Genomic DNA, 1,153,433 nt, shown 5'->3' with positions numbered 1-1,153,433 from the left:
ACCCTCACTGCGGGGAACGTCCCATGCTCCGGCTTGGTAATATGAAACTGAGTGATGTGGATGTGGGGAGGAGTTATAGGAATTTAAAGAAATAGAAGAAGGTCCTGAGTCGGAGGCAGGGGCCACATGAAGTAAGTACTGGGACGAGGAAGAGTGGACGTGGAGGTAATGTTTGCAATTAAACAAAATGGGGGTGCTCTGAGAACGCTGTTCGTATTGTTCATTGTCAGGTTGAAAGTGTTCTAAGAACACTCCTTATGTCCGTTGACATTACAATTTCCTATGGGCCTTACCCGACTTTTTGTCCACTAAACAAACGATAAATCAGGCTGCTGTGCGTCGACATTATGTGATAATCCTATCACTTACCCCATCGACCTGGCTGACCTGCTTTTGCGACACTAAATCATATCTCCCGCCCATAAGCCTGACATTATCAAAGCATTCATATTCCCCGTCTCTCTCCATGACGGTACAGGGTGCGTAGCCAAACGCGCCCAGTCGTCTTCAGTCCTACGCGACTTTACACAGAACCCGGAAAACAACACAGATCACCTCACAACACAGAGTGCAACAATTCGGAATATGAAACTGTGATTTAAAAGCAAACAGCAAGATTGTACATTTTGTAAAGTACTTTTATTTGACATCAAATGTTTAGAGAATATTCAGCGTCTTTGCTGTCGATCCGCAAAAGTTCATCTTGAGTCATGCGCTGTTCCTTTGCGGTACACAGGGTGTTGGTTTATGATAAAAGAAGCACTATGGTCGCACTAATAATCGGAAGGCTGTTCCACCATAATGGTTGGTATGTTGCTTCTAGCCGCTAGTACCGCGTAAGGGCATATTGGTCCTTGGCGATTGTCCCATAAAATGGTGAGGGTCATGAAGTTGTTTAGAAGTAGCTGCACCTGGCAGTTAAAAAATCTGTCAGCCGGGGTCTGAAAATCATGGCATTGACAGTACGGAAGGACATACCTGTTTTAAAAAACATAAATTAGTCTCACCAGCCGATCTTTATTAAAAATATTCATTTTATTTATTAGGGCGTGAAACTATTTGCTAGCGAGGATAGTGCAACTGAGTATGTTTACTTATTACCATTAACCCACCCTCTGTCCTCTGCCTTTTTCAGAGCCCTCTAAGCGACAGGGGACCAATTCGGCGGTGATAGTGCACGGTAGAAAACACTATGCCACATTGAACGAACAAGTACAATTTAACCAGGCTTTAATGCCACGCTATTGTTATTATATTCCGTAATAAAATAATCTAAAGGGTTACTTACATTATATTGGCATTTTCCATTGTCTAAGCGTAGTGCAGTCCCAAAATACGACTCCATCTGTGCCAACGATCTTTCTCATAGTGATATAATATATAAAAGTGGTTTCGTCTCAGAAATGTCATCCTTATCGTGTGTTACGTTTTTACAACACTCCTTCAAAAGAAGTCTTTTAGCACGATCCCTGTCCGTCAAGGTAAAAAAACAATAGAACCTTATAGTGCGAGTCGTGGGCCCCTCCGGCACGCGTGCAAAAAATGGAAGCAGCTGACCTTCACTGTAAACGACCATAAATTCTTAGTTTGCAACATTCTGTGTACAGCCATCTCTGAGAAATTGCTTTTTACACTCCATCTATGTATATTGTTTGCGTGCTAATAAAAAATACTTTGTTAAAGGGACCTTATGGTTCCAAGTAAAACCGAAAAACCCCTGAAATTCGCCAGTTATGGTAAGCTAACCAACCATAACTCGCGCCACCACCGTGCACTACTAAGACTAACACCCAGGACATCAAAGATGACATCACAAATGTCATTGATGACATCACTGATGACATCACGTGTATGTACTTTTCATGAAATATGTGTACAAGGGATTCTTATTATAATGTTGCGAAAAAATTGTCAAGGATCATTGCAATAAATATCATACCCTAATTAGTGTTTTGAACGATGCATTGATATAAATAGCATTCTATTATGGGGTTCTATCTAGTATACTAAGCTACTAATGCAGAAACATATCATTGTGTGCAGCGTACAAGATGAAGGTATAATATTTGTAATGTTAATATGATGAATAATGAAATGATAATTGTTTTCTTAATAGATTTTTGTGTACTGTGAAATATGTAATAAGTAGCTAATAAAACCCATGTATTACATAATTGCATTACCTTAGAGAAAACACAAAGAGACAAGAACACATACCAATATACATATACATAGGGTAAATAGCAGCTTTGAAACAGAGAAATCATCATTTATTTGCTTGAAAATAATGCTGTCTTTAAAGCTTGTGTCTTCCCCTATGTATATATTTCATATGATGTGACTGGACTCTAAGGGAATTACTATAAGAACCTACTTGTAGGATACGTCTACAAATAAAATACAATTTTTAGTTTCTGACTGTTACTGAAGAAAACCATGTGGCCTAGATATGTCAGCAAAAGAAAAAAGAGTGAGGCAGAAGAACACTCGCGGTGTCCTGAAATGTTCGTACATAAAGAAAATGGGGGCGTTCTGAGGACGTTGTCCGTATTGTTCGCTGGCAAGTTGCATGTGTTATAAGAACACTCGCGGTATCCTGAAATGTTCGAAAATAAACAAAATGGGGGTGTTCTGAGGACGTTCTCCGTATTGTGTGACTGCTTAGCTGTATGCAATGAGGGAATGGCACAGAGAGTGAAGTGGAAATGGTAGAAGGGCTGTCCAAGAGTTGCGCGGTCCGCGGACACCGCAGCTGTCCATGGACAGGGCGTGCTACATCCGGGGTTTTCCAGCAAATCCAGCATGCAAAGAAGACTGTAGGGATCAGCCAATCGGATGTTGAGGTTGTGGATTTGTGTTGAAAGAGACTGTGTTTAGTGAAGATGGCAGAAGTGGAGAAAGTCAGGGTGTTGGTGCTCGGAGATATGTTTGTGCATGGTTTACAACAGTATGCTCAATGCAGACATGTTGCAAAGAATATTGATGTTAAAGGAGTGGAGGTCGTGTGGAGCACTGTGCCTGATTGCAATGTACAGGGAATTGTACAAGTTTGTGAAGATATGGGCAGGATCAACAGTCCCCATGTGGTAGTTTTGCACTATGGTGCTTTCCGTTTGGGCTATGTCAGTGCCCCTACTTTGTTGGCAGATTTGGAACACTTTGTTCAAGCAGTAATGAACATCCTTCCAAATGCCAAAGTATTTTTTTCTGGATTACTACCTAGGGCAATATGGGACAATAGTTCAGTTTTTTGTCCTCAGCAAAACAATGCTAGGTGTGTAATCAACCGAGGCATGTGTGCCTTCATGCTTAGAGCTGGTATGTTCTTCTGTAATAATGAGAATATTGATTCCAGTAATGCTGTTTATTTTAAAGAAGATGGCATTTCCTTATCTTTTATGGGAAATGCCATGCTGTTTTGGAATGTAAGGGTTGCTTTGGAGAAGGTTATGTGAAGATTTTAGGAGTAAAGTAAGAAAAAAAGAAAAAAAAATACAAAATAACAGGTGTCTGTCAAGCATCTGCAAAAAAAACAAAAAAACGGCTCTTTTCAGAGCCAACCTCAAAGGGGAAATGGGGCACACTATTTAAATTTACATTCACCACGCTCAGATTTTCGATATGTCCGCGGACATGGCGGTAGTCCGTGGATATCAAAATCACTAGCTAGGGGTTCAGTATGTTCTATGTTACATGTATTTAAAGTCAGGGATATTATGCTTAAGTTGTGCTACTAAAAACCTATGAAATTCAGTAAAAAAAAACTTTGTAAAAGGGACCTTATGGTTCAAAGTAAAACCGAAAACCCCCTGAAATTCGGCAGTTATGGTAAGATAAGCAACCATAACTCGCGCCACCGTGCACTGCTAACACTCACACCCAGGACATCAAAGATGACATCACAAATGTCATTGATGACATCACTGATGACATCACATGTGCATTTACTTTTCATAAAAACTCTGTACAAGGGATTCTTATAATGCTGACCAAAAACTGTCAAGGATCAGTGGGATAAATATCATGAGCTAATTAGTGCATTAAGCAATGCATTGCTATAAATAGCATTCTATTATGAAGTTCTATCCAGTATACTAAGCTACTCATGCAGAAACATAGGCAGTGTGTGCAGCATACATGATGAAGGTGCCATATTCATAATCTTGCCATGTTGAATAGTGAAATAATAACTGCTTTCTTATTAGAGTTTTGCGTACTGTGAAACATGTAATAAGTAGATAATAAAACCCACTTAATACATAATTATTACAGACAAAACACAAAGAGACAACAACACATACAAATATGAGTATATACAGGGACAGTGAAGTAAACAAAAAAGCAGAAGTAGTAGCAGAAAGAGTTTATAACCTAACTGATTGTCTTTATGCAGAGAAACTATTGCTCTGTTTCAAAGCTGCTACTTACCATATGTATGTGCATAACATGATGTGACTGCACCCAAAGGAAGGAGAGTGAGTATAATGTATACAAATATGAGCATATACAGGGAAGGCAGAGTAATAAAAATAAAACTATGAGAAAGTGCTGATAACCCTAATGATTATCTTCATGCACAGAAAGGATTGCTCTCTTTCAAGCCTGTGTCTTCCGCTATGTATATGTTTCATATGATGTGACTTGACCCTAAGTCTACAAATATAGTACCTTTTCAATTTTTACTTCCTGACTGTTACTGAAGAAACCTATGTGGCCTAGATATGTCAGTAAAGGGACAAAAGGAAGAGCCAGACATGTGATGTCATCAGTGATGTCATCAATGACATTTTTGTTGTCATCTTTGATGTCCTGGGTGTTAGTGTTAGCAGTGCACGGTGGCGCGAGTTATGGTTGCTTATCTTACCATAACTGCCGAATTTCCGGGGTTTTTCGGATTTACTTTGAACCATAACGTCCCTTTAACAAAGTTTTTTCACTGATATATATATATATATATTCAGTGAAAAAACTTTGTTAAAGGGATGTTATGGTTAAGTTGCGCTACTAAAAACCTATGAAATTCAGTGAAAAAAACTTTGTTAAAGGGACATTATGGTTAAGTTGCGCTACTAAAAACCTATGAAATTCAGTGAAAAAACTTTGTTAAAGGGATGTTATGGTTCCAAGTAAAACCGAAAAACCCTTGAAATTCGCCAGTTATGGTAAGCTAAGCAACCATAACTCGCGCCACCACCGTGCACTGCTAAGACTAACACCCAGGACATCAAAGATGACATCACAAATGTCATTGATGACATCACTGATGACATCACATGTGTATTTACTTTTCATAAAATATGTGTACAAGGGATTCTTATTATAATGTTGAGAAAAAGTGTCAAGGATCATTGCAATAAATATCATATCCTGATTAGTGCATTGAACGATGCATTGATATAAATAGCATTCTATTATGGGGTTCTATCTAGTATAATAAGCTACTCATGCAGAGACATAGCATTGTGTGCAGCGTACAAGATGAAGGTATAATATTCATAATGTTGATATGTTGAATAATGAAATGATAATTGTTTATTAATAGATTTTTGTGTACTGTGAAATATGTAATAAGTAGCTAATAAAACCCATGTATTACATAATTGCATTACTACAGACAAAACACAAAGAGACAAGAACACATACAAATATGGGTATATACAGGGAAAGTGAAGTTAGCAAAAAAGCAGAGGTAGTGGCAGAAACAATTCATAACCTAACTGATTATTATCATGCAAATAAATGATTGCTCTGTTTCAAAGCTGCTATTTACCCTATGTATATGTATCACATGATGTGATTGGACCCTAAGGAGAGTAGTGTGAGTACAATGTATACAAATATGAGCATATACGGGGAAAGTACAGCCATACAAAAAAACAACAGAACTATCAGAAAGTGCTGATAACTCTATTGATTATCTTTATGCACAGAAAGGATTGCTGTCTTTCAAGCTTGTGTCTTATCCTATGTATATGTTTCATATGATGTGACTGGACTCTTAGGGAATTACTGTAAGAACCTACTTGAAGGATAGGTCTACAAATAAAATACATTTTTTAGTTTCTGACTGTTACTGAAGAAAACCTTGTGGCCGAGATATGTCAGTAAAGGAAAAAAGAGTGAGCCAGGCAAGTGATGTCATCAGTCATGTCATCAATGAAATGTGTGATGTCATCTTTGATGTCCTGGGTGTTAGTCTTAGCAGTGCACGGTGGTGGCGCGAGTTATGGTGCTTAGCTTACCATAACTGGCGAATTTCAAGTGTTTTTCGGTTTTACTTGGAACCATAACGTCCGTTTAACAAAGTTTTTTCACTGAATTTCATAGGTTTTTAGTAGCGCAACTTAACCATAACGTCCCTTTAACAAAGTTTTTTCACTGAATTTCATAGGTTTTTAGTAGCGCAACTTAACCATAACGTCCCTTTAACAAAGTTTTTTTCACTGAATTTCATAGGTTTTTAGTAGCGCAACTTAACCATAACGTCCCTTTAACAAAGTTTTTTCACTGAATTTCATAGTTTTTTAGTAGCACAACTTAACAATAATGACTTTAACTTTATATACATGTCATATGGAACTGACTAGATCTCTTCTTATGAACTTGATGTCCGTGAACTTATTTAATGTTCGCGGACATGTTCGGAGAACAGTACCACTACCTAAAAACTGTGGGGGGGGGGGTATGTTTGATTGTTATATCATAATATAGGAACATTTAACAAATTCAAAAAGCAGCACACAAACACATTATATATAGTAATACATAAGAAATGTAACCCATATATGTAACACACTAACCATTCATTTAAATACAATATGTTCTGAAATAGAATATACCACAAGAGGATAAATTGGCTTCCAACATAATTACCTCACAGACACAACAGAACTGAGAACAAGACCAGACCCACTGAATACATAGGACTTATCTTACCAGAAATAGTAAGTGTACTTCATTTTACTCATATATTTATAAACTTTCTGTATTAGATTAAAAAATATATTATCTTTTTTTTTTTCTCACAGAAATGTCTAGTACTCTGGAATGGCTAGAGGACAATTTCCCACATGAAGAAATGTCACAAGATAGTGAAACTAATGGTAAACACTTTATAATATAAACCATTTATTTATTATTTTTTTATATACATTTATCATATATATTATTTTTTTGTACAGAGCATACCAAAATAGAAAAAAACTTTAGAAAACCCTGTTATGGATAACAGTCTTCACAATACAGAAGAAAAAATGGATGTATTGTTGGCTAATTTTAATAATTTAACAACTTTTCTAGAAAATCATTTCAAACCAAAAACCTCGTACCATTGCCCCACATGTACTTGTCCCTCCTCACCATATCCCAGTCAATTATCCCCAAACCCTCTCCATAATCCAAAACGTTTTGATGAGACTTCCATCCCTTCTTCACCTAATACCAATCATGTTGAAACCCCAAATTCTCCTGTTTTTGTTTCTGCCTCACCTTCTCTGTCATAAATTATTGATATATGTTAAATAAAGTTTAATTTTTATATTGTATTGTGAATAGTTTCCGTTTTTTTTTTTTTAAAACAATAAAAGTGTCCGCGGACAGTGCGAGTGTTCTGAAATGTTCGTACATAAACGAAAATGGAGGTGCCCTGAAGAACACCACACCTGTTCGCACTGTTCGCTAGCAAGTTGAAACTGTTCTAAGAACACACATGGTGTCCTGAAATGTTCGTAAATAAACGAAAATGATGTGTCCTGAACAACAGTACAACTGTTCGTAGTGTTCGCTAACAACATGAAACTGTACTAAGAACACACGCGGTGTCCTGAATTGTTCGTAAACAAACAAAAATTAAAGTGTCCTAAAGAACACTATACCTGTCCGGTACTGTTCGCTAGCAAGTTCAAACTGTTCTAAGAACGCTATTGGTGTCCTGAAATGTTCGTACGTAAACGAAAATGGAGGTGTCCTGAAGAACACTATACCTGTTCGTAGTGTCGCTAGCAAGTTGAAACTGTTCTAAGAACACAATTGGTGTCCTGAAATGTTCGTACATAAACGAAATTACACGTGTCCTGAAGAACACTATATCTGTCCTTACTGTTCGCTACCAAGTTTAAACTGTTCTAAGAACACACGCGGTGTCCTGAAATGTTTGTTTCACGTGTGACGCACTTTTAATTACTTCAGAACCCGAACAGTGTCCGTAGGACATCAATGCGCATGCGCTAACCAATCTCCGTGCACTTGGTGTCCTGCGGACAGGCGCTTCCTTCGCGGACTAGTTCGCGAACGGATCATATGACCGCGCCCACGCTCATCGTGTGTCCTGAAATGCGGACACTGTTCGTGTCCCCGAACAATTTAAAAGTACATTTTCAGTTAATCCATAATATTTTTCAATAAAATCTCACCATGGCACAAGTCCCACATAGCAATCTTGAGTTTCTATATACCTTTTGAAACTTTCCGATCCTTTTTTTGTGTTCGATCTGTCCGCGGACAGTGCGCATGTCCGCGAACCGCACACAAGCACCCCTATAAAAGACCACGCCCAAGAGCTTATTCCCATTGTGTTTCTGGCTATTCTTCAGAACACAGTGATTTTTGCTGCCACCTGCAGACTACACCATCATAGAGATGGCATCCTTGGCTGCTGAACTGCCACTTGGTGCTGCACCTGCTTCAGCACCACCCCCACCTCCTCCACCACCACCACCTCCCCAAGGGCCTGAAGAGGGGAACAGGAGTGAGGATGCGGAGGAGGAAGAAGAGGATGATGAGAATGAGGTAGAGGAAAACCCTACTACCCGCACTAGGCGTGAGTCTTGGGTGTGGCGGTTATTTACCATTCATGGTAATGTTCCTAAGGCTCTTGTGAACCGTGTTACCTGCAATGAGTTGAAAATGATACTCAGTCGCGGGAAGCACGGTAAGTACAGCTTTGGGACCACTACTATGAAGCGACACCTGAGGTCATTTCACTCTCGGGCTATTCGCAGGGTTGTACCTTGCGAAGAACGTAGCAGGTTGATTTCCTCTACTTCATCCTCTGTTTCTGATCCTGATCCTGTCACCACAAGGACCACCTCTGTGGGACAGCGTCTTCCTCAAGCTGCCTCACAGGCCATACAGAATGCTGATGACTCTTACCTTTCGAGGGTCACAGTTGTATGTATGTACTGTGACACAGTACTCTGCAGGGGGGAGCGACTTCAGAGTGCTTTTGAGACTATTGTCTCAGAGCATGAGAAGACCTGCCCACTACCCAAATAAAACCCACTCTACATCTTCCTCTCTCAGCTCGGCCTTTCTTATCCCTGTGGTTGGTGTCCCCCCCTTTACCCTCCTTTACCCTCCTCTCCTAGTGTGTCGTGTCTGAAAAACCAAAAAAAATACAAAATTACAAAAATCAAAAAAAATAAGGCTCTTTTCAGAGCCGCCTTTCCCAGTTAAAAAATAGAAGTGAAAATAAATAAAGCAGGGCTCTTTGTATTTTTTAGAAGTCCGCGGACAGTTCGCGAACATTAAAAAAATTGGGTTGCTACTCCATCACAAACATTGTAATTTTCTCTGGAAAGAAGTGGTGGCTCTGAAAAGAGCCTTTGGGTGGTGTTTGTAAGTCAAAAATTGTAAATGCTTAACATCTACTTCAAAATCGTTGTTGTATTTCCAAAAAAGGTCGCAATGCATTTTGTACATTTCTCAGAAAAATCTGATTGCCAGCATAAGTAAGATGGACTCCATCTCTGCGAAAAATGTATGTACTACAAAACATAATATTTTCATTGTGAAAAGAAGACATGCCAAAATCTCTTAGAAAGGCACAAACAGCCTTATTAACATTGCGCCTTGCTTTTTCCATTTGTGGACCAAATGAAGAAGAACAAAGCCACATTTGTCTCTGCGCAATCCGTGAAAATATCTCTTGAGAATTAGGAAACATGTCCATAACCTTCCTAAGTCCTTCTTTCATAGCAAATTGCAAACAAATTCCAGTCACATGTCCTAAACTGTTCCCTCCACAATGAATTACAATTATGTCTGGATGTTGCTCTGTCTCCAAAGTAGCACAGAGAGGTAGCAAGTCCAACCACTTCATTCCACGTACTCCATGCCAGTGTACTTCCACATGTGGGAATCCAAGATCTACAGCTACTCCACAGCTTTCTGCATGCACCTTCAACCAATGTATCCACAAATCTCCTAAAATCCAAACAATCTGTTTTCTGAAACACACAGCCATAGCTATCTTTTGTTCTTTCAGCAAAAAGAGAATCTGAGAAAATCTCTCCTGGCACAACGCACCCACCAAACTTTCCTGACCAATCCCTTTCAGTGCTTATTCTCATTTGCATGACTTCTGAACCCAAAAATCCCCAGATGTAACTCCCGATGCCTGCGAACTACCGCCATGTCCGCGGACATATCGTAACATGAACAGCCCTTCTACCATTTCCACTACATTCTCTCTGCCATTCCCTCATTGGATGTACCTCAAAAATCACATGACCATGCACCAATCACATTCAAGACCTCTACATCTAACTGCATCATCATAGATCAGCACTGCAAATGTACTCTGAATCTCTCTGAGTACAAGTGTCATATCATTGGCAAGCAGCATCTACCAGAAATACTGTACAAGTCTTCAAGATTTCTACTTGCAGCTCCATGCATATCCATATGCATGAACACAAACTTCAGGTATGCATATTTTCTGTATAGTAGATGAACACATTTTCAAACAGACTTTTACCTTGTAAAATCTGTAAAATGAATTTACTGTACTTTTTTCAATTTCCTAAAATCAACTATCACTTATAAACCTTTATACTATTTACTTTCTTTATACACACACATTCAAATCATGTTAAACTAACATTTTTTAAATGAAATATATAGACTACATATATTCAAACAAAATTGCATGCAAACACAATCTATGTTTAAACCTTTATAAAAATACTTATACAATTTCATATTTTTTGTTTTTATTTATTTATTTACTTAATTACTTTAAATTAGACATGACATTGAGGTGCTATTACCTAGAACAGTTTACTTACAGAAATAGTGGTATTCACTAATATATTATACATTTCACAAAACATAGTAAAGATATTTTTTTTTTGCTACAGTTAGTCATTCAATACAATTTGTTCATTACGAACATATCATATGTACTGAACTGATGCAATGTATCTTATGTAAATAAATTAGTTTAATGGTTTTACAGAAGGCACTGAGGATTTCAATAAAAAAAATCAATATCTAAATTAAAAACAGTCCTATATACAAACAAAGTTACTAATTTGAAGCTTTTACAATTGCAGTAAAGACCAGTTTCCTGAAAAGAAGCAGCCGAATTCGAAGAAGAAAGAAAAACTAAGAAGTTACCTGTTAATGTAAAAAAAAAGTAAGTAAAATATCACCATAATATTTGTATTATTAATGAAATATACTATAACGTTAATACAAGCTATTTCGGTTTCTAAAAATAGAGATTTTGTACCATTTTGTCCAAAAATTTCCATGTCTTAAACAGCGATTTACAGCCAGAATGGCCCACAAATTTCTATTTTTGGACACACAAATTACCCAACTGAACCACTACAATGTTCATATTATAGAACAAACAACTGTTTTAATTGTATACATTAGATTTACTATTTGTACTTTTCCACACCACTAGCTTACTTTTTTTTGTCATCTGAACCCCAGTTTAGTAACACATAAATTCAAGAATACCTATCCCTACTAGTTTTAGTTCCCAATGCACAATCACACACCATTACATACATCTTTATCATCTTACTCAAACACTCATGCACACAGCACACATACATTCCAGAACACCCCAACCCATATCTTCTTTATTTTTTTCAATAGACCCTAAAGAATGCCTACCAAAAGTCAAGTCCGTAGAAAGCAACGCAAAAGTAGAGCAAATGAAAATAAAGGTGTCCAACATAAGCATCCATCTCTAGCAGAATTTGTAAAAAAAAGTTGAAACAAAACAGCTAATACAATCATTTAGTGAAACACAAGAAGTTTCAAGTACAACAACTTCGCTTCCTCTATCAAAATGTAAAACAAACCAAAAAACAATTAACAGAAAATCAGCTATCAGTACAGATAAAACTACTACTTCAAATTTTAATATAGTGCAAAGTAAGCATACCAAGAAAAGTATTTTAGCCAAAATATACCGTCACAAAGTCCTTCAAAATCTTTTAAAACAGGAGAGAAATCAGGTTCAAAGCTTAAAACCTATCGTAGGAAATTAATCTTAGAAGCATTGATGGACAGTGCAATTCTTCTCAAAAGAAATTTATTTATTTTACTGTTAAACAAAATGAAACCACTAACAAAACTAATAACTAAATTACAAAAAGACTTCTCAATAAGCGAAATATCAACAGAAAGAACTTCTTAAGTATCAGCGGAGGTGAATGGAATCACACTACAAGCACAGAACCATATTTTAATGAAGAAGCGTACAAACAAAAGCAAACGAATACAATTGCCATACATAGCAGTGGTCGAGGTTATGAAAAAGTGAATAATACCATAATGGAACAAGAAGTACTTCTTACAAAAATATGCCCTGAAAACTTAGAATTACCCCTTCATTGAACTGAATCAGAACGTCTAGTGTACAAATGGCCATGCATGTCAATGTGTAACATTCCCAAACAATGTTTCAAATCTTTACGCCAATTCCTCAATAAATATGTAAAAAGCAAAGACAAAATCAAAATTAAATTACTGCAAAATATAGATACCTGTCCAGTGCGCAAGTACACAGGACTACAAGGACATTCATTGGCCTGCATTACAGGACCTACTTGTAAAACCACTTTCCATGATATCAAAAGGATATCAACACATCATTCAACTATAAGAAATCTAGTCTATAAACTGTACTATGCTAAAAGTCCTGCTTTAGCACTAGCAAAGTTAAATAACATCCTTCTACATGGTACAGCAAAAGACCTACTTGAAGAAATTCACTATATCCAGAAAAAATATTTTGGAAGTGAAAGCCATTTACAGAATGAAATAGCTTTAAACCAATTAAGCAACAATTCTACACATGGCAACCTTTTGCTAAACACATACAAAAAAGAAATACTAAAATTTAAAAGTACATCAGCTGAAGTACCAAACCATGTATGTGTATGTTGCCGTAGAATTTTTTTATAAAAGTAACACAAAAACTGTGGATCTATCATACAAAATAGTAGACAATGAAGATTCTAAATGGTTTGAATTAGCTCTCTACCTTGTAGCAGAAAACAAATATGAAATAACTGAGCCCTTAATACTTTGCAGTTATTGCACTACAAAACTTGACAACAACCAAACTCCTTCACGTTCTATCAATAATAATTTGGAATTATACCCAGTACCAAAACCTCTACAACAACTTAATTTATATGAGAGCATCATAATTCAAACAGTACACCCATTTCAAGCAATAATACGCCTTCAACCAAAAACTGCAAAATTACCTCCCTCTGAATTGGTAAAAGGCATTCGTGGAAAAGTAGTTTATTTACCATTAAATCTAAAAGAAAATGTGCATACTCTAGGAGTGCAACGTCCAATGCAGCAATCTTTAATTATATTAGTAAATGGAGTACCTACAAAAGACAAAAAATTTGGCAACAGCTGGTAGTTTTATATAAAGTTAGATAAGCCTTCAAATATCTTAAAGAGAATAATGAATATTACAAAGAAATTAATATTGAAGAAAACTTGAAAGATACAACTGAAATAATTCAAGAAACACAAGAAGCTGGTCAATTTGAGCTACTAGATCCTGCTACAATATCAAATACTTTAGACCATTATACAATTCATCCTTTGCACTGTAATGACACCATACAAGATGTACTGGAAACTTACCAAATGCGTCAAACAAAAGGATCGCCTATCAGTATATGGGAAAAAAGTATAGAAGCACGTGCTTTTCCTCTACTCTTTCCTACTGGCAAAGGAGGAAGGTATGATGATAGACCTATTCAAATATCAGCTTCAGAATACCGCTCATTACGGATGTATTCTGACGATCCCAGATTTAAACAAAATGTGGAATACATATTCCACCTACTCTTTGAAAGTGAACTAGCAACTTTATGTTACGGAGTTGCACACATATTAAAATCAGGATCACACTTTCAAAATATGACAGCTACACAATTATTAGAGAAAGTGCAACAAAAGGATGAGGTTTTACAATCAAATATTACAAATCTATTAGCAAATATGCGTGGTACTAAAGAGTACTGGTTTTGACGTCATGGAGATGTACGTTTTATGATCAGAAACCTTGGCCCACCCACTTGGTTTGTTACATTAAGTTGTGCAGAATATGCATGGGAAGATTTACATGATTTCCTACGCATATCAAATAAAAACAAAACAAACATAGATATTCTAACACCTGGAGAACTTTGTTCTTTGGATCCTGTTAATGTTTCAAGATATTTTCACCATCGCTTCATTGCTATGCTACATTTTATTTGTAATAAAACTGTTCCTCCCTTGGAGAAGTGCAACACTTCTTTTGGAGAAAAGAATACCAAGCCAGAGGAGCACCACATATCCACATGCGTTTATGGATTAAAGATGCTCCTAAATTTGGTCAAGACAGTGATGCCACTGTTTTACAGTTTATTGAAAAATATGTCACTTGTGAAATGCCATCAGAAGCCACAAATAGTGATCTTCATGCACAAATTTTACAATTTCAAAGACACAAATTTGGAAAATATTGTCGTCGCAAATACAAAAACAAAGGCAAATACTACACCAAATGCCGATTTGGTTTCCCTAGACCAGTTACAAATACAGGTCAAGTAAACAACCTCATGTCTTCAGTTAGACATAGTGTTAAAGGTAAGTCACCTAAAAATACATATTTCATAAAAAGAAAAGAAGAAGAAAAATATATCAATGATTATAATGCAATCATTGCCCACTTATGGAATGCAAACATAGATGTGCAGTACATTGCAGACAATTCTACTGCAGTTGCACGATATGTCACAGCATACTTAACTAAAGCAGAAAAGACAGAGCTCCAAGACCTCTGGAATGACCTGTCATCAGATAAAACAGTATCTCAGAAATTATACAACTTGTGCATAAAAATGCTCACCCATAGAGAATGTGGATCTTATGAAGCAGCTGATCGTTTAACTGGTACTTCATTGTATGGTAAATCTGAAAATATAGTATGGCTAAGTCTTGGTCCAGCTAAATCTAGAAAAAGAGTTCGAAAATCATATGAAGATATAGAAACAATAGCCAAACATGATCCCAACAGCCAAGACATTTTAAAAAACAATTTATTGGACACATACTACCCAAACAGAAGTAATACTTTGGAAAACATGTGTCTATACCAAATAGCCCAAAACTACACATACAAAAATAATATGAAACCTGATGAAAAAAAAGGTAAATATAGAGTGACAGACTGTGAAGGCAGCTTAGTTAAACTCACTAAACCAAATTTAATTAATCATATCAAATTGTCATTGAAGACTCCTCAACATAAAGAAGTATATTACATGTCCCTGCTACAACTCTTCAAACCATGGAGAAAAGAAGAACAATTACTAGATAACTACGACTCATATGAGGATGCTTTCAAAGCAAATGAAAGCACTATAGCTGATGCAAACTTTACACAGTACAAAACAATGTTGCACAATGAATAGCAACATGAAGAAGAACTCCGAGCCCAACTAGATAAGGATACTCCTGACAGTAGGCAACCTTCTGTAACAGGAAGCCAAGAACCACTGGGAGAACCACTAATATCAAATGAGGCAGAATTAGCTATGATAGAAGTAGAAAACACCATGTGTCAGTATGAAGATAAGGAAGACTTAACTATACTACAATCAAAACTAAACAATGAGCAAAGTAGCATTTTTCAAGAAGTAACAAAAAAAATTGCACATGGTGTAAAACATGAAAATAAAGAATGTTCCTGCCATAATTATAAACCTATACTACTGTACGTCAGTGGTGAAGCTGGTTCTGGCAAAACATTCCTAATCAAAATCATTAGTAAGTTCCTTCAACAATTGACAAACAACAAACTGTCAGCTGTTGTCACTGCCCCAACAGGTTTAGCTGCCTACAACATAGGTGGTGTTACATTACACCGATTACTACTATTACCAGTAGAACACCAGAACAAATTAGATTATTGCAAACTTTCTGCAGAAGCTGCAATGGAATTACGCAGAGTATTGAAACAAATGAAAATGCTACTAATAGATGAAGTGAGCATGGTCTCCAACCTGATGTTAGCTTTGATTCACCTCAGATTACAAGAAGTACTCAAAACAGACTATGAAGAGCTCTTTGCAGGAAAACACATTATTGTTTTTGGAGATCTGCTTCAATTAACACCAGTAAAAGGTGAACCTATTTTTAAAACATTAGGGCACAAACTCTGCCGTAAAACTGTTGGCAGCATTGGAAATGTCAACCTTTGGCAACATTTCCAATACAGAGAATTAACAGAAAACATGCGCCAATCTGCAGATCTAACTTATGCCAACATTTTAAAAAGTTTGAGAGTTGGTATACTTTCTAAAGAAGCAGAAGCAACATTGAAAACCCGGCACATATTATTTTTTTATATACATTTAACATATATATTATTTTTTTGTACAGAGCATACCAAAATAGAAAAAAACTTTAGAAAACCCTGTTATGGATAACAGTCTTCACAATACAGAAGAAAAAATGGATGTATTGTTGGCTAATTTTAATAATTTAACAACTTTTCTAGAAAATCATTTCAAACCAAAAACCTCGTACCATTGCCCCACATGTACTTGTCCCTCCTCACCATATCCCAGTCAATTATCCCCAAACCCTCTCCATAATCCAAAACGTTTTGATGAGACTTCCATCCCTTCTTCACCTAATACCAATCATGTTGAAACCCCAAATTCTCCTGTTTTTGTTTCTGCCTCACCTTCTCTGTCATAAATTATTGATATATGTTAAATAAAGTTTAATTTTTATATTGTATTGTGAATAGTTTCCGTTTTTTTTTTTTAAAAACAATAAAAGTGTCCGCGGACAGTGCGAGTGTTCTGAAATGTTCGTACATAAACGAAAATGGAGGTGCCCTGAAGAACACCACACCTGTTCGTACTGTTCGCTAGCAAGTTGAAACTGTTCTAAGAACACACATGGTGTCCTGAAATGTTCGTAAATAAACGAAAATGATGTGTCCTGAACAACAGTACAACTGTTCGTAGTGTTCGCTAACAACATGAAACTGTACTAAGAACACACGCGGTGTCCTGAATTGTTCGTAAACAAACAAAAATTAAAGTGTCCTAAAGAACACTATACCTGTCCGGTACTGTTCGCTAGCAAGTTCAAACTGTTCTAAGAACGCTATTGGTGTCCTGAAATGTTCGTACGTAAACGAAAATGGAGGTGTCCTGAAGAACACTATACCTGTTCGTAGTGTCGCTAGCAAGTTGAAACTGTTCTAAGAACACAATTGGTGTCCTGAAATGTTCGTACATAAACGAAATTACACGTGTCCTGAAGAACACTATATCTGTCCTTACTGTTCGCTACCAAGTTTAAACTGTTCTAAGAACACACGCGGTGTCCTGAAATGTTTGTTTCACGTGTGACGCACTTTTAATTACTTCAGAACCCGAACAGTGTCCGTAGGACATCAATGCGCATGCGCTAACCAATCTCCGTGCACTTGGTGTCCTGCGGACAGGCGCTTCCTTCGCGGACTAGTTCGCGAACGGATCATATGACCGCGCCCACGCTCATCGTGTGTCCTGAAATGCGGACACTGTTCGTGTCCCCGAACAATTTAAAAGTACATTTTCAGTTAATCCATAATATTTTTCAATAAAATCTCACCATGGCACAAGTCCCACATAGCAATCTTGAGTTTCTATATACCTTTTGAAACTTTCCGATCCTTTTTTTGTGTTCGATCTGTCCGCGGACAGTGCGCATGTCCGCGAACCGCACACAAGCACCCCTATAAAAGACCACGCCCAAGAGCTTATTCCCATTGTGTTTCTGGCTATTCTTCAGAACACAGTGATTTTTGCTGCCACCTGCAGACTACACCATCATAGAGATGGCATCCTTGGCTGCTGAACTGCCACTTGGTGCTGCACCTGCTTCAGCACCACCCCCACCTCCTCCACCACCACCACCTCCCCAAGGGCCTGAAGAGGGGAACAGGAGTGAGGATGCGGAGGAGGAAGAAGAGGATGATGAGAATGAGGTAGAGGAAAACCCTACTACCCGCACTAGGCGTGAGTCTTGGGTGTGGCGGTTATTTACCATTCATGGTAATGTTCCTAAGGCTCTTGTGAACCGTGTTACCTGCAATGAGTTGAAAATGATACTCAGTCGCGGGAAGCACGGTAAGTACAGCTTTGGGACCACTACTATGAAGCGACACCTGAGGTCATTTCACTCTCGGGCTATTCGCAGGGTTGTACCTTGCGAAGAACGTAGCAGGTTGATTTCCTCTACTTCATCCTCTGTTTCTGATCCTGTCACCACAAGGACCACCTCTGTGGGACAGCGTCTTCCTCAAGCTGCCTCACAGGCCATACAGAATGCTGATGACTCTTACCTTTCGAGGGTCACAGTTGTATGTATGTACTGTGACACAGTACTCTGCAGGGGGGAGCGACTTCAGAGTGCTTTTGAGACTATTGTCTCAGAGCATGAGAAGACCTGCCCACTACCCAAATAAAACCCACTCTACATCTTCCTCTCTCAGCTCGGCCTTTCTTATCCCTGTGGTTGGTGTCCCCCCCTTTACCCTCCTTTACCCTCCTCTCCTAGTGTGTCGTGTCTGAAAAACCAAAAAAAATACAAAATTACAAAAATCAAAAAAAATAAGGCTCTTTTCAGAGCCGCCTTTCCCAGTTAAAAAATAGAAGTGAAAATAAATAAAGCAGGGCTCTTTGTATTTTTTAGAAGTCCGCGGACAGTTCGCGAACATTAAAAAAATTGGGTTGCTACTCCATCACAAACATTGTAATTTTCTCTGGAAAGAAGTGGTGGCTCTGAAAAGAGCCTTTGGGTGGTGTTTGTAAGTCAAAAATTGTAAATGCTTAACATCTAATTCAAAATCGTTGTTGTATTTCCAAAAAAGGTCGCAATGCATTTTGTACATTTCTCAGAAAAATCTGATTGCCAGCATAAGTAAGATGGACTCCATCTCTGCGAAAAATGTATGTACTACAAAACATAATATTTTCATTGTGAAAAGAAGACATGCCAAAATCTCTTAGAAAGGCACAAACAGCCTTATTAACATTGCGCCTTGCTTTTTCCATTTGTGGACCAAATGAAGAAGAACAAAGCCACATTTGTCTCTGCGCAATCCGTGAAAATATCTCTTGAGAATTAGGAAACATGTCCATAACCTTCCTAAGTCCTTCTTTCATAGCAAATTGCAAAAAAATTCCAGTCACATGTCCTAAACTGTTCCCTCCACAATGAATTACAATTATGTCTGGATGTTGCTCTGTCTCCAAAGTAGCACAGAGAGGTAGCAAGTCCAACCACTTCATTCCACGTACTCCATGCCAGTGTTCTTCCACGTGTGGGAATCCAAGATCTACAGCTACTCCACAGCTTTCTGCATGCACCTTCAACCAATGTATCCACAAATCTCCTAAAATCCAAACTATCTGTTTTCTGAAACACACAGCCATAGCTATCTTTTGTTCTTTCAGCAAAAAGAGAATCTGAGAAAATCTCTCCTGGCACAACGCACCCACCAAACTTTCCTGACCAATCCCTTTCAGTGCTTATTCTCATTTGCATGACTTCTGAACCCAAAAATCCCCAGATGTAACTCCCGATGCCTGCGAACTACCGCCATGTCCGCGGACATATCGTAACATGAACAGCCCTTCTACCATTTCCACTACATTCTCTCTGCCATTCCCTCATTGGATGTACCTCAAAAATCACATGACCATGCACCAATCACATTCAAGACCTCTACATCTAACTGCATCATCATAGATCAGCACTGCAAATGTACTCTGAATCTCTCTGAGTACAAGTGTCATATCATTGGCAAGCAGCATCTACCAGAAATACTGTACAAGTCTTCAAGATTTCTACTTGCAGCTCCATGCATATCCATATGCATGAACACAAACTTCAGGTATGCATATTTTCTGTATAGTAGATGAACACATTTTCAAACAGACTTTTACCTTGTAAAATCTGTAAAATGAATTTACTGTACTTTTTTCAATTTCCTAAAATCAACTATCACTTATAAACCTTTATACTATTTACTTTCTTTATACACACACATTCAAATCATGTTAAACTAACATTTTTTAAATGAAATATATAGACTACATATATTCAAACAAAATTGCATGCAAACACAATCTATGTTTAAACCTTTATAAAAATACTTATACAATTTCATATTTTTTGTTTTTATTTATTTATTTACTTAATTACTTTAAATTAGACATGACATTGAGGTGCTATTACCTAGAACAGTTTACTTACAGAAATAGTGGTATTCACTAATATATTATACATTTCACAAAACATAGTAAAGATATTTTTTTTTTGCTACAGTTAGTCATTCAATACAATTTGTTCATTACGAACATATCATATGTACTGAACTGATGCAATGTATCTTATGTAAATAAATTAGTTTAATGGTTTTACAGAAGGCACTGAGGATTTCAATAAAAAAAATCAATATCTAAATTAAAAACAGTCCTATATACAAACAAAGTTACTAATTTGAAGCTTTTACAATTGCAGTAAAGACCAGTTTCCTGAAAAGAAGCAGCCGAATTCGAAGAAGAAAGAAAAACTAAGAAGTTACCTGTTAATGTAAAAAAAAAGTAAGTAAAATATCACCATAATATTTGTATTATTAATGAAATATACTATAACGTTAATACAAGCTATTTCGGTTTCTAAAAATAGAGATTTTGTACCATTTTGTCCAAAAATTTCCATGTCTTAAACAGCGATTTACAGCCAGAATGGCCCACAAATTTCTATTTTTGGACACACAAATTACCCAACTGAACCACTACAATGTTCATATTATAGAACAAACAACTGTTTTAATTGTATACATTAGATTTACTATTTGTACTTTTCCACACCACTAGCTTACTTTTTTTTGTCATCTGAACCCCAGTTTAGTAACACATAAATTCAAGAATACCTATCCCTACTAGTTTTAGTTCCCAATGCACAATCACACACCATTACATACATCTTTATCATCTTACTCAAACACTCATGCACACAGCACACATACATTCCAGAACACCCCAACCCATATCTTCTTTATTTTTTTCAATAGACCCTAAAGAATGCCTACCAAAAGTCAAGTCCGTAGAAAGCAACGCAAAAGTAGAGCAAATGAAAATAAAGGTGTCCAACATAAGCATCCATCTCTAGCAGAATTTGTAAAAAAAAGTTGAAACAAAACAGCTAATACAATCATTTAGTGAAACACAAGAAGTTTCAAGTACAACAACTTCGCTTCCTCTATCAAAATGTAAAACAAACCAAAAAACAATTAACAGAAAATCAGCTATCAGTACAGATAAAACTACTACTTCAAATTTTAATATAGTGCAAAGTAAGCATACCAAGAAAAGTATTTTAGCCAAAATATACCGTCACAAAGTCCTTCAAAATCTTTTAAAACAGGAGAGAAATCAGGTTCAAAGCTTAAAACCTATCGTAGGAAATTAATCTTAGAAGCATTGATGGACAGTGCAATTCTTCTCAAAAGAAATTTATTTATTTTACTGTTAAACAAAATGAAACCACTAACAAAACTAATAACTAAATTACAAAAAGACTTCTCAATAAGCGAAATATCAACAGAAAGAACTTCTTAAGTATCAGCGGAGGTGAATGGAATCACACTACAAGCACAGAACCATATTTTAATGAAGAAGCGTACAAACAAAAGCAAACGAATACAATTGCCATACATAGCAGTGGTCGAGGTTATGAAAAAGTGAATAATACCATAATGGAACAAGAAGTACTTCTTACAAAAATATGCCCTGAAAACTTAGAATTACCCCTTCATTGAACTGAATCAGAACGTCTAGTGTACAAATGGCCATGCATGTCAATGTGTAACATTCCCAAACAATGTTTCAAATCTTTACGCCAATTCCTCAATAAATATGTAAAAAGCAAAGACAAAATCAAAATTAAATTACTGCAAAATATAGATACCTGTCCAGTGCGCAAGTACACAGGACTACAAGGACATTCATTGGCCTGCATTACAGGACCTACTTGTAAAACCACTTTCCATGATATCAAAAGGATATCAACACATCATTCAACTATAAGAAATCTAGTCTATAAACTGTACTATGCTAAAAGTCCTGCTTTAGCACTAGCAAAGTTAAATAACATCCTTCTACATGGTACAGCAAAAGACCTACTTGAAGAAATTCACTATATCCAGAAAAAATATTTTGGAAGTGAAAGCCATTTACAGAATGAAATAGCTTTAAACCAATTAAGCAACAATTCTACACATGGCAACCTTTTGCTAAACACATACAAAAAAGAAATACTAAAATTTAAAAGTACATCAGCTGAAGTACCAAACCATGTATGTGTATGTTGCCGTAGAATTTTTTTATAAAAGTAACACAAAAACTGTGGATCTATCATACAAAATAGTAGACAATGAAGATTCTAAATGGTTTGAATTAGCTCTCTACCTTGTAGCAGAAAACAAATATGAAATAACTGAGCCCTTAATACTTTGCAGTTATTGCACTACAAAACTTGACAACAACCAAACTCCTTCACGTTCTATCAATAATAATTTGGAATTATACCCAGTACCAAAACCTCTACAACAACTTAATTTATATGAGAGCATCATAATTCAAACAGTACACCCATTTCAAGCAATAATACGCCTTCAACCAAAAACTGCAAAATTACCTCCCTCTGAATTGGTAAAAGGCATTCGTGGAAAAGTAGTTTATTTACCATTAAATCTAAAAGAAAATGTGCATACTCTAGGAGTGCAACGTCCAATGCAGCAATCTTTAATTATATTAGTAAATGGAGTACCTACAAAAGACAAAAAATTTGGCAACAGCTGGTAGTTTTATATAAAGTTAGATAAGCCTTCAAATATCTTAAAGAGAATAATGAATATTACAAAGAAATTAATATTGAAGAAAACTTGAAAGATACAACTGAAATAATTCAAGAAACACAAGAAGCTGGTCAATTTGAGCTACTAGATCCTGCTACAATATCAAATACTTTAGACCATTATACAATTCATCCTTTGCACTGTAATGACACCATACAAGATGTACTGGAAACTTACCAAATGCGTCAAACAAAAGGATCGCCTATCAGTATATGGGAAAAAAGTATAGAAGCACGTGCTTTTCCTCTACTCTTTCCTACTGGCAAAGGAGGAAGGTATGATGATAGACCTATTCAAATATCAGCTTCAGAATACCGCTCATTACGGATGTATTCTGACGATCCCAGATTTAAACAAAATGTGGAATACATATTCCACCTACTCTTTGAAAGTGAACTAGCAACTTTATGTTACGGAGTTGCACACATATTAAAATCAGGATCACACTTTCAAAATATGACAGCTACACAATTATTAGAGAAAGTGCAACAAAAGGATGAGGTTTTACAATCAAATATTACAAATCTATTAGCAAATATGCGTGGTACTAAAGAGTACTGGTTTTGACGTCATGGAGATGTACGTTTTATGATCAGAAACCTTGGCCCACCCACTTGGTTTGTTACATTAAGTTGTGCAGAATATGCATGGGAAGATTTACATGATTTCCTACGCATATCAAATAAAAACAAAACAAACATAGATATTCTAACACCTGGAGAACTTTGTTCTTTGGATCCTGTTAATGTTTCAAGATATTTTCACCATCGCTTCATTGCTATGCTACATTTTATTTGTAATAAAACTGTTCCTCCCTTGGAGAAGTGCAACACTTCTTTTGGAGAAAAGAATACCAAGCCAGAGGAGCACCACATATCCACATGCGTTTATGGATTAAAGATGCTCCTAAATTTGGTCAAGACAGTGATGCCACTGTTTTACAGTTTATTGAAAAATATGTCACTTGTGAAATGCCATCAGAAGCCACAAATAGTGATCTTCATGCACAAATTTTACAATTTCAAAGACACAAATTTGGAAAATATTGTCGTCGCAAATACAAAAACAAAGGCAAATACTACACCAAATGCCGATTTGGTTTCCCTAGACCAGTTACAAATACAGGTCAAGTAAACAACCTCATGTCTTCAGTTAGACATAGTGTTAAAGGTAAGTCACCTAAAAATACATATTTCATAAAAAGAAAAGAAGAAGAAAAATATATCAATGATTATAATGCAATCATTGCCCACTTATGGAATGCAAACATAGATGTGCAGTACATTGCAGACAATTCTACTGCAGTTGCACGATATGTCACAGCATACTTAACTAAAGCAGAAAAGACAGAGCTCCAAGACCTCTGGAATGACCTGTCATCAGATAAAACAGTATCTCAGAAATTATACAACTTGTGCATAAAAATGCTCACCCATAGAGAATGTGGATCTTATGAAGCAGCTGATCGTTTAACTGGTACTTCATTGTATGGTAAATCTGAAAATATAGTATGGCTAAGTCTTGGTCCAGCTAAATCTAGAAAAAGAGTTCGAAAATCATATGAAGATATAGAAACAATAGCCAAACATGATCCCAACAGCCAAGACATTTTAAAAAACAATTTATTGGACACATACTACCCAAACAGAAGTAATACTTTGGAAAACATGTGTCTATACCAAATAGCCCAAAACTACACATACAAAAATAATATGAAACCTGATGAAAAAAAAGGTAAATATAGAGTGACAGACTGTGAAGGCAGCTTAGTTAAACTCACTAAACCAAATTTAATTAATCATATCAAATTGTCATTGAAGACTCCTCAACATAAAGAAGTATATTACATGTCCCTGCTACAACTCTTCAAACCATGGAGAAAAGAAGAACAATTACTAGATAACTACGACTCATATGAGGATGCTTTCAAAGCAAATGAAAGCACTATAGCTGATGCAAACTTTACACAGTACAAAACAATGTTGCACAATGAATAGCAACATGAAGAAGAACTCCGAGCCCAACTAGATAAGGATACTCCTGACAGTAGGCAACCTTCTGTAACAGGAAGCCAAGAACCACTGGGAGAACCACTAATAACAAATGAGGCAGAATTAGCTATGATAGAAGTAGAAAACACCATGTGTCAGTATGAAGATAAGGAAGACTTAACTATACTACAATCAAAACTAAACAATGAGCAAAGTAGCATTTTTCAAGAAGTAACAAAACAAATTGCACATGGTGTAAAACATGAAAATAAAGAATGTTCCTGCCATAATTATAAACCTATACTACTGTACGTCAGTGGTGAAGCTGGTTCTGGCAAAACATTCCTAATCAAAATCATTAGTAAGTTCCTTCAACAATTGACAAACAACAAACTGTCAGCTGTTGTCACTGCCCCAACAGGTTTAGCTGCCTACAACATAGGTGGTGTTACATTACACCGATTACTACTATTACCAGTAGAACACCAGAACAAATTAGATTATTGCAAACTTTCTGCAGAAGCTGCAATGGAATTACGCAGAGTATTGAAACAAATGAAAATGCTACTAATAGATGAAGTGAGCATGGTCTCCAACCTGATGTTAGCTTTGATTCACCTCAGATTACAAGAAGTACTCAAAACAGACTATGAAGAGCTCTTTGCAGGAAAACACATTATTGTTTTTGGAGATCTGCTTCAATTAACACCAGTAAAAGGTGAACCTATTTTTAAAACATTAGGGCACAAACTCTGCCGTAAAACTGTTGGCAGCATTGGAAATGTCAACCTTTGGCAACATTTCCAATACAGAGAATTAACAGAAAACATGCGCCAATCTGCAGATCTAACTTATGCCAACATTTTAAAAAGTTTGAGAGTTGGTATACTTTCTAAAGAAGCAGAAGCAACATTGAAAACCCGGCACATTAATGCACTTTATGGCGATAATGCATGTGCTACAGATGTTATGGAACAATTAACCCACAAAAATGTCAATTGTATGGCCTTAATGCCAACTCTTGCAAGCTGTCTCAAATTCAATGAAATAATGTTAAGTAAAGAAATGCAACCAATAATGGAAATTAGCGCCACAGACAAACTAGATGTACATAGTATGACACTACCCATGTGTGACCAAGCCACAACAAGACTAAATAATTTAGAAAAATCAATCTCAAACACAGCAGGCTTAGAAAAGATGTTAAAATTATCCTTAAATTACAGAGTAATGCTGAAACGTAACCTTGACGTGGACTAAGGACTAGTTAATGGAGCACTGGGTACAGTTGTTGGCTTTCAAACATACCCACGTGACAACAAAATTCAGTTTGTCAATATACTCTTTGACAAACTTTCAGAAGTAAAACGGATAGGACGCTCAACAGCTAGTTTCCTTCTCTTCAAAGATATGTATGTACACAGAGAACAATTTTCTCTAACTCTTGCATACGCAGTCACAATTCATAAATCACAAGGTCTTACCCTAGACAAAGCAATGATAGATATTGGTAACACAGTCTTTAAAGAAGGCATGAGCTACGTAGCACTATCACGCTTACGTACACTTGACGGTCTATTTCTAATCAACTTTGATGCAAGTAAAGTAAAAGTTGATATTCCTTGCATTTTAAAATATAATAGACTTCGCTCACTATACACTCCCCATCTAAACACATATTCTGTTCCACAAAAACTAAAACGTTGTAAAAGAAAACTAAATCAAACAGAAATGCAACAGGACGTCACTGCAAATCCTCCAAAGAGAGTAAAAGAAACTAATATTTCATCAAGTACCACAAACAAAAAAGAATCAATTAGAGAAAGTAAACCAGGTACTTCTTTAAAGAAGGAAGACAAACTCCAAAAAAAGCAGTTAGATACAGAACTACCTGGACCATTTAAATTCTCAAATATAGTTGGTGTAAGTTGCTACGCAAATGTAGCAATGAATATTCTATTTCAATTACCACCAATTGTTGACAACATTTACTTACACAGTACAGACCCTTTGTGTTTGCAAATGTTAGTACTTCACAGAAATGCAGCAAACAATCCTGACAACACATATAGTGTTTTTGGAATAAGACGACAATTGGACTACTGTGCTGGAATGGTGAAATTCACTATAAACTCACAGGAAGATCCACAAGAATTTCTAATGTACTTACTATTAGTACTGGAAAACAAAAACATACCTATAAATGAAATCTTCCAGATTTCATACATGTGGAAACATACATGCACTCTCTGCAACAATGTGACACAAGAAGAAATTCCCAATGAACGCTTCATATATATATCAATACCAAATTGTGAATCCATTCCATTTCAGCAACTTGTACAAAATGCAAACCATGGTAGATTATGCTCTACCTGCAATTCAGATAATCGCTCCATGTTAGTAATACAAACACATAGTAAATACGTAATACTAATGCTTCTACGTTACAATGCAGACGGTACCAAAAACAACTGCAAGCTGACTGGATTCACACATAGTCAACAATAGGTATAATCTACCACGCAGGAGCCACAACCAATTCAGGGCACTACACGACATATATAAAAAAAGAAATGTGGATGGTTTGAATGTAATGATAGTACCATTACTCTAAAGCAGAGAATACCAGCAAATCTTACAAACGCTTATTTGATGTTCTTAAAACCAAAATTTGATAAATAAACTGTATTTAAACCTTTAAGTAAATTTGTGTTAAAAAAATATAAACTGTTAGAATACTCCAAAAGCTATCTAACTGCTCAAAGAATCTACATCAACTAATCAGGTAAATGAATACCACTAAATTAGGCCAAGAAATACACAGTTAGAATACGCCAATTGGTATCTAACTGTCCCAAGATTTCACAATATCCAAATAGATAAATCAAAACCACTAAAATATATTAAAAAAATAGACAGTTAGAATACGCCAATTGGTATCTAACTGCTCCAAAATTTTATAATATCAAAACAAATGAAGAATCTGTTACTGCTCCAAAAAAAATACAACAAAGCAAAGTATAAAGCATTGGCCAGATACAAGTGAACACTGAAAACAAACAAACAAATAAACTGTAGCATAACAGAAAAAGGTTTTTTTTTAATCCAACATGGATTTTTTTTTCTCCCACAGACCCAAAGATTTTAGCAACAAATACAGAAACTGAGCAAATTGCACAGTACTCTGATTTGTACTCTACTAAATATGAGGGTCGACAAAAAATAAAAGTATATTGCTTATACAATGTAATAAGTCATTACAAAATACTAATACTAACATGCTATTTTCTTTTATCACAGAAATGAAGAAGAAAAACATGGACTCCCATTACTAGACCAAACAGTAAGTATACAATAATAAGGACAACCATAGCAGCATATCACATCCATAGTATCTAATACCTTTGTTCCTTATACATTTGTTTTTCACCCAAAGTTATAAGCAAATATGAATGTGATATGCTGCAGTGGTTGTTGCCAGGGCATACAGTCTTGGGTGCATGGCCAAATGGCCATGCACCCAAGACTCTATGCCCTGGCAACAACCACCGCAGCATATCACATCCATAGAGTCAAACATTTCAACTATGATCTATGGGAAACTTTTAATGTCCGCGAGCAATGTGAGTGTTCTTAGAACACTTTGAACTTGCCAGCGAACTATACGGACACCGTTTTCAGGACACCCTCTACGAACATTTCAGAACAGAGCGATAGTTCTTAGAATACTTTCAACTTAACAACGGACAGTACGGACAGCGTCCTAAGGACACCCCCTACGAACATTCCAGGACACCGGGAGTGTTCTCAAAAACGTCTTCAGAACACCCCCATTTTGTTTATTTGCAAACATTTCAGGACACCGCGGGTGTTCTTAGAACACATTCAACTTGACAGAGAACAATACGGACAGCGTCCTCAGGACACCCCCTACGAACATTCCAGGACACCAGGAGTGTTGTTAGAAGCTTCTTCAGAACACCACCATCTTGTTTATTTGCGAACATTTCAGGACACCGCGAGTGTTCTTAGGACACATTCAACTTGACAGAGAACAATACGAACAGCGTCCTCTGGACACCCCCTACGAACACTCCCCGGACACCGCGAGTGTTCTTAGAAGCGTCTTCAGAACACCACCATCTTGTTTATTTGCGAACATTTCAGGACACCGTGAGTGTTCTTAGGACACATTCAACTTGACAGAGAACAATATGGACAGCGTCCTCAGGACACCCCCTACCAACACTTCCCGGACACCGCGAGTGTTCTTAGAAGCGTCTTCAGAACACCCCCATTTTGTTTATTTGCGAACATTTCAGGACACCGCGGGTGTTCTTAGAACACATTCAACTTGACAGAGAACAATACGGACAGCGTCCTCAGGACACCCCCTACGAACATTCCAGGACACCGGGAGTGTTCTTAGAAGTGTCTTCAGAACACCACCATCTTGTTTATTTGCGAACATTTCAGGACACCGCGAGTGTTCTTAGGACACATTCAACTTGACAGAGAACAATACGGACAGCGTCCTCAGGACACCCCCTACGAACACTCCCCGGACACCGCGAGTGTTCTTAGAAGGGTCTTCAGAACACCCCCATTTTGTTTATTTGCGAACATTTCAGGACACCGCAGGTGTTCTTAGAACACATTCAACTTGACAGAGAACAATACGGACAGCGTCCTCAGGACACCCCCTACAAACACTTCCCGGACACCGCGAGTGTTCTTAGAAGCGTCTTCAGAACACCACCATCTTGTTTATTTGCGAACATTTCAGGACACCGCGAGTGTTCTTAGGACACATTCAACTTGACAGAGAACCAAATATTTGTTTTTCACCCAAAGTTATAAGCAAATATAAATGTGATATGCTGCGGTGGTTGTTGCCAGGGCATACACTCATGGGTGCAAGGCCAAATGGCCATGCACCCAAGACTCTATGCCCTGGCAACAACCACTGCAGCATATCACATCCATAGAGTCAAACATTTCAACTATGATCTATGGGAAACTTTTAATGTCCGCGAACAATGTGAGTGTTCTTAGAACACTTTGAACTTGCCAGCGAACTATACGGACACCGTTTTCAGGACACCCTCTACAAACATTTCAGAACAATGCGATAGTTCTTAGAACACTTTCAACTTAACAACAAACAATACGGACAGCGTCCTCAGGACACCCCCTACGAACATTCCAGGACACCAGGAGTGTTCTTAGAAGCGTCTTCAGAACACCACCATCTTGTTTATTTGCGAACATTTCAGGACACCGCGAGTGTTCTTAGAACACATTCAACTTGACAGAGAACAATACGGACAGCGTCCTCAGGACACCCCCTACGAACACTCCCCGGACACCGCGAGTGTTCTTAGAAGCGTCTTCAGAGCACCACCATCTTGTTTATTTGCAAACATTTCAGGACACCGCGAGTGTTCTTAAGACACATTCAACTTGACAGAGAACAATACGGACAGCGTCCTCAGGACACCCCCTACGAACATTCCAGGACACCAGGAGTGTTCTTAGAAGCGTCTTCAGAACACCACCATCTTGTTTATTTGCGAACATTTCAGGACACCGCGAGTGTTCTTAGAACACATTCAACTTGACAGAGAACAATACGGACAGCGTCCTCAGGACACCCCCTACGAACACTCCCCGGACACCGCGAGTGTTCTTAGAAGCGTCTTCAGAGCACCACCATCTTGTTTATTTGCAAACATTTCAGGACACCGCGAGTGTTCTTAGGACACATTCAACTTGACAGAGAACAATACGGACAGCGTCCTCAGGACACCCCCTACGAACATTCCAGGACACCGGGAGTGTTGTTAGAAGCTTCTTCAGAACACCACCATCTTGTTTATTTGCGAACATTTCAGGACACCGCGAGTGTTCTTAGGACACATTCAACTTGACAGAGAAAAATACGGACAGCGTTCTCTGGACACCCCCTACGAACACTCCCCGGACACCGCGAGTGTTCTTAGAAGCGTCTTCAGAACACCACCATCTTGTTTATTTGCGAACATTTCAGGACACCGTGAGTGTTCTTAGGACACATTCAACTTGACAGAGAACAATACGGACAGCGTCCTCAGGACACCCCCTATGAACACTCCCCGGACACCGCGAGTGTTCTTAGAAGCGTCTTCAGAACACCCCCATTTTGTTTATTTGCGAACATTTCAGGACACCGCGGGTGTTCTTAGAACACATTCAACTTGACAGAGAACAATACGGACAGCGTCCTCAGGACACCCCCTATGAACATTTCAGGACACCGGGAGTGTTCTCAAAAACGTCTTCAGAACACCCCCATTTTGTTTATTTGCAAACATTTCAGGACACCGCGGGTGTTCTTAGAACACATTCAACTTGACAGAGAACAATACGGACAGCGTCCTCAGGACACCCCCTACGAACACTCCCCGGACACCGCAAGTGTTCTTAGAAGCGTCTTCAGAACACCACCATCTTGTTTATTTGCGAACATTTCAGGACACCGCGAGTGTTCTTAGGACACATTCAACTTGACAGAGAACAATACGGACAGCGTCCTCAGGACACCCCCTACGAACATTCCAGGACACCGGGAGTGTTCTTAGAAGCGTCTTCAGAACACCACCATCTTGTTTATTTGTGAACATTTCAGGACACCGCGAGTGTTCTTAGGACACATTCAACTTGACAGAGAACAATACGGACAGCGTCCTCTGGACACCCTCTACGAACACTCCCCGGACACCGCGAGTGTTCTTAGAAGCGTCTTCAGAACACCACCATCTTGTTTATTTGCGAACATTTCAGGACACTGTGAGTGTTCTTAGGACACATTCAACTTGACAGAGAACAATACGGACAGCGTCCTCAGGACACCCCCTACGAACACTCCCCGGACACCGCGAGTGTTCTTAGAAGCATCTTCAGAACACCCCCATTTTGTTTATTTGCGAACATTTCAGGACACCGCGGGTGTCCTTAGAACACATTCAACTTGACAGAGAACAATACGGACAGCGTCCTCAGGACACCCCCTACGAACATTCCAGGACACCGGGAGTGTTCTTAGAAGCGTCTTCAGAACACCACCATCTTGTTTATTTGCGAACATTTCAGGACACCGCGAGTGTTCTTAGGACACATTCAACTTGACCGAGAACAATACGGACAGCGTCCTCAGGGCACCCCCTATGAACATTTCAGGACACCGGGAGTGTTCTCAAAAACGTCTTCAGAACACCCCCATTTTGTTTATTTACGAACATTTCAGGACACCGCGGGTGTTCTTAGAACACATTCAACTTGACAGAGAACAATACGGACAGCGTCCTCAGGACACCCCCTATGAACACTCCCTGGACACCGCGAGTGTTCTTAGAACAGTTTCACTTTGCTTGCGAACAAAACAGACACATATTGAGTCCTTAGAACACCCTCCAGTCAGTTTATACACCAACACACTCTACTAAATACACATTTTGAACAAAGTTTCACCGCGCTGGTAAAAAAAAATTAGTGATATCTGTGTTCGGTTTGCAGACACACTTCCCTGTTCGCTCCGCGGACAGTGTCCTGATTGGCCAATCGTCTTGCGTGATGTTCGCGGACATGCAACGTGTTCGCTGATTGGACGGCGTGGAGCGTGAAGCACGTCAGATTTATTGGTAGCGCCCGCCATCTTGGATTCGCGGACGTCCGCGGACAGCGCGGTGAAACTTTGTTCAAAATGTGTATTTAGTAGAGTGTGTTGGTGTGTAGGAGTGTTTGGGGAGGGTGGGAGTGTATGAGATAGGATGAAAGTTGTGTTTTTTATGTGTTAGACGTTCTTTTTGCGTTCGATTTGTTTGCGGACATCACGGGTGTTCTGAAATGTTCTAAATAAACTAACTGGGGGGTGTTCTAAGGACTCAATATGTGTCCGTTTTGTTCGCAAGCAAAGTGAAACTGTTCTAAGAACACTCGCGGTGTCCGGGGAGTGTTCGTAGGGGGTGTCCTGAGGACGCTATCCGTATTGTTCTCTGTCAAGTTGAATGTGTTCTAAGAACAGCCGCGGTGTCCTGAAATGTTCGCAAATAAACAAAATGGGGGTGTTCTGAAGACGCTTCTAAGAACACTCGCGGTGTCGGGTAGTGTTCGTAGGGGGTGTCCTGAGGACGCTGTCCGTATTGTTCTCTGTCAAGTTGAATGTGTCCTAAGAACACTCGCGGTGTCCTGAAATGTTCGCAAATAAACAAAATGGGGGTGTTCTGAAGACGCTTCTAAGAACACTCGCGGTGTCCGGGGAGTGTTCATAGGGGGTGTCCTGAGGACGCTGTCCGTATTGTTCTCTGTCAAGTTGAATGTGTCCTAAGAACACCCGCGGTGTCCTGAAATGTTCGCAAATAAACAAAATGGGGGTGTTCTGAAGAAGCTTCTAAGAACACTTGCGGTGTCTGGGGAGTGTTCGTAGGGGGTGTCCTGAGGACGCTGTCCGTATTGTTCTCTGTCAAGTTGAATGTGTCCTAAGAACACTCGCGGTGTCCTGAAATGTTTGCAAATAAACAAGATGGTGGTGCTCTGAAGACGCTTCTAAGAACACTCGCGGTGTCCGGGGAGTGTTCGTAGGGGGTGTCCTGAGGACGCTGTCCGTATTGTTCTCTGTCAAGTTGAATGTGTTCTAAGAACACTCGCGGTGTCCTGAAATGTTCGCAAATAAACAAAATGGGGGTGTTCTGAAGACGCTTCTAAGAACACTCGCGGTGTCGGGTAGTGTTCGTAGGGGGTGTCCTGAGGACGCTGTCCGTATTGTTCTCTGTCAAGTTGAATGTGTCCTAAGAACACTCGTTCAATGCACTTATTAGGGTATATTTCTTGCAATGATTCTTGACACTTTTTTCGCAACATAATAAGAATCCCTTCTACACATATTTCATGAGAAGTACATACACATGTGATGGCATCAGTGATGTCATCAATGACATTTGTGATGTCATCTTTGATGTCCTGGGTGTTAGTCTTAGCAGTGCACGGTGGTGGCGCGAGTTATGGTTGCTTAGCTTACCATAACTGGCGAATTGCAAGGGTTTTTTGGTTTTACTTGGAACCATAACGTCCCTTTAACAAAGTTTTTTCACTGAATTTCATAGGTTTTTAGTAGCGCAACTTAACCATAACGTCCCTTTAACAAAGTTTTTTCACTGAATATATATATACACAACAAAAACAGAACCATATACATCAATGAACTTGACTTCTCTTTTAGATGTAACAACCAGAAAAGTATGATTCAATATGTGGACATCTAAACTGCATCATAGATATATATATTTTTTTTTTAATGAAGAGTGATCTATATAGCATTGTATCTGGTTTTTTGGAGAATGGGATGGGTACTCCTAACATATAGTCAGCATTTTACGTTTTCACATTGAAAATATTATTATGGATAATGCACTAGCACTTCTAACATCTAATTTGCACAAATGTATAGCACTTTATTAAAATGCAAAATTGCAGTTTGATGCATAGATATTTGAACATGCATCAATAAACTATTTTAAATTTTCGTAATATATATATAGAGGTGTATTCTAGTATTTGCTGGAATTAAACGTAAAATCAGGCATTAGCACAAGCACTTTATTATCGTTACAACATTTAATTATGAAGTAATGTATGAGACCAATAGAACTAGGCAAGGCTTAACATTATTATATTAGTGCCACTAGATGCATGACAGTATGTAAGGAGGAAACTCTGACTGCATTCCTTTGCTTCTGCATGTAACCGAAATCACCAGAGAGCTTTATAGGCGGTAGGACAGACATTTTAATTCTGTCCTTCCCAGCCTAATACAATAACAAATACCATACTGGTGAAATATTCCCGCAAATTTCATGTGTAAAATAATTAACTAAGTGGGTGTTGACCGCGCGACTGCTAAAGGTCCTTTCTCGCGGTACATGCACTTCTGGCATTTAGCCGTTGACATGTAAGAATAGGATAACCAATACAGAGGCACCTAGACCATTCTAAGATGGTGGATATTAATTCTGCGAGCACCATAGAACTTAAGAGATATCTCGAGAGCGGTACATAGTGGGTCACATGACTCCATGATGTGCATGGATAGAATGGTTAGTAGCGGGTCACATGATCCACTGACGTGAGCGGGACTGAGCGGTCGCGTAATGTGTCAACGCCCACTTAGTTATTTTCAAAAACAATAGCGGGAGAGCAACCAAATGGATTACAAACAGCCTGACGAAGCTCTTTGAACAGAGCGGAACGCGTGGCGAACTCCACCCGGTGAGGTGCTTATCATGCTTTTTTACCTGGTCTGCTAAGAATTAAAGTAAGAACTTTTAACACATTGATGCTCATTTATGAAATGAATAAATAAAATATATATGTTTTCACCAAGATGGTCTAGTGTGCTTGGGCATTGTTTTGCTACGATACTCTCAGCCTGTAAATAACTTTTGGCTGGAGTCAGTAGTTTTATGCATTTTTGAAATGTTGTCAGCTTAGCCAAGCTGTAGCCCGTTAGCACCAGCTATTTAATAGAGGTAGTGCGCAGAGATTTTGGCTAAACTTGGTTTTTCGAATTTAAACAGAAACTGCAGCCACCTCCCATGATAGTGCATTTTTTGCACATATTGAATGAACTTTTCACTTACATGTATCACGGTATAGCACCCTTCCTTTCATGCAACCTTCGAGGAATGGTGCATTTGCTCACTCATCTCTATATAGGGATAAGGGTAAACCCTCAGACTAGATTACTGCTAAATGCAGTTCAGTCACATTTAAGAGTACAATTATGAATTTCTCTTAATAGTCTGGGCACTTGAGTGAATCTTTTTGAGCATCAATAAAACAACATCCAAAACAACAGATTTATTCACTGTTGGTATTAGGATAGCAGACCAGGTAGAAGCAAAGAGAATAGCAGCAGCACTCATTCTCTTTAACCAGGACAAGCCGACTGCGGACAATAGTGAAGAAAACAGTCTACCAGCCAGTTTGACTGTTCAACAAAAAATGGACAAACTGGAGAGAGTTAAGAAAAGAGAGATATCCAAATGGTGAGAAGCAATGACATTACAGATGTATTTGGAAGCCAAGCGCATTCCCAGAGGACTGAGAATATTGACAATTCCAACATTTGAGGACATGGATCCCTTGCTCAAAGAGGAATGGACAAGCCATACAAACACTTGCTCCTTCAGAATGATAGAAAGTTTAATCAAGTATGCCAAGTTGGACAGAATTAAATTGATCAAAGAAATAGAAGATATGGGAGAACAACTTTTTTCCTCTGATGAAGGAGATGAATGCAAAAAAAGAATGACAAGATTAGAGTAAAACTTGGAAAGATTCGAAGGAGAAATATGATTAAGGAAACAACTCAAATTCAAACGAGATAAACTTGATTATGAGCAATTTAGAATCTACACTTTTGCAAAAAGATTCGATGGCCCAATAAAAGCCAGAATGGAACAACAAGAAGCAAAAAAGGCATCAGCGACAATAGAAGTGGATGACCCAAGCAGTTCAGAAATAGAAACCTCAGATGTGGAATTGGGAATATCCAAGAAGTTAATAGGCCGATTCATAGAATTAATGTGCGCTGAAATTTTTAGCGCAAGCGTGCGAAAGCGTGCGAATCGCAGTGCCACCCACGCACAGCGATTCATGGAAGTCCGTGCGTGTGTAAATCCCAGGATGTGCGCCAAAATTCTGTGTGGCGCACGCTGGCGCACACGTCTCCAAACAGCGTGCGCTACGCGCACAGCGAAATCGCGCATAGCGTGGCGCACACAACAAAAGTTGGAGGAACAGGGGGCGTGACACGCGGAATGGAGAACAACTTGTGAAAATGTGGGCGTCACGGGGGAAGTACAAGAGGCAAGTGCGCGGAACGCCCATACGCACGTTCAAAACACGTATTCATGGAATCGAACGGGGCTAACGCGTGTGCCAAAAAAGACACGCTAATCAGGAAACACGCCACGCCACCCGTGGTAAGATACAACACAGCCCACATTGCAACCCTGGGCAGTGTGGAGCGCACATTCGGAGTGCTCAAGTCACGTTTTCGCTCCCTTGACTGTTCTGGCGGGCAGCTGTTATACGTGCCCCCAGTAGTGTGCAGGATCATAGTGGCAGCATGTGTCCTGCACAACGTTGCAACACGCCGGGGCCTGCCCGTGGACATGGTGGTGCCCCCACATCCCCAACCACATGCACGGCCACTGCGCATGGGAGGGGAATGGGCCTGGGGTGAGGCAGCCTGTACGCACTGGTGGCTAATTACTTCACCTAAAATCACACCCCTGTGGAGTGCACACAGCCCTGGCACATACCATCTGACAATCAATGATGATGACATAAGGGACAGTCAACTGTCACAACCATACCAGCCTGCGATTGGTCACCTGGAAGTGTTACATTTTGTGCATCCCTACCTACACAAACACCACCAATGCTGTGTCATGAAAAGACACACTTCTATGCTCTAAAATCATTACCCCCTTGCAAAATACAACATGACAACAGTGCCATGTCACCCAACCCCTCCCCAGCACCGCCACCCAACACACCATGGCATGTCATGCTATGTGAGAGCAAACAAAGCAATCCCCAAAACATGACACGTGTCAAAGTACAGTGTCCCTAATGGAAACTGCCCACACACAATATGCTCCAGTAATGTAGAACTAACAACACACAATACCAAATACTTACCAACAATACAATGCAGCTACACAACCTCAAACATAGCATAAACATGACAGTACTAAGTTAAAGTAGTGGTAGTCTTACAACCTGATTATGCCAGCACATCGGCCACTTCCAACTGTACAGTGCTGCTGCCACGCAAATGTGTAAGTGCACTGCTTACAACATGAACTCCATCTCCAAAGTAGACGGCCTTGTGAAGACATGAGGAATTAACCTGCAAATTAGGAGAAAGACATGGATGCACAAGCACATAGCAATACACCATGCAGTGTACAATATAACAACAATATCCTCTAGGAATGTATACACAGTATTGATTACAGACTTCCCACACAGCTCATGGGAGTCCTACGTCACCGTGTAAGTCACTGCTGTTTGGGCACACCCTTTGCAAGCCCATGGAAACGGGAAGCAGGAGGGGTGTGTCTCACAAACCCAAGCATCTAACCCAAACTCAGGACAAGCCTACATGTGCCCAGCCGAAATACAGTGGATGCCCACGGGAGCCACACAAGGCAACACACTATATAAAAAAAATCCAAAATGGCCATGTGGGGGCTGGTGGAGGGGGGGCACCCAGGAGGTCCGAGGACAGGGTGCGCACCAACAGCCACTTGTGTGGATGTTGGGAAAAAAAAACACCATCATGGGCTCATGGCCTGCACGGCTATGCCAATGAGGGAGAACTGCTGCTGTCGCTCTCATCACCCTCTGCTGCTGCCACAGGAGGTGGTGGTGCTATGGGAGGCAGCCCACGCAAAGCCCTGGTATGGTCCTCCATGGCAGCAAGCATGCGAGTGTGGAAGGTCTCGTTCTGGAGGATTATAGTGTGGAGTTCCCCATGCAGCACCTGACGTGATGCCCGGATCTCCTCCCGAGTTGCCTGCATCTCAGCTGAGAGCGAACGTGTGAGCCGCTCCAGCTGCTGCTCTGTCCTCAAGTTAGTGGAAACCTCAAGGGCAACAAGAATCTCCCTGAGGTGATGGAGTTCTACCCTCAGGGCTTCCCTGTGGCCCTGGGACTCTATTGATATTGATTGGCGTAGAGTCTCCAGTGCCGCCCGTCTGTCCCTCTTGGACGCCAACATGTCCTCCCTGTGTGATTGGCAAATGGAGTCTGTTGCCTGCTGTAGTTGCTCCATCTGCCTTTCAGGGGGGACAATGGAAGTGGCCACCCTCTCCATTGCTTGAGCCATCATCTCAACTGATGCTGCCTGTTGGGTTGCCATACCGTACATGGATGGTTCCCATGCGGTATTGCCTGGTGGCGTACGGCCACCTTGTCGGCGGGCACCACACCTGTTTGGGGCAAGGCGATCTGCGCCTTGCTGTGCCGGCACTGCCTGAGGCTGCAGGACTGCATTCCCCCTCTGATCTGCTAGCCCAGGAACAGGATCAGATGTTGTGGAGTGTGACCCTGCATCCGTAACCGCCAAAGGCGGATTTACCAACACTGACATCCCCATAGAGGGTTCTACCTCTGGTGCAGGTGGGTTGGACAGAACAGAATCCCTGCCAGAAACACTTACCTGCGACGGCACATAGGTCTCATCATCCGAATCAGCACCTGAATAGAGGTCTGGGGAGGTGCACCCAGAGGCACCCCTCAACAGAATGGCCTGCAGCAAGATTGGGTTCTCACCCACCACCACACCACCTCCCCCACTGGTGCCCGGTCGTGCCTGAGATTCCTCCTGGGTCTGCACCATCTCCTCAACCTCAACAGCATCAAGTGCGTCATCCCCTGCAAAAACATGAAAGACAAAAAATGGAAGCAGGCATTAGCACCATAGCACACAAATAGGCCTGACAAGCTACAGAACCAGTACATGATTTACACATGTCCCACATGACTATAACCCTCCCATGCATGCACTGTCACTGAGTTGGAAGGGGAGACAAAAGGCAGACACTGATGACACCAAGATGGAAGAGAAACACATTTGCTGCATGCTGGGTAGCACTGTCATCACACATTGGCCTGTGAGTGGTATGTCCAATAAACATACATGACACATGCCATCACACAGATGGCAGGTGCCATAGCCATGGTACATTCCACATGGTACATTCCACAAGTACATCCATATGTCAGTGATTGAATACTGTCAGCCATCCATGTGAGATGGACATGATGAGATGAAAAATGATACATAGTGTGACAAAATAGGCATGTGCCATACACTGCAACACATCCAGTGTCCAAAAATACAGTGATTGCAGGCCGATGTACACATCAATGGTTGTGCACTTCAACATGACAGGAAACTACTATCATGTTCCACATTCAAACAGGCCCCAAAAATGTCTGTGATCAGGCCAATACTCAATCAGCCTGAATGGTCAAATCATTCACCTAACAAGGTAACACATGTGGGCCAATGTGGGGTTCATCAATGACAGAAGCATGTCACAAATGTGACAATAGGGCTGAGGAATGCATAGCAAAAGTGGGAGAATTGAAACAATCAGCCTGAACGAACACTGAAAAATACAAACAATGTTGTTGCAAGATGCCACTTCAAGGGCAATTGCCGTAATGTTGCACAAAATTACTTCTGTGGGCAGAAGGGATACTGTCACACCCAAATCCAAGGCCGCTGAATGTTTTGGATGAAGCACATGGGTGACCCATACCACTCAGGCACACAACCCCTCACCTGGCACTCAATCAGAACCCATCACCCAAACAACATACACATGCATTACACACACATGCATGGGCACTCACCGGACAATGCATCATAATCAGGTAGTCCTCCCACACCTTGGATCTGTTCCTCTGTGACGAAGGCCCCAACAACAGACTCATGTTCAGTGAGTTTGTTGTCCTCTTGTGGAGACCCACCGCCAGTCACCAGAGTAGCGGCATCATTTGAGGCCAGCTTGTTCTTTGCTCTGCGTTTCAGGTCATTCCACCGCTTGTAGCAATCATCAGCTGTGCGCCTCACAAATCCAAGGGCACTTATGCGGTCGGCGATGGTCTGCCAGTGTGCCTTACGTTGACCAGGTGTGGTCTTGCACCCTGCAGTCACCAGCATTTCGTGGCTATGTGCTGACAGATAGGCCACAAGTGCATCAAGTTCCAGATCATTAAAGCAAGGCTTCCTTGAGGTACCGGAGTGTGTAGCCGTGTCTGGGGTCTCAGCCTATCGTGTCAGAGCACCCTTCTTCCTCTACTTTAAAGGTGGAGCAGAGCCAGAGTGGCTTACGCCGCTCTGGTCAGTAGGAGCAGAATCACCGGTGGACTGGGTAGTAGGAGTGTGGGAATGCACAATGACCATAGGTCTTGATGCAGGCATTGGTTGCAGGGTAATGTTGGCAGGGGGAATGTCAGTTTGATGGACCAGGACTGACACTGTCCTGGCTGGGGGAGTCAGAGCTGGGGCGGATGGAGCTGCAGCTGCCCCTGCAGCCTCCCCACCCTGCATACTTGGGGCAGCAGATGACATAGTTGCCCCAGATCCACGTGGCTTGGTGACAACAACTTGCACCGCCACACGTGGCCTAGACTTGCTGACCTGGAAGTCAGCCAGGGAGTCATCCTGTGCCAGGTCAGGTGCCACAATGGGCTGGTCCAACAGGGGCTGAGCTTGGGTGGTGTAAATAAGTTTGCGGACATCAAGTTCATAAGAAGAGATATAGTCAGTTCCATTTGACATGTATATAAAGTCAAAGTCATTATTGTTAAGTTGTGCTACTAAAAAACTATGAAATTCAGTGAAAAAACTTTGTTAAAGGGACGTTATGGTTAAGTTGCGCTACTAAAAACCTATGAAATTCAGTGAAAAAAACTTTGTTAAAGGGACGTTATGGTTAAGTTGCGCTACTAAAAACCTATGAAATTCAGTGAAAAAACTTTGTTAAAGGGATGTTATGGTTCCAAGTAAAACCGAAAAACCCTTGAAATTCGCCAGTTATGGTAAGCTAAGCAACCATAACTCGCGCCACCACCGTGCACTGCTAAGACTAACACCCAGGACATCAAAGATGACATCACAAATGTCATTGATGACATCACTGATGCCATCACATGTGTATGTACTTCTCATGAAATATGTGTAGAAGGGATTCTTATTATGTTGCGAAAAAAGTGTCAAGAATCATTGCAAGAAATATACCCTAATAAGTGCATTGAACGATGCATTGATATAAATAGCATCCTATTATGGGGTTCTATCTAGAATACTAACCTTCTCATACAGAAACATAACATTGTGTACAGCGTACAAGATGAAGGTATGATATTCGTAATGTTAATATGTTGAATAATGAAATGATAACTGTTTTCTTAATAGATTTTTGTGTACTGTGAAATATGTAATAAGTAGCTAATAAAACCCATGTATTACATAATTGCATTACTATAGACAAAACACAAAGACACAAGAACACATACCAATATGGGTATATACAGGGAAAGTGAAGTTAGCAAAAAAGCACAAGTAGTAGCAGAAACAATTCATAACTTAACTGATTAGTTTCATGCAAATAAATGATTGCTCTGTTTCAAAGCTGCTATTTACCCTATGTATATGTATCACTTGATGTGGTTGGACCCTAAGGAAAGTAGTGTGAGTACACTGTATACAAATATGACCATATACAGGGAAAGTACAGCCATAAAAAAAAACAGAACTATCAGAAAGTGCTCATAAGTCTAGTGATTATCTTTATGCACAAAAAGGATTGCTGTCTTTCAAGCTTGTGTTTTCCCATATGTATATGTTTCATATGATGTGACTGTACTGTAAGGGAATTACTGTAAGAACCTACTAGAAGGATATGTCTACAAATAAAATTAAATTCTTAGTTTCTGACTGTTACTGAAGAAAACCATGTGGCCTAGATATGTCAGCAAAAGAAAAAATAGTGAGCCAGACATGTGATGTCATCAGTGATGTCATCAATGACATTTGTGATGTCATCTTTGATGTCCTGGGTGTTAGTCTTAGCAGTGCACGGTGGTGGCGCGAGTTATGGTTGCTTAGCTTACCATAACTGGCGAATTGCAAGGGTTTTTTGGTTTTACTTGGAACCATAACGTCCCTTTAACAAAGTTTTTTCACTGAATTTCATAGGTTTTTAGTAGCGCAACTTAACCATAACGTCCCTTTAACAAAGTTTTTTCACTGAATATATATATACACAACAAAAACAGAACCATATACATCAATGAACTTGACTTCTCTTTTAGATGTAACAACCAGAAAAGTATGATTCAATATGTGGACATCTAAACTGCATCATAGATATATATATTTTTTTTTTAATGAAGAGTGATCTATATAGCATTGTATCTGGTTTTTTGGAGAAGGGGATGAGTACTCCTAACATATAGTCAGCATTTTACGTTTTCACATTGAAAATATTATTATGGATAATGCACTAGCACTTCTAACATCTAATTTGCACAAATGTATAGCACTTTATTAAAATGCAAAATTGCAGTTTGATGCATAGATATTTGAACATGCATCAATAAACTATTTTAAATTTTCGTAATATATATATAGAGGTGTATTCTAGTATTTGCTGGAATTAAACGTAAAATCAGGCATTAGCACAAGCACTTTATTATCGTTACAACATTTAATTATGAAGTAATGTATGAGACCAATAGAACTAGGCAAGGCTTAACATTATTATATTAGTGCCACTAGATGCATGACAGTATGTAAGGAGGAAACTCTGACTGCATTCCTTTGCTTCTGCATGTAACCGAAATCACCAGAGAGCTTTATAGGCGGTAGGACAGACATTTTAATTCTGTCCTTCCCAGCCTAATACAATAACAAATCCCATACTGGTGAAATATTCCCGCAAATTTCATGTGTAAAATAATTAACTAAGTGGGTGTTGACCGCGCGACTGCTAAAGGTCCTTTCTCGCGGTACATGCACTTCTGGCATTTAGCCGTTGACATGTAAGAATAGGATAACCAATACAGAGGCACCTAGACCATTCTAAGATGGTGGATATTAATTCTGCGAGCACCATAGAACTTAAGAGATATCTCGAGAGCGGTACATAGTGGGTCACATGACTCCATGATGTGCATGGATAGAATGGTTAGTAGCGGGTCACATGATCCACTGACGTGAGCGGGACTGAGCGGTCGCGTAATGTGTCAACGCCCACTTAGTTATTTTCAAAAACAATAGCGGGAGAGCAACCAAATGGATTACAAACAGCCTGACGAAGCTCTTTGAACAGAGCGGAACGCGTGGCGAACTCCACCCGGTGAGGTGCTTATCATGCTTTTTTACCTGGTCTGCTAAGAATTAAAGTAAGAACTTTTAACACATTGATGCTCATTTATGAAATGAATAAATAAAATATATATGTTTTCACCAAGATGGTCTAGTGTGCTTGGGCATTGTTTTGCTACGATACTCTCAGCCTGTAAATAACTTTTGGCTGGAGTCAGTAGTTTTATGCATTTTTGAAATGTTGTCAGCTTAGCCAAGCTGTAGCCCGTTAGCACCAGCTATTTAATAGAGGTAGTGCGCAGAGATTTTGGCTAAACTTGGTTTTTCGAATTTAAACAGAAACTGCAGCCACCTCCCATGATAGTGCATTTTTTGCACATATTGAATGAACTTTTCACTTACATGTATCACGGTATAGCACCCTTCCTTTCATGCAACCTTCGAGGAATGGTGCATTTGCTCACTCATCTCTATATAGGGATAAGGGTAAACCCTCAGACTAGATTACTGCTAAATGCAGTTCAGTCACATTTAAGAGTACAATTATGAATTTCTCTTAATAGTCTGGGCACTTGAGTGAATCTTTTTGAGCATCAATAAAACAACATCCAAAACAACAGATTTATTCACTGTTGGTATTAGGATAGCAGACCAGGTAGAAGCAAAGAGAATAGCAGCAGCACTCATTCTCTTTAACCAGGACAAGCCGACTGCGGACAATAGTGAAGAAAACAGTCTACCAGCCAGTTTGACTGTTCAACAAAAAATGGACAAACTGGAGAGAGTTAAGAAAAGAGAGATATCCAAATGGTGAGAAGCAATGACATTACAGATGTATTTGGAAGCCAAGCGCATTCCCAGAGGACTGAGAATATTGACAATTCCAACATTTGAGGACATGGATCCCTTGCTCAAAGAGGAATGGACAAGCCATACAAACACTTGCTCCTTCAGAATGATAGAAAGTTTAATCAAGTATGCCAAGTTGGACAGAATTAAATTGATCAAAGAAATAGAAGATATGGGAGAACAACTTTTTTCCTCTGATGAAGGAGATGAATGCAAAAAAAGAATGACAAGATTAGAGTAAAACTTGGAAAGATTCGAAGGAGAAATATGATTAAGGAAACAACTCAAATTCAAACGAGATAAACTTGATTATGAGCAATTTAGAATCTACACTTTTGCAAAAAGATTCGATGGCCCAATAAAAGCCAGAATGGAACAACAAGAAGCAAAAAAGGCATCAGCGACAATAGAAGTGGATGACCCAAGCAGTTCAGAAATAGAAACCTCAGATGTGGAATTGGGAATATCCAAGAAGTTAATAGGCCGATTCATAGAATTAATGTGCGCTGAAATTTTTAGCGCAAGCGTGCGAATCGCAGTGCCACCCACGCACAGCGATTCATGGAAGTCCGTGCGTGTGTAAATCCCAGGATGTGCGCCAAAATTCTGTGTGGCGCACGCTGGCGCACACGTCTCCAAACAGCGTGCGCTACGCGCACAGCGAAATCGCGCATAGCGTGGCGCACACAACAAAAGTTGGAGGAACAGGGGGCGTGACACGCGGAATGGAGAACAACTTGTGAAAATTTGGGCGTCACGGGGGAAGTACAGGAGGCAAGTGCGCGGAACGCCCATACGCACGTTCAAAACACGTATTCATGGAATCGAACGGGGCTAACGCGTGTGCCAAAAAAGACACGCTAATCAGGAAACACGCCACGCCACCCGAGGTAAGATACAACACAGCCCACATTGCAACCCTGGGCAGTGTGGAGCGCACATTCGGAGTGCTCAAGTCACGTTTTCGCTCCCTTGACTGTTCTGGCGGGCAGCTGTTATACGTGCCCCCAGTAGTGTGCAGGATCATAGTGGCAGCATGTGTCCTGCACAACGTTGCAACACGCCGGGGCCTGCCCGTGGACATGGTGGTGCCCCCACATCCCCAACCACATGCACGGCCGCTGCGCATGGGAGGGGAATGGGCCTGGGGTGAGGCAGCCTGTACGCACTGGTGGCTAATTACTTCACCTAAAATCACACCCCTGTGGAGTGCACACAGCCCTGGCACATACCATCTGACAATCAATGATGATGACATAAGGGACAGTCAACTGTCACAACCATACCAGCCTGCGATTGGTCACCTGGAAGTGTTACATTTTGTGCATCCCTACCTACACAAACACCACCAATGCTGTGTCATGAAAAGACACACTTCTATGCTCTAAAATCATTACCCCCTTGCAAAATACAACATGACAACAGTGCCATGTCACCCAACCCCTCCCCAGCACCGCCACCCAACACACCATGGCATGTCATGCTATGTGAGAGCAAACAAAGCAATCCCCAAAACATGACACAAGTGTCAAAGTACAGTGTCCCTAATGGAAACTGCCCACACACAATATGCTCCAGTAATGTAGAACTAACAACACACAATACCAAATACTTACCAACAATACAATGCAGCTACACAACCTCAAACATAGCATAAACATGACAGTACTAAGTTAAAGTAGTGGTAGTCTTACAACCTGATTATGCCAGCACATCGGCCACTTCCAACTGTACAGTGCTGCTGCCACGCAAATGTGTAAGTGCACTGCTTACAACATGAACTCCATCTCCAAAGTAGACGGCCTTGTGAAGACATGAGGAATTAACCTGCAAATTAGGAGAAAGACATGGATGCACAAGCACATAGCAATACACCATGCAGTGTACAATATAACAACAATATCCTCTAGGAATGTATACACAGTATTGATTACAGACTTCCCACACAGCTCATGGGAGTCCTACGTCACCGTGTAAGTCACTGCTGTTTGGGCACACCCTTTGCAAGCCCATGGAAACGGGAAGCAGGAGGGGTGTGTCTCACAAACCCAAGCATCTAACCCAAACTCAGGACAAGCCTACATGTGCCCAGCCGAAATACAGTGGATGCCCACGGGAGCCACACAAGGCAACACACTATATAAAAAAAATCAAAAATGGCCATGTGGGGGCTGGTGGAGGGGGGGCACCCAGGAGGTCCGAGGACAGGGTGCGCACCAACAGCCACCTGTGTGGATGTTGGGAAAAAAAAACACCATCATGGGCTCATGGCCTGCACGGCTATGCCAATGAGGGAGAACTGCTGCTGTCGCTCTCATCACCCTCTGCTGCTGCCACAGGAGGTGGTGGTGCTATGGGAGGCAGCCCACGCAAAGCCCTGGTATGGTCCTCCATGGCAGCAAGCATGCGAGTGTGGAAGGTCTCGTTCTGGAGGATTATAGTGTGGAGTTCCCCATGCAGCACCTGACGTGATGCCCGGATCTCCTCCCGAGTTGCCTGCATCTCAGCTGAGAGCGAACGTGTGAGCCGCTCCAGCTGCTGCTCTGTCCTCAAGTTAGTGGAAACCTCAAGGGCAACAAGAATCTCCCTGAGGTGATGGAGTTCTACCCTCAGGGCTTCCCTGTGGCCCTGGGACTCTATTGATATTGATTGGCGTAGAGTCTCCAGTGCCGCCCGTCTGTCCCTCTTGGACGCCAACATGTCCTCCCTGTGTGATTGGCAAATGGAGTCTGTTGCCTGCTGTAGTTGCTCCATCTGCCTTTCAGGGGGGACAATGGAAGTGGCCACCCTCTCCATTGCTTGAGCCATCATCTCAACTGATGCTGCCTGTTGGGTTGCCATACCGTACATGGATGGTTCCCATGCGGTATTGCCTGGTGGCGTACGGCCACCTTGTCGGCGGGCACCACACCTGTTTGGGGCAAGGCGATCTGCGCCTTGCTGTGCCGGCACTGCCTGAGGCTGCAGGACTGCATTCCCCCTCTGATCTGCTAGCCCAGGAACAGGATCAGATGTTGTGGAGTGTGACCCTGCATCCGTAACCGCCAAAGGCGGATTTACCAACACTGACATCCCCATAGAGGGTTCTACCTCTGGTGCAGGTGGGTTGGACAGAACAGAATCCCTGCCAGAAACACTTACCTGCGACGGCACATAGGTCTCATCATCCGAATCAGCACCTGAATAGAGGTCTGGGGAGGTGCACCCAGAGGCACCCCTCAACAGAATGGCCTGCAGCAAGATTGGGTTCTCACCCACCACCACACCACCTCCCCCACTGGTGCCCGGTCGTGCCTGAGATTCCTCCTGGGTCTGCACCATCTCCTCAACCTCAACAGCATCAAGTGCGTCATCCCCTGCAAAAACATGAAAGACAAAAAATGGAAGCAGGCATTAGCACCATAGCACACAAATAGGCCTGACAAGCTACAGAACCAGTACATGATTTACACATGTCCCACATGACTATAACCCTCCCATGCATGCACTGTCACTGAGTTGGAAGGGGAGACAAAAGGCAGACACTGATGACACCAAGATGGAAGAGAAACACATTTGCTGCAAGCTGGGTAGCACTGTCATCACACATTGGCCTGTGAGTGGTATGTCCAATAAACATACATGACACATGCCATCACACAGATGGCAGGTGCCATAGCCATGGTACATTCCACATGGTACATTCCACAAGTACATCCATATGTCAGTGATTGAATACTGTCAGCCATCCATGTGAGATGGACATGATGAGATGAAAAATGATACATAGTGTGACAAAATAGGCATGTGCCATACACTGCAACACATCCAGTGTCCAAAAATACAGTGATTGCAGGCCGATGTACACATCAATGGTTGTGCACTTCAACATGACAGGAAACTACTATCATGTTCCACATTCAAACAGGCCCCAAAAATGTCTGTGATCAGGCCAATACTCAATCAGCCTGAATGGTCAAATCATTCACCTAACAAGGTAACACATGTGGGCCAATGTGGGGTTCATCAATGACAGAAGCATGTCACAAATGTGACAATAGGGCTGAGGAATGCATAGCAAAAGTGGGAGAATTGAAACAATCAGCCTGAACGAACACTGAAAAATACAAACAATGTTGTTGCAAGATGCCACTTCAAGGGCAATTGCCGTAATGTTGCACAAAATTACTTCTGTGGGCAGAAGGGATACTGTCACACCCAAATCCAAGGCCGCTGAATGTTTTGGATGAAGCACATGGGTGACCCATACCACTCAGGCACACAACCCCTCACCTGGCACTCAATCAGAACCCATCACCCAAACAACATACACATGCATTACACACACATGCATGGGCACTCACCGGACAATGCATCATAATCAGGTAGTCCTCCCACACCTTGGATCTGTTCCTCTGTGACGAAGGCCCCAACAACAGACTCATGTTCAGTGAGTTTGTTGTCCTCTTGTGGAGACCCACCGCCAGTCACCAGAGTAGCGGCATCATTTGAGGCCAGCTTGTTCTTTGCTCTGCGTTTCAGGTCATTCCACCGCTTGTAGCAATCATCAGCTGTGCGCCTCACAAATCCAAGGGCACTTATGCGGTCGGCGATGGTCTGCCAGTGTGCCTTACGTTGACCAGGTGTGGTCTTGCACCCTGCAGTCACCAGCATTTCGTGGCTATGTGCTGACACATAGGCCACAAGTGCATCAAGTTCCAGATCATTAAAGCAAGGCTTCCTTGAGGTACCGGAGTGTGTAGCCGTGTCTGGGGTCTCAGCCTATCGTGTCAGAGCACCCTTCTTCCTCTACTTTAAAGGTGGAGCAGAGCCAGAGTGGCTTACGCCGCTCTGGTCAGTAGGAGCAGAATCACCGGTGGACTGGGTAGTAGGAGTGTGGGAATGCACAATGACCATAGGTCTTGATGCAGGCATTGGTTGCAGGGTAATGTTGGCAGGGGGAATGTCAGTTTGATGGACCGGGACTGACACTGTCCTGGCTGGGGGAGTCAGAGCTGGGGCGGATGGAGCTGCAGCTGCCCCTGCAGCCTCCCCACCCTGCATACTTGGGGCAGCAGATGACATAGTTGCCCCAGATCCACGTGGCTTGGTGACAACAACTTGCACCGCCACACGTGGCCTAGACTTGCTGACCTGGAAGTCAGCCAGGGAGTCATCCTGTGCCAGGTCAGGTGCCACAATGGGCTGGTCCAACAGGGGCTGAGCTTGGGTGGTGTCAGTCACGTTTCCCTCAACCATGGGGGGGGGCATGGGTGTCCCTGATTGTTCCTCCACACATGGGGGAATAGGGGCACCATGCAAATCCCGGCCACGTCCCCTACTGTGCCCACCACGCCCACCTTTTGAGGGTCGGCCACCTTTGCCTCCCTTACCGCTTGGTCGCCTCCCAACCATGGCACTGATGTTGTGCGTATGGGAGTTGCAGTAAACTATTGTCCTGGGCAATTGGGGGTCAAAGGGGTAGGATACCAGATGGAATTCGTACCCTAGTGCTCTAACAAGGCTGTCTGTGACCTGTGTCTGTGGGGGTCACGCAACGCACAGGCAGCCCAAAATCAAAAATTAACGTGCACGCAACCCCTCGTATACCACGTGCATGAAAAAATGAACCCGCACTACGCTGTGGCACCCAGAAACACAAAAAGAAGCGTACGCGTAATACACGCAGCCTACAATGACCTCTGAAGGGTACGCGACACACGGGGCAAGCACAGTTGCTAAGTACGTGCGGAACTCACCATCTGCCTGGAAAAAGAATGTGAAAAATATGCACGTGTGCGCATTGGCAACACCCCCGCCAAATGAAGAATTGTACGCTGTCTGAGGAGACAGGACAAAAGGAGAAATGAACTCTGTTTGAGGAAACAGGCCCAAAAAAAATTCAGAAAAGAGCTGTCAGAGGTAACAGGGAGTACGAACTAGAAACGCTGTGAAGTAATTGCGTGTGAACCGACAAGAGGTACAGATTTCACCCACTCGCTCTCCACGAAAAGCACGTACAAGGCAATGGCGTCCTACACATAGCTTTTAAACTGGGCCACACGTACACGTCAGATACGCGTGTACACGGGCGCTTTCCTCCAATTACACGCAATGACACTCGGACGTGCAGTTTTTCCACTTGTGCTCTGTCATCACGTGCTATGAGGGAAACGCCTGCGCGCGTAATGTAACTTACGTGCTAAGAGCCTTTGGTCCAATGGAATCGCGTGCGTGTGCTGACGCACTTCCGCGCTAAGGCCCTTTCCCCGAATTACACGCTGACATGCAATTTTTTCACGTACCAAATCACTCCATATCAAGCTGGCCACGCGAAAACACACAGAAGACCACGCTCCTGCCCAGAAGGCCGAATTACTGCCCCCCAGAGCCCCGAGCACGCTCCCACCTGCCATCTGCTGCTGCCTGACTGCCTGCTGCCCACGTGCCCTGCCATTTGCTGCCTGCACGTCAGCCAGGGGTGTAGTTGCTGTGACAACCCCTGCTGGAACAGAAAACTCCCGACTGGGATTCCATCGCTCCACAGCCCAGCCCCAGGACCCAATTGCCCACCCACTCCTGCCTCTGGGGTTGCCATGTCCGGCACAACACCATCTGGCAGCACTGGCAACCCCCAGCCAGAGAGGCAGAGGGCCACCAGCTTCAATGCCACCGAATTTGGTGTCCTGGTGGAGCAAGTCCTGGGGCAGTATGATGCCCTCTTTGGAAGTTCGCGCACCGACAATAAAGGACGGACCAGGATCTGGATGGACATCGTGACTGCCATCAACGCGGAGGGGGCGGCAGTCCGCGACTTACATCATGTCAAGAAGCGCTGGGAGGACTTCAGGTCCAGGACTCTCAACAAGGCCCGGCCCCTCTGTAAGGCAGCAGATGCCAAGGGGCGCTGGGGCCAGCTGTCGAACCATCAAATGAGGGTCCTGGAAAGCATATGCCCAGCGCTCTACGTCCAGATCCTTGAGAGGCAGACCCGTCTGGAGTCGAGCGGTAAGTGTACATGCATGTTGATAGTACGCTGTGCGTGTCGTTGTGTGCCAGTAGTGTGCAGGTTGCACATGTGTTTATATATGGCCATGTAGGGATGTGTATGAACATGGGCGTGAGGCTGCCACATGTGAGTCCTCTCAGTTGTGAGACACATTGATGGTGTATGTGTTGGTAAGCATGCTGGGCAAATGCAGGTGTGGGAGCACACGTTTGAATTTCTGTGTATGTACATTGGAATGGTTGTGGCATGGATGGTGGTTCATAATGCATGTATCTGCACTGTGTACATGTGCATGTATGTGTATCTGACAAGTGTGCAACTGTGATGCAACATGGATGCACGTGACACTGATTTGTAGAAGGATGAATGGCAGATGTGACATGTATGGCGATCTCATCACTGCAACAGTTGGAGGAGATGTAGACATGCATGTAAGTGTGTTGGCGTTTGTGCATGTCTAGTGCACTCCTTGTGTTTCATGTGATGTCAGGCTCACCTTTGGCTGTTCATGCTGTTGTATGTGTATAGATGGTGCTGCCTGGTGCAATGTTGCTGTTGAAATGTTCATGTGTGTGAGTTAAAATGACGTGTGTCGTGGAGTGTGATGCCGTGTCTGTAGTTAAACAATGCCACTCATATGCAACTGTCATGTGTGTATCAGTCCATTGTACAGTGTCCTGATGCCTGTGCTTTATCTCTCCCTGTCTGCAGCGTCAACTGAAGAAGAGGGCGGAGAGGGTGCTGTGGAGCACAGCGGCAGGGATCATCCCGCCAGCCGGAAACGCAAGGCCCGGCTCCCCTCCCAGGTTGCCATCTTGTCGGGGAGTGAGGAGTCCAGCGCCGCGTCCCAGGCCGCAGCTGCCGAGGGAAAGTCCAAGAGGCGGAGGTCGGAGTTGGACTCCTCGGCAGCAGAGGGGCAGCTGAGACCCCACAGGGTCCGACGGAGGAAGATGGCACAGAGTCATCCAGGTTGGTGGGGGCTTTGGTGGAGGAGGAGGCCGTGCAAGGGACAGACACGGGGTCTGGAGGTGGGGATTCCACTGGTGCTAGTGGTGCAGTGCAGGGGCAGGGACAGGAGGCAGCACAGGCCACCGTGGAGGTGCCTGTGTGTAATCCTGTCCCCGATCCTGTGACTGCATCATCCCGCACCAACAGGGATGCCTATGTCCAGACCCGTTTTCAGGGAGGGGATCCGCTTACAACAACTGGCCTTCCTCTACCTGCGGACGTGGCTATCCGGGACTGGGTTGACCCTGTCCTGAATGGGATGGCGTTGCGTCAACGGGGCATGCGAGGTGACCTGCACTGTTTTCGTGAGGACACTGCACGTCATCTTGAATGCCTCGTTGACCGCGTAGACCTACTGGGACAGCTCACCAGGGCCGGATTCCTCCGTTTGCTGGACCTTGTTCCGACCCCCTCCTCACCTGAACCCCCTATGCGCCAGTCGTCCTCTATGCCATCTTCCCACCCATGTATCACCTGGGTACCCTGTGGAGCTGCCTCTGACCCTGCGGCCAGGCTGGTGGAGGACACATCCCTGCCACAGTCAGGAGTCGGACATCCAGCAGGGGTGGCCACATCAACAACTGCACCCGAGCCGGAGGAGGATGTGCAGGCAGCAAGAGCCAGGGCACAGGCAGAGGCACAGCAGCAGCAGCAACAAGGTGGGAGCCATGATGGCTCGGGGCCTTCAACATCGGAGGGCCAGACATCGGCCAGAGGGCAGGAGGACCCAGGACTGGAAGTGTCTTCCGTGTGGCAGCAGTTAGGCCATGCTATAGATGCGGAGCGGCAGCGGGCAGAAGAGGCACGGCTCACGATGCTCAGGGCGAAGAACTCCATGCGTAGGGCTCTGAGGCGGGCTGAGTGCCTCGAGGCAATTCACAGGGACCTGGCGGTCCAGATGTCATCGTCCCTGCGAACCCTCGGGGCCATGGAAGAGGACCGCCTCCGGGACATCGAGCAGGAGTTCGATGATGCCCTGGCCCGGGACATCCAAAAGTGAGCCGTCGGACTAGCCCGCTGCCCTTGTAAATAGTTTTTAGAGTTAGGTTTCCTTTTCGTTTTCCTTTTATTTGTGGTCAATGGACAATGCCACCCAAATTTGTATATAGTTATATTTTTAGGTAGTTAGGTAGGTAGGTTTCATTTGATTGGTTGGGATCATGGACCCTTTACATCCTTGGACAATGGATTGTATATAGTTTCATCATGTATTCATTTTTGGGTTTTTTTGCATTATGGACATGGAGCAATGGATTTATTTTTTCCAAACAATGGATTGTAAATAGTTGGACTATGGATTGATTTCTATTTTTTTTTATTATGAACATGAAGCAATGGAGATCTTTTTTACATTTCCTTTGGATTTGCGTTGTTGGAGGGTGACTTTGGACTGTTTTTCTTTCAATTTTTTTTGGATTGGTTATCATTTTCATTCAATCATCTTTTTCACATGCTTTTCATTTCATGTTTCATATTTTGGTATGCTTTTATTTCATTTTTGATTTCATGTTCATAATACATTTTCATTTTTTAGTTCCATGTGTGGGATTCGCTCATTGGGTTGATGCATGTGAAAAAGTGGGTTTACACAAGCAATGCCAACCAGTGTATGTTGGTGATGGACATGTGTTGATGTACATAGTTGACTTTTGGTTTGTGTCATGAGATCAGCATTTCACTGCTGGGGGGTGCGGGTGCAGGGGGACATGAGTGGGGGCCTGCTGGCAGGTGCCCTGCACTGCTGGGGGTTGTGGGTGCAGGGGGACATGAGTGGGGGCCTGCTGGCAGGTGCCCTGCTGGGGGGTGTGGGTGCAGGGGGACATGAGTGGGGACATGCTGGCAGGTGCCCTGCACTGCTGGGGGGTGGGGTTCAGGGGGGTCATGCGTTGGTGATCAGTAGTGCAAGGTGACATGAGGCTTGGCTGGGGGGCATGCCCATGGTGGATGGGCTGCCTGCGGGACATGACCATGGGTGCAGGGTAGTCCCCTGTGGTGTGGGCTGCCTGCAAGGGCCGTGGAGGTTGTAGAGGGAACACCTGGGAGGTCCCACACTGCCAATTCACGTGTAGGACTCCCCTGCACCCCCGAAATACACATACCCTGCTGAAATTGTGTGAGAGACTTCCCGCGAACCCCATAATACACGTACCCTGCTGAAATCACGTGTGAGACTTCCCGCAAACCCCAGGAATACACGTACCCCACTCGCACAGGGCCAATATTCCTGGGGTTCATGTGAAGTTTCACACGCGAAAGGGCCCTGTGCGAGCGGGGTACGTATATTCCTGGGGTTCGCGTGAAGTTTCACATGCGAAAGGGCCCTGTGCGAGCGGGGTACGTGTATTCCTGGGGTTCGCGGGAAATCTCACACGCGAAAGGGCCCTGTGCGAGCGGGGTACATGTATTCCTGGGGTTCGCGGGAAATCTCACACGCGATTACAGCAGGGTATGTGTATTACGGGGTTCGCAGGAAGTTTCACACGCGAAAGGGCCCTATGCGAGCGGGGTACGTGTATTCCTGGGGTTCACAGGAAATCTCACACACGATTACAGCAGGGTACGTGTATTACGAGGTTCGCGGGATGTTTCACACAGGAAAGGGCCCTGTGCGAGCGGGGTACGTGTATTCCTGGGGTTTGCGGGAAGTCTCACACACGATTTCAGCAGGGTACGTGTATTTCAGGGGTGCAGGGGAGTCCTACACGTGAATTGGCAGGGTGGGTCCTCCCAAATGTTCCCTCTACACCCTCCACGGCCCCTGCAGGCAGCCCACACCACAGGGGACTACCCTGCAACCCTGGTCATGTCCCGCAGGCAGCCCATCCACCATGGGCATGCCCCCAGCCAAGCCACATGTCACCTTGCACTACTGATCACCAACGCATGACCCCCTGCACCCCCACCCCCCAGCAGTGCAGGGCACCTAGCTCATGTCCCCTTGTATCCCCACCCCCCAGCAGTGCAGGGCACCTGCCAGCAGGGCCCCACTCATGTCCCCCTGCACCCCCAAGCAGTGCAGGGCACCTGCCAGCAGGCCCCCACTCATGTCCCACGCATGTCCCCCTGCACCCCCAGCAGTGCAGGGCACCTGCCAGCAGGCCCCCACTCACGTCCCCTTGCACCCCACCCCCCAGCAGTGCAGGGCACCTGGCAGCAGGCCCCCACTCATGCCCCACTGGACCCCCACCCCCCCAGCAGTGCAGGGCACCTGCCAGCAGGCCTCCACTCATGTCCCCCTGCATCCCCACCCCCAGCAGTGCAGGGCACCTGCCAGCAGGCCCCCACTCATGTCCCCTTGCACCCCCACCCCCCAGCAGTGCAGGGCACCTGGCAGCAGGCCCCCCCTCATGTCCCCCTGCATCCCCACCCCCAGCAGTGCAGGGCACCTGCCAGCAGGCCCCCACACATGTCCTCCTTCACCCCCTCCCCCCACCAGTGCAGGGCACCTACCAGCAGGCCCCCACTCATGTCCCCCTGCACCCCCACCCCCCAGCAGTGCAGGGCACCTGCCAGCAGGCCCCCACTCATGTCCCACTCATGTCCCCCTGCACCCCCACCCCCCAGCAGTGCAGGGCACCTGGCAGCAGGCCACCACTCATGTCCCCTTGCACCCCCACACACCAGCAGTGCAGGGCACCTGGCAGCAGCCCCCCACTCATGTCCCCCTGCACCCCACCCCCCAGCAGTGCAGGGAACCTGCCAGCAGGCCCCCACTCATGTCCCCTTGCACATCCGCCCCCAGCAGTGCAGGGCACCAGGCCCCCACTCATGTCCCCCTGCACCACCACCCCCCAGCAGTGCAGGGCACCTGTCAGCAGGCCCCCACTCATGTCCCCCTTCACCCCCACCCCCCAGCAGTACAGGGCACCTGCCAGCAGACCCCCACTCATGTCCCCCTGCACCCCCACCCCCCAGCAGTGCAGGGCACCTGCCAGCAGGCCCCCACTCATGTCCCCTTGCACATTCACCCCCCAGCAGTGCAGGGCACCTGGCAGCAGGCCCCCACTCATGTCCCCCTGCACCTCCACCCCCCAGCAGTGCAGGGCACCTGCCAGCAGGCCTCCACTCATGTCTCTCTGCACCCCACCCCCAAGCAGTGCAGGGCACCTGCCAGCAGGCCCCCACTCATGTCCCCCCTGCACCCCCACCCCCCAGCAGTGCAGGGCACCTGCCAGCAGGCCCCCACTCATGTCCCCTTGCACCCCCACCCCTCAGCAGTGCAGGGCACCTGGCAGCAGGCCCCCACTCATGTCCCCCTGCACCCCCACCCCCCCAGCAGTGCAGGGCACCTGCCAGCAGGCCCCCACTCATGTCCCCCTGAACCCCCACCCCCCAGCAGTGCAGGGCACCTACTAGCAGGCCCCCACTCATGTCCCCTTGCACCCCCCAGCAGTGCAGGGCACCTGGCGGCAGGCCCCCACTCATGTCCCCTTACACCCCACCCCCCAGCAGTGCAGGGCACCTGGCAGCAGGCCCCCACTCATGTCCCCCTGCACCCCCAACCCCCAGCAATGCAGGGCACCTGGCAGCAGGCCCCCACTCATGTCCCACTCATGTCCCCCTCCCCCCAGGCCATGACGATCCTCAATCCTGGCCCTTATGGCCAGCCTCCCCAGCCCAAAGACCCAACCAAGTATTTCATCCACCCACATAGAAAAGGCAATTACATGACACAACCCCAATGGCAAGTATGTAAATGAACACATGTCCGTCACACACACACACAATGGGTGCAAGTGAATGTGAAAAGCCATATCATGACATGCATGAAACCAATGAGATAATAACACACATCGAAGTATGAAGAAAAAAATGTATTAAACACAACATGAATGTAATCAAAATCCAACACACAACAATGGGAATGATAAAAGAAAAGCTGCATGTCCATGAAAGAATTAAAAAAAAGAAAATCATAATCCAAAGAAATCCAAAAGAAATGGTGCCCAAAGTCACAGTCCAACAAAGCAAATCCAACGGAAAAAAGAAAGTGAAAACCATTGCTCCATGGTGAAAATAAAAAACAGAAGAGAACAATCCAATGGTGAACTATGTACAGATGAACAATCCAGGGTCCATGAGCCCAACTGATGAAATGAAAACTATCAAAAATACTACCTAATATAAAACTATGTACAAAAACGTGGTGCATTGTCCAAGCGCAACCAAAATAAAGAAAAAACGAAAGGAAACCTAACACTATCTAACTATATACAATGGCGGCAGGCAAGTCCAGCGGCTCACTCTGTGGTGTCCCGGGCCAGGGCATCATCGAACTCCATGTCTATTTGCCAGAGGCAGGCCTCTGTTCTGGCCCCTAGGTCTCGTAAGGAGGCACTCATAGCCTGTTCCAACTCCCTGCGAGTTGCCTCGAGGCACTCTGCCCGCCTCAAAGCCCGACGCATGGAGAACTCCGCCCTGACCATGGTGAGCCGCGCCTCTTCTGCCCGCCGCCGCACCTATCTGCTGGCCCAACCGGTGCCACACGGAAAACACTCCCATTCCTGGGTCCTCCTGCCCTCTGGCCGATGCCTGCCCCTCCAATGTTGATGGCCCCGATCCATCATTGCTCCCACCTAGAGCCTGCTCCTGCTGCTGCTATCCATGTGCCGTGTCTGATGGTGCCTGCACATCCTCCATCAGCTCGTCTCCAGTTGTGGTGTCCACCCCTGCTGGGCCGCCGACTCCCGACTCTGGCAGGGATGTGAGCTCCACCAAGCTGGCTGTGTTGGTCGGGCCAGGTCCACAGGGGGCCCTGGTGGAATCAGGGCCGGAAGACGGTGTGGAGAACGACTGGCGCATAGTCTCCACAGAGGAGGAGAGGTCCGCCAGAGTGCGTGACACATGTAGGAACCCACCAACCAGGACGGAGCACATACGTTCGTGGGACCCCTCGTCCACAGGTAGTGGAGAGGCAGATGACATGGTACTCTCCCCTACCTGCGGACGGGCCTGGGACGGGGCCTCCCTGCTGGTGCATGGTGGCGCAGTCACAGGGTCAGGGACAGCGACATGCACAGGCCCCTCCGCGGTGACCCGTGCTGACTCTTGACCCTGGCCCTGGATTGCACCACTTGCACCAGTGGTACTACCCCCACCAGGCCCCATGTGCGGCTCAGTATCAGGCCCCTCCTCCTCTGTGGAGACCACCAACCTGGATGTCTCCACACCGTCTTCCGCCATTGGAAGCCCCTGTGGGGGCTCACCCGGCCCTTCCGCCACAGCCGTTGTGGCAGACGCAGCACCAGCCCCTTCGCTCCCGGATGATGGTAATTCCTGGGAGGGTGGCTGGGCCTTGCGTCGCTGCCCAGTGGAGGCATCCCCGCCGCTTGGCTCCACAGCGCCGTCTCCGCCCTCTTCTTCACTTGACGCTACGTATAGGGAGACATACAACACAAGCATCAGGGTACAGTACAAAATACCCTAGACAGGAAGCAATAACACATGAGTGGCACTGTCAATTGCCACTTCCATCCTGTCATTCCACAACACATGGGTGAATGCACACAACGCACATGCAGAAACAGTCCTGGCGCCTGCAAACAACATCAACATCCATGTAGAAGGGCCCCTGTAAACCAAGATGTTGCCTTCAAAGTTACATGCATCCATGGCGTTTCAAAGTCACACACACACTTCTCAGGCACACACACACATTGTGCACCATACATGTACATGACATCAGCACCCATTCCTCACCCCCCTTCATGTCCAGGAACAGAGACAGCCATACTTTCATGTGTGCATTCCGCATAGAGCTCCCCATGTTTCATTAAAACCCATGCACCAACCATGTGGTTCACACATAACTGGTCTCACATGCATGACCATGATGTCCCAGCACACACACATCCATACATGGTCTATGTCACACATACAGGCAAGCATCAGACTACCAGCACACTGCAACATGCACTGTCTCACATAGCAATGCTTGGCCACTTACCGCTCAACTCCAGACGGGTCTGCCTCCGAAGGATCTGGGCGTGGAGCGCTGGGCCTACACGTTCCAGGACCCTCATCTGGATGTTACTCATGCGTGCCCAGCCCCACTCCGCGAGGTGCCGGGCCTTGTGGAGGGTCCTGGACCTGAAGTCCTCCCAGCGCTTCTTGACGTGCTTGATGTCGCGGGTTGCCACCCCCTCCACGTTGATGGCAACCACTACGTCGTCCCAGATCCTCTCCCGTCCTTCCTTGTTGGCGCGTGATGTTCCGAAGAGGGCATCATAATGCCCCAGGACATGCTCCACCAGGACCCCAACTTCGGTGGCAGTGAAGCTGGTGGCCCTCTGCCTCTCTGGCTGGGGGTTGCCAGTGGTGCCAGATGGAGATGTGCCGGACATGGCAACCCCAGAGGCAGGAGTGGGTGGGCAACTGGGTCCTGGGGCTGGGCTGTGGAGCGATGGTATCCTAGTCGGGAGTCTTCTGTTCCAGCAGGGGTGGACACAGCAACTGGACCCCTGCAGATGGCTGATGTGCAGGCACCAAATAGCAGGGCACGTGGGCAGCAAACAGTCAGGCAGCAGCAGGTGGGAGCGTGTTTGGGGCTCTGGGGGGCAGGAAAATGGCCTTCAGGGCAGGAGTGTGGTCTTCCGTGTGTGTATGCGTGGCCAACTTGATACGGAGTGATTTGAAAAATGTGCACGTCAGCGTGTAATTCGAGGAAAGGCCCTTAGCGCGTAAGCGGGTCAGCACACATATGCGATTTCATTGCACCAAAGGCCCCTTAGCGCGTAAGCACGTCTGTGACGTATCGCGCACGGGCGTTGCCCTTTTGCTTGTAAAACTTCACGTGAAACCCGTAATACACGTACCCTGCTCCAATCATGTGTGAAACTTCACACGAACCCCAGTTATACACGTACCTCACTCGCACAGGCCCTTTCGCGTGTGAAACTTCACGCAAACCCCAGGAATACACGTCCCCACTCGCACAGGCCCTTTCGCGTGTGAGACTTCCCGCGAACCCCCGTAATACACGTACCCTGCTGAAATTGCGTGTGAAACTTCCCGCGAACCCCAATTATACACGTGCCCCACTCGCACAGGCCCTTTCGCGTTTGAGACTTCCCGCGCACCCCTGAAATACACGTACCCGGATCCAATCGCGTGTGAGACTTCCCGCGAACCCCCGTAATACACGTACCCTGCTGAAATCGCGGGTGAAACTTCCCTTGAACCCCAGTTATACACGTACCCCACTCGCACAGGCCCTTTCACGTGTGAAACTTCCCGTGAACCCCGTAATACACGTACCCTGCTCCAATCGCGTGTGAAACTTCACGCGAACCCCAGATATACACGTACCCCACTCGCACAGGCCCTTTCGCGTGTGAAACTTCACACGAACCCCAGTAATACACGTTCCCCGCTTGGCGTTTGCTGTTTGGCAGCCCTGTAAATTTGTCCAGGGTTAGCGCAGCCCTTTGCACTGGATTGGCGATTTTGATGGCTTTTCCTTGCGCTAGGGGCGTTCTTGGGGGCGTAACTGGCGCTGCTGCAGGGTCGCTGCGCCACTCTGCACCACGGCTGGTTTTGAAGGCTAAAATCCATGAATACGAAAATCGATTTTAGCGCACGCGGCTGGCGCAGACATTCGCACGCGCACACTGTGTGTCAGCCGCATGCACCACTTTTGTGCAAAATTCTATGAATTACCCTGTAAATTTTTTAGACGAGTTCAAACTGTTACACATGGACAGTCGAATAGACAAAAGAGGAAGAGGCCAAACAGCAAGCCAAGGAAGAGGACAAAGAGGAAGAACGGCCAAATCATCACAAGGAGGGGCAGTCGATCTAAACAACACAAATATAATAGCCACAAGATCTGGCAACAATCAGAGGGGGAGGCCGAGAGGCAAGAAGACATGAAATTAAGATTTTTCAATATTTCAATAAGAGTATTATCCCCGGTAGAAGAATCCATTCTACAACTTGGATTATCATACAGCCCCACCAACACATATGATTTTACAGCGACTAGAATTGATTTATTCAAATTTACAAGAAAGCTCAAACTAACCAAGTTTTATGCAACTCAAGTCAAAGATCGTAAACAAACCACTGATGGGGATATATCATCACCTTTTCCCCTAACAGAGTCAGACATGGTAACACTACCATGTCTGAATGAACTTCAAATTAATCCATATTCAAGAAAACAAGAAATTACAATTGATGACAATGATCTAAAAGAGAGGTTTGGTATTGATACAGGCATGAGTAGCTCGAGCAATCTGAGACCTAAATCAATTTTTTTTTCTAACATCATGTGTAGTGCACTTTGACATTTTTGAAGGACTAGTTGTCAAAGATTTAAAATCCTTATCTGGGAACTCACGGAACAACAAAATCAAGAATTTGAACCCATCACAACTACAAACTTTGGAACATCTAAAGAATGATCGCACAATAGTGATCCGACCATCAGATAAAGGTGGAGGAGTGGTAGTTATGAATAGTGAGAACTACAGTAAAGAAGCAACAAGACACCTAGAAAACATCATGCACTATGAAAAAGTAGAAATGACAATTTTGAATGACATTAAAACAACATTCTTCTCCCTACTAGACAACTGGTGCAAAGAAGCACTAATTGATGATGATGACGAATACATGTTCCTCAAAACCTCTTATCCGACTATACCAATCATATACTTTAATCCAAAGATTCATAAGGGATTAGAGGATCTGCCTGGGCGTCCAATAGTTTCATCAATTGGAAGTTTATTGGAGAACACGTCTAGATTCTTGGATTATTTCTTCCAGCCTTTTGTTCTCAGTTTAAATTCATATATTCGGGACACTGCAGACTTGTTAATCAAGCTACAAGATATCAATTGGGAATCCAATTATCTTTTGGTATCTCTAGACGTTACATCACTCTATACCTCCATAGGACATCAATATGGTCTGAAAGCCTGTACATATTTCCTTGATGGAAGATCAGTCGGTTATCGCAAACATAATCAAATGCTTCAGGATATGCTTCAGTTCTGTTTGGCAAATAATTACTTTCTATATGATGATATTCTCTTTCGTTAAAAGCAGGGAACAGCCATGGGCTCATGCATGGCACCCACCTATGCTAACCTCTATATGGGATGGTCGGAAATGAATGTAGCCTGGAGAGAAGAGATTGAACCTTATACCAAACATATAATAGTTTGGTATAGATTCATAGATGATCTATTCCTTATATGGGATGACAGTGAACAATTGATGGAGGAGTATATTAACATCCTCAACAAGAACATCTTCAATTTGGAACTAACCAGTGTAATTAACAAAGAAGAGTTAGTATTTCTAGATGTTCAATTCAATGTAGAAAACAAGTCTTAAATCTAGCCTATATAGGAAGGATACCAGCTCTACCTCCACGCTGCACGCAAATAGCCACCATCCCACTCCCCTGAAGAGGTCAATACCATATGGTGAATTCTTAAGAGCAAAACGAATATGTAGTTCGGAAGAAGATTATCAGAAATAAGCCAAAAGAATAGGAAGCAGATTCATCAACAGGGGATATGCTAAAAAAAACTGTAAATGACTGTTATGTAAAGGCAGAAAAAGTTAAAAGAATAAACTTGCTTAATCATGTGTCAAAAAGTAAAGACAAAGTGATTAGATTCATTACAGGATACAACCAACAGGTGAAACAAATTAAGACCATAATGCAGAAGCATTGGAACATATTAACCACGGATACAGATCTGAACAAAGTATTGAGTGAACATTCCAGTGTAACGTTTCGTAACACATCAACGCTTAAAAACATCCTAGCACCGAGTACGGTCAGAACAGAAAAGAATGAGTTTAATTGGCTTCAAACTAAGAGCTCTCAGGTGGGCTTTAACAAATGTGGACATTGCAAAATGTGTAATCATGTAACCAAGGTACCATTTGTGAGCAGTAAAGGGGTATCATGGAAATATAAATATAGGATAACATGTATTAGCAGGTATGTAGTATTTGCTATAACATGCAGCTGTGGACTACATTATATTGGATCCACGATAGGCCCCTTAAAATGCGTGTTTTGCAACATTATCGGGACATAAAAAACAAAGATCAGACATATTCACTACCAATACATTTTGAAGAAAAACACAATAGTGATGTTAGAGCAATGTCTTTTGTGGGATTGGCACATGTTCCCCAGCACCAAAGAATGGGGAACAGAGAGCTCAAATTACGCCAACTCAAAGCCACCTTAATCTGTAAACTTGACTCACTAAAACCGGATGGGTTAAATATTGATTCTGAGATGTAAGTGTTCCTATATGAATAGAAAATATTCAATAATAATGAAACTGATGAAATAACTCACATGTCTTTTAAATCTGTTTAGAGCCATTTGGAAAACATCAATGAACTTGACTTCTCTTTTAGATGTAACAACCAGAAAAGTATGATTCAATATGTGGACATCTAAACTGCATCATAGATATATATATATATATATATATATATATATATATATATATTTTAATGAAGAGTGATCTATATAGCATTGTATCTGTTTTTTTGGAGAATGGGATGAGTACTCCTAACATATAGTCAGCATTTTACGTTTTCACATTGAATATATTATTATGAATAATGCACTAGCACTTCTAACAGCTAATTTGCACAAATTTATAGCACTTTATTAAAATGCAAAATTGCACAGTTTGATGCATAGATATTTGAACATGCATCAATAAACTATTTTAAATTTTCGTAATATATGTATAGAGGTGTATTCTAGTATTTGCTGGAAATAAACGTAAAATCAGGCATTAGCACAAGCACTTTATTATCGTTACAACATTTAATTATGAAGTAATGTATGAGTCCAATAGGACTAGGCAGGCTTAACATTATTATATTAGTGCCACTAGATGCATGACAGTATGTAAGGAGGAAACTCTGACTGCCTTCCTTTTCTTCTGCATGTAACCAAAATCACCGGGGAGCTTTATAGGTGGTAGGACAGAAATTTTAATTCTGTCCTTCCCAGCCTAATACAATAATATTTCACCGCACTGGTGAAATATTCCCGCAAATTTCATGTGTAAAATAATTAACTAAGTGGGTGTTGACCTCGCGACTGCTAAAGGTCCTTTCTCGCGGTACATGAACTTCTGGCATTTAGCCGTTGACATGTAAGGATGGGATAACCAATACAGAGGCACCTAGACCATTCTAAGATGGCGGATATTAATTCCGCGAGCACCATAGAGCTTAAGAGATATCTCGAGAGCGGTACATAGTGCGTCACATGACTCCATGACGTGCATGGATAGAATGGTTAGTAGCGGGTCACATGATCCACTGATGTGAGCGGGACAGAGCGGTCGCGTAATATGTCAACGCCCACCTAGTTCTTTTCAAAAACAATAGAGGGAGAGCAACCAAATCGATTACAAACAGCCTGACGAAGCTCTTTGAACAGAGTGGAACGCGTGGCGAACTCCACCCGGTGAGGTGCTTATCATGCTTTTTCACCTGGTCTGCTAAGAATTAAAGTAAGAACTTTTAACATTGATGCTCATTTATGAAATGAATAAATAAAATATATATGTTTTCACCAAGGTGGTCTAGTGTGCTTGGGCATTGTTTTGCTACAATACTCTCAGCCTGTAAATAACTTTTGGCTGGAGTCAGTAGTTTTATGCATTTTTTAAATATATATATATATTACATGGACGCGGTAGCGTCCATGTAGTTATGGTTAAGTTGGTGTTTCCATAGGAAGAGCATTTTTTGGGTGGCTTATAACTTCGCTCCCTCTGGACAAATCCTCACTAAACTTTGCAAAAAAACTATATGGCCCACTCTGAATTTGTTTGCAAAGTTTGGAGAGGTTTTGTCCAGGGGGGGGCAAAGTTATAGGGGGAGTCCCAAAACGTTGGCTTTTTCTCATAGACAAAATGGGAAAAAACTGCGCACGCCTACAGCCCAAACCGCTGGAGCAGGGGCTTGGTCCCGAAAGCATGCTTTTGCAAATTTGGTGTAAATCCGTCCAGTAGTTTTTTTAAAATGACCAAAATGTAAGGCAAAAAAAATTGTGATATCTCTGTTCGCTCCGCGGATGGACTTCCCGGTTCACTCCGCGGACAGTGCCCTGATTGGCCGAGCGGCTTGCGTGATGTCAGCGGACGTGCGACGTGTTCGCTGATTGGACGGCGTGGTGCGTGTAGTGCGTCAGATTTTCTGTGGCGCCCGCCATCTTGCATTCGCGGACGACTGCGGACAGCGCGGTGAAACTTGGATTAAAAATTGTATTTAGTTGAGTGTGTTGGTGTGTAAGAGTGTTTGGGGAGGGTGGGGGAGTATGAGATAGGTTCAATGTTCTGTTTTTTGTTGTGTTCGAATTGTCTGCGGACAACACGGCTGTTCTGAAATGTTCTATATAAACTAAATGGTGGGGTGTTCTGAGGACGGAGTATGTGTCCGTTTTGTTCGCAAGCAAGCTAAAATTGAGCTAAGAACACTCACGGTGTCCTTAAATGTTCGTACATAAACAAAATGGGGGTGTCCTGAGGACGCTGTCCGTATTGTACTCTGGCAAGTTGAATGTGTTCTAAGAACACTTGCGGTGTCCTGAAATGCTCTGATTACTTACCGTCCTACTCCTAGTCCTACTCTTCCTCGTCACAGTACTGACGACCCTCCTCACCCTCCCTGCGGGGAAGGTCCCATGCTCCGGCTTGGTAATATGAAACTGAGTGATGTGGATGTGGGGGAGGAGTTGTAGGAATTTAAAGAAATAGAAGAAGGTCCTGTGTCGGAGGCAGGGGCCTCATGAAGTAAGTACTGGGACGAGGAAGAGTGGACGTGGAGGTAATGTTTGCAATTAAACAAAATGGGGGTGGTCTGAGAACGCTGTTCCTATTGTTCGTTGTCAGGTTGAAAGGGTTCTAAGAACCCTCCTTATGTCCGTTGACATTACAATTTCCTATGGGCCTTACCCGACTTTTTGTCCACTAAACAAACGATAAATCAGGCTGCTGTGCGCCAACATTATGTGATAATCCTATCACTTGCCCCATCGACCTGGCTGACCTGCTTTTGCGACACTAAATCATATCTCCCGCCCCTAAGCCTGACATTATCAAAGCATTCATATTCCCCGTCTCTCTCCGTGACGTTACAGGGTGCGTAGCCAAACATGCCCAGGCGTCTCCAGTCCTACGTGACTTTACACAGAATCCGGAAAACAACACAGATCATCTCACAACACAGCGCGCCACAATTCGGAATATGAAACTGTGATTTAAAAGCAAACATCAAGATTGTACATTTCGCAAAGTACTTTTATTTGACATCAAATGTTTAGAGAATATTCCGCGATTTGCATTTGTCTTTGCTGTCGATCCGCAAATGTTCATCCTGAGTCACGCGCTGTTCCTTTGCGGTATACAGGGTGTTGGTTTATGATAAAAGAAGCACTATGTTCGCACTGATAATCGGAAGGCTGTTCCAACAACGAGGCATTAGACCACCATAATGGTTGGTATGTTGCTTCTAGCCGCTAGTACCACGTAAGGCCCAGTCGTCTCCAGTCCTACCCGACTTTATACAGAACCCGGAAAACAACACAGATCATCTCACAACACAGCACGCCACAATTCGGAATATGAAACTGTGATTTAAAAGCAAACGGCAAGATTGTACATTTTGTAAAGTACTTTTATTTGACATCAAATGTTTAGAGAATATTCAGCGATTTGGATGACATTTGTGATTTCATCTTTGATGTCCTGGGTGTTAGGCTTAGCAGTGCACGGTGGTGGCGCGAGTTATGGTTGCTTAGCTTACCATAACTGGCGAATTTCAGGGGTTTTTCGGTTTTACTTGGAACCATAACGTCCCTTTAACAAAGTTTTTTCACTGAATATATATATATATATATATATATATACATACTGAAGTAGAGTGGAACGCAGGTGTGAGTGGGTGGAGTGCGGGCATGTGAAGGTTTGGTGACATGTGGTAATCAGAGAGGGTTGTGTGAGAGTGGGTGTGTGGTGTGGTAATAATGGGGGATTTCAGGTATTTGGATTGGGAAAATGGGGTGGGGGTAGAAGGGCGACAAGGCAGCGCTGTAGCAGAGCCTAAGTAAGTGAAGTATTATATAATACCTGAACGGGTGGCAGATGGTGATCCCATTGGAGTATTTGTGTGCAGCACTCCCGTTGTATAGGGAGAAGATCCTACAGTATCATAGAGATTGGCTGGCCGAGACGAGAGGGAGAATGTTCCCTGTTCCCGCCATGGCTTGTACAAACAACAAAGACGTTTTGAGTCACATGTATATGTTCTTAGCAGCAAAATATAAGAAGAATAGAAAGGAAGTGGGTTTAAGGTGGAGGATTTAGAAGATGCCCTCCTTGACCCTCTGAAGGCAGCCACCAGGCCACCCTCAACATGTGTCTCGACCCCAACCACACCCACCGCCCAGTGTTTCAGGAACCCCCTGTTCTGTTTGTCACAACACCAGCAGCACAGCCAGCACAAGAAGCACAGCCTCCCCCATTAGGGTGCTATCCCACATGGGCAGCATTGGGGTACTGTAAGGAACTCATGGTGAACTCAACAGTAAAGACAGACACAAGTGATCACAGTTCAAGGACGTTTATTAAACTGTTAATGCAGGGTGGAAAAACACCTAAACTAAACCGAAATCTAAGATGGGAGCAAACATCGACCATCAAATTAAAGATAAGGCAGTCCTAGTGGTGCTGTGTCAAATGAAAAAGGGCCTATACTAAGAAAAACCTATTGCCAATCCTTACAACTAATACAAAAGGGTGTGGGACAGTTTTCAATAAAAAAAAGAAGTTTTCACAAAATAATATGTCAGGATGCAGTAGTCAGGGTTTTCCATGGGATAGGTGGAACGTTTTAGCACAGCTCACTTTTCAAGCTTTCCCAGCACGACATGACATTTCCGTTTTTTAGCTTATCAGGAACCTCGATTGCCAAGTCTCTTTTACTTAAAAGTCTCTTGCCCTCGAGGGTCAGAAAATAACAAAACAAAAAGTTCCTTTCATACGATATTTGGGGTAATAGTTGCTCACTCCTGCGTCTCCCTCTTCCTGGCAACTGAACCTTCATTCCTCGTGATGTTGGGTGATAGTTTTTTACCCCCTGAATCTCTCTCTTCCGGGCTTGGATCCCAAAACAGTTCTTTTCGATATCAGGGCCTTCAGTGGTTGCTTCTCCTGGTTCCGAAGGCCTAATAGGTTTAAAACGAACAACAAAAGTTTGTTTCGGATTGCACTTGAGGTGATGGTTCCATCTCAGGGTCCCCCTGTTCTGGGCACAGACCCTTCTCGAATTTCAAGACAAAGTTCTCCAACTTATACTTGGGGTGATGATTCTTCATCCCTGGGTCCCGCTCTTCTGGGTGCTGATCCCTCACAAGTCGTTTTACACAACTTAACAAAACAGTTCCTTTCTTAGTGAACTTCGGGTGGTAACTTTGCACCCCTGGATCTCCCTCGGCCAGACTCGGACCCAAAATGACAAGGGGGATACTTCCTTCCCCTTGTCTTGCAATACTCCTCGCTTTCACAAATCTTCTACAGTTCGTCGGGCTTTGCCCCTGGTTGTCGGCTTCCCTTTTCCGGGTTCACTCTCGCCAACTTTACGAAAACACAGGTGCTATTTCTCACCATGTGGGGTTCACATTCCTTAACTTTCATAATCATCTGTCGGTCAAAGACTTTCGATAGTACAGAGGATTTTACAAGACCCTCGTGTGACCACTTTGACCTTTCTTCGCCTCTTCCCAAGACCTTCTGGTTACGGTAGGCTTTTACCATTGGGTAATCACCCAGATATTCTTCTGTGCGCGCCTACGTGGTGCCGGACTCCTCTACTGCTGGTTCCCCCTCAAAATATGAACAGTTCATCGTTTGTTCAAAGTTGAAATAGTGACTTGCTACTTCTCGCTCAACAGAGTTCTGTTTGTTATCAGGCTTCCCTTCGACTCACTGGCTGTTATAAGCCACTTAGCTGTCTTTCACCTTCAAGTCAAAGTTGGTACCACTGAGACAAGCGTCTCTTCCCGGCTTGGCAATCATCGGAGGAGGGTCTCGCGTACGGTAGACATCTGCTGCAACACACGTTGGCTATTGATTGCAGACTTATGATTCGCTATGTGGAGGCTTCACGGGCCTTGGTTGGAAAGGACAAGGTTGGCTCTCCCCTTGTCACCCTTTCACTCTGCGCCGTCTTTCCCCTCCTCTTGAACTGCTGTGCTGAGTTAGCTCCTATGTCGTGCCATCTGCCTTGCTCGTACTGTGCTCTTTTGCTCCACCTTTTATCCCTGTGGGTTAGGAAAGACCATCAGGTATGTGTGATTTTGGTCAATTGCCTGACTTTGCCTGACCCTTGGGTTGGGACATGTCAGGTAAACAGGTTGCATATTAGTCTGTTGTCTTTCTTGTCAGGAGAAAGTGTTTGTGTTGGAAAAGGGAGTGGGCAGTGTTTTTGAATGTATTACAGAAGAAGGTGGAGAAAAGGTGTGCAAAGAAGGGGGATACTGTGTCTCACCCATCGGTGTCCCACTTCCACTCCCCGAGGACCCCCATCCAGGGCATCCTCCCTCACAGGTCCAGCCCTAGGAACTGGATCCAATAGCAGCCACCTGGATGACAGATCCCTCTGGTTTAGCCAGGGAAACACCTTCAGGTTTTTCACAGTACACAAGCCCAAACTATGTCCCCTTGTCCGCCATTGCCCCGCCTTCTCCTTCAGCACAGGCCCATTACCAGAATCTCCTAAACACTGAAGCTTCTGCAGCTGCGTGAGCTCAAGAACAGAGGGATGTAGAGCGGAAACCACAGAAAGAGTTAGAAGAAGCGTTAAGGAGGACAGAAGAAGGGTTGGCAAGACTGAGGTTGGATAGAGGGGATAGTTTAAGGCAGGCATGGTATCAAGTAGTAGACACACACACAATAGATACAAGTTTCGAAAACCTTTATTTGGAATTTTGGTTGGGTTGGTAGAATTCCTAACTGGCCCTAACTCTAGAATGGGAGTAGTCTCGACCATTTAAGAAATAGCAAACAAGTCCAAGTCAGTCTAGTTAAAATAAAAAGGCCTATACTAAAAAAAGAAAAGTAACCTTGCCCTCCTTCTCAAATTGACAAATGTATTAAGGGAATACAAAAGGAAAATAGTGTCTAAAACGAAATGTCAGAATGGCTTCAGTAATAACTCCCTTCCCCGCGTTCAGCACCGGGGGGTCTAGAGAGTTTCTTAAAAAGGATGGGTGGATGACACAGTTCTATCAGTCTTGCACACTTTGGCTTACTGCTACAATTCAACAGTTCAGGCATGGGCATCAAGCTTCTGGTAGTTCAATCACTTCCTTAGGCTTCGTCCGCCGTTGTCATAAATACACAGTTACACATTTAACCTTTACTTTTCCCACAGTTCAATACAGGTTTCCCTCTGCCGTGCTCGAGCCTCCCTCTCTTTTCACATTCACACAGTTCTGCACAGGCTTCCTTCTGCCAGGCTAGAGCCTGTCTATTCACCTTTTCGCTTTATCACACAGTTCAGTGCAGGCTTTCCTCTACCGGGCCCAAACCGGTCTTTCTCTTCGTGGGGGTTCCCTTACCCACATTTTGTCTTAGGTGTCTTTTCACTGTTGAAGACTTTCAAAACTGCAAGGTTATTACGTCGACCTCTGCATGGCCACTTCAACCTCTCTTTAAACAATTCTACAATCTACAATCTTACTCATCTTGCAACACTAATGCCTCTTGGTACTTGTAGTTTCTTATTCTCTTTAGTTTGCCCTCTTAGTCTCTTTCAAAGTTCATATACTTTGCCCTCTAAGCATATTCAGAGTTCACATACTTTGCTTTTCACTTACTCACCTTTCCTTCGGGATCGTGGTTATTTTCTTGCATTTGGTTCCCGTTGTAGTATGGTCCAACTCAGAACATTTCACAGAGACTTTCGAATGTGCAATTTTGCCTTACAGGACCACTCTTACTTTATATCCTTTCCTTTCACAATTGAGCAATTGTCCTTTCCATTACACATTTTACCAGCAGACACGCAGCCTTTGACTTTTTGGTTACAGTTACTTTTGCTTTTAACCTGGCTGACCTCGTTCCTCTCTGATCCACCCTCCCAGGTCCATCTTGGGTCCTTCCTTTCCTCTATCTCACGCTCTACATGTGGTGTTCCTGAAGAGTCTAACCTGTCTCCCTGGGTGTTCAACCAATATCTGGCACCTCTCGCCCACCGCATTGCTGCTCTCGGCTCCAACTTTCAGTGCTATGCGGATGACACTCAGCTCGTTTTCAGGCTCCCCTCTGCCACCTCTTCTCCTTCTCTCATCTCTGACTGTCTGCTATCCAGGAGTGGTGTGCCGCCAACGATCTCTGCCTTAATGCCAGCAAGACGGACATTCTCCTCATCGGTATACCTACACCCTCCTTTCCTGTCACTCTCTGTATGGCCTCACTTGTCCCTCTTCCTGCTCCCACCTGTGAGGCTAAGAACCTCAGGGTCATATTCGCCTCCACACTCTCCTTTTCTCCTCATATCTCTGATGTCTCTAAGAAGTCAAACTACCAACTGCACCTCCTCAGAGGTATTCTTCCATACCTCTCCTTCTGGGGCCTGGGTCCTCAAAACCTCCAACTCTCTCTTCGTAAAAGCCTTCCTCCTCGAGCTCTTCCTTCTTCCTCCACCTCCAACCTCCTGAGGGTCAGTCGCTTCTCCAAGCAACGAGTTGGTGGTAGATCTCTTTCTTCAGCTGGGACCTCCCTCTTGAACAACCTCCATGCCTCTCTGAAACTCAAGGAGAACCATCTCCGGTTCCGAAAGCACCTCAAGACCTTCCTCTTTGCTTCTGCTTTCTCTCTTTCTCTCCCCTGCTAATTTCCTGTCTGATACTGCACTGGTCACCGGGCTACCCTCTGATTTCGGGGCCAGGTGCCTAGCCGCCCAGTTGCACACCCGCACTGCCTCCCGGCAACCCTTGCACTTGGGTCTGTATCTGTAACCATACAGTCCCCCTACCTGCACTTTTGGACACCTGCTGTCTTCACTTACCCTTGCACCTGCCACCTGCTGGCCGCACTTCTTGTTATTGTTTTGATCCCATGTACAGCACTGCCCCCTCCGCTTTCCCCTGGTACTTTCCCCCTCCCCCTCCCCTGCACTTGCACAATCTCAATGTCACGTGGCCTAGTATGATTGTTGCCTCTGTCCTCCCTCTGTTCCCCCTTCCTTGCCGTGTTGCGCCTTGAAACACTTGTGTATAGGCGCATTACATATGCCATATCGTATAACACAAACCAGGCTTTGTTGCCTTCGATAACTCACTGGTTGTGTTAATGAAGATTGTCCCTGCATACTGCGCAGGGAATCTTGATTCTATTAAAGGCAAGAAGGCGAGCATTATCCTTCAACTTCTTTATTGCTATTCTTCAGCAGTTTCAACAAAATAATAGAAAAAACTACTGAAAATGATCAGAACCACTCATTTTCTTTTTTCTTTCTCTTAAAACTACATTTCCCTCTGTTCTCTGCATATCTGTAGTCATTGGCAGTCCTTGCCCTATCTAGATGTCACTTCCTGTCCATCACTCCTCCTCTTGTTTGGCTGCTGTGAACTGCACCATAGCTGTAGCTTTGAATCAAAAGAAAGTTCCAACAAAATTCTTTCTTCCAACTGCCTTGGGTCCGCTGCTATCCTGCCGCGTCCTATCGCTCTCTCTGTGCTGTGTCGCAGCTCACTCTCTCTCGCTCAGTAAGCCTTCTGATCCTCTCCTGTGGAGCACACAAGGCAAACATCGTTAGGGTGGAGGAAATGCACTGTCCCTAAAGTCATAATTAAACATTCTAATTTTAAGCTCTATACAGTGCATGCGTGGGTGGGAAATGAATGCTCACCTCCATGCCTTTAATAGAGTAAAGACTCCCTGCGCAGTATGCAGGGGTAATCTTCATTCTATGTCAAGACCGGAGGCAAGCATTATGCCCAGTCTGCCGCTTCATAATATCCTGTAGTGTCAATCCTGCTGTGAAAGCTTTCAATGCCATAGCTCCTCTTACTGAGTGTGCCCCAAATCTTTTCAAGTCAATACCTGCTAATGGCATAATCTCTCGCAGCCATCTGGCGATTGTGGCTGTCCCTACTGCCTGGTAAAGTTTCCTATGCGCTATCAAGAGTTGAGTGATACCAGCTGGACTTGTCTCTGCTGTTCTTTCCTTGTACTCTCCTATACATGCTGCTACTAACCATTTCGGGTGACGTGACAGGTAGTGATAAGAGATAGATGTGGAGTTCATCTTTGTTCTGTTAGCTAGCGTGAAAGTCACCCCTTCTGGCCCAAAAGTCTCCCTGTTCAACTCTAGAGCCCTGACGTCTGCCACTCGTCTGCACGACACTAGGTATAATAGCATGGCTAGTTTTCCTGACACTTGCTTTAAGGATAGATACTTGCCAGGAAATGTAGTTCTTTTGTCATGTCCTATAATTGTAAATATTTTGGTTCTTGAGCCACTCTGAATCTGGCTCCTTTTATGAGCCTCATTACCGCTGAGTTCTCTCCTACTGGGACCCCATCTACAGGTAGGTGTCCCACTGATATCGCTGACCTGTGGACACCAATGGCCATGAAAGCCTTACCGTCCTGCAAAAGGTGAGCTAGGAAATTAAGCACTGCTACTACAGGATCAGAAACAGGATGAGAATGTCTCCCTCTGCACCAGCTCGACCATTTGTTCCAAGTCACGTCGGGGCTCCTCCCTGTGGATGGAGCCTGTGACTCTGCAATGAGCTCTGCTGCCGGTTTCAAAATGCCCGGCAGTGCCCAGTGTTTCCTGATATCCTGCACGCTATTAGTGGGAGAGTCCCTTTCACTCTCAGAGGATGAAACAACTCAGCTGGGTCTGTGAGCGGATGTTCTCAAGCCTGGTGGATCTGCGGGAGGTCCGCTGTCTGCTCCATCAGGGTCAGAAACCATACTTGAGACTTCCACATCGGGGCTACTAGGATCAGCTCTGCCCCCTCTCGTCGAGTCTTCGCTAGCAATAGGCTCAACATCATGAAGGGGAGAAAGGCGTAATGTATTCCCCATTCCAATCTTGCAGAAAAGCATCTGCTGCCAGGGCAGTCGGGTCCAGTCGCCAGCTGAAGTAGCTGCCCTTCTGCGCGTTCAGCCGTGACTCAAACAGATCTGAGTGTACTGGCCCCCATAGCTGTTCCAGCCAATGGAACACCTCTGTTTTCAGCTTCCAATCGCTGGAGTTCATCAGGTACCGGGAGTTCCATTCTGCTACTACGTTGAGTGGGCCTGGCAGGTATTCTGCTGTGACTGAAGTCCCTGATTGAAGGCAAAAATGGCAGAAGTCCTTTGCCAACTCCGCTAGAAGCCTGGACCTTGTTCTTCCTAGGTGATTGATGTACTTGACTGCTGAGATGTTGTCGATCTTCAGCAGTATGAATGAATTCACTTTTCCCTTCGTAAATGCTTTGATCGCAAAAGATCCAGCTAGTAGCTCCAAGCAATTTATGAGGAGCTGCAACTCTTCTGTATCCATTTCCCCCCTGTCTCTAGTGAGCCGCATTGTGCTCCTCATCCTACTCTGCTGGCGTCCGACTCTATAATTAGATTGGGCGGTCTCCGAAGATGGCTTGCCCATTCCAAGCGTCCATATTCTTCAACCACTGCTCTAGTTCTGTGATGGACTCGCAATCTAGTGCGACCATCTGATGATACTTCAGCCCCAGCTTTATTTTCAGTCTTTGCAGGGCTCGATAATGTAAGAGCCCTGGGAATATGGCTTGGGTAGATGACGCTAACAGCCCTACTATTCTCGCTAGGAATCTTAGAGATATCACATGCTTCCTCAGGCATGCTCTGATCTCTTTCTTGATGTCTCTGATCTTCCAGGCTGGCGACTCTAGTGTTGCTGACTTGGTGTCTAGCACGAAACCCAGGAAGTCTAACCTTCTTGATGGAATCATATCTGATTTCTCTTGATTCACTAGGAATCCTAGCGAAGCGAGGAGATCCTTCACCCATGTTGTCTGGTATATCAGAGCTTCTCTGTTTTCCGCCGGTAGTAGCATGTTGTCTAGGTATATGATCATACGGATCCCATTCCCCCTGATCGCTGCTGCTACTGGTCACATGAGCTTGGTGAACACCCATGGTGCTGATGCTAGTCCGAAGGGCATTGTCTTGAACTGCCAGAACTGCCTATCCCAGTCGAATGCCAGGAAGGGTCAGAATTCTGCTTGGACAGGTACTGTGAGAAGGGCGTATTTCAGGTCTATTCTGGTCAACCAATCTCCTTCCCTTAAGGTGTCTCGCAGCTGGTGTATACCTTCCATCTCGAAGTGACGGTATTATACCCAGCCGTTCAATTCTTTCAAATTTATTACTGGTCTCACTTTCTCCTTCCTGTGTACTAGGAACATTTTGCTTATACATTTTGGGGGGGTGCTATGAATCGCTCAATGGCACTTTTGTGCTCGAGCTGCATTAGCTCGTAGTATAGGCTCTCCTTCTCTGCCTGTGCCATGTGTATTGCGTGTGGGATGAACTCTTGCACTGGCTTTTGCACAAAATCTAATTTCAAACCTCTGGCTGTTTGCAGTATACATGCATCGCTGGAAAGTGAGCACCAGCTCTGCCAAAATTGCAGTGCCCTCCCCCCTAAAGGTGGGTATGTGCAGGATCTCACCTGTGGTGGTGGGTCGCTTGACCTCTTCCTAGACCTCCACCTCTGTGGCTTGTGGCAAACTGCGCTGTGGTGGGGAAGAAAGAGCCTTGCTGTCTGTTTTCCCAGTAGTGGGCTCTGTTGTTCTGAGGTCTCCTTGCACCAGGAAACTGACTGGCTGCTCGACCTCTGTAGCGACCTTTCCCGGCAAAACCTCTGCTTGGGAAGATCTTTCGGATCGAGATCTGAGCTTTCTCAAGAAAGGTGTAGGTCCCTACGAACCTCCCCATCTCCTTGCCAAACGTAACCCAAATAGGAGGCCTTGTGCTGTTTCCCCCGCTTCGTAAGTGGCTAGATCACCTAGTTTTGCATCTATCCTCAGCAGGAGACCTCTTCTCCTTTTTGATGATATTGCACAGTTTGCATTCCCGAGCATGCAAACTGCTCTTTGCGCCCAGTTTTCCAGCATGTCTGCATCCACTACTTTTCTGGTGTCTTTGGCACACTCTGTGAAGTCCATAATATTTGCCAACAGGCCTGTGAGGTCAAGCACCTTCTCTTGCAAACTTTTCCAAGACCTGTCCATACCCTTGCATGGTCCTTAGCTGTTTTGGTGCCAAATATCAGCATTTTAGGATCTAATTCTGCGCTTCTGCGACCTTCCCCGGCAGGTCTGGAGGGGACACTTTGCCCTCATATGCTGTCTTGTGTCCTTGTCTAGTGTTTTCCTGAGCCTAAGTGTCATGTGTTTTGACACTCTGGGTGAGGGTTGTCAGTCTGACGACCTGGGGTTACTGATGTTTTCAGGCTCAAAGATGTCTGATATTTCTTCACTCTCACGCTCCAAGTGTTTCTCTTTCCGGGCCCTTTTGCCTCTGGGAGTCTTCGGCCAATCCTCCTCAGGTTTCTCTTCTTTCTCCTGTGAGGATAGTGTGGCCTCCAGTGACTTTCCTACGAGTCTAGATCTGCATCTCCCATGTTATCGTTCCCTGGGGAGGGGGTCATGAGGCTCGGCACAGCTGATTTCTGCAGGAAAGCATTCCTTAGTTTCCCGAAAGCGGCAGCAGCCTCTGGGGCCTCACTGCTCGCCAAGTAGGTACGACCCAGGGGGTCAGTAGAGGACTTTCTCTTGCCGGTCTCTGTACTCCCCTTAAGGTCTCCTTCTGTGGTCTTGGTGGACGTGCTTTGCTTTGCTTCAGTGCTTTCACGTGTCTAGCTTAAGATTGACTATAGTGTAGCCAGCCTATCCTGCAAGGGATTCACCCCTTGAGCCACTGCATCCACCAACGACCTTCCTAGCACCTCTTTGGAGATGTAAGCTAGTTCTGGCTCCACTCGTATTCAGACATCCTCACAATGACTGTGTGCTCTGTGCCGGTACCTGAACTTGCAGGCTGAATTGCACGCCCACTGCTGCATTGTTGCTGGATGGTCTTATCCAAAAATGTATATACAGCGGCTAGCACCTCCTTTACAGTGTTGTGTGTGTAGTGAGCGCTACTAGACACCTCTGTGAGGAGATTATCCATCACTATCCAATAGTGTCTCTTTAAGCTAGCTTCCACCATCAGGACACTTCATAGTCTCTTTTGAATGAGTCCTCACGTTCTTGTTGTGCTGGGCTTATTTTGCCATTCACACTCAGCGTTCTGTGTAAATATTATAAATCACTGCTGTGCCTGGGTTTGTTTGAAATCCTTGTGGTCACAGTGTCCAATATCATTAATTTGTATTTTATTTGTCGTTTATTAAGCGCATTAAGCCAAAGCGCTGAACATAAAAATGAAACACAGTACAATAAAAATGAATTAACAATTGGGCCCAGAGGGTGATCACTCAGGAGTGTTGAAGTAAATGCGATTTTAGAGAACCACGGAAGACAGAGTAGACAGTGATAGAACAAAGGGAAAGTGGGAGGGCATTCCAGTGACGGGGGGCAAGGAGTTCAAAAGATTGAAAACGAGACTGAGCACAGGGGGGTCGAGAAACTAGAAGTCTGAACTGAGAGGAAGACCGAAGAGAGCGAGAAGGAATGTAAAAGGATATAAGCGTAGCAAGATAGCTATGAGCAAGAACATGGAGAAATTTGAAGACATGAAAAAACAAAGTTAAATTTAATTTGAGAGTGAAAGGGCAGCCAGCCAAGTGCTGCAAGAGAAAAAGAAATAGACTCCTTATAGGGGAAAGACACAATAGACAAATAGAAGAATTGAAGACTGATCTTAGAGGAGCAAGACGAGAATTGGGGAGCCCAAACAGAGTGGTAGTACAATAGAAGAGACGAGAAAAGATCAAAGAGGAGATTAAGGGGCTGATTCATGGAACAAACGTGCGCCGAAAATCTACGCGCAAGCGGAAAAAAAGAGGCGCGTGCGATTCATGGAAGTCCCTGCGCGTGTCTTCCTCGGGATGTGCGCCAAACCCGTGCATGGCGCACACGTCACTGCAACATCCCGAAAGACGTGCGCGACGCGCACAGTGAAAGCGCACAACCTCTGCGCATACACTAGAAAGTGGGCGGAACACGGGGCGTAACGCGCGGAATGGGGAACAAATCGCGAAAACAAGGGCGTAACTGGGGATGTACTGCAGGGAAGCAGAGGGAACGCCCACACGCACCCGAACCACACGTATTCATGGAATCGAATAGGGCAAAGCCACGCACAGCGAAAGACACGCACAAGCCCAAACACGTCCGCCACACGAAGGCAGGCGGTAGCGTCCCTGCGCATTACAAAAGTGGCAACATACAGCAATAGTGCCTGTGCGAGCGGGGCACGTGTATTTCGGGGTTGCGCGGGAAGTTACACACGCGATTGAGCGGGATACGTGTATTTCAGGGGTTCGCATGAAGTTTCTCACGCGATCGGGCCTGGGGGAGCGGGCCACGTGCATTTCAGGGGTTTGCGTGAAGTTTCTCACGCGATCGGGCCTGGGGGAGCGGGCTACGTGTATTTCAGGGGTTCGCGTGAAGTTTCTCACGCGATCGGGCCTGGGGGAGCGGGCTACATGTATTTCAGGGGTTCGCGTGAACTTTCTCACGTGATCGGGCCTGGGAGAGCGGGCTACGTGTATTTCAGGGGTTCGCGTGAAGTTTCTCACGCGATCGGGCCTGGGGGAGCGGGCTACGTGTATTTCAGGGGTGCGTGAGAAGTTCCACACGCGATTGGCCTGCCGCGTGTATTTCAGGGTTGCGTGGGAAGTTCCACACGCGATTGTCCTGGGCGCGTGTATTTCAGGGGTGCGCGGGAAGTTTCTCACGCGATCGGGCCTGGGGGAGCGGGCTACGTGTATTTCAGGGGTTCGCGTGAAGTTTCTCACGCGATCGGGCCTGGGGGAGCGGGCTAAGTGTATTTCAGGGGTTTTGCGTGAACTTTCTCAGGCGATCGGGCCTTGCGTGTAGTAGAACGCGTAGCCAACACCCGCTGTGAAGTAATAGCGTGTGAACCCCAACGGATGGAAAACACGCACCGCACGAAAAGCACGTACAGAACATAAAGGCACGCGGGATCTCCAAGCCCTGCCAGGGCAACGCCCGTGCGCAAAACGTCACAGACGCGCTTACGCTGTAAGGGCCTTTGGTCCAATGAAATCGCGTACGCGTGCTGACGCGCTTACGCGCTAAGGGCCTTTCCTCGAATTACACGCTGACGTGCAGATTTTTCACGTGCCAAATCACTCCGTATCAAGCTGGCCACGCGAAAACACACGGAAGACCACGCTCCTGCCCAGAAGGCCGAATCACTGCCCCCCAGTGCCCCGAGCAGCCTCCCACGTGCCATCTGCTGCTGCCTGCCTGCCTGCCTGCTGCCACCGTGCCCTGCCATTTGGTGCCTGCACATCAGCCATCTGCAGGGGTCCAGTTGCTGTGTCCACCCCTGCTGGTACAGAAGACTCCCGACTCGAATAACATCGCCCCACAGCCCAGCCCCAGGACCCAGTTGCCCACCCACTCCTGCCCCTGGGGTTGCCATGTCGGGCACATCCACATCTGACCCCAGTGGCAACCCCCGGCCAGAGGGGCAGAGGGGCACCAGCTTCACTGCCACCGAAGTTGGTGTCCTGGTGGAGCAAGTCCTGGGGCAGTATGATGCCCTCTTCGGATCGTCCCGCGCCAACAGGGAAGGGCGGGATAGGATCTGGGCCGACTGTGTGGTTGCCATCAACACGGAGGGGGTGGCAACCCGCACCATCCAGAAGGTCAAGAAGCGCTGGGAGGACTTGAGGTCCAGGACCCTCATGAAGGCCCGGCGCCTCGTGGAGGGGGGCCGGGGCCGCATGAGTTCCATCCAGTTGAGGGTCCTGGAACGCGCACACCCAGCGCTCCACGCCCAGGTCCTTGAGAGGGAGACCCGTCTGGAGTTGAGCGGTAAGTGGCCAAGCATTGCTGTGTGAGACCGGGCATGTTGCAGTGTGCTGGTTGTCTGATACTTGCCTGCATGTGTGACATAGGCCATGTACGCATGTATGTGTGCAGGGACATCATGGGAATGCATGTGCGACCTGTAATGTGTGAACCGCACGGTTGTTGCCTGTGTTTGAATGCGACATGGGGAGCCCTGTGCAGATTGCACACATGAGAGCATGGCAGTCTCTGTTCCTGGACATGGGTGGGGGCGAGGGATGGGTGCTGATGCCAGATACATATGTGGTATCCATGTCTGTGTGCCTGACCTGCGTGTCTGTGACTTGTGAGTGCCATGGATGCATGACACATGTCTGTGACAATGTACAGATTCACTGATGCAGCCTAGTCATCCTTGTATGCACTGTGATTGGGGTGTACGGGGCCAGATGGATGTGACTGAGGTGAAGTGTGTGCATGTGATAGGCATGACCCATGATGCATGTGAGTCCCATTACATTGTATGATTCCAGAGTCCATTGGACATGCATTGAAATGTCCATGGCACGCACCATGACTGTCACTGTGTGTGTTTTGCCTGGAATGACACATGTGTTGTGGTGTGACATGATGGAAGTGTACTTTGACAGTGGCACTCATCTGCTATTGCTTCCTGTCTAGGGGACCATTGTACAGTACCCTGATGCTTGTGTTCTATGTCTCCCTCTACGCAGCGGCTAGTGAAGGAGAGGGTGGAGACGGCGCTGTGGAGCAAGGCGGCGGGGATGCCCCCACGGCTGCAGCGGAAGGGGTGGGTGAGCCCCCACAGGGGCCTGCTACGGCGGTAGACGGCGAGGAGCCATCCAGGTTGGTGGTTTCCACAGAGGAGGAGGAGGCCGCCACTGAGGCGCACATGGGGCCTGGTGGGGGCATCCCTGCTGGTGCAAGTGGTGCAGTCCAGGGGCAGGGGCAGGAGACAGCACAGGTCACCGTGGAGGGGCCTGTGCATGTCGCTGTCCCTGAACCTGTGGGTGCACCACCTTGCACCAGCAGGGATGCCCCGTCCCAGGCCCGTCCGCAGGTAGAGGGGATGTCCATGTCATCTGACTCCCCTCCACCTGCGGACGAGGGGACCCCTGGCCGTGTGGAGAAGGTCCTGATTGGGGTCGCGATGCGCATGGCTGTGATTCGTGATGCCGTGCGTGCTTCCCAGGAGGAGCACGCACGTCATCACGAAGAGCACCGTGCCGACGTGGCCCAATTGGGATCGGCCATGTTCGGGGGTTTCCTGCATGTGTCGGCCAATCTGGCGGCCCTCTCCTCCTCTGTGGAGACTATACGCCAGTCGTTCTCCTTGCCGTCTTCGGGCCCAGGTGCCACCAGGGCCCCCTGTGGACCTGCCCTGACCAATGCAGCCAGCTCGGTGGGGATCCCATCCCTGCCACAGTCGGGAGTCAGAGGTCCAGCAGGGCTGGACAACACAGCAACTGGACCCCAGCAGATGGAGGATGTGACGGCATCATCGGGCAGGGCACGTGCACGACGGCGTCGGTGGTTTCCATCATCCTGGATGCCGTCGTACTGGCAGAGGCAGTGGCGTCAGAGGCAGCAGCAGGCTCGACGTGGGAGGCATCATGGCTCGGGGCCATCAAGATCAGAGGGGCAGGCATCGGCCGGAGGGCAGGAGAACCCTGGGATGGTAGTGTCTTCCGTGTGGGAGCAGTTGGTCCAGCGGATAGGTGCGGAGCGGCAGCGGGCGGAAGAGGAGCGGCTCACCATGGTCAGGGCGGAGTTCTCCATGCGTCGGGCGTTGAGGCGGGCTGAGTGCCTCGAGGAAGCTCGCAGGGAGTTTGAGGTGAACATGGGGTTATCCCTGCGAGACCTTGGGGCCAGGACAGAGTCCCGCCTCCAGGACATCGACATGGAGTTCGATGATGCCCTGGCCGGCAACATCACAGAGTGAGCCGCAGGACTTGCCCGCTGCCATTGTATATAGTTATATAGTTAGTGGTAGGTTTCCTTTAAATTATTTTTTTTTTTATTTGGTTGCGATTGGACAATGCGCCACTTTTTTGTATATAGTTCAGTTTTTAGTTAGTTGACATAGTTAGGTTTCATTTGGTTGGGCTCATGGACCCGGGATTGTCTTGTATATAGTTCTTCTATGGATTTTTGGATTTTTTGGATTTTTTTCATGGACATTCATCTTCTTTTTGTTGTTTTGCTTTGTGATTTTTCTAATTTCATTTCCATTCTTGTTGATTTTCAATACATTTTTATTTTCATCCTTCAATGTGTCGTATCATCTCATTACTTTCATGCATGTCATGTTGGGTGTTTTAACATTCACTTGCAGCCATTGTGTGTGACAGACATGTGTTCATTTGCATTATTTACATTGGGTGTGTAATATGTAATTGCCTTTGATATGTGGGTGGATGTGATAGTTGGTTGGGCCTTTTGGCAGGGGAGGATGGCCATTACGGACATGATTGGGGATTGTTGGGTCCCAGGTGAAGGGGGGCATGGATGGGACATGGGTGGGGGCCTGCTGGCAGGTGCCCCACAGTGCTGGGGGGTGGGGGTGGTGGGAGACATGAGTTGGACATGGGTGGGGGCCTGCTGGCAGGTGCCCCACAGTGCTGGGGGGTGGGGGTGGTGGGAGACATGGGTGGGGGCCTGGTGGAGGCTGCCCCTGGTGACTGGGGGGGTGGGGGTGCTGGGAGACATGGGTGGGGGCCTGGTGGAGGCTGCCCCTGGTGACTGGGGGGGGGTGGGTGTGCTGGGAGACATGGGTGGGGCCTGGTGGAGGCTGCCCCTGGTGCCTGGGGGGGTGGGGGTGCTGGGAGACATGGGTGGGGGCCTGGTGGTGGGTGCCCCTGCACTGCTGGGGGGTGGGAGTGGTGGGGGACATGGGTGGGGGCCTGGTGGAGGCTGCCCCTGGTGACTGGGGGGGTGGGGGTGCTGGGAGACATGGGTGGGGGCCTGGTGGAGGCTGCCCCTGGTGACTGGGGGTGCTGGGAGACATGGGTGGGGGCCTGCTGGCAGGTGCCCCGCAATCCTGGGGGTGGGGGTGCAAGGGGACATGAGTTGGTGATCATTGGTGCAAGGAGACATGTGCCTTTGCTGGGGGGCATGCCCATGTTGGGTGGGCTGCCTGCGGAACATGACCAGGGATGCAGGGTAGTCCCCTGTGGTGTGGGCTGCCTGCAGGGGCCGTGGAGGGTGTACAGGGAACACCTGGGAGGACCCACACTGGCAAATCACATGTAGGACTCCCCGGCACCCCTGAAATACACGTACCCTGCTGAAATCGCGTGTAAAACTTCGTGCGCACCCCTGTAATACCCGCACGCAGCCCAATCGCGTGTGAAACTTTGCGCGCACCCCTAATACCCGCACGCAGCCCAATCGCGTGTGGAACTTCCCGCGCACCCCTGAAATACACGCGGCCAGGCCAATCGCGTGTGGAACTTCCCACGCACCCCTGAAATACACGTAGCCCGCTCCCCCAGGCCCGATCGCGTGAGAAAGTTCACGCGAACCCCTGAAATACACGTAGCACGCTCCCCCAGGCCCGATCGCGTGAGAAACTTCACGCGAACCCCTGAAATACACGTATCCCGCTCCCCCAGGCCCGATCGCGTGAGAAACTTCCCGCGCACCCCTGAAATACACGCGCCCAGGACAATCGCGTGTGGAACTTCCCACGCAACCCTGAAATACACGCGGCCAGGCCAATCGCGTGTGGAACTTCTCACGCACCCCTGAAATACACGTAGCCCGCTCCCCCAGGCCCGATCGCGTGAGAAACTTCACGCGAACCCCTGAAATACACGTAGCCCGCTCCCCCAGTCCCGATCGCGTGAGAAAGTTCACGCGAACCCCTGAAATACACGTAGCACGCTCCCCCAGGCGCGATCGCGTGAAAAAGTTCACGCGAACCCCTGAAATACACGTAGCACGCTCCCCCAGGCCCGATCGCGTGAGAAACTTCACGCGAACCCCTGAAATACACGTAGCCCGCTCCCCCAGGCCCGATCGCGTGAGAAACTTCACGCGAACCCCTGAAATACACGTAGCCCGCTCCCCCAGGCCCGATCGCGTGAGAAACTTCAAGCGAACCCCTGAAATACACGTAGCCCGATCCCCCAGGCCCGATCGCGTGAGAAACTTCACGCGAACCCCTGAAATACACGTAGCCCGCTCCCCCAGGCCCGATCGCGTGAGGAACTTCACGTGAACCCCTGAAATACACGTAGCCCGCTTGCCGTACTGGTACAGGGTTAGCGCAGCCCTTTGCGCTGGATTGGGGATTTTGATGGCTTTTCCCTGCGCGGAAGGCGTTCTTGGGGGCGTAACTGGCGCTGCTGCAAGGTCGCTGCGCCACTGTGCGCCACAGCTGGTTTTGGTGGCTGGAATCCATGAATACGCTGTGCGCGGAAATGGGTTTTGGCGCACGCGGCTGGCGCAGGGATTCGCACGCGCACACTGTGCGCCAGCCGCGTGCGCCACTTGTGCGCTGAATTCTATGAATTACCCCCTCAGAGTTTAGATGCTTGAAAAGTGAGAAATGGGCAGGAATTATATATATTTTGAAGATGGAAATGAGGAACGAGAGGTTTGAGAAATGTGATGGGAAAAGGAGAGATTTGAATCAAAGTGGAGACCAAGGTTGCGAGCTGTGGATGAAATTGGGAGCTTGGCAGGGGAAAAGATATGAAGTTTGGTGGAAGATGGGGGACGTGGCTACGAGGCCATATAAAGGGGCGTGTCTCCTGTGGAGCTCCTGCCGATCCGAAACGATCCTTGGATAAAACAGTGAAAAAATTGATCGTTGGCACCTAGGAACGGCATGTCTGAGGCATGAATTGCAGGTGTATGCATAGAAATAATCTAAGAGCTGGAGAAGCTGAGGATACAAAGTTACTAGCAGACAAAAGTGAAAGCATCCAGCGGAAGAAAGAAAACTAAAATGGCCGACGGCATAGAACAAAGGGACATGTGAGATTGACAAGGACAAGAAGTCTACGTGGCGCAGCTGGAGAAAGCACGAGCAACTGGTTGACACCGGGATGCTAGCGGGCGGCGGAGGTTGATGAGGGAGCTCCGAAGCGGTGGCTACATTGTGTCGGAGACAGCCCAGCAGCGGCAAAGGAAACTGGCGGCAGACCGCAGCTGATGGGAGTGCCCGGGCCCCCAGGCGGGTGGAGGAGAAGTGCGCACAGAGTTTGCAGGCGGGCGGCAGACTAAGGAAGCCCATGCCAGGACACCGCATGTCTCTGGGTAACATAAACACACGAGCGTGGGTGTGTGGAACTGGCCCTCCGAAGCCCTGAGCGGAGGAGCGGGGAGAAGCGGAAAGCTGCAGAGTGCACAGGAACTGGAAACGTGGCTCCCGAGTTCCGGACAGAGCTCGGGAGACAGGATCCGCTGGTGAGTGAACACGCCGTGTCCTGCAATACGCTCAGACAGAGTGCGAAGGGCAAAGAAACACTGGGCGGATGGAGGGCATGCAGAGCATGGACTAATAAACAATGGTGGAAGGGCCGGGGGACACGGTCAAATGAACACGGAATGGGTGGTGATTCATATGAATAGCACCCGAGTATGCAGTTGCCTGGCTGCTTAGCTGAGGGGAAGGTTGCCAGTCAGCCATAACACGGAGTTGGGAGTGCCCGTGGTGCGCACATGAAGGAGCAACTTGGTGGCACACAAAAGATGGGAACGGGCCGGTGCATGACAGGCAGCACAGACGTTGGTGTGGCCGGTGCTCCCATGTGGACATAAAATAAAAAGTAACTCGGGTGTTCTGACCCTTGAGACGGGAGCAGAAGGCGACGATACAGCGGAGGCACAGCTGGATGCAAACACCACGTAGCCACGGCTAAACCAACACTAGTAAGCAGGACTACGGGCGTTAGGAGCCTTTTTGCATGGGAAGGACACAACCCTGATATATCCCTTGGTGGAGCATAGAGCTTGCTGAAGTGGTCGTGCTCCAATGCTCCTTGCATTATCTGGAAACTGTGTTCGGGGTCACTGGGCATGCTCCTCACTGACACCGCTGCATATCAGTCACGGCTAAATTGCAGACTGTATACAACATAAGTGGAGGCCAACCAGCGGGTCTAAAACCCTGGGGAAGATCTGTGTATTGCCCCCCCCCCCTCTTAATCTGTCCCGCACAGTAACTACAGTTTTAATAAATTGCTTATACACTCTGAGCACTATGATGTCTAACAAACCCCTTAGACAAAAAGGCAAACAGCCCACATTGGACGATTTCGCAAAAACACCACCAGGCGCAGAAGGGGCCAGGAAGAAAGACAAGACCCCTGAAGGGGGCTCAGATGCAATGGGCAAAGAAGAGATTTTGGCGGCGATAGCAGACCTAAAGGTGGCCTGGGAAACTAAGCTGGGCCTGGCAATGGGAGAATTGAAGGCTGCACTAGAACTGAAACTGGGAGAAGTGCAAGAGGACGTTAACCTTCTCCGGCAAGACGTAAGGTCACTGGGAGAGCGCACGGGGAACATTGAAAAAGAGGTAGGCACGAACACGGCGGCCTGTGCGGCTCACAAATCGGAACTTCATGCCCTAGTGCAACGTGTGGGTAACCTGGAAAACCGGGCGGAGGAAGCGGAGGGACGCGCTCGGCGAAACAACATTCGCATTGTCGGATTGCCAGAAGGGGGAGAGGGTACAAACCCCACAGAATACATCGAGTCCATGCTTCTGCAGGAGATAACTGGGGGTGCCCTGTCCCAGGGGTTCGCGGTAGAGAGAGCGCACAGGGTACTGACAAGGAAGCCGCCGCCGGGAAACCCCCCCAGACCAGTGATCGCTAAGATACTAAACTACCGAGATCGAGAAAAGATCCTCGAACACTTTCGGAAGGGTGGCACGAGCCAAAGAGGAGCAGCAAACGTAACGGCATACCCGGACTATACCTTGCAGGTACAACGCTACTGCATGAACTTTGGATCAGTGAAAAGGAGACTGAGGGAGGCAGGCCATAAGTACATGTTGCTTTACCCAGCTAAACTAAAGGTATTCCACAAGAGTAGGATCTGGTTTTTCGACACCCCAGAGGAAGCCATGAGATGGTTGGACGCACAGAACTGCCCCCAAGAACCGGAAGTCCAGGAAGATGGAGGCAGAGATAAGTAGTATGCATCTGGGGCACCCTATGTGCTGCAGTTTAGGACGATGGGACTTGAATATAGCACTGCATATAACTGGTGGGGAAGCAGGCTTGGGGCCACAGTCATAAATATGGTTTGGTGGCACTGAAAACTTGATATTAGTATAGGAGTTATACGGAGCATAACCTTACAACCCCATAACTAGAAGCTTAGTTAGGTCACTGGTAGTCCGGTGACACCCTGCTGGGTTCTGGCCCTGGGTTTCCTAGAGCAGAACCATACGCGGGAGGGCCTGAGATCCAGGGATGGAGCTGGGCATTTGTTGGAGTTGGGGTCCAAGTTGGGGAGGGAGGGGGGAGGGCAGGGGGGGTGTGCAGTGGTTTGTTGTAGTTGGGGAGGGTGGAAAGTTGGGGGGTGAGCCTACACTCCGGGAAAAACGATATGAACCATGGGAGACCTTAAAATAGTTACTTGGAATGTTAGGGGGCTCAACAGTTATCTAAAACGAAACAAGGTTATGATGTACCTGCGAAGACAGAAAGTGGACATAGCCTTGTTACAAGAAACTCACTTAACGCAAGAGAAACTGGAAGTGCTACGGAAGAAATGGAAAGGGACGGTAGTAGGGGCAGCATATTCAGTTTATGCAAGAGGGGTAGTTACACGGGTGGCCCCACATGTCCCGTTCCAACTGTTGTACTCGGTAGCAGAATCGGATGGCAGTCATGAAAGGACTGATGGAAAATAAAGAGATATGTATAGTAAATACCTATGCCCCGAATCAAGACACGGCAGCATATTTTAGAACTCTGTATAGCAAACTTAGTGGTATTGTGGGGGAGGCAATGCTATGGGAGAGTGATTTTAATTGTGTGTTAAACCCCAAAATAGACAGGTCGGACGCTAAGGTAGACAGACCCACTCCGGCTGCCAAGGTACTGCAGTCATTACTGGCAGATTTTGGACTAGACGATGCGTGGTAGTCATGCCATCCACAGGAGAGGCAGTACTCACACTATGCGGCCCCCCCAGGGCCTATACACTAGACTAGACTGCGTGTTTGTAACGCATGAACTAATGGCTGAAATAACGCATGCGGAATATAAAGGAAAGGTCCTCTCGGACCACTCGCCACTGATGTTAGTGTGGCAATACCGACCCCCGACGAGAAGGATACCCACGTGGCGCCTGCGTGCCGAGGCGCTGAAAGATAACGTATTCAGAGAAGATATGCAAGAGGAAATAATAAGTTACTACGAGATAAACACTCGCAGTGTTAAGACGGCGGGCACACTCTGGGAGGCCTTTAAGGTGGTGGTGAGGGGGATTGCCATAGCCAAGTCTGGGGGACTGCAGAAGGAGATCCTGACTGATCTGTGGAAAGCGGAAACGGAGCTAGAAGGATGTCGGAAAGGGCTAGTAATGCCAAGGAAGACACGGAGATAGTCCTAGGCCTGCAACAGAAATGTGCTATATACTGGGAAAGACTATGCAATCTTAATTATAAAAAGTATATAGAGAGACAGCATGGAGGAGACAAATCGGGGAGACTCCTGGCATGGCTATACAAAAACGAGAGCCCTAGGCCCCCAATTAGAACGATAGTGAGGGCAGATTGGAGCACAACAGACACACAAGAGGGGGTTAATCAGGAATTTGCAGAGTATTATAGGCATCTGCATAGGGATGAAGCAGGTAGCAGCAGCACAGAGATAAGAGACACATTGGGAGATATCGGACTACCCCAGATAAGTGCAGGGGAGAGGGAGGAAGTAGATGCCCTGATTACCCTGGAGGAATTAGAAGAGATAGTGAGGCAACTGCCCACATGCAAAACCCCGGGAATGGATGGACTCCCAAGCGAGTTCTATAAAGCATATAAAGCAGAGGTACTCCCCCCACTGCTTGAGATGCTTAACGAGGCATATGAAGCTGGACACTTACCGGAATCCTTACGCGAAGCGGTCATTATACCACTTCCCAAACCCAATAAACCTGGTAGCGACTGTGGGTCCTACAGGCCCCTGTCAATGTTAAATCAAGATAGCAAAATTCTGACAGCGGTCTTGGCGAATAGACTAAAGAAGGTCATTAATAAGTTGATACATCCAGATCAAACAGGATATGTCCCGAATAGAAACATCTCAAATAACTTGAGGCGACTCCACCGAGTTATTGAACATACCAACGGAGACGCAAGCGAGATGGCAAAAGTATCATTTGATGCGATCAAGGCGTTTGATTCGATCAAGTGGCCCTGGTTAGCTGCGGCTCTAGCCAATTATGGTATGGGCCCAGGATATCTCCAATGGGTTAAACTGCTATATAGTGCACCACCTGCTAGAGTGAAGACAGGAGCTGTAGTTTCCGAAAGATGGCAACCCGGCAGAGGCACCAGGCAAGGCTGCCCATGGTCCCCCATGCTGTATATCTTAGCCTTGGAGCCCCTGGCGATTTATTTAAGGCAGCAATATGATGCGATAGGCATTGTCGTTGGGGAGACGCCACACCTAATTTCATTGTATGTAGATGATATGTTACTGTATTTGCGTTACCCAGAATAGAACCTCCAATATATATTAGAAGTGATGAAGAGGTTTGCAGAATTATCAGGTATAGATGTGAATCCAAGTAAGTCCTGCATGTTCCCGCTGAGCAGGTATAAAGGGCTCCCGCTGGAGCAGTTGCCGATTCTACAGATACCGTGGGAGGTTGACTCATTCAGATATCTGGGGGTAGAATTTAATCATACGGTAGAAGCTAAACATAATTATAACACAGAAAGAACAGTTAAGAAACTGGAGAGTGGCATGAAGTTTTGGGCAAAGCTCCCCCTAGCAATGATGAGACGAGGGGCGATGCTCAAGATGGTGGCACTGCCCAGATTGTTGCACTGCTTTGCGAACAACCCATATTCAATACCCAAGAAATTCTTTGTTAAGCTGAATGGTATATGCAGGGAATTCTTATGGCACGGTATGAGGAACAGGGTAGCCCTGTGGAAATTACAAAATCCGTACGAGAGAGGAGGCATTAAATTACCAAACTGGGAGGCTTACTATGTAGCTTGTCAACTACAATACGTAGCTAAATGGCTCTCAGATGAGCCTACCTTAGAACACAGGCTATTTCAGAGGGACTGCGCCCCATACTTTCTGCAAGAGATGATATGGCTGCCCAAATCGGAGTTGGAAGGCCACCCGGGGATGATGAGCCTTGGTTGGAGGATATGGAGAAGAGCGTGCCTGTTAATGGAAAAACCATCCCGTGCTCCCCACAGATCCCATTGGTCGCGGTGGTTGGAAGCGAAAAGCAGCTAAGGCTAATGATTAGAAGGCACAGGGAACCGGTAGGGATAGCAACAATGGGGGATGTGTGGCAGGAGGGCAGGATACTGGAATTGGGGGAGCTGGTAGAACTAATGGGGTTGCATGGTGGGCAATATATCACATATCATGGGGTGGTGCAACGAATTAAAGACACCTGGTCGGAAGTGGTATTGGCGGAGGAACCGGATGCCATTATAGATACGATATATGACATAGCAGAAGGGGGACACGAAACATCTAGACTATATGAGATGATAATGGGCCTCATTACGAGTCCGGCGGTAACCGAGGTGGTAAAACCGCCTCGTTACCGCCAGACTCGTATTACCATTCTGCCTCTGTGATTCCCGGAAATACCGGGGCATTACAAGCCCGGTTTTCTGGGAATCACAGAGGCGGAATGGTGTTAATCCCCATTCCCATTGAGTCCTATCGGACTCAATGGGAATGGGGATCATGGAAACACCGGCAGCACCTCGTAATGCTGCCGGTGTTTCCTCGTCTGCCTGCAGGAGGGTGGTGTTAAACCCGCCAGGTCAGACATGGCGGGAACATCACCTCCCGCCTGCAGGAGTCGGGACAGGGATCAGGTTTACCGCCACCGTTATTTCCGGACCGCCTGAGTTATAATGAGGCCCAATGTCCCAGGCAGGCAAGGAGGTGGTGCAACTTAGACTGGACTGGGAAGAGGAAGTAGGGGCACCAATTAGTGATGGGTTGTGGGAGAGAGCACAAGGATATCATAAAAAGGTATAGAGAAATGCGAGGTTACAGCAGATACAATTGTACATAACCCAAAGGGCATACCTAACGCCTCAAAAGATAGCCAAATTTAAGAACGCCGGATGTCACGTGTGCCCTAAATGTAATGAGGAAAATGCGGGAATGGTGCATATGTTTTGGGCGTGCCCATTGATAGAGAGCTACTGGTGGGAAATAGCGCAGAAAATGGAAGGCAAAGGGATCCATATGAAGGTGGATACTGCATGGGCTTGTTTGATAGGAGGTTTTCCCAGACCACGTAAGCTTAAGCATGTAAGCAAACTGAAAGACCTAGCTTATGTCCTAGCAAAGAGGAGAATTGCGATGGGTTGGAAGGCATGTCACAGACCGAAAATAGAAACATGGTGGAAGGATCTGCAGAAGTGGTCGGAGGCTGAAACAGTGGTATGGCAGGAAGCGTGTACAGGGGAGACAGAGGAAGAAGCCGGAACCCTATCGGGTTGGAGTCAATTGATTGGGGAATTATTTGGGTCTTCGCATGACTCACTGAGTTCTGTTGAAGAGGAATCCCTACTGTAAAGGGAAGAGACTGGAAAAAGGGGGGAGTAGGCCAGGGAGGGGGAGGGAGGGGGAGCTGCAGTGGGTTTGACGATAGCAATGTACGTTTATTTGTGATTGCCATTATGCATCCACTGTAAGTTTGGTTTGAGTTGTTTTTAAAAAAAAATAAAAGAAATAAAATTGTGTAAAAAAAAAAAAATTTTGGTGGAAGATGGGGAGGAAGAGTGTTAGCAGAGAAAAACAGTACCTCAGTCTTCCCTGCGTTAAGAGTATGAAAGTGGAAAGACATACAAGATTTAATAGCAACTAGGCAAGCTCAAAGGGTGTAATGGATTTCTGGAGAAAAGGAAGAAAAGGATAGGAACAGTTGAGTGTCATCAGCGTAGAAGTGATGAGACAAACCAAAGGAGGAGATAATGGCTGCGAGATGCGATATGTACAAGGAAAAGAGAACGGGGCCTAGAACTGACCCTTGTTGTATCCTGTGGTCGAGCGAGAAAGACGTGGCGGTCTTGCCTGCCCAGGAGACAGAGAAAGTTTGGTTTTACAAGTAGGAGTCAAACCAAGACAGACAGGACCTGTGAGACCGAATGAAGAGAGTGACGCCAAAAGTAAAGAGTGATCCACAGTGTCAAAAGCAGCCGATAGGTCAAGAAGAATAAGACAGGAGGAGTGCTTAGAATAGCGGGCCAAGAGAAGAGAATTTAGTACGGAGACCAGAGCAGTTTCTGTAGAGTGAAAAAGACGAAAGCCAGACTGAAATCGAGGAAGAAGAGAGGATTCCGCATCCGGGAGTAAACAAGACGTTCTAACAGTTTAGAAAGGTATGATAGGAGAGGACTAGGACGAAAGTTAGAAACAGTCAAAGGATCGGCAGTGGGTTTCTTTAAGATAGGAATAGATGCATGTTCAAAAGATGCAGGAAAAATTGAGGTAGAAAGACAGCCGTTAAAGAAAGAGACGGGATAGGGTACAAGAAGAGGATAGACCTGGGGAATGAGTGCAGAAGGAATTGGGTCAGAAGGAGAAGCATTAGGGTGGGCTTTAACTAGTAAAAGAAGAACATGGCATTGGAAACTGGTGCAAAATGGGAGATGAAGGTATGAGGAATAGACATGGGAGGAGGTGATGCATCGGATGGAAGAGAAGCTTCGATATCACGATGAAGAGAAACAACTTTCGAAGAGAAGAAATTAGCACAATCAGAAGTAGATAGAGTAGAATTAACAGAATGGTCAAGGGTAGGAGGAGAAAGAAGTCGTGCAAGGGTTTGGAAGAGACACCTAGGGTGGGTAGATTAGTTATGTAAGAGGTCAGAGAAGTATAGACCCTTAGCAGAAAATAGACATTCATCATAATTAGCATGATAAGAAAAGTAGGAAGAATGATCAGTTGCTGATTTAGAAGCCAGCACCTTTCAAGACGGCAGAGAAAACGATGCATAGAACGAAGGTGAGACAAAAGATAATCAATGTCTTCACAAAAGGAGCCGACAGGGCCAAAAGGGACGATACACAATGGTAAATTAGATAGGAAGAAGCTTAGAGAAAATTGCATAGGTAAATTCAAATGTGGAATACGATGGAACAGCAATTGGAGAAGAAATAGGAGAGAGAGAAAAGTGGTAGAGTATGCCAGTACCCCCGCCGCTACTAGTGGCACAGGGGACATGGTCAAATGAAGTGAGATATGTGGTTGAAGAGGCAGAAACAGTTGTATTGTGAGGCAGAATCCATGTTTCTGTAATGCACAGAAAGTGAAAATGTAGTCATAGAAATAAGTCAAAAACTGCAGTAGATTTGTTACATAATGACCTGGCCTTCCAAAGAGCCAAGCCAATAGCAGCAGTGTTTGTAGACACCAGAGGATAAATGAGATTGTTGTTGGTCTTGCAACAGAGTGAAGGTTTTCTGGAGGCATTAAGCTAGGTGCAGTCAGTGTCATGAATAGTATTGCCAGATGGAAACTGACTTGAAACCAGGAAATTAATTACCTGGGTGTGCTGGCGAAGTGGTGTAGAGGCAGGATGGCATAGTTGCAGGATGTAACGCGTCCACACTGCAGATAGCCGCAGACAACCAGGGCTGACTTAGCCAGACTTCTCCTGGGCTTCTCCTTGGCCGGAGATGATGTTGCTGCAGTCGGGGTGAAAATGAGGCAGTAGGTTGGGCCTCAGGCGTTGCTAGGAGATGCTAGTATGCAAGTCTCTATCCACTGGGGAGGGGGCGCAGAGAGGAAATGCAGGTGTACTGGGCGGTTTAGGTCAATTGTACTGAACAAAAATGGTTGCAACGACCAAAAGTTCTAAAAATGCTACCAACAAAGGTTCGGACACCAAAGGTTCGAACCTTTGGTGGTAGCATTGTAAAAAATAAACGGGGACTGCGAGGGTGTCCTCCGCTTCGCCCCGCTCACTATACTTTATGGTATGGGGGAAGTGAAAGAGGGGAGTGAAAGGGAAGTGGTGCTGCAGGAACCCAGTATGAAGATGAAGGTAAGTGGGGTTTGTTTATGTTGGGGGTGTGGGTGTGCTGAGGGTGTGGGTAAGGTGTGTTGGTGGGGGGGTGTTATGGGTGCGTTGTGTGTGTGGGTCTGAGAATGTATGTGTGTTCGCATGAGAAAGGTGCAAACTTTTGGTAGTTTGCACCTTTCTCATGCAAACGATTTGCCCGCGCTAGTTTCAGCCGCGGGCAAATCACTTGGATTCGTACTGGGCAATGTCCTCTATGCCCTCACATCTGAGGAAAGACCCGTGATCCACTGTTGTACCCGGGTTGTTTTGAAATCCCTGGGGTTGCTGCATTGCTCCCGTGACGCACTCCTTCTCAAGCGCCGCCCCCATGAGGGAAGGGTCCTGCATGCTCCTTTATAAAATCATTAATACCAACACTATGTATGTGATTGTAAAGGAGAACACCCTAAGAAATATCATCGATTCTCTAGAATGTGTCAACCAAAAAAACCATACAGGGCTAATATAAAACATACACTATCGCCCCACATGAGGTGAGCCCAAAAAGACTCCTGCAGGCCGCTAGACTGTTGAGGTACTACAGTTTTGCAGTATTTAAGTCTAATATCTGTTAGTGTGTTACAATCTAGGGTCAAATGCTTCAAAATCTCTTCAGTAGAAACATGTTTGCACAGTCTGCAATGTAGCGTGAGGCCGACCTCAGAGTTCAAACAACCCACCCGCTACAACATAGCAAGTTGGTTAAATCGGAAACAAAAATACAAAGTACGAATTTCACAGCAGGGAAACAAGTAAACAAATTCAGGGAGCATCTCCCTTTTCTTAGAGAATTTTGTGTATTCACTGTAGTTTTTAAATCGGGGCAGGCCATCGATTGTAACAACCCAATCCATCGTGAAACTTTTTTTATTGCTAGACAGTCAGTTCCTCTTCCATGGAGTTAATTGTGTCCAGGATTTTCTTGCTATTGACCATGAACTCATTTAACGACTCCAAGGACTGGTTAATTAAACGTTCACCCAGATCGTCATATAGGGAGTTATTAGGAGATCAAATAATTTTTTAAAGTTTTTATTTAACCTTTATTTAACATGCTTGACTTTACAACAAGGAACGACGAGAGTACTCAAACATAACAATCATACAGACATTAGTATATATAACAAGTGTAGTGACCATGCAGGGCCTCAGAAAAGGAGACAATGCATACATTAAAAACCACCGGGAGGGGTGAATACCATGTGACACAGGTTATGGAACATTAATAGCATTAATGAATCCGCAAAGGTGGGACTTCACTATCTTCAACATCCAAGGAGAACAGAGAGTGGAGATAAGCCCTGAAGGGGAGCCAAATGGTCCTGGGCCTACAGGTCGTTGGCTGCATAGTTAACCAGCATTCTTCCGTGTCTGAAGCCCATGTGGCGGCACAGAGCCATTGGATGAAGGTAGGTGGCCCAGGGTGCAGCCAAAGTAGTAGTATACACCGAGTTGCAAGTAACATGCAGAGGCCTGCTAACTTTCTGGAATTACGAGCAGTACCAGGAAATACGTGAAACAAGCATGCCATTGGGGTCGGTGTAATATTACATTCTAGTATCTTGGATACTGCATCACAAGCCCCCTCCCAAAAAGTGGTGATCTTTGGACATGACCAAAGCATGTGAATGTAATCAGCATTGTCAATGTTACACCTAGACACGTAGCAGGGCGATCCGCTGACATACGATGTAATCTAAGCGATGTGTAGTGGTACCTGTGCAGTATTTTCAGTTGAATCAACCGAAACCTAGAGTTAAAGGACACTTCTTGAGAACAGGCACACATGAATTCCCAGGTCTCGTCTATGATATCCTCGTCTAAGTCTCTACTCCATGTTCCCCGTAGCTTATTTAGTGGGCGACCTGCCCTTTCCTGTAACAGTCTATACAGCCTGATAACCCCTCAATGCGTCAGGGAGTCCCCCATAATCTCAGTTATTAATGAGTCATGGGGGGGGGGGGTTCTATTGCGCGCAGCTACGGAATGGCTGTCTGATTGTGCAGCTCTGTCCTGGGCCACATCCTAAACTAAGATATATCCTCACCGGTGCCACCTTCATTCAAGGAAAGCAGAAATAAATGTGTCCGAATGCTGTGACCTGAGACTGCAACACTTTGGGAAACTTTCATTGTGAGACGGCTGAGAAACTCGCACTTTGGAATCACCGACGACGATTGGGAACCCGAGCCATCGCTGACATCCAGGTGGTTCGGCACTCTGTTAGGGGGAGAGAGCGAGGTGCTGGAGGCTGCAGCAGGGGAGGAGCCAACTATGGCACCTGCGCCAAACTCGTAATACAACTTTCCTACGCATTTCCCCCGTTGTCGAGCAGACACCGCTGCCACCTCGATTGAGGGAGACCTGAGGAGTGGAGCGGGCCCTTTGGTTACCTACGAGCAGAGTGTTACTCCCCGGCGAGGAGCCCAGATAGCTTGTGGACTTTGGAACCCTGCGTGGCACATACCAAGCGACAGCACAGGAGACCGGATGACCCGATCCAAATAAGACACCAGTATTGAAAACCCTGCCACCCACGTGGGGACGAGCCCAGTCCGCGAGAAGGACAAGATGGGACACTGCAGTGGACACCTAGGTAACAGGCGCACTGAGGGCAACCCGAGGAGCTGCAGCTGCAGTTGACAGCCAAGGTGAATTAACAGCTCTCGCCGGATTCAGATAACGGATGCTCGATCCCTTTGTGCTCGACTCTGGAGCTGTAACACAATAATCGGAGGTGACCGCCACCACTTTTGGTGCTTGGTGTGCCCTGCAAGCAGATCTCGGAACGCTGTCTGCCCTGCCCGGTGAGACACCGTGGGTAGGGCCTCCCTCCACTAATCATACCCCCACGGTACACTCGACCTTGGGACACAGCAGCTCGGCTAACTCTGGGGATACGGCCGCATTGCAGTGTACACTGGGCTACTTGTGACGGTCGCTTGTGGGCCATAAACGGCACCCGCTGTGTTCACTGATGAATTGGAGTGGAGCAAGGCAAAAGAGAGGAGGGTAAACTGCGGGTGGTGCAGGAGACACAAGGTGGGGTCCTCGGAGCATGAGGGCCGCGGCCTACCCAGCCTTCTTTAGGGTTGCTGGTGGACACATGTAGACAAGAGAGTCATCTGGCCACCAAATCTGCCTGAGAAACCTGGATGCTTCCCCAGGCTTGAAGACAGCCCTACCATAAACCCTGGTACACATCATTTGTTCAGCGGCCCATGCGCCCGTTTGTATTACATCCAGTTCATGCAACCTGAACTCTCTGATGTCAATAGACAATTAAGATAGAGGAGCTGTGAAGTTGGTGCTGGGTCCTGAAGACACACAGCTGATTTGTGTATATGTGGGAGTCTGCAATCCATCCTTTTACCCACAGGGGCAGGCAAACAAATGAGGCTGCACTAGGAGCGCTCTGCATGGGCTGAGGGGAAGACAATAAGGCATTTATCCCTGAAGGTATATGCAACTGGCTAGTGATTTTCCTTCCCCATTGGAAGTGGCCATGCAGACCTTGTGGCCTGTGTGACTGCTGCACCCTGTGGAGTGTCCCTGATTGGCCTCCTGCGACACCACTGTTGGTGAGAACTCAGCTGGAGCATATATATATATGCACCATAATCTGCACTATTATGGGATGCCATCATTGAGCGGGAAACCCACAGATCGGCTAGGGTCGCATAGCCGGTTCCTCTAAATAAGACAAGTACAGGCTAAACCAGAGTTCGAGACGCCATCCTGTTGTTGGGTGAACTTGAGAGATGGCTAGTGTGGCAATATCCGGCTGGGATTGCAGGACAGCGGGACACAGGGCGGCTCGCCCGGTCCATACCCCATGATTACAGAGGCTACCCAGCCGTCGGCGGGGGTGAGGCTGTGGGCCATATTGAAAACCTGAACAGAGATTTGCATGGCCGCCCTGCTGTGCTGGGTGCGTGGACGGTAGCCATAACAACCCCACAGCGGACGGTGGTCGGGAGAGTGGAGGACTCTCTTTGGACCAGCACTGCAGGTACTACATCCCCCGTGCCTCCCTCCAGTTGAAACATGGGCGAGTGTGTGAGGGGCCGCCAACACAGGGAGTCTGCCCCCATTTCTTCTGCGCTAACTATCCATCGTACGGGTTCTCGGGTTTGAGGAGGTGAATGAGCGGGCAGGCCCTGCCGAATTTACAATAGTGATGACTTTTGATTGAGGTAGCCCACAACCTACCCCACTACCATGAAGCGAGACAGGTGAGCTGTATGTGGAGTGGGTGGTGTGTGGGCGTTGCCAGGCCTCCACTGGCATTGGGCTCTCTCCAGCGGGGTATGCACCACCCGGCACAATTCTTCACATGCGTCCCTAGCTGGGTGTGCTGCCACTCATTTTGCTTGAGATCTACCTGGTGCTTGCGGGTTGGGGATACTGTGGTGCTTGGCCTGCTGGGACGGAACTGCTGAGGGGCCCACAGTGTTCACTGAGTGTCCAAAATATTGCTTGGTCTACGAGGGAAGACAAAATCCATTCTATCCCATACAGGTTGGGGCAATTCAGATACTGCAGTGGGAGTGGTGGAACTGTTGGGTCTGGGCGATGAGGACAGTAACGCTGCAACTTCAATTGTGCACATAGGTTCTGGACTAGTAGACCCTATCTCTTATAAGATCAATCAGATAGGCCGTGAGAACAGTGTGCAGGAGCTCCACTACTGATGGACAGCTGACATCATCTTTAAACCCCTAATACTGCGATTGACTTCATCGATCACGCTTGAAGTGTAAAACCCGGTCAGGGATTGGTTCTCCCCCTTCAGCTGGATTATGAACAAGGCGGGTGCAACCCCATCCTACCTCTCTATCCCCTTGAGTGGACTTGCTCACGGGCACCCATCGCCTGACGTGCTCTGTGCTTCCGCACCATACCTGGCTTCCCTGCAGCTTTTCCGGGGTGCCTTGTTTCCTGCCCTATCATTTTGTTCTGCGGACTGGGTATCCAGCGTTAACCACCAGTGGACTGGTCTGATCACCGCTAGTTTCACCTTGCTCACCTCGCCCCCAATTGTTGTGCCCTACTGCAGCTCTATATACATCCTGGTGTGGTCATGACCAAGGGGGCCAGCAGAAAACAAAGTTCTATCAATATGTTCACCAAGGCAACACCAAAACCAAGTGAGGCCCCACCTGAAACCGAAGCCCCCCCTAGGTGTCTCCCGAACCTACTGTTACGCTCACCTGGCTCCCACAGAGGCGTTGATCTGGACTGGACTGCTGCGGTCTCCACCAATGTGACGCGTAGGGCCGAGATGACGGACTGGCCCACCTAGCTTCGTTTGCTTGGCCCGTAGGAATATTCTGCAAATGGAGAAAGGGAATTAACCACCCGTGGAGTTGAGCGTAAACCCCTCCACCCAGTGGTCGAAGTGTACGAAAAGAAGTAGTGGAACTATGTTCCCTGCTGGCCTGCCCCCACTCCCCACAAACCCCACCACCACGTCCCCTCCCACACACAATACACACACCTAAACACTTGCACCTGCTGTTTCAGGGAACGTTCAGTGCAGTGCTCGGAAAGTGCAAGTTTAAACTTCTTCCTACACTTTCATTTTAAAACGAAACCATTCGGGAACGGTTTCTTTTTAAAATAAAAGTATAGGAGCTGTAAAAGGTAATTTAAAAAAGTAGAGGAGCACCGCTTCTGACCGCTCCTGCTCACTTCGACCACTGCCTCCACCCCGCTGTTCTCCCCACTGATCACCTTGGATGTCCCCTCTTATAGTCTCACGTGATGATTTGAAAAGATGAGCTCTCCATCCTGCATTGAGCGCAGGGGCGCGTAGATAACCAGTTGCTTCACTGGCTCGAAGGAATTGGTGAGTTCCAGGACAATATTGACTCCGATATTCCCAGCAAGTATGATGTAGTTCGTAAGAGTTAAAATGCCTGACTTTCACTCTTGTCCGATTCCTTACAGGTTGCAGCTTGACCCTACTGAAGAGTTCCTCGTGGCAACCGGTAATATTCTGGTAAGGATTTGTATTATCCAACACAGTTCGATAAAATAATGTCCATATGTAACCTGTTGCTTTCTCCCTTATTCAGGTGCTGAGAGAAAGTATGAAGTCTCGGGGAATAATGCCTCCGGCGGTAAGATCAGGTAAGTCTTTTGTGGTGAGGAGGGTTCCCCTTGTTAGTCCCTTTGTTTCGCCTTGCTGTCCTTTTGTATCCCCTTAGGGGCTGGGGTTCGGCTAGGATGCAGTGGAAGCTGCGCCAACCCGTGAAGAGGAATAGTACCCCCGGTGGTAAAATCAGGTAAGTCTATGGGGGGGTATTCCCTTGGCTCACCTTGCTGTTCTTGTCTTCTTAGGTGCCGGAGTGCGGAGGGAACATGCAGGAGGATGCGGTGAAATGTGAAGATGCTGCGAAGGCCGGTGAGTTCAGCGTGCCGCTGCAGCAGGCGAGGCGATGCACATAAAAGAACTTCTTTCTTCCAGCTCAAAGGCGCGATGGATCGGGAATTCAGGTAAGGATCAAAGGTATTGCTCTTGTTTTAACCTTTTCCCCTTCTTTCTCCCTTTTTCTAGGAGCTCCAAACTCGAGGCGGGCGTGGCAGAAGACTGGATGCAGACTTGCAGGCACGGTGAGCGTTACGCTGCTGGATGCAGAATAACGCGAAGCGTGTGCTGCTCTTCGGGCGTGGTTTAAATAGCCTCCAAAGTAGTCCCAGGTAAGTATTCCTCCCCAGCCCCACCAAAATAAATAATAGTCCCTAGGTAAAATAGTCCCTTCCAAGCCTCTTTTGGCTTGGAGCTCTTGCAGCATGGTCTGTATCAGGTAAGTTTGCAGCGTGGTCTGCATCAGGTAAGTTTTAATCTATGAGCCTGGCGCCTATGGTGCCAGGACTGACTCTCCATATGAATCTGGTGCCATAGGCGCCAGGACTGCACCCAAATAGCCCCTAGCAGGGGTTGTTGGGCTTGCTTGGGGTAACTTGATGCCTGCTTCCGGGGTTGCTGGACTTGGTCTGGGTTCCCGGGGGTAGGCATCATGACAACTACAGACCTCCACCAAATTATGGATTATATTTATATGTGGGAGGGGTTCACTACACTTCACTCAAAACTTGAAAATATGAGCAGGACAATCAGCTCTGTCAAAGCCTGGATGGAGAAGACTGATAACGGGTGACGGAAGTGGAATTCTAGGGTTGGCCTGGAAGAAGCTTAGATAGGAGGTGGCCTCGCTATCTAGACAAGTCCAGGTGGTCAGTAAAAAGAATGAAGACCTAGAGTCTAGGTCCAGGCGAAATAACCTGCGCACCATTGGTGTTCCCGAAGATAAAATTGACAGCCCTATTAAGGACTATGTGGAGCGCATCTTTCTTTCTTTATTGGATTGCCTGAAGTTCTCACCTCATTTTGCGATTGAGCGGGCCCAAACCCTAGCCGCGAAACACAAGCCTGGTGCTACCCCCGTCTTATTATTGGCAGAGTGCTAAACTATCGGGATAGGGATGCCTTGCTACGTGTGGCAAGAGCCAAAGGCAAACGGCTACTATCCGCCAGCATCTATTTGTATCCGGACTTCTCCGTGGCCATTCAACAGGAGCGCAAAACCTTCCTGGCCACCAAGAAATGACTTCGAGAGTTCGGGGTCAAATACTCTACGTTATACCCAGCAAAATTGAGGATCGAACATGCAGACTGAGTCTTCTTTTTCATCATTCCGGAGGAGGCCTCCAAGTTCACTGACAATCACTTCTCATGCTAGCAGCTGTATCCTACCGCTCTTGTATGCCTTCTGGATCTCTCCCCAGATGTAGTCCTCCCATACATACTCAGGGGATAGATGCTGGTCCTTCCTATACAATCTCCTTTCATTCTTTTTAGCGAAGAACCAGTTCTGTTGGGAAGGTTTGAGGTCCGCACTGGCCTCATCCAAGGCCCCTACTATTCATTTGTTTCTTGTTTCCAAATTGTGCACCACACTGTTTCGTCATGCCCAATGTCGGAGTACTCGCTGTTCTTGGTTCACACACAGGCCCCCAGCAAGTGCTGCGATTGTTGTTGGTTTGGTGTTCCATTGGGATATCACCCTTCTGATTGGGAGAGGGGTGGGGGCTGGGGAGGCAGGGTGGGGCAAATATTTGAAAAATTGCTTGACGTGTGATTGAGGAGATGAGCTGCGAACTATCGCCGAGCTGAGTGTACCAGATTTCAACCCTTTCTAGCCTGGTTTGAGTTCCACTGAGCACGCGCCCGTCGGGGCATGTTTCCATTGATACAAGTCTACCGTCTTGATGGCGGATGAAGGCATAGTGTGCATGAGCTGGAATATTAGAGGATTGGGTAACCCTGTCAAAATGCGTAAATTACAACTGTATGTTGAACGTCACAAAGTGAAGGTTCTTTTCTTACAAGAAACCCACGCATTGGTTAAGGGGTGTGATGGGTTTGCCAGGTCATGGGATGCCCAGCGATACTATACTACCTACTCCACCCAAAGTCGTGGAGTTATGATCCGAATCCACAAGTCCCTTAAATTCATCCACAAGGTTACACACACACAGACCCCCAGGGGCGCTATGTTTTACTGTTTGGCTAACTTCTGGGTCGGGAGGTGGTTTCACTCAATGTATATGTTCCTAACATCAATGATCCCTATTTTTATTCCCATCTCTCCTCCCTACTGACTGGGTTTCCCCTCATTCCTATACTTTGGGGCGGCAACTTCAGTACTATCGTGGACATTGATTTAGACAGGTCTGGCACAAAGACTTGCCAGCTCTCCAAAGCTCCTAAAACCATTATTGAAGTGCAGTCTCAGTTGAGAGTTGTGGATGCATGGAGACTGATACATCCTGGATCATGTGTTTTCTCATTCTAGTCATCGGTACACGACTCGCACTTGCGTATCGACAGATGGTTAGTATCTGATATAATCTTAACAACTATTGAGCAAATGACCATCCTACCTAGGACCTTGTCAGATCACTTCCCAGTCACTGTTTCATTGAAATGGGGTGAGAGCACTATAGGGACACGCTGTGGAGACTGAAGCTGAACGCCTTATTAGACCCCGTGTTTCAATCTGAATTGGGGTCCTGTAACAACAACATTTTTGCATTCAATACCGGGTCTCTGGAGTCTCATGCCACTCTCTGGGAGACTTTTAAAGTCTACATTTGTGGTGTAGCACTGGCCAGGGAGGCAGGGATCCTTAGAGTGATTCGGAAGTCCATTGGTGATAGCAAACTCTTACCAGGCTTGAGGCCCAATACACTTTGCTCCCAACCACCACCACACTCGGCGAGATAGGGACAGCGCTAGATACCTTCCTGGCCCAGGCTGTCCGCGAGCGGAAGTTCTTGGACGATCCCCAGACTGCCCGTAGATATGGGGAGGGGGAACACCCTGGCCGTGAATTAGCTAGATTGATCCACCAGGAGAGGGAGGCGCCCCATATTCCAGCAATTGAAAGAGCAGACGGGACCCTGGCCCTCTCTTCTCAAGAAATCAATGACGATTTCCCTCATTCTATGAAGCGCACTATACTAATATCGACACTGCCCCCATGGCGGATATCAAATCCTTTCTTGACACCCTGCCACTCTCGGTGCTGTCCTCGGAGACTAGGGAGGCCCTGGACTACCCAGTGTCAACTGAGGAGTTGTCCAAGGCAATAGACTCACTATCGTCAGGGAGGGCACCCAGTGCTGATGGACTCACCACTGAATTTTATGAATGTTATAAGGACCACCTGGTTTCCCAGCTGGCGGCTGTGTGGGAGGAGGCCTGCGTGGTCGGTAAACTTCCCCCCTCGCTCCGTGAGTCAGTTATTTCAGTGTTACTAAAACCCAGTAATCCGGCCAAGCAGTGCGCCTCCTCCCAGCCCCTCTCACTCATTAATTGTGACGTCAAAATATTTGCCAAGGTGCTGGCCCTATGGTTGGCACCATATATGTCATTCATTATTTACCCTGATCAGTTGGGTTTCATCCCAGGGTGCTTTGCTTCCCTTAATTTGCATTGTCTATTTGACATCATGGCCCGAATCGATCCAGAGGCACAGGCCCTAGCAGCCACATTAGATATGCAAAAGGCATTTGACTCGGTCTCCTGGAGGTTCCTTTGGTTGGTACTAGAGAAGAGTAATTTTGGTCCCCACTTCCTATCCTGGGTGAAACTACTATATGCGTGCCCTGTCGCCAGGGTCTGCACTGAAGACTGGTGCTCCACCCAATTTAAGATAGCCAGGGGCACCAGACAGGGTTGCCCCTCCTCGCCTTTGATATTTGCGTTAGCCATCGAACCTCTGGCGGATAGGATTCACCAGCAGCATGCCCACAGAAGTATAAGACTCTCCGGGGACCCCGAGATCATTTCACTCTATGCCAATGACACTTTACTTTTCATCCTCTCTCCTGATGAGAGCCTGGCCCCTATATTGGAAGAAGTTATTCGTTTTGGTGAATTATCTGGACTAAAGGGGGGGGATACAGTAGAATCTGTCAACGGAAACAGTGTGGATTTCGTACAATTAATCCTCAACCCGGAGAGATGCCCAAATAAGACGTTGTTCACAATCGATGCCAAGTTCTGCTCAGGGGAACGGATGTAAAGTAGTGCATCATCAGCATAAAGTGAAATTATCTCCTGGTCCCCTGAGAGCCTTATACCCCTATGGGCGTGTTTCTGGCAAATCCTGTCGGCCAGTGGTTCGATAGCCAACGCAAATATTAGGGAGGAAAAGGGGCATCCTTGTCTGGTACCAATGGCGATCGTAAACAGAGCAGAGCACCGGTCTCTGGTGTGGACTCTTGAAACAGGAGATGCATAAAGTAATTTAATCCAAGACAGGAAAAACAGGCCAAAATTACACTTCTCTAGTAATGCCCAAAGGAACCTGCAAGAGACCGAATCAAACGCTTTCTGCATATCCTATGTTACTGCAACAGCTTGCGTCTCAGGGTCAATACAGGCTAGGATGTCGAATAGGCGGCGCATGTTGAGGGAGGTGGAGCGCCCCGGGATAAATCGCGCCTGATCTGGGTGGATAATAAACGGCATTTAGGGGGCTAGCCGGAGGGCCAGCACCTTGGCAAAAATCTTGACATCACAGTTTATAAGGATAAGGGAATGATATGAGCCACATTGTGTAGCTGGTTTGTCAGGTTTTAGCATTACAGATATAATTGCCTCGCGGAGCGAGCGGGGAAGCTTACCAACCGTACACGACTCCTCCCAGACAGCAGCTAAACGGGGGAACAGACGCATCCTGTAGTATTTATAAAACTCGTTAGTGAGGCCCACAGCCCCAGGGGCCTTACCAGCCGATAGAGCTGGAATATGGCCGTCAATATTTCCTCGTTTGTCATTGGACGATCAAGCGCCTCCCTGGTCTCTGAAGATAGCATAGAAAGCAGGAGACCATCAAGGAACAATTCAACATCTGTCAGAGGAGCAGAGTCCGAGTTAGCATACAGTGCTTCATAAAAGGCCCAAAATTCCTCGTTGATTTCTTGAACAGAGAGGGGAAGAGTGCCGTCTGCTCTCTCGATTGCTGGGATATGGGACGCACCCCGCTCATGGCGGACCACCCTAGCTAGTAGCCTGCCAAGACGATAACCCTCACTGTATTGCCGAGCGGCCTGAGGAGCATCAAGGAACTCGCGTTCCCGGTCTGCATGGGACCTGAAGGTATCCAGTGCAGAACCTATCTCGCCTAGTGTAGCAGCGGTCGGGAATAAAACATATTGTGCTTCAAGTCAGGCAAGATGGAGCTCGCTATCCCTGATGACTCTACGGATCGTTCTGCAGATCCCGGCCTCCTTTGACAGGGCTATTCCACGTATATAGACCAGGAAGGCCTCCCAGAGCCTGAGTATCTACTGTGTCGGTATTGCACTCAAAGTAGTCGTTGATAGCTTTGCCCAGCTGTGACTCGAACACTGGATCCCGCAAAGCGTTTGGTTTCAACTTCAAAGACCGTGTGTTCCTACCCTCTTCACCCCAAAACAACGATATAATGACTGGGAAGTGATCCGAGAAGGTCCTGGGTAAGATGGATGTCTTCCTTACGCATCTAAACGAGTGTGTCTGAAACTAGCCATCTTTCGATACGAGAGTGTGAATCTCATGAACCGATGAGTAGAAAGAGAAATCACGCGAATTAGGATATAGCAATCGCCAGGCGTCAACCAACTTCAGTGAGACCTCTGCCTCTATAATAATCTTGGCTGCCTGAGATAGCTTGTGTGCCCTGGTGCCGGATCGATCAAGGTCCGTGTCAACTATGGTGTTGAATTCGCCACTCCAGATAATCGTGGTAAGGGGGAACCCAGTGAATAGAGAAGAAATATGGGAGTACATTTCAGGGTCATCAATGTTCGGACTGTATACATTAAGTAAAACTACTTCTCGACCCAGTAATGAACCATACAATAAAACAAAACGCCCCTCGGTATCTATGTGTATAACTTTCTGAATAAACTTGACAGACTTATGAAATAAAATCAACACAATGTGGCTCTCAGTGGAATAGGATTTGTAGTAGCGCTGGGGTCCCCATGACCTGGCAAAACCATCACATCCCCCAGTTAATGCATGTGTTTCTTGTAAAAAGAGAACCTTAACTTTATGACGTTCCACAAGTAGCTGCACTTTACGTCTCTTGACAGGATTGCCGAGACCTCTGATGTTCCAGCTCATACAAACTAAGCACTCACCCGCCGTCTAGTCGGTAGACCCGTGGCCACGTGATCCCCACCTGGGAGAGGAGAGAATAACTAAATGGATTGGTTGACCCAGTTAGAAGGTCATTTGTCGCACCAAGCGCAAGTCAAGCAGGTTTTTTTACTTTTCACCCTACCGCTGCGCCCTCCACCCCCACCCCTCTTCCAATCAGAGGAGCGATTCACTTCTTACCCATCACCCAATGAAAACAAGTCCAACCTAGCATGGGGGGCTGTGCGCAGGTTGCAGGCCGGCCTACTTCCCAACAGCATAATATAATAATACAAATGTGAAGTGCATGTCCGGCATGATGTCAAGTATCAAAGCATTGCGATTAGACAGTGTAGTCTGCGGGCTGGTGCATACTAAAAGAAGAAAGGCTAGATTTGCCTGAGTAAACCTGGAACTACAAAGCAATTTAAATAACATAAGATCAACTGGGGAAGTTCTCCTCCATGAATTTCACAGCTTCCTCCGGTATGGTGATGAAGAATACTTTCTTGTTGTGCTCGACCCTGAGCTTGGCCGGACACATCATGGAATACTTTACTCCAAGGTCGCGGAACCTCCTCTTCACTGTCAAAAAGGATCTTCGCTCGTTTTGCACCGCCATTGAGAAGTCAGGGTACATATGGATCCTGCTAGAGTTCAGCATTAGCTCTCCTTGGACTCTGGCCGCCCATAATAATCCCTATCTCGGTAGTTGAGAACGTGGGCGATTATGGCCCGCAGGGGAGCACCTAGTCTGGGCTTTTGTGCCAGGGAATGGTGTACCTGCTCAATCGCAAATTGTAGAGAAAGTTTGGGGCCTTCCAAAAGCGTTAACGTCTGTTCAACAAACCCCTCCATGGGGCCATTATGGTTATTTTCAGGGACACCTATAATACATATATTATTACATCTCGAGCGAGACTCCAGGTCCTCATTCTTCCTGCTGAAGGACTGTATCTGCTTGGTGAGTGAGGAGATGTCCGCCCTTAGAGCTGTGATGTCATCTTCTACTGTCCCCATCCTGGTCTCGACCTCAGTGATTCTGCCGTCTGTCTTCTCCATTCGGGATTTTATAGCGCTGATGGTGCCACTCATATCATCAAGCTTGGAGTGAAGGGCAGTAAAGCCCTCACACATGTAGTCCATCATGCGTTGCATTTCAGTGGGCTCCTCTGCAGCCTTGGTGTAAATATTAATTGAGCTCTGCTTCTTGCCAACCCCCTTGGACATGATGGCGAGGACGTGAACCAGATGCGGACAGCCAGGCGTGCAAGGAGACACCACACAGGTATCAGTAGGGCAAAGTTACCCTAATTGGAGGATGTGGAATGCAGATGCAGAGTGCACCACACCGAACAGTTATGTTGAAGAGAGGCAGTGTGTCCCACAAAGGTCTTATGTATGATCTCAGCAGTATGATGCAAACGATGTTATTACACCAGTGTATTAATGATGGATGAGTTAAGTGGCTCGAGACACAGTAGGGGCTGCAAAGGTGAAAAGCATTAACAAAGTTGGGTCCATGGGCAGCGAGGGAGAGGTCGGTATAGACAGTTGCTCAATCTCCCACAGTACGAAAGTCTAGTAATAGCGACCAATGTGGGGTAGTCACCGCCGCCGGCGGGAGGTCTTGAGGAGAGATCTAACAGTGGGGCTTGGGGAAGGAGAGCCGGGGGTGATCCCGTGAGTCCACCCGGGGACAGACGGTGCAACAGGGCCTGTCCACGCAGACTGAGTCACTAGAGGAGGGGCCCCGCAGGTCCCAGGCCAGGACTGGACCAATAGATCGCCGTAGTGAAAGCAGCACCAGCCACAGTAGGAGAGCATGGCGGAAACGCTAAGTCAACACAGGGCCTGTCCGTGGGCTGTATGTTGCATGAAGCGCACAAGGGCAAGGCCACCAAGGAGTTTGGGAGTATCCCAGGGCCCAGCCGGTCACAGCCATAGGAAGAAAAGATGCAGGCAGCTCCGAATGGGGGAAGCTCAAGACTTCCGGCGCTTTGCAATAGTGCGGCTGAATATAGTCATCTCAGTGCCATGGGATCAGAGCACTGTTAAGCCAAGGGTTCGGATGTGCGTAGAAGCTCCAGGGATCAGTGGAGCAACCAGTATATGGGGCAGAAAAGGGAGCCAGACCTACCTCCGTCCTCCCGCTGCAGCCCACATTCGGGCTCGCCCCAGGCACAGGCCGCCAGCTCCCGCGTTCCAAGCAGGTGTCAGGGAGGCGGTCAAGGTGACCCGGCTCTGTCCCACAACATGCAGCAGGCTCATTGCAGAGTCACAGGCCGGGGCCGCGGGTCACCCACTCTCGCTGGGCTCGTGGAGGTAGTCTTGCCGGCCACAGGTGTTAGCAGGTCACCAGCACGAAGGAGGCAAGTGCCCCGAGCAGGGCCGGATGCAGAAGGGAGCGGGTGTCCAAGAAAGGGAGACTTTGGTTTTCGAAGAGGGTATGGGCCGTCTGCCCCAAAGGGTACAAAGTTTGTATGGAATCGAGCCGCGTTGCTAGAGGATCAGTAGCTCCCCACAAGAACCAGGTCGCAGGCTCGATCAGGGCCAAGCACTTCTCAGGACTTCAATTATCCACCTCGGCCAACCAGCCCATCATGGAGGGACAGCTCTAAGTCAATCTTCAGTCGTTTACATCTGGGGCACTCAAGGTACCAGGCTGGCGACGGAACAGGGTCCAGCAGCTGCTTCGAGGAGGTGGTCTGGTGGAAATGCCACCAGCAGGCCCGCTTCACCAGCCGCTACGGATACAGCCACGTGGCGCCCCAGCAGCCCCTCGCCCACTGCAGTCGCAGAAGCCAGCCGAGCGGGCCCAACCACCTCTGATATTCATTCTGGTGGGAAGATGGTATGCAGGAGAGCCCAGCATAGCCCGGGTCCAAAACGCTAGCAGGTCGATGCTGGCACCAACTGCAGGGTGATCAACCTATAGGGGTCAGGAACAGCACCTATGGAAGGAGGATTGTGTCGGGATGCGGTTCTGGGCTGCAGAGCCAGAAACTCAGTCGGCCATCTTCCTCGAGCGCAACAGCCCCCTCCACCCCCGACAAATCATTTTTGAATAGTACAACAATTCCCTCCATTGGACCGGGCCCTGAAGAGAAATCACACCCAACTTGGGTCTGATGAGGCAGTTTGGGACCTAATTAGACAGCCCCAGGGATTGTTGCCAAGTGAAGGATACTTTTCAAAAAAGGTAGCAGGCGCTCCTCTCCAGAAAGAACATGGCATGATAATCTGTTCTGAGATGAGAGTTTGCAGCACACGCTTTTTGCTCACTGTACTTTTCACATATGGGAAATAACCATTTGCATATCAGCCTTTGTCCTGCCCACATGGGCAGTCCAGCACCGAAAAGCTATGGCAATTCCGCTCTGAACAAGAGTACCTACAGCAACCCCATACACGTGTTTCAGCCTTGTTGGGCCTCATCAGTGAGGTGAAGCTGTGCCTCTCTGAGTACAGTGAGCAGGGGGTCCACGTCTGGTTGCCCCCAGGTAACTCAGGGTGACCAACCCCAAGTTTCTTGCATATATTTCAAAAAAGGTAGCAGCGCTCCTCTCCAGAAAGAACATGGCATGATAACCTGTTCTGAGATGAGAGGTTGCAGCACACGCTTTTTGCTCACTGTACATTTCACAAGTGAAGGATACATTGGAGACAAAGAACTGTGCATTCCACCTGGAGTGAAGCTCTGTTAAATAATGTCCTTGAAATGAACTTTGTTTATTCTGAATTGATCTATGGAAAGGGGACCCACCCCTGATCGTAAGAGTTTCTGTTTTCTTAGGATTGAATATATGTTGAGCTCCAAAACTGAAACTGACAAATGATTCTGTAATACCTTGGAAGCTGATGTACACCCGAGCCAGCAGGTACGTTATTAAGTAGGTCTATTGTAGTTCAATTGCCAGGAACAAACATTGGCATGTCCTTTCCAAGTCAGCATACTTGCAACTGCCAAGCATAGAATCCCCTTCAGACAACAACACACCAACACTCCACTCACACTGACCTCACCACATTCCATGTACAGTGATGTCATCACCTCAGCTACCAAGATACATTACAACACTTCTCCCTCCTTTCCTTTGTTGAAAACAGAGAAATTCCACACCAAAACCACCACCAGACCAAACCCCTACATATATGTGTGGCCAGCATGTAATGCACCAACTAGTAACTACACTGGCGACAAGAAACTGCCTCCAGAGAACACCATAACCCCGGACACTCCAAGGAAGATCTAGGAAACAGGAAGGTGCACCACCAAAAGAATAGGAACCCAACAATACCTACATGGCACCCCAGAATACTAACAACTGTCCCAAAACACAATGGGCAACATGACACCCCGTGTCAATCACCCAACACCCAACTACAGTGTCAGTCACACCCAACACCCAACTACAACACCAATTCCACTCCTCCCTCTATACACAAAACCCTGAGGAACCCAACACAATCTACTAAGGGCTAACTCCTCCCATGAACAGAACTGGACAACCTTTGAGAAACAAAATAAAAAACTAAGCACCTCCACCTGTTCCAAGCTGCCCCTTGGAACCTAGGTCCTGCCATGACCCAGCGTCCACACGGATAAAGTACCTAACACTCCCACACCCTCTGTGCACAAACATCCTTCCGTACTAGTCTGCCCCCTAGGACACCAGGGCTGCCCCCCCCCCCGGGCACGAACCACACGGCTCAGCAGAGCAACAACAAGCAAACAACGTAGACAGTTCACCACAGCACCCCAAAAGGGTACCACAACACCAGAAGAACCAAGAACAACCGAGAACACAACCCGCAAGGATTGCGGAAACACAACCACCCCAACCCGACACACACCAACCACCACGGACCCCTGGACCAGTCTACTGCACCACGCAGCACACCTACCACTACCTTGGACCCCAGGTCCAGCCTACTGCACAACCGCAGAGCACCTACCACTTACCTCGGACCCCAGGTCCAGCCTACTGCACAATGCAGCACACCTACCACAAACCTTGGACCCCAGGTCCAGCCTACTGCACAACGCAGCACACCTACCACATACCTTGGACCCCAGGTACAATCTGCTGCACCACCACAGCAAAACCACTTGCATGATGGACCCCAGGACCTAGACAATGCCCTGTACCTCACGCACCGTGTACACACCCGCAAACACACACTGGCGAGCATACACTCACAACATTGCTAAATATTCAAATGTAGTTACTGAAAAAGCCGATTCAAAACATGGAAATCTTTTCTTTTTGCACAAAACAAAAATGCAATTGCCGTACTTCGTCACACATTACCAACCCGCAAGTTCCCACCCACGAGTCCGTCCAAACCCAATAGTGGAAACCAGACCTTCAAGAAAGATGGTTAAACATTATAACACTTCCTTTGAACTAATAAGTAGTGTCAAGTACAATTCGATGTATACCCGAACCCCCAAGTCCAAAGTTCCCAAAAGTTCAGTCCCGCCTGAAAGAAATGCAATTTTGGGCACATTAATGCAAGATAATACTCATAGACATGTCTATAGCACATGAATTCCACTTAAAGACCCAACACAAACCTCACATCCAACACATTCATACACAACATTCAGTGCGCGCGTCCACTCACTCACACAGGCCCATGACACACTATCAACCACACCAACACAATTGGGGCAATCATATACGGTTGAGGCCATCACATAAAATAGAGACCATCACATAAAAACACAATCCAAACATATTGGCCTCAAATGCACAGAAGTAATGGCTCACTGATAATCCTGAAGAACGGAAGTATTCTTGACACTAATTCTTTTCCGTAGAAACCACAATCTTGAAAATCCTCCCTCTAGAGGAGTATCGACAAGATCCACAACACAGATGTCCTCCCGCACCTTCGCCCTCACACAACACAGCAGAAATGCACGCGAAAACCGTCCACGGCTACTTCCTTGAAAGTCAACAGTCCGCTCGTGTGTGCGCTCTGCGACCCGAACATCCACTGCTTGGCAACAAACGAACGGTGTCTTGCGTTCCAGCCACACACGCTGGAACGCACGTCCAGCCGAGGGCAACGTGATCGTCACCGCCCATTCTGCCCCTCCTCCAGGAACACTTGCGCATTACAGCTTCCTCTGCTGGAACGCACGCTCATGAAAGAGCAACGTCATCATTTGGCCTGAGGCTCGGCCAAGATAACATCTCTTCCGCGCATAGAAGAACGCTGGTTTCACGGAGTCCACACAACTGGGGGACCCCTCCCCGGACCTCCTCCTCAAAGGCTCACAACAGGAATCACTGCGCCGACCTGGGCGGGCAACCGGCATCCTTTCAGCTCGATCCGCCATGCTCACCCTGGCAGCTGACTTCCTGATAACAGCACCTCCTTCACTCAGCATGCGAACAGGAGCCCAACAACAGCGCCACCCGGTCTGAGATCGCATTGTGCCGAAATCTGCACAAAAACACCCGATCCAAGTGCTGCTCGACACTCTCCGCTGGGACACATTCGGAGACTTCACAGAGCACCGCACACCGACCTGTGTGCAACATGACCCCAGGCACCAGCCCTGCATCCGCCAGCCACAAGCCCCACCCGGCCGACTTGTTCTTTATGGCAGACGCTCCGCAAGCCACCGCACACCGACCCGTGTGCCGCTCGGTCTTCCAAGGCACCAGCTGGGGACCTGCCAACCCCAAGCTCCACCCGGCCAGCTTGGTCCTGACAGCAGACACTCCCTAAATTGCTGCACACCGACTATTGTGCTGGACAGGCTCCATTATTCAGCACCACCCGGCCTGCTGAAGAACCTGCACAGTCCAGATCAAAACAACTCTGGACATCAACCTGCTGAAAACCTGGTACTGGACATGAATCACTGGAGGGCAATGTTTCCGGGATCCAGACTGTCCCCTCCTCGACAGGATCCCATCCTCGTCGCCAGTGTAATAACTTGGAAGCTGATGTACACCCGAGCCAGCAGGTAAGTTATTAAGTAGGTTTATTGTATTTCAATTGCCAGGAACAAACATTGGCATGTCCTTTCCAAGTCAGCATACTTGCAACTGCCAAGCATAGAATCCCCTTCAGACAACAACACACCAACGCTCCACTCACACTGACCTCACCACATTCCATGTACAGTGATGTCATCACCTCAGCTACCAAGATACATTACAACAGATTCCTATATGATTTTGTTGTATGTAATAATATGACGAACAGACATTTTGGACACTAGGTCATTTTTTTAAACTCTGGGTTTCATTAGGTTATGGAAAGATAGGTATTTGCCCCACCCTTTATTATTTCATTAAATAGCGAATTATAAGAAACCTCCATCTATGGGCCTCATTACGAGTCTGGCGGTAACCCTGCCGGTGCTACCGGTGGGTTGCCAGCCGACTCATTACAAAGGACCAGGCACCTAGCTTCCTGGTGCCATCAGGACATTATAAATCCTGGCAGACCGGGAGCTAGATGCTAGTAAAAACATTCCTGTGGAGTCCCATAGGACTCCATCGGAATGGGTACACAGAAGCACCAGCACCGTTGTTAATGGTGCCGGTGCTTCTGTGACGGGTCTGTCTACCATGGCCGCTGTGCCAGGCAGGGTCAGACCTGTCGGGCACGGCGGCTCCGGCAGACCTGTAATATGCCGGTCCAGAAACAACAGTGCCGGTAAGCTTACTGGCACCCTTGTTCGCAGACCGGCAGGGTCAGAATCAGGCCCTATGTGTCCGTCTCCCATGTCTGACTCCTCACAGGGCCCAATCCTATCAGTCAATGCCGACCCAGAAGAGGAACCATTGGTGGGCGTTGAGATAGGAGACAAGCCATTCATTTTTATGATAAACACAGGTGCAATTAAATCTTGTATTAGTGAGGGGCATTTCCCTTTGTCAGGTGAGGTAATGGACATGCAGGGGTTCTCTGGGGGCAATAAAGTTGGTTCCATTAATAGAAGAATGGCACATCAAGTTAGGTAACAGGGTGGTCCGAGCACCATTGTTGTTTCCAACAGTGTCCCCTGTTAACCTATTAGGGAGAGGTGTGCTCAGTAAACTGACCATGTCATTCGCTGAGAGGCGGGTGATGTGTTCCACCTTGGGAATATGCTATGTAAGAGCTATGTTGATCCAGGCATTGGGGAATGAGGCAGCAGCCAGAGGAATTCCAGTGCACCCAGTTCTGTTTATGTACGGGCTTGCAGTGTCATTAAATGCAGTGCTGAAAGTGGCTCATGTGAGGGCCCAGCAATGAGAGACGGACACAAAAATGTAGTTTTCTCACCGATTGCCATATTTATTAAATATATAGAGAGGTGAGATAAGTGCCCATCCTTCCCTATCCTAAGGAGAATGTTCCTGCTTAGCAAATGAAAAATATATCTGACCCTCACACCAACATATACAATAAAAGTGCATAAGGTAAATGTATCTCTTTTCAGTTCAACAAAGATGCACAAACATTCAAACTTATAATTCTCATACAAAGCAATCCTTGTGACCAGGGTGTGATTCCCTTCCCCTGGATAAATTCCAGAGGACTTTTGAGAGAGTTTTGTTTCAATTAAGTTCTGTTCAGTTCAATGACAATGTCTTTTCCATTCAATACGTCTTTCAAAAAGGGAAAAGGAAATTTATCTTTCACAAAACACTTGTTCAAAACCTGCTTTGTCTCTTCCACAAAGTATTCTTCCCAAGATTTTGAGTGGTTATAAGAGCATCACAATTATTCTTCCTGTATAATACTCTTGTCAGAACAGCATAGCAAAGGTCTATTGTTATATAACAGTTTGTCACAATGATAAAGTTAATAGTTTCTTTCATAACACTTTTTATCACAACTACATTTCTCCAAAGTAACAAATGTTTTTCTTGGTTAGTTCGCCTGCCAGGACTAACTACTACTAGTGGCAATTCTTGTTCCAAGTTTCTCCACACCAATATCCGTTGTGAGTAAGTTTGTACAATTTTTGCCTGACTTTAAAGTTTTTAAACTTTTGGCAATGTGGTTACAGTTTTACCGAAACTGATATTCAATGAAAGGGGAATTGTACTCTTATTGCCCTTTTCTCTCTTCTATATATTCTCTTAGCTGTTGGCTGTAACGCTCACCTGGTTCCCCCGGAGGCGCGGGTCTTGATCTGGCGAGGATACTGTCTTCAGTGTTAGGCGCAGGGTTCGTTTTGCTCCCGGACTGGGCCCCCTTCCCACCGACAGTTTAAGCTGAAGAGAGAGATGCCTGCAAGGGTAAACCAAGGTATTAGTGTTTGGAAGGTTCGGAAAGTTCCTAGCCCCTCTCGCCCTTTCTTTCCCTGTGGAACTGGGTTGATATTGCGCTTACCTTATATAGGTAAATGCCGGGCTCGCCATCCTGCGTCTTATGCAGGGGCGCTGGATCCAGTTGCTTCACTGGATGCGAGCTCTGCCTCTTGATAGCAGAGGATTTGCTGAGAGCGAAGACGCCGTTAATGCACGAGCGTGCCTTGTAAGTATTAAAGTTCCTTTTGCCTTGTTTTCTTCTCTTTCAAAAGTCTTAAGTCTGTAAAGTCTATGTCTTTCCCTTTTCAGATGCTGTGACGATGAAGATTATCCTTCTAATGGCACGTAAGTAGAAAGACTGCACTAGCGCTGGAGAATGCTCCGTAATGTCTCTTTTGTCTTTGCAGGTGCTGAGGTGCAGCGCGAACAGATTGAAAGCGAGCATAACACAGGTAAGCAGTCTTGTAACTAAGCGTTACTAACCGATGTATCTTGCCTTGCAGGTGCCGGAATGCAGCGCGAGCTGAGTTGGAACGGGCGTAACACAGGTAAGCAGAACTTGTAGTTGAATATTACTAACCGATGTTCTCTCTCTTTGCAGATGTCGGATGCCGGAAGAGAAAGGCAGAAAAAGGCGCCTTGGATGCTGCCGTTGGATTAGGTAAGTAGATTCACTGCCTTTACTTTAACCTAACCTGTGCCTTTGTTTTGCAGGAGCTGCAGAAGACTGAAGAAGACTGCAGATTGGATTCCAGCAGGTTATTTCGTGTTCACAGGATCTGGAGCTGGAGGTTTCCTGGAGCTGACACGGTGAGCGTCCTGCTGCAGATGCAGAATAACGCGAAGCACGTGAAACCAATCGGGTGTGGTTTAAATAGCCTTCTGTAGTGCTTAGGCGTCTCCTTCCACGGCCCCACCCAGGTAAGAAAAGAGTTCCAGATTTCAAAAAGAGTTCCTGTGTTCTGCTTCCAGGGAGTGGCTCCTGCTCCACCCAGACAGAAAAAGTAGTTCCAGGCAGAGAAGGATCAGGAGACCAGTTAGCTGGTAAGTAAGCAGCATGGTCTGCTACAGGTAGGTCCACCAAGCACTCTTATCCAATATGAGCCCGGCGCTTCCTGTGCCGGGACCAGTCACCATCATGAGCCTGGCGCCACTGGCGCCAGGACAAGGTCCAGAGGGTCCCTATAGGGACTGGCTGGTTCCTGGGATCAGAGTCATGGGCCTGCTTCCAAGGTCGTGGGGCAAGTCCTGACCCCTTGGAAGCAGGGATCATGACAGCACCCCCCCTCAAGGCCCCTCCCAAGGTTGACTTCTCCGGAGGTCTTGGTTTGTTAGGAAATGTCCGATGAAATTTCCTGATTAGTCGGGGAGCGTGTACATGTTCTGCAGGTTCCCAAGATCTTTCTTGGGGGCCGTAGCCTTTCCAGTCAATTAGGTAGTGTAGTTTTGATTTGGGGATCTTGGAATCCAGGATATTTTTGATTTCAAACTCAAGTTCTCCGTCAACTAGGATAAGTTCAGGAGATTTAGTCAATCGGGTTTCTGGTTGAACAGGTTTTAGTAGTGAAACATGGAAGACTGGGTGCATTTTCATGCGAGGGGGTAAATCCAACTTGACCGCTACTGGATTTATTATGGCAGTAACAGAGTAGGGTCCCAGGTATCTTGGATTAAAGGTGCGTGGTCCCTTTAGGGGTAAATATTTGGTGGCTAACCAGACTTGATCTCCTATTTGGTATTGAGGGGCTTCCTTTCGATGTTGATCTGCTCCTTTCTTGTATTGTTCCTTGGCCCTTTGAAGGTGGGTAGTAGCTTCCTTGAAGGCTTGGGTGATGGTTGAATGTAGGTGGTCCACTGCTGGTGTTCCAAGATCCTGAGGTGGATCCAGGTTAGAGGTTTGAGGATGATTACCATACAAAAGAAAAAACGGGGTCTTTCCGGTTCCAGAGTGGACTGAGTTATTGTAAGCGTACTCGGCTATCCAAAGGATGTCCTTCCAAGTTCCTCCTGTCTGTTGCAGCATGCAGCGTAGGTACTGTTCTAAAGTCGGATTGGTCCTTTCGGTCTGACCATCGGTTTGTGGATGGTGACTGGTGGAAAGCCTCACATCAATTTGAGCTAACCGACAGCAACTCCGCCAGAAGTGGGAGATGAATTGACTTCCTCTGTCTGAGATTAAAACTGAAGGAAAGCCGTGCAACCGAACAATGTTTTCAAGAAATTCTCGAGCCAGGATTGCTGCTGATGGTAACCCCTTTAGTGGGATGAAATGTGCCATTTTTGAAAATAAGTCTACGATCACCAGGATTGTATTGTATCCGGAACAGGGAGGTAAGTCGGTGATAAAGTCCATGGAAAGGGTATGCCAGGGATGAGGTGGAATTTCAAGTGGTTGTAAGAGGCCTGCTGGTTTTTCCTTAGGACTCTTGTTCTGGGCGCACACTCCACAGGACATGACAAAGTTTCTGATGTCTTTTCTCCAAGATGGCCACCAAAAGTGACGCTTGACCTTTTCCGAGGTCTTGGCCATACCCGGGTGTCCTTCCATTAAGGAGTCGTGATAACAAGAGATGACTTGAGTTTGTAAGCTGGTACAGGGTAGATAAAGTCGTTCCTTGAAGTATAATAAGTCGTCCTTTACTGTGAAGTCTTCCCCCGAAGTTGCCATTTTTGTATGTCCGTTGGAGTTACAAGTTGTTTAACCTGGGTTTCAATTTCTTCAATGGATTGCATGCTGATCAAACCCAGGATTCTTTGTTCAGGAATAATAGGTACGAGCTCGGGGTTAACCATGTGTTCCTCTACTCCGATTCGAGAGAGGGCATCCGCTTTACCATTCTTATTGCCTGGTCGGTAGGTGATTATAAAATCAAATTCGGCAGAACAAGCCTTTCAGGAGCTAAAGACTAAATTTACCTCCGCCCCGATTTTAAAACATCCCCGCCCGGAACTACCTTACATCGTAGAGACCGATGCCTCCAGCCTTGCTATGGGAGCAGTGCTTTCACAAAGAGATCCAAAAACCAACCAGTTGCACCCCGTGGCGTTTTGGTCTCGCAAATTATGAGCCCCAGAAATCAATTACACCATTACCGATAAGGAACTGTTGGCTATTAAGTCCGCCTTTAAGGCCTGGCGGCATTATCTCTTAGGAGCCCGACACACAGTCACTGTCATTACTGACTAGCTTGGTCTTTCCGAAAGACATCCTGGAATTCCTGGTATTCAGGAGGCAGTTGCGGACTCTCAGAAATAGTTGCAGCTAGTTTGGTGGAGAGCTGAGGGTAGCAGGTAGAAGCGCATTCTGGAAACCGGATTGTCTTTGCTCGCCAATCAATTTGAGGATTGTGTTTCTCCAACCAAGGAACTCCCAAGATGACTTGAAACTGAGGGGCCTTGATCACATCAAACACGATCTTCTCTTGATGCCCATCTTGGCTTACTAACGTTACTTCCATGGTGGTGTGAGTTACGGGTCCGGAAGCTATTTCCGTTCCATCCACGGTGGTAATGACGTCTTTCACCGTCTTTGGACAAAGAGATAGATTCATCCTGGCGGCCAGCTCACAGTCCAAGTAATTCCTGATTGCGCCACTATCAATGTATGCTTTAATGGCATGCATACGATTAGGTTGTTCAGGACTCACGAGGACCATGGGCATGATGAAATGCGAGGTCAAAGAACTGGTTTTAACGCTCGGCAAGCAGACCTCTACACTTGCCGGGCGAGGTCGTTTCCCGGCTCAGAATTCTCAGTACCTTTATCAGACGCCCCTACTATCTTCTTCTTGGGCTTCACTGGACAATCTCGAAGAAAGTGCCCTGAGTTTCCGCAATAGAGGCATAATTGCAGTTGTCTCCTCCTTTCCCTCTCCTTTTGGGTTAAAGGTCCTTTTACACCCCCTATTTGCATGGGTTCCACGGAATCAGTTCCTTTCGTAGAACTTTGCGGCCTTGAAAAAAGTCGGGTTTCAAATCTGGATCGATCGGCTTTCCGATTCTGTAGTCGATGATCCAATTGCACTACCAGATCGATATATTCGGAACAGTCTTGTGGAGGATTTACCACTTGAGCCAGAACGTCTTTTAATTCCCCACGCAGACCTCTGTAAAACAGTGTGATCATCTTATCCTCCGGCCATCCGGTTTCCACCACTAGTCTGTTAAATGATGCAATATAAGTCAGAAGATCTTGATTGCCCTGTCGTAGTGAAAGAAGTTCATTGTCCAAGGCCTGTCCCTGATAGTGCCTTGCGAACAGTTTCTCCATACTGGCTTGGAAGTCCTGGAAGTTATGGAGAATGGGGTCATCTTGAGACACTAAAGGAACAGACCAATCTGCGGCACTGCCACTGAGATAAGAGAGCACGAAGGCCACTTTAGCCTGATCCGTTGGAAAAGCGGCGGGTCTGCACAAAAAGTGCAAGCGACATTGATTGAAGAACACAGCAAACCTTTTTGAATCACCTGAAAAGCGTTCGGGCGGAGCCAAAGGTATATTTCCTGGTAGATTGATTTGTACCGGATTCGAGGAAGCTGGAGGAGCGTGGCCCCCACTTGGGGTTGGTAGAGGAGTTTGTCCAGCTTGGGCTTGCAGCAATTGTCTAGCCAAATCGTCTGTTCGCTCTTTGGAGACCACTAACTCCCTCCTTAGGGCATTTGTTTCCTGACGTGCAGCGTGTACTTCCGCCCTCAACTCCCCGAGTAATTGGGCCAACTGGTCTGTGTCTGAAGTTTCCATTGCGCCTGGGCGGGAATTTTGTGGTAAGTCTTTGCGTTCTGTAACGCTCACCTGGTTCCCCCGGAGGCGCGGGTCTTGATCTGGCGAGGATACTGTCTTCAGTGTTAGGCGCAGGGTTCGTTTTGCTCCCGGACTGGGCCCCCTTCCCACCGACAGTTTAAGCTGAAGAGAAAGATGTCTGCAAGGGTAAACCAAGGTATTAGTGTTTGGAAGGTTCGGAAAGTTCCTAGCCCCTCTCGCCCTTTCTTTCCCCGTGGAACTGGGTTGATATTGCGCTTACCTTATATAGGTAAATGCCGGGCTCTCCATCCTGCGTCTTATGCAGGGGCGCTGGATCCAGTTGCTTCACTGGATGCGAGCTCTGCCTCTTGATAGCAGAGGATTTGCTGAGAGCGAAGACGCCGTTAATGCACGAGCGTGCCTTGTAAGTATTAAAGTTCCTTTTGCCTTGTTTTCTTCTCTTTCAAAAGTCTTAAGTCTGTAAAGTCTATGTCTTTCCCTTTTCAGATGCTGTGACGATGAAGATTATCCTTCTAATGGCACGTAAGTAGAAAGACTGCACTAGCGCTGGAGAATGCTCCGTAATGTCTCTTTTGTCTTTGCAGGTGCTGAGGTGCAGCGCGAACAGATTGAAAGCGAGCATAACACAGGTAAGCAGTCTTGTAACTAAGCGTTACTAACCAATGTATCTTGCCTTGCAGGTGCCGGAATGCAGCGCGAGCTGAGTTGGAACGGGCGTAACACAGGTAAGCAGAACTTGTAGTTGAATATTACTAACCGATGTTCTCTCTCTTTGCAGATGTCGGATGCCAGAAGAGAAAGGCAGAAAAAGGCGCCTTGGATGCTGCCGTTGGATTAGGTAAGTAGATTCACTGCCTTTACTTTAACCTAACCTGTGCCTTTGTTTTGCAGGAGCTGCAGAAGACTGAAGAAGACTGCAGATTGGATTCCAGCAGGTTATTTCGTGTTCACAGGATCTGGAGCTGGAGGTTTCCTGGAGCTGACACGGTGAGCGTCCTGCTGCAGATGCAGAATAACGCGAAGCACGTGAAACCAATCGGGTGTGGTTTAAATAGCCTTCTGTAGTGCTTAGGCGTCTCCTTCCGCGGCCCCACCCAGGTAAGAAAAGAGTTCCAGATTTCAAAAAGAGTTCCTGTGTTCTGCTTCCAGGGAGTGGCTCCTGCTCCACCCAGACAGAAAAAGTAGTTCCAGGCAGAGAAGGATCAGGAGACCAGTTAGCTGGTAAGTAAGCAGCATGGTCTGCTACAGGTAGGTCCACCAAGCACTCTTATCCAATATGAGCCCGGCGTTTCCTGTGCCGGGACCAGTCACCATCATGAGCCTGGCGCCACTGGCGCCAGGACAAGGTCCAGAGGGTCCCTATAGGGACTGGCTGGTTCCTGGGATCAGAGTCATGGGCCTGCTTCCAAGGTCGTGGGGCAAGTCCTGACCCCTTGGAAGCAGGGATCATGACATTGGCAATGTGAGTTACACGTTTTTCCCAAACTGATATTTCATGAAAGGACAGTTGCACCCTAGTTGCCCTTTTCTCTCTTCTTTATATTCATTTAGCGGTTGGCAATGCAGGTTACAAATATCCCCAAACTGATATATCCTGAAAGAAGAGTTGTACCCTTTTTGCCCTTCTTTTCTATTTGTTTGGTATTCAAAATTGTCCTTTGGTGACAATTGTTCTCCTCGGCACGCCCTGTGGTTACCTGTCTCTCCAGGCCAACTCACCGGCTTTCTTTGGTGTCTCCGCATCACTCTTTGGTGCTGTGTTGTAGTCCAGGTGTGAACAGGATAGCTTTCCTACGACCACAGCCACCAGTACTGTCCTTCTCGGGAGCCCCATGAGCCCCTTCGGATCTCTGCGTCCTCCAGCACACCTGAGCGACTGTCCTTGGAGCAGGAGCATTTCTCCCGTACGGCTGGCTTTCTTTTCACACCTTGAAAACGTTGAGGTTCCCTTATGTGGATTGGTTGCTCTTAGGTGAGGCATGTGACTGTCACCTCCTATGAGTGGTGCAGTGGCAGTGACCTGGTAATTTTTAAGGCCATTCCCCCTTCCCCCGGTACCTCCAAATACCAGCACACCTTTTCCTGCATCGACTTCTGCTGGCGCTGTGAGTTCTGATTCTGCTTCAATTGCTTTCCGGCTCTCAGTGGCTTTTGCGACTCCATCAGTTTCTTTCCTGACAGCTTCTGGATCTGCTACTCCCTCTTCTACCTGTGAATGATTCCTACATGTAAACGGGCCACTCAGGTGCTTTGCATTAAAACAACTAGACTGCACAGTCTTCCTAGCAGCATCATTGATCATCATTGACTCTCTGTTCCTCTTCCCAGTACCATTAGCATTATGGGTCTTGAAGTACATTCGGTTTTCCATAGCTATTTATTTTTAATGGATTATTGAACTGAAAGTTATCAGAGTTAGGAGATATTATGTAAATGCTAGGTGCATTGACATTGGGGTAGAATTTCTGCCTAAGACAGAATCATGATAATTAGAATATTTCACATTTGATTCATGAGTTCCCAAGGTATAAAACATATTATGTTTAGGTGACTTCACATAGAATGTTCTTTGGTTTTTCTCATGGGAGGGGACTTGTACAATGAAAGCATGCCATTAGATATTTGGGAATTAAGGGACCCTCTGCCTCATAAGATGATGAAGGTCTTATCGCTCCTAAGGCAGTCACCATTCCACCCCAACAGCCATCTCCGCCCATCACACACAATTTTCTGCTTCCTAAGAGCTAAGGCACTCCTCAGTTAAGATACAACAGAGATACACGTGGTTTACAGTTCTATATGGTGTTACATGTTTGATTGGAAACACAGACACAGTTTAAAGTTAAATTGACTGATTGATCTTTTTGATCAACTTGGAGTGCATGATGTTCGTATAAACATTGTTTGCCTTGGGTAATGTTCTTGATGCTAGCCCGGTGGGAACATTTAAGAATGTAAGTGTTTTTTGGCATTTGGATTTCACGAAGACACGAGAGGGCAAATTTGACAAGTGTTTCTTGGCTTTTGGATTTTATAAAGACATGTGAGAGCAAATTAGTCTAGTTTCTGAATTTGGATTTGTTCTGTCATAGGTGTCGTTTACTGATTGATGCATTGAATATTTGAAAGTATTCCGGTGTCTGTCGGAAATGGGGGCACAATTCGAAACTGATCTTTGGAAACACACAAGAGGTATGCCAGTGCCTCACTCACACGTGACTATAATGTATTCCATTGCCAGCACCAGGTCAGGAGGTTGATTTTGATTTACATCCTTCTGCTTATTTTACTTGCAGAAATAATAAGCTGCATTTACTCTAAACAAGGGTGGAGAGTGACCTGATTGGGCACCCTACATATGAGTGAACATTATGTTGTTTGCTCTTTAATTATCCATATGAGCTACTGACAGATATGGACTTTTTGTGGACAGTTTGTTTTGCAAAAAACTATTTTAAATGTTTTTATGTTTTTTTTTAGATTATGTAAAAACCATACTTGGTGGTGGTTTTTGAAGATTTCATCTTTTGTTGGTCAATACCAGTCCAATCCTGAGGCAGACAGGCAACAGCGCTACTGTAGATCTGGATGCTGTTTTGTCGAAACTGGGAGAAGGGAGGTTTTATGTAAAGTGGAAAACTAATAAAAATCTGTGACTTCTGCTAGTTGAAAGATGACTGTGTTGTATGTCTTTTGTGTTGAATTTTTGTATATAAAATGATTAACACATTTTGTACCTCTATGGCAAAGTACTTTAGACAGATTTACAGGCACTTTATGGTGTATATGAGGTTGAGAGGGGTCTATGCAGTACAAATTATTTTTTACTCCTCTTCAGTGGAGATTGAATTGCATATATTGCACTATACATTTTGCAGTGTATTTTCTATTGTATGTCTCCATGTGTTTTTTGTGTTTTTCTACGTATATATGTTTTTATCTTTAATCAAGTGAGAACAACAGTTTTTTATGATAAATATGATGTTATTTTAAGAATAAAATATGTGAATGTTGCAGAACTCCCTGTCCCAAGTGTCTATATCTGCCTAAGGCCCTTTTTGAATTGAAGCAATTTCTTTAAAATAATTTGTCCATGAGACACCATATTTGTAGTTCCTAGGGATAGATTAGGTTCATTCAATTGCAAAATAGCCTTTGTAAATAAGGAGGTACTGAATGTATAAAGTGTTCTATGGTTAAAATGTCCAAAACTTCTGGTAATGATTTCTTCCCTATCCATAATGAGAATGGGCCTCATTACGACCCTGGCGGTATGGTATGGACGGTGCCGGTATGCCACCGGCACCGTCCATACTGTACCCCTTATTCTGAGTTTCCCTTGCGGGTCCGTGACAGCCCGCCAGGTCTGACCTGGCAGGCTGTACGGCACCCGTGAGGGAATCAAATGGATGCATCGGCACCGTTATAAACGGTGCCGGTGCATCCATGCTCCTCATCAACACTCTACCCTATGGGGCAAAATGGGGATGAGGAGCCCGGCATTACAGCCACATGGGAATGGGCAATTGCCGGCCCATTCAACTCGTAATGGGCCGGTAAGTGCCCATTCGCGGGTGGCAGTGCCAGATGCGAGTTTGGCAGTAGCCGTGCCTGTAATGCAGGCATGGCTACCACCAAATTCGTAATGAGGCCCAATGTCTTTTGTATCCTGGTGGATAATTCTACTTGTGTTTCATCTGGATTTCATCTGATATTTCTAAAACTTTGCTTATCACATTTTTTAGTTTTGCCTAATTATTTCAATAATCCTTCTTTAATCTCAACAAAAAGACTGTTCCTTTAGGATTCAATAAATTATAAGAATTCAGAATTTCTCTCCCCTCAGTAAGGTGGCTAATTAACAAGTCTTCAATTCTTCTCCCCAATTTAACTAGTGAGCCAAACGTTAAAAATTAAGAAAATGATTTCCTAGATTTTCATCCTCTCTATAACGTTGTGAAATCCCTTGTGGAAAAAATATGGGTCACTGAGAGGTAGCAGCAAGGTGATCTAATCCAGCCTGGAATCTTTCCTTTGCCCTAATCTGCTGGGCAGTCATTTGGCTAAAAGGTTCTCTATGGTTGCCATTTCTTTATTTTCTATGTGATTTTCTTCTTCAATAAAGGATATATCCTGTTCGAACTGGATTTTATTAACGTCTTCAGCTTTCTGATCCTTTAAGAGAATGTGGTAAGAGTGTTCTACTTCAGGGGATGGCCCTAACTCTATTGGTTTGGGTAATTCCTCCAGATTGACAGAGACCCAAGTAGGTTTCCTGAGAGCAGGGTTTATATTGGTAATGGGAGTTGAAGTTATATCTATTTCTTGTCTTGCAAATAAATTTAATTTACTGTATTTTTTTAAATAATATTCTGAAGCTTTCTTACATCCGACAGTGGTCGATGATGAAAACACGTTTTTGCTGATGTATTGGAAAAGTAAATTTGCTTACAATTTTCTGCTGAATTTGGAAAATAGTATCATGAGGATTTCCTTCCAGGGTATAATCCTCTCCCTCTAACTGTTGTATGATAGGTTTCATGAGAGGACCCAAGTATAATTAATGGGTTACTGATTTGTATCAACCAGTTCAGCATCCCACAACTGACACCATATGTTAGGGGTCAACAATAAGAGATGGACACAAAGTTGTGTTTTTTTCACTGTTTTCCATATTTATTCAAAATAAAGAGGGGTGAGATAAACTCCTATCTTTCCCTATCCCAAGGAGAATGTTCCTGCCTAGCAAACGAAAACTAAAGAAAGATGACCTTGTGTCCAAATAGATCTGACTCTCACACGAACATATACAATCAAAGTGCATGAGATAAATGTATCTCCTTTCAGTTCAACAAAAATATGCGAAGGTTCAAATGTATAATTCTCATACAAAGCAATCACTGTGACCAGGATGTGATTCCCTTCCCCTGGATCAATTCAGGAAGACTTGTGAGAGGTTTGTTTCAATGTAATTCTCTCCAGTTCAGTGAAAATGTATTTTCCATCCAATACGTCTTTCAAAAATGGGAAAGTAAATGTCTCTTTCACAAAACACTTGTTCAAGACCAAAGCAACTGTTTCTTCCACAAAGTATTCTTCCCAAGATGTTGACTGGTTATAAGAGCATCACTGTTTCTGTGTAATAGTCTTGCCAGAACAGCATTGCAAGGTATCGTTTTACATAACAGTTTGTGAGGATGATAAAGTTAATAGTTTCTTTCACAACACTTTTTATCACAACCAAGTTTCTTCAAAGTAAAAATGTCTTTCCTGGTTTACTCGCCTGCAAGGAATAACTTCTACGAGTGGCAATTCTTGTTTCAAGTTTCTCCACACCAATATCCCTTGTGAGGAGGTTTGTACAATGTTTGCCTGACTTTATAATTCTTGAACCTTGGCAATGTGCGTTACAGGTTTCCCCATATTGATATTTTATGAAAGGAGTGTACCCTTGTTTCCCTTTTCTCTCTTCTTTATATTCTCTTGGCCGTTGGCAATGTGGGTTACAAGTTTCTCCAAGCTAATCTTTCATGAAAGGATAGTTGTGCACTTGTTGCCATTTTCTCTCTTCTTGATATTGTTTTGGCTGTTGGCAATGCGGGTTACAAATACCCCCAAACTGATATTTCATGAAAGGGGAGTAGCACATTGTTTGCCCTTCTTTTCTATTTGTCCAGTATTCAAAATGGACCTTTAGTGTCAGTTGTTCTGCTCAGAGCGCTACAGGGTTTCCTTTCTCTACAGGCCAACTCACCAGCTTTCTCTGGCATCTCTACATCACTCTTTGGTGCTGTATTGCAGTACTGGTGTGAACAGGACAGCTTTCCTGTGACTGCAGCCCCAAGTATAGCCCTTCTCTGGAGCTCCATGGGCTAATTTGGTTCTCTGCATCCTCCAGCCCACCAGAGCAACTCTCCTTGGGGCGGGAGCACTTCTCCCATACCGCTGGCTTTCTTCCTCTGCTACCGTCTTCCCTGCTCACAGTGGCTTTTGTGACTCCATCAGTTTCTCTCCTGACTGCTTCTGGTTCTGCCACTCCTTCTTCCACCTGTAAATGATTCCTACATTTAAATGTCCCGCACTGGTGCTTTGTATTTAAACAACTAGATTGCACAGTCTTCTTAGTAGCATCATTGATCATCATTGGCTCTCTGTTTCCGTTCCCCGTCCTAGTACCATAAGCATTATGGGTCTTGAAGTCCATAATGGTTTAGGCTTTCCATAGTTATTTTGTTTTGATGGAGGATTGAACTGAAAGTTATCAGAGTTAGGAGAAGTTATGTTAATGATAGGTGCATTGACATTGGGGTTAGAATTTCTACCTAAGGCAGAATCATGATAACATGAGGATGTCACATTTGATTAATGATTTCCCAAGGTATAAAACTTATTCTGCTTAGGTGACTTTTCATAGAATGTTCTTTGGGTTTTCTCATGGGAGGGACCTGTATAGTGACAGCATGCCATTACGTATTTGGCATTTAAAGGATCCTCATGCTCATAAGAAGGGGACGATCTTGTCTTTCCTAAGGGAGTCACCATTTCACCCCAACAGCCATCTCTTCCCATGTATTTCTCCATCATAATGCCACCCCCAAGGTTAGGATCAGATGGCAGCCGACTTCCCCTGGCCACATGGGAGGAGACTTTAGGCTGGGGATCAGTGGTAACTCCGCAGGATTCATCAAACTAGCCAGTGTTGGAGAGTGCCATCTGAATTCCTATTCAGACCAGCCCAGCCCAGCCCAAGGAACATGTTGCTGTGACAATCATTATGCTTGACATAAGGTGCTGACAAAAGAGAAGGATGTCCTGATAGGGACAGATACCGAGGGAGCAGAGTGGCACAAAGTTCTGTGCATTTATGCAACCCAGCCCTTAAAGGGAGTCACAGACACTTATTCGAAGACGGCAAATGATGGGGAAATAATATTGGCAGTTTGTGTCCCATGCAAAATAATGGTACAATACCGACACATCCCATGGACCATGCTACTAGAAGGACGTGTCCCACACTTGGCCCAAATTGATCTAGTGCAAGTGCCTGCCAATTTATGGATGAGTAACCCTCACAATGTAGGACTCTTAAGGGTTAAACAGTACTCATTGTCCAAAGCAGCAGAAGAGGGAATAAATAACACCATCATAGCACTCTTACACCAAGTGTGAGGTACCTGAGGGTGTCCTTGCTTCTTTTTCCCCTGTATCCTCCTCTCGGGTGGCCAGGGAAAGGCCAACACTATTGGATCCTGAAGATGGGGGTGGATATGCGAGGGAGGATCACCTGGGTTGAGGAGACTTGAGGAGAGGACGTCCTTAGGTGAGACATGGTATCCCGCATTTCTATGGGCATAATTATAGGGGGGACAAGGGGTTTTGTCCCCCCAACTTCTGTGGCATGCCTTTCTGTCCCCCCATCTTTTGGAGGGAGGGCAGGGGGGGCCGCAATCATCAATTATGTAATTGGACAGCGCAAGCCCGGCTGGGGTGCCCAGCAAGGCTTGCACTGTCTCATTACATAATGCAGAGATGCCTGGCAGCCGCGCTGCAACACATTCAGGGCTGGGATGACCTGCGTGGCTCAGTCCCTCACCCTAGCTGGCCTGACTCAAAGTCAACAGCCAGGGTGCTGAACTGGGTGCTGCAGGGCCTGGCGCCTGTGCTGTCACGCTAGCAGCAGTACTTCCGGGGGCCAGCGGCACAGTGCATCGCTATCCGACTTCGTGTTCGTGCGACACACAGGCAGGAACTAGGAAGCTCATACAGCTTCCTGGTTTCTGTCTGGAGGCGCGTGAGTGCGAAGAGGTTAGGTCAGTGTAACATGAGACGTGGCCCGGGCGGCATTTGAAAGCAGAGCAGAGGTACGTTTTAAAAAAAATATTGTTTTCATTGTGTATGTTTGTTGGGGAGCTCTGTCCAAGCCCTCAGAGGCAAAATACATGCAAACGTCCTAATTAACATATGGATTGCACCAACAGAAGTGACTTCCCAGAAAAGGACATTGCAAATCAGTCTTTGGTACTTGGAGGCACCATGGAAGTGACTTTAGAATAAGTTGCCATAAATAAGCCAAGTGACAAATAACTTTGTGGTGCAAAATACCTAAATTGCACTAGTGTTATATGTGGAGCAACTCTATAGTCATTAGGCTTTTCGATTATAATAGCATGATACATTAACATAAGCATTGAAGTGAATCAGAATCACTTAAAGAGCTGCAGATAAGGCACAATGTGATTAAATAATTTGCTCAGGATCACACACTTGGTTAAATGGTGAAACTGGGATGTGGACAATTTAAGCGACCGTGCACATCTTTCCAGGCTTAGTTGATATAGATATTAAGGTTTTGCTTTGCATTTCATGTGCTAATTATTTATATAATACATATAACAATTATTTATAGCAATGCATTGGAAGCAAACCACATTACATAATAAACTAGCCTTTCATAGTAAACTAACCATACACTATATACATTGTCATAGAAATATGTTGAGCAACTGGAGTATGGCTTTAGTTTCATTCTCCCCATTCTACATGCAAAGTCGCGATATCACCATGCAGATTAATGTGAACCTAACACATCCTCCTTGGGTTTTAAAGACATAGCGCCTCATTACGAGTTTGCCGGTCCAGGAACTATGGTACCGGTAAGCTTGCCGATACCGTAGTTCCCGGACTGGCAAACTATGAGTTGTGCTAATGGGTGCCTTTCTGCCCACCAGGTCGGACCTGACGGGCAGAGAGGCACCCGCGAGCACAGCATGTCAGATGTACCAGCACTATTACAAACGGTGCAGGTGCATCCGACCGCCTCATTCCCATTGAGCCCTATGGGGTTCAAATGGGAATGGGGAGTAATGGATTCCGGCCCCTGGAAATGGGGACATAGAGGGTCCGCCAAGGTCGGAATGATCATGTACGTCCCCATTGCCAGGGACCGGAAAAAATGCAACTCCGGCGGCAGCATTACCTGTTTTATAGGCACGGCTACCGCCAGGGTTGTAATGAGGCCCATAGTCATTATTTCATAAAGCAAGCCACATTATGCACCCTTCTCACTTCTGATCACTCCCTCCCATTCACATTTCTAAAGGGTCAAAAGTCCCTGCTAATAGTACCCCCCTCCCTCCCGTCAGTGCCTAATGGCTCACATTGTAATACTCTTTCTGCTGCCCAGAGCTCCTTGGGACATTGTCCTGGCAGCGGGACACCTCTACCATTCGGAACGGGTAAGGTGCCCTGCTGCCAGGACAATGAGAATGCCGAGCAGGAATTGCTCAGCACACATTGTCCTGCCAGCGGGACACTTTTGCCGTTGGGTACCCTCTTTGAGGTGCCAAATGGAAGGTGTGTCCCAATGGCAAATGTCCCGGTCTGGCTCTAAAAGAGCCACAGGGGGCAGCTTGACCACCCCCTTCTGACTCTCCTGCTCGGTACTCCACTGCTTGGAGCCATTTGCACACAGGATAACATACCTTAATTTTAAATCAGTCAGAAGTTTGGAGATATATGGCATTTAAAAATCTATACCAATTATTATACTTGGTCACCCACTGCACTGCACTGCACCCACTGCACTGCATTAACCAATGGTTTCTGCATTTAAATGAAAGGAAAAATCAGGCAAATTGCTGACATTCAATTTGTGAATCTGGTCCTTTCGGCCATGGCTTTATAGTTCAGCTAGGTCAAGTCAACGTCGCCCAAAAGTTCAGTTATCAGGGGGTGATAACGTCTGGTCTGCTCAATGGACGTTGTGCCACTGTTTCGATGTGTCATCGTACATGTACATATAAATGTTGTGTGCACACAGTGTATGTCAGTGGAGGTGCTGGGTACATTTGTGTGCGAGTGAGAGTGTGTGCAAGCATATGTGTGTTGACATTGGTGTCTGAATGAATGATAAATAATTGTTTGTATGTTCTAGTGGGATTTTGTTTGTGAATGCTGTGTTGTGTCACTGGGTGCATGACAGGCCGGCTGAAGATGTGTGGGGGGCCCAATTGAATTTTAAAGATATACCACCAGTCTTATGAAAGTTATAACAGAGTGTCAGCAATGGACTCTTGTGGTGTAGTAGTTTAGTGTTATCCCTCAGGAATTTAGGTTGTTTGACCGAATTAACCGTAGTCATTTTCGATGCGAATACATTTTTACTGAGGTACAAAAAGCCAAACCCATGTCCCCTCAAACCGCCAGTGCACCCATAAACCTCCCTGCTTACCTTTTCTCCATCCGCTGCCTCTCCTGTAACCTTCAGCGTCAGATCCATCCCTTTAATGCTGGTCGGATCTGACGCTGTAGCGTCCCTTCTCTTTTTTTTGTTGCGTCCCCTGCCACCAATGCTGAGGAAATGGGGAACACCCCCGCAGCCGCTGAAGCCGAAAATACTGAACATGGGCTGAGGGGGCCACACCCGCAAACACTGCTCTTCATGTTCGGTATCTTCTTCTTCGAACTAATGGTGGTGACCGAATTCAGTCAAATCTACCATTCAACCAATTTTTTTTTTTAACAATGTGGTCGAAACGATCACTCAGAGCCACCATCCGCCCTCCCTTCACCCCACCCCTTTCATTCAGTTGTCATGTCCCCCCCAACATTTTCAGCAAAGTGACTCCACTGCGCATTTCCCTTTCAAAATGAACCCTCTGTCCCTCAAGCCTTTGTAGGCTGTCAGCCCTTTCCCTGTTCTTCCCTTAAAATATTCCCCAAAAAACATCATCTCAATAATGGGACGAGGAAAAGACCAACTAGGAAGACACATCCTCATTTTGTTAGTACAGACACATATCAGCCTCATTTGGCAATACAGGCAGATTTCAGCCTCAACTGTTTACTGGGATGAGGAGGAGGACAGCGCAAGTAAGGCAGGACTAATGTTCTGATAGCGAGCGGTCTAGTCTTTTCTAGACTCATTATGGTGGTGGCAACTTTAAAAACCAACATCCATTTGGAAATGTAGTCAGTTGTTGTGGAAGCAGGACCAAGGACTGTTTGGTGCAGGCAGAACTCTTAGAATCGGCGGTGTGGCAGGCCGGGCGCTCAAGACCCGTTCAGGGATGCAAAGTTTTTGCAGCAGGAAGCAAAGTTGAAGGAGGCTGGAGGCCGGTGGCAGAACACAAGAGGGAGGCTGGCACAACCGATCAAAGCAGTCGTAGACATCCCGAGCTGCAGGTGGAGCTTCGCTGGGTGAGTAGGGCCACGAGAAGCCGCTGGGAGAGAGAGGTACTGTGGGGGAAGGAAAAAACCTGTGGCGGTTGAAGACCTCGCAAAGAGTCGTAAGATCCAACCCTATGAGTGAACCACAAAGGGAGAACACCAGGCTGGCAGGCACATATGAAAAGCAAGCAAGGAACAGTGATTTAAAGAAATGTGAAAACCGTAACAAGTACTTTTGAATACCTAGTACTTTTGAATACCTAATGAACTGAAAACAATGAGTCATTTTGAATATCGAATGAAGTCAAAGCAGTTACAAGCACTTTTGAATATTGAATTAACTGAAAACAATAAGTACTTTTGAATACCCAACAGAGCGGATACAGGTGTTGAGCATTCTTGAACATTGCACACAGTGAAAGAAAGTTTGGAAATCTGCCTGATACAAGTAAATGTGCATTATATGAGAACTAATATGAGAAAACAAGCATTGGGACCAGCCAAGAGAGTTGAAGGAACTGTATGTCATAAGGAAACAAGCATTGGCACAAGCCAGGAGAATTCCAGAAAGTGAGGAAAAATGCATAGTGGCCAAACAAGCAACGACACAGTGTCAGGAGAGTGTGACACAGGTGAATGAATCAAGTATCAATGTCAAGCTGAAGCAGTGGCATAGAGTGGATGTAAATGCAGCTAAGAAGGGATGTTGGTTGCATGACCTTTAATGAGTGGACCATGTGGTTCAACAACAGCACCTAAACTGAGTGCCCCTGTATGGAAAAGCCACTGACAGCACCTATAACAAAGCTTGTGTTTTACAACTACATCTTGTGTGGATTTGAAGCTAAGAAACTGAACTGCCTATGTGAACTGGTGAAAAGTGACAATATCATAAGTGCTGGGAAGTGTCCCAGGGAATTGTGTTGTTTTGAAAGCTGGAAGAACTCAACTCATGGGGAAGGGAACCCCTGTATCTTTGGAACTATTGTGAACTCAGGGAAGAGAAGCAGATCCCAATCCAAGAGCTGGAATAGGCTCTGAACTTTACCTGAACACTGTTTATTTTGTTGCTGACATCTCTACACATTGTATACATTTAGACGTGAGGGCAAGTATATGTTTTGGACACAGACAGATTCTTGCTTTGGATTTCCAGACGAAGAATATTCTTAGTATATTTAGGTTAGGAAATCCCACCTTATTATAGGGCACATTAGGCCTTATCCAACCCTTCATTTCGAGCCAATAAAACTTTGTTGACCAAACTTGAACGTGTTGTCTGTGTCTGCTTCAGAATGCCTTCACACAAGGCATTATTGTGCCATCCATTTCTCCCTGTAACACGGTTATATACCCTGCTAAAAAATCAAAGGCATCTAGTTGGAGAATAATTCTGGATTTACGTCCTCTAAATGAAATAGTACGGGCTGAGTTTCCTGTTGTGCCCAACCCTGCGACAATATTATGTAACATACCGACTACAGTTATCCATTTCACGGTCATTGTTTCAAAAAACACATTCTTCTCCATTTCATTGCACCCTGACTCTCAATACCTCACCGCGTACACGTATGGCGTAAAGAGATTCCAGAACACAAGGATCCTACAAGTCCCCTAGTATCTTTGACAGGGTCTTGCATGCAGATTTAGGTAACATACATGTACCATCATTCAGTACATAGACAATTTGCTAGTGTGTAGCGCCAATGAACAGCAATGCAGAGAAGACTCCATCATATTGTTGAAATTGCGCGATTAGAAAGTAGACGGAGCAAAGCTACAGTATTGTCAGCAGAAGGTATTATACCTCAGCCTACTGATTTCTGTTAATAGTAAGAAAGTTACTCCAAGGTGCGCAGCAGCAGTGCACTACACACCCCAACCAGTGACAGTTAAAGACATGCAGAAAATTCTAGCAGTGTGAAATTACTGAAGGGCTTGGATCTTTGATTATTCGACGTACACTCAACCATTACTACTAGTATTTAAAAAAAAGCCCAACTGGCCACCAGGGGGCGCAGAGACGTTCATGGACTCTGCGTGAGCTCCGCTGCAGCCACCCCGAGAGATGGACTGAGCCCCCACTTTTCGGACCCCCCCCACGGCAGAAAAAGCGTGAGGCTGCAGTCGGAATACCTCCTCCAGCACTGCGAGAAATCCAGAGTAAAAACGGACCTGGGATCCCCACAAAACTCGTGTCCCAAAAGGCGGCCCTCTGAAACAGGGCGAAAACGAAACCAACCTGCCACACGTGTGCTCCAGGACATTGCCGGGAAACCCCACACCACGGACCCGCAGACTGAGCCTACAGGACCTCGATGCCCGCGGCCCAGGACAAAGAACTGGCACAAACACGTCGGTGCCACAGATCTGGATGCACCCAGACTGCCGCTCAGAGGACCTCACCTTCCTAGCACCTGCATAAGATCCACAACGCAAGGCGAGCTCCAATCGCTACCCGCCTCCCTATGGCATCCGAAAAACAGCCGCACAAGAACGGTGCAGGACCACGCGACATCCGCGCCCCCCCGCTCCCGGCCCGCATCAGATAGAGGCCGCGGGCCTACTTCTCAGGGGTAGTCTGGGCCTCGGCACCTCGCCTCGCCCCCCGCCCCGCGGCCCCCTGTGTTCCTCCGGTGAAGACCAGCCCTGATTCTGCCGCCCAGAGAGATCCCGGGCCTCCAGAGAGGAATCGGCGGCAAAGCGGAGCTGGCGCACTCTGTGCTGAGAGAAGGCCCCCGCCCCGAGCGACCAGCAGATCGTCCGGGAGCCAAGCGTGAAGAGACCGCGCCACACGCGCGATTTAACCCTAGAAGCGGGGTGCACTCACGGCAGTCGGGTACACGGAGACGACCATCCCAGCCGACAACCTATCAGCTCCATACCTCACAGCCCCACGGACAGGACTCTCGGAGGACGCTAAAGGGCCCCCTGCTGCCTTTAAAAGAACCCTACCGGTGAACCACTCGCACTCCCAAAAGTGATCCGTGAAGCCCAGCAACATTATACAGCACCTTGAACCCACAATCAGCAGAAGTGAACAGGACAACCCCCACTAACACTCCGGCACTTAAAGCCACAACAAAGAGACCTCACCGTAAACATTGACACGAAATGTCCCCTGTGGAACATCTCAACACCGAACACGAAATGTAAAATGGGGAGACCCTCGCAACACCAGAGGTACATCAGGGGGTGAGACCCCCAGAAGTTGGTTCGTGAACCCTCCACCACTTAGACGAATAAGGAGCCAAACCGTACTGTGACCCTCCTGAAAACACGCACAAGACATCTCGAGTTCCGAGAACCCCCCAGAGGTTCATCTTGCTTGATAAACGGGAACCACACTGGACGGAGGGTAAGGCCCCTGGACACAGGGCAAGTGCCTCCTCCAACCACGTGAACCAACTACACTCCTGCCACCATCACCCGACTCTATACCCCCAATATCTTAACCTAACGCTCCACCCAATTCATCACCGCTGAAAGGGTATCAGCATATGTGCCCTGTAATGGACCACCATAGAGAACAAGGCCCCCAAACCACCAAAGACCCGTATGAACTTTAAACACAAGCTCCTGCACTTCGTCTACACCCCCACTCGTCCCGCCTTAACTGAACACGCAATGGCGAACAACATTACTACGGGAAATGACCTAGCAGCGGCAACGAAGGGGGATATCGCTGCCCTTTTGGGAGAAATAAAGAACCTGGACACCAATATAGGAGGCAAAATAGACAGGATCACTCAGAGGCTGGACAGCATGGAAGATAGACTCGAAGGGGTGGAGAACAATTAAGCCTCCATCGACACCCTCGAGGCACAGCTCGACCAGAGAATGACAGAGTTGGAGCATTGAGAGGAAGATTTCAAACTTAAGCTTGATGACTCAGAGAACAGAGAGAGACGGAACAACATCCGCATTTTTGGAATCCCGGAAAGAGAGGGCGAAACAGAAACGGACTTGAAGGAAACACTCCACAACATTATTAAGCTTCTAACGGCAGATGATGACGTGGATGAACCAATCACGGAACGAGTCCATAGAGCAGGAGGTCCCTCGGGAGGACCGCGATCAGTCCTAGCCCGATTCCACAAAGCATGAATCCTCGATAAAGCCAGAAAGTGTGACACAATTACATTGGGAGGAGCTCAGATCTCGATCCATCAAGACTTGTCTCCTTTGACGATAGCCCTCAGGAGGATGTGCGTCCCCCTCACCAAGAAACTCAAGGAGAAAAACATTAGATACAGATGGGACTACCCCTTCTCACTAACATTCGAATATGAAGGAACCAGATACAGACTAAGATCCGAAAAAGAGATAAAGGCATGAATCCACGCCCTTCTCGGCCCTCTAGGAGAAGAACCAAATCGGAATGAGACACAAAGAGAAGACCGAGAATGGCATATCCAGGGTGCTCGAAGAAAGAAGGTGAAGGGATCCTGAAAATTCCAGAGGGGCAACCTCTCCCCAGAAGGGGAAAACTGAAGACCTCATAAAACCGGTAAGATCAAACCAACACAGTGAATAACATGATATATACATGAGACATTAGCATAGACTCAATCCTGCAACCCTAATGGATAAAATTAGGGGGGGACCATGGAAAGGCTCAATTCAAATAGAGATGGTACACTTGGACAAGGGGCGTGATGTAACGGCCCCTACAGGTGGTTCGACACCGACCCGGTGCTGTTAACCGGGAGCGATCGAACGTCGCCAATTAGGAATGGGGGAGAGAGAGGGGGGAAATAAGGGAGGGTTTGAGTACCGGGTAAAGTTCAAAGCAGTACCCACAGACCTGTGTGAATATCGATGCAGTGCACGAACTAGAGCAGACATGCACCAACAAGCAGCCAGTAAAAGACATCTTCTTAAAAAAATGATCAATGGCAAAGAACACTAATGCGGGGCACACCACCCCCTTGAGAGTGGGAACACTCAACGTTAAAGGCCTCAATTCTCCAACGAAACGCTCACTAGTAGCTAGGGAGTTCCGCAGAGCCGAACTCGACATTCTTCTTCTACAAGAAACAAAGTATATGAAGGGTGAAGAGCGACAAATCTTACCGAAACGAGTGAGAACAGAATTCTGGGGCTCCGGCCCATTGAGAAAAGGAGGAGTCGGGATTCTTCTCAGAAAAGGCATAGAATTCGATCTCACCAAATTATGGTCCGACATAAAAGGCAGAGCACTCCTAGTCAGTGGCCGTGTAGGGAAAATAAACGTAACGATCGCCACCCTCTATTCCCCGAATACGGGTCAGACCAGATTCCTCACTGAAACGATTCCGAAGATTCTATTCGAGGCATCCGGCCATATTATTCTAGGGGGTGACTTCAACCAATGGGCAGACCCCATCAAAGACCGTAAACCTGGCAACCCTGACCTGAAACTCAGTGGTAGAACTGACCGAACCGAAATGGCTAATATGATGGAAACATATAACATGAGAGACGCGTGGAGAGAGCACCACCCAGACGAGCAGGGCTTCATCTTCTACTCAACCCCCCACAACACATACACCAGAATTAACTATGTATATGTATCCCGAGAACTTGCAGAAATGATATCGCACTCAGAGATAACCCCGATCACTTGGTCCGACCATGACATGGTCCATATAGACATCCAGTGGAATAACTTACCAGTTAAGAATGGGAAATGGCGATGTAACGAGACCCTCTGGAAAGATGCAGTCTTCAAAGCAGAAATGGAGACTGAAATCTCCCAGTTTTTTTAAATCAATGATAATGGCGAGGTATCCAAGCAGATTATATGGGAGGCCACTAAAGCCACCTGGAGGGGGATTCTAATAAGAGAAGGGGCGTCAAAGAAAAGGGAGAGAAACATTATCGAACACAGGTTACGAACCGAAATCTCTCAATTGGAATCCAATAACCGGAGAGTCTCAGAGTCTGATCGAGCAAGGCTGAACGAGGCAAGGGAGAAGAGAAATAAACTAAAGCTCTTACAGCATGAACAGATAGTACGCAAGCTGAGATTCCTGAAACAAAAATGTTATGAAAAGGGGGATAAGGCAGACGCACTCCTTGCCGCAAGACTCAGAGAACAAAGAGCCGAGCGAACAGTATTACAAATAACCAACGACACCCCCCCCCCCCAACTCTCACTCCCCCCTAATATCCCAGAAAGTTTTGCTCACTTCTATGAAACCCTATACACCTCTGAGATAAACCCCGACCAACCGGAAATAGAATCCTACCTGTCCTCAATACACATGCCCCACATAACAACCGCGGACGCCGATCTGCTGGAATCCCCCATAACTGAATTGGAAGTCCAGGCCGCAGTAAAGAGACTCACCCTGGGTAAGTCACCAGGAGAAGACGGCTATACAGCTGGATTCTATAAAACCTTTACTACTCTCCTTACCCCCTTCCTAACAGAACTCTTTAACGAAATAATCGACACTGGGAAACCCCCCCGACTCTTTTGTCAGGGCACTGATCACGGTTATCCCGAAGGAGGGGAGGGATCCCACGAAATGTGCCTCCTACCGCCCCATCTCATTGCTCAATCTGGACGCGAAAATGTATGCAAGGGTTCTCGCCGCAAGGCTCGAGACACTAATGCCCCGACTCATATATTCCGACCAAGTCGGGTTTATACTTGGTAGGCAAGGAGCTGACACAATGCGTAAGACCCTGCATTTGATCCATGCATCCCAGACCACAGCCAATGACCCAACTCTCCTATCCATCGATGTAGAGAAGGCCTTCGATAGAGTGGAATGGGGATTCCTAAAGGCAGTCCTACGCAAGGTTGGAATGGGCCCGAGGTTTAGAAAGGCAATACACGCGGTCTACACGGACCCCAAAGCGGCAATATTCATAAATGGCGAATATTCCAGATGGTTCAGCCTAGAACGAGGAACTCGCCAGGGATGCCCCCTTTCTGCAATTCTTTTCGCACTCTCTCTAGAACCCTTCGCAATTACAATGAGAACTGACCCAATAGTGAGAGGCATACACCTGGGGCCGACGGAGTATAAGGTGGCCCTATACGCAGATGATATCCTCCTCCACGTTACCAATCCTACAATTTCAGTTCCCCAGGCTCTCCTCCTACTAGACGAATATGGCAAACTCTCAGGATTCAAGGTAAATAGAACTCCACCCTCTTCCCACTCCAAGGCCAAATAGACGCAAACATCTCTAAATGTTCCACTCTAGGTCTCAAAATCGAGCATGTAAACCTACGTTACTTAGGGATTTTGATCACTAAACAACTGAGTGACCTTTAGGAGGTGAATTTCCCTCCCCTACTACAACAGTTTCGAGACGACTTGGCGAGACGGGAGAAACTCAAGATATCCTGGCTGGGCCGACTTAACGCGGTTAAAATGGTATCCCTTCCCCGATTCTTGTACCCCTTCCAAATGCTACCCATCAGAATCCCAAACAGCTTCTTCGTTGAAACCAAAAGAGCCATTCTCAAATTCCTATGGCAGGGAAAAAAGGCAAGGATCGCGTACAAGACTCTGACACTCCCCAAGGAGAAGGGCGGGGTCGGCCTTCCAGACTTGCGAAAATACTATGAAGCCTCCCAACTCAGAGTCCTCATCCCCCATCTACGCAACTCCACAAACACTCAATGGATCAACATGGACAATCACTACTTTTCGCCTGCCACAGTATCTGAATGGCTCTGGTCCCCCAAAAAGAGAATTTGTAGAAAGCTTAAAGACCACCCAATACTCAGTACCATATGGGACATTTGGACTCCAGGCAAGAATATGCAAAACATCACCACATGGCCCGCTCCTCTGAGCCATCTATGGTCTCCTGGAATCAATGACCAAATTCCGAACGTAGGAAGGTTCCAAACATGGTATGAAGCCGGCCTGGAGAGAGTTGGGCAACTACAAAAAAAGGATTATTTCATATCCCTTTCAGAATTAACAGAGGCTCTCGGAATTGGCCCTCTGTCCACGTTCCAATACATCCAAATAAAAGGTGTCTTGAGGAGACCAATATGGAAGCCCTATTTAATGAGAGACCTCACACCCTTTGAAAAAATATTAGACTCGAGAACTGAAATGAAAGGCCTGATTTCAACAATGTACAAAGAACTGATAGAGGGGGAGGGGGGAAACACAGATCTACTAAGAGATAAATGGGGAAGAGACTTTGGTGAACAGTTCAATACAAACTCCACGCTATCAAATTGCTCCACAGATGGCAATATGACCCCACTAGATTATCCAAAATGTTCCAAACATCTAGCCCTGAATGCTTGAAAGAATGCGGAGAAAACACCGACTACTGGCACATGTGGTGGAACTGCACCTGTGTAAAAGTCTTCTGGAATGAGGTCTTAGGCTGGATAAAAGAGATTGACGGTATCACTAGATCATTGGATCCTTACCTCATACTGTTTGGCTTAGAGCAAAACGAAGACGATTGGATCAGAGTGCGAGACTTGGTCCCACAACGGCTGCTCGCAGCCCGAGCCGTACTGGTTACGGAATGGAAATCCACCTCATTCCCCACCAAAAATGAATGGATCAACGTCGCCACCAACATATGCATAATGGAACACATTACGGCATCACTTCACGGAAGATCAGCACCAGTCGAGGCCCTATGGTCAGACTACAAAACTAAATTTCTTCCTGACGGATTTTCTCAAGAAATGATCCACTGTCCTGTACTGTCCTACTCTCATCGTTTAAGCCATTCCGATAACACACAAGAGGCCTTGATTTCTATTTGCATAGCACTGCAACAATTGAACTGAAAACTGAAAACTGCACGACCGACCGGGAGGTGGGGGGTGGGAAGGCGGGAAAGGGACGTCAGGTACTAACACAGGACCCAACCAGAGACAATGAGTTTGTTAATCCGATTATCTACCACGCCGAATCTCACTGATATGTCCTGTATCTTAAAGCTTTAAATTGTTGTTGTACCATGACTTATGTTTCTAAACCAAATAAAGACACATTTTAAAAAAATTAAAAAAAAGCCCAAAGACAAAGAGCACCATCAAATACACTGAAGAAATGCTCACTAGTTTTCAAGAGATCAAGGGCGTTATTGCAGCTGCCCCAGTCCTAGCGACATCTGACTATACCCAAGAGTTCTATCTGTTCTCACATTCAGAAGGTCAAATGATGAACTATGTTTTGACACAAAAAAGCGCTATGGGCCACAAACCTTTAGCGTACTACAGTGGCATGCTGTACTCAGTGATGCAGGGACAGTTCCCATGTGAACAAGCTCTGCTGCAGCAGCCTTTGCTATCGAAAAGTCCTTCACCATCACAATGGGGTGCTCAGTGACATTATATGTAGAACACGCAGTATTTACCATCCTGGAAAGGTCCAAATCCACACTGACAACACAAAGGGCTTCAGCATACGAGGTCATACTGTCCAGCCCATCCATTCATATTGCCCAGTGTAAGACAGTGAACCCAGCCATCTTTCTCACTGAACCAATCGCTGACACTGGTGACGTGCATGACTGCGCCACATATGAAGGCCCTGATGATGACATACCAAAAGCAAGAGATGGTGCTCTCGATGATGCAGAAGTATTCTTTGACGCTTCAGTGACTATTAACCAAGAGACGGGCAAAAGGAACACGGGTGCTGCAGTGATACAGTTAGTTGATGGGGAGTATTAAGTGTTGGTGCAAAAGAGATTTCCTATATATTACTCTGCCCAAGCTGCAGAGCTCATTGGTCTGAGCGAAACACTAGAGGTGTCCCAAGGGTGCTGGGTTACCAACTACTCTTATTCAGCTTATGTTACCACCACCGTTCATTCAGGACTGTCCCAATGGAAGAGGAGGGGGTTTTAAGGAACTCATGGTGGCAACAGTAAAGACAGACACAAGTGATCACAGTTCAAGGGTATTTATTAAACTGTATATGCGGGTTGGAAAAATGCCTAAATCTAAGATGGAAGCAAGCTACGACCATCAAATAATAATTAGGCAGTCCAAGTGGCGTCTTGTCAAATAAAAGGGCCTATACTAAGAAAAACCTATTGCCAATCCTTATGCTAAATACAAACAAAGAGTGTGGGATAGGGTTCACAGGAAAGAAAGAAGTGTTCGCAAATAATAAGTCAGGATGCAGCAGTCGGGTCTCCCTTCCTATAGGTTTTGAGCATGGGACAAGGTAGGACTCTGGAGCACAGCACACGCTCGAGTTTTCCCAGCACGAGCTAACATTTCCGTTCTCTGCTTGTCTGGGCCTTCAGTGGTTAAGTCTCTTTTCTTACACAAAAAAGTCCCTTGCCTCCGAGGACTTGATGTCTTTAATAAAATAACTTCCGGGCGCAGATCCTCTGAAAGTTCTTTAATGATATTGGAACCCCCTGAATGTTATGTTCTCCTGCTTTCGAGGGTTTGCTTTCAAGGTTTTGTGAGGTTCAAAATGTCTAAACAAAAGTTCAACAAAAACTTCTTCTCTGTATTAGGGGATAGTTCTTCACCCCTGGGTGCCCCCTCATTCGGGCTCAGATCCCTCTCGATTGCTAGCCTCCCTCAGCCGGGTTCACTATAGCTTTCAACACAATCTTCACCTGTAAGATTTACAAATGTTAATGTCTTTTTAAACAGTTCACTGTGGACATCCCTTTGCTGGGTTCACGCTTGTGAACAAACTGTTAATTGGGACTTCACACTTTGCCCCTGGTTGGCATCCCTCGGTCGCGTTCACTCTTGTCAACTTTACGATGCAGGATTTGCTTCCTTTAGTTTTCACAAGCGTCTATCAGTCAAAGGCTTTTGAATGTACAGAGGATTTTTACTAGACCCATGTATGACCACTTTGACCCCCTTCTCACCTTTCTCCCAAGGCCTTCTGGTTACGGTAGTTCAACAAAAGGGGTAAACGCTCACAGTTTCTCAATTGAGCACCCATGTGGTGCTTGAATCTGCTATGCTGGCTTTCCCCTTGCGTATCAATAGTTCTTTGTACTTTCTTTAATCCGCTGCTTGCTATTTTCGTTCAATACAGTTTGGTTTCTTATCGGCTCTCCCCTCTCGACCTACCGGCTGTGATGAACTGCTTAGCTTTCTTGTCTGTGGAGTCAAGGCCGGTACCATTGGGCCACGCATCTCTCCCCGGCTTGGCTGTCAGCGGGGGAGGCGCTTGCGTACCGTTGACATCTGCTGAAACACACGCTGGCTACTGTTCGCAGCCTTACGATTTCTTCTCTGGAGGTTTCATGGGCCTCTGTCGAAAAGGGCAAGGTCACTTCTCTCCTTGGTTACCTCTCAATTAGCAAATGGTTTCCTAATTAAGGAAACCAGCGTCCCCTGCACACTATCAAAAGGGCCTAGGCCTGTATGTAATTTTAAGGATAGTAGAGGTGTATATCTGTATTACTGAGGAAGAAATACAGAAATATCCTCTTAGTTTTCTAGGTAGTACTTAGTTTTTAGTGGTTTTATTTTCCTTGCAATGGCAGGGAACTTTTTCTGAGATAACCCAATTAATATTTGAGAATTCATTTCTTTTATCTAAAACAGATGTTTATTCAAATTTTGACAAAAAACATTCAATTTTGATCTGGCCCAACGCGTTTCGAGTATTGCTTTCACTCTTCATCAGGAGCAAAATATTCATTTTTCTTACACAAAATTATTCTCTGGAGAGAAAAGAATGTGTAATCCAATATCAATAATACATATTAGTTTTCATATGTGCATTTAGTAAAAACATAACTTCATAACAATTAAGAAGGAAGCACAAAATGCTGTTTCTGTGTAGGTCATTGCTTCATCCTTTAGACTCAAGATCATAGTTTAACAAAGTAAACGCATAGTAGCTATGTACTACTGCTAGGTACCTTAATCGGTAAATGACAAACAAATCGCCATTTCCTAAGTTGAGACATTTATTTTCAATTGAACACGTCAGTATAAAGTCCATTTGTTAAAAATACTTCTGTGGTGACTGTATACGCTGCTTATTTACTTACTTGCATTTAAAGAATATTTTTTAAAAGGGCGAGATGTGTTTTCCAAGGGTGTCCTCCTAACTCCTAACTGTGGGCAGCCCCTTTATTGACTGGTTAGCTGGATGGTAGGGGATCCTAGTACATCCTACATCCTAACCTAAAATAAATGATAGGAATAATCTGGCGACAGAAATGTAGAAGACTACTTGAAGGTAGTTCACTAACTTGTGTTTTATTATTTTGACTACACAATCTGGCATCTACTGGAGCTGTGAACTTAGATCATAAGGATTCTCCTCAAGTCCTAATGGTTGGTTGTCCAACCCTAGAAAAATAATGGACAGAAAGAAAGGAATTTAAGTGTGGTCATTAGCTCTAACAGTAAGAGGGAACAATGCTCATAAATAGTAGAGAAGACTCTTAGAGGATCTACTTACAAGGCAGGTATGATCTTCCAGGTAGTCTGAGGAGTGGCTGTATCAGGAAACTCTCTAACCGCTTCACTTAAAAAACGGAAGCGGATCCAGTTTTTATAGTCGCGGGTGATGTCATCCGTGCATGCGCGTAATGACGTCACACCGCGGCCATTTTGTCTGCACTACGTCATTCGCGCATGCGCGAAAGTGACGAAAATGCATCTAAATGACGAGTTTGCATCCGAATGACGTAAAATTATTTCATCACTAAAAAAAGGTAGTGAGATGGATGTAATGCTACTGATAATAGCAAAAGTCTAAGTCTGTACAGGAGATGTTATTGTAATGCAGATGCCAGTGAAAACACAAAGGATGTGTTTAAATGGCTGCAATAAATTGTAGTAGTGCTAGGGAGTGGGGAAGAGAAAACAAAAGGGGGGTAAAAATGAGGGGATATGTTTTCTGTATGTAAAAAATTAAGTCATAATTCCCTGGGAGGAATTGTAAGAGTAATGTTAATTTTAGAAAACAATTTGCACATAGATAACATAGGTCAAATTAAACAAATGTTTGTCATTGTGCCATAGGTACCTGTACATATTTAGGACATAAAATACACTGTATATACAAACTGTATAAACAAGTATATTGTTTAACCCTTAGCTGACCCACTAAGGGGTGTACATTCTCATCAAGTGATCATAAGGTAATCTTAATTTTGCTTTAGCTTTTGTATACCCTCTTAAGTATAGAGTACCAGGGTTTTATTAGGGGTAAGCATTGACATTGGAAGGTCAATATGTGATCAACTAGATATTTGGATTAAATAACATAGGGTTAGCGTTAGAAGAAGGGATTCATGGACTATGCTCAGAGGTATGTCTGCAGAAATGGACCTAAGCAATACTCCTCATTCATCCCAAGTGGGAACATCACATCCAGTTTTTGAATCCAGTAAAGTTCTCTTTGTGCTAAGAGTTTTGGTAGGTCACCTCCTCTTGGTAATGGATGGACTACTTCTAAGATCACCATTCTCATTTGTGAGATGTTAAGTTTTTGATCTCAGTAGTGTCTATAGACTGGTGACTTTTCGTTCATAGTTCTTATGTTGGACTTGTGATCTGTCCATCTTTCTTTGGCTTTCTGGTTGGTTTTTCCTACATAATACATCCCACAGGGACAACGGATTCCATAAATGACATTTTTTGTATCACATCTAGCATATTCTCTCAGTGTTATTTTCTTGACTGTGTTGGGATGTCTTACATGATCCCCTTTTATGATGTTATTGCAGTGTTGGCAATGTAGGCAGGCAAATGTGCCTATTTTCTGTTTGCATAGAGTAGTTTGGGATGATGTTTTTGGTTCTTCCGCTCTAATAAGTTGATCTCTGATGTTTCTTCCCTGTTTGTATGCCATCATGGGGGGATCTGGAAAGGGTTCTTTTAAGGTGTTGTCTGATCTTATGAGGTCCCAATTTTTGTGAATTATCCGCTTTACTTGGAAACTCTGACTCAATTATTTTAATGTATGTATTAGGTTCTTAGTTTCTTTCTTAGTATTCCCTCGGAGGAAATCTTCTCTTTCTTGTAAGTTAGTCCTCACAATTGCTTTGTCCAGTGTTTCTGTTGGGTACCATCTTTTTAAGAATCTCTGTTTCATGATGTCATATTCGTTCTGCAGTGTGGCTTGGTCTAATGTTATTCTCTTGAGTCTTAGTAGTTGACTATACAGCAAGTTTTCTTTTAAGTGTTTTGGATGAAAGCTACTATGGTGAAGGCAACTCTTGACATCTGTTGGTTTTCTGTAGATCTTAGTTTTAAGTGCCGTCCCTGATCGTTCAATTGTTATATCCAGAAAATTGACATTTGGTCTACCAATCTCTATTGTGAAGCCAATCCTGTTGTTGTAACTGTTCAGGGTTTCCCAAAATGCAAGTAATTCACTTTCAGTGCCATACCAGATCCCGAAGATATCATCTATGTACCGTCGCCAGCATTTCACTTTGTCTCTCCATTGTGGGTTCTCAAGAACAAATTTAGTCTCAAATTGGTGCATGTAAGTATTTGCATAGGATGGGGCTACTGATGAGCCCATGGATGTTCCAGAGATTTGCAGATAGTATTGGCCATTGTATCTAAAGTAGCTGTTGTAGAGAATAATGTTGATTAATTCTATGGCAACATTTTTTTGTATCTGTACTGCTTGATTCAAGATCAGAAACCATTCCATAGCTTCTATGCCTTCTTGATGGCGTATTGAAGTGTACAGACTATTAACGTCCATGGTGAATAGAATAAGGTCTTCCTCTGTCAAGTTTAGTGCGTTCATTATGCTCAAAAAGTTAGTCGTGTCCTTTAGGTAAGTATTTGTTTTTTGCACAAGTGGCTGTAGTGCTGTATCAAGATAAATTGCTAGTTGAAACACACTATCTGTCCCTGCGACAATCGGTCGAAAGGTAGGATCTTAGTTTGTTTATTTATAAAGCGCATCCGAACCCTCAGGTAGCTGAGCGCATAATCATGTGTACAGCAGAGTTACATATCGTTACACGACATCATAAATACAACAGACAGAGCGTACATTAGTCCAGGCTCTGAAAGTTTACATACAGGAGTAGAATATACCGGGAACAGAATGTACAGAGGGCAAGTTACAGTGGCTGGTGCGGACCGGGTTACAGGTTGGTCCTGAATATGCTATAGATAGAGTAAACATTACTATAGGTCGAGCGCGGCGGCTAGCCAGTCATGTCAGTGAACGTCTGGATGTTTAGGCTAGTAGCCATGATTTTACCATGGCTCTGAATGACCAGAATGCGGTTTCCGATCTGATTGTAGTGGGGAGGGTGTTCCAACATTGTGCTGCGAGCACTGGAAAACTGGAGCCTCCTGTTGTTTTCAGGTTATACTTAGGGATCTTTAGTTGGTGCAGGTAAGGTGTTCTGGTGGGTCTAATGGGGCAGTGTCTAGAGAATTTGTCAGAAAGATAACGTGGGGCAGTGCGTGATAGGCACTTGTGGGTGATGACCAGTATTCTTAGCTTGATTCTGTCACGGATCGGGAGCCAGTGGACTTCTTTTCTAACCGTGGATATGTGCGCCTTTGCGCGGGAGGTTGAGGGCACATCTTAATGCATTATTTTGCAGGATCTGGAGTTTGTTCAAGTTGTTAGAGGTCGTGCCTAGGTAGAGTGTGTTGCAATAGTCTAATTTAGACAATATCAGCGCTCTAGATAGGGTGAGGCAGCTGGAGGTGGAGAGGAAAGGCCTACAGGCATTGATCAATTTATTGGTGTATGAGGTAGCTCAAATGGTTGAGTTTCTTTGTTTCTTTAGTGATAAGGTAGAGTTGAGGTATACACCTAATGTTTTAATCTGTTTGGAGATTTTCATGATGTTGCCATCAATGGTAAAGGATTGGTATCTTTGGTCCAGTTTGTTGAGGCGAGCCTGGGAGCCTACGATAAGTAATTCTATCTTATCGTCGTTGAGGCAAAGACTGTGTGTGGCCATCCAGGCTTGGATTTCTGAATAGATATCATTAAGCTTTGCCACATCTTCTTCATAGCTACCAGTGAGCGTGATGAGGACCTGGGTGTCGTCTGCATAATTGGTGTAGCTGACACCCAGATCGTCAAGACAGTCAAATAGGAGCTTCGTGAAAATGTTGTAAAGAGTGGGAGAAATGCAAGAGCCTTGCGGCACTCCACATGTGATTGGGATAGGGTCCGCAGCTGCAGTGGGGGCGAAGACTCTAGTCGACCTGTCCGACAGAAATGACTTGATCCACTTAGTGGCATTCTGTGAGAATGCAGCAGCTGAGGAGAGGTGTTGAGTGAGGATCTGGTGGTCGACCAGATCAAAGGCAGCAGAGAGATCCAACAGGAGCAAGATGGCTAGTTTGCCCTTGTCTTTAGCGTCATCCATTTGGATTTTTAGATCCAAGAGGGCAGTTTCAGTCCCATGCCTAGTTCTGAAGCCGGATTGTCACAGGCCTAGGAGGTTGTTGTCTTCCAGATGCTGTTGTATTTGGAGATAGGCTACCCTGTCCAAGATTTTGAGAAGGAATGGGACTGTGGTGATGGGCCTGTAATTTGTGGGGATATTGGGATCTAGGTTGGTTTTTTTGAGCAGGGGTAGGACCCATGCGTCTTTAAGGTTGTTGGGGACCACTGAGTTTTTGAAAGAGGAGTTGATCAGAGAGGTGATGAGGGGGGCTAGCTCATTACAGCAGCTGGGCAAATGTCACCTTTGCAGTTGGAAGGTTTGTGGCTGGCGATTATCTTGATTACTTCCTCTTCTGTGACTGGAGAGAAGTGGAAAGATGGGCAGATAGGGGTAGTGTGGCTAATTTTGCTGCTGGGATTCTGCTTGGAGGCAAGGCTAGCTTTCTTTGCTTCTATCTTGGTTTGTAGGAGGGAGATTTTGTTGGCAAGGGCGAGCTGGATATTGTTACACCAGGCCTTGTCTTTGATGCAGTCCTCTGTAGGGGGCAGTGGTGATTCAAGTTCTCTTAGTATAGAGAAGAGTTCTTTGGTGCCAGATTTGGCATTTTGTATTCTCAGGTTATAGGTCTCTTTCTTAGCACTTAAGATGGCGGATTTGTAGGTGGAGGCTGCTGAAGTAAATTTGTCTTTAGTGGACAGAGTAGGGGCTTTTCTCCAGCTAGTTTCTGCAGTTCTTTTAATATTACGGAGAGCTTTTAGTTCTGCTGAGAACCATTTGTTGGAGTGGGCAATAGGTTTGGCTTTTCGTTGTTTGAGAGGAGCTATCTGGTTGAGGGCTAGTTCTAAAGTATTGTTATATAAGTCTACTATGGCTGCAGGGTTGTTTTTTTGCGTAGGTAGATTAGCTTTACTGATGGGCGCGAGAAGAGGTTTGAGGTTCTCTATAGTGATGTTGCGGTTATTTCTGGAGATTATTTGATGTAGCTTTGTGGGTTGTGTGGTAGATGGTAAGGATCTAGGTAAAGAGAAGGTAATAAGATGATGGTCGGTCCAAGCACAAGGAGAGATGTCAGCCAGTGAGAGGTTGCAATTGGCATCTGCAAGCCAATCCAAGGATCTTCCTTTTGTATGTGTAGGTTGATTAATGTGTTGGGTGAAACCTAGATGAGTAATCGTGTCATTAAGGGAGGTGGCTTGGTTGTCATTGGAGTCATTGAGTCCCAAGTTGAAATCTCCCAGAATGATGATTTGGGATTTCGGTTTCAAATTGGTGGTGAGTAAGAGAGAGATATCCTCTTCGAAGGCAGAGGTGGTTCCTGGGGGTCTGTATATAATGTGGAGCAGGATGGTTTGTGTGTCAGATAATGGGAGTTTCATGGATAAAAGTTTGGCTGTAGGTAGGGGTGTACTAGTTACTTCTCTAATGTTTAGGGTGGATTTTGCAATAATTGCTATTCCTCCTCCTATTCAATTTTTCCTATCAGCTCGGATGATGTTATAATTGTCTGGAGTGGCTAGAGCTATTGAGGGACCGGCTGCTGGGTGGAGCCATGTCTCCGTGATGGCGATGAAGTCTAGGTGGTTGGTGGAAATAATGTCGGCGACATCAGTAGCGTGGGCAACCAGTGAGCGAGCGTTGATGAGGGCTCCCTTGATAGAGCTCTGTGGAGGGTTAGTTTTCGAGTGTGGTGGTGAGTAAAGTGTAGTGAGGTTGTGATTAGGAGGAAGTTCAGTAAGTGAGGTATGCTGCTTGTGGTTCTTAGTCTGATTGGTGAGCATTCTGGTGAGCTTTGTAACAGGATTGGTACGATAGCTTAGTCTCTCATTTCTGGTCATGGTTGGTGGGGCTGCGTTCAGGCACGTAGTAGTGGGTGCAATGAGGCGAGAACCTAGTCTAGTATTTCTAAGGTGTGTGGGACAGGGTATGCAAGGTGAAGGTGGGCGGGCGAATCTGTTTATCCATTCTATTGGAGATAGTAAGTCTGGGTAAAGTGGTGTGGTTGTGTGGGCATGGAGCAACGGGAAGAGGGTAGCCATAGTTAAAGTGGCGCCTCTAAGTGTGGCCATTGTGGGTGGCTTGGCTCTGATGATGGTGGCAGTGAAGTTAATAGGTTATTAGCAAGAGTGTAGTAGTAGCTACAGGTAGGGCGCAACACAAATCAAGTACGGACTATTAGCGACCATAGGGCAGAACACAAATCAAATGAGGTCTATAGGCGACCATAGGGCACAACACAAATCAAATGAGGTCTATTAGCGACCATAGGGCACAACACAAATCAAATGAGGTCTATAGGCGACCATAATGCACAACACAAATCAAATGAGGTCTATAGGCGACCATAGGGCACAACACAAATCAAATGAGGTCTATAGGCGACCATAGGGCACAACACAAATCAAATGAGGTCTATAAGCCATCATAAGGCACAACACAAATCAAATGAGGTCTATAGGCGACCATAGGGCACAACACAAATCAGGTGTAGCACATGATGCAGTGTGGTCGCATCTAAGTCAAGAAAAGTGCATTGGCTGCATTGGGTAACGCCTAGGTTCGGGTGGGGCACTTAAACCAATTAACTGAAGGGCAGCAACTGAATAACTAGAGCTACAGAGCTCATATGTCATGTGTATAGATAGTTGTGGTGTGTCGGAGCGCAAATTCTTTTAGGCATAGGCTGAGAGGTTAGAGAACTGGGCTTAAGTGTCGATGAAGGACAGTATCCTGGTGTGAGGCACTAGATTTCCGGGTTAGGCTGGAGGGAGTAATTACAGATAAACAGCCTATATTGTAAGTAAAAATGGTGTCTTGTTACACGTGTGACATGCATCAAAATATCATTTGATCAAAATATAGCAATAGAACCTTGACCAAGGTCGCGGTACGTAATGGATGACTGCCTAATATTGCGGGGTGCAGTTTCAGGGAGCTGATGCATGTGCAGAAAGTAGATTGAAACAGCCAAGGGTACGTTTAAACTACTTATAGAGGAGCGCACATACAGTAGTACAAGTTTAAGCACGGACATTTGCAGTTATGCAGCCTCTTACTAGTAGTCCGTGGCACTGCCGGGCTCGTAGGCAGGAAGACAGAAGTGGCACTAGCAGGCGAGGGGGGACTCCTATTTTGCTCCTTGATGCTCCATGTCGCGAACAGGGGGCAAACAGGGGCCTTTGTGCGGGCCTTCGTCGGTGGCCGGCGTTTCCGCCTGCCGGCGGAAGTAGAAGGATAAAAGGCTTCAGTTGCCAGAGCCTCAGAAATGGATAAGGTCAGGCGGTTCCTGCACTCGGTGCGAAGATGCGTTTAAGCTCAATATGCTTAATGCGCATATGTAGAGGCAGCTGGTCCAATCCTCACCCTTGTGTTGTCCAGGGTGCCGAGGCAGTATGGGGCACGGCTGTGCTGTGCGTAGTGGAGCCGTTCCAAGGCTCTCGGGAGGCTGGACTCCTGCCCTCCTCGATGGTGTGCTGTGCCTAGAATCTTCTTTGTTTTTATGGATTTTGGGTAGTCCGTAGAAAACGGGGGTGACAGGATGTTTCTGAATGAGGAAATCTGCTGTTTTCTCACTGATCCAATTCATATCTGTGGCTTTGTCTATTACATCTTTGATTAAATTCTTGATCCTGAAGATAGGGTCTCCATCCAGTGGTAAGTAAGTCCTGGTGTCATTAAGGAGTTTCAAACAAAACCATGTTGTATAGAGTGGTATCCATTAGTACCAGAGCTCCCCCTTTGTCTGCTTGTTTTAGAGTTAGGGTGTTGTCTTCTGCTAATTGTTTAATCACCAGTAATTGATGTTTACGGATGTTCCTGGTTCTTGGTGGTTCATATTTGAGACATCTCAAATCTTTGGTAGTTTTCTGTTTAAATAGGTTAATTAATGGATGGTTCACTTGTGGGTGAAACATACTTTTGTTCTTAAGTTCCAAGTATTTGTGTTTAGTTGCTGGATTATCAATTTTGTTGAAAAATACTTTCAGTTCCATTTTACGTATTAGTTTAAAAAGATTACTTCCCCCTCAAAAAAAGAGGTGTTGGTGGTTGGTATAAATGAAACTCCTAAATTGAACGTCTCTAATTGTGTTGTGGACAGTGGTTTCCAGGAAATGTTGATCACACGGTTGAGGTTTATTTCTTTTTTTTGCTGAAGCTTTCTTTTTTCCTCTTCTTGTCTTGTGACCCCTAAAAAATGTACTTGTGGAGTACGTGATGATGGTCCTACTGTTGGTTCTTCTGGAGTTTGTGAAACTGGAGTATCTGTACTTGTTGTTGGTCTCTCTTCTAATTCACCACTTGTTACTTCGCTACTGTCAGTGTTGTTATTTGTCTGGTACGGTTGTCTTGGTGGTCTATTCTGTGGAGTCCTGTTGTTGGAGTAAAACTCCTGCGAGGTGTAAACGATATCTGTCGCGTAGTCAAGTGTATCTCTTCTAAATTTCCTGATCTTACGCTGTTCTATGTCTTTTTTGTATCCTTCAAGTTTTGCGTTGGTGTCTTCCAAGATTCTTTCTAACTCTGTTTTTGTTTTCAATTTAGATAGTTGAGTTGACACCTCATCTATCTCTTGTTGTAGTTTATTCACTGATTTTGCTAGTTCCTCAATCGTTAATAAGATTAAGTCCAAAGTGCATTTGTTTAAAATGTGCTCTCACCTAGTTACGAAGTCTTTGTTTTCCTTGCACAGCGTGGGTATGGGGTATACCCTAAGCCCTCTAGGGATACGTTTTGTTTTATAGTATTGGGCGAGTGTAGTAGCGTGTCGTTTTTGGGAAATTTCCCGTCTGACGCGGGTTTCCTTAATTAGGAAACCATTTGTCCTATGTATATTTGACCAGCCTAGATACCAAGGCTGAGTACTTCTCTCCTGCACTTCTAATTACATTCACCTTAAGATTAATTGCCTTGAGTCAAAATTTGATATACTTGAATACAAATGTGAATAAGGTGTGCATCGTGGTTAACAATTTTTCCTTTTTACCTCTCAATTAGCGCCATCTTTCTCCTCCTCTTGAACTGCTGTGCTGATTTAGCTCTCTCGCCCTGCGGTCTGCCTTGCTCGTATTGTGCTGTCGTGCTCCACCTTTTATCCCTAAGGGGAAGGGAAAGGGCTATCAGGTGTGTATGTGGTTCGGGTCAATTGCTTGACTTTGCCTGACTCTAGTGTCGGGACATGTCAGGTAAACACTCTATGGTCAATCTGCTGTCTGCCGTGGGGTAAGAAAGTATTTATGTCAAAGAGGGAGGATTTGTGAAGTAAGTGGGAATGACTATCGGGAACCGAACAAGGGGGATTGTGAGAACAGTAGTGTTTTATCTGAACCTGTTGGGAGTGTGGGAAATAAAAATCAGAGGGATGGGAAAGAGATTGACTGGGAGTATTTTAATTGAAAACCCACGGGAGAAAGGGATTCTGGGGTTTGTGGTTTGAAGGGGCTTCACACGGGGAAGATTATTTGGGAGGAAGGGAGGTCGAGCTGGTATTGCCTATCAGATCTTCAAGGACCTCGTCTTCCTCGTCCCTTCCTTCCGTAAAATACCGCTCCTCATCTCGAGTATTTCCCTGTGCATAACCCCGGGTTTCACTACCCAGGTGATCTTTCTCCCCTTGTATACCGCTTGGGTTGGGATAAGAGGGGGTTAGTTCATCTTTGGCCACTTCAATAAGGGATTCATGGGATCTACTCGGGAGAATACCTTCAAGAAAGGCTGATCTAAGCTCTCTCACGGCCTACACTTGTCGCTGTCATCTATTGTGCCATGCATAATAACAAAAGAAACCCAATTTCTCTAGGTAACAAAGCAGCAGGCCAGGCGGCCTATCTTCCAGCGGCAAATATCACAACATACCCAGAAATAGCTAGTATGCAGTTACAATTAGAGGTTCCGTACACTACGGTACCAGTTACCCAGATGATAGAGCTGCAGGAGCAAGCAACACAGGCAGAAAAAGGGGGTGTGAGCAATCTCCCACTGACTTGATATGGAGATAGGTCATCATAGGTAAGGCGGTAATAACCCAGGAGCTGGTGATGGTAGCATTTCAGCAGCTGCACTAACCCTCGCATGTATCTAAGCAGCAAACAGCTGTGGACATAAAGGAGGATCGGTAAGTGCCCAATATACAGGAATTGTTGAATGTGTTCAATTCTAACTATCATTTGTCAGACATTTAATACTGGGCAAACATTGTGGACGTTGCATGGCACATTACCGCACTCCCGCGGACCATTCGAGAATTACATATTGATTTTGCTGACATGAGAGAACTGTGCAACACATAACATTTATCTGAATGTCATTGTTTGCCCCGTCTCCTGTTGGGTTGAGGCTGGACCATGTGCACATCCAGACGCTAAGTCAGAGGCCACATTTTTAGTGCATGAAGGATTTCCCGGCTGAGGAGTGTGCGAAGCACTTACATTTGATGATAATGGCACCCTCTTCTCCAATAAGCTATTTATAGAAACAACATCCTTCCTAGGGACCAAGCATAGGATGTGCTCCATTTATCATTCCCAAGCCAATGGTGTTGTCAAGCGAATAAATTGCCTCCTAAAGGTGACATTATTCAAATTGTGTGTTACCCTAAAAAATAATTGGGTACACTGTTTGCCACTGGCCCTATCAGTATGCGGATGTAGCCCTGCAAGGACCATCTCCTTTCACCTCACGAAATATTGACAGGGCGCACACGCCACTTTCACCTACACAGAGTGCCTTTGATGCTCACAGGGCTGTATCCATCTTAGGTGATGAAATTAAAGCATATTTGTGCCAGTTAACAAAATCAATAAAGTTCATCTATCGACAGATAGCGCCAAGAAGAACAGAAGAAAAAAACAGCGCTACATCAAGCACCAGCGAGCTTTCCACCCCTCCAATCGCAGCCAGGAGTTGTTCTGTGAGAAATGTTGTCTGCAGGTGGAGTGAGCCACATTATAATGGTCCCTACACAGCCATATATGCCACTCCTTTTATGGGCAAAGTTAAGGAATTGAGGTTTTGGGCATACAACTCTGTGATGTCCGATGGTCTCCCCATGCAGCACCTCCTAAACCAGATTCTCCATCACCCTGCACCAATTGATTGTCTCTTGTTCTTTTTATTTGACCTGCTCCAACTCACTGTCCTTTGTTTTATGCATTGACCTTCCTATCGTTATAACACAGTTGCTGCCTCAGTTCCTTTGGAGCTCATAACAGTGTATTAAAAAATGTGTGTACCCTTCACTGTAATATTTACTCATTGCTATCAAACTATTATCACTGCATTTCGTAATGTGAAGTATTCTGTAGGTATTGCATTCTTAATCCATTCTTCTCACCCCCTGCAGATTTCTCATCACAAGCATTGGATAATTGCTTCAGTTTTGTACAAGTGCTTTGGTTTTGTGGTAGGCCTTTGTATATACTCACTCAGTCAGGTTATATGGTTGGGCATATAAAAGGGGTTGGGGGTATACAAAATGACTTTTTGAGTATGGTACAGTCCACAATGAGGGTCTTATAGATAATATAATGAATGTGCACAGAAGAGGGGTGGAGGAAGAGTAGGACCAATACAAAGGGGTCGTATTTGATGCCATGACTGATGTGCATCATCCAGAATTCAGAAATCTATGGTACAATGACATGTGATTAGGGGGGAAGCAGAGTTCAAATGGGAGCTACAACGTTTATTCTCTCATCCCCCCTGCATCAGGTGCACCCAAAATGTTAGTACCCCAGGAGATGCCATCTCTGGGAGCCCAGTGTGTGGTTAATTCGGCACTATGTCAGGTTTGAAGCACGTTCCAGGGGCACAGAGTACACGTTTTATTTATTGGACATTTCTATGGCACCTATACACAAGTGTCTACAGGCGCCACAAGACAAAATGGGGTGAGGGGAGACAAGGGAATCAATACAGTAGAACAAACAAATAACGGTTATATTGGCCTTGTGACAATCCTACTGTGCAAGTGCTTGAAAGGTGGTAAATGCAGGGGGGCGGGGTAGAGGAGGAAGTGCAAGAGTGTGGTGCACCCAGGGAAGGTGGGCGGGAATGTGCTGCGTGGGCCAAGGTGGCAAGTGCCAGGGGAAAGGGAGGATAAGTGCAGTGGGCAGGGAGGACCAAGTTTGGAAAAGGGAGCTGGGGGTAAGTGCTGCCAAAGAATGCAGGGTCGACTGCTATGGGATTGACTGGCCCATGTATGACTCTGAGGGGACCAGTTCCCAGTCGCAACGACAGAGGGAGAGTTAGCTTGGGAGGGGCAGAGGGAAGGAAGAGGAGAAACATTTCTGGAACTTTAGAAAATCTGGCTCAAGTCTGAGGGGGTGGGGAAGGCTGTTCCAGAGGGAGGAGCCAGCTGAGGAAAGGGATTTACCTTCCACTCTCTGCTTGAAGAAGCATTAGACCTGCAGAGAGTTGGAGCTAGAGGACAAAAGGACTCTGATCGGGAGGTGTTTAGGAAGGGAAAGCTGGATATAAGGATTGCCATGAAATAATCAAATGGAGAAATGACTGAATTTCTTTTGATAATCCGGGGGAGACCCCACTTCTTCCCCCTAGCTTAACTATTACCATTACCCTACACCAAACCTATACTTTAGTAAAATGACCCCATTTGTTATATTTCTACGGATTCCGAATGTTAAGAGGTCCCAGGCTCCAGACAGCCTTGTGGATGATGCAGTGGATCTTGGAATTGATCCTTGCAGTCACTGGGAGCCAGTGGAGAGATTTTAAGGCTGGAGAGATGCAGTCTTATTCTGGATTAATTGAAGGGGGGTGAAGGGAGGAGAGAGGTAAATATGAGGACGAGGCTGTTGCAGTAGTGAAGCCTTAAGAGAACCAGGGCTCTGGAGACGTTGAGCATCTGGGGGAAGGTGAGGACAGTTAGAATTCCCCTTAGAAGGTGGATCTGAAAGTTGGACTTCTTGGCAAGGTCTGTGATGTGTGGAGAGAAAGAGAGAGAGGAGTCAAAGATGATGCCAAGGTTTTTTGCCTCAGAGTTAGGGGAGGGGACCCAAGGAGTCAGGCCAGGGCGGGGGGACAAGGAGCAGGTGTCCCAATGAGTAGGATCTCTGTCTTACTGCCATTAAGAGAGCGATCATTGGCAGAACACCATGCATGAATACCAGTCAGGCTGTCAGGAATGAAGGAGGAGGTAGAGGATGGCAGCTTGAAGGAGAGTTGTCCGTCGTCTGCATAACACTGGAAATGAGCGGTGAAAGTGGAGATAAGGTAGGCCAGAGAGGCTATGTAGATATTGAAGAGCCAAGGCGAGAGGACGAAACCCTGAGGGAGGCCACAGGTAGAGAGTGTGGGGGAGGAGAGACAAGGACCCATTTACACTTGGGAGGGTCTGTTAGAAAGGATGGAGGAAATCCATGCCAGTGCCATGTCCGGGATGCCGGGGGTATCATTGAGGCGGTTTATGAGGATGGAGTGGTTGACAGTGTCAAAGGCAGAAGAGAGATTGAGGGGATTAGAACAGAGGGAGAATTGGACTCCAGGCTGGCGTGTAGGTCTTCACAGGTGTTCAGGAAAGCAGTTTCCCTGCCTCTGGCAGCCCTAAAACTGTACTGGTGGTCGTGGAGGCAGCAGGCCATTTCGGTGTGTAGGGTCAGTTGGGGGATGACCAACCTCTCCATAAATTTGCCCAAGAAATGTGTAATAGAGATAGGGCGATAGTCAGCCGGGCAGCAAGGGTCAGCAGATGGCTTTCTTTAGGAGAGGGTGTACAAGAGAGTGCTTGAGGGTTTGGGGGAAGGACCAGTGGCAAAGTTGCAGAGGTCACCAAGGCTGGAGCTAGAGATACAATGTTGTCCTTGATGGTTCTGGAGGAGCAGGGGAGTACTTGTTTAGAGGAGACTTTCATAGAGCGGACGACTCTGGAGATCTCATCTGGCGCAATGGGAGAGAAAGAGTAGAGTATGGGGGGAACTGGTTCAAAGGAGGCAAGAGAGGGAGTGTGGGGTGAGGAGCAAAAGACAGAGAGGAAAGGATGTCTGAAGTTTTGGAGGAGAAGTGGGCGGACAGGGCAGAGCAGAGGGCCTGGGAGGGACGAGGGGAGGAGGGGACTGTGTTAGGATTTGCAAGTTCCTTGAAGATGTGAAAGAGTTCAGCTGTGTTGTTGGTGGCTCTCCAGATATTGGCTTGGACATGACCCCTCTTCTTAGAGCAGATGGAGAGATGGTATTGCCTTTGGAGTAGGTGGCAGGACAGCCTGAAACTTCCTCTCAGTAGCTTTGCACTTATGTTTCAAAGCGGCTGAGTTGCATTTGGAGACAGGCTTCATGCAGATCCTCATGACAGGGGCAAGAATGTCCAGTGTGTTGGAGATAGAGAGATGAAGGTTAGCAAGAACAGAGTCAGAGGGGTAGTCTAATGAAGGGGCAGAGAAGGGATGAAAGAAGAGTTAAATGCAATAACTGACACATGCTTCATAGGGCAAATGACGGAGAAGGAGACTGGCAGTGCAGGTGGAGGTGTCAGGGGACAGGGAAGGTCAAGGTGGGATGAGAGGAGGGAGTGGTCAGACCATGAGAGAGAGGTTGTGAGAGGGTCAGAGAGAGGGATGTCTGTTGAAATGAGAGCATCAAGGGTATGTCCGGCCATGTGGGTTGGGCCATAAGGAAGGATAGAGAGGGAAAGAGTATCGCAAAGTCGAGAGAGTCGAGATGGATGTTGAAGTCCCCAAGGGAGATACGTTTAGGGTAGGAGGCAAGAAGGGAGGAGGACAAGTCGGCCCATTCTGAGAGGAAGAGGGAAGATGGTCCAGGCGGTCTATAGATGTTAGCAAGAGTGAGAGAGAAAATGGGTGAGACAGACAGCCTGCAAACTAGGCTTTGAAAGGATGAGTAGGTTTGGGCAGGGATGATGGAGGCAGTAACCCAGTCCAGAAAAATCCGAGCCACTCCACCACCAGTCCGAGAGGGCCTGGGATTGGATAGGATCTTGTAGCCCTCAGGGAGAAGAGTGTCAAAAGCAGTGACAAAGCTGGCATTGAACCACGTCTCAGTGAGAGAAAAGACATCTAGGTCAAGATCTTCAAGGAAGTGACAGATGTCAGAGGAATGTTTGATAGCAGAGCGAGAGTTGAGAGTGGCTAAGTGAAGCTGGTTGCTCCCTTTAAAAGATTTGTGAGGGGGGCAAAGGGGTGGGGGGAGCCAAAGGGGGAAGGGAGAGGGCAAATAAAGGAAGGGGGGTTTGGAGGAGAGGGAGGGAAGTTGAAGAGAGAAGGAAGACGCCTGTCAAGAAGGCAGAGGTTGGGTTGAGAGCCCTGGGTCATGATAGTTCCATTATGATAGACATTAATGGTGCATTGGAGGATGTGAAGTGCACCAGGAACACTTTCCATCTGGTCCGCCAGTAATGGGAGAGGAGGAGAAAGGGAAGAGGACAGAGACCATATGGGGGTCCATAGGTTAGAGGAGGGAACAACAAAGATAATTTCAGTGATTGTCTAGAGGAAACGTTGATGTAAGTGTCTGCGATGGGCAGACCAGGGTTGGAGCTCAGGAGTGCTTTTTTTAGTTTCTTCCTACTAGACTTTGTGAGAGATGGGGTTTAGGAGATGGAGAAGCAGTTGGAAAAGATAGGGGAGACCGAGAGTGCCATGGGGGCAGCGAAGAGGAGGAAGGGTGGGGGGGTTAGAGGATAGCAGGGGCGAGGGTCAAGTACTGTGAAACAGTATAATCACACCAGGCGGCCAAGCAGACAGAGATAAATGAGCAAGATGGAAATACCCAGGTACACAGATCAAATTAACAAATTGGTTGCACACCTAGATTCGAAAATAGCCAAAAGCACTACAAGCAGTACAGAACGGTGGTGGATGCACAATTTAGAGCACACCCAAATTCGATTTTGTCCAAAAGCATTAAAAGCAATACAAGATGGTAGTGGGGGCACAAGAGGGTGCTTGAGGGTAGCTTTATTTAGCTAAAAGCACTACAAGCAGTACAAAGAGGTGGAGTAAGCACAAACTACAAGCAATACAAGATGTGGTGGATGCACAAATGAGAGCACACCTAAATCCGATTTTTAGCCAAAAGCACTAAAACAATGTAGCATGGTTGGTGGATGCATAGTTAGAAGCACACAAGCGTAGATTAGAATTGTTACAAGTCACAAGATATTCACTTACATTCACTAAAATGAAGGAGGGCCTTAAGGGAGCTGGAGCAGGCAGTCTGATACACATTGGGATGCATGGTACAGATAATGAAGAGCGTCAGGTGATAGAGATAGGGCAGGCAGTCATCAGAGCAGAATAAGTGTCCAAGGAGGGAGGGGTGTTAGGGAGATCCAAGAATTGATTACCAAGGCAATTGACATCAGAACTTATGATTGTGAAAAGCACGTGTGGATTTCCAAAATCAGTTTGAGAAACAGATGCAAGAGTTGTCGAGTAGCTGCAGATGTCCCTCCAGCGCCGGACAGGGGTCTTAGAGGATGGCCTTGGTAGGAGGGCCGGCTGTTGCCTAAAGATGTAGGTTGGGTCTAATCAGAGCAGGGGCTGAGAGTGTAGGACATGCACTCCAGTGTCTGTAGCTTCAGTGGCGGCCATGATGAAAGGGTGGCAAAATGGTACAATAAAGCGCACAGAACACATAAAGCAGCAGTGGAGTGCCACAGAAGTGGAATCCCGCAGGGCTGGCAAATGAAAACAATGTTTTGAATTTAGGAAGTCAAGGAGCGCTCGATGCACCGCTCAAAAATCGATCAGGGCTTACCTTTCATGCCGGTTGTGGGAGACTCCTCCAGAACCTTGTTGCGATGGTGAGAGGCTTGGTGCTAGGTTAGAGGGCTGCTCTGTTGATTAAACAGTTGTGCTGATGGATAAAGAGGAAGAACAGTGTTCAAAAGACAACAATGACCCACGATGTAAGCCACGCTCACTGCTAAAGATTGGACTGTGTGTTGTTAGTGTCGAACAGATGGGAGGAGGCAGTAGTGAGCTGCGCGGTAGGGGAGTTGGCAGGGTTTGGTGAAGACGTTACATGGAATATCAACAAGAACTGTGTCACTATGTGGGCCACATATATCTCCAAGTTAACATGGATTTAAGCTAAAGAGGTTCCAGTGAAAGTGCAGGCAGCGGACGAATAAGAATTCTATTTTCAAGGACATGGAATTGTTCCAGTGGGAACTAACAGCAAGTGTAACAATACATTTTTCATCCCCGATCTCAGCAAGGGCATAGCAGCTCTTATAGATATCTTCTGGGTGTGTTGCCAACAAGCATATATGCATCTCTCACCATCATCGAGAGGGACATGTTCACTAACGACCTTAGATTCAGCCATCTTCATTGTCCCTGAAGCCCACTTACCTATAGCACCCAGGTCCGTCACAGCACTGTCAAAGGCACCCCGATCTCAAACCCCAGTAGTAGGCAGGAAGAAGCAATCCCTAGGAAGACTGTTGAAGCAATCAAATTATTTATCCGAAGATTTCTCCAAACTGCTGAAAGAAATTCCAGACAAATATCGTCTGTACAGCAAAACAGGTGTTCTTCACCTCCCTTCTGCTACCAGGGATCCAGGCCGCAGCCAATGCCAAATGGCCCCAGATATTGAGGTGTGAAATGATTCAGTTGGCGAAAAATACAGAGCAAGGGCAGAACGCAATCAAGAGCAAGATGCACGCAATCTGGCTGATGCCCCTCCAAAACCGATATGTCCTGGACTTGCTGAAGGTTATGGAGGGGGGATTGTGCCAGAAAACTGGACTGCCACGTTGCACATAAGTCCCCCAAAGGATGAAGAAAACGGGTCCCTGTCATACATCAAAGGGGCTCTCCACAAATTAAAGACACGTATGGAAACTGAAGCAGGCGTGGAAAATGAAGATTGGTTTGACACAATGGTGAGTGAGTGTTTGCGGCTCCTGAGTTTCCATGTGGCTCAAATAGCATTCTTTTTGCTTTAAAAAGCAACGTTTCCTTCCCGAGCTCCCTTGGGCCCGCATCCCTCTCTCTCGTATTCTCGCTTCCTTACTTCCCCGCCTCCCATCCCACCCACCATCCCGATTGGTGCATTGTTTGTTGCTGTTAGGGTCTAGTGACACGTGTTAGGCCGCCCACTACCTTTCCATCGACTACAGGCAGTTGAGTGTTTGCGGCTCCTGAGTTTCCATTTGGCCCAAATAGCATTGTTGTTGCTTTGAAAAGCAAAGTTTCCTTCCTGAGCACCCTTGTGCCCGCATCCCTCTCTCTCATCATCTCGCTTCATTACTTCCCCGCCTCCCATCCCGCCCACCACACATGTTTGGTGCATTGTTTGTTGCTGTTAGGGTGTAGTGACCCGTGTTAGGCCACCCACTGCCTTTCCACCGACTGAAGGCAGGCGAGTGTTTGCGGCTCCTGAGTTTCCATCTGGCCCAAATAGCATTGTTTTTGCTTTTAAAAGCAAAGTTTCCTTCCCGAGCCCCCTTGTGCCTGCATCCCTCTCTCTCGTTATCTTGCTTCCTTACTTCCCCGCCTCCCATCCCGCCCTCTGCCCATGATTGGTGCATTGTTTGCTGCTGTTAGGGTCTAGAGACCCGTGTTAGGCCGCCCACTACCTTTCCACCGACTGAAGGCAGGTGAGTGTTTGCGGCTCCTGATCTCGTCTCGCTTCCTTACTACCCTGCCTCCCATCCCGCCCATCGCCCGACATTGGCTCTCCACAGATCTTAAGTGACCTTTCCAGGGCAGCCCCTGCCGGCAGACCTTGCTGCTAAGGGCCCCAAGGCAAAGGGCGGCTCCTACAGAGGTGGCCCCAGATCGTGTCTGCAGGTGTCCGCAGGTGAAGCCAGTGGCCAGCTGTCAACCAGCAACTAAGATTAGTATGGTAGGAGCGGCCTGGGTTGGGAATAGAGCAATTACTCTACCCTGGAATCCTAGCCACTTAGCAAACTTATCTAAAACACTGTGATTATTTTCCACTGCCTCCCTCTCTCCCACACTGTCAACTCTAGCTGTGTTTAGTATTGTATTCAATTGCTCAGTTAGGCGTAGGCCTTTCTCCCACTATACAGAACTCTCAAATCTAGCCGTGTTTAGTATTGTACTCAACTGTTGAAATGACTCTCAAATCTAGCTGTGTTTAGGATTGTACTCAATTTTTCTGTTAAGCGTGGGCCTCTCTCCCACTATATAGGAGTCTCAAATCTAGCTGTGTATAGTATTGTACTCAACAGTTTCAATTGACTCTCAAATCTAGCTGCGCTTAGTACTGTACTCAACTGTTCAATTGACCCTCAAACCTAGCTTTATTTAGTATTGTACTCAATTATTCAGTGAGGCATAGGCCTCTCTCCCACTATACAGGACTCTCAAATCTAGCTGTGTTTAGGATTGTTCTCTATTGTTCTGTTAGTTGTAGGCCTTTCTCCCACCACATAGGACTCTCAAATCTAGCAGTGTTTCAGAACTGTACTGAACTACTCAATGGTTTCTCAAATCTAGCTGCATTTAGTCCTTTACTCATTTATACAATTGACTCTCAGAGCTAACTGTGTTTAGTATTGTACTCACATACTCAATTGACTTTCAATCCCAGCTGTGTCTGGTATTGTACTCAATTGCTAAATTGACTCCAGCTGTGTTTAGCATTGTACTCCATTTTTCTGTTAGGCGTAGACCTCTCTCCCACTATACACGACCCCCATATCCAGCTGTGCTCAGTCACCACCTGAAGCCAGGCCTCTCCCGCTGTCCAGTCACCTCAGATCTGGGCGCTGTATTATTACCCCCTAAAACCACACACCTTCCTACCTTCCTCTAGCTACCAAGCTGCCCCAAAACCAGCTACTTGGAACGACCGCCCGAGACCATTTGAAACAGGGCCCCCCTCCCGTCCGGGCCCCAATTGAAGCGTTAAGTACTTCCTGCCATTATTGATCATCCACACCGGTGAAACCAAACCCCAACATCCTGCCAATACCTGAGATCTATCACTACCTACCTTAACTGAGTCCTAAACCACCCGACAACTGGACGCCCCCTACCTAAAACCCCCAACAGTGCACCCATAGGAAACATATCTGACCCATAGACAGGAAGGACAGACTGAACCTGAGAGCATCCAAGCATATCAAGACTAAAGAAACATCAATACTGTGCTTGCACAATACATCACAGAGGACCACTTACCCTGCTACCTCTGCACCATGAACCAAAATGCCCCGACCCAGAAAGGGACGCCGAGAAAGAGAGCAAGATCATGCAACAATGGCCACGGACACACAAAACCAACAGCACCCAGCAGAAGCAGCCTCAAATGCAGGAAACACCCAGCCTAACACGGTTATCATCGGAACAAACTATGTAAGAGAAAAATCCTTATATCTTACACCTTACCTCGTGACAACCACGGAGCGTCGATACCTCAACAACACTGAAATCTTGACACACACAAGGAATCCCCCGAAATACCCGGAAAAAAGACGGGATGACCCAATAAGGGAGTGGGATGATTTCAACCCCCTACTCCGTACATCACAAGAATAGAGGGGCACCATCGATACCCACAACATACCAGACAAGACGACGAAGCCCTGGTAACCAACAAACCTACCATTAACCTAACAGACCGATTAAATCAAGAAGAAGCCATCGCTGTTCTTCAACCAATCGTCATCACTGGAGAAGCACCACAATTGAACAGCCATGCTATCAACCTAGTGGACCGCTTCAATGAAGAAGCAGCGGTCGCTGTTCTTCATCCAATCAACATCAATACAGAAACACCAGGACTGAATAACTACAAACCTGAACAAGGAACAAACATTAAACAAAATCACACCAAGAGAATCCACTGTAATTAAATAAACGCAAGGTCAATGTCCAAACATTCAACCGATATATGCAAACTCCTAACAGAGGCATCATCATCCTATTTGTAACTGAAAGATGGCTAGACGACAATTACAAGATCACCCTCAACAACTGCCTCCCTGAAAACTTCAAATGCATCCAAGCAAACAGGTAAACTAAAAGATCGGGGGACTGGCAATCATCCACAAGGAACAACTGGCTATCAAACTGGAAGATCTATTAAACATTGATAAATGCAAATCCTTAATACTGCGCCTATGAGTAAACAACAAAACAAACCTGAAATTCATACTCATATACAGACCACCAACCTACAATGCAACCTTTGTAGATGCCTTCAAGGAAGCAACCACCATCCTAGCCATCAAGCACAATCATCTGATCATCCTTGGAGATTTCAACATCTGGTTCGATGAAGAAACCACAACCACACAAAAATCTTTAACCGCCCAACTAGCAGCAATTAATCTACAACAACTAGTCAAAGGAGCAACATACTCGGCAGGGCATACACTTGATGCAATCTTCGCCAACAAAAAACTCATTACCACGGCACCCCCAGTACAAATACTCTGGATCGACCACCGCATCATTCCATTCATAATCACAATGGCCGTTCCAATAAACAAGCAAAAAGACAAACCATCGATCACCATGAAAAGAAATTGGAGAACCATCAAAAATTCCAACCTAACTGAACTCCTGGAACTCAGCATACCACAAGCAACAACTATGGAAGAAGCTGACTTGGACAAAAAAGTAGCCTTACTCCACACCTGGATCATAACAACCCTAGACGACATCGCCAAAGAAAAACCTTTCACTCCCTCACGTAAATAAACAATGGCAAAATGGTTCACTCCACTACTCAGTGCCATGAAAAGAAAAAAACAAAAACTAGAATCAGAATGGAGGGTCAACAACAACACTGCAAACAAACTGAAATTTCTGCAACAGATCCGCTCATACAAAAATGGAAATACAAAAAGCGAAGAGGAAACACTACGGCAACCGAATCTTCAAAGCACAAAAACCCAAAAAGAACTCTTCAAAATCATAAATGAAATAAAAAACCCACCGGGATGCAACAACACGCCAATTCCATCGATGAAACTATGCAATGACCTAGGAGACCACATCCAAAATGAAATCATTACCATCCGACAACCAATACAAAGCAGACCACGCAATCACACTACAGACCCCACCTATCCTCACGAGGAATATCCAAACAAACTACAAAGCTTTCCCTAAATATCAGTGGAGACTTTCGTCAAACTGGTAAATCAAAGCAACAAATCAGGCTCTCCAGAAGACCCCTGCCCCCCGGACATATACAAATCAATTCGCAAACAAGGAACTCCCATGGAATACCATAGGAATGTCCTCAACCTTTCGATCTCAACAGGTAAAGTACCACAGGCCTTCAAATCGGCATACATCAGGGCGCTACTCAAAGACACAACGGGAAATGTAGAGGACTTATCCAACTACAGACCCATCTCCAATATCCCATACATAGCCAAACTGCTAACAACGTACCTTTACAAACTACCCAAGAATTCATACAAGAGCACTGCCTACTAGACCAGGCACAAGTTGGATTCAGACCAATGAGAGGAATGGAATCCACTCTGCTCTCAATATGGGACGACCTAAAAACAAAAGCAGACTCTGACAACAGTACTGCCTTAATACTTCTTGACCTATCCGCAGCATTCGACACAGTCAACCACGACATCCTCATAACGAGATTAGAAGGACTGGGAATAACAGACACCGCCCTACTATGGGTCAAATATTTCCCAACAAACAGAACGGAAATCATATGGATGAAACCTTTCAAGTCCAACCCAAGAGACTCCACATGCGGAGTACCACAAGGATCATTTTTCTCCCTGCTTTTATTCAACATCTACCTATATCTATTAATCAAAATCATCAAAAGGCACGGCCTCACTGGCTACAACTACGCTGATGAGACAGAAATAATCTTCAAAATACAAGACAACCTAGAAGAAAACACAACACTAGAGAACTGCCTTTGTGATATATTCAATTGGATGAACTTGAACCACCTCAAAATTAACCAGGCAAAACAAAGATAATGATTGTTACAAAGAACGGAGGAGACATCAACTACATCCCTTGGGCAATACAACTCGGCATGACCCCAGCGCCATCGTCAATTGTAAAGATCCTGGGGGTCCTGATCGACAACAACCTCACTCTAGAGCCACAAGTAAACACTCTACTCAAGAAATGCTTCTTTCTCCTGTGAGCGGCAAAAAGGATCCTACCATTCCTGTCATTCGCCAACAAAACACTTACCATCATCGCTCTGGTCATGTGCAGTGTAGATTATGCCAATAGCCTATACCTGGGTATGCCGGAACGACAAAACTACAACGCATAGCAAATGCGGTAGCCAGACCCCTCAAACTACCCCGAAGAGAACGAATCACACCTGTGCTAAAAATACTACCTTGGCTTTCAATAAAACAACAAATAAAATTCAAATCAACGTGCATCACGTACAGAGCAATACACAACCTAGGGACAGAATTCCTGAGAGATGAATTACGCCTTCACCAGCCGACCAGAACACTCAGATCAAGCAACGACATCCACCTGGATTCGAAACCCTACATCAGAAAAAACTTGGAGGATACTCTTTCTCTCACCAGGCACCGAAAACTTGGAATGACTTACCAAAGAATATACAGAACACAAGAAACCACCTAGTTTTCAGGAAACTGCTCAAATCCTGGCTCTTCACTGCATAACTAGAAGACCACCTACAAGAACAAAAGTAGAGAAACTGGGGGATCGTCAATTAAGTCCATGCGCTAGTTAATATCACAGGTATAGGAAAGTAGTATGGTCTGCTGCAATGATACACTTCCACTGGCGTCCCCTAGTACACACCAGTACAGATAAATAAAGTGTGGTAATGGAAGTATAGGTTCAGTGCGCAGGTCCCCAAAATTCTTGTTAGAAGTCCATAAGACAAATCAATTTGGCTTCAAATCCCAATTTTATTGGTTATTGGACAGCCGACACGTGTTTCGACCTTTCCGGCTGTACATTGGTCCAAACAAAGTACAATCATGTATTGAAATACAAGATCATACACAGAAAATGATTGATACATCCCAATCACAATGAAAATCAGGAAAAAGAAAGAAAATAACATACCAGAGTTCCGTAAATGGTTGAGGCCAATGACATTAGTGCACATGCAGCACTTTATCATCCATACGCATCCTTTGTTTAAACTACATTATACATATACATCAAGTGTTTAATGTCACATGCGCATCATATTAATACCTATATTTTACGGAATATGCTTCCAATTAAAATACATTTTCCAATTGTATGAATATTTTTGCACTATGCATCCCAGACGGCATTACCTCGTGCTTATACAAATACAATAATTAGTTTCCCAATTAAAAAATCGGCCGTACTTGGTGACACGCTATGACGTCAATTACGGCTTGTGCGTGCATGATGTCACCCGCAAAACGTGCGCGTGATGTCACACGCGCATGCGCAATATGCATTTTAACGCGATATTCACTGGAAGTACCTTACGGCGCCAGTGTGAATACTTTCTGCTGAAAATACATCTCAGGGGATTTAACCCCTGAACAACCCTCAAGCTAACCAGCTACAGGTACAATTTTCTTTTTAGAACAGTATGCTTTTGCAGGACTTAACACTATGTAGCAGTATCTAATATGTGATACTATATTCTACTTTCTAGACGACTCATCTAAGTCTAATGACACACACCCATTGGAGGGTAAGTCAGTTCAAGTTTATATACTTTTTACACTGCTAGTGCGTTGAAAAGCCATTCTCATGAGTACTGTTTAAACTAGTAAGGGCTATTTCATTATTGTTTTAGGTTACAATCAGTCTGCTTTACATAATCTGCGCATCATAAATTTGGAACCACGGTATGTAGCAACTTCCCACAGCGTATTTTCACCAACAATGTTAACCTAATGATGCCTAAGAGGCACATACTAACTTTAGAATATCTTTTGACTTCTGTGATTATTCTTATTCCTTTTTTATTATTTTTCTTTTTTGTCATTGGCCTCAACCATTTACCGAACTCTGGTATGTTATTTTCTTTCGTCTTCCTGATTTTCATTGTGATTGGGATGTATCAATCATTTTCTGTGTATGATCTTGTATTTCAATACTTGATTGCACTTTGTTTGGACCAATGTACAGCCTTGAGAACGACCGGAAAGGTCGAAACACGTGTCAGCTGTCCAATAACCAATAAAATTCGGATTTGAAGCCAAATTGATTTGTCTTATGGACTTCTAACAAGAATTTTGGGGACCTGCGCACTGAACCTATACTTCCATTACCACACTTCACCTACAAGAACACCCACAGCGCTAAAACAACAATGAAGAAAGATACAGAACCCAGTTCCCACAAGCAAACAAATACAAACAGAATCCAAGAAACGCACTCACACGACATTCCATAAGACATAATGAGAGATAGCCACAAGAGGAGGACACTAAAGACTGAACACTAAGACAGACCAAGACGGAAGCACTTAGACAACTCATCCATAGTATCCCCGGCCCTGTACCACACCCAAAGTTCCAGCAGAAAATCTGCTAAGCTAGTAGGGAAAGAGGACACCACAACTCCCGCTCCAACACCCACGGAGGAGAATAGACACACCAATCTCAATACACATAGCTCATTAGAACACAACATAGTGCGCTGCGCTAAAACCCTCTACAGCCAGATGGTCAAGAAAGGAGAGTACAAACTAATCCCACCAGCAGTAATATAATTTAAACAGAATAAGATGTGCCAGAACCAGGATTCTCACCACACTAACCCTACCTTCGAAACCTCTGAATACCTAACTCACCCGAAAATTCACACAACCTACTCTCGCCCAGCAAACCGCACGAACTTCACCACACTGCGCCATGAACAAACTAACAACACATAAACAATACCAACAGCACACGTGGTCTAGCCCCGGTCCAATACCAACACTAAAGCTCAGCGCACAGTGTACACCGAGATGAAGCTGCCAACAGCACACCACCTCTCTCACTCTCCTACTCCCTCTTCTCTCGACTAACCAAGCCCCCCACCCCCTTCTTGTTTACAGATCCGCCAGAGCGCCTTGGGACCAACTCCATTTGTGAGGGTGCACAATATAAATACCTTTAACATTTAACAATGTTTTCATGGGCACCAACATGGCTAGGAGCAGTGGTGAAGATATTGGTCCCTATCGTGGTACTCCTGCTGGTGAGGTTCTGCATGTGGCAGATGATACTCTGGTGCTGCGTAAAGACACTCTCGAACAGTGCCATGATGGTCTCCATAGGGGCAGGTTGTTACGCTCACCTGGTATCCACAGGGACGCCACCCAGCTGGGTTACTCGCTGGTATGCTTCTCAGCTTTGCCCTGATGTGGTCTGCGGGGAAGGTTCTGCCTGAAAATACAGGAGGACTGTGTTTAAGACTGACCGACTGGGGTAAGTATCCTCCCTCCACCCCCGCATGCTTTCAGTCCCTCTGGCACCCTCTCCTCACCTTGTGGTAGAATTAGGCGTGCTCTCCGTCCTGCCTTCTTTGCAGGGGTGCGTTGTCTTTCATGGGCGAGTGCGGTCCAGTTACTTCACTGACGCCGGCCCTTTTGATATTGTTCAGGTAGGTCTTATTGCTGTTCTTTAGTTTTGTTGCTATCCTGCATGCCTTTCTTTGTTTAAAATGTCTCTTTTTTTCTCTGTTAGGTATGCAGAGCTTCAGCGCGGCAAACTGGCTTGGTTGAGCCCCGCTGGTAAATGATGGCGCATTAAGAGCGCTATGATGCGGTAAGTAAGTGCTATGCGCAGCGCTGCAAAGTCTTGCCTTTGCTAACCTGTGTTTTGCTTCCTTGTAGGTCGCGGTGTTCTTCAGCGCGAGTGGAATGTCGGGAGTGGTGCCAGCCGAGAGGCAACCAGCCAGATAAGCCTTTTGAGCAGTTCGTAATTTGTAAATGTCTCTACAGCTTTCTTTAATGTTGCCTCTATCTTCCTCTTTCAGGTCGTTCTGTCCGGGAGGCGTGCAGATTCGAGGAAGCTGTTCTCAGTAGCTGCGAGTGTTTAAAGATGAAGACTGCAGGTAAGATGCTGCTGCTAATGATGTTCCTTTTGTCTCCTTGCAGGTTCTGCTTCTCCGAGGTTCGAGGGAATAGCTGGACACGGTAAGCGTCACGTTGCAAGCTGCAAAGTAACACAAAGCGTGTTGTTCAGTCAGGCTGTGCTTTATATAGCCCAGGTAAAGTAGCACCAGGGAAAGTAGTTCCAGGCCTGCCACACCCAAAACACTAGACCGCATAGCTTGGTTCTTGGGGAACCAAGCTATGTGGATGCCTCCATGTTGGCTGACAATACAATAAAGTAGTTCCCAAGCACATGGTTGTTCATGAGCCTGGTGCCATAGGCTGACCCCATGAGGGCTTTTGAAGATGATGCCAGGCTCTAGAGGCCCGGGTCCTGACTCCACCTGGCCAATGGGTTTGCCAGAGGGGGTTTTGGGCGAGGGTCGTGACACAGGTATAGTTTATCAGTATAATTGTTTTTCAATCCAAAACTTATACTCTTTCTGTTTTGATCTAAACTGAACTCCAAAGTGTTAAAGAACTAATTTATGTTAGCCTTCAGTTTTGGTTTTTAAACTTGTCTTTCATGCACTATTCTTTGTTCTTATTGTCTGAAAGACTCCACATCCAATATTTGTATGTACTAATTATATCATTGACTATATATGTTCTCACATGTTAGACCTCACCATGTATACTACTTTTTTGATATAATTCTAATAAATGTTCTTGTTTCATTTGAAGGCGTGACTGTATACACGTTTAACGCATGCAACATTTATAACTTGAATAGTTATATAGGTTTGGACCAGGTGAATGATTCTAATTCATTTACACTTCACATGGGCCAACCCTTGATGTACCAGGACTTTGTTTTGTTGTGAATACAGATTTCCTTGACCCCCCTGGTATGTCACCCCTGGGTCAGACCACTGCCGCTAGATTGTGGCCCTCCTTTCTGTACATACTGGTATAGTTCCTCCTAGTACAAAAGACAGGCATGCTCAAACAGATGATCCAAAGAAATCCTCCATGGTGAGAATTGAGTGGCCTATAGATCCCCCTGGGACCTTGAATTCACCCCCACCAGATTCAGAAAATTATGTACAGCATTGCGTTGATCTAGCTTGCAATGGTGGTTGCATTTATCACACCTGAGAAGTATACCCAGGATGGGAGGAGTTTACCTCGTGCGTGCAGGGTGTGGGTGCAGAAGGGAAACGGTCATGGGAGGCAGCTGGGTTAGTTAATGCATGATTAACTAAAGGGGGGAATGTTGGGATGCTTGTCCAGCTCCCGTGGCTACACAAATGATTTAGGTTAAGGAACATATATTAGTGCACAAGGAAATGAACATCCGTGGTCGCAGAGGGGTGAAACATGCAAAACACGGGTAACACGTGTAGTGTTTTGTAGCAGTTGTGGAACCATAGGTAGGCCCAGGTAGAGGGCATGTGTGATAGATGTAAGGAACTCATGGTGGCAACAGTAAAGACAGACACGAGTGATCACAGTTCAAGGGTATTTAAACTGTACATGCGTGTTGGAAAACACCTAATCTAAACCTAAATCTAAGATGGGAGCAAGCTACGACCATCAAATAATAATAAGGCAGTCCTAGTGACGTCTTGTCAAAATAAAAGGGCCTATACTAAGAAACACCTATTGCCAATCCGTACACAAACACAAACAAAGAGTGCAGGATAGGGTTCACAAGAAGGAAAAAAGTGTTCACAAATAATAAATCAGGATGTGATAGTCGGAATCTCCCTTCCCCATGTTTTGAGCACAGGATAAGGTGGGATTCCAGAGCACAGCACACACTCAAGCTTTGCCAGCACAAGTCAACTGTTCCGCTCTCAGCTATCAGGGCCTTCAGGGATAAGTCTCTTTTCTACAAAAAATTCTCTTACCTCTGAGGACCTGGTTTATCAAAAATAATAAACAGAGTCTTTTCCATATGCTTGCTGGGTAATGATTCCTCACCCCTGGATCTGCCTCTTCTGGGCTCAGATTCACAAAATGTTCTCAATGATGTCAGGACCTTCGGTAGCTGGGTTTCTTGCTTCCGAGGGCCTGACAGGGGAAAAGTTGCCAAACAAAAGTTCAACAAAGGTTCCAAATTCCTTTTTCTTTTTGTACTTGGGCGATGCCTTTTCACCCATGACTCCCAGACCCTTATGGACTGTTTACCTCCCTCGGGTTCAGTACGCCTTTTCAACACAATCTCTTCTGTAACATTCACAAATCTTAATGTCTTTCTAAACAGTTAACTGTGGATATCCCTCTGCCAGGTTCTCTCTTGTCAACGCACTATTTACTGGGACTTCAGACTCTGCCACCTTTTCATTGGTATCCCTCCATCGGGTTCACTCTTGCAAACTTTTGCAATTCATATACTGCAGGATTCACTTCCCTTAGCTTTAACTTCTTTTGGGGGTCAAAGACTTTCGACTGTACAGAGGATTTTGCTAGACCCCCGTATGACCACTTTGAGCCTCTTCTCGCGCCGTTCCCAAAGCCTTCTGGTAATAGTAGTTTCAACAATAGGATAATCACCCAGAGTTTCTCAAGTGAATGCCCACGTGGTGCTTGACTCCTCTGTAGCTGGTTTCCCCTTCTCCTATTAACAGGTCTTTGTACTTTCTTCAATAAGCGGTTTGCTACTTTTGTTCAACACAGTTCGGTTTCTTATCGGCTCTCCCCTCGACTCACCAGCTGTGATGAACCGCTTGGCTTTTATCATCTCTGGGGTCAAGGCCAGTACCACAGTGGCAAGCGTCTCTCTCCGCTTGGTTATCAGCGGAGGAGGGCCCGTTGTACGGTTGACATCCGCAGCAACACAGGCTGGCTATTGTTCACAGTCTTATGATTCCTTCTGTGGAGGTTTCACGGGCCTGGCTTGGAAAGGGCAAGGTCGCTTCTCTCATTGTAACCCTCTCGGTTTGTGCCGTCTTTCTCCTCCTCTTGATCTGCTGTGCTGAGTTAGCACTCACTTGTCGTGCAGTCTACCTTGCTTATATTGTGCTCTCGTACTCCACTTATTATCCCTGTGGGGAAGGGAAAGGGCTGCCAGCTGTGTATGATTCTGGTCAACTGCCTGACCTTGACATTGGGACATGTCAGGTAAACGGCTTTGCTGTTTGTCTGTCATCTTTCGTGATGTGTGAAAGTGTTCGTGTCGGAAAAGAAGGGGGGGGGCAGAGTGTTTGAGTATCGTATTGGGTAGGATGGAGAAAAGGTACAAAAAGGTGGATACTGTGTCTCACCCGGTGTCCCACTTCCACTCCACGAGGACCCCCCATCCAGTTGATCCTCCCTCACTGGTCCACCCCCAGGAACTGGATTCAATAGCAATGGCCGTGTCCTGGCAACTTGGATGACAGATCCCCGGGGACTAGTAAGTGAGACACCTTCAGGTTTCTCACATAGTAGAATACAATAGTTGAAATGCAATGAAGAATAATGTAAACGTAGGCCCTGGTCCCCACTGTGGGAAGTACTGAAGTACCGCTATACTTAAGAGTGCGGCCTAGTGTGCCGCAGGCCATGGTTAGAAGCAGCAGCACAACATGGTAATGATTTCTGAGTCACTTTCCCATCCAAAGACCCAGCAGGGAAACCAAAGATAGAGGCCTTCAGGCCTGATAGATAAAATCATGATAGATTGTATCATGTTGCAGGCCTGGGAAACCAGAAAGGAATGTGAAAGGACAAACCCATGGGGCAGAGGTCTTGAGCTGCGAAAGGCCTGGTCTAGATTTACGACAGTAGCGCCCCCCAGGATGATGGTCACACCATTTAAATTGCCAGATACCCACAAACAGTACACCTAAATCCTTCACAATTTAGTTGATTAGTGTGGTCCTCGAGAGGCCCAGATGGAGCTCCGGGGAGGGGCATCTGATAAGGGGGGGAGCGAGGAGTGGACCATCCCGTGATTTGTACTACGAGGAGCAAGAGGTGATGCCAACAAATGTAGTCCTGGGCACCCATAGGTCGGGGATCAAGGAAAGCACTCCTTTATTCTGGAGGGGTCGATTTGACCTCAAGAGTATCTGCTGAACTCATGGTAACCACCAGATGCACATCATGTAACTAGGCCCCGGAGGGGGGGAGGCGTAAAATACCAAGCAACCGGCCAATCAGGTAGTTGGGTGTGACGTATTAGAACTTTTAAACCAGACACCCAGCAGTGTTTACCACTGACCTTGCAGATGGTCAATCCTTGATGACAAAAAAATCCCCGAGAACCTTGCTCCCCTCCGCCTGCTTTGGGACAGGACTCAGAGCGGAGCCAAGTCCTCAGGAAAGCCCTCTGGGGGAAAAAAACCCTGTTCTGGAATTGAGAGCATAGATGGCAACCACTTCTCATTCATTGGAATCACGATATGCGTTGAAATGGATTGGACGATCCCACAAGGTTGTTACGCTCACCTGGTTCCACGGGGACGCCATCCAGCAGTTGGGACTCAGGTATCCTTCTCTGCGGTTAACAGGTGTGACCAGCGGGAGGGTTCTGCCTGGAATACAGGTGGGCAATGTTCAAGACTGGGCAACTGGGGTAAACAGTCTCCCACCACCCCGTATACCCGCGGCCTCAATGGACCTCTCCTCACCTTGTTTTTAATGCAGGTGTGTTCTCCGTCCTGCCTTCTTGGCAGGGGCGCGTTGTGCTTGCCCAGCGATCGAGTTACTTCACTGATGCCGGCCCGCTTTGAGTCTTTCAGGTAGGTCTTATTGCTGTGCTATATTATTGTCCTTGCATGCCTTTTTGGTTTAACTAATGTCTTTTCTCTTCCTTAGGTGAGCGGAAGCCCAATATGTGGCATAGACTGAACTGGGTCTTGCCGGTAAGTAATGACGTTTTAGAGCGCCTTGATGCGGTGAGTAGGCGCTAAGCGCAGCACTATGATGCCTTGCCTCTTGCTAACCTGTTGTCTTGTTTCAAAAAAGGTAGCAGGCGCTCCTCTCCAAAAGGAACATGGCATGATAACCTGTCCTGAGATGGGAGTTTGCAGCACACGCTTTTTGCTCACTGTACCTTTCACAGATGGGAAATATCCATTTGCATATCAGTCTTTGTCCCGCCCACATGGGCAGTTCAGCATCGAAATGCTATGGCAATTCCTTTCTGAACAAGAGTACCAACAGCAACCCCATACACGTGTTTCAGCCTTGTTCGGCCTCATCAGTGAGGTGAAGCTGCGCCTCTCTGAGCACAGTGAGCAGGGTGTCCACGTCTGGTTGCCCCCAGGTAACTCGGGGTCACCAACCCCAGGTTCCTTACAAATATTTCAAAAAAGGTAGCAGGCACTCCTGCTACTCTTGTCTTCCCACAGGTTGCGGTGTTCACCCGGTGCATGGAATTCCTGAGGCGATGCTAGTTGAGGAGCGGCTTGCGAGCTAAGCTTTTCGGCACCGTTCATTAAATTGTAAAAATGTCTAATGTCTTGTTTCTTTCTTTTTTGCAGATCCGTCGGTTCGGGAGGAGCGCTGGTTCCAGGATGCTGATCTCAAGAGCCGTGGACAGCTAACGAAGAAACTACAGGTAAGCTGCTGCTGCTAACGATGTCCTTTTCTCCTTTACAGATGCTGTTCTTCCGAGGTTCGCGGGTGCAGCTGAACACGGTGAGCGTCACGTTGCAGAATTGCAAAGTAACGCGAAGCGTGTTATCTCAGTCGGGTGTGGTTTAAATAGCTTCAAGAAAGTAGTCCAGGTAAAATAGTTCCTATGGTACCACACCCAAAAATACTATACCGCATAGCTTGGTTCCAAGGAGCCAAGCTATGTGGATGCCTCCATGTTGATTGACACTGAAATAAAGTAGTTCCCAATACAAGTCCTTTATCACGTATGAGCCTGGCGCCAAAGGGGCCAGGACTGGCCCCAAGAAGGCCTAGGCCAAGGATGCCTGGTTTTAGTGGAGACCCTTCCTGGCCCATGGGCTTGCCAGGGGGTCTTCTGGAAGGGGGTTGTGACAAAGGTTGGTTGGAAGCCTTCGTCTGCCAGAAAGAACGTATGAGAGTAAGTATAGGCGAGAATCTGAAAGAGAGAGAGAGAGAAAAGGTAAGAAATAAGGGAGGGGCCTGCACCTGACAGTTTATAGAGGAAGTTCCCAGAACCGGTGATCAACAAGAGTTTGGCGATGTTGTGCTTCCTGAAACCCAAAGGAAGACGATAAGAGAAAGGCTCTCGGACAGCTTTCTAACCCCGCCCTCACTGTTCTACTTATAGGGTTGGAATCGTAACCTAGGGTTTTGGCTACCACGCTGGGGGTGTGGTTTACCGCCAGGTAAGAGTTATTGCGATGGTAATCTAAGATTCCGGCTTCCTTTGGTTTTCCGCTGGGCAAGAGTTATTGCGATGGTATGGACCCTGAAAGGAGAAGTGAATTAGTACGGAGAGGTTAACACAGAAAGGTTCCCACTAAGAAATCTGTCCCAGCTCTGCTCTTATGTCTGGGAACGTGTCCCGAGTCAAAGTTTGAATAAAGTGCTTCGGTTCAGAAAAGTAAGCCGAGAGGAAATGTTTGCCCAGCGAGGGTTTCAAAATTCTGGCGCGGATGTGACCGCGAAGATGGATGTTCTACAAATAAGAAAAAGGCAGGTAAGCATAGCACAGTCTGACAGATTTAGAAGTAAAAGTTCCCTGGACCACGAAACTTACGGAGCGCGACGCATTGGAAATCAGGAAGTGCCGGAATATGTAGCGTCACCTGACTCGGTAGGCGGGGCTCCACTAGAGTCGGGAGAAGGTGGATGCGTTGTAGAGACCCGGCCACTTGTCACAGTGGCTCTGTAACACACCAGTTTCTTAATAGCATTACATTGCTTCCGATATACGTTTTTCGTGTAGTGCACAACAACCTCAAAATTAGTAGGATGTAAGGTAGGTGGAGCAATCACCTTCTGGGTCAAATGCAATTGATTTAGGAAATGCATAACCGTGTATGCGTCCCACCCATTTTCAGAGAGCCATTTCGTGAGTATTAAATGAATGCTTTTAACAAAGTTGCTGATGGACACAACATTATTGCTATTCATTATAATTCGATTGCCCTGTGTATTTACCGAGGCCTGCATAAGATGAGGGCACCGAAGACCATCTCAGAGACACATGATCACTAGCAGTATTAAACGTTGTAACAAGGGTCCCACAATGTTCAGCATTTAATCCATCCACAAACACATAGTCCAGGCTATATTAGCTGTATCTATTAGACCAAGTAGCTTTGGGATTCTCAATATTATTATTTTTTTGTATTCAGACAGATAAGATCTTGGGTCACAACCAAATTCAACCACAAATGTTTAGTTTGGAATTGGACGGTCAACTCTTCCGTATTACTACAGTCAAACCCGTCATAAACGCAGGATAATTCCTGCAGCAAGATGGGTGCATTTAGGTCACCTACAATAACAGTCCCTCCCATGGGAAAAGTCGCATACCAGGTCAATAACGTACTTTCGATGTCATCAATGATACCCCTCGTCTCGACACCTCCGGGGATCATATATATTAATAATGAGAATTTGGCGCCCAATGATTGATAAGATGGCAGCCATAACATAAGACGACGCCCTGGCCATGGGGTATTCTTTCAGCGTATATTTAACCAAAGCCCCAATAGCAGGGTCCCCACACGGTCTGCCTTTTTCACCACGTTTAGCTTTTAGCTGCCATATACAATATGTTATAACCATCTACAAAAAATGCCTCCATTGCCCATGTCTCCTGTAATAGAAATATGTCACAAGATCGAATATATGCAGTCCCAACCGATGTTCAAGGAAGGAACAGAGACCTTGTGTGTTCCGACTAAGCCAATTCATAACACCCACATGCTGTTGCAGTCAAATTGCGTTCTTTTACTTACCTGCTGCTTCGTTCTTCTGCTGTTATTCTCTGAGTCTGCCTTTTCCACCTATCCATCAACTTGAGAGGTTTCTTTCTGCCCCAGGCTTTTTCCTCTCACTGGTGCTCTCAGGAAGGGGTCCTCAGTCTGCCAATTTGGAAAAGGCGGCAGAGTGGCTTTTATTCGAGGGCGGCCCTACCTCTTCACAAAAAAACATCGGAGTAGAAGAAGGAAGGGGAAACTACGCTCAACATCTTCTGAAGACACATGTGAGGAGGAGGGGGATCTTGGATTCAGTGACAACCAGAAGGTTGTAGTCAAACCCTACTTGACAGTAGATGTCAAGTTGTTCAGTAGGACAGTTTATGGATGAATTCAGAAAGGCTACTCTTTTCTTGTTGCTTGGGCCCTTCTTTGTGCTGATGTGATTACCCTGACTCTCAGCCACAAATATCTCAGGGCTGTCGATCATCGATAGCTCATTACAGAGAGCACCCATAGTATCGCTCTCTGACGCAGCCACGATGTTAAGGGTCTCAGAATGTGTACGCGCTTTGTTATTAGCGCATTTTCACAACTCAAGCCTCTTTTCCCAAGTCCACCTGGGCCTCCTATCAATTGGGGAGGAAGAGTAGGCCTGTCCTTTTCCATTAGAGCAACCACAAGGCCTTCCTTAGTATGTAACCCTACCACTTAAATCAATACGAGTTTCAGTTCTTAGGCTGAGATTGTGCACATTGGTGTAGCGGGGGTCTCTGCAGCCCCTGCAGAGCTGGGGGCCCCATGCTACCCATGCCCAGTCAGGGGCCAGTGTGTGTTGGGGGTCCCTAAGCAGGGCTTGCAGGGGGGCCCGCACATTTTGTGCTATGCCACTGATTGTGCAAGGAAGACCTCCAGACAGCCAGACACAGGAAAACCAATCCTCTGAGGAAAAAGACTTGGTGCACCTCTTTGCAAGGAAAAATAATCTATTTTGTATACAAAAAGGAAAAAGGTGAGGCTGCTGTAGAACCAACTGCCATGGGGCTAACTGGGTAAGTTCAAAGGTTGCAGGTTATTATAAGGCAGCTTACTGTCACTCGTGATGCATACAATATACAGTATTCATCCGCCAGTCTCATTGGCTACCACCTGAATGCATACTACCAGTCCCCGGTAGTCCCTTGGCTTATTGGTCACACTCTAATCTAACCGTGCCCCCTAACACGTGGTCCTTTACACCGACACCTTGGCTCCCATTGTTACATTTCACTACGGCCGATGGTCCTTGTGGCATTGTGGCCGTGTTCACTATCCTGCTGCACTAAAGGAATCCAATATGGCCGCCGGCGAGTACCACATAGAAAAAGAGCTTGCAGGCCCACTTGTCTACTAGATATAAGAATTGGCACCAGTATCACAAATATTCTAGGAGCAGTGACGATAGGAAGTTCTGGGCTATGATCAGGTCCTTTACCAATTGCTCCGGTGGTACTGAGAAAAATCCTATTAATGTGGCACACTGGACAGATGCCATATTGGCACTGTATAACAAACCCAAGACCAACTCTACTTCAGTACGCTATATCTCTGACACCCAGTTCTGCAAGGGATTTATTGGAAGGATATGCTGATTGTTATCAAAGCCTTAAATGGCTCTAGAGCCCTAGGGCCCTGATATGATGGCTAATGTTATTTTTAAAGCCGACTCAGAATTTTGGTCAATGGTATTGGCAAATCTATACTCACAAATTCTTATACTCAGTAAAAACCATCTAGTTGGCTTAAATCGACTCTCATTCCAGTATTTAAAAAGGACGATCATACCCACACGCAAGATTATCGGTTATTGGCCACGCTTGATATAAGTTCAAAAATGTTCTCAATCATTCTGCAAAAAAAGCTCACTACTTGGGCTACAACAAAGAATTTACTTTCCCCGTTTCAAACGGGGTTTCGCAAATCACGTGGCACATTACACAACCATAGCATCTTGCAAACGATCACCAACTACTGCCAGGAAGACACCTATGGAAATCTGCATGTGTGCTTTTTCGATTTTCCAAAAGCATTTGACACAGTGTCCTGTAGTCGCTTGTGGACAAAGCTGGCCAATTGGGGTATCAATCGCTCACTTTTGAACTTCCTTATCTCCTTGTACACTGACACTACTGCATCTCTTCGTTTAAACCAGAATGGAGAGATCACCAAGGATATTCCAACTAACACTGGATTGAAACAGGGCTGTGGCTTGGGCCCTTCCTTATACAATCTATATGTGGCAGACATGGGCCTCCTTATTGAATCAGCCCATAATGTTCCTCCTCGTATCGGCAAAGTCCCAGTTTCTTGGATTGGCTATGCTGATGATACAATACTTTTAGATAGAACTCCCCTTGGTTTGCAGCAATCATTAGATGCACTGGATGAGTTTGCTAATTTAAACCATCTTTGTGTTAACAGTGCTAAAACCAAGATACTTGTGTTTAGCAAGAAAAAGAAGGCGAGATATAATTTCAACTGGTGCTACAAAGGCTCCAGGTTGGAAATAGTGGATAAATATGTATACTTCGGAGTCCCTATTAGCAACAGCCCTTCTCTTCATATACTTGGTGACATTGTCCAAACCAAAACAATCAAGAAATGGCTGGTACTCAGGAGATTTGCACGTAACAAAGGGGGCAACAATGTGGAGGGTTTGTTTAAAATGGTTTCTGACGGGACCATCTCCCAACGTATTTAATCAAATTATTGTCTATGAATATACGCAGGTTTATTATGTACCTGCGTTTCAACATACTCTCGACTAGGGAGCATACAGGTAGATAGAACAAATTAGCATTAAATGAAAGAAGTTGAAGACTTGGTAATGTCCACATTGAGACTGTGTGCCATCTCCTCACTCCATGTCAGGCACTTACACCCTATTATAATGCTAACTATAGCTGTTTAGTACATAATATATGTTCCATCCAGGGTGATCAATTCTGGAATGTATTGTTCAGCGCAGCCTACTATGTGTGGAAAGTAGCCACATACCGAATTTCAACAGCTAATGACTAGATGATGTATGGACTACTAACAAATTACAAGTTAACCTTTTATATTTTAACAAAAAAATATTTTAGATTATATTGATTTGATTTTATGTATTAATTGTCTTCTGTACTGTTTTATTTCCTCCAACTTGTCTTTTATATAATATGATCCTATATGAAATATCTTTTTACTGCATTAAATTGGAAAAAGGTTTGTTTTATAACCATATGCCAACAATAAAAACAAATGCATTGTACTAAATATAAATAACTTTGGCAACCCACTGCTTGCATTTAAAAGGAACATACAGTAAAAATAAAAGAGAATTTCAAAGTGATATCTATACAAACAAAACACAAACAGTCCAACTAACTTCTACCCCAGAACATTAGAAAGATAATAAAGAAAGAATGGCGTGGTCTTCAAATAAAGAACACAATTGGAGACCCAATACTTGACTTTAAAATGTGTGTGTATATTATATCATTAAGCCTTCATGCTAGTGAAAGGCAAAGTTAAGGTTAAGACAAACAGGGGCGTCACGAGTTGGGCGGTAACCCTTAAATGCAGCGGTAACGCTATAACCACCCCATATAAGGGTCCGCCAAATCAGAGGTTTGGCAGTATTTACGCCCAACTCTGAGCTGGGGGGAAATCCGCCAGGATTTTCCGATTTTCGGCGCTATTACCACACAGTAATACCGCCGACGGTAATCGCGCTGAAAATTCCCCATTGGGTCCAATGGGGAATTGAGAATTCCCAAATGGGCCCAATGGGGAATGGGGAAGGACCGTTCCGCCAAACCCGTAATCTGGCGCTAATAGCACTGAACCGGGTGGCGGGAGCACTATTAGCGCAGGCGGTATCCCGGCGGGAATACCGCCGGGATACCGCCCAACTCGTGATGAGGCCCAAAGTCTCTATGGAGTTTCAGAAAATAACTTTTCTGAATACCTTTTAAACCCTTGCATGAAAATAATCTGAAAATATTAATCAGTAATAATTCGGGCAGCTGCCTGCCTGCACATTTTCAAAATTGTACATCAACGGCTTCATCCTTTAAAAATGTTTTACATTGATCACGTTTTGAACAGCTTATGATATGGGGCTTTCCGACTAGGAAAAAAATACATTTGGCCCAAATCTTTCAAAATGGGCTACTACGATTTTCACTATTTTTGGCATGCTCCTAGTTTTTATAAGGAATTGGTGCACTGAAAAAAAATATTGAAAAATCGACGTGTCCAATTTTCAGCATACATTTATTTATTTTTATTTTTAGTAACGCGCCACCTCGCCCGTAGGCCTCAAGGCGCACAAAAAAGACAGACAGCGGACAAGAACATTGTATGAAGCAGATTCAGGAAAAGTCAACAACAGGACCCAAGGAGCAGTGTAGAGGACGGTTGTTAGCTTCTTTTTGAAGTCTGCAAGAGACGTGATGTTTTTGAGATCCAAAAGAATTGGATTCCAAATGGCTGGAGCCAAGACATCAAAGTTGTTTTACCAAATTTAGCTAGGCGAAACCTAGGTTGGCTAAGTTTAGCGTGGTCTAGTGACCTGAGGGATCGTGCAGGCACGTACCACTGGATGCGCTCAGAAAGATAGCTGGCCGCGACCTGGGTCAGGCACTTGAAAGTGAGTGTCAAGATCTTAAAGGACACACAATGCTTGACTGGCAGCCATTGCAGATTCTGTCTAGCTGCAGTACTGGACGGTCTATTGGAAATGCCTAGCACCGCTCTGACTGCCTCATTTTGCATAACCTGAAGGGCGGCAAAGTTGGAGTGAGCAGTGCCTGGCAACAGGCTGTTGCATTAATCTAGCCTCGAGTTAATTAAAGCAGAGGCAAGCATAGACATATTTTTCGAAGACAGATAGGGACGTAGGTAGCCTAACTGCTTATTGATCCAGCCACATGAGGCACAGATCTTTGCTATATGTGGCCTCATAGTAAGCTAGGAGTCCATTGTGACACCAAGCGTTTTGACATTCCAAGCCACTGGAATAGTAACATTAGAGATCATGAAGGAGGCATATTGCGATGAAAGACTTTTTAACATGTGGCTTGAGGCGGTGATGAGAATCTCTGTCTCATCAGTATTAAGGGCCATTGAATTTGCCTCCATCCAAGAATCAATGATGGTATAGATGCCGTTAATGGCCTGAGAGTCCTGAACATATATGCCTGAGAGTTCAAGGATGACCTGGGTGTCCTCAGCTTAGTTGGTATATAGGACACCCAGGTCATCAAGCATTAGAAAAAGAGGGAGAATATAGATGTTGAAAAGAGTAAGTGATAAAAACTGAAGCGCTTTGAAACACATTGTGTATAGGCGCTACATAAATAAACTATCATATCATATCATAATGAAGAACCCTGTGGGACACCTTGTGTAAGAAAAGTGGGAGAAGGAGAAGCATTGTGAGTGGCAACTCGAGCAATGCATGAACCCAAGAAGGAAATATATCTATATATTATGCATGCCCAGAATTAACTTGCATTTTTCATATGAACTGTGCCAAGTACGTATGAGATTCACAGTTTATACATGATAATATTGATTGTACCTTATAAAAACTCACATAAAAGTCTGGATTGACTTGGGTGTCAGTGTTCAAATTTAATTAATGTGCAAAAACTGTAAAACAGGCATTTATGTTTTACAGTTTGTACTTTAAACAATTGTAATTTTCTGAAAACGGACATAAAAGTGAGGGCTAACATTGTCAGTTTACAGGCGATTTAAATTGTGTAATGTACAAAGGGTAAAACTCATACACCTCTTTCTACAGTTTGTGCACATTAATTCAAGTATGAGCGGTGAAAGTCACATATGCCTCGCACATTAAAGTTAGATTTTGCTTTAATCTGAGCTTTCATACGTATAGGATGCATAGAATTTATGAAGTGACATTTTATGTTATAAGCCTAATTACGTGTGTGATATAATCATTTTTTATATCTGTGCAAATAACAGACGCGTACTACGCACTGTGAGACAGGCATGGTATCAAGAGAGACACAGACTCAAAAGCATTATTTTTAAAACATTTATTTATTAAGTTTCCTGGGTTGGTGGAATGCCTGACTGGCCATAACTCTAAAGGGATGGCTCCCTTAATTGATGTTTCTAATGGCCGTCGTTGTCTAATAGTCGAAAAATAAAAGTCTGTCTGTGTCTAAACCTATGCTTTTTAAAAAAGGAAAACTGGTGGTTCAACAAAAATGGTAAAACCAGAGTTGGTTTCAGGTGGTCTTCTCACCAGGTTCAATTTAGTCAATGTCACAAAAGATGGTACCACTCAACAGGGCTGTTCGAACGGCCTTCTCCACAGAGCCCTTTCAGTGATTTCAAATGTCTTTAATGTTCCTGAGTTCCTTGTGATTTGCTTTTCCAAGTTTCAGTTTGTTCACTTTACTTTTTCTCAATAGGCCTCTCATGGTTCCCTTCCCGAAGCTCAGGCCTCTTCCAGCTTTCCACCCAAAACACAAAGTTAGATTCCTTGATAGGCGTCTCAGGTTACCCTTCCTCAAGCTCAGTCTCTTACAGCTTTAAAAACAAAACCCCATATATCACAGTTCCTTTTTGGTTTCATAGGGCACCCCTAGTCAAGCTTAGGCCCTTCTATTTCCAAACACATTTTCAGCTGGTCAGAATATGCCTTTACTGTACATATAGTCTCTCTTACACATAATTCTCTTATGGGAGTAGAATCAGAGGCTTTTGAAAACACCAGGCTCTTTGCATTTCCTCAGCATGACCACTCAGACCCTTTTGCCCCTCTCTTAGTTTCTTGCTCTTTGCCCTTTTTATCTTCTGGTGCTTCCTGCACCCCTTTCATTTTTACCGTGCACACATACACTGTCCTTTAACCCTCCACTTTGTCGTACCCTTTGCACACTTCTCCATGGGCTTCTGGCCTCTTTTCTACTTTCTCTTGCTTTCGTGCCTCTTACACTTATCCCCTGGGCTTCTTGCTTTTTTTTCACACTTTTGTGCCTCTTGTACCCTTTCCCTGGGCTTCTTGCTCCTTTTATACTTAATGCCTCAATGTCTGATTTTAATTCACACTTCCTACTTCAGACATGTGCGTTTCCCTCGTTTTGCGCTTATACTGTTACTTTCTCATCGTTAAAGTCTTCCCTTTAACTTCATTTGTATGCTTTAACAAACGCGGTCCTCTTACGTGTTTCAACAGCCACTTGTATCACGCTCTTCGTAACCCAGCTCTCCAACACTTTCAGACTCACCGGGCTGACTTCTGCACTTCGGTTTCCCAACGGTTTTTGTTCAGAGCTCGGGGTCTCTAGGCCTGCCCCTTGGACCCTCCTGGGCTGTCTCGCTGGCCTAGGGGAAACAAGCAGCTGCTGCAGGGGACCAGCATGCCTCTCAGCTCCCATAAACAGACTCTCTCAGGCTCCCTGGAGACAGGGCTCCTGTTGTGGCCCACTCAAAGATCATGCATACACTGATTACTTAACCAGGGGCTTTATTGCCAACTTGCACATTGATAGGTTAATGTCTCTTACTGTCCTATGTGCTGGAAAATAAACATCTGATGTGGACTGGTGCAGGAAGTGGCGCAAGACCAGCTGCTGTCAAGTGCTGCCCAGTGTCAAGAGGAACGCTGTGGCTGCCGTGGCAACTTCCCCGCTCCCGTGCTCAGAATGTTCTCTCTCGGTCACGTCTTCTCACGAGAGGTCAGGCGTTGCTTCACGCAAGCTCAGAAGACTCTAAATACCTCCTTTTGTTGAGCAACAAAGAGTTATTCGGCCTCATCCCGAGTTGGGCGGTATTCCAGCATATTTTCTGTCGAGCGCTGTTTGCGCTAAAGCTGCAATGTATGGTGGAAACAACGCCAGATCATGAGTCTGCGTGCACGCACAGGGACATGCCATTAACGCAAATAGCGCTTGGTGGAAAAAGTGGCCAGGAACCTGTAAATCCAGCGCGCATTGCGCTACCGCCGAGCTGCAGCGCTATTAACACGCGAGAAACGCATCACCGCCGGAACAGGAAATAAAGCGGCGGCCATTTTGGAAATCACAATCCGCTGAAAATCGCAGCCCCTGCAACCTAGAAAAATGTCTCCAAAACGCACCAGGGGAAAGTCAGCCCTGGATAGGGTGAGAAAACCTAAGTTTACAGACCAGGAGCTTGCCATTCTTGTAGAGGGGGTTCTGGGCCACAAGGAAGAGCTGTGCCAGCAGCGCAAAACAAGTGCTTAGCGGCAAGCACAGATCTGGAGGCAAGTGAGCCAGAAGATGTCTCCGGTGGACCATGTGCCCAGGGATGGGGATGACTAAGGCAAGCGCCTGAATGACTTGCGGGTCCATGTCCATGGTCTCCTGGACCAGCCCAGGAGTGAGAGCATGGCGACTGGAGGAGGGCCAGCACCACAACCACCGGAGCATCAGGGTGTGTTCTGCTGTGTGGAACATGTACAAGGGTTCTCATGCGAGGCACATGCATGGAAATGGTGCTGTGCTAGTACTGCCCATTTCTCCTGCTGGCATGTAGGGATTCCTGTGTGTATGCCCCCTGTCCCAATTTGGCAAGCATTTCTGACGAGATTTATACTCAGCAAACATCCATGTGTTGTGGCCTCAGTGCCTCTCCATGCACGTTCATGGAATGGTAACTCTTACGGTTCCTGCAGGCTGCCTCATGTTCCTGGGGTGCTACTAGTGCTACATGTGTGCAGTCTAAGGCTGCTATAACGTTCTGGACTTGGGCAATGACATGAAACTGTGCCGACATGAAACTGTGACTTGAGCTGGTTGATTTGTGCCTGTGTGGCTGGCAATACAATGTGCTCATTCACATGGAGCAGCAGTGCATCCAGCACCTGTCCCAGCACGGCACCGAAGGTGGACTGGGCCATACCATGCATCATGGCAACAGTGTGTTGGAAGCTGCCAGTCCCAAGGTACTGTAGACCAGACACAAGCTTGACAAGTGGGGGCACAGCAGTGCTGATGGCTATACGGTTCCTATGCCAGCCTGGATTCTGTCCAGCATCTGGGGGATGGTTGCCCTGTCCAGCCGGTAATCGGTCACCATCTGCCCATCAGTCAGGGTACAGGGTGTTGGCCTGACCCTGGGGATGGCTGGCCGCCTTGCTGGTGCTAGTCTCCTCCTCCTCATCTCCACCACCCCTTGTGCTCCCAGGGCCCTGGGCTGGTTGGCAGGCCTCTGTAGCTCCAGGCGCAACAGGTACATGTCCACATCAACGCTCCTCACTACAAATGGCAACATGGTATTGGGAAGAGTGTGTTGTGCATGGATGGTCTTTAGAGGGCCTCTGGTGTGCATTGTTTTCACCTCGGCCCCTATTGCTGTCTCCTCCCTGCTCCTGATGCTGTAATGGTGTTGGGAAGGGTGTGTTGTGCATGGGTGGGTCTTTAGTAGGCCTCTGGTGTGCATTGTTTTCACCTGGGCCCTTATTGCTGTCTCAGGTGTTCTTTTTCCTCCAGCATTTGGCCAGGGGTATTCTTGGCAGATTTCTCACTGAGTTTCTGGCTCTAATTCCACCTACGCCGGTCTTGTGATGACTCTCTAATAGCGCGTTTGGTTGCTGGCACAATTACAGCTTGCGCTATTACAGCTGGCTGTACTACTGCCGGCTGTATTAGCGCTGGCGGAATTTGTAGTTGTGATCTGGCGGAGCGGTATTGGCGGCGCTAATACCGTTTCCGCCGGGCTTAAGGGTTACCGCCCAACTCGTGATGACCCCCATAGTCTGCAAAATGTCCAGGTCTTCTTCTTTCTCTTTGTGGATGAGTCCCTTCTACCTCTCCCTTGCATGGTGACTCTCCCTTGTGTGATGAGGTTTCCATCTCCGCTGTTCTCTCCCACTGTACTTCACTCCTCCTTGGACTGTTCCCATGAATTCCTAAACACTGCTCTATCTCCTGTTCAGGCCGCTCTTCAGCGATCGACTTGTCACCGCCAGAACGTCTCTCACCGCTACCCTGTTCCTGAACAGTTGGACTGTGCACTTCTGCTGTCCTCCTTTCATATAGAGCTATATGTTCTAGGTACCAACTCCTCCCATCTTGGGTGTGCTCATGATTGGTTCCTCGCTGATACACTCTCACCGGCTGACTAAACTTGGATCCCACAACAGGGTCTCTATGGGACAGTTTCATTTTGAAAAGGTCACCCACTTGGATGGTACTTCGCTGTGGAGCTCTCCTCCTGTCATTCCACTTTTTCATGCAATCTTTGCTTCTCTTCAATCGCCAGACTAATTCCTCCATGTCCATGGTGTCATCTTCCCTTAATTTGACAGCCAGGGTGGGACTAAGGTAGACACTGCTCTGCAACCTCTGAGGAGGCGGAACAGTGATATGTTTGTGATCCCATTGGGGGTGAGACGATTGGCCGCTACAGCTTCCTTAACTGTGCTATGAGGGTCCAATCCTGCTGCTGTGGCTAGCTGCATGGCCCCTTTAATGAACCTGTTTGTACGTTCCACCAGGCCATTAGCTTGAGGATGATAGAGAAATGCCTTTATCTGGTGGATATTATTTTCCTTCAGAAGTGTTTCTATCTCCCTTGAGACAAGTTGGACCCCATTGTCCGTGACCAGTTCCTTTGGTAACCCTTCTTTTTGGAAGATATTTTTGAGGAAGCAAATCACAGTGGGAGTAGTGATGTCCAGGACAAACTCTACCTCAACCCACTTTGATAGGTAGTCCTCCAACACAATCCCATGCATGTGTTCTGTATTCATTTAATCTAATGGCCCTATAAAGTCCAGCCCCAGTGTTTGCCACAACTCTTACAGCATTTGTTTGTTTGTTTATTTTATTTATAAGGCACACCAGACCCAGGGGCAACAGGGCGCAGGATATGAAGGATAAGTTCAGCTTGGTTACATAGGTACAAAGATGCATAGGAACAGATACAGATACAGTGTAAATAGATACAGATACAGATAAAGATACGGTGTAAACAGACATAGTCAGCTAAATACTAGGTGATCACGGTACAACACAGAGGAGGTGTCCAATATGGACTAACACATAGTAAGCAAATCAATATGCAGTGGGATATGCAGTGAAGCAGACTCTATGCAGGTGAGAGGTTATCGGGGTAATTACTTGTCATTTTCATTCAGCCAGTCAGTCATGTTCTGTCTAAATTTGGAGAATGATTGGTATTCTCTAAGTCCAGGAGGCAAAGAGTTCCACAATTGGGCTGCCTTGACTGGGAAGCTATGTCTGCCGATGGTGGAAAGTTTGAAGCCTGGTAATAGGAGGCAATTGGAGTTGGCTGATCTAGTCGGTCTGAGAGTTGTTTTTCTACTGATCCCGTCAGTGAGGTATGGCGGTGCTCTATTATTAAGGCATTTGTAGGTGAGGGAGGCACTTTTAAGTTGGATTTTGTCAAAGGTGGATAACCATTTGTGGTTTCTCCTGTTAGCTGAAATGTGTTAATTTCTATTGAACTTGAGTGCTGCTCTCATGGCATTATTCTGAAGTACCTGTATTTTTTGGATAATCTGTTTGTTCGCACCAACGTAGAGTGCATTACAATAGTCCAATTTGGAAAGTATGAGGGCTCTTGCGAGAATTATGTAGCTATCAGTGGAGAGGAATTATTTGCTTGCTCTAATTAATTTGCACGTATATGCTGTAGCAGAGGCTAGGGATTTCAATTGTTTGGTGAAGTTCAAGGTGGCATCCATGTAGAAACCTAGGGTCTTCACTTCCTTAGCTACTTTTGTGTCATTACCATCAATGGTGAATTTGGCGTAACCTGGGCTTAATTTGGATAGGTGAGCCGTGGTAAGTAAGATGATGAGCTCAGTTTTGTCATCGTTCAGGCATAGTCCATGGGTAGCCATCCATGCCTGAACGATGCCATAAACTCTTCACAAAAGCCAGATCCGCAACGTAATCTCCGGTAAGAGGTAGGAGGATTTGGGTATCCTATGCATAATTTGTGTAGGCGATACCCAAATGGTCCATTTCGTCGAAGAGGGGCTTGGTAAATACATGGTAGTGTGTTGGTGACACACAGGAACCCTGGGGTACACCACAGGTTATGGGAATTGGGTCTGCTGATGCCGCAGGTGAGAAAACTCTAAATAGTCCTGTTACTCAAGAATGACTCAATCCATATTATAGCCTCCTCAGAGAAGTGTGCTGCAGAGTCTAGATAGCTGCTTTATGGTCAACCAAGCCAAATGCAGCAGAGAGGTCTAGTAGGACTAATTGCCCTTATCTCTGAGTTCATCTATTTGGGCCTTAAGGTCAATCAGGGCTGTCTCCGTCCCGTGTTGGGGGCGGAAACCGGATTGGCGAGAGCCTAATAGGAGTTTAGATTCCAAGAAGTTCTGTATTTGAGTGTAGGCCACTTTATCTAGAATTTTTGAGAGAAATAGCACAGTCGTGATAGGTCTGTAGTTTGTGGGTATGGTGGGGTCAATTATTTACTTTTTGAGTAGTGGGAGTACCCAATATTCTTTCAGATTATTCAGGACAGTACCGGTAGTGAATGAGGAGTTAATATGTTTGGTTATGAAAGGCGCAAGATCTCTCGCAGCGTCCTTAATAAGTTGTGCCGGGCATTGGTCACCCTTGCAGTTGGACGGTTTTAGTCCCAATATGACCCTCTCCACCTCAATCATAGAGACTTTTGAGAAACTGAAGTGTGCTTCTTGTATGCCATGCGGCAGCGGTACTATGCTGGGAGTAGTTTGAGATGCAAGTGACAGTTTCTTATGGGCGATTTTGGTTTGTAAGTTGGAAACTTTGTTAGTTAATGCATGCTGGATGCTGGAGCACTACGTTTTATCTTTGGTACAATTTTCTTGCGGTACGATTGGTGTTTCCAGTTCTTTTAAAATAGTGAACAGTTCTTTGATGCTAGATTTGGATTGTGTTATTCTGTTGTTATAGGTCTCCTGTTTAGCTAGGAGAATATCTTTCTTATACTGGGATGAGATATTCGTAAGGTTTAGTTTATTTTCTGCTGAGGGTGAAAGTCTCCACGCAGTTTTAAGTTTTCTTTTGAGTAGTCTGAGATTTATTAAGTGAGGGGTGAACCAGGAGTTGAGATGTTTTTTCGGTTTACTCTTCCTTAGTTTGAGAGGTGCAATGTTATCAAGGGCCGTATTCATGATTTTATTGTAGTGTTCAACTAGTGCATTGGGGTCCAAGTTGTCCGGTAGGGCATTAAGATTAGATAATAAGTGGGGCATCAGTTTGTCAACTGTCATGTTTTGGGTGTAATGGGGCTTGCCTGACCTTGAGTCTTGTGTCGCTGTTGAGGCATTCATGACACATTTTTGTCATTGCTCTTATGTCCAGGTCCATGCCAGGCCACCAATATGATTCTCTCTCTCCTCGTCATGTTGCTCCCCAGGTGTCCTGCATGAGCCCTGCACATGATGGTTCTCCCCAGTGTCACTGGTGGGATTGCTTGATCGCCTCTCATTAGCATGCCCTCGTTTTAGAAAATCTCATCAGCTACCATCCAATATGGGTTCAGGCCTTCGGGGGATCGCTTTCTCATTCGGCCAGTCCTTCCTGACGCATTCTGTGACATGTTTTGACATGGTATCTTTAGCAGCCTCCTCCTTCCAATGATTCTCACTCATCTCCAGGGACTCCTTGCTCCTGAGATCACATAGCGATGCCACTTGGCATCCATCTCTGAGGAAGCTGGTCGCTGTCTCTTTTTGTTTTGGGGAACCTGGACTTGCAGTCCACCTGTGCATTTATCCACCCGGCGATATAGCTCATATGTATATTCTTGTAATGTTGCTGCAATGCGAGCCAAACAGGGATTGGATGTTCGGGTGACTCCTGTACTCCGCATGTGCACCAGGAGCTTGTGATCCATTACCACCTGAAACTTTGTGCCCCACACATACGTTTGAAATTAGTCTACCGCCCAGGCACACACCAGCATTTCCCTCTCTATGGTGGAGTTATTCCTTTCTGCTTGTGAAAATGCTTTAGACGCGAGTGCCACAATGTGCTCCTCATCCCTGTCTTCTGGGTTAATGTCGCCCCAAATCGTATGAGCTGGCGTTGGTGGTGATAACCGTCTTCCACTGTGGGTTAAATGGTTGGAGGCAGGGCGCATGTATGATATACCTTCCTTGACCTCTTCAAAGGCTTTCCTTGACCGCTTCAAAGGCTTTCGACTGCTCTTCTCTCTGCTGATAATCTGCTTCTTTCCTGAGTAGTTCCCTCATGGGGACTGTGGTTTCAGAAAACCTAGGCACAAATTTTGCATAAAACTCGAACAGGCCTAAAACTGGCCTCAACTCCTCCTTAGTGTTGGGTGGGGGTGCCTTGAATTTATCCTGCAATTGGTCCTTTTTCAAGCTGACCACTGACTTGGATATTGTGTAGCCCAGGTACTCCACTTCTGCAGTCTGTAATACGCACTTGCTGCAATGTAGCCTAACTCCTGCTTCCTGTAATTTAGTTGGTATTTTGCTTCGTCGTGCATCTCCTGATCCTCTGCATATATCAGGATGTCATCCTAAAAGTAGGACATATTCCCTATGTTCTTCAGGAAGGAGTACATCATGCGTTGGAAAGCCGACGCAGCCGAGGACAGGCCGAACGGCATTCGTGTTAATTAGTATGTACCAAATGTAGTTATGAAAACTGCAAGGGGTCTTGACTCACGATGTAGACTGATCCGATTATAGGCGTCTCTCATGTCCAGCTTTAAAAACACATTGCCTCCTTCATTAACAGAATTAGTTCATTCATGCTTGGCAAAGGGTAGATGTCCGATAACACTTCCATTGATAGGTTAATGTCTCGTACTGTCCTCTGTGCTCGAAAATAAACAACTGATGTAGAATGGTGCAGGATGTGGAGCAACACCAGCTACTTTCAAGTGCTGGTCCAGTGTCATGAGGAGCGCCGGGGCTGCTGTGGCAACTTCCCCGCTCCCAAACTCAGAATGGCACTGCATGGCATTCGTTGCCTCTCGGGTCGCGTCTTTTAGTGAAAGGCCGGTCGTGGCTTCTCACGAGCTCAGACGACTCTACAGCTGCCTCGTCACGCTTCTGCTTTTGTGAACTGCAGCTTCACAGCATCTCGACGTCCCGGTCTCTGGCCTCTGGTCCTGGGCCGCTCTGGTGTCTTGGCTCTCCCCCCAGCTCCCTCTTCTGCCTGCTCTCCTACTCGCTCCTCCATTTGTGATATGCCACACCTTTTAGAGCAAAAAGACTAGTCAAGTGGAGCAAGGTGTGAATAGTTTCTAATGAATGCCTGACCCTGCCTGACGCTATTAATGGGACAACTTGGGTTCTTTCTAGGGTAGGTTGCCCTTACTTTCCCCATGTTATTCCTATGGGTAATCCTTACTGATCTTAGTTTTACAAAGGTAGCGGGCGCCCCTCTCTCGCAAGAACAGACATGATAACCTGTTCAGTGGTTATTAACCACTTGAGAGTTCGCAGCCACTGCTTTTACTCACTGTGCCTTTCACAGACGGGAAATATCCATTTGCATATCAGTCTTTGTCCTGCCCAGGGGCAGTCCAGCACCGAAATACAATGGCAATTCCAATCTGAACGAGAGTACCACCAGCAACCCCATACACGTGTTTCACCCTTGTTGGGGATCATCAGTGAGGTGAAGCTGATGCCTCTCTAAGCACAGTGAGAGGGAGACCACGTCTGGTTGCCCCCAGGAGACCTAGGGTTACCAATCCCAGGTTCCTTAAAGAATAGTTTTACAAAGGTAGCGGGCGCCCCTCTCTCGCAAGAACAGACATGATAACCTGTTCAGTGGTTATTAACCACTTGAGAGTTCGCAGCCACTGCTTTTACTCACTGTGCCTTTCACAGACGGGAAATATCCATTTGCATATCAGTCTTTGTCCTGCCCAGGGGCAGTCCAGCACCGAAATACAATGGCAATTCCAATCTGAACGAGAGTACCACCAGCAACCCCATACACGTGTTTCACCCTTGTTGGGGATCATCAGTGAGGTGAAGCTGATGCCTCTCTAAGCACAGTGAGAGGGAGACCACGTCTGGTTGCCCCCAGGAGACCTAGGGTTACCAATCCCAGGTTCCTTAAAGAATAGTTTTACAAAGGTAGCGGGCGCCCCTCTCTCGCAAGAACAGACATGATAACCTGTTCAGTGGTTATTAACCACTTGAGAGTTCGCAGCCACTGCTTTTACTCACTGTGCCTTTCACAGATGGGAAATATCCATTTGCATATCAGTCTTTGTCCTGCCCAGGGGCAGTCCAGCACCGAAATACAATGGCAATTCCAATCTGAACGAGAGTACCACCAGCAACCCCATACACGTGTTTCACCCTTGTTGGGGATCATCAGTGAGGTGAAGCTGATGCCTCTCTAAGCACAGTGAGAGGGAGACCACGTCTGGTTGCCCCCAGGAGACCTAGGGTTACCAATCCCAGGTTCCTTAAAGAATAGTTTTACAAAGGTAGCGGGCGCCCCTCTCTCGCAAGAACAGACATGATAACCTGTTCAGTGGTTATTAACCACTTGAGAGTTCGCAGCCACTGCTTTTACTCACTGTGCCTTTCACAGACGGGAAATATCCATTTGCATATCAGTCTTTGTCCTGCCCAGGGGCAGTCCAGCACCGAAATACAATGGCAATTCCAATCTGAACGAGAGTACCACCAGCAACCCCATACACGTGTTTCACCCTTGTTGGGGGATCATCAGTGAGGTGAAGCTGATGCCTCTCTAAGCACAGTGAGAGGGAGACCACGTCTGGTTGCCCCCAGGAGACCTAGGGTTACCAATCCCAGGTTCCTTAAAGAATAGTTTTACAAAGGTAGCGGGCGCCCCTCTCTCGCAAGAACAGACATGATAACCTGTTCAGTGGTTATTAACCACTTGAGAGTTCGCAGCCACTGCTTTTACTTACTGATCTTAGTCGCCTCTTCCTCGTCTCAGTATTTGTTGGAAAGGGGGGCGTTAGGGGTGATATTGAATTTTACATTGACAGGCTATAAAGGTGATGGGTAACCGATAGGGGAAGGCCTGTTTGTTCTGATTTGGTAAACAATGGGTGAATCCCTTTGCATTGAAGTATTCCCTATGTTACCTGCCCGGATATACGAATACGGGCCTGTATGACCCTACCCATGATCTGAATAGGGAAAAGACAGAGGGACTGAGTTTCTGGTTTTGTCTCTTTCTTGGGTTAGGAATAATGGGTCTGCATAACCTACAAAGGCTTCTGGGATGTCTCCCCCTGTTGTCCCATTGGAATACCGCGTCTCGCCTGAGGTATTCTCCTGAGGGGAGCCCCGGGTTCCCCTACCCAGATGATCCTCCCTTGCTTGTCCACCCCCAGGGTTGGGATCCAAAAGCGATGGCCCTCCCCTGGCCACCTGAATAGAGGATTCACAGGGTCTACATGGAAGAATATCTCTAGGTTTCTCACAGCATGATCCTACCACACATGCTCCTACTTGTCATACACCACCTCACAGGCCACCTACCAGCATGGAGGCTGTATCCCAGCTGGTGGTGGTGGACAGCAGGGAGGATGCAGAGGATCGGGTCAGTGGTTACTGGCAGCGAAGCACAGTGGTCTACATGCAGGGATACTACTGTAGGCCGGACATGGCGGTCTCCAATGAGAGTCGCAATTGTCTCCAAGAAGTTGGGGACCGCGACGCAGGTGACCATGGTGGGCACAGCAATCTTGTCAGCATTGCATATGCCCAGATTACTGGCTCTGCGCAAGCACGTCAGAGCATTCACCATAGCCTTGGAAACTGGCACGGGAAACCTCTAGCCTTGCTCCGGTGCCGGCGGGGTATTTAAACCCTGGGTACAAAAGCGTGGAGCATCTTATCACTCTTAGGGATACGTTTGCTTTCCCCATCTGGTTCCTATGTCATAGTACATCTTGTGTCTCGCCAGTCCTGACCTGCCTGCCTCCTGGTTTTTCCCTTATCCCTCTTGTGTCTCGCCAGTCTTAGCCTACCTGCCTCCTGGTTTTTCCCTTGTCCATCTTGTGCTTCATGTGAGGGGGTCAGCAATGAGGGACGGACACAAAGTAGTTTTCGCAATGTTTGCCATATTTATTAAAAGTAAAGAGGTTCGATATGCAAATGTTCAAATGTATAATTTTCAAAAAGCAATCCTTGTGACCAGGGTTTGATTCCCTTCCCCTGAATCAATTAGGGAGACTTTTGAAGGAGTTCTGTTTTCAGAGAAATTCTGTTCAGTTCAATGAAAAAGCTCTTTCCCTCCAATACGTCCTTCAAATTGGGAAAGTAAATCTGTTTCAATGTAATTCTGTTCAGTTCAATAGAAAAGTCTTTTCCATCCAGTACGTCTTTCCAATTGGTAAAGTAAATGTAAAGTAAATGTTCCTTTCACTAAACACTTGTTCGAAACCAAAGTAACTGTTTCTTCCACAAAGTATTCTTCACAAGATATAGAGGGGTTTTACGAACATCACAATTATTCTTTCTGTGGAATACCTTTGTCAGGACAGCACAGCAAATGAATTTTGTTATATAACAGTTTGTCAGGATGATAAAGTTATTCGTTTCTTTCCACAACACTTTTTACCTCAACCACTTTTCTTCAAAGCAAATATTTCTTTCCTGGTTTACTTGCCTGCTAGGAATAACTTCTACTTTCATATAACTTGTCCTTTTCCTAGTTTACTTGCCTGCCAGGAAGTATTGCAATCTCCTACAGGTGTAGAAGATATTTTCTGCTAGTAGCAATCCTTGTTCCAACTTTCTCCACACCAATCTCCCATGTGAGAACATTTCTACAATATTTGCCTGATTTATAGTTTCTTGACTGTTGACAATGGGGGGGGGGGTTCAGGTTTCTCCAATCTGATATCTCATGAAAAGAGAATTGCACCCTTGCTGCCCTTTTATCCCTTGCTTATATTCTCTTGACTGTTGGCAATGTGGGTTACAGGTTTCCCCAAATTGATATCTCATGAAAGGAGAGTTGCACCCTTTTTGCCCTTCTTTTCTATTTGTTTGGTATTCAAAACTCTTTTAGTTCTGCTCAGAGCGCCCTGAAGTTACTTTTCTCTTTAAGCGAACTCACCAGCTTCTTTTGGCGTCTGTGTGTCACTCTTTGGTGCTGCGTTGTAGTATCGGTGAGGACAGGATTTCGATGAACTGTCAGACCCTTAGAGGTCAGCAACATTGTTGACAGCTCTCCTGGGATCGCTGCTGCCCTCACGGCCCTTCTCTGAAGGTCCACAGGCTCTGTCTGGTCTCTGCGTCCTCCAGCACACCTGAGGGACTCTCCTCGGGTTGGGAGCACCTCTCCCGTACAGCTGGTCTTCTTTCTCTGCTGCAATCTTCCACGATTCTGCTTCCTGCTGCACATACTCTGCAAAACTGTGTGCCTTCTCTTCCTGCGTCGGCTTCTACTGGTGCTTTAAATTGTGCTTCTGCTTCAACTGGTTTCAGTGGCTTTTTCAACTGCCGCAGTTTTTCTCCCAACTTCTTCTGTCTCTGCTACTCCTGCTTCTCTCACCTGTGGATGATTCCCACATTTAAATATCCCTCTTAGGTGATGTGAATTGAAACAACTCAGTTGCACAGTTTTCTTAGTAGCGCCATTAACCATCATTAACTCTTTGTTCTCCTTTCTGGCCTCAGTACCATAGGCATTATGGGTCTTGAAGTCCATAATGGTTTTAGGTTTTCCATGGCTATTTAGTTTTGATTGATTGTTTAACTGAAGGTTATCAGAGGTAGGAGATGTTACGTGAAAGGGGGGTGCTTTGACATTGGGGTTAAGATTTCTACCTAGGACAGAATCATGATAATTATAGGATATCACATTTGATTAACAAATTCGTAAGGTATAAAACCTCTTCTGTTTAGATGACTTTTCATAGACTGTTCTTTGGGTTTTCTCATGGAAGGGACCTGTGCAGTGACAGCATGCCATTAGATATTTGGGAGTTACAGGATCCTCATAAGAAGAGGAAGATTGTTTCTCTCCTAAGGGAGTCACCATTTCACCCTGACAAGCATCTCCTCCTATGTGATCCTCCCTCATAATGACACCCCCAGGGTTAAGATCAAGTAGCGGCTGCCTTCCCCTGGCCACATGGGAGGAGACTTTAGGCTGGGGACCAGTATTGACTCAGCCGGATTGATCACATTTACCAGTTCTGACCTGCCTGCCTCCTCGTTTTTCACCTGCCCATCGTGTGCCTCACCAGTCCTCACCTGCGTGCCTCCTGCTTTTTCCCTTGTCCATTTGTCCATTTTGTGTATCGTCAGTTCCATGCCTGTCCCTGCCCAGACTAGAGTCCTACATATCTACCTGTATTCTTGGATAGCAGCATGGTCATCTTGGTTGTTCCTGAAAACTCCAGGCTTCCCCATCAGTGTTTGCACTGTCTCTGCACCACGTAAATCAGGGAAGCCCCAGGCGTGGCGTAGAGATGACTTCCCCGTGGTTCTGCCATTTACTGTGAGGAGGCTCTAGGGTTGTCTTCTTGCCTTCACCTTTTTCTACAGGAACCTTCCAGCTTGGAGTAGATTTGTGGGACATCAACCTGTAATCAACTCATCGGATATCAGGTACAAAACAAAAGGTTAAACGCAGGATTTCCCACTACGCCACGAGTGCCTACGAAACATGTTACTATGACACACGCTCCTGCCATTCCTGCTCCTACAACATGCACTCCTATGACACCCTCTTATCACCCCCCCTACAACATGCACTCCTAAAACACATGGTCCTACAACAAGCGCTCTTATGACACACGCTCCTATGACAAGTGCTCCTGCGACAAGTGCTCATGCAACACACCCTCTTACCACACACTCCTACAACACGTGCTCCTATGGCACATGTTATGAGAAAAAGTTGGATGAACACATCCAGCTAAGTCCGGCGCTCTCCGTTGGAGCTCTTCTGGAGCTCACTGTTCAGATTGTGTTTGTTTTAATGTTTAATAAGCTTAGAGTTCATCGCTCATGGATATCTAAAATCGTATTTAGAGCCACTTTAGAAAAATTTCAAGAGTATAATCCTGAATCTGAGGAGCATCAACAGCTGGGTGTTTTGCTAAATAAGAAGCAGACTTTTTCATTTTGTGTACGGTTGTTTTAATGCCAATGCATTTCGGAGCGTATCTCCTTCTTCAGGGCGTTAACCATACCACTTATTGTAAATTCCCAACGTTTCCAGCTCGGACGGTTCGCCCTCCTCGTCCCAGCTTTCGTCCTTTTGGCACATGTTCCCACAAAACACTGTTACAACACACACTCTTACTAATCCCGCTTCTACGCCACATGCTTCTACAACACTCGCTCTTACAACACATGCTCCTATGACTCTCACATGACATGCTCCTACAACAAGTGGTCCTATGACACACGCTCCTATGAAAGATACTCTTACGTCAAGTGCAACTACTACATGTGTTCTTTCGTCATGCAATCCTACGACACAAGCTCCTACAAAACAAGTCACACTCTCACAAGACCTGCTCCAACGACATGTGCTCCTACGACATGCAATCCTAAGACTACCTCCTACAACACATGGTCCTAAGACAAGCACCACTCAACAGGGCTGTTCGAAGGACCTTCTCCACAGAGCCCTTACAGTGATTTCAAATGTCTTTAATGTTCCCGAGTTCCTTGGGATTCCCTTCCCCAAGTTTCAGCTTGTTCACTTCCCTTTTCTCAATAGGCCTCTCAGGGTTCCCTTCCTCAAGCTCAGTCCTCTTCCAGCTTTCAACACAAAATACAAAATTAGATTCCTTGATAGACCTCTAAGGGATCTCTTTCCCAAGCTCAGGTCGCTGTCAACACAAAACACAAAGTTCGATTCCTTGATAGGCCTCTCAGGGTTCCCTTCCCCAAAGTTCAGTCTCAGCCAGCTTTCAAAACAAAACCCCATATATCAGAGTTCCTTTTTAGTTTCATAGGGCACCCCTCTTCAAGCTTAGGCCCCTCTATTACCAGACACCAATTCAGCTGGTCAGAATATACCTTTACTTTACAAACAGTCTCTCTTACACATCATTCTCTTACGGGGTAGAATAAGAGGCTTTTGAAAACTTCAGGCTCTTTGCTTTTCCTCAGCGTGACCACTCTGACCCTTTTTCCCCTCTCGTAGTTTGCTGCTCTTTGCCCTTTTTATCTTCCGGTGCTTCCTGCACCCCTTACCCTTTTACTGTGGGCACTTGCCCTGTCCATTATCCCTCCACTTTGTTGTGCCCATTGCACACTTCTCCACGGGCTACTTTTTCTTGTTTCATGACTCTTGCACTTACCCCCTGGGCTTCTTGCTGCTTTTCACACTTTCATGCCTTTTGTACCTTTTCCCTGGGCTTCTTGCCCCTTTTATACTTAATGCTTCAACGTCCAATTTTAATTCATACTTCCCAATTCACACGTGCATTTCCCTCGTTTTGTGTTTACACTGCTACTTTCACATTGTTAAAGTCTTCCCTTTAACTTCATTTGAACGCTTTAACAAACGTGGTCCTCTTACGCGTTTCAAATGCCACTTTGTATTGCGCTATTCACAACCCAGCTCTCCAACTCTTTCAGACTCACCGGGATGACAACAGTTCTTCATTCCGAGGTCAGGGTCTCTACACCTGCCCCATGGACATGGGCGTAATTCTATGGGGGTAACGGGGGTGTTTGTCCCCCCCCCCCAACTTTCATGGCACACCATTTATTCCCCATTCATTTGGCTGGGGCACCTTTTCTTCGGATGTCATGTACCCCCCAACATTTTCAGCAAAGATACTCCACTGCCCATGGACACTACTCGGCTGTCTTGCTGGCCCAGGGAAGCGAGCAGCTGATGCAGGGGACCGGCACGCCCCTCAGCTGCCTTAAACGGACTCTCAGGCTCCCTGGAGACAAGGCTCCTGTTGTGGCCCACTCAAAGATCATGCATACATGGATTACTTAAACAGGGGCTTTATTGCCAACTTGCACATTGCTAGGTTAATGTCTCTTACTATCCTCTGTGCTGGAAAATAAACATCTGATGTGGACTGGTGCAGGATGTGGAGCAAGACCAGCTGCTGTCAAGTGCTGCCCAGTGTCAGGAGGAGCGCTGTGGCTGCCGTGGCAACTTCCTCACTCCCGTGCTCAGAATGGCACTGCGCGGCATTCGCTGCCTCTCTCGGTCGCGTCTTCTCGCAAGAGGTCGGGCGTGGCTTCTCACAAGCTCTGAAGACTCTACACATCTCCTTTTGTTGAGCAACAAAGAGTTATTCCATCACATAGGTCCTCATTACAACTCCACTAGCAGCTGTGGCGGTACACCCGGCAGGCTGCCACCGGAGTTGTGATTTTTTCCGGTGCCTGGCTTCACAGAAACACTAGGGGATTACGACCCCAGTGTTCCTGGTAGTCAGGCACTGCAAAATCGTTAATTCCCATTCCCATTTGAGTCTGATAGGATGGAATGGGGATGACAGTATTATCGGTGCTGGTGCTACCATGGAAGTCTGCAGGGTGGGTGCCGTCCCGACCGCCAGGTCAGATCTGGCGGTTGGGACGGCAGCCGCCCGCAGACTCGGAGTGTGCCGGTCTGGTAAAACAGTACCAGTAGGCTTACCGGCACCATTGTACTAGACCGGCACACTCATAATGAGACCCATAGTCTGCAAAATGTCCAGGTCTTCTTCTTTCTCTTTGTGGACGAGTCCCTTCTACCTCTCCCTTGTGTGGTGAACTTTCCATCCCCGCTGTTCTCTCCCACTGTACTTCACCCCTCCTTGGACTGTTCCCTTGAATTCCTTCACACTGCTCCATCTCCTGTTCAGGTCGCTCTTCAGCGAGCGGCTTGTCACCGCCAGAACTTCTCTCACCGCTACCCTGTTCCTGAACCGTTGGACTGTGTACTTCTGCTGTCCTCTTTTCATATAGAGCTACATGTTCTAGGTTCCAACTCCTCCCATCTTGGGTGCGCTCATGATTGGTTCCTCGCTGATACACTCTCACTGGCCGAATAAACTTGGATCCCGTCACAGGGTCTCTATGCGACAGTTTAATTTTGAAAAGGTCACCCACTTGGACGGTACTGTGGATCTATCCTCCGGTCATTCAACTTTTTCATGCAATCTTTGCTTCTCTTCCATCGCCAGAGTGATTCCTCCATGTTCATGGTGTCATCTTTCCTTATTTTTGACAGCCATGGTGGGACTAAGGTGGACACTGCTCTGCGCCCTCTGAGGAGACGGAACAGTGATATGTTTGTGATCCCATTCGGGGTAACACAATGGGTCGCCACGACTTGATTAACTGTGCTATGAGGGTCCAATCCTGCTGCTGTGGCTAGTTGCATAGCCCCTTGGATGAACCTGTTTGTACGTTCCACCAGGCCATTAGCTTGAGGATGATACAGGACCGCCTTTATCTGGTGGATATTATTTTCCTTTAGAAGATTTTCCATCTCCCTTGAGACAAGTTGGACCCCCATAGTCTGTGACCAGTTCCTTTGGTAACACTTCCTTTGGAAGATATTTTTGAGGAAGCGGATCACTGTGGGAGTAGTGATGTCTGGGACAAACCCTACCTCAACCCACTTTGATACGTAGTCTACCAACACGATCCCATGCTTGTGTTCTGGATTCATTTAATCTAATGGGCCTATACATTCCAGCCCCAGTTTTTGCCACACTCCTTACAGCAGTTCCATTTGGTTTAATGGAGCTTGCCTGACCTTGACTCTTGTGTCGCTGTTAAGGCATTCATGACACCTTTCTGTCATTGCTCTTATGTCCAGGTCCATGCCAGGCCACCAGTATGATTCTCGATCTCTGCTCGTCATGTTGCTCCCCAGGTGTCCTGCATGAGCCCTTCACATGATGGTTCTCCTCAGTGTCACTGGTGGGATTGTTTGACCGCCTCTCATTAGCATGCCCTTCTGTTCGAAAATCTCATCAGCTACCTTCCAATATGGGCGCAGGCCTTCGGGGGATCGCCTTCTCTTCCGGCCAGTCCTTCCCGACACATTCTGCAACATGTTTTATCGTGGTATCTTTAGCAGCCTCCTCCTTCCAATGATTCTCACTCATCGCCAGGAACTCCTTGCTCCTGAGATCACATAGCAAAGCCACTACACATACATCTTTGAGGAAGCTGGTCGCAGTCTCTTTTCGTTTTGGGGAACCTGGACATGCAGTACGCCTGGGCATTTTTCCAGCCTGCGATATATCTCATATGTATATTCTTGGAATTTTGCCGCAATGCAAGCCAGACGGTGAGTGGATGTTCGGGTGCCTCCTGGACTCAGCATGTGCACCAGGGGCTTGTGGTCCGTTACCAACTAAAACTTCGTGCCCCACATATATGTTCAAAATGAGTACCGCCCAGGCACACACCAGCATTTCCTTCTCTATGGTGGATTAATTCCTTTCTGCTTGTGAAAGTGCTTTAGATGCGAATGCCACAATGTGCTCCTCATCCCCCTTCTTCTGGTTTAACGTCACCCCAATCCGTATGAGCTGGAGTTGGTGGTGATTTGTGTAAATTGGGATGTACCAAATGGAGTTATGAAAGCTGTAAGGCATCTTGACTCGCGATGTAGACTGATCCGATGATAGGTGTCTCATGTTGAGTTTCAAAAACACGTTGGCCTCGTTCATTAACAGAATTAGTTCACTTATGCTTGGCAAACGGTAGATGTCCGATAACACTTCCAGATTTAGGCTGCAAAGGTCGATGAAAATTCGTAGATCCCATGTTCGTTTTTTATGAGGACTACCGGCCTGAGCCATTCTGACGACTCTACTGTTTCACTGGTCACTTCCTTCAGCATCTTGTCAAGCTTCGCCTGCAGTGCACTTCTAGTTGTTGCCGGTACATGTCTCACCTTGTGCTTTATTGGCACAGCGCCTTGTTTCAGTTTGATTTTGTGTACAGAGTTCCTGATCTTCCCAGGTGTGTCAGAGAGCAGTTCTGGAAATTCCTCTTTAGTGATCGACGCTCCTCCTCTGGCTACAGACAGGATTTGTCCCTCTACACTGGGATCCAGTGTGAATTGTAGCTTGGCTTGGTCATCCCATCCCCATACGGCTGGACCCCTTTCTGCAAAGTATACCATGGTCTTTGTGACTCTTCCTTTGAACTCCACGGTAGCTCAAATATATCCCAGTAAATTCACTGTGCCCCCACCAAAGACTCTGGGGTTGTTCTTGGTCATGCAAACTTCCACTTTCTCCTTGCCGGCCATGCATTTGTATGTGTCAAACAGCAATATCTTGAGGTCTGAGCCGGAATCTGCCATCACTCTCGTCTCAAGTCCGTCCACTTTGATGGTGCAGTGAGGCTTCTCTGGGAGCTGTGACACTGTTGACCATAATGACTGTGGGACATCCCTCTTCTTCAGAGTAAGGCCTCATCCCAGACCTCATCACTCTGCACGGCCATCACTGCTTTCTTACCTCTCCACCTGCAAACCGAGGCAAAATGTCCTAACCTTCTGCATTTGGAGCACTCCCTGGACCTTGCACGGCAATCTCTGCTATTCGCCAAGTGAGTTGTGCTGGCACGCCTTTGGCACTTGAGTGGCTCGCGTCCTCCTGTGGAATTTTCCTTGATTTCACGCTGCCATCTATATCCGCTTCCTTTGTATTGTACAACTTGCACCTCAGGTACTGAGACACTACCTGCCCACTCCTTGCGCCTGCAGGATGTTTCCTCCACCGCTCTCGCAAACTGCATGGATATGTCTAGTTGAAGCCCCTTTGAGGATGAATTTGTCCTGAACCTTGCGATTGTTGGTGTGCACAATGAGCATATCGACCGGTTCCGCCGCCTTCTGTTTTCTGCTGTAGAACCTGATCCTATGTAGGACTATGTTCTCTTTGCATGAAAACCTCTTCGCTATCCTCCTCACTGCAGATTTATACACATCGTCATCATCCCCTTCCGCAGCTTCAGGATTCAGGCCTGCAAAGGTCCTCTGGCCTTCCACCCCTAGTGCACTGAGCAACATGGCTTTCTTTTGCCCTGCAGGGTAGTCAATTTGTAATACTTACCTGGGACTCCATGGGAGCATAATGCCTTCTCAGGTAGAGGATCTGTTATCTTATTCTGTGAAAACAACCATAACAACAATAGAACTACAGTAATTTCTATTGGCAGAAAAAACTGTATTGCAGTGTGCCTTTGATAAATCCCTCCCTCCTCACCTGTGCTTATGTTTTGTGGAGCTCTCCTTCCTGTATTCTACAGGTGCGCATTGGTTTGAAACTTTTAACTTGAGAGGCTGTGGTGTTCAAAAGATTCTTGTCAGAATAATGTCCTTGCCTCTTTTTAGAATTATCATGGGTGGTTTCTTTGGTGAAAAAAATATGTATATATCGTTCTTCAGATTCTGAGCCGTCCCTACATTGGAGAGATTTCTCTTTCTAAATGTTCACCTTTTATTTTGCAGGTTCTTGGCTCTCAGAAACGGTTAGCTGCTGCAGTATGGCTGCGACTGTACTCGGTTTGAGGAAACGTTAAATAAACGTGAGTTAGCCTTAACTGAGTAATTGAAGCCTTCAGAGACGAGCGCGGTAATTACTAAGCAAAGAATAACTTTCTGGGACTTCATGTAAGCAACATATGTAAAAACTTCTTCTTTCTTATTCACAAAGTTCATTCATTAACGAAAACACCTTTTGTTTTGCAGGTTTTTGGAAAACTGTAGATGAAGAACCTTGAGGAGATGCAAAGACTGCTGAGGAAAACTTCTGAATGAAGGCACTGCAACCGCGAACGAAGACTGCTGTGAGGAAGATACTGCGGCTGCGACGGAACTTCTGACAGAAAATGCAGAGACTACGAAATAAACAGCTGACTGAAGAAACACTTCCAAAATACTTCGGTTCAGTAAGTCTTTTCAGTAAACTATGGAATTCTGTTGATTTTCTGTGGAAACTAATATCTCTTTACTTCTTTTTCCTTTGACAGGTTCTGTCAGGAGATCGCTGGTAGAGTTACCCGCTGTCAGCGGAGAAGACGCAAAGTGATCGCTCCAGCGGAGGCGGGGCTTAAGTAGCTCCCTCTGCAATAGGTGTAGTATGTGCTGTGAGTTTTGTTACGCTCACCTGGTCTCCACAGGGGCGCCGAACGAAGCGGAGTTGTGAATGGCTGCACGTGCCCTCTCTGTTTTACCCTTCTGTCACAATGAAGACTTGCCTAAAATGTGGAAATGAAATATTAACTAGCCATAAGGAGGAGGACCTGCTCCCACCTCCCAGGACCTCCTGGTGCACCCCTCTACTATGTCTCACTTTAGAGTTATGAATGGCAGACTCTCCATCCTGCGACTGTATGCAGGGGTGCGTTGCTGTTCAAAGGATCTAGTTACTTCACTGATCCTGTGGGTTACTGTACAGTCCTGAACAACTGTGACTCTGTAGGTAAGACTTTATGCCAATAATTCTTGGTCTGGTTTGCTTAGAGTTCAAGTTGACAAATGCTCACTACTGTGCTTGTTTCTTTGCACATGCGTTTTTCGATGCACCCGATGAAGTGTCTCCTCTCCACAAATGACGAGCAGAATTCCAGAGGTGAGTTTCAACTCTAGCGCAATGTGACAATGTCTAAAATAAGGTATTTGTCCCTCTGTGCAACTAACCTGCTGTTCCTTTTCCTGTTCTGCAGGTGCGGTGACTCCGGAGCGGCGATCGCGGGATGGTGTCTCGATGGACCGCAAGAGTGTGTAGCCTTTGGGTGAGTATTAGCGCTGTTTAAAGTTGAAATGTCTTCAATGAGGCCTTTTCCTCTGCGCGGCTAACCTGATGTTTCTTTTCTGTTCGGCAGATGCGGTAGCTCCGGAGTGGCGATCGCGTGATGGTGTCTTGATGGAGCACAAGAGTACGCAGCCTTCAGGTGAGTATTAGCGCTGCGTAATATTGAAATATCTTTAACGTGGTCTTTTGCTCTGCGCGGCTAACCTGATGTTTTCTTTACTGTTCGGCAGATGCGGCGGCTACAGAGCGACTGAAGATGGAGCGTCAGGTAAGAACTTAACTGCTGTCTTGTTATGTTTGTTTTTCTCTCTCTTCCTTTCTTTCTCCACAGGCAATGGTTCGTGAAGACCAGGACGGGCATGGCTGAAGACCGGGTTGAATGAAGCTAGCAGACACGGTGAGCATTACGCTGCAGGAGTGCAGAATAACGCGAAGAGTGTTCTGTTCTTAGGGTGTGGTTTATATAGCCTCATACAAGTAGTCCCGAGTGAAGTAGTCCCTCTAACCACACCCTACACAAGTAGTCCCAGATAAATTAGTCCCTCCAGCATGCCTCAGACTGGGCTGAATGTGATTCCTCTTCTCCTGCAAGCTGCCTTACTTGAAAGAGCATTATGAGCCTGGCACCGGCGCCAGGACAGAGTCCAGGAAGTCTTTAGGCAACCCTTTGGGGCCTTAAAGGACCCCATAGGTGCCGGTACCTGGGGCAGGCTGGTCTGCTCCTGATGTCTGGGGGCAAGCACCATGACAGTTCACAATGGACTTGGCGGCAACCATGTTGGGTATAGGAAAAACCAATGTAAGCGCTATGTGAGCATATGGGTGCAAAGCTATGAATGAGACAAATGCCTTTTGTGCCAGGCTTGAAGCCACTGTTGGCCCACTGACTGATATGAAGTTCCTTGCTTCCCTGGTATTTCTGAATGGGAACGGTGCTCCTTTTCTGGGATCATGACGGTCCCCACCAGCCCCCCAGACCCTTCCCAAGGATAAACCCTCCGGTCCTGGCTTAGTAGGATGGTTTTGATGAAACCTTTGAAGTAATCTGGGGGAGTGAATATTTGAGCTAGGTTCCCAAGTCCTATCCTGTGACCAAACCCTTTCCAATCTACTAGGTAGAACAATTTCCTTTTGACAATCTTGGAATCCAAAATTTCCTTTAATATGAATTCTGGTTCACCTTCTATGATTAGGGATTCTGGTGGTGGCTGTAATCTGGTCCCTGGACTGAGTGGTTTGATCAAAGAAACGTGGAATACTGGATGGATTTGCATGTTGGATGGCAACTTTAATCTTACTGCTGTGGGATTGACAATTGTCTCCACCGGAAATGGGAGCAGAAACCAAGGTTGGAATTTATGTGGGCCTTTGAGTGCAATGTGTTTAAAAGACAACCAAAACTTGTCTCCCACCTTATACTCTGGAGATTTTCTTCGAAGTCTATCTGCAAATTTCTTTTGGTCCTCCTTTAATGTAGCCAAATGTCATAGAACCTCTTCCTGTACTCTGGTAATGTTATCATGAAGACACTGTACTGCTGGCATCTCCAAATACTCTGTGGGATCGAAGGTGGAGGTCCAAGGATGTAAACCGTTCAGTATGTAGAAAGGAGTATAGCCGGTGGAAGTATGTTCAGAGTTATAAGCATACACTGCGATCCATAAGACGTCCACCCAAGAACAATCTATCTGGTGGATGAGACATCGAAGGTATTGTTCAAGAGTCTGATTGGTTATTTCTGTTGGACCGTCAGTCTGTGGGTGGTGACTGGTAAAAAGACGCACTTCGATCTTAGCCAACTCGCAACATTTTCTCCAGAATAGAGATACAAATTGGCACCCCCTATCAGAAATCACAGTAGGTGGAAATACATGTAGACGTACAATTTTTTCCAGGAATACCTTTGCTAAGAGTGAGGAAGTAGGAAGGCCCTTAAAGGCAATGAAATGCGCCATCTTGGAAAATAAGTACATTACGACAAGAATTGTGTTATACCCCAGACAAGGAGGTAGCTCCGTAATAAGTCCATAGAAATGGTATGCCATGGCGCTGGTGGGACGGGTAATGGTTGAAGCAGTCCTGCTGGTTTCTGCTTTAAGCTTTTATTCGGAGCACAAATACCACAAGTTTGAATGTAATCTATGATGTCCTTGCGCCATGTTGTCCACCAGAAATGCATCTTGATTTTGGCCGTGGTCTTAGCGATTCCAGGGTGGCATTCCAATGTGGCTCCATGGTAGTCTGCCATAATTTTCTTTTGCAACTCCTGTTGGGGTAGGTAAAGTCGACTCTGGAAATAAGGTAGACCTTCTTGGAGACATAACTTAGGTCCTCTTGACTCCCAAGCCTCTAATTCTGAAGTGGTCATGTTAAGTAGAATTTGTGTCTTCAAGTCTTCTTCGGAGGATTCAGTGACTCCCAGCATCTTCTCTTCTGGAATTATGTTTACAGGTTCTGTTGTGCCTTGAATCTCTTCCCTTTCTCCAATCCTTGACAGGGTATCCGCCTTGCCATTATGTACCCCTGGGCGATAAGTGATGACAAAATTGTATTTTATGAAAAATAACGCCCAACAGAGTTGTCGGGATGACTGGGCTTTCGCATTGCGCAAATATTGCAGGTTTCGGTGATCTGTAAAAACGGTACCAGTATGCCGGGCCCCTAACAAGTGATGTCTCCATTCTTTGAACGCGTGTTTGATTGCTAGTAGTTCCTCGACTGTGATGCTGTAGTTTAATTCGGCTGTTGAGAACTTCTTGGACCAGAAGGCCACTTGATGCAGTTGTCCGGTTTCAGTTTCTTTCTGGGATAGTACTGCTCCCATTGCTGCACTGGACGCATCGGTTTTCACTACAAATGGTAGCTCAGGTTATGGGTGCCTCAAAACAGGAGCAGTGGTACATTTTTTCTTTAATGTCTGGAATGCCTCTTCTGCTTCTTCGGTCCAGGTGAAGGTTTTGTTATTGGGTGGACCAGTTGTGAAAGTCCTGCAATAAAGCGTCTGTAGGGATTTCCAATCCTAAACAACTTTGGACTCCTTTCACTGATGTATGGGAAGGCCAATTTAGAACTGCAACGACTTGTCGGTTATCTATTTGGATTCCCATAGGCGACAATATGAATCCCAGAAACTCCACTGAGGTCGTATGAAAGGAGCATGTTTCTGGTTTAACAAAGAGCTTGTATTGTCACAGTTTCTGGAGTACTGCTCTTACATAGGTTGTGTGTTCTTGGACTGAGTTCGAGTAAATGAGAATGTCGTCAAGGTACACTACGGTGCAGACATCAAGCAATTTACACAAAACATTGTTCATAAAATTCTGGAAGGCTACTGGGGTGTTACATAAGCCAAAGGGCATGACTTGATATTCGTACAATCTGTACTTTGTGCGGAAAGCAGTCTTCCATTCAACTCCTTCTTTAATTCTCACTAAGTGGAATGTTCCTATAAGGTCTAGTTTAGTAAAAGTCTTGGCATCCTTAACTTAATCTATTAACACTGGAATGAGTGGAAGGGGGTACCGGTTCTTGACTGTGATCTGGTTGAGGGCACGGTAGTCTATGCAGGTACGAAGGTCCCCTTCTTTCTTGGGCACGAAAAACAGAGGTGATGCAATGGGGGACTTAGAGGGCTGAATGAACCCATTGGTCAGGTAATTATCTAAATAAGTCTTTAAATGAATATTTTCTTCTTCAGTTAGGGCATAAATTCTGCTGCATGGGGTTTTTGAGCCCGGGATCAAATCGATTTGGCAATCATGTGGCCGATGAGGTGGCAGCACGTTAGCCTGTTATTCTTTGAATACTTCTTGAAAGTCTTGATACTCCAGGGGAAGGGTTCCGATCAACCCTAAAGGTGTTTTTCTTTTTTACACAAAATCTCTGGAAACTCTCTTCAGGGTTCCGCCTTGAACACAGCAGGAAGTCCTGCATTCCTTGGTGAAAACTCTGGTTTTGGTACGCAAATCTGTGGGTTATGTTTCTCTAGCCATGGATTTCCTAAAATCAAAATCAGCTGGTCAGATAGCACAGCAAGTAGAGTGCTCGCTTTGACATCTTGCAGAGCCTGCTGACGCAGGTTCGAATCCCGGCATGGCCAAACTCAGCCTTTCATCCTTCAGAGGTTGATAAATGAGCACCACAGACTGTGGGAAATAAGCAGCACTCAGATACCCGAGGGTTTGTAGCGCTATATAAATGCCCAAACAAAACAAACTTTAAACTGTGGAACACTAATTAGGTCAAACAATATATTTTCCCGATATCCCTCCTGGCAAAGCAAGGTGCAAACTTCAGTACACTTCGTCACTGGTCTTGATATTAGTTGAGTTAGATTTACTATGGTGACATTTTCTACCATAGCCTTTGGATGTATACAAATACCCATCTTGCCTGCTAGTTCGTAATCAATGTAGTTTCCAATCGCACCACTGTTGACATATGCTTCCAGAGCATACATCTTGGAAGGCTGAAAGTCGCTACTTAGGATGACTGGAACAACGAAATTTCCTTCTTTTGGCTCGACAAGTCGACCTCTACACTTGTTGGGCGTTGGAGTTTTCCGGCTGTTCATTTTCTGTCCGCCTTGTCTACAGCTCCCACTGGTTTCCATGGTGGTTTCACTGGACAGTTTCATAATTGATGACATGCTGAACCACAATAGAGACATACATTCTGCTGTCTTCTCTTGTCTCATTCTTCTTTAGAGATGGTACCTCAAACACCCCATAACTACATGGGCTCAGAGTGACTTTCAGTCTTTGGACGAGTTCCAGAGTTTTTTGAAGGAACATAAAATGATTTAGCCTCTGATCTGGCGCGATCAGAGCACCAGTTCAGCAATCAGTGATCCAGCTGTATGGTCAGGTCTATGAATTTGGGACAACTTGTAGGGGGATTAACTACTTGCACTAAAATATCCTTGAGTTCTCCTTTCAATCCTTGTTGAAAGAGTGTGGTTCTCTTCTCCTCAGGCCAGTTTGTTTCTGCTACTAATAATTGACTGAAAGAGGCTATATAAGCCAACAATTCTTGGTTACCTTGGTGTAAAGAGAGCAGCACGTTGTCGAAGGCCTGACCCTGAGCAGGCTGAGAAAGTTTCACCAACTCCTGCAAAAACCAGGAAAATTCCTCAGTAATGGATCATCTCTATTCACTAAGGGTATGGACCAGTCCGCAGTATGTCCCCCCCAAATATGACAACACAAATGCTACCTTGGCCTGAAGGAAAGACCCCAGGTCTACATAGATATCAGATTGGAGAAACCTGGAACCCCCATTGTCAATTGTCAATGGGTCTACATAGAAAGTGTAAATTACATTGGCTCATAAAAACTGCAAAATGATGTGAGTCCCCTGTAAATCTCTCTGGGGCTGCTAGCGGAATATTCCCGATAAAACTACTTGTAGAGGAGGACTGGGAGCAGAAGTTTGTCCCTGTGAAACCCCACTAGGAAGTGGTGCCTGTCCTGCTTGGGACTGTAGCAATTGGCGACCCAATTCCTCAGTGCACTCTCGGTTAACCAAAAACTCTTTCCTAAGAGAGTTGGTTTCAGACCTAGCTACATGGACCTCTGCCTTTAACTCTCCCAAAAGCTAGGATAAATGATCTATTCCGGTGTCCTGCATTATGCTCAGGTGGAATAGTTTAAGTACGGCTTCACGTTCTGTAACGCTTACCTGGGACTGAGCAGGAGTGTAATGCCTTCTAAGCTAGAGATCTGTTATCTGGGCTCTTATTATGTGAAAACAACAATAATAACAATAGAACTACTGTAATTTCTATTGGTGGAAAAAAAACTATTGCAGTGTGCCTTTTATAAATCCCTCCCTCCTCAACTGTGCTCATGTTTTGTGGAGCTCTCCTTCCTGTATTCTACAGAAGCGCATTGGTTTGAAACTAACTTTCGAGGCTGTGGTGTTCAAAAGATTCTTGTCAGAACAATGCCCTTTCCTCTTTTTAGAGTTATCTTTGGTGATTTCTTTGGTAAAAAAAATACATATATCCTTCTTCAGATTCTGAGCAGTCCCTACGTTGGAGAGATCTCCTTTCAAAATGTTCCACTTTTATTTTGCAGGTTCTTGGTTCTCAGAAAAGGTTAGCTGCTGCGGTATGGCTGCGACTGCGAGTTCGTCTTAACTGATTAATTGCAGCCTTCAGAGATGAGCGCGGTAATAACTAAGCGAAGAATAACTTGCTGGGACTAGAGGTAAGCAACATATGTAAAAACTTTCTTTCCTTTTCACAAAGTTCATTCATCAACGAAAATAACTGGTTTTCAGAAAACTGTAGATGAAGTACCTTCAGGCGAAGCAAAGACTGCTGAGGAAACAAAGGCACTGCAACCGTGAACGAAGACTGCTGTGAGGAAGATACTGCGGCTGCGACTGAAATTCTGACAGAAAATGCGGGGACTACAAAATAAACAGCTGACTGAAGAAATAGGAAATACTTTGGTTCGGTAAGTCTTTTCAGTAAACTATGGAATTCTGTTGATTTTCTGTAGAAACTTATATCTCTTTACTTCTTTTTCCTTTGACAGGTTCTATCAGGAGATCGCTGGTAGCGTTACCGCGGTCTGCAGAGAAGATGCAAAGCGAGCGCTCCAGCAGAGGCAGGGTTTAAGTAGCAATAGGTGTAGTATGTGCTGTGAGTTTACAATTGACTTGGCGGCAGCCATGTCGGGTGTAGGAAAAACCAATGTAAGCGCTATGTGAGCCTATGGGTACAAAGCTAGGAAGGAAACAAATGCCCTTTGTGGCTTGAAGCCACTGTTGACCCACTGACTGATATGAAGTTCCTTGCTTCCCTGGTATTTCTAAATGGGAACAGTGCTCCTTTGCTGAGATCATGACCCAATTCCACCTACCGCCTCCAAATGCGTCCAAGGACTCTACAGCTCCCTCGTGACCCTTCTGCTTTTGTGAACTGCAGCTTAACAGCGTCTCAATGTCCTGGTCTCTGGCCTCTGGTCCTGGGCAGCTCTGGTGTCTCGACTCTCCCTCCAGCTCGTTCTTCTGCTTGCTTTCCTACTTGCTCCTCCATTTGTGATGTACCACACCTTTTATAGCAAAAAGACCAGTCAAGTGGAGTCAGGTGTGAATAGTTATTAATGAATGCCTGACCCTGCCTGGCGCTATTAATGGGACAACTTTGGTTCTTTCTAGGGTAGGTTGTCCTTACTTTCCCCGTGTTATTCCTATGGATAACTCTTACTGATCTTAGTTGCCTCTACCTCGTCTTAGTATTTGTTGGAAAGGGGGGGCCTTTGGGGTGATATTGAATTTTACATTGACAGGCTATACAAGGTGATGGGTAACGGATAGGGGAAGACACTTTTGTCCTGATTTGGTAAACAACGGGTGAATCCCTTTGTATTCCCTAGGTTACCCGTCTGGATATACGAATACAGGCCTGTATGACCCTACCCATGATCTGAATAGGGAAAAGACAGAGAAACTTTGTGACTGAGTTTCTGGTTTTGTCTCTTTCTTGGGTTAGGGATAATGGGGTCTGCATAACCTACAAAGGCTTCTGGGATGTCTCCCCCTATTGTCCCATTGGAATACCGCATCTCGCCTAGGGTATTCTCCTGAGGGGAGCCCGGGTCTCCCCTACCCAGGTGATCCTCCATCGCTTATCCACCCCCAGGGTTGGGATCCAAAAGCGATGGCCCTCCACAGGCCACCTGAATAGAGGATTCACAGGGTGTACATGGGAGAACATCTCTAGGTTTCTCACAGCACAGTCCTAAGTGACATGCACCACCCCACAGGCCACTTACCAGCATGGAGGCTGTATGCCAGCTGGTGGTGGTAGTCAGCAGGGAGGGTGCAGAGGACCGTGTCGGTGGCTCCTGGCAGCGAAGCACAGTGGTCCACATGTAGCGATGCTACTGAATCCAGACATGGCGGTCTCTGATGGGAGTCGCAATGATCTCCAAGAACTTGGGGACTGCAGCCCAGGTGACCACGGTGGGCGCAACAATCTTGTCAGCATTGTGCATGCACAGAGGACCGGCTCTGCGCATGCATGTCAGAGCATTCACCACAGCCTTGGCAACTGGCACAGGAAACCTCCAGCCTTGCTCCGGTGCTGGCGGGGTATTTAAACTCTGGGTACAAAAGCCCGGAGCATCTTATCAATCTTAGGGATGTGTTTGCTTTCCCGGTCTTGCTCCGGTGCCCATGTACATCTTGTGTCTCACCAGTCCTAACCTGCCTGCCTCCTATTTTTCTCTTATCCATCTTGTTCATCACCAGTCCTGACCTGCCGGCCTCCTGGTTTTTCCCTTATCCATCTTGTGCTTCATGTGAATAGGGGTCAGCAATGAGGGACCGACACAAAGTAGTTTTCTCAAGGTTTGCCATATTTATTAAAAGTAAAGAGTGGTGAGATAAATGCCCATCTGTGCCTATGCTAATGAGAATGTTCCTGGCTAGCAAACTATCTTGTGTCCAAATGTATCTAAAATATAATTGCATTGTGAAACATCTGCCTTTTTCCCCACTTACAGGATTCTCAGACTTAGGTGTGTTTCTCTCCGGTATTTAAAATGTGCATTTGAAAGTTGTCCCGTACTGTGGTTCTGCCTCTTATCATAGCATCCTTATATCAAACTTATACTCTATATATAGTCCCGGTGCTCTCTTCTTTCGCTTCAGCTCCCATATTAATGGTGGCACCTGGTGGGAGCCCTCCTGACCTCCTTCCACTCCTCTAAGGTCATCATTAATGTTTACATGAATGTCTTGTTCCAAGGCCCTCAGGCCAACCTTCTCCTCTTTGATAGACACTTCCTGCGCTTTATCAATTTCCTGTCTTCTCCTGCTGTCCCCTCTCTTCCCTCCACTGCTTCCTTGCCTCCCCCCGATGTCTCCTCCTTGGCTACCTTGCCCTCTTCTCCTTCTGCCCCTCCTCAAGCTTCTTCTACACTTCCGCAGGGCATACCTCCGATCTGTACCCCTCCCCGGAAGTCTTTCAGAGACAGCAAACTTCTCCATATTTCCACTCTCAACTCTTGCGCTCAGCTGTCAAACACTCCTCCGATATCTGCCTCCTCCTGGAAGAACTTCACCTCAATGCCCTCGGTCTCAATGAGACATGGTTCACAGCCAGCTCTGAGCCAGCTCTGTCACAAGCTTTGATGCTCCTCCCTGACAGCTACAAGATCCTCTCCATGCCAAGGTCCAACTGCTCCGAAGGGGATTTAGCCCTGATCTTCCCTGAGTGGATTCCTGCCTCTGTCAGTCTACTCTTCTTTGGAATGCCTCGTCTGCAGGCTCTCACTCTCTCCTAGCCATTCCCTTACTGTGGCTATCATCTATCGGCTACCTGGTCAGATCTCTGCCTTTCTCTCTGACTGGACGGACCGCTCCTCTTCCCTCCTGGTCTCGACCACTCAACTCCTCCTTCTTGGAGACCTTAACATCCACCTGGATGCTTCCTGTCCTTTCTCTGGACTCTTTTGCGACCTCTGCGACTCTCTCTCACTCTATATCCTCACCTCTGGCCCGGCTCACTCTGCAGGGCACATTCTGGATGTTCTGATCTCTACAGACCTTCCTCTTTCTATCCCTCTCACCACTTCTCTCTCCTGGAGTGATCACGTTCTCCTTTCCTCCCAGCTCACTCACTCCACCCCTCAGGCCAAGCCAACTCCAAAACTCCCACCCACCTTCTCCGTTATCCGACCCATGAAGCGTGTGTCACTTGAGGCTTCGCTGCCACTTTCTCACCCCCTGCCCCTTTGGCTAACACAGCCCTCTCTATCCTCCACTCTGCTTTCTCTGATACTCTCGATGTTCTTGCCCTTTTCATGAGGATCCGCTTGAAGCCCAAAGCGAAGTGCAATTCCTGGTACGACTCAGACCTCTCCACCCTTAAACGCAAGTGCAGGGTGGCAGAGAGGAAATGGTGTGCTTCCGGTACATCCTCTGACAAACTGGCCTGCCGCCTGCTCCAAACGCAATACAGGCTCTCTGTCTGCACCAAGAAGAGAGCCCACATCCAAGTCCACGTCTCTACAGCATCTAACAATTCAGCCAAACTCTTTAAAATCTGCAAGGAGCTGGCCAATCCTGCTGCAGTCTCTACCTCTCCTGTCCCCTTGCAGGACCTCCGCACGGCCTTGGCTCCTCATTTCATTTTTAAGAACATGACAATTATTCTTTCTGTGGAATACCTTTGTCAGGACAGGACAGCAAATGTATTTTGTTATATAACAGTTTGTCAGGATTAAGTTAATAGTTTCTTTGCACAAGACTTTTCTTTTTTTTACCACAACCACTTTTCTTCAAAGCAAATATTTCTTTCCTGGTTTACTTGCCTGCCAGGAAGGATTGCAACCTCCTACAAGTGTAAAAGATCTTTTCTGCTAGTAGCAATCCTTTTTCCAAGTTTCTCGACACCAATCTCCCATGTGAGAAGGTTTGTACAATATTTGCCTGACAGTTTGACTGTTGGCAATGGGGGTTCCAGGTTTCTCCAATCTGATATCTCATGAGATGAGAATTGTGCCCTTTTTGCCCTTCTTTTCTGTTCGTTTGGTATTCAAAACTATCTTTTAGTGATAATTGTTCTGCTTGGAGCACCCCCGGACTTACCTTTCTCTTTAGGAAAACTCACAACTTCTTTTGGCATCTCTGTGTCACGACTCGCTCCCTTCGCTCCCGTTCCCACCACTTGGGGGCATGATTTGGGGTATATTCCCTACTGGACCTTTCCTCCGAACCTTATGCTACGGTGCTGTGATGTATTGGGAGCGCTAAATCCCTATTTTCCAAGCTACTTCCCTTCCGGATCCATTCCAGGTTTTTGGCAGCCAGCATGCTTCTTTAACCAAATGACTATGCTTCCCAGAATGCCTGGCCCACTGCTCCACCTCCACCCTTGCAGGACAAGGTTGGGTGGAGGATAGGCAACAGCTGTGGCTGCAGGTGCAGCAATCAGCACACCTGAGGCGTGTGCTCGTAAAGCAGCTTTAAAAGCCTCAGTCTTACTTCAGTCCAGCGCTGGTCATCGTTTGCAGTGTTCCTGTTGTGACTAGTCCCTTGTTCCTTGCCTTTGTACCTAGTTCCTAGTTCCTGTTTTCTTGTTCCTCCGCCCTGAATCTTGGATTCATGCGCTAATTGATTTCTGCTCCCTTGATTCCCTTTTTGTCTTCCTCTGTTTGCAGGCTGCATTTCTCAGTGCTTTCCCCTTTTAGATGCAGCCCAGTTTGTCTGTGTTCTATATTTCTTTGACTCTGTCCTTTGCTGCTGTAAACCCGTATGCCTTAGCCTTCCTCTTAGATTAGCTTCCTGTCTTTTCCTTGGAGGGGTAGGGAGAAGTTTGCATTGGTTATTTCGTTTTTTCCCTGCTCCTGATCCTTACTTTCTATTGGGATCCATTCCATGTTTTCCATTGCACTTCTGCATTTATTTCCCATTTGATTATTAGGTGTGGTGTGCGGTTGTAGCTAGCTCCTGTGTGAATGCTTATGTTTGCCTCACTAATTTGTAATCACTATTCCAACTTAGGTATTTAGTTTTCCTCCCATTGCTGTTCTAGCCTTTCGGGGTCCCAGTTTCATCAACAGGATTCGTGGGCTAGCTGACATTCAAGAGGTTTATCTCGTCCTCGGGAGTACAGTTCTTTAGTTCCCTTATTTAATACCATCAAGAGTGTTAGTTCACAGATCCTGTCATTGCTTGCCCTCCACGTGGGTTTAGCGCTGTCAGTACCTGTAACAGCAATTGGGGGTAAGGCGCTTGCCGACTTTCCTCGCGGTCAGGTGCTTACCCCACATCCCTTTTCATATATTGGTTTTGATGTCACACTCTATTTGCACTCCTGGGTTCTGGCATACATGAGTCGTTGTTCCTGTGTGCACATTTCCCTTGCCATATTCGCTGCCTTTGTACTCGCCTGACTAATCCTGACAGAATGACCAGCCCAAAATTCCCATTGAATATGGCAAGTTTAAGAAAGAAAGGCAGCAAGGCCTCTAACAGGTTTGTACAGAAAGCTTCCCCTACATTTACCTGTGACAATCAAATCACTAGTCCTGACTTAAATGAACTTCTTGTCACGAATGGGCATTTACGTGCAAAGTATTTTTCTCATAGGATGGCACATCCTACATTGCCTGATCCTAGTTATATCTTGTGTTTTGATCCCGATTCTATGTCAGCACAAGCCTTAGCCGCAGAAAACAACACACTGTTAGACTTATTATACAAGAGTACCTCTGTTGTTGAACCCCAGGATTCCAGTTGTGCTTCACCTCAGATAGAACAGTTTCATGATACAAACATAAAGAATGGAGGGGTTCCTTGCATAACTTCTGTTTTCTACCCTCAGTCTAAAGCATACTCCTTTGCACAGGTACATACTGTAGTCCCTAATGCCAAGAGGTCTAATTTCAATAGTTTGCTTAAGGGAAACACAGACCAAGTTGGTAAGAGAAACTATAAATCACAGAACCTGCAAGCAGTAGAGGACAATGTACAATCGGTGCACATCCAGATTGCTAGTGCAGAATCCAGCCCTGATGCCACTATGCCTCCCCCTGTGCCTATTGATAGTGATGTACAGTTAATGCAGGGCATGCTAAGAGCTAAGCTTGAGGAGTTAAGACAAGAATTCATTTCTTTACAAGAGGAGAATAAAAACTTGCACTTTTTACTGAATACACCTCAGACTTTATCTGTTGATGTTGAGGAAGTGAACACTGTTCAGCCCCTGAGTGCAGAGACTTTGGTAAACTATGATAGTTGTCAATATGTTAGATCTATTAGGAGTGAAGGTCTTTCGTCTAGCACAGCGCTTAATCTGGGCACAGTTTCTAACAATTGTTCTGCTGTTTGTCAGGGATTGCAGTTAGCTGAAGATTTACAAGCCACTCCTTTACCCAAGATTTCCTGTGTAGCAGTTTGTCATAATTCTGAGCTAGCACACATACAAGCTTCTGATTTCCAAACACAATCCACAATGGTGGCATACACAGATTCAGTCACTACAGTAGGCTTAGGCCCTGCTCTTGATACAGCTGCTGAGACTGAAGTAGATGTTAAAGCTGATGTGGAAAACGATGTTACCTCTGGGTTCACTCTTCCTTCTGCCAATTCTGATCAATACGAACAGTCAGAGACAGTACAGATTTCATGTTCTGATGGACTCATTCCACAGTCTACAGAACCAAAAAACCGGCAGGCGATTCCTGAACTGTTGATTGATAATCTGCCTCTTTCAGAAGCTAAAACAGAGGAATGGACAATTGACGAAATCCTGATTAACAGAGACTTTACTATGGTGATTCCACTGGTTGATTTTGACTTCTACAAAGAAAGAGACTCTGTGTCACCCACTAAAGGAAGGGACTGCAAGGGTACAGCTCAGTCTTTGGTTACTGGTGCCAAGGAGTCTACTGCCCTAAAGGTGCCCTCCATTCCTGAGCCACCAATGTGTCTGTCAACTTCTGAGACTTCTGTCTGTCCTCCTACAACCATTGACTCTTCTATGATCCAATCCACAGCCCTGCAGTCATCTTTGGCACACGTGTCTTCAACCAATGAACCGCTGCCATGTCTGCCATTTACTCAAGAGCCAGTCCCAAAGACCTGGACATGTTTGTATCCAGCAACCGAGATTGCTTCAGCTTGCATGCCTTCAGCCTCAAGGTTTCCCCTGGCCTGCCTGTCTTCAGCTACAGTGACTCATCCTGCAGATCATCCTTCACCTTTAGAGCCTCCGGTAGTCCATCAAAAGTGCATGTCTTCAGTCCCGGAGTATACTGAGTATTTGCCTTCAGTTCATGAGACGCCTGTATCCTGCTTAGCCTCGCTGCCAATATCAGAGGTATACCTGTCTACACCATCAGATCCTGCTTTATTTTCTTCTGCTCCAGCGATTCCTCCTGACTCCCAACCATTTACTGTCGATGAACGTCTAGCTTGCCTTTCTTTTGCTTCAGGAGGAGCACCAGAATGCCTGCCTTTTCCACAAGACGATTCTCCCAACTGCTTCACTCTAGCATCAAAGCCTCCTAAAAATGCAGCATCAAAGTTTGAGACTTTTGCCAGCTCCCGCTTCAGAGTCATCAAGCTGGACCAAGTGGTGAGTCAGAACCACTCACCTGGGTATGCACAGGGGGTGGTGCAGACCGGCGTATTACCTACAGGACTTGTGCAACAGAATTCCGCCAAGAAGCACCAGTTGGGTGCTAGTAGCCAAAGGAAGGGAATGACTGCTGCAGTTCAAAATGTGTCTGTTATTGCTCATTCTGCGAGTGTGCCTGAAATACCAAGTACTGCGTCTATCACTCCTATCAGTATGCCAAACGTCCCTGCTGTTGTATCCCACGTGCAACAAGGTGGTTACACGACTGTCACCAGGAGTACTAGCCTTGTACAACCCATTGGACTTTCAGGTCTCCAAGGCGTAGAACATGTGCAGTCAAACCTTAGTCACTTTCAACCACAAGCCTTTTCCCAGATGGATGACAGAAGAAAATCTGAACCTCTACCTCAGCCGCCACCTTCTCTAATGGCTGAACATAAACCTTTCCTGAAGCCAGCAATTTCCTCACCTCCCGCATGTCCACTCTCGGCAGAAAGGCTAACAGGGCTTCTACCAATGTCTAAGGCATGTTGCACCAGCCTGCCTCCCTCCTCAAAGACTTATAAGGGTCCACTCCCAGTGACTGAGCTTCCTGGACCTTCCAACTCTGCTTCAGGTCCTGCAAATCCTTCATGCCTTTCTTCGAACCATGAGTCTCTTCCTCACCAGAAGCCACCGTTTCCATCAGTAGCACCTCCAAAGACAAAGCACTCCCATCATGGAAAGAAGATGTCTCGTGCGGGTGGCGGGCACCCGAAGACGGCCGTAGGAGGGGGTATACTGTCACGACTCGCTCCCGTTCCCACCACTTGGGGGCATGATTTGGGGTATATTCCCTACTGGACCTTTCCTCCGAACCTTATGCTACGGTGCTGTGATGTATTGGGAGCGCTAAATCCCTATTTTCCAAGCTACTTCCCTTCCGGATCCATTCCAGGTTTTTGGCAGCCAGCATGCTTCTTTAACCAAATGACTATGCTTCCCAGAATGCCTGGCCCACTGCTCCACCTCCACCCTTGCAGGACAAGGTTGGGTGGAGGATAGGCAACAGCTGTGGCTGCAGGTGCAGCAATCAGCACACCTGAGGCGTGTGCTCGTTAAGCAGCTTTCAAAGCCTCAGTCTTACTTCAGTCCAGCGCTGGTCATCGTTTGCAGTGTTCCTGTTGTGACTAGTCCCTTGTTCCTTGTTCCTTGCCTTTGTACCTAGTTCCTAGTTCCTGTTTTCTTGTTCCTCCGCCCTGAATCTTGGATTCATGCGCTAATTGATTTCTGCTCCCTTGATTCCCTTTTTGTCTTCCTCTGTTTGCAGGCAGCATTTCTCAGTGCTTTCCCCTTTTAGATGCAGCCCAGTTTGTCTGTGTTCTATATTTCTTTGACTCTGTCCTTTGCTGCTGTAAACCCGTATGCCTTAGCCTTACTCTTAGATTAGCTTCCTGTCTTTTCCTTGGAGGGGTAGGGAGAAGTTTGCATTGGTTATTTCGTTTTTCCCTGCTCCTGATCCTTACTTTCTATTGGGATCCATTCCATGTTTTCCATTGCACTTCTGCATTTATTTCCCATTTGATTATTAGGTGTGGTGTGCGGTTGTAGCTAGCTCCTGTGTGAATGCTTATGTTTGCCTCACTAATTTGTAATCACTATTCCAACTTGGGTATTTAGTTTTCCTCCCATTGCTGTTCTAGCCTTTCGGGGTCCTAGTTTCATCAACAGGATTCGTGCGCTAGCTGACATTCAAGAGGTTTATCTCGTCCTCGTGAGTACAGTTCTTTAGTTCCCTTATTTAATACCATCAAGAGTGTTAGTTCACAGATCCTGTCATTGCTTGCCCTCCACGTGGGTTTAGCGCTGTCAGTACCTGTAACAGCAATTGGGGGTAAGGCGCTTGCCGACTTTCCTCGCGGTCAGGTGCTTACCCCACATCCCTTTTCATATATTGGTTTTGATGTCACACTCTATTTGCACTCCTGGGTTCTAGCATACATGAGTCGTTCCTGTGTGCACATTTCCCTTGCCATATTCGCTGCCTTTGTACTCGCCTGACTAATCCTGACACTCTGTGTCACTCCTTGCTGCTGCGTTGTAGTATCGGTAAGGACAGGATTTCGATAAACTGTCAGACCCTTTGAGGTCAGCAACATTGTTGCCTGTGATCGCTGTTGTCTGCATGGTCCTTTTTTGAAACTCCACAGGCTACAGCTGGGCTTCTTTCGTCTGCTGCTGTCTTCCACGATTCTGCTTCCTGCTGCATGTATTCTGCAAAACTACATGCCTTCTCTTACTGCGTTGGCTTCTGCTGGCGCTTTCAATTCTGCTTCTGCTTCAACTGCTTCCCGGCTTTGAGTGGCTTTTTCATCTTCCTCGGTTTTTCTCCCAACTGCTTCTGTCTCTGCTACTCCTCCTTCTCCAACCTGTGGACGATTCCCACATTTAAATATCCTGCTTGGGTTATTTGAATTGACACACCTAGATTGCACTGTGGAATCAGAAAAATACAATATTAAGGCTGTTACACCAAGCAAAGGAAAATACACCGACACGGGCTTGTAAAGATTCCCAGAATCTTTATTACAAAACTGAACAGTATTGAACAAAGTACACAAATAGCTATTTGTCTGTCAATACATCAGAGAGACCACCAGCAGGGTTCAATGTGAGCAGTGAGCAGAATTTGCTAGCTGGACATCAGCGTATTTATACAGTTTGTTATAATGATGTCCAGCCTCTTACAAGTTAATTATACACTGGGCTAGGGTCGCGCCAGGTTCGTTTCCTAATTTACATATCTCGTGCATGCGGTTTACTTTTAAATACATTTACTAACAGACATTATTATTCTCTAATTTAACGTTACACTTTACATATTGCTTTAATACAGATCAAACAAATGTTTTGCATGTCATATTTGGATAGCATTATTGTTCTTGTATACTTGTAGGTTAACTTTGTTAATTCAAGTAATCCCCTGATCCCGAGGTCAACAAAGGACAAGGTCTACATGACCCTAACATGTAGCCTGAAGGCAGGTTGGACATTAACCCTCCTTCAGAGGTTGAAGAGGTTAAGGCAAAAACAAGAGCACATAAGACGGCCATTTTAGACTACAGGGTGACTTTGTACAATAAACTAAAATGGCGGTTCCAACCTAAAATGGAGGCTCGATTCACTTGAGGTCACGACCTTGTAATACGGATTTCCTCGCAACGCGACTGGGCATAGGCCAACACATACAATGAGGAGGAAACAATACGATATCAGTTCTAACAAACCCTCCTTTTGGCCTATGCCAAGTGCTAAACTACCTTCAATCACTTTGCGACTAACTCCACATTTCAACATCTATACATCCCGAATCATTGTCTGACAAATCTATTGCCATTAGATCTGACACCAGAGTTTCTTTTAACACATACTCTTTGGAAACCTTCTCTGGGGCGTATATTTTATGCCCTAATACACTTGTTGCTTGCGGGCAACATCCCCCTAATACTGACCATATCCCAGGAGACACTGTATACAACAGCAAAGAAACAGAAAACTTCCCAAGATAATCAGCAGGGCCGAAAACAACTTCCATCCCCATGACCGTAGGAGGTCCCAAAACCATGCACTAAGTTCCCAGTTTCCCTCAGGAACATGTACTTCTGAACTAAGAACATGTAGATTTTGGAAAGCCCTAAAGATCGTCGGAGAGGAGTCTGGTAGGTAAACGCAGCAAGCAGACCCCACTAATTTACATACTCCTCCACGCTCGGCCAGAATGACATCTAATGCCATCCGGTTCTGAAGAGCCACTAATCTTATCGCTTTCTGTTCTAACGTCATATTATAGAGTATGTCAGTGGTCCAATTGATGGTTCTCTCCAATACTCTCGCTAGTCCACTGATATCTTCTGAATTCGTAATTTGCCCAAAAAATGGCACACAGGATTTCATGATATCTCCTAGAGTTTGCGCTGGAGTATCCCCTTAAACACCTCGTTGTGGACGAGTTTTCTAACCATCAGCAGTACTGGCAATAAATTCCCCAGGTAGTAGAATCCCTAAATAGCAGGTTCCTTGCCAATCCCTGGGCAACCATGGAAATGCCACATTACCGCAAACAAAATAGACAGGGTCGCCTACGTACAGAGGTCTGTTCTCACTAGTCAAATTCGTAACGTTGGCGCACTTTCTAAAATTACCCATTGACCGTGTTCCATTCCACTGTATGCAGAAGGAAACTGAATCGGGGCTATGGTTAACAGAAAAAGATGGAGGCGTGGCATCCTTATTGCCTATAGGAGCCATTTTGAAAGAGATTAAAGACTGAAAAGGACGAGACAATCTATCAGAGGGCCTAACAGAAGCAACGTTTGGCTTACTTCTATTTGCAAAAAGCGAGCATCCCAGGGGCATCAAAACATGCTTTTTAAAGCTATTTAAATTTGTACCATCAAAGTTCCCTGAGATGCTGTCATTCCATTGGCCAAAAAATAGTGCTCTAAGAGAAGCGTAACAGGCAGTTGTCAAAGGTAAAGGATGAATATACCAACCTAGCCCCTTATCCCCATGTTGTGGTAGATGTGAACAGATCCAACAATTGGTCTTATTTAAAATTGCATGAGTGGCATTCATAATTAACAAAAGGGTATTATTCTGATAGTTCCGTCTATGCAAAGAATCTCTAGGCGATAAAGTATGCAATTGCACGGAAGGAGTGGGGATAACAGATACATTTTCAATAGGTAAAAAGTCCTCTAGCGGATATGCTTCCTCCAGATACCATAACCCAAAACCAACAGTTACTAAAAATCCAGTAAATATCACAAAAAGGCAACAATACACTTTGGGGGTCCCCTTAAATGCTTGATCATTGTCTCTGCTAGTCACATGTTTATCGAAAAGTACGGTACGAGCGGTAGCGGGTGCAGGCATTGTAGTCGTCAACCGAATAAACACCAATTGTTTGTTTGCTGGTGACTCCAGTCGCGCGTCTTCTTAATGCCTTTCCCACAACCCTTAGCCAACAGAATCTTCCCGTACCGTCGGGCCAAAAGGCAAGCCCTCAAATGATTTTTTTTTCCAATCGCACAGTCAGATCATGCTGTACGTTTACTTCCTTGGATGCAAATTATATTTCACAGTTTCTAGTGAGGACAAAGTGTCGTCACTTCCTCCTGGAAGTGGCGAATGAACGGAAATGGGATCAGAAAAGGATTGATCCGGAAGTTCCACTGTTGGGGAGTGCAGAGACAAGATGGCCGTTTTATCTGGCCTTGCGGATTCCGGAGCGGTTTCCGATTCTCCCTTGTTAGTTGTTGCTGTTTCGGGCACGCTAGTTACAGCAGTGGGAAGGGATTCTGTATCTTCTGTATCGTATGGCACGGGCTGTGGGATCCGTTTGGTGTGCGTCGCATGGATCCAGTTCTTATGACCCGCTACCCGCACAGCAGTCTGAGTGACTAGCAGGACTTGGTAGGGACCCCTCCACCAAGGTGCAAGGCAAGACGACCTCTCAAAAACCTTCGTAAGGATCCAGTCCCCCGGTCGTAGATTGTGACCGGGACCCTCGTAGCGTACAGGTAATGCCTCTTGCACCTGGTGATAAATTGAAAACAGATTTTTAGTCAACTGGTTACAGTAATCTGAAAGAAGCACATTTTCTATGTCCCGTAGTGAATTGCTTTTTGGCAAACCCCATATATTAGCAGGTCTCCCCATTACCACCTCAAAGGGAGAAAGGCCAGTCTTAGTTTGAGGGGTTGTTCTCATCGACAGTAACACAATCGGTAAGGCGTCTGGCCATTTTAACTTGGTGCCAGCACACGTCTTAGCGAGCTTGTCTTTATAACGCTGTTATGCCTTTCCACTAATCCGGCACTTTGGGCATGTCTGGCCGAATGGAACCGTTTGTCAATCTGTAATCCTTTGCAAATTTGTAGGATTACAGTAGCGATAAAGTGTGGCCCATTATCCGACCAGATGACTCTCGGCAGCCCAAACCTAGGAAAAAACTCTTTCAACAGAGTTTTTTGCCGTGGTTATGGCCGTTGCATCTCTAACCGGGAAGGCCTCAACCCACTTACTAAAGGCACAAATGACAACCAACACATATTTAAGATTGTTACAACGTTACATTTCAATAAAATCAAAGTGAATAACCTCAAACGGGACAGAAGGTGGAGCAAAACTTCCTCTAGGAGTCGAGGTACCTTTTCCTACATTGTGCTACAAGCAGACCATGCAGCCTTGGACAAAACACTCTGCAGTTTTGAAAATCTTATCATTGGCCCATACACTGTGTAGCATTTTAGTCAATTTATGCGCACAAACATGTGTCGGACCATGAGTCATAATAACCATCATTGTAATGTAGGCGTCAGGGAGTAACCATTTTCCTTCAATATTGTCCACCCAACAGCCATCATCATCCAGTCTCCCTGCACCCTCGATCCATATCTTAGTTTCCTCTATGGTAGCATCTGCTTGAATGTCTTTTACAGCAGCGATACTTTCACCCAAAGTGCAGATATTTACAATTTCTCTTACAGCATACATTTCTGAACTGAAATCAGTGGCAGTTTGTTTAGCTATATGATCGGCGAAAGCATTCCCTTTGCCTACATCATCTGTAACCTTTTGATGTGCTGAACATTTTATAATAGCTAACTGAACAGGGAGTGCGAGTGCTGAAAGTAATCGCACTATTAAAGTGCCATGCTGAATTTTCGTTCCATGCGAGGTCAAGAAACCTTGTTCTTTCCAAAGTCTACCGAAACTGTGGACCATCCCAAAAGCATACTGACTATCGCTATATATATTTACTGTAAGCCCTTCAGAAAGTTCACAAGCTCGAGTTAACGCTATAATTTCTGCGGCCTGCGCGGAATTATGCATAATTCTTTTGGTTTCCACAATCGTGTAAAGTAGTGACAGCATAAGCAGCCGTGGATGTACCGTCTGGAAGTTTAAAACAAGAGCCATCACAAAATAGCTCTCCTTGTGGGCTATTCAAAGGCGTGTCTTTCAGATTGATTCTGCCTTTAGTCTCTTGTTCTGTCACATAAAGGCAATCGTGTGACGTTTTGTCACCATCAACAGTATCTTGCGAGACAGGTAAAAGTTCAGCCGGATTTAATACACAACACCTCTGAATTTGAATATGGGGGGCAAACAAGATTAGTTCATATCTTGTCAATCGTGCAGAAGTGAGGTGTTGCGTTTGAGTTTTATTCAATAAAATATCTACAGAGTGAGGTACCATTAGGGTTAACGCATGACCCAGGACCATTCCCTCACTCTGTTTTACAGAAGCAGCAGCAACAGCGCGCAAACATCTTGGCAAAGCGCATGCTACAGAATCAAGGGCGGAGGAATAGTAACCACTAGGCCTATTTTTCCCTCCATGCTCCTGCGTTAATACAGCCAAAGCACATCCATCACATTCATGCACAAACAATACAAAGGCCTTGTCATAATTCGGAGTTCCTAAAACTGGCGCTGAACACAGCGCGGATTTGAGAAAATCAAATGCTGTCTGGTGTTCCAAAGTCCATGGCAATGGCAAAGAAATGCCCTTCCTTGTCAAAGCCAGTATTGGTTTAATTGTTAACGAAAAGTTAGGGATCCACAATCTACAATAAGAAGCCATACCTATCAGGGCTCCAACTTCCTTTTGCGTATTTGGGACAGACATGCCAGAAATAGTCTTTATTTGTTCAGGTGTCAACCGCCTTCCTTCCTTTGACAGGAGGTAGCCTAAATAGGCGACCTCCTGACAACAATATTGGAATTTTTTTAAGTGAAGCTTTGTGGCCATGTTTCGCTAGATGACAAAGCAACAACGCGGTGCCTTCTTTACAGGCGCTCTCGGAATCAGCAGCCAAGAGGAGGTCATCTACATACTGTAGTAATGTGCAAGTAGTAGGCAACTTGAGAGTATTGAGCTGGTCTTTCAATGCCCTACTATAAATACTTGGACTCTCAGTGTACCCTTGTGGTGCACGAGTGAATGTAAACGAGCGTCCACCTAGGGTAAACGCAAACAAATACCTGCTATCCTTGTGTATGGGAATACTGAAAAACGCGTTTTTAAGATCAACAACGCTAAAATGAGTAGCAGAAGCCGGAATCATGGTTAGTATCGTTGTAACATCAGGTACAATAGGAAATTGAGGAGCCACAATTTTGTTAATAGCACGTAAATCAATTATAAAACGAAAGGGAATCGCATTATCACCTTTTTTGTATACTGGCAAAATGGGGCTGTTACATAGGCTATAACAACAAACAGGGTTACGTTGTTGTGGAAAAAATAAGAGAGTGCACGGACAAGCCGTTGGTTTCCTTTTAACCGTTAAAGGGGTTAGACGTGGTAGCACAAAAACAACGGTTTTATAGGAAAATATGTTTAATTACTCAGAGTATCTGAGGCAAAAAACTGGAAGTTCATATCCTCGAACTCAAGTGCAAGGGGTGACAAAAAAGTGCCAAATCCAATGGGGTTGGTACATCGCTGTCCAGAACTGAAGATTAGATTCTGTAGCTGTGTGATGGTAATTCAACCTGGCGAAGGTCAACTGTTCATATTCTGTTTCCTGTGTTATTTTTTTAATGGTTCCCGTGGGTCACAGGGAGGTAGAAATACTTGAGGTTCAACGGTTGGAAATGCACAAATAAAAGTGGCCAAGGGGCCAAAATGGTGTGGTGGGGCTCTTATAAAAAATTGCACACTCTTTTCATCTGGGTATGCGCAGGAGTAGTTGTTATCTGGCAATATCTTCTTCCTTTCCGTAAAGATATTTGATGTAGGTCATGAGAGCCCTCATGACCAGTGGGGTCGACCGGTTTCAATGGCACTCATAATTGGGGCCATCTTCCTCAGGACCGTGATTCCAAAAAAGGAGGAGAAATCAGTTTCAGAATTGTCTGAAACGGGGACAGGTAACTCCTGTAGGGATACAGAAAAGAGGGAGGGGGTAGGAGAGGGGAGACAATGGCATGAAAAAATCTGGCCTTGTTAAGAAGTGTAATCTAGACCTTACCCCAAGAGTGAGAGGATAAATGTGGAACAACATTTAATCTAATTGCGGTGAAAATTACAGGACTATTGTTGGTGCCTGATCACCGGTGTCTAAACATGTCTCATCGAGGAGGGGAAAGAGGGGAGAAGTGCTGGAGTGGGGTGACTAGTTCACAGAGGGGAACGTGCTCAGTGGCAATATGGAAGAAGGGAGCCGTGGGTACCTCTGATCACACGATGTGTGCTGGAGGGAGTCTGCCTCTCGCAAGCTGGCTGGTGGCTCTGGAAGACAAGGCGGAGGGTCTGTAAACAGACAGCTAGGTAGCAAAATTACAAATACAGCTAGCGCTGACGGAAGGTCTGTAAACAGACAGCCAGGTAACAAAATTACAAATGCAGCTGAAGCGCTGGCTGCTCTGTAGGGCTAGTGTGGCAGCAAGGGCTGTACCTGTGTCTTCCGTGGAGGCGTCTGCTTCATTCGGAGGGGCCGCTCGGAATGAGCGCGATACCGAAATGAGGCCAAGCGCCTCTAAAAACAAGGTTGCAGCGCGCGCCCGCCTGGCGTCGGAATGACGTCGGCGGGCATCTAGGCAACGTCCTAACAAGTGCGGTATAGGTCCACACAGGGGAACCTGCCCAAGCGCCCGTAAAGAGAGCTTGGAAACACGTATAGACAGCTGAAGAATACTAAAGCTGTGTGGGGCTTGGAGGCTAAACGTGCCAAGGTGGGGGTGGGCTCCTAATCCTGTGGGGGTGGCGAGGATGGGAAGAGGAGGGGGGACAAAAAGGAGGGGGGGAAGCCCGAGGGAACAGGGAACCAAATCTATGTCAATGCAGCAGAGCGGGGAGGAAGCTCACTCAGGGGGGCTGGTAACACAGTAGGAGAGTACTATGAGAAGAGATGGTCTCTCAGACCGAAGGGGGGAGAGACAAAGGGCAATTTGAAGGGAGGAACAGACCAGCACTACCAGCCAAGCGGCCTATGTTAGCACCGCTAGGTCGTGCCACTGGATATTCTCATTCAGGGTCTGTTCCTCCCTTCAAATTGCCCTTTGTCTCTCCCCCCTTCGGTCTGAGAGACCATCTCTTCTCATAGTACTCTCCTACTGTGTTACCAGCCCCCCCGAGTGAGCTTCCTCCCCGCTCTGCTGCATTGACATAGATTTGGTTCCCTGTTCCCTCGGGCTTCCCCCCCCTCCTTTTTGTCCCCCCCCTCCCCCCTCCTCTTCCCATCCTCGCCACCCCCACAGGATTAGGAGCCCACCCCCACCTTGGCACGTTTAGCCTCCAAGCCCCACACAGCTTTAGTATTCTTCAGCTGTCTATACGTGTTTCCAAGCTCTCTTTACGGGCGCTTGGGCAGGTTCCCCTGTGTGGGCCTATACCGCACTTGTTAGGACGTTGCCTAGACGCCCGCCGACGTCATTCCGACGCCAGGCGGGCGCGCGCTGCAACCTTGTTTTTAGAGGCGCTTGGCCTCATTTCGGTATCACGCTCATTCCGAGCGGCCCCTCCGAATGAAGCAGACGCCTCCACGGAAGACACAGGTACAGCCCTTGGTGCCACACTAGCCCTACAGAGCAGCCAGCGCTTCAGCTGCATTTGTAATTTTGTTACCTGGCTGTCTGTTTACAGACCTTCCGTCAGCGCTTCAGCTGTATTTGTAATTTTGCTACCTAGCTGTCTGTTTACAGACCCTCCGCCTTGTCTTCCAGAGCCACCAGCCAGCTTGCGACAGGCAGACTCCCTCCAGCACACATCGTGTGATCAGAGGTACCCACGGCTCCCTTCTTCCATATTGCCACTGAGCACGTTCCCCTCTGTGAACTAGTCACCCCACTCCAGCACTTCTCCCCTCTTTCCCCTCCCCGATGAGACATGTTTAGACACCGGTGATCAGGCACCAACAATAGTCCTGTAATTTTCACCGCAATTAGATTATATGTTTATCTATATTTATCCTCTCACTCTTGGGGTAAGGTCTAGATTACTCTTCTTGACAAGGCCAGATTTTTTCATGCCATTGTCTCCCCTCTCCTACCCCCTCCCTCTTTTCTGTATCCCTACAGGAGTTACCTGTCCCCGTTTCAGACAATTATGAAACTTTCGGATTTCTCCTCCTTTTTTGGAATCACGGTCCTGAGGAAGATGGCCCCAATTATGAGTGCCATTGAAACCTGTCGACCCCACTGGTCATGAGGGCTCTCATGACCTACACCAAATATCTTTACAGAAAGGAAGAAGATATTGCCAGATAACAACTACTCCTGCGCACACCCAGATGAAAAGAGTGTGCAATTTTTTATAAGAGCCCCACCACACCATTTTGGCCCCTTGGCCACTTTTATTTGTGCATTTCCAACCGTTCAACCTCAAGTATTTCTACCTCCCTGTGACCCACGGGAACCATTAAAATAATAACACAGGAAAACAGAATATGAACAGTTGACCTTCGCCAGGTTGAATTACCATCACACAGCTACAGAATCTAATCTTCAGTTCTGGACAGCGATGTACCAACCCCATTGGATTTGCCACTTTTTTGTCACCCCTTGCGCTTGAGTTCGAGGATATGAACTTCCAGTTTTTTGCCTCAGATACTCTGAGTAATTAAACATATTTTCCTATAAAACCGTTGTTTTTGTGCTACCGCTGTTACATAGGCTACCTGTAATCTCCTCAATTACTCCACGATGTACAAAATCGAAAAAACTATACATTTCAAAGCCTGTTCGCCTTCAACTGAGATCTTATATTGCGGGATGCGAGGCAATTTTACTCCATGTTTCAAAATAATTTTAACAGGTTCAATTTGAAGAATGCCCACATCATTATCATCAATTGCCCATAAGCATTCTGGAACATTACTGAATTCTGGCGGTAAAGGTCGAGTCAAAAACAGAGAGGCGAGTGATTGTTGAGGTGAGATTGTCAACCGAACTCCGCCTGGAGAACAATGTATTACTGCATGCAATGCCTTCAACAAATTTAGCCCCAGCAAGTTCTCCCCATAGTTTGTGGTAAGTAGAAATGGACACTGTTCTGTGAAGGGACCCAGTGTTATCGGTACCGGCAAAGAGACCGGACAAACTACAGGTGTGCCTGAAAGGGGAATATTTGGAACCAGTGAATGATCAATGGAACATTTCTGTGCTCCCGTATCTACTAAAAATAGATGCTTCCTATTTCCCACCACCATCTCAACGTAGGGGCCTTTCTGATGAACGGGAATCGGTGTCAGTTCCAAATCCTGCTTCGGGCAATCCTAGCGAAACAGAATATTATCAAAAGGAAGCTCTTCAGAGAGGTACGCGGCAGAAGGGTGATCAAAAATTTTTCTATTATCCACATTCGAAACTTGCTTATCTTGTGAAGGAGGTTACTGTGATTCTGGTGCAAACTGACCTCTGCCAGGGCCCCCTGCACCTGGGCGACCTCTGGATCGTCTACCCATGTTCCCAAATGACCTTTGCTGTAAGGTCGGACATTGTGCACGCCAGTGGCCTTCCTGCTGGCAATAGGCACACTGGTTAATGGTTACCGGAGCCAAAGGCGCACTTCCCTGTGGAATGGACTGACCTCTTAATTGATTACCCCCTCTAGGGCTTCTAACAATCTGTTGTAATAAAACTTTTGTTTTCAGGTCACCCTTTCTTTTCCTCAAGTTTTTCCTTTTCAGTATTTACACGATTTTCATAGTACTGAGCCATATGCAGTACTTCTGATTGGGACTTCACCTGCCAAGCGCTTTCAGAAGACATAATCTGTAAATGGATGTCAGGCAGCAATCCACATACAAATTTGTCGACAAACAGCCTTTTCCGTGACTCTGTGCCTAAGTCTTGTCCACTGAAATCTGAAAATACCTGCTCGAACCGATTGAAGAAATCGGTAGAACCCTCAGACTTTCCCTAGACACAGGCAGTAAGCTTGTCCAAAATTATTCTTTTTTCAGGAACTATAGTTTTCAATTTTACAATAATTCTATCAGGCAAGGTTAATATCACTTGAGGCGGCCGTTCGCCAGCTGGTCTTTCTCTATCTAGCCTAACTATGTTATCCCATGTATCTCCCAACCCAGGTATGTCATCTATAGTCCTAATCTGTTTCCACAAATCGACTGGCAGGAGTACGGGAAATAATAGTCGATCTGACAGTCGTCGGTATTCACTTTAAGTGATATTGACCTATTTCTTTATAGAACCCGGTCGGATTCTTTCTTATATATCGGGAATAGATTGCTTATGGTGTTCACTTCCTGTCTTGAAAACGGGACATGAACAAACTGCGATACATAATGTGCAGGAATGTCCACAGCGACTATACCTCGTGCAGCATCGGCCGCAATCTCAACTTTCGGGACAAATGTCGGAGGGACCTCTCTCATAGGCAACTGAGAAGTAGGCAGCTCCAAACGCTTACTAAGCAACAGAGCCAAATCAAGCGCTAGGGCAGTCGAAGAAGTATCAATCGAAAAAGCTCTCTTATAAACACTTAACAATTCTGCGGGACAACAAATCTTTCTTTTTACACACTCATTCTGCAGGTACTCTACCATCACCTGTATCACTTTCTTTTGCATTTCTAACGTATACTGACTATATGTGTCATATACTTCATCTGGAGTTATCGACATATCCAAAATCCATCTTATCGCATCCTTTATACAAATTTGCGCTTCCTCACCTTTTAATTCACGGCGAGGAGAAAACCGTTTCTGTAAGTACATAATACCTAAACTACCACCATCTGCTTCCTCATTCTGTAACCCTCCCAACTCCTTCCTGTACTCAAAAATCCTCTCAACATGCTCATATACCTTCTCCGCAGTATCCCTGGACAACGCTAAGGCGTTCAAATCCCATAACCCCTGTGGGAAATCTTCATCGTTTAATCTATTCCACATTATACTCAAATGAGTCTTTAATCCTTCAATAAAAACATTTTTCTCAGGAATACTTTTTAAATTTTCGAGTGTGGAAAAAACATCAGCTTCTTCACCCTTCTCCATACAATGTTTAGCCCAAGCAATCAATTCACTCTTTTTGTCTGGGGACACAGTATTACGAGTCACAACCCTTGGTCTCGCTCCCTGGTCTACTACAAGCGATGCAGAATCACTTGGAAGAGGAAGAGTAGGCACATTCTGAATATCAACGGGTGGAGGCAAGGGGGCAGGCAAAGGAGCGACGGCTGGAAGAACAACAGGAAGAACAGCAGGGAGGACCGAAGGAACTATAGGAGGAGGAACAACAACGGGAAGGGGCAAAGCGCCGGGAGGAGGGACGTACAGAGGTGGCGTGGAGGCATCGGGCCTTCATTCATGCAAAAGTTTATTAATCAATTCATCTGACGTATGAAAATCTTTTGAAGGGTAGATTTTCTGGATGCCTAATTGAAACGCCCTGTCCGTGTTCCTAACTGACTCCAATTGTTTATTTTGATCATATAACCGTGCCTTTTCGAAACTTGTCATATGTCTACGCATATGTTTCTCTCTCGTCTTTTGTTGCTGCAAAGCTTCTGTTCTTCAACTGTGCAATGCGTCAAATGCTGCAGGTCTAGCCTTTTTCTTTACTAATGCAGACTCTAAATATTCTATACGAGAGATTTCAAAACTACCATTGGTTGGCCACCGAAGATTAGAATTATGTCTGGTCTGTCTGTGCCAAATGTCATTAAATGTTATACTACCAAAGCCTTTCTTACAGTACATAGTACATGCCGGCGACCCCTCCTGTGGTGCGTGACGGCTATCTTCCAAAGATTGTCTGTCGCTGCGGAAAAATGCCCTAAAGCAGGCAGACAATTTCCCAGGCATATCAAAGTTCTGGTGTTACTGGTTAAATAATTGTGCTCGCGAGTACAATGCTCCAAATTCAAATTGTCAGGATTAGATTAAGAATCGGGACACGATTCACCTGACCAAAGGACTGGGAGGCCCGATCGGGTTACTAAGGACAATGCAAAGGACCCACGTGTCTGGTGATTTTCGGCAAATTTGCCCACCTCGATACATGGACCCTCGTCAAGACGTCGTCTCGGGCTACAGCTCACCGTTCAGGGATCGGATCGTGCAGTTTAGTCGAGGAATTTGCTTTTCGTCTAGAGTGGCCGTTTCTGCTGGCACCGTCCGATCCCGGTCCGATAGCCGAGCCAATCTTCAACGAGACGAAGTCAATCTTGAGGGTCCCTATTTGGGCGCCATCTGTGGAATCGGAAAAATACAATATTAAGGCTGTTACACCAAGCAAAGGAAAATACACCGACACAGGCTTGTAAAGATTCCCAGAATCTTTATTACAAAACTGAACAGTATTGAACAAAGTACACAAATAGCTATTTGGCTGTCAATACATCACAGAGACCACCAGCAGGGTTCAATGTGAGCAGTGAGCAGAATTTGCTCGCTGGACATCAGCGTATTTATACAGTTTGTTGTAATGATGTCCAGCCTCTTATAATTTAATTATAGGGGGTCGCGCCAGGTTCGTTTCCTAATTTACATATCTCGTGCATGCGGTTTACTTTTAAATACATTTACTAACAGACATTATTATTCTCTAATTTAACGTTACACTCTTTACATATTGCTTTAATACAGATCAAACAAATGTTTCGCATGTCGTATTTGGATAGCATTATTGTTCTTGTATACTTGTAGGTTAACTTTGCTAATTCAAGTAATCCCCTGATCCCGAGGTCAACAAAGGACAAGGTCTACATGACCCTAACATGTAGCCTGAAGGCAGGTTGGACATTAACCCTCCTTCAGAGGTTGAAGAGGTTAAGGCAAGAACAAGAGCACATAAGACAGCCATTTTAGACTACAGGGTGACTTTGTACAATAAACTAAAATGGCGGTTCTAACCTAAAATGGAGGCTCGATTCACTTGAGGTCACGACCTTGTAATATGGATTTCCTCGCAAAGCGACTGGGCATAGGCCAACATATACAATGAGGACGAAACAATATTATATCAGTTCTAACAGCACAGTCTTCTTAGTAGCACCATTAACCATCATTAACTCATTGTTCCTCTTTCTGGTCCCAGTACCATAGGCATTATGGGTTTGAAGTCCATAATGGTTTTAGGTTTTCCATGATATATGATATGGCATTTATAATGCGCCTATACACAAGTGTTTCAAGGCACGACGAGGCAAGGGAGGGGAACAGAGGGAAGCCCAAGACAACAATCCTACTAGGCCAGGTGACATTGAGATTGCACAAGTGCAGAGGGGGGTCGGAGAGGAAAAGTGCAGTACATAGAATAAACAGTAAAATAAATAAAAATAAAACAATAAATAAGAAGTTCAGCCAGCTGGTGGCAGGTGTAAAGGTAAGTGCAGGATCAGGTGTCAAGTGCTGGCAGGGGGCAGTAGCGATTCAGAAACAGGCCCGGATTGCATGGGGGCAGTGCAGGTAGGCTATTGGAGGGAGGGGACCTGGGCACGGGAACAGAGGGTAGCCAGATTACCAGTGCAGTTGCAGCCATGAGTTTAGCAGGGGAGAGGAGGAGAGAAAGCAGAAGCAAAGAGGAAGTTCTTCAGGTGCTTCCGGAACCGGAGATGGTTCTCCTCAATTTTCAGAGAGACAGGGAGGCTGTTCTAGAGGGAGGCCCCAGCCGAAGAAAGATCTACCACAAATGTGTTGCTTGGAGAATCGACTGACCCTGAGGGAATTGGAAGCAGATGAGCAAAGAGCTAGAGAAGGAAGATATTTAGGAAGAGAAAGTGCAAGGTATTTACGCCCCAGAAGGCTTTGTGGACAATGCAGAGGTTTTTTTAACTTAATCCTCACAGCCACTGGGAGCCAATGCAGAGATTTCAGTCCTGGAGAGATACAATCCCTGGGCTTGAGGCCAAGGACAAGTCTTGCTGTCCTATATTGGATGAGTTGCAGAGGGCAGAGAATAGCGGAAAAGCAGATTTACAAAGAGCCTGTTGCAGTACTCCAGCCTAGAGAGAACCAGAGCTCTGGAGACATTGAGCTTTTTTGGGAAGGATAGGAAAGGAAGAATACCTATAGGAAGGTGCTGTTACGCTCACCTGATATCCCCTCTGAGATCTGGAACCCTGGATGCGTAGTTGCCCAGTGCTGAATAATGAATCTGCAATTACAGAATGGAGGATTAGTGATAATTGTCTCTAATGGGTGAATCTCCCACCTCCCTCTGACCGATTCCCTTCCCACTGGGTTCTTTTCTCACCGTAGTTATTTGTAGGATGAGCTATCCGTCCTTCGTTTCTTGTGCAGGGGTGCTTGTCATTTGTTTGCGAGCTGCCCAAGTTGCTTCACTGGTGCAGTATGCCCTCCTTGGGCCCAGGCCTGCTGTGACCCCAAATCTGCTGGTAGGCAGGTAGGTTTGTTAATTGCAAGTCTTTGTTCTGTTTGTGGTGGGAATTCGTTAATGTCTTTACCTCCTCCTTTTCAGGTGCGAAGGTCTTGATGCTGGTGTGCCGGATGAAGAGGCACGTTTTCTAGGTAGGAGAAAGCGCAAAGCGCAGCGCCTTTATTGTCTTTTAAAGCTAACCTGTGTTTTCTTCTTCTTCTCCTCACAAGCCGCTGTGGTGCTGCGAGTGGATGAGAGCGCGATGAAAAACAGGTCCCCGGAATTCGTTAAGGTAAGCACAGCGCTGTGCGGTTGTTTAATATTGAAAGCGTACCTGAATATTTCTCTTTTCCTTTGCAGATATTGCTGTGGTGCTCCGGATGGAAGCGTGGCATAGCGCGATGGAATTCAGGTAAGACTGATGGAATTCGATTTTTTGGAAGCGCGCGTTCTAATATTGTTTTTCCCTTTGTCGTTATTGCAGGTCGCAATGTTCGAACAGCAGCTGTGGTAGTGGTTCACCAGAAGTCCTTAAGCTAGTACTCACAGGTGAGTGACGTTTCTTGTTCTCTCGGTTTCCACAGATTGCAGCCCAGTTGAGATGCTGAGTGCTGGATGGTGTTTTCTCAGGTAAGGCAGAATAATCTTGTTCTTGCAGGATTACAGGAAGATGCTGAAGACCAGGAGCTGGACACAGTGAGCGTCACGCTGCGGGTTACAGAATAACTCAAAGCGTGTTCTACAGTCAGGATGTGGTTTATATAGCCCAGGCAAAGTAGTACCAGGGAAAGTAGTTCCAGGCCTGCCACACCCAAAACACTAGACTGCATGGCTTGGTTCTTAGAACTAGACTGTGTGGGTGCTTCCATGTTGGATTTAAAGGCCTGTGTACATAAATGAGACCTAGTTTGAACAGCCCTTTCTTCCTACAAATGAGCGTGGTGCCAAAAGTGCCAGGACTAGCTCCAGGAGCCCTTTTGCAGTGGTTTTAAGGCCCTCAAGGTTCTGGGGGGAGCCTGCTTGTGTCACAACTTGTGACCCCTCACAGTGCTCATGATAGGTGCAGCTTGTAGTGCGACTTCTTAGAGGCATCACAGATGTGAGGAGAGAAAGAGGGTGGCCTCACAGGTGGGAGTAAGAAGAGGGCCAAGAGAGGCCGGCCATAGATTAACAGGAAAGGAGGGAGCGGGTGTGCCGATGAGGAAAATCTCAGTCTTGCTGGCATTAAGGCAGAGATCATTAACGGCACACCACTCCTGGATAGCAGAAAGTCAGATAGTCAGAGATGAGAGGAGAAGAGGTTGCTGAAGGGAGCCTGAAAATGAGTGGAGCGTCATCCGCATAGCACTGAAATTTGGGTCAGAGCGGCAATGCGGTGGGCAAGAAGTGCCAGGCATTGGTTGAACAGCCAGGGAGAGAGGTTAGACCCCTGGGGAACATCACAGGTAGAGATAGAGGAGAGGAAGGACCCACGTTGGACATTGGACCTGGGAGGGTCGTTCTTGATTGATTTTTTAACTGAAGGTTATCAGAGGTAGGAGATGTTATGTGAATGGTAGGTGCTTTGACATTGGGGTTATGATTTCTACCTAGGGCAGAATCATGATAATTAGAGGATGTCACATTTGATTAATGCATTCCCAAGGTATAAAAATTATTCTGTTTAGGTGACTTTTCATAGACTCATAGTTCTCATGAAGGGACTTGTGCAGTGATAGCATGGCATTAGATATTTGGGAGTTATAGGATCCTCATAAGAAGAGGAAGACTGTGTCTCTCCTAAGGGAGTCACCATTTCACCCTGACAAGCATCTCCTCCCATGTGATCCTCCCTCATAATGCCACCCCCAGGGTTAGGATCAGGTAGCAGTTGCCTTCCCCTGGCCACATGGGAGGAGACTTTAGGCTGGGGACCAGTGATGACTCAGCCGGATTGATCACATTTACCAGTTCTGGCCCGCCTCCTCATTTTTTCCTTGCCCATCTTGTGCCTCTTAACAAGGGGGTTCCAGGGAGTCCCTCTGCCAGACATTAGTCCTGGTTAGGAGTTCCTTACCCATATTCTTTAGCTCACTATCTTTCACAGAGGAGAAATATCCAAAACCTATCATCTTTGTCCTGGGGCAGTCCAGCCCCGAAATGCTAAGCAATTCTCTGAACAAGAGTACCAACAGCAACCCCAGACACATGTTTCGGTCTTGTTGGACCTCATCAGTAGGGTGGAGCTGTGCCTCTCCAAGAATAGTGAGCAAGGAGTCCACGTCTGGATTACCCTAGTAACTTAGGGTGAGACCCAAAGTTACTAGGACTCCCAGGACCCCCCTTGTTATTTGCATATTTTAAATAACTTTGGGTCTCATCCCAAGTTACTAGGGGAACATTTACTGCGAACTAAATGGAACACCAGCATTGTCTATGCCAAGTTTGTACAAGCATTACCTGAAGCCAAGAGAGAGGCACCAAAGCTTCTGGGTAATTATCCTGGATAGCAGAGTCCAAAGGGATAAGGGCATGGTTGGGGAAGGGAAATGTGCTGCATAAAATATTCTTTGAAGCTGATACAACCTAGGTCAATAGGAAGGAGAAAGGAGGTGTGTCCTAAAAACAAAAACAAGGAGGGCAAAGAGGGTGGCCCTCTGAAAAAGCAATATTCAGAGGAAGAATGCCTTGCTTACTTGACTGTGTTGAAGTACCATAAAGTGAATCTGGTCATATCTGAAAACTGTTGAAGTTGCAGGTGAGTGCAGGCTGCCCTCGACCCTCCTGGGCCTTGTAATCCGCAGTTTATTTTTCTAAACTGAGCCTCAGCCCCCGAATCGTGCCCTCGACTCCCCTCTGATCCATTTCCCCTTCCCGGCCCTCCTTCTGCCTCCCATCCCACCCCCCCTACACCGATTGGTTACCAGGACCAGCTTGCTTGGTCCTAAACAACAGCACTGCTCGCCACCTTTTTGGCGTGCATTGCAGGTGAGTGCAGGCTGCCCTGGACACTCCTGGGCCTTGTAATCTGCTGTTTATTAACCTGAGCCCCCAGCCCCCGATAGCGCCCTTGACTCCCCTGCCTCCCCCCTGATCCATTTCCCATTCCCTTGCCCGCCTCCCATCCCGCCCCCATACCGATTGGCTTAAACACCGCTCTGAACTCACCTTCCCAGGGCAGCACTCTGTCTGCGTAGCGCCTGCAGATAAGGACCCCGAGGCAAAGGGCGGCGCCAACAAAGGCAGCTCCAGGTTGTGTCTGCAGGGGAAGCCAGTGGCCAGCCATCAATCAGCAGCGACTAAGGTAGGTGTGGCCTGGGTGGGGGGTAGAGCAATCGCTGTACTCCGGAAGCCCTGCCACTCCACCTACCCCCAGAACGTATCAGGCCAGGCTAGTAATACTGACCATCCTCACTACTGGAGTGATTTGTGACTATTACCTGAGCCACAATGAGATAGTACTGTGAATACTAGCCTGTGTCGCACTCTTAGAGAATTAATATTGCATGGAGTCACATCTAGAAAGTGCCACATTGAGATAGTACTGTGAATACTAGCCTGTGCCATACTCTTGTTAATATTGCATTGAATCACACCTAGAAAGGCCACATTAAGATAGTTTTGTGAATGTTAGCCTGAGTCGCACGCTTTGGAAAGTGTCCCTTTGTCTAAGAGTCTCATCTAGGTGTTCTAATTACTGCCTGCTACTCTTTGAAACCTAGGCGTCTTTCATGTTGTCTATGTGTTCTAATTATTGCCTGTCATTCTTTGAGACTTGGGCCTTTCTCCTGTTATCCAGGTATCTCAAATCAAGAGATTCTCGCTACTGCCTGCCACCCTACCTAGGCCTTTCTCCTGTTATCCAGGTACCGCAAATTCTAGTTGTTCTAATCACTGCCTGCTACAGTTTGAAACCTAGGCCTTTCCCCCATTGTCTAGGCAGGTCTAGGTGTACTAACCACCGCCTGCCAGTCTTTGAAATCTGGGCCCTTCTCCCGTTATCTAGGTGTCTCAAATCTAGTTCTAATTACTGCCTGCTACTGTTTGAAACCTAGGCCTTTCTCTCACTGTCTAGGGGTCTCAAATCTAGATGTTCCAAGTACTGCTGCAATCCTTTGAAACCTAGGCCTCTGTCCCGAAATCTAGGTCTGTCAATTCTAGATGTTTTAAATACCACTTGCCTCTGTGAATCCCAGGCCTTTTCTTCTGCTGTCTAGGCATAGCAAATCTGGCCGGTTAACTACCGACTGCGATATGTGCAACATAAGCTTCCCTCCCGTTATCTAGGTGTTCCAAATCTTGGTACCTGATCACTGCCTGCCACTTGGGAAGCCAGGGCCTCTCCCCTGTCATCTATCCCTCAGGAATCAAGGTGTTTAACTTATTGCTTGGCCTCACCGAAACCTAGATCCCTCCCCAAACCTCAGAGATGCTAAATCTAAGTATCTCATTTAAAAACACCAGTGAAACCTAAGCTCCCATTTTCTTGTCATCTCAAACCTCTGGGCACTATCAGTACCTACCATAATTGAGACCTAGGCCGCCAGAGACCCAAGAACACCCAGCAGCCACCAAAGCTAGTAATTACCTCCAATCACTAACACTGCTCTTCCCTCCCCCATAACCTCAAACAGCCGAGCCACACGTCCAATGCATAGTACTCCTGTACTCCCTTGGACAGTCCTCCTATAGAAAAAGGAACACCTTAACCCAACCGACGGAACAGACAACGCCCTTCAAGATCACCCAGGCATCGCAACGTAAGAGGAAAACCTCAATATTGTCTTAGCACAAGACACGACAGGTGGGCTATTGCCCTGTAAACTCTACACACAGACCAACTCCTACCACTGAGGACCCAAAATGCCCCGATGCAGAAATGGATGTCGACAAAGAGCAGGAACATGTAACAGCTAATACGGATATACAAATTCAATTCTCCAGCATTGGATCTTTCATGGATTCACATGCTGTGAATATTTCACGCTGTCAGGCTGGGAAAACCTCAGTATAGCGTTTTCCTATGGAAAACGGACATTGGGTGTCCTATCAACGTCTTTTGGGTGCTTTAGGCTGCACCAACAGGACTTCGCTGTTCTGTGTATTTTCAGGCCCATCATGTCATCAGTGGGTCAGAAAGAAATCGTTATTTCGGCCATGTGAGACCTGCGGCCTCAAGAACGTCTACGAAGGGGATGGGCATGTGGACTGCTTGTATTACCTGTGTCCCAATCATTCCGTGGACAACTGAGATTTGCCAAGGATTCTTCCAGAAAACGATGAAGGATTGCAACCGGCGGTTAATTCGCTGGTTGAACAAGGGTGCTTACCCAGGTTCGGAAGTTTGTTTGTGCCCACGGGGCAAGTCCTCTACTACGGCGGCGATTCATCTTTGCACCCGAAGGCGAGATTGGCAGAGCCCCCGTCTAAGAAGCAGCGCACATCAGGCCTGGCGCCAGATGTGGGGAAAGGCGGTGAGTCGTCTGGAACCAGGTCGGTGCATCAGGGTAGAGGGTCGGGAGGCCCCTCTCAGAACAAGGCACCAAGGGCTGAGAAGTCGAGGGAGGCGAGTCCGAGGCCAGAGAAGTTGGCGGTGCTGTCACACAAGTCCTCGGCTGCTGATAAGGAGAAGTCAAAGTCACAAGCGTCCTCCTCGTCAACGAAGCGCTAGTCTTCAAAGGACCAGCACCATTCTTCTTCAGGCCGTGAGTCTTCCAAGCATCGATGCAGCTCCACACTCAAGCGGTCCGCATTGCCGGAGAAGGCCAGGCCGGTGGCGGCCTCGGTTCCATTGCCGACGGGTTCGTCTACGAGAGTCACTCCGTCGACGGTGGTTGTGCTGCCTTCCATTCCTTCATCGCCATTGTGACGACGACACCATCGTCGACCGGGCTGGATACGTCGTTGACAACCACGGCGGCAAGTGTGCAGCTATTGAAGTCCTCGGCTCCCATGAGCCAGAAGGTGGTCTGTTGACAGAGGTGCCGTGGCAGTCTGGGTCAGGCTTTGGGCCTTTGCACCCATTGGAGATTCTTCAGCAAGACGCCACGACATAACTTGGACTCGAGTCCAGAAGAGGAGAATCATCCGTTTTTTGATCTGTCTGTGTTGGATCTGCAGCGGGCGGGGCCGTCCACGTCGGGAGGCCTAGGGGTGGTCCCGCCTCAGTATCCGTTGGTGAATCCACACTCATTGCTGTCCATGCAGGTGATGAACACGCTGCAGTCACTCCTGGGAGAGTTGAATGCCGGTGCCTCGGAGCCCTGTGGGGCCCATGGAACAGTATGTGCGAATTGTGCAGCGACAAAAGTATCATATGGGTACCCCTCGCCAGGGCCTCCTGCGGAGGTCACCGGCAGGTTCAGCTGCCGGCGCCGTCTCCGATAGGTTTCACCCCTCCCTGGGGCCATCCAGAATAAGGGGAGCTGTTGGATTCTGACCTAATTAGTGTTCCAGGCGACACTCTGTTGACGGTGTCATCGTCGCCCAGGTGGGCGGATACCTGGGATACAGACCCAGAGGTGGATCCCAAGAGTAGCCCGGCTCAGACATCTCCACCGGATGATGTGGGCACCCTTCATGTCATGATGGCGAAGGCTTGTCAAGCGTCTGGTCTTGGAAGAGGAGCGAAAGGACTGTTTTTTATTTGATCATATGGGGAAGAGACAGAACGCGGTCTTCTCTGTCCCCATATTGAAGCATGTGTGGCAAGAAGGCCTCCGCAGGATGCTCCATCCATTCTCGCAGCCTGCGGTCAAAGTCTGCTTACAGAAAAAGTTGAAAGCGCCAGAGTCTTCACCCAAGTCCCTCACATCGCAACCCACTCCGGAGTCAGTGGTGTCTGCAGCAACTAGTTGAAAGGAGCAGAGTCAGCACAAGTGTGCGATGCCCCGGGACAATGAGGGCCATAAGCAGGATGCTTTTGACAAGAAGGTGCTTACGGTGGGAGCTACGATGATGAAGGCAGCCAACTCCTTGGCCATTATGGCTCGCTACGACAGGGAAATGTGGCACCGGTTGGCTCAACTATTGGATCATCTGCCTGAGCAACAAAGGAAGGAGGCAATGGTGCTGGTTCGAGAGGGGGAGGAAGCCTCAAACCATAGTATTAATATTGGGGTGGACCTGGCAGAATCCGGGTTCAAATAGAACAATGGAGTTGTTCTCCGGAGGCAGGCCTAGCTGCGCTGTACCGATTTTTGGCCTGAGGTACAAAACAAAGTGGTGGACATGCCCTGTGAAGGCGAGCAGCTGTTTGGGGAGAAAATTGAAAAGGCACTGAAAGGTATGAAGGAGGACTGATAAGGCAAGATCACTGGGGACCCTGTAGAGTGGACGCTCTTTTTGCCCCTTTTGTGTATTTCGGGGAGCCTCTGGTAATGCCAGATTTGCGGGTTCTCGCGACAAGGGCTATGGTCGCCCCAGTTATTCCTCCCGTTCCGATGTTCTTTCCAGGCCACGCAGAGGAACAAAGACCATCAAGCGCAGCAGAAGAGGGGTCCAGCTGCCTCAGCTAGTAGAGGCCGGCAGTCCAAGCCTCAGCAATGACTGCCATATGGGCAGTCAACTAGGGGCAGAGTGGCGCAGCATGTCGACGAGTGGCGTTTAATTACAACGGACCGATGGGGGCTGGATGCAGTACAATACGGCCACTCAGTTTCGTCGTCCGCAACTCCCTAGTCCACCAGGGAAGGTGTCGCAGCTGCATCTACAGGTCTTGCGGCAAGAGGTGGAGAAAGGGGCGATGGAGGTGATCCCGGTGTCGGAGAAAGGATTTACTCCCGGTATTTTGTAATCAAAAAGCCGAATGGAAAGTGACACTCCATTCTGTACCTTCGGCACCTAAAAAAATCTGAAACACCAGAGGTTCAGGATGCCAACGTTGCAGGACGTCCTGCGCTCGGTGCAGCTGGGGGAATTCTTGGTGTCATTGGATCTCAAAGACACTTATTTCCACATCCCGATGCTTCCCAAACATCGCAGATTCCTGCGGTTCATGGTCGATCAAGAATATTACCAGTTTCGGGTTCTCCCCTTTGGCCTCAAGCCGGCTCCCAGGACGTTCACCAAGTGCTTGGCTCCGGTGGCAGCCTTCCTCGGCACGGAGGGACAACTCGTTTATCCATACCTGGACGGCTGACGTCAGAGGAGCGACTCATCAGAGGACGTCAGAGTCTCTCCATGCATCAATGCTCCTGTTACAGCGGATGGGCTTCGTGGTTAACGTCGCAAAATATCGTCTGACGCCATCCATGGACTTGGTTTTCCTCGGGACTCAGTTTCACACGCAGCTCAATCTGGTAAAGCTGCCTGTCCAAGAATTCAGAAGCTGATCTCCAGGGTGGCCTCGTTGGGGCCGGAAACATCGGTCATGGTCTGGGGTTACATATCTCTTCTCGGATCCATGGGGTCCTGCATCTCACTCATCCCGAATTGTTGACAAGTTTATGCACCAGTGCAGAATTTTCTCGCTTCCGAGTGGTCACAGAGCCTCGGTTCCTGGTCCGACAAGGTTGTCATCTCCAGGGCTCTGACAGATGCTCTACAGTGGTGGACTCGCTCCTACAACATAGTGAGGGGCATGCCCCTGGAGGAGCCGGATTTTCAGTACACCATCATGACGGACGCTTCCCAGGTGGGTTGGAGAGCGCACCTCGACCAGTTTCAGGTTCGGGGCTTATGGTCCCTCAAGGAGTCATCGTTGCACATCAACATTCTGGAGTTGAAGGCAGTACACTGGGCTCTGAAGTCTTTTCTGGCTCTCATCCAGGGTACAGTGGTCTGAATTCTGACAGACAACACCACCACAAAGTTTTAGCTTTGCAAGCAGGGAGGTATGCATTCACAGCCCCTGTCCCGGGAGACTCAAGCGGTCTCGTATTGGGCCATTGCTCACAGGATTCACATCATCGACTGGCATGTTTGCGTACGCTTTTCCTCTGTTTCCTCTGATCCAGAGAATCATCCAGAAGGTCTGCAAAGTCTAGTGCAAGGTCCTCTTGGTGGCCCCGTTCTGGCCCAGGCAGACCTGGTTATCGGAACCGCTTCACATCGTGGGTGACTCTCTTCATCTGGGGTCAGAGCCAGATCTGCTATCGCAGGATGACAGAACCGGTATCCCTCAGTCTGGCTGCGTCGCTCCTGACCTCTCCAAATTTGGACATCTAGGGATCCCGCCGAATCTTGGCTGCGGCAATGGTGCCATCCACCAACGTGTTTTACAGCCGGAAATGGAGTAGGTTCCATGCCTGGTGCGCGGAGCAGCCGGATTTACAGCCATTGGAGGGCTCACAAGCTCAACATCTACCATATCTTCTGCTGCTGGCGAAGGGAGGCTGGCGTTGTACACTTGGCTGCCATCTCTAGGTTCACGAGACGGTGCAACTCTACACCTCTGTTCAGTGACAGGTTGGTCAAACACTTCCTCAAAGGCCTTTTCAGGATATTTCCCCCAAAGAAGAGGTTTGCTGCGATACGGATTCTCAATGTGGTACTCTCAGCTCTCATGAAGCCGCCGTTTGAACCTAGATTGACGGTGAAGTTCCTCACGTGGAAAGTCGCTTTTCTGGTGGCTGTTACATCTGCCAGGAGGATTTCTGAACTTCAGGCTCTGGTCATCAACCCACCATATCTGCGATTCATGAGAGACAAGGTTCTCCCGTTTACTAATCCTCACTTTATCCCTAAAGTTCTGTCCGAGTTTCAGAAGAAATCTACGATAGCCTTTTTCGCTAAGGCTACCACTCCTGTGGAAAAGGCGCTGCATTCTTTGGACATCAAGAGGGCGTTGAAGTTTTATCTCGACCAAACTCAAATCTTCAGGGAGTCGAGGCAGCCTTTTGTGGCTTTTGGCCCCTCCAACAGGGGGCAGTCTGTTTCTAAGCAAGGACTTTCCCCGGTTGGTCTCCTCTACGATTTCCTTTTGCCATGGGAAGGCTGGCTAGCCTTTGCGGGCCACTCCTAAGGCCCATTCAACAAGATCCACGGCGTCGTCAGCGGCGCTGTGGGCAGGTATCCCACTGTGACATTTGCCAAGCAGCATCTTGGGCGGTGCCGCATACCTTCACTTGACACTACATGTGGAAGATGTGCAGGTGGGATGTTCGGTCCTCTAACGTCCAGCTCCAATAAGGTAAGCCCTGCAGCTTCCGGGGTTTGGTTTGTTCTAATGGTGTTTATCATGCCTGATGTTGGATGGTTTTCATTATGTTGATTATTGTGACCTGGGGCATGGGGTTTTGTTTGCCTGTCATGCACCACCAGGTTATCATACTGCTATGTAATCTATTCACAGCATGTGAATTCATGAAAGATCCAATGCTGGAGAAGAGGATTTGTTTCTTACCTGTAACTCCATTTCTTCAGCGTTGGTATCTTTCCCGGATTTACATGTGCCCTCCGGCCGCCCCTGACGGCAAACTTTGGTTTGGGTTTCCTCTACTTTGGGAGATTAAAATCTGAAGGGAAGCCGCGGAGGTGGGGCTATTTCTACTAGACGTCCTATTGGTGCAGCCTAAAGCATCCAAAAAGGCGTCAATAGGACACTCGGTGTCGAAGTTTTCCATAGGAAAACACTATGTTAAAGTTACCAAGGTTTTCCCAGCCTGACGATGGGAAATATTCACAGCATGTGAATCCATGAAAGATACCAACGCTGGTGAAATGGAGTTACAGGTAAGAAACTACTCCCTTGCCTCCAGTAGAAGCCACCCGGAATACAGAACACACCCGCCAAGTACTACTATCAACAGAACAAACATCGTAAGAGTAAAATCCTTATACCTTTCATTGTACCTCACAACAACTGCAGCGTCTCGATACTTCACCGAGACAAGCAAATAATACGCCTACAAAAATAACCGAAAAAAGATAGGACTACCCAAGAAGAGATTGGGATGATACCAACTCCCTTACTCCATACATCACAAGAAAAGAAGGGCACTATCAATACCCACATCGTACCACATGCGACAAAGCACTAGCAGTCAACAACCCAACCTAACGGACAGATTCAATGAAGAAACAGCCTCTGCTGAACCTCATCCAACCGGCATCAATACAGAAGCACCCTGATTGAACACCCACAAACCAAAACAAAGAACAACAAATAAACAAAACCACACCAAAAGGATCCATTGCAATCTAATCACTGAAAGGTCAATGTCCAAACATGCCATCGAAATCTACGACCTCCTATGTGATGGAGGGATCGACATCCTATTTGTAACTGAAACATGGCTAGATGACAATTACAAGATCACCCTCTAAAACTGCCTGCCTGATAACTTCAAGTGCGTTCAAGCAAACAGGAAAACCAAAACAGGGGGTGGACTGGCAATCATCCACAAGGAACACCTGGAAATGAAATGGGAAGACCCATCAAACATCGATAAATGTGCATCTCTAATCCTACGCGTATCAGCAAACCCCAGAACAAACCTGAAATTCATACTGATATACAGACCGCCAACTTACGATTCAACCTTCGTAGACGCCTTCACAGAAGCAATCACCACCCTAGCTATCGAGCACAATCACCTGATCATCCTCGGAGGCTTCAACATCTGGTTCGATGAAGAAACCACAGCCACACAAAAATCTCTGGCCAGCCAACTAGCAAGAATGAACGTACACCAACTAGTCAAAGGAGCAACCCACACGGCAGGACATACACTTGATGCAATCTTGGCCAACAAAAAAAAAAAAACTCATTACCACAGCGCCACCAATTAAAATACTCTGGAGCAACCACCTCATCATTCCCTTAATAATCACACTGATCACTCCAATAAGCAAGCAACAGGATAAGCCACCGATCATCGGGAAAAGAAATTGGAGAACCATCAAAAATTCCAACCTAACTGAACTCAGCAAACTACAAGCAACAATTATGGACAAAGCGGACTTGGACAATAAAACAGATCTACTCCACAACAACAATCGACGAGATCACCAAAGAAAAACCTTTTACCCCTTCACACAAAAGAGCAACAGCAAAATGGTTCACCCCACTACTCAGCGCCATGAAAAGAAAAAAAAACTAGAATGGTGGATCAAAAACAACAAAGGGGGAAAAAAATATATCAAATTTCAACAACATATCCGCTCATACAAAAAGGAAATACAAAAAGCAAAAAGCAAATACTATGACAACCAAATCTTCAAAGCACCAAACACCCAAAAAGAACTCTTTAAATCATAAATGAAATAAAAAATCCACATGGCTGTAACACGCCAATACCATCAAAGAAATTATGCAATGATCTAGCAGAACACTTCCAAAACAAAATCATTACCATCTAACAGACCATACAAAACAGACCACTCGAGCATAATATGGCATCCACCCACCCCTACGAGGAACACCCGAACAAACTCTGAAGCTTTCCCCTGATATCAGAGGAGAGATTCGTCAAACTGGTAAATCAAATCAACAAAAGCAGTTCCCCCGCGGATCCCTGCCCCCTGACATATACAAATCAATCCTCTCACAAGGAACACCCATGGAATACCACAGCAACATCTTCAACCTCTCAATCTCAACAGGAAAATTGCCACAATCCTTCAAATCAGCATACATCAGGCCGCTCCTCAAAGATGCAACAGGAAACGTAGAGGACCTTTCCAATTACATACCCATCTCCAACATCCCTTACCCAGCTAAACTGCTCAAAACAAACAACCTAAGAATTCATAGAAGAGCACCACTTGCTAGACCAGGCACAAGTAGGCTTTAGACCAACAAGAGGAACAGAATCAGCACTTCTCTCAATATGGGATGACCTAAAGGCAAACTCAGATTCAGACAATAGTACTGCATACTTCTACACCTCTCTGCGGCATTCGACACAGTTAACCCCAACATCCTCATCACAAGATTGGAAGGAATTGGAATCACCGACTGCGCCTTACTATGGATCAAATACTTCCTAACAAATAGAAAAGAGACCATATGGATCAAACCTTTCAAATCCAACCCAAGAGAATCCTCATGCGAAGTCCCCATTATTCAACATCTACCTGTCTCAACTAATCAAGATTATCAGAAGAAATGGCCTCACCTGTTACAATTATGCTGACGATACACACCTAAGTCTACAAAATACAAGACATTCAAGATGAAAACACAACATTAGAGAACTGCCTCAGTGAAAGAGACAACTGGATGAACTATAACTACCTCAAACTCAACCCAGGCAAAACAGAAATAATGATCATCACAAAAAACGGAGGAGACAACCACTACATCCCCTGGCCAGTGGAACTCGTTACAACTCCAGTACTATCGTTGATTGTAAAAAAGACAGAGTCCTTATGGATAACAAACTTACTCTGGAGCCACAAGTAAATGCTCTAATCAAGAAATGCTTCTTTCTCCTGCGAGCGGTGAAAAGGATCCTACCGTGCCTGTCATTCGCCAACAAAACACTCTCCGTCATTGCCCTCGTCCCGTCCAGAGTAGACTACGCCAATAGCCTATATCTGGGCATGCCTGTGACTTCTAAAAAAAATAAATAAACTACAACGCATACAAAATGCAGCGACCAGACTGCTCCTCAAACTACCCCGAAGAGACCACATCACACCAGTAATGAAAACACCACACTGGCTACCAATAAAACAGCGAATTAAGTTCAAATCAATGGGCATTACGCACAGAGCAATCCACGACCAAGGCGCAGAGTTCCTAAGAGACAAATTAAGGCTACGCCGCCCTACAAGGACGCTCAGATCGAGACCCAAAACCCAGAACAAAAAACAAAACACAATTCTGGAGGTTCTTTCTCTCACCTCGCCCCAAAAACCTGGAATGAGCTACCCAAGAACATACTTACACAGGAAACAATCTCCTATTCAGAAAACCCCTAAAATCCTGGCTCTTCACCCCATAACTAGAAGAACTCCTATGGGGGCACATACACAGCTGAAACAACTCAGAAGAAACTGATCCTCCAAATCTCCCTAATTTACCAACCATAAACAGAAGTTCAGGAAGAACAATCTAAGGCATACCAACTCACCAACTGAGAGACAGATATGTTAGAACAATACCAAAAAAAGATCACAGATAGGTCAAGGATGATATATCAATAACACCTTGGCCTACAAATAACACACAGGCAACAATGGACCATCGACAGAAAATAGATAACAAGGGAGTTGGTGAATGCTAACTACAGTACAAGTACCAGAGTGGGGGACACGACATGCCCCTACCTATTACACCAAGTTCAAACAACACAGCTGGGAACGTGCCACACCATCAGTCATAACAATTAGACGGACAGAAAAGAAAAAGTGAAAATATGCTTACCTATCGGACAACTGGATACATAGAACAAGAATTATAAGAGACATATAACCCACTAACCCTATGCTCAAATCTCTGCATACCTAACTCACACAAAAATCCACACTACCATCTTCTCGCTCAGCAAACTTCAAACACAATTCACCACACTGCAACAACAAACAAAACAACACATAATGTGCACCAACAGCACACAAGGTATAGCATCGGTCCGATATTCACACCAAAGCTCAGCGCACAGTGAAAACCAAACTGAGGCTGTCATCAGCACACCACTTTCTCACTTTCCTACTCCCACTCCACCGACTAACCCATTCCCGCCCTCTTGTTTGCAGATCCGCCTGGGGACCAATTCTGTTGGTGACGGTGCGCGATACAAATACCTTTAACATTAAAATCTTTAATTGTCAGTAGATTTGATACTTCAGTAGCACATTTGAAGGTTCTATACTATGAGGTAAAGGAGTAGACCCTCATGGTGCAGAAGTTACTCACAGTTGAAAGTTGTTAAGATGAAAGTATAAGTGCTGTGAAGTCATCCTGACAAAGATACAACCTGTGTTTCATGAACATTACCAGAAGTTGTGTTTACCTTAACCTAACAAAGAACTGCAGTATTTCTTTTCAAACTAGAAGTTGTGGCAAATCAACTTGACTGGCAATAACATTGATAGTATTTGATGAAGTGGAAAGTTGTTATTTCAGCACAAAGAGAAACTTTTCTGTTTGAACTTTGGTTAACAGAACTTTATCTTGACATTGAAGGAACCAAGGAACCAAGAACTGGATTGAGACTTTGTCACAAACCCCGATTTCTGTGTTTCTTTTTTTTTTTGTTGAACATTGGAACTGAAGTTACCTTGAAACCTGGGGAAGGGGAGTTCACCCAGGTTACCAAGAAAGACTGAATATTATTGTAGATGTTCTAATGAATTGCCATATATTTCGTGATGTATTAGATGTTTAAGTGTGAGGGACAGAAATCCTGTGTTAAAGTATTTTCCTTTAGTTATGCTAAGCAGGGAAATCTTTGTCAGAGTTGGGATAGTGTCAGAGTAGGGACAGTGAGGAGTTTCATTAAACATAGGATTTAATAAAATCACATTTTGAGAAATCATCCAAAGGTTGTCCGCCTCACATTTCTGAGCCCTCACATATGATGCCAGGGGTGGGATTGGAGTCAGCGGATACAAACTGGGGACCCACTATGCATGCGGCAGATTCTGATCAAACGGAACTTAAGTCAGAAAAGGATTAGCCTCAGCCTTTTTCTCCTTTCCATGCCACCTGTACTTCCCATTCTAAACCTGGTTCTGACTACTCCCTTACAAGGGAGGAGAGGATCTTTGATTCTTTTTCCATCAAAGGAACTGGGAGAAAAAGAGAAGTACCTTGCAATCAGTCGCCTCTTAATTACATCATACCAGTGAAAGATAAACATAGTTTCTTTGTTATTAAATGTGGAATTTCCAGTCTATATATCTGCCTAGGTTATACCAGACCAAGGACTTGGGTTTAAGATGTATCCTCTTATTTCTAGTGGCAAAGAATTAAGGTTCATGATTTCCATGAAATACATAGAGGAGATAGAGTGGGGAGGTTGATGTATGATGTGGCCTGTAAATCACGGAATACAGAGAAATGTGGATTTACAACCTCTCTAAATGAACCCAGATTTGTTTCTGCCTGTAAACCAAGGGACACTCCTTATAAAGAAGTTAAAGGGGATGATGACAAAGAAAACATGTTATATTGTATTGAGAGGGAAGTTGCTTGTCCCAATCTTCAACCCCTTTACAGAGACCAGCTAGATGATACTGGACATTTAAAGGAAGAGCAAACCCATGATCTTACTGTGGGAGATAGAAGAGCTAGTAATGAGATACAAAATGATTCTCCATCTGCCTCTCGGGATAAAAATAATTTCCACCCGATTACTATTAAATGTTACCTCCACGTTTAAATACATAGCAAAATTAGATTTCCGAGGTTTCCTAGAAGAACACATCACCTTTCTGGGACTTTGATTTTTCGAAAAGAAATGTAAACCAGGAGTTAAGATGTTTAAAATGTGGAAGCTTTGAACATCCTGTGCATAGATTTGTCTCACAATACTTTTTGAGGGCAATAGTGGATGAGTGGGAAGAGAAAGAACAGAAAAGGTCTGAGGAAAGTATATCTGCAAACGTTTCCAATTCCAGAGTGAGAACTCAATCAGATAAGATGTTTTGTACTGGAGATAAAAACAGTTATCGGGTCCCTGTAATATTTCAAGGGGAAACAATTTGGGTTCAGTTGGATACTGGAAGTAAAATTCTGCTGTACAGGCTAACATTCTTCCACCCAATTAAAAAACCCATAGGCAGCAAAGAAACATGTTGTGTTCATGGTCAAAAAGAGAACCATCCCTTGACCAAACTTGATATTACCATTCTAGGGAAGAATGTATCCGTATTAGTGGCAGCAATACCTGATCTTCCTACATCTTTACTCTTTGGCAGTGAAGTTCCCTATTTTGATGAATGGATTTTTCAAGTAGCACAGATACAATTAAGGACTATGAAAAAGCTCAATAGTCAAGTAAGGGAGAAGATTTCTACACACTCCCCTCAAAATTCATGGACTTGAGAAGATTTTTATTAGGTGATCCAGTCTGGAACTCGGAGACCTGTAAACCTATTAGGAATACCGGGTAGGCAGGGGAAGAAGAGGAACAAGAACCTTGGGAGGCAAGGTCTTTAAGGGAAGGATATGTGATGAATCCTACGGATCCCTCACTGAAACCCTGCCTAAAGTCTCCTCCCAGGTGGCCAGGGAACTGCATAGGCTTCCTGATCCGGACCTTGGGTGTGGTGTACTGCGGGATGCTCACCTGGGAGGGGATAAGGCCTAGGGTGGTGCGGGGATCCTGTGGGATGCAACATTATTAATCCTTAAAAGGGGAGAACCTTTTAAAGCTGCCAAAACAGGTAATGGCCAATCGTCACCATGATGTATCTGAACCACATATTAAGGGGGTAATTCATAGAATTCAGCGCACAAGTGGCGCACGCGGCTGGCGCACAGTGTGCGCGTGCGAATCCCTGCGCCAGCCGCGTGCGCTAAAATCCATTTCCGCGCACAGCGTATTCTTGGATTCCAGCCACCAAAACCAGCCGTGGCGCAGTGGCGCAGCGACCCTGCAGCAGCGCCAGTTACGCCCCCAAGAACGCCTCTCGCGCAGGGAAAAGCCATCAATATACCCAATCCAGCGAAAAGGGCTGCGCTAACCCTGTACCAGCACGGCAAGCGGGCTACGTGTATCACTGGGGTGCGCGGGAAGTACCTCACGCAATTGGCCCCGTGTGAGTAGGGTACCCATATTTCAGGGGTGCGCGGGAAGTTCCACACTCGATTTCCGCAGGGTACGTGTATTTCAGGGGTGCGCGTGAAGTTCCACGCGCAATTTCAGCTGGGTACGTGTATTTCGGGTTGCAGGGGAAGTTTCACACGCGATTTCAGCAGGGTACGTGCATTTCAGGGGTGCGCGGGAATTTCCACACGCGATTGGGCCCATGTGAGCAGGGTACGCGTATCTCAGGGGTGCCCGGGAAGTGCCACACGGGATTTCAGCAGGGTACGTGTATTTCGGGGTGCGGGGCAAGTTTCACATGCGATTTCAGCAGGGTACGTGTATTTCAGGGGTGCGCGGGATGTTCCACATGCGATTGGGCCCGTGCGAGCAGGGTACGCGTATCTCAGGGGTGCGCGGGAGGTGCCACACGCGATTTCAGCAGGGTACGTGTATTTCGGGGGTGCGCAGGAATTTCCACACGTGATTTCATCATGGTACGTGTATTTCAGGGTGCGGGGGAAGTTTCACACGCAACATCAGCAGGGTACGTGTATTTCAGGGGTGCGCGGGAAGTTCCACACGCGATTTCATCAGGGTACGTGTATTTCGGGGTGCGGGGGAAGTTTCACACGCGACATCAGCAGGGTACGTGTATTCCAGGGGTGCACGGGAAGTTCCACACGCGATTCCATCAGGGTACGTGTATTTCAGGGGTACGCGGGAAGTTCCACACGCGATTGGCCCAGTGCGAGCAGGGTACGCATATTTCAGGGGTGCGCGGGAAGTTCCACACGCGATTCCATCAGGGTACGTGTATTACAGGGGTGCGCGGGGAGCACCACACATGAATTGCACGTGTGGTTCCTCCCAGGTGTTCCCTCTACACTCTCCACGGCCCCTGCAGGTGGCTCACACCACAGGGGCCTACCCTGCACATGTCCTGCAGGCACCCCATCCACCATGGCCATGCCCCCCCAGCCAACCCACATGTCAACTTGCACTACTGCCCACCAACGCATGTCCCCCTGCACCCCCAGCCACCAGGGGCACCCTCCACCAGGCCCCCACCCATGTCTCTCACCACCCCCACCCCCCAGCACTGTGGGGCACCTGCCAGCAGGCCCCCACCCATGGCCAACTCATGTTCCCCACCCCCCCACCCCCCAGCACTGTGGGGCACCTGCCAGCAGGCCCCCACCCATGTCCAACTCATGTTCCCCACCCCCCCACCCCTCAGCACTGTAGGGCACCTGCCAGCAGGCCCCCACTCATGTCCAACTCATGTACCCCTGCACCCCCACCCCCCAGCACTGTGGGGCACCTGCCAGCAGGCCCCCACCCATGTCCAACTCATGTCTCCCACCACCCCCACCCCCCAGCCACCAGGGGCAGCCTCCACCAGGCCCCCACCCATGTCTCCCACCACCCCCACCCCCCAGCAGTGTAGGGTCACCCTCCACCAGGCCCCAACCCATGTCTCGTAAAAGCACTGTGGGGCACCTGCCAGCAGGCCCCCACCCATGTGCAACTCATGTTCCCCACTCCCCCCACCCCCCAGCACTGTGGGGCACCTGCCAGCAGGACCCCACCCATGTCCAACTCATGTCATCACTCCCCCCCCACCCCCCAGCACTGTGGGGCACCTGCCAGCAGGCCCCCACCCATGTGCAACTCATGTCATCACCCCCCCACCCCCCAGCACTGTGGGGCACCTGCCAGCAGGCCCCCACCCATGCCCAACTCATGTTCCCCACCACCCCCACCCCCCAGCACTGTGGGGCACCTGCCAGCAGGCCCCCACCCATGTCCAACTCATGTTCCCCACCACCCCCCAGCACTGTGGGGCACCTGCCAGCAGGCCCCCACCCATGCCCAACTCATGTTCCCCACCACCCCCACCCCCCAGCAGTGCGGGTCACCCTCCACCAGGCCCCCACCCATGTCTCCCACCACCCCCACCCCCCAGCCACCAGGGGCAGCCTCCACCAGGCCCCCACCCATGTCTCTCACAACCCCCACCCCCCAGCAGTGCAGGGGCACCCTCCACCAGGCCCCCACCCATGTCTCCCAGCACCCCCACCCCCCAGCAGTGCAGGGGCTACCTCCACCAGGCCCCCACCCATGTCTCCCACCACCCCCACCCCCCAGCACTGTGGGGCACCTGCCAGCAGGCCCCCACCCATGTCCAACTCATGTCTCCCACCACCCCCACCCCCAGCAGTGCGGGTCACCCTCCACCAGGCCCCCACCCATGTCTCCCACCACCCCCACCCCCCAGCCACCAGGGTCACCCTCCACCAGGCCCCCACCCATGTCTCCCACCACCCCCACCCCCCAGCAGTGCAGTGGCACCCTCCACCAGGCCCCACCCATGTCTCCCACCACCCCCACCCCCCAGAAGTGATGGGGCACCCTCCACCAGGCCCCCACCCATGTCTCCCACCACCCCCCCAGCACTGTGGGGCACCTGCCAGCAGGCCCCCACCCATGTCTCCCACCACCCCCACCCCCCAGCCACCAGGGGCAGCCTCCACCAGGCCCCCACCCATGTCTCCCACCACCCCCACCCCCCAGCAGTGCAGGGGCACCCTCCACCAGGCCCCCACCCATGTCTCCCACCACCCCCACCCCCCAGCAGTGCAGGGTCACCCTCCACCAGGCCCACACCCATGTCTCCCACCACCCCCACCCCCCAGGGGCAGCCTCCACCAGGCCCCACCCATGTCTCCCACCACCCCAACCCCCCAGCAGTGCAGGGTCACCCTCCACCAGGCCCCCACCCATGTCTCCCACCACCCCCAACCCCCAGCAGTGCAGGGTCACCCTCCACCAGGCCCCCACCCATGTCTCCCACCAGCCCCACCCCCCAGCACTGTGGGGCACCTGCCAGCAGGCCCCCACCCATGTCTCCCACCACCCCCACCCCCCAGCAGTGCAGGGTGACCCTCCACCGGGCCCCCACCCATGTCTCCCACCACCCCCACCCCCCAGCCACCAGGTGCAGCCTCCACCAGGCCCCCACCCATGTCTCCCACCACCCCCACCACTGTGGGGAACCTGCCAGCAGGCCCCCACCCATGCCCAACTCATGTTCCCCACCAACCCCACCCCCCAGCAGTGCGGGTCACCCTCCACCAGGCCCCCACCCATGTCTCCCACCACCCCCACCCCCCAGCCACCAGGGGCAGCCTCCACCAGGCCCCCACCCATGTCTCCCACCACCCCCACCCCCCAGCAGTGCAGGGGCACCCTCCACCAGGCCCCCACCCATGTCTCCCAGCACCCCCACCCCCCAGCAGTGCAGGGGCACCCTCCACCAGGCCCCCACCCATGTCTCCCACCACCCCCAGCCCCAGCAGTGCGGGTCACCCTCCACCAGGCCCCCACCCATGTCTCCCACCACCCCCACCCCCCAGCAGTGCAGGGTCACCCTCCACCAGGCGCTCACCCATGTCTCCCACCACCCCCACCCCCCAGCAGTGCAGGGGCACCCTCCACCAGGCCCCACCCATGTCTCCCACCACCCCCACCCCCCAGCAGTGCAGGGGCACCCAACCGTGTCTCCCACCCCCCACCCACCAGGGGCAGCCTCCACCAGGCCCCCACCCATGTCTCCCACCACCCCCACCCCCCAGCAGTGCAGGGGCACCCTCCACCAGGCCCCCACCCATGTCTCCCAGCACCCCCACCCCCCAGCAGTGCAGGGTCATCCTCCACCAGGCCCCCACCCATGTCTCCCACCACCCCCACCCCCCAGCAGTGCAGGGGCACCCTCCACCAGGCCCCACCCATGTCTCCCACCACCCCCACCCCCCAGCAGTGCAGGGGCACCCACCACCAGGCCCCCACCCATGTCTCCCACCCCCCCCGACCCCCCAGCCACCAGGGGCAGCCTCCACCAGGCTCCCACCCATGTCTCCCACCACCCCCACCCCCCAGCAGTGCAGGGGCACCCTCCACCAGGCCCCCACCCATGTCTCCCACCACCCCCACCCCTCAGCAGTGCAGGGGCACCCTCCACCAGGCCCCACCCATGTCTCCCACCACCCCCACCCCCCAGCAGTGCAGGGGCACCCACCACCAGGCCCCCACCCATGTCTCCCATCCCTCCACCCCCCAGCCACCAGGGGCAGCCTCCACCAGGCCCCCACCCATGTCTCCCACCACCCCTACCCCCCAGCAGTGCAGGGGCACCCTCCACCAGGCCCCCACCCATGTCTCCCAGCACCCCCACCCCCAGCAGTGCAGGGGCACCCTCCACCAGGCCCCCACCCATGTCTCCCACCACCCCCACCCCCCAGCACTGTGGGGCACCTGCCAGCAGGCCCCCACCCATGTCCAACTCATGTCTCCCACCACCCCCACCCCCAGCAGTGCGGGTCACCCTCCACCAGGCCCCCACCCATGTCTCCCACCACCCCCACCCCCCAGCCACCAGGGTCACCCTCCACCAGGCCCCCACCCATGTCTCCCACCACCCCCACCCCCCAGCAGTGCAGTGGCACCCTCCACCAGGCCCCACCCAGGTCTCCCACCAACCCCCACCGCCCAGAAGTGCAGGGGCACCCTCCACCAGGCCCCCACCCATGTCTCCCACCACCCCCCAGCACTGTGGGGCACCTGCCAGCAGGCCCCCACCCATGTCCAACTCATGTCTCCCACCACCCCCACCCCCCAGCAGTGCGGGTCACCCTCCACCAGGCCCCCACCCATGTCTCCCACCACCCCCACCCCCCAGCCACCAGGGGCAGCCTCCACCAGGCCCCCACCCATGTCTCCCACCACCCCCACCCCCCAGCAGTGCAGGGGCACCCTCCACCAGGCCCCCACCCATGTCTCCCACCCCCCCCACCCCCCAGCAGTGCAGGGTCACCCTCCACCAGGCCCACACCCATGTCTCCCACCACCCCCACCCCCCCCCCAGGGGCAGCCTCCACCAGGCCCCACCCATGTCTCCCACCACCCCAACCCCCCAGCAGTGCAGGGTCACCCTCCACCAGGCCCCCACCCATGTCTCCCACCACCCCCAACCCCCAGCACTGTGGGGCACCTGCCAGCAGGCCCCCACCCATGTCTCCCACCAGCCCCACCCCCCAGCACTGTGGGGCACCTGCCAGCAGGCCCCCACCCATGTCTCCCATCACCCCCACCCCCCAGCAGTGCAGGGTCACCCTCCACCGGGCCCCCACCCATGTCTCCCACCACCCCCACCCCCCAGCCACCAGGGGCAGCCTCCACCAGGCCCCCACCCATGTCTCCCACCACCCCCACACGCCAGCACTGTGGGGCACCTGCCAACAGGCCCCCACCCATGTCTCCCACCACCCCCACCCCCCAGCAGTGCAGGGTCACCCTCCACCTGGCCCCCACCCATGTCTCCCACCACCCCCACCCCCCAGCAGTGCAGGGGCACCCTCCACCAGGCCCCCACCCATGTCTCCCACCACCCCCACCACTGTGGGGAACCTGCCAGCAGGCCCCCACCCATGTCCAACTCATGTCTCCCACCACCCCCACCCCCCAGCAGTGCGGGTCACCCTCCACCAGGCCCCCACCCATGTCTCCCACCACCCCCACCCCCCAGCCCCCAGGGGCAGCCTCCACCAGGCCCCCACCCATGTCTCCCACCACCCCCACCCCCCAGCAGTGCAGGGGCACCCTCCACCAGGCCCCCACCCATGTCTCCCACCACCCCCAGCCCCCAGCAGTGCAGGGGCACCCTCCACCAGGCCCCCACCCATGTCTCCCACCACCCCCACCCCCCAGCAGTGCAGGGGCACCCACCACCAGGCCCCCACCCATGTCTCCTACCACCCCCAGCAGTGCAGGGGCACCCACCACCAGGCCCCCACCCATGTCTCCTACCACCCCCACCCCCCAGCAGTGCAGGGGCACCCTCCACCAGGCCGCCACCCATGTCTCCCACCACCCCCACCCCCAGCACTGTGGGGCACCTGCCAGCAGGCCCCCACCCATGTCCAACTCATGTTCCCCAGCCAACATTTCATCACAATCTAGATCCCTGGTCCCTATGGTCAGCCTCCAAATGCGAAACACCCACCCGAGTATTGCATCCACCCACTCATAATTGGCAATTACATGACAGAACACCAATTGCAAGTTCCGAAACAAACACATTTCCCTCACATACACCCAATGGGTGTCAGTGAATCTCAAAACCCATATCATGAAATGCATGACACCAATGAGATGATACTACACATTGAAGTATGATAAAAAAATATGTATTAAAGCAAACATAAATAGAATCAAAAATAAAGAAACATAAATGTGAATTTAAAAAAATTAAAATAAGCATGTCCGTGAAAAAAAGCAAAACCAAAAATCATATCCCAAAGTAACGGTGTCCAAAGTCACTGTCCACAAAACAAAATCCAATGGGAAATAAAAAAGAAAGCCATTGCTCCATGGTTAAAATGCGAAAGAAAAATACAATCCAACAGTGAACTATGTACATGGGAACAAGCCAGGGTCCATTATCCCAACAAAAGAAAGGAAACCTATCTAACTACACTAACTAATAAAATAAACTATATATGAGGGTGCAGGCACCTTTTTACACACAAGTTGGGAGATGGTGATGAAGGGTAAAGGTGATCCTGTGGCCAGGTGGAATTGAGGTTTGAAGGCCATGACCCAGGTGCAGTTGTTCAGTGGGTCATGGTCATTTGTGAGGGAGGGGGGGGTTGTTGTTGATAGTTGCCTTGCCCTGCAGTGTGATGGGAACTCTGACATTGTAATGGTGGTATCCTATGTACATGTTGTGTTCTGCTGATCAATGCCTGTTCATGTGTTGTGTTTTCCTTTCAGGTGCGAGGGGATAGTTGTGGTTTGACATGCTGGGGTGTACACATGGTGAATGTTCACATGTGATGCGTAGAGAACACTGATGGTCACTTGAGTGCACATGCATATGTGGAGTGCATGTCCTTGCAGAACCACACACTTGCACTCTGATGCACTACATGTACTCCCACCCTTGCATATCCACGTGTACACTGTTTGCCTTCTGGTGCCCACTGTGTCCCTGCAGCACATGTTCTGTGACCGATTATGGATCCTGTACATGCCTAATTTGCGGTTTGATGTGGTCTTTCACTTAGATGTGATGCTCAGGGTGTGCATCACACACAATGGCTGTTCACTGTGCTGTGCGCTGAGCAGTGTGTTGCAGGAGTAGGACACTGCACACATGAGCTGCAGTGTTGATTTTGCAATGCATAATGTGCATGTAGACAGGCATTCATTGTTATGTTACGTCTACAACTCTTGTAATGCATTTGGAAATGACTTATTTTGGGTGGGAGATTTTGTTGGTCTGTCATTTCATCCGATTCCGGGTCAGGCATCATTGTCTGATGCCACTGTACATTTAGGACATGGCAATGTGTACCTTATCGTTACTGTGTTGGTGTATGTGTATTGCTTGCCATGTCATGTTGTGGTTTGAGAGGGTTTGAGTAACATGACAGTGATGGCCATGGCCTGTTTTGCAGGTGTGTGTGTGATGCACACCTTGCATGTCAGGGTCATCCGCTTCTCAGAGCAACTAGCTGGGGGTAGATTTCTCTCCGCGGCAGGGCCCTCCCCCTGGAACAGACTTCCTGCCTGACTTGAGCTTGAGGGGAACCATCTCCAGTTCTGGAAGCACCTCAAGACCTTCCTCTTTGCTTCTGCTTTCTCTCTGCCTCTCCCTTGCAGAATTCTTCACTGGAACTGCACTGGAGCTGCAACTGGGCCACTCTCACCGACCTCGGTCCCTGGCCCAGCCACTCTCCACTTGCACTGCCTCCCTGGAAACCCCTGCACTGCAGTACTGTCTCTCTATCCCTACAGCCCACCCTTCCCAGCACTTGTCTGCACTTACCTTTGCAGTTGCCACCAGCCGACCTATGTATTATTTTTTTGGGCTACTTCCCCTGTACTGGACTCCCCCCCTCCCTTCCCCTTGCACTTGCACTTTTCCCTTCCCCCTAACCCTGCACTTGCACGATCTCAATGACACCTGGCCTAGTAGTACCGTTTTCTGTCTTCCCTTGTTCCCCCCTCCCTGCCTCATCGCGCCTTGAAATACTTGTGTATGGGCCATATCATGTCATATGTCATATGTGTGCCTTTTGGTCACACAGGATAGCTTGTGTTTAAGTAGCTAGGGATGCAGACGATGTGGCACTTCCATGGCAACTATCTCAGGGTGGTAGGGTTGTGACAGTTGACTGTCTCTTTGTCATCGATTGTCACCTGGTATGTGCCAGGCCTGTGTGCACTCCGCAGGGGTGGGAGTTTAGGTGAAAAATGTGGCCACAAGCTGGGTCCGGGCTTCCTCGCCACGTGCCCCGTCCCCTCCCATGGGCAGCGCCTGTGCCTGTGGTTGGGGATGTGGGGGCACCACCATGTCCACCGGGACGCCCTGCCGTGTTGCAACATTGTGCAGGACACATGCTGCCACAATGATCCTGCACACTACTGGTAGTGCATAGAGTAGTTGCCCACCAGAGCGGTCAAGGGAGCGGAAACGTGACTTGAGCACTCTGAATGTGCGCTCCACTATGCCCCCGGTTGCAATATGGGCGGCGTTGTATCTTACCTGGGGTGGTGTGGTGGTGTTCCGGATTGGCGTCATCATGTGGTTGCTCAGAGGATAGGCACTGTCCCCTGGGGAGGTGATAATAGTTGAGATTATTAGGGTTTGGATATTTGTCTGTGTGTGACTTGCATGCATGTGCAAGGGCATTTGTACTGACCTAGGAGCCATGTGTCGCCATGCTGCCCAGCTTCCAGGGCCTGGCTCAGGGCGGACATTCTGTATATGAAACTGTCATGGGTGGAGCCAGGGTAGTTTGCATAGACCGAGGTGATGATTCCCTTTGCATCGCATACCACCTGTACATTGATGGAATGCCAGTGCTTGAGGTTTCGGTAGATGTGCTCAGTGGCCCTAGGTGGACGTAGAGCCACATGGGTGCAATCTATGGCACCGAGCACTTTGGGGAAGTGTGCCATCCTGAAAAAATCCAGGACAACGGCCTGCCTTTCTGCGGGTGTTCTGGGCTTGTATATGTGCCTGCGGACTGAGGGGCGCGCTGTCATGATTGCCAGTACCTGGTGTAGGCAGCGTGACTGCGTGGCCTGTGAGACCCCCCCCACTATGGCAGTGGTCCGCTGAAATGACCCAGTGGCCAAAAAATGCAGGACATTGAGCAGCTTCTCCAAGGGGCTCAATGCTTGGGAGCAAAGGGTGGGGGATGTAAGGTCATCTTCCCACTCCCTGACCAGGTCTAGGATGATATGGGGTGGAAACCTATACCTGCCGTAGACCTGGTCATCAGGCATCCCAAAAAGGCTTGTCCGTGGTGCGAAAATGCGTGCCCTGGCTATTCTCCTCCTCCTGCGGTGTCCCACGATCAGTGCAGCGACAAATGGGGCATTCATCGTAGCTGTATATACGCGTTTGTTGTTTGCGCGCACTTTTATGCTGTGCGCGGGGACGCTTCCGCCTGCCTTCGTGTGGGCGGATGCGTTGACGCCTGTGCACGTCTTTTGCCGTGCGCGGGTTTCCCGTATTCAGATACGTGATAAGACTGTACGTCCGAGTGTCATTGCGTGTGATCGGAGGGGAGTGAGCGTACACGCGATTGGCCTGGGTACGTGTGTTTCGGGGTGCGTGGGAAGTTCCACATGCGATTAGCCTGGGTACGTGTGTTCCGGGGTGCGCGGGAAGTTCCACACGCGATTAGCCTGGGTACGTGTGTTCCGGGGTGCGCGGGAACTTTCACACGCGATTGGTGGAAATCCACGTGTGTTCTGTCATCACGTGCAATGAGGGGAAAACCCGCGCGCGTCACGTCACAGAAGCGCTCACGTGCTAAGGGCCTTTGGTCCAATGAAATTGCATATGCGTACTGCCGTGCATACGTGCTAAGGGCCTTTCCTCGAATTACACGCTGATGTGCAGATTTTTCACGTGCCAAATCACTCCGTATCAAGCTGGCCACGCGTAAGCACACGGAAGACCACGCTCCTGCCCAGAAGGCCGAACTACTGCCCCCCAGACCCCCGAGGACGCTCCCACCTGCCATCTGCTGCTGCCTGACTGCCTGCTGCCCACCTGCTCTGCCATTTGCTGCCTGCAGATCAGCCAGGGGTGCTGTTGCTGTGACCACCCCTGCTGGAACCGAAGACTCCCGACTGGGATTCCATCGCTCCACAGCCCAGCCCCAGGACCCAGTTGCCCACCCACTCCTGCCTCTGGGGTTGTCATGTCGGGGCAAACACCATCTGAGACCACTGACATCCCCCGGCCAGAGGGGCACCAGCTTCAGTGCCACCGAAGTTGGTGTCCTGGTGGAGCAAGTCCTGGGGCAGTATGATGCCCTCTTCGGAAGTTCCCGCGCCGACAAGGAAGGACGGACTCGGATCTGGACTGACATCGTGACTGCCATGGGGTGGCAGTCCGCGACTTACAACATGTCAAGAAGCGCTGGGAGGACTTCAGGTCCAGGACCCTGAACAAGGCCCGGCGCCTCTTGAAGGCAGCGGATGCCAAGGGGCGCCGGGGCCACTTGTCGGAAGAAAAGATGAGGGTCCTGGAACGCATATCCCCAGCGCTCCACGTCCAGGTCCTTGAGAGGCAGACCCGTCTGGAGTCGAGCGGTAGGTGTACATGCATCCTGATTGTGAGCGGTGCGTGTGGTGATTTTTCAGTAGTGTGCAGGTTGCACATCTGTTTGTATGGGGTCGAGTATGGGTGGGAGTGTACAGGGCCGTGGGGCTAACACATGCGAGGGCTGGAATGTGTGAGACATGGATGGTGCTTGTGTGTGTAGGCTTGCATACCAAATGCAGTTGTGTGGGCACACATGTTTGGATGAATGTGTATGTAAGTAGACATGTCCGTGATGTCACGCATATATGTTGTTTTCATCTGCATGTATCAGCACTGTGTACATGTGCATGTGTGTGTATTTGACAAGGGTACAACAGTGATGCAACATGGATGCATGTGACAGCGGCATGTGGAAGCCTGATCGGCAGATGTGACATGGATGCCCGTCTGAATACTGCGACACTTGGCAGAGGTGTACACATGCATGCAAGTGTGGTGGTGTGTGTACATGTGTGGTGCACTTCCTGTGTTGCATGTGATGTCTGGCTCACCTTTGCCTGCTCATGCTGTTGTATGTGTATGGATGGTGCTGGCAGTTGTGGTATGGCTCATGTGTGCGAGTTGAAATGACATGTGTGTTGGGGATTGTGATGACATGTCTGAGGTTTGCCAATGCCACTCATGTACAACTGTCAGGTGTGTATGTGTCCATTGTACAGTGCCCTGATGCCTGTGTTTTATTTCTCCCTGTCTGCAGCGTCAACTGATGAAGAGGGCGGAGAAGGTTCTGTGGAGCACAGCGGCGGGGATCCCACCGCCAGCCCTCCCATGTTGTGATCTCGTCGGGGAGTGAGGAGTCCGGTGCCGCGTCCCAGGCCGCAGCTGCCGGTGGGAGGTCCAAGAGGCGGAGGTTGGAGTTGGACTCCTCGGCAGCAGAAGGGGCAGCTGGGACCCCACAGGGCCCAACAGGGGAAGATGCCATGGAGTCATCCAGGTTGGTGGGGGGTTTGGTGGAGGAGGAGGCCGTGCAAGCAACAGAGACGGGGTCTGGAGGTGGGGATCCCACTGGTGCTAGTGGTGCAGTGCAGGACCAGGGACAGGAGGCAGAACAGGCCGCCGCGGAGGTGCCTGTGTGCAATCCTGTCCCTGATCCTGTCCCTGCATCATCTTGCACCAGCAGGGATGCCTACGTCCAGACCTGTTTTCAGGCAGGGGATGAGCTCACGTCAACTGGCCTTCCTCTGCCTGCGGACGTGGCTATCCGGTTCCGGGTTGAGCCTGTTCTGAGTGGTGTGGCATTGCGTCAACGGGCCATGCGAGGTGACCTGCAGTCTTTTCATGAGGAGACTGCACGTCATCTCGAATGACTCGTTGACCACGTCAGCCTGCTGGGACAGGTCACCCAGGCCGGATTCCTCCATATGATGGGGCTTGCTACGACCCCCTCCTCAACTGGACCGCCTACGCGCCAGTCGTCCTCCGTGCCATCTTCCCACCCATCAGTCACCTGGGTGCCCTGTGGAGCTGCCTCCGACGGTGCGGCCAGGCTGGTGGAGGAGGCATCCCTGCCACAGTCGGGAGTCGGACGTCCAGCAGGGGAGGCCACATCAACGACTGCACCCCAGTCGGCGGAGGATGTGCAGGCAGCAGGAGGCAGTGCACGGGCAGAGGCACAGCAGCAGCAGCAACGTGGTGGGAGCCATGAAGGCTGGGGGGCCTTCAACATCGGAGGGGCAGGCATCGGCCGGAGGGCAGGAGGACCCAGGACAGAGAGTGTCTTCCGTGTGGCAGCGGTTGGGCCACGCCATAGATGCGGAGCGGCAGCGGGCGGAAGAGGCACGGCTCACAATGGTCAGGGCGGAGAACTCCATGCGGAGGGCCCTGAGGCGGGCCGAGTGCCTCGAGGCAATCCGCAGGGGTTTGGAGGTGGACACGTCGACGGCCCTGCGGACCCTCGGGGCCATGGAGGAGGACCGCTTCCGGGACATTGAGCAGGAGTTCGATGATGCCCTGGCCCGGGACATCCACAAGTGAGCCGTCAAACTAGCCCGCTGCCCTTGTACATAGTTATGTAGGTAGTGTTAGGTTTCATTTTTTTTTTTATTTAATTTGGACCTTTCGGACATTGGCCACATTTTTGTATATAGTTTATTTTATTAGTTAGTGTAGTTAGATAGGTTTCCTTTCTTTTGTTGGGATAATGGACCCTGGCTTGTTCCCATGTACATAGTTCACTGTTGGATTGTATTTTTCTTTCACATTTTAACCATGGAGCAATGGCTTTCTTTTTTATTTCCCATTGGATTTTGTTTTGTGGACAGTGACTTTGGACACCATTACTTTGGGATATGATGTTTGGGTTTGCTTTTTTTCACGGACATGCTTCTTTTAATTTTTGTACATTCACATGTATGTTTCTTTATTTTTGATTCTATTTATGTTTGCTTTAATACATATTTTGTTATCATACTTCAATGTGTAGTATCATCTCATTGGTTTCATGCATTTCATGATATGGGTTTTGAGATTCACTGACACCCATTGGGTGTATGTGAGGGAAATGTGTTTGTTTCGGAACTTGCAATTGGTGTTCTGTCATGTAATTGCCAATTATGAGTGGGTGGATGCAATACTCGGGTGGGTGTTTCGCATTTGGAGGCTGACCATAGGGACCAGGGATCTAGATTGTGATGACATGTTGGCTGGGGAACACGAGTTGGGCATGGGTGGGGGCCTGCTGGCAAGTGCCCCACAGTGGTGGGGGTGGTGGGAGACATGGGTGGGGGCCTGGTGGAGGGTGCCCCTGCACTGCTGGGGGGTGGGGGTGGTGGGAGACATGGGTGGGGGCCTGGTGGAGGGTGCCCCTGCACTGGTGGGGGGTGCTGGGAGACATGGGTGGGGGGCCTGGTGGTGGGTGCCCCTGCACTGCTGGGGGGTGGGGGTGGTGGGAGACATGGGTGGGGGCCTGGTGGAGGGTGCCCCTGCACTGCTGGGGGGTGGGGGTGGTGGGAGACATGGGTGGGGGCCTGCTGGCAGGTGCCCCACAGTGCTAGGGGGTGGGGGTGGTGGGAGACATGGGTGGGGGCCTGGTGGAGGGTGCCCCTGCACTGCTGGGGGGTGGGGGTGGTGGGAGACATGGGTGGGGGCCTGGTGGAGGGTGCCCCTGCACTGCTGGGGGGTGGGGGTGGTGGGAGACATGGGTGGGGGCCTGGTGGAGGCTGCCCCTGGTGGCTGGGGGGTGGGAGACATGGGTGGGGGCCTGGTGGAGGGTGCCCCTGCACTGCCGGGGGGTGGGGGTGGTGGGAGACATGGGTGGGGGCCTGGTGGTGGGTGCCCCTGCACTGGTGGGGGTGGTGGGAGACATGGGTGGGGGCCTGGTGGAGGGTGCCCCTGCACTGCTGGGGGGTGGGGGTGGTGGGAGACATGGGTGGGGGCCTGGTGGAGGCTGCCCCTGGTGGCTGGGGGGTGGGGGTGGTGGGAGACATGGGTGGGGGCCTGGTGGAGGGTGGCCCGCACTGCTGGGGGGTGGGGGTGGTGGGAGACATGGGTGGGGGCCTGCTGGCAGGTGCCCCACAGTGCTGGGGGGTGGGGGTGGTGGGAGACATGGGTGGGGGCCTGGTGGAGGGTGACCCTGCACTGCTGGGGGGTGGGGGTGGTGGGAGACATGGGTGGGGGCCTGGTGGAGGGTGACCCTGCACTGCTGGGGGGTGAGGGTGGTGGGAGACATGGGTGGGGGCCTGGTGGAGGCTGCCCCTGGTGGCTGGGGGGTGGGGGTGCTGGGAGACATGGGCGGGGGCCTGGTGGTGGTTGCCCCTGCCCTGCTGGGGCGCGGGGGTGGTGGGAGACATGGGTGGGGCCTGGTGGAGGGTGCCCCTGCACTGCTGGGGGGGTGGTGAGAGACATGGGTGGGGGCCTGGTGGAGGGTGACCCTGCACTGCTGGGGGGTGGGGGTGGTGGGAGAAATGGGTGGGGGCCTGCTGGCAGGTGCCCCACAGTGCTGGGGGGTGGGGGGGGAACATGAGTTGGACATGGGTGGGGGCCTGGTGGAGGGTGCCCCTGCACTGCTGGGGGGTGGTGGGAGACATGGGTGGGGGCCTGGTGGAGGGTGCCCCTGGTGGCTGGGGGTGCAGGGGGACATGCTTTGGTGGGCAGTAGTGCAAGTTGACATGTGGGTTGGCTGGGGGGCATGGCCATGGTGGATGGGGTGCCTGCAGGACATGTGCAGGGTAGGCCCCTGTGGTTGTGGTGTGAGCCACCTGCAGGGGCCTTGGAGGGTGTAGAGGGAACACCTGGGAGGACCCACACGTGCAATTCACGTGTGGTGCTCCCCGGGCACCCCTGGAATGCACGTACCCTGCTGATGTTGCGTGTGATACTTCCCCCGCACCCCGAAATACACGTACCCCGCTCAATCGCGTGTGTAACTTCCCGCGCACCCCCGTTGCTGTATGTTGCCACTTTTCTAATGCGCAGGGACTCTAACGCTTGCCTTCATGTGGCGGACGTGTTTCGGCTTGTGCGTGTCTTTGGCTGTGCGTGGCTTTGCCCTATTCGATTCCATGAATACGTGTGGTTCGAGTGCGTGTGGGCGTTCCGTCTGCTTCGCTGCAGTACATCCCCAGTTACGCCCTTATTTTCGCGCGTTGTTCCCCATTCCGCGCGTTACGCCCCGTGTCCCGCCCACTTTCTGGTGTATGCGCCGAGGTTGTGCGCTTTCACTGTGCGCGTCGTGCACGCCTTTCGGGATGTTGCAGTGACTTGTGCACCATGCACGGGTTTGGCGCACATCCCGAGGTAAACACGCGCAGGGACTTCCATGAATCGCATGCGTGCGCCTGTTTTTTTGCGCTTGCGCCTGCTTGCGCCAAGATTTTCGCCGCACGTTTGTTCCATGAATCGGCCCCTAAATATGTGGACACTGGCACAGCTAATAGAATATCCACGAAAAATAACAAGGAAAGAACAGAGAACCCTACAGATAAAAATCACCCTTGCTTTCAAAGGTACAGTGAAAGGAAATCGATAAGTGTTGCCTACAAGAAACTGCCCTCTCTTTACCAGTGAACTCTGATGATTTATCCTTAAATACCTTTAAGGGATATAAACATACCCTCAAAAATAGGAAGTTGTTAATAAAACCAAATTTTGTTGTTGGTGACTACAGGTTCCATAATCCTAGAAGTACTGGCATGATGAAGGGCACTCAAGAACAATGTTGCAGTAGAAGTCAGGCAATTAAGCCTGATAGCCCACACCTGGGGGAAGCTGAAGGGTTAAAAAGCCCCGAGGTGCAGGCTGTTAGAAGGAGCTGCGGCTGGAGTGCGTGCATCAGTAGCAGAAGTAGGAAGAAGAAAGCACAGTGTTGGCAATCCAGGCAGAACTGTGAGAACCGAAGGGACAACAGAACTTTGATTCCGCAGTTCACCTGCTTGTCCTCCGAGGGTCTGATGTGCAGGCGTGAAGGAAGACTGCTTTTCACCCATGTGAATCTGATTGCAGAGATTGCGCAGCAGGAAGCGTGCAGTAGACCGGGGCCAGATGTTGCTGTGAAGCCGTGGGTCTCCGGAGCGAGAAGGGCTCCATAATTGCATGGCTGGACCAGAGAGGCCTGCAGTGAGGAAGGGTGTGGGTCCAAAGTGAAGCCAAGTGTCACAGAAGTCTTGCAGCACGCAGAAGAAGAAATACAGAAGCCAGTGAGTTCAACCAAGCGTTCTGATTCTTTGCGGGAACACTGCCAGACATAAAATGACTTGCGTATGAGCAAAACGAACATAGTTTAACGGAATACTTGAATTGTAGCACTCAAGTATGAACAAAAATTCTCTCTTTCACTCACGCAAGACTGAAACGCGGTGAAACTCCATTGTGGAACTTTAATCTTGCGAAAACATCCAAAGGAATGGTTGCGTGTGCCCAATAACAATTCAGGGAGGAAAAGTGACCTTTGAATCTGTACTGAAACTGTCAAATAATTCTGACAATAAAAGTTTTCAATATTGTCATCACAAGTAAGAGCAAGCATTGCCCAAGCCAAGAGTGAAACAAGTGTTTTCCCCAATTCAGACTGAAACCAGCCTTTCCCAAAAACAAAGACGTGTAAACATCACTGTGAACCAAACAAAACACCAGCATTGTCTAAGCCAAGTGTGTACAAGCATTACCTGAAGCCAAGAGAGTGATACCAAAGCTTCTGGGTAATTATCCTGGCTAGCAGAGTCCAAAAGGGATAAAGGAAAGGTTGGGGAAGGCAAACTTGCTACTTATAAATGTATTTGAAGCTGATAATAACTGTATTGGCAATGTCAATAGGAAGAAGAGAGACAAGAGTCCTAATGGCAATTTTAGATTGTCAATGATGTATATGACATGATGTGGCATTTATAACGCCCCTGTACACAAGTGTTTCTATGCACGACAAGACATGGAGTGGGAAACAAGGGAGGGCAAAATAACGATCTTACTAGGCCTTGTGTCATTCAGATCACGCAAGTGCGGGGAAGAGGGATGGAGAGAAGTGCCAGGGGGAGGGTTAGGGGGAAGTGCAGGTAATCTCACAAGTGCAGGCAGCGGGAGGCTGATAAGTGCAGAGAGAAGGGACTGTAGGGTTGCAGATACAGACCATTAAGTGCTGTGGTCCCCGGGGGCAGTGCAAGGGCAACTGGACATGCAGGAGCCTGAGTCTGAGTTCAGAGGGTGATCAGTGCAGTCCAGTGCATCATCAGGGGAGAGGAAGAGAAAAAGCAGAAGCGAAAAGGAAGGTCTCTTGTTGCTTCCAGAACCGGAGGTGGTTATGCTCAAGTTTGAGAGAGGCAGGGAGGCTGTTCCAGAGGAGGCCACAGCCGAGGAGATAGATCTGCCCCCAATTCTCTGCTTGGAGAAGCGTCTGTAGACAGAGAAGAGTGGCAAAGAGGCTGGCCCTCTGAGAAAAGGAGTATTCATTGGAAGAGTGCCTTGTTTACTCGAAGGTGTTGAAGTATCCTAAATTACGACCTATTTTGCCAAAGTCAATAGGAAGGAGAAAGAGGTGCGTTTTAAAGGCAATTTTGGGTTGCCAATTTTGCAGACAGAAAAGAAGGGCAAAGAGGTTGCCCCTCTGAAAAGGGAAAGAGGAAGAATGCATTGCCTACTTGACGTTGTTGAAGTACCCTAAAGCGAATCTGGTCGTATCTGAAAACTGTTGCAGAATCTTTGGTTATCAATGGATTTGATACTTCAGTAGCAAAATTGAAGGTGGAATACTGTGAGGTAAACGGCATAGACCCTCATGGTGAACCTTTGCAGAAGTCACTCCCAGTTGAAAGTTGTTAAGATAAAAGTAGAAGTGATGTGAAGTTATCCTAACAAACATACAACCTGTGTTTCATGAACATTACTAGAAGTTGTGTTTACCATAACCTAGCAGAATACTGCAGAAATTCTTTTTGGACAACTAGAAGTTGTGGCAAATCACCTTGACTGGAAATAACACTGTAACTATTTGATGAAATGGAAAGTCATTATTTTAGCAAGAAGAGAACATTTTCTGTCCTACCTGCTTGTCCTTGACTCCTGCATGCCTCCTGAGCCCTCTTCGTCATCACAGTCCATGAGGGATTCTGGGACATGCAGTTCACCTTAGAAAGATTCTGTTTTTTTATTTCTTTATAAGGTCTAAAAATAGGCTGTCCTCCCTTGATATTATTGAAAGAGGAATTAGAAGATTTCACCTTTTTAGAGGCAGATGGAATTGGAAGAGACATATTAGTAATACCTTTGGCACTGTGGGGTATATCTGAATTTAGGTATATAAAAGATGTATTCTTTGGGTTGAACACTAGATTGAGTCACTTCTTTAGAATGTGCCCTTTCATCCTTAGTAGGAGGCCGAGATATCTCAAAATGGCAATAAGCCAATTGCTCCTCTAAGCCTGTGGTAAAAGTATTATTGTGGTAATGAGAAATCACCCAACTACCCTGGGCATTGTCTATACCCAGGTGATACTCCCGCATCGCACCACCCCCAGGATTGGGGCCAGGAAGCGTCTGCCCTCTCCTGGCCACCTGGGAGGAGACTTTAGGCAGGGTTTTCATGTGGGATCTGCAGGATTCTGCACAATGGCCAGTTACTTCCATATTATGCCAATTATAGTACCATGACAGGAATTGCTTTTATATGAAAAGCATTGCCAGTTGCTGCGATAATACAGTATCCAAAAATCCAATAGATGTAAGTCACTACAGTGCACAGGAGCATTAAATAATGATTTATTTATATATCCCTTTCACCAAAACACTGTACGTAACACATATTTACATACAATTATCACCCCAACCGAAGTTGGTATTCATTTATCAACCTCGGAAGACTAAAAGGCTGAGTTAGCCTTGCCAGAATTTGAACATGCGACCTGCAGATCGCAGCAGCGAGTACTCAACCCGCTAAGTTATTCCTACCGCTTTGCTATTAAAAATAAGAACCATAAGAAAACATGTCAAAACTGGCCGTACAATGTAGGCCAGACACATAACACTTATCATGGTTGCTGTAGCCCCGACGATGCATAGTAAAAAAAATGCCATGCCACAGTAAAACATACCTAGACTGGCTGCACCAAAATACCAGTCTAATCACACAATAACACCTATACTGTTTACTTTATCATAGATGCCCAGAAAAATATACAATGCCACGGTAAGGACTGGTTGCACCCAAATGCCAATCTAGCCAGATAATTACACTTAATATGGTTGCTTGATCAGAGATGCTCAGCACAAAATGTCAGTCCACAGTAAGAAATGAGTAGACAAGCTGCACCAAAATGACAGTCTATTCACATAACACTTATGATGCTTACTTTATTATAGATGCCCAGTAAAAAATGTCATGCCACAGTAAGAAAGGCCTAGACTGGATGTACCAAAATGCCAGTCTAGCCACTAATAACTCATATCATGCCTGGTTGATCATGGATGCCCATTACATATTAGCACACACCCCTCCTGCCCACCCTACCCACACATTCCCTCTCCTTCTCACTCTCCTCCTCCAACCCTCAACATCAGCTCCTTGGCAAAGGATTACCTCTATGTCCCTCTCCCTCATCTCAGTACTTGAGTATGAGGCAAGTACTGGGACGAGGAAGAGTGGGGATTGAAGTAATAACGATTATCTTAAGTCATCCAGGCATTTAACACAAGCAAACACATGCACACACCATTCAAATGCTCATTTACACATGCACCCATTCACTCAGACACGCACATCCAGTCAACCATACATCATGCACTCACTTGCACATGTTATATCATACAACACACACACACACACACACACACACACACACACACACACACACACATTTTCTTACCTTTTCCTGAATCTGGTGTTGGTCAGAGGAACTCCTCTGCAGGCATGCCTCTCTGGCTCCCATGCTCCATGCAAGCAAGGCACCAGCTCTGGGTCCTGTCATGCACAGAGCATAGGAGCTGGAGCGTTCCATGTCCTGTGGGGTGGGGCCTCGGACTTGAAATAATGTCTTTTTGAAGTAAATCTAATAAAAACTGTAACAGAAATAATTTCTTTCTAAAGTCAGAGTAACGAGTAACTACAAAAAGAAATTAATGTAAAGAGGGTTCTCGTCTGAGCCCTCTTTACTTTTGGTTACACTCACTTCTGCAACCCTTAACCAGGGGTCTCAGGAGCAATGCCAGAGGTCGCATAGGATTTGCTAGTGGTTGCAGCTGCGACCCGCTAATTATGTTCTTGGTAATGTGCAGAAAAGAGATCAATGTTATGTGGAAATAAAGATCAGTAGGCATACCATCTATTAGAATATAGCATATTTATATGGAGAGCGCTGCGATTGAAAGTGGATGCCTTTGCGGACTAATCAAAGTGAAATTCATATAGACGAGTACAATTTTGTTTTGTAGGACTTTGTACTTCCGTTATTGTACGTTATGGAACTCCAGGGCTAAGCTGGAGACCCAGTTGTCTAAACATTTTCTGATTATTTTTTTATTTTAATCAATGTTTTTAATACCTCACTGTCTGTTCTTTGCCCATAATTGTGATGTGTGATTGTATAAACAGAGGGCATTAAATTGGATGTCACATCTGTGTGATCATAGCCAAAACTATATAGAAAAAAACACTTACAGCACCAAATGCCTTCAGCATGCTGCTCATGGATTCAAAGGTGGCACTAGGACCTTCAACTGTTCTTATTCATTTAGGAAACCATAAAGCGAGGGGGGAGGTGGGGCTATAGAACCCAAATGGATCACTTGTGCATTGACTTGCTCGCACTCCCAGAAGGTTCTTAAAGGGTCTGGAGGCTTGTGGGCTTCCATTGGCAGTCCCTACCTCAGTACTGGGGATGGTGGTGTGGGTATCCCCCTTGTGTACCTCTTCCAGTCCTAGCATCACATGGGAGGTGGCAGCCCCCAGCACCCATGAATACCACCCCCCTCCCCAGAACCCTAAGCAAAGGCTGGGGACTTCACACCAGCATTGTCAGCACACAGCACAGCACAATGGTTACAAGGCAGTGCTATGCGTGTAGTTTAAATGCTACAGTGAAATATACATATCTTACAACTCTAAAATGGTGATATTAAAATGATGGCTTGCCTTTAAATGGCACTGGGGTGGTGTCCCACAAGTCTATATGGCGCATCACTCTTACCAGAGCAGTGAGCAAGCACATCCTCAAAGCAGCAGTGAGGCAGAAGCTTTTGTTTGCACAAAGAGCGAATGCGCTAGCAAGACATTTCAGCATGCTGTTAGTTGCTAGTAGCAACCAGTAGACTCGGAAGTTTGCCCGCCACAGCCTTCTCGCACTCACTGCAGATGTTTATGTGAAGAGTTCACATCTATTGCGACTAACAAATACATAAGGGCAGTAGGTGTACAGTCCTTGCTCAGTGTGCATTCTCAGTCAAAGCATGCAAACTGTCAGATGGGGACAGCTGCCATGGCTAACAAAGAGAGGGTGGGGGTTAATGGCAGGCATGTAGTGTAGCCATGCTTGGCCGTCAAAGTCACTGTTCAGCCAGCAAATGCCAATTAGTGCCACATAATTCCTGATATACACTGGCATTACCCACCACATGATTACAATGGGCAGCATTGTCTGCAGGGCAGATTAGAAAGCAGACACATTGTTAAGATGGATTTCTAGAATCTGGCCTGGTGGACAGACTTCGTGCTGCCACCATAGCTATGGTGAACGGGGAACTCTGACAGGTTAGCCAAAACCCAATGAGGGTACCAATGGAGACAGTGAAAGCTATTCTCAGGTGTGCGCAAGTGGGGTCAGGAGCCCTCAATGAGGACACACAATACAATTCACAATAATTCAGACAGGTAAGTATAAAAACAATTTATTCTCAACCTTTTGCACACATCGAAAAATTAAACGCACAGGTGATATCGCCCAATGCTAAACATAGGCTGGTCAGATAGCACAGTGAGATAAGCACTCACTCCTGATATCTGTGTGCAGCCTGCTGTGGCAGGGTCAACTCAGCCTTTCATCCTTCCAAGGTCGATAAATTGAGTACCACTCTGTGGGATAATAATGTCTTCTGGTATTTCAGCGCTCCAAGACCTACGGTGTGTAGCGCTATATAAGAAACACATTATTATATATACACACATTCACAATAGATTCAAAAATGCATTCAAATGACTTATTCCACACTAGAGGTAAGGGAAATAATGCAGTAAATGATGGAACCAGTACAAAATCAATTCCCTAACTTAATCAGTCCAATCCCTAAGAAGATTAGGGTCTTGTGCCCAAATGTCACAGGCGACAAATCTTCTCATCAGAAGGAGTCTCTTCACTTAAGTTATAATGTACTTGTATTGGTGAGGGAAATAAAATACTCTTCAACCATTTTACTTTATTTCAGGAATCACCACTCAGGTTCGATAACCAAAAGGCAGTGCAATGGAAGGTTAGGAGACAAAGGTACTTGTTCCAAATGTTATAGTATGGAGGACAGGCGGTGGGGTAGATGAACCACGTTCACTTACCCTGGCTGAATCCAATTTTCCAGGATGACCTTGTGGGCCTTCTGGGGTTCACTGGAGGTTGGATTTCCTGCTGTTGGTTCTAGTGAGGGGTGCCCAGGAGCTGCAGGTGTGAGGATTCTTCCGGTCGGGTACAGCCGAAAGATTCAACCCTTGGCGATGAAGCTATGCAAGATTCACTGATACAGGACTGGGGAGGAGGAGTTCCAGCGAGGGTCTGCGCGCACAAGCAGCGACAGGCCTCCTTCCAGTCACAGCAGCTTCTCTAGGACATGTTTCCTTTATGTTGGGACCCTGAAATTCAGAGGGAAGTCTTGTACCACAAGCTGGCAACTACCAATGTTCCAGGTGCAACCGCAGAAGAGCAACGGTTCTGGCGATGTAGCCCACGAGAGAGCTTGTCAGTCCACCGGTGGTCCATGGACAATTCCTAAGGCTCAGGAAATCTGGATCCTCGAGAAGGCATCATGACTAGTTGGTCCCACTTGTCCAAGGGCTGAAGAACTGTTTAGGGTCTTTGGAGGTCAGGTAGTCTAACAGGGCTTCACCGGTCAGACGCAGAAAGGCATGCCAGGCCTCTTCAGGAGTCTTCTTCGGATCTTCAGTTGACTGTTCTTCCACGAGGGATTCTTGGCTCCAACGCTGATCTGAAGAAATGGCTGGAGCCCTATTCTTATTCAAAATCCAGGCTGGAGGTTACTCCAAGCCCACCAATGGCAAGGATCTGCACCATTCAACCAGCCCGTAGTTAGTCAATCAGTTACAACTACTTGTTTGACTCATGCCCACACCTAGACTTTCTGGCACCACGGATGTGGAGTGGGACCAGACATCCCACACCCTTCCTGGGCCACACAGACACACAAAGGCATCGCTAGCTTGTGAAAGCAGCAGCTTTCCTGGGCAAATGCATTACCTTATAAGGGATTTGCTGACCTGGCAAGGAAGGAAGGCCAAACAACAATATGGTCAAGGAACAAGCTAAAGTCTTGTGGCACTGCCATTTTAGGGCACTTGCCATATTTAGAAGCCATACGCACTACACGTGATGCACACACTAAAAAGAATGCAAAAATTGTCAAAATATATCTGCTTCTAACCAGCTTAGCTTTAGGCACATAAAAAAGCAACCAAAAATCCCAAGTGTAAAAAGCTAGGGTGATACAAATGTATCCGGATTGCACGGCATTGCAAGATGCTGTGTGAAATGTTAACAAGTCACAAAAGGGAAAAGAGAAACAGATTGCCCAATATATTTCCGAGTACTGGTAGTCTGAAGGACTGACCTGTTTTCCCATAACAAATGAGCAAAAGACAAGGGAGGTGAGGTTTAAGGTTTAACTTCCTTTAAGGTTAAAAATGCAAGAGCAAAATGATGGGGGTTCATTTAAACTATGGAGGGAAAGTTTCAAAAAAGAGAAATCCTTCCCAACACACATGTACAAGTTTTTAGGAGCCAATGTTACATTCCCAAACCTGAAGCCTATTCATTAGCTTCCTAGGCCTATCTATGGTAGCAAGATCAAGACTTTCTTTTTTTGGAAGAGAGTGGGGTAGAAAAAGCAATATTACTTTGAATAAAGAAATGTCAGCGAGGAATATGAAAAATATCTTGTAAAATGTAGGCAAGAATGTGTGTACAGTAACAGGCAAGTAATTTGTATTTGGGATGTGTCTCTAGGCTACGAAGAAACACATTTATTTATGGCCTTCTATATCTGGACCTGCAAACAACTCCCTTGTACACTAGATTAGTACGTGTATATGGGATGCTTTTTCTTTGTTATTTCCATGCCTTTCTAAGGTAGGGAGTTATCCAGGCAGCAATTTTGGAAATGTAATTATTTTTCCATATATGCAATTTATGTGGGAAATTGTGTTATGAAGAGCACTCTTCATACGTTTATTTCAGTTTGTACTACGTTGTTCACAATAGAATAAGTACTTTGTACTAAGTACTTTGTGCATTTTTAAAAGTAATCTGAAATTTGTTCCATGTATGTTTTAAATGCCCCTATTCTATGGACGATATATTTGTTAAAATTACAAAACAATATATTTTGTATATTAAATATTCTCTCTATGTCACATTTATTTGTTTTGACTTAGCCCACAACTGCCGGTAGCCTCATTCATTGTGTGGTCAAATAACTTACCATAATCAGGTTTTTGAATGGTCCATTTGGCGACAAACCTACTTGTTACGAAGTAATTTGGTATGACAGTCTTAAATCCCCGGGGTGCATTTTTTGGACTTTACCCAGTGAAACAGGATCGACTGTGTAGTCAGATCCCAACCTGGACCTACTAATAAGAAATCTATTATAGTATGCTCTGCAGTTACTGAAGCACTTGTATTTTCTCGGCTATGGGTTAGCCACTCATGCAATAATAGGTGAGACTGAAAGAATACCAATTGGCTCAGTGGGATATTGTTCCTGATGCAGAGCAGCACATCAATGGTAAGAAGAATAGGCCATATGTATATTGCCAATGTTAAAGATAGGACCTTGCACTCTGATCACCATCTGAAGGCAAACCAACTGGACATCACGTTGTATTCATGTCACTTTTTGACCACAGCCTGTTAATGCTCAATGGCAGAAGCCGCTGGAGGTCAGCATCAGTTCTCAATTTTTGGGTCTCCGTTGGAAGTGTGAGAACAGCTTTTGGATGACCCACAAAAAGTAGATTGTTATTGTCCAAGGATAAGAAAAGATATTTAAATTTCCATTTTTGTATTTATTTTTTTGTGCAAAAAAAAGAAAAACCTCACGTCTCAACACTTTTACATGTGGATCTTGAGGAGATTAGTACTATTTTCGTTAGGTAATTTGTTCCTTCTGATGGTTTGGCCTTATTTAGCTCGTTTGCTTTTCAGGATAGGTCCTTGAATTTTAAGTTCTAGTCTGAGGCATTTTAAACTTCCAATCTCTTGAAAGTTGTCTGGACTGAAGCAGCGAAGGAAGAGCATGCTTCCTATTGTTCCCGGGCTGTGAGCTTTTGGATGACATTCAATCAAGAGGGTAAGATGGTGAGTGTTGGGGTACATGGATTATCCCAATAGAAAGACATTCATGCTGCATGCACAGTAATAATGTTGGAAAATGGATGCATTATAATTTTGCAGTTTTACATGTATCTAGGATAGTTAATTAAGGGTTGATAAGTTACTTTTGGTGTTATTTTGTGTCTTGAGTGATACATTTTAGATTTTGCATACATGTAGCAACAAACAAATAAGAATATAATATGAGAGCACATAAGGGTTTTCACACACAGTAGGTTTCTAGCATGCATACCTGAAAATAAAAGTGCACACATTTTCGTTCAAGCTGGCTGGCTGAGGGAGGGGGATCAGTTGGCAAGGTGACAGCTGAAATCCCGTGGAAATTGCTATTTAAGGCCCAGGAATGGCCCAGTGTTTTTCTGCTTGGAGACTGCAAAGCAGTGGCCGAGAAGCATCAACCACCTGGTACTGTCAATCTAGGAGAAGTGGTTGCATTTGCAACAGTGTAACGGGGAACAGAAAATTACAGCAGGGCCTATGAGAAGGTTAAACAATATTATAATGGGAACAAAGGCCATGTGAAGTGAATTGATGGTCACGCACAATGGAAAGGTGAGATAAACAACAAAAGATAAATATCTAGTGTGTCAGAGTGTGTGGAGAAATTAGTCAAGTGCCTAATCATTCAGGTAGAAGAACCACTCTGAGTTTTTCGCAGTTACCTGAAGCCTTTTGCCATTAGCAGCCACATCTCTTTAAGGACATTGGTACCCCTTGCACTTGGTAGCTGGTGCTCTCGCCTTTCCATTTGGTTTCAAGCAAAACAAGCAGAAAGACTTCCAGAGGACAGGAATCACAAGCATATGCACCTCAGCTGCACCGGTGGGTCCAGGATAGCGAGCGCCAAATTTTGTCACACTGGTGGTGGAAATGTCTGCTACAGCAGGTACTGGAACATGGCTTTGCCATCACATAGTTTTGGAAGGTTGTAGGTCCAGTGAGTACAGACATTAGATATCCCATATGAGCCACACGCTCTCAAATTTTTCAATTGCAATACATACATTCTAGATCGTCTTGAATAAAGTTTATAGTCCACACTTCTTGGCATGAAGCCAAGGATTAATGTTCTCTTTATTCATAGCATACATGCAGTGAAAGTGGTCAACCCAAATCTCTTCAGGTACGCAATTGAATCGCATCGGATTCTCAAGGTTTAATAATTTCCAGATTCCTCTGGGAGTTATTTTTCGCAAGGAAACCCAAAATATTTTAGGCATTTCGAGTAATCATTTGTGTTTTGGGTATTTTACCCATTTTAATATTTGATTTATTTTCTACTTCATATCAACTCTTCTATAAGCATAACTACAAGTTGGCTCACATCTTTTTTAGTGCCACCCTCTTTTTATTTTTCTTGTTCTTTATTTCAATACCAAAGAGTCCGATTTTTCAGGAATGGCTTTAAATTGATTAGGATTATTTCTAAATGCGCACCAGGCAGACCAAACTGCATTCGGGCGCAGTTGTTAACTAAGAAATGACATTTGGCTGTGGGGAGCTGAGGGGGGCTGTATATGCCCTATAGTTAGGTTCACTTGAATAGGTAGGTTTTCAACTCTTTCCTGAAACCCTCTAGAGACTTACATGATTGTATGGCAACGGGTAGCTCGTTCCATACTTTTGGGCCAGATACAGAAAACCTCCTATCGCCTTTCGAGGTACATTTGGTACGTGGAACATCCACCAGAGGTTTATCTCCTGACTGGAGGTCTCTAGTAGGTTGGTGATGGTGAATTCTTGTGATCAGGTATCTGGCTGCAGTTTTATAGAAGCACTTATACATGAGGCATGCCACTTTAAATTTTACTCGATCCTCCACCATAAGCCAATGGAGTGCTCTCCGAGATGTTGAAACATGATCTCTTTTTTTTAAGTGGGCTATAAGTCTAACTGCTGCATTCTGTGCCCTCTGAAGTCTCAACATCTGTTTCACTGGAATCCCTATCATCAGACTATTACAATAGTCAAGATGTGAGTTTACCAGCGCTCCTACAACCACAGAGTGATCTTGGGCTGCTATGAAGGGGTGTATGTTCCTGAGCATCCGTAAGGAATGGTATGCGGCTTTTACTTTGGCCCCACCTGTGCCTCACTAGCCAGATTCTCTTGCCATATACATCCAAGGTTTTTCACTTTCTTTGCGAATGTAATATCTTCACCAAGGATCTGTGGTGTCATATTTAGTTCTATGTTTTTGTTCTTTTTCTCTGATTTGAACAGTATCACCTCTGTTTTTGCTGCATTAAGCTGCAACTGGTTGCATGGCATCCATTTTTTTATGTCTTGCATACATCTATTGATCCCTTCAAATGCTTCGGGTAGATTCACTGTCTCCAGATAAATCTGTGTATCGTCGGCATAAGAATGGAAACGTAGGCCATGTTTCCTCAAGATGTCAAACAGTGGTCGAATATACAGGTTAAAAATCAGAGCTGAAAGCGCTGACCCCTGGGGTACTCCACAGCTCAGCTGTATTAGTTCCGATAGGAAGGCTCCCAGGGTCACCTGTTGGGTTCTATCCTGCAGAAAGGAATCAAACCAGTCCACCACTACTTTGGCAGCTCTCCCTATTTTTCCAATCCTTTGAAGGATGGTCTTGTGGTTGATCGTATCAAAAGCCGCAGACAGGTCAAGCATCAAAAGTATGGTAGAATTTCCTCTGTCTGCAGCTTCCAGTAGATCACCCTGGACCGCCAAGAGGACGGTCTCTGTCCCATGGTTAGGGCGAAACCCTGATTGGCATTCGTCTACCAGGTCTTTGCTATCTATAAACTGCTGAAATTGGCTACAAACCACTTTTTCCAAGATTTTGGTTGACCAACATAAATTGGCCACCGGGCGATAATTTTTCAGCACCATCAGGTCTAAATTCAGCTTCAATAACGGTTTTACCAAGGCTCCTTTGAGGGAGGGTGGAACGCAGCCCTCCTTCAACGATTTATTTATAAATGAAGCTATAAATGGGGCAAGGTTAGCCGCCAAACGAATAGCGGTACAAGCTGGCATAGGAAAGGCCAGGTCTTTTGTGGGTTTTAGTTTTAATATTAGAGCTTGTGCTATTTCCTTCTCAATGGCCTAAAAACAAAAGTTCTCTTCTTCCTGATTTTCCTCCATCTCTTCTCCAGGTTTTTCCCACTTTTCTATAGTCATTACTTCAGTAATACTTTCCTGAATATCCACAATTTTTTGTTCAAAGAAGTGATTGAACTTATTAGCTTGTTCCTTTGAGTCAGCTGTGGGTACTGCCATACATTTGGAGTTCCTAAACCTTGCCACCACCTCAAATGAGGCTCTGGCTTGGTTACCTGCTTGCTTGATTTCAATTTGAAGGAAATCTTTTTTTGCAGCAAAAATAGCTGTTTTGTATTCCTTTAAGCAGGCTCTCGCCTAAATGAACAGACATATCATTTACTACCGTCCGCTGCTGAGTCAAATAACCCTGGGCAACAAATTGCTGATCAATGTGATCTAGCTTACCACAATGCTTAGTTGTGCAACTCTTGCATCTATGGACATTGGGATATGTCCATCCTTAGTCTAGTATCTTGCACATCTAACGAGTTGGACACATAATGGTTCTTCAGTACAGGTCTAAAATGACAGGACAAACACTAATTTTGCATGATCGCTCATTACTGTTCTTTCTTTGCCAGTATGTTACACATCATAGTTTTCAGGAGTAAGAAAAAAAACATAATCCAAGGTAGAGCTTGAGGCTGCACTAAACCATGTTGGCTAACTTGGAATATCACCTTTTAGATTTGCACTATCTGTAATCAAACCCAATTCTGAATAAATTTGGCCTGTTTCTGACCCTTTTCGATTTCAATCTGTTACTAGGTTGTCTTGATTGAACACTTGCGGACACTATCTGCACACTCTCTTCATCTGACTCATTATTTGAAAAGTTGCAGCAAGTACAATGAAAATCTCCTGAGCACACAATATTTGTAGAGGAACCTGTATCAACCAACCAATGAAATACACTCTCTGATTTATTTAGCAGCTCATCTTCATGTTCCACTTTAGGATTACATTAATAACCAGCATGTTTTTATCCTTATTACCATCTGCACCAGATACTACACCCACTAGAATGAAATTTGACTCAACAATTTGTTCCTTCAATGAAAGGCTTAGGGACCTTTTTGTAGCAATCAAAATGCAGTCAGATGGTCTGCCCCATTTTCCTGACTTCGCCTTTTTAAAACGTATATTAAAATCAATAAACTTCATGAAATACTAATACATCAAAATTGCCAAGTCATTTGGATATGTTGCCATGCAGAAAACATAAATCTTCTTGTATTCCAACATAGTAAAACCACAAATCTCCCCCTTTATTGATGCGTTCTTAATACCACCTTGCAGGAGCCATGAATAATCAGACACCTTCTTGAACAAATCTATTGGAGATGGTTTCAAAGGAGACATTCATCCGCCCCACCTCAAAGTGCAGTTTATTTTTAGATCATTCTGTATACTGCTAGATTTAATCTTCTTACTAGTCAAACAAAATTTCCTACAAAGGTCTTGTCACCCCAGACATCTTTTAAATCTACTTAGGAGAACAATAGATCACCTTTGTAAAAGCATTCCATCACCCCCAACACCAGCTGAAATATTTTTTTTGAATATATAAATGGAGCAACACTTTGTCCCCTCTTATCTTCTTCTTGTACCTCCACACGATTCCAATCCGGCAAAAAAAATAACAAGCACAATGAATGAATACTAGAGAAGATTGACAAAACTCTTGATCTATTCACCTGTAAACCCTCATCCTTGAATTCTGCTTCCAAAGATAAATAATAGTCTTCAATTTTTCTATCACATAGAATATGTCCTGTTAAAGCTACTTATGGAGTTCTTTGCTGCAACCTCTTCAGGGATTTGCTTTTTCTTGGCATACAGACGGTTTTGCTGCACTCGATTACAGACCTCAAGCATCACTTGGATTGGGGCTGATCGATACCTCAACCCGAGAGGCATTATCAGTTCCGTTCCTCATATCAGGCATTGAATCCATGGCGATAAAGACAGTGATATCCTCTGGGTTATTTTTTTTCCTTCTTTATAGATTTACCCCCACCCAGGTACATTTGATTGAATGACATGCTCTTCTCCAATTCCTATAACCTGGGCTAATCTTCTTAGCCAAAGTGCTTAAGAGTTTGAGAACCTCTCTTTCTCATATTCGGTCGATTCTGTATATTTTGCAATTTGTGCTTCTCACACTGAGTTTTGGTAATAAAACATGCTGTTGCATTCGGATCATTTGCATCACTTACCAATGCCAGCGGAGATATCCAGTCAGGCCCCCCAGTCTTACAAATGTTACATGCACCATGATACAACTACAAGACCTCTACATAGGTACGATCCTCCTCTACTAATAGTGCATCTTCTGCTTCCTCTTTATTGGTCGGTTATGCTCCAAAGGCCAATTGATTCTTAACACAATTACATCCTCACATGTTCCGTAAAGTTCATTGATTCTACTATTTCATTTAGTAGGAAGGAATTGGGCCACACTCGCAGCCAATATTATCGTATAAGCGAACCAGTAACTGTAGACCATAATTTAGTGTGCCTATGGTCAAGGGACTCAAAGAAAGACGTTCTAATGAAGATAGAATCCATTTCAATAAACCAGAGGAGTTTTCAACAAATTACTGTACTCTGCTTTGCAGTGTTCTGAGGCTGTGTGATCACTCTTGTGATAGGAGCAGCTTCATTAAAAGACATTGTTAAGGGAGGGGAGGTGCTCAGGTTTACCCACTCTTCGCCCAGTCTGGATTTATTTCTCCAAACTCAGACAAGCTTCAGTCAACAAGTCGTGAGATAACCCAATTTGTTGAATCAATTGTGAGTGTAATGACATGAGGGCAGAAGCAATTGGCAACTTATTTTCCATATTACTCTACTGGACTGTTTGCCTGTAGTTCTGAATAGTCAGATTTTGAAAATAGTATTTTCGTGTTTGAGGTCAGGTGTTCCATATTAAGGTTATCATTAATTACACTACCCACATTGGGGAGCCCTGTGACATGACTAGATGTTGCCTTAAGCAATGCTTTACTTCATAGATTAATACTCTGTGACCTTCCTTGCTTTATTAAAAAAGCCCCATCTTCAACAGACAGTACCACTTGTTTCTCGTTTCATACCAACAGATTTTATTACAAAGCAAAACTAAGGGGTAGTTTTAAGCAGCCTTTGCTAAATTTTTTGTTCCTTAATTTTCAGAAAATTACCTTAATGAAGTCGGGTGCAGACATCCTATCAACGTCCCCGGGAGGAATCGGGGCTCCAGATGAAACCTGCGCTCCTAAGTCACAAGTTAATTACTCAGCCCAACGTCAGCCTGAAGCCCCAGTATTCTGATAACACATCACACCCGAGTGCTTACAAAGCAACGGCCACCGGCACCACACAGAAGTGTGGTAACTGCCTGCTTACACAGACAATTAATTCCACTGCCTCAAAAAGTGTCAGGGGCAGCGTGCATGCATGTCCCGTCTTCTTCACCTTTCCTCCACCACTGCTCCATCTTCAATGGGGTCCCAAAACACTCCAGCAAGAACTACTGCCAACCATGTAGTCCTGGACTGCCTCCCTGTTCATTGCACGGGGCAAGTAAACTTTTGGAGGAGAACATCACTAGGGCTGTGAGGGGAATAGAGCTGTGAGCCAAAGTGCACCTGTGTTCCATCAATAACATCTCTCAATTTTGTTTAGATTATTTAGACTACATTATTAATAATTATTATTGTTTCACTTCTAACTCCACCACCTATTACTTTTTTTTTAAACTTGTTTTTATTGATTTACAATATAAAACATTATGCAATTTCATATCAACTGCCCCCCCATCCTACCAACCCGCTCTCCGGAAGAGAAGGTTATTGTTCCTTTTTAGTTTCTCGGGACCAGTTATGAGGAAAATATGTCTGTAAGTCTTATGTTGTGCGGGCACCATTGTTCCATGTAGTCTGATGCAGATATTCTAAGACCCCACCCCCTGCCATTCCTTCATGAAGGATCCGCTCGAGCCCTGAATTCGGTGAGTAATCTTTTCCATGGCCATTTGGGACCAGATCTTCTGCAGCCAGGTGAATATAAGTGGTGGGTTGCGCTTCTTCCAGTTCTATGCAATAGTTGCCCAGGCCGCTATGACCAGGCCCATGAAGCTACGCCATTGTGCTTTGCTCTATCTCCCGGCCTGTTGCTCTTTCCATCCGCACAGCCACACTTTCTCTCCGAGCTGGTCTGCAGCCGGGAACATCTTTTTGATTTCTAGTATAATTTCTCTCCAGAATCCTTTGACCCCTTGACAGTCCCACCGGATATGCCTCCAGGTGCCGGTCTCGGGGCATCCCCTCCAGCAGCGGTCAGACGATAGGGGGTACATGGAGTTGAGCCTTTCCGGTGTGCAGTGCCATTGAGTGACTATTTTTATCCACATTTCCCTACTCTGCACTGCTTGTGTCGATTTTGGGATATCCGCCCACAGCGACTGCCATTGGTGCCTAGGGATTTCCTCCCCCACTGTTCTTTCCCATCTTTTCATGTAGGCCCACTTTATTTTCTCGTCTTGTGTGTTGATAAAGTTGTAGAGTGTGGAGACTAATTTCTTGTCACCGGCGTTCGTGAGGAGGAATTTTTCGAAGGTGGTTAGTTCCCTGGTGGCAGCATGTGTAATTTCCGGCGTAGTAATCCAGTGTTTAAGTTGTTCGTATTTATACCTATCTGCTGTTGAGAGATTCCACAGCATTTTGCATTCTGCGAATGTTCCGACTACGTTGTCTTGAAACATTTCCCCAATTTTTCTGCATCCTGCGTCCTCCCATTTCTCGTGCGCCCCCTGCTCTTGTCCGGGTGGGAATTGGGGGTTCCCAGAGATAGGCGTGAATGGGGCTGTAGCAGTGGTCATGGTGCCCTTTCTGGTTTGTTCGTCCCAGGCGTTCAGTGTGGTTTTCATTATCTCGCTGATGCAGAGGTTTGGGTGTTTATGTTGCTTGAGTTTCCATAGCATATCCTCAAGTGGGGTTCTCGCTACCGCCCTGTCTTGGGTTACCCAGATGGTTCGTTGGCCATCCCCCAACCATTCTTTCAGCACCCACAGTTGGGCCGCTTGGTAGTGATGTTTGAAGTGTGGAAGTGATAGTTCCCCGTCTCTGATATGCGTCGTGAGGATGGCTACCCTCGGGGGTTTTCTGTTCCAGATAAATGACGAGACTGACTTATATAGCGCCTTGAAGGACGAGTTGGGAATTGATATCGGGAGAGCGTGAAAATAGTACAGCAACTTGGGAAGAGTGTTCATTTTTACTGATTGGATTCTTCCCCACCATGAAATCATAAGCAGGCACCATCTTTCTAGGTCTTTTTTCACTCTCATTAGTAGTGGGGGGTAGTTCCATTTATATAGCATGTTCACCCTGTTTGTAAACGTTATCCCCAGGTATTTGATTCCTTCCTCCGCCAATCTCAGGCCCATCCGACCCGCCTACCCCTCCAGAGCCCCCCCCCATCCCCTTCCAAGAGGAGGATTTCCGATTTTCTCCTGTTTATTTTTAGGCCTGAGATTTCCCCAAATGCGTCCAGCACTTGCAGTGTCTCCGGAAGTGTCTTCATTGGGTCCTCAAGTGCCAGAAGCATATCGTCTGCATAGGCAATGATCCACCTGTTACTTCTTAATAAAGCATACTTTCAATATGTTTTTCTTTGCACATCAGACTCCCAAAAAATGACTGCTGTTTAAATGTAAGTTATTGGAATAATACATAATTCTAAACAAATAGCTAAAATAAGATGTTCTTAAATAGAGCATTCCTAAAATATATTAAATCTTCAAATTGGTTAATCCATTTTGTATCCTCAATATAAAAGGGTGCAACTCCTTATATTAACCGAGCAACTTTTATCATTTTTTATTAAAAGGCTTTCAAGATTTAGCTCAAACTTCTTCCAATGTTTTAAGAAATACAGAACTTGTTTCCTATATTTATGAATCTTTAAATTAATCATCAACACGGATTATCAGATATTTAAAAGTAGACCCAACCTTAATTTGGAATTCATTAACAGCTCAATTAATCTTTTTTGTTGAACTTTAATAATCAAACTCTCCAATTTGTGACTATTAAGTTTCCAGAGATATTCAGAGGCTACATTTAGAGCAGTCAGTAAACACTTTGGGTTAAATCAAATATTACTGTGTCGTCAGTGTAAGACAAATAACCTTTAAGCAGATTTAATTCCCCGTTTATTCCAAACTCTTCTCATAGGCCAGCTATATAAAGTTTATGTAATTGGGGGTAAATATCATGTTTCAAGGCATTATTAATCCTGATCCTATCTGACAAACCTCCATCATAGGAACCCAATTTTCAACCAGCAGTTACTATTACCATTGATGAATATGGAGGTCTTGAGAAATATTTGAATTTGATTCTTCTGCCATCATTTTGATCCATCTTTTCAATCAAATTCAGAAAAATCTGCCTATATCTGTTTTTGTGGAAGCAAGTTAAAGTCTACTACCATGGAGCTGCAGCCCAGTGTGTCACGGTGTCCACAAGTACTCCATCATGGCCACAGCAATCTCATAACTAAGGGATCCAAGTGGTTTTAAATACTAATAGGTTATGGCTAGCATGAGTTGGCTTATGTGTGAGGCCTTTTTGGGAACACTTAATCTAGCACTTGGGTCTATGTGGTCACCTGGTATTGAAGAGCAAAGTGACATCTTCTCCTGCAGCCATGATCTTAGCCCTGAGCCCTGTCCTTAGAGTCTTTCCCCACAACCAGAATATTCTTGTAGATTTATGATTAGCACAGTGAGAAAAAAAAAGTTGCTGCTCTGTGCACTCAAGAACAGATTTCTTTCCTTGCTGGCCTAAAGCCGAACAGCAAACTCCTCCCAAAACAAATGGGCAGCTACAATGAGAGGGTGTGTTGCTAGTTACAAAGCTCCCAGACTTTCACAAACTTTAGGGACATTGTACACTAGGATTTACCATCCGATGTCCCAATAGGTAATCAACAAGGGAAACACTGTGCATTGGCCCTGGAGTTCCAAAGACACAAGCAATGTTAAACCTGTGAAACTCAAGGAAAACCCAATACCATGGAACTGGAGTTCATAGTTCTAAGAACGCATTGTTTGGAGAAACTGCAACCACACAAAGAATGGAATCCAGACCACCTGACAAACGACTTGGTTTTTCTCTTGCAAAAAAGAAAAAAATAACCTCCCTGGAAGAGCCTCTGGAGGCAGTGAGAGGTTGTGCTTCAAAGGTCAGGCTCTGCTAGGCCAAAGGAAGTCACACCAGAGTGGTAATTACCAAAGACTCTGATGTAGGTGGGTAGTAGTTGTAAAGGGTGGCGTTGAAGTAGCCAGGAGCAATGCATCAGTCAACAGATGCTTCCCACCATTCTCCTAGGGATGCTAATCTTTCTAAAACATCTTCCCTACTTCCTGCAGACAAGCACCCTGGGTATGACATCACCAGGCATAAGATTCTGAAACAGCAGCCTGGAAGATTGCCTATAAAAGAGGGGGGCCACTTGAAGAAGAATGTATCTGGAACCTGGTTGGGAGTACAGTATGCGCCAAAAGTCCTCTGCCATAGAGGTCATGACCAAAATGTGCAAGGATGGGGCAAGCACTTCCTCTAATCATCTCCAGGGAATATCTAGGGTAAATTCTTCGATGGGCAGGCCTACCGCAGTCAAGACCACTGGTACCCAGGAACCTGCTCTCTAGTTGTGACAGAACCCTGCAAGTGCTCTAAGACCTTCCTGGCTGGCACGTGCCAAAGAAAGGACTTATACTGCACTTGGAGACACTCAACAGGATCCACACAGTAACCAGAGGTCAAGAAATACCTCTGGATGGTTTTACGGCTTCAGTCCGTTTTCAATACACTTTGAGCTGCTGCAAGCACGCATAACTGACTTTGATTTACTATCGAGCCTTCGAGCCACTGACTCGACCCATCGCCTGCCTGCATTCCACCGATTGCCATCTAAGAACTGCATCACGTGACCCTTTTGAGATGACTCTACCCTGGTTTCTTGTATTTTGATGCAACACACACAACAGGACTGCACAGCATTGTTCAAACGTTTCGAGACTCCAGTAAGAAGTGGGTAGAAGGCGAGGAGCATTGTTGGGAGAGGGACAGGGAGTGTGAGTTATGACTTTGCAGTGTGAGAGTAAATGACGATGAACATGACTGGCAGAGTGAGAAGATTGGGAGTGTAAGCTGTGATGAGGAATTGGTCGAGTGAACGTCTCTGGCGAGTGGGGTGTCTGGGTTCTTGGAGAACAGAGATAGGGAATATCTTCACATTTACAACTGATAATGATCAATAAATTTAATAATATTAAATAGACAAGCAGTTTAAACTAAATAAGTAGAGCAAAACAAACAAGGTTCTGTCAAGCCAGGTACAACTGGCCCTCTTCCTATTAAATTGATACAAAAAGGTGCAAATAATGACAACCCTGCTCTTTGTTATTTCACACACTGCCTCTTTGTTTCAACCTTCAAATCTTACACTCTCCTGTCAATATAAAAAGTGTGCTGCACAATGCTGCAATAAATACAATTTTATGCCACAAAATATTCCATTTCATGCTGCAATATCCTGGAGGGTCTGATAATCCTGCTCTGGATCTGTTTCTCACAGAGAGCGAGGGAAACAGAAACCGACTAAAAGGCAACAGAACAGCAAAGAAGAGAACGAGAGAAAAAAAAAACAAGAGAGTACTTGGTCTTATGTAGAGAAAAAGAAATACAGTGGATAAAGGCAGAGGAAACAGAAAGAGGGACATGGAATAGAATGAGAGCAGAGAAAAAGGGTGAGAGTGGCAGCAGTAGAGAGAAAGGGATCTGAGGAGAGTAAAAATGACGATGGAGAATAACCGGCGAGATGGACAGTGAAAGATACGATAGAAGGAAAATAAATATATAGAGGGGGAGAGTGGATTGGTTGAGGAAAAACGGGAAAAAACGACAGGGCCTTTAGTTGAGTGGGGTGAATAAAGGTGTGTGTGCAGAGACAGCAAGAGCGCTGGAATATAGGCGCGAGGGGAGAGCAATTTTTTGTGAAAGAAGGCGTAAACGGGAGACACGGGGCGGGGGTAGCTTTTGATGAGGGTTGGCTGAACTGTTGAGTTTTTAGCTGATGCCAGTGCTTTACCGATCGTGTGGGCAGCCAGCAGGGGCAGCCCAGTGAGCCCCTTTCCTCATAAATATGTGATAGCCCCGCGGAGGCGGGGCCTTTTTCTTCCAGCTCGTTCTATATAACGGCGGGGGGACTCAGACGGTGGCTTGCAGTTGAAGATTTGGAGGTTCGCGGTTGAATGTGTGCCGAAGGTCTGGAAAGCACCACCCCTCATTGAGCATCTATCCTCTTGCGTCTCCCCCAGTTACATCGTTATTACAACTGCGGAGCCTCGCCGCAGCAAGCGGAAATACCGGGCGCAACTCCCGGAGGACGAGAACATACTGTTACATAAAGTGACAGCAGGAAGGTGGCCGCCCGCCCGCCCGGGCGCTTGGCTGGGCAAGGAAGCGGCAACAGGTGCGCCGCGCAGCTTAGTTGGCGAGAGCCCGCGCGCCGCCATGTCACCAGGGGCAAGAGCTGTGCGCCCGCGCAGGCGGCCGGCGGTGCCCGACCCGCACTGTTAGACGGGCACGTGCCTTCAGGGCAGACTTGGTGCCCGGCTGAGGACTGCTCCTCCCGGACTAGTGGCTGCCCAAACACTGCGACGGCGGCAACAGTGTTGCGTGGGCCGGAGAAGACCAGGACAGAAGAGCACGCGCAGGGCAGAGCCCCTCGGGGTGCCGGCGAGCACAGCGGAGCGGCTTGTCCGTAGGCGCCGCCGAGGGTTGGATACACATCACTTCCTCAGCAGCCAGGACCAGTCGCCGGCCGCGCTGCCTATTCCCTGAACAGACATGGAGGCAAACAGGTAAGGGGAGGGGCGGGGTTCGCGACAAGGTGGGAATAAATAACTAGGGAGAAAACTTAACCAATTCTTTAAATACATGACGGATTTCCGAGCAGGATTTTTTTCTGAAGTGATGCAGCTATTATGGGCTTTCAATTATTAACAAGTTTCGGGAGTTCAACAGTCACACATCGAGAAAGGCAGGCGTTATAACCCTACCGACCATTCAGGTAGACGGGGTTCCTTCCTTCCAATCTAGAGACCGCTTCAGCTGCGCATAAAAGGGAAACCGCCCAAGATCGCACGCAACGTCAACTGTGTGCCTGGGAATACACGTGCACGATGCAGTACCCGCCCGCCCCCTCACTATTTCCGGCGAATTTGCGGTATGTGCTGTGAGCAATGAGGATAAGTATAGATTAAACGTTATCCTCCAAGCGAAAATTCTTTAAATAACGTGCTTCCTGTTCAGCGTTGGATCTTTTCTTTAATTAATCATTGCATGGCTCGCCTGGGTTTCGGAGCGATATTGTGCGAGTTTTTCCAATTGGTAACCACCCCTCATCCACCACATCCTGCCTCACATCCATGGCATTCAATCTCCCAGACGGCTCTAATCTCATAATCTTCCCCCCTTGTGTCATTCAATTAAAGGTGCAAGTGGGAGCGAGGGGTCTGTGAGGATTAGGGAAGGGGACAGGCGGGTGACGGGACTGCGCCTGCTGGTGACACATATAGGCCGGAGCGGTATGTACCTTTCACACAGACACGGGTTCTAATCGTGGTCGGGGAGGGGAGCGGTTTAAAGCGCCGGGATATCTACGTGTAATCTGTGTGTGTCATTGGGTTAAATCCCGGCGAGGCTGACTCAGCCTTTCAAGGCCGCAGAGCCACTTACAGCCAGCAGCACATGGGTGTCCCACTCCCCACCCACCCAAGGAGGAAAGGTAAGGGAGCCAAGCATTGAAGGATTACACTGCCCATTCTGCTGTCGGATATCCCAAGCGTGCCAGTTCAACGTCCTAAATCCCTAGGCGACCTCAGGCGAGTTCCTGTGCTAGGCTCCTTACTCCCTGTATGATCCAATTCTAGCCTCAGCCGTCCAGCAGACATTCTAACTCTGACTCGGTCATCACCTCATTAGGGGATGTGTAAAATAAGAATGCAGCGAGTTAAAGCGGAGGGCGCAGAAATGTGTATGCAAAATGAGCCTGAAAGTGTTTTTGTGGGGGTGGTGGCATGCAGGTGACCAGAGCAATGCCAGAGGTTAAGATCTAAACCTTCCAGCCATCACCTCTTTTGTTTTGCTATTGTCACCCCGAGTGAGAAGGGTATGCCAGACGTGGGTCCCGTGCCTGCTGGGTTTAGAGACCCAAGCTACTCCTCACTGATGACGCCCAACACGGCTGAAACATGTTTGAGGATGCTTGTGGTCTTGTGCAGAAGGGATGTGACCTAGCAGTTCGGGCTGGACTACCCCTTTGGGGGTTGGGACCAAGCTTGATTTGAATATGATCTGTCCCCTTTTGTAATGGCTTGGCAGACGAAGAACGATGGTCTGGAGGGTTGCCCCAGAGCAATGCCAGAGGTTAAGATTTATTCTAAATCTTCCAGCCATCACATCTTTTGTTTTGCTAATGCAGGTGACATAGATGACAAGTATGACAGTAATGGCAATGTCAGGAATGAGGAGACGAAACAGGATGTGAGGTGGAAAAACTTTGGCCACACGCTTTATTGTAATGCAAGCCATGGAAAGAAAACCAACCATAACAACATCATTTTGAAAATAACAAGAATATATTTTGGGAACAGAGGGATCGGGTGAGTGGGGGGGGGCCCTACTCGGACGTAGGGCCAACTGGAGGCTGATCCCTGCCGCCCTTCATACTCAAGCTTGTGAGCTGTGTCTGGTGTATTCGATTGACCCAGCGTGTGAGCTGTGTCTGTTTTTTTCATTCCTGGCTTTGCAGTCTACCTTCCTCTGCATTCTTTTGTCTTTTCCATGTGAGGTGGAGAGGTATGTGCTTGTTGAGGGGTTATTATTTTCCATCCTCAGGTGGTTTCTTGAGCTTCCACTTGCATCCAACCTGATCTGGGTTTGGGGCTTGCGCCTTCCATGCTCACAGGGTGACTTATTACCGTTCTCTTGGCTCATGATCCACTTTTTGTTTGAAACCCCCTCTGCGTTATTATTGCATTTGATCCTCCCCGGGGTGGGTTCTTTGAGCCATTGCATTTGTATATTAATATATTTTAACCATTTTTTTGAAGGCGATTTAGCCTTTGTGTATACTACTTTGGTATTTAAATTGGCATTTTCTTCGCTCATCCACTTGTGTTTGAACCCCCTATGCACTTTTATTGCATTGTTTCTCCTGGGGGGGGGGGTTCTTTGAGCCTTAATTGGATTTTTTCTTTGCTCATGATCCACTTGTGTTTAAATCCCCTATGCGTTGTTATTGCATTGTTTTCCTAGGGGGTGGGTTCTATGAGCCTGGGTTTTAATAACTAAATTCTCTTTCCCATAACGGGTTTAAAACCATTGGTGGCCTTTGCGTTTGTTTTTGTTATAATTTGACAGTTTTTGAAGGCGTTTTAGCCTTTGCCTATACTTATTTGGGTTTAAAATGTTCCCTAACCTGTTTGTTAAACTTTTGGCAATTATTGAGGATCTACCTGGCCACTGCTAGTGTGGTTCCTAGAGGCTGTTTGCAGGGTTGAGGGAGGTTTTATGCTGCTAGCAGTAGGGTCAGCAACCAGTTGGGTGCCTGTCAGGAGAGAGGCACTGAATGAGAGGGGCTACCTTGTCCTCCCTGGTTATAGGCCTATTTTGGCCTGAGGGCAAGGTAGCCCCTTCCTTGATCATCCAAGGCCCCCCTCAACGTCCGTCCGGATGGGAGGGGGGACCTTTGATGTGAGGTGTCGGGGGCAGGGACTATGTCACCTGCTGCCCCTGCCACCTCTTTCCTGGAGGGCGCCCCACAGTCTGTGTCGTCATAGTTCCGGTGACGCAGCTGCCTGCCCTTGAACCCACATGCAAAGAGGGGCAGCACTTCAGGTGCTGCCCGACCAGACCCACAACAAACCCCCCACCTCCTAGTTTATGCCCTCGGGCCTCCCATGTGGGAGGGCCCATGTTTATAAGCCTGGAAGTGTTTTTGTGCGGGGGGGGGGGGGGTGGCATGCAGGTGACATAGATGACCAGTATGATAGTAATGGCAATGTCAGGAATGAGAAGGCCAAACGGGATGTGAGGTGGAAAAACTTTGGCCACAATCTTTATTGTAATACAAGCCATGGGAAAGAAAACCAACCATAACAACATAATTTAGAAAATAACAAGAATATATTATCAGGTGAGCGGGAGGCCTACTCCCATGTAGGGCCAACTCGAGGCTGATCTTTGCTGCCACCCTGAGGGGGTGCTGCCCGGCGGACCAAAGGTCCCCCCAAAATAGATGACACAATTTAAGAACAGCCCTTGGCTGCCAGGGTCCAGCAGATATTTCTGGTGAAGATGTCCATGCCTTCAAATGACAGGTGGACCCCGTCGCTGCAAAAAGGGGCTGGATTGTGCGCTGAGATCCCGTGTTTTATGAATTTAGGCAAAAATTGGCCACTGCTTGATTTAATTTCTGCCTGGATATTTCAATGGCTTTATTGGACTATGCGTCCTGCCAATGCTTGCGCGGGATGATTTTGGACATCATCACTTCTGTTCGTAGTCTTAACATGTGAGCAAGGAATCTGAGGGAGGTGAGATTTCCATAAGGAGGGGTTTCCTGCCCAGGTGGGGCAAATAATTGCTCCCGAGTTGGATGATGAGGAAATCGGGAGGAGGGGAGCATGCCCCCAGCAGGCCGGCCACTTTGTAATGGAGGTCCCCCCAGCACATGCCTGGTTTTCCCCACCAGTAAGTAATGTTGTCCTGAAAATGCATGCCTTCCTGGGTTTCCTCCAGCCATCTGCTGGCCCTGGTGATAAATGAATGGCACACGATCCATGCAGTTTTAGAGGGGAGGTTGCCTGTGAGCAGACAGGGGGGCAAAGAGGGAAGGGAGACGACTGTTAGATTAGGTCTTTCCTAATATATCTTTTATAAGCCCCAGATTTCCAGCCCCCTATCCCCTTTATGGCTTTTTCTTGCAACCTCCCCCCATTCAAGCGGATGAAGCCGCTCCAATCCTAAAAGAGTGGGACCTAAATTCAGTCGGGTTCCATCCTATTGCGATCATGGTCTTTTGGAGCTCCGATCTTAGTTGAAATCTACTGAGAGCGGACCCATTTTTGTGTGTTTAAAAAAAAAAAAAAAAAAAAAAAAATGGCCACCCTGGCCGGGGCGTTTGCTAAGAAAAGCCCTTGTGTTGCAGATGGGGCAGTACTCTGTTTCTTCTATGCAGTAAAATCTTGCTAATCCCCAAAGCCCCAAAGTAGTTGAGCATGAAGGCTGCTTTAAGTAAGTTAGTTTCATGTGCATTGTTGCAGGGTGTCTAACAGGGTTTTTAATTTTGCAAATGTAAGCAGGCCTCTGGTGTCTCTTTTCACCCAAGTTTGGACCATCCTTTGCGTGCATACCTAGTTAAAGCGCTGTGCGCGGGGTCGGTGGCCCCCACCAATCTAGTGTAATAGGATACTGTTGCCAAATGGGAGGAAGCCCATGCTTTCCTTTTTTTCTGTTTGAAGGCCCACTCCATGAAGTCATTGACATGGCTCTCCTTTAGGTCTCTGATGTTGGTGACTTTTGTAATGTTGCCCAAATCAGTCAAGAACTTGTACTTTTTAGCCCTTTTTTTGGGCCAGCGCCTTTTTGGCGAAGTCATTTAGGACCCCCTCCAGGCTCACCTGTTGATGTGTGGTGCCGGGATATGAACCCCCCCCCTTGCGTTTGCCTTGGGGGCGGATGGGAGCAGGGGTTGTCATGGGGGAGCCTTGTTGGGAGGGATGGAGAGGTCTGCCATGTTTTGTCCCATGATGGCCCAAACCTCCTCTGGAACAGCTGTCCTCTTTTCTTCTGCCTGTGGGTTTAGTGCCCTGAAAGTGGATAACTGAAAACGGGACAGTGCGTCAGCGGCTTTGTTTTCTTTGCCTGCAATGTGCCGTCCAATTATTACAATGTTGTGCTTCAGACTAACTTTTGGAATTTCTCTTAACACTTTCAATACCAGAGAGCAAGATGCAGCACCTTTGTTTAACAGTGTACCACTGCCATGTTGTCTGACCATGTGACCAGCTCTGAATTACTCAACAGGTCCCCCTACAAGTAGAGTGCCAACCAAATGGGGAATATCTCTAACAGGGTGATGTTTCTGGTCCAAGCCCACCCGTGCCAACAGAGAGGCCAGTGGCCAGCGCACCAGTTGTTTCCAAAACATATCCCAAAGCCTTTGCTGCCTGCTGCATCTGTAAACGGGGCCCTTTTCCCAGAATCATTTATGGGCTTGCGCCATACATCCTTCCCGTTGAAGTTGCTAAGGAATGACTCTCACATAGCTAGGTCTTATGCTATCTCCTTGCCCAGTCTGATGTGGGGGTGTTGCTTGGTTACCTCCCCTCACTAATGCTAGGCTTCTGTGGAAGACCCGACCCTGAGGCATGATTCTGGTTGCAAAATTGAGCTTCCCGGCGAGAGACTGCATTTCTCTCAGCGTCACCTTGACCTTGCCTGTCATCATCTTTATTGCTTTTAGTAGATCCTCTATTTTATCTTTGGGTATGCGGCATTCACACTTGGAAGAGTCCATCTCAATTCCCAGGAATAAGTGGTAGGCCCCACCATCTTCTCCGGCGCCAGTGGGACCCCTAAAGCCTGCATGGTTTCGCAACATTTTTGGAAGGATGAGCTGCATAATGGGGACCCTGCTGGGCCAGTGAAGTAGTGCATCCAGGTAATGCACTATTCTTGCTCTGGGCATAGCTTGCTGTGTTGTCCATTGTAAAATTGAACTCAACTGTTCGAAGTAGGCGCACGCAATGGCACAGCCCATGGGGAGGCATTTGTCAAAATAGAATGTGTTCTCAAAGTGGAAGCACAGCCACTGGTAGGAGGTCTCATGGATGGGCAACAGCCTGAATGGTGATTTAATGTCTGCTTTTGACAGTTTCACTAAATCCACTGCGTCTTGGAAACTGCTGTAGGAAGCAGCTGTCTCTGTGGCAGGGATGCCCTTGTTGAAAGAGCTCCCTGGCGGGTAGGATAGGTGGTGTATCATCCTGAAGTCCCCTTGTTCTTTTTTGGGCACTAGGCCTGGGGGGGGGGGAGCATAGAAACTCAGTGAAAGGGTGCGCTGGCAAAGGGTCCCTCTATCCTGCCCAGGTTTAGTTATTTTTCTATATTTTTCTTTGATTATAGGGGCAAGTGAGGAGGCAGATTTGAGATTTCTGGGGATAATGTGGGATCCATGTCCCCCGAATGGGATATGGAAACCCTCTCTAAACCCCTGACCCCAAACATGTCTTGCTGTCAGGGTAGCCTTCTAGCATTTGCAAGAGCTTGTCTACTTTTATTGGTGAGGTCCCTATTTTAAATCTAGTGGTTGTTTTGGCCTCCGTGACATTTGGGCTGGGGTTGGAGGGAGAGGGTTAAGTGCAGTTACTGCTGCTGTGTCCTCCACCACATGTACTGCATTGGTGTTTGTACCTGCACTCATCTCCCTTATTGCAAGACCCTCTGTTAAAATACCAACAGGTTGCTTTGGTGTTCCCTTTTGACCCGGCGGCGTTGCGGGTGTTATGTTGCGCCTGGGTTTGCAATGATTTTTGCCCCCCAGGAGCCGGCCTCCGAAAGGAGGGCTTGGCTTTGTTGGCAGGGGAACTATCTTGCTGGTACCTGTACTGATTGTGCTGCCTATTTGTCCCCCTCCTGTTATTTTGATAATTGTGCTCTTTATTGCTCTGGGTATTTCGAGCTGAGTTTTCTTTTAAAACATGAAAAATATACAGTTTGGGGTCTTCTTCTTCCCAGCCCAGGTCAGGGAATCTCTGCATTTCTTTCCTGAATTCCCTGTACTAATTCAGCCATGATTTTCTCCCCAAAAGTGTTATGTATTTGCAGGATTCTGTGATGGTAGGCAATTAGTGCTGTGCCTTCCTCAGGAAATTTTTCTAAAATGATTTGAAAAGATGCTTCCCAGTTCTGAATGTTCTTTTCCAAACCAGGCTTTTTTGCTCTCTTTTTCTTCTTCTTTCTTGTCTTTTTTTTTTTTTTTAGAACCCTAATTCCTCATATTCCAGAAGGGAGACAATATCTATGAATTGCTTTTGCCAAATCTTTTTCTTAATTTTGTGTTCAAAGTGCCATGCAATAGTCTTTGAATTTTTAAATTTTTTTTAAGCTTCTACTCGCATTTTTGCCGGCTGTGCGCCTCCCATATTTGGTCATTTGAGGGGCTGGTGATTCAACATTGTTGCTATGCCCAACCCATGCTTTAAGGTGGCCTGGTCCTCCTCGCTCCCTGGTTCAGACTGTGTCCGAGCTGTCACACTCGCTGCTAGAGTCCTCCCTTTGCCTTTTCTTCTTTTTCCCAGCGCCCCGATGTCTGCGCCATTTTAAAAATTGCTCTAAAATTGGCCTCAAATCATTTTTCACAGTACTTGTTTTGGCTTTTCTTTTTCTGCCTGGCTGGGTGATGTCTGAGGCTGGCATGCTGCAGACATCCAGGTGCTGTTTCTTCCTTGCCGGCTGCTCCTTTTCTGCTGGCTCATCACTGTCGCCGTCCCTTTTTTTCGGGTGCCTCGTCAGCTGCTGCGTTGAAGCTGGTTGCTGCCAGTTCTGCAATTTGTTTTCTGGACCAAGTCCATGCCATGCACTGCTTCTACCGCCTTGGCCCATTCCAGGAGCAGGGTCTCTTTAAGTGAGAGTGCGTCAGCCATCTTTTTCCTTGTTTGTGGCGGGGGATGGGTGGTTCTGCATGTGCTCCGCTTGCTGCTTTGTGAAAGTTGAGGTGGCTGTGTAATGATTTTTTGCACAGGCTCCTGCTGCAGCTTTGTACTACCTAGCTCCTGCTTGCAGTGTTGGGCGGTTGTTCCCGTTTTTTTCGGTGTCTGCCGGGTGCAGCGCGTTCCTCTTTGCTGGATCATGAATTAAATTAGCAAAATTGTGGAATGCTCAGTATATTCAGTGTCCAACTTTATAGCCAGTCGGTAATGCCCCCGTGTTGTAGCTCTGCGTCTTCCTGTTTCCGGATTAGGCACTCTGGGGAAGTTCTCCTATGTGTCCCGGCCAAATCTGCGGGGGGGGAATAACACGGAAAAAGCATGCGCTTTCTAGCAGAATGGCCGTCGGAGTACAAGCAAGTTGTGTCTCTGCACCAAAAAGGATTTGTGATATTAAATGTCAAATGACACGTGGCCGCTCGTTTTTCCTTCCGTTCTGTTGCTCTGTGTCATCCTGCTTCCAGTCTGAGCCCAGCTGGCTCCTCTCTCGGCCCAGCGCGCTCTAAGCGGTGCAATGTCCCACTGACATTGCCCGTGGGTGCTTGTGGTTGACCTGCCGCACCCGGGATATGCTGGAATGTTAAAGGTCCAGGTTTTTCCATTAAGATCAATTGATTTAAGGTCCTTGGTGAGACAGCAAACACCTTCACAAAATTCAGAAGTAAATTGACTGTCTACGCTATCCAATGTCCCTTTAAACTATTATATATAGGCAAAAGGGAAATAAGACAAAGAATCTGCGAACACAGATCATGCATAAAAAACGCCATACCGGACAAGCCTATGGTCGCGCATTTTCAAGAAAAAAAGCACAGTCACAACGACATCTTCTGGTTCATTCTCCAGACAGCTAAAAATCTGTTCTGGGGTGGCAACAAAGATCTTGCACTCCGAAAACTAGAACAGCAGTGGATTTTTCGTCTACATTCAGCGAAACTAGGTCTAAACGTCTCCATCGAATGGAACCTTTTTCTTTAGATAATTCTAGTTTCTATTGATTTAGTTCTTCAACATTCCAAGGTTGTCTTCAGTTATAAACTGTGTTTTGTGACATTTAACACATCACAGTTACATCTGATGCCCATTTAGTCTGTACTTATGTAATAATGTGTTGAGCCCACTGTGTGAAAACCCACAATGCACGACTAATCCACAAACAGATTGAAACAACCATACCAATGTAAATACCAAAGAGGTTGCAATGAACAACCACATACACTGTATTTTTTCCTATGTATGATGTAACAATATGTTGTATTATAAAAGTGCATATTTCACAATATTGATCTCTCATAAGTAAAGGTTTCATAAACAAAATTATGAAAAATTTGCTATGTCAAAAAATGTTCTACTGTTTTAAAAAAGGTCCTGTAATCCTGTCAAATAATCTTGTGATAAAGTTACACGCAATCAAATTTTCGGCAAAATAACCCATTGCGCATGTGCGCAATACGAACACTGAGAGAGCAGTCGACCCCGCTACAGCTCAACCTGGTCTCAATCTCCCAGACACCAGGTAAGCCGTACTCCTTCCCCAAGTAAAGTAATACTATAACCACTGCGATCGCCCTTCAGCAGATCGCATTTCTCGTGTCATAGGCTGACCAAGCATGCACTTAATAAGCATTATCGACTGTAATTTAATCCACCCCGGACTTGCTGCTTAATATATTTTTTCATTTTTTCATTGCCTCACCGACGGCAACTGTAAACGTAGCCCTACAGCTAGCGTGTTCCTGCCTGTTGTCACCAATTACGCATCCATATATTTTCAAGTAGCCATTTTAGCTACAAATTACTGTATGGAGCCACAACACGTATTTAACCAAACCGCGTATATCAGCTACCGAAAGCGCGCTTTTCTTCACCTATTTAAGCCACTCAAAGCATGCAGCCCATGAACAACATTTTTCCTCGAAATAAACTGGCCATTTTAGCTAATGGAAATATTGGGTGTAATCCTCCACAGCTCACCTACAATGATCATTGCATGGAGCCTAAACTCGCCTTTCATTTGGCACTTTTGAAACTTTTTAAGCAATTGCGAGTCTAATCCCACATGACTCACAACCCATCCATTATATATATTTTTTTTTCCTCAGGAGTACCTGCTCTTTTGTACTGCATCCATCGCAGCAACTATTCTCTACTCTTCTTTTCCCGCCTGGTTCCAGCCATTATACCAGGTACTAAAACTTACAACAGCTTCTTTTGCTAGTAGATACATTTTATAGACATTAAGGTAACTTTATACCCACCTTTTTTCTTTAGACATCAAAGAATATCTATACATTTGCCAGTATCTAGCACGGCAGCCATTCATTCATCTGAGTTTCCAAGACTAATTCAAGGTAAGTTATTGAGTTGCAGCCAAACCCATTTTTATAACTAATTCCCTGGTCAATCGCCAATAACACCCACCATGTCATTCATCCCCACAGGCACTATCTAGTACCTGCTTCCCCAACATCCTCGTGCTGATGACAGTTCGGTCCCATCAGAGAAACTGACAAGACACAACACCTGCTGAGGGTCATTTCTCACCGAACCAGAAACACCAACTACAATATGTGTCGACAATAATAGCATACTCTTATCATTGAATAGTGCAGCACTTTTGCACAAAGAAGATCGTTACTAACCTTCACTACAATGCATAGTTTAATATATCATTGTAAATGTTTGCCCCTACGGGCCCATGTATGTCTCTTTTAAGGCCCAGTGTGATTTAGTAGCCTGCCAACTTTTAGATGTGTGTTCAAAAATAAATAGTTTATTTTTTTCATGACCATGTTTTGTGACTAGTATTTGTTAAACGTAGTCTCCCTGCTGCAACCCTTACCTTTGTCTTTAAACAGGGGGTAGCTTCTGACTCCTCTTCTCTCTTTCATAGATTACATACCCTCTCGAGTCAGGGCCCCCTTAAACAAAAAAAGAGGGTCCCTTTGCCCCCTATCTCTCACAGAATTCAAAATAAGCATGTTTACTCCCTTCAAGTCCCCTTACCCTCTTCCTTCTTGCTCTAATCAGAATGATACACAATTAGCATTTGAAGGTCAACATTATCAACGAAGAGGTTACTTTCCTTCTAGTATAGAAACAGAATACTTTTTATCAATAACATCCGGGAAGGTATGCAGCCTGTAGTATTGATGCAGGACTGTATGTAAAAGGTACATGTAATCCAAAGTAGGCAGGAACTCACATTAGCTGCCTCAGAGAATGTACAAGTGCTCAAGCATGAATAGAGTAGACCAAATGTAAGGAAGGAGAAAGTTGCATATAGCCTAGCATGGACAATGAATGCAGATTAGAAGCTACCAGTAAAGTGTCTCTAGACAGACCAAGATTAGAAGTGGGACATGGTTTTCAAATGGTGTTGCCATTAGAGATCAAGGCAACGAGTCCCTGTGGTGTGCAGTATATTAATGCTCACTGTTATAGTGGAAGCAACCCTATAGCCAGTGAAACGAACGATGAGTGAGGCTTTTATGAAGATCATACCCTGAGAAGGAAATCAATCTGTATGGCTGACAATTTTGAAAGGTTTAGTGACTGGCCATTCTGAGAGGTTACGCAATAAAAGATTAAATGAGATGGCCAGGATCACACATTGCTTAAGGGGTGAAGCTGGGATTTGTGCCAACTCTGCAATTTCTGCAATTGAACACTTTCTTTTCCAGATCTTACCATGTACTAAAACAATCTCATTTTATAAAACTGACTTGCAAGGTACACAAATCACATTTCCAAACCTGACAATTTTTAAAACCAAAATATTACAGAAGGGTGTTACGAAAAATGGGAATGATTCTAGCTTCATTCTCTACATCATCAAGGGAAGTATATAAGTACCAGCATACCAATCGATGTGATTTAACAGATTTAATCTAGGTATGTCTTTTGTACTTTTAAGCTTTAAATACTTCCAAAACAGTGACTTGTGAAATTGTCATTTATAAACGTGCAAAAAAACCTTTGACTTTTATACAAAAAGCAAAAGGTTTTTTGTCAAACGAGCAGACCTTAAAATATGCTTGCCCAAGGCCTACAACATCTAGTCCGCTCTCTTCTGTCTACCACTCCTTCCACTCAAATGGCTACATAAGACGAAAAAGATCAAGTAATGAGCTAGACAATGCCACAAGCATGCAAGAAGGCAAACCTAACAGAAGACAGCACAGTAATGCAAGAGCTATTATATGATTTGACCAGGATCACCGTATCATCTGCTGGAAAAGCTAGGATACAAGCATGAACACTTTGGTTCCACAGTCTTGAATTTGGATACTTATTCAGCTCTCGGACTAATAGTTTATGCTCTTCTTTGGAGGGGATTGCCTAGGTTTTAGAACACCCCATCTGTACAAACCAATTTCTAGACCTTCACCATGTAAATGACATATTAGATTTTATAGCAACCCCTATCTGGTGCAGGAACATTGCAGATAATAGCACCTCTTATGCTGCAAAACCAAGTACATATGGAGGTAGGTTTATAAACTTCAGACATAGGAAAGATTCAGCCAGTCTTGCTGGAATATGCTCTTCTAATCTTTCAAATGAACATATATCTCTGCAATGAGTGCTTAACACACTGAGCTAACTTCTGAACCATTTTGGCACTCAATTTATCAATATGGATTTCAACTTTGGCTATTGCACATGATCAACATAATTCCCACAGGAAGGAAATAACGCTGCAGAAGTTGTGCCGTACGGAACACACAAACTATGCATTCTACAGTGAACACAGAAAGCATGACATGATTAATTGATCAAGGCAGAATGTACTTGTCAAAACACAGGCAATAGGTTTAGCGCCTCAGCAGCATGCCATACAATCTCCCAGCATGTGCTATTTAAGTCTGGTGAACAATGGAATCTTACTTTAGATCAGGCAGCCTTGTGAGGGCTCCCTCCAAGGTGGGGGCACTGGGCAAGCGCCCCTTTTGCCCTCCCATAAAAACGTCTCTGGGAACGCACCCTCTTGATGTGTGAACTTTGCACACTGCATGGACGCAGGCCACCCCCCTGTTCATGATGCTATGGTATGTAGTGCAGCGTTATTGACTTGCGTTAACATCCCAGCTGAGTATCACTGGTACAAAAACCCCTCTAGTTTCCAGGCGAGACATGTTCCACTCGTCATATGGCTGTTGACCTGTCATTTCCATCTGATGCTAGGATAGTCGGGGGCTTACATTACAATCTTTGGAACAGTCGAGAACATAAGTGATATTGCAGGGGAACGGTAAACTATACTTTTAGTTAGTGTTATATTATGCCATTGGTGAAGTCAAGAGTAGTGCACTGTATTAGAGATATGACAACATAGCTAACCTCAATGCTATAATATAGAACCTTTTTATGTTTTGTGATGGAACTCTCATGGAATTTCAGGGTTTTTAAATCTAAAACCAACTTTGGAAGTGGCTGGCACACTTTACTCTGTTGGTGTCGGTCGGGCTTGATGTGCAAAGCTAGATGTTCTGAGGTTCTTTCCTGGAGTTGAGCTGCGGCTTGTTTTTTGTCTATCTGCAGCATTCTCGCTATCTCTTGTCTCTATTTCTGCCCCTGCTTCTGCCATGGGAGAGCCTACCTTTACGATTCGTCGGCAACCCAAACGTCTCCATGACCACAACATCTATATGGTAGCTCTTTTTGGACTTAATTGGATTAAGCCGTGGGAGCTAATTGACAAGACTGGAAACTGGTAATGTGTCATCCTTGGTGCTGGCAGGAGTTTGGGGAGGGGAGGTGGGGTGGCAGAGTGTATGGATGCAACTCTTTAGGGAGAGACTTGGAGGCACCCCTCGCCCCCCACACACACTGGATATGCACTTTGTCCAGCTCCACACTAGGAGACTATCAAGTTAGTGTGTATAGCTGTTCATAGACTCTTTTTGTTTCTTTCTAGGTTCTTCTGGTTTCTCTGGTCTTTTAGAGATGAGGGACGTGGGGGTGGGCTAGGCCTAAACTTGGCATTGCCTCTCGAAGTAAACCAGGCACATTAATAGGCTGAAGCTAAGTAAAATGAGTTGGAGACTAGGGATTAGGCAATCCTCTATTAAATGGGCTCTAAAGATCCAGAAGACTCCTCCATATGTAGGGCCTTTTACCACTTGTATTACATGAGCAAGCCATAGAGGAATGCTCTTTTCGCTCACAAGTTTCCAAGCCCTTGGATAGCTCGTCTATACGTTTCCAGCTTCCTTCTTTGGTGCAAGCCTCATCAAGTGCTAGAGCCCTAGTTGATGGTGCGTAAAATAACATGACTGTCGGCTCCTGAAGCAGAAATATTGGATGGCGGGGTAGAATCCATAGACTTTTTGGAATCCGGTGATTCTACACATGGGAGTGTAGCCACAAAATGGTGTTTAGAGCCGTTCGATGGATTCCTTTTGGACGCATTAGAGCAGTCTATTGACGGACTGTATGAAGAGAGATGTGTGGGTAACCCAGCCACATCAACACCTTTAAATAAGGACTTGGGGAAAACCATACTATAGAGCCAGCACAGTGGCTCACTGTTAATAGCAGACGTGGGTCTAGCAATGGATGTAAACAATAGAGAACCGAAAGCAGAGTTGACCACACAATGGAAGTCACTCATGTTGATATTCTTTCTCCATCAAATGAGGACTTCCCTGCTCTCTGCAGAGGAGCAAAGTATAGACAACAACTTGATGACCGCTCTTTTATCATGGCTGTCGTGTGTGGATGCATTATTGGCTGATAGCAAGAAGCTTCGCTCTCGCTCTCGCTCTCTCCCTCTCTCTCTCTCTCTCTCTCTCTAACAGAACATCTGTTTAATTTGTTCCTTATACAATTCCACACCGTTCTTCTAATCTGCACCAACTTTTGCATAGTTACCTTTTAGGTTCCTCCGGACATTACTGGCTAGATGACATGTGGACACCCCACCGCTTTCACTGGATTTCAGCCCCTTCACACAGGAGACGGTTGCCCGAAGTTGGCGACATGGTAGTAGAAGAACTAGACAAAGCTCATTTTAAGCATCTTGACGCAAGGAACAAGGCTTCACCGAGGGGCCTTAAAACCACTTTTCAAGGTGCTAGGACGCACCGTTTCTGAGATATTTGCACTGCAACAGGGTGGGGAGAGCGCACAGAAGGTCCCAGTATGCTACAGCACCCCAGCTCTCATCTCCCTTCCACATCTGCTTCAGGGGATGTCTGTCAGCCACACACGCCCATTATCAGTGGAGTTTACTACAGAGTGCAAAGCACATCAAGCGATAAGCGACTCAGAACAGCGACCTACAGTATCATTGATTTTCAACAATTGATGAGTTATCGTGTCTGTTTACAGAACCCGTGCAGAGTACGGGTACTTTTTTCTAGAGACGAAAGTTGAAGTGCAGGTTCATTAGGATATAAGTTTGGAAATTATCAATACAATGGCAAATGTTTTTGCAGCCTGTCATGGGACCCATCAGCCTCTTATGGACAATGATCATACTATTCTGACCCGTCTTAGCACAAAGAACCTGGGCATATGTTTTGCTGATCATATGTTGGTCGAACATAGAGTAAAGGCTACTGGCAATAACACCACACTCAAGGCTAATAGTCTTGCTTTGGCGGAGGTTAAGAAAGTATTTTAGAAGGGCAAGAATAGAGGTCAGTTGAATCTCCATCTTGAAGAACCGCAAGCGTTTACAAACGCACTAAGCACTGACAACTCGATGCATGTAAATGTAAGAAGCCCAATCAAAGGCCCGAGGCGTGCAACCATAAGCAACTTTGAGAAACACCTGACTTGTTCTAGACTTGTGCCTTCTCAGGAGAATAACGATTGTCTGCATTAAGATCAGAGGTCAGTAATTCAAGGGCCTCTATACTTTCTCCCCAGGTTTTCACCTAGGGATCGATTAGAGGACTGGAAGCAACTTAATTGATATGAACTTCTAAAGGAATGATGCATGGTAACGAAAATTCATCCAAGAGTACTTTCTTTTTTTTTGATAACACATTTTATTGTATTTTATGCAATGAAACAACAACATATCAAACCTCAATTATAAGACTTCGCATACAGGTGACAGAGTAGCACGGTTAAGTATTTCAGATATAAACAATCGCAGAGATATCAGTAGTGTAGATACATTAGACGGTAAGATAGCTGGCAGTTTGTGCATCCTGGTATTGTTCAAGACTTCTAGAAGGATAGTATGAGCGGGTACAGGTCCTACATGCTTTCACAATAATCCAATTTGACGACATTATAGCAGGGTTACATAGTCTTTTCCCATTTTCCCCAGATCTTATCTGCTTTGCTCGGACAGCCTCTGGCCTGGTAGACACGGCGTTCCATTAGGATGACTGATTCCACGTCCGTTATCCAGTGACCATATTTTGGGGTGTTTTCTGAGCCCCACAATTGTGCGATGTTCCTCTTAGCAATTCCCGTGGCTGTTGATACTAGTAGTTTTTAAAATCGAGACAATTCTATCGTGTCAGCGATGCCCAATAGAAGGAGTTTGGGTTCCATTGGGATCGGGCGGCATATGGCCCTGGAGAGTCTTGCGCTGCATTTGTGCCAGAATCGCTGTATGCGTGCGCATTGCCAGAGGATATGATAGAAGGAACCTTCTTCTTGTTTGCATCGTAGGCAGTTGGGATCTGATGTTCTGCCCCAGTTGAACAGAGCTATTCGAGGATAATATATCCTGTGCAGTATCTTGAGTTGTACTAATCTAATGCGTGCTGAGATTGCACATTCTCTAGGGTACATCAGGATTTCAATCCAGTCTTCAGGTAATATAGGGCCAACATCGCTTTCCCACTTTGCCTTCAGATTCAGCAGTTCCTTTGTGGCAAATGAAGAAATGACATTGTACATGGTAGATGTAACTTTATTACTCACACTGTCAATGACTATATTTCTTTCTATTGGCGTGCATTCTGGCATGTCCACAAGTTGGGTCCTGTGCGAAGCTAGTGCGTGCTGCAATTGCCCATAGTGATATTGTTCAGTCTCTGGGAGGCCATATGTGGTATTGAGTTCAGGGAACTGTATTAGTTGGTCATTCACGATTATCTGTTGGATTGTCTGTATTTCAGCTGCGGCCCAATTTGGCCATTTTGGGAGATCGACAAGGTTTGGGAGCCTAGCATTGTTCCATATGGGTTGGACTGGGGTAATCTTGGTGTCCCAACCTAAATGTTTATGCGCTTCTTTCCATACCAAGGCTGTATGTACTGCTATCGTGCATTCGGGCGGGCGGGTTACTTTAGAGTAGAGGCTTTCAAGTGGGGACATACCGTGTCTCGCCGCTAGCTCTGCTCTTATGTGTGGGATGGTCGGGTCACCATGTAGTATGTCATTAACTGTCGCCATCTGAGTTGCCCAGTAATAGATCTGAATATTCGGGAGTCCGATTCCCCCCTCCCATATCGAGCGCTGGAGAGTTGAGAGGGCGATTCTCGGGTGTTTCCCACCCCAGAGGAGTATACGTGTTGTGGTATCTATTCTGTGGAATTCCGCAGTGGGGACATGTAGGGGGGCGTTCTGGAGAATGTATAAGAGGCGGGGTAGAGTCAACATCTTGAAGAGTGCTGCCCTTCCTAGCAGTGTCAGTGGTAGCGCCTGCCAGTGGACTACGTCTTGATCATATCTTCTGATAACTGGGTGTAAGTTTTGTTTTATATAGCTATCCAGCCCGTTGGTTATTAAAATACCCAAGTATCGGAATTGATTGGTTTCAACCTTATATGGGGAGCCGGATGTCGGTATACAGTCTACCCCTTTAACTGGGAACAGCACGGATTTAGACCAATTTACTTTGAGTCCGCTGAAGGTTCCATAATCTATTAGGAGTTGTGTGACCAAAGAGCAGGAGGTCGCTGGGTCACCCAAGTATATTAGGAGATCATCTGCATAGAGGGATACTCTATCTTCCCAGTTTAGACCCCATCTGAATCCCGTCCACGTATTGGAGTCTCGCAGGAGGGCTGCTAATGGTTCTATTATTAGTGCAAATAGCATTGCCGAGAGTGGGCAGCCTTGTGTGGTTCCTTTGCCCAATCGGATGATGCGTGACGGCCACCCATTTACTCTAACTTCAGCCAGTGGGTTATTGTACAGGAGTTGTACCCAACGTATGAACGGTTCCCCGAATTGCATCTTGCGCATTATGGCCCATAGTGCCTCCCAGTGAACAGAATCGAATGCTTTTTCGAAGTCTATGGCCAACAGGGCCAGGGATTGTTGTAGGGCCGGTGCTCTCTCTAATGCGAGATGCAATCTACGAATGTTCATTCTGGTCGACCTCTGGGGCATGAAGCCACATTGGTCCGGATGGATTAAAGAAGTAATGACTACTTGTAATCTATTGGCTAATATTTTAGCTAGTATTTTAGCTGCACAATTAATGAGGGATATGGGCCGATAGGAGGTGCATTCTTCAGGAGGCTTATCCTTTTTGGGAATTACTATGATGCTGGCCTTGCGGAGATCTGTTGGGAGCTCGCCATGTGTTAGGGAGTATTCAAACACGTTGAGGAGGTGAGCGGGTATATCGAGGTGGTTTAGCTTTTTCCAGACATCTACCGGAAATCCGTTTGGGCCAGGGGTCTTGCCTGCTTGTAGTTGCCCGATGGCGGTTGAAATTTCAGTAGTGGTGATTTTGGAGTCTAAAGCGGAGACTTGCTTTGTGTTGAGTGTTGGGAGGGCAATAGTGGTTAGTATATTAGTATCTATGGCAATGGTGGGGGGTTTGTATAGGTCTTCATAGAACTCGGCAAAGCGTTCAGCAATCTCTACATCAGTGTAAACTAGGTTTTCGTCTAACGTTCTAATATGGTACACCTTCTGTTGTCCTTCGTCTCGCTTTTCGAGCCACGCAAGCATTTTGCCTGCCTTGTCACCTGTCTCATATACACATGCCTTCATTGCAGCGTGTGCTTTCCTGGCACAGTCCAGAGACAGATTGTGCAGTTTTTTCCGTGCCAACAATAGGGCCCTATTCGTCTCTGGGGTGTCACTGGCTATATGTTCCATCTCTTTGGATAGGACCTCACTCTCCGCCTCGATGAGTTTTTCACTGTGCTTCTTTTTTTTATGGGATGTCCATGATATAATTTCTCCGCGAAGGACCGGTTTATACGCCTCCCACAATGTAATGGGATTATCCACCGATTCTGCATTAAGTTCGAAATAATCAGAGGTGGTTGTTTCCATCATCTCCTGAAATTCTGGGAATCCTAGGTAGTAGGAGTTCAACCGCCATGAGGGTGGCGGTCGTGGTCTTGCTGATTCCAGTTCAAGCAGGAGCGGGGAATGGTCAGAGATTCCACGTGGGAGGAAGGATGCACTGCTTAGTTTGTGGATAGATTGTTGTGGGAGGAAGAAGTAATCTATCCTTGACATCGAGGCATGGGCTCCCGAATGGAAGGAGTACTGTCGCGTTTGAGCGTGAAGGGTTCTCCACGCATCACATAGGCCCATTGCTGACACGAAAGAAGCCAGTCTCGTCGTGGTGGCCGGGTTCCTGGTTCGCAGGTGTGTGCGGTCCAGGGTATAATCCATGACCTCGTTGAAGTCACCCCCTATCACCATTGTGTCTGCCAGTCCCGTTGCCACGATAGGGGTAATTTCGTTTAGCAGGTCATTAAGGAGAGCTGGCGGTGATTATACCGCCATGAGTGCCATTGTTTGGTTCCATAGCGTTGCTTGGATGTGCACATATCGGCCTCTCATGTCTTGCAATATGTTTGTAATTGCCAAAGGAAGCTTCTTGTGAATTAGTATGAGGACCCCTCTCGCGCCCATAGAGAAGCCAGCATGTACCGCAGTGCGGTAGTTTGATCTTGGAAGAATTTGCATATGTTACCGGCTAGGTGCGTTTCGGTCAACATGGCTATATCTGGGGAATATCTATTTAGATGCTGGAGGACCAGGCGTCTTTTGATACTATTACCTAATCCGTTCACATTCCATACCAGGAGTTTGAGTTTTCTTTGGCTTGGAGTGTTCTCAGCTGTCATTATTGTTCTGGGATTTGTTTACACAGGTGGAACTCCTCGGTCGCATCCCCGTCATATCCATTCCGTCTAATCTACATATCGTACTCCTCCTGCCCCTGTATGCTGAACATTGAATACATATAATAAATCCAACTCCCCCCTCCCCATACTCCACCCACAACTGAAGCATCTGTCGATCCATTGTTTAACTTTTGAACAATCTAACTGTAGACTACATCAAACTGCCCTGTGACAGTCCGAGTCCAGAGCACAAGTGTGCCAGGTGCTGACACTGAGAACAACACAGGGCAGGGCAGTGGGGCTCCGCTATGGGCGCTCCGAGTTTACTTTATGCCCGGTGGGGGGGGGGGACCGCCGCGTGGGTGGCCGCCAGCCGGGGTTGCCGTCGTCAACACCCTTGCAGTGTGCGATGTAGCATCTTGCGGTATATTTGTGGCGAAGTGGACGTCCAGGATCACGGCGATGTTTGCTAATCCGCCATCTGTTGTGGGATTCGTATCTGCTGTTGTTGTTGCGGTGCATGTTCAGGTGGTCGCTCAGGGCGAGGCCTATTCCGTTCTCCTCTCCGTCTCTCGTCGGCACTCCAGTCGCCATCTATATGCTCCTCAGCCCATCTCCATGCCTCCCTTGGATCAGTGAAGTGTACTGTTGTATTTTTGTGAAAAATCTTAAGTTGGGCGGGGAATACGAGCCCATATTTAACTCCCATTGCTTGGAGGCGTTTTTTGAGGGGGTCAAAGGATTGGCGCGCTTTCTGAACTTCCCTGGTGAAATCGGGGAAAAACGCAATTCTTGATCCGTTGTACGTGATAGTTCCCTTAGACCTCGCCAGCTGCAGCACTGCATCTTTGTCTCTATAGTTTAGGAACCTTGCTATAATTGTACGAGGCGGTGCTCCTGGTGTGATCTTGCCGGCGGGAATACGATGGGCACGCTCAATGGAGAAGAACTTGGAGAAAGACTGTACGTCATATATGTCCGCGAGCCAGCCCTCCAGGAAAAGCTCCATACAGTCTCCCTCTGTCTTTTCTGGAAGGCCGAGAATACGCACATTGTTGCGCCTCGATCTGCCCTCAGTGTCATCTGCTCTTGCTTCCAGGAGTTTTATTCTTGCCATCATGCCAGCCATCTGACGGTTGACTCCGCGGAGGTTTGTCTTCAGTTTCGGAGATCCGCATCTCTGCCTCCCCGGTGCGTGACGTTAGCTTCTGGAGGTAGTGTCTTAGCAAGGATACGTCTGCACCTATGCTGTCCATCTTTTTCTCCATGGAAGTTCTAGAGCTGGCAATGGCACTCATAATGTCTCTGAGGGAGATATTCTCTTCCATGCTATCCGGGTCTTGTTGTAGTGGTCTCTCTGGGGAGCGAGGCATTGGTGTAGTTGCATATTGTTCAATCCTGCTTTGCGTGATGGTCTTTCTGGGCTTATCTTTCCCCATTGCCGGTATTTTGGTGAAGTGGCTGTGCAGGTCCAAGATCCGCCTGGAAGGGGGGGCTCGCTGTAGGGCAAGGGGGCAAGTATTGCCGAAAGGGAGGGAGATTCCGGTATGGTCGGTCCAGTCTTTCGACTCTATGCAGTAGGGACGTTTACAGTTCCTGAGTGCATGTCAAGGACAATCTCACAGTGGTGAATGGGAGTCCTATGAGTGTGCACAGGGAGGACAGTTGTGCTTAGTTTCCCATAGTTGCATTTATCGTTGTGGGAAAAAACAGTGCTGTCCAAGCTGAGGAGGCACAGGGGTAGCCGTCTCTTAGAGCCTCGCAGCAATGGCGTGGTTGTTTTATTGAAGGCCTTCTGGTGTAAAGGCAAAATCTCTTGGAATTTTTCGTCGCTGCTTGCTGGCAGTACACGCTAGATTACTAAGTTTTTGGGGCTGGGAGCGTGGTCTTTGTCCGTGTATGTCTGGGCAATGTCACACAGGATGGTCGGGTTCTATCACGCGTCCCCAGGGACGCCGGCGATATGGGCAGGAGTTGGCGTAGGAGCTGTTGGAGTGCTCCCCGCGGCTCTGTGCACCCGGGTTGTTTCGTTTCTTCGCTTCCGTGCAGAGCTCTCCACGTGTCTCTTGGCGATGGGATTCCTGCGGCCTATGTGAGGAGGGGCGATGGTTCACTGCCACCCGCCAGGATCAGCTCTCGTTCCCTCCCCTCTCCTTACCAGCATATGATTGTCCGCGGCCGCCGGGGAGGACGTGCGGGCGCTCTACGAGGAGCGGAGCACCCGCGTCCACAGCATAGGAGCCGGATTCCGCCTTGCGTTGGCCCCCTCCGAGGAGGGGGGGGGCTCTCCGGCGCTTACCCATGCGATCGGGTGACAGCCTCAGGTTCTTTCCGACGCGATGGACTCCCGGCTGTGCGTTCCGCACGTCCGCCGGCAGTCTTCTGGGTCCGTTGCTGGCGGGAGGTTCTCCCTTCGCAGTTGTGCACGCGGAAGCGTCCGATACTAGTCGGTGTAATCCGGCAGCTGGGGAGGCGGCTCGAAGCAGCCGATTCTTTTTCCGGAGCCGGTGGGTGGGTGATTGCGCGTCGCCCGTTCTCTCCTGGGCCCGCTGCAGCTCCAGGCCTCGCGGTCTCCACCTCTCGATTCCTCAGGCGGCCATCTTGGTTTCCCACCACTGTTTGCCGTCCGTGATCTCCGCGGTTTATATCTCGCACAGCACGCACCGATTCCGATCCAGGATGTTCCGGATCGAAGCAGCAGAGTTTCGGACGTCTCTACAATAGTTTTGGGACTCCGCAGAAGTATTTTAAGAGCAGGATGAATGAAGGATTGGGCTGGCGGCCGGGAGCGGCGAGGGATCACGTCCTCATCGTACGCCCGCTGGCCACGCCCCCTCCCAAGAGTACTTTCTTAAGCGCACTATAAAATATTTTAGCTCAAAGTGACATTTATTTTATTTAAGATGATTTCCTCAATTCAGATTGTGTCAGATTTCACCCCTCCCCCCCCCCCCCCACCCTTCCTGACAAAACATCCAATGTACGATTCGGCTTTGTAATCCAATGTGGAGAAGCGCTTGCAAATATGGGTATTGAAATTGTCCTAGTTGTTAGCCAAGCAATGCCATCTGCATAACTCTTGGTGCGACTTTTAAATAGCGGGCCACAATTATAGCAAACCCTGGCATGTCACGGTGGGCAGGCGTTTGGCATTTTGTTCCCGATAATCGACATGCCAACAAATGTGTTGGAACAAGGTCTACATCAAAAAAGATTCCATATAGAGGTTTCTAGGCAAGCCCTGGACACAGTGTCTGGACGCATGAAGCATACTCCAATGCACCTGAAACCCCGGCTAACTATTGTAGACTATCAATTCTGATCCTGATGGTCTGGAACATCCTGGGACTCAAAGACGGTGGCCGATAAGAAAAGACTAACCTCATGAAGTACATTAATTTGTCTACAACAACTGAGCGGAGGTTGAGTATACGTCAAGGGTCTGTGAGATTCTCGCTCAATGCAAGGAAAGTTTCAAGGGGATGAGCTAGTGGAGGAGTTATTACACTGATTCGAAGGACACTCACGTTTAAGATCGAAAAGATTCCAGTTGTTGGAATAGCTCATAACGCTGTTTATGGCACCCATGGTTTAATAATTGTTAATGTTTATTTTTCCCCTAAAAAGAGTATGTTTGTTAATGGGAGTTTGAAGAGCGTGGTTGAGGAGCTGATGAACCATGATAGGGAAGTAAATATTATAATTATGGGAGACTTTAACGCTAAGTTAGTGAACACAGATAATAAATGTTGATAGAATGTGCCTAGAGCAGAGCTGTGGAATATGGGATAGGAGACTCTAAACAGGAGGAAGGACTCGAGAGGCAGAGTGCTTGGTTTATTTCGAAAGGATTATACCCTAGTTGAGCTTAACGGAAGAAGCAAGGGAGATGTACCTCCCAGATGCATAGGAAATAGTGCATCCACCATTGATAGTGGTCTAACGCATTGTTGTTTTCCTGGGTTGCAAATCATTCAGTGGCAAACTGATTAGATAACAACCATTATCCCCTTACTGTAGACATTAACCACCCTTCATCGGTAAACGCTTTACCAAAGATGACATTCTCAAAACATTATTTGTCATCTAAATACGTTGGAAAGGCCTTTTTTGACTATTATTCAATTACTAGAAAATAGAAACCTTTAAAGAAAACATGGACATGAAACATATAGAGGGCAATGCAGTAGTTAAAAGTTATGAAGCATTGATTGAGGGATTATGGTCAAATTGTATCTCTATAAATGTCGAGCCCTTTCAAGAAAACCTAAATAGGAATAGGGATCATGCTGGTAATGCCATGATCGCAGATTTATGTAAAGTTCAATATATGTAAATAGCAAATAAGGAAGGTTAAATGGTTATGTGGCAACCGTTTATTCTTAGTCTACAAAAAACTGCTGAGGATGAAAAATTAGGAGTTTTTTTTTTATTAAAGCAGTAGGATCTAATGGAGAGGTTTGTTTATAGGAAAGTCTGTAAACGCTTCTGGATGCTAGTGGCAAAGCACACCTAGAGATATTTAAGACTGTATAATTACCCCGTATAGGTGGATAAGCCACTATCGGCGCATCTTTTTTTTTTTGGTCTGGAGCGCATTGAAATTGATATTGCTAAGTTTGATGATGCTAATTTATCAAAGAAGTGACATTGTTTTTTAAAATTCTGGAATGCATTAAATCAATTAACCATGGTAAAGCGGCGGGGCTGGATGGTCTTCTTGTTAGACCTTTCTTAAATGGTTCCCTAACTGATGCTCCCTTGTTCGGACTAATCTTTTTAATGCACTTAGTCCGTTAGGAGATGAGCGGCTGCTTAATAATTCCTATTTTTAAAAAGGGCTCCTCTAGTGACCCTAACTGCTTCCACCCCATTTCTCTTTTGGGCACCGCTAGTAATATTTTTAACAATTGCCTGATGGACATACAGGCATGAAGTTTGGGCCAACTCCATGAATATTTTGACCGCGTCACAAGCAGGGTTTAGAAAGGGGTTTTCCACAACAAATCACTGTTTTGCATTAAATGTCTTTCTAGAAAAATACTCTATGTTTAGGGGTAAAGCTCAATGTAGCATTCTTTGAGCTGGAGAGTGCTTTCTACCCAATATACAGAGACGTATTATGGCGGAAACTGGCTGCATTGAAGTTCTCTCCTGGCCTTTTAACCCTCAAGTGTGTTATGCTAACATACATGGAGCAGTGCTGTGTTCAAGAGATGGAAGCCTCTCAGCAGATTTTGCTACCAACAAAGTTGTCAACCAAGGCTGCTCACTGGCAGCACTTCTAGTTGTTTGATTTATTTGGGATTTTGACACTCCATCCTGTAGGTGCAAAGTATATTATCCTGTTTTGCATAATATCCCATATGGAACACTTTTACATGCCAATAATACAGTTCACCTGGAATCAACACCAGGGGGCTGGCAGCAAAGCCTTATTTATACTGATCAATACTTTAGAGCACCCGGTTGAACATTGAATATGCATAAAACTCAAATCATGGCATCGGGTAAGGGCAAAAATCAATACTCTTGGATTCTCATATCAACTCTTTGCTGATGACACTCCAATCTTGTTCTCCCTTCCCTCCTTGTCTAATGAGCTACGTTAAAAAGGTCTTCCCGCCATCAAATACTGGATCGCATCTCACGCATGCTTAACTTCACTAAGACTGACGTTCTCTGCTTCCCGTCCAAACAGGCTATCTATAACTCTCCCCATCTTCTATTCTTCTCTCCCGACTACCTTCCCTGCTTGGCTTGCAACCTTGGTGTCTTCTTTGATCCAGCTCACAACTTCTCACTCTTCATCTCCAAATCTGCCACTGTGGCCAGACTTAATCTCCTCAGCAACTGTGCCAGCCTACTGTAAGGCCTACCCAACTATGCTTTTTCACCACTCGACAAAGTTCTCAACCTATAAAACACTCTTCAACCTTCCCCGATCCGCCTCCCCAGCCCATTGTCCGTTAAGCTGGTTATCTATGAGACGGGTCCAAGAATAAACTCATTATCATCGTCTTTAAAACTATCCACAGACTTGCCCCAACCTACCTATCAGCCATCTCACTCCCTACTCTCCTCCTCGCTCCTTACGACCATCCTTGGCTCCCCTCCTTGCCACCTATCGTGCCCCTTGTGCTTCCTCTCGTTTTCGCTGGCTTCCTCCACATGCTCCCCTACTCTTGAATGCTCTTCCTCTCCACATTACTCCCATTGTATCAGTATTTAAATTCAACCTACTAGCTTGCTTCCTTTTTAAAGAACCACTTGCATAGCATTCTACGCCACCACATCTCCCATCTCACCTCTTCCCCTTACCTCTCTGACAATACTACGGCATGTATCCCTCATCCCATTATCCTAAAACGTAGCACTTCCTCTACTTTCATGTTCCTATAATCATGCGCTACTTTCCTGTGATAGAATCTTAATAGGCCACTCTGAGGCTTTCGCTGCAATCGCTTTTAGGTGAGTTTACCACTTTCCATTTTTAGCATGCTTCTACCTCCCCTGCATCGTCTTATATCCACATCCTCTCACCCATTGTTAAGGACACAGGTCCCCCGCTCTCTGTAATTCAATGTTACCAGAAGTTTTTTGTAAGCATTTTTTTTGCCAAAAATGCATTGCTTTCCCTGTAATGTTCATTAAATACAAAATAAACCTGATTGAGGAAAGAATTGCTGTAGTGAACTCATTGTAATCTCGGCCTGTGTCTGCTAAGATTTGGAAAGTGGTAAACTCACCTAAAAGCGATAGCAGCGAAAGCCTGAGTAAGAACGAGTGGTCTATTAAGTTTCTACTACAGGTTTGGGGCCCGCATTTTTTTTGTTGGTACATTGCTGTTATTTGACAGCGAGATTGGAGCACAAACTGTGCACAACTCGCTGTAATAAAAAACATTTTGAAAAGGTAACCAGGCTCCAGTCTGGCACACCACTGGGTTTCTCCAATATAGCAAGTCAGGCACGCCTGAGGTGTGGAAAGTACTTTGAAGATGCATCTAGGATGTTTGAAAAATGTAAATAATCATAGGACACCTGCAGAAAAAGTGGACTTTTTTTAGTACAAATGGTACAGCGAGGGATGGAAAGTTTAACATACAGGAGTTTTCAGAATGAGTGCATTGCAGCTCTCTGACTATAAATAACTATTTTAAAACTGTCCTGGCGCAAAAAACACTTTTATTTGATCGGCGGACAGAAGAAATATGTGTAATCTACCCTTGTTGGAAACTTATTTTAGCCTACAGATGACCATGGTGGGAGGCAGGGATGTGTGCAATAGAACCCCCAGAGTGTAGGCGAGTATTACTGATGATTTCATTAAACCTGCTCCCACTAAATGCACAAATGAGATGGGGGAAGTTTGATGCAGAGTTTTAATCGAACTACGAGTACCTGAAGTCTTGGAACCTTTCTTATTGATTTTCAAAGCTTTAATTGACTTGTCGAAGAAGTGGTCAAAACCATATTTCTGTGATGTTTGAGATTCGGTCTTACTCATAATGAACTATAATATTAACTTTATTTGGGTTATCCATGATGACATTAGAGAAGCACTTTTACAGTGAATTAGACTCCATATTTGAAACTATGACAAGAAGATATGTATGGAATTAATTGCCACATGATTAGTCTATTGAAAATGTTATATTTGTTTTCGTGGATTTTAACATTGCTGTTTTTATACTATTGTGTAATTTGTATTCGATGTTAATGGAGAAATCCAATTTCCATAATGATTTTCTTCATGTAGGCACAGGGGTTCCCGGGGGAGAGTCGGCAAGTAGTCTCCCTCATCTGTGTTGCGACTTACCACCTGCCCCCACCCGTTTTGTGCCCTGCTCCTTGCACCCACACTCCCCCACTATTTTTGCTCTAGGCTGTCCCTTGAAGTGGAACCAGACCATCTACCTTCCTCCAAGAATGTTTGATAAATATCCTAGAGAAAGGGACCATCCAAATACTGCAAGCGGAATCCCGCATCCAGCGCCACTATTGTTTCCAAAATCTTACTGCTCACAATTTCTTATAAAAAAAAGCATATTACTTTCCAAATAGACACCTTTTCTTTTAAAAGTGAAGCTCACAGTTGATTTCCATATTTTTGTTTATGGAAATTGTCTCACAAATATCCTAGCTTGCCTTCCTTTTATTTGGATGTCTTTTCACATGGGACATATCCACATGCTGTCTTGACTCGATAAACTGCTCAAATGAAATTTAAATGCCTCCATCAATACTTATTAGGACACCATGTGTGGGTGATCTCTCCTTTGCTAACCAGACGTCTGTCTATGTACATGAAGCTAAACTGTGAGTAGTGCCTCTTCTAATTCAAGGTATGCTTTCTCTTTCTAAGTGCAGGCTTTTAGGTGGATGGACTGCAAGTGATTTCTGGTCTCATTTAAGGTTGCTGTCTCTAGTTGGTATTCAAGCCTTGCATAATAAGCTGCATGCTTAAGCAAAAGGGCAGGTATTTTTATCACACAAATAACACAGCTGGCATATTAGACATCTCAAGTTGGCTCGTGTTTGATGTCACAGGCTCAAGCGCAACATCCAAGCCCTCTCCCATGTATAACTTCTTTGTACCTGTTATTCCTCCAGCCATGTTACTGTTGCTGAAAATTCAGATGTTATTCAATTCCAACATTGATACATATTTCATAGAACATTTGTGTATGTGAAAAGGCCCACCATTACTTTAATTCTCTTAATATGATTTGATAAATACTGACCTCCTCAGCTAAACATTATGGGCACCAATATAATTGTATTGTCCAGCTGCTTCCATGAATTGAAACCTATCCGTGCGCTATACATGGGGGCAAGGGGGTTAACGTGGACAACCCTCATGGTTAACATGTTATACATGAGGGCTATCCATTCATAACATGGATAACACTGTTATTTCATTAACGGGTATCACAGGAAATTCATGTGTCAGTTCCGGCAGAACAAAAGCACCTATAAGTAAAATTTAGTGCTCCTTCATTTTACAGTAATGTTGAAAACTAGTGGAAGAAGTAGAATTTCTAAATAAAACTCCTTTAGGCTCATGATAGGAAGTTTTACTAAATAAAGCATCCCTACCATACTTCCTTATGTTTAGGAGAAGTGCCACACACTTAAAGCAACGGTTAGAGCCATCCACCTTGAAGGCTCATAGTACCCCAAGGATTCGGAACAGTATTATATTGTTATGTCCTTTGGTAAGCAAGACATAGTAGACACACGAGGACATGTTTTAAATATGTATTAAAGAATTTAGAAAACCTCTAGCCCCTATCTCTCTGGTGGAGTCCCAATGCTAGAAAAGAACAAACGGGTGCTCACCAGCATGTCTCACAAATAAACTCGGTTCTCCTTCCAAATCTACACTAACCTGCTGTTTAGCCACATAAGAAAGAAAGAAAGAAACAAACAAAGAAAGAAAATCTAAGCTACAGCTTAGTATTAGGTTACTCCCCTTTTGTGGTGGCTGGTTTCCTGACCCGCACAAGAGTTCTCACGGCCCAACAAAGGGAGAAACTGTCTTTTGTAGTTTGTTGAAATACTGGTCTTGTCAGGTAGTCCGTACAGTCTATAGTTTTACCCCTTCTTCTGAGATGAGTTCTCTAGAGTTGATGGGTCGGTAATTACAAAAACAACAAAGTTCTCTGTCTTAGCCTTGGGTAGGCTCCAAATCTATTCCACTCTGATTGCTCTGTCCTTTATTTCACCCCCTCGTGGGGTAGCTCTTTTCTTGGCCTACAGGTGGGCTATGGGCCTGCTTAGCCCTCTGCTGGTTACTGCATTTCTCTCCCCCCCCCCCCCCCCCTGCGGCATTCATACACTAAACCCGGCATGGGTTAGGGGCCTACTCAGCCGGGCTCATTTCGTTACTTTTCTCTCCGCCCCCTCCTGGGGTGTTCGGATCAATGACCCTGTGTGGGCTATAGACCTGATCAGCCCAGTTTGTGTGGTTGCTTCTCTCCCCCTCTCACAGGGTATTTGGCTTCGCAACCTTGCGTGGGCTTTGTGCTTATTTATCCCCAATTGTATGGTTGCTTCTCTCACCCCCTCGCAGTGTGTTCGTACTTTCAGCCAAGTGCAGACCCGGTTGCGGCCTCACAAGCCTCCAGCTGCTCCTCTGATACTTCCGTGTTCCTGTACAACAGTGGCACTGCTCTGTAGTAGAACTGGTCTCTCTGGCCCAGGTGGATCCGCGTCCTTGCCTCTGCTGTCCATGCGGCCGGCTGTTCTGTGCCACCTATCCCTTTACAGGGCTTTGCGGAGTAGGATGCTGGTGCAGTCTGCTTCGTTCTTCCACAGTCCCAGTCTGATCGGGACTCCTGCCCTCTCTGAAGCTGCCTTGAGTCTCCACTCACCACGTAGACTGCGTGGCTATCAGCTCCTCCTGTGTGGGAAGTCTCCATCTGTGGCTCTCCAGTGGAGTCTCCCTACCTGTGGCGTACGGCAGAATGTATGTTCCTCCTTGGAATGGAGATGAGGATTCCATTGGTCCTGGTCTTCCTCAAGAGGTGGCAACAAGATTGGTCAAAAACCAATCCATCCACTTTAAAGGGGTCCTGTAGCCTACTTGCAATGTTCAATTCACTTGTGAAGTAGAGGGAGGTGGGATAGAATCCTCACATAGTGGACACATCTCCCTAGTCCCAAAGGGGGTGGCTCCCCTGTAATATACATTACTGTGACTTGCATCCAATGTTTGTGGAATGTCGAATGTGGAATGTAATGGGAAATGTTAGTTCAGGACTGTTGGAAGTTCAGAACTGTTATCTTTTCTGTGAGAGCCGGTGGGACTTATGATAGCTCTTAAATAAATCATTTCCATCTCCCAAATGGTATTGAGAGCCTCATCATTTCAATGGCGACGAGCATGGGATAAAGCCCACCGAGTACCCGACAGAACCAAGGAAGTTTGTCTCATGAAGGAATAAGTGGACCGGTATTGGTGTTTCCAGGCATAATTTTTGACATTGCTAACAGCCTGTTGAGTGAGATCTGAGCATAGGGAGCTGAAATACGGAGAACCATGGCGCCAGTGATTTACCCTAGATACTGAACATTTTGGGAGACCAGTCGACAAACAAGAAAAAAAAAAGGAAGTACATTTCTTTTCTGCTGCAACCTATACAGCATTATCGTGTTTGAAACACCAACCTGTGCGTTATATAATTTGACTTACTTTCTATGAAGTAAAGATAGGAATGTATGCAGCACAATAGTTATGGCATTTAAATGGTGCATCATTTGAAGTTGCCTCACTGAAAGAATCCAACAGCAGGTGCTATAATGTTTGAATATGCACGTATCCGTCAGAGGAAAGGGTTTGGAAGCACGTAGTGACGTGCCAATACCCAGAAAAACTATGCATGCATTAGAGAAGAGCCCCTGCGAGCGTAACAATACATGCTGCCATATTGTGTACATTTTGAAACTAGTTGCTTAGCAACGCTGCTACGGAATTGCTTATAAGTCCAGCGATCAGTATCCAACAACGACAACTACATTACAATAATCAGCCTGATATGAGTTAGTGTCCTACAATAATTTTTATAAACAATTGATATATAGTATTGTACAAATAAATACAGTTATATGAATATATTTCAGACACTGAGATTTTCATCAACTGGAAACAACGGGCAGTTAAGCACATACTTCACAACTTATTGAAACACTTTGTTTGACTATATACACTCAAGGAAGAACTTGTGATTTTTAGTTCTACAAAGAACCCTGCAAGCATAATTGCATAATCTCAACCAGTCTATAATACTTAATAATTCAACAATGCATGGTATTCCACCTCCACATTATTTTTTTAACACAAAGGGAGAACCAGCATTACCATGGAAAAGGTGGAAGAAGCGTTTTGAACACTATGTTCTAGCAGCTATGGTTTGAATTTTGCCAATGAAAGGAAGAAATGTCTTTTGATACATTGTCTGGGCAATTATGGACAAGAACAGTTTGAAAATAAATGTTCCTGTTTTGTCTGATGCACAAGCAGAAGGTCTCACTGAATATGAAAAGTGCATCAAAATGCTTGATTTGCATTATGAAAAATCTAAGCATTGTTTTTCAGCGTTACCACTTTGGAAAAAGAAAACAAGAAAGCAGAGAATCAGTAAAATAATACATTACTGCATTGCGAGGTTTGGCAAACTCATGTGAGTTTGCAGCAAATCTAGATGAGAGGTTGTGGGAACAGTTTTTGTTGGAATGTTATGATGGCAAAGTAAGGGAGGCATTGTGGGCAAAAGGCAATCCATCTCTAGAAGAAGTTCTTAGGGTGGCGAAGGAAGTGGAGCACACTAACACAAGTGTGTAAGAGGACAGAAACTAAAGATAAAAAAAGTTGAAGATTTATAAACATCCAATGTTTTACTAATACAAAATAAGAACTCTACAAGAGAAAACAAAGTGTGAAGACCACAATTCATGAAAAGAAAAAAGGAACAAAGTTTAAGGATAGAAAATAATTCCTAGACCGCAGAAGATGCTTACGCTGTAACAGTACACAACACTTGGCGAGTAGTGAGGATTGACCTGCTATCAAGGTAATGTGTAAGAGATGCAACAGGGAGGGTCATTTCACCAAATACTGTAGAACAAAACAAGAAAACATAGACTGCATTGAGGAGTTGTGCGATGAAATGGAAGAATGCACTTTTTCAATAGAAGACTCAAATGTCATTCAGATTGATGATGCGGATTTAGAGAAGCCCATGGCAACCCTTAAGATGAATGATGTAGATCACAATATGGTTATTGGTTCTGGAGCGAAATGCACCCTTTTGCCAAAAGTATTATTTGAAGAGAAATTTGAAAAAGGAATAAGCTTAAGGGAAGTAGATATCGCCAAAGCTGTTGCCTATGGTGGCAGGCGCATCAAGCTTGAAGGTTGCTTTTGGTCCGTGTTTAAATTTAAGGATCGATCAGCAGAAGGAAATGTATATGTTTCAAAAAGAGGAAGATTGCCCTTACTTAGTTGGTCACATCAGAGGAGACTGAAGATAAAACTTGATCCTAGATAAAACTTGATCCTAGTGCCGAAGAGACTGTATATGCTGTGCAGCAAGACAATAAGTTAGCATCATTTGAACAACACTGTGCTTTTCGTGAGGCAAGAAACGATGACCATCATGTCAATACCCAGTATACCATGGGAACGTGTAGGGTTGGACATTGTGGGTCCTGTGAAGAGTGAAGGGATTTGTAAGTATTGCATTGTACGTATAGATGGGTCGAGATCAAGTGGGTAAAGAATATATGGTTAAAGGACATTTCTTTTATGGATGCCATTTTTAAAAGGGAAGGATATCCCACCACAATTGTTACAGATAATTGGGTACAACTTGTATCTGAGGAAATGAAGTTGTTTCTCAAAGAGAATGGTGTTGAGCATAAACTCCGGTGGTGATAGTGCGCGGTACAAATATCCTTTAACATAATCCAGAACGTTGTTTTCTTTATCATCCTCAAACTAACGGTATAGTGGAGAGGTTTAATAAAGTGATAAAAACAGCATTGGAGGAGCCCTAGCTAATAATGGCAACTGGAAAGAAGCCATTGAAGAGACCACTGTAGCTCATAGATTCACAACGCATACCACCACTGGTATATCACCATTTGAAATGCTGAGGGGCAGGAAACCTAACACTAGTTTGTCCTCCTTGGTTGGGCAGGGCCCGACTGAGAAATGTAAACTTCGAGAATGTTAAAAAGAGAATTTTACATACACAAAGGAGAAATAAAAGGTATTTTGATACTAGAAAGGCTGTTAAAAGTTGTGATGTAAACGTGGGGGACTGGGTCCGCATGAAGACTCCTCCGACATCTATTGGAGGTCACTGCAAATGGTCAGAACCTATATTCGTTATAAGGAGGTTTCATGGATCTGTAAAAGTAGCTGATGGAAAGGTTTGGAATGTAACAGGATCTGTAAATGTTATAATAAAGGTTCTTGTAGTTCTGAATCAAACAAGAGTTCTGGATTCTAGACAGAACAACATGGATGGAACACAGGAGAAGGTTGTTATACGTACCAAAAGGAATGTGGTAAACATACATATCTGAAGGATTATGTAAGCTAAGAATTTTTGTAAGAATCCTGTTTGAAACATACATGTTTCAACGTGTACCTGATATATGTATATAGCAATGTAATGTTCCAAGTACTGCAAAGTTTAAATGTCAAATGTACATTTTCTACCATTATTTTATATGCTTTTACTTTCGCTTATTTTGTTATTTGTTGAAGGAAGGGAGGTGTGTAATATCTTATTGTGCATTTCTGTGACTTGCATCCAATTTAATGTTTGTGGAATGTAGAATGTAGAATGTGGAATGTAATGGAAAATGTTAGTTCAGGAATGTTGGAAGTTCAGAACTGTTATCTTTTCTGAGAGAAGCTACAAACGATTTGGCCTAGAGCACACCTTTTTTAAGAAATGCAGTAGAAATGTTAAGATAATTAGTGGGGTGCGGGGGCAATATCAACCCTGACACTGAGTTGTATATAACAATGTGGGGAATAAAATGACATATATAAATACAAGGTCCATGCCTTTAATCTAGTGCTTAGTATCCCTATTTGTCAGTATTCACATACATATTATATCTTAAGGACCTGACACAGTTAGTCATTTTTAAAGTTGGTACATTAGTTTACCTGCTCAGAGTGTGTAAGGCGTTAAGAGTACTGTACTTATAAGCATCCAGGATTCTAAAATATCTGGAAGAACACGTACCACTGTGAAAATTGGACTATGATTTGATGCTCAGTACACATGTCTACTCATGATATATGAATTAGAGTTTGATGGATTGGTTGATTTAGACTATGAAGCAACAGTCACTACTTGAATTGTGAAACACAAAAGTCTTATCTATTTGATGACTTAACCATAACGTTACTAACTTTTGCAAATGTTTTGTTGAACTGCTTTTCTTTAAAAAAAAAAAAACAACCCTTTTTCAGGTTAATGAACCTATAGATGACTAGGTCATCTATAAATAAAGTTTTACTTTACAAAATTGTGAGAGTATTTGGTTGTTTTTGCAACGCTAGGGTGTGCAGGGGACGGGAGTGTTCCACAAGTTTTTGGACACCTGCTGTTTTCACATCTTTTCTGAGAGAGCCAGTGTGCCTTATGATGGCTCTTAAATAAACCATTTCCATCTCCCAAATGGTATTGAGAGCCTTATAATGTCATCCCCCTTGGAGAGAAGGGACGAATTGCCTTGAATCGTCAGTCCATGTAACGTCAAAGAAAAATCTATGAACCAAATGAAATGCTAAAATCCTGTTCGTTCTCAGAGATGGTTAGTCTGGAAAGTCACCTGACCTGAATATCCTTCAGTGCAAATTGTCAGCTTTCAACTCTTATACAATCTGCGAATATCCAGTTTACAAAACAATATATGTATAATTGCGTCAACAACAAATGCTGTCTTCTCATGATTCAATATACTGGATGTCGGAAACTGATTACCCTGTACTAAGTGGCAAAACCATCAAACGGGGATGCTCTACTTCCTTTTGACCAGAAGGAAGGATAATCTACAAGTGTATGCAGAGATGCACATGCACCCGAACACAATTTGATGCATAGTGAACAGAGACTCCTGTACCAAACAAAAAGCCATACAGGAGCTTAATGTGTCAGTTCAATAGTCACGCAGTTAATTACTTTTAGGTCTGAGAGCTGCATGTAGAACCTGTGAGCACAAACGATCGAGAGAATGACAGCGTGTCCTAGAGTGCGCTGTTGGGCACAGATGGCACAGAAGTTGGTGCTGCGGTTACGCAAACAAAGCTGCTGCGGGGAACGCAAACAAAGCAAGTGAGGTGAGGCTTCAGGTGCAAAGGTGTGGTGTAGAGCATGGTCTTGGGGAACCGTCCCAAAAGCTTCTGGAGTGGGCCGGCGGTGGGAGAATAAGTGCCAGCGGGATGGTGAAAAGCAGGAAGTGATGGGCAGTGGGGTGCCCTTGGACCCAGGCCGAAAAAAGTACATTGGAGATTGGATGGTAATTTGGGTCAGCCGTTTAATTGTGTATTTTATTATTATTATTTTTTTTAAGTAAGGTTTAATGAAGGCTCTATTTTAAAAGCATTATGGGTGACCTCTTTGCTGAACGAAGGTCAGCAATAATCCTTGATGTCTACTTACAGCTTTATAAGCATTAGAAGGGACATATCTTCTGGCGTGCCTGCTTGATTGCTACTGTTGATCGTGGCGAGGAAGTCCTTGTGGAGAATTGTTGAAAGGTTGTTAGTGCAAGAGTAGGCACATTTGTCAATGGGGTTTCCTTAGTGGCGAGGTTGTTCCTTTCCTGTCGGATGGTCTTAGATTTGAAGATTGTTTTTTTGCTGAGGTGAGTTGCAATGTAGACACACATTTCTTGTGTTGGTGCCATATTGCAGGGATTTTGAATTCCTGAAGGATTTTGAAGTCTTCATTCTGGCTGCGCTGCGCTGTGCTGACTTGATTCTATTTGATGTGTGCAATGGGCTTTTTTGCCTTGATAGTTTCCACTCGGTGGAACCAAAGCTGCCGATGGTAGGCTAATTTGTCTGAAGGAAGATGAAGGTTCTTGTTAGTATATTTCTCTCACAGGAGGGATGCAGTATTCTTCCCTTTCAAATGAAGAAGAAACCCTAATTGCAGAGTCTCTGATGGCATGTTGCCATTATTCAGAACCCTTAAATGGTAAAACCCTGAAACCCCTCTTGTTAAACTTTCCAAACAGAACTCGATTTACTCTTTAGAAATACATAACACCTCTAAAATGCCTTTGATTACAAAAGTATCCAACAATGTAACTTGCAAGAGTCTAAAAATCTTTGGGACTCCAGTCTCAGAAAGCCTAAAGTACTGAGACAAAGAAGAGGAGCAAGGAGTCCATATGGAATGAAAGTGATGCTAAGTACAATATGTAATCTATTTGTCAGGTTTACATCAGCTGTGTGACACATTTAAACGTGGAAATCACCTGCAATCGCCTACTGGAGGAGAGTAGCTCTGGTGAAGCTGTTGCGGGTGCCCTGGAGGGACTGCTATGCTAGAAGTGAGAAGTTATTTGCTGCGGGACCAGAAGAGATGGAACCTTATGGAGTGGCTGATGAGATGTGTGTGTTCCGAATCCCTGAACATTTAGTAGACCTTTTGATAATTCAAAAGCTGTCGGCTCTGTTACAATTGAATGTTACCTGCATCGTGAACACATACCTCTGATGCAGACTCATTACCTCGCCTATCAACAGGACTTGAACTAACATGTTACACAATGATCTCTACAGCAGGCTTATTGACCCACTGAGCCACCTTTCTCAGCAGGCTGTTCACTCTGAAAGGCACATAGTGTTGTGGTACTGGCAGTGCCATGTGAGACTTGCCTGACATCACTGGCTTGTCAAAGACTCTCAGCCTCTTTGGAGTATGGAGATTCATAATGAGGCTTTGAAATGTGCTAGATTTTTGGCAGTGGACTCAGTAATTGGAAACGGGAGAAGCAGAGGTTTTTAAAAGCGAAAGACATAGGAGGGATTGAAGTATGACAGCAGTGCATCTTCTCACACTGTTTGCCAGTGTGCATCACACCAGCTTATGAGGATGGTGGGCAGGATCTATGTGAAAATACCGAATTCTTTACTTTGAGGTTCAAAATCTTGCATATAAAATGATACATGGTCTGTATTTTTAATGTGGGGAAAGACTCCCTCTCCCGCAGCCCTCTCAACCCCCCCCCCCACACCCCTGCCACTATATTAAATACCCCTACCCCAAACCCCCATCTGGTTTTTTGGGAGAGAAATTCATTGTTTTCCATGCAAGGTTTTCTACCTTGCAGTAATTGGATTCAATATTTTGTAGTGATACCGGTGGGAAGAGCTCAGACCCTGTTCTTGCTCAGTACTTTAGCTCACTGCAGAAAATGCCAACACATGTTTGTGCTTTGTCATTACAGCAGCTCTGAAGAAATTCCAAAATATAGAAGTCCTGCTAAGAAATGTGCCCATGATGCAATCAGCCCTACTGTGAATAATTGGCATTGTGCCATGACGTGCGTATAGCAGCTCTGCTGATAAATTAGGCAACTTTTCTTGAATATACAGCGGTCCTGTTGAGAAGTACCGATACAATCTGTGCCACTGAAAATTTATACAGCACTGTTTGTACATGCATCCATTATACTGGCTTGCAGTGGGTAGTCAGAAAGGGAGTTAAAGTAGAGTCCAGAGCACACGCCCAGCTATTCCTTGCTCTCTAAGATAACAAACTAAGTACAGTGCCCTTTCATGCATGTGCATGCACGCGAACACATGCAATCGTAAGACTATAGAACACAAATGCCAAACTACTACTTGCTGGGAGGCTCTCCTAAAACTTTGACATCAAGAACCCCAAACCATTAAATGCAATTGATGTGCTTCCGTGATGAAAAGAAAAAGTATGAAATTGCTTTCAGAAGTGTTATTTATCTGAGTTGTTTCTCCCTGCTTCGCTCTACCCTTGCTGTAGAACATTCACTGAAGGACATTAATATTGTGGTGAAACCTGTAGGCTGTGCCTACTTTACCCACAAACACTACTAAAGCACAGGCGCGCGTGCTTTCCCTCGCACACATCCACAAAGTGCTTTCAGAAGTGCTGTTTAGCTGTTTTGCTGGTGAGCCGGTGGGTCTGGTGGGGCAAAATATCTTGGCTGTTTGTTTCTACTGCAACTGTGATTTTAGACCGTATGAAGTGTGATTGAGTAAATGTCTGCTGCATATTTTCTGACAACGTAAGTGCCACCGCCCAAAGACAGCAAATCTACTCAAAGAATTCAAATCTACAACTAAACGCTCAACACATACATTAAATCTGACAGGGGGTGCCGGGTCGACTACCCGAGCATGAGCAAGATCACTAACAAATGACATTCGCAAGGATTACTCTGAAACGGTAACAACAGATGAGATAACTTTGGCGACGGCAGTTAAGAGGCCGCCGTCCGTAAGCGTAGAATGCAATCAGATTATGCATCCCGCCCCCAACATTTAACCTTTGCACTCCACCGGATTCTTTGGTGGTGGCAGGTTTCTCTTTAGAGTCAGATCTAGACAACTACACAATGCCTGCAGAACTACAAACCGAAGATTCTGTTATTATGGCCGAAATACATAATCCCTCGTCTTTGCCAATTCTGATACTAAACTCGCCTACATCCACGCTATTTAGCATCTCTAATAATGAGCAAACACACAAAATACCCATGCTGCTGCAACTGCGCTCCCTCTATTAAAGCTGATTAAAACCGAGGACAATGATGCAAAAAATGCAGCCCTAGTTTAAGACCATTTTCATTTTACACAATACTACATTTGTCCTAAAGCAATGTGAAAAGAATGTTTGATTCAAAATTCATTATCTCTGTAACCTACTACAAAATACAGACCGTGAACAAAACATAAATTCCCTTCTACATTACTCAGAGTATTATCTTGATAGAATTATAAACAGAAGAGAATGTTAAAAAAAAACAGAGCAGGACTCATCCCAGTTGCTTCTTTCAAGGAACTGTGTAGATTTCTAAAGTAAAGAGTGGATTTGGAAGCTGCTGCTTGACAGGCTGTCACTAGTGAACTCCATGATTTATGGTGGTGCTGCTATAAATAGCCTGTGTAATCTGTATGCAAGGAATAATGAAAAGGGCCGTATTGACGATATTTCTGTGTGTAAAAAGGCCCAATACGCACCTTATCAGGAGCGCTGGGGGTGTGGGTGCCTTCAATTTGCCCAGTTCCTAAGGAATGGGTTTCATTTGTGCATTAGCCCCTTCTTCCTTTTGCGAACAATTGGGGGAGAGGACAGGAGGGGAGGTGGCTGTCGAAGCAATTCGGGCTTCCTTGCAGCCGGTTGGGAGATGATGTGCCCATCATCTCCAGACTTTGAAAAAGTTTCATGCCAGCTCTTCCTAGGGCCAGGTCCTTAACGCCGGCCTGGGAATTGACTGAAGTCTTGATGCCTCTGCAGGCAGCACCGTTAACCCTTTTGTTGGAATCGATGGAGCTGAAGTTCCTCAGATGGAAAACATTTTTGGTGGCCATATCCTAGACAAGGTGCATCAACCAGCTCCGGCCCTGCTATACTCCCCTTCTTACCTCGTGTCCCCGGAAGTGGTCGAGGTGCATTGTGATCCCACATTTAGGCCAGAAGTGGTCTCAACATTTCTCATTCACAAGAGATCATCCCCTCTCTCCCTACAGACCTCACTCCAGAGGAGACCCCGGACACCCTAATGTCAGGGAAATCCTTTTGTGTTATTTAGATCAAACCCAGCCCTTTCAAAAGTCCAGCATCTGTTTGCCACATTTGGGGCTTAAGGGAACGGTTGCAAAGTCTCTGCTGTGACTATCAGTTTGTGGTTTTGAGACACTATTGCTGTGGTATAATCCACGGAGGACATTCCTCCTCCTCCTCCTGCAGGGATTCAGGGCAGGTGTTCAACCATCGACAGACAGGACATACTTAGAATTATGACTAGCGGTATGAGTAAGATCTGACCTATAGAGGCACCCAGAGCTCTCAATAGAGCCTAAATTCAAGACCGAAATGTCCATGGAGCTTCGGGGCTAGTATGGAGAAGGGTTTACAGTGTGATGAATGTGAGTGACGATTTTAGTAATATAGCTTGAGTAACTAGGTATGAAAGTACAGCACTCGCTCTTTACGATTGTGCAAACACCTTCTTGTGTGGCTAGGATGTATCTAAAGTTGTATGATTCTGAAGCACCATGGTCTGGATGGCTAATTGTTCTCGGGATAATATAGTCACGTAGTAAGCAGTGTCATTTGCAATATCATCTACTAACTGTGACAGTTGGGTCAAACGGTCTCTGTTTATCCTGATCCCAAGAGCGGGTAGAAGACATCATAACAGAGCAACAAAGTCTTCCCATGCTGTGCTTCTGAGTCGGGGCTGAGCAGGAAAGGTGGGAGTATGACACACTGCAGCCAGAACATTACCCAAATACAAACTCCATCCCCAATTAAAGGGCAGCCAGGGATAAGCCTTTTCCCCACATACACAATAAGTTCCAGAATATGCAGCGTACCAGGATTGGGGAAAAAGAAAAATCGGGGTCAAAGGCAAATGCAATATTGTTAATCACTCTATTGGTATTGGTGGACAAATATATTAAACTCCCATAAACAGAGGACCTGGATTAGTGTAACATATCAAACCAGTTGCCCAAGAGGAAAGATGGAGTGCTGCTGGCTTGATGAGTATTTGGTCTGTAGTGGGGAAATTAGGAGTGCCAGTAAAACACAAGTGAGCATGAGCATCCCTACAAGTTCCTGGGCCTTGGGACATGGGTGACACTTAAGATCCAGACAGACACTCCCGCCAATGGACAGGAATAGGTGCAATAGGGAACTTGGAAGATAAATCATGAGGCAGATGAGCACAAACCCAGCAGTCAGATTAAAAATGTGTGCATTCTGCCAGCAGAGGTGCAGGTATGTCCTTTCACTGTGAATCCAGGGATGTGCAGAAGGGCCATCGTTTTCATGACCGGTTGTGCGGAAAGCAGTCACAGTGAAATGATAATCCATATTCTGACAATAACTATAATGACAGAAATATAGCCAGACATAGTGTGCACTAGGACCAGTTCTCAAATATCCAGGTCCAAGAATCTGGTTGTAGTCCCTGCACAAAGGTTCCTTTGTTTGACAGTTTGATTCAGTCCATCAAAGCAGGTGGTGTGTCAGACCAGACGTCCTTTCCGGGTCCTGCGAGGGGGCCAGGGACGGGCCTGTTATTAACAGGCCCGTTGTTAGCTCCCTCCCAATGGGGATTCATTTTTAGCGGGTCCATGGAATGGGCAATTACCGGGTCCGCCAAGGTCGGCATGACCCAGTAATTGCCCATTCCATGGACCCGGTAAAATTTCATTACCAGCGGCAGCCGTGCCCTTAATAATGAGTTAAGCATAATTTAACAGGGATACGGTGCAACAGTTCCTGTTGTGAACAGGACCTGTAAGGCCGGTCTCCAGGGTTTCGAATGAGTAATTTCATGTAATACTGCCAGCACATCGTGCTCTCTTTGAGCGAGAATGTCAAGGTATACACCATCAGGGAAACAGTAAATAGAACAATTTACACAGTAAATCTAATCCAAACAAATTAACGGGAGAACAGGGACTCTGCAAGAATGCATATTGGTCAGCAATCTGATCTATTGTGACCATAAGCAGCGGGGTACAGGATGAGGTTTTGGCATATCCCCCTATACCTACAGCTTTAACAATTTCATCAGAATGCAATGGTGATGAAAACTAGGAGCTTTGAGAGTGGAGCGTGAGGCTCCAGTGTCAACCAAACATGAAATCCTTTAACCAGTAATAACACAATCAACATACGGGGCAGTGGGATCAATCGATAAGAGTGGCGCAACATGTTTGGAGACCCCTCATCAATCCTAACCATCGTTCTGAAGTGGTGGCGGTGGAGGCTCGGACCATGTCATTCCACTTGGTGTTGTTAACTGTCCGCCTCTACCTTCCTACTGAGGCTGTTGTGGACACTCTGATTTCCAGTGTCCAGACTTGTGGCACTGATTGCTATATGTATTTGTGTAATACCTCTCAGCAGTTTGCCCTGGTTCATATGATTCTTCCCCTTTCCTAGCCCTCCTGGTGTTGGGCGAAAACCCTCCCCCTCCTGGTGAGGTTGTGAACTCTGTATCTGTAATCCATAGGTTTGGCTTCAGTGTTTTATTTCTGTCTTTCAGCTTTTTTCATGAGTGTTGTGCAGCTAATAAAACCTCTACCAATCCCTTTCTTTCCCATCCTTGTAGTACTGCTTTAATTCCCTCCAATACCTTTTGGTTGCAAACCCATTACAAACTGAGCCACCATGGATTGAGGCACTATGAGAGCTGCCCCAACGATCCCAGAATAATGTTCCAAACATCATTTCAAACACTCAAGATATTCCGCAGGATTTTCACCTTTGGCTTGCTTGCTTGCATTAATTTGTTTTAAACCAGTCAGCCTTTTGAGGACAAATGTCATTAATAGTTTGTACCAGCCTATCAGTAATGATTTTCAGATCAATGGCAGTGGCAGGTTCTTCAGCTGGCCAGTTGGCGATTACCTTCAGCCAGATAAAAGTTTCTGTAGCCAACACTGCTCGCAACAATTCATTCAAGTCCACACACGTGGGGTGATAAGTCTATTGTAACCTGGAGCTCTTCTTGGAATTTAACAGGATCTTCTTGTATCTTTGGATATCTCTCAATGATATTAAACAAATCCGTAGCGCTCCAAGGGGCATGTACAGTAGCAAAAGTATTGCCTCCAGATAATGGTCTGAGCGAAAAGCTGGTTCAAAGCCTATATCCCCCCGTTATGCTACCCATAATTCAGAGCAGTATTTCACTTTTTTCAAAGACGTGGATAAGTGAGAGTCAAAGAAAAGACACATAATCAGTAGAAACAAAGCCTTTTACAGTTCCCTTACTAGGATAGAGCAGAGTGTAAATATAAAGCAGGATTGCAACTCATTTGAACATTTAGGGTTTCCAATATCAAGGTAGAGGTTAAGACAGGACAGTTCTCATCCAAAATATTTTCTTCACACACACTTACAGAGCAGATTATCCTAATCCCTGATCATTACTACACAAATATGACAGGCTCAGCTGTCTCATGCCCTCTTAAGTCAGTAGGGAGCATGGATAAGCTGCTTTTTACTTTTTATTCTAAACTGCGGTGGGCAAGCACCCTTACTTTTTTATTATTCAGATAAACAGTTGAGTACCTTCCCTCCATTCCTTGAATTGTCGCAAACCATTTTCAGACTTCTGTAACTGGAGACACGTTTGCACTGACCAGTTTCAAACAATACTATACAAAACATGACAATACACTGATGCAATTACCTGTAATCGCCAACCCACGATTTTCAGTCTGCTCTTCTTCTGCATCTGCTTGGTTCACCTTCCAAGAGTCTCTGGCAAGCTCTCCCCTCCGACAAAATAATCTCTCCTAGACTTGCAGGATTTGCCAGCTGCCCTTGGACCTAACCGCAGAGCAGTGGGAATCTGACATCTCAGGCAACACACTTGTCGTGGAAAAATGACCCACTGACTATTCCGGTGGTTTGGTGAACAATGTATTAGTAAAAAGCAGATGGTAGGATAAAATAATCCAACGACAGCACGAGACTGCGATGCAAGTGAGAACCCCCCCCTACCTCCAAGCACTGTTCTCTTATACCCCAAAGAACACATGCATGTCAATGGATGGGGATGTCCGGACAGGAATCCTACTGTAACAATGTTACAAACCAGGAACAAAACCCCTCTATACAAGTCTTTGATACGAGCTGCGTTTTTACATGTAGGATGGTGTTATCAGGAAGGACTACATAAAGTTATATATTTTAGTAAAGCTGAATATACTCCAAGCTCCATGCAGTGTGAGGCAGGGGAGCATGCTTCCAGTATGATGACTTCCGTTGACTAAAGCCGATTTTCCTAGGGAAGTGGGAGTCTAAAACACGCTTACATATGCCAAAAGGGAAACCCATCAGAAGCGAGAGATGTGGAGCCAAACAGAGCTACACACTACGCCAAAATCCTTCATTGTAAAGACATGCACAGTACAGCCTAAAACCTTGCTTCTCACAGGCATGAAACGGTTGTTAGACATGGCAGTTTGCAGTACCTACTTGATATTATAATACAGAAATATACTAGAGGAATACATACTATTTTCAACTACAGACTTTCCTCCCACAAAGTGCAAGCTCGTCTGTCTTGGCCCTCTATGCAGTGTCCAAGTTGCTTGTTTGTGTGCACTCTCTGAAGTTCTCTGTGTGTGGCACTGCAGTATAAGACCACAGGGTTGCTGCTACTTATTTCTCTCGCTGGGCTACTCCATATTTGTGGAGTCTACCACCATTGATCAACAAATTGTGGTAGGGTGTCCTTCTGTGACCGGTTGCGAGGTGCTGGATCAAATCTCAATTCAGGGTCTTTAGGTGCACAGGTCTCATATGGGGTTTCTACAAAAAATAGGAAAACATTGGCACGCATCATATAATTGAGGCATGGTGTCCTTTCCCATTTTCGGCAACAATCCAGTGTGGTGTAGATGGAGAAGTATCTGTTCTATGAGGCAGAACCCTTCCAACATGGCGCCCGTTGTGCCATGCGATGTTCTAGTTTACACACATGCTGTGCCGTGGATAATCCTCCTTCTGCATTGGATACAGACACCAAAAGGGCTTTGGTTCCCCGGGCAACGGTGCGTTGCTACTTTTTTTTTTTATTATGATATTAATATACTATTAATGTGTTCTATCTCTCTGTAAATCTTCTCTAAATTCTATATTTCTTAGATCCTTCCTTATCTGTCCCAAGATCACGTATCATTAAGAAACCATTGTGTGTGCATACCCGCATTATTCCATACATATACTGGTACATTATTTCGAATTTACATTATTTCGATCATAATGCTGCCCAAGGTTAACTTACTTTTTTCCGGCGCGCACATTAGCCTCATATGTACAATCCTCTGTACACCTCTACAGTGCGCGATTCCTGATACGAGTTGTTGTTCAATCCCAAGCTTGAACGCTAAAAGAGGGCATTTCCTGATACAGCTGTGTATCTGCATTTCAGCAGAACAAGTACTACAACTATCAAGAAAAAATCAGGGTTTTATTCCGCAGAGTGTTTCCCTGGGATTCGTGTCTTCCGCAGCTTCACCTCACTGATGAGGCCCAACAAGGCTGAAACACGTGTATGGGGTTGTTGTTGGTACTCTTGTTCAGAGAGGAATTGCCATAGCAGTTCGGTGCTGGGCTGCCCATGTGGGTGTGCCAAAGACTGATATGCAAATGGATATTTCCCATCTGTGAAAGGTACAGTGAGCAAAAAGCGTGCGCTGCAAACTCTCATCTGAGAACAGGTTATCATGCCATGTTCTTTCTGGAGAGGAGCGCCTGCTACCTTTTTTGAAATGTATGCAAGAAACTTGGGGTTGGTCACCCTGAGTTACCTGGGGGCAACCAGACGTGGACTCCCTGCTCACTGTACTCAGAGAGGCACAGCTTCACCTCACTGATGATGCCCAACAAGGCTGAAACACGTGTATGGGGTTGTTGTTGGTACTCTTGTTCAGAGAGGAATTGCCATAGCAGTTCGGTGCTGGGCTGCCCATGTGGGTGTGCCAAAGACTGATATGCAAATGGATATTTCCCATCTGTGAAAGGTACAGTGAGCAAAAAGCGTGTGCTGCAAACTCTCATCTCAGAACAGGTTATCATGCCATGTTCTTTCTGGAGAGGAGCGCCTGCTACCTTTTTTGAAGAATAACTTTAGGTTAATGTATTCTGCATCCAAATCACATGCCCACTGGGCTAGGGGCAGGGAAACTACAACGCCAGATCGTAGAGGGAACAGCAATCCAGGAAGGTCAACTAGGTTCCTCTGAACAAAGGCCTAATCCTCAAACGGGAACCTCCATGAATCAAACCATGGTTGTAATTAAAGTGTCTTTGTCTTTAACTGTGAGATGCACAATCTCCCTGCTTTAATAGATTATGCTCCAGCAGGTTTGTTTATTGACAATCTGTGGGCCAGAAGTAATGAGATTCAAAAGACGTACATATTCCAGTGGAAGGAGTGGACGGAACCCCTCATTTCTGGGCGCATTAGCGAACAAGCACCTCTTCTTATATATATCTCCTCTAACAAAAGAAACTTATGACAAAAGCAGCCCATTGTCGTCTCATTTTGGGACTGCCCTTGTTACGGCGACACAAGCCCTTCATTAATTGGAAGGTTGGCTCCCTCTTTCTTGGTTCAGAACATTTTGTTTTGCATTGTTTGACTGCGGGATTAGTATCCATTCTTACACATCTTCAGCGCTCATCACAACTTCATCTACACTTATTGATAATATTCAGGCAATCCCTGAACAATATCAAGAATACCAATAGGTATTTTCTGAAGCCCGAGTTAAAGAACTGCCACTCCATCGAAGAGATGATTGTGTGTGATTAACCTTCTCCTAGATAAACCTGTACCTTTTGGCCATATATACACATTATCAGAAAGAGAAAAACAAGTGTTAAAGGAATATATACCGACCAATCTCAAAAATGTCTTTATTAGTGAGTCAACTTCATCAGCTGGGGCATCTTTATTCTTCATCCCCAAAAAATATACAGAGGAACTCTGTCCTTGTATCAATTTTTGGGATTTCAACAAGATTACAATCCTTGATAGATATTCTATGCCTCGAATTCCTGAAATCCTAGAAGCTGTCAAAGGAACATCAACATACACAAAACTAGATCTCAAGGGTGCTTCTCTCATAAGAATACTAGCAGGAAATGAGCGGAAAACCACCTTTCTCACCCGTTTTGGACACTGAGTATAGAGTGATGCCTTTTGGTCTTTCGAATGCTCTGGCTATTTTCCAACAGTTTGTGGACCATGTATTTTCAGAACTTCATTCAGTAATCATTTATCTGGAGTATATCGTGGTTTACCCTCTCACACAATCATGCTGCTTGCGTCTAAACTGTCCTACAATGCCTTAGAGAAAACCATCTCTTTTGTAAATTAGAAAAATGTGAATTTCACTTATCTGATGTGAATTATTTAGGATTTGTTTTATCTGCAAAGGGTTCCAACTATGGATCCTAGTAAGGTATCCGCTGTCTTGGAATGCCCTCCTCCTGGATCAAAGAACTACAAAGATTTCTTGGCTTCGCAAAGTGAAATATGAATGGACGTTAGCTGCCCATAAGGCTTTCTGCATGCTCAAGAATGCTTTCTCTTCTGCTCTGTTCTTGCAGACCCTGGATCAAGAAAATAGATGAATTGTTGAATAGGTTGCATCTTAACAGTGCTTTGGGAACAGTACTGTAACAACCTAATATGTCAGGAGTTGAGTTCCCAGTAGCATCTATGTCAAAGACATGTCCCCTTCTGAATTGAAATGCACTGTCATGGAAAAGGAACTGTTGTCCATCAAAAGAGCTTTCAAGAATGGAGACCACTCCTGTTGGGCCCCAAATATTCAGTGGAGATCCGGATTGGATTGATCATCAAAACTTGAAAAGTCTTCAGTATGCAAAAAAGCAAAACAGTCGTTGGGCCCAATTTTCCCTATACAACATCACATTTACCATTATAAGACTGGAACCCCATAAACTAATTTCCAACCAGAAAAATGTTTGTAAATACCATCTCAGATTCTTTTCAGATAATAATTAAACGCGAAACACAAACGCATGATAAACAATGTAGAGATATAGCGGAGAAGCACACAGAGAAGAGCACCCTTATCCAGTAAGACTACTACTACTTTTATAACAAGTCTTGATTCCTACTCCATCATTACAAAAGGAAGTCTTGCGCATGTGCCATGATGCAGTTGGGCTGGGGCATCGAGGCCTTGCCAACACTTTGCATCTCATTCAAAGACAATTTTGCTGGCCAGTTGGTTAAAAATGTACAATATTATCTTTCTTCTTATGTAATCTGTTTGCAATCCAAGGTCCCTTTAAAAAACCGCCTTTCAGGTCAACTAGTTAAACCACTTCCAACCAAACCCATAGCAGATCATTTCCACCGATTGTGCCCTAGCACCTTGAAGCTTCTCTTGTGCTAGATGGAATTGCCAATAAAGATCTCAGACCAAATAACCGGATTGACTCCGAAAATATGGCCAAATACTACTTTATTATCAGTTCAATAAAGTAGGGCAAACTGGCGAACAACGGACTGGTGCTCGCACAGTCGCACACACACTTTATTATACAGAGGTTATATACCCCAATATGCATCATCTATGATATCATCCTATGCAGCAAACTACAAAGCCTATCGAAGGGAAGGATTGGTTAAGGGAGCATGTGTACCTCTGGCATACATAAGGGTTAGTACATCATTGGCTCTGTAGGGCAAGCCTCAATCTACCTCTAAATATGTATAATACTGATTATAGCAGATAAAATGGCAGCAGATTGATCTATGCAACATTGTATAGCATGTTGCCCCATAGACTCCCTGACTGGTTGTCATGCTCACCCAACCTTGGACTTTCGGCTCACTAGCAGCATGTATGTAAAAACGAAACCCAGGTGCTCGAGTCACGTGAAATTATTCCCCACTTTCCCAAATAGTCCATCTCTCATCAGGCCAACCATAATCCAAAGATTCCATCTGTACTTGACCTTGTATTTGCTCTCTGTTCTGGGACATTAGAGAGAGTATAAGCACATCACTATCTTCATCCGAAGCTTAATGAATGGCCATTGTTTTTGACTCTGAATCACGATCGAGGAAACTGCAAATGTGTCCATTTCGACCTCTTATTTACTACTATTTGATTTAATTATACTGGGTGTTGCTCCTCTTGGCCTCTAGAGACTTGCTCACTCCATCTTGTATAGACCTTATGCACTGTTAATTGTCCAATACTTGTCCCTTCGTTTTCCTTTTCTTTAATCTAAGAGAAAAATGTCTTGCGTACATGGCTTATCAGTCTGCCTCCCTTTGTGCCTTGCAATTATTCCTTAAAATAGAACTCTTGATTCCAGGCCAACATACACTCCTCTTTATTCTGCACAAAAAGCTATTTTTCCAATGTCTCCTAACTCTGCATCCCTGGTCTGTTTCTGAGGTAGCTGGAACACGAGCCGCCGTCCATCTTCCTATCATGGCCGTCCTAGCCACATTATATTTTCCTCTATCGTAAGCTTCTATAACTCATCTACCTTGCGTTACTGCGTATTTACACTTCTTTGTATATATATATGATTACTTTATCATTTCGTACATGTTTTTCTGGTCACTGCAGTTATATCATCACTTTGTTTCTGTATGTGCTTATATATCTTCTGCACAACATCACTCTGACCTAGTCAGAGTTTACTCAGCACTACATGATGTCAATAGTGCGTGCTGACATCCTTCCACTCTTTCAGTACGAGGGTACATTCGGTATGGCTGCCTGAGTGTACATCATCTCTCATACACTCGATGCAGTATAGGGATAACACATAGGGTCCCACATACAGCTCTTCTCCTGCTGTTGGAGTATGATGGCGGTAAGGGGGCAGGAGCTAGGGAAAATGCGTCCACCTGCTCCTCTACAATTTCATAGTAGATCTACCACGAGCTCATGGATTTATCACAATAATGGTGACTATTGATTATTTTTTTTTCTCTGTAAATTAGCTTGTCGTGCATTACCACGCATTCACATGGCATCACAAATGGCTAGATCTTTTGTGATTTTATTTTTTCTCAACATTGACTGTCTGACACTATTTTGTCAGACTGAGGCCCACAATATACTTGTATTTGTATTTATTGTATTTATATAGCGCTTTAATCCAAAGCACTTTACAGTTTAACAACAAGAATGCATCAAACATGGATCAGTAGAAGCAATAACAATATAGATGAATCGAACCAAAAAACAGAGAAGGAGGAGGGGGATGGGGAAGGAGGGAGAGAGAGTAGGGAGTAAAGTGAGTAGTAGGAAGAGAGGTCATAGGAAAGAAGGGGGAAGATTAATAGAACTATGACGGGGGTACTAAAGGGAGAACGAACTGGTAAAAAGGGGGAACTTCCAAGTAGTGACAGCTGGTCTGTTCTGCTTTAAACATTAAGAGAGCACTGAGTTCTGGATTCCATCTGCAAACAAATGGACAGCCCAAAAGACTTAACCAGGCACTTGAAGGATATTTACACTGCTTTATTTCAGCAGCTCAAGATAACTGGGTAGACCTCTTACCTCTTGTAGAATTTGCATATAATAACTCCATTCTGCCTAAGGTTCTAGTCCTTTCTTTTGCACATATGGATATCACCCCACTTGTTTTTCTTCCATGTCTCCTTTCAGTGACTCAATTAGCTGACATTGATTCCCTAGTGGCAGATATCCAAGGACACAAGAAGGCTCTTGATGCACTTTCTGCTGTCCAGGATCGTAGCACATGCTTTGCTGATCAACATCGTACTCCGGCTTCTTTGCTTGCTCCTGGTGACAAGGTGTGGATAGTGTCTCATTTTCCTCCCATGCCATCTTATACCCTCCAAGTTGTCACCTAGATATTTTGGACCTTTTGTGATATTGGAAGATAGAGGTCCTGCTGCCTTTTTGTTACGCCTTCCACCTTCATGGCCCAATATTCATCCTGTGTTTCGTGTATGCCAATTGAAACCTGATGTCCCAGATTGTTTTCAGAGACAGGATGTACATTGTCCTCCTCCTGTATCTTCTGAATTTGGTCCTGAATATGTAGTCTCTGGTATATGTGATTCTAGATACTATAGAGGCCGTCTTCACGATTTAGTGTATTGAAAGGGTTATTCTCTGGTGGACTGGACTTGGGAACCTGCTTCATCTGTACATGCCCTTTGTTTGGTCGTCTTTTTCACAAACTTCACTCTGGCAGGCCATGTTTGTCACTCTTGGGAGGGGGCATACTGTCGCATTGTTAGGCAGAAACCTGTGCAGTTCCCTCTGGGACCAGTGCAAAAGATTTAAGACTACAGGTGTTTGGCAGTAAACCCACTTGGTAGCAGTCCGCACCACACAGATTCACTTGGTAGCTGTGGCTGAGCAGCCAGACTTCCCTCAAGAAGAGTTAGGCAGTATACAGAGTATTCACAATAGGTCAAGAGCACACAATAGAACAAGTAAACACTGACCAGGGCTTGGTGTAAAAGAGATATCATTATTTATTTAAAACCACATCTAGAAAAACACACAGGCACTAATAGTAAGCAATTCAAAAACACGGTCACTAAAAGATATACACTCCCTTAAAAGAATATTAGACAAGTCTTAAGTAAAGCCCCACTTATTTTCAGACAGCAGTGAGCGCTTAACGTAGATGGCACTCTAATAGTTTGTTTTAAAAAGGGAGAGAAAAGCAGAGAACAATTTGAAACGGGTCCCAACACTTTTACAAGAACATAACAAGAGAGGAAGGCAAAGTAAAACTGTGAATTCAGAGTCAGTAGGCCGGATCCGCTTTAAGAGGATCGAAACAAAATGTGTCCAAGGTCACACGGTTGCAGTGCACAAAAGTCTTGTAATGGTTCAAAAAGAAGTTGGACCAAAGAAAGGGACCAGTTAGAGGGTCAAGGCGGCCAGCCCAGTCCAGAAGGTTAAGGAGTTATTATTACTTTGTAGCAATCTTTAGAAAGGGAGGCCTGGCGGACACGGTACCTTAAAGTGGTGAGAACACTCCAGCGGGGGCAGTTGTTCCTGGCAGCGGATGCAAGTCAGTGTTTCGTCCGGGGGAAGAGAGGATCTCGTCGTGGAGGAAGACCGGAGTCTGTTGCACTGCCAGGGAAGAAACCAGCCGCAGAGTTTCTCAGGTACAAGGAGCGGTCCGTTGATTCGCGGTTCAGTGGTGAGTGGCTATCCGGCCGCCGGGGTGCTTGGCACGGGCAGTTCGACCACAAACCGGTCTGGGGTGCGAAGAAAGAAAGGTAAACTGGTTGTGCCCACCAGTCGGGGGAAGAAGCCTCTCCAGCCGGGAGATCTTCCCTGTCGTCGGGAAGTGGTGAGTCGGTTCTGCAGGGCTCCACCGGTGGTGTCGTCGTGCTACGTCGGCTCAGCTTCTCCCTCGTCGGATTCTGAGGTCCTGTGGCAACTTCTGAAGTTCCAGTCCCCAAAGCCCTGCTTTTATGCAGCATACCCCCGTTCACTCAGCCTAGCTGTCAATCAAACATGCTAAGTGGTGAGCCGGCCGGCTCACCACTTGGGCCAATCACACAAGAGTGCGACTTGAGTTACCAAGGTAACTCAGTCCAGGGTGCCTAAACCCCCTCCCACACTCCCTGTGGTACCCAGACAGAGTGGCACCACTTTTGGAGGCTTCTATGGAGAAGCCCGCCAAAAAGTGGAACGAAGGACTCGACTTGGGTTGGAGTCACAGAAGAGAACACAAACGCCATTTTAGAATCGAGTCTTGGCAAAAAATACCAACCGGAGAATTAATATTAATTAAATAAGCCAGCGGTATGTTCGAGGCTATGAGAATTAAATAATTAAAGGTGGTAGCCTCGAACAATGGGAAAATCCCATATGGAAATATTTGCGGTTGAATATAAAAAGTAGTTTCCACTGCCACCAGCCAAAACTCGATCAGGGGGGACGGGGACGTGCCCCCTCGACTAACAGACCCCGGGGCAATCGAATTGCCCCGACCAGTACGTCCACAATATGATGGTTTGTACTGGTTTCTGTTAATAATTTGGGACTAGTAAAGCCAATGGTGACTTTAAATGCCATGGGAGACTGTAGTCAGTCCCAGGGTATGGAGTCTATGGTGGGGTGTCACTATGACACCCCTGTGTTACTGCACGGAGGGTGCTGTGTAACACACATAGGAAAAACACATGAGACCCTATGGAGTAAAGGACCCCATAGTCCATAAAACACATTACCAATCAAAGGAATACCATGAATCATGGCCAAGAGTGGGAGAAAAAGAGTCTCACTCTTGGCAGGAGGAAAAAAACAAACTCCAGAAATCCAGCAAAGCTGCTGGGGGACTCACTAGGTTAGGAAATTCAGCCTAAAGAGAGAATTCTCCCTAACACTCGCCCCCCCCAGACTAAGGGACAGAAGGATTTAATCCACTCCTGGGTGAATCTCATACCTCTAGTCGATGACATACATCCTAGAGAGACCATCAGCATTTTGGTGGTGACACCCTGACCTGTGCTCAATGGTGAAATCAAACCCTTGCAGGCAGATTGACCATCTCAATATTTTTTGGTTTTCCCCTTTCATTTGCATTAATCATCTCAAGGGTTGGTGGTCAGTCTGAATGACAAAAGTAGAACCATACAAGTATGGCCTAAACTTCTTCAGAGCCCACACAATAGCAAAACACTGTCGTTAAATGGTTGCCCACCTTGTTTCAGGATCCTTCAATTTTCTACTGATGAAGCAAATGGTGTGCTCCCTACTTTTCCCATCCAGTTTACTGAGGACTGCACCTATTCCTACATTTGAAGCATCTGTTTGCACAATGAAAGTTTGGTGGTAGTCAGGAGCTCTGAGTACTGGGGCTTGGCAAAGAGCCTTTTTCAGGGTTTCAAAGGCCTGATTGCATTCCTCATTCCACCTAACCTTTTTAGGGAATTTAGGAGAGGAGATGACATTCAATGGAGAAGCTATGGACCCATAGTTCTCAATGAAATTCCTGTAATACCCAGCGAGACCTAAGAAGGCTCTCACCTGCGTCTGAGTAGTGGGTGTTGTCCAGTTTTGCACAGCTTCAATCTTACTGGGCAAAGGCCTTATTTCTCCACCTCCTACCTCATGTCCAAGGTAGACCACTTTGCTCTGTCCAATCTGGCATTTACTTGCCTTTATGGTCAGATTGGCCTTTCCAAGAGCCTGCAAAACATATCTCAGGTGGTCCACATGTTCTTCCCAGAAATTGCTGAACACTGCTATGTCATCCAAGTATGCCATGCAGAAGTCCTCCATCCCATTCAGAACCTGGTTTACCATCCTTTGGAATGTAGCAGGTGCATTTTTCAATCCAAAAGGCATAACCTTAAACTGGTATAAGCTAACTGGGGTAGAAAATGCAGTTTTCTCCTTGGCATGGTCTGTCAGGGCTATTTGCCAATAGCCTGACGTCAAGTCATATGTGCTGAGGAACTTGGCTGCACCAAGTCTATCCACCAACTCATCTGTCCTTGGCAAAGGGTGGGCATCAGTCTTAGTGACTGCATTAAGAGCTCGGTAATCCACACAGAATCTAAGTTCTTTAGATCCTGCCTTTGGTACTAACACAACTGGGCTAGACCATGGACTAGTAGAGGGCTCTATTACCCTGAGATCAAGCATCTTGTTGACCTCACCTTTGATGTGGGTTCTTACATTTTCTGACATTCGATATCCTCTGCTTTTGACTGGCAGACAGTCACTAGTGAGTATGTCATGCTGTCCCCAAGGGGTCAAGCCTGGTGAAAGTGAGAACAGAGAGGCAAACTGATTCAACATAGATTTGCACTCTTCTTGTTGCTCAGGTGTCAGATTTGAAGAGAGATTTACTCCTTCAATCTTTTTGTCTAAAGGTAAGCCTCTGAGGAGATCAGGAAGAGCTTCACTCTCTTCTTCCTCGGATGATGCTAGAAGCAAAGCTCCTACATCAGGTCTGGAGACATACGCTTTTAGTCTGTTGGTATGGAAGACTGTTGGAGCCTCCTTGGGGTTGCCCAAGTCCACCAGATAGTTGACCTCTCCAAGTTTACCCACAACTTTGAAGGTTCCCATCCATTTGTCTTGCAAGGCCCTCTGCCTTGTTGGAATCATAACGAGAACTAGCTGGTCTTGAGTAAACTCAACCATGTTAGCCTTTTGGTTGTGCCAGTGCTTGACCAATGCTTGTCCAGCTTTCAAGTTATCACTTGCTTCTGCCATCATTTGTGACATTCTCCTTCGGAGACCTATCACGTAGTCAGTCACTCTGACTGGCTTGGGGGAAGGAGCACTCTCCAACCCCTCTTTGATCAGGGCCAATGGACCTCTGACCGGATGACCATAGAGAAGTTCAAAGGGAGAATAACCTACTCCCTCCTGAGGGACTTCTCTATAAGCAAAGAGAAGGCATGGCAGTAGAAGGTCCCACTTTCTTTTAAGGGGGTCCTCTAAAGCACCTATCATGCTCTTCATGGTTCTGTTGAACCTTTCAACCAACCCATTTGTCTGAGGGTGGTATGCGGTTGAGAACTTGTAAGTAACTCTGCAGGTTTTCCACATGGCCTTCATGTAGTGGGACATAAAATTTGACCCCCTGTCAGAGATTACTTCCTTAGGAAACCCAACCCTGGTAAAAATACCAAGGAGGGCCTTAGCCACAGCTGGAGCTGTAACAGTCCTCATAGGAATTGCCTCATGGTATCTAGTAGCATGGTCTACTACAACAAGTATAAACCTGTTGCCTGAGGAAGTTGGAGGATCAAGGGACCAACAATGTCAATCCCTACACTCTCAAATGGGACTCCCACTACAGGGAGAGGCACTAAAGGTGCCACATTCTTGGAGCCAACCTTACCAGAAGTTTGGCAGGTGTGGCAGCTCCTGCAGTATTTATCTACTTCAGCCCCCATCTTTGGCCAATAAAAGTAGTGAGAGCCTTTCCTTAGTCTTCTTGAAACTTAAGTGACCAGCCAAAGGAATCTCATGGGCTAACTGCAAGAACTGTGGTCTGTTCTCTTGGGATACTACAAGTCGTTTGTTGTCCCCAGGTGCAGACTCGGTTGGTTCACTGTAGAAGAGGCCATCTTACCAGTGTAACCTATATTTCCCAGGCTCTTGCCCTTCAGCCTGAGCATCTGCCTGGTGGCGAAGACCTTCCAGAGTTGGACATTCTCTCTGTCCCTTACTGAAGTCTGCCCTGTTGGGTCCACCTTCTGCCAGTAAAGACTGCAGCTCAGGATGGTCAACAGGATCCAGATCTCCAATGAGTTCTTGGCCTTCCACTAGCTCTTCTTCAGAGTCTAGTTCAACCACACAGGGTTGTACCTCCCTCTCAGCCTCAGCTGGAGGGGGAGTTACTGGTGTAACTTTAGACAACCTAGGGGAAGTCCTTGTAGGCTGCACTGGAGTGCTGGCTGTGAGGTTCTTTTTAGAAGTTTTAGGTTTCCCTGTTTCTTCTATTTTCTTAGAGACAGCAGCTGATATCTCCAGTGGAGTAGGAGTGATCTCTTTCTTCATCATCTCCTTGGGAGTACCTCTCATGGTTCTCTCCCTTGCAGGTCTGGTGAGCTCCTGTAACCTTTTACTAGGAGGTTTGGGGGTATGTGACACTACTCCAAGAGTTTTCAAGTCATTACCCAGCAGAACCCTTCCTGGCACCTCACTTTGTATGCTGACAGGTATCTTCACAGTCATGTCATTACACTGGATGAGAACTGGTAATTGGGGAAGCATCTGCACAGGCCCTCCAGCTAACTTGTTGAGGCGTTTGGGTGCCTTAGCAACATCCTCAGCTTGAAAAAACGATTTGTCCACCACAGTTATGCTGGCCCCAGTGTCCCGGATGGCAGGAGTCTCCAACCATTCACCTGGACACTGTCCTTATAATGCTCTTTAGTATTATCTGGGATAGAATTATAGACATCTAAGTTCTGTTGTTCCCACAGACCCAGAGACACTAAAGAAACACTGGCTGAGACTCCAATGGGTTCATCAGCCAGTAATAGAAAGCTTCCACTTGCCATTTGTACTTCCTCCTCTGGAGCGAAGGCTAAGGAGACAAGCTGGACCCCTGAAGGTTTATCCTTACATCTGGGATCTCCTTTCACATGGTCAGTAGAGCCACAAACAAAGCATTTGCCAAATGCTTCCTGGAATGGTGGCTTGTTCTGACCTCCTTCTGGTTTGGCACCAGGAGGTACACTAGCCTGATTTGGTTTCCCTGGTGGCTTACCCTTTTGGTTTTGTTTGGGGCCCTCTTTGGAATTGGAATTATTAGAATTCTCTTTGGAGTCCTTTTTTGGCTGTTTTCCCTCATCCTTTTTCTGAGTAGCCCCAGAATCCTTGTGAGTGGCCCTGTTGGCAACCCACAAGTCGGCAGCCTTACTAACTTCCTGGAATCTAATTCCCTTGAATCATCCAAGTGCTGTCTGAGTTCAGGGGAGCAGGCATCATAAATTGACTCCAACATTACAAGATTCTTCATTCCTTCATAAGTGTTAACTCTGTAACCCTTAATCCATCCCTCTAAGTTTTTCAAACTTTCACTCATCCAGGTAGCCCAAGTGGTACCATCATGCTTTTTGAGGGTCCTAAACCTCTTAAGGTACTGGGAAGGAGTCTTCCCAAATCTAGCTATCAAAGCTAGTTTCACACATTCATAATCCTTCTTATCCACCTCCCCCAACTCCATTACCACATCAGTTGCAACAGGGGGAAGCCTAGAGAACAACCAGGGAAGTAACTCATTCCCTGTGATGTCCTGGAGCCCATGATTATACTCAAACATTTTCAACCAATCCAACACATCCAATCTAGGTTCATACATACCCACTAATTCTTTAGGCATCCGGGGTCTTTTGGGACTGGAACGCCTGGAAGAACCAGAGGAGAGAAGCATTTTCCACAGACAACTTTTTCATTTCTAATTCATGATTGAGCTCTATTTCTCTGAGTCTTAACTCAGCTTGCTTCTGCTCAGCCTGGGCATTCATTCTTCTGAACTCTAGCTCTTGGTTTCTTTCAGATTGAGCAATAAAATGTTTGTACTCTAATTCAAGCTTCATTTTTTCAAGTTCAAAATAAGCAGGGTTACATGTAGGACCTGGTATAGGCCCAGTAGGTACAGTAGGTAAGGCAGACAGAGGCTCAGAGTGGCTAACTTCATTAGGTTCACTTTCCTCTTCTGACTCATTCTCAAGACTTTGATTCAGATCAATACCATCACTGTTTTCTACATTTGCTGGGGGGGTAGATTCCTCTGTACCACCCAGACTTTGGTTTTCTAACCATCTTTCTATAAATTCCATTTTCTTGGCCTTCTCAGAGAGATTCCTATGTATACACAATACTTTTAAGCAATCAGCAGTTTTGGCAGACAATGATTCTAGGGTATAACTCTCCATAGTAGACATAGTTAGAAAATCAGCTTTTTAGTGCTAAACTCTGTGGTTAGTTGTCCTAAAGTGTTCAACAAGTACTCTAAAGTGTATACTCAATACAAATCCCACTGCTGCCACCAGTGTTAGGCAGAAACCTGTGCAGTTCCCTCTGGGACCACTGCAAAATATTTAAGACTACAGGTGTTTGGCAGTGAACCCACTTGGTAGCAGTCTGCACCACACAGATTCACTTGGTAGCTGTGGCTGAGCAGTCAGACTTCCCTCAAGAAGAGTTAGGCAGTATACAGAGTATTCACAATAGTTCAAGAGCCCACAATAGAACAAGTAAACACTGACCAGGGCTTGGTGTAAAAGAGATATAATTATGTATTTAAATCCACATCTAGAAAAACACACAGGCACTAATAGTAAGCAATTCAAAAACACGGTCACTAAAAGATATACACTCGCTTAAAAGAATATTAGACAAGTCTTTAGTAAAGCCCCACTTATTTTCAGACAGCGGTGAGCGCTTAACGTAGATGGCACTCTAATAGTTCGTTTTAAAAAGGGAGAGAAAAGCAGAGAACAATTTGAAACAGATCCCAACACTTTTACAAGAACATAATAAGAGAGGAAGGCAAAGTAAAACCGTGAATTCAGAGTCAGTAGGCCGGATCCGCTTTAAGAGGATCGAAACAAAATGTGTCCAAGGTCACACGGTTGCAGTGCACAAAAGTCTTGTAATGGTTCAAAAAGGAGTTGGACCAAAGAAAGGGACCAGTTAGAGGGTCAAGGCGGCCAGCCCAGTCCAGAAGGTTAAGGAGTTATTATTACTTTGTAGCAATCTTTAGAAAGGGAGGCCTGGCGGACACGGTACCTTAAAGTGGTGAGAACACTCCAGCGGGGGCAGTTGTTCCTGGCAGCGGATGCAAGTCGGTGTTTCGTCCGGGGGAAGAGAGGATCTTGTCGTGGAGGAAGACAGGAGTCTGTTGCACTGCCAGGGAAGAAACCAGCTGCAGAGTTTCTCAGGTACAAGGAGCGGTCCGTTGATTCGCGGTTCAGTGGTGAGTGGCTATCCGGCCGCCGGGGTGCTTGGCACGGGCAGTTTGACCACAAACCTGTCTGGGGTGCGAAGAAAGGTAAACGGGTTGTGCCCACCAGTCAGGGGAAGAAGCCTCTCCAGCCGGGAGATCTTCTCTGTCGTCGGGAAGTGGTGAGTCGGTTCTGCAGGACTCCACCGGTGGTGTCGTCGTGATAAGTCGGCTCTGCTTCTCCCTCGTCGGATTCTAAGGTCCTGTGGTGACTTTTGAAGTTCCAGTCCCCAAAGCCCAGCTTTTATGCAGCATACCCCCATTCACTCAGCCTAGCTGTCAATCAAACATGCTAAGTGGTGAGCCGGCCGGCTCACCACTTGGGCCAATCACACAAGAGTGCGACTTGAGTTACCAAGGTAACTCAGTCCAGGGTGCCTAAACCCCCTCTCACACCCCCTGTGGTACCCAGACAGAGTGGCACCACTTTTGGAGGCTTCTGTGGATAAGCCCGCCAAAAAAGTGGAACAAAGGGCTCGACTTGGGTTGGAGTCACAGAAGAGAACACAAACGCCATTTTAGAATCGAGTCTTGGCAAAAAATACCAACCGGAGAATTAATATTAATTAAATAAACCGGCGGTATGTTCGAGGCTATGAGAATTAAATAATTAAAGTTGGTAGCCTCGAACAATGGGAAAATCCCATAGGGAAATATTTGCGGTTGAATATAAAAAGTAGTTTCCACTGCCACCAGCCAAAACTCGATCAGGGGGGACGGGGACGTGCCCCCTCGACTAACAGACCCCGGGGCAATCGAATTGCCCCGACCAGTACGTCCACAATATGATGGTTTGTACTGGTTTCTGTTAATAATTTGGGACTAGTAAAGCCAATGGTGACTTTACATGCCCTGGGAGACAGTAGTCAGTCCCAGGGTATGGAGTCTATGGTGGGGTGTCACTATGACACCCCTGTGTTACTGCACGGAGGGTGCTGTATAACACACATAGGAAAAACACATGAGACCCTATGGAGTAAAGGACCCCATAGCCCATAAAACACATTACCAATCAAAGGAATACCATAAATCGTGTCCAAGAGTGGGAGAAAAAGAGTCTCACTCTTGGCAGGAGGAAAAAAACAAACTCCAGAAATCCAGCAAAGCTGCTGGGGGACTCGCTAGGTTAGGAAAGCCAGCCTAAAGAGAGAATTCTTCCTAACACACATCCTGGTTTCCGCAACAATCAGTGTGGGGGTAGATGGAGTATCTGTCCTATGATGTGGACCCTTTCCAACATGGCACCTGTTGTGCCATGCAACATTCTTGTTTACGCGCGTATTGTGTGCTGTGCCAAGCTCAATTCCCCCGTCTGCATTGGATACAGACACTGGAAGACTGCAAAGGCTTGGTTCCCAGAGCAACTGTGCATTGCTATTTTTTTCAACAGAACACTTTGTGAGTACTTATCATCTTTGATAATTTGATACTAATATACTATTACTGTGTTCTCTCTGCCCGAGTCTCATCTAAATTCTAGCCTTCTGCATTTCTAAGATCCTTCCTGATCTCTCCCACATCATTACCATTGCATGCATACCCGCGGTATTGCATACAGATAGCGGTACATTATTCAATCATAACGCTACCCAAGGTTAACTTACTTTGTTCCCGTGCAGCACATTAGCCTACTTGTTGTTCAAACCAAAGCTTGAACATTGAAAGACAGCATTGCCTGATACAGCTAATGATCTGCATCTCGGCAGCCACGCACAGCAGAACAAGTATTACAACTATCAAGAACATCAGGGTTTTATTCCCCAGAGGGCTTCCCTGGGATTCTTGTCTTCCAGGATATTAACAAACAGGGAGATAAGAGTAACGGAGCAATTCCTTACTGTCTTCCTGCCTCTGCTGCTACTGGTAAGGTCAGTCATTGAATCATTATTTCTTGAAACTATGACACATGGCTTGAGATAAGTGGTCTGCATAGACACATAATGGCACAATGGTGGTGGGAGGTGGAAAGGAATTGGGAACCCCTGAACATATTTTTGCCCTATGGGTGGAAGCTGGCTCCGGAGTTCTCCCTGCACCTACTGCCACCCATGCAGAAGGGAATCTTAACCCCCTTTTTCAAAGTCATGGACTTGGCCTTGTCACACTGAGCTGTTATTCGGGAAGCATCGGGGTGGTGAGCTTGTAGGCATCCAATTGGGGGAAAGTGGGGAGCCATTGCAAACTATTCATTTCTTTTATTACTATTTTTATCACAGCAGGACTGTGTGAAATAAGAAATAAACATTAAAACACTATTATAATCCATTTGTTTAAGTGATTCGTTGCTGGCCTTATTACATCTGTTGGTAGTAATTTACCCCCTAGGCAGTACATTTAATATTGATATTTTCTTGTATTATTTTGTAGTTGCATGATACAATCCTTTAATAGAGCTGGGTAAAAAATATGCTAGCTTAAATTAATTTAGATGGTTTGTGCTTATTGGTTTGTTGCCCCTGATAGTTCTATTTCTGCCCACTATTGGGCCCCACCCATCTTGATATCTAGAAAGGCCCCTGAATGTAAGTTTGATTGCTGCTCTGTAACATTTAGTATTTGTAGCTCTCCCATCAGTGAAGAGGCAGAGGCCACCTTCCCACGGCCATCTCCAATGTTAGACTACTGAGGAACTTAAAACAGGACTACTTTTTTGGGGTCCATTTATTTAAAAAATACAAAAATATCAACTAGGCAATTCACATATCCTGATGCCAATATACCGAGCCAGACACCACTGAAAAACACTATCAAAGCGCATTTCAGTAGGTGGGTAGCTGGTGTTTTGACATCCTACAGCATGATATACCATTGAGTTCCACCACTTATCTGTTTTGGTTGTTGTATGCACTGACGTAACGGGGACCCCTGCCATCCCAGCGGTGCAGGTGCCCCATGCTGCTGTGCCCATCGGGGGGTGGGGCAGTGGCTATGGGGGGGGGGCTCAGCAGGGCTTGCAGTGGGGCCCCCCACATTTTGTTTTACGCCATTGATTGCATGCCTGTCCTTGCATACTTGTCAACATGATCCAGTCCAATCTGTAAACCCTTTTCTAGTCATGATTTTTGCTTGGTGTTCTGGGACTTGTTCTGGTTGTATAATTGGGGCGGGGAAGCAGGGCTACAAATTCCAGAATCCTAAGAAAAGACTAGGCAAACCCCTACAGATTGCAATGATGACATTGTCAAGTATCCTGTTGCACTCAATCATTCCTTTTATATTATGTGGGGGGGGTCAGAAATGAATGCGGCATACAAAGTTGTCATGTTTTTGGTTAAAGACATTTATTAAATAATAATGGGTTGGGAAAATGCCTCTCACCCTATTTTAAAGTGGAACTTCGTAGCTAAAACCAAAAACGAAGGAACCGTCTGTCAGGATGTCAATAACTGAAAAGCTGTCCTTTTGTCCAAAACGTCCTTCAAGGAAATGTCTTTAATTTGACATAGGCAGAAAGGTGTTCGCAAATAAAAATAAGAATAGCTCCAATGAGTTCTCCATGGTGGAAGCCCTTGGATCCAGAGAGTGGACCCCTTGCACTGGATTGTTGAGTAGGATGGGTGTTGTCTCTTTTACTAACAGTTCCTTGGTGTCTCTCCTTGATTCACAAGGTTCCTGCTTAGGCAACCTGTTCTGTAACAGTCTTTCGTTGACAAAAATGTCTCCTTGGCTTAGAAAACACTGGGCCTCATTATGAGGCTTGCGCTCCCGTAATGGCGGGTGCCGGTACTGGACCGGCACCGTTCATTACGGGTTGTGCAATTACAAGGTCCCCTTGCAGGGGCAGGAACAGACATCTGGTAAAACCAGACGTCCTTTCCGGGTCCCGCAAGGGGACCAAAGAGCTAATAACGGGCCTGTTATAAACGGGCCCATTATTAGCTTCATACCCATTCCCATTGAGCCCTAAGGGGGCTCAAATGAGAATGGGGATCGGTTCCTTCAAGGAGGAATTACCGGGTCCTCCAATGTTGGAATGACCCGGTTATTCCTCATTGAAGGAACCCGGTATTGGAGCCCAGTATGCCCTTATTTATGGCATGGCTACCTCCGTACTCGTAATGAGGCACACTGTCTTTCTTTACCATTTCTGGAAGATTTGCAAATTGCCTGGTATCCTCTCCTACCAGGACTTCACTTGTGGTTTTCACTTGCCTTTTTATACTCTCCTGCCAGTACTTCTCATGTGATTCAGTTGCCTGGTGTCTTCCCTTGCCAGGACTTCTCATGCGATTCAATTGCCTGGCGTCTTGCCTTCCCAGGACATCTTATGTATTTCCCAATTTCTTTGTATAACCAGTAATTAATGTATTGCTCTTGGCTCGGTATATGTTTGCGGTAAGTTTTGCCACACACTTGCATGTCATTCATCCATATCTCATTGGGGATTGCACTTTGCCTTTTCTGCATTCAAGCATTCTTCTTGTAGTTTTAACAATGGTATTGCATTCAAATTGTCATTGGCTCTGTTGCTGGAACGCCCCGGGTCCCACCTGCTTCGGGTAGACTCACTGGCTTCCTCCAGCGTCTCCGGTCCGGTTCGCACCTCTGCAGTGTGGTGCTTTCACCCACTTGCCACATTGGAGTGTGTGTATGCCCTTCCAGCTTCCTTTGCGGCTTGGCGGTCACATGCCTGCTTCCCTTCACGTCCCATAATGGAGAAAACGCTGCCTCTTCGGGCTGCCGAGCATCCAGGCCTCTCGCGGCACCCAACGTCTCCATGGCATGTCTGTCTCTCGCACCACATTTCTCCTTTCTTGGCGGTCTTCTGTGCTCCGCCACACCGGTATGTGATTTCCGCATTTGCAAGCCTCTGCATAGATGCCAGCGTCTTCTCCTGCACTGCCGCACTCAGTATTGAGCTTGCCATTTTTAAATGGCCGTGCACAAATTAATTGGAAAAACAACTAGACAGCATGTTGTGCTTTGAAGTTCTGTTACCTTGTATAAACTCCTTCATCCTCTTCCTCTCAGTACTTGAGTGATTCTGGGAGTTGAAGTTCATAGGTCTGATTAGACACTTTTCAGTGATTTTACATAAAGGTACCGCAGAAGTACAAGGTGTTGTGTTGGAGCTTTGTGTCTTCATGTCATAGGTGAGCGTTTGGCCAGAAAAATATGAAGCAGTTTCTTTACTACTTCTATAAGGTGTAACAAGCAGCTGAGAATGGGTCATTAAGGTCTTTGGTATTAGAGGGCCTTCCTCATGGGAAAGGGGAAGAAGAGCATCTCATCTAAAAGTCATCACATCTCCCCAGTGGTTATCTCCTCCCTTTGCTCATACAATACAATGCACAGGCGCCAGAAGTCATTGGGTGGGTAAGATGAAATGGCTACTGCTTTGCCGCGGTACAGGGCAGCTATACCTCATTTGCCTCTTTTGGTGATGTGGGCCGGCCATGCTTTTCAGGAAAGGTATGAGCGGATACAGTTGCATCGCAAGCAATACTACAGTGGTGCCAAAATAAAATAATATCCAATCAAGATTCTAGAAAAATTGTAATTAATAAAAACTAACATTGCAAACAACTATTTAAAAACAAAAAAAATCCCACAATTCGCCCCGTCCCCTCCCCAGCTGCAATAATTCAAGGATTTGGAATGGAACTCCACTGCTGAAATATAGCTTCCATTTTCCACCCGGGTGCCCCATCTCAATTGATTTCCATGTTGTAAGCATCTTTTGGATCATGGCTCCGTTTTCTCCATCTTCCAACCTGGTCTGGGTATTTGATTGCTCCTTTGCCTGCTGTTTTGCTTTGTTTTCTGGCTTCCACCCGTCTTCTGTCCTTTTGAAACCTGGTCTTCCTCGACTGTCCTCTGATCTGTTCTTTCGTTCTACTGGTTTCTGACCTGGATCACCTCCATCTATCTGGATGCTTGCAAAGTGTTTACAGCCTAGAGGCATCTAAGCACTAGTACTAGAGTTAGCGACCCATTCTAAGGAATTGCTAATCAAAGAGATGGTTGTGGTTTTTTGTGTGTTTTTGTTAATACTTTTTATTGGCATTTCCAAAATTACACCAACACTCCCCCACTTGCCCCCACCCCACTAACTCCGCTCCTCCTCCCTACCTTTCCCTCCCCTCTTCCCCCCGTTCCCCAGCACCAACATAGCAAAACCAAACTTTTTGCGCTTTCTCTTCGTTAACGTACCGAATCTCGTATCCTTTTCCCCTCGCACTCGCCCCCCCCCCCCGTCCATCCAATGCGTTCTTCAGTTTTAATCCGATATTCTCAAGGTCCCCCACGGTCCCCTTCCTTTCCTCCCTCTGTCCCAATCATACCCCTTTGATCTCTGTGGACCTTGAATAGGTCCCTTTCATCGGTTTCATGCCATTCATTTATTTTATTTATTTTTGCCCAAAGAAATGCAGTCTCCTGGGGTTCCAAGCAGCTCTTGAGTCTCTTCGCAAGAATTGCAAAACTAAGTCCAGTCCCTCAGGAATTTTTGGTGCCCCCCTGGATCGTATGTCACCTATTCTAGGGCCACAAAGTTCCAAATCTTGCTTACCCATTCATGCTCCGTTGGGGCTTCCTTTTGCTTCCTCTTGCATGCTACTAGCAAAATAGCTGCCACCATCAGGATTGCATATGCTTTTTTTGCGCTCTCGAGGGTAGATTCTCCAATACTACGCCCTTCCCCAATAATGCCTCCCCCACCATCCCCCTGTTGTGGACTAAAGATCATTTTTATTGGGGGGCATGGCCTGGAGCTCTGGCAATGCGGCCGCTCTCTCAGAGGCCTCTGTGACGGGCCCGCTGCATAAGCAGTTTGGTGAAGTTTTTAAGCCGCAAAATTAACCCAAAACTCTGCCAATGATGTCGGAAGCCCTGCAACCTATGAGGGGATATAGATCGGGGCTGGCGGCCTGCAGGAAGCGGAACAAAGATCCTGCGATCTCTGCGGCCCCTCCACCGCCTCCTTCCAAAATGGCGGGCAGAGCACGCGAAGCCCACGACAAGACAACACAGCGGGCTTCCCAAGCCCATGAAGGCACAGCGATCCATGCAGGGAACCCTGCCAGCCACCAGGCATACTAGCGGCCCCAGACCTAGGCACCCGGGGCAACGCACAGAGCCTGCAGGGGAGGAGAGCCCTGACCCAGACTACGACGCGGCGGGGGGAGCGGGGCCCGCCCAGCGGCACCGTGTTCGTGGAGCGCAGGGGGCGACCTGGGGCTCCGGGAGGGCGCGGTGAGGTGCTGTAGCCCCCCCACCTCAAGCTTTATCAATCTGCCTCGCTCCATCAGCGGTGGAAGCCGCGGGAGGCGGTGACGACCCGCGCTCCCCCTGCCCCCCACCTCGCGAAGCACCTACACTCATCCCGGCCTCGGCGGCACACCAACGTCCCACCCCCCGCTGCTGGAGTGGTGGGGGCTCACCTTGGGCTCAGGCTGCTGCCGTCATCCAGAGCCTTCAGATGCCATACAGGGGTAGGGACCGCCGGCCACTAGGCAGGCTAGTGGCCCCAAACCCCTCAGCCCCAGGCCTGCAGAGGAGAAGAGCCCTGGTCCGGACTGCGATGCAACGGGTCAGAGTGGGACCCACCTGGCGGTGCCGGGCGCGGTGAGGTGCCGCTGCCCCCCCCACCTTAAGCTTCAATAATCTGCCTCACCTACAAAACCCTGACACACAGCCCAGCCCCATCTGCACACAGATGCCCTACCCCCCGCCACTGGAGTGGTGGGGGCTTACCTTGGGCTTAGCCTGCTGCGGGCGCGCTGGGCCTACAGACGCCATGCGGGGGTAAAGCCCTGGACTACCACGGAACAGAGCCACCTAGCGGTCCATTATTTCAGCGACGACCTGGCACTGGCTCCTACAGCTTATTAGCTGGCTGTGAGGGAACGTAAGCCCAGCTTTCATATGGGCCACCCAGCCTCCCTTGGCCTCGCCACCCTCTCAAAAGCAGCCACCACAAGGTGGGGACACTATAAGGGACCCTCTCTGCAGCCACCACCTACTTAACACAAGCGGGGCACCCGCGCTCTACCCAGATGGTAAAGCATTGCATTGAGGCTCACTTGTGACTGTTTTGCTTCTCACTGCCTCCTTCATTTTCCTCCTGGGGCGCCGCGGGCCACTCTCCACCCCGCCTCCCCCTTGAGCCTGTATTGAGAGGTTGGAAACCACCACAATCTTACGCTGCACTGGGAGCTCTAAACCCCCCCCCCCCTCTCCTCTACAGCTAGCTCTGAGAGCCTTCACATTTCAGTAATAACTACCCCCGCAGGGATTAATCAGGGAAACAAGCCCCGCTCCCTATTAATCTGCTGATCCTAACTCCAGCCAATAGTCTTCCCCCACCCGACCTTTCCAAGTGATCACTGGGCTACCTGCCCCATCTTCCTTCTGGCACGATGGCGAAACAATCAAAAGCTGGCAAAAACGCAGCCATCGCCACAATGCTTACGTCGTCCGACAAGGGAAAGAAGCACAACCCTTCCAAGCTTACCCCACAGAAATCAGGAGAGGGAAGCCCTTGCCACCAAAGAGGACATAGAGGCCTTTATGGCCAATATCAAATCTGAATTTAGATCTTGCATGACAGAGCTCACTACCAAGCTGGAACAGAGCGATCAAAGAGTGACTGTGATGGAACAGAGGTTGGGGGAGGTGGACGACCGCTCCCTGGACCATGCTACCACACTCGGGGAGGTTCAACACTCGATTAGAACCCTGCAGGACAAGTGCGAGATCCTCAAATTCAAACAAGAGTATCTTGAAAACCAGGCCTGGCGCAACAACCTCCGAATTCGGGCATTCCAACCTCTGTCCCGGATAAAAACCTGGCAGAATATTTGGGGGACTTCTTCCAATCCCTACTCCCACTACTGGAGAAATCCCAACTCCTCTTGGATCGCACTCACAGACTGCATCCTCGTCGGGGGTGTTGATTCAGACCCCCCCCCCCCCGACGTCATCACTGGAGTACACGTTTACACCACAAAGGAGGCCATATCAGCAATCAGCCGCTCTGAAGATGAGCTCTCCTTCCAGGGTTCGCCCCTCCAGATCTATCAGGACCTGTCACTGCTCACACTTCAGAAGGGGAGATCTCTCCAGCCTCTGACCCTCTTCTTGCAGGAACATCAATTCCGATACAGATGGCAATTCCCGACTGCCCTGCAGTTCTCATATAACGGCACCCTGTGCAAAATCAGCCACCTCCACAGATGCTAAAGAAATTATGCATCCATCTTTGCCCGAAGAATCTACCTCGCCAAGCCCCGAGGATACCCCTGACGGGAGAGTTGCCTCCCTTCCGAAACCCAGACAATCCTCCTGGTCGAAGGTGCCAAGAAACCGAAGAAGGTAGGCTGGTGCTGGATCGCAGTTGGGGGATTTGTCCCTGTGTCCTTATAGACCCCCTTCCCCCCCGCAGCCCGAACTCTTAAGAAACTTCACCGACCCAGACCCAAGTCAAGAACGTTCATAATCAACGCAGCGGGCCCCACTCACAGCTCAGGCCCATTTCCAAGGTACAGACCACCTATGAGTCCTTGGAATCGCAGACTATTTGCTCAAATGGCCCGGTTGGCCAGGGGAACGGCCGTACCCACAATGTCCAGTTACCACCCCCCCCCCCCCCCCAATTTGGGGGCTTGTTCCAAAACCCCAAGAGCAGAGTGACACATTCATTGCCTTTCCTCAAGATGGCGGTTAACTCTCTCCCCTCTGCCCCCGGCCCCCTGCCCCCAGATGCAGCAACAAGGGGGGGACATAGCCCGGGAGCATCAGACCTTGAAATGTCTTACCCTCAACGTCAATGGATTGAACTCCCCGGCCAAACGGAAGTCGATACTAAAAAAGCTGCAAGATGCAGCGGTGGCCCTGCTTCAGGAATCTCACCTACTGCCAGCAGACTCTGGGCGCCTCCGCTCCCAACTCTATCCGCTCCAGCTTTTCACCTCAAGCGGCTCTAAAAAGGGGGCACGGCGATCCTCTTCAGGAGGGGTCTGAACCCCCAGGTCCTGGAATCAAAAACTAGCCCAGAAGGTCGGTTTGTGGCAGTCAAATGCCTACTGCTGGGAGACCTTTACACTTTCGCATCAGTATACACCCCTAATTCCGGGCAAGCAGCCTTCTATGACTCGTTGGGATCCTCCCTCGCTCCCTTCACAGGGGGCCAAGTTATAATGGGGGACTTTAACTGAGTACCAGACCCCACAAAAGACAAATCTCATCCTCCCAGCCCTGGAGACTTCACTCAGGCACTCAGCCTGCTGCGCCTGTTTAGATCCCTGGAAGTAGTGGACTCGTGGTGAGTACTTCATCCCGCCGAAAAAGACTACTCTTCTATTCTTATGTGCATCAAACTTTTTCAAGGATCGATCTCCTCCTAACGTCCCCCCAGATGCTTGCCTACGCCAGCGAAGTATCCATCGGACCATGGATCCTGTCTGACCATGCGCCGGTAATCCTTGAGATCCGGGCACATGAACCTAAGCCTAATGCGCCACGCAGATGGACTCTACGATCCGATCCTCAATGAAATGCCACTACGGGACAAGATCGCTACTGCAATCACAAACTTTCTCAGGGAAAACCCGGCCGAAGATACCTTCCCGGCAAACACCTGGGACGCCCTGAAAGCAGTGATCATAGGGGAGTTGATCGTACAAGGAGTAGCATTCCATCGAAACAGGCGACAGGCCCGTCTGGCCCTTGAAGAAGAACTTAAAACAGTGGAAGAAGCCCACAAAGAAAAAGGCTGGTCCCCCAAAATACAGCGAACTATCCGTATTGCCAGGAAGAAATTAGAGGCCCACTACGCCGAACACACAGCAGAAGCTGTTGACCAAAGCTAAACAATTCTATTACGTGAAAAACAACAAGGCGAAGAAGCTGCTGGTGGCCAAGCTAGCTAAGGCAAAGCGCAGCAGTACCATTATAGGGCTCTGTGATCCACATGGAGTAATACAATACGCAGATTCTAGAAAACAGCTAGCGGCGGACTGCATGGTTCAGGTCATGACGGCGCCACCGCGAGACCAGACTAAGCAAAGAAAATGCCTGCAAGAAGCGGCCCTTCCTCAGCTACTTGATTCGGCCAGAGAGAACCCGGAAGCATCGATCACAGGTGAGGAGGTTGAGGAAGCTATTAAATCCCGGGCCCTGGGCCCGGACGGATTCTCGCCCAGGTTCTATAAAATCTTCAATCCCCAACTGGTCCTCCCCCTGGTAACGCTTTTCAACTCCTTCAGGGAAACCGGCACAGTGACTCCTTCAATGCAGGAATCGACCACAGTTCTCCTCCCCAAACCAGGGAAAGACCGAGAGATCCGGCCTCCTATAGGCCAATAGCCCTGCTGAACATTGACGCTAACCGCCTGCCACGCACATTACCCAAGGTAATCCACCCCAACCAAACGGGCTTTATTATGAACAGATCGGCGGGAGACAATATCCGCAGAACTCTGGATCTGGTGGACCTCGCCTCTGGGGGCTCTAAGGAACTGGTGTTGATGATGGCCCTAGATGCCACCAAGGCATTCGACAGGGTGGATTGGTTTTTCATGAGCCTCACCCTGGAGGACTTTGGGTTTGGCCCGGCATTCCAAGCGATGGTCCTGGCCAATTATAAATCACCTAAAACCTTCTTAAGAATCAATGGCTCGCTCTCTGCCCCAATTCCCCTGACCAGCGGTACCAGACAGGGCTGCCTGTTGTCCCTGCTGCTAATTGCACTCATCATGGAACCCTTCGCCCAGAAAATCAGACTGAATGACCATATCAAGGGTCCCCAGGTTGGCCCATCCCAACATAAAATTGCCCTATACGCAGATGACGTGCTGCTCACAATCTCGGAGGCCCGCTCCTCACTAAAACATGCCTTGGCTCAAATATCTAGCTACGGGGAGGTCACTGGCTTTTCTATTAACTTCAATAAATCGGTGGCCCTTGGGGTGGGCCTCTCCCTAAAGATGCAGGAGACACTGATTCAGATGTGCCCGATCACATGGAAGGCAAGGGCGATTCCCTACTGGGGGGGGAGTTGGGGGGGGAATGGTTTACATACCCGCGAATCCAAAAGACACATATCAAACCAACTTCCCCCGGCTCTTTAAAGAACTGGAAGGTGACTTGGAAGTGCTGGGCGACCCATGAAATCTCCCTGATGGGACGCATAACGGCCTGCAAAATGAACTTACTCCAAAGGTTTCTTTACGCCTGCTCCTCCATCCCGGTTGCGATTCCCTGCCCCCGCCCTCCGCGACCTACAGAGGAAAATGCTCCAATTCATCTGGAGGGGAAAGAAGGCCAGGATCCCCTCAAAAATAACGTTATGCAACGCAAGATTGGGCGGACTGGGGGTCCCCAACCTGCGATCCTACAGGGTGGCAGCGCAACTAGCACACATCCGCGCCTGGCAAATATCCTCAGACCGCCACAGATGGGTATAATTGGAACAATCACAGCTACCGCCCCCCCTGCGGTTCCTTCCACACATACCACCTTCTCTCAGGGATCACAGGGAGGGACTCCTGCTGGCGACCAAGCACACCCTGAACTCCTGGGACTGGGCACTGAAACATAGGTGAATCCCGAGGGGCCTGATCCCCCCCCTATCGCCAATCTTCCATAATCCAACCTTCTCCCCTGGAACGAACCCCCGGAACTTCCAGAACTGGATTGCGGGAGGCCTTGAGACTCTAGATCAGCTATATGTGGGAGACCTTCCCTGCACGTTTGCACAATGCAAGGAGAAGTTCTGACTCCAGGAAAGGGACAGATTCACATACATTCAGCTTCGGCATTGGTGTTCTAACCCACAAACGGCCACACGCCCTCTCACCCCCCTCGAGCTAACTCTTAAGGACCTCCCAATTCGGGGCAGGATCTCCACTCTATACAGACGATTTCTGGGAGACTTTCTCATTTCAAAAACCCGATGCATGGTCCAATGGGAAGTGGACCTGGGACATCCGATTGAAGACCAAACTTGGGTGGAAATTTGGACCTGAGCACATACAGGTGGAGGACCTGTGTTACCAACAGAGAGTGTGCATACAAAGTGCTGCTGCGCTGGCATCACATGAACCTTTCTCTCGATCATACCTGCTGGAAGGGGTGTGGCAGACCGGGCTCCTTCTTTCACATGTGGTGGACATGTCCAAAAATTCAACCGTTCTGGAAGTCATGCTTAACCATCATCGAACAGATCACTCAAACCGTCCTCCCCCTGGAGCCTGGTCCCATCCTGCTGGGGGTTGCGGTCCCCGAGGCCTACCCGCGCTCTGGAACTCGAGCCAAACTGCTAACTCGATGCCTTCTAGCCGGGAAAATAGTGATAGCCTGTTTCTGTAAAGCGCCAGAGGGCCCCTTCATATCCCAGTGGTGGGGGAAAATATGGGACATCCTGATCGCGGAGAAGGTAACAGCGGCAAAGGCCGGGGTCCTCCATCGCTTTCAGACCACCTTGGCCCCAATATTTGAATATGATCTAAAATTCCCAGCATTGACTTATAAGCCTACCAACATCCGGTGGACCCTGGGGGACAGGGACGCCTCCTGAGGGGGAGACACGAACAGAATAGAGGCAGAGCACAAACTACTGAGAGACATTTCTAACCGTGGGCTGGGAGGGAGGGAGATGGTTGGGGGATTGGAGGGAATTCTTATTGCCTTTGAACTTCTGTATGAAGCCAGTTTATTTTGTATTTTTGACACTCTGCCTTGGTTTAAAATAAACATATTTTTTTAAGAAAAAGATAATTTATATTGCTGCATTGACCATCTCCCAAAACGGCGCTAGCAGTGAGCATTCCCACCATATGTGTTTCCCGGATCCCACCTTCCGCATCCCCACCAGCACAGATCTGCAGTTTCTCAGGTGTGGGTGCCATTGGATCATGACCTTGAGTTACATTTCATTCACCTGAATATTCCTTGTAAGTTTGGGGATGTTTGTCCAAAGTTTTGCCCATTGTTCCGCCTCCAGTTGGTGGCCCACTGTTGTTTCCCATCGAGTCAAATACCAGCATTTTGGAACCCCTACCCTCTGAGGCAATTTTTTACAATGTTCCCATCAACTGTGTGCTCCCTGTATCTGTTGTGATATTCTTCTCAAGGGGCGTGAGGACCTTTCAGAAAATTGCCCCTTTTCCTGGCCTTGCGTAAACTGACAGTTCCTAAATAGGGTAATTAGCGGGGAGGGGAGGAGAATCAGATTTGCCTGCCGCCTCAGGTCATCGCATGAAACCCCCACGAGTGCCACCAACCGGCTGAGATGCACATTTTTGGGTCTATCTTCTTTTGGTAGCCAGAGCACTTCCTGTAATGGCCTTCCTACTACTGCTCTGTCCAACCGGCACCAGATTTTTGTGCGGTTGTCCGTAAACCACTGCTGCACCATTCTAATCTGTGCCACCAAGTAGTAAAGTCCAAAGTTTGGAACTCCCATCCCACCCTTCTCGGGGCATGTAATGCGTTTTATCGAAAAACGTGGCGCTGGTGTGCACCCATTTTGAACATTCATTTCCAAAACCGCAGTGGAAGTTTAGGTTTCTGTGAGCTCAGTTAGAAGGCAGACATGAATTCTGCAAGGGTTGTGAGATTCAGATGAGCTCATTATGGTGGATAGTTGGCATATTGTTCAATCACGGACACACCAAGAAGGGAGTCAGAGTTGTGCAGGTGCAGTGATAAGGGGTGCTGGGAACGAGCGCACGAGAGACAAACTGCGGTTTGTCTCTCTGTGTTCTCTATGCTTGTTGCCTTTCCTTCAGACAGGGATGGTTGGCAACCTGAGATGGACGGGGATTTGCTCCCCACAAAAGAAGCGGTATCTGGATAGTGTAGTAGAATTGAAACCCCAGATGCTGAAATCTTGCTGAGATAGAGGACGCTCCGCTCCAGACCCCGTTAGCACATGTAATCTCTCTGCCTACCTGCCTTGGGACTGGGTTAGTATTGTCATGGCTCAGATGACGTTTTCTCCTGCAGCTGCACGAACGGTGTTGTAGACTATTCTAATCGTTCTTTTTTGTATGCATATGTCCATTTATAACACAGATTTATCTTTTATTTCAGGGTTTAGCTGCATTTCACTGTTTAGCTGTATCTCTGTGAAGTGTGAATAAATGGCCAGTAAAGAGCAAATTCTATTCTAACTGTGAGTCTAAGTGTATGTTATTGCCTCCCTGAGTCCACGAGCTTCTGGTCTGTGTAATCTGGTAAGTGGTTTCTAGGGTAATTACACATGACAGAAAAGCAAAACGGGGGCCATAAGTAGTTTCATTGCAGCCCTGGGTTTCTTGTGATTCCAAATGAAGGCTCTCGCCGTTTTTGCAGACTCCTTGGGTATCCCTGCGGGATTGCCACCGAAATGGCCATGAAATGGTATATAATCTTGGTTAGGACCACCATTTTGAGAACGTTGATCCTCCCCAACCATGAGATGGAGAGAGGACCCCAATCCGCCAATCGTTTTTTCATTCACCTTCTCTAGTAGCGGAATATATAGTGTTCCTGATATAGGACGTCTTGCGAGCTCGTAATTTGAACCCCCACGTATCGTACCTGTTTTTGGCCCACCTATATGGCCCAGGGCCACAAAACGTCTGCGCCCTAGCGCTAGAGTTCAATAGACTTAGTAGTTTTGATTTGTGTGCATTATTTTTAATCCTGCTACTGCTCCGAAGATCCCCAATTCCCTTGTAATTGCCGGGAGTGTCCCAACCGGATCAGTGATCAGGAGGAGCAGGTCATCTGCGTATGCCATGACTTTGTGCTCTTTTTCCGCTGAAAGTGATCCCTTTTATCTCCCCGCTCGTCCTGATTTTTCACCAGTAGCAGTTCCTAATATATTGCTTACAGAAGCGGGGATAGATCCTTGCTTGGTACCTCTGCTAACTTTTATACCCGCGACAGGTGTCGTTGATTGCGAGTCAAAGAAGGGGCATCTGGTTGTTGACTAATGAATGAGGAACTTGGATCCAAACCCAGTGGCCTCCATTGTTTGGAACAGAAATACCCATTCAACCCAATAAAAGGCTTTTTCCACATCGAGTGCCAACATCAATGTGGGGTCTTTGATTTGTCAACCTTCTCTAGTAGGTGGCACACCCTCAAATGTTGTCGAAGGTCTGTCTCTGTTTTATAAAATCAGACTGGTCAAGATTGATCAGCTGGGGAAGAAGCGATTGTATTCTGGATGCTAGTACCTCTATACATTTTTGCATCCAAGTTGATAAAGTGGCATCAGGCAGTATGATCAGCATAGTACAGGGTTGTTGCCTGGTTTTGGTAGTAATCCAACCTTGGCTTCCTCCATTGAGGGGGTAATCTGCCCAGCCCTGCCAAGAGTTATGCAGCCTAACCAGTCGCGGAAGTAGCTTCTCACAGAAGGTCCTATAAAAGATTGCCGGGAAGCCATCCCGTCCCGGAACTTCCCCAAGGGAAGGGCAGCGATAGCTTCTCTTATTTCCTCAGGGGAAATATCCTTCTCTAACTCTTGCTTCCCCTGTTGCGAGATCTTTGGGAGGGAGCAATTGACAAGATGCCTAGAGAGGCCCTCCTCCTCCAGTGAGTCAGACGGGTATAAGTCAGTTTAGTACTCTGCAAATTCCTCAAGAATATCCAACAAGGCCGTACTGACAACCCCCGATTTTCCTCTGCATCTTAAGTATCATCCTTGATGCATCTTTCTTTCTTGTTTGGCGCGCCAGGAGTCGATCAGCCTTATTTGCCTTCACATAGTACCTTTGTTGGAGGTGTAGACAAGCCTGTTCCACCTCTCTGGTTTGCATCATGCCTAGCTGGCCCCTAACTATCTGGTATTCCCTCTGTAGCTTCCTCTCTGCGTTATCTGCCATCCTCTCCATTATTTAAGTTTCTCTTACAATTTGACCGGCAGCTGTCCCCGTTGTTTTTCCCTCTGGCACTTCCTGGCTATCAGTTCCCCCCCCTTATTGTGGCCTTAAAGTCATCCCATGCCATGTGCTCTTTGACCCCTTCCGTTGAATTTACATGGAAGAATCTCTCTATGTTGTCCTTTAGATCGTCACACATAACTTTATCTCTCAGCAATGGGCTAGGGAATCTCCATTTCCACAATCCCGACCCCCTTTCCTCCGCACTTGCAGGACTACCGTTATAGGTGCATGGTCGGATACCACTATTGGCCCCAATTTCACCCCCAACACGTGTCCCAGAATCGTGCTAGAGAGTGCTCCCCATATTGGGTCTGGTTGTGAATTGTGCACATAGTCGGGTTTCCCCTGTTGGTACCTGCCCCTGCCCCCTCCCCTCGCTATCCCTCCCTGTGTCCACCCTCTAATGTTCTCCCTCTCCCATCCCTACCCTCTCGCGGCCCCCTCAGCCCCCAGCTCTGGGCCTGGCTCCTAGCTATCTTCTGTGGATGCGATACAGACGTACCTTGGCCCCATTTTCCATCTCTCAGGTCCGCAAACACCTGTTGCGCAGCCTCCCACAATCGACCACTGTTTCTGCCAGGCCCTTTATTCTGATGTTTGCCCTTCATGAGCGATTCTTGATCTTTGCTTTGGATTTCCAGATTTTGGGTGCCGATGGCATCGCTCCACCAGCTTGTCTATCTTACAGTTGTCTTCTGTGATTTCTTGTAGCGTATTTTCTGTTGCGTCTGTCCGTTCTTCCAGGCTCGCTTTGTCCCCTTTCACCTCTTGCAGTGACTGCGAGAGCTCTACTGGAATCAGGCTTAGTTGCGACTGGATTGTTTTTGAGATCTTGTCTTCAAAGTCCTGAAAGTAATGGGCGGAGTATGTCTTGGGTGACCACTTGTTATTTTTCTGGGCCCCCCAGCTGCACTTTTCTCTCCCTCTCCATGGTCTGATCTTGCTCAGCGTCTGCGGCTGTCTCTCCCTTCCTCTGCCACAGTCTTTGTAGATTGCCCTCCTGGGTCTTCTTAGCAGGCTTAGGGGCTGTGTGCTGGTCTTTCCCCTTGTTTTTGGACATTGCTGTGGGAGAGCTATGTGTGTGTGGAAGGGTATCGGCCTCACCTCCTCTTGCTGCCCCTCTGTTGCCTCAGGTCCCCAATTTGGGGGTCTCGCAGGTCCGCTCATCCCTTCTCTTCCCCTTTCTGTTTACAAAGAGGTCCCAAGACCACAACCACCTCTCTAGGAAGGCTTGACAGAGGAACTGAGGCGGTCCTCCCACTGTTATTCACTGGTTCTTCAGGATTTCAATCCGGGTCCTCGTGGACCTCAAGTTTTCCAGGGTTTGTAGCTGCCCACCCCTTTCTGTGCCTCTCGCCTCCTCGCTGTGGGGATCCTCAGGTCTTCAGGACTCCTGCTGCCTTGCTGGTGAATGGACCCAATAAGGAAGCACAGGCCAGCGCTGCCCCCTCCGCGTTCCCTCAGGAGCTGAATGTTATATATTGGGCCACTTAGACTTCTGTGTCACGGGGGGAGGGGAGGGAGCTGTCAGGCTGAGTTGGTAGGGGGTGCTTGTGGGTGTCTCTGGTGTCATTTCTGGACCTTTCCCTCTGTGTGTTACTTTTACTGCCTGCTGTCAGCGGTCGCTTACCTTCTTTGGTCCAGCCGGTTATTGGCAGCTTTACCGTGCTGGCCCGATCTATGGAGCCGGGGGGCGGCAACAGCGCTGTCTCTCACAAGCAGGAGATGGAACTCTGCGCCAACAACCACCTGGAAGCAAGGTAAGCCTCATGACTTACATAACCGAAAATGTGCGCTTGTGTGCCTTTTTGAAAAAATGCCTTACATTTTCTACCTTCACTAAAGTGTGCGTTGTGCAAGCCGATCTGCGCTGTTTTTGGGGTATTTGCTCAATTTAAGGCCTTTCCCGATAGTTTTGGGGTCCCGCATCGCCATTCCAAGATGGCCGATCCGCAGGCACTGGAGTGCCTGGGCTGTTCTCCTGCCACTTTGCCCTGATTGGTTGATACCTAGTATGTCATGACCTATGGGAAATCCGGCAGACTTGGCCGGCCCTCCCTCCAAAGCCCTGTCTACCCCTGTCCACCACGGTATGCCAATCTGCCGCCACCCTTGGTCGCCTGTGTGTGTGTATGTGCCCATCCCCCCCCAGCCCCCTGGTCGCCTGTGTGTGTATGCACCCATCTATTCCCCCCCTGCCCCCACCCTTTGTCACCTGTGTGTGTATTCGCCCCCTCCCCCTTGGCCCCTGTGTGTGTGTGTGTGTGTGTGTGTGTGTGTGTGTGTGTGTGTGTGTGTATGTGTATGCGCCCATCTCCCCCACATACCCCCCCCTTGGTCGCCTGTGTGTATATATGCGCCCACATCTCCCACTCCCCCCCCCCCCCCCCCCCCCCCCCCCCCCCCCTTGGTCGCCTGTGTGTGTATGCGCCCATCTCCGCCCCCGGGCACCTGTGTGTGTAGTGTGTGTATGTGCCCATCCCCCCCCCCCCTCTGGTCACCTGTGTGTGTATGCACTCATCTTCCCCCGGGCCCCTCTTGGTTACCTGTGTGTGTATGCGCCCATCTCTCCCCGGGCCCACCTTGTTCACCTGTGTGTGTATGCGCCCATCTCCCCCCTCCCCTTGTTCGCCTGTGTGTGTATGCACCCGTCTCCCTTTCCTCCCTCATACCCCCTCTGCCCATCTGAAAACAGTCCCCATGTATCTTTATGCTGCCACCGCCCTGTACAACCAGGGTTGTCCCTCATGCATTGCTACCTTTTTACTGCCCTCTGCACTGCCGGCTGCTGCCGCCCTCTAAGATGGGGTTGGGCCTCATGTTCTGCCACCTACTTTGACATTATGCATTGTATGCTGCTGCTGCCGCCCCTCAACATGGAGTTGGCCCTCATGTTCTGCCATCTATTCTGACATTATGCATTGTATGCTGCTGCCGCCTCTCAACATGGGGTTGGCCCTCATGTTCTGCCACCTACCTTGATATTATCTATTGCTTGATGCTGCCGCCCTCCACGATGGGGTTGGGCCTCATGTTCTGCCATCTATTCTGACATTATGCATTGTATGCTGCTGCCGCCTCTCAACATGGGGTTGGCCCTCATGTTCTGCCACCTACCTTGACATTATCTATTGCTTGATGCTGCCGCCCATCAAGATGAGGTTGGCCCTCATGTTTTTATGCCATCTATTCTGACTCTATGCACTTATGTAACTAAGCAAGCCTTCTTAACAGCGCTGCGATGCCCAAGGGCAGTTGTGCGCTTTACAAATATAAATAAATTAATTGCCCTGCAGGCCCCTCTGATTTCAGGCCGGTCAGTCCCCTGCTACGGTGCCACGTCCCTCGATCCTGCGTCGGAATACAAGGGGGCGGGGTGGTGCAAGGAGCCGATCCCAGCCAGTTTCTCGCAGCTCTTCGGGCCCCCACCTCATTTTCTGGCCCCGCTGTGCACATCCACCTCTGGGTGTGTGATCGGCCTCTGGACCATCTCGGTTCCTCGCGGCACCTGGACTGCTCGTCCTCCGCTCCTTTCTCCTTCTGCCCGTCTCATGGGCTTAAGTGCTTTCTCCGCTCTGCCATTTCTTCAATAGGGAGAACGATTTTATCGCATCTGGAGCATTATTTTCATTATTTGGCGGCCACCTTGGAAGTCCAAAAGAGAGAGGTTTTGACTTGTGCTTGGACTTCTTTGACTTGTTTCCCTGAAACTACCTTTAGGCGATTTTTGTACATTTTGTCCGGATTGGGTGGACTGCTTACGCTTTTGTATACAAACTTTCTGTGGCCTGTATTGTGATCTGAACCCCGTTTAGGATTGGTTAACAAAGAGCTGTGTGGCTCCTTCTATAAACACTGAAAACCAGAGTTCCGTTGTAGGAACACCCCAAATAGGTTACAAGTCTACAACATTTGGAAATCCGGTCATAATTTCATGTGGCTAAGACTACAAGGGGATGCTGCTGAATGGTGCTGTGATTTTCTTTTTTTGATAAACCTGTACTTTTTTATTTTAATACTTTTTTTCCTTTCAGCTGTTAGAAGAGCCTGGTGGTATTCCTCCCGCCATTTCATTTAACTGTCTAATGATTTTTCAGTATCCTTCACAGTGCGGTTGGGAGGAAAGTCGTACCCCACTGAGGGGACCTACGAGTCATATAGCTGACAGCCCTATCTTAGTACCTTGAGGTTCTTCCAAGGAATCCCTATTCAAATGTACCACACTGCAACAGATAATGTTCCAGATGTAATATATCTTTCTCTTTCTCCCGTCTTGCTCTGACTACCTGGTCTTTCCTAATCTCCTCCCTTCCTTCTTGCTCTACTGACTCCCTGGTCTTTCTTAATCTCCTCCCTTCTTGCTCTACTGACTTGATGGACTTTCTTAATCTCCTCCCTTAGTTCTTTCTAATTGCTCTACCCATGCCAGTCCCACTTATCTTTCTCACTCTCCTGCCTTCTCTCTTTCCCTCCTGCTGCTCCCCATTTATTAATCCTCTTCCTCTGCACTGATCTCATCTCTTCCACTAACATTTCCTTGCTCTTTCTTTCCCTCTCAGTACTAGCCTCCCCTTTCACTATTTTCCTTGTCTACTCTTATTCTGTCCAATCTGGACCCACCCCCCACGCCACCACTGATTGTCTTCTCCCAAATTCAAATGCTGGTCAACAGGATCTTTTTTCAAAACCCAGGTACTATTAGATCACCTACCGAAAGCCCATTATTAAATACAACAGTGGGACCGAATAGTCTTAAAAATACGACCCTCCCACAATTTCATTAGACCTAGCGCCCTAACCCCACCTTTTCCCGAACCTTTTGTTTTCGGTGCCAAACCCTCTTTATCAGAATCAAGCTCGGAAGGGTCAGACGACTTAGAAGCTTTCTCTGAATAAGTTGAGACCCTTTTCTTCTCAGTCAGAAAACGCAACAGAGGAGCCCTTAAAACTCCTGAAAATATGGCCAATATTGAGGCAGTCGTAGCTCAACTGGTCGCCCACCAGATTCAGGATGAAACTCGTTTACAAGAACATTTGGCAAAGTTGGTCAAATTGCAAGCAGGATCCCGATTACCTCAAGGGATATTACAACCCTACCAAAAAGAAAAAGACCTAGGGAGTTTTGGGGGGATTTTTGAGCAATTAGCTGAGCAGCTTCTTTTTTTTTTTTTTTTCCTAATTTGGTTGAAAATTTAATTTGAACATTTCAAAAAGTAGTAAAAACACTTCATCCTATACAGTAAAAACATAATCCCAATTCATTTTTATAAAAAGTAATTAGGCAAAGCAGATACTTCCTTGACAGCCCTATTTTTAACAGCCTTAAACTAAATATATATTTAGAGCAATATAAATCCTATGGCGAATGATACATCTCAGTACAATGTGATCTCTAAAAAGGACAGAAAATCAAAGGGGCAAAGGGTGTGAGGGAAAAGAATATCAGTCAATTTCCTGGCACCCATTAATAGCAATCTAAAATCCATCTTGTTAAATAACATATAACTATAGTTTACAAGAACTCAGTAAAATCTTTAAAAACAGCAGGAAGTAGATCACCGCTCAATTCATAGATACATGTTGTCCATTAAAAATCAACCATAGAGCATTCTGAGTTAAAAATGTAAAATCAGAGAAGTACTTTCGAAAAAAGGTCCCTTTTTGGTCTATAAGGTTAGGGCAGGTCATTATGATATATGTTTTGTCTGCAATTTGCTTGTATTCAAACAGAATCTACACAATTTCTTCTCTATGGACCATTTAAATCTGATCCCTAGTACTTCCCTTGCCAGCCATAGGTTGAAACAAAATCTTAAAAATAAATTGCGATAGTTATTGTTTGGAAATCTCTGCAAATACACAGTGGTCTCATACAGCTGTTGAATTCCAAAATCTCCTGTTGTAAACTATTTACATTGGTTACACTCCTCCTACGTTCTTCTCCAGTCATAAGCCCACAATTTTCTTTTTGCCCGATCTGGATAAGCTAGTAGTACTTTTATATCAATATCCGATGCTAGCATTACATCTAGGGGTAACTGGAGGGACAGCCCTACTGTGGGAGGACTATGGGCTCAAAATATATGAAACAAAGCGTCCTGCTACTTTGTCACACCAGTCATGATGCTTTCCAAGGCTTCCAGGGCTCCACATAGTTCATCTGACCTTCAAGGGGCACATTTTGCATATAGAACGGCTAGACCGTTCTATACACAATGGAGATTGTTTGATTCACTTCCTGGGAAGCAGCGTTTGCAGTCTGTACGCCGTTAGTATCACATGCTTTCTAATAAGTCACGTGTCCCTGCGCTACATATTTAGCAGCGCATAGGTTATCCGCTCGCTGCTTCTGATTTTTTTTCTGAACGGTATGTGAAGCTACGCAACAATTTGAATCATTTACTGACTTCTTCCAAAGCGGAATTTCAGCTGTCCTCCAGCCGCTCCCGTTCCAGAGCGGTACTCCAACTGTCCTCCAGCTGCTCTCGTTCCAGAGCGGACTCTCAGCTGTCCTCCAGCTGCTCTGTTTCCAGAGCGAACCCTCAGCTGTCCTCCAGCAGCTCTGTTTCAAAGCGAAATTCAGAACTCTCTGCTATGGTTCTGCTCCTCCTCGTGGCATCCTAGTGAGGTGTTTTTCTTGTTACTGCGATCTTCCTGCTGTTTGCCTGAGTTCACTCGCTGCACCCCGAGTAGGTGCTTCCATTCACTGTGTTTGATATACTGCATCAAACGGCGTGCTGCTTACACCCCAGGCTCCTTCCCGTGATACAGCACCTGCCATTGTTTGGTCGGAGTCCAGTAAGTTTGCGTACCATCCTGTTAGGGCTTTGCAGGATTTCTTGGCTACCAGAATTTCTGTTCAAATTCATCGATTTCTGTCCTCGAAGGGCATTGGATCTACGTTATTTTCTGATTCAACAACAATGATAGCAGGCTTCCTTTCTCTTTCTTTTCTATTTGTGTAAACGTGCACTGGACATTGTGCACGCTATCCAGGAGTGCACCAACCCGGCACTAGCGCGACCCTCGTGCCGTTCGGGATTAATTTCCTTACTAACGTCCTGTTCCCAGTCGTTGTTTTCTATTTTCGAACTTACATGGAGGTTCTGTGCTGGATTCTTTTGGGTTCTACATATATCAACAGGCTAGTGTGATATTGTATACTGTGAAAGGATCTCATAGTCAATTAGAGCGCACACTGATGTTCTCATATTTTCTCATACAGCCTGACGGGTGTTTTATGTTCCTTGCCCTTTCCATTGATTACTCACTCTGGCTGTATCTATGTAATAGTCAGAGAGTGCCATCAATTGGAAGGTCCTACTTTGACCAGATCCATTCCATTTGTGTATATTATTGGAATCTATACGACCAGGAGACTGCCATCACAACTTGTATCCTTTACAGTTGTCATACGACCTGTATCCTTTTTATGATCCAAGTGTGATTAATCTGATACAGTGATGACACACTTGTTCTTTTGGACATACCCTAGTTCATGTATGTTTCACTTATTCAAAAAATGTATTGGCTAGAATAGATCTGCTCTATGAACCCACCCAAGGCTATTTCTAGGTTATTGGTGGTTCCGTCGGCTATAAACCTATCCAGCATGGTTTCCACCGCTGCTATAAAGTTATCATCCGAGATAGCTAATGGGTTCAAATAGAGATTAATAATAGCAGTCATTTGATCTCAATCCTTTAATCCTAGGTGATATGAGTTTTGAAAATTGAGTGTGCATTTGGAGAGGCCCAGGGAATTGGAGTTTGTCCTATGCTTAATTTACAGGCTGTTAAGAGACCGGCAGAGGGCCTTCCTTTTTGCCCTTTTATCGCTGGTTACCAAATGAGACCATATCTCGCCCAAATGGGGCACGTTGTTAGCCAAGTCTCCTGAAGAGTAAGGATATCAAAAGTTGTCAGTATCTCAGTATTATTGGCTAAAAGGTGCTTAAAGCCTCTGGTGTTCCATGAGGCCACAGTCAGGTAGTTGTCCATCTAAGACATTGGTCGTTACTATTGAATATCCTTTCCTGTTTTATTCAATGCACCTTGGAGCCATACCCAGTCATCCCCTCCCTCTGTCTGAGATTCCCCCGTAAATGCAACTTCTCACCAGTTGTCCCTGATTGCCTTGACAGCGAATTCTCAGAGACTGGAAGGTGGCTGTTCTTCTAGCCTTGGGCCATGATGGACCTAGCACATGGGAGGGTCTTCTAGGAGAGTAATCCTGCAAGGGTCTTCTATCAAAGCTCTCCACATTTAACATAAAGCCTCGCTGGCTGAAGTGATTTATAGCCCTCCACAAAGCATCTCTCACCAATTGCGATGGAATAGTCAATCTCACTTTGTCAAATCTGCACCTATCCATAAGCTGGATCCTTTCAATATCCCTAGATTGTATAGCTTTTAGGTCAGGTATCGTTCCTATGAGATTCAGGATGGTAGTCCTGTTCGGAAATGGATCTCGATGTCTATCCTTCATATGAAAGTAGAGTTACTGTCCTTTGGGTTTCCTCTGTCACCGCATTGGAGGTGACACTCTAGAGCAGAGAGAAGAGACATCTGCAAAGCTTGGGCTACCTCCTCCCCTGTTTCCCTAGCCAAAGCGGACCTTCCTTTAGACCTCTCAGAGCTACATCCCTATGGGAGAGATCCCCTCTAGCACCTGCCTGCTGGTTTTCTCCACCCATCTGTTTAGTATAGTTGATCTTCTTTCATCCAGGGTAGTACATTTTCCCCCCTCAATGGATTTAGTGTTATCATCCCCCTCCTCCCTCCCTGGAGACTCCCCTTTGTGTGTCATTATGGGCTATCCTTGGTAAATTAGCATTTGTTTCTTCACTTGACACTCTATAGGTTAATAGATTTAGCAGATCTTCTATCTGAGGTGAGATCTGCTTTCCATTTTTGCCAGAGGGTATGGGGAGAGAAGATACTACCAGCTCTTCGTCAATATTTTCTTGTGAATTGTGATTTTTCTCTCGCTTGTCGTTTTGCTTTTTTAGTCGTGTTTTAGCCTTCTGTAGGCTTATTACTGAGGTTCCCTGCCGAAAGGGCAGAGTAGAGAGAGTACTTATGAACTTTCTCACCCCACTATTATTCGATTTTGTTAGTGCGGGTTGATTTTTCTGTTTTCTAAACCCATCATATAGTGGCTCTACCAGAGGGTTCTCACCATCTAAACTCTCTTGGGGTATTTCCAACTCTGCTGTATATTGATTTATTTCTACCAAGCTAGTCTCCCTGGGGGAAGGAGTAGCTTGTCGACCTTGATTTCTTTCCCCTATAGCGCATTCAGACTGAATCCCCTTGGATATAAGATTTAGTTGCGGGTACAGGGGTTTTATCAAACTCTCCAATTCACCATGTTATGTTCTGTTATGTTAATTTATTTAATAAAACACACGCCGAAGCATCTTGGCGCTAACATAAACCGGAGGAAAGAAAGACCAACTGGTGAAAAAAGAGAAACGATTTAAAACAAATAGGTCTTTAACAACCAACGAAAGGCAAGATGATTATCTGTGGATCTTAATTGAGCTGGTAAAGATTTCCACAATTTAGCAATGGCCATTTCCCCTTCCCATAGAATTTGGTCTAGCCAGGCATCTTTTTCAATCGGGTCAATTTATTTTATTAATAGGTTCAGCAGAGCGGTCTGGTTATCCACTTTTGTTCCAAAAATTCCAAATAATTGTGTCAATACTGTTGTTCCATCATTCATTGCTGGGAGCGTTGTTTCATATAAAAGGTGGGGACAACCAGGGGTCAGTCCAAATGAGCGTCTTGGGTAGGTTTCTGTTACATCTCTCTTGACTGATCCTCTTACCCTTTCCGTGCACGCTGTTTTGCTTAAACAGAATACCTCCAACATGGAGGAGACTAGACCTATCTGTAGCGGTCTAGCGTTTCTCCCCTCTCTGACCGAGCGGGTAGCCACGCCCACGACTTCCAGGATTGCATATCCGGATACACGGGCGTCGGATCGGCGCGTTGCTTCTCTACTCAGTCGCGCTACGTTCCATACACCTTTCCACGCCCTCTACACGCGTGATGCATAGGGATATTCCTCAACAGTCAGCAATATAAGAAAGATCGTGCTGAGCTTGATGAAGAATTTCTAGTAGAATCTAGTAGAATCAAGGGACTCTGGGTACATAATAGGGGAGCCCGACAGGTCTAGTGGGAAAGTAGTCTGTCTCTCTCCCTGTTGGTTTTCGCGAAACAGGGTGCATTCAGTCTGTAAGCCCGGATCATAGTGGGAGTCCTTCTTGGGGGTAGGAGAGAGGACCATAGTCTGCTCACTTGTGGGCTTTCCTGACCCCTTTTTCTAAGTTCCTTGCACCACCTGGGAATACAAACCCGACCCTTACTGTGGCTCTACAAATTGTACTTGAGCTACTGTAGATGGCAAAGCGCAAGCACTTCCATCTTCCTCCCCCTTTCCTGGTTTTGTCATTCAAGTTCCTAATCTAGGATTCACATCGTTGAGAGGAATATTTGCCCCTTGCTCTATTTGATTAGCCTTCTCCATTAAGGTTGAGTCATGGAAGTCATCAAGATTAATTGAGGGTTGTTCCTCTCGCCTCCCTCCCACTACTGAATGCTGAAACATGGCAGCTGGGGTGTCCAGGAGAACTCTTCCGAATTAAATATGGATATAGTCAATACCTGGTCCCCTTTCTGCCAGTATGCTCTAATATCCGGTGACGGAGACTTCGCTCTTCATACTTTCGATCCTGAGGGGCCCATACAGGGGTGGTTCTTGGTATGTACTAGATCTTTATCTTTTCTGGGCGGGGGGCAATCCTATCTCTGGTCCCGTCTCCTAGACCTGTCAAAGACACTGCCGTTTTTAAGGTGTATAAATATGACATCCCCACCCTCTAGAATATCAAAGAGTGGTTTTCCAGACCCTTTTCATCATCACCTTTCTCTTTTTTTTTTATTTTTTATTTATTTTTTCATAACTCCATCATCACATTTCTCGTAATATTATGACTTCACGTAAAGCGAGTTCCAGCTAAATACTTGTCTCCCGTCTGCTCGCTGCCCTGCTGAACAGCTTAACAGCACTCGGCGAGCACTCCTCGATGTGCGAGGCCGCAGCCTTTGAATGTTTTTGGTGGGAGGGGGCGGGCCAAAGTCAGAGAAACAAGTGAGTTCATTCTTAAAGTTCTGATTTTGAACCAACAGTTCAATACACTTACAGCTCAGCCACCGTCCTCCACAGCTTAACGGCACTCAGCGAGCAGTCCTCAATGCTAAAACGGATATTACTGAGCGCTGTTTTCTTAGCGTCCGTGATGCAGCTCCACAGAAACACAAAAACACCCTGCACACTCTGCATTCACTCCACTCTGCACTGGTGCATTTGTAGACCTCACCCACCTGAAATGAATAGAGATGGTAGAAAGACTCAGCAGGGCAATTCAGTATTATACAAACACACTGTGCACACTTCGCCAGGGAGAACATTTAAAAAAAAATGCTACTTGGAACCTATATTAAAAGGCGAACTACAAATGGCCTATCAGTTAATCTCGTCTTGGGAGCCACCTTCATATCCATCAAAGAGGGACTCCTCAAAAGAGTAGGCCAGACCAATAATTTTTAGTGACAAAAATTAAAATCCATCAGATTAAACCCTGGTGAGACCCCCTGGAAGTATGGGAACTCATTAAAAACACTGTCTCACTTTGGATCGGTAATAAAATCCCGGAGGAGCTAGTAGAAATGATAATTTTGGAACAATTTACCAACGCTTTAACTCATTTCTTACAAAAAGTAGTATTGCAATTAAATCGGGCCACCATTGACATGGCTATTGAGACTGCCCAAAATCACTCCGATGCAGCAAACCATTTCCACTCAAATAAAACCAAAGATCGAAAAGATCAAAAAACAACCTAACACTCTCAAAATCAGACATTCGAACGAGGAGGAGGACTCTCTAAAACCGAGAGAGTGAATCCTGAAAGAAAAGGCAGAAATAAAAAGAAAACAACATTAGGAGTAAAGAAGAGCCAAGGAGAGAAGAGCCCAGAGGAGTTAAACCATCAACACCCATCTGCTTCTCATGTAGTGAGACTGGTCATTTGACACGGCATTGTCCCAAAAATCAAAGGAAGGGGCCTATGAAAATAGGATGCTTAAAAGGAGAGGTATGGGAAGAACATGAGGAAGACCTAGAATCCTTTAGCATATGTTTGTGATCCTCAGCCGATTTCACCTATGAGAGAGCTCTGGTGAATGGGAAGATAAAGGCATTAATTGACTCTGCCATAAGAGCCAGTCACTTCAGCAGATCTAGAAACTGTGACTATGGTTAGTTACCTGTGTACGTGTATATAACCAGATATATCCCAGGGTAGAGGAGAATCGCGGCTAGTGTAATCGGTCATTATTGTAATTGTTTATTTGTAAAGGGCTTATACACAAGTGAAGTGCTTCAAGGCGGGAAGGGAACACAGGAATACAGTTCTCATTCTTAGGCCTTGAAGATTCCAAATGATCTAACAGTAACTAGCATACTAGGCAAGAGGCATATCTACTAGTGAAGTGCATGACAAAGGGTGAGGGGAGGAAAAAGGCGGGGGCATAAAGATCAATAAACTACAGTACTAGTCTGGCGAACATTTCAGATTGCTAAGTGGTTGGTAATCCAATGTGCCTATGCATGAGTATTTCAAGCACTACCAAGCTAGGGGGTAGAGGGAGACCGAGGGAGGACTAGTCAGACAGACTTGCTAGATCTAGAACATTCAAGGTCGAGTAAGTAAAGGGAGGGAGTGGGGTGGGGTGGAAGGGGCGAGGGTTAAGTGCATAGTGGTTACCCCTATCATGGGGCATATTGCAGTAGTGCCAGGGGATGTATACTAATTGACCTTTTCACAATTAATTGACCTTCTGCACAACTGATCGTGAAATGAAGGTCAATTAGGACATGTGTGGGGGGAACCCCCCTGCAACCTCCCACAATCCCCTACCCAATCCCATTATATTATTTATTACCACAAACCCATCCCACACATATATATGATAAATAAAGGTAAAAGTCAAATGTACAGAAGGTCAATTAGGACCACTATTATTGGGACAAAAGGTCAATTGTAAAAGGTCAATTTCGATAATACCGTGCCAGGTACAGTGCAGAGGCCTGGAGGCAAGTGCAGGACAGGCAGGGGAGTCCGGCACCTGTGAGGTTCTGGAGGTGCACCAGGCAACCAGTCAGCTAACTGAGCAGGTGGGGGAAGATAAGGAGGGGGGAGAATCTCCCTGGACTCCGGAAGAGGTCATTATAGGAAGAGACTTCCTGGAATTGTCCACCGTTCTTCAAGACCTTCCAACTCCCCCAGGGACTTTATACACAAATCCATTGGCAATCTGATTTTTATTCCCAGACCTCTCTGGTATGGGAATGGACGGAAACAGGTCCTCACAAACATGTAATTTGTATGAAAACCCCTCGATCTCAGTTCTTGCAGGGGACAAAAGCCAACATCTGTCCTCTATCAAAACAGTTGAAAAGAAAACCAGTGAATATGTGAGAGCCCCTGGATAAAATGTTCCCTTTTTCTCTCCAGGGCCCTCAAACTGGAGGACCTCCGAGAAGAACAAACCGATCCAACTCGCATAGCGGAAGGGTATGTGAGAAACCAAAGAGTCTCTCACCCGCTAGTCCCTGGGGACGTCATCCTGGTGGCCAGGAGACAGCCATTGCTTTTGGATCAAGTTCCTGGGGGTGGACCAGTGCAGGAGCATCTCCTGGGTGAGGGGTCTTTAGGGAGTGTGGTTGAGGTGACCGCTGGTGAGACACAGTATTCCCCCCTTTCTAGTACACCTGACCCATGTTATTTCAACTACCCCTTTCTACACAATCACTCGGACGAGGAAGAGGGATACAGAGTAAAGAGGCTAAACCTTACATATTGCATTGGACATGTCCCGCTAATCGAGTCAGGCAAATCCAGGCACTTGACTTAAAGTGCATACATCTGATACCAAATAGCACTCCCAACACGGATAGAAGGCCGAACATAAAGACACACTCTGAGCAAGGTGGAACACTAGCAGAAGCAGAACTTCCTGGGTGAAGGCGAACCTACTGGAACAGAGCTCAGAGCAGCAGTCTGAGGGACGAGAGAAAAGGGTAAAGAACCCCAAGAGTTCCCTGCAGGAGGCTGTTGCCTCCAAAAGGCCACAAAAGACACAGGGAAAAGTCCAGATCCCAAACAAGAAGGCTGCATTGTGTTTCAAGGGCACCAGTGACCCTCCCTCCCGGGTGAACGGCAGGGTTGGGGAGACAAGGCCAAGCTTGTTGTACTAACTTTGACTCGTGAATTGGAACACTGTAAAGACAAGAAGGAAATGCACACAGCCGTTGAGTTGGCAAGCAACATGAAAGACCGGTGTGTGTTAAGGAAAGATTGAAATTGGAACTACATCTCGCACAATTGAAGGCTGCACGTGCATGGATGAGATGCAAAGGAAGGCAGACCTGTGAATGAACTTTTGAAGTATCGATGGCTGTAAAACCAGCAATACTGAGTAACAGAGTGCTCCGGCGAAAGGAAGTAGCCCACTCGAATGTCTCAGTGAAAGGTGAAATGTTTGTAGCGATAAACTGAATGAACTGTAAAAGCGAAGTGATCAAAATGAACCCAGAGAAACGGGGAGAGTAAAAAGGGGAACGCTTTGGTGCTTATCACATTGAATTACGCAGACCAAGAAGCACTCGGGCAAATAACAGAAGAGTGTGAGCTGAAGGGCAAGTCGAAGTGGTCCTGCGGACATCTGTAGCAAAAGCCACGCACTCGAAAGTTTTCGATGCCAGGAAATGGTCTGAGCCTGACTGAAGGAGACCGGAAGTATGATAAGTTGGCGGAAGGGAACCCCCAAAGGATGTCCATTAGGCTTGTGGAAGGGAACTCCTGCGAGTGTTTCGTTTTTTCTTTGAAAGGTCTGAGCCCGTCTGAGGGAGACCGGCGTGAACTTTTGTTGAATTGTGTTTTGGAAGCTGGAAGGAGAGACTTTAACGTGGAAGGCCAGGCAGGCCTCCATCCACGTTTTGAACTGCCTTTGTATTAAGAACCTGAGCCAGAGTGTCATCCTGCCTACAGGGACTGCCTTAGTACGTGCTGTCCAATGTGGGGAGGAGAGCTGACATTTATTCTTTATATTTGAACACTGATTTTCCTGTGTATACATATTTCCCTTTACACACATTTTGTACAAGAGATAGGGCAGGCCTTAGGTTTTGATATTATAGGCCATTTTGATTTGAGGGACTCGTCTAGCAATGTTATATTTATTATTTGATTGTAGAAAATTGTACCTTTTGTTTCACTGTCATACTTGTGATACCATGCCTCCCTTAGAGTTGTGTCAGCTGGATAGGTGGAGTACACGCAACGGCCGGGGAAGTTTAATAGAGAGCAGTAGTGGCTTCACCCACTTTCCGCGCCTTTCTTACTTTTTTTGGTCGCTGCTGGTCCACGGCTGCACTGCAAGCTCGCACTCTGTGCCGCTACCCACTGTATTGCACAACACTGCAGCCTTGTCCTGCAAGGGCCTTGTACTGCCTTGTCCTGAGAGTACCTATTCTTTATTCCCATCATCTCTTCCCCATCCCCACTCCTCCTTTGCACATTTCTGGTTCTTATCTTGATCTTATTTTCTCTTCCCAGCTGTTCACTCCTTCTGTTTTCGATCTTCCTTTGTATTCTTCAAACCATCACCTTCTATTCTTTTCCATTATTCCATCTACTAGTCTTTCCTCTGCTTCTGCCTTTTCCCCCTTTTCACATGCATTATCGTTGTTGTCTCTGCTACATTAATATTTCTTCCTTCTCTCTACATGTAATTCCTTTCTTCCTTCCCAATCATCAACTTTTGCGTCTCTATCGACAATGCTGCTTCCTCTTTTCCTCTTCTTTAACTCTTGACATACTTTACCCTGCTTCTCTTTTCGCTCCCACTTGGAAATCACCCCAACCATGGCTCACGCCGCAGCTCTGTTCCCTGTGACAAACTCTTCCCTGCGCTGAACGTTGCTGTTGGAAGTCCCATTCCGATTCCTCTACATGTCCTCTCTTCACTTTACATTTGATGCTGCCCTTCTTTCTGCTAAGCAATCCTACTATTTTTATCTTCATGATTTCTACTCTTCTCACCCTGTCGGCATTGTCAAACTTTGTCTTGTATTCTCTCTCATCCTGATAAAGCTCTTATTTTGTCTCTTTCATTAACTGATCTGGCTTTGTACTTTTCTTTTAAGGTCGCTCTTCTGCACTTTGCTATTACTTCAATCCCCAGTGTCTCTTCTGGTCCCTTCCTCCACCTCCGCGTGTATTTCTTCTTTTTTCCTATTCTCCAACTTGGATACCGCTCTACTACTGTCCAGAGCCCACCCCACTTTGGCCCCCTTGGATCTTTTTCCCTATCATCTTTTAAGCACGCTACAATTCTTCCTAGTCGGAAAGTCCTCACTTGATCTTTCTCTCCCTTCTAATTTCCAACCTATATCTCCTCTACCATATCTCTTTAAGTTATTTGTTTTTTCTCAAGTCTCTATATTACCTAATTCCATATTTTCAATCTGGTTTCCATTCCTGCCATTCCACAGAGTCCCCATTACTCACTTGTCTGTGATTCGCTTCTCTCCGCTTGCTATGCGAAGCACTCCTCTTTACTGATTCTCTTAGACTTGTCGGCTGCTTTTGACAATGTTGATCACCCTCTTCCTCTTTCATCTCTTTCTTCACTTGGTTTCTCTGAGGCTGTTCTTAAATGCTTTCAGTCCTATTTGTCCAGCCCTACTAGTTCTCTTTCCTGGGCTGACAAAACCTCTTCTATGCTTCCTCTTCATCAGAGTTCCTGAAGGCTCAGTCTTGGGCCCTCTTTTTTTCCTCTTTATTCTTGGCCCCTTGCTTCTACTTTACTTATTTTGGCCTGTCCATCACTTTTATGTTGGCAAGGCTCTGCTATATTTATCTTTTGCTCCTTTAACTTCTTAGATTCATGCTACTCTTTCTGGCTTTTGTCCATTCAATCATGGATGGCCAATCACGATCTTTCTTAACTCCTCCAAAACTGGGATTATTTTCTTTCCAGTTCAACCTTTCCTTCTCCCTTTGCTTCTGACTTTTTTTCTTTTCTTTTCCCTCACCTGCTCTTCCCATTTCAATGCCTGCTTGCAATCTTGGTGTGCACCTGGACTCTCCCCTCTCCTTTACCTCACATATTTCCTTTCTCTCTTGGTCTTGTAGGGTTCATCTTTTTAATATTACCAAGGCCTGGCCTTTTCTCACTTTTCATGCTTCTAAGGTTTTAATATCCTCTTATCTTGTGTCTTCACTGCCCCTGCCTTCTTGGATTCCCTGCCTCACGTCTAGGTCGCCTTGGGTCAATCAACTATTCGTCTCATTTTAGCATTCTTCCTGTGACTCTGATTTCACAGCTCTTATCCCTTCAATGGCTGCCTTTTCACTCCTGTCTTAGATTGAGCTTTCTTAGTGTCTTCAAGTCTCTTCATAATCCTGCACCCCCCCCTTATCTCTCGTCCCTGGTTTCATTCTACTCTCCTTCGTGTTCCCTCTGCTCCCAGTTGCAGTTTCTCCTAACTGTACCCGTCCCACCCTTTGCTCAATCACGTTTCCAGACTTTTCTCTTCTGGTCCCATTATACTGGAACACGCTTCCGTTTTCTATTTGCTCTATTCCATCTAACCACCTCTTTTGTTTGGGCCTTAAATCTTCTTTCATCACAATATTGGTTTGTGATTTTTATTTTTGTGTCTTTTACTTGATTTTGTACTGCAGTTACTTAAGCGCTTTGGCGCAAAGCGCTATATACGTTCAAATAAAATACAAAAAAATACATCAAGCTCATTTGTTGGTAGAATGCTGACATTTTGTCCACCAATGAGGCCGACCATGCCTCTTTTCTGCTGAAATATCAGGAGGTCTCTTTTGACAATGATTCAGTTTTAGGAGATTGCAAATCAGTAATAAACACAGCACTAATTCAGGCTGTTTCATAATGTTTCAGGCAACTGGACATTTTAACGTATTGAGAACCAGGCAAAGACCAAGTGAATAATTGTTTGGCAAGGAATATATTGTCCGACATATTTTTGAAGTGTGCTAACACTATATTTGTGTTTAAAGTCCCCTGAAGAAGTTCTCAAACTGTTTCTAATTTTTGTAACGAGAACAAAACATTTTTATAATTCAGCTATACCGTAAAGCTGATGCACAAGTCACCTTTGTGATGCACTAGTGACTTTTGGATTAATTGTAATATGATGTGTTTTTAGAGAACCTTAATTGTTGATTAAAGATATTTTTAGAATTTTAAGGTGGTCTGCTGATGATTGACTAAAGTTAGAAGTCAGGAATATGTATCCTGGTTTGACAGTCCTCCATTAATTCAGACCCTGTCCGCGTGTTGCAGTAAACTACAATTCCCATTCCCAAAACCGATTCATATAGTCTTCTGCCTTCTCTCTGCATGCCACACGCCACCATCCTCCGGCATTGCAGCATGGGTAAAATGCTGCACACCAGCGACCGCCTGCCAGCACTTTGTGCTTTTTGTGCACTGCCAGTATATAGCACGAGTATGGGTATATATTTCCTACCAGCAAGTATTTTACCCCCCTTGTTTCAGGGTAGAGGGCTGGGTTGGATATTACTCCACCTCTAGCTGTGGGTCTTCCTCATGGGTTAATTGATACTTTTAAGGCCTGTTTCTAGCAGCAAGTATTCACACTCCCCTGCTTGGGATATTAACTTTCACATACTGCTATTCATGCTGTTGTTTTTTCTTTTAACCCCTCTACGGGTCAATACCTTCCCTATCCCTTGAGTTGGTTTGGGATTCTTCTTGCATCCTTGCTACTCCTAAGTGGCTCTTACCTGACAACCACTTTCATCAGCTCGGGCAGTGTTCCGGAATTTCTCATGGGGTGACAAAGTCACAGGGCCAACCTTGTAACCTACCGACTGTCGGCCTAAGTTGAGTAAGTTGTAGTATTCTGCCTGTTTGAATGTATGGGTGCATGGAGGTGATGCTTGAAATGCTGGTGCGTGAGCCTGAGTGAGTGTTCCTTAGAGTGGCAGTTGGAAGATAGCTGGACGGGGTGCTGGATGCCAGTGGTTTCGTCTCTCCTTGTAAGGTTCCTGTGTCATACTGGGGGTGTTGGGGGGCTATAAGGATTATACTAAGGAACTATGTTACACTGGAACAAAGGCACTTCCCTTCAACACCCTGTCTTGGCATCGTACTTGCAGAACCGACAACCCTACAATATAAGTCTAACATAACATCTGGACCCCAACCTGACCAGTTAAACATCCTAAGTGCTATTGGGTGCAAGGAGAACAATTAAAGTACAAGGTGGAGACCCTTTCAGATTAACTCGAGGATTTCCCCACCCAAAGATTTTAGAGTCTCTCTAAATCAGACCCAGGATGTTAGGTGGACCATCCCAGAACTATACAGAACCCCTTCAGAGAACAGCTAGTTAGTAATTACCTGGTCCCAAAAGAAACCAGGGTTTCAGGGATGAATCTCCCAGGATGCAACATGTTTCAAACTCAAAAACCCAGAGTGGATTCCAGCATGTATACAGGGACTCGGAAGAAGATACATTAATCGGGAAACACGATCTGGTTTAGAGAGGCCCCTTGGCCAACAGTTGTGAATCCTCATTTCAAGGCCCCCATCCCCTTTCCTGGCAGCAGTGCTTGTAAAGGAGAACACATTTCTCTCTTCCCCTACAGCTACAGCATTGAAAAAGAGAAATATTCCCCCTTCTCCCAATCCAAAAAGAGAAACGATTTGTCACAGGTGAGAACCTTGGTAGAGATGTACCTGTCCCTGGGGATGGGATTTTAAAAACCTGAAACCCCAAACGATTTTCCTTGCAATGGAACAGCCAGGAGGCAAGGAAGAATCGGAGCTCTCTTCCACTGGAATGGACTAGGACACCAATTATCCAATCAATTTAAAAGTTTGCATCAGCTAATGGGAGGGCGGTGAGTACTTCAAAACTGAGGCGAAGATCTGCGGACAGGGTCTCTGGCAGAAGACCTTCCTGTCTGCAACCTTCTATATGCCTCTGTTTGCTGTCCTTCAATTTAATCCTGAGTTCAATGATGGACCGTTATGGTACATCCATCCTGAACCAATTTCCATGGAATAGTTTTATGTTTTACTGATGCTTAATCAACCCCTTTAACAATATTCCAGTGACAGAAGTTGTGTGTTCCCACTGTTTTCTAATGATGCTTCAGCTCAATTCTGAGTTACCCTTACTCAGTTTAGCGCCACTCGCCAACGGTGTTGCTGATGATGACTGTATCCTTTCCATAGGAATATTTATCCTGTCATCTAGCTTTCATTGCTGTCAGTCAGGTTACATGACAATAATCACAGGAAATAGAATTAGGACTTTGTGTTCCAACTTGCCATATGGAGCGAGAGTCATCACACCTTGGAGGACCTGGATGCTGGTAGTATCCGTGCTCAGTGCCTCTTGTCGCTTCCTTGAGGTGGGAGCCTGGCAATTCTCGTTTCTGGTGTGGTGAATAGCAGTGCTGCAAACCCCACAAGAGACTCACTCAGGGCTGCCTGGCTGCGGTAGTGGTGCTACCTGCTGGAGCAGGATGCGGCAGCAGTGACGAAGCTCACAATACATGGAGGAACAACTGGGCATCCACCACTCAGCATGCCTGTCCTGGAACACCGGGAGCTGGTATGGCGCCATGCTCCACTGTGAGGGATGGAAGTGGATGAGATATGCTGGCAAAGAGGCGGTACAGGACCTCAATAAAGGACCCAGTGTTTCCCTTTGCCTGCGCCAGCACAAGTACAGGATTGTTGCAACACAGTAGAACCTGTGGGAGGACCCAAGTTCGAATCCCTGTAGCGGAATGTAGGGGAATGTAAGAGCAAACCTAAATTGATAAAATAAAAACTTGAGCCCCAAGAATCAAACACATATTTTAAAGGCGCCCATGATAAAGCAAGAATACATAAAAGAAAAATAGTTTAACTAATTGAAGTTCAATTGGCCACTAGAAAGAGAGCCTAACATAGGAGGACTAGAGTGGAAACACCCTGCCATCCAATCCTGTAAGCCGGGATTTCCACCAATCTTCAGCCAACAGGATGAGGAGAAGTATGGCCATATAAGCAGAGCCAGCTCGTTCTGAACATGTCTCAGTCAGGGGACAGGTTCCCTGTACTTCTCGTCAGATACTGGTAACGGGAAGAGGAGCTGTATTCTGAAGCAGGAGTAGCTGATGCCTGGGTGAAAGAGCCTGCACTACCCTAGAGCACAGCCTGCATGGAAACTGATTGACCCTGGGGGAATAAGAGAGTACCTCTGCAGCCCCACCTACGCCTAAAAGGTGGAAGAGCTGACCCACCAGAGACAGAGGGGAGGAATAGAGAGGGAGGGGGGAATAGAAATGGAGAGTGGCAGGAGGAGGAAGGGTGGGGGAGAGGGACTCGACTGATCCCTCGCCTAAGAGGCCCTTCACCTAGAGGGTAACTACAAGTTCCTGTTTGAGTTGTTCGTGTAAGTGGCCCTGTTGGGTGTCTATCCGAGGAGGGCTGGGAGAAGGCCTCTTGAATTGCTGGACTTTGTAAGTTTAGGGAAGGACTTCCCCCCCTTACCATTGAAGGGAAGGAATTGAAGTTCAGTTTCTTCATCAGAACATTTGATATGCTCGTTAAAACAATTTACTTTTTTTGTTGAACATTTGATTCAGGAATTTTTTTTATGTTCGAGGATTAGTTGTGACAGACATGCTTACTTAAGGGCTTTTAGTACTTTGGGCACCTTTTCCTTTACTGCAGAGACGATCTACAGCTTAACTTTGCGTTATTTACAAAGGGATGAACTTTTAAGTCACTTGCGTTTGAACACTTTACTTTATTCTTTTAACCCTGTTTGGGTTACACCTGATTAATAATGTATTTTCTTTAACAAGGCTCAAAGAGCCTGCTTCACAGAAGCATTTTTACAATGGTGCAATCCCATAGGAAAACATTCTGTGAATCAGGCCAAAAGTATGAGGCCCTTCTGTTTGCCATGTCATCACACAGGCCATTTTTGATAGTGATGCCCATTGTGGTGGTCCGGAAAGAGTAACCAAACCGAGCAGATACATTCTTGTTCAATACCTACCGATGTGATTCAGCAGTGATGGTTCTTCAGGTCCAAGAGACATGGAAGCAGTCAGATGTTTTGCAGTTACTATTATAATGTGCAGCTATGATTGCAGTCCCGCGAAGATGGTCACTTGCGCTGCAGGCATGCCCCAAGCGACTGATCTCACTAATGGAACAGATTGGTCTAAATGGCCCAAATGCAAGATGGAGTCCACAATTGTATATTACTGTTTCTGCCATTGTTATTATTTCCCCTGTTCCCTTCGCATTTATCCTTGAGGCTCTTTGAAACACAATTCTTTTGTATAAAGCGCCTTACAATGCTCAATAAAACAAAATAACAAGTACAGAAACATAGCAATAATTGAGAGCTAAGCGCAAAATGGCAGTGACATACATGACTCAAACCTTCGGGCCTGATGGAAAATAGATGGGATGTAGTACTACAAATCGTGTCTGAGCCAATAACGTGACCTGTAGTCATTTCAAACAATGACCCTCCATACAGCACAATCTTTTGTTCAATTTATGTTTTATTAGAATTCATAGGTATATATTCGGCATTGGATTGGATGAACACCTACAGGTATTAGGGGACTGTTCTAGAAATAAGGGCATCCTTAATATACTGTCAAGGCTGGCATAACTTGATGTGACGTTTTTTGGATCCTCCCTGTATTTCAGGGTGATCAGATTGTGTAACTTCAAAGTCTTGAACCTATTCTCAGAAGTCTCTGTCCCCTCAGGGATGCCTTATTATAATAATCAGATCATAAAAATGAAGGCCAACAAAGTTCAAACCTATTCTTTAGAAGACCTTTAGCCTCCAGGTTAATCCAAGTATGACCGTAATGGGCATCTCCAACCCACATTTAGGGTCTTTTTAGGCGGAGTATATTCTTCCTCTCTGCCCAGCAGTGGTTCTTCTCGGGTTCCTCACTAGACCTATCCTCTGGCATCAAGTTCTGTGGATATGACATGTCTTCTGGAGGAACCTCTGGCCTACCCGCACTAGAGTAAGCAGTTAGCCAATGTGCTGCTTCTTGCCTAGAGTTCTTCCCATGTATTCAGTGAGCAATGAAAGCACCTACAAGGCAACAATAGCCGGTATGCTGGCCTACCTAATGGACAAACTAAAAACATTGGGTGGCACACAGTCATCTCGTAGTACGACCAACCCCACACTGGAAATTAGACTGGTTTACAAGGAGAAGGACACTGTCCTTCTTGTGCTACACTCCTGTCCTCTGGCCATCTATCCCGGTGGAAATTTGAACTGTTCCAAGCCTCCTTCAGTTTAGGAATTAACTGAAGACCTGGCTCATCCAAACATACCTTGGTGTGTAAACTAGATTCTGGCTGTCTTGTGCAGCTGTATATTTTACTGTGATATTTATTACTAATGTTCACTCGATGACATGTTCAATTCGCACTACCAGTGTTTGGTTTATACCTGTAAAGTGCTCCATTATTCCCAGAAAAGGGTATGCAGTATAAAAATATATAATGTTCATCTCTGATTCCTCTCCGTCTTTTCCTCCAAGCGGCATATTCAACCTTCTTTTATAGGCAAGGGCTGGTTGGGGGATGTCCTAAACCTACCAAGGATTGGTTCTTGCATTTTGTCTAGTTTCTTCTGCCCAGATTGATTTGTTCTTTCATAATGCTGCATTTGAAATGTGGATTGATTTGCTCCATTTAGGTGTTGGTTGTTTTTAATTAATGTCTGACTTGCTTAACTAGTCCCATAGTTGCCAGCTCGGTTTACTGGCAGGATTACAACCTTTGCTAGCGTTAATTATTTCTCGTACACGTTCTTTGGAACTTTCAGCTTCTATTGAAGAAAGATTGCTTTTAGGTACAGATCTGTTTGAGATCTAAAGAGACCAGGCTTATGCGTTTGAATAGCTGGGAACCACGGGCGGTCAGCCAGTAGATTTTTGAAGCTCGGCACACGATAGAATCTGAATGGATATCTTTTTACATGTCTGTTAAGGCTCAAGAAGAAGAAGAGGAAATTGACCTCGAAACGCGTCAGCCACAAAGAACGGACACACAGATATTCTGCTTCATTTTGTATAACTGTTTGTGTGAACTACTACAATATACAAGATATTTTTTACCAAATTCTGTTTGACATGTCATTTTTGTTGATGAAAATGATAATTGAGATGTGTTAATAACCTGTTTGAAATGTTTACATTTGAAAATACATTAGCTGATTATTTCTGCAATTTAATAGTGTGCAGGGGATGGGAGGATTCGTATTTTGAATCGTCTTTTTGTCTTTGCTTAACGGTCCGCTCCAAGTCTTTACATGGGAACCGAACCTGCAGTGCAATTTTGCATATGTAAATGCGAGTAGAGGGCCTACTCTATGCCCAGTGAACAGGTAGTGGGCCGAGTTTGTGGTTTTCAAGCAACTGAAAGCCTTTTGGTTCTTTCCCTCCGGTCAGTGAACTTGTGCGTTTCACACTTTCTTTGGGGTACAAGCTGTTAACATAATTACAGCGGGTTTGTCTACATTGACAGTTGCCATGTTCTCGATTTATTAGAGTTGTATTCTCCTAGGAGATGCTGGAACCTGTAGTCTATTTCACAGAGACAAATATTTCGGATTTAACGAAGTACTGCCTCCCTGAGGAGGAGACAAGCCCAGATAATCTTACTCCAGTCACTCTCTGGGAAGCACATTTCGTAGGCGCAGGACCAACTCAGTCCGCAGCGGCTCTGCCCCCTCATTGGAAAGGATCGGGAGTTTCTCCAACTCCACCCAGACCTGAAACATGAGGTACAAAGAAAAACAAGATCTCTCATAGAAATATGAACTGTGAACTGGTCCTAACATTGCACCTATAAATGTACGCCTTCAATCAAAAGGCCTTCTCTAGTCTGTGTTCGGAGGTGAGGGTTAAAAATGGCATGGCTCATCTTGCACACTTAGGTGATTCATGTGTCTGATCATCTAGGCCTCCTTCCGATCAAGACCTGGGGTCAAAAACTGATGGACACGAGTAGAATGGTTTCTAATGAAGGTCAGCCCCTTTTGTTGCATAGTTGAATAGGGAGGCTATAATTTGTTCGACATTTATGTTCCACACTAAGGTGCAGCACCAATTTTGAGTAACCTTTTTATTTATATACAATGTGTTTAGTTCTTAGGAACTTTTCATATATACAATAGAAATATCATAGATATAATCAAATCTTTGTAAATACATCCAATTAAGAAAACTAAAAGCATGTTTCTCACCAGGAGTCCAAACACCTGTTTCTCATAAAAATCAATCCATGGTCAATCAATACGTTATATAGTAAAAAAGATTACATTTCAATTTCCAACCCTTTTGCCACTTGAAGACAAATGATATAAAGTACAATGTACAAGGAAGTGTTCCCTGAATTCAAACATTACCAGAAATCGCTACCTTTTATCATAACATAGTTATGAACACACTTTCCCAAGTTACACATATAAATTGTACCCAATACCTTACATTTTGTCAGGATGTGTTTTGTGGTTTCAGGAATATGCGTTAATTTATAAATTCGACAGAATCTTTTATCACTGGGCAATTTGAATCGTGGCACACGTGTTATCAAAGTAGGGAGTTGGATTATCCGCAGTTCTAGAACAAACCTCTGAACTGCAGGGGACAGACCTAAAAGCAGATATTGTTGTGATCTTCTAATCTTGTACGGCTCTTGTATTATCCTGTTAACTTTTTAAAGTAGCTAAATATTAGTCCAGTCTCAAATATCGATTTTCTTTTCAAAGGACAGTTTTTAGCTGGCAATAATCGCAATTCCATTGTGGGTACCATCCAATAGTTTTAAATATCTCTTGATTCAGATAATTAAAACAACAATGATCAGGTACAATCTGGTGCTCATAGGGCCCATAAGGGGCATTTAGGGTTTTTCATAGCCTTTTTTTTATTTTATTTTTTTACTTTTTTTTTATTTGAATTGACAGCGTACTAGAAAAAACAAAGGGGGGCACACGGTGCCATATTTAAGCAAACATCAGGCAATATACACATCAGACAATACATAATGAGTAGATTGAAACAATATTGAAATCGGCAATAAACAAGGTGTTACCCGCTGTACCAGGAGGGGTATGCATCTAGGGGGAGCCCACCAAAGAGGAGGGTGACAAATTGGATGGGGAAGACATGGCGGTCATATATTCCCGGAGTCTACGCCAGATGTCTCTCGGCCTGGAATATGGGTGTTGCATTGCATTCCAGGAGTGCTCCGTGTCATGCGCCCATGTGACTGATCTGAGCCACTGTGTGTAGATCGGGGCCCTGGGGCGGAGCTAGCTTAGTAATATGCAACGAACTGCCAGCAGCATGCATAGGCCTGCCTGTTTCTTAGAGTCACGGGGCAATTGAGGGAGGTCATGGAACAAGCAGTGCAGTGGTGGTGACAGTGTGTTCCAGGATGTCGGATAGTGTGGAGCAAATATCCATCCAGAATTGGGTTAAGAGGGAGCAGTCCCATAGTATATGGATATAGGAGGCTTGATCAGTGCCGCATCTGGGGCATGTAGGGGGGGTGACGTGGAACATGCGATGCAGTCTCATGGGAGTGTGGTGGAACCTGTGCAGAACCTTGAATTGGATCAGTTTGAATTTGGTGTTTTAGGACACATCATGGGTTTGAGCACACATTCGAGACCATCTCTCGTCGGTAATTTCAACCCCGAAGTCCCTCTCCCAACTGTGCCTTAGCTTGGCGAAGGGAGGGGTGCTCTAGTCTGTAGCAGGGAATAAAGTCTCGACACTTTACCTCTAAATGAGAGAGCGCAGCAAAGCTCCCCAACTATAGGCTCGTCAGGCGGCAGGGAAGTCGGAGTACCTGGATTTAAGACTCTCTCGGAGTGACGACTATTGTACTATTGTAGCCACACCGAAGGTCGACGTTTGACTGAAAGGGGGAGGTCAGGCCACTCAATAAAGTTTCCTTGTTCAAATGAATCGCAGATCATCAAGAAGCCGGCGTCCGACCAGTGAGACACTACTGAGCGTGGAATATGTGGAATATCGGGAAGGAAGTTCCATAATGGCAGATTCCCGTGGAATGGGAAGGAGTGTCGACCATTGGCCAAAGTTTGGTTAGTGCCAGGGACGTGCTAGCGCAGAGTCTGCAGAGTCTAAGTTAGGGGGGATCGGCTTGAGTATCAGAGATCCAATAACTCGGTCACTGACCGTTAGCTTTTCCAGGTGAACATGGGGGGGGGGGGGGGGGTGGGGTGGGGTCAATGGTGTTGAACCAGTGTGCAGCGAATTGGGATTGGGCCACCACCCAGTACCTGAGAAAATCTGGTGCGTTGACTCCGCCCAGCGCTTTGGGGGCGGTTAAGGTGGACAGTTTGAGGCGGACCGCACCTGAGTGCCAGACGAAGGTGTTGCTGAGGGAGCGCAGTGTTTGGAAGAAGGCATCACCGGGCCAAACAGGCAGATTGGTGAATGGATAGAGCAATTGGGGGTAATACAACCATTTTAAGTATTCCAATTCTGGCTGCCAGTTAGATGGGGATGCTAATCCAGTGAGAGGTTTTTGTTGCCAGATTAGTGAGGTAGCTCTGGAAATTGTCGACGCGTAGTTGCACCGTATGTCGGGAGACCACCACTCCCAGGTAGGTGAAGCTAGACAGGGACCAGTTGAACCCATGGAGGTCTGGGGGAGGGGGGTTGCGTTAAATCTGCGAGTGGGAATAAGGTAGACTTGGAACAGTTTACAATCAGACCGGATATGTCTCCAAAATGGACTACATCAGTCAGTATGGGAGCAAGGTTGGTTTCGGGGCAGCAAATGTATAGGAGGGCATCATCGGCATAGAGGGAAACTATGTCGGATTGGCCGGCAGTGCGCAATCCCCTGTGCGAGTGTGATTTCCGAATCATGTCAGCGAAGGGTTCCATGGCTATGGCGAAGATGAGTGGGGAGAAAGGGCATGCCTGGCGTGTGCCTCTAGATATCTGGAAGGGGGCAGATCTGTCTTCAGTGCAGACCCTGGCCGATGGACCGGTGTAGAGCAGCTTAATCCAGGATCGGAAGTTGGGGCCGAACTTGCATTTCTCGAAGACTCGCCATAGATATTGCCACAAGACCGAGTCAAATGCTTTCTGCATGTCCAGCGTGGCCGCAACCGCCTGTGTAGCCGGGGTGATCCTATTGAGCACGTTGAAAAGCCTTCGTAGATTTAGGGAAGTGGATCTACCGGGGACAAATCTCGACTGGTCAGGGTGGATGATGTGAGGCATGTATGGGGCTAGGCGGTTGGCTAGAAGTTTCGCATATATTTTGACATCCCTGTTTATCAGCGAGAGAGGTCGGTATGAAGCGCACTGAGTGGGGGGTTTGTCCGGTTTGAGGAGTACTGTAATCAGTGCCTCACTAAGAGACGGGGGTAGTATTCCTCTGTCGCATGATTCCGCCCCAAGGGCCAGTAGATGTGGTGCTAGGTGAGCTTTATATTGTTTATAGAAGTCCATGGGGAGCCCATCAGGGCCAGGGGCCTTCCCAGATTACAGTGACTCAATGACTTCGACAAGTTCCTGCAATGTGATGGGTCACTCAAGAAAGCCACTTGCGTCGACTGAGCGGACGGAGATGGGAAGATTATCTAGGTAAGTGTCGATTTCGGGACCTGGGGACCGTCGGCCTCTGAATACAAGGAAGTGTAGAACGAAAGGAACTCTGAGTTTATGTCTTATGGGGAGGTGGCAAGTGAGCCATTGGGCCTAGTTATGGCTGTGATGTTGGGAGCACAAAGCTCACGGCGCAATAATCTAGCCAGCATTCGACCAGGCCGCTCTCCTTCACCGTATTTCCTCGCCAATCGGGGGGTGTCCAAGAACTTAACCCCGCAATCAGCAAGGGCAGAGAACCTGTCCAGCTCCGCTCCGAGCGCCGCCATGGTGGCTGGGGAGTGCTCTGAAGTGTATTGGGATTCGTGGGAAGCAAGGGCCGATTCACTAACGGCAATGTCGGCGCAGATGCCCCTCAGGATTCCACAGCTTTTTGAGATGGCAGTCCCTCTAGTGTGTGCCTTGAAGGCTTCCCAGAGCACAGCTTGTGTTGACAGAGTTTGAATTGATCTCGAAGTATTCCACAATGGAGGATTCCAACTCGGAAGCGAAGACCGGGTCAAGAAGTGACTGAGGACTCATCCTCCACTGCCTGGTTCTGTTGGCGTCCGGACCCCAGTTCCGGGTGATAAGTACCGGTGAATGGTCTGATAGTGTCCTGGGGAGGATAGCCAGGTGAGATAGGCATCGGACCAACATGTCTGTAATGAGCCATCTGTCTATTCTAGAGTGGGAATCATGCTCTGAGGAATAAAAGGACTATGTGCGAGAGTCCGGGTACATCAGACGCCAGACATCCACCAGTGCAAGTCGGGGAAGTGTGGTGAGGACAGTATATGCTGCTTTAGACAGTTGGCGTGGTCTGGAGCCTGATCTATCTATGGTAACATCCAGTATCGTATTAAAATCCCCACCCCATAAAACGCGTATCAGGGGGTAGCTTTCGAGTAGAGTGGCTAATTGTAGATAGAAATCGGGGTCGTCTACGTTGGGGCCATATATATTCAGAATGACCACCTCTTGGCGTTGTAGTGTGCCAGTGATCAACACCTATCTGCCAAGTGGATCTATGTGGGAGTGGTGACGGGAACATTTCAGGCTCTTGTGTATTAAGGTGAGGGCGCCACGGCTTTGGGTGTAATAATTGGTGTAGTACCTCTGGGGTCCCCATTGTCTGGCGAAGCGCTCGCATTGCTCAGAACAAGCATGGTTTTCCTGTAGACATAGGATTTTGACTCCATGGCGCTCGGCATAAAGTTAGATCTGCCGCATTTTTTTGTGGTTGCCCAACCCCCGCATGTTCCAGCTCATAAAGGTTAAGTCGGAGTTAGCCATTACTCGGGGGGAGTAGTGGTTGAATTACTGTGAAGGGGTTATTAGTGAGTGGAATATGTACGAGCTGGGTGTACGCGGCCTCATGACTGGAAATGTAAGGTGTTACGCTGTGGCGCGTGTGGCGCCTCCGGTGGCTGTCAAAACTTTTTAACTAGAACGTCCCATCCTACCTCCCCCGCCCACATCCCTCCCCCAAACAGAGGGACGAAACCCAACCCATAACAAAGCAACAACAAACAACTCGGCATCAGCGCCTGAGGGGGGGGTGTTGGCATCCTAGCCGTGGCGCGACGGGCTGTGCGAGGGGAAGTAGAGTGCAAATACAGTTAAAGTGACAAGCGTGTTCAGTTCAGGTTACATATGTGAAGGATTATGGTGGAGACCAGTGGACTGTAGGATCAAGTTCATGCATTTTCATAGCCTCCAACCCTGAGAGATCTCAATTATAAACATTTCAACTACAACAGGTCTGCATTAGGGGAGACTGGCCTAATCAGAGCAAACTAGAAACTGGTGCAATTGTAGAGTGCTACTGAAATTCAAACATAGCAAGAACACGCTCCTATAATGGGGCCAGGAGAATGGAGGAGCAAAACAGGAAGCGGAGGAGCCAGGTTCATAAACAGAGGTGATGCGCTTGGCGTGAAACCACGTGAACGGGGCTAGAGGCGGACCATCATTGATTTAAAGCAATATAATTGATATCTTGGTGGACTGTGTCCTTGGGAGTCGTGGGTCAGCCGGGGAAGTGTTCGTCGAGGAACTTAGAGGCCTCCTCAGGGATAGTGAAGAAGAAATTTTGTTGGAATGTTCGAGACGAAGTTTTGCAGGGAATAGCATGGAGTACTTGACTTCCAGGTCGCGAAGTCTCCTCTTCACAGCTGTGAATGATTGGCGCTCCCGTTGTACAGCCACGGAGTAGTCCGGATAGAGGTGGACTCTGTTCACTCCCAGGCGAAGTTCTGTCTTAACCCTGGCCGCCCTAATGAGGGCATCCCGGTCCCGGAAGTTAAGGATTCTGGCAATAATGGGCCGCGGCGGAGCACCCGGTTTAGGCTTTGCAGTCAGGGCTCGGTGTGCTCTTTCGATGGCAAAATGTGAGGAGAGTTAAGGGGCATCTAGAAGTGTCATGAGGATGCGTTCCACGTAGTCCTCCATGGGCTCAGTGATATTGTCCTCGGGAATTAAAAATAATGTGCAGGTTATTCCGCCTCGAGCAGGATTCAAGGTCATCATTTTTCTTTTCCACCGCTGCCACACGGTTAGTGAGCGTAGATACTGCAGCCTGTAGCGAGCCGAGGTCATCCTCCGCGACTCCCAGTCTAGTTTCAACCTCAGCTACTCTACCATCAGTCCTTTCGATATGGGCTTTTATGGAGGAGATTGTCCCATTCATATCGTCCAATTTAGTATGGAGTGTGGCAAAGCCATCACGTATGTATTCCAGCATTTTCTGTGAGTCCTCAGAAGTTGGTGGAGCAGAGGTGGAAGGTTGTTCCTCGGATCCGTCAGTGGCGGGTTTGGAAGGCGTTTTAGTAAACATATTCAATGAGCTCTGTTTCTTCCCCGTACCAGCTCCCTTGGTCATGGCGAGGGTCGGGTTTGGGGACTGGGGTCCAGAATAAGGGTAGTGTACAGAGGTAGAGAGACTCCCCCAGCTCCAACCGCAGTGCAAGGACACCTGGGGCTATGGTATGAAGGCTTCCGGGGCTGTGGAACGGTGTCAAAGTTACAGCCAGGTCATGCTCTGCAATAGCGATTCACACGATTTTCATGCTCTCGGATGAACAGGATCTGCCCCGGCGGTGACTGCAGTGCGTGTAAGCCCCTTGGGGTGGGGTTGGTGGGGTGGTATAATACCGCTGGTTCGATGTAGCGTGGAGTAGGTGTTGGAGCCCAGGGGGGGCTACGCATCCGCCCAGTAGGCATACGGCAAGTGTCAAGTGAAGGAACGTTGAAAGTTCTCAGGTTTGGGTTTGGAAGGCCGGCAGACCCACAGTATTGAGGGGGTGCCTGCAACAAAGAGACAGCATCAGGGGGTCGCCACTGGCCCTCAAGGTCTTCAACTGGGTAGAGTTTGCATGGCGATAAATTTGGGATCAGATGCAAGAAGACTGGGTAAGCTACAGATGCTTGGAGGTGATGCAGCTCCCAGTTAGTGGACCCTGATCCGGAGTACCTGGGTATATGACTGTCTGGCTCTTGGCGTCAAAGGGGAGGTGGTCGACTTGGAAGCAGGGTAATCTATGAGCCACCTACAAAGACATGTCCGTGTTTCCACGAGTTGCAGGGATTGTTAGTGGGAACACCAGCGGGGGTGTCCTAAATGGGTGGAGGTGGTGGGGGTGGAGTACGGCAGCGGCACAGTTCCAGTGGCACCCCAAGCCACCAAGTATATTTGAGCTGGGAGGGGAGGGCTGGATTTGTATTTATGTTCAGGATGAGGCCACCGGCCCACCAGCCATGAGAGTCCACGGGGGGGTGCCTGCCAGACTGCCCCCCGACCAGGCTGTCGCGTGCTGTTTCGGTCTCCTGAGGGGAGGGAGGGGGGGCGCAACAACAGTTTCCCCTGTTGGTCCCACTGGAGGACTCCCGTGTATATGGTAGGTTGGAGCGGAGAGGGGGGGGCGGGAGGAGGGCCCGACATGTCCCAGATGGCGCGCGCTTCAGGATCCGGGCAGCTTCCACAGGGCGCCTGGGTAGTGCGTAGTATAAGCCGCAGCGGGCTATGAGGGGCGCGCGACTCGGGAGTGTTCGCTCCTTGGTGGGGGAGAAAGTATTGTAGGCCGGTCCGTGGCCGCAGTATTTGAGAACCCGGTGGTGGGTGGATGGCGGCTCGCTCCCTGCTCCCCAGCTTCCTTACCTCAGTGAAGCTGTACACGGATAGCCTCCGGAGGGAGAGCGAGGGAGACGAGCAGGCGTATAACGGCGCCGCGTGGAGTCAGCCGCTGCGGAAACAGATTACAGGAGGCTCCGGTCCGGAACATGTAGCAGGTGGTCTCTGGTCCTTGCCACCAGCCCGCAAGGTGCCGTATAGGCGAAAGGGCGTCGGGGGGGGGGGGGGTCCAGGCAGGGTGCGCAGCAGCAAGGAGCCACACGCGTGGCTCAGTGCCCCTCCCCCACACAGACCGCCTGCGCCGGGGTGTCAGGCAGCGCCAGCGATCCGAGCCTCACGGGGCTCTGGCTCAGGGCAGCTCAGCAGCTCGCCATGCCGCACAGTCGGCCAGCGCCGTGTGGGTCTCACAGGGGGTCCTCGACCTCCAAAGTTGGCACGATCGCAGCCTGGAGCTTAATATCACTGCTGCCTCAGTGTCGGACGAATAAGCTGTACTGGCGAGGTAAATAACGGATGGTATGTGCCCTCGCAGACCGGAGCTATGGACTCAGGCGGCCATCTTGCTTCGGCGCAACAGCGCCCCCTCTTTCTTGGCCTTTAAATACCAAATCCCTTGTCCCTTGAAAGAGAGACTATGCAAGGAAATCAACCCTAATTCTAATTTGGGCATTTCCATGTGAACCGCATGTGGAAGGTGTGAGGAGCCAGGAATGAGACGCGGACACAGAGGACTCGTGGTCTGGGCCATAAACCTATATTGAAACAAAAAGGTGTCAGAAAATGCCTCACTGTGCCTATTCTAGGAGATATTTCCCTGCCTAAAGTAAAACTTAGGGTCTGTCCAATGTCAGTATGTCCAAAGCAGAAAAATGGCCTGGGTCCGAAATAATATCCTGGCCTATACACTCTAAAAATTAACTCTAAGGTGAAAAAGGAAATGTCTTCGGCCTTAAAGTGTACACATGTTCAAAAAGGAAAGGCATAAATCCAACACAAGTTCCAGATGGATAAACTTCAAAGTTCCAGAGGACGACTCCCTTCCCTTGGATTTCTCTATACTTGTAAGGATGTGAGTTTTCCTTGGGCTTCTTTTGGTTAGCAAAACATCTTGGTTTCAAAACAACTTGACTGTTAGTCTTAATTTTGGTAGGATAACTGGTGTACTCTCCTGCCAGATTTCTTCTCCTCTTTAGTATAATTTCATCAGGCTATACCTGATGTGTCCTTATCAGGACTCCCTAATGTGATTTACATTTCACACTGTCCAACTTGACTTTGCCTGGTATACTATCCTGCCATGGCATTCTTTTGTGCTTCATTTTACACTCTTGCAACTTGAATCTGCCTGGTATACTCTCCTGGTATATTCTCATGTACTTCACTTAATACACTTGCACCTGCCTGGCATACTCTCCTACCAGGGCCTTCTCTTCACTGGGCGCACTTGCAAACTTGCCAATTATTTTTTTTATTCATTCCATTATGTCTCTTTAGTGAACATTGAGTCTCCCATTCTCTCTCTTATGCTATATTTACAATTTTTTGCCTTAGGTAGGGTTGTTGACATGCTCCGGTGTCCCAGCTTCCCATGGGTGGACTTACTGGCTCTCTGTGGCGTGAATTGGTACTCCCACAGAAAGCATGCAGCGGCTATTCAGCCTCCCATTCCTTATTCCAGTGTTGGCCGCCTCTGTTTTGTGACTTCCGTGTCCCTTGTGGCTCCAGCCTGCCTGCTCTGGGTATCTCCATGCTCGAGCGGTGTGAAGGCTACTTTTCGTTGCCTACGTACACCAGGAAGTCTTCCCTTCTCTTCCGGTCGTGGCGTCCTCGCAGAGCAGCCGGGTCCTGCAGTCTGCTCTCCTTGGCCTTCTCCGAGAGTTGGTTGGCTCCAGACTTCTCAACAGCACAGCGATCCCTCTGTCACTACCGAGAGGACGAGATTCTCTCAGCCAAGTCTCGCTTCTGTCAGCTTGCACTGCGGTTTAAATGTCCTGGCATCCAGTAGCAGCTTGCAACCACTAGAGCGCAGCTTGTGTTTTTGGCCTCTGTCGATCTTCATTACTCTGCTCAGCTTCCTCGTCACAGTACTTTTACAGGAAATGGGAGGTTACACGTCATAGAAGAGGGGGTATCCCCAGAAGGAAAAGCAGGATATAAGTTGCGTCCAATGATGTTGTCACTCCCCTGAGGGTGGCCCCCACCCCATGTGATCCTTTCTCATTTAGCCACCCCCAGGGTGGGATCATGTAGCAGCTGCCGTCCCCTGGTCACATGTGGAGAGGTCACCACGGGGACAGGCGTGAAGACCCCATTGGATTAATCACAAAGGCCTAACAATTTGCTCAGAAATGTGCCCTCTTATGCATTTAGCCAGTTTAGATCCTTTAAAGCAAGCACCTCAGTGCTGTATAGAATCGCTGGGCAAACACTTTGCTTATGAAGCAAAATAATGCCTTACAAGCTGTAGCCCGCTGTTTATTGCGCAAACACATCAATAAGCACAGTATGCTGCACGGCTTTCCTGCATTTAACTGCAATCGTTTTAGTATAGCCTTTATGAAATATTTATAACGCGCCTGTACACAAGTATTTATACTCGCCCCAAGACAAGGTGGGGGAGACGGAGGGAAGACTAGACAAACGATCCAACAAGGCCTTGTGTCATTGGGATTGCAAGTGCGACAGTGAGACGTGCAGAAGGAAGGGAGAGGGGAAATGTAGGGGGGGAGTGGGATCAGAGCAGCATTGCCCTGAGTAAGTGCAGACAGGGCAACGCAGCTCTGGGTAAGTGTACGGAGGTAAGAGGGCTGTAAGGGATTACAGTTACAGCCCCTAAGTGCGAGGTAGGCCCAGAGGCAGTACAAGGAAGACAGGTCATGGAGGAGCCTGGTACCCAGTGGGACTGATGGGGACAAAGCAACCAGTCTGCGCTGCAGACAGGTAAGTTATCAAGGAAGAGGGGGAGAGAAGGCGAGGATAAAAGGAGGGTCTTGAACCACTTCTGGAACTTTAGGTGGTCAGGCTCAAGTTTGAGAGGGGCAGGGAGGCGGTTGCAGAGGGAGGCACCTGCAGAAGAGAGATATATACCCCCCCACTCTCTGCTTGGAGAAGCGTTTGACCCTCCGAGTTAGAGGTAGCTGAGCGAAGAGCGCTAGAAGGAAGGTATTTAGGCAGAGTTGGATATAGTGAGGGCGTCGGCCCAGAAGGCACTTGAGGACGATGCAGAGGGTCTTGAACTTGATCCTTGGAGTCACTGGGAGACAGTGGAGAGAATTTAAGGCAGGAGAGATGTAGTCCCTGGGCTTGAGGCCAAGGGTAAGTCTTGCAGTCCTGTTCTGGATTAGTTGCAGAGAGCGAAGAATAGAGTTAGGAAGATTGAGAAAGAGACTGTTGCAGTAGTCCAGCCTGAAGAAAACCAGAGCTGAGGCAGTGGGCTTCTAGGGGGAAAGTGAGAAAAGGTAGAATACCTCTGAGCAGGTGCAGCTGGAAGTGGGCCTGCTTGGCAACGTCAGTGATGTGAGGAGCGAAGAATAGCATGGAGTCGAAGATGACACCAAGGTATTTTGCCTATCAGGAATTAGAGGGAAGGGGGGCCCAAGGAGGGCGGCCAGAGCGAAGGAAAGCAGAAGCAGAGGTCACAGTGAGAAGGATCTAAGTCTTACTAGCATTAAGGCAGAGATCTTTAGAGGCACGCCAGTCCTGAATCGCGGATAGATAATCTGGAATGAGCAAGGAAGTAGAGGAGGCTGAGCATTTAAAACCAGACTACCTCTGCATTGACTTTCCTCAGAAGTACATCAGTAAGCATTAGATTATGGGCTGTAGCAGAACCAGCTCTAAAACCAGTCTGAAAAATATCATTTGTGCTGTGTAAGGGTGCAGAAGGAGGAGACTGACACACAGGTGGCATAGTGATTGCAATGCACGTTTATTTGGTATAAAGATAGAGACAGCCTATCTTTCTTATATCTTTGAGGGGGATCCCTGCCTAAAATGAAGTCCTAGGTCAGAATGTCTTAGTAACTGAGTTCACAGCTGTGTGTAGAAATGTCCCCATCTCTGTCCCTTCCACTTATAACTAAACTAATTAGTACCACAGTACTTGGTCCAGGAGAATGACTCCCTGCTCCTGGACTGGGTTGCCCAGTTCTGGTTGCAAGTTCCTTACCAGGAGGAATGTCTCACTTCTCCTGGGTTTAGTACTTCAAAAACCCAAACAAACAAAAGGATTGCAGATCCTTTTACACTCTGCGTCAGAAAAGTTCACCATGTTATCCCTAGGGAAATGACTCCCTTCCCCTGCATCACTGGTTTGATCCTCCTTGCGTGCGCAACTACCCTCCCTTCTTTGGCTTTGCTCTTACAGTTCACAACACCAGGGGGACTGTCTCCCTTCCCCTGGCTTCTTGTACACTTAGTTTCACAGTTCAACTCTATTGCTTTGTTCTGGCAAATCTGGTTCACTCCCCTGCCAGGTGCCGCCCCGGGGAAATTAGTTTATACTGGTCTTCCCTTGTAGACCTGTATCCCTTTATCACGTGGATTTGGCAGACCTGGGTTGCTTCCCTTCCAGTTACCGCCACGACTTGTGTTCATTTTCAGTTTTTGGGTGCTCGACCCTTCCCTGGTGGTCAGTTCCAGAGCCAGGTTTTGATGACAGGGTGGGGTGGGGGGGTGTAGTGCTCCTCGGATGGAGGGAGTTCAGGGGTGGGGGGGAAATCACTGAACCAGTCGGGTCACTATCATTCCCTTTTTGCGGGTATAACTAGAAACTGTTGATAGGAAGGCATACTTTTTGGTGCATTATGTCTGTATGTTGCAGCATTTATTTGGGGTACAATTATACATTAAAACAATAAAAATAATATGTATATTTCAGCATTATTTTTCTCCCTCACTGTCTGCCAACTGCTAATTGAAATGCTTAATATTCAAGGCAAAATTAGCAGGGGTTTTTACCTGATCTATATTTCAATTATTAAACCTTACACTACAAGCCACATCTATTCAGTTACACACCACACATTTGTTAGCGAAGGAACGTCCAATTAAAATTTTATTTCAATTTGACAATGACATTTAGTGATTTGAATCAGATCCATCAGCAAGTCAAAAAAAGAAAAATTTCAACAACCATCGCAAGCAACCAATCTACCATACTGTCCTGGTGGTAACCAGGCCAAACAATACAAAACCAGACTCCAATGGAAAAATGTTTTAATCATTTTCCTAGATTCTCTTAAGCAAGGTTCTCAGCCTGGCACTGTTTTGTCAAGCCTCAGATATCTAGGACAATATCAATTAAATTGACAATAGAGGGAAACAAATAACTGCAACTAAGGCACAAACTTCATGTTTACCTTTCAGCAAATCACACTTCCGGAAACATACAAAAGGTGTGAATAATAGCATTTCACTGAGCCGAATGTCTGTGTGTTCATACACATTTAAATCTATCATTGTTCCACTGCCATTTTCTGCTCCTCTAGGTGTCACTGAAGCGATGAGCCAAAACCTAAAAAGATTAACCGTAAACATGACTGCCACTGCTATAGACCTAATTATGGAACAACCGTTTCAACCTACATAAACTGACTCCATTCTACACTGCAGGAAAGCACTGGACACCATTCTCTTCAGTGACCACCTGGATGGACCCTGAACAACCTTCAACTCGTCCCAACAGGCAATATTTACTTTTGCCTTTGTACAGTGCTGCGTTAGGTTTGCGGTTTATATTTACCTCTAAATAATTATGCAATCGGTCACAGCCAGTACCTTATGCTGAAATTGTGAATTGCACTCTAATCAATTGCCTGGACAATGCATGTTTTAATTAAGTTTACACTACAAACTTGCCAATGATTCAAGTTGAACTGCAACAAGATTGTTGTCCTTATAATAAAGCGATGAGCTAAACAGAATGTTAAGTTAATTATTGAACCGTTGCCCGTGGGGAAATGTAACATCTGTCACAGACGGCGTTTCAACTTTCATGATAATGCATTATATATGGGGTTCAATTCATTTTACATGGTAAATGAGGAAAACAGCACACTCTAGACAATGTTTGTTTGTTTTTCCTAAACCCGCTATGCCATGCTTGGCAAATAACTGTTAGGCTGATTCAGGACACTTCAAACAGACTCCAGTCTCTTCATTTCTGAAAGCACATCACTCCCTGCTGCTAACGGCTGGAAAATCGGCACGCATGTTTGCCGCTGGCTGCCTGCTTCATGCTGGATTTTGTTTGTTTAACCTTTATTCGATCATAAGTTCATTGGGTACAAATATCATAACAAATAAATGCACACAGTAATTAGTTTGCATCAATCAACAAAAATGGGTAAAAATAAAAATGTATAGAAAGATGAAACAGACTCTGCTCAAAACACTAGCTAAAGTATAGGAGAATCCATGAGAGTCCATACAAAAGTTGATCATCAATTTGCTATTAGTGAATTTCTCCTTAGCCATGCTTGGTGGACATATCATGATACAAAATTAACAGCATTCAAATCAAAGGTTAATTTACAAAAGTTAATAGCAGCGGTAGTATGGATGTCATGCAATTGGAATAGAGGTTTGAGGTGCCTCAATCTGAGCGATTTGAGCCCTTCACAAATTAACATATAATGCACTAACATCTCCTCCTCTGCAGAACATAAAAGACAACTAGCACTGGACAATGTTTACCAGTGACTACTGTGGTTCCGTGCTTTTAGGCACCCGAACAGGGTCTGTGTGCTTGGAGGGCCAATGATATCTAAGTAGTCCTCATACACCTGTTCTGTTTGGCAAAACGAATATTCCATCCCCTGGACTAGGGGGACGCAGAGGTTTCAGTTTTCCTCAGCATAATTTCACATATGGCCTCCTTCACGTGCTTTGGCTTCTCCAGTGATGCCGGACGGCTTGTCCCAAAGGCTACGTAGCCCCAGCATCACAAGACAGTTCCTCAGATGATAGGCAGGGGATCTTTAATACCACATCCACGGACATGACATGAGTCGGGGCCTCTCGATATTTGCTCAGTGGCAGGTTGGCCCAAATCCGTATCCAATAGTAGACTGGCCTTAAATTTGCCTCGTCTTCTATTAGGCTCAGATTGCACTCCATGCAAACTAGTGCTGTGGGTGTACTTTATTGCAGTTGGAGAAGCCTTTTCAAGAAATTTCTGGATTTTAAGGCTTGCATGTTTCTTGGCCCCACCCCAATTACATGAAAAGCTCCTCCCCTGCTACTCCCCCACCTAAAAAGCAGATTCATCCTGCTGACCCCCTCCAAACAAAGCAGGTGGTCCATCAATGAGGCTCCTTTCCAATTTTTAGAGTTTTGTGATCAGCGGAAGAAAAGAAGTTGCAGAAGGAGCCACGTTGTTGTTTATATCAACGTTCATAGTTTGGTCAGAGCTTGAGACGAGGTTGAGACAGTCTTCGGCAGTCCGCGGCCAGTCCTGGACGGTCCGACGGAATGGAGCCTTTTGAAGATGCAACCGATGTGTCTGGGTCCCCAGATCTTCAACCCCAACCCGAGCGATCGGCAGAGGGGCGTTTACTAAGAAGCAATTACAAGACTTCGGACCCTGCTGCACCGAAATCACACCCAAAAAAAGGAAGGTGTTAAGGACTGCTACATCAACCCCCTCAATCCTCTCCGCAATTTCGGTCCCTTTCGAAGTAGCTCAAGTATCAACAACACTGTTTGACTTCGAAAACCCATTTGATGGAAATCAGCGCTCGCCTTTTCCCTCTTGTTCGAACTCACTTTCGGAGATCCTCACAAACGCTTCAAATCAGCCTACTCTGCACGGCCTAGGTGCCCGTACTTCACCCCCCTTCAACCTCCTCAGCTGCGGCAGCATTAACCCCTACAAACGACTAACTCTGCACTGCCGATTATCGATGCAGAAGACTTAACGGATCTCCGGAACCACTTTGTTCCACCTTCACTGTACCCAGCGCCGGGGTTCCTCTCCTCCCCTCTATCCAGCGCCCAATCTGCTCAGCCTTCCCGCCAGGCCCCTTTGGTGGCGAGAGGTGCGGAGGCTTCGACTGTCGGCGGACGGTCAGCGTCTGCCCCTGTGCTTGCAGTACGGGCCGAGGAGGAGAGCCCCCTCTGGGCAGCACAAAGACATCCGATCGCTGAAGGAAGAGAATGGGACAGCAGATTGCAACGAGAGCCGACGGTGGAGCTGCCTACTCGGACCTTACCTGGAGAGGACGACCCCTCCCTCCACAGCGCAGGCTCATAAGCTCCCACAGACCAACAAAAGCCACCTGTAAATCAGACCGCCGGCACTCTGGTGAGACTGCAAGGCGACTCTCGACACCCAACGTTCTCGACTCCTGCGCCCGTCTTGACCCTGGCTCAAATCCACGCCATAATGGACTCAACAGACCCAGCAACGGCACCACAGCAGCAAAGCGACATCGACCTGACGCATGATCCGCTTCAAAAGAAAATAACAACTAACACCCACCTAAGAAAGATTCACCAACGGCCAAGACATGAGGAAACAAGTTCTGTAGGTCGCTCAACCCTCAAAGACCCCCCCCCCCCTTTCCATAGCAAGGAATGCTAACTCAACCAAGCCTCGCCAGTGAGACACCGACTTAGACCTTGAGATACTCAACCAGGAACCTATCGAAGACCAAGCCTTGGCAAAAGGCACCAAACAAGACATTCAACCCAAAGAGGCACCAAACTCAAAAAGGAAATATAGGAAAAAAGACACAGGGAAGAAAAACCTGCCTCGCCCGCTGCTATCCACAGCTCTCAAAGACTTCTTTCAAAAACAGTGCAAAAGAAAGCTGGATGATGCAATTGAGCTTTCAGATGCAGAAATCCTGGAGGCAATTCAAGATCTCCCTCCAGCTACTAAATCAAGAAAAACGACGGCAAACGCAAAAAAACAACTAGCGCGGCCAAACGTTGAAGTATCCGAACCTGAAACAAGCAACGCTACTCAAGGAGAAATGCCTACAATGGAGAAACAAAACAAGAAAACCGCAACCATCCCATACACGGCCGCATCAACTCAGCCGGCACTCAATTTACAGCCTGTTGGACCTCCTAAAGTAATCCCTAACTCCTCTGGAAACCCAGGACTGACGAATAATGCCAATACACTTACTCCTCCATGGGTAGAAGGTCAAACTGAAACACCATACGCATCAAACGGAGAGATCTCTCCAAAGGGAGATTTATGTACTGGAACTAAACCACTACTATCCCCAACCCCGAGACAGCAATCTTTACTCGGGACTCAACCGACTAATCAACTTGTTCTTGACCACCTTCCCTTGAAACCAAAAAACTTGGATCGTCCTACTACTCAGATAGAGGACAGTTTACTCACAACACACCCATTATCGCCACTCACACCCAGACTATGTACTCCCCCAAAGAAACAGGAGACTAAGTGAAATAGCCACCTCAAACCCCAAGGATTCACCAACAAAAAAAATTGACTTGGCAACCATCATGTCGGCTATAACAATAGCCCTAGCCCCGCTTGGGAAATTATACGAAAGCATCAATGACTCACTAAACGACAGTATCACAGTGACAGCAATGATGCATACGAAACTGATCTTTGTGGAAGGATTCATCACCGCCCTGGACCAAAACAACAAGAAGCACAGAGAATCCTGGGATCTGAAACTGTCCCTTTTTGGAATTAAAACTAAAGCTCCTTCAAACCACGAAACACAAGAAAACTAGTTCAGACGACAAGGAAACGCAGACACTGTTCCAATCCCAACCCACGAAAACGGCTCCCCTGTTTGTAAGACCAAAAGACAAAACTCCTCCACAATCTACAGAGGCGCCCAAATCGGTGCCACCAAGCAACGCCTCTCAAAAATTGACAGCTGCAACGAAAAAACAGCCTCTATTGAAGCTAACCGCCTGCTCTCAACAAGACTCTACCAACAGGGGAGAAGCGATCACACTTGAACCAATGCCCATCTCAAACAAGAAACCAAAAAAACCCAAGAGAGAGCACGGACGACGCAAGAGACTCTGAAAACATTATCAACACCAAGACCCACTCTACTCCATCCCCAAGGTCTACGGAAGAATTCATGAGCCAAAGCTCCTATATCGATCTAACCCAACATGAGGACACAATGGAATCTTTGGAGTTGGACACAGAAACTGTAGACAGCTCCGAACCACAATCAGTAATCCAACTGCTCAGCCCCAAAAAAAACAACGATAAACCCCTACTTCCAAACCTGCGCTCGGAGCCAAACAACAGATCGCAAACGAAAGACACGAGTATCGAACAACTGTACCTAAAACTAAAGACAGCCCAATCGAACTCTTCGACCAGACACTCTCCCACCAAAGAACAAAAACCTCCATCAGATCACCGACAAGAGGGCGCCCATAGAGCGAAAGGCCAACCTGCAAACCCCGTTCGTCTATTCAAAATTCGACTGATGACCACTATATGATCCTGAACAGAAGAACGGTCCTTAAGATACTTAAACAGGTCGACACGCTCAAAACCTTAGTCAGATGACTTCATTCTAATAGAGCCCTACCATAGGAACAAGCAGGAAAAGGCCTACCTACACATCAAAAACCTGGCACTTTGTGAGATTCCTCAAGACGTTTATGCAAAACTTGCAAATGTGGGCTTCATCTTGACAGAGATCCAGGTGGCAAACACCACCAAGGAACAGGCTGAAAACTACAAGAAACCATTAGTCAAAGACTATAGCTACAAATCACAAACAGAGGATTTGTATAGATCGGGAAGAAGGAGAAGAACATCGTCTCCTTCGAGAAAACGCGACCCCAACTTCACCAGACCAACTTGGAAATTAGCGAACAGATCTGACCAATCGAAACCATTTTATAACGGCAGAACTGAAACAAAAAGAGAATTCGGAAACTACAAAGAGTATGGAAAACCTTACACGACCACTCACACTTCAAAACCTCGTCACAATGAACGTAGACCCACATCACCAGATCGCTCTGAAAGGTCCAAACAAACAACAGACTCGACCGCCGTCTGTCCAGACTCCATGCCAAAAAAGGGCACTTGGTCTTGGTTACGGGATGCCTTGACACCAGGCCTCAAAAGATAGCAACAAACGCGGGGTGCCAACCACTCATCACAGCCACCCCAATCGACCCACGAAGACCTTCATATCCCAACTCTGTCCATAGCATCATGGAACACCAGAGGCCACATGCATTTAACAAAAACCTGCAGTTACAACTTGGGGGTTCACGACATTCTCTGCCTGCAAGAAACTTGGCTGAAGGATAAACCCCCTCTGTACGGGTATACTTTTGAGATTTCACCGGCCTCCAAAGGTCCACTTGGCAGACCTTCGTCTGGTCTACTGACAGCGATTCGTCAGGATCAAATATAACCACTACCAATATAATAGCAGCTACTTATGCTTTTCTGGCAGTGCTTATGACCAGGAACGACGAAATCCCTACAGAAGCTTCATTTCCCAAAGAAGCCTTTGCCATAATCAATGTCTACTGGAATCCCCAAAAAACATCTTCAGCAAACTTCTGAGATGAAGCTGCCAACATCATTGACCAGATAATGATCAAATATCAGACCTCGAACATCTTGATTTGTGGAGACCTAAACGCAAACTGCCTGAACCCATCTGCGCATACTCTGACGGAGGAAAGAGGAAAATCGTGGGTAACGCTAATGAACTCCAAAAATCTCAGAAACGCAGCAAACACATGTAGTAAGCAAACCATGATACCCACATGGGAGCACGACCAGTCTTCTGCGACCCTCGATTACATCTGTGTATCGGAAAAAATCTACTCGAGCATAGACACTTTCGAAGTAATCAGAACTGAAGCAAGCGATCACAACTTACTACACCTTGCCTGCAACATCCAAGGTCGAGACCAGCAATTTTACAAAGCTTCGTTCGAGACAAATTCTCAGCTAACTCGCTTGAGCATGACCACAAACGTCATCAAAACCCTGTCAGACGAATACAAAATGTTAACCTCTGACATCGAAGCAAATGAGTTAACCTTCAGGGCCAGTTACATTCCCCTGCTACTCGCCTACAAAAACCTCGGCAAGGCCTTCACAAGCCTGCACTTAACCATAATCACACATACAACCGGAACCTGGTGATCAGACGACGTTACTTAAGAAAACTAAAAAAGAAGCAGCAACCTGGAACACTACTACGTTATGGGAAACCTATTGCACTGAGCTGAGACTCTATAAGCAGTGGCTAAGAAACACCAGAGCTGCCCTGTACCAATCAGATGCAGAAAACATGATCAAGGCCCTAACAAACAAAAAAACTCGAATTTTGGACACTCGTTAACACAAACCATCACCCCAATTCTCAAATGATAAACTCGGTCTCTGAAGATAGCTGGACCACCCACTTCTCGCAACTGTTAGTCCCCTGCGCCCCCCACTGAGAGAACAAAACGATTTACTGATGCGACTTGGGTTGACCTCTCAGACAAAGAAGATATAAAAAAAGTAATCTCTAAACTGAAATTGTGGTCCTGACGGTCTAGCAAACTCTGACCTAAAGCAACATCCTGACGCCTGGTCAACCGTCCTGAGCATGATATTCAAAGACTGCAAAGAACACAAGATAATCCCCACCTCTTGGACTCGAGCAGTCATTGTCCCAATCTTCAAGAAAGGCATCAGTGAAGATCTCTCCAACTATCGACCCATAGCATTGCTGGACGTCATCGGCATTGTTTTTGGAACAATCCAGTTGACCCACTTCCAGAATGGGCACGATCTTCGCCGGCCATGGACCCTCTTCAAACGGGATTCCAGAAGAATGCAAGCACAGGTGCCAACATAATGATCCTAAACATTCTTAAAGAAAAAGTTTTGCTAGGCGCTCCACGAATTTTCCTTGCCTTTGTGGATCTATCTCAGGCCTTCGACAGAGTTGACAGGCAAAAACTGTGGAACAAACTGAAGAAGTGGAACTGCCCCAATGAAATTCTCGAACTGATTATTGCCCTTCACTCCAACACCAGTGTGTCAGTTCGATTGAACCACCAAGGGTTACTCTCTAACCACATACCATCTCATCGCGGAGTTAAACAAGGGTGTCCATTGGCTCCAGCACTCTTCATCTCTTTCCTTGGTGATTTCAAAGACTCGCAAGAGTCGATCAGATCATTTCTACCGAAAATCGAAATGCAAGGGTCATCAGACTTTTAATACGCCGACGACCTAATCATCTTGGATCACAAACAGGTGGGCCTTCAACGCCAAATCGACAACCTAGCCCACTACACAAAGGAGAATAATCTTGAGATCAATAAATCAAGAACAAAAATACTGATTCTCCAGAAGCAGGGGAACAAAAAGAAAGAGACCGTAAAATGGTACCTTGACAGTCCAAAATAGAAATCGTGTCGACATTCAAATACTTGGGAGTTGAAATTGACAGCTCGAAGAGAGGTGTGAGGATGCAGAAAACCCTGTGGACAAAGACCAAAAACCTAACTGCTCAACTGTGGGCAGTCGACAGAAAATACGGCAAATATAATCTACTGCCGCCCATCCAGTACTACAAGTCTAAAGTAATTCCATCACTAACGTATGGCATGGACGCAACCCCTGCAATCCCATCCACTCTATGGACTAAATTGGAGGGCTTCATTTGGAGAGCAGTTTTAGGCCTACCTAAATCCACAGCTGTTGCAGCAATAAGACGTGAACTAGGTCTACTCTCCCTAGAGGCAGTGGTAGCCCAGAGTACCATCCAACTCTTCAGAAAAATCCAGAACCCAGAGAGCCTAGAAATATACCACATGATTGCAGTGGAAATCGCTAAAGGGAACAACACATTTCTAAACGACTGGGCCAATACTCAAAAGCTCACACTGCAAGAAATATCGTGCTCTGAAGAAGAACTAATCCAAAATCCATAAAGAATAAAAGCAAAAATGGAATGGCTCGACTGGATAAAAACCAACGAGAAAGCAGTCTCAAATAAACTTCTAGCCCACCTACCACCAGTCTTCAACAAACTCAAAGAGCCAATGGGATACTGCACAAAATACCCCTGTAAACGGCTAAGGAAAACCCTACTGAAAGCTCGCTTAAACCTCCTACCGACCCAAGAAATCTTAGCAATTCGTACAGCGTCAGAAGAAAAATCATGTAGACTTTGTAAAGATCCACAATCTACAGAATCAATCAGGCACCTCTTGATGCTTTGCCCGACAGTAGACGAAGAAAGAAAAGCTTTCCTCGGCCCCCTGTTTTTTTTTCTTACGTCGTTGATGAAAACATTTGGTGGAAACGTCTTATTACAGGAGCCCAAACTAGATGGCTAATAGCAGCGACCAAACTTCTAACCATCGCCTTGGAGAAGACCTCCCAAAACCTACAGGAGTAGCTTACAGAAATAGCCATCTCAACCAAAAGACGAGGATGATACCAGGACTATTCCTCTGCCTGAAGTCTTTTCTTTCGTTTGCAAAATCCTGTCCTTCTTGGTCTACGTCGAACGTTGAGAATGCATAGTAAAAACACTAAACACTCCTCTTCAATGAACAAAACGTCTTTGTAAAAATCTAAACAAATTAAATGCAAATAAATTTAAAAAAAATCATTTTAAAGTGGGCAGCAGATGCTAATTTTGCAAGAAGCATGCAACACGTCACCAAGCCTGAACACAGCGGAGAGGAGAAAGAAATCCTGGCACAACCAGTGATTTAGATTAGCATGGCAAGGAGAACAGGTGCACCTACGCCCTCTGCCCCATGTACTGTAAACAAGAAAGGGGGTCCTGCCTGTAAGCATACTATTTCTTTGCAACTTGTTCAAATGCAAATCTACTGTGACCAACATAAGAAAAAGCACAACTAAGGTTCACAGAGCACTTGTGCAAAGTATCGCATCGTTCGAGACAGGTACAGATATTGTAATCCCAACAGGGTAAAACAAACAGGCAAAAGCATTACTTCATGCTAATGCAGATAACAAACAAAAGCATTGCTTCATGCCAATGCAGATTATCACATGATTTGAGAATCGTACAGATACCAGTGTAGTCGCAATAGTGTTCATTATTTTCACATGTGAACGGGAGTTTCCAGAAAAATCACAAGCATTACTTCATGCAATTTTGTCATTCAGTTGTAAACATTATCAATATGCTGAGATAGGTAGTCCCAAATGACTGAATCTACAGGATGCACAAGAACCTGCACCTCGCAGTTAAACATGGAAGCTCCATATCGAATTTTGTTTAAAAAGTTGTTTTTGTGTCTTCCTTAGATGGAAATGTAGTCAATATATTGCATCTAGGAGACTAGACCTTGAGGAGATCTATTTAAATCGAGGCTAGAGGGTGACCTTGTAATGAGCCTACCCCATGTACTCTGGGCCTGGCCTATGCATATATTCTTGTTTCTCCCCGTCCCCACATGCCACCACCCTTTTTTAATTTTTTTTTAGGACTTCAGCTCTGTTAATTTGAGGATCTGTAAATTGCTTACTTCCCTGCCTTAAGACCTCCCAGGTAAATAGGTTCTATCCAGTGGTCGAAGTGTACGAAAAGAAGTAGTGGAACTATGTTCCCTGCTGGTCTGCCCCACTCTTCACAACCCCCAACCCTGCGCCCCCTCCCACACACAATCCAAACACACCTGCTATTTATGGGAATGTGCAGTGCAGTGCTCTGAAGTGCAAGCTTCAACTTCTTCCTACACTTTATTTTAAAACTAAACCATTCCAGAACGGTTTCTTTTTAAAATAAAAGTATAGGAACAGTGAAACTTAATGAGGTATACATTTTTAGGACTGCATGATCACTGTACTTGGTACTAGTGACTTTTATATTATTTACACAGGGCACAGAATCTTGGCTTCCAAAGACATATTCTAGAGTGGCATTTTTGTTACCCTTAGTAAATTTACTGGGACAATCCCCTTTACTATGTCCCTTCAACATGATTATTTTACAATCTCACAAAAAATCCAGCCTTCCCTGTCTATTAACTGTGTTCTGCAACATAACACTTTTACCAGATAAGTTTTCAGTTCCCGTTATTACTTTTTTATCAGCACAATAGACCTTTAAATCACCTCCCAAGAGTACTATGTCTCCATTGTTTCCCTATTTATCCTCTTTGTCAGTATCAGTGAAACTTTCAAAGATATCTTCTGTGAGACCACAACTCAGGGGATCATTACCATTCATTAAAAACCAAAAACCTCCTTGGCGTTTCCCCGAGATTTAACATGATCTCGACGCCAAAACATTTTCTTCATTCTTAGGCAGATTTACTCTGACCGCTTTCATAAACATTTTTAATACCAATGAGCAGGCCACCAAAAGGCTTTGTCCTTCTATGCAGGTGTTTGAAATACGTGAAAGCCATTGGCATGAAACATGGGTATAATCCAGCTCTCTTGTATTAAAAAAGGTGTAATTTGCTGGTAACTTGTCCAATGAGCTCGCCATGTATCCTGGAAACATTGAAGTTATCACACTTATGGGGCTCAACAAAATCGAAATGTCCAAAACTTGTAATGGCAGAATTAACTACCCCAATTGTCAGTTCTTTTGCTTTGATTTTCAGAAAAAATAATTTTATCGTAAAAGATTTATGGAACTCCCAACTCTAGGCAAATAAAAACTGCAAATGCTGACCCCTTTGACACGTTATCAGAAAAAATAGCTCTCTCACCAAATGACACCTTAACACTACACATTGTCTACCGCTCTCCGGGCCCCCCCCTCGATGTCCAATCCAACATCACACATATCCTAGGTGACAACCTCAAAACCAACACAAGAGCCATTTTACTAGGAGACCTTAATCTTGGCTTCAATGACCCTAAAGACAAAGGCAAAGCTACCGCCAAAGCGCACCTAGATCTAGGTTTCACCCAACTAGTCAACAGTCTGACCCACACCAAAGGTTGCATATTAGACTGGATAGCGGACCACATCTGTGCTGCTGACATCCGCTCAAATACCCCATGCCCCTGGACTGACCACCATCTGCTGCAATTCTTCATACCATCAAAAATAGGAGGTAATCTGAGCCCACATGCACCAGCAACTATGGCAAGGTCAAAAAAACGACTCCCCAGGGATAGAATGCTCCCTCTCCTTGAAATCTCAGCCCTAGCTCATGCCACATCAAACAACCCCACAGAACTAGTAGAGCTCTGCAATGGCACTCTTAAAGATGTAGTAGACGCTGTAGCCCCCTGGAAAAGAGGAGAGGCAAGCATACACTTCATGCTAACTCATGGTTCACGCAAGAACCTTTAGACCTACAAATCACCAACGGGCAGCACTGACCGCATGGCAAACAAGTCCTTCCATGGCTGCATTACATACCTACCTTGCAGCTGCAAAACAATATAAAAAAAGCTATCTCCACAGCCAAAGCTGCCGCCTACAACACCAGAATTGAAAAAGCAAACTCTCAATCCAAAGAGCTATTCGCCATTTACAATGAGCTGTCTATCCGCCCCACCTCCACACAACCTACTGAGAAAAACGAAACATGGTGTAAAAACATTCAACATGCCATGTTAGACAAAATTAAAATACTCCAGAATAAAATCAAGACACAACTCGACAACCTGCCCAAAGTCACCTCACCTACTTCAAAAACCTCCACCACCCTGCCAGACTCTGGTAATCTACATGGGACAAATACACCCAAACCTTTTGCTTTCAGGGAAGTAACAATTCCTGAAGTCCTACTGATCATGAAGCATATTAAACCATCGATCTGTAAAGGCGACATATGCCCAGCCAGCCTAGTCAAGACTGTGCAACAGCTCTGGCCCCATTCGTCACTACCTTTTATCAATGCCTCATTTGCTGCGAGTACCGTCCCAACCTCCCTCAAGGAAGCCGGGTTTCGGCCGCTGCTAAAGAAACCTACCCTTGACCCTTACTCCCCCAACAACTACCGTCCAATTACAACTGTTCTATTCTTGCTGAAAATTCTGGATAAGGCTGCCTATCTGCAGATCCAGTCCTACCTAGAAACACACAACATCCTCGGTAAAAGGCAGTCTGGCTTCCATCCTCGTCACGGCACAGAATCAGCCCTACTTGACCTCAAGAATCAACTACTTGAAGCCATGGACCAGGGCAAATCCTCACTCCTTCTACCCTTGGATCGCTCGGCTGCCTTTGACTTGGTAGACCACAAAATCCTGTGCAAACACCTAACGGACACTGCTCTCATTTTTCCCAAGAAGCAACCGCCTGGATTACCTCTTTCTTGGATGGCCGAGTCATGAGGGTCTTTTCTGATCAAGCCTCAGCCACTCCATCCCCCATTGGGTGTGGAGTCCCTCAAGGATCATGCACCTCCCCCACTCTCTATAATCTCTTCACTCTTCCCCTGTTCAGCGACCTAGAAGAATTTGGCATAGCCGTTACCAACTATGCCGATGACACACAAATTCTTCTACCTTATCAGGTGACTATGAGCAAGACCTCAACACTCTCCAGAAGACATATGCCCGCATTCAAGCCTGGATGGCAGCCAATGGCCTATGTCTTAATGGGGAAAAAAACAGAAATTCTACTGATGGGCCCCAAAGAGTCCCTAAAAAACTAGACAACAAATACAGCTCATTCAGAACTGAGAACACTGTTATCACAGTCTCTACGGCAGTTAAAACCCTTTGTGTATACTTGGACTCCACCTTATCAATGGAAAGACAAGTCAGCGCCATCTCAACTGCTGCTCTTACGACAAAATCATAAACGCAGTGAAACCCCACCTGTCGCCAAAAAACAGCCTCAACATTGCTAGAGCTACCATTTGCTCAAAGCTGGACTACTGTAACATACTACTCGTAGGCACCTCTGCCAATAACATTAACAAACTACAAACTGCGCAAAACAACGCTATGAGATCTGCCTTAAGTAACGCGAGGAGAGAGCACATCTCGCAGGTGCAAAAAAATGCCCACTCGCTCCCGATCAAAGGGCGCATAACATTCAAGGCCCTCACGATCACACACACATATACATCTCACAAACCACCCCAGACTACCTAGCTGAACGAATACACCAGGTACCCCTCCACAGACCAAAACGTGACCAATACTCCCACCTACTCTCAGTCCCAGGATTCAACCGAGCCAAATCTAGCAGCACCAGCTTCGAAGTGCTAGCCCCAAAAGCTTGGAATGCCCTCCGACTCAGCCTAACAAACAAAGGTGCTAAAAACCAAGCTATTCAACTAAACTGTTACCATATTGTCACCAGCACTGTTCCTCTGTAACCTTGGAACACCTCCTCAACACTGTCATTGAATTGTAATACTGCCATTAAAGTATGTTCTAAGCTGTACTTAAATGAATATTCTGTAACAGCGCCACAATGCCTCTGGGCCGCTGGGCGCTTTATAAATAAATAAATAATAATCCAAATAAATAATCAACCACAGCGTTTTGTCCTGTAGATCCTAAGCATGGTCCTGCTGTTGATCGAAGGGAGTCATTTACACGATCAAATCTTACTTTGGACCGGTTCGGGGTGGAGCATCTGTCATCGGGTATCACTCTACTCTCTGCTAAATCAATTGCTGATGGCTCTGTTCCCGAAAAGTCATCCAGGTCTACCTTTTGACTCAATCTTTTATTAACCAACTAGTTAAAGTTCTGGACTTTTTGGTAAGTCTTTTCTTTCTCCAGTTTGCATTTTTCCTGGCCTTTTTTGTAGTTTTACTGGGGTAGTCTGGGTAGATTTTATACTTGCAGAGCAATTCACATCCCTATTAACCTTTTGCAGACCATTTTTAGATTTTAGCACATTTTACTGCTTCTTTTTTTAGCCTTTGGTTGCGTGTTAAGTAAATCTCAGAAGTACCATCTGTTGTTGAGGTGCCATTATTCTCAACTGGAATTGCGGCATCTGTGACTTTTCCTCTTAAGAGGTAAAGATTCTGTGATGACTCTAGAAATATCCATCTTTTATTTTCTGAAAATTTTGCCACTTTGTCATTATTTTTTATCAAGGTTGCAATACAGCCACTGCAAAATGCCACCATAAACTTTAGTCTTCATAGATCCTTCCACATAACTTAAGTAAAATCTTTACAGCAAATTGTAAAGTAGCCGTAGAAGTAGAGTATGAAAGTCTGCTGTATTATCGTTTTCCACACAAGTGTGTTCCAGCTTCTCACTCTATGCATATCATTTCGGAGACACTGACCGTCTTTGGCCTGGCCCCTCTGTCTCGCCTGAGGTGGCATCTCTTCCTCATTTACATGCATTAAAGCAGCACTGCCTATACCGGAAGCAGCGGCTATTTCACCTTGCAAAGAATAGCACAATACTAGCAGCAAATTATGATCAATTATATTAGATTTTGAGTTTGTTCGCCACCATTTGCTGACCTATTTGTCGGGTTTCCGCCAACAACGGTGATTGCCCCTGATTGGAAAATAAATGCAGTAATCTCCCTTCATTCTATACTGGGTACTGCCTGAGGGACATCGGGAAATGCTAGTAGTTCCAGCTACATCTTCCAGCTTTCCCTCAATGCTGACACTTGATGCCGAATCGCTGCAGTCTTTAACATACGAAATCTTCTGCCACAAATTATATCTACTTGTTTTATTTTTCGTTCTGCACGCTGTGTTTGGAAAAGCGGAAAGTGCCACAAGACGCTATCACAGTCGAAATACACAGGCAAAAACAAATCTTACCAAGCGGCTTCATGCAGCAGTCAAATATCTTAAGCTTCTAATAATCCTTTGGCTTCAAACTACCATCGTTTAACCAACTCTGTCCCGGTACCCAGAGAAACCCTCCCCACAGGTGTTCTTTCTGCCCCACCTCTGCCCCATTATCTTCCTATTTACTCATTTGTTTAATTATTCAATCACTTTTTTAAAATGTATTATTCTTTTAATTTAGATACAGCCCAGCCCAAAATCCTGACTCCCAGACATAAAATAGCTGCACTGAAAGAACAGTTCTTTTACTCCTCCTTCCCCTGTAATTTCCCCTCCTTCACGTACCTCCAACCCACCTCTTCAAATTGCTCATCATGCCATTATAAACATTCCTATACCCTTTCCTCTACCCGTTGATAGGGTCCCTACCCAAGCCCCACCCTGGAAGGCCAACCCCCTATGGTCACAAAAAAAACCTTTGTAACTTCGTATCCAACCAATTCTACCTCCTGGCGCATCTGTGAAAGAAAAGACCAATTAAGCACCTCACGTAATTGCACTCAAACCACCTTACTGCACTCTGCTACTCCTCCTCTTCTCTACCTAAGGCTCACCACTATAATCTTCTTACTCTCTTTTGCCCCAATTGCTTCCATGTACTTCAAACCCTGCTCTTCTTCCCTGCTCATCCAGTCCCCACTCTGGCAAATCTCCTAACCCCCCGCCATAATGTAACCCCAACAAAATTCTTCCTTTTCCCATGCTGCTTATGTGCTCCGAAAACCCAAACCTCCTACCACATTTACCTGGTTTCCCGTTGTCGAACTCTTGACCTGAGAAACCAGTACTGAATCTTAGATTTTACATGTCTTCCCATTGTACCTCTTCATAACAGGGCATAACACTGCCCGTCCCTTCCCCCTTTGTAAAACCAATACCTTTGTTTACCCCGTTTTTTTATTTGTGTACTTTTTGGGGATGCGGGGGGCGGAGCACCAACTTCACTGTCCAAACATCACCACAATGAAACCATCGTAAACCTGCACCAGCACCCCTATGATGCACAACCCCCCTGAATCCAGTGCCCTAAAACTTTGTTCATCCCACTTCTTCTGACATCTCCTTTACCCTGATAATCCCTCTCACCTCCCTTCGACCCATCCAACCCACTGGCTCCCCCACATAAACTCTTCCTCACAGCCGTATAAAGCCCTTGCAAGCACCTTGGACCCTTTATTAAATTTTTTTTTTATAGTGCTGCACATTCCTGATCTTATTTCACATGCTCATTTACTCCGGTTTCCCCGATGCAGCCTGGCCACTAGCCCTCTGCTGTCACCAAACAAATTTGTTCCAAACCAGAGCCCCCACCAATGCTCCCTTTTTATTTATTTTCGCCTAAACAAACTAAGAGCACTGGAACGTAATGTGGTGTTTATGTAGTAAGTAGAATTAAAGACATCACCCCCAGTCTACTCTATCAACCATATGCTCTGGGAGAAACCTGAAGGTGCCTCACCTGCTAGTCTCTAGGGATACATCATACAGGTGGCCAGGACCCGGCCATCCCTTTTTGGATCCAGTGCCTGTGGGTGGACTAGTGCGGGAGGATCACCTGGATGAGGGGTCCTCGGGAGTGGAAATGGGACACCGGAAGGTGAGACGCGGTATACCCTTTACAATAACAACTTTTGCCCATCCTACCAGGTATGATACCTAGAAATTCAAACCCCGCGCCCCTTTCCCGAGACATACACTTTCTCACAGACAAGTTACCGCGAGCGACAACGGACTGACACCCGAGCCGTATATCTGACATGCCCCAACACAGGGTCAGGCAGAGTCAGGCAATTACTGATAATTACACACACCTGACGTCCATCACACTTCCCCACATGGATAAAAGGGGGGAGCACGAAAGCACACTCTGAGCAAGGCAAAACACAAGCGTAAACCGCAGTTCTGAGATGGCAGTTTAATACGAGGAGAAAGAAGGTGAGACAGAGAGGGTTGCAAGAAGGGGATTGCCCTTGGCCTTTTCAGAGGACAGAAACTGCTACTTTTGCGAACCCTCGAGGATAACAAACATAAGACCTGGAGATAAAGCTGAAGAAAGGTGCATTGTGTGTTGAAGGTACCCGCGGCTTTCCCGCATCGACAGCCGTGGAGGGGTGGAGCGATTGCCGCCGTGGTACTGTCCTTGGCTCCGACAAGAAAGCCGCTCCAGTAAAGTCTGCACAGCCGGTGAGTCGGGAGACTGATAGCAGACAGGTCTGTGTTAGAACCAAGGTTGCAAACAGCAACACTGTATGAAGAAACTTGCAAAGAACAAAGTGCGAGATGTATGTGGTGAGGGCACCGTGAATTGATTATTCAAGGAATACCTTGATTATTTTAATCAAGGAATACCTTGATTATTTTAGGAATACCTTGATTATTCAAGGGTGCTCATTCAAAAGTCTCTGTATGGTATTCACCAAAGAGTGTAAAAATTGTGAACAGTGAAATCGAACGTCTTCGATAGCTAATCAAAACTGTAATTGGTCTGAGCCTGGCTGGCGGAGACTAATTGTGAGAAGGGGATCTGAGCCCGGCTGAGGGGGATCCAGGGTGAACCGTGAGCCACCTACCTATGTGAATATTTGGAAAGGAACTTTTGTTCCACACATCAGGCCCTCTAAATCAAGACACTTTGATTACGAAACAGACTTGGCCATAGAAGGCCCTGATGCTTGTAATAGAACTGTGTCCTTGTGCCGAAGAAGTCCAAGAGTGTGCTATGTTCGAGTGAACTGTCTTGCTGAAAATGGGGCGAGAGGCCAATGGCCTGAACATCCTGACTTATCATTTTTTTTTAACACTTCTTTATTTTTCATGAACGTTTCCCCACACCATTTGTAAATTAGCAGTAAGGATTGGCAATAGGTTTTTTAGTATAGGGCCCTTTTATTTTGACGAAGACTACACTAGGACTGCATTATTATTATTTGATGGTTGTAGCTTGCTCCCATCTTAGATTTAGGCTTAGATAGGTGTTTATCACACCCTTGATAAGGTTCAATAAACACCCTTGAACTGTGGTCACTTGTGTCTGTCTTACTTTGATAAAATGCCTACCTTACAGCTCTCCCCTCAATGACCCGCATACTTTCCCATATTCATCACTCCAACTGTAAACTGTCTCCAATCCTCTCCCTTGCCAATCAATGTAATCCCTTGTAACACTAGACCAATCCCAGCCACATTTGCTTGGGGGCCAGCATATTGAACAGCATCTCATGGCCATCTACCAACCTACGTACTCTTGCATGGGTACCCCTCCCACAACAATGCCAATTGCTGCCTGCCGTGCACCCCTCGTTATTGCTTGCCCACTGCAACAGGGGCCGTACTTGCACCCTCCGTCCATACCGTTTAAATTCCTCTCCACCCCACGTAGTACCTCCACCACCCTCTTCATTTGCCAATGCGCCCCTGTGTTCACCCTTCTAAATAACTTACTCCCCTATTGCACCAGTTGCCATACCTGCGCCCTGTGCTTGCAGTTTAATTCATTCTGTGCACTGCACAGAGTAACACTGCATCCCACCTTCTTGGCCAATGCGTCTCCATGCTCAACCATGCAATCACTGCCCCCCCACCCCTCACTGCACCAGGGGCCATCCGTGCACCCTCGTCAATGCAGTTCAATCCAAAAACCCTGCTACTTAAAGTAGCGCCACTCTCCACCTCATCCCTGGTGGGCTGCTCTGTTTCCACCCCTTCACCAGAGCACACATCCTATGATATAGACCTATAGACCCTCTTCAAAGATCTTTGAACCCCTCCTTACCTTCCTTTTTACCCTTTCTCCTCTTTTTAGTTTTTTGTTTTTTGAAGCCAGCCTCTCCATCCCTTTGTCAAAAAAGTATAACTCCACAACTCTGCACTGCTTGTCTCCCGCCATTCACCTCACCTTCTCCCGATCCAACCTTTTCCAGTAAGAATTACATTTTCTGCATCACTGAACATCCTAATTCCACTTTGTTGACCTGTATTCACCCATCTGAACTCTCAACTGCCCACCACCCAAACTTCCACTTAAGCCAAACCTATTACTTTGTTGCTGTTCACCCAAACCCAACAGCTTCTTGACCCGGTATGTACCTATCCCACAATATTGTTTCTGTAGGTGCCCCTTCCACCTGGTCACCGCTACCCCTCCTGCTGCAACCCCTGCCCCAAATATTGCTGCCTTCCTTCTCCCTCCTGTCACCCCCCAGCCATGTGCCGGGTGGGGCGACCATTAACTGGGCCGTAAAAAGGCACGGGCCAGGCCTGCCGTATCAACTGGCTCCTAAACCTCCCGCTCCTCGTACTAGGCCAGGCCTGGGCCCAATACCTCATGCCCCCCAACACTAGAGCAGGCCACCCCCTATTTCACCTTAACTACTGCATGCTTCTCTCACTTACCCAATCACTCCTTACCTTAGCACTAAATCCCTGTCTTCACTTTAAAAAAGAACCCAAAACTATCCCCCGGCTCACCCCTAACTCTCACTCTCTTCATCCCTTTTCTCCACCTTCTTGGCCCTCAAGTTCTCCAATGCCATTTCTTTTTATTATTATTACCAGTCCAATCCTGTTCCAACCTGGGATATCCACTCTTACATTTTGTATTTATTTTTCTCTATTTCCTTTATTATATTTACGCATCCTTTAACCATCAAATACATTTCCAACATCACCCTCACACCACCAACCTTAACTTTCCCCTTCCCAAACACCAATTCCCCTTCAGTTCAAATCTTAGCTCACCTCCTCGTCCACACCGTTGTAGCATGGGGCGCACACCCCACCGCCTCTGCTCTGCTGCTAGGGGGGGAAGCCATCTTAACTCTCTGCATACCCCATCACTGCTGCACCGCGGTTGGGGGGAGCCGTCCAAAATCTCTCCCCAGCCTTTGCAGGTGGCAGCGTTCGGCCATCTCCCTACCCAGTGACATCCAGCACAGGGACGTCCTGTTCCCCTTTTGCTCCTGCTGTAGGGAGGACCTTCTTAGCTCCTGCCCATGCTGTTGCTCACTGGGATGAAGGTATACTGCCAACTCCCTTCACTCCTGTGGACAAACTTGGGGCGTACTGTAGTCCTCCTTGGGTGTCACCCACACACTGCTCCCCACACCCACTCCCCATACTTACTTTAGCCGCTCTCCCACAAGCTACCCGCTGGCTGCCGACTCTTCATATGCCCATGGGGAAACCCACCAAAACTGGTGCCCCCGCCCCCTGGCAAAGCCAGTGTCACAACACCGTGGTAGCTGCCCCCTAATATGGCCCCTCGCGCCAAAACTTGAAGCAGGGCGGGATGGGTCCCCAATCCTATAATGGGCAAACCGTGCTGAACAAAACACCTGACAGGGAACAGGGGTGCCCCCTTGCTAAACCGCGAGCGTGTGCGGGAAAGAGATATTGTCCAATTCTCACTATAAATCCATAATGGAGGGGATCCGAAAACGCAGCTCAGACTGTAGTTTTTGGCAAATTTTTTCCTTTGCATTTTTGGATGTGTGCCCTGCTTTCATAACAGCAATGCAAAACTAAAAATACCAGAGTGCCAGGAACACAATAGCACTGATTGGGCTGTACCTGCCTCACGTGAACCTGGTTGAGAGGTATGCCAAGGTTGTTTCACCACCAGGGACTTCAGTGTAATCACTCTCCAAAACATCTATATTATATCCACAGTGGGGAGTTATGATTCTTCCACTCAAATCTTAGTTGTAGAATGTGGCACTGAAAGAAAACCATTTTAGTCCTATTTCAGCTTTCCGGCCTTTCCATTTGGCCCATGTGTAACAAAATATCCCCCTATTCCCACATACACAAAGCCGAAAGACATCATGGTGACGTCCTCAGTCTTTTTCCTTATGCGTCCAATGATCCTCCTTCTCCCCCCGTTTGCTCTTAAAACTACTCCAGCTGCCCCATTTCCTCTGTCACCACCTCCTTGGGGACAGGCAGCGGCGGGGCTGATCTGTTCCTCACCCTCCCTCCTCCAGTAGCTCGTAATATTCCCCCAGGGCTGCCGTGAAACTAGCCCATTGCCAGCTGTGTAGGAAAGGGACACATGCCTGGCTGCTGCGTGTGTACAAGGGACACATACGGGCACAGTATATACAGTGATACGCCTTCATGCTCATGTAGCAGTTGGGCAACAAGGGCAGCTCCGGGCAGCACTGTCGCTGCTTTGCCCTCACAAAAACACCAGCTAGCCGATTCCACGCTCCTTGAACGAACGCAGATCGACAGCAATTCATTCTAGACTGTGTACCTTCTAGCGCATAACCACTTAAACACCTATCGCCTAGGTTTGTCACATGGTGGAAGCCAATGGATAGCCTGAGAAGACACATCTGCTCTGAAAAGTCCATTTGTCTGTGCCCTGTGCCTGACGGCAAATCTCCCTGCTCCCTTCACCACCTAAGTTATAATTATTTAAAACCAGCCCCGGGCTACGATGCCAGCTCCAATACTCCTTGCCCTAACCCCACCAGGGCCGCTCCAGTGTGCCCCCAAAGCTGCCACATGCTACCACAGCAGCTGGGCCGGCAAAAGTCCAGGCAACACGGAATGGCGTTAAGCGCCAATTGTTCCTGAACCTTTGCTGGCACCCCTATATATAGACCTTAAGGAGGCACTCTATCCACCGCATGGCTCGCTGGCCGTGGTGCAGCACCCAATACCTCCCCGGGGAGCAATGCGTACTGCGTGATCCCCAGGGCCCCGCTTGTGAAACGCACTTGCGGATGTGCTGCGTTTTGGTTTTTAAACATACCAGCAGGCAAGCGAGTAGATTCTCGCTCCGTTAGGCTAAACAAATGGGCAGCAGAGTAGGTGATTCCCATGGCAGCAAAGCAATTTTCGAGCTTGCCACTTAACTGCTTCAACACTTGTGAAATGGACTTGAGTAACAAGGAATCAGTTGAGTGGGACGACTGCAATCAGATAAGTGACCAACGTTCCCAGTAAATGTTTTGATAAATGCTACAACAGCGTCAGCAGGCAAATCATGGAGGTGTCTTCAGTCCGTAGGAAAGCCTTCTTCTGATTAACCAAGTGTTCATTAACCTCTGGCTTTTCCTATGTATGTCTGTCTGCTCCATGTCGGAATAAAGGATATTGGTGATCACCACTAATCCTTTCAATTTGTTTGGCTTGCATGTTGTACTTGTGGGTATTAATGTTGTTCTGTAACTGTGTTTTTAGGTTGGGGAAAAGGTCTTGCCTTGCCTTCTGTGAACTATAACCCATGAAATTGTTTGACTCCTTCAGGCACCGTTAGCCCATGTGGATCTGACGGACAATAATTTGGTGTCATGCACAAAATCGCCAGTCACTGTTAGATGGTCGGCACACCAGCGCACTAGCCAGAGCCAGGTCTCTTTGACTTATTAACAGGGAGCCGCATGGCTATTCTCTACTTCCTGTAAGGACCTCATGGTGGCAACAGTAAAGACAGACACAAGTGATCACAGTTCAAGGGTGTTTATTGAACGCCTATCTAAAGGCGTCTATCTAAACTTAAATCTAAGATAGGAACAAGCTACGACCATCTAATAATAATGCAGTCCTAGTGGCATCTTGTCAAATAAGAAGGGCCTATTCTAAAAAACAAAAATATTGTTAATCCTTACTACTAAATTACAAAAAGAGTGTGGGATAATGTTCACCAGAAAAGAACAAAGTGTTCACAAAAAGTCAGGATGGTAAGGCTGGGTCTCGCTTCCCCACGATTGAAGTACGGGACTAGGCGGGACTATCGAGCACAGCACACTCCTTGGCTTCGTCAGCACGAAGTTCACAGTTCAGTTTAGCGTTATCAAAAACCTTCAGAGGCTAAGTCTCCTTTGTGCAATAAGTCTCTTGTCTTAGAAGGCTGGCTGATACAAAGAAACAAAACAGATGAGCAAAAAGTTACTTCGGTACTTCTCGTACCGTGGGCGATTGCTCTTCGCCCCTTGGATCTCCTTCCGCCGGGCTCGGATACTCTTTACAGTTTGGGCCTCCCTCCGTCTGGTTCACTATGGCCTTCTATAATACAGTTCATGTACTCTCAACACAGTTCATGCATTGCTCATGTTCATCAGAAAGCAGGATTTTCCTTCTAGCTTTCTCACTGCAGCCCTCTGTCGGGTTCACACTTGCCTTATTACACAGTTCACAATCTTCTCGGAAAGCTGGGTTCCCTTCCCCTAGCTTTCCTCTGCCTACGGGTAAGAGACTTTCGATTGTATAAGGGATTTGACCTAACCCTTATAGGACCACTCTGACTCCTCACACCACCCTTTCCTAGGGCTTCTGGTTCTTGTAGTTTCAAAGATTGGGTCCCAGCCAGAGTCTTTCGAATGAGCACCCATGTGGTACCAGACCCTTCTGCACCTGGACCTCAACTTGGCTTTCTTTAAAGTTCAATCATAAACACAAGTTCCTTGTCTTTCAGAGTCCTTGCGTTAAAAAATGTTGCCACTTGCAACCTTCGGCTCAACACAGTTTGGTTTGCTATCAGTCTCCTTCAAATCACTGGCTGTTCTGAACCCGTTGGCTTCTTTGTTATCTGGAGTCAAGGATAGTACCAAGGTAGCCAGCTTGCCGCCCCACCTGCGTTATCAAAGTGGGAGGCCCCCGTGTACCATTGTTGTCTGCTGCTTCAGACACCAGCTGCAGCTCCCAGTCTTATAATTTCCCTTTCTGAGGCTTTACGGGTATGATGTGAAAAGGGCAAGGGCAACTCCCCCTTCATCGGTCTTCCAGGTCTCACTGCTTTTCTTCTCCGTTTGAACTGCCGGTTTGGTGTAGCCTTCTAGTCGTGCGTTCGGCCTTGCTCAAAATTTGCTTTTGTGCTTCGCCTTTTATCCCAGTGGGGAAGGTAAAGGGCCATCAGGTGTGCATGATTGTCAATTGCCTGACTCTGCATGACCCGTGTATTGGGACATATCAGTTAAATGGCTCTGCTGTTAGTCCGCTGTCTGTTACCGTGTAGGAAAGTGTTTGTGTGTGAAAAAGGGGCTGGGGGTGGAGCTTTCAAATATCCTACAGGGTAGGATGGGGAAAAGGTGTTACAGGAAAGGGGATACTGTGTCTCAACCCTCAGTGTTCCACTTCCACTCCCTGAAGACCCATCGCCCAGGTGATCCTCCCCCACTGCTCCACACCCAGGAAATGGATCCAATAGCAATGGCCATGTCTGGGCCACCTGGACGACAGTTCTCCGGGGACCAGAAGGTAAGACACCTTCAGGTTTCTCACACTCTCCAGGCCCACAATGAATTTTAGGAAATTCCTCTTTTTGTATAATACTTTACTGTGGCAGCAGGATTTGACACTTGTACAAGTTTGTCCGCCGACCTGTTCAGCTTCAGGAGGACTCTCGTAAACCAGATGGCAGAGATGGAAGGAGTCTGTAAGAGGGACTGGTTCTGGATTATGCAGTCAGGGTTGTCTCTTGAGAGGCTTTGTGTGCCAATTCCAGATTCTAGCATTCCAAAACTGGAATAATTATAATGGACACTTGTGCATAAGAGACCAAGCCACTTGACCAATTTCAAGTTTTGGAGAGATCGCTTAATATCGGAAAGAGTAGAAACTCTTAGACAAACCTGTCAATTACACACTCCTCTTGACAGAACACATTACATCAGAGCAAGAGACTTTCCAGGTAGGAAAGTCCAATATAAGCGTGAGATATCCTTCACTCCTATATTTTCAGAAATGTCCCAAATTATAGGTGTCCCCTTGCTGTCTGTGCATTGGTACTGCTGCCAAGCTAGAGCATACTATTAACACTTGCTGTCAGTTCTCTCCCAGTGTCCCTTGCCTTCCTCTCTGAAAAAACTAGCTCCTGCTGTGTAGGTGTGGAAACTTTTTCTTTGCTAGCTGGACTTTCCATTCAGCACTGAGCTAAATGTGAGTGGTCCTTGTCACTTGGGCGCTGTGCAACTGATGACTGTCAAAGAGGTGGGAGGTTGTTCATCAGGGTTGGCTTTCGCTTGAAAATGATGCCCATAGAGGTAGCTATGCTACAACAAGATGTTGTGGAAGTTTTGCGTGGCATGAAAAACATCACCATGGTAATTGGGTGGACCAAAGGAAGAAAAACTGGGGCCTCGTTCCTGGCTCCACTTGATTGTGCACTCTGTAATTTCAGATACCAAACACTTTTATCCTGAAATGGCTCAGTTGCTGTGAAATGGTTACTGGAAACTGAGCTGCTCAACTATGCCATCACCTGATGGGGTACACTGCAGTTTTTTGCTGATGGTTATGTTGAGAGGATATCCCATTCTGTAGCCAAGGTGCTTGTGGAAAAAATAAATGAAATGTTTATTGGGTTGGATCATAGGCTGAAAGATCGAGGTGGACTGGTGTTCAATAGTGGAATCTGGTTAATTCTGAATAGTCTGTCTCTCTATGGGGCTCTAGGGGTGTGGTCGTAGTGGCAGTACTCAATCTAAAGCAGTAGCCAAGCGGTCCTTTTTACGACCACCTTTTTGTTTCTCATCTTGGTCACCACCATCCCACCCTCCTTGCTCCCTCCCATGTGTGAGACAAAAACGACAGTAAAGTCATTACACTGTTCTCCTTATGCATGAAACTAAGGCTTTCCTCGACCCTCCTTTGTCTGTTCGGACCTATGTGAAATGAGAGAATTTTTTACTGCAAAGCCCAAGGTTTTTTTTTTCTTCTTTAAACCCAATCTGGCCCCCTCGCAGTCTCCTTTCCCTCCCATCAGTCACCTTGTTTAACCTACTGTTTTATGCTTCCCTTATTTATTTTATTGTTTAAAGCATGGACCTATTTGAGAGCATGGGGGCGCTGTACAGGGTGTGGGTAGCCAGTGTTTGGGCTGGCATCTTTTAACAGTAGCCGAGTACTGCATGTTGTGTGCTGTCTGTGTCCATTGGGAGTAGTCCTTGGCCAGGGGGAAAAGTCACGTTTTGAGACATTTGTAAAACTGCCGAATTATGGGTGCATTCCGAGGTGATACTGGGATAGAGTTCCAGAGGGTTGGTGCGTGACAAGAGAAGGATTGTTGGCGGTCCGCTGACATTTGAAGGCACCTAATGAGGGTGATATTAACATGCTAGTCATGCTAGACCTATATGCAGCCTTTGATAGTTTAGTTCACATCCTTATTTCAAGACTGTCTACAGTGGCTCAGGTGTCCAGGAATCCCTGAAATGGTTTACTTCTTTTTTTAACCAATCAGATACAGAAAGTCATGTTTGGCTCATATATCTGACTCTTTACTGGTTAAGTGTGGAGTTCCCTGGGGGTGCTGTTGTGTGACAACCGGAATGGCTGCAGCCTGCATGTTCATAAATCCTTTAAAAAGTATCACGTTTCCCGGGGACACATTCTCTACATAGTGGCAGAATCTGAGGACAGAGGCCCCCGGCGTGTCCAGGACAGAGTGCTGGTGCCTGAAATTGCTGCCAATCGCAGATTGGGCCCGCGCTCTTAGATGAGCTCAGAGACCCAGGCATGCGGCACCGGAGATCCGGCGCCCCTGGGCTGAAGCAGCTGGGAAGTCCTTCGCCACGGTGCAGTTCGGAAAGGTAGTGAGTGCTGCGATCTTGTTCTCCGCTTAGCCCGTCGCTCCACTCCCTCTCCACAGTGCCTGTGGCTGCTCTGATCCCAGCGGGAGCCCATGCCCTCCCTCCTTTGCCCACCGCTCGAGATCCCGCATTGCGTGACCTGGATCAAAGACATGAATGAGTGATGAGGTGAACTATCTATGGTCTCTCACCCGGACCCCTCTGGAGCTTTTCCTGCGACGCGGTGTGGGCTCGGCTGTGGATCTGGATTTTGTATCGCCCTCTGAGCTTACGACCCACGGTCACGCCGAAGCGTGAGGAGGGCGACCACTTTACTCAGCAGCGTGTGGCACCAGCAGACAATATTCCTGGGTTGGCCTGGGTGTGCGGTGGAAGAACTTAAGCTGCAATATTAATCTGAACAAAAACACTCCACCAGCCCTATATCTGCTCGGTGTTGGGCTCAGTTCTACTAGAACAGCAGGCGGATCGCTCTCTCTGCTTGTGGGGGCCAAGTGTTGCTACCATCCTTGATCACTTTGGGCCCTCTGCCATTTTGTGGCACTCTGAAACACATGGAGGTGGAACAGCACCACTTTCAGGGGGTATTAACATCATGGTGAACCCAAAGAAATGGGGCTGTTTGCAAAGCCTGAACCCCCAGCCCCCTGTCTCTTCATCGCCTATCATGGGCCCCTTTCAGCTTGACGTGGCCGCCCTGAATCAGACTCTGTATCGATTTTTGTGCCCAGTGTATCAGTGTTTTTTTTTGAGCAACCAATCACCTGTAAGGTCGACATATCTGCGGTACAGGTAGATAAATTGTGCAACTGCATGACCAAGGCGGAGACCAGAATTGGTGTAAGTGAGGATAAAATGTCCACCCTGCAACGAGAGGTCTCCCACCTACAACAACTGTAAAAAAAATAGCAGCTAAAAGTGATGACCTGATCTCGGCGTAACAATGTATGAATCGTGGGGGGTCCCGGATTCCACCCCTATAGAGCAAATGGAGCAATTTGAGGAAAACCTGTTAATGGATATTCTGGGGGACTGCCTGGTTTCATAAATGTTTTTGGTAGACCGTGCACACCACTCCTTGGAGTCCAGGCCCCATCCACCCCCCCCACCCCCGGGGCACAGGAGCGATCCATCATTGCACGCATCTTCGACTACTGCGACAGAGATGCCCGTCTGAAGGTGGCCAGAGAATGGGGTGAGCTCCACTGGGACTCGGCAATCATCCCTCTGTTTCTGGACTTTAGCGCACAGGTACAAGAACAAAGGAAGACCTTCCAGACAGCAAAGATCAGCCTGAGGCACAAGAGAATTTGCTACACAATGCTCTTCCCCGCTAAACACTGAGTAGTTCAAAATGGGAAAGCAATCTTCACCAAACCAGAAGCAGCAGAGTGGTTTGCAATCAAGCTTCTGAGTCCTCCTGGCTCTCCAAGGCCAATCTCCCTGATAATATGCTGTCCTGCGCACTATCTTGAATACCCCTCCTGTTATTTTTGGAACTGCATGATGTGTGGAGAGTACTGCACCCTACTTCCATGGAATATTCATTCTACTGTGGGGTACATGGTAGCTCCTCTAGGATCGATTACATTATGATTTCCTCGACCCTCCTCCCTGGTACCTTGGCTGCACATATGCTCCCTTGGTCCTTGTCGGATCACACCCCAGTAAAGGTCCTCCTTGCCTGTTCCTTTCCCCACCCCAACCCCCACGTGGCCCTTGAGGGCGATTTCTATTTATTTATTGATTTTTCTTTAGTTAAAAAAAAATGTGGGATCCATTTCAGATTACAAAATCGTATGGGAGACATTCAAGGTGTTTATCAGGGGATGTTTTATGTCCAGGGAAGTTGGAGTATTGAAGGATATCCGTAGAAGGATATCCATAGTCTATCTCTAGGTGCGAGTGAATCCCATGTGGAACACTGAGGAAATGTGTCACCTCATGGAAAGGGAGGAAAGATTTATGGGAGACCCTTTCAGGGCAGCGATTTATGGGGAAGGCGATTGCCCCAGTTGCACTCTGGCATGGGCGTTTCGACAAGAGCGCCCACCCGCGGATAGTGTTGCGATTTGAAGGCCCCGATTAAACCACCAGTAAAGGACCCTGTGGTGATCAATGACCTATTTAGACAATACTATGATCAATTGTACACATCGCGGTCGAGTGCCGGACACAACGCCATCTCACAATGTCTAGACCAGGTAGCCTTGGGATGGTTGGACCCAGCGATGGGTGAACTAAATGAACCTCCCTCAGATGTAGAAATCCTGGCTGCATTATTTTCTCTCCCAAATAGCAAGGCACCTGGCTCGGACGGCTTAAAGGCAGAAATATATAAAGAATATATCTATCTGATAGTTCCCCACCTTCAACACATGTTTGAGTAGGCCTTTGCGCCTGGAGTTTTACCAGAATCCACTAGGTCGTCAATAGTAACAATACTTTTGAAGCCTGACAAGGACCCCTTAAAGTGCTTATCCTATAGACCGCTCTCGCTAATTAATACTGATATCAAAATTTGCACAAAAATATTACCAGCCCATCTCCTCCCACACATGCCGGCACTGGTGCTTTCGGATCAGGCAGACTTTATCCCAGGCAAATCCACACAGAACAATCTGCGCTTGTTCACACTTATGCACAATGTTGATCCAGAGATTCCCATCGTGGTCGCTGCTCTGTATGTGGTGAAGGCCCTCGACTCATAGGGGTGGCCCTTTCTATTGGAGCTTTTGCAACGCTTAGGTCTGGGTCTGGTATACCTGCAGCGGGTCCGATTGCTATACACGGCACCTCGGGGGGCGATATACACAAACAGGCACCTGTCGAAATGCATTGTACCGACCCATGGCATCAGACAGGTGTGCCCATTGTCTCCTAGTCTCTTTGCCCTGGGCATAGAACCTCTTGCCTGCCACCTGAGAGAATACTGCATACATAGGGGGGGTCAGACTGCATCCATGCACCTCAATTGTGTCACTATATGCTCATGACGTGTTATTATACCTGAAACATCCAAAGGTAAACCTACAGTTGGTTGTAGGGTCTATTCAGCGATACGGTACTATATCAGGTCTGCGGATCAACTCGGATAAATCTGAGGTGTTATCACTGACTCCAGCGGCTCAGCGAGACGATATAATGGGGGACTTCAGGGGATTCGGCTACCCATTTCGCAGGCAGCCCGTGTCACAGATTTCCCCCCTTCTCAACTGTCGCTGTTGTTTGCTGGAGCTCTTGGAAGGAACCTTCTTGCGCACAGTCCGGGTCTTGTATAGTCCCGTGTGGACGTCTTCGGAGTCCAGTGTGCATTCGGCGTTCCAACGCTAGGAACGTTCAGTATGTCCGGGAAATCCAGGAGTTGAAGAAGTGTACTCGGAAACGGGTACACAGAAGTCCGGGAAACAGGAGGAAGGTGAACGGAAGGGAATGAAGAAGGAAGGGATAATAGGATCAGGAACCGGGAATCAAGTAGTCAGCGAGAGCGAACTACGGCAGCACACGTCTAGCCACTGCAAACGATAGCGTTGAGATGCGCGGGGCGTGGCTTACTTATAGAACGTGCTACGTCCGGCGCGGAAGCTGGTAAGCAACGTTCCACGTTTGACGGCCATGTTGGTAGTAGCGCAGAGTGCAAGCCCCGATGTGCCAGGGACCGGGAAGTCCAAAAGGGACAAGTCCGACGATTCATGACAGCATGCCTCCTCTGAAGACCTGTCCCTCCGGGTTTGTCCAGGTGTATGAGGTGATACCTTCTAAGTAATCTGGGAGCATTCAGATTCGAAATTGGTTCCTAGGTGCGTTCACTAGGCGGGTACCCTTTCCACTCAACCAGGTATTGTAGCTGACCATGTTTGTATCTGGAGTCACATATTCGGGACACTTCGTATTCCAGTTGATCATTGATAAGTACAGGGTTAGGCCTGGGGGCAGTTCGGGAAGACTGGATGTATGGCTTCAGTAGGGACGTATGAAACACTGGGTGGACCTTCTTCCAAGAGTCTGGTAGTTTGAGTCGGAAGGCCACTGGGTTTATGATTTCCTTTATGGTAAAGGGGCCATAATACCGGGGAGCCAGCTTGTTCGGCCGTAGATGTCGAGGCAGTAGTTTTGAGGATAGCCAGCCCTTATCTGTCGTAAATCTCCCCTGTCTCACCTGGGATCGCTTCTTGCTATGTTTCGCGGGAGGATTCCTCTTGCGGGCGGATCGGGTCTTGTATAGGCTCGCACGAGTCTCGTCCGAATCCAGCGCTTGTTCAGAGTTCTAGGAAGGTCGCAGTTCCAGGATGTCCAGGAAGGAAGTACCGGTCGCTAGGGTTGAGTATACCGGGAGTAGATTTAGAGGGGAAGGTGGAAGGAAGGAAGAAGGGACCAGGAAACTAGGAATAGTGGATTCGCCGAACAGCACATACACACATCTAGTCACTACCTAATGATAGCGTTGAGACGCGCGGGTCCGCGGGGGCGTGGCTAATTTATAGAACGTGCCGTGTCCGACGTAATGGCTGGTGCGAGGCAAGTCCTTTGGCACAGCCATGTTGGGAGTAACAAGGAATACAAGCCCCGTCGCGATACGGACCAGGAAGTCCAGAAAGGGCGAGTTCTATGGGTCATGACAGCATGCCTCCTCCGAAAACCTGTTCCACCAGGTTTGCCCGGGTGTATGAGATGGAATCTTCTAAGCAATCGAGGGGTATTTAAGTTAGAAACTGGTTCCCAGGTTCTCTCGCTAGGAGGATATCCTTTCCATTCGACCAGGTATTGAAGTCAACCCCGTTTATACCTGGAATCGCATATTCTGGAGACTTCATATTCCAGTTGATTGTCCACAATCACAGGACGGGTTTGCAGGTTTTCCGGGTAGATCGGATGTAGGGTTTCAATAAAGAAGTGTGAAAGACTGGGTGTATTCTCTTCCAAGAGTCTGGTAGCTTGAGCCGGAATGAGCCAGGATTGATGATTTCCTTTATGGAAAATGGTCCATAGTACCGGGGGGCTAATTTGTTTGGCCGTAGATGTCGTGGTAATAGTTTTGAGGAGAAAAAGACTTGATCACCAACGGAATAAGAAGGCGCTGGTCTTCTTTTGGAGTCCGCATAACGCTTAGTGCATATCTGGGCCCTTTTCAATTGTTCCTTGGCTTCCTTGTGTATGTTGACGAGTCTCAATCCATGAGTCGAGAGTAGGTACTGGTGTGGGATGTGGAAGAACAGAAGGTAAAACGGACGGGTGAAAACCTTGACTGCAATAGAAAGGGCTGACCTTGACTGCTGAGTGATCGGAATTGTTGTAGGCAAACTCGACCAAGGGCATAAGGAGAGACCAGTCATCCTGAACCTTGGTGGCAAAACAACGAAGATATTGCTCTAGGGTCTGATTTACACGTTCCGTGGCTCCGTTGGTTTGTGGGTGATAACCTGATGAGAGAGCGCGTTGGATCCCTAGAATACGACACAGATGTTTCCAGAATTGTGAGACGTATTGAGGTCCTCGGTCCGATATGATCTTGGAAGGAAGTCCATGAAGACGGAAAATGTGTTCCAGGAAGATTCCAGCAAGTTCTGAGGAGGATGGTAGTTTATACAGAGGCATAAAATGAGCCATATGAGTGAACAAGTCTATGGTTACCATGATGGTCGTGTATCCTCGGGACGGTGGTAATTCCACAATGAAGTCTGTAGCAATGAATTCCCATGGTCTTGTTGGCAGCAATGGTTGCAGTAGAAGACCCACCGGTTTCTTGTTATCATGTTTGTTTTGACTGCAGACAGCACAAGCTTTGATGTACTGTTGTACGTCGGTCTTCATTTCAGGCCACCAAAACTGTCTTTGTATAAGACGGAGGGTGTTAGTTATGCCACGATGTCCGGAGTGAAGGGTATCATGGCAGAGGTTTATCATTTTTTGTTGTAATTTCGGTGTAGGAATGACCAGTGTATTGTCCTTGAATAAATATCCTTCCTTAATTCTTAGGTTCCATGGATTCTTCCTTGAAATGTCCTTCCAGAGGTCAGAGGACTGGGTTTGCACTCGGATTTCTTCCAGGAGGTTGACTGCTTCAGCTACAAAGATCGTGTGGGGAAACATCTTAGGATAGGCCTTGTCTTCAGTGGTTAAATAGTCAGGACGTCGAGATAAGGTGTCAGCAATCATGTTTTGTGATCCGGGAACATGAGTAATTTGGAATTGGTACTGGGCAAAAAGTAGGCCCAACGCGCCCGACGACTGTTCCTGCACTCCAACGACTGTAGAATTTGAAGATTCTGATGGTCCGTGCGGACCTGAACTGGATACCTAGCTCCCAGAAGTAAATGTCGCCATTCAGTGAAGGCTTGGCGGATGGCTAACAGTTCCTTTTCCAGGACGGAATAGTGTGTCTCACGTGGAGTCAGGGTTCGTGAGAGGTAAGCAATGGGGTGTTCCAGTTTGTCCTCAAGTACCTGTTTCAAGACCGCTCCTATGGCGTAGTTAGAGGCATCCGTTTCCACTAGGAATGGGCAATTTATGTCGGGTTGGGCCAGGATGGGGGCTTGCGTGAACTCTGTCTTTAATCGTTGGAATGCTTTATCTTGCGGTGTAGACCAGATAAAGGTGGTGTCTTTCTTCAAGAGAGCAATGATCGGCTGAACGATCTCGGAAAAGGTAGAAATGAACTTCTGGTAGAAGTTGGCAAGCCCCAGGAAGGATTAAACTTGTTTCACAGATGTGGGAGCAGGCCAAGCCAGTATGGCTTTTACCTTTGAAGGGTCCATACCAATTCCTTCTGGGCTAAGGATGAATCCTAGGTAGTGAACAGAAGTAACTTGAAACGAGCATTTTTCGGGTTTGGCTAAAAGTTTGTGTTCACAGAGTCGTCGTAATACTGCCTTTACATGTTCTTCATGCTTAGCGGATCCTTGGAAATGATCAATATGTCATCCAGATAGACAATGACGAAGAGGAATAACATGTCAGAAAACACCCTATCCATAAAACGTTGAAAAACTGCGGGGGCATTAGCTAGTCCAAAGGGCATGACTAGATATTCATAGTGACCAAAGGGTGTTCTAAAAGCTGTTTTCCATTCGTCTCCTTCCCGGGCACAGATTAAATGGTAGGCACCCCGGAGATCCAACTTCGTGAATATTACGGCGCCTCTCACAGCTTCCAGGATATCCGAGATCAGGGGCAATGGGTACCGATATTTGAGGGTGCATTGATTTAAGCCACCATAGTCGAGGCAAGGTCTGAGTTCCTTAGTGTCCTTCTTGGGAACGAAGAATAATGAAGCACCCGCTGGAGATTTTGAGGGTCTTATGGTGCCGTTTTCAAGATTGGTGTCCAGGTATTCTCGGCGGGCCTTTTTCTCAGGTTCAGAAAGAATGAACATTCTACCGAAGGGAATCACTGCTGAGGGATCTGTATCTATGGCACAGTCTTCAGATCTGTGAGGGGGTAAGGCTTGGACTATGGCAGTTGAAAATACATCAGCATATCTCTGATCGGCCTCTGGGACTTGTATGATATTGGAAACCATGAGTGGTGTTTTCTGGTCTCTTAGTGGTTCTTTAGGAGGTGTCGAGGAGGGATCCAGGGATAGACAGTGGGACATACAAAACTCTGAGCCCAGGAATAGTGATCCTGCAGTCCAATTGATATACAGATTGTGCTTTTGTAACCGGGGCATACCCAATACCATGGGGTAATGGGCTGACTTAATGATGTTGAATGTAATCCGCTCTTGGTGATGGTTTATGGAAAGTTGGATCTCTTTTGTCTGCAGGCTTATGGGTCCTGAAGAGAGGGGTCTTCCGTCGATTGCTTCCACCGGCTGCATGGTGCTTCGTGTCTCGTACGGAATATGATGACTAAAAACCCAGTCTTGATCAATGAAGATTCCCATAGCTCCGCAGTCCACCAAGGCCAGAATGGGATAGGTCTTATTCTTGGAGGGTGACAGGAAGGCTTGTAGTATCACCAAGTTGTTTTGTCCAGGAGAGTTCAAGGATGGAATTGATGTGGAGCAAACATCTCTCTCCCGACACCTCGCTCCCTCTAGGATCGGGAGCTGGCGTTTCCCGAATGCCGTGGAGGGGCTAGAGGACATTCTCTAACAAGGTGTTTATCCGAGGCACAATATATGCATAGGCCTGTGTGGATCCTTCTCATCCTTTCTTGTGGGGAAATGGGTCCACGGAGGGCTCCTATTTGCATGGGTTCCGGATCATTGTCGGGGGTTGGGGCAGGATCGGTTTTTACAGAAGTCTCAAGGAAGTTCTTTTGAAGGGTATCTTGGTCTTTTCTTTCCTGGATTCGGAAGTCTATTTGCATGGCTAGATCCATAAGAGCCGAAAATGAGCTAGGACGAGCCACTCTGGCTAATTCATCCTTTATATCCTCATTTAGACCCCTGCAAAATAGAGTGAAACTTGCTTCTGGGGACCAATCTGCTTCCTTGGCCAGTAGTTTGAATCTAGTAACATAGGTTAGCATATCCTGGGATCCCTGTCGGAAATCAAGTAACCCTTCATGAGCACTATAAACCTGTTCTGGAAGGTCGAACATAGTTTTGAGTGCCTGAATAAATCCATCATAATCATCCAGGAGAGCATCTCCAGAGTTGACTAGGGGAGTGGCCCAGGTCAACGCGTTCCCTGTGAGGTGCGAGATTATGAAGCCCACCTTCGCCCTGGAAGTTGAAAAATAATATGGCTTAAAAGTAAAATGCACCAAGCAGGAATCCACGTAAGGACTTTGCCGAGCCATCATATTTGTCTACCACTCCATCCAGTAACACACTCTCCTTGTTAGCGGAGTCGCGAGACAAAACAAGTTGCTTTAACGCAGCATTCTCCGCTTTTAAGTTCTGCACTTCAATTGTTAGTTCTTGCATGCCACGCATGAGGTCCTGGACTGCTTTCTCCATAGCAGTATCCGTGTCGGTCGTTTGGTGTCTCAAACTGTCGTAAATCTCCCCCGTCTCACATGGGATCGCTTCTTGCTCTGTTCCGCGGGAGGATTCCTCTTGCGGGCAGATCGGGTCTTGTATAGGCTCGCACGAGTCTCGTCCGACTCCAGCGCGTGTTCAGAGTTCCAGGAAGGTCGCAGTTCCAGGATGTCCAGGAAGGAAGTAGCGGTCGCTAGGGTTGAGGATACCAGGAGTAGATTTAGAGGGGAAGGTGGAAGGAAGGAAGAAGGGACCAGGAAACTAGGAATAGTGGATTCGCCGAACAGCACACACACGTCTAGTCACTACCTAATGATAGCGTTGAGACGTGCGGGGCTGTGGGGGCGTGGCCAATTTATAGAACGTGCCGTGTCCGACGTAATGGCTGGTGCGAGGCAAGTCCTTTGGCACGGCCATGTTGGGAGTAACAAGGAATACAAGCCCTGTCGCGATAAGGACCAGGAAGTCCAGAAAGGGCAAGTTCTATGGGTCATGACATTATCACCTGCATAGGATGGTCCTGGTCTTCTTTTGGAATCCGCATAATGCTTTGATCTGAGTTTGGGCCCTTTCCAGGTGTTCCTTGGCTTCCTTGTGCACATTGATGAGAGTTTCGATCCAGGAGTTGACTGTGGGTACTGGTGTAGGATGTGGGAGAACGGAAGGTAGGACTGAAGGGTGGAATCCTTGACTGCAGAAGAAAGGGCTGGTCTTGACAGCCGAGTGATCCGAATTGTTGTAGGCGAATTCAGCCAGGGGTATTAAGAGTGGCCAATCGTCTTGTACCTTGGTAGTGAAGCATCAAAGATACTGCTCTAGGGTTTGGTTCACACGTTCCGTAGCTCCGTTGGTCTGTGGATGATGGCCTGAGGAGAGAGCGCGCTGGATCCCTAGTATTCGGCATAAGTGTTTCCTAAACTGAGAAATGTATTGAGGCCCTCTGTCAGATATAATCTTGGAATGGAGTCCATGAAGTCGGAATATGTGTTCCAGAAAGATTCCAGCAAGTTCTGATGAAGATGGTAGTTTGTACAGTGGTGTAAAATGAGCCATATGAGTGAATAAATCAATGGTGACCATGATGGTCGTGTATCCCCTGGAAGGGGGTAATTCTACAATGAAGTCTGTAGCGATGACTTCCCAGGGTCTTGTTGGTAATGTAGGTTGAAGTAGGAGGCCAGCCGGTCTCTGGTTACCGTGTTTATTTTGATTGCAAACTGCACAGGTTTGGACATACAGTTGAACCTCTTCATTCTTGGCCACCAAAATTGTCTTTGTATTAGGCGGAGGGTGTTGGTGATACCACGATGTCCTGAGTGAAGGGTATCGGGAAAGAGAATTATGATTTATTGTTGTAGTTTCTGTGTGGGGATGACCAGGCCGTTATCCTTGAACAGATACCCGTCTTTTGTTCTTGGACCCCAGTGATTCTTCCCTATAAATTCCTTCCAGAGGTCAGAGGACTGGGTTTGTATTCGGACGTCTTCCAGGAGGCTGATTGCTTGAGCTACAAAAATTGTGTTGGGAAACATCTGTGGGAAGGACCGATCCTCTGGAGTTTCGTAGTTGGGACACCGGGATAAGGCGTCAGCATTTATGTTTTGTGTTCCAGGGACATGCTGGATCTGGAATTGGCACTGGGCAAAGAAGAAGGCCCAGCGAGCCTGACGGCTATTTCTACATGAATGGGACTGTAAAACTTGAAGATTTCGATGGTCCGTGCGGACTTGAACCGGATGTTTTGCTCCTAGAAGTAGATGACGCCACTCTGTGAAGGCTTGACGGATGGCTAACCGTTCCTTTTCTAAAACAGAATAATGGGTTTTGCTGGGAGTTAGAGTATGTGAAAGATAAGCAATGGGATGTTCTAGTTTATCCTCAAATTCCTGCTTTAGAACTACTCCAATGACGTAGTTTGTGGCATCCGTTTCCACCAGGAATGGTCGATTGATGTCAGGTTGAGCCAGGATGGGGGCTTGTGTAAACTCTGTCTTCAACTGTTGAAATGCCTCCTCTTGGGATGTGGTCCAGAGAAAGGGAGTATCTTTTTTTTAACAATTTAACGATTGGTTGAACTATCTCAGAAAAGGAGGGTATGAATTTCCGGTAGAAGTTGGCAAGCCCCAGGAAGGATTGGATCTGTTTCACAGTTGTTGGAACAGGCCAGGATAGTATGGCTTTTACCTTTGATTGGTCCATTCCTATTCCTTCTGGACTCCTAGATAGTGAACGGTGGAGACGTGGAAAAGGCATTTCTCGGATTTAGCCAAAAGCTTGTGTTCGCATAGTCGCTGTAACAATGCCTTCACATGCTCTTCATGCTGAAAATGGTCCTTAGAAAATATTAGGATATCGTCCAGGTATACTATGACGAAGAGGAACAACATATCAGAAAACACCCGATCCATGAAACGTTGGAAGACCGCTGGAGCATTGGCGAGTACGAAGGGCATGACCAGGTATTCAAAATGACCAAAGGGCGTTCTAAAGGCTGTTTCCATTCGTCACCTTCTCTGATACGGATCAGATGGTAGGCACCTCTGAGATCTAATTTCGTGAAGACTGCAGCTCCTCTCACTGCTTCCAAGATGTCTGAGTTTAAGGGCAATGGATAGCGGTCCTTCAGGGTGCACTGATTCAAACCACGATAATCAAGACAAGGCCTAAGCTCTTTGGTGTCTTTTTTAGGAACGAAAAACAACGAAGCTCCTGCGGGTGATTTGGATGTTCGTATAGTGCCATTTTCAAGGTTGGTATTCACGGAGGGCCCTTTTCTCAGGTTCGGACAAAATGAACATTCTTCCAAAGGGAATCAGGGCTGAGGGCTCAGTGTCTATAGCACAGTGTTCAGGTCTGTGAGGTGGTAGGACCTGAACTATGGCAGTTGAAAACACATCCGTGTAATCCTGATAGGCCCTAGGAACCTGGATGATATTTGAGACCATGAATGGCCCTTGCTGGTCTGACGGCGTAGCTCCAGGAGATGTCCGTGAGGAATCCAGGAATAGACAATGAGACATACAGTGCTCTGAACCCAGGAACAAGGAACCTGCTGCCCAGTTGATGTATGGGTTGTGCTTTTGTAACCAAGGCATACCTAGCACCATCAGGTAGTGAGCAGACTTAATGATGTCAGATTTGATCACCTCTCGATGATGATTTATCGAGAGCTGCAATTCCCGAGTTTGTAGAGTTATTGGTCCTGAAGAGAGGGGTCTTCCATCAATGGCCTCTACAGGTTGTGTGATGCCTCGAGTTTCATATGGAATGTGGTGGGTAGTGACCCAATCTTGATCTATAAATATCCCCATGGCTCCACAATCCACCAATGGCAAAATGGGGTAGGTCTCATTCTTGGATGGCGATAGAAAGGCCTGTAATATCACAAGATTGTTTTGTCCAGGAGAGTTCAAGGATGGAATAGACGTGGAGCAGACTTCTCTCTCCTGAAACTGTGCTCCATCTAGGATCAGGAGCTGGCGTTTCCTGAACGCCGTGGAGGGGCTAAGGGACATTCCCTCACTAGATGTTTTTCTGAGGCACAATACATACAAAGCCCGGTGTGAATCCGTCACATTCTTTCCTGCGGGGATATGGGTCCGCGGAAGGCCCCGAGTTGCATGGGTTCTGGTTCATTAGCGGGGTTAGGAATGTGCTCAGTCTTCGAGGAGGTTTCCATGGAGGTCTTTTGGAAAGACAGTCTAGACTTCTTCTTTTCTGCCTTCCTTTCCTGGATACGGAAATCTATCGGTAGGGAGAGGTCCATAAGAGCCTGGAATGTTCCCGGTCGAGCCACTCTGGCGAGCTCATCTTTTATTTCTTCATTTAATCCTCTTCGAAAAAGGGTAAAGCAGGCTTCTGAGGACCAATCTGCTGCTTTGGCTAATTCCTTAAAACGTGTCACATATGTAAGCATCCCTTGGGAACCTTGTTGGAAATCCAATAGGCGTTCTTGGGCACTATAAACCTGTTCTGGGTGGTCAAACATGGTCATTAGAGCCTGTACGAATCCATCATAGTCATCCAGGAGGGCATCTCCGGAATTGACTAAGGGCGTGGCCCAAGTCAGTGCATTCCCGGAAAGAGGCGAAATCATGAAGCCCATATTTACCGTGGGGGTAGAAAAGTAGTAGGGCTTGAAGGTGAAATGGACTAAACATGAGTCAAGGAATCCGCGAAGGGTTTTTGAAGAACCGTCGTATTTATCAACCACTTGCCCAGTAATACGCTTTCCTTAGTCGCGGAATCCCGGGACAAAACAAATTCTTTTAACGCGGCATTCTCGGCCTTAAGATTCTGCACTTCAATTGTTATCTCCTGCATACCGCGCATGAGGTCTTGAAGTGCCGCCTGCATGTTCTTATCTATTTCAGTTTGTTGGCGTCTCAATCTGTCACAGGTTTCCCCCCTTCTCACCTGTTACTGTTGTTTGCTGGAGCTCTTGGAAGGAACCTTCTTGCGCACAGTCCGGGTCTTGTATAGTCCCGTGTGGATGTCTTCGGAGTCCAGTGTGCGTTCGGTGTTCCAACGCCAGGGACGTTCAGTATGTCCAGGAAATCCAGGAGTTGAAGAAGTGTGCTCTGAAACTGGTACACAGAAGTCCGGGAAACAGGAGGAAGGTGAACGGAAGGGAATGAAGAAGAAAGGGATAATAGGACCAGGAACCGGGAATCAAGTAGTCAGCGAGAGCGAACTACGGCAGCACACGTCCAGCCACTGCAAGTGGTAGCGTTGAGACGCGCGGGGGCATGGCTTACTTATAGAACGTGCTACGTCCGGCGCGGAAGCTGGTAAGCAACGTTCCGTGTTTGACGGCCATGTTGCGAGTAGCGCAGAGTGCAAGCCCCGATGTGCCAGGGACCAGGAAGTCCAAAAGGGACACGTCCGACGATTCATGACAGCCCGGATGTCCCTAGCCAAAATAATACATCCGAAATTCTTGTTCATCTTCAATAATGCTCCAATTTGGCCTCCCACGAGCTTCTGGACTAGACTCAGGAAACCGATGATCAGTCTTTTATGGGCTGGCCGCCAAGCTATGGTATCCTATGGGGTACTGATGATGCCCTACGAGTGGGAGCGGTTTGATATACCCGGACCCTGCAATATATTTCCTAGCTGCTCAAATACAATACTCTACGTGAATACTCTATGTGGTGTTGGTTCCCCCCATCAAATCTTCCACATGTCTCATTAGATAAAAGTGGTTATGGCCCCAGACAAACTGAGACATCTCCTGTGGAAGACTCCCCTCCCCGCCCCCCACTCACATGGGACCGAGCCGAAATCCAACCGACGGCAGTCACTTGTAAAGCATTTCAGACAGCAGCAGGAGTAATGGAGCTGACTGCCTCCTATTCTCTTACATTTGCGATTTGTAAAGTTAGGGGTATGCCACTCGCACATGCGATGCAATTCCAGACACTGTTTGGGAAATTGGGGATTTGTTCGTTAGGGGATCTTGTGGTTGACGGGAGGTTGATATGCTGGGAAGCCCTACGATCTAGAGGTGAATCAAATACTGTTGCAATGTTCTTATATTACAGGCTATGGGAAGCTCTTGTCAATATGGCCCAGGGCCCCTATGATATCTCCAGTATTGGAAAGCATCACCTCTTCGACACCTTCTAGGTCACTAGTCTGTAGCATATATAAAGGCATCAGGGCGCAAAGGGTCCCTCATACCGACAACGCACGCATCCAATAGGATGTGGTGTTGGGCAAAACTTTCACAGACACCCAATGGACACTGGTCTGTCGTCAGACAAAATCAATTTCTCGGAACAACCATTCACGACTACTACATTACAAATTCCTGCATCAGGTCTACCACTCTCTGGTAAACTGCATACATTCTACACTGACAGACCGCCCATATGTGCCAGGTGTGCTCTAGGTCAATTTCTTTTCATGTCGCCTGGTCCTGTCCACGGTTGAAACCATTTTGGGCCTTGGTGGGAGCTGCACTGTCATCTATGCCAGGGACCACATGCCAGGATACCCCAGAGTTCTGGCTGCACACCCTGATAGACACAGACTCAAGGCTGGAAAAAAACCTTGAAGGATTGGTATCATCACCACCAGGACTGTCCAAGCTAAGTCCTGGGGGAAAGCCAGAGCCCCACCACTCTGGGAATGGATGGCCTACATGACTATGTGCGGAATTAGAGAAATGCAATATGCTACCTCCCTTCCGGAACATAGTAGGCTACTGGACTATTGGTCTCCCTTTTGAAGCTACATACTCGCAAGGACGGATTCCTGACCTTTTTTCTCTTCTAGAAATCCTGCAGCGGGTGCACTGTAGTCTGTAGCTTGTCACTCTGTATTAAAGTGAAAGGTGACCGCAAGCTGTGCTGTATACTCTTTCATGCTAAATCATACTATATTATGATGTAAGGGGGGGTCATTGGGGAGGCATCTGGGTGGAGGTGCGAGATTCTGGGTTTCCTTGCCAGTATGCTGTGTTACTTTAAAAATGATAAACCGAATTTTAAAAAAGTGTGGAGTGTCCCTGCGATCCTTCATGTCCCCACTACTGTTTATATACAGCCATTGCTGAATATTTTTCTGCAATTTGATTTGCAATGCCACCCATATGCCGATACACATATCTGCGTCCGGCTGAAACAACCAGTGGAAGCAATGGACAGAGTATTCTCCTGTGCTGGTAAAACAAAAAGTTGGATGTTGGAGAATAAACTTAAATTGAATCCATCAAAAACTGAAATCATTGTGTTGGGTTAATGAACAAACTAGTTGATATTCTACAGTGTTTCCTGCTCAAAGCTTTTTGAAGTTCCAACAACGTTTTAATCCAAGTTAAAGAACCTTGGATGTACCTGGCAGGCAAACTTAAATTGCAATCTGCAGGCCAACGAAACTGTTAAAGCTGTCTACTTTCCTCTCAAATAGTTGAAACCCATGTTACCACTTATTTCAGAGAAAGATCGTCCAGTGGTAGTTTGTGCATTAGTTAACTCTTATTGCAACGCCTTGCTCATGGGGATTACAAAAGGTCAAATGCAGCGTCTGCAGGTTGCTCAAAAATGTGGCTGTTAGGATCATTTTTTCCCTGCCTAGCCGATCGTCTATTTCGAGTCTTCACTGGCTCCCGGTATAGCAGAGGGTCCTGTTTACAAACCATTTGCTTAGTTTTCAAATGTCTTCATGGCTTGCCCCCCCTCTACCACCCGCCCCCATATCTTTCTTCCAAAATTGTTGCTTACTATCCAAATCGCCCTCTTTGGTCCTCGGGACAACATCTGCTGGTAATTCCATCATCCAGATCTGTTTCTTGGGGTGATAGATGTTTTTCCTGTGCAAGCCCACAAGCATGACATTTGCTGCCACATGATCTTCAGAAAATTGAATCATTTTGTGAATTTAGAAAAATGGCAAAATTCCCTTTTTAATAATTATCTGAGCTGATTATCTGGCTTTCTGTTCTATTACTTATAACATCTGTGCCCAGATGCAATGTATTGCTTGATTCTATGAGATATGCGCATTATACGTTTTTAAAATCTAATCGTGAATCCTGTGGAGTCGTCATTGATCCCCAGCCTAAGATCTCCTCCCATGTGGCCAGGGAACGGTAGCCACTACCTGATCCTGACCTTGGGGGTGGTATAAGGGAGGATCTCATTGGAGGAGATGTCTGTTGGAGAGATGTGGTGACCCCATCGGGAGGGACACAGTATTCTTCCCTTCCATGTGAAGCAGACCCCGTAATTGCTAAATTCCACATGGCATGTTGTCATTATACAAATCCTTCCAGTTGTAAAACCCTTAAACCCCTTCTTGCGAAGCACACTACACAGGATTCCATTTACACTTCATGTGTACATAACACATGTATAATACTTCTTGTTTCTTATGGTTATTGTTTGGTTTTGATTTAAACAAAAATCCAAAGCAATACAACTTTAAAAAGCACAATAGTCCTATGGACTCCACTCCCATAAAACCTCAAGTACTGAGATGAGGAAGAGGAAGGAGTTAATGTGGATTAATAGAAACATCAAGCTAAGCGTGCAGACTAGTTGTTGTGATGGAAATCAGCTGTGCCAGGCATTCAAAAATGGTATGCCTCTTCAACCCAAGAGTGAAGGTAGAGAAGAGAGATGCAGAGCAGGTGAAGCGGGACGAGGAACCAAAGGTAGTCACCCTAGAGCAGGCTGTGATGAAGGAGGCAGGCACTTTCTACCAGAATGGCAAGAGACAGGCAGAAGCACAACGAGTACCACAAGAGGACTTCTGGGGAGCCGGCAGCAGTAGAGAGGCTGTCAGGGACGCGATCGCATTGAAGGGCAGCAGTTCAATCGGCGAGTAAATTAAAAACTGACATGAGAACTGTAAAAGGGTCTGCAGAGCGGGAAAACCATTTCCCAAAGCAAGGACTTCACTGCAGCTGTACGCCACAGGGCAAAAATGCCAGAAAATACTAGTGAGTTTACTCAGAAGTATTGGGAACCCCAGGGCTTACCGACAGGCGTACAAACAATTGGAAACTTGTTTTGAAGATCAACCAAGTAATATAGAACGACAGAACTTGCACAAGTCTCCATATATGAAATGCAGGGAAAAATGGAATAAAAGTTGTCATAAGCAATTGAATACTAATGAAGAAGTTGAAAGGCAAGATTTGTACAATTCTCCATGTATGAGATATCAATATGGGGAATATTGTAACAAGTATTGCCACAAGCCAATGAATACTAACAGCAAAGTTTAACAAAACTTGAACAGGTCTCCAAATATGAAATGTCAACATGGGTGAAGTTGGAACAAGTAATACCTGGAGCCAATAAGGTATAAACCTTGAAGGAGTACAACTATGTTATACTTAAAGAGAAAGAAAACTGAAAGATAAAGAAAAGGTTATTAGAAGGTGAAAGAAGTACATCAGGCAGTGAGCCTTTGGGGGAAGGATACCTGGCAGGAGAATATACTAGGGGATCTACAAAGTCCAGAGGGGGGTTCCTGTCAAGGGAGTACACCAGGTGATCCATCTAGAATATGTGAAAGAAAAAGACATTGTGAAAAGGTTCCTGGTAAGAGAATATACCAGAAGACCATCTTTAAAGAAGTTGCTGTGTAGAAGAGACACTTTTGCCATCCTTTAAAACACCATTGTTTGGAAAAGACACTTCATCATCCTTAAAGTGTTATGTGAAAGCGACAGTTCCACTATTCCTAAATAATCATTATTTAAACAGAACATTTTCAATATTCTATCTGAGACCGTTCAGGGGAAGGGAATCACCCCCTGGATACAAGGATTGTTTCGTTCGATTTACATACTTAGTGTTTGCACACTTTTTGCTGAATTTAAAGTAGAGACATTTACCTTTTTAGTGTGAGGGTTAGATGCATTTAGAGGTATTACCCAGTTTGATCGAATACAATCGACCGAATAGTACCTTTGACCGAATCCGGCCAGTACCTTACCGAACATGTGGAGTGGGGGGTGTTCCCCGCTCCCCATGTTCGGTATTAGTGGCTTTGAGTGGTTGCAGGGGTGTCCCTTGCTTCCTGAACATTGGAGGCGGAGGACAAAAAAAAAGAAAAGGGTCCCTGCGGCATCGCATCCGACCTGTGTTAGAGGGACGGAACTTATGCCACAGGGTCAGGAGAGGTGGCTGATGGGGGGGGAAAAGGAAGGTAGAGGTGTCGGGTGAGGACGGGGGATCTACTGGGGAATTGGGGGGACATAGGATTGGTGTTTGGGCGTGGTAAAATCGTATTCGAGGCGAAATTGACTACGGTCAATTCCGCCGCAAACGATTCTACCATGGTCAAACAACTCAAATCCGTTTTGGAAACAAGAACAATTTGCTCAACTTTTTTTTTTTTTTTATAAACTTTGGTTTCATTAACATTTTCATGGTATAACAAACGGGCAAAGCATGATCAAAGAATAGACAATCGGTACGCCCTGCAACCCCAGCCCCTCCCACTCCCCCCCCCCCCCCCCAAAATGAAAAAGAAAAAGAAAAAAGAAACAAAGGGGGGAAAAAACAAAAGCACATTTCAACTAGTGCAAAATAACTGGGAGACACTTGAGTGCACATATGTAACCAGAGCTTGGAAGTGACTGTGGACGCTGAAGTATTCCATGGCCCTCATTACGACCCCGGCGGTAAGTGAAAAACGATGCCGGTAAATGATTACCGGCATCATTTTCCGCTAGGTCCGATCATGACCCGTGAAAGTGCTATTAGCGGCATTGTAGTTAACGGTGCCGCTAACTGCACCAAGGTCGCGCGCACGCGACCTTCCATGCCGTGAATACCGGCATCGCGCAAAGGTATGCAAATCACAAACCAAGTGAACATGCTCTTAACGCCATCACAAAGGCCGTTAAGTACCTTACCGCCATGGTGCTAATTCCGCCATCGCGAACCAACCGTAAATGGCCATGTGCAGTGTATCAGCTGCCACAGGTGCACAGAATCGGCACAGGTGGAGGCAATACAGATTCACCAAGTACAAAAAGAGCACACCCCACCCCTTCCCACACCCAGTCACACTCCACAATGATTCCAATACGACTAGCAATGGTGGGGCTGGAGGACCTGATTGCAATGCAAGTGCTACAACAACAACAGGCAGCACAGAGGAGACGCAGGAGGAGAAGGAGGGCAAGGCAGGGCCAGCAAGCCCCACCAGCACAGCCAGTGCCACCACGCAGGCAGCCCACAATCCCACGCATCAGAGCCAGTCCATTCAACCTTACCGCTGAGCAGATCCACACCCTGTACCGTTTGGACCGGGACACCATCCCCACCATCGTGGACATGATACACAACGACATCGTCAGCATGATAGAAACACCCACCGCCATCCCACCCCTACTGAAGGTAGTGTCCGTGCTCCACTTCCTGGCCACAGGCACCTACCAGCACACAGTGGGGCACTTGCATGGCATTTCACAACCATTATTCTCACGTACACTGATCCAAGTGCTCGGACAACCACATCTCATTACCACGGTCTGCCCAGGAGATTGCAAACACCAAAGTGGGTTTCCATACACTAGCCGGCATACCTGGTTGCATTGGTGACATCGACTGCACCCATGTGGAATTGGTGGTCCCACATGCCATGGAGGTACCGTACCGCAACCGTAAACTATTTCACTCAATCAACGTGCAAATGGTCTGTGACTCCAACAGGATCTTCACACATTGTTGTGCCCGATTCCCCGGATCAACCCATGATTCAATGGTCCTGAGGAACTCCACAATACCACGCTACATGGAGAGACATGCAGGGCCAAGATCCTGGCTACTCGGTGAGTCTCATGTCATGGCCATGGAAATGTGTAGTGGGTAGGTGATCGACGTATCAATGCATACTTTACCTGGCTGAAAGGGGGGGGGATGATGCATACTTTACCTGCTTGAAAGGGGGGGTGATGCATACTTTACCTGGCTGAAAGGGGGGGGGGGGGGATGATGCATACTTTACCTGGCTGAAAGGGGGGGGGATGATGCATACTTTACCTGGCTGAAAGGGGGGGGGATGATGCATACTTTACCTGCTTGAAAGGGGGGTGATGCATACTTTACCTGGCTGAAAGGGGGGGGGTGATGCCTACTTTACCTGGCTGAAAGGGGGGGGAATGATGCATACTTTACCTGGCTGAAAGGGGGGGGGGGGTGATGCATACTTTACCTGGCTGAAAGGGGGGGGGAATGATGCATACTTTACCTGCTTGAAAGGGGGGGTGATGCCTACTTTACCTGGCTGAAAGGGGGGGGGTGATGCCTACTTTACCTGGCTGAAAGGGGGGGGGAATGATGCATACTTTACCTGGCTGAAAGGGGGGGGGGTGATGCATACTTTACCTGGCTGAAAGGGGGGGGGATGATGCATACTTTACCTGGCTGATAGGGGGGGGGGAATGATGCATACTTTACCTGGCTGCGAGTAGCAGAGGCAATGGAGCCAGCTCATACCCTAAAGCAGCACAAACGTCAGCTGACACCTGTACACATAATGCCTGATGTAAGCAGCCCTACCATGTGAATGAAGGTGTGTCCCAACCATGACACAACCATCTGCAAGTGCATTGTACCGATTCGGACCACATTGACTTCAATGAAATGCACCTACATGCACAGCACCAAACACCATCAACTGAAAGGCCTGAAACCCAAAACTGCGCACAAATGAGGCAAATGACGGACAGAAACATCAATACACCATTACACAGACACCAAGGCCCCAAAAATGTCCCTATCAACATTAGTAGTGCTCAGTGGGGTCATCATGAGGCTGACAGCAATGTTGCCATGATGTGAGCGTTGTTATCACAGGACACGTGCCAGGTCACCAGAACAAACGCCATGAAGGAACACAGTGGATGGGCACTCGACCCCCCCCCCTGCATACATTGGTTGTTGGCATGCAAAACAGTCCATGAGAGTAATACACATATACCGGTCACATAGTGTGAAGCCATTTGTGCATGTTAAATTGGTACGAAGTAACAGTCAAATGCATGCCATGGTGGCACATCATGTTTGGTATTTGATGTCATGATTGACACATACATTGTTGCCCGCATACAGGTGATGCAGGCTATCCCCTGAAGAGGTGGCTCCTTACACCAGTCCGGAACCCACAGAACCAGCACGAGGAGGACTTCAACCGTGCACATACACGTACCCATGTGGTGATTGAGCAGGCATTCGGCCTACTGAAGGCACTTTTTCTCTGCCTCAGCAGGTCTGGTGTGGCACTCCTGTACCGCCATGAGAAGGTTGCAAGATCGTCATGGCATGTGTCATGCTACACAATATGTGCATCAGACGAAATGTGGCCCTGCCCCCTGACACTGAACTGCAACCACCTAACGATGAGAATGAGGATGAGGATGAGGAGGGTGGGGATGGGGCATCACCTCAGGGAGGCAGCGATGCACAGGAGGAGCGTGAAATGCGTCGGACTCTGATCAACCAATGTTTCTAGCACACATGAATGGGGGGTGTCACATGGAGATGGCAATTGGGGCACTGTGTGTGTCTGGGATATGGACACTGTGGACTCTTCACCAATAAAGCACAAATACGCAATGAGCAATGTCCACACATGTGACTTGTGATAAAGAGAAACTTGTATTCTAAATGTGAATTCAACTAACACACCCACTCCCGCCTCCCCCCTCAACTCCCCAACACACCCACTCCCGCCTCCCCCCTCAACTCCCCAAAACACCCACTCCCGCCTCCCCCCCACAACCCCTCAACACACCCACTCCCCAACACACCCACTCCCCCCTCAACTCCCACAAAAGTGCGTGGATCCCTGTGTCAAAGTGCCTAATGTGGAATTGATCCACTGGGTGGACTCTACTGGCAGCCCCCCGCTGCCGGCCCCCGGGTCACCCCTGCCTGTACTCGCAGGTTCCTGGTCGACCTGCGGACGGGGCTGCTTGGGGCAGAACTGGCAGCGGAGGAGGTACTGGGCTGCTCGCTACGACGCATGTCCCTCATTGTCTGTACGAGCTCACTGAGCACATTCCGCACCGCGGCTAGTTCAGCACAGATGTCTTTGCTGGAGGATTGGATGGCTGCCTTGACAGTCTCGGCACATCTTTGCATTTCTGCACTGGCACCTCCACAATTGGCCACATGCTGCGTGAGGAGTGTGGACAGTTGTTGTTGCCTCGTCAATATTTGGTCCAGTGATTGTTGGTAATTTGGGGCATTGGATGATGCAATTGCTAGGGTCATTGGGCTACTCCCCTCCTCCACACCTCCCACTGGGCAGGGAGTGGCTGGCCAGGAGTTATCAGGGGATAGCCCCTGTGTGTTGTCATCGTGCAGGCTACTTAGGGACAGGTGGGGGGATTGAAGGTGGGCAGTGGGGGGACATTCTGTGTCATCCTCATCAATCCCCACATCACTGTCAGAGCAGGCTGCACTGGCAGCAGTCTCCCCAATTGTACTCCTTCCTGCAGACACATTCCCTTCAGTGGCCACCAGTTGTTGCATGCCCTCTGCTGGTGGTACCATGCTGCTTGCCTTGGGGATCGACGCTGCCCTGGGCTGTGTTGTGGCAGGCAATTTTGGCTGCTGTGGTTTTTTAGTGGGTCCAGCCGAGGTGGAGGGTTGGTGTGCTGTTGCCTCTGGCCTGGCCTGGCCTTCTTGGCAGGTGTGGTGCCAGTCTCGTCCTTGCCGGTGTCCGATTGGGAGCCTGTGGTGGAGCAGAGGAGGGAAAGTGTTATTGATGGGTCAGCGGACATTGAGCGGGCATTGTGATGACTGCCATGAATTTGATGTATAGATGGTGCACTTTGTAGGATGTGACATACAGGTTGTCTCCCTTTTGGGTGGGTTGAGCATGTAGGAATGTGGGTGCCTACTGTGGAGTGTGCATACTGCATGTGTACAGGGTGTAGGTCAAGGATGCCTGTTGGCAGTCTTCTGCTGATGTGTTGCGTTAACCCTATAGGGCAAGATTGTGATTCCCATGTATGTGGACTTCAGGGGTTTTCGCATGGCTTAATTTGAGGCACCTACCTGTGTCACCTGATGTAGGGGCTCCTCTCTCCATTCCACCGACCCCCTCAATGCTCTCAATGCCGATCGTTGTGGCACATATCTCCTCCCACGGCTGCATTTTAATTGGGGAGTCTGCTCCTCTGCCAGTTGCCATGCCCATGTTGCGGTTGGCCGACAGTATGCTCCTTACCCGGAGCCGGAGGTCGTCCCACCTTTTACGACACTGTTTGGTGGTGCGGGGTGTAGTTCCTACGGCACTGACCCGTTGTGCAACTAGTTCCCATATCGCCTTTTTCCGTGCTGTTGCCGGTCTGCTCATTTCGGTGGAGAATACAATGTCCGCCTTTTCCTGGAGCGTTTCCGCCAACATTGTTAGCTCTTCCCTACTGAAGCGGTCCTGCCACTGCTGATCGCAGGCTTTTTTGACAACTTTTGGCATTGTGGGGTTATGTGGATGTGGGTGTAGTTTTCTGCAAGGTCTCGGGGTCAGATGTGCAGTGGTTGGGGAGGATTGCAATGGATTGTGTTTTCAAAGATGGCCGCCGTGCTCTTTCCCGTTCCGGTGCGATGGTGTAATTTCCGGGTCTGGCTAATAGCGGTGGTCGCTAACATCGGTGGGTAGGGTGGCGTGCTGCAGTTTACACGGCATACAATTGCGGTAGCTGATTACATTAACGGCATGGCGCAATGCTCGTGCCCGAGAGGTCGTAATTTACCGCTTTTAACGTTTAACGGTTCACGACCAGCATGGACACATTAGTTGCGCCATGCCGGTAATATCCATTACTTACCGTCGGGGTCGTAATGAGGGCCCATGACTGTTGTTCGATCACCGTTCCCGTGCCGTGGGCATCCGCCCTCCTCCGAGCTCCTGGCTGTTCCACTCACCCCCCCCCCTCCCCACCGGGCTGCAATGAACATCCCATCCCCAGGACTCCTGCACCCCATACCATTTCGCTTGGAATGAGCCAGAGTCATTGTTTACCATTGCTGTCAATTTGTCCATCAAGAACATCTTCTTCACCTTCTTTAGCCAGCAAGAACATCTGCTTCACCTTCTTTAGCCAGTCCTCCTTTGAGGGGGTCTCCGGACTCTTCCATTTCTGGGCCAAGGCCACCCTCCCCGCCCTTAGCATTGTTTCCCACATTCTGGTGTATCTATATGTGTCCGTGTCTTCTGGGGGGAGACCCAGCAGCACGGTAAGGGGTTTCTTGGGAAGCAGTTCCTCTGAGACTTCCGCGATCCAACCCCTTACCCTCTCCCAGTACGCCTATACCTTCTGGCAATGCCACCACATATGGCCCCCTCGATCCGACCTGACCACAACCCCTTGGGCATTCGGGGGACACTCCTGAAAACATTTTTGACAGCCTCACCGGGTCTCTGTGCCACCCCTGTAAGATTTTAAAGTTATGTTCCATATCTGCCGTGAACAAGTTTCAGTGGAATGCAATTTTAAATATCCTCGACCAGGGGTCCTCTGAGATCACCTCCCCTGCCAGATCGTTCCAGAATGTACGGAACCCCCTCCTCTCTGCCAAATTAATGGTGTTAAGAATCTTGTATATCCCAGGCACCGCCCCCTTACATGAGGTCGCTGAATCAAGAAATTTCTCAAAAGGGGTCAGCTGCCTTTTTAAGTTTTGACCCCATGACTGATCACAGAGGATACCTTTCAGGCGGAGATATTCAAATATGAAAAGAGTCCCCTGCCCAAGAGCGTCTCTTAATTCCTCATATGATAGGAATTCCCCTTCTTTGAATAGTTGGCCCGCCCATTCCATTCCCAAGTCGGACCAGGTCTGAGCCTTTTGGAACCCCCTGCTCCCCAGTTTGAGGGGGTGGCCCCAGAGTGAGGACATCGGGGACGGCCATGATGTCAAATGTGCCGTCTGGGGGCCCTCTTTCCAGATTGCCCAGAGGACCGCCAGTGTAGGGTGGGATTTAAGTCTACTCGGGATCGACCTATGTGGGGCCCACAGGAGGTCTCGAACTTTCATGGGGTGAGCATCCATGTCTTCCAGGTAAGACCAGTAAGTTCCCATCACCTCCTTCATGTGCTCCAGGATGACGCGCAATTGGGCTGCACGAAAGTACAATTGGAAGTCTGGAAACCCGAACCCTCCCTCCTCTCTCAGTAAGGTCAGGACTGACGGTCCTCGGTGTCTTGCCCTGCCATACAAACTCTCTCACTGCATTCTGTAACGTCCTAAAGGTGTGGTCTGGGACGGTAGTAGGGAGAGCAGTAAAGAGATAAAGTAAGAGCGGTAGTATTTTCATTTTTACCGCTGTCATGCGGCCGTACCAGGATAGAACCATCGAGCCCCATCTCCTGAGGTCAGTGGAGATTCCCGCCAGAACAGGATCATAATTGGCGGGGGCGAGGTTGGATAGGTCCCTGGTAAGGAGGACGCCCAGGTATCGGATAGAGGCCTTCCCCACTGTTATTCCATTGAGTCTGTCCAAGGGGTCCAAACCCGGGTCACGTACCCTCATGGGGAGTAGAACTGATTTGGAAGTATTGATCTTCAATCCCGAGAAGCGCTCGAAAGCGGACATCGGAGACAGGAGAGGGGGGAGCGAGGAGCTTTGGTCCAGCAGATAGGCCAGAATATCGTCCGCAAACAGGGACAGTTTGAATTCTACTTCTCTCCTAATCCCCCGGATTTCCGGGTGTGCTCTTACTGCTATGGCCAGGGGCTCCATTGTTAGGACGTATATCAGGGGAGAAAGCGGGCATCCCTGTCTCGTTCCCCGGGAGAGGGAGAATGATTCCGACAGCCTGCCATTCACTTGGACTCTTGCCCGCGGGGCTCTGTACAGTGCTGCCACCCATTCCCTGATGTGTACCCCAAAGCCCATTTTCTGGAGGAGGAGTTGCATGTATCTCCACTCCACCCTGTCGAATGCCTTTCTCGAGTCCAGAGAGAGGACACTCGCGTCGAGATCCGATCCCTGGGCATAGTGGAATAGATTTATGGTTTTGCTGATATTATCCGAGCCCTGCCTGCCTCTTATGAATCCAACCTGGTCTCCATGGACCAGTTACGGTAGTATCTCCTCCATCTGCCTCCCAATGAACTTGCCTAGGATCTTGACATCAATGTTTAGTAGGGATATTGGGCGGTAGGAGGAGCACTCCGTGGGGTCCTTGCCTTCCTTGGGTAATACGATTATGGCTTCCATCATAGAGTCCGGAAGAGTTCCCCCCCCCTCCAGCACTACATTGAAAACCTTTACTAAATGTGGGGCCAGAGTCGAGAGAAACCTTTTGTAAAAGTATACTGAGAAGCCGTCCTCACCCGGGGAAGTGCCCGCCCTCATCCCACTTATCACCTGTTCGACCTCGTCTTCCTGCACTGGACCCTCCAACCTGTCGGCCATTTCCCTAGTCAGGGCCGGGACTTGTATGGAATTCAAAAACCTTTCTATCTCGGTCTCGCGACCCAGTATATTCTGATGAGTATAATTGTTCATAGTATCGGCGGAAGGCCTCTCCTATATGGGACGCTTCATGTTCTATTGACCCCACATCGTTCTTCACGGCTTTCACCATTCTACTTCTTTGCACCTCCCTCAGTTTCCAGGCTAGGATCCTATCTGCCCTGTCCCCCTTTTCATAGTATTTCTGCTTAACCAGCTGGAGACTCCTTTCTGTTTTGTGGAGGAGGAGGTCCTTCAACTGGAGCCTGTAGTCGTCCAGGGCGATTACCTGTTTGCGGTCTAAGGGCACCGTTGGGGAGCCCTCCGGCTGGAGATGGGCTATTTTTTCCCTCAGGGACCTTTCTTGGGCATCCCTCACTCTTTTATTCTGGGCTCCCTTCTTAATGAGAACGCCCCTCAAGGTTGCCTTGAACGCATCCCATAGGGTGTGCGGGCCAACCTCCCCATTGTCATTGATCTCGGAGAAGTCCGTTATGGCGTCTAGCACCTCCTGCGCGTGGACCTCGTCCTTCAGCAAGGAGTCATTGCATTTCCATCTACCCCTGCAGTCGTTGGCCCATCCCCGTGCTACGGTGACTCGTACCAGATCGTAGTCCGACCAGGGGACAAGGTCCACCCTATGGCCAGTGACAAATGGATGTAGGGTCTCATCCACTAGGATGTAGTCTATTCTGGAAAAGGAAGTATGGATGGCTGAGTAGTATGTGAAGAAGGGGGCGGTTGTAGGTCCTGAGATTCTATCCGGGGCTACAACCAAAAGACCAGGGGCTATAGCCTCCTTAGCCCCCCCACCCCCTGCAACCCCTCTGGGCTGAACTCTGCAATTAAAGTAAACTGAAGCATTATTAAACAACGGGTTGTACTGAAAGTGTGTTTTGAATGCAACCCACCTTGATTGAATAACGACCTGAATGAAAACTCTAACAATAAGCAGAACTGTAATATCTTGAATTCAGAAATGAATGAAACTTTAAAACCACTGAATCCTATATTTAATTAAACTTTTAAATAATTGGAACTTTAAAATTAAAACTAAAGGTAACTTTACCCTTGAACCAAATAAAGGCATATTAAATGCTAAATTGTGTGAAAATAACAATACTTGAAAACCAACAATAAAAAGAGGGCGCAAGTGTGGCAAAGAGCCATAACACGGCAAAGACTATTTTGTGGTATTAAAACTAAATCTTGGGGAAGGGAACCCTGAGACTGGTACATTTATTGCCTTGAGGATGGAGTCTCAAGGTGTTTTTAACTGTTGCCTGGAACTTGGGGAAGGGAACCCCGAGTATTGGCTAAAACTGTATTATCCTGAACTTACTTTTTGTTGGAACTGTTTTATACTTGGGGAAAGGGGGCTGAAGGGAAGCTGCAAGCTGGAAGAAGCTCAGAACTTCGTTGGACACTTTATTTTGTTTGCTGACATCCCTACACATTGTATATATTAGTTGCGAGAGCAAGCATAGGTTTTGGACTCTGACATATTCTTCAGTTCAACTCTTTGACTCAAGATAAGAAAATTTAGTCCAGCCTAAACGGCAACTGGCGAGTCCTTTATTGGCTTTAGAGTGATTATATTGGGAAGGATGGGGCAGCACACTTGTATCCACTGGTTCTGAGGCTGTCCAGAACTATTTTAACCATATAGACCCAAACACGTGGATAACTATTGGTTTGCGCTCCTCAATGATCCAAAAAGATAAATGCTATACTGTTTCTTGTTCAAATTTTGTTTTTATTTGCTTTTTTTAAAAAAATTTCTTTTGAATTGTGTTAATTCATTATGTTATATTGTTCAATTTTCTTAACTTTCATTATTTCCATGTATTTGTTTAATGACACTATTTCTTCATAATGGCATTGTTAGACTTCAAAACCAAAAACATATAATCTACCTACATCTGAATTTAACAAATGTATATCCTAGCAACAACTAAATGATCAACATTAGGATTTTGGATAACCTGAAGAACCGCCTAAACCAAAGACTGGGAAACACGTGTCGAGGTGTTATTGAAGTTCAACAGAGGTTAAGGTTTTGACGTTCAAGAGGTCAAGTCCTTAAAGTTTAACAGAGTTTTTGTTTGTTTGTTTGTTTATTAATTTATAATGCGCTCCAGACCCGTGGGTAGAAGGCCGCAGCAGGTAGGATAATGCGAAGCTTACAAAGTTACAAATTATACAAGATACAGTAATATTATACAAATTATACAAGACAGGAGTCATAAGAGTAAGTGATTTGCATAAAAGATGGTGCGGATAACATATCATAATTCAACAAGGAGAGAGGGGCCAGTATCAGGTGTCAGACCTAGGAGTAGGGTAGGCAGGTACAGATAGGCGACTAGTGGTCGTTAGAGATAACATATTGGATGCCGTTCCTTCTAAATAGTAGGTAGGGTTGATCTGCTCTCAAGTTGTTTGGTAGTAGGTTCCAAGTTTTGGCAGCCTTCACAGGGAAGCTGTTACCACCAATCGTGGTTAGTTTAAATCTAGGTACTACTAGGCAGTTCGTGTTGGTAATTCTGGTTGGTCTGATGGAGGTTTTTTTCTGTATTTTGTTCACGAGGTAGCTAGGAGCGGCATTGTTAAGAGCTTTGTGTGTCATAGAGATCATTTTTAATTGTATTATGTTGTCTGTGGATAACCATTTATGTTGACGTCTGATGGCGGAAATGTGTGCTCTTTTATTTATGCCAAGTGCTGCTCGCAAGGCGTTATTTTGGAGTGTTTGTAGTTTCTGGATGGTCAACTTATTAGCACCACTGTAGAGGGCATTGCAGTAGTCGATCCTGGAGAGAATAAGTGCTCTGTTGTTGGAAAGGAAAGGCTTACCTGCTGTTATCAGTTTGCAGGTATAGGCGGTGGTGTAGGCCAGGGATTTTAGCTGTTTATCAAATGATGGTGTGGAATCCAAGTAGAAACCGAGGGTTTTTACTTCCTTAGAGACCCTAATAATATTTCCATCAATATTGAAGGAGGAAAATTCCTGGCTTAGTTTTTTGATGTTTGTGTGTTCCCAAGATTATCAGCTCCGTCTTGTCGTCATTCAAGCACAAGCCATGAGTGGCCATCCATGCTTGAACGATGAGATATACTCTGTTCACCAACTCAGAGTCCTTACTATGATCCCCAGATAGTGGGAGGAGAATCTGTGTATCATCTGCTTAGTGTAGGTGATACCCATAAGGTCCAGATCGGCGATCAAGGGTTTGGTGAAGATATTGTATAGGGTTGGCGAGACACAGGAGCCTTGGGGAACACCACATAATATGGGGGTGGGGTCAGCTGCAGCCGATGGGGAAAATACTCTCATTGTTCTTTCACTGAGGAAAGATTCTAACCACTTGATTGCGCTCTGGAGAGAATTGGGCAGTAGAGTCCAGGTGCCTGCAAAGGACCTTATGGTCGACCAAATCGAATGCAGCTCAAAGATCGAGTAAGAGCAGGAGTGCTGTTCTCCCTCCATCTCTCAGCTCATCCATTTGAGTCTTTAAATCGATTAGGGCAGTTTCCATTCCATGTAATGGGCGGAAGCCAGATTGTCTAGCTCCTAGGAGCTTGTGCAAATCAAGGTGTTTTTGTATCTGGATATATGCGGCTTTATCCAATATTTTATGGAGGAATGGCACTGTGGTAATGGGGCGATAGTTGGTCGGGACGAGTGGATCTAAGGTCTGTTTTTTGAGGAGTGGGAGTACCCAGGAGTGTTTTAAGTTAGCTGGGATAGTACCTGATATGAAGGACGCATTCATTAATTTTGAAATGAATGGTGAGAGGTCTCTGGCGGCATCTTTTATTAACCGTGCTGGGTAAATATCGCCCTTGCAATTGGATGGTTTGAGTGAGAGAATGATTTTTTCTACTTCTAGTGGAGAGGTTTTGGAGAAATGAAATTTCTTGTTGTGTGCCTCATATGAGTCACTGTGTGGTGAGGTAATTGGGGGAATACTGTAAATTGAGCTTATCCTTTTTTTTTTTTTGCTGTATTTTAGTTTGGCGTGTATTGATTTTGTTTGCTAGCGCATTTTGGATGTCTGCGCACCAAGTCTTATCCTTGGTAAATAAATCTGGTATAGCTATTGGTAACTCAAACTCCAGCATGAGAGAACTTTTCTCCATACTGAAAGAATTGGAGTTGGTGATCCGTTCATCATAGGAATTCTTTTTGGCAAGGTGCACTTCATTTTTGAAGTGTGAGGAAATGGAGGTTAGGTGGCCTTTATTTTCGTTTGAAGGGCATAGTCTCCAGGAGTTCTCACTTTTTCTTTTTAGAAGTCGTAAGTCTCTTAATTGGGGCGTGAACCATTTGTTAAGGTGTGCTTTAGGTTTACTTTTTCTAAGCTTGAGCGGGGCAATTTTGTCCAGTGTGTTCAGCATAATCTTATTGTATTCCTGGACTAGAGTACTGGGGTCCAGATTGTCAGGCAGAGCGTTTAGCGTGGGTAGGATGGCAGGGATGACTTTTTCCACTGTAATACTTTTTTTATTTCTAGTTGGACATGGTGGCGCTAGCAGTGAGACTGTGGGAGAGGGTCTGGCTGTTGATAGGTTAAAGGCCACGAGTGAGTGATCTGTCCATGATTGAGGAGAGATGGAGGTGATAGACTGTACAGTTGTAGTCCGCTATCCAGTCCAGTATTCTCCCTTTAGAATAAGTGGGTTTGTTGACTTTCTGAGAAAGGCCTGAGGCGTTGATGATATTGGCTATATATGAAGCTTGTTTGTCCATAGGATCATTAAAGCCTAGATTGAAATCTCCTAATAAGAGAAGCTGGGAGGTTGGTTTAAGGTTATTGGTGATTAGACTATACAAGTCCTCCTTAAAGGTGCCAAGAGGACATGGGGGTCTATATATTGGGTGGATTGTGAGAGTTTGTATATTGTTTATCTGGAATTTAACTGAGGTATTTTCACAGGAGTGTAGGGTTTGAAAGGGGGATGTTCTGAGAGAGAGGCTCAATTTAGAGATAATGGCGATTCCGCCACCTCGTGAGCCGTCCCTGTCTTGTCTTGTTATGGTATAACCTTCTGGAATGGCTAACATTAGCGATGGGCCAGCTGCATTGTGTAGCCAGGTCTCGTTTACTGCCAGGAAATCCAGATTATTTTCTGTAATTAGATCGGCTATGTAGAGGGCATGTGCGACAACGGATCTCACATTGATGAGTGCTCCTCTAAGTAGTGATATCTCTTTAGACGTGATACCTTGGCTGGGAGTAGTTAAGTAAGTTGGTGTCTATAGGCTTATACTTTTGTCTTTTAATTTTAGTGGCAATTGTTATTACAGTCTGGTGAGACTTTTGTAGGTGGTTTGTTTTTAGGTTAGTTGGTGGTATGGTTCTTGTCAGTGATTCATATAGTTTTGTGAGTCTTGCGCGAAGTTTAAGATTTCTGTCTAGTAAAGTGCGTGGGAGGGAGGTGATGGATTCACCTATGGCGCTAGTGTTTTTACGGTAGAGAGATGGTAGGGTTATTAATCACTACGTTAGGCAGCGTGTGTGAGATAGTCTGACGCCGAGGAGGAAGGCGCAGTATGGTATTCCTGGGTCATGGTAATAGAGAGTAGAGTAGCAGCTATAATGCTATAGTACAATGATGGATACAACATGTTCCAGCAAGTCAAGATTTGTGCACGTAGGTGCCTGAGACTAATGGCGATAGGATAGGACTAGCTAGTCTTATAATGTTGATAGGTAAAGTAGTACGTCATAGGAAGCTGGTCTATTGGCACAACTAGGTTCGAGGCAATCAATGGCAAGGCACATATGGGCTAAATGAGGCAATCGATGGCAAGGCACAAATGGGCTAAATGAGGCAATCAATGGCAAGGCACATATGGGCTAAATGTGGCAATCAATGGCAAGGCACATAAGGCTAAATGGGGCAGTTAAAGGCAAGGCACATATGGGCTAAATGAGGCAATCAGTGGCAGGGCACATATGGGCTAAATGAGGCAATCAATGGCAAGGCACATATGGGCTAAATGTGGCAATCAATGGCAAGGCACAAATGGGCTAAATGAGGCAATCAATGGCAAGGCACATATGGGCTAAATGTGGCAATCAATGGCAAGGCACATAAGGCTAAATGGGGCAGTCAAAGGCAAGGCACATATGGGCTAAATGAGGCAATCAGTGGCAGGGCACATATGGGCTAAATGAGGCAATCAATGGCAAGGCACATATGGACTAAATGAAGCAATCTGGGGCAGGGCACATATGGGCTAAATGAGGCAATCAGTCGGAGACTGTCATGGCAGTGTATCAAGAGGCATTGCTATATTACTAGGTCTACTATCAGCAAGGGCAGGTGAAACATTAGGTACTGGCTGTGCATTGATTATGACAAAGCAGGTACGTGGGCAGTATGGAATTTCATTGTTGATGTTAACCAATGGTTACAGTGGGTGACAAGCATAGCAAAATTCTTAGGAAGTCTTTACGAGTGGCATGTGGCAGGAAGACACCATGGTGTTGTGGGCAGAGATGCTGGTGTAAATGTTTAAGGTGCTGGGGTACGAATACCTTGTTGTGCCTAGAAGGTGTAAGGCACAAGCAGAGATCTCTGAGCATTAGATATAGGGCGAAGAATTCAGAAAGGTACTCACCCTTGCGCTCCAGGTGCGTGAACAGGGTGCAAACAGGGCCTTTGTCTTGGCCTTCGTCGAACGGCCGGCGTATCCGCCTGCCAGCGGAAGTAGTGGCAACAAGTGGGGCTCGGTCACCTAGCAAACAGGCTTCGAGGCCAGAGCCTCACTCTCATGCCGTGCAGCGCCCGACATTGCTAGGCCAGGCGGAAGGATGGCCGAGGGTCAGGCACCAGCAATGTGCAAGGTATGCTGCGGATTTCTATGGCGCAGATGGGGCAAAGGCAGGAATATGGCTCACAGGGATGCTGGTGTGCCGTGTACACATAGGTGGGGATTGGGATTCCTCACCCTTAATCCTTCCAGCGTGATTGTGCTGTCGTCTGCGTCTGTTTCTGGTTCTGGTTTTGAAGTCTAACAACGCCATTATGAAGAAATAGTGACATTAAACAAACACATGGAAATAATGAAATTTAAGAAAATTGAACAATATAACTGAATGAATTAGCACAATTCAAAAGAAATTTAAAAAAGCAAATAAAAACAAAATTTGAACAAGAAACAATGTAGCATTTATCTTTTTGAATCATTGAGGAGTGTAAACCAATAAGTGACCACGTGTTTGGAACTCTTTGACTCAGACTTTCCTTAATTTCATTTTGGTAGGGAAATCCCACCTTAGCATAGGGCAAGTTAGGCCTTTTTCCATCCTGACATTGAAGTTAATAACTATTTTATGTTAATTCAGAATCTGTTTTCTGTGTCTTACTTCATGATGCCTTCACAGACGGTAGTGTGGTCTGATCAGTCGAGTGGGATAGGGTCAATGCAGGTGATGAGGGGGAAGATGTAAAGATTAAATCTAGAGTGTTTCCTTTGTTGTGTATTGGTGAGAACACAATTTGCTTATGGATCCAGTTAGTACGAAAAGTGTGCTCCGATTTTGTGGTTGTTGGAGTGAGACTCTGGGACATTAATATCTCAGAGAAAGACATTTGTGTGTGCCAAGTTGGCAGAGGAGAGCAAGTTGAAAAGTCAGCAATGAAAGAGTCACTCCTGTTAGGTGGTCTGTAGATGAGGTGGGAGGTGATGGATTCCTTGTGGAAACCAGCAGGCAAATGATTTAAAATGATCTTTTTATGGGAGAGGGGATGATGGGAGCATGGCCAATTGATCCTGTGAATGATTTCCACTACACCTCCTGCATTGTGGGCGTGTTGGATACATAAGCATTGTCACAGGTTTCCTGTTTTCTCACCTGTTTATGCTGCCTTGCGGGATCCTTCGCCGGGGTTTTCTTCCGTGCTGTTCGGGTCTTGTATAAGCCCGCTCGGCTGTCGTTGGATTCCAGGATTCGTTCAGCTTCTTCGTCCGGGATCAAGGAAACTCCAGGAAGACCAGGAAGGAAGGCCGCACACGGGGGAGGTGTGTGCGGAACGCGGAAGGATAAGGTACAAGGAAAAGAAAGGAGAAGGAGCGGGTCTGGGAATTCGAGCAGCAACTCAGTTCCAGGAGCACGACGCGACGCACGTCTAACCTCAGCTAACGATAGCGTTGAGCCGCGCAGAGCTGCAGGGACGTGGTTAATTTATGGAACGTGCTGCATGGACGTAAAGGTCGATAGACCGCGTTCTGTGAGTACGTCCATGCTGGGTGTACTACAGCGAGTAACCCCCGACGTGCCAGGGACCAGGAGGACCAAAAGGGGCGTGATCGATGGATCATAACAGCATGCCCCCTTCCAAAACTCATTCCACCGGGTTTGCCTGGGTGTATTAGATGGAACTTTCTGAGCAATCTGGGGGAGTTTAGGTTTGAGACTGGTTCCCAGGTACGTTCACTGGGTGGATAGCCCTTCCATTCCACCAGGTATTGACGTTGTCCTCGTCTATATCTGGAGTCACATATTCCAGACACTTCATATTATAGCTGGTCATTGACAACCACAGGACTGGGTCTAAGATTAGTCCGGATGGTTTGGATGTAAGGCTTCAATAGAGATTTGTGAAAAACTGGATGGATTTTCTTCCAGGAGTCTGGTAGTTTAAGTCGAAAGGCCACAGGGTTAATGACTTCTTTTATAGGAAAAGGCCCATAATATCGAGGAGCCAATTTATTCGGTCTGAGATGTCGGGGCAGTAGCTTCGAGGATAGCCATACTTTATCCCCAATGGTGTAAGAAGGCCCTGGTCTACTCCTCGAATCTGCATAGTGCTTAGTTTGGATCTGTGCTCTTTCTAGATGTTCCTAGGCTTCTCTCTGTACATTGATGAGTGTTTCAATCCAGGAATCGACTGTTGGAACTGGTGTAGGGTGCAGAAGGACTGAAGGTAATACCGCAGGGTGGAATCCATAGCTGCAAAAAAAGGGGCTGGTTTTAACAGCTGAATGGTCCAAATTGTTGTAGGCGAATTCTGCCACTGGTACCAGAAGCGACCAATCGTCCTGGACCTTAGTAGAAAAACAACGAAGGTATTGTTCAAGGGTTTGATTCACTCGTTCTGTGAATCCATTGGTTTGGGGATGATATCCTGAGGAGAGGGCTCGTTGGATTCCTAGTATCCTGAAGAGGTGTTTCCAAAATTGAGAGATAAACTGTGGTCCTCTGTCCGATATAATCTTGGAAGGAAGTCCATGCAGTCGGAAGATGTGTACTAGGAAGATTCCATCAAGTTCTGACGAGGTAACTTATACAGAGGTGTAAAATGGGCCATATGAGTGAACAAGTCAATGGTGACCATGATAGTGGTGTACCCTCTGGATGGCGGTAATTCAACAAAGTCTGTAGCGATGAATTCCCATGGTCTTGTTGGTGGTGTAGGCTGTAATAAGAGTCCTGCTGGTTTCTGGTTGTCATGTTGAGTTTTAATTACAGACAGAACAAGATTTAACGTACAGTTGAACATCAGCCTTCTTTCTGGGCCACCAGAATTGTCTTTGTATTAGACGGAGGGTGTTGGAAATGCCACGATGACCGGAGTGAAGAGTGTCATGGCAGAGGTTTATTATTTTTTGTTGTAGTTTCTGTGTGGGAATGACCAGGTTGTTATTTTTAAACAGGTATCCGTCCTGGGTTCTCAGTTCCCATTGACTCCTTTTCAAAGGATCCTTCCAGAGTTCTGAAATCTGAGTTTGCTTACGAATGTCTTCCAGGAGATTGTTTGCTTGAGCTACAAATATTGTATGGGAAAACATCTTGGGATATGTCCGATCTCCCGGAGGTTTGTAGTCTGGACGTTGGGAGAGGGCGTCAGCTGTTAGATTTTGTGTTCCAGGAACGTGGTGAATCTGGAACTGGTATTGGGCAAAGAAGGCCCACCGAGCTTGACGGCTGTTCCTACATTCCAAGGCCTGCAGTACTTGTAGGTTTCGATGGTCCGTGCGGACCTGGCCAGGATGTTTCGCTCCGAGGAGTAGATGACGCCACTTGGTGAAGCCTTGACGGATGGCCAGCAGTTCCTTTTCCAAGACTGAGTAATGGGTTTCACTGGGAGTTAACGTCCGAGAAAGGTAAGCGATGGGGTGTTCCATCGTGTCCCCGAATAGCTGTTTGAGGACGTCTCCAATAGCGTAGCTGGAGGCATCTGTCACCACTATGAATGGTCGGTTGACATCAGGTTGAGCCAGGATGGGAGCTTGTGTAAACTCAGTCTACAACCGTTGGAAGGCTTCCTCTTGAGCTGTGGTCCAAAAGAAGGGAACGTCTTTCTTTAACAGGACAATGATTTGTTGAACTATCTCGGAAAAGGAAGGTATGAATTTCCTGTAGAAATTAGCTAAGCCCAGGAAAGACTGGATTTGTTTCACAGAGGTGGGGCTTGGCCAGGATAATATAGCCTTAACCTTGGATTGATCCATTCCAATGCCTTCTGGACTAAGGACAAATCCTAGGTAGTGTACAGTAGAAGCATGGAAGATGCATTTCCCGGGCTTTTCCAGGAGCTTGTTTTTGCGTAGTCGTTGTAACACTGCCTTTACATGTTCTTCGTGCTTGGAAACGTCCTTCGAGAATATTAGGATATCGTCCAGATAGACAATCACAAAAAGGAATAGCATGTCTGAGAACACCCTATCCATGAAGCATTGGAAGACCGCCGGGGCATTAGCAAGTCCAACGGACATGACCAAGTATTCATAGTGACCAAAGGGTGTTCTAAAGGCCGTTTTCCACTCGTCTCCTGCCCTAATGCGAATCAGATTGTAGGCACCCCTGAGATCCAACTTGGTGAAAAGAACTGCGCCCCTTACTGCCTCCAGAATGTCCGAGATCAAGGGTAACGGATAGCGATCCTTAAGGGTGCATTGATTTAAACCTCGATAGTCCAGACACGGTCTGAGTTCCTTGTTGTCTTACTTGGGAACAAAAAACAGTGAGGCCCCTGCTGGGGATTTAGAGGGTCGTATGGTGCCATTTGCAAGATTAGTATCCAGGTATTCTCGAAGGGCTTTCTTTTCAGGTTCGGATAAGATGAACATCCTTCGAAAGGGAATTACAGCGGGAAGGGTCTGTTTCTATAGCACAATCTTCTGGTCTATGGGGAGGTAATGCCTGGACAATGGCAGAGGAGAAGACATCAGAATATTCCTGGTATATCTCCGGAACCCGGATAATGTTTGAGACGGAGATTGTACCTTGGTGATTCGTAGGAGGTCCTTCTGATGGTGTCGGAGCAAGCTCTGACAATAAACAGTGTGACATACAAAATTCTGAGCCCAGGAACAAGGAACCCGCTGCCTAATTGATGTACGGATTGTGTTTTTGAAGCCAGGGCATTCCCAAAACCATTGGGTAGTGGGCCGACTTGATGTCAAATTTTATCCTTTCTCGATGGTGGTTTATGGTAAGTTCGACGTCCTTGGTCTGAAGGGTTATGGGTCCTGAAGAAAGGGGTCTTCCATCAATAGCTTCTACAGGTTGCATGATAGTCCGGGATTTGCAAGGAATATGGTGTTTAAGAACCCATTCTTAGTCTATGAAAATCCCCATAGCTCCACAGTCCACCAGTGCCAGGATGGGATGCGTTTCCATCTTGGATGGCGATAAGAAGGCCTGTAAAATCACCAAAGAATTTTGTCCAGGAGAGTTCAAGGATGGAATTGATGTGGAGCAGGCATCTCTGTCCCGAACTTGTGCTCCATTTAGGATCGGGAGCTGGCGTTTCCCGAGCGCCGTGGGGGGGCTATTGGGCACTCTCTCATTAAATGTTTGTCTGATGCACAATGCATACACAACCCAGTATGGATCCTATGCATTCTTTCTTGGGAGGATATGGGTCCACGGAATGCCCCTAGCTGCATAGGTTCAGGCTGGTTACTTGAAGTGGAAATACCTTCGGGTTCGAGAGTATCCCAATGGGGTTCTTCTGGAGTAGCGACTTGCTTTTCTTTTTCTCTGCCTTTCTCTCCTGAATGCGAAAGACAATCCTGCAGGGCAAGATCCATCAGGGCCTGATAAGAACTTGGGCATGCCACTCTGGCTAGTTCATCCTTGATGTCTTTGTTTAGCCCTCTTCGAAATAGGGTAAAACAAGCTTCAGAGGACCAATCCACTTCTTTAGCCAGCTGTTTGAAGCGTGTGACATACGTAAGCATATTCTGGTTTCCTTGTTGAAAGTGGAGTAGACGTTCCTGGGCACTGTAGACCTGCTCTGGGCGGTCAAACATGGTCTTAAGGGCCTGTATGAAGCCATCGTAACCATCCAGGAGAGAATCCCCTAACCAGTGGGGTGGCCCAGGTCAAGGCATTGCCGGAAAGATGCGAAATAATAAAGCCCACCTTGGCCCTGGGCATAAAAAAATAATAAGGCTTGAAAGTAGAGTGGACCAAACATGAGTCAAGGAACACACGAATGCTCTTGGCGGAACCATCATATTTATCAACACGCCGCCCAGTATTACACTCTTTCGTAGCGGATTCACGGGACAACACCAATTGCTTTAAGGCGGCGTTTTCTACCTTTAAATGTTGCACTTCGGTCGTCAGCTCTTGCATGCCACGCATAAGGTCCTGGATGGCCGCTTCCATGTCTGTGTCGAATTCAATCAGGTGGCGTCTCAATCTGTCGCAGGTTTCCTGTTTTCTCACCTGTTTATGCTGCCTTGCGGGATCCTTCGCCGGGGTTTTCATTCGTGCTGTTCGGGTCTTGTATAAGCCCACTCGGTCGTCGTCAGATTCCAGGATTCGTTCAGCTTCTTCGGCCGGGATTAAGGAAACTCCAGGAAGACCAGGAAGGAAGGCCACACACATGGGCGGTGTGCGCGGAACGCGGAAGGATAAGGTACAAGGAAAGGGAAGGAGAAGGAGTGGGTCCGGGAATTCCAGCAGCAACTCAGTTCCAGGAGCACAACGCGATGCTAGTCTAGCCTCCGCTAACGATAGCGTTGAGACACGCGGAGCCGCAGAGGCGTGGTTAATTTATGGAACGTGCTGCATGGACGTAAAGGTCGATAGACCGCGTACTGTGAGTACGGCCATGTTGGGTGTACTACAGCGAGTAACCCCCGACGTGCCAGGGACCAGGAGGACCAAAAGGGGCGTGATCGATGGATCATGACAAGCATGGCGGTTGGACGGTGTCAAAAACATGGGGTAGATGATCGGTTAAACCATATTTTGTGATGAAGGGGGTGTCGAGGCTGTTGCACGGGATGAGGTCTTCCTTGCTGCGGCATGAGCAACTGCTTAGCCAGCATGGATCAGCATGAGGGGGCGTGGGCTTGTGGTCTGTGGGTGTTAGATGGGGGGAAAGGCCGATATTGATGAGTTTCGGGTAGCTTGCCGAGGCTTCCCAGTGTGCTTGGCCATTAGAACCCTAGCGAGGGCGGGCATAAGCTGTGGAGGTAGGGATATTTTTTGGCATGTATTGGTAGTGATTAGTTTTTAGGTGAAATACAGGACAGTGGGTCTGGCTCTTGGCCGTATTGTGCCCAAAAAGGCACAAACTGGTGAGGTCCTTGTCTTCATTCGTCCTTTGGTGGGGATGCTGGTAATGTGGACACCTAAGGAGGACTGGTAAAATAGGTGGTGGATGGAGCAGCTGAGTGGCAGGACCTGGTCAGGTCCTGACAGGCAGCCTCCTCAATGCTGTCTGTCTGGAGCTGGCCAGTGTCCTTTAATAGAGGCCTGGAAGGTGTGAAACCTTCTGGGCGGAGCAACTGAGTGGCAGGGCCTACATTCCACTTATCCAGCAGCCAGTCTTCACCTGCTGTATTTCCAAAACAACATATTTTTTGCTGCAGTCTATACCCTGCGCTGTTTGTTCTTCCACTACCCACGGTCTTGCCCTCTCATCTGCCATACTACTTTCTACAGTAAATATGGTGGTCTGTGTGCCGTCTGACTTCCCCTTGCAGTCTCTTCTCCAGTCTCTTTCATGTGCAGTGATTCTACCTTTACAGTCTCTACAGTCTTCCTGTTGCAGAACATACACCCCGTGATGTCATCTCAACTTCCAGCTCTCCTGCATTATCATACTTTTGCCTGTTAGTCTGTGCCCTCCCCCCGATTCCCCCACTACCCTCTTAGTTTAGGGCTTTGTGAGGGGTCAGAAATGAGAGGCAGACACAAAGTTGTAAGATTCTCATTGTTAGACATTTTTATTAAACAGCAATGGGTTGGATAAACGTCTCTTTAAAACACTTGTGTACAAGCACGATATAAATAAAATATCATATATCTCCTAAAGAAGAGTTTTCCTGCCTAGGAAACCAAAACTAAAGATCAGTCTGTATCAAGTTGTTAAAAACCATCCTTGTTTCCAAAAAATTCTAACCTGACCCTCACACTAGAAACAAACAACTAAGGGTGCAAGGAAATGTCTCTAACTTATGTTTAGTAAAAAGTGTTCATAATCAAAATAAAAAGAACTACAACAAAAAGCATTTTCCACGGAGAAACTCTTGGATCAAGAGGGTGGTTCCCTTCCCCAGGATGTTTAGGTAGGATGGCAAAAGTGTTTGTTTGAACAACAGTTTCTTGGTATCACAAACGTTCTTTTGGTTCTTTATACTATATTCAGAAAGTTCTTGCTCAAGTGATACAGTCCATGACATCAAATACTTTCTTGGTTTCTTTCTACTGGACTTGCAACGTTCTTGTTTATATTATAACATTATAGCCGCGTCGAAGGGGTAACAAGTGTGGAGATACAGCTCCTCCATAGCTGCCTTAGGCCATTTCAATGCAGGCCCCCACACCACCTGACGCCCTTCTGCGCGTCCACCACCAGGAGCAGCATCATCAGATCGCTAGGCAACGCCTGACAGTTGGAGGCCACGCCCACCAGCCTCGCTGTCATCCTGCTCGCAAGATCCGCCTCCAGGCAAAGCGAGGCAAAGTGTGACATAGCTGTCTGCAGCTGCCCGCGGCAGTTCCGCGCCTAAAGGGCTCTCAGGCATGCTGTGTCCCACCCGCCTGCTCCTTCCGTTTTCCTCCACAGCAACCCGTCCCGCCGCCTGGCCTTCCCTCAAGCTCCTGTGCTTCATCACCATGATCATCTCCACACTCTTCAGTTCTTCTCCCAGCAACCCCCTGACAGTCCACCGCCCCATCGCTTCAACTCGTCACAACAAACTCATCTATCCCCAGCTAGTTGACACTTCCATCATTGACCTTGCCTTATGGAACACAAGGTCTCTATGCAACAAGGCCGCTGCTGTTTTGGGCCGATTTCTACATCTAAATCTTCACTTCCTCTGCGTTACTGAAACATGGATTCCACCCCACAATACTACAGTTCCTGCATCACTCACTTCCTCCTTTTCTTAATTTGCCCATGTTCCCCGCACCACCAGACGTGGCAGCAGTACTGGACTACTATATCACCCTAATTACCTATCTGTTCCCTGTCCAGTATCTCTACCAGACTTTCCCTCCTTCGAATACATGTACAAAATCTTCACCTCACCACACGCTATATCATTTCTCAACTACCATATAGCAGGCACCCTCAGGTCTTTCTGCGAAGACGTTGACCACCTCCTAGGTCACATCTCACCTAGTCCAACACCACTGATCATGCTTGGCAACTTTAATCTCCATCTCTCCACCACTCGCCTAACTTCCCACCTTCCTCTCAATACTTGACTCCTACCTACTTACCCCTCTCCCTACTCCATCCACCACACTTCCGGCTCCACTCTTGATCTAATCTTTATTTCTTCTTTCACTGCTTCCACTGTATCTGACCTCCCTAGCTACTTGTCAAACTATTCCTTACTCTGTATCTCTTACCCTCCCTCTCCCCCTCCCATTCCCCCCTCCTTCTCCCGACACGACCTACGCAACTTTAATCCTTCACTTTTCTACGGCACCTGCCCCAACTCCCTCCCCCTCTTACTCATTTTTCCACTCTCTGCGAATGAGGCTTCATCTACTCTTTCCTCATCCCTCACCTCTTGTCTTGACCATCTCTACCCTCTTACCATCTTCCGCCCCACCCGCAAACCCGCCCAACGCTGGCTCTCTCCTCATCTCTTAGCTATTCGCGCCTCCTCCGCCGCCTTGAAAGACGCTGGCACAAGCGCCGCTCGCCAGCCAACCAGGCCACTTACTACTACCACGCTTTCTACGACAACTGCATCAAATCTGCCAAACAAACGTACTTTTCAGACCTTCTCCACACTCCATCTACTCACCCTCATCGCATCTTCCTAGCCCTGTCTTGCCTTCTCTCTCCTCCCACTGCTGACCCTTCTATTGCTTCACCTCTATCAGCTACTGATCTCTCTAACTTCTTCTCCGCTAAGGTACACACTCTACATCAAGATATTCTACAATCCCCTCATAGATTCCCTCCTCTCTATCCTTTCCAACCCCCTCCACCACCGTTCCTTACTTCGCTCCTCTCTCAGACTCTGAAGTCTCCCTTCTCCTGTCCAAAACTCACCCTACCACTGGCCCTGGCGATCCCCTTCCCACCTCTCTCATTCCTAAAGTCTACCCGCTCCTGGTACCTTTCCTTGCCTTCTTTTGCAACATCTGTCTTGTAACCTCTACCTGTCGATCTGCCTTCAAGCACGCAATCATCATTCCAATCTTGAAAATAAACCCTGCAAACCCCCTCCTGATAACAAACTTTCACCCCAGTTCTCTTACCCTTTCTATCCAAGCTCCTTGAACGCCTTGTTTACTCCCAACTCTCACCACACATCTCTAATCTATCTCTTCTCCCTCCTACTCAGAGTTCCGCCCCAGCACTCCACTGAAACAGCCCTTACCTCTGTACTTAACTCCCTCCTCACAGCCCGCTACTCTAAACACTCTTCTGTCCTTATTCTTCTTGACCCATCTGCTGCCTTTGACACAGTATATCACTCTTTACTTCTTGACTCTCGCCCCTCCTTTGGCTTCAGTGGCTCTGTCAATGCCTGGTTCTCATCCTATCTATCTAACCGCACCTTTGCCGTTTCTTAGGGCGGCTGCTCTGCCTTTTTCTCTTCTCTTTAGCCACCTCTCTTCTCACTCCTATCATCTCTTCCTTTGGAGTATCTCACCACTTCTATGCTGACGACACTCAGCGTTTTCTCTTTCTCATCCTTCACCCCAGTCATCCATCACAAACGCTCTTCCTGCCTCACTGCTATCAAATCCTGGATGACCTCCCACTTTCTTACCCTGAAGGCTGAGAAAACTGAAGTCCTATTTTTCCCCCGCTAATGTCCTCCCCCCTCCTTCACCTCCTTCTCCCATTCTTTTTCCTCCCTGCCATCTCCCTATCTCCCCCTCAGCCCGCAATCATGGTCTCCACTTTGACACCAATCTCTCCTTTGCTCACCACATCTCTTACTTCCCGGGCTTGTCGCTTACATCTATACACACATATGCAAAATACGCCCCTTCCTCACTTTCCATGCCTCAAAACTTCTAATATCTTCCTTAATCTTCTCTCAACTTTTCTATTGTTCCGTTCTCTTCTTTGGCCTTCCTTCCTCACGTCTAGCCCCTCTTAAATCAATCTACCATTCTTCCATCTGTTTTCTGTCTCTTTTCCCATCAGGACTCTATCTCTTCAGTCCATACCTCACTGGGATGGCTCTCCTTTCACTCTTAACACAAGTACAACTTCCTCTGCCTTGTCTTCAAATCTGTCTACGGTCTTGCCCCCTCCTATCTTGCATCCCTCCTCTCATTCTATACTCCCTCTCGTTCTCTCCACTCTGCTGATCACTTCCGACTCACTGTACCGCGCGCCCCTTGTGCGCAATCCTGTTTTCGATCCTTCCAACTTCTTGCTCCTCTTCACTGGAACCTTCTCCCTCTCTCTCTCAGCTCCACTACTTCCTACTCCTCCTTCCGCTCTTCATTAAAAACCTACCTACTTCAGTCACCTGCCTGACTGCTAACGGCTGATTCTGAACACCGCCCTACACTGCAAGTTATGTATTACTGACTGTTCTTTGTAATTGTTTCTGCAAAATTGTTCTTTGCTACATGATTCTAAAAATGGACTTACATTGCTTGGTTATCTATTGAATATTGTTCTCTGTAAAGCGCTTTGGCTAAAAACGCTATATAAAACTCAATAAATACACATACATTCCACAATAAGCTTTCTTTAATTTATCTTACTTTTTCTGATTGCCTGGGGTACTCCTTTATCAAGAATCCTCTTGTTAGCTCTTCAGATCTCCTGGTATACTCCCCTGCCAGATATCTTGCCACAGTGTTCAAAGTCTTTGTACAACTTCAAGTGCCTGGTGTATCTACCTACCAGGGACTTCTTTCATGTGCTTCTCAGATTCCATGGTATACTTCCCTGCCAGGTATCCCACAATTTTAGACTTTTTTTTTTTTTAAATATTGTTTTTATTAGCATTTTTTTAAGGTTATTACAACAAACATGTCATTTCAATCCAATGTCATTCTCAGAATAAACGTTCAAACAATAACTCCACCCTCCCCTAGCCAGTGAACAGGTGCCGATTTCAAGCTTGTCTTGCAGGTACGCGTTATGCATTCGAGTTCGGACTGTCCAATAGATTAGTGCACACGTAGTCTAGGGCTCTACCTAGCAGCACCCCACGAGGGGGGGCGCGTGCCTTGCACAACGGATACCTAGAAGGTCCTCCATTTCTTCTGGACCCCAAACCCAAACAGGCCAACAGTTGATGGGCTCACCCCTCAGGTCGATCGCTCATACTTTTAAAAGAAGGGAAGCCAAAGTTCCTCAATGATGGATCTGGATTCATCAAGGACGTGGGTTAAACATTCTAAGTCATATATCGTCCGCACCTTCGTTACCCATTCCCTCTCATCGGGCATGTGCGGATTCCTCCACTTCTGGGCCAAGCAGCACCTGGCCGCTACGAGCATGACCTGCAACATGTGGCCCTGGGTGTCCTCCTGGTCGTCACCCACCTCAATACCAAACAGAAGCAGCCAGGGACAGAGGGGCCTAGAGACACCACCCACCCCCTTAACCCAGGATAGGACCTCTCCCCAATATGACTGCACCCTCGGGCAAGACCACCACATGTGTATGTAGTCCCCTTTTTTCTTTTTGCATTTCCAGCAGTGTGGGTCGTAGCCCGGATTCATTCTGGCTATCAACTGTGGGGGGGTAGTGCCATCTGTGTAAAACCTTGAGGGCCTGGTGTCTGTACTGGGGGGAGGTTGTTGAGCGATGGGCCCGGATGCACATCTTGGTCCACCTTTTATAGTCTATTGCCGTGCCCAAGTCTTTTTCCCATTGTATTCGTGCTGGCGGTGGATCCCTGGGTATCGAAAGCAAGAGAAGTTTGTACAAACGAGATATGACCCCCCTGGAGCCCCATGTGGAGATGATCATTTTCTCAAAGTCCGTGAGTTCCCTCCTGAGCGTGTCCCCCCATGAGGGTTCGGAGAGGACTCCCTTCAGTTGGAGATAGCGAAAAGGTGAAAGCTTGCCCAGCCCCAGGGCCTCCTCCAGGTCCAGAAGGGGCATGAAGGAGCCACCCACCCACAAGTGGCAAGCTCTAACAAGGCCCGCCTCATACCACCTCTGATACGCGGCCGGCTCCACAACCTTAGCTATGAATGGTGGCGCCCATATGCAACTCAGTGGGGAAGGCCAGGTTGTAAGCCATCTATAGTAACTCCCCTCCTTCCAGACAGACCACAGGACACCCAGTACCGGGTGATCTAGAACACGCCTGGGGATGTGCGCTCTGGGGACCAACAACCACTCATCGAGCGTGACCGGGGCAAGTAACCTATTGTCCCGTGCTACCCACTACCATTTGTGTCCCAGGGTTGAAATGGTCGACCAGAATCCTCAGCTGGGAGGCCCTATAATATGTATCGCAGTCCGGGAAACCCACCCCACCATCTTCCTTGGGTCTCGTTAGGACATCGTAGGAGATCCTATGTCCCCCCCCCCCCAGAGGAACCTGAGTAGGGTGCGCTTCGTGGCCTGTAGGAACGCAGCTGGGACCTGAGTGGGGAGCATCTGGAAGAGGAATAGGAATTTGGGAAGTACCACCATTTTGATCAGGTTGAGTCATGCCATCCACGAGAACCCCGAGACCGCCCACCTCTCTCTCTTTTGACCTCCGTCCACAAAGGGGTGAAATTGCTCAGGAAGAGGTCCTTTGGGTCTGGTGTTATTTGGATTCCCAGGTGCCGGAACCCCTCTCTCTGCAATTGGAAGGGAAGGCCCTCCACATACTCTCTCTCGGTGTCTGGTAGTTGACCTCCCATAAAAGCCACAGATTTACCCAGGTTGACCTTGTACCCCGAGAGGCTTCCGTAACGCTCTAGTGCCCGCAACACATGAGGAACCATCAGTGTCGGTTTGGTAACGTAGGGGAGAGCGTCATCGGCGAACAGGCTGATCTTATAGTGGGAGCCGCCATCTGTACTCCAGTGATAGCCTCATTGTTACGCACCGAGATCGCCCAGGGTTCCATGACAAGGGCGTATATCAGGGGGGGATAGTGGACAGCCCTGTCTCGTTCCACGCTCTAGGGGAAAGGCTTCCGATTCCATCCCGTTGGCGGCCACCCGAGCCGTGGGGGCTGAATCTAGTGCAGCCATCCATCCCAACCATCTCTGGCCCATCCCTATTGCTGAGAGGACCTCCCCCATGAAGGTCCAGCTCACCCGGTCGAAGGCCTTTTCTGCGTCTAGGGACAGCAGGAGGACCCCCTCATTCCGGTTTTCCCTTGAATGCAGCACATGGAGGGTTTTGCGCATGTTGTCCGAGGCTTGTCTATTTAATATAAAGCCCGACTGGCCTTGATGAACCAGGCGGGGCAGGCATTTCTCCAGGCGAGTGGCCAGGATCCTGGCAAAAATGTTAGCATCCTAGTTTAAGAGGGAAATGTGTCTGTAGGAGCCACGTTCTGTGGGGTCTTTTCCTGGCTTGGGGATTACCGAGATGAGGGCCTGTAGGAATTTGGGGGGCGATTGTCTTTGTTACGAATGTGGTTGAACAATTTGGCTAAGGGTTCAGTCAGAATGGGTTGGAATTGTTTATAGAAATCGGCCGTGTATCCATCACCTCCGGGGGCCTTCCCTGCTTTAAGTCTCTTGATGGCTGCCTCCACCTCCTCCACCGTTATTTCCCCCTCCAAGCCCTGCAGCTCGGCCTCCGTTAAGCGGGGTAACCGGTGTTCTTCCAGATAAGCCCGGATCTCCTCCAACGATTCCCCCTCCTGTTTTGTGTACAGGTCCCTATAGAAGGTTGCAAAGGAGCCCACTATCTCTGCCTTTTTGTTGAGGGCCCTGCCCTCCCCATCTTTAATAGGTCCAACCCTCCTCTCCAGTCTACAACCCCTAGCTCTACGTGCCAATAGGGTCCCCACCCTATCCCCCTTTTCGTAGTACCTTAGTCACGTGTATCTCAATTTCTTGACCACTTCCCCGATGAGGACCGTGTGCAGAGCCTGGCGTTTTCCGCGCATTTCCGATAGGAGGTACTCCTTGTCAGCCCCCTCTCGGGTAAGCCTACCCTGCAGGCTCTTGAGTTCAGCCCACATCTTGGCCTCAATGAGCCCTCTCTCCCGCTTGCGCCTAGAACCCTCGGCTATAAGGAGACCACGGAAGGTGGCCTTCGCCTCCTTCCACACTGTCGCCATATCCGTCTCCCCATCGTCGTTTATCTCAAAATACGCCTCCATTTTGCCTCTCAAGAATTCCCTGAAGACCGGGTCCCTCAGGAGCGTATCATTACACCTCCACCGGGCCGAACTGGGGGATAGGGGAAGCGACCAGTCCGCCACAAGAAGCTTGTGATCGGACCATGTTATTGCTTTGACCCTCGGAGCTGTAGCCACCCCACTCCCCTCTTTAGAAGTCAAAAGGAAATCGATTCTGGTGTAGGTGTGGTGTGGGGGGGAAAAGAATGTGTATCCCCCGTGCTCCGGGTGTCGTTCGCCAGACGTCCTCCCAGTAGTGTTCCCTCAGCAGGGTCTGGAGCGTTAGGTTGTCCTAGGTTGTCCTTGGTGATCCCTTTTGGTTCAGTCACACGTGCCGTCCACCAGTCCAGCCTGGGGTCCAAAATGAGATTGAAGTCCCCCCCCCCACCCCAGTATCATGGTCCCCTCAGCCCATTCATCCATTACCCCAGAATCTGGGTTAGGAAACCTATCTGGCCTGAGTTGGGAGCATAGAGGGTGGCCAGGGTTATGCGTTCCCCTTCATAAGTACCCTTGATCCCCAGGAACCTCCCCCCAAAGCCTCTCTTGGTTTCTGTGTTGGTAAGGTGGAGTGTCTTGCTCAGGAGAATCAGAGTGGGGCCTTGCTTCTTCGAGCTCCTGTGGGAGGCCCAAACGTTGGCGCCGATATCCTTCCCCCTGATGGGTGATTCCCGCCTCTGTCTGTAATGGGTTTCTTGGAGGAACAGCACCATCAACTGCTGTTTGCGGAACATGTTACTGGTCAGGGACCTTTTTGTTTTGTGAATTGAGGCCCTTGACATTGAGTGTGCCTATCTTGCCTTCAACCATTATCGTCTAGGTAGTCCATCTCTAACTTCACCGTAGTGTAATGCTTGCGTATGGCACGTTGAGAAATTGAGGATTCCTGTTCGAGCTGACTAGTCCCCCCACGCCCCCACCGTGGACCCCTCTAAATGTTCCCATTTTGGCCTTGATAATGGTCATTCTCCCCCCTCCCCTCCTGCCCCTTTCCCCCACCCCCCCCCGTCTTGAGGCGTTCGTCCATGTCACCCGATCTTCTGCGGGGACGGTCAACGAACCACCAAGGACTCTACCCCAGCCCCGGGTAGTGTAGACATGTAGATAACCATTCTCTGTTGAATCAGAATGAACATGCGTGAACCTTTAAACAGAACTTGTGAGAGGTAACTGTTTCCGTGGCCCCCCCGTGTCCCCAGGCACAGGCCCGACACGGAGGTCCATCGAACCAATCAATAAACATTATGAAAAGTTGCAGTCACTTCAGGTGATCCTCAGAGGCCGATGATGGGTGCCTGGTTTTTTTGATACTTGCGTGCCCCCTTGACCTTGGACTTGCCGCTAGGTTGTCCAGTCTGTCGGGGCCCCGCAGTGGGTTCCTGGCCTCGCCCCCCCGCTCCGCTGGACGGCCCGGCACGATCTCCCACCAGGTCGTTGGTGGTACGCAGGATGTCCTCCTCCGTCACCAGGTGTCTTTCCCCTGACCACTCGAATGCCAGGTAGAAGGGGTGGCCCCAGCGGTATCTGGCCCCCTTACCCTGCATCTGGTAAGGGCCCCGCATTTCTTTCTCATTGCGAGGGTGAGGGCCGAAAGGGCCTGGTAAATTGCCACCTTAGAGTCTCCGTATTGGATATCACTGAAGTTCCTCGCCTTCTCCAGGATCCTGGCTTTGTCTCTATAATAGTGCAGTCGAGCCAACACCGACCTCGGGCCCCTGCCACCTCCGCCGGCTCGATGCACCCTGTCAAATTTAATCTCGATGTCGGCCTCCTCCCCCATGACGATTCTTAAGATGTCGTGGACCTTGCCTTCCAGTGCCTGCGGGCTCTCCCCTTCGGACTCCACAGGGCCAAAGATGTGCAAGTTGTTCCTCCTTTCCCTGTTCTCCATGTCGTCCACCTTGAACCGTAGTTCCTCCTCCCTACGATGTACCTCCTGAAATCTGGCCTCCATTTGTGTCTCCAAGATCGCTGTGGAGAGCTGGTTGTTCTCGACTCCCTCCTCGCGATCCTCCAGGGTGGTGACCTTGGTGGTAAGGTCGGCCAACTTGGCACCCATGTCTGTTCGAATCCCACGTATCTCCTCCAAAATCATCTGGATGTTATTTTGGATGGCCCCCAGGTCGGGAGGCGGCACCGATGGGGACCCGGCGGCCATTTTGTCCCCTGCTGCCGCAAACTGATACTTGTAGAGGGCCTCCTTCCAACTCATGGGGTGTTGGTTGTGGCTGAGTGTGTGGGGAGGGACGCCGGATGGGGGGGGGCACCCTCGGAGTGACTGTCTATGGTTGTGCCAGCCAGATGACCCAAGGGGTTCAACACCAGTGGAGAAGCGGCCTATACATGAAGTCCTGGCCCGAGGGCCTCACCTGGTGTGTGCTTTCTCCAGTGCCCTCCAGCATTCCCAGCCGGAGTCGGTGTGGGCACGCTCCCGCGACGGCCCAGGCTGGGGAGTTCTGGTGTGCGGTTAGGTGGGCCCGTACAACCCCATGGGTGGGTGGGGTGTCGGGGCGATGCAGTGCGGGTTTGGTGCCTCCGGTGTCTTCGTTCAATGACCAGCGCGGCCTTGCGCTGGTTCCGCACTGCCTCGACCGATCCGGGGCGGGGGCCAGGGGCCCCGGGGTGCGGTGGAACCTCTGGGGTCCACCACCTCTGGCTTCTCCGCTCCTGTGCTCTGCCTCGGCAAGCTTTGGGGCGCACCGCCTGCATGCTGTTCAGGACCGCGGGGGGAGGGGCCGCGTGGACCCCGGACGGTCGAACTCAGTCCGTGGGTGTCGTAGAAACTCCTGGTTTGGACCGCCTGGGTGGGCAAGGGTTCACACGGCCTTTCTTGCGATGCTTGCGAGAGATGGGCACCTTCTTCCTGATAGACTCCGCGAAATTCCCAGGGCTGGGTGCGGAGCTGTCGGCTCAGGCGGCCATCTTGCCTGCGCCCCCTGGTGGCCTCCCCAATTTTAGACTTTTCTTTATAACGTTTAGTGGATTGCCTGGTAAACTCAGTTTGCCTGGAATTCTTCTTATGGGCTCTTCAGATCGCTCAGTATACTCCCCTGACAGGTATCGTCCTAAAATATGTAGAATTTTTAGGTTTATAGTAATCATTTCGAAACCAATAATGTCGAAAGTCATTTTTTCGAGAAATAAAATGTTGAAAAAAAAAATGTCGAATTTTTTTTTGATGCATATTTTTTCGAAATGGGGGGGTTCCCCCCCGAACCCCACTTTTTTACATTTTTTTTTTGTTTTACCCATTTTTTTTATCCTGAACCCCAAAATAAATATATAATTTAAAAAAACGGAATTCGACATTTTTTTTTTTGACATTATTTTTTCGAAAAAATGACCGACCACCGAATTTTTATACATTGTCAAATGCCTGGTACATTTGGTTGCCAGGACTTCTTTTATGAATTTTTTAGATTCCCTGGTATACGCCTCTGCCATGAATCCTTCTTTTGGGTTTACAGATCCCCTGGTTTACTTCCCTGCCTGCTATCTTTCCCCAAACGTCAACTGCCTGGTGTATTTCTTTTGCCAGGACTTCATGTTGATTTCACTTCCTTTTCCGTATGCCACAGCCGTATGTTGTGTTTCAATGCTTTTACTTAGGTTAACACTTGCTCCAGCTTTCCCCCACATTGACATTTCATGCATAGGTATTTGTTCAGGTTATGTTGCTGCACTTTACCTTGTCGGTATTCAACTGTTCTTATTGGGCATTGATTTAACATTGGATCTGGTCTGTTTATAAGCCGCTTTTGAGCATTGTGCATAATAGCAATCTCACATAATTAATTCACTTGATTGCATACATGTCGGTATCCCATGGGTTCCACAATGACTCTAAGCAGACTCGCCGGCAGTTCACAGCGTCCGTGACGTATGGCATGCCTAGGCGGTGAAGCTTCCTCCCAGGGTCAGATTCTTACGCGATGCATAGGTCTTTCCAGCATTTCCTGCAGCTCCACGGTCACTCGCTAGGTTCCCTCTGTGGCTTGGGCCAGAGCATTGTGGTTCCTACACCACTATACCTCCAAGCGCTCTGTTGCAGCTTCCAGTGCTGCCACGGTCCGTCAGGTGTGCTTGCTAAGCCTCTCCTTCCTTCACGGCACGCCGGTATTTGTAATTGCGTTCGCGAGCTGCCGCATGGATGTGCCAGTCTTCTCCTTCTGCTTTTTCCTGCACGTTTCTCTGCCGTATTGCATCTTCCTTGAGTGCGAATGCCATTTTTAAATGTCCTGCGCTCTTTATGATCAGCCAAATAACTAGTCTGCACATTAGGTTTTGGGCTTTGTTTAGTCTGTATCCACTCCTCCCTCTTCTTCGTCTTAGTACTTGAGGCTTTATAGGAGCTGAAGTCCATAGATGTTATTGGAGTTCTAAAATTAGGTTGTTCAAAGGTTTTATGTAGAGAAACATCAGAAACAGTATGTGTATTGTGAGTGTTTGAGGTATAAATGGTAATTTTGTCTAGGGTTTCTGATTTTTACAATGTGGGGTATTTATGGGATGACGACAAGCCATCAAGAACGTGGGTATTATAGGGTCTTCTTCAGGAGGAAGGGGAGAATACTACATCTCTTCTAACGGAGTCACCAGCTGTATCCTCCCATGTGATCATCCCTCATATTTCCACCCCAATGGTCAGGATCAGATAGTGACTGCCGTCACCCTTGGCCACATGGGAGGAGGTCACTGCCAGGGACTCAGTGATGACTCCACCAGATTCATCACAGTGAGTCGCTGCCACTAAAGAGACTTCGATTTGCTAACCTCTGCCGTAGTGTCGTCAGGCGTTCCCTTCTTTTTGAAGAGGTAGGGTCTGTTCCAGGGACTCGCCACTGTCGTTGCACTGAGGAACAGTAGGGAACACGAATGATGTTTCCCCTGTGCAGCCCAGGTGGGGAAAAAGCCAATGGCATAAAAAAAAAACATGGATGATGTTTTGGTCAGTAGGTGAGTCCACTTGAGAGAGAGTTGTAGATTCGGAGGCTGCTACAGTGTACCAGTTATCCTGCATCTGGAGGTGAGGAAGGGTGATACTGGTTTGGGCTGAGAAAGGATTTCAGTAAGGGGAGAACAAGGAAGAAACAGATGCCAACGGAAAGAGATTTTGGCTGGTAAGCAAAAGGCAGCGGCCACAGAATAGGGGACAGAACTCTGCCAAAAGGTGGCAGAAACAGAGTACCAACGAGTAGGGAGAAGAAACCCAGAGAAGATGTACAACAGCTCAACAGCAAATGTTACGGCAGACCAGAGTATCTGTAACTGAAGACATGTGTGCAGAACCAACACACACAACTCTGAGGACGGAGGAGGAGCAGGATGCACTACTGAATCCGAGCCGCACAGAACTTAGATAGGGTCTGACTCCAAGCACCGTAGCGCAGTGGAATTAGACAAAAGAAAAGGCAAGTGAGTGAGACAGCGCAAGATAGGGGGAGAGAGAGAACCGGCGAGGGAGGAGAACGCTGGCAAGAGAGGGAAAACAGGAGGAGAGCTGTCAATTGGGTGGGGGGGTGGCGAGACAGGACTTGCGGCACCACAGAACTTTAAAGAAGTAACTCTGGGAAACTGAGAAGAAGGCAATGGCTAGGTCACGAAGCAAACTTGCAAGGAGAGGTAACAAACTAAATTTGCAGCACACAGGGGGGACTGGGCTAGGAAGAAGAAAAGGGAATCGAAACAGAAAGACTAGACCGCTGCACAGAAAACGTGGTGCAACATCAAAGATGGCTCCTCCACCGGGACCACAGATTCCAGGAAGCTCTCCTCATGACAGTAATACAGCTTCGTTCTATGTCTCTACTGCATTCCCTCTTACCCCCTCTCTCCCCTCAGTTTAGGCTACTGTCCCTACTGTCCCTCATTTTCCTCTGTAGTCTACCGTTCCATTGCATTATTTGTTTGTTTCCCACTTTCCATAGGATCCTCTTTTCCGTTCCGCTTCCCACTAAAGTGTACATCTCTACCTCAGGTACTTTCTATCTTGGACAGAAACATACTACTGAGCTGTCCGTCCCCAATTTATAATTTGAATGCAGGAACTAAGGACTGCCCCATTTGTATTTTAAAGTGCAAACATTTACATTACTTTTTCATAGCTATGCATAAAAGGACTGTTTGATTTCATATAATCATGGAATTCAGGCTTTAGTCTGTATTTTTGTCTTCTTTTCCACTACAAATGCATCACTTTATGTTCCAAAACGCAAGGTTATTAAAGCAGTGGGGGCTGGTGATTTATTTATTTTTTAATTGGAGGGGTGTAAATGTATTCGTCTAATATGCGGGAGTGACAGAGCGCAGCTCGAGAGCCCGAATCAAACACGGGGGATTGGTGGGCTTCTCCCCCGAAAAAAACATTTTAAAATAGAGTTAAAATGTTGCTTTTGACAGCACTTTCAGTGCAAAATTGGGTACAAAGCCACACAGTTTGGTATCAATTGTGTATGATAACACATGGAAAAAACACAATAGACAGACCCTCCAGCTTATAGCGAATGTGCGACCTCCGCAAAATGCAGCAAACGGCAGTTTTTTTTAAAAAAAGCACAAAAACAGCTGTTTTTGCAAAAACGACCATTAAAAAAAGACTCAAGGGGCCAGTTTCTTTTTTATTTTAATTTTATTGTGTTTTAGCCTAAACCTTTTTGACTTTTCACAAAAAACAAAAGAAGAATGAACAATAAATAACAATTACATTTCTCATATGTATATTGACAGATTATAAAACACATAATTTCATAAAAAAGAAAAAGAAAGAATTCAAAATTAATTCAGCAGATCGTAATTTGAAGCCCTTCTGTAGTACTTATCAATTTAAAAGCGCCAAGTCACACAGAAATGATATTTCCCCAGTCAGGAGATATTTGTGACCTGAGCGTAAGTGATACCAGAAAGCTTGTGTATGTAATCGCCACTCCTTATACACAAATCTCGAGAACCTAGCCACCCTATTCGTAAAAGTGCCCGGGCAGTCTATCAGTATGTGCCTGAGTGTCTCAACATACCCTTGAACACAATGTTGACACTTATTATCACCATACTGATCCATGTGTCTAGAGTGGAGGATTACGTGCATTGGTAATAGGTTTAACCTGAATCTTTAAAAAATCATTCCCACCTCGCATTAGGGAAGCGGGTTAGGGAGCCTGGTAGGTGTCCCTGAGGTTTGTCATATGCTAAATTAGAATTCAACAACTTTTTTTACCTTAAAATCGTTTTTATCCAGTCTTTTCTTTTTAGGTGTTTTCTTACAAGAATTGGATTGTTAATGAGGTGAATAACTTCACTTTTGCAGGAACCCAACATTTCTGTGGCATACTTCACCAAAGCAGATGGAAAGAGGTTATCATTTTTAACCAATTAATTTTTTAGATCTTCATAAAAGGAATTGGCTTGTGGTTCCCAGTTTAATCAGAAAATTGATAATATTCTTCCCTCGATATGTGAGCCGAGGGAGAGCAGACCCAATTCATATATCAGCGGAGATAAGGAGAGACTGAGGGAGGGAAGAAATATCCGGATTGACATCTACACAGTATCAGGATAGAGATCACTTTACTGATCTAGTATTTGATCAGAGGTGATACAGAGTACATACAATACTTAGAGTTCAGTTTCTTCATTTGACTCCCTAGTTGAGTAAGTTTGCCTTCCATAATACCCTCAACATATCCCAGAGAATGAAAGGAGCGGATGTTAAATCCCACATAAAAACCTTCTTATCAGATGCCACCACTTGGTCAGACATTCTCCAGATGAAATTAGGGTCCTTTGTCAGAGGGCGTTTAAAGATGACTATTTTAGATTTGGAAGGATTCATTTTAAGGTTGTTAATTGCGGCAAATCCACCCAATGCGTCCAAAAGATGCTGAAGCCCTATGGGGTGTAATCTAACAGCACAATGTCATCAGCGTATGCTACCCAGTTCAATCTTTCCGATCCGGTGACTGGACTTGCAAGGTCCTTCCCCAACAGAGGTCTTGCTAAATCAGCCAAATAAAGAATAAAGAGGCAATGGGCTACCATGCAGCCTTGTCTCACACTCTTAAAGGTCGGAATACGGGATGACAAATTGCCTCTGGCGTCTTATTTGCAGAAAATATTTCTTGTGAAGTTCGATGATTAATCCTAGCAGGGGCTCTGGGAGTCCCCAATGTCGCAGCTTCTGCCATAACCAATCTCTATTAACTGTGTTGAAAGCCTGGAAGAGATCGACCCAGGCCCCAAACAGTCTTGGGCCTCCGTTCTGGAATGATTTTGAATATGCTGCACTTAGGATCAGGCCGTTCAAAGTGGTGGATAGGCCTGTACAAAATCCTGTCTGGGTCTTTGAGAGAATTTCCTGTTTCTTTGCCCAGCTTTCTAGTTCCCTCAGGACCAACCCTGCAAATATGTTGCTATCTCCGTCCAGGAGGGAGATTGGGCAATAGTTTAACAGATCTGCCCGATCGCCCTACTTGTAGATTAGTATCACGATTGCTTCCCTACAAGAATCTGGAAGCGTTCACGTTTTAATTATCGCAAGGAAGAGATTATAAAGTATGTGAGACCACAGCGGGATATCCGATTTAAAGATTTTATTTGTAAGACCGTTTGGCCCTAGATGCTGATGACTTCTTTATTACATCCCTTACCAGATCTAAGGTGAGATTTTGGCCCCAGGGTCCCGAGTCTAATAAATCCTCCAAAGGCCCTCCAGAGGCCCATAAAGGGATGTAATGTGCTTCACCCAGACCTGCTCCTCTATGATGTTACTCTGGGCGATCGCTTGCTTTTCTTCTCTCCCATTCACTATGGACCAAAATTTTCTAGAGTTATGTTTTTCCCAGTGCTCGTGCCTATATTTTAGACGTAATCTTCTATGCTCGATGTTTAATTCAACCAGACTAAGATGATGATTATTTAGCCTAAGTAGTTCTTTCCTTAGTTCTATTTTCTTTGAGTAGGGTTTCTTCATTGAAGGAGTGCTGATGATTCTTTCCAGACCACTGCCCTAATGGTCTGGGACTGTGTACATCCCATAAAAAAAGTCATGAACGTTGTAGGATTATAGAAGATATGGTATTCTGGAACCTTCATACTCTGCACCCTTCACGTGAGTACATGGTTTAAGCGTGAGCTGGGACGTTCAAACTTTACGAGGCGATTTTTCCTGCTATTCACACCTAACGACTTTGCATATCGTTCTACCATACTCGTTGTGATGATTACTAAAGAGCCCGTAAACATGAGGTGATCACTTCACCCTGTTGACTTGATGGTAAATTCTTTGCACTGGCTGAAGAGATCTTTTGACAGAAATGTGTAGTCGATAGTAGACCACTGCAAGCCCCTCTTCCAAGAGGTTCCTGGTGGGATGTCTCCCGCGATGTTACCAATGGCAATTGAAATATTCCAGTCATTTAAAAATGACAACCACTGTTGGCCATTCAGCGTCAGGTTCCCTCCAAAGGTCTTTCTCTATCTGTGTTTTAATGCACTGGGCATTTAAATCTCCTATTAGAATAATACTCCCTGCCTCCAACTGAATCTGGACGTGGGCCAGAACCTCTGCCAAATGATTCAGGAAGACCGGCAAGGGATGAATAGCGGGATTCCAATAAATACCAATCACACTAAGAGTCCTTACCACTTTAGGTCCCCTAAGTTTGGTGGTTATGACTAATATTGCCAGGGTTTCATCATTGACTTTCATATGCCAGAAAAAATTGAATTGCGCAGCGCGATTAACATTTCCCCCGCAGGTCGCCCCCGCGGCTAGCTGTTCTATTATTGTAAACCCATCTATCTTGAATGTTTTCTTTAACCATGTCTCTTGTAGGGCTATTATATCAGTTACCAAAAATCTCCTCTCTATTTTCCTTATTTTTAAACGAGCTAGAGCCCCTCGTGTTCCAGGACAACCACCACCACCTTGGATCTCCTGTGGCTAGAGTGACGCCTCCGCCAAACCCAATTTATGGAAGACTTGGGAGATTATCTCTGGTACCAATAACCACGGATTCTGGGGCTTAATGAGTAATTGACTCTCTTTTTGTGTAACCATTAGATCGTTTGGGTTGGTAGTGGTGTTTTTTTGTAGCCCACTGCTCTCTTCACGATCTGAGATTTCCAGAATACAACTTCGGGGGACTAGATTTCACTCCGTTTGCTCATGGATTCTGCCGAGAACGTCCTTATTACTGGTGCAGTGGCCAGGATTGCTTTTGTTCTGAGCATGGATTTGAGGCCTATCTCTGTTGTGTTGTAATTCCTTTGATCCGAAAATTTGACGTATTCGATATCCTGCGAGGAGAAGAGAAATAGCTTGTCTACTTGGCGGAAAATTGATAATATTCTGCTCCTATTTAGGAACTTTGATTTGTTCCTCGCGTAAATATATTTAATCCAGATTTTTGAAATGGCAAACTGATTCTGGGTACAGTCCGATTCCTCGGCTGCATTAATTCCCTTCCCCTGAGTCGTGCTTATTTAGGGATCCCTCATCAGGCTCCTGTGGGAAAACTGAGTCAACTCCTCCCATTTCACCTGAATGTGTACTGTTCTTTTCTGAATCTGAGATCAATGGAATTGTCTCGATGTTGACTGAACATTTCTCCGGCCTAGAATTGTCTCCATCCTGCAAGTCCCCAGTCGTTCCATGTTTGAAATGCTGTTCTCATCTCTCTTGCTGCGTAAGAATATAGGTTCTATTCTTAAGGATTTAGTTGGGGACGTTGTTTGGACCCTGATGGTACTTTTAGAGCAGCCCTTCGCCAACATTTGAGTACCTGCCCCACTCTTTTTCCCTTTTTAATTTTTTGACGCACATCCCTGTTTCTTTTATACACTTGCAACCTGTGTCGAGTTGAGGGTTTCATTTGGGGGTATTGGCAATCAGTAAGGACTTATTGGAATTAGGCGGTATTCTGGGCGTCGATATGGCTTTTACGAACTAGACTGTTGAAGATTCTTTTTCCTGGGTGTTTTCTAGTTTTGGGATTTTTGAGGCTTCGCTAAAAACTGCGACGTGGCCTGTTCTCTGCTTTTCTTCTTTTTCTTTGTCTTTGTTTTACTGTTAGTTTTGTTTACCTTATGAGTCTGTTTAACCATAACACCATCCGTTTGGATGCTGTGAGGTGAGTTTATTACCTCCTTACCCTCTACTGGATCACAAGTTTTTGCCAGTCAAATGAATTCCTCCATGACTGATTCGGTGAGAGGGGTGTCCATGAAATCTGAAAATGTACTCTTGAATATTTTCCCTCAGCCCCTCCACTGGGCATGGTCTTATATGGACCTCATTGTGCAGGGGGGCAACTGTGATGGTTAAGAGAGCAACAGCATCACGTGTTAACCAGTTTCTGTGCATCACCTGTGTACCCTTTAGTTGTTCCTGGATTGCTGATTTTAAACTGGCTAGAGGGGCGAACAAACCTTAATTGATGGCTGATTTCAGGCCGACCATAGAACTTTCGCACTTCCTCACCTCCCTGGATAGTTCTAACAGCAGTGCTGAATGTGTTTAAAATTCCCTTCTCAATAACTCAAACTCATTTACCAGGGAATTGAGAACACAATTCAAAGCTGGCAGAGTTTGTCCATTCCCCCTCTCTGTTGGTCTAATTTATCCTCCCCACCACCTTGAGACCCCCTCTGTCTTTCATCTGTTATTGTCCCACTAACCTCTGTTAGCCCCAATGGTTGGATTGGGCTGGAGGCTTATTGTAAGGGAGTTAGTCTAGTAGTGGGGCAGAGTGATTTCTTCTTACATAATTTTGGTGAGCATCTATTACTCTCTCACAGATGACTCGAGTTAGAATTACCCATGACGTCCTCTAATTCGAAAAGATTGATGTCCCCCACACTTTTCCTTCTGGGGAAGAAATCTTTTATTCTTCTTTTCATGGTACTAGCAGTCAATGTGAATTATATTCCCTGCATGCAAGAGAGTCTTGGGTTTGGAATATTTATTGTGGGTTTGGGACAGGTTTCTTGCACAATCTCTCTATCGCCCTCTGACAATAAGGACTTTGCCTGATCAGGAGAGAGTCCCATTTCGGAAGATTCCGAGGTAAAACCTGAGGGAGAGGGATTATTTGTGGGAGGTTTCCCTGTCACCTCCAGGTTATCAAATTTATGTGATCTTAGGCCGTCCTCTTAGTCCCCACTCCTTGGATAGTACATGTGTGAAATTTCATAATTTTAAATGGATACTAAAGCAATTGCTTTCCCCACTTTTCACACTCAAAAAAGTATTAATGCAGTAACAAAGACAGTCTGGGCAGCTCAAAGGCACTGGGCTGCTCAGTCACTGCCCTCGATGAAAAATAACCAACAGTTACTCCTCATAAATCTCTTTAAATACTGGCAATCGGCTCAAAGGCACTGAGCGGCCCACAGTCACTGAAGCAGATGAAAGTGTTGAGAGCGAGGGAGGCTCAAAGGCTGCTAATGCCCTCAGTCGCCTCCCACAGAAATAAGTACGTAATGAAAACTGATCTGTCTCTGTTTGGCCAATCTTCTCAAGTAAATGCTATCAGTTCGAAGGCACTCTACAGGCTTGCAGTCACCGTTGCCTGGAAGGGTCAGTCAATTTAACACTTGCGTGGCTCAAAGCCTTCTAGTGCCCGCAGTCACCACCCAACAAGTAGAACTCAGAAGACCTAAAAACTTCAAGAGTTAATGAAATATTTGTGTCCTAATCGCAAGCAGTTTGATTATTAACTCAGCGTCTTGAGGGCTCTCAGCCCGCAGACACTGTATCTGGGAGAAGCAAGTTGATGGCAATTGGCTTAGGAGCAGAATGTAACCATCAGCATCCCTGATGTAACACTGTAGCACTTGTTCTGAGAAAACCCCCGGCCTTTAGACAGAGTTTAAACAATTGACCTCCTGAGTGTACTACAATCTCGAGGTAGGTAATATGTGATAATTTTTTTTTCAAACATATCTTTTTATTAAGATTTTCAACAGTATACAAACAAAACATAATGGATATTGGAAAGGAAACAAAATGGGGTTGGAGGGGAGTGGGCTGTGATTTTCTCTGTGACTGCTATATCCTAGCATTTCGCCCACCACATGGTCTTTGGAAATTGCCCTTCGCCCATGCCCCCCAGTAGGACTATCCTAGATCCAATGGGATTGTCAATCCTGTTATTAATCGGATTTGCTATAACACTTCTTTCCAGAATTGTGTTGCTCTAGGGCATGTCCAGAGGAGGTGATACAGGGTGCCTGTGGCTGCACAGCCTCTCCAGCATTGTGATGGGATTGTTGGGTTACTTTTTATTTAGAATTTCTGGTGTCAGGTACCACCTGTAGCACACTTTAATAGCCCCTTCTGTGTTTGTGACACATTTTGAGCTTTCGTGCATTTGCGTCCAGATACGGCCCCATTCCTACAGATCCAGTTCTTTTCCCATGTCCTTTTCCCATTTCTGCATGTAGTTTTCCTTTTTGCTGGGATATGGTTTGTCTAGGAGTTTGTATAAGGTTGATATCTTGCCTTTCGGGGGCTATCATTTATGATCTTTTAGCAGACTTTAGTGCATGCGAGAACGTTCGACATTGTCACACGAATCGCTATTTCTTTCCTTGACTGTAGAATATTGTCTCTCAGAATCGAATGCAGTCTGCGTGTGGCAGAAAATGATTTGGGTGCCTGCATCAACAATGAATGAGAGGAGATGGCTAGTTGCCTGCTATCCAAACTTGATTTCTTTATCTGGGTCTGTTTACCACAACTGGGTAAATCGCAGCGTATGCTGTTGCATCGGGTGCATTGAGAGCGAGCAGCAGAGTTAAAAACAGACGATGTTTCTTATCAGGGAAAGTCTGCGGGGGATGTAGGAGTTCGCCTTACTTTTAATCCAGATAACAGTGTCCGGTCTGGAAGTGTTTGGTCTCCTTGGCTTCTTTTATGTGGGAAACTGCGGGGGCAGGGATAGACGCCCCTCCCGCCTGCCCTAACTGCCCTGACTGCCTCTCTGTGCCGCACTGCAGAGTAAGAGCAGTTTTAAGGCTAGCTCTGCCTCTACTCCAACCAAAACTGTAGACAGACTTTGAAATGCTGCAAACTCGGTCACTCTGCCGCGACTGCCTCTCTGAGCCTCTCCTTTTCTCAAAACCTTTTTTCACTAAAGAAATGAAATGCGTAAGCACATCTATTCACTTGCACAAACAAAGAGCAGCCCGATCCACAAAGGACATCTGAATGGGGGCATCTTATAAGCACCCATTCAGATGGCCTTTTTCACCCCTTTGCGCAAATCAGGGTGAGTATCTGAGGAATTTAAAAGTAAAGTGCATCCCAAATGTCAAACAAGATGTGCTTGCAAATGTGCAGAAATTGTAGGCAACCCTATGCGCCCTCTTTGAACAGGTGCACGGGGTGGGGGTGCCACTGCATGTCTCACTGTTATTTCTGTTCCTCAAACGGGATAGAAATGTGTTTTCTTTAGGTCTAATTTGGCCCGTCTTGGTGAAATGCGTGGTGAGCCTATAGAACATTGTTCGAAGAGTGCTTCCAACATAAACGTATACAAGGCGGCTGACCAGACCATCATGTGCGCTACAGCTCAGCCCCGAGAATAAGGCGACCTGCTCATTTATAAAAATGGGTTGTCTAAAAGTAGCATATACTCTGCTCTATTTTTTTTTTTTTAGATTCCCCATTTGTGAGGATCTGGGCCAAAATCTCCAGTTTTCAAAAATTAAAAAATAGTCACAATCTGTGAGGGAAAGGAGAGGGAGGAGTGATGGTTGAGCTGTGGGGTGGTAGGCAAGATAGCAGAGGGAGAGCAGTGGGTCTGAGGAGGAAGCGGTGGGAAACAGAGCAGAGAGGAAGCAATGGGGCGGTGGGCCAGAAATCCAAGGGAGCGGGGGGACAGAAAGTAGAGGGAGCGTGAGCTCAGCAGGAACAGTGGGCCAAAAGCAGAGTGGGGGTTTGGCTGGAAAGAGGCAGTGAGCTGCAGATTGGGAGAAAGGCTTCAGGAAGAGTGAGATAGAATGGGTCAAACGATGCAAGATGCAGAAGTAGCTGTCCAGAATGAAGGGCTGTATACTGCAGGAGGGATTGGGGAGCGTAAGGTGTGAGTTGGGAGTATGATCTGGAGTGTGGCAGGGACTGGAGAGTGCAAATTGTGATTGGCAGTGTGACCGAGCACGTGAGTATGTGTGTGACTGAGAGGGAGAGGATCGGGAATGAAAGTTGTGATGGAGAATTGGTGAGACTTGTAAGGTGTGTTGGTGTGAGAGGTGTGTGGGTGTGTGGGTGTTTGGGGATTGGAGAACATAGAAGGGGAATATATTCAACATTACAACAGATAATGATCAATACCGTTAATGATATTAAATGGGCATGCACATTACCCCAAAAATGTAGCCAAAACAAACACTGTGTTTCCAAGCCAGAGGCATCTCAGACTCTTCCAATTAAATTGATACAGTAGATACAAATGACACCCTGGCTCTCTTGCAGCCATGCACACTGCCTTTTTCCTGCAGTGCGCCAATCTTACACCCTCCAGTTAATAAATAATGTGCTGCAAAAATCACGCAATAAATAAAGGTTTGTGCTGCAAAATTTGCCATTTCATGCTGCAACATCCTGGAGGGTCTAAATAAATGCAAGTTACCAACAGTGCACAGGACTGTTTTCCAATGCATTTTCTTTATGCCTTTGCTCACAACAGATGAGGTATATAAAACATATTCATGCTGGCTGTGTATATGCCCATCCGTGCATGCTACAGCAAAATATGCCAGTATTACCATATGAGGACTTCCAGCGAGTAAAAAATGTCATGCCACATAAAGAAAGTATATCCAGACTGGCTATACCAAAATAGACATGCGTACCAAGTAATCACACTTCTGTACAAAAATGCCATTACACATTAAGAATATATGGCTAGACTGGAGCCACCAATGTAAACCAGTCTAGCCACGTAATAACACTCATCATGCTTGCTTTTCCCATCGTTGTGATGTCTTTTTCTTTGACCCCTCCGACTCTGCGGTCTGGCTTCAAGACTTGCCAGGACTGCAAGTCGAAAATGTCAATCACTGACCCGCATCGCATTTTTTTGTGGTGCCTGGGAGAGTCGCACGACACCAACGACTGTTTGAAATTCCAGTCGCTGACTGCCAAGGCCTTGCGTGTGCAGAATGGGAAGCTCCAGGTAGATGGGGGTTCCAAGCCTAGTAAATCCCTAAAATCTAAATCGTCCAAGGGGGTTTCCACCGATGACTCAAGGGGTGACTGCGCATCGGGAGGTGGCCCAGGGATCTCGGTCCCAGAGTGGTTCCCGATCCCAGAGTGGTTCCCGCCATTCTTCTTCCTCGTCCCAGCACTCTAGGAAGCGCCGTTACTGGTCGCCTTCCCCGTCCTCCTCTGAGGATGGTGCCTCGAAGAAAGTGGCATGCCCGACGATGTCCTCAACTCTGGAGGAATGGGCTGCCTTTAAGGAGGAGATGTTAGCGATCTTGCAATCGCAGGGCACGGTTCTGGTCATGCCTTCTAATGAAGCCGGCACGGAACGGTCTCGTACCGTGGGTCACACGCCTTCGGGCTCGGGTCCGCGACGCGATTCGCACCAGGAATCTTCGAGGTCCCATCCGGACAAGGCTCAGGACAGTCGCAGGAGACATGCCTCCAGGTCTTGGTCCTTGTCTCCACCAAGACTGTTGCAATCCGGCGTCGACTAAGTTGGCGCAGTGTCCATCCAACTCGGACATGGACGCTTTGCCGTCGTATCGGCCCACGGCGCTCTCGGCACCAGTGTCGACGCCGAAGCCTTTGGCGCTCACGACGCCGAGGTTTTCGACACTCTCGACGTCTAAGCCTTCGGCGCCCTCGACGCCTTCTGGTATTTTGGCCCGCAATCTGCCATTGGGGTACCCAGATATCATGGATCCTCCTAGGAAGGCTACTATGAAGTCTGTGAGGCCAGTTTTGGACTCCAGCCTTCTTTGTCCCCAGGCCAGGGTTTCAACTTCCTCTGGATGACATTTATGAAGAGGAAGAAAGGTCTGATTTTGAGGACCCTGGTGAACTTGATGTGGCTCCAGTTTTTTCTGGGGACAGTCCATTGGAGGAGTTGAGGCAAAACCTTCATGACGCCAGTGGGTTGGACACTTCTCCGGAAGTGGACTTTGGTAGGCCTGAGCCTGGGGCTCATGCTGAGTCTCATGCAGGAGGCTCATGGCTATGGTCTCTGAGTATCTGAGCTGGTCCAGTCCTCCTATAGACTTTGTACAGGATGATCTAATGGACATCTTAGATCAAGGTCCATCTTCTGACCCAGATTTACCGTTTCACCTCACCTTAGAGAAAAGGGTAGCAGCTGCTGATCAGTCTCCGGAATCTATTCCGGCTGTTAATATATCTTTGACAAAGAAGTACCACCCTTCCATTAGCGACCCCAGCTAATGATTCAGGCGGCTACCGCCACCTCCAGGCAGGCAGCGTACCCTACCATCCCTCCTGATAGGGACGACAAGCGATTCGACGGTTGGGCTCCAAAGGTATTTTCTGCTGGGAGCATGGCCTTGAAATCGGCCAACTCCACTTGTTCCTTGGCAAGGTTCTCGCACACTCTGTGGAACTGTTTCTTTAGCGGCTGAGCATATTCCCGAGGGGGAAGAAAGGGATGGGTTCCTTGCTGTCATGCAAGACGGCAAGGATACCATGTGCGAAGAATCCCTTCAGTTGGGTTTGGATACGGCCGACAGTGTTAGCCGCTCCATGGCTGCGAGCACCGTTATACGCAGATTTGCGTGGTTGCGGGAGTCGGGTTTTGCTCTGGATGTGCAGGCCTGTCTTCTGAACATGCCCTCTGATGGCACACATTTGTTTGGCAGCAAGGCTGACGAGAGCCTGGAGAGGTTGCAGACCTCGAAAGCTGCGGCTAAATCTTTAAGTGCAGCTGTGCGTCAACCTCTGCCTTTTCGTCCTAGGGAACAGCAGTGGAGGGGGAGGTTTGTTTCATTACTACTCCTCCTTTGGTAGAACGAGAGGGGCCGCCAGTCAAAGGGGCCAGCGAAAAAGTACCCGTGGTGGTCGGGGAAATCGTGGTGCCAAAGCAGCTCAGGGAGCTGCCTCTTTGCCTTCAGGCACTGCCGCAGCCGCTTCCAAACGGTCATGAGGCCATTTCCCATGGTTCGCCGGTTGGGGGCAGACTGTCTCAGCATCTCGAAGAATGGCGAGCCATTACTTCAGATGCGTGTGTTCTGGATACCATAGCCCACGGCTACTGCCTTCCCTTCCTTCAGCAGCCTTACGACAATCTACCGGGGAACCTCTCTTTGAAGCTTCCGGATCCGCTCCTTGCAGGAAATCTCAACCCTGCTGGAGAAAGGCGCTATTGAACTGGTGCATGCAGCGGAGAGGAACAAGGGATGGTATTCCCCTTATTTTTTGATCCAGAAGAAAGACGGGGGATTGAGACTTATCATGGATTTGCGTCGGTTGAACAAACTTCTCCGGAAGGACAAGTTCAAGATGGTTACCCTTTCCCAAGTCCTCCAGGCCCTTCAACTTCAGGATTGGTTGGTGTCTCTGGACCTACAGGATGCTTACTTTCATGTGCAGATTCATCCCAAGCACAGGAAGTACCTGAGGTTTGCGGCTGGCGACTCGCACTTTCAGTTTCGGGTCCTGCCATTCGGGTTGACCTCCACCCGAGGGTCTTCACCAAGCAAACAGTGGTGGTGGCAGTGTACCTCAGGCGAGGGGGGGGATTCAAGTTTACCCCTACCTGGACAACTGGCTGATCCGGGCACGCTCTCCCGAGCAAGCGTTGGCTCATCTCGGTCTCACCCGTCGCACACTCCACAGGATGGGCTTCTCCCTCAATTTCAAGAAGTTGCATCTGACCCCTTCCCAACAGCTCCAGTATATCGGGGCCGTGTTAGACACGTCCTTGGGGAAGTGCTTGCCTCCCAAGGTGAGGGCTCATCACATTGTGCAAATGGTAGACCAGTTTCAACATGCCCATAGTCTCCTGGCTTTCAAAATTTTAAGGTTGTTCGGCCTCATGGCATCCTGCATTTTTCTGGTGTCAGAAACCAGGCTGCGGATGAGATCCCTGCAAATGGGTCCTCAAGATGCAGTGGTCGCAGTTCTCCGGCAAGATGTCAGATCCTGTTCAAATTCCAGGATCTTCTGTGGTGGGCCAATGAAGGGAACCTGATGAGGGGGGGGGACCATTTTGGCAATCATGGCCGGAGGTGACTGTAGTGACGGACGCTTCCCTCACAGGATGGGGCGCTCATGCCAACAACTTGACCACCAGCAGTCGTTGGTCTCCGTCAGAGTCCAGACTCCACATCAATCTGTTCGAGCTGAGGGCCATCAGGCTGACCCTAAAGGCTTTTCTGCCCTCTGTACAGGGGAAGTATCCTAATCATGACGGACAACACAGTGGCCATGCATTACCTCAACAAAAAAGGGAGGGGGGGGGGGTTAGGGTCACTGCCGTTGAGGGGCCATGCAGCTCTGGTTCTGAGGTATCCAGCAGGAAATTTCAATCTCGGCAGTTCATCCGGCCGGAGATGAAAAGGCGGCAGCGGACGCTCTGAGCAGGCAGAGCACGATCTCTCATGAGTGGGAGTTGGCTCAGGAAGTCCTTCAGGAGATGTTAACCCTTTGGGGAACCCCGCAAGTGGAGCTTGTTGCCACCAGTGTCAACCGGAAGTGCGAGAGATTCTGCTGAAGGGAATTTCCTCCAACAGGAGCCTTAGGAGACTCGTTCGTAGTGGATTGGTCATTCCCACTGCTGTCACTGTCATTCTTCAAGTGTTACGGAGGTTTGGTTGCCACATGATCCTCATTGCTCCAGATTGGGCCTGGAGAGCGTGGTAACCGGACCTTCTAGAAATGTCAATCTGCCCTCCACGTCTGAAGAATGTTCTTACTTTAAGATTCCTTTGATTTCTCAATTTCTTAAAGGACTGACTGTGTTCCCGCCATCTCATTTTCAGGTGCCGGATTGGGATTTTAAATTTGGTTTTGAAATTATTCATGGGTGCTCCGTTTGAACCTTTGCACTCTTGTCCTTTGCGATTATTGTCCTTCAAGACCGTGTTCTTGGTTGCGGTTACTTCCGCTCACAGAGTGAGTGAATTGCAGAAACTTTCCTCTAAGCCACCCTTTACTGTGTTCCACAAGGACATGGTTGTACTTCGGGTATGTCCGTCCTTTCTACCTAAGGTAGTCTCTAAATTTCATTTGAGTCAGAAAATGGTTCTCCCATCTTTCTATCTTCCTCCTAATCCTGGTAAGGAAGAGGAGTGACTCCATCGGTTGGATGCTGGAGAGCTCTGAGCTTTTACATTTCTAGGATGTCCAGGGTCAGAGTGGACGAGCAACTCTTTCTAGGATATGCTGGACATCGATTGGGCCAGGCTGTTTTAAAACAGACCTTGTCCAGGTGGATTATGCTCACCATTATGGAGTGTTACCGATTGACGGGTAAGGACCACCCTGAAGGGTTCCAAGCTCATTCCACTAGGGGCGTGGCTACTTCCATTGCCCTCCAGCGGGGTGTTCCTATTAGGAATATTTGTGATGCCGCTACATGGGCTTCGCTTCACACCTTTTGTTAAGCATTATTCCTTGGATACAATCCATGGTCAGGATATGGCCTTTGGTAAGGCGGTTCTTTATTCCGCAATCTAATTGGTTACTCTAAATACTTTTCCCTCCTCCATTTACGGGTACTGCTTTGGGAGTCTGTCAAAGATGTGGAATACATTGGAGGACACAATCCATTCGAAGAACAAGTTACTTACCAACTGGTAACGTTCTTTCGACTTGATGCTGAAAAAGTTTCCAAAGTGCTCAGCTGTGGACATTACTTGTCAAAGATGTGGAATACATTGGAGGAACATCTAGTCGAAAGAACGTTACCAGTTGCTAAGTAACTTGTTCTTCTAACTTGACACACATTTTGGGAGGTGCATTTCATCCTAAGATTATTTTTAAGACAAACTCTGCTGTGGACCTCTGAATGTAGGGGACTAATTTTTGCAGCCGTTTTGGGAGAGATGCACATACTCTTGCTGGATGTTCTAAAAGCACAATAAGCTGTATTTGAAGAACACATGCAAGCTTTAATGGTTGCATATGGGAACCATGCCATGGTGCAGGCCCATAAACCACAAAGTATTGTGCAACCCAGGAAGAGGTGAAAACTGCTACCACTTACAATCTCCCTGGTACCACTGCGTCATGGCCACAGGCCCCCAGAACACAAAACCACACCATCTAGAGATGGGGGCAATGGGTCACCTGACTCACTTATGTCCCTTTGGGACCCATAAACACAGGGGCCCTGGCTGGACTCAGTCCTGACGCCTTTGGCACCAGGCTCATATAGAGATGTGAGCAGGAACACTTTATTTCAGTGCAGGAGTGCTTTTATTTTACAAGAACTTTCCAGGAGCTGAAAGCCTTTATTCCAGAGAACATCCTCATGTGCTGACTCATAGGGTGTGGCAGGCAGGCTGAATCTGGTGGGCGTGGCTTCAGAAGCTCAGTTATATAAGCTGCTCCATCCTTAAGGCCGGTGCTTTGCGTTACTGTCCACTCGCGTGTAACGTGACGCTCCCCGCGCTTGGACCAGTTTACTTCCCTTTGAAACCAGCCGTTCTCCTGCAGCTTCATTCCTCGTTCCCTCCGGCTGCCGCCTCAAGCTCCGCAGCTTCTGCCGGGCCGGCAACATCACCTGCAAGGGAAGAAAGCAAAAGAGCAAACATGAACAGCGGAACGGACAGCAATACAAGACAACAAACTTTACAATACAACAAAAACAGACGAGGAAAGACAAAGGCAAACAGGAACACTAACCTGAAGTATAGTGGCTTTGTCGCAGCAGGACTGGACTACCACGTGCAAGGGACCAGTGAAGGAACTCGGTCCAGATCATACAAGCGCCCCTGCCAGAAGCAGCAGGGCGGAGTGCTCGCCAAAACTAATCAACAGGTGAGCTTTCCAGGGACAGCGCATCCCACTGGTACCAGGGTTTGGGGAGAATGGAAGAAGGGGTCTGGAAGGGGATCAGGCCCACAAGCTGGCATACTCAGGCCCCCTATTCTCCACGCAGGAGCAGTTCCAAGCAGCATCACCTATTACCACCAGTCACCACATAAGCACAGAGGGCGAAGTCAGACCCAAGCGACCTCACCCCCGGGAGGGCTGCAACCGTGCCCCAACGCCTCCGCAGAGACCAGGTGAGCGTAACACACTGGCACTGCCTCTGCAATCCCTGGCCTGCTGGCTCTCACACTGTTGCTCAATGACAAAAACACTGTGAGCCTGAAATAAACATTGTTTTTGGCACTCTTGTTTGTTTTGGTCACATTCAACTTTTCAAAATGGACTGCTCCTTCTGGGGGAGCCACCGTTTGACTCAGGAATCTCTGAAAGAGTGTACACTTTGACCATTTGCATAAAATGAAACTAAACATGCCATGGTATCGTCAGAATTATTGTTGAGAAGCGCTTTACTCTGTATACATTTTATGTGCATGTGAGTGAGAGATATCAGTGTTTGCGCTCTGCTTAAGTGTGATGTTTTATGTGTTATAAATGGCACTTCATTATAAACAGAGCAAAGCATGTATTTCTATGTACCTTTTGTACATGTAGGATATTTCTGTATGCAGTATTTAGAAAGGGATGGGGATACTTCAGGCAGGCGTACATATTTCTTGTTGCAAGCTACTAGCCAGACATAAAAATTTACTCTCTACCTCGGTATCCTACATACACACAGCAGAACATTTCTTATTCGCCAAGAGTCCATTATCACTAGCCAGTGGCAAGGGCAAATTATATTTAATTTATATCTTGCAGACATCGAGAATACCCTGGCTTGTGCTTCTCTCATTTCTCCTAAAAAGCAAGATCTACGTTATCGTTGGCTTTCAAATGCAGATGATTTCTTCCTGTTCGATGCCACTCAAATTGGTCTTCAACGCCTGATTAGCTCCTTTGTATCATATATGAAAGACCACACACTGATTGTGAATCCCTCCAAATGAAAAATAATCAGATTCACAAAGAGTGGGAAGAAATGTAATTTTAAGTGGGTTATCGGAAAATCGGTGATCTCTAGTGTTGATTCTTTCATTTATCTAGGTTTTCCTGTCGCTACGTGACCTTCTTTGAAGATTAGTCTTCTTTGGCTTAATGAGCTAACTTCGAAATGAGTCACTCAGTTAAAAATGATTGATATAAAGTTTGGCATGTTTTCTTTGAAACCTGTCATAATATACTATGAGGCTAAAATTATTCCGAAATTCCTTTATGGTATTGAGACCCACCCTTTTGCTATTTTAGATCACTTGACAATTCTGGAGGGAAGAATCTGGAAACATGTGTTAAATCTACCTATGAGTTTTCCCAGATGTAGCAATTTAGTATGAATTGGGATTAGTTTCCCTAAAAGCTAGAACATATTGGAAAACAATATCACTCTTCAGAAAAATTTTATTGACAGTAGACGGATTTTTGTTTGTAGATTTTAATGCCTTTTTATTTGAAGCGGTGTTGTAACAGAATTCGAGTCCTCCAGGAGTTATGCAATGCATTAAAGGAAAAAACTGGCTGCTGTACACAGGATTTGATTGACAACCCAGGCAGGGTAACGTTACTGTTATACCAACATGTTTGGACATTGACAGTAGAAGGCTTTCATTCTTATCCATCTTTGGGGCACTTGAGGAATGATTACAAAAGGACAAATTGACCAGTGCACTTTTTATTCGTTTTTGCTGGAACTTACTGTGTTCTAAACAGATTATGTTGAGGCACAATAGGATTCCAGCGAACTTAGTTCTTGCAGATTTTGTAAAAAAAAAAATATTTGTGTTTGAGACCACCAAGCATTGCACTGCTTTGAGCTATTTGCGCAGGGTATAATTGGGGAAAATTATTTGGTTTGCCTTTGAGATCGGATAATGATGCGATTTGGTACACATGCCTGGCAGGGAGGACCACCTCGACAGTCATTGGAATCTCTGGTTTTATTAGAGCATTATCTTTAGAAAGGTTTTAGGATGAATTGCTATATGAATGTTATTATATTTATTTGGTTTATACCTGATGAGAAAAGTACATTTGTATGTAAATATGTGAAGTATGGTTTGATGTTTTAAAGGAAAATGTATTTTGCTTATTATGTATTATTAAAGGTTGTTTACTCAACCAAAGTTTTAAACATACCCTTACTCACCAGCAAGGTCGAGTACCATGTATGTGGTCCTTGTCCTTCATAAAATCGTGTTTGTTTCTTGCATATGCGCACGCCTAGTAGATTTTGGAAGTTCTGTTGATTCTTCATATGTTTGCTTTATTAAACATCTGCATCTGATTCTGAAATGCAGAAATTGTAGTATGTTGGTGTAAAATTAAAGATGGTATGATGGGAGATGTGGTCTACTAGGTAAATTGGAGAGGGTGAAACTGGCACACACCCTAACTATTCCGCTTGGCCAATATGTGTGATGCTGGGGAAATGGTTTGGGTGTTTTTGACCGATTGTTTTTGTTCGCGGCAAACTGTCTGCAATTTATCTGACAGGAGCCCAATTTAAACGCGGATGCATTTATTTCTGGCCCCCCCCTCCAATTTTAGGGAAGCGGGGGACACCCCTGCACCCCTGAAACTGCAAAATATCAAACATGGGGAGTGTCTCCTGCAACCCCTGCTCTCCAAGGTTGGTATTTTGCAAAATATGCACGCAAATTGCCCCCAAGGCCATATCGCCCATACAAAAAACGATCAAATTTGTCATTAGGTCAAATGTTTTAGGTCAAATAGGCTAATACCGGGGACATAGCTACCACACAGGGGCAAGTTTCCCTTATCTTAAACTGAGATCACCAAAAGTTTCTTTAGCTTTCACGATAGCAAAACTAAGCTGAATCATATATCTGGCATTTCAGGCTTTACCTAATAATAAGATAACAGTACTTCATTGATTGAGGCTGTAACTTGGTTATACGTGATTTGAGGCGTCATCTGGTACAAGATGACACTATTATGGTATATGAGGTTGTGCTTAGCATATTAAAGGAATATCTGCCATGTGAGGTTTTAACAGATATAAGATGGCAGAAACTGACCATATGCAGCAGTACTGGCATAAGAAAGCAGTGACCCTTGCCTGTGATGTTTCAGCTGTGTGTGGGTCTGGCTTGACTGCAAGCATTACATATTGGGGCAGCACTGTAGGTAATCTGGTCGAAAACCAAAATATCATTTTGTCGACTATTTGTTATTTAATGTTGTTTTGTTAACTTTTTGCAAGGTCCTTTCCATTGATGTCACTGGGGGTCAAAGGTCATGACCTCACTTCCTGGTATGTTTTTTGGGTCAAAGTAATGTTAAGTCATTTGCTAGGGTATGTAATCTCACTTCTGCTACACCAGGCATTTTGGTGAATTGACGTCGTTGAAAGGGACTTGCAAAATATCTGCTTAAATGTCTGAGCAACAAGATTTTTATTTTTTCTGAATACTGCTTCAGTAACTAGTCCTGAAAGGCTGTGGCTCACTGTAACTAGATTGCACGCTAATAGATCACCGATGGTGGCACTCTCAGTCCAACGTTGTACTCATGCTTGTCTTCAATTTTTTAAAAAGCCCCCTTTCCTTGTTTTTCAACATTATTTTCAAACACCCCTTATTCTCGAACTCAAGTAGTCCATAAAATAATTACAACACCCAATGCTTGTTTTCTAACCTGCACAAGACAACTAGACATCTCGGTGTATTGCCCTACTTGTCTTCACTCATAGAATTGTTTCACACAAGCATCTCCTGAATAAAAGGTTCAAGTGTGTAAGCATTATTACCTCACTTTTTTCATGTAAACTTAGACACATTGCAGGCTAGATAGAAGAAAGAAAATCGGGCACATTTGGAGTATACAGAGAATGAGGGGCTTTGGAATGCTTATGTCCCCTTCCCAGTGAGATGTGACTTGTCAGGGAAAGGGGCCATTAGCATTCTCCATTTCACACTTGTGTCTGCCCCAACCCAGTAATAAAAGATAAGATTTAAAGAGTTGGGTGTTTTTTTGCATATTTGTTTTATCATGATTTCATAGAGGTTTTACACTTCAAAAAGCACTGTTTTCCTCATTTTCCAGTACGAGGATGCGTACCACAATACAAGTGCCACCAGCAGGAATAGGTCACAGAATTCTGCATGCACACAAAGGACCCAATTCATAGAATCCAGCGCAGACGCAGCACAAGCGGCGTGCGCGGAGAAGGAGCGTGCACCACGCGTGCGCCAGCCGCGGCGCAAACCACCAATTGCGCGGTATGCGTATTCATGGATTTCCCGCTGCATCAGTAGCCGTGGCGCAATGAACCGCAAGCAGCACCAGTAACGCCCGAACACCGCCCTGTGCACAGGAAAAAAACAGTGAAATGGGCAATACGGCGCCATCTTTAGCACAGCATACAGCCCCCCTCCATCGTAATCGCGTGGAAAAATTCAGAACATACCCCGCTCGCACTAGCCAAATCACGTGGAAAGGGCTACGCGTGCTGCCATCAGCTGAGAAAACACCCCGCAGGCAACCCACACCACAAGGGACCCCCCTTCAACCGTGACCATACCCCGAAGGCAGCCCACACCACAAGGGACCACCATCACCCGTGACCATACCCCGAAGGCAGCCCACACCACAAGGGAACCCCATCACCCGTGACCATTTCCCGCAGGCAGCCCACCCGTGACCATACCCCACAGGCAGCCAATACCTCAAGGGATCCCCCCATCACCCGTGGCCATCCCCGCAGGCAGCCCACACCACACGGGACCCCCCATCACCCCTGACCATCCCCGCAGGCAGCCCACACCACAAGGGACCCCCATCACCCGTGACCATACCCGTAGGCAGCCCACACCACAAGGGAACCAATCACCTGATACCATACCCCGCAGGAAGCCCACCTGTGACCATACCCCTAAGGCAGCCCACACCACAGGGGACCCCCTATCACCTGTGACCATACCCGCAGGCAGCTCACACCACAAGGGGCCCCCCCATCACCATACCTGCAGGCAGCTCACACCACAAGGGACCCCCCATCACCTGTGACCATACCCTGCAGGCAGCCCACACCACAAGGGAACCCCATCACCTGTGACCATACTCCGCAGGCAGCCCACCCATGACCATACCCCGCAGGCAGCCCACACCACAAGGGACCCCCCCATCACCTGTGACCATACCCGCAGGCAGCCCACACCACAAGGGACCCCCATCACCCGTGACCATACCCGCAGGCAGGCCCCGCCTCATGCCCCACCCCCACCAGTGACAGCAACCTGCAAAAGACCAGCCCCGACTCATGTCGCCCTACCCCCCCACCAGTGACGGCAACCTGCAGACAGGCCCCGACTCATGACCCCCATACCCCCACATTTGCACACCATGCAATCATGTTGCATATATCCATCAAAATCCCAACACACGCTGCACCCACATGGTGCACCTCAACACTCAACCATTGTTCCTGCTCCCCATTACATGCCCCATGGCATGGGAATCACAAACTCACACACACATGCATGACCATTGCTCCATGGAAAAAAATAAATGTGATGAAAAACAAGTTCCAAACTATATACAAAGGTCACGGGTCCATGATTACCAAAAATGCAAGAACATCCTAAAAGTACTATAAAAAATAACTATATACAAGATGCGGAGCAAAGTCCATGAACTCCAAATTAAAACAAAAAAAAGGAAACCTAGCCCTAATGAACTATTTATAAAGGCAGCGGGCTAGTCCTACGACTCACCATTTACCCCAAGAGTTGCGGCCAGGGCATCATCAAACTCTGCGTCTATTTCCCGGAGGCAGGCCTCTGCTCTCCCCTCGAGGGCACGCATGGGCTCCCAACGTACTCCTCTCAAACTCCCTGCGAGACTCCTCGAGGAACTCGGCCTGCCTTTCCGCCTGATGCAGAGTGTTCTCCACCCTGGCAATGTTGAGTCGTGCTCCCTGTCCCCGCTGCCGCTCTGCTCCAATTTGCTGGCCCATTCGCTGCAACTCGGAAGACATCCTTGTGTCAAAGTCCACGTTTCCCTCCTGCCCGATACCTGCCACCCTGAAGTTGAGGGCCCCGAGTCCTGTCGCCTCCCACGTCGTGCCTTCTGCCACCGCCGAAAAGCCTGGTGCCTGCGCATCAGGAAAGCCTCGGGGATGATGACAACCCCCGGGGCTGTCATGCACGTGCCCTGCTGCTTGGTGCCTGCACTACCTCCATTGCCATTGTTCCTGTTGCTACAATGACCACCTCTGCTGCTCCTCCTTCGACTCCTGACTGTAGCAGGGATGCACCAGACTGGCCGCCATGGTCAGGACAGGTACACAGGGGGCCCTGGTGGTATCTGGGCCAGAAGACGGCAGGGAGGACGACTGGCGCACAGTGGAGGAAGAGGAGGAGGTTGTCACAGCAGTGGACGGCACTCGTAAGAAATTTGTGACTATGAGCTGAGCTAGCCAGTTCATGAGGCGACAGACCTCATTGTGATGATGTGCAAACTCCCAATTGGAAGCCTGCACATCAACACGAATGGCGCCTGTACGCCTCACAATACCGGCTAGCATTGGCTCAACCCTGTCACGAATTGCTTCATCCACAGGTAGTGGAAGATCCGTTTCCGTGGATGCATCTGCTACCTGCAGACTGGTCCGGCCTGAGGCATGCCCGCAGGTGCATTCTGATGCAGTCGGAGAGTCGGGGACAAGGTCAGTCACAGGCCCCTCCATGGTGACCTGCACTACCTCCGGCCCCTGATCCTTGACTGCACTATTCATTCCTACCTCCTCACCCCCGCCGGGCCCCATGTGCTGAGCTGATGTGGCCTCCTCCTTGTCCACCGCCAACCTGGATGACTCCCCACTGTCTTCCGCATCGGATTGCCCCAGTGTGGTCTCACCTGTCCCTCCCGCTGCCGAGGAGCACACGACCGACTTCACCCTCTTGGGCCTTCCCTCAGCAGCTGTGGCCGTTGTTGCGGACGCGACACCAGTCTCCTCGCTCCTGGGAGGATGACTGGGCCCTGCGTCTCCACCTGGTGGAGGCATCCCTGCTGCGGTGCTCCACAGTGCAAACTCTGCCCTCTTCCGCAGTCGTTGCTGTGGATGGGGATACATTGAACACAAGCATCAGTGTACTAAACAAATGTCTGCTTGACACAAAACAAATGCACATGAGTGGCACTGTCAAACGTCACAACCATCATCACCCTCCCCAACACATAGGTCAGTGCAAGCAACACACATGCACAAACATGCATGCCATGTGCAACAAACAGTCACATCCATGTACAAGGCACTGCAGGCACATCAGAGGAGGGGCTGAACCTCACATGCATCATGGTACATGCACATCACATACACACACATCACCTGACAGTCATGCATCAGGCCATGTAGACCTCCCGTCAGTGCACTTGGGGACAACTGGGCCACATGAGTCCATCATGCATTGAGATGCTCATGTGTCATGCATCCATGGTGTTGGCCAGTCACACACTCACTACTCAGACACACGCATGTGTACACTATGCATGTCCATGATGGTGACATAAGCACCCATGTGTCGCACCTCTTGCCTGCCCCAGTGCAGACACAGGTATGCAAACATGTGCACCTCGTTACATGCCGGTGTGCATCATGCATTGCATCATAGACACCATTGTTGTGGGACACGCTTGAATGGACTCGCATGTAGCACTGTCAGGGACATGCACACAGACATCTGTACAGGAGGCATGCCATACATGAGGCCAAGGTGCACACTCCAGCCACACGTCAGCATACACATGCACTATGGTGGACAAGAACACATGAACACTTAGCAGTCGACTCCAGACGGAGCTACAAATCCAAGACCTGGGCGTACAGCGATGGGTCGATGCACTCCATAACCCGCATCTCATCGTTGGTCAACCAGGCCGGGCGCCTCGCTCCATCATCACCAGCCTTGAGGCGCCGGGCCTTGTTGAGGGTCCTGGACCTGGAGTCTTCCCAGTGCTTACGGACATGTTGGTAGTCACAGGGTGCCACCCCCTCTGTGTTGATGGCACCCACAATGTCCATCCAGATCTTACTCTGTCCTTCCTTGTCGAGTCGCGATGGTCCAGGGAAGAGGGGACCATAATGCCTCAGGACTTGCTCCACCAGGATGCCAACTTCTCTAGGAGAGAAGCTGACAGCCCTCTGCCTCTCTGCCGGGTGTTACCACTTGCCTCAGATTGTGTAGGGTCGGACATGGCAAACCCTGAGGCATTTGTGGGTGGGCAAGGCATTTGTGGGTGGGCAAGGCGGTCCTGGGGCGGCTCGGTTGTGGAGCGGTGGTATGGCAGTCGAGAGTCTTCAGGATCAGCAGAGGTGGTCACAACATGTTTCCTGACAATGGATTCAGTGCAGGCACCAAAATGAAGGGCACGTGGGCAGCAGGCACACAGAGTGGGCTGGCAGCAGCAGATGGCTTGTTGGAGGTAGTTTGGGGCAGTTGGAGGCAGGTAAATGGCCTTGTGAGCAGGAGCGTGGGTCTTCTTTTGTGCGAAAACAGCGCGTTAGTGTGTAATCAGAGGAAAGGCCCTAAGCGCGTAAATTACGTGACGCACGCTGGATGTTGGGCGTTGCCGTTCAGTACGGGTTAAAGGTCCGCATAGGACAACAGTGCAGTGTACATGCTTTTCGTGGAGACTGACGCGTGAGATTCATATTTTTGTGGGTTCACACGCAAATTGTTCAGTACTGTGGCAGTGCGAACTTCTTGTTTTGGCGGGGGAGTTGCCTACGTGCGTGCGTACACATGTTTTTTTCATCATTTTTCCAGGCAGACTGAGTCACACACGCATTTTTCCCACTGTGGTTGCCCCTGTGTGTCACGTACCCCATTTTCGAGGTCATAGTAGTGTACGCATTCTTTTGTGTTTCTGGGTGCCACAGCGTACTGCTGAAAATCTTTTAATTGCATGTGTGCTACCGAGGGGTTGCGTACACGTTTGTTTTTGGGGTGCCTGAGCGTTCCGTGACCCGTTTATTTTTTTCCCCCCATGGGTCACATACAGCCTTGCTGGAGCACAGTGGTACGTTTTCCATCACGTACCCTGCCCCCTCACTCCAATTGCTCAGGATAATTGTCTGCACCTCCCATTGTGCTAGTACATCAGTGCCATGACTGGGAGGGCAACAAGTGGTAAGGGAGGCATAGCTGGGTGACCTCCCAGAGGTGGCCGCCGGTGGGCGAGGTGGGCAACGTGGCCAAGGTGGTCCACGAGGGAAAGGTGTCCAGGCCCATGCAGGGATAGCCATGCCCCCCACCTAAGCGGGTCAGGGAGATGCAGCTGCTGCTGACATCCCCAGCACCCGTCAGACCTGCCAAGCAGTGCCATCTGCTGTCCTGTGCAGCCAGGGTGTGGAAGTTGCCGGGGCAGCTGCGGCTACCACCACACAGACTCTGGGTCAGCCGTGCCGGACTGCAGTGGTCCCGGAACAGGCACAGGGTGACTCAATGGCTGATTTCCGTGTCCGGAAGGCCAAGCCACGAGTGGTGCAAGTTGCTGTCACCAGGACACGTGGATCTGGAGCAGCACTGTCATCTGCTGTCCCGAGCAGCCAGGGTGTGGAAGCTGCAGGGGCAGCTGCAGCTACCACCACCCCTGTTCTGGGTCACCCAGCCAGGACTGGATTGGTCCTGGCCATTGTCACCAAGGCAGGTGCGCCGCAGGGTCCTGGCAACAGCACCCAGCTGCCAATACCTGCAGTCCGACCTTCGGTTGTCACATCATTGCCTTGGCCAGTCCACCTGCACTTCAGCCCCTAGTGTGATGAGGAACTGAACATACTTGTGGACTAGATAAGGGAACACAGCCGCGACATGCTGGTGCGGGCAGGGAGCACACATACGCCTGCTCAGTGCAGGGCTCACTGGCAGTGCCTTGCGGACCGTATCAGTGCCTTGACATGAGAGACGCACAGCAGATGAATGACCTCCAACGCTGAGCGAAAGATAAGCTGGCTGCAATTTTCGCATCTACTGTGGTGACTGGCAGTGGACACCACCAGAGGACGAAGAACTCACTACACATATGGAGATCGCTTTCATTGCAGGAGAGCAGGTTCTAAGGCGTAGGAGACCTGCCAAGTTATGGGACAATGTCCGGTGAGTGGTGATGCGTGTGTGTCCAGGCCATGTGTATGTTGCTCGGGTGATGTGTTATGATTGTCTGCCAGTTCAGGCTACATTGACATGACTGCCATGTTTGATCCCCATGTGATGTTGGACTGATACGTGCTTGTTGTCATGCAGACTTCATACAAACCGTGTCCTGCACAGAGAAGCAATCCTCATCACCACACCTGCTCCTTCCTTGACAATCTCTTGGACCTATTCTTGCTCCAACCTATGGTCGCGGATAGCCTTTGATGATCTTCCACTCAACACTCACCTTCTATTGTCACATGACTGACGTCTCTGTGAGGTCACCCTGTGAGCTGTTCCTCCTGGGAGGCATTCTTCCTTACCTCTCCATCCCCCAGCAGCTTACTGTCTCCATGGGACTGGTGATTCCGATGGCGGACTACTGCAACAGGCTATACCCGAATTTCTGTGAATATACACTCTTCCCTCTGCAACTCTGCTCGACCTGGACTGTGTGGAACATCCTTTGGCCTTGGTGCAGGGTATCTCACTGGGACTGTGCGGATGGCACAGGCCCACAGTGGCTATGAGTGTTCATTCCTGGACCCTGTGCATTCCCAGAAAGTCCTGAAGGGTCCAGGGCAAGCAATTCATTCAACTCCATCTCCAGTATTTGCTCCCTTCTCATGGTATTTGATCATCCCTTTCCTGCTCACTCAGGGTCAGTTGCTCCTCATGTCCATTAATTTGGGGTTCTCGTGTGTGTTGAGCGGGAGCCTCCCTCTGGTTCAGCCTCCCTGCCTCTATGCAACTGCTGTTGTTGCTTCTCCGGGTCTGGGGGCACTTCTGATGCTTCCTCATGTGTTGTACTTACTGTCCTCCTCTCCGCTGCTGTAGTCCCAGATGACTGAAAGAATGCAATTGACACCTGCCCACACTGTCTGCTACAACACAGTACTCTGAGCAAACATTTTGAGCCATGTACTGCCTCCAAGCTATCCCCGCCCTTGGGGGTGGGGTTTGCTGTATCCCTACAACCCACTACCAACACTTTACACAGAATGACTGCACTTGCCATTACACTGCCATAAATCCACGAAATTCATAATACTGCCTCTGTGTTATCAATGATAGTTCAGGCCGTACTCATGTACTGCACTGCACCCACACACTTCTGAACCCTGTTATCCCCTTCCACGTGCCTATTCACTTGCGTGATGTCAAGGTGACCTGCCATTGATTAATCCTTCCTTCACTGTATTTCAACACCCTAGCATTGTTGTAGCCTGTGGCACACATGTGTTTTTTGTCAAAGTGATTTCAATGAAATGTCAACTGAAATGCATTGTACACGGCTTATGGACAGTAGTCGTGAGCTTCCATCTGGGTCTGGTTGACAGTTTGGGCATGGCTATGCTACGTGCCATCTGTGTGTTGGCATCTGTCATGTTTGTGGAAAGACTATGCCAGTCACAAGCTTGTGTGTGATGCAGGTGTTATGCACCATGCAGTACATGTCTTATTTTGCCATTTCACACGCATCCATGTCTTCTTTCAGGCTCCTGTTCCATTTCATTGACACTGCGTGACATGGCTGGTTCATGTGTTGGCTGTCAACATTGTGATCCCTATGTGTGTCGCCTATGCTAGTAACATGTGTGTTCATGTCTTCTTTTGATTTTCTGAAGGTGATGAGGCACTGGATGCAGTGGAGGAGTAGGAGGAGGAGGTGACGGTGGAGGAGGTGACGTATTCGGAGCCCCAACCAGGCACCAGTGGAGGCCGTGGTGTGGTGGGTCATGAAAATCAATTGGTGCTCCAGACCATCTTGGCCAGGGGTGTCTGAGTACACCTCTGAGGTGCCCTATGCCTCTGGTACGGAATCGGACATCGAACCCTCATTGCTGTCGCAGGTGAGTGATTCTGCTGTGGATGCTGTTCTGTCCGACACACCTGCAGGGGGGTAGATCCCCGACCGGGCCAGTCAGTGTTGGTATGTCAGTCTGTGGTGGTTACGGATGCAGGGTCACGCTCCACACGATTTACTCCTGTTCCTGGGGCAGCTCAGCAAGGGAGGAATGCAGTCATGCAGCCACAGGCAGTGCCAGCGCAGCAAGTGCTAGGTATCCTTGGGCCCGATAGGTGTGGTGTCCGGCAGCCCGGTGGCTGTGTGCCAACCGGGAATACTGTGTGGGAGATTTCCATGTATGCCATTGCACAACAAAGGGCATGGAAAAGATGGCCAGTTCCATTCTCCCGAAAGGCAGATGGAGCTCCAGCAGCAGGCAGTGCGGTCCACATGCTGCTCGCACAGGCTGTACATGTTGGCCACCAACAGGCACCAACGGGCTGAAATCGGGGTTCTGCGCACAGCCACAGCTGCACAGGCAGATGCCCACAGGGAAGAGAACACCTCCCTCAGATCTACTCTGGCTGCACTTGAGGTGGCCAGCAGTAGACGGGCAGAACAGCAGATGGAGCAGCTGACGCACAACTTCTCTGCTGAACTCCATGCAACCTGGGAGGAGATCCATGCATCACGTGAGGCCTTGCAGGCGGAACGCCATGCGCCCGGGAAGAGATCTGTGAAGCCTTGCAGGTGGAACTCCATGCAACACGTGAGGTGCTGCATAGGGACCTCTGTACCATAATCATGCAGAATCAGACCTTTCAGGCCTGCATGCTTGCTGCCATTGAGGAGCATACCAGGGCTATGTGTGGTTAGCCTCCCTTGCCACGCTCACCTTCTAATGTTACACCAGAGGGTGCCGACAACAGCGAGAGCTCTCCCACTATAGGCTAGCCGTGCAGGCCATGAACCCATGGAGGTTTTTATTTTTAGTCCCAACATCCACTCATGTGGGTGTTGGTGCACCCTGCACCTCCCCCCTCCTGGGTGGTCCCCCCACCCCAGATCCAACATGGTACATTAATCGTAGCTGTATATGCGTGTTTGTTGTTTGCACGCACTTTTATGCATTGGTTTTGGTGCGTGGGGGTGCTTATGCCAGCTTTCGCATGGTGTACGTGTTTCTGGGTTTGCGCGTCTTTTGCCGCGCAACGGTTAGCCCTGTTCGATTCCATGAATACGTTTTGTTAGTGCACGTGTGGGCGTTGCAAGGTTTTTACTGCAGTGCTTCCTCCGTAACACACATATTTTCACGTGTTCCCATTCCATGTGTCCCCCGTCCCCTTTTTGAGGTGTGTGCACTGGATGTTGGGCGCCTTCGCTGCCCGTATCGCGCAAGGCGTTCGTGGTGTCGTGGTGTTGCAGTGACGTGTTGGACCCTTGCAGATTCAACGCAGGTCTCAGGTAAGTAACGCACAATGTGTTCCATGAATAAGTAAACGGGCGCTTGCACGCGAACAAAGTCCAATTTTTATTCCATGAATCGCCCCAATAGTCAACCTGGATATTTAAGCATGGTTGCATTTTGGTAGGTGTTTCAGGCGCAGTTCTAGTACTGATTTAAAAATTAAGCTCCCGCCAAGTGTATGGTTAGATGGGCTGAGTGAGGAGAAGAGCATAAGGAAGAGGCAGGTAAATAAAGCACAAGTCTAAAGCTTTTATATGTATTTTATATGTATTAGGACTATGAAAAAAATAATAATATATTTGATTTTGGTTCATATGGATTTACCCATGTGTTGCAAAAATGCTATGTATTTGTACTACTACAAAGGAAAGCAGAACAGAAATGGAGGCACTCGACGCCTACAAGACTTTAAAAAATAAATTCTATGCTTCTGAAAATTGTTATATCTTCATCTTGTGTTCTTTATTTTTATAAGAAAAGTGTAGAATGTTCTCAGGTAATTCCTTGTGTGCAATCTTCTATGGGCAAATTACAAAAAAACATTAACTGCGTGTAGGCAAATTACATATGTTTTACAGCAATTCTATTATGTTTCATGGTGGGCATTTGAAGTTTTTTTTAATGAACTTTGTCGAACAAATTCTTAATTCATCACGTGTTTCATGCACAAGCTTTTTGTCTGGAAAATAGACATTCAAACTCTCCTCAAACAGTGGTCAATCTTAGCAACTGAGTCAGAGGCGAGTCCAGTCTTTGCCAGTCAGCTCACGGTTTTCTTGGAGAGTGTTACCAGCAGAGGATTGTAAAGCGCTGAATTGGAACTTTTGCTTACTTTTTTTGGTGTGTTTGAGTGTTTTGGAGAGGATGCTGAGTAATAGCGTTTTAAGTGGTAGACCGACCCACACCATATAACGTGACTCGTGTAGCGTGCGAGTCTGAGGTGAGTACAGTCCTCGCCAGTCCTCGCTGAGGAGTCGCGAGGATCAATGGTGTCTGTAGCAGCACCAGAGGACGTGAATCTATCCGCAGCCCCAGGCATAGCTGTCCACCCCCACACGAAAGCAATATCACGGCTGCCACAATACCAGCGTGAAATAACAGTGCCGGCGCGTGTAGAACCAAAAGAAAAAGGTAAGGCATGTGATCGACAACCTAGACCGTGAGAGAGAAACGGCAAACTTGTATAACGACAACGATGGGAGTGGTCAGGTTGGTGGGAGAGGTGAGGGGGCAGCGTCAATAAAGACACAGGTAAAGACTTGCCTGAGCACAGGACGCCTGCCGGGATGTCATGCAGAGATGTAAAAGGTCATCAAGCGGTCGACCCGCAAGATCAAAATAACAAAGCAATAAAAGACAATAAAACAACACAGAGGAACAACAAGGAAAAATGATGCCAACTAAGGATGTGGGGGCAGCAACCACAACGAATGTGGAAGAAAGGGCGGCTGAGGCCAGCGGGTGAAAATTCTAGTGAAAATTCTAGCCAACAAGAATTGACAAAGCAAACGGCTAAAGTTCTGAAAACAGACATGAACGTCACAGATGCCAAACTGACGGAAGTAGGCTTGTTCATAGATGTTGAGCAAAATAAACTTGTTGACAAGAGTGTGGAAAAATGAGAAAGTGCAACTAAGAGCAATAACCCAGAAAGTTATGACGGCTCGAATAATAAGACAAAAGGAGAGAAGAAAGAAGAGCCAAAAGGAGAACAAAATAACGAGCCTATACATGACGAGAACAAATTAGTCTAGCAACAAAAAGAGATTAAATCATGAAGCCATGGAGACAAACATGCAAACACTCAAAGAGGACTTAGAGGAATCAATGTATTCAGACGCATCTGACATAATGATAACGAGTGTCATGAAGAAGAAACTGGCCCAAGTAAACAGGAGGTCATCTCAAATATAAAAGAATCAAGTGGCTATGGGCAGGACATAAATAAGGACGGACATGAAGAAATAAAGGAAACAGAATCGACAAGGAATGCCAAGAACAAGTCAGGAAAAAGCAAAAAGTTGGGCCAAACGAAAAAGAATATAGAAAGCTGTGTATTTTCACTTCTCTGGCTCCTCCGATGAATTAATGTGTCCAAAGATGGAAAAGAAGTACACAGACAAGTAAATTGTTTATTACAAACAGTAAAAAACAAACAACAATCGCCCTTAATAGGGAAAAGGAGCATAGAGTTGAGTCACAATCATGAAACCTTTACTGTTGAAGAAGCAGACTTAGCAATGTCATCTCCACATGAAAAGAGATGTTTGCAATCAACGTTTGCATCAAAGAGATGCAATCCAAAAGAAACAAAACCTGACGGAGATATTAACCATAAGAAGTTGGTACTTAAAACAAGTAGAACACAAACGCAGAATACGGACATCACGTCAAAGAGAAGTGGTCAACATAGTGCAAGCAAAGGAGGCAATGAAAGAGTCAACAGAAAAGGAAAAACATATTGAGCAAGAGAAAGAAATAAACAAATGGTGAAATGGGACAACTAGAAGAGGAACCAGTGCAAATGGGTCGGAGCCACCCATCCATTGCGGCCGGAATGCAAATACAGAACAATGTAATGGCAGCGTTATCTATCTCATTGGCCCTTTACATGAAACTATACGAATCAATCGGTGAAATTGCAAAGGACAACAATGCACTATTGGCCCTAATGTTAACAAATCTGTCGGCACAAGAAATCACTGCTATAAATATCGAAGCAAGAAAAAATCACCAAGCAGAAACGTCTCCAGCATGGCAACGAAGCCTATTCGACTTGGCAAGCGAAGACAGACATGAGAAGGACCAACTAACGAGCGCAATGCTGGATTTGCTTAAATGGAGGCAAAAAACAGTGGAAAATTCAGAGCAAAATTATAAAGCCAACAGTAAAGATAATAAGAACAGAGAAATGAAGGATAGGGAAGGCATGCAAGACTCTACAAAAAAAAGAAAACAAACAGAAAGAATGATTGAACATAAGGAAAAAAAACGAGGTAGTAAAATGGAGAACACAGTAGAAAGAAGGACCAACAAAAGAACAAAACAAAATAAACAAATATGTAAAGAAGAATCCACAAGGACAGGAAGAAGCAACAACAGGAAGTTCTACAAAGGATAACAGAAGACAGAACAACGAAGACTTAACAACAGTAAATGGTGAAAGAGGGAGAAGAGAGAAAAGCATAGATAAGGATGTGCTATATCCAGTTTTTGGGGCTGTGCAACAGTCTGGAATTACACAAAATAAAGGAGAAAGTGAAAAGGGACAGCAATGAAAGAGGAAGTAAAAGAAGTAAGAAAACCCAAAAATATGAAAGGGGGACAGAGTAATCGAAACACAGCAAGAACATTTTTCCGTAACATAAAAACAGTGTAAATAATCTTGATAGCGACTTAGAAAGTACACCGCCAAGAAAGACATCAAATCCAATTGAAAGACAAGTACGGATCAAAATCATTGAAGAATCCAGTGAGATGGACACGATTAACAACTCCAGAGACTTGATTGAAGATGCATCCTTTTATATTGCTGACGCGGCAAACATTTCCATACAAAATGCAAAAGAAGGGCGAGAGAGAGAACGACAACAGTTGAAAGCGCAAAAGATTGGAAAAGGGGAAAAAAGAAAGTGAGAGCGCACAATTCGATTCGGATTAGGAAGATTGTGAGGAACGAAGAGGGTTCATAACAATGGATGAGAAAAGAAAGTTATTAAGCAATAACAAGGAGTGGAGAGAAGATCGGGAGAAGAAAAGGGAAAGAACAAAAAGATATGGAACCCGACACAGCCATCCGTGGATCAACAACATGGATATGAAAGAAAAAGCATGCAAACACAAAAAGAAGAGTATAGACATATGGCAAAGAAGGTTCTGATTGAAAACATGCTAGCAGAAAATGAGGATAAAAACCTGAATCGGAAAAATGTGATGCACCTACTTCACAGTGTTCCACAACTAAGAAAATTGAGGAACGAGGATATAGCGTTGGTCGAATATACCGATGAACAATGAGTCGACAGAGTGATACTGCACTTGAAGTCAAACTCAAAAGAACTTATACTCAGAGAAGGTAACCAACTGAAGAAACGAGGCTATGAAGTACGAGACGTAACAGTCAAAATCGGAGGTAAAGAACAAAGAAACAGCTATCCAAAGACAGAAAAATCTATCAGCGGCTCCACAAGTAACTAAAAAAGATAAGGAAAATCATCAGAAAGAAAACTTTAAGATAACGGCGGAAAACCGAAATCCGAAGTTGAGGGAGGAGAGGACAGAGACAAAGACAGGAAATCTGAGAAAGAAAAAGGGGAAATATGAGAAAGAAAAAGGAAGTAGAAAATAGAGTCTAAAGAGAGGAAGAAACCTACAAGAAGACTGGCAATGGTTAGCAAGCTCTTTAGTAGAAGGACAACATCAATAGCAAAATAAGGGAGAACAAACAAAAGTGGATGTGGTGAGTTCCTGGAAGACAAGGGTTTTCAAACACCTTATGAATAAAGAAAACACTGAACTTAACATCGCCACAATATTATGTCTGCAAGAGACATGGCTACGTGATCTACCATTATGTAGGGAATTTGACATCTGTATTAACACAGCGAGAAAAGGAACAGATGGTGGACCCTCAGCAGGGCTCATGACTCTGGTAAGGAAGGGAAGAGGATGGCGAATAATGGACAAAGGCAACCCAAACAACTTCATGCAAAGGACACTAATACAAAAAAAAGCAATAATGACATCGAAGAAACATCAGATACACTGGTGATAAATGCATATTGGAATCCTGTAGGAATAACAACAGATGTCTTCTTATAAGCAATAACAGAAATAATGGTGTCCAGTCAGGAAGATAACCCGCAAACCAGGATACTTATATGTGGGGATCTTAATATAAGGTATTTGAACTCAAATGGCACAGCACGCCTGGAGAAACTGAGTATGGGCACCTCAAATGCAGCAAGACGGGTGCAAATGGCAAATGGACATAATTTACACATGCTAAACGGCCAAACGATGGGAGATATACCCGTAGCAAATATTTGGTCAAATGGTCAAGTGAAGTCGACAATAGACTACATCTGGGTATCCTCGGCAGTATTAAGCGAAACAAAAAGCTTTAAAGTAGTGAACAGGACGACAGTGACCATAACTTATTGAAGTAGTATGTCATAGTGAAAATGACATTACGGAGAGAGGAAAAAAAATAGCAACACAAGGGAAAGGAAACACAAACTGGAACTGAATCCGACCACCAACCGGCTATGGCTGACAAAGAAGGTCATATTGACATTAAAAGGTCAACTCAATGAGAAGGGTAACAAACTGACGGGACAGCTAAACTATGAAATATTGCTGGAGATGTATGTGGTAAAGAAGACTGGTTTAAAACAAGATGCCATAACTCCCATTCATATAGACCGCATTCAACTGGTAGAAAGAAGAAAACAACTAAGAAAGGAAATAAGAGAAATTAAGAAAGGTAAATGGCCACAAAGGAAGAAAAACAAAGAGAAATAAAGAAAAGACAAAGAGAGTATAAAAACTGGCTAGGCAAATTTATATATAGTAGAGCACAAGAACAAGAGGGGGCAATGCTAAAGACATTGTGGAATAAAAACACAAGAGAAACCTTGGACTTTATTAATAACTGCACATCAAACCAGCAAAAGAGGCTAATCAGTGGTATCTCTGAACAAGAGTGGCTAAAGCACTATACCCAAGTGTTTGCACCGCAGAAAGAGGACTTAGACCTAACAGGAGCGACCACCGACCACGCCTGGAAGGTAATGATGGATGAAGAGGAAATAGAAATCGCAATTAGGAAATTGAAATATTCATCCGCAGTAGGGCCTGATGGTCTGTCGAACATTCACTTGAAAAAGGACCTAAGAACATGGGCGTTAATAATAAACTGTTCACAATGATAGAAAAACAAAGGAAAATTCCTGAAATCTGGAATAAGATCATTACTGTTCCAATTTAGAAAAAAGGACAGCGAGACAAGCCCAATAACTATCGGCCGATATACTTATTAGCGACAACCGGAAAGCTATTTGCGGCAGACCTTCAAAAGAACCGAACAAGGTAGGCAGAAAAGAACAACATCATAGACCCCGACAATTTGGGTTCACGAAGAGAACCAGCACAGACCTAAAAATCTTTATTTTGACAATGCTAAAAACATATGCGTTGGAGTTTAAAAGGGAATTGCACCTGGCATTTATTGACTTAAGTCAAGCATTTGACACTGTAAATAGGAGGAGGCTGTGGGAAAAACTAAAAAAGTGGATATGTCCAGAAGAGCTATTCAAGCCAATAAGGGCGCTACATAAAAATATGTCAACGCAAATCCGTTTATGCGATGAAGGTGAATTGACAGCTAAAGTCGAAATCAAAAGGGTGTAAAACAAGACTGTCCCCTCACAGCAACCCTATTTAAATTGTATATTGCGGATTTACCGGACATAACAACGAACATAAGACACTTGGCTCAAAAATTAAATGAGCAGGAAGTGGCACTAATTTGTTATGCTGGCGACTTAGTCCTAATGGACGAACGAGAATTGGCCTACAGCGGCTTCTAATAAACTTGCAGAAATACATGAAAACAAACGACTTGGTGATAAATGTGGAAAAATCTAAGATCATGACAGTGGGTGGAAGCAATAAAATATCAATGAAAAAATTCAATTGGGAAATTGGAGAACATTTGGAATCTGTGTCAGAGATCAGATACCTAGGAGTGCGATTTAATATCTCAAGAGTGGAAAAAACTGCGAAGAATTATTGTTTGCGAAAGTGAAGAACTTCAGCTCGCAAGGAAGAGTAATAAGTAAGATTTGAAAAATTCTCCCTGATTCCAGTATGAATGTTTTACGTACAGAAAGTGATCCCTTCACTGCCATATGGAAGTGAAGCAGGAGTGAATTTATCTCATAAAATCTGGCCCAAGCTGGAAAGTGGTTTCTGGAAAGAAACACACCATTAGTAGCAATCAGATCAGAGCTTGGTTTATAGCCCCTAGAAGCTACAATGAAATGGAAATCTTTGAGATTAAAGAGAAAACTAATTGAAGAAAAGCAGACAGAAGGATATAAATTACCGGCAAAGTAAGGCCAGGGAAAAAGCTCTACCTACCTAAACCATTGGAAAAGGGAATGGTGCAGGATACTAAGAGAATTGGAATCCTCAGAGGATGAGTTGGTAACGAACTTCAATTGTGGAAAGGAAAAACTTTAGAAAAGACTGGATTTTAACAAGAGAATCTAAAATTAAATTGAAAAATATAAGAAATATGGCAAATGAACATCGAAAAAGGAATGTGTTACCTGAATATCTTCAAACATTTCCTTTGATTACCCATAGAGGTAAACTAATGAAAATTTGTTTAGGAGTTTATCCAACTAATGAATCTAAAAACACAACGGGAAGAAGAGGGATCAACAAAGAAGTTGCAGATTCTTTCTAAATAAAAATCAACAGGGAACACCATTCCATCTCCTAGTGAATCGCATAGCAATAACAAAAGAAAGAAATCAAATGTTGAAAGACCATATGACATCATTGGTACAAAGAAGTGATGAAGAACGATGGGATTATTTTATACAAGGAAACAAGCATAGATTCACCTGCACGGGAATAAACATTTTAGAGAAAATAATTTAAAGAAAAGGACTCGGAACCAGAAATTGATAACAAGTAAATTTGGCAGAAAGAGGAGGAAGACTGAGACAATGAAAAAAACTAAATTGTGCACAATAAAAAATACAAAAAACTAACAATCTGGTACATTTACTTATTTTATACTCTGATCTGTTCAATCTTAGTAACTTTATGCTGAGAACGGAGTACTAGTGGCACACCTTTGTTGACTTTTTTAAAAAAAGTTGAGAAGTACTCCTTAGCATTCCTACTGCAAGCCGACTTCCTTCAATGATACAATTTGTAAACCATAATATTTTCTATCACCTACTTAGCCACGCTGGCCCTTGCTAAGACCATTATTTCCAGTGAATGACAAGAAAGCAAAGCAAAGAAGAAATCTTGCATGCAAGTCATGAAACATGTTTGTTGTCCGGCTTTGAATCCACGCTTGTAACTTTCAAACCATTCAAAATGGGTTAATACCAACGCGTATTAGTATAGTGCTTAGAAGCTGGAAGAGTCTGACAAGAAGCTCAATATAAGAACACAATACTATTTTAAACTAGCCAGTCCTCAAAATCGCAGCGGGTCCAATGACCACACTGTGACATGCAGCCTATTTAGTTACTTTCTGCACACACTTTCATAAAGCACACTCTGCTGGACGAGTTGTACTTCACAGCTCCTTTCACCTGAATGTCTGTGGGACCCTTTATCTCCCTCCAGAAGTAACAAGACTAGTATTTTTTTGTTGGCGAATGCTCGAAATGTGGACCATTTGGCTGCTTGCTTGTAGTACCCCAATCAGTTGCCATGTCTCCCTCCCTCTAGGACTTCAGGAAGTCATTCAAGTCTCAAATCCTGAAGAATTTCTAGTCGGCCACTGATCTTGGACCCAAGCACCTCACCTTTCCTGCCCCCATTCTTAGTCTCTTCTGCACTTTTGAGCCCTGGTCCTTTGCTGTACAGCATTCCGTTCTTTGTAAGTGGAAGCTTGCTTTGCAGAACATCTCCTTCATAAAGGAATTGGATACCTGCAAGGAAAAAGGCATTGTCAAAGCAAGCTGTTTTTGACTTGTGTGTAGGCATATGATGGGCATTTGCCAGGGTTTGTGGTGAATACAGGCCGATCTTTGATCCAGGAGACAAGACAGAAGACTAAGAAATTGTCTGATACACCATTGGAATTGAAACACAACATGCAGAAGCTATCTTCTGTTAAAGAACCATTTCATTTTAACGTGCTCAGTAACACCACTAGAGACATTTACCATCAGATAAACCAGATATTTGAATGTATTATTTTCCCTAATGAAGAATGTTGTTATTCGAAACACGTTGGATATAAAAAACAGGATCCATTTAGACTGGGGAAAGTTCACATAAAAGAAAAGATATATTAACAAAGTGTTTGTCTATTTTTTAGAATTTTCACTTGTGTGTTTATAATTTTGAAGAAGTGGGGTAATTTAACTACTCCTATAGAAATCACATGCAACATTGTATGAATCTTGAATGAAAGTAATTCATGGGACTGTTAATGCAATTTAGAAAGTTATTCTAAAAGATTGATCTCTTTAAGAAATGAGAATACTAATTAAAAGCATATTTGAGTTTGGAGATTTTTTCGGTTTGAGTGATAATAGGAATACATGCATTAAAGAATGGAATTTGTTAGAAAGGGTTATATACCTGGTGTAGAGAGCGGGAGAATCCGGAGAGGGTTTAATGTGTATTTTTAGCTTGTATAGTTTGGGTAGCTGGTTCCCGGTTTCTCCTAGCACCATACATGGATTGTTATATAGGACTGTTTTCAAGAATTGAGATGCATCTAGATATATTGTACCAATTGCCAGGGACTGCTATAATGTACTACCTGGCCATAAAATAACCGATGCAAACTCGCATGAGTACCGGGGCATATGAATTCCATTTAAGACAAAGATTCCCAGATGCCTAGGCTATATAGAAGAGTATTAGTTTTGTGCCTCTTTTCCATATCATATTTGTGGTTTTAAGTATTTCAAGAATTTTTATCAACAATGCAACTTATTGCTGTCCTTTTTTGGCATGGCACAATGTACATTGGGGCATTTGACATGTGACATATAGAATTGTGCATGAGTGACTATCAACTATGGAGAAATATTTCCAAGAGGAGTTCAGAGTCCCATCCGAAAGATGAGAGCACAGCTCGAGCTGTCTACAATGTGAATCTAAACCCAGAGGTGGAATGTTTCCCCTCGGTTGAAAGTCACCCTTGTACAATTTTATGTAGTACTATCAAAAAGTACTCATACTCTGCCTGGGTTCTGTGGACCGACATAACGCTCATCAATTGTTGAAAATCAATGATCCTGCAGGTTGCTGTTCCGAGTCACTGAAAACTGCACTGAGAATGGGTGCGTGTGGCTAGCTGACATACCCCAGAGCAGACGTAGAGGGGAGGCAAGAGTTGGCGTGCTGCAGCATACAAGGACCTTCTGTGCGCTGTCCCCACCTGTCACAGTGCAAATATTTAATAAGTTGTGCATCCTAGTGGCTTGAAATGTGGTTTCCTGTTTTGTTCCTCACGTTGAGACGCTTAATATTAGCATTGTCTGGTCCTTCTACAACCACATTGATGTTTTGCCGATTTAAGGCAACTGTCTCATGTGTGAAGGGGCTGACATCTGGGGAAAGGGGAGGGGTGTCCAAATGTCATGTAGCCAATTATGTCTGCAGGGTTCTAACAAGAAACTATACAATATTTGGTGTAGATTGGTGGAATAGTGTGGAATTGTATAAGTAACAAACTAACACATTTTCAGGGTAATTCATAGAATTCAGCGCACAAGTGGCGCACACGGCTGGCGCACAGTGTGCGCGTGCGACTTTCTGCGCCAGCGGCGTGTGCTAAAATCCATTTCCGCGCACAGCGTATTCATGGATTTTAGCATCCAAAACCAGCCGTGGCGCAGCGACCCTGCAGCAGCGCCAGTTACGCCCCAACCCCTCCCCGTGCGCCATGCACAGCGCACAAATCCCGTACATGGCGCACAGGCCCCGAACCGCAAACGCCAGTAAAACTCCCCGTGCACTCCTCTGAATACATGTACACCCCGGCCGGGGAATTTCCCACGTGATTGGCCCTGTGTGAGCGGGGTACGTGTATTACTGGGGTGCGCTGGAAGGTTCACACGCGATTGGCCCTGTGCGAGCGGGCTATGTGTATTACTGGGGTGCGCGGGAACTTTCACACGCGATTGGCACTGTGCGAGCGGGGTACACTTGTGTTACTGGGGTGCGCGGGTGTTAGGAAAAATTTCTTAATTGTGGGTAATTTTCCTTCCATGTGGCAACCCCTAAACTTTTTGCTGTTGTTTTCACCATGATCTAGACTTTGCCAGAGAAGTGCAGCCTTCTGCCGCACTACTCTGGGCTTTCACTCCATTCTTACGGGGAAACTGACATGCCCTTAAGACAGTCAGTACCGGGAAACTTTGTTTTCCGTAGTTCTTTTATCATGTTGCAGCTTTCGCGCAACATGGCACAAGAGGGCACTGTAAGCTAAGTTACTGCTCTCTTGGGTCTCTAGTCTTCTACAGGCCCTAGATACTCTTTGGATTGTTAATGAATGTTGCAAGTGAATCACGGACGGGACTGGTGGCAGTGATAGTTTCTTTGTGTTTTGAGCTCCTTTTGGCTGGCCAAAATGGCCAAACCACAAGGCTCTTTGTCTGCTGACCGTCTTGCCCCCTTCACCTTCCCCAGGTCGAGCCGACCCGGGGCCTTCCTTATTTGGGCATTTACTTTCCCGCAAAACACAGATGCTTTCGCGGGCTTCTACAGGCCTTGTGTGTGCCTCCAGGATGTGGGCTGGGATGTCTGGTCCCAATACACATCCTGAGTGCCAGAGAGTCTAGTGTGTCGTGAATGCCTGGGACCACCGTGGTCCGTGATAGGTGCATGTATGGTGTGAGTGTTTTGTGAGCAGATCTCTTATTGGGTCCCCTCCGTTTTGGCGCGAAGGTAACCGTGGATAAGAGGAGGCTGGAAACACTACTACCATGTCGATCTCCTGAGTTCTCACGAACAAAGGAATACAGGAGCCAAGTATCCTGCAACTACGAGGCTGAACCGAGGAATCGCTGGTGACCCGCTGAAGGACTGCTCCTCTGCACTGCTGTCTCTTTGTGAAACCCTTTCTACCTCTGATCGAACAAGAAGGCTTGTACTGGTACTTCGACCCCTCGGAATAGTGGGAACAACTATTCTCGGCATCTTCACCATCTCCTGCACGTAAGCCTTTGGAAGTGTCTCTGGGCCATCCAGTGGACTGACAAGCCTACCCAGGAGTCTTGCTCTGTAACTGCCGTCAGGTTGTGTTGTATTACGAGTCCCTGCCACTCTCACACGATTCGTACACTTGGCATTACCAGGTCTGAAATGAGTAGTGTACATTGGGCTGAAATACACACGGCCACTCCGTTGCCCTACTGTGGTAACAAACTGTGCGGGTTCACTGCGTTTGGAACATCCTCAACTCTGCTTCTGCTGCTGCGGAATCTACACAATGCCGAGACGTCCCCTGCTCGTATCTGAACCTGCCAGCACTGAAACTGACGCGGAGAAGCCTGGGTCTGCCTGCATCGGGGATCGGTGAGTAGCATCGCTAGGAATTGGTCGCCCTCCTGCAGTAGCCCATAGCTTTTCCCCGCTGTGTCTAGCAGCACCCCTTTCTGTACTCGCGCTCTGCTCCTGCCCACAGTGGAGACTGCGCTTGAGTCGCGGAGCTCTGTTCATCTTCATTTGTTCATCGAACTGAACTGCCTGATTCACTCGAAGAGACTCCCCCTTTGCCCGTTGGCACCAGCATGTGCAGGTACTTTTGAGCACAAGGCTCCACTCTTCGTAGGGCTCGGACTGCCTTTTTAGGTGCCTCTGAAGGCGGACTGTGTCTAACTATTATTCGCACCGCCTGTTTTCCTCCCCATCTAGGTGGTCTACACATTTCGTGCGTCTAACTCGTTAGACTCGTTGGTACTTGTATATATATTGTATTTGATTGTGATGTGTTGGTTTACTTGAGTTTTATTGTGATTTCTCGCTACGGTCAATGTTACAAAGGCCTTGTAATAAATGTGTCTATATTTTTAATATAACACCTGCTTGGAGTAATTTGTAAGTGTCCTTGCTTTGTGTGCTCATTGCGGGCTTTCAGTCACCCTCGCCCCTCTTGAGACCTAGTCTTGACCGCCACGATCGCTACCTTGATTGGTCTGGCTTGTCCAGAGGTTACCCTGTTCCAAGAAACTAGGCTGGCCTTCTGAACCTCTGCCCCTCCAGGACAGAGTTCAGAAATCCATCTTAACAGCGGGAACTTTCACATGCGATTGGCCTTGTGCGAGCGAGGTACGTGTGTTACTGGGGTGCGCAGGAAATTTCACACGCGATTGGCCCTGTGCGAGCAGGGTACGTGTTACTGGGGTGCACGGGAACTTTCACATGCGATTGGCCCTGTGCGAGCGGGGTACGCGTGTTACTGGGGTGCGCAGGAACTTTCACGTGCGATTGGCCCTGTGCGAGCAGGGTACTTGTGTTACTGGGGTGCACGGGAACTTTCACACGCGATTGGCCCTGTGCGAGTGGGGTACGTGTGTTACTGGGGTGCGCGGGAACTTTCACACGCGATTGGCCCTGTGCGATCGAGGGTACGTGCGTTACTGGGGTGCGCAGGAACTTTCACACGTGATTGGCCCTGTGCGAGCGGGGTACGTGTGTTACTGGAGTGCGCGGGTACTTTCACACGTGATTGGCCCTGTGCGAGCGGGGTACGTGTATTACTGGCGTGCGTGGGAACTTTCACACGCGATTGGCCCTGTGCGAGCGGGGTACATGTGTTACTGGGGTGCACGGGAACTTTCACACGCGATTGACCCTGTGCGAGCGGGGTACACGTGTGTTGCTGGGGTGCGCGGGAACTTTCACACACAAATTTGCTGTCAGAGCGGGGTACGTGTATCCAGTGTGGTGCGCGGGGAATCGTACACTGAATTGGCAGTGTGGGTCCTCCCAGGTGTCCCTTCTACCCCCTCCACGGCCCCTGCAGGCAGCCCACACCACAGGGGTCTACCCTGCACCCCTGGACATGTCCCGCAGGCAGCCCGTCCACCATGGCCATGCCCCCCAGCCAGGCCACGTGTCACGTTGCACTAGTGATCACCAACTCATGTCCCCCTGCACCTCCACCCGCCATCAGTGAGGGGCACCTGCCAGCAGGCCCCCACATATGTCCCACACATGTCCCCCTGCACCCCCACCCCCATCAGTGAGGGGCACCTGCCAGCAGGCACCCCCACCCACCATCAGTGAGGGGCACCTGCCAGCAGGCCCCCACACATGTCCCCCTGCACCTCCACCCCCCATCAGTGAGGGGCACCTGCCAGCAGGCCCCCCTCATGTCCCACACATGTCCCCCTGCACCCCCACCCCCATCAGTGGGGCACACCTGCCAGCAGGCCCCCACTCATGTCCCACACATGTCCCCCTGCACCCCCACCCCCCATCAGTGAGGGGCACCTGCCAGCAGGCCCCCACACATGTCCCCCTGCACCTCCACCCCCCATCAGTGAGGGGCACCTGCCAGCAGGCCCCCACACATGTCCCCCTGCACCCCCACCCCCATCAGTGAGGGGCACCTGCCAGCAGGCCGCCACTCATGTCCCCCCCTACATGAAAAAAGATGCACAATCATGGCCCACTTCCACACCAAAATACCACAGCACGCCACCCCATTACTGAGATGCATTGATTTCCTAATCAAACCCACACTGACATGCCCATTTCAAGACACAAAGCAAAAGTCAACTATGTACATCAACACATGTCCGTCACACAAACACACTCGTTGGCATTGAGTGTGTAAACCCACATTTTCACATGCATTAACCCAATGAGCAAATCCCACACATGGAACTAAAATATGAAAATGTATTATGTACGAAATTAAATCAATAAAATGAAAGCATAACAAAATAGCAAACATGAAATGAAAAGCATGTGCAAAAGAAGAGTAAATGAAAAGTATAACCAATACAAAGAAATCCAAAAAGAAAAATAGTCAAAACTCTCCCTACACCAACGCAAATCCAAAGGAAAGGTAAAAAAAAAATCTATTTATCCATGGTGAAATCAAAAGAAAAAGTTCAAAATAATCCATTGTCCAACTATGTACAATCCATTGTCCAAAAGAAAAATCCATGTATAAAATCAAAATCAATCCAACGTCCAACTATGTAGAATCAAATTTCCAAGGGTCCATGAGCCCAACGAAACAAAGAAACTATTTACAAAAGTGTGGGGCATAGTCCAAAAGCCCCAAAATAAAGAAAAAAAAGAGGAAACCTAACACTATAAACTATTTACAATGGCGACGGGCAAGTCCTACGGCTCACTCAGTGATGTTTTCGGCCAGGGCATCATCGAACTCCATGTCTATTTGCTGGAGGCGGGCCTCTGTCCTGGCCCCGAGGTCTCGCAGGGAGGCACTCATGGCCTGTTCCAACTCCCTGCGAGTCGCCTCGAGTTACTCTGCCCGACTCAACGCCCGAGGCATGGAGAACTCCGCCCTGACCATGGTGAGACGCGCCTCTTCCGCCCGCCGCCGCTCCGCACCTATACGCTGGCCCAACCACAGCCACACGCAAGACACATCCATTCCAGGGTTCTCCTGCCCTCTGGCCGATGCCTGCCCCCCTGATGTTGATGACCCCGAGCCATCATTGCTCCCACCTAGAGCCTGCTCCTGCTGTCCATGTGCCCTGTCCGATGATGCCTGCACTTCCTCCATCAGCTGGTCTCCAATTGTGGTGTCCACCCCTGCTGGACCACCAAACCCTGACTGTGGCAGGGATGGGATCTCCACCAAGCTGGCTGTCTTGGTCAGGCCAGGTCCACAGGGGGCCCTGGTGTAATCTGGGCCGGAAGACGGCAGGGAGAATGACTGGCGCATAGTCTCCACAGAGGAGGAGAGGTCCGCCAGAGTGCGTGTCACATGTAGGAACCCACCAACCAGGGCCCCTCCCAACAGGGCCACGTCGCGACGCTGCTGTTCGTGATGGCGTGCGTTCTCCGCCCAGGAAGAACGCACGTCATCACGAATGTCACGCGTGCGCAACGCGACACCAATCAGGACGGAGCCCATACGTTCATTGGACCCCTCGTCCGCAGGTAGTGGAGAGGCAGATGACATGGCACTCTCCCCTAACTGCGGATGGGCCTGGGACGGGGCATCCCTGCTGGTGCAGTCACAGGGTCAAGGACAGGGACATGCACAGGCCCCTCCGTGGTGACCTGTGCTGCCTCCTGTCCCTGGCCCTGGACTGCACCACTTGCACCAGTGGTACTACCCCCACCAGGCCCCATGTGCGGCTCAGTAGCGGGCTCCTCCTCCTCTGTGGAGACCACCAACCTGGATGTCTCCGTACCATCTTCCGCCATTGCAAGCCCCTGTGGGGGCTCACCCGGCCCTTCCGCCACAGCCGTAGTGGCAGGCGTGGCATCAGCCCCCTCGCTCCCGTATGATGGCAAGTCCTGGGAGGGTGGCTGGGCCTTGCGTCGCCGCCCAGTGGAGGCATCCCCACCGCTTGGCTCCACAGCGCCGTCTCCGCCCTCTTCTTCACTTGACGCTGCGTAGAGGGAGACCTAGAACACAAGCATCAGGGTACAGTACAATATTCGCCTAGACAGGAAGCAATAACACATGAGTGGCAGTGTCTAAAGTCACTTCCATCCTGCCCCTCCACAACACATCGGTGAATGCAACACACATGCATAAACAGGCACGCCGCCTGCAATCAACATCAGCATCCATGTACAAGGGCCTCTACTAATCCAAATGTTGCCTTCAAACTCACATGCATCATGGCTCACACTGCACTGATCCCATGCACATACATCACCGGAGGGTCATGCATCATGCCTTGTACACCACAGACACATTGGATAGACACAGTGCATACAACGGTGACCGCACTGCATGAGTGAATGTACACATCATCACGGACATGTCATGAATCCATGGCGTATCAAAGTCAGACGCACTTCTCAGACACACACATGTGCACCATACATGTACATGACAGCAGCACCCATCCCTCACACCCCCACCATGTGCAAGAACAGACACTGGCATGCTTTCATGTGTGCATTTGCCATACAGCTCCCCATGTTGCATTGGTACTCATGCACCAACCATGTGGTTCGCACATTACTGGTCTCACATGCATGAACATGATGTCTCTGCACACTGCACACACACATCCATACATGGCCCATGTCACACATACAGACAGGTATCAGACTACCAGCACACTGCAACATGCCCTGTCTCACAACAATGCTTGGCCACTTACTGCTCAACTCCAGACGGATCCTCCTCCGAAGGATCTAGGAGTGGAGCGCTGGGCATACGTGTTCCAGGACCCTCATCTGGATGTCACTCATGCTGACCCGGCCCCCCTCCGCGAGGCGCAGGGCCTTGTGGAGGGTCCTGGACCTGAACGTGCTTGATGTCGCGGGTTGCCACCCCCTCCGCGTTGATGGCAACCACTACGTCGTCCCAGATCCTCTCCTGTCCTTCCTTGTTGGCACGTGATGTTCCGAAGAGAGGGCATCATACTGCCCCAGGACATGCTCCACCAGGACACCAACTTCCTTCACACTGAAGCTGGTGGCCCTCTGCCTCTCTGGCTGGGGGTCGCCAGTGGTCTCAGATGGTGTTTGCCCCGACATGGCGACCCCCGAGGCAGGCGTGGGTGGGCAACTGGGTCCTGGGGCTGGGCTGTGGAGCGATGGTATCCCAGTCGGGAGTCTTCTGTTCCAGCAGGGGTGGACACAGCAACTGGAACCCTGGCTGATGTGCAGGCACCAAATACCTGGGCACGTGGGCAGCAGGCAGGCAGCAAAAGATGGCAGGTGGGAGCGTGCTCGGGGGACTGGGGGGGGCTGTAATTCGGCCTTCTGGGCAGGAGCGTGATCTTCTGTGAGTTGTTGCGTGACCAGCTTGATACGGAGTGATTTGGCACGTGAAAATCTTGCACGCCGGTGTGTAATTCGAGGAAAGGCCCTTCGCGTGTAAGCGCGTCAGCACACGTACGCGGTTTCATTGGACCAAAGGCCCTTAGCGAGCAGGCACTTCTGTGACATGACGCGCGCGGGCATTTCCATCAACACGGGTGCATGTTCATCGTACACGTCCAAAAACTGCACGTCCGAGTGTCAGCTCGTGTAATTGGAGAAAGGGCCTTAGCGCATACACGCGTAAGTGACGCTGTATGTGTGGGCCGCTTTAAAAGGTACGTGTAGGACCCCATTCATTGGACGTGATTTTTGTGGAGAGTGAGTGGGTGAATTCTGTACTTCTTGTCGGTTCACACGCGATTACTTCACAGCGTTTCAAGTTCGAATTCCCTGTTACCTCTGACAGCGTTCACGTCTTCTTTTGTCCTGTCTCCTCAGACAGCGTACAATTCTTCTTTTGGCGGGGGTGTTGCCAACGCGCACACGCACGTTTTTTTTCACGTTCTTTTTTCCAGGCAGACCGTGAGTCGCGCACGCATTTACCAACTGCTTGCTCCGTGTGTCGCGTACCCCTTCAGAGGTCATTGTAGGCTGCGTGTAACACGCGCACGCTTATTTTTGTGTTTCTGGGTGCCACAGCGTAGTGCGGGTTCATTTTTCCACACACGTGGTCTACGAGGGGTTGCGTACACATTACTTTTTGTTTTCGTGGTGCCTGTGCGTTGCGTGACCACTCATCTTCCCCCAGGGGTCACAGACAGCCTTCCTAGAGCACTAGGGACATTTTTTTACTGCAACTCCCATACGCACAACATCATCAGTGCCAAGGTTGGGAGGCAACCAAGCGGTAAGGGAGGCAAAGGTGGCTGACCTCCAAAAGGTGGGTGTGGTGGGCACGGTAGGGGACGTGGCCAGGATTTGCAGGGTGCCCCTAGAGCCCCATGTGTGGATGACCAATCAGGGACACCCATGCTTCCCCCGCCCCCCCCCATGGTTGAGGGAAACATGGCTGACACCATCCCAGCTCAGCCCTTGTTGGACCAGCCCACTGTGGCTCCTGACCCGGCACAGAATGACTCCTAGGCTGACTTCTAGGTCAGCAAGTCTAAGCCACGTGTGCCGGTGAAAGTTGGTGTCACCAGGCCACGTGGATCTGGGGCAGCGATGCCATCTGCTGCCCCAAGTAGGCAGGGTGGGGAGGCTGCAGGGGCAGCTGCAGCTCTATCCACCCCAGCTCTGAGTCTCCTAGCCGGGACACTGTCGGTCCTGGTCCATCAAACTGACGTTGCCCCTGCCAACATCACACTTCAGCCAATGCCTTATGGTGCCTTCGCACACTCCCAGTACCACTCCCAGTCCACCTGCGCTTCTGCCCCTACTGACCAGAGCGGCGCAAGCCACTCAGGCTCTGCTCCACCTTTGAAAAAGAGGAAGAAGGGTGCTCTGGCACTACAGGCTGAGACCCCAGACACGGCTACACAGTCCGGCACGTCAAGGAAGCCTAGCTTTAATGACCCCGAACTTGATGCACTTGTGACCTATGTGTCGGCACATAGCCGTGAAATGGTGGTGACTGCAGGGTGCAAGACCACACCTGGTCAACGTAGGGCACACTGGCAGACCATCGCGGACCGCATAAGTGCCCTTGGATTTGTGAGGCACACAGCTGATGATTGCTATAAGCGGTGGAATGACCTTAAACGCAGAGCAAAGAACAAGCTGGCCTCAAATCATGCCGCTACTCTGGTGACTGGCCGTGGGTCTCCACCAGAGGACAACAAACTCACTGAACATGAGTCTGTTGCTGGGACCTTCATCACAGAGGAACAGATTCAAGGCGTGGGAGAGCTACCTGATTACGACGCATTGTCCGTGTCCGGTGAGTGCCCATGCATGTGTGTGTAATCCATCTGTATGTTGTTTGGGTGACGGTTCTGATTGAGTGCCAGGTGAGGGTGTGTACTCCTGAGTGTTATGGGTCACCATGTGCTTCCTCCAATACATTCACGTGCCTTTGATTTGGGTATGACAGTATCCCTTCTGCCCACAGTAGCCAATTGGCCCCACATTACTGCTGTTGCACTTGAACTATCATCTTGCAACAACATTGTTCTGATTTTTTTCTGTGTTCATTCAGGCTGATTGTTTAAATTATCCCATTTTTCATATGCTTTTTCCATCCCTAATGCCACATATGTGACATGCTTCTGTCATTGTTTACACCCCACATTGTGCCACTTCAGTTACCTGGTTATGTGAATGATTAAACCATTCAGGGCGAGGGAGTATTGGTCTGCTGAAATCTAAAATCTGCTGAAATCTATTTTTAGGGCCTGTTTGCATGTGGAACATGATAGTTGTTTCCTGTCATGTTGAAGTGACCAACCATTGATGTGTACATCTGCCTACAATCACTGTCTAATTGTACACTGGATGTGTTGCAGTGTGCGACACATGCATATTTTGCAACCCTATTCTGCATTAATCTTCTCATCATGTCCATGTGACATGGATGTGTGACAGTACTCATTCACTGACATATCGCTGTAGTTGTCTAATTTACCATGGCTATGCTACATGACATCTGTGTGCTGGCATGTGTCATGTATGTGTATTGGACATGCCACTCACAGGCTAATGTGTGATGCCAGTGCTACACGACATGCTGCAAATGTGTTGCTTTTCCATCTTGGTGTCCTCATTGTCTGCCTTTTTGACTCCCCTTCAAAATCATTGACAGTGCATGCATGCCAGGGTTATAGTCATGTGGGACATGTGTAAACCATGTACAGGATCTCTGTCTTGTCAGGCCTATGTGTGTGCTATGGTCCTCATGCCTGTTTCCATTTCTTGAATTTCATGTTTTTGCAGGTGACGACGCACTTGAGGCTGGTGAGGTTCAGGAGATGGTGCAGACCCAGGAGGATTCTCAGCCACTACCAGGAACCAGTGGGGGACGTGGTGTGGTGGTAGGTGAAAACACTTTGGTACTGCAGACTATACTGTCGAGGGGTGCCTCTGGGTGCAGCTCCCCAGACCTCTATTCAGGTGCTGAGTCGGATGATGAGACATATGTGCTGTTGCAGGTCAGTGCTTCTGGCAGGGATTCTGTTCTTTCCAACCCACCTGCACCAGGGGTAGAACCCTCTATGGGGATGTCAGTGTTGGTAGGTCCGCCTTTGGTGGTTATGGATGCAGGGTCACACTCCACAGCATCTCATCCTGTTCCTGGGCCAGCAGATCAGAGGGGGAATGCAGTCCTGCAGCCTCAGGCAGTGCCAGCACAGCAAGGTGCAGATCGGCTTGCCACGAATGGTGTGGTGCCCGCCGACCCGGTGGCCATGCGCCACCTGGCAATACTGTATGGGAAAACTCCATGCACGGTATGGCAACCCAACAGGCAGCATCAGTAGAAATGATGGCTCAGGCAATGGAGAGGGTGGCCACTTCCATTATCCCCCCTGAAAGGCAGATGGAGCAACAACAGCAGGCAACAGACTCCATTTTCCAATCACACAGGGAAGACATGTTGGTGTCCAACAGGGACCGACGGGCGGCACTGGAGACTCTGCGTGAGGAGATCCGGGCATCCCGCGAGGCCATATGTGCAGAAATCCAGACCTGCATGCTTGCTGCCATGGAGGACCATACCAGGGCTTTGCGTGGGCTGCCTCCAATAGTGCCACCACCTCCTGATGCAGCAGCAGAGGGTGAAGAGAGCGACAGCAGTTCTCCCTCAATGGCATAGCCGTGCAGGCCATGAGCCCATAGAGGTATTTTTTTTTCCGCAACATCCACGCAGGTGGGTGTTGGTGTGCACCCTGTCCTCAAACCTCCTGGGTGGCCTCCCCCATGGCCATTTTTGATTTTTCCTTTTTTTTCCCTTTTTTTTTTACAGTGTGTTGCCTTGTGTGGCTCCCGTGGGCATCCACTGTATTCCGGCTGGGCACATGCAGGCTTGTCCTGAGTTTGGGTTAGATGCTTGGGTTCGTGACACACACACCCCTCCTGCTTCCCGTTTCCATGGGCTTGCAAAGGGTGTGACCAAGTGACAGATTCTTACACAGTGACATTGGGCTCCCATGAGCTGTGTGGGCGTTTGTAGTCAATACTGTGTGTACATCCCTAGTGGGTATTGTTGTTGTATTGTACACTGCATGGTGTATTGATATGTGCTTGTGCATCCATGTCTTCCTCCTAATTTGCAGGTTCCTTCCTCATGTCTTCACAAGGCCGTCTCCTTTGCAGATGGAGTTCATGTTGTATGCAGAACACTGACACATTTGCGTGGCAGCAACACTCTACAGTTGGAAGGGGTCGATGTGCTGGCTTATTCAGGTTGTAAGACTACCACTACTTTGACTTAGTACTGTCATGTTTTTGCAATGTTTCATGGTGTGTTGCTGTATTCTGTTGGTGGTAAGTATTTGTTCGTGTGTGCTGTTTGTTATTGATTACTGGGAGCATATTGTCTGTGGGCAGTTTCCATTTGTGACACTTGTGTCAGGTCTTGTGCATTGCTTTGTTTGCTTTCAAATTGCATGACATGCCATGGTGTGTTGGGTGGCGGAGCTGGGGAGGGGTTGGGTGACATGGCGCTATTTTCAGGTTGTATTTTGCAAGGGGGTAGTCATTAATGCAGCATAAATGTGTGTTTATTTTTGTGACACAGCCTTGGTTGTCTTTCGGCAGGTAGGGATGCACACAATGTAACAATTCCAGGTGACCAATCTCAGGCTGGTATGGTTGTGACAGTTGACTGTCCCTTATGTCATCATCATTGATTGTCAGCTGTTATGTGCCAGGGCTGTGTGCACTCCACAGTAGTGTGATTTTAGGTGAAGTAATTAGCCACCAGCTGCGTACGGGCTGCCTCGCCACGTGCCCTTTCCCCTCCCATGCGCAGCGGGCATGCTTGTGGTTGGGGATGTGGGGGCACCACCATGTCCATCGGCAGGCCCCAGCGTGTTGCAACGTTGTGCAGGACACATGCTGCCACTATGAACCTGCACACTACTGGGGGCGCGTATAGCAGCTGCCCACCAGAGCGGTCAAGGGAGCGAAAGCGTGACTTGAGCACTCCGAATGTGCGCTCCACTATGCCCCGGGTTGCAATATGGGCTGTGTTGTATCTTACCTCAGGTGGTGTGGTGGGGTTCCGAATTGGCGTCGTCATGTGGGTGCTCAGTGGGTAGGCACTGTCCCCTGGGTAGGTGATGATGGGTATCATTAGTGGGGTTGTGACATTACTCAGTATCTTCCATGCATGCATGTCCTGGGCATTTATACTCACCAAGCAGCCATGTATCGCCCTGCCGCCCAGCTTCTAGGTCCCGGTTTAGGGTTGACATTCTGTAAATGAAACTGTCATGGGTGGACCCCGGATAGTTGGCATATACTGAGGTGATGATTCCCTTGGCATCACATACTACCTGCACGTTGATGGAATGCCAGTGCTTGCGGTTTCTGTAGATGTGCTCAGTTGCCCTGAGAGGACGTAGAGCCATATGGGTGCAGTCAACGGCACCTAGCACTTTGGGGAAGTGTGCCACCCCGTAAAAATCCTGGACGACAGCCTGCCTTTCTGCAGGTGTTCTGGGCAGGTATATGTGCCTGCGGACTGATGGGCGTGCAGTCATGAGGGCCAAGACCTGGTGCAGGCAGCGTGACTGTGGGGCCTGTGAGACCCCCCCACTATGGCAGTTGTCCGCTGAAATGAACCAGTGGCCAAGAAGTGCAGTACATTGAGCACCTTTTCCAAGGGGCTCAATGCTTGGGAGCACAGGGTGGGTGATGTGAGGTCATCCTCCCACTCACTCACCAGGTCGAGTATTATGTGAGGTGGAAACCTGCACCTCCCATACACCTGGTCATCAGGCATCCCAAAAAGGTTGGTTCTGGGTGTAAAAATTCTGGGCCTGACTATCCTCCTCCTCCTGCGGTATCCCACGACCACTGCTGCGAGGAACGGTATATTCATCTTGGCGTCTGAGCTTGTTTGTTGTTTGCGTGCACTTTTATGCTGCGCGTGTCCACGTACGCCTGCTTTCTGCTGGCGTACATGTTTCCGAATAACGCTTTTTTTTCGGCGCACGCGTTAGCCCCGTTCGATTCCATGAATACGTGTTGTAGGCACGCGTGTGGGCGTTCCGCGAATTTGCCTCCTGTACTTCCCCCCCCCCCCGTGGCGCCCACATTTTCACACGATGTTCCCCATTCCGCGTGTTACGCCCCGTGTTACGCTTACTTTTGTTGTGTGCGCTTCCCTATGTGTGCTTTTACTGTGCGTGTAGCGCACGCTGTGTGAAGACGTGTGCCCCAGTGTGCACCACGCAGGATTTTAGCACCCATCCATGGATTTACACACACACCGACTTCCATGAATCGCTGTGCGCGGGTTTCGCTGCTATTTTCGCACTTGCGCTGCGATTCGCATACTTTCGCATTCTTGCGCAAGAATTTTCAGCGCACATTAATTCCATGAATCGGCCTCCTTATGCTTTTTTATATATTGTGACGAATCCCGAAATGTTGTCACTTTTCTCTGAGGGGGGAGCCCCTTCCCATGAGGCCAGGGAGGTGAGGCCCCTACCCAATACTCCCTCTTGGTTGTACTCAGCACAAGGATCTCATGGGGAGAGACTCCCCCTCTGGGGATCACAGAGAACATCAAGGGAGAACATGGTTTAACAACCTTCATTGTATATCTTAGACACCGCCTTACACTAGTAACCCCAGTTACCTATTTACTACTCCCATGTATGTCTGTGAGACTGAGAGCAGTACACTTACTGAGACTAGGAAAAGTAGGGATGACCTGATAGGAGCTTCTTTAGTAAGAACTGGGATGAGGAGGAGGAAGTGCGGAGCGACAGAGTCCTCAGGAGAACTTGAATGGGCATGCTAGTTGTTGCACATTCATTTAAAAAAGTAAAGAAGGACTTAACAGGTTGTCGAACCTTCCCAGGAGGATTTGCGAGTCTGGAGGACATCCAGCGTAGAAAAGTGAGGCTCCTGTTGACCGGGATGTGTGCAGAGGAGCCAAGGTGTCCCTATACGGTCTGCCATGCATGGGCCGACTGAGGACAGGAGAGCAGAAGTCCGGGTGGAAGCAGTGACCCGACCGCATGGTTGTGGCAAGACGCACAACCCGCCCACAGAGAAGCGCTGCAGACAACGTGGAAGGAGCACAAGGACGCGAGAAGACAAACAAGACGCCGGAGGAGCACGCGACCAGTGGAAGAACTGGCAGAGTCCCAGAAAGAACATGAGCTGTCGGGATTGAGACAAGGGGCAAGAGAAATCTCAACCCCGGGGTCTGGGACCAAGAGATACCTAAGTAGAATATCTTAAGCAGTTGGCCATATGATATGATATGATGTACCTGGTTCACTATCCTGCAAGGTACTATCAGGAACAAAATACAGAGGAGAAAACTGGGTTGGCGGCCTGCAAGTTGAGGCATCCTCATTAGCCATCTTCTTTGTGGCAGTACTTGGCAGGTGAGTGAACAAGGTCTGCCCAGATAAAGTCCTAAAGAAACCCGGACCAGCACCAATGTGTGTGTTTGTGTATGTGTATATATATATATATATATATATATTCCATTTGAGCCGAGTCACACACTCCACAGCGCCCCTAGTAACCATCGCTGGAAGATCACCTCCAGTTCTGAGCCACAATAGCAAGGCATTGCGAGTATGTAAATTAGCCCAAATGAAAATCTTTTCTCCAGGAAATTCTTTGTCTAAGAGGGCAGTGCTATTTTATACATGGCTTAGTCAACCCAAGACAGACATTGTGCAAGGCTGTTAAAACAACTACATACCTGGTTTCACCCTTATTAGGGATCATCAGTGCAGTATAGTCCTGACAGCTTTGTGGTTGGGGCATTTGGCCATGTTTTCACAACACCAAGAAAGTTATGGTGGGAGTCATTCCCCCTGGCGGTGTGAACTGTGAAAGCAAAGCCAAGAGTGTGAGAATAAAGCCTGAAGATCAGGGGGAAGTCCGTCCCCCTTGCATTGTGAAATAGTGAAACCAAGTGAAAGTTGAGTCCAGGGGAAGCGATCATTCCCCCTGGCCTTGTGTAGGGAAAAACACTGATAACCAAACATCAGGAGAAGGGAGTAACTCTCCCGGTAATTGAACTTTCAAAAAGGATCAAACCAGTGATGCAGGGGAAGGGAGTCATTCCCCCCTGTTGGAAAGATATAGTGAATTTTTGATAGAGTTTTAAAGGATCAACAATCTTTTTGTTTGTGAAACATTAAAACCAGGGGAAGGGAGTCATTTCCCCTGGTGAGGAACTTATAAGCAGAGCTGTGCCTTCCAGTCCAGAAGGAGGGAGTTAATCTCCTGGACCAACAACATTGGCGCAATCTTTAGTTTAGTTGTAAATGTAGACAGATAGGGACGTTTAACACAGGACGGTGGACTTTTTAGTTGCAACGTCATCCTGATGGAACTAGTGGCAGTTTTAGTTGAGGCGGGGAAACCCCTCATAGAAATAGGGAAAAGTAGGGTTTCTCTTTATTTTGATCTTTAAAAAAAGTCTATAGCAAGTATGTATGAAAGGTAGGGTCCTTTAGACTTTCTGGTTTCGTGTGGCCTGCCTGTGGGTCAGTTGGAGCAGTGTGAAGGACCTGTGTGGAACGTTTCAGTGTTTGGTCATGCGCTTGGAGCAGAACAGGTAGGTGTGCGGCAAGTTTGTGACATCGCTGCAGTGAAATATGATTTTCACATTACCCTTCAGGAATCTTCGGACCAAGGAATTGTGTGTTTTGCAATGGTGTGTAGTTGATGAATAGGTTCAATGGAACCCATATACAACAACCACATCCTACTGATTTTCCAATGCATGTTTTATTTTTATTTTTTAATGCTTGTTACTGCCAAGTCCCACTAATAATCGTCATTCTCCACCACTTGTGGATTTGGGCGATCTCTGTCACTTGTCAGACTGCTGTCCCTGAAAGGCAGCTGTTGTGCCCATCACATATCTTGTTTTTCTGCCTTTTGAAATGTTTGTTTTCTCTACTTAGGAGGTAGTCGCGTGTCAGGCTAGTGCCACAGGGTCGAATACGAACTAAATAATTTGCCGCAACCGTGAGGATATTAAGTTCTACCATACATACCTATGACCGATTGCATCAACATAAGCCTCAGAGGAAGAGCAAGGTCTGCTCGAAACATGTGTCAGGCTGTACACCTTTTCACCTAATAAATCTGCAATTTAAGCAGTGTCTCTATACTCTGTGTTGGCGCAATGTGGCTGAAAAACGTTCTTTAATAGTGTATATATGTAAGGCCTGTGGGGTCTGGGTAGACTGTTGTCCGAGGGGCTTTGGGGGGGGTTGGCCGAGGTGCCCGTACTGAGCTTTTAGGGAAGTGCTAGAACATTCAAAGCAGTGAGTGAGCAGCATGCATGTCTGACTCTGGCAGTGGCGGTTCTTCCATAAGGAGTGACGGGGCTCCGACCTGCCCTTCGCCCATTATAGACGAGCCAATGCCACCCTTGGGAAAGTGCTTCCAAGTACTCCTTGGCTGGCTAGAACTGTGAAAGGGAAATCACATTTCCCTTTGACAGTTTAAGTTCCTCAGTGCGCAAGCCCAATGTCCAGTGCAAGGCTGGGGGTGTTTTGCTTCTCCAGCCTTACACTGCCTATTGGGGATGCAGACTGAGGAACTGCAATGGGACTAGAGGGTGCTCCCACACATCTAGGCCTCCTTGGGCATTCTTAAGAAGCGCTCAGTCTCGCCTTCGCATGCCCTGAGGAGCTACAAAGTTCTCTCTGATTCCTGTTATTACTGCATGGGATCTGGTGGGCTTCCGTGGAAGACTGCGTCTGAATCAGGGCTGCAAGTAAGGAGGTAAGGAGTTTGCATCTGTAAGTGTAAGTGTGGGCAAGTAAATGAGTGGGTATTGTATGTATGTGTGCGTGAATGAATGGAGAAAAGAAAGGATGTATGAACGCGTCTTTGAATTGGATAAATGAATGTGTATAAATGTGTGCTGTGGAGCGGGAGGGCATGGGGGAGGCTGCAATGTTGTGTCTTGGCACACACACCCCACCCTCTTGGTGAGGGTGAGGATGCCGGGGCATGACATTGCATTTTCTGATAACCATCAAGAGTAAATCAAACATGATTCATGTTTGCTTTACTCTTGTTGCCCATTTTGTAATTAGGTGTCAAGACTGGCCTATATTGGTGGACCCGTCTGGATAGATTTTTTTTACTGTGGCACAGTACAAATATGTCCAGATTGTCCCACCAACATAGGCTAGTCTTGCCCCATGTAATAAAACATGCCATGACACAGTGGGGCACTCTGGATATATTTCCGTTCCCAGTGATCTTTTTCTAAAGAGCTTTTCACTGAAAGGTGCTTTAGATAGTCTGCTCCCTGACTGCATGGAGCAGTCTTTGTAAAGCGAACTTTCACGGCCCTGCTGCACATGATGCACACAGGGGATGACAGCTTCTGCAGGACCAGGAAGTGGATGGCCAGGAGAACGGGTGTGTGTCTTTGTGTGTGTGTGTGTGTGCACATGTGTGTGTTCTATGTATGTGTTTTTAAAAGTCTCAGGAGAAATTACGGCTTTCTGATCAAAAGAAAATCGGTTAAAGTAAATCGGTCTTTTTCTATTGAGACCTTTTAAAAAAAAAAAGTAATTTCAGATAGAACCTATATTTTTTACTGTGGCATAGCATGATTTAATGGGCATGAAGAGTAAATCAAACAGAAGTGTTATTACGTGCCTAGAATGGCCTACCTTGGTGCAACCAGTCAGTATATATTTTCTGACATGGACGTGCATTTTTTTGCTGGCATCAAGGGTAAAGAGAGTATTGGTGCAGCCAATCTTGACATGTTTTCTTATTGTGGCATATAAGTTTTACTGGCAAAGCCAGCAGGAGTATATTGGGCTGGCATTAAGTGCAAAGCAAACATGAATATGTTCTGATCTGAGAATTCTAGCAGCTATTGAGGCAGCCAGCATGGAAATGTATGGCTGCACAGCCAGCATGAACATTTTTTTTATACTCGCATATTTCTTTTGTGGGAAAAATGCATCATGAAAATGCTCATGTGCACTGTCGTGACTTGCATGTATTGGGTATATTCATTAGTTATCCAACAAAAGCAATTGAAAACGGTGTGGCGTATTATCCAATTTTAAGCGTGCTGTAAAATGCATCATATTAACCTCCCTTGGTTGGTTTGGGCTCCCTCATTATGCTCGGTCACTCCTGCAGAAACATTCACACCTCTCCAAATAAAAATAATTCACCATCTGCTACTGAGGCCCATGTCCAGTTCAGGTTCCTTCAGGAGGTGCGAATAGCAAAAAGGGGTGCTTGGCGCGTTCCTCTCTGCTTGAAGTAACTGTGCCCCATTTGGATGCACACCACTTAATGACCAACTTTGCCTGAAAAGAAAAGGAAACTATATCGAAGTAAGTTGACATGTTTTCTTCTTAGTTGATCCAACGTGAAGGCATCCTAGCCTGCACCGTGTGAATGCAATTGTGTTTTACTGTTGGAACGTGCCTGACCTGAAGGCATTGCTTCAATGTTTTGCTCCTTTCCCACTTACTGTGCCAGACTTTGCCATCCTTTCCAAAGAACTCTGTTAAAATCCTATGTTGGCATAATATGTAGATGGCACGTTTCGCCATGTTAAGGTGTTGCAGGCTTAACCTTTATCAATTGTGCACACAATGTATTCTTAAGGATTTTTGCATTCATTTTCCTTTGTGCCTTGCTGCTTTTACTTTTCTTTGTCCTGGCCTTCTTACATGCCCCACCAGTGCTACTGTTGAATCTTCCTTTTCCTTGATTTTTGGCTTCTTATTTTTATTTTGTCTGTTCTCTTGCATCGTTCTTCTGTTACTCATTGCCACGTTCTTCTTGTTTCGTTCTCCTTTTTTATCATTGTTTAGTTATTTGTTATTCTTTGACCGTTGTTTTCTCTTCTTTCAATCTCTTTTTTTCTTTTCATTTCTGTCTTGTCACATCATTGCACAATTTATGTTTTTAATCCCTGTCTTCTTGTTTTCTCTTTACTTCCTATCTGTTCTTTAGTCGCTCTGGTTCGGTTCTGGCAACATCTTTGTTCTTTTTTTTTGTCCATCTTTATTCGTCTTTTCATTGCGTCCTTGTCATGTTTTTGTTCTCTATTCTGTTTCTATTATTCATTGTTGCCTCTTCTTTTATTGTTTTTTATCCCCTGTCACCTCTTTTTTGTCTTTTCACTGATTTGTTGCAGTGTGTTCCATTTTCTTTTTGACCCCTCATTGTTCCTTTTTTCTCATTTCATTAACATTTTCCTGGACAAGTGGCTTGACTTTTTCCTACTTCCTCTTCACTGCCAGCTCTAGTTTCCTTTTCTTTATCCCTTTTTATTGTTTTCTTTTCATTGGTTCTTCTTTTTATTATTTTCTTTGTTCCTCATCGACCTTTCTCTTATTCCAATTCACCACTTTTGCCTCTCATCGCTTTTCGCCTTATTCATTTTCACTTGCATCTTAGTTTTTTATCTTGTTTCTCTTTATTGCTGCTTTGCTCTCTGTTATTCTTATCTTGTTTCTTCGTGCTTCTTTTTAATGAGAACCGAAAGTTAAGTTCTTTCTCTTGTGTTTTTAAAATAAAGAAAGTTAGCACCTGTGTAGTATCCTACACGAGTGCCAAGTGGTGAAGGGGAGCTGGGAATGGGCGCTGGCTGCTGAGGCAACTCGGAATGCAGGCTTGTAGCATACAGTACAGCCCGTGTTCCAATCCTCCTGATTGGCCAGTGCCCCCTTCAAGGGTGCTAATTGTTATTAGTTGCCTTGTTTTCCTTATTTTTGATCTGTGTTCCTTGTTGGCTCTTTTTTTTCTATTATCTGACTCTTGATCACATTCTTGATTTTCTTGGCCTTCATCACATCTTTTATTTTCATCACTGCTTTTTTCTTTTATTTTTCCGATCACTTCAGTCTTTTTTCCATCCCTTGTCCATTTTTACTGTTTTCTTTGTTCGTTGTAACTTTAATTCTATTTGCCCTTGTTAATTCTTTGTTTTTGGTCACTTTTTTATCACCTTTTTGCTTTCTTTTCTTTATATTGTTCAGATGTTTCTCTTATAAAATATATTTGTTTTATTGTTTGTTTTACTCCATCAATGTGAATGTTTTTTTTTTTTCTTTGTTTCTTCTTCAGTATAATATTCTCACGGGCAATGACGCTCAACAAGCGGGAGCGTCCCGAAGTGCTGCCACCCCTCCACCGGGGCAGCCTTCCTGTGGACCCAAGGCGCCGGGGTAGCATGCCACTCCCTTACAAGCATCAGCTGCGGAGGGCACAGGCCGTGGATGAACTCGACTGGCCCCATGTGGGCAGCACCCACTCTGGATCCTCTGATTCCGTCCTCTCTTCTGACAGTGTACCTGGCAAAGGAGTGCTTAAGGTCATGCTCTTGGGTGAGAGCGGTGTCGGAAAGACAGCGCTGGCTGGCATCTTTGCTGGATTGGAAGAAAGTCTACCTCGCATGCTGGAAATCGCAGGTGAGAAGGGCAGCTAAGGGATGGGTTTTCTGTGGTCCATGAAGGGCCCACTCTTTCTCCCATTGCATATGTAGCTATGGTTGGTGAGAGGTGCCACAGTATTGTCAGTGTTATTGTCTGTTTGTAAAGTGCACATTGCAGGAAATGTTACTTCCTTGTGTTGTATGGCCTCTCAGAACATTATGGATACTGGAGTTACATTATTACATACATAAATATTGATTTACAGAAGACCTTGCTGGGTAAAGAGGCATGATTGTGGTCATGTTGATGCTGGTATCCGGATTTCTGCTGTGAATTGTAGCAACTTGGCAGAGTTTTGCATATCCAAAGTGCACCATTTTTCATAAGGGATAATTGATGGAAAATTAGGCAAGTCCCTCTCACCTCATACTTAAATTGCGTTCTTGGGACTAACCGTATGCTGTCCTTAAGCGATGAGTGGGCTTGGTGCGGGCAGCATAGGCCAAATCTGCCTTAAGTATGGTAGGCATGGTAACGTTTATTTGTAAAGCACCTATACACAAGGCAAGTGTTTCAAAGCGCTTAAGGAGGGAGGGAGCAGCGGACAAAAAACAGTCATTCAGAGCCCTTGAGTTTCTAAAAGATAACCAGTCTGCCCAGGCAGAGTAAGTGCATATAATTACAATTAACAGTTTAGATAACAACAAATAGGTCTGACAACGATTCTGCAGTTTTTCCAAGCGCATTGAGGTGACACCATGCAGGAGGGGAGACAGGGAGGAAAAAGATAAGACGATCTTAAGGCATTGTACATTCAGATTGCATAAGTCCACAGACGGTACAGGAGAGGCGAGGGCTGTATCGAGATGCGCCCAGTTGGTCAGAAACTGGGTAAGTGCTGAGAGATGCCATTCTCAACGGGTAATTGACCAAGTGCAGGCCCTGAGGCAAGTGCTGAAGGACTGGCGGGGTTGCCGGGGACCTGTGAAAATGAGTTACTCCCGGTGGACAGTAGGCATGCTGTGTGGAGAAGGAGGGAGAGAGGGATACACCGGAGAGAGAGGTAAGCACGGTAGAGGGAGAGGGAAGGAAGAGAAGAGGAATGTTTTAAGTAGTTTCTGGAACTTAAGGAGATCAGGCTCAAGACGGAGGGCGGCAGGGATGCTATTCCAGAGGGAGGCCCCTGCTGAGGATAAAGATCTCCCTCCAAATCTCTGCTTAGAGAACCGGCTCACTCGCAGAAGTTGGAGGTAGATGAGCAGAGGGCTCAGGAGGGACAGTATTTAGGAAGGCATTGGTGATGATAGGTGGGGCCCAGGCCCCAGAAAGTCCTGTGGACAATGCAGAGGGTCTTGAACTTGATCCTTGCAGCCACGGGGAGCCAGTGGAGGGATTTCAGTGCCGGAGAGATGTGGTCCCTGGGCTCGAGGAGAAGGATACGTCTCGCAGTTCTATTCTGGATGAGTTGCAGGGGGCGCAGAGCAGAGGCAGGAAGGTTGACAAAGAGGCTGTTACAGTAGTCAAACCTTGAGAGAACCAGGGCTCTGGAGACAGTGAGCATTTGGGGGAAGCTGAGAAAAGGAAGAGTGCCTCCGAGGAGGTCCAGCTGATAGTTGGACTTTTTAGAGATGTCCGAAATGTGAGTGGAGAAGGAGAGAGTGGAGTCAAAGATGACCCCAAGATTTTTTGCCTCGCATGTGGGTGCGGGCGCAGGGGCAAGGAAAGCTGGCCAGAGTGAGAGTGGGAAAGTGGAAGCAGGAGTCCCAATACGAACGATCTCAGTCTTACTGGCGTTGAGGCAGAGATCGTTTGCAGCACACCATGACTGAATTGCAGACAGTCAGATATGAGCGAGGTAGAGGAGGTGGCTGAGGGTAGCTGAGGGTAGCCTGAAGGAGAGTTGTGTGTCATCCGCATAACACTGGAAATTAGAGTTGAAACTGGCAATGTCACATGCCAGGGCAGCCATGTAGACATTGAAGAACCATGGGAAAGGTTAGATCCCTGGGGGACGCCGCAGGTTGAAAGAGTGATAGTAGAGAGGAAGGGCCCACGTTCCACTTCGAATTGGCGGTCGGACAGGACGGAGGTTAACCATGCCAGATGCAGGTATGTGAGGGCAAAATCCTTCAAGCATTTGTAATTCAAGCAAAGGAGCTTGAATGGTAACCCGGCATACATATTTTCAAGCTACAAATCGGCCAGAGTGTTTTGACTTGTTGAATATTTTTTTGTTGATATTCGGAACAGCCCATGTATCTCTATACTTACACTAGTCCAGACTCAAGTTGACCAGGTTAGCCACTACCATGGCTTGGTTGCCTGGGGAAATTGCCGATATCATTTCTTTTTTGTTTTTTCTTAATAGTGTGATGTCTCCTGCCTGAACTTGGGGGTGTGATTTTGTATTTTTTTTGTTTTTTTGTTTGGGGAGCATGGGGGGAGGTTGATAATCATGAGGGCTTGCTCCCACTACCCATTCCTTGATTCAGAGCTTGGGGGTGGTGTGGAGAGGATCCTCTAGTCATCCTCATAACACTGAGGTCAGGAGGCAGGGGCTCCTCACCGTTGTGCCACATTCGGACCCTTCTAAGGAAAAATATACATAGCTTTGTTAGACTTGTAAGGAAGGATAGATGGCCCCCTGGCCCTTCAAGACAGGCCCACAGTCTAGAAACACTTTGCATTTTGTTGGTGAAAGCATGGCAGAACAAGCAGAAACCTGAATTCCCAGCACTGTGATGGGGTGCGTGATTCACTCAGAGGTTGCTACCTGAGCCATGCTGGCTCTGCTTGCCCAGCACATAGCTACAGCGAGTCTTGTCAAGAATCAAAGATGGCTGAATAGCCTTGTATAGGCTTGGGGGAACATGGCAACAACAGATGCAGGGAATTAATCAAGGAATCACGAGACAGCCAATCCCAAACCAGCTCATGAAATCCAGGGAGCCTGGGCCAAGTGGAGGGGACAAGGGAGTATAAACGGAGTACCTTGGGTGAGGGGTCTGTGAGTTTGGAGGATGGAGAAAGGAAAGTTTGGAGGTGACAGGAGGTAGCGGAGGGAGTAAGATATGAGGAGCAGGGCCTAAGAGGTGCAAACAGGGTGGTGTTCAAGATGCGAGCCAAGGGGGTGGTAACGAAAAGATGGTGGAGGTCTGAGTAATAAGATTAACTGAGGAAGGGGTGAAAGGGTGGGCTGGAGATGGAAAGGTTTGGGGAAGACTAGAGCAGGATAACGAAGAGGGAAGAACACATGCCCTATGCATGTAAGCTGCCTGAGTTATGTCATTTGGCATTTATATAGTGCTCTATATACCATTGGTATGACCTCAAAGCGCTGGTAGGTTGAACGCTCTTGGAGACCGTAGTCCAGGTCATTTGAGAGAGTAGGGTGTCGAAGGGTGCTTGGGTGCAAGTGTGCAGCTGATGTAATTGCCCGATGGTAGCTTCATCCTAGCGTTTGGTGTGGTGGTATTGATATGGGTTGAATGAGTTGGGCCTGTGAGATTCTTATGTGTGCAGCTAGGCCGGTTTGTCGTGGGGTATAGCTGCATTTTATTAGAATGATGAGGTGTTCATGGGGTAATGTTTGTATGGGAGCGGCTAGGCCGCATTGATTGAGGGGTGTAGCTGCACTCTAATTGAGTAATGGTGTAGAGTAGAGAGTAAGCATAGTGATATGGGAGGAGAGTGTCTGCGTGGAGTTATGATCTAAGGAGATCGATAGTCTGCATTTCAGGCTTGCAGTTGCTTAATAGCGAATTAATGAGGGTATTCAGTGAAAACATTGTTGGGAATCTCATTGAGCATTAGTCATCGGGTTTCTTGGGTTCAATCGCTTCAGAGGGTCGTGGTTAGTATTACGGAAAGAGACACATTTTTAGAGCTTTGCGGAACGTCATATAGTGTTGGGTGTGTCGAATATGAGGGGCAAGCAAGTTCCACAGAGTTGGGGCCAAGGTTGAGAAGGCAAATCCTCCGATCCTAACAGAGTTAGAGGTTGGAATCATTAGAAGGAGGGCAGTGCAGCATGGGAGGTATGCTTTTATCTTTTCTTGTAGGTATAATGGGCCGGTCTTGTACACTGCACGGTGAGTGATGGACAGGGTCTTGAAGGTGGCCCTTTGTCTGACTGGGAGCCAGTGGAGTGTTCTGAGAGCTGGTGAGATGTGGTCTCTTTGACCCAGGGCAAGGAGCAGTTTTGCAGCAGCTTTTTGGGATCTTTGGAGTTTGTTGAGTTGGTATGCCGGGGCTCCGAGGTATAGGGAGGAATTATTGGGAGGAACATGTAGCAAATCATTGATGAGACCTGCCAGGAGAATCAAAGTAATAGTAAGGTTAGAGGACAGGCAACAGAGGGAAATGTCCCTTAGGAATGAGCCTGGGCAGGGAGGTTCTTAGAAGCCAGCCTGTCGAGCCACTAATCTGGCCTGGACTTTGCTAGAGATTGTGGACATCTGACCAAGCATCAAATGGAGTTGGATGCAGTGCACCCACCCACCATGTGAAGTGGACCGCTTACTAGCAGACATTACATTAGACCCTGGTTTGGCACAAGAAATTGCAAGTGACTTTAGGAGAGAACTAGGCGGACTTTTTTGAGGGTTTTAATGTTGGCCCCAATAATTTGGAGATACCATAGAGATTGCCATTCTGAACCTTTATTTGAGTTACAAGTTTGACACACTTTTCTTGTAATGTACCCAGTTATCGTTTGGTTTTGACATTCATTGTTGCTTTGAGTCCATTGTGGCTACCACTCAAACGTATGGCAGATAGTGTAAGACGTGCAATCTACAAAGGCTAGACTAGACACCTATCCTGGGTCTCGGATTCCAGTCCAGTCACATGCCCAACTCCTTCTCTAGACTACTGAGGCAGCTCCTCGCTTCATCCTCTACAGCATTTAGGATGCAGATGCTCCTCCAAGAGACTTGAATGTACAGTTTCCCAACAGGGACGTCTTGCCGAATAGCCCCCACGTCCACCTATGGCATTTATATATGAGGAGGATTTTGGAGTTGAGGTAATGAATACTAACTATCCAGGTGCTTGTGAAAGTCTTTTTGTGCAGTCAGCGGTCAAACCTGTTTGAGGCCCCGGAGGGAGGAGAGGGCACTAATGTGAGGAGTATCTTCTGAATTTCACAAAAGTGACCAGTTTCACATATATGGTTTGGAGGAGAAGGGTTGCGTCTACATTTTCTCCCCCAGGGGAAGCCTTATGAGCGGGGCCCTTTCACTGAACGTTAATCCCAGACTAGTGAGGGTTTGGCCAAACTGAGGAGAGATTGGACTATGCTGCAGCTGAGCTTTCAAACTTTGAGCATGTTATTCTAGAAGAAGGTAAAAATAACACTAGCCCCTGCTTTGTGTAGAGAAAGGAACTCTTCTGCCAAGTAGAATTAACCCGAATGGGGATCGGTGACACCAGAATTGTTTTTTGGGTCCACACTCCCTTAAGATAGCAGATACGTAAACGTGGCTCTTTCCCATTTGTCTGAAGATCCATCGGGGGATATTCAAGTTCCATGATCATGTCTTGAGCCATGGCCAGGGATTTACAGAGACAACATTACTGTGAAAAATGTCCTGTCTGCCAAAGTACATTCTGCAGTAACGCTGGTTGGGCCACGCTGCAATCTCTGCTTTATACTCAACAGTAAGGTGTATGGGATGAGCATGGTGTTCTGGGACAAAAAATTCCTCGAATGTGGGGAATAAGTACTTTCTGGATGTCGTCGATTACAAAACTGTGATGAATCTTGCAGAGTTCTCACAGAAACCCTCTCTAAAGTCTCCTCCTAGGTGTCCAGAGGAAGGCAGCTGCTACCTGGTCCTAAAACTGGGGGTGTTATTAGCTGGGAGGATCGGCCCCAGTGGAGTGGGAGAACTCTGTTGGGTGAGACACAGTATTTGTCCCCCTTGAAGGAAGGGATGTCAGTGGTGCCAGAATGTTACGGCATGTTGTCCTAGTGAGATTTCTTGTTCTAAAGTTATTCACCATTGGGTTGGCAAGGCTTGTCTTAAACAGTCATTTATTAAAAAATGTGAACGTCAGAACATGCCTATTTCATTTAAGTGATATGACGGGAGAAGCTAATAGTATCTGGGACGAGGAAGAGGGACATGGAGGCATTAGACTGCAAGGTGCATTCTGATGATTTCAATACCCCACACCTGAGGGGGGCGAAGGAGTATAAAGAGCCCCCTCAGGTGCAGGCCCTCAGTTGTTGTCGTGTTTGCAGTTGTTGCAGTAGTAGTAGCAGCAGCAGAAGGAGCAGAGGGTGGAGTACTGTTCGTGACTCCACATTGCAGTAGCAGCCAAGATTGAGGGGCAGCAGAGACGCCGGTGTCACCACATGCTGGAAAGCAGATGCCGGTTACGTGAGGGTCTCTGTCCTCCAGCACTGTGTTTGCAGAGATTGTGCGGCGGGAAGCATTGTCACTGAAAGCTTTCCCCTGAAAATCTCATGTACAGAGGCAAACCTGGAAGTTTAAGGTGTAGACAGTCTGTGTATTGTTGCTGACATCTTGGCTAACTGACATCTTGACTAACTGCCATGGACCATACTGGGAGCCCTACATTATTGAATATAACAAGATGTCCAATGAAAGAACGCTTAGGCTTATAGTGATTTGGCACAAAGCCTGGAAGATACAGACATGGCTGCTATGACGATATACTTGGTCTCAGAAACTGGCCCAAGTTGAAATAAGATTGTGCCACATCTTGGCTTTATGCAAGAAAAGGATCTTCGAGTATTTACATCACTTCTGAGACACATTTTTGGACAGAATGAGAAGAGCTCTGGTGTTTGTACAGGGAATAGAGACACAGCTGGAAAGGCAGTTTCCTCATTTCATTATCTGCCATAGGCACACCACCTAAGAGTCCACAAAAGTTCAGAAGATTGAAATGTTGTGTATAATTGAACTTTAGCAGAGCCATTGATGAACTACCATCATGCTGGCAGGAAAGCCAGACGGTTATTGGAAATTTTCCATTGACTTTCGTAGTCTAAATGGAATTTACAGGGTTGACCCAATGCACAGGAAGGTTAGATGATTGAAAGAATTAGGCCAGCCAAATTGAGCTCTACATTGGACCGAGCCAACGGATATGGGCAGAGCTTGCTGGCAGAGAAAGGATGGTCTTTAGAAACTTTATGGTCCTGTCAAACTTCTTTCCTGCAATTTAGACTTCACAGCAGTCAACCACGCTGCAGCACATCTTATTACAGGAGCACAGAAATTTGACCGAATTACCTGCCTCCTACGCGAACTACATTGGCTTCCACTCTAAGCCATGATACTGTTGAAGACTGCATGTATCAAAGCAGTCACAAGTAGCACACCAACGGACCTGGCAGCACACGCTCTTTGCTAAAAATCGTCCAGACGACTTGATTCGCAACTCATCTGCAAAAAGCAACCCGCAAATAATCCTTCTCTTGTCATGCACACACCCTCTGGAACTTGATCCCGGTGCCTGTCGGAATGCCCCCACAATTCTCCAATTTCGCAAATCTCTCAAAACTTCTTTCAACACCTGACCAAGGACTAATTCCAGTGGACGCACATAAGTACTCTCAGACTTCACAGTACTGCACTAGTGTTAAAACATGCCAGCCACCTGTACAGCTCTCTGCTGCTCTCGCGCTAGGTCAGCACTTTAAAAATTAAAATACAATTTAAAACATTTTTTTTTAAACGGTGCACCTGCTACCTTATGAATCATAGACCACATTGTGCATCATGTCACAAAGCAAAGTGTATTCCACAGACAACAAAAATGAAAGGGTTTAGTTTACAGAGTTTTTTTTATAAGGGACTATGTACAATTCAAGTACAACTAATTAACTTTTTTGAGACTTTTGATTTATATTACTGGAGAAGAACAGTTTGTTTTGCTTCGCCCATAACTGAACTTTGGATTGTTGTCCAGAAGAAGCGAGCCATTCTTCTGGACCAAGACAGACCACTCCTCTTTCTTAGTTGACTTTATAGTGTAAGAGATGGAATTAGGCTTTGGACCCAGGTAGGTGGACTCTTTTCTTTAGACTGACATCCTGACTATTTCCTTAGTATTATTTGAGGCAGGGCAACCCCTCTTGGAACTATGGTCAGATAGGGTTTTCTCTTTTATTTACTCACTAATAAGTCTATAGCCAAAAGCATACCACCTGTGTGTCCTACTTTTATACCCTTACATATGCCAGTAAATCTTAATATAGGCTGTGTCGTTACATTTTCATGGAGGCTGCGCCAATATATGCCAGTATTGCGTTATAAGAACATACTCCCGTTTGCTTTGTGCATAATAACCATATCCCCTCGTAAGAACATAGGATATCGTAGCTAGGTTGGCTACAGGAAAATATGCCATTCTAGCCAATTAATAACACTTACTTTATCATAGATGTCCAGAAACAAATTCCCTGCCATAGTAAGAAACTAAGGTCTTACTGACTGCGTGTACTGCATGCAGTCAGAAAAAACACGTTTTCTTACCTTAGTATTGCCCTGCACCAATGCCCCCTGAAAGCCACAACCTTGCCACTCACACACACACATGCACCCACATTCATATACACATTCATACACCCATACAGCTTCTCAGTCATTCACACAGCACCCATCGATACACTTGTGCAGATGCACACATTCATATATACTTGCACACAATATGACAAATTGCGGGATGCAGTCACTTGTCCCCACGGGGGAGCCTTTCCCAGTGTGGCTAAGGAGGTGAGCCCACTATGCGATACCCTCCCTAGGGACCTCACTGGGAGAGACTCCCCCCCTTGGGGACAAGGACTCCCGTTCTGGTCGGTAACTGCCTACCCAATCCCCCTTCCAACCTGAAATACCATCTCTAGACAGACCATGAAAAATCGGTGGATGTATGCTATTGTAATGTGGAGTAATAACAAACGGAAGTAAGACACAGAAGAGCGACTTATGCGATATGCCGAGGAAGTCTCAGCAGAGCATATTAAGTATAGGAGAGAGAGCAAGAGAGAGAGAGACTCAGGAGTTTCAAATCAGCTGTTGGAGTAACGTTGGCCAACACGGGGGAAACGCTGCTTCCCAAGCTGAGGAAGCTGCAGTCAACCGGTACATGAGCGACCCTGTTCGAGAAGCAGGTTGTAGAGAGCCTACAAGATTTCAGTCCCAGGAGGTACTCCATGGGAAGAAATGATGGCTGGACATCCCTTAACAAAACTAAGATCGTGTGTGCATAAGCATGCTAGAACGTGCCAAGAGAAGAAGGCAAACCGAGTGGAAGATCCACTCTGACAAGAAGGAAAGAAACGAAAAAGGAGAATGCCAACCCGGTGATGCAGCCCCAAAGGAAGGTGATGGGCAGAGTGGGAGACCCAGGGAGAAGTGAATGCAACGATTGGTGTACTCCTAATTGTCCCAGTGAGAGAAATTAATATATAAACATTGGCGCACTCATACTCTTCTTAGGCCCAGAAAAGCCTTGTAGATGATGCAGAGGGTCTTGAACTTGTTCCTTCCAGAAACCTGAAGCCAGTGGAAAGATGTTAGGGCTGGAGAAATGCGGTCCCTGGGTTTGAGGTCAAGGAGAAGTCTTGCATTGCGAGCCATGCAAGATAAGGTTAGGTCAGAGATTAGGTGGAAAGGATTTAGAGTAAGATGATTGTGTAAAAGGCTGGGAGAAAGAATCCTTCTGTTTTTGAGGTGTTCTGCATCAACCATCACAGTACCATTCTATACATATTCTGACCTGTGGGGGCAAGGAGGTTGATGCATAAGGAATATTCCTCAGTGAAAGAATGCTATGAGTGGATTTAATTATCTGCAAATAGATATGAGGAGGTGCAGGAGGAGAGTGAAAATTAAAGGTCCAAGGACAGACCATAGTGGGATTCAAAACCAGAGTCGAAGACGGTCTTTCAGTTTGCCTTAGCATTACATGCCTTGCTTCTGGGTGCAACACTGCATGCCTTTTCCCTCCTCCTACAGTTTTCTGTCTCATCTCTTTGGCTCCCCTTCTCACTGGCCAATATTGTTTGGTGTTTCTCAGCTCATCTCATCTTCTCCAATTTTCTCCTTGTGCTAACTTCTGGTTTCAATATCTATGTGAAAAGAGAAAAGATGGCAGATAACAGACACTCTGCTACATAATACTTCTTTGTGTGGCATACCTTCTTCCTTTCTAAGCTATCTTCTTTGCTGCTTGGCCTTACCTGATCTAGACCTGCAGACTCCGCTCATCCACCTGCTTGATTTACTGGCTCCTTAGAGGTTGCTTATTTTGGCATAGGGATCCCTGCCGGACTTGGCTCTCCATCATAACCGCCCTCCTCTGATCTTCTCTCATTAGTGTTGTAGGAAGGTAAGGGCGCAGATGTTGGGGGGATTCGCTAAGCCCCTACTGGGCATTTCGCATTGGAAATGGAATTCATGCTAATTCTGCGAAGTGGAGCAACTTGAGAAGGAAGCACACAAAAAGGGATGAAGCATTGAGCCTGTATGCCCAGTTGCACACTCCACTGTCCTGGCGGCCTGTTGTGTGTTTGTGTGTGACTGTCTGCACCAGCTCATGTTTACATGCCTGGATGGTTAAACACACTGCCACATGGGTGTCTGATAGCTCTTCTTCTGACTCTCCCCCTCAAAGCTCTAGGTAAAGTCTCAGGGCCTTATACTATAGAAGCTCTGCTGTCTGAGATGATTCACCTTCTAATAAAGGAGATACTTGAATAGCCGACCCTAGTTCCCATCCTGCGGTGTGAGGACTGCGAGCCGCAATGTCTTGAGATGGTCCAGCTCCTACCCAGTGTACCTCCCAGAGGGTGAATGGAGAAGGATCCCACGTGCTCGTTGCCCTCAGAAATGCAGCATTTCCCTGGCCCATTCAAGGGGGTCATCACCAGAAAAGATCATCCCTAACTTAAGTTCCATACGGCATCAGTAAACCTATTCTTAAAACCATGGGAGAAAGCATGTGTAAATGTTTCAAACCTTTGAGAGCCCGCTGGCAAACAACACACAATCGCAATACCTGATCTTATGATGCATGGGTTTAAACAAAAACTGTCTTCTGGCTTGATAATCATAGAAACCTTCACTCGCGAGTGGGAATAGAAAGCGTTCTTATCGGTCACAGATGGAGCAGACCGATCATGGACAAGAACTGCATTGGGCTCTGGTGATTCCTCACCCTTAGAGCAATGTGGTCTGCCATAGAATCCTGGCTGAGCCAAAGTGGAATTCCAAGATGGCTTTAGAGGCTTGGAAACAACTGTTTGGCTACGTGTTATATGTATTTACATATCTGAACATAGAGGATATTCTAATTCAAATTGTGAAGCAGAAACCTCAATCAGAGGACACACAAAAAACATCCTTTGGTGGCTCATTAAACCCCTCTCTAGCCCACAAGTATAAAAAAGGTGGTGGAAATTAAAGGGGGCAAATAATGGGAAGAAGCAGGTGTGCTTCCTAATGCTCCCTTAATACACTGAGACTGAGGTAGTTAAAATGTTCTATGGTACAAAGAGGACACCACAAATCTTTTAGGCAAATTGGTGCTTTGGACGAACAATTTAAGGAGAAGTTCTGGAAAGCAGCATGCATTTCTAAAGGGAGACCGAAGGATTGAGTCATTTTGTGAAGAAACACAGAAGGACTATCCATGGCGGAAGGATAAACCATATCTCCTTCCTGAAATGAACCCTGAATGAGGGGGGAAGAGTGAGGAAGAAATTCCCATTTAAACTGAAGTAAAAGTGTAATTTGGGTTGTTTTACCGTAATGGAAAAAAACGTGGCCGAAAAGACTGTAGTAGTTTAGGCCAAAAATATTGTTTGCCCTTTACGACAAAACAACCCGAATGAAATATATTACCCACTCCCACCGACCCCCTGCCTTACTTACCTTGCAGTGGCCCACTTTGCTGTGTGCTGCCGACTGGCTGTGTTCCTCCAACGGCTGTTCCCATTCACTTCCGTGATGGGGAACCGGCCCGCTGCCATTGTTCACTATAATGCCACTGAATGGGGTATTTGGTCGAAATGTTCAGTGTTGCAAATTTTTCATACGTCCAAAATTCAACCAAATCTCCCATTCAGTAATTTCTTTTCCGTCACTTTGGCCACTTCCGCGACAGTCTAGGAGAGACCTGATTAAATGCTGATAAATGCAAAGATTAGCGAGACAATGTGAATGCTGTGAAACCCAATATCTGGCGAGGCATATCATTGAAAGCTTTGCGGCTGAAGAGAAGCCAAAGGAGAGAAAGCAGTAAACTTTGAAACCTGGGAGAGGTCTTCAGAAATGTGGTGAAAGCCTTCACTAAGGATGGACTTTCAAGATTCGGTTTTGTGACCACCCTTGTTGGCCAAGACTTTAAACACTTGTGTTATAGCCTAGCATAGCCAGTAGGCTAAGGACTTGTTAAGAGTAGGATTTGGGAACTATTTCTGTTGGCAACTGCATTCTGTTATTTTTGCAGATTGGAGTTTCCCTGTATGGACAAGAACACTTAAGACTAGGTTCCTACTTATTACATTATTTGGATCATCCTTTTTGGAGCGGTTGAACAACCAAAAAAACAATGTTCTTCTACCGTATTCCTGGCACTGTTATAGAGGAACATCCATATTCGTTCTAGCTACTCCCTTAGTTCAAAGGAGTTTGGACCAAACCATTGTCTAAAAGCATACAGGATGCAAGTACTCTGTTGAACTGTGCTATTTGTGTGATTTCTTGGCTGTTCCACCTGTCCTTTGAGAGTCTTGTCCTCATTTAGCTCGATCTAGACTCTGAAGAACCAGTTATTTAAAGGAGTCTAAAGGTTCACTAAGGATGGACTGCTGATGTGCCTAGAAGTGAAGTGAAGGATGTGGCCATACAGGAATAGAAGGACCATGACCAATGCTTTTTTTTGTTCCATGAGAACATCGTACACGCTTGATCATATATGATCACTTTTACGAGACTGTTCATATTGACTCTTTACTTTTGAGCCTTTCAAGGTCAGTGGTGGCTTATCTGTTAAAGTGAGGGTGTTTTAATATTTACCCCAAATAAGGCGAGCGGTGGAGCTTAGTGAGGCCGCTGTAATCAAATAGTGCTGGTTTAAGGTTTTTTCTCAAACTTGCGTGGTTTTTTTTTTATAGCACATTTTTCAAAGGGATTTGGAAAAAGCCACAGGATTTAGAGGCAACTCCGAACATAACATCTCAACAACCGTCACTCAATCTGCTTTTTTCAGCTTTCCGTTTTAAGACTAGCCACTCAACTTTCAATGAATTCAACATTGGATGTGGTTTCCTTAAACTGCTTAAAAATCACTCTCTTATAAACCGTGCACTTCATGTACGACGCAAAACCACTGCCGTGCAGTTGATGTACATGACATAAAAGCCAATACAGTTTTTTTTTCTTCAGCCACATTAACACCGAGACCAGTCTCATCAGGAAGCCAACTACCTTTTTGTTAGCTTTCATTCTGTACGCTTGCAATTTATTTTTTATAAACGCAGAGCTGTACGTACCAGAATTCAATGTGTTGGGAGCTGTCGATTTGGGAATTAATTATCACAATCTACTTTTACACAGGCTAACTCGATGTGTCTTTTATCTCTCTCCTGGGGTGTGTGTGAGTGTGCAGTAACTGCACCTGTTTGTAGTCCTTGTTTGTTGCGGTCCTACATCTTACTGTTAAGAATGATTGGAATACAAGTTACTTCCCACAGTAAACGTTACAGTAAGTACGTTTAGAAAATCAACTGTTCTTTTAGTTTTAAAACATGTTTTAATTTGAGTATTGCTTTAGATGTCCGAATATGGTGTTAGCAAAACACAGATTATATATTTGATCATACAATTCTAATCCTCCAGTTGAGCAAACTGTGCTGGATCACATGGGGATTTCATTTTGAGGTGTAAATGACACTCCTACATTACAGCTAACTGGAGCAATTTGGACTGCTGGCTGAAAGAAATCACCAGCCAGAGCAACCGAAAGGGTGGGCCACTTATGTTTATTATTTGATAATGCGCTCCAAACCCAAGGGTAGCCGGGCGCAGCAGGTACAGGATTACTTAAGCTTAGGTTACATACAGTGGATACAATACATGTCAATACAATACATGTCAACAGCTGATGCAATACATGTCATATTACCATATTTAGAGTACATATATACAAAAAGTACAGGGTGAGGGTGTCTCGCAGCCCACAGAGGGCAGTGAGATGGTCTATTATCCAGATTTCAGAAGTCTCAAGGCAGTTGTGTGCAGAGATCCAGGGCCTAGTTCAAGGGTTCAGATTAGTAGTTGTTCGTCCAGAGCCAACTTATCACCTTGCATCTGAATCTAGAGTAGGGTAGATTAGCTCTCAATGTAATGGGAAATGGGAAGTGCGTTCCAGGCTTGGGCAGCTCTAACAGGGAAGCTTGGTCCATCCGCTTTTGTTCGCCTAAATCTAGGAATTTCTAGAAGGAAATGGTTAGCGGCTCTAGTGTGGTGACTGGAAGATTTTCTAGTAAGTCTGGCCGAGATGTAAGGAGGTGCTGTATTGTTGTCTTTTGTGGGTGAGAGATAACCTCTTGAGAAGAACTCTGTCGCTGATTTTTAACCAATGGTGGTCTTGCGACTCAACCCTACTTAGAAAGTGTATTTTCAAAACACATAAAATGCTTCATGATGCCCAACACAACTCCATTAAATACAAACTATAGCTCATTGCTTAGTTGTACTAAACTTGTAATGCTGCCAGTCATATGCACTGTGTTTTAACTAACATACTGTTAAAAATCAGTCGGCAGAGAATGTTGGTGTCCCAACTTGCATGTCTAACAAGTGGAAATATTGAAAAAACCCATGAGACATTCAAATAGTATTGAATCATCATCTAATTTTAGTTTGCAGTTGTAGTTTAATTCTTCATCTGAGCAAGTTTTTTGTTTCACCCTGGCACTACTGTCAAAAAGCAGATGTGTGGCCTTGTTAAGATGTTATGCCCTGTCCAGCCCAGGAAGTGCGGGGACCTCCCGGCGTCCTGCTGACGCCGGGAGGTCCCGGTGAGAATAACGAGACCTACGGTGAGAATAACGAGAAGGGGCACAGAGCGGTGTTACGTGCGTCTTCTTTATTCAATACACGAAACAGAACTGCCCCCTCACCGTCCACCTCCCTAACCCCAACGTCACTTGCCTGATGTACGGCCCAACTCAGGCCGTCCCACATAACGATTTGGGAGGGCTGGTCAGTCGCGCTCGCGGCATGACATCTCCCCCCTTTTTAAGATGACGGATCACCCAGTTTGTCAGCCCATTTCCTCAATCAGTCTCTGAGGCTTCATGCAACATCTCTGAGGCCTTGTGGGAAGGCTAGTCACCGGCAGGGGCGTGAGCTCTCTCCCACCACCAACATCTTTTTCAGACTGTTTCCCGTCTCCGAAGTAGGACTCATCTGAATGTCTCATCTGGACTGGCATGGGTCTGTTCCCACCCGAGTGCCAGGAAGGCCACGACCCTCTTGAAATGTGATGAGTTCCTCGTCACAAACGATTGTCAGTCCCCACTGGCTGTGATCATGGTGCCCTTCTTGTGGTTGACTATCAAAGGTTCAGTTGCAAAAGTGGAGTCTTCCTTTTGGACTCTTTGGTTGGGCTACCATTAACTGATGATCTGGTTCAATGGTGCATTCCTGGGCCCGCCGTCTGGTGTCAGCTCGGTCTTCATCTTGCGCTTCTCTTCTTGCTCTTTGTCTCTCACGCTTGCTGTTCGAGCGGTGTTGGCCAAGACTGGGTGGGTCCTTCCGGTAATCTCGTCTTGACAGGTCTGCAAAACACTAGGTCCGAGGGGCAAACCCCTGTGGTGCTGTGTGGGGTGTGGCAGTATTCCTGCAGTAGCCGATGGAGTGCTTGCTCAAAGGGTTTGTTGAGGATGGTGGCTATCTGCAGAGTCCTTTTGATGCACTCCCTAAATCTCACGACTATGCTGTTGGCTTGAGGCCAGTGCAGGGTTTGCTTCCTGTGCTGGAACCCCATGTATCTTGTGAAATTCTGAAAGTCCTGGATAGTGAATGGCAGGCATCCATGTGCAACCCGTTCTTTGCACATATATCAGGCTATCTTAAAATGGAAGACTACGTTGAAAAGTTATGTATGGACATCTTTGGTACAGAGATCCTGTCCAAACTGTTTGTTGTGGAGAGAGCTCATCGAGTTCCCAATGCCAGACCGATCCCGGGGGCAAATCCCCCCCAATCATAGCGAGAATGCTCAACTATAAGGATCAAGATGCTATTCTAAGGGCGGCTAGGGAAAAAGGAGATCTCCAATACGATGGCGACAAGATCCAGTTTTTCCCGGACTTCTCCCGGACTTCTCCCAAACAGTCCAAGTGCAAAGAAGATCGTTTACAGCAGTGAAGCGCAGGTTACAAGAGAACCAGATCCAATATTCCATGCTCTTCCCGGCCATACTCCGTATCCAACACGAGGGCAGGACTCAGTTTTTTACCACGCCAGAGGAGACAAGCGACTACCTAGATCGATCCGGCTGTAGACCCGCCACACTTAAAGGGATGGTCTAGTAAACATTTTTATTTAAAAAATAGATAGGCAACATAAAAAAAAAATACTAGCATTCTCTGTTTTAAAACTTCCTATGTAAAATTTTGAGCTATTCAAGCTCAAAATTTGCAAAAGCAAGCACATGCGCGCATCCATTCTGTGAAATGGAGGCCCTCCTGTGCTGGCTTTTGCTTTTGCGGCACTAATGAAGGAAAAGCCAGTCAGCTGTAGTAAACAAAGGCTACCGCTGGGTGGCTTTCCCTTCATTAGTGCTGTAGGCGGAGGACGGGGACCGGAGACCAGAGCAGGAAAGCTGCAGCTGAAACTCGGTAAGAGCTATTTATTTATTTTTTTAAAATAAGCACTAGCTGCGGTTTTATTTCTAAGTTTTCCGGGCTGGAGGAGCCCGGAAATCTTAGAAATAAAACCGCAGCTTTAAAAACGTTGTATTTATGTTTGTAGTCGCTTTTGATACGACCGCAAACATAAATACAACGTTATTGTGTTGGAAAACACTGCGGTTTTTCTTTCCAAGTTTCTCAGGCTCCTCCGGCTCGGAGGAGTCTGAGAAACTCGGAAAGAAAAACCGCAGCGTTTTCCAACACAACCGCGTTGTTTCTGCCTGAATCTGCTTTCCCATTTGGGGCTCTCGGGCTCCACACAGGGAGCCCGAGAGCCCCAAATGGGAAATCAGCTGCAGGTAGAAACACTACGCGGCATGTAAACATAACCGCATGTGTTTCTGCCTGCTGTGGCTATCACTTTGGGTCTCCGGTGCTCCCAGGGGAGCACCGGAGACCCAAAGTGAAAGCCACAGCAGGCAGAAACACACGCGGTTGTGTTGGAAAACGCTGCGGTTTTTCTTTCCGAGTTTCTCTGGCTCCTCCGAGCCGGAGGAGCCTGAGAAACTTGGAAAGAAAAACCGCAGCGTTTTCCAACACAATAACATTGTATTTGTTTGCGGTCGCTTCAAAAGCGACCGCAAACATAAATACGTTTTTAAAGCTGCGGTTTTATTTCTAAGTTTTCCGGGCTCCTCCAGCCCGGAAAACCTAGGAAAAAAAACGCAGCTAGTGCTTATTTAAAAAAAAAATAAATAAATAGCACTTACCGAGATTCAGCTGCAGCTTTCCTGCTCTGGTCTCCGGTCCCCGTCCTCCGCCTATGGCACTAATGAAGGGAAAGCCACCCAGCGGTAGCCTTTGTTTACTACAGCTGGCTGGCTTTTCCTTCATTAGTGCTGCAAAAGCAAAAGCCAGCACAGGAGGGCCTCCATTTCACAAAATGGATGCGCCCATGTGCTTGCTTTTGCGAATTTTGAGCTTGAATAGCTCAAAATTTTACATAGGAAGTTTTAAAAGGGAGAATGCTAGTATTTTTTTTTTATGTTGCCTATCTATTTTTTAAATACAAATTTTTACTAGACCATCCCTTTAACGGAAGACCGCAAAGGGGAGACAGACCAAGAAGAAACCCGCCGTAAAACGTACCCATAGGATACCCAAAGCGGCGGCACGAGACCTCGTGATTGTCTAGAAACAACCACCACAGATCAATATTGCATCCGAAGAAGGGGGTCAGCCTCCTCTTGGAGGGCCACCTGTGCCCCGAGCACAGCGATGCTAGTTGTACTGTTAACATGGGATTGTTCATCACGGGCCAGTTTGGGGTTGCCTGTGCAGGGGAGGGAAGTTAGTTCAGCAAAACCGCCACAACCCGCATACCCCCGTTCCACAACAGTCACACGAAGAACTATGTACCTAATAACTGCCAAGTCCTCCCTGTTCCTCTATGGAATGCAACTCCAGTTAATCCCGCGAGTCCCGGCTCGACATGATTACATTGACCCCTCTAGACTAGATGGCATCGGCGACGTTGAAAATCGCCACCTGGAACATACGTGGCGGTAACCAGTCTGAAAAAATGAGGAGAATTCTTCAATATCTTCGAAGACACAAAATCAACATAGCGATTCTCCAAGAGACTCATCTGCTGCCCTCGTCGGAACAACATTGGGCCAGATCATGGGGATGTCATCGGTACTTCTCATCCTACTCCTCATTCGCCAGAGGTGTCACGATCCTGATCGATAAGAGAACCAATTTCAGCTTCATTGAGTTAAAGAAAGATACTGAGGGGAGGGCCCTAATGGTGAAAGGAATAATCGCGGGGAAAGAGGTGGTGATTGTGAACTCGTACGCACCGAACACAGATGGACCTGATAATTTCAACTGGATAATGTCCCATCTAGACGTGACCAACGCGACGACTGTCGTGTGGGGTGCGGACCTCAATACTCCACTCGATCCCAGGCTCGACAAATCCCATAATACATCGGGAAGCCCATCCAAGGCCAGTACTCGGGTTCGAGAGATTTGTCAGACCTTCAATCTATCTGACATGTGGAGAAGACACAACTGAGACAGCAGGGACTACACCTTCCGATCAGCCGTACACAACACCAGTTCCAGGATCGATTATATCCTGGCATCCTCCCATAGCCCATTCAAATGGGGAGCTTGCCATATCCTACCAAGATCTTACTCCGACCATTCGATGGTTGTGCTAGAGGTTACCCTGGCGGGCGTCGCAGTACCTGGCCTCAATTGGCGGTTCAAACCCGGTTCACTCACAGACGCCATATTTGCAGCAGAACTGCGACAAGAAATGGTCTCTTTCCTGGAAATCAACAAAGACTCAGTCGAATCGGCATGTACCATCTGGGAAACGCTCATGTGCCATGTACGAGGAATTTGCCTGGCAAAAGAAAATAGTTTATTGAAATTGATCCGGGGGGAATTATTCAGTAAAGAGCTTCGTCTGAAGGAACTAGAGCACAAATTCTCCAATGCCCCAGATCCACGTACTCAAGCCGAGCTCAAAGAAGAACTCTTGGGGTTCAGGGAGACAGCGGACCGAGAATTGAAATTCCTGGGTCGCAGGCAACAGATCAGACAGTATGGAGAGGGGCAAAAACCGGGTGCACTGCTGGCCCGGCTACTAATGATAGATAAAGTTCCATCCCGCATTGAATATATCGAGGATGCGCAAGGTCAGAAGGTTTACACAGAAGAAGAGATCTCCAACACATTCCGAGAATTCTATCAAAACCTGTATAGCTCAAAAGGTGCTTCAGATCCCAACGTGTTACAAGAGTACCTCAATGACACTGAACTTTACTGGGTGAGCCAGGACCTGCGCGAACCCTTGAACGTGCCCATATCACTCGAAGAAATTCAGGCAGCAATCAAATCTTTGCCTAACACCAAAACCCCCGGACCAGATGGACTCAATGGTGAGTTCTACAAAGCACACGTAGAAATGGTGGCCCCCCTTCTTCGAGTCTATGGAGAGGCGGTGGAGCGAGGGAAACACCCCCCCCCCACAATGCATGAGGCTAACGTAATGATGTTGCACAAAGCTGGCAAACCTACGGGAAATTGCGCATCGTACAGGCCGATTTCACTGATCAATTTAGACAACAAAATCTTAGCTAAAATTCTGGCGACCAGATTACTTCCCTTGATACCGGCTGTAGTGCTGGGTGACCAAGCCGGGTTCATCCCAGGGCGTAGTACAACCTATGGCATCAGGAGACTATTTGGCGTCATAGAGGCCCTGGACCCGACGCAACAGGCAATAGCAGTTCTGTTAGATGCCGAGAAGGCGTTTGATTCAGTAGAGTGGCCCTTCATGTTCGCAACACTAAGGCAGATGGGTCTGGGTAACTTCTTCCTGAAACTAGTAGCCCTGTTATATAACGAACCACGCTCATACATCACACTAGGGAATACCAGATCCACAGGAATCACACTGCAGCGCGGAACGAGACAGGGTTGCCCACTATCGACCCTTATCTTTGCCCTAGTGATGGAACCCCTGGCCTCAAGGCTGAGAGCCGAGCAGCTATGTCGAGGGTTGAAGCTGGGCCCTCACAGATTAATCGTCTCTTTATATGCTGACGACGTCATGCTGTATGTCAGTGACCCCCAAACCAATCTCAACCCTGTAGTGCGAGAGGTGATAAAATTCGGGTTAATGTCAGGCCTTAAAACCAACCACTCCAAATCGATAGTGTTCCCCCTGACCCCCTGCACTTCAGAGTTTGCAGATGACCACGGGTTTAAATGGGAAAACTCGAAAGTGCGTTATTTGGGGATCAATATGTCACGAAGCCATCACGAGAAATTTAGAGACAATTATGTAACCACACTGCAGTCTTTACAAGAACGCATCCAGAGATGGAAATCTCTACCACTGACACTGTGGGGTAGAACCTCACTGACAAAAATGGTTATTCTTCCCAAACTTCTGTATCTCTTTACGAATATCCCGCTACTCCTCCCCAAATCCTTCTCATCAAAAATCAAGAGCTTGATCCTAGAGTTGTTATGGGCGGGGGAAACCAGCGTGGGTAGCATACAACACACGTACACTACCGATATCAAGCGGGGGCCTGGCTCTCCCCGATATAGAGAAATACTACTGGGTGGCCCAAGCCCAATTCCTAAGTCACTGGTATTCAACCCACTACATCAGACCACATGTGCAAGTGGAACGGGCCCTGGCTTCCCCCGATCTGTTGGCTGCGGTCATAATAAGCCACGTTCCCGTGCCGCATAAAACGCTGAATACAGTCCTATCCACATATGCGATATGGAAGAAGATCGCTAGAGAATACGGAGTGGCTATACGATTTTCCCCCCTTTTACCGATAAAATTCATCCCCGGCATCCCCCTCACGAATGAAAGAGTATTCCTGATATGGATAGATAAAATAGGGATTAAATCGCTGGGAGACCTCTTCCCAGAGGGCACCTTTCTAACCCCTCAAATGGCCGAAGACAGAGGAGGGAACACATCCCTGGATGTCTTTCTCTATTTTAGACTCTGCCACACCCTTTAGGAGTTATTCCCCACATTCCCTAAGCAACCCCCTACGTGGGATCTGTTACATAGCACAATCTTAGCACAAGGTGAAGGTAGACTGGTGTCAACTTTGTACAAAACTCTGTTAAGAGACACCTGAAAACTTCAACCCAAAGTGCAACGGAAGTGGGAATCGGCTATCCAAGAACCGATTAATGAGGAAGACTGGGCCTATATTCTTCGACAGACCCAAAAGGTAGCGCTAAGTTCTCGATATAAGCTAATACACTTTAACTTCGTGCACCAGACGTATTACACCCTAGTCAGGAAACATAGACACCATCCGGAAGCGCCAGCCCATTGCGAGAGATGCGCATTTGCCAACGCTGATTTTCTTCACCTGGAATGGAGCTGTCCCGGCATTCAATGTTTCTGGACTTCCAATATACAAATAACATCAAACATTATAGGTGAGAAGATGACCCCCTTACCGCTGGGACCGCTCCTCGGTCTCACTAAATATCTACAGCCAGCGTCACGCAAGTTGGCGGCACTCCTCATGGTGCTAGCACGAAGAAGAATTGCCATGTCGTGGGGTCGCGGCCCACTCCCCAAGATTGCAGACTGGGAAAGGGATATAACATACTGCCAAGACATGGACACTGAATTCATTTGAACGCTGCCTTTGCATGCGCGCCCTCCCGACATCTGGGGGCCATACATCACTTATCTGATGAACAACGCTGAAGCTTCAGTCTCGGACAATCCGAGCCCCTAGAGGGAGGGGCCGTGGGATAAGGGAACACAGGGGCAACGTGGAAAGCTTTCCTCCCAACTCAGACAAAGGATGGAGGCAACCAAAGTTAAAGTGGACACGAGGGGTAGGGCGCGGAAGGGTGGGGGAACTGTTGTTGGGACTTGTATTATGAGGCTCCCTGTTGGAGCACTGTTTACTTGATGCAGTAAAAAGTCAAAAATAAATATTAAAAAAAATATATATATCAGGCTATCTTGGGAGTGCAGCAAATAATCTACACAATGTACTAAATTGATGGTAGTAATGAAGAAATGGCAGAGTTATAATTGAGCACAGTAATAGCTGTGCTCACCGCCCGTGCCACCTTACCTTAGTTGTTGATCATTGTATCTATCTTCTTTGTAAATAATGTATCCAGTTGTGTGTAAATTAGATTTTCAAAAGCACCATGGAAGCAGATCCGACATCACGCACATGCCCGCCGGCACCATTTTGGAAAATAAAGCCGTCATGGCACCAAGGATCTGCTTCCACAGCGATCTGTTGGTGACGGACGGCTCACAGAAGCTTTTTGGTAAGTTGATGAATTATTGGACGGAACCAGAGCAGGTTAAGAATAAACCAAAGCATGTAAGGGCTAATTCATGTATACTTGTTTCAGGACCTTTGGATAGGAAATGGGACCAGCTGATATTACATAAAGATATGAAAGAGAGACGTACGCGCTTTTGAAAATCTAATTTAGACACAACGGGATAATTTATTTATTTACAAAGAATCTAGATACAATGATTTATAATTTAGTTGACAAGTAAATACTTGTATTCTTAAGATTTGATGACAGATCCTAGAGAAGTAAGCAGGGAGCTTACAGAAAACTCATGAAGATATTTTAATTCAGCAAATATGTTAAAACAGGCAGATAAAAGAATGTATATTCCACAGCTTAAGATAAAAACATGCTGATATGTAATTCACATTAAGCAGTTACAAACATTATTAGATCATTTTGTTTAGAATTGGGTACCTCAAGGTGGTCCACGGACCGAAATGCATTGGACATTGACTGCTTGTGTCTTTGAAATAACACCTTTTTTAAGGACTTTACGTCGATGACTTAAAGTTTATGCAAGAAAAGAGAGAATTCAATACCAAACTTTATGCCAAATATTTGTGAATTGTATATAAAATATTATTGACTGAATGTGTTTATTTACACACAAGGTCCTTCCAACTTCCTTGGGTACCTGGCCCAGGATCCATTTACTCTATAATTTTCACACTGCACATTGCAAGTGAGGTTATTTTGGCGACGGGACCACAGATTTAATCTACATCAAATTATCAAAATTTAATTTTGTATTAAATAAGCGGTGCCCACTCACCTGGTCTTTTCACCAACATTAGTTTGCCTACTTTGCTTGGCCCGCCTTTTGCTAGAAAATATCTGCTGTGTCTGCTTTATAGCTGTACTTTCATCTGCCTCCTCAATTAATATCCAGGCTGACTTCAGGGTGATTTAATTATGATTAAGAGGAAAGCTACTGCAACAATATCACCATAGGAGGGGGCCAAAGGAGCACTTTCAATTATTTAAACCGATAAGACGTCAATGTCTTAATAATTGAAATATAAGATCTGCTGCAAGAAATTGATGGTACTAACACGAGGCACAGTAATGGGCCGGATCAAATGATTTGAAATATTTATATAGTGTGCTGGACAAACTGAATCGTATGTAGGCGCAGGTATTAAAAGACTGTACAGCTGGGAGAGGGGGACAGAACTAAATTACTATGGATACAAACGGTGACCGGACCCTAATGAAAAATGCTGCCTTTCAACTACTTAAATAGAGTCTTTTTAGGACTTTAGGAAATTGGAAAAGGGATTGTAATGCCCAAATCTCTCATGGCGGGTTGTTCCACAGTTTGGGCCCATAAACTGCAAATCTTCGGTCGCTCCTAAACACACAAAATGAGAGAGGAACCACCAATATCAGTTTATCACTGGGCCGAAGCATGCGTAAGGATTGATATTTACACATTTTGTCCACCAAATATGATGGAGCAAGGTTGTTTAAGCATTTAAATATTAGACCAAGAACCTTGAAATCGATTGTCGTTCACTTTTGGCCAATGCAAATATCGGCGCAATCTTCACTTAGAATGATATTTAGAGTGGAAAGTCTGCCTCTAACTGCAGCATTTTGTGCCACCTGCAACTGCTGACATTGTTTAATCGGGATCCCTGCAAGAAGACTGTTGCAGTAGTCTAGTTGTCAGTTCACAAGGTCTCCAACCCTACTGCATGGCCATCTGACAGACCAAATGGGAGTGCCTGCTGCAGAAGGCGCAGTGCATAAAAGATGGACTGCACCTTAGCGCCCACCTGACCTTCACTGCTCAAGTTTTACTGCCTGATACATCCTACATTTGTTATCTTAGTTGCAAAGGGCAATTCTGAGCCAAGAAAGCAAGGTGGATGGGGGTGCCTCTTAGGGTCAAGGAGATATTTGGGCCCGAAAAAACTTATTTCAATTTTACTTGCATTAAGTTGAAGCCAATTACTGACTTCATCCAGACATTGTTTGACCCTCAAATTATTTGTCCACATTATCAATTTTGAACACCTCGGAATCATCAGCATAAGAATGGAAGTTTACTTCATGCTTCCTCAGGTTGTCCAGCAATGGATAGAGACGAAGATTAAAAAGTAAGGGAGACCGTGATTGTCACTGGGAACTCTGCAATTCTTGGGTAGAGGGTCCGAGATAAACCCCCACTCTCCCCCAGTCTCATGTGTTGCTGCCAGTCTGTTAGAAATTAATTAAACTATTTAAGGGCTTGTTCCAATCTTTCTCAGGGGATTAAGTAAGATACAGTGATCCACCGTATCATAGGCCGCAGACCTATCCAACATGACCAATAGGGATAATTCACCTTGATCTGCCACCTGCAAGAGATCATCTCAAACAGGTCTGTTTCCATGCCAAACTTTGGCCGAAATCCTGATTGAAGAGGGTCTAAAAACCACTTTCAACATATTGCTGTAACTGAACCATAAGGATTTTCTCTAACACCTTGCCGGGCCATGGGAGACCAGCCACCGGCTGGTAATTCTGAAGGTTTTCAGGATCTAAATTGGATTTTTTTTCAAGAGGGGTGTAACGATAGCCTTTTTCAACTCTTGGGGTACTGACCTAGTAATGAAGATGAGTAATGAAGATGTATCTACAAACTGAGTCATGAATGGTGAGATCTCAGGTGTCAGACGTTTTGCGACACTCGCTGGTAGTGGAAAAAGTACATCATTTGTGGGCTTCAGGCTTTCCAATAAAGCCTGGATAGACTCCTCCGCTAGTAATGTAAATTCAGAAGGCAAGGCACAGTGGGAATTTCCCTGTTCTGCCACTATGGGAAGTTTCTTGCATCAACTCAATGTTGTTCTGGAAGAATTAATGAAATGTATTTGCCTGTGTGAGAAAGGTTCCATGGAGGAAGAGGAACAAATAGGCCGACAAAAATTAGAGATCATGGAAAAACGTTATCTTGATTAGTTTTTAGCAACCTCCTATTTTTTGTGTAGGAATTTGGATTTAGCTCTAAGAATCGCAGCTTTATATCAATTCAGTGCCTATTTAATCTTCTTAGCGCATGTCGCTGTTCCATTTCTCTTCTGTAACTCTAAGATGTTTATGTAGGGTGATTCAATTCTCAGAGAACCAGGGTTTAGACTATTTTTTTAACCTTACCGGTCTGAGTGGTGCCGTTCTCGAGCAGATGCTGCGCATATTGTCTACTCCCCTCCCAAAATATTAATCACAGATCAATGATGAATAATAGCGTCTAAGGCTCTTTTTAACATCATGTTCATGTCCAGAAATATTATCTAGATCTTTGCAAGTACGAAATTGAGAGATGGAGGTACTGCTAGAAGATAATTTTCCAGTGTCGTAATGGCTAAATATGAACATCCTCACCAGGTGATCTGACCATGACATAGCAAAGGTATTCATCAATTTTGTATCAGAGCCTCTAGCCAGCAGTATGTCAAGACAGTGTCCCTGTATACGAGACGGCGATACTTCCAATGGTATTGAATCATGGTTGCCTAAAATGTACCAGAGCTCTTTAGAATCAGATAAGGAGCAATCATCAAGCCAGATCCAGATATTAAATCAACAAGACCGAGTAGTTCCTCCCCGACCCTCCTAAATCCTGTGCTACTGGAGAACCACCATCGACCCAATCTTCAATTTACAACATCTTGTCATGGAATATTGCAGGTCTGGAAAACATCTGGAGGTTCCAGGCTGAAATAACCTTGTCCAGGGTTTTGATCTAAGAGATACAAGGCTTTAACACTTATGCCATGCCAGCAGGAAAAGTCCCAAAAGTGTGTCAGTGGGGTGTGCTAGTGATCTGGGTTGTATCCCAATTTAATTGGATTATTGACAGCAGATTTACTGGTATCCCCTACTTGTAATATCTAGTTGTAACTACCCTTGAGGGCAAGAAAATTATTTTATTTAAAATATATAATCAACCATCTGGAGAATTGCCCATGGTAAGCCTACTAAAGATGCAAGGAATAATTAAGTCCTGGAGACAATGGCTAGGGTTCCCCCTCTTGTCCTGGCCGTAGGAGATTTGAATTTGCAAAATGTACCCCTGAAAGACCTGGACAGTCTATGGGATGGGGAATCCCACCATTAGTGGCTGCGGATTTAAGAAAGATCAACCTGCGGAGAAAACCTCCTTTGGCCACAAAGGAATGTCAAGAATTGACAGCGTATTAGTGTTAAGGATTGGGATGTAGTGGAAAAAGCTGGAGTCTTAAACTGTCAAGAGCAATTATGAGCATTATACGAAATTGCGATTGCAAGGGAAAATGGCAAGAAGACCAGGAGGTGCGTATAACAGTGGGGGGGTGCATACTATAGAAGTAGAGTGAAGTGGGCTAATATCGATAAGAGCATCTGCAAACCTAGTATTTATGGCACCATTCTAGTTCATATTGCCAGTGTATGTAATAACGACAGCTCTGATCAGAGTATACTGGAGAACTATCAAATTATGACCCAAAATCTTTCTCCTGTCACAAAACCATTGAGACGCATTTAGGGAAATGTGCTAAAGAAAGAATGGTTTGATGATGAATGTAGAAAAGCCACAGACGATATAGTATCATGTGTAAAGGAAGGTCTATAGGTGGATAAGCCCCGACTACAGTCTTTGAAGGCTTCATATAAAAACATAATTAAATTGAAAAAAGCATTTCACCAGCAGTATATGGGATGACTTGCTCAATGCATGCAAGAGTGGTGACTCCTCCTCGTTTTGGAAACTGCTGGTGGAAAAGAATCAAAATGCACCTGATACTTTACAGTGCACGAATATCTAGTTTAAAATCATTTTGGTGGGCTATGATGTGATTGATCAGGAGCCTACTTTTGAAATCCAGCCTCTGTCCCTCTCGAGCACTTCTAGAGCCGAGTGAGTAATTTATAATTACATTGAAGGAGGTAGATGGTGCAATTAAGGCTCTGCTGCGCAGGAAGGCGCCTGGACCTGACAACATATCAATTGATTTATATAAGGATGAACTTGCGATTTGGGCTCTGGTGCTTTGTTGTGTTTTTAATGCTGTCATTGGGAAGGGTCTGATGCCAGGGAACTATAGACCCATCTTCCTTGTTGTGGAGCTGGTAACAATGCTGTCAAATTTGCTTTCGGGCACTTACAGTCTTGGGTCGGCAAGTTTGGGATTATAAACCACTTAGTCAGGCTTTCAAAAAGGGATCAGCACCTTAGTTCAGAGCTTTAGTCTCGAGCTGATACTGGAAAAAATATACCATATTGAAAAGAGCCAAGTTTTATGCGGTATTGAAGAAAAAGAGAATCCCGGAAAATCTGCTGGCAATTGTCAAATCACTTTACTCGGAAGATAAGGTGACTGTTCGCTGGGGCTTAGGGGGGGGGACGGACAATGCCCATCGATGTACAAAGGGTTGCTTACTGGCACCCCTCCTCTTTTGCATTTATATAAACTAAGTAATAGAGGCGCTAGTTAGGAGTTGTCTGGCCTTGACGAAAAAGGGGCATGGAAAAGTCTCTGCTGTTGTTTTTAGCTGATGATGCGATCCTGCTTGCGAACAACCCCAATGGGCCTTAATCATACCGTGTCTGTTTTTAACAGGAAGTGCGAAGAGATATGTCTAGAGTTAATTAAAGAAAAGACTAAGATAGCAGCCTTTAGACACAGAGCAGCTAAGAGTGTGAAAGTGAATATCACAATAGATGGCACCCAAATGGAGCAGATAACCTCTTATGAGTACTTGGGTACTAAGTTTTCTGAAAATTGCTTATGGTCGAATCAAATTAATAAAGCATTGCTGACTTTGGGAAAATTTAGCAGTGCAACTAGGAAATGTTTTACTACCCATGGTGGTGGTGGGTAGGGGAATTACTCAAGCACTCCAAATGTATAGGCTACAAGCCCTCCCTTCAACTTTGTATGGAGCAGAGATTTGGCACAGTCACTGGGCATTATTGAGAATAAGTTCATGAAATCTCTATTGAAGCAGCCGATGGTGCGCCAAGTGCCACTCTTCGCACGAAATGTGACTTATGCCCTATTGAAACTTTGATTAGCTCGAAACCCCTGATTTATTTGGTCAGGATGTGGTCGACCCGTCCTTAACTAAATATAGAGAAGCTCTCCTTCATCTAATGTCTCTGGAAGACATAGCTTCCTTGGATTAATCTTCTGAGGTTTGGCTTGCTGCAGTTAAATCTGGGCAATCTTTGGAGCTCACTGCATGAAATGACCGAGAGTACAAAAGCTTTGGAAAAAATGCATGTACAGAGGCATCAAGGCGAAACATGGAAGGAGCTTGTCAAATGCTGAGTACTGGTTGGTCAAATCTGAGAATAAAGCTTATTTTCGGATATGAAGCTTATTTCGACATAATTAGACCACAACTTGCATGTGCTCTTTTAATGTGTTGGTGTGGAATTGCATATTAAGTGTTGTGCTTCATGAATAACGGGCATATGTCAGAAGGAACAGTATGCCAGGTTTCTGGGGGCCCGGAAGAGTCCCTTGTCCACTTTCTGTTTTGCACAGGATAGAAGGACTTCTGGTCCCACTAGCTATTTCCAGTGTTCATACTAATGAATATACGGCACGTACATGTGGCCATAACCTACTGTAGAAATGCAGAATGTTATGTTCTTTTTGGCTAAATTATTGCATCAGGCTTGGTTTAGGAGGGCAACATTTTGAGAAATCCCTAATTTAACTATGATGTGGCGTTTAGACCACTGTATGATAATATAGTTTATGAAATATGCGCTTGTAACTCGTTGATGATATTAACCCTTTAAGTGCCGTGGGTTTCCCCCCCCCCCCCAGTGCCAAGGCCTTAGTGATTTCGGTATGTCGCCATTTAATGCCTTGTAACTTTTTTGTTACATGAGACATCTCGGCCAAATTTGGCCCCTTTTTTCCAACTTATAGGCAGTCGTACCACCATCCAGGAATTCTAGGTTGCTGTAGGGGGGTGAGAGAAAATAACCAAAAAGGGTGAACATTTTGGGTGTTTTCAAAAAATGCCAATAAAATGATGTACAAAGAAGCCTGTGGTCTTTTCCTTGTAAGAGCTAGGAACAAATGGTTTGCTGTGCTGACTTCCCCAATTTCCTGGCTTTCAAGAACAGGTTGAGTGGAAACGAAAAAAAGTATTTTGATGTGGTTATCAACCTTTTTGTGAGTGGTAGGCGATTTTGGCCATTTTTGCCAATTGGACATGCGTGGACGGAATGGAAGAAAAGGGTAGGAAAGCCGAATTGGAGGACAGAAAGGCATACATTTCTGAAAAGTAGACAACATTCCAAGTTTAGGAAGGGGTGATTTGCGCAGGTCCGGCAACAACTAGGTAGTGGGTTTGGTGAAAAAGCAGGAAAATTACTGAAATAAAGGTATGTGGTGGACATGGTCGGCTTGGTACGGCAATGGCTTCTATGAATTCTGAGAAAAACAATGCTCTCTACATTCCCCCGACTCTTGCAGTTAACAAATCGGACATTTTTAGTAGTTTCACAAAACAAGCAATGCCACAAGCCAAACACTGAGCCATGGTACACAGGAGTTTTATGCATACGGCCTGAACAGACGTACTTAGCATGTGTAAATCAGGAAAACCAATGTGGTGAGAAACGGTAAATATACATTTTTTGAAAGAGCACAGACAGACCTTTTCAAGGGTAGGTGACTTGTGCAGGTTACAAAAGTGTATGGTGCCTAAAGCAGCGACTAAATGTAGGGCACATTTGGGAAATGAAAGGATTGTGTGACAAAGGGCACCAGCAAATGGGTCGAAACGTTATGAAAACCACGCAAACAAAACAAATGTTATACCTTTCCACATTCCCACAGGTGTCCTGACGAAAACGGTACCTCATGTGTGGGTGCAGCTACCTGGGTGCCAAGGGGAAAGCCGGAAACGCCGCTAACCCCAAGTCTTTTCCGAAAGCAGAATTTGTGGAATTCTGTTCAAGCGCCCACCATACAGATATGGGCATAGGGTGTCCAAGCCACCAAGGAAAACGGAGAACCCCATGCATTTCCAAAAAGAGGACACCCGTGAGAATGCACAGAGGTCTGACTTGCATGAAGCAGCCTAGAATGTATTACCCAGAACTCCCGACAAAGTGAACATTGTGTTCTTTCCCCACCAAATATCACACTTTGTCGGGATTGTGGGTAGTACATTCTTGGCCGCTTCGCGCAAGTCAGACCTCTGTGCAGTCCCAAGGGTGTCCTCTTTTCAGAAATGCATTGGGTTCCCAGTTTTCCTTGGTGGCTTGGACACTCTAGGCCCAAATCTGTATGGTGTGCACATGAGTCAAAATCCTGCAATCCCGCTGTGTGAAAACAGTTGGGGTTACCAGAGTTTTTGGCATCAGCCTTTGCGCCCCGGTTGGTGCACCCACACATGTGATGTACCATTTTCGTCAGGACACCTGTGGGAATGCGGGAAGGTATGACATCTGTTTTTGGCTGTGTTTGTCGGTGAGTGGACAGAGGGAAATCTCTCTAAAATTGGCTGGAAATAAACACAATTATCAGACATTTCGCTCTGGCCACCCTCAGAAACACGCCGCCAACAACACATGGCCTACCTTCCCGCGTCCCCACACATGTCCCGATGCAAACAGTACCTCACATGTGTGGGTACACCTACCTGGGTGCAAATGGGGAAAGCCTAAAAAACGGCTAACCGCAAGTCTTCTGCGACAGCTGAATTTCAGGATTTTTTCTGAAGCGCACACCATACAGATAAGGGCCTAGGGTGTTCAAGCCAACAAGGAAAACGGGGAACCCCATCCATTTCTGAAAAGAAGACACCCATGGGAATCCAAAGATGTCTGACTTGTGCAAATCTCCCCAGAATGTATTACCCACAAGCCCCGCCAAAGACCCACATGGGAGAAGGGTTCCCAAGGCCAGGGACATTACCGCTGACTTTGCTGGAGCTCTGGCTGGCCTGCATTACAGCTTCTCCCTACCAGGGAGTCCCGGCAGTGTGCCAATACCTCCCCGAAGGGAAAAGCTGTAATGCAGCCCAGCCGCAACTCCAGGACGGTTGGAGTTGATGTCCCCGGCCTTGGACATCCATGTACCATGTTGGTGTACCGTCCCCTAAGCACAGCGGCAGCTCCAGGGAGCACCGGCAGGATCCCCATTCCGCCCCGGAGGTGTCATCTGTAACATAGCACAGCCAGAGGTGCAGCCTGGGCTTGCAGACGGACAACCCACATGTGAGACATCCGCTCCCAGGGAAATGCCAATGTTCTGCTGGCATGGGGGCAATTTGTGGCCTGCCCACCAAAATATCTGCACAGATGGCCATTCCCACCCACAGCACCAACAATCCATCCCCAGTCTCACCCACCCCACTGACAGTGGGCCCTAACCATAAAATAATAAAAAACAGTACTTACATAACATTGCAGCTGCTCGTATAGAAAAAGCTGTGAACAAAATAAAAAACATGTTAACTACGGTCACCCCAGCAAAAACAAATCGTAACTCATACTTTCCAATCAAGTCCCCCCTTGCAAGCCATCCCTGGTGGTCTACTGAACCTCACCCCCCACCCCCGTGAAAACACATTTGCCCCTTCCTAAGGGCAGAAATCTGCCCCCTGGGAGGGCTGCATGAGGTGCCCCCCACACTCCATTTGGGGTGGGGAGAGAAGCCCACCCCAAAACCTCAGACAGGCCCCCCAATGGATGGGACAGTAGGGTTTGGGCACCCTGGGGGCAGATTGGCACACCAATGTGCCCATCTGCACCAAGGGAAGTTTGGTAAACAAAGAAAAAATGAAAATGGTAGGCTGCCCTTTAGGGGGGCTGATGGACACCCTAAACCGTAGGGGAATTTTGAAATGTAAGTGGGGGTACACCTCTCCATCCCTACCCCAAATGGAGGGGCAGGCCATCTCATGTAGCGATCCCGGGGGGGCAGATAAGGGGGGCTGTCATGCACTCCTCCCTGGGGTCAGATGTCCCTTCCTCTGAGCAGATATCTGCCCCCAGGCAGGGTTGCACGACATGGCCCCCACTCCATTTTGGGTGAGGGGCAGAGGGCCACCACCCCTTCCCATTACAAAATTCCCCAGTGCTTTGGGGTGCCCCACAGCCCCCCCTAGAATGATGTCTACCATTATCACCTTTTTTGCTTTGTTTACCCAACTCCCCTTGGCGCAGATGGGCACAATTGTGTGCCGTTGTGCCCCCAGGGTGCCCTAAACCTACTGCCCCACCCAGTGAGGGCCTGGCTGACATTTTGTGGAGGCCCTTTCACCCCCCACCCCAAACGGATGAAGGTGGGCACCTCATGCAGGCCTCCCTGGGGCTCTGTCGAATGGTTGCATGAGGTGCCGCCCCCTCCATTTGGGGTGGGGGGAGAGGTCCACCCCAAAACCTCAGACAGGCCCCCCAATGGATGGGGCAGTAAGGTTTGGGCACCCTGGGAGCAGATTGGAACACTAATGTGCCCATATGCGCCATGGGAAGTTTGGTAAACAAAGAAAACACTGAAAATGGTAGGCTGCACTTTAGGGGGGCTGAAGGGCACCCTAAACCTCCAGGGAATTTTACAATGTAAAGGGGGGGTGGCACTCCCCCCCCCCCCCCCCCCACACCAAATGAAAGTGGGGCCATCTCAATCAGCCCTCCCTGCGGGCGGATAAGAGGGGGGCATCTCATGCAGCTCTCCCTGGGGTCAGATGCCCCTTCCTAGGAGCAGATAACTGCCCCCAGGGAGGGGTGCATACCATGGCCCCCAGTCCATTTTGGGTGGGGGGGACACCCCCTTTCCATAAAAACAATTCCCTGGTGGTCTAGTGGGGGGGGCGCTCCCCCCAACACATCCATGTTTTTCCATTGGGCCGGAAACTGCAAACACCATCCTTTCTTTTGTTCCCCCTTTTGTCCCCTTCCCTGGGGGCAGATGATCACTCATCTGCCCCCATGGGTCTTCATACCTGTGGCCCCATGCTTTGGGGCCTCTGGGGGGGCAGGGAGGCTGCTAAACTAGTAAGCAGCCTCCCCTCCCTCTGCTTCTAAAAGTGATCCCTGGTGGTCTAGGGGGCATTGCTAGCCATGGATCGAGCGCTCTGCGCCTGATCTGTGACCAGCAATGCTTTACACAAGGTGTTGTTGGAAAGGGGAGAATCTCCCCTTTCCAACGACACCACCCTTTCATGTCCCAAAACAATTCCCTTGTGACTAGTGGTCCCCCCCCCCCCCCCCCTTCCGATTTCAGCCGTTTTTTTTTCTTCATTTTTTTTTCCAATTGTCCCCCACCCCTGGGGGCAGATGGTCATTATACATGTGGCCCCATGCGTTGGGACCTCCTGGGGGGGGGGCAGCTTAACTATTAAGCAGCCCCTCTCCCCCCGCATTGAAAAGACATCCCTAGTGGTCTAGTGGCATTGCTAGCCATGGATCAAGCGCTCTGCACCTCGTCCATGGCACTTAAGGGGTTAAGGGCTTATGAAAATTGTATAATCTATTTTTTTATGTTGTTGAAATATGTTTTACCGTGCTTTTATCATTTTATAACTGAATAAAGCTAAAGGAAACTACTTCACCCATACATTACTACATTGCTTCATGAAGCTGCAGATCAGAACAGGCCTAACACTGGGACTACCAGACTCTCCTGGAATTATGTTTACTCTGAAAATCCAAGATTACAGACCATCGAGAAGAAGCCTCTGTCCATGGAGAGCAAGGGAGCAAGGTCCCGCACGAAGCAGCACGAGACACCACTCAAGAAGAGACTTCAACCATATTGCGGTCAAGAGTCCAGACTCTGCATCCCATCCTCTTAAAACCAACTGTGTTGGCAGGTTTGGGAGGGTAAAAGAAGAGCAGCAAACAACCTTGTAATGAGATGTGTGTGGAGGCAACACTGACCAGTAGAAGACCATGTTGGAGACAAGTGTGTTTGAGGTGACTGGAGGCAGACGTGCCTTCCTCCCAACACCCCAGCCAATCTACTAAAAGGAGGGCTGAGACAAAGAAGACATCCAATGATTATCTTAACAATTCTATCAGTGGTTGCCCCTGTCTGGAGAGTAGCCAGGGATGTTTCTTGGTCACCTCTCATTTGGAGTTTGTAAGGAAGATAACACCAAGCGTACTGGTTGGAAGGTGTGATCAAACTACCTTATGCTGTGGGAAGACCAGCCCTGTGGACTGTAGGATCAGCGGATACAATGAGACTGCTTGGGTATAATGGGTGGCATATTAGCTACTTATTACCAATGAAGGAGAAGCCATTCAAACATTTGTTTGCCCATTTTCCACCTTGAGAAGAAAACATCTTATAATGTGTCTGGTTTGAGCACTTATCTTTTGTTTGCTCTACATAAAGCCAAATGTAAGGCTGTTTCATTGATCCATGCTAGTCGTTAGCCTTATCTATGTGTGCCTGTGCACACTCCCCACTAGCAGTGTCTTAGGTCCTCAGTGGGTCGTATTCAGAATATACCAGTTGTTCTGCATCTATGCCTTGATGTGAGAAAACGCCGGTCAGAGAATCATTATCATGAAAGAAGATACCTGCGAGTTGGAACAATATTCTGGTATCGTTTGCATACCAGTGATACCTACTTTTCTGGCCAGTGAGTACATTTTGAAAGGGTTTAACATAAAGATGAAACAGCAAGGGGATAAGGCTGATTTTTGGGGAAGTCCATATTTTATTCAGTAAATTCAGTGGGATGTCTGTCCCTGCCCAAACAGTAGAAACGATCTAAAGGAAATGAGGCAAAGCAAAGTCCCTGAACACCAAAGTCTGTCTGTGGAGTAGGACTTGATGATCAAGGGTGTTGAACGCTGCAGAAAAGTCAGCACAATTAAGCGCAAGGGATCCCGATTATCCAAATTCTAGAATAAGCCCTCGTTAAGTAATGCGGTCTCACTGCCACGTCGGAGCATAAAACAGATTGATGCTCAGTGAAATTGTGAATCTCTACAAATTCTTGCATTTGAGCAACTGCAACCTTTTTAAGGATAAGGCAGTTTTCAATAGCTCAATAGTTACTCGGTATGTCAGAACACAAGGATGACTTTTTTGAGCATGATTAATCCAGTATCCTTTTAAAACTGAATGGATGAAACCAGAAGAAAACGATCTATTTATCAGATTGACTAAAAATGCTGAGATTGCATTACTTTCCTTTTTTCTGTGTCTGGCAAGGGTAGCCCAGACAACAAGTAGTAGGAGGTAACAAAGTAATTAAATATCAGTTTTTACTGAGACCTGTCGCTATTGTCAAACCTTGGAAGTGGAGTGTTGACCTTTAGAGACCTTAGACACCCCTCCCAGGACTCACAGATATTGTAAATGGGGAATAAAACAGTCTAAGGATGATGCACATGTAGACATGTTAAGGGTACTGTAAGGGTGTGGAAGGAGGAGACTGACATACAGGTGGCATTCATTTGGCTATAAACTTTTATTGGCTCCGACAAAAAAGAGAAAACCCTAACTTTCCCTATTTGCTAGGATGTCCAGGAAAATAGTCTGCCGTCCTGTGTCATAAACGTATTTCCCTCCCTTACACTTATAACTAAAATAAATGATGGATGAGTCTTCTTGGTGCAGAAGAATGGCGCCCTTCTTCTGGAGAGAGCAGTACAGTGCCAGTTGTCTGCAAGTACTATTTCCCGAGCGAATGACTCCCTTCCGCAGGTCGCAATCCCCTTCAAAGGGACAACACAAAGTTCCAGATTGAAAGTGTCAGTTCACTTATAAAACAATGTTCCAATTCCAAAAATCAACATTCCTTAGTGCCCATTGTTGTTCTTCAAAATGGGTGTCCTGAAGAACGCCTCCCTTCTCCAGGTGCCTTGTTTCTATTTCCAGGAGCAATATCTCCCTTCTCCAGGTGCCTTGTTTCTATTTCCAGGAGCAATATCTCCCTTCTCCAGGTCTTCTTAATTACAGTTCACAATGGCAGAGGAAATGCCCTCACTTCTCCAGGCTTTACTCAAGCTTCTTTCTTTACTTTGTTTCTTGAAATGCCAGGGGGAATGACTTCCCTTCCACTGATCTATTTCAGGCTCCTCACAATATCCACACGGCCAGGGGGAATGACTCCCTTTCCCCAGGCTTGTATCCAGCTGTTCGCAACACCAGGGGGAATGACTCACTCCCCTGGTCTTTCTCTGGCTTCTCTGCTGATTTTGTAGCGGACCTGGTTCACAATCCTGCCAGGTAGTGCTATTGTCCATTTAACTGTTTTACTTTCTTTTCTGTAATTGGTGGTGCCTAACTTATTATTCATTCAAAATCTTTACAAGGCTCTCCTCTCGACCCTGTTCTCTAAGGTACTTACACCCTTGTTTACAGGACCCCAGGCCCTTCTTCTGTCCCCATGAGCTAGCCCGGGAAAGCCCCCACCTTCAGGGAGCTTCCATTCGGGCTCTGGCCGGACCCAGGGCTCACATTCTTCCATCCCACGCTCTCTGCATGGTCCGCTCCATCTGCAGCATCTCCATAGCTGCTGCTCTCCTCTTGCCTGCCGCTCGGATGTGGACCGTGTGGTCGCTTCTCTTCTGTCAGTATCAGCAGCCTGCTTCCAGTCGGGAGAAGGGTCCTTTCTCTTTCGACCCTTTTCAGAGGCTTCACCTTCTCGCCTTGCATCTCAGTTTCCCCGGGCTTCCCTTTGCTGCACCACCAACCTGCTTATGGCTTATCTAGGGAGGGCTGAATGCATTTTTCAGTGCTTCTTCCCTTTTTATGTTGCACTTGCTCACAGATTGGCATATGGAATGGTTCTCTTTCTTGTTCGACCGTATACAAACCATCATATATGCCCACGTGCCCCTACTCTGTGTGGTGTCCACAGGGTTCATCTTTATTGCCACTACTTTTTAATCTTTACAGCCTTTGTCCAACCTTATTGCCTCGTCCGGTGTCCCTTTTTACACCTACGCCGACGATACGCAATTAATGTTTAGCGGTGTAAGATTGTTGTTTAAGGTTCTGCTACAGTGTTAACTAGACTCAATTTAAACATATATATGTGTATTGTTAAAACTCATTTTCTGTCCTTGGGTGCAATGAAGCAGTCCTAAATTGTGCTAGGCTAATAATTTACCCTTCCTAAGCCAACATCATTCAAATGGTAGCACATGCTAGTTTTTCTCCCTTCATCAGGTTTTGTTAAGGAGTAGCAAGATATCAAACCAATTTGAAAACCTATTGATATGTCTTGAGATTCAAGTTAGTTTCCCTTGATCATCAAAAGCACAGTTGATTCACAATCTTAGCTGTTATCAACTATGTCCCAATGTGTATAATTTTCCATATGCTCTAAAGACATCCACAAATTTGTTGCACATTGGTTAGTGGTTACAATCATCAAGTATTGTTATAATATACATTTGCAGTGGGCCAATGCCCGTGTTTCAATGAAACCTGTGGAAGAAAGTAAAGTAGGGGAAGAGAGGAGAAGAGAAAAAAAGGATATTTAGGGAGGATATATGATAGATCTGTGTCTATTATTGTTCATCGGTAAATGATTGCCTGAACACTATAGTTAGCTCAATCATCTTGCCGGATAAGTCAAGCATCTAAATGCCTTTCTGAAGACATCATACATATCTATAGGTTGTGGTTGTATTATTTAAACTTTAGGCATAGGAACAAATGTACAATTAGTAACTGCTCTCTCGTGGCATCAATAGTTTCTCTGTCAATTCAATTCTATTAATTATCCTGTTGTCCCAATGCTATTCTCTAAATCTTTATGGGTGGCACTAAATACCTTGTATTCTCACCTGGTGTGGTAGTGAAGGTGATTACTTGTGGCACAACCTATGCATAGAACTCCTTCTGTTATAGGATGTATCTAAGTCAAAAAACCTCAAGTTGGTATAGTGGAATACATAAGAGAGTGTTAGCCCCTGTACTTTTTAAAATGGTCTTTATTTATGCTAAACATATTCTTACATAAAGTACCGTTTTATATTCAAAGTTCCATAGTTGTGCGGTAAGCTTCAACAGTAACTGAGGGTTACATACATCTTTCCAAAAAATGGGCTGGACGCTTCAGTATATAGTGAGAGTCCTTCTATAAATTCATTTTGGATGCAAAGATAAGGGGCTATATATTTGGGTAATACACATTTGAGTTTCTGAAGGTTGCGCTGGTTTTTCCTAAAACTTAACTTAATAGGTTGTGGTTCCGTATTCTTCAGGAGGGCGGTGCTCCGCGTGTGTGAGCACCGCCATCTTGAAAATGGGCTTTGTGTATTGCGTGATGACGTCACACATTTTGCAACGTTGTGACATTGATGCAGTCAGCAGCCGTGCGTCGTGGCAATTATGCATCCCGAGCAAATGTTGCTTGTTATTACAATTGAGGAGGTTTTGGAAAGGCAGTCCTGTTTAATCCAATATGTGATGTTCCTCTTAGTCTCAATGTATGACAGATTAAAAAAAAAAAGAATGAGTTTATTCTTGCCTACTCGGGATACGTACTATTTCATTCGGCTGCTAGTATGTATTTAGAAATAGTAGTGGTCCTGCATACTAAAAAATGAGGGGCATAATCTCAGTTGCTGTGATTGGTGTCCTGTGCCCAGATGCATCCTCTGGCCCCTGACCTCCCACACCCTGTCACCAGCTTCTGTCTGCTCAGTAATAGTCTTTTAGGTCTGGTTCCAACAATAGTATATGCCATTTATTTTAAAATATACTCCTGATTACTTTAACATTATAGTACCGTGTTATTAGTCTGACAGTATCCATTTTAGGTTCATTTGTCCGGTCCTAGGTGTCAATAGTTCTGTCCTGTTTGTGGCTGTGAGTCTTTCTCTGGCCTTTTTAACACATTGGTTAGAGGATCCTCTATTTAGGAATTTTGATAAGCTCACATTCTTCATGGTTTGCTGGTTCTGTACTAAAATGTCTCCTAGCTCTTGTGAATTCTCCAGTGGGTATGTTGTTAATAGTACTCCTAAAGTGTGAGCTCTGAGCGTGTAGTGTTAAGTAACTTCAGTTTTCTTTCGGCATGTTCTAGTTTGTATATTACCTTCATCAATGTAAATGCATAGGTCCAGATAATTGATTTTCTTTTCTTTATTCTTATGTAATGTGAAACTCAATCCAAAGGTGTTGTCATTAAGGTATTCACAATATTCATCAAACTGTTCAGCACTTCCATTCCATGCAATGAAAACAATCAATATACTTTAGCCATGTATTTACATTCTTAGATATGATTGGGTGTGTTGTCGCAGGTTTGTATTCCAATTCGCCAACAAACAAAATTGCCATTTATGGCGCAAAGCCATAAATCTAAAAATAGATTACGTTTCAACACTAAGGGCCTCATCACAAGTTTGGCAGTAACCATTAATTGCGGTGGTAATGCTATTACCGCTGCATTTAAGGGTCCGCCAAATCATGGCCTTGGCTGATTTCCCCCCAGCTCTAAGCTGGGGGGGAAATCCGCCGAAACTTTGCTGATTTTCATCGCTATTACCGCCGGCAGGAAATCTGCTGGCAGTAATTGCGCGAAAATTCCCCATTGGGCCCAATGGGGAATGAGGAATTTGCGAATGAGCCCAATGGGGAATGGGCACTAACCGTTCCGCCAAAACCATGATCCGGCGCTAATAGCTGGGGGGTTTCGCGGTAGGGCTATTAGCGCGGCAGTAATACCGCCGGCGTTACCGCCCAACTCGTGATGAGGCCCTAAGACTTGAAATTCTGTCAGCATCTCAACATAAAGGTAGTATGATGATGATGCATTCTGAAAGATGCAGTCAATATTGTTGAGTGCCATTGTCTGGTCAATAGATGGGTATAATGCCTTTACGTCCATAACTCCCAGCATATAATTGTCCTTCCATTCTATTTTCCTCAGATTATCGAGTTACATGCATACTATCTCTTGTGTGAGAGTCTATTATTTATACTTCCGGTCTTAGGATGATATCTATAAATGTAGACATGGTTTCAGTAATCCATCCATTCCCCCCTACTATGGGTCTCATTTCCGGCTGTTGTACATAGTTTTTGTGAGGAAATATATGGTGGGTATTTTAGGTTTGTCTGTAATCAAAAAAGATTTCTCGTCATTGATCATCTGTTTACGATGCCATTTATTATGAGATCATTAATTTCTTTCATTATATTAGTAACATATTGCCTGCTAATCTCTTTGTAATATTCCGGGGTACTGAAGAATTTCTTCAATTTCAGTTTATGAATGAACTTGAAAGTGTCTACTTGAAGGTTTGTGAGGTCTGCTTTGGTATGTGGTGAAAAGGATGAGCCTTTATTTAGCACAGAAGGACTCAACACAGACAACTATATGCGCCACTTGTTCTGAAAAGCCATGAGACCATGGAATGTAATGCATGAAATGTACATTTTGTGAATATATTAGGAATGGAATAAGAGCACTGAAGTATCTAATTGTCATGCCACGCTCGTGGAAGGTATGGCAAAGATGGAAATACTTGTAAAATGGTGGTGCATGTTCCGTTTTGGCGGTCTAGTGTTTTTTCAATATGGCCGCCAGTTCTATTTCCTGTGTGTGTTTCCCTGGCTCTGAGAGTTGTATCCGTTTCTTGGTGACGCTCCCGTGCTTTCCTGCTGTGTTTTGGCTCCCAGAGGAATCTTTTAGCCTCCTGCTACCTTATCGGCTTCGTCCGATCTTTCTACTTTTGCCCTTGCCTGTCTTCGCTCAGCTTTTGTACCGGTCTCGTCCGGTATTCCTTTTCCCTTCCCTTCTCAGTGGGTACCTGTTTCTTTCCTGCTCAGTTCAACAACCTACGGTGCCGGGTAAGTGTCTTTGCACGTGTATTCATTCCCTTTTCTTACACAGCCTGCTCATTCGGTGTTTCATTCTACCCTTTTCTGTCTCTGTGACTCCGCCCTGATTCTTTCGCTGCCTCCGTTTCCATCTACTTGCCTTTGCCTTACCTTTCCGTGTTTACATTTGTAAACCGGTTGTTTGTATCTTTCCGGTACTTCTTACCTGCCGCTCTCCCTCCTGCCACTTGTCGATCTTCCTCTTTACTCTTTCATTTCTTCCCCGTGCTTCTATGACTTTCCGACGTCCTGTTCTCTCCTCATCTCCTCCTAGTACCTTACCTTTTTAGAACTCCCACTATCAGTATTCTTCCGCCACCTGGTTTACGGGAAGCCTCCTTTCTACCTTTGCAGACAAGCTCAGTGTCCAGCCTGTTACACTTCGTCAGAAGTATTATTCATCCTTCCCCATTTACCTCACGGACATTTTGTTGTGATCTACAAGGATTCCAAGTGCAAGAATCAACCCTCATCTGTAAACCGCTACAGGAGTTTTCCAGAACTCGATCACTCAGGGTTTTTTACGCCTACGTGGCTTTTTCCCTGAACTTTGGGAGCTTGCTCCTCGGGGTCCCCCTGGTCCTGGTTATAATTCAGGTCAAGGTGGCCTCTGAGGGAGCTCGTCCCTATCTGCATCCGAAAAAAGACAGAAGGTCCAAGGAACTACGAAGACCTCGTCGCAAGAAGGAGTCAGAGACATACGACAGTACAATTGAAGACACAGGTGAGGAGGAGGACCGGGAGGGTTCATCAGAATTTGACACTAATACACTGTATATTTCTCTATGGATTTTCATGGAGGATAACAATCTTGATAATACACATGAGAGCCTAATATTAAAGAACAGATGACACTCTCTATGTCAAAATAGTGCAAGGTTCGGAATAATAATAAAACCAAGATGACGAATGATGGTCCAGACTAGGTTAATGCTTAAGGGATCTACAATATATATAATAGTACTACAATAATAATGTCCCTCCTTAGAACCAGGAAAGATCTCTTCTTCTTTTTTTTTTTTTTTTTTAAGAGCACTCTCAATCATGAACCTTGCTTTTTTGAAACTGCCACTTTGTGCTTCTTATGTAACTGATTAGGCTAAGAGTGAATGCTCATGTCCCTCTATAGTATGAAGGACCACAATCACCTCAATATACAGTAGTCACGCACTGTAATGTACAGTACACCTATCCTGCACAGCCAGGGATAATGCTGTTGCCTTAACCACTTATGGAACGTACCTTCTTTAATGGTTTACAACAAAGGAGGTTTCCATCATTTTTTAGCATGCAGGACCACTACTATTTCTAAATACATAATAGCCACCGACTGAAATAGCACGTATCCCGAGTAGGCAGGAATAGACTCATTTGAATGGATTGTGTCCTCCAACGTATTCCACATCTTTGCCATGTAATGTCCACAGCTGTGTACTTTGGAAACATTTTTGGCACAGGGCATCCTGCGCCGATGGCGTCAGATCGATGTCCCTCGAAGGCCTCCGTCGAGGGCGACCTCACCGGATGTTATAAATGGGACGCATGGCGCCCATAGCCTCAATTGCGTTGTTTCTGCAAACGTGTTTGCTTCGGAGACTCGGCGTGCCTGGTGTATTCCTCGTGAATATGTCTTCTCCAGCATTGGATCTTTCCTCGATTCACATGCTGTGAATATTCCCCATCGTCCGGCTGGGAACGTCTGTCACTTTAACCTAGCGTTTTCCTATGGAAAACTATGATACTTTAGTGTCCTATCAACGTCTTAGCTTTATCAACAGTATATCAAAGGTACTCACGGAACTGAGAGTCCCTCTCCACTGGATCCTCTGTTCTTCCTCCTGTTTTGAAGTAGTGGTGTACCTCCCAGAAGGCGCTGAAGAGACCAGTGTCTGGGCTCCAAGCGCCTCGTGGGCAACACCCTCGGGGAAACCCTCCAGGGAATAAAACCTGATAAGTTGTTCAGGGATCCTCCAAGATAGATGTAGTGGTTCTGGCGAAGGATTCAGAGTGGAAAGTTCCTTGCTCCTAAGATTACAAATAGGTGCTGCAAGCAGAAGAGTACAGCAGTGACAGGTGTAGAACTGCAATGGGAGCCGTGTTGCCGTGAACAGAGGCTCAAAGGAGAAGCTGCTGCACGGCACTGGAGAAGCTGCTGCACGGCACTGGAAACTGGCCGTAAACGGAGGATCCGTTGAGGATATGCTGGTCGGCAATGAAGCGGGGAAGCCGTTTTCAGGAACACGGCAAGGAAGCAGAAAGAGCACAAGCAGGAAGCTCAACGGGGCAGGAGATGAACCCGAGGAGGAGCGCCGAGCAGAAAGGGAAAGAAACGGAGAAGGGAGGCAGCAGCCTCGGGGAAGACGGGAGAAAAGGAAAGGAAAGGCGGATATAACGGAGGAAGAGAAAAGTTTAGACTGAAGTCTGGAAACTAGGAAAAAAAAGGTGTAAAGGCTTTCAATAAGCAGGCAAGCGAAATGCTAAAGAGCTACACAAGGTGTGGAGTGAGTAGCGACGCACCTACCTTCCTCCTTACTGAAAAGATTTGGTGTCTGTTACCGGGGTTCGCCTTGAGGTGCCTGTCGGACCTAATAATTCTACTGGAGTTTTCTCCAAGAGTCTCTGTAAGGGGCCTGTGTTCACCGGAGTACACTCCGAGGCCCCTCCTGTGGGGGCTGTGTGTAGACCCAGTTCTACTGAGTCGTGGGTTACCGGAGCTTGCTCTGAGGCCGTTCTTTCGGCTTCCCTCAAAAACAAAACCGGGGTACGCCCCGAGGTCTTGGCTGGGCTTGAGGTTACTGAACGCATGTTCGAGGCCCGTGCCGATAAGGCTTCTACCGGGCCTAGGTCCGAGGTTCCTCGTACAGAGGCTAAGGGTACCAACAGTTCTGAGGGGCCGGGGAAGGCTCTGTCGGTGACAGCGCACCGTTCCTGCTCTTGTGGTGACACCAGATCTGTTGAGGGGGCAAAGAAGATGGTTTCTTCTTTTACCGGCAGTGCCGAGGCTCTTCCTTCGAAGGCTCAGTTGGCAGTTGGTATGTCGCAGAAACATTCCAGGCCTCATAGTACCGGCTCTGCCGAGGTTCCTTACGTTAAGGCTAAAATTAAGACCCCCCTGATCCATCGACTGGGACCTCTGCCTCACTTCCTCACGTGCCGCAGTTCCCCTCAGATGAGGACAGAATGGCGCCTGTTCCCGCCACGACCACGGCAGCCATTTTAGGTACTACCCCTACAACTACGCCATCGGCCCCTGGTGTAGGGTTCGGTCCTTCGGGTGAACCTAAGGTCCCTTGTGCGCATCCTTACCGGCCAGTTTTTGATTGGAACGCCCGGATGCCTCTTCCGCACAATGTTTCGTTGCCCGCGGGGGCGGCTCCCTTGATTTATGTGGATACGTCGGCAGAGGGGCCGGTGTGGCACCCGTCCCCGTTGCGTCCCTGGTTTTGTCCACCTCATGAGAGGCCTCCTCAGGTTCCGAAACAATCTCCTGAGGACGCCTTTTTCGGTAAGTTTCAAGCGCTTATGCGCACCGACCCCATGAGGGAATATTTCAAGGGGCTTTTCAAGGAGATATGTCCACCCGCGCCTCCGGCTCCAACTGTCCCGTCGGTGGTTCCGCCGGCGCCTCCCTTGCCAGTGGTGCCTCCCCCTGTGCTTCCGCCTGTGCCGCCATTGTCCCCAGTGGACAAGGCAGTGCCTGACTCGGCTCAGCAGGAGCCGGACCTGTCAGATGACCCTCAAGGCGATTAGGACAACGAGGACCTGCCCCGCTCTACCAGAGCTTTCCATGACCAGGTACCGGACATGAGCTTCTTGGATGTTCCGGTGCCCGAGGCACCTGCTCTGCAGGAGGGCGTGCTTTCTGGGGCGTTCACCTTGTCTCCTTTGGAGCGTACCGGCCTGTTCTTGCAGAAGGACGTTCTGGCCGAGGTCCGAAGAGTTTGGGAAAAGCCACACTCGGGACTTTTTGTCAATAAAAAAGATTGACACGAGGTACAGGCTACATTCCTCAGAAGAAGTGGCCTTGTCGTCTTGTCCGACCTCCCTTCTCCACAGTGGTGGCTGCGGCCACGTTGCAATCCAGACCTGCAGCTTCCTCCTCCGCGACGGCGACTCAGGTCTTGGGGAAGGAGGACAAGCTCCTGGACTCCCTAGGGAGGAAAATCTTTGCCAATTCGGCCTTGCAGCTCAGGCAGGCCAATGCAGAATTGATTTTGGCGGGAGCTAACATGCAGATGTGGAGAGGTCTGTCGGAGTTTAAGGAGCATATCCCGGTCAAGAAGCTGGAGGATTTCAGAGGGGGCCTTTCCGATGCCAGGGTCTTGGCCTAGGATCTCCTGGAGGCTGCGGCTCATCACGTAACACCTCGGCTCGGGGTCTGATGTTGGGGGTTGATACCTCGCGGCAAGCATGGCTGCATGCCACTAAGCTCTCGAAGGAGGTGCAAGACAAGGTCCTGGACCTTCCATTTGATGGTAAGGAGCTTTTTCACTCTTCTACTGACGTAGAGCTCACCAAAACCAAAGACAGCACTCAGACGGCTAAATCTTTGTCTATTCTGGTTAAACCTTCCTTCAAGACTCAAAGGCCGTTGTCACAAGGTCGACCTTCCTCTGGTTTTAGGGGCTTCCTCGACCGCAAAAATCGCAGAGTGGATACTCCTGCGGGGAATAACCGCCGTAGACAACAGCGTACGTGGTATTTCTCCCGCTCCTCAGCCTCCTCATCAGGTTCAGGTGGCACCGCCACCGATAAACCTGCCAAATGAGGGTTTTCCGTGCTCGCACGAGACACCAGTGGGAGGACGCGTTGCGTCTCATTGGGAGGCGTGGCAGACGACAGATGGGTCTTGTCAGTCGCTCGAGCGGGCTTCTGCTTACCTTTACCCCCTACCCCACCCCTCAACCCTCCTTTTCAGCTGCCGGGCTCACCCTCCCTCAAGGTCGAGGTTCAGAAACATCTGCTCCTCAGAGCTGTGGAACCCGTGCCCCTTGGGGAGCGAGGGGAGGGCTTCTATTCTTGGCTGTTTACGGTGCCCAAACCCAACCAGGCTGGCCTGCGCACCATTCTAGACCTTTCCCAGTTCAATCTTTCCCTACCCCAAGAGAAATTCAAGATGATCACGCCTGGCCAACTTCGCTCCTCTTTGCAGGCGGGCGATTGGCTCAGCGTGGTGGATCTTCAGGATGCGTACATGCATATCCTGATTTGGAACCCACACACGAGATAGCTCTGTTTCTCTCTGGGAGAGGAGCACTTCCAGTTTCGGGTGCTTCCTTTTGGCCTCAGTTTGGCGCCACGTGTCTTCACGAAGATGATGTCGGTGATCGCGGCCCATCTTCGTCTCCAGGGTATCCATGTGTATCCCTATTTGGACGACTGGCTTCTACGCAGCCCTTGCCCGTTGGCAGCAGCGGGCAACCTCCAGTCTTTCCTTCAGCTCCTGTTCCATCTTGGGCTGTCGGTGAACTGGCGGAAATCCTCCATGACGGTCTCACAGGACCTGGCTTTCCTGGGTTTTCGTTGGAACACGATAGACTGCCGTGTGTATCTGACCGGGGACAGAATGGCGGATCTGTTGGCCACGTGTCAGATGTTTACGCAATCGGAGAGCATGTCTGCCTGGTGGTTCCAGAGGCTTCTGGGCCTCATGGCCTCGTGTGTGCTGGCTCTTCCTCTTGCTCGTCTCAAAATGAGGCGGACCCAGATGGCTCTTCGGAGTTCTTGTCGTCAGGCTGTGGACCCGGATTCCAAATGGATAATGATTCCGGATTCCATGAGAGTGGAACTGGACTGGTGGTCTTATCTCAGCAACCTGTCAGTGGGCGTCGGGTTCCAGGACCCAAGCCCCATGGTGACGATCACGACAGACTCCTCCCTTTTCGGGTGCGACGTTAGATCTTCTTCAGGTCTCGGACCTCTGGTCACCTTAGGGCAAGCTCCTGCACATAAATCAATTGGAGCTTCTGGCGATTTTTCTGGCGATCAAGGCGTTCAGACCTCTCATTGTCAACAAGGTGGTCCGCATAAGAACGGACAATGTGGTGTCAATGTACTACATAAACAAGCAGGGGGGAACGAAGTCTCCCTCTCTCGGGGATCTGGCCATTCAGATTTGGGAGTGGGCCGTGCTTAATGGGGTCTGGCTGCTTGCAGTGCACATCCCGGGCCGGCTGAAAGTCACCGCGAATGCCCTCAGCCGGCAGACAGTGGTCAGCTACGAGTGGGAGTTGAAGGCGGAGATCCTATCATGTATTTCGTGTTGGGGCACACCGGAGGTGGACCTCTTCGCCACAGCGATGAACAAGAAGCTTCCTCAGTACGCCTCCAGAGGGGGCTGGGAGCCTCCTCTCTGAGGGACGCACTCGAGATCCCATGGCACAACATGAGAGCTTGCGCCTTCCCGCCTCTTCCTCTGGTTCATCGAGCAATTTGGAAGTTGAAAAGTTCTGTCAACTGTTCTCTTCTACTGATGATACTGATACTTTTTTCTGCTGACGAGGTTTCGAGACAAGTCCGATCTATGAAAGTCTCATCAAAACAGGTCCACCCCTGTTCCTCCAAAACCATCAAGGACCCCATTGACTCCCTGACTCCTGCCCTGGCTGACTTCTGCAATCACTCCTTCGCCTCTGGAGTCTTCCCATCCCCCCTCAAGCACTCCCTTGTGCACCCCCTTCTTAAGAAACCCACTTCCGACCCCTCCTGCCCGGCTAACTATCGCCCAATCTCTATCACTCCCTTCCTGGGCAAGCTCCTGGAGAAACTGGCCATCTCCCAGCTTAACCTCCATGCTGAATCTGTTGGTAGTCTTCATGACCATCAGTCTGGCTTCAGAGCTGTCAGAAGCACGGAAACTGCTCTCCTGAACATCCATGAGGACCTGCTCTCGAACCTTGACTCTAACATCCCATGTGTTCTCATTTTGCTGGATCTCTCTTCTTCCTTTGATACTGTCAACCACACCATCCTGCTCAACGGTCTCCGTGATAAACTGGGTTTCACTGGTCAGGCTCTGGCGTGGCTGTCCTCTTTCCTCTCCAATCGGCCCTCCCAGGTCCAACTGGGTACATTCCTCTCCGACATCTTTTTCTCTACCTGTGGTGTCCCCCAGGGTTCTAATCTCTCCCCCTGGCTGTTCAACCAGTATCTGGCACTTCTCACCCACTGCATCGCCACTCTCTGTCCCAACTTTCAGTGCTATGCGGATGATACCCAGCTCATTTTCAGGGTACCCTCCGCCTCCTCTTCCCCTTCCCTCATCTCTGACTGCCTTTCTGCTATCCATGAATGGTGTGCCGTCAACGACCTCTGCCTTAATACCAGTAAGACTCAGATTCTACTCATCGGCACACCCACTCCCACCTTCCCTGCAGCTCTCTGGCCGGCCTCTCTTGGCCCTCTTCCTGCTCCGACCTGCACGGCAAAAAACCTCGGGGTCATTTACGACTCCACACTCTTTCTCTCCTCACATCTCTGACGTCTCTAAGAAGTCACACTACCAGCTACACCTCCTCAGAGGTATCCTTCCTTTCCTCTCCTTCCCCCAGAAGCTCACTGTCTCTAGAGCCCTGGTTCTCACAAAGCTGGACTACTGTAACAGCCTCTACCTAAATCTGCCTGCCTCTACCCTCCGCCCTTTGCAACTCATTCAGAACAGGACTGCAAGACTTGTCCTTGGCCTCAAGCCCAGGGATCGTATCTCTCCAGGACTGAAATCGTTACACTGGCGCCCAGTGGCTGCGAGGATTAAGTTAAAAACCCTCTGCATTGTCCACAAGGCCTTCTGGGGCCTTGGGCCAAAATACTTTCAACTCTCTCTTCCTAAATATCTTCCTTCCCGAGCTCTTCGCTCCTCCGCCTCCAACTCCCTCAGGGTCAGCCGCTTCTCCAAGCAACGAGTTGGGGGTAGATCTCTCTCCGCAGCCGGGGCCTCCCTCTGGAACAGCCTTCCTGCCTCCCTGAAACATGAGGAGAACCATCTCCAGTTCCGGAAGCACCTCAAAACCTTCCTCTTTGCCTCCGCTTTCTCTCCCCCTCTAGCCTGCTAAAATCACTGAACCTGCACTAAATCTGCAACTGGCCCAGTCACTGATCTCGGTCCTTGGCCCAGCTCACTCTTCCCTGCACTGCCTCCCTGGCAACCCCTGTACTGCGGGACTGTCTCTGTATCCCTAGAGCCCCTCCTCCCGGCACTTACCTTGCACTTGCCACTAGCTGGCCCTTATTATTTATCTTGTATTCTACTAACCCTGTACTGCACTTTCCCATCTCCCTTTCCCTTTGCACTTTTCCTTTCCCTTCTACCCTTGCGCGATCTGAATGACACTTGGCCTAGAAGGATCGTTGTCTGTCCCCCCTTGTTCCCCACCCCCCTCGCCTCGTCGCGCCTTGAAACACTTGTGTATCGGCGCGTTACAAATACCATATCATATCATATATCATATCATAGCTCTGTGGTGGCCGGCCATGTTTTGGATCTCAGAACTTCAACACCTGTCGGCGTGTCCGCCGATCAGGTTACCAGTAACTCCCGATCTTCTTCACCAAGGGGAACAGCAGATGTGGCACCCCTCCCCACAATCGCTCAACTTGGCGGCATGGTGCCTGAGTTCACGGCACTAGAGCCTTTGGGTTTGTCTGCGGATAACATGCGCATTATCCAGGCAGCCAGGAAACCCTCGACCAGATCCCAATACAAGAGTAAATGGCTCAGGTTCTGTCATTGGTGTTTGAAGAAAGAATTGGACCCGAGGGTGGCGACGATTGACACGGTGCTGTCCTTTGTCTCCTCCCTAGCAGAGTCAGGGGTTCATGTCTTGTCCTGCAGGACTTATCTTTCAGCGATTTCCGCCTACCTCTCTACAGACCGGTGTTCTTATTCATTAACTAACCCGGTGGTGAAGAGACATTTTGCTAGTTTGACATGCATCTACCCTCCGGTTCGTACTCTGCACCCGCCCTGGGACTTAAACGTAGTCCTGACGGCGCTGTGCCATAAACATTTCGAGCCAATGGCTACGGTTGACCTCAAGTACGTGTCCTGAAAAGTGTCCTTTCTGGTCGCCATTAAGTCAGCGAGGAGAGTGAGTGAGCTCCAGGCATTGTCGGTGGAGCATCCTTTCTTGGTTTTTCACAAGGACAAGGTAGTCCTTCGGATGAACCCAGCTTTCCTACCAAAGGTAGTGACCGAATTCCATCTGAATCAGTCGATTTCCCTTCCGTTTTTTTCCGAACCCTGCCTCGGAGGCGGAAAGGGTTCTACACTGCCTTGATGTCCGAAGAGCTCTAAGTTCTACCTGGACAGGACTGCGGAGCTTCGGAGCTCTTCCCAACTGTTTGTGACCTTCGGTAAACCCCAGGGCAGGCCGGTGTCTAAGGCATCCATTTCCAGATGGATTGCTGCCTGTATCACGGAATCTTGCACCGTCCAAAAGCTGAAACCACCTAAGGGTATTCATGCGCATCAGGTGCGAGGCAAGACCGCTGCGGTTGCTTTTCAGAAGTATGTTCCCTGGGAGTCCATCGCTAGAGCGGCTACCTGGGCCTCCCCACCTGCTTTCTGTAAGCATTACTGCCTCGATATGAGCTCTAGGGCCGATGCTCAGTTCGGCCAGGCTGTGCTGAAGAACCTGTTTCAGTAAGGGGTATTTCCATCCACCCATAGTTCCTGTAGTGACCACCTTACTCCTAGTCCACAGTCCCCTTTCCTCCATACGCCCGCCCACCGTCCCCTCTAATAAGGTTCCTCTGTTATTGCTAATGGGTCTTGGACCATGCGATAGAAAAGGACTGATGGGCGATGCGCGGGGCGGAGCCAAGGTGGGCGGGGATACGGCCGCGTGCCGGGCCCCGCGCAGGAAAGAGAGGAGGGACAAATTTTTGAAAAAAATGTGGATGCTTTTTACAAAGTGCTCCGGTCCCGTCCCACAGGACGGAGAGATGTCCCATAAGTATGGAGGAAAGGGGACTATGGACTAGGAGTAAGGTGGTCACTACGGTGAGTAACCTGGTAATTTCCGTGACCCGAGCGATTGAGACCTTTGTCTCACCGCTCGATCTAGCAGAGAATGAATGTCAAGCATGCCTGTTTTCAGGTTGGGACTTTTAAACTGGAGCATCGCTCCCGACCTCAGCACCAGTTCGGAAGCAAAATACCAATACAAATTACAAGTTGTACCTCTGTACCTCTCTACCGCTTCTCCACAGCTACGCAGCGGAGAGGCAAAGAGGTACTTCCAGGTACTTCGCCTGGGGCACGCGCGATCGCAATTAGTAATCTTTCACGCCAAAGGGGTGGAGCTTCCAATGTTTAGCCGTACAACTGCACTTTTGTCACTAGATAAAGAAAAAATACGTATAAGTATAGGGATATAAGGATATATATAGATATATCACAGTGTAGAGTTCACAAATGTCTCTTAAGACTTTATTGAGTGCAGGCAGAAGTGAAGGTATACCGTGCTAGTACGTTCCAAACTTGCAGCAAATATCCACAGCAGCCAGCAGGAGAGGCAAAGAGGTACTTCCAGTTATTCACCATGTGCGCGCCAGGATCTAGTGATGTCTGTATGCCAAGATCTAGTGATGTCTAGTGATGTCTCCATCCCAAAAGTTAACATTGCTTGTTTGCCAAAATCTAGTTGTGTCCATCCCTAAAGCTAACACTGCGTGTTTGCCAACATTTAGTGATGCCAAAATCTAGTGTTGTGGCTAGCCCACAAGTTAACATTGCTGGTCTGCCAAAATCCTGTGATGCCAGTATGCCAAAATCTAGTGATGTCCATCCCAAAAGCTTTGCCAAAATCTTGTGTTGTGTCCATCCCACAAGTTAACATTGCTTGTCTGCCAAAATCCAGTGATGCTTGTATGCCAAAATCTAATGATGTGTCCATCCCAAAAGTTAAGTTAATACTGCCTGTTTGCCCAAACCTAGCAATGCTTGCCCTTCCAACATTAGCCTCGACCTCCCCAGCCCAATTACCCTCAACACCACAATGAACTCCTCGACAACACTCAACGATTACCTTAACCTAGCTCTAATCAATGCCTGCTCCTTGGTTGCACATGTCATAGATATCCAAAACCTACTAATTATGAGCAACCTCGATGCCTTAGGCATTACAGAAACGTGGCTGCACTCGGCATCCGGACCAATGCTATCTCACCCTCCCCACAGGCTACACCATCTACAGAAGTGACCAAACTTGAGAGGAGGCGGAGTGGCCTTCATTGCTAAAAATCACCTTCTCATTTATTTATTGTTTATTTATTTTTCGCTTGTTAGGCGCTTATACAGGAAGTACATGCTATTTCAAAGTGTCCACTGGGCAACATGGAGGGGACAAGGGGATGAGAAACAATTAAATACATAACAAATAATAAATACAGTGGGGGGGGGGGCGAACCTACTATGCCTTGTGATTGTTCAGAACGTGCAAATGCAGAAGGGAGGGAGAATGGAATAGGTACTGGGGTGCTCATGGTGAGCAGCAGGTGAAGTGCAATGTAAGGTAAGTGCGAGCCTCCAGGATGGAAGGTGAGCCGAGGCAAGTGCTGAGGATAGACCGAAACTGGGGGTGATTCAGTGTGGGAGTGCAGGTCCCCAAAGATGCATAAGGGCCCTGAACACCAACCAAACAAGCAACTGTGAAATTGTCAGACGAGTGAGGGATTGAATGAGGAGGTAAAGAGGAAGGTCTTGAGGATTTTCCGGAATGTATGAAAGCCCTGCTCAAGACGAAGAGGGAGGGGGGAAGCTGTTCCAAAGAAGGGCGCCAGCTGAGAAAAGCGATCAACCTCCTGCCCTGTTTAGCGAAACGGTTTACACACAGAGATGGTGACAGAGGAACGCAGAGGTCCACAGGGGGAATATTTAGTAAGAGAGAGTTGCAGATAGTGTGGTCCCCAGACAGACTTGTGGATGACGCAGAGTGATTTGAATGTAATCCGTGAAACAACCGGGAGCCAGTGAAGACTTTTTATGGCAGGAGAGATGCAGTCCCTGGGCTTGAAACCAAGGATAAGTCTTGCTGCCCTATTCTGGATCAGCTGGAGGAGGTCGCAGTGTGGAAGAAGGTAGATTCAGGAGGAGGCTATTGCAATAGTCAAGCCTCGAGAGAACCAGGGCTCGGGTAACATTGAGCTTCTGGGGGAAGGTGAGAAAAGGTAGAATTCCTTTGAGAAAGTGGGACTTCTTGGCAATGCTCTGATTGTGAGGGAGGAAAGAGAGAGGAGTTGAAAATGACTCAAAGGTTTATGGCTTCAGAAGCGAGAGCAGGGGGAGAGTCCATGGAAGAAGGCCAGAGTGAAGGGAGAAGTCGGGAGCAGGGACCCCAATAGGAAGGATCTCCATTTTCCTGGCATTGAGGCAGAGATCATTGGCAGTGCACCACGCCTGGATGGCAGAAAGGCAGTCAGGGATGATGGAAGGTGCAGGAGGGTCCCAGGAAGTTTTAAGAAGAGTTGCGTGTTGTCAGCATAACACTGGAAGTTGGGGGAGAAGGAGCAGATGAGGAGTGCCAGCTGAGTAAGGTAGATGTTAAAGAACCAAGGTGAGAGAATAGAGCCCTGGGGACACCACAGGTGGAGAAGGAAGTAGGAAAGGAGAAGGTGCCCAGGATGACTTGGGAGGAGCGGTCAGTTAGGAAGGAGGTCAGCCAGTCCAGAGCCCACTCCGAGATACCAAGGGTGTCGTGGAGCCTTTGTATGAGGATAGAGTGGTTAGTGGTTAACTGTGTCAAATGCAGAGGAGAGATCAAGAAGGAGGAGGCCAGCAGGGGATTTGGAATCCAGGGATGCAAGCAGTTCTTCACAGGTGTTCAGAAGAGCAGTTTCTGTGACTCTGGATGCTCGAAATCCAGATTGATGGTTGTGGAGACTACCAAGTTCAGTGTGAGAGTTGAGGTGGGACAAGGCCAACTTCTCCAGCAGTTTTCCTAGGAAGGGGGTGATGGAGATAGGGTGGTAGATGGCTGAACAGGAAGGGTCTGCTGCCGTTTGTTTTTGGGCAGGGGGCGCACAAGGGAGTGCTTGAGGGAGGAGGGGAAAGAACCACTAGCAAAGGAGTGGTTAAAGAGATAAGCAAATGCAGGAGCAAGAGAGCCAATGGTGTCCTTGATGGTTCTGGATAAGCAAGGGGAAACCTGTTTGAAATAGATCTTCATGGAGCAGACAACTGTGGTGACTTCTTCCAGTGAGACAAGGGCGAAGGAGGAGAAGGAGGAAGGAGGAGGGCGAGTGTCCAAGGGAGGCAGGGGGTGAGGGATGGGTTGGGAGAGTGAGTGACAGGGCTGTTCAGGATGTCCTGAGTTTTGGTGGTGAAGTGAGTGGCAAGTGCGTTGCAGAGGGCCTAAGAAAGAATAGGGGAGGGTGATACTGGTTGGCTAGTTCCCTGCAGATTTTGAAAATTCAGCCATGTTGTTGGATGCGTCTGATACCCGTGCCTGAATGTAGGCCCTTTTCTTGGCACGGATAGAGAGTCTGTATTGCTTTTGGAGCAGGCGGCATGCCAATTTGTCAGATGGTGAGCCTGAGGTTTGCCACTTCCGTTCCACACCTCTGCACTTTTGTTTCAGGGCTTCAAGTTCGGAGTTGTACCAGGTGTTGCTCCTAGAGACAAATTTCAAGTGGATCCTTGTGACTGGGGCAAGAATGTCAAGGGTGTTGGTGATTCGACAGATGAAAGTTACTGAGAGAAGTGTCAGTGGTAGTCCGAGTTAGGAGGGAAAGGGGAGATAAAGGTGGAAGAGAAGACAGCAGCTCACACTCGTTTCATCGGGTGGATGTTCGTGAACGAGGGTGACAGGGCTTTCGGAGGAGTGGTCACAATACCATAGGGACCCAGGAGGGAGGAGAGTGTTGTGAGAAACCTGAAGGTGTCTCACCCGCTAGTCCCTAGAGATCTGTCGTCCAGGTGGCAAGGACACAGCCATCGCTATTGGATCCAGTTCCTGGGGGTGGGTGAGGATCACCTGGTCGAGGGGTCTTCGCGGAGTGGAAGTGGGACACCGAGGGTTGAGACGTGGTATCCCCTTCTTTGTAACCCCTTTTCCCCATCCTACCCTGTAGGATATTTAGAGGCTCTATCCCCCTGCCCCCTTCCCACACACTTTCTCACACTGTAACAAACAGCAGGCTTAGCCCAGGGCCATTTACCTGACATGTCCCAACACACAGGTCAGGCAGAGTCAGGCATTTGAGAATAATCACGCACACCTGCTAGCCCTTTACCTTCCCCACCGGGATAAAAGGCAGAGCACAACTGCACACTTAGAGCAAGGCTGAATGTACGAGGAGACAGCGACACCAAACCGGCAGTTCAAACTGTGAATAAAGGCGGTGAGACCTGGAAGGACGACGTAGGGGGCATCGCCTTTGCCCTTTTCAACTCAGACCTGCAAAGCCTCAGAAAGGGAAAGCATAAGACTGGAAGTTGCAGCTGGTGTGCAGAACAGGAGATGTCAATGGTACACGGGAGCCTCCCGCTTTGATAACGCAGGTGGAGAGGCAAGCTAGCTACCATGGTACTACCCTTGACTCCAGAGAACAGAGAAGCCAACGGGTTCAGCACAGCCGGTGAGTCGGAGGAAGCTAATAATAAACTGAACTATGTTGAGCCGAAGGTTGCGAGTAGCAACATTGTGAATGCAAGGAATTTGTACAAGAAAGAACTTGTGTGAGTTTTGAACTTAAAAGAAAGCCAAGTTGAGTTGCAGGTGCAGAGGCGTACGGCGCCACGTGGGCGTTCATTCAAAAGACTCTGACCGGGACATGCTTTAGAAACTGCAGGAGCCAGAAGGCACTAGGAAAGGGTAGCGTAAGGCGTCAGAGTGGTCCTACAAGGGTCACGTAATTTCTCCAGCATTGGATCTTTCATGGATTCACATGCTGTGAATATTTCCCGTTGTCGGGCCGGGAAAACCTCAGTAACTTTAACATAGCGTTTTCCTATGGAAAACTTCGACACTGAGTGTCCTATCGAAGTCATTTTGGGTGCTTTAGGATGCACCAATAGGATGTCTAGTATAAACAGCCCGCCCCTGTGGCTGCCCCTCAGATTTCAACTATCTCCAAACTGTTGGCATCACCTTGTGTTTTCTTTTGAGAGTTTTGCTCTTCGTGTTCTACACAGGCTTTCGCTGTTCTGTGTGTTTTAGGCCCATCATGTGATCAGTGAGCCTGAAGAAATTGCTGTTTCGATTTTGTGAAACCTGCAGCCTCAAGAAGTCTATGAAGGGGATGGGCATGCGGACTGTTTGCCTGTATCCCAATCATTCCACGGACAATTGTGAGATTTGTCCAGGCTTTGCCCAGAAGACGCTGATTTGATTTGCTGGCTGAACGAGGGTACTTACCCAGGTTCAGAAGTTGGTTCGGCCTGCGGGCCAAGTCCTCTACTACGGCGGAGAAGGTGTAGTCTTTGCACCAGAGGGCGCGGTCGGCGGTACCCCCGGATAAGAAGCAGCACACAGCAGCGCTGGCGTCGGAGGTGGGAAAAGCAAGTGAGTTCTCTGGAACCAGGTTGGTGAATCAGAGTAGAGGGTCGGGAGGCCCCTCTCGGGACAAAGCTCCAAGGACTGAGAAGTCGAGGCAAGTGAGTGCCAGGCCGGTGAAATCGGCGTTGCTGCCGCACAAGTCCTCGGCAGCTGATAAGGAGAAGTCAAAGTCACAAGTGTCCTCCTCATCGACAAAGTGCTAGTCATCGAAGGACCGGCACTGTTCTTCAGGCTGTGGGGCTTCCAAGCATAGGTCCCGCTCCAAATCCAACGGTCCACTTCGCCGGAGAACGCCAGGCCGGTGGCGGCCTTGGTTCCATCGCCGAGGGATTTGTCGGCGGAAGTCCCTCCGTTGACGGTGGTTGTGCTGCCTTAGATTCCTTCGTCGGTTGGATACCTCGTCGACTACCACGTCGGCAGGTGTGCCGCCATTGCCTTCGGAGGTGCTGTGGCAGTCTAGGTCTGGCTTTGGGCCTCTGATACCGTTGGAGATACTTCAGTGAGACCCCACGACATATACCTTGGACTCGAGTCCGGAAGAAGAGTCATCAATTTTTTGATCCGTCGGCGTTGGATCTACAACCGGCAGGGCCATCCATGTCGGGAGGCCTAGGGGCTGTCCCACCTCGGTATCCATTGGTGAATCCCCACTCGTTGCTATCCATGCAGGTGCTAAACACGCTGCAGTCAGTTTTGGGACAGTTGGATGCACGGCTCCCAGTACCTCCAAGCCCCGTGGGTCTCGTGGAGCAGGTGTGTGGGTTGTGACGCTACAGAAAGAGGGTGTGGGTTCCCCTCGCCAGGGCCTCCTGCGGAAGTCACCTCCGGTTGGTTTCACCCCTCCCCGGGGCCACCAGGATTCTGATCCTGATAGTGTTCCACGTGACACTGTCGACAACGTCATCGCCAAGGCGTGCGGATACCTGGGATACAGACCCAGAAGTTGATCCTCCAAGTAACCCGGCTCAGCCCTCTCCGACGGATGATGTCGGTGCCTTTCATGCGATGATGGCGAAGGCTTGTCAGGAGTTTGGCCTTACTCCAGAATAGTAGAAAAAGGACTGTTTTTTATTTGCTCAAATGGGGAAGAGGCGGAAGGTGGTCTTCTCTCTCCCTATATTGGACCACTTGTGACAGGAAGGTCTGCACATGATGCGCCATCCATACTCTGAGCCTGCGGTCAAAGGCCACTTGGAGAACAAGTTTAAAGCGACGGAGTCTTCACCCAAGTGCCTCATGTCACAACCCACTCTGGAGGCTGGTCAAAAGGCGCGTAGTCGGCACAAGTGTGCAATGCCCCCAGACAATGAGGCCCGTAAGCAGGATGCGTTCGGCAAGAAGGTTCTTACGGTGGGGGCTATGACGGCAAAGTGGGGAACTCCTTGGCCATTATGGCTTGTTGCGAGAGGGAGATGTGGCTGTCACACTCACCTGTGTCTCTGCAGGAGCGATGGATGAGCCTCCCTTGACCCCGAGTTCTCACTTCCCTTGTTTCACCCGGAGGGATACCTGTCAAATACAAGGTGTACACTCAGACCTGAATTCACCTGATTCCCCTGGGCCCTTCCCCTAAGGCTTACCTTGATCTTTAGTAGGGTGTGCACTCTATCCTGCATTTGCAGGGGCGCGATTCACTCATGTGATTGATGCCAATGTCTGTAGGCTGAGTTCAGATGCCACACGCTGTTTTATGCCTTCACAGCAAGGCAGAGTGTTCAAGGTGCCAGTTTCTTCACTGGCTAGAAAGTCCTTCCCACAAGTGAAAGTTGCGCGGAGAATGTTGAGTGTCCAAAATTGTCCGTATTGTCTTTGTTTGCCAAGGTATTTTTGTGGGTGAGTAGCACTGCGTGTAGAAACTAGCTGCTGGGAGGCATGCGCAGTGCCTTCAATTTGAGCGCGCCTGGTAATGTCTCTCCCTTTCCCTTACAGGACAAATTATGTGGTATTAGCACCTCGAGTCCGGGTTCAGTGCTACTGGAGACTTGGTGGTCTGGTAAGTATGCACAGAGGCGTGGGTAGGTAGAGCGCAGTGAAATAAGTCTCTGCGTTATTGGGGTGAGCGGAATGAATAATGTCTCGTCTTTCTTTTGCAGGGGTTTGTTCGCTCGTACAACTGACCTGGATTCCAGCGTCGTGGGAGGATTAGGTGAGTATGCGCAACGTTACTGATGTGCGCGTGTTCTTCTTTGTTCTTACAGGTGCCGGTGTAGAAGTCCCCTCTTGACCGGAGATAGCTGCGGCGTGGAGTAAGAATGGAGGTCCCTCCGGAGCAGGTAAGCAGAAGCAGAATGATTACCAGTTTCGGGTTCTCCTTTTTGGCCTCAAGTCGGCTCCCAGGATGTTCACCAAGTGCCTGGCTCCAGTGGCTGCCTTCCTCTGCAGGGAGGGGTATCATGTTTATCTGTACCTGGACAACTGGTCGGTCAGATTACGCGTTCTCAAAGGACATCGGAGTCTCTCCCAGCAGCAACGATCCTGTTACAGTGGCTGGGCTTTGCGGTCAACTTTGCAAAATCTTGTCTGACGCCATTCAGGGACTTGGTTTTCCTGGGGTCCCAGTTTCACACGCAGCTCAATCTGGTGAAGCCATCTGTCAACAGAATTCAGAAGCTGATCTCCAGGGTGGCCTTGTGGGGGCCGGGAACAGCAGTCACGGTCCGAGGTTACATGTCTCTTCTCGGATCCATGGCGTCCTGCATCCCTCTGATCCCGAATTGTTGACTGTTTATGAGGCCAGTGCAGGAGTTTCTCACCTCCAGGTGGTCCCAGAGCCTTCGTTCCTGATTCAAAAAGGTTGTCATCTCCCTGGCTCTGGCGGAGGCCCTGCGGTGGTGGACTTGCTCTGACAACCTTGTGAGAGGCATGCCCCTAGTGGAGCCGGAGTTTCAGTAGACGATCATGACGGACGCGTCCCAGGTGGGTTGGGGTGCACACATCAACCAGTTTCAAGTTCAGGGATTATGGTCTCTCAAGGAGGCGTTGTTGCACATCAACATTCTGGAGTTGAAAGCAGTACACTCGGCTCTGAAGTTTTTTCTGCCTCTCATTCAGTTTTCTGCCTCTCATTCAGGGTAGAGTGGTCCAGATTCTGTCAGACAACACCACCACAATGTTTTATCTGCGCAAGCAGGGGGGCACACACTCACGGCCCCTGTCCCGGGCGGCTCAGGCGGTCTGGCATTGATTTGCCAGGTGTTCATAATATTCAGGCGGATCCTCTCAGCAGAGACACAGGTCAGTTGCTCGAATGGAAACTGAAGGACGCCTAGGTGGGTGGCTCATCCAGACTCTAGGCAGGGGACGCGTTATCATTCCTGTGGACAGGCCTGCTCGCGCATGCGTTTCCTCTGATACGGAGAATGATCCAGGTGGTGTGCAAGGTCCAGTGCAGGGTGATCTTGGTGGCCCTGTTCTGGCCCAGGCAGACTCGGTTCTCGGATCTACTTCACCTTACGGTGGACGACCCACTTCATCTGGGGTCGGAGCCAGATTTGCTATCACAAGACAACTGAAAGGTGTGGCATCACAACCCGGCATCACTCAGTCTTGCAGCGTGGCTCCTGACCACTCCTAATTTGGACATCTAAGGATCATGCAGGATTGTCGTCGGATCTTGGCTGCAGCAAGGGCGCCGTCTACCAATGTGTCTTAGTCATAAGTGGACTAGGTTATGTGCCTTGTGCGCGGAGCAACCAGATTTACAGCCATTGGATGTGTCACCAGCTCAGCTTCTACCGTATCTTCTGCTGCTGGCGAAGGGAGGGGGGGCTGGCATGGTCTTCGATCAAGGTGCATTTGGCTGCCATCTCCCGGTTCACAAGACGGTGCAACTCTACGCCTGTGTTCAGTGACAGGTTAGTCAAACACTTCCTCAAAGGCCTTTTTAGGACATTTCCCCCGGACAAGAGGTTTGCTCCAGTATGGAGTCTAAATGTGGTACTCTCAGCTCTCATGAAGCCGCGGTTTGAACCCATGTCGACTGCGACGATGAAGTTCCTCACGTGAAAAGTCGATTTTCTGGTGGCTATTACATCTGCCAGGTGGATTTCTGAACTTCAGGCTCTGGTCATTGACCTGCCGCACCTGCGATTCATGAGGGACAAGGTTCTCCTGTCGACTAATCCTCACTTTGCCACTAAAGTGCTTAGAGTTTCACAAGAACTCTATAATAGCCTTGCCCACATTTTTCACGAAGGCTACCACTCCTGCGGAAAAAGCGCTGCATTCCTTGGACGTAAAGAGGGCAGTGAAGTTTTATCTCGACCAAACTCAAGTCTTCAGGAAGTCGATGCAGCTGTTTGTGGCTTTTGGCCCTCCAACAGGTGGCAGGCTATTTCTAAGCAAGGACTTTCCTGTTTGGTCTCATCTACGATTTCCTTTTGCCACGGGAAGGCTGGCAAGCCTTTGTAGCCCACTCCTAAGGCCCATTCTACAAGTCTCACAGCGTCAGTGGCGCTGTGGGCGGGTATAGCGCTCAATGACATTTGCCAAGCAGCATCTTGGGCGGTGCAGCATACCTTTACCAGACACTAGTTTCTGGGGCAACACCATGTGGAGGATGTGCAGGTGGGACGTGCGGTCCTCCAACGCCTGTTCCAATAAGGAAAGCCTTGCAGCTTCTGGGGTTTTTGTTTGTTCTAATGGTGTTTGTTTATCATGCCTGTTGTTGGATGGTTTTCAATATGTTTATTACTATGTCCTGTGGCATGGGGTTTTGTTTGCCTGTCATGCATCACTGGATTATCCTACTGCTATGTAATCTATTCACAGCATGTGAACCATGACAGATCCAATGCTGGAGAAAGGAGTAGTTTCTAAACTGTAACTCCATTTCTCCAGCGTTGGTATCTTTCATGGATTCACATGCGTCCACCGGCCGCCCCTGCAGGCAAATCTTGGTTCGGGTTTCCTCTACTTTGGGAGGTTAAAATCTGAAGGGAAGCCGCGGGGGCTGGGCTGTTTATACTAGACGTCCTATTGGTGCAGCCTAAAGCACCCAAAAAGACGTCGATAGGACACTCGGTGTCAAAGTTTTCCATAGGAAAACGCTATGTTAAAATTACTGAGGTTTTCCCAGCCTGACGACGGGAAATATTCACAGCATGTGAATCCATTATAGATACCAACGCTGGAGAAATGGAGTTAAAGGTAAATAACTACTCCCATCCCTTGTACAATCGCAAGTCTCTGACCCCTTGCCAAAGGAAAGCTAGTGGAAGGGAACCCCTGCTTTCCAATAAGATTGTGAACTGTGGAATAAGGCAAGTGTGAACCCGACAGAAGGATGCTGAAAGAAAGCTAGGAGAAAGGAAACCAACGCTTTCTGATAAAGTTGAGTAAAACATGAACTGTGTTAAAAATACAAGAACTGAGTTAAAGAAGGCCATAGTGAATCCGAGTGAGGCAGGCCCATTTTTGCAAGGAGGATCCGAGCCAGGGAGGGTGCAAGATCACAGAGAAATGTTGTTTGTTTGTCATTTGAAATCAGCAGACCTTCTAAAGGCAAGAGACTTTTGCAAGAAAGAGACTTAGCCGCTAAAGGTTATCATATCGTTGATCTGGAACTGTGACCTCTTACTGAGTGTGCTGTGCTTGGAAGTCCCACCTTGCCCCGTGCTTAAAACATGAGGAAGGGAGACCCAGCCATACCATCCTGAATTATTATTTTGTGAACACTCCTTTCTTTTCTGGTGAACATTAACCCACACTATTTTTGGTAATTTAGTAGTAAGGATTGGCTATAGGTGTTTTAGTGTAGGCCCATTTTATTTCACAAGTCACCAGTAGGACAGCCTTATTATTATTTGATGGTTGTAGCTTGCTCCCATCTTAGATTTAGGTTTAGATTATGCGTTTATCTCACCCATTATAAAGTACAATAAACACCCTTGAACTGTGATCACTTGTGTCTGTCTTTACTGTTGCCACCATGAGTTCCTTACAGTGGTCCAACTAAGAGAGAGGGGTGACCAGGGGAGATGTGAGGGGGAGGTTGGAGTGGATGAGGGCACCCAGAGTGTGTCCAGCAGAGTCGGTAGGACCAGAAGGAATAATGGAGAGGATAGAGGGGTGTAGAGGTCAATGAAAAGAGTGGATTCTGTGCCAGGGGAGTCCAATTGGATGTTAGTCACACAGGAGGAGCAGGTTGGAGGAGGTTGAAAGTAAGGAGGAACAGAAATCAGCCCATTCAGAGATGAACAGGGAGGCAGCGGTAAATGGTAGCAATGGTCACGGTGGAGGAGGGAGAAATAACCAACTTGCACCCCACAAACATAGCAACAAAAAGCCTTCACATGCTGGATGTACGAAGTACTGTCCTGTACTCCCTACAAAATACTGAAGCGATCAGAAAAACAGGCTTGTATCCATAGTCACAGGAAGAGAAGGTGACCCTATCTCTAAATCAGCAATTTGAAAATGGATTGTCAACTGCATCCAACTTTGCTTTTCTCTTGCTAAGAGAACGTTGCCATTTAAGCCTAGAGCACACTCAGCTAGAGGCACAGGGGCAATCTTAGCTTTCATAACAAATGTACCCTTAGATGCCATTTGCAAAGCTGCCACATGAGTTCAATTCACACTTTCACCAACATTACTGTCTAGACACAAATTCCAAGGGCGATATAAAGGTGGGAAAAGCGGTGTTAAAAGATCTGTTTGCATCGCTACCTTCAAACAAGCCATTTCCCTCTCCATGTACTACTCGCTAATCTATGCAAAGCATGTCATTCTAAACAGATCCTCAAGCCTTAGTAGGCATACATTACTTACCGTAATCGTATTTCTGATGCTTGTATCTGCTTAGATTCACATGCGCCCACCCTTCTTCCTTTTTTGGAGTTGAAGGTTCTTGGGGGTGGGAGGGGCAAGGTTTTTTACACCTCATGATCTCTACCATGCTTGCACCTTACACTCCCTCATGTGAGAAACAAATAATCTGAGGGACCTCGACGCGTGAGGGAGCATGGGTACAGTCAACGTCACGCTAGTGATAGAATTACAAACATGCCCTGTCGATGTTCCTTTTCAAAATTCGAAAACTTAAAATGCAATACCTCACAGCTACCACCAGATGTCTGCCTATGCAAAGCATGTGAATCTAAGCAGATGCAAGCATGAGAAATATGATTAGGATAAGTAATGTATGCCATATTCACAGTCCTATGCATTTCGAGATAAGACGTCTTTAAAACATTAAGATATCTTTCTTGGCCACCAGGGGGCGCGCAGGCAATGGCTGCCTGAACGTGCTGCTCTCCCCGAAGCCAGGCGTCCAGAGGGATTTGAGCCCCCCCTGAGACCCCCCCGGCGGGCCCAACACGGCGGACAGGACGAGCGAACCCTTGGGGCGCCCCGCGGGAGAAAGAGCGGAATCCGAGGACCCCGGGGTTCCCGAGAAAGGCCCCAGCGGAAGAAGACGCGGCCTGGGCACGTGAACGCGTCCGGGCGAGCGCCGCTTCGGAGGCCCCCTCGCCGCGACGTGAAGCCGGAGGTCCGGGAGGCCCGGCGGCGGCTCGGGAGACAGGCTCCCCCCCCCGCCCCACCACCCGGAACGGAGAAGCGCGGGCACAGCGACCGGCCCGGAGCCCCCGTGGCTGGACCCGCTCGAGCGGAGGGGGCCGGCGCTCGACCGCCCCCATCGGGAGTCCCCCGGGGAGGACGAGGAAGGTGAGCGGCAGCGCGCCCCAGAAACACCGCGTGAGGACCCCCGGAACGGATCTTCTCCACCCTGCCCCACCCCCCCCCCGCGGATAACAGAACTCGGGGTAGACGGGGTGTGAGGCCCCCACCCGCCGCTGGTGGGGCGTGTGCCCGCCCCCCCCCCACACACACCGCGGGAGCCCTCGGGCGGGGCTCCCAGGCCGCACGCGACACCCTCCTACGGGGTTGGCCAGAAGAAGCCCCGGAACACTGCGGAGGACATCGAGAGGGGTGTGAGGCCCCCACCCAGGAACGGGTGGGGCGTGTGCCCGCCCCCCCCAAGTAAAGGCTAACCCCCAGGAAATAGCCAAGCCCCCATCTGGCTGCGGAGGGAGTTCGTACACTGACCCGGAGCGGGCGGGGTTCGACACTGCTAATTGCAGGTGATTATCAGATGAACTGGCGGGAAGCCCTACAGGGATACCGTTTCCAGGAGACCCCCAGAGGCAATATGAGCGCGGACCCTTGGGAAACCATGGCCCGGCAGGAAGACGCGGCCCCTTCGTCGGCAGCAATGGAAAGAGGCTTTGCCTCGATCTTGCAGGAAATCAGGGACATGCGTTCAGACATAGCCCAGAAATTTGAAAAAATGGACCAGAGGGTGGACAAGGTCGAAGATAGACTATTACAAGTGGAGGCCAACCAATCATCAACAGCAGCCCAGGACATACAACTCTGTATGAGGCTGGAAGCCCTGGAGAAGAGGGACGAGGAAAGGGCCCGACAGATGGACGACTTTGAAAACAGAGAGAGGCAGAACAACCTCAGAATTTTCGGTGTGCCTGAAGCGGAGGGGGATACTGAGAGGGACGTCATTCGTATAGTGAAGGACATCATCACCCTCCTATTTGCAGGGGAAATGACAACCGAGCCAACATTCGACAGAGTGCATAGGGCAGGGGGTAGAGCGGGGGCCCCCCGGTCAATCTTGGTCCGGTTCCACTATTACTCCGAGAAGACAAAGGTGCTGGAGGAGGCCCGAAAGACCAGAGAAATCACCTACAACAATGCCCTGGTCTCAATATACCAGGATCTTTCCTCCTACACGCTGGCCAAGCGCAGACTATGTCGACCCCTCACACTATTATTCAAGGAAAAGGGCGTGCGTTATAGATGGGGCTACCCCTTCTCCCTGAACTTTGAATACATGGGCCAACGCTCAACCCTGATCACGGAAGAAGACATCCGGAGTGCCATTCAAGAGTACACAGTGGACCCGCACCCCCGGAGAGGTCCAGTGGGACCAGAAAACCTTAGAACGAACAGCCCCGGCCCATCCGGAGAGAGGAGAAGGCGCACCGGCGCAAGGAAATTTCGGAAAATGAACACCCCATCTCCAGCAAAAGAGGGAGAATGGCATGACTCCGAGGACTGAGAACGGGGGTAACCCACGTCTACCACTACTACCGTCCACACGAACAGCAAGTACAGGGGACACACGGTCGGGTTGCGACCGGGGGGGAATGTGGGGGGCTCAAGGGGAGGAGCTTTATGGGTGAAATGCCTGGCCGAGGTGGGCAGGCTGGTGGTTCGGCCAAAAGCCAGCTATGGCAGAACTAATTGGCTGGACGCCGGGGAGGGGGGTGGGGGTATATTCGGGAGTGGGGGTTGTTCAGACACAGTTGGGACACGGGGGGCAGTTGGGGTGTTTCAGGCCCTCCGGGGGGGGAGGAGAAGGGATCCACAAAGTAGAACCAAGGGAGCACGCGAAGGAAAGAGATACGAGGGTAGTGACCGGGAGGGAGGGAATCTGGGACTATGGCTGATAGTCTACCTGCCCTGGGAGTGGGCTCCCTCAATGTACGGGGCTTAAATACGCCCACAAAGAGATCCCTGTTCTGTAGAGAGTTCAGAAGGACCAACCTCGACATCCTCTTCTTGCAGGAAACCCACTGGCCACGGGGGAAGGAACCCAAAATCCGGGGAGGAGGTATTGGGGAGGTCTTCAGTGCATCCCACAAAAATAAAAAGAGAGGGGTGGCCATCTTGATAGCGAGGAACGTGGGGCTTGAGAAAGAGGCTGTGCTTAAGGACCCAGAGGGGCGCTACCTGATGGTGCGGGGATCCCTACAGGGAGCCCCACTTACCCTAGCCGTTGTCTACGGCCCAAATGAAGGCCAAATCCAGTTCTGGGAGGAGGTGAGGGACAAACTTAAAGGCTTCGTCCATGGGACGGTGGTGGTGGGGGGGGATTTTAACATGGTCCTGGACCCAATCCGGGACAGGAAACGAGCTGGCCCCCAGGGCACTCGATGAGATCATGGCACGGGGCTTCCAGAGGGTCAACTCGGAGCTGGGCCTGGTGGACACGGTTCCGACCCCTAGAACGGACACCCCTATATTCACGTACTATTCACCCGTGCACACATCATTTTCCCGGATAGATTATGTCCTGGTGGACGAGACCCTGTACCCATTTGTCACTGGCCATAGGGTGGATCCAGTCCCCTGGTCTGACCACGACCTGGTCCGAGTCACCATAGCGAGAGGGGGCCTTAACGAACACAGGGGAAGATGGAAGTGTAACGATTCCCTTCTGAAGGACGAGGTCCTAGCCCAGGAGGTCCTTGACGCCATTACAGAATTCTTTGAATTCAATGACAACGGTGAGGTGCGTACACACACCCTGTGGGACGCGTTCAAGGCAACCCTGCGGGGAGTCCTTATCCGATTGGGAACCCGGAGGAAAAGAGAAAGGGAAGCCCAGGAGCGGCATCTGAGGGGAAAAATCGCCCAACTTCAACCAGGAGGCTCCCCCACGGAGCCCTTGGACCGGGACCGGGTGGCCGCCCTGGATGACTACAGGCTCCAACTAAAAGACCTTCTCCTCCATAAAACTGAGAGAAGCCTCCACCTGGTTAAACAAAAGTATTATGAAAAAGGGGACAGGGCGGATAGAATCCTAGCCTGGAGGCTGAGGGAGGTACAGAGGAGCAGAATGGTGAAGGCAGTGAAGAACGAGGCGGGGGAGCTGGGACATGATACTTCTCACATTGGAGAGGCCTTCCGCCGATATTACGAAAGGCTATACTCGTCTGAGTACAGAGGGGACGGGGGGAGATCGGGGAATTCCTAAACTCCATCCAGGTCCCGTCTTTGACTAGGGAGATGGCGGAGGGGCTCGAGGGTCCGATGACCGAGGAGGAGGTGGAACATGCGATCAGTGGCATGAAGGTGGGCACTTCCCCGGGCGAGGATGGCTACTCAGTGTACTTCTACAAAAGGTTTCGGTCGGCCCTCGTCCCCCACCTGGTCAGGGTGTTTAATGCGGTTCTGGAGGGGGGTCCTCTCCCGGACTCCATGATGGAGGCAGTTATTGTAGTGCTCCCAAAGGACGGTAGAGACCCCTCGGAGTGCTCCTCCTACCGCCCGATCTCCCTGTTGAATATTGATGTTAAGATCCTGGCTAAGGTCATCGGGAGCCGGGTGGAGGGGGTCCTACCGAAGCTGGTCCATGGTGACCAGGTGGGGTTCGTTAGGGGGAGACAGGGCTCAGATAATATTCGCAAATCCATAGACCTGTTTCATTACGCCCAGGTGTCGGACCTAGACGCTAGCGTCCTCTCCCTAGACTCAGAAAAGGCATTCGACAGGGTCGAGTGGAAGTTCATGGAGCTCACTCTTCAGAAGATGGGCTTCGGGACCCACATTAGGGGCTGGGTGGCCGCACTGTACAGGGCCCCAAAGGCCAGAGTCCAAGTGAATGGCAAATTGTCGGCCCCACTCCTTCTATCACGAGGAACGAGACAGGGATGCCCACTTTCCCCGTTGATCTATGTCTTAACTATGGAACCCCTGGCAATAGCAATCAGATCACACCCAGACATCAAGGGGATCAGGAGAGGCGATGTAGAATTCAAGCTCTCCCTGTTTGCAGACGATATCCTGGCCTATCTGGTGGACCCAAAGTCCTCGCTCCCCCCCCCTCCTGTCCCTGTTGTCCGAATTTGGGCGCTTCTCAGGCCTAAAGATCAACACATCTAAATCAGTCCTCCTCCCCATGAGAACTCGGGACCCAGGCCTAGATTCCCGGGACAGTCTGGGGGGAATAGCTGTGGGGAAGACCTCAATCCGATACCTGGGGATCTTTCTGACCAGGGACCTGCACAACCTCGCCCCTGCCAACTATGACCCTGTTATGTCACAGGTCACCGCCGATTTAAGGAGATGGGGCTCCATGATCTTGTCCTGGTATGGTCGCATGACGGCAGTGAAAATGAATATACTCCCGCGCCTACTATACCTTTTCACCACCCTCCCCACCAGCGTCCCCGACCAAACATTCAGGGTCCTCCAGAATGCGGTGCGCGAGTTTGTATGGCAGGGTAGGACCCCGAGAACCGCGAAGACCATTCTCACCTTACCTAGAGAGGAGGGGGGGTTCGGGCTCCCTGACTTTCACCTCTACTTCCGCGCCGCTCAATTGCGCATCCTCCTGGAACACATGAGGGAAGGGATGGGCACATACTGGTCGTACTTGGAGGACATGGATGCGCACCCACTTAAGGTACGCGACCTCCTATGGGCCCCACCTAAATTCATCCCGAACAGGCTCAAATCCCACCCAACACTGGGAGTTCTCTGGGCAATATGGAGGGAGGGCCCCCAAACGGCACATCTGTCATCATGGCCGTCCCCGATGTCATCCCTTTGGGGTAACCCACTTAGACTGGGAAACAGGGGGTTCCGTAATGCACAGTCCTGGTCAGACTCTGGGATGGAATGGGCTGGACAACTGTTTAAAGAGGGAGAATTCCTACCATACGAAGACTTGAGGACCGCCCTCGGCCCGGAGTCAATCTCCATATTCGAGTACCTCCGCCTGAAGGGCATCCTGTGCGATCAGGCATGGGGCCAGCGGCTAAAGAGACAGATGACCCCCTTTGAGAAACTACTCGATACTGCAACCTCCAGGAAGGGGGCGGTATCTGCAATGTACAAAATCCTTAACACAGTGGACCTGGGGAGAAGGAGGGGGTTCCGCACTTTCTGTAACGATCTGGCCGGGGAAGAAATTTCGGAGGACTCCTGGTCGAGGATATTCAAAATAGCATTCCACGGGAACCTGTTCACAGCAGACATGGAGCACAACTTTAAAATTCTACAGGGGTGGCACAGAGATCCCGTCAAACTGTCAAAAATGTTCACGGGAATATCCCCCGCCTGCCCGAGGGGATGTGACCAGGCAGGCACGAGGGGCCATATGTGGTGGCACTGTCCGAAAGCGCAAACATACTGGGAGAGGGTAAGGGGTTGGATCGCCGAAGTCACAGAGGAATTGCTTCCCCATAATCCCCTGACAGTGCTGCTGGGCCTCCCCCCAGAGGATACGGAGGTACACAGATACCCGAGAATGTGGGAAACAATGCTGAGGGCCGGGAGGGTGGCATTGGCCCAGAAATGGAAGAGCAGGGAGACCCCCACGAAGGAGGACTGGATACACAAGGTTAAAAACATGTTCTTGATGGACAAATTAACAGCGATGATGAACAATGACACAAACTCTTTTCAGACTAACTGGTACGGGGTACAGCAGATCTGGGGTTGGGAGGTCCACTGAAGCTCGGGGAGGGAACGTGGATGGAAATGGGGACCCACGTCCCGGGGGACAACGGACGACATGCAGCCAAACACACAGTTGGAATTTTTTGTGCTTTTTTCCCAAACTCCGGCCACACAAAGTTTGCTACGCATCTCCCTGTGAAGGGGGTTCTACTGGATCCAAGTTAATGGGGGGGAGGGTTCGTTCTTTTCTGGGAGGGCGGGGGGGGGGAGGGGGCCTTTTTCTTTTTTCTTATTCCGGGGGCTGATGACACGTTTATTACATGGTAAAGCTTCCAGCCTGTTTGTTATATTATGAAAATGTTAATAAAATAAAGTTTAAAAAAAAAAAAAAAAGATATCTTTCTTAGTTGCTCTTACTTCATCATTGGAGCATTAATCTTCTAGTTTGACCTGTTTCTGCTGCATGGGGTCTGGCATGGATTCACGTGCTCATGAATATTCCCCGTCGTCAGGCTGGGAATCCTCAGTAAAGAAAAAATCAGTTTCAGTTTAGTTTCTGAACTGTCTTTCTACTAGTACCAAGCGCTTGTCTCTGGGTCATACTGCCCCCAGCCAATGACTGCCCTCTTCCTAGGCCCCTCCTCAAGCAGCCATCTTCAGATTTTTACCGCACGTTCAAGTGTTGGGAGTTCTCGCGCTTAGCTCTCGAGCTTTTACTGCGTATTGCGTTTTTTCTAACAGTTGACTCTTATTTTTCGGACAATTCGAGCCTCAAGCTCCACCGATTCTTCTCTTCCGATTAACAGGGACCTATTTCGGAAATCCCTACACCCCTTAAGGACGACTTTTAATCGAACTTCACTTCTCTGAGGATTCCGGAAGACTTTTGAGGCCTGCGTGGACATGGACCAGGACAAAGGAGATTCGACGCCCGCTGGATCCAAGCTGTTTAGGAACTGCCTAGGATGTGGACTGCAGAACGTTTTCAAGGAAGAAAAGCACTCCCGGTGCCTCTACTGCCTGCACTCCGACAAGTCCCACGTGGAGGAGGATTGCGCATTCTGCAAGAACATGTCCACCCGGACCATGAAGGACCCTAGTATATGACTCGCTAACTGGCTGGAGGCGAAGAGCCCAGCAGCAGGTGAGAATAAGTCAGAGTGGTCTTCTAAGACCTTTGAGGGCGCCCCGGTGATGGGGGCCCAACAGAAGGCAAAGCACCGCGAGTCCGCAGGCACCGGGAGCGCCATTGGTACGGGCTCCTTGGCTGCCAGGCTGGGCGCAACATCACCAACGCCGTCAACCACGAGCCAACGCTCTGGCTCGATGAAAAGGAAGTCGGAGAAACCGGGTAAGCTTTGGGAGAAGCTCCGGTCGATCCTGATGGAAAAGCCAAGTGGGAGCGAGGCGGTGACCCCACGGTGAACGCCTCAGACGCGCCTAAGATCGTGATGGCCCAGATTCACCCGGCTAAGGCCTCGATTGAGGGAGTCGCAGCAGCCCTGGTGAAGCCCGCAGAGGCGACCCCAGTGGAGGCGATCCCCAGGCCGACTAGGAGAGCGACAGTGGAGAACGGTGGGCTGAGGAAGAACCGGAGGACACCACGCCCCTGCCGACGCTCCCGTCGCAACCAATGCCTCCGTCTCGGGACAGGTCGGAAGTCATCTTTCTGGCTTTGCAGACCCTGTGCACAGAGATAAGGACGAGGTTGTCCTTACCTCCAGCGGACGATCCAGCGGTGCCTGGACCGTTGGGGTGTCCTCTAAACAAGCCGAGGTGAGTCCATCCTCCCACTACCTGTCCATTCTACACCTCCATCCCCTCCGCCGAGTGATGAGACTGGGACAGATACCGCGATGATCAACTGGGACGAACGACGGTGGCGACGACGGAATGGATCTTCCGTCGCTCTCTCCCCGGGCGTCCCCTCCCGACGAAATTGGCACCTTTCACGCCATGATCGCCAGGGCCTCAGAGCTTTTCCAGCTGTGCCCGAAGGAGCAGAAGAAAGAGGGATTTCTTTACCAACGACGGGAGGCCAAGAGGAAAACCATACTCAGTTCCTCTGTTCGACGACATCTGGGACTAAGGGCTGTCCCTTCTGAAGAACCCGTCCACGGTCCCTGCGAAGAGAGACGGGTACGAGAAGAAGTACCGGGTCCCGTACTCCGCTCCTATGTGCCTCAGGGCGCAGCCAACCCCGGATTCAGTGGTCTTTGTGGCAGCCAAGAAGGCGGTAGGGGCGACAGCATCATCTTCCACTTCCCCACTGGACGGCGAGGGGAGGAAACTAGATGCCATGGGACGTCGGGTCATCTCGTCGGCAACGACGACCATCAACACGGCCAACGTCCTTGCGATCGTGGCTCACTATGATAGGGAGCTGTGGTTCAAGATCGCTCCTCTCCTGAACTTCCTCCCGGACGACAAGAGGGCGGAAGCCCTAGAAATCCTGCAAAAGGGCGAGGTGGCTTCGGATCAAGCCATCACAGTAGCCACGGATATTGCCGACACCTGATTTCATCAGATGGGCAACAGCGTTTGCCTTCGCCGGTGCGGTTGGCTCAGGGCCACTGACTTCCGTCAGGATGTGCAGACCAGGGTACTGGACATGCCCTTCGACGGAAACAACCTGTTCGGCAAGGCAGTGGACAAGTCACTGCAGGCCATCAAGGCAGACACTGAGACGGCCCGGGCCTTGGGCACTCTCCATCAGCGACGGCCGTCCTTTTGGACCTCTGGAGGCGAATCTCAAGGTGCCTCCAAAGGATTCGGTGGCAGTTCCTCGTCGTACCGTCAGGCAGCCCGTTCTTCGTCACAGGAAGCCTACAGAGGTAGCAGCAAGGCCGGGGGATACTGTCGTCGTCGCCAAGGAGCCTAGGGGGGCAAGGCCTTGGCTAAACAGGACTGAACCGGTCGTGACATCGGGCCCCCACCGGAGCACCCCGGTAGGAGGCTGGCTGGCGAGCTTTGTCAGCGTGTGGGAGTCCATCTCCACCGACCGTTGAGTGCTGGATGCCCTGGCCCACGGGCACACTCTGGAGTTCCAAAGGAAGTGCCCCCGTTTTCCACCTGTGGCCAGGAAAGAAAACCACGTTCCACAGCTACTTCTGGAGGTACAAGCAATGCTGAGAAAGGGTGCAATAGAACTCGTCCCAAAGAGGCTCTGGAGCTCCGGAGTATACTGGCAGTACTTCCTCGTCCTAAAGAAGACCAGCGGCTAGCGGCCCATCCTAGACCTTCGCTGCCTCAACAAATACATCAAATCCCAGATGTTCCAGATGGTCACCCTTCAGCACGTGCTGGGACAGCTGGAGGAGGGCATCTTCCTATCGTCACTGGATCTGGAGGATGCCTACTTCCACATCCCCATACACAAAGGACATCAAAAGTTCCTATGATTCATGGTCCAAGGGCGGCACTATCAGTTCAAGGCCCTGCCCTTCGGGTTGAAGTCGGCGCCAAGGGTCTTCACCAAATGCCTGGCACCAGTGGCAGTGCGGCTGGGCCTGCAGGGGATACCCCTACCTGGACGATTGGCTCATCCGAGCAATGTCAAGAGAACTCGCCGTCGACCACACAGCGAAGACCATCCGCCTGCTCACGGAACTGGGATTCTCGATCAACTTTGAAGTCCCATTTGGTACAATCGCAGGACGCCATGTTCCTGGGAGCCAGACTCGACACAGTGGCACGGTTGGCTTCACCGTCGGAGGGGAGGACGAAGGGTATCCTGGGCAAGGTACAACGGCTGTTGATCATGGAAGTGGAACAGGGTGAGGTCCATCAAGTCCCTGCTCAGCATGATGTCATCGTGCATCTACCTTGTGCGTCTGTGCAGGTTGCGGATGCGGCCACTGCAGAAGTTCCTCAACGCCCGTTGGATGCAGGTGGCGGGAAGCTTCGAAGAAAAGATCTCCCTCAACGAGACTTTCCGTCAAGTGATCCGGTGGTGGGGCATCCGGCCCATCTTGCAGCGGGCATGGACTTCCAGACCCCAGTGCATCAGGAAACGTGATGACGGACGCCTCCCTGGAGGGATGGGGAGTGCACACCGGAGATCTCCACGCATGAGGCCTTTGGATCCTGGAGGAGAGGTTCCTGCACATCAACTTCCTGGAGCTCCGGCCCGTGTTCTGGGCCCTCAGGTCTTTCCTTCCGTCCCTCAAGGGCAAAGTTGTTTGGCTTTTCACCGACAATACCACCACAATGTTCTACATCCGGAAGCAGGGGGCACCAGATCCCCAGCCCTATCCAAGGAAGCGCAGGATCTGTGGCACTGGCCGTTGCCCAAGGGATGTTCCTGGTACCCTTCCATCTGGCAGGAACAAAGAACACCGTTGCCGACTCACTCAGCAGGGAGCTGCGCTCTTGCCACGAGTGGGAGCTTCGGCAGGATCGAGTGGATCGCCTATTCTGACGATGGGGCAATCCCTAGATCGATCTATTCGCGACGGTGACGAACACCAAGTGCCAGAGGTTCGCCAGCAGGTTTCCCCAGCCAGTGAGCATGGGCGATGCATTCTCAATCCCCTGGGACGGCCTATTCCTGTATGCGTCCCCTCCGTTGCCGTTACTGCTGTCACTCATCAGTCAACTTAGATGGTCCTGGTGCAAGATGATCCTCATCGCACCAGCGTGGTCGAGGCAGATTTGGTTCCTGGACCTTCTGGACATGTCAGCGTCCCCCTCCACCCCCAGTAAAACTGCGGATGGACGAGGATCTTCTCGCCAGGGAAGGAGGCGCCATCCTACATCATGATCCAGGATCGCTGAACCTGCAGGCCTGGCTCCTGCAGCACTAAGAGTTCGGAGGGTACGATATCCCAGCAGACTGCAAGGAGGTGCTTGCAAAGGCCAGGGCGTCCTCGACTCTTAAGTGCTATAGACATAAATGGAAGAGCTTCTCCGTCTGGTGCCGTGCACAGAAGATCAACCCTCTGCGGATTACGGCCCCTCAAGTGCTGCTGTACTTGCTGTTGCTGGCCAACATGGGGCTGGCTCATGACTCTAGCAAAATCCATTTGGCGGCTATCTCCCGCTACACCAGAACTCCGGGGCGGTCGTCGCTGTGGTTTCATCGCCTGGTGAAGGAGTTCATGAAAGGACTGTTCCGCTCGTTGCCACCGGTGAAGGCTCCGGCCCCGGCGTGGGAGCTCAATGTAGTGCTGACCAGGCTCATGGGTCTGCCATTCGAACCCTTGAATTCAGCACTGTTGAAGTTCCGATCGTGGAAGACAGCGTTTCTTGTGGCTATCACCTCCTCACGACGAGTGGGAGAGATCCATGCCCTCTCCTGTAAGCCTCCATAACTGACATTCCACAAGACTAGGGTATGGCTGAGGACGCACCCCTCCCTCATGCCCAAGGTGCCGTCGGACTTCCATCTCAACGAGCCCATGGTGTTACCACTTTTCTTCCCATCGCCTTCATCGCCAGCTGAGAGGACTTCTCACTCGCTGGATGTGGCTAGAGCCGTGAAGTTCTATGTGGACCACATGAAGAGTTTTCGGAAGACATCACAGCTGTTTGTGAACTTTGGACCTTTGAACCAAGGGAAGGCCCTCTCGAAGGCTTCCATTTCCAGTTGGCTCTCCGGCTGCATCATGCACTGTCATCGGTTGGCAAACCGACCATTGCCCAGCCGTCCGAGAGCCCATTCAACCAGAGCGGTCGCTGCTACTACGGTGTTCCTGTCTGGTGTGCCCCTGCTGGACATCTGCAGGGCTGCTACGTGGAGGTCGACTCACACCTTCATGCTATGTATTCTTGTTTGCATGTGAATCCATGCCAGACCCCATGCTGGAGAAGGAACATGTTACTTACCTGTAACTGTTGTTGTCCAGCATGGGTCTGGCATGGATTCACATGCGAACCCTCCCGCCTACCCCTCTGTGGCTCATCTCTTGGTCCTACTGCCACTTTACGTGCTATCAAATCTGAAGATGGCTGCCTGAGGAGGGGCTTAGGTAGAGGGCAGTAATTGACTGGGGGCAGTATGACCCAGAGACCAGTGATTGGTTACTAGTAGAAAGACAGTTCAGAAACTAAACTGAAACAGATTTTCTCTTTACCAAGGATTCCCAGCTTGTCGACGGGGAATATCTGCGAGCATGTGAATCCATGCCAGACCCCTGCTGGAGAACAACAGTTACAGTAAGTAACTTGTTCCTTCTTTATCAATTTCTCAAACTCTGGAATTTCTCCTCATGGAAGGGTGTATGTTTCCTGTGTTCTGTGAGTGGCAGTATCTTTGATATGGGACATATTTTTTCTTTTGATCAACTTTATACGCAGTTTTATTATCATCATGCTGTTGGTCATCGCTGTATAATTGGAAAAGTATGTAATCATCTTGACGATGACCTATTACATCCTCAGCTTCATGTTGATATACTGAAGAAACTGAAAATATTCCCTTTTGTCTTTTTGTGAGCACTTCAGGTCATTCTTCTTTGTTGACATCACTTCAGGTACATTTGCAATAATTTAGTTGTTCAAATATGCAGTGTAATGGTCCTTGCTGATGGCCATTCCAATTGAAGTTCCTTTTTCAATATTGATATATCGACAAACCTAAATTGTTTACTACAAGCCTAATTGGTTCATCCTTGTAATTACACACCATTGGTGGAAGTCAAGGTAAGCCCTGCTGTCTGATATTGTCATTGATGCTCACAAATGCACCAGATCTTCTATTCTTCTGACCCTTTCTTTGCTTTTAGGTCATTGTGAATTGTTTTTGAAGGCTTTAATACATACCCCCTTATTCGACTGTAAAGCATGTGCATATGGTAGTATTTAAGCATGATTAAAGGCTTTTGCTCTGTTATCGAACTCTTATGGCCCCCCCGCTGCCATGTCTAGACCAGCTCTTCAAATGTAGGAAATCAATTCCAGTACATATCCCATGTAAGATGTCATTACTGAAGTAAAATAAAATGTTGGCATTCCTCACAATCCATATACTATGATATGTCATTTTATAATGTGCCTATAAACACGTGTTTCAAGGCACGACGAGGCAAGGGAGGGGGAACGGAGGGAAGACAAAGACAACGATATTACTAGGCCAGGTGACATTGAGATCGCGCAAGTGCAGGGGACTGGGGAAGGGAAAAGTGCGTGGGGGAAGGGGGAGGGGCAGTGCAATACATAGGATCAACAGAAAAAAACAATAGGTAAAAGAGTGGCCATCTTGTGGCAAGTGCAGGTGTAAGTGCATACATCGGGTGTCAAGAGCTGGTAGGGGACTGTAGGGATACAGAAACCACCCCCCAAGTGCAGTGTTTGCCAGGGAGGCAGTGCAGGTGTGCAACTGGCGGTGGAGAGGACCTGGGCCCGAGATCAGAGGAGTAGCCAGGACCCCAGTGCAGTTTCAGTCAGGAGATCAGCAGGGGAGAGAAAGCAGAGAGAGCAAAGAGGAAGGTCTTGAGGTGCTTCCGGAACCGGAGATGCATCTCCTCAAGTTTCAGGGAGGCAGGGAGACTGTTCCAGAGGGAGGACCAAGCTGAAGAAAGCGATCTACCACCAACTCGTTGCATGGAGAAGCGACTGACCCTGAGGGAGGTGGAGGCGGGTGAGCGAAGAGCTTGAGAAGGAAGATATTTAGGAAGAGAGAGTTGGAGGTATTGAGTCCCGAGGCCCCAGAAGGCCTCGTGGACAATTGCAATGGTATTGAACTTAATCCTCACAGCCACTGGGAGCCAGTGTAGAGATTTCATTCCTGGAGGGATACGATCCCTGGGCTTGAGGCCAAGGACAAGTCTTGCAGTCCTTCTCTGGATGAGTTGCCGAGAGTAGAAGCAGGTAGATTTGGAAAGAGGCTGTTCCAATAGTCCAGCCTAGAGAGAACCAGAATAGTTCAGCCTAGAGAGAACCAGACCTCTGGAGACAGTGAGCTTCTGGGGGAAGGAGAGAAAAGGAAGAATACCTCTGAGGTGCAGCTGGTATTGTGACTTCTTAGAGACATCAGAGATGTGAGGAGAGAAGGAAAGTGTGGAGTCGAAGATGACCCCGATGTTTTTAGCCTCACAGGTGGGAGCAGGAAGAGGGCCATGAGAGGCAGGCCAGAGAGCGACAGGAAAGATGGGAGCAGGTGTGCCGATGAGAATCTCAGTCTTACTGGCATTAAGGCAGAGATCATTGGCGGCAAACCACTCCTGGATAGTGGACAGACAGTCAGAGATGAGAGAAGGAGAAGAGGTGGTGGAAGGGAGCTTGAAAATAAGCTGAGTGTCATCCGCATAGCACTGAAAGTTGCGGCAGAGAGAGGCAATGCAGTGGGCAAGAAGTGCCAGGTATTGGTTGAGCAGCCAGGGAGAGAGGTTAGTCCCCTGGGGAACACCACAGGTAGAGAAAGAGGAGAGGAAGGACCCAAGTTGGACCTGGGAGGGTCGATCGGAGAGGAAAGAGGTCAGCTCAGGGTCTGATCAGTGAAACCCAGGTTACCACGGAGACGGTTGAGCAGGATGGCATGGTTGACTGTGTCAAAGGCAGAAGAGAGATCAAGTAAGATGAGGACACAGGGGGTATTGGAATCCAGGTTGGAGAGCAGGTTTTCACAGATCTTCAAGAGAGCAGTTTCCATGCTTCTGGCAGCTCTGAAGCCAGACTGATGGTCATGGAGACAACCAACTGATTCAGTGTGAAGATTAAGCTGGGAGATGGCCAGCATTTCCAGGAGTTTGCCCAGGAAAAGAGTGATGCAGATTGGCCAGTAGTTAGCCAGGCAGGAGGGGTTGGCTGAGGGTTTCTTAAGAGTGCACAAGGGAGTGCTTCAGAGGGGAAGGGAAGACTCCAGTGGCGAAGGAGTGGTTGCAGAAGTCAGCCAAAGCAGGAGCCAGGGTGTCAATGTGGTCCTTGATGGTTTTAGAGGAACAGAGGAGAACCTGTTTTGACAAAACATTCATAGATCGGACTTGTCTAGAAACCTTGTCTGGGGAGAACAGGGGAAAGGGGGAGAAGGAGAGGGGGAGAGGTGGCCACAGAAGGGCCAGATGAAGGGCAGGAAGGAGAGGGAGGAGGAGGATGAGAGAAAGAGAGAGAGGACAGGATGTCCTGAGTTTTAGAGATGAAATGAGAGGCCAGGGGTGTGCAGAGGACCTGGGAGTGGACAGAAGAGGTCGAGACGGCAGCAGGATTGGCCAGCTCCTTGCGGACAGAGAGCCGGTATTGCCTTTGGAGCAGGCGGAAGGCCAGTTTGTCAGAGGATGTACAGGGAGATTTCCTCTCAGCCACCCTGCACTTGTGTTTAAGGGTGACAAGGTCTGAGTCGTACCAGGATTTGCACTTGGGTTTGGGCTTCAAGCGGATCCACATGACTGGGGCAAGAACATCAAGAGTATCAGATATAGCAAAGTGGAGCGTAGAAACAGCTGTGTCACGGTGTGAGTCAGCCAAAGTGGGAAGGGGGGTGAGAAAGTGGCGGCGAAAGCCCCGACTGACACATGCTTCATGGGTCAGATAACCGAGAAGTTAGGTGGCAGTGCTGGAGTTGGCTTGGCCTGAGGGGTGGAGAGTGTGAGCTGGGAGGAAAGGAGAAAGTGATCACTCCAGGAAAGAGGAGTGGTGAGCGGGATAGAAAGGGGAAGCTCTGTAGAGGACAGAACATTCAGAGTGTGCCCTGCAGAGTGAGTTGGGCCAGAGGGCAGGATAGAGTGAGAGAGAGTTGCAGAGGTCGCTAAAAAATCCACAGGAAGCATCCAGGTGGGTGTTAGTCTCCAAGAAGTAGAAGTTGAGTGGTCGCCACCGGGAGGGTAGACGAGAGGTCCGCCCACTCGGAGAGGAAGGAAGAGATATCACCAGGTGGCCGATGGATGGTAGCCACAGTAAGGGAATGCCTGGGAGAGAGCCTGCAGACGAGGCATTCGAAAGAGGAGTAGGCCTGCGTAGGAATGACCGAGGCAGGGATGCACTCGGGGAAGATCAGGGCTACACCCCCACTGGAACAGTTGGACCTGGGCGCGGAGAGGATCTTGTAGCCGTCAGGGCAGCTGGTAGTGAACCATGTCTGTGTGAAACCGAGGACATCGAGGCCAAGTTCTTCCACAAGGTGGCAGATGTCAGAGGAGTGTTTGACAGCTGAACGAGAGTTGAGTGGAAATATGGAGAAGTTTGCCGTCCTTGAAAAGCTTCCAGGGAAGTATACTATGCTGTATATTCCTGGATCCAATACCAATCTTCATCATGCACCTTCCTACTGTTCTGTACTTGGAATCTGATTCATCCAATTCAGATACCTTCTGATCTCAAATAAGAGTATTTCTTGTCCTTCCATTTTTTTAAAACAATTATTCACTGATGAAACTTCCCTCACGTTCTAATGCAAATTCCGACCTTCGATTCTGTTAAGGATTTCAATCTGGAGACACACACCTTGGTCTTGGCCTAGTATGTAGCGCACGACTGAGATGCCTTTCTCCTTATTTTATGCAGATTCAATTTTAGATGGTACACAACTCGTATCACCCCCATTTTCAAATACCACGGGTCACAATGGACCATGAACCAGGCTGGTTTGTGAAATGCAATATTTATTTTTATTTATTTTAAAATTCAAAAGAAATCATGCAATTTTTAATTTGGGGCAGCAGTCACCAATGGAGTGATAATCACAATGCAAATTGAATCAAGACAGTTGGTTACACTTCTCCTAGAACATATACACCGAACAATTGAATGGGGCACTTTTTGATTTGGGAAAAATAGCACCCAAGTTAAGGTTTCCCCCCTGCAATGTTCCCTCAACCCACAAATAATCAAATTCTGAGTGGATAGAAGGAAGCAGCAGGTAAACAGGAATAAGAGGCAGAAGACAAAATACAAATCCGACCTTCCCTCTCAGAATAAGAGGCAAAAATGGACTCTAAATGCCTTGCAATGTTATGAAATGACACTTGGAAATGGACAAGTAAATAATTAATGTGTTTAAATGTGTGAGGCAAATATGATTTCTGACCACAACAAGAAGGCATGAACACTAGCAACCACAATGCAATGGATCAACAAGGAGCACACAGTTCGAAAATGAGTGGAAAGTTAAAACGTGCTGCAGCAAAATGACACATTGAAAAGTTGCAATTTTCTCAATTCCCGTTTAATTTACCCTAACCAGTTTTTAATAAAAACTGGTGAAATGCTCTGATTTGGAGTGTGGGGGGATATATGGATATCACAGGGATATTATAGAAGTGAAAATAGGTCTCTAGCTATCAAACTGGAGAAGTTATGCAAGATATAAAAAGGTGAGCTTTGAGTAAAATGAAGCCGTGAAATAGGAAAGGCAATCAGTTGTGACTAGAAAAGTTTTACGAGTATTAGGACTAGACCACCAAAGATGGACACAATATGATCCAAGGCTGATTCGCAAGTTCAACCTTGTCACCCCAGCGCCCAACCCTAGCGGAAACCAGTACGATCACTCGAAAAATGACTAATGGTTTAGGATTACACACGACAAAATTGAAGAGATGGCGCTAGCACTAAAAATTAAGGACAGGATACAAGGATAAGTCTAACAGTTTCAACAAGTTTTTGGGGTAAGATAGGATTGCTTAGAGAGTGGGATAAGGACAAAGGTAAGACAAGATAGGCTATGTATTTCTAAGGGGTAGGGATTATACTTGCAGTCCACTTTCTAGTTTTGGGATTTTTGGACAGCCAACAGGGCCAGGCCATCACACGGCTGATGCGCCTGGCAAAAGACAGCAGGGCAAGGTCTGGTTGCCAGGTAGCTGGGCAATTCTGGTCACTGGATGATAATTCTTCTGGCAAAGGACAGCTGAATGGCAGGATTGCAGTGGTCATGCAGGTAGTGGACGGCAAGTCAGCCTGATTTCAGGATGCAAAAGGTACCACAGCGTTCCCCTTTTTGTATAAGGGAGATTGGTGAGTTTATTCTGGATCAATGGCCTTGCTGGGAATAGGATCAGCAATGCTTAGGCCTTGTAGTTGGAATCAGCAAGATGGCTGGAGCAGATCAGGAACGCAGCGCAGGAACTTCAGGAAGAGTCTGTCTAGAGTCTTGTCAGGGACTCTTATTTATAATGCATAGTGACATCATCAAAGTACATGGCTTTGCAGGCTTAACTAAGCACACCTCTATCCGACTGGATTGGTCAGGGGTGCTAGTCCTCGCCTCGCTCTCAACTGGTTGGATTTCAAGGTAGAATGTCAGATTTATGATATGAGTTTTACAATGTTCAAAAACCTCCCACAGTTACTTGAGCTAAAATCCGATTTTGCCACAAATGGTACATTTATACAGACTCTTAGCAACTTACATAAACAGGTTACATATTTTATGCAGACCATTCCACTCCAACTCTGAAATCTGTGAGACATTGTTTCGTCCTTCTAATACTTTTTGGTAATTTTGAGTATGAAAGATTCAACCTAAAATTCTGTAACTTTATACTCGTGTGTGGATTATCACAAGGGAAGTAAGTATTAAAATGTGCAATGGCATCATGGATACTTCCCTTATAATCCCTAATTCTTTGCCATTTCTGTTCCCAAGCTGTCAGTGAATTCTACAATGTCTCAAATTATAAACCACAAAATCACTTTTAAAATGCAAAATGTTTACAAAGTCCTGCTGCAGAGATAAAACTCTTTACATTAGTATTAATAGTCTTTGGAAGCAAATGGCAGTCCTTTGTCCGTCACTGGACCATTTATTTTTCTTCAGCTGCCACCAACTGTCATTTCCTCCAGAGCAAGGTGGGGGTTTCCCAGCTTGATTGTGTTACGCTCACCTGGACCCCACAGGGGTGTCGATCGGACCCGGACAGCTGCGGTCTCCGTCAACGTGATGCGTAGTGCAGAGATGACTGTCTGGACTGGCCCCCCTAGTCTTGTCTGCTGGACCCAAAGAAGTATTTTCCTGCAAGTGGAGACAGGGATTAGCCACCTGTGGGTTTTAGTGATGGCCTCCCAACTGTTCTCGCTCTCCCCCACTAATCACCTCCGATATCCCCTTAGTAACCTCACCTTATGTTTGTAAAAGATGAGCTCTCCATCCTGCGTGTCTTGCAGGGGCGCGTAGATACCAGTTACTTCACTGGTTTGAAGGCGTTGGGAGAGTTCCGGTAAGCATTGACTCTGAAGTCCCAGGCGGGATTGGTAAGTATCAAGTTCAAAGAGTTCAATGTGCCCGATGTTCACTGTTGTCCCCTTCCTTCCTTTGCAACTGAGTTCGTGAGAAGGTCTCGTAGCTGCTGCTGGCGTTCAGGTAAGAGTCTGTGTTACCCAACGCTGTCTGGTAACTATTGCATGCGTTAACGTGTTGTTTTTCTCCCTGTAAGCGGCATATGAAGATATGGAGAATAATACCGCCGGTGGTAAATCAGGTAAGTCTATGGTGGTAAGAGGTATTTGTTGATTCCCTTGGCTCACCTTGTTATTCTTGTGCCCCTAGGTGCCGGAGTACGGCGAAGAAATGATGGAGACAGTGCCGGATCGAAAGATGCTGTGAGAACTGGTGAGTATGGCGCCGTGCTGGAGCTGGCGAAGCGACGCGTGCAGGACTGATGTACTTTCCAGGTCGGGAGATGAAATGGATCCAGAATCCGGTGAGGAATTTGAAATAAGTTTGTTTTCTAACCTTGTCCTTTTCTTCCTCTTCATTCTAGGAGCTCCGGATTTGAGGCGGGCGTGGCAGAAGACTGGATGCTGGCTGCAGGCATGCGGGCGTGGCAGAAGACTGGATGCTGGCTGCAGGCACGGTGAGAGTCACGCTGCTTGATGCAGAATAACACGAAGCATGTGCTGCTGTTCGGGCGTGGTTTAAATAGCCTCCAAAGTAGTCCCAGGAAAGAAGTTCCCCAGGACCACACCCGAGTAAAAACATAGTCCCTGTAGTAAAATAGTCCCATCCAGGCCTCACGTTGGCTTGGATTTATTTGCAGCATGGTCTGCATGAGGTAAGTAATGTCTATGAGCCTGGCGCCTATGGCGCCAGGACTGATTTTTATTATGAGCCTGGTGCCTACGGCGCCAGGGCTGAACCCAGACAGCCCCCTAGCTGGGGCTGCTGGTTTTTTTGTAAATGTCTGGATGCCTGCTCCCGGGGCTGATGGGCTTGATCCGGATGCCCGGGGGTAGGCATCATGACAGATTGAAGGTTTATTGCCCCTTCCCCACTTCACACTTCCTTGTCCTGGGCGTTCCATTGTCAGAGGGTTCAGCCAAGACCAGATTCTGTCCAACCTAGTAATTATCACGGAGGTGTTAGTATCTACTGAGAGTTTATGGTGGTTCCCTTCCTTGGGGGAAGCCATGGCTCTACCAACTGGAAGAACCTCTTTTTGGAAGCTTGCAAAATCTAGCCAAGGCAGTTTAAAACCTTTATTTACTTTTATTTGGTCCTGAATCAGAAAAAAAACAAGCCTGTTTAATAGATAGCCCATATGTGTTTCCCAGCAGCCAAGCCCTTCTCATTGCTAGGCACAGACAAGCTTTCATTCAACATTTTACATTTCTTTATAACAGGCATTTTTTTCTTTAGTTTGCAAAGCCCATTTTATACATGTGGTGCAAGCTCCTAGCACTTTGCTTCTTAAATTTGGTTTTTGACTTTCCATCCGGATTCCCACACTGTTTTGCAACAATAGTTATTTTCTTGTGGGCAGTAGTTTATTTGAAGTACAGATGCACAGAAATTGGCATAGCCCTGACAGATGGAGTTTCTTTGAACTGCTGAACCTTGATACTTTGTAAATTTGTAAAAAAAAAAAAAAAAAAAAGAATGCGCTTCCCGTGCGGGTAAATGAAGTTTCTTTGCTGATTCTTCTCAGATTTGGTTTGACAGAGCCTGTCGTTCAGGGGTCATGCTTGGTTTTTCTGAAGCACAATGGGGATATGAATGGGCATGGCAGAGCCTTATTAACAGTAGATTGAGGAAGAACATTTGAAAATAGCGTCAGAGCAGCATCATTTTTAAAGGTGAAACACCTTTTTCAATGGGGACTTTGGGCTTTCAGCAAAGCAGTGCTGCCTTTTCACTATTTCTTTTGTACATATAAGAACACACTGGCAGGCTTCCTCAGTGTGCCCCCTTGTTCCACCCTGCCCAATATGTGCTTGGCAAGATGGTGCAGCCATCTTTTTGTCCCTGCAAAATGCAGTTTTGAGGCCATGGTGCTCACTGGAACCAGCGCAACCATTTAGCTGTTTCTGTTGAAGCGCAGCTTGGTTTTGGAGAACCTCTGTTCAGTGGGTCAATGTAGCCCACAGATCCCCCCCCCCCGACTCTTCCTTGACACTTATTGAGGGAGAGTAGAGCAAAGTGGGCTTCATCAGTTAGGAGTGCATCTTCATTCAGAGAGCAGAATGCCACAATCCTCTCACTCTCTCTCGTTGGAGTATGGAACGACATCCACAGCTTTCTTTTGGATATTCCTTTATGGTGTGGACACCCGCAGATTGTCTTTGATTTCTCCCTTCCAGGTTGCCGGGGATGTCCTCCTTGGTCTTTGAATAGGTGCAACCAGTACGAATCTTTTTAATAAATAAGAACTGGTTACTTAATTTTCCCACTAACTGCCTTCCAATAGGGTTGACAGCAGTGGGACACACATGCCTGGCTGCATTCTGTTACTGTATTACGAATATCATGCCTCACCTGCAACTATGCCTGTAATTGTGTATCCATAAGACTTCTGGTCTCATGCATATCTGCTGAATTAAGAATCCAACACTTACTTGTAACAGCACCTCGATGTCCATGGGCTGCAAGTGCGCTATACAAATGCGAATAAATAAATGCGTTCAATAATGACAATTGATGGTGAAGAAAAATACTCCCTGTTATATAATTATACTTCTAAATCTATTGTTTCCATTCTTCTTTTTCTTATTCTCATGCTTCAGATGTCTCCTCTGTTTGATTCTCTCTTGGCTCCTCAATTTGCTGGCAAGTGTGCCTAGGGTGACAACTCTTTAGCTGATTAATACGGACCCATTTCTCTTCTGTCAGTAATACGGACCCATTTCTCTTCTGTCAGTGCTCCTTTGGGGATGCGAATTCTGTAGGCGACAGGTACATTTTTTTCTACAATTTCAAAAGGACATCGCCAGCTTGGCAAAAATGTATACTCTTTGGTCTGGTTCATTTGGAAATTGTACAAGTAGACCCTGTCTCCTACTTAGTATTCCATTTTGGTTGTTTTTAAATCATGTTGAGTCTTTTTAGCCTCTGCAGATCTTTACAGTTTCTGCTGAGTGTATGCAAAAGCATGTTGATGGTGTTTTCTTAGATTCTCAACATACTCATGAGTTGTGGAGGCGTTTATCAGTGTCTGGTCTTGTGTTCTATAGAGCAGATGCTGAGGTAGCACCATCCTTCATCCAGTCATCAGCTCAAATGGAGACATCTTGGTTGCAGAAGAAGGTGTAGATCTGAGGGCCATCAGGACAAGCGGTAATCGGATGTCCCAACTTGGCCCAGAGTCTGCCACAAACTTTTTTTAGAATGCTCACAATGGTTTTATTGTACCTCTCAACTCCACCACTAGAGGTGGCGGTATGCAATGTGGTTTCCTTTTTACCCCAAGTATCTCCCACATCTTTGTCATCACTTTGCTGGTGAAGTGACTACCTCTGTCTGACTCAATCCTTTGGGGTAGGCCAAAACATGAGAAGATGTGATTGATCATCAGGGCAGCTGCTGTTTCTGCCTTGCAATTTGGGGCCCGCAGACATTCCACCCATTTGGTAAACAAGCATGTTACGGTTAACATGTGCTTGTTCCCCCTAGAGCAGTGAATCACGGGCCCGATTAAATCTACTTGTAAATCTGACCAGGGCAGTGTCACTCCCCTCTTCTGGAGGGAAGCTCGGTGTGTGAGTGATGTTGGCTGATATTGTGCAAACACAAGACATCCCTTCAAGTATTGGTCGAGGTTCTGCCCCATGTGTGGCCAGTATGCAACCTCACGCAAGATTTCTAATGTAGTATGAAAACCCTGATGACCAGCTGTGGCTGCATCATGGGCGTGACTTGGCATCAGGCTACGGTATGAGGTAGGGACCACCCACTGGTCACAGCCAGATATGGATCCTCTTACCAACAAACGTCTTGGATCCGGAACCTTTTGGACAGTTCATCAACACCCTGAGGTTCTCTTTCCCAATGTAATCGGTATCCATCAGGGGAAAGTTCTCGGGGTCCTCAATGTGTTGATAAAATTTACCAATAATCTGATCACCTTTTTGTGCCGTGATTAAATCAGTATCTGGGGTCTCCTTACTCCTCTGGGCCGTTGAAAGTTCATTGTGAGCATTTGTCTGGGACCTAGTGATAGCAGTGACCTGGATTTCCCCCAACAGGGACTCTATCTCGAGGAGATCCCCCCCCCCCCCCCCCGGATGGCTCCGGTTTTGGCCAACTGATCAGCTAAGTCATTGTCATGATCCCTGCTTCCAAGGGGTCAGGACTTGCCCCACGACCTTGGAAGCAGGCCCATGATTCTGATCCCAGGAACCAGCCAGTCCCTATAGGGACCCTCTGGACCTTGTCCTGGCGCCAGTGGCGCCAGGCTCATGATGGTGACTGGTCCCGGCACAGGAAGCGCCAGGCTCATATTAGATAAGAGTGCTTGGTGGACCTACCTGTAGCAGACCATGCTGCTTACTTACCAGCTAACTGGTCTCCTGATCCTTCTCTGCCTGGAACTACTTTTTCTGTCTGGGTGGAGCAGGAGCCACTCCCTGGAAGCAGAACACAGGAACTCTTCTAGAAATCTGGAACTCTTTTCTTACCTGGGTGGGGCCGTGGAAGGAGACGCCTAAGCACTACAGAAGGCTATTTAAACCACACCCGATTGGTTTCACGTGCTTCGCGTTATTCTGCAGCAGGACGCTCACCGTGTCAGCTCCAGGAAACCTCCAGCTCCAGATCCTGTGAAAACGAAATAACCTGCTGGAATCCAATCTTCAGTCTTCTTCAGTCTTCTGCAGCTCCTGCAAAACAAAGGCACAGGTTAGGCTAAAGTAAAGGCAGCAAATCTACTTACCTAATCCAACGGCAGCATCCAAGGCGCCTTTTTCTGCCTTTCTCTTCCGGCATCCGACATCTGCAAAGAGAGAGAACATCGGTCAGTAATATTCAACTACAAGTTCTGCTTACCTGTGTTACGCCTGTTCCCACTCAGCTCGCGCTGCATTCCGGCACCTGCAAGGCAAGATACATCGGTTAGTAACGCTTAGTTACAAGACTGCTTACCCGTCGCTTTCAATCTGTTCGCGCTGCACCTCAGCACCTGCAAAGACAAAAGAGACATTACGGAGCATTCTCCAGCGCTAGTGCAGTCTTTCTACTTACGTGCCATTAGAAGGATAATCTTCATCGTCACAGCATCTGAAAAAGGAAAGACATAGACTTTACAGACTTAAGACTTTTGAAGGAGAAGAGAACAATGCAAAAGGAACTTTAATACTTACAAGGCACGCTCGTGCATTAACGGCGTCTTCGCTCTCAGCAAATCCTCTGCTATCAAGAGGCAGAGCTCGCATCCAGTGAAGCAACTGGATCCAGCGCCCCTGCACAAGACGCAGGATGGAGAGCCCGGCATTTACCTATATAAGGTAGGCGCAATATCAACCCAGTTCCACGGGGAAAGAAAGGGCGAGAGGGGCTAGGAACTTTCCGAATCTTCCAAACACTAATACTTTGGTTTACCCTTGCAGACATCTCACTCTTCAGCTTAAACTGTCGGTGGGAAGGGGGCCCAGTCCGGGAGCAAAACGAACCCTGCGCCTAACACTGAAGACAGTATCCTCGCCAGATCAAGACCGGCGCCTCCGGGGGAACCAGGTGAGCGTTAGTCATTTCCAGTTTTGTCTGGCCCCTCTATTCTGGAATGACCCTTAATCTTTTTCCAATAAATGGTCCTCCCACTAGAGGTGACCAGATCATCTATATTTTGTATTAGCTTGCCTTTTTTAAGCAGTTTTTTTAGCACATAGCATGCCTCTGGTTTTCCAATTAACCAGGTGCTCTATGAACCAGTTTCGGACATAATCTGAGTCAGTGATTATGAAAAGTTTGTGGAGTTGGTGTTGGACGGCAGTGAGGATGGCCTGATGAACTGCCATTAACTCTGCCACATGACTAATACAGGGACCGACTTTTGTACCCAGCGCAGGGTTGCGGGGCATCATTTACCCAGGCATTCCCAACCCAGGCCACCAGTTCCTTTTCCCCGCTGTGGTCAACTTGGTAGGAACACCCATCCACATAAACTGTGGGCATTCCCTCACAATTGTGTACTTCGTAGACTTTGTGTGGGGAATTCAGGTACGCCTCCATGTTGCCCTGGGTTTTAAGACTTTCGTCCTCAAGACCGTTTTCTCTGGCACAAGCATGCAAGTCAGCCAGACCTTGCGCGAGGTGACTCTTCTTGTTTTGGCTATATCTGACCTCCACAGGAAAGCTTTGCATTGACAGAATCCAAGAAGTAATTCTGGAATTACTCACATTTCCGGCCCGGATTCTGTCACTTTGGAGGTATTGCAAAGGCTGGTGTGGAGTCTCCACTATGATGGTGTTCCCCCTGGATGAACGGGTGGCAATTTTTCAATGCCCACACTGTTGCCAGGAGTGCCTTCTCACAATCGTTGAATTTTTCCTCCACAGAGGATAAAGTCTTACTTGCATAGGAGATGACTTTATTGACCTTGTCATGCTTTTGATAGAATACTGCAGTCAAGCATGTATTTGAAACCCCTGTCTCCAAGAACTCCTTGTTTTTGACAGTGTAAGCTAGGCAAGGAGCTTGTGAGAAGCTTCTTTTGAGTTGTTTTACTGACTCTGCTTGTTTTGGACCCCACTCCCACTTGACCCCCCCCCCCCCCTTCAACAGATGGATCAGGGGTCTTGTGATCTCTGCGTAATTCTCAATGAACGTCCTACTGTAATTAGTCAGTCCAAGGAGGCTTCTTAGCTCACGCAGAGTTGTGGGGTCTTTTCTGTTTAGGAGTGCTTCCACTTTCTTCTCCTGGGGACAGAGACCTGCAGGAGTTATTTCATGCCTCAAGAAGTTGACAAGGGTCCTGCACCACTGTGCCTTTTGGAAGGATAGTTTTGCTCCGGCAACCCTCAACTGTGTCAGAACATACCAGATTTCCCCTATGTGTTGCTCCACAGTTGAGCTTTTTATCAGGACATCATCCACATAGGCCAGGTTACCCCTTTCACCCAAGTCGGGCATGGCCTTATGTAGGAAGATGTTGAATTTGTTGCTGGAGTTGATGTATCTGAATGGAGTCCGGGTCCACTTGTACTGCTGCCCCCCAAAGGTAAAGGCCAGCTTGTATTGTTCCTCCCTACTGACAGGCACAATCCAGTACCCATTGGTCAGGTCAATGGCAGTGTATACCTTTGACCCCTTGATCTGGGCCAGTCCTTGGTCAATATATGGCAGAGGCCATCGGGACTTATGGACCAGTTTATTCAGCTCCCTCAGGTCAGCACAGAGTCTCCACTGGCCGTTCGGTTTTAAAATCCCCAGCACCAGATTATTAAAGGTGCTACGGACTGGACAAATTATCCCACGGGACTCAAGGTTTTTGATGATTTCCGTCAGGGACTCCATCGATTCAAAGGGAAGCGGTATTGCTTCACAAACACTGGAGTCATTCCAGGGTCTGTGGGAATTGTTGTAGTGTGAATTTCGGTGCAACCACAGTCGTACAAGTCCACCGCAAAGAGATCTTGAAAATCTAAGAACACTTGTTTCAGCTTTTGCTTTTGCTCCGGAGACTCTCAGGCATCAGCTAGGCTGGCTCGCTCTTCAACCATTTGCCTGAAGCCTGGAAAGACTTCTGGTTTGCTTTCTCAGCAGCCTCCTCCAGCTAGGTGGAGAGGTCCCTGTTTAGAGTATTGACCTGGACAGAGGGTTTCAGGTACGACAGGCTGTCATTGTGGACCATGTCACAGGTCACCTCTTCCTCACCGTAAGAGCAGGAAGAATACACCAGGAAATTCCCCCCTTGCCGGGTGAAGATCCTGTCTGGGGGTAAGTCATTGTCGCTATCATTGTCAAAACAGTCATTGGGGATTAATCCTATCAGTTCATTTCCTAGATCCATGGAAGAATGTCGGTCATCAACCGCCATTCCAATAATGGTGCCTGCGCCCAGACTGATACTCCTAGTATCCATCAATATTGGAATGGTGTCGTGTTCTACATTGACTAATGGTGTTGGGTTTAACCCCAACCCCTGCTGTTGGAGATGGGTGTTGAGGTGTACATATGCGTCAGGATTTTGCAGTTTCTGACCTCTTAATTTTTAATTCAAGTGGGAATAGTCTGGTCCGTTCTGGGATGGTGGCCTCCTCTCCAATTTGAACGTCAACTGCATACGGCAGCAATTGGGCTCACCAAAATGCTTTTTCTGCATCATCGAAGTCCATGGGATTTTCCCCCCTAGTCGGGACCAGGCTTTGTAATTTATCAGGTCCAAATTAATGGCAAAACGATTGAGAATGTCACTGCCTAAATAGAATGCAGCAGGGACATCTCGCACGACCAAACAATTCTATTCAATGTTTTGTTTCCTATAGAAATTTTGAGCATTCACCTGCTAGGCAGGAGATGTTTGGAATTGGGAGTTTCCAGGCCCATTTCCCACTTGTTGATCAATTTCAATGTGGAAATGGTTGGATCTTTTGGGAGTTGCCTGGACGTGGCTTTGCTGATGAAGCTCTTACCGTTGTTCACACACACTCTGGCCAGGACAGACTCCTTCCCCTCATTTAACTGAATAGGAATGAACAACTGTTCTCTAATTTTCTGAATATCGGCTAAACTTTGAGCTGATTTCTCATCATTTTTTACTAGGAAATTGGGATTTTCAGATTGTGAATCAGTATAACATTTCTAAGTATATCCTTCCTGGGTGGAATGCCACTTGAGACTGGAAGGAAGGTTGATTTTCAACATTGAAACTCAATATGATCAGGTTTTCGTTCAACCATGTGGCATGTGCCATTTAAACTAACATGGTTGACACTCTGTTTCAATTTTATTGGCCTGTTAGTCTGAGTCCAGAGGACCTTGTTCACACAGTCTATAAGGGGGGACAGCCTATGCAGGATGTCATTCCCTAGTAGACAGGGTGTTCCCTCTGGAGTCACGAATATGACCGGGTGTTTCACTTTGTGTCACCCAGTTTTCATTTCCAAATCCGCAGTCCCCTTGACAGGAATTTCATTCCATTCGAAGTTCTGGAGTTGTCTAGGAAGAGGGGTGAGAGGGATCTGGTATCTCTCCCCCCTTCCTGAATTTAGCTGCTCAAAGGCCCTTTTTTGACATGTTGCAGGTTCTTTTTTAATATAAATTATAAGTAGAAGGCCTAACTTTCCCTATCACTAGAGTGGGTACCCTCACTATCTCAAGAAACTAAAGGTGCTTGTCCTTTGTCATGAAGTTCAAAAGAACAATATGTCCTCCATCCAAACTACCCTATCTAGTCCTACCACTCATACAAACTAACTCAAATAGATCAAGGACATGATTTGTCTTAGCCTTGCCTCCCCTCCAGTTCATTCGATAGTCTCTTCAATTATAACACCTCTCGGTGGGACATATAATTGTGACTCCTCAGAATACTTGTCTCTCTCGTTCTTTCTGTGGCCCCCTTTTCTGCTTCGTACTAGTGCTGCTGGTTGGAAGTGACACATGCTTCCCGCACAGGCGGTGTCAGCGTTGTTCCTGGGGCATCCTGCCCACCACATCCAGCTTGTGGTCACCCCACCACTGGGTTGTTTGTTCCTCTCTTGGTCGACCCAAGATTCTTCTCTGGCATCTCGTTCTTGTGTTCTTGCTCTTTCCACAAGTCTCAGACTCCGCGATTAGTTTGCGCTCCACTACCAGTCAGCATAATGTCAGGGGGCTTACCCTTCACATCTGGCTCCTCTTCCTCCTTGTCAAAGTTAAATATACATCTAATTTTAAAGAGACATCTTCCTTTTCTGTTGCCACTGGGTTTAATCTTGCACTGCCTTCAGCCAAAGATCAGGATGCTACATTCTTCAATTTACCAGGTAGTAAGCTGGTAGCTCACAGAAACAGGAGTCCTTGTCCGTAAAGGGGGGGTGGGGGGAGTCTCTTCCAGCAAGGTCCCACTTGCCTCGACCCCTAGGGAAGGTTTTGCAGAGCGGGGTCACCTCTATAGCCTCACAGGGTGGGTCACCCCTTGGGGAGAAGAGGCGAATACCTGTGCTTCGTCACAACTCCGACAACCTCCTCTTCTGCGACTGCTGTGCAAGATGACGGGGTTTTCTATATGTTTAAGGCTATCATGAGATCGGGGGGCTATGACAGAATACTTAAGGGACTATTAATTGAGCACTTGCCTGAGCCTTCTTCTCCTGCCCCTTCAGCAGCATCTCTGCTGCCACTGTCCCTGGTGGGCACCCAGATGCCGCCTCTGCCGCACCTCAGTACAATCTCGCCCTCACGACTGGCAGTGCCGCCCCCAGCACTGCCTCCGCCAGCAGTACTCCTACAACCTGCGCCAACATTGGAGGCCCCAAAGATCACAGTTCGCCACTACTGAGAAACCAGTCAACATGGATAAGGCTGGTCAGGAGACGCAAGTCAGGGCTACTGACATGAATACAGAGGAGGTCCATTTCTCCCTGAAGGCCTTTTATGACAGGTTGGATAACTTCTTGGGCATACCCCAACTGGAAGAGCCTCTGCTACAGGCAGGTGTGCTGTCTGAGGATTTGGCCCTCCACTCTTCAAACAGACTGGTGGTGCCATTGCAGAAAGACGTCAAAAACGGAAACCTTGAAGCTCTGGGAGAAGCCTCACTCTTTTCAGCCTACAAACACAAAATTGAAAGCCAGATACAGGCCCCTTCCATCGGAAAAGCTGTGCCTGGACGCTCAACCACAGCCTCACCTTTCTGTGGTGGTGTCAGTAGTGCTGTTCACGAAACCTTCGGGTTCAGGTGTGTCATCCCCAGCCCTCCTGAGCAAGGAAAATAAGCTCCTCGAGGCCTATGGGAAGAAGGTTTACTCCAACGCTGCTCTTCACCTGAGGCAGGCCAATGCGGATGCCCTGTTAGCAGCAGGTAATCGGAAGCTCTGGAGAAGCTGGCGGATTTCCTGCCTTACCTGCCAGTAGACATGCAACAGACCTTCAAGTCTGGTCTGGTAGAGGCCAGAACTGTGGCTCGGGACTTGCTTGAGTCTTCTCTTAACCACATTGACAAAGCTAGCCACGGTACGGTGGTGGATGTTTATATGAGAAGAGTAGCTTGGATGCATGCCACCAAGTTCACGCAAGAGGTGCAAGATCACATAATGTATCTCCCCTTTGACGGACAAGACCAATAGCATTCATCTGCAGATGAGGAACTCAACAAATGCAAGACCTCTACCCAGACGGTCTAAACTCTGGCTGCTCTCACCAAGACTAGCCAGCAGCCCTGCTTCACCAGAGACTTCAGGCAGAAGTCCATTGGCGGATTTCAGGGAAACCAAGATAGGAAGCAGAGGAACATAGACCGCTCCCCCAGCAGGCAGAGAAGAAAACTGGCAAGACCCTCCACCAAAGGTTGGCCACACTGGCATTGCTCCTATGGACCCCAAGGAAGCAATGACCTTCAGGATTGGGTCCACCGCACACCTGTTGCGGCAGGCCATTGTTGCATCTGAGCATATGGTGCCAAATGACTCGGGATCCCTGCATTATTTCAATAGTGCCCAAGGGGTCCTGCTTCAGTCTTCCTCCTGTCTCGACTCCCTTGATCCAAATGGGTTCAGCCCTCTTTCTTCAGGAGATCGGCAAGCTACACTCCATGCACTCTATAGAGCCTGCCTATCCCCCCCCCCAACGAGAGAGGTCTATGGTTCTATTGGAGAATCTTCTTGATCCTCAAAAAGACCAAGCTGGCCTGTGGGTGATCCTGGATCGCTCTTTATTCAACCTCTATTTCCCCAACAAGAGGTTCAAGATGATTTAGCCAGCACAAATCCTGAGCTCAGTTCAAAGCGACTATTGGTCTTACGCTATGGACTTAACAGACTCTTACCTGCATTTTCCAATATGGCTTCCACATCGGAGGTTCCTCAGATTTTCAATTTGCCGGCACCACAACTAGTATCAGACCCTGCAATTTAGACGCATTGTTGCACCAGGAGTGTTTACCAAACGTATGAGTGCTGTAGTCAGTTTGTTACGACTCAGGGGGGTGGGGGGGTCCAGATATACCCCTATCTGGATGACTGGCTTGTCTGGGCGTCCTCCAGCTGGGAGGCGTCGGATGCGACCAACATCCTGGTGCCTACCCTGTTCAATCTGGGTTCTCAGTCACCTTCAGCAAATCTTCACTGACCCCTGCTCTGAAACCTACCTTTCTGGGGTTTATGTGGGATTCTAAACTGGGAAAATGTTCCCCTCCACGCTGTGTATGACCTATATTCATCTGGCAATGGCACAGTTTCTTTCCAAGGAAACTACTACAGCATGGTGGTAGCAGAGGTTGTTGGGCCTTATGATTGCATGCGTCCTCTGCGTTCCCAACTCTAGATTGAAGATGAGGCGCCTGCAACTCCATCTCAGCAGCTCATGGCCGCAAGCCACGGACAAACATTTGCAGCGCATTGCGATCCCTGCATCTCTTGGTCAGGACCTACGGTGGTGGGTAGACCAGACAAACCTGTTACAGGGTGTTGCCTTCAATGAGCCTCCAACACATGTTGTTATAACAGATTTGACCCTCTCTCGTGGGGAGCCACCTTGGGGAAACTAAAGGCCCACTCACTGTGGTCCGACCATGAAAAGACACACTCAATAAATGTATTGGAACTTTGGGTCATTTTTTATGCCTTGCGAGTGTTCCTGCCAAACATCTTCGCAAAGTCTGTCATGATCCAAACGGACAGCAATGTTTTATATAAACAAACAGCGGGGCACAGGATTGCCTCCTCAGTCATCTTTCCTTATTGATCTGAGAATGGGCTCTGACGCACAATATAATGCCCAAGGCAGTCCATCGGGCTGGGATTCTGAACCCAGAGGCGTATCTCCTCAGCAGGCTAAACCAGACCAATTCCGAGTGGGAGATCATTCCTTTGGCTCTGCATCCTGTCTTCCGGGATCAGGGTCTTTCCAAAACAGATCTGTTCGTAACTCATTAGAACAAAAAGTCTCTTGGCTATGCCTCTCAGGGCGGCACAGGCACCAGATTCTGAGGGGACGCACTAAATATTCCCTGAATGGGGGACTTCCTGTACGCCTTCCAGCCAATCCTGCTGATCTACAGGAGTATTGGCCAAGCTGAAGGAAACTGCAAGCTGCTCACTTATACCGATAGTACCACAATGGCCGGCTCAGTTCTGGTACCCGGAACTAGTAAGGCTGAACGGGCTGGGCCCTATTCTTCTTCCATAGTGGTGTGAGATTCTGATCCAAGAACTGGGCAGAGTCCTTCATCAATGCCCTCAATTACTCAGTTTAGCAGTATGGTTCCTGAGGACATTACTCAAGGTTATTTAGGCCTCTCTGCAGGAAACAGTCAACACAGTCCCAATACCAAAGTAAGGGGACCAGGTTCTATCATTTGGCCCTGGAAAAGGCATCAATCCTCTCTCCAGTGGCTTGAATGACGTTCTGTCTTACATCTGACATCTGGCATCTCAGTGGACTCCTGTTGCACTTATTTGGCGGCTATTGGAGCCTACATGAATGTGGGCGACTCGTCCTTTTTCACGGCAAATCCTGTTGTACACAGATGTCTAGAGGGCCTCATGCAGCGCCACCCGCCTGTCAAGAGCCATCGCCTGGTGTGGGATCTAAACATAGTCTTATCAGCACTAATGTGCAAGCCCTTCGAGCCAGTGCATTCCACAGAACTCGGGTTCATCTCTTGGAAGGTGGCCTTATTGGCCGCCCTTACTTCCACCAGGAAATTAAGCGAGTTCTTGGCATTGGAACCTTACACGTTCTTTCTCCGGGACAAGTTTGTGCTGTGCACACACCCAGCTTTCCTACCAAAGATGATCTCCTCTTTCCAAATGAATGCGGATCTGGCCCTCCTGATATTCTCTCCGGACCCTCAGTCTTCTGTGGACTTCTTCCCCCACACATTTGATGTTCATAGGGCTACCTTGACAGGACCAAGCAGATCAGAAAATCAGATTCTCTTGGTCACCTTCAGGGGACACAATCCAGGCAGTCAAGCAGCAAAGGCCACGATTGCCTGGTGGCTTATCTGTCATTAACTACTGCTATTCATCTTGTGAACTATTTATACGTAAATGTATGCATGCACACGCAGTGAGGGCAAAAGCTACTGCAGTAGCATTTCAGAGTCCCGTCCCTTGGGATGTTATCAGCAAGGCTTTCTGAAGAACGCTACGGATCCCTCACTGAACTCCTGCCTAAATTCCCCTCCCAGGTGGCCAGGAAAGGCAGACGCTTCCTGACCTTGGTGGTGGTGTACTGTGGGAGGATCACAAGGGAGGAGATCAGGCCCAGGGTGCTGAGTAGATCCCGTGGGATGAGACGCAGTATTTGTTCTTTAAAAGGGAGAACCTTTTTAAGTTACCAGAACAGGTAACGGCTTGGCATTATAATGTATCTCAACCACATATAATGTCTGTGGCTATGGGCATAAATCCCATAAAAGCTGAACAAGCTTTGACAACAGAAAGACAATTCAAGGTGTTTCAGGATAAAAATCCTCCTTACTCCCAAAGGTATAATGGAAAGGAATCTAGAAATATTGCCTTCAGTAAATTGCATTGCTCTGTAACAACAAATTCTAATGGTTGTCTTGCTTTTGCTTGGCCTAATAAGGAAAACCCTTATTCTTACATTTCCTCCAACCCCTGACAAAACAAGTTATTGGGCTCAGATAGGCACAAAATCACACTTAGACTAATTTGTTATAATGATGAAAATGGCTCGTTATAGGCCCTTTATTCACTCAATATACATATAGAGAAGCTTGACATACATAACCAAACATATAATGAGATGTATAAAAAGAAGCATCACCGTTAATAAGGATATTGAAGACATCTTTATCATGGCCACGTCAACACTGCTTAGTCCCAGAGCAGGTAGGTGTAGAGATGGGGTCTGAGGCAGAGCGTCCACCCTCTCAGCGAGACTGCATCACCCGGGGGTCCAAGTTCTAACTAACTATGCCACAGAATGCCCCATTCTCTTTATGGGACATGACCCCGCCCTTCTCAGTTATGACTTCCCTCGGCCAAAGAGCAGATCCCAAGTCGAAGGGGCAGAGAGTGGAAAAACCCATCGCCCCTCTCCTCGCATTCATTCCCAAAACCCCTTATCATGCACCTGCAGACCGCTCTGACTCCCTCGTATTCGTCCTTCAATGGACAATACAATAACTATTCTCCACAGCAAGTCCACTCAGCAACAGTATTTATGTAGCTTGCTGTGCTTCCGATACTGAAATGCTCATTTATTTTCCGAGGCCCGCAGAGGATTTTATTACAGTGATGGGAGATAAGTGTCCAAAATGGCCACGCACCAATGCCGTGTTTTAGCTCGCATTTTGCACAAGCATTACACTCCACCCCTTGGACAATCAACTACCATATCCCGTCGGGTGTGAAGGGGACACGCAAAACCTTCTAATCATTCTCCATAATTTAGGAGTACATGAAGCGCAACAACAAAAACAAATCGCCACAATAGCAACACCAAAAAGCCAAACCAATGTGGAATGCAGTGCTTCAGGAATCCATGAAAACAAGTTTTCTCACCAGTCTCCGTTTTGGTCTTGTTACTTGGGCAACCAGATCCTTTTTATCCTTAATATGTCTTTCAATACAACGGGAATGGTCACCCAGGTCAAAACAATACATGCCTTCCACTGTTTCACAGCCTAAATTATGCTTTAGAAACAAATAATCTGTAGCTGCTCTGTTTTGCAAAATAGCCTTCCTAAAGTTTCTATTGTATAATAGCAGTTCAGTCAAAGCTTGTGAGGTCTCATTAAGCCCTTTAACCATCAAACAGGCTGATTTAATCATGGTTTTATAACCTCCAGCATGTAAGCCCCAAATACCAATAATGGAAATGGCTAATGCTAAAACTTCCGCCTCTGAGAGAAAATGCACTCCAGAATTGCAGTCTGGCGATAAAGCAGTATATGAAGCAGCACGTATTGAACGTTCAATAATGGGTTTCAAAGGGTACATCATTAAACCAAAACACATGGGCCACCTGAGATATTGGCAGGGATGTAGGAGTAAGTGAAGTTCCCACAGGAAAACAACCAACAACGGGGAAGTTTTACATGGCTCAGGTGGCTAGCAGCAGAAATAGTAAAATTCCAAATCATATTGTTAGAAACATCAACACAAACATTGATAGAACTTCTTGTACAAAACCGTTGCTCAAAATCAGTCCCTTTCTCTTTCGCGTTCATTTTCAGTTGTTGGCACTTGCCAATGTAGGACGGATCAAAAGTCATTTGATAACAAACGTCAGCAGGAGCGATGTCATGTGTCATGATAAGGGTCATGTTTCTCCATTTGTGGATAGTATCAACACAAAACTTGCAGTATTCATATATAGAAATAAAATTCCAGACTTCCGACTGCTGAACTAAGGAATCATTATGCAAGTCTCAGAATAACTCTTTCAAAATCGGAGTAGGTGTTGGAATCGCCACAAGACACGTGGAGATCAGATCTGTGGAGCTATGAACATCAGTGAAGCAGAAATGCGAAAAGTTCAAAACTCACTGGGCTAAATAGACCAACACGTTGTTGGGTGGTCTGACAAGAGCGGAATAACCATGATGCGAAAAGGATGTTGAAATTCCAGAAGAGGGCAAAAGCAAGACATTATTTCACTGCCCCTGCCGTTTCCTCAACGCGCCATGATAGGCTGCAACAGATGCATCGTCAGGCGTAAAACTGGTAGGAGGAGCTCATCCATATCCTCTGTTCCACTTGGAGAATAGAGACATCTGCCACATCCCCTGACATGAACCAGGACCCTCCCAAACGGACTCCCAACATTCCACACTCAGGCACTCGGGATCTAAAAAAAGTCAGAATTCAAAAACAGGATATCAGTGGAGTACATCACTCACGTAAATAACATGTGTCAGCAGGGCCATGCATCAATTTCCTTTTCCCTGGCTCCATCACAAGGACCACTTTATCTTCCCCCTGCTGCAATCGCATCCGATGGCACGTGCGGACCAGTAGGTTTCTCAACCCATACCTTGGCATCTATAATCGTTGAATCCGAAGAGCCAAAACCCTTATCTCCACAAACTATCAATACCGTGGGTGGCTCGCCTTTCTGAACCATGGATAGTTCTACAGGAACTAGTATCAATTGGGCTAAACGATCCCCTTTATGTATCGGTATCATATTCTCACCACTGTTCATGAGAATTACCTGAATCCCACCTTGGTAGTCAGCATCCACAATCCCTCCCAACACTTGAATTCCTTTAGGGCTAAACGTGATCTCTGGGCAATTAATCCCATATGTGCAGAGAGAATTTGTACTCCCAATTCCTCTATCAATCACAGCAATAACTCTTGGTTCCAGTCGCATGTCCTCCCCTGCATGCAAATCCTCCCCAGCAGACTCAGGATTGTCACGATAAGGGGCCAATGCACCAGGGGATACTTCCCAGTACAATAGAGTTTCCATGGCTCGATTCGGTTTGATTTGTAAGGCTGGCGTCAACATGCACATGAAAGGAGTCTCATTGTTCGCAATGGGACGGTTCTTCAGAATTTGAACAGCTTCAAATATATGTTCTCGCCAACCTTTCAAAATACCATCCCATATTTTGTGCAATTGTTCTTTCAACAATCCATTCATTCTCTCGATCAAACCAGATGGTTCCGGATGATAAAGGACATGAAAAATCCATTCAATTCCCTTATCTTGACAATAATCTAGGACCATTTTCCCTTTAAAGTGGGACCCGTTATCACTTTGAATTTGCAAAGGGATCCCATAGTATACAGCTACTTGGTCCAATAATTTAATTGTATTCACTGGGTAGCTTTTATATGGCAAAACCATCAGATAACTACAATAGGTGTCCACAATAATGCACACATATTGACATCCTTTACTAGTGGGCATAGGACCGATCTAATCAATCTGCCAAATCTGTCCAGGTAATTTACCACATTTTAGTGTACCATGAATTATATGTGGAATAGGTCAATGTTTCAGAGCATTATAAGATTATTGTTTTCACAATTTCTAACGGAATGCTTATTCCCCTGTCTTGTGCCCACCCGATAGTAGCCTTCTCTCCGAAATGTCCACTCTTCTGGTGGGCCCATTTGGCGATTCCCTCCAAATCCTCCTCCTCAGCCCTCGCGTCTATGAATTCAATGTTTGCATATTTGACTGCAACAGAATTGAACCAACATTCTAATGAGTCTGTTGCGCCATGTGCATCAACCTGATATACAGTTACAGTAGTGTGCATCAGCATCTCAGCAATGTCTTGCCACACTTCTTTTCCCCACATCTCTTTTTCATGAATCTTCCATCCATTCTTTTTCCAAGTTGGCAGCCATACTAACAACCCATTTGCAACAGACCATGAATCTGTATAAATATGACAACTTCCAGGCGTTTCCTGCTTACATGCCCGATTTACAGCATATAGCTCAGCGAACTGGCTACCCTTCCCTTTTCCTGAGGTGGTGAGCACCTTTCTCAGTTTTGGATTATACGCCACCACCTTCCAATGTCATTCAATTCCCACTTATTTGGCTGCACCATCAGTAAACCATGCATGTTCGACTTGTTCACGTGATTATTCTCCATATGGGATACCCCATTTAACTGGAGATTTATCAACAATACTCTCTCCCTCCGGTTCAGTGTCTATCAGCGGCACTCCTGCCACTTGCTCATGTAATTTTGCCACGCCACCCTACCCTTACCGGGCTTGGCACGATCCTGAATATACCATTTCCATTTAATAACATTAGCCTCTTGTGCTTGACCAATCCGATGTGTCTTAGGGGAGCTCAGTACCCATTGCATTATTGGAATTTCAGGTCGGATCACTATATCATGGCCCACCGTCATTTGCTAGTATCTATGAGCGCCCGGTAGCATGCTAGTAACTGTTTATCAAAGGCAGTATATCTGTCACCCGCATCAGGTACCTTTCTACTCCAGAATCCCAAAGGTACTGGTTTTCTGTCCTGTTTCTGCCACAGGCTACAATTGGCATAGGAATCCTGTACGGGCACATTCAATTCCACCTCACCATCCCTCAATGGCCATAAATCAAGCACTTTCTGAATGGTGTCTTTGGCTGATTGGAACGCTATTTCTTGTTCCTCACCCCATTCAAAATTAAACTTTTTAGGTGTCACTTTGTAAAGGGGTGCCAAAATGCTGCCTCCAAAATCTGAACAGCCCAATGAACTGTTGTGCTTGTTTTTTGGTCCTCATAGTTAAAAACTCGAAGATCTTCTGTTTCGTTTTCAGCACCATCACACGGTGCCCATTAAGCCATTGTATCCCCAGGAAAATCACAGTTTCTGCCAGACCCTGGGTTTTAGCATCATTGATTTCCCGTCCCTCTTTGCGTGATCCTTCTCTGAGTTCAAAGTGTAACTGCACACTGTTCATTTGTGCCATGAATCAATATGTCATCAATGTAATGCACAATTAGTACATTCGGTTAGCATGGAATTTTGTCCAAGTGTTCTGCCACCGGCCAGTGACAGATTGTTGGACTATGCATGTAGCCCATTGGCAAACGATTGAACGTATACTGCCTCCCATTCCACAAAAATGCAAACTGCTCTTGATATGATATAGCATTTATAACACGCCTATACACAAGTGTTTCAGGGTGCGACGAGGCAAGGGAGGGGGAACAAAGGGAAGACCAACAACGATCCAACTAAACCAGGTATCATTCAGATCGAGCAAGTGGATGGGGTGGTGGAAAGGGAAAAGTGCGTGAGGGAAGGGAGAGGGGAACGTGCAGTACATGGGATAGTAGAATAAATAAGATAGATAAAACGGCCACTGGTGGCCAGTGCATGGTAAGTGCAGACATAAGTGTTGGTAGGGGGACTGTAGGGATGTAGAAAACAGTCCCTGGGTGCAGGGGTTGCCAGGGAGGCAGTGCAGGTGGGCAACTGGCGGGGCCTGGACCCGAGCATCAGAAAGGGTGGCCAGGTAACCAGTGCCGTTAAGCCAGGAATTTAGCAGGGGAGAGGGGGAGAGAAAGCAGAGGCAAAGAGGAAGGTTTTGAGGTGCTTCCGGAACCGGAGATGGTTCTCCTCAGATTTCAGGGAGGCAGGAAGGCTGTTCCAGAGGGAGGCCCCTGCTGAAGAGCGAGATCCACCACCAACTCGTTGCTTGGTGACGCGACTGACCCTGAGGGAGTTGGATGCGGATGAGCGAAGAGCTCGACAAGGAAGATATGTAGGAAGGGAGAGTCGAAGGTATTGCGGCCCCCGAACCCAGTAGGCCTTGTGGACAATGCATAGGGTTTTGAACTTAATCCTTGCAGCCACTGGGAGCCAGTGAAGAGATTTCAGCTACATTCAACTGCAATCGGTACAGTCTAAAAGGCATTAGCCAAATCCAACACTGCGTACCAAATACCCTCAAATTTCTGTACTTTTTCCACCAAGGTTACCACATCCGGTACTGCTGGTACTAGCGGAGAAGTGTATTTATTCAACTTGCGATAATCAATTGTCATTCTGAAGCTACGGTCTGGTTTTTTAACGGCCAGATTGGATTGTTCCAAGCCATGGTTCCGGAACGCAACACATCTTTTGATGGTTACCAAAATTTCCTTTTGCCCCACGGGAATTGGATAGTGTTTCATGGACACTCTTTTTGTGGCTATCGAAACATGCACCAGGGGCATTCTCGATTGTCCAACAACTACAGGTGTACAAGTGAATGCACTCACTCCAAATTGGTAGATTTTACCCCCTTAATATGAGGCTCAATCCTTCTAGAATATCAAATCTGATAAACTATTCTGCAAGGCGAACAATCAATACTTGATTAGTGTCTCTTTTCAATTGCCCAATTTTCATGTCAATTTCTGTTTGGACTGCTGAGGTTTCTTTACCACCCAATCCTGTAATCATAAAATGTTTTCCCTTAAATCTGGAAGGGTTTCCATGTATCAAAGAGGCCACCGCCACGGTATCAAATAAAGCTCGAACCTCCTGTGTATTTCCTGAATGCCAAAATAATTTTACCTTTACATGAGGTTGTCTGTCCACCTTAACATGTGCTGTCGTTACTGGAGTTTGACCCTCATCCTATACGTTTTTAGAGTGCATGTGCTTGGATTCTCTTTCGACTATTGCACTCACCATTTTCCTTAAGGCGGCATACGTTACCTGGGAAGGCACAGAAATATCGGAAGACTCATCGTCTTACTCCCTCTGGAGACGGTCCAAAAGTATCCACCTCCTTTTTAGGCTTATGTATGTCTTGTCGTTTGTCTTGTTTTGGTACGCTCCTTTCCATCTAATCCTCTTTTTATACAACAAATACATTTCCTGCATTTCGATACCATCAATATCTTCCCTCGGCACACCATCCTTCAATAAAGCAAACATGTCTTTTCTAGACACGCAAGAATCTCTGCTGTCAAACCTCTTCTCAGGAGTGTCTTTCACTTCGCCCCTCCCTCTCCCTAGATAGTTCCTCGGGTATGTTCCATTCTCCTAGATCAGCCAGTTGTCGAATAGCATCGACCACTTAATCCGTTATTTTACCCATCATACCCACCAATAGGGTCATCATGATGTCTTTATATGCAGGAGGAGATGTTCGAACTAGGGTGTTACCAGCCCCATATGCTCCGGAGGTTCCAAATGAATGGCCTCCTTGCATGTTCCCTAACTCTTTGAATAGCTTCTTTCAACCTGTACCATTTCTCATCAGTCGTCCAATCCAACATAATCAGGTATTTAGGGTTACATCCCTGTGCTGCTAACTGCAAAAGACATTTGTCCCTCGTCACTGTTACCATCTTGAGGAGGGCCTGTACGTAGGGTCTCTTGTATTTGAACATCATGCGAAAAGGGGAGAAACCTAGCCGAATCTGTTGCATCTACCAAGAGACCTGCCGCCCCTCCATCTAACAGCATAACCATCCAAGCCAGCAAAGATTCACCGGCCCTCTGTTTTAATCGGTTAATTATCTCACTGACTTCCTGCTGGGAATAATCCTCAAGTGCAGTCCTATCCACCACACCTCCTCCCTGATTCATCGGATGACGACCCATCTTTCTACGTATTACGGGCTTAACCGTCACCTCTTTACATGCTGGTTACAACTTCTGGTTCGGAACTACTATCGTTAGTAGCACTATCGAACACATCACCATCCCATTTATCGGGTCCCAATCTACATCTGCGGAAGCAATCACAGTTGCCACCTTATGAGAATGAACCCTTCCTCTTCTCTTTTGGTATTTATAACGAGCAATCCTTACCGCAGCTCGTTCAGCCACTGCTTGATATTCGTTTGCCTTATCATGAAACATTTTTATTTGGAGCTACTGCATTAACGCAAATTGTTTTTCAACAGCAAGTTCCCTCTCCAGTTTCTCAACAGTTGCTTGCAGTTCCACATTCTGTTGATGCATTTTACGAAAAGCATGCAATAGAATCCAACTCCTTCTCCCAAGAGGAGAACATTCTTTCCCCTTCTCCAGAGATTTGTTGAAAGCATTTCACTTCGGCCGGTCTCGCTTCTCCTATACTTGTATCTCAGGTCTCACTCAATCCTGCACCACAAGCCCAAGTTTGTGCAATTTTATCATATGGGCCCTTAGTCCACCCTGGGATAGTCACCTCAGGACAGTCTTCAAAATGGGGACTCATTGTATCAAATGGATGTTCCACCTCCCTATCGTTAATACTTCAACACATTCAAACTGATATATATGTTTTCCTTTCTATTCAAGTTTATTTTTCTGTTTCAACACCGGGGGAGAAAGGGAAAACACCTTCTTTTTTTTTTTTTTTTTTTTTTTAAATTATTCTCCTCTTAGAGTCCAAAACTTTAAATTCAATTTATTAGCAGGATCCAGTGGCATCAATATCAGCACAAAGACCCTGCACACAGCGCCAAAATGTTTTGCTTTTGCTTGGCCTAATGAGGAAAACCGTATTCTTACTATTCCCTGGCCCCCGGCAAAACAAGTTATTGGACTCAGATAGGCACAAAATCACACTTAGACTAATTATTTATAATAAACGATGAAAATGGCTCATTATAGGCCCTTTATTCACTCAATATACATATAGAGGTAAGTTTGGCATACAAAAACAAACATATAATCAGATATATAAAAACATAAAAAGAAGGCATCCCCGTTAATAAGGATATAGAAGACCTCTTCATCTTGGCCACGTCAACACTACTTAGTCCCAGAGTAGGTAGGCTTAGAGATCACTGGTACTAACAGGGTCTGAGGCAGAGCGTCCTCCCTCTCAGCGAGACTTCATCACCCGGGGGTGCAAGTTCTAACTAACTATGCCACAGAATGCCCCATTCTCTTTATGGGACATGACCCCGCCCTTCTCAGTTTTGACTACCCTCGGCGAATAGCAGATCACAAGTGGAAGGGACAGAGAGTGTAAAATCAAGTCAGAAGTGGAAAAACCAAGCGCCCCTCTCGTCGTATTCATTCCCAGAACCCCTTATGCACCTGCAGACCGCTCTGATTCCTTCCTCGTATTAGTCCTTCAATGGACAATACAATAACCCTCCACAGCAAGTCCACTCAGCAACAATAGGTATGTAGCTATGTGACCTTGCTGTGCTTTTGCTACTGAAATGCTCATTTATTCTGAGGCCCGCAGAGACGCAGACTTTTATTACAGTGATGGGAGATGCCACAAGTTAATGTCAAGTGTGAACTTTACCTCTTTATTTACAAAAGCAACCATTGTTTGTGAAAGAAGTTGAGTTTTTAAACTTTGTATCTGCAGCTGAAGAGAGAGCAACCATTGCCCAAGCCAAGATTATTCCCTTATTAAGGTTGAAAGCAGCCTTTCTCAAAGGCAGAAAATGGTTTAACAATTACTGTGAGGTCAATAGAAGTTCAACCATGCCTAAGTTAAAAGTGTGCAAGCATCACCTGTAGCCCAGAGAGTGGCACCAAGGCTTCTGGGTAAGTACTTGGCTAACAGTTGGCAGGGAGGTGAAGTCAAAGTTGGGGAAGGGAAACTTGCTGCTTTTATACATTGTTTGTTTGAATTCATCACAACCTGTGTTGCCAGAGACTGCAAAGGAAAGAGAGAAGTGGGTCTTAAAGGCAAACACAGGTTATTGTGGCAGACAGATGAGAGGCAAAGACGCTGCCCCTTTTTTGTGGAGAGAGCTATTCAGAGGAAGAGTGCCTTGCCTATTTGAAGGTGTTGAAGTACCTTAAAGTGAATTTTGTCAGAACCTGTCTTGGGTCACATGTTGTGGTGGAATTACTAAATACTAACACAAGAGTTTTTTGGTACTTCATTAGTTGCGCCAGGCACGTTTATTTAAAGTCAGTAGGTTAACACGTGTTTCGGCCGCTGGATTACTTTAGAGTTGAATTAGTAATCCAAGCAATGGGCGGGGCATAGCCCACGTGCATGTATATAAGCATTTCCAAAATGGCGGCCGTGGTTGCTAATAAGGAACGCTGCAGTGAGGGGAAATCAACTTCATGAAACACAGGCAATATGCTTGAGGGTCTTATGCTATGATAAGAACCTACTGGGGAAACCTTGCACGAATTAGGGTTATAAATCAACATAATGTAAAGTATGTGCTAAGTAAGACTCTTAAAGGAAGTAGGAGACAGAGTCGTGAATCCTTGAATGGGAAAACTGGAGCTAAATACGTGCAAACTTTAATTGCACTGCTAAGATTTTAGATGAGTCTGTATGTAGGCCACCAATGATGGTATTAGAATGGTATAAAACTTGCGGCATAAACAATGGTAACAACAAACGCGTTAGTTGTAAGTACCCACAGCATAATTGACTTAATAGGCAATCATGGCAAGAACTTAACCTATTACATGGAGCAATACAGCAATGTTGAATGAAGGGGACAACTATGATTACTTAATAGGTAACGTCAACAAAATGTTTACCAAATGATGTTTACATTGTAGAAAGAAGGGCTTAACCCGTGATTGGGAAGTTATGCACAAGAACTCATCAAAATGATGTCACATGTTAACAAGTCACTAGGCTGAGTAAATCCCTACAGTTAATGCAATGTCAGAAATAGTAATTGTATGGGTAGTGCAACTTACAGGGATATCCCACATTATAAGGGTGCCCCTAATCGCTCTCACACCAAGTTAAGTACACCCCTCTAGGGAAGTAAGGCCAAGAGTCTATCTGGCAAGGATAACAAATTTATTCTTTACAGAAATTAGTATAGGAGCAAAGAGCTCTGCTGCCTGAACAGTCTCTTCTGTCCCTCAACCATTCCTTTCTCCTGCAAACTGGTACCAGACAGGAGCATTTATACTCTTGGCTTGGTCACTGGATATGGGCATGGCTCCACCCCACACCGTCCTGCTTCCATACAGGGGATGCTCCTGTCTACCTTTCTCCATGGTCGGCGATTTCTGTTAGGACACGCTACTTTACATATTATTACCTTACATAGACACACACTGCAGCCCTGCAGACTTTTACAAACCTTGAGGCCTAGCCCCAGGAAAAACGAAACATTTTCATAACTAATTTTCATTCATACTCCACTCAGCTTACTCATATTTTTATCTGGTCTTATAATCTCCTTTTTAAACCTGGTTTTCATAATTATGCATATTGTGCACCGAGCATGTCAAATCCACTATTCTTAGTCTGCATGGGCTTTTGACAGACAGCTGCTGAGTTACTTTGTGCTGCTCTGCCTGCCTTCGTGACGCAACACTGCATGAGCCCTGTGATCTATTTTAGCACGGGCTGCATTCTTCCCAGCAGAGAGCTTGCTTCTATCGTGCTTTGAGATTTTAGAACCAAATAGGATTTAACATTTACAAATGTATTTAGCTAATAGTTATTTGCACCTTATATTTAAATAACTGCTGTCGTTTAGTGCCTGTCAATTCACCTGTTAGTGCACACCTCAATATTTTATATGAATGTACATAAATGTATACTAAATTGAGGTGCAGGGGAGGAAATACGACCCTGGTACGAGGTCAAGGAACAAACAGATAAAGAATGTTCACATGTTTAGCTCCCCCTGCATACTATGAGCTGAATTACAGCCATAAACTTTATATAGTCTGAATATAACAACCATTCAACAACAAATGATGCAATTTATTCAATCAAAACAGTGGTGTCAAAACATGTTACAGTAAACGTTTTCTTGTAGAGGCCATAGACCATTCCTGTTTTTTTGTCATTTGTTGAATGGTTGTTATATTCAGACTATATAAGGTTTTGGGCTGTAATTCAGCTCATAGTGTGCAGGGGATGGGGGAGTTCAAAATTTTAACTTTCTTTAGCTGTTCTTTTAGTGCCTGCCCATGTCTGTGTGTGTGTGATTATATTTGCATGAAAAAAACCTTTGCAGTGCCCCTCCTCTCCCCTGGTCTCTTGTAGTGCCTCGAAGCAGTCAAAAGAAGCCTTGCCTAATTCTAAAGTGCTTGGGGGTGAAGGAAGGCGCTAGCTCCTTCCCAACATTATTGGAAGCCAATAGGTTAACAGCAACTAATAAACTATTTGATCTGTTTTTCTCTTTACCTTTTAATCCTACCCTATGCCAACGCCCCTTTTCTCTGTCCATCACGCACACATGACTGTTACATATAGAATTATTTAATGACGGTCCGGTTTTGAAAAAGGCCAGAGGCTGAAACACGTGTTAACGTAAGGTCTTTAATAAATATGCCTGGCACAACTAATGAAGTACCAAAACACTCTTTTGTACTTCTATTTAAGAAGGAGGGGGTAAAAGTTCCTGGTTATTTCAAGAGCGACGGGCAGCACAAAATTCAACAGTCCAAGGCTCTGAGAGACTCTACTTAATACTACAGTTTTTTCTAAAGTCAATTGATCTAAGAGTCACACGGCGGGCAGGACGAATAAACTAGTAAATAATTTTAAAAAAAGTGGAATATATAGTTTCAAGAGAAGAGGATACTGGTAATCTACTTGCACCCAGAGGAAGCATGGAACATGCTTTCAAACCATCCAAGACTAATTGTGAAGATCTATGGTCTAAATTCATCAAACTGGAAAGGGTCTTGATCCAAGAAATAAACAAGTATTGGGAAATGGCATCACTCTATAATTATTTGCAAATGGAACAAATTCCAGATTTCTCTAATGAGGAGGATATAGACTTGGCCACAAAATGTGAAGAAAATCTGAACAAAAGCTTGAAGATGATGATCTCATAGTTCTAAGGGGGAGCACCCCAAACATGTAGACGGGAAGCTCAGATATGGAATCTGATCAAGAGGGACAGAGTACTGGTGACGGAGGCACTATTGCAGTGAACAGAGGTTATATGAACCAAATTCGTAGATTTAAAAAGGGAAACAAATATTGTAACAAAACAGGTCTGTTTTCAACTAACACCATCTGCAAGTAGGGTAACTCCAACTAAAGGAGGAGAGGAAAGGGGGGGCAGACAACCAAACAGATCCAAACATCCTTCAAGACCCAAGCAAAAGAAGAACAAGCGCCAGCATAAAAGTAGTGAACAACAGTCGCAAATTAATAATCTTGTTGTAAATCTCTCTTAGAAAAATATAACCACTGAGGAGTTATCTGTTTTGAATAAAGGACTTCATTTGCATCAACCACAATATTTGATCCGATCTTCAAATTGATTTAAGTTCACTCTGGAACTCAAATTAAAAAAATATTTTTGTAACACAGACGGAAAAATAAATTAAAAGAATGTTCTTTGCCACCAGATAAAAGCACGCTTACTATTACTGATATTAAGAATATTTTCCTTCTTAGGTCTTTGGATGAGACGCAGGAGTTTGAGATGAGGAACCTCTTTCAGGATCTACGAATCACACCAATGAACTAACAAACACAAGAATTCAAACCCCACTCTAGATTTACACAGCAAATGCCACAAGATAATGTCATTGACTGGAAGCTGTGACTAATGACATAAATAAGTCAATATAGATCGAAAAGCAACCAGGCCAAATTCAAGAAAATGGGCAACTTGGCACGACAGGAAAAAATGGCACTTGATAACTTAAAAAAAAGACAACTCAATTGTTATTAAGGAAGCAGACGAGGGAGGAAATATTGTCAAAATGGACAAGAATTACTATATTAATATGGCTATACAACAAACACTCCCGGATGACATGCAACACTTAAAGAGAACCCTAGGAAAGATGTGGTTGAACAATTAGGGGAAATCATTTTGTAAGTGGCACAGACAAGGACTAGTAACTGATGAAGAAAAGGCTTTTCTCAGTATTAAGGAACCAAGACTTCCAACTATATACTTACTCCTGAAAATACATAAGGATTTTGAACAAACAGAACCCATTTCAGAATATATTGGTGCCATGATTAGATCATTTGTAAATCAACTGATATCTTATCTCAAAGATTCAACCAGTGTATTAAACATCCTTAAGACAGTAAGCTGGAATGACGACTGCCTTTTGGTCACACTCGACGTTCAGGCCTTGTATACGTCAATTAGACATGAGCTGGCCCTCCAATCTATAGAATATACTATCATCACCAAAATATGCTTCTGGAAATGTTGGAAGCGACACTGCTACACAACAAATTCCTCTTTGATACATTCTACCAACAAATACAGGGAGTGGTTATGGGTACCAAATACATGCAGGCATCAGCAAATCTCTTCATGGGGCTGTTTGAGGATACCATAGTCTACACAAACTCAAAAACAAGCAATACTTCGCACTAGGTACATAGATGGTGTACTTTATTAATTTGGGAGGGAAGCAAAGTGCAACTGCAGCAGTTTATCGACAAACTCAATAATAATACTTTTGGAATCTCGTTCACTGGAACACAGGATGTCAGAGATCAACTTTCTAGATTTAAAGATCTATGTATCGGGGAATAAATTACTAACCAAGACCTTCAGGAAACCAATGGAGCTGAACTCAACCTTATATGCAACAAGCTGTCACCACAATTCAGTAATACGGAATATACCTGTAGGTGAATTTATATGGGCGAGAAGGAACTGCGAGGATCAAATAATTTTTTTTAAGTGAATTTGATCTGCTAATAGATAGATTTCATCAGAGAGGCTATCCCCAGACCAGCATAAAGGCTGTACTAACCAAAGCAAAATCAATGGACCTAGAGGAAACACTGACACAAAGACAAGAACATGGACTCAATGACTATTAAAGTCAAATTCATCACTAAATACTGTCAGAACCATTATGAGATTCAAGAGATACTTAGAAAGCACTGGCCTCTCCTATTATTGGACAAGGATTTAGTGAACATTTAGAAGACAGGCCGACTTATCGTCAAGCGAGCAGTGACGCTGAAAAACAAACTTAGTCCATCTTTTTTTACAAAGCACAGTTACAGAAAGAGCAATGACCTGGCTGAATCCATTGAGACAGGGTTTCCATAGATATAGCATATGTACGATGTGCAGATTTGCACATGAGAGCACAGAACAGTTTGTTTATTCAAGTGCAATAATGATGCATATTAAGGATTTTATTAACTGTAAAATGCTGTATGTTGTCTATGCACTAATATGTATTTGCAAAAATATATACGTTGGTAGCACCATAACACAAATAAGAGAACATGTCTCCTCTATTAGTAGCCAGGACCCTAGATTATCCCTGGCCGTACATTGGCAAAACAATCATCAGATGTATGATACACATGAGATTAAGTTTATATGTCTCAAGAATGTTACATTGAATAAGAGAGGGGGAAACCGGGACCGCCTACTGAGACAAACTGAGGCAAGAATCATCTGTCAATTTCAGGCTACTAACATTGGTCTTAATGTAGACAATGAAATGAGTTCATTTGTATGAAGACAAGAAGCTAAAAAACACATGAATATTAGAGTATCAGAGCATTAGAAATAATGGATAATCCGTAAGGGAAACTAATTGCCACAGACCAATAGAAGACATTATTATTATTATTCTTTATTTGTTTAGTTTCATGCGAAACGTTACCAAAATCTTAATAAAACATTCACAATATATTTCAAACACCAAGTCTAAAACATCCACAATCAAAATTACAACTATCCTAAAATATTAACATATTAAAATAATTATATCCAAAAATTTAAAAACATTTCATTTCAATTTACAATTTTACAATGTTCAGTTTCCGCAATACAGGATCTATGTTGATTTCTTTATACTGACAGTGTGCAGTATATCTATACTTCTGATCGCACCTAGTTTTTACAACATCCCAAACATATCATAAAACTATACAATACCTTATGTTCTATTAAGATCTGTAGTACTTTACTAAGCAACCTCATTGGTGTAGTTACTGTCATGATCTCTGCTTCCAAAAGGTCAGGGTTTTCCCAACTTCCTTGGAAGCAGATCCATAACCCAGGTTCCGAGTGCCAACCAGTCCCAATTGGGACCTTTTGGACCCAGTCCTGGCGCCAGTGGCACCAGGCTCATAAATATGCCCAGTCCCAGCGCTGGAAGCGCCGGGCTCATAATGCTTGGGTGGACTTACCTGCAGCAGACCATGCTGCTTACTTGCCTGCCAGTTGAGCCTCTGATCCTCTTCTGTTTGGAACTACTTTTCCTGTTTGGTGGGGCAGGAGCCACTCCCTAGATTCAGAACACTGGAACTCTTCTGGAAAGCAGGAACTCTTTTCTTACCTAGGCGTGGCTGTGGAAGGAGACACCTAAGCACTACAGGAGGCTATTTAAACCACACCCGATGGATGAATCTTGCTTTGCGTTATTCTGCATCCTCTGCAGCAGAACGCTCATCGTGTCTTCTGCATCTGATCCTGGGCCTAAGGAAAAGGCTTACCATCCTGAATCCAGTCTTCAGCAACACCTATAAAGACAAGAAAGAACAGGTTAGCATTACGGTCTTCAGTGACAGCTCTTCACTTACCTGGTCCATCGGCTGTCACCAACGCCTCGCGCTGCATTCCGGCATCTGAAAGACAAAGGCTTACCTACTCTTCGTGCGCTCCGGAGGTCTTCACACTGCATTCCGGCATCTGAAAGACAAAGGCTTACCTACTCTTCGTGCGCTCCGGAGGTCTTCACACTGCATTCCGGCATCTGAAAGGCAAAGCTTACCAACTCTTCGCACGCTCCGGAGGCCTTCGGCGCTGCATCCCGCATCTGAAAGACAAAACAAGGTGCGTTTAAAGACATTGGGGAACTTTAATACTCACGTGCCATTACTCCTTTCCACATCTAACCCAGTGGGTATTCCGGCACCCTGCAGCCGCTCCGAACTTGTACCTGCAAAATAAAAAGACAGTTAGAGCGCATCGTGAAGCAGGCAACAAGCGCTTACTTACGTGCTTCCAGGCGCTTCTATTCATCACACGGGCTCCATCTTCAACTCACTTCAGCCCGTCATCCGCCATCGCCGGAACCCTGCAAAACAAGAAACATCATTACTAAAGACTTTAAAGACATTAGAATTACTCGAAACTTACCGTTCGTGCAGTAAACGACGGACAGCAGTCCTCTGAAGTCAAGAGGCCTGCTCCCCTTATCCAGTGAAGAAACTGGTTACAGCACCCTGCCCCGAGGCAGATGGAGAGCACGGCATTCACTTACCTAAGGTGAGAGCGTTAACCTTTGGGGTTCTACAGGAGAAGAGAAAGGGAAGAAGAGAGAGACATTCAATAACCCAGTTCCTTAATCCCATATTTTCTATCTACAGACATCTTACCCTTCGAGTCAGACATACAGTGCACAGAGGTCCAGCCCAAAGAGCCAGCCGTGTGTTACACATCACCTTTGAAGATACGGTATACGCCCAGTCAAGACCGGCGCCTCTACGGGAATCAGGTGAGCGTTACAGTTACAACTTCTGTTTTAATTCTGCTTGATTATGTTACATGTTCATTACCTCTAGTAAGAAGCCCAAGCCTCTTCTTTCTGGCTATTTCCCAAACCTGATAGAGTGCAATATGTACCTTTTTTGATTCTCTGTATTCAGGCAATATACCCAAAAATCGTCACTCTTGATACAATCATAATTTAAACCAAAGGGTCCTAACAAAGTCATACAGACACTACAAAGAGTAGCGCACTCCTTCAGGATATGCCTAGTTGTCTCAATGTATTCAGGTAATTTGCAAAGACGGCAGTATCTCGCACTACGAGGTAGACCTAGTTGTGGTCCCGCTAGAGCTAGTACTTGGAGCTGATTTATCTGCAGCATCAACCTAAAAGTACGCACCTTCAGGCACGGACATTGTCTGATATACCATTGTGGTTTGAGATAACTCTTCCATATAAATATGGCTACCCAGGGACTCCACGTGTGTGTAATTTGCGACCCAGTCCCATTGCTTTATTTTTTTTTTAGAGAAAACGCGCTGCAATGTTTCATAAGAGGTACCCCTAGAGAAATCCAGTTGCCAACCTATTTGATCAAAAAGGTTGTTAACCAAACCTTCAAAACTGTCATTTCGATGCACAGGATCTGCCAATAGACCAAGCACACATTTAGGATCTACATGGATTTTCATATATAATAGGCCCTGTTTTCTATGTAACTCAGCGCTCAATGATTTCAGACCCAATTCTAATCTGATATACTGTATAGATGCCCAGACTTTGTCTCATCATCAGTTTCCAAAAACCGCCTTCAATCTTGTCTAGCCAAGCTATATCTCGCATAGCAAGAGCTTAGAGTCCATAAAGCACCATCGGGGCAAATCATTGCTTGTATAGAGTTAATATGCCCTATAGGGAATATCCGGCTGTATCTGCTGCAAATTTCAATATTTGCACTGTCATCCTTATAGCTTTTATCTTCTTATTTCTATGCTACTTTTATATGTTTTAGTACATTTATATTTAGTCCTAAATAAGGATACGAATCGACATATTCTAGCTTTCCTAGAGACGTATTAAAGTCGGGACATGTTACTTTTTTTGCAGATACAGCCAATACTTTAGTCTTCACCATGTGGATGGTGAGTTTATTAAGGGTTGCATAACTACACAGTCTCGAACATGGCCTTTGCACCAGAGTAAGTGTGGTTTAAAAGAATAAGATCATCCACATATAAAAGACAAGGTATAGGGCAAACACCCACCCTTGGGCAACATCCCAACACTGGGTTTCGCCTTTCTGGGAGATCAGACATATATAGATTGCACAAAGTCAGTGCTAGGTTGCAACCCTGTTTCACTCCCCTCTACATTACAACCATAGCCATTACCATACCTTTGTTTGTTAGCCTAACACCAACCTTGGTGTGCTGGTGCAGGCCCTTCAAAATGTTAATCAATCAAGACAGGCAACCCCCTGCATGTAATTTCTCCCACGGGCGTGCCCTGTCTACACTATCAAAAGCGGCCTTGAAGTCCACAAATATTAAGTACAGAGTCTGACTTCCTGAGTCCAGAGTGCTTCTGATAACTGTGTCACAAACTCTTGGTTATGACTCGTACCCAACCCGGCCTGAAACCCAGTCTGAGTAAAATGGAATATCTTAAATTCTTTCACCCACACTTGAAATGCTTGCAGCACAAAGGTCGAAATATCTTGCTTGTTACGTCTAACATAGATAATATTCGAGGAGATTGGGTCCTCCGACGTATTCCATATCTATGACATGTAATCACCACAGCTGTGCTGCTTCGGAAACTTTTTTCTGCGTCCTACGTCGATGCGCCGTCGTCGAGGACCTCCTCCGACGTCATCCGATGTGATAAGTAGGACGCACGACGCCCGTAGCCTCAGTTCCGTTTTTTCCACGAACGTGTTGCTTCGTGAATCTCGGTTAACGCCTCGACTCTTTGGAGTTCTGTTCTTCTCGGTTCTTCAAGCCTGTTAGTTTTTGTGAAAATCCTTCGTGTGAAGATGTCTTCTACTTCGTCTTCGACCCCGCGTCCAGGCTTCAAGAAGTGCGGGGAGTGTGGGTACAAGATGTCGGTGACGGACTCGCACAACGCCTGCCTCTGGTGCCTCGGGGAGGCCCACGACACGGATGACTGTATCGACTGCCAGTCGCTCACGTCCAAAGCCTTACGTGAACTTAAGAAGAAGTTGTCGGTAGGTCGGGTGTCCAAGCCCCGGAAGTCGAAGTCTTCGGGGCTTTCGACGGATGATTTGAGAGGAGACTCTCTGCGTCATCGTCGGAAGTCTCGTGGGTCTCCTTCTAGGAGTCGGTGTCGCCACTCCTCAGCCTCTTCGAGGCATTCTCGGAAGCGCCGACACCGGTCGTCTTCCAGGTCCTCTTCGGAGGGCTCTGCCCGGCACGTCGCTTACCCCACCAGCCGTGCGACGCCGGAGGTATGGGCTTCCTTCGGGAAGAAAATGCTGGCGATTCTCGATTCGCAGGGTACTAAGCCGTCCGCGCTCCCGAGTGGGGTCAGTCGTGAGAGGTCGAGAGACCCCGCTCGCAAGAGTGGTCGGCACGAGTCACGGGAGAGGTCCCGTTAGGACAAGGGGACTCGTTCTCGACATACCCGTTCTAGGTCCCGGTCCTCGACGCGTTCGAGACCGTGTGCACCTGTCATGTCTTCGAGGAAGACATCGACGTCTGAGGCGTCGAGGGCGTCGACAGGCTTTCTCGAGGCTCCGGCTCCGAGGAAGTCGTCGACGCTCAGGTCGTCGAAGGACACGCTCGGAGCTCCGGCTTCGAGGACTGTGTCGATGCTGGCGGCGCTGCATCTGACGTCGACGCCGATTTACTCGACGCCGATCCTCTCGGCGCCGATGCCTGTTCTCTCGACGCCAGCGCCGATTCACTCGACGCCTTTCGAGGCCGGGGTGTCGGAGGTACCCCGTGGCACGGGGGAACCCCCTAGGAAGGCTCTGGTTAAGAGCAAGCACTCTGGGGTGCCTTCTTTTCGCCACCTGGAATATATTTCAGAGGCGGATGAGGATTCTGATGGCCTGGTTCCTAGTCAGGTTCCAGATGAAATTGTCTCGGGCCATAGTCAGTTTGACGATTTGAGGCAGTCACTGCATGACGCCAGTGGACTGGACACCTCTCCGGAGGTGGAGTTTTGTAGGCCTGAGCCTGGCTCTCATGCCGATTCCTCGTACCAACGCCTTATGGCTAGGGTTTCTGAGTACTTGGGATGGTCTGCTCCCCCAGGGGAGTTTGTGCAGGATGATCTCACGGACATCCTTGATGTTGGTCCCCCAACTGACCCGGTACTGCCGTTCCATATGGCTTTACAGAGAAGGGTGGCGGCGGCTTGGACTGCTCCGGAGAGTCTCCCGGCGGTGGGCAGGTCCTTGTCGCGAAAATACCGTCCAGCCAGTAGCGACCCCTGCTACTTGACCAGGCACTCCACTCCGGAGAGTTTGGTGGTGCAGGCGGCCACGGCCCCAGCAAAGCAGGCGTCGTACCCTACCATCCCTCCTGATGGGGACGACAAACGTTTTGATGGCTGGGCGAAGAAAGTGTTTTCTTCTGGTGGTATGGCACTTCAGGCGGCCAACTCCATTTGTGCCTTGTCTCGTTTCACACACACCCCTTGGAACTGTGTTGCATTAGCGGCTGAACATATTCCCGAAGGGGACGAACGGGATGGTTTCCTTGCTATGGTCCAGGATGGTAAGGATGCCATGTGTGAGTCCGTTCAGTCGGGTTTGGCTTGGCTGAATGCGTCAGCAGGTCCATGGCGGCGAGCACCGTGATACGCAGGTTTGCGTGGTTGCGGAAGTCGGGGTTTGCTCCTGATGTGCAGTCCCGGCTCCTCAACATGCCCTTTGACGGTGAACACCTTTTTGGCAGCAAGGCTGACGAGAGCCTTGAGAGGTTGCAGACCTCAAAAGCTGCAGCGAAGTCGTTGGGCGCTGCAGTTCGCCAACCTCCGCCTTTTCGTCCTAGGGGACAGCAATGGAGGGGTGGTTCCTTTCGCTATTACTCGTCCTTCAGTAAAGCGAGAGGAGCTGGCAGTCAAAGAGGCCAACGCAGGGGTACCAGAGGTGGACGACAGGGTACCCGTGGTGCCAAAGCCACTCGGGCAGTTGCCTCTTTGCCCTCAGGTAACGCCGCAGCTGCTACCACTCAGTCATGAGGCCATGCCCCATGGTTCGCCGGTTGGGGGAAGGCTGGCGCAGCATCCTGTAGAGTGGCGTGCCATTACTTCAGATGTGTGGGTTCTGGAGATCATAACCCACGGCTACTGTCTTCCCTTTCGGCACAGGCCTCGCGACAATTCACCGGGGAACCACTCTTTGCAGAGTCCGGATCTGCTTCTTGCGCAGGAAATTCAAGCCCTGCTGGAGAAAGGCGCCATAGAACTGGTGCCTGTAGCGGAGAGGAACAAGGGATGGTATTCCCCTTATTTTTTGATTTCGAAGAAAGACGGGGGATTGAGACCCATCATGGACTTGCGCGGTTTCAACAAACTCCTCAGGAAGGACAAGTTCAAGATGGTTACTCTCTCTCAAGTCCTCCAGGCCCTTCAGCTTCAGGACTGGTTGGTGTCTCTCGACCTCAAGGATGCTTACTTCCATGTGCCAATCCATCCCAAGCACAAGAAGTACCTGAGGTTCGCGGTTGGCGACTCGCACTTTCAGTTTCGGGTCCTGCCGTTCGGATTGACCTCCGCCCCGAGGGTTTTCACCAAGCTCATGGTGGTGGTGGCAGCGCATCTCAGGCAAGGGGGGATTCACGTCTACCCCTACCTGGAAGATTGGTTGATCAGGGGGAGCTCTCCCGAGCAAGTCCTGGATCAACTGTCCGTCACCTGCCACTCCCTTCACAGGCTGGTCTTCTCCCTCAATTTAAAGAAGTCCCATTTGACGCCAACACAGCGGCTCCAGTACATCGGAGCAGTGCTCGACACTTCCCTGGGGCAGTGTTTCCCTCCCCAGGTGAGGGCTCTTCACATTCAGCAGATGGTGCACATGTTTCAGCATGCCCAGACGCTCCCAGCGTTCGAGTTCTTGAGGTTGCTCGGCCTCATGGCATCCTGCATTCTTCTGGTGCCAGAGGCTCGCCTGCGGATGAGATCTTTGCAGTGGGCACTCAAGATGCAATGGTCGCAGTCCTCCGGCAGGATGTCGGACCCGGTTCAGGTGCCGCCCTCGGTTGCCCAGGACCTTCTGTGGTGGGCCGTCGAAGGCAACTTGATGAAGGGGGCTCCATTTTGGCTCCCCTGGCCGGAGGTGACGATCGTGACGGATGCATCCCTCACGTGATGGGGAGCTCATGCCAACGGGCTGACAGTCAGCGGTCGTTGGTCTCCGTCGGAGTCCAGACTCCATATCAATCTGTTGTAGCTGAGGGCCGTCAGGCTAGCCCTGAAGGCTTTTCTGCCGACTGTGCGAGGAAAGAGTGTCCTGATCCTGACGAACAACACAGTGGCCATGCACTGCCTCAACAAAAAGGGGGGGGGCAGGGTCACTTCCTCTGTGCAGGGAGGCGATGCAGCTCGAGTTCTGGGCCATCCAGCAGGAAGTTTCGATCTCGGCAGTTCATCTGGCCGGAGACGAAAACGTGACGGCGGACGCTCTGAGCAGGCAGAGCACAATCTCTCACGAGTGGGAGTTGGCTCAGGAGATTCTCTTGGAGATCTTCGCCCTTTGGGGGACCCCTCAAGTGGATCTCTTCGCCTCCAGTGTCAACCGGAAGTGCGAAAGGTTTTGCTCGCGGGAATTTCCTCCAAAAGGAGCCTTAGGAGACGCGTTTGTGGTGGAGTGGTCATTCCCGCTGCTGTACGCGTTTCCTCCAGTCCCCGTCATCCCGCAAGTGCTGCGGAGGTTACGGAAGTTTGGTTCCCGGATGATCCTCATTGCTCCGGCGTGGGCTCGGAGGACGTGGTACCCGGACCTTCTCGACTTGTCCATCTGCCCTCCTCGTCGTTTTCCCTACCGAGACTATCTGCTCTCACGGGAGGGGTGGTGTCAGGCTCTCCATCCAGAGGTCAGATCCCTCAACCTTCACGCTTGGCTTCTGAAAGGTTGAGGTATAAGGATTGGGACCTCCCTGAAGACGTGATGGAGGTGTTGCTTTCGGCCCGAAGGCCAGCAACAAAGTCTCTGTACCGTTGCCATTGGCGTAAGTTCTGCGACTGGTGCAGAGTTAAGAATGTGGATCCTTTTGCATGTGACATCCCCATGGTTTTGTCCTTTTTACTTCCTTTGGCCCACAGGGGCTTGCAAGTGGGTACCATTAAAGGTTACCTGGCGGTGCTGTCCATCTTTAAGCGCTCGTCTGAAGAGTGTTCTTACTTTAAAATCCCTTTAATTTCACAGTTTCTGAAAGGGCTCACTAATGTGTTCCCTCCGTCACCTTTCCTGGTGCCCGGTTGGGATTTAAACCTTGTTCTTAAGTTTCTTATGGGTGCTCCGTTTGAGCCTTTACATTCTTGCCCTTTGAGGCTGTTAACTCTGAAAACTGTGTTTTTAGTTGCGGTTACTTCCGCTCGCAGAGTGAGTGAGTTACAGGCACTTTCAGTTAAGCCACCCTTCACTGTATTTCACAAGGACAGGGTTGTCCTTAGAGTTTGTCCTTCTTTTCTTCCGAAGGTAGTGACGGAATTTCATTTGGCCCAGAAGGTTGTTCTTCCGGCATTCTATCCTCCTCCGCATCCTGGTAAGGAAGAGGAGAGGCTCCATAGGCTTGATCCTAGGAGAGCTTTAAGCTTTTGTGTTTCACGCATTTCCCGGGTCAGAGTGGACGATCAACTCTTTATTGGTTACGCTGGAAAGCGTTTGGGGCAAGCTGTGACGAAACAGACTGTCTCGCTGGATTATTTTGGCCATCTCAGAGTGTTACCGCTTGGCGGGTAAGGACCCGCTGGCTTGCGGGCCCATTCTACCAGTGGTATGGCTGCATCTACTGCCCTGCAGAGGGGTGTTCCTATTCGCAACATGTGTGATGCAGCCACCTGGGCTTCAGTACATACATTTGTACGTCACTATTCCCTCGATTCCATTCGAGGACAGGATCTGGCCTTTTTGCAAGGCGGTCCTTTGCTCTGCTATTTGATTGGCAATTCTAAATTTTGATTCTAAATTCTTTCCCTCCTCCTTGCTCTGGTACTGCTTTGGGAGTCTGTCATAGATATGGAATACGTCGGAGGACCCAATCCCCGCGAAGAACAAGTTACTTTCTTACCTGGTAACGTTCTTTCGATGGGATGGTCCGACGACGTATTCTATATCGCTCCTTCCCTGCCTTCCCCGCTGCAGAATTTCTTTTGCGATTGCAGCTTACGTTCCGCAAGGCTTTGTGTCTGACTGGCAGTTGACTAATGTCACATGTTCTGGGGGAAAAAACTACAACTGAGGCTACGGGCGTCGTGCGTCCTACTTATCACATCGGATTACGTCGGAGGAGGTCCTCGACGACGGCGCATCGACGTCATCGACGCAGGACGCAGACGCCGAAAAAAGTTTCCGAAGCAGCACAGCTGTGGTGATTACATGTCATAGATATGGAATACGTCGTCCGACCATCCTATCGAAAGAACGTTACCAGGTAAGAAAGTAACTTGTTCTTCTATAGTTTTCAGGGACATTCCTGTCTCTCTTTTTATAGACGGGTATTAATATCGCGTTTTGCCATGATAAGGTTATGTGTATGGTAAACCTTCTCAAATAATACCTTTTTAATATAAAGGTACCACTGGTCTTGGATTTTTTTAAGCACCTTTGCCAAACCATTTGGGCCTGGTGATCTGGAGTTTTTCAAATGAACAATCGCTTTCTTAACTAACGCTTTAGACAATTTAAGAGGCCAACCCCCAATTTCATAGTCGGGGCACGCATTAAATGCTTGAGCAAGTGCTCAGTCTTCCAAGTGGGCTAGGTCAGTATAAGAAATAGAGTCAACGGTTACCTGTTTCATAGACACACAGCGGGTGCACCTGTATCACAGTAAGGATAGCTTCATAATACGCTAATCCAAGGATCACAGGGGAGTAGAAAGTATCATAAAACAAGGTTTAATGAATGACTCAATAGTAAAAATACAGAATTGCCTACACATAAAGGCAAAAAAGGTCAAACTAGAAAAAGTGTAACAAAGAAAGGTTTCTGGTTTGGATAGGGAAAATTAGGACCACAGCGGCTTGAATGATTGAAACGGTTGCTGTGGGTTCCGAACTGTCATCAGGACTCTGGTATGTTCGATAGAAATTAGGCTTGGTTGACCAGCAAAATTTGGTGCCGTCTTGAAAGTTGAAGAGTAGATTCTGGTGTCGGTAATACAAGCCAGTAATTCAATTTAGATACGGCAGGAGCTGGTATCTGGCTGCGTGAGGTCTCATCTTCCTTAGCTGGTAAATTAGTTCAGCATGGCTATTTGTGATGAAATATCCAGAAACAGCTGGAGGGAAAAGATTCTTGGCTCCTGGGGTACGTTGCGGGTTAATAGTCAGTGAGGGGCCTCTCTGCGTAGAGCTGTGCAGGAGACTAGTGTTCCTCGTACCCTATGTGGGCTGTACAGAATTCTTCCTGTATAGGGTTAACTGGCAATTTACTTACATTCCCTTTTGGACAGTTTCGCCCAGATTTTCCAAGGGCAGTTGCTCTGTAGATCTTTGATCATTAACTGCCAATCTACGTTTTGGATGGAGGCTCTCCTGCGTCTAAGCCATAGTTGGTATCTATTTCTGATTGCTTTAAATTGAGTAGCCAACTCCAGATCCTTATCCCCATTTTTACATAGTTTTCACCACCCATCCTACGTTTTTCATCCCGTATTGTCTTATCGTAGCTATGAATGCTCTTGTTACAAATAAAAGGCCCTCTGTAATCCTCATCCTTCTTAGTTAACTTTTGAACCCAACTTTCGATCCCATACACACTCATTCTTTCCATCATACTTGGACAAGTCCCAGCATAATCCATTAATAAATCACCAATCTTCGTAAGATTATTATCGGTCCAACGTACCACAGTTCCGCCAAGATTTACTACAATGTTCTTAGCCCCACTAGTCCTCCCCTCCTGTGGGTATAGGTTAATTTCTAAAGCCAGAAATTCATGGCAGCTCTGTACTGTATGTATTACTGACTATTTCACCATCTGCATACACGGGCTGTTGCAGAATAGGAAGTCCAGAGTGGCAGCACCCCCGGAGCCCCTCCATATGTAGGCTCCCGGGATGTCACCCATTGTTCTACCATTCAGCATCCACATTTCCCACTCGCTTAGAAAAGAAATCCATTTATCTCCTTTGGTATTGACTCTCGACTGTATCATCGCGCTCCTGGGCTCAATATTATTGTAGCTTGCTCTAAGGTTGGTGTAAACATACCAGCAATTTAGATCGCCACCCACTATCTTCAATTGTATTTTTCCCACCGCCTCTGGTGTGGCTAATACCTCTTCAATACTATTTTGAATATCCTTGAGGCCCATCAGGTCAAGGGGGGGCGTACACATTTATCAACAACAATTCCCAATCAGTATTCTCCTCTTGATCCACCACTACCGCCATAAGACTGCCGTTGGCTGAATCCATTAACACACACCTAGATCGATATTTATTACAACCCCCCATATGGTCTGCCTTTATCAGCCTTTTTTGCAGATTCGAGCTGTATATGACAACCATATATATATAATCTATATATTAGGGGGCTGTCCAGCCATGTTTCTTGCAACATGAAAATATCATAACATTTTAAAAGCTGTTCTGAATCAACATTGTTCAGCAGGTGCATATAGCTGTGTGTGTGTTCCAACTGGCAAGTCTCAGGGCAATGGGACAGTTTTTCCCTACTTTGATATGTCACACTCCTTATCAGCTACACAGGTCCTAGAACCATGCTCTTGTGCGTAGGATTCAGTGTAGTGTCTTTCTTCGTTTCCCGCTTGTGTCGGTCTTGGCCAATCCCCATCTGTCAGATCCACAGTCTTCTGGAGTCGCTGGCTGTCACCTTTTACCGTATTGTTGTCAGTACTCTGCGGCCGAGTCTGGCACACTGTTAATCTAAGGCCCTTTCTAACAATGACTCTGCATTTTCACATAGCAGTGTGACAGTGATTTTATTGTTGAATCGTATAACAGACCAATTTGTTGTACTACCCACTTCCAGCAGCATAATCTGTGCTATATCTTTTGTTGTTATTAAAGGCATGGTCTAGTAAACATTTTTATTGTCCCTACGGGTCGGCCATGTTTTTTTTAAGCCTAAGTGGCTCGATTTTAGAAAACTTTCCTATGGACCTTACCCGAGTTTTCGTCCATTAAACGCACACGAAAACAAGCACCAGGGAGCTGCCATTTTCTGATAATCCTATCTTTTCCCCGATCGCCCTGGCTGACCTGCTTTTGCGGCACTAAATCAATTTGCCCGCCCCTGAGCCTGACATTATCAAAACATTCATATTCCCCGCCTCTCTCCGTGACGTTACTGTGCTGCGTACGCAAACGCGCCCAGTCGTCTTCTGCGCGACTCCACACAGAACCCGGAAACCAACACAGATCAACTCACAACACAGCGCGCCACAATTCAGAATATGAAACTGTACTTTAAAACGAAACAGCAACACGGTACATTTGGTAAAGTACATTTATTTGACATTAAATGTTTAGAGAATATTCAGCAATTGCCATATGAACTCCGAAAGCCATTTATTTTCTTTTATCTGTATCCGCAATAACTGTTCCGTTTCATCTTGAGTCACACGCTGTTCCTTTATGGTACACAGGGTGTTCATTTTCGTAAAAAGAATCACTTTGGAAGCACGGTGAACCACAAGGCTGTTCCATCAAGTAGGCACTAGGCCAGCGTAAAGGTTGATATGTTGCTTCTAGCCACTAGTACAGCGTAAGGGCATGTGGGCCCTTGGCGATCATCCCATAATATGGTGATCGTGCTCCAGTTGTTGACACGAAGCTGCAGGTGTCTGCTGAAGAATCCATCCGCCGGTGTCTCAAACAGATGGCAGTGGCAGAATGGGATCAAATACCTGTTATGAAAACAAAAAAATTATAATTAGTCTCGCTAGCCGAACTTAATTAATATTACTCATTTCATTTATTAAGGCCGATCAGAAACTATTTGCTTGCAAGGATACTTCAATGGAGTATGTTCGTCTCTAAAAATCAATGCGAAAAGTAACGAGATAAATCGAGGCCAACACACAATGATAAACAACAGTTAGTCTACATGCGTGAGGAATGATATGATATATGATATGGCATTTGTAACACGCCTATACTCAAGTGTTTCTAGGCGTGACGAGGCAGGTGGGGAACAAGGGCAGACAGACAACGATCCTACTAGGCCAGGTGTCTTTCTGATCGCGCATGGGGAAGGGCTGTACATGGTTAGTTGAATACAAATTAAATAATAAGGCCAGCTGGTGGCAAGTGCAAGGTAAATGCCGGGAGAAGGGGCTGAAGGATACAGAGACAGTCCCGTAGGCAGTGCAGGGAAAAGTGGCTGGGGCAAGGACCGAGACAGGTGAGACCAGTGGACCTGCATGCCCATGTGCCCACTACGAACACGTTTTACTTGCTTTTCCTAGCTCTTCATTCATTCATTTATTCATGCATCCATTCATTAAATCTTGATTCCGGTATAAAAGCGTGTAAAGATTTACTTACATTATATTTGAAATTTCCATTGTGTCTCTTCGTAATGCAGTCTGTAAAACGGACCGTGCTCTTGACAACGATTTTTTGTATACTGAACTAAAAAGAAACTCGGTCTAGTTTCTGAATTTTCTGCCTTATCGTCTCTTACGTTATTGCGCACTCCCTTCAAATGTAGTTGTTTTGGCTTGGTCCCTGTCTCAAGGTCAAAAAACAATAGACCCTTATAGTTCCAGTGCGACTTGTGGGCCTCAACTGGGCGCTGTCCTTCGCATTCTTTATTTGCAACATCACGTAGTATAGGCATCTGTGAGAACTTGAAGTTTAGAATCCGTCTATGTAGTGCGCCTCAATGTGCAAATGCGAACTGGCTTCTCTCCCAAATGCCACGGCCCGCTTGGCTGGCGCGTTCTAAGTGCCCCAATTGTGTCCCTGTTGTCTGCAAGCTTTGCAGCCCAAATTGAGACATTTTAATTTTTTGCGGAAGGTCAGGGAAAGTATAAAGTACCACAGGAGTTGAGTTAAAAGTGAGATTTATTGTTTGTTTGTTTTATTATTTGCAATACGCAAGCCTCCCCTCCATTAACAGTGCGCAGCATTTACATTTACATGAGATGAGACATGAGAAAAATATATACATACACATATGTGAGGTGAATAGAGAGAAATCAAAGATGACACCCAGCTTGTTCGCCACCCATGATGGTGAAGGTAGGGGTTAGGTTTACAGGTACACGGTACAATAACATTTATTTACAAAAAGACAATCGTATTGCAATTATTTAAACCGGGATTTGTACTTCACAATCAGCTGTGCTTCGGGTGGGCAATGGATCACTGCTCTGCACAGAAACGTTCAAAATTACAGATCTGTGCTTCTCTAACACAGCAACAATAAGGCCTTTCACAAAGTCGAACTGCATTTCATTATAGACTGGTTTGATCACCCATTGCTTACTTTGTTTTGAAAACACCTTAGTGTAGCGAGGTATCCTTACTTTACCCCTAGTCCTAGATTGTTCACGTCCGACATTGCTGTTATGGGCCAAGACCGCTAGTAGAGTGCGATGTTTCATGCCCCGAAAGCTAAAATGCAAGCGCTTTGGCCTGTACTTTAGGCACATATTGTGGAACACCTCCAAATCTCCTGTGTGACAGAATTCTGTCAGTCCTCTCAAATCTCTTGATAGAGTTTTGTCGAAAACAATCTTCTCAATGGCTTTGTGTGTCGGTGAAGATGGAATCAACCACTTCTTCTTCCGTGCCTCCTCTGGGGACAAAGGGCCATGTTCACATTGGCGGAAATGTTCATTTGCTGTCCAGCGGTGAACGTTGGTACAGTGGTGCATCAGTGACCGCCATTTTTCAAGTAGTATTTCCACTGACCCCTCACAGGTTTTTGAGCTCCACCAAAGATGGTTGGTGATAGAATGTGACCACTGCAAAATACTTTCAAAACCTTTTTTTTTCCCTGCAGCCGAGAATTTCTTATTGATTGTTTTAGCAAGATGCCATACGTCAAATTGATGTTTAATATGTGGGAACTGCTCTCTCATTGTCTTGGCAATTGAAACATGTCTATCCGTGGCTATGAGGTCGATGTGCATTCCCCTTGATTGTAGATATTCCACTGATTTTATAAATCCTAGTTTCTCCATGGCCACTGACGATGTACATTGTGTTACCTGCACGACCACCGAACTCACAATTTTCTTACTATCCATGTCCTGAAAGTGGTAGGTGCAGTACTTGGCAGAAAATCCAGGGCTGTCGCACTGTCCATCGCCGGCTAGCCTGAATCGTTTGCCTTCAAATGTACTTGCTAGAGACAATTGTTCAATTTTCCAAGCATCACTAATGGCCGGAAACAGATAATCACGTTGGTATATGTAGTACAGCGCTTTAGAAATGAAATGTAGTCCCACAAACTGAAAGAAAGCCTCTAACTTTCTAAAACTGGAGCCACTAAAAAGTGATGCAGCTGCACACAATAGATTGCCTGCTGGCAGTTTCCCCAGCATCGGTTGTGCAGACCATGAGAACCTATGATTTAATCTACAGGCGGCATTTATTTTGACGTTACTGCCTTTTATTTGATATGATATATGATATGGTATTTGTAACGCGCCTATACACAAGTGTTTCAAGGCGCGACGAGGCAGGGAGGGAGGGAAACAAGGGGAAGACAGACAAACGATCCTACTAGGCCAGGTGTCATTCAGATCGCGCAAGTGCAGGGGTAAAGGGAAAAGGAGAAAGTGCAGGGGGAGGAGGTGGGGGGGAAAGTGCAGTACAAGGTAAGTAGCGTAATAAAATAATAAATAATAAATAATAAATAAAAAGGGCCAGCTGGTGGCAAGTGCGAGGTAAGTGCAGAGCAAGTGCTGGGAAGGGGGCTGTAGGGATACAGTGACAGTCCCACAGTGCAGGGGGAGCCAGGGAGGCAGTGCAAGTGGAGAGTGGCTGGGCCCTGGACCGAGGTCGCTGAGAGTGGCCCAGATGCAGGTTTAGTGCAGAATTCAGTGGGGAGTTAGGCAGGTTTAGCAGGGGAGAGGGAGAGAGAAGGCAGAAGCGAAGAGGAAGGTTTTGAGGTGCTTCCGGAACCGGAGATGGTTCTCCTCAAGTTTCAGGGAGGCAGGAAGGCTGTTCCAGAGGGAGGCCCCTGCTGCGGAGAGAGATCTACCCCCAGCTCGTTGCTTAGAGAAGCGGCTGACCATGAGGAAGTTGGAGACGGATGAGCGGAGGGCTCGTGAAGGAAGATATTTAGGAAGAGAGAGTTGAAGGTATTTAGGCCCCAGGCCCCAGAAGGCCTTGTGGACAATGCAGAGGGTTTTGAACGTAATCCTCGCAGCCACTGGGAGCCAGTGAAGGGATTTCAGTCCTGGAGAGATACGGTCCCTGGGCTTGAGGCCAAGGACAAGTCTCGCAGTTCTGTTCTGGATAAGTTGCAGAGGGCGGAGAGTGGAGGCAGGCAGATTAAGATAGAGGCTGTTGCAGTAGTCCAGCCTTGAGAGAACCAGGGCTCGGGAGACAGTGAGCTTCTGGGGGAAGGAGAGGAAGGGAAGAATACCTCTGAGGAGGTGCAGCTGGTAGTGTGACTTCTTAGAGACGTCAGATATTTGAGGAGAGAAGGAGAGTGTGGAGTCGAAGATGACCCCGAGGTTTTTAGCCTTGCAGGTAGGGGCAGGAAGGGGGCCAAGGGAGGCCGGCCAGAGAGCTGCAGGGAAGGAGGGAGTGGGAGTGCCGATGAGTAGAATCTCGGTCTTACTGGCGTTAAGGCAGAGGTCATTGGCGGCACACCATTCCTGGATAGCAGACAGACAGTCGGAGATGAGGGAAGGAGAGGAGGAGGCCGAGGGTAGCCTGAAAATGAGCTGGGTATCGTCCGCATAGCAGTGGAAGTGGGGGCAGAGAGCGGCGATGCGGTGGGCAAGGAGTGCCAGATACTGGTTGAAAAGCCAGGGAGAGAGGTTGGATCCCTGGGGGACACCACAGGTGGAGAAAAAGATGTCAGAGAGGAAGGAGCCCATTTGGACCTGGGAGGGTCGACCGGAAAGGAAAGAGGACAGCCATGCCAGAGCCTGACCAGTGATACCCAGGTTATCACGGAGACGGTTGAGCAGGATGGCATGGTTGACAGTGTCAAAGGCAGAGGAGAGATCGAGCAGAATGAGAACACAGGGAGTGTTGGAATCGAGGTTCAGGAGCAGGTCCTCACGGATATTCAGGAGAGCAGTTTCCATGCTTCTGGCCGCTCTGAAGCCGGATTGATGGTCATGAAGATTACCAACAGATTCAGCATGGAGGTTAAGCTGGGAGATGGCCAGTTTCTCCAGGAGCTTGCCCAGGAAGGGAGTAATGGAGATTGGGCGATAGTTGGCACATTAATCAATGGCTTCCCACATACTTTCCCTCTAATGGAATGCACACATTTCAGCATACTTATAATTTCCATCAAACAACTGTTGAATACAATGTATTTGCTCTCTTTCATTAGACTGTCATCCTGCGTCAACGTTGTTTCGGCCTGTGACGTTGTGGAGATTTCAACACATTGGAAAGTAATATCGCTGATATCAAGTTCTGATGCGTCTATGGATGCTTCGGCTGGTTCATTCTCTGTCATTCCGACATCTATTACTTCAACATTGATGGGAGAACACAACAATGTCGACAGGTTTTTTGGTGGCAAATTTTTGGCGGGTGTAGATTGTGTAAATTTATCTGCAACTACTTCAGAGCTATCTTCAATACATTCAATAACATCTTCTTGTGGTGGTGCAGTCGCACTGTAGTTATGGTCCAATGCAACTTTGCTGTAGTCTCCAAACACAGTTAATTCATGTTCTGGCCATTGGACATGAGCATCTCGAGCCTGAACATGCCTCGCCTCAATTAATAGTTCCTCCATAGTGTACACGGTCTGGCAAGCCACATCTCTCATTCGCTTAACTGTCTGTGTGTGTATAGTTCTGACACCCACGGGTAACTGGAGGAGAGATTGGAAAAGGGATGTTCAGTTTAAACACAAGATGGAGTGTAGTAGAATTGACTGGAAAAAAACATAAAATAGTCCCCAGCACAAACATTTTTTTAAAGTTATGAACTGTTTGTAACTAACTTTTTTTTTTTTTGTTTTTTTTCTTTGCAACTCTTTTGACTCGACCTTCAACATCTGCACGCTGTAGCTCTGATTCGTTCCTGCATGTCCTCCCTTCCTCTTGCGCTGCAACGACTATATTTTCTGTATCCGCATAGACAGCACGGAATGAGGCTCCATCGTCTCCCTGAAACATAGTACTTTCATTACTATGTATCAAAATATTGTTAGCATAAAACACACGTGAGGACGAACACACAGGTACATCTCAACAGTCAAACACGATTTAAACATTGTGTGCAACAATCAAACGACAAGTATTCGACCAGTGATGATCTATTTCGATGGAACTGTCAGTATCCATACCTCTGGCTCTGCATGGACTGCCATGAATGGTTGTATTGGAGAGGAGGCATCCGCATCTCCCTGAAACACATTACTTGCATTAGTATGCTTTTCAATATTGGAAACACAACACACACTTGGGGTCGACGGCACAGGTACATATAAAGAGATAACCACAAATGATGCATTGTCCAAAAAAATCAAGGAAAATCCAAATATGATCACATTTCATCGACTTATTTCAACTATTCCTTTACATCTGCATCATCTAAATGAGATGTTGTGATTGTGGTGGAAGCTCTGTCGTCTCCCTGAAACACAGCACTTGCGTTAATAGGGAAGAAAGTATAGCAAATGGAATCACATTATATGATCACACATGATGGAGCTGTCATTAACCATACCTCGTGCTGCTGAAGAATATCTATGGATGTTGCAAATGTAGTGCGCACTTCCGAAAGCTGTTGCGCCGATTCGTATAGGCATGGTCCCACTTCCACTTCCCCTGGAATTACTTGAATGTCAGGCTCTGCATCAAGTGCAGGGGTTGACGCTCCATCAACTGCCTGAAACATAGTACTTGCATTAGTGAGGATTACAATAGTGAAAACATAACACACACCTGGGGTCGACAGCACAGGTACATATCAACGGCTAACCACGAATGAAACATTGTGTAGAACAATCAAACGACAAGAATTCTAGCTCTGATGATGACGCTCGATGGAGCTGTCAGTACCCATACCTCCTGCTGTTGAAGAACATCTAGAAATGTTGTAGATGTGGCGGACGCTTCAGCATCTCCCTGAAAGACAGTACTTGCATTAGTATGGATAACACTAATTATAACTGAAAACAAACACCAGTGGACGATAACTAAGGTGTATATCAATTGGAAAGCACTAACCAAACATTCGGTAAAATGATTACACGATAAAATAAAAATATTACTTGACATGCATAAAACAGGTCTGTAGCGGATTAGCCTAGTAAGATTACCTGATATGCGCTAGAAGTGGTTGATAACTGCGACCATATCAAGGATGTAGAATGTTCTTGCTTCAGATTCAAGGGATAGTCAAGAAGTTGTAAAGGTAAATTAATGATTGATATTGAAATGCCAATAATAAAAATAGCCATGTAAGGCGACAGAATACTTGTAAAATGCTCAATACAGCACAGTTCCCTGTTCCCATATATATACATTGCGTTTGTGGGTTATGAAATCGAAAAAGAATATATTGGTAAATGTCATTATTCAAAAAACTATACACTCATATCAATATCGAAATTATTACAAGGGATAGAACACCTACAATATCAATTAATCCGTTCGGATACCTACACACTACAGCAAGGCCTAAAGCTAAATCCGGACACTTGACTCACCGGTGGCGGAATGTGGACGAATAGAGCGGGAATAGCGTTTTCGAGCAATTTCCATGTCGTTCGCCGTTTATTCTTCTTTGTTACCCAAGATGTTGTGTACATGTCCAAGGAAAAGTGCCAGCTGCAGATGCGGTATGGATCACCCCTCTTGTCCTGTAAGACTTGTTGGACTCTACTTTCCAGCTCATCCAGTGGATATCCGCAATGTCTGACCCATTCTCTTAGTCGATCAACAGTTTTCGGGAATACATGCATTGTAGTGCCTTCAGATTTAGCATGGGTCTTCAAAGGGCAACCGCTAATCGAACAGGCAGGCATTGTTGATAAATCTGAAAAGTAAATATCGACATTATTATACAATCTTCAAGAATAAAGATTTGATACAAAAGTAAATGAATCATACAATGATCAATGCAAGGTTTGTTTTGGTCGCAGGAACTATACCAGTTCATTATGTGCGTCTTAGTATTTGCATAGGTTGCAGAAATGTATAAATGATGTGACTAAAAATTGAACATGTGACTCATCCCTTGGATGTTCTGTATTGCACGAGAAGGAAACATGCTTACATTATAGACTGGACCCCCGAAGGGTGCAATTCGATGACAATAGACACAGATGAAAATAAATAGATCTATTGATAGCATAGCAATGGAAACTCAAATCGATAGCAATGAGACCAATGAACCTAGCACTATTGTGTATTCAACTCGCAAATAGATAGAAATTTAAAAATCTGAGAAATATGACTAGGATACATGGCCTTACCATGACCAACAAACAGTTGGATTCAGCAAGCAGAGCAGTATGTTGCAGGAGAATAGGTGGGTGGCCACAGGTAGCACACTGATGGGTTTCCTCTAAGCGGTCACAGAAGTTCACGGATAGCACAACGACGAGCAGATTAGCGTAGATCTCAGTGGTTGCCAGGTAACACGTTCAGGAGTTGACTTGCAAAGCACAAAGATGTTCTCATGAGACATATCAAGTGGTTTATAAAGTATTAGAAACAGGGGTGTGTTTGTGAATGAATGACGTATGTATGTCGTGGTCTTAGGGGGGCGGCCTGCTTCAAGGGGAGGCCTGGCTGGAGACACGGGGTCTGAGGAGGCCATATGACCGATGGCCCCTTGGCGTGGGACACCTTTTGAAGTGTACATGTAGTTTGGCACCTTGGCCTTTCGCGCCCCTGACAGCGCGCATCCACTGGCGCGATCCGCCTTTGATAGAGGGTGGGTGGGATGGATGGGCCTCGGGCGTGCAGATAAGGCACAGGAAGACTGCTGAATGGAGACACACTTATGTGGATTGCAGGGGGGGTGGCCTGCTTCAAGGGGAGGCCTGGCTGGAGACACGGGGTCTGAGGAGGCCATGTGACCGATGGCCCCTTGGCGTGAGACACCTTTTGAAGTGTACATGTAGTTTGGCACCTTGGCCTTTCGCGCCCCTGACAGCGCGCATCCACTGGCGAGAACCGCCTTTATATCAATATATAGTATATCGTCTTTAAATCAATGATAGCATATCGTTGCTTATCAATAACAAATGCCACATACCGGAGATTCTTGTGAGCACAGACCCACACTTCAACCGGTGTATTATAGTGGTCAAGACCCAAGGCCTGTATAATCCAATGGTAATTGTTAGTATAGACATATGTGTGACTTTTATAGAGACATAACCCACTGAAAGACTTTGAACAAGTGTTATTTAGTGCATGCATTATCGAGAATATGTTATGTTAGCTTAGATAGATAGTGACCACCCTGCTTCACAGCGACCAGACCTTCACCCATTTGGAGCACAGATGTCTGACGTCCATCCTTGAATGGAGACACACTTGATTCATTTAAAAAATCGAAACAACCGTTGTTAAAATATATGTGGTGTTTTATTTTGTATCTTATTTTGATGACACAAAAATACAAGACTTTAAACATTGTACAGTTCAGGTTGCAGCACAGCGAGAGAAAATCCCCTGTACTGACCGCTGTCAATCGGGAACGTTTCTCTAATGGCACGAATGGCACAGGCGGGTATCACTCTTCGAACGCGGTGCCCAAGCCTCCCGTGGAGCCACCATGTAAAGGAACGATAGGCCACCAGCCTGTACCACCTGTGAAAAGGAATGAAACAAACTGTTTTTAAATGACCAAGATAAGTTTAATACACGTTTGTTGTCAATGTCAATTCTTGTAACTAATGGCATTCTGCACGGACAAATGCTATCTAGACAATGCACACTATTGAACGACTTACATGCGTTACAATGATATGTAGATGTAATTTTGGATATAGTAGAAGAACATGAAATAGGAGTGGCATGACAAGCAGAGTATACTTACTCGTTACTCGGATTACGAGGACGAACAGTTGCGCGAAGTTCGTGCATAAGCACCATCATTATTCTCAACACGGCCGTGTGAGGCAGGCTGCCCTGAAGTCTGGCAGCTCGGTGATGCATTGCGGTCGTGGCTCGCCTTCCGAAATGTAGGCCAGGCATCCCGAGTTTTCTCGGCAGCAGCAGTTCTCCTCCTCAGTTGGCATTAGCTCGCACCGATTGCATGTGCACCAGGTGGAGACGCCGTCCATTCAACTAGGCCAAGGCTCTTCATCTGTTGATTCGTCCTGCCAACTGCCATCCGAATCCCCATCGTTTTCGCGTGCTTCCCTTTCCAGTAGTTCCTTCTCGGTATACTCGGGCTCGTACATGTAGGGCATTATTGTAGCCATTGTGTGTTAAACAAACTAAAATAATTTATAGCGGTGGTACTGGTATCTGTTCACACGGGCTACAAGCAGCGAAGGTAGCTGACCAGAGCACAGAAACGAGTCACAGAATACTCAAAGTAACACAGAGAGAGGAATGGAATCGAAAATCTGCTGCTGTGTGTTGTGAAACAGTCTGTTTATACTTATTGAGGAAAGAGGCGTCCTGCCATTTCCATGGCGACATGTCATTAGCTGAATCGCAGCGAATGTTGACACGAGACGTGCTTTGGCGTTGGGAAATGGGCGGTACGAGTCTGCTGATGACAGGCTCAGGGGCGGGGGAATTGATTTAGTGCCGCAAAAGCAGGTCAGCCAGGGCGATGGGGTGAAAAGATAGGATAATCAGAAAATGGCGGCTCCCTGGTGCTTGTTTTCGCATGCGTTTAATGGACGAAAACTCGGGTAAGGTCCATAGGAACGTTTTCTAAAATCGAGCCACTTAGGCTTAAAAAAACATGGCTGACCCGTAGGGACAATAACATTTTTTACTAGACCATGCCTTTGGAATGGTCGACCATAAATGCAACAGCGCTGTTCTATTCAAGAAAGGGCTTGCGTCCGTGGTATCAATCTCATCAAGCCTAATTGACATGCCCAGAGACTCCTTATCATATTTAAAAGGGCACTTTATTTGTGTTTAAGGGCCCAGATGTAAATCCCTGGACACTCAGTAATATTGACTTATAGTTCACATCACAAATTTGTGGACTAACATTTGTGGGGCCAGAGGGATGGAACACCAATACACCTTGATTATGATCTTTTTGTTGTATGGTAGTCCTCTCCTCATCTCTCAATCCAGCCTCATGGTACCTCTTCAAGCCTACATCGGGAGGATCTGTGTTTCCTTGTTTCCCCCAGCTTGTCATCAGTGTTTGTGGTTTATTAGAGTTCCCTGTTTCAGGAGCTTGGTACTGGACCCATTTTTATCTAAAGGCCCATTTAATACCACAGATCTTCTGGTACCATCATGGTGTCTTAGTAAATTCTCTTTGGCCTGATTCCAAAGTCTGGGCTGTAATTGTACTATGTCGACCAGTGACACTGCTTTCCTTGTTTTCTCTCTGCTTAATTTGAGTGATGGGCTGTGCAACTGTTTGTTGTGTGTCCTTTTTGCTTTCAGATGTAACCGCTTCCATCAAAGAGTTGTGCACATAAAGCATCTATGGCATCCTCCTCTGTCTCTGCCGCAATGTTCACTGAATCTTTGGATTGCCATTTATTGTTAGTTTTGTCCAGGATCGTAATAATGTCAGGTTTTGCTACTGCATGTGGAGAAGGGCAACTTGCCTTTTTTAGATATATTATAGGGTTGCCCCTCTGTTCTGTCTATCGTTTTATGCGTTTGCTGTTTAACCTTGCCAGGTACAATAGACTGAAAATGTGGGGATCTTCCCGGGATATTTAGTAAGATCTGCTTCGTAGTAAGAGAGTAAAGTCTTTGCTGATCAGATGCCATAACCGAACATAGGGCAAAAAGCGCTTCCACTTTCTCCGTCAATGCCTCTATCATGGCTTGCATAGCATTGTCAGAGGTGAACTGCCACCTGTCACTATCCCTCTTATCTATAGCCAATCCGTCAGCACCAAAATCTTTGTTCGCCATTGATGTAGCCAAAAGGTCCATATTGGGACTTGCCGATAGATTAGAACATTGGGACTCTCTGCTGTTTCTCTGTAGGCCAAGCTCCATGGATTTCCATCCCACTTTTACTCATAGGGCCAAAAGTGACCCGTTGTTATCGAGTGAGCCTTCATTAAAAGGCGATTGTTCACCCTCCAATACTGTTTGTGTCTCTCCTTTGTTGACTTGTGTTTGCGAATTTACCGGCTCTACATGTTGATCTGTGTTTTTATCCGTTTCCTTATTTACTGTTGCTGATCTTATGCTGGTGAAGAAACCCATTATCTGTTTGCTGGGTCATATCTTCCTTGGTATCCTTCTTGCCCCTTTTTCTTTTGGGGCCATGAGTGTTTTTAGTAGCATGCACTGGCCTGCGGGGTTGTTTACCTTTACCTTTTCCTAGCACCTCACTTCGTAGCCCACAGCACTTTAGTTTAATTTAAAATGTGGTTTATTATTTTAATTAAAGAATTGCATGCAGTGCTATTACTACTCCTCATAGAAGCAGCATACCATTTGCTCATGGTATCTTTCATTTGATCAACATATACTTTCTCAAAAAAGATCTCACAAAATTTCCCAGGGCTCCCTTATACATTTTCAATAGCTGCCCCCAGGTGGGGGCGAGTGGCAGAGCGCACGACGACAGGAGGAGGCGCCGGGTTATGTGCTAGAAAAAAACAGCGGAGAATCAGCTCTGCCAACAGCCAAGCAAGCCACGACACACACCCGCCGCCACGTCCACACTCACCTGCAGAAATCCTCTCCGCCCGATGCTGCACCCGATATCTGCAGCCCCTGGTCCACAGTCCGGGGTCCGGGTGGGCAGCGCCCGGCAGGCAGTCTGCCAACAAACCACCAACACTGCAACAGTACAGCGGTCCGAGGAAAGGACCCTCAGCAAACGTGCACCAGCACACAGCAAACCTTGTGGGATCGCATCAAAAACGTGTCAAGCCGCACTGCCAACAAGCAACAACAGGACACACATGCCCACACTAGCAGCCTCTTCCGACAACGTGCCAATAAAAGACATTACATGTGAGGACTAGAACAACATTTTTCAATATTGATAACACGACAGATTATATATTGGGACCTTCAATTGGACAGAACTTATTCCCTAAATTGATTTAGATCTGTTCATACTGGTTATTAAACCACATTGTCTTCAATTGAACTAAATGAAAGAAGAACTACAAGAGGTGAATGCAAGCGATAGAGCTCTGACAAATACTAAGGCTTAGAATAGGCTCTGGACTATTCTTAAAATACGAATCATGGATTACTTTACAGGCTAATCAGTGATCCAAGCGATGGGCGCAACAACATATTGAAAATTCAGAGCACAATGTTATGGCTATGTACATATTGGCACTTTGATTTGGACTAATTAATTTCCTAATTTGATTTAGATCAATGATACTTGTTACATTATACAGTCTAGACTTGAACTCAACAAAAAAAAAAGTACAAGTGGAGAATCCAAGCTATTCAGCTATGATAAATATCAAGACTAAGGATTGGGTCCTTGCTTTTCTGAGAAAGGAATTATGGATTACTTTACAGATGGATTAGTAATCCAAGAGATGGGTGGGATTTGGCCAAATCGCATGTATATAAGCTTTTCCAAAATGGCGGCCACGGTTGCTCATACGGAACGCTGCCACGAGGCAGATTAACTCCATGAAACACAGGCAAGTTTCTTGATGGTCTTATGCTATGATAAGCACCAACTGGGGAAATCTTGAACCAATTGGGATTATAATATACAGGTATTCTCTCTCTTCACTCGCGTAAAGAGAAATGTAAAGTATGTGCTAAGTAAGAATCTTAAGGGAAGTAGGAGACGCAGTCGTGAATCCTTGAATGGGAAACCTGGAGTTAAATACGTGCAAACTTTAATTACACTAGGTTGAGATTTTAGAAGCGGCTGTATGTAGCCCGCCAGCGATGGGTATTAGAATGGTGTAAAACTTGCGGCATAAACAATGGTAACAACAAACATGGGTGAATTTTAGGTAATCACAGCATAATTTACTTAATAGTCAATCATGGTAAAAACTTAACCTGTTACATGGAGCAATACAGCAATGTTTAATTAAAGGGATAACTAAGATTACTTAATAGGTAACATGAACAAAAGGTTTACCAAATGATATTTACATTGTAGAAAGAAGGGATTAACCCCTGATTGGAAAGTTATGCACGAGAACGCATCAAAATGATGTCCCATGTTAACAGTCACTATGGTGAGTAAAACCCAACAGTTAATGCAATGTCAGAATTGAGTAATTGGAAGACAAATAAGTTAACAGCAACTAATAAACTATTTGATTTTGTTTTTCTCTTTTCCTTTGAATCCTACACTATGCCAACCCCCTTTTTCTCTGTCCAACACGCACACATGACTGTTACATATAAAATGATTTAATGTATATCCTGTTTTGAAAAAAGGCCAGGAGGCCGAAACACGTGTTAACCTAAGGGTTTTAAATAAATGTGCCTGGCGCAACTATTGAAGTACCAACAAACTATTTAAGAAGGAGGGGGTACAACATCCTGGTTATTTCAAGAACGACGGGCAGCACAAAATTCATCAGTCCAAGGCGCTAAGAGACTTTCCCTAATACTCCTGTTTTTTACTAAATACTGAAGCTGTGGTGGTCTGGTTGTCAGTGTTGCAAGATTGCAGTAGTACAAATGAAGTGGAGTGCTAGGAGGCCAAGGAGAATGTCCTCATAGTACAGTAGATATGAAGTTGTTAAAGTAGAAGCAGCAGCACTGTGAAGTCATCCTGACAGATTTACCTATTGTGAATTCTAATCTTGAAAAGAGACATAATTGTTAGCCAAGACTGATGTTTTCTTAACATTTCTAGACGTTTTATTCCTTTTGAACTGTACAAAGTCTTTTTGGAGAACTGGAGGTGTGGCAACGCATCGTGGCTGGGAAAACCATTGGTGCGATTCTGAGAAAGTGGAAAGTCTTTATTTCACCAAGAAGAAGAACTTTGTTGTTGTTGGAACTTTGGTTAACAAACCTTACCTTACCATTGAGACTTCAAGAACTAAATTGAGACCTAGCCATTTATGTGGATGTCCATACTTATTTTGATGAACATTGAAACTGAATACATCCTGAAGCCTGGGGAAGGGAGTTTACCCAGGTTACTAAAAGGTTATCAAGAAACTGAACATCATTGTTGTTAATTAAATTGCCATATGTTTTCTTTTGTATTTGATGTTTAGCGTGAGGGCCAGACATCTTATGTTAGTGTTTCTCTTTAGTTTTGTTAGGCAGGGAAATCCTCATTAGAGAAGGGATAGTGAGGCATTTTGATATAATTGTTATTTTAATAAAATGGCATGTTTTGAACCATCATCAAAAAGTGGTTCGCTTCGCGTTGCTGACCCCTCACAGCTGCCATTAAGTGCCTGCTGTCAGCCTTTTGCAAACATTGTTTGGATACCAGTTCCAAAGTTGGCGCCAGATTTGGTCAGGCAGTCTTGAGAAACTTGTTAGTTACTAGTTCGACTACCTCCACCCTTGAGCTTGTCATGCTATGAAATCTCCCATCAGTATGGAGGAAAGGGGACAGGACAAAGGATTAAGAAACAGTTAATCACTGTAGCGACTACTGTACTCCTAGTCCATAGTCCTCTTTCCTCCATGCGTCCATCCCCGCAAAATCTGTTTTTTACGCTGTAGCCGACGAATGGGTAAAAAAGGACTGCCATGGAGCCTGAGTCAGCATGGGCAGGCACCCAGGCACGCCCTGTGTGCGGTCCTTTTAAAGGGGATGCTTTTTTTTATGCAGTACAAAAGAAAGACTCTGGTCCCATCTGTGAGGGGTCAGAAATGCGAGGCAGACAACTAATGGAGGATTTTCCAACATACACCATTTTATTAAATCGGAAATGTTATCAAACGCCTCACTAGCCAAACTCTGACGAGGATTTCCCTGCCTATCAATTCTAAAGGAAAAACACTCTAACATAGAATATCTGGCTCTTCCACTTAAATATCAAATACATAAAGAAATATATGGCAATTCAAAGTAACATCAAAATAATATTTCAGTCTTTCTTGGCAACCTGGGCAAACTCCCCTTCCCCAGATCTCAAGGAAACTGCAACTCCAATGTTCAACAAAAAGAAACCAGGAAATCCGTAATTGTAATACAGTCTTAGTTAAGTTCTGTGATCCTTCAATGTTAAAGTAAAGTTCTGTTAACCAAAGTTCTAACAACAGAAAAAAGCTTCTATTCTTGGTGAGACAAGACTTTCCACGTGATCAAAATAGCATCAATGTCATTCCCAGCTACAATGCTTTGCTACAACTTCCAGTTGTCCAAGAAGAAACCCCACAGTTCTTTGTTAGGTTAAAGTAAGTACCACTTATGCAAATGTTCATGAAACACAGTTCTTGGTTAACACTCAGCATGTCTTTCTTTATTCTTTACAGGATTAGGAGTCACGGTAGGTATCTTTGTCAGTATAGCATCACAGAACTTCTACTTCAGCAACACTAAACCTTGAGCAACTTCCACAAGAGTACACCATGAGGGTCTTCTCCTCTGCCTCATAGTTGTTCAACTTCATTTGTGCTACCGAAGACTCAAATCTAATGACAATCAAATATACCACCACAGCTTCAGCGCTTTGTGACTGAAAACTATGACTAGATTCACTTTTAGGGTACTTCAGCACCTTCAAGTAAGCGAGGCACTCTTCCTCTGAATATTCCTTTTCCAGAGGGGCAGCCTTTTTGCCTCGCTTGTCTGCCGGCAACTACCTAGAATTGCCTTTAGGACACACTTGTCTCTTCTTCCTATTGGCTTTGGCAATTCAGGCTGTATCAATTCCAAAGAATAATTATAAGTAGCAAGTTTCTCTTCCCCAACCTCGCCTTTGTCCCTCTGTCTACTGTTAGCCAGAAAGATTAACCAGAAGCTTTGTTGTCCCTCTCTTGGCTTCAGGTAATGCTTGCACACTTTGATGTTAGGCAATGCTGATGTTCTTTTTGGCTCACAGTAATATTTAAACTTTTCTCTGCCACTGGGAAAGGGTGGTTTCAGTCTTAATTGGGGAAACACCTTGTTCACTTTTGGCATGGGCAAAACTTGCTTTCTCCAACTTGTACTTAGAATGTTTTAATGCTTGGCTTCTCTTATTAGAATTGTTGACTGTCTTAATAAAAGATTCAGAGGTCACCCTTCCTCCTAGAATATTTATTAGGCACACACACAACCACTCCTTTGTGTGATTTTACAAGTTTAAGTTCAACAATTGTGTTTCATCGCGATTTCTCGTTACGCGAGTGAAGAGAGAGAATACCTGATCACACGTGAGTGATACATCACAAGTCACATTGTTAACCGCTCACTACACTGGCGTAGCTTGGGCCCCCACAGACATTCGGTGCGCGTGGCGGCCCTGCCAGTAAATGTCCTGGGAGGGGGCCCCTCAACAACAAAACAAAAAAAGAATTCACCAACAAAAAAAATGAAATTGTTTTCGGATGACTCCATGTCATGGGGTAAAGGGAGCCCTATGACTTAAAATAAAATACATTTATTTTTGAAGTAATAGAGCTCCCCTCCGCCTTATGACTTAGAGGCCTCAAGATCCTCTGCAGATTATAGTAACAGGCTTTCCTGGCTGCTGCAGGTAGCTGAAGGCCTTGTTCCCTGGACTAACATATTAAAGGTAAGAAAATGTATTTTATTTAAATGTGTATGTGTGCATGTAAGTGTGTGGTTATATCTATATATGTATGTAATGTAATGTGAATTAATGTGTGAGTGCATGATGTATGGTTGGCTGCCTAGGTGTGCCTGTGTGAGTGTATGGTGACAGGGTACACACTTAAATGTATGGGTGGCTGGGTGTGCGTGTGGGCATGTATGGTAAAAGGGTGCACACCTAAATGTGTAATAATAATAATAATTTAGAAAGCCTTGGGAAAAGGCGAGAAGAGGTCAAAGTGGTTATACAGGGGTCTTGTAAAATCCTCTGTACCGTTGAAAGTCTTTTAACGACAGATGATTGGGAAACTGAGGGGAATGAATGCCTCTAGATGTACTGAGCACGTGAACAGCGTGTTACGAGAGTTGGCAAGAGTGAAACAAATCGAGGGAATTTCACACTGCATTATTTGAAAAGACATTAAGATTTGTGAAAGCAAGAGTCCGAGCTCAGCTGAGAGAGATCCAGGGGTGGAAAGTCATCACCCAAAGTTCACTAAGAAAGGAACTGTTTGGTTAATTTGTTGAATACGACTTGTGAGGGTTTTGCGCCCAGAAGAGGGAGCCCCAGGCGTGAAGCCATCACCTAAAGTAATCCTGGAATAAAACTGTGTTTTTTTGTTGAGAACATCAGGCCCTCGAAGGCAAGAGGCTTTTATTGAAAAGAAACATAACCATCGAAGAACTTGATAGCTATTACAGAACTGTTTGCTCGTACTGGGAAGTCTTGAGTGTGCTGTGTTCCAAAGTCCCAACTTGTCCCGTGCTAAAAACGTGGGGCACGAAGACCTCAAGGCAATCACATCCTGACTTATTATTTGTGAACACATTTTCCTTTATTTGAAAATCCTATCCCATATGCTTTCTGTAATTAGTTGAAAGAAATTGACCATCTTTTATTTTTTATTTTTAGTATAGGCCTTTTACTTTGACAAGACGCCACAAGGACAGCCTTATTTTTCATTTGATCGTTGACGCTTGCTCCCACCTTAGATTTAGGTTAGGCGTTTTTACACCCTGCACTTAGTTTAATAAACAAACACCCTTCAACTGTGATCACTTGTCTGTCTTTACTGTTGTCACCATGAGCTCCTTACACTTATATGTATGGGTGCTGGGTGTGCCTGATTGTGTATATGGTGAATGGTGTGTGTGCGCTTGTATTCAGGGGCACAACGAAATCTACATTTCGACAGGGCTAACCCTTCAAATGTTGGGAGAGGTGCTAACTTTCTGGTTGGTGAAGAAGGGGCAAATGTATTTGTATGGGGGATTCTAACTACTTTACGCATTCTAATGAGAGTATTCTAGTCAGCTTCAATGTTAAAAGCAGTTAACTCTCCTTTAAGTCTAAAAGCACCCACTTATGGACTGCTGTGAGAACGAGCAGTCTCTTGTCCCCTCACTACCCTTCAAATCACTCCCCTGGCATGCAAGTACTAAACCCACATCACAATTTCAATTGCCTAAAAAATTAAGCATTTGAATGCAGGTACTAACAGTGTTATGCTCTCTGTTGGTAATTGGCGGGCCTTTGTTAACAGCGCAAACCAGACCCCGTTTAACATTTGTGTCCTGTTCTGTCCGGCAACGGCTCTGTAGGTCAGCCAAGTTGAGTCAACATAGCCCAAAAATGTGGGATGTGGGGTGGGCTAAAGCCCAGTCAGCTCAATGGTGGTACGCCACTGCTTGTGTTCAATGCCTTGATTACTTATTGTAATCTTCATTACTCCTAGCCCTATTATTCCTCGTCCATGTACTTGTGTATGAGGCACCTTGCCTCATACACAAATACTGGGATGAGGTAGAGGGACATGGAGGGAATGCCTGGCTTAGTTGCCTGTAATCTTCATTACACCTAGTCCCACTCGTCCTCATCCCAGTATGTACCTATGAGACAAGGTGCCTCAAATGTAAGCACTGAGGCAAGGAAGAGGGACATGGAGGTAATTCTGGGCCGAGGAGTACATTTTGGCTGTTGGGGAACTGGGTGAGGGAGAGGGGATGTGTGGGGGCTGGGGTGGGGCGGGGATTGTGTGATAAATCCTAATGGTCATCCATTTCCAGGCTAAGCATGCATGATAGGTGGTATTAGTGGCTAGAGAGGCATTTTGGTGCAGCCATTCTAGTCATTTCTTAGTTAGGCTTGACTGGGCATCTCTGATAAATCACTGCTGCTAAATGTAATTACCTGGCTAGACTGGCATTTGAGTACTGCCAGTCTAGCCGTTTCTTACTGTGGCATTGTATATTTTTCTGGGCATCTGTGATAAAATAACCATAAGTGTTAGTGCTTCAACTGGCATTTTAGTGCAACCAGCCCAGGTATGTCTAAATGTGGCCTGGCAAGCTGTACTGCAGTGTGTTATTACGTGTCTAGACTGGTCTACATTGTGCAGCCAGTTGGACATGTTTTCATTGTGACATGGCGTTTTTAATAGCAAAGCATTAAATTACCGTATTAATGTTCCTGTGCACTGTTGGTAATTTGCATTTGTTGGATATTTGGATTGGTGTTACCCTACAAAACAATTGGAAACGTTCAGGCTCTTTAGCCAATTTTTCTTGGAAAGTTGCTGTATAATGCATTAAAACACATGGATATTTCTCCTAGTGCAGTGTGAAGCGTATCCCTACAGCAGCACGTTTTTGCAGATTGCGCAAGCGTGGTAATCTAGGCCCACCCAGAGTGTGGCGCGACCCTTCCTAGCAGTGGGGAGGGCGCCCCCCTCAGCATAGCTCACAGGGGGGCCCCCAAATGTTGTGCTATGCCACTGGCCCACTACTTTAGTTTACTTCTGTTTTTACGCGAGTGATTATTTAGCTGGATACTGTTGCTGGCACAACTTCTAGCTTCACTTGGGACCCTCACCCAACCTCGCTGAAGGTGTCTCCGGTCCGGCCATGTAATGAAGGAGACTCTTTAGCTCCTGACCCTCTCGGCTTCACAGCAACTTCTCGCCACAGTGTCCGAGCTTCCTGCTGCGCAATCTCTGCAATTAGGCTCACATGGGGAAAGGCAGTCTGCAAGGATTGCCAACACTTTGCCTAATTCCTTCTACTTCTGCCACTGCTACATAGGCCTCAGTTCCAGCTCCTTCTAATTGCCTGTACCTGTGGGGGCATTTTAAACCACTGAGCTTCCCTAGGATGTGGGCTATCAGACATAATTGCCTGACTACTACTGCAACATGCCACTTCAGCCCTCTTCCTCGCCCCAGTACCTGTAGGATTATGGGACATGTAGTCCTTGTCAACAACTGTAGGTCTTTTTGACAACTGCTTGGTTTTAAGGGTACATTTACTTCCCTTAAAGGTATTCAGGGGTGAACCAGCAGAATTAATTGATAAGGAGGAAGACTGTTTATTTAAGGCGATATTTCTAAATTCACCCCATTATGCCTTTGGGAGTAAGGGTGGCTTTTATCCTTAAGTGCTTTGAATGGTCATTCTGTTCTTAGGGTTTGTTAAGGTTTTGTGTCACTTATGCCCGTAGTCACAGATTTTATATGTGGTTCACAGCAACTTCTCGCCAGTGTCCGAGCTTCCTGCTGCGCAATCTCTGCAATTAGGCTCACATGGGGAAAGGCAGTCTTCCTTCACGTCTTCCGCTGTGCAACCTCCGCACATCAGACTTTGGGGGAGGGGGAACAGGACCCTTGCAGGACAAACAGGAGAAATCTGCTGCAGCAAAGTCCTTGCGTCTCTTCGGTTCTCCCACATCTGCAAGGATTGCCAACACTTTGCCTAATTCCTTCTACTTCTGCCACTGCTATATAGGCCTCAGGTCCAGCTCCTTCTAATTGCCTGTACCTGTGGGGGCATTTTAAACCTCTGAGCGTCCCTGAGATGTGGGCTATCAGACATAATTGCCTGACTACTACTGCAACATGCCACTTCAGCCCTCTTCCTCGCCCCAGTACCTGTAGGATTATGGGACATGTAGTCCTTGTCAACAACTGTAGGTCTTTTTGACAACTGCTTGGTTTTAAGGGTACATTTACTTCGCTTAAAGGTATTCAGGGGTGAACCAGCAGAATTAATTGATAAGGAGGAAGACTGTTTATTTAAGGCGATATTTCTAAATTCACCCCATTATGCCTTTGGGAGTAAGGGTGGCTTTTATCCTTAAGTGCTTTGAATGGTCATTCTGTTCTTAGGGTTTGTTAAGGTTTTGTGTCACTTATGCCCATAGTCACAGATTTTATATGTGGTTCAGATACATAATACTGACAATAGGAAATTACATGCTTTGGCATCTAAAAAAGGTTGTCAATTTTAAAAGACAAATAGTGTCTCATCCCACGGGATCTCCTCACCACCCTGGGCCCTGTCTCCTCCCAAGGGATGCTCCTGCTGTACACCAACCCCAAGGTCAGGATCAGTCAGCACCTGCCTTTCCCTGGCCACCTGGCAGACTTAAGGCAGGGGTTTAGTGAGGGATCCATGGGATTCATCACACATCCCAATGGGATGAGGTATAACGAGTATGGAGGAAAGGGGGCAATGGACTAGGAGTACAGTACTCATTGTAGATTCATGAATGCTGAATCACTGTTTCCAGGTACACTGTCATAGCTCACACATATAGAACAGCCACTCATCCATGCTGCCTCAACAACTAGGAAACTTCCCCCGTTTTATTATGAGAAGCTGAACCTTGGAAGTTAGCACATGCTGAATATTTAGAAGCGTTTCTTTGAGTATAAGGTTGTGTGAGCAGGCTGATTTCCTTTCAACAGATTATCAAAATGCTGTCCTTCTTAAATAGGACAAGTACACCATATTTCTTTGCGAAGGCACCATTTTACAGGCCTAATGTCATGGTGTTGCACCTATGCATATGGATGATGCCAAAAAATACAAAATCTTTAAAACTTTAGGACTCCCCCAGTTGGCTAAAAGAAGAATGAAGATGATTGATTGTGTGTTGACTATTTCCTCTGAAAATATCAAACCAGCTCACTGTGCCCCTTGAGAGTGATGGGTTTGGCTGTGGAATGGGAACAGCTCCATTTTCATAATTTACTCTGGAAGTGTATGCTGCTAGACACATGTGGGGGCTGATAACCCCTTCTGTTTGTCCCCTTGCAGTCTACGGATCTGGGGGCGCCTTAGGAAATCTGTGGTATGCATGCAACTTTTACATTTATTCTGAAAAGGACAGTTGGGGACCCCATGTCTTTTTCAGGCCAATAGTATGGCTCCCTGCTCATTTGATGTATCTCTGAAACCAATTAGGCTGGTTTGCTGAAATGTTTGGACTAATTAAATCAGTTGCAAACTCTCAAGTTTGTATATATTCATATTACTAGAGCACAGTATGTTCGAAATCATTTATTTGAAGGATATTGCTGCCCATCTCACTAAATCTATTGTCTAAACAGTCGGCAGCATTTACAACCTTGAACTAGCTGGCTCCTACGATTCCCTAACAACAACCAACTACTCGGAGCGTGTAATTTTACAATCTTTCAGCTTCTAAAAGGTTGTCTTCCTAATAGACTAGAAAAGGTCAAAAGTCGAGAAGCTGTTGGATAGCTTGCCAGATAGAGTACATGCTACAGAGGTTATGAGTCCCAACTGAAGGCCCATGACCCATTAGCAGTAGCTACACAAGATGACATTTTGAGAACATACATAGTAGGTTCCACTAAGCATGTACGCCCCTGAACACGACGGAACTAGATGGGAGCAGTATGCACAAGGATCTACCTGATCAAGTGTTTATCTTCCAGATATGCCTGAACGCTACCAGTCCCAGAAACACAGACTACAGCCAAATTCTTATGGAGCAAGCTCTTTATCCGCTGTGGCTAGTCTGGGCATGTGCTTTCTACAGGGGTTGAAACTTTGATCATACTAGCTGTAGCATTTCTTCAGTAAGGCAACTTTCCAGAGTCGAGGAAGACCGATGTTCTCACCCAACTAAGTTGATCTACAGCGTTTGGTACACTGAATCCTTGAGAGGAGGTTGGTGTGCACTGGAGTTTGCACATACACACAACTCTACTGTAGGATTTTTTTTTAAATCCTGCTACGATGCAGCAATGTGTACCCCAACAGACATTTTAGATATGGGTGAGGGCACCATGAGTGAAAAGACAACTGGTGAGAATAAGCTTGCATCTGACTGCTGTTGCTAAGGAAGAAGGCCTGAGGCCAGGAAACCGATTAGGAGGGGCAAGGCACTGGAGAGTTTGGGGGCAGTCTTCCTCTTTCTTCCCTTCCACCTTTTGGAGCATGCTACTGGTTCTAGCCTTCACCCGTATGCAATTGATTGGCAGGCGTCATTGGAATGGGACCTCTCCATACTTCTCAGATAACAAGCATTCTCTGGCTTCCCCCAGCATGCAAACCCCACCCATGAGTCCCTTTTGTCATTCTCCTTTTGCCAGAGTTAAAGATGGGGATGGAGGTAACTGAAGGGCTGTTTTAGGCATATATTGGATATGCTAGAAGATGGTGGGCCCAGCTATAGGAGGGTAGGAGCAGAAAGCGGGCCCAGAGGCCAGACAGATGCCTCGTCGGTGGGCTTCGAAGGTCTGATGGACTGAAAGGTAGAGGGGATTGGGCATACAGCCCATCTGGGGATAGGTAGGGTGGGTATGGTTAAAGCCAAAAAGAACACCTTCAAAGATAGGATTGAGAAAGCAAAATCTAACACTAAAGAATTATTCTCTATCCTCCGTGAACTAGAATCTCCAAACCAACCGATAGACAATGCCCCAAAGGACAAAGTATGGTGTACTAACATACAAAATGCCCTATCGAATAAAATTCTGTCCCTACAAAGTAAAATTGCTAAAAAAAAAGGCAACCACACCTTTTAGATTCAAGACCATCTCCATAACTGAAACAGAAAAAATAATACTCTCCCACAAACCTTCCAATTGTAAAGGTGACACGTGCCCAGCACAGATTATAAAGGACGCAGCTAGAGACCTAGCTCCATTTATCTCCAAGTTGATAAACGCCTCATTTAAAACAAACGCAATACCAGCTAACCTTAAAGAATCTTGGGTTCTACCATTACTTAAAAAACAAACTCTGGACCCCACTATCCCTACTAATTACAGACCCATCACCACTGTGCCATTTCTTCTTAAAATCTTAGATAAAGCTGCTTATATACAAATTCAGGACGCCTACTTGGCTCACGACAAACGGGCTTCCGCCCTCTCCACGGTACTGAAAAAGCGCTCCTAGATCTTAAGACACAAATTGAAGAATTAAAGGATAATGGAAAAATAGCCTTGCTACTCCTACTGGACTTGTCGGCAGCGTTCGACTTGGTGGACAATGTAGTGTTATGCAATCACCTTCAATCTGCTGCCAACTTCACTAATGATGCTATAGCTTGGGTCCAATCCTTCTTAGCTAACAGAACCATGAGAGTCTTCTCTATCTCAGCCTCTGCCGACCCTATCAATATAACCTGTGGGGTCCCACAAGGCTCCTGCGTATCCCCCACCATGTATAATATCTTCACCAAGCCTCTGTTTGACAAGTTGGATAGACTGGTTGTCACCTACACTAATTATGCGGATGACACACAGATCCTCATACCCCTTTCGGGCAACTTTGAGGCGGGCTCAGCCTTGGTGAACAAAATATACTCCCTCATTGAGGCATGGGTGGCATCCCATGGCCTCTGCCTGAATGACGAAAAAATGGAGTTACTAATCCTAGGCTCGGAAGCCAATATTCAAAACCTTAGTCCAAACTACACATCCTTTAACATTGATAACAACCCGATCAAGGTAACGTCTGTAGTTAAAACCTTAGGATTCTACCTGGACTCCTCCCTCACCCTTAAAAAGCAAGTCAACTCCCTTGCCTCATCCACAACGTACACCTGCAAACTTATCAGAGCCTCCAGACCATACCTTTCGAGAGCGAGCTGTAGCCAATGCTCTTATTATGTCATGGTTAGATTACTGTAATGCCCTGTACTCAGGAGCTAACAAATATATCACAGACAAAATTCAAAGACTGCAGAACAATTCCCTGAGGGCAGCACTGAACATTCCCTACAGAGAGCATATAACCGAATTCACGAAAGAGGTAAACTTGCTGAAAATAACGGACAGAATTCTCCTCAAAACAGCATCCCTCACCTCCAAATGCTTGAATAACCTAGCACTCCGATACCTAATGGATAAAATTACTAGGAGAACAACTACCCGCCCTACGAGATCTGCCAACTCATACATGCTAGAGATCCCTAGGATCAAACGCTCGACAGGAGGATCTAGCTTCCCTGTTAAAGCGGCACAATGTTGGAACAAATTACCAGTTGACCTCAGACTAGAACAACCCTACCTTAAATTCAGACATAAGATACTCAACTGGCTACACACTAACGATACCTAATGAATCTATACTCCTATCTCTCCAGCCCGACCCTTTTTGATCCCACCTAACTACTCCGTAGCCTGGCTAACTATGTACGCATAGTGGTCTGCTCTGTCATGTTTGTATGTAACAAAGTAGACATGTAAGGTGGTTTACACATAGGTGTACATGTGGGTGTGCACATACTGATATTCATGATAATGCTTCCCTGACCTTCAAAGACCATTGCTTTGTATTTATTGTTTCCTGTACCTGCATCTTGCTCCGATTGCGGTCACTGCTCTATGTATTGCTACCTGTGCACTGTAACTAAGTTTTAAGATTTCTTGTTTCTCTTGCGCCCCGTCTACCTAAGGGTTTGGTGCGCATTACCAAACAAATAAATAAAAAAATAAACAAACAAACATGCCTCCCTGATGATCATCCACATCCATGTATAAAGTTATAGAACTTTGAGTAATATAAATCCCATTGGAAAGCGCGAAAAACTGGTAGAAGGGCGAAACAAAGTCTCACGGACTGGAGGATTGGACTGCAATGGCTGCACAAAATATGTAACCTGTGTATATAATTTGCTAAGAGATTGCAATTGTATAAATGCATGTTTGTGGCAAAATTGGATTTTAGTTAAAGTAACTGGGAGGTTTTTGGACATTGTAAAACTCACACCATAAACCTGACATCATTTTCCTGAAATCCAACGATTGAGAGCGAGGCGGAGACGATCACCCTTGTCCAATCCCGTTGCTAGAGGCGTGTTTAGTTAAGCCTGCCCCAGTCATATACTCTGATGATGTCACTATGTATCATAAATAAGCGTCCCTGACAAGACTCTAGAGACACTCTTCCTGATTTTGCTGCGCTGGCGTCTTGTTCCTGTTCCATCCAGGCTCCAGATCCCAACTACAAGGCCCAGGCATTTCTGACCCTACCCCAGGGCCCACTGCAAAACCCAAGCAATGCTGATCCTAGTCCAGCCAGGCCTAAATTCTACAATCCCCAAATAACCAAAGGGGAAAGCTGTGGTGTTTTTGGGAAGCATCCAGATCCCACTAACTGCATCCATCTGACCTGTAGTATCCAGTGATCAGAATTTCCATTCCAGAAGTTCTACCCGGTGACCAGAACTGCCCAGCTGATTGCCAGGCATTGTTCCATATAGTCACTTTGTAGGTACTCCAACGTGGCTGACCAGTCTTCTCTAAATGTATGATAGTTCCCTTGGAGGTTATATGTAATGTGCTCCATTGTTATATGGGACCAAACTCTACGTATCCAGTCTATTGCGATGGGCAGGAGTCTCTGTTTCCATTTTTGGGCGATTTCCAACCACACCCCGATTTAGTAGCCCAATGAAGTTCCTTTTCTGAGATTTAGTGAAGGTTTTATCTTTCGCGTCCCAAATCCCACAAAGCCACACTTCCTCCCCCAGGGTCCCTGTTCCCGGGAACATTGAGTTCATGTGGTCTTTCACTTCTCCCCAGTACTGTTGTAGGTTTGGACAATCCCACCATATATGTTGCCAATTACCTTCCCTCTCACAAGCCCTCCAGCATTCGTTGGGGGAATCTCGGAACATTGCATGGAGTCTTTCCAGTGTATAGTGCCATTGCAGGAGGATTTTCATCCACATTTCTTGTGAATGTATTGCTCTAGTGAGTTTGTCTATAATCCCCCACTTGTATTCCCACTGATCCCTGGGGATCGATCTTCTCAGAGTCTTCTCCCATCTCTTTATTTACTGCCAGGTGACTTTCTCCTCTGGGGAGTTTATGCATATATAAGTATTCGAGACAAATTTCTACGTCCCGTCATTTGACATAATTTATTTTTCAAACAGGGTTAGTTCTCTGGTGGTCGCTTGTCGTATTCTCGGCGTATCTACCCAATGGTATAGTTGTTCATATTTGTACCTATCCTTCCATTTAGGTGCAATAGAGAAACACAATCTTCAAATGATCTTATCTGTTGGTACTGATACATATCACCGACCATTTTACAACCTGCTGCTTCCCACTTTTGAAAAGCCTTTTTCTCAAGAACCAGTGGGAATTTTGGATTTCTAAATAGGGGCATAAAGGGGCCTGGATCTTTAGTTAGTGTGCCTTTCTTCGTTGCTCTGTCCTAACTTTCCAGTACTGCCTGCATGATTTCGCTTATTTGTAGGTTTGGGTGTCTGTGTCTCTTCCCAGCCCATAACATGTGTCTTGTAGGGGTCGTCGCCACTGCCCTGTCTTGGTCCTCCCACAGCTTCTGACAGCTGTCCTGGATCCATTCCTTCAAGACCCATAATTGGGCTGCCTCATAGTATCTTCTGAAGTGAGGCAGTACGCATCCCCCATCTCTCCGAGAGGCGGTTAGAACCGAGTTTGAGACTCTAGGTGTTTTCCCCTGCCAGATGTACTCCGTGACTGCTTTCGTTAGGGATTTAAAGAATGACCTTGGGAGTCTTATTGGCAGGGCCTGAAATAGATAGGAGTTTGGGTAGGATGGACATTTTAATAAGTTATTTGCTCCCACCATGATATTGATAAAGGGTTCCACCGTTCTATGTCCCATTTAATTTGCCCTAGTAGGTTCGGGTAATTTTGAGAATATAGTTGGTGAATTTTATGTGTCCGGGTTATACCCAGATATTTGGCCCCCGTCTTAGCAATTTTTAGTTGGAGGTTGTCTGCGACAGATTGAATTCGGGTTGTGTCCCCCGCCAGTATCAGAATTTCTGATTTCTGCCTGTTAATCTTAAGTCCTGATAGGGATCCATATGTGTCTATCTCTTGCATAAGGCTTGGGAGAGAGTTTTCAGGGTCTCCCATCATCACCAACATGTCGTCTGCGTATGCTGCTGCTTTGTGGTTGGTCCCTCCCATATCTATGCCCCTTATGTTCTTTTTGCTCCTTATTTGCTTCAGCGGAGGGTCCATAAATGGGGATAGTGGGCATCCCTGTTTTGTCCCCCTTTCTATATGTATCTTGTTGGATAAGGACCCATTCACTGCTACCCTGATGTTAGGGGACTTATAGTTGGCTTCTATCATTTTAATAAAGGTTTCCCCTTTCCCCATCCTTCTCAATGTGTGGAATAGTAAGGACCATTCTACTCGATCGAACGCCTTTTCTGCATCCAGGGTTAGTATTACTGCCGGCGTATTTGTTATTCCTACTTTTTCCACTATGTGGAGGACCCTTCTAATGTTGTCATGCATTTGTCGTCTAGGAACGAACCCAGACTGGTCCTGATGGATCAATTTTGGGAGTACTTGCGTGAGCCTGGAGGCCAGAATTTTAGTGTACAACTTAGCGTCTAAATTTATCAGCGCTATCGGTCGGTAGTAGGATGGTAATTCAGGGTCTTTCCCCTGTTTATGTATTAGCAGCATCTTGGCCTCATTTATTTTTGGGGTGATATCAGCTTTGTCTTTAAAGGAGTTATATAGATCAGTCAGGACCGGGGCCAGTATGTCGATGTATTCTTTGTAGAATATCGCAGTATAACCGTCTGGGCCTGGAGCCTTATTTCTGGGGAGGTCTCTAATCGCCTTGTTAACCTCGTCTAATGTTATATCTTTGTCTAACGTGTGCTTCTCTGTGTCCGTTACTACAGGGAGGTTCACCCCCTCCAAGTATGCCTTTTGAAGATTCTCGTCTGGATGGTCTGAGGAATACAAACGTCGGTAGAACTGCTCAAATATTTCCCCCATTTCCGTTGTTTGGGTCTTTCTATTCCCCATATCGTCCCGGAGAGCCTTTAATGTCCCATCTTGAAGTTCCCCTTCAGTTGTCTGGCTAGGAGTTTATCTGCCCTATTTGCCATTGTGTAATACCAGTGCTTTAGCCTAATTAGATGCCTTTCTGCTTTTTTTTTTTGTGCGGATGGATTCAAGCTGTCCTTGGACATGTCTCGGGGCCTTTTGTAGTTTAATGGTCGGTTTCAGCAATATCTCTGCGTTTATGCTACTGATTTTGGTCTCCAGCTCCCTTTCCCATTGGTGGTTAAGCTTCTCTTTTTGGGCCTTCAGTGCAATTAAATGACCCCTTCTTACTGCCTTTAATGCTTCCCATCAAGTTTCTATCGATATGTCTGGGCGATTATTGTTTGTGAGATACTCGGAGATGTGTTCACGAATATTGTTCCCCAACACTGGATCTCGGACTATCTCCTCAGGGAGTCGCCATTTCCATAACCCAGGCACCCGTGGGGTAAGCGCTATCTCGGCCCAAAGAGGGGCATGGTCAGATAATGAAATGGAGCCGATGTCTATCTTTCGTGTTTTAGCTAGGATGCCTGGCGAGGCCCATAGATAATCTATCCTGGACATGGTGTGGTGAACGTGTGAGAAGTAAGTAAAGCCTCTCTGGTTGGTATTAATGTGTTTCCAGATGTCCCCCAGTGCTAGGTTGGACATTTTCTGTTATAGGACCGCAGAGGGAGGGGCTTATCCCTGCTGTCGGGGAGCCGATCTGTCCAGTGAGGGATCCCATGCTATATTTAGGTCTCCCCCCCAATATTATTTCCACTGTGGCAAAGCTTTCCAGTTTTTCAAGCAAGTCCTTAAGGAATCCCTCCTGCCCTGTGTCGGAGCGTAAATGGCTGCCAGCGATAGGGTGTAGCCTTCAATTTCCATGTTTGCTAAAAGATATCTGCCCTGCCTATCTGCCTCTACTTGGAGCACCTGTACCTTTTAGGGAGTCCCTGAATGCAATCGGAGGCCCCGCTTTGTTATCATTTGTGTTCGCCTGTATTATGTGATTGAATCCCTTTCCCTTGTTGTCATGATCTCTGCTTCCAAAAGGTCAGGGTTTTCCCAACTCCCTTGGAAGCAGATCCATAACCCAGGTTCCAAGGGCCAACCAGTCCCAATTGGGACCTTTTGGACCCAGTCCTGGCGCCAGTGGCACCAGGCTCATAAATGTGCCCAGTCCCAGCGCTGGAAGCGCCGGGCTCATGATGCTTGGGTGGACTTACCTGCAGCAGACCATGCTGCTTACTTGCCTGCCAGCTGAGCCTCTGATCCTCTTCTGTTTGGAACTACTTTTCCTGTTGGGTGGGGCAGGAGCCACTCCCTAGATTCAGAACACTGGAACTCTTCTGGAAAGCAGGAACTCTTTTCTTACCTAGGCGTGGCTGTGGAAGGAGACACCTAAGCACTACAGGAGGCTATTTAAACCACACCCGGTGGATGAATCTTGCTTTGCGTTATTCTGCATCCTCTGCAGCAGAACGCTCATCGTGTCTTCTGCATCGGATCCTGGGCCTAAGGAAAAAGGCTTACCATCCTGAATCCAGTCTTCAGCAACACCTATAAAGACAAGAAAGAACAGGTTAGCATTCCGGCATCTGAAAGACAAAGGCTTACCTACTCTTCGTGCGCTCCGGAGGTCTTCACACTGCATTCCGGCATCTGAAAGACAAAAGCTTACCGACTCTTCGCACGCTCCGGAGGCCTTCGGCGCTGCATCCTGCATCTGAAAGACAAAACAAGGTGTGTTTAAAGACATTGGGGAACTTTGATACTCACGTGCCATTACTCCTTTCCACATCAACCCCAGTGGGTATTCCGGCACCCTGCAGCCGCTCCGAACTCGTACCTGCAAAATAAAAGACAGAGCGCATCGTGAAGCAGGCAACAAGCGCTTACTTATGTGCTTCCAAGCGCTTCTATTCATCATACGGACTCCATCTTCAACTCACTTCAGCCCGTCATCCGCCATCGCCGGAACCTGCAAAACAAGAGACATCATTGCTAAAGACTTTAAAGACAATAGAATTACTCGAAACTTACCGTTCGTGCAGTAAACGACGGACAGCAGTCCTCTGAAGTCAAGAGGCCTGCGCTACCGATCCAGTGAAGAAACTGGTTACAGCACCCTGCCCCGAGGCAGATGGAGAGCTCGGCATTCACTTACCTAAGACATCTTACTCTTGAAGTCAGGCATACAGTGCACAGAGGTCCAGCCCAAAGAGCCAACCGGGTGCTACACATCACCTTTGAAGATACGGTAGTCGCCCAGTCAAGACCGGCGCCTCTGCGAGAATCAGGTGAGCGTTACACTTGTCCTGTCTCTTAACATGCGTTTCGAGGGGAATGGGTCCTCCAATGTATTTCATATCTATGACCGTAATCACCACAGCTATGCCCGCTTTGGAAAATCTTTCTGCGTCCTGTGTCGATGACGTTGATACGCCGTCCTCGAGGGTCTCCGTCGAGCCAACGTCACCGGATGCTAAGTAGGACGCATGACTCCCGTAGCCTCAGTTCCGTTTTTTCCACAAACGTGTTCGCTTCGGAGATCTCGGCGCACCTCGATTCTACTGAATCCTGTTCCTTCGGATCTTCTAACCTGTTTCTTCATTGCTATCGAATATGTCGTCTTTGGCTTCTTCCACCCCACGGTCCAGGTTTAAGAAGTGTCGGGTGTGCGGGTCCAAGATGTCCCTGACGGATACGCACGATGCTTGCCTCTGGTGCCTCGGCGAGGACCATGATGCGGACGACTGTGTCGACTGCCAGTCGCTCACTTCGAAGGCCTTGCGGGAGCGTAAGAAGAAGCTGTCGGTCGGTAAGGTGGCCAAACCCCGGAAATCGCGTTCCACTGGTCTTTCGATGGACGATTCGAGGGGCGACTCTCCACATCGTCGTCGTGAGTCCGGGGGTTCTCGGTCTGGGAGTCGGTTCCACCATTCCTCTGCCTCTTCGAGGCACTCCAGGAAGCACCGTCACAGGTTGCCTTCCCCGTCCTCTTCCGAGGACTCCGCCTGTTGGCGGGTAGCTTGTCCCAACAAGCATTCCACTCCGGAGGAATGGGATTCGTTCCGAAAGGAGATGTTGGCGATTTTTCAATCGCAGGGCTCTGGTCCAGCCGTGCCGTCTGAGGACGCCGGTCTAGGCCGCGCTAGAGACACCGCTCTTCCGCCTTCGTGCTCGAGCAGTCGTTGCGACCACCGGGCGCCTTCGAGGTCCCGGTCAGACAAGGATGGTCGCTCTAGGCATGCCCGTTCCAGGTCCCGGTCCTCGACGCCATCGAGACTCTGTGCGCCAAGGTCATCGACTGACTCTCTCGAAGCCCCGCCTCCAAGGAAGTCGTCGACACCTAGGCTGTCGAGAGACACGCTCGGGGCTCCGCCCTCGAGGCCTGTGTCGACGCTGTCTAAGCTGTCGGCGCCACGCTCGACATCGACGCCCATTCCGTCGACTCCCTCGAAGCCTTTCGAGGCAGCCTTGTCGGAGGTACCCCGTGGCACGGTGGCACCCCCAAGAAAGGCGATGGCTAAGGCTAAATATGTCTTTGTGCCTTTTCCTGTACCCTTTTTCCAGCCTCTAGATTATATTTCTGAGGTGGATGAGGGGTCTGAGGAAGGTAAGGTTCCTGCATTGGTTCCTGATGACATTGTTCCTGGTCACAGTCAACTTGAGGACCTGCCTCAGTCGCTGCACGCCGCCAGTGGTCTAGACACCTCTCCAAAGGTGGAGTTTGGTAGGCCGGAGCCTGGCATGCATGCCGAATCTTCATATCGGCGCCTCATGTCGAGGGTCACTGAATACCTGGGTTGGTCTGCCCCCCCCCCCCCCCCTGGGGATTTTCAGCAGGATGACCTGGCTTATATCCTGGACCAAGGTCCTCCAACTGACCCGGTGCTGCCATTCCATATGGCCTTGCAGAGAAGGGTGGATGCGGCTTGGACTGCTCCGGAGAGTCTCCCGGCAGTGAGCAAGTCCTTGCGGAGGAAAAATCGCCCAGCCAGTGGGGACTCCTGCTACTTGACAACGCACCTTACTCCGGAGAGTTTGGTGGTGCAGGCGGCTACGGCACCCGCAAAGCAGGCGTCGTACCCTACCATCATCCCTCCTGATAGGGACGACAAACGTTTTGACGGCTGGGCAAAGAAGGTATTTTCTTCTGGAGGTATGACGCTTCAGGGTGCCAACTCCAATTGTGCCTTGTCCCGTTTCACGCACACTCTGTGGAACTGTATTTCCCTAGCGGCTGATCATGTTCCCGAAGGTGAGGAACGGGATGCTTTCTTTGCTATCGTGCAAGATGGCAAGGATGCCATGTGTGAATCTGTTCAGTCGGGTCTGGACATGATTGATTGTGTCTGCCGGTCCATGGCGGCGAGCACCATGATTCGCAGGTTTGCGTGGTTGCGAAACCCGGGGTTTGCTCCTGATGTGCAAGCCCGGCTCCTCAAAATGCCCTTTGATGGTGACCATCTTTTTGGCAGCAAGGCTGACGAGAGTCTTGAGAGGTTGCAGACCTCCAAAGCTGCAGCAAAATCATTGGGTGCTGCAGTTCGCCAACCTCTGCCTCTTCGTCCTAGGGGACAGCAATGGAGGGGAGGTTCCTTTCGATATTACTCGTCCTTTAGTAAATCGAGAGGAGCTGCAAGTCAAAGAGGCAACCGTAGGAGTGCCAGAGGTAGAAAACAAGGTACTCGAGGTGCCAGGGCCGCACGAGCAGTTGCCTGTTTGCCCTCAGGCACGGCCGCAGCCGCTTCAGCTCAGTCAAGAGGCCCATGCTTCTCCGGTTGGGGGGGGGGGGGGGGAAGGCTGGCGCAGCATCTCGTAGAATGGCGTGCCATTACTTCAGATGTGTGGGTTCTGGAGATCATAGCCCACGGCTACTGTCTTCCTTTCTGGCAGAGGCCTCACGACAATCCACCAGGGAACCTCTCTTTGAAGAGTCCGGATCCGCTCCTTGTGCAGGAAATTCAATCCCTGCTGGAGAAAGGTGCCATAGAACTGGTGCCTGTAGCGGAGAGGAACAAGGGATGGTATTCCCCTTATTTTTTGATTTCGGAGAAAGACGGCGGATTGAGATCCATCATGGACTTGCGCGCTTTGAACAAGCTCCTCAGGAAGGACAAGTTCAAGATGGTTACTCTTTCTCAAGTCTTCCAGGCCCTTCAACTTCTGGACTGGTTGGTGTCTCTCGACCTCAAGGACGCTTATTTTCATGTGCCGATCCATCCAAAGCACAAGAAGTACCTGAGGTTCGCGGTTGGTGACTCACACTTTCAGTTTCGGATCCTGCCGTTCGGATTGACCTCCGCCTGAGGGTCTTCACCAAGCTCATGGTGGTGGTGGCAGCTCATCTCAGGAAAGGGGGGATTCACATCTACCCCTACCTGGACGATTGGTTGATCAGGGCGCGCTCTCCCGAGCAAGTCCTGGATCATCTGTACGTCACCTGCCACTCCCTTCACAAGCTGGGCTTCTCCTTCAACTTAAAGAAGTCTCACTTGACGCCAACTCAGCGGCTCCAGTACATCGGAGCAGTGCTCGACACGTCCCTGGGGCAGTGTTTTCCACCCCAGGTGAGGGCCCTTCACATTCAGCAGATTGGACACAAGTTTCGACAAGCCCAGAGTCTCCCGGCATTTGAGCTCTTGAGGCTGCTCGGCCTCATGGCATCCTGCATTCTTCTGGTGCCAGAGCCCGACTGCGGATGAGATCTTTGCAGTGGGCTCTCAAGATGCAGTGGTCACAGTCCTCCGGCAGGATGTCGGACCCCGCTCAAGTGCCGCCCTCGGTCGCTCAGGACCTTCTGTGGTGGCAATCTGATGAGGAGGGTTCCATTTTGGCTGCCCTGGCCAGAGGTGACGATCGTGACGGACGCATCCCTCGCGGGATGGGGAGCCCATGCCAACGAGCTGACAGTCAGCGGTCGTTGGTCCCCGTCAGAGTCCAGACTCCATATCAATCTGTTGGAGCTGAGGGCCGTCAGGCTTGCCCTGAAGGCTTTTCTGCCGGCTGTGCGAGGAAAGAATGTCCTGATCCTGACGGACAACACAGTGGCCATGCACTACCTCAACAAAAAGGGGGGGGCAGGGTCACTTCCCCTGTGCAGGGAGGTGATGCAGCTCTGGTTCTGGGGCATCCAGCAGGAAATTTCGATCTCGGCAGTTCATCTGGCCGGAGACGAAAACGAGACGGCGGATGCTCTGAGCAGGCAGAGCGCGATCTCTCACGAGTGGGAGTTGGCTCAGGAGATTCTCCTGGAGATCGTAGCCCTTTGGGGGACCCCTCAAGTGGATCTCTTCGCCTCCAGTGTCAACCGGAAATGCGAAAGGTTCTGCTCGCAGGAATTTCCTCCAAGAGGAGCCTTAGGAGACGCGTTCGTGGTGGAGTGATCCTTCCCACTGCTGTACGCGTTTCCTCCAGTCCCCGTCATCCGACAGGTGCTGCGGAGGTTACGGAGGTTCGGTTCCCGGATGATCCTCATTGCTCCGGCTTGGGCCAGGAGGGCGTGGTACCCGGACCTTCTCGACTTGTCCATCTGCCCTCCACGTCGTCTTCCCTACTGAGACAATCTGCTCTCACGGGAGGGGGGTCAGGTTCTCCATCCAGAGGTCCGATCCCTCAACCTTCATGCTTGGCTTCTGAAAGGTTGAGGTATAAGGATTGGGACCTCCCTGAAGACGTGATGGAGGTGTTGCTTTCGGCCAGACGGCTGGGAACAAAGTCCCTGTACCGTTGCCGTAGGAGAAAGTTCTGCGACTGGTGCAGGGTTCAGAATATGGATCCTTTTTCATGTGACATTCCTGTAGTTCTGTCTTTTTTGCTTTCTTTAGCCCATAGGGGCTTGCAAGTGGGTACCATTAAAGGTTACATGGCGGCGCTGTCCATATTTAAGCACTCGTCTGAGGAGTGTTCTTATTTTTAAATTCCTTTAATTTCTCAGTTTCTGAAAGGGCTCACTAATGTGTTCCCTCCGTCACCTTTCCAGGTCTCCGGTTGGGATTTGAAACCTTGTTCTCAAGTTTCTAATGGGTGCTCCGTTTGAGCCGTTGCATTCTTGTCCTTTGAGACTGTAAACCCTTAAAACTGTATTTTTACTGTGTGTGCTTCCATTCCTTGGACGAAAAGCACGAGGGAGGGGTGGTATCCTACTGGAAGCGACAAAAACGACACTTCACACCTGGGACACGGCGATCCATGGTAGGGGGATCAAACTAGGTCTGGGTCCTATGTCCCCTATTTTACATAATCCGGATTTCTCGCCTGGGCTCCAAATGAGATTCTGGGAAGGCTGGCAAGGAGCAGACGCAATGTCCCTACGAGACTTGTACCAAGACGATGCCCCACTATCCTTTGATTTATGCAAACAAAGATTTGGCATCACTGAACAGCATAGATTTAAATATACACAAGTGCGTCACTGGATCTCGCACCCTGCAGTAAAAAGGGCTGGCCTACGCCCCCCAGTAGGCTTAGAACTCACAATATGGGAGGGGGCACAAGGAAAAGGGATTATCAGACTGTACAAGTTACTAGACAAATCGCAAGCAGACAATTCCCTCAAATACAAGAAGGATTGGGAGCGAGACACGGGGGAGGAGATTACTCAGGAAGAATGGAGTCAAATCTGGAGGAGGGCTCACAAATTATCCAAATCCACTGCAATCATAGAATCAGCATATAAATTATGCTACTGATGGTATCTGCCCCCAAACAGAATACATAAAATGAATCCCACTTACCCCTCAGACTGTTGGCGACAGTGTGGTGAAAGAGGTGACCTTTTCCATATGTGGTGGTCGTGCCCAAAGATAAAGGTGTATTGGAAAGAAATTCTGAGTTTAATCAAAGACATAACGGGTACAGACCTACCACAATCCCCCAAGGTCATTCTGTTGGGGGCAGTGGAAGAAGGGACTTACGCAGCTTCAGGGAATAGAGCAGCCCTCATCACCCACCTACTAGCTGCTGCAAGGATGACAGTCGCCCAACGATGGAAAACAGTGGAAGGCCCTACAGCCCCTTGGTGGTGGATGAAAGTGTGGGGTGTTATGGCGATGGAGAACATTTGCGCCACAAAGTCAGGGACATACCTGAAATTCCTAGCCATATGGGATCCACTTCAGGACTACGTGGGGGAAAGGGAGGTCCAATTCTTTAAACCCAGGATTTTAAGAAACATTCACATCAGATAATGACAGCAGAAGACATTGTGGAGGGAGAAGCTCAAGAAACGTTTTTCCTTTGGTTATCACCTTGATACAGTTTGGTTCGGATTTTCTCTAAGGACTAGAGGGTGGGATAGGGCGGGTGAGGGTGGGGTGTTCTCCGGAGGGAAAGTTGGAAGACAATAATAGTTTCAAGGCCAAAGTTCGGGTAGGCCAAAATAATATGTTTACACAGTCAATAATGGTTGTATTCCTGATGTAATCGAAAGCTAACTGTTGTCCTACATGCTAAAATGATTGAAAATAAAGTTGGTTAAAAAAAAAAACTATTTTTAGTTGCGGTCACTTTCGCTCGCAGAGTGAGTTACAGGCACTTTCAGTTAAGCCACCCTTCACTGTGTTTCATAAGGACAGGGTTGTCCTTCGAGTTCGTCCTTCCTTTCTTCTGAAGGTGGTGTCGGAATTTCATTTGAGCCAGACGGTTGTTCTTCCGGCATTTAACCCCCTCCGCATCCTGGTAAGGACGAGGAGAGGCTCCATAGGTTGGATCCTAGGAGAGCTTTAAGTTTCTACATTTCACGCATGTCCCGGGTCAGAGTGGACGATCAGCTCTTTATTGGTTACGCTGGAAGGCGTTTGGGACCAGCTGTGACTAAGCAGACTTCGTCTAGATGGATTATCTTGGCAATTTCTGAATGTTACCGCCTGGCGGGTAAGGATCCTCCTGTAGGCTTACGGGCCCATTCGACTAGGTGTATGGCTGCCTCTGCTGCCCTGCAGAGGGGTGTTCCTATTCGTAACATGTGTGATGCAGCCACTTGGGATTCGGTCCATACTTTTGTACGTCACTACTCCCTTGATTCTATCCATGGGCAGGATCTGGCCTTTGGCAAGGCGGTCCTTTACTCTGCAATTTGATTGGGTATTCTAAATTTGTATATTCTAAATTCTTTTCCCACCTCCTTATGTTGGTACTGCTTTGGGAGTCTGTCATAGATATGGACTACGTCGGAGGACCCAATCCCCTCGAAGAACAAGTTACTCTCTTACCTGGTAACGCTCTTTCGATGGGATGGTCCGACGACGTATTCCATATCGCTCCCTCCCTGCCTTCCCCGCTACAGAATTTCTTATGCGATTGCAGCTTACGTTTCCGCAAGGCTTTCTGTAGTCATATTGGCAGTAGATTGGTGCCACACGTTCTGGGGGAAAAAACTACAACTGAGGCTATGGGCGTCGTGCGTCCTACTTATAACATCCGATGACGTCGGCGACGCAGACGCCGAAAGATTTTCCGAAGCAGCACAGCTGTGGTGATTACTGTCATAGATCTGGAATATGTCGTCGGACCGTCCCATCGAAAGAACGTTACCAGGTAAGAGAGTAACTTGTTCTTCTTGAAGCATAATTATGTCAAATCTGTCTTGTTTCAGGTAGCGTTTGACCTTTTTCCTTTTGACAGGAGAGTTGAGACCTCAGACATTGTATGTTAGAATCTTGGTACCCATCACGTTTCTAAAAAGGAAATGTTTGGTTGGTTGCCTCGATATGCTCTCTGAGTACTCTGGTAGTTCCCGGTTTCCCTCGCCTCCCCCATTAGGCTTCCCCCAACTTGCCTTCGTTCCCCCCTCCCCCCAAAACTGCCCAGGGATGAGCTCTGGTTCCTATGATCGCCCAGGCGTTGCGCCGTGCGCGCCATGCTCATCTGTACTCGGGGGTAACTGGTAGGGTGTACTAAAACCCTCTGGAGTCCAAGTGGTGCCTCAGGGGTCCTCCACCCCACCCTCCACACCTCAAGTTGTGGAAAAATCTCCTCCCTTGTGGTTTTTCACTTCATGTTGGTATGCATGGGTATATCATGATTAGTCGGATGGGTACTTCATTTGGTTCTCCTTTTGTTGTTACTTCTCATTTGGTGAGGGACCTTTTCCTTTCCTTTCTGTTCTCATCCATTGCCATTCCAACTTTTTCTGGGTTCTTTTGTCTCTCTTCTCCCGGTATGGCTCTTCATCTTGGTCATGAATGCCCAGTGTTTGTCTCCCTTCGTCACATGTCGTTATCCTCCTCGGCTTCCCTTCCCATGTAAATAGGAGCCCAAAGGAGAATGTCCATTTATATCTGATTTGCTTTAACATTAGGGCTTTTACCACTGGGCCCATTTCTCTGCGATGTGGACTGCGCTAGATCCTGATAAAATTGCACCTCCTCCCTATTCATCCTGATATGTTCCATTGTCCGGGCTTTCCGTAGAATCATTTCTTTTTGGGGGTATGAGGAGAGGGCGACCAGAACGTCTTGTGGCCTCGCGCCTGGTTCTCCCACTCTCTTTGGCCCTACTCTGTGGACCCTGTCTATTTCCACTTTGTCTTCATTTGTTTCCATTATCTCATTAAAGACCTGTTTATTGCTTCTTTCAGCTCCCTGTCTTCCACTGTTTCTGCCATGTTTTTTATTCGTATGTTCGATCTTCGTGATCGATTTTCAAGGTCCTTGCACTGTAATTCGAGATTTTGGGTTCGTCTCAAAAGCTGTTCTTTTATCTTTTTCAGGGTGTCCGTCCTTTCTCCCAGATTTATAATCTCTGTTCTTAGTTCTTGCATTGCTGTTCGCATGTCCATTTTCATGGCCTCGAATTGTGCCTGTGTTGTGGCTAAAAATTGCGTCTGAAATTCCCTGAACCACGATTTCATATCTTTGGTTGCCATTTCAGGATCAGACGAGTCCGTGATCGCCTTCGTGGGTTGAATGTCTTGGTTTTTTTTCCTTGTGGATGAGGATGGGTTTGAATATTCTGGCCCCCACAGTTGTGATAAGCTCTGATCCCCTTTCTTCTGTGTTGCCGGTTGGTCCTGTTGCGCTGTCCTCCCCCTGGACTTTGACATAGGTGCTGATGGGTTCGTCTGTAGTGGTTATCCAGATGCCCTTCCTGCCCTTTGGCCCCTCTGAGCTCTCTGGGTGTGTGCTGTGTCTCCTTTTTTTTACCCCATGCTTGTCGGTTGCGGGTCCTAGTGGGAGTAGGCGTGCCCTTTTATCCCGCGTTTGGGGTCCCCCCTGTAGACCTTCTTCACCACCCCTGGTTGGGTGAGTTGCTGCCGGTTGCTGATCCCACTCGGTCTTTATGGTCTCTCTGTTCCGGATCCTGTAAGTGGCCCTTAGCTGCTCTTTGGACCTTAGAAGCTACTGTTGTGGGGCCTTTAGATTTTATCTGCCTCTCCCTTCTGTGTGCTCAGTATGTGCCACTGCTATGGTGGGGGGGGGGGGGTTTGTGGGTTCCCTTCTCACTGCTGGTCCCAGGCCGCTACCTGTGGCGTTATGCGGCAGCTCCCGGCAGGGGGGGAGGTGGGGGGACAGCTGTCCCCTTCGCAGGGGTTTCCTTGCTGTGTACGGGCTTTAGGCCCCTCGCCGTTCTCTGTGTCAGTGTGTTGTACGGCCCCCAGTATCCCCCGTCCCGTGTACTTGAGTATTATGGCTGTCTGGCTCGTTCCGGCATGTGCTTGCATGCGGGTCGAGTTCCGGGGCTCCAAGATGCTCCCCGCTCTCGCGGCAGCGCCTGCGGCTCCTTTCCTCTGGCTGTCCCCGGGTCCAGCCCCCGGGTCGTCCTCGGCACTTCCCCCTCACCTCCGGGTCGCTTCTTCGGCCTGGGCGCGGGACTTGATCAGGTCCCTCTCTTCTCCTCCGCGCCCCCTCCTCAGCGGGCGCTGCCTGTTTCTTTGCCAACAGGCTCTTCCTCTGCTCCGGGGGGTGTTTTGAGGGGCCGCCCCTCTGTTCCCGGGGACCGCCCTCCGATACAGTTTCTGCAGTCCTCTCTTCGGGGCAATGGTTCCCAGACCCGCTCTGGTCCGTCTCCTGCGGTGGCCTCTCCTGCTCGGCGCTCTGTGGTGTATCCCGGCTTCTGGGGAGATGCACACTCCGGTGCTCGACTCGGCGTTCTGGGTCCTTTGGCTTCGTTCACAGCTGGCTTCCTCAGTCCAGTATGAATGCCCAGTTTCTGCCAGTCGAGATACGAGGTTTTCCGCTTTATTATGCAGCTTTGTTAATGCGGCCTGGATGGGGGTCGGAGCGACGCTCCCATCGTCACCATCTTGGAATCTTATTGCTTAACTTCTAACCAAAAACTCTACACATTCTGTAGTATACTGATGTAGCATTTTAGGGGACAAACTAGTTAATGTGCCACATGTTTAACAACAAGAGTACTAGGGCCTCGAAGAACAGAGCTTGATTGATTGATATTTTATTTCTATCACGCTGGTACACAAGTGTTTGAGAGCATGACAAGGCAAGGGAGGGGAACGGGGAGAACAAAACAGCGATCTTACTAGGCCCAGTGACATTGAGAACGCGCAAGTGCATGGGAGAGGGGGAGGGGAAAAGTGCATGGAAGGGGGGGAGAGGTGGAAAGTGCGAAGCAGAGGAGAAACAGATAAATAACAATAAATAAATAATAAAGGCAACAAACAGTGGTAATGCAGCCAGCAATTTGCAAGTGCTAGGTTTAAGGCAGCAGACAGGGTAGGTCTGATAAGTGCAGGAAGAAAAAGGGGGGCTGTATGGGTACAGATACAGACCCCAGTGCAAGGGGTGGCCCGGAGGCAGTGCGGGAGGGTGGCAGGATGAGCAGGTACCTGGGCCCAAAAGACAGAGGGTGGCCAGGTGCACGGTGCCAAGAGAACAGATCAGCAGGGGAGAGGGGGAGCGAAGGCAGAAGAAAAAGGAAGGTCTTGAGGTGCTTCTGGAACCGGAGATGGTTCGCCTCAAGTTTTTGAGTGGCAGGGAGGCTGTTCCAGATGGAGGCCCCAGCCGAAGACAGATCTACCCCCAGCTCGTTTCTTAGAAAAACGACAGGCCCTGAGTGAGTTGGAGGTAGAGGAGCGAAGAGCTCGAGAGGGGAGGTATTTGCAGAGGGATAGCTGAAGGTATTTTGGTCCCAGGCCCCAGAAAGCCTTGTGGACAATGCAGAGGGTTTTCAATGTAATCCTTGCATCCACTGGGAGCCAGTGGAGAGATTTCAGAGCTGGAGAGATACGATCCCAGGGCTTGAGGCCAAGGACAAGTCTTGCAGTCCTTTTCTGGATTAGTTGCAGAGAGTAGAGGCAGGTAGATTTAGAAAGAGGATGTTACAATAGTCCAAGCTAGAGAGAACCAGAGCTTGAGATACCATGAGCTTATGGGGGGAAGGAGAGGAAAGGCAGAGTACCTCTGCGGAGGTGCAGTCGGAAATTTGACTTTTTAGAGACCTCAGAGATGTGGGCGGAGAAGGAAAGGGTGGAGTCAAAGATGACCCAGAGGTTCTTAGCCTCGCAGGTGGAGGTAGGAGGAGGGCCAAGGGAGGCCGGCCAGAGAGTGAGGGGAAAGGATGGTGAAGGTGTGCCGATGAGGAGGATCTCCGTCTTGCTGGCATTCGGACAAAGATCATTGGCGGCACACCAATCTTGAGTGGCAGCTAGGCAATCAGAGATGAGAGAGGGAGAGGAGGTGGCAGAGGGTAGCCTGAAAATGAGTTGAGTGTCGTCAGCGTAGCACTGTAAATTTGAGCAGAAAATGGCATTGCCGTGGCCGAGAGTTGCCAGGTATTGGTTGAAAAGCCAGGGCGAGAGGTTAGACCCCTGGGGAACACCACAGGTAGAGAGGAAGATAGATGAAAGGAAGGACCCAAGTTGGACCTGGTAGGGTCGATCTGAGAGGAAAGAGGTCAGCCAGGCTAGAGCCTGATCAGTGATACCCAGGTTTTCACGGAGACGGTTGAGCAGGATGGTATGGTTGACCATGTCGAAGGCAGAAGAGAGATCGAGGAGGATGAGGACAGATGGAATGTTAGAGTCAAGGTTGGTGAGCAGATTTTCACGGATATTTAGGAGAGCAGTTTCCGTACTTCTGGCAGCTCTGAAGCCAGACTGGTGGTCACGGAGACAGCCAACAGAATTGGAATGAAGGTTAAGCTGAGAGATGGCCAACTTCTTCCAGGAGTTTGCCAAGAAAGGGAGTAATGGAAATTGGGCAATAGTTAGCTGGACAAGAAGGATCAGCTGTGGGTTTCTTGAGAAGAGGATGCACAAAGGAGTGCTTCAGAGGGGAGGGGAAGGATCCAGAGGCAAAGGAGTGGTTGCAAAAATCAGCAAGGGCCGGAGCGAGGGTGTCCATGTGGTCCTTGATGGTTTTAGAGGAACAGGGATGAACCTGTTTTGAAGAGGCTTTCATAGATCGGACTTGTCTAGCAACCTCGTCAGGGGTGAAAAGAGGAAAGGACGAGAAGGCTGGTGGGAGGGTGGCTAAAGGAGGGTCAGCAAGCACAGATGGAGAGGGAAGAGGAGTGTGGGTGGAGAGGGTGGACATGCATGAGAAAATAGGCAAGCCCTGTTTTTGCTGCAAGTCTGTGACTGTAATTTTCTAGATTTTTAAACTGGAAATGAAAAAAAATAGACATGACTGGATGGCCTTCACATGCCATGGCCTGGTAAAACATGAGACCTCTGGGCGACGCAGCTCACATTTCCTCAAACTGCCAAGCCAAGAGGTGCCAGTGAGTGAGGCACTTGAAGTAACGCACACTGACCATCATTCCACGGGTTGTGCCCCAGGTTTGAGCGCAGAATGTCTGATGGGCAATGCAACCTCAGAGCTATCGACAACTTCCCTCGGGTTAGCCATCAAGTTGGGCCGCCCGCCCGACCCTGGAAGTTCGCCGAGCCTAGCCAGGCCCACTACAGGCCATACACTCGGCCCATTGGCTGCCTTGCCCTCTTAAGCCGGGAAGGCCGATTCTGCGTCTTCATGGCCCCCTGGACCTCGAACACAAACCTGTCAAGGTAACTCTTATCATGCATGTGAAATTTGCTGTGAGGCCACAACTTATCACACCTGACCCTGCTGACTCGATCCTCTGCCCAGCATTTCCACCTACTGCTTAACCCTACTGCCTGCTACTGCATACTTCTCCCACATGAAAGATATTGTCAATACCTCCCACGGCCCGGCGGGACGTCCGACCCTTAGAACTACTCTGACCCTAGCCTTGCCAAGCCTAGTCACTTGGTCCTTTTAGCCTACTGCACTGCTAATCTAGGTACTGCATCTTAGCCTACTGTGCTGTCTCAAATCTAGGTGATGCCCTGCTCCGTGTTTTTTAGCCTACTGTACTGCTAATCCAGGTACTGCATCTAAGCCTACTGTGCTGTCCCAAATCTAGGTGATGCCCTGCTCCGTGTTTTTTTAGCCTACTGTACTGCTAATCTAGGTACTGCATCTTAGCCTACTGTGCTGTCTCAAATCTAGGTGATGCCCTGCTCCGTGTTTTTTAGCCTACTGTACTGCTAATCTAGGTACTGCATCCTAGCCTACTGTGCTGTCTCAAATCTAGGTGATGCCCTGCTCCGTGTTTTTTAGCCCACTGTACTGCTAATCTAGGTACTGCATTTTAGCCTACTGTGCTGTCTCAAATCTAGGTGATGCCCTGCTCCGTGTTTTTTAGCCCACTGTACTGCTAATCTAGGTACTGCATCTTAGCCTACTGTGCTGTCTCAAATCTAGGTGATGCTCTGCCTTGCGCTTTTAGCCCACTGTACTGCTAATCTAGGTGCTGCACAGGTATCTGCCACCCAGGCCCTACCTCCAACCTCCAAATTTCAGTGAACCCTGTTTGCACATGCAACTTAGCCCTACGTTTGAATCCCTGACTTTAGATGAACCTGCTTGCACATGCATTTTAGCCTCACTCCTGATTTCTGAATCTGAGTGAACCCTGTGTACCTAGACTCATTCGCGCAGCCGTTGTGTTGCCTTACCAAGCCATTGTGCAGCCCACATCTTGGTAAGGCCCTACAATGACAACAGCAAACCACCCACCGCCGTCTATGCCTACTGCAACGTCAAACTCTGATAACGAGCCCCAACCGACCAGCACCCCAGACACTAACCCACAAACTATAGAGATAAAGATACCTACCACCCACCACCCCATAACAAATATCCCATGCGATACCTTAAGTAGAAATGCAAAATTACGATCTAGACTACCCAAAATCTATGAGCCACTAGCCAGACTAACCACCAAACCTAGCTATACAAGAAACCACCAACGCAATGCCCCCAAACTAGACACCTCCCCCACCAAAAAATATTCCCAGACTGACAGTCCCACTAACAACCACCGCAAATCAAACAACAGACCCACCAAAAAGAAAAGCCATGTCACCCCTGCGACACCCAAACCAAACATACCGCTGAAGGGTGCCCTCATTAATGCTAGATCATTGATAGCACATGCCACCGAAATTGCCGATCTCATCCAAATAGGCAATTATGACCTTCTAGCCATAACGGAGACCTGGCTTCACCAAGCAGCAGGACCCGCTTTGATGCTTGCCCTGCCCCCTAACTACAACATTCTCAGAGAGGACAGAACCAACTCTCGAGGAGGCGGCCTAGCCATCATCGCTAAAAACAACCTCGCCATAACAATAGAAATGCCTTCAATCACCAAGTCTTGTGAATCCTTAACCACCAAACTCTCAACATCACCCTCCCAATCTATCAATATACACCTCATCTATAGGCCACCAGGTCCCATTGGAACCTTTGAGGAGCCCATCTCTATGATCCTCTCAAACAATCTAAAAAACTCATTGCAAGCCATCCTCCTGGGAGACATGAACTTAGGTTTCAATGACCACAAAGACTTGCAAGCGACTAACATTGCCAATGTCATCACAGAACTGGGATTTACCCAAAGAATCTCACAACCCACCCACGAAAAAGGTCGAACACTCGACTGGGTAGCCAACCACAACTGTAATGTAACAATTACCGATGTCTGCCCACAAATCTGGACAGACCATGCACTAATAACCTTCCTCATAAATGAAAACACCACCCAACCCAAGGAAATTGTACTGCCCCCCCCCCCTACCAACCAGAAATAAAAAAAAACATAACCACAGACAAACTGCTACCACTTATCCTCCCAACCCTAAATTTCTTATCTGAATCGCTAAACCCAACAGCCCTAGTGAACGTATTCAACTCAACCTTGGCCACAGCCTTGGACACTATTGCCCCGTTGAAAATGAGAAAAAGCAAGCCCAGAGCACACTTAAATACTCGGTTCACCCCTCACCTCAAATCCCTAAGAATTGAAAAACGCAAATGCGAATCCGCCTGGTGACTAACTCCATCAGAGACTAACAAAATAGCTCTCATCAGTGCCTCTAAGATCTACAAAAATGAAATAAGGAAGGCCAAAAAAGAAAACTTCAACAGAATATCACAGGCTAAGTCTGGAACCAAAGAACTATTTCTTATACTAAAGGAACTGGAAAACCCTATCCCTGCTCCAGACAACTGCGATAAAAATAAAACGTGGTGCTCCAACATCCAAAAACCTCTAAACAACAAAATTGCCACACTCCAAACCAAAATTGAGAAACAGAAACAAACTATACCCACCTCAACCAATCCAAGCGGTAAACCACCCACCTCCACCAAGCCAGAACACAAATTCAACTTCACCAAAGTAACAATCCTGGAGATTAAAAAAATAATACTCTCGCTCAAACCAATTAACTGTCGAGGCGACATATGCCCAGCCCAACTGATAAAAGACCCGGCCAGAGACCTTACCCCATTTATCACCAAACTTATTAATGCTTCCTTTGCATCAGGCACTATACCAGACAATCTTAAGCAATCATGGGTCCTCCGCCTCCTTAAAAAGCAAACCCTGGACCCCGCCATCCCGACTAACTACAGGCCAACCACCACGGTACCATTTCTGCTAAAAATCCTAGACTGAGTGGCCTACCTACAAATCCAAAAATATCTGGAGATGCACCAACTATTAGGTACCAGACAGTCAGGCTTCAGGCCTCAACATGGCACCGAAACTGCACTTATCGATCTCAAAACCCAGGTCGATGAGCTGAGAGATCTTGGAAAAACTGCCCTACTCCTCTTGCTGGACCTCTCAGCGGCATTTGACCTGGTGGATCATGATGTGCTTTGTACCCACCTGGAAACCGCGGCCCACTTCTCCACACATGCCATTGCATGGATCAGGTCGTTCCTAAGCGGCAGAACCATGAGGGTTTTCTCCACCTCCGCAGCGGCTGACCCAGTACCCATCACATGTGGCGTCCCCCAGGGATCCTGTGTCTCTCCGACCATGTATAGCATCTTCACAAAGCCCCTGTTCGATGATCTGGACCTTCTTGGTGTCACCTACACAAACTATGCAGATGACACTCAGATTCTCATCCCACTTTCGGGGGATTATGAACAGGATTTGGCCTTGGTGAACAGAATATACCTCATCATTCAGGCATGGATGGCCCGACATGGTCTATGCCTGAATGATGACAAAACGGAACTCATCATACTGGGGAACACACAAAATATCAAAAAACTGAACGATAACTACTCATCATTTGTCATAGATGGCAACACCATTAAAGTAGCGAAAGAAGTAAAAACACTCGGTTTTTACCTCGACTCTTGCCTCTCCCTAACAAAGCAGGTGAATGCGATGGCCTGTAGCACCGCTTACACCTGTAAGCTGATTAGAGCAGCTAAACCATATCTATCCCCCGCCAGCTGCCTCACCCTATCAAGAGCCCTGGTATTATCCAAATTGGACTACTGCAATGCACTATACATAGGGTCCAATAAACACACACTGCAAAAAATCCAAACCGTGCAGAACAACGCCCTTCGAGCCACCCTAGGAATCCCAAGAAGAGAGCACATCTCAGACGTCAGAAGACAATCTAATTGGCTATCCACAGCTGACAAAATTAAACTCAAAACAGCATCACTGACTTTCAAAAGTATTAATGACCTAGCCCCCAAATACCTAATGGAAAGATTCAAAAGGAGAACTTCTAGCAGCCCTACCAGAGAAGCATACACCAACCAACTAGCTGTGCCCCCATTTAAACTGAGCACAGCCGGAGGCACCAGCTTCCCTGTCAAAGCGGCCCAGCTATAGAACTCCCTCCCATCATCCTTAAGATCTGTCCAATCTTATCCACACTTCAGACTTAATTGCATTAAATGGCTCAAAGAAAATGACCTATAACCTACTAGACTAGGACTATTCACGTCTGACCCACCTGTTAATCCGCAGCCGAACGCATACCGCGTTCATCACCCGCTTAACCCACCTTGCTCCTGACACTCAATGCTTACTGTGTACACATCCCTGTGGACAATCACCTGCGCATGTAACCACGCATACTGTCATCACTTACTAATGATACACCATGTAACCTTCCTGAAATGTGTAACTGTAACACGTACATTGTCATCATTTACTGCTAATGCACCTTGTAACCCTCCTGAAATGTGTAACTGTAACATGTAAGCTTAAAGTATTCTTGAACACGCACCCGGATACCCTTGGGTCTGGCACGCGCTACAAATAAATAAACAAACAAACATGGTCTTGCATGGACATTTTAGACAGTCCTGGTTTTATTTGCATTCCAGTACTTGAAGATTTTGCGTTTTCCACTATAAATGTAGGACTATGCCAGGTAAAGAATACGGACTCAATAAAATGCACATAAAATCGCCAAATTAAGAGCTCTGGAGTGATAAGGTGTTTGTGTGTGTACGTGTATCTGTATAGCTAAAGCAGATTCTGCCTTTTTCAGCCGTCTATCGAGGCCTTTCCTTCTTTTTGAGATGTTTTTTTTTTACTTCTCTCGTTCTAAGTACCTTGCATTTGGCCTCCCACGCTCCATTTTTCCACCCCACTCAACTCATCCTCCCACGCTCTTCTCTCCCTCTCACCACCCGTCATGTTCTTCTGTCATGTTCACCATAGCGCTCTTCCCTTCCTGCTCTCCATAGCGGCCTCTCCTCTCGTCCATTTTGCCCTACGCTGCATCCTCCCTATCCCGCCCTACCTTCACGCCCCAAGATTCTCCTTTTCGACCCACTTGCTTTTTCACCAAGCACCACTCGGCCCCCTTCTGTCGCTAGCTCTTCCACAGCAAGCACAGCCTGTCCTCTCAGAACCGATCATTTACACGGTTTTGAAAAATTCATGATCCGCTGACATTTGGCTGGAGATCCGGTTGCCGTCGGATATTATCCCGCTTCGCTTGGAGGGCCGAACCCGGTGCTCGGAACGCGCAGCATGAAGCGGCCGCCACGCCCGGTGCCCACACGGCGCCGGCATTGGCTCCCGGCAGCGCTCATTAGCTCTTCGCAGCTGTTGCGCTTTTCCCTTCACGTTTGACAGGCAGTTTTTCGTTTGTATCCCATATGTTTGCCAGCGCGTAAAGCAAGACAAAGATTTCCAAGTCATTTTCACAAAACGAATCGTTTTCTTGTCCAGAAAACGGAACATTAGTTGGCTTACGCGTTTGTTAATATTGGCTTTAGAAATGACTCGAAAAACGTTTCTCCTATTTTGTTCCGTGGCATGAGGACACAGTTGATGGGTTTCGGGGAATGTGGGGGTTTACTCGGGGTAGAGAGGGGTGGGCCCCTTTTCCAAGTCCCGGTTTTTAGCCAACATCCTTCGGGCTGAGTGCTTGGAAACGCCGCACGGTTTCACCAGCAGGCGAGTTAATCTATTCAAACAACAAGCTCCCCTACACGTCCACTCACTGGCAGCCAGAAAAACAATGTTCAATGTTCACGGGTCCTGGCGACTCAAAGGGTTGAGAGGTGTGATAATAATAATTTCGAGGGTATGGTCCTCCGAGTATTCCATATCTATAACAATTATCACCACAGCTGTGCTGCTTACTGTCATAGATATTAAGAGTAACTTGTTCTTCGCATTTATATAGCGCTACCAACCCTCGGGTATCTGAGGACTGCTTATTATTACCCATGGTGTGTGGTGCTCAATTATCGAGCTCGGAAGGATGGAAGGATGAGTTTGGCCCTGCCAGGATTCGAACCTGCGTTAGCAGGCTCTGCACGGATGTCAAAGCGAGCGCTCTACTCGCTGTGCCGTGACATGCAGTTATACTGACTGTCGTGTTAAATATGGTCCTTCATGGATTTACATTAGAACAGGACGTGACAAAGTGATTATTCTTTTTTTTTTATTTTAAACGTCCTGCTCTGAAAGTAGTTCCCATTTATGCTCCAGAGATTAATCTTTTGTTTGTGTATTTATAGTACCACATAGTCAAACACACTGACCATGGACATGTTGCCTGGCTGTTTAGAAAACACCTTGTGGTCGGTATTGGCTAGAAGGGGAGTCCCACGCAACTAATTACACATTTATGAACATCTTTAATCTGAAAATAAAGCTTCTGTGAGTTGGGGGTCAGGGGGAAAATCACTGATCCCGTTACTTTGATCAGAGGGCTGATGCAGGGCTATGTCCTCACCCCTCTGTTGTTTTTAATTTACATAGACAAAGCTATTGGTGAATTTGAGGACACAATGTTTGGATCAGCCAAAGCTGGGGCACGAAGATTTTTGCTGACAACGCTGTGCTTTTGGTCATGTCAAAAAAAGGCTTGTGTGCATTTCTGGCAAATGCTCAGAACTCCAATTTGAGGTCAATATGGGGAAAACAAAAACCTTGGTCTTCTGACCTAAATGTAGGCAATATGAAAAGTTTATACTGATGGTCGAAGGCCTAGCTCTGGAACAAGTTTCCCTTTATGATTACCTCGGTGTTAGATTCATTGACTATGGGCAGTGGACACCTCGGGTGCTTAAATCCTGCTCAGCACTTGAAAAATATGGTGGGGCAATCTGGAGATTTTTTTAATACACTTGGAAGGGATGTTATGACACCTGCAGTCAAGATGTACACCGCACAGCAAAGTCAGCTGCTCTTTATGAGGCAGAAATATGGGGACACTCGCATAATAACCATGGGTTGGCGGATAGAGCCTTCCTCAAGCGCCTGCTAGGAATGCCTTCTGCATGTCCTAGCTCCCCCATTTATTTGAATCTGAGGGAGTATGGGGCCTCCGCCCAGTATTGTACTGGCTGAGAGTATGGACAGTGCCAGAGCTTGCAATCTATTGTAATGCAGTAGACCATGTCCTATGCTTGGAGGGTGGCGAGTCACTGCCATGGTTCCCGCACGTTAGACGACCAAATGAGTTAAATAGAAGCGAGTTATAGGATGACCCCCTCCAGGATCACAAAAAGAAGTGTGGAAGTAGTCCAGACACTGGCCCGCGAGTGAGCAGACATCAAACTCATTGACGCTTGCAGTACCTCACGCACAGACGCATTTTAGATTTCAAAAATACCTGGACGTTGTATGTCCCCTCTGGCGTGCCGCCGGTACTTGAAATGAGGCTAAATGTATTGAAGATAGCGGGACGTACGTGCGTATGGTCTGCGGATCGTAAGTGACTTGTGCCCAGTGTGTGATTTAATAAAAGAATCATCAAGCCCTTTCCTGTTATTTTGTGTGGGGTACCGCGCAGTGGTCGAAGTGGGCGGTAGCGGTGCTCCTATACTTCTTTTAAATGAAGTTTTACTGTGCCTATACTTCTATATTAACAATAAACCATTTCAGAATATTTTCGTTTTAAAATGGTGTAGGAAGAAATTGAAACTTGCACTTCAATGCACTGCACTGAACGTTCTCTTAACAGCAGGCGCGTTTGTTTGGATTGTGCATAGCAGGGGCATGTCGATGGGGTTTGCGGGGAGTGGGAGCAGCCCAGCAAGGAACATAGTTCCACTACTTCTTTTCGTACACTTCGACCACTGGGTATTGTATCATCTGATCTAGCTATTTCAAACTGATCTGTATGGTCCATAATGTGCGCCATGCTTATCAAGCCCTAGCGCTGATAAAGCAGACCAATGATTGACATTGTATAGCCAGCTACATTCACCAAGCATGGCTCAAGAGATTGAGACTAAGGAAGCTCGTGGACAGAGGTTTATATATTAACTCATGATCCCTCTATATTTGTAAAAATCTGCATCCGGCCCTGTATCAAGTTCTACTGCAGTGCTTGTATAGATTAGCATGCATAGAATGTTTAACACACTGAATCATTGACTCAGGGCTGGGCCTGATTTTAATGTGCGGACACAGAAAATCCTTTTGATACTATAACATCTGTAAAAAAAAAACATTGTGTATTCCGTACCTTCTCTATAATTCAGAGCTTGCACAGTCTCAAAAGTTTACATTTTTGCAAAATTTGGACTAGGAGCATATAGTATTATAGTTATTGTATCATGCAGAGTTTGCAGACTTGATCATTTACATCCTTGCACATTTAACACATTCAGTATTGCTAGAATTTATCATCCATGGGTCACATTTTTTATGTACTTATAGATGTTGCTACCTCTGTTTTTTTTCTTTTTTTATTGTTTTTTAATGTTGTCCTATGTTTTTTAATTTGATTGATTTCACATGTGTATTTTATGATGGTGTTCGGTAGGTATTGTAGGAAAGCCCCCCAGACGCACTCACCAGAAAAAAGACAACCCACTAGGGAAAAAGGCCCAATACACTTCTTGCAAAGATAAGTTTTATTTCAGCAAAAAAGGGAAAAAAGGCCAACAAAGAACTCTGCTGCTGTGGAACGTTCTGCCAAAATCTGCATGAGCAGCACATTATAAATAAAGATACATAGCATAATCAGTGACTTTATTACATACAGTAGAAACCTGCGCAGCTGGTTGGTGAGACCCTACACATAGGTCACCTGCTCCATAGGGGTTGCCAGGACATTGGTCCCATCCCCGTCCGTCCATCTTCTTCCATGTGGGTGATGTTGCAGTCGTCCTTGGGCACAAGCTGTGCAATTAGCACTCTATTCACAAACTAAACACATCTCTAACTATGCAGCAGTGCACCTGGTACGAACAGATGGGGGTGCAAGGGGAAAGCAGAGGTCATACTAACTCGCACAATTCACTCCTTTCTCCAGACAGGGCACCATTCCTCCAAGGTCTCCCATCCTTGTTCTGGGCTATAATCTCGTCCCTCCCTGCACCTCGCAGCACAAATCACATGACCTAGAAATGAAGGCAGGAAAGTCCTGCTTTCTGATCTTTTTGATCGATCGGGGTTCTAAGAGGTTTATGGTCAGTGGTCGAGGGTTATCTGATACATTGGAATTCAGGGGTCCTAAAGCCAGGGCAGTTGGATGCTATAATTTAGGATTGCAACTGGTGGGGGTTTGAGGCCCGTGCCCCCCTTCTCATGGGATCACACTGTTCACAGGCACTTCACCCTCCTCCAGTGGCCTTGCAGAACACATTCTTCCCAGGGCGCGAAGGTTGGCAACATTTTTAGGACAATGGAGGGTTTATGGGTCTATACAGCTCTGGCCTTTCTCATCAGTGCCTGGGTTATAGCCTATTCCCTTACTCATGTTCTAGGCGTAGGATACCGACTGTAGCGCTACGTTTAAACTTTGTGCTACAATATGGCTGCCAATATCTAAGATGTGTCCTGACCTATAAAGCATGCAATAATGTAATTGTGCAGAAGCCCTAAGGGCAACCCCCCCTCCGCTGTATTTTACAGTACCTGCTGTGACCGTTGCCTTATCCTAATGCGCTTAGGGGTCTGGGAAGATTGTGCCCCCTTCCCAACAGTATTTTGGCAAATGACAAAAAGTTGAGTAAAAGCCTGTTGATGATGACTCTTCAATAAATAAACTCGGTGTGGTTACCTGCTAATCTGCTCAGTGACAGCCATGTGCCTTTCTTTACATTGGGTTCAAGGGTTGAAACCCTTGTGCCTATCCCAACAAAACTGCTGCTTGCTCTTCTGCACGCTGCAACGCAATTGGGTCGTTGTAACACATGAACTACACAGGACACTGTAAGGCACTCCTGAATTATCACCATTCACTATTCGTCAACCAAACAAAACCAAGCGTACTAAAACCCTGATATCCTCCTCTATCCAGTACCCCTCCCCCACCCAACTCTTAGCCTGTTAACCCTTTCAATCTCTTAACACGTCTGCTGGCAACTCCACCAATTATCACAGAGCCATGATTCAGGTCTATCTGCATGATGCCCACAACACCACTACCCCCTACCACTTGCACGCCTCGCTCCAAGTCCAGGTTTTTTAAATGGGAAAAGTGGAAGTACAAGTCCCAGAATGCAAAAAAAAAAATCGGGACTGGATAATCACCTACACATTGGAATGGGTCATGTTGGCAACTATTGGTACATAGCATTTCATGCAAGATGCAATGTACCAATAATTGCCAACATGACACATTCCAATCTGTAGGTGATTATCCAGTCCTGGTTTTTTTTCTTTGCATTCTGGGCGTTGCAGTCCAAGTTTTATAATAGGAAAAGTGGAACCACAAGTCCCAGAATGCAAAGAAAAAACAGGACTGGTTAAGCACCTACAGATTGGAATGGCTCATGTTGGCAACTATCCCAAAGGTGTCTCCTGCTTGCTGCTTTTCGCTCCTGCTCATAGAATCAGTCTTTAATCCCTGCATTCACACCTCTCCCCTGTGAAAATGTTTATTGACAGACGTGTCATCAGAGGAGCGCTTCCTCATTTGTATGCTGGGCTCATTAGATAATATAGTGTAAAAAAGTATCCCCAAAGAAGGAGTTCCGATCAAAAAGCAAATAATAAGTGGACCCATCGCCTTTCTCGTTTATGAAGCGAAAACATTCTCAGCACGTACCACACTATATATTTATGGCATACTTTTTTATTTCCGAGTACTGATATCAATCAAAAATGTATTCTTTTTTGCAATATAATATGATGTGTAAAACATTGTAACTTCTTTAACGTGGAATTTAGACAATGTCCATTTAAAACATTTCATTTATTGTTTTGACAAACTAATAAATTAAAAAAAAATATTTCACAAGCCTTTCAGAAACAGTTGTGAGGTGTATAGCTATTGGAACGAATTGTATTGAGTCATGTCTGACATAGGTGTGAGTGAAGTGCCAAAGACTAACGTTGAACTCGTGCTAGCCAGGATTTATGGAAAATCTAGGCATCAAGATCGAATGGCCTACCTGGCATTGCGACCTGGGTGTGTAAATGCATTCAGCAAGGTATGTTTGGGGATATACCACCTAGCTATCCCACAAAGCTGCTACTTCCTGGGTTGATCCATTTTATCCTCTGTTTAGGGTTTGATATCTTGTCGGTTTTGGGTTATAATGCAGCCTGGGAAGGCATTCCCAGAGAGATGAGACTCTGCAGGATTTGTGGAGAAGTTGTTGAAGGATTTGTGGAGAAGTTGTTGAAACAGCTCAACACATACTAACACAATGCCCTAAGTTACATCGATTGTATTCCAAGTGATACACTAAGATCTGTGATAAACAAGATCAATTCTGGAGCATGCTTTATGGGGGGGGCTGAATCACTTGTTGTAGTCTCAGGTTCTTACCACATTTGGAAAATTGGCTGACAGATTGCAGGTCTGAATGGGTACATATGTGACTCTATTTTTAACATGAAATGCACTTTGAAGGAAATTGATTTTTTTATAAATGTTGTCATGAAGTGTGAAATAAAAATGCTTAGATATGTATTGTATGAATTTTAAAGACTGTAGTGTGAAAGGTTGAATAACCAAATGCACTTAAAAAATAAAATAGCCTTTCCAGTCGGATTAATTTATCGATTCTCTTCAGGACCTGCAACATTTGCACTCATTTAAAGTACATTAGCTGTACTTGCAGAGAAGTGTTTGCCTGTGCCCATTGTAAGCACAGCAGCCCGTCTAATAACTAACAATGCAGTACCTTCTCGTTTAGTTACCATATAAATCCACACAGTTTTTTAATTTTTTTAGTTTTTTCTTTATTTTATTTTAAATCCAAACTGTTTTCCTTCCCTATGCGACCGACTCTACTCCGATCATGGACTTTAAAGTATAACTCAAGTGTGTTTTGAATTGCCAGTGTACGCACAGTTAGGTCAGGGGGTTGCTTGGTTCTGGTCGAGCCGTCACATTGCCCAGTTGTTTCTGTTGGGCTTTTTCTGGCTGTAGACCCTGTGTCCCATGCACAAGATTTTAGTGTTTGAAAGCGCTGCATCAGCTTGCTGTGGGCTTCTGTTTGCCATCGATCGCTGTATGCTTTAATGCTCAGTTTTTTCCATCACGCAAGGATTCATTGGTGGTTGAAGCCTTTCTCGGTGTCGCTGTCGGCTGTACCCTGCAATTCTTCACTAGGCAGTATGTCGGTAATTGCATGCTTTTCAACTCACTACACGTTTTACCACTTATGTCTCAATGTGCAGCTTATTAGTAATCAATAACTTTCTCAATTTGCTGTGGGGTTTAGTTTTTCAGTGATTTGATTTTTCTCAGTTCACTGCGCACATTTAACCATGAGTTTCCCTACATGCATAGGTTCGAATGCATTTTCTGATCGCTGCAGGCATTATTATAGTTTCGCCCTGTGCACCTTTTCAGTGATTGTTGTCTCATTTGCTGTGTTCGGACTTGAACACTTAGATTCCCAAACATGCATGATTCCGGTGGTAAATTTGTTCTCAAGTCGCTGCAGACTTCAACACTCAGATTATTAGTCGGAAGCCTTTCAGTGACCAAATGCCTTCTCAGCATACAACTCTGCTCTATGGTACCTGGCGAGCAGATGCGTTGCTAGGGGGGCTAAGGAGGCTATAGCCCCGGTTCTTTTGGTTGTAGCCCCGGATAGAAGCTCGGGGGTTACAACCAAAAAGGCTAGCTAGCCCCCAGTCCTGACAGTCCCAAAATGAGCGTAGCCCCGGTTCTTTTCCAGACCTAGCAACACCCCTGCTGGCGAGGAACCCTGGTCTGTATGCTTTGGCCGATCTACTGAGCGGACACTTTTGCAGTTGGTACCCGTTTCTCTTTCTGTGGTCTTGCTTACTCCCTTAGGTTTTGTAAATGTTTGTAGGAGCTTCTGGTCCTCTTATATTCCTTTTTCATTTTCCATTGTTTTTGTCTTTCGTGGTCTCCATCATGGAGGGAACTCTGTCCGCAAAAGGTAAGTATCCGTGCAGGCTCAGGCCTTTCTCTGGTCTAGGTTTTACTTTGATTGCTTCACAGTCGGAGACGCTCCCCTCGTCTTCAGTCCCGATGGTGCCTCTTATTTCCTTCTTGCTAGAGGTGTCCCCGATATTAGACTTACCTTGGACCCACTGGTCTCGCACAAGGATTCATACATTTTCTTCTCTATAGCAGTGGTCAGATGTGCACCTGGTCTCCCCAAACTCATGTCTTGCTCCCGGCTACATGTAGGTACAGCCTCTGTACCAGAGGTCAAAGACAAACAAGACCTTCCACCGTGATATTTTTGTCTGCAGGCTGGGTCAAATGACACATGCTAGGGAAGAAATACTCCAGTGTCAGACAACGCTGGGCTGCAATGACCATGCTTCATCACATGTCTAACCTCACATTACTCCTATGTTCATCTAATATTTTAAAATGTTCTGGAGACTATAGAATTATAAAAAGACACAGCAGAATTCTTTTTCACTATACAGTTATTACTTTTTCGCAACCTTTTCATTTAAACGTATAAATTAAGAAGGCTTACAGCAGAGCAATTCTCTTCACATTATATTATCTAACATCATCATTAGAAATGAGTTAACGTCCCTATTTTTCAAAACCCTTTCCGGGTTTCTAAGAAGGTTAGTAGTACAAACGTAGCCCTTTGTGTTTTATAAGTACTGGTATTGCCCAATTTAAAGCTTGTCAGCACTGAATAAGAAGAGCCAATGCAGCAGCAGCCCTGCTCAGATGAGCAAATAATGTCCTACTGAAACCGCAACCTTGCCTTGAAGTGCTAGTACTATACCATGCAAAAATAATCGCTCTCGTTTGAATGGTGCTGGCACTGCCCCTTTGAAAGAATTCAAGCCTTGCTATCCACTGCCTGAACAATACTATTAAAAGAGCAGTTAAGTCAGTGAAGTGCTGGTTTGTATCATTAAAACTATAGCAGTCCTACTGAGATGTCAGTACTGTGCTCCGCTGACGACCCCATTTTAAGTTTCCATTAATAATGCACATTTTGTATGGATAGTTGCTTAGCAACCTTTTAGTTTATATCGTCCCCATTCCATTTACCAATATTCCCCCTCCCTCAAGTTTCACCATGCCATTATGCTTTTGTACTCCTATCACTGCAAAATACATTTTGGGATTCTCTACTCTGTATCTATGTGCTTGGAAGAGTGTTTCTGGTAAAAGTACTATTCCCAAATATAAAATAAATACAACCATAACCTGTTCAGTGAGCACGGTTAAGTAATAGCGAACCTTCCCTTCACGTTCCAGAATGTAGTGCAGGTTTCTGTCCTAGTCGCACCTTCCATTACTTTTTCTAAACCTTTAGCCCATCTCCCAGAATGCAATGCAGGTTTCTCTTTCTCATAGGCCAATTACTCATTTTGCACACTAGTGAATCCTTACTCCAGGTTCCAAAATAAAGTGCCTGTTTCTTTTTTCTCAAAATATTCATTTGCTATTGTTTTGCACTGCTATTCAGGTTCCAGAATGCTGTGCCATTTCTCTTTTTTCTCAGAGTGTCCAATGGTGGTTGTTATTCCCTAGAGACCTTTACTCAAGGTTCATGAATGCAGCGTGAGTGGTTGCTCTCACAGTCATGCAGTGTTCATAGGTGGTTGTTGCATGGTTGAGAATCTTCAGTCCAGGATCCAGGGTGCGGCTGCGGATGCACTCTGAACACTGGTTTATCCTGATTACCAGAATCTCCACTGTTCAGCTCGCTCTACTCTCATCCTCCTCTTGCTTACTAGGGATCTCCTCTCTCTCAAGGCTCTCATTCTGGATGGTCACTCACCAGTTGTCTTCTAAATCTAACTAGTAACACATGGCTATTTTACCTCCGAAGAAGTGTACACCTCTGGGGGCGTGGCTTGGTGCTGTGGAGGATGGCAGCCTAGCTTTCAGGCTCCGCTTCCGGTGGGATAGTCATATATCAATAAAACATTAACTTACCTTGTCTTCATCTTCTCGGATCCCACTTGCCCTCCGCTTTGGTTCCAGACTTCAGAGAAGCTTCGAGGAGTCCTGGCGACCGTCTTCTGTCGGTCTTCTTCCGGGTGGCTGGGCCTCTCGAGCCGGGTCATCCCGTGTGCTGTGTAGCTGATTCTTCCTGTCAGCTGACACAACACGGTAAAGGGAAAGGAGGGGAAGAAGGAAAAAGAGAGAAAAAGAGAACGTTTTTTTCTTTTCTTTTTTTCATACTTTGCCTTAACAATTAACGTTGCCATACCACTTTGAAAGTCATGCTCATTTCCTGCCGACATTTAATTTAATTATTTGAAAAAGAAAAGGATAGGAAAATAAAAGAACAAGAGAAAGAAAGAAGAGGAGAAAGAGGAAGGAGGAGAAAAGGGAAGAGGAAAGAAATAAAAAAGGAGGAAATAGAGAAAAAGAGAAGGAAGGAGAAAAGGAGGAAAAAGAGAGGAAAGAAGAGAAAGAAATAGAGAATAGGAAATGGAAGATGGAGGGGAAGAGAGGAGAAGAAAGAGAAAGGAGGGAAAAGAACGGAGAAACAAAATTATCTAGACAAACAGCAAATTTAGAAGGTTAAATAATAAAACCAAGAAGGAGAAAAAGGAAACCTGTGTGAGGAATTAACATGAGAAGTTGAGGGAAGTGAAAAAGAGAAGAAAGGAAGAGAAGAATACTCTATTAAATTGCACTATGACAACAAAGAAAGGGCAATCTAAAGATGGGCCACATTCAACACCTGCCGCCCTCAAAGGCAAAAAAGCGATTCTCCTCCTCCTATGGAAAACTCAACTGACCCAGTTATGCAAACGATATGGCTAGAAATCAGAGCTCTTAAAACTTTTATGGAGGACACCAATGCTAAGTTACAGCAACTTAATAGTAAATGGTCTGTTTTTGAGGCCAGGATGAATGAGGTTGGGAGGCGAGTCGGGAATGCAGAGGATATTTCCAACAAAGTCACCTCGCTGGAAGCCACAGTATTATCTCTACAACAACAGACCGAAAATCTTGAAAATTGCAATAGAAGAAATAATCTTCGCGTTATCGGACTTCCTGAAGGAATTAAAAAAGACAATCCCACGGCCTTTCTATATATGTTCTTACCTCGAGTTCTGAACCTCTCGGCCTCAGTACAACTTAATATTCAAAGAGCACACCGAATTGGCCCTCTTAGATCCTCGCGAAATTCTAACAACTTACCTAGGACCATGGTACTAGCTGTTTTTGATTTTACACATGTCACTCTTATTATGGAAAAAGTTAGGCAAATCAAAAATTTGACATGGGGAGGAAAAAAATTCTTTCTAACACAAGAAGTAGCCAAAGCAACGGCAGCAAGAAGAAAAGAGCTACTTACCTTAAGAGCTCCTTACCTTAAAACCAGCACTTAGGCAACTAAATGCCAGATATGGCATTGCTCATCCTGGCATCCTGAAAGTGACTCTTAATGGAAAGCCCTCAACTTTTCAAAATTCATAGATCTACGTAGATATATCCAATCTCAGAAAAGGAATGACATGGATATGTCCCCCCTCTACCACCTGAAGATGTTAATACCCGCCGTTCTGCTCTTTCCACCGGAGCAGGGTTTTGGTGGGCCTAGTTCTTCTCTCGGCTCCCACCCTCCCCCATCATATTTTTCTTTTACATTAACATGGACTGGTGTGGCTTTTTTTCTTTAGCCATCTTTTCATCTATAATCATTTATGATGACTTATTGTTACTTAAGTCCATGTTATACCTTTCTATAGTGTTCCCCTCCTTGTGTCTCTCTCCCTTTACATTCTCATCTGTTTCACTAGATACATTACTATTTCACGTACTAAAAGGCCATATCATTCCAATCTATTGGTATTGAAATGGTTGCAACTTTTCTTTGATCACTTTTGTTTTTCTATATCATATGGTTTATAGATTCAATATCGCATTCTCATGTCTTTCAACATAGTCTCTTGGAACATTAAAGGATTACATAATCCAATCAAAAGACAAAAAGTATTATCTCATCTAAACAGATTGAAACCTTCAATCGCCTGCATTCAAGAATCTCACGTCTCCAATGAAGAAGCAGCCAAACCTAAGAGACATTGGGTTGGTCAGGTGTTCTCTAGCACTGCTAATGGAAAAAGAAATGGAGTCATCACTTTAGTTAGTAAATCTCTTAAATGCAACAATATCTGTAATGAATCTGATGATATGGGTAGATGGATTTTACTCAAACGATCGATTCATTCTAAGGAATGGCCCAACATACCCTGATCCTAATTTCTGGAGGCAGTTTAGAGATCACATGATACAAGTTAACCCCCATAATTTAATAGTTTGTGGTGATTGTAATCAGATTATAGAGCCCTTTTTAGATTGGAAATCTAGCAGTCGCTTTACCAATTCTACCTCTCATAAACCATTCAATAATTTCGTATTGGATTTAGGCCTTAGTGATGCATGGCACCTACTTCATCCTACTGATTATGACTTTACCTTTTATTCCGCATACCACAAATCCTTTTCAAGACTGGATTACATTATCATACCCAACTCCATGGCAAACCTTCTTCTAAAAGCCCAAATAGAATCCATTACGATCTCGGATCATGCTCCCATTCACATCCAACTACCATCTCCTAGTAATTCTAATCCCTCAAATAGATGGCGATTTAATACTAACCTACTCAATGATGTCTTACTCATACCCTTTATTACCCAGCAAAAAAAAAATGATTTCATTGAAAACAAAGATCAAGATAGATCCATTACTTACAAGTGGGATTGTTACAAGGCCATTCTCAGAGGTAAAATTATCTCATTTGCAGCTAATAAAAAGAAAAAACTGAAGCAAGAATCGGAATCTATTCTTAAACTGCTAAAACCGTTAGAAATTCAATTTGCTAGTACTAGTTCACCCACAGATCTTAGAGAAGTTTTAAAATTAAGACTTCAATATAATAAAATAACTCAATGCTCTTGTGCAAACATGCTTAAATACAAATAAAAAATCTACCAACTTTCCAGTAAGGCTAGCAGATCCTTAGCCTCCTATCTTAAATTCAAAAAAGAAAAGTCTAGAATTGTCGCCATGCAAGACCACTTAGGAAACAGAAAATTCTTTGATACAGATATTCTTCAAATTTTCTCAAAATTCTACTCTAAATTGTACGCCTCAGAAGTTTCTTCCAATAATACCTCTATTGATGATTTCCCACTTAATATACCTAGGAACACTTACCGCCAGATAGATCTCAACTCCCTTAATCCTCCTATTACCCCTGCTGAAACTTTCCAAGCCATTAAACATGTTAAAGGCAAAGCCCCTGGCCCTGATGGCTTTCCTATAGACTTCTATTCTCATTTTTCTAACCTACTAGTTCCTAAACTTAGTAACCTTTACTCTCACGTCATATCGGAAGGGAAGGCCCATGGCTCTTTTCTTGAAGCCATGATGGTTTTCCCTAAACCCAATAAAAACCCTGAACTCCCTCAGTTATCACCCAGTTTCCCTCATCAATACAGACTGTAAGATTTATGCAACCATTTTAGCTAATAGACTTCTCCCCTATCTGCCCAAACTCCTTAAACAAGATCAAGCTGGATATGTTAAAGGTAGAATAACTTGCTCTAACATGAGACTTTTCTTGAATATTATTGACTTAATACATCAAACCAAAGATCCTCATGCTGCAGTAGCCTTAGATGCTGAAAAGGCTTTCGATAGAGTTGAATGGGACTTTTTATTTAAAACCCTCAAATGGCATGGTTTTGGCCCTCGCTTTTTATATCTGATTAACATACTTTACTCAATGCCCAAATGTGCCATTTTTGTGAATGGCCAACTCTCTCCCTTTTTCCCTCTGTCCAGAGGAACGCGTCAAGATTGCCCCCTTTCTCCAATCCTTTTCATTTTAGCTCTTGACCTTTTTTAGAAACCATCAGACAAAATGACAAGGTATCGGCAATCCAATTTCAAAACGTTCATATTAAAACAGCTGCATATGCGGATGATGTTCTTATATTCCTGAAAAATCCAGAACAACATGGACTACACCTTTTAAAGACTATCTCTTACTTCTCTAAACTATCTGGATATAAGATTAACATTGATAAATCGGAAATCCTTCCCCTAAACAAATACTGCATGCCAGACCATACACTATCGTTGGGAATGAAATGGTGTCCCCAAGGTCTCAAATATCATGGAATCAATATGACCCATTCTATCTGTGATATGTGAGAAAAAAAATATAGAAATCCTACTAGCCAGAGTTAATGAACTTATAACATCATGGTCTCCTCTATATCTATCCTGGTGGGGTCAGTTGAGTCCATAAAGATGATGATCTCTCCTGTAATTCTTTACCTTCTATATATGCTACCTATTCCCTTTCCCCTTTCCTGTTTCAAGTATTTAGACTCTTGCCTACTTAAATTTCTATGGGGTAAAGGAAGACGTAGAATATCACTCAGTAAATTAAAAAAACCTCGCTCTATGGGTGGTGTTAATTTTCCAAATTTTAGGAAATACCATATAGCCTTTGTTATTAAGCAAGTACAAACATGGTTTGTTCAAGAATTTAAAAACGCTGCCAATTGGGTGCTGCTAGAAAAAGCTGGGGCTTTCCCAATTCCCCTATCGGATATTTACCTTATCAATAATAAGAAACTTATGAAATTTTCCTTTATCTGTCAATCTGCACTATATCTTAAACTATATTTGTTCCCATCTCTTGCCAAAATGTATACCTTTACCTCTCCCCTTGTTTGGCTCAATCCCCTAATTAAGGTGAAAGGTAGATCAATATTGTGGAAGCCATGGCTATCTAGCAACAGTAAATACTGTAATCAATTCTTCTCACATAATAATCCTATTATTTTTGAAGACTTTGCTATCAAATATCATATGCCTGCATCTGCCGTGAAACAATACCTAACTATTATTGAAGCTATGTTTGAAAATTATGATCAATTTATTCATAACTCCAACACACCTGATGTACTAAGATTGTTTTATATACTAAAACGCAACTGTACTGCATCCTTCTTCTATAAATCTCTGATGGCAACTCCGGCTGCTGGTCCGCTACATAATGATTGGAGAGAAGACTGCACACTGTCTGACCTTCAATATGACTGGCCTCTGCGGTGGGAATGCATCTCGAAAATTACTTTGTCAGCCAGTCTAACCCAAATCGGGTTTCAGACAGACAGTAAGGAATGAGAGAAGGAGAGGAGGCGCAGAGGGGAGCCTGAAGGCGAGCTGGGCATCATCTGTATAGCACTGGAAGTTGGGACAGAGAGCAGCAATGCGGTGAGTGAGCAGTGCCAGGTATTGGTCTACCAACCAAGGAGAGAGGTTAGACCCCTGGGGAACACCACAGGTGGAGAGAGAGATCGAGAAGAGGAAGGACACCAGTTGGACCTGGAAGGGTCAGCCAGAAAGGAAAGAAGTCAACCAGGCCAGAGCAAGATCAGTGATACCAAGGTAATCACGGAAACAGTTGAGCAGAATGGCGTGGTTGACTGTGTCAAAGGCAGAGGAGAGATCAAGTAGAATGAGGACATAGTGGAGATTAGAATCAAGCGGATGCATTGCTATGGGAGCTAAGGGGGCTATAGCCCCGGGTCTTTTGGTTGTAGCCCCGGATAGAAGCTCAGGGGTTACAACCAAAAAGGCTGTCTAGCCCAGAGTCCTGGCAGTCCCAAAATTAGCTTAGACCCGGATCTTTCCCAGACCTAGCAACACCGCTGGAATCAAGCTTAGAGAGCAGGTCTTCACGCATGTTCAGGAGAGCAGTTTCCATGCTTCTGGCTACACTGAAGCCAGACTGATGGTCATGGAGAGAACTAATGGATTCTCTGTGAAGATTAAGCTGGGAGATGGCCAGCTCTTCCAGGAGTTTGCCCAGGAAAGGAGTGATAGAGATTGGGCCATAATTAGCCGGAAGGGAGGGGTCGGCTGAGGGTTTCTTGAGAAGAAGGTGCACAAGAGAGTGCCTCAGGGGGGAGGGGAAGAATCAAGAGGTGAAAGAGTGGTTGCAGAAGTCAGCCAAGCCTGGAGTGAGGATGTCAATGTGGTCCTTGATGGTTTAGGAAGAACAGGGAAGAACCTGTTTTGATGAGGTTTTCATAGATCAGACTTGTCTAGAAACCCCCTATGGGGAGAAGAGAGGAAAGGCAGAGAAGGGAGGAGGGGTGGGTGCAGGGGGGCCGGAGGAAGAGGAGAGACTGGAGGGAGAAGTTGGAGACGTTGAGAGGGTGGACAGGATGTCCTGTGTTTTAGAGACACAGTGAGAAGCCAGGGCAGTACAGAGGACCTGGGAAGGGACCGGAGAGGTAGAGACTGTGGCAGGATTGGCAAGCTCCTTGAGTTATTAGGTGCAGCAGAAACGCAGGCTTGTATGTGAGCTCTCTTCTTAGTGAGGACAGTGAGTCGGTATTGCCTTTGGAGCAGGCGGCAGGCCAGTTTGTCAGAGGATGTACAAGCCAACCATTTCCTCTCAGCCACCCTACACTTGCGTTTAAGGGTGCTGAGATCAGAGTCGTACCAGGAATTACACTTGGCTTTAGGCTTCATGCGGATCCTCATGACTGGGGCAAGTGCATCAAGAGTATCAGAGATAGCAGAGGTGGAGCATGTAAAGGGCTGTGTCAGGATGTGAGTCAGCCAGAGGAGCATAAGGGGGAGAGAAAGAGGCAACGAAAGCCTCAATTGACACATGCTTCATGGGTCAAATGACTGAGAAGGTGGATGGCAGTGTGGGGGTAGGCTTGGCTTGAGGGGCAGAGAGAGAGAGAGGAGAGGAGTGATCACTCCAGGAGAGGTGTGGTGAGAGGGTTGGTGAGGGGGAGGTCCGCGGAGATCAGGACATCGAGAGTGTGCCCTGCAGTGTGAGTCAGGCCAGAGGGAAGACGAGAGAGAGAGACGCAGAGGTCACGAAAGAGTCCCACAGAGGGACAGGCGGCATCCAGATGGATGTTGAAATCTCCAAGGAGGAGGAGTTCAGTGGTTGAGGCAAGGAGGGTGGAGGAAAGGTCTGCCCACTCAGAGAGGAAGAAGGAGCTCTGACCAGGCATTGTGAACTGTGATTAAAAAAACCTGGGAAAGGGGGGCGCTGTTGAGCAGCCTGCAAGATGGCTGCCTAGCTTTCAAGCTCCGTGCCCGACTGCTGTATATCCGCCTGCATCAGCGGCTCCTGCACCATCCGACACTGGGAGTGAGTGCATTGTGTTTGCCGTCCCCGGAGAGACATATTGATCCATGTCGGGTTGAAAAACGTAACTTTATTACCGAGGAGGGCCCTTCTTTCTCCTGACCCGGCCCCCTGCTGGCTGAGGCCTGCCCATCCCGTGTGTTGACGCTGCGGGCCCGACCCCTGTATGCTGCTGTGATTTGGACTTCCTAATCCTTGCAAGCGGCTGTCTACCTCGGGTGCCCTGTGGAGCCGCACTCTATCGCCGCGGGATTGGCCCTCCGGAGGCCGCTGGAGCGGTGGACTATATTTCCTCCTTGCCTGGCCGCCTGCGTACATGACCCTCTGCGCGTCGCTTCGGCGGCACTTCTCTCCCGGTCCTGTCCCCCCTGTGGCGAGGTGCGCCTGAAGTTGTTGCTGTCCCCGAGCGGCTCCTCATTGCTGACTTGCCCTGAGGACGGGCGTGCGCGGCAGATGCGCCCGGTGGTGTGGCGGTGACTCTGACTGGTGGCCGCCCCATTGACTCATCCACCCCCACGGGTGCTGCCGAGGCGATCCCACCACCCCGTAGATAACGCGGCCTCCCCCACCTGCACCCGGCCAGCCATCCGCCCCCCCCCCCACGAGGTGCCTATGGTGCTGTGCTGACTGCTGCCACCCGCCACGAACTTGGACACCGTGGCCCATCCGCATATTTTCTTCTCGATCCCCTGAGAGCGATCCGGTGCAGCTGAGGCCTCAGCCGCGGCTGAAAGACTTGAACTGTGTGTCAGCAGGTGAGGAGGTGGGGGGCTGCAGTGGGTGTGTGCTGAGCCCCCGTGTACCTAAAGTGCGCATGGTCTGCCTGCAACGTGAGTCCAACCGGATCTGGGGTCCCTATACTTATCAAGCTGCTGCGGACCCGTAGGCCCGGGGCGATAAACAGGACTTGTGGCCCCTCCGGCCCGTGATTTGGCGTGACGCCGCCCCCCCTTGCATGACCCTCGATGACACTGCGGATTCAGCCCTCCTCTTATGGACCCAACTCCTTTGGTGCTGCCGGGGCTTCCCTAGACCAGGGGGTGCGACATCGCTGGGGACCAGCCCTGGCCACATCCGGTCACCAAAACTCTGTGCCTGCCTGGCAGCCTCTGTCTACGCCCCCCTCCTGCTGCTGCTACTGGAGGGTGTGGACCCGCTCTGGAACATTTTCGCCCAGTGTGCAGCTCAGTCCTACCCCTACACTGAGGTTGGATTCCTGTTAACGGGAGATTGAGGCACTCCTTCTTGTCCCGATACTGCTGTACCCAAGGGGCCCCAAGGACCACGGACCTAACACCCTGCAGGGGCTGCCCTGTGGTGCTCCGGCACACTCCCGTAGCATGCCAAGTAAATCACGCGGGGCCAATAAGGCGGGGGCAATGGACATTTACACTAAGTCACTTCCCAGACAGGAGCAGGGAGGGTCACCCCTGAACCAGGACGATTCTGAGGCACCCTCGTGCCCCCCTCAGCCTGACCTCACGACCGTAATGGAAACCATGGCGAAAAACTTTGCGTCATTCCACGAGAAACTGGATGACATTAATGCAAGTGTTGCCTCTTTGCCGGCCAAATTGGATCAGCATGGTACCAGGATGGCGGAGGCCGAGACACGCATCGGGGCCAACGAGGATGGAGTGCACACTCTCCAAAACACTGTCTCTGAACTGGTGCGTGATATGAATCAAGTCAAGGCAAAATGCGATGATTTGGAGTCCAGGTGCCGTCGGAATAATCTCTGCATCGTGGGGGTCCCGGAGTCCACCCTCAGGGGCAAGATGGAGCAGGCTGTTGAAAATCTGCTGCGAGACCTCCTGGGTAATCCCCAACTCTCCCCGTTCGTCACGATCCAGCGCGCTCATCGGGCGCTGACCCTCCGTCCCAAGCCGGGGGACTTCCCCAGGCCGATCATTGCCAAGGTTTCGAGTTTTAGGGACAGAGACCATACACTATGCTTGGCCCGGGAGAAGGGGGAACTGAAATTTGAATCTCAAACTATTAGAATGTTTCCAAACTTCTCTATCAGTGTGCAAATGGAGCGCAGACAGTTCAACGGTATGAAAAAAGTTGCTCAGGGAGAGGAAAATTGAATATGCCATGCTGTTCCCGGCACGTCTGAAGTCTACTCATCGCAATAAGTTATACTTTTTCACAGTGCCGGAGGAAGCAGTGAAATTCATCGAAGCCCACATCCCGCCTCGGTCGAGGAGCCAATAGTTGATGGCTGAAGAGGCGAACACCAACCCACACAGGTGGTCCGCCTTGGGCGCCGCTAACACATGCGCTGTCTATATCTCCCTTGTTGTGCTCACGAACCTTGCATTCTCTATATCCTCTGCTAAACGTAACCTGTTGTAATGGCTGAATTGTACTAATTGATTCCGCTACATGATCCACGGTGCATTGCACCAATCTCACACTCAAGTTGGGTTAACGGCAACAGCGACCCCCCGCTGCAATGCCGAGTTTGGCATGTTATGCCCGTTGGATGCGCCCCAGTTGGGCGCGCTGGCAGGTGTGCCCCTGTTCCGTTGGGCGCGCCTGTGTTGGGTCTCGGGGTGGGTTTCTGTGCACTGCTTAGTTGGGGTGGGCAGTGAGGGTGGGGGGTGGCAAGGTTGAGGGATGTTATCTCAAAAATGGCAAGGAGAGTGTGGCTTGGAGGGTGGAAAGGTGTGTCACTGCATCGTTAACCATTATACGGTCAACAATCAAAGCTACGCGATGCTGGGATGTCCCATAAAGTCGTAACATGGCTATTAGGCTAATGTCATGGAATGTTCGGGGGCTCAGTAATTTCACTAAGGCCCGCAGGATAACGGCGTACGCTTAGAGGCATGGGGTCAATATTCTCCTTTTACAAGAAACCCCCACTCTTGCGCATCTCGCATCCTCTCTGGCACCGGCATGGGGCGCCAATAAATTCTACACTGCATATTCCTCTCAGTCCAGGGGTGTACTAACCTTGATTCACAAATCAGTGGAATTTTCCCTACGCACTAGCCACATAGATGGAGAGGGTAGATACGTGATCCTCCACTGTCTATTAGCTACCACGGAGTGCCTGTTGGTCAACACATACGTCCCGAGCATAGACACCCCCAACTTCTTCGATGACATCAATATCCTACTTCTGAGATACATCGGGATCCCGGTTATTTGGGGGGGGACATGAATCTCATACTAAACAATGAGCTTGACAGATCAGGCACTGTACACTGGACGATATCCAGAGCAGCTCGTCGGCTCCAAGCACACATGGGCCCAGCTGGCCTAATTGACGCCTGGAGAGCACTCAACCCACTGGCTACGGAGTACACGGTTTACTCTTCTGCACACGATAGTCATTCCAGAATCGATCTCTTCCTCTTGTCGGCCGGGTTGATGGGGAAGAATCTCAGCATGCAGATATTACCACGCACGCTTTCAGACCACTCCCCAGTGACACTCGACATTACCTTGCAGCCTGCACTACCTCGCCACTCCAACTGGCGATTTAAATCGGAGGCATTACATGACATAGTTTTTAAGGGCGACATCCTTGCGGATATCAATTCGTTTTTTGACAACAATAAACGTCATGACACAACTGATGGGGTCCGATGGGAGGCTTTCAAGGTGTTCAGGGAAGCAGGGGTCCTGAAAGACATTAGGAACTCTTTACAACGCTCAAAAACTCAAGGAACTAGAGCGTGAATGCGCCTATGCTCCCTCCCCGCCCAAGTTGGCACAGGTACGTGCGGAATTGGAGACCTTCGAGGCACATGCCCTCAGGGAGATACGATATTATGCACGACCCATTGCAGCTCGTAAGTATGGCGAGGGGGAAAGACCCGGTCGAACCCTGGCCAGGCTGGCCCGGATTGAGGGAGGCAGAACCCAGATTGACAGTATTAGGAGCAAGGACGGTGTCCAACATTGGGCTGACCAACCCATTTTTGAGACCTTTTCGGAATTTTATGCTGCCCTCTATGCCCCGCAGAGTGAGCATAGCCCTCAGGACCTGGATCGTCTCCTTGACCGCATCCCCATGTCCTATATATCCCACACGACTAAAGAGCAGCTGGACGCTCCCATCTCTCTTGATGAGATCACTGAGGCTACCTCTGCCCTCCCCAAAGGCAAGGCCCCCGGTTCGGATGGCCTAACCGCTGAATTTTATCAAGAGCATGTTGCTTTACTGGCCCCGCACCTGCATGAGGTATGGGATGAGTCCCTCCGCCTTGCCACTCTCCCCCAGTCCCTACGTGAGGCCATTATCACTGTACTCCCCAAGCCGGGCAAACCCCAGGAGGAGTGTGGCTCCTACAGTCCTCTTTCTCTTATGAATACAGACACCAAAATATTCGCCAAGATTATTGCGAACAGGTTCCTCCCCATCATGATGTACCTAATCCACCGGGACCAAAGTGGCTTTGTCCCTGTCCGTTCACTGCTTTAAATATCCGGCACCTATTCAATGTCATCTCCAGAATTGACCCTAATGCTAACGCGGTTGCCGTGACACTAGATGCCCAAAAGGCGTTTGATATGGTTTCATGGCAGTACCTGTGGGCGGTGCTGGAGAAGCTGGGAATTGGCCCACGCATGCTCTCCTATATCAAACTGCTTTACACAAACCCAGTGGCCAGAGTCCTGGTTAATTCTCATCTCTCAGCTCCCTTCAACCTCCACAGAGGGACGCACCAGGGGTACCCATTTTCCCCCCTATTATTTGCGATGGCTATCGAGGCTATCGAGCCAATGGCAGACAGTGCAAGAGACAAACATTCTCATAGGGGGATACGCCTGCGTGACACGCCCGAAATTATATCATTGTATGCGGACGACGTGCTTCTGTACATCAGGGACCCCTCGATCAAGTTAGACCCAATCATCCGTGAGATAATCATAATAGGTATATTTTTGGGCTTCACTATAAATTACACTAAATCAGATATCTTCCCTCTCACACCTGCAACCCCTCAACCGTCATGAGAATTCCCACTCAGGTGGGCCCCAGAAGGGATTAAGTATCTCGGGGTCCAGGTGTCTCTGTCTAGAGCCTCCCTATTGGCTGACAACTATGATGCTGCTGCGCAGTATGCAGAAGCTAGAATGAAGAGGTGGAGTAACCTCCCCCTGTCCCTGGCGGGCAGACTGTCGCTAATAAAAATGATTATAGTTCCAAAGCTCCTATATATATATATTCGCCAACGTCCCACTCTAGCCCGGGAAGCACTATTTCACAGACCTACGGGTTTGCCCGGTTCCTGTGGCACTCCGGGGCCGTCCGCAGGAAATGGCAGCATATGATTTTACCATACGAGAAAGGGGGTTTTATTGCGCCGGATATAGCCTGATACTGGATTGCTGCACAAGCCCAACACGCAACTCACTGGTATAAACACCAAGACCTACCTCCTCATGTCAAACTCGAGATCCTGGCAACCGAGGAGGTAAATGTTATGTCCCTGATCCTCTTCCACTCGTATCAATCCGACGCCCCGGCTGACCCAGTGGCCACCACAATCAGGGCATGGAAACAGATGCTGCAACCCCACTCTGAACTCCGTCCGTACTATGAATGGCTGCCCATATGGTCATTCCCAGGCCTCGCCCCCACACAGGATAAACTCCTCATGCGACACTGGCTGGACCTGGGGTATCGGGCGCTTTCCGACTTGTTCCCCGAGGGGAAATTCATCACCCCACAGACATGGAGGCCAGGACACTCTGGCTCACCACTGGAGTTACTGCAATACTTTAGACTCAGAGCGGCAGTGCAGGACATGTGGCCCTCATACCCGGACGAACCCCCAGAGTCCTCCGAAATCTGCTACATTGCTAATTCTGCAGGGGGTAGGGGCATGATATCTGCCCTTTACAAAATGTTGATAGAACATACTGCAGAACCATCCTGTAAGATTCAGGATGCATGGAGCCAGGAACTGGGGTTGGTAATCACTGACGAGATGTGGGCGAAAATGTGTACACACACACGTAAGGTCTCCCTCAACTCTAGATTTAGATGTGTGCAATATAAACTCCTTAATCGCCTGTATTACACTCCTTGGGTGGTTGGGAAGTTCGCACGAAATCAACCCCACGTTTGCCAGAGATGCAAATCCAACAAGGCGGATCACGCACATATGTTCTGGTCCTGTGGGGCGCTGGTCCCGTTTTGGGAGGCTGTGCTCGAGGCCCTCTCGGAGATGGTGGGGTTTCGGATCAACCCTGACCCCCTGGCTGTGTTGTTCAGGCGGTGGGAAGGAGAGGGGGCAAGGCGGATTGCTAAATTTTTTAACGTGTAAGCCATAGTGGCCAAAAGATGCATCCTGCAGTGCTGGAAGCAGCGATCCCCCATGCTATAAATGTGGCTAAAGGCTCTCACCTGGACACAGGTGTGTGGGGAGGACTATATCAATACATTGCCTGTGAATGCTCGCCCCAAAAACATGTGGACAGAGTTCTGTAGCTATTTGAACAGCAAAGCTGACCTGGAGCTCTTATCCTTCCTCACCCCCATAGCCAGATCAGACAGGGGTGTAAGCTGAACTGTGGGTCCCCTCACTGGACTTTAATTGTTTTTGTGAATGTGCCTGCCTTGTTACTAATGCACTGATTGTTTGTCCGTACCTTTAAACATGTATCACGGTTTGTTGATGTAGTATGCAATGCACCTGCTACTGCTCCTTGCCAATAAAGAGAAGTTTTAAAAAAAAAAAAAACCTGGGAAAGGCCAGGGAAACAGACATTCCCCCTTGTTTTGTGAACTGTGAAACTAAAGCTAAGAAAGTTTGAGAACAAAGTCAAGGAAGGGCAGGGGAAGGGAGTCATTACACTGGCATTGGGAAATCGTGGAGTCCAGTTGAAGGGTGTCCTTCCCCCTGGCTTTGTGTAAACATACCCGGAGAAGGGAGATGTTTTCCAGGAACCCAATAGTGAAGAAGCAACTACGGGCAGTATGGAATGTTGATGGCTGAACTGGAACTTTGCCTTTTGAGGTTGAATTGAGACCTTTACTGCTCTTTTGCAATACAACCTGGAACTGTGTTGTGCCTTGGAAATGGATTGAGACCTGGGGAAGGGATCTGCTGTTCAGAAAAAGGTTGCCATTTTTCTGGACTAAGAAGATCCACTACCTCTTTGTTAAGTTATAAGTGAGAGACAGGGTTTTGAAACAGGACGGTGGACTGTTGATTTATACAGACATCTTGTAAGAACCCTTAGTATTTTAGTTGAGGAGGGGAAACCCCTCTTAGTTAGGTAAAGTTAGGTTTTCCCTTTATTTTCATTACTAATAAAGGTTTATGCCAAAAAGCATTGCATATGGAAAGAAAACTGGAGATGTTAGTCCAATATGTCCTTTAATATTGAATTAAAAACAACTCAATTCATATATCAATATCACAATTATCACACTTGCAATGAGCAAATGACAGTAGCACATGGAAAACACTGGAACACAATTACAAAAATTACACAAAAACCCAGTCCCAACCCATTCACAAAAAGATAGGACCATCGATATACTCCAATCATACAACACGCATCTAAACATTAAAACATTCAATTGATTGATACGACCCAAAAGAATCAATTCATGTGCTGAATTATAACAATGAAAATCTAAGGTGGCGTCTATTGTCAAATTCTCATCTTTCGGTAACTATAAAAAAAAACACTGACTGGTTTTGACATCTTGTATGGTTCTGACGTCTTCGTCATGCAAGGGAAACTAAACAAAAGCCAAACAAATCAATCCATTACTGTCAATGTCCATACAAAAGAATTTGGAAAGCCGAACCACCTTTTCGTACCCAAATTAGTTAGGGAGCTATCATTTTGCAGAGGGAAGTGGCAACAATCAACACGACAATCCATGGACACCCAATAATGATTACAAGAAGAGAATCACCAAAGTTGGTGTTCATGAGACCGCAGAATGACAGCCAACCTAAAAAAGCACTGATGTGTGACAAAGGCAATCGGAAAAACCAAATCACTATAGAATTCCCAACTGAACTGTGTAAAGAAACCAAATGAGTCCCAGAATAAGGAAATCACCACTTAATGCTCTAAGATCCGTGCCAATTGAAAAGATTGAATATCTATTTACACCCAAGTCAAAAACCTTATGCCAGCTGTATGCTTTGGTAAAATAGGCCCTTTAACATCGAATGTGGGGAAAAAGGAGAATCTTAATACGAGCCTGTGGAATAACGAACACATAAATTGTGAACAGCCTAAAGTATACATACCAACTCGGGATTGAGAATCACATCCCATGTGAGGAAGAGCAGAGATGAAAATCCTCTTGTCTCAAAAGATGACAATTTCTAAAGGAAACTAACCAGATCATCTGAAAATGAAATCAAATGACATTGGATGAGATCGAAAGCTAGGGCACGATGGAAGCAACCAACCAATGCGAAACAGAAGGGGAATTTCTTCTTGCCCCACACTTTAGACGATTATTGCAGATTCTAAAAGGTTATACACGTCATGCTAGTAAAAGAGTCAAAAGCACAGCAGAGACCTTATGCATGCTGCGGCAAACAATTACACTGCATCTCTGTGAATATAATGAATCAGTAGTCACAAATTCAAAGGGGTTCTCATGCCAAAGTGACAGAAATGCAAGTCAGCTGTGCCAACCCAATGTGCTCTTACGCTACGGAAATTAATGTCCAGTACAACCGGAACTTAAGACGCAAGTCACAATAGCAAGCAACATTGAAAAGGGACTTCATTCATGTGCTAAAAAGTGGCAGCCATCTTGGAATAAAAGGTGTATGCCATGGACGATGGCATTTACTAGACCCCCAGTAATTAAATGTTTATCCCAGAAAGTTAATTACAAAAAAGGAGGGGGAAAAGGAAACCAGAAACCACGGAATAGGCCTGACTGCCCAACTGAAGCAGGTGTCAATTTCATTGGCTAGTAAATCCTGAACAAGTCAGAATTAGGCTAAAATAGAAAAAATGGGCCCGACAATATGTCTTTATGGGAGATGAGAAATGGCAGGCCATCCTTTCCTGGGCAAACACCTAGAGAAGGTGGTTATTTCTCAGCTTACGGAGGGTAATCTGTTGGTTGCTTCCATGACCACCAGTCTGGCTTTAGAGCATCCAGAGGCATGGAAACTGCTCTTCTGAACACCCGTGAAGATCTACTCTCAAATCTTCTAACTCTCCCTCTGTCCTCATCCTACTCCGCCTCTCCTCGGCATTCGATATGGTTAACCACAACACCCTGATTGCACGTCTGTGTGATACCCTGGGCATCACTGATCAGGCCCTGGCATAGCTAACCTCCTTTGTATCTGACCGCCCATCCAAGGTGCAATTGGGGTATTTTCTTGCCACTATCACTCTCTTTATGTGCGGTGTCCCCCAGGGATCTAACCTATCCCCCTGTTTTTTTAACGGCTACATGGCTCCCCTGGCCTGTATGATAGCCACCTTCACCTCAAACTTTCAGTGTTACACGAATGACACGCAGCTCTCCTTCAGGCTACCCGCGGCCTCTTCCTCTTCCTCACTCATACCCGACTGTTCGCAATCCAGTCGAGGTATGCTGCAAACGACCTATGACTCAATGCCAGTAAGACAGAGATTGTCCTCATCGGTACCCCTGCTGCCGTCCTTCCCTCTTTCTCTCTGGCCGGCCGCCATTGACCCTGCGACTCCACACAACAACGAAGCAAAAAATCTGGGGGTCCTCTTCGACCCCACTCTCTCCTTCTCATCTCACATCGCAGACATTTCTAAAAAGTCACACTACCAACTGCACCTTCTCAGAATTATTCTACCTTTTCTCACTTTCCCCCAGAGGCTCACCGTCTCCAGAGCACTGGTCCTCTCTAGGCTGGACTACTGCAACAGCCTCCATCTCAACCTTCCCTCTTCTTCCTTTGGTCCTCTTCAACTCATCCAGGGTAAGACTTATCCTTAGCCTCAAGCCTAGGGACCGCATCTCTCCAGCGCTGAAATCCCTTCACTGGCTCCCCGTGGCTGCAAGGATTAAGTTCAAGACCCTTTGCATTGTCCACAAGGCTTTCTGGGGCCTAGGCCCATTCTATCTGCAACGCTCTCTTGCTAAATACTCCACTTGCCGAGCCCTCCGCTGGTCTTGCTCCAACTCTCTGCGGGTGAGCCGCTTTTCCAAACAGAGATTTGGGGGGAGATCTTTATCCACTGCAGGTACCTCCCTCTGGAACAGCCTCCCTGCCTCTCTCTGTCTTGAGCCGGATCTCCTTAAATTCCGGAAACTCCTCAACACTTTCCTGTTCACCTCCTCCTCTCTCCCTCTCCCCTGCTAACCACCTCTTTCTGCTCTGTCGCACTCTATCCTCTACTTCTGCTCAGTTCTTGCCGACTGGATGCCTGGTGTACCTTTAGAGCTTCACAGGTCTCAAGCTTCCTCGCCAGTCTCCTGCACTTGCCCCCGGGCCTTGCACTTATCGCAGCACTACTGCACTTAGGTTATGGCCCAGGAGAGTCGTATCTCTCTGCACTTAACCCATGCTCTAACGGGACTGGGCGCACTTGGTCCCTATTGCCCCTCCCCCATGCACTTCCTGTTCTGTGCACCTGCATGATCTGAATATACCACGCCTAGTAAGATTGTTTGTCTTGTCTTCCTTATGTCTTCCCATCCCATGCATGGTTGCACTTTGAAACACTTGCCTATATGTGTATAATAAATAAACTATCAATCAATCACATATGTAGACTATCATTCCTCAAATACATTAAGCCCCAACTCAATGCTCTTAAGATTAAAAATCCGGAGCTGTCCCCTGTATCTCAGCTTTCTAACCACCATTTCATGTATTGTGCCACCAACGTTCTCAACACCCGATAAGTCAACAGCTGTATGGCCATATTCAACGAAATGCAGAGTAAGTGGAGTAGTCCTGTTCTAGTGCAGATTTTCAAAATGGTGTTCACTAATCTGCATGTGTACCGCATGAATGGTCTTACCTATGTAAATCTTATTACACAGGCACACAATTGCATATATGACATTATTACTCTTACAAGTCGTAAATGTTTTCAAAGGCGATATTTTCTTCCTGTACTTTCGAAGGAACAAAACTTCTTGGACAATTTACAGGCAATCCAGGAAGTACATGGATAATGACCCGAGACATGATTAGAGAGCAAATGTATTGAATGGCATTTCTGCTAGCTCTGACCAATCTTTGTTTTAAACATTTGCCTTTTTTAAAGGCAAATAAAGTTTTAGTGAATGAATGATCAAGGGTGTGTAAAATACACCAATTTTTCAAGATGGAGCAACTCATAGTTATAAATGATAATTCTTCTTTTATAACGCGCTTAACGCCACAGTCAGTTTCTAAGCGAGAGCCGGGTTTCGGACCGGTGTTGCTATATGTTGTCTTGCTTCTAAGACAAACACGTTGCTCGTGAGCCATCCTCATGGCCTGTGTTGACAAAAATGTCAACAACCATGCCACCTCTGTGTAAATCTCCTCCTTCTGCACCCTTACATACCTAACGGGCTAGGCGATTGGTGAGGTCGAGAAGCCAAACCAAGAAGGCATTTAAATGATAAACCAACCAGTTTAAGTTGAATACAGTCAGTTGACAGATGATCAGAATCGGTTATTCCTCTTTGCCTGAGATGATCCAGACATGGGCATTCGGTCAGACTTCTTGCAACAAATGAACTTCATCTTCTATAGCATCTCAGAACAGCATTTGTGCTTCAAAGTGAATCTTCATTGCTGTATTCTTTTTATGTCTATGCGTGTGCCAGTCTCTGACATGTAAGTGGCAGTGATCCGAGTTGGCTGCACCATCCATAGCTGATATTTTTACTTCATTGTAGGCCCGGTCTGATGGTATTGCCCCAAAAAAGCAAACACACAAAACACTGCGGCCGAAAATAAAAAATTGTTAATGCCGAATTTGTGTGAGATTTTTGCACCTTTTAAAAAATGTTTGATGGGGGGTTCAGTAAGGGTATAAAAAAGGTGTGGAGGAGTGGGGGTGGAGGGTCTCCCCGCATTTAAAAAAGAAAAACATTGAAAAAAATTGAATAAAAAAAATTCTAAAATCGCCCAAATTAATTCGTTGTTTTCAGCCCGAGTGTTTTATTTTCACTATTTTAAGTTAGAACACGGTCTGATAACAGTTGAGCTTGGAACTTCATATCTTTCACAATATTTGCACAATCCGCTCCTTCTTCACTATCCTTTGGTAACTTCATGAATCCCACGGAAGCTATTTCAACCGTGTAGAAAGCTTATGTGCTCAACCACTGTGTCAAATAAGCCCATGTATAAGCTTTTCTTCAAGGCTGAATCTGCATCCGTCAATCGTCTCATACCATTTTCCCCTCTAGAGCCATAGTTGAGCAATCTTTCAAACCAGGAAGGATGGTGTCCATCTCGATTGGATTCAGCCAAAACCTCATCAAAAGAATACAGCAATGAAGATTCACTCGGAAGCACAAATGCTGTTCTGAGATGCTATAGAAGATGAAGTTCATTTGTTGCAAGAGGTCTGACCAAAAGACCATGTCTCCTTTCAGGGGATAAAGCTTTGTCTTCAACCTGCATTCATCCTCTCTGGTTCAATCAGTTTCTTGAGAACATCGTCCTTCATGCTCGCAATTAAATGGAGCCCCTCCTGAATGGTTTGCTTGAATTGTTAGCTACGGTTGGGCTCTTGTGTCTGCATTCACAGATACCTCATCTGAGCCTTTCTGAAACCCCATGAATTCTGGAACTTGAATCAGAACTTCGGCAGGGCCTCTAGTCAAAGTACCCCCCCCCCACCCCCCTGGTATCTCTCTCCATTCCCTGGGAAGACTGATTCAGAAGTTGAATAGTAGGATTTCAATGGAGGCTTTCTGTCCTCCTTTCTTTTTTGCATACCTCCTGTTCTTTCAAGACTTTTTTTAAAATAGGCACACTATTTTCCTCTGAGATTTCATCAGAGCACCCCCTTCATTTTTCTGCTCGCTTTTCTGAAGACGAGCATGTGGAGCCTGCATCCACCAACATACAAAAGACAGAATGTCTGAGGAGTGTGCCGAATGCCCAAAAACAATTAAAAAAACAGTGTTATTGTACATAAACAAAAATGTATATTTGTAATTGTTGATCGACTTTGACATGTCTCAACTGTCAGTATTGAAAGTACACGATACACTAATAGTGTCAGATTCCTAAATGCATAAAGCTATTACGACATACACCCTACATGTTTCAGTCTTACAAGCACCAATGCTGGACATTCCTCAGGGGTAAAACATCATTTGTCCATCTCATCCTGATTAAATGAAACAAATCATTCAAATACTACATCCAAAGCAGATCAAAACATTAAAAATTCCATATTGTCTTCAGTGAAAGTCACCAAAGTTACCAGGGCCGATGTTTCACCAATGCTTCACATTAAATAATGGATGTTTAGATCAAACATGAACACAATGAATTAAAAATAGGTACTCGACTCAAAATCACCTCATTTACATAAATCAATAGATAAGACACCTTACAAAACAATACCTGTAATTAATTTGTAATCCGGATAGGAGACTCAAGTAAATGCATCCACCTACATATTTACATTTTTCTGATCGCTTTCCTTTCCAGTGGAGCTCATGTTGATATAGAAACATCAACCCAATGCTTCAGCCACTTTGCCGGAAATGTAACCAAGTATCAACATTCATGGCAAACTTTGCTTACTACTTTGCAGATTAGCACATACTCTGACTCCACCCAGATTCCCTGCACCAACATGGACTCCGGCCCCTATGTTCTGATGGCATCATGACTGCTTCCTTGCATATCTGCGTGCCACACAGCCACCATTATAACAATCCAGGAAGACGTTTTAAGCAATCAGGGGGGAGCCACACACCGGAACCGGATATGCATTGTAAATACATCCATTCTTTACCCGTGCCCAGGGGCATAGTGATACCTGGGCCCATTGTTGCCAAGCACCTTGCATTGCCTGCAAAACACGACTGCCAACTAGCCGCTGCCGCCTCAACTATAATACCTCATCGAGCAGGGGTCTTGGGAGGATAGGACATAATGAGTCATTTATAACGTGCATGTACACAAGTGTTTCTAGGCGTGACAAGACAAGAATGGGAAGACAGATGGAGGACAACACAACAATGTTACTAGGTCTTGTGTCATTCAGATCGTGCAAGTGCAGGGAGGAGGGGGAGAAGTGCCAAGGAGAGGTAAAGGGAAGTGCAATCAGGGCACTAGTGTTCTAAGTAAGTGCAGCCAGGGCAGGCGGCTCTGGGTAAGTGCAAGGAGGCAGGGTACTGTAGGGTTACAGATACAGCCCCTAAGTGCATGGTGGGCCCACAGGACGTGCAGTGGCTACTGTTCCTGGAGGAGCCCAGTGCCCATTGAGGTTCAGAGGGTAGCCAGGCAAACAGCCAGGTCGGTCAGCAGGGGAGAGAGAGAGAAATCAGAAGCGAAAAGGAAGGTGCTTCCAGAACCTCAGATGGTCCTGCTCATGTTTGAGAGGGGCATGGAGGCCATTCCAGAGGGAGGTGCCTGGGGAAGCATCTGACCCTCAGAGTTGGAGGTGGCGGAGCGAAGGGCTCGAGAATGAAGGTGTTTAGGAAGAGAGAGAGTGGGATGTAGTGCAGGCCCTGGCCCCAGAAAGCCTTGTGGACGATGCAGGGGTTTCTTGAACTCCTTGCAGTCGCCGGGAGCCAGTGGAGAGAGTTCAGGGCTAGAGAGATGCGTTCCCTGGGCTTGAGGCCAAGGACAAGTCTTGCAGTCCTATTCTGGATAACTTCAGAGGGCGGTGTCATGATGCCTACCCCCGGGCATCAGGACCAAGCCCATCAGCTCCAGGAGCAGGCATCCAGACACTTATTAAAACACCAACAGCCCCGGCTGGGGGCTGTTTGGGTTCAGTCCTGGCGCCTTAGGCGCCAGGCTCATCATAGAAATCAGTCCTGGCGCCATAGGCGCCAGGCTCATAGACTTTACTTACCCGATGCAGACCATGCTGCTAGTGAGTCCAAGCCAATGTGAGGCCTGGATGGGACTATTTTATTACAGGGACTATTTTTTACTCGGGCGTGGTTCTAGGGAACTTCTTACCTGGAACTACTTTGGAGGCTATTTAAACCACGCCCGAACAACAGCACACGCTTTGCGTTATTCTGCATCCAGCAGCGTAACGCTCACCGTGCCTGCAGTCTGCATCCAGTCTTCTGCCACGCCCGCCTCGAATCTGGAGGTCCTAAAACAAAGAGGAAAGAAAAGGACAAGGTTAGAAAACTAACTTTCGAATTCCTCACCCGATTCCGGATCCATCTCACCTCCGGACCTGGAGAGAACATAATTTCTGAACGCGTTGCATCTCCAGCTGCAGCGCCGCGCCATACTCGCCAGTCCTCGCGGCATCTTTCGATTCAGCGCAGCCTTCGTCATTTCTTTGCCGAAATCCGGCACCTGGGGGACAAAAGAAAACAACAAGGTGAGCCGAGAAAACCAACAAATATAACTCTTATCACCATAGACTTACCTGATTTACCACCGGAGGCATTATTCTATATCGCTCCACGTGCCGCACCTGCAAAGAGAGAAAACAACATGTTAAACACGTGCAACATTTACTGGACAGTGTCGGGTAATACAGACTATTACCTGAGCTCCACCAGCTGCCACAAGAGCATCTTCTCACGATCTCAGCTGCAAGACAAGGAAGGAAGGGGGGACAAGAGTGAAACTTCGGACATATTGAACTCTATGAACTTGATACTTACTGGACCTTGCCAGGAACCTCAGAGTCAATACTCTCCGGAACTCTCCCACGCCTTCAAACCAGTGAAGTAACTGGCATCAACGCGCCCCTGCAATCCATGCATGATGGAGAGCTCATCTTTCAAGAATATAAGGTGAGATTGCTGAGAGGGCACTTCAGCGGTGATTAGTTGGGAGGTGTCATGATCTCTGCCTCCAAAAGGTCAGGGTTTTCCCAACTCCCTTGGAAGCAGATCCATAACCCAGGTTCCGAGTGCCAACCAGTCCCAATTGGGACCTTTTGGACCCAGCCCTGGCGCCAGTGGCACCAGGCTCATAAATATGCCCAGTCCCAGCGCTGGAAGCGCCGGGCTCATAATGCTTGGGTGGACTTACCTGCAGCAGACCATGCTGCTTACTTGCCTGCCAGTTGAGCCTCTGATCCTCTTCTGTTTGGAACTACTTTTCCTGTTGGGTGGGGCAGGAGCCACTCCCTAGATTCAGAACACTGGAACTCTTCTGGAAAGCAGGAACTCTTTTCTTACCTAGGCGTGGCTGTGGAAGGAGACACCTAAGCACTACAGGAGGCTATTTAAACCACACCCGATGGATGAATCTTGCTTTGCGTTATTCTGCATCCTCAGCAGCAGAACGCTCATCGGGTCTTCTGCATCTGATCCTGGGCCTAAGGAAAAAGGCTTACCATTCTGAATCCAGTCTTCAGCAACACCTATAAAGACAAGAAAGAACAGGTTAGCATTACGGTCTTCAGTGACAGCTCTTCACTTACCTGGTCCATCGGCTGTCACCAACGCCTCGCGCTGCATTCCGGCATCTGAAAGACAAAGGCTTACCTACTCTTCGTGCGCTCCGGAGGTCTTCACACTGCATTCCGGCATCTGAAAGACAAAAGCTTACCAACTCTTCGCACGCTCCGGAGGCCTTCGGCGCTGCATCCCGCATCTGAAAGACAAAACAAAGTGCGTTTAAAGACATTGGGGAACTTTAATACTCACGTGCCATTACTCCTTTCCACATCTAACCCAGTGGGTATTCCGGCACCCTGCAGCCGCCCCGAACTTGTACCTGCAAAATAAAAAGACAGTTAGAGCGCATCGTGAAGCAGGCAACAAGCGCTTACTTACGTGCTTCCAGGCTCTTCTATTCATCACACGGGCTCCATCTTCAACTCACTTCAGCCCGCCATCCGCCATCGCCGGAACCCTGCAAAACAAGAGACATCATTACTAAAGACTTTAAAGACATTAGAATTACTCGAAACTTACCGTTCGTGCAGTAAACGACGGACAGCAGTCCTCTGAAGTCAAGAGGCCTGCTCCCCTTATCCAGTGAAGAAACTGGTTACAGCACCCTGCCTCGAGGCAGATGGAGAGCACGGCGTTCACTTACCTAAGGTGAGAGCGTTAACCTTTGGGGTTCTACAGGAGAAGACAAAGGGAAGAAGAGAGAGACATTCAATAACCCAGTTCATTAATCCCACATTTTCTATCTGCAGACATCTTACCCTTCGAGCCAGACATACAGTGCACAGAGGTCCAGCCCAAAGAGCCAGCCGTGTGTTACACATCACCTTTGAAGATACGGTATACGCCCAGTCAAGACCGGCGCCTCTACGGGAATCAGGTGAGCGTTACAGGAGGACTGTGGGGGGTGCCATCATTTGAATCCAGGGGTGGCTAAATCCATCTCTCCACTTGCAGGAGAATACTTCTACGGGTCACGCAGACAAGATTAGGAGGGCCAGTCCAGTCAGTCATCTCTGCACTACGCATCACGTTGGTGGAGACCGCAGCCGTCCGGATCCGACCGACGCCCCCTGTGGGAGCCAGGTGAGCGTAACAGAACGCAAAGACTCTCTATAAATCCCCACCCGGGCGTTATGGAAACCTCAGAAACCGACCAACTGGCCCAATTATTGGGGGAATTTAGGGCGGAAGTGCACTCCGCTCGCCAAGAGACTAATGCCCTCAGGAGAGAACTGATTGCCTCGAAGGAGCGCACTGACGATCTTGCTAGGCAACTGCTGCAAAACCAAGCAGGGCAAACACCTTTACCAGGACTCGGGGGGAATCCAACTCCTGTTTCATCAAGTAATCCGGTGCAAGTGGTTTTACCAGGGGCTATTCCGTTAGCTCCACCTGAACGCTTTGCTGGGGACCCAAAAAGGTTTGCTGTGTTTATGAACCAATGTCGCTTGCACTTTTTATGCAGACCTGGAGCTTTTCCAAATGACCAAGCCAAAGTAGCTTTTGTATTATCATATTTGAGTGGCAGTGCAGCTGACTGGTCGATTCCACTAGTCAATCAGGATGACCCTCTTCTTTGGGACTTTCAGGGTTTTCAAATGAGCATGGAAAGACTATTTGCCAGACATTCCCAGGGACAAGCCCTGGATAACGAACTTTTATCCCTACGACAAGGTAACCAGGATCTGTTAACGTATATTGCAACCTTTAATAGGTTGGTGGTGGAAAACGGATGGCCAGAGGTAAAACGATTACACTATTTCATCGTGGACTTCGGGGAGAATTTAAAGATGTTTTGGCCCAAGTTGTGAACCCACCCCAGGATTGTGCAGAATATATCGACTTAGTGGTCCAGTTAGACCACCGACATCAGAATAGAAAGGCTGACTGAGCTAAGTTCGAGAATCGGGTATTGGTTAAACCCAACGTCACCCCCAAAGGAAAAGATGCAGCAGAACCTATGCAGATCAGGGGGGGTTAAGGAACCCTTAACTCAAAAGGAAAGAGAAAGGAGACGGCAGATGCAATTGTGTCTATACTGTGGGGCCTCAGGACATTTTCTACGGGATTTCCCTATAAAACCATCCAAGAAAGTAGTCGGAGTTGCTGATAGAAATCAAACAGAACCTGATTCGGGAAACGACCACGCCCGACAAGCGTAGAGGTCCGATTGCCGAGCTTGAAGAAGGACACTCAGACCTCGCACCTAATCATACAAATGGTCCTTATTGATCCAAGGCAGCCATCACGTATGCATGTAGTAAGGGCATACATTGATAGCGGGGCCGTAGGAAACTATATGGACTACGAAATGGCTTCTAGGATGAATCTACCTTTCTGCAAAAAAACCTCTTTGGATGTCATCACCACAGTTGATCGAACTGAAATTGCCTCTGGGCCTGTAACTCATTCCTCCACAGAGATGACACTGTTGGGTCAAGATGGGCATCCAGAGACTATTGTGTTTGATTTAATCAAAGCCCCGCAGTTCCAAATAATACTGGGGATACCTTGGTTGGAAACACATAATCCTAGTATAGATTGGCGAGAGAAGAGAATAACCTTCCCGGATTGTGTACACACCTGTTACCCGGAAAAAACCTTGAACAGAGGCCTGGCCACAGTCGCTAGTCCAGTCGTGCAGCTACCTCAGGAATATCAAGAATTCCAGGATGTTTTTCAAAAAGAACAGGAAAACACCTTACCACCTCACAGATGATACGATTGTCAAATCGACCTCATACCCGATGCACAATCTCTGTGCAGTACGATCTATGCCCTTACGGAACCCGGAAACCTTCACCTACGACAATACTTGGACCAATACCTTGCTAATGGCTTCATTCATCCGTCCAAGTCCCCTGCATCCTCAGCTTTATTCTTCGTGCCTAAAAAGGAAGGTGACCTCAGAACATGCATAGACTACCGCGCATTAAATCAGATTACGGTGAAGAACCGATACCCATTGCCTCTGATCCCTGAATTACTAGGCCAAGTAAAGGATGCTTGCATCTACACCAAATTAGATCTCCGAGGGGCATATCATCTGGTACTTGTAAAGAAAGGCGAAGAATGGAAGACTGCCTTTCGCACCAAGTACGGATTATTCGAATATCAGGTGATGCCCTTCGGGTTGTGCAATGCACCAGCAGCCTTCCAGTATTTTATGAACAATGTCCTTCGTGAACTCATTGACGTCTGTGTTGTCGTATACATAGACGATATTCTAGTGTACTCCTCCTCAGAATCAGACCATGTTAAGCACGTGCGTGCAGTTCTTGAGAAACTACGCCAGCACAAGTTATATGCAAAATTGGAAAAATGTGTTTTTCATGCTACGGAAGTTGAATTCCTTGGATTTATCCTGACTCCAAAAGGAGTCCAAATGGACTCTCGAAAAGGTGGATGCAATTCTCAAGTGGCCATCACCCAGTTCAGTTAAATGGGTAAAAAGCATGCTCGGATTTGCCAATTTCTACCGCAGATTCATTCCGGATTTCTCACATGTTGTACACCGTATCATAGCACTTTTGTGAAAAAACAAACACTTCTTGTGGACCAAAGAGGCTGAAAAGGCCTTCCAAGAGCTGAAAGCAAAATTCACGTCTGCACCTGTCTTAAAGCATCCACGCCCTGAACTTCCATACATAGTTGAAACTGATGCATCCAGTTTAGCCATGGGAGCTGTCCTGTCCCAGAAGGATCCTGAAACCGGTCAACTTCACCCAGTAGCATTTTGGTCCAGAAAGTTCTCGGCACCCGAGTTAAATTATGCGGTTACCAATAGTTATTAGCCATCAAATCCACCTTCAAGGCTTGGTGGCATTATCTTCTTGGTGCCACGCATACCATTACTGTAATCACCGAACACCGGAACTTGCAGTTTTTAAAAACAGCCAAAGCCCAATCGTCGCGCCAACTTCGATGGGCATTGTTCTTTGCCGAGTTCGATTTCGTGATCACTTATCGACCTGGCTGTAAAAATGGCAAGGCAGATGCCTTATCCCGAATAGGGATGGGAGAAGCATATGCGAACCCGGAACCGGTGACTATAATTTCAGAACAAATAATTCTTGGCATAACTACTCTACAGACACTAGAGGATATTCATGTAAAATCCAACAACTCTTCGATCAAACAGCCCTGCAGGACTGGGTAAAGAAAAGCCCGGACTACTCAGTCATCAATGACCTATCTTATTATCAAGGGCGGCTATTTCTACCACACAAGGAACTACAAGAACTAGTCATCTCCAATTATCATGACACCCTGATGGAAGGGCACCCAGGTATCACAAAAACTGAAGCTAAAATTAAGAGACAATTCTGGTGGCCCACCTGGTGAAAAGATGTAAAGTCATTTGTGATGTATTGTTGCATTTGCGCCCAAAACAAAAATCAGAAGAAAAAATCAGCTGGCCTTTTACAACCTTTGGATATTCCACCTACACCATGGCACACCTTATCTTTAGACTTTATTACAGATCTACCTCCATGTAATGGATTTAACACCATTCTAGTTATAGAACTTTTGTTCTCAGTTACCTCTACCACCCACTACGGTAACCCAGGTACCGTTTGTGGCGTTAATGGCTTGCACTGGCGGCTTGGCAGAACTGCTGCTTCCTGTTTTGAGCTTCCCGCATGCCTTTGTGCTGTCTCTGGCAGAGTCCTTACAAATAGTTAAGGGGAGTCTTGGGGGACACCACATCACCACAATAGTCAGATGGACAGAAAGCCCCAGGTAGGGGATGCTGAGAACATGTAGAGTGCAAAGCATAGATCCCGGCCACTGAGATAGAGTGTTTTAAGAGCAAGACATAAACCTCTTTGTATCCTAGAGCTTGGAATGACAGTTCCCAAGCTCATAACAACCACCACTGACTATTGTGTGAAAGAGAAGCGTCTCTGCCTTCAGGAACATGGTGTGAAGGTTCACCAGTGCACAAGGGTAGCATTTGAATATTGGATGATGTAGAGAAACCTGAACTGCATTTATGAACCTGGCGGTGAAGGTTTACAAGCATGCACAAGAAAATAATTGAACATTGTGGGAAGCAGAGAAACTTACTGTATTCTGAAACAAAGTGAAGGTTTCCAAGGAGGCCAATACGAATACAAGACTGAAAGGAAATTCCCCAGCTGCTGATATGTGAAAAAACCGACAGCCTGATCAAATGAAGTTGAAAAAGAATTGCATTTTGAAGTACAAGACAAAAGGCAAGTTGTTGTGGACAGACTTGTATAAACACAGTTTAAAACCAAATCCTTCAAGAAAAACGAATCCGCTGTAAAAGTCCCTCGATTTCATCATTGCAGCCCCAACAAGTAGTTCTTAGGTGAAGATGACGAAAGTGACTTGGTAAAAGGGAAGGGGGTTCACATGCCTAACTCCTGGAGAGCTATGTCATGTACCTCTCTGATAGCTCTAGGGCAAGGATTTCAACCCACCAAGGTGTTGCAAACCATTTTAGACAAAAAAGGGGAAAAAAGAGCGAGCCATTCCTTCCCAGCCTGTGAAGCATCACCTGGACTTCTTCCAATTACGAGAGCTGTTATCCAGGTATTATTATGGGACAAAACTTACTACTGAAGCTTTACGGATGCAAGGACAGAAATGGATATCACACAGGCCAGTCAGCACCAGACCAATTACCCAATTATGGGAAGCTACTACTTCGGCAAAAGAGCATCCAAATGGCTCTGCATTCGTTCTACCAAGATTTTCATGGAAAGGATTTTAACTTGTTCTTTGCAAATGGAGAGGGAAGCCTACAGTGCGTCACAGCTCGAATAGCGAGGGGTACAATTTACTTGCAAATAACAGATAAGCTATCAAAAGGCACAATCCTGGCGGGACCATAACATACTAAAACATGAAGGCATTTTAATATGGCTAACTGTGAATAGGAGGGTCTGGAAGCAAATCTATTTTTTGAAGGAGAGGGGGGAACTAGATGATGAATGCATTTAGAATATCAAGAGGAGAGAGGAAATTACAGCCATACATATTGCCTGTCAAAAACAGCAATCAAGAAAAAGCGGCCATGGCTGATTTGGGAAGTAGACAAAAAGCTTCTCTCCCAGAACTAGTGTCTATCAGAACTCTCCTTCGAACTTGGCACTGAGGCCAAGTAGTTGAACTCGTAGTGTAGAGGAAGAGTTCTTCCTACTAATGTACCCCTCTGGATGTACAAGGAAACATACAGAGGAGTCAATTAATCGAAAGAGTGGACACAACACCAAACTCTGGTGGCTGCAAGAGAATACAAGAAATGTTGTTACTTGAAGACGAGGTATTTTGCACTGGTACCAATGACCAAAAGACAAGGCTAACCTGTGACTATAACACAACAGGATATGACCGCCGAATCAGCGTGTCAGGAGGCACGGTGTAGCAAGTCAGCTGGTATGGAGTTCTGTAACACAGACCAAGAAGGGGGTATAAGCAATGGCTAAGGGTTATTTTAATGAATTGCTCAATACTTGAAACGTCTTACCGTGCAGATGTCCTGGACAAATCGTGAATGGGGGATTATTGCCTGTAATCCAAAAGGCCAGGTTCTGTAGGCACTTGAGAGGGCAAAGGTTCGAGGATCTTCTGAAAACCTTAACCCGATGGCACAAGGATGCCTATATTCCCAGTACACTGAAATGCAGTCTCTAATCCGTGTACTGTGAATGGGAGATGCCGGAGCTAGTCCGCGTGGCTTGACTGACAACAGGAGGGTTCCAGAATGTCACAAAAACAGTGCGCAGGTCGGATAACAGTCTAGGTTAGCTGAGCATAGGTAGCGAGATGCAAAGGAGGCAAGATGCAACAGAAGCGATGAGCAACGGAGTCCTTGGAACAATCCGGGTCAAACAGGGGATCGGGCGGTGAGGCACAAACACGCTGAGGCAAAGGTAATCCGTAGAACGAAGCAGGATCAGAAGGGTTCTGGCGGCGAGGTACAATTGGCTGAAGACAAGAAGGCAATCCGTAGTATGTAGCTGGGTCAACTGGGAGAAAACAAGGTCCGAAGGGTGATCCAAGGCAAAGTCAGAGGCAGAAACGAGGTTTGGCAACAAGAAGCACCTACGAGTGAGCAGGCAGGGCTTAAATCTTTGATGTCACATGAGAACGTAGCCTGATGCTTCCGTGCACGAAACGAGAAACCATGTCTCTGCAAAGGACGCCACTGTTGCCATGGCAACCTCAAATCGGCACGACACAGGGCTCTTCGTCCACACTGTGGTTTCCTGATAATATGGGAAGGTGAGCCTTGAGACTTGAGTATAATCAAGGTGTGTGACGTAACTTGAGCGTGAGGGACTGGCTTTTGCGTGAAGGAGACAGCATTGCTACGAGAGTTACCGCGGGTAAAGGAACCGCCTCCGGACGGAAACCGGACAGTGTCCCCAATTGAGTATGAACAAAACAACCTACTAGCTATCACACATGTCCCTCTGAAAGCAGGTATTATCTACGATAGCAATGGGGAAAAACTCCTTTGAAAACCGTCAATTGGAGTTGGCTACCTCACACTGATCATTGTAACAGATTATCCCAGACATGAACAACCAAACAAAATCTTAACCATTTCTCACAAAAATACACGCTTCATTAGGATGATGTTACATTGGTATGTTTCTGTAGAACATCAAGCGCAAGCAAGTGCTTCGGAAAAGTCAGGGAGGTCTTGCGTATATAGCTTCTGTAGTCCTTATACACAAAATGTGCAAATTGAGATATGTGAGTCAAGGGAGGCGATGTGTAGAGAATTTGCGCACTGTAGTCTGCAACACAGAAGCGTCTGCGGTCTTGTCAATATTTCATGTATCCTGGGAACGAAAACACCCACAGAGTTCCTGCTAGAGTGGAAGATGAATGCTGATGCAGTGCCTTTGGAAGGTGAGAGAAACCTACAAGATTTATTTTATTTTACTGTTCATGTATAATGCGCTAAATACCAGCGAGCGGTTTCTAAGCACATGATCGGGATTCAAACCTGTGTTGCGCCGTGTTATCTTGCTTCCAAGACAAACATGTTGTGGATGAAGAGCAGCATTGTATGTCAAAAGGAAAGGAGGGCCTACCATAGCAGAAGAGACATGATGAGGAAGAGTGACATGAGAGAGAGGGCATCCAGCGATAACACTAGAAAACCCTGAAAGGACGCAATTCATTTCCAAAGACTGAAGCCAGAGCAGCAGTAGTGAGAGAATAAATGAAGTAGGAGAGATAAGACCAGAGGTGTACACTTCTTTTTTCTAGTTTGAAAGATGTTTTATTATGAGAAATGAACATACAAGATATTCAATAACTATTAATAATATACAAGAAAGAGTGCCAGTACATAAGTATGAGATATTAACAGAATTATTTAAAGACGTGCAGATGATGAACCACAAAATCTGGTATGTGTAAATAGAAGGGTTTACTCCGTCACAACAAAGCCATATATTTTTTTTATATAAAAGAAGGCAGGGTAGCTGTCATGATGCCTACCCCAGGGCAGCTGGACCAAGCCCATCCACTCCGGAAGCAGGCATCCGGACATTTGTTTAAACCTCAGAAGCCCCGGCTAGGGGCTATCTGGGTTCAGTCCTGGCACCTTAGGCGCCATGCTCATAGTAGAAATCAGTCGTGGCGCCTAAGGTGGCAGGCTCATAGTCATCACTTACCTCAGTCAGACCATGCTGCACATGCATCCAGGCCAACGTGAGACCTGGAAGGGACTATTTTTCCACAAGGACTACTTTTCACTCGGGTGTGGTTCTAGAGACTTCTTACCAGGGACTACTTTTTGAAAGCTATCTAAGCCACGCTCGATCTACAACACACGCTTCACGTTATTCTGCATTCAGCAGCGTAACGCTCACCGTGTCTGCAAACCTGCATCCAGCCACGCCCGCCTCGAACACGGAGCCCCTAGGAGAGAAAGAAAAATAGGAGAAGAGGTTAGATTACAGACTTTAATCTGATTCCTCACCTGATTTTGGATCTTGCATCACTCCTTAACGCAAAAAGAGAGAGAAAGAAGACGACAAATGCAATTGTGCCTTTATTGTGCGGCTTCAGGACATTTTCTGAGGGATTGCCCTATTAAACCGAAAGTAGCCGGAATAGCTGTTAGAAATCAAACAGAACCTGAATCGGGAAACGACCACGCCCGACAAGCATAGAGGTCCGCTTGCCGAGTTTGAAGGAGGAAACTCAGACCTCGCATTTAATCATACCAATGGTCCTCATAGATCCAAGACTCCCATCACGTATGCACGCAGCAAGGGCATATATCGATAGCGGGGCCGTAGGAAACTATATGGACCATAAATTGGCTTCTAGGATGAATCTATCTCTCTGCAAAAAGACCGCTCCGGATGTCATCACCACAGTCGATGGAACTAAATTGCCTCAGGGCCTGTAACTTATTCCACTACAGAGATGACATTGCTGGGTCAGGACGGACATCGAGAGACTATTGTGTTTGACTTAATCAAAGCCCCACAGTTCCAAATAATACTGGGGATACCTTGGTTAGAAACACAATCCTTGTATTGATTGGCGAGAGAAGAGAATAACCTTCCCGGATTGTGCACACACCTGCTACCCGGAAAAACCCTTCAACAAAGGCCTGGCCACAGTCACTACGACAGTCGTGCAGTTACCGCAGGAATACCAAGAATTCCAGGATGTCTTCCAAAAAGAACAGGCGAATACCTTACCGCCACACAGATCATACGAATGTCAAATTGACCTCATCCCCGGTGCACAACCCCCATGCAGCAGAATCTACGCCCTCACGGAACCCGAAAACCTGCACCTATGACAATATCTAGACCAATACCTTGCTAATGGTTTCATTCGTCCATCCAAGTCCCCCGTTTCCTCAGCTTTGTTCTTCGTACCGAAAAAGGAAGGTGACGTTAGAACATTTATAGACTACCGCGCATTAAATCAAATAACTGTGAAGAACCGATACCCATTGCCTTTGATCCCCGAGTTACTAGACCAGGTAAAGGATGCTTGCATTTACACTAAATTAGATCTCAGAGGGGCATATCATTTGGTACATGTAAAGAAGGGCGACAAATGGAAGACTGCCTTCCGCACCAAATACGGATTGTTCGAATATCAGGTGATGCCCTTCGGGTTGTGCAATGCACCAGCAGCCTTCCAGTATTTTATGAACGATGTCCTTCGTGAACTCATCGACGTTTGTGTTGTTGTTTACATTGACGATATTCTAGTGTACTCTTCCTCAGAATCAGATCATGTTGAGCACGTTCGAGCAGTCCTTCAGCATCTACGTCAGCACAAGTTATTTGCAAAACTGGAAAAATGCGTTTTTCATACCACGGAAGTACAATTCCTAGGATTTATCTTGACTCCAAAAGGAGTCCGAATGGACTCTCGAAAAGTGGATGCAATCCTCAAATGGCCATCACCCAATTCAATTAAAGGAGTACAAAGCATGCTCGGATTTGCTAATTTCTACCGCAGATTTATTCCAGACTTCTCACAGGTCGTACACCCCATCACAGTACTTTTGCGAAAAAACAAACGCTTCTTGTGGACCGAAGAGGCTGAAAGAACCTTCCAAGAGTTGAAGTCGAAATTCACATCAACACCTGTCTTGAAGCATCCACGTCCCGAACTTCCATACATAGTCGAAACAGATGCGTCCAGTTTAGCCATGGGGGCTGTCCTGTCCCAGAAAGATCCCGAAACCAGTCAACTCCATCCTGTAGCCTTTTGGTCCAGAAAGTTTTCGGCCCCCGAATTAAACTATGCGGTTACCGATTAAGAATTGTTAGCCATCAAATCCGCCTTCAAAGCTTGGAGACATTACCTTCTCGGTGCTAGGCACACCATCACAGTAATCACCGACCACAGGAACCTGCAGTATTTAAAAACAGCCAAGGCCCAATCATCCCGTCAACTCCGATGGGTGCTATTCTTCGCCGAATTCTATTTCGTGATAACTTATCGACCTGGTTGCAAGAATGGTAAGGCAGATGCCTTATCCCGAATAGGAATGGGAGAAGCATTTTCGAACCCAGAACCAGTACCCATAATTCCAGGACAAAGAATCCTCGGCGTAACTACTTTACAGACCTTGGAAGATATTAATTTAAAGATTCATCAACTTTTCGATTCAACAGCCCTGCAGGACTGGAAAAAAAAGGGCCCAGATTATTCAGTCATTAATGAGTTACCCTACTATCAAGGGTGTCTGTTTTTACCACACAAGGAACTGCAAGAACTGGTCATCTCCAATTACCATGATGCTTTGATGGAAGGACATCCAGGTATTGCCAAGACTGAAGCTAAAATTAAAAGACAATTCTGGAGGCCCACCTGACGAAAGGTGTTGTCTTGTGGGATCTGCGCCCAAAACAAAAGTCAGAAGAAGAAACCAGCTGGTCTTTTAGAGCCTTTGGATATTCCGCCTACACCTTGGCACACCTTGTCCCTAGAATTTATTACAGATCTACCTCCATGTAATGGGTTTAACACCATTCTAGAAGTTGTTGAATTTTTTCTCCAAGATGTCTCACTTTATTCCTTTAAAGGGATTACCTTCCGCTTTAATTTTGGCCAAGGAATTCCTTGAAAACATTGTTCGAGTACATGGATTTCCTTCTGTATTGGTGTCAGATCGAGGTAGTCAATTCATTTCGCAATTCTGGAAGAAATGTTGTCAACTAGCGCAAATCAACGTGAGGTTATATACTAGTCACCATCCCCAGACCGATGGTCAGACGGAAAGGACCAACCAGACTCTAGAACAATACCTACTTTGCACGTTACATCAGACCGAGGGCAATTGGAAGGATATATTATGGATTGCCGAATACGCATACAATAACTCTGTACATTCAGGAACCGAACAAAGCCCCTTTTATACCATTTATGGTTATCATCCTCGAACCTCAGAACTTGATTCACCCCAACACTTGGAAATGCTGGCAGTGACCCATCTGCATTCCACTATTACCCAAGCCTTTAAGGAAGCAACTGAACATTTGAAAAAAGCAAAGGAGAAATACAAGAAGAATGCCGATCAGCATAGGAGTGACACTCCCCATTATCTGACTGGAGATCAAGTCTGGCTGGCAACCAGACACTTACCCCTAAAAGGGACTCAAACTTTTAATCCTAGATATTTGCGGCCTTACACATTAAAAAAATTATCAACCCGATAGCAGTTAAATTAGAATTGCCCCCTAGTATGCTGATCCAACCAGTCTTCCATGTTTCACTTCTAAAACCAGTTCAACCCGGAACAAGATTAGCCAAGCCACCTGACCCCATCCTAATAGATGGAGAACCTGAATTCGAGGTAAAAGATATCCTGGACTCTAAGATGGTTAAATCTTAACTTTTTTATTTAATCGATTGGAAAGGTTACGGACCACAGGAAAGGTCATGGGAACACAGTGACCACGTCCATGCACCTCGATTAGTGAAGAAATTCCATCGGAACTTCCCAGACAAACCAGGGACCAGAGGCAGAACAACCTTAGGGGGGGCTTTGGCGGGGATTGCTGTCATGATGCCTACCCCAGGGCAGCTGGACCAAGCCCATCCACCCCGGAAGCAGGCATCGGACATATGTTTAAACCTCAGAAGCCCTGGCTAGGGGCTATCTGGGTTCAGTCCTGATACCTTAGGTGCCAGGCTCATAGTAGAAATCAGCCCTGGCGCCTAAGGCGCCAGGCTCATAGTCATCACTTACCTCAGGCAGACCATGCTGCACATGCATCCAGGCCAACGTGAGACCTAGAAGGGACTTTTTTTCCACAAGGACTACTTTTCACTCGGGTGTGGTTCTAGGGACTTCTTACCTGGGACTACTTTTTGAAAGCTATTTAAGCCACACCCGATCTACTACCTGGGACTACTTTTTGAAAGCTATTTAAGCCACACCCGATCTACAACACACGCTTCGCGTTATTCTGCATTTAGCAGTGTAACGCTCACCGTGTCTGCAAACCTGCATCCAGCCACGCCCGCCCCGAACACGAAGCCCCTAGGAGAGAAAGAAAAATAGGAGAAGAGGTTAGATTACAAACTTTAATCTGATTCCTCACCTGATTTTGGATCTTGCATCACTCCGAGCCTGAAGGGACATTCTTCCGGCACGCAAGTGCATCCCAGCTGCAGCGCTGCTCCATTTTCACAGCCCACAGCATCTCCGACTCGGCGCTGCCTCCGTCATCTTTTTTTCAACATCTGGGGGAAAGACAAGAAATAGCAAGGTGAGCCTAAAGAGACTAAAAAGACAATCACTTATATTTCAAGACTTACCTGATTATCACCGGAGGCTTTATCCTTCAATACGCCGCATCTGGGAAAAAAGGAAAAGACAGTGCGCTAATCTCACGCACTTTTACAGGATAGTTTGGGTGATACAGACTCTTACCTGAACGCCGCCAGCAACCTCCAAACAGAATTTGACGCCGCAAATCAATAGGGAAGTGCAAGAGTGAACATTGGACATTTTGAACTCTTTAAACTTGGCAAACTCCGGACTCAATAATCTTCCAGAACTCCAGCACCTAAAACCAGTGAAGTAACTGGTATCTACTCGCCCCTGCATGCCACGCAGGATGGAGAGCTCACCAATCAAAAACATAAGGTGATACACTGACTGGGAATATCGGAGGTGGCAAGTGGGGAGAACGGGAGCAGGGAGGGGGTCTGCATTCACACCCCCGGGGCTAAATACCTTTCTCCATCTACATGAGAATATTTCTATGAGTCAAGCTCACAAGACTAAGGGGGTCCGCCCAGACGGTCATCTTTGCCCTACGCTTCACGCTGGTGGAGGCCGCAGCTGTCCGGGTTCGATCTACGCCCCCTGTGGGAACCAGGTGAGCATAACAGTAACAACAATATAATAACATGCTCTACATATAACAAACATGACAGACAGGATGGAACACATACAAAGGGAAATAAGGGGAGGGGATAAAGATAAATCTAATTATAGGATTAATGGTAATCTGTATTAGATAAAAGAAATCAAGAAATTGTTGCCATTTCAAATTGTGTTTGCATAGTAGAACTGGAGAGGAAGCTATACAATTTTGTAGCCTATGAATCTTACAAATATTATTCCACCAACAATTGTAATGAATGTATTGCAGACTTCTCCAATTAGTAGTGATAGTTTGCAGTGCAACTATGAGGCATAGATCAAAAGGTTTTTTTTTTTTATTCGTTGGCTATTACAGTTTGTAGGAGAGAGCTTCCAAAGATAAAAACAGTTGAAACAAAAGTCTTGTTGTGTTTTGAAAATAAGTTTGGTAGTTTTCCATACAGAAATCCAAAAGGGTTTAACATGTTGACATTCAACAAACATATGCTTAAATGAGCCTGAATGTATAGCGCAACTCCAACAAAGGTAATTTGGTAACAGGCCACATTTGAAAAGGGAAGCAGGGGTAGCAAATGCCATATGAAGAACGTTTGCCAATGATCTCTGCCTGAATGCCTGTAAGACAGAGATCCTCCTCATCAGCACACCTGCACCCCTCTTCCCCTCCACTCTCTGACCAGTCTCCCTTGGCCCTCTTCCCCCTCCCACCTGTGAGGCTAAGAACCTCAGTTATCTTTGACTCCACACTCTCCTTCTCTCCTCACATTTCCGATGTCTCTAAGTCTAATTACCAACTACACCTCCTCAGAGGTATTCTTCCTTTCCTCTCCTCTCCTTCCCCCAGAAGCTCACTGTCTCCAGAGCTCTGGCTCTCTCTAAACTTGACTAGTGCAACAGTCTCTTTTTAAATCGATCCACCTCTACTCTCCGTCCTTTGCAACTCATGCAGAACAGCACTGCAAGACTTGTCCTTTGCCTTAAGCCCGGTGATCGTATCTCTCCAGCACTGAAATGTCTCAATTGGCTCCCAGTGGCTGCAAGGATCAAATTCAAGACCCTTTGCATTGTCCACAAGGCCTTCTGTGGCGTGGGATCAATATATCCCCAGCTTTCTCTTCAGAAGTATCTTCCTTCTCGAGCTCTTTGCTCCTCCATATCCAACTCTCTGAGAGTCGGGTGCGTTTCTAAGCAGCAAGCTGGTGGCAGATCTCTCTTCTGCCGGCGCCTCCCACTGGAACAGCCTCCCTGCCTCTCTGAAACTTGAGCAGAACCATCTCTGGTTTCAGAAGCAGCTCAAGACCATCCTCTTTGCTTCTGCCTTCCATCTTTCACTTCCCTGCTGATCCCCTGTCCGATACTGCACTGGTCTACCTGGCTACCCTCTGAAACACAGGCCCAGATCCCTACCCGCCCAATTGCATGCCTGCACTGCCTCTGGCACCCCTGTACTGGGGCTGTATCTGCAACCCTACAGCCCCACTACTTGTACTTATCTAACCCTTGCTGTTTGCAAATAACCCCCTTGCATTGCCACTTGTTGGCCTCACTATTTGTACCTCTTCTCCTATGCCTCGCACTTCTCCTCCTCCCCTTCCCCTGGCACTTTTTGCCCTTCCCTCTCCTCTACACTTACGTGATCTCAGTGTCACTTGGCCTAGTAAGATCGTTGTCTTGTCCTTCCTTGTTCCCCCCCCTTGCCTTGTCGCGCCTTGAAACACTTGTGTATAGGCGCGCTATAAATAAAACATATCATATCAGGGGGTGGGGGGGAATGTCTCCTTTTGCCGGTCTTTCTCAAATACTCTGATGTGGGTCCCAGACTTGTAGAAAAGGTCCTTTGTGATTTCTTTAGCAGACCTGGTTCAATACCCTGTCGGGTACTGCCACAAAGAGCATGACAAGTGATGCTCTCTCTCTCAAGTTGTGGCTCCCAGACCCTGTTCTCTTCTCTTCTCTGTATTTTTTTCCCAATAGACCAGGTACACTCTCCTGCTAGGTACTATTATTCAGAGTATTACTCTGTGCTGTATGTGGGACCCAGATCCTTTGTGTGTGGTTTATCTTCTCCAATTTTCCGACGCCCAGATAGCCTATGTACCTTCTGAGTTTCTGTCGTTGCTCATTCGGTGGTCTCAGCACTTCTGACATTCTTGTTGACTTCTCTCGCTCTCCTGCTACTTCCGCGGCACTTGTGGCGGCACTGCAGCATTTCGTTCTCCATGACCACACCGTCTGGGTCCTTCCTGAGTTAGGATTTCCGTTTTCCCAGCTCTCCAGTCGGCCTGTGCATGGCGGACCGGGTAGGGACGCCTCAATTCCTCTTCTTGCTTCCCGGACAGCAACCTCTCCTTCTCTCCATGCCGGACGTCCTCCCAGCTCGCGGTTCCTACTGGGAGGGTCTGACAAAAAGGTACATTCTTCCTCTATTTATGTTGAATAACCAATGACAGCTAGAATGCTCATTAAAGTTCTTTGAAGGATTCTTCATTCTTCCGTACCTCCTCCTCGTCTCAGTACCTGTTGAGGATACCTTCATGAAGTCATTGCTGCTCTTCCTCATCTCAGTAACTGTAGGGTATTCAGTCTCACATATACACGTGGAGGTGTGTGGTATGGAAGTGAGGGATGATGGGGTGGGCCTCATGGACTGAGGGGAGGTAAATGAAGTGGGTGGAGGGTGAGGGGTGTTGTACCGCATTCTCCCTAGATGGTAGCCTTTGTCCCTATAGGAGGAGTCTCTCCCCATGAGATCCTCCCACTGAGTACCACCCCAGAGGGACTGTCGGGTAGCAGCCTCACCTCCCTGGCCTCATCGGAAGGGGCTCCCCCTCGACAGAAGTGACGGCATCCAAGGATTTGTCACAGGTACCTTCTCAGCCACTACAGCCACTAGGAAGATCCTAACATTTGCTGTTATCTTTCACAGTTACTCTTTTAGAGGATGTCGCTTTGCTTCCCAAGCAGCAAGACCTGGAATGCCACACAATGCTTCTGGTACCAATGCAGAATGGAAACATCCAGGCTTGTGCTAGATCCTAAAAAGACTAAACAAACATTTTCCAACAAAGCACTTCAAAATGGAAAGTTTGCAGATGATAATGTCATTTATCACTGGCAATAATTTCCTGGCCTACCTGGACTTGCAAGATGCTTGCTTTCATATCTCATCTGACAAAATCATCCAAAATGTCTGAGGATCTCGGTGGCGGGATACCCTTACAAATTTAGGCCCTTCCCCACCATCTCAAAACAGTGCCCAGAGTTTTTACCAAGGTGATGAGTCCAACAGCGGCTTTTCTTCATGAAGAGGTGATTCAATCATTCTCCTATTTGGGCAATTTGGCTGATCAGGGCATGATATGATGATCAACTGGAGGAGTGTGTAAACATGACATGCATGACAAAGAGGTCCCTAGGGCCTCTCTTGAATTGGAGGACATCTCACCTGGCTTCATCTCTGGATCTCCGGTTCATAGTGGCTCCTACCCTTGCCCCCCCTCCTTTCCCCCATCCTCTCTCCTTCCCCTCTGACCTTAAATTGGTAACAAATACTACTTAAGGGCAACGAGGGCACCAGATCACCCCCCCTTCCCTTCCCCCCTCCCTTCTCCCCCCTACCTCAAATTCTACACCGTAAATCCCTTCACTTACCCCCTACTCTACCCACCTTCTCCCCTTTGTAAATAGTTCTACTTATTGTTCTAACAACCTGTTCATGTTTGTAAATATGCTTCTCTCACTTTTGTACCTGTTTTTATATTGTAAAGCGCTTTGGCTTAAAGCGCTATATAAATTCAATAAGCATAAACATTCAGGGGAATGGTTCAAATTCTGGAAGATCCGGTAACAAAGCTTCAGTCTCTGTTGAAGACTCTTCTGGCATTAGTTCAGACTGCTTCTCAGCTGGTACGTCAGGTTCACGGCAAGTGGTGGTCCGTTTTTGTGGTTCCCTGTGTCTCAGATAACATCAAGAACACACCAACTCTGAAGACAGTTCAAGGGTTTTCTACTCGTTAAGTCCAGGGGCTCTTTAGGGGCTGTTCCTCTCTCATCTAAGGAGCTGCATTTCCTCCATAACCTAGTCATCCCTTTAGCCCTGGTTGGTTGTTCAAGATCGATAACCCATACTCTCCACGATCTGTCTTATCTAACTGTGCAGTCCTTAAGTCAAAATGCATTTTCTCTCAAAGCCTCCCTTTGCGAACAATCTAGGTGGACCCTATTCTAAAGTCGGGAAAACAGTGACTTCGGTTATAGATTTAGTGCCTAACACTTGTGTATAGGCGAGTTACAAATGCCATATCATATCACTTAGGCCTCACTGTCTTTAACCTTTCTACACTCTGCTGGTCCTCTCCCAGTGACTTTATCACTTTCCCATTCTTCTTCTACTCTCCTCCATCCTACTCCACCCACCGTATTCTCTCTCTCCCTCACACACTTCCTCTTCAGCCCCTCTTTTGTTCCTCTGCACCTCAACCTTCCAATTTTACTCCTGGCTATCTTCTCTCTCTCCTCTCTTCTACTTCTATTACAACTCCTCTCTCCACACTACTACTCCCTCCTCCACATTACTACTGGCTCTCTCCTTCCAACTCTGGCTCCCCTTTCTCTTGTCTTCCTACACTGCATTCTCTCACCCCCATTTCCATGTTCTTCAGCGTGGGGGGACTGGCATCATTTACTACTCCTCCAGGTCTCCTTCTCCTCCATCCTCCTCTTTTGAACACTATTTCACACCTTTCTCTAGACTTCACTCTTTGGCCCTTCTCACTATCCATCAGCCCCTGGTCCTCTCTACCTTTTTATGATGACCTTGACTCGCTGCTGTCTTTCTTCTCCCTGGTTTCTCCACATTTTACCTTCTAGGAAACTTTAATCTTCATCTGTCCTCCATTCACGCTTCCCCCCCTCTCCTCTCATTACTACAATAATATTCTTTATTTCCTAACTCCCATGTCCTCCATCCCACACCTTGGGTTCCTCACTTGACTTATTTCTCCTCCCTTTCTTCCAATTCTAAATTCGTCTCATATCCACTCCATCTATCTGACTAACTTCTTCTTTCCTACCTTCCCTCCCATCCACCCCCCTTCTTCTCCAATGTTATTCACCTGTCATGATCTTAGCCAATTTTCACCACTATCTTTCTCCTCTACTGTTTTCGCTTCCCTTTATCAACCCTTTTTCCTCTTTCTCTCCCAACCTTGCAGCTTCTGCACTATGTAGTACCATCTCTTCTACTCTGGATCATGTTGATCCCCTGTGTTGGCATTATGAAGTAGACAAAGACAACAGAAATAAAGTTTTGGATAAAGTTTATTCAACGTAACAAGGGTTGGATAAAGGCAAATCTTGCCCTATGCTACGGTGGGATTTATCTACCTAACTGAAACTACGGATAGTCTTTGTCAGGCAGTCCAAAGCAAATGTTGGTCTGTGTCCAAAACCTATACTTGCCCTCCCATCTACTTGTACATAAAGTGTAGGGATGTCCGTGTCAAACTGAAAAGTGTTTATTTTCAAGTTTAGAGCTTCTTCTAGCTCCTGGCTTGCAACGGGGTTCCCTTCCCCAAGTTCAAGACAGTTCACGATGCAAAAAGGGATTCCCTTCCCCAATCTTTCAAGACGGTTAAAAATGCAACAAGGGGTTTCCTTCTCCAACCTTTCAAGTCTTTCAGCGTTTTCAATATTCAATTACCTGGGATACATCCCAGCTCCTCGAGTTACTGTTCATAAGATTCACAAGATAAAGGTTCTCTTCATTTAAAACACAAAACTTCCAATATCTTTGATTGCCAGTTTCTTGTTACACAACTTTCTTCCTTGTTGAGTTTTCAATCTTTCAGGTTGGTATTCAAAACTTTTTCAACACTTCATACAGGCTCAACCGCCCCCTCGCCTTTCCCAGGCCCCATTTGCTAGGCAGACTCACTGTCTTAGGCATACAGCGGTTCTGCAAGTCTCCCGTCTGCCACGGCTCAGCTTCTTTATGCGGCATCTCGCATCTGCGGAGTGCTAGCGTTCGGTGGCTTCATTCCTTCCACCAGCAGGCTGTCAGTGGGGCAGGTACTTCCTTGTGGGTCCTGTGGCTCTAGTCTGCTTCACTCCAGAAGTTCAGCCTGGATCTCTGCCTCACACTGCGTCCTCTTTCTGCTGCCTCAGCTGTGCAAGCCCCTAACCTTCGCGCACACCAACGATTGTGGCTCTGACACGCCCAGCTGGCTTCAGCCACTTCAACTCCTTCACAGGTGTTGGGGGATTTAAAGTCCCCACGAAATTGTCTTCTGCCAACTAGACCGTTCACTCTCTTCGCAGAAGTCCCTTCTCCATATTGGTGTTCATGTTGTCCTCTTCCTTATCCCAGTACCAAAGTGGTATTTGGTGCTCTTCTTCATCCCAGTACCAAAATGGTGTGTGTATGAGCAACTGTCAATGCGAAAATAGGGCAGGATTGGTAACATCCTACAAAGTCCCAGGGGACATTCAACTCCCTATGAAAAGGAAATGGGGAATACTGCATCTCATCCAAGCGTGCCTCATCCCCACTCCCCAAGTCTCCTCCACCCAGGAGATCCTCCCTCCCATATTCACCCCCAGCATCCGGATCCAAAAGTGATGTCCTTTCCCTGGCCCCTGGGAGGAGAATATATTAGAGAAAGAGGTGAGGATGCCCTCAGATTCCTCAAACACCCTCCCCTTTTGTGACAGAATCCTCCCCAACCTTAGCTTTTTCCAGCTTTCTGCACTTTTCGCACTACACTTTGGGTAAGGCTGAGCGTCGCTGGAAGAAATCTGGTTTCTCCAACGACATTCACCATCTCTCTACCACTCATTCTCTGTATAATTCCTCCCTACTGGCTGCTAAAAAACGTCTTTTCTGCCCTCACCACCGTTCTCTCACCACCCTCAATGCCTTTTCTAACTTATTAACAATCTACTTTTGCCCCCTCCACGTGACCCCTCTAGCTCATCCTTGTTCTCCGCATTTGATTTTGCAGACTACTTTACTTTTAAAGTCTCTACACTCCGTTCTGCTTTCTCTCAACCTGCTCCCTTGTCTCCTGCTGCTGCTTCCTCAGATTACCAGTATACGTTAATCCCCTCCTTTTTCTCTCTTCTTTTTCCACCTTGTCTGACTGACACTTCTGCTCTTCTTTTTCAGGCTTGACTGCATCTCCTCTTGACTCTGTTCCTGCTTCTCCTATCCCTCAGTATTTTCTATTCTCATCCTACCTCACTGCTCTTAACACCTCTTTGCTCACACCTACTTTTCCATCCTCACTTAAACACGCTACCATTATCCCAATTCTTAAAATAGTCCCTAGATCCGTATATTCGATCGAACATTCATCCAATTTCCCTTCTGCCCTTCCTTTCAAAACTCATTGAATGGCTTGTCTACTCCCAGATTTCCTCTGGCCTTCTTCGGCACACTCTATTACCCCTCACTCAGTCTGATTTCCAACCTGCAAACTCTACTGAATGTGCTCTTCTCCAGGTCGTCAACTCCCTCCTGCCTGTCACAACAAACTTTCCCCTATTCGGATTCTTTTTGATCTTTCAACGGCCTTTAAAACAGTGGACCAACCCACTCTTCTCTCCACCCTATAATTAATCCAATGGAGTCATTTCGAATTCCCCAACTGTAAACTCCTACCATGTGGACTGGGGACGGCAGCCGCAACCTGATCCTGGCGGTGGCTATATGAGGGAGGATCACATGGGAAGAGACAGCCACCAGGGAGATGTTATGGCTTCATTGGATGAAATGATATAAGTCATTTATAACGCGCTTGTACAAAAGTGTTTCTAGGCGCGACAAGGAAGGGAGGACAAAACAACGATCTTACTAGGCTTTGTGTCATTCAGATCGCGCAAGTGCAGGGGGGAGGGAGGAGGCGAAGGGTCAGGGAGACATAGTATCCCCCATTTGCCCATGAAGAAAACCCCTTGATACCCAATACCCTAATGGCTTGCTGTCATGCGACTGCAATTCACACAACCACCTAAATACTGGGGCGAGGAGGAGGAAGGGAATGATGCACAGCAGAAGGAGCATCAAGCTCATTGAGTATGCTAGTTGTTTTCAGAAGGCACCTGGGCGCGGGACTTTTAAAGATGAAAAAACAAACTATTGTGAGCTGCTGTTTGGTGAATAAGACATTGCATCTCTCTGAGGCGTGTGGGGGGCTCGCCAACAAAGAGAAAAAGGAACGTTGTGCAAGCAGGACGTGATGCAGAGATACCAGGAGCCAAGGGAAGATTCCTGGGCTTTCGGCAGCTGGAGAAAGCAACGTTGTACTTACCGAGACCTGAAGGAAGGTAGGCATGCAGAAGCAGAGCCGCAAGAGAAGCTGGACAGATGTGGAAAGCAGGTGTCAAAGCTACGCTGCGTAAGCGTGAACTGTACCGAAGACGCCACACACAGCCGGTGAGTCAAGCAAAGTGGGAATCCTGGGGAGTTTTGGCGCCTGCACCAAACAGTTTGTGAACTTTAAAGCGACAGAGACAGAAACAGTAAGAATATTGTTTGCGAATTAAGAAGGCATATTGCAAATACGACCCCCTGTATTATGAGTGTATGGAATGCAGATATGGGGGAAACCTAAAGCGAACATTGAAACAACCAGATATACAGAACCAAGGAAGATTTTGGATGTAAAGAGAAACTGTTACCTATGGAAATAAGAAGTCCTGGCAGGGGAGTATACCAGGCAGTTGTAAGTCCACAGGAAGTCTCAAGAAAGGACTGTTTGTTGAACAAAGAACTGTCAGACCAAGAATCATTGATGAAAAAGAATCCAGGGGAAGGGAATACACCTCTGGAACAAAGGCATGTTACTCTTGGAGAATTTTGTATTAAGAAGGAACATTTTGAAGGTAATCGTGAGGCTAAGTAGCTTTGTAACTAACAGGATTGCTGTGGCCCTTGAAGGATACAAAGAACTGGTAGAACAAGAAACATTGACCTAGCATTGAAGAATCCGGGGGAACGGAATCGCCCTCTGGAACCAAGGTTCTGTTACCCTGGAGAATTTTTATGTTGGAGCTGTTCTATTTTTCATTTATTAACTCTTTCTGCTAAAACCAGGTCAAAGGCATTTCCGTTCTCACCGTATTATTTGGTTTGTAGTTTGAGGGTCAGGATAGAATGTTTGGACACAAGGGCAGTTTTGATTTTGACATCCTGACGCAGACAGATCCTTAGTTTTTGGTTTTAGGTAGGTACCTTCCTCTTAGAGCAAGGTCAGAGAGGCATTTTCCCAACCTGTTTATGTTAATAAAAGTCTTTAACCAAAAACATGACAGCCCTCTCCTCTCTGTTTTTCTGGCTTTGTGCTTGAATGGTTCCATTCCTATCCCTCCACTCGGCCTATGCTGTCTCCTGGTCTGGTAGCACTTCCTCTCCTCTTCCATGAATCAGTTCTTCAAGGCTCTGCTCTCGGCCCTCTCCTATTATCTATGTACACTTTCCCTCTGGCCTCCCTTATTGATTCTTTTCAATATTCCTGTCACATATATGCTGATGATGCACAGATCTTTCTCTCCTTTCTTTCCTTCTCATACTCTCTTCATTCCTGGGTTTATTCGTGCCTTTCTGCCTTCCAATACAGGATGTCCTCTCATTTCCTCTTCCCTAGCCCCTCCAAAACTGAGATTCTGTACTACCCCCATACCCCTCTGCAACCACCTGTTTCCTCCATCTTCTTCCCTCCTTCCCTTATCTCTTTTTTCCCCCCACGACTTGTTACCTGGAGTGATAGGTGATTCCGGCGTACTTTTTCCAACCACGCATCTTCTACTGCTAAGGCCTGTCTTTCACCTTTTTAACCTGTGAAAAATCCATCCGCTTCTTTCCTTCATGCCACAAATCTTCTCGTCTATCTTCTCCTGACTTGACCTCTGTTCTGCTAAGCTGGTCGGCCTCCCGGCATCTCATCCTACTTCTCTTAACTCCATCTTCAGTTCTGCCATGTGTATTCTTTTCCAGCTACCCCCTTTTTTTTTCTTTTTTCATCACTTCTCACTATCTCCTTTCTTTTGACCTTTGTCTTCAGTTTCACTTCCTCTCTATTGCCTTTAAATGTTACCATGGTCTAACACCTCCTATCTTTCCTCGTCTATCCCTACATCCCTGCTTAAACTCTCCATTCTCAACATATCCATCTTCTTTTTTTCTCTGAGACCCCTGTGCACTCCCTCACATTTTAATTATTTCTCCCTCCTGCGCCCTAAATTGTGGCATGCCCTAACTCATGATATTGGTGCTTCTCTTCTCTACACTTTTTCGCTGTCGTCTTAAGACCCACCTTCTCTTATTATCTACTTATTGATTTGATTTGTTTTCTTTTCATTTGTTTTTTTAATTGTACAATTTTTGGATTGCCTTGGTGAACGTGTTCTATACATATGAATAAAATACAAATACTACTACCCCAGGTTAATACTCCCTACTCCACCCAGACCCTCCATCACCCTTTCACTTCCCCAGTCAGCTTTCTTTCACTCTCTGCTGTGGCGGGTCAGAAGGAGGACACAGACTCTGTTCATCCATCTCACTGAAAGTTGTATTAAACAGAATACATGCCTATCTTTCCCTATCCTATGGGACTTCCCTAACAACAAAACTAGCTAAGGTACTCGCCAGTGAGTCTGAACGGAATCTGTCCACTCCGAACTAACCCTTTCTGACCCTACCACTATTATATTAACTAACAGGAGAATTACTCCCTTCCCCTGAGGTCTTGTTTCTCACAAAGTTCATTACAGCAAACTATCTTCAAGCAGTTCCTGGTAACTGTTTTTATCAACTCGTACAGTTCAGTTACAGGGTTATTTAACTTCTGAGTCTTCTCTTGAACTTACAGGGAGGGAGGCAACATATTCTTCTTCACAGGTTTGAGTCCAAGTCAGTTCCTTTAACCACACTTTGAATGTGTGGGGAGAGGAGCGTTTTGAGTACTGGAGTATGCATTTCTCGGCTACCATAATACTCCTGTTCAAAAACTTTACCATTCTCTTGACTTCATCCCACCCCACAGCCCAAACAGCACTCACATTGGGTCTGGATCGAGACCAGTTCTCACAATATCAGAGAGTGCACCAAAGATGTCACCCCAGAATGTATGAAGTGCAGTGCAAGACCAGAACATGCACATGTGGTCAGCGCTCTCTGTGCCACATCTGGAGCAGTTATGTACCCGGCTCCGGCTGAACCTAGACACTCCAAGTGGGGTATAATATGCTCTGTCCTGCAGCTTGTATTGTATGCAGCGAAATCTAAAGTTGATTGAGACTTTGTGTGTGTGCAAGCACATTTTCTTCCACATAGCGTCCGTAATCTCAAGACCCATCTCGTCTGCCCACGCTTCACATGCTTTGGACGCTAGGTCCAGAGTCATTGATGTTTTATAGTGCGCAGAGACCACCCCTCGAACATTGCTAGAGTTGGCTATATATTGTAGTGCAGGTGTATCTCGGGGTTCGTTAGGGTATGAAGACCACCAATCACGGACTGCAGCCCGGAGTCTTTAATACTGTAGCATCTCAAGTGCCGAGCCAGAATGATCGGGGTGCCACATCTGTGGGGTGATAAATTGCCCTTCAGGGAGGCGGTCAGTCAATGCTTGATACCCCAGTTCCAGCCAGTGTTGAGAGAGAAGTTTGTTGTGTGTAGGTTCCAGCCCGGGGAACTGCCAGATGGGGAGCCACTTATAATAAGGGCGTGGGTCGGATTCCAGCTCGAAGTGATGCCACCATGGCTTCAAGGTAGACGTTATGGGGTCAGACTGAGTCCTCGCTCTTTGATTACCTTTCTATGTTTCTTTCTTGTTCTTCTCTTGAAGTATTTTACTTATAGTTATCCTCCTCTTTCCAAGGTAATGTTGTCCAATACTTAGGACTCTTTTCTCTGACCCTCTGATCTTTGGTATATAGTTTAGTCTTTTGTTTCTCTCTGAACTTTATTCTTATTCACTGTTTCAGCCTGGTCTTCTGTTACATCTCTCCTCTTTTAATTAGACTTTCTTTATCTTGTCTAGTACCAATATGAACATTCCAGCCTTGAGCCTCTTTCCCACATTCTCTTTGTAGTGTGTTAAGGTCTTCTCCCTGACTGGGACGAGTATGTGTACTCCAATAATGATTCTTATTCATTTCTCTGTAAGTCAATATTTTCTCTTGACTAGGACAAGTATGAGCATTCCAGTGATGATCCTCTGTCCCCCTTTACAGGTCATCATCCTCGTCCCAGTAAAAGGCGATTTGTCACACTGCTCTCCCATTAATATTCTGTAAGGGTGTCAAAGAAGGAAGCTGACACAAAGGTGGCAAATATCTATATTTCTGAGGCTTGTTGAATCTGCTTAGATCACATGCTGTGCATAGGCCGACATCTAGTGGAGACTGCGGAGTATTACAGTTTGTTTTCCGAAACTCGAAAATGGGCGTCGACACAGGGCGTGCCAGTAATGCTATCCCTAGTGTGACGTCCACTGTACCCATGATCCCTCACGTGTCTAGGACCCTCAGATTGTTTTTTTCTGCCATACTGGTCGGAAGCATTCCGCGGAGTTCCCTGGCCTTAGCCATACTTTTGCTAAAATATTGTTATATTTCCCCATTTCTCCACCCCAACGTTGAGTCACCGAACATCCACACTTGACGGCGGCACGATGGAGAAAGAATCGACCGTCGAGAGCTGCACAACTGATTTGGGCCTGGGAAGGCCTCTGGACTTGGCCTGGGCCTAGGAAGGCCTCTGGCCTCGGCCCTGCAAGTAGGGAGAGTGGGGTGGACATACTCTACACTCTTTTGGTATATAGGTACATTCTTATATATTCCCACACTTATTAGCCCGCTGCCACAAGGTGCGTAAGGAGGGTATCCCTTTCCAATTTTGCCCCAAGTGCAACCGCAAGTACCCTTGGGTTGACAGGCATGCCACATGCAATCTCTGCTTACCGAGGCTAACTGCAGAGCGTGTAGTAGGTTCAAACCGAAAACACTCAAGGACCGTTCGATCAAGCGTTGGGCCCACCCTGCCAGGCGTCAAGAGGCCATGGCAGCGGAGAGCGCCTTCAACGATGGCAGCGATGCCGTGCTTTGGGACGGCGAGGGCAACGTGGCGTCAATTGACAGCCAAGCGCAAGTCCTCGACCTCGGAAGGTAGTCAGGCAGGGCGGCTATGGGGAAGACCCCGGGCGACACAAGCGCTACCCACAGCACTTTCACAAAACACATGAAGTCCAACCGAGACTCGACGTGCATGCCGAGTACTCGGAAAGAGGCACATACAGAACGGTCCGATTTGGTGTCCTCTGGGCGTTCTCGATCTAGATTGCCGCGTGACTCCAGGCAACCATCCACTATTGCCAGAAGTGCCTCGCTCCCCAAGGTAACGGAGGTTTGATCGTCAGAAGACGAAACCGACCTCTATCCCCAGTCCGCACTCCAGGAGTCGGCGTCAACAGGCCACGCAACGCTGCTCCCGAGTCCCAACCTCCACTATACAGAGATGGGGACACTACCCCCGAACCTCGGCGCCAGGCATTGAAAGACTCCAGAGGGGCAAAAAACAGGGTAAACACTATTCCACACACGGGGAAGGTGAAAAACAGAGGAAGCAGTCTCAGCCTACTTCCACACCTCAAAAACTTTCTACCCCACTTAAACAGATGGACAAGTCTCGGTCTTCTGTTATCCCAAAGACCCCTGTTCAAACCAGTAGGTCTAGTCTAGATAAGACAGGGAAAGGCCTTCAAGAAAGAATCATTCCCAGTTCAAGAGAGTGGTCTACTGATGACATAGACAGTCATGTCAAGGATGTCATCATTGGCAGATTTCTACGCCAAAAACCCTGAACACTTTCTCTATTTTACCCCCGACGGGTCAACTCCCTCAGGCTCTAAGGATCCTATACCCCCAAGTAAGAAGTCCCAGGTTGAAGCTCCTACTTCAGACCCCTTCAGTATACAGCCCTATTCTCAATATCAGGGAGATCCATCCCTTTATGAGGATCCAGATTTGGGCATATTGGAAGAACAAACTGGGACAGGCTACTATGGGGATGACGAGGACCAAGAGGAGGAGGAGGAGGACAACCCAGAAACCTACAGGCTAGATTCCCCGTTAGATAAAGAACCCCCAGTTACCGACTCCCCTGTCGATAACCAACCTCTTTTGAATGAAGTGCTGTCTAGAGCGCCAGAACACTTCCACATTGACACCCAGGGTGCTCAGGAAGAGAGGGATTTTGCCGAGGAGTTAGTGGGAGAAAGGAGACCTGTTGCCCAGGCCATCCCTATCCTTAAGTCTATACAAAGGAGGATAGACCCTTCCCTTGTTAATCCCTATCTCACTAGGGCGGTAAACCCCAGAGTTGAGAAGCTTTTCAGGGCAGCCCAAACAGCCCCACTGTACATAAGAGGGCATATGAAACTGGACTCCCTGGTAGTTAGTAACACCCGTAAGAGGGCGGGAACACCCTTGTCATCGCCAGAAGCTCCTCCCGACAAGGAGAGCAAGATTATTTATGGCTTGGGCAGGAAAGTAGCCTCCACTTCCGCCTACCAGGCAAGGATTGCCAACTCCACCACCCTGCTGGCGAGTTACAACTGCCACCAGTGGGAAGAAGTCACGGCACTCATAGATTCCGCCCCAGAACCCTTAAAAAGCCAATTGGCTCGAGTTTCGGCGGAAGGAAGAGCCATGTCCGGTTGCATATTTAAAGCAACCTTTGATGCCACGGATAACGCCGGCAGATTGATAGCAGAAGGTACTGTTATCAAAAGGCATGCTTGGTTGCGACAGTCTGGGTTCAAAGCCGAAACCCAGGCTTCATTGATAGACAAACCGGTGGAGCCAGATCTATTGTTTGGAAAGGCGGTCGAGGACGTGCTGAAAAATGCCATGGACGAATATGAGACACTCAAATCCCTAGGCCAACTAATCGATAAACCCCCTAACCAGAGAGGGAATGGCAATTTTCGTCACCCACGCGGACAAAATTCCCAGGGAGGGTCTAACTATTCCCAGGGGCAGGGTACACAATGGAACAACAACAGCCAGCAGTCTACCCAGGGTTATGGCAGGGGTAATAAGAGAGGGCGTGGTAAGGGTAGAGGCAGCCCCAGTAGAGGCAGCGGCACGCCTCCACCAAAACAGTGATGTTCCGTTCAGGGTCCCTTCTCGCACATCCCCAGTAGGGGGACACATTTTCATCTTCACCCAAGCTTGGGAAGGGATCACTTCAGACAGATGGGTGCTGTCCACAGTGTCCGCAGGATACTGCATAGAACTGTTAGAGCGCCCCCAAAACCACCCTCCACAACAAAGAATACATTCTTTGGACCACCAGATGATCCTCCTCGAGGAGATCGGCAATCTTCTAGCAAAGGACGCGATAGAACTCGTCCCGGGACACCAGGTAAACGAGGGTATTTATTCAACTTACTTCCTTGTGCCAAAAAAAGATTTGACAATGCACCCAGTATTGGACTTACGGCCTGCAAACAAGTATGTCAAGCCCCAAAAATTTCGCATGACTACTCTCCAGGAGGTAATCAGCGCACAGAAAGTATTTGTGCTTCAAGGTGGACAGTCGGCACTACCAGTTCAAGGTACTGCCCTTCGGGATAGCCTCGGCTCCAAGGGTATTCACCAAGGTACTGGCGGTGGCGGCAGCACACCTACGCAGGGAGGCAATGCCGGTGTACCCTTACCTGGAGGACTGGCTCATCACGGGGGAGACCCCAGTAATTTGCAGAACAAACATTCAACGGACGATCGACCTCTTCGAATTAGGCTTCTCAATAAACGAGAAGAAGTCAAGTCTGGTGCCAAGCACCTCCAAACAGTTCCTAGGAGCTATCCTAGACACCCAAGAGGGGTTGACCTTTCCATCAGAGGAAAGAATTCGGAGTATACTGCTGCAAATTCCGCAATATCAGGCCGGTCGCCAGATAACGGTACGCAAAGCAATGCGTTTGCTAGGCATGATGGCGTCGTGTATTTACCTGGTCCCCCAGGCGCGCTTGCGCATGCGTCCCATGCCGGAATGGTTGGCGAAACAGTGGTCTCAGGAGAGTGGTCAGTGGGACGATCTAGTGGTCGTTTCGCCAACACTGGTACAAAGCCTTCACTGGTGGACAAGAGAAAATCTGTCCAAGGGGAAACCCTTTTACGATCCCGAGATACAGGCGGTAGTCACAACCGATGCATGCCTGACAGGGTGGGGAGCTTACCTCCTCCACCACACAGCTCAGGGTCTCTGGTCTCACTCAGTGGCCAAGAATCACATCAACCTGCTAGAACTTCTGGCAGTATTCAGAGCGCTTCAAGCGTTCGAGCCCTACCTGCTGAATCTGTCAGTGCAGATCCGGACGGACAGCACTACAGCCATGTTTTACATAAACAAGCAGGGAGGGACTCGTTCGCCAAATCTGTCCAAGCTTGGCCAGAAAATGTGGATATGGGCACTCAGACGGAAGATCTTCCTGTCATCTCAATATGTTCCAGGGGATCTCAATTCTCTGGCGGATGCTTTGAGCAGAGATCCCCTCCCAGAGGAACACGAATGGTGTCTACACAGAGAAATCGTAGAAGATATCTTCTCTCTGTGGGGTTTCTCCACTATAGACCTATTCGCCACAAGCGAAAACAGACAGTGCCCAGGATTTGCATCCAGGTTCCCACAGCCAGACTCCCAGGGGAACGCCCTGTGGATGAACTGGTCAGGGATGTTTGCATACGCTTTTCCACCAACACCTCATCAGGAAGGTGGTCAACAAGATGAACAGAGAGTCAATGACGCTCGTCCCAGTTGCTCCCATGTGGGCGAGACAACCGTAGTTTCCACACCTATGCAGACTAGCGGTGTGCGAACCCATCAAACTCCCGGGCTGGTACAACCTACTGTCCCAGCACCAAGGTCTAACAGTGCATCGTCAACCCAACTAAATTAACCTAGCAGCATGGCTCCTGAGGTCATAGAGTTCGGACATCTCAGATTATCTCAGAGGTGTATGGACATCCTAAAGGAATCTAGGAAGCCAAACACGAGGCACTGCTACTTTGACAAATGGAAACGATTTGTTATCTGGTGCCAGAATAAGCAAGTCAACCCAGTTGATTGCACTCCTTCCACAATTGTCACATACATGCTCCACCTGCTGGATGCAGGACTGGTATTTAACTCACTGAAGGTACATCTGGCAGCGCTGTCAGCATACACCACATCCCATAACAAGGTGTTGTGGTGGAAGATACCAGTGGTTAAAGCTTTCATGGAAGGACTAAAGAGACTTCACCCTCCTATTTCAAACCCACCACCAGGATGGGACCTTAACATGGTGCTATCTAAACTCATGGGCCCCCCATTCCAACCCATGCATAAAAGCAGTCTCAAACACCTGACTTATAAGACGGCCTTCTTATTAGCAATAACATCTATAAGAAGGGTCAGTGAAATTCAGGCTCTGTCAGTGCAGGATCCATTCTTTACAGTTCATAAAGATAAACTGGTTTTACGTACACACCCTAGGTTCTCACCTAAGTTTATTTCTAAATTCCACGTGAACCAGTCCATCGAGCTTCCGGCTTTCTTCCAAGACCCACAAAGCTCGGCTGAGGTGAAGCTACACACCCTAGATGTGCGTAGGGCGGTCCTCTACTATGTAAACAAGACCAGACCACTAAGGAAAACAGATCAGCTGTTTGTCTCCGTAGCTACAGGCAGAGAGGGAGATAGCGTCTCTAAAGGTGCCATCTCTAAGTGGATTGTTAACTGTATCCAGCTGTGTTACTCACTTTCTGAAAAAACTCTGCCTTTCACGCCAAGAGCCCACTCTACTAGAGGCATTGGGGCCACTCTGGCTTTCATTGCAAATGTACCCCTTGATACCATTTGCAAAGCAGCTACTTGGAGCTCTATTCACACTTTTACTCAGCACTACTGCATTGACACCCATTCCAAGACAGATACTCAAGTGGGACAAGCGGTTTTAAGACCTTTATTTGCTCATGACCCTTCTCACATCTCACCTCCTTCTTTTGATGCTTGTATCTGCTTAGATTCACATGTGACCCACCCTTCCTCTCCTCTGAGCGAAGGCGCATGGATGCTTGTAGTCTTATCTATCTGCTTGGATTATCTGTACTCGCGCTACCTCATGTCAGAAAAAATGCAATCTGAGGGTCCTAGACGCGCGAGGGATCATGGGTACAGTGGACGTCACACTAGGGATAGTATTACTGGCACGCCCTGTGTCGACGCACATTTTCGAGTTTCGAAAACCAACTGTAATACTCTGCAGCTTCCATTAGATGTCGGCCTATGCACAGCATGTGAATCTAAGCAGATACAAGCATCAGAAATACGATTACGGTGAGTAATGTATCATATATATATATATATATATATATATTTTATCATAACCTTTTTATTAGTTTTGAAAGAGTAAACCAAAACAAAACCTACGAATCTCCATGCTTGATACAACAGTTTCCAGCGGATAACATAGAAGCTGATGGCATAATAAATGTATAGCAAAAGATCTCTGTGGGTGATATCACCTCGTTGTAAGGGCCAGACTATAAATAAAACATGCCACCACCCCCTCTGTCCCAGATTTTCTGAATTGACTCAGTCTCGTGTGTTCGCAGATCCCCATAGTTAGGCAATAACCCTCTCAACCAGTCCCATTGTTACCGCCAAAAACGCTTTCTGATATTTTGTGAACCCTGCTTTACCCCATATCCCCAACAGTGCCATTTTTGGGTCTAAGGACACCTGAACCCCCATCGCTGTTGTCGGCCTGCACACACATTTCCTCCAGAAGATCTGTATTTCCAGGCAGTCCCACAGTATGTGATCAAATGTGCCCCCCTCTCCGCCACATCTCAGACATACATAATTTCTGGTGATGCCCCACTGGGCCCATGCAGTTTGAGAATAAGCCGGGGGAGCATTTTATATTGAATCAGCCTAATTCTGGCCGCCATCCCCACCTCCCTAGGAAACATGAGGATCTCCACCCATTGTTTAGGTTCCAACGTTCCAGCATCTCGTTCCCACTTCTCTTTCAGGCAGGACAATTCCCTGGTGCCAAAAGCAGTTATCACTTGATACAGTGTGGATGTAACTTTGGAGGGGATTCCCTTGGGAAGTAAGTTAGCCTCCAAGGATTAGTGCTTCAGGATCTCCTCCATTCTGTCAATTGCGGATATCAGTACATTTCCCTGCGCGCTAGAACATGTTTCTCCTGTAGTGATTCAAACTAGCATAATTGGCCCTCCCATATCACATCTGCTAGGGCGAGGATTGCTTTTGCTTCCTAGCTCCCAAACTCTGGCAAATGTGCATTGCGCCAGGTGGGCTGGTCTAGGGTCGGGCTGACCCCCATACAATGTCCTGGTGTGCCTCCTCCCATATCCGACACGTGTGTTTTATCATAATCGGAAGGGAATCCCTCTTATTGTCCCCCCCCCATACAGTACCTCTCTAGGTGGCCATCCTTTCATCCACCACGTTTCGATTGCTGTGTCAGGGAGTCCTGTATCCCAATGCAGCTAATCGAATCGTTTACTTCCCTGAGCTGAGCGGCCCAATAATACCGCTGGAGATTGGGTAGCCCAATTCCCCCCCCCTCCCATACCGACCTTTGCAATGTCTTCAGGGCCACCCATGGTTACTTCCCGCCCCACAGTAACCTACGGAGGGAAACCTCAATACCTATGAAAACTTGACTGGGGATAGGTATTGACACTGGAACCTTCTGCAGCAAATATAGAAACTTGGGAAGAGTCAACGTCTGAAAGAGAGCTGTCTTGCCCAGTAGAGCCATCGGGAGAGATTGCCAGTGTATTATGTCTAGGGTGAACCTGTCCGCCACAGGATAAAGGTTAAGCCGAAGGAAATCAGAAATGCACAGACTTAGATGAATGCCCAGGTACTTGAAGCCTGGGACAGCGACCGCATACGTTCATGTCTGCGGGATCACATCCTCACCCCCTTGCAATGGGAAAAGGACTGATTTCTGCCAATTTATTATCAGCTCAGTGTAACCTTGGTATTCCCAAATGCATTCGCTGGGTCACCCATATACATTGAGAGATCATCCACCTCCATTGAAACCCTATCTCCCCCTCCTTGCCCCCAGTCCATTTAAACCCCACATACTCCTGACTTGCTCTGAGTTGAATCGCAAGTGGCTCTACAGCCAGCGTGAATAACAGCAGGGATAGGGGCCACTACTGCCTTGTGCCCTGCCCGAGGGAGAACATCCACGAGAAGATCCCATTAACTCTAAGACGCCTCTGGAGAGCTGTAGAGCAGACAGAACCATGATAAGAAGTTCTCTGAACCCCATTCGGCCTATAATCTCCCACAAAGCTTTCCAGTTTACCGAATCAAATGCCTTCTCAAAATCTATTGCGAGGAGGGCTAGCGCATCTGGAACCGCTGCAGCCTGGCTCATAGCGAATTGCACCCTACGGAGGTTCATCCATGTAGACCTGGAAGGCATAAACCAGCACTGGTCCGGGTGAATCGGGGACCTGTAACCCCAGTAAACGATTGGCCAGGGTCTGGTGAGGATCTTGGTCTTGCCATTAATTAGTGAGATTGGCCTATAGGAGGCACATTGCTCCGGTGGCTTAGCAGGCTTCGGGAGAACCACTATGCTGGCTTTCCTGAGATCCGGTGGGAGACAGCCATCCCGCCTACATTGCAGAAATAGGTGATGCAGCAGACCAATCACCCGCTTCCACAATTCCACTGGGAAGACATTGGGACCTGGGGTCTTCCCTGCCTGCAGCTTCGCGAGAACTGTAGATATCTCCTTCTCTGAAATGTCTGCCTCCATATCAGAGGTCTGCTGTGCGGTGAGTCTGGGGAGAGCCACCGAATTGAACACACCTGTCCCCTCTGACATAGACCCTCTAGGCGAGGGACAATATGGGATCTCATAGAAATGGGCAGATGCTCCCACGATAATATGCGTCGTCTGTCAGTGCACTCCCCAGCTGGGTGTCTTGTATGACCTGCACATACCCATCCCCTCTGTCTGCTGTCTCCAGCCATGCCAGCATTTTCCCTGTCTTGTCTCCTGTTTCGTGTATCTGACTAGCCTAGCCCAGTCCACCGCTCTGGCATTGTCCAAGGCCATGTTGCATAGGGTCTCCTGCACTTTGGTCAAGGCCGTCCACGCCGCTGGCAACCCGGAGGCGAGAAACTCCTCCTCTGCCCGCCATGCTGTCTTTTCCACCTCCTCTACTGCCTGCATGTGCTTCCTTCGGTTAGCCGCTACTAATGAGTGCCTCCACTCGGATCACTATTTTATATCCCTCTCACAAAGTGACCAGACTGTCAACTGTCCCCTCGTTGAAACTAAAGTATTGCTCCATTTTGTTTGGCAGTTCTGCCATAAATACAAGGTCTCCTGAGTAGTAGGTGTTCAGACGCTGCTGTGCCACCAGCCTGGCCCGCCCGCTCTTGAGCTCAGTGACTCATGGGGAATGGTCGGAAATTCCTCTGGCTAAGAATTGTGCTGTTAGTAACCTGTGGGTGATAGCAGACAGAACAAAAACGTATTCTATTCTTGACAAAGAGCCATGGACCCCAGAGAAAAATGAGTACCCACTTTCTGTTGCATGCAGCTCCCTCCATGCATCCGTCCAACCCAGAGAGTTAGTGAAAGAGCACAGCTTGTTGGGTTGCTTGTGATTCTTAGTGTCAGCATACGTTCTAGCTAGACTCCGGTCCATTACCTCATTAAAATCCCCCCCAAACACCCAGATGTTGGTGTGGCCATGAAGGGTTAATGTCTGGGGGTGCATACACTGCCATCATGCTCCAAGTCGGACTCCATAATTCCCCCCTGATCATGACAAAGTGCCCCCTGGTGTCCGATTTCACATCTCTGACCTGGAACAGGATGCTCTTATGTAGGGGTAGAATTGCCCCTTGGGAGCCCCTCGAGAAACCAGCATGGTATGCCATTCTGTAATTGGTTCTAAGAAAAAATGTACATTCCGTTCCAGCGAGATGCGTCTCAGTGAGAAAAGTGAGCTGTCGGGGGAGTACCTATTAAGAAATTGCAACACGAGTCTATGCTTCATGCTGGAGCACATCCCGTTCTCATTCCAGGTCATCAACAAAACCTTTCGCTCATGAGCCCTCATCCCAGAGCAACAGTATAAAGTCTGGGGCCCCATCCACCAGCCCCTCCACCCCGAGCCCCCCGCTGCAAGCCCTCATCCTACCCCGAATCCGAGTGGAAATCCATCAAGCACAACATGCAAAACAAATTGGAACCATGAAAACACCCCCTCTTCTCCATCTACTTCCCCCTCCAACCTGAAGCACCTGTCCCCCTAATCCTGCATCAACTGGACACAACCAACCATGGGTGGGGTGCGCATCAAGGCAGCCATTATGGGCCTCTCAACCCTCCCCTGCTCGGCTGCCACTAGTGAATAGAGGTTGGGGGTGTTTGATCGTCTGAGAATTGATCGCGGCAAACTGTTTGGAAAAAAACAGCCCGCATGCGATCAATTCTCAGACGATCAAACAAGCTCACACCAACCTCCCCCCCGTTGTTTGTTCTTCCCTGTTCCCCTCCCTTGCCTTGTCGCGCTGTGAAACACTTGTGTACGAACGCAATACAAATAAAATATCATATATCATATGATCCCCCTTCCCTACTTACCTCTTTGCTCGCCGCCTGGTCCACTTCTGCCATGCGGCATCAGATCCATCCCTCTAACGTGGGTCGGATCCGACGCCGCAGGGTCCCTTTTTTTCCTTTTTTTTCTGGTCCCCCTGCAACCACACTATGCTAATACATATCGAACATAGGGAGCGGGGGACACCCCCATAATGCCCACTCCACATGATCGGTATGTATTAGCCTAATTGTTTGTTTTTATTCGATCAATGTTACTGGGCACATTCGGTCAAATAAAGACAAACACATATGCTAATACCGTGAATAGTCACCCCATTTTTAGAGAAGAAAAAGAAAAGACATCTGATTTAACCCAGGATCGTTCTGTCAGTCAGCTCAGCCTATACTCCCTTCATCTGACAGAGTTGGTGCCATCAGGTTGTTCCATGGGCTACGTATCAAACAAAGACGTGGATGCACCCTCATTCGCCTCAGACCTGGGCTTCCCTTTTGATGATCTCTACCCGGTGACCGAGAGGATAGGAACTTCCAGCCAGTTGCAAGCCTCTGATGGGTTGTTAAATAGGTCCACTGTCACCTCGTGGTATTTTATTTATTTATTTATTACTTTTGTTACACGCCCAGACCCTCAGGTATCACAGTGAGGTTGCAGAATGATTATTCACAATTACACAAAGATTATTCACATTATTGCACAGTGGGATTAACAGATTGGTTATAGGCAGACGTTCAAGCAATATAACATAATTACACACTATTACAAAAGGATGCATGTTACACATTGAGTGGGGCGTATTTGTGGCCACTTAAGACAGTTGTCCTTCATATTAGTTAAAAAGCTGTGTTTTGAGTGATTTTTTTGAAGACTGAAAAGGAGCCCTTTTCTTTGATACTGTTGGGAAGGGAGTTCCAATGTTTGGGGTCTAAGTATTTGAAGGTACTACCCCCCGCTTTAGTATTCTTGTAGCATGGTATCTCTAGAAGTCGGTGGTTATTGGATCTTAGTGTTCTTGTGAATACTTTTTTTTGCAGTACTTTGTTTAAATACTTGGGAGCTGTGTCCTGTTGGCATTTGTAGGATATACAGAGTTTTAAAGATGATCCTCTCTACAACTAGTAGCCAGTGGTGATCTCTTCTGATCTTAGATATGTGATCTGATTTCCTGATGCAGTGGGCTTCTCTAAGGGCTTTATTTTGTAGGAGTTGTAATTTTTTTAAATTGGATTTCGAGGTACCTAATAGTAATACATTACAATAGTCCAGTCGTGAAAGAATCAAGGCTCTGGCCAGAGTAACGCAGTTGGCACGGGTGAGAAATTGTCTAATTAACATAATTAGTTTCGCTGTGTAGTATGTGGTAGACGAAAGGCTGCTGATGTGCTTAGTCATGGAGAGATTAGCATCCAGGTAAACTCCTAAGGTTTTAACTTGTTTCAGGACAGGTATCATGGTACCGTCGATGTTGATGGAAGCATAGTCAGGATGGAGGGAGCTCATTTTAGGCTGTGAGCCCACAATGAGAATGTCAGTCCTCTCATCATTGAGACCAAGGCTATTTAAGGCCATCCAGTTTTGGATGATAGCATACATTCTGGTACTGAGTAAGGTGTCTTGGGTGTAGTTTCCTGAGAGTGGGATGAGGATCTGGGTGTCATCCGCGAAGTTGGTGTAGATGACACCCATAACGTCTAAGACTGAGAAGAGGAGCTTTGTGTATGCATTGCAGGGTGTGGGTGAAAGGCAAGAGCCTTGGGGCACTTCAATGGGGACAGGGATGGGGTCAGCAACTTCCTTGCCTATAGTGACTCTAGAGGTTCGGTCAGCTAGGAAGGATTTAATCCACCTAGTAGCATCCATGGAGAAGTTAAAGTCTTTAGCTAGAGTGTTGCAGAGTTTATCATGGTCCACACAGCAGAAAGGTCTAATAACAGGAGGATACATAGTTTGCCTGAATCTCTAATGGTGTCCATCTGGATTTTGAGGTCCAGTAGTGCCGTTTCTGTGCTGTGGTTTGGTCTGAACCCAGATTGTCTTGAGTCAAGAAGTTGGTTATTTTCTAAGTGAGATTGGACTTGATTATAAGCTATTTCATCAATGATTTTAAGTAAGAAGGGAACTGTCGTCATTGGACGGTAATTAGTGGGTACAGTCGGGTGTAGAAAAGGTTTTTTTAGCAGAGGGGTGACCCAGGCTTCTTTAATACTAGCTGGGACCAGATTGGCTTTGAAAGAGGCATTCATGAAATTGGTAAAGATAGGTGTGAGAGTGTGTGCGCATAATTTAACTATTTGTGCTGGGACAGAGTCTCCTTTACAGTTTGATGCTTTAAATGTGGTGATGTTGTCACAGACTAATTCTTGGGAGACTGGTGTGGAGGCGAATAGTGGGCTAGTATTAACAAAGGGATTGCGAGGATGTTTGTCACTAGAGGGTTTACTTGCTAGCACATCCTTTTTGGTGATAATTTTAGATTGTAGCAACTTGATTTTGTTTGCTAGAGCATTTTGTATGGTGGTGCACCATTCTTTGTTCGGTTTGGTGGGGTTGATGGTCGGCATATGGCTTTCCAATTCTCTCAAGATGCAGAATAGTTCTTTGGAATCGGAGGCAGTGTTGTTGATCTGCATATTATAGGCATTCGCTTTGGTTGAGATTATGGCTGACTTATAACTTTTATTTGTCATTAGGTAGGCCTTTTCTGATTCTGGCATAGGGTTTTTCCTATAAACCTGTTCCAGGGCATGTTGCTTTCTTCTAAGAGCAACCAGATCATCAACTGCGCTGGGAAAGAGAGCACACTTGACCCCCAGAGATGCCAGCTTTTTTCTGACGAGTCAAAGGGCTGACAAGCTCTTTGTACCTCCTTGGTATAGTCTGGGAAGAATCCAATCCTGTGGCCATTGTAAGTCATCTGGCCGGTAGCCCTCGCTATCTGCAGCAGGGCATCTGTCTCTGTACTTGAGGAGCTTTGTAATAATGGTACATGAAGGCGCTCCTGGGATAGGGTGACCAGTCGCGATCCTGTGCGCTCTCTCAATGGAGAAAAACTTTGATAGCCTCTTCAGGGCAAACGGGTCCACCAGCCATTGCTCAACAAACAGTTCCATACTGGGGCCCTCTTCCTTTTCAGGCATCCCGAGAATGCGCAGATTGTTGCGCCGCAATCTCCCCTCACTGTCCTCTGCTCCAAATGCGTATGTTTCTGGGACACTGCAGCATCTGTTTCTCCAGGCGTCTAAGAGCATCTCCAGAGTCGGAGATATGCTGCTCTGCCTCTCCAACCCTTGTGGCCAGCTTTCGCAAGTTTTGCCTCAGAAAGGATACCTCTCATGCAAGGCCATCGATTTTCTCCTCCACAGATGTTCTAGACTCCTCTATGGCCCCCATGATGTCCTTGAGGTAGAGCTGGATGTTCGGGGGGTCCCTTCCCACTTTTCCCACTGCTGGTGTGTCAGGTCCAGAAAACAGGGGGGCAACACACAGTATATTGGTCTATTTGTTCTTTAGCCCGCCCTTCTCGGGTTTGTCCTTGACCATGGCTACCTGATTAGTCTGCCGGCAGAACAGGCCACCTTCCCACTGTCAACTCTCACCAATTGCACAAGTCACGCTGCACCCCTTCAGCTTTCCTTGGCTGAACCTGAAAGATGTCCTCTGCCAATGCCACTTGATTCTTCTCACCACTCCCCTCTCTGGACCAAGCCCAGGGCAGTCGTTCCCTCTGCTAATGTCACCATGTGCCCCGTGGCTCGCAGTAAGACTGAACAGATCCCCAACGGTCTATGGGCCGGAGTGCCACGCCCCACGTCCTGTACTACAGGAAGTCTTCCCTACCTGCTCCCCTATGCCTCTGTGTGCAGACACTGTCCTTGGAGGAAACGTCCCATTGTCTTCTGCCCCTTCTGTTGTCGTCCAGCCCTTCCTTCCACCACACTGTCATATCCCTCAGGTGAGACGGTGAACACAGTCTCTTCTCTCCGGAGGCCTGTGGTACCAATCAGTGTGTTATGAAGCCAGGCTGGGCTCCCCTCTTTGCTCTGTTTTGCTTCACTACTCTTTTAAAATAGCCCAATCCTTGTTAAACCTGCTATCCACCATAGGCCGGCTTCAGGCCAGATGGTCTATTTGTTACAGTGCTGAGGTACCGCAGTTCTAAAGATATTGGGTCCGTGGTGTATTCCTCACCAGGTCCCATTATATTTCTATAGATCTTCACCGCCACTGCCCGGGCAGCTCATGCTCACAATGCTTAGAATGTCCTCTGTGCACCGTCACTCACTGGGTATGGGTGCTCACCCCATTCAGCTGGTTCTTCCTCTTTGTGGTGAAACCCACTGGACCTCACTGCCACCTGCGGCCCTGCTCTTCCGTCACGGCTGAAACCCGGCACCCCTTCCTATATCTGCCACTCCACTCAATGGTATCTCAGAGGGCAGAGCTTCCTTTCCTGCCTGCTGCGGCTCCGGATGTAGTCTGCCGGAGCGGTCTTTCCACTTGCGCCCTCTGACCTGGTCTCATTGCCTTGGCCTGGGTCCCGCAGCTTCCATTGGGACCAGGCTGTGCTCGATGCAGTCCTCACTGGCACTCCCGGTTCCTCTTCCTTCAGCCGTCCTCCATCCGATCTTTCGTTAGGGTTCTGCAGCCAGTTCTGCCTCACTGCAAGCCCTGCGGCACTCACTGCAACACCAACATGTTACTGAGCACACCATTCCCCTGTCTCCTTCCACACTGCCATGAAGGTTTCTTGGCCTTGAGTCCTTGCGGTGAGCCCGCCGGGTGCAGTGGAGTACTTGCTCTGTCCGCAAATGTTATTATAAAGTTTGCCAGCACTAGGGATTAGGATATATGAAGCAGGATATTGGCAGCCACAGCGGAGCAACAGAGACTCGCATCCTCATCTGCTCTGTGCTGCACAGTGCCCCCCCCCAGCACATGTTGTTAAAGACTTTTATTAACTTAAAAAACTCACTATTCATATCTCCAAGAGGGGTTTCCCTGCCTCAGACTAAACTATCAGAATATCTGTCCAAATGAAAATCCACCATCCTGTGTGAGAACCTACTTCTAACCCTTACAAGTACAATGACTATTGCCCAACAGAAAGTTCTTTATCCAGAAGAATGACTCCCTTCACCTGGGGTATGGGTAGGGTTCCCTCAATGTTCTCTTGCACTCTTGCAAAGACAGTGCCAGGGGGAATGACTCCCTTCCCCTGGCTTCTAACGCCAGCACTTTGTACAGTCAACTTCTTATACCAGGAGAATGTCTCCCTTCTCCTGGCATCGATCGGCACTCTCCAATACCAGAGGGAATGGCTCCCTTCCCCTGGCGCCTCTTCAGCATACCTGAAAGGCTTTGATTTTCCCTCCAGGAGAATGACTGCCTTCTCCTGGTGTTTGAGAGTTATTTTCTCACTTGGGCCAAATCAACAAAGTTCCAAGACTTTCTTATCTTGGTGTCCCAGACTCTTCTCTGGTGGTCACCTCTGTCACCGTTATGAGGAAGATGTCTTTGGATGCACTCTTCTTTCGTTGGGGTCCCGACCCTTCTTTGCTGGTTAGTGGACTATCCCTGCCACTGGTACGAGGAATATTTCCTCAAATGTACTCTTTACTTTTGTTCGAGCCCCAGACCCTTCTCTGGTGGCCAGTAGTCTTATCTCCACCAGTGATACGAGGAAGTTTCACTAGATGCCCTATTTACTTTTGTTTGGGTCCCATACTCTTGAAGCACTTGCTCTGGCCTGAAGCTGAGACCTCTTAACTCCCCACCACATCCTTACCAGCCCGGCCATGCTTCCTGTTACCTTCTGGTTGTTGCTGCACGGTGCCAGTCTATCCAGGGACTGGGGTTGGTCTACTTCCCGCTTCCAGCAGCTGTCAGATTCTTCTCTGTTTCTGTGGCGCCTCCACGTGTTGAGGCTTTCTGCACTGTTCAGGGACTGCATGGTCCACCTTCTCCCAGAGGTCGAGCCACTCCCTGACCCATTTTCAGCTGACCTCGATCCTGCCGACACAGGACTGTCACAGACTCTCAGACTCTCAGCTTCTCGCCGGCTTCCTCTTCAGAACCCTTACCTCGGTTCCACCACGTACTTCGAAACTCCTGGGTTCTCCGAACAGGGAGGAAGGCAAAGACATTGAGTCCTTCTGCATGTTCCTTCTTATGGAACTTGCTCTGCCCCAGCGTAATGTCAACACCTGTTATCAACAGCTCATTGGTATTTCTCATTCATCCTGTGAGCCACCTCGTCTCGGTACCAGGAAAGTCAGTAATCCCTATGCTTTCTACATTTTTCTTCAACCTAGTACTTTCTATCGTAGTTGTATTCCTGACCTCACCGAAATAAATTGTTTTTCTATCAATATGGCAATTAAGGGGGGGGGGCTAAGGCATGTGAGGAAGTGATTTTATGTAATGTGTTGTACCCAAGGTGATCATCCATATCCTCAGAGGGGGAGTCCCCCCATCCCCCATGAGGTGCTCCCGCGTTATACAACCTGTACGGGGACTATTTGGTAGCGGCCACAACTCCCTAGCCTCATGGTAAGGGTTCTCTCTTGGGGAGAAGTGACGATTCCTAGTGATTCATCACAGTTCTCACTCATACACCATTCACGCCCAAACAAACTCCTCTCAGCAACCTATAGCTCACCTTGCACACTCCTCTACTTTGTCCTTCCTCTGACTGGTCTCTTGGGGTGCTTGCTTCTCCCTGGAACTCATCCGGCCAACCCACACATTTGTGTTTCCTGTCTCCTTTTTATTCTTCACTGACTATCGCCCTATGCTGGATCCTGGACCAACCGCAGACTGCCTTTTTTTCCCCGGGTAGATGTTTTAATCAGCAAAACATTTAGAAGGGATCTTAATCCCCATCTTTTTTCTGAACGCAGGTCCACCATTCTCCTGCAAAGGTAGCCCTCCGAAGTCCAAGTTCCAATTTGTGTGAGTGCCCCCTGGATGGGAAACGCCAGTTCAGAGAATTTCCATTCCACGGCCTCTGCATAGGTAGTGAAATGTTTCAATGTGGGTGGACCCCCGCTGACTGCACCGCGCCCTGTCTTGAACTGGTGTGGTGTCACAGCTGGCTCTCTCCACTGTGATAGTTGAGCTGGATAAGGTTGCCTGGCAGCTGTCTACGTTTCAGCTGCTTTTCTGTTTTCTCTGACTCTTGTTATCTCAGCTATGTCTCTCCCGTGCAGTCTGGTGGTTGTGCCATTAAGGCTGTTGACCTTGTAGATTCTAGGAGACTAAGCAAAAGACACTGGCCAGAATGGGGCTGTGCGGTAATGGGGTGATACAGTGGCACTCTCGGCATGTAACCAGGCACCGGCTGAGAGGGGTCTCAACACTCTCCTGAAAGGGACAGATCTCTGGCCCTGTCACACCTGGATGAGGCTTCAAATGCATCCATTAATCTCCAATCGTTAAAGGTACTGGAGGCTAGAGTCTCATCCTCTGGTTCCAATTCTCACAGGACATGCAGCACAAGCTGCAGTGCCGGTTCCAGATAGAGAATCTTTTGAGAAGATCTGTTTCAATAGCCCCCTCCAACCATGGTTTTAGTGGATGCCGACGGCCTTGTTTGGAGATCTACGAGAGAGGATAGTCAGCATAGGTAGAAGTGAAACTGGTAGTTATCTTGTTGTACCTTCAACTGAAGTGAGCTGGTGACCATTTCATAGTTGTTTGTGCATTTTCCCCCAGGGGTGAGGGGGTGGCTTGATCCAGACTTCTGGAGCTTCTGGCATGTGAGCTGGGGGTATGAGCAGAACACAATTTGTTCTTACTCAGGGCGGGCCACATCAAGTTTAGACAGTCCAAGAACTGATCACCTGACCAGGATGCCCCCTCATCATCAAATATGCTGAAGATTTGGGACTCCAATCCTGGACTTGCTTGTCTCTCCCCATAATGCCAAGCTTTCCAACTTTTTCTCAGGTTTCCGGTATCATGGAGCATGATGGGTGGATGCATTGGCAGTTTAGTGGCCAGTAGAGAGTCCAACAGCATTTACTCCTCTACCCATGTTAGGTAAGGCCATTGTTAAGAACAGGCACTTTGTCCCTCAAATGACACAAGTGATTCCAATATGGCCAAGGAGGTCTTAGTTTCCTTTCTTAATGGAACTAGATATGGCTCCAACGTTTTACTTACCAATTTCTCCTCGTCTTTGCCCCTTGTTTGCTGGGAAATGAATAGAGCAAATCTTGCAGTGGGGGAGTGGGAATTGAAACTGACAGGCAGGACTTGTCAAAAGAACTGACTCCAAAGCTTGCTAAGTTGGTGGTAGAAACTCCAGAAATACTTAGTCTGAAAGTTTGATGGGCATTGGAGGAATTTCTAGTCTTTTTGTAGGAACAGTTCAATTCAGGCTCTACGTTGCTGAATGCTATCTAGCATGCAATTGCTTTGCAATGGGTTTAGAGGTATTCTCTCCGAGTGCCCTTTGGGCAGCAATACAAGTTTAGAGAGATCCGTGGCGTTTGAGTTAAGACAGTTAATACCTTTTAACCAAATAATTGAAGAGATTTTTCTCTGGCAAACCCATGGATCGCAAAGATCAAGTTCAAGACCCTCTGCATTGTCCACAAGGCTTTCTGGGGCCTACCTACCTGCAACACTGCTTACCTAAGTACTGTCCCTCTTGAGCCCTCCGCTCATCTACCTCCAACCTTCTGCGAGTGAGCCAGTTCTCCAGGCAGAGATTTGGAGGGAGATCCTTATCCGCAGGTGCCACCCACTGTCTTGAGCCTGATCTTAAGTTCCAGAAACTCCTCAACCCTTCCTCTTCTCCTCCTTCCTTCTCCCTCCCTCTACCATGCTGACCAGCTATCTGCTCTTTCCATCTCTCCCTCCTCTTCCATACAGCTTGCTGACTGGCCATGTGGTGTACCTCAGAGTCTCACAGGTCCTTGGCACCCCCGCCAGTCTTCTCTGCACTTGCCTCAGGGCCCTGCACCACCCTCCCCATTGCACCACCCTCCCCATTGCACCACCCTCCCCATTTCACCTGAGAATTAACCCAAGAGGTGCTCTCTCGGCACTTACCCCAGTCCCCACCGACCGGGTGCACTTAGACCCCCCCTCCCTTGACCATCTGTGCACTTGCACAATCTGAATGCACCTCTGCTTGTAGATAGTCTGTCTGTTCTCCCTGTCTTAACCCCTTAATGTACAATTGTTAAATATGCAGAATCACTGTCAGGCCTATTTGCTGTATCTCAACTGTTAAATGTATTATATTCACTTACTCTGCCTGTGCAGACTATTATCGTCTCAGAATTTCAAGGGCTCTGAGCGACTGTTGTTTTTCTTCCCTTTATCCCCACCCTCCTTGAGCGCTTCGAAACACTTGCCTGTATGCATGTGCTTTATAAATAAACATTACCATACCCTGCCTTGAGTCTTATCTTTGGTATTACATGCATTACAAGTTACCCCTTTTGAGCTTGTGGGACTATTGCAAAGGTGCTAAAATGTTCCATTCTGTTCTTTAGGTGCTTATCGAGTCCTGTTTTTCTTTCTTTGCATTCTGATGCTTGTCAGTCTCATTTTCCCATTATAAAACAACTACACGTGCCAAAATGCACAGAAAAAACAGGACTGAATAGGCACTTAAAGACTGGAAGGCATCATGATAGTAACTATGCTATTTATAGCAAGTATCACACATTCTAATCAGTCTTTTAGTGGTGATTGGTTCAGCTATCGGGTTAGGAGGCACCAGGCCTAGTGCCAGTACATCAGATCCAGTTGGTCTCTCATTCTCAGACGTGGTTCTTCGTTTGTTTGTTCGTTCGTTCCTTCCTTCCTTCCTTAGTCTCTAAATGGCATCATTGACAGGACATTGTGCTCTCTGCATTCTTTTCGAACCCATCCTTCGAATGGATTGTGTCCTCCAACGTATTCCTCATCTTTGACATCTAATGTCCAGCTTCAGCTGCTTCGGAATTTTATTTTGGCAGAGGGGGCCGTGCATCGATGGCGTTGAGTCGCTGTCCCTCGAAGGTCTCTGTCATCGGAGGATATATGTAGCATGCGTGGCGCCCGTTGGCCTCAGTTCCGTTTTTACGCAAACAGCATTTGCTTCATGTGAAACACGGTGCGCCTCATACTGTGACTTTTTAGCGATTTGTCTTCAGACTCGATTAGGTCTTCTTCATCTAAACCGTCAACACTTAAGTCCGGTTTTAAACAATGCAGAGATTGCGGTTCGAAGAGGTCCCTAACCGACCTGCATCGAATCTGCCTGTGGTGCGTCGGGGAGGACCACGATACTACCGTTTGCTTCAACTGTCAGTCCACGATGGGAAACGCCTTGAGGAAACTGAATGGGAAACTCAAGGTAGGAAAAACACCCAAGTCCCCTAAGCCCTGACCTGCTAGGCCTTCGACCGATAAGTCGCGAGGCGACTCTGGAAGAAGGCCAAGCGTTCCAGGTCTAGGAGTGGTTCCCGCCACTCTTCATTGTCTTCGAAGAGGAGGCTCCACAGGTCGCCTTCATCGACTTCATCTGATGGTTCCCCCGTAAGGGTCGCGTGCCCTTCAAAAAAGTCTACTCCAGCAGAATGGGAAGCTTTCCGTGTGTAAATGATACAAATATTTAGAGAAACCAAGCCATGCTCTGACCAAGCCTTCTAAGGAAGCTGGAAAGGAGAGGTCTTGGCCTAAAACTTGCACGCCCTCGAGCCCGGGTAAAAGGCATGATCGTCATAGAGAGGCCTCGATCTGCGAAATCAAAGGATCACTTGAGACCTGGGGAGAGGTCGAGGTCCTCAACGCCTTTGAGACCTTCGATGCCGTTGGTGCCTATGACGCCCATCAGGCCCTCGACCCCTACTAAACCGTTGACGCCAGCTGCGCCAATTTTGCCAGCTAAACCATCAGAACCAAGTAACCTTCCACCACCACGAATAGACTCTACACTGTGCAAGCCTTACACAACACGCGAGCGGGGAAGTGGTGATACCTATAAGAGGAGGAGCGTGTCTTGAATGAACACCCTCTTTGGACAATATGGTAATGGCCATATAACATTATAAACCTAACAGTTTGGTAAAAACACTACCCCTGCTACCTAAACTATCATACAGAGACCTGGTAAGTGAGCCCCGATCACACAAACCCGTGCGAGGACAACCTACGGAACAGAACAGAGCAGGAGCATATATGTACACAGTGTGGTGCAATACAAGGACGTAATTAACCCGCTGGCAGAGTACACAACGTGTAAAGCTAGCCAAGGAACGACCGTCTGCTCCAGCACAGGATAAGGCGGATTCCGTGATTGTACCAGAAGTTGAGAAGTTTCCGGAACTTGAGGAGGTCTGGCACAAGACAAAGAGAGGTAGGGACGCTGTTCCAGAGGGAGGCACCTGCAGAGGATAGGGATCAAACCCCACATCTCTGTTTGGAGAAATGACTCACCGCAGAGAGTTGGAGGAGGCTGAGAGAAAGGCTCTAGAAGGAGAGTATTTGGGAAGAGAGTGTTGTAGATAGTAAGGGCTCAGGCCCCAGAAAGCCTTGTGGACTATGCAGAGGGTTTTGAATTTCATCCTTGCAGCCACAGGGGGCCAGTGGGGAGATTTCAATTCCGTAAGAAATGCGGTGCCTGGGCTGGAGTTCAAGGATAAGCCTTGCGGTTCTGTTCTGGATACGTGGAAGAGGTCAGAGAGTAGAAGTAGGGAGATTAAGAAAGAGACTGTTGCAGTAGTCCAGTCTGGTGAGAACCAGGTCTCTGGAGACAGTGAGCCTCTGGGGGAAGATGAGAATAGGAAGAATACCTCTGAAGAGGTGCAACTGGTAGTGGGGCTTTTTTGGACATATTCGAGATGTGAGAAGAGAAGGAGAGAGTAGAGTCAAAGATGACCCCCAGATTTTTTGCCTCACTGGTGAGGGGCGGGGGGCGCAGGGCCAAGGGAGGCCGGCCAGAGTGAGAGTGGAAAAGTGGGAGCAGGGATCCCAATGAGGATGATCTCTTGTCTTGCTGGCATTAAGGCAGAGGTTGTTAGCAGCACACCAGGACTGACTTGCGGATAGCCAATTAGGAATGTGCGAGGAGGAGGAAGGGGCCAAGGGTAGCCTGAAAGAGAGCTGTATGTCATCTGCACAGCACTGAAAGTTGGAGGTGAAGGCAGAGATTTTGTGGGCCAAAGGGGCCATGTAGACATCGAAGTACAAGAGGGATGGATTAGATACCTGAGGGTCACCACAGGTAGAGCAGGTAATGGTGGAGAGAATGGAACCAAGTTCCACCTGGGATCGACGGCCCGAGAGAAAGGACCTCCTGGTGTCAACGGCCCAAGGGTATCGTGGAGATGGGAGATCAGGATGTTGTGGTTTACTGTAACGAAGGCAGAGGTGAGAGGTCAATGAGAATGAGGATAAAGGGAGAGTTGGAGTCAAGGTTTGAGAGCAGGTCTTCACGGGTATTCAGAAGAGCAGTTTCCATGCCTCTGGATGCTCTGAAGCCAGACTAATGGTCATGAAGACAACCAACAGATTCAGTGTGGAGGGTAACTTGAGAGATGGCCAGCTTCTCCAGGAGTTTGCCCAGGAAAGGGGTGATGGAGATCGGGCGATAGTTAGCCAGAATGGAATGGTCGGCAGAGGGTGCACACGAGTGCTTGAGTGAAGTGGGGAATACTCCAGTGGCAAAGGAGAGGTTGCATAGGTCTGCCAAGGCTGGAGCTAGGAGTCAATCTTGTCCTTGATGGTATTGGAGGGGCAAGGGTCTCTCTGTTTGGCAGAGGCTTTCATAGACCGGACTTGTATAGAAACCTCCTCAGGCACGTGTGATGGGAGAGAGGTAGGAAAGAAGGGGGGAGCAGTGGGGGTTCCCGGAGGTGGAGGGGGCAGGAGATGATGGTGCACTAGTGGATGCAGACGAGAGAGAGGAAAGGATGCCCTGTGTTTTGGCAGCGAAGTTGACAATTACCCTGCATGCTGTAACACCATACTACGTACTTGGTCTCCAGCTATGACTTTCCTTTCACATTGCAAACGTTTTGATTTATGAAACTTCTGAACTTGTCCTAACTCAGCAAATGATGAGGCAAGCATACAGAACATGGGACACTGCCCTGTGCAACGCCGACTGCAGGCAACTGTAGGGAGCCTTGCAGTAAAAACTGTTATCAGAGCCTTTTTATGATATCTTTTTCTTTTCTTTTGTACATTAATTCATCTAACCATTACATTTTGCAGACACTCAACTCACCAATGCCTTATTTCAGAGGTACACAAAAATGCTGTATTGTTGCTCGTTTTTTGTCTTGAATACAAATAACGTCTGGTGACATTAAAATTATAAGTCCAAAATTGCTTATCAAATAAGTTTGTTTGCTAATCAAAAATATTTGAGTTAGGATGCAGAAGTGGTGGCGTATATGTCCTATATACTTGCCTTCTTTTGTATCCTTGCACTGTTAATCTTGCATCTGGTTCAGGCAACCTATTTTACTGCTGTGATGTTTTGTGCAAAATTTTACCATGTATTGTTCCTATCTGAAAACATTGACTTTACTTTGTATGCTGTGATGTTTTTAAAGAAAATCTTGACCAAATATATGTCAGCAGTTGTGATCTATTCTGGTGGCTAGGGCATATATACCTTTTACAGTCAAATTACATTTCACATCTCTTATATGACATTAAGTTAATAAGATACAATTACTTTCATATATTCAAATTGCAACATTAAAAGCTCTAAATATAGCCTCATGGAACACTGAATAATTCCTTTATAAGGTTATGAAGTGGGCCTCATTACAGGGTTGCCGGTACCGTTGATTCCGGACTGGTAAAGTACAAGGCTGGTGGGCGTGTGCCCGGCAGGTCTGACTTGCCGGGTGGCCCAGCACCCGCCCACAGACTTTTACCGGTGTTGGTGTTTCCGTGGTCCCCCTTCCCATAGTGTGGGACTCTATGGGAATGGGGACCAACATATTACTGGCAGCTGGCTCCCGGGCCGCTGGGATTTGTAATGTCTCGGTGTTACCGGCAAGCTAGATGCCGGTAGCTGTTTACAGGTCTGGCGGCTACCTGCTGGGATTACCGGCACGGTGACCGCCGGACCCATAATGAGGCCCAAATTTCTCCTAAGTAAACACTAATTCATAGTGCTGCAGCTTTTATGGCATTCAAGTTTTCCCACAGGGCAAAAAGCATTTAAAACAATTGGTCCCACAAATTCACACTTTCAGTTTTTACAAAGTCCAAGTACACCCATATAAATACTCAAATATAGTGTATTTCTAGTTATGCGTTTAAAGCGCATACTGCGTCACATTTCCAAAATAATCCCTATTTAATATAAACTTTCACCTTTTTCAAGTTGAGGGCAGCTAAAGCGATTAATACTTGTTTACCCGTTGGCAGAGTATTTCCGAGTCGATAAATGATAGGCTATATGCAACACATTTTAATGTATAAAATGTGTAATGGCATTAAAACTGGTTAATACAAGGTCAAATGCCTATGGGTTTCAGTTTCATTCAAATAGTTACAAAACCGGCAAAAGAGCAAGTGGTTTCGTATACATGTAATTTCTTTCGTTTGCAATACATTAAAACTGAATCTCATGAAGTTTGCATGGTATTTTGTATTGCGGGACTTCATCAAATAAGTTTCCAGCGTCCCACGCTTTTCTGCTCAGTCCCTGAGTGAGCGAAAAAGCATATTTTTGTAAGGTAGAGCAGGTTACGATTCAATCACTCCGAATCAATGCTATTTTGGGCTTATTAAGATTATATATCAAGACCTTGTTTGAAAGATCTAATTCTGAGATCCGTTGGCTACACTTATTTCCAAAAGCAGAGACCATTTTGCCAGTGGTTTTAAAAGCTGTTGAATACAAGTCTGAATACAGTGAGTTTTGGAAGGGTGGGGGAGACTAGGAGCTTCCTGTAAAGAAGCAACTGTTTCCATAAAACCTTACTTTTCAAGAACTGCAGTACGATCACTTGGCATATTACTACTAGGGGTGCGCGGTTCCATATGAAAATCACTTTACCTCAAATTAAAGCCTCCAAATAATCAAATTCGTCAAGGATCCAAATTGCATAGTTTCCAAGCTGTGTGTTAGCTTGGGGACCACTTTACCTACATAAAACATGATTATTGGAAGCATGGAAAATCAGCCAAATTTCCTGTTCACTTTGATCATTTCAGCTGCTTGCATTACCACTTTTATTTTTGGGTACTCCATCGCATAGTTTTTATTCGGATTTGCAGTTTGTGGGAAGCCCATATACACAAGATTTTCCGTGGTTTCAAGTTTGACATTTCCTGCTGTCCATGTGTAGTTTCTGCAGATCTAAAGACGCCATATAATTGGAACCGTACTTTTACTCCAATCGGTTTCTTGTAAGCAGTTTATTGTAAACCCATTACAGCCAGTGCCAATATTGCCACCTGTTTTTTTTTTTTTTCGAACGACCGGTTCAGGAAGCCCATCTCCAGCTCTTTTACTACCAAGCCGGCAAAAGAGGTTTTCAATGTCAAGGGATTCCTATGCTCATGTACAATATGCTTAAATAGTATGTAGAGAGTGGATGCCCAGATTACAGCCGCCTGTTTAAATAGCTTGTTAGATAAATGATTTGGTTACCAAACTCTAGATCCACTGGCCTTGTTGATAATGTTGCATATCGTCTTGCTCAAAATTCAGACCACCCTCAATAATCATTTCAACAATACATTCCGTCTCATACATTGATTTCACTCCATACAATTATCCAAAAAAGGCCACCCATACAGCTTCCATTATGGGATTCATTTGACTTTGTACTTGCTTATTCTTTGAGCATTTATCACAGTCTAAAAAATGGTTTTGGATTTTCCTGCAACATTTGTTAGCATTGCTTCCCCATCATTTTAGAGAAAGAAATGGTGATGCTGTCTAGACCAGTTCTTGTATTGTTGCTGCTCTTTGTTTATCAAGGTCTTTTTGATGAGTGGATCAGCACACCTATTTTTAATATTTCTAATTGTTCCCACTATTTACAGTTAATGAAGTCTGTCCACCAGTCATGGCACAGATAATTCAAAAGAGGATACAATCATGTTATGATCACTCAGGGTAGTATCCCTAGCCCTGAAACGTAAGCATTTGATGAAGAGCTCGATGAGATAAACATGTGATCTAAAGTGGGAGAAGAATCGCATCTATGTCATGGGTGTTTTATGTGGGCATTGTCTAACATAATTCCCATTTAGCATATGTAGTCCCCATGATTCAAATGTTTTGCTCGGCAGCGTAACATTCCGTTCTTTCAGGGTTTGAAAAAGACTTCATTCAATCGGGATCAGAGTTATAATGGTATCATTACATATTATCCCCACCAAAGGTTTCGCCGTATATATGGTCGTCTGGAATGGCCACAGGTGATATTTTTGGGGGGGATAATTTTTGACGTTTTTTGGGAGCAGGGGTTGCAGGAATGTCCCCCGGAGGTTCCATGCCTTAATATCACCGCAAAAATATGGCAATATGTTTGTATGGCGATACTTTTGCGGGGATATTAACACATGGAACCGTTAAAATGTGTTTTTTTATTTTTTACTGAAGTTTGCCATGAGTTGTGCATGTCCTGGTGTGTTTTAGTAGACTCCATGTGGTCTATGTGGATGAACCCAGAGGCATGATTTGCATTTGTTTTTCCAGAGGAGTTACTGCCTTATTGAAAGATCAGAAAAAAGTGTGGATTCAAAAGAAAACAGTAATTTAGTTGTGCAATTTTGTGGTATATATGACGGATTCCCAACCGTTTTCTGCCAAAATGCACTTTTGCCCAATCTTTACCACTTTTTTACCACCACCCCTCCCCACCTTCCAACCGTTGCCTCCCTCAATCCCCTCCCCTTATATATTCCTTACCCCAATTTACCGTCTGCATGTTTGCGGTTATTAGAAAAGTGGTAAAAAATTGAGCAAAACAATTCTTCGAATATAATACAGTGAAAGTGGGGAATACCATTTTGCAGTCTTGACCACTTTCTATGGACGAAATTAAGCATTTAGAAAACATTACAGCTTAAATAGTCCCTTCTGGGACTCCTCATCTGTGCCTGTCGGTGTACCTGATTTGTAGCTTTTTAAGCGAGGCATGTGTTGCAGATGTTAACCATCCCTGCACATTACAGTCTTCAATGTTAAAATGGTAGAAGTATAGCAAGGTTCACTGGACCTAAAAACAAAGGGAACAACACACCCCACCCTCTTAGAGTACTCTCGGGATAGTTGGAGGAGATGAAATCGTGTCAGTCATGGTAGGTGCAGTTGTGTTGAAGCTCGGTATATGTCGAGCCGGTCCCTTTGCAAGATCAGTGGTGGTACAATCATCCACGTATCAGGCATGTGCCTATACAAGCCGGTAGGCAGGCAGCACAAGCAGTCATGTGATAGGTTTTAGAATCATGCAGTCTATTTTGGTAAGTCTATATTAAATACCATATTGGGATTGTTTCATCTTAATCATGAGAAAAAGGCAGGGTATGACATGAGACCGTGGCCCTCACAGGCCTGGAATCTTGTGGGACATGGGCTTTCTTTTTTCGGGCTTAGCTGGAGTGACCGCGGCAATGGGGCATTGTTTTAGAGAAGCCGATGGGGCTGCTACACAGTCAGTCAGATACCAGTGAAGGGCTTTGGAAATATTTGTGAAAAGTGTCAGATCTGAATGTTGTGATCCCTGCATCTCTTTGGGTGGAAAGAGTGAGAGTCAGTTATTTGGAATAGTGACTCATGAAACTGTGATGTCTGCTTAAGCACCCTCTGTGTATTGAGAATGTGCATGCATTTGACTTCATGTCTTCCTGGTTTTTTCTGTTATGAAATTACGCAAATTCTCACGCTCTGAAACACTTGTGTATGAGCACAATCGAAATAAAATATCAATATCAATACAGCAATCTGTCAAGCCCTCCCAGGAGGAACCGGGAGAGCTAAATCAAGCCGAATGTAGAGGCTCGTGCTGACTGTGACACCATGCAGCAGAGGAAGGAACTTTGGACTGGTCCAGCCTGGAAGGACCACGCAGCCCAGAAGCAGAAGAAACCTCCACTAATCCCAGAGAACCGAGAAATGCAAAGGCAAACGAGCATGCCAACCCCGACGTGAAGAGACCTGCAGAGCTGCCGCAGTGGAAGATAAGGTCCAGAAATGTACTGGAGTAGCAAGTGTGATGTCAGTTGCCTCGAGGGAGCCAGCAGTAGCGCATACCATGCAACAGAGTAAGCAGGGAGCCACAGGGACTTGAAAACCTCAAGGAAGACCCAACAAACAGCAAAAAGGAGATACTGGGACTCGCACCAAAATAGTACACAAAGTTGTACTAAGGCTTGCAGGAGAGTGAACCAAGTCTACAGAAAGTGAGAGCACAGCCGGACAAGCGAGTCTGCGACTCGCACCCAAATCGTACATGGAACTGTACCAAGACTTGGCAGGAGAGTGAACCAGGTCTACAGCTTGGAGAGAACCTCCAGGCAATGCTTGTACAGTGTATTACTTGGTGAAAGGAACCCAGGTCTGCACCAGAGGGTCAGGGACCCATTGTCAAGAACAGAATATCGTGACGGTTGTGTACCACTAGAAGGTACCGCAGATTACAAGGATGATGCGGGACACTGAACTGGGGCACCACGGTTTGTAGCCAAGCAAGAATTCCCATACAGGCTAGGCAGAGTTAAGAAAATAGAGATAAAGGATAAAGAAGAGTCAGAGTTCACAGGACCTGGTCAGAAGTGACAAGGCAAGAAACATTCAGCAGAGATGCACAGAGAAAAGAGGAGCAAAAGGGAGCATATGGGAACAAGACCTTTGAGATGGACTGAATGTTGTTACACCCATAGGTTTATATCCGTGTTTGAAAACAAGGCATTGTTGTGGTCGTAACATAGCCCCCTTGATCCAATCCTGTGTCTAGGGCTACGCTGTTGCGTAACACTGCCAGAGGAGAAAGAGGAAGATGGCGGCGCCCTGCCTCGTGGAGAACCAAGGGCACAGGATGTCCGTCCCGCGATCCTAGAGTCAGTGGCTCCTGGCTGTGCCTTGCAGGAGGGAGCATGGCCAGACTACCACAGGTAAGAGCGGCAACCCTGTCTGAGTACCCTGCATGTGTGCCAGTGCGGATACAATATCCAGGCACCTGCGATATGCAGAGGATGCCGTGACAGGTTCTGGGGCGTGACACCCAAACAGCTTGGAAAGAGCATCCAGGTAACTGTGAACACTGCATCACTTGGTGAGCAGGAATCCGGTCTGCAGCCAAGGGTCAGGGGACCATCCTGCTTGGAGAGAGCATCCATGCAAAGACTTTCAGCGCAATAGCTGACGAGTGTAAGCCAACACTACCAACTAAGGTCTGGGACACCAATTAACGGATTTGTAAGCCTACAGAAGGCTGGGGGAAAAGTAGACCTTTCTCCAGCAGCCAAGGAGTGGCTGTAGTGAGATGATGGAATCTGAAAAGGACTACCTTTTATCCAGGGGAAGGGAGACACCCCTCTGGATCCAGAGGAACACTTCCCTTTGTTTAGTTAACTTAATGTGAAAGGGACAGAGTTAGGATTTTGACACTGGACAATGGGACTTTTACTTTGGTTTCTGACACTAGTTAATTTCCATTGAGGCAGGGAAACCACTCTTGGAGTTAGGGCAAGTTCGTTTTTGTTTTCCTTTTGCACCTTTGAATAACATTTTATAGTCAATCCCATTACCCCTCTGTGTCAGTATTACTTCTGCACCTTTACACTTCTTTGTTGTCTACAGAAGATGGTTGTGTAAACCATGAAAGGAATACAATATCACAAAGTAAATAGTCCATTAATAGCACAGTTTGTATTTTTGTGCACTCACAGGTGTCGCTCGTGGGGCAGGACCCATGTGAATATGACTATCCCAAAAGTATAGTATGCATGCCATGTATGCAATCACTACGAGAGGAGATTGGGATGTGTCTACTCTCACTTTCAAATGTTTCTTTTGGGCCTTCCCTGTCTTTAGACTTCTGGCTCCAGCAAGGCTCTGAAACACAAAAGGTGTGATTACATCAATTAGCACCCTGCTGACTGCTGAAGTGCTACTGGATACAAATCTTTGGGATGCTAAAGTCATGCTTTCTACCTTTGTTACTGAGATGAGATGGTCCCGGGCCTATGATGGGCCATAGGTCAGGAATATGGAGGGCACGGGCATAAAGCGCCATGGGATGAGCAGTTTGCCAGGGCTGTGGGCGCAAACGTGGCACCCTCCCCACAATGGGAGACAACAACATTCTGCATCACGGGCCCCACATAAACAAGGAACACAAGAAGAAAAAGGCGGATGGGGTAGACCAGGGGCTATAGGCCATAATGGTGGAAATCTGGATGGTACTTAAGGCGGCAGCAGCGGGGGTCCGGCGGAGACCTCTGCTCTGAAAGAAGCTCAGCGCCAGTAAGTTCCTGTCGGAAGAAAGATGCCACTATAAAAAGAGGGGCGGGCAAAGCTCAAGTACATCTCCAGAACACAAACTCGGTCAGTACGACATATGTTTGGGGCTTTGTTGCATTTTTTGTCCTCCCTGCAAACGCAATGGGGAAGGGATATGCTAGATCATGGGGGCAGGACGTTTTATGAGGAATGTATAACAAGAACACAAGACAAAATGATGTAGCTCGCAAAAAGCAGCACGTTTTTTGCAAGCTGTACGCAATGGCGGCACAGGTCAGTATGGAGGGTGCCCACTTGGCAAACTGAGTGCGCAAGTCAAGAATCAAAGGTGAAGGTAAAAGATTGAGGAGAACACACGTCCCCATGCAAACGCGCAAATGGGACTTGCCAGAGCTCATGGACAATGGCAGAACACTTTTGGGTCCAACAAGGAGCACTGCAATTGGAAGTGGCTGACCGCGAGATGCACAAAAGCATGCACATCTTTTGAGTTTTTTGCATTCAGTTTTTTTTCTTTGCATTGTTCTATATCTCACCAAAATTATTGTTGCAGCATGGTTCATTAGCAGTGTGTGTTTTACCCATATTCAACCGTATTTCATCCTTACTAAGTTTAGCGGCATTTTAAAAATGTCTTCAATTATAGATTGTTTTTTCTTTGTTTTTCGGGTGGGGTATCTATATGGTGTTTTGGGGCATGGTAAAAGATGGCAATTAAAAATATTTAGGGAATGCTGAGCCCTCCATGGTTCTCGGATGATCCTAAAGGGAAGGGACCGTGCTGATTTGCAGATCGTTAATTGGCATGCGCATGCTTGTTTAACTTGCTTCTCTTGTACCTCCATGTGGTCTAATGTTTCTAAATTGTAAACCTGTATCTCCTTAAAATTATTACACAAATATCCCTCTTTTTTAACTCTTTAATGTTGGGAGGAATATTTCTGCTGCCACAGACTGGGGCACTTTGGTTACACATTTTGTTTGTAAAACTCCCAGTCCTTTGGATAGCCAAATTCTTTAGTAACATCAGTCACTTGTACCCAATCTAAATGGACTCATTTTGGCAACATGAGACATTTGGAGGGCAGAAATTGTAACCTATATTTCGATATTACAAGCACATCTATGCTGCAGGCACATTTTCCACTGAGCCATCTTGCTTGTTTTATAACCTTAACCTGCAGGCTGAATACAGTTTTTCTGCAGGCACACTACTCACGGAGCTGTCTCTGCAGAAGTTATATTAATTCACTTAGTTATATTACTTGGATTGGAAATGGTGGATGGGAACCTGCACCTTTAAGATTACTCACACAGGTCATCAGCAAATCAATAAGTCCCTAAAGAAAATACCATTTTCCAATAGCAACTTTGTAAACTATTGTTCCAAATCAATGGTTTTCAACTGCAAAATACAGGGAGACCAGAGACATCTTCTTGTTGTACATTGGACTTTAGGTTGTCGGCTGGGGAGGGGTGAGCTGAAGCAAACCTTTCAATATTTGTGTCTGTCCAGAACATGAGGGGGTGAGACTTAGTTTGCACTTTTACACCTCAACTCTGTCTGCAGTCAGTCAAAAAAGTGACCTCAGCATTTGTTTAGTGATCCTTTTAAAGGATTAACATGACATGCCTGAATGTTTCCAGTCACAGTCAAAGCAGTACTTAATGTATTTTGTACGGGAAACTATTCAGCTTCGAGTAAAAGTAAGTATTCAGCCGAAGCGATACATCTCATTTTCAGCCGTAATTCAGCTGAATACTTACTCGAAGGTGAATTTTGGTGCACCCCTAATTGTATGTGACTACCAATTCACCCAATGTTTTACAAATGCTTCCTTTTGTGCCTGCCTGAGGAAGAGGTCAAGGCCACGAAGGCTTGTAAATAAATGACTTTTAGCTCTTATTAAGGTATTGACTTGTTACCTCTTTGATCAGAACTTTATTCTAACCTTGGCTAATATTGTAAAAGCAAACTGATATTGAAAGCTATAGGTATATGTGTGGGCTGTTCGTCAGAAATGATGCCACTTTCAGATGTAAATATTATATTTTGAGTCTGTTCTTTTGTGGATTACATGGATTTGTTTTCTCTTTTTCGCAGACGACACCTATGAGCGCCGGATCTTGGTGGATAGTGAGGAGGCCACCCTGGTGGTTTACGATATCTGGGAGCCAGTAAGTTGCAACAAAAATAGTTTATTTTTAAGATGCCTGCCGCCAGGGGTGAAAGGGAGGGAGCACAAGGGAATGGATTAATGGTGTCAGATGGAGCATATTCTGTTCAGGAAGCCTTCTCTTGCTTATGCTCCATTCAGACATCCAGATTGTTCATTAGTGTCTATATAATATGGACCTAAGATGATCTTGTACCCAATCCAGTTACGTCTTTGTTGCATGGTTACGCTCCCCCCCCTACAATACCTTAAAGAGGGATTTGATTGCCGCCGTACGTACTTATATGCACGTTACCTCCAAATCTCTCTAAATACATACAAGTACTCCATGTCAGCTTGAGATAGATAAAATGGTTGCACTGTCACACTAAAATTGATGTGTACATCTAGTTTTCCTGCAAATTTAATACAACAATCCTTAAAGCAATCCAAGCAATGTATACAGTTATCTAAAATGAATGCTTACATTTTCTATAGGCCAATTAGTGGGTGTACCCTGGCTCTTTATTAACCAGTGCATGGTGTTCTCTTCTGTTCCAGGTGGATTCATGTGGGTGGATGCAGGAGAACTGCCTGATGATGGGAGATGCATATGTCATAGTCTTTTCCGTCACAGACCGTGAAAGCTTCAGCAAAGTCACTGAGCTGCTACTGCGCCTCCGCACAAACAGACCCAACCAAGACCTTCCCATAATTCTCGTTGGAAACAAGAGTGACCTTGTGCGCTCGAGAGAGGTCTCGCTTGAAGGTGAATTGGGCTTTATTTGAAATTGATAAAACTCTTCATCATGTTGCTGGAGTGATTGGTCATTTACCTGGAAGAGAATCTGTCTTGCCTAACACTCCTTCACCATTATCGCCAAGTTCTTGAAGAATCTCCCTTTCACATGGTTATTAGGTAACTCCATTTTCTTTCAGTCTGGGGTTTATGCCCTTGTGTACAAATTCTGCTCCACCCATGGAGCCCATCCTTTCGAAGACCCTCATTGCTTCTGAGGGACAAGGCGGTGGTGTTGAGCAACCAGGTTTATGCTCCTTGTTCATTAATCCCTATTCCTCTATCAAGCATCTACCTTCTAGCAATTGCAAGCTCACACTCTTGTGTAGCCACTTTTTCTGCACCAGACTTGGAGATCGCCAACAGCGACTTTGCCAGACACCCCCAAACGATCTCTGTATTGAGTTCAATTAGGCTAGTTTGAGTTGGTGAGGAGAACAGGGCAAATATTTTACTCCGGGCCATCCAAACATACTAGGATGCTGTTGGGAAGCTAGTGACAGGAGAGAGTTTGGTGCGATAAAGCAGTGGAAAAAGAAACGGAAGGCTGCCCTGCCTGACATTCCAGCAGGCCGGGTGGTGCTGGAGAGGGTGCTCTCCCTTATGTTCCAGCAGGCTTGGTGGTGCTGGAAGAGTACTTTTCCTCAAGGTCAGGAAGGACGGCAGTTGTGAGAAGAGGCCCATAAATTGGAGGTTGGCCAAGTTTGAGATGAGGTGTCGAGAGGGAGGAAATTGGAATGACCAAGCAAATGGACCTACAAAGGGTGATTTGCTAGAGCAGGTTAGGTGTTGTCAAATGTAAGGTGCATTCTGGGGTCTTTATGGGGGTGGGGCAAACAGCTGAAGGAGGAGTTTGGAGACTGGGAGAAGAAGGTGGTGGGTGAATTTCTTGAGGACATGGTACTAAGAGAAACTGAGGAGACTGGTAAACCCCCATGTGGAGGATGTTGGTCACTGAGTCAGGGGTGGAAGGAGAATGCACACTTACCTCACCCATCTGCTCTTCCCCCTTCTGTTCTCTTCTCCTCTCCTCCAAACATTTGTCCCTCTTGTCTTCCACTCCACCCTAAGCTTTTCCTCCTCTCTGCTATTCAAACCTTCTTTGATGATGCCTCCACTTACGTTTACGGCTACCTCCTGCCTCCCAGTACTACTACTCCACTTGCTACTACTCTTTTCTCCTCTCTACTACCACTCCTTTCTCCATTAGTACCGTTCCTCTTACCACTACTTCAACCTCTCCTGCAACTATTGCTTCCCCACTACTACCACTTTTCTACTATCTCCCTCTTCCATTTCCTCTCACTACTACCACCTCACTAGCTACCACACGCGCATGTCCACTCTGCAGTACCCATCTTCCTACGACAGCCTCCACACTCCACCATGTCCCCCTGCTGGTCTCTTGTTCCGCCTCCTTCCACCTCTGACCTCACCCTTCTCAACCACACTGTCAAACTCTTTCCTCTCTCTCCTTAAATGTCCATCCTCCCATGATTGGTTCCCTCATCCTAGCCAATCTCATGGCTCAATTTCTTGAGGGCGAGGGAGGGTAGGAGAGGAGGTAGGGCGAGAGAGGGCAGGTTTGGCAAGTTACAAAATGAGGCTTCATCTCCACCTCCTTTTCTCTGCATGGCTCTACCAAGTCCAAGTCACGGAAACCAAGCATCCCAAGGGGTCTGGTTCACCTGCTGCCACAGCATCCTTCCTGGTGTCGTTGGCTCCTGAATATCCCTGGTGGGTAGTGGTTTCCTCCTCCGTTCTGGTCTCCCGCAAGGAGGTTGTCTCATAGTGGCCTAGAAACTGAGAGAACTGGACAGCAGCGAATGGCACCCTCTCTCCTCTGTGCCTCAGCACATCCATGAGGTGGCTATCATGGGCTGGGCTGCACTCAGCCTGCAGCTCTGCACAGCCTACAGACCGCTCTCTAGGCAGCCCACCAGTGCCATTCCGTCACCAGCTCCTTCCTCTATCTCTGCAGCCTGGAGATACGGCATCAGAGCCGCAGTCGCCAATGATGGATAAGTGTACTGCCAGCAACCACTGCCGACACCCTGGGGTGGGACAAGGGTTGGTTGCCTCCGCCCACCTTTGACAAGGCACTTTGGTAATACCTTTCTGCCAACATTGAGAATCAAGACAGAAGCATGGTTCAGAAACCCCTAAAGCCTGCACTTGAAGTTGGGTTCAGATACCCTGAAACCACACTATTAACAGACTTGGGGACTCTCTGAAGAGGGCACTAACCTGCATGACTTGAGACTTTTGTGTTACCTTACTCCATCCTCTGTTACTTCGGCCCATCCTGTGCACTTTATCCCAAATTACACTTAATAAACATGCTCTTTACTCTGGCTGATCTGTTGGTCCCTCTCATTTATGTGATGGCATGGCCGACTATTATCGAATATTTATACCAACTTTTTCAACCATTGCCAGCCCGCTGAATGATCAACTTGAAGGATCAAAATTCAATCTGATACAATGGATCAAAAATGCTGAGAAGGCTTTAATCTGCAGACGCACTCTGTCAAACCTTTCTCCTCCTCATGCCAAACTTTACAGAACCATTTATCCTTCAAACATTTGCCTCACAAGTTGGTCTTGGAATGGTACTTTCCTAACTAGGAATGAGGTCACACAGCACATATTCATTAGTCGAAAACTAGAACACAGAGACAATAATGATGCCACCATTTAGTTGGAGTGCCTAGCTAGCCGGTGAGCCAGAGGCACTTTGTCTCACCGGAAGACTCTTTACCTTGATGACAAACCATACCTCTTTGACATTGTTGTCCAGAGCCAAGGAAATGTAAGGAACTCAACGTGGCAACAGTAAATACAGACACAAGTGATCATAGTTCAAGAGTGTTTATTAAACTGTATGATTAGGTTGGAAAAACGCCTAATCTAAACCTAAATCTAAAATGGGAGCAAACTTCAACCATCAAACAATAATAAGGCAGCCCTAGTGGCGACTTGTCAAATAAAAGGGCCTGTACTAAGAAAAACCTATTGCTAATCCTTACGCTAAATACAAAAATAAGCGTGGGATGATGTTCATAAAAAAGTAGGAAGTGTTCACAAATAGTAAGTCAGAATGCGGTAGTCGGGGTCTCCCTTCCCCATGTTTTGAGTACGGGACAAGGTAGGATTCTGGAGCACAGCACATGCTCGAGCTTTCCCAGAACGAGCCAGCAGTTCGGCTCTCAGCAATCAGGGCTTTCGGTGGTTAAGTCTCTTTTCTACAAAAAGTGTCTTGCCTCCTAGGACCGGATGGGGTTTCAAAATAATAAACAAAAGTTATTTTCCGTATACAGGCGGGTGATGACCTTTGACCCCTGGATACCCCCTCATCCGGGCTCAGATCTACAAAACATTTGTAATGATATCAAGACCTTCGATAGCTACGTTTTCTAATATACGAGGGCCTGATGGGTTCACCATACCAAAATAAAGTTCAACAAAAATTATTTTCTGGTTGCACTTTGGGTGATGCTTCACCCTGGGATCCTCCTCGTCTGGGCTCAGACCCCTCTCTCTCGAATGTCAGCCTCCCTCCGTCGGGTTTATTATGGCATGATGGTGATTTTCTACCCCTGGGTCCCCCTTTTCCAGGCTCAGACCCTTCTCACTCTTTAGCCTCCCTCAGCTGGGTCCACAACGGCTTCTCATCACAATTTAATCTGTGACATTCACAAATCTTAATGTCCTTTTAAACAGCTCACTGTGGACATCCCTCTGCCGAGTTCACTCTTGTCAGCACACTGTACATCGGGACTTTAGACTTTGCCCCGTTTATCGGCATCCCTCCTTCGGGTTCACTCTTGCCAACTTTGTCAATCGCACATTTTCTCAATTTGTTCTTGCGGTGCGGGATTCACTTCCCTTAGCTTCCCAATCATCTGTCGGTCAACCACTTTTGACTGTACAGAGGATTTTACTGGACCCCTGTATGACCACTTTGACCCCTTTCTTGCCTTTCCGAAGGCCGTCTGGTAACGGTAGGTTCAACAATCGATGCCTCACTCCTCTGTTGCTGGTTTTCCCCTTTCTGGAATCAACAGTTTGTTGTACTGTTTCACAGTTCAATTAGCCGTTTGCTACTTTCGTTCAACACAGTTCAGTTTCTTATCGGCCCTTCCCTCGACTCACCAGCTGTGATGAACCGCTTGGCTTTTCTTCTCTCTTGAGTCAAGGTTGGTACCAGAGAGACAAGCGTCTCTGCCCGGCTTGGTTATCAGCAGAGGAGGGCCCTGTGTACTGATGGCATCTGCTGAAAACTATTGTTTGTGGTCTTACGATTCCTTCTGTGGAGGTTTCACTGACCTTGGTCGGAAAAGGCAATGTTGCTTCTCTCCTTGTCACCCTCTCGGTTTGCGCCATCTTTCTCCTCCTCTTGAACTGCTGTGTTGAGTTAGCTCTCTCGTTGTGCAGTCTCGTGCGGTCTGCCTTGCTCATATTGTGCTCTCGTGCCCCACCTTTTGTCCCTGTGGGGAAGGGAAGAGGCCATCAGGTGTGTGCAGGTCTGGTTAATTGCCTGACTTTGCCTGACCCTTGTGTTGGGACATGTCAGGTAAACGGTAAGAGTGTTTGAGTATCCTATGTGGTGTTTTGGGGAAAAGGTGTTATCAGAAGGGGGACACCACATTTCACCCGTCAGTGTCTTACTTAAACTCTGAAGACCCCCCTTCCCCCATCCAGGTGATCCTCCCTCACTGGCCCACCCCCAGGAACTGGATCCAATAGCGATGGCCGTGTCCTGGACACCTAGATGACAGATCCCCGGGGACTACCTAGTGGGACACCTTCAGGTTTCTCACAGAAATCAGAGAGACCAGTCTTTAGACTAATGTGGACTACCGCAGCAGGTGATAGTTGGTCAAGTAAAAATGGGGGTGCTATGCGACATGGTCCCATGCTTTCCTCTAAGGATCGCCAAGGGGGCTGATGGAGGGGGCGAAGTGCTCCCCAAACTTGTTGATGAACTCTTGTGAATTAAGGGAAGGACCACATTGTCGTCTGCTCTTGGTCCCCAGAGCATGGGATGAGGACGGCACAGAACCACCTTCACGGCACATGACCTCATCAATTGAGAGAGCCTGCAGTAATGTCCAAGCATACCCAAAGTTCCAGCGAAGAAAAACTAACACTTTATTTTAGCCCTAATCCATTTAATTCATGTGATATTAGAAACATTTGTTTTGGTATGGTTACAAGTTGTGGTGAGATGCTCATGAGCAGCGGACACCCTAAGTAGATTCAATGTTGCTAGTCTGTCATTTTCTATTGCCTATGCCTAATCAGATACTGCACATTCATGGTTTATTAATGCATATTTAAATGTGGATGATATAAAGTTACCAATTCATTGTCTCCCGCAGAGCATTCCCTCTCCATGGTTGCAATATTGCAATTTAACTGTGAGACTGCATTCGCTGCACACACGAGATGTACACAGTTTACCAAATGTTTCCCAGCTTATAATTCAGATGCTACGAAAACGGGGGTCCTGTACAGACAACACCAGAGGCGGGCAGGGTGGGCAGAGGGAAATCCAAGATTGCCATGCCAGATATAGGCTTGGATCGGGCCCCCTAAGCAGAAAGTGAGGCTAGGTGCACCCAGCAGTAGACCAGTGTGAGAGTTTCTTTTGTTTCATCTTTACCCTGTTGCTTTCACCCCATTTGGTTAATTTCTGTACTAACAAATGTCAGTGACCTAACATTCCTGAGTTAATTCCTGTCTGCATACAGCATGGGCCAGCTGACGACTCATGAGCACTATTTCATAAATTGTGGTATATACATCACAACCAAACTCGGAGTCTTAGGCCATTGCTTTCAAACAAACAGATACACTGTTCATTACTGTATATGGATTTTTGTCGAACAATATTAAGAGTCGATCTCCGTGCTCCCTTGCCTTCTTATGATTCCAACTAGAATTTGCAATCACTGCAGTTTTGTATTACCTAAACTGGCCAGAAATGATTAGTCTAACTCCTTTTGTTAAAACAGAACTGCCAGAAACATGAACTTACTGAAAACTATTAGTATAAAAATGTGTTGTTTTCAATGTTAGCCTCCCTCCTTAAAAGCTCCCGACCATAGGATTCTATACTGAACTTTCCCAAAAAAAAAAAAAAGTGTCTGCCTCATTCCGAGTTTGGTGGTAATTCTGTGATAAACCTGAAAAATGGGTTCTACGGTTACCCCCACTCAGTCCACCGGATTCCAATTGGTGATCTGGCAGTGTTAGTCCATGTTTTTGGAATCCATAGGACCCCATGGGAATTTTTGCAGATTTATGCGGGTGTTAATGGATGTACCTTAATATCACGAAAACCAAAATCTCGAACTACAAAATCGCAAACACAATAGGTTTGCATTTTGTAATTCGAGATTTCGGGTTTTTTTTCATCCCGCGCAACACATGCATACCGAATTCGGACACCCCCGCAATTCCAGCTCCCCTAATTCTGTATTTTGGAATACGAGATTTTTGTAGTCCCAAAATGCGGGACTTTGGGTGATGCATGATTTTAAATATGGTATTATTGTTGAATACTGGTTGTAATTCTGCTGTGGTAAATCCACTGCTTTTTGGCATTGAAGTAGAGGATTTTCTTCCAGCTTAATGCTCGATGTAAATCCTTCACTTCAAGGCCAATCTCTTAGTTTGGTGGTGCAGTAAAAACAACGGTAATTCCATTAACGCCCCCAAAAAATGGTGGTAATTCAGTTAGCACCACCTTTTTACCACACTGCCAAACTGGCCTGTTTCTTTCACCGACATACATTATTAAATTGAGCAAAACCCCCCTCATGAAAATGCCTTTCACAATAATTTACGAAAAAACAGCCCCCAAAAAGAGGGTGCTCACATAGCCAAGCAGCATCAACACCACACAGACAAAGGTTTATTAACAGTAGCTACAGTGGTGGGTCAAAATAAGCTCCTTGTAACCCCTTCCTAGATACACTGTGACTTTCCCTTAAATAACAATGGGAAATCAACAGGGTGATGGTCTCACTTGGGCAAAATTCCATAACTCACAAACACCCACATATTTTCTCCTTGGGGTCCTAAACAACAAACTCTCTGAATTTCATAATTCTCAGTCTGATGATCACTTCCTAGGCTCGATCCTCACTTATTAGTTCATGTTTTGGGTGTTACAGGAATTAGATTGACACCACACCTCCTTGTTCCATAGATTCATGTCTTCTGCCTCTTGTCCATTGACTCCTGAGATGTCACTTTGCCTAGGGTGCACAGAGCCGTGTGTGTGCTTGAACATCAGGCCAAGACAACTGCACAAGTGAGGACTGATTGATACTTAGATAAGCCCCCAGCTTCCAGCAAGAGGTTGGCCACCTGGGTTTCTCTGCAGGTTATGTCAAGGTCCCTGTCTTGTGGTCTTGGAACTAGTCTCCTGAAACCCCATCCTTGTGTACCTCCTTGACGAGTCGCAAGAGTTTGTGCAGAAAGGGAATCTTTCTTTCACCTCCTCGTCTTTGCTTTCCTCTTTCTCGACCTCGTCTCATCATCTTTCTATATACTCAGACTTTCACACCTCCTCGAGTTACACTGCTTAGTTTTAGGGCATGTCTGCGCCTCTATCACAACCTTCTGGTTTTCTTTTCTATTCCACTTATTTTTTTTTTTAATTTTATTTTTGTTGGCAGAGGTTTACACCAAACACATATGTCAAAAGCAGGCGATACATTTACTATACACATAGGAAGTAATACAACAATTGCAAGGGCAATATGAAGCAAGTGGGAGAGTAGCAGATCACAATGCACCGCAACGTTCAAGTGCTTTACTGTGGAACCAGGGACGAGCCACTCTCAGATGCGCCCTCCTCTTGGCTGTTAAGGTAGCTGTTGAATGCTGACCATATGTTCTTGGGGCGAGAGTGAGAGGGGAGCTTAGTAAGGTACTCTTCTTCACAATTTCGGGCCGGGACCATGTAAGAACGTTTAGCCACTTCTGAAATATCGGGGGAGAGGGACTCTTCCACCTGTGAAGTACACATTTATTGGCCACTATGCAGCTTATGTTTAGAAATGTAGCCATGCGTTTAGTGTCAATGGTTTCCCACAACCCAAACAAGACTCCCAGTCGGTCAAGATCGATTACAGTTACAGTGATCTCAGCAAGTGTCTCTAGGATTCTCGCCCAGAATTCCTCCAGTTTATGGCATGTCTAAAACATATGCAGATGGTCCGCGTTCTCCGCCTTGCAGCGGGGGTGTTTGGTGGTGTGGGCAAACTTAGAGATCGTGAGAGCAGTGTAGTATATTTGTATTTATTATTTGTATTTATTACATTTTTATATAGCGCTTTACACCAAAGCGCTTTACAAGAGGACCAAAAGAATACAATACACATCGTAGAACAACATGTGAATCAAGTAACAGAGAGCAGTACATGCAACAGTTTACAACAGTTTACTTGAATGCAGAGGTGTAACATGAGTGATGTAACACTGTAGTGGGAGAGGCAACAGGAATGAGTTAGGATGGGTGGTAGGATCAAGAGAGAGAGGTAGTAGAATATGTCAGGGTGGGGATTGGAGGAAATGTGATTTTAGAGAAGATCAGAAAGGGGTAGGAGGAGATAGAGCGGATAGGGAGAGGGAGACGGTTCCAATGGTAAGGAGCAAGACGTTGGAAGGAACGGAAGCGGGATGGGGCACAGGGTGATAGAAGAGGAGCGAGTAGGAAGAAATCGGCAGAGCGGAGGGGGCGAGAAGGGGTGTAGAAATTGAGGAGAGAGGAAAGGTAGGGTGGAGCAAGACCATAGAGGGATTTGAAAACGAGACAGAGGAAATTAAATTTAAGCTGGTAGTCAAAGGGGAGCCAGCCTGAGGAGAGAGAAGAGGAGATGGAATCATAAGGTGAAAGAAGAAAGAGGGAGCGGATATCAGAGTGGTATATAGATTTAAGGGGGGGTTAAGTGAGCTGAAGGGAGACCAAAGAAGAGAGAGGAGCAGTAGAAGAGTCTAGAGAAGACGAGGGAGGAGATTAGTAGTTTGGTAGCATGAAAGGTTAGGAAGGGACGAATTTTCCGGATGTTATAGAGGTGGAAGCGGCAAGATCTGGCAGTCAGAGAGATATGGTGGGAGAGGTTACCAGACATTTGATCGAAAAAAATTGGTCGACTGGACAAATGGTCGAACCAATTTGGTCGAAAACCAAATGGTCGAATTTTTTATGGTTAGCATGGTTAGAGATGGGGAGCTGAGAAGGGGAGAAAAGAACAGATGGTGGGGGGAGGGAGGAGGATGTGTGTTAGCAGGGAAGAAAAGGACTTCTGTTTTGTCCGTATTGAGAGTTAGAAAGTGAGAGGACATCCAAGATTTAATCGCGGAAAGGCAGGAAGAGAGCTTAAAGTGGATATCAGAGGTGAAGGAGAGGAAGAGTTGGGTGTCGTCAGCATAGAAATGATGTGAAACACCGAAGGAGGAGATGATAGGAGCCAGGAAGGAAGTGTAGAGTGAGAAGAGAAAGGGGCCAAGGACAGAGCCTTGGGGAACTCCATGATTGAGAGGATAGATAGGGGAGGTGTTACCGCCCCAGGAAACAGCAAAGGTGCGGTTGGAAAGATAGGAGGAGAACCAGTTGAGGACAGACTGTTTGAGACCAAAGGAGTAGAGAGAGTTTAGGAGTAGAGGGTGATCAACAGTATCGAAGGCAGCAGAGAGGTCGAGGATAAGTATGGAGGAGTGCTTAGAGTAGCGAGGAGAGAGTTAAGAACAGAAGTGAGGGCAGTTTCAGTGGAGTGGTGAGGACGGAAACCAGATTGAGTAAGGGGGAGAAGAGAGAGTGGAGACGAAGGAGGAGAGTTGGGTATAGACAATGCGTTCGAGAAGTTTGGAGAGAAAAGGCAGAAGGGAGATGGGGCGATAGTTAGCGGCTAGGTGGGGAGTATAGTCTGTTCAGTAATGTATACTGTATTGCTCAATGGCAGAAATTGAGAGAAACTTTGTTAGTGTGTGAGCACATCTTTTCCCATAACTGGTCAGAGACCCCGAGGCCCAATTCCATTGCCCACTTGTTGCATGCCCTGGAGGGCTGGGGCATCCGCCAACAACATCTTATATAACGAGGAGACAACGCCACGAGTGCCACCTGAATTGGCAATGTATGCAATCCCTGGAGTGTCCGGGGACTCATTGGGGAAGGCGGGCCATGCAGCGCGGAATGCAGCAGGTAGCCTGCAATATTGTAGGGTCTCCAGCGCAGACCGAGAGTGGCCCGGCTTCCATTTCTGAGGCGTCACAAAACGTGTTGGACTTATTGTGCAAGTCACAGTATGAGGATATAATCCCAATGATACGCGATGCAGGCACTAATCGTATATATACAGCTTTACGACTCATGAACTAGAATACATGAGTGAATAGCCAGGCATAGTATGCTTTGGGGGATAACACTGCAACAGAGAAAAGAGAAAAGAGAAAACGCCTTTTAAACTTGGCTACGTGTGGTTTGTCTTAGAACTCTACTTAAACCAATGAGCTTAGTGAAACAACAAGGACACTTCCCGTGTTGACATACTCACCTTTTCACACCCTGCAGGCATGACAGCCCCTGAAAAACATTACCTGTGAAAAGAAAAAAGACAAGAGAACACGTGAATACCGTGCACCGATACAACCAAGGTGACGGTAAGTGTTGTGACATAAAAATAATAGACCCTAAAATGTAAACAGAAACAATAAGAGGGTGTAACATGGATCTGACCACGAGCCATTTATTTAACAGAGACTAGAGCCCCTGGGCAGAACAGCACAGAGACCGAACCGATGCTCTACCATAATAGATCACGGATAGCGGTAAATAAACCTTCCATCGGGATAGAAGCCTGTTGGTGCCTGTTAGCCTAGAGTCCCCCAGTGCCAAGCCAGGGCTGTGTCATGTGCGGGTTCCAGCCTGGGGAAACCCCACACGGGGAGCCATTTATAGTAGGGGTGGGGTTCTGCTGTTGCATTCAGTAGTTGATCCCAGGCACGTAAAGTAGTTCCGACTGGGTCAATGGGTGAGTCGGGTACATAATGCTGATGTAATATGAGGGTAATTATATTAACTCTGGTTGCTGCCAGGGTTTCCAGCTTAACATGTGGATGGGTCGGGGAGCCAGGGTACCAGTGAGTGGCATGTTGGGTCTGTGCCACTATCCAGTATAATGTTAGGTCAGGGGCAGTAAATCCCCCCCCCCCCCTTTCATATGGAAGCGCTATATCTGACCATTTCTTGCGCACCGCGCCGGAGTGCCATAGGAACTGTGTTCATGATTTGTGTAGTTGCGTGAAATATTTCCCCCCGGGCCAGATTGGTATGTTACTAAAGATTTATAGTAACTTGGGAAGCAAGACCATTTGGCGAGTGACAGTGGGAGAGAGCGCCACTGTGCCATTTTCGACTCAGCAAGCTGTGCTGCAGCCAGGTAGTTGTCTGCTGGCAGGGTGGTCTTGGTTAGGGACACCTGGACTCCCAAATATCTGATCCCACCAGGGGACCAGCGGAGTGGGTATTCGGTGGCTGGTTGTTGGGTAGAGTTAGTTAGTGGAAAGACCTCGGATTTGGAGTAATTAATTGTGAATCCCGAGAAAGTGCCTATGCGTGTGATGTCTCGCAATATGGGATCAAGATGGGTGGCGGGGTCACTAATGTATAATAAGACATCTGCGTAAAGGGATATAATCTCGGGGGTGTCTTTCAATCGTATTCCCCTATGGGAATGGCATGCCCTGATGTAGTCTGCCATGGCTCTATCTCTAGTGCAAAGAGGATCGGGGAGAATGGGCAACCCTGTCGGGTGCCTTTGAAGAGTGTGAACAGAGTGGATGTCAAGGAATTGACCCGGACCCTAGCTACCGGAGAGATGTATAGTAGTTTAATGTATCCAATCATATTGGGGGCGATGCCCATTGTTTCCAACACCAGCCATATATTCTTCCATGATACCATATCAAACGCTTTTTGAGCGTCAAGTGTGCCCGCAATAGCATTCGAGTCTTGGTCAATTCGGGACATCACATTGAACAACTGCCTGATGTTATGTGAAGTGGACCTCCCTGGTACAAAGCCCGCTTGATCTTCATGGACCAGGTACGTCATAATCTGGAGGGAACGGTTCGCTATCACTTTAGCGAAGATCTTGGTGTCCAAGTTCATAAGGGAAAGGGGCCTGTATGAGCCATATTCGTCACCAGGTTTTTCAGGCTTAAGTAGCACCGTTATAATGGCTTCACTCAAGGAGGGGGGAAGGACGGACACGCGAAATGACTCGTCCCAGACCTCCAGTAGATTGGGGGCTAGTATGGCTGTGTGTTCCTGATAGAATTCGGCCGTGAGCCTGTCAGGGCCCGGTGCTTTACTTTTAGGGCGGTCTGAGATGGCCCCAACTATCTCATCTAGTAGGATCGGCGAGTCTAGCTGGTCTCTGGTCGAGAAGGAGATACATGTTGTGGGTATCTGATCGAGGAGATCCCTCATATGCTGTTCACTATGTTCGGGGGGGGGGGGTAAGGAATATAGGTTAGTGTAGAATTCGGTGAAGATAGCCAATATCTGCTGGTCTGACATTCGTGGGACGCCTTGTCCGTCCTTGATCGAAGCAATCTTGGCCTGACCCCATTCCTCCCTTATTAGAGTTGCTAGTGTGTTCCCGGGTCTATCACCCTCCCCATACTTTCGAGCAGCCTGTGGGCAGCTAAAATATTGAACCTCTCTGGTGGCGTGTGTGTATAATGTCTGGAGTTCCTCACTAAATAGAGCGAGTTTGGTGGGTTCAGCCACTGTCGAGCAGTCCTGTTCCAACTCACACAGACTGATTCAGAGCGACTGAGGTCTGCCCTTATTGTTTTCAGCACTCCCGCTTCCCTAGATATGGACATCCCTCTAATATATGCTTTGAAGGCATCCCACCGGACACCAATAGAGGTGGCCTGAGTGGTATTGCACTCGAAAAAGGACTCAATATCCGCCAATATGCCAGCCTTGTACACAGTGGACCTCATTACGTGGTTGGAGGTAAGGGGTTAACGGCGCCGGTAAAGGTGCCGGTGCCGTTAACACTTTACCTCTACATTACGAGGTCCTTTAGCGGGTCCCGCTAAGGGCGGCTGGTTTTACCAGGTGCCCTTAGCGGGAGCCGCTAAAGAATTGGCACGCTAAAAATGGGTCGTTATTAACGGGCCCATTATTAGCATGCTCCCCATTCCCATTGAGCCCTATGGGGGCTCGAATGGGAATGGGGATGGGTTCCCTGAATGGGAAAATACCGGGTCCTCCAAGGTTGGAATGGCCCGGTAATTCCCCATTCAGGGAACCCGCATCTGGTATGCGGTAAGGGGGTAGCCATGGTGCTCTCAGCACCATGGCTACCTCCAACCTCGTAATGAGGCCCAATGTCTCTTAGGGCAGTGTGCTTGAAACGCCATGTGCTGAATGTTGATATGGGAGCTCCCAGTTCTACTGATAGGGTAATTGCGGCGTGGTCAGATAGTGTACGGGTCAGTATCTGCACTCCCTCCACTCTGCCCATCACGTCACTTGACACTAGGAACAGGTTGATTCTGGAGGAACTATCATGGACAGAGGAGCAATAGGTACATTTACACAGTTGAGGATGCAATATCCTCCAAGCGTCTCGAATGTTAAGTACTGCACTGTGTTTATGTAATCTGTGTGCCCCCCTGGGTGCAGTTCCCGTTCTGTCCAGGATAGCGTCCAGTATGAAGTTCATGTCGCCTCCCCAGATGATCTGAATACTCACATACCCCAGCAGTATAGAGGCCACTGTGTCCACAAAATCAGGGGTATCTACATTGGGACAGTGCGTGTTTACAAGAAGGTACTCTGTTTACCATTCTACAGTGTAAAATTGCATATCTACCTTCGGGATCTATGTAGCTCTTGTGTAGTATGAATTTGATGGATTTGTGGGTCAGTGTCATCACGCCTCTGGCCTGTGTGGACTAAGAAGTTTAGTATCTGTTAGGTCCCCATGATGGTGCCATGCCCCTTGCCAATCGACCCATAGAGTGCGTATCTTGTAGCAGCAGTATTTTACTACCGTGTCTATGGGCATAGGCCATGACTTTGCGGGCCTTGGTGTGGTTACTCAAACCCCGGACATTCCAGGACATTATGGTGGTGGGCATTTCACCTGTCGGGGTACATCCCAGCTCATTTGTCGTGGCATGTGTTCGCATTTTGTTACCACATTATGTTAAGAGCATCTCAAGAGTAAGTTGGTCCGCCTCTGCCATTTCCAATATAACTTCCCAAAACAATACCTCCCCTTCCCCCCCTCGCCACCCAGCCGGCAGCACCCTTGCCCTCCCTCTTGCCACCGTCTGCGGACCCACCCCAACTCGGTCCAGCCACTCTATGGGCCCAACAGGGGCCAACAATCAATAACCCTTCTAAATTAGCTGTTGCAACTGCAGTGGGGTGCGCTGTTGCCGTGAGGCCTACAGAATAGGAGCAATGAAGTACCAAAGCGGTACATAAACCAGCGGTATACATAATAGTCAAACACTTTCATTTTGCCAGTGTGTGCAGCAAGAAAAAAAAGTAAGGTATCATTAATTTTGGTCAATCAGATCCAACCAGTATAAGAGCAAGCGGTCAACTCATAGGCATAGACATAGATCTGCATCACCTGAAACCAAATGGGGTAATGATCAGGAAGTGACAGAGAGGAGGCTGTCAGCAAATGCACCACAACTTGCAAGAACAAAACAATTTGTCATAGAATAGCCAGTGCGGCAGGCAATACCATCATTCCGTTAATGGACAAATATCAATGAACCAATGTAGGTAATACAGCGACTGAACAAGCCATTAATCAGTCATTATCCATGAGGTCCTCAGCTGGAGCATGAAGCTGTATCTGCGCCTCTATGAATTTCACTGCCACCTCTGGGACAGTGAAGAAGTACAACTTTTCTTTGTGAACTTGAGTCGTGCCGGGACCAGTATTGCGTAAGGAATGTTATGCTCTCTCAATAATTTCTTAACACAGAGGAATTGGCGCCTCTCCTGTTGTACTCCCACAGAGAAGTCGGGGAAGATCCTGATCGTGTGGGAGCCAAGGCGCAGTTCACCATTTTCCCGCGACAGTGGAGGATTAGATCCCTGTCTCTATAATTGAGGATCCTAGTGATGACTGGCCTGGGGAAGTCTCCGTGCTTCGGTCGTGGAGACAGGGCCCGGTGGGCTCTCTCAACAGTGAAAAAAGGGGACAAGTCGGGATTGTCAAGTAGATCCTTAAGCAAGTTTTCAACTGCCAGCTCCATGCGGCCCTTAAGAGCGTTCTCTGGGACCCCGATGATTCGAACGTTATTCCTGCGAGATCGAGATTCTAAATCATCACATTTTGCCTTCACGGCCTTCATGTCATGGGTTAGGGAGGCCACTGTGTCCTGAAGGGCGTGTAATCCATCCTCATTGACGCCAATTCTGGTTTCTGCCTATGTTATCCTGGTCCCGGCCTGGTCGACTCTCGAATGGAGTGAAGCGACATTCGCATTAATGTCGTCCAGCTTTTCGTGGAAGGAAAGTTTATGGCCATGGATTACATCATTGTTGTGAGATCAGGGGTCAGCGTGCCAGGGTGTGAGTCTGGCTCTTCCAGGTTGGATGACGCATGTTCCGACTCCAGTCTAGGCGCTGCCTTAGTTAACTTATCCATTGCTCCCACTTTGTTAGCACCACGAGATCGATTAGACATGGTCTGCGCAATGGGAGGCGTGGTGGTGCCTGGACAAGGCACCTGAGGGTGGTATGAAAGCAGTAACCCAATCCAAAGCAGATAGTGCACACCGGGTATATCAGGGAATAATGAGTGAGCAGGGTGGAGGCTCAGGGGGCAGCAGCAGCATGGCCGTAGAGATCTGCGGCTGAAATGGAGGCAGGAACTCTACTGTGGCAAAACGGCCAGCGCAGCCGCCAACACTGAATGTGTAAAGGCTGGGGCAATGGGAATAGAGCCAGCGATAGTGGCACAGAGGAGATATGTATGTGACCAGTTCACTGCGCCCGGAGCGTGCTTTTAAAGGATGTGGTTGGCAAGCGCCTGGGAGTCTCACCCCAAGGCTCCGGGGCACAATAGGATTGAGCAGGGGATCAAGGCTCATAAATTCAAGTTGATTCCCTGTTTATTAAGCAATGCACCAAGAGAACTGTAAAAGGGCATGATCCAGCCAAGAGCGAGGCAGCAGTGTTGGGATTCACCGGACCATATCAAAGGCTGACATAACATCCAGAAGATGCTCTTGCGTGTGGGTGATACCTGAGACACATTGTGCAAGGCAGCGTCTGGCTGGAAACACTTAGGGCCAGGACAGGGCCAGGTCGCTCGATGGAGCCAGGTATTTCATGGTGTGCGGGCGAGAACCATATGATAGCCCAGGTGTAGGATGTGGGTGCTGTGCAGCAGGGCACAAGGGGCGCCAGGGGGACCAGAAAAAGCAGGAGGTACCAGCGCAGGGCAAGCACCCAGGTGCGGCACATAGAGGCAGTCACCCCCCAGCTACTCACCTGCGCCAGAGATGAAGACAGCGCCAGTCGAGGTCCGGTGGCGTGTCCACAGGGCCCCAGGAGCGCTCGCATGAGAGGGCTCGGGTGCCGGAAGCAGAGCAGTCACAGCCACAGAGTTCGGCCCCGCGGGCTAGTGCAGGCTGGATGGAGGTCCGATGAGGGCCGGGAGAAGAGGAAGCAGTATGGGCGGTCCACCGCCTCAGGAACCACTCTGCCCAGGGTGCGGGCTGCCCGCCATGCAGCAGGAGTGCTGAAGGCCGGGTTTGCGGTTCCGGACGGCCGGCAGCAGCAGGATGGCGTCAGCCGTGGGGCACAGTGCTGGAGGCGTGCAGCCCCTGCCCGCCGACGACGACCACACCAGTGATTGCCCAGGGAGATGCTGGGTCGAGTGATGGACCGCCGATACGCTTAGGGACCCAGCAGGCGCCGAGCTCGGCCCGCAGCAGCTCCGAGGCAGTGACCCCATGCGGGCCAGTTAGAACAGGTCGACAGCAAAGGCCCTCACACGGCAAAGACCCCAACAGCCATGGCAGGGCGCAGGATGTACGATTTTGCTCTAGGTTGGGGGCAATCACCCCTGTAGATGTCCACTGCACACCGCGGCACGATCCGTGAGTAGACAATGGAAGGAACCGCTGATGTGGATGGATATGTGTTGGCCCTGCGCAGAGCTCTGGAGCTAGGCAGTCATTTTCCAGGCTGCACAACAGCGCCCCCCGTTTTCTATTCCACTTAAGAGAGGTCTTTGCCTCCTCTTGATTCCTTTTCCACCCCCATCCCGAAAACTCTCCTCCACCTCCCTATTGATGTTGTCTCCAGCCTCCTCCTTTAATAACTCTAGTCGTCACTTCCTTAATTCCTTCCTCATCCTCCTCCAGAACACATTCCACCATCTCTCCCTTATATTTCTGCCCTTCACCTTCCGCCACCTCTCTCTGCATCTGGCCACCTCTTTCAGCCTCCTTCTTATTGCTCCACTTCAACCTCCTCCTGCCTTCATCTCCAACTCTCCCCAAAGCTCCTCCACATCCAAACACCAGAACTACCATCAAAAATGAACTACCATTGCTTAACAGCATTTGGGTGTTTTTTTTAAAATCAGTTTTGGAATCTGCTTTAAGCAGCGATTGTTTGAAGCTTCCCTGCCACCCCTGTTGCTCTGCCCCTCCCTGTGTGGAGACTCAGTACAAGGCTTCATCAAGGTTGCTCGACATTTTCCATTTTGCTAACATCTGCAGAAAGGCTGCCGCAGAGCTACAGATCTTGCATTCACATGAGGAAATGCTCAGACGTCTATGCATGTCCATCAAATAGTTTTCTTGGTGCCCGGCTGACTGTACGTGCTATCTTTGTGCAGGGAACCGTTTTTTTTTATAGTCTGGGTGCTAGTGGTTCTGGTGCAGTTTTCTCTGCTGGCATGGTAAACCTTTTTTCTCCAGTGTCCCCTATACCACTGTAGCCCACATCCCAATTAGGGCCTGGCTAGAAGGGTACATTTCATGTCCCCTGGGGGAAAATAAAGACACTATTGGGAAAAAGTATTTTATTTAGTATTCATTTATTTTGATTTATTTATTGGACATTTGTATGGTGTCTATACAGCAGAAACTGTCTCCAGATGCCACAAAACAAACAAGGGGAGGGGGGACAAGGGAGAAAAACAAGAAGAAAGGTTCCTTCAAGGCGTTGTGACATTCGGATCAAGTCCTTAACTTAGTCTACTCCAATGAAACTCATACAGCAAGATGGATTTAACTTGTCCTTAACATTCCTATTCATAACCTGATTTCTTATTCCCCTGGCTTGGGTCCTTTCAGAGACATCTGCCCACCCTCCCTTAAGGGGTCAGAGGGAGACCTATAAGGTGGACCTGACTGAACAGACCGCTGACCTATACCTGGCATCACTCAGTGTAGAAGGAGGTCTGTAAGTGGACCCTGTGGGTGGTCCACCCTCTACGCAGCCTCTGGCAGGCTGCCACTTCCTTACCTGTCCCAATCCAAGGTATTAACAACCCTTTTTCCTTGTAGCTCATTTTATTCTTAAGTCTATGTACACTCCCCTACTTAACTATTGGCTTGAATATATATGAATAACTATGGACAACTATACTTATAACCTATTGGCAAGCACCTAAATAAACATTTACATATGCAACAAACCATATAAAACCTATTATAATACGTTGGGGTGACTGCTGCAGTCAGTCACTCCTTTTCAGTGTCCGTGGGTGCTCTCTATTGTGATTGGGGTGGTCTGTCCCATGATGGAAATGGGGACCGTGTTGTACCGCTCCCCCAGTCCGTACTTTTGGGGGTGGCCCTGTCCTGGGCCTTTGTTACCTCTGCAAGGTATCGGGTAATATTATTCCCATATATATGGTCGCCGTACATAATATCGCCGGGAAAAGATTGTGGCGATATTATATGGGTGACCATATATATGGGGATAGGGGCAGAAAAAAAGGGTTTGGGGGTTGCGGGTGTGTCCCCCGCATGTTCCATGCAATAATGTCCCCACAAAAAACGGCCATTTTTTGGCAACATTTTTGCATGGCGATATTTTTGAGGGGACATTATTACATGGAACCCTCCGCAACCCGTGGCACTTTTTCCATCTTCTTGGGTGGGCCCGTGCCTTGTGGGGCTTCCCTGTTGCTATGGGGATGCCGCTCTCATTCATCACTACACTGGTGCTGCAGTGTGAGGTCTCGCAGCCTGCACCATCTTGTCATTACACAGGAGTGACGTAAGGGGCGGGCCACTCAGCTTCACCCAGGCTGCCAGGATGTGGCCGTCTGGGACTTCTCTTTACCCGAGCTGCACAGCAGAGTGGCATAGGGCCTCTCTTCAACTGAGCTGCACGGGTGGCCCAGGGTTTTCTTCACAGACCTGCCCAGCAAGGGCGAGGCAGACTTCTGCCCTTTACCTCCCGGGCAGCAACTGGCATTTGCTGCCTGGGAGATCCTTTTTTCTTGCCATGACTGGCCCTCATGGCCGGTCCTCATGGGTACGACCGGTTCTCCTAGTTCAGGCTGCCCAGCCCACGCTTCCCTGTGTGGGGGTGGTCTGGGGGGGGTTCTACTTGGCCCATCCACTCTGGCCTCCGGGTAGGCCAACAGTCCACAACGCCCTGTGGGTGCTCGGGCTGCTCTAGGACAGTGTCGCTTCCTCTATGTGGCCCGGTTGACAACAGTTACTGGTGAGCCAATTGAGACCACAGCCCCAGAAAGATGCTAGGTCTTTCTCCTTATTTGTGCTGTCTCTCTCGCTCTTTCTTCAATGTTTTTTTTTCTTCTAGGATCTTTAACCCTCAGGGAACCGGGGCTCTTTCCTTTGGTTTTTTTCCCTTTATTCATTCAACATTCCATCCAGCCCAATGGTGGGCTGTATGTTGCAGTCCAGGTCAGGAAATACAGTAAACATAAACACTACACACTATGACGAATCCCAGGATATCGTCCCTGCTTCTCTGAGGGGCGCCCCTTCCCATGAAGCCAGGGAGGTGAGGCTGCTACCCGATAGTCCCCCTGGGAGTGGTTCTCAGCTGGAAGATCACATGGGGACAGGGACGACTATCCATGGTGGAACACGGTATTCCTAGACTCTATCAACCCCTCCCTCTTACACTAACTCTTTCAATACCCCACTCTTCAATATGTGTAGCACAGGTAGAAAGTCCTACATCCTACTTGAGGAGTACAGAGATAAGGGACAAATGCGGAACCATGAAGATCACAATGAGAAACAACCATGTTGAGCTGTCTAGTTGCTACGGAAAAACCTGTGAATGTCACATCTTAAAAAGAAAGAAATGGAGTGTAGGATTAAGAACTTGGAGCTGGAGGTGATGATGTCGACGGATGCAGGGAAGAAGAGAGGATTGCGCCAGCTTAAATGCAAATATAATAAATGAGTGTCCGAAAAGGCAGGCAGCTGTTTTCTCATTCGACACTGCGAAGGCATTTCATCAGGTGTGCTGGAGTTTCTTGTTTGCTGTGTTGAGGAGGATGGGCTTTAGAGAGGGCTTCATGAGATAGGTCAGATTGCTATACGCTAGTCCCATGGCGGATGTGTCCACTAATGGGATACGTTCTGAACCCTTCAACCTGGAATGAGGGACTCAACAGGGTTGCCCTCTATCACCTTTGTTATTTGTGATTGCAATGGAACCCCTGGCCGCCAGTCCCGGGCAGGATGAGAAGATAACTGGGGTCTGTTATGGAGGGGTAACACAGAAACTTTGGTTATATGAGGATGACTTACTATTACTGCTAAGCGATCTAGACCACTGGTTGCTGGCTTTAATGGAAAGGATTATTGAGTTTACTGCGTGTTCAGGTTATAAGATTAACTGGTCAAAGTCAGAGGCGTTACCTGTATCGCCATGCTGCCCGGAAGGATGCAATAGTGGATTTGGGTTTCAAGTGGTGCCCCGAAAGAATAAAGTACTTGGGGGTCTGGCTGACCTGCAGGTTGGACAAGATTATGTTGGAGAATATGGGAAGGCTTGTGTCGGGTCTAAAATCAAATCTGGAGAGGTGGAAGTTGTTGAAGTTGTCACTGGGGGAAAGTAAATGCACTGAAGAGGACCTCTGCACCTACAATTACATATATCCTTAGTGTACTGCCTTTGCCCATAGGGAGGAAGTGGTGGTCAGATATCGATGCTCTGTTACAGGGTTTTCTGTTGGATGACAAGCTACCGAGAATGAAGCTCTGGATACTTCAACTTCTGGTCGAAAGAGGTGACTTGTGCGTTCCTAACATCCAGGCCAACCATTCCGCTTTCACTGTGAGGCATCTGGTGCCGTTTATGGATTCAGAACTGGACGAGTGCACTACGGCAGAGGCTAGCATAAGGCTTTACTTTCTACAAAATCTATGCAGCCTTTTGTTTCCTCATTGCTAACAGAGTTCCTGAGGGAGTTTTGGAAGACCCTGCAACTAAACCAGAACAGGACTGCAAGACTTGTCCCTGGCCTCAAGCCCTGGGATCGTATCTCTCTAGCTCTGAAATCTCTCCATTGGCTCCCAGTGGATGCAAGGATTACATTCAAAACCCTCTGCATTGTCAACAACGCTTTCTGGGGCCTGGGTCCAAAATACCTTCAGCTATCCCTCCGCAAATACTTCCCCTCTCGAGCTCTTCGCTCTTGTACCTCTAATTCTCTCATTGTCAGACGTTTTTTAAAGAAACAAGCAGGGGGGTAGATCGCCTCTGGAACAGCCTCCCTGCCACTCTAAAACTTGAGGAGAACTATCTCTGGTTCCGGAAGCACCTCAAGACCTTCCTCTTTGCTTCTGCCTTCGCTCCCCCTCTCTCCTGCTGATCTGTTCTCTCTTGGCACCGTGCACCTGGCCACCATCTTTCCTCTGGGCCTAGGTACCTGCTCTCTGCTCTCCCTGCCACCTTCCTGCACTGCCTCCGGGCCACCGCTTGTACTGGGGTCTGTATCTGTACCCATACAGCCCCCCCCCATTTATTTCTTCCTGCACTTATCAGACCTACCCTGTCTGCTGCCTTAAACCCAGCACTTACTATTTGCTGGCTGCACTACCACTTTTTGTTGCTCCCCCCTTCCATGCACTTTTCCCCTCCCCCTCTCTCATGCACTTGTGCGTTCTCAATGTCACTGGGCCTAATAAGATCACTGTTTTGTTCTCCCCTGTTCCCCTCCCTTTCCTTGTTGCCCTCTGAAACACATGTGTACGAGCGCGATAGAAATAAAATATCAATCAATCAAAAACAAGAAAAACAAAAATGCAACCTCACCAACACAAATAGCAGTATGTTAGGCAGAAACCTGTGCAGTTCCCTTAGGGACCACTGCAAAAGGCTTAAGACTACAGGTGTTAGCAGTAAACCCAATTGGTAGCAGTCTGTACCACCCAGATTTACCTGGTAGCTGTGGCTGACCAGCCAGACTTCTCTCAGAAGAGTTGGACAGTATATAGAGTATACAAGATAGGTACCAAAATACAGTAGCACAAGCAAACACCTACCAGAGCTTTGGTTTCAAAGTATATAATTATTTAAAGACACACTTAGAAACACTCCAGCATTATTATTGTAAGCAAGTTCAACACACAGTCACTATTAATATATATGCATCCCTTATTCCTTATTAGACAAGTCTTAGTTAACACCACTTATTTTCAGACAGAGATGAGCGCTTAACTAAAGATGGCACTCCAATAAGTTATCAAAAAAGGGAGGGAAAAGGCAGAAATTAGAAAAGCACACAACACTAATACTTTAGAAGCAACCAGCAAGGCAGGAAAGTCAAAGTCTACTTGTGAGCAAAAAGTTCAGAGGCCAGGCTCCCTCTTAGAGAGAGTAGAACACCAATGCGCCCACGATCACACAGTTTAAAAGGCTTGAAAAGTATTGCAGAGAGTTCAAAAATGAATTAGTTCAGCTCAGAAAAGTTCAGTTAGCCAGCCTAGGGCCAACCCAAGTGGTAAATTGAGGATTTAAGAGACACCCCACACAGACTGTTGCGAGGGAGGCCAGGCGGTCACAGTACCTTGAAAGTGGAGAGAAACCTCCAGCGGGGGCAGTTGGTACTACCCTTTTATTTGCTGTAGTGGTAAAACGTGGTATCCCGGTTGCCGGGATGCTTGGCACAGGCAAGGCGGCCACGAGATGATCCGGGAAGGCGAAAAGGTGGGCAAACTGGTTATCCCCACCAGTCAAAGGAAGAAAAGACTCTCCGGGATGAAGATCTCCTCTGTCGTTGGAAGAAGTGGTGAGGCGGTTCAGCAGGGCTCCACCGGTGGTGTCGTCGTTGCAGGCCGGCTCAGCTTCTCCCTCTTCGGATTCTTTGGTCCTGTGCCGACTTCTGAAGTTCCAGTCCCCAAAGCCCTGCTTTTATGCAGAAAACCCCCATTCATCAGTCCTAGCTGTCACTCAAACATGCTATGTGGTGAGCCGGGCGGCTCGCCACTGGGCAAATCACACAAGAGTGCGTCTTGAGTTGCCGAGGCAACTCAGTCCAGGGTGCCTAAACCCCCCTCCCACACATCCTGTAGACCCAGAGTGGCACCACTTTTGGAGGCTTCTGTGTAGAAGCCCGCCAAACAGTGGAACAAAGGGCTCGACTTGGGTTGGAGTTACAGAGGCGAACACAAACGCCATTTTAAAACCGAGTCCTGGCAAAAAGACCCAACCGGGGAATAAATATTAAATAAATAACCCGGCGGTATCTTTAACATTGCACCAAAAAGTGGTGCGTTTAAAATGAATGGGAAAATCCCATAGTAAATATTCTTAAGGAATATTTTGCGTGGTAACCACTGCCACCAGCCAGAAACTCGACGAGGGGGGACTGCACAGTGCCCCCTGGAAAAACAGACCCAGGGGCAATCTAATTACCCCTACCAGTACTTCCACAATATGATGGTTTGTACTGGTTCTGTTCCCAATTTAAGACTAGTAAAGTCAATGGTGACTTTACATGCCCTGGGAGACAGTAGTCAGCCCCAGGGTATGGAGTCTATGTTTGGGTGTCACCATGACACCACTGTGTTACTGCACTGAGGGTGCTGTGTAACACACTTACCAAAAACCACATGAAACCATATGGAGTAAAAGACCCCATAGCCCATAAAACACATTACAAAGTGAAAGGATATCTCAAACCATGTCTAAGAGTGGCAGAAAAAGAGTCTCACTCTTAGCAGGAGAAAAAGATAAACCCCAAAAATCCAGCAAAGCTGCTGGGGGACTCACTAGGTTTGGGAAATTAGCCTTAACAGAGACTTCTCCCTAACACAGTAAATGCGCACACAAGTGACATGGTAATGAACAGATTCCCTCCTCTTTGCAAGGAGGATCCTGTGCTACAAAGTCTGAATTATTGGTTGGTCCTGTGAAGGTAAAGGTTAACACAAAACATACAAATTCACATTAGTATTTGATATTCTCTAGCCAACAGAGTCCAAGTCATTCATCAGAAATGCTAGAAACATTCTCACACACCATACATATATCTCAACTCTCCCCACTGGCAACACATGCACAGGTATCAACATATCCAACCCGAATCACAACAGGCCTTACATTACAGTTATTAACTCTACTCCACCCACGAGTGGTGGAAATGAATCTGACCTAAACATTAACGCTCTATTAGATGGAAATATCTAAAAAATAATGCCAACATCTGCGATAAAACTCCAGCAGAGATTTCAACATGGCACCTTCTGGCACATCCCAAAACAACGCAGCACAGCATGCAGAGGTTCCCCTCCCCACACTGCAGTGATTGTTCCTCCTCTCCAAGAAAAACATGGAGGAACTCTAAGCGGCCAACAGCATGCACCAAGGTACCACTCACGGTTCCCCAAGTACACTCCATCCGGAAACTCAAGTCCTTTGAACTTTCGTTCTCCAACCTCGGAAAACGGTTCTTCTTTAGCAGCTTTCCATCAGCCCTCCTCATATTCCAGCTGATCCTTCTTTGCACTCCCCTGACAGATATATCCTGTCTTTTGATCATCGGGAGCGCCACACCAGCTCTTGTGCCCATCTGATCACCCAGGGAGCCGACACTCTATCCCCGGCTTCGGCGACTCTCCCGCACAGAAAAGAGAACAAGTAACATGCCCGTTGCATCACAATGCTCAGTTCCTACAGCGATCATTACTGCAGAACTCTCGCCCCGTGATGTTCTGCAATGTCATCATTCAACCTGGGGATCCGTACCTAACAGAGCTATGAGGCCAACAACACTCAAGGCTCTGATCCGTACGGCAAACACAGTGGACAATGGCTCTCACTTCCACTGGACCCTGTGGCTGCACCCTCACCGTGCAATGGCCCCTGGTATTTGCACTTCTATTTCTGCTATGACCATCACTGCGGTGAGTGCTGTCTTGCAACCAGCTCTCTAACACGGCTCACCAATGTTCGTGTAGCCTCTGTCAACACTTAAGCTACTGAAATTCACTGTCCCTTGCAGCACTGATTTCCTGCCCCTTGCAGGTCGACCTGCCTATCCACGGAGGAACCCCTCTCCAGAAACCTTCCTGCCCCCCGTAGGCATGGATAACTTTGGGGCCCAAAACGCCACTCGCCACCCAAACTGGCTGGAACTTCAGGTGGCCCTATGCAGACTCAGCAGTCTCTGGCTTGACTGCACCTTACAGCCCTGACTGGACTTGCTTGGCGCAGCTGCCTCCTGCAGACACAAAACTGCTTGGCAGCTCCAAAGCCCGGTAAGCCCGAGCCTCTCTCAGCTGCTGCTAGCCTGACAGCCACCTCTGCTGGAGAGAAGGTCTTCTCTTTTGGGGTGGGGGCTGGTGGTTGTCTCCTTACTTTAGGTGTTTCTTCTTCAGGTGTCCCTCCTTCTGCCTCTTCTCTGTCTCCCTTGGACAGCTGCACACAGGGTTCTTAAAGCTTGTCACCAATGTTAGAATTGATGGTTCCTTCACACTTGACCCTGCAGCCTCAAATAAGTTAGAAAACTTCTTTACTTCAAGGTCAGGTAACAAGTAATCAGGATTGCAGGTACCAGATACACAGACATCCATCGGCACCCTCTCATCCAGACAGCTCATACGCAGCATAAAATTCAAGAGAAAACACTCGCTCAGCATTCTGCATCCAACATTCTACAAGCATTCCGCAGCTCACATGCTCTCACAGCACAGACACAAGGGGAGAAGAAGCAGGTTACAACACTTAGCCCAGGAGAGTATCCAAGAAAAACACTATGGCAATAAGAAATGCTGATGTTTCTTGGAAATGCACTTTGATACGTTTTAAACACAGAACTTTGTGTTCTCCTCGAAACGAGGTTGCATCCTGTGGAAAGGAGGTATTCCCTCGGGATACAGTCACACTTTGGAACTCTTGGAAACTCGCCACTTCCTTAGTTGAGTATTTAATGTAAGGGAAGGAAGGAAATAGGTTTCTGACTCAGAACTTTGGACTCTTTATTTTGGACATTGTGAAAGACTCTGTAATATTTTTAGTTGACATATAGGTTATAAGGGTAACTGTAATCCCGAAGGTCCTCCAGGTAAACAATATAGTAATATACAAAATGGACCTCGGTAGTGAGGTTGGAAAGATACAATTAACTAATTATTTCAATACAAAAAACTAATTTATTACAAAATATACCACAATATTAAAATCATCCAATTTATAAAGGTAAATCACAATTTTGACATCCAATTCATTCCACCATTCATACTCCTACTATCACTCACACAACCAGTGTCAATTTAAGAAAAATAAAGGTCAACCCGTTGCGTAGAACCCTTTTCATATATATCCACAGTGTTTTGTTTATCCACACCGGTGTCACCTGGTAGTGTGCGTTTCTGTACAATATCAACCCAAGCTTATTGACACAGTCTACATATGGTTCCGTCTGCAAAAAGGGGCTTTCAAATGCAGCCTGACGTAGTTCCGACCTTCTTCAGGACATAGGTGAGGTATAAATCTTCCCTCACACATATAACACAATCCGGTGAAAGATGTCTTCCAGTATTTATTCTACAAGGGACAAAAAATACAAACACTAATTACAATCCAACCTCTTTTCATTACAACTGAAGCTAATTTAAATTATGCATATAAACCTTTTGTGATTACATTACATTTCCACCTTATTTTTATGTGTTTATCTCAGCTGAGATGAAGTTTATTACTCAGTCTACGCCGCAGAAAGGCATTTACCCGGCAATAGACGTTACCTGTGCAGGAGCGGATATGCCGTTTGGACAGGTGCGAGCTTGAGACAGCAACGCCAGCAGTAAGTGTCTACCCAGGGTTACGGCAGGGGTAATAGGAGAGGTTGTGGTAAAGGCAGAGGCAGGCCCAGCAAAGGAGGCGGCACGCCTCCACCAAAGCAGTGACGCTCAGTTCAGGGTCCCTTCTCACGCAACCCCAGTAGGGGGACGCATTTCCAACTTCACCCAGGCAGACAGATGGGTGCTGTCAACAGTATCCACAGGGTACTGTATAGAACTACTGCAGCGTCCCCGGAACCATCCTCCACGACAAAGATTACACTCTTTAGAACATCAGAAGATTCTCCTCGAGGAGATCGCCATTCTGCTAGAAAAGGACGCGATAGAACTCGTCCCGGAACACCCGGTAAACAAGGGTATTTATTCAACTTACTTCCTTGTGCCAAAGAAAGATTTGACAATGCGCCCAGTATTGGACTTACGGCCTGCCAACAAGTATGTCAAGCCCCAAAAGATTTGTATGACTACGCTACAAGAGGTAATCCCCCTCCTAAAAAAGGGGGATTACATGGCAACCTTGGATATGAAAGATGCCTATTTTCATATTTCCATGTTCCCAGCGCACAGAAGGTACTTGCGCTTCAAGGTGGACAGTCGGCACTACCAATTCAAGGTACTGCCCTTCGGGATAGCTTCGGCACCAAGGGTATTCACCAAGGTACTGGCGGTGGTGGCTGCACACCTACGCAGGGAGGCAATCCCGGTGTACCCTTATCTGGACGACTGGCTCATAACGGGGGAAACCCCAGTAATTTGCAGGACAAACATTCAAAGGACTATCGACCTCCTCCACGAATTAGGCTTCTCAATCAACGAGAAAAAGTCAAGCCTGGTGCCAAGCACCTCCAAACAGTTCCTAGGAGCAATCCTAGATACTCAAGAGGGGTTGACATTTCCTTCAGAGGAAAGAATTCGGAATATACTACTGCAAATTCCGCAGTATCAGTCCGGTCACCAAATAACAGTACGCAAAGCAATGCGTTTACTGGGCATGATGGCGTCATGTATTTACCTGGTCCCCCACGCGCGCCTGCGCATGCGTCCCATGCAGGAATGGTTGGCGAAACAGTGGTCTCAGGAAAGTGGTCAGTGGGACGATCTAGTGGTCGTTTTGCCAACACTAGTACAAAGCCTTCACTGGTGGACAAGAGAGAATCTTGCACAGGGAAAACCCTTTTACGATCCCGAAGTACAGGCATTAGTCACTACCGATGCATGTCTGACGGGGTGGGGAGCTCACCATCTCCACCACACAGCTCAGGGTCTCTGGTCTCCCTCAGTGGCTAAGAACCACATCAACCTGCTAGAGCCTCTGACAGTATTCAGAGCGCTTCAAGCGTTCGAGCCCCACCTACTAAACCTGTCAGTGCAGATCCGGACGGACAGCACAACAGCCATGTTCTACCTGAACAAGCAAGGAGGGACTCGTTCGCAAAATCTGTCCAAGCTTGCCCAGAAAATCTGGATATGGGCACTCAGACGGAACATCTTCCTGTCATCACAACATGTTCCAGGGGAGCTCACTTCCCTAGCGGATGCTCTGAGCAGAGACTCCCTCCCAGAGGAACGCGAATGTGTTCTACACAGAGAGGTCGTAGAAAATATCTTCTCTCAGTGGGGTTTCCCCACTATAGACTTATTCGCCACAAGCGAAAACAAACAATGCCCAGGATTTGCATCCAGGATCCCCCAACCAGACTCCCAAAGGAACGCCCTGTGGATGAACTGGTCAGGGATGTTTGCGTACGCTTTTCCACCAACTCCTCTCATCAGGAAGGTGGTGAACAAGATGAAAAGAGAGTCGATGACGCTCGTCCTAGTTGCTCCCATGTGGGCAAGACAACCGTGGTTCCCACACCTACGCAGGATGGCGGTGTGCAAGCCCATCAAACTTCCAGCCTGGTACAACCTACTGTCCCAGCACCAAGGTCAAACAGTGCATCAGCAACCCAACTCAATGAACCTGGCAGCATGGCTCCTGAGGTCATAGAGTTTGGACATCTCAATTTACCACAGAGGTGTATGGACATCCTAAAGGAATCTAGGAAACCAAACACAAGGCACTGTTACTTTGACAAGTGGAAAAGATTTGTTATCTGGTGCCAGAGTAGACAAATCAACCCAGTTAATTGCACTCCTTCCACTATTGTTACATACATGCTCCACCTGCTAGACGCAGGATTGGTTTTTAACTCACTGAAAGTACACCTGGCAGCCCTGTCGGCATACACCACTTCCCATAACAAGGTCTCGTGGTGGAAAGTACCAGTAGTTAAAGCCTTCATGGAAGGAATAAAGAGACTTCTCCAGCATGGGGTCTGGCATGGATTCACATGCTCATGAATATTCCCCGTCGTCAGGCTGGGAATCCTCGGTAAAGAAAAAAAAACAGTATCAGTTTAGTTTCTGATCTGTCTTTCGTAGTAATAACCAATCACTGGTCTCTGCGTCATACTGACAACAGCCAATGACTGCCCTCTACCTAAGCACCGCCTCTGGCAGCCATCTTCAGATTTTTACCGCACGTTCATGTGTTGGGATCCTCGTGCTATTGCTCTCGAGCGTTAGTGCTATTTTTTCACGTTTTTTCTCAAAAACTTCGTTTTTTTCAGTCAAAAGAGCCTCAAGCTCCACCGACTCTCCATCCGATCAACGGGGACCCGTGTCGGATTCGTCTGCGCCCCTCAAGGGTGAAGAATTCGTCGAGCTACGCTTTTGGAGGACTCCAGAAGCTTCTCAGGCCCGGACATGGCCCAGGAGAAGGGAAGCTCGACGCCCGGAAAGCTGTTCAGGGTCTGCCCTGGATGCCAGCTGCAGAACGTCTTTAAGGAGGACGAACACTCCTTTTGTCTCTACTGCTTACATGAGGACAAGACGCACGTGGAGAAGGACTGTGCGTTTTGCGGCAATATGTCGGAGCGGACCATGAAGGACCGCCATCAACGTCTCGCCAACTGGCTGGAAGGGAAGAGCCCGTCAGGCGAGAAGAAGAGGAAGAAATCCGAGCGGTCTTCTAAGACCTTTGAGGACGCCCCGGCGACGGGGGTCCAACACAAGGACAAGCACCGCGAGTCCGCTGGCACCGGGAGCGCCGAACGGTCGGGCACTACGGGCGACAGGCAGGGCGCACCCTCCCCGGCACCTTCAGGTACGAGGCAACGCTCTGGGTCGGGTAAGAGGAAGGGCGAGCACCCGGCGAAGCTCCTGGAGAGGCCCCGGTCGAGCTCGAAGGCCCCATCGGAGGGGGAGCGAGGCAATGTCCCCCCCTCAAGGATAAGGCGGTGAGCGCACCTAAGGTGGTGAAGGCCTTAATCCATCCGGCCAAGCCCTCTATCGAAGCTGTCACGGCGGCCCTGGCTCAGCCTGTGGAGGCTACACCAGTGGTGGCGACCTCGGGGCTCAGAGTCTCCCTGCCACCTCGGAGGGAGTCCTCTTTTGTACCCATCGATAGGACCCCAGTGAAATCCCCGGCGGGGAAGAAAAAGGGGGGGCAGGGCGTCGTCGTAGATTCGGCTTCAACCTCGGAGGAAGAGCTGATCGAGGTCTTAAGCCAGGGCCTTGGCGTGGAAGAAGACCGGCCCGTCGGGATGGATCCCGACGCAGGTGACGACGACATCGTCGAGGGTGCCGACGGGGCCCCTGATCGCCCGTCGGATTCCCCTCTGCCAGCGCCGCAAGACAACTCGGCGGCCATTTTGTTGGCTATACAGTCCTTATGCTCCGAGATAAGGACGAGACTACCGTTGCCGACGGAGGAACCTCTCCCGGCGGGGGATCCTGAACCGGGACCTTCTGGTGTTCCTCCGCCCAAGAAAAGAAGGATTCACCCTCCACCTCCTTTTCAGCCGTCGCGCCCCGTCCAGCCCTCCTCCCCGTCCACCCGAGGGGATGATACGGGGACTGACACGGCAGCGACGGGCACGGACGACGAGGTATACGACGAGGATCTACCGTCGTCACCTCCCACCAGGGCTTCTCCGCCCGACGAGATTGGATCGTTCCACTCCATGATCGCCAGGGCATCCGAGCTTTTCCAACTCTGCCCTGAGGAGAAGAAAAAGGAAGGATTCCTTTATCAACGGCGCGAGGCCAAGAGGAAGACAGTCCTCGCGGTGCCTCTACTGGACGACATTTGGGATGAGGGCCTCGCCCTCCTCAAGAACCCTTCCATGACGCCAGCTAGAAGAGACCGGTACGAGAAGAAGTACCGGGTCCCGGACGCGGCCCCCCTGTGCCTCTGGCCGCAGCCTACCCCGGACTCCGTCGTCTCTGCGGCGGCCAGGAAGAAAGCGGGGGGGGGTGCGGCCTCCACATCGACTTCCCCACCGGACGGCGAGGGAAAGAAATTGGACGCTATGGGACGCAGGGTCATCTCGTCTGCAGCGACGACGATTAAAGCGGCCAACGCCTTGGCTATCGTGGCCCGCTACGACAGGGAGCTATGGTACAAACTGGCTCCCCTGCTGGACTTCCTACCGGACGACAAGAGGGCGGATGCCCTGGTGATCCTAGAGGAAGGTGAGGTGGCGTCGGACCACGCCATCACTATTGCGACGGACATCGCCGACACTGGGTTTCGCCAGTTGGGCAACGGCGTGTGCCTTAGGCGGCGTGGATGGCTCAAGGCTACGGACTTCCGTCAAGACGTACAGACTAGAGTCCTGGACATGCCGTTCGATGGGAACAACCTGTTTGGGAAAAGAGTGGACGATTCCCTTCAGGCCATTAAAGCGGACACTGAGACGGCCCGGGCCCTTGGGGTTCTGCAGCAACGACGGACGCCCTTTCGGAGCAGCGGAGGCAAGGGCGCCTCCAAAGGTTCCGGCGGCGGTTTCTCCACCTACCGTCAAGCGGCCCGCTCGTTGTCTCAGGAGGCCTACTCGAGTTTCAAAGAAGGTGCCCGCGCGTCCCCCCCGTGGCCAGGAAAGAGCTTCACGTCCCTCAGCTTCTCCTGGAGGTAAGGGCGATGCTCAGGAAGGGCGCCATCGAACTCGTCCCAAAGAGGCTTCGGGGCTCCGGAGTTTTCTCGAGATACTTCCTCGTGAAGAAGAAGACGGGAGGATGGCGCCCCATCCTAGACCTGCGACGTCTGAACAAGCTCATCAAGGCGCAGAAGTTCCGGATGGTCACCCTCCAGCATGTCCTGGGTCAGCTGGAGGAGGGAGACTTCCTGTCGTCGTTGGATTTGGAGGATGCCTACTTCAATATTCCCATCCTAAAGGGGCACCGAAAATTCCTCAGGTTTGTGGTCCAAGGGCGTCACTACCAGTTCAAAGCCCTCCCCTTCGGACTACGGTCGGCACCCAGGGTATTCACCAAGTGCCTTGCACCGGTGGCGGCGCAGCTGCGCCGCGAGGGGATCCACGTCTACCCCTACCTGGACTACTGGCTCATCCGAGCCAAGACGAGGGAGCTCGCCGTGGAGCACACGGCAAGGACCGTCCAACTTCTCACGGACCTGGGATTCTCCGTGAACTACGCCAAGTCCCACCTGGTACCCGCGCAAAACGCACTGTTTCTGGGAGCGAAGCTCGACAGTGTCCCTTCTGGCCTCCCCGTCTGAGGAAAGGACCAGGTCCATCCTGGGCAAGGTACAGCGGATGTTGGTTTCCGACGCGGCCAAGGTGAGGTCCATCAAGTCCCTCCTCGGAATGATGTCTTCTTGCATCTACCTCATTCCCATGTGCAGGCTCCGGATGCGCCCGTTGCAGGAGTTCCTGGACGCGCGCTGGATCCAAACGACGGGCGGCTTCGAGGAGAGGATCACACTCGACGAGAGTTTCCGCCGAGCGGTCCGGTGGTGGGGCACCCGCGCGCATCTGACGGCGGGCATGGACTTCCAGACCCCAGACCACCAGGAGACGGTGACCACGGATGCCTCCCTGGAAGGGTGGGGAGCGCACACCGAAAATCTGCACGCGAGAGGCCTTCAGCTCCCGACGGAGAGTCCCTCCATATCAACGTCCTGGAGCTCCGTGCAGTGTTCTGGGCCCTCAGGTCCTTCCTTCTGTCCCTCAAGGGCAAGGTGGTGAGGATCTTCACCGACAACACCACCACCATGTTTTACATCAGGAAACAGGGCGGAACCAGGTCCCCAGCACTGTCCAAGGAGGCGCAGGACCTGTGGCATTGAGCCGTCGCCCAAAGGATGTTTCTGGTGCCGTTTCATCTGGCAGGGATAAAAAACACCATCGCCGACTCACTCAGCAGGGAGCTGCGCTCGTGCCACGAGTGGGAACTACGGCAGGATCTAGTGGATCGCCTCTTCCGACGGTGGGGCACACCCCAGATCGACCTGTTCGCGACGGCGACGAACTCCAAGTGCCGGAGGTTCGCCAGCAGGTTTCCCCAGGCGAGGAGCATGGGCGATGCTTTCTCGTTCCCCTGGGAGGGCCTGTTCCTCTACGCGTTCCCTCCTTTGCCACTGCTAATCCGGCTCGTCAACCAGCTCAAGAGGTCACGGTGCAGGATGATCCTCGTCGCACCTGCGTGGCCGAGGCAGATATGGTTCCCGGACCTTCTGGACTTGTCAGCGTCCCCGCCAATCAAACTGCCGGTGGACGCGGATCTACTCTCCAGGGAAGGAGGCGCCATCCTCCACCACGACCCGAAATCGCTGAACTTGCAGGCCTGGCTCCTGCAGCGCTAGAGTTTGGGGGATACGACATACCGGCCGACTGCAGAGAGGTTCTTGCAAAGGCCAGGGCGTCCTCGACTCTTAAATGCTACGGACACAAATGGAAGAGGTTCTCTGTCTGGTGCCACGCACAGAAGATTAACCCTCTACGGATTACGGCTCCCCAGGTACTGCCGTACCTGCTGACGCTGGCCAAAGCTGGTCTGGCACACGCGTCCATCAAGATTCATCTTGCTGCGATCTCCCGATACACCAGAACCACGGGGCGGACGTCCTTGTGGTCTCATCGTCTGGTGAAAGAGTTCATGAAGGGACTGTTCAGATCGTTCCCGCCGGTGAAGGCTCCGGCCCCGGCGTGGGAGCTCAACGTGGTGCTGACCAAGCTCATGGGACCTCCGTTCGAGCCTCTGCACTCGGCCCTGTTAAAGTTTCTGTCGTGGAAAACAGCGTTTCTTGTGGCCATCACCTCTGCACGACGGGTGGGAGAGATCCAGGCCCTTTCCTGCAAGGCCCCGTACTTGACTTTTCACAACACAAGGGTAGTGCTCAGGACGCACCCCTCCTTCATGCCCAAGGTACCGTCGGACTTCCATCTCAACGAACCCTTGGTGTTGCCTGTGTTCTTCCCGTCGCCTTCGTCGCCGGCTGAGAGGACTTTGCACTCGCTGGATGTGGCTAGAGCGCTGAAGTTCTAGGTGGACCGCACAAAGTGTTTTCGGAAGACGTCGCAACTCTTTGTGAACTTTGGACCTGTCAATCAGGGGAAGGCTCTCTCGAAGGCTTCCATTTCCAGATGGCTCTCCGGCTGTATCATGTACTGTCATCGGTTGGCAAACCGACCGCTGCCTGGCCGTCCGAGAGCCCATTCCACCAGAGCGATCGCAGCTACCACGGCGTTCCTTTCTGGTGTGCCCCTGCTGGACATATGTAGGGCTGCTACGTGGAGGTCGACGCACACCTTCACGAAATTCTACTGCGTCGATCGGGATTCCAGGGAGGAGTCCAGGGTCGGCCAAGCAGTGCTGCGCAACCTGTTCGCCTGAGGTGAGCCTGGTGAGGAGGTAAGATGCTTAATGTTGAGTTTGATGTAATGCTTAATGTTGAGCCTTTGCCACCTCCCGTGGTTGTGCATGTGTGTACTGCTATGTTTTCTTTATTCATGAGCATGTGAATCCATGCCAGACCCCATGCTGGAGAAGGAACAAGTTACTTACCTGTAACTGTTGTTCTCCAGCATGGGTCTGGCATGGATTCACATGCGAACCCTCCCGCCTACCCCTCTGCGGCTCTTCACTTGGTCATACTGCCACTTCACGTGCTTCCAAATCTGAAGATGGCTGCCAGAGGCGGTGCTTAGGTAGAGGGCAGTCATTGGCTGTGGTCAGTATGACGGAGAGACCAGTGATTGGTTATTACTACGAAAGACAGATCAGAAACGAAACTGATACTGGTTTTTTTCTTTACCGAGGATTCCCAGCCTGACGACGGGGAATATTCATGAGCATGTGAATCCATGCCAGACCCATGCTGGAGAACAACAGTTACAGGTAAGTAACTTGTTCCTTCACCCTCCTATTTCAAACCCACCACCAGGGTGGGACCTTAATGTGGTGCTATCTAAGCTCATGGGACCCCCTTTCGAGCCCATGCATAAAAGCAGTCTCAAACACCTGACTTACAAAACGGCCTTTTTAGTAGCTATTACTTCTATAAGAAGGGTCAGTGAAATTCAGGCTCTGTCAGTGCAGGATCCCTTCTTTACTGTCCATAAAGACAAACTGGTTTTACACACACACACCCTAGGTTCTCACCTAAGTTTATATCTAAATTCCACGTAAACCAGTCCATCGAGCTTCCGGCTTTCTTCCAGAACCCTCAAAGGTCGGCTGAGGTGAAACTACACACCCTAGATGTGCGTAGGGCGGTCCTCTACTATGTAAATAAGACCATACCGCTAAGAAAAACAGATAGATCAACTGTTTGTCTCCGTAGCTACAGGCAGAGAGGGGGATCGCTTCTCTAAAGGTGCCATCTCGAAGTGGATTATTAACTGTATCCAGCTGTGTTACTCACTCTCTGAAAGAACTCTGCCTTTCACGCCAAGAGCCCACTCTACTAGAGGCATCAGGGCCACTCTGGCTTTCATTGCAAATGTACCCCTTGACACCATTTGCAAGGCAGCTACTTGGAGCTCTATTCACACTTTTACTCAGCATTACTGCATTGACACCCATTCCAAGGCAGATACACAAGTGGGACAAGCGGTTCTAAGCCACTTATTTGCTCATGACCCTTCTCACATCCCACCTCCTTCAGGTACTGCTCGCTAATCTATGCACAGCATGTGATTGAAGCAGATTCCACAAGCCTCAGAAGGGATACATTACTCACCGTAATCGTATTTCTGATGCTTGTATCTGCTTAGATTCACAGGCGACCCACCCTTCCTCCCCTCTGAGAGAAGGCGCATGGTTGCTTGTAGTCTTACCTTTCTATCTATCTGCTTGGATTAACTGTACTCACGCTACTCCTCATGCCACCTCATGTCAGAAAAAATACAATCTGAGGATCCTAGTGCGTGAGGGCTCTTGGGAACAGTGGACGTCACACTAGGGATAGTATTACTGGCACGCCCTGTGTCGACGCCCATTTTCGAGTTTCGAAAAACAAACTGTAATACTCTGCAGCTTCCACTAGATGTCGGCCTATGCACAGCATGTGAATCTAAGCAGATACAAGCATCAGAAATACAATTATGGTGAGTAATGTATCCCATATATATAAAAAGGGTTCTACGCAAGGGTTGACCTTTATTTTTGTTTAAGTTGACATTGGTTGTGTGAGTGACCATCTGAGTATGAATGGTGGAATGAATTGGATGACATTTATTTTTTGTATTGAAATGATTCGTTAATTGTATCTTTCCAACCTCACTAACGAGGTCCATTTTTTATATTACTTTATTTTTAGTTGAGGCATGGAAACACCTCTTAGAAATAACGTTTTAATTTTTTTAAAACTTTCTTTATTAACGCATTTGGCATCACATACCACAAATAAATATCACATGACATATAAAAGGTTAGGAGTCCTAGCAGCATGAGACAAATTGAAGTGAACAACCAGGGAGGACTAATACAATATAAGCAGGAGACCTAGGCAGTATCAACTGTTACAGAAGCAGCACAATTATAAACCGGAGTACAATTTGGGTTCAACCCACCAGTGAGTCTACAGTGGCGTCTTGTGATGGTGGTGCGTGCAGAAGATATGTTTTAAATGGACCCCATATACCTCTTGGGTGAGATTTGGTAGTCAGCAGAAGGGCCCAATGTTCTTCCATATCGTTAGACCAGGTCACGGATCCCAGCCATTGATCATTCGTTCTAGCCCTAACACTCATTCATCGCAGCTGAAAACAAAATTTGGCAAGCAATAGACATAAACTAACACATTTCCGTATGCCTCCTGTACTGGGTTTGAAGACATGAATTAAACATTGCATAGGAGAGGCGACTATGTCTTTGCCAGTCATTTCCGACAATGCCATGCACACATCATTCCATAAAGGGTAACAATAGTGGGCAATCCCATATCATATGAAAATACTGAGCATCGGTACTGCCACACTTAAGGCAACTGCATGTCCACACCTGTGAGAACAGTTTTAGCCTAACCAGTGTATAGTGGTATCGACGCAGCACCTTCAACTGTAGAAGCCTGAATCACGGGTTGTATGATGCATCACATGTTTGTGTGCACATATCTGTCCAGAGATCATCTGTAATGTCAAGTTGCATGTCACTCGCCCATTTAGAGTGGGCGTTAGTTGATGGTACTGGTATACGATCTGGAATTAGGCAATATAAAAATGAAATCAAGCCACGGCTCCTGCTCGCCGTCAAAATATAACCTAGAAATGTTTTGCTTTCAAGTTCCACCGGCAACCACCCGATAATAACTTATGTGCCCTATGCAGACCTTGGCATTGTAATCATTTAGAGGACTTGCATTGCAAGAGTATAGGCATATCACTAGTGGGTTTAAAGTTCCCATCTGAATAGATATCCCCCAGTGAATTAAAGCTACACTTCAACCAGCTGTGCCGAGAAGCTGTATCTACCTGAGGCAGGGAGGGTATGCAGTTCCAGAGAGGGAAATCCCAATGGTACAGAGCAGACACACCCATCGCTCTCCATAGCTTATGCCAGGCCAGCACGGACACGCTGGTGGGTTAGAACGTGCAGTCATCTGCGAACCGGGTGCGAAAGACCAGTGATTTAAGGTCTCTATTGCTGGCGTGCCTTCAGTGAACAAAAAAGATGCAAACTGTGCCTGATTTACAATCCAGTACGACTGGAAGTATGGGGGTGCAAATCCACTTCTCTTCTAAGTGTGGCCCATTTCATCCTTGCTGGCCCCGAGTGCCATACAAACTTGCTTCTTTTTTGTACAAAAGTCTTTGCCAGTCAACATGACACCATTGTGTCAGACTCGTACTTCTGTGTCCTTACAACATGTACACTGAATAAAATCCATTTCCTACACCCTCATGTCTGTCTTTATTTCTTTTTTCCTTTAGGGAACAAGCATGTGTCCCTGCCCAGCTGGGCCCAATTTGGGAGATGAGCTACACTGGGGCGGGGTGGTGTAGGCCACGGATCCCCGACACACCTTCCTCAGACTCATCATCATCTAGCGGCACTCGGCTCCTGTCCTCGGATGCCCCTCCATCCTCTAAACCATTTGTCAGGCCGGGGGCTTTGTCAAAGGGTAGGCGTACTTAAGGGTACCTCAGTGATCGAAGTGGTTAGGAGCATTTAGGAGCAGTGCACCTCAACTTAAAAAAAAAAAAGTTTTAAAGGTTTTACTGTCCCTATACTTTTATTTTAAAAAGAAACCGTTCCGGAATGGTTTAGTTTTAAAATAAGTGTAGGAAGAAGGTGAACCTTGCACTTCAGTGCACTGCACTGAGCATTCCTATAAACAGAAGGTGTGTTTGTTTGGGAGTTTGATTTGCGCGTGGAAGGGGTTGTGGTGATGGGGTTTGTGGGGAGCATGGGCAGGTCAGCAGGGAGCATAGTTCCACTACTTCTTTTTGTACACTTCGACCACTGAGGTACCTGGGACAGTGTGGTAAGTTGTGGACTAAATGAGGTATGGGGGTTACCCCTATTAACACAAGCAAAAGATGTCTTAGTCAAGTTCTAAATTGAAGAATTTGTAAACAAAACTGATTTCTAAGATACTCCTAGATGCTCAAATACACGATTAATCCTTAGGATAGGGTTTTAGAGAATGTAATGGCTGATTCAACTTTACGGAAGTGTTATATACATCATAAGTCAAGATTCAGTTTCTCACATGTTTTATTTCCCTCTTGATTACAGAAGGTTTTATTACCCTCAGTGTGGATAGCTTTATGTTGGGAAGTCTTATTCTGACAAAATGCCATTAAATATCCTGGCACCCTAGAAATCTCACTCTCCGAAGAAGACAAATACTGCGTCCCTCCCAACGGAATCCTCTTGTTTCCCTGAGGCCTTCTTCTCCCAAGTGATCCACGCGGCTAATACCACCCCCAGGGTTAGGATTATGTAGCAACTGTCTTCCCCTCGCCACCTGGGAGGAGACTCTAGGCAAGGATCCTGTGAGTACACCATAGGATTCATCAATGTATCCAGAGAACAATGGCCATGTACGCTAAACCGCCGAACTGTTGGATGGAAGAAATGGGAATGTATTTGTGTCAATCATTCTGGTAGATACAACACGGACGACAAATGGTTATAGATTAGGGAATTTAGACATGGTCCTCTCACTGAATTGTTTCCCTTGAAACTCTGCATTATCTTATTGATGTGCATCCATGTTTTCTTGAGCATCTCCCTGTTGGACCTTATGTTTCTTACACCATTAAATGATATCTATTTATGCATGCATATTTATTACACCTTGATGATGGGAGGAACTGGGAGATCTCTGTGTGCATATGTGGGGGGTAAAATGGAGCCAGGAGATGAGGCGGAGGTGATCTGAGTAATACAAAAGTGCATATTTAGTGGTACTATCGCATTGTGTAAGAATAAATATATATATTACACGGCCCACAGCAGCGGCTGTGTAGTTAGGGTTAAGTTGATGAACTCATAGGAAGAGCACTTTTTCGGTGCCTTATAACTTCGCTCCCCATGGAGGAATCCACACCAAAACTGCATATGGCCGGCTTTGATTATTTTCGCCAAGTTGGGTGAGGTTTCGTGGGTGGGGGGAGTTATAGGGGGGTCCCAATATTTTTTTCCCCCATAGACTGAATGGGGAAAAACTTTGCGCACAGCTACAGCCTGAACGGCTTCATGGATTTTCACCAAATATGCGGCAGGAGCTTGGGCCAGAAAGTGTGCTTTTGTGTGTTTGGTTGCAATCGGACCAGTATTTCTTTTTGCAAAACACTGAAATGTACGTCCCAAAAAATTAGTGATATCTGGGTCCGCTCCACTGGCCCTTTTCTCTGTTTACTGCATGGACCGATGTCTCATTGGCCTGTGGTACTCCGTGCTGTCGGCGAACAGTGGACGCGGCCGGTGGTTGGCTGGAGGAAAGCGTGCTGTGCGTCAAAGTTTTGGGAAACGCCACCAGGGTGTATCGGAGGACAGTGTTGCGGTGTGTGGCAAGGGTCTACACTATTGTGTGCATGGCTGAGCCTTTCCTTCATAGCAGAGTGTGTATACTCAAAATAGTCATATGTGGAACCGCTCCACCGGCCTATTTCCTGGTTTGCAGCGCAGGCAAAAGTTTGCTTGCACTGCAGTGTGCGGTGACGGGATATGTGATCAGTGTCCCATGCCGGCGGCCTGTTTTATCGGAAGACAATGCGGCGCCAAAAGGATTTAAAAATCATAGTGTCATCTGGTGGTGGGAAGAAGGGATGGAAAGGGTGCAGGAGTGAGAGGACCTTCACGTAATATCTATCAATATACAAGAAAACAGTGGTGTACCAGCGGTATCTGGTGGCAGGCATATTTGCTGAAGGGGAGGGCATTCCACAACACATTATGATGTAAACATAGCGTGTACTGTGGTGTGATGTGTGAGGTAAGTTCGTAGTCCCATGGCTGCATGCCTGCAGCCCTACCACAGAAAATTATGTTTACTGGTTGAAAAGGTAAGTCCACTGGTTCAAAGTAGGTGCCACATTGTTGCTTATTGTGTCTCATTTGGCTGAAGTGCACATAATGTTGGTTGCATGTGTGTGGTGATTGGTACACCAACCTACAATTGTTGGTGTATGGGTAGAGATGGTGCAGTGAGAAGTTAGTGTTTCTACTGGGAGTATTAACGGATTAGTGTACATATGGAAGAGGTCCCGGTGCAAATGTTTCTTGTACTTGCTTCTGTAGTGTCCATTGCGCAGATTAGTAAGTGTTGCCACTCAGTATGCACCATTGCTTCTATGCGCGTACTAGCGTGGTGGGAGCAAGCTGAAAGTTGTGAAGATTGTCTTGTTTGCTTGGCATGCTTATAATGGTTTCTGATTGGAAGTGGGTTGCGGTGCAGAACACACTGGCATGTTGCTGCATTACGTTAATTGGAACACTTGTCGTTGTGCCTCTACTTTATAGTGTGGTGATTGGGTGGAAGTGCTGATGTGAATGTTGGTTTTGTGATATTTGGCACATGCGTAACTGGTCGCCTGCATGTCTCTATTATGATGTGGTGAGTGTGGCCTAGGCCATGCACCCAACAGTCTAGGCCTTAATCACAGCCTCCACAATATAATACAGCAATGCAGTTGTTATTGTGCATGCTTTTGGAGTTGGTAAGTAGCACACAATGGTTGCGGAGGACATTGTGCACTTGGTAGAACAGCAGAAGTGAGCTGCTATGCCTTCATTAGAGCCTGCACAATATAATGCCGGTGTTACTGTGAATGCATTTGGAGTTGGCGAGTAGCACGAAATGGTTAGGCAGGACATTGTGCACTTGATGAAACAGCAGAAGTGAGCTGCTATGCGTACATTACCATATGGTATACATGATTGCCCCTGTTGCACAATAGAGAGCCACATCGCACCATCTGCATTTGCTATGGGTAGGCCCTTATAAGACCCTTCCTTGACAAAGCCTTTTACCACATTGCGCCATGAAAGGAAGTCATCATGAAGTTGCGAATTGAAAAATGCACACAGCCACTCGCATACCGGTATGCACAGGCAACACAATGTAATTGAGCAACATATGTACAGATGTGGCCAGGGTGAAACTTGGCAGGGCCATTTGCAGATGGGGCCTGCATTACACATGAAATGAGAAGTAAAACATAGGTTGCACTAGGCAGTGTGTGGTGAGGCCCAGCGGTCAATGATGGTAGAGCAATTGGCAGAAGGGGAAAACGATGGCGAACACATGAAACGTGGAACCTATACTGCAATTCGGTGTGTTACGTGTGCTAAACTTGTAGACCCGTCCATGCATGCGTGGCCACCTTCAACTGGCAAAAGAGTGCTGTGGGGTGAAGTTGGTTTTACAATCCTGTCCTCGATGTGCGGTTTGTGATCATTGCATAAAATGTTGCTTTTATGGTTGTGGGGATTGGTTGCATTTATTACTGTGTAGCATACGCTTGGACCTGATGGAGTGCCGACTCCTCCAGAGTGTCCTGTGGGAGAAGTGTTGAAGTAGTGGATGCTTAGAAGTGGCTAGGGGTGACCTGCATGTACCTGGCCACTTGTTCACCTGCATAAGTCTGTTGAGCTGGATGTGGACAAGGGCAACACTGTTGGGTGTATGCCAAAAAGCCTGTAGCCCGTAGGGTAGTCACTGAAGAGGCTAGGCTTGCTCAATAGTATGCCACCATAATGCCGACATGCACTTTTAAGTATCCATGTCTCCGCTGGTGGCGAAGTTGAAAAATTGGTTGTGCAGGACCTTGTAGAGGTGGTTGAACAGCACAAGTGACCTGATATGCATGCAGTACCACACGGTACCCATTATACCACCACCTTGCACATTGGGGAGCCACATGGCACTACTTGAGATTGATACCACCTGTCATATGTTACGTTTCTGGAATGTGGTATGTGGGAAATGTTCTGTTTCATGAGGCCGCTATGTTGTGCTGGGTGTAGGTAAGGCCTACAGTATTGGGTACATGGCCAAGGGCTGAAGCCGTTGGTTATGCACCCAAGAGACTATACCTTGACGACAGCCAGCATACCATACTGCAGCCATGTACAGTTGCCTCTGTTTGTGTACGGATAAGTGCGCACACGAGGTGGTGGATACACTCTTAGGCATACAGGAAACAGTTGTCAACTGCAGGGTTTGCTAGAAAGCCAGTCTAGGGGTTCGACTGGCAGGGGGAGGTGACATGGGTTCGACATCAGAGTCATCAGGTAAGTAGTGCAGATTAAGTGTACGTCATGCAGTTAGCTGGGGAGATGAGCATAAACCGCAGACGCGAAGAGAAAGACTTTGAGGTGCTTCCGGACCCGGCGAGGGTTCCCCTCAAGTGTCAGGGAGGCAGGGAGCATGTTGCAGAGGGAGGCCCCAGGTGAAAAAGCAAATCTACCAACAATTGTCTTTTTGTAGAGGCTTGTGACCCTGAGGGAGTTGGAAACGGATAAGGGAAGAGCTTGCTCAAGCACATATATAGGGAGTTAGATTTGAAGGTATCGTGGTCCCAGGGGCCAGAAGGCCTTCTGCATGAAGCGTAGTCTTCTCCATTTACTGCTTGCAGCCACTGGGTGCTATTGGCAACATTTCAGTGCAGATACCATCCCAAGTCGAGCACTCCTTTTCTGGATGCGTTGCAGAGTGCGGAGAGTGCAAAGGGCCCACATTTAACAAGAGCCTGCTGTAATAGTGCAGCCTACCCAGAAGTACAGCTGTGCAGACAATTATCTTTTGGAAAGTTGCTTTCCCTGGGTACGCTACAATTAATGCTGCTATTGATGGCATTTTTTTACACTTTATGTAGGAGGTGGGTTAGTGGGGAAAAGGTTTGTACCATTGTGGGAAGGAAATCAAGGAATTCCTGTGTGGATATTACACTGTATGATGGTAAGGGATGGGGGAAAAAACCAGTATGCCTCTAAAGACCGAAGTGGCAGATACCGAGCACAGAGGTACTTGTAACACAGTAATACGCATAGTGCAGGAACATTTTAGAGTACCTTAAATTTGTGGTAGTGGGTGCACAGGTGGATGCATACATTTTGGAGTCCATTACCGACATTTGTAGTGAATGTGCTGGCAAGTCGCAGTACAGTAGTAGGCTGATTTTCTAACTGTACCCATGAAGTGTTGTGCAGCACAGCCAGTGTTGAATGGTAATGTCTTCGACGGCATTGGTGGAATCATGTGTGCCCATTTACCCGTACCCAATGAGGTGGTGCTGGACAAAAGGTGGTGGAAAGGGAAGAAGGACTGGTACTGGTTTCCTCGGGTGCGGCCCTCGCGGCACTTTTGGAACCGCACGTGCGAGAATCTGCACTTTTTACGTTGTTGTCCAATGAACGTGGGAGTTTCAGAATTATCCAATCAGGTACTGTGGGTGTGGTTCACTGGAAGGGGCTTTCACACTGCTGTACATTCTCTGTGTAGTGAGGCTGGTTGATGTGTTGTCTACAGGTGATGCCTTTCTTCTACATCTGCATGACTACGCCCTAGAAAGAAACTTTGATGGGAATTTTGGGTTGGAAGGAGTGGTCGCATTGTGGAACGGTGTGTACGAGCGCAGTTTCGCCAGCATGGATGCACTTTGCAAAGACCTGAGAAGTTTCAGTAGAGGCTACGTGATCGTCATCCACTACGGTGGCATGCACATGGGTTACATGTCTTGTTTAGGCTTGTTCCATCGACTAAAGAAGTTGCTAAAGCTAGTGAAGAGACTTTTCCCCACTGCCAAGGTGCTGGTCTCATCGATAACACCACGAAGAGTGTGGGCCACTGATCATGGATGTTGTTCGGAGCCAGACGCAGGAAGGTGTCTCATCAACAGAAGCATGAATACTTTTTTTGTCCGCTGCTGGGATGTTCTTCTGCAACAATGACCTCATTAGTGGTGGAAATGCTGATTTTTTCCAACCAGATGGCATTTCTTTGTCGCCCATTGGTAATGCTGTTTTGTTTGCCTGTCTAAAAGATGCGGTGAAGGGTTTGCTTTAACAACGTCTGCACAAGAAAACAAAAAAAAAGCAAAAGAAGGACTTCCTCTGTTAGACCATACATGGAATAAAGGCACCATAACCATATACTAAATGACACGCCAGTCGCGAGGTTTGTTTTCCAAACAAGTCTGGTTTTATTCAAAGTATCTCGATCGGGTCTCAGCACCTCACGACACATGTTCACAAACACTGTGAGAGAAGAGAGAGAGAGCCGTCGATGAAGCAGTAATATATATACATAATACATCATTATTCGGACCACCCATATACATGACGTGCCAGCTAGGATTCAGTAATTGACGGTTAGGTACGTAACTTCATTCATTCTAAACATTCATTATTTCTAGCCAAGGTTTTGCAGAGACAGCTTACTGTTTTGGGGAGCGCAGGTCATTGGCACAAGGAAGGATATCATGTTCTAGCAGGAAGACATTCCAACAATGTTATCTGGCCTCTGCGCTCATGGGCTAAGGGTCAGACACTTCTAAAGCAAAGAAATACCATCCTTCGTGAAAGAGCACCGCTAGTTGCATATAATTCTCATTTAACTGCCTTCTACGACAGCGTTTGCAAGACAAGCTGGCACCTGGGCCTCTGATTAGTTGCGGCTCTTGTACAGCTTCAAGGCTTTACCGAATAATAAAACAATGTATTTCTGCATGATTTCAAATTCCACTCTAAACGGGATTCAGAATTCAAGCTATGGCCTCGCACCATGTGTGAGTCTAAAGCACTAAATATAGTTTGCAAAGCGTTACATGAAGAAAGAAAATGGCGGACAATTACAAAAAAGGATTCCCACTGGCCACATTTAGACTTCGTGGTTTGCAGTGTTCATTACATGATGCAATTTGCTTACGGCCAACATACATAATGTAACATTCGGGCTGTGCAATTACATTACAGTTCAACACCTCTAGAAGCCTTTAAAATACAAAAACTAACAAAGCTCTTTTAAGAGCCGACCCTTAAAACAAACTTCCCCTTCCCTGGTTGCACGTTATGCCCCCACGCTTGCACGAAAGCCACATCTGGACATTTTCAGGATGGCGCAATGGAAATGGGACTATGGAGCCATATGGATTGCGCAATAACATATCTAGGTGGGCTGTGTACGCAGAGGACTATTGTACAGAACTGATACTGTTACATGCAGACCTCTTCAATGTCATTGGTGGAAGCGTGTGGAACTTTTTAACGGTACGCAATGACGGCGTTCTGCAAAGAAGAAACTGGAAATGCTACAAGAAATGTTTGTGCTTCATTTGGACAAGGCCGTCACCGTACTTGGGTGCACGCACATGCGTATACTCCCCTCTTCTGGAACTTACCAATGACATTGCAACAATGGGGAATATCCCTGCTGTAGGTGAGGGTGCCACCAAGGCTGTGCATCATTTTCGCAACTACTGTGCGTACCTAAGCACAGTCACATGGCTGGTACTAGTTGCAGACGCACTTTAGGTGAGCAGATGTGGTGCACCATTACTTGCAGGTCAAACCTATGTGCCACACTCTGCTGCTCAGAAAAGGCACAAACACATTACACAGCACTTATACGGTGTGCTTTTTGGGTGGATTGTTGTGGTGATTTTTCACACGGAAAGCAGCCGTACATTGTTGGGAAGCATGGATGCATGTGCAATAGGACAGAGCAATGTGTTTGTAAGCCTGCCCTTTCCAAAAAATACTGTGTACGTTGCTCAACCATATGCTTTGCCGCTGTCAGAGAGTCCCGCTGCTGTCCCCGAATTGAGTGTGCACGCGCACCGTCGGTGTGGTCCGCTGGTTAAGTTGGCAACGGTGTTGTTAAGCAGCTCGAAAGGCACATCTGGCGACATTGCAGATGGCGGCTATGGAAATGGAACTGTACAGGCACAGGGATTGTGAAACTACATTTGTGGTCGCGATGTGTACTTATAGGGCTGTTGTAAACAACTAATACTGTCACATGCAGATCTCCTGGTATTGGTGGAAGTGTGTGCAACTTTTTAGAGTACGCAATGTTGTTGTGCTGCAAAGAAGACACTGCAAAGGGAAGAAGTAATGTTTCAGATTCATCCGGACAAGGCCGTTTCCATCCTTGGGTACACGCACGCACATGCGCATACTCCCTTTTTCTGCAAGTTACCTATGACATGGGGAGTGTTGCGGGTGTGGTTGACGGGAACGGATGTTTATAATTTTCTCCACTACTGTGCGTATTCAGCCAGAGTGAAATGGTTGGTGGTAGTTGCAGACACACTGTACGACACCACTTTCAGCCATTGCACCATTGCAAAACGTGAAATACACCCAATTTCTTCTACAAATGGTTTCAAGAGACACTCTTTTACCCCAGCCTATCCAGGCCTGTCACATGCATTTGTGACATACTGCTGAAGAATATTCAGAGGCCCCACCGCAATGCTTGTGTACTGTGTGCGGTTTGACTGACTGTATAGAACAGTGAAGGAAATCTTATGAAAGTCGCTAATGCACTTTGTACAGACCCCCACCAATGTATGTGTATCATGTGAGGTCTGAGTGACTGTGTAGGAAAGCCAGTAATCTCTTGAGCATTTGTGCACCTTCCACAAACCCCCACTACGGTATCTGTTCCTTGTGAAATCGCATTGCCTGTGTAGGAAACTGAGTGATGTATTATGTTTTACTTATTTTTTTATTTAATTATTACGATTTGTAAAGCGCACTAGCAGCCCAAGGGCATTGTCTTAGTTACATAGAGATACTTGGCTTTTGGTTACAGTGATATAAGGTCATACAGACCTTATACACAATCGATTCCTTTAACCAATCAGAACACACAAGAACACAATTGATGTACAAAAGAAAAGAAAATTTAAAGCATAAACTGTCCTACAAAGAAACCCATGCTCACCGCCACCAAGGAAAGAAGTATCTCCTTCTTTCTCTCCATCAAAGAAACATTGGATAATGAAACCCTATTCCATTCAACCACCATAAAAAGCATTGATAAATTGTGTGGTGAAAATGGAAAACAAACTGCCAAATCATAAATAAGCTAAATGAACATAAGGGGGCTTTGCACCTCCTGAAGATCCACACTTTGTGGTGAAACACGTGCAGAGGACTTTTTCTTGAATAACTAAGGATTGTGTTTTGGAACGCTTTGCATGTACATGTGTTATGTTTATTTACAGATTGTCCCAAAGTTAACATATGTGTGCTAGTTTGCCAGTACTTGGTATGGGAGCCAAATGTAGCTCTTGCTAACTGTTGAGTGGTAAACTAGGCAGGCACTTCTCTGCTACAAGTAGCATGTCCATTGCTCCCAGCTCCCCTGATTTTGGAACCGTGTACTGTATGTTTACTTATATTTTGGCCCCATTTTTCTGATGCTTACATATTTCAATGCAACACTCCAGTTTGTAATACCAAATACACTTGCTTTTTGTTAAAAAGTGTAGGCTTTGTTAGGCCTCTCGACAACAAAATCTGTTTTATGGCAAGGTACTGTTTGCTATTTAAAGTTACTGCATTTACCTACTGAGTATACTATTATCACTTTCTTTAGTTGCTCGTCTTTACTCACTGAAATGTTGTTTGTTTTACCTAAGACCTATTAAAATGGTTCATTTGTACAAAAGTGGTACACGTGTCTTGATCTCATACATTGTTCACTAGGTTTTATTGAGTTCTAAAAATCAAAAGTGATTGCTGAATTACATTGTTCTTATTGATTTGTTTGAAGAGAAAAGTGGGTTCTGCTAAGGAAAAAATGTCACACTACGTACACGTCACTCATTTGATATTTCTCTTTATCATGATGGGTTAGAGGATATGGGATGGAGCCCACCAGGCACTCGCTCCTGTGATTTCTTGAAGGTCATATGCCAACTGAGATCATTTCTTGTGATGTCATAAGGTGAAAGTTAGTGTGACATAATTGCCTGTGATGTTATGTACTGTCATTTCATTGCGTGCAGTTGATGTGGCATCATTTCCTGTTATGTCATCACTATGGTAGGGACGATTGTTCAAACGTTAACATCCGTACACATTTTTGGCCACAGAATGTTGGCATCTATGATTTTGGACGACTGTCCGCTGGACGTGTTTTGGGCACAGTGCATTGTCTGCATGTGCCTGGGTGTACTATGTACACTGTTGCCAATTTTGTACACGCTTATAGTGCACAAAACATGCGCTGGCCATTTTGGGAAGATGCTGCCTACTTGAGTGCACCAGATGGGATGCTTATTTGCATACCTATCTGTAGGACGTGGGTGCACGCCCCAACTACATTAACGTTCCTTCGCATACAATGCAGAGTGGTGATGTTACCAGGACACTGAGGCACATATACACATGCCTGCACTTGCAGTGCGCACAAACGTCCATTCCCACACGCATTGCCAGGTGGTGGACAACATGCAGCCATGCGTCCATTGTGATTATGTGCATTCCATAGGACATTTATCTTGCTTAATTTCAAGCATTGCAAGGAGGCCTGTGTGCCACTGAGTCTGAATGCCATTTCAGGGCAAAAAGCATACCACCAAATCACTTACCCACACTATGATTATTAATGTTCACTTTTCCATATTCCTACAACCCATTAGGGAAGGGAAGGGGTAGCAGAATTAGATACTTAGTGTAGGAAAATGCATGTGGTAGCACTTGGTTGTTAGGGAAGGAAGAGATTGCTGCATCACCGTCACGTCTCCCATGATCTGATTTTTATGGGGATGGCAGCCTGCGACATGTGGAAGGAGTATACGTGCAGGTGTGCCACAGCCATTTCATTTTGTCCAAAAGATTTGTTTGTACGCAACTTATCTTAAGGGTTTATATTATAATACCTTAATAAACCAGCTACTATCTGTATACGAACAACATATTTGTCACGTACTAACCTCACAGATTGCATTAAGTGCTTATATGAAATTGAATTAGTGCTAAACATATGAAGGCACACTATTGTTCTTAACTATTTTTATATTGTTTCATGAATAAAATGTGATGTGAAAAAATTGGTGAACCTCTGCTTTCTATTTTACGTGGTTTGAGATAGAGTATGTGCGATACCTGTTGGCCTCGAATTGAGCGGATTGAGAAAGGGTAGTTGATTTGACTTGTTCAATTTTGCGTTATGCAACTTTTAAGGGGCCAAAATTGTTCCCCATTTTTTTTACTTTGCCTTCCAGCCTCTCCTTTTTGCTATTTGCACAGTTTCTTTCTTTTGCTATGCGCAAATGGTGTTGTGCAAGGATTGCGGCTTCTACTCCCTTGCTTTCCTTTCCAATGTGTTTTCTTACGGAAAACAGAATGGGCCTCATTACGAGTTTGGAGGGATCCTGCCTGTAATACAGGCAGGCTACCTCCAAACTTGCGAAAGAATCTGGCACCCGCAAATCGGCAATTACATGGTCATGCCATCTTTGATGTCATCAGTGTTAGTCCTTGCAGTGCACGCTGGTGGCACGAGTTATGGTTGCCTAGCTTCCCATAACTTGTGAATTTCGGGGGGTTTTTGGTTTTACCTGTAACCATAACGTCCCTGTAATGTTTGTCCATTTAATTGCATAGGTTTTTGCTAGTGCAACTTAACCATAACGTTCCTTTAACAAAGTTTTTTGCCAGTGATAGATATATGGTTCTGATGTTTGTGAAATCTGCTTAGATCACATGCTGTGCATAGGCCGACATCTAGTGGAAGCTGCAGAGTATTACAGTTTGTTTTTCGAAACTCGAAAAGGGATGTCGAACAGGGTGTGCCAGTAATACTATCCCTAGTGTGACGTCCCCTTTACCCATGATCCCACACGTGTGTGGGACCCTCAGATTGTTTTTTTCTGCCATACTACTTGGATGCATGTTGCAGAGTTCCTTTGGCGCTAAGCCGTTTTGTAGTTTATTACCCCCCCTCTACCGCCAACGCCTGTGAATATCGGAGAAATCAACCGCCGAGGACTGCCACGACGGGACTCTGGGCCTTGGAAGGCCTCTGGCCTGAGAATGGGTGGGGTGGTCATATAGGTTCTCTACCCCCCCCCCCTTTTCATATATATATTCGCCCCACTGCCATATTGTACCATATGGAGAGAACTCCATTCAAATTCTGCCCTAAATGCAGTCAGAAGTTTCCCTGGGTGGATAAGCACCTTACGTGCTATCTGTGTCTTCCAAGAGACCACCCTGAGGCTACCTGTTGAGCTTGCAAGCTCTTCAAGCCGAAGACCCTTAAGGACCGCTCAACTAAACACTGGGCCCACTACACCAGGCAACTAGAGGCCATGGACGTGGAGGGGACATTCAGCGATGGCAACAATGCTGCCGAATCGGACGGCGAGGGCAAAGGGGTGACTTACGAAACCAGCGCGCAGACCCCCGACCCCGAAGGACTGGCCCGTGGCCACGTTGTGGGGACAACACCCATGGCCAAAAGCGCTACACATTCTACCACCACTAAGTACATCAGCCCTGGCCGTGATTCGACACGCGTGTCGAGTGATCGGCACTGGACGACACCATGAGAGCAGTCCAATGAATCTTTGTCCTCTGGTCGTTCGCCTCATGGCAAGGTCCAACCGTCTTTGGTTGAGAAAGGTGTCGCCCAATCAACAGTCCCCAAGGCCTGATCATCGGATGACTGTACCGCCCGGCACCCACAAGAGGCTAGACGCGGTGCGTCTGACCGTACACCCGAGATTCGACGTTCTTCTTCGAATCCTGCCTCCGATACTCGTCACGAAGCCTCGGACCCCTCGGAGGCCCCTAAAAACTCTGGTAAACACTCCTCTAGCCATGGGGGAGGGGATAAACAGCAAAAAAAAGACATCTTCAGGTCCCCATCTTCATAGGGAGAAACATAAGGCCCCAAAGGTAAATGGGAAGTCCAAAGTTTCGGAACCTACCCCAAAAACAAAACTCATTCCTCCCACTGCTGAGGATATGGGCACTGATGAGGAACCAGAACCGGTTATTATTCCTGGCTCTAAACAGTGGAGCTCAGCAGACAATGACAGGGTCATGAAAAGGTTAACATTCATGGGTAACTTTTATGAAAAGGACCCTAACTACTTTCGTAGTTACTCTAGCACCCCTCCTACCTCTGCCCCTTCTGGGTCCAAGATAACACCTGGGTCCTCTCAACCCCCTACTAAAAAACTCTGCTCAGACGCCTCTTTCCAGGACTTGGTCACAGACCCCTTCATGATGGAGCCTTACCACCCTGATTCATATTGTGACGAAACAGAGCCTCAATATGTTGATGACCAGGCGGGTGACCCTTATTATGGGGATGACGAAGACCAGGAGGAGGAGGGTAAAGCTGAAGCTTACAATTTTGACTCCCCGGTTGCTAAAGACCCCCGGTGCATGACTCTCCTGTAGACAACCAACCCCTCCTTAATGAGGTGCTGGCTAAGGCGGCTGCCCACTTTAGTATTGATACATACACAGGGTGTTCAGGAAGACAGGGATTTCACTGAAGAAATACTAGGGGATAAGAAAGCCATTACTCAGGCTATCCCATTGCTAAAGTCGATCCAGCGCAGAATTTATCCCTTGCTGCAAACCCCAAATCTCACTCAAGCGGTTAATCCATGGATCGAGAAATTGTTCCGTCCCGCACACTCCGATCTCCTGTACATTAAGGGTCAATTAAAACCCGATTCCATGGTCGTAACAACCATCAGGAAGAAGGCAGTCACCCTGCTTGCTTCCTCGGAAGCACCTCCTGATAAGGAGAGCAAACGTCTATATGGCCTGGGAAGGAAAGTTGCCTCCATTGCTGCCTATCAGGCAAGAATTGCTAACAGTGCCACCCTTTTGGCAAGCTACAATTGCCATCAGTGGGAAGAAGCATCCGCTTTGGTTTCCTCCGCACCCGACCCCTTAAAGTGGTGGCAGAAGAGGTCAGGCTGCATGTTAAAGACTAACTTTGATGCAGCAGATAATGCTGGGAGGTTAATTGCCGAGGGCACTGTTCTCAAGCGTCACGCTTGGCTTAAACAGTCAGGTTTCTAAGCTTTAAAAATGGCGAAGGATGAGTATGAGACCCTGAAATCTCTTGGCCAACACACCAACAAACCCTCTGGACAGAGGGATAACAACAATTTCCGCCAAAATTCCCAAAGGGGTTCCAATTATTCCCAAAACCAGGGAACTTCATGGGGTAACGACCAATCCCAATCCTCACAGGGCTCGCATTCTGGGTAGCGGCAGTCCCGCCAGAGGTGGTACGCCACCCAACAAGCAGTGATGTTCCGCTTCGGGTCCCCTCCCATGCATCCCCAGTAGAGGGGCACATTTCCACCTTCACCCACGCATGGGAGGGGATCACTTCGGACAGATGGATATAGAGTTGCTAGGTTGCCCCCACAACCATCCTCTGCCACAAAGAGTACACTTGCTGGAACATCAGAAGATCCTCCTCGAGGAGATCGCCGTTCTGCTAGCAAAGGACACCATAGAAGTCGTCCCGGTCAACCAGGTAAACAGCGGTATTTATTTAACCTACTTCCTTGTGCTAAAAAAAGATCTGACAATGCGCCCAGTATTAGATTTGCACCCTGCAAACAAGTATGTCAAGCCACAAACATTCTGCATTACTACACTACAAGAGGTAATCCCTCTACTAAAAATTACATGGCAACATTGGATATGAAAGATGACTATTTTCATATTTCAATGTGTTCAGCGCACAGAAGATTCTTGCGTTTCAAGATAGACAACCAGCACTACCAATTCAAGGTGCTGCCCTTCGGAATAGCGTTGGCTCCAAGGGTATTCACCAAGGTACTGGCTGTGTTCGCGGCGTACCTATGCAGGGACGCAATCCCAGTGTACCCTTAACTGGACGACTGGCTCATTACAGGGGAGTCCTCCTAATTTGCAGACTAAACATCCAAAGAACAATCAACCTCCTCTTCCTCTTCCAATTGGGCTTCTCAATCAAATAGAAAAAGTCAAGCCTGGTGCCAAGCACCTCAAAACAGTTCCTAGGAGCTGTCCTAAATACCCAAGAGAGGCAAATTCCTCAATATCAGGCCGGTCGCCAGATAAGGGTGCGCAAAGCTATGTGTTTGCTAGGCATGATGGCATCTTACATTTACCTGGTTACCCACGCGCGCCTGCGCATGCGACCCATGTAGGAATGGTTGGCGAAACAGTGGTCTCAGGCAAGTGGTCAGTGGGACGATATAGTGGTCGTTTCGCCAACACTAGTACAAGGTCTTTGCTGGTGGACATGAGAGAATCTTACAAAGGGAAAAACCTTCTACAATCCAGAGATACAGGCCGTTGTCACAACAGACGCCTCCCTGGCAGGGTGGGGAGCTCACTACCTTCACCATACAACTCAGGGTCTCTGGTCTCACACGGTGGCTCAGAACCACATCAATCTGCTAGAATTTCTGGCAGTCTTCAGAGCGCTTCGGGCATTCAAACCCCCTATCCAACCAGTTAGTGCAAATCCTAACAGACTGCACTAATGCAATGTTTTACTTAAACAGGGGGGCACTCGTTCTCAAAATCTGTCCAAGCTTGCCCAGAAAATTTGGAAATGGGCACTGAAACAGAAGATTTACCTGTAATCCCAACATGTTCCGGGGGAACTTGACTCGCTAGCAGACGCTCCGAGCAGAGATCCCCTCCCAGAGGAACACGAGTGGCGACTACACAAAGAGGTCGTAGGGGACCTCTTCTCTCAGTGGGGTTTCCCCACTATAGACCTATTCGCCACAAGCAAAACCAGGCAATGCCCAAACTTTGCATCCAGGTTCCCCCAGCCAGGCTCCCAGGGGAATGCCCTATGGATGAATTGGTCAGGGATATTTGCCTAGGCTTTTCCACCAACCCCTCTGATGAGGAAAGTGGTGAACAAGATCCACAGGGAACCGATGACGGTCATCCTGGTTGCTCCTAGGTGGGCGAGACAACCATGGTATCCACACCTGCGCAAACTGGCGGTGTGCGACCCCATCAAACTACTGTGCCGGTACAACCTACTCTCCCAGCACGAGGGGCTAACAGTGCATCCTCAGTCCAACTTGCACTTGGCAGCATGGCTCCTGAAGTCATAGAGTTCGGACATCTCAATTTACTGCAGAGATGTATGAATATCTTGAAAGAGTCAAGAAAACAGAACATGAGGCACTGTTACTATGATAGATGGAAACGATTCGTAATTTGGTGTCAGAATAAGCAAATCAGCCCCCGTTGATTGCACTCCTTCTAATGTTATAACCTATATGCTCCACTTACTGGATGCAGGGTTAGTGTTTAACTCGCTAAAGGTACACCTGGCAGCTTTGTCAGCCTACACCACTTCCCATAACAAGGTGTCATGGTGGAAGATACCAGTCGTCAAAGCATTTATGGAAGGGGTAAAGAGACTCTACCCTCCAATTTCTAACCCACCACCAGGTTGGGACCTTAAAGTGGTACTCGCTATAGCTCATGGGACCACCCTTTGAGCCCATGCACAAGTCTAGTCTCAAACACCTGACTCATAGCCGGTCAAGTGGCACAGCGAGAAGAGCGCTCCCTTTGACATCCGCGCAGAGCTTGCTAATGTAGGTTCGAATCCCGGCGGGGCAAAACTCAGCCTTTTATCCTTCCGAGGTCGATAAACGAGCACCACACACCATGGGTAATAATAAGCAGCGCTCAGATACGTGAGGATTCGTAGCGCTATATAAAATGTCAAATTATTATTATTATTATTATTATAAAACTGCCTTCTTAGTGGCCATAACTTCCATGAGAAGGGTCAGTGAAATCCAAGCTCTGTCAATGCAGGATCCTTTCTTTACTATACATAAGGACAAACTGGTTTTATGCACTCATACTAGGTTCTCACCTCAGTTCATATCCAAATTCCGTGTTAACCAGTCTATTGAGCTACCGGCTTTCTTCCAGGAACCCAAAAGCTCTGCTGAGGTAAAACTCCACACACTAGATGTGAGAAGGGTGATCCTCTACTACGTAGACAAGACCAGACCGCTAAGAAAGACAGGTCAACTGTTCGTCTCCATAGCGCCAGGCAGAGAAGGAAATCGCATCTCTACAAATGCTATCTCTAGGTGGATAGTCAGATGTATCCAACTGTGCTATTCCCTTTCAGATAAAACACTGCCTTTTACGCCAAGGGCCCACTCCACAAGAGGTACTGGAGCCACTCTGGCTTTCATTGCAAATATCCCCTTAGACAGTATTTGCAAAGCAGCTACATGGAGCTCTGTTCACACATTTACTCAGCAATACTGCACTGACACTCATGCCAAGACAGATACACAAGTGGGACAAGCGATCTAACACATTTGTTCACTCATGACCCTTCTCACATCCCACCTCCTTCTAACACTGCTTGCTAATCTGTGCGCAGCATGTGATCTAAGCAGATATCGCAAACATCAGAAGGGATACATTACTCACTGTAATCATATTTCTGATGCTTGTATCTGCTTACATTCACATGCGCCCGCCCTTCTTCCCCTCTGAGAGAAGGAGCATGGATGCTTGTAGTCTGATCTATCTTTTCTGCTTGGATACCCTGTACTCGCGCTACTCCTCATGCTACCGCATGTCAGGAAAAATGCAATCTGAGTGTCCTGCACACGTGAGGGATCTTGGGTACAGGGGACGTCACACTAGGGATAGTATTACTGGCACGCCCTGTTCGACGTCCCTTTTCGAGTTTCGAAAAACAAACTGTAATACTATGCATCTTCCACTAGATGTCGGCATATGCACAGCATGTGAATCTAAGCAGATACAAGCATCAGAAATACAATTACGGTGAGTAATGTATCATATATATATATATATATTGTATATTGGTTAAAACAAGATTAAAATGATAAAAGATGCAGTTCCATATTTCAGAATAAGACACAAAAACAAATCGCTTAAAACAGAATATTGCACTTCTGACTTTAAATCAGCGAAAATAGAAAAAGAATAAACCAACCTTTGTATCAATACTAAATGTTCCATCATTAAAAAACTGAACAGCTAGTATAGTTAAAATGGGTCTGGAATACAGAGGGACTTCTTCACTGTAATGAATATCTAAGTAAAAAAACCTTACTTCACTGTAAATTGACTATCTTTTCAAAAAAGAATCCATAATTGCATCTCATCAGTTAAATCACTTAGGTTGAGACAATTCAAAAAACAAATTACTGCCAATACTATGGACGATGGATGTCCCGCTAAATGCTCCAACTAAATATAATTACACCGACTATTCAATGCGCATTTAAAGTGCAATGCACGTTTATCTTTCAGTTCCGGAAAGTACATTAACAGAGGACAAGTCCTTACAGAATCTGCAGAAGGCTTGCTCAGCCGTAATTGTATTACACCAAGGCAGGATTTCCCTGTGAATGAAAGGTTCCACCTAAAATGTAGATACTCAAATTGTACTCTTTGGTTAGGGAAAAGGTGCATGTAGGGTGCAAGCATAACAAGACTCTTGTGCTCATTACTTAGGTGACTGAATGATTTATACCCATGCAATTCATCAGCTGTACAGCACCAGTCATGTCGAAGCAGTAGTTTTGTTGCCCTCCCTGTTTCCTGCAGTACTACCTCCATAGTGATATTGGAAGTAAACAGAATCTTCTTGCAAAACTCAGAAAAAGAGTTTATCACATTCACCGTACCTAGCTGGACCAATGCTCCAATATCCTTGTACATGGAATTTTTAAGTGAAAGTAAAAACTTGCTATATAGCTGAAGCTACTTCCACTTAACTCCCACCCCAATGGAGCACAACCAGAGCTCGAAACGAATTGCAAAAATTGTAGCTGTGATAGGAACGCCCAAAATCTTTCGCCAAATGTTCACTTCCACCTTGCCAAGGAACCCCACCCACCACGGTAGATGGATTTTTATACCGTAGGTCAGTTTAGCGAGAACTTCGCCCTCATAAAACTTTGAGCAAAATCAAAGAAAACCTTCAATACTTAAATTTCACACAAGACATCTGTGAAGTCAAAGCCTGGCGCTTCTTGCTCTGTCTACCTGTCAGAGGAGACCCCAAGTAAATTAAATTGTCTACCACATCAAGTTTAACTTGTTTTAACTTTCAAAGGAAGCAGGATAGCTTGGTACTTTTGCTACTTTGCAATACCTTTTTGTTTTCTTAGGTTTAATGACCAGTGAATTAACCTTTGCAAAAAGGGCAAAAGCAGCTATCCTTCTGGAGTTTGGTCAAACAAAAGAAAATCATCTGCATATGCAATCCAAATTAGACTAAGCGCAGATAATGTGGGGTACAAAGTAATGTGATCCACATCAGAAATCTACAGGTTGAAAAGGCAGGAGACCAAAGTGCACCCCCCTGCCTCAGCCCCCTACGCGTCATGATCTTCTTAGACCGTGAGTCTTCCTGATGTAGTCGCACTTGAATGTTAAAGTGATCATGTAGGCCCATTATCAGTCGCAAGAGGCCTTCTGGGATGCCCCACTTGCTCAACTGTGACCAATGGTGCCCCTGTTTCACGAGATCAAAGGCGGCAGTTACATCATTGACGCACCAACAATATGATCACAATTCCCATGGCACACTAGCTCTTGCATACACTTCAGGATAAATCCATTAAGGGTGGTACCATAACCCCTCCTGAAACTGGTTTGTGTTTTCTTAAGTCTACCCCTTTCGGTTGCCCAGGATTCAAAATGTACCAGAAGAACAGAGGCAAAAACCTTGGCTGTTCGCATCCAATATTGAGATGGGATGGTAATTTTGGTGGTTTGTTTTGGGCCTCTTTTTATAAACAGGGTGGCATAGGTTGTCAGCCAAGAAGGGCGGAACCTTCCCTTGCCCACAACTTCCTTAAATAGAAAGGTCAATCTGGTAGCCCAAAGCCTGGTACAGAGTTTGTTTGGGCTGGGGGCTCTAGAGTTGCTGGAGCATTTAATACATTCTGCTCCTGATATCCATTACTGCTAGGCATCAATGGACTGGACAAACGAAAAGGGGAGCTATCCTTGTTCACCAATGAATACAGAACTTAGAAATGATCAACCCAATCAGACTCCGAAACAGCATTAATCAGATTGCCCTTTCCTGAGAGAGTTCAGCAAAAGTCCAGAAGCTACTAGAATCCTTGTTATTAAGGATATTAATCATAGGTTCTGCATCCTGCTTCAGGATACCTGCCTTCTGATGTTTCATCCATTTTTTAAGTGTCGTATTGATTTTTTTAATCAGTTTTGTTATCCAAGTGTATAGAATTGCTCTTATGAACTGCTCTAATTCGAGACTTCATGTCTCTTTTTTCGGTGGCAATGACCTGGTCATAGGCATGAGAAAATGTAAGACACATTTTTCAAATTAAGCCACTTATTCTTAGGCAATAAATCATGTAGACTTTGATCAATGAAGCCCTCAAAGTTATCAATACTTGGGGTCTTCAAATTCCACCCATAGGTAGTATCATAAATAAGATTCCTCATTTCAGTGTTGTGTAACGTCCAATCATTGCCAGTTTCCATTTAACCCTGTTACAGATCAAACACGCACTCCAGCTTGTTATGATCACTTAGGTCTGTGTGGACTATTTTGAATTGCTTACACCTACAATATAATTGAGTCTACAAACCTGTAGTCCAACATGGAAGAACTGATCCCTCTCTTCAAGGTAGGTTGACTTGGAAAATCCTCCTCAACGGAACCGATAAGCATATAAAGCCCCACACACGAGAAGCGAGGAAACCAGAGCAAACCCTACAGTTGTTTTAAAGGGAGCCTGTCCCTTGCTGGGAGACAGGCTAAATTAGTAATATTGGCATCTGTCTGAGGACAAGAGGAGTTTTGGTTGCCTCCACCAGAACCATGCCCCCATCTGTTTTAGCAACCCACTCAAAAATAGTCGAGGCCACCAACTCTAAACATTTCCTAACAGGACTTGCAACTCAGTGCCAATAAATGTCATGGAACAGTATTTTCCTACTAAAGCTATTAGTGTGAATTTTAAAATCTACAGCCAGCACTCCTTGACACGTGTCTACCGTTGACACATCTGAAACCTGAGTACAAGATTTGATAATAGTTGGCAGGCTGCCCGCTGGCTTACTCCTTTTAAATGCCGGTTGATCGACTGTATAACCGTCAAAAACAGAAAATGTTAGCAACCAGGATTATGAGCAGCACCCCAAAACCCTTGAGATATGAACACAAATCCACATTTTTTTTAATACGTATTTTATTGGCATTTCTAGTAAGTACAGTATAGCAACAAAATGGTAACTCACCCCCCTCCCCCTTTCCATCTCCCCCCAAGCCCTCCCCCTTTGCGGTCTATTGCTGTTGTGAGATATTTGGTCCGCTCTCCGAGGGACATTGCGCCCTCTACATTACATGCAGTATCTTCAAGTTCTGTGGGCACCATTGCAGCATATAGTCGCTCCACAGGTAGTCGAATACCATATCCCAGTCTCAGTGGAATCTGCCCCTTTCTCCTTGTATCCCGTAGGTCACCCACTCCATTGCGATCATCTTTCATATTTTGTGAAGCCATTCTATGTTTGAGGATGGCATTTTCTGCTTCAATTATTTTGCTAGAACCAACCATGCTGCTATTACTTGAATCATGAAGACTTTCTGCTGGGATTTCAGGGGTAGTTGGAACTCCGGGTCAAAGAGACCACACATTCATTCCCTCGGAGAGTACGAAGAGGGGCCCCCAACCATCTGCTGTGCTTGACCTGTGTCCTCCACCCAGAACCTGTGACTTCCATCCAGGGTGTAGTGCCATTGGACCATGATTTTATAGAAGGCTTCCCTTGGATTTCGGTATGTTCCTCCAGAGATTTTCCCAGTGTGCTATTGGGATTTCCTCCCCTAGCGTCCTTTCCCACCTGTGCATGTAAGTCCATGTGTGCTCCTTGGTCTCCCCCAATCAGGATCATGTACTGTTTCGAGATGAATTGTTTATTTCCAGTGTGTGTGATAATGAATTTCTCAAAGGGGGTAAGTTCCCTAGAGGATGCCTGCTTCATTATAGGTTGCTTCAGCCAGTGCCTCAGTTGATAATAGTCCAGTCTATCGTTTTCTGTGAGACCACTCTACTTCTTGCATTCTTCGATGGTCATAATCTCCCCTGCCCTCATCATGGCTCCAACCTTTTCACATCCGTCTTCTCGCCAGTGTTGAAAGGACCCCTTTATCATCTCTTTATCATCTCTGGGGAGAACTGTGAATTCCCAAACAACGGGGTAAAAGGTGCCGGGTTTGTGGTAATATGTCCTCAGGAAATTTGGTGGTCCCATATTTCGTATGTGACCTACATAACTTGACTAAGGGTAATGTTACGGGGGCATATCCCATTTTTTTACCCATAAGAGACCTCTCAAGGGGGTCCCTGCCACTGCACGGTCCATTCTGGCCTAAGGTTTAACCATGTCGTTCTCGGAGCACTCGCAGCTGGGCCGCCTTGTATTTGGATAGGTTCAGTAGACCTAACCCCCCCCTTCCTGTCTAGGAGCCATCGGGGTATCCAGGACCACCCTCGGTTGTTTGTTCTGCCAGATAAACTGCATTATCCCGTTTCCTCTGATGTCAGCTCTTCAGATTGTCCTTCTTATGTGGGGATTGCCTCCAGTTTTGTTTCGTTTCAGCATGTATTGATCCCGTTGGGAGTTCGCCGGGCCCAACCCGCTGTATTTCCCAGCGTTCGGTGAGGGGACTCGCCCCTCCTTCCATTGTTGGCCATCTCCCCGCTTCGGTCAGGCAGGCCAGGGCTCTCTGCCGATGGTCATTGTCTCTGTAGCAGCTGCTGGTGTTGGGAGTTCCTTGACGGGTGCAAGGCTTTCTTTGTGGGGGAAGGGTCCCTCCCGTCTCCCCCCGCTGCCCACAGGCCCTGCACACGGTTTGCACAGCCCTCTGTCTGCTCAGATCAAATCGGGTGCATCGTCCCCACGTCGATCCGGGTTCCAGGGGCTGGCTGGAGAACGGAGAACCGAGCGGCTTAGAACTTGCTGTAGATGGGCGGCTGAGCTCTTCCAACTCAGTTGCCGGCTCCATTCTCCACTTCGGTCTCAACTTCTCAAAGGTGCTCAGTTATTCACGTCCGCACCAGGGCATGTATCTGCAAATTGACGGCCTGAGGGCCTGCTTTGTCGGCCACTGCGGAGAGAGGACAGCACAACCTCACACGCCGGCGGCCATCTTGGGATACAAACAAATCCACATTTTGAAACCAATAGTGCCCGCAAGAGTTTCCGCAATAAGCAGGCCAGGCTACTGTTCTGGCTACTGATTACAAGGTATTACCTTACCGTATTCTGAAGGCAACCTGCAATCCAGGACCAGTCTAATTCTAATTGAGAAGGGGAAAAAAACATGTTTTTGGGTGTGTGCCTGTGCAAAGTAGTCATCCAGCATTGACTGCTCCCAAGCGACAATACATGTTTGTTCGCAACCTGACACCCCTACCCCGAAAGCACCATGGTGATGAGCCACATTGATGTACATCCCTTCCACACACACAAACACACACTGCCTTCCATCACATCGGAACACAGTTTGCAGCTAGCCATATACATCAACACCCATAAATCCTCTTTACACCCACCTCACTAGAGCACAGCTAGTGACCTGTCTGCAGTCCCCCACAACCTCAGAGTATAGTTGCTGGCCTGTCTGTATCCCCCACTCAGCAATATTGTAACATGGGGAGTGTGGCCCTGAAGCATCCAATGCTGCTGATAAGTTGGTAGGACATCACATGCCCCATACAAAACATCTAACCACCACCTTGACTGCACACAAACACAGATGCCACCAACCACCTCTCCCACACAAAATCTGAAAGGACCACCAATCCTCACCACCCCAATATGGAAGCACTGCACAACCCACTCCTTCCCTGCACTAAACGCAAAAGCACCATCAACAGCCCCCACACAAAGCATGTGAGCACTGTATGACAATTACATTAAGGGCAGCCATTGGAGAGAGCCAGGACCGTTTCAGGGCCAAGCAAAGCCACCCACTATGCAAAGCAACCCTCGGAGGAGGTATATAGAGTTCTCCCCAGAGTGTCGACTCCTCCACGCCCAATCTTTTATGTAGAGGAGTTACTGTAGAGAGGGGATACCAGAGAACCAGTATGCCAACCCTGTGGAACCCAGGGATGGAGATATGAAGTGAACAGGGAATGTCTGTACAGCGGGGCCCAATGAAGTGCATTTGGACAATTACCTTTTGAATGTTGCACTTGAAAGGATCCAAACTTGACAAGCTTGTGAAAGGGCCCCTCAGGTCTTCAACCTTAACCCAAACCATCCAATAACCCAGAGGGGAGCAAGTCAGTACTACTAGTCCCACTGACCTGCACAGGAGCTGAGACTCTTGTTTCCTGAAGGTGCACACGGGCAGACAACACGGTCAGAAGAGAAGATAACTCTTAAGGTCTGACCACCCTTCCTTAGGCACAGATGGAATAGGCCAAAGGTAACGTCAGGATCTCCCTGCTAGGAGTATTCCCTGCCATTCCTTAAATAGTGGTGGGGATTGTAAAGAACTGGGGAAAACCAAGCTCCTCCACTCTGGAAGCTTAAGGGCAAAGAGGACCGGACCCCTATGAAAACCCATGCAACGATGAACCACTCTGTGCTAACCATATGATAAGCTCTGGACAAAGCCACGTGTGCTGAAGGGAATAAACCTTTACAGACAGTTATCAAATGGCTTGCAAATGGCAGTCGAGCGGGGCAGTGGGTTTCCAGTGCCAGAGGCACATGCGTACCAGAGGAGATGCAGAGGTTCACCAAGAAACAGTGTAAAGAGGCAGTTGAAGGAAACTGAACAAGCACATTACCTCAAAATGCCACCTTACCACAGTACAATCAGGTGACAGAGCAGCATGTGCCTCAATCAAGTTGCTATGGGTAGGATAACCGTATGGTGGAGAAAAGATAAACAAACATACAAAAAGAAACAAAGAAAGAAAAGAAAAAAAAGATGTGAAGTCTTGCAGTCATGGGTAGAGCTCACCAGTAGCCCATGAAAACGTTAAACTTGTTAATCAGTCGCAAAGGCAGAACCCATAAACTGCTTCCCTTCATTGAGACCTCCTGAATAAGAGAAAGCCACAACATCTAGATTTAATGATTCGGAAAGTGAAAAACACATGGAGAGGAGGTGGAACCATTGGGTAACAGCCACACTGGAACACTGAGACGAATGGGGAAAGTGACCCACCACCCCAAGCACTCATTGAGACAATTACTCTATCGGCGCTTGTATACAAAGAGGCAGAAACTGTGACATAATGTCGAAAAGCACAGGAAGTCTCTGTTTTCTTTCTTCATTTTTTTAATTTGTAAGAACTGTTGCCGATAATTCGGCTTCTGAAAGGGAGGCCTGCTAGGCACACACCCCCTTTCATATTGTTCTATGCCCCACATAGTGCACTCTTGTACCTTTGCTGGGACAGTGTCCTAACATCCCCCATTGACTGCCTTGCAGTGGCAGCAGGGCAGGTTTAAAGCTCACATGTGCATTCCTCCACACAACTGCATGAAGAAACAGTTTCAACATCCGTGTCTGGTTATGACGTGGTGGCTCCTCAGATTACACAATTATACAGCTGCAAGCATTGGTTGTCATATTGTTGTTCACTTGGTGAGAAGAAACTCATGCATGACAGGAAGAGTGTGTATTAGCCATCTGGCCTGGGTGTAGCCACAACAACCATAACACACCTATCACCGGAATTAATTTCTTTGACCTCTTCCTAAAGAGAGCCAACACCTTCCCCCTGGTAACGGGAACCCTCTGTGGGAGATCCCCTGGGAAACAGTGCTTCAAACACAATCCTACCACGGCAATGGCACGCTCACACAACAGTGATGATTACTGGAGTCCTTTTGAAGTAGGCAGTCCGAGTAAAGGGGTGGAGTTAGAATAACCCAGATGAGCGGTTAAGGCCACAGAGGGTTCTCACCAACTTGCATATATTAGGGCTTTCCACTCTTCCTGTCAACCCTCCAAACTTAATGCAGACAGCTGTGGTAAGTCAGGAGACGGACAACTAATTATGTTTTTGGCTATAAACATTTAGTTACTCGGAGAACTCCCAACTCTAAACCTATCACTCTTTAATAAAAGAAAAAAAGGATTTCAAATGTTGCATGTCAGATTAATGGTGTCCACCATCCAGTAACCCATCTAGCCTGAGCCTAACCTGCCACTAAAAAGAAGCAAACCCTAAAGAAAAGGTTAAGCCCGCGAGGAGGAAAGGGCATGCTGTTAACTGCTGTTTACGGCTGGAGACGGCGGAAAGTACTGGTAAGTGTACATAAGTAACACATAGTATAAAGACATCTTACAGTGCTTGTTCCAAAATTACACAATTCACTCCTCTTAATGGAAGTGACTAAACCCCGCACAAGACTACAAGAGAAACTTGAAGAATCTATAGCTCTGGTCCAAAAAATCAATCAACAGTCAGATTTAATGGAGAAAGCGGGCACCAGAACCAAACATGTGAAGTCTGGCCCAGATAAAATCAATGAGACCCCCATACAAAAGCAAGTGATAAAAGAGAAATTGCATGAACAACAAACAAAAATAGTCACGCGCACGGGCTGTTACATGACAGACCAAGATCACAATAATATTAAAAGTGATACAGAGGACTTACTTGAAGCTCTGCCCCTAGTCAACAACAAAGAGGGTAATGGGCTACCATTACAGCCAGCCATCAAATCCCTTAAAATCAATACCAGGATATCACAATTACAAACTACAAAGAATGTGCACCAGGACAAATTACCACTTGATGATGGCACTCCAGCGTCGACAATGCAAGGGCAAAATAAAACGCCAAATAAAAAATTCCAAAAAGCCAAATCTGAAGATATCACTTTCACTCCATCACTCCAATAGAGAGCCAGGATAGCCAAACAACAATGGCATTCTACATACTATCCTATGGATTCCATTAACAACGACCTTACTAAATCATTACCTATACGAATAGCAAGGCTGTCGCTCAATATTACAGAAATAGATGCAATAATGGACTCCCAAGAAAAAAGAGCAGAAGTATTTAAGGGAGTCCTTACACCAGCTAAATTTAAACAGATAAACACATCCACACCGATTATATCTAAAGGAAACCAGAGTGCGCAAAAAACGACTTTAGAAACACCAATTAATCATACAAAAAAGAAAAATTGAGGGATTCTAATCCTGAATCTGAGTATGAAAGACAAATCTTCAGGGAATATATTCAAATCTCCTTACAGAGTGCCAACCACGATGCTAGATCTACAGAACACCTTGGTAGCAGTACTTTCAAATGCTATGATTCCATTCCTAAAAATCCAGGAATACATGGTTGATGCAACAAAAGATCAAGCAACCCTTCTGGCAATGATTATGACTAAACAAACCCAACTTGAATCCTTCACAAACACTATACAAGAGAGACTGAAATTCGAAGCAGAAACGTCTAGGATGTGGCAAACAAGATTAGCAGACATGGCAAGAGTAGATTGCATAGACAAACAAAACTTGATGGAAACTGTGTCTACTATAACAAAAAAACTGAGAGATGATAAAGCAAAAAAACAAACACAAATGCCGACCCAATTATCACCTCTGACTAAAGAAACTCAGACTGAAGAAAAAATAGACGTCACAAACTCTGACCAAACTACCCAATATGAAATGCAAAATTATTCTATTGATTTATGTACCAATCCTGTCACGTCAATCTCGGGCAATAACGAACCACCAATATGTACTCCCTTTGACATTTTTGATCTGGCCAAACGAGGTACAGCAGACCAAACCTCAATAAACAAACCAATCCACAAAAAGCAATTGAGAAAACGCAAATGTGCTCTCGTGCATTCTTGCGTAAAATGCAAACTGTACAAAAATCGTTAAGTGAAAAGAGCTAGTTAACGAAACAACGAGATACTATTAAGAACATGGCGCAACAGGGACAGAATTTGAACTTGCCTACAACCAAGAATTTGACAATAATAACTCCTAAAGATAATAACATCCAGACTGAACCATTGGACGAGTTATTAGCGGGAATTAAGCAGGATACATCAAACAAACAAAAAACCTTTCCTAAAACTGGAGAGATGGTGATAAGTGAAGATTCGTCAGAAAGTAATCTATCTTCCATAAATTCACAAGACGAGGAATTAATAATCGTAGATGAATGCTTTGATACAACCATAGACACTTCAACTAACTCACAAGATTCAGATGAGCTAATAAACAATTTATCATTTACATACTCAAATGTATCGAATGAGGAAAGCTGGTTATCAGCAGAGCAAGATGGAATAAGAGGAAAAGAAAGATCTGTTTCTTCTGGAAGTCCACCAATCACGAGACCAAAATTTTATAACCCACGGAGTTCTACATATGCTTACAGAATATCACCATTTCAAATGACGACATCCACAGAACCACCAGTGATGCTGAATAGACCCAATATTCTATGGTTATTTAAAGCCATACCTCAACTCAAGTCAATTGGAACTGATGATATCGAAGTAATCATCTTCCCAAATAAAAATCATATGGAAAAAGTGAGCATTAATTTTTACTCTGAAGCGATTATGCAACGTGTACTTGCAACAAACTATCAATTAAGAAAATTAGGATTTAATACAGAGGAAATCTTTGTAACAAGTTGCATGGCGGAAAAGAAATCCAAAAATATAGCGCGCTCAGATCAAAATCAAAAAGAAAGAAAAGTGGAGCGAACAAATAGAAACAAAAACTAGAAAGAGTCTACTATTACTCCAACATTAAGACCAGAATTCAGAAGAGTATATCAAAGTCAAGAAAAGAAGAAAACATATTTATAACAACCAAAAAAGAATGAAAATCAGCTAAACAAAATATCTCTTACATCATGGAAGGACATAAACACCTATTCGAAGATTCTTCACTAACCCTTGCAGAATCAGAAATAATCTGTCTGCAAGAAACATGGTTGACTAAAGAAGTCCTCTGTGAAGGTTATATTACTTGGATGAATCCTGCAATAACTTCGATTCAAGGTCGGCCTGCATCAGGTATGATGATTTTAATGGAAAACATTACATCATGGTCAATAGTAGCTAGAAAAAAATATACATCCATGGGCCCAATATATCACCATTAATCTGGATGGTGATAATGACAACAACGTGCCCCAGTTCAGGAAATCCGGGTGTATATCAGTGTTTAACATCTACTGGAATCCGACAGCTATTAATGACAACAAACTAATTCAATCAGCATGCGACGAAATTGACCACATCACTCTATCGAATACAAATAACAAATTCATCATTGTAGGAGACCTCAATATACATCTATTTAATAAAAGAGGGGACAAATGTACCACACAAGAAATGACAAATTGTGCAAGAAAATGGGAATTCGCAAAATATCACCTTATGCGAACAGCCTATGAATGACAAGGGCCTACCGTGTCCAACTTGGACACACGAAAATTCCACCTCAATCATTGACTATATATTCACATCAGTGAGTTTACAAAAATGAATAACTGCGATCAACAACTTACCGCACACTGCAAGCGATCCTCACCAAACATCTATCACTTGGATTGCAAAGAGAAATAAACCTGATCGCATAGATTTACCAGCACTTGAAGTCACAAACGGGTTGAACAAACTTCGAATCCAACAACGCCAAGTATCAGAAATACTTACTTCACTGGAAACTATGGTTCTTAAAGATCAAGTAAAATTGAATTATGGTTGGATACTTGAAAAATACAAAAAGGCCAATTCAAACCACAAGTATACATCAAAGCATACACATAAACATCAATACAATATCGAAATTAAACAAGCAAAACAGCAACATCAAAAAAAATTGCGACTATTGGAAAAAAGGAAAGAACCTGATTATAAAAATCAAATCAGAAAAGAAAAACAAAAATATTGCAATTTCATAAAAATGAATAAGGCAATGATGAAACAAAAAGACGCGGAAGCAATTCTTACTGCACTCCAAATAAAAAATGAGATATCTTTTGTCAATGATGAATAATGGATCAAAACAACAAACAATGATCCAAGAAGTAGAGTCCAATTTATGGGTCAAGCACTATAGAAGACTCTATAAGAATAAAGACCAGAAGTTGACCAAAGAGATTGGAAATGATGATTAACCGTAGTACCTTAACTGGGATGAACTAGATGTCATAAATACCATCAAGGCTCTAAATTCATCTAGAGCCCCAGGACCTGATGGCCTTTCAAATACAATGCTTAAGGCAGCACCAGAAATATGGGCCAAAATGTTACTTCATCTATTCCAAATTATGGAGAAAACAAAGGAGATACCTCATACATGGACAACTGCCATCTTGATTCCGATCTACAAAGCAGGTGATCGAAAAAACCCAGGCAATTATAGACCAATAGCCCTTCTAGATCCTTTGGGAAAGCTTTTTGCAGGTTATTTACAAAAAAAACTCAACTGGGCAGCGACCAATGGAAAACAAGCAAAAAGGCAAACAGGATTTGTAACTAAGATTGGAACTAACGTAAATCTTTTGTTATTGAACATCTTAAAAACAGAAGCATTTACCAGAAATCAACAAATCTATGCACTTTTCATAGACCTAAAGATGGCGTTTGATTCCGTAAACTGAAACAAACTTTGGATTAAATTAAATTCATGGGGTTGTCCTTCCAGCATACTAAACCCAATAAAAAAAACTGTATGCAAATACATCTGTGCGAGTGCGATTAACATCTGATGGTATAGTCACCAAATCCATCCCCACTTGGAATGGGTTGAAGCAAGGATGCCCCCTAGCAGCATGTTTATATAACCTATACACCAATGACTTTGGAGAAAAAATACAAAATACCAAAGCAAATCTACCTAAAATCAATAGTGAACCAATTCAAACGTTAATATACGCAGATCATACCATTATTCTTGATAAGACTGTGAAAGGATTACAGCAAACTCTAGACAAAGCACAAGAATATATGGTGGAAAATGATTTACAAATCAATATTGACAAAACAAAAGTGATGCAATCGTCAACTCAGAAGACAAAAATACAACAATCCAGAAATCTTATGTTAGTAAGTCAAGTAATTAATACAACAAAGACAATAAAATACTTGGGTGCTTTGATCAACCCTTGGAAGAATGAGAACGAATGGAATGAATATATAGAAGGAAAAACCAGATCTCTGGCAAGGCAAGGACGATTTTTTTATTTGAAATATGGACCATATTCGGCCAAACCAACAACCTTGCAATATAAACAAAAGGTAATACTGATATTAACCTATGCAAGTGAAACCCTTATTAACCAGGACGCAATCAAATGGTCTTATTTAGTTTAGTTTATTATTTGTATGGCGCATCATACCCTGGGGCATCAGGGCGCAAGCAGACAAGTATATGCTCAACTTAGTTACAAGTACATGAAAGTGGGAAGAAGGTACAGAAATATGCTGAGCTTGGTTACAGATATGCTCGGCTAGTTGCAGGTACATGAAGGAAGCAAAAAAGTGCAATCATCAACAATGTTACAGTAGGCATGTATGTGCAAGGCGAGATCAAGGAACAAAGGAGCAAGGTGCATGCTCTTGCATAGTCGTAGGAACGTAATATACAGTTATGTACAATGTGAGATATCAGGTCAAACAAGGTTGGAATAGTTAACTGTCATTGGCTCTCAGCACCTAATTAGGTTCTGTCTAAAATTGGCGAAAGGCTGAGGTTCTCTGATGTCATGGGGGAGGGAGTTCCAGAACTGTGCCGCCTTTACAGGGAAGCTATTTCCTCCTATAGTGGAGAGTTTGAAGCGCGGAACTTGGAGGCAGTTGCGTTGGCTGATCTAATAGGTCTGGAAGAGGTTCTTTTGCATAACCTGTCCATGAGGTAGGGTGGAGCTTTATTATTGAGACATTTGTGGGTGAGGGAGGCAATCTTAAGTTGAATTGTATCAGCTGTGGAGAGCCATTTATATTCTCTTCTTGTAGAGGATATATGCTAATTTCTGTTGATCTTGAGTGCTGCTCTCAAGGCATTGTTCTGGAGGACTTGAATTTTGTGGATGGTCTGTTTATTTGCCCCGATGTATAGTCCATTACAATAATCCAGTTTGGATAGTATCAGGGCTCTGGCAAGTGTGATGCAGCCATCTGTAGAGAGGAATTGTTTGCTTGCTCTGATAAGTTTGTATGTGTATGCTGTGGCCGAGACTAGAGAGTTAACTTGTTTGGTAAAGTTCATGGTGGCGTCTAGGTAGAATCCTAGGGTTTTCACTTCATTAGCTACTTTTATGTTGTTCCCATCGATAATGAAGTTGTCATAATCAGGGCTGAGATTAGATATATAAGTAGGGGTGCCTAGGATGATGAGCTCTGTTTTATCATCGTTCAGGCATAAGCCGTGTGTGGCCATCCATGCCTGAACGATGCTATAGATTCTGTTCACTAGGGCCAAGTCCTTGGCGTAGGCTCCTGAGAGCGGGAGGAGAATCTGGGTATCGTCTGCATAGTTGGTGTAGGCAATACCCAGATGATCCATTTCATCAAAGAGGGGCTTCGTGAAAACATTATAGAGGGTGGGTGACACACAAGAACCTTGTGGTACACCGCATGTTTGCTGAGGCTGCTGGAGCGAAGACTCTCATAGTCCGGTTGCTCAGAAATGACTTGATCCAAGTTATAGCCTCTTTTGAGAAGTGGGCTGCAGAGTCGAGGTGACTACATAGGACTGTGTGGTCCACTAAGTCGAATGCCGCTGATAGGTCCAGAAGGAGGAGTAAGGCTTCTTGGCCATTATCTCTACATTTGTCTATTTGGGCCTTAAGATCTATTAAAGCTGTCTCAGTCCCGTGTTGGTGGCGGAATCCTGATTGACTGGTTCCAAGTAGGTGGTTAGACTCTAGGTAGTTTTGTATCTGCATGTAGGCCACTTTATGGAGGATTTTCAGAAGAAAGGGCACAGTCGTGATGGGCCTGAAATGAATGGGGATGGCAGGGTCGAGGGTTTGTTTCTTTAATAGGGACAGTACCCAAGACACTTTTAGATTGTTTGGTACTAAGCCTGTGGTGAAGGAGGAGTTGATAAGTTTGGTTATAAATGGCGATAGTTCTCTCGCAGCATCCTTGATAAGTTGTGCAGGGCATTGGTCGCCTTTGCAGTTAGACGGTTTAAGTCCCAGGATGACCTTTTCTACCTCTATGGTGGATACCTTAGAAAAGCAGAATCGGGCTTCAGGATTGGGCTGTGGTGGTGGCGCTGAGCTCTGGGGGGATGTGCGGCGTTAGGGATGCCTTCTTGAGAGCAATTTTGGTTTGTAGATTAGCTACTTTATTTGTTACGGCAAGTTGTATACTAGAGCACCATTTTTTGTCCTTGGTGCAGGTTTCTTGAGGTACAACGGGAGTTTCCAGTTCTTTTAGAATGCTGAACAATTCTTTGACACTTGATTTTGAATTGGATATTCTAGTATTGTAGGTTTCTTGTTTGGCTAATAATATTTCCTTCTTGTAATGGGAGGAGGTTTTGGAGAGGTTGAGTTTATTTTCAACTGATGGGGAGAGTCTCCAAATAGTTTCAAGTTTTCTTTTGGTTAGCCTAAGATTTTTTAGATGGGGCATGAACCATGAGTTGAGGTGTTTTTTCGGTTTGCTATTTCTTAGTTTGAGTGGAGCTATGTGATCAAGGGCTGAGGTCATAGCTTCATTGTATTGTTCAACTAACAGATTAGGGTCCATAATGTCTGGTAGTGAGTTAAATTTAGGTATTATGACGGGTATCAGTTTTTCCGCTGTCATGAGTTTTTTGTTCCTCGTGGGCAGGGGTGGGGCAAGTGATGACAGGGCAGTTGCACAGTTAGTCGTCACTGTGAATAATAGTAGGTGGTGGTCAGTCCAGATTTGAGGTAAGGAGTCCGTAATATTTACTTCACAATTGTGTTCTGCTATCCAATCGAGGATACGACCTTTATTATGGGTGGGTAATTCAACTTTCTGGGCGAATCCCAGCTCTTTCAAGGTCGGAGCAATCGCTGTAGATTGGATATCCATATTGTCATGGTAGCCTAGGTTAAAGTCTCCTAGCACTATTGTTTGGGATGTATTCTTTAGGTTATTGGACAGGGATGTCGAGATGTCCTCAGCGAAGGTTCCGATAGGACCTGGAGGTCTGTAGATGAGGATGATGTTTAGAGTTTGGGAGTTAGCGATGGCTATTTTGACCGTGAGGCATTCACAGGATTTCATTGTGGTGGTTGTGATAATTCTCATGTGTAGGCTGATTTTAGCTATGATTGCTATGCCTCCACCTCGGGAGGTGTGTCTGTCTGCTCGTAGAATAGTATAGTTCTCTGGGACTGCTAATGATAGAGCAGGGCCTGCCGCGTCATGTAGCCAGGATTCTGAGATGGCCAAGAAGTCTAAGTTATCTGTATGAATGATGTCAGATATCTCTGTAGCGTGTGCGATAGAGACCTGGCATTTATAAGCGCTCCTTTGAGATGAGGTTTGTGGCCTCCTACTTTTGGGCAAGTAGTGTTATGACTAACTTTGGATGTCTGATTGGCGTCGTTTTTTATAGGTCTATTGGGCTTGGACTGTTTCCTAATGGGCTCTGCAGTAACCTTCAGGGGTAACTGTTTTTTCTGGAGATTTAGTAGTTCAAATTTTTTGGCTGGTGGCTCATGCAATTTGGATAGGCGCGCGCGTAGTCTTAGGTTTCTGTCTACGGTGTTGCATGGCCTTTGTAGCGTGGTACTGTCTGGGTAATGGTTCATTATAGGTCCTGTAGTAGGTTGTTGTGTGTCAGGCATGATAGGGTAGGTAAGATGGGTGGGATAGGACATGGCGCAAAGGCTCAAACTGTTAACTTTGGTACTCGGGTTAAGTAATTGGACTCCTAGTATGATGGAGAAGGTAATATACAATGGTAGCCAGGGTGACATGTAAGCAGGACCCAGGGTGTGCATGCTAAGTGGCTGAGTAGGGGCCAGTTAGGTGCAGTTTCAGTTGCTATTTGAGATGGCTAAATACAGGCAGGCTGGATGCAACTATCAGACTAGGTGCAGTTTTAGTAGTAACATACAGTATGGCATGGCTAAGAACAGGCAGTCTGGATGCAACTATCAGACTAGGTGCAGTTTTAGTGGTAGAATACAGTATGGCATGGCTAAGAGCAGGCAGGCTGGATGCAACTATCAGACTAGGTGCAGTTTTAGTAGTAACATACAGTATGGCATGGCTAAGAACAGGCAGGCTGGATGCAACTATCAGACTAGGTGCAGTTTTAGTAGTAACATACAGTATGGCATGGCTAAGAACAGGCAGGCTGGATGCAACTATCAGACTAGGTGCAGTTTTAGTAGTAACATACAGTATGGCATGGCTAAGAACAGGCAAGCTAAATACGGCTTATCGGGCTGGGCACAATATCGATAGTAAGACATAGGTAGGTTGGGTCCAGTGAGTGAGCAGGGTGTAATTCGTTGGTCAGGGTGCAGTTAGACTAAAATTAAGCTATTAGTGGACTAAATGCCGTAATAACTAACCGAGTGTGACAGACATTTAGAAGGAATATATTGGCGAAAGACGCTAGCACTTCCTAAATCATTTCCTATAGTCAGAATTCGATTTGAATTAAGTCTACAATCCATAGTGCTATGGAAGCAATTGGATTTGTATAGAAAAATTATATCGGAAGATCAGATTCCATCATTAGAAATATTAAAAGAAAAAGAACAAGCCATGCAAGTTTCAGCATTTTCAAAATGGACTGCAGAAGTAAAAAATAAAATGCAGTTATAAGAAATCACAGCCGAAATGCTAACAAAAAGACCACAACATGCAAAGCAAAAAGTAAAAACTATTGGATAAAAACGATAGAGCTTCAAACAGGTTATAAACGAAATCTCAAAGGTGGAAATGAAGTAAGATCAATGAATGAATTACCTGAATACCTAAAACAATTTCCAGACACTAAGATCCGTGATCTCTTTCTGCGATTCCGACTCAACATTTTACCAACACGAGATTACTTGCCGATGATCGACAAACAAGCTAATATATCACCTGTATATCGATTTTGTGGAAAAAAAAGAAGAAAGAGAAACTTTGTTTCACCTGATTATGATTTGCCCGGCATTGAAAGAGAAAAGAGAATTGTATAGAGATTTTTTTAAAATTTCACAGAAAACAATGACGACAGAAGAGAGATGGGCACATTTGATACAAGGAAAGGACAAATGGCTGATCATCACAGTAATTAAATTCTGGATAAAAATCACAAAAGAGGCGTAATTGCATGAAAAGATTCGAAAAAAACTGTCTCATTACTGTTATTGTTCTATATAAAACTGTTTGAGAATATAAATGAAAAGTTTGTAAAATCAAACAAAACATTTTAATAAAAAAAAAAAAAAAGGTTAAGGGGTTCTTCCTTGCTGGTCTTGCTTCTGACCCACACACTAGCATCCTAACTCCTTGTTAGGTGGTGGTTTAAGAGACGTTGTGATATATTTTATTTATATCGCGCCCATACACAAGTGTTTCGGGGTGCGACAAGGCAAAGAGGGGGGGGTACAAGGGCAGACATAACAATGATCTTAGTAGGCCCAGTGACATTGAGAACGCACAAGTGCAGGGGAGGGGGAAGAGGGAAAGTGCAAGGGGCAGGGGAGGAGTGGGAAGTGCTGAACACGTGAACAAAACAACACAGGTAGTGCAGCCAACAAGCAGCAAGTGCAAGAATTAAGTGCAGACAACGGGTGTCTAATAAGAGGAGGTAAGGAACTGTAGGGTTGCAGATAGAGACCAAAGTGCAAAAGGGTAGCCAGGAGGTAATGAGAGTATGCAGTTGGGTGGGCAGGGATCTGGGCCTGAATTCAGAGGTTAGCCAGGTGCCCAGTGCAGACACAGACGGAAATCAGCAGGGGAGAGGAAGAGAGAAGGCGAAGCAAAGAGGAAGGTCTTGATGGTTCTCCTCAAGTTTAAGAGTGGCAGGGAGGCTGTTCCAGAGGGAGGCTCCAGCCGAAGAAAGGGATCTACCAGCAACTCACAAGCGACTGACGCCGAGGGAGTTGGAGGTGGAGAAGCAAAGAGCTTGATTAGGAAGGTATTGCTGGAGGGAGATTTGAAGGTATTGCGGATCCAGTCCCCAGAATGCCTTGTGGACAATGCAGCTCTAAAGACAGAGAGCATCTGGGCGAAGGAGAGGAAAGGAAGAATACCCCTGAGGAGGTGCAGTTGGTAGTTTGACTTCTTAGAGACGTCAGAGATGTGTGGAGAAAAGGAAAGCATGGAGTCGAAGATGACCTCAAGGTTCTTCACCTCAGAGGTGGGAACAGGGAGAGGACCAAGTGAGGCCAGCGAGAGGGGGACAGGAAAGATGTAGGAGTGCTGATGAGGAGGATCGCTCTTACTGGCATTAAGGCAGAGTTCGTTGGCAGCACACCACTCCTGGATTGCAGACAGTCAGAGATGAGAGGAGGAGGAGGAGAAGTGGTTGAGGGGAGCCTGAAAACGAGCTTAGTGTCATCTGCATAGCACTGAAAGTTGGAGCAGAGTGCAGCAATGCGATGGGCGAGGGGTGCCAGGTATTGGTTGAAAAGCCAAGGAGAAAGGTTAGACCCCTGGGGAACACCACAAATGGAGAGTGAGATAGATGAAAGCAAGGACCCAAGTTGGACCTGGGAGTTGTCCATAGTTCCAGTCTCTTTAGACTGTTGAGCCTGTGGTTCTCTTAAAGTTTATCCAAGTCCTTTCAAAATGTTTCAGTTTGCTTGGCCACACCCAGCTTGCACAGGAACCGCTTCGATTCAATCCCATCCCTGGGGTCTCAAGTGCTCCACCCCCCATGTGGTCATGAGTCTCTCAGCCATACTTGGGTTATTTTCTCCTTTTCCTGCTCTTCAGGCAGTCAGTCCCTTTTTGTATTGTGATTGTCTTACTCCCCGCGTGGAGCACTCATCCTGGCTTGGGGTCTTTCCTGGTTGGTCTGCCGCCCGCCCCCCCTTCCGAGTGTCCCGTGTACCTGACTCACAGTGGGATATTCCTCGGGGTCAGCAGCAGCGTAGCTCCCTCTGTGATGGAGCGCAGGCTTTGTTTCTTTTCGCCGGCTTCCCAGAACGCCGGTCGACCACGACTATGGCGGTCCCTTCACTACTTGGTACGGCCGGGCCAGACTTGCTGAGCTCCTGGCCCCTCGGCAGTTAAGAGCACTTCAAGTGTTCCTTGCTGCCGAGCGCTCCACATGGACTGTGTTGCATGTCTCCCTGACTCCGCCTTCCAGGGTGACTGGCCCTCCTCTGCATCTTGGCTCCACAGGCTGGCGAGTGTCACACCAGCTCGCTCACTTGTTCATTCATCTTTGTGTCAGTGAGACGCTTCTTTTACGTCCAACTCTGAAATGAGAGGAAGAAACCCATTGGTTCTGTGAGGGTAACAGCAATGGATCAGAAGCCAAGCCAGGTACATTTGTACAGTCTCTTGAGATCATACACAAATAGCCAAAAAAGACATTGGCTGTCTGAGAAATGAGAGGGTGGAACATATTCCTGCTAAGGGTCGACATGTCCTTCAAGTGGGGGGTCACCACCAGTGGGATCCCACTTTCCCTGTCCCCCACCAGATGTGTAGCTTAGCAGGCCCAGCTCCCACATCCCAAAGGGGGTGGGTCCCCCTTGGGGAGAGGGGACAAATTCCCTGGATTTGTCACACCGCCCATGCTGGGTATGCATCAGCAAGCAAAGGCCACTTGTCACAGCAGCCTGGATTGGACCCTTGACAACATGCTTGCTCTGTGAAAGCCTTTTTCCTATGTACGGGGAGACCCACCCCTTAGTTGATTGATATTTGGACCTCAAGACCAGAAGGGCTCACCTGGAACTCTGTTGGGGACACAGTCTGTTCCAAAGTCCTTTACAATAAAGGGGGAAGACAGAAGGCTCCAAGGAAGAGGAATACTCTTCTGTCTACCCAAACCAAAGGCACGTTTGGGGTGACACTGTTGGCTAGACAAGACCTACAGCAGCTGAGGCACTGGTACCCAGGACCCTCTAAGTGCCCTCTACCAACCTTCCTGATTGAGAAGTGTGCGAGAAAGGACTAACCTTGTCCTGATAGCTTCAACTGCGTCTCCCAGCAACCACAGAAACCTTACCCAATGCCGATTTTGGCATCTTCTTTGTCAAGCTGCTACAAAAGAAAGTAACCTCAGACCGAGTTTTGCATGATCCTGAGGCCAGATCTCAACAATGCTGCAGTACACCGATTTTGAGTTGGGCCAGCCAAGCCCACTCAACTCTGTACGTTTTTCGATTCTCTGGGGCCAACAAGTCTTCCTGTGCTGCCGACTTGACCTCACCTGCCATCCCCAGCATCATCAACCTACAAGCATTTGTTGCTGCCGAAGAGAACTGCATCTTTGGAACCAGTCACCTCGGCTCCCCGGCTTGAATCGTAGCTCAGGGACGAAAGCACACAGGCTCCCAGCTTGATGCTGAATAGCCTGCCTCGACACTCCTGAGCCCAAAGATATAGCCTGAACTGGGAGTCCCAGTTGAGGCTATCAGGACCAATGTATTTGAAAAGGCCCCTACACCCCGGGTCCACCTTAAAGAACCACAATGACTTTCAAGCCCCATTCTCAACCTTTTCCAAGCAATACATTGATAAACTTTGACAATTTGTTGCCGAAATTCTTTTTTTCACTGCGCACCCCCGTCTCCCAAGCCACAGTGACCCTTTATTTTATAGCGTGATTTCGAATGGATTGTATCCTCCAACGTATTTCTCTTCTCCAGCATGGGGTCTGGCATGGATTCACATGCTCATGAATATTCCCCGTCGTCAGGCTGGGAATCCTCGGTAAAGAAAAAACCAGTATCAGTTTCGTTTCTGATCTGTCTTTCGTAGTAATAACCAATCACTGGTCTCTGCGTCATACTGACCACAGCCAATGACTGCCCTCTACCTAAGCACCGCCTCTGGCAGCCATCTTCAGATTTTTACCGCACGTTCATGTGTTGGGATCCTCGTGCTATTGCTCTCGAGCGTTAGTGCTTTTTTCGCGCTTTTTCACAAAAGAAACTTCGATTCTTTCGGTCAAAAGAGCCTCAAGCTCCACCGATCCTACATCCGATCAACGGGGACCCGTGTCGGATTCATCTGTGCCCCTCAAGGGTGAAGATTTCGTCGAGCTACGCTTCGGAGGACTCCAGAAGCTTCTCAGGCCCGGTCTCGGAGATGGCCCAGGAGAAGGGAAGCTCGACGCCCGGAAAGCTGTTCAGGGTCTGCCCTGGATGCCAGCTGCAGAACGTCTTCAAGGAGGACGAACACTCTTTCTGCCTTTACTGCCTTCATGAGGACAAGACGCACGTGGAGAAGGACTGTGCGTTTTGCGGCAACATGTCGGAACGGACCATGAAGGACCGCCATCAACGTCTCGCCAACTGGCTGGAGGGTAAGAGCCCGTCTGGCGAGAAGAAGAAGAAATCCGAGCGGTCTTCTAAGACCTTTGAGGGCGCCCCGGCGACGGGGGCCCAACATAAGGCCAAGCACCGCGAGTCCGCTGGCACCGGGAGCGCCGAACGGTCGGGCTCTACGGGCGCCAGGCAGGGCGCACCCTCCCCGGCACCATCAACCACGAGCCAACGCTCTGGGTCGGGTAAGAGGAAGGCCGAGCACCCGGCGAAGCTCCTGGAGAGGCCCCGGTCGAGCTCTAAGGCAGAGGAGGAGCGTGGCAGTGCCCCCTCCCTCAAGGATAAGGCGGTGAGCGCACCTAAGGTGGTGAAGGCCTTGATCCATCCGACCAAGCCCTCTATCGAAACGGTCGCGGCGGCCCTGGCTCAGCCTGTGGTGGCTACACTAGTGGTGGCGACCTCAGGGCCCAGAATCTCCCTGCCTCCGCGGAGGGAGTCTTCCTTTGTGCCCATCGATAGGACCCCCGTGAAACCCTCCGTGGGGAAGAAGAAGGGGGGGCAGGGCGTCGTCGTAGATTCGGCCTCAACCTCAGAAGAGGAGCTGATCGAGGTCTTAAGCCACGGCCTAGGCGTGGAAGAAGGCCAGCCCGTCGGAATGGACCCCGACGCAGGTGACGACGACGACATCGTCGAGGATACCGACGGGGCCCCTGCTCGCCCGTCGGATTCCCCTCTGCCAGCGCCGCAAGACAACTCGGCGGCCATTTTGTTGGCCATACAGTCCTTATGCTCCGAGATAAGGACGAGGCTACCGTTACCGACGGAGGAACCTCTCCCGTCGGGGGATCCAGAACCGGGACCTTCTGGTGTTCCCCCTACCAAGAAAAGAAGGATCCATCCACCACCTCCTTTTCAACCGTCGCGCCCCGTCCAGCCCTCCTCCCCGTCCACCCGAGGGGATGATACGGGGACTGACACGGCAGCGACGGGTACGGACGACGAGGCATACGACGAGGATTTTCCGTCGTCGCCTCCCACCAGGGCTTCTCCGCCCGACGAGATCGGATCTTTCCACTCCATGATCTCCAGGGCTTCCGAGCTTTTCCAACTCTGCCCTGAGGAGAAGAAAAAGGAAGGCTTCCTTTATCAGCGGCGCGAGGCCAAGAGGAAGACGGTCCTCGCAGTGCCTCTGTTGGACGACATTTGGGATGAGGGCCTTTCCCTCCTCAAGAACCCTTCCACGACGCCAGCTAGAAGAGACCGGTACGAGAAAAAGTACCGGGTCCCGGACACGGCCCCCCTATGCCTCCGGGCGCAGCCTACCCCGGACTCCGTCGTCTCCGCGGCAGCCAGGAAGAAAGCGGGGGGGGGGGGTGCGGCCTCCACATCATCTTCCCCGCCGGACGGCGAGGGAAAGAAATTGGATGCTATGGGACGTAGAGTCATCTCGTCGGCAGCGACGACGATTAAAGCGGCCAACGCCTTGGCTATCTTGGCCCGCTACGACAGGGAGCTCTGGTACAAGATAGCTCCCCTGCTGGATTTTCTGCCGGACGACAAGAGGGCGGAGGCCCTTGAGATCCTGCAGGAAGGTGAGGTGGCGTCGGACCACGCCATCACCGTGGCGACGGACATCGCCGACACTGGGTTCCGCCAGCTGGGCAACGGCGTTTGCCTTCGACGTCGTGGATGGCTCAAAGCTACAGACTTTCGGCAGGACGTCCAGACCAGAGTCCTGGACATGCCCTTCGACGGGAACAACCTGTTTGGGAAGACAGTGGACGATTCCCTTCAGGCCATCAAGGCGGATACTGAGACGGCCAGGGCCCTTGGAGTCCTGCAGCAACGACGAACGCCCTTTCGGAGCGGCGGAGGCAAGGGCGCCTCCAAAGGTTCCGGCGGCGGTTTCGCTTCCTACCGTCAAGCGGCCCGCTCGTCGTCGCAAGAGGCCTACAGAGGCCGAGGCAAGTCTAGCGGACCCCGCCGTCGTCGCCAAGGAGGTCAAGGCGGCAAGGCCGCGTCCAAGCAGGATTGAACCGGCCGTGGGGTCGGGCCCCCACCGAAGCACCCCGGTGGGAGGCCGGCTGGCGGGCTTCGTCAGCGTGTGGGAGTCCATCTCCACCGACCGTTGGGTGCTGGACGCCCTGGCCCGGGGCCACGCGCTCGAGTTTCAAAGAAGGTGCCCGCGCGTCCCCCCCGTGGCCAGGAAAGAACTTCACGTCCCTCAACTTCTCCTGGAGGTAAAGGCGATGCTCAGAAAGGGCGCCATCGAACTCGTCCCAAAGAGGCTTCGGGGCTCCGGAGTCTACTCGCGATACTTCCTCGTGAAGAAGAAGACGGGAGGATGGCGCCCCATCCTAGACCTGCGACGTCTGAACAAGTTCATCAAGGCGCAGAAGTTCCGGATGGTCACCCTCCAGCACGTCCTGGGTCAGCTGGAGGAAGGAGACTTCCTATCGTCGTTGGATTTGGAGGATGCCTACTTCCACATTCCCATCCTAAAGGGGCACCGAAAATTCCTCGGATTCGTGGTCCAAGGGCGTCATTACCAGTTCAAAGCCCTTCCCTTCGGACTACGGTCGGCACCCAGGGTATTCACCAAGTGCCTCGCACCGGTGGCGGCGCAGCTGCGCCGCGAGGGGATTCACGTCTACCCCTACCTGGACGACTGGCTCATCCGCGCCAAGACGAGGGAGCTCGCCGTGGTCCACACGGCAAGGACCGTCCAACTCCTCACGGACCTGGGATTCTCCGTGAACTACGCCAAATCCCACCTGGTGCCCGCGCAAGTCGCACTGTTTCTGGGAGCGAGGCTCGACACAGTGTCCCTTCTGGCCTCCCCGTCGGAGGAGAGGACCAGGACCATCTTGGGCAAGGTGCAACGGATGTTGGTGGCCGACGCGGCCAAGGTGAGGTCCATCAAGTCCCTCCTCGGGATGATGTCTTCCTGCATCTACCTCATTCCCATGTGCAGGCTCCGGATGCGCCCGTTGCAAGAATTCCTGGATGCGCGCTGGATCCAGACGACGGGCAGCTTCGAGGAAAGGATCAAGCTCGACGAGAGTTTCCGACGAGCGATACGGTGGTGGGGCACCCGCGCGCATCTGACGGCGGGCATGGACTTCCAGACCCCAGCCCACCAGGAGACTGTGACCACGGATGCCTCCCTGGAAGGGTGGGGAGCGCACACCGAAAATCTGCACGCAAGGGGACTCTGGCTCCCGACGGAGAAGTCCCTGCATATCAACGTCCTGGAGCTCCGTGCAGTGTTTTGGGCCCTCAGGTCCTTCCTTCCGTCCCTCAAGGGCAAGGTGGTGAGGATCTTCACCGACAACACCACCACCATGTTTTACATCAGGAAACAGGGCGGAACCAGGTCCCCAGCGCTGTCCAAGGAGGCGCAGGACCTGTGGCATTGGGCCGTCGCCCAAGGGATTTTTCTGGTGCCGTTTCATCTGGCAGGGATAAAAAACACCATCGCCGACTCACTCAGCAGGGAGCTGCGCTCGTGCCACGAGTGGGAACTACGGCAGGATCTGGTGGATCGCCTCTTCCGATGGTGGGGCACACCCCAGATCGACCTGTTCGCGACGGCGACGAACACCAAGTGCCGGAGGTTCGCCAGCAGGTTTCCCCAGACGAGGAGCATGGGCGATGCTTTCTCGTTCCCCTGGGAGGGCCTGTTCCTCTACGCGTTCCCTCCCTTGCCTCTGCTAATCCGGCTCGTCAACCAGCTCAAGAGGTCACGGTGCAGGATGATCCTCGTCGCACCTGCGTGGCCGAGGCAGATATGGTTCCCGGACCTTCTGGACTTGTCAGCGTCCCCGCCGATCAAGCTGCCGGCGGACGCGGATCTACTCTCCAGGGAAGGAGGCGCCATCCTCCACCACGACCCGAAGTCGCTGAACTTGCAGGCCTGGCTCCGGCAGCGCTAGAGTTTGGAGGATACGACATACCGGCCGATTGCAGAGAGGTTCTTGCAAAGGCCAGGGCGTCCTCGACTCTTAAATGCTACGGACACAAATGGAAGAGGTTCTCTGTCTGGTGCCAGGCACAGAAGATTAACCCTCTACGGATTACGGCTCCCCAAGTACTGCCGTACCTGCTGACGCTGGCCAAAGCTGGTCTGGCACACGCGTCCATCAAGATTCATCTTGCTGCGATCTCCCGATACACCAGAACCACGGGGCGGACGTCCTTGTGGTCTCATCGTCTGGTGAAAGAGTTCATGAAGGGACTGTTCAGATCGTTCCCGCCGGTGAAGGCTCCGGCCCCGGCGTGGGAGCTCAACGTGGTGCTGACCAAGCTCATGGGACCTCCGTTCGAGCCTCTGCACTCGGCCCCGTTGAAGTTTCTATCGTGGAAAACAGCTTTTCTTGTGGCCATCACCTCCGCACGACGAGTGGGAGAGATCCAGGCCCTTTCCTGCAAGGCCCCGTACTTGACTTTCCACGACACGAGGGTAGTGCTCAGGACGCACCCCTCTTTCATGCCCAAGGTGCCGTCTGACTTCCATCTCAACGAACCCTTGGTGTTGCCTGTGTTCTTCCCGTCGCCTTCGTCGCCGGCTGAGAGGACTTTGCACTCGCTGGATGTGGCTAGAGCGCTGAAGTTCTACGTAGACCGCACAAAGTGTTTTCGGAAGACGTCACAACTCTTTGTGAACTTTGGACCTGTCAATCAGGGGAAGGCTCTCTCGAAGGCTTCCATTTCCAGATGGCTCTCCGGCTGTATCATGTACTGTCATCGGTTGGCAAACCGACCGCTGCCTGGCCGTCCGAGAGCCCATTCCACCAGAGCGATCGCAGCTACCACGGCGTTCCTATCTGGTGTGCCCCTGCTGGACATATGCAGGGCTGCTACGTGGAGGTCGACGCACACCTTCACGAAATTCTACTGCGTCGACCGGGATTCCAGGGAGGAGTCCAGGGTCGGCCAAGCAGTGCTGCGCAACCTGTTCGCCTGAGGTGAGCCTGGTGAGGAGGTAAAATGCTTAATGTTGAGTTTATGTGATGCTTAATGTTGAGCCTTTGCCACCTCCCGTGGTTGTGCATGTGTGTACTGCTATGTATTCTTTATTCATGAGCATGTGAATCCATGCCAGACCCCATGCTGGAGAAGGAACAAGTTACTTACCTGTAACTGTTGTTCTCCAGCATGGGTCTGGCATGGATTCACATGCGAACCCTCCCGCCTACCCCTCTGCGGCTCTTCACTTGGTCATACTGCCACTTCACGTGCTTCCAAATCTGAAGATGGCTGCCAGAGGCGGTGCTTAGGTAGAGGGCAGTCATTGGCTGTGGTCAGTATGACGCAGAGACCAGTGATTGGTTATTACTACGAAAGACAGATCAGAAACGAAACTGATACTGGTTTTTTCTTTACCGAGGATTCCCAGCCTGACGACGGGGAATATTCATGAGCATGTGAATCCATGCCAGACCCATGCTGGAGAACAACAGTTACAGGTAAGTAAGTTGTTCCATCTTTAACATGTAATGTCCACAGCTGTGCTGCTTTGCAAATTTTTCTCGGCAAACGGCGCCCTCCGTTGATGGTGTCAGGTCAATGTCCCTTGAAGACCTCCGTCGAGGGTGACGTCATCAGATGTTAGCCTCAGTCCCATTTTTTTTCGCAAACGTGTTTGCTTCGTTGAAAACTCGGCATGCCTCATGCTTCCTGTGGAGTTGCAATTATGTCTTCATCTTCAACCCAGACAACCCCGAAGTCTGGATTTAAGAAGTGTTAGGATTGCGGCTACAAGATGTCGATCACGGATCTGCATCGAATTTGTCTGTGGTGTCTCGGCGAGAGCCACGATACGGACGACTGTTCGAAGTGTCAGTCGTTTACTGCTAAGGCCTTGCAGGAACGAAAGGGGAAACTGAAGGTAGGCAAGGTGTCCAAGCCCTGTAAATCCCAGCATGCTGGACTTTTGACCGATGAGACGAGAGATGACTCTCCTCGGAGGAAGAAGTCCAAGCGTCACGTTCTAGGAGTGGTTCCTACCACTCGTCCTCGTCGAGGCGTTCTAGGAAACGGCACCATCGGTCGTCTTCCTCGTCGTCTTTGTCAGACGGATGGTATGCCCGTCCCAGTTATCGACCCCGGTGGAGTGGGATGCTTTCCGGGTGGTGATGATGAAAATGTTTGACAAGCATGGCACTGTTCCACCCGCGCCTTCTGATGAAGCTGGCAAGGAATGTTCTCGGCCGGATACTTCGCGCTTTCGAGCCTGGGTAAAGGGCATGATAAACACCGGGAGCCTTCGCGGCCCCGTCCAGACAAGGCATTGAAAGATCATTCCTTCGACCTTGAAGTCATCGATGCAATCAGTGCCATGCCCGTTGGGTGTGCCTTTTGGGGTCTTCAACCCCGGACGGGACCTCGATACAGTTGAGCCCATTATCGCCGACTCCGTCTGAGCCATCAACGCCATCAGTGCTTTCTGGGCCATTTTTGCCAGTGAATGTCCCTGTGCAAGTGGACCCTCCGAGGAAGGGTATTGCTAAGTCTTTAAGACCTATAGCTGAAAAAAGATTCACTCCTCTCCCGAGGAATGATTTTTTAAGTCCCTCACTGTCATTTTTGAGAGAGAGGAACACTCTGATGAGGATGTGGTCCCTTTTGGTCTCCAGTATGGGACCCCTGATGATCCTGATTGCCTAATTTCAGAGGAGAGTCGGATGGAGGATCTTTGTCAAACCTTGCACAATGCCAGTGGTATTGACACTTCCCCTGAGCTGGAGTTTAGCAAGCCAGACCCAGGGGAGCATGCCGACTACTCATATCGAGGGCTCATGTCTGAAGTTGTGGAGTATCTGGGCTGGTCCAGGCCTCCTGTGCACTTTGAGCAATATGATCTTACAGATATTTTGGATCAGAGTCTGTCTTCTGACCCCGTGTTGCCATTTCATATGGCTCTGCAGAAAATGGCGGCTGCAAATTGGAGCGCCCCGGAGGCTAATCTGGCTGTGAATAAGTCTCTGAATGAGAAATACCACCCATCCAGTAGCAACCCCGGTACCTGTCCACTCGCTCCACTCCAGAAAGTTTGGTGATCCAGGCAGCCACAGCAACCTCGAAGCAGGCGGCGTACCCTACAATCCCTCCTGATAGGGACGATAAGCGTATGGATTGATGTACACACAAGGTGTTTTCTGCTGTGAGTATGGCATTAAAATCAGCCAACTCCACTTGTGCCTTAGCAAAGTTTTCGCACACTCTGTGGAATTGAATTTTGTTAGCGGCTGAGCATATTCCCGAAGGGGAAGAAAGGGATGGCTTTCTGGCTATTGTTCAGGATGGCAAGGATGCCATGTGTGAATCCCTTCAGTCTGGGTTGGAGACTGCAGATATTGTCAGCTGGTCCATGGCTAAGAGCACTGTGATGTGCAGGTTTGCGTGGTTGAGGAAGTCTGATTTGCCCCAGATGTGCAGGCTCGTCTTTTCAACATGCCCTTTGACTGGTCTCATCTGTTGGCAAGGTTGACGAGAGCCTTGAGAAGTTACAGAAGCAGCTTCCAAATCTTTGGGCGCTGCTGTTAGACAACCTCAGCCTTTTCGTCCTAGGGGACAACAATGGAGGTGTGGATCCTTTTGCTTCTACTCCTCTTTTGGAAGGGCGAGAGTAATGGCCAGTCAAAGGAGCCAATGTAAGTTTCTTCGTGGTGGACGAGGCAGAGGTGCCAAAGCCGCTCAAGCAGCAGCCTCTTTGCCATCAGGCATTGCTGCAGCCGCTTCAAAACCGCTCTGATGCCTTGAGTCACTGTTCACAAGTCGGGGGCAGGGTGTCTCAGCATCTAGAAGAATTGCGAGCCATTACTTCAGATGCATGGGCTCTGGACACAATAGCCCATGGCTACTGCCTACCTTTTCTATGACGGCTTCATGACAATCCACCGGGGAAGCACTCTTTGAAGATTCCAGATCTGTTCCTTGTGCAGGAGAAATTGACCCTGCTAGAGAAAGGCGCTATAGAACTAGTGCCTGTGGCGGAGAGGAAAAGGATTGGTATTCCCCGTATTTTTTGATTCCCAAGAAGGACGGAGGAGTGAGACCATCTTGGACTTATGATGCTTGAACCTCAGGAAGGACAAGTTCAAGATGGTCACTCTTTCTCAGATCCTTCAGGTCCTCCAGCTTCAGGATTGGTTGGTGTCATTTGACCTACAGGATGCTTATTTTCATGTGCCGATCCATCTCAAGCACAGGAAATACCTGAGGTTCGCAGTTGGCAGCTCGCACTGTCAGTTTCGGGTCCTGCTATTCAGGTTGACCTCTGCCAGAGGGTCTTCACTAAGCTCATGGTGGTGGCGGCAGTGCATCTCAGGAGAGGAGGGATTCATGTCTACCCCCAACTGGACGATTGGCTGATCAGGGCACGTTCTCTCGAACAAGCCTGGGATCATCTCAACATCACCTGCCTCTCCCTTCACAAACTGGGCTGCTCCCTCTTATTTATGAAGTCACATATGACACCTTCCCAACAGATCCAGTACATCGGGGCTGTGTTGGACACGTCCTTGGAGATGTGCTCGCCACCCAAGCTGAAGGCTCAACACATTCTCCAGATGGTCACCAAATTTCAACATGCCTAGAGTCTTCCGGCTTTTGAATTCTTAAGGTTGCTCAGCATCATGGCATCCTGCAATTTTCTGGTGCCCCAGGCCCAACTGCGGATGAGATTCCTTCAATGGGCTCTCAGGACGCAATGGTCTCAATTCTCAGGCAAGATGTCGGATCTCCTTTGAATTCCGATCCGGGTCTCACAGGATCATCTGTGGTGGGCTTGCAAAGAAAATCTCATGAGAGGAAAACGTTTTTGGCAGCCATGGCCGTAGGTAACCGTAGTGACAGACTCATCCCTCACAGGGTGGGAGCCTCATGCCAACAATCTGACCATCAGCGGTCGTTGGTCTCCATCGGAGTCCAAACTACACATCAATCTTTTGGAGCTGAGAGCAATCAGGCTAGCACTGAAGGCTTTTCTGCTGTCTGTACTGGGGAAAAATGTCCTGATAATGACGGACAACACGGTGGCCATGCATTACCTCAACAAAAGAGGTGTATGGTCGCTTCCACTGTGCAGAGAGACGATGCAGCTCTGGTTCTGGGCAATCCAAGAAGGACTCTCCTTAGGGGCGGTGCATCTAGCCTTAGAGGAGGACATGGTGGTGGACGCTCTGAGCAGGCAGAGCACGGTTTCCCACAAGTGGGAGATGGCTCAGAAAGTCCTTCAAGAGGTCTTCGCCCTTTGGGGAACCCCACAGGTGGATCTTTTTGCGACCGGTGCCAACCGGAAGTGCGAGAGGTACTGATCAAGGGAATTTCCTCTGAGAGGAGCTCTAGGAGACGCGTTAGTTATGGATTGGTCATTCCTGCTTCTGTATGCGTTTCCTTGATCCCTGTTACGGTTACGGAGGTTCAGGACCCACATGATCCTCATTGCTCCAGATTGGGCCAGGAGACCGTGGTACCCAGACCTTCTAGAAATGTCCATCTGTCCTCCAATGCGTCTTCCCCAAAGAGAGTATCTTCTCTCACAAGAGGAAGGTTGGGATCTCCATCCAGAGGTCAAGAGACTTAACCTTCACGCATGGTTTCTGAAAGGTTGAGATAGGATTGGGACCGCCGGATGACCTAATGGAGGTGTTGCTTTCGGCCAGATGTCCAGCAACAAAGTCCCTGTACTGTTTCGACTGGTGCAGAGGACAGAATGTTGATCCTTTTCAGTGTTCAATTGCAGAGGTTCTCTCCTTTTTGCTTTGCGCACAGGGGTCTTCAGGTGGGAACCATTAAAGTTTACCTAGCAGCGCTGCCCATATTTAGGCGCTCATCCGAAGAATGCTCGTATTTTAAGATCCCACTGATCACTCAGTTTCTAAAAGGACTCACAAATGTGTTCCCGCCGTCACCTTTTCAGGCACCAGTCTAAGATGTTAACCTGGTTTTAAGGTTTTTGATGGGTGCTCCGTTTGAACCGTTGCACTCCTGTCCATTGAGGTTGTTAACCTTTAAGACTGTTTTCTTGATTGCGATAACATCTGCTCGAAGAGTGAGCGAGTTGCAAGCACTTTCTTCTAAGCCACCCTTTACTATGTTCCACAAGGATAGAGTTGTATTGAGAGTACGTCCTTGCTTCCTACCTAAGGTAGTTTCTGACTCACTTAAGTCAGAAGGTTCTGCTACCCGCCTTCTATCCTCCTCCGCATCCTAGTAAGGAAGAGGAATGGCTACATAGGTTGGACCCGAGGAGAGAATTCAGCTTCTACTTTTCCAGACTATCCAAAGTCAGAGTGGACAACCAGCTCTTTTTGGGGTACACCGGTCACAGATTGGGCCAGGCTTTTTCTAAACAGACCTTGTCTAGGTGGATCATCCTCACTATTTCTGAATGCTATAGACTGGCTGGCAAAGACCCTCCTGAGGGCTTGAGGGCTCATTCCACCATGGGCACTGCTACAATGACGGCCCTACAGAGGGGTGTTCCTGTAAAGAACATCTGTGATGCTGCTACGCGGTCTTCCATACACATGTTTTTTTTTTCTTCTGTTAAGCATTATTCCCTGGATACTTCACATATTCAGGATGTTGCCTTTGGGAAGGCTGTCCTTTACTCTGCCATTTAATTGGGTATATCTGAATTCTTCTCCCTCCTCTAGTCCTGGATACTGCTTAGGGAGTCTGTCAAAGATGAGGAATATGTTGGAGGACACAGTCCATTCAAAGAACAAGTTACTTACCTTTCTACTGGATGTTCCTCCAACGTATTCCTCATCACCCTCCCAACCTACCCCTCTGAAGAATTTCCCATGCTATTTCAGCTTTCGTTCCTACAAGACTAAATGCAGTCAGAGCAGTATTGTGGGCACATGGCCTACACAATGAGAGGGGAGAAAAAACATGAACTGAGGCTACGGGCGCCATGCATGCTACTTATAACATCTGATGATGTCACCCTCGACGGAGGCCTTCAAGGCACATAGACCCGACGCCATCAACGCAGGGCGCCCTCTGCTGAAAAAAATTCTGAAGAAGCACAGCTGTGGACATTACATGTCAAAGATGAGGCATACGTTGGAGGAACACCCAGTCGAAAGAACGCTACCAGTTGGTAAGTAACTTGTTCTTCTCAGCATCTTCCATTTCATGTACATTTTTGTTAGTTTAATTGAAGATCCTATTTTTCTAGACCCATGGTTTGATATTCTTTTATTTTGGTACCACACACTATTGTTGTTTGAGTTGAATCTCTGCCAGCTCACACCTCTCGTGAAGAGTATAGCCTACCCTTTGCCTACGTTACCAAAAGAGGTAGAGGTATACATATGGGCTGCACCAGTTTCAACTTAGTTATTGGGAACACTGCTGGTTTAGTAGTAGTATGGCGCTGCATAGGCACCTAAGCCCACTTCATCCCTGCCTTCCTGCAGAACAACAGTCCCTTTGTAACAGAAACCTCTTGAATGTAAGGGAGTTGGATTAGTGTTGTAAAGATTTGGTGTCGTAGCAGGACGAGGAGAAGGAGGAACAGAGGGAAAGAGCAGGAGGTGGCCCTGCAAAATGGACCATACTGAGGCAGAGCTTGAAAAGAGGCTGTGGTTAAGTCAAGTAAGCCACACCATAGAACACTAGAACACTAGAGAAGCCAGAGAGTAGCAAACTGGTCACTCTAGCCTGGTGGCAGCTTCGAATTCAGCAACCCAACCTTATCTTGCGACCCTAGAGAATCCAGGTAGTAAAGGAGAACATCTTCGACTGACGTTCCAAGTAAGGGAGACGATTCCTACTCCAGTTAGAAGAGCACCCATTGGGGAAGGGTAAAAGGTACATGTCCTGTCCTGGTAAATCATTGAAAGGACTCCTAGGCCGAGAGGAGTCCTGATGCAGATCTAGCACTGGTTGCAGTTTCAAGTCCATCACATTCCACCAGGTGACGGGAAGTTAGGACAAAAAGCAAAGAATCACGTGTGGGCACTTCAAAACCCTGTCACAAGGATTTGTAAAGGACAATGGGCTTCATTATGACACTGGCAGTAGCCGTGCCGGTAAATACTGGCACGGCTGCCACCGGAGTCATGAATTTACCGGCGCCCGGGAATGGGCAATTACCGGGGCAGTACAGTCCCGGCGGACCCGGTATTCACCCATTCCCGGGTGCCGGTAAATATTACTCCCCATTCCCATTTGAGTCCCATTGGACTCAAATGGGAATGGGGAGGACGGATGCACCGACAACATTCATGAATGGTGCCGGTGCATCCGTCGAGGACTGCGAGCGGGTGCCGTTCCGCCCGCCAGGTCAGACCTGGCGGGCTGAAAGGCACCTGCTCACAGACCTCGTAGTTTGCTGGTCCGGTAACAACGGTACTGGCAAACTTACTGGTAACGTTGTTACCGGACCAGCAACCTTGTAATGAATGTGTATGTCTTGGGTGGGGCTGAGCCAGGAGATTGCATTAGACGAGGGATTGGGCAGAGGACATTAGTTCCTTCTATCTGGTTTTTGAGGTCAACGAGGGCCATTTCGGTACCATGTCGAGGCCGGAAGCCTGATTGCCGAAGACCAAGAAGGTAGTTGTCCTCGAGGAATTTTTGTACTTGCAGGTAGGCTGCTTTAGCCAGGATTTTTTTGTAAAAAGAGGACAGTGGTGATGGGCCTGTAATTCCCTGGGACCGATGGGTCTAGGGAGGGTTATTAAGGAGCGGACAAACCCATGCTTCCTTAAGTCCAGCTGGGACATAGCCAGACTGGAACTAGGAATTAATGAAGGCAGTGATAAAGGGGGCAAGGGAGGGTGCACAGTCCTTGATGACCTGTGCTGGGCAGGCGTCCCCTTTGCAGTTAGAGGGTTTAATGGAACTATGGAGGGCAGTGACTTCCGGTTCAGTCATTGCCTTAAATAATTCAAACATGGGGGGTTGGTAAGTGTCAATTGCTGATGAAGGTGAGCTGGGGCTCTTGGCTATGATATTGGTAAGAGCCTTTTGGTGGGTAAGGATCTTGATATGCAAGGTGTCCAACTTATCGAGCATGGCCGATTGAATTTTGTTGCACCATGCCTCATCATCAGAGTGGGAGGAGGGGAGGCAGGGTTCTCCAGCTCTCTGAAAATGGTGAAAATTTATTTGGTACCTGATTTGGCGTTGGCTATCCTAGTGTTAAAGGAAGAGGCTTTGGCCTTGATGATGGAGGTTTTATATTCAGTGGATAAGGCCTTGAAGGCTGCTTTAGAGGTGTCTTGAGGGTTGTTCTTCCAAGGGGTGAGTGCAGCTCTTTTTTTGGAACGTAACTGTAGGAGCTCCTGGGTGGACCATGCGTTGGCATGTTTCACTTTTTTTGTTTTTATGAGGGTGAGTGGAGCGACAATGTCGATGGCTTGTGCGATGCTCTTTTTAAAGTTATTAGCAAGTACAGCTGGATCACTGGAGATGGGGGAAGAAACGCAGGCATCAGGAGGTGTTGGGGTGAGGTTCTACTTAGTGAGCATTTTGGAGCTTCTAGAGAGTGCAGCAGGGAGAGGGACATCCGACATGGGGGGCCCTTTGGAGGTGATTATGTCAAATTCTATGCTATGGTGGTCAGACCAAGGAATGGGAGAGATTTCTTTGACATTTAGTGAGCAGTTGTGGTGGGAGACCCAGTCTAGCATGCAGCCTTTAGAGTGAGTGGGGTTTGCGATAGCTTGGGAGAACCCAAGTGTAGAGAGAGCCTAGTGTAGGGCAGTGGCGTTGGAGTCATTGGGATCATTAAGCCCAAGGTTGAGATCCCCCAGGAGGATGACTTTAGATGAGTTCTTTAGGTTGTGCGAAAATGAGTGGATTAGGGCTTCTTGGAAGTCTGTGCTAGATCCACGAGGGCGGTAGACAACGTGGAAGGCAATGGTGCAGTTGGGGGAGAGGTTGAGTTTAAGCAGAAGGTGTAGTCAAAGCTCGGATCCAAGTCCCCTTGAACTCTCCTGATCAAGAGTGTCTCCCTAGCGATGTTAGTCCCTATTTATTGGAGTTAATAGGACTCCATGGGGATTTTGGCCTAATAATTCTATGATTTATTGGCACTAAAGTGGTGGATAGCTGGAGGAAAATCCTCCACCTCACTTCCAAAGTTGGACAACGGCATTGGCGAACATTAATGTCGGCCCAATAAATAATCTCTTCTTTGTTTTACACCTGTGCTTTCAAGGCACACACCGAAATCTGTGTGACAATAATACCTGGTTATAGTTATTGAGCATGGCATGCAGTTTGTCGTTTGTTTTTGTGATGGTTACACGCTTGTAGTCATTGTTTGACACATGGATGCATTTTGGTACTGTGCTTAAAACGCACAGAATTTACAGAGCTCTCACGGGTCCTGTGGCCATGCGTGAGACAATCCAGTCTTGTCTGTGCTTAGAATTCTAGGACTTTGAGTCCCAGAATGTGAAGGGGGAAAAACAGGACTCTATGCCCTTGTCTCCCATGGCCATGAGAAACGGGAGAGCTCTGCACTTTTAAATCTACACTTAAATGTGCTAAAACTTTTCCAACAGACTGGGCGGTTACAGATATTACTAGCCTTTATTTTTCTTTTGGTTTAATAATCTGGTGTTTCTTTAGAGACCCTCAGTGCTTTCATTTATGATTGCGGGCTCCAGGTGGGAAGAGTTATTAATATGGATGTGCAGTGTCTTTGCTGTGGTTTATTTCTCTCCTGGTCCCATGTGAGTTTGTATCTGGCAATTTAAGTCAGGGACATCTTTTATTTTTATTTTTTTTAACTTTTTTTTAACATCTGTTGTATTGGTTTTAAAAAACAAAAACTGGAAACGCACATCAACAATAGTCCACCCAATTTCCCCCACCTGCTTCCCACTCCCCCAAGCCACGGTCATTTTAACATAGATTTGGGTTCGGGCACCGACCACTTTGGGAGTCTCCTGAACCCAAAAAATGAAGGGACCCCAATAATCTGGTTGCTCTCCCTGTTCCCCGCCCCTTTGTCACAATCACAGCCTTTAGCTTGATATGTTGCCTTGGTAGAGAATAAAAGAAGTCGGGGGGATCCCCCTTGTAGTCTGTTTACCCCCATCATTCTTGCTGGAATGAAAATAATTAACAAAGTGGCATTACAAGGGCTACATTAACTGTTCATGATGAATACTTATGTTCTACCATAGGTACAGGCCACATGTTAACATAGGTGTACTGAACTGTTAGTAGGTGGCCTTGTGGCATGTGTGACTTAGCTCAAATGTATTATTCTACTTTCACATTACAGGTGAACGTTTTTCTTCTTTAAAAAAAGATGTTTTACAAGCCTTTTTAAACCCACCACAATTTACTGATGTTTGATATATGTGCATTTTGCTGTAAAATATACCCAGAGAGCTTCACTTTTAAGATGGAGGATTGTGGGAAATGACTATACCAGCCCCTTTAGGAAAGGATCTGGGGCTACGCTGATGTCGGGATTGTCGGGACTCTGGGCTTGCTAGCCCCTGAGTTTCTATTTGGGGCTACAACCAAAAGACCTGGGGTATAGCCCTCTCACCCCCCCTAGCAATGCCTCTGCATTTTAGTAAAAGCTTTCATTCATAGTTCAAGTTCCAAAGAAAGGACAGTTCTTAAAGCCTCATTCCAAGTTTGGTGGTATTTCAGTGGTAAACCACCAAACAGATTTACCGTTGCAGCCACTTGGTCCGGTGGAATTACCACCGGATTACAAGTGCTGATAGGTAGTGTTCGTCCCTATTTATTGGAGTGCAGAGGACTCCATGGGGATTTTGGCCCGGCAATTCTAAGATTTATTGGCAGTAAAGTGATGGATAGATGGAGGAAAATCCTCCACCTCACTTCAAATGTTGGACGACGGCATTGGAGAACGTTAATGTCGGCCCAATAAATAATCTCTTCTTAGTTTTACATCTATGCTTTTCAAGGCAGGCAAGTAAAAATTGACATATAGAGGCTGCAAGCTATTTGCTGTGCTCTAATGTTTTAATAGGTGATGGGTGATATTGCCACATTTGATAGGTTTTATCAGTGCGTATTTTAATGACTGTGACTTTTACCTAAATTAATTTTTGGTGTTTATTTGTGTAAATGCTTTCTCCTACTGATTTGTAATAATGAATGATGCTAAAGGTTTTATACAGAATAAAGCATTGAAAAGTAAAGTAAAATGTGGCAAAATGTAATGTGGGCAAATGTTTGGTTGAAAAAGGCGGGGAATACCTGTATTTCTAAAGTTTGTTGACAATTGTCTTAACCTTAACTATATTATATCATATATATGGACCCAATTTACTAAGCAAAATAAGTAGCATAAGTCAAAGTTACGCAAAAACAAGATGTAACTTATGTGGGTGTAACTTGTACTAATTTCCCGAAAGGGTCTATGCCAACTGCACTGGAAGGCATAAGTCAAAAGAACTGTGAGTGCAAAGTTACGCCAAACAGAATATAGGTAAAAAACAAGAATAGTACTTGTCCACATGCCCTTAACCCAGGAGGAACACAAACAGGTGGAGCTCCAATTCGATGCAGCACAGCTATTCCCCCAGGTCATCAGTGCCATAGGCTGAACCCATGCAACATGAAGTCCCCCCGTTCCCCCAGGCTATTGCATACGTATACCGCAACCAGCACCGCTGGCACTCCATCAAGGGGTGGTGATGATGGTAGCCTGTTCACAGATGTGCATTCCAACTTTCCGGGCTTCCTTCATAACAGCCACATCTTCAGGTTTTCCAGCTTGTTTGCTCTGACACTATGCAGGACATATGACTGCTGGGTACGTTCTGAAATGACCTACAGCCCCAATACACACACAGTCTCCCATTCACACACGGGCGCATTTCCATATGACCAGCGCAACATGTGCACACCATCACAGGGTCCACTGTCGTGCTTCGCCCTTGGAAGATGTGGCAGAAATGGCGGTTCCTGTAATTGCTATCACGTTCATTCACGTTTTGACAGTACCGGTCTAGTTATTCTGCCCAAGATGGCCACAGCTGTATTTCTTTCCTTACGGTCTGCTATGCGGTGCGTTGCAACCTCAGTGTTTCCTCGCTAAGGTCAGGCGCTTCCTCTGTTCCCTGTGCATTCTCAGCCCTTGTCTCACTTTCCCTCCTTTGCTTCGTTCCTCCTTTGCTTTCGTGCTGCTCTCTTCCCGAACGGTTACAGAGTCCTGCTCTCTCTCTCTCCCTCTTCCCTCTCCTCCTGAACCTCAATCACTTGGCTTCCCCGTTCCCTTTTCTCCCGGGAGACTGGTTCTTTTCCGGTTCCATGCGCTCTTATCTGGCGGATTCAGCTCTCTTTGTTCAGTGGCGCGGACCTCCCTGAGGACATAGCAGGTCCTTGTTCTCTATTACTGCAACCTTGCTGGCGCACTCCACTCCATTATTGCTGTTCAGCGCCTTCTCACAAAAAGATCTCCTGTATTCGCATTCCTGCTAGGTTTCAAAAGGAAACTACATTCTTCAGTCTGCAGCTACAGTACAGTTGTCTCTTGTTCACCGAATACCGTCTCAGCTGCAGATTATCTATACTGCTGGAAAGAATACCATCACAGGGTTTTTTCAAGCTGAAAGGCTTTTTTCCCTCAAGGGGACATGCTCCTCGGAGTTCCCCTTGCCTGGGGCTCCGTTACCCGGTCAAAGTGGCCTCTGGGGGAGCATGTCCGTACCTCTTTGAAAAGAAGGGCCACAAGACCGAGAAACCAAGAAAGACCGGCAAGAAGAACACCAAGGCATTTGAAAGCACTACTGAAGACTCAGGTGAGGAGAAGGATCGGGGGAGGACACCCTTACGCACAAGAGCTTGCAACGCCCAAAGACACCCATGGTCTCGCTTGAGCAATATCAGGAACTAGTGGCAGCCCTCCAGGGACTTAGAGCTGAAGTTCAGTCCTTGCGAGCTCAAAATGTAGCCCTACGGCAGCAGATGACTTTCCGTGATGACAACCAAGGAGACCTTCTGCCATTGACCTTTCCATTTGGCAAATATGATGGGAACCCTCATCAGCTGAAGGAGTTCTTAGACGCATGTCAGGTGTACTTCACCTTCCGCCCTAAGGCATACGAACTGGACAGGGCAAGGGTGGGTTTTCTTACGTTCAATCTTGTGGGGAATGCCTTGGCATGGGCTACCCCTCTCATCACCAGTAAGGATCCAGTCTTGAATGACTACACCGTCTTTGTGCAATACTTCTGGACCAGGTTTGACATATCTGAGTTCCAGTTTTCTTCATATGAAGCCCTACTTTCTTACGTTCAATCTTGTGGGGAATGCCTTGGCATGGGCTACCCCTCTCATCACCAGTAAGGATCCAGTCTTGAATGACTACACCGTCTTTCTGCAATACTTCTGGACCAGGTTTGACATATCTGAGTTCCAGTTTTCTTCATATGAAGCCCTACTTGATATCAAGCAGGGTACTCTGGATGTCCAATCATACGTCTCCGCCTTTCAGAGGTTGGCAGTAGAGGCAGCTTGGCCAGATTCTGCCCAGCAGACACTGTTCCGGCGAGGACTCCACAAGGACATAAAGGACAAACTGGCCAGGACTTCCCAACCTGGTACCTTGCAGGAATTATCTACCCTGGCCTTAAATATCGAATTCAGTTTGTCAGAGCGCCGGCAAGAAAGAAGGGCCAGGTCGTACTTACCACCTGCTCAGACTCCTAAACCACCACAGGAGCGACCACCAGGCGAGGAACCAATGCAAATAGGCATGGCCAGAGGGCCACTTACACCTGAAGAACGCCGGAGACGGAGAGAGCAAGGGCTCTGCATGTATTGCGGGTCTTCAATGCATCTGCTAAGAAACTGTCCTGAATTGCTGCCACGTTTCTCGGGAAACTTGCCACCCCGATCTTAAACAGGGAGAAGGTCGGGGTTGAAGGTCTCAGATCCTGTAACAATAACCAACCCACTGAAGACAACATGATTATCGTTTTTCAGGTCGTTTTGCAGATTGGCACTTCCAATCCGTTAGAAGTATTGGCTGTGCTGGATTGTCGGGTAGCTGGCTACTTTGTAAACATCCAATGGGCTCAACATCTTAACATTCCTCTGCATGAAAAAGCAAGTCCTATTCCTGTGGAAGGTGTTGATGGCACCCCCTTGTCATCAGGTCCCATTGTTATGGAGACCGTAGCTTCAAGGTGTCCCTGTTTTCCCACCAGGAAGTCCTGCTATTTGATGTTATCCTCTGAGCCAATTTTCCTGTGATACTTGGTATGCCATGGCTGCATCGGCATAATCCGGATATCGATTGGACTAAAAACACTATAAAGTTTAATTCTCGCTACTGTGACCAACACTGCTTTTGGCAGTCCTTCTCAGCTAACCAAGAGGGTATTAAGACCCTGATTACCACGTCGGTTGTACAGACTGTTCCGACCCATTACCAAGGCTTTTCTGATGTCTTCAAGGATGTTCTACCCCGTTCCTTTCCTCCTCATCAGACTGAAGGTTTCTCCATCGAACTGCTCCCGGACACTTCTGTACCCTGTTGCCGGATGTACCCATTATCTTTGCCTGAAAAAAAGGCTCTTAAGGAATATCTAGAAGCAAATCTCCAGAACGGGTTTATTCGAGAGTCAAGATCATCAGGAGGGGCTTCGTTAATTTTTGTACCAAAAAATGACACCCAAGAACTTCACCCTTGTATTGACTTTCGCGGTCTCAACCGTATCACAGTGTGGGGTAGATACCCAATACCGTTAATCAAAGATATCTTAAAGGGCAGAGATGAATGGAAAACCACATTTCGAACACCGCTGGGACACTTGGAATACCAAGTTATGCCTTTTGGTCTTGTCAACGCCCCAGCAGTGTTCCAGTGTTTTTTTTCCTACATCCTATACGCCTACGTTGTGGTCTACTTGGACGACATACTCCTACTATTCTCTTCTACTCTGCAGGAACACCAACATCATGTCCGAGAGGTCCTATGTCGTCTGCATCACCACCAAATACTTGCCAAGCCAGAAAAATGCAGTTTTGAAACCCCGTCGGTGGCCTGTCTTTGTTACATCCTTTCCGAAAACAGAATCCAAATGGATCAGAGGAAAGTAAAGGCTGTTTTGGATTGGCGTGAGCCCCGGAACATTAAGGATATTCAGCGCTTCCTGAGGCTGGCTAATTTTTACTGGTGCTTCATTTTTTTGTTCTCGGAGAAGCTCTTAGCCATAACCTTTTTACTCAAGAAGGGAGTCAAGTTTGAGTGGACCAAGGACGCTGACGCCGTATTTCTTGCCTTGAAAAAGGCTTACCACTGCACCCATATGAGCACAACCAGACCGGTCATTACCTTCTGTTGTGGAAACAGATGCTTCTGAGGGAGCCATAGGAGCAGCCTTGCTACAAGCGTCTCAGGAGGGCTTGGAACACCCGGTAGCTCATTATTCACGGTCACTCACACCCAGCAAGCACAATTATTCTGTCCTTGAGAAGGAGTTGCTTGTTATAAAACAAGCCTGTCTGGAATGGAGACATTTGCTACAGGGAGCTGCACATTGTTTTCTGGTACGCACTGACCAAAGCAACCTTAAAGTCCTCCAACAAATGGAATGTAAGAACTCTCGTCATGCCTGTTGGGCGTACTATTTTTCCCAATTTGATTTTAACATAACCTACCTACCATGAAGGGACAACACCCTTGCTGATGTGCTTTCTCGTAGCATGGGAAACACTACTGGAGAATTCAGTAGTCATGAGAGATTGCTACCTGGCAAGAGGATCCTGGCTACAGTGAACACCTTCCTCCAAGAGGTCAAAGGAGAGTCCATACGGGTGCCAGGTAAACTTTACAAAAAGTTGACTGACTTTATTTCAAGAACCAGGCTTTGTTTCTACCTTCCACAGAGCTGCAGACCCGACTTATGTCATTGTGCCATAACTTACCTATGGCTGACATAAAGGCCAGAAGGCAATCCTTTATTTAGTATCCCACAACTTTTGATGGCCGACTATATGCACGGATGTTCTGACCTATGTCAAGACCTGTCCCGTTTTTGCCACCGGCAAATATTCTACCTCTGGACCGATTGGTTGATTACAACAAGAAGGCATGCCTTCTAGCCCATGGAACCATATGTCAACGGATTTCATTGTGGACCTACCCCCTTCAAAGGGTTATACGGCCGTGATGGTCACTGTTGATTCCTACAGTAAATTGGCTCATTTTTCACTCCTTCATGGTATCCCATCTGCCCCGAAGACTGCCAAGGTGTTTCTACGGGGTACCGTCTGCTTGCATGGCATTCCCCAAACTGTGGTACCGGACAGAGGTTCTCAGTTTGCCTCATCATTCTGGTCCTCCTTGTGCAAACACCTAGGTATGCAGAGAGCACTATTGTCTGGATATCACCCCCAGAGTAATGGGCAAACGGAGCGTCACAACACTACTCTGGAACAATATTTACACTGTTTTTGCCTCCAAACACACGACGACTGGGCCGAGTATCTTCCTATGGCAGAATTTGATTATAATAACGCAAAGCATACCGCCATAGGAATGAGTCTTTTTTTTTTGTACGTATGGCTACCACCTTCGTCGGCTGCCTATCGAATGGTCTTCACCTACCAAGACTCCTTCTGTAGACCAGATGCTATCCAGTCTTCATGAGACCCAAAAGACAGTGCTACAGCCGCTAGCTAACAGCAAGAAGACTTATAAGGACCAGGCCGACAAGAAGAGAAGTGAAAAACCCCTGTGGACACCAGGAACCAAGGTTCGGCTGTCTACTAAATTCTTGCCCAGATGGGTGCACCCCGGAAAGTTTGCTCCAAGATTTCTCTGACCCTTTGTTGTTGCTTCCGAGGTCAACTCGGTGGCTTTTCGTCTTCATCTCCCACTTAGCCTAATGAGAATTCACCCAGTTTTTCACTCTTGCTTCTCAAAGAATATCATCCTGATCCTTACCAGCGCAAGATACCTGGGTTTAAGATGATCAAACCCCAAAATCCCAGGAGTTTGAGGTATCTAGGCTCATAGACTCCAGATACAGAAGGGGCACTCGCCAATATCTGGTGCATTGGAAAGGGTTTTCAGAGGCCAAGAGAACCTGGGAGCCCAAGAGATGCCTCAAGGCCCCATAGCTGATCAGATTGTTCTATCAACTCCACCCTGGAAGGCCAGGGAGACCACTGAGGAAAAGGGGTCATGGTGTCCTGCTTCGCCTTTTGGAAGATGTGGCAGCAATGGCGGTTCATGTAATAGCCATCACGTTCATTCACGTTTTGACAGTACCGGTCTAATTGTTCTGCCCAAGATGGCTGCGGCTGTCTTTCCTTACGTTCTGCTACGTGGTGTGTTTCAACCTCAGTGTTTTCCCCGCTAAGGTCACACGCTTCCTCTGTTCCCCATGCATTCTCAGCCCTTGTCTCCCTTTCCCTCCTTTGCTTCGTTCCTCCTTTGCTTTCATGCCATTCTTTTCCCGAATGGTCACGGAGTCCCGCTCTCTCTCTCCCTGTTGTTCTCTCTCCTCCTGGACCTCAATCACTTGGCCTCCCCCTTTTCTCTCGGGAGATGGGTTCTGTTCTGGTTCCATCTCGCAGACTCAGTTCTTTGTTCAGTGGCGCAGACCTCCCTGAGGACATAGCTGGTCTTTGTTTTGCGTTACTGCAACCTTGCCGGCGCACTCCGCTCCATTATTGCTCTTCAGCACCTTCTCACAAAAAGATCTCCTGTATCCGCACTCCTGCTACGTTTCAAAAGGAAACATCTTTCTTCCGTCTGCAGCTACAGTACAATCATCTCTTGTTCACCCAATACCATCTCAGCTCCGGATTATCTATACTGCTGGAAAGAATACCATCACAGGGTTTTTTCAAGCCGAAAGGCTTTTTTCCCTAAAGCGGGCGTGCTCCTCGGAATTCCCCTTGCCTGGGGCTCCCTTACCCGGTCAAGGTGGCCTCTGGGGGAACACGTCCTTACCTCTTTGAAAAGAAGGACCACAAGACCGAGAAACCAAGAAAGACCGGCAAGAAGAAAACCAAGGCATCTGAAAGCACTACTGAAGACTCAGGTGAGAAGGATCGCGGGGAGGACACCCTTACGCATGAGATCCACACAAGCCAACTTGCTTGCATCCAACACTCCACTCAATGGAACACCCAGTCGGGGGGGCCTCGAGAGCCCAAGCAAGATGGCTGCGGGCTGCTGAAGCTCCGACAGAGATGGAGATAAACCAGCAACTTTCTCGCAATGCAGTGCCTGGACAGTAGATCAAACTTCCTAATCAGTGATACGAAGGGTCTTTGACTTTCCGACCCAAATGTCAGCTACAGCGAATTCCTTATTATGACAGCATGCACGATCGCGCAGTGAGGGCCTCTTGAGCGAGAAATGCATCCAGCCTTGCGTAGAACGATGCTGTAATCCTACGCAGTCGCTAATTCTGCCACTGATCGCTGGGCGATACCCCTGTCCGTGTTGTTGGTGTCCGCCCACACAGAGGTGAGGCGTCGACTACCACCCCGCTGCCGCGGACGAGCCCTAGCTGGCTGCCAGGGTGAGGGCCAACTTCAGGCACCCCAGTGCTGACACCGGGAAACCACCATCTATGACAAGCGGCTTGTCAGGCTGCAGCAAGTGATTGCACCCACTGCGCCTCTTTCCTGGTAACGGTTTGGCCCCGGCAGTATTCCCCAGAACAACCACACAGGAGGGACCATGGATTGGCCCTGCAGTGAGAGTCGTCGGCAGGTGGATAGGCACACCATCTACCTGCAGACCCAGGGCTGGGCAGAACCCAAACCTGACACCCTACTCCACCGGAGTGCCCTGTAACTCCCCGCTGTGCCGACGGGACCCGGGGGAGCATGGAGCTGGGCGCTTAGAGGAGCACAAAGGGTCCTCCTCATGCCACCAAGAGTGTTGTACATTGAATATGGTCAGTGAGACCTGCACCACACCAGGACTGCAGGGACGCAGCTGACCTGACAGTTACCACTTCTACAGCACCTCGCAGTGGTCTCCCTGTGCCATTGCAGAAGACCCCACCACCAAGCAGCTGGCCCTACTCTACCAAAACCGGCCCAACCTGCACTTCCGCGGCTCAGCGAGCAACACCACCACCCACCGGCACCATCTGTGGCCCCGCATAGAACTTGGAGGGTCCGTGATACCTACACTGTTGACCGAGGCGGCTGTGTGAGCAGGCGACCACAGTGCTATACCACTTGCACACCCAGATACATCCACTACCCTAACAGCAGATATAGATGAAGCTGACACCATGCCATGCTGCTCTGCGAGGCATAAGACCACAATGGATGTTCCAGCGCAACTGCAGGCTATCCTTGCGGAAATGAAGATCATAGGCCAATGTACACAAGAAACCAACACCACGGTCCAAGACATAAAATGCGATCTACAGGACGTCCAAAGGAGATTGAATGCCTAGGCAGAAAGGGCGACCAGCAATGAGCAGTGCATCAGCTCGCTAGAGGACAACCAAAAAACTATGGTGACTGACCTGGATGGGGTCATCCAGGAAGTGCAGCAACTCGGAACCAAACTGGAAGATCAGAAAAACAGGTCTAGACGTAATAACTTCAGGATGGTGGGCCTTCCTCAAAACGCAGCGGGCCCAGACCTCGAAACCTTTATGTACAACCACCGGGTGCCGATTGTCATGATGCCTACCCCCGGAGCACCAGGCCAGGCCCAGCACCCCCGGGAGCAGGCATCACGCCCCCGGGTAAAAGCCCAGCGGCCCTTTATAGGGGCTCTTTGGACTCTGTCCTGGCGCCGTTGGCGCCAGGCTCATGTTGGACATCAGTCCTGGGACCATAGGCGCCAGCCTCATAAGGGGAAGTGTTTGGTGCACTTACCTGAAGCAGACTATGCTGCACACTCACCTGATGCAGATCATGCTGCATGAAGAACCAAGCCAAATGAGGCTTAGGAGGGACTATTTTTGTGAAGGAACTATTTTGTTACTTGGGTGGGGCTGTGGAAGAATACTCACCTGGAACTTCTTCCAAGGCTATTTAAGCCACACCCGGACAGCCACACGTGCTTCGCGTTGTTCTGCATCCCAACAGCTGAACGCTCACTGTGTTTGCTCCTGCACCTGGACTCCAGCCACGCCCACCTCGAACCTGGAACACCTGTAAGGGAATAAGAGAAGAGAAAGGTGAAAACCAAGAACTTATTCAACCTTCTTACCTGCATCCGGAATCTTCACGCCAGCATTCCTGAAGGAAGACTTCCATTTAAAAGCACTGCGTTGCTCGATGCAGCGCTGCGCTTCACTCACCTGTTCCCGAGACGCCGCCCGGCTCCATCGCGGCTCTCAGCACCGGTCGCCACATCTCTGCACATAGGGGAGAGAAGAAGAGACAAAAGGTAAGCAAGGGAACACAGGAAGGAAAGCCGAATTTTCAGTCATATTACTTACCGGCTTTTCTTGGTGAACCATTCCAAATCTCGGGTCGGCGCCGCATCTTTGGCAGGTACCGGGCCGCCGCATCTTTGGCAGGTACCGCACCCCGGCCCCTATGGGGAAAGGACAAAAGACATTACTGGGGAATTATAAAGACATTTAGAGGGGTCGCCCTCATCACTAACTCACCTGATTTTACCACTGGCAATTTAACCCCTCAACGCATCGCCTTTGTTCTGCACCTGAAATAAAGGACAGAAAAAACAACATAAAAGGAGGCTCACACTTGAACTTTTGCATCTTCATACTTACGGCGTATCGCTCAGAAAAGTCAAGTGGATTTGCCAGCGCCATTCTGAAAACCAGTGGACGAACGCGCGCCCCTGCACCAGAAGCAGGATGGAGAGTTCATCCTTCCAAACCATAAGGTGAGCTTAAACCAGGGGTTTTGGAGGAAGTCAGAGAAGAATGAAGGGGGAAGGGGGGAGCAAGCACACTATTCAGCAGACAGTTAATCCCCTTTCTCATCTGCAGAAGGATATTCCTACGGGCCAGACAAGCAAGATTTGGGGGTACTGTTCAATCGGTGGTCCGAATTCTGCGCATCACGCTTGAAGAGGCCACAGCAACCCAGACCAGACCAGCGCCTCCGTGGGAGCCAGGTGAGCGTTACAGAACGCAAAGCCTTCCTACAAATTCCCACCCAGGCGCTATGGAAACTTCCAAGACTGACCAGTTGGCCCAACTACTGGAGGAATTACGGGCCGAAGTACACGCCGCTCGTCAAGAGACTAATGCTCTCAGGAGGGAAGTGATTGTAACAAAGGAAAGAGCTGATGACCTGGCTAGACAGCTTTTGCAAGGTCAAACTGGACAAACTCCTTTACCCGGTTCCGGAGGGAACCCCGCTCCTGTGCTTTCCAGTAACCCAGTGCAGATTAATCTACCTGGAAACATGCTGCTGGCCCCACCTGAACGCTTTGCTGGGGACCCCAAACGATTCGCTGTATTCATGAATCAGACTGTGCAGACCTTCCCTAATGACCTGAACAAGGTAGCCTTTGTATTTTCATATCTCAGCGACAGTGCTGCCGATTGGTCAGTTCCACTGGTAACTCAAGATGACCCAATTCTTCGTGATTTTCAAGGATTTCAAGCAAGCATGGAAAGGTTATTTGCTCGTCACTCCCAGGGGCAGGCTCTAGATGACGAACTTCTATCTCTGCGACAGGGCAATCAAGACCTCCTTTCCTACATTGCAACCTTTAATAGACTAATTGTGGAAACTGGGTGGCCAGAGGATAAAAGAATCACGTTATTTTATCGAGGTCTACGCGGAGAACTTAAAGATGTCCTGGCCCAAGTTGTAAATCCGCCCCAAGAATGCTCAGAATACATAGACTTAGTGGTCCAATTGGATCACAGACTGCAAAACAGAAAAGCAGATCGGTCCAAGTTTGAGACCCGGGTGTTAGTCAAGACCCACGCTAACCTCAAGGGGGCTGAAGCCTCTGAGCCAATGCAAATCGGAGGAGTTAAAGGACCTTTAACGCAAAAGGAATGTGAAAGAAGACGGCAGATGCACTTATGTCTTTATTGTGGATCCTCTGGACACTTTCTACGAGATTGCCCAACAAGGCCGCCCAGGAAGGTGGTAGGAGCCGCTGATAAAATCCATGAAACCTCTGTATTGGGAAACGATCCCGCCCGACAAGCGTAGGGGTCCGCTTGCCGAGCTTGAAAACAAACTCTCAGACCTCGCATTTCACTGTGCCAATGGTCCTCGTAGATCCGGAACAGCCTAAGCGGTTGCATGCAATAAAGGCATACATCGATAGTGGGGCTATAGGAAACTACGTGGATCGTAAATTGGTCTCCAGGATTAACCTCCCCCTGCGTCCTAAAACCAGCAAAGATGTCATCACCACAGTTGATGGAACCGAAATTGCCTCGGGACCGGTAACACATTCCACAGCTGAGGTGACACTTGTAGGTCCGGACGGCCATCGGGAGGCAGTTGTGTTTGATGTAATCAAGGCTCCACAGTTTCAGGTTATTCTCGGAATCCCTTGGTTAGAGACACAAAATCCTCGAATTGATTGGCGAGCGAAGAGAATAACCTTTCCGGAGTGTGCACGAACCTGCTACCCAGAAAATCTGAGGATCAGTCTAGCATCAGTAACCTCTATCTCCATGCAACTACCTCCGGAATACCAAGACTTTCAGGACGTCTTCCAAAAGGAACAGGCCAACACGTTACCTCCTCACAGATCGTACGATTGCCAAATCGATCTGGTGCCCGGTGCACAACCCCCTTGTAGCAGGATTTATGCCCTTACTGAGCCGGAGAATCTGCATTTGAGACAATATTTAGATCAATACCTAGCCAATGGTTTCATTCGCCTGTCAAAGTCTCCGGCATCCTCAGCTTTGTTCTTCGTGCCAAAAAAAGAAGGCGACCTTAGAACTTGTATCGATTACCGCGCATTGAACCAGATAACTGTTAAAAATCATTACCCTCTGCCTTTGATCCCTGAACTCCTTGACCAGGTGAAGGACGCTTGCATATACACCAAGTTAGATCTCCGGGGGGCTTATCATCTGGTACGAGTAAAAGAAGGCGACGAATGGAAAACGGCCTTCCGTACAAAATATGGACTATTCGAATACCAGGTGATGCCTTTCGGGTTGTGCAACGTGCCTGCTGCCTTCCAATTCTTCATGAACGATGTCCTTCGGGAACTCATCGATGTCTGTGTTGTCGTGTATATCGATGACATTCTGGTGTACTCCTCTTCGGAATCTGATCACAGAAAACATGTCAGGGCCGTCCTTGAGAAATTGCGCCAGCACAAACTGTTTGCAAAGCTGGAAAAATGCGTTTTCCATACCACCGAGGTTGAGTTTCTTGGATTCATCCTGACAGCTAAAGGGGTCCGAATGGACTCACGGAAAGTGGATGCCATCCTCAAATGGCCATCACCTAGTTCGGTGAAAGGTGTCCAAAGCATGCTTGGTTGTGCCAATTTTTATCGCAGGTTTATCCTGGAATTTTCACGGGTGGTGCAACCCATCACTGCACTCTTGCGGAAGAATAAACGTTTTGAATGGACCGAGGAAGCTGAACAGGCCTTTCAGGAATTAAAAGCTAAATTTACGTCCGCACCTATTTTGAAACACCCGCGTCCTGATCTCCCATATATAGTCGAAACCGACGCATCCAGCTTAGCCATGGGAGCTGTCCTGTCTCAGAGAGACCCCGAAACCAACCAACTGCACCCCGTAGCATTTTGGTCCAGAAAGTTCTCACTGCCAGAGATAAATTATGCAATCACCGATAAGGAATTATTAGCCATTAAGTCCGCCTTTAAGGCTTGGCGGCATTATCTTCTTGGCGCCAGGCATACCATCACCGTGATCACTGATCACCGAAATTTACAATATTTAAAAACTGCCAAGGCTCAGTCTTCACGACCGCTCCAACGGGCTTTATTCTTTGCCGAGTTCGATTTTGTAATCACCTACCGTCCCGGCTGTAAGAACGGCAAAGCGGACGCGCTATCTCGAATTGGAATGGGAGAAATGGACACAAACTCAGAACCTGTGCCGGTAATTCCCGAACAAAGAATCTTGGGGATAACCACTTTACAAACCCTTGAAGACATTCAAGCACGGGTAAAACTATTCCTGGACTCTTCAGCCTTGCAGGATTGGATCAAAAGGGTGTCTGCCTTTTCAATCAACAATGGCTTACCTTACTTCCAAGGACGTTTATTTTTGCCAGAAAAGGAATTGCAAGAACTGGTTATTTCCCGTCATCACGATACTCTGATGGAAGGACATCCTGGCATTGCCAAAACAGAGGAAAAAATTAAACGACAATTCTGGTGGCCGTCCTGGCGAAAGGATATTAAATCTTTTGTGATGTCCTGTGGAGTTTGCGCCCAAAACAAAGGTAAAAAAACAAGACCCGCCGGTCTTCTTCAACCCTTAGACATTCCACCAGCACCTTGGCACACCTTGTCACTAGATTTTATCACGGACCTGCCCTCTTGTAATGGATACAATACTATTCTGGTTGTGGTGGATTTATTTTCCAAGATGGCCCATTTTATTCCGTTGAAAGGATTACCTTCAGCTTTTATTCTTGCCAAGGAATTCCTCGAAAATATCATCCGTCTGCATGGATTCCCGTCCGTACTAATCTTCGATCGGGGAAGCCAGTTTATTTCTCATTTTTGGAAAAAGTGTTGTCAACTGGCACAAATCGACATAAGACTCTCAACTAGCCACCACCCACAGGCCGATGATCAGACAGAGAGAACGAACCAGACCCTTGCACAATATCTACGATGTATGTTGCACCAATCGGAGGGTAATTGGAAGGATATTTTATGGGTGGCTGAATATGCATACAATAACTCGATACACTCTGGAACTGGTCAGAGCCCCTTTTATACCCTATATGGACATCACCCTCGTACTTCAGACTTGGACTTACCTTTGAGCCTCGAAATGCCCGCAGTAGACCATTTGCATTCTACGATTACTCAAGCCTTCAAGGATGCTACTGCACACTTACAACATGCGAAAGGGAAATACAAAAGAATGCGGATCTGCATCGAAAGGAGGCGCCTCCATACCAAATAGGGGATCAAGTATGGTTGGCTACCAAACACTTATTGCTCAAGGGACCTCAGACTTTTAATCCAAGGTATTTAGGCCCTTACTCGATCAAAGCTATAATTAACCCAGTGGCAGTCAAGCTAGATCTACCAGCTAACATGCGGATTCACCCCGTTTTTCATGTGTCGCTTTTGAAACCAGTGCAACCAGGAACCAGATTAATAAAGCCACCAGAACCAATCCAGATAGATGGGGAGCCTGAATTCGAGGTGAAGAACATTTTGGACTCTAAGATCTCAAAATCAAAACTTTTCTATCTAATTGATTGGAAGGGGTACGGGCCTCAGGAAAGATCTTGGGAACCCAGCGACCCCGTACATGCACCTCGGCTAGTAAAAAGATTCCATCGGAATTTCCCGAACAAACCGAAACCTCTTGGGGAAACGACCTTGGGAGGGGCCTTGGGTGGGGGGGAGTGTTGTCATGATGCCTACCCCCGGAGCACCATGCCAGGCCCAACACCCCCGGGAGCAGGCATCACGCCCCCGGGTAAAAGCCCAGCGGCCCTTTATAGGGGCTCTTTGGACTCTGTCCTGGCGCCGTTGGCGCCAGGCTCATGTTGGACATCAGTCCTGGCGCCATAGGCGCCAGGCTCATAAGGGGAAGTGTTTGGTGCACTTACCTGAAGCAGACCATGCTGAACACTCACCTGATGCAGACCATGCTGCATGAAGAACCAAGCCAAATGAGGCTTAGGAGGGACTATTTTTCTGAAGGAACTATTTTGTTACTTGGGTGGGGCTGTGGAAGAATACTCACCTGGAACTTCTTCCAAGGCTATTTAAGCCACACCCGGACAGCCACACGTGCTTCGCGTTGTTCTGCCTCCCAGCAGCTGAACGCTCACTGTGTTTGCTCCTGCACCTGGACTCCAGCCACGCCCGCCTCGAACCTGGAACACCTGTAAGGGAATAAGAGAAGAGAAAGGTGAAAACCAAGAACTTATTCAACCTTCTTACCTGCATCTGGAATCTTCACGCCAGCATTCCTGAAGGAAGACTTCCATTTAAAAGCACCGCGTTGCTTGCTGCAGCGCTGCACTTCACTCACCTGTTCCCGAGACACCGCCCGGCTCCATCGCGGCTCTCAGCACCGGTCGCCACATCTCTGCACCTAGGGGAGAGAAGAAGAGACAAAAGGTGAGCAAGGGAACACAAGAGGAAAGCCGAATTTTCAGCCATATTACTTAACGGCTTTTCTTGGTGAACCATTCCACATCTTGGGTTGGCGCCACATTTTTGGCAGGTACCGCACCCCGGCCCCTATGGGGAAAGGACAAAAGACATTACTAGGGAATTATAAAGACATTTAGAGGGGTCGCCCTCATCACTAACTCACCTGATTTTACCACCGGCAATTTAACCCCTCAACGCATCGCCTTTGTTCTGCACCTGAAATAAAGGACAGAAAAAACAACATAAAAGGAGGCTCACACTTGAACTTTTGCATCTTCATACTTATGGCGCATCGCTCAGAAACGTCAAGTGGATTTGCCAGCGCCATTCTGAAAACCAGTGAAGTAACTGGACGAACGCGCGCCCCTGCACCAGAAGCAGGATGGAGAGTTCATCCTTCCAAACCATAAGGTGAGCTTAAACCGGGGGTTTTGGAGGAAGTCGGAGAAGAACGAAGGGGGAAGGGGGGGAGCAAGCACACTATTCAGCAGACAGTTAATCCCTTTTCTCATCTGCAGAAGGATATTCCTACGGGCCAGACAAGCAAGATTTGGGGGTCCTGTTCAATCGGTGGTCCGAATTCTGCGCATCACGCTTGAAGAGGCCACAGCAACCCAGACCACACCAGCGCCTCCGTGGGAGCCAGGTGAGCGTTACACAGATCCCCAAACCAGCGGCAGGGGAATACCCAAGAGTGATCACACTATGGCTTCTGAACTTCCAACATAAGATGGGCATCCTGAAGGCCTACAGAACTGTCGGCCAAGTGAAAATTTGGGCGGTACCAAGCTGACTCTTCAATGACTACTCAACAGTGGTCTCCTGCCGTTAGAAAGGCTTCAACCCCATATTCAACCCACTCAAACAGCTGGAATATAGACACTACCTCATCCCCGCCCACGATCTTGTAGGAACCGCGCCAGGCCCTTTCGGAGCGACTGACCCCCAGGGAAGAGACAACCCTGTACGTGATCCCGGAGGAGGCCTGCACTGGCATACAAGGCACTGTGACGGGGGCGGACATCACTTTAGCACAACCACTCACATCCACGTGTCCGCCACCCACTCAGCATTTTAAGAATGAATGCAACCACCTCAAAGGGAACATAACTTGAACAAAAACATGCATGAACCATACCCATTCCAAGTACATCACATCGTCCAACAGCACAAAGGATACACCACAGCACAAACTCCAAAAACAGACCTGAATGCAGATGCCCAAAGAACATCCATCCTTATTCCTCACACAGCTCGCAATCTCTCACGGAAGGCAACACCAGCACATGCATCAATAACTCAAAGAAACCACACACAACTCAGTGTCATTCACATCCCCAATTCACCCACGCCACATGTGCCACTGGTGCCCTGTCAACAATGGCCATCTCCCACTTTAGCATGATGCTGTTATCATGGGTGACTCACCGACTAACCACAGAGATGTATTCAAGAACATTTAATATCAATTTCTTGTTTTCTGTTTTGTTCTTGCCCGCTTTTGTGATACCCTTCTTCTGACAATTGTCAATGGATATGTATTTTTAATAGGTTTGGTGTTTTTTTCATGAATCATATAATTAACCTTATAAATGTCTTGATCCTGTTGCATCACATTGTTTTGTGGCACCAACATGTTTCTTATGGATTTGTTTATTTTCTGTACCTATGTATGCTTAATATCAGCCTTGAGGACGACCCAGTGGCGGTCGGAACACGTGTCAGCTGAAAAACTTGGCCATTGAAATAATTAAAACTTCTCTGTAAACTTGCATCTCTGTGACAAATGTACTTAATTTATCATCTAAATCCTCACAATACTACCTTCAACCAGTATGGTAGAGCGGTGATCTCCAAACCTGACTCTTTCCTTTTCACAGTTTGATACACATAATAGGCCTATACCGGTGGTCTATGGGTCTTGGTATACGCGGCCTCCCACATCATCAGTTATTTTTTGGGCCCTTGTGCCTTCCATTCAAAGACCGAACCTGTATGTTCTTTTTACTCTACATCTTGGGAGGTGTGTGTAGATTGCCATAACTAACTCCATTAGGTTTATGGTGTATGGATGGTCTTGGGAGGATAGCTCAGGGGCAACGTGCTTGCCTTGGAAGCAAGACGACACAAAGCAACACAGATTCGCGTTTAGAAACCTCTGGGTATTAAGCAGGTTATAAATAACCTATCATATCATATTTGTTTGAATGATGCATGAAAGTTTCTGAATCTGTGCAGTGACAACAGGGATGGATGGCGAGTTTGTGGGCATACAGGAAACATATTTTTGTTCTCGAAGGGAAGGTGTTTGTTTGCTTTCCGTCTTCACTTGCCTGGCTTGTGTTTCCTCTGACCAAAGTGCTATTGGTTATTTTGTGGCGTACGTCCTTTTTCTTTGTGAATCACATTGAAATCTATGCAAAGTCTAAGCACTACATGTACGGCAATTTGACTTTCATTTAACTTACACCAAAAAAACATAGTTAATAAATCGGGGCCCGATTATAATCGTTTATTCACATTTTCTTAAACCATAAAAAATCATTTAAACAGTTAAAGATGTCAATCTTGACATTAAAGATCAGTTTCAATATGACTACACAGTTTAATATAAAACAAGTATCAGTCAATAATCAAACACAATGTGCAAATTCATAATTGTCCAATGGTCCAATAAATATTTAGTTAATTCCCTAAAATAGAGTCTATAAAATGCTAAGTACACGTGCTTGAGTGCTGTGATGAATCTGGAGCCACCCCCTTTGAGGCTAATGAGGGGAGCCCGCTAAGCACAACCCTCCCTAATGGTTTGGGAAAGCGGGACCTCACTGGGAGGGACTCCCATTCCAGTAAGGAACTCCCCACAACTGAGATATTGTCAGCATATATGGGAATACCAGAAGTGGATATGACTGTCAGCTATGAAACTCCCAATAATGTGGAAAGTGCATTAGAAGAGTTTGCTCAAGGCAATGCTGGCCTCTAAGTGGACTTGACAGTTAAACCCATCCCTTTGGTATCTGGTAGCAAGAATAAAAGGAGTTAAATCTGTGATGACTCCAAAGGAGTCCTCACAGATTCCCCCAGAGGTAACCTCCTCCCCTGTGGCCAGGGGACACAGCCACTACCTGATCCTAACCCTGGGGGCAGCTACATGAGGGTGGGGTCACAAGGGAGGAGACAGCCTCCGGGGAGATGTCATGACTTCATTGGACAAGACTTGGTATCCCCCTTATGCCCATGAAGAAAACCCATTGATACCCAACACCCTAAAGGCCTATTGCTATGCATCTATAACCCTTTTTAGGGAAAATAAAGAAACCTTTTCCCAAAGCCCTTTTAGCCAAACCTCCATCTCTGGACTAAAGGATAAAACCTCCAAGACTGTCTTTTCCAATTCTAATTATCATCCATGTATAAATGGACATCATTTGGAACCAATGCACATAATTTGACGAGGAGGAAGACCGGAAGGATACAGAGCAGAAATAGCCTCAAGCTCAATGAACGTGCTAGTTGTTTTTAGAATGTACCTATGTGCGGGACATTTAAAGATCGAAAACCAACTGCAAGAGGCTGCTGCTGCCTGGGAGAAATTGTTGCACCTATCTGTGAGGGTTGGAAGCACAAACAGGTGTGGCGGAGCGGAGGGGCTCGCCAACCGAGAGGCAGAGGAATGCTGCGTGAGCAGGACATGTAGCAAGCCAGAAGCCAAGGGAGGACCCCTGGGTGTTCGGCAATGGGAGACGCCAGCTTTACACCTACCAGAACCTGAAGCAAGACAGGCGTGCTAGTGCAAAGCCATGAGAGAAGCCGGTATGATGTGGAAGCAGTCCAGCTGGAAAGCGGGCAGATAATCTTTGCTGCGTAAGCACGAACGGGACCAAAGATGCCACACACAGCTAGTGAGTCAACCGCAGAAAAGTGGGTACCCTAGGGCGTTTTGGCGACTGCGCCAAATAAAAACTGTGAACATTAAAGCTACAGAAATAGAGACATTAAATAGACTGATCGCAAATCAAGAAAACCTACTACAAATACAGACCCCCAGCCATATGAGTGTATGGAGTGCAAATATGGGGGAACCCTGACCAAATCTTGAATCAATCAGATGTACAATATCCAAGAAGATATATACAATTGTGGAAGTGAAAGAGGAACCTGTGAATATAAGAAGTCTTTGCAGGGGAGTAAACCAGGCAGTTGCAAACCTACTGGAAGACTGAGGAGAGGATATAAAACTGTTTGCTGAATGAGAAGGACATTTTGAAAGAAGGAATTATAACGCTAAGTATTTTTGCAACTAACAGGATTGTTGTCACCCAAGAAAAACCCAAGGAACTGTTAGAACAAGAGCCATTTGCATTAAAGAAGAATCCAGGGGAAGGGAACTAAAAATGTACCGTGAATAGCAAGCCTTGGCCCAGGTGTTATCTTAAAGAATTAATGGCTGTGAGACAAAATACAGGAAAGGGAAAGGCCTTTATTTTTTACTTTGGAAAACTCTGTATTGAAGAGTCACAGACTTTAAGAAATAATCCAGGGCAAGGGAATCTCCCCCCTTTGGAGTCAAAGGTTTTAACCGTGGAAAACATTTGTATTAGAGAAAAAATTTCAAGAAAGAACCCGAGGGAAGCATCACCCTCTGGAACCAAGGTTCTTTTACCTTGGACAACTTTTATGTTGGAGCTGTTCTATTTTTCTTGAGGAACCCTTTTTGCAATCACCAGGTTAAAGATATTTCCCTTTTCACATTATAGTTTGTTTTGTAGTGTGAGGATCAGGATTGCATGTTTTGGACACAAGGACAGTTTGATTTTGACAGCCTGGTACAAACAGATCCTTAGATTATGGATTTCGGCAGGGAAATTCCTCTTACGGCTGGGTCAGAGAGGCCTTTTCCCATCCTTCTTTTTGTTAATAAGTCTTTAACCTCAAACATGATAAAATTGTGTCTGACTCTCATTTCTGACTCCTCAAACCCCCTTGAGTGGAGGAGGAGAAATGGTATGCAGAGGTGAGCCTTTGATTAACAACATCATTGGGAGGTGGAGCTGGATTTGGCTCAGAGAAGGACCTGGAAGGAGGTCTCTAGAGCGACCCGGAGAGAAACCAGGGAAAAAGCCAAAGAGAATGAGGAACGTGGCTGACGAGGCACTGTGCAAAGCTGGTGAGGTCGAGTTGAACCGAGCCAGCCAGAGGGAAGGTGTGAGGACGTGGTGGGCATGGGGCCCAGGAAACTACACTGAACCTGGCAAGTGAGAGAGGAACAAGTCCCCCGCTTACACTACGCGAAACCAGAGCAAGAGCAACATAGCAGCGATTGAAGAAACCTTTCCATTTGATTTTAGTACAAGATGCCCAGGAGCTGGGAAGAACTCCAGAATCACTGGGTCGAAGCCACCTCGCTGGAGCAGTACCTGCTATGGAGAAGGTATTCAGGTTGCTCACAGTAGAGGGAAGCACATAGACCAGACTGTGAGAATAGGAGAAGAAGGAAAGAGGCTAACTTCCTATGACGGACAATCTGGTCCGGCGAGGGAGACGGACATAAATAAGAGTGGTTACAGGAGCCCTAACAACTAATGCATTGGGGCCTGCCAAACGGTTCAAAGTGGCACACAAAAACAAAGAGAAAGATATATTAAGAGGGGATACACATACCTCTATGAATCAAGTACGAAAGGGTGAGCAAGAGAACCAAGGGAGCCAGGAGGGTGGTATAAAACAAGTAAGGAATTATGCTAAGGGGAAACCAAAATCAAGCAAGGCTGGAGTCTTGTGGGGAGATACCCACGTAGTTGGTAGAGGAGGGTTAAGTAGATAACCCTGCATCGACGATCACTAAGAGAATGACCTTTTCATGGACTTGAGAGTTTATTATATATCTGAGGAAAATATTTTCTTTATTTGGAAATCTGACAAGAAGGACACAAACGGATAGTCCGGAAAACTGTATCCTATTAAATAATTGTGGGATTTGGAACTAGGAGAGAGATCACTGAGAGCAACCTATGCATTGACAGCTTTTCCTTTTGAGTTGTTTTTTATAAGTGGTAGGGCCAGTTTAGAAGAACAAATTACCTACCCCTGGTAATGTTCTTTCAACTGGAAGTTCCTCCCACATATTCGTGGCAGGAATACGTGGGAGGAACATGCAGCTTCCGAAACTTTTTTCATAGTATCGGAGCCTTGCATCGTCGAGTCACAGCTGCCAACGGCCTCAGTCCCGTTCTCGGCCATGTTGTCAACGCTGGTACAACATCCTCACGCGGCACTCGTTGCCTCCGTTCTATTTTCCTACTCCCTATGCTCAGCCGTTTTAAAGGCATGACCCAGTCGTTGAAAAAAAGGAAGGTGCAAAACAATTGATGGAAAATCTCACCAAGATAGTGGGGTAGGATGAGCGAGCGATGAGGAATATGTAGGAGGAACATCCACTTGAAAGAATATTACCTGGGGTATTTCTTCGAATGGACTGTGTCCTCCAACGTATTCCTCATCTTTGATAAACTCTCAAAACAGTATGTTGAAGAAGGTGGAAACAGAGAATGTATTGCTGACTAATGCTGTGCATCCTGACCTGACATATATTGCTGACTAAATCTTGCATCCTGCCCTGACATAGATTCCAGGCAACAGTATTTGCTGAAAGTGTGCAAGGAGGACCAAGTTGCTGCACTGCAAATGTCCTGTACAGGCACCCCTCTCTGAAGAGCCAAAGAAGTTGCCACTCCTGGGGGGGGGGATGCGCTCTTAAACCAAGTCTATGCCAGCCAATCTGTAGCATTCAGAAATGCATAAAATTATCCAGCAAGAGATGGTTTCCTTGGTGACGGCTTGTCCCAATTTGTGACCTGAATAGCCCACAAAGAGCTGGTCATCTTGCATGTTTTTGCACATTCTAGAAATATAGAAGCTTAAGGCCCATCTTCGGGTCTACGCAATGCAATCTCTCCTCCTCCTTCGAGGGATGGGGAGGTGGTTAAAAGCAGGCAACACAATCTTCTGAGCTAAATGGAACTACTTTTTTCAAGAAAGGACGTACCCTCAGAAACCACTGTATCCTAAAGAAAGGAAGTAATGGGTGGCTTAGAAGAAAGACCCTGAAGCTCACAGGCTCTACGGGCTGATGTATTCGCCATTAGAAAGATAGTCTTACGGGTTAACATTCTGTTTGGAAAAGAATACAAGGGTTCAAAAGGTGCTCCCATTAGATAACTTAATACCAAATTCAAATACTGAACCAGTACAATAAATGGGACCGGGGGAAAGATGTTCGTTAGTCCTTTTAAGAACTGAATTACTATAGGAACCCTGATCCAGCGAACGCTTAAAAAACTGAAAGCCATGCTAGATAATCCTTTCCCTTGGAAACCTGCAGCCCCTGATGGACCAGATGTTGCAGGAATTATAGTACAGAATGGGTTTTGCATGTAAAAGGATCAATACTCTTATTCCTGTAACAGCTACAGAATGTATTGCAACGGCAGCGGTACAGAGATTTTACTGCTGGCCTTCTGGCCAAAAGCAACACCTCCAACACATCTTCCAGAAGGTTCCAATCCTTGTATCTCACCATCTCAGAAACCAGACATGAAGGTTCAGAGTACTGATATCTGGATGAAGGAGACTTTCCTCTTGCGAGAGCAAGTCCTCTCTTTGAGGAAGACGAATTAGAGGGCAGATGGCCATCTCTAGAGTTTCTGGGTACCATGTTTTTCTGACCCAATCCAGAGCAATCAGGATCATCGATTTCCAAAGCTTTCTCAACCTCCTGATGACATGAGGAAAGATGGGGACTTGTGGGAATGCATACAGGAGTGGAAATTCTCAGTCCACTACAAAGGTGTCCCCTAGAGCTCCTCTCTGAGAAACTTCCCTGGGGCCGAATAGGTTGCACTTCCTGTTGACACTGGACATGAACAGATCCGCCTGAAGGGTTCCACAAAGGGTGAAGATTTCCAGAAGAACTTCCTGAGCCAACTCCCACTCGTGGGAGATAGTGCTTTGCCTGCTCGGATCGTCCGCCGCTATGTTTTCTTCTCTGGCTAGGTGACTGCCAGCAGAGAGATTCCTTCTTGTGGTGCCCAGAACCAGAGCTGCATTGCTTCTATGCACAGCGTTAGTGACCCCACACCCAATCTTTTGTTGAGGTATTACATGGCCACTGTATTCTCAGTCATTATCAGAACAGTCCCCCCCCCCCCCCCGCCACCCTCCAACCAACACAGAAGGCAGAAAAGCCATCAGCGCTAGTCTGATTGCTCTCAGCTCTTAAAGGTTGATGTGAAGTTTGGACTCTGACCGAGACCAACGACCGTTGATTAAGAGGTAATTCATTTGTGCTCCCAACCCTGTGAGGAGGCATCTATCTCAACTGTCCTCTCTGGCCATAGTTTCCAAAAAAGGTTCTCCTTTCATCACGTCATTCTGCCGGAGAACTGTGACAACTGGGATCTGAGGGCCCATCGAAGGGACCTCCTTCTCAAATGGGATTCTGGCACCAGGAAAATGCAGGATGCCATGAGGCCAAGCAACCTTAAAAAATTGAAGGCCGGTAGATACTGGGCACTCTGAACATTTCGGACTGTGTGCGAAAGATGTTGAGCCCTCAACTCGGAGGCAAGGGGGATGTGGGGGGGTGTGCAAGGCATTCACTGAGGACGAATCCAGGACCGCTCCACTAAAATGAAGCATCTAAAATGTGTCAAAGCGGATTTCTTGAAATTCCGGCACAAGCCTAGCCTAGCCTGTGGAGGAAGTGGCAAGTAGGACTGAGAGGATCCTGAACCTGTTCAGGAGCAGAAGCTCTGTTCAGCCAATCATACAGGTAGGGGTAGATGTGAATCCCTTCTCTCCTTGCTGCCACCACCGGCATGAGTTTGATGAAGAGGTGAGCATGAATGGCAGATCTGATACTGATAGTGCGAACTGGCAACTGCGATCCACAGTTATTTTCTGATTTTGGGATGAATTGGCACATGAGAATAAGCATCCTGAAGATCAATGACACCAACCAATCCTAAAGGTGAATGGCCTGAAGGATCTGTGAAAGAGTAATCATCCTGAATGTGTCCTTCTTGAGGAACTTGTTCAGGCATCCCAAGTCCATGACGGTTTCTCAGTCCTCTGTCATTCTTTGGAATTATGAAATTAAGGAGAGTACTAAACTTGATTCCACTCCGCTACAAGTACTGTAAGGAAGGCATGGTATCAAACAGTAAAACAGATACAAGTGACCACAGTTCAAGGGTGTTTATTGTACTTCAATTGGGTTTGAAAAACTCCTATCTAATCCTAAATCTAAAGATGTGAGCAAGCTACGACCATCAAATAATAATAATGCAGTCCTAGTGGTGTCTTGTCAAAATGAAGGGGACTATACTAATAAACCTATTGCCAATCCTTACTTCTAAATACAAATAGTGTGGGAAACAATGTTATGCAAAAGAAAAGTGTTCAAGAAATGATATGCCAGGATATTCCAGCCGTTTGCTTCCCTTCCCCCAAGTTTTCAGCATTGGACAAGGCAGCACACTCGAGCTTGGCACAGTCTCTGGCTTCTCTAGCATGAGAATGTAGTGCACATCTCAGTATCGGGACCTTCTGTACCAAAGTCTCTTTGCTATTCAAAGTCTCTTAACTTCAGAGGGCCTGATACGACAAACAAACATGCAAAAGTTCCTTTCTCCTCAGGATTCTCATGTACAACTTCTTGGGTGAGTTTCGATTCATCCCGGGCCCCCCTCTGCCAGACTCAGACCCGCTTTAATACAAAACCTTCTTGGGTGATTCACTGTTCACCCTGGATCCCCCTGTGCCGGACTCAGACCCACTTTAACACAAAATCTTCAATTGGTCTCCCTCTACCGGGGCTCAGACCTGATTTGTGTATTTTCCCAAACTTTCTCTATTTCATCAAAATCGAAGATTTCCGACTGCGTGGATTTTGCTTGACCCGTCGCAGGACCTCTTCGATTCACATTTATTCGTTCACTTTCAAATGATCTCCCTGTGCGAAGCTCAGATCAAATGTGTCTACTTTCTTTACTCCTCAGCTGGATACCTTACAGAGACCTTTGATTGAGGAGCCACTGTGTGCCGGACCACTGTGTCAAAGATACTGGTGCTTGCTTTAGAGATCAATCACTCATCAGCAGTTTAACTCCACTCGTATCTCTCATCACACGCATTTTTAACAATGTTTGTTCCAGCCGCTCGCCATACAATGTTGCTGCTTGCAACCTTGGCTTCAACACAGACCGGTCTCGTATCGGTATCCCCAACTCACCGGTTGTTGTTTTCATTGAAGCTGTTTTGTTGTTTGGGCCAAGGACAGAACCACAGTGGCTGGTAATTCTCCCTACCTTGATTCTTGACACGGGAGAGCCCCGGCTATCTCTGACAGACAATGCAGGATTCTTCAGCCTGTTTTCCTGGTCTTATGTTTTCCAATCTTGAGGACTCATGAAAACAATGGTTCCTTGTCAAAAAGGTCAAGGTAACTTTCCACCTGGCAATCCCCTTCTGTTTCGCTGTCTTTCCCCTTGTGTGTAATTGCCATCTTGGAACTGCTGTTTCCTTGTGTGCTTTGCCCCACTCAGAGTGTGCCCTCGAGCACTGCCTTTTATCCGTGTGGGGAAGTGTAATGGAAGTCGGGTGTGAGTGATGGTGAGTAATTGCCTGACCTTGCCTGACCATTGTATTGGGACACGTCAGGTATACGGCTCGGGTGTTAGTCTGTTTTCCCTTAGAGCAGGCTGTCAGTGAGAAAGTGTTTGTGTTGTAAAGGGGAGGGGGGTAGAGTACCTAAATATCCTACTGGGTAGGATGGGGTAAAGGTGTCTCCCACCTCCTGCACTGGTCCACCCCCAGGAACTGGATCCAAAAGCGATGGCTGTATCCTGGCCACCTGGATGACAGATCCCCGGGCACTAGTAGGCGAGACACCTTATGGTTTCTCAGAGTACCGGCTCTATCACACCTTTCTCCAACAGGGTGATGATCTCCTGTAAGAGGAGCGGATCTGGATCTTTCAAGGCTCGGCCTCCTGGAGGACAATCTGTGGGGCTTCTTAAGAAAGGGAGATAGTAGCTGAGGGCCACTCTTTGCTGTGCCCAAATATCAGAGGTTATGCCCGCCAACTCTCCAAATGCTAAGTCAGCCTGCCCCCACCACAGTCCTGTGAACCAAGGACTCAAAGGGGTTTTGAGATTGTTGCTTCTGCAGAGGACAAAGAAGCAGAGGCTGTGAGTGGAGTTTTTCCTCCTCGCCCTTGTGAACCACAGGGATCCCTTCTCAGTCCCCTCTGTGCAAATTGGGCTCTTCCTCTTGCAATTAAGGAATAGAAACGAAAAGGCCGACCTCTCCAACAGTCGGAAGACCCTTGTGTCTGCTGAGGCTGGTGTATCGCTGCTTTCAGTGACTTAGCTGCCGGCTTGGGCGCCTATTATTTTTCTATGCTCCTAGGCCTTGGAGCTGTAAAGTTGGGCACCATCAGATGGTATGTCCAAGAGTCTTGCTTGAACATCAGGTGCTAAACCTAACTTCCTCAGCCTGACAGTACTTGCCACCAATGCTCAGCTTAAAGAATCTTCAGAGACTAGTCCAGACTAGAGAGACTGGCACATGGCATGTTTGCCATCTTGTACCAGGTTTAGAAAACCATCTCTCTCCTCCCCTTCGGGGATATGTCCCGCCGGTCAAAGCTATTACATCCCACAAGGTGTGCATGTACTTGGCCATAGCACAAGTCACATTCATGGCTTTCAGGTCCATACTACCAGTGGAAAACACCATCTTCCCCGAGCATCAAACCTTTTATCGTCCCTATCCGGGTGACAGTAGGTTAGGCTGCAACCTTAGAAGTCGAAGTGGCTGTCTGAAACACTACGTTTTCAGGAGCGTGGTGTTCAGACAGAAAACCTGGATCTATTATGGCAGGTCTGTATTTTTTGGCCATTTCCTTGTTAACCGTCAATGTTGTATCTGGTTTTAACTAGTTCTCCAACACCCTGGTTCTCAATGTCTTGTGGAAGGGCAACACGTGTTCCCTAGGGGGCCCTCTATCCAGGATGTCTGTAAAATCATCCTTTCCAGGATTGCCACTGGCTTTCCCCAACCTAGATTCTCAGTGATTTTGCCCATCACTGAACTATATGAATGGTCTGCATGACTAGCAGAGTCTAGAAGGGAAAAATCAGTCTCTGGTGAGGTGTCCAAGCCGTAGTGTGTCCAAGATTTGGCATCCTGGACTCCTCTGAGATGAACTCATCAGGCACATTAGGAGTACCAAACTCTAAGTCAAAAGGTACATCTCTGTTTTCCTCCTCCGCTTCCTCCTCAAAAATCAACTGCATCACTATAAAGAAGTCAGCCTTAAATAAAGGCTTAAAAGTCTTCAATATATTGATCGAGGGCTTTGAAATCTTCAAGGGCGTTGATGACTGCGAACAATGGCATTGTTTCTTCATCTTTTTGAGAGCTGGATCTTGAGCGTTTCACATTTTTAGAATGCTCTTTCACAGGGGAAACTTCCTTGGACTCTTTCGAAGACCTCCTTTTGGAAGGGGTAGTTGAAGGGGATTTAGAATGGGGCCTACCTGCGGTGAGCGTCCCCTTCCTTTCCCTCAAGGCCTTCAGTCATCAATTGACAGGAACCACATAAATCGTCTCCATGATACCCTAGGCATCATGGACAGGGCACTGACGTGGTTGACCTCCTTTTCAAACTGTTCCTCCCAAATGCACATGGGCCCTTTCCTCTCATCCACCTCACTCTATATTTGTGGGTCCCTCAGGGCTCTATCCTATCGCCATGTCTCTTCAACATCTACCCAGCCCCTCTGGCCCACTTAATCTCCACCTTCTCTCCTCATTTCCAGTGTTATGCTGATGACACACAGCTCTCATTTAAGCTCCCTTCCTCTGCCTCCTCTCCTTCTTCTCTCATACCTGACTGCTATTCAGGTGTGGTGCCCTACCAATGATGTCTGCCTTAATGCCAGTTAGACAGAGATCCTTCTTATTGGGACTCCTGCCCCCGCCCCACTCTCTGACTGCCCTCCTTGGGACCCCTCCCCTCACCATCATGTGAGACAAAAAACCTTGGGGTCGTCTTTGACTCCTCTCTCTTTCTCTCCGCACATCACAGACCTAGACTAGACTACTGCAACAGCCTCTTCCTCAATCAGCCTCTTTCCTCCATTTGCCCTCTTCAACTAATCCAGAATAGGGCTGCAAGACTTATCCATGGCCTCATGCCCAGGGACCGCATCTCTCCAGCCCTTAAATTGCTCCACTGGCTCCCGTTGACCACAAGCATCAAATTCAAGACCCTTTGCATCACCCAGAAGGCTGTCTGGGGCCTGGGATCTCTCTCCATCCAGCTTTCACTACCTCCTTACCAGAGTTCTTTGGTCCTCTAGCTCAAAATCTCTACAGGTCAGACATTTCTCCAAGCAGAGAGTGTGAGGTAGATCCCTTTCCTTGGCAGGCTCCTCCCTCTGGAACGGTCTCCCGGCCCCTCAGACTTGAGCCAGATCTTCTTAAGTTCTGGAAACCTCTTAAGACTTTCCTTTTCCCCTCTTCCTTCCCTCTCCCCGTCCCGTTCTAATGTGCCTCTACAGCTGCAACTGGTGCCTGGTCCCTTCTGAGTCATACACGGGCCAGATCAACAATGACCAGTCTCCCCCAGCATCCCTTACCAGCACTTGCCTTCGGGCTCCCTTCCCCGGACTAGCTTGAATATGGTCCAGCCTGTCCATTACACTATCTGCCCTTCCCCTTTTTTTCCCCGTGGTACTTGTCCTAATTGGCCCCCCTCAGCACTTGCCCCCCCCCCTTGGGCCCACCACTCCTGCACTTCTCCCCCTCCCATCCCTACTCCTCCCTCCCTTGCACTTATCTTTGTCTTGCTGCAAGGCCAATATAACCTTCATTGTTGTTTTCTTTTTCCAATACCCCCCCCCCCCTCCGCCCCACATTTTTTCTCTTGTGGTGCCTGTAAACACTTGTGTATAGGTGTGATACAAATTCCAAATAAATAAATAAATATGGTCCTCACCCAAGCAGCAAAGGCAGATCCGATGTGGGTCGGTAATGGGCATTTTAGCGCCCCAATCGGAGCACCGTTTGAAACCGGTCTTTGATGTAATCATTCACAAACTTTTGAAACACTGAACTACGCAGTGAGAAAATCGCTGAGGTGATAAACTGTCCGAAGCGTGTTTACCTTTAAGTTAAATAAAAACTACTACGTAAAAGAATGTCTTCTGCTCCGAGTCTTTCTTCTGGTACGCCACAGTACTGATATTGCTTAAATATTTCGCAAAATCCGTAAAATACAAAACCCAAATACATAATTGGCCAATGTCCATTAAATCATATAATACAAACCTATATATACGATATAATACAGTTAAGGTTAAACCAACAAAACAATTCTTAAGAAACAGTAGAAATACACATATTCCCCACCTTTTTCAACCAACCTTTTGGCCAAACTACATTTTGCTACATTCTTACCGCAAAATGGATAGATGGTTGGGTTTGATTTGGGTATATAGAACGGGGGCTGTAGGGGTCCAGCCCCACACAAATTATTTGTGTTTACAAAAACCTGCAAAACAGTTTTTAATAAAATACAAGCGTTTAGTTTACAACATAATCTTTTGTAAATTATATATTGTGTAGTGAAGGTGATGTCTTGTTTGCTTTATTGTGTTGGAATTGTTTTGGAATGAAGTTTGCAAATGTTGGACTAGATATGTTTTATGTGTATTCTACTATTGTTCGCATTTGTTGCTTTGTTTAATTTTGGTTGTATTGGTAGTTCTGTTACATATAACTGTCTAATTATGAATATGTTTATTTGTATTGTTTACAGATATGTATTGTATGTTAACTTTAAAATTGTTTGCTATGTTTAAAAAAAATGGTTTTATTACATATTTGAATTATGTATACGTTTTTGTCTTTTGTAAATATTTTTTAAATTGGACAGGTAGACTAGATTTGCCAAAAATTCCAGTTAAAGATTATTTTAGTGTTAATGGAACAATATGTATAGTTTTACGTTTTATATACTTGCTCAATATTGCTCTGGAGGAAGCCTGTACATGAAGGGTAACTTATTAATATATTATGGAAATAATAATGGGTTTGGTGGGCTTCACCAGCTGGCAACGTCCTGGCGCCCCTTAACACCGGGCCGGTGAAGCCCACTGAACCCGGTATTATCATTAGTACCCTGGGTTTCCAATCTGGAAACCCTAGGTGCTGATAGCAATTTAGTTTCTTTGAATGAATTGGATGCCTTGCGGTGTCCCTTTCATTCAAAGAAAATACTGACTTAAGATGGCCACCATGGAGACAGAAGACAGCGCTCCATGAAGAGCTTCTTTTCAATTTACACAGCAACCGGTAGGCCAGGGTGGAGGCTGAAGCGGCGGTGGCAGTTGCTGTCACCAAAACAATAAGATAAGTGGGGTAGGGCGGCGAGAAGGGGAAGAAACAGTGACTGGAGGGGAGGGAAATGGTGGGGAGAAGATGGCGGAGCAGTGTCGCACGCTGAGATTGTCAGATTCAGCCAGCCATCCAAGCAAACTGATTGGCTGGCTCCTCCACCCCAGTTTCTAATAAGATTTACTAAGTTGTTTTCGTTTTGGACATTTATGTTGCTTTTATTTATAAATGTATTTTAGCTTTAAAATGTTATGTTGGAAATGTGTTAGTAAATTATAAACATTACTTTTACATTGTTAGCATTGCTTAAGTACCTTAAATTCAGGAAAAACTGTATTTGTATTAAAATATGTAATTGTTACATTTAGGTTGCTGTAGCTCCTTTTAATAATATGTGTATCTTTTCAATTTTGTAGTCCTTTCTTTTATGGCAATTTACTAGTCATTGGGCGTCATTCTAAGCATGGCGGTCCGGGAACTACGGTACCAGTAAGCATGCCGGTACCGTAGTTCCCGGACCGCCACACTACGAGCTGTGCTCGCAGGCGCCTGTCAGCCCGCCAGGTCACAGGAGCACAGCAAGTCGGATGCACAGCAAGTCAGATGCACCGGCGCTGTTGTAAACGGCGCCGGTGCATCCGACGTCCCCATTCCCATTTGAGCCCCTATGGGGCTCAAATGGGAATGGGGACTGACAGTCGCCGGCACCCAGCAATGGAGGAATTATCTGGTCCAGCAAAGTCGAAATACCACGGTAATTCCTCATTGCCCGGTGCAGGATTTTTGGGGAAATTTGGCAGCAGCCTGTTGGTTTTACCGGCAAAGCTACCGCCAAACTTCTAATGAGGCCCATTACCTTGAAACCATTCCTTATTCTATATTGTGCCCTCTATTTATTAATGTTCCGCAGTGAATAATTCTATTTCATAATGTGTAGCACGAATCTACTTGCGAATGGATGCAAATAGTAACTAAACTATTCTGTTTTATACCATGTGCTGTTTCGTAGTAAAATAAGGTAATCCACACATGTCTAACTTGAACTGTTTGTTTAATGTCTTGGTGACATTGGGTGCAAGTATCTCCTGTTAGACTGTTAGTAAACCGGTCTTTACATTTAATTTTGGGAACATCTGGAATGTGTATAAGTAGTCAAATGTCATCATTAATATGTTGCATTTCTGAAAAAAGACAGTCTTAATGTATGCCAATTATTGTGAAACTTTGTTTCTAGTCGTGTTCATTGTTTGTCATCTAGGCTTGATTTAATTATTTATTTATTGCTGGAATATAGCATTGCAGCTGCTTGTGTTTTGTTGAATTTCATGAATTATTGATTGTGTTGCGAAAGCAGATTGTGACTTTCATTTTCAATGTGTACAATTAAAGGCATCTTTTGTAACGCCACACGTAAAGTGAGATATTCATAACAAGGTACTCCCTTATTGTAAATGATAGCTGAAGAAGTACGCATATAACGGATTCCATTACTTTTTTGGTTGTTAAATTCCATGTTTTTTGGTACTTATTTTAAAAACTTTACTGGAATTTTGCTTTTCCTCTGATATTTTAGATTTTACATTGGCATTAACTTCCAGTTTTTGTGGTGTTTCAATGCTTGGTAAATATGTTGCATATATTCAACATAACCCATCATATTATTTAAATAATGGAATATGAGCTTTAATATTTGATGCATTCATGTGTTAATCCTTTAAGTGGTTGTATTCTGGCTAAAGCTATATAGTTCATGCCATCTATGAACTATATTTACTCAATATTTATTTAAATACAGTGGGAACAATGTTCTTTTGATCACAAAAGAACGTAGAATAGATACGAAATTAGATTTGAAGGGAAGCAGTGAGTTTCTTACAAAGGGATGAGTTTGAGGGATATTCTGACCAGGTTGTGGATGGGAGTAAATACAACAGTCACTGGCGACAATACATAAGTGGACATACATAGATTAAGGACAATCTGTTAGGCAAAAACCTGTACAGTTCCCTCTGGGACCACTGCAAAAGATTTAGGACGACAGTTGTTTGGCAGTAAACCCACTTGGTAGCAGTCTGTACCACACAGATTCACTTGGTAGCTGTGGCTGAGCAGGAAGAGTTAGGCAGTATACAGAGTATTCACAATAGGTCAAGAGCACACAATAGAACAAGTAAACACTGACCAGGGCTTGGTGTAAAAGAGATATAATTATTTATTTAAATCCACATCTAGAAAAACACACAGGCACTAATAGTAAGCAATTCAAAAACACGGTCACTAAAAGATATACACTCCCTTAAAAGAATATTAGACAAGTCTTAAGTAAAGCCCCCACTTATTTTCAGACAGCGGTGAGCGTTTAACGTAGATGGCACTCTAATAGTTCGTTTTAAAAAGGGAGAGAAAAGCAGAGAACAAATTGAAACAGATCCCAACACTTTTTCAAGAACACAACAAGGGGGGAAGGCAAAGTAAAACCGTGAAGTTAGAGTTCAACAGGCCGGATCCACTTTCAGAGGATCCAAACGAAATGTGTCCAAGGTCACACAGTTGCAGTGCACAAAAGTCTTGTAAAGGTTCAAAAAGGAGTTGGACCACAGAAACGGACCAGTTAGAGGGTCAAGGCGGCCAGCCCAGTCCAGAAGGTTAAGGAGTTATTATTACCTTGTAGCAATCTTTAGAAAGGGAGGCCTGGCGGACACGGTACCTTAAAGTGGTGAGAATGCTCCAGCGGGGGCAGTTGTTCCTGGCAGCGGGTGCAAGTCGGTGCTTCGTCCGGGGGAAGAAAGGATCTCGTCGTGGAGGAAGGCAGGAGTCCGTTGCACTGCCAGGGAAGAAACCATCCGCAGAGTTTCTCGGGTTCAAGGAGCGGTCCGGTGATTCGCGGTTCAGTGGTGATGGCTATCTGGCCGCCGGGGTGCTTGGCACGGGCAGTTCGACCACAAACCGGGCTGGGGTGCGAAGAAAGAAAGGAAAACTGGTTGTGCCCACCAGTCAGGGGAAGAAGCCTCTCCGGCCGGGCGATCTTCTCTGTCGTCGGGAAGTGGTGAGTCGGTTCTGCAGGGCTCCACTGGTGGTGTCGTGGTCGGCTCAGCTTCTCCCTCATCGGATTCTCAGGTCCTGTGGCGACTTCTGAAGTTCCAGTCCCCAAAGCCCTGCTTTTATGCAGAAAACCCCCATTCACTCAGCCTAGCTGTCACTCAAACATGCTAAGTGGTGAGCCGGCCGGCTCACCACTTGGGCCAATCACACAAGAGTGCGACCTGAGTTACCAAGGTAACTCGGTCCAGGGTGCCTAAACCCCCTCCCACACCCCCTGTGGTACCCAGACAAAGTGGCACCACTTTTGGAGGCTTCTGTGGAGAAGCCCACCAAAAAAGTGGAACAAAGGGCTCGACTTGGGTTGGAGTCACAGAAGAGAACACAAACACCATTTTAGAATCGAGTCTTGGCAAAAAAATACCAACCGGAGAATTAATATTAATTAAATAAACCGGCGGTATGTTCGAGGCTATGAGAATTAAATAATTAAAGTTAGTAGCCTCGAACTATGGGAAAATCCCATAGGAAAATATTCGCGGTCGAATATAAAAAGTAGTTTCCACTGCCACCAGCCAAAATTCGATCAGGGGGGATGGAGACGTGCCCCCTCGACTAACAGACCCCGGGGCAATCGAATTGCCCCGACCAGTACGTCCACAATATGATGGTTTTTTACTGGTTTCTGTTAATAATTTGGGACTAGTAAAGGCAATGGTGACTTTACATACCCTGGGAGACAGTAGTCAGTCCCAGGGTATGGAGTCTATGGTGGGGTGTCACTATGACACCCCTGTGTTACTGCACGGAGGGTGCTGTGTAACACACATAGGAAAAACACATGAGACCCTATGGAGTAAAGGACCCCATAGCCCAAAAAACACATTACCAGTCAAAGGAATACCATAAATCATGTCCAAGAGTGGGAGGAAAAGAGTCTCACTCTTGGCAGGACGAAAAAAACAAACTCCAGAAATCCAGCAAAGCTGCTGGGGGACTCACTAGGTTAGGAAATTCAGCCTAAAGAGAGAATTCTCCCTAACACTATCACCATTGGACATTCTTAAGTGCAGGTAGGCAGTACGGCCAGCTGTCATTGGGATGTGACAATGATGGGTGAAGTGCTACATTGGAGGCAGTGGAAGTGATGGACAGAGAGGCAGGTTAGAGACGAGGGAAAAAAGTTAGCTAGCAGGTAGCTGAGAGGTAGATTAAGAGGGTTACTCGGATTTTAGTTTCGTTTTGCACAAATCGGTGTGGACTGGTTCTTGGATGTCCGCGGAGAATTTCATGCAAGTGGAGCAAGAAGAGAGAAAGATTGGAAGCGAGAGGAAGCACAGAGAAGATGCAGAGCCACAATGGTAGTCAAGGAAACAGCAGAGATTTGCCTGGTAGCTGTGGCTGAGCAGTCAGACTTCTCTCAAGATGAGTTAGGCAGTATATAGAGTATACACAATAGGTACAGAGATACAGTAGCACAAGCAAAAACTGATCAGAGCTTTGGTGTAATAGTATATCATTAATTATTTAAAGACACACTTGTAAATTACACTAGCACAAAAAGAGGTAAGTAAATTCAACACACAGTCACTATTATAAATATACAACCCTAATTACTTATTAGACAAGTCTTAGTGAGAAACACCACTTATTTTCCAACAGAGGTGAGCGCTTAACATAAGATAGCACTCTAATAAGTTATTTAAAAAGGGAGGGGAAAAGGCAGAGTTATGAAAGCACACAAATCGCAATACTTTTCAAAGAACCACAGCGAGGCAGGTTAGGCAAAGTCTACTGGAGAGCAAGGAAGTTCAAATACCAGGCCCACTCTTAGAGAGAGCAAGCGAAATGTGTCCAGGATCACACAGTGGGGTTATGTCCAAAGAGTCTTTGTAAATAGTTCACAAAAGATTGAGATCAAGTCAGGAAAAGTTAGTTAACAGGCCCCAGGCTAACCCAGGTTAGAAAGTCGAGAATTTACTGTCACCCCGAGCGATCTGTCGCAAGGGAAGCCAGACGGGACACAGTACCTGAAAATGGGAAGAACGCTCCAGCGGGGTCAGTTGTTCCTGGCAGCGGGTGCAACTCAGTGTTCCGTCCAGAGGAAGAGGAGGTCTCGACGTGGAGGAAAGCTGAAGGTCGTTGCACTGCCAGGGAAGAAACCAGCCGCGGAGCTTCCCAGTTACAAGGTACCACCCTTTTCTTCGCGTTAGTGGTAAACCGTGGTACTCCGGTTGCCGGGGTGCTTGGCACGGGCAAGGTGGCCACGAGTTGGTCCAGGAAGGTGAAAAGACGGGCAAACTGGTTATCCCCACCAGTCAAAGGAAGAAGACTCTCCGGGCTGGAGATCTCCTCTGTCATCGGGAAAAGTGGTGAGACGGTTCAGCAGGGCTCCACCGGTGGTGTCGTTGCAGGTCGGCTCGGCTTCTCCCTCCTCGGATTCTTTAGGTCCTTTGGCGACTTCTAAAGTTCCAGTCCCCAAAGCCCTGCTTTTATGCAGAAACCCCCCATTCATTCAGCCTAGCTGTCACTCAAACATGCTAAGTGGTGAGCCGGGCGGCTCACCACTTGGGCCAATCACACAGTGCGACTTCAGTTACCAAGGCAACTCAGTCCAGGGTGCCTAAACCCCCTCCCACACCCCCTGTGGTACCGAGACAAAGTGGCACCACTTTTGGAGGCTTCTGTGGAGAAGCCCGCCAAAAAAGTGGAACAAAGGGCTCGACTTGGGTTAGAGTCAAAGAAGCGAACACAAACTCCATTTTGGAACCAAGTTTCGGCAAAAAATACAAACCGGTGAATTTATATTAATTTAATAAACCGGCGGTATGTTCGAGGCTATTTTAAAAAGTGGTAGCCTCGAACATGGGAAAATCCCATAGGAATATATTTGCGGTCGAATATAAAAAGTAGTATTCACTGCCACCAGCCAAAACTTGGTCGGGGGGAATTGGAGAGTGCCCCCTCGAACAACAGACCCCAGGGCAATCAAATTGCCCCGACCAGTACGTCCACAATATGATTGTTTGTACTGGTTCTGTTCACAATTTGAGACTAGTAAAGCCAATGGTGACTTTACATGCCCTGGGAGACAGTAGTCAGTCCCAGGGTATGGAGTCTGTTAGGGGATCGCTACGATACCCCTGGGTTACTGCACGGAGGGTGCTGTGTAACCCACATATCAAAAACACATGAAGCCCTGTGGGGAAAAGGACCCCATAGCCCATAGAACACATACAAAGTCAAAGGAACACCTCAAATCATGTCTAAGAGTGGGAGGAAAAGAGTCTCACTCTTAGCAGGAGAAAAAAAATAAACCCCAAAAATCCAGCAAAGCTGCTGGGGGACTCACTAGGTTTGGGAAATTAGCCTTTATAGATAATTCTCCCCAAACTCGCCCCCCCAGACTAAGGGACAGGAGGATTTAATCCACTCCTGGATGAATCTCATACCTCTAGTCGATGACATACATCCTAGAGAGACCATCAGCATTTTGGTGGTGACACCCTGACCTGTGCTCAATGGTGAAATCAAACCCTTGGAGGCAGATTGACCATCTCAATAGTTTTGGATTTTCCCCTTTCATTTGCATCAACCATCTCAAGGGTTGGTGGTCAGTCTGAATGACAAAAGTAGAACCATACAAGTATGGCCTAAACTTCTTCAGTGCCCACACAATAGCAAAACATTCTCTTTCGATAGTTGCCCACCTTGTCTCAGGATCCTTCAGCTTTCTTCTGATGAAGCAAATGGGGTGCTCCCTACCTTTCTCATCCAGTTGGCTAAGGACTGCACCTATAACTACATTAGAAGCATCTGTCTGCACAATGAACGTTTGGTGGTAGTCAGGAGCTCTCAATACTGGTGCTTGGCAAGGAGCTTTCTTCAGGTTTTCAAAGGCCTGATTGCATTCCTCATTCCATTTGACATTCTTAGGGAATTTTGGAGAGGAGATTACATTTAGTGGAGAAGCTATGGTCCCATCCTATATCCTCTGCTTTTGACTGGCAGACAGTCACCAGTGAGTATATCATGCTGTCCCCAAGGGGTCAAGCCTGGTGAAAGTGAGAAAAGAGGAGCAAACTGATTTAACATGGCTTTGCACTCTTCTTGTTGCTCATGGGTCAGATTTGAAGAGAGATTTACTCCTTCAATCTTTTCGTCCAAGGGTAAGCCTCTGAGGAGATCAGGGAGAGCTTCACTCTCTTCTTCCTCTTCTGTTGAAGCTAGGAGCAAGGCTCCTACTTCAGGCCTGGAGACATACCCCTTTAGTCGGTTGGTGTGGAAGACTCTGGGAGCCTCCTTGGGATTGCCCAAGTCCACCAGATAGTTCACCTCTCCAAGTTTACCCACAACCTTGAAGGGTCCCATCCATTTATCTTGCAAGGCCCTCTGCCTTGTTGGGATCATAACTAGAACTAGCTGGTCTTGAGTGAACTCAACCATGTTCGCCTTTTGGTCATGCCAATGTTTGACCAAAGCTTGTCCAGCTTTCAGGTTATCACTTGCTTCTGCCATCATTTGTGACATTCTCCTCCGGAGACCTATCACATGGTCAGTCACTCTGACTGGCTTGGGGGAAGGACCACTCTCCAACCCCTCCTTAATCAGGGCCAATGGACCTCTGACTGGATGGCCATAAAGAAGTTCAAAGGGAGAATAACCTACTCTCTCCCGAGGGACTTCTCTATAAGCAAAGAGAAGGCATGGCAATAGAAGGTCCCACTTTCTTTTAAGGGGATCCTCTAAAGCACCTATCATGCTCTTCATGGTTCTGTTGAACCTTTCTACCAATCCATTTGTCTGAGGGTGGTAGGTGGTGGAGAACTTGTAAGTAACTCCACAGGTTTTCCACATGTCTTTCATGTAGTGAGACATAAAATTGACCCCCTGTCAGAGATTACTTCCTTAGGAAACCCAACCCTGGTAAAAATACCAAGGAAGGCCTTAGCCACAGCCTGAGCTGTAACAGTCCTCATAGGAATTCCCTCAGGGTACCTAGTAGCATGGTCTACTACAACAAGGATAAACCTGTTGCCTGAGGAGGTTGGGAGATCAAGGGGACCAACAATGTCAATCCCTACCCTCTCAAATGGGACTCCCACAACTGGGAGAAGCACTAAAGGTGCCACATTCTTGGACCCTACCTTACCAGAAGTCTGGCAGGTATGGCAGCTCTTGCAAAATTTATCTACCTCTGCCCCCATCTTTGGCCAATAAAAGTAGAGTGAGAGCCTTTCGTTGGTCTTCTTGAAACTCAAGTGACCTGCCAAAGGAATCTCATGGGCCAGTTGCAAGAACTGTTGTCTGTTCTTTTGAGGTACTACAACCCGCTTGTAGTCTCCAGGTGCAGACTCAGTCGGTTCACTGTAGAAGAGGCCCTCTTCCCAGTGTAACCTATACTTTCCAGGCTCTTGCCCATCAGCCTGAGAAGCTGCCTGTTGGCGAAGACCTTCCAGAGTTGGACATTCTCTCTGTCCCTTACTGAAGTCTGCCCTGTTGGGTCCACTTTCTGCCAGTAAAGACTGCAGCTCAGGATGGTCAACAGGATCCAGATCTCCAATGAGTTCTTGGCCTGCCACTAGCTCTTCTTCAGAGTCTAGCTCCACCATACAGGGTTGTAGCTCCCTCTCAGCCTCCGCTGGAGGTGGAGTTACAGGTGTAACTTTGGACAACCTAGGGGAAGTGCTTGTTGGAAGCACTGGAGTGCTTGCTGTTGGCTGTTTATTGGAAATCGTGGGTTTCCCCTTTGCTTCTTTTTGTTCAGTGATAGCAAGTTTTAACTCCAGTGGAGTAGGAGTGATATCTTTCTTCATCATTTCATACAAAGTCCCTATGGGGAAAAGGATCCCATAGCCCGTAGAGCACATACAAAGTCAAAGGAACACCTCAAATCATGTCTAAGAGTGGGAGGAAAAGAGTCTCACTCTTAGAAGCAGAAAAAAATAAACCCCAAAAATCCAGCAAAGCTGCTGGGGGACTCACTAGGTTTGAGAAATTAGCCTTTACAGAGAATTCTCCCTAAGACATTGTCAGCCATCCAGCCTGTTGGCGATATGAGGAAGTAGGTGTGAAGTGTGGCAGTTCAAAGAGAGTACTGGTAGAGAAGTTAATGATCTTGTCGAGAGGACAGAAGGCATAGTTGGGGAGACAAAAGAGGATGCTGGCCCTATAGTCGAGTTTAGAGAAGACGAGAGAGGTTAAGAGATGCTTAGCACTGTTGAAAGGAAGGAGGGGCCTGATTTTTCAAATTTTTAGTAGGTTAAGGAGAGCTGCTGTTTTACAATACCTACGAATGCTGTGTCTAAAATAGATTTGTTTATTGTAACGGCATATGCATGTTATTGGAAATTGTTTGCCTGTAATATACATTTGTTTTAAAAATTACAATACTAGTTCTTCCTATTGTTTCTACAAACTATTTTGCTAAGATTATTTTAAAGACCGGTTCACCATTAACTGGTGTTACTACAGCATGCCACCAAATAAAAAGTCTATGCTTGCCAGCAGAAAATTTAATTCTGATCGCCTTTCATAATTTCTTCTTTCTAAGAAAGATTAATGCAGGCACAGATTGCAAACCATGTTTACTGCTTCAATAATTATTGTTTTTAAAATGTTCCTTCCTTCCTGTGAAGATTAAAATTATATAGTCTTGAAAGAAAGTAATGGAAGGAAACAACTATAAAGAGAATAATATCGTCTAGCATTTTTGAGTTCTTTTGCGAATGAGTTGTTTGGTGCCAGAGCTATATGCTTTTGATAGAACGCAACTAGAAAGACAGTTTGTACTTAAATGATCAGATGTTTTACTGAATCATTCACCATGCCACCTTTTGCAATATTCTGTAAAGAAAACCAAATGTTTTGGATGAACTAGCTTTCTACTTTAGTCCATTTAAAATCCTTTTGTTGCATTAACAAACACCTTTTTTTTAGAAATACATGTGTTCTTCTTTGATGGGGCACTGATGGCAACCTTTTGAAGAGTAAATGGTGCAGGGAAGAAAACGATTGTTACCAATTGTTTGTATCAAATGTAGTTATTGCATTTCTGCAAGTACCTCTCTTGTACATTTGCTTTTTTGCATACTTTCCACTTGCACATTTTCCCTCTTTCATGCGGAGTTGCTTCTCTGCTCTCTTTCCTATCGCACACCTCCTTTCTTGCAAACTCAATGCCCTTGCATAGTTGCTCTCTAACCAAATGCATTTCTCTCACTTGTCACTCTAAAAGAAAGTGCGTCTTTTCCACCCATGCACTATTGCACAAACACTCACTTTCTTGTACCCTCTTCTTTCACTTGTTACTATTTGTTTCTGTTACAAACGCTCTTTGTTGCACTCTTGTTTCACCTGACTCCATTTGTTTTCTGACTTCAGAAGGGAGAAGCGTGGCTGTGATGCTGAACTGCAAGTATGTGGAGACATCGGCGGCCCTGGATCACAACACACGTGAGCTGTTTGAGGGCGTGGTACGCCAGATCCGCCTACGTCGGAGTGAAGCCCGAGAGGATGGTGAGGGCAAGGGCCCTTGCCCACTGCCTCCAGCCCTTCATGAGGGGCGGCGTGAGAGCCTAACAAAGAAAGCAAAACGATTCCTGCACAACCTTGTGGCCAAGAACAGCAAGTTCTTCAAACAGCGGTCCAAATCCTGCCATGACCTCTCTGTGTTATGAGGAGACTAATGAGGTGCTAGTAGAGAGCTTGCCTAGGAGCCTGCATAAGGCCCTTGCTTATTATCCCAACCTCTCAGGAGCCAGCTACGACCTACGATGCCCGCCTCCAAAGACGGCAAGAGCTGTGATCATGCAGAAGAATATACCTAGAAACTTCACCAAACTCCAAGGATAAACTCCCATAGATGGAGCCTCCCTACGAGCCCAATAAGTGCTCAAACTGGTCACCATCTGAAATGTCCTAATCAACCTCTAAGGAACCCTCTTTAAACACATGTGCCCCCACTGACTGCAAAATACCTGACCATGCATAAGGGCGCCATTATGAGACTGCACCAATTTCTAAAGATTTCTCTTCCAATGAGTAGCCTTCTGAGGATTCCAGTGAGGAAACGGACTAGGAGCCCACTAAGCCCCAAAGTGGACTGTTCACTGAAGATCCCATGTTAACCAACCTCTATTAGAAACCCTCTTATTATTAACCATGCTGGTCTCCATTTGAAGTCTAGAAGTGATACCACTCAGAGCTGCAACCCCATTATTCGCCAACCAACTTCAATGATAATACATTCATTGATGCAACAGACTTCTCCTAACACCACTTCCTCTCCAGTCCCCAATGGCTCTGAGGACCCAGCCCCTGAAAGAACCAAAAGGAACTCAAACAATGATCATCCTTGTGAAATCTCAAACTACTTTGCATACTCCCTCAGAGAATGTAGACCACTCTAAGACCCATCGAATACTGTTGACTTCCCTCATTGGCTTTCTGTGTTGAAGAAACTGGAGGTCATTCTCAACTCCCCCCATTGTAAACTAGGGGAAAGACATGGATCAACCTTCTCACCAGTGGTGCAAATTGTGTTGCATGTACCCTTATTTCTTTTTTTAAAGAGCAACTAGTTAAACAAATAATCCCTTCCTCTACCCTGCAGATCCAGCATATGGACAGTATGGATTGGAGCCGGATTTGAAATAGTCAGGGCATGTTTCCAGTGGAAAGACTTGAGAACCTAGAAACACATTTGAGCTTCTCCTGCATGGCGGTGTGATCACTGTTGCTTCTTTTCTTTCTGATCTGTCCTCTGCAGAGTATGGCGTGTTCCTCAATCGAATCCTGCCAGACTCAAGATCATTAACAGGCTCCTCTCTGCTCCCTCAAATAATTAGAAAAGTATCTCATTCTGGCTGGACCCATGCCAGGTCCATTGAAGGAGTCCTTGCCACAGGGTAGTTGCTCCCTTCCACACCCCCTCACCTCTCTTTTTAGTCCTGATAAGGGAACCTCTTACCAACGGAGAGAGATTTGAAGGCTTTGGATCGCTTACTATAGACAGTGCTTATGAGAATGTTGATTTGTTCTTTTCTGCCTGTAGGTATGCATCCTTTCACCCTGGACTCTGATGCCCCAGCCCCTACCCAACCACCCAAACCATACAAAGAGGAGTAGTGGGTCACTGGGAACCTCAAATTATTCTGGCAGCCTCTGAAAGACCAGCAGAGCTGAACTAGGAGAGGCTTAGCAGCATGGCAAGTGCAAGTCTGACATCTAACGTTCTCTGCTATTGCCCCATAAGACGTTCACGTTATTTGGTCTGTCAGGAAATAACACAGTTTTGTATAGACCAGTCTGCACCTGCTGTCTCCCTAAAATGTATTTTGTATCCCTGCTTCCTTACACCAGAACCACTTTCATCATTCAAGAAGTATCTTGAAGCAGGAAGAGATGTGATCTGTTTAGTGAATGCATACTCCCTTTAGTCTGTGTGTGTGAGGTTTGGGGGGTGGCAGCAAGCTCCTTCTTAATAGCGTATCTAGTCTTTTCTTTTTGTCTTGTATATTAAGTTGCACAGTTCCTGTTTTAGCATTTTTGTAGCTAGTTATATGTCCAAATGTGCCCTTAACTTCTGCTTTTGTCACAGACTGTATAAAACTTGAGTGATGTCTTTTGATTTTTAATGTTTTGTTGTCAACCGCATTTTTGAGGATTGTTATAAATGAAACATGAATTTTCTTCTGTAATTTCTACACTACAATAAGCATATCTAGTAAGGCCTTTTGATTCTCCTGCCCTACTAAGAGCAATGTAAATTCCCTAACGTGACGTGCTTTTCCTCATGGTACGTCACAATGCAAAAGTGATGACAGAAAGGAATTTCATTGTAATGCCACTTGAGGAAATGGACTGGACTCAGTTGATGTAATTAGAGGTTAGTCAATGATGCTAGCGTGAAAACCGCTAGAAACAGTCCAAGCACTAGCTGGGCAATTGCAGTCCGAGCGAGTAGACCTAATGGGTTGGGCCCCAGATTTTGGTGTCAGAAATGGCTCTCCTTTTTGAGTGTCAGTTCCCTGGGGAGAGTGTTTTGGAGTGTGTCCTTTGGTTGAGAGTGCTAGTGTGCCCTTATTGAGGGGATGTTTGACTGTACTGTTGTGTTAGCACCTTCATAGTGTGCTCTTTAGGGGAAACTTGGGTGTCTCAGAGTCTGCCCTTTGGTCAAGAATCTCATTATCTGCCCTTCAGGAAGGAACTGTGGTATATACCCTTTAGCAGGGAACATCAGAGTGCGCTGTTAAAGTTATAAATTATTAAACTCCACCTATAGGACAATGTAAAAGTGTGACCTTGAGGAAAGACTAGCTGGATGTGCCATTGGGTCGGCATGTCTGCGCCCTTAAGTTGGGAATGTCATATTTTGATCCTGGAGGATGGGATGGTATTATACCCTTGACTTGGGAATGTGTCCCAGGGTTAGGAATTCGAGATTGTGCCCATGAGGAGGGTATGTCGGAGGGGATGTCAGACAGTGAAATTGTGTTGGGATTGTCAGCTTGTTTCATTACGTAGGAAATGTAGACTTTACTTTTGAGTTCAGAATATCAGAATTGTTCTGATGTGGGAACTTGGGTCACCTTTTCTAAGTCAACATATACATTATTTTACAGATTTCAATAAAGTATTTCGTATGATGAAACATTTTGCTTTTTCTTTTCTGTTCTTCTTTATGAGCAGTACAAGGCTGCCAAAAGCTGGAAACTTCATCCTTCATATCTCCCGCCCCTCCCCAAGGATACTGAGAGATTGACCACCTCCTGAAACAAGGGTTTCTGTCAGATCTGCTGCTCTTACATGGGGATAATAGGAGATCGACAAGCAGGCGACAAGAAGGTTCCATGGGAGTACACCACAGAAAAGTGTGGAAGAATACGATTCTTAGGACATTAGTGTAACAAATATGGATCTGTTATGAACAAAAGAATGAATCCCTTTTAAATGTTTCTCCAAGGCTTAATTCTAGGGAGCGCCTGTCCAGCAAAATCTGTTGGTCCGTTGTAATGAATGCGGTCAAGAGCTCATTTGTATTAAAAAGACCGAACCATCTGTTTCAAGTAATTGAACATTTTCCTTAACACGTAAAAGAGAAGTTTTCATTCTACGATTTGGCCTAAAGCCGGATTGATACAAAGTCCCTTAGTTGAATGTAGGCAAACGTGTGGAGGATTTTTCCCAGAAAATGGCAATTAATACAGGGCGATAACTGCACAAATGGGTCAAGAGAAGTTTTTTGTTTTATTAGAAATTCTGTGACCCAGATCTGGAATAACCCCTCTTTGAAAAGCAAATTCACAATGAGGGGGGCAAAAATGTATAGGTGACTCTGAAGGGCATAAGTCCCCTAGATCTGAAGCCGGTTAAAGTTTGTTCATAATAGAACATAAATCATTTACAGCGACAGACTTAAAAGAAAAACTGTGAAGAAGGCGGTGGGGGGTTTGCAAAACGCCTCAGACAGTTCTGAAATGAGGGCATGTGGAGTGTGAGACAGCAATGGATTCAAGAGAGATGATACAGACAACAGAGGTATTCTTCTAAACAAAGCTTTATTAATAATCAAGATTGTATAACGCCTAACTAACCCTATGCTATGGTGGGATTTTCCCTGCCTAAAGAAATCTTACCACAGAGAAATCTAACCACAGAGCGAAGAGAGGCCTGCCTTCCTGACCTGCTAGTTGCAGCTGAGATCCTTGCTTCCTTCACAACTACAATCTTATGTGGTATGCACGCTGCTCTAAGATTTTCTATTTGATTTGTCATGCATTTAAATTTTTGCAAATTGTGGAATGACCAGAAAAAAATAAAAGAAAGTAAGTGGAAGTGAAGCCCCTTTATTTTACAAGGGTGCCTAAATAGCGCCCATACCACCACCTTTTTTTCATCTATTTTGCACGTGAGCATTGTGCAATCTGAGGCAGTAAGGGGATTCCTTATTCACGCAGGGTTTTTCAAGATGTACGCCGCCTTCCCGATCTGGTAGAAGGCCTTTTTTCTGAGCCCTCCTTATTCTCCTCTCCTTGCCCTGATTTGGTGCATCACTGCATTTGTAGCCAATTGGCAGACCAGCAAGCTTTAAGTGCCCCCCTCTCAAAGGCCCACATCTAAGGCCCTGTCTGCTGCCTGGTCGAGCCTGGGGGTCCTCCCCTACACCCCACATGAACGCATGATGGCCGATGTGAAAGTGCACTCTTCCAGAGCCCACTGAAAACATTGTGACACTTTCACTTCCCTGTGGGTTAGTCACTTCTACTAAAAAACGCTTCCTACACCTCTGACAGTCCCTCCCTCACTCTGTCTCACCTGGACTCCCACTCTCATTACGTCTAGTTGTGTCCAGGGGCTGCATTGTGTTTTCATTCTGACCTGCTAATTTCAAATTTAGCTGTGCCCAGTGGCTACATTGTGTTTTCATTCTGTCCTGCTAATTTCGAACTAAGCTGTGCCCAGTGGCTGCAGTGTGTTTTCATTCTATCCTGCTGTTCCTGTATTGTTCCTTCTCTTCTGCTTGCAGCCTCCCATGTGTTCTCCCCCAGTGCCTCCACCCCTCCGCTCTTCTCTCATTCCCCAACCCAGCCCCCTCTCTCTCCTCTTCCCCCTCCTCCACATCACCTATGGTGCTCTGTTTCTCCTATCTTCTACTGTTCCTCTATCGACTATCCTACCCTTCCTACTCTTCTCACTAAGTCTGGTAGGAAGAAGTTTAAAAAGTATATCCTGGTCTCCAACCCAGGCCTCCTATCGCTGATACCTACAACAACTCTTCCTCCAGTCAGACCATCACCGACATCATCTTTGTCGGTCCTTCGCCAGACCTATGGACTCTTTACATGGTCTCTGTGCTCTCTCCTTACTCTTCCTCTCCCATTAATGGCGGCAACCGTTGGGAGCTTCTCCTGGCTTTCTTCCCCCTCCTCTAAGGTCATCATTAATGTTTACCTTAATGGCACCGTCTTGGTCCAAGGTCCTCAGGTCAACCTCCTCCTCTTTGACTGACGCTTCTCAATTTCCATTCCTCTCCCACTGTCCCTTCTCTCCCTTCTTCAGCTTCCGTGCCTCCACCCTCTTCCACTTCTCTGGTGCCCTCTTCCTCCTTCTCGGCTACCTTGCCCTCTCCTCCTAACTCATCTGCCCTCCCTCTGGCTCCTTCTACACCTCCTCAGTGCCTCTGATTTGTACCCCTCCCCGGAAGTCTTTGAAGGATGCAACCTTCCCCACCTCGCCACTCTTAACTCTTGCTCAGCTGTCAAACACTTCTCTGACATCTGCTGTCTCCTGGAAGAACTCCACCTTGATGTCCTCTCACCAAGACATGGTTCCTGGCCAGCTCTGTCACGAGCTTTGACACTCGCCTTCCTGATGGCTACAGGTTCCTCTCCGCGCCCAGATCCAACCATTCCGGTTGGGGGTTAGCCTTGATCTTTCCAGAGTGGATTCCTGCCTCTATCATTCCTATGCAAGCCTACTCCTCATTTGAATGCCTGGTCTGTAGGCTTTCTCCCTCTCCTGGCCACTCTCTCACAGTGGCTACTATCTACCGGCCACCTGGTCAGATCACCTCCTTCCTCTCCAAGTGGACGGACCTCTCTTACTCCCTCCTGGCCTCAACCACTGAACTCCTCCTCCTTGAAGATTTCAACATCCACCTGGATGCTTCCTGTCCCGCATCACAGGACGCTTTTGCGACCTTTGTGATTCATTCTCTCCCTCTCTCTCTCTCTCTCTCTCCCTCTCTCTCCCTCTCTCTCTCTCTCTCTCTCTCTCTCTCTCTCTCTCTCTCTCTCTCTCTCTCTCTCTCTCTCTCTCTCTCTTTCTCCTTCTCCTTCCCTCTGGCCTGACTCACTTTGCAGGGCACACTCCTGATGTTCTGATCTCTTCAGACCTCCCCTTCTCTCAAGTCTACCCCCACACTGCCACCCACCTTCTCAGTCATTCGACCCATGAAGCGTGTGTCAGTTGAGGCTTTCACTGCATCTTTCTATCCCCCTCCTGCACCTTTGGCTGCCTCACACTCTCAACCCTTTCCATGCTCCACTCTCTCTGATACTCTTGATGTACTTGCCCCTAATATGAGGATCTGCATGAAGCCTAAAATCCAGTGCAACTCCTGGTACGACTCAGACCTCGTCACCCTTAAACGCAAGTGTAGGGTGGCTGCGAGGAAATGGTTGGAATCTTGTCCATCCTCTGACAAACTGGCCTGCTGCCTAATCTAAAGGCAATACTGACTTTCTGTCATCATGAAGAAGAGAGCTCAAATCCAAGCCGCGTTTCCACGGCATCTAACAATTCAGCCGAACTCTTTCAGATCTGGAAGGTGTTGGCCAATCCTGCCGCAGTCTCTACCTCTCCTGTCCCTTCCCAGGCCCTCTGTACGGCCTGGCTTCTCATTTCATCTCTAAAACTAAGGACATCATGTCCACCATCAAGGATTCTCCTCCTTCTGCCACCCCCCTCTCTCCTCTTCCTCCGGCCCCCCTGAGGCCAACCTCCCCTCCCTACTCTGCCTTTCCTCTCTTCTCCCCTGACAAGGTTTCCAGACAAGTCCGATCTATGAAAACCTCATCTTCCAAAACCATCAAGGACTACATTGACACCCCCTCTCTAGCCTTGGCTGACTTCTGCAACCACTCTTTCGCCTCTGGAACCCTCCTCACCCCCACGAAGCACTCTTGTGCACCCTCTTCTCAAGAAACCCTCAGCTGACCCCTCCCTTCCGGCTTATCGCCCGATCTCTATCGCTCTTTTCCTAGACAAACTCCTGGAAAAGCTGGCCATCTCCCAGCTTAATATTCACTCTGAATCTGTTGATTGTCTCCATGACCATCAGCATGGCTTCAGAGCAGCAAGTAGCATGGAAATTGCTCTCCTGAACATGCGTGAAGACCTGCTTTCTAACCTTTATTCTAATCTCCCCTCTGTCATCATCCTACTTGTTCTCCCTTCTGACTTAGACATGGTCAACCATGCCATCCTGTTCAACCAGCTTCGTCATAACCTGGGTATCACTGATCAGGTTCTGGCCTGGCTGACTGCTTTCCTCTCTGACCGACCCTCCCAGGTCCAACTTTGGTCCTTACTATCCTCCATCTCTTTCTCCACCTGTGGTGTTCCCCAGAGGTCTAGGCTTCCTCCCTGGTTGTTCAACCAATACCTGACATCTCTCGCCCACCATATTGCTGCTCTCTGCTCCAACTTCCAGTGCGATGCGGATGACACCCAGCTCGCTTTCAGGCTCCTCTCTGCCGCCTCTTCTCCTTCTCTCATCCCGGATTGTCTGCAATCCAGGAGTGGTGCGCCATCAATGATCTCTGCCCGAATGCCAGTAAGACGGAGATCCTCCTCATCGGCACACCTGCACCCCTCTTTCCCACCACTCCCTGGCCGGCCTCCCTTGGCCCTCTTCCTGCTCCCACCACCTGTGAGGCTAAGATCTTCGACTCCACATTCTTCTTCTCTCCTCACATTTCCAACATCTCTAAGAAGTCAAACTACCAACTGCACCTCCTCAGAGGTTTTCTTCCTTTTCTCTCCTTCCCCCAGAAACTCACTGTCTCCAAAGCTCTAGTCCTCGCTAGGCTTGACTACTGTAACAGCCTCTTTTTAAATATGCCCATCTCTTCTCTGTCCTCTGCAACTCATCCAGAAAAGGACTGCAAGACTTGTCCTTGGCCTCAAGCCCAGGGATCTTATCTCTCCAGCACATAAATCTCTCCATTGGCTCCCAGTGGCTGCAAGGATCAAGTTCAGTACTCTTTGCATTGTCCACAAGGTCTTCTGGGACCAAAATATCTCCAGCTTTCTCTTTTGAAGTATCTTCCTACTCGAGCTCTTTGCTCCTCCACCTCCAACTCCTTGAGGGTCAGTCGCTTTTCCAAGCAATGTGTTGGGGGCAGATTTCAGGCAACTCACTCTGGAACAGCCTCCCTGCCACCTGAGCAGAACCATCTCCGGTTTCAGAAGCAGCTCAAGACTTTCCTCTTTGCTTCTGCCTTCTCTCTTACTCTTCCCTGCTGATCTCCTGTCTGATACTGCACTGGGTACCTGGCTACCACCTGAATCACGGACCCCCCCTGAATCACTGCCTCCTGGCAACCCTGCACTTAGGGCTGTTTCTGCAACCCTGCAGTCCCCCTACCTGCACTTCTCTAACACTGCACTGCCACCTGCTGGCCGCACTTTTGTTTTTCAATGTTTTGATTCTATGTCTTGCACTTGCTCCTCCTCCCCTTCCCGTGGCACTTTTCCCCTTCCCTCTCCCCTGCACTTGCGCAATCTCAATGTCACTTGGCCTAGTAAGATTGTTGTCTTGTCCTCCCTTTGTTCTCCTCCCTTGCCTCGTTGCACCTTGAAACACTTGTGTATAGGCACGCTATAAAAGTCATATCATATCATAAGGAAAGTCTATGTCCACAAGTCCAAATCAAGTCTGTCCTTGTCAAAACCTATGGTCCTCACAACTGGAACAAAATCTAGTGGGGAAATGTTATTTCCCAAAATTAAGTGTTCAAGTTCAATTCATTTCCAATGTAACTTTGTTTCAAGGAGGTTTGATCATTTTCTGAAGTTACCTTTTGTAGGTTTTCTGACATCACAGTTTGCATCAAAAGAAGGTCTCGGTGTTCCCTTCCCCAAGTTCAAATGTAGTTGCGTTTATACAACACTGTGATCTTGGTACTCCCTTTTCGCAAGTCCACTTTCTGAGTCTGCTGTTATGGCTGGAACGCTCTGATCTGCTTGCTTTGGACGCTTTGCCACCACGGCTGCGAGCAATCTTGCTGAGACTTTGGTACTGGAGTTGGTCTAATCCTGCCTACTTTACCCAGAATACTACTTCTACATGAAGCACGTGCTTTATGTGCACGCTTTTGCAAGTCCGCTTTCTAAGTCTGCTGTTACGGTGTTAAGCTGTTGCAGCATTGCAGCGCGGCTCAACTTTTCATGGTGGAACTCTCTATCTTAGTCTGGTATTTATAGATTGTGTTTTTGCTTTTCCCTTTTGTTCAATACTATAGCCTTGTGGTGGGGAGCTGTGTCCACACTCAGTCTGGTTGTTATTACTTACTGTGGTGTGAGCACAAGTACGCCACGGTATGTGAAGCGGGCTACTGACTGTGAATGCAAGGGATTTCATATATGCTCAAGTCGGGAATGCCGGCGAACGTAGTGGTGACACGCGCTCCAGTATTACTGAAAGCTGCAGTTCAGAAACCATCACCAAACAATGCTTTAAAAAAAAAGTTAAGTGGGCAGCCATTGTCAACGCCTGACAGAAGGAATTTAGTGGCCGATATTCGCCGCATTTGAATGCCTAGATGCAAGTTTGATATCTTACCAGTCATGAACACTGAGAATAACATAATGCTGTCTGAAGGTTCAAACATTATGGCCATTGGTCAGAAAACAAATGCAATTGAAATCAACATGCCTATTTCAGATACGATTATGGTAAGTGAAGTGTGCACAGTGAAAGAATAGGTAGAGACAGCCTCGCTTATTGATCTAACCACACAAAGAATTACCTGTGTTGCGGACACATACAACACAGTACCGCTAGTCTTGTCTGAAGTGAACGACAAAGGTGAGAATCATGTAACAGTTTCACTTAATGTATTGGATCCATGCGTGTCAATTCTGAATAAGACATGTGTATTTGTGGCTGCTGATGGCTCTTTAACATGCCTGTCCCCAATAACAAACAATAGAAAAAGTCAACACTGCTAGTCTGTGTCACTCTGCAAGCCTGTTTGAACATCACATGCATACATCGGAAGCCTTAACATCTTCATTTGCGCATCCAACGCCGCGTAAAATACAAAAGCCTCCTCAGTTGAAGGTGCTGTCTGAGATTTCCAACTCAACTAAGACCCATGCACCACTGTTGGAAATTACCCTAAATGCCATGAATATGTCGATCATGTCCTTGCTCAAGCTGTTTGAATCCCTGGACTCAAAAATCACACATCAGGCTGAACAAATAGACCTTATAGTTAAACAACTAGATGGCCTCAACATGTGCATGAACAACAGAATCCCTCACGAGAAGCCGCCGGAGATGCAAACACATGCTCCCTTAGATAAAGACCTCCAACAGTGTAATCAGAACACAAGAGAACAAACTATGGTGAATGGAAGCGAATCGGTCCTTCCCTCATTTCCGGCGACAATTTGTCCAAACGAACACATTATAGAGAATAACTCTCTATTAACTATCACTTTGGCCGCTGATGATTTGCCCACAAAAACATCTGAGAGTCTGGAAAAAAGTACTGCAGTGGTGTATAATATATTTGACTTGAAAACCAGCACAGGGAACAAGCGTGAGTCTGATTCACACAACAACACTGACCACTACTGACCAGAGACTCCCAAATTCGAGGCTGGATGATAATTGCTCTCAAACTACGGGTGATATGAATGCAGACAATTTCTGCAATTTAGCCACATATGGTCAAACTATTGATAAAATGCGTTGGCTTGCTACTAATTTAATACAAAATCCGTTACCTCATAACTCTAAACATGTATTGTCCCCAAGCAATTACCATTGTTTTATATTAAAGTGTCGCCCGTCTCCTTACCCAAGGTATGACCTAAATAGGAGGAGTGTGTTGGCAATATTTAAGGAGATAGAAAGTCTAAGAGATATTGGGCCTCATTACGAGTCCGGCGGTAACCGCGGCGGTAAAACCGCCTGGTTACCGCCAGACTCGTCTTACCATTCCGCCTCCGTGATTCCCGGAATTACCGGGGCATTACAACCCCGGTTTTCCAGGAATCACGGAGGCGGAATGGTGTTAATCCCCATTCCCATCGAGTCCAATGGGACTCGATGGGAATGGGGATCATGGGAACACCGGCAGCATCTCGTAATGCTGCCGGTGTTTCCTCGTCCGCCTGCAGGCGGGTGGTGTTAAACCCGCCAGGTCAGACCTGGCGGGAACATCACCTCCCGCCTGCAGGAGTCGGGATCAGGCGGTCCGGAAACAACGGTGGCGGCGGGTTTACCGCCACCGTTATTTCCGGATCGCCTGAGTTATAATGAGGCCCATTGACTTCACATATATCAATCAGGTGGAGTTTTTAAATGATGAGAACTCTGGAGTAGTCAGACTTTGGATAGATTCAGACTTAGTCCGAAACACCATTTGGCAGGCCAGAATGGAGTTGTTCTCCATGGGCTTTCTCTTAGCAGTAGACCCAACAACGTTGGGTCTTACTACAGGAAGTGAGAGTGCGAACGAGAAATGTGATCCTGCTGTAATAAGAACGATGAAAACTTACCAATCGCAGAGCTCTGCATTTAATCATAACAATGCCTACAAATTACTTTCTGATGGCGCCCTGTTACCTTATACAACCTCATAACAATGTAAGACAAGTCATCAAGGGACTGTGATGTTGGGCAGCTGGAACACTTGCGGCCATGCACATTTAACTGGTCCAAGTGCTGACAGTTTGGACAATTTTGACATAGTTGCCCTTCAAGAAAAGTGGTTGGTTCACCATCCCATATGGAATGGTCATGATATTATTCTCCAACCAGTCGAAGCCAATTCTAAAGGTCTGCCGTCATCAGGTCTGATGGATGCTATTAAATCAAGCAAAGGCTTATATATCTATCCTTGGGTAGCGCGTGACATATTTCTACAAATGGTCAAAATTAAGTATTTAGCTGGTACCATAGCTCTATTTAACATTTACCGTAATCCGTTGGCTATAACAGAGCATACGCTTTTTTTACAAACTTGAATTACTATTCAATACAATCTCTCAAACACCAGAAATACCCAACACTGTTCTTGTTTGAGATTTAAATCTCCAATGCTTGAACTCAACTAAATCATCTAAAAACCCAGCTCGTGGAAGATGGTTTTTGCTCATGGTGTATCGTAACATGATGATGCTAAACGGAGCTATTTCGGGTGACGTCCCTACCCAAGATACCTGGTGCAGAGGGCAGAGTAGATCAATCATTGATTATATCTACACTGACAGGCTTACGTTTCAGAATGTCACCCAATTTGAAATTATACCGCTAGCATTTACTGATCATGAGATGCTGTCAGTAAAATGGAATTATGATCATGTACCTTATAACGTTAACCAGAAAAGATGTGCTGCTCATTTTACTGCCAATAATTGAAGAATTTGGTTCCGTAGGACTGAGACGTCCCTAAATCATTTAAATGATTACATTTTAAATAATTAGTCTTATCCACATTGGACTGGAGAACCATATAATGTCAAACTACAGATTTACAAATTACGTTTTAGTTCAAGAACACATACATATTTCATACCAAAGCATAACTTTAATGCTGAAATTCAAAAACGTAAGGCCTTGATGCGACGGCAAAAGAAAATAGCTCAGCTACGACCGACTATTATGAGAGGTCAAACGATTTGCCTACTACAACGTGCATTTACGAACTGGATCAGATCCCAAAAGAGCTCTTTATACCAAGCGGATGGGGAAGTGATGCTGTTTGTAGGCCCAGTTCTACTGAGGCGTGGGGTAACGGAGCGTGAAGAGGCTTTTACCGGACTCGGGTCCAAGGTCCCTCGTTTAGATGCTAAGGTGACCAACAGTTCTGAGAGGCCTGTTAAGGCCTTGTCGGTGAGAGGTGTTCCTCATCATTCCCGCTCCTGCGGTGACTCCAGATCTGTTGAGGGGGCAAGGAGTGAGGTTTTGAACCGTAATTCCTCCTTTACTGGCAGTGCCGAGGTCCATCCTGCGAAGGCTAGTTTGGCTATTAGTATGTCACGAACATCCTAGGCCACACAGTACCGGCTTGGCCGAGGTTCCTTGTGTTAAGGCTAAAATTAAGACCCCTGACGCACCTGTGGGGACCCCTGCCTCACTTCCACACGTGTCGCAGTTCTCCTCAGGTGCTGACAAAATGGCAGCCGTTCCCGCCAAGACCACGGTGGCCATTTTGAATACATCCCTTCCAACTACGCCATCGGCCTTAGGTGTAGGGTTTGGTTCTGTGGATGAACATCGGTTTCCTTGTGCACATCCGTTTCATCCAGTTTACGACTGGAACGCTTGGATGCCCCTACTGCACAATGTCCCGCTGCCTGCTGCATCGGCGGCCTTGATTTATGTGGACACCACTCGGAAGGGCCCTCTTGGCAACCCTCTCCCTTGCGTCCCTGGAATTACTCCTCTCATGAGAGGCCTCCTCTGGTCGGCCCTAAATCGTCAGCGGAGGACGCCTTTTTCGGCAAGTTTCAAAAATGTATACGTTCTGACCCCATGAAGGAGTACTTCGAGGTTTGTTTAGGGAGATATGCCCGCCTGTGCCGTCGGTTCCACCTGTGGTTCCGCCAACGCCACCTTTGCCTGCGGGGCCTCCCCCGACTCTTCCATCCCTGCCTCCGTTGTCCCCAGTGAACAAGGTCATTGTGGTGCCCGATGCGGCTCAGCCTGATCCGGACCGGTCAGGCGACGCACAGGGCGATCAGGACAGCGAAGACCAGCCCCGCTCTATCAGAGCTTTTCACAACTGGGTGCTGGACATGATGTGTCTGTTAGATGTCCCAGTACCTGAGGCACCTGCTCCGCAGGAGGGTGTGCTTTCGGGGGCATTCACCTTGTCTCCTTCGGAGCGCACCGGCTTGATCTTGCAGAAAGACATTTTGGTCAAGGTCCGCAGAGTCTGGGAGAAACCACAATCTGGACTGTTTGTTAACAAGAAGATTGACGCCCGCTACAGGCTCCATTCTTCGGAGGAGGTGACCTTAGCGTCATGTCCGCCCCCCTCCTCCACGTTAGTGGCTGTGGCCACTTTGCCATCCAAGCCTGCGGCATCCTCTTCTACGACGGCTACACAGGTCCTGGGCAAGGAGGATAAGCTTCTTGACTCCCTGGGGAGGAAGGTTTTTGCTAATTCAGCCCTGCAACTGCGTCAAGCCAATGCAGAACTGCTGTTAGCAGGGGTGAATGTGGAAAGGTCTGTCGGAGTTTGAGGAGTTTATTCCCGCTGAAAAGCTTGAGGATTTTAGGGCGGGATTCTCGGATGCCAGGGTCCTGGCACAAGATCTGCTGGAGGCTGCGGCGCATCATGTTGACACTCCGGCCCGGGGCCTTATGCTTGGCGTGGATACCTCTCGTCAGGCTTGGCTGCATGCCACCAAGTTCTCTAAGTAGGTGCAGGATAAAGTTTTGGATCTGCCCTTTGATGGCAAGGAGCTCCTTCATTCTACAACGGACGTGGAGCTGACCAAAATGAAGGACAGCACTCAGACCGCCAAGTCCTTGTCTGTCCTAGTAAAACCACCCTTTAGGACTCGGAGATCGTTGTCGCAGCCTCGGCCATCCTCTGGTTTCAGGGGCTTTCTAGATCGAAAATCCCGCAGGGTTGACACACCTTTGGGTAATTCCTGCTGAAGGCTGCAACGGAGTCGGTTTTTCTCCCGCTCCTCAGCCAGCCTCCTCCTCAGGTTCAGGTGGTGCCGCCACCGAGAAACCAGCTAAATGAGGGTTTTCTGCGCTCGCATGAGGCCCCGGTGGGCGGACGCATTGCGTCTCATTGGGAGGCGTGGCAGACCATCACCGAGGACCGGTGGGTCTTGTCAGTCACTCGGGCGGGCTTCCGCCTACCCCTTCCCCCTACCCCACCCATCAATCCTCCCTTTCAGCAGTCTGGGTCGCCCTCCCTCAGAGCCATGAGAGCCTCAGAAGTTACTGGATCTCAGAGCGGTGGAATCTGTTCCCCTGGGCGAGCGAGGGGAGGGCTTCTACTCCCGGCTGTTTAAGGTGCCCAAATCCAACCAGGCTGGCCTGCGCACCATCCTAGACCTTTCCCAGTTCAAGCTTTTTCTACCCCAAGAGAAATTCAAGATGATCACACCTGGTCAGATAAAGTCCTCTTTACAGAAGGGCGATTGGCTCAGCGTGGTGGACCTTCAGGATGCATATATGCATATCCTGATCTGGAATCCACACCGGAGATACCTGCGTTTCTCTGTGGGGGAGGAGCACTACCAGTTCCGAGTGCTCCCTTTTGGCCTCAGCTCGGCACCGCGTGTCTTTGCAAAGATGATGTCGGTTATCGCACCTTATCTTTGGCTTCAGGGTATCCATGTGTATCCGTATTTGGACGATTGGCTGTTAAGCAGCCCTTACCCGCTGAAAGCCGTGCGCAATCTTCAGTCTCTCCTCCAGCTCCTGTTCCACCTTGGGCTGTCGGTGAACTGGCGGTCTCTCAGGACTTGACTTTCCTGGGTTTTCATTGGAACATGATCGACTGTAGAGTTTACCTGACTGGGGACAGAATGGCAGATCTGTTGGCCACGTGTGAGATGTTTGCGCAGTCAACGAGCATGTTGGCCTGGTGGTTCCAGAGGCTTCTGGGGCTCATGACCTCTTGCGTGTTGGCTCTTCCTCTTGCTCGGATCAAGATGAGGTGGACGCAAATGGCTCTTCGGAATTCTTGGTGTCAGGCTGTGGATCCGAACTCCAAGATGATATTGATTCTGGCTTTTATGAGAGTGGACCTGGTGTGGTTGTCGTCTCTCAGCAACCTGTCGGTGGGTGCAGGGTTTCAGGACCCCGCTCCGATGGTGAAGATCACAACGGACTCCTCCCTTCTCGGGTGAGGTGCGACGTTGGATCTTCTTCAGGTCTCAGACCTTTGGTCGCCCCAAGACAAGCTCCTTCACATAAATCATCTGGAGCCTCTGGCGATCTTTCTGGCGCTCAAGGCGTTCAGGCCAGTTATTGCCAACAAGGTGGTCCGTGTTCGCACAAACAATGTGGTGTCAATGTTTTACATCAGCAAGCAGGAGGGCACCAAGTCTCCTCCTCTTGTGTATCTGGCCATCCAGATTTGGGAATGGGCGGTTCGGCATGGCGTCTGGCTGGTAGCAGTACACATCCCGGGCCAGATGAACGTCATGGCAGATGTCCTCAGTCGGCGGACAAGGGTCAGCTATGAGTGGGAATTGAAAACTGAGATCCTCTCACAGATATTCCTGTGTTGGGGCACTCTGGAATTGGACCTTTTTGCAACATCAGCAAACAAGAAACTTCCTCTGTATGCCTCTAGAAATGGGCTGGGAGCCTTCTCTCTGGGGATGCTCTCGAGATTCCTTGGCACAACATGAGGGCCTATGCTTTTCCGCCTCTGCCTCTGATTCATCGGACGATTTGCAAGCTGAGAACACGGTGAACTGTTCTCTTCTGCTCATAGCTCTGTGGTGGTCGGCCAGGTTCTGGTTCTCAGAGCTTCAACATCTCTCGGTGTGTGCACCGATCAGGCTCCCGTTGGTTACCAATCTGCTTCACCAGAGGGATCGACAGCTGTGGCACCACTCCCCACAATCGTTCAGCTTGGCAACATGGTGCCTGAGCTCAGGTCTTTAGAGCATCTCATTCTGTCTGCTGACAACATGCGCATTATCCAGGCAGCCAGGAAGCCCTCAACAAGGTCTCAGTACAGAAGCAAATGGCTTGAGTTCTGTCACTGGTGCATAGACAAACCGCTGGACCAAAGGGTGGCTACGATTGACACTGTGCTGTCTTTCGTTTCTCACCTAGCAGAGTCGGGCATTCATGTTCTGTCATGCAGAACTTATCTTTCGGCTGTAACCGCCTACCTAGCCACGGACCAGTGCTCTTATTCACTGTCAAATCCAGTGATTTGGAGACACTTCACGGGTCTATTGCATCTTTACCCTCCGGTTCGCAATCCGCACCCGAGGTGGGATCTGAATGTGGCATAAGCCGTTCGAACCAATCACCACGGTAGATCTTAAGCACCTTTCGTGGAAGGTGTCTTTTCTGGTCGCTGTTACTTCAGCAAGGCGTGTGAGTGAGCTCCAGGCTCTGTCGGTGGAGCATCCTTCTTGGTTTTCCACAAGGATAAGGTGGTCCTACGGACAAATCCTTCTTTCCTACCAAAGGTGGTTTCGGATTTCCATCTGAATCAGTCAATCTCCCTGCCTGTCTTCTTTCTGAACCCAGCCTCAGAAGCGGAGAGGGTTTTGCATTGCTTGGATGTTAGAAGAGCTCCTAAATTCTATCTGGACAGAACATTTGAATTTAGGAATTCTTCTCAACTATTGGTGACTTTTGGTAATCCACAAGCGACTATCTCCAGATGGATCGCTGCCTGTATTACGGAGTCTTACACTGTCCAGGGTCTCCAGCCTCCTAAAGGGATTCATGCACACCTGGTACGGGGCAAGACAGCAGCGGTTGCCTTTCAAAAATATGTCCTCTGGGAGACCATCGCAAAAGCGTCTACCTGGGCCTCTGCATCGGTATTTTGTAAACACTTCTGTTTGGACCTGAGCTCCAGATCTGATGCTCAGTTTGGCCAGGCTGTGCTAAAGAACCTTTTTTAGTAGGGGGTTTCCATCCACCCATAGTTCCTGTGAGGAGTGCTTGGGAATCTCCCATAAGTATGGAGGTAAGGGGACGGGACGTAGGAGTATAACCAGGTTCCTCACCGTAGTGACCACCTTACTCCTAGTCCATAGTCCCCTTTCCTCCATACGCCCGCCCGCCTTCCGCTCTAATAAGGTTCCTCTTATTGCTTGAAAGTCTCTGACCTGGCGATAGAAAAGGACTGATGGGCGATGCGCTGGGCGGAGCTAAGATGGGCGGGGTTACGGCCGCGTGCGGTACCTTGCGTTAAAGAGAGGAAGGACAACATTTTTTACAAAATGTTGATGCTTTTACAAAGTGCTCCGGTCCCGTCCCACAGGACGGAGGAATGTCCCATAAGTATTGAGGAAAGGGGACTATGGACTAGGAGTAAGGTGTTCACTATGGTGAGTAACCTGGTTATTTTACTCAATGAGATGAATATATGTCAATTGGTATTTCTTATGTTTTATTTTGTTGTTAATGTTCATATTGGAAATATTGTAAAGCTGATTCAGTTCAAATACTCCCTCCCCCAAGATAAACACTTTCCAGTTATTTGGTTCTCAGAGTTCTCTGACCCAAGATTTATAATGAAGAGTTGACTTGCTTCCTCTGGTCACAAGTTCCAAAGAGAATGCTTGGTTTGTTTAACCCATCCTTTGGTTAGCTTCACCTAGGACTCAGTTATTTGTTGCTTTTTCAATATTTAGTGGTCTATGCGCAGTTATGAGACCACACGGCCCACCCATTACAGGTCACGCAACCACATGCTTGTCTGTGATTTGACTCTTAATGTTGATAATGTCAGTATTGGGAAACTTCCTGGTCTATGTGCAGTTATCAGACCACATTGTCAACCCTACACAGGTCATACAACCATACATTTCCCCAAAGCCATTGTTCAGTAATGTAACATTTAATAGGTTTCATTCAAACCTTGACTTTTCTGCCGCTCCAGTTTCACGACATATAATGTTGTTTTACCTTCTTCAGGATATTACTTTTCATTCTGTTCAGCCTTTTTAAAATTTAACTTTAAGTTGTGCATGCTTGACTGGCACCTTTAAGCAGTTTGATATTCAATAAATGTAGTTCTCACTTGTGTGAGCTGAAGGAGCTCCTTTCATGAAGTTCGGCATTCAACAAATGCAGTTTTTCACTTGTGCGGGTAAAAGCAACACCTTTCATACAGTTCGGTGTTCAATAGATGTAGTTTTAACTTTTGCGGGCTTAAGCAGCACCTTTCATGTAGTTCGGTGTTCAATAGAGGTAATTTTAACCATATTTGCAGACCGTTATACATTCCACTGTCCCTCAGAGCTCTCTGGACTTCCTAGTGTCTCCCCAAACTTAACAGGTCTCTCTGGCTCCATTCGGCAGTTTCTCCCAGAGTGGGAAAACCAAGTTGTCACTTTGCTGGGTGCTCCCTCCAGCATACTCCGCCTTTTGTGCTTGGCTCCGCCACTGCTCCCTGGCAGCGCCTGCTGTAGGCCTTCCCTCTCAGGGGCTCCCATTCCTGCTCAGTCCCTTCAGCAAGACTCTCGGGATCTCCGTCAGCTTCTTGCTTTTCAGCACAGCAAAATTCCATGGTTCTTTCTTCGTTCTGCGACTGTACCTCCACCACCATACAGCTGCTTCAGACTTCCATCTTGTATACGCTCCTCTATCACTAATAGGCTGCAGGTGAAACGAAGTAGCCACAATTGCCTGACCTTCATCAAGCTTATTAATGCGACATGCTGGATCTTCACTGCCACATGCCTTCAGATCACTCTTCATCCCTGTACTAGAGTGGTGTTTCAAATTGGAAATCTGCACTACTCCTAATTGCTTCTTCTCAGTACTTAAGGGAAATCTATAGGGGAGGACGGGATACGATTGGCAATAGCCCATAAATGCTAAGGGAGGGGAGGGGAGGTTAGATTCATATAAGGACAGGGGGGGGATACCATGTCTCTCCATCAGGTACCCTCTCTCCAATCCCAAGGACTTGCCACCCAGGTGATTCTCCCTTGTTTGTCCACCCCAAGGGTTGGAATCCAAAAGCTATGGCCCTTCCCTGGCCACCTGAACAGAAGATCCATGGGGAGTAGATGTGAGAGTACCTTCTCACAGGAGGTAACATTGACTGTTGATATTATTTTCCAAATTTGAGATATTTTATTTTTGAATTAGGTTTGAAGTTCATCAAAACAGGCAATTGAAGGTTGAGGACTTAATTTTGTGCAGTTGGACCATGTTTTGTGAGGGTCTTAAAAGGTATATGTGTCAAATTGGTGGCACAATCTATGAGTTATGTTGATTTTTCATGGCCTCCAGAAATGCATGTTTGTTATATTTCATGATTTAGGCTCTGAGGTTTACATGGAAGTCAGACTTTTATACCATTTCCTCTCAGCAGCTCTCACATTGGTTTTCAGGTCATAGAGGTTTTTGGTATGCCATAACTTTTTTTTTCTTGTGACCTTCAAAAGATTTAGGGCCTCATTGTTAGTTCAGCGGTGCAGTAAAAAAGTGGGGATCATTCAGTTACCTCCACTTTTTTTTTTTATAACTCTGTTTATAGATTTTATTCATAGTACATAACAATATGAACAACAGCAGGGTCACATGATACACATATGCATTAATAACCATGAACAATTTTGGCAACACACAGGTGTGTCTGGTGGCCCGGAGGCAGTTCCTTGAGTGTAGGCATCTATTATCTTAGGAGGTACATGAGCTGCATGTGCGGCTTCATTCGGGAGGGGCTTATCTAGAGTATTCCCACTTCCTCCAAATTTTCTGGAATTTTGTGGGGCATCCTCTGGGATTAAAGATTCTCTTTTCCAGGGAGGCACATCTGTCCACTTCGTTGAACCATTGGTCAATACTTGGTTTGTCAGCCAAGCCCCAAGTTGCGGCCGTCAGCAGTTTCCCTGCGCCCAGTGCCATCGCACTAATGTTTTTTCATATTTAGTAAAGCACACCTCCCCCAAATTCCCAATAGTATCAGTTTCAGGTCTCGTGGAACCAGTGACCCCGAGGCTCTGGAGATCCTACTAGTGCATCCCTCCCAAAAGCTCTCTAGTACGTTGCAGTCCCAGATCATATGGAAGAAGGTGCCCTCTGCCCTTTTGCACCAGAGACATTCCCCATTGTCCACCCCCCCCCACCGGGCCATCATTGTTTGGGAATAGTATGCCTGGTGGAGTATTTTGAGCTTGATCAGTCTTAGCTTGGAATCAATCCCTATCTCCTGAGGGAACATCAATGCTTCCACCCATTCTTCTGTTTCCAGTGGGCCCAGGTCTCCTTCCCACTTCCCTTTAAGTCTAGCGAGTCATTGGGTCCCAAAGGAATTGAGAACTTGGTAGAGTGTGGAGGTGACCTTAGACAGGATGCGTTCTGGGAAAACTTTGGTCTCTAGGGGGAGCAGTTGGGTATTTCATCCAGATTCGGGAATTGGGTATTTATGGCGTGAGTGAGTTGTATGTGCCTATGGTGGTCCATTGGCGGATGCCCATATTTCCCCTTCAGGGTCTCAAAATCTAAAAGGCGCCCCTCTTGAACTACATCTGCCACTGTGCATATGCCTCGCCTTTCCCAGTTTGCAAGTGCCCCATTCGCTGTAGTTTGGGGAGATGCTTGTTTCGCCACAGAGGTTGGGACAGTGTTGGTTTTGCGTCCCAACCAATGTGCCAGTGAGCCTCACTCCAGACTCGGCAGATATGGAGCGTAATTTTTGACATTCCCACTGCTCCCTTGCAGTCACCATATAGTATCTGAAGAGGGGAAACAGAGCCTGTGTCATTTAATTCAACCTTGATGTGTGGAAGTGCAGGGTAGCCGTGCAGCCAATCATTCACAACCCCTGTTTGCACAGCCCAGTAATAGGTGTGTAGGCATGGCAGTCCAATACACCCCTCCCACATTCAGCGTTAGTGTCTTGAGGGTAACCCGGGGTTGCTTCCCTCCCCAAAGTAGTCCCTGAATGACCCTGTCTATTGCTGCAAATGTTGCATGGGGACCGAGGAGTGGGGCGTTCTGAAGAACATATAGAAACCCCGGCAATGTCATCATTTTGAACAGTGCAGCCTTGCCCATTAGGGATAGCGGGAGGGACTGCCAATGGGAGACATTAGCTGTGAATCTGTCCAGCACTGGTTGTAAATTAAGCTGAAGGAAGCTGTCTCAGGTTGGACTGATGTCTATACCGAGGTAGGTGAAGCCCAGGACAGAAATTGGGTATGGGCACTATTCTGGGATTGCAGCATCTCCTCCTTGGATTGTAAAGCATATTGTTTTTTGCTTTTTCACTTGAAGCCCACTAAAGTTTTGGTATTCTAAAAGAATGAGACGCTATTGGGCCAGAGGTAATGGGGTTGCAAAGGTAGATAAGGAGGTCATCTGCATACAGTGAGACCCGATCTTCCCCTCCCCAAAGCCACAAAAATCCCGACCATTCCTTATCCATTCGAAGATGGATCGCTAATGGAACAATGGCAAGGAGAAAAAACGGGGGCAGCCCTGTCTAGTACCTCACCCCAATGGAACTGCGTAGAGGACCTGCTGTTTACTCTCACAACCGCCTCGGGTGAGTCGTAGAGATGTTTAATCCAAGATGTGAAACCTTGCCCAAATCCCATCTGACCTATAATTTCCCACAGGGCATCCCATCTCACCGAGTGAAAGGCTTTCTCGAAATCAACCGCCTATAGAGCGAGTGGATGTGGGATTTCGGGGGCGCAGTCTATTGCATGCTGGACCCTATGCAGGTTCATATGGGTGGATCTGCTAGGCATGAATCCACATTGGTCTAGGTGAACTAGGGATTCTATCACCCCAAGCAACCTGTTAGCCAAGATTCGAGCCAAGATTTTTGCTTCACTGTTTATCAATGATATAGGCCTTTAGGAGGCGCACTGTTCCAGAGGTTTTCTGGGTTTGTGAAACACCACAATGCATGTCCTTCTAAGGTCCATTGGGAGTTGTCCCTGGTCCTTACTGCGCAGGAGCATGCAGTGTATGTGTCCCGTTGTCGTTCCCCCAAGTTGTCTCCAGTTTTCCACCGGAAAGCCATTGGGTCCCGGGGTTTTACCTGAATGGAGCAGTGATAGGGCTTCTTGAATTTCTTCAATTGTGATCTCGGACTTGAAATTCCTTGCCTGTTGTTCAGAGACCCAAAGGGATTTCAACTGAGTCTAGCAATTTCAAGCTACTCATCACAGGTTCCCTTGACAGGGGGAGTAGAGTTGTTCATACAAGGTAGCAAAGGCTTCCGCAATGTCGGCGTCTGCCAATAACAGTTCGCCTTTGTCCGACAGAATGGAGTGTACCTGCCCTTTGCTTTGTTTGCTCTTTTCTAGCCATGCCAAAGTCTTACCCGCTTTGTACCCTGTCTCATATATTTGTCTCTGGAGCGACCAATGGGCAGCCTGTGCATTTTCTAAGGCTATATTTCTGTGTACCTCCTGTGCCATCACTAGGACCTCCTGTAAGGCCAGTGTCCCCAATTCCAGAAGCTGTTCTTACCTTTTTCCGACACCGGTCTCTCTGCCTCAGCGATCGCTTGTGTGTACTGTTTGCGGTGCGCTGACCGCAAGGAAATGGCTTCCCCGCTGAATACTGTTTTGTAGGCTTCCCACAACGTAATTGGGCCATTCATGACCCCTCATTCAGGTCAAAATATTCAGTGGTCTTCTGAGAGAGGCCCTGCGCTATTTCCAGTACCCCTAGGTAGTACGAGTTCAGACGCCAATTGTCCTCTGGGTTGGGTTGCCTGCCTTTTAATGTAATCACCAGGGGGAGTGGTCTGAGACCCCTTTTGCAAGAAAGATTGTGGACAGCAGTCAATGGGACATGCTCCTGGGGTGAAGACATAGTGTAACGTTGAAATCAATTTGTGTGCGTTAGAATTAAAATGAGAATCCAGAGTCTGCTGTGTGTACTGCCCTCCAAATATCCACTAGTACCAACGCTTCTGCAAAGGTGTATAATTTAATTGGGGTGTCACGGTTACTGGTGCCGCTTTGTGATCTGTCCCTGCCAACCTCTATGACCTCATTAAAGTCCCCTCCCAGAATCCATGAATCGGCCCGTTCTGTAAGCAATATTGCCTGAAGCTTATTTAGGAACTCCATTGTGAGTCGAGGGGGAGCATAAATGTGATGAAGCCCCAACTTTCTCCCCACCTGTCGCCGAGCACCACCACAAAACGACCCCGGAGGTCGGCTCTCACTTTTCTCACTTGGACGGGCACTCACTTGTGGAAGAGAACCACAGTACCCCTAGCCCCTTTTGAGAATCCAGCATGGTATGTTTGCGGGTAATTAGACTGTATAGAGAAACCGCACTCTGTCCCGACTAAGTGGGTCTCCTTGAGAAGGGCGATATCGGGAGGATAACGATTAAGAAACTGGAGCATTAATGTTCGTTTTATGTAAGAGCCTAGCCCATTAACATTCCAAGTCATTAGGGATATCTGCCCATCACGTGCCATAGCTATTTATGTGTTTTCTTGTGGGGTCTGAAGGGAACATTGTGGCCCTAAATTCGCAACCTCATGAGTGCCCCTGCGTACCGCGGACCCCCTTCGCCCTGCCCCTTATGTCTTGATTGCTCAATGTCGACCCTGCTGCCACTGTGTAACCATGTAACTTGAACTCTGAACAGTTAACACCTCTAATCCCAAAATGCTGGGTGTAGTGATCTTGATGGTCGTGTAGATGAAGATGCCTCCGTCCCCAAGTATCACACTGGTAAGACTAATATCACTACCAATGCAATTCTTGAGGCCACAGGTGTGGAGTGCCGTCAAGCTGGAACCAGGAACACCGGAAGGACCCCCTGACCACTGTAAGGCAATAAATGATTAGGGCAGACAGTCACAATGATCACAATGCAATATGGTAGAAGAAGCTAAAGGGCTTACCCAACTGTGCTGGTCAGGATGCCTCAAAGGGGCAGGGGAAAACAGAAGGGTCCTTGTGGGCACTCTTGATGGAGTACACCTGTAGGTCAGGTAGCCAGTGGATGATCCGTAACAATCCGTTAACAGTCCAGGGTCAAAAGCCGAGAAAACGATAGCCAAAGTCCAATATCCAAAGTTCAAAAGTTTGTGCAAAGCCAAAGGTTGTGAAGCTTGAAGATTAAAGTTCGCCTGAGCCTGAGGAAGAGACCAAAAGCAATCCGTGCAACGTTCCGTGGTCAAAGAAATCCAAATTCTAAGCAAGATCCAAAAACGCCATGCAGCACTCCGAAAAGCAGCTGTGAAGCGTTTGTTCCGCGTTTCCCCTGTCCTTATGACTGTGTTGAATTGATCACATGACACAGTCACGAGAAAAACGCAGATCCACATCACGTGACCCTCGACGCTGCACGGAGAGTCTGCCGGCGATTGGCCGCCTGTTGCCGGTGTTTGGTCACCTGATCGGAAGCACTCCGTGCGCTGGATCGTAGTCTCCGGGCGCCCGTGGGCGGGTGCCGTCCCGGAGAGAAGCGCCATTGCAAATTCCAATGTAGGAAAGGTCGTAGCCGTCCTTGGTAATTCAGTTGCTGAGTGCGATGAATGAAGCGTGCATGGTTAGGGGTGGCGGATGTGAATCTGGAAGGTTGTCTGGCAATGGTGTGGCAGGGAGGAGGCGTGACACTGGGTATTCTTCCCAGCTGGTGGTCTGGGGGGAGTGGGTACGGTATCTGCATTTGTAGCAGACTACTGTGACAAGAAGACATATAAACCCTTTCCCCCAGTTTTACCCATTGTTCCCCATAAACACCTCCACTCTGCACTTCCACAGTACCTGTCGCCCAAACTCGTGAAACTCTAAACATAATCGGGGTAGTCCGCGGGATGCCAGTCCAACTGTCTCTCTTCTTTCACCCCTGCCAGGACTGCCCATTTTAGGATTGAAGGAACTGATAGATTAGAGCCTTTTAGTGGGTGGGGGTACCTTCAATTATGCTCATCAAGACCCCAGTCTGGGATCTCTGTGTATCAATACCTGTCGGGTGTTCTCAATCTGTCCTGGGATTCTCCACTCTTGTCGTCGTGGCGTGGCAGCAGGGTCTCCGCTTGAGTCAGGCTCACTCCGTCAGTGTCTTTCCGTGGTGTACGATCCCTCGGATCCCTCGGGCGCAGGCCTGAAAGGATTTGTGTTTCCCGCCAGTCCCAGAGCTTGTTCGGATTGTGGACCACATGAACCATGTTATGGCAGAGTTTGAGAGTAGCCGGATGGAACAGTGCATACTTGATGCCGAGGAATGAGAGTTTTTTCTTCACTGAGTCATAGGATTGGCGGGACTTTTGCACTTCCCTGGTGTAGTCAGGGAAGAAGCCAATGCGGTTGCCATTGTACGTGATCGGGCCCATCACGCTTGCCATGTCGGAGTGTTTCCCGGTCTCTGTAGTTCATGAGTCGAGCAATCACCGTATGCGGAGGGGCCCCGGGTATTGGTCTGCCAGTAGGAACTCTGTGCCCGTTCTATAGAGAAAAAGTTTGAATGTTATTTGGGTGCCATAAGATCAGAGAGCCAGCTTTCCAAGAAGAGCTCCATGGACATTCCCCCTTCCTTTTTTTGGAGGTAGAGTATGCGCAGGTTGTTCCGGCGGGATCTGCCTTCGCTGTCCTCTGCGTGTGTCTCAACGGTGGTGAGCTTCTGTGCCATCCGTTCGAGGCGTTCTTCCATGTTTTTTATCGTATCTTCTCTATCTGAGATGCGTTGCTCCGTTTCTCCCACCCGGGACATCCAGTTGTGCAGATCTTGTTGCAGAAAGGAGACTTCTGAGGCCAGTTTGTCAATTATTATCTCTACTGATACTCTGGATTCTCTGATGGTTGCCATGATGTCAGTGAGTGATGGTATCTGGCTGGCACCCCCCATTCGTTACTTTTTCTCCCGGGCTATCTGTCGCCCCAGAGGCCTTGGCTGGGGTAGTCGTAGTTTACCAGTTAATTTTGTGCTGTGCCGCCCCGTTGCAGGACATGTCTTTGACCATACCCTCGGGTGTATTATGCTTCTTCTGGAGATGCAATCCAGTCTGCACCTGCTCCTGAGGCAATGGTTCAAGCCCCAGTATGTAGCTAGGGTAAGTATGGGTCCTCAAAGCCGGTTGCCAATGAGGCTGCCTCTTTTGGGGTAGGTGCAGGGGTTGGAACCCTTGCACAGGATTGGAACCAGGGATTCAAGCAGTCCTGGTAGTGCCCCAGAATGTTCGCCTCACTGAGTGTTGTCTTGTGCTGTTGTTCAACTCCTGGGATCCAGCAGTGTTCTGCCGCCGGCTGTGCCGGAGTGTCATCCATGGGTTGGCTTCTGATTTCTCTGATGTATTGCACCTTAATGTGCTGGTTCTCAATCATTTATCAGTGGACTCTCTATTTAATCAGCGGCGTTGCACGTTTGCCATCTGTCATTTGATTTTTATAACTGAGGATTGCATTAGGGCTCCGCAGCGCGGGCCCATTCATGGCAGGTCCAGTGGGTGAACTGTCAGGGAGCAGATGGGCCGGCGACCCGGCTTGGGGATTCACCCTCTCTTCCCCGGTGTAACTACAGCGCCCCGGGCGCTCCGTGAGCCTGTGTCTTTGTGCGCCCGTTGCGTAGCATGTATCCCGGGTGGCCCTGCGGATCTCTCCCCCCCCCCCTTCCCCGCTACAACCTTTTGTGCTCTGCGGGATGGCAGGGGTCGGAGGGGGTGACCCACCTGAAGCCGGTCTCAGGCGAGTCCACTGGTGGTCGATGCCGTTCTGCATCGGTGTTTTGCTTGCGTTCGTCACCACTTTCTCTGGTGTATCTCCAATGGCGATGGTGTGGGTCCGCCGGCCCAAGCGCTGGGCCTCTGTTGCCTTTTCTTCACGGGTCAAACGAGCCCAGGTTCCTGCTTTCGCTTTCCTCCTTTACATACCTCGCAGCGGGATCAGGCTTGGGTACGCAGTTCTCGCCTCTGGAACATCTGTGTCAGCGGACCGAAACTCCAGGCTGCACCACTCCTATTGGGCCGCGTGTCAGGCCAGCACTCCGCACCTCCCCCACTGCAGGAAGGCCATCTCCATGTCTGCTCTCCCAACGTTGTGTGTGCCGCTGCTGTAAGGCTCAGGCGGCTCCGATTTTCCACTGAATTTCAATGGTATCATGCAGGGGTGAATATCTCCTTACTGAACAGCCATTAGGGGTTTTGCAGCCCGAAAAAAGGATATTTTTCCAGTGTTTCAGCAGCCCCGGCAGAGCAGCAAATTCTCATGTCTGTATTCACCGGCTGCTAGCCAGGCCCCCCTACAGCCACTTTTTTGGGCAGTTATGGAATTGGTGTCATTTTTACACAGAACGGAATTCCGAGCTTGACCTTTAAGTCCAACATCATGATGGAAGGAAATCGTCCACATTAAGGGCAAAAATCAGTAGCATTACCGCTCCCTGTAATTCTGCCAAAATCGCAAAAATGGGTATTTACATCACCCTTCATGATGAGTTTAGGGGGCTTGAACCTGCTAAGAGAGGATTGTGGGCCCGCAAATTTTTTGGGCTGGGAGACCTAACATGGTTTTCATCACAACCTGTCCTGTGGGAGTTGAGGGCCCAGTCCCTGTCCCTTCTACCTATGCCTGGTTGGGTGTGAGTGATGGTCAGTAATTGCCTGACCTCAACTGACCATTGTATTGGGACACTTTGGGTATACTGCTTGGGTGTTTGTCTGTTTCCTCCCAGAGTGGGCTGTCCATGTGAAAGTGTTTGTGTAGAAAAGGGGGGGGTAGAGTTCCTACATATCCTATCTGATAGGATGGGATAAAGGCGTTACGGGAAGGGGATACCGTGTCTCGCCATTTGCCATTCCCACTCCCCGAAGACCCCTCTCCCTGGAGATCCTGCCACAAATAGTCCACCCCCAGGAACTGGATCCAAAAGCGATGGCTGTGTCCTGGCCAACTGGATTACAGATCTCCCATGACTAGTGTGTGAGAAACTTTTGGTTTCGCACAGTACCTCTATGATTTGAGTTGGTAGTGGCCCTACCTGTGGACTGAGTGACTGACATGATAGCAGCTGTTTGCAGTAGCTTCGCAGAGCAACATCTTAAAAGTATACAGCAGGAAAAAAACAGGGCAAGCAGAAAAAGTGGCATCAAGGTTTTTGCAGTCAGGCTTAGCAATGATGGAACACAGGCAAAAAGTTAATCAAGCCAATTATCTTTTAATCCAGCCTCCCTTACCATGACCTCACGCAGATTATGTAAAGCTGTAATGATATTCAATAAGGTTCCATTGTCCATATCATTCAGTGGCACAAATGTGCAATGGGAAACCCCTATGTTTTTACACACCCCACCTTCCATTGCAGAAAGAAGGTCCATGGTATATCTATTTTGTAGCATCTTGAGTCATAAGGCTCTCATCTCCCCGCATATAGCATTGAAAACAGTATCTGAATAATTGGCCAGTTGTAGGAGTTTGTAGCGGGTGATCTGAAGCAATTTAGCATTAACAATGGCTTGGACCCCCGAGCCAGGAGAGAGGCAAAAAACATCTCTGTTCTGCTGAAGAGTCTAAAATGTTCTGTTATTATTTTTAACGCCTTTGAAGAGGTTGGTGACAAATAATTACTCTGGATCGATCGTCTCAAAAGTTCAACAGTTCCATGTGTTTCAACAGTCTTAAGTTCAGATGTATTCAACAAAAGAGGGGACACGGGCGCACAAAGGTGGCTTGGGGCAGCACGTTAGAGATAACCAGATAAGCTTCAGGACTGCCAAGATCCAGGAGTGGCTTGGAGCAGCACGTTAGAGATAACCAGATAAGCAACAGGGACTGCCAAGATCCAGGAGTGCCCATGCCGTAGCCGTGCTGTATACTTCAATCCATACCAGTGGGGTTTGGAGGTACACGAGGCTCCCACACACACCCAATAATTACTCTGGATTGATCGTCTCAAAGGTTCAACAGTTCCATGTCCTTCAACAGTCTTAAGTTCAGATGAATTCAACAAAAGAGGGGACACGGGCGCACAAAGGTGGCTTGGCGCAGCACGTTAGAGATAACCAAATAAGCTTCAGGGACTCCCAAGATCCAGGAGTGGCTTGGGGCAGCATGTTAGAGATAACCAGATAAGCTTCAGGGACTGCCAAGATCCAGGAGTGCCCATGCCGTAGCCGTGCTGTATACTTCAATCCATGCCAGTGGGGTTTGGAGGTAGACCAGGCTCCCACACACCCAATAATTTTCGAGGATGGCAGAAGTTCCATGAGCCAAATCTGCAATTTGCAAAGTTTTAGTACAATTTTTATTAGCCCTGACTGGTATTATGCCATCGCTCTTAAAACATAAGGAAAAATGTGTCAGTAACTGGATCTTAAGAGGTCTTTTTTTGTGGTTTCAGCCATGTCAACTTTTTTACATAATCCATCCAAACTTCCGTACATTCATTGTTGATGTTCTCCTGTTCAGTAAATTTCCTCATTCCTCCCCCTTTACAACTCTTTACCCCCTGTTCTCATACATTGTGTATAAAAACAAATCCTCCTAATTCCAATTGTGATCGCAGACTACAACACACATCTTCGTGTTCCTTCTTTTCTTTCTTTAAACATTCAGATTGATCAATTGGTATGGTAGTAGCCTAGACTGCGTGTCCCTGAAATGAGCCCCTTATGTTCCACAAAGATAGGTGTGGCACGCATAGTACTATGGTACAATTAATCAGGAATAAATAATCTTGGGATGCCAGAAGCATGAGGAATGAGCGAACAGACATAGCATGGGTCTGCCGCTTATTCCCTCCTCACCTTAGTCATATGCCTATACCACAGATTATCAGGAGCAAAGCCATGTCCATTCACCATCTGGTCAAAACCCACCTCCGTCAACAAATTCCTCTGGGAACGTGCCCACTTTGGTTTGGGGTTTCAACATTTCCAGACATATTACCCATATCTACATTGTTATTCATTGTCGCACCTAAACAAGGAAAAAAGAAAAACAACAAAATATCCCTCATGTTTACTAACAAACTTTTTAAATATATATGCAGGAACTTTAAAGTCTATTCATTCACTCTGTAGTTCTCGCTGGAATGAGCCCCGGTTTCTATGGGAATACTTAACTCCGTATTTTCTGTTGAATATGCCTCGCTAGATCACTGTTCTTGTGAAAGTTGAGAGTTGCAGGTCACTTTCCATGCATCGCTCAACTGGATCCAATATTTTTACCCTTCCACTTGCACAGTGCTTAGGGTCGCATAGACCACTTCATAGGGCCCATGAAACTGACTTTCATTCCAATGGTGGACAAATGTTCTGATCAGTACTTGAACCCCCAGGAAGAGCCGTGGCTGTATTAGACTCCTGATTCTTGATTGATTACCTCCGTTGCAGCTCGCTGTGGATGAGAAGTAGTAACCTTTGAAAATATAATCTTGGCAGTTCGGGTTAAGTCCCTAAGGTAAACTCTAAACTCATCTCCTAATATGTCTGAAGACTATTGAGGATCTGATGCTGTGCGTGTGGGTGAGAGTGGTATATGCATTCTTCTCCCAGTAACTCTCGTATGGAGTAAGGTGATAGTCCTTCCCTAGCTGAGTCCTTAAGTAAAGCAGTTACAGGGGAAGGCAAACAGCCATGATTTCTTCAATTCAGGACACAATTTACATAACTAGTACTTCAATAAATTATTAGTTTATTCCACAATTTCATTGGCCAGTGGGTGGTATACTGAACACAGCTTGTGCTTTATCCCCAAAAAAGTTATTTCTGTGAAAAATTAATTGAAAAAGTTAGTTCCATTATCGAACCTCAAAACTTTGCATATACTCCACCTTGGAAAAACCTCCCTCACCAAAAATGTTGCTGATTTAGCATCAAGTTTGCACAGGGTCCAGCCTCAAATCATCGGGAAAATTGACAAATGACAAATGAGAACATTAAGATAGCACTAATTAATTAATCACACCTGTTACGCATATCCACATAATCAATACAAAGTTCTCTGAAGGGTCCCGATGGTCAGGGCAAAGTTCCTTTTAATGTTTTCAATTTATTTCCAGGATTGGACTGGTGACAGGTACAAATGTACTCACCTGTTCTTGTAAGTTGGTAACAAAACAGTCCTCCTGAAGGTCTGCCACTAATTGTTGTCGACATGTGCAACGGGTGATGCAACTGCCCTAGAGCCACAATAAGTAACTCCAGTGGCATCACTGCTTTACCTGTGAGCTCCTGTCCGCACAACAAATCTCTGGGTGAGAGGGCACACCCTCATTTCACTCACAGCTTGGGACACGGTTTCTGGGATCTGTGAATGGCAAATACGCTGCCTTCTTTGCCATTCTATCGGCCACGTTATTCCTAAGCGCAATTAGGTCAGTATTGTTTGCTTTTGATTTGATTTTTGTGTGCATTTGTTAGGTGCCTATACAACAGAATGGCGTTTCCAGGCGCCACAAGGCAAAGTGGGGAGGGAACAAGGCAGTTAATAATAACAAATAAAACAGTAAATATACATCTGTGCACTACTAGGCCTTGTGACATTCAGACGTGCAAGTGATGGTGTGTGCAGCACACTTAACCGATATTTTCGCTGGTAATGTTAACACATCTATTAATATGGATAATAGCACATCATGCTGGACTGGGAAGCCATCCGATCTCCTAAACCCTCTTCTCTGCCATTGCAACAACCCTGAACGCACCGTGGATGTGAAGTATGCCGAGTCAGAATGAATCGTGACTGCCTTCTCCTTACTGATCTCAAGTGCCTCGGAGTGCTACCAGTTCCACTGCTTGCGTGGAAGAATGTGATGGGAATCTCTTTTTCACTTTGACTTGGTACTCGCCATCCACCACCCCACTACTGTCATTCCTGTCTGCCTTTCACCAGATTGTCAATGAACCATCAACAAAGAGCACTTTCCCTCCCACTAATTATCTTCCTTAACATTCACACTCTAATCTCCTTCACCCTCGCAGGTTGCACTGTCATGTACAATGTCATCAGGTTTTACTGGTTCAGCTAAGAATGTTGTAGGGTTGACTGTATGACACCTCACTGGATGTATAGGGGCATTAGACAAGATGACCTCATAGCCTGAGGTCCTCTGCGTGATAAGGGTTGATTTGGACTTCTCTACGATCGAAACAACTGCATGCTCTATATACTTTTAGTAACCGACAGCCCATAGTAATGGCTGAGGATCTTTTGATGGCAAAAGCTGCTGCTGCCAGTGCTTGCTCAAATGGAAAGTGCCTTTGCGTAAATGGGTATGGGAGTCCGATTTAATAAGCCAAAGGCTTATGACCCAATGATGTTCCCAATGATGCTTTCTGGGTTTAGACCTCCATCATTAAGTGCCCATTTGAGTGCGAAAACAGATAAAATGGCTTCTTATAATCTGCAGTCGCCAAGACTGGAACATTGCTGATTGCAGTCTTGAATGCCTTAAAACAAGATTTCATTTCTTGCGTCCATTCAATGAAACCTTTCTCTTTCTGCACTCCCTTAAATCCTTGTAATAAGGGCCTCGTGTAATTAGGGTAGTCCAAGATCTACAATAGTTAGTCCCAAGAACTACTCACTCGGGATGTTTATTGTCACCTCTGTGTCAATGACGAAATCAGCAGGTGTGCTGTTGACGTGCATAATCAGCATCGGGCTGTATTTGTTTATCACATCGTTGTTTACTGTCCATACGTATCCCTTTTTCCTCTGATCATACATTGGCGATGCTGAGTCACTGCTTGACGGTGATCCTACTTCTGTGTATCGGACATGTCGCCTGGTTACCCCGAAGTGCCCTGTCCATGTCCTTCTGATGATCGTCATTCTTCGTGGGGATATGATCTGGTGCCCTCTCGCGATCATCCTGTCTCTACCTTCTTGCCTCACTGCCAGTTCCGCCCTCCAACAAGCTTGTCTGCGCTGCCCTTCATCTCTCCTTCAGCCATCTTTTTTTACTTTTGGCAGTAGGAGTGCATTCTTGCAGATGGCCTGGAAGTGATCCTCGCTTCCGCACACTGCACATTTTTGTTCCAGGGATGTGCACACACACATGTGGGGATACTCGTAACCACACTTGATGCATGTGTCATTGCTATACTTGCATTCATTGTTCTAGGCTAGAGAGAGTTTGTTCACACTCTCCCCTTCTTCCTGTGTGGGCATATAGTTACCTTGTTCTTGGTGTCCATTTGTTGAACAACAGTGGATGCCATGCAGGCTAATGCAAGGATTTCCTCAAGGGACCTTTTTTTCTGCAGCAGTTTCTTTCAGAATGCCTGGGATTCGCATCCTGCAATGACTTTGGGGCGCCATGCCTCATTGTTGGAGTACCTGTGGAACTCGCAATGTTTGATCTTGATGCGCAGTCTCATGACAAAGTTATCGAGTGTTTCACCCTTTTCCTTGCGAGTCATGTGAAAGATGTGCCTCTCATAATCTGCGTTTGTGTGGGGGACAAAATAATTCAACAGTGTTTCATGCAGGTCGTGGAATGGGGCTGTCTGTGTCAATCAGCTCACCCACTATGTCTCTCACTGCAGGCCCCACTGCAATTGACCGTATGTTTTTTACCTTGGTGTCTTCAGTGAGTCCCAAGGCTCCTATGTGGAATTTGAAGTCCCTTAAACACTGCACCCATCTTGGCCCCAGATTGCTGGTATCTCGGAGGTCAAACTCAGGAGGCAGGTGCATCACTTGTCTCACCTGAGGGTGGCTGAAAGGAGTTGGACGGTCTTGTGGACACTGTTTATATTTTTTATTTTTTTTAGAACAATTTTTATTGGTTTTATACACACAAACATTCCACTTTACAACTGTGGACCAGTGTACCAACTTTAAACATTTTCATTTTATAACTGTTTTCCCCCTCCCCTGCCCCCCCCCATCTCGGCCCACCTTGCACTCCTACCTGTGTCTCTCTCATACAACCACCAACTCTCCTACTCCAACCAAAGGTCTATTACAACTCTTGTGCATCCTGAACTAAAAGCAGCTAGGTCAGCTACCAGTTGCCTCCATGCCTCCAATCCTCCCTTCTCCTGTTCTGGGTTTCTGCTTCTCGCTTCCTGCCATACTGCAGACCATGCATTGGCCCATTTTAACAAATCTCACCATTTTCCACAGCCGGTCTTACTTGTGCCTTTCATCCCATCGCTATTCTGCATTTTGCTAGTATATAAGCTAAGTCCTTGAGTTTGCTCAAATGTTTAGCTTGTTTTGGTCTCGGGAAGCCTCCTAGTAGGCACGCCTTCGGGGATCCCACATCCAGGCTGATTTCTGCTCTTGCCATTGTCTCAGCTACTTCTCTCCAAAATCTACCTACCTTGGCACATACCCAGAACATATGTACCATATCTGCGTTTACCTCCCCACACTTCAGGCATGTCTGTAAATTTGCTGAATTGAACTTGGCTATCTTATTCGGGGGTCAGGTATGCCCTGTGAGTAACATATAACTGGATCTGTTGCAGTCGCGCATTCCTCAACACCTTTTTTGGTACCCCATCGCTCTTCTCCACCCATCATCTGACAGTGGCTCCCCCAAATCTGCTTCCCAAGACTGCTTAGTCTTCCCCATTTCATTTCCGCCCCTAGACATCAACAACTCTTATATACATGCAACTTCATGCCCCCCTTCTGACACATCATAAAATGTCTGTACAATCTCATCATCTCTGGCACTTGCGTCTGAGGTTCTTCACCAGTCTAAAATATGTGATGTATTGCCCTCCTGTATTGTTTACTAGCACCTCAAACTCTCTGGACTTCCCCTATGTCTCCCACCGTTACCATCCCTATGGGCTCCCACCATCTCCGCACACTCAGCCTCACTTGCTCATCTAACCCTTCCTGCGCTACAAGGGGTGTGGGGAATACCGTGTTACCTCGCTCATCGCAGAACATTCCCAATGCCATATTTTCTTCCCCAGGCTCAACAGTAGGCTCCACCTGGTCATGCTCGAATCAAGTAACCATATAACTTCATTCAGAAAGAACAGGGTGCATTCTGCGCGTAGCTACCTTGATTCTGGTGTTTGTTCGTCCGACAGCCATTTAGCCACAAATTGTAGCTGACTGGCCATAAAATACACCTCAAAATTGGGCAGTTTTATGCCGCCTTGCTCATATGGGTTCTGCAGTTTCATCAGTGCCACTCTGCACCTCGAGTTGTACCATATTAAGCTTCCGCATTCCATGTAATTTCCTAAAAGTCTTGGGTATCGCAAACCGTACATTTGCAAAGTAGTGTAACAGTCTTGGCAACACCACCATCTTCAGTAAAGCTGCTCGCCCCGTCATGGACAATGGTAGCCTAGACCAAGATGTCATACATTTCTCGAGCTTGTCTACAGCCTTCACTGTATTATTTGTGTGTTCTAGCTTCGGGTCATGGTACACATCCACTCTGAAATATCTGAACGTCTCTACCTCCCATTTATTCAGTAGCACTGTCAACTTATGTACCGGTTTCCCCACATACGCTCCCAAGGGGAACAGGCTCGATTTCTGGCTGTTAATGTTTGTCTGACAGTGCTGCATATTGTTCCAACACATCTAGTACGTATTGTAGATTCTCCTTTGGGTACTGTAGATATAGGAGCATATTATCAGCATACAGCGAGATCAGGTATCTCCCTCCCGATGTACCTATGCCAACTTCAGTATATTCCTCCCGTAAATACACTAATGGTTCCAGTGCTAAAATGAAGAGCATTGTGGACCATGGGCAGCCCTGTCTAGTGCCTTTACTTAGCTGCCACTGCTCAGACACCGTGCAGCCCGTCTTAACTTTTGCTATCGGCTCATTGTACAGTAGTCTCACCCATTTAATGTATGTGGGTCCGATACCAAATTATTCCACAACCGCCAGCAGCCACGGCCATCTGACAGTCAAATGCCTTCACTGCATCCACTGACACGACTGCCAGCTCCTGTGTGCCCCTCTGGGTATAATCTATAGTATTGTGTAATCTCTGCAAATTATTAGTAATATTCCTGCGTGGCACATATCCTGTCTGATCTGGAGGTATGAGTTTACCAATGACCGGTCTGAGCCTCTTTGCCATAACTGCAGTAAGAATTTTCCCATCTTGGTTCAGCAATGAGAGTAGCCTGTTAGAACTACATTCTGTGTCCGGTTTGAGGAGTGGGATAATTATCGACTCTCTCAGAGACCCCAGCAATTTACCCATATATAATGCTTAGTTTAGCATTCTTAATAATGGAGGAAGTATATCGGTCATATATTCTTTATAAAATTCCCCAGGGAGACCATCCGCCTCTGGGACTTTACCGGTTGGTAGTTCTTTAATCACACCTTCAAGTTCTTCTAACGTTATGGGGACTTCGAGGCTATCTCTTTCCTCTGTATTTAGATTAGGAAGCCTAATCTCAGTCAATGCTTCTTGTCTCTTCTGTCCCTTTGGCTTCACCATAAAGTTGCTTATAATAGTCACAACAACATTAATTAACCCCCTCTTGGGTCTCCCATAGCTTCCCATCCCTCACTTGCACAGCTCTAATAGTCTGCTTGTTGGTCTCACTCTTGTACAGCCACGCTAATAATCTGCCCGGTTTCTCTCCTTCAGCGTGTTGTCTCTCAACATATTTCTTGTAACTTAGTTTGCCTAACCTATCCCAATACTCCTGCTGTAGGCGAGACACTTCTCTAGCTTCTTCTAAGGATCTATTTCCTGCCTGTGTTATTTTCTAACTTCCTCTCCGCCTTCTGTATGTCCCGTATTAAAACCGCTTGCAAATCCTTTGACTTGGCTATGGTCGCCCCTCTGATCACCACTTAAAAGGCCTCCCACAGCGTCCCGTCTGAGTTGAAGCTGCCAGTGTTGTTCTCAAAATATTCCTTCACCTCAGTTCTCAAGTGTTCACGGAATCCCATGTCCTTCAGAGCTTCTACCCTCAGTCTCCAAGTAGGGATCCTAGCTCGGGGAGGAAGGACCTGCCATGTAACAACCAGTGGGGCATGATCAGACAGGACCCTAGCTTTGTAATCCGCCTGTGTGAGCTTGCCCAACATTTCCTCTCCCACAAACACATAATCATCTCGTGTACAGGTTCTTCAGGTCAGTATAGTGCGAGTATACTCTATCTTGTGGATAACTTTTCCTCCATACAACCTCTAATTTAAATGTGTGTAGCAGTGTGCTCAGTGCCGTGGCTGCCGGGGTTGGATGAGCGACCTTGCTATCCGACCTGTCTATGGTCGGATCCACAGTGTAATTAAAGTCAACGCCCCATATCACCGCCCCATGCCTGTACGGGCTAAATTTGGGATACAAAGATCTAAAGTAAGCTGCAGTATCTTGGTTTGGAGCATACGTATTAATGACACATATTTCCCTACTTTCTACCAACCCCCTGATAAACACCAACTTGCCATCTTTGTCTACATAAGTCTGAAGAAGCTTGAACGGGACCGACTGTGCTACCCAGATCAGGACCCCCCCTAGTATATGCTGAGTATATGGAGCCCAGAGTTAACTCACTCCATTTGCGTGCTATGATGTCTTGCTTCTCCCTGGTCAAGTGGGTTTCCTCCAGTAACGCTATGGCTATTTTCTGCCTTCTCAAGTATGTCATCACCCGGTTCATTTTCATATAACTGTTTAGGCCCCTCATTCCAGGTTACTATGTTAAGTTCCCCCATTTTTTCCATTCTCCCCATCCCGTCTCTCTCCTCACACTGCCATCTTTCATTTCCTGTGCGTCACTGTAGGCCGACTTCCCCTGAACTACCCCAACTCCCTCCCCCCTCCCCACCCATACCCAACATTTGCCCAGCTCCAAGACTGAATCTCAGGCAACACCGCATCCAGCGCCTTTCCCAGCCTGTTGCCAGTACTCCGAATGCAGCAGGAGGATACTGAACTACTAGTATCCTATCTAAGATATTCTACATGGGTCAGTAGCTTGATTCCTAGTGCAGCTTCTGACTAAGCCACTGCTGTGCTTCCTGCAACTAGCAACAATAGCAATAAATGAGCACAACTGAGGTGTCTCTAGCGGATCATTATGCATTTGCCATTATATCCCAACCAAAAGTCACATTGCAGCATCACTTATCACTTCCCTCTACTTTTCGGGTCATCTTTCTCCACCGGCATGTTGTGCGAGTCCATCCACGTGTTCTAAACTTCGGGGGTCTCAAAGAAGACTGCCCTATTTTTATGCAGTACCTTAATTTTCGCCGGGTACAGCAGCATATATTTTAGATTGGCTACACGTAACCTCCTTTTAACGGCTCTGTAGCTCATCCTCTATTTCTGCACCAAAAAGGTATATTCGAGTATGCTGTGATGGGTGCTGATGCCCGATGAATCGTTCCCCCTTTCTGAAAGTGTTGCAGTATCTTCTCCCGGTCTTTAGAATTCAATATATTGGCAACTGTTGGCCGGAGCAGTGCTCCAGGTGGAGGTCTCCTTATCAGGGCCCTGTGCGCTCTTTCTACTGTAAATCCTTGGGTGAGCGATCCCACCCCTATTTCCTGCAGGAGCATGTCTTCTACATAATTGGTAACCCTCTTCGCCCTCCGTGATCCCAATTATCCGCACATTATGTCTTTGCGCCCATCCCTCCGCTTCTTCCGCCCTGTTTTCCAAGTTCCGCACTTGTTTCAGCACAGCCACATTGTGTGAGTGTTCCTTGCAGCTGCTTGTATTAGCCTTCACTTCTGTCTCTAATGTCCCAGCGTGTTCCGACAATGCTCTGACGTCCTGTCTCAGGAGGTTTATATCTATGTTCATTGCATCAATTTTAAATTCCATAGTCGCTTTCAGCTCTGCTATTGCTGCTAATATTTGCTGGCATGCGTCCCGGTGCTTCACTGTCACGTGTCCTGCATCGACATTCTTGCACCGTCTGTAATCTGTGTAGGTTTGGCGAATCCTATCGATGGCTGCTTCCCTTTGTTTTTGTTCGTTTTTGATGTCATTGCAGTGCCTTCTCATTCTGGCATGCTCCTTCTGCACCCATTTCCGTGGTGCAGACCCTTGGTTATCCCACCGTCTCTGGACTCACCTCTGCACTGTGCTTGTGCACCTCGTTTGATTTGGGCTGTCTAGCTTATTACTTCTGTATCCAACGGCTTACACTTAGTCTATTCTCGCTTGCTACCATGGGGGTTTGCTATGAGTCCACTTTACCAGGTGCATGTGTCATGTCTCGTATCCCCACCCTTTCTTCTTGGTAGCACTCAATACCTCGGCACTCCGGGGACTTGCCCGCCCTTGGCGTGGGAACACGTGCGCTTTAGTAGGTGCAGTGAATCTCCTCTACAGTTGAGTCATATTGATATTATTTTCACTGCCCTTGCTTCATGCCTGCCGGCCAGCATATCTCATAACTGTTTGATGGGGAATGCAGCGCTGGTAGGCTTGCTTCCAGCCTCCAGGTTGATGAGCCTTGTGCTGCTTTTCATGTGGTCAATCTGCCGCCACCCTAGTAGCCCGTATCTGCCTTCGATAGTCATCTGTCTTGTTGGCAAATTTCGCTGTTTTGCCCTCTACTGGGTGTCCCTGACCGTGTCCTCCATCCTGCTAATCACCATCCCCTCTCCTGTTGTTCTCCTTGCATGGATTGGGCACATATGCGTTTATCTTGTATTCCTTATTTCATGCGCTGTGCAGCTTTTGGCTTGCCTCATTCTACTATGTAGTCTCGGTGCACCCCATGAAGCTGCAGTGTCTTTGTTTTCCGCCTGGAAACTTCTGTCGTAGCCTGCCTGCCCGTGTTGTGAATGTACACTATTCCTTTATCATGCGCGAGTGCCACCTCTCGTATTGATGTTGATTTCACCCTTTTTCCACTGCCAGGCTAGCTCCCGCAGTCCCGTGATGGCCACAATGTTGCTTCAACTATGTCTTTCACAGCGAAGCTTTTGTTGCTCGGGTGACTTTGTAACGGATACTTCAGCCTTTGCTTCGCATCAGCTGATCATGCGGCCTTGTCAGGCTTAAGGACCCCGGATGGCTGCGTTCGCTCTTCCCCACTCCTCCTGATGATCGAGTGTTTCCACGGTTCTGTGCCTACTGTTCATTCTATTGTCATTTCTTGCAATGAAACTTACCGCGTACAAGTCTGCTGCTCGTGGTTATGTCTCTCCAGTCCTCTGAATTCTGTCTGCCCCTTCCAGCTATCAGCCAGCTCTCTCTCAAGTCGCTGCAGGCTTCCTTGTGTTGGACGGCCCTCACCCAGCCGCCGCCTTGTGTGTGTCACGTAAATTTTCCGATCCTTCCTCACAAAAACAGGTTACTCTGCCTTAGCTTTCTTCAACCTCACCTTGCAGCGCTACGGCTGTTCATCGGTCCGACCCTTTGTTCAGTGGGCACCATCTTGCTTCCATCCACGACCCAAGCTCGTCAAACTGTTTTAGCACCCAGTTTGGAATCCTTGCTTTAAATCGTCCGGTTTTCAGACCGCTGCATATCTAGTGCATTCATACTACCATGGATGTTTTTTGTCACTTCATGGCCAGCACTAAACACTTCTTTTCCTCAGCATCGGATGTGCAGGCGCACCCAGGAATCACATCCTACTCTGCAGCCATTTAGCCACGCCCCCGGTCTTGCGGACACTGTGCCCGGTATCTCACCTTCAGACATGATGAAATCAACTAGGAGGATGGGACACGCGGTCCTCTTTTCTGTATTCAACTGTGCCTTGCTTGGGCAGGCCCCCACTTATGTGCAGGGTGTTCTTCTCTGGTACGCGATACTGTGGCTGCGTCAACTTTGGCCTGCTTGGTCAGGCCCCACCTACATGCAGTGGTGCTCTTCTCTGGCACAAGACAATTTGTGTGTGCCAGAACTGGTGCGCTAATGTGCAGGCTGTAGTTCCCAGCCGCGTTGTGCATGCCGGGAGCTTCACTTCCTCATTTCCCATGCGTGGCGCCATGCGACCACATGGCTCCTGCCTGGGGTCGGTAATGGAGGAGAGGGAGGGGGACGTGGGAGGTGCACCGATGTCCTTACACAAGTGCCCAAAAGCAACCTTCCATGACGCCACCTACCGTCTCCTCAACATGAGCGTGGGCGTGGCACGCTGATGCAGTTGCCAGTAATATGCCGGCATCCTCACACAGACTTCTGCGGTCGGCCCTCTGCACCCGCCCGGGTCTCTGCATGAGGCGCAGGCTGTGGAACCGCAGTGCAGGTCACTTTCCCTCGTCACCAGGTTAAGGGGGGACCTGGGCACTGCAACAGAGGACCACTCCATTATGTAGCAATAAATGACAGCGGGCACAGGTGCGTGTAAATAGACCATCTTTATTTCCGAAACAGAAACTAATCTTCCCAACACCCTGGCATCCCTCCCTAGCCCTGCATACCTTCCTGTCCCTCTCGCCCTCTGGCCACTTCTGCCCAACGACGGTGGTGTGCTACAACTCAATGTATGACATCACATTGCTGATGCAATCCTTTTCTGACCTGCCGGTGGCAGAAAGTGATGTGTAAAGGTTGCAAGGGTCCGAGGAGGCTGGAGAATGTAGTTTTGTTGTAAATGATGCCAAATGTTCAAAAAGAACACACAGCTGTAAATACACATATAAAGGGTATCTTTCCCCTACCCGCCTCCTTTTATCCACTTTCCTCCTTCCCATCTCCACCCATGCCCGCAATCTTGTTATCCACTTCGACTCCTCCAGTTCCTTCTCCAACCACATTTCTCTTACCTGTCGTCACCATCTCTACAACATCCGCAAGATCCGATCCTCCCTCACCTTCCACGCTTCTAAACTCTTAATCTCCTCCTTCATCTTCTCTCGTCTCTTCTACTGTTTTCCTCTCCTTTTTGGACTCCATGCCTCTCATCTGACCCTGCTCCAATCCATCTACCACTCCTCTATTTTTTTTTTTTTTTTTTATTTTACTTGTAACAATTAGTTATTTACACAACTTCAATTACAAAAATTCATACAAAATTTCATCATCTTTCTTTGTCATCAATTAGCTCTCTTATAGGTTCATTGTTTTCTTCCGGCTCTTTCAGATGAAAAGTTTGTTTTCAGCACAAGGCTTTCTCCAAGATGTTATCGAGAAAATCTACCACTGCACAAATTGATTTAACATTATTTCCAGCTACCAGCATGCACCACAGATGGTCCGTTGGTTGGACAGTTGTTAGATGTTTAAAGAAAAATGCACGCTGAGTCGCCACCTGGTCACAATCAGAGACTAGATGTTTAAGTGATTCTACTTCGTTTTTACAGAACCTACAATTATTATCATCTATCTCTTTGTAGTGTCTCAGGTACATTATCTCTTTAGTTTCATATAAATTTAGCCGAAATCTTAAAAATTTGTTGCGATGGTATCTTGACGGAAATCTTGTTAAGTATTTGGGCAGCTTGTCAAGAGTATTACATGTCAGGCCTAAATTAAGCGAAGATGACATTGCCATTCGACGTTCTTCGTTTTTTATCCAGTACCAGGATCTCAGTTTTCTTTTTGCAATCTGTGGTGTGTTACATACAGACTCCCAAGAGATATCCATGACCGCTAGAGATTTCCTAATTTTCGTAGCCCAAATATGTATCATCCCTGAATATTGTTTATCTTCTTTTTGTTTTAAGATCTCATAGGCTGGAGCGACTATTTTTAGGTTCATTTTTCGTAACAAAACAATGGACTTCCAAAGAATCAGGCCGTCTAAGGGATCAAGGCCTAGTTCATGTCTTATTGCGACAATAGACACACAGCTTGGCAGAGCTAAAACTCCTCTCCAAAATTGCCCTTCCAAAACTGCCCAAATACGATTATCGATGTTTAGTCCGGCCTCCGCCCCATAGGTCAGAGTAGGAATGACTTTTTGTCGATAGAAGGTTAAGACTGGAATCGGGGTAAATTTGCCAAATTCGTTATGTAGGCGTTTTCCTTGTAGGGTGAAAGTCATACGATGCTTCAAATCTAAAATCCATTCTTGTTCTCTGATGGATTTGTTTATTTGTATCCCTAGATAACGTATAGTGTGTACAGTCTCGATCTTTTCTCCAGCTGCATACCAACTGAAATTCTCAGCCAATCTTTTCTTTGTTGGTCCAAAGGACATGATCTTTGATTTCCCAGCATTTATTTCCAAACCGTTTGTCTGCAGATATATTACCAATGCTTGTATTAGACGTTGGAGTCCTATTTTAGTTTGATCAAATAATACAATGTCATCGGCATATGTCGCATAACTAATAGGTTGGTTATTTATTTTCGGTGGAAAGCAGCGAATATTCGCGAAGGCCTTTGGTAAATCAGCAATGTATAACTTAAACAGTAGGGCTGCCAAGGGGCATCCCTGTTTCACTCCTTTGGTGGTTGGAATTTCATTTGTCACGGTGCCTTTATTATCGATGCAGACTTTTATTGAGGTACCTGTGTGTAGGGCCATAAGTGGATGGAGAATATTTGGAGGGCATGACCATGATGTTAATTTTTCCCATAGATTTGTGCGATTGATTTGGTCAAATGCCTGCCGCATATCTATGAATGCTATGAAGATGCTCCCTTTGTTCTTCAATGATTCAAGTTTAAGTATGTTTAGGATGAAGAGATTGATTTCAGTTCCGACCTCCTTTGTGAAACCTGTTTGTCGCTTATCCAATAAGTTGTTACAAGATGCCCATTTGGAGAGTTTTTGTTGTAAGCAAGTAGCAAAGATTTTCCCTATTATATCCAAGAGGGCAATTGGGCGGTAGTTGGCCGGGTTCTCCCTATTGCCTTTCTTGAATATTGGTACTATAATTGCAGTCCTCCATGAGCACGGTATCATCCTAGCTTCTGAAATTAGCTCAAACAGGTCTACAATAAAGTCGGCCCAAAGCTCCTTTTTTTCTTTTAATAGAACATTTGTTAGCCCATCAGGGCCCGCTGCACGAGAATTCTTCAATTGTGTTATTTGAGTAAGAATTTTTTCTCTAGATTCACATACATCCCATGTGACCGGATTTATCTGTTGTATTGGGCTGCTTAAAGTTGAAGTGCTTACAAATACTTTCCTAAAATGTTGTTCCCAGGTAAGCTTTGATATTCCATTAATGAAACCAGAATCTTGAGTGTTGTTGTTATTTAAAATTTTCCAGATGTCTCGTGAGTTCCGCTGAATAATTAGGCCTACCATTGTTTCAGCTCGTTCTTGATCTCTGATTATCTTGAAAGATTTTAACCAGTTTCGGTATTTCGTTTTACAGTTTTGGATTTCCCTTTTTTTCTCAAAAGACTTAATATCTTTCTTGTTGATTTGCCTGATGCTTTTGGTCATTTGTTTCTTTTGCAAATTTACCTGTGCACTATATATATATTTTTTCTGAGTTTGCGAGGTTTTGTGAGTTTGTTTTTTTGTAGTGCCAAATTGGATTAGCAAAGGTGCATAGTTTATTTTGTCGGGAGTTGTTGTTATGTCATCCTTAAGGCCATCTCTCAGCTGACGGATGTGATGGTTTTTGATTCGTAGCCTACTCAGCCCCTCATTCGCTTCCAGAGGTAAATCATACTGTGCTGATGTTATGCACTGTTCTAGAATACAGATTAGTTCCAATATACTATGATCACTCACTGCTGTTTTAGTTATTGACATTTTTGTAACTTTTGACCAGAAAGGAGCAGAGATCCAAAAGTAATCTAATATTTTTTGGCTTTTATCTTTGTTCCAGGTAAAGTTTGGGGGAATGTCACCTTTAATTGAACCATTGACCATCTCGCAGTTTCTCGATTGCATCGCTTCTAACCATTTATCTCCTCTAGTTCGTATTACAGTTTGTTCAGTCTTATTTTTGGGAGGTAGTTCGAGCCATGAGAAGTTAAAGTCTCCACATATTATTATAATGGTCTCCAAATCTGATGTTAAATAGGGATCAATAATTGCCGTTACTGATTTAATGAAACTTGCAGTAGAGATCATGGCTGGGTTCCAATAAAGATTAATAATTAGCAGTTGTGGGGAGGGTATATTTTCCTTCTGGCTCAGCTGTAGTAGAGTTCCTAGTACAAAGAGGTTTGGCATGAATGTTTGAATGACCTCCCATCCATAGGCATTATTAACCATTGTGATTAAACCAGAGAAAGGTCTCCCACGTTGATGTTTTCCTGCTTTATTTAGAATGATGGAATAACCGTCTTTCGATGGAACTTCTCGAAGCCATGTTTCTTGGAGACAAATGGCAAAATTATTTATTAAGGCCTTAGGAAACTCATTGAATAGATGAAGGAATCCTCTGGTGTTCCAAGAGAGGATCCCGCATTTTTCCATATCCGTTTTTGGTGATGGTTATGTTTGTTGATCTTTCTGTGATGTAGCTCGTTTTATGGTTTCATCATAATTTTTCCATGTAGGTTTTGTTTCTACTCCACATTTTCGCAATGACAATTGGTTCCTCAATTTTTCGCGACGACAATCATTTCTTGATTTTATTTCATCACTTTTCCCATAATTTAACATATTTCTCTCTGAGTGTATTTCAAAACCAAAGGCCAGCAGTTCATCTTGTGCAGCAAAAAGAGTTTTTTCCACTGCTGATGAATTAATATGTAAGAAAACTTTGTCAGCGGATTCCTCTGAAATGTATTCAACAATTTGAATGTCTTCTGATGTAATTGTACGGAGTGAAGGGATGATATGCAGTAGTTTCATAATGTTTCTTCTGTTTAAGTTAACATCTTTATCATCAGACATCACATTTTCCACTCTAATTCTCCAAGAATGATATTTGGAGCTAGATTGACGTCCATCGCTTTCACTTATTCTTAATGAGATTTGTTTATTTCGCTGAGCAGCAGTCATTTTCGGATTAAAATTTTGTAATGAATCAGATACCATTTTTCTGTTTGTAACTTGGTGTGTTCTAGGTTGATTAGGTTCCGAGGAGTTCGTATCAAAGGTAGGAGGAAACATGGTGACCTTTCTATGCCCTTTATCCTCATCACCTATAAGTTTCCTAGAGAGTACTTTGCTTGGTCCAATTGGTTGTCTTTTACTCAATGTCTCTGTAGGTAAGGTCAAGGAGGAACTGTCAGAGTCGATTGAGTAAGTTGAGAGGTCACATAGGTCTGCTGAGTCCTCATCTTGTGCAGAAATCGAATCTAGACGAGCACGCTTATTTGGATTTTGTTTTTGTATTGACGATGATTTTGCATCATTCAATTTATTCCGTCTCTCCTTTGATTGCACAGTGATGACATTATCTACAGCAGCCTCTTTTGTAGGTCGTTCGAACAGCGCAAGCTTTTGTGGAGTTACTATATTTCTTACAAACTGTTTTACATTAGTATTACGTTTTTTTTGCTTGATTGGTTGCTTGCTTTTTTGGAGCCAATCGTACCTTTTTTTCAGACAGTGTTGGTATCTTTAAGCTGTCCACTTGAAAATTTTTTGCTCCACCCTTAAAGATGTCAAACGAGTTTATGAGCCTCGATGTAGACGGTAGTGTTTGATTTCCAGTCACACTGTGAGTTTCCAGTGATTGTATTGGTTCTCCGATCTCTATAGCCAAGTGGGTCGGATCTGTTATTTCTGCAGCATCAGAGGAGGTCTGGGTTTCTTGTATTTGTACCGTTGAAGTTGTTCTTCTGTCTGCAAGTGCCCTACTAGTATTTGTAGTTGAGCAGGTCAGCGGGGCTTCAGTATTTGGTTTAGTTTTGACTGCTTGAGCAGGAATTTCCTGGAGTTGTCTATTATTCCTGTTAGAACTAGATGACTCCACTTGAAGATTGTTCTTTGAGAGATGGGCCGCAGCTGAAACGGAGTTTGTGATTTTAGGAGCAGGAGTAGTTTTATTCAGCGTGACAGCTCCATTTAAGTGCTCTGGTAATTGTTCCGTATTTATTGGAATATTGTGCCTTGCCCATTTCATACATTCAAGCGTTGCGGCCATTAAGGTGGAATTATCCACGTGGGTACTTGCTAGAAGATCTCCAAGGCGATATTGCCATTGTGAGGACGTCTCCGCCTCTCTGTCCATTCTTTGCAGCAAGGCATTATTCATATGTTCCATCTTGTCAACTTTTGAGATAAGCTGAGTAATTTGCGTACTCTGCTCTTTTATAGCCTCATTTAGACTCTCGTACAGTTTTACGAACGGGATTAGCGCCAAAGAAGTGGCGGCCAATACATTATTGTGGATTTGAATGCCAGCTGCTACTGACAGGTTGGATTTATTCATTTGATCCTGTGCAGAAGTAGCAGCTGTACGCCGTTTCATGTGTTTGTTTGGCCATGGAATCTCGTCTCTTCCTACGTTGCTGTAGAGACTCATTTTCTACCTCGTCTTCATTCATTTGGATTAGATTCTCCATCTCAACTGTCTTTACAACATTTTTATCACCGATGGTTGTGTAATCAATTGTTGAATTGTGGTTTGGAAGATTCTGATCAAAAAAACCAAATTTAGAGTGACGGCAGATGTTATTGGGGCTATGTCTGCTTATTATACGATTTACATGCTTAGAGTTGGACTTTTCTCCGAAACTCTGTATCAGTTTTTCTTTGATGGCATTGTAATCAGCAGTTAGCCTCTCTGTCAGACGTGCCTCTCGTCCTACTGGATCTAGAGCTTTTAATGAGGTCTCTAAAGTTGGTATTGGATTTGTTTCTATATTAAGCAGATGTGATTGAGGTGTTGTAGAAATTTCATGTGGGTTCCAAGTTTCCACTTCATGTACTTCTCCGGTGCTATTTGCTGTTATAGGTAGACGAGAGTGTAACAGGTTAGACTTAGTTGAGCTCTGTTTGCGGTTTACAAGTCCAGTTTTTGTGGAACCTCGGGAGGCATATGATGACATTAGCACGTTAGATTCAGCTTCATGCAGTTTTGCAGTTGCTACCATCATGGGCGTCATAGCTCCTTCTTTAGTTTGAGATTTATTCTGTACAGTATTTTTGTCTACCTGACCATTTGATTGATTTAGGGGGGACATGGATAAGGTGTTTGCAGACACTTGGATTGACAATAGTTCTGAATCCGTTACATCGAAAGGAGACTGGATCAAGGAGGTATTTATCTCGCACACATTATCCTGCGTTCTCAGTTCCGCAACTCGGGTCGTAGAGCCAGTAGATAAAGTCACGGACCGGATTGTAAAGATTTCACATTTATTGCAGTTCTCCGCTAATGCTGTTTTATCCAGAACATCTACACTTTCGTGTACTTGGGCAAATTTTGTGTATGCAGCACTTAGAGCACTCTTTCTTGCTTGCCTCGTTAAGCATAGAGCGCAGGGCAGTAGAAGTATTTGTTCACGTGTTGCATTTGGCGTCAATTTCAGTCGGCAGTGAGTTAGTAAATTGACATTAATAATAAGATTTTCTGTCAAAGTAAGCAAGGAGCTTACTGTATATAGTGGCGTTGTGTGTCCGCCATTTTCAGTTTGTGTGATTTGAGACAATGTAGGCACATTTAATGTAACAGTTCTTACCTCATTTACATCATTGACCCTCGAGGTATTTTCCTCAGCGATGTATACCGATGCCTGCAAGGGATGATCCGCTCGTTCGGACTGTATTCGTGTTTTCTGTTTTTGGCGTGTTTGGGGGCCCATCATACGGCTTATTTGCGTCCACTGCGTACAACAGCCGTATAACAGCCAATGGGCTTCTTTCCACCGGGCTTACAGCCACAAGGGTGGTAGCCTCCGGGTTTTAAGGTGGCGCCAGGTCACGTGATACAGTCACGTGCTGAGTGACACGCCTCCTCCAGGAAGCGTGTAGCTGGATCGAAGTCAGGCACAAAAACGAACGTTTTCCTCTGCAAGTAAACGCTCACACTGAGCGGGTGGCAGCCTCCGGGTTTTAAGGTGGCGCCAGGTCACGTGATACAGTCACGTGCTGAGTGACACGCCTCCTCCAGGAAGCGTGTAGCTGGATCGAAGTCAGGCACAAAAACGAACGTTTTCCTCTGCAAGTAAACGCTCACACTGAGCGGGTGGCAGCCTCCGGGTTTTAAGGTGGCGCCAGGTCACGTGATACAGTCACGTGCTGAGTGACACGCCTCCTCCAGGAAGCGTGTAGCTGGATCGAAGTCAGGCACAAAAACGAACGTTTTCCTCTGCAAGTAAACGCTCACACTGAGCGGGTGGCAGCCTCCGGGTTTTAAGGTGGCGCCAGGTCACGTGATACAGTCACGTGCTGAGTGACACGCCTCCTCCAGGAAGCGTGTAGCTGGATCGAAGTCAGGCACAAAAACGAACGTTTTCCTCTGCAAGTAAACGCTCACTCCTCTATTCGTACTCTCTGCCTCCTCGGCCCTCGCGACTCTATTTCCTTCTCACTCTCTCAACTTGGCTGGCTTCCCTTCCCCTGCCAACTTAAATTTCAATTCCTCTGTTTAGTCTTCAAATCTCTCTATGACCTTGCTCCCCCCTATCTCTCTTCTCTCCTCTCATTCTCTCCGCTCTGCTGACCTCTTTTTACTCACTGTAACCCCGTCTCCTTATGCTGCTTCTCGCTTCCGTTCTTTCAGCCCTTGGCCCCCCTACACTGGAACTCCTTACCTCTCTCTATCCGCTCCATCCCCACATACACCTCCTTCTGCACCTCCTTGAAAGTCCTTGTTCTTCATTCTCCCCCTTGACCACCTGCCTTCTCTCCTCCCCTTCTCCCCTGTCCCCATACCCTGCCTTCCCTTCCTCTCACATCCACTTGACCTTATATCACATAATTGAATCTTGTTCCCCTTCCCTTCACTACCCCCTCTCCCTTTCTTTTCACCTTTCCCTCAGCGCCAATATCCAAGGAAATTGTTCTACATATTGATTTGCTGGTTTGTCTCATGATTGTTTACTTGCTTCTATCATTATTGTACCTTGTCTTATTGTAAAGTGCTTTGGATTAAAGCGTTATATAAACTTAATAAACATAAATATGTACCCTATGGCCAGAAGGCCTGCTAGATGGAATTGTCCCACTCCTAATGTGTGGGGAAAATATATAAAAGGCACCTCAAATAAAAAGATGTTTTTATTAATTTGTAAATGAACTTGATGAAGCACACTGTACTTTATCAGCCAGGTCACATGTTCTATTTGCTGTACACAAAAATGTGATTTGCCACAATCAGAATTAAACTATTATTTCTCTGAAAAGGCGACAGCAACTGTCATGGTGATGCCTTTTCCAGAAGGGCAGAGATCATAATACTTCTACATCACAAGTAAATTAATCTATATATATATATATGAAAATGTGCAGGTTTGTGGCTTTACGGATGTTCCCTATAAAATTCCACACCGTTCTCACCAATTGCACCACATTGCGTACAGTCACCAGTTAGGACCCTCCAGACATTGCTGGCTACATTATATTTGGACACCCCACACCTTTCCCTGGATTTCAGCAAAAGTCAAGATGTGTTTGTGGGTTTGTGGCTTGGCAACGCGTTGTTCCTGATACAATTCCAAAACCATTTCACCAATCTGCACCAAATTTTGCACAGTCACCTGTAACTATGAGGGAATGAAAGCCCAGGCAATGCTGGGTATGTCTTCTAGTTTTGCAATAGAATGAAACCAGCTACTGAAATACCTTTCAGTCGAAACGTTTTCAGAATTTTAAGGATTAATTGAAAACCAGTTCAGTTGGCTGATCTGTGCTTAGTTGAGGAACATCAACAAAAACAAAGAGGTATATGTTCAGAATTTCAAGATGCATTTTCCTGCAATTCATAAGACTGTGTACTCACTCCCTTGCATACAGCCTGCATCAATAGACACAGGGGAATCTCGAGTACATGTAAAAAAAACTGCAGGTTTCTGCTGTTATTGCTCGAATGTCTTTCTGAAATTACTAAGAATATGGAATCAAAAGGAAAAATCAGTCCAATTGATAGCTTCTCCACCATGGGGTCTTAAATGGATTCACATGTTATGAATCTTCCCCATGGTCACGCTGGGAATCCTCTGTAAAATAAAGCAGTTTAGCTTTAAGACAAAAACTGCATTGTCGCTAGTATAGCCTATTGCCATCACTGTGTCATACTGTCCCAACCAATGCCACCCGTCCTCCTTCGCTCCACCCCTGGTGGCTATCTTCAGATTTTTGCTATCGCACATTTTTGTGTTGGGAGTCCTTGAGTTTCGCTCCTGGATTTCCTGCAGTACTTAGCCTCTTTTTTTATATTTTCTTCCTATTTTTCCTTCAATCTCGTCACTGTTGTGAAGAGCTTCTTCAAGGCCTGTTCCAGATGTGGTCAGAAGAATGTCTTCATCGCTGAATCCGTGCAGGTCCAACTCGTCACTGCGACACCACGAATGCCTTGTGCGAGATGCCCAGCGAAGGCGCATGCCGTCTAGCGCAGTCACCTAAAAAGGGGGAGGAACGTGCGGAATGGGGAACAACAAGCGTAAATGTGGGCGTTACGTGGGAAGTACCACAGTAAAATACGCCCACACATTCGCTAACAACACGTATTCATCAAATTGAACAGAGCTATCCTGCGCGTGGAAAAAGACGTGCTAATCCGGAAAAACGTCCGTCAAGGGAAAACACGCGTAAGCGTAACTGCGCATCAAAAATAATGCATAAAAAGAGCGCGCAAGCACAAACGCACATATACAGCTACAATGAATGTCCCATTCTTCGCAGCAGTGATCGCAGGACACCACAGGAGGAGGAGGATAGCCAGGGCACACATTTTTCTACCCAGGACCAGTCTTTTTGGGATGCCTGATGACCAGGTCTATGGCAGGTATAGGTTTCCACCCCATATCATATTATACCTGGTCACGGAGTGGGAAGATGACCTCACATCACCCACCCTGTGCTCCGAAGCACTGAGCCCCTTGGCCACTGTTTCATTTCAGTGGACAACTGCCATTGTTGGGGGCATTTCACAGGCCACGCAGTCACGCTGCCTACACCAGGTGTTTGCAATCATGACTGCACGCCCCTCAGTCTGCAGGCATATTTACATGCCCAGAACACCAGCAGAAAAGCAGGCTGTGGTCCAGGACTTTTACAGGGTGGCACACTTTCCTTGGTGCCATCGATTGCACCCATGTGGCCCTACGTCCACCTAGGACCACAGAGCACATCTAGCGCAATCACAAGAACTGGCATTCCATCAACGTGCAGGTTGTATGTGATGCCAAGGGAATTATCACCTCTGTATATGCCAACTATCCAGGGTCCACCCATGATAGTTTCATATTCAGAATGTCACCCCTACAGCAGGCCCTGGAAGCTGGAAGGCATGGCAATACATGGCTCATTGGTAAGTACAAATGGCCTTGCAAATTAATGCATGTCTCACACAGACAAAACCACACCACTGACAACCCATCTCACCTCTACAGGGACAGTGCCTACCCTCTACGCACCTACATGATGACGCCAATACAGAACCCCACCACACCACCCCAGGTAAGATACAACGCAACCCATATTCCAACTAGGGCCATAGTGGAGCACACATTCAGAGTGCTAAAGTCACGCTTCCGCTCATTTGACCACTTAGGTGGTGAGCTACTATATGCGCCACCAGTAGTGTGCAGGATAATTGTGGCAGCATGTGTCCTGCACAACATTGCAACACGGCGTGGCGTACCAGTGGACATGGTGGTGCCCCCACATCCCCAACCACATGCACGGTGGCTGCACATGGGAGGGGAAGGGCACATGGCGAGGCTGCCCGTACCCAGCTTGTGGCACACTTTTTTACCTAAAATCCAACCCCTGCGGAGGGCACACAGGCCTGGCACATTCCAGGTGACAATCGATGATGACAAAGGGACAATCATCTGTCCCAACCTAACACTCTGAGAATGTGTCCTCGGAAGTGCAACAATGTGTGCATCCCTTAGTACTAAAAGTACCTCCATCTAGTGTGCACAAAAAGAACACATGGAAGAGGGAGTATGCCAGAAACGGCATGACAAAGTACACATCTAAATGCCTGTATGTTGCCTAAACCCTCCCACACTTCATGTCACCTGCTTGACACACCATGCCATGGCAGGCAATGTCTAAACAGAGAAATAAATGGCCAACACATAACACTACTGTCACAAAGCATGCAACGATCAACCTAAAAAGTCCACAAATAACACGCACATCAATATAATCATGTACACAGAAACATCAATTGGTCAGTACAATAAACCAGAAACACAGGACCCAAGAGTTAATTTGTCTGACCGTGACCATACCCAAATGCACATGTGCCTCAATGTGTCTTGACTTGCACATGTCACCCTTCTGAATTACACCCTTCTAAATTTGTGTGGCACTGCTAACCAAAGGGGGCCAGGGAAGGGCATACAGCATGAAGGCTAACAACAATGGAGACATTCAAGGCAATACATGAAGATGGAACACAAACAAAGGATGGATCTCAATGTATGAACATAAAATGATGGAAACCATGCCCTGGACAAACAATCATGAATCCCACTAGGGGTGTATACACAGGTCGGACTTGAGACTGCCCACAGATAGAATGGAAGCCCAATGCCACTGTGTAAGTTACTTTCATGCGCTGCACCCATAGGAAGCCCATGGAAAGGGGAAACGGGAGTGGCATATACGCCTGGACCCAAGGCACAAACACCAACATGAGACAAGTCTCTATGGGACCAGCTGGAACCTACAGTGGATGCCCTCGGCTGCCACACAAAGGAACACACTGTCACATAAATGCACAATAGACGCAAAACTAATTTAAAAAATACAAAATTCCCATAGGGGACTGGGAGGAGGGGCATCCAGGAGGGAGGAGGTGCAGGGTGCACGTCAACAACCACATGTGTGGCTGTCAAAAAAGAACCCTCCATGAGTTAATGGGCCGCACAGCTATGATGGAGTGGGAGACCCATTGCTACTGTCGCCACCCTATGGTGCTGCATCAGAATGTGGTAGTGGAAAGGGGGGATAACCACGCATAGCCCTGGTCTGGTCCTCCATGGCAGTGGCCATGCGGGAGTGAGATGCTTGCATCTGCAACATGATGGCTCGGAGGTCTCCATGCAACACCTCACGGGATGCACACAGTTACTCTGTGATGGCACGAGTCATCAGTTGCATCTGCTGTTCAGACAGTCTACTGCTGGATGCCTTGAGTGCAGCCAGTGTAGTCCTGAGGGTCCTATGCTCTGTTGGCCCGAGCCTCTGCAGCCAAGGATGCACGCAAAGCCCTCGGTTCCACCCGTCGACTCCTGTTGCTGGCCACCATGTTCAGCCTGTGTGAGCGGCATGTAGACCGCAATACTGCTGCTGGTGCTCCACCTGTCTTGCTGGGGGTATTATGAAATTGGCCACCCTATCCATGCCCTGAGCCAAAATCTCATGTGAAGCAGCCTGTTGTTGTGCAACAGCATACATGGACTGCTCCCACACAGTATCGCCAGCTAACACATGACCACCGCAATGGCAGACCCCACGCCTGCTTAGGCCAAGGGTACCTGGCCCTTGATGTGATGACGCCGTCTGTGGCTGCAGAACTGCATCCCTCCCTTGATCTGCTGCCCCAGGACAAGGAGTCAATACTGTGGGGCGTGACCCTGCAACCGTAACCACCACAGACGGACGTCCCGACACTGACTGGCCCTCTGAGGGGTCCCCCTACAGACGTTTGGGATGTAACAGCACCCACAGTCGATGCACTCACCTGCAACACCACAGAGGTATCCATATCTGATTCACCACCAGAGCCTATGGCTTCCTCGGAGGCGGACTCAGACCGAGTCTGGGCCAGGATGGCATGTAGCACCAATGGAACTTCATGGGCTACCACACCACGTCCTCCACTGGTGGTTGGTCGTGGCACACTATCCTGTTCCTCCTCCACTTCCTACTCTGCATCCAGTGCCTCATCACCTGCACATTGACAGGACGAAAATGAAGGGCCATATAAATACCATAGACCACACACATAGGCATCACAATGTCGTCGTGTAACACATCAACCTGCCATGTCACAAACTCGCGCACCTACAGTGTCAATGCAAGTGAAGGCTAGCATGAAAGCAGCTATGGACCTGTGTGGAAGGGCTAAAAGCACCTGCAACACACATGAGCTCCTGACTGGCATAGTTCATCCACCAACATCACAGATGCAAATACACATATGCCACATACCATAGCCATGCCTGATCTGTAATACTGCATTAGATGTGACTTGCCGACTACTGTCCCAGAGCCATGTACAATGGATGTGACATGACATGTAAATCACAATTTTAATACACACAGGTGTCACACGGTGCAACAATGTCAGTGTGGTGGAATGGAGTGTAGCCAGACACTCCCATCCCATGAGGCCAGCTCACATTGTCATCACGCAAGTGAATAGGCATGGTGAAGGTGAGACCTGGGGTTAGAAGTGGGAGTGGGCAGTGCAGTACATGGGAATGGCATACCAAATAAATACAGCTACATTATCATCAATGAAAATGCGGTGTGCTGATGGAAGTCTATGTGCAGCCATCAGCTGTCAATAGCTGCTATAGGGTTGTAGGGATACAGTTAACAGCCACCGAGTGTGGGGTATGGCAGGGAGGCAGTGCATGGGTACAACTGGTGGCTCAGAGGCCCGTGTTGGAGATCATAGTGTGGGTAGGTGACTAGTGCATTCTCCCAGTCATCCAGGACTCCATCAGGGGAGAGGAGGCAGAGAAAGCAGAACACATGAGGAAGGATCATAAGAGCCCCCAGACCCAGAGAAGGTTCACCTCCAGTGTCATTGAGGAAGGGAGGCTGTAGCAGAGGGAGACCCTAGCCAAAGATGGACATTAACCAGCAACTAATTGCTCTGAGAAGTAACTGACCCTGAGCGAGCAGGAAAGGGATGATCAAATACCATGAGAAGGAAGCACATTCGGAAGATGGAGTTGAAGGAACTGCGGCACCAGGAGCCATAAGGCCCTGTGGACAATGCAGAGCGATTGGCAATGAACAGTCGTAGCCACTGGAAGCCAGTGCCATCATCACAGTCCTAAGGAGACAAAATAGCTGGCACCAAGACAAAAGGACAATCCCCACTGCCCAGGTCAGGATGAGTTGCAGAGGGTAGAGGTTAGAGGCACAGAAACTGGGCATAGGCCATTGCAGTACCCCACCATAAGTATGACCAGTCCTCTGGAGACAATGAGCTACTGGGGTAATCAGAGGAATGGAGGAATCCCCCTGAGGAGGTGCAGCTGGCAGGGTGACCCGTCAAAGATGTGCAGAGAGAAGGCCAGTGTGGAGTGCAAGATTGTGACAGGCTATCCAGCATCACAGCTTGGAGCAGGAAGAGGGCCAAGAGAGCCTGGACAGAGTGACATGGAAGGAGTGAGCAGGTGTGGTGATGGGGTTTGTCACGGTGTGCAGTACATTGTGCGTATGCAGTCTGCAGGTCAACAAGCACGTGTCAGTCCACCATGACATGGTTCAGCCATTGCAGTCATGCTAATGCAGCCAGAAATGCTAGACAATCAACACACTTCATCCAATCAACATACACATGACCTGCACACACCCGCATCACCACTTACCATAAATTGCCTCATAGATTGGCAGGTCTCCCACGCCACAGATCTGCTCCACATCAATCATAGCACCTGTGATCTCCTCCTGTGGAGTGAGTTTGTCGTCCTCTTCTGGTAACCCACCTCCAGTCACCAGAGTAGAGGCGTATTTGGCACCTATCTTACATTTGGCTCTGCACCGCAGGTCATACTAATGCTTCATTGCATCAGCAGCTGAGCACCTCTCAAGGCCCAAGGCGTTAATAAGGTCAGCGACACACTGCCATTGGGCCATACAATGGGCAGGCATATGTGTGCTCCCTGCCTGCACAAGCATATCACGTTGGTGTAGCTGCACGTAGTCCACGAGGACCTGGAGCTCCTCATCACTAAAGCTCCTCTTCCTCAACATGCAGGTCTCCTGTGATGCCTTGGGACTGAGCCTGTTTGCCTACTGCACGCTTTGCCTTCTTACGAGGCTCTGCACACCCAGAGTGGCTGTGACCACTATTTGCCCTCCCAGTCATGGCACAGATGAAAAGGTGTAAATAACAAGGGGGGTTCTGGGAGACTCTCTGCCAGACATTAGTCCTGGTTACAAGAGCCTTACCCAGAGCATTTCGGTGCTGGACTGCCCCAGGGCAGGAAAAGACTGATATGTTTTGGATATTTCTCCTCTGTGAAAGAGCTAAAGACTCTGGGTAAGTCTCTCGTAATCAGGACTAATGTCAGAGGGACTCCCAGGACCCCTCCTTGTTAATTTGCATATTTAAGTAATTTTGAGTCTCACCCTAAGTTACTACGGGAATCCAAACGTGGACCCCTTGCTCACTATTCTTAGAGAGGCACAGCTCCACCCTACTCATGAGGTACAACCAGACCGAAACACGTGTCTGGGATTCCTGTTGGTACTCTTGTTCAGAGGAGAGTTGCCTAGAATTTCTCAGGGCAAGACAAAGATTGATATGTTTTGGATATTTCTCTTCTCTGAAAGATAGTGAGCTAAAGACTCTGGGTAAGTCTCTCATAACCAGGACTAATGTCTGGCAGAGGGACTCCAAGGACCCCTCCTTGTTAATTTACAGATGGAATGGTGCAATGGGAGGTGCAGCTATCGATTTTCCTGGGCAATTTGAGTGAGGGGGCAGTGTACGTGATGTCAAACGTACCAGTTTGTACGTGATGTCAAGCGTACGCAACTCAGTCAGCCTCAAATGTACACGCGCATGTGAACGCAGGCAATCCCCCACCAAAAGAAGAGGCTTGCACGCAGTGGAGAGATCGTGTGGAAAGTCCACATGTCCGTCCGCTATAACTCTGCAAGCGTGTGATGCTCTCCTACGCACTACTTTATCCCGATCCTGAATGCCACTCCCAACGTTCAGCGCATGTCACATAAGTTGCATGCTTAGGACCTTTCCTCTGATTTCATGCTTATGCGTGGTTTTCGCAGTTGCGAAGTCACTCTGTTTCCAGCTGGCCACACGAGTAACACAGAAGACCCACGTTCCTACCTACCAGCCAATTTACCTGCCTCAAACTGCCCCGAGCTGCCTCCTACGAGCCATCTGCTGCTGCCTGCCTACTCTGTGTGCCTGCTGCCCACGTGCCCTGTATTTTTGTGCCTGGTCATCAGCCATTGCCAGTGATCCTGTCGTTGACCACCTGTGCTGATCCTGAAGACTCCCGACTGCCACACCACTGCTCCACAGCCCAGCCCCAGGACCACTTGCCCACCCACGCCTGCCTTGGGGGTTGCCATGTCTGACACAGCAACATCTGAGGCAAGTGGCAACCCCCCGGCAGAGAGGCAGAGGGCTGTCAGCTTGTCACCCAGGGAAGTTGGCATCCTGGTGGAGCAAGTCCTGGGGCATTATGATGCCATCTTACCCAGACCATCGCAAGTCGGCAATGAAGGACGGAGGAAGATCTGGGTCGGACATCGTGGGTGCCATCAACACGGAGGGGGTGGCACCCCACGACTGTACACATGTCCACGAGCTGGGAAGACTTCAATCCAGGACCCACAATAAGGCCCGACGCTTCCACAAAGCTGGCGATGACACAAGGGGGCGCCAGGGCCGGTTGACCACCAGTGAGATCCGGGTCCTGGAGCGCTTCTACCCAGCGCTGTACGCCCAGGTCTTGGAGTTGGTGCTCCGTCTGGAGTCGACTGGTGAGTGTCCATGTGTTCTTGTCCACCATAGTGCATGTTGACTTGTGGCTGGAGTGTGCACCTTGGCCTTATGTCTGGCATTCCTCCTGTACAGATGTCTGTGTGCATGTCCTAGACACTGCTGCATGTGAGTCCATTCAAGTGTGTGCAACATCAATGGTGTCTGTGTTGAAATGCGTGATGCGTCACAGCATGTAACGATGTGCACATGTTTACATCCCTGAGTCTGTGCTGTGGCATGCCAGAGGTGTGACACATGGGTGCTTTGGCCGACATCATGGACATGCATGGTGTACATGTGCATGTGTCTGGTTAGTGAGTGTGTGACTGGACAACACTCGTGGTGTATGTTAATTGAGCTTTTGATTGTGTGATTGGCTCACGCTGCCAATGTGACCTCGAGTGCACTCTGACATGATAGCCTGCCTCATGACTGTCAGGTGATGTGTGTGAATGAGATGTGTATTTCCCATGATGCGTGTGAGCTGAATGCACAATTCTGATTAGCTGGTAGTGCCTTGTCCAAGGATGGGAATGTCTGTTGTGAATGATAGACATGATTGTGCATGTGTGTGAATGGCACTTCCCTGTGTGTAGTGGACGGTGATGATGGGTGTGACCTTTGACAGTGCCACTGATGTACATTTGCATTGTGAGAAACACACATATGTTCAGTACCCTGATGTATGTCTTCTTTGTTTCCCTATCCACAGCGATGATGGGAGGAGAGGGGCGGAGAAGGCACTGTGGAGCACGGCAGCAGGGATGCCTCCACCAGGCGTAGATGCAAGGCCGAGTCTGCCTCCCAGGTACTGTCATCTTCCGGGAGCGAGGAGACTGGTGCTGCGCCCAGGTCAACGGCCGCATCTGCTGAGGGTACGTCCAAGAGGGTGAAGGTGGTGGAGGACTCCTCAGCAGTGGGAGGGACAGGTTAGCCCGCACAGGGGCAAGACACTGTGGAAGACAGTGGGAGGCATCTAGGTTGGCGGGGAAGGGAGAGGAGGAGGCCACATCAGCCCGGCCCATGCGGCCCGGCGTGAGTGACGACGTAGGTGTGACTCGTGCAGTCCAGAGTCAGGGGCTTGTGCCTAATCCTGTCCCTGGTACTGTGACTGCACCAGTATGCACCTGCAGGCATGCCCCATGCGGGACCCATCCGCAGGTGGTGGATGTTTCCACCCAGGCGGAAACACCAATGCCTGCGTATGTCGCCATTCGGTACAGGGTGGAAGCTGTGCTAGCTGGTGATCACGAGGCGGGCAGACTCCATCCGTGATGATGTGCAGGCTTCCAATCGGGGGCTTGCACGTCATCACAAGGAGATCTGCCGTCTCGTGAACTGGCTAGCACATTTCCTGGTATCGCAATGGCTGCATGGGCTGGCCACTTATGTGACCCCCTACTCGTCTGCCTCCTCTGTGCGCCACTCGTCCTCCCTGCCATCTTCCAGGCCACATACCACCAGGGCCCCCTGTTTACCTGTCCCAACCCTGGCGGCCAGTCTGGTGGAGACCACATCCCTGCCAGGATCGGGAGTCGAAGGAGGATCAGCAGAGGTGGTCACCACGGAGATCCATCCTGCGACAGGACATGTGGCAATGGTGGAAGAGCAGGCAACAAGCAGCAGGGCACATGCATGACAGCCCCGAGGGTTGTCATCATCCCAGAGGCTGTCCCGGAGGCGCAGGCACCGGGCTATTCGGCGGCAGCAGGCTCGGCGTAGCAGGCGATAGGACTTGTGGCTTCCAATGGAAGGGAGTCTGTTATCGGCCATCGGGCAGGAGGCACACATGGACCGTTCAACAAGGATGTCTTCTGTGTTGGAGCGATTTGGCCAGCAGATTGGAGCAGAGCTGCAGTGGACACACTGGGCACAACTCACCCTGGCCACGGCGGAGAATACCCTGCGTTGGGCACGGAGGCGGGCTGAGTTACTCGAGGAGTCTTGCAGGGAGTTTGAGAGGAGCAAATTGGAGTCCCTGCAAGCCCTCGAGGGGAGATCACAGGCCCGCCTATTGGAAATCAACGCAGAGTTCGATAATGCCCTGGCCGAGACCTTGGGGGAGGGAGGAATTAGGAGTCAAAGGACTAGCCTGCTGCCATTGTACATAGTTCTTTAGGAGTAGGTTTCATTTTTTTCCCCCCTTTTTTTGGGAGTTCCTGGACATTGCTCCATATCTTGTATATAGTTCTTTTTTGATGGTTTTGTTTGGAAGTTCATACATGTTTTGGGACTATGAACCCTGGATGTTTGTATATAGTTCACTTTTTCTTTGAAACATTTATTTTGCACCATGGAGGAATGGTTGTGTTCTAATTTGTGTTTTTATTTGGACATACCTTATTGGACATGGACCACTTTTTGGAGTTTTTTATTTCTTCCATCCATTTATTTCCGTTTTCACTTTCTTTTTGTTTTTTGATTTGATTCGTGCAGGTTTTATTGCTTCTTATTTTTGGGAGTGTGACTTTCATGCATTTTTAAAAATATATTTTTATCCATTGAAATCAAAGTGGTGTCTGGTCTCAATGGTTTAGTGCATGCTTCACTCTTCCTGTCCCTGCTGTTGACCAATGTTGTTCATGTGTGTGCACACATGCATGCATGTGTGATTTTAGGGTCCCTATGCCATGGGGCATGTACTTGGGAGCATGACCAATGGATGGGGGTTGAGGTGCACCAGGGGTGTGCAGCGTGTGGTGGCATTTTGGTTGGCATGTGCTGCATGATTGTATGTTGGTCCAATGTGTTTTGGGGTGGGGGATGTCCCATGAGGTGGGGCTTTCCTGCAGGTGCCATCACTGGTGGGGTGGGGGACATGAGGCGGGGCCTGCCTGCAGGTGGCCGTCACTGGTGGGATGGGGGGGGACATGAGGCAGGGCCTGCCTACAGGTGGCCGTCACTGGTGAGGTGGGGGGACATGTGGCGGGGCCTACCTGCGTGGTATGGTCATGGGAGATGGGGGGGTCCCATGTGGTGTGGGCTGCCTGCGGGGTATGGCCACGGGTGTTGGGGGGGCATGTGGTGTGGGTTGCCTGCGGGGTATGATCACGGGTGATGGTGGGGGTCCCATGTGGTGTTGGCTGCCTGCAGGGTATGGTCACAGGTTTTAGGGGTGCCCATGTGGTGTGGGCTGCCTGTGGGGTATGGTCACGGGTGATGGGGGATCCCATGTGGTGTGGGCTGCTTGCGGGGTATGGTCACAGGTGTTGGGGTGGACCATGGGGTATGGTCACGGGTGATGGCGGGGTCTCATGTGGTGTGGGCTGCCTGCGGGTATAGTCACGGGTGATGGCGGGGTCCCATGTGGTGTGGGCTGCCTGCGGGGTATGGTCACGGGTGATGGCAGGGTCCATTTGGTGTGAGCTGCCTGCAGGGTATGGACACAGGTGATGGCGGGGTTCCATGTGGTGTGGGCTTCCTGCGGGGTATGGTCACAGGTGATGGGGGGGAGGGTCCCATGTGGTGTGGGTTGCCTGCGTGGTGTGTTGGCAGCTGATGGCTGCACGCACAGGCCTTTCCACGTGATTTGGCTGGTGCAACTGCAGTATGCGTTTGCGCTGGGGTGCGGGCTGGTGCGACCGGGGTATGCGTTTGCTCTGGGCTGCGGACGGGGTTCGCGCAGTCTTTTCCACACAATGTGCTGGTGCGAGCGGGGTACGTATTTACGCTGGGGTGCAGACGTGGTTCACGTGGGCCTTGCCACGTGATTTGGCTGGTGCGACCGGGGAACACTCTGATTTTTCACGTGATTCCGATGGTGGGGGCTCTGTGCTGGGCCACGGAAGGCGCAGGGCCTTGCGCCGTATTGGGCATTTTAAAGGCTTTTTTCTGCGCACGCGGGCTTGTTCGGGGCGTTACTGGCGCAGCCTGGTGTTCATTGCACCATGGCTACTGATGCCTCAGAAAATCTATGAATATGCGTGCCGTGCAATTGCTGGTTTGCGCCTCGGCTAGAGCACGCCTGGCGCCCGCTCCTTTGCGGCATGCAGCACTTGCTCTACTTATGCACTGGATTATATGAATCGGGCTCATAGTGTCCCGGATAAGGCTCCTAAATGTCTGAGGCCATCCCAAGCTGGACTCAGTAGTCTCGGCTGCTCCGAGGAAGTGGTTGTCTAATCATTCATCCTCTTGCTCTGTCCCGTCTGACCTGGAGGGTATAGAGCTGGATGCAGCTGAAAAGCACTTAACTACCACAGCAGCGCCTACAGTCCAGGCTGCCAATGCCTTAGTATTCCTTGCAAGTTATGACAGAGAACTCTGGTACAAGTTGGGACCCATTCTCGATTTCCTACCAGAGGACAAAAAAGCGGAGGCCATTGCCATCTTTCAGGAGTGGGAGGTGGCATCTGATCATGCAATCACGGTTGCCCTTTACATTGCTGACTCTTGTTTCCGGCAGATGAGCACAGGGCCACACACTTCAGGCAGGACGTACAAGCAAAGGTGGTTGACATGCCTTTTGATGTGAATAACCTTTTCAGCAAGCAAATGGATGAATTTCTTCTCACCATCAAGACAGCCCACTCTCTGGAACGCTTCAACAAAGGAGGCAGAGTTTTTTCTCCTACAAAGGAAAGGTTTTACGAACTTCCAAGGTGCTAAGCACTTCCTACCACCAGCCCTCTCACTCCACTGCTTAGGAGGCAGATAGGGTCCATTCCCAGGCCTATAGGAGATGCATCCAGTGTCGTCATCCGCAAGCCACCAGGAGGCAGACACCAAATGAAGCCTGTCCAGGCCCATTTCCAAGCCTCCACTTCAGCACCCCAATGGGAGTCCGGCTATCTTAATTTGCCGACATGTGATGCAACATCTCCACGGACAAATGGGTGCTGAAAGTCATGAGGCTAGGAAGCTGTCTGGCATTCCAAGGCAAGTGACCCCACATTCCTCCATTGATAAGACAAGAACTACACAGAGCCGAGCGCTTCAAGGAAGTTCAAGTCATGCTGTTAAAAGGGGCAATAGAACCTGTGCCTTTGCGTCTCCGGGGCTCCGGAGTATACTCTAGATACTTTCTGGTTCGCAAGAGGTCAATCGGGTGGAAGCCCATCCTAAACTTATACCATCTCAACAATTCCTGAAGTCCCAGAAATTCAGGATGGTCACATTACAACACATGCTCAGCCCACTGGAAGAGGGAGATTTCCTGGCGACCTCGGATCTGGAGGATGCATATTTCCACATCCCCAGTCATCAAAAACATCAGAAGTTCCTAAGGTTTGCCGTCAAAGGAAGACATTACCAATTCAATGCATTACCCTTCGGCCTTAGATCAGCGCAAGGGCGTTCATCAAGTGTCTAGCTCCAGTGGCGGCGTTCCTTCATCAGAAGGGAGTGTATTTCTACCCGTACTTGGGCGATTGGCTAGTTTGGGTCTCATTCTCACGCCCATGCCATGCAGCATACAGCAGAGACAGTCCAGACCTTAACCTCTCTTGGATTCTCCATAAACTATCCCAAATCCTGCATGGTGCCATGCCAAGGTGCTCTGTTCCTGGGGCCTGTCTCAACAGTCTTGTGCCCGGGTGGCCCCATCAGAGTAAAGGATACGTGTCATCCGAGGAAAGTTGTATAGACTATCCTCCGTCAGAGTGGCGACAGTCTGGTCCATCAAATCCCTGGGATTATGTCTTCCTGCATCCTTCTGGTCCTCATTGCAGGTTGCACATGAAACCTCTTCAGGAGTTCCTGGACGCCAGATGGAAGCAGACCTCAGGATCATGGATGACAAGATAGTCCTTAATCAAATGTTCAGGAAAGCCCTGAGGTGGTGGTCCATTCGCCTTCATATCTCACAAGGAGCTCCCTTCAGGACACCCTGCACATCAGGAAACGGTCAGTACCGACAACTCTCTGTAAGGTTGGGGAGCCCACATGGGCCAACTAAACACCAGGGTACTCTGGCACCCTGAAGAGAAGATGTTGAATATCAACATCCTGGAACTGCCGTCAGTGTTTGGATTCTATGTCCATTCATCGACGCACATTTATTTCAAAGTATTTTTTGCCAAAAAATGTACTTCAAAAAATCTCATAGCTTTTTTATCTAATTTATTTTTAATTTTGGGGGAGGTCCCCCAAGCTATGCCTTTCCCTATACTCTTACACCAACCTCCATATTTGTTGTTCCACCCAGCAAAAGTGGTCTTAAGGACTCATCCTATCTTTATGCTGAAGGTCCCGTCAGACTGTCATTCAAACAAACCTTTTGGTACTGGCAGCTTTCTTTGCTAACCCCTTTTCAACTGCTAAAAGTTCTTTGCATTCACTGGACGTGGCGCATGCCTTGAAATTCTATGTTGGACATGCAAAGGACTTTCAAAAGACTTCTCAGCTTTTTGTTAGCTTTGTAGCTGTGGGACATGGGGAGGCCCCATCTAAAGCATCCTTCTTCAGATGGCTCTTCGACTGCATCATGCATTGCCATCAGCTGGCCAACTGGCCGTTGCCAGGCAGTCATAGGGTCCATTCCATCAGAGGAATTGCATCTATGACGGCGTTCCTCTCTAGGGTTCCCTGCTGGATATCTGCAGGGCTGTTACATGGAGATCTACTCACACCTTCATAAGATTTGACTTTGTCGACAGAAATTCTAGAGAGGAGTCTTGTGCCGACAATCGGTTCTTTGCTGCCTGTTTTCTTGAGACGAGTGTGTTCCATGGGTAAGTCTTATTGCTTCTGTTGAGCCGCGCCACCTCTGGTGATTGTGTATTTATACTGCTGTGTAAATGGATTCGTGGCATGTGAATCCATGTAAGACCCCATGCTGGAGAAGTAACAAGTTACTTACCAGTAACTCTTGCTCTCCAGCATGGGTCTTACATGGATTCACATGCAAACCCTCCCCCTCTAATGCTCTTCTTGGGTCCTACTGCCACTTTACGTGCGCAACCAGATCTGAAGATGGCCATCAGGGGTGGAGCTAAGGAGGAAGAGTCTCATTGGTTGAGGCAGTATGACAGCAATAGGCTATACAAGCACCTTTTTACAGAGGATTCCCAGCCTGACGACAGGGAAAGCTCATAGCATGTGAATCCATGGAAGACCCACGCTGGAGAACAAGAGTTACAGGTAAGTTACGAATGTATATAGCGTTGCTGTGACCCAAAGGTATCTTGGCACTGGTAGACCCACCCCTCCTAGGAGGAGACAGTCACAGTAGCATGTGTGAGCACGGAAGTGCTAGGAGCTCTAATTAAATACAAAAGTGTTCAAGGTCTTTCTAAAGGCAAGATGGTTATTAATCGCCTGTAGAGAAAGAGGTGCTGAGTTCCATAACTGAGAGGTGGACACTGTGAATGCTCTTCCCTCTTCCCAATAGTGGCTATAGAGTACAGTGGCATCGTCAGCAATAAAGAGTTAGCCAAACGTAACTTGCTGAAGGGTTATACTTTACGAATTTAGCCTGGAGATAAAGAGCCCCTACTACTTTGAAGTATGCTTGATGTACAATATATAGGGATTTCCATAAATCCTATGTTGGGAGTCTTGAAACCCAGTGGTGACCTTAGAGAATTGAATAAAAGGTCCATACCGTCAGCTTAACTTCAGCTCAAACGCAAGGATCAGATATTTCACTTCACTTGATTTAAAAGCTGCTTACATGTATGTGATGTGGCCACGGAAAACCACCATCACTATGAGTTTAACTTCTTGGGCCAACAATACTCATTTAGTAGTATAGGGGGAACATTGTAACTAGAATTTAACCTAGAAATCTAACAAAGTTAATGTCACATTAATATAAGAGAAAGCCTTGTTGTTGGGACTTTAGACACAGAATAAGTTGAGAATGGAAACCATCTTGGCTGGAGCAAGTTTAACAGGGGAAAGGGAAAGTCAAGGCGAATAATAAGTTACTCATTTGCACGTTTGAATTTTGCTCTGCCAGCACAATTAGAAAATGCTTTCACTGCCAAATGATGTTCAGAGCACCCTGATAAATTTCATCCTAAAGACATTTCAAAGTTTACTTCTCTTATTTCTCACAGCTGTGTGCTTATCATCATCACCATAAGTCTTTTATTCGACAGTTAAGTCATTTGCCACGTTACACGTCAACATTTTAACATTGGATATTATTAAATAAAAACACATACTTAATAAAAGGCCTGGGAGAGCTGTGGATGGCATTGTACAACATAAATGAACCTTGGTAACACAAGCTATTGATTCCTCAGTCCATTCAGTTTATGATTGACCAGTGCAAATATCTATAGTTCCATGAATCTCAGGCATGTGTGCAAAAAGAGTAATAAAAGTGCGCTTGTGCATGTAGCAGCAAAAACATTTTTGTAGAACCATAAAACTAGATAAAGCCCAATAAAGTGCTCATGTGAAAAGGCTGCATCATTCAAGGGAGGATTACATTATGTGATGCATTAGGATGAACGTACTACGATTCGGATCCCTTCACTTCATGATCCAACAGTTCACATTTTAATGATTCAGTGAACCTCGGCATATGTGCAAAAAGTAATAAAAGTGCACTTGTGCATTTAGCACCAAAGAATTTCAGACGAAGTGCCTTTTCCTACCCCATATAAAATTACAAGGAACAGTAAAATGCATGTGTAGGCTGGTAGCATCATAAGAAGAAGAATTACATTGCATCAAAGCCACATTGCAATACAGGGTTGTTAAATTCACCCACTTTAAACCCAACTTTTTTCCCGACCCGTCTATGTTATTAGTGGAGTTCAAAGGACAAAGGTGATATTATAGGTTTGATAATGGCATTTGCCCTGACCCATAGTATTATACAAAGGGCAATGAATGCATTTTGATTTGGCAGTAGCATGAGATGTAATTACATGCCTATGGTTATACCATATTATAATGCAAGTTAAGAAACTCTTCGAGTTAAACACGTCTCTAGTTCATTTTCGCCCAGTTTTCAGTATGCTGGCTCTTATGCACCATGCCTGGTGAGTGTAGGTTGCCACAAAATAAACAATGTTTATGTCGTTAGTCCTCCCAAATAATACTAAGGCTTCTCTTATCCGGCGTATACCATATGCGTTGCACATTGTTTTTAGGTACTTGTTTCTAATTAAACGGTAACTTCTGGCAAAAGAACAACAAATTGTTTAGGAGTTTACTGACAAAGCCACAAACCAGACATATATCACTTGCAGTTGAATCCCATTTGCTTGTACAATTGCTAGGTTCAATTGTCCTAACCTGAATCTCATGTGCAGGTTGCGTGCATGAGGAGGGTTAACCAAATCTAGATATTTTTCATAGCACAAGCACAATTTATTATCCAGATAGGAGTGCCCCAATGCCAGCCCACAGCATGTTTATCAGGTCCACTTCAGCTGCCTTTTCTGCAAGTCCTTTCGTGATGCCCATGGGGTTATACCATTGTTTGTCTAGATTTTTGTCAAGCATTTCTTGACCTGTGCGATCCATGGAAGTGATCTATCGCCCTGCATTCCCAGGATGTATGTTATTGCCTCACGATACACTATGAGCTTGGGGGTGGTCCAGACTCTGAACCAGTAGAGTACTGGTCTAAGGGTGACATCCCCACCAATCGGCTTGAGGCCCAACTCTAAATAGGTGGGGGCACCCGGGCACGGGTTCGACATATCCAAGAAGCGCGTGAGGAAACCTCTTTCTGCCATGCCCAGTTTACTGCTTGCTGCGTAGCACCATAAGGTGCTGCCGATTTAGCCTCTGCTGTGTACATAGTAAGTGCAGGCGAGATGGCCCCCTGTCTATGGGCAAGAAAGAATCTCCAGATTGCCCCACCATATTTTTCTAGCAGTGAACTAGATTTAACAAGTTGAGAGGTCCAGCTGCCCTGGTAGTTTAAATCTTACCCCAAGGAAGTCGAATCATCTACTTGTTATGAAACAGTGCCATTGATTGTCAATTTAATTTTGGAGAGCTTTTTAAATTTTTGTCTGAAGATTAGGGATTTTGTTTTCCCTACGTTTACCTCTACTTGGAGTTGAGCACATATTTCTACAAACGCCCCAAGTACAGTCTCCAGACCTCTTACTAATGTTGATAACAAGACGGCATCATCCGCAAATAAAAGGATTGGTATTGCCTGTGCCCCAAGTTTTGGTTGGTCAAGGGATTTCGACCTTACATAATGTCACTTCTTTGATGAGAATTAGGAACAACAGAGGGGGAAGCACGCATCCCTTCCTCATCCCTCTGGTCACCATAAATGAATCAGTCAGTTCACCTTCTAGTCCCCATCGTACCACAGATTTGTTATACGAGTAGAGTTATTTGATGATCTGAAGAAGGCCTAAGGGCACCCCTCTTCTGGCTAACATAGACCACAGTATTTCCAGTGACACACAATCAAAGGCAGTCCTCAGTTCCACAAACACCAAATATATGTTCGTTTCTCAGGACTGTATACTTCTGTATGACCAACGGTAGATGAAACACCTAGTCTGTGGTATGATATGGTATTTTATTTGTATTGCAGCATATCTTCGGTCGAAACCCTGCTTGAAGATGGGTAAGTTTTTCCTCCTGAACTACCCATGACTTTAGTTGATCATAGATGACTCTGGAAAACACTTTCCCCATCCGATCCAGCAGGGAAATCGGCCTAAAATTAGCTGGGTTATCTCTCCCTCCCTTTTTGTAAATTGGGATAATGGTGGCATTATGCCAGGACGGGGGAACTTTGTTAAACCTAAGATTGCATTAAACATTTACCACAGTACCGAAGCCCACACGCCAGGTTCGTCTTTGATTAGATCGATGAACGAGATCCAGGCCAGGAGCTTTACTCCACCTCTGGGATTATATAGCATTTGTAACTGCAGGGAGCTCCACCTGAATAGGATCTGTATTTCCCCCTCTGTCTTGCTTCCCATAACCTGCCATCCGGGTAAGACTTGATTAAACATCCATACTACACTCTTAAATTCCTCAAATCAGCTCTGTCGGTATTCACACCACTCTTTAGGCAGACTAGAATGTCAACCTTTGCTGTTTTACAGTTTTCATCATACCAGCAGGCACTTGTGTGTCTATCTAGTTAAACCAAGTGTTTGACCTTAAGGTACCTGGGACTGTCTGGGTTTACTGAGTAGAGTTATTTGGGGAGACAGGCCCACCCTTTGACTGCATAGTAAATCTCTGTAATTTCCCACACTCCTATATTCAAACTGAGCACAAAGCTGTACCTCTGGGCAGGGTAGGGAAGGCATGGTATTACAAGTTTGACACAGACACAATAGGTACAATTTGTAAAACCTTTATTGACGTTTCTGGGGTTTTAAAAGCTCCTACTCTGCCCTATAACTAAGATGGGGTCATCTCGACCATAAAATGATAAACAAAATAGTCTTAGTTGAGTCAATCAAATCAATTGGCCTGTGCTAATAAAACCTAATGCCTGCCCTATCTCTTGTACAAAAAGTGTATAAAGGATAAATGTATGCAAAGGAAAAAATCAGTGTTCAAATTAATAAAGATAGCTAAATCAGCTCTCCTCCCCGTGTTAGACCCCACTGAATAAGGTGGTCTTTGTAGGCAGGATCACACACTCTGTCTTGGGTTGTTAGTACAATAAACAGTTCCAAAACGTGGATCGAGGCAACCCTGGCCATACATGTTTAAGTCTCTCGTTCAGCCCTCCAAACAATGTTTCAAATGGATTGTGTCCTCCCACGTATTTCTCATCTTTGATATTCGATATCCAGCTTCAGCTGCTTCGGAAAAGAATTTCGGCAGAAGGCGCTGTGCGTCGATGCAGTCAGCTTGATGTCCTTCGAGGGCCTCCGTCTCTCGGATGAGGCCATCAAAGGCATATATAGCATGGACAGCGCCCCTTGGCTTCGGTTCCATTTTTCTGCGTAAACTAATGCATCGAGAAACTACAGCGCGCTTACTTTGTTCTTCGTGATAATGGGCCTCATTACAAGTTTGCCAGTCCGGTAACAACGGTACCGGTAAGCTTGCCGGTACCGTTGTTTCTCGACCGGCAAGCTATAAGTTCTGCGAGCGGGTGCCTACCAGCCTGACCTGGCGGGCGGACCAGCACCTGCTCGTAGACACCACTGGTAGCACCGTCCTCCCCATTCCCATCTGAGTCCCCAGTGGGACTCAGATCGGAATGGGGAGTAATACATTCTGGCTCCTGGCAATGGGGAAATACAGGGGCCTCCAGGGCTGTAATGGCCCTGTATTTCCCCATTGCCAGGCACTTGAAAAATGTGCAAGTTCGGCTGCAGCCTGCCGGTTTTACCAGCAAGGTTACGCCAAACTTGTAATGAGGCCCAATGTCTTCTTCCTCGACACCAAGTACCCCGAAGACCGGGTTCAAGAAGTGTTGGGACTGTGATTCTAAGATGTCGTTAACCGACCCACACCAAGTTTGTCTGTGGTGTCTCGGGGTGTAGCATAAAACCGCAGCCTGCTCCAAGTGCCAGTCAATGACCGGAAAGGCTCTGAAGGAGAGAAAGGGGAAATCGTGGTAGGTAAAAACCTCCAAAAATATCCATCGACTACCCAGTTGAAACAACCTTCGTCTGACGAGCTGTGAGGCGACTCTCTGCGAAGGAAGGCTAAAAGGTGAAGGTCGAGGAGTGGCTCCCACCACTCCACATCGTCGTCAACTAAACCAAAAAAGAGGCACCATAGGTCGCCTTCTTCGACTTTGTTGTCAGACACCTCCCCTGAGAGGGTATCTTGTCTTACAAAAAGCTCCACTCCTGCCGAATGGTAAGCATTTAGATCTGAAATGCTAAACATATTTAAAAAACAAAAACCCTTGGCAAGCCATACTCCTACTGCGCCTTTCAAAGAAGCTGGTACGGATAGGGCTCGAGCCAAATCCTGCATGCTCTAGAGCCGGGATGAAGGCCAGATCCTCATCGAGAGCCGTTGAGGCCTCGACGTGATGACATGTCATCGAAGGATCCTTTGAGTCGTAAATCCAAACTTAAGTCGAGGTCGTCGACACCAGCTGCGCCCTTGACGCCTCGACATCGACGCCAATTGCGCCATCCACACCAGCCGTGCCATCGACGCCGGCTGCGCCTTAGACGCTAGCCGTAGCGTTAACACCAACCGCGACATCTAAACAAATGGTGCCATCGCCGCCGAAAAACATTTTGACGACGACTCGAGCGTCCAGTTTACAGTTTCTTAAGCGTTTAATGTCTTTCTCAGACAAGACCTATATTCCTTTACCAAGGAAAGATTATTTCAAATCTCTCACCTCAATTTATGAGGAAAATGAGCCATCAAACATTGATGCGCCATTTGGGTTCAATTTGGTGCACCAAATGTGCCCGAGAGCTTTATTTTGGAAGAGTCTAGATTGAAAGATCTTTATGATAATTTACAAATGCCCAGTGGGGTGGGCCCTTGGTAGACCTGAAGCTGGTGAGCACACAGATGCTTCATATAGACAACTAATGTCTAAAGTTGTAGACTATATGAAGTGGAGTAGGCCTACCCTCCCCTTTGAACAGGATGATCTGATGGACATCCTTGATAAGGGTCTGCAAATGGATCCTATTTCACCATTTCATATCGCTCTCCAAAAAAAGGGGGCAGCAAATTGGGAGATGCCGGAGACTTATCAGACAGTAAACAAAAACCTGACCAAAAAATACCGACCTTCCAGTAGTGACCCCCAACTACCTGTCTAAACACCCCACTCCAGAGAGTCTGGTGGTACAGGCAGCTACCGCAACTTCCAAGCATGCAACTTATCCAAATATCCCTCCAGATAGGGATGACAAGAGAGTAGATGAATGGGCATGAAAAGTACTTTCTGCAGGGAGCATGGCTCTTAAATCAGCCAACTCCACATGTGCCCTTGCAAAATTCTCATTCACTCTATCGGACTGTATTTCTATGGTATTTCCATGGCAGCAGAGCACATTCGCGAGGGGGAGGAAAGAGACAGGTTCTTGGCTATTGTTAGAGGCAGCAAGGAGGCCATGTGTGATTCTGTTCAATCGGGTCTGGCTTCTGCGGACAGCATCAGCAGAGCCATGGCAACAAGCACCGTAATACAGAGATTTGCGTGGTTGAGGAAGTCGGGATTTGAACAGGATGTGCAATCCAGACTCCTCAACATGTCTTTGACGAGTCTCACCTTTTTGGCAACAAGGCTGACGCAAGCCTTGAGAAGTTGCAGACCTCAAAGGCAGCAGCCAAATCCTTAGGTGCCAATATTAGGCAACCTCAGCCTTTTGGCCCCAGTAGAAAACCTTGGAGGGGTAGATCTTTTTGCTACTACTCCTCAGTTGGAAGAGCGAGAGGAATGGCTGGTCAAAGAGGCCAAAGAAGATTACCTCGTGGTAGACGAAGAAGAGCTGTGAAGCACGCTCAAGCAGGGGCATCCTTACCAACAGCCACTACATCAGCCGCCTCAAAACCTCTCTGAGGTCTTGAGTCACAAAACACCAGTGGCAGGCAGACTGTCTCAGCATCTGAAAGAATGGCGAGACATTACTTCGGATGCTTGGCCATTTGAAACCATAGCCCACGGTTACTGCCTTCCTTTCATTTAGAGACCTCAGAACCATCCACCCGGGAGCCACTCTTTGAGAGTTCCAGATCTGCTCCCTGTGCAGGAAATGTTGACCCTGCTAGAGAAATGCACTATAGAACCGGTGCATGCAGCGGCGAGGAACAAGGGATGGTACTCTCCATATTTCCGTATACTCAAGCAGGACGGAGGACTAAGGCCCATCTTGGACTTGAGATACTTCAACAAGTTCCTCAGGAAGGACAAGTTCAGGATGGTCACACTGTCTCAGATCCTTCAGGCCCTCCATCACCAGGATTGGATGGTGTCATTGGACCTTCAGGATGCTTATTTTCATGTGCCAGTCTATCTCAAGCACAGAAAATACCTGAGGTTCGTCGTTGGCGGTTCTCATTATCAGTTTTGAGTTCTGCCATTCGGGCTCGCCGGAGGGTTTTCACTCTCAGGAGAGGGGGGATTCACAATTACCCCTACCTGGACGATTGGCTGATCAAGGCGCGTTCTCCAAAACAAGTCCTGGATCATCTCAACCTCACCTCCCACTCTCTTTACAGACTGGGCTTCTCCCTCAATTACAAAAAGTTCCATATGACACCTTCTCAAAAGCTCCAATTCATCGGAGCTGTACTGGATACATCCTTGGGAAAGAGCTCACCACCCGAGGTGAGGGCTCAAGACATTGTACAGATGGTCTCCAAATTTCAGAATGCTCAGCCTTCGATTTGTTATTTTTATTTTTTTTAGATTGCTCAGCCTCATTTTTCTGGTGCCAGAGGCTCACTTGAGAATGAGGTCCCTTCAATGGGCCCTCCGGACACAATGGTCCCAGTTCTCAGGAAACATGTCAGACCTACTTCAGGTTCCAAGCAGGGTCGCAAGGAATCTCCGGTGGTGGACCTGTGAGGACAACATTCTGAAGGGAGAACCCTTTTGGCAACCAGGGCTGGAGATAACAGGTAGTGAGGGACACTTCACTCACGGGGTGGGGAGTCCACGCTAACGATCTGACAATCAGCAGCCGTTGGTCTCCATCTGAGTCCAAACTATATGTCAATCTTTTGGAGCTGTGGGCAATCAGACGTGCGCTGAAGGCTTTTCTGCCCTCTGTACGGGAAAAGAATGTCCTGATAATGACGGACAACACAGTGGCCATGTACTACCTCACAAGAGAGGAGGTGTAGGTTCACTACCACTGTGCAGAGAGGCAATGCAGCTCTGGTACTGGGCAATTCAAGAAGGAATCTCTCTATCGGCATTTCACCTAGCCGGAGAAGAGAACACAACAGGGAAAGCTCTGAGCAGGCAGAGCACAGGCTCCCACGAGTAGGAACTAGCTCAGGAAGTCCTTCAAGAGATTTTCACCCTTTGGGGAACCCCTCAAGTGGATCTGTTCGCAACCAGTGTCAACCGGAAGTGCGAACTGTACTGCTCAAGGGAATTTCCCACAAGAGGAGCTCTAGGGGACGCATTCATAGTGGACTGGGAGTTTCCACTCCTGTACACGTTTCCTCCAGTCCCTGTCATTCCTCACGTGATCAGGAGGTTGAGAAAGTTTGGGAAACACATGATCCTAATTGTCTTGGATTGGACCAATACGTCTTCCACTAAGAGAGCACCTTCTCTTGTGATAGGAGGGTTGGGTTCTCCATCCAGAGGGCAGGACACTCAACCTTCACGCATGGTTTCTGAAAGGCTGAAATACAAGGATTGGGAGCTCCCAGATGACGTAGTGGAGATTTTACTTTTGGCCAGAAGGCCAGCAACAAAGTCCTTGTATCGTTGCCATTGGAACAAATTCTGCAGCTGGTGCAAAGACAAGAATGTAGACCCTTTTCTATTCAAAACACCAGAAGTGTTATCTTTTCTACTATCCTTAGCCAACCTGGGGCTCCAGGTTGGAACTATTAAGGACTACTTGGCAGCGCTATCCATAAAGCTCCACCTCACTGATGAGGCCCAACAAGGCTGAAACACGTATATGGGGTTGCTGTTGGTACTCTTTTTTTTCAAAGGAGGTTTGCCTGACATTTCGGTACTGGACTGCCTTTGTGGGCGGGACAAAGACTGATATGCAAATGGATATTCCTCCTTTGTGAAAACTACAGTGAGCTAGAAGTGGGGAAAAAACCACAGAACAGGTTATCATGCCATGTTCTTTCTAGAGATGGGCGCCTGCTATCTTTTTTGTATTGCTGTGCGTGCTATATATGCCTTCCATTAATTCATCCTCAAGATGGAGGCACTTGAGGGACATTGAGTTGAATACATTGACGCACAGTGCTCTCTGCCGAAAAGGTTTTCTGAAGCAGCTGAAGCTGGATATCGAATATGAAAGATGAGGAATACATGGGAAGAACATCCAGTTGAATGACTGTTACAAGGGGTAAGTAACTTGTTCTTCAACACAAAGTTCACATAGGTCCCCCTCTGTCGGGCTCAGACCTCTTCAAACACAAAGTTCAACAAAATTTGCAAAGGGGCTGCCTTCCACAAGCTTATTACACTTCAGGTCTCCCTCAGCCGCGCTTAGACTACTTTCAGGTGTCAAAGACATGTGAATGTGCGTGGCTTTCTTTGCAGACATCCGCAGGGCCACTTCGACTTATAGTTCAACATTCATCTTCCACTCTCCCCTTCTCTAGGAGATCATTCTGCTTACTTTGCTTTTGCACTTCATTTTCTTTATCGTTACAAACCATGCACCTTTCACAACGACTTTCGAGTGGGCTACTTCTTTTGCCGGACCACTCTGTTACTCAGTATCGTTGATCCCACAGCTGTCTTTTTACTTCAAAGTTCATTCACAAGTCTGCCTTTCTTTGCGTATCATCCAAACGCGTGCAGGCTTCACTTGCAATATAATGTTGCCACTTCAAACTTTCTTTAACACACACACTGGCCTCTTATGTCACTTGCCAACTCACCAGCTGTGTGCGTTTCTTTCTTGGTTCTACGTTATCCAATTCACAAGTCCAGGATAGTACCACAGGCTTGGCCTCGCCTCCCCAACTCTGGGAGGTTCGCTGGCATCCTTGAAACACAATACAATCTTCAATTGCAGGGTCTTTCCTTCTCCACCCTTCTTTCGCAAACCTGTCTGAGGCAACAACCTCTAGTAGGGAACTCTTGGGGTTATCGACCCACTGCTCTCATCCCCTAATCCGTCACTCTTCTCCAGTAGGTTTGCCTTCGCCCAGGAAGTCCTGCTCGTACTCGTGTCCCACCTTCCTCAGAGTGTGTCTTTAGGTGTTGCCTTTAATCCATGTGAGGAGAGCTAATTTGTATTGGGTGTATGTACTTGAAGTCAAGTGCCTGACTACGCCTGACCCGATTAACGGGACATGTCTAGTGCCATGTATGAGAGTTAGTCTTGTTACTCTCAATCACCCTCTTCCTTGGCCCAGTGTTTGTGTAAAAAGGGAGGAGGAGTTGGGACCTCAGAGAATCCTACAAAATAGGATGGGGTAGATGAACAAAAAAGGGGGTGCGGGGAGTATCCCCTCTCACGATCGGCTGCTTCACCCTCACTCCCCGAAGACCTCTCACCCAGGTGATCCTCCCGCACTGGTCTACCCCCAGGGTCTGGATCCAAAGGTGATGGCCGTGCCCTGGTCACCTGAGAGAGAGATCGATCCCCGGGGATTAGCGGGTGATACACCCTCTGGTTTCGCACTACTGTCCTTCGGGTTATGGAGCTCATCTAATCTGGACAGGATTTCTTGGTTACTGTGTGTTCTATTAAATAATGTTCACAAATTAACCTTAGTCTAAAATGTATATCCACGTGTATTTTTGCCTGACACAATGGTCCCCTTTGTCTTCTTAAACGGTGATAGTGAGTTAAGTGTCTTTCCACAAAAGACTTTACTGGATCTCAGGCAATAAGGCACTGTAATTTATGTTGATAAAATTTTGATAAAGTCAAACACTGGGTGAGCAGTTATCAGAAGTAAAACATGTAATTTCAGATTAAAGATGCTGGTGCCCAGGTCTCATTATAGAATGCTCAGTGGTGTATAGCTAAAGTGAAATCCTCAAACGTAGCTGGGACAGGCAGTGTTAGAATTAAACCCCCCAGTATCAAACTATTATGTATTCTATTAGGAATAACTAATTATAACCACACATGATGTTGAAGAAAGAATTCAAATGGGTTTGGTTCCACAGTAGGCCCAAACTGTACAAGATCTAAATCAAAGCCCCATATTTGGCTTACGGGTTTAGGTGGAAAGCATTTGAAACAGGATCTTTAGACACTTGTGTGTGTGTGCTAAAATTTCTTAAAAAACATCTACCGATAAATAAGATTATGGCATATGCGAGCAAAGCTATGTCTCGTGTTGAGCTTACATTTGCTCAGTGTGAGAAAGATTTACTTACCACTGTATTAGCAATACATTTCAACCCATTTATTTTGGGTGAAAAGGACATAGTTGAGAACAACCATAAACCTAACCAATATTTACATAGTGATGGAATTAAATCAGGAAATGTATCAAACTCCAGAATAATTTCCAGGTTAATGGTTATGCAATGATTTCCTGTTGAGGTCTGATGTGCTCAGAATGTGAAAAACTGAGTATCAAAAAGCTTAGCTGAACTTCATGGGACCGCAGATACCAGGAGATAATTCTAGCATAAGTTCCCCTCACAAAGTATATCATCATATTAAGTTTATTCAGAAGCAAATTATCCATAAACCATACACAAAATAGAACTGCATAGTAATACAAAATCCAATTCAACATTTTTTTTTTTTTAAAGTCCACGGTATAAACTTACAACCATTACATATGTATAAAAAAGATTAAAATGTGCATGTGTGTAAATCAAGATAAAATCCACAGGAAGCGTCCAAACGATTCAATAAAATGTTCAGGGTTCGATCATATTTTGGACAGTGAATTTAGTTCTCCGATACCAGGCCCTTCTCAAGTAGTCCACCATGCCCCAGGCCACTGGCATCGTAGTGGCTGAAAGCAGATAGCATAAAGCAGGCCTAGCCTGAGACAAGCCAGCGGACCTAAGAAGTGGCAGAAGTGTTTTTTGTCTTAGGTTTGTGTAATGTGGGCAAAACAACACAAAGTGTAGAAGGTCCTGCACTGGCCACTGACAGCAGGTGCAAGCTATAGGTTGCACATTATGAGTCCAGCTTTTTGTTCGTGCCCCTAGCCATAAGCAATCAGACCGGGCTTGGGTCGAGGCCCAGCGATCTGCAGGATTATCACTGTGGAGCAAGTACGGCTGAATAGCGTCTGCAGATGGTAACACAATATGCCTTCTGTTTGCAAGAATACCCAAGGCAGCGGATTCCCTATTTGCCACCAAGATGGAATTAAACATTTGTTTGTATGCCCTGACCGCATAGGGGGTCAAGAAGATTGAGGGGCAGACAAGATTAGCACAATTTAACTGTCTAATGCATTTCTGGATGTACATAAGCCAGGGGATTTTCTTTACAGCTGAGCTACTCACCAGGGCTCTTATGATCTTATGTGAGAGAGTGGCTTTCTGGTTAGCCCATAGTGCCAGCCAATGCGAGACTGGAGCCAATAGCCACTCATCGGCAATGTGTGGACATCCCAGTTCTAAATGTGTCCCATAGTTTGGAGCAGACTGTGGTAGCCCAAGCAGTTTTTTAAGAAAGGAGTTCTCCACATTTTCGATTTTTGGAATCCTTTCCATACCCCATAATGCTGCCCCATAATAAGTGGCAGTTTTTGTTTGAGCCCTGTATAGTTCGAGAATTAATTTGATTGGGTTCCCCACGCAGTTATGTTGAAAGCGGGACAAACCCCCAAGCGTCTGTCTCATCCTCATACATTGCTTATCGACATGGCCAAACCCTCGCCAATTCTCCGTAAAACAAATTCCCAGATAATCAAAGCTGGTGACCCATGGGATAGGTTTGCCTCCACTCCATATAGTGCGCATCTTGAGATGTCTAACACCCGAACACTTACATGCCATAACTGCTGATTTTTGTGAATTCACAGTCATCTTATGGGAAGCCATAAATTGGGTGTAGACATCCACCAGGCATTGTAAAGCTCTGGGGTTGCGGCAATTAAAACCATATCATCGGCATAGCGTAAGACTGGGAGGGGGGTGCCAGCCACCGTGATATAGTCGGTATGGGAGTTAACCAATGCCTGGTAGACACCATTTATGTAAAGGGCAAACAATACCGGGGCCACAACACAGCTCTGGCGGACGCCCAAGAAGGTCTCAAAAAAGGCTGTGCACTGTCCCTGTTCCCCGAATCTGACACAAGCCGATGTATGTTCATTGATTATCTGGAGGACCTTGACCAAATCCTCCGGGCAACCCATGGAACTGAGCACCGCCCAGAGCATAGCCCTGTCTACTTTGTCAAACGCAGTGCTGAGGTCCATGAATGCTAAGTACAAAGGCTCACCCCTCACATGTATGGACGTAGCTCCCACCAAATACAGGTTCAAAGCCTGGTCCCTAGTTCCTAGGCCCGGGCGAAAACCATATTGAGTCTCTGTAAGAACCCCAGAGTCAGAGATCCATTGTTCTAGCCGTGCCTAAACCGCACGGCCGAAGATTTTGAAGGAGGTGTCAAGCAGAGAGATGGGTCTATAAGAAAGGGGGCTACTAGGGTCACCCTTCTTAAAAATAGGACAAATTATTGCCTGCCTCCATGTTGCCAGGTAGGTACCAAGCTCCAAAAATGCATTGAAGCACTTAGTCAAAACTGAGGCCCATAGGTCAACCTCATCACAGAAAATATCTGCAGGGATGGCGTCTGGTCCGGAAGCTCGATTAGGGAGTTGCTTGTTAATAGCCATCTCTACCTTGTTTATGGTTAATCGGAGAGGGGAACCACTGGGCCCACTATAGGAATTGAGGGATTTGCCCTATACAGGGTGCTAAAATGATTAGACCAAGCCAGTGCACTAACATTATTCTCTTTGTTTGTTTTTACTGTTTTGTGGGGGGGTCCATTAGCCACAAATTCCCAAAAGGTCTTTGAGTCCTTTGACTGTACAGCCTGGATCAGGTCTTCCCAAGCTTGCTCTTCCAGCTGGGCCTTCCTTTTTGCCAAGACGCGTTTATAGTGCGCCCGGGCAGTAATTATCTCTTGTCGGGTACTGTCTTTTTCCTCTAAAATACCTTTAAGATCTTTCTGTGCTATCCGGCAAGGTTCATCGAACCATGTTTCCAGGTTCTTTTTCCCTTTCTTAAATTCCCTTTGAAAATTGGCAGACATATAGTTCCAAATTGTTTGGGATGCCAAAATTATGGAGCCTGGGTATAGGTATATAGAAAATCTATTTCTAGGATTTACAACTGTCCATGTTGATGGGTGTTCCCATCACAAAGATGAAGGTAAACATAAAGAATGTGTTGCTGCTGTCAATGATATTTGGGAAAATGAATTTCCAGTTCCTTCTTAAGGATACAAGTTTAAACCCCAAAGTAGTCCAATAGCTGAATGCATTGCTAATAATCAATTGATAAAAGGTGCCGCATATCACAGTTTATGGGGGGCAGGGGAGGTTGTCATCATAACTGATTCTATGTAATGGTTTTGTTGATATTTACCTGGTTCAAAAATCGTAGAAATGGTATGTGCTAGTTAGACATCACTAAAACAGGAACATTTGATTCAAGCAACAGATGATATTGTCCAAGATAATAAAAGGTCAGTTTATTGGAAAAGAAGATTTAAGGACTTTCCAAGGTAGAAGAAAAGCAATGGTTGGTGCAGTTCTCTGTTCTCCTTGGGGTAGATGCACACATTTGTTACCACCAGCTCACAAACTCAGAAAGAAAATGAAGAAACTGTTTCACAATGGTGTTCAGTAACACCAGAAGTCGCTTTAATTAAAGTCCAAAAACAAGCTCCTATAATAGAAATTGTATATGCAATTTAGTGGACCCACTTAGGTGTTCTTAATTGAAAGAGTCGAGGGCTCTCATGAAGGCAACAAAATTATTTCATATCCTCAAGGATTTTTTGATCAGAAAACCTATTTCTGGACACATACAATGGATAGTTCACACATGGTTCAAAGATGCACTATGCCCACAATGTAATTATCTCAGTTCACAAAGGAGCATAGAAAACATGAAATACTTAAGAAATGTGAATCTTTTCCCTGCGTGTACCAAGATATTATATACTAGAGGGTGCTTGGTGTGTGCTCAATTTCAACCAAGTGCACCTTGTCAAAGAGCCCTGTTGCTGAAACGTGGCATTACTATGCTATGCTCAAACATGCTAATAGATTTGATTGGACGCGTACAGCAACTTTCTCAAGAAAATAAATATATGCTAACCATTACTTTTCTGATGTGTAAATCCATTTTTGCCAGAGAATGTAGATCAGGAACTGCAGCCCTATTGCTAATCAATGGCATCTACTTACGCTTTGAATTACCCCGGAGGAGTCGGATGGTGGAAGTCACTTTACAAGTGAAATTATAATGGTTTGGAAAGTATACCTGTTCTTAAAGAAAATTGCACATTTCCTACCATCCTGCTGCCACTGGGGAGAATAGAAAGATACAATTGAAAGCATACTCCGGGTTTGAAATTCAGGGTCGTTGGACGCAGACGCTATATATAGCTACTGCTTGTAGGCTAGAAGAGCCTCGTTAGCCTGATACTATCAGCTACCAGGAGCTACTTAAGGCTGCATGGGCCAACTGATGCCGAATAAACACACCTATGGGAATGTAAATGTGCATGTGGGACAATCTATAAGTAAACATTAATACACATGTATACGACATATAAAGCATAAGGGGTCATAATTAATGGACAAAATGATAGGTTTTCATTTTATGTGGAAGTTAAATTTGCAGGACCTTTCCTCGTTCCCTAGTGTTAGCTCTCTGGGGTGATATTAGCCGGGGGTATCCACCTGGGAGCAGAAGGGCCCCAGGGGAACAGGAGGACTCAGGTGGGTAAGACACAGTATTTGTCTTCCTCAAAGGAAGAAATGTCAGTGATGCCAGAATATGTAATGGCTTTTAATTTTTTTTTTATAAACATTTTGTATTATTTTCCAAAAAACAAGAAACGGAAGAAGGCCAGATAAAAAGACCCCCATAAACATAACGTACATTTGACATAATAGCTTTGCACAGTTAACCAAAAATAAAGTAGCTGTACATTTTGCGGAAGTCCGACGAGACCATCAAACACTGAAGCATCCACCATCTCCACCTGCCCATTGAAATCCCTTACCCACCACCACCCTCCTCCCATTCACCCCAAACCTTCATAAACTTTGTTGGACATCCTCGTGCATTATAGACCCGCTGTTCCAAGGTCATACTCATGTCCATCTCGGCAGCCCAACTGGTCATCCGAGGGAGATCCGGTGAACCCCACTGTGCAACAATGACTTTCTTAACTAGGGCCCCCGCAACAGCCAGAAAGACCGTCTCGTGGTTAGTGAACACCTCCTCTCCCCAGACCCCAAGTAATGCCCTTTTTGGGTCTCTGGGGACCTCAACATTAATTACCGTTGACAACTTGCGGATACATTTTTCCCAAAATAATTGAATCTGTGGACATTCTCATAGGGTGTGAAAGAACGTACATTTCGGTCACCCACATCTTAAGCAACAATCATTGTCTGCTCGCCCCCACACAAATAATTTAATACGAGAGTAATAAACCAGATGCAGAATCTTATACTGTATGAGGCAGAGCCTGGCGGATATAACTATCTCCTGAGGGAACATCAGCGCCTCCACCCATTCTTCTGGTTCCACAGGGCCTAACTCACCCTCCCATTTTTCCCTGACATGGGACAGTTCCTGAGCCCCAAAAGCCAAAATCACTTGATACAACGTAGACGTGACTTTTGTCTCAATCCGCCCTGCAAGTAGGTTCGCCTCCAAAGGGGAGCTCTGTGGAATTTCCCTAGGAACAGGGATCTGGGCTCTCATTGCATGAACCAGCTGCAGATACCTAAAGCGTCCCCTGCTCCCCCCACCACCGAGGGCAAATCGTTCCTGCAAGGATTCAAAGGGAAGGAGGCAGCCTCCCTGTACCACACCCGATGGATGCATAATTCCATTACCCTCCCAGTGCCTAAAGTGACCCATCTTAAGGAGTTCAGGGAAATGAGAGTTGCCGTAGAGGCTGACTCAGAGTCTGCCTCCCCTTCCAGCCAATATGCCTGTGTGCCTCAACCCATACCTGATGCATGTGTTTTGTCATAAGCGGTAGTGCCCCCCTCCCCTGTTTACCATATAGCACATGCACCGCCCACCATCCATCCCCACTCAGATGCAATGTGAGGCAATTTAGGGTTCCCATGCAGCCATTCCTTCATGACTCCTAACTCCGCACCCAGTAGTACTGTCTCAGACATGGCAGGCCAATCCCCCCTTCCCAGCCAGACCGATTGCTGAAGCGGTGTCAAGGCAGTGCATGCTCCCCCCCCAATAGCGGTTCCCCGAGAACCCCATCTATCCCTTCGAACACCCACTTAGGGACTTGCTTGGAGTGGGGTGTTCTGCAGTATGTAAAGAAACTTGGACAGGGTTATAATTTTGAAAAGGATTGCTTTGCCCATCAGGCTCAGAGTAAGGAACTGCCAGTGCACCACATCGTACTTGGATCTTTCAACTATCGGGCATAAGTTAAGGTCGAGCAACCTCGAGAGATACTCGCCCAGTCGGATTCCCAGGTAACGGAAACCTGTCGTGGCTATCTGGTAAGGGCAAACTTGCGGGAGCGCCACCTCCCTACCTTGTATGGGGAAGAGGATAAACTTCTGCCAGTTGACCTTAAGGCCACTGGTGTCCTGCTAGTTGCTTAATATCTTTGTCATCGCGGGACAGGATACCAACGGGTTGCCCATATATACCAGAAGGTAATCCGCGTATAGAGAAATCCTCTCCTCTCATCCCCAGGGCCATCCGAAGACTACCCACTCTGTACTCGTCCTTAGCCTCGCTGCCTGGGTGAAAAGCACAGAAGAGAGGGGACAGCCCTGCCTTGTGCCCCTCCGTAGGGGTAAAACCCTAAAGCAGACCCCACTAACCTGCACTTCCGCCTCCGGTGGCTCATACAGTAGGCACAGCCATCTCAGGTGGTTCCCCCGCCAAATCCTATGTCTTCCATAGTTCCCCACAGAGAGTCCCAGTGCACTGAATCAAATGCTTTTTCCGAGTTCACTCACAATAGTGCCAGCGGACCTGGGATTGTATTAGCCTGACATATTACCAATTGCACCCTTGGAAAATTCATGCGAGTAGACTTGGTTGGCATAAACCTGCACTGGTCCGGGTGAACTACGCACCCTATAACAAGCAACAGGCAGTTTGCCAAAACCCTTGCCAGGATTACCGCTTGCCCATTGATTAGTGAGATAGGCCTATAAGAGGCACAACTGTCTGGTGGCTTGTTTGGCTTGGGGATGACCACTATTCGTGCTTTCCACAAATCATCTGGCAATATACCCTCCCTTCTGCTCTGCAGAAATAGCCGGCGGAGAGGGCCAACCACCGCACCACCCAGTTTCTTCCAGACTTCACTGGGAAGCCATTCGGGCCTGGGGCTTTCCCAAACTGTGGTTGGGAGAATGCTGCAGTTATTTTCTTCTCTGAGATATCTGCCTCTAGCCCCTCCCACTGTTGAGCAGACAACTGTGTGAGAACTACTGAATTTATTCCCCACAGTTCACTATCCTCCAACCAACCAGATGGAACCCTGTAAAGGGACTATTAGTACCTTGTGAACGCCTGTGCAATATCCACATCCCGCGTCAGGACTTCGCCAGTGTTGCTTTGTAGGGCTCTCACAAAGCCACTACCCTGTTCCTTGCACTCTAGACATGCAAGCAGCTTTCCTGCCTTGTCCCCCGCTTCATAGATCTAGCTACATTTGAGCCAGTGTGCCTGTTTTGCTTTATTGCTTTATCCAAGTCTACTTTCCAAAGTGCTTCCTGTGCTGTCTTCAACTTGAGCTGATCTGCCCTTGGCACAGAGGCACCCAATTCTGCCTCTGCCTTCTCTGTGGCCGCCTCCTCTATCGCCAATGCATGTTTCTTCCGATATGCCGCGACTAGCGAGATCGCCTCCCAGATCATAACAGGGCTGTTCACAGACCCCTCATTAATCAAGAAGTAGTAGTAGTAATTTCTTTATTTCAGATTATATTAAAAATCCACAAAAGATGCATAATACAAAACCATTAGACAAAAAGTATTATCAAACATTAAAAGCAAGGGCAACAATTCATTTACAAAATCACATACATAGCACAATTTAACACTCATGAAAATTCTCTAAGACCAATAGTAGCCTTAGCAGCCATAAAACAAACTCATCTAGTATTCATCACTTCTTCCCACAATTGCAGGCCCTTCTGTTTGTCCCGTTTCTTGTGTTTGCCAAGGTTTTCTAATAAATCCGGACAAATTCCAAGCAATAGCTGGCGAGCCTGCATTCACCAGGTAATAAAGAGCAGGCCTGTGCTGGGTGAAGCCTCTACCTACAAACAAGGGTATCAAATACTTTTTCCTTAGGTGACAATTAGCTGGACAAAAATAGGGTTCAACATTCCACCCCGATCTCCGGCTTAAAACCTCACCCAGCTCAATGCACCTAAAGCGAACACTTGTAATAGGTGCCCTTTGGTATTTGAAGTTAGACCAGACAAGATATTCCTTCATTATATTTGTCGAGATTCTCGTCAATTGCCTATTCATTGGTTTCAGCAACTCCTGCGCCTCTCTGGCATCATTTACCCACTCCACAAATTTCTTCTTTAAAAAACAGCAACTACTATTATCCTATAGTAAGGGATTCCTACGTGGTGTGTGCTAACATCTCAGTGAATTCAGCGAACCCCAAATAATACGAGTGCGCAGGTTTCTCATGGCCACCCTTAAGCATGACTAGCAGCGGGGAATGGTCTGAGATCCCCCTGGCCAAGAGTTTTCGCTGAGATCAATCTCTGGCCATCAGCCACTTGATGAAAGGATAGTCCAATATGAAGAAAGTAGAGTGGGCCCCAGAAAAGAAAGAGTACCCAACCTCCCTTACAGGCAAGTATCTCAGGTATCCAACCAGCCCATGGCCTGAGCAAAGGAACAGTGCCTGGTGGGAAGCTCTGGGTTTCTTCTACCTACGCAAAACCTATCAAAGCCTGTGTCCATCACCTTGTTAAAGTCTCACCCCAGAATCCACACCTCTGCTTTCCCCCTGCACAATGACGTTCTGAAGGTCGTTAAGCAAATCACACGTGAGGGGGGATGGTGCATACACCGCTACAATTCCCCATATGCCCCCCTGTCCCCCGGTATCCAGTTAAATTGAAAAAATATTTTCGACATGCCATTTTGTCGAAAAAAAATTGCAGAAAAAAACATTTAAAAAATGTTTTTTTTATTTTGTTTTTTTGTTTTGTTTCGCGAGTAAAATAAAGTGTCTATGAAAAAAAGAGGGGCTGAGGGGGAACCCAATTAAAAAAAAAAAATTCACATTTTTTCCGCCATTTTGGTGTCGAAAAAATGCCATTTCGAAAATATGACATTCGAAAATGTCACTAGGAACCCCCCCACCACCCCTCCCCCCACAGCTCCACGGATCAACACAAACCTTCCGAGTGTGTCTGTTCGCTGCTCAATGACTGAGAAAGGCACCCTTTTGTGCACTAGGACTATGGCCCCTCGTGCCCCGCTCTGCTCTGCTTCCCCCACCCTTGCGGAGAGATTACGACAGTCCTGTCGCAGAAAGGAGACCTCTGACGAGAGCCTGTCAATCTTTTTCTCCACTGAGGACCGGGACTTAGCGAGATAGCTGGATCCTGGGCCCCAGCGCTAGGGACACTTGGTGCATCAGACTGCCTGGACTTCGGGCCATTCACTTTGTATGGGTCCATTTTACTTTGCTGTGTCACTTTTTTGCCTTTTTCTTTGGCCATGTTTTCACCGGGGGCCCTTAGTCCGTTCTACCTTGTCCGGTCTCCTGCACCCTCACTGCACAGACTGCATGCAGACTGCCCATGGCCCTCACTGCCCCCCATAGTGTATGTAATCTCTCAGCCGCTTGCCCAGCCACACCCTGTTGCTTTAGGAGCTGATCACTGGCCTGACCCCAGAGTAAGTCTCCGTACCCGGTCCCCTCTCAGCCCTGGAGTCCAACTGTGTCCTGCCAGCAGCCCTGTTCACTTGCAGGGTGATTTGTGCAGACACCCAGTTAGTCCTCTCTCCTCACTGTCTCGGCGCCCAGCACTGCCCTCCAGCAGGCCCAGGCCTCTCCCCCTGGATCTGCAAAGCAAACCCCCCTTTAGCCCTTTAGTGTCCCTGCAGCGGCCCTAACTCCAGGTTTGCACTCTAGCTCCAATGGGCATGACACACCAAATCTGGTTCCCGCAGAGCAAGGACTCTGTCACTGGGTGTCTGCCCACCCCACCCACATCGGGTAATGACGTGCTGAACACCAGGCACCTTTAAGCCCTGTGCCTGAGCCACTGGGCTCCTGCAGCCATCCTAGTCTGTCGTCTACTGTCATGCGTGTCGGCCGTCCCATGGGGCCAACTGTTACCTCCTCACATCCACCCACCGGGCTGGATCTTCTCCCGACAGGCCACAGGCCCCCCTGGACAGTGGGCAAAATGGCGACTTCGCCTTCTTTCCTGCGGTAAATCTGCTGTGGGTCACAGTTTCTCCGCGTCTGGCCCCCGCTCTGTTCAGTGGGACTGACCTCGCTCTTCCCGGAACCCTGGCTCCAGCTATGGTCCTCTCAGTTGCTGTCCACCCCTCGCAGGCTCAGCCCGCCAATAGTCCGGACTGTGCACCCGGCTCCCTGGGATGTGCTCAGCAGCTCTGCCCTCTGGGAGTTTCCGCTCTCCCTCCTTCCCGACACCGCTGATCTTGCCACCCGTTTTCTGCCTCCTCACTGTCCTCTCGTTGTGCCTGCTGCAGGCAGAACTGCTCAGATCAGCCCCCTGTGTGCCAGCCAACAACTACGCTGACCCAACGGGTCCTCCAGTTCCTCCTCTGGCAGCCCCCTGCTCCCTCAGAGCACTGACAAGATGGCATTGCTGCAGGGGGGCGCTTCAGCAAGCCGCTGCAAACTCCCGTTTCCCAACTCCATTGTCCCCTGGGAAAGCTACCAGCAGATGCTGATCCCTGCCACTTCACCTAAGTGTGGACGTGGCACCAATTTCTTAAACTTCAGCCAGGATATATCTGTAGGATTGTGGCGGCCGTGCGGAGCACTGTGAGCCTGTGACTACATCTTTTCGCTGCTCAGCAGTGCCCCATATATGTAATGGATTGTTGTCGACGGGAAGTTTTCTTTATCAAAGCTAAATATCTTGATAGTGAAGACTGTCATAATCAATCTTTTATTTGGGTGGGCAGAGAGGAGCTTATAAAGTCACCCATATTTATGTGGGTGAAAGTCACTGTGATCAACAGAGGAATGTTAAATGCAAATCTCAAACCATAGACATCTTAGATTGTGAAAACTCTAATTCCCCTATAAATCAGTACCACTCTGTAATCCCTCACAAAACTCCTCTAGAAAATTTATTTAAGAATGGAAATTAAAATATTACATTTGGAAACAACATTCAGAATAGAAAGAGTAATTTGCACATTAGGGACTCAAGTCCCATATTCCCAAAGAATTTGGATTAATAAAAAGGATGCAGAGGCAGGTCTGCAAGTTGCAGGCTAATAGTGTTAATGATCCACACCTGAAGGAGCCTAGGAAGTACAAAAGACTCCCTCAGGTGCAGGCCACAGAGAGCAGTAGTGGGAGGTGGAATGATTGCAGTAACTCCACGTTGCAGATGACACAGAAGCTGAAGGAGAGCAGAGACGCCAGAGCCACTGTCGTTTGCCAAAAGTCTGTCGGTTCTGAGAGGGTCTCTACCTTCAAAGCCCTTGAATGCACAGGTTGTGCAGCGGGAAGCGTTGTGTTTGAAAGCTTTCCCCCTGAAGAACGTGATTGCAGAGGTCGCGCAGTGAGAAGCGTTAAGCTGCAAAGCTTTACCCTTTCTAAAGTGGGCTCTGGTGGCAGGCGAGCACCTGAGTGTACCAGGAACGAGGAGCGCTCCTTTCCTGACCAGCGTGGGCCACGGGAAGCAGAACGAAGCAGTTTGCTGGCACGAACGAAGCAGAAGCAGCAGAAGACCAGAAGGCAGCAGAGTGAGTAGACACGTATGCGGCACCCAGCAAGTTCACTAGTGTTGTGTGACCCCAGGAATGCTCTGTGATCGCGCGCTCACCCGGTCTAATCATTTTATATACCAAAATGATGTAAAGAAAGTGAAGTGGCAGAAGATTAATCACTTTCAATATCAAACTGATACTAAGGTGGCAGAATAATAAGAACTTTAGGAACAGACATGCAACAGATCATTGTACTTATTAAGGTCAGAATACTTGCCAAGAGAAGGCAATATCATCACTAGTGAATAAGAACCAACATTGCCAAAGCCAAGAGAAGATAATTAAGAATCAGGTTATTTGTAAACCCTGTTATCAGAGTGTGAAAGAAGCAATCGTTGGAACTGACATAAACAAGCATTGTCTAAGCCAAAGAAGAGCGAGTTGGAGCAAAATCCATTATGAGCTTTTGGTTAATATAAGAGTGGGAAAAAAGAGTGCAAGAAGAGCTGCCTTTCTGATAGAAAGAATTCAAGAAGAGGGGAGCATAACCTGCATTGCATGTGGCAATCACAAGTGTGTAACAAACTGCACCAATGTGTTTCATGTCTTCCCAAAAGAAGTAGTCAAACTGTATGTTGTAGAAAAGTAAAAGGCATTGCGAAGTTGTTTGAAGCAAACTTTACCACATAAGTACTTGTAGTAATTAGGAATTCCATTGAGTCCTGGCAGGCGAGTATATCAGGGCAAGGGACTTTGTAGTGGTAGACCTGGCAAGGGAGTGGACCAGGTAGAAGTCATTGAGGTACTCTGTTGTGATTAAAGACTGTGAAGAAGAAGTGGCAAGACCATTGAAGTATATTGTGAACTGTTGCGGAATCATCCTGAAAAAAGCGTTTATGTTGATACAGACGAACTGTGGATGTATTATTATTTTCATAGAAGTTGTGTTGAACTCTGTCACAAGTGGGGAGATAAAGATTTGTTGAACGTTTTAGATTTGTTGGAGCAAGAAGAACTTTATTAGAAGTTTGTTGAAAGACAGAATCTTCTTATTTTGAACTGTGGATTGAATATCCTGTTTGAATCTGGGAAAAGAGAACTCATCCAGATTACAAGGAGAAACAGTTATCAGGTTTTGAACATAACTGTTGTTTCTGTTACAGTTGAACTGCCATACATTACCTTGTTAGATTTGTTGTTGTATGTATAAGTATGAGGGACAGATTCCTTTTGTTAGTATTTCCTTTAGTTTATTTTGATAGGCAGGGAAATCCTTGTCAGGGTAGGGCTAGTGAGACGTTTGCCAAACCCTTTTTTGAGTTAAAGAAAGGGCATTTTATGAAAAACCTATACAAAGTCGACTGCCTCACCTTTCTGACCATGCATATAATCCAACCTAATTTCGAGCCCTGCATACTGCAATCTTTTTTTTAAAGGAGGCAGGTCCATCATGGCATGCATCTTCCTCTAGTCTTTGTACTTCTGAGGTGATGGATATTGCAGCAACTTACCTCCCACCACATAAACTAGAAACCAGTTGAAAAAGCATACTTACCCCAACATCTACTGCATAATGCCTATGAACACACCCTTGTTAATGGATTTAAAAATCATGAAAATGTCCCCAATTTAAGAAATCATCTAAAGCATACTTTTACGTTCACTTAGATTGTTTTATAGTGCCAAAATGTACTATGATCGAAAAGCCTTTATGAGAGAATACGTAATTGGAGACAGTCTTCCACTTCACTGTAAGAGAAATAAAGCAAGTATCTACTGTTTTGGAGTGCTCCATGCTAAATATTGGATAGAATTTCACATGCTGCATGCCCACTTCAAGATAAAAAGGGACATAAAAGTTTTGAGTCATTTCAACATGTCAATCAACTGAAAGCATGTCATTCTTACATTAAATCAGACAACTTGTGTAGCAATGTAATCACCATGAGGATTGAGTGGAAACAAACCTAGAGAGATGATCAATTTATGATAACCTAACAAATAAGTAAACATTCTAGTGTGAAAGGATATGCAAGTGGAAATTAACAGTATATGTATGCTTCTTTTAGGTATGGAGAAAGGGTTTTCAGAAATATGAAATTGTACCATGGTAAGACTTAACTTCTTTGTTTCTCTCTGTTTTAGAACATTAATTCACAAAGTTCCTTTTAGTGTGGCAAGGCAAAGTGGAAGATACCTGGATGTCAGTCACGGAGTCCTTTAGTGCCAGCCCACCTGAAGGGAATCCAGGATACAAAGATAAAGTGCTGATAGAATTCAGTGTTTCGTCTTTATGCAATTTTCACGAAGATGATGACAAATTGGAAAGAGAAAAATTGTTAATTTCTCTGATGTAGACGAGGACTCGATGACTGATGTGTTTCTCTGGAAAAAAACTGCTTGAACTATATGATCCTGAAACCAGGCACAATGTTTCACCTCACAGAGCTACTTTTGCTGTTTTCAGTACCCAATAGAGTTTGTCCTAGAAGGAACCCATCTCCTGATGCTGCTTCCACCTTAATTGTTGTTATAGTCATGGGCGCTAGACAAAGAATAGCATACTCAGCAAGATGGGAACCTTACATACATGAAATGAAGATATTTAGTGGGTAAGAGGGTAAATAGAAATGTTACATTCATTTTTACAGGTATAGATCCTCCACAGATGAAAAACATCTAACAATGGGCAATATTAAAGATCAATTGACAGGTAAAATACCGAAATTGTATCCTCCAGCCATTCACTATACTGAAGTATTGAGATAGTTGAAGGGGAAGCAAGTGTTGATGTTATTTAGACAGAAAGTATAATTGTGTGATGCTCGTTAAAATTAATTCCATATGTTCTAAACAATACATTATATTCATACCATAAAAGAAAAGTTAACATGCAAGGTTTGTCTGTCTATCACTGTGATGTGATGAAATGTATGTATATGAATGCATAGACCAAAGTGCTTCCATTTACAAAAGTGTTTGTATTGCAAACCACAGTGTATTTCTAGTCAGAAATGTGGATCCGCATTCACATGAATTAAACCTTTCTCCTGGACAGAATAGCACAGGTGTGAGGAATCTGCCAATGTGTACAGCTCTGCCATGGTGAATGTGCTGGATGTGTGGTCATTGTTCAGAAAACCCAAATATAACTTGTGATTGAAAAATATATTAAACATTATTAAGCTCCAGTTCATGGACTAAATTGTGGCTATAAGAGATGATCTCATCCTATTTAGGGTGTCATTGCTGAAAAGTATTATTTTGAATTGGTTCAAATGATTATATCTGATACATTAACTGCCAGGTTTGACAAAGTCATGAGAGCAAACTGTGCAAGGTTACAATATAGTGTCTGTTTAAAGACATTGGGCCTCATTACGAGGTAGGAGGTAGCCATGGTGCTATTATCACCATGGCTACCCGCCCTTACCACATTCCGGGTCCGGGTTCTCGGAATATGGACTTTCCGGGTCATTCCAACCTTGGAGGACCCGGTAAGTCCCCATTCTGAGAACCATTCCCCATTCCCATTCGAGCCCCCATAGGGCTCAATGGGGATGGAGCTAATAACCTGCCCGCTATTAGCTCCCCGGTCCCTTAACGGCTCCCGCTAAGGGACTCTGGAATACGGAGGTAAGGGGTTACCGGCACCGGCATCCTTACCGGTGCTGGTTAACCCCTTACCTCCAACCTCGTAATGAGGCCCATTATTTCATATCCTGTGGCACATGACATTCTTCTATGGGAAGATGAATGAAAAGTGACAAAATTGAAAGGCAACATTGCCATCTCTTGGAGGGAAGAGACAATGGGCCTCATTACACGGTAGGCGGTGAGCCATGGCGCTTGCCGGTAAAATACCGGCACCGCCTTGGCGGAAAGGGGATTTACCGCCCCATTCCAAGGTTGGAGGGGCGGTAAATCCCCCTTCCACCATTGCCCTTCCCCCATTCCCATTTCTGCCCCATAGGGCTCTATGGGAATGGGGAAGGCGCTAATTACGGCACCGCAATTTTGCGGTGCCGTAATTAGCTCCGAGGTCCCTTAGCGGGTTGGATTTTAACACCTGCAAAAAGCAGGCGTTAAATCCCCCAACCCGCAAAGGGACCTCGTAGTAAGGCGGTAAGGATTTACCGGTACCAGTATTTTACCGGTACCGGTAAATCCCTACCGCCATCCGTGTAATGAGGCTCAATGTCTGCTACATTGAGGTCTACTGTGACAACTTGGTATAAATTGGAGGCTCGGCCTTTATTGAAAACAGAGACTCCTATGTAAACAATCAGAATAAACCAGTCATACACATACATCAATGTGAATCTATGAAGGTTCACTAACAACCTTTATTCAAACATAATGCTTTATTATATATAATTGTTCTTTTATAACGTGCTTAATACCAACAAGTGGTTTCTAAGCGCAGGATAGGGATTTGAACCTGTGTTGCGCTCCATTGTCTTGCTTCCAAGACAAACCTGTTGCCCCTGAGGTATTCTTCCTCCCCCTTTGCATACATACATGAATCTGTTCTTTAAATGTACAATTAAGTGATGAAAACAAGACTATATTAATAAGATGTGATTCAGCACACACATTTCTATGAAGCTTAGTGATTACATGAAACTAACCCTCAGTTTGAAGAAGGGATGTACTTAAGACAATTAGAGGTAGAAACCTATGATGGACAAGGCTGAAAAAACCAATGAAGGAATAAAGTGAGTCTGTGAATGCTAGGTGTATAGTAGGACACTGAAGCAGAGGGAAGACCTGATGACAAGGTTATATAACAAGGAGGTCCAGCAACACACTGACACAAGAAGAGGTTAAGGACACACAAAGGCTGAGGAGAAGAACCATGGAGCAGTAAAAACCAGTATGATGGAGACAACTTGGCCAAGAGTATTGAGGGAAGTTTTCAAATCTATATCACATTATCTACTTCCGATGGAGGAGGCATGTTCAATGGCAGGCCAAGGTTCGAGTACCTGGGGGGAAACGGAATAGGCAAATTCAGAAGTCAGACAAGAGGTTGGAGTTCTAGGGGAGTAACAGTGCAAGCAAAAGGCCAGAGCACCAGGAATGGAACGACTTACGCCAGAATGACCAATAGTTTGTTCAAGACCACTGATATAATGCATTTGGAGTTAACACAGCATCAGGAAGTGATGTTTGCAGTACAGCAGGCTTCCCTGTTTGTCAGTGCTCACTCCACAGATATAATACAGCGGAGTGGTCGAGGGGGTGCTGCTACAAGGAACGGTCATTTGGAGAGCGAACCTTATGCTTGCCCAAAATACCATTGCATAGCAGCCCTGTGAAAGCAACACAAACATTTAATTATTTGTCTTTGATATCAGATGTTGACTTCTTATAGAGTTTTGGACAATGGGAATCATACATAAATGTGCTACATCTAGTTATGTTTGAACACCATACTTTCCAGTGGAACATCGTTCAACCTGGGATACAACATAAGCGGAGCCACATCTCCAGGTTGCATGTCTCTGCTTACCTAATACACATGATCTATTTCCTCCCACCACTACCAGCTGACCGGAAACCAGCCTCCCATGTGACATCCCTTCCATGCTAGGAGCAAGGATGAAAGCCTTGTTCTGATGACTGATTTGCCATATGCCCACTCAGTTCATAACTTTGTTCTAAACAGGGGCCCAGTTCACAGCCACATAGCGCAGATTCACCTGGATTTCTTGTACTGCTGGCCAATAGATTTCTCGTCTTAGTACACAACTTGCATCCTGCAAAATTCGATCAACAGGATGATGACGCTGTATAGCCATGCAGGGTCTTGTTCAGTTTAGTGCCAGCTCTTCTGCTTCTCCTTCACAGAACAATCTTTTTCTGACAGTCCTCACCTGACCAGGTCTGAGGTTGTTCATGTACTGAAGCTGTGGTAGTTGCATTGGCCACAGAGTGCATTGCCGGTAGGAGAATTTACACAGATTACACCATGAACAGAGTTCAGGCGGCAATGCAGAAGATTCAGTCAGGATTTCAGACCACAATTCATGTGCAACGTCATCGTGGAAAACTGAGCTGCAGATTCACATATTCCTGGGTCTCTGAACATGTGGCACCCACTCAACTTGTTAACCTGTAGAAGTGATGTTTATTTGTTAACAGATTTTGTGTGTCGATACTCAATTCATCAATTACATGAAACGTTCCTAAACTTGTATATATGTTTAACAGCCTGGCTCCTGTCATCAGCCCTGTAACCTATTCTTAAGTTCCCATCCTATCTTCATGGACATGGCCCCTGTATATAGTCCAACCTGAGGCCACCAAATTAATAACATCACAAATGTGTCCTTCCAAGTCCCTTTTCATTCTCTCACCCAGCATATTCTTCTGTTGCCCCATGTCACAAGGTCAGTACTATCGCAGTCCTGCTTTGGGGTCCTACCTGGGAGAAATCCAATACCCAGTCGTACCCAGAGGGGAATGGTTGGAGTGGGGAAGGTCGCAATTCCTATTCTCTCCCAATGTGCCAGTTCAGTTTAGGTGCAGTACCCATTCGAATCGCCCCATGACTCCAAATGCTGGCCACGTTTTTCGGTTTCTTTCCAGATATGCAGCAGACACAGAAGAGGATTACCTGCAAAAATGAACATTATTAGTGCCCCATACAAAAGCATTGTCAAACCTTGCCAGAGAGGAAGAGTCAGCGGGGAGAGAACCAATGTTCCTTCACACAATCTTAGAGTCCTGCGTGAGCTGCATTCAGGCACAGGACCTCATTAGGACTCCGGCGCTAAACAATGGTGCTATTAGCACCATGGTCCATGCCGGAGTCCACCATGAAGAAAGGGGGAATTACCACCCCATTCCAAGGTTGGCGGGGCGGTAATTCCCTCTTTCTCCATGGCCCTTCCCCATTCCCATTTTTGCCCCATAGGGCTCAATAGGAATGGGGAAGGCGGCAATTACGGCACCGCAAATTGCGGTACCGTAATTGCCATCAAGGTCCCTTTGCGGGTCCCTACTTTAATGGCTGGTCGAGACCAACGGGTTCAGCTCAGCCGGTGAGTCAGAGGAAGCTGATAGCAACCCGAACTGTGTTGAGCCCATGGTTGCAAGTAGAAACATTTTTGAATGCAAGGAACTTATGAACAAAGAACTTGTGTGTTTATGAACTTTAAATAAAGCCAGTTAAGGTCCAGGTGCAGAGGGGTCCGGCGACACGTGAGTGTTAATTCGAAAGACTCTGAAGGTCCTGGGAGAGGGTAGCGTGAGGCATCAGAGTGGTCCTACAGGGGTCACGTCAAATTCCTTGTACAATCGAAAGTCTCTGACCTGTTGCCGAAAGACAGCTAGGGGAAGGGAATCCCTGCTTTTTGAGAAGAGTGTGAGTAAAAGCATGAACTGTGTTAAAGATGGCTATGTGAACCCGGCTGAAGTTTACACACTGAGAACATTGTGTTGATATTAAGAGTGAAAAGACGTAGTGAACACGACGGAGGGAGGCCCAAGTTGCAAGGAGTATCCGAGTCCCGGTAGATGGGGATCCAAGCGGCGAAGGCATTTGACTAGACGCCACTAGGACTGCTTTATTATTATTTGATGGTCGTAGCTTGCTCCCATCTTAGATTTAGGTTTAGAATAGGCGTTTATCTCACCCATTATAAAGTTCAATGAACACCCTTGAACTGTGATAACTAGTGTCTATCTTTACTGTTGCTTCATGAGTTCCTTACTGGTGGGATAGAGGAAGGAGTAGTACAAAAGAGGAGGTAGAGTGGTGGAGAGAGTAGTCGCATCTAAGGGTAGATGCAAGATTTCGAAGGAGTGAGAGACAGAGACAGAAGAAGAAAATGCAAGGAATAGAGAAGACAGGCAGAGTTGAAGGGAGGAGAAGTAGCAAGAGGGGAACATCGGGGATTGAGATGGAGAGGGGTTTGATAGGAAGGAGACCAAATCAGGCAGAGTGTATCAAAGCCACAGTCCATTATCTTCTGTAGATAATTAACCACCAGATAGTGTAGGATTAGTCTAGGAAGTCCCAGAGGGTGGTTAGAGAGGGAAGGCTTTTTGCCTTTAGTGCTTCACCTCTAGCATTAGTCCAAATCTAGTCAGTAGGGGGGGTCAATATTCTGGATTTACTAATCTGGGTAGTAGGAATGTCTGGGCTAGGAAGGATTGTTGCTTTCTAGACGAGGAAGAAAGGGAGGGATAGCCCTAGGGCTCTGAAAGATCAAATAAAAACCCTTCTGCCGTCTCAGAGACCGTGAATATTTCTTGAGCCGTCTGTGACAACCAACCGCTCCTGTGTAACAGTTTGGAAAGTGATACTTGATAACAGAAGCAAACGTTGCACAGATTCTAGAGTTGCCGTCCGTACAGGCGACCTGTCTGAACATGTCTTTTTCTTGTTTTAGAACGAATACCAGCGCTTCTCCTGCCCAGTAAATGTGAGATTTTCATTGTTGAATTTTTGGCATTTGGTAGAACACGCTGGAATAAAATGTCTGCTGTGCAGGAGATCTGCAAAAATTCTAAACACGAAACATTCTCGTCTTCTATACACACTCAATGGTTGTTTCATTGTGCTACTGTTACAACTATTCTGGCAGAGTCTTTGACCCCACCTTTGCAGGCATCCATTTACTCTGTGTTACTGAAGCAGGACTCCCCCAGCATGGAGGAGCCTGGAACGATCATCAGCGCTCCAGCGTTTCTCGCTGCTCAGTGCACACGAGTAGCTACGCCCCTGACTTCCGGGATCATATATCCGGATACCCAACAGTCGGATCAGCGTGTTGCTTCTCTATTCAGAGTCGCCTTGCGCTCCGTAAGTTCGCTTTCTTGCTTCCTTCTTTTCAAGACAAATACTTACATTCTAGATTCTACAAACCTTCTTTCCTGAAATCACTTTAACTAATCTTTCTCTGTTTCTACTCCTCCATGTATTTAGTCACTTCTGATTACCTCCTCTACACGCGAGGCTTATCGGGACCTCAATCTACGTGCAGCCTTTCTGCATCAACCGTCCGGTGCGTAGTCTCCCGTTTGCAGGGATCCATCTTCAGTTCGTGTTCCTCTTTTCGCGTGCGATCTGTTTACATTTGTTATCTTTCGTCCAAAGTGCTAGGAACCAGCCGTAGGGGCATTCTGCAGCCATCCACTCAAAGCCTTCTAGTCAATTTCTTCTCTTCATGGCAACAGAGTGACCGATGCTTCGGTAGGGGACATTATCCCATGACTTACGATCCTCTTCTTTATTGTTGACTGTGTAAAACACTATAGGGCTTAACCCTTCCATCTCTTTACCCTATTAGGTCATTCACGCTATAGGGTTGGAATCACTCCTCCCGTGACTGGTACCAATCAGGAAATTGTCTGTAACTCCAGGGTAAGCCTCTCCTTCTTCCATCAGTTTCACACTCTTTCAACTTTGCTCTTTCCATTCACAATTGCATCCTGTCTTTACTAGACGTCACAAGAGGACTTCGGTCTTCAATAGAAGTCCCGCCTATTACAAAAGAAAGACCACAGGTGCTTCCAGGATTCCACGTACCCTAGCAGCATGCCACAGGGTTTTTTCCCCTTTTGGGTTTTTTTCCCTGGAAGCACCACTACTCCTTAGCCTTTTCGGCTGGGCAGTGGATGGTTTCTAGGTGAAACCCACTATCGTCCTTCTTCAAACTCCTGATCCATGAAGACCCGTGTAAGAGGTGGGTGCCAATTATAGATGCCAAAAGACGTATGTGTTGGAAATATTTGCCCTTGTTCATCAGTTATAACAGTAAGCAATGCCCAATCGGCCTTGGTTTAGACAGCTTTCTGCATTTATAAAGGGCTCTACAATTTGATATGGATCAACGGATTCAGCAGCTTATAGCTGCCGTTCAGTCTCTGACCTCAGAGGTTCAGAACCTGAAACAAGAGAATGCTAATTTTCGACAGGCACAGCAGCAGACCCAGCAGCAAGCTGCTCAACAAGCTACTGTCAGCAGGGTTCCGCATTGCTCTGAGGTTCCTCCTGGACCCTTACCTGGAGGGCAATTCGATGGCAATCCCCATAAGATAAAAGAGTCTTTGGATGCTTGTGCAGTACACTTTTCTTTCAAATCCGCCTTCTTCCACACAGATCGCGACAGAGTGGGTTACATGATCTCACAAATGGTGGGTCCTGCTCTGGCTTGGGCAACTCCATTAGTTACAACAAATAATCCCATACTGGACTCCCACACAGCTTTTTGTAACCGAGTTAGGTCCATGTTAGGTAGGCAGGAAATACGGATAGCGGCCCAAGAACAACTGCTAGACCTAAGACAAGGTAGTCATATATATCACCAGGTCTAGACAGATTTCCAGTGAGTCCACTTGGTCAGATGAGGCCCAGGTGACCCTATTTCGGAGAGGATTGTCTGAGGATTTAAAAGACGAAGTCTGAAGGGTCCCACGTTCCACCTCCCTAGCAGAATTCATAGCACTAGTCATGCAGATTGACTACAGAATGAAAGAACAGAGTAGTGAAAGACGTAAGGGAAGGCTCACCACACATACATTCACCACTTCTCCAACTACACATAGAGGAAACACCACTGAGGAACCCATGCAACTAGGAGCAACCAACAGAGGTCTGCTGACTCCTGAGGGGAGAACTCGCAGAAGGACTCAAGAATTGTGTATGTCCTGTGGCGCAAATACTCATACTGTCCAAGAGTGTCCCATCACTCCTCCTCGGCGGCCGGGAAACGCCAACGCCCGGTCGTAGGAGGAACCGCGATCCGGGATCCTGAATTATCTACAGGTTCCTCTCCTAACATTCATATTGCACAAGGAAATCTCTTCTCCCACACCCCGATGTTGGTGTTACACATCTCTTTCAAGTTCGGTGATCAAAGTTTTCCTGATATCTCGGCTTTAGTAGAAAGTGGGGCGGCAGGGAACTTTGTCGATGAAATGTGGGCAAAACAGAAACACATACCTCAATTTTCCAAAGGTGAGGTCATACCAGTAGAGAGTGTGGACGGTAGTCCTCTCACCTCTGGACCTATAGTGAATCAAACCTGCCCTTTGGTCATGACAATAGCCACTCATGAGGAAATCATTACTATGGATATTATTCGAGCCTCTCACTATGCCGTCATCCTTGGATTGCCTTGGCTACGGAGGCATAACCCTTTCATTAATTGGGCAGCAGGATCTTTCTTTCTGGGATCAGAGTTCTGTCTTACCGATTGCCTGGGCCATCCGGGCAAGAGAATTTGTCCAAATCAAGACGATCCCAGACGAATTACCACCATCAATTCAGTTGCTGGACTTCCCCCCTGAATACCAAGAATTCGCTGAGGTTTTCTCCTCCTCAGAATACTCTCTGCTTCCCCCTCATCGCAGAGATGATTATGCAATAAACCTCATTCCAGAACAACCCTTACCCTTTGGGAGGATGTACATACTTTCCTCCTCTGAAACGGAGGTCCTTTGGGAATATTTAGACCTTAACCTGCGAAATGGACTAATCACGGAATCCACTTCTCCCGCTGCAGCTTCTTTGTTTTTTGTTCCCAAGAAGAATTCCTCAGAACTCAGACCTTGTATCCACTTCAGAGGATTAAACAGGATAACCGTCCCCGACAGGTACCCGATGCCCTTAATTCCAGATATCCTGGAGGCAGTGAAAGGAGCCCTCATTTACACCAAGCTAGACCTAAAGGGTGCGTAACATCTTATCAGGATTAAGAAGGGTGATGAATGGAAGAGTGCCTTTAGGACACCCTTTGGACACTTTCAATATCAGGTCATGCCTTTTGGTCTGTCCAATGCCCCTGCAGTCTTCCAAAGATTTATGGACCACTTATTCTCTGATCTACTGTTACACACTGTCATAGTGTACCTCGACGACATTCTAATATTCTCGAAAAATACGACTGAACACGAATCTCATGGCAGAGAGGTACTTCACAGACTCCAAGTTAACCACTTATTATGCAATCTTGACAAATGTTCCTTTCACCAGCCTCATGTTACTTATCTGGGATATATCCTATCCGCCCAGGGCATTGCTATGGATCCTGAGAAGGTAGCCACTGTAGAGAACTGGGCTATACCCCGAACCATCAAAGAAATTCAACGCTTTATAGGCTTTTCTAACTTCTATCGCTGCTTCATTCCCAACTTCTCGGCCCTCATTCAGCCTTTGACCAATCTGTTAAAGAAGGGAGTTCCATATGTCTGGAACAAAGTAGCCCAAAGAGCTTTCGACACTCTCAAAAGGAGATTTACATCGGCCCCCATATTAATGACTCCTGATCAGTCACGTTGCTTTATCCTCGAAACAGATGCCTCTCAGTATGCATTGGGAGCTGTACTTTTACAGGAAGATGGTCAGGGGTTGGAACGGCCTATCGCATACCTATCTACAACTCTATCACCGGCGGAATTGAACTACACAGTCCTAGAGAAAGAGTTATTGGTGATCAAAAGAGCATTTGAAGAGTGGAGACACTTACTATTGGGGGCACAAAATCCAGCAGAGGTCCGTACCGATAATCAAAATCTACGGATTCTTCAATATGCCCAGACATGCAACAGCCGACAGGCAAGATGGGCCCATTTCTTTTCACCTTTCAGGATTGTGTTCTTCTTTATACCAGGAAGGTGCAATCTACAGGCTGATGCCTTATCCCGTAAATAGATTGCTAATCACTTTCCAGTAAAGTCCGAACCTATTTTTCCCCGTTGTGTTCTTAGTGTTAAGAAACACTGCAAATCCTCTGACTTCCTTAAACGTCTGGAACAATGTACAGGCCGCTCAATACTGAAGGGTCTGACAAAAAAGGAGTTGGCTCATTTGCCTAAGAAGGAAGGATGTTATTAACATGGTCGACAAGTCTATGTACCCACTAACTCTTTACGAAGAGAAGTACTAGGCATGGGGCATGACTCCAAATCTGCAGGACATCCGGGTTATGTGAACACCCGTGAAATGATTTCCTGGTATTTTTGGTGGCCCTCTCTAAGGAGTGACGTTTCCAAATATGTGGAGTCATGTCCAGTCTGTCTACAAAACAAGAGTCCAAGACATTCCCCCTTTGGGACATTGGTCAGGATGCCATTGCCTACACGCCCTTGGCAAATCATTTCAACAGACTTTATAGTAGATCTCCCTCCTTCAGAGGGATGCTCAACTATTATGGTGGTCATCGATTTGTTCACTAAACTGGCCCATTTTCTGCCATTACCAACCTTCCTTCAGCATCCCAGATGGCCCGGACATTCATCTCTCGAATCTTTTCTCTTCATGGCCTACCTGAGACTATCATCTCGGATAGGGCCTCCCAATACACCTCAAGATATTGGAGACCGGTCTGTCAGATTTTGGGAATCAAACAGGCTTTAAGCTTGGGTTACGACATTCAGACTAATGGTCAGACCGAGAGGTTAAACCAAACACTGGAAGGTTATTTACGGAGTTATATCTCTGCAGCTCAAGATAACTGGGTAGGTTTATTACCCATCACCGAATATGCCTATAACAATGCTTACCATTCGGCCATCAAAGCCTCCCCCTTTTTCTGCACTTATGGATTCCACCCAGTCTCATTCCCAGACAAAAGATTAGCAGATGATACATTTCCAGATGTAAAGACACTCATGGAAAGCATTCGCTGCAGTCAACACGCTGCCTCTAAGGTGCTCAAAGCAACTCAGGAAAGAACAAAAAAGACAGCTGACCGCCTTCGAACTATAGCTCCTAATCTACAACCAGGAGATTGGGTCTGGTTATCCGCTCGATTTTTGCCTAGACACCTCAAACCTTCAAAGGTTTCTCCTAAATTTATGGGTCCATTCCGGGTGATTTCAGCGGTTGGAGCAGCAGCATTTAAACTCAGATTACCCAAGACATGGGCGTGAATACACCCTGTATTTCACATTTCCCAACTGAAGCCAGATATACAAAATGTTTTCCATCCCGTGATCTCCTCACGGCCTGCCCCAGTGTTACTACATTCCGGTGCAGAATACGAGGTCGCGGGATTGTGTGACTCTCGGATTCATCGCGAGAAGATACAATACCTTGTAGACTGGAAGGGATACACCCCGGCTGATCGAACCTGGGCATCGGAATCCAGCATCCACGCTCCACGACTAATAAAGCAGTTTCACAGGAGACACCCCGGAAAACCAGGGGGTAGTGATTTTAAGAGGGGGCATACTGTTACAACTATTCTGGCAGAGTCTTCGACGCCACCTTTGTAGGCATCCATACACTCAGTGTTACTGAAGCAGGACTCCCCCAGCATGGAGGAGCCTGGAACGATCATCAGCGCTCCAGCGTTTCTCGCTGCTCAGTGCACACGGGTGGCCACGCCCCCGACTTCCGGGATCATATATCCGGATACCCAACAGTTGGATCGGCGCGTTGCTTCTCTATTCAGAGTCGCGTTGCGCTCCGTAAATACTTACATTCTAGATTCTACAAACTTTCTTTCCTGAAATCACTTTAACTAATCTTTCTCTGTTTCTACTCCTCCGTGTACTTAGTCACTTCTGATTACCTCCTCTACACGTGAGGCTTATCGGGACCTCAATCTACGTGCAGCCTTTCTGCATCACCCGTCCGGTGCGTAGTCTCCCATTTGCAGGGATCCACCTTCAGTTTGTGTTCCTCTTTTCGCGTGTGATCTGTTTACATTTGTTATCTTTCGTCCAAAGTGCTAGGAACCAGCCGTAGGGGCATTCTGCAGCCGTCCACTCGAAGCCTTCTAGTCAATTTCTTCTCTTTATGGCAACCGAGTGATGGATGCTTCGGTAGGCGACATTATCCCATGACTTACGATCCTCTTCTTTATTGTTGACTTTGTAAAACACTATAGGGCTTAATCCTTCCATCTCTTTACCTTATTAGGTCATTCACGCTATAGGGTTGCAATCACTCCTCCCGTGACTGATACCAATCAGGAAATTGTCTGTAACTCCAGGGTAAGCCTCTCCTTCTTCCATCAGTTTCACACTCTTTCAACTTTGCTCTTTCCATTCACAATTGCATTCTGTCTTTACTAGACGTCACGAGAGGACTTCGGTCTTCAATAGAAGTCCTGCCTATTACAAAAGAAAGACCACAGCTGCTTCCCGGATTCCACGTACCCTAGCAGCGCGCCACAGGTTTTTTTTTCCCCCTTTGGGGTTTTTCCCTAGAAGCACCACTACTCCCTAGCCTTTTCGGCTGGGCAGTGGAGGGTTTCTAGGTGAAACCCACTATCATCCTTCAAACTCCTGATCCATGAAGACCCGTGTAAGAGGTGGGTGCCAATTATGAATGGCAAAAGACGTATGTGTTGGAAATATTTGCCCTTGTTCATCAGTTATAACAGCTACAAATGCATAACCATGTAGTATTCACCTTGTATTGCTTCTTATCTATTACGAACAACCCTAGAGCTATCATAGTTCAGTTTCCATTCTTGGCACAAGATGGAATTACTCACTGTCTGCAGTAGTGTCACTCATTATTTCTATTGTTTCAGCTCTTACGGGTCCTTCAAAGGTCCCTGGATTATGTTTGACACAGTTTTTCTTGTTCTCTAAAAGTAGAGGTGAGTTGTACAATAGGACGACTAGTTGCTCGTTTGTGTAGATATCAAACACCTATATTCTCTTATCTGGGTAGTAGTATCCCCAGGAGGGGCAGTAGCTGCAACTAGGGTCACCTTTCTCTTTCTGCTGTTGTGGATGGTGCTTTGCAAAGACCCTCACACTCCTATTCATTTGGTTTCAAATTTGGTAATGCTCGGCAGATTGAGAGCATCCCGCCCATAACAATCTCATATAGTATGTATTGCAAAATTTCCAAGAAGCAGTTCCACATGGGTCCTACTACCAGTTCACAACTGTCCTGCACATCTACCAAGGCCGGTTCTTTCTTCCAATGGTGGTAACAGTCTTTAATCTCTGCATAGTCTCCTGAAATCCTCTCCTACTTGTACACTCATGGCTTGCAGCAACACATTCAACTCACCTGAATGCATGCTAAATCATAGCAAAAGCCAGTCCATTGACTGTTGGTAAGAAATATGTCAACACCATCCTGGAGTGGATCTGCCTTCTCACAGCTGCTGGCGTGTGTACATATTCCCACACCTAACGGCTGTAATGGTGGAAAGAGCGCAAAAGGCTCAAGCCACATTGGAGCAAAGCAGTTCGTCCTGTGATGGCTCTTGATAAAAATGTGATCGCCTGGCTTCAGGTAAGGACAAGGCATCTGAGGCTCTTCAGGCAGTGCTTCATGAACTGGTGAGTACATTCGCTTAGCAGTTTGGATCAGAACCTGACAATACTACGACACATCATTGCCTAACAGTTGCCTAAAAAACCTTTCTTTTGTCAGTGGGACAGGGGGTGATTCGGTAAGCGCGTTGGTTTGCCAGTGGGGATCTCATGAGCACTCAACACGTTGTTCTTGTTTTGGTGCTTTGCAAGCTCATTAGAGTGAGTGGTAGTACATCTGGCTACATCAGAGCAGTTTCTGCCAAGTCTTTTCTAAAGGACCCCTTTTTGTCTCTCCACCACCCATGGGGGTGATATGGGCAATGGAGCCTCAGCTGGATCTGTTAATGGTTGCAGAGTTCCTGGAGAACCTTACCAGTAAAATGTGTACCATGATCACTGTTGACACTGTGGCACTCCAAATCATGATAGAACATCTCTAGGGTTTTGACACCTTCATTGCTATTAGCTTTTCTGTATGGGTAAGCCTTGCCCATTTTTAAAACATGTCAACTACACTAAATTCAAGTTCTCTAACGTTGCTCACTGAACATAGTTAAACTGGATGTTGATGAAAGGCCCCCATGATGGTGCATGTGCTTGCCAACATTATACTGCGATCTGAACAATTATTTGGATAGCCCCTTTACTGTCGAGAGCCAGGGTCAATGTTTGTTTTGTTTGTTTGTTTATAATGCGTGCCAGACCCAAGGGTATCAGGGCGCAGAAAGCAACAAGAATATTTTTAGCTTGGTTACAGTGCTGTACAATGATCTACATGTATATACAGAGCACATAATACAAGGTACAAGTACAGGGCAAATGCGAGTAGCAACAATTTATGAAAGGAGGTTGCATGGGAGGGAATGGTATGATATGATATGGCATTTGTAACGCGCCTATACACAAGTGTTTCAAGGCGCGACGAGGCAGGGAGGGGGGAACAGGGGGAAGACAGATAACGATCCTACTAGGCCAGGTGTCATTCAGATCGCGCAAGTGCAGGGGTAGGGGGAAGGGAAGAAGTGCAAGGGGGGGAGGAGGAAGTGCAGTACAAGGTAAATAGAATAAAATAAATGATAAATAAATAAATAAATAAGGAGGGCCAGCTGGTGGCAAGTGCAAGGTAAGTGCTGGGAAGGGGGGGCTGGAGGGATACAGAGACAGTCCCGCCGTGCAGGGGTTGCCAGGGAGGCAGTGCAAGTGGAGAGTGGCTGGGCCCAGGGTCGGGGAGAGTGGCCCAGTTGCAGATTCAGTGGAGTTTCAGCGAAGAATTAGCAGGGGAGAGGGAGAGAGAAAGCAGAAGCAAAGAGGAAGGCTTTGAGGTGCTTCCTGAACCGGAGATGGTTCTCCTCAAGTTTCAGGGAGGCAGGAAGGCTGTTCCAAAGGAAGGCCCCTGCCGCGGAGAGAGATCTACCCCCAGCACGTTGCTTCGAGAAGCGGCTGACCCTGAGGGAGTTGGAGACGGATGAGCTAAGGGATCGGGAAGGAAGATATTTAGGAAGAGAGAGTTGAAGGTATTTAGGCCCCAGGCCCCAGAAGGCCTTGTGGACAATGCAGAGGGTTTTGAACTTTATCCTCGCAGCCACTGGGAGCCAGTGTAGAGATTTCAGTCCTGGAGAGATACGGTCCCTGGGCTTGAGGCCAAGGACAAGTCTCGCAGTTCTGTTCTGGATGAGTTGCAGAGGGCGGATAGTGGAGGCAGGTAGATTAAGATAGAGGCTGTTACAGTAGTCCAGCTTCGAGAGAACCAGGGCTCGGGAGACAGTGAGCTTCTGGGGGAAGGAGAGGCAGGGAAGAATACCTCTGAGGAGGTGCAGCTGGTAGTGTGACTTCTTAGAGACGTTGGATATATGCGGAGAGAAGAAGAGTGTGGAGTCGAAGATAACCCCGAGGTTTTTTGCCTTGCAGGTAGGAACAGGAAGAGGGCCAAGAGAGGCCGGCCAGAGAGCTGCAGGGAAGGAGGGGGTGGGTGTGCCGATGAGTAGAATCTCAGTCTTACTGGCATTAAGGCAGAGGTCATTGGCGGCACACCATTCCTGGATAGCAGACAGACAGTCAGAGGTGAGGGAACGAGAGGAGGAGGCCGAGGGTAGCCTGAAAATGAGCTGGGTATCGTCCGCATACCACTGAAAGTTGAGGCAGAGAGCGGCGATGCGGTGGGCAAGGAGTGCCAGATACTGGTTGAACAGCCAGGGGGAAAGATTAGATCCCTGGGGGACACCACAGGTTGAGAAAAAGATGTCAGAGAGGAAGGACCCCAGTTGGACCTGGGAGGGTCGATTGGAGAGGAAAGAGGTCAGCCACGCCAGAGTCTGACCAGTGATACCCAGATTATCACGGAGACCGTTGAGCAGGATGGCATGGTTGACAGTGTCAAAGGCAGAGGAGAGATCGAGCAGGATGAGAACACACGGAGTGTTGGAGTCGAGATTCAAGAGCAGGTCCTCACGGATGTTCAGGAGAGCAGTTTCCATGCTTCTGGCAGCTCTGAAGCCAGATTGATGGTCATGAAGACTTCCAACAGATTCAGCATGGAGGTTAAGCTGGGAGATGGCCAGTTTCTCCAGGAGCTTGCCCAGGAAGGGAGTGATGGAGATTGGGCGATAGTTAGCCGGGCAGGAGGGGTCAGAAGAGGATTTCTTAAGAAGAGGGTGCACAAGGGAGTGCTTAAGGGGGGATGGGAAGACTCCAGAGGCGAAGGAGTGGTTGCAAAAGTCAGCCAGGGCCGGAGCCAGGGAGTCGATGTGGTCCTTGATAGTTTTGGAGGAACAGGGGTGAACCTGTTTAGACGAGACTTTCATAGATCGGACTTGTCTGGAAACCTCGTCAGCAGAAAAAAGGGGAAAGGCAGAGAAGGAGGGAGGAGGGGTGGCTGCAGAAGGGCCAGAGGAAGAGGCGGGAAGGGAGGGAGGGAGGTGATAGGAGGAGAGTGAGGACAGGATGTCCTGAGTTTTAGAGATAAAGTGAGAGGCCAGTGCAGTGCAGAGGGCCTGGGAGAGGACAGGAGAGGTAGAGACAGCAGCAGGGTTGGCAAGCTCCTTGCAGATTTTAAAGAGTTCGGCCGAGTTGTTAGATGTCGCAGAGATGCGGGCTTGGATAAGGGCTCTCTTCTTGGTGAGAACGGAGAGACGGTATTGCCTTTGGAGCAAGCGGCAGGCCAGTTTGTCAGAGGATGAACATGAGGCACGCCATTTACTCTCTGCCACCCTGCACTTGCGTTTAAGGGTGACGAGATCCGAGTCATATCAGGAGTTACATTTGGCTTTGGGCTTCAGGCAGACTCTCATGACAGGGGCAAGGATATCAAGAGTATCAGATATAGCAGAGTGGAGCATGGAGAGGGCTGTGTCAGAGTGGGAGTCAGCCGAAGGGGGAGGAGGGGGCGAGAAGGTGGTAGCGAAAGCCTCAACTGACACGTGCTTCATGGGTCGGATGACCGAGAAGGTGGGTGGCAGTGATGAGATTGGCATTGCCTGTGGGGTAGGGAGGGTGAGGTGGAAGGATAGCAGAAAGTGATCACTCCAGGAGAGAGGAGTGGAGAGAGGGACGGAGAGGGGAAGGTCGGAAGAGATCAGAGCATCAAGAGTGTGCTCTGCAGAATGCGTAGGTCCAGATGGGAGAATAGAGAGTGAGAGAGAGTCGCAGAGGTCACGAAAGAGTCCCGTGGGGGGACAGTAGGCATCCAAGTGGATGTTGAAGTCACCAAGAAGGAGGAGTTGAGTGGTTGAGGACAGGAGTGAGGAGGAGAGGTCAGCCCACTCAGAGAGGAAGGAGGAGATTTGACCAGGTGGTCGATAGATAGTGGCCACGGTAAGGGAATGGCTAGGAGAGAGAGAGAGGCGGCAGACAAGGCATTCGAAAGAGGAGTAGGTCTGCGTAGGAGTGACAGTGGAAGGAATCCACTCAGGGAAGATAAGGGCTACACCCCCCCCTACACGGTTGGGTCTGGGCACAGATAGGATCTTGTAACCGTCAGGTAGGAGTGTATCAAAGCTGGTGACAGAGCTGGCTGTGAACCATGTCTCAGTGAGACCAAGGACATCAAGGTCCAGTTCCTCAAGAAGGTGACAGATATCAGAAGAATGCTTGATGGCAGAGCGAGAGTTAAGAGTGGCAATGTGGAGAAGGTTGCCATCCTTGAAGGACTTCCGGGGAGGGGTACAGATCAGAGGTATGCCCTGCGGAGGTGTAGAAGAGGGAGGTGAAGAAGGAGCATGAGAGGAGGCAGGGAGGGAGGGTAGAGGCAAGGTAGCCGAGGACAGAGGAGGGGGGACAGCAGGAGAGGAAAGGAAGTGGAGGAGGCGTGGGAAGCGTCTATCAAAGAGGTGAAGGTTGGCCTGAGGACCTTGGACCAAGACGGTCCCATTAGCGTAGACATTAATGATGGCTTTAGAGGAGTGGAAGGAGGCCAAGAGGACATCCCAACAGGTGCCACCATTAATGGGAGAAGAGGAGAAAGGAGAGAGCACAGAGACCATATGAAGGGTCCATAGGTCAGGCGTAGGCACGAAAAAGAGGATGTCAATAAGAGTTTCCTTGGAGCAGGCACTAGTGTAGGTGTCAGCGATAGGGAGGCCTGGGTTGGAGACCAGGATGTCCTTTTTAAACTTTTTCCTACCAGATTTAGTGAGGAGAGCAGGATAGTCAATAGAGAAGCAGTTAGAAAAAATAGGCGAGATAGAGAGCACCATGGAGTAGGGGGAGTGGGGGGGAAGACAGATAAAACGAGAGTATGCAGGCAGGAAGTGAGCGGCAAGGCCAAGTTTACCACATTGCAGAACAGTGAGTGCGTATTAAGTACAGAGGCCACCTAAATTTGACAATCCTGCAAGGGGGGAAAAAAAAGTCCCTAGTTTACCACATTACAGAACAGTGAGTGCGTATTTAAGTACAGAGGCCACCTAAGTTTGACAATCCTGCGAGGGGGGAAAAAGTCCCTAGTTTACCACATTACAGAACAGTGAGTGCGTATTTAAGTACAGAGGCCACCTAAGTTTGACAATCCTGCGAGGGGGGGAAAAAGTCCCTAGTTTACCACATTACAGAACAGTGAGTGCGTATTGAAGTACAGAGGCCACCTAAGTTTGACAATCCTGCGAGGGGGGGGGGAAAGTCCCTAGTTTACCACAAATGTGAGACACGGTGGGTGAAGACACAATGCGAACGAAGGGCAGATAAATAGGCAAATGTGCGGTTAGCTGTCATTTTCCTTTATCCAATGAATGTAGTTGCATCTGAAATGTAGGTAAGTTTGGTCTGCCATTAAGGAAGGTGGGAGGGAGTTCCAATGTTGGGCGGCTTTCACCTGGAAGCTGTTACCTCCAGTTTTGGAGTGTTTGAATCTGGGCACTGTAAGGAGGTTGGAGTTAGTGGATCTGGTAGGTCTGTTAGGGGAGTATCTGTTGAATCTTTCTACGAGGTAGGGAGGGGCTGCATTATTGAGGCACTTGTGAGTCAGTGAGGCTACTTCAGTAGGATTTTTTTGTGGTAAGCCAGTTGTTAGCTCTCCTGGTGTCAGACATGTGTTCTTTTTTGGAGATGCTCAGTGCTGCTCTGAGAGCGTTGTTTTGCAAAATCTGGATTTTGTTTGTAATATATTTGTTAGCTCCAATGTAGAGGGCATTACAATAATCCAGTTTTGATAGCATTAGGGCTCTGGCCTGGGTGGTGCAGCTATCGGTAGAGAGGAAGGGTTTAGCAGCTCTAATTAATTTACAGGTATAGGCTGTGGCAGAGGCCATGGAACTGACCTGTTTACCAAATGAGAGGGTGGCCTCTAAGTAGAAGCCTAGCGTTTTGACTTCTTTGGCTACATTACTAGAGTTTCTGTCTATAATGAAGCTCGAGTAGTTGTGACCAAGTTTGTTTAGGTTGAGGGTGGTACCAAGGATGATGAGCTCCGTCTTGTCATCATTAAGGCATAGACTATGAGATGCCATCCATACCTGGAGGATGAGGTACACCCTGTTCACCAAGGCCAAATCCTTGTCGTAATCTCCCGTCAGCGGTATGAGGATCAGGGTATCATTAGCATAGTTGGTGTTTGTGATACCAAGACCATTGTCACTATATGTTAAAAATAATTGCTATCAACTTTTTTTGATTAAATTACAAAATTCTAGATGCATTTCACATATTTATCACGTGGATTAAAAGAGTATGTTCTATGAAAAAATGTATAGTGTTTTTTATTAATACATATACAAGTTCATATTGTACAAAACACTAATTCAAATGGATTGTGTCCTCCATTCCTCATCCATGACATGTGATGTCCACAGCTGTGCTGCTTCGTGCTGCTTCGTAATTTATATCGGCAGAGGGCGTCCTTGTGTCGATGGCGTCGGGTCATATCCCTCAGAGCCCTCGGTCGAGGGTGAGGTCATCGGATGTTATAAGTAGCGCGCACAGCGCCCGTAGCCTCAGTTCTGTTTTTTCCACAAACTTGTTTGCTTCGAGAACTCGGCATGCCTCATGTCTTCAACTTGTATTGTTCGATTATGTCTTCTTCTTCCACCCCAACGACACCGCGGTCTGGCTTCAAGAAATGTCGGGACTGCAGGTCCAAGATGTCCATCACGGACCCGCACCGTATCTGCTTGTGGGGCCTGGGCGAGGACCACACCACGGACGACTTCTCGAAGCGTCAGTTGTTGACTGCCAAGGCCTTGCAGGAGCGTAAGGAGAAATTAAAGGTAGGCCGTGTTTCCAAATCCCGTGAATCGAAATCGGCTGGTATGTCGACCGACAAGTTGATAGAGTCTCGTCATCAGAAGACATCCAGAAGATCTAGGTCCGGGAGTGGTTTGCGCCACTCGTCCTCTTCATCGAGGCGGTCCCGGAAGCGGCATCACTGTTCGCCTTCCGCGTCCTCTTCGGATGATGGATACCCGAAAAAGATGTTGTGCCCCACTAAATCCTCTACCCCCGAAGAATGGGAGGCTTTTCGGGAGCAAATGTTACAGATTTTGCAGTCTCACGGCACAGTTTCGTCCGCGCCTTCGGTTGAAGCCAGCAAGGAATGGTCTCGGTCAGCTGCATGTGCGCCCTCGGGTCCGGGCATTCATCACAATAAAATCAGGAGCCTTTGAGGTCCCGTTTGGACAAGCCTTCAGGGGATCGCCAGAGACGTGCCAGGTCCAGATTGCGGTCTTCGTCTCTCACAAAACCGTTGAAGCCTGAGAAGCTGTCGAAGAAGGTGTTGACGCCATCAGCACCATGATCGAGTGAGTCTGTCGGGTCTTTACCTGGGGTCAAACCTTCGAAATCTTCGGTGCCTTTTTTGATGCCAACGTCGTCGGAGCCGTCGACACCACTGGCGCCTGCTAGGCAGGATTTGCCATCGGAAGCCCCTGTGGCTCTGGAGCTGCCATGGAAGGCTCCTGCTAAATCAGTGAAGCCTATTCCTGATAAGAGGTGTACTCCTCTCCCTAGGAAGGTGTTTTTCCAGTCTCTCCAAAAATGTATGAGGAGGAGGATGAGGAGAGGTCGTATGGGGACTTTGTTCCTTTTGGCCTGCCTTATGGGACGCCTAATGCCAACCCAGGTCCAACTAGGGTCCTTTCGCTCCACCACCTCTCTTTCCACATGCAGTGTTCCCCAGGGCTCTATCCTTTCACCTGGCTCTTCAATGTCTATCTGGCCCCCTTGGTCCATCTGATCTCTACTTTCTCCTCTAACTTTCAGTGTTACGCGGATGAGACACAGCTCTCTTTCAGGCTACCCTCAGCCTCCTCTCCCTCCTTGCTCATTCCTGACTGTCTATCCGCTGTTCAGGGATGGTGCACCTCCAATGATCTCTGCCTTAATGCCAGAAAGACAGATATTCTTCTCATTGGGAGCCCTTCTCCTGCTTTCACTCTCTCTCTCTCCCTCCCTCTCTCTCTCTGGCTGCCCTTCTTGGGCCCTCACTCTCCTGTGAGGCCAAAAAACGTAGGGCCCAATTCATAGACTTCAGCGCAGAAGTAGCGCAAGCGCAGCGCGCCGAGAAGGAAACCAGCAAAAACGCGGCACGGGTATTCATGGATTCTCGGAGGCATCAGTAGCCGTGGCGCGATGAACATAAAGCAGCACCGGTAACGCCCCCAACACGCCCCTTTGCGCAGGACAAAACCAGTGAAATGCCTACTATGGCGGAAGGCCCTGTACCATCCGTGGGACAGCTAACAGCCCACCCATCGTAATTCCGTGGAAAATCAAAGCGTAACCCGGTTGCACCAGCCAAATCACTTGTAAGGGCCCACGCGTACCCCATCTGCACCCCAGCGTAATTGTGTACCCCGCCCGCACCAGCCAAATCGCGTGGGAAGGGCCACGCTTATCCCGTCCGCACCCCAGCTTAATCGCGTACCCCGCTCGCACCAGCCAAATCACGTGGAAAGGGCTGCGTGTACCCCATCTGCACACAAGCGTAATTGCATACCCTGCTCGCACCAGCCAAATCACGTGGGAAGTGCCGCACGTACCCCGTCCGCACCCCAGTGTTATCGCGTACCCCGCTAGCACCAGCCAAATCACGTGGAAAGGGCTGCCCATACCCACAGGCAGCCCACACCACATGCGACCCACACCATCACCTGTGAACATACCCCGCAGGGAGCCCACACCACATGGCCCCCCATCACTTGTGAACATACCTCGCAGGCAGCCCACACAACATGGGACCCACACCATCACCTGTGAACCTACCCCGTAGGCAGCCCACACCACTTGGCCACCCCATCACCCATGATCACACTCCGCAGGCAGGCCCCGCCTCAAGTCCCCACCCCCTACCTGTGACGGCAACCTGCAGGCAGGCCATGCCACATGTCCCCAACCCCCACCAGTGACGGCAACCTGCAGGCAGGCCCCGCCTCATGTCCCCACCTCAAACCTGTGACGGCTACCTGCAGGCAGGCCCCGCCACATGTCCCCACCCCCACCAGTGACAGCAACCTGCAAGCAGGCCTCGCCTCATGTCCCCACCCCCCACCAGTGACGGCAACCTGAAGGCAGGCCCCGCCTCATGTCCCCACACCCCACCAGTGACAGCAACCTGCAGGCAGGCCCTGCCACATGTCCCCACCCCCACCAGTGATGGCAACCTGCAGGCAGGCCCCGCCTCATGTCCCCACCCCCCACCAGTGAGGGCAACCTGCAGGCAGTCCCCGCCTCATCTCCCCACCACCCCACCAGTGACGGCAACCTGCACCTAGGCCCCGCCTAATGTCCCCACCACCCCACCAGTGACGGCAACCTGAACCTAGGCCCCGCCTAATGTCTCGACACCCACATATCCCCACCTCCCACCCCAAAACACATTAGACCAACATACAATCATGCAGCACATGCCAACTAAAATGCCACCACACGCTGCAACCCCCTGGTTCACCTCAACACCCATCCATTGGTCATGCTCCCGAGTACATACCCCATGGCATGTGAATGCTAATATCACACATGCGTGCATGTGTGCACACACATGAACAACATTGGTGAACAGCAGGGACACGCAAATGAGTCATGGAGGAATGAAACATGCACTAAACCATTGAGACCAGACACCACTTAGATATCAACGTCAAAAAATATATAAAAAAGTATCTAAGTCACACACAGTAAAAACATCAAATTAAACCTGCATGAATCAAATCAAAAACCAACAGAAAGTGAAAGACTCAAAAATGTGGTCCATATCCATTAACATATGTACAAATGAAATCACATATCATAAGAAAACCATTCCTTCATGGTGAAAAAAACTGTTCAAATTAAAATCCAAAATATTTACAAAGATCCATGGTCCCAAAACATGTTGAAACATCCTAAAATACAATCTAAAAATAACTATACACAAGATGCGGAGCAAAGTCTAGGAACTCCAAATAAAAAGAAAAAACAAATGAAATCTACTCCTAAAGAACTATATACAAAGGCAGCACGCTAGTCCATCTCCTCACCATGCTCTTCCGTAGTCCCTGCCAGGGCATCATTGAACACTGGGTCAACTTCATCTTCCCCCTCGAGGACATTGCAGGGACTCCTCCATGCTCCTCTCAAACTACCTGCAAGTCTCCTCGAGGACCTCCGCCTGCCTCTCTGCCCGATGCAGTGAATTCTCCGCCCTGGCCATGGTGAGTCATGCCTCCTGTGCCCGCTGCCGCTCTGCCACGATTTGCTGGCCCAAACGCTCCAACACGGAAGACATTCTTGTCGTAAAGTCCACATTTGTCTCCTGCCCGATGGTCGATACCTCCCCCTATGATGATGAACGCCCTGAGTCCTGTTGCCTCCTACCCTGAACCTGCTGCTGCCTTAATGCCCAGTGTCTGCAACACAAAGACAGCCTCCCGGATGATGATACCACCCAGGGCCGCTGTGCACGTGCCCTGCTGCTTGGTGCCTGCACTTCCTCAATTGCCATAGCTCTTGTTGCTGCGTTGACCACCTCTGCTGGTCCTCCTACGACTGCCGACTGTGGCAGGGATGTGAGCTCCACCAGACTGGCTGCTGGGGTTGGGACAGGTACACAGGGGGCCCTGGTGGTCTCTGGGCCAGAATACGGCAGGGAGGACGACTGGCGCACAGAGGAGGAAAAGGAGAATGGGGTTGCAGCAGTGGCCAGCACATGTATCAAATTGGTGACCAGGAACTGAGGTAGCCAGTTCATGAGGCAACAGACCTCAATGTGATGATGTGCAAGCTCCCGAATGGAAGCCTGCGCGTCATCACGAATGGTGCCTGTACTCCTCACGATACCGGCTAGCAACGGGCCCATCCTGTCATGAATTGTTTCCTCCGCAGGTAGTGGTAGATCCATTTGCGTGGATACATCCACCACCTGCAGATAGGTCCGGCCTGAGGCACGCCCGCAGGTGCATACTGGAGCAGTCGCAGTTCCAGGGACAGGATCAGGCACAGGCCCCTCCACAGTGACCTGCACTGCCTCCGGGCGCTGACCCTGGACTGCACCAGTCACACCTGCCTCATCACCCCCGCCGGGCCCCATGTGCTGGGCTGATGTGGCCTCCTCCACCTCCACCAACTTGGATGCCTCAACACTGTCTTCTGCATTGGATTGCCCCTGTGTGGATTCACCTGTCCCTCCCACTGCTGAAGAGCCCATGACCAACTTCACCCTCTTGGGCCTCCCCTCAGCAGCTGCGGCCAATCGCGCACGCAGCACCAGTGTCCTCGCTCCCGGAAGATGACGGTACCTGGGAGGAGGACTGGGCTCTGCGTCTGTGCCTGTTGGAGGCATCCCTGCTGCCGCACTCCACAGCGCTTTCTCTCCCCTCTTCTTCCATCGTCGCTGTGGATAGGAAAACATAGAACACAAACATCAGGCTACTGAACATATGTGTGTTTGTCACAATGCAAATGTACATCAGTGGCACTGTCAAAGGTCACAACCATCATCACCCTCCACTACACACAGGGAAGTGCCATTCACACACATTCACAAACATGTCTGTCATTCACAACAGACATTCACATCCTTGGACAAGGCACTGACACAAGATCATAATTGTGTATTCAGCTCACACACATCATGGGACATACACATCTCATTCCCACACATCACCTGACAGTCATGAGGCAGGCCATGGAGCTATCATGTCATAGTGCACTCAAGGGCAAATTGGCAGCAAGAGGCAATCGCAAATCCAGAACTCAAGTAACGTACATCCTGGAGTATTGGCCAGTCACACACTCACTACTCAGACACACACACATGTACATCATGCATGTCCATGATGGTGACATGAGCACCCATGTATCAGACCTCTTGCATGCCCTAGTCCAGACACAGGTATGCAAACATTTGCAGGTCATTACATGCTGGTGCACATAACGCTTTGCAACACGGACACCATTGATGTGGGACACGCTTGAATGGACACACATGCAGCACTGTCAGGGACATGCACACAGACATCTGTACAGGAGGCATGCCAGACATAAGGCCAAGGTGCACACTCCATCCATACGTCAACATGCACTATGGTGGACAAGAATACATGAATACTTACCAATCGACATCAGATGGAGCACCAACTCCAAGACCTGGGTGTACACCGCTGGGTAGAAGCGCTCCAGGACCCTCATCTCGTAGGTGGTCAACCGGACCCGCAGCCTCACTCGATCATCACCAGCATTGATGAGATGCCAGGCCTTGTTGTGGGTCCTGGACTTAAAGTCTTCCCAGCACTTGTGGACATGATGGTAGCCGTGGGGTGCCACCCCCTCCGCATTGATGCACCCACAATGTCCACCCAGATCTTCTTCCGTCCTTCATTGCTGACTTCCAATGGGCCGGTCAAGAGGGCATCCTAATGCCACAGGACTTGCTCCACCAGGATGCCAACTTCCCTGGGTGAGAAGCTGACAACGCTCTGCCTCTCTGCTGGGGGGTTGCCACTTGCCTCAGATGGTGTTATGTCAAATATGGCAACCCCCGAAGCAGGTGTGGGTGGACAAGGTGGCCCTGGGGCTGGGCTGTGGAGCGATGGTATGGCAGTCGGGAGTCTTGAGGATCAGCAGAGGTGGTCACAACAACAGGATCACTGGCAATGGCTTCAAAGCAGGCACAAAAATGCAGGGCACGTGGGTCTTCTGTGTTCTTCACGTGGCCAGCCGGAAACAGAGTGGCTCCGCACATGTGGAAAACAGCACGTTTGCATGGAATCGGAGAAAAGGCCCTAAGCACGTAAGTTATGTGACACACGCTGTACGTTGGGCATTGCCGTTCATTATGGGATAAAGGTTTTTTGGGGTCACACGCGATTTGTTCACTACTGTGGCAGTGCGTACTTCTTATTTTGGCGGGGTGTTGCCTATGCGCACACACGCACATGTAATTTCTTTCTTTCTACGAGGCAGACGGTGAGTCGCGCATGCATTTTTTATACTGTGGTTGACCGTGTGTGTCGCGTACCCCCTTTCCGAGGTCATAGTACCTTACGTGTTCCTCGTGTATGCATGTGTTGTGTTGCTGGGTGCCACAGCCTACTGCGTGACATTTCTTCTTCACACATGGGCTACTGAGTGGTCACGTACACACCATTTTTTGTTTTTGGGGTGCCTGTGCGCTACGCAACCTGTTTTTTTTTCCACCGGGGTTTACATAGAGCCTTGCTGTAGCACAGTGGTATGTTTTACATCACATACCCTGCCCCTCACTCAAATTGCCCAGGACAATTGTTAGCTGTACCTCCCATAGCGCTAGTCCATCAGTCCCATGTCTGGGAGGGCAACAAGTGGGAAGGGAGGCAAAGGTGGGCGAGGTGGCCAAGGTGCCCAAGCTGGGCGAGGTGGGCAAGGTGGCCAAGGTGGACGACTTGGGCAAGGTGTACAGGCACGTGCAGGTAGAGCTATGCCCCCCAGCAAACAGGGTCAGGGAGATGCAGCTGCTGCTGACGTCCCAAGTACCCATGGCCCCGTCCAGCAGTGCCATCTGCTGTCCAGAGCAGCCAGGGTGTGGATGCTACAGGGGCAGCTGTGGCTACCACTCCCCCAGGCCCAGGGTCAGGCAGGCCAGACTGTAGTGGTCCCGGCCCTGAGTGACTCAGGGGTCGATTTCAGTCTCCGCAAGGGCAAGAGACGTGCGGCACAGGCTACTGGCACCAGCACCCAGGGTCACAGTACAGCAAGGACATCTGCTGTCCAGGACTGCCAGGGTGTGGATGCTGCAGGGGCAGCTGTGGCTACCACCACCTAGGCTCAGGGTCAGCTAGCCCGGACAGTAGTCGTCCCAGCCCAGGCCCAGGCTGACAGTGACTCTGGGGCAGACGTCCTTGCCCGTAGGGGCAAGAAACGTGTGCTGCATGCTACTGGAACCAGTGCCCTGGTACGGATACTTGCAAGCCAGCCTACTCTCGTCCCATCAGTGGCTGATACCATGTCCCAGTCCACCAGTGCTCCAGCCCCTACTGACCAGAGTGGCAAAAGCCACTCTGGGTCTGCACGTCCTTCCAAGAGGCGAAAGTGTGCAGCAGCGGGACAGGCTCCAGCCCAAGGCACGGCACTGGAGACCCACACGTCGAGGAGGAGCTTCTGTGATGAGGAGCTGGCCATCCTCATGGACTACGTGTTGGGACACGAACGTGACATGATTGTGCAGTCAGGGTGCACACATATGCCTACTCAGCGCATGGCCCACTGGCAGGCCGCCTCGGATCGTATAAACGCCATGGGCCTGGAGAGGCGCACACTGCTGGAGGTAATCAAGCTTTGGAATGACCTCTGACACAGAGCCAAGGATAAGCTGGGTGCTGCCTACTCCTCTACTCTAGTGACTGGAGGTGGGTCACAGCCAGAGGGCAGGGACTCACTCCACATGAGATTGGCAGTGATTCATTGATGTGGAGCAGATCCAAGGATTGGGAGACCTGCCGATCTACGAGGATTAGTCCGGTGAGTAGTGATGCATGTGTGTCCGGGACATGTGTATGTTGCTTGGATGAAGTGTAATAATTCTTTTGCTGTTTTATTCAACATGTTCATGACTCACATGGGTGGACCATGTCATGGTGGACTGATATGTGCCTGTTGCCATACAGGCTGTATGCGGACAATGTGCTGCCCACCGGGTCAATCCTCCTCACCACTCCTAATCACTCATTCCATGTCACTCTCTCTACTGCCTCTCTTGGCCCTCCTCCTGCTGAAACCTGTCATGGTGTATTGCCTGTGCTTGTCATCCTATGTACACTCACATTCTCTCGTCGCATCGCTTGACGTCTGTGAGAGGTTACCCTGCCAGCTGTCCCTCCCCAGAGGTATTCTACATTACGCCTCATTCCCCCAACAGCTCACTGTCTCCGGGCGACTGGTGAATCCTATGCTGGACTACTGCGACTGACTATACAGATATTCATGTGCTTCTGCTCCCTTCCCTCTGCAGCTCACACAGGAATGGGCTGGGTGTATGGTCCCTTGGTTTACGGGCCAGGTATCACACTAGGACTGTTATGATGGAATTGGATTGGCTCCCAGTCAACACCCACACTTGGGGGTATTTTCTAGATCCCTACAACCCACTGAAGTCACTTGACACCTGAATCATGCACTATCCCTTCCACTGCCATCGTCCCGCAACTTTGCCGACCCGGGAAATGTTGTTTAATTGTACGTTGAGCACGTTCCCATGTACTGCAATGGCCCTGTACAGTTCCATGCCCAGGTCTCACCTTCTACATGGTTATTCTTTTGGATTCTGACGATGTGACCTGAACTCATGGAATCAGTGTGCCTGCCTTCACTCTGTTCCACCACCATGCCATCGTAGCACTGTGTAACACTTGTGTTTATGAATATTGGTATTTCCAGTTAGTCATTTCACATGCATTGTACATGGATCAGGGGCAGTGGCCATCACCTTACATGTCATGCAGTTTGACGGTTCACGCATGGCCATGCTAGTGTCATCTGTGTGTGTGCATCAGTGATGCTGGTGACTCAACTATGCCTGTCTGGTGCTTGTGTGTAAAGCAGGTGCTATGCACCATGCACTACATGTGGGGTTGTGCCCTTAATGCGCATCCATGTCTGATTTCATGATCCCCTTGCCTTCCAATTAGAATGCGTACGTGGCAGAGTTTGTGTTGCATGACTGCATTATGATACCTATGTGTGTGGGCTAGGCTGCATTATGATACCTATGTGTGTGGCCTGGGCTTTCTAACAGTGTCTTCATGTATTTGACGGTCCTTCTGTAGGTGATGAGCCACTGGATGCAGGGGAGGAGGTGGAAGAGGTGCAGGAGAGTGTGCCACCTCCAGGCACCAGTGGAGGATGTGGTGTGGTGGTCCATGAGAACTCACTGGTGCTGCAGTCCATCATGGGAATTTCTTAGTCTGCCTCTGCACTTATTGCTCAAAAGAACAACAAAGCACCAGGGCATGCCTATACATCTTTTCTTAAAGGAGAATCCCTTTTTTTGGGTGCCAATCGTTTTAAATAAATGTAATCTGGTAAATAAATCTCACAAGCCACCAGTGTCATGGCATTCAGCTGTGGTTGTCCCTAAATTTAAAGAGAGATAGTAATGACCTGTCGAATTACAGGCCTATTTCGCTCCTGGACTGCTTGGGGAAAGCTTACACAAAGATTCTTGGCAATCTTCTGTTGTTACGTATGGATGACCTTAAACATCTTCACCATACACATGCAGGCTTTTGCAGGGACATAGGCACTGTAGACTAAGCCTTTCGACTAGCTCTGATAATTCACAAATATGTCTCCCAAAAGGCTATCCGTCCATATGGCATTTATTGATTTGAAAGCTGCTTTCGACAATGTTGAGCACAGGCTTTTTTGGAACACATTGTCTGAGCTGGTCCTCCCATTTCAGTTGGTTACTTGCATTAAGTCACTTAATATCTCTAATGAAGCTACCATCAGGTGGGGAAAATAGGGTGAGCAAACTGAAGCATTCCCTGCCGCAAAATGGGTCAGACAGGGATGCCTAATGGTCCCTTATCTATTTACACCATTTTTTGATGGTATTGCAAGACCATTATTGCGGTTTAATGCTGATCCCCCAATTGATAGGAAACGAGCGCATACATATTTATTTATTTTGTTGTTTTTCGATAATATATCTTTACAACATCAATTAAAAGAGAAGAAGAAACAACATTTTATAAAAACAACTTAAAAACGATTTTTTTTAACATTCTAGTTCAAAGTACAAAACGAATAAATACAAGATACAAGAGAACAAGAATAAGCAAAAAATAGAGAAAAAAGGTCAGAAAAATTAACAAGACTTAATTAAAACATGATCAGAAAGGTAACAGTCCAGCTTTAAAAGCTGTATCAAAAAGCAAGCAACCTATAAAATGTTCAATCACAATGTACACTCAATTACAGTTTAGATTTGTTAACATGTAGTTCCAGACCTCTATTTAAATCCATCAGTAATTATTTAAAGTTTTCCAGGTTCATCTCTATGATAGATAAAAAATGATACAAATCAATAATCAAGGGTTGCCTGTGTCCCCACATGCATTGTACCCACAACAATTCCAATTTATAGGTGACTGCTTCATCCACATATTTCCCTAGATGTGTTTGCCTCTCCTGTGCAAAATGAACACAATACAGTACCAGATGTTACAAAATCTACAGCCCTCTTCAGATAGTAATGAGGTATGCTGCCAACTTTTCATGCGGGCTATTGTTGTAAAAATATTAAATTTAAATCGCATATATAGTGCGCGTATCTTTTGGCAAGGTACCTGCTTAATATACTCAAGAATGGATTTCTGTTTGTGACGAAATTTTGCATATTCCTTGTATGCTGTGTAGGTGCCAATCTTGTCAGCTGTAATTGCCCAATCATATTGTAGTAGTTTCAGCTTCAGGATTTGTGGCCGTTTAATTAGGTCCTCTATGTCCATTGCAATCATTTCAAGTCTTTTTCGCACCGTTGCCCAGCAAAATATACAGATTTTGGACTACCATGATTTAGCATTAGTCCTAGGTCTTCATATAAGGAATTCAAAGCTGGGTCTGACATTTTAGCGTAGCTAACCAATTTGCGCCATAAATGTTTCGTTGCTAAGGACGTGAGTCCTAATTCGTGCATACTTATAGAGTTTGGAAGTGATGTGGGTAAATGCAAAACTTGTTTCCATATTTTTCCTTGAGTTTTATTAAGAAGTGACCCAATTTCAAGAGAGCATAAATCTAGCCCATAAATAATAATCGGTTCCACTTTAAGCGTATAATATTCAATCAGTGGAATTAAAGAGAATTGACAAACCTTCAAGTGTATTAGTTTCATTTGAGCAATTAGTGGAGAGGATTTAGTGGTAATTTCTATTTGCCATTTCGCGATTGAGTCAGAATTGGTTAAGTTGTACCCTAGATATAACATGCCCAGTGCACGGGGAATAGACAACCCTTTGATGTTCCATTGGTAGTGAGTTAGCTTTCTCTTATTTGTGAAAGCCATGATATTTGATTTTTTTGTATTTAATTTCAAATTATGGTTGTCTATGCAACTAGGCATTCCAGTTTGTTTTGCAAGCCGAATGGGGTCAAATCAAATAATATTAGGTCATCTGCGAATGTCAGCCAATCTAGACGCAGGTCACCCAATTTGACCGCAAAGGAGTTGCAACTTGACCATAGGGTACCAATCTCAGTTAAAAACAGATTAAACAGGGTGGCTGAAAGGTTGCATCCCTGTTTAACTCCTATGTATGTACCAATAGGAGGAGTGAGAGATCCAATTTCGTCTATTTTTATCCTATAGTTGGTATTGGTATGTAATAGTACAATCATGGCTATAATGTGTGGTGGTATTAGAAGTTCTTGCATTCTTTGCCATAGAATTTGTCTTATTACTGAGTCAAATGCGCCAGATATATCCAGAAGAGCCATATAAATCGGGCCATGGTCTTTCTGCCTGGTAAGCTTTAATAGATGTGCCAGTATGGTGGTGTTTAATTGCGTGCCCATTCCTTTCCGAAACCCTGTTTGTAAACGAGAAAGGATCTTCTGTTTTTCAATGAATTCATTTAGGTCTCTTAGGATTAGGGCAGCGAAAATCTTTGCTGAAGCATCTATGAGGGCTATTGGTCTAAAATTCGATGGATTGTTGAGTGGACCTTTTTTGTGTGTTGGAATCACAATAGCCAACAGCCAGGAGGACGGTACACTTTTGGTTTCAAACACACATTCTAGGCTCCTCAATATGATTGCTGCCCAGAACTTTGGATCGTCTTTTAAGACACATGGGGGGATGCCGTCAGGCCGGCAGCTTTTGAGGGTTTCAATTTCCCTATTATCGTTACGATGTCAGCCATACCCCATGGACATTGTGATGGCAGATCTAACATATTAACAAAAAATTGCTGGTCACTAAATTTGAGTGGCAATGCATATTTAGTATGAAAAACTTCTGTCCAAACATCCCCACTAACGGCCGAGCACAAGGTCAACGTTCCTTTCAGTAGAGGATCTCTTAACGTTACCCAGACTTCTCTTGTGCTTTTGTCAATAAAGTTGTGAATCATTTTTTGATTCGATCTAATATATTTGTCAAACTTTAGTTGTTTAATATCATTTTTATAGGTTGTCAGAATAGCCTTTTTTCTATGGCATAAGAAATGTTACCATTGGGAAGTTTTAACAAGTTACGAATTGCTATGTTCTTCTTCTTTTTCCTGAGGGCAATTTCAGCATTATACGATCCCCTATGGTATTTCTGTTTGTCATTTATTTTTTGAACTGCCAGCCATTCAATATGCCTGCATATCATAGTATCATTCTCCAATTCACAAATCTTGGCCACAGTTATTGACATTGACTGAGCATTTATTTTAACAATGGCCCTGTTCACCAAATAGTTCAAGTGCCTATATAGGCTAGTGTTCCAATGAATAGATAAAGCTTGCCGATCAATTTCCAATAATGACAATGCAGGTAGATAATTGTATACTGGAAGACTAAATTCAAGACAGCACTCCAAAATGCAGTGATCACTTAGGTGGGAATATATGATGTTACACACGGGTGCAGTGTTAGCTAAGGGGCCAGACATCACAATGTAATGAATGGTTGAGTTTTTAAGACCACAAGACCATGTAAACAATGGAACTTTATCAGCAAATGGTATTATTTGCATGTCCCATTGTTCAAAGTAGTTTGACCATAGTTGTCCCCTTTCATAAGAGGACATAGCATATGCATAATTGGATATTTCTTGCCCCACACTACTTGCACTAAGATTAGAATTAAAATCACCACCTATAATGATTAGAACATTTGGAGAATCTGCAACAGCTTCTGTCATTACATGGTTCAGTTTTTTTCAATTGTGCTATCTACAGTAGTTACAGTCGGATTCCAGTAAAGTGAGATAAGTAGCATATGTGAACTCATTAAAGTGCTTGGTGTAATTTCAATTGCAAGTATGTCTGTAAATGTAAACACTTGCCGTGCCTTAATACAATATATGTGTTTTACAAATATGGCAAGCCCACCAGATGGACGCCCAAATAAGCCTCTCACAGCATGTGCACAGAAGGCCGTATAGCCTTCTAAGTAAATATTCTGAAGTGCTATGGTTTCTTGTACTATAATTATAGCAGGTAGTTTACTGTGTTGTAACTTCTGAAACCATGCCTTCAAATTCTTAAGGCCACAGCAGTTCCATGAGTTTATCACCAAAACATCATTTTATAAGTTTTCTTTACCTGGCAGCTCACCAATTAAGGTTTTCATTAACGGTTCAAGCCATGCAAGGCGTGTCACAATTTGTGCCACTGCTTCTGATTGGACTCTTATTTTTTCATGCATACTTGCAAACTGACTCTCCCACATATCTGCGCTAGGTTCACTTTGGCACAATGGAGCCTGATATTCAACAAAATTGGTTGCATCTTCCATTGAATAATACATAGACAATTCGTAACCAAGAATTTCAAAATCTTTTACATGTTTCCATATTAGAGAGGCAATTATTATAGTTTGATATTTACAGAGCATCCTACAATTGGGCACATAGGGGAGTCTAATCCTATCAATATCATTGGACACCAGATTGCGCAAGGCTGGAATTTGGTGGAACACTTTCATTAAAGAGGCCCGATTTAAATTCGGTTTATCAACTTTTTCCTGGTCTATCGTCCAACCCATCACCAATTTCATTTCAGGAGACACTTCTGTGTGAGTTGTCATTCTATTTAACCATGTACATAAGGTGTTAGTGTCTTTGATAGATTGCTCTTTTTCATGAGCATCTAAACCTGCAGTAGTCGCCTGTTTGTTAACAACCCCAGGTACCTGTGGGGGCACCCTTTCTTTTTCCTCATTTTGTACATGGCTATTATCATTACAATTCGATTTGTTAGTGATCGAGTCAGTGTCTTCAATGTTGGTCACAGTACCTTGAGAGGGTTGGGTTAGAGAAGTTATTTTCTTATCCATCTTTTCAAAGAAGCGTTGGAGCTGTGTTTGTATAAGTAGGGGGTAGATATAACACCAACCTCTTTAACTAGTTCCAGGCTATCTTCACTACACCCCTGTTCTTGCTTTTTATTTAGCCCCTTTGGTAACACTGATAAGTAGTTCCCCTTATCATTGCGTTCATTAACCTCCAAGTGTGCCTGACTTTCAATATTTAGTTGGGTTAGGTCAATGATCGTTTCATCCTTTGCTTTTCCCCATAATTATCTGTTGATATGAGCCCCAATTGTGTACTAACATTTTATGGTCCTAGGTGGGCTTGTCTTTTCTTCGCTCTAGCATGAAGTTTTTTTGCTTTGCGTGACATGAAAAATATAGATTGTTTTTCATTACACTCTTCTGGTAGAGCTGTAATAGGAGAGTGTACCTTCAGATTAGAGCACGCATTTAGGTCAATCAAGTCCGTGAGAGCCGAAGGAATATCAGGACTAGTTTGCAATGCAGATGCCTTACTTTCCCCGTGTCCAGCCTGTTCTTCGCACAAAACCTCAACAGGCACTAGATTAGCAGCCAGCAGGATCTTTTCTAGCACCAAAATTCTCTCATGTTGAAGTTTTGCAATTTCTGCGTAAGGGGGAAGCTGGTTAGTTTTCTGATCATTAGAGCACGAATCTGTGTTTATTTTTAAATCGTCACAAATAGCCCCAAAGTTAGTTTGAGTAGATTGTGACTTTATCATAGGCTCGATTTGATCGTTTGCCGCTCCCATAGGCTCCACCAACTTGTTATCACACCTTGATTTACCTCTAAGAACTTGATCTGCCCAGAAGGTGTGACATTTTTCCTGTGCCATCAGAAAACCCTCTATTCTACTCAATCTAGAAGCAATATCAGAGGTTGCTGTGCTAAGGGCACCAATTGCCCCATGGGTATATTCGTGCCCTTTATCCAGCAAGTTCAAAATCCTTGCTAGCACAGGGAAGTTTTGTAGCTCTTGTTGATTAAGATCGACTAGAGTGTCTTCAAGAGGGAAGAGTGGTAGGGATGAATTTGATTGGCGTGTTGTATCAGAGATTCGTTTGGGTAGGAGTGGCTCAGATCCTAAAACAGGTGAGTGTGGATACATTATATTGGACGGATTTCACGCCAGGACATGAGCAGGTGGGCTAGCATTTTGTTTTGTCTCTTTTGTCCCCCAACCTATGTCGTTTTTCCATGTTTCTTTCAATTGATTCAGATTGGCCGCAATAGCTGCATGAAAGTGTACTTGTTCCCTAAAACCGCGTAAGCTCGCTGCGGGGGTCGAAGGACCATTTGATAGGCGCGTTCTGCTGTGTTAATTCAGCAAGAACCACTGGTGCTGCCAGTGAGGTGTCATCAGTCGGTAAGCTATATCCATCGCTTACCGCACCCAGTAACAAGCTATCAGTGATGGGTATGTTACATATGGGGATTGATGGGTAGGTGAGGCCCTCAGTACTCTCCATGTGAATTTGGGCTAAAGTATCTATTTTGTTTGGTGCATCTTTTAAGTTTGCCAAGACAGGCAGGGTTGTGTTTAGGCTAGGTGTGCTTGAAGGTACTGAAGCAAGTTCAGTGTCACAAGATGTCTTACGAGCACATCTCCCTTTTTTTTGTCTGATTTATGGTTTCTTGAGATGCCTCATCTTCTGACATGTTTCCTTCACTTAACATAGAGCGGGACCGGTTAAGACACCTTTTCCCGTTTCGCAGCTTTTTGACCATGCTATTAGTCCTGAAAACACGACTACCTCGTGTTTCAGGATGCGCATCTAGTTAATCACACAAAAGGTTTCCTATAATGCTATAAGTAGCCTGTGTCACTCTCACCCAGCCAAACAATCGAGCAACAATGTACAATGTAAATGCTCTCCCACCTGGGGGTGCAAGGCAACACAGTTATGAGCACTTTAGTACTTGTAATTAACAGTCGGCCACTAAAGCCATCACCCACTTCAGATATCGTACTGACCTCTAACAGTACACAAGACGTTGTCACCGCAGCCCCGCGCCCCACGCCGCGCTCCGTGAACAGTAAACAGTACTTGTTGTACTTGTCGGGTGCGCGCGGGTGCGCTGCTACGTGTGTATTTATCGTGGCCAGAGCAGGACGTGAGCAACAGGGGGGGCAGAGCCAACGTGAGTTTCACCCTTTAACAAGATTTTAAAAAAAGATGTTTCAATAAATTGGTAAACGAGTTATAGGTACATAAATAACTATTTCAATAGTTGTTTCTTATTTGTGCACTACGTGCACAACTAAACTAATGTGCACAACGTGCACCAACAGTCACTTTCTTCTGTTTCAGTCCTCCAGGCAGTGCAGTGTTACTTTAATGACGTCCTCCCAGTGGACGCACACGAACACAGCAGTCAGAAGGTAATAACGAAGCTCCAGTGAAAAGAAGTTCACACGGGAGCCCAAGTCCAAACGCACAGACCGCCGGCACAGTAAACAGTACTTGGTGTACTTGTCGGGTGCGCATACATATTTTCATATGTGAGGACAATGCCATCTTACTGTCTACGCCCCGACAAGGTAAAAAAAAGATTGTTAATGAATTTGTGTCACTATGCAGCAAAAATGAAGTTGATAATAAATGCAGTGAAAACAAAAACAAAGTTTTACTCTAAAAATCGAATTTCCCAAATAGACATTGAAATGATGGGGCTAGAATAGAAAATGTTGAACTTTATGATTATCTGGGGTGCGATTCCATAATACCGGCTATTGGAATTCTCGACTCCTAAAAAGTAATTTAATTATAAACGGGAGAGCTGGTGCCCTGCTGGGCTTTACTAAAAAGTTTGGGAATACCGCTATTGAAGCAACGCCAGAGGTTTAAAGGGAACACGCCATTTCAGCAATATGCTGCCGTACTCTGGGGAAAGTATGGAAATACTAAACTCAAGGTTAGAGAAAATACATTTTTTAAGTTCCCTCCTTGGCATCTTGAGCATAGCGGTTAACATGGAGCTGGGACAGACTGGTATCGATTATCACACCCAGATAAAAACCAGTCCAACTCTGGATAAAGATATGGTCATGCCTAGAGTTGGAGGCCTATAAAAGGGCAATGAAGGATGTCCTAGCCAATAATCATACAAAACCGTGTGCCTGGTTTAAGCATGTGAATGCTGTATTATTTAAGATTGGCCTGATCGCCTTCTGGTCCAGTCCAGAATCTCTGGTTCAGCCAGATTCTCAGATACCTCAAACTTCTTATTGGGACAGGACTTTAACAGACTCTTTACAAAGAAATGAACCAAAAAGCATGCTCCATAAATATATGCGCAACAAGCCCGCATATTTCTTGAACATGACCTGTCCTGGATCACTTAGCCATTGGATAGATGCTTGTATGTTAAACACTGCGACTTCAACTAAAACTCCTCTCTACAAATTGGTCTGCTGACGCGATTGCTGGTTGTCCTTTTTCTGGAAATGCAAAAGAGGATGAAATCCATTTCATGTCCTTCTGTCCTGCACTGAGATACCTGAGACGAAATTGGCTTCTACCTCATTCATTCCAAACAATATTGAACTGTGCTTGTAGCGCTTGACTTTCATAAGAATCCACAAAGTGTCTAAGATTGTTTGCCGTATCAAGCTATCAAGCAAACACCTACAGATGCCTTTAAAAATACTGTAACTAGTGCTGACCTGATAATTCTATTTTTTGCACACTGCCTTTTTTAATGATGTATGTAATTGTGCATTTTATGACTTTGGTTTTATTGGAAAAAAGGAAAAAAGTAGTTCTTTTTAAAAGGTAATGTAAAATGAAATCATACTTAGGGGAGCTGCTACTATAAACTACTCCCTCTAAAAGAAATATAGATTTGTTGGTAATAGTGTGTAACTCTTGATGTCTTACCTTCTCTTGCACGTCTCATGTATGTAGTGTGAGAAACCAAAGGGTGCCTTACCGGCTAGTCCCTTATGATCTGTCATCCAGGTGGCTGGGGCACGGCCATCACCATTGAATCCAGACCCCGGGGGTGGACCAGTGCGGGAGGATCACCTGGATGAGGGGTCCCTGGGGAGTGGGGCACCCGGAGGAGGGACACATTATTCCTGTACCCATTTCCCTGTAAAACACCCTCATTCCAAGTACTATCTAGGAACTTTATTCCCCCCCCCTTTCCTACACACACTCTGCTGCATGGACAAAGAGCTTCAGGGAAAGACAGATTCACACACAACCAGTCCGTTTGACATGTCCCAACATCATGGTCAGGAAGCACCAGGCACTTATTCTTAATAACTCACACCTGAATCCTGTTACCTTTCCCAACTGGGATAAAAGGCAGAGCATGAGAGCACCCGGAGACTAAGACGAGAAGGGCAACCAAAGCTAGCAAGACCAGCAGAATGGAAGGGCTGGAAATCCCAGGAAGGTGACACGAATATGGAATCAGAGGAGACAGGACCAGGAGGTGGACCAAAGGCTGTGGTCCTATCAGCTATGAGGTGAAAATCGCTACATAATCCCAAAGGCCACTGTAGAAGGTCACAGCAGAACCTCCTTCATGTACGATGTGAGGACTTGAAAGAAGGCTAGCCGCGCTGGGCCAAAAGCCTTGACAAAACACAAGGTTTTTGATAAACTGTATCAGCCGCTGCCCGTGAGTGAAAAGGGAGACCGGCGTGTGATGGTGAAAGAAAAGGACATTAATGTTTGAAGTGCTCGTTAGGTTGTTGAGAAACCGCAAGCATTGTAGCAAGTATGAAGAATGCTGTGATTGTGCATGTGAGAGAAGCCGCGAGAGAAAATAACTGAAAGGAGGTGAATGGTCAAAGTGGCAATACAAGGACAAAGTCAAGGGCACAAGCCCCCTTGTGCAGTCGAAAGTCTTTGACAAGTAGTGAAAGAAACTGCATATACCAGAAGGCCTCGGGAGAGGAGGCCAGTATAAACCTTTGAACTGTATCCAGTATTGTGGGTTGCATATAGGACGGCAGCTGTGAGAAAGAGAAGCTTGATTGTGAAAAGTATGCTACAATATAGTGACCCATATAGACGTGATCGCCTATCGGAAGTCTCTATATCGAACTGGCAAGAACGTAAAAGTGAAAGCATAAAAGATTGTAAAGAAACAAGTGCGATGCAGGCAGTTTGAAGGCTCGCGCATGATCGAGGGAAGCCAGAACTGCCTACAGAGGAAGGTCTGAGCCCGGAGGAGGGGGACCTGAGTGAACCGTACAGAGTAAGGTCTGAGCCCGGAGGAAGGGGACCTGAGTGAAACGGTGAAAGTGAACGAAATATGTGTTTAAAAAGACATTAAGAATTCCTGAATGCTATAAACTAGGAGAACTGATAAAAGTTAACTGAACTGTGATTTGAAGGCTATACTGTACCAGGCGGAGAGATGCCAATTGAAAGCAAAGGGGAAGTGAATTCCATATTTTGATAAGGTGAACAGTGGTGCAAAGACGAAGGTGGACCCAACGAAGGGGTATCACGAGAAAGCCGCAGAGGAGGGGACTCCTGCATGGTGAGAGATTGGCAAAAATCTTGTGCTGCCAGGCAAAAGATATTGATTCGAGGCTTCCTGCCTTCTTGGAAGAAATGGCTTCCTGATACGTATAGACTCAAGGGGTGCTCACAGTCATGCCACTGTTCTGCCTTGACCCGTGATGCAACGTGGGAGGGAATGTATTAGATCAGCAGTCCTGAACTACCGAAACCCTTTTGGACATTTTAGTTGGCATTACAGTCTTTTGTTATACATATCATTGTCCCGCACCTTTTTGTTATATAGAGTAAGGATTTGGCAATAGGATTAATTGTATATGCCATTTTGTTTTGACACGACACCACTAGGACAGCGTTTTCTTTACTGAGATGGTCATAGCTTGCTCCCATGCTAGATTTAGGTTTAGATTAGGCGTTTTTCTCACCCATATACTGTTTAATAAACAACCTTGGATTGTACTCCTTGTGTCTGTTGTGCTTCTGATAACCATGCCTTACTTAAAGTATACTGTCTCCTGTTGTTTTGCAACATTTTACTCTGCTTGTTGGTTTTGATGGTTCAAAGTATTCGAAATAAAGCATTTACTGCTACTCCATATGCAAATCAGTGTGATACTGCCACCAATAGGAGCACAAAAAAAACAGACATGCGTTGGCCTTGTTGGGCCACATCTGTGAGGTGCAGCTTGATTCCCTATGACACAGCAACTAAGGGACACATATTGTGTCTCACGTACAGAGACCAGCTATACCAAAAGGTGTGATGGCTGGAAGGTTTAGAATTCATCTTAATTACTGGCAGTACTCTAACAATCTTCCTCGCCACTGCTTTGTAGTCCCTTTGAGATGAATGGAATAGTTTAGTTATAATTTGTGAGCTATACTGCACTTTTTATTTATCAAAAGCTTTTGTTTTATAAAACATTAGTTTATAAAAATGTTAATACCAAATTGAAATGTGAACTCTTTTTATTGACCATGGAATGATGAAAGAGTGAGCTGACCTTGTTGGATTTGAACCTGTAACCAGACCTGTACATCACACACAGAATTGCTGAGCTATTATTGGCCTCTGGAGTATCTACTGGCTCAGCTGGTAAGATAGTGCTGCTTCTGGGTCATGCAAACTTTAATCACAAAGTTTTAAAACTAGGCAGGGCATTTTTGAGGAGAATGATATTTCCGATAAAAGGGACATGAAGCCTTAATAACAAATACAAATTATTATGAGGATGGGAGGAGAGTGTAGTGGTTAAAGGGTTTTCTTTGTGGATGCCAAGTGAACATGTCATGTGTCAGATTTCAATCATTTATAAACCCACTAGTATAGAAATTAAAGCTGTCCAAGGACAAACAAAGAAAAAGCTGCACATAATCGACATCTACTGGCAGCATAAAGCAATGGACGAATCACTATTCCTTGATCTAATATGTGAAAGTATCGATTCCATAAACGCTTTAGAAAAGGATGCTGAAAAAATTCTATGCGGAGACCTTAATATGAATTGCTTCCACTCTGAGAAGAAGAATGTAACTAAAAACAACAGAATGGTGGTGACCCATACCAAATTAAAACTGCATGGTCTGAAGAACTGGAAATAAGGAAGATGGCATTGTTGAATGGTAACGTGATCGGCGACATTCCTCCTAAACCTACTTGAGAGTTTGGCCAGAGTAAATCATTTCTAGATTATTTCTACGTCTCTGAGGCGACACTGGGAGAAGTAACAACTCTAAATGTAATACCCATGACCCAAAGTGACCATAATCTAGTAACAATAGTGATGAAAAACCCCTATGGAGAGATAAAAGATGTAAGGAAGGCCACAATAATCGTTGAACCTGATAGACATAGAGTATGACTAGACAATAAAAAAATTAACAACATGACAAAATTTCTTGTGGAGGCAAGAAAAGGTGTACCTTTGGAAAAAGTAGAGTATACAACCTTGCTGAGTCAATATTCTGAAAGCCAGAGCGGAATAAAAAAGCCCGGATTTAAACATCGACATGAATATGACAAACAAATGGTGCTAAAAAAACGTGAACTACGGAAACTGATAAGCACCATTAAGAAAACTGGAAAAGTTGACTCCTGGTTAGAAATCAAAAGATGTTAAGCTTCCTATATCTCTTGGCTGGCTTCCCATAGAAATAATATCGGGCAACAGGATGCAGAAGCCATGCTCCGAATAATGACAAATAGAGGTTTTAGCAGATTTTGGGCAGTGATAAACAAAGTTGAGGCGCCTCAAAGAGCGCTCCTCTCGAGCTTGGTAACCGAAAACAAATGGTCTAAACATTACACCGAATTATTTATGAGACAGAAACAAACATCATATGTAGGTGCTGAAGAGCCGAACGCGTGGGTTCTAAACATTACCAAAGAAGATATTCTACTAAATTTCAAAAGGAGACCATTCAGAGCCGAAAAATCTTAGACCAATAGCTCTGCTCGATGTGATTGGGAAGATCTTCGCAACTCAGCTACTAAAACAATTGGGAAGTTGGATCAAAGAAGCTGGGGTCTATGATATCAGGCAAACTGGCTTTGTAACGGGCATAGAATGTTCATTAAATTTATTGATGATCAACTTGGTAAAGATGGAAGCTATAAGGAAAAAGATAAAGGTGTTTTCAGCATTTGTAGATTTGGCATATGCCTTTGACAGTGTGGATCGACAACTACTCTGGTCCAAGATGATGGCTAATAATTGTCCAAAACACCTTTTGATGGCCATCCAGGAGTTATATTCGGAAACGACCATTAAAGTCAGATTGAATCAAGCTGGCTCACTATCAGCCCCTATCATAACATCAAGGGGGGTGAAACAGGGTTGCCCATTGGGTGCAACATTATTCAATCTCTTAACTGCTGATGTGGGCACTGATTTAAAAGAAGTTACATTTTTTTCCTCCCCAGATAAACGGCCACAACCTAGGGCACATGGTATATGCTGATGACATGGTTTTATTAGATCTAACACCAATCGGCCTGCAAAGGAAACTCACAGCTATGAAAAGCTATACGGAGAAAAACGGTCTAGTGATCAATGCTAGCAATACTGAGATTATGGTCTTTCAAACCCTCAGGGGCTTGAAAAAAAACAACTTGAACAAGTTTAAGTGGTCAATAGTTGGTGAACCATTACTATGCATAAAACAAATGCAATATCTCGGTGTTGCATTAAACTCCCATCTACCAGACAAACCAATGATACAGAGAATAAAGAGGAAATGTCGAATGCTGGCTGCCCAAGGACTAGTTATAAATCAGAAATTTGGTAAATTTAGCCTAAAACCGGCGATGGAGTTCTACAAAGCCAAAGCAATTCCGTAAATCATTTTCGGTGCAGAAAGAATGCTAGGATGTACACACAAAATCTGGCCCTGGTGCGAAAATATTTTCTGGTCTAAGATTCTGCAACTACCTAAAGGGGCCCCATTTGCTTGTCTACTATACAAACTTGGTTTAATCAATAAATGCTAGAGTAAAATGGAACACCTTAGTTTTGTACAGGAAAGTAATGGGAGCAGAGGCCTTACCCCAATTTGAAATACTCAGCTCATGAAACAAATCAAAGATAGACCTGATTTTTTAGCAGTGGAAGGAAAATTGCCAAAACCTGTTGGTCCAACTCACATCCAATCAGGAAATGTTGATTCAAAATCCCAACAAGGTGAAGGAAAGATTATGGGATCTGGACTGGTGCGAAACCTCAGAACAAAGAGTGAGACATAGATGTATGAAATACGCACCTCCGGAGGCAAGAGCCTGCAATAAACTCCCAAAATATGTAGAAAGATTCCTCTGTAACAACAAAAGGAAACGATTTCTTATGCTCTGACTGAACTTGTTTCGAACAAAAGAAGTACTAAACTTGTCGAAAAGAGACTCAATACATGACGATCTGTGCCATTCTGTGTGAGTTCCAAAGAAACCCTGAAACATCTGATTTTAAATTGTACATGTTTCCACCAGCTACGAACCATCCACCTAGAGAAAGTGACGATTCTAAGGGCATGTAGGAACACTGAAGATGTATGGAGTCTAATGAATGAAGGGGAGAATAATCAATTAATCTTTGTCTTAACATGCTACTTCGAGGTAGTAGAAAAGAGCTTAGATGTGTGTGGTAAAAGCTTGAAGAATGGAGGACAGTAAAAAATGGAATTGAGAGGATAGATTTTAAAACTTTTTATTTGTGATGTTTAAGTGGATGCAATTTGTGAAGTTGATGAAAGAAATGGATTTGATAATGTATTTTTAAAAGTTTGTAATAAACTAATAAAAATAATAAGTAAATAATAATAAAATTAAAATAAACCCACTAGGGTCGCAAAATAAAGTGGAAATGATAAACAAATGCTGGCGATAAATTAGGAATATTAAAGACTAGCAAAAAGTACCCATACTCCACACAAGTTTTATAGACAGACATGATAAGACTCTCATCAATGGTCGAAAATTAATGATCCTGTAGGTCGCTGTTCTGAGTTGCTTATCGCTTGATGTGCGATATTTCTGAGAAAAAAGTGATCAAATTCCACTGCATTTTATCTACCACAGATTAAGCTGTCCCTCTTTTTCTTCTTTGTTCTTTCACTTCTGTTTCGCCTTGCTCATCTTTGTAACATTCGTGGCATCAAGGATATGTGTCAAGATAAAGGCTAAACACACCCTGTGGGATTTTTTATCTATCGTTATGTATTTTTATCTAATCATCCAAGGTACTGTCCCTGGGTACAATGCCATTTAATGTGTTAATTTATGTTGTATGATGATACTTTTGTCCTTACCGGATCCTGTGAATACATTTTGGGCCCAATTCATGGAAAAGTGCGCAGAGATCCTGCAAAGGCTGTGCGCTGTGAACACCCTGCGTGAGCCTGCGCGCAGATGTTTTTCTGCCCGCTCCGCATATTCATTGAATTGTTTGTGCAAAGCGACCGTATACGCAAGTTGTGGCCAGAACGCCCCCGAAAGGCCCACAAGCAAAGCAAAAAGAGTCAGATACAGCTAGCTTTGCGTGCTCCTACACATGCACCTTTGAAAATAGTGCATGTGGTCCCCCACAGCCAGGTCTGCACCTCGGGACACTGCGTGGGGTCCCCGTAACTATTACCGGCACCCCGACAACATGCGTACACATTTCCGTAACTCTGGTAAAACTCCTGAAAATCTACATGCGCCCGCCCGTAAACCATTCATGCACCCCGCTACACTGTGTACGCACACCACTAAGTTAGTTCTGAACCCTGTCTGCATGCATACACCCCTAAATCCAACATGCAATCTCACCGTGCAGAGGTGATTCCTATGCGCAAGAGTCTGTACGCCTGCTTTCAGGTGGCGGATAGATTGAGGGCTTTGCTTGGGCCTTTCCCTGACGAGAGTTTGCATGATCAGATCAATAAATATGCTTTGTTCCACGCATTTGTGGGCATGCGTTGGACTGCCTGCGGCCCATCCCTTGTAATTCACTCATTTTCCATGTTCCGCCTCCTACTCTGGCCTCTGCGCAGGCCACTCCCACGTTCTGCAAGGTGTCTCGCGCAGGGCGATCGAATGCACATAGTGAAGTGCCGAACCTGCACAAAGTACCCGCAAAGTGCAAAAAAGTCCCATGCAGTCGATTCAAGAATCGACAATGGGGATTTCATGTGGGGATTGGCGGACAAGGTCCCTATTTACCGCACAGAAAATTCAATGAAACAGGCCCATAGTGTCTATTCAAACCAGTCATGGATTGTTCAAATTAGTAAATGTTCTTGTTTTGCTTGCTAATTAGTTTATCATACCAGATAGGGTGAGCGGGATATCAGGTTCAGATACCGACTTTATAGAATTATTTTTATTTATTTATTTTATTTTATTTTATTTTGGTTGGTTAAATTAAATTAACCTTTCAACAAAAAAAAAATGTTCATAAAACTTCAAATTACAAATCGCATCACATTGCATTAGGAAGAGACAAATGACAACTTAGAAAGAATAAGGATAAAAAGAGAAAGCCACAGAATAAAAGGCAAAGGGAAGTAAATATCAATTTAACAGCATACTTAACAAACTCAATTCTAACGTCCAGCCACACACACATTATAAATAAAACCTAAACATGTGTGACAACTAATAACCCAGAATAAAATCACTAGATGATCAGTCTTTAGGCAATACTGGCAATACTGCACTTAAAATTTGCATAGTGGCTATCTCAAACTCAATGAGATTTTCGAGGTAGCAAATAATTCATACCATAGTTCATCATCTGACCGCATTAAATTATGTGTTTGGATTAACTTGTGAAGGACAATTTTCCTTTGTTTTCTCAAGGCAACACACACAATTAATATGTGTTTTAGTGTCTCTTCCATTCCATCAACTTTACAAAACCGGCAGTACGAGGCATCAACATGAATTAGACCCCTTCTTAATAAGATTTGATTGGTCGGCCATAAATTCATGCAAAATCTTAAGATTTGGCTTCTAAGTGTGTCTGACGGGCACTTCAGTAAATAGTCAGCTGTTTGCCGAAATGTTTTATGACCAAAGGATGATCTGTCAAAGTCTCTTAGCAATAAGCATTTCTGTTGGGTATGATGCCAATATAGTTGATACAATTTGAGCTTGGCTTTCGATGGATTATGAGCAAAAGGTCTAGCGAGATCACATCAGCGCATCAGCCAGATCAGAGAGGACACTAGCTCTCCAGTTTGCTGGAAATGAGTGTGGAGAAAGCAAAAGATAGTTTGCCAATATTGAGAGCAAATTGTTTGCAGCAAGACCCAGTAAGCATTTGCGGAAAAGACAACATCTCTTCCAAGACACTTGGATGTGCATTGACAAACTGCCCAACTCAAACCGCAAGAGAGCATTTGGTGTTGTGTTAGGGAGTTTGAGTACTTTTTTCCAAAATTGGGCTTCCATTCTATCCCAATACAATGGCTTTTGTGGCAGCCATGTCTCAGCCCCATAGGTGACGATGGTGATTACCTTCTGCTGATAAAAGGTTAGAACATGAGCACAAGAAAATGTACCAAACTTGGCCTGGAGGACTTTGGCCTGAGATATTAGAGTGGAGAGTTTGCCAGTAATGCTACATTTGTGGGGGTTATTTGCAGGAGAATTACTAAACATAACTCCCAGATATTTATAGTCATTGACTAAAACCAGTTTTTGATTCTGAAGGAACCACTCATAGTGTTTAGTTTGTTTCAGTTTGCTCTTTCCCAATTCCATGACTTGGGTTTTCTCCAAGTTGAGTGTTAGATTATTTTTGGTAACAAAGATTTCTAGTTGGTTAAGTAGAGTCTGTAATCCACTTGGCGTTTGTGAGATAAGAACCAGGTCATCAGCATAGAGAAGCCATGCGATGACCTGGTAACCAAGCTTTGGCGCATCATTTGTCACCTTCAAGAATTCAACTCCCAAGTCAAGACAAATAAATTAAACAGAGTTGAGGCTAGAATGCAGCCTTGTTTAAGGCCGCGTTTGATATGGATTATTTCTGATAATAGCCCACTCAAGTTCAATTTGACCTGCATTATGGTATTTGTATGAAGCAGTTTTATGAGTAAAATAAGAGAAGGTGGGCAGCCAAAACTCAGCAATTTGTTGAAAAGTAATTGGCGGTCCACAGAGTCAAACGTGACTCAAAACTCTCCAAAGGCCAAGTATAGAGGTTGCTGTCTTGCCGCATAGGCTGCCTTAATGGCATTAAGCGTGATGATATTAATAGCAGTGCCAAGGCCCGCCACAAAGCCCGTTTGAAAGGGATCTCAACGATTTTCACTAGTAGCCCAAATATTAAGATCTCTCAAAATGATACGGCTAAAAATCTTCCCAGGTGCATCAAGAAGTGCTATGGGGCGATAACTTGCCAGATTCGTGCGGTTGCCTTTTTTATAGATTGGCACTACTACAGCTTGACACCAGGATGTTGGAATGCATTGCTTCATTTGGATGGAGACAAAGATGGTGTATAAGATATTCGCCCACAATTCAGGATGCTGTTTTAAAACAAAATTTTAGAGGCCATCCAGTCCAGGGTCTCTGGAAGAGCTGGCCTTATTTATGTAAAACAACACATCTTCTTGATCAAAGTTGATAAAAAAAGGAAGGATAGTTGGCCTGGGCGGCAGTCGATCGGACTAGTTTGTGGTAGATCATAGATGTTTGAAAAATATTCAACCCAACTTTTTTCCGGCACCCCGTTAATTTGGGAGGATAGCTGAGAGCACGTTGTGGCCGAATTAATTAACTTCCAAATCTGAGAGGTGTTTTTGCCCTGAATCGTGTGAAGCCACCGCTCACCATCCCTTTGATACATTTCCACCTTGTGACCACGTATCCAATTCTTGTAATCAGTCTTCAACTTGCATAATGAAGACTCACGATAGTGTGCTGGGAGAAGCAGAATCTGTCTTTTATGTCTACGAAAAAGGGACTTCCTGAGTCTAACAGATTGATCGAAGACATGGGTTGGACAAGCATTATTGGATATCTTACCACTAGATATACCAGGGGATGCAAATAAATGCATTTTATCGTGATATTCCGGTGGAACATGCCCCTTCTCTAGGAGGAGATGATGGTCCTTCAATAGATCATGACTAAATGCTTCCAAAGTAATATTGGACCAATGCAGTCTATTGTGCTGAGGGTTTATAGTCAGAGCGCTCAACTGTTGCTGTCGAGACTGTGATTTGGCCTGGGCATGAACCATAAATTCAGCCGACAGCATCAAGTGATCACTGGATAAAGAGGGCAAAATAGTGAACTTAGAAATTTGACCAAATAACACTCTATCAATATACACATAGTCGATAGTTGCTTTATGTGATCGGCTTGACCACGTATGAGAAGGAGGGATGTCACTTTTAAATGCTCCATTCAACATAATCAAATCCCATGTTTCTGCAAAATGAGACCACAGTGTGACCCGTTCAGAATTCTTTTCCTTGGATAATGCAAGTAGGTGAATGCTCAGACCTCCAGCAAGAATGATATGCGCACTATTAGGAGTAGCGACAATCTCTTCCATAAGTGAATTGAGGTCCATAAAGAAGGTAGAGGTTGAAATCGCAACAGGATTCCAATAGAGATTGATGACTGCAAATTTTAGTGTTTGAATCAGGATAATGGTGCATTGCATAAAAGAATTCGGGGACGGACAATCTTCTAAGCTGGTCATGGTGGAAATGTTAGAAATGGTTACAAGGCCAGACATTGTTCTGCCTTTTTGACCTTTCAACGCAGGGACCAGGTGAACATGGTGATTGTCACAAGAAGGAGCTGACAATAACCAAGTTTCTTGTAGGAGCACTAGGTCAAAATTTGTTAGAGTGCAATTTGAATTATTCAGTAAGTGCTTATGCCCTCTAGTATTCCAACTCAAAAATACAATTTTATGTGTCTGAGGGCATTGCTCATCTGCTCCTAGTTACGGATTCTTACAGCAACAACAAGTGTTGGATTTCGTGATAGACACTACACTTTCACCTAATGGAGCTGAGGGTCGAGATCCACCGTCACCAACTCTTTCAAGCTGTTGAGAGATCTCAGTTAAAGGAGTTTCACTAGTAGTAGGTGTTAATCTAAAACCAAGGGCAAAGAGAGAGGATCTTGCCGACCAAATGGTGTTAAGGACAACGCGTGATCTTATCCAGAGACAAGATACAGTTGAGTCCTTGTCATCAGGAAATTCTACCTGCTCAATGTCTCCTGAAGCGATATCTTCTAATGTTGGAATGTCAGAAAATAGCGCCATAATACTTTTTCTATTCATAATAAATGTTGGAAAGGAGCCACCATGACAATTTATGAATAATGAGTAAGGTTGGGGAGACTTTCTGTTCTTAATGCCTGGTGGCACTAAGGCCTCTTTTTTACCATGAGATACCTCAGAAAAGGGGTTTGAATGCTCATCCTCTACTGGGGATTTGAATGTAACACTCTTAGAGCTCACCCTCTGATCAGACAGAAGTAAGGGATCAGAGTGAGAGCTATGGATAAGTGATTTCATGGAAGACTTCAGAACCTGCTGTTCCAAGGTTAGTGCCACCAGGCAATCTTTGATAGAAGATAATATGTTTTCCTGCATATTCACTGGAGTTGAGGGAGCATCTGCTGTTAGAGGCAGATTTTCTATAACTAGAGCATTCTCCTCACATGTGGAGGGAGAAATAGCTAGTCCGGTGCCTGCTTGAGTGCTCTGCCGAGGGGTTTTTGAAATAGTAGAAACAGGTTGCATCAATGGATGAGACACAATTGGCGCCGGATGAAATAGGTGCATATAATCATCCACGGCTTTCCTAAGTTCTTGTGTGTTATGCAACTGAGCAAGTGATTCAGAACTATTCAGAGGAGTGCCCTTAGATGGTAATGCAGAATGAGCCTCAGAAGGCAAACCTTCTGGGCCAGCTTCAAATTCTTCAACGGCCTGCACCAACTCATCCAACAGAAAATGTGTTAGGTCTACCTGGGGGTTAATAACCCCGCTTTTTGCAGTTTTTTTTCCTTTCTTGTGCCAGAAATGAGTATTCTTTGGTTATAGCATTAGAGGCTAACATAGAGCACCTCGCTGGCTTTGAAAGTGATTTAAAGAACTGTTTCGATTGACCATTAGAGGCAACTCTGGAGTCGCAGGTGGTCAACTGCCACTTTGAACACAGGTATGATAACTGGATTTTGATTTGTTGACAAAATGGCATCCCCATCATCAAAGGCCTGCCTCTGGGCCAGGGAGTCAGTAATTGATTTTTGCCAAGTGGCAGTATTTCTGAAGCTGTCAACAATAGCGTTTACTTTGGAGTCAAGAACTTCAAATAGTTTAGCCAAAGACATTATCGCAATGTTCATTACTTCAAGCGTTATCATGGGGGATTTCTTTGAAAAAGACCCCATAGCCATGGCAGAGTTTTCTCAAGCCGGCCTCCTTGGGGTTGGTGGAATAAAAGAGATTGAAATATCTGATTCTGATGGTCTTCCGTTCAGAAATAGTGCAGGAGACCTAGAGAGATCGTGAACATCTTCCCTGGCCGAGAAGCATGAATTTGAGGAATGTAAATCAATGATAGCATCATCGACATTATGAATAGCACGTTCAGACTTATTTAACAAAGGTACCACATTGCCTGAACGAGTATTTTGCAGAATCATAGTATAAGACAATGAAATATCACAGGGCAGTTTGCAAGCCTTATTGCTGCCTTATTGCTGGCATTTGAGTCTGATACTGGTGGTGAACTCATTAAAGGTGGCTTTGCAACAAAACATTCCCGATCAACAGACATCGGCTGTGCCTCTACATTCGAGACACTTAAGTTTGTTAGATCTGGCATCTGCGCCACAGGTCGAGTGGGGCGAAAAGAGCCGAACCCAAAGTCCCGAATGTCGCCACCGGGGTGTTGGAGCGGGTGCGTTTCTTCCCCACTCGTTTGTCCAAGCTAGAGCCTATAGGAAGAAGACGGGAAGACTTTGGTGTTAACAAAGGTCCTTCCCCACTCGGGGAGTCACACAACGCACGCAGTCGTGCAGAGCAAGGCATGTCAGTGCGCAGTGTGTAGACCTTTGCGCTTTTATCGACCATGGCGTGGCAAAGATCAAGCTGGCAAAAGAGAGGATATGTAAAAAAAATAAAAGTTGGTGTGTGAAATCACCCACAATTTAGCAGCAAACAGAGGAAAAAAAGGAGAATCCAAAGATCAAAACCGAAGAGGAAAAAATAAATATAAATAAATAAATAAATAAATTTTAAAAAAATAACCCCAATCTGGAAAACACCTCGCACCAAGCGCTGCGGTGAAGCTCCAATGGTGCGCGGGCAGTGTGCGGGCATGCACTGTTTTATAGGCACACCCACTATACGTGAGATGCAAAGCCTTATGGAAGTGGTAATCTTTGTCAGTAAAGAAAGCAGCAATCCGTGAGAAAATCAATCCAAATGGCAGAGAGCAGGTCCGCGGCAAAGCAGGACTTTCCAGGGCTTCCACAGATGCGCGCGTGTGAGTTTATTTTAATGAACCTTATTTACAAGCAAAGGGTTTGTCCTCTGAGCAATATGTTTGTATGGCGCACTTGCGTGAGGATTTTTCTCACGCTCAGTAAATAGCAACAAACAGGATAAGTCATTAAAAGGGTTGTTTTCACGTGTAAAATCAGCACTTGCATGTGTGGCGCTTCTGCTCCCAATTCCAAACTAAATGTCAAAGTTGCTTTTTAGTACTCTTTCAGAGTCACGCTGTTTGCCTTATCATAAGCAACAGCATCAGCTGCGATATTCAGCAGCTTTCACAAACAGCAGAGGCATCAAATAGCCGGGCTTTCCGACCCCAAGGGAATACACCTTTGTAAGTGAAAGGCGTTTCCAAGCTCGTGGATCCCGTTGCCTCTTCAATAATAAATGATTCCGTGTTTACCGTCTGCACACTGTTGTAAGGGAGAGAAACTCGCAGCCCTCTATGGATGAACTGTCTGTAAAACGTTTCAGTGGGCCTCAGTGCTTTCAATGAATACCAATAGCGCTTTGCAAAAGATAGGTGGTGATGATAAAAGTGTTCTACACCGAAGAGGCCAATGTTGTTTTTTGCAGATATGTTACGGTTAAGAGGGCACTCCAGTTCTTTAGCTGTACTCAGGAATATGGGCGTTCTTTAGAGGCAGTCAATCAGCTGATAAGCCCCAGGCTTCCCTTCAGAATGTTATAACAGGCACTTTAAATGCACCATAAAAGCGTGAAAGCAATTACATATACTTGTAACAGCATCAGTTTAAACGGCAGTGTCATGAGGGTGGAAAGCAATCGGGATCAAAGGCTCTAGCCCTGCAGTCTCCCGCAGCCAGTCAATTAATTCCTTGGGTGTTCTCACCAAGTAGAAGTCAGGGAATGAACAATGAATGAACCATGCAGTTCCAACTTACTCACTCATGCTGAGAGGCAGCTGACTTTAAGGGCAATAAGGGAACCTGTCTCAGCTCCCGAACATCACATTTTTCCTCACAAATTTGTCGCCAGAATCTATAGAATTAGATTAAGTAAAAGAAAACGAAGAATTATCAATGGTGGAACCTTTTTTGTTGCATAATTATATTACCCCAGCCACTATTGTTAAGAGGGGTTAACCCTGCCTTTGTTAATGAGCCCCTGCTTAGGCTCTTACACAGAGGCTGTGATGGGTGTGTTCTGCCAGGAGGATGTTATGGCCCTACAATGGTTTAGTCATGTTAAGAATGCTCTGGGGATTTTAGGCCTATCCTGTTATTGGGCGCACCCAGATACTATATTGATACAAGTTCTTTTCAAACTGTTATGTTACAGTTGAAACAGCTGATGGGCACAAATAGTGTCAGTATGCTGGTAGCCGATTATCTGACATCAAAACGTTATTTCGAGTATGAGTCATGCAGGGACCTGACCATGTTCTTCCAACTCTGTTTAAATGTGTTGCCAATTGCCTTAGTTTTGAGGCTTTGGTATTGAGGCTTCTCCAGCATTGGATCTTTCATAGATTCAGATGCTTGAATATTCCCCGTCGTCAGACTGGGAATCCTCGGTGATAAATTAAATAATAATAATAATAATAATAATTTAAAAAAAAAAAAAAAAAAAAAAAAATATATATATATATATATATATATATATATATATATATATATATATATATATATATATATATATATATATATATATACACACACTGCCACCTAGCAGTGCATGTACATAGCCCATTATAGCCTATGAGCCACTTCATTGTGTAGTCCCTCCACCTCACTTTGGTCCTTTATGGCCCCAGCCAATGAGGTGGCAGGGCTTAAACTCCGCCCCCGGCAGCCATCTTCAGATTTTTTCACTGCAGTCTATCAGACAAATTGGAAGCCATGGGCAGGAAAGTTTCATCCTCTGCATCACTTACAATCAGAGCGGGTAATGCACTGGCCATGACCGCACGATTCGATCGCGAGCTTTGGCTCCGCATGTCTAACTTGGCGAAACAATTACCACCGGAGCTCCAGGAGGAGGCAAAATCCATTATCGCGGATGGTGAAGCAACATCGGATCACATGATCGATGCGGCAGTTGATGTGGCCGAATCAGGCTTCAGGCAGATGGTGCACGGTACAGTGCTCAGAAGGCAGGCCTGGATGAAGGCTACTAACTTTAGACCTGAAGTTCAGGCGCAGATTCTGGACATGCCATTTGACGGTCAAGATCTTTTTGGGAAAAAGATAGACGACCATTTGAAAGCAATCAAGACAGACACTGACACACGCAGAGCCATCAGTTCTTTAAAGGACAAAAGTAAGGACCATCGGTCTTTTCGTCCCTTTAGAGGTTCATCTTCCAAATTCAGGGGATACAGTCGTTCCTCCTCCTATGGTCAGAAAGCACAAGGCGGCACGTACCAAGGCAATAAATATCAGTCATCCAACAGATACGCCCATAGAGGCAGACGTGGCTCCGCCCAAGGGAAGTCGCAAGGCAAGCAGAACTGACGACCAATCCCCCCCCCCCTTCACCACGCCCCGGTGGGGGGAAGGGTGAGCCAGTTTTTCCAGCGCTGGCGGTCAATTACATCGGACAAATGGGTGTTACAGGTGATCCGAAAGGGTCACACCTTAGAATTTCTGGACCAACCTCCTTCCCTGCCTCCAACATCTCGCAGAGTGCATATGCTAAAACAGGTCATGTCCGAAGTGCAAAAACTGCTCCAGAAGGCAGCAGTAGAACCAGTTCCTTATTCTCAGAGGGGAAAAGGTTTTTACTCCCGATTCTTCCTCGTCAGAAAGATAAACGGTCAATGGAGACCCATCTTGGACCTGAGGGCGCTCAACAAGTTCATCAAGCGCATAACTTTCAAGATGGTGGCTCTACAAGGGGTGCTACCTTGGTTAAACAAGCACGACTTCTTGGCCACTTTAGACTTGGAGGATGCTTATTTCCACATCCCGATCCATCCAGCACACAGGCAGTTCCTCAGGTTCACAGTGGGAGGGCTCCACTTTGAGTTTCAAGTGCTTCCGTTCGGCCTAAAATCGGCGCCAAGAGTTTTCACGAAATGCCTGGCACCGGTAGCGGCAAGTCTCAGGAGAGCAGGAACGGACGTTTTTCCATACCTGGACGATTGGCTGATAAAGGCAAGTTCAGCTGCAAAGGCTCGTTCGGCAGTGTCAAGGACGGTCAACCTCCTAAAAGAGTTAGGTTTCTCCATCAACCAGACGAAGTCCTGCCTCGTCCCCAGCAAGGTAGCTCTCTTCCTGGGAGCCGAGCTAGACTCCAGCATTCCCAGAGTGAGACCATCCTCAGAGAGAATAGCAGTGATTCTACGCTTAACTTCGAACTTCCTACAGAAAGAGACAACATCTGTGCGCTCTTACAAATCCCTATTGGGCATGATGTCATCGTGCATATTCCTCATACCGAACTGCAGGCTTCGCATGAGGCCGGTTCAGGAAGCTCTGGACCACCAATGGAAACAAGCTTTCGGATGCTGGAAAGACATTGTCCAGATTCCATCGACGTTGCACAAGGCCCTTCGATGGTGGAACGCTCCGAGGAATCTTCTACAGGGAATGCCGTTTCAAGCACCGACATCGACCCTCCTGCTGCGGACGGACGCTTCCTTATCAGGCTGGGGCGCTCATCTTGCGGACTTCCAAACCAAGGGATCTTGGTCGGCACAAGAGTCCCAACTCCACATCAACGTGTTGGAGCTCAGGGCCGTAAGGTTGGCGCTGAAAGCCTTCCTACCGGTTATAGCTGGTCAAGTTCTTACAGTCCAGACAGACAACACGACCTCCATGCACTATACAAACAAGCAGGGAGGCACGAGGTCTCAGATTCTGTCGCAAGAAGCCCAACAGCTATGGGCATGGGCCTTGCGCTACGGGATACAGATCAGGGCAGAGCACCTTCCAGGAGTGGACAATGTCCTAGCGAACAGATTAAGCAGAGAATACACAGCGTCACACGAGTGGGAGCTGGACGAAAAAGAAACCCAACGGATCTTTGCCTTATGGGGCCATCCGCAGGTCGACCTTTTCGCCACCAGGAACAACAAAAAATGCAAGAGATTTGCGTCAAGATACCCCGAGCACCAATCGCTGGGAGACGCGTTCTCAGTGGATTGGTCGGGGAAGCTCCTCTACGCCTTCCCACCCATTCCCCTCATGTCGAGGGTACTTCGCAGGGTGAAAGAACAGGATTGTTCCTTGATTCTTATTGCACCCGATTGGGCACGGCAAGTCTGGTACCCGACGCTGAGACATCTATCCTGCAAAACCCCGATTCGTCTCAGATCACATCAATATCTACTGACACAACAGAACCGCAAGGTCCTCCACCACGACCCGAGGAGCCTGTCCCTCAAGGCATGGTTCCTGAGCAGCGTAAACTAATGCACCTAAAGTTACCATCAGAATGCTGGGATATCATCAGGGCCGCTAGAGCCCCGTCCACGCAACTCACCTACACCAGAAAATGGACCAGGTTTTCCAAATGGTGCGAGACCTCTGCGATCGATCCCCTCACTGCCTCGGTTGATCAAATTCTGCCTTACTTGTTGCACCTGGCTAAATCAGGGCTCTCACTGTCCTCTATCAAGGTCCATCTGTCAGCCATAGCGGCCTACACAGTAACCGCGGAGACGCAAGCCTTACTTTCCTTACCAGCGATCAAGATCTTCCTGAAAGGACTGATGCGTACTTATCCGCCTACACCTACACCAGTTCCGGACTGGAGCCTCAACACCGTCTTAACGGCCCTCATGCAACCTCCCTTCGAGCCCATACATAGATGCGATATGAAATTCTTGTCCTGGAAGGCATCCTTCCTGGTAGCCATCACATCGGCCAGAAGGATCAGTGAGTTGCAAGCTTTGTCTTCGGAACCTCCATTTACCTTGTTCCAGAAGGACCGCGTCATCTTAAGGCCTCACCCGAAGTTCCTCCCCAAGGTACTTTCGGAGATGTCCTTCACTGAGCGCATTGTGTTACCAACCTTCTTCCAGAATCACGCTTCGGAAGCGGAAAGGACATTACACACTCTAGACGTTTCTAGGGTGTTGAAGTTTTACTTGCAAAGAACCAAGGAGTTCCGCTCCTCAAACCGGCTATTCATTTCCTTCTCTGGCCGTTCCAAGGGCCAACATATATCCAAACAAAGTCTGGCACGCTGGGTATCGTCCTGCATCACCCACTGCCATCAGTTGAAAGGCGACCCTTTAACTAGACCGCCGTCTGCTCACTCCACCAGAGGAAGGGCGGCGTCAACTGCATTCCACGCAGGGGTGGCCTTGAAAGACATATGCAGAGCTGCCACGTGGAGCACTCTCCATACTTTCGCGAAACACTACTGCCTGACTGAAGATACCAACAAAGAAACTGCAGTTGGACAGGCAGTGCTCCGCCATCTCTTTGTGTAAGGTAGGACCAGCCTCCTTTCCCACCTTTCCCGAAGTATGTAACCGTTGTGTTGCTGCATGGTAAAGGTTTGATCAGAAATATGTTTTTTCTGTAATTATGCATATCTGTTTATTATGGTGGCATGTTTTAACTGCTTGGTATTCTATTCAAGCATCTGAATCTATGAAAGATCCAATGCTGGAGAAGTCTTAGTTACTTACCTGTAACTGTATTTCTCCAGCATTGGTATCTTTCATAGATTCACATGCGCCCGCCCGCCTCCCCTGAGAGGCTGCTCCTATGCTCGGCATCCATCATACTGTAATCTCTACGGTTCAAAATCTGAAGATGGCTGCCGGGGGCAGAGCTTAAGCCCTGCCACCTCATTGGCTGGGGCCATAAAGGACCAAAGTGAGGTGGAGGGACTACACAATGAAGTGGCTCATAGGCTATAATGGGCTATGTACATGCACTGCTAGGTGGCAGTGTGTATATATATATATATATATATATATATATATATATATATATATATATATATTTAAAAAAATAAAAAAAAAATATTATTATTATTATTATTATTATTTAATTTATCACCGAGGATTCCCAGTCTAACGACGGGGAATATTCAAGCATGTGAATCTATGAAAGATACCAATGCTGGAGAAATACAGTTACAGGTAAGTAACTAAGACATATTGGATACCCGCGCCACATGTGGAAGAGGAAGGGATCCATTCCAACAGGTTTTGTTTCCTATGACCTTCTTATGCAGATTTTCAAAGAAAGGGCCAAAAGCCTGCACGAACTAGCATATGTGCCATGTCCAGTGCTTTGCAGGCATGTAGGCCTGCCCTGTCTCCGCATGTGATATTAGTGGTATCTTCATTTTCATACAAGGCCTGGTGGAGAAGAACTGGAATGATGACATCATTAGGTCAAATAATTATTATTATTTTATTTTTTATTTACAGTGGTTCATATTGGTTATACATTTTTGACAACCTTTGACCACTATGGTCCACAGAAAAAAAGAACATATATCAGGTCAAGATAAAAAAAAAAAGAATATGTCAGAAGAGAATCAAGTCATGTAACTTCATACACCATGTACAGGTCGAAGCTATCGGGAAAATCCGCTTTCCAGATTTCTTTCTTTACTCTTCAAGTTTCTTTTTGATCACTATTAAAATTTAATCAAAGTCAAAATTATCGATGTCTTCTCTCCTGCAAGCAAAACTTTCCACCAAACATCTCTAGTTCTCTGCCCGTATTTGGTGATCACCTCCACCATTCATTTTCTTTTTTCTTGGTTCAGAGCTTTGCGTCCATTAATAGATGTTCAGTAGTTTCTTGTGAATCTTCAGCCTTGCAAAATCTACAGATTTGTGATTTGCCATCTAATTTGCCCCAGTGTTTTGTCACCTTGTTCTGAAACAGGTTCAAACGGAATCGGAAGAACTGATCTCTGAAAAACCAGTGCGGGAAAACTCGCAGGTATTTCGGTAGGGTGTTTAATTTCCTGCACTCGTCTAATGGTCTACCACAGGTTTTATAGTTTTGTCTTTCGACCTATGTCTGAATCCAATCCTGGATAAACAGTTTCTTCTTGGTTTTATCTGGATTGTTGATAAGGCATTGCAGAGATTCCTCAATGCTGGTTAAGAGCATCTTACATTCCATCTCCCATTTTTGCAACACTGGCTCATTTTGTTCTACAGGGCTTTTTTTAGGCATGAAAAACCCCCTTTCACCTCCTCTTGGATACATTTCCTGAAGAAAGACAATACTGTTTTCAATTCAACTGTTGACCTTAATGAGGTGAGACCAAGTTCCATCCTCACCGCCTGTATTGGAGTACTTACGGGGATGTTCAATGCCCTTTTCCAAAAGGCACCTTCTATTTTCACCCAGTTCCCTGGTTTGAAGTTAAGGTAGCCTTCCGCTCCATGGCCCTCATTACGATACTGGCACTAAACCATGGCGCTATTAGCACCATGGTTGGTGCCGGTATCGTAACGAGTCCACCAATGTTCAATGGGGAATTACCACCCCATTCCAAGGTTGGCGGGGCGGTAATTCCCCATTGAACATTGGCCCTTCCCCATTCCCATTTTTGTCCCATAGGGCTCAATGGGACTGGGGAAGGCGCTAAGTACGGTACCGCAAATTGCGGTACCGTACTTAGCACCAAGGTCCCTTTGCGGGTCCCTACTTTAACGGCTGGTCTAGACCAGCCGTTCACGTCGGGTCCCGCAAAGGGACCTCGTAGTAAGGCGCTAATGGGTTAATGGCGCCGCAGCCTTTTACGGCGCCATTAACCCGTTAGCACCAGGGTCGTAATGAGGCCCCATATGTTAAAATGGCCAACACTTTGGAGCGGTAGAATCTAATCAGTGAAATCATCGAAAAACCAACGTATTTTTTTAGTAAGATCTTCGATTGGCCTGCCAGAGTCTGGGCTTTCCTTACAAGGCTCTCCTATCTAGGTGCTTCGATGGCACTGGTATTTAAGCAGACTCCAAAATAGGTAAGAGAGGCTGCCACTGGGATCTTTATTCTGTTCAGGTTCCAAGCGTAGTATTTTGGTTTCCCTTGTCGACGTCCTGGACGGACGAATTATTTTTTTGGATTGATGACTAGTCAGTTTTTTTCAATATATGACTGTAAGGCAACCAATTGTCTCTGTAAGCCAACCGGGGTTTGGTCAATAAGAACCACGTCATCAGCATATAACAGTCTCCCTACTTCCATGTTGGCTATTTTTGGAGGAAAACAGATAATTTCATTAAATGCGGAGTCAACGTCCGAGATTAAGTTTTTAACAGGTCAGGGGCCAAGGTGCACCCCTTCTTCAGTCCCTTGTTTGTTGCGACTGCCTTGGTCAATAACCCCGCTGTGTTCAGTCTTACTTTGATCAATGTCTCGCTGTGCAGATCTTTAATTGGGGCCAACAGCGAGGGATTGCAATTCTGCTGATGTAACTTGGACCAAAGTAATGGACGGCTCACTAAATCAAAATCTTGCGTTAGGTCTATAAATACGATGTACAGTTTCTTGTCTCTGCTGTTTCTAATACAGGCTTTTAACAGATTTATTAAAAATATGTTGATGCTCGTGCCAATACCTTTTTCAAAGCCGAACTGCCAGATGTCAATGTGTCTTGAGGTGATGGCCCATCTCCTCAAAGGCTTCAATATTAGGGAGGCAAACATTTTCCCAGGGACATCTAGCAAGGCAATCGGGCGGTAGTTAACAGGTTCTGCCCTTGCTCCGTACTTGTGGATTGGGATGATGATTGACTCCCTCCAGGAGATTGGGATCTTGCTAGTTTGATTATGTATTTTAAAGTATTGACAAGAAAATTGCCCATTGGTCTATGTCTTGTTTTAGGGTAATGTTGCTTAAACCATCAGGGCCCGGTGCTCTTGGGTTGGAGGATTTGGAAATGATTTCTGCAATTGCATCTGAATCAATTTCAATCATGTCCCATTTCTCATTTGTTGGTACACTCCGGTGCGTCCAGTCTAGATCTATCTAAAAAAATGATCCGAAATAATTCACCCAGGTTGCTCTGGAATTGGGTCTAGGATTACCGCTTCCTGTGGGGTATCCTGTTGATTTATTACTCTATACATCTCAACCGTGTTCTTTGTACTAAGTAATGTTAACATTTTCTCTGCATCATTCCTCATGATTAATTTTTTATGACGACTTAGCCAATTGTGATAATGTTGTCTTATCTTTTTCCGCTGGGTGTCTGCTGTCAGCGAACTGTCCTTTTATAGAGCGGTGATCTTTTTCCTCATATTCTTTTTCTCTTTAGCAACCATTGCGTCGTAGGCGTGCCAGTGTTTAATCCCTTCTTTCATGCATCTCCCTGATTTCACCTCAAACAGATTAAATACGCCCAAATAGTTTATGGGTCTTAGTTCTTCCTTAATTTGGGCTGAATTGATTACGTTTCTCAGTTGGTCAGTTAGCACTGGAATTTAACTCTGTTTCTCCCGCTTGTTACTTCCAAATCCACGTGGTATGAGGTCCCCTGATTATAATGAACAGAGATCATCTTTGCAGACAGTAAGTTGCGGCGTCCATCATCTCTCCAGAGATGCATATATAATCAGGTACCTGACCCCCGCTTCTTCCCTTTCTTGTAATCTTTGCCGGGCTATCCCCAATGGTGTTCCCGTTGAACACTGCAGCGTCTAGGGGTTCAATAGTTTCTTTCCACAAAATCCCTTTTTTCTTCCACTGCTGTGCCTCTTATCGGCTGATGTAAAATTGGGGATCCAAAATTGTCCACAAAGACTGCGTTCAGGTCTACCCTCCTTTCTTCTCTATTCCTATTCCCACAATATTGGCCGTCCATTAAGACTGGTTACTTAGCCAAACTCCTCTCTATCGGCTTTTCAGCATAAAGTTTATATGTTATGTTATGAGTCTTGCATACTGCACCTAATCACTGCCGTATCAGTATCAAAAGGTACCCCCTGATAATATTGCAGGAAATAATAAAGACTGAATTTGAAATGATGAAACAATAGTGCTAGAATTAATAGAGGGTAAAAAATACAAACCAACAGAAAAAAATATGGAAATAAAAACAAGAAAGTGTAATGATAGGGGTGAGTTTTAGGTGTAAAAATAAAAAAAAGATTTAGGTTAAAATTGGGATAAAAGGGAGGGAGACAAGGAAAGTTTAGGAGTGGCAGAGGTATGGGCGTTCCGGGAGGGAGGAGGGTCCCCCCGGAAAAAGGTATTTTACAATAGGCAATGTAAAAGGCATGCCGATATTTATCGCACTTTGTAATTGTACGTCACTGTTATTTCAGCAATAAAATCCCAGTAAACCGCATCAAAGCACCTGCATAGTCGTGAAGATTGTGTGTTGTACCCCCACCTAGGGTGTCCAGACCTTATACAATGGAGGAAGATGGAGCCACCAATCCCCTGATAGAGTTTCCCTATAAAATAAGTTGGCAACACCCAACTTTGTTAATTAGCTGTTGGAGTTGCTGACAATTAAAAGTTCCCTTTCCCTAGTGGTGAAGATGGGTGGTCCAATAGGAGGGAGACATATATTCCCTTCAGGATCTCTAGAAACACAACTTTCTGACGTGCCTACTTCGAGGACACCTTGTCGAGGATACTTAGGTCCACAGAGTGAAGACAGTGCACTTGACAGTGCACCTGTAAGTTACTCAGCATCCTCTTTGAGGGAAGTCCGGAAGAGAGCTCCAGCTCTGAAGCGTCCTTCTGATAACCCCAGCACTGTTTTATGTCCTGGGGCATTACCTATATCTCTGGTATTACTCAGCATTTCATCAAGAAGCATTCACACCGCTTTCAGGGCATTGGGCTGCCTCTCAACCCCAACTGAGCCACCAGATGCTTCATGCACTTGACTGCTTTCTGCACCCTGAGCATTACTACACTTGTCCAGCTTGCCCCGGAGAGCCAGTCAAGACATCCTGTTCGAAGCCGCCCAAACCAATGGTCGGTTGCATAGAGAAGTAACCAGAAGACCTGATGGATGCTGACGAGACTTCTTCAGAGACTAAGATAGTGAGGAGTGGGAGTCAGTGTCCTAGAGACTTGGGGGAGGGGAGAGGGAGACAGTGATAGAGCGAAGGCGAGAGAGAGATTCATGGAACTGCAGTCCTTACCTCACTTTTGTTCTTTGGAAGGTTCTGCTGCTCGCTCACATCTCCGTAGAGTGTAGACAACCCTCATCCATGCTAGCCTTCTAGCGGCAAGGGCGGTTTACTACCCACTTTTCCATGTTTTACCTTTATACGTGAAACACCTCTTTGCCAAGTTGTGGTCAATGTTTGGCAATAACGCAGGGGTCTGCAACCTTTGGCTTTTCAGGTGTTTGGACTACAACTTCCATCAGCCGTGGTGAGGCATCATGGGCTTCACAGTCGAAAAACATCTGGAGAGCCGGATAGAGGCCTTTGCTCCACCTTGCTCAGAATGGATTATGTCATCACATCCATGCTAAGAATCTTGACAGTAAACAACCTCCATGACAAGAAAAGAAGAAGGACACGATTGAAAAGACAGAAGTGCGGGCAGCTTGTTGGATTTGTTTGTTTGTTTGTTTGTTTATTTATTTAGTATAGCGCGCAAAACCCAGAGGTAACAGGGCGCAACAGAGGTCAGGAAGATAGGATTACTTAAAAACTTGGTTACAGAATAAGATAGGCATGAGAAAAAGTGCATTGCATTTACAGTTACATTGTGTGGGATGTGCATATATACATATAATTGAGCGAAGGTTTACAAATTTACATATTAATACTGTGCGTAGGAGCAGTTCGGTTGCATTTACATATTTACAAATTTAAGGCTGTGCGTGGTAGTCAGGTTATAGCATTGGCATGATCAGATTAGATGGCAGGGTTAGTCGTGAGGATCATTGGCCCGCAGCCAAGTGAGGGTGTTTCGCCTGAAGCTATAGTAGGATTGGTCTGTCCTAATGTGGAGTGGGAGGGCGTTCCAGTGTTGGGCTGCCAGGACAGGGAAGCTGCTGCCGCCGGTTTTCTTTTGTCTGAAATTGGGTACCTGCAGGCAGTAGGAATTGATCGATCTGGTGGGGCGGGTGGACGTTTTTTTCTTTATTCTGGATGCGAGATAGGGGGGGGCTGCGTTGTTTAAGCATTTGTGGGTGAGTGATGCCGTTTTGAGGGAGATGCGGTCATGGATTTTAAGCCATTTGTGTTCTCTTCTTTTGTTGGAGATGTGTTCCTTAGAGGGTAGGTTGAGGGCTGTTCTGAGAGCGTTGTTTTGTAGTGTCTGTAGTTTGTTGGTTATGCATTTGTTGGCTCCTAGGTACATGGCGTTGCAATAGTCCAGTCTGGATAGTATTAGGGCGTTGGCTATGATGATGCAGCTAGTTTGGGTGAGGAAGGCTCTACATGCCCTAATTAGCTTGCATGTGTAGGCGGTGGAGGATGCTAGTGAGTTGACTTGTTTTTTTAGTGACATGGTTGCATCAAGGTGAAAGCCTAGTGTTTTCACTGTTTTGGCCACTGTGATGGTATTGCCATCAATGTTGAAGGCCTTATAGTTGGAGCTGAGTTTTTTGAGATTGGTATTGGATCCGAGGAGCAGGATTTCGGTTTTCTCATCATTTAGACATAGACCGTGTGTGGCCATCCATGCCTGAATGATGAGATATATTTTGTTTACCAAGGCCGTATCTGAAGCGTAGTTGCCTGAGAGGGGTATGAGGATCTGGGTGTCATCTGCATAATTGGTATATGAGACACCCAGTCTGTCCAACTTGTCAAATAGGGGCTTGGTAAAGATGTTGTAGAGGGTGGGAGAGACGCAGGAGCCTTGGGGCACCCCACAGGTTATTTTAATGGGGTCTGCTGAGGCTAGGGTGGAGAAGACCCTCATAGTTCGGTTGTCCAGGAATGATTGGATCCAGGCTATGGCCTCTTTCGAGAAGTGGGCTGCTGAGGCCAGGTGTTCGCACAGGACTGCGTGATCCACCAGGTCAAATGCTGCCGACAGGTCGAGGAGTAGTAACATGGCAGTGTTCCCTTTGTCGTTAATCTCATTGATCTGGGTTTTAAGATCGATTAAGGCTGTCTCTTTGTAAGAGTGGCAGCCTGGGTACGAGAATGCAGCGGACCAGGTCTTAAGAAGACATCAAAGGCAAAAGGCTGGCTCTCAAAAGACTTCTGAGGCTCCACGTCTAGAGGTGATATTTTAAATACTCTACAATCTCCGGCATTTGTCTGCTCAGTTTTTCGACTTTTCTGGAGTTACAGTTATAAACGTCTTTGTCTCTCCATCGCTCTCTCGCTAATTCTTTCTTTTGATATATGTTATTTGTATCACGCTCATACACAAGTGTTTCAGCTCTCTCCCTCACATTCCCTCACTCGTCTCTGATTTGTATTCCCCGTTCCAGCCATGTTTCTCTCAGCCTCTCTTGCTCCTTTCTCTCCTCTCGCTTTCCTTCTTCTTGTACTGTTCCTTTGCCCCTCTATTTCTGCTGTGCACATTTATCATTTCTTACTGCGCGCCTTCCTTTTAGTCCCCTCCTCTGCCTCTTGGGGAGTGCAGAAAAAGAACAAACTAATTGTCTTGGCAACCCAGTGAAAGACAGCAGACCTGCCGTCTGTGCAGGTGATTGCGCTGGGATCTGCTGAGTGCTGTGTTTCCCTCCTACGCGCCGAACAACAGCACAACATGTCAGCCAAGCCGTGGATTTCTAAACCAATCCCGCAGAGCTATTCAGCCGGTCCGAGCACCGACAACGCATGTAGTGCCCTTCAGGTCAGGATGGAAGTGCTTTGGCAGAGCCCCAAACTCGGTGATCTCAGCGGTAAATCACATTTCCGGGATAGACTACTACTCTCAAATATTGCAGGACTGGAGTTTGTTGATATAATCCTTAGTCTTGGAAAATGTTGGAAAGGCTCTGGAGAAAAAAGCATTGGGCCTCATTACAAGTTGGTGGTATCCCTGTGGTAAATCTGCAGAGATACCACCAAACCTCATTACCGTTACCACCACTTGGTCCAGCGGTATTACCGTCAGATTACAAGTGGCAGTATGGTGGTGTTAGTCCCCATTTATGGAGTCCACAGAAATACCAACCATACCGCCAAAGGTAATACCACCGAAAGGGCTGCATTTTTGCAGTAAAGAAGCAAAATAACCTCAGCATTTCGCTGAAAGTTTTTCCTTCACCTTATTTTTAATTTTTTGCATTTTTAAAGTGCTCACACAGCCATCGAGGTGCTGTTACAGGAATTATTTGTTTTATATTGCGTAATTGTTTTTTTTTGTTGTCTTATTTGCATATTTATAACAAGCTTAAATACCCAGAGGTTTCTAAGCGCAGACCCGGGGATTGAACCTGTGTTGCTTCCTGTCGACTTGCTTCCAAGGCGAGCAGGTTGCTGCTGAGCTATCCACCCGCGATAGCTCAGCACCTTACAGCCATGCTTCAGTTGGGCGGTGCAGTAATGGGATGGTAACCATATTCCTGACGCATTTTACCTGCACCGCCCAACTTGTAATGCAGCCCATTGTGTGCCTCCACAATATTATTTCCAACGAAAATATGTATTTCATTACTGTGACAGAAGGATAGCTCTGTGGCAATGTGCGGTTCTTGGCAGCCAGACCACACTGAGCAAACAGGTTCGAACCGCAGATCCGTGCTTGAAAAAACAGAGTGCGTTATAAATAACCTGCAAAAAACAGAGTGCGTTATAAATAACCTGCACTTCCACAATTGAATGAAACTAGCGCCTAGATAGCTGCGAGTTATGTGCGCTGAAAATAAATGCAATTTATTTTAGTTTTTTTTTTTAATTGTGGCTAACTCGCCCCTCTGCCAATTAGCCTCAACCATCACAGTGATCTGGGATTCCTTGGTCCGTGAGGTTCAGTTATATACACTAACATGCTCATTTTCTAATAAGCTGTAATGTCAATAGAAGATGTAAGAGGCATGGCAGGCAGCATGTACAGAGGCAGCGTTTAATTGTACTTGTAAACGCTGCTATGCCATGCAGGCATTTTGACTACAAAAGTGATGGGTGGAAGGTTTTGAATGAATCGGTACCACTGGCAATGCTCTGGGCAACCTTCCACAACACTGTTTTTTTAGCCCGTCTGCGCCATTGCAAAAGGGGTCCAGTCATATGCAAATCAGTCAGGTACTGCCACCAATGGTAACAGCCCAGCCCGAACCTAAGATTCATTCTAAACCTTCCAGCCATCACCTCTTTGTTTTTGCTTTGTCACCCCGAGTGGGTCGAGTATGCCCAGACGTGGGTCCCATGCCTGCTGGGCATAGTGACCCAAGCTACTCCTTACTGATGAGCAAAACATGTTTGGGGATGCTTGTGGTCTCGTGCAAGCGGGATGTGACCTGGCAGTTTGGGCTGGGCTGCCCCTTTTGGGGTGGGGCCAGGCCTGATTTGCATATGGTCTTTTCCCTTCTGTAATGGCTTGGCAGGAGAAGAACGGTGGTCTGGAGGGTTGCCCAGAGCAACGCCAGTAGTTAAGATTCATTCTAAATCTTCCAGCCGTCACCTCTTTGTTTTTGCTTTGCCATGCGGGCATGGCAGGCAGTGTTTACTAAATTGAATGGCAGATGCAAATGTGCAGGGCAAAAGGCGGCGTACATGCATGTATGCTGCCTTTTGACCTGCACATTTGCACTCCGACATGCGAATGACCAAACTTTGGCGGCAGTGGGGTGGGTGAGGGGGGGCGCGCCTATCTGTATGTCTACACATAATGGGTCCCCGCCGTCAAATTACTCTTTGCAGCAAAATGAGCTCCTTAGTGTTCTCCTCCCCCTCTATACTGTGGCCTGGGGAATGAGTCCCACACACTCCCACCAATCAGTTTGCCAACATATTCCAGGACCAGGGTAGTGACATAAGCTAAGCATACTACTGTCCTATAATATGCGGGGAAAGTGCATTATAGAAGGAGCAAGAAAAACACTGTTTCTCCAACAATGGGTTTTTACCAATGATATAAGCACTGTATGCTGAACGAAATACGGGGACACACAACCGGCTCCTGCCGATTACCCCCATTCTCTCCCCCAGAATCCACTTTTAGGCCAATGCTGATTCGTGCTCCCCGTTGTGCAAAAGCAGAACATTATAGACCCACTACACTCCCTAGGTCGCCGACCTGAGAAGGCTATTTCCAGTGACATCACATAGTGCCTATGGACATAGTCGAGCCCGATGCTGTTTTTCCACCAAGCAACAGGGAGCACCAGGGCAGGATTGAGGTGCATTGTCAGGTCTGTGCATGGAGACAGTGCTTGACATACCAGAGGTTGCCAGTGAGAGGGAAGAGGACTGCACTGGCAGTACAGCAGCCAGTATGGACGCCTTAGTAGTAGACTAATCCCATTGGATGAACAGACTGACACACAAACCGTAATTCATAGTACTGCAGGGCTGTTAACATATGCCAGCCCATACGCTGGCTACCTACCCCTGTACGGTGCTCCGCTGGCTACCTACCCCTGTACAGTGCTCCACTGGCTACCTACCCCTGTACAGTGCTCCGCTGGCTACCTACCCCTGTACGGTGCTCCGCTGGCTACCTACCCCTGTACAGTGCTCACTGGCTACCTACCCCTGTACAGTGCTCCGCTGGCTACCTACCCCTGTACAGTGCTCCGCTGGCTACCTACCCCTGTACAGTGCTCCGCTGGCTACCTACCCCTGTACAGTGCTCACTGGCTACCTACCCCTGTACAGTGCTCCACTGGCTACCTACCCCTGTACAGTGCTCCGCTGGCTACCTACCCCTGTACGGTGCTCACTGGCTACCTACCCCTGTACAGTGCTCACTGGCTACCTACCCCTGTACGGTGCTCCGCTGGCTACCTACCCCTGTACAGTGCTCCGCTGGCTACCTACCCCTGTACGGTGCTCCGCTGGCTACCTACCCCTGTACAGTGCTCACTGGCTACCTACCCCTGTACAGTGCTCCGCTGGCTACCTACCCCTGTACAGTGCTCCGCTGGCTACCTACCCCTGTACAGTGCTCCGCTGGCTACCTACCCCTGTACAGTGCTCACTGGCTACCTACCCCTGTACAGTGCTCCACTGGCTACCTACCCCTGTACAGTGCTCACTGGCTACCTACCCCTGTACGGTGCTCCGCTGCCCTCGAGCCAGCTCTGCGCTTTAAACAATAAAAGAAAGTACATAACTAGTGGTGGCAAAACAGTTGATGGGGTGGATAGGATGGCAGTGCATGGAAGAGCTGTGCTTTGGTGCAGTACTGGAATAGAAGGGAGCTTTGCGGCAGGATTGCGCTATGCTGGCAGCTGTGAATCATGCACTAGTGGAGTGGTAACTGGCTGCTTGCTGCCTCGGGTCCTTATTAGGATGCCAGGAACTTATTCTTCTCGCCTGAATGTTTAGAAACGAGCAATGCACGCCGAGCCCGGAACTGGGCCTGAGCTCTCATCCCGCAGGGAAAGCAGCAGAATGACACCCGTGACACACCTGTGCTCTCACTTTAATCAATTTCAATTCTGCTCAATTCAATCGAATGCAATCATGTTTTACTGCTGCGACTTCCAGACCCGCCCACCACGCCCTCCCTGGCTGCCATCTTCGGCTGTGCTGCTATGCTATGCTGGCTCTACCAGCTAATGCCACCGCTGTTTCCTCCTCCTTCGGCCCTTTCCTGGTTCTTAGCTGCCTTTTGATAGTGTTTTCCTCTCAATCGCTTGTTATATTCTCTTTCCCTTTCTTTTTTTCCTTTCTCTAAACCTATCTTGCTTTTGTGCTTTAATGTGTTCTTTCTTTGTTTTGTTTCATTCCTTCTTTCTTTCTTTCCCTTTGTTTGGACTGTTTTTATGAGCTTTGGCTCAGTCGACTAATGCATCACTACAGGGACCTGTGTTTAACCTCATGGCTACAGGTTCGAATCCTGGCAGGTCCACTCAGCCCTTCATCCTTCCGAGGTCAGTGGATAAAATGATGGTTTAACAATCAACAGATGTTATCTGTCAATAGCGCCAAGATGCCCCTCTGTGGGTGAATATGTGCTCTACAAATACACCTGTTTTCTTTCCCTCTGCAGTTCCTCATTTCTTTATATGTGTTCCTAATTTACTCTTTTATATTCTCTTTTTTATGTACTCCCAGCTATCCTTCTACTCGATATTTCTATCTCTCATTCTCTTTCTTGCCTTCTATCATTTGGATTGTTTCTGCCTGGCTTTTTCTTTCTATCTAGTTCTTTCTTTATATCCACCTTACAGTCGCCACTGTCTATTCTTTATTTTGATCTCATTTACTCTTATGTCTGTCTTTAGATTTTAGCTTTTGTTTTGCTCTTTCTCTTGCTTTCTTCCTCTCTCTCTCGCACTCTTACCATGTTGTTCTCTTGGTCATTTTTCTCATTTATTTATCTATTTGATCACCCTGTAAAGTCACCATAATTACTTATATGGGCCTAATTACTTCTAAAGGCCTCAAATGTTCAAGCTATTGCTATAGTGCCTATAAAGAACAAAACGAAAAGACATAGGGCCTCATTACGACCCAGGCGGTAAGGTGTTAACGGCACCGTAAAAGGTGTTGGCGCCGTTAAACCCTTACCGCCTAATTACGAGGTCCCTTTGCGGGTCTCGACCTTAACGGCTGGTTTCACCAGCCATTAAGAAAGGAACCCGCAAAGGGACTATCGAGGTAATTACGGTACCACAATTTGCGGTACCGTAATTACCGCCTTCCCCATTCCCATTGAGCCCTATGGGGGCAAAAATGGGAATGGGGAAGGGCCAATAGTGAATGTGGAATTACCGCCCCGCCAACCTTGGAATGGGGCGGTAATTCCGCCATTCACCATGGCGGAGTTGGCAAAATACTGGCGGCAACCATGGCGCTACATGTGCCATGGTTACCACCTGGGTCGTAATGAGGCCCATAGTAAACAGACTTTCGTCTACCACACTGCAAGCCAGTCCTTTAAAGATTATATTCCGTTTCTCTCCGTCCGCACCTCCTCTGAGTTCAGTTTTCTCTCAGTTCCCCATCACGTGCTCTCCACACACCAATCAGCACCAGCAGTTGGATCAGTGTGTGCCGTGCAGTTCTATTTGCAGAGATTCATGTGTTTTGTGCCCTATCCACTACCTACCATCACAGGCACCTTGAGCAGTCCCAGTGCTGCAGAAGGACTTCAGGTGCACTGTCACTGAGTGCTTTCAGCAGCTACTGAATGACTGTGTGGACACCCTGGACATCCTGCACTAGGCTGAACATGCCAGTTATAAGCTGTTATATAATAAATGAGGAATCAGGTTGCAGTGGTTGACAACTTTATTGGTCAAGGTGATAACTTCCAATTAACTGAGAACAGGGTTCCCTGAATGTCCATAAGCTAACAAGTCAATATGATGTTGGACAACAGTGTCCAGGCTGCCAGCAGGCACAGGTGCAGTCTTGTGTCTCTAATGAGGAGGATCGCCTGGAGCACGACCTGCCTGTTTGTGCCTTTCGCGGCTCTCTGTCACTCCTGCTCGAAATCTCACGAGATTACGCAACTGTGCAATCTCACGAGGTCCCTGCACACCTCCCTTTGATAACCAAGCTAAATTTATTCCATTACAAAGTCATCATACTTCACCGGTCTTCTGTGCTCTCTTCTCGGGCGATCTTCCTTCCTGCTCCTGGTGTCCTGTGCTTGACTCTCTTCTTGGGATTTTTCCGACGCCTCATTTTCTCTCTCTCCATGATTTCTCTCTTTCTGGTTCTCGCTAGTGGCATCTCTGTCAGGGCTTCTACAAGGGGTGCTTTACTTTTCGGTTCTTTCCGTTGTGCAATGCTTTTCAAACATTGCCAGTCACTCCATGTTCCACGTGCGACCATCCTCTGTGCAAATGTGATTCGTACCTCTGTGGATGACCCTTATGGGTTGACTGAACTTTGAACCTGTTGTTTGGTCTTTACACGGTAGGCGTATTTTTATCCAGTCGCCTTCTTTGACTTCACTACTTTGGGTCGTTCTTCTGATCACTCCATCTCTTCATGCGTGCTTTGCTGTTTTCTAACCTCCACACTACTTATGCCATGTCTACTTCGTCATCGTCTTTTACTCTGGCCAACCACAGTGGTACCAGTGTGGATGCTGATCTCCTCCCCCTCAGCTTTCAAAACAGCGACACTAGGTGATGCCGTTGGGGGGGTTAATCTGTGGGGCTGTGACGGCCTCCTTGACTGTTTTGAAGGGATCCATACCTGAAGTGGTTGCCAACTGGATGGCCCCTTTGATGAACCTATTTGCCCTCTCCACAAGACCTTTTGCATGGGGATGGTACAGCGCAGCTTTCCTCTGCTTTATGTTATGCTTGAGCAGGAATGACTCAATTTCCAATGAAACTAGTTGTACTCCATTGTCCGTGACTAAGTCTTTGGGGAGGCCTTCCTCTGAAAAATGGATGTGAGGGCTTCTATGACAGTAGCTGTGGTAATGTTGGGGACGAACTCTGCTTTTACCCATTTTGAATGGTAGTCTACCATCAATATACCATAACAATGCTCCGGAGCCATTGCCTCCAATGGTCCTATGAAGTCCAGCCCCATTTTGTGTCACACCGCTTCTGGGATCTCCGTGGGAATCATTGGGCTTGTCTGGTCTTCAAGCGTTTGTCACTGTTGAGACACTGGTGGCATCTCTCAATCATGGAACATATATCCTGGCCATTGGCAGGCCACCAGTACGCCTTTCCTACCCGTCGCTGTGTCATGGTGTTTCCTAAATTCCCTGAATGAGCCCTGCATAGGATAACTCATCTCTTTCCTACCGGTGGTATTACTTGGTCCCACTTGTTGAGCACAGCTTCCACCTCCGAGATTTTATCCGCCACTTTCCAATACGGCCACATGCCTTCTGGTATGGTCATTTCCTCTGGCTATACACTCCTGACCCACTCTCTAAGTCTCACCACGGTGGGGTCTTTACCATCCACTTCATTCCAGTGTCCTTCACTCAACTCCAGAAATTCAGGAACTCGGAGGTCTTGAATGGATGCTAAAATGCATTCATCTTGCAGGAACATGGTGGCCATCTCTTTGTTTCCCAGTAACCTCGACATGCAGTGCTATGTGGGTTTTCTCAAATCTGTATTCTTGGAGTTTGGCCGCAATGCGTGCCAACTGGGGTGTTGACGACTTTGTCCCCACTGGACTGAGCATATGAATTAGGGGCTTATGATTGGTAACCAGTTTGAACTTAGTGCCCCATTCGTAAGTTCTGAAGTCCTCAACAGCCCATGCGCAGGCTAACATCTTTCTCCACTGTGGAGTAATTCCTCTCAGCCGTGGACAGGGCTTTAGAAGCGAATGCCACTACGTGTTCCGTATCTCCTTTCTTCTGTGTGAGTAAGGCCCCTAAACCACACGCACTGGCGTCAGTGGTGATCACTGTGTTCCATGCTGTATTGAACGGCTGTAGGCACAGTGCTTCCATTATCCATCCCTTTATATTCTCTACAGCTTCCTTCTGGTCCTCCAACCAAGTGAATTCTGCCCCCCTTTTTAGTAGACTTCTCAGTGGCGTCGTGATTTCTGAAAAATTGGGGATGAACTTGGCGTGATATTCTGCAAGTCCAAGAAACAACCTCACTTCTTCCTTGTTGGTTGGCTCCGGAGCCTCAACAATGACTTGCACCAGGTTTTTCTTGGGGCTTATACCCCGGGAGGAAATCTTGTAACCCAGTTATTTGACCTCTTTTGCCCTAAGAACACACTTTCCGTATCTCAACTTGATTCTGGCATCTTGCAGTTTGGTTAGGACCTTTTTGAGAGTGACATCATGGGTGTATTCATCTGTGGCATAGACCAGTATATCGTCCTGGAAGTAGGACACATTTCCTTTGTCGCGCAGTTGTTGGTCCATCATACGCTGGAATGCCGAGGCTGCGGACGATAAGCCGAATGGGCATCTTTGTGAACTGGTACGTGCCAAACGAGGTGATGAACGCTGTGAGTGGTTTGGATTCTTTGTGAAGATGAATCTGATGATATGCATCCCTCATATCCAGCTTGGAAAACACGCTGACTTCCTTCATCATGAGGATAAGTTTATTTATGCTGGGGAGGGGTATATAACTGAAATGACCTCCAAATTGAGGCTGCGCAGGTCTATGCAAACACTCAAATCTTGTGGTTTTGCTTCTTAATAAGAACGATGGGGCTCAGCCACTCAGAGGCTTGCACCTCCTCAATGGTGCCCTCCTTTGCCATTTTGTTCAGCTTGGTTCTAAGTATGTCCCTGGCGGTTGCTGGCACCGGTCGTACTTTATGCCTAACAGGCACTGCATTTGCTTTGCGCATTATCTTGTGTACAAAGTTCTTGATTTTCCCTGGCCCTTCTGAAAACAGTTTGGGAAAGTGTTTTTTTCACAACCGGCACTCTTCCTGTGTTGACTGTTAAAACCTGATCTTCCATGCTGGGATCTAACTTGATCTTGAGCTTGGTTTAGTCGTCCCACTCTAGGACTGCTGGGCCTTCGTGTGTGAAGTATACTCTTGTGGTGGTTTCTCTTCCTTTGAACTCCACTGTTCCATTGATATACCCTAGTATACTGCACCTCCGAATACGGTGGGCTTGTGGCGTGTGCTGAGGACTTCAACCGTTTTGGTGCCCATCATTTCATTGTAGGTGCGTAGAGGCAATATGGTTAGGTCGGAGCCTGAGTCGGCCACGATTCTCTTCTCCATACCGTTCACTCTGATTGTGCAGTGGGGCTTTTCCCTACTGGCTCGTGAGCTTTTCACCATTAACACTGTGGGTCTCCCTTCTTCTTCAGAAGAGTATTCCCCTTCTACGTTGTGTACAGCATTAAAGTTCGTAACTTTCTTATGCCGCCACGTGCATACCAGTGAAAAATGTCTGATTTTCTTGCACACAGAGCATTCCTTGTCTCTCGCTGGACATTCTCGGTCATTGGCTGTGTTTGGTATTGCTGCATCTGTGACACTTTAGTGGTTCCTTCCGTCCCCACTTCCCTTCTCTTGCATCAGTCACGTGTTTATCCTTCTTGTTCCTGAAGGCCATTGCCTGGACCTCTGCAGGGCCAGAGCTTCCTGCAAACTCTTTCCGTCGCCCTGCAGTTTCTTCCACAGCACTCGCAATCTTGATAGCCTTTTCCAGATATAGTTCCTTCTCCAAAATAAATTTGTTCTGCACTTTCCTGCTGTTGGTGTGGACTTTTAACATGTTACAGATCAATCCCTCTGCATTATTGCCAAAGTTGTACAGTGCGGCCAGTTCACCCAGCTTGGTAATGTAGTCGCCTACGGGTTCTGACGCTTCTTGCTTGCGACTATAGAAACGTATCCTGTGCAGCGAGATATTTTCTTTGCTGGCAAAGCGCTTAGTAATTCTTCTGATAACCTCTTTGTAAACGTCGTCGTTCTCATCCACCCCTGCTTCAGGCGTAAGGCCTGCAAACACTCTTTGACCTTCCACACCCAGCGCGTTTACCAACATAGCCCTGCGCCTTGCTGCTGTGTAACCCGCACCTCCTAGTGCTTACAGGTAAGTAGTGAACAGGGGATGCGATTTTGGCCATGGAATTGCAGGCCTACCTGGTGTTTTCAGAAAGGCGGGGGAGGTGTTGCTCCTTGCATGATGATGCGCAGGATCTAGTCTTGATCCTCGTCGTCAAATATGTTGTATAATGAATGAGGAATCAGGTTGCTGTGGTTGACAACTTTCTTGGTTAAGGTGATAACTTCCAATTAACTGAGAACAGGGTTCCCTGAATGTCCATATGTCCATAAACTAACAAGTCAATATGATGTTGGACAACAGTGTCCAGGCTGCCAGCAGGCACAGGTGCAGCCTTGTGTCTCTAATGAGGAGCGCCTGGAGCACGACCTGCTCTGGAGCTTTGGTGCCTTTGCAATGCCTGTTTGTGCCTTTCACAGCTCTCTGTGGCTCCCGCTCGAAATCTCGCGAGATTACACAACTGTGTAATGTCACAAGGTCTCTGCATAAGCATTGACAAAGCCAGCCATTTAGCCTTTTTTTGCAGGCATGGGAAAGGCATTTGTCAGGAACTGTCACAATGGTACTACCTGGCCATAAAATGGCAACAGCTGGAAAATTATGTTATTCCCTGGGAATATGATAGCTGTACCTGCCAAATGCCAATCTAATACTTATACACAAGCCAGCACTGTTGGCCTTGTTAAGGCTTGTTTTTTACAGGACCTCAGTGTAAGGAACAGCATTAAATCAAACTCCTAGTTAAGACATTTTTATTGCACAAGTAGCACATTTACAGCTGCAATTAAGCCACTAACTCTCAGCAGACTGTTTAGAAATAACACTGGAAGGCCACAGTTTCATGTTATTGCTTGATAGAACTAGCTGAAGGGAATCCCAAGAGGAATGTAAGGGAGAGGAAGAGGTGTCTGTTGTGTAATAATGTGAGATGGTGGCATGAACCTAAGGGGAAAAGAAACATTAGAAAAGCACAGTGGAAGCACAGGACAGGTAACAGAGCTGAAGGTAAGAAGTGTGAAAATGACAGGCGCAACTGGGGAATACTTAAATACGACCTGAGTGAGTTGGAACATACTGCACCAATGGAGGGTAGAGTTACAGGCTCGTCCTGCTCCCCCACGCCACTTCAGGCATTCCAGGCACTCGGCACTCTGTCCCAAATAATACACAAGAGACCAGAAGCGGGGTGAAAAGCGCTTTAATGAAATCACACACCAGTGCATAGGAGGGCTGCATTCGGCTCTGCCCCTCCCAGGCCTGGCTCATCCTTATGTACAATGGAGTACCTAAATCTGTTCTCCACCCATTAAACAGCACATATGATAACACACAGGTCATTTCGCTGAACAGGCGGAAGAAAGTACATTCTGCAACAGCAGGCTGTTTCTGCGAGGCAGGCTGGCAGCCTTGGGATTTGAGCCAGCAGCGTCATCACTGTGTACTTCTCAGGAGGGGCTGTTCATGCCTGTCTCTGAGGCCTCACAGCATTCCAGAGCTCAGCTATGCTGTGCTCTGCGACATCGCTTGGCATGGGTCTTCAGCTGTTAGGCCAGTCCCCTGGGCAAGTCTATAGGCCAGTCCATTTGTATCCGATGAATCTCAAAGAAAGTGCAGAATCAGAAATATAACAGGTACTATAGAGTCCGAGAAGAACCAAAAGCAATTGATTGAGATCTTGGGCAAGTCCTATCGATGAAACAGCAGAGGTTGCGTTTCAAGACATGACATTAGACGGGGAAAAGTCTTCAAGAGCAAGTTCAAGCAAAGCAGAATTCAACATCAGGGAGAGAACGGTGCGGCTACCTGAATATACAGATTCCAGTATAAATTCCAATATACAATGCATCTTCCGTTTGCCCGCCGCAAATGACAGTTTAGTGTTCGGGCCCTGTGCACTGAAAACTGTATTGAAAATGTGAATCATCTGCTACGCTGGATATGTAGTGCTGGAAATGGGCTGGAATTACCCGGATTCGCAATCTGGCAAAAAATGTCTCCAGGGATCCTGAATGCGGGAACACAAACAGTTTAATACACCACACCCAGAGAGATCCTCTGTTGTCAGAGACAGTGTGTGCTCGAAAAACCCAAGTACTGACATGCCTTTGTCATGTTTCCAGTAAACGTTAGATGGCTGCAGCCACAACAGCGGTGAGTGACTAGCAGTGGCTATTGCGTCGCAATAAGTGCACCTTTTGGGTGCTCTATCATGGGAGGGATGTATAAAGATGCACGCTTTGTCACACCGTGAGTGACAAGAGTTACTTTTTCTTGCTTTGTGTTTCTTCCTAGATTAATGTGCATTTTTTAGGCTTGCAAAGCTGCATTCTGGTAATTCTAGGCTTCCATTCAAGATGTGGGAAATAAAGCAAACATCATTCTCTTTTTGCCCAACAGCATTATCAGGCTGCTTTATTATGTTAGTTCTGCACATTTCAAGTCATCTCTCTTTTTCCGTCCTGTGATTTTACACTTTTTACAAGCCTTTCACTTGCTGCCATGACTCTACCCCTAGACCATTGAAAGCCATAGTCATTCTTTTTTTTTTTTTTTACCTTACCACCATTGTGGATACGCCAAAATAGTCCAAGGTGTCTGAAGCCCACAATTTGAGGCATTGCTCCCTAGCTCTCACTACCTCATCGTCTCCAGCGTACTATTTGAATTGTAGTAAGGACAAAGGACTAATACCTGCTGGGACCTTGTGGTTGCTGGCAAAGGGGGCGTGAGACTGACTTGGGCAGGCACTTCAAGCTAGCCGGGCGATCCACGACTGGGACTTCTTTATTCCCCCGCTGAATTGTATTGATCTGCAAAGGCCTGTGTATGCATTAATGATACATATGATATGGCATTTATACTGGGTCTATACACAAGTGTTTCAAGGCGCGACAAGGAAAGGGAGGGGGAGCAGGGGGAAGACAAAGACAGCGATATTACTAGGCCAGGTGACATTGAGATCGCGCAAGTGCAGGGGAGGGGGAAAAGTGAGAAGTGCAGGGAGGAAGGGGGTAAGGGGCAGTGCAATACATAGGATCAACAGTAAAATAATTGAATAAATAAGAACAGTAGGTACAAAGTGCGGCCAGCTTGTGGCAAGTGCAGGGGTGAGTGCAGACATCAAGTGCCAAGAGCTGGTAGGGGACTGTGGGGATACAGAACAGCCCCCAAGTGCAGGTGTTGCCTGGGAGGCAGTGCAGGTGTGCAACTGGCGGGGAGGGGACCTTGGCCCGGGATCAGAGGGTAGTCAGGTGACCAGTGCAGTCTCAGTCAGGAGGTCAGCATGGGAGAGGTGGAGAGAAAGCACAAGCAAAGAGGAAGGTCTTGAGGTGCTTCCGGAACCAGAGAAGGTTCTCCTCGAGTTTCAAGGAGACAGGGAGGCTGTTCCAGAGGGGAGCACCAGCCGAAGATAAAGATCTACCACTAACTCGTTTCTTGGAGAAGTGACTGACCCTGAGGGAGTTGGAGGCAGATCAGCGAAGAGCTTGAGAAGAAAGATATTTAGGAAGAGAGAGTTGAAGGTATTGAGGCCCGAGGCCCCAGAAGGCCTTGTGGACAATGCAGAGGGTTTGAACTTAATCCTTGCAGCCACTGGAAGACAGTACAGAGATTTCAGTCCTGAAGAGATCCGATCCCTGGGCTTGAAGCCAAGGACAAGTCTTGCAGCCCTGTTCTGGATGAGCTGCAGAGGGCAGAGAGTAGAATCAGGCAGATTTAGAAAGAGACTATTGCAGTAGTCCAGCCTAGAGAGAACCAGTGCTCTGAGCTTCTAGGGAAAGGAGAGAAAAGGAAGAATAACTCGGAGGAGGTGCAGCTGGTACTGTGACTTCTTAGAGGTGTCAGAGATGTGAGGAGAGAAGGAGAGTGTGGAGTCGAAGATTATCCTGAGGTTTTTAGCCTCACAGGTGGTAGCAGGAAGAGGGCCAAGGGAGGCCAGCCAGAGAGCGACAGGAAAGGAGGGAGCAGGAGCGCTGATGTGGAGAATCTCAGTCTTACTGGCATTAACGCAGAGATTATTGGCGGCACACCACTCCTGGATAGCAGACCGACAGTCAGAGATGAGAGAAGGAGAAGAGGTGGCAGAATGGAGCCTGAAAATCAGCTGGGTGTCATCCGCATAGCAGTGACATGTGGGGCGACTATGCAGTGGGCAAGAAGTGCCAGGTATTGGTTGAACAGCCAGGGAGAGAGGTTAGACCCCTGGGGAACACCACAGGTAGAGGTAAAGATAGAGATGAGGAGAGGAGGGACCCAAGTTGGACCTGGGAGGGTCGATCGGAGAGGAGAGATACACTTTTCCTTCATCCTGTACCACATTGCACCTATCCACCGTCTACCTAGCATTTTATCAGTCAGTATCCTGTAAATTGGGAGTAAGGAGGAGAGTTAATATTCTCTTTTACCTCTATGCATTGCGCCTCATCACAACCCTGGTGGTAACCCTTAAAACTGTCTGTAACAGATTTACTGCCACAATTACAGCTCTGCCGAATCATGATTCAGTGCAAATACTGCTGGTGGAATTACAGCCGGTGCTATTACAGCCAGCAGAATGAGTGCCACTGTAATTTCACCGATACAGCAAAGCGCAATTACCATTGCATCACAAGTCTTGAAAGGGCAGAATTAGCACCGCAATCCAGCGATAATACCGCCGAAAACACAGCTCAGCTCCCTCTAGGTGGAGATAAATGCATACAGGTGCCACAAATGAAGCTGCAGGTGAACCCAATCCAGTCAAGAGGGCTACATAAGGCACACGCCTTCTCCAAACACAGTTCCCAACACCATGCTGCCACTAGCCATTGCGAGATTGGGCATGCAGTTGCTCATGCTGCGTCTGGAACTACAGAGGCAGGACAACCAGTCCAGTGCACAGGGTGCGGAGAGGAGGAGGAAAAGGATATGCCAATCAAGGCGAGCACATATACAAAAGGTCAGGCCCTCACCCGGGGCCCTCATGGGAAGTGAGCTTGGAACCCTGTACCACCTCAACATGGAGTCCATAAGTGAGCTGCTCACCACAATCCAGAAGGACACAGAGAACAGTTTTAACATCAGGATAGCTGTGCCCCCCACTGCTAAAGCTAGTGTCCACCGTGCAATTTCTAGGAACTGGCACCTTCCAGCACTCCGTGACCATGGTGCACGGCATGGCACAGCCAACATGTTGTTCTGTGCTAGTCCAGGGGTTGGAAGCTCTTCTGAGCCATGTTTCACAGTACATCCCACTGCCAACCACCCAAGAACAGGTGCACGCCATGAAGGCATGATTCCATGCCATTACACACATGCCAAATGTCATCCAAGCGCTGGTGGCCCCACAGGCACAGAAAGCAGTGTACTGCACCAGGAAGCACTACCACTCACTGAACGTGCAGGTGACCTGCGATCTCAACCTCGACCTGGTTCCACCCACGATACCATGGTCCTACGCAACAGTACACTACTTGGAAACATGGAGAGGCACAGAGGACAATGGACGTGTATAGTGGGTGCGTAAAAATGACATCACACAATACGTGAAGGCGCTGCAATGCAGCCAACTATATTGGCCCAGGGGGTTGCATGGGCACAACAGCAGAATGGATGCCCTGACAAGGCAATGTGAATGTTTGACCTGCCCTCATCCCACACTAATGGCACTGAACAGCCCACAGATTGCACATTAAGACTACCAACACACACACATGAATACAGCTACCACAATGCTACATAATAGAAGCAGCATCAATGTTACACTACGTGCGACATGACAACCCACACCAATGACCCTGACAGTTTCACAGCCAGATATCCAGGTACACTCAGCCATCTATGTAGAGCCGCTGCCACCAGAAACCTGTGGAGGCCTGAGAAACCATCCATCAGGGCGCATGCACAAGAGCAACATACAGGCACAAGACAGCCACCATGTCATCGTGACATGACAATGATAGACCCTTGAAATTACATCTGCTGCAAGAGAACAGGGTGAATGTGGTCACAATACAATGCAAAAAGTGCTAGATACAACATGCACATGCAGTGAAATTAATACATGCCTTGCAAATAAGCCCCATATGCATGCACATGATGCCCTTTGCCATGATGCAGTGAATGGCAACACCCACATAATACACTGTGACTTATGCCTCTGACCTTTCGGCTTGCAGGTGACTCTGCATACCTGCAGCTGCCTTGGCTTGTGACACCTGTGTGGGATCCTCAGACACCACAGGAGTTGGCCTACAATCACGCACACAGCAGGAACCGGGTCTGTATTTAGTGTACCTTTGGCCTCGTGAAGGCCCATTTCCGCTGCCTGGACTGTGCTGGAGGGGCACTAATGTATAGTCCTGAAAAAGTTGGGAAATTCGTGCTGGTGTGTGTCATGCTGCACAATATCTGCTCTAGAGGAATGTCCCTCTACCCCCTGATGTGGATATGCCACCCTGTGAAGATGAGGACACACTGCCTGTGGCAGAGGTGTCTGTACGCATTTGATGAGTTGATGTCCCAGCCGGACAAGTGGTTCGCCAAGAACTGATGGAATTTTTTCTGATGATTGAACATTTCACATACCATGCACCAATGCATGAACTCAAACATTTATGATTAAACACATGGACACAATGAGGAATGTACTTGTATTGATTCAGTTGAACAAAGGTTTAATGTGGTAGTGGACAAACTATCCCTCTCATGCACCCCTCAACACCACCCCAACAAACTATCCCCCTCCCCGCCCCTCAACAACACCCCAACACACTTTCTACCCTGCCCCACCCCTCAACAACACCCCAAAACACTATCTCACCTCCCCCACCCTTCAACACCCCGACACACCATCCCCCTTAACCCCACCCCTCAACAACACCCCAATACACTATTGTTAGTGCAACAGCAGAGGCCTCACATCATTGCATATAGTTAGCCATCACATCATTGTATATAGTTAGCCATATGTGCATAGTTACCAGGTTCCAAGTTCTGAGTGTCAAAGAGAACTTGGCGCCTGGTGGAGAGATGTTCTACTTCCTGACAATGTGAGTTATTGAGAGGATCCCTAACTGGGGGTTAATACTGATATTGCTGAATTAAACTTGTGTCTAAACTGCCTGAATAAACCCAAGTTGAAACCTTCACAACGTGTTAGGAGTTTTTGTACATCAGCCCTCACTAAACCTTTGTTTCTGGCCAACCCTAAATGACCAGTGTGTGCCAGCTCAACCACAGCACTCCTCCTCTTTTCTGGAACCACCATCTTGTGCCCCCTGTACAAACAATCACCTTTGACACAAAGTTCATTCCTCACCTTCCCATATCCTTCTATTCTCACATCCCTTGCAGTGGTGGCCTTCCCGCTCACTAACGCCACCACTTCTTGGTAAACCATATCCTCTGCACAAGCTGAGTCCCACTCAGACTTCTTCAAACACTCATGTACACAAAACATTTCGCCAAAATCCTCCTCTTCCTCCTCAGGACTTCCCCCCAGAATTGCTGGTCTCCTCCACTGACCTCGAGAGGGCATCAGCCACCACATTGTTCCCCCCTTGAACATGCACCATGGAAAATTTGAGACCCTGAAGACTACTCACACATTTCATGATACGTCTGGACACCCCCACCGCACCCCTTTTTGAAAATATACTGATCAAAGGTTTGTGGTCGGTACAAATGGTAAATTCCCTCCCCCACAGATACATCTTGAATTTCTCCACTCCCCCCACACACACACGCCAATGCCTCTTTCTCCAGTACGGAGTACCTAGTCTCGACTTCTTTCAATGTTCTTGAGGCAAAGGCAATGGTATGTAATCTAGATCCTGCTTCTTGCATCAAGACCACACCCAAACCATAAATTGCTGGCATCCACTAAAACCAATTCTTCCTATTCCCCACAAAACTGGTCAATATTGGTGCCTCTACCACAGCACGCTTAATATCTTCAAACTCTTTCACACAACTCTCATCCCGTCCAAACGAAACCCCTTTGCACTTGAGTCACCTCAAATTCCTTGTTCTGTCAGACAGCCTCTCTATGAATTTACCATAAAACTCCACCAACCCTAGAAATGACAACACATCACTCCTGCCCCTGGGCGTCTCCATCTTCCTTATGGCTTCTACAGCATCATCCTTTGGTCTAACACCTTCACAGGAAATGTCATGTCCTAAGTACACCACCTTCCTCGCTTTAAATGTTCACTTCTCCTTCGCAGTAGTGAGACCAGACTCCATCAATATCCCCAACATCCTCTTCAGACGCTCATCATGCTCAACCTCACTCCCACCACACACCAAGACTTCATCCTGATAGAACAGTACTCCCTTTTCACTCCCCAGAAGACAGTGTAAGACATTTTGAAAAACGCTGGCCGCAGACACTAAGCCGAACGGCATCCTCTTACACCGAAAAAGACCTATTGGAGTTATAAAAGCTGTGAGGTCTCTCGAGTCTTTATGTAACTCTATTTGATGATAAGCCTACTTGAGATCCAGGATAGAGAACAGTTGTGCACCTGCCGACGAGGATTTGGCGACAAGGATTGAGGAGGGACGGAGTAATGACCCCTGGCGGAGCAGAGCAGCACTGTAGCTGTCACCGGAGTGGACAAAGAGAGGTGGTGAGACCTGCCCAGGGGTGCAGAGAGAGAAAAGGAAGACAGCTCAGGAAGAGATCGCAGTATCATGAGCGATTGCCTCAAGTGAACGATGTGGCACGGAGGGGACAAGCAGGGAGGAGAGAAAGATCTGTCTCCGTTTTGAGGTCTCGTTGGCATCTCCAGTGAAGTCTTATATCATGTGATGATTCCTCTTGATGTGCAGTAAGGAAAGTGGAGGTGAGAACGGTCATAGCTTAATTTGGAACTCACGCGCAACCCTGAGCACAAGCGACTTCCTTGAGTGCCAAGCTGTTCCCAAGACAACTCTGCTACCTCAAGAGGAAAGGACCCAGTGCGTCAAAGTATGCAATACCATTATCTTGGAAGAGCTTGTTGGGTTACCACAGCGACCTTGCTGATTGGAGAAGAAAGGACCTATATGTGTCATTGTACGTGACAGCCATTTTGTTTTTGTTGGTCCGGGTTGCCATAGTGACCTGTTACTGTTAGTGCCAGTCAACCGAACTACGCGGAGCTGCCACGCATTTAAACAAGAAACGTTTCATGATGATAGAAGCAGCGTTTCAGTAGAATTGCGAACAATCCTGCAGACCGAAGTGCTTGGTGGTTGAAGTGAAGGATTAAGCTGGTGAGTGACATTTCCGAAGCGTTTGTCATGTGAAGCGAGAGCACCAGCTATCCAGACAATTATTTACTACCAGCGTCTTCCGGCAGTGTGAAAAGGGGTTGGTGCAGTGGAAACACTTACCCAGTGTATGCGAGGAAACACTAGATCCCCCGGCAGTGTGAAAGAGGGTTAATGCAGTGGAAACACCAGTCCATCTTCTCCACTGGCTGAGTTGTGGAACAGTCAGAAACCGAGCCAGCAACAGGTGACATAGCAGCATGTCAGCACCAAACGGTTATTGCATGAGGAAAAGGTGAGAAACTCAGTCAGCAACAGCTGACATTGCAGCATTTTAGATCCAAAGGGGTAGTGCGTGAGGAAATACTACTGCAGAACAAGCAGGAAGGTATTGAACATCAGCACTGCGTAACTGATGGAACGTTAGCTGAGCTGGCCAACATGGCTAATATCCCAGCTCCAATGTTTTTCTTGGCCACGCCAGGTGAGCCTAGGGTACGGTGATCTGATTGGATAGAGGGCTTTATCAAATATGTGTTAACCGTGTTTGGGTCCAACTATTCCAACGACAGGAAAGAGGCCCTTTTGTTTCGTTGTTTTGGTCCTGCAGGCCAAGATATTTTACGAAAACTACCTGAGCCAGTGGGGATGGAAGACTCAGGTGCATATGAAAAGACTTTGGCTAAGCTTGATAAACATTTTGAGGTGGAGGAGAATAGTATCCTTGAGGTATCAATTTGCCACTAGGGAACAGAAGGTGGGCGAGAGTATTGAAGAATTCCTTAAACTCTCGTGACACAAACTGGGAGCCATATGCAGCTGGTGACTTCCTTAAGCTCACATACCTCAGGCCACTTGGACAATAGGTCAATAACCACCAGTAAATATGCATCCCTACATCCTCTGATATTGAAAGGCCCTAATAAATCCAATGCTACCTCATCCCATGGCATCCTGGGACTCTCCATCACCATCATGGGAACCTTCTGTACCCTAAGGCCTTTGTCACCCTCCACACACTCAACACACATGCAGACATTTAGGGTTGGCCAGGACCAAAGGTTTAGCGAGGGCTGATTTTTGGTGGCCGGATGTGGACATGGATGTTGAGGAACAGGTCGGCATGTGTGTTGTGTGTGTGGAGGTTGCCGTCAGAGTGGTGTGCGCGTTCACAACACGTTGTGATGCGGCGATAATTCCGACGCATACAACGGCAGTAACAATAATTCCACTCGGCAGAATTAGTGCCGGGATACCACCCAACTTCTGATGAGGCCCATTATCTTTTATTCACATTTCGGTCAGTGTACCGTTAGGCAGTGGTCTAAGTGGGCGGGAGTTGTTGGGAGCGCAGCTCCTGTACTTTTTTAAATTAAGTTTTATTGTTCCTAAACTTTTATTTTAAAAAGAAACCATTCCGGAATGGTTTTGTTTAAAAATAAAAGTGTAGGATTCATTTGAAACTTTCCCTTCAGTGCACTGCACTGAATGCTCCCTTAATCAGCAGCCGGAAGTGTTTTGGGGTTTGTATTGTGCGTGGGAGGGGGCGGGTGATGGGGTTTTCAGGGAGTGGGAGCACGCCAGTACACTTCAACCACTGCCATTAGGTGGACAAAAGGAGGTGCGGGGAGGGGGGTCGGTTCTCCAGTTTGGACCCTCTTCATTCAGATGTATCCTTATGAGAGAAAAAAACATTTTGCCTAATCTGATGGAGTGTCCCTGTTGATCTCATTTTTTATTCCTCACTTACTATGCTTGCACAGGAAGCACCTTTCTCGCACTTTAATTATTTCAGATCTTTTAAGAGTCCTCTTATTCATTCGTTCATTAATTTTGCCATTTGTATAGCGCCTTTAACCTTAATTCTGGTCCCAATGCACTGTTGGTTAAACGTGCTCTGAGGGACCGGAGTCCAAAATATGGGAGAATTGGGAAGTCCTGATATGCATCAATGCATTCCGGCCATTAAAGTTATGAGAGGGTGTCCAAGACCCTGCTAGTCACCCATGTCTGAATGGCATGTGGATGTGCGGGAAGGAGGTATACAAAGAACTAAACGGGAGGTGATAGGTATTTAAGTGGATAGAAATGTATGTGGTTAGCTACAGTCCGAATTGTGGTTGTGAAAGGTAGTTTCATTCTTATGGCAGAGTTGTTGTGCAATAGTGTTTGTGTTATATGTGAGTGAAGAGTGTGTGGGAGTTAGCTAGTGCATTCCGCTAAGTTACAAGGGTGCAGTGTGCAAGAGGAAAAATGGGTTAGCTGTACAAACAACAATGGGCCTCATTCCAAGGTCGGCGGTAACCTGCCGGTGCCACCAGCGGGTTGCTGCTGACCCGGAAACCCTGAATCCGTAGCCTGACTTCCAAGTGCCACCAGGACATTACAAGTCCCGGTGGAGCGGGAAGTCAGGCAGCAGATTTGGCAATGCCCCATTCCTGTGGAGTGCCATAGGACTCCATGGGAGTGGGTAGACGGAAGAACCGGCACCTTTGCTAACAGTGGCGGTGCTTCTCTGACGACTCTGCCTCCCAGAGCTGAAGCGCCTGGCAGGGTCAGACCTGCTGGGTGCTACAGCCCCTGCAGGCAGACTCGTAGTGTGGCAGTCCAGAAACAAGGGTGCCGGTGAGCTTACCGGCACCCTTGTTTCTGGACCGCCACACTCGGAATGAGGCTCAATTTCTACATCCTGGGTTCCATCAATGTACAGCAAGTAGTGCTAAGTCTCACATAGTTTGATAAATGAATAAATACTCACCCTCTGATTTGATCTTAGAATTATACATTACCATCCCCAGTTCCTTCAAGTGATAAAAAGTCTCCCTTTTCATGTCTAATTGACACAGCAATGCTCACCCTCATGTGCTTTGGAGTTACAGTGCCGACTACGAAAGAAGAATCAGATGCACCTGATTGCCCTCACATCAGGTTCATCCAAATGCTTGAACTAAAGTGCGTTTAAGTGCAATGCATTGCCCACCCTTCCAGCCCATATGAGTGCAATACCTCGCCACTCTCAGGATTCCTATAATGTGCAGGTTGTTACAATACCTTCTTGAGTCCCGCGTACGGGGTTGGCAGGGCTCAAGGGGAGTTTGCAGTGACAGAGCTAAGAAGGTAAAAGAGAGGCGAGGCAGTAGCCGAGAGAGGGACAGATGGGGGCGTCTGACTGCTTGATGGATCTAGTGTGCAAGGGGGCGTAGAGGGAAGGGGGGTTCAGGATGTGGGAGGGAACAGCCGGCTTTTGAGTGCTTTCATGAAGGCCAGATGACCCTCTATGAGACAGAGTGAGAGGGTGAAGGTGTTCCAGAAAGTGGGTGCAAGAACAATGAAACAGGCATCTCTTAGCATGGAGAACTTGAAAGGGGGACAACTAGGAGGAGTCATTCTATTTTTGTCTGCGATCTTTGGCCTTTTTATCAGTCACTTTGATATATGACTTAATCCAGAATGCACTATTTTAGACAAAGCTGTAAGAAGGTTTTTTAACATTTCATATGTTTATGCTTTTTAATCATATTTAAGCTCAACTGTACACCACTTCGTTTTATTGTTTATTGTGTATTGTACTATTTCCAGTTTCGCTTTTTGTTTGAGTAACAGTCATCTTTCATTTATAACTTTTTAGAACGTGTTAATTTATTCTATGGTAAACTACTTTGTATGGCACTATTCAATACCTTGAATGGTCACTGATTTTGATGTATTTTATGCTCATTTTACAATTTAATATTTCTCTGATGTCCAAAAGAAAAGCTGTCCCTGACAATGTCACTTACACGTGTACGCGCTAAGGCTCTTTCCTCCAATTACACAAGCTGACACTCGGACGTGCAGTTTTAGCACATGTACGATGAACATGCACCCGTGTTGAGGGAAACGCCCTTGCGTGTCACGTCACAGACGCGCTTATGCGCTAAAGGGCCGTTGGTCCAATGAATTCATGTACGCTCGGTGTATTCACATGCTGATTCACCATGCACCCGTCACAAGGGAAACACTGTGCGCGTAACGTCACAGACGCGCTTACGCGCTAAGGCCCTTTCCTCGAATTACACGCTGACGTGCAATTTTTTCACGTGCAAAATCACTCCGTATCAACAACACACGGAAGACCACACTCCTGTCCCGAAGGCCAAATTACTGCCCCCAAGAGCCCCGAGCACGCTCCGACCTGCCATCTGCTGCTGCCTGCCTGCTGCCCACGTGCCCTGCTATTTGCTGCCTGCACGTCAGCCAAGGGTGAAGTTGCTGTGACCACCCCTGCTGGAACTGAAGACTCCCGACTGGGATAACATCGCTCCACAGCCCAGCCCCAGGACCCAGTTGCCCACCCACACCTGCCTCTGGGGTTGCCATGTCAGGCACAACACCATCTGGCACCACTGGCAACCCCCAGCCAGAGAGGCAGAGGGCCACCAGCTTCAGTGCCAGGGAAGTTGGTGTCCTGGTGGAGCAAGTACTGGGGCAGTATGATGCCCTCTTTGGAAGTTCGCGCGCCAACTATGAAGGACAGACCAGTATCTGGATGGACATCGTGACTGCCATCAACGAGGAGGGGGTGGCAGTCCGTGACATCAAACATGTCAAGAAGCGCTGGGAAGACTTCAGGTCCAGGACCCTCGACAAGGCTTGGCGCCTCTTGAAGGAAGGCAGCGGATGCCAAGGGGCGCCGGGGCCACCTGTCGGACCACCAAATGAGGGTCCTAGAATGCATAACCCCAGCGCTCCACGTCCAGGTCCTTGAGAGGCAGACCCGTCTGGAGTCAAGCGGTAAGTGTACATGCATACTGGTTGGACATTGTGCGTTTCATGGTGTGCCAGTAGTGTGCAGGTTGCACATGTGTTTCTGTAGGGCCATGGATGGATGTGTATATAGAGTGGCGTGAGGCTGACACATGCGAGTCCTCTCATGTGTGAGACACATGGATGGTGTATGTGTGGATAAGCACTATACAAAAATAGAGACTCTTGACTACCCCCTCATTATCGAACCAGGATTGGGCTGGTGATATGTACTGTCATCTTAATTAATAACTTCCCATTTACCAGGTCTGATCACACGTATCTAACCAGCATTATTGTTTTGGAATTACTCAGTACCATAAATTACCACATGCTGTTTGTGCACCACAGAAACCATCGCTTATACATACTTAAACACATACTCATCATCAATGAGTCCGATATGAATTTATTGTTTAGACACATAGAAAAAGATTTTGTGAAAAACTTTAGAAAAGTTGATAAAAACATGAAAAATACAAATATCAATTACAATTCATCACTGCATGGTCAACTTAATCCATTTCTAAAAACACAATCTTCTGTGCGGGGTTAATTGGATAAATCAACTGACTTCATTTACTTAAGCAGTATAACGATATCCGACTTCAATTTCTAAAGTGTCGTTTGTCAATTGTCGACATGTTTCGGCCCTTCTGGAGATTAAGGCACTATCTCTAGTGTCTCTACACCGAATAATTTCTCGGCCTTCTTCAGGACAGACAATTTCTTTTCAAGCAGATGGAAACCTCTTTCATATACCCCAACATGTTAGCACAATATCACGGATGGACATGAGCTTCAGAAACCGGCTACGTTTTAGCCGTGTCAAGTCTTATTTTCTTTTCTTATTTCTTTGTGCCAGGTATTCGCAGGTCACAGCACCCTGCCTGTATTAGGGGCTTCAGTCTAAGTTATGAGAATTCTTATCCAATGTTGTTAGTTGAACACCCAATGGTGCATGCAAATAAACTTCAGCCCGCCACATTTATTCACATCACGCGGTAAACTCGTGGCCCATCACCTCATAAATGCTGAATCCGATCCAAAACGAAAAACGACGTCCGAACGTTCGCGCTTCTGTCTGTGTGGATAAGCATGCAGGCCAAATGCAGATGTGGGAGCACACATGTTTGAATTACTGTGTATGTACGTTGGCATGGTTGTGGTGTCACACATGGATGTTGGTTCCAGCTGCATGTATCTGCACTGTGTACATGTGCATGTGTGTGTATCTGACAAGTGTGCAACTGTGATGCAACATGGATGCATGTGGCACTGACATGTAGAAGGCTGAATGCCAGATGTGACATGGATGGCGATCTCATCACTCTGACAGTTGGTGGACATGCACACATGCATGTAAGTGTGTTGGTGTTTGTGCATGTGTTGTCTACTCCCCATGTTTCATGTGACGTCAGGCTCACCTTCGGATGCTGATGCTGTTGTATGTGTATGGATGGTGCTGCCTGGTGCAATATTGCTGTGGAATTGCTCCTGTGTGTGAGTAGAAATGACATGTGTGTTAGGGAGTGTGATGCCATGTCTGAAGTTTGACACTGCCACTCATGTACAACTGTCATGTGTGTATCAGTCTATTGTACAGTGCCCTGATGCCTGTGTTCTATCTCTCCCTGTCTGCAGCGTCAACTGATGAAGAGGGCAGAGAGGGTGCTGTGGAGCAAAATGGCAGTGTTCACACCACCAGCCGGAGCCCAGATTGTCATCTCTTCGGGGAGTGAGGAGTCTGGTGCCGCGTCCCAGGCCGCAGCTGCCGAGGGTAGGTCCAAGAGGCGGCGGTTGGAGATGGACTCCTCGGCAGCAGAAGGGGCAGCTGAGACCCCACAGGGTCCGACGGAGGAAGATGGCATGGAGTCATCCAGGTTGGTGGGGTTTTGGAGGAGGAGGAGGCCGTGGAAGGGGGACACACGGGGTCTGGAGGTGGGGATTCCACTGGTGCCAATGGTGCAGTGCAGGGGCAGGGACAGGAGGCAGCACAGGCCGCCGCGGAGGTGCCTATGTGTAATCCTGTCCCTGATCCTGTGACTGCATTATCTGGCACCAGCAGGGATGCCTACATCCAGACCCGTTTTCAGGGAGGGGATGGGCGCACAACAACTGGCCTTCCTCTCCGTGCGGACGTGGCTATCCTGGACCGTGTTGAGCCTGTCCTGGCTGGGATAGCGTTGCGTCAACGGGGCACGCAAGGTGACCTGCAGCGTTTTCGTGAAGACACTGCACGTCATCTCGGATGCCTCTTTCACCGCGTTGACCTACTGGGACGGGTCACCAGTGCTGGATTCCTCTGTGTGCTGGACCTTCTTGCGACCCCCTCCTCACCTGAACCCCCTATGCGCCAGTCGTCCTCCATGCCACCTTCCCACCCATGTATCACCTGGGTACCTTGTGGAGCTGCTTCTGACCCAGCGGCCAGGCTGGTGGAGGACACATCCTTGCCACAGTCGGGAGCCACCACGACAACTGCACCCCAGCCGGAGGAGGATGTGCAGGCAGCAAGAGCCAGGGCGCAGGCACAGGCACAGCAGCAGCAACAAGGTGGGAGCAATGATGGCTCGGGGCCTTCAACATCGGAGGGGCAGACATCGGCCAGAGGGCAGGATTGCAAGTGTCTTCCGTGTGGCAGCGGTTGGGCCACACCAGCGGGCGCAAGAGGCACGGCTCACAATGGTCAGGGCAGAGAACTCCATGCAGAGGGCACTGAGGAGGGCCGAGTGCCTCGAGGCAATTCGCAGGGAGTTGGAGGCCAACCCTCAGGGCCATGGAAGAGGACCGCCTCCAGGACATTGAGCGGGAGTTCGATGATGCCCTGGCCCGGGACATCCAAAAGTGAGCCGTCGGACTAGCCCGCTGCCATTGTAAATAGTTAGTTAGTTAGTGTTAGGTTTCATTTTGGTTTTAATTTTTTTTGGGGGCGCTTGGACAATACTCCACATTTTTGTATATAGTTCTTCATTAGTTATTTTTGTAGGTTTCATTTAGACAGTTGGGCTCATGGACCCAGGATTTCATCCTTGTAAATAGTTGGAGTGTGGATTTGTCAGCATTTTCTTTTTTGACTTTTCCATGGAGCAATGGATTTTACTTTTTCATTTCTGTTTGGATTTGCTTTGTTGGAAGGAGACTTTGGAGACATTTTTAATTTCATATATTTTGGATTCTGATTTCCTTTTTTTTATCATTATGCGACATTCTGCATTGTTTTCCTTATGTTCATTGTTTGGTATTCTTGTACCACATTTTTTGTTCAATACATTTGTTCCCGTACTTCAATGTGTGGTATTCTCTCATTGGTTTCATGCATGTCACAATGTGGGTTTTCACATTCACTGGCACCCATTGTGTGTGTGTGACGGACATGTGTTGATGTACATACATGCCATTTGGGTTGTTTCATGTAATGGGCATTTCAATGTGGCGTGTATGTTATGCTTGTTTGGTTATTTGGGCAGGGGTGGTGTGCCGTGGGATTTTGGTGGCCATGAGGGCCATGATTTTGGGTCATGTTGACCTGTTGGGGGGACATGAGTGGGGGCCTGCTAGCAGGTGCCCCTCACTGCTGGGGGGTGGGGGTGCAGGGGGACATGAGTGGGGGCCTGCTGGCAGGTGCCCCTCACTGCTGGGGGGTGGGGATGCTGGGGGACATGAGTGGGACATGAGTGGGGCCTGCTGCCAGGTGCCCCTCACTGCTGGGGGGTGGGAGTCCAGGGGGACATGAGTGGGGGCCTGCTGGAAGGTGCCCCTCACTGCTGGTGGGTGCGGGTACTGGGGGACATGATTTGGTGATCATATTGCAACGTGATATGTGGCTTGGCTGGGGGGCATGCCCATGGTGGATGGGCTGCCTGCGGGACATGACCAGGGGTGCAGGGTAGTCCCCTGTGCTGTGGGCTGCCTGCAGGGGCCGTGGAGGGGGTAGAGGGGACACCTGGGAGAACCCACACTGCCAATTCACGTGTGGGACTCCCCGCGCACCCCACTGGATACACGTACCCCGCTCTGACAGCGAAATTGCATGTGAAACTTCACGCGCACCCCCGAAATACACGTACCCCGCTCGCACAGGGCCAATCACGTGTGAAACTCCCTGCGAACCCCAGTAATACACGTACCCCGCTCGCACAGGGCCAATCGCGTGTGAAACTTCCCACGAACCCCAGTGATACACGTACCCCGCTCACACAGGGCCAATCGCGTGTGAAACTTCCCGCGAACCCCAGTTATACACGTACCCCACTCGCACAGGGCCAATCGCGTGTTAAACTTCCCGCGAACCCCAGTAATACACGTACCCCGCTCGCACAGGGCCAATCGCGTGTGACACTTCCCACGAACCCCAGTAATACACGTAACCCGCTCGCACAGGGCCAATCGCATGTGAAACTTCCCGCGAACCCCAGTAATACACGTACCCCGCTCGCACAGGGCCAATCACGCGTGACACTTCCCGCGAACCCCAGTAATACACGTAACCCGCTTGCACAGTGCCAATCGTGTGTGAAACTTCCCGCGAACCCCAGTAATACATGTACTCCGATTGCACAGGGCCAATCGCGTGTGACACTTCCCGCAAACCCCAGTAATACATGTAACCCACTCGCACAGGGCCAATCACGTGTGAAACTTCCCGCGAACCCCAGTGATACACGTAACCCGCTCGCACAGGGCCAATCGCGTGTGACACTTCCCGCAAACCCCAGTTATACACGTACCTCGCTCGCACAGGGCCAATCGCGTGTGTATCTTCCCGCAAACCCCAGTAATACACGTACCCCGCTCGCACAGGGCCAATCGCAAGTGAAACTTCCTGTGAACCCCAGTAATACACGTACCCCGCTCGCACATGGCCAATCGTGTGACACATCCCGAGAACTCCAGTAATACATGTAACCCGCTCGCACAGGGCCAATCGCGTGTGAAACTTCCTGCGAACCCCAGTAATACACGTACCCCGCTCGCACAGGGCCAATCATGAGTGACACTTCCCACGAACCCCAGTAATACACGTAACCTGCTCGCACAGGGCCAATCGTGTGTGAAACTTCCCGCGAACCCCAGTGATACACATACCCCGCTCGCACAGGGCCAATCGCATGTGAAACTTCCCACGAACCCCAGTGATACACGTACCCCGCTCACACAGGGCCAATCGCGTGTGAAACTTCCCGCGAACCCCAGTTATACACATACCCCACTCGCACAGGGCCAATCGCGTGTTAAACTTCCCGCGAACCCCAGTAATACACGTACCCCGCTCGCACAGGGCCAATCGCGTGTGACACTTCCCACGAACCCCAGTAATACACGTAACCCGCTCGCACAGGGCCAATCGCATGTGAAACTTCCCGCAAACCCCAGTAATGCACGTACCCCGCTCGCACAGGGCCAATCGCGTGTGACACTTCCCGCGAACCCCAGTAATACACGTAACCCGCTCGCACAGGGTCAATCGTGTGTGAAACTTCCCGCGAACCCCAGTAATACATGTACTCCGATCGCACAGGGCCAATCGCGTGTGACACTTCCCGCGAACCCCAGTAATACATGTAACCCACTCGAACAGGGCCAATCGCGTGTGAAACTTCCCGCGAACCCCAGTGATACACGTAACCCGCTTGCACAGGGCCAATCGCGTGTGAAACTTCCCGCAAACCCCAGTTATACATGCACCTCGCTCGCACAGGGCCAATCGCGTGTGTATCTTCCCGCAAACCCCAGTAATAGACGTACCCCGCTCACACAGGGCCAATCGCAAGTGAAACTTCCTGTGAACCCCAGTAATACACGTACCCCGCTCGCACAGGGCCAATCGCGTGTGACACATCCCGAGAACTCCAGTAATACACGTAACCCGCTCGCACAGGGCCAATTGCGTGTGAAACTTAAGAATGTGCTCCTTGCTATTGATGAGCGTGGACGTAGCTATGAAGTCCAAAACGGTGTGATTTCTAAAAAAGAAGAAATCCTAGGGTCTGATAATACAGAAATTGAAAGTTTAGGTCAGTCTAGAATAAAACCTAAAAGCAAAGTGAGGTGTGGACGTGCAAATTTTTGTGCCATATTGATACGTTGTCTTGTACATTCTTAAAGAGATTTTTACAATTTTTTTCACAAACATAATAATGTTCAAAGACAGATCAAGATACTACAGAGAAAAGATGACTGTGAAGTTCGTGAAAAAACAGGACTTCCGGATCCCTCTCTATCTTGTATTGATAAAAGTAGATCTAAGAGTCAGTTTCATCTTATACAGATGCTGGCTGCACATCATACTAAAATGAGATGCCTTCTAGTTAAACTATATGAGTGCAAAACACCATCTGTGTTTCTTGCACTTTTAAATCAAACACTTTGAACTGGAACTGTAGAAACCTTAGTTTCTACATTGCAAATGATAAATATAATGCACTCAAAAGATGTTGATGAAACACTTACAGGAATTGGAAATTATGACCCTATGCTTTCAAAGGATCTGATTTTCCAACAGTATAAAAATATTGCAATGTTTGAGTTGTCTTCTACTGAAAGATCTGACATTGTTTGCGTATCTTGTCGAAGCACTTTTTATAAGTGTCAAGTGCAACTAGTGTACATTGAGGAGAAAATTAAACGTGTGTAGAAGATGTTTGGAAACAACTTTATCTGTATTTGTTTGTGGAAGAACAATTTGACACAAGTGAGGCAATTCATGTTTGTAGACATTGTGTTGGGTATTATAATCAAATAAGTATTCCTCCAAGAAGTATCTTGAATGACATGGTAGTGCCTGAAATCTCTGTTGTTCTTAAAAGAATTGACATGTTTGAAGTTATTGTTTTGCAAACTGTTCATCCATTCCAAGTTATTGTGTGATTGCAAACAAAGATGTCAAACTGCCTCAACTATCATTAGTGCAAGGTGTGAGAGGGAAAGTTGTGTATTCACCTCTCAATTTGCAAGAAATTATCAACCCTCTAGGAGTGAAGAGTGACATTGCAGATTCTTTGTTTGTTTTAGTAAATGGTCTTGCCACAAAAGATAAGAACATTTGACAACAGCTTATAGATATTGGAACTGTGAAAAACGGATTGGCGTTTCTACTGGAGCACAATGATTTATACAAAGGAAGTCTGACTGGACCAGACTTTTCCATGCTTGATTTTGAGCCAACAAACAAAAGCAGTGAAGGTCAGTTCCAACGTCTATCTGTTGCAGAAGGGAATAGTTTGTTATACATTACACTATTCATCCTTTACACTCACATGAAGTAAAGGGTGACAGTTTAGAATTGCATCAAATGAAAGTAACGAAATGTGTACCCATCAGTTTCTGGGAAAAGACATTAGAAGCTTGTTGTCTCCATATGCTTTTTCCTACTGGAACAGGAGGCAGATTGGATGATCGGCAGGTTCCAATTTCTTCTTCAGAATATCGTTGTACAAGAATGTATTCTGATGATTTCCGATTCTGCACTTATATTAAATATATTTTTCACTTATTGTATGAAAGAGAATTTTCAACATTATGTTATGCTGCTTCTCATACACTTCAAACCGGTAACTAGATTCCAAAATCTTTCTGCATGTGAGATGCTGCAACAGGTGAAAGAAAAGAATGATGTTTTAGAAAGTAAATTTACCAATATTCTTGCCACAATGAGAGGAACCAAGGAATATTGGTATAGGAGACACTCAGAGGTTAGATGCATGATCAGAAACTTGGGCCCTCCTACTTGGTTTGTGACTTTAAGCTGTACTGAGTATGGTTGGGATGTTCTTGCAGAGTGGATTTCTGAAAGTAATCCACAGAAAAAAGATATAGAACACATGACACCAGGAGAAGTGTGTTCTATGGACCCTGTAAGTGTATCACAGTTCTTCCATCACAGTTTTTAGCCATGTTACACTTTATTTGTAGTAAAGAAAATGGTCCTCTAGGAACTGTGGACATTTCTTTTCAGGAAAAGAGTACCAGGCAGGTGGGGCTCCATATAGACATATGCTGTTGTGGTTTAAGGATTCTCCCCAGTTTCGTAAAGAAAATGATGGCTGTGTGAGGGAGTTTAGAGAAAAATATGTTACTTATTCCATTCCTGCTCAGCATGTGAATGCTGATCTATGGAACAAGGTGGAAAGATTTTAAAGGCACACATGTGGTAAGTACTGTCAGATAAAATACAAAAGTGTAGACACGTACTACACTCAGTACAGATTTGGCTTTCCATGGCCTGTGACACCAGTTGGTTGAGTGAATAGTTTGATGTCATCGGGCCTCATTACGAGGTGCGCGGTAAGGGATTACGGCACTGGTAAGGGCACCGGTGCAGGTAATCCCTTACTGCCCTACTACGAAGTCCCTTAGTGTGTCCTTTCCTTAATGCCTGGTTTTACCAGGTGTTATGGAAGGGACCCGTTAAGGGACTTCAGAGTTAATAACGGTACCGCAATTTGTGGTACCGTTATTAGCACCTTCCCCCATCCCATTGAGCCCTATGGGCGCTGAAATGGGAATGGGGAATGGCTTTTTCAATGGGGACTTACCGGTCCTGCAAAGGTCGGAATAGACCGGTAAGTCCCCTTTGAACGGGACCGGACACAGTACCGGTACTGGAGGTAGTCATGGCTCTAATAGCGCCATGACTACCTCCAAACTCGTAATGAGGCCCATCAACTTTTGAAGAATCATATTTTGCACAAAAGAAAGCCTAATTACATCCCTAAATTATGAGTAGTACTTGCAGTTAATGGAGAAAGAACTACACCAAGAAGAACATTTGGTAGTTGAATTGGCAAAAGAGACTCCTGACGCCAGTCAAGATTCTGCAGCACAAAGTCAAAATGTCCTTGGTGAGCCAATTATTCAAACTGATGATGAGCTTGCAATGGAAGAAATATAAAGTGCAATGCAACAAACTAAAGTTGCAGATGCAAATTATGATTAAATAGTTAGTAAACAATATAGAGCAAAAAGGAGTGTATTATAAAATCAAAGATAGGTTCTTACATGGTTTACAGCATGACACGCATGAATGTGCTTGGGTGCAATACACACCTCTATTGATGTATGTTAGTGGACAAGCAGGAGCAGGTCAATCTTTTTTAATTCATGCAATTAGACCTATGATCCAAAATGTAACTGATTTAGCAACGTTCAATGTATGAGGTGTTACTTTGCATCAGCTGTTGATGCTACCATTGGAGCATGAAAACAAACTAGAGTATCGAAAACAGGTATCAAGTGCAGCACAAGAAGTAGGAAAAGTTCTAAGAAAATTGAATACCTTGATTGTAGATGAAGTACGCATGGTGTCTAACTTGATGCTAGCTTTCATTCGCTTGCAAGAGGTTTTTGAAGACTAACTATTTAATTAGCATATTTAAAGCGCTCACACAGCCCGCAGGCATCACGGCGCTGTTTCAGGAATTGTTTTTTTTTTTTAAGTTGCGTAATTGTTTTGTTTTTTTTAGTCTTAGTTACACATTTATAACGTGCTTAAACACCAATAGGTTTCTAAGCGCGGACCCGGGGATCGAACTATGATGTTTTGTTTGGAGGTAAACATGTACTTGTTTTTGGTGACTTGTTACAATTAACTCCCATGAAAGTTCAACCAGTTTTCAAGATGCTGCAGTCTAAGGATAGTCAAAAAACTATACAGAGTATTGGTAATTTTATCCTTTGAAATTGTTTTGAATTCCAGGAACTTACCATTAATATGAGGCAATTTGCAGACTTACAGTATGCAGACTTGCTTGATAAGATTTGTATAGGTGTTCTTGAGGAGAATGTGAAAGCAGACTTAAAGGGAAGACTGATTTCTTACATATTTCATGTACATTGCACTGTAAAAATACACATTTCTTGTGTTGCTTTTATGTGCACACTTGCAAAGTATAATAAGTTCAACCCTACCATGCTGCTGTCAGAGAAGCAAAATATTGTGGCGATACAATCATGAGGTGTTTTAGATGGCCAAGTTATGCCATTAAAGTTGGACAAAAGGGCAAAAGCTTGATAAGTTCAACT

At 46.9% G+C, this 1,153,433-nt stretch overlaps 1 protein-coding gene and 1 long non-coding RNA gene across 6 annotated transcripts; both read left to right on the top strand.

Annotated features, from left to right (window-relative positions):
* Positions 1-297,116: 297,116 nt before the first annotated feature.
* REM2 (RRAD and GEM like GTPase 2) lies at positions 297,117-964,364 on the top strand. 5 transcript variants are annotated; one of them, XM_069633854.1, is made up of 5 exons: positions 297,117-297,888; positions 554,708-555,051; positions 823,557-823,630; positions 824,170-824,377; positions 961,094-964,364. In XM_069633854.1, the coding sequence occupies exons 1-5, from the start codon at positions 297,875-297,877 to the stop codon at positions 961,387-961,389; spliced, it is 936 nt and encodes a 311-aa protein (XP_069489955.1). In that variant the 5' UTR covers positions 297,117-297,874; the 3' UTR covers positions 961,390-964,364. The 5 variants fall into 5 exon arrangements, with proteins under 5 accessions (XP_069489955.1, XP_069489954.1, XP_069489957.1 ...); XM_069633853.1 differs by lacking the exon at positions 297,117-297,888 and adding an exon at positions 298,195-298,253; XM_069633856.1 differs by lacking the exon at positions 297,117-297,888 and adding an exon at positions 298,552-298,614.
* On the top strand, positions 307,904-308,489 carry LOC138521204 (uncharacterized). The gene is made up of 3 exons (XR_011282970.1): positions 307,904-307,988; positions 308,074-308,153; positions 308,244-308,489. It is a non-coding gene; the product is annotated as an uncharacterized lncRNA (long non-coding RNA).
* Positions 964,365-1,153,433: the final 189,069 nt, after the last annotated feature.

This window comes from Ambystoma mexicanum, chromosome 13 (assembly GCF_040938575.1).
Source record: "Ambystoma mexicanum isolate Mex_15411 chromosome 13, UKY_AmexF1_1, whole genome shotgun sequence".
Lineage (NCBI taxonomy): Eukaryota > Metazoa > Chordata > Amphibia > Caudata > Ambystomatidae > Ambystoma > Ambystoma mexicanum.
The sequence above is the reverse complement of the archived record's forward strand: the minus strand, read 5'-3'. Positions and strand labels throughout refer to the sequence as shown.

Coding starts and splice junctions, on each gene's coding strand:
- REM2 (XM_069633852.1), top strand. CDS start 522,339: ATGCCTCTGGTACGGAATCGGACATCGAACCCTCATTGCTGTCGCAG. Junction 522,386..554,707: donor AACCCTCATTGCTGTCGCAG/GTGAGTGATTCT, acceptor TTTCTTCTTCAG/TATAATATTCTCACGGGCAA. Junction 555,052..823,556: donor TCGCATGCTGGAAATCGCAG/GTGAGAAGGGCA, acceptor TCTTTTTCGCAG/ACGACACCTATGAGCGCCGG.